This window comes from Microcaecilia unicolor, chromosome 9 (assembly GCF_901765095.1).
Source record: "Microcaecilia unicolor chromosome 9, aMicUni1.1, whole genome shotgun sequence".
Lineage (NCBI taxonomy): Eukaryota > Metazoa > Chordata > Amphibia > Gymnophiona > Siphonopidae > Microcaecilia > Microcaecilia unicolor.
This window is the reverse complement of record NC_044039.1, coordinates 41,697,623-42,796,284: the sequence shown is the minus strand read 5'-3', so window position 1 is coordinate 42,796,284 and position 1,098,662 is coordinate 41,697,623. Positions and strand designations below refer to the sequence as shown.

General features: G+C 43.8%; 4 protein-coding genes and 1 long non-coding RNA gene across 10 annotated transcripts; 2 read left to right on the top strand and 3 right to left on the bottom strand.

The window, feature by feature from the left end:
* The first annotated feature begins 68,202 nt into the window (after positions 1-68,202).
* ADIPOR2 (adiponectin receptor 2) lies at positions 68,203-233,862 on the top strand. 3 transcript variants are annotated; one of them, XM_030214080.1, is made up of 8 exons: positions 68,203-68,459; positions 131,219-131,447; positions 187,975-188,085; positions 198,379-198,550; positions 206,974-207,160; positions 209,689-209,876; positions 219,454-219,647; positions 229,707-233,862. In XM_030214080.1, exons 2-8 carry the CDS (start codon positions 131,268-131,270, stop codon positions 229,833-229,835), a joined length of 1,161 nt encoding a protein of 386 aa, XP_030069940.1. In that variant the 5' UTR covers positions 68,203-68,459; positions 131,219-131,267; the 3' UTR covers positions 229,836-233,862. The 3 variants fall into 3 exon arrangements, with proteins under 3 accessions (XP_030069940.1, XP_030069942.1, XP_030069941.1); XM_030214082.1 differs by lacking the exon at positions 68,203-68,459 and adding an exon at positions 121,080-121,100; XM_030214081.1 differs by lacking the exon at positions 68,203-68,459 and adding an exon at positions 121,531-121,551.
* A 24,100-nt stretch (positions 233,863-257,962) lies between these two features.
* Positions 257,963-789,073, bottom strand: CACNA2D4 (calcium voltage-gated channel auxiliary subunit alpha2delta 4). The gene is given in 38 exon segments (XM_030214826.1): positions 257,963-258,817; positions 261,321-261,403; positions 269,066-269,178; positions 321,771-321,888; positions 334,016-334,071; positions 337,262-337,314; positions 350,088-350,163; positions 355,460-355,530; positions 365,370-365,432; positions 368,000-368,044; positions 371,234-371,295; positions 572,820-572,846; positions 572,849-572,899; positions 579,918-580,045; positions 589,808-589,903; positions 598,910-599,003; positions 602,316-602,413; positions 608,981-609,026; positions 611,349-611,416; positions 612,883-612,944; positions 614,566-614,637; positions 628,548-628,634; positions 634,623-634,697; positions 641,178-641,258; positions 646,928-647,005; positions 657,161-657,294; positions 663,574-663,652; positions 672,788-672,901; positions 677,422-677,511; positions 685,583-685,657; positions 689,537-689,687; positions 692,436-692,496; positions 705,737-705,868; positions 714,370-714,532; positions 718,646-718,705; positions 737,482-737,598; positions 778,564-778,645; positions 788,715-789,073. Coding segments are annotated over 38 exon segments (3,369 nt in total). The 5' UTR covers positions 788,927-789,073; the 3' UTR covers positions 257,963-258,721.
* Positions 374,394-397,406, bottom strand: LOC115477757. Its single transcript, XR_003943372.1, has 3 exons — positions 397,354-397,406; positions 392,409-392,411; positions 374,394-374,438 (listed from the first exon to the last, which is right to left on the bottom strand). It is a non-coding gene; the product is annotated as an uncharacterized LOC115477757 (long non-coding RNA).
* On the top strand, positions 398,838-471,321 carry LRTM2 (leucine rich repeats and transmembrane domains 2). The gene is made up of 6 exons (XM_030213957.1): positions 398,838-398,867; positions 399,136-399,227; positions 399,645-399,751; positions 454,873-455,463; positions 468,270-468,731; positions 471,279-471,321. Exons 1-5 carry the CDS (start codon positions 398,838-398,840, stop codon positions 468,719-468,721), a joined length of 1,272 nt encoding a protein of 423 aa, XP_030069817.1. The 3' UTR covers positions 468,722-468,731; positions 471,279-471,321.
* A 140,842-nt stretch (positions 789,074-929,915) lies between the features above and the next one.
* Positions 929,916-1,021,441, bottom strand: DCP1B (decapping mRNA 1B). Of its 4 annotated transcripts, none has more exons than XM_030214167.1 (9): positions 1,021,274-1,021,441; positions 1,020,758-1,020,798; positions 1,009,271-1,009,398; positions 967,246-967,312; positions 949,482-949,617; positions 939,904-940,032; positions 937,312-938,148; positions 936,166-936,435; positions 929,916-930,544 (listed from the first exon to the last, which is right to left on the bottom strand). In XM_030214167.1, the coding sequence occupies exons 1-9, from the start codon at positions 1,021,418-1,021,420 to the stop codon at positions 930,464-930,466; spliced, it is 1,836 nt and encodes a 611-aa protein (XP_030070027.1). In that variant the 5' UTR covers positions 1,021,421-1,021,441; the 3' UTR covers positions 929,916-930,463. The 4 variants fall into 4 exon arrangements, with proteins under 4 accessions (XP_030070027.1, XP_030070028.1, XP_030070029.1 ...); XM_030214168.1 differs by having other exon boundaries at positions 936,166-936,432; XM_030214169.1 differs by lacking the exon at positions 1,021,274-1,021,441 and adding an exon at positions 1,020,903-1,020,926.
* Between the last annotated feature and the right edge of the window lie 77,221 nt (positions 1,021,442-1,098,662).

Genomic DNA, 1,098,662 nt, shown 5'->3' with positions numbered 1-1,098,662 from the left:
GAAATACAGCATGATTCAAAAACACATTAGAAATTTAAACTGATCCAACAATAAAAATAAAGTTACATCACTTTAATCCAACAAATAAAATTATTGCTTCCTTAGACCCCGTTAAATAGGGAGGCGGTAGGAATTAGAGAAGTTAAACTTAAATAATACAAATAATAAATAACATAGGGCGTATTATTCCCACAGATATCTTATATCATTTCAGCTGCTTCAACTCAAGAAATGATTTTAAATGTTCTGGTAAATAAAAAGTATATTTAACCTGGCCCAATTTAACAATACATTTACATGGAAATGCTAGAAAGAAAGTCCCTCCTATATCCAGTGTTTGTGATTTCAATGCCAGGAAGGCTTTCCTTCTATGTTGGGTTGATTTCGTTACATCAGGGAAAATCTGAACCTTGACTCCACCAAAACAAGTTTTTAAATTTTTAAAGTACAATCTCATTATATTATTTAAATCTTGTTCGAAAATAAATGATACAACCAAAGTGGATCTTTCAGAGTTTTCATCTAACGTTTGTTCCAAGATTGCTGAAATATTTTTTAAATCCAAATTGGCATCTCGAGAGCCTTGTCTTTCCCCCACCTCACCTTTGGGATTAGGAATATAAAATAACTTATTTATAGGCGGAATTGCATCAAGTGGTATCTTCAATACTTCATTGTTTTCCCCTTTAAAAGGCTACTGGCATACATTTTTGCACTAAATGCACTTGGGAAAGCAGTTTGGCATAGCCACAATTTGAAGTAACACAATGGAAATAATGCTTGAATAGCATTTTGTTTCCTTAAGCAAATGAAACTACTGCAGACCACAGTACTACCAACACCTGTTTCCATGCTCAGGGAGAATAGATGCATTTTAGCATTTGCATTCCAATTTTACTGGATTTTTGTAAACTGTTGAGAGAAAAAAATTCTTAGCTTGGTGATCTAGAAGTGTGCCATCAATAAATAAATGATGGTTATCGTGTTGTTCCACCAGAATTGAAAGTTAAAACAGAACCAATGAGCTGGGTAAAAATGATGCCCTTTTTCTAAGCTAACAGATACTTAAAGAATGCAAGTTTAAACATTTATTATCTTTATAAAAACATATTTGTACCCAAGCACTTTATTTAATATAATTAATGTTATTATAGGTGGAATGTCAGAACTTCAGGTGCTCAAAGCACATAGACTTACAAAGTTACGTGGAGGTGTGTTTTCAAAGTACTTAGACTTACAAAGATGCATGGAGGGGCATAATCGAACAGGGCACCCAAGTTTTCATGAGGGCGTCCTCGCAGGACGGCCCCCGTGAAGGGGCGGGGGAACCCGTATTATTGAAACAAGATGGGCGTCCATCTTTCGTTTTGATAATAAGGTCGGGGACGCCCAAATCTCAACATTTAGGTTGACCTTAGAGATGGTCGACCTAAATGTTGAGATGGACGATCTTAGAGATGGTCGTCCTCGGTTTTCAGCCATAATGGAAACCGAGGACGCCCATCTCAAAAATGACCAAATCCAAGTCCTTTGGTTGTGGGAGGAGCCATAATTCGTAGTGCACTGGCCCCCCCTAGGGGGCACTGCAGTGGACTTCAAAAATTTTCTCTGAGGTGCATACCTCCCTTACCTTGGGTGCTGAGCCCCCAAAACTCACTCCCCACAACTGTACACCACTACCATAGCAGCCCTTACGGGTGAAGGGGGGCACCTGCATGTGGGTACAGTGGGTTTCGGGTGAGTTTTGGAGGGCTTGCTGTTTCCTCCACAAATGTAACAGGTAGGGAGGGGGGTGGGCCTGGGTCCGCCTGCCTGAAGTGCACTGCACCCACTAAAACTGCTCCAGGGACCTGCATACTGCTGTCATGGAGCTGGGTATGATATCTGAGGCTGGCAAAAAAAAAAATTTAAGTTTTTTTTTTAGGGTGGGAGGGGGTTGGTGACCACTGGGGGAGTAAGGGTATCCACGATAGAAAAAAGAAAAAAAGAAAAAAGGGAAAAAAGACTAAACGTCAGCCGGCGTGGCTAAACAGTAAGATAAAGGAAATCATTAGAGCCAAAAAACAATCCTTCAGAAAGTGGAGAAGAGAACCAACTGAAAGTAACAGGATAGATCATAAGGAATGCCAAGCCAAATGCAAAGTGGAGATAAGGAGGGCAAAAAAGGACTTTGAGAAGAAATTAGCGTTGGAAGCAAAAATACATAGTAAAAATTTTTTTAGATACATTAAAAGCAGGAAACCGGCCAAAGAGTCGGTTGGGCCGCTGGACGAAAATGGTGTTAAAGGGGCGATCAAGGAGGACAAAGCCGTAGCGGAGAAATTAAATGAATTCTTTGCTTCTGTCTTCACCGAGGAGGATTTGGGGGGGACACCGGTGCCGGAAAGAATATTTGAAGCGGGGGAGTCGGAGAAACTAAACAAATTCTCTGTAACCTTGGAGGATGTAATGGGTCAGTTCAGCAAGCTGAAGAGTAGTAAATCACCGGGACCTGATGGTATTCATCCCAGAGTATTAATAGAACTAAAAAATGAACTTGCGGAGCTACTGTTAGAAATATGCAATCTGTCCCTAAAATCGAGTGCAATACCGGAAGACTGGAGGGTAGCCAATGTTACTCCGATTTTTAAGAAGGGTTCCAGAGGAGATCCGGGAAATTATAGACCGGTGAGTCTGACGTCGGTGCCGGGCAAGATGGTGGAGGCTATTATTAAGAATAAAATTGCAGAGCATATACAAAAACATGGACTGATGAGACAAAGTCAGCACGGATTTAGTGAAGGGAAGTCTTGCCTCACCAATCTAATGCATTTTTTTGAGGGGGTAAGCAAACATGTGGACAATGGGGAGCCGGTTGATATTGTATATCTGGATTTTCAGAAGGCGTTTGACAAAGTGCCGCACGAAAGACTCCTGAAGAAATTGCAGAGTCATGGAATCGGAGGTAGGGTACTATTATGGATTAAGAACTGGTTGAAAGATAGGAAGCAGAGAGTAGGATTGCGTGGCCAGTATTCTCAGTGGAGGAGGGTAGTTAGTGGGGTCCCGCAGGGGTCTGTGCTGGGTCCATTGCTTTTTAATGTATTTATAAATGACCTAGAGATGGGAATAACTAGTGAGGTAATTAAATTCGCCGATGACACAAAATTATTCAGGGTCGTCAAGTCGCAGGAGGAATGTGAACGATTACAGGAGGACCTTGCGAGACTGGGAGAATGGGCGTGCAAGTGGCAGATGAAGTTCAATGTTGACAAGTGCAAAGTGATGCATGTGGGTAAGAGGAACCCGAATTATAGCTACGTCTTGCAAGGTTCCACGTTAGGAGTTACGGATCAAGAAAGGGATCTGGGTGTCGTCGTCGATGATACGCTGAAACCTTCTGCTCAGTGTGCTGCTGCGGCTAGGAAAGCGAATAGAATGTTGGGTGTTATTAGGAAGGGTATGGAGTCCAGGTGTGCGGATGTTATAATGCCGTTGTATCGCTCCATGGTGCGACCACACCTGGAGTATTGTGTTCAGTACTGGTCTCCGTATCTCAAAAAAGATATAGTAGAATTGGAAAGGTACAGCGAAGGGCGACGAAAATGATAGTGGGGATGGGACGACTTTCCTATGAAGAGAGGCTGAGAAGGCTTGGGCTTTTCAGCTTGGAGAAGAGACGGCTGAGGGGAGATATGATAGAAGTGTATAAAATAATGAGTGGAATGGATCGGGTGGATGTGAAGCGACTGTTCACGCTATCCAAAAATACTAGGACTAGAGGGCATGAGTTGAAGCTACAGTGTGGTAAATTTAAAACGAATCGGAGAAATTTTTCTTCACCCAACGTGTAATTAGACTCTGGAATTCGTTGCCGGAGAACGTGGTACGGGCGGTTAGCTTGACGGAGTTTAAAAAGGGGTTAGATAGATTCCTAAAGGACAAGTCCATAGACCGCTATTAAATGGACTTAGAAAAATTCCGCATTTTTAGGTATAACTTGTCTGGAATGTTTTTACGTTTAGGGAGCGTGCCAGGTGCCCTTGACCTGGATTGGCCACTGTCGGTGACAGGATGCTGGGCTAGATGGACCTTTGGTCTTTCCCAGTATGGCACTACTTATGTACTTATGTACTTATGTACGATACCCTCCGGCGGTCATCTGGTCATTTCGGGCATCTTTTCTCGGCTTGGTCGCAAGAAAAAATGGACCAAGTAAAGTCAGCCAAGTGCTCGTCAAAGACGCCCTTCTTTTTTCCATTTATCAGCCGAGGACGCCCATCTCTTAATCACGCCCCAGTCCCACCTTCGCTACAGTGCCGACACCCCCCCGTGAACTTTGGTCATCCCCGTGACGGGAAGCAGTTGAGGATGCCCAAAATCAGCTTTCGATTATGCTGATTTGGGCGACCCTGAGAGAAGGACGCCCATCTCCCGATTTGTGTCGGAAGATGGGCGCCCTTCTCTTTTGAAAATAAGCCTGATAGCAACCTATGGAACTTCGTAAGTCTAAGAGGTCCTTTTACTAAGCTGTAGTAACAGCGTGTGTTTTTGATACATCCTGAGGCCTCCTTTTACCGCAGCGAGTAAAAGGCTGTTCATTTTGGGGAAAAAGAAATGTCCGTGCGGTAAGTGAACCACGCTAACCTGCTGGTAACCAGGCAATGCATGATGCTGCCCAATTACCACTGGTTAAGTTGTGGTGTAATAAAAATAGGACATATTTTTGTTGTGACGTAAATGGCACAAGCTAGGGGTAGGAACCACCTCCAGGCTTCTACTGCAGCCTGGCTGTAGTTCCGGATTGGTGAGCGGTAAGCCCATGGTAGCTTACCTCTTCTTAGTAAAAGGGCCCCTAAGTGTTTTGAAAATGATCCCCATAGTAACATATGTAACTTTGTAAGTCTAAGTGATTTGAAAATGAGCCTCTCAGTGCGTCATACTTGGGAAGTTTTGTAGGGTAAGAAATTCCATCTTACTTCTATTACTCACATATATTTTGATTCTGTGGTTTCCTGAGAGGGGATGGTCCTGTTGGTGATTTAAAATGTTGTGATAGTGAGAGGCTGTGGTAAACACTGTCATAAATAACTTCTCTTGTATCTAGAAGTAATATTATGGATTGGATAGTCTATCTTCTTCTCTTGGTGAGTCCTGCCCCTCACCCCAGCATCTGACCTCTGCCTTTTGATGGGGTTGATGGGGAAGAAGATCAGATAAGGGAGGTCTGTAGTGAATATGGGGAGAAGGAGAGGCAGTAGATGAACATTAGGGGGCCTGGCAGGGTGGAAGTGGGATGGAAATTAACTTTGGAAGTTTATAGGACAGAGAGGATAGACAAAATTCTATAGGAAAAAGTCTTGTCACTTTCTCTCTCCCTACCCCCAACAACAGTGCTTACACCCCACCTCAGTTCATGGCACATTCCCCCCATCCTATATCTGCTGTTCATTCTCAAGTCAAACCTCATCAACCTCTAACCATCATTCCACATGTCAACTTGTGTAGGCCCACAACCACCCCCCCCCCCCCCTTTGACCACGCTCATGGGACTTTTCCCATGAGTTCAAGGAAGACCTGCCATCTCTGCCCATTTACCTGCACAGCCCTTTCTTTTTTAGGCCTACCAACCAACACCATCCATTTCATGCGAAAGCACTGCTTCCAGACTCTGCCCATGAGCTGCAGAGTGTGGTCAGCTGCTGCTGCCTTTTCTGATAGACTATGCATACCAGCGCCTTGAGTGTGTGAAGCAGTTGTAGGTTGGAGCATTAGGAGATCAGCAGTGAATCTGCTATTTTCACACACAGTCAAGGCTCTAGTATGTATAGTGTTACAGTGGGCATCACAGCTGAATGCAATGGCACTTATCTGGGTACCAGCAATATTCAGACCAGTACCTAGATAGCTAATTGGATAACGGTAGGACTGAATGTCACCACTAACCGGGTAAGTGAAGCCTCTGTCCAGGCTCCACCCCGGGCCGCTCTGATACTACCCAGATAGTATCGAGATGGTCTGCATTATCTGGATAAAGCTGCTGAAAATCTGAGTTTGGACCCGGTAAAAGGGACTTATTCAGATGTCCAGCTGAATATTGACTCCATAGCTTTGGCTGTCTTGGCTCTTATTTTGAAGAATTCTGACATTTAAATAGCCATTTTAGAAAAGGGGCAATTTATATATGGCGATGATATCCATGTATACTTTGCTGGGAGGGAATGGGTTAGGTGGGCCTAACATATCAGAGAAAAAAAGAAGGCGGCAACCCCCAAAGCACAACAAAACACAAAAAGAAACAAATGGGGGCGAGCAATGAAATTCCAACTGGGGAAAACAAATTTATTAGCAACAGTAGAAAACAAATGTTTGTTTATTTATTGATTGATTTATTAGGATTTATTTACCGCCTTGTTGAAGGAATTCACTCAAAGCGGTGTACATACAAGAGGCTCTATATTTGGCTGAGGCTCTTGTAAAATACTATGGGAATTCTCTATGTTCTGACCTGGAAGTCTGAATCCCTCTCTCTGTGTCCTTTCTAAAATAGGGCTCCATTGTGATTTAAATGGCCAAAACGTATCAGTATACCTGGTCCAAATTTTCTAAAAGAAAGAACTTTAACAGTCAACCTCATCAGTATCCGCAAAAGTGCTTTTGAATATTGGCCAGTTACTTCTGATAGTTTCTGAACCACAAAGTCCACACTGTAACCATGCACCGACCTATCTGTGTATACCATTAACAATGCAGATACACTGTCGGCATTACTTGTAAATGAAAGGACAATGTCAAATTATATTCCAGAGGTAAAAACAGAGACCATGTCAGCAGAAAAAGACTACTTGGCCCACCCAGTCTGCACATCTGTGCCTACTCACCAAGCTGTCATAAGTCCTTCTGGATCTGTGGTCTTTTCTTCCTCACTCTCCCAATCATGCTTGAATTCTGCCACTGTTTCAGCTCTGCTGGAAGTCCATGTTTTCTCACATTTCTCTTGAGCTTAGCTCTGTGGGTGCCAGTACATGTTTTACAACTCCAATATTGAGCAAGATCCTTCCGTGTGTCCAGGGAGGGGTAATTTATATTGTGTTTGGCACCCACAATAATTTCGAAATGTTAGCATCAATGCCCCTTGCCCTTGTATGTTTGTGGAGGTAGAAGATCATAAAGAATGATATCACCAAAGAATATACACATTCATTTCTGATCTTTGGTCATCAGTAATCTCCTATGCAGTTAGGACGTTTTGTGGCAGTTGCCATGAAATGGAATCAGTTGCCACCTGAACTCCTTATGCTTGATCACTAGGAGAAATTTTGTAAAGCCTTAAAAAGCTAGCTGTTCCCTGGAGAGGGTGGTGGTGTTTGAGGAAGAGTTTGATTATGATATTGGGGTGGGGGAAGGGAATGAAGAATGTAAGAATTTTTTTCAATGATTTTTATGAATTTTAATTTTTAGGGTATAATATAGGATATGGGAATGAGGGAGATTGATGTAGGCAGGGGTAGGGTTTTTAGGTTTTTTGTTTGTATATTGCTTCAATTGCTTTTATTGACTTGTAAGTGGTATATAACACTTTATAAGATTAGATCAGAATATCCATCTTACCCACTGCTGTACTGGTTTTATTAACTGGTACACACATTGGAGTAAAGCACCATCGGTGGGAAAACTAGATGTACTCCAGACTTCAGATCCCAAAATAAAGCCAGTTACTAGCTTTTAGGGAGTTGTTATAAACATGTACAAAAACAGAGGTTTATTAAAATCATTGGATGATACTGGATGTAAGCAAAATTCATCTCTTCAGATAGAATCAGCATTTCCAAGTGTTTGTAGCATTTGTGAGCCCAGGAAAGAGTGGATACTTTGGAGCATCAATGCAGGGCTGTAGGAAGCTAAAAATACACCGTTTGGCTCACCCCCTCCACCCGACCCCTCATCCCAGAACATTCCCCTGAAGTAAGAATCCCCCATTGCTCCCTCTTCCTGAGCCTACCTGACCGATTCCCTATTGGTCTAGGGTAGGGCAGTCAGCAGCAATCCCCACTCACTGCTGCCCTTGCTGGGTCTGGGTTCAAACTGGCGGCCGTGATTACCAGGACATCAGTCAGGTAGACCCAGAAAGGCCTATAGGAATGTGGGTGGATGTGCTGTGTATCATAGTGGCCGAGAGGGGGGCCAGGGGGGACAAACTTCCACGGTCCTGGGCCTCCAAGGGGGGCCCGGCGCCGCAGTCCCACCTGCCCTCCGTTGTCGACCGTCTGCCACCAGGCCGGGCCCCCTGCATTGAAATCACAGTGCCTCTCACCTCCATGTGAAACCGCTGCAGGCAGCAGGGCAGCAGATCGCCTCCCTTGGGGTCTCCTTCCCTCTCTGTGTCCCACCCTCATCTGACATAACTTCCGCGAGGGCGGGACACAAGGGAAGGAGGGCCGAAGGGAGGCGATCTGCTGCCCTGCTGCCTGCAGCGCTTTCACACAGAGGTGAGAGGTGCTTTGATTTCAATGCAAGGAGCCCGACCCGGTGGCGGACGGAGGGGGGTGGTTGGAGGGGGAGTGGCGGCGGCGTCCTCGGGGGTGGCAGGGGTGGGGCCCCGGGAGCGTGCTTGCCCCAGGCCCTGCCCAGTCTCTCGGCGGACCTGCTGTGTATCAAAGTAAATTTCCACACAAAGACAATATGAGCTAAAGATGGATGGAAATTCCAACTTTTTATGCCAGATGTGAGTTTGGCAGAAACCTCAGAAATGTACACTGAAAGGAGATTTTCTTTAAAAGAAATGCTGTGCGTTTTATTTTCTTCCTACAAAGAAGATGTCCCATGCCGATATTACCAATCTTTCTTCCTGCTCTTGGTTGCCTTTTTCAATTTTTGACCACAGGGTGGCACACAAGCCTATCTATTGCATTGAAGCCTAGTCACAGCCTGCTCCTGAGGCATCTAGCAGAGAGCCAGAGTGCAGGAGAAAGAGAGAAAAAGATTTATTTGGATTTTGCTCACACCTTTTTCAGTAGTAGCTCAAGGTGACTTACATTCAGGTACACTAAAATACCCTTTAAGAAAAACACCAGATCCACCACCTCTTGAGTCAAAAGTACTCCTCCCTGCAATGCACCACACCACCTGAATCTAAACTCTTCTCTCCCCTCCCCCCCCCCCCCCCCCCCCCCATTTCCAGGGTGTAAATTTATCGTAAAGAATCCTAGCTTTTCATGGGCAGAAAGTAAGTTGAAGTCCCTTTGCTCATCATAGGAGCCAGCTCTGTGGGTGCTTGAGCACCCCAATATTGAACAAATTCCCTTGACTGTGTCTAGCGAGAGAATTTCTGTTGGGTTTCATACCCCCAATAATATCGAAAAGTTGGCTCCCATTCTCACAGTGCTTCTTTTTGATGAATGGTGCCCCTGGCGATATCAACACTGTGGGCATGAGTGCTGTGCCTTCTCTTCTGCCCGCCAAGAGATACCACTCTTAGAAGGGTGTTTATGTTTTATTTAAAAACTTGAATACGGTTTACCTTTTCCAGACCAAAACAGTTTACAATATAAAATTCACTATAACACATAAAGAACTCTATAAAAGGACAAACAACACACACATCCCAGAGCAACATTCACCCTTCCATTGCACTGTACTAACAGGTCTATGAGAAAAATAGATCCCTGGAGGACATCACAATGTCCCTCACAGTGGCATAGCCACAGGTGGGCCTGGGTGGGCCGGGGCCCACCCACTTAGGACTCAGGCCCACCTAACAGCAGCACTCATTTAGTGGTAGCTGGTGGGGATCCCAAGCTCTGCCACTTGAAGACCTCCCCCTGATGGTGCTGAAAACATTGCTCTCCACTTCAGCAGTCTGAGTTTCCTAAGCTGGCACCTGCGCATGCTCAGTTTTCGGCGCATGCCTGCTGCAGGCTGCCAAGGTGGAGAGCAGTGTTTTTCCTCCAGCTGAGATATATTTTTAAGTTGCTGGGGGAGGGGGTAGAACACTTGGTGCCCACCTACTTCTTGTCTAGGCCCACCCAAAATCTGCTGTCTAGCTACGCCCCTGGTCCCTCATATTGTAAGCTGTACATCAAAAGCTTGTTTAAAGAAGAGGGTTTTTAATAAAACCTTAAAATCTCTTATAATTGGCCTCTGCTCCAATTTCTTTGGGTAAATCATTCCATAAGATGAGTGCAAGCCAAAAGAGAGCCCTTTCCCTTGCCCACTGCACCCTTGAGAAATGCAGTAGTGGTATTCTATGATCCTGTAAGGCTCTAAGACATCTAAGACAATGTTGTCCACCTACTCAAGTATAAAAGTTGTTGTTCCCACAGAAATCTATGTATTAATAATATATAGGTATGATGACTAAATAAGTACGTAAAATTTTCTAATTGAAATTCAAAGCGGTTGCTGAGAAAATGGCAGACCCCCCCCCCCCCCCCCCCCCCCCCCAGTTTACTTTCTTTTTTTCCCCTCACCCTGTATATTTCCACAGGCATACATACATGGACATCCACTAATATCTTCCTTACACTTCACAGAGCTGCACACAGATGTCCATGGACTGCCCCAACACCTACAGTTTTTGTCCATTCTAGTATTTAACTGGGCCTCATCTTTTTCTTAATGGCAATGGTGTGTTCATCTTTTGGAGGTATGCTGAGGTGGAGGAAGGAATACAAGGGGATTGGAGGATTTGAGGGAGGGAGATTTTTAACTCAAGGAGTGCCTTGTTGAGAGAGGGACTTTTGACTTACAGTTTAATAAAACTTGGTATACTGCGCCATCAGAAAGAAACGTCATGATTCAAAGAGCAGAAACCACACTCCAAGAAATACTCACACAGAGGTCCCCTCAGGAGTCGGCTAGAAAATAACAGAGCAAAGGAATTACAGTCAAAAAACTTTCCTATAAAAATACATTTTTAGTTTGACTTTAAAATTCCTATAAGACACCCGTATCTCAGGGACAGGAGGCTTTTTGATTTGGGAAGAGGGTCTGGATTGGGTTGGATGAAAGAGGGATTTTGATTCTGCAGGTGGGATGTCCTGCTGTGAGAAGGAGAGTGGAGGGATGAGGATGCCCTTGAAAGGGCTTGTTATTGCTGTGTGCGGGAGGGAAAAAGATGTTCTGGGAGGTACTGAATATTGTTGGCAGGTGCTGAATGTTGCTGAGGGAGCCACTGCTAAGCAGACTGTTCACTTTGGCTCAGTAGGGGGCATTTTTAATAGTACAGTGTTCAATAGCTTGATAACACCGGGTCCTAGCACATATTAACTAGTGGCACCGAGTACTTGTTAAGAACATGGAAAGTATGTATACTATGTTATTTACTGAGCAGTTTATAACCCCCTCATTATCATCTGACATTCCCTCATTTACCTGCATGGACCTGCATGCCGATGTCTTCTAGGATTACTTTACTGTGCCTAGTAAAGTCTTCCTGTGTTGCACAATTAACGTTTATTTTATAGGCCCATAATGTACTCTACAATGACATTAGTAACAAAATGGCTCCCTTCATGTCAAGTGAATTTGGCACTTGAAAGATAAAATAAAATTTGGCTACACAAGGAAAATTGTTACCATTGGATTTACTTTCAGTATATGTAACTCATTTGAATTATTTTTTTTTTAGCAAACGTTCAGAATAACAGTCTTGCTTGATTCTTATAATGGGGAACCAAAAAGCAAGCACTGAAATAAAGTTTCCCTCTGGCTCTAATAATGCCTGAAATGTAAGAATGAATTTGACAGGCTGAAACCAGCTCAGAGAGAGTACATGATGCTGGCCCCAAATGCTGACATCTCACAAAGATCAGGATAATAATACTAATAATAGGTCCAAATTATAGCTCTATTGGTCTATTTATATCATCAGGGAAGTGCTTTTATTTCAATTTCCCTCCTCAGTCTTCTACTTATGGTAAAACGAAGTTTTGCTGAACAGGAGACATTACTGCTTGGAAGAGGCACTTTACCTTCATTGACTCATGGCTGACTCTCAGATACTTAGGGGGATGCTTACTAAATATACTTAACATGGGTGTTAGCATTTAGTAACTATTAATGTGGACTCACATTAACAGCTACAACATGCTAAAACAAGTCATTGTGTGCTAACTACTTAGCTCAGGCAGAATCTGGGTGGACCATGGGTGGAGATGGGATGTGGCCTGCAGTGTCAGCTAACACATAGGACTGACTGTCAATAGCACAGGTGCATTTAATTCCACCGTGTGGCCAGGGAATCTTCCCCCTAATCTCACCTCACTGACTCTGAACTCCCAGTAGAATGAGGACATGCTAGCTACCCCATTATTAAAGCAGCTTCATTGGTTGCCTGTGGTGTATCGGATTCAGTATATGTTTTTGGTGCTGATTTATCAAAGTCTGTATGAAGCTGCCCCTCAGTATTTGAAACAAATAATGCAATTGGGTAGACTGTCACGGAAATTAAGAGCTGAAAATGATAAACGTTTGGCAGTACCAAATTTCAGCAAGTTCCATTATGCGGAAACAAGAGCATGTGCTTTGTCTGTAGCAGGTCCCTGGAGTAGCCTAGTGGTCAGTGCAGTGGACTATAGAGAAGGGTGGTGGTGGAATGTGTGAGCCCTTCAAAACCCACCAAACACCTACTGTACCCACATTTAGGGGACACATACAGACATAAGGGCTATTGTAGTGGTGCACAGTTGGGTACAGTAGGTTTTTGTTGGGTCTTATAGGGCTCTCCATACAATATAAGGGGGGGTAATGGCGAGATTTGTACCTGGGACCTTTTATGTGAAGTCCACTGTGGTGCCCCTCAGTCTACTAAGAATGCTGATCCCCTGTACATCCCAATGGCTTGTTTTTGTGTGTTTTTCCCTTGGACATTCTTTTTGGACCACTTTTGAAAAAAAATAGATGCACTGAGCACAAAAACATCTAGCAAATGGCCATTTTTGAAATAAAAAGTTGGAATTTTTCTGGTTTGAAAATGGCCATGTTTGCTACTGGATTTTGGGATGTTTTTCCCAAGATGTTCAAAATTGGATTTACAAAACGATATAAAGGTTATGGGATCCAACTTTCTACTCATATTTCTTTCAAACAATAGCTTCAACGTCACACATTCCCTCTTCTTCATATCAACATTCATTTCTTAGGGTACCTCAGTAGCGTCTACTGCCAACACTAAAATTCATATGGCAGTATCAACGACGCAAACTTCGTCATCGGTACACCCGACTAATATATTATAAATGAACTTTTCTTATCGTTCTTATATTTAATAATGAAACTTATCTCAACAATCAGATCCAGGGGCTCTGCTGCCCGACATGCATGTTTCGCTCCAATAGGGCAGCAGAGCCCCTGGATCTGATTGTTGAGATAAGTTTCATTATTAAATATAAGAACGATAAGAAAAGTTCATTTATAATATGACGTTGAAGCTATTATTTGAAAGAAATATATGAGTAGAAAGTTGGATCCCATAACCTTTATATCGTTTTGTATGACAGTGGGACTGTTGAAGATTTGATTTTTGATATAGCCATTGAACAGGTGTGCTGCAAAATTGGATTTAGGCATCATATAAAAAATGCCCCTCCATCATTCCTGGCTGCAGTAATGCAAAGAGCAAATCTTATATTGAGACCCCCGTCTTTCAAAAGGACTATCCATCTATATATCATTCTGACCTCTCCCACAAAATGCCCCCCCCCCACTCGAACAGATGCCCTCATCAAGGAGCGCCCCACTTAATGATCACTACCTGATCAGCCCCCCCCCCCCTAATCATTGTCCCCGCTTATCAGCATTCCCTTCAATCATCACCCCTGATCAGCTCCTCCCTTTTCACATTTTTTTGAATTGCCCTTTGGCCACATTCTTTAGAGCCTCCTGTTCTTCAATAAAATCCCCTTCCCAGCCTTCCTTTACCTTTATTTTAATTTTTTAAATCTCTGGTGTGAATGTCACTATCCTATCTTAATTTGGCATTCCCTTCCATGTTTTAAATTATTTTATTCTGTAATTTGTAAATCACTTTGTCCTATTATCCCCTATTTTCTTACTCCTATTACTCTATCTTATCTATCTATATGTTCCATCTTTGTTTATTATTATTATAATCTATGAAAATGTTTTATTACGTATTGTGTTGACATTGTAACGTAGCATACTATTGGGCTCATTTTCGAAAGAGAAGGACGCCCATCTTTCTACATAAATCGGAAGATGGGCGTCCTTCTCACAGGGTCATCCAAATCGGTATAATCGAAAGCCGATTTTGGACATCCCCAACTGCTTTCTGTTGCAGGGACGGCCAAAGTTCAAGGGGGCGTGTTGGAGGCATAGCGAAGGCGGGACTTGGGCATGCCTAACACTAGGACGTCCTTCACCCATAATCGAAAGAAACAAGGACGTCCCTGATGAACACTTGGACGACTTTACCTGGTTGTGTTTTTCTTATGACCAAAAAGGTGCCCGAAATGACTAGATGACCACCAATGAGAATCAAGGATGACCTCCCTTTACTCTCCCAGTGGTCACTAACCCCCTCCCACCCTCAAAAAACATCTTTCAAAATATTGATTGCCAGCCTCAGATGTCATACTCAGGTCCACCACAGCAGTATGCAGGTCCCTGGAGCAGTTTTAGTGGGTGCAATGCATTTCAGGCAGGTGGACCCCGGCCCATCCCCCTCCCTACCTGTTAAGTTGGTGGAGGAAACAGCAAGCCCTCCAAAACCCACCACAAACCCACTGTACCCACATCTAGGTGCCCCCCTTCCCCCGTAAGGGCTATGGTAGTGGTGTACAGTTGTGGGTAGTGGGTTTTGGGGGGGCTCAGCACACACGGTAAGGGAGCTATGTTCCTGGGAGCAATTTCTGAAGTCCACTGCAGTGCCCCCTAGGGTGCCCGGTTGGTGTCCTGGCATGTCAGGGGTACCAGTGCACTACAAATGCTGGCTCCTCCCACAACCAAATGGCTTGCATTTGGTAGTTTCTGAGATGGACGTCCTTGGTTTCGACTATCGCCGAAAATCAGTAATGACCGAGTCTAGGGACAACCAAATTTCAGGATTTGGGCGTCCCTGACCGTATTATCGAAACGAAAGATGGATGTCCACCTTGTTTCAAAAATACGGGTTTCCCCGCCCCTGGATGGGGACGTTCTGCGAGGATGTTCTCATCAAAACTTGGACGTCCCTTTTGAAAATGCCCCTCCACACCACATTTTGTATTGCTGTTTGAATATTTTTACAGCTGTAATTCTCTATAGCTTATGTTTGGGTTGTTCTTGCTGTACACCGCCTTTAGTGAATTCCTTCAAAAAGACAGTAAATAAATCCAAATTAATAAACAACATAAATAAATATCAAATATCTCCAATAAACATGAACACTGTCCCCACCTATCAGCCAACTCCTCCCTTGATCATTGCTGCCCTGATCAGCACGCCAAATCAGCATCTTCAGTCAAGATCCCCTTCACGTGCATTCAAATCTGATCTTCAATGCACTAAACAAAGACCTCATCTCTTTCACAAGCACCTACTGAGGATCTCCTTAGCGCTTCCTCATTTGGCAACTTGACCCCTAATAGTAGTACAGCAAGACCACTGCTAGGGGTGAACTGGTGCCATTTTGAAACTGGGAGCCTATGGGTCAGAAGCAACTGGGGATCACTCCTGCCCTCACCAGGGAAGATCCCCTGTAGGTGCAAGGGAGAGGGGAGGGAAATGGGCCAGATTTAGGGAGGGCTGGATCTTGAGGGTGCTGATTAGATGGGATCTGGATTGATGGGGGGTGCTGACCAGTTGGGGATCTTGTTAGGGGTGATCAGACAGTGGATGGGATTATAGATGATGGTCTGTTTATGATGGCCCCTGGAGCATTGGCCAATGTGTTAGGGCACGATGTTCCCAAGGAGGAAAAGAAATTCCAGCTCAAAACTGGTGTTATTTTTCCAGGAATAATGCAGCTTGCAAAATTAAGCACAAGCTGCATTATTTAATTTGCAATAAAAACTGAGGTGCTTTGTATCTCATTATTATATAGCTTGCATTGTGAATAATCCTGCATTATTCCCTTAATGCATACTAGTACCAACCCTGCTTAACTGGATAAACAGGCTGAAAATCTGCTTAAAGTTAACCCGATACATGATCCCTATTGTGCCCTGCTGGATATTAGCCTGGGGCAGCCAGTTTTTCATTATCACCGATATTCTAACATTATTCATTCGGAATACAGTTAAAGCTTTTGTTGATTATGCCAACATTAAATGTATTTTCTGTGCAACTATTCAGAGCAATGAATTTTGCATTTTGATATTAATCTGTTATGTTTTATAAATTATGGGCCTAATATTCAAAGGATTTATGCTTATAACTTTGAGAATTATGCTCCTAAGTTAGCCTCTTTGAAAATTTACTGGGGATGAGTGCCTAAATTTATACTCAAAAATTTTACTAAGGGCCTGATTTTCAACCAACGACGCTAACCATTTTGCTGACTGCTCCCGGCATTGTGCCCAGAAATTCAATACCAAGCCATGTCCAGTCTTCAGCATTGAATTTCTGAGTTTGTGGAGCTCTCTACAGCATTGCTGGTTAAGTGCAGTATTCAGCATTTAATCCCTGATGCTCAATTTCCCATGCTGTTCCGAACAGCAATGTAAAATTTATCACCGGAACAGCCCGGGGCAACAACAACAAAAAAAAAAGAACTCCCTAATGATCAATGCTAATTACATGCAAAGTCATTGTTGATCATTAGGGACTTCTGTGGGAGGATTGTGCCTGGGCATGTGCTCAAGAGGCCAGGCACAATCCTCACACAGAAGAGGTTTGACAGGTCCAGGCTTTCTTCCCGCCGGAGAAAAGCCTAGACCTGTCAAACCTAAAGCCCTGGTGGTCCACTGAACCCCAGACCCTCTACCCCCCCCCCCCCCAAACATGTAAGGGCCTGGAAGTCCATTGGAACCCCAGACTCCCCAGCTCCCAAAGACATCAGCCCTCCCTAAAATTAAACCTGGTGATCCAATGGGATCCTTGCCCAGGACCCCAACCTGACCCTCTCCACTCCAGACTAGCACTCCCTCCTCCCTCCTTCCTCCTGCAGGTACCTCCTCAAAATGGCTGCGCCTTGCCCTGCCTGGTGCATCCCTTATATGGTAGTTAAGCTCCACCTAGTGCACCATTATATGGTAGTTAAGCCCCGCCTAGTGCATCCCAGGAGGCGCCTGCAGAAGGAGGGAGGGAGTGCTAGTCCCTCTTCCTTCTAGAAGGTAGGAGGGGGTTGGAGGAGCCTGCAATGTGTGTGGGGGGGGGGGGGGGGGGGGAGAGGTCAGGGTCCCAGGCAAGGGTCCCACTGGACCACCTGGATTATATTTAATTTTTTGGAGGGGTTATATCTTTGGGGAGTCTGGGGGTCCATTAGACTTCCTGGTCCTTATGTGTCTGGGGGGGTCTGGGGTCCACTGGACCACCAGGGCTGTAACAGCAGGCTCCCCTATTTCTCCCTTGTGGTAAAAGGGAGCCTTGGTACGTGGCAAATCCACATGCCAATGCCACTGCAGGGCCCTTTTTACCGCTGTTTGGTAAAGGACCCCTTAACCAGCAATGAGGCACTGCATAAAGATAGGACTGACTTTTATGCGATGACCTTGGCTATTTTAGTGCTGGATATTGGCACTTAACTGGCCAAATGCTGATTCTGCCCCTGGAATGCCAGGCCTAAATTTATAACTTTTAAGCTCTTAAATTAAGATGAATTTTCAGCTGAAAACTTAGGCTTCTAAGTTCAGCTGAAAACTTAGGGGGTCTTTTACAAAGGCACACTAGTGTTTTTAGCACATGCTAAACACTAGAGACACCCATATATTCCTGTGGGTGTCTCTAGCGTTTAGTTTAGCCCGTGATAATTTTTAGCATATGCTAAAAACACTAGCGTGCCTTAGTAAGAGGCCCCTTTAGGCTCCTAAGTTCAGCTAAAAATTGGGCACAAGATTAGGAGCATAACTTTATGAGCTCAACTTTTTTTCTTTTTTTTTTTTTAATGTCAGGCCTTATATTTATTCCTTTGTTGTGAAAATCCTTCTGTGAAAACTCTGGGAGAACTCTTCACTGTGGAACAGTTTAAAACGGAAAATTAGGGCATAGGTAGAAAACAGAGATTGACAACAGTTAAAATCACAAGTCTACCATTTTCTTTTCCTCTTGCAATACTGCAAAATTTACTTGATCTCTGGCTTTTTGTTAATTACCACAACTAAGAATCCTTTGTGCTTTTCTCATGGTTTTCTTTTTAATTCTGTTGCTAATTTTGCTCTTCCACTTCAAAGTCATATGAATTAGCAATATAATCACCGAGGATAGCAAGTCTGATTTTAAAGATGCAACAGAGTATTCTTTACATGTAAAACCTCTATCTGGGAAGAGTGAGGGAAAGAAAATCACTTTATTTTTTAATTCATAGTTTAATTCATGATAATTAAATGTGTTGCTTTATTGGCGATAGAGAAATACAATGAAAAATCATAGATAATTTAATGGTGGTTGCTTTGGGCGAGATGCTGATTAAAAAAACAAAACAAAACCTTTTGCTATAAATCTTCTCCAAAAAAACTAATGTCCATTTTTTGTCATCTCACCTAGGCAGTGTACAAATTGGCAGACGTGGCTTGCAAGTGTCACGGTGTCTCGGGATCCTGCAGCTTGAAGACTTGCTGGCTACAACTGGCTGACTTTCGTAAGGTAGGGGAGCACTTGAAAGAAAAATATGACAGCGCTGCTGCCATGAGGCTCAACCGCAAGAACAAGCTGGAGCTGGTCAACAGTCGTTTTAACACCCCCACCGAAGAAGATCTGGTCTACATCGACCAGAGCCCTGACTACTGTCTGCGCAATGAGACCACTGGCTCACTGGGTACCACAGGAAGGTTATGCAATAAGACCTCCGAGGGCATGGATGGCTGTGAGCTCATGTGTTGTGGGAGGGGTTATGACCAGTTCAAGACCGTCCAGGTAGAGCGATGCCACTGCAAATTCCACTGGTGCTGCTTTGTCAAGTGTAAAAAATGCACAGAGATTGTGGATCAATATGTCTGTAAATAAAAGAACCATAAAGACAACAAAGTTCAAAATATATATTATAAATATATAAATATATATTTTATATGTGTATAAATAAATAGATAGATAATAAAAGCTTATTTAAGAGAACTGTCTTATAAAAATAATAACTTGTCTGAGCTGCCCAAGGATGGTTAACAAGTTTGGATGTCTCTGAATGTTAATGTTGAGACAGGATGAAAACAGATAGGTCAATGGACAGAGAAGCACTGGTAAAAGAAGGAAAATCAGCTAAATCTGATTAGGAAAGTGAGAGACAGTTGAAGGAAAGCATCAACTTTTCTTCAACAATGAAAGATAAAACATGCATAAACTTGAGCCACTTGCAGCTGTTCCAAATTCCAGGGACAGTATCGTCTGAAAATCTGTACTAAAACACATCACACCTCTAAACGGCAGAACACCATGTCCTAGGACAACATGCATTGCTTTGTGGAATTAGCAGCGGCAGTGGCTTGGTTGCAAAGACTGTAATGCGTATTCCTTTGAGGACAAGTCTTCTGCCGTCATTGCTCACAATCTGGAAATGAGATTCAGCATAACAAGGGGATACATTTTAAGACTGACTGGACAGGACACTTCAGACAGAGAAGTGAAAGGATGGATCGCTAGTCCTAATAGTAACCATCGTCTCTTGGCAGACACCCCTGGGTGAAGAGGGTGGCAGAAACTGGCCGTCCCTATACACCTTTAGTTCCTGCTCCTCTATCTATACAGAAGAAAGCACAGCACATGAGTATTCTGCGTTCTCTGCTTCTGTATTCGTGGAAATGGCAAAATATTGCACGTTCTGAACAAAGAGATCTCGGTTCAGGTACACTCCCCAAAACGCTACATCACTTTCTTTTCAAAGGCAACCCTGTGTCCATGAAAAGCAATCTTCTCTGCTTCAAATAGGGAAGGAAGGAAGGGAGGCTGGTAGCCAGTCACATATCGTATGCATTTGTGGCGCAGATGAAAGTGGAAATGTTTAATGAAAACGCTAGTCAATAAAACAGATACCCCTGCTGGGGATTGGCATTTCCTTGTATTTTAGGTGGGATGTAGTACGGACATCCTTAACCAGAACTGCACCTCCAACATCTCTGCTGCTCACTCTTTTTACTCTTTCCTGGATGTACAAGTGTTTTTTTTTAATGTTAAATCTTGATGTATCCTTTTTTTCTGATTGCTGACTATTTATTTGTGCAAGATTGCGCATTCATAGAGCAGGTGACTTGAGGTGAAGTCCATCACTGGCTGTCCCTATCCCATAAAAATAATGTACCAGAGACATAAGTCGGAAAAACATAAAAGAGCATCTGAGTGAGTTTGTAAATATACTGTGTATTCTTACATTTGTAACGGAATCTGTCAAGTAAATGCAAAGTTGAACATTTTAACAAACCACTGAGAGCTGGTGCAAGCTGCTCATTTAACAGAGCAGATACTGTTTCATCCAGGCTTTATAATTGGATTTTGTAGATGAGCAAGAATAATTTGTTTTCTGTTTTTGTTATTTTTATAAAAATATGAAAGTTGAAACCCTTTGAAAGGAAGTAGATGTTTCTCCTATCTCTGCAGATGTACATTCCTTTGCTGCTGCTGGAAAATGTTTGGTGTGGAGTGGAAAAGTAATGCCGGGATAATTCTGCCTGGGGGGGGGGGGGGGGGGCTCAGGTGGCATGCACTGTATACCACGCTGCAGATCATTCCTGGTCGCAACCCATAGCAAACCCTTTTGCTCCGTGCTGTATGGACCCCAGCTGAGGACTGTCACTTCAATGAATATCATAATAAAAACCATAATATTATGCCACTTTACACAAAATGTAGATAGGGATACGGAAGAGCTCCTGGCTGATTTACATCCATGGGTAAATTTAATCCAAAAATGTATGGGTGCCTTTATAGAGGTGCATGGTAGGAGCCTATTCTAACCCAGGTTCTGTTATAGAATACTATCGTAACCTGGTATTGGAGTGCCTAACATTTACATGCCCGCAGCCATAGACCTGGCATAATTGTGGGCACAAATGTGACAAGGATGTGCGTAGCTTAAAGTATTCTGTAAGTTACGAGTGTAACTGGAAGCTCTGGCTATGTATCCCCCCCCCCCCCCCAGTTGCATTTATGTGCTATGGTGGCAATTCTATAAATTGGTGTCAAGATTTTGATGCTACAATGCCATACACACAGAACCAATTCTATAATGGCTCCTTGGTGCCAAAGTGCCATTATAGAATAATACAGTAAGTCGACATTGTTACGCTTAAAGTTAGGAGCCAACAGTTATGCTAAGTTAATGGCAGATGTAACTGCTGGTGCTTAATTGAGCCCTGAAAATGCACATAACCTACAGCATTCTGTAAGTTGTGTGCATATTCCAGATGCCCATGATCTGTCAATATTCTGTCCATGATTATGCCTTCATCATTAAGCAATGTTGGTATGTATATTACAAAATGGTGACTAGAACTTACATATATAATTGACAATAGTGCTGCCAATCAGATACACAATTAGGACCATATCCTATAAATGGTGCCTAAAAAATCAGTGTACCTGAATGTAACTCACCTTGAGTTACTACTGAAAAAGGTGTGAGCAAAATAAAAATAAAAATATACATATTCTGTACATCTCGCCTTACACAATACATGTAGTGCTGTCCCTGCAACTAAAATTTAGGCGTGACATTTATACTAACTAGAACCTGGTATAAATACTTGGGCCTAATTTAGGCATGGATTAGGCTTATTCTAAAACAGTGCGTGTGATTGCTAGGACTGTCTATGACCCGTCCATGCCCCTCCCATGACCACACCCCCTTTTGTGATCCACTCATTAGAATTTATACACACCACTTTACAGAATACCCTTTGAAAGTTGTGTGTGTAAATTCTAATTAGTGCCAATAATTGCTTGTTAGTGGCCAATTATTGGGGCTGATTGACTTATTAAAAGCAATTAAGTTGCGCGTGCAAATCAGCTACACACGCTGATTTCACAACTTTAGTTGCCGTTTATAGAATCCGGAGGTTGATGCCTATTTTTAGGCAACAATTTCTAGACTTGCCCTATATGTAAGCGACGCTCTTAGGCACCCTGCTAGCACTTTTTGCAGGTAAGTGTACACTAACACACATAAGTCTAGAAATTTACATGCACAAGAGGCACATATATGTGGGAGCTTAGATTATATATTTTATTAGATATTTGATATACCACCTTTCTGTTTTACAACCAAAGTGGTTTACATATTCTATGCAGGTGCTTTCTCTGGGGCCATGAAGGGTTAAGTGACTCGGTCAGAGTCACAAAGAGCTGCAGTGGGGATTGAACCATTTGGCTGCTCTTCCATTGCTCTTCATGTGTGTTGCCATGGCTGGGGACTTTGGGTATTTCCAGCCATGCAAATGTGAGTAATATTTTTCAGAACTGTGCCCCATCATTTGGTGATAGCCATAATTTAAAGAAGCCAGATAAGCCTTGTCATAGACATCATCTCCAGGAGGCCTCAATTCCAAGATGAGCCCCTTTCTGGATCCACAGCCCTAAATTGACCCAAAACACTTACAAAGCTAATGTCCCGGGAACAAGATCCACCCTCTTTAAGCCATAGTTCTACCCCTAATGTACCAATAATGGTTAGCTGGAGCCATGTCCCAAGATGGTGCTGGCAGGGCAGGAGCTTTTGCTCCCTACAGGGGTCACTACATGGATGTAAGCTACCATGGGAGGGGCCATGATGGGATTTGGGACTCCTTTTTCACTAACAAGCAAGGCTTATTCCCACATAAGTTGGTTTGTCAGCTTTATAATTTGACATGGGCCTGAGGGAGGGGTTTGAAAGCAGTGGAGTAGCCATTTACCTTGGGCTTGGGCATGCACGGGAGAGCCAGCATTAGCATCTGAAATATGTCTGCTGAATTAAGTGCTGCTCATTCAGCACAGGCACGACTCAGGCAGGAGAGGTCTTCGGCTGGCAGGGTTTGTCATCTCTGCCAGCAAAGCTAATATTTTATTGCGAGTACAGCTGCGATGGTGTGTGTGTGGGAGGGGGGAAGAATATCAAGCCCCCTCAGTTCACTTTTGGGAACGTCCAAAAATTGATTTCTGGCTACACCCCTGGTAAAAAGTGATCCACTGACACATCAGGGAAATGAGGTCCTGGGGGTGGTGGAGGGAGCATCTCTCACAGAGGCTGTGTAACTCCTTTAAATAATAGCTGCTGCAGTGTGAAGCAAGTCTCAGGGGGACTCCAAGAAAAAAATAATTAAACATGACTGCTAAGCCTTTATCTTGCCCATGTTTCACAAAATGCCACAGTAATGAACATTTTGCATTATTGTGCATAGCAGCATCTCATTAACAATACTTTGCATCAATGTTTACTACTGTGAAGCCTTCATTTGCAAGATGCATTTATGTAGAAAAGAGTGCAAGCTGAAATTTGTGCATTTTGAAGGCACTTCTAAAACTGAGTGCCTTCAATTCGGTGCCCTCTGGGCTTGTGGTAGGAGCCTATTTGATAGAAGAACCTGCTTATTCTATAAAAGAATCTAGATGCCTAAGTTCCATTATAGAACACTAGCACAACCAACTATAAGTGTGTCTAAAACTTAGGTTTGCATTTGTCCACTAGCCATAGAGTTGATGTAAGTATGCATGCCTAAGTGCAGCGGGAGCATGGGTAACTTACAGTATTCTTAAGTTAGGCACATGCTCCACCCCTTTCTATACCCCTTGCACATATGTCAAGTCGGTATTTGCAGAATAGCACTTACATTTATATGTAAGTCACACACATGTAACTGCTAGTACTTTTTTAAAATTTTATTTCTCATTTCTATTTTAAACAAGGCATTACATCACTTGTACAGAAAAGATGGTTACTTTAAGAATATACATTTAAGTAAAAAAAAAAAAGAAAAGAATAAAGATTTTTCTATTGTTAACCATTCTCAAGTTCACAATTTGAGTCCAAGAGTCCAACAATGGAGATCAAGGAAATTTTTAAATATATTTATAATCAAACATGAGTGGATTCCTTTTTTCATTACAAGAGCTACTAATGGTTGAGTAAATCAATTTCCAGAGTTTCTTTTAGATGTTATAAAAGCAGCAAGTTGAGATGGTTCATAATAAACATATTTAACTGATTGGTGTTTGATCACACATTTACAAGGGTATCTTAGGAAAAAAAGTAGCTCCTATCTGAAGCACTTCCGTTTTCATTTGGAGAAATTGTTGCCGTCTTTTCTGGGTATCTCTCGATACATCCGGAAATATTTGTATTTTTAGATCTTTTTTCTCTATTTTTAAAAAACATCTTCAATATCCAATTTTTATCCGGAGCCAACACCACTGTAGCCAACAAAGTGGCTGCTGTGACTTGTTCTGTGTCAGAAGATTCAAGAAGCGCAGATACATCTAATGACTGGGTTTTTTCTAACACTTGTTGGTTACTTTCCTTTTTAACAGGCAGATAATATGCTTGCGAGAAGGGAGGAATACTCTCTTCTGCAACCTCCAGTATTTCTCTAATGTAGTTCTTTAACATTTCTCGAGGGAAAACAGCAAACTGTTGTGGAAAATTCAAAAAACGCAAACGATTAATTCTTGAGTAATTTTCAAGGAATTCCGTTTTCCTCCTCAAGTTAGTTAAGTCTTTAACCATATTACTTTGAAGCGATTGCATATGCTGAATAATTTTTTCTTGTGATTGAACATTCAAAGTCAAAGATTTTAAGCCTTCATCTGTTTCTTTTATTTTTGCTTCTAAAACAGTCGTCTTGACTAATTTTCTGTACCTGAGGACATAATGTTTTACCCAAGTTGACTATTAAACACCATAAACTGTCTAAAGTGACTTCTGAGAGCTTGGTAAGTGAAGCAGTAAAATGTTCATTACTCAAATCGCTGAGTGGAATTTTCTCTCAAGGTTCTTATACTTGTAGCTTCTATTTCTCCCACTGCTGTAACCACCGTATCGGCGCTTTTTTGAGGAGTTTGTATTTCTAAACTCCCCTCAGCTCCTCCCGGATCACATTCTGCCTCTCATCACATTGGCCCCAACATTTCCTCTGCATGTAGGGCCAAGGACATCGCCGTCGGGGAGCTGCTTCTGCACGGCTGTGAGGGAGGGGCTCTTTCATCGGGGCTGAGAGAAACCTTTAGCCCAAAGTTCCGCCTGGGGCCTCCATCTGCCCCTGGCTGAGTTAGCGGACTGCTCACTATCTCCAGAATCGGGGCTTGCTGCAGGTAAGGTTCGATAGAGCCGAATTGAGCCACAGGGCTCCATCGCTGAGAGGATGCGGTAGCGAGCCAACCTCTGCTCTTAGGCATAATGAGAATCGAAGAAATTCACGAGAATCCAAACTCACGTCTGTTTCAGTTAGCGGCCATCTTGGACCTAATTGCTAGTATTCTAAACATTACTCATGCAACGTGTGTAAATGTGAGCACCTAGGTTACAGAATTGCTTCTTTTGTGTTTTTATCAGCCTTTAGATGAACTGGGGAAGGGGGATATAAATAGGTCATGGGATAGGAGGAGGAAAAGTACTATTGTGGATTAAAAACTGGTTGAAGGATAGGATAGGACCTGTCATTTCTTTCTTTACAACATCCGTAAAATCCGCCCCTTTCTTTCCGAGCACTCTACCAAAACCCTCATCCACACCCTTGTCACCTCTCGTTTAGACTACTGCAATCTGCTTCTTGCTGGCCTCCCACTTAGTCACCTCTCCCCTCTCCAGTCGGTTCAAAACTCTGCTGCCCGTCTCGTCTTCCGCCAGGGTCGCTTTACTCATACTACCCCTCTCCTCAAGACCCTTCACTGGCTCCCTATCCGTTTTCGCATCCTGTTCAAACTTCTTCTACTAACCTATAAATGTATTCACTCTGCTGCTCCCCAGTATCTCTCCACACTCGTCCTTCCCTACACCCCTTCCCGTGCACTCCGCTCCATGGATAAATCCTTCTTATCTGTTCCCTTCTCCACTACTGCCAACTCCAGACTTCGCGCCTTCTGTCTCGCTGCACCCTACGCCTGGAATAAACTTCCTGAGCCCCTACGTCTTGCCCCATCCTTGGCCACCTTTAAATCTAGACTGAAAGCCCACCTCTTTAACATTGCTTTTGACTCGTAACCACTCGCCTCCACCTACCCTCCTCTCTTCCTTCCCGGTCACATTAATTGATTTGATTTGCTTACTTTATTTATTTTTTGTCTATTAGATTGTAAGCTCTTTGAGCAGGGACTGTCTTTCTTCTATGTTTGTGCAGCGCTGCGTATGCCTTGTAGCGCTATAGAAATGCTAGATAGTAGTAGTAGTAGTAGTAGAGTGGGGTTAAATGGGCAGTATTCACAATGGAGAAGGGTAGTTAGTGGGGTTCCTCAGGGGTCTGTGCCAGGACCGCTGCTTTTTAATATATTTGTAAATGATTTAGAGATGGGAGTAACTAGCAAGGTAATTAAATTTGCTGATGACACAAAGTTATTCAAAGTCGTTAACTCACGACAGGATTGTGAAAAATTACAGAAGGACCTTATGAGACTGGGAGACTGGGCGGCTAAATGGCAGATGACGTTTAATGTGAGCAAGTGCAAAGTGATGCATGTGGGAAAAAAGAACCCAAATTATAGCTACATCATGCAAGGTTTCACGTTAGGAGTTACAGACCAAGAAAGGTATCTGGGTGTCGTTGTCGATAATACACTGAAACCTTCTGCTCAGTGTGCTGCTGTGGCTCGGAAAGCGAATAGAATGTTGGGTATTATTAGGAAAGGTATGGAAATCAGGTGTGAGGATGTTATAATGCCATATCACTCCATGGTGCAACCGCACCTTGAGTATTGTGTTCAATTCTGGTCGCCGCATCTCAAGAAAGATATAATGGAATTGGAAAAGGTGCAGCGAAGGGCGACTAAAATGATAGCGGGGATGGGATGACTTCCCTATGAAGAAAGACTAAGGAGGCTAGGGCTTTTCAGCTTTGAGAAGAGATGGCTGAGGGGAGACATGATAGAGGTATATAAAATAATGAGTGGAGTGGAACAGGTGGTTGTGAAGCATCTGTTCACGCTTTCCAAAAATACTAGGACTAGGGGCATGGGATGAAACTACAGTGTAGTAAATTTAAAACAAATCGGAGAAAACTTTTCTTCACCCAACGCGTAATTAAACTCTGGAATTCGTTGCCGGAGAACGTGGTGAAGGTGGTTAGCTTGGCACAGTTTAAAAGGGGGTTAGACGGTTTCCAAAGGACAAGTCCATAAACCGCTACTAAATGGACTTGGGAAAAATCCACAATTCCGGGAATAACATGTATAGAATGTTTGTACGTTTGGGAAGCTTGCCAGGTGCCCTTGGCCTGGATTGGCCGCTGTCGTGGACAGGATGCTGGGCTCGATGAACCCTTGGTCTTTTCCCCGTGTGGCATTACTTTGGAGAAAAATTCCTGGATAGTTGTGGATGGGGGCTCATGGCACCAGATCCCAGGTCTGCTTCTGTCTTTAATGAAATTTTTCAAGCAGAAGGAAACTGCTGAGTCAGAAAAGGCTGTATTTGTGTCTTCTTTTGTAAACTGTACTACAAGGATCCAACTTTTGTCCAAGTGAAAGGAGAATACTTGAGGTAAGTTCTGATCAACCCTAAGAACTGAAGCAATAATCTGCAGCTCAGATGCATGACCTGAGCTCAGCACAATTGAGCCTGGTTCATATATATGTTTTAGGCAATAACAAAAATCTGGACCACTAAAGGAAACATTAAAAAAAACATTTACTTTTAACAGCCTTATACCAACTACTGATTATTGGCTCTCTGTTTAATGCAGAGTAAATATTTGTATTTTATTAATATTTTAGGATCAGATGTGTAAAATAAGGATGAGCAGGGTGTCCTAGGGAAACTTTCAGCCTTATGCCCCCTCAGTTGACTTTCAAGCCCGTAATATCCCCCCCCCCCCCCCACACACACACACACACAAACACACAAGACATCATGCTTTAAATAAATAGGTAAATGGACTATTTAAAAAATGCCCACCCTTTCTGCAGGAAAAAGTATGTATTGATGATTCTTTCCATTTGCGTAATTGTCAGGATCTTTTGTTTTCCCTTGGACTGCAGTTGCTTTTGGCAACCCCAACCCCCCCCCCCCCCCCCCCCCCAGAAGCTGATACCCAAGGCAACTGCCTAGTCTTGCCTAATAGTTGGGCTAGCCCTAGGGCTCAGATTAGATTATCGAGGTTGCAGTCTCTTTCCTGGTACCCCTCTTTACCCCCTGCAAGCTCAAAAGCTTTCAATATAGTACTGAAAGGAATGAAAATAGGAAAATAACCGTAGGCCAGCATGTCCCAACTTCTTCAAGCCAAGTACTCCTCAGCTCCAATCAGCAGAGATTTAAAAATTGATATTTTATTGTTAAACGGTTAACTAGGCAACATACATAATATGCATGGAGGGTGCCAGTATCGGTGGCCTGGGAGGCTTGCAGAGGACATCTTGCTGGCCGGGACTCCAAGCCCTGCCAGCTGAAGGTACTAATTTTGAATGTTCGGGGGAGGGGGGGGTTGGGAATGGGGCAGGGCCAGAGAGGAAATGCATGGACTCACCCAGTCCACCCCTGGGCCTACCCAGAAATACACTTCTAGTTACGCTACTGACACACACACACAGTGTGGCACTGTAATTCTGCCTTCAGCATTCCACCAGGCTGTATGCATATTGTTATAGTTTAAAGACAAATATCTGTAAATTTTGAATTCATTCTTCATCACATACATCATTCTGTTCCCACATATTATGGTGTCCTTGAGTAATTTTCCTAATACTTCTGGCTCACAAATTAACTCTTGCATTACTTATGGACACTGGGGCCTAAATTCACATTAATTCCACCAACACATCCTAAAGAGCTAGTCTAAAGGAAATGCCAGTGAGAACAAAATAAGTTTGTTAGACCTTGCTTAAATTTCTAGTGAGTAAGAATGAAGGAAGGAAGGACATTCTAAAGAGCTGGAGCCAAATAAAAAGGTGCTTGCTATGTATAATTCAATCTAGTGGAGGCCAGAGGAGGAAGTGCCAGCTGGTTTTGATCTTGAGAGCACAATCTTCTAGTGGGAATGTAGAGAATTGAAAACTCATACCATATGGAAAACCTCTTCTTCTTTTTACTTTTTATTTATGCAGAATTTTTAAAAACAATACGTTCTAGAAAATTACTTGATACAGAAAACAGGGGAGATCACCTAACATTCCGGAAACTCCTAAAGACTAACCTGTTCGAAAAGGCATACCCCAACGATCCAACCTAAATGCCTTAACCCCGCAACACAACAATATAAAAGTTCGTACTGGACATAACCCAACTCTCCCTCCTTCTTACCCCCAATGTGTCTGTCACACTGATCATTACTCTGCCATAAGTTCACTTTGTATTTGTTCATACCGGTATTGGCGATAGCCTCTACTGTACTATGTAAGCCACATTGAGCCTGCAAATAGGTGGGAAAATGTGGGATACAAATGTAACAAATAAATAAAATAAACAGGGGAGATTAGTGTAACAGATAAATTGCATAGTGAATATAGGTATGTTACAAGTTAAAGGCAAATACTAATTTATCTCACTTCTTAGCCCCCCAAAGGGAGAAGGACCCTAGAAAACTGAGGAAAAACACAAAGAAAAGGGCACCGAGCAAGTCAAAAACTAAAGTCCATAAGTAACTACTGATTAGTAGGTACCTGGCTAGCTGTTAAAACCTTATTATCAAGAAAAGATTGCAATTGTTTAGGGTCATAAAAATTATCAAACTTCACCAAACATTTAACAGGAAACCTCAAAAATAAAACTTCATTATTCTGAAGAATTCTTGCTCACAACGACGTTCCTGAGTGTCTTTGCAGACATCCAAGAAATACCATATATTTTGCCCTCAGAACAATTCAGATCTATGTTAAAAAAATAAATTCAGAACATGAATTTTATCAATCTCAAACACAAATGATAAAAGCAGAGTCATATGATCTTCATGTCAATGGAGGTCTCCAATATATCTGTAATGTTCAAGATGTCAGGCGAGACAGCTAAAATTCCATTGCCTGCAGGTTGTCCCATAGCTTTTGATCTTTTATTAGGCAAATAAAATGCCTTGTTCAGTCGGGGTAATACTTCTGGGGGGATTTTCAAAATATCTTCCACGCAATTTTGGAACGCACTACCAAATGCAGCGAAAACAACGTATGACCTACCAAACTTCTGGAAATCACTAATGACTATCTTGTTCAAAAAGGCATACCCTAACGATCCAACTTAAATGCCTGAATCCTGCAACACAACGATACTAATACTCGAACTGGACATAACTTAACGCATCCTCCTTTCTATTCCATTATGTGTCTGTCACACATGCACTTTATTATACCATAATATCACTCTGTATTTGTCAAAGTGGAAAGGCGATCGCCTCACGGTACTTTGTAAGCCACATTGAGCCTGCAAATAGGTGGGAAAATGTAGGATACAAATGCAACAAATAAATAAATAAATTATTTCTTAAAGAGGTTCCTTGGTGTCACATGGAAAATTCAAGAATCTTAAATTAAGCTCTCAGATTATTTTCCAGAAGTTCATATTTACGATGTAAACCCCAAAACTCCTGAGTCATTTTACTTGTACACCCTGTACTTCAGTCACTTTCTCCCAAGTTCTTAAAAAATGGTTGAAACACCCACTGAACCTGCTTCGCACAGTTAATTTTGTTGTTATACCCTCTAAGTCTCTCTCCACTTGGTAACGTTTCTTGCTTACAGTCAAATTCATATAGCTTCTAGAGTCACTGGTGCAGGTGGAATAGCACTGCCACTTCATGGGGTTGCTAACCCACCCAAGGATTTTTCAGGAACCTCCTCTGGTTTCAAAGCAACCCTAATAAAGTTTCCTCAGGCTCCTCCTCAGGGCAAGTCCAAAGCACTGAAACCGTGCCAGGCAATAGTCTCTCCTGCAATGAAACTTGACCCACTAACTCAACCATACTCACAACAGTGTCAGGTAACAACTTCCCCTCTGTCAAGGAAGAGCTTGTAGCAGCAGGTTGTGGTGGAGCACGGACTGCAGAACTAAGTGTAATACCTTCCTCAAGGCTGAGGAGACCTCCCTCCCCCACAGCAACAGCGAAAAAGCCTCCTACCACACCCAGAGACACCACCGCTGTGATCTGCCAGTCAGGTATTGTGGTATATCAAGCTAATAAACCATTGAAACAGATAATAAAGCTTAGAAGCCTGGGGTATGACTGATGTGTCAAGGTTTGCTTATTCTTTCCCTTCTGCTTACCCATGGTGCATGGATGCAGTTTAACAAATTTTCTATATCACACGAATCCCAATCAGGCTTCAAACCTCAACACAGCACCAAAACAGTGCTGATTACACTACTGGCTAACTTGAAAAAGGAAATCCCAAATGGAAAAAGCATTCTTTTATTGCAGTTTGACATGTCAAGTGCATTTGACATGGTCAACCATCAAATCCTACAAAGAATACTCAATAAAATTGGCATAGGAGGGAAAGTACTCAAATGGTTCCTAGGATTCATGACTACCAGGACCTATCAAGTAAAGACATATTCCTCAATCTCTTCTCCATGGAAAGCAGACTGCAAGGTCTCCCAGGGCTGGCTGCTTTCACCAATAATATTCAACTTAATGATGGCCCTTCTTACCCGATCACTATTCAAACAAAATTTCAACCCCTTTAAATATGCTGATGTGTCAATCTATATCCCTTTCAAAAAGAATCTGCACGAAATCATGACCAGGATCATGGAAGACATAAACACCATGGAATCCTGGGCATCATCATTCAAGCTCAAACTGAACAAGGACAAAAGCATACTGCCTGATACATCACCACACAACACCAAACACATCACAAATATCAACGCCATGGGTACACCCCTCCCAATTATCTAACAATCTAAAAATCCTAGGAGTCACCATAGACCACAATCTATCCTTTGAAAACCAAATCTCAAATACTATGAAGAAAATGTTCCAAACCATGTGGAAATTTAAACTCATTAAGAAACTACTTCCCAAGAGGCATATTCCGCACACGTGTCCAATACACGGTCCTCGCCCATGCAGATTATTGCAATGGAATTTATGCCAGATGCAAGGTACAATCACTAAAGAGACTACAAACAGCAAAAAACACAGCAGCAAGACTTATATTCAGAAAAAAATTGATTCGAAAGCACAAGACCGTTACTACAAAACTTGCACTGGCTACCTATTAAAGCACATATATCCTTCAAGATATACTGTCTGGCCTAGCACCTGAATGTAACTCACCTTGAGCTACTACTGAAAAAGGTGTGAGCAAAATGTAAATAAATAAATAAATAAATAAAACCTACTAGAACTACCAATATGCAACGCAATCAAGGGTGCAAGAACCTATCTCACCCTTCACTTCCCCAGATGTCAAGGACTAAAATTCAAATCTACCTATGGAACCAACTTCACACATGTTTGTCCCAATACTTGGAATACACTACCGAAATACCTAAAATGCACAAACAACTACCTAACATTTTGAAAACACCTGAAATCCCACTTCTTCAGAAAATTCTTTTTCGATGAACCCACACAGTCAAGCTGTCCACCAACCAATACTCCACTATCTTGATCACCAAGAACTGAACAAGGCCTGGGTCAACACTAATGACTATATAACATATCTAATTTAAGTAAATTGTAAGCCACATTGAACCTACAACTTAGTCTGGAAAATTTGGGATACAAATGCAGATATAAATACATAAATAAACATAGATCATCCTACTAGCAACTTGCTCTGGCAGCCATTTTGAGGTCCTTGGCAGAACCTCTTCTATTTAAAGGTGCATGATTTCCTTGTGGAAGCTTTTTGGGTAAGATTACTAATTACTCTATTTGAGGTGGCAGGTTAGGGAGGGAATGGCTTTATTGCCCTTGAATCCAAGAAGGTCAGATCAAAATAGATCTATTTACCAGATCTGCAATTGTGGTGTTGGCAGCTAGAAAGAGCAAACAGGATCTATTCCTTATTATATTTAGTATTTAGTGGTGCATGTGATGTAGATCCAGTTATCACAGAATGAGCATAAATCATCCTTCTATGGGCAGGGCATGCTGGAGTTCTCTGGGAGACTTGGTTGTGACAGGACACCGAAGTAAAAAAGCCCCCAATTATTTAGGCTGATTTATTTTCTAAGGTTTTTGTTGCCTGTTTTCTCTCTGCCTTGCTCTGTTGTTACTGCTATTCTATGATTGCTTTCTGCAATGAGGATATTGTTTGTATTGTCTCTTCTGGTAGAAGTACTCTCTCCTGTACTGTGAGAATTATGATCTCCTTGAAATAGATGGTTTTTCAGATGTAGTTTCTGTTAATGTTTGTAAACTAGCACAGTGATCATTTATGGTATCTACGTTTTCTTTCTCTTTCTTTCCAAAAGACTCTCTTCAGTATAGGAAGTATCTGCTGATTTTTTTTTAATGTAAGTTCTCTGTGGTCAGATGAATGCCACTCTACAAACTCTTACGGCAATAACAGATGCCCTCAATGAAATTTCAGATATTGTATGCTGAGTGAATCAGATGCTTCCTTCATTCCTTTGTCTCTGTTAAGTGAGCTTAGAGTTTTCCCCTAATTCCCATGTACTGGTTGCACAGATATTATAGATCTTTTGTAAGCCAGCATGCATGCATACCACTGTATTCAACTGATGTGCTTTTGGGCTGAGCATGGAATTTGGAAAGACTTTTCTTCTCATCTGGTCCAGCATCTTCTGGTGGCATACTGGAGTAGTCTTTTAATCTTCATCATTCATTTCACAATTACCTACTGGGGGACTGGCTGTACCTTATTGAAGCATAGTGCTTCTTGGATGCTGTACTTGTTCCAATTTCTTGGAGATTGGTAAGACTGAAATCAGAGTCTGTTTTGCTGGTCTTCTACTAGCCAATATATAGGTATGGCTAACACTTCTTTTGGTGCTTCTATGTATTTCAATAAGCCAGAGGTGTCTGATGTTGGCCAACCTGTTGTTAAATCATGAAGGGAACCTCTTTTGAAAAACTTTTATGGAATGTAATGTCTTCACACAACAATGTGTTTCTGGATGGAGGAGAAGAATCCAGTGGGAGCCCCATGGAAATTTCTCCTTGTGACCATTATAGTTCTGAATGATGAGCCTGGTTCCAAGAGTCATTCGGTGTGGACTTCTCTGAATGGTATGGATCATCCGGGGTTCAGTCAGACAACATTCCTGGAGATGTTTTGGTCTGAATCCAAATGGCTAAGTGACAGCAAAGATATGACTAAGTCCTGAGGAAGATCCTGAATTCTTTATGCCAGAGGTATCTGAGGGAAATTGCACTGCTACTTTTGTGATACAGGCTCAGGTAAGGATTCTTACCAGACTGTAATATCCTTAAAATACGTTTTCATGAAGTCCTGAAAGATCCACGCAATAACTAGTGGTTCCTGACTTGGATGGAGAGGAATTATCCACCTCTGCAGTAATATTGTTGATAAAGAGAGGACTGAGCCAGCAAACCTCTTGGAGAGAGACATAAGCTTTTCGGGTTTCTTTATTCTTGGTATACTGCTAAAGGGCTAATGCCATCAAAGCGGTTCACAAAACTAAATATACATAACATTATAAAAGAAAATGGAAAAGAACTACAACGGTCAAAGGAAAGAACATAAGAATTGCCTTCAGGGTCAGAACAAAAGTCCATTAAACCTCGTTGGTGTTGGTATCCTATTTCCATCAGTGGTCAATCCAAGTCACAGATACCTAGCAGAAATTCAAAGAGTAGGGATAAACAATGGATTTCTCCCAAGTCCACATTAATAGCATTTTATGGCCTTTTCCTCCAGGAACTTGTTCAAACTGTTTTTTTTTAACCCAGCTACACTAATTGCTTTTAAGGTAAGTGCCTAATTATCTTTTGGTAAAAAAAAATATTTTCTCCTATTTGTTTTAAATGTAACTTCATGGAATGTCCTCTAGTCTTTTTACTTTTTGAAAGAGTAATCAATTGAATCCTGTTTACCTGTTCAGCTCAACTCAGGATTTTGTAGACCTCCATCATATCTCACCTCAGCTGTCTATTCTGCAAGCTGAAGAGCCCTAACTTCATTAGCCTTTCCTTATATGAACATTATTCCATTCCCTTTATCATGTTGGTTGCCCTTCTCCGTACCTTTTCTAAATCCACTATATCTTTTTTTTCTTGAGATGCAGCAACCAGAACTGCACACAATACTCATGGTGCGGTTGCATTTCTATAGCGCTACAAGGCGTACGCAGCGCTGCACAAACATAGAAGAAAGACAGTCCCTGCTCAAAGAGCTTACAATCTAATAGACAAAAAATAAAGTAAGCAAATCAAATCAATTAATGTGTACAGGAAGGAGGAGAGGAGGGTAGGTGGAGGCGAGTGGTTACAAGTGGTTACGAGTCAAAAGCAATGTTAAAGAGGTGGGCTTTCAGTCTAGATTTAAAGGTGGCCAAGGATGGGGCAAGACGTAGGGGCTCAGGAAGTTTATTCCAGGCGTAGGGTGCAGCGAGACATAAGGCGCGAAGTCTGGAGTTGGCAGTAGTGGAGAAGGGAACAGATAAGAAGGATTTATCCATGGAGCGGAGTGCACGGGAAGAGGTGTAGGGAAGGACGAGTGTGGAGAGATACTGGGGATACCATACCTGTATCAAGTATAATAACTTCAACAGAGTAACTGAATGAATGTGAATGGGACAAAACCGTAGCCATCATTCAAATAACTGAAAAATAATTGTAGCTTTCAAATAATTTAAAGTAGAGAGGTGTGGTAGCTGTGTTAGTCCACTTTTAAAGGTAATCAATAGAAATAAAACAAAATACCTTGGATCAATATAAAAGCATTGTGATATTAATTTTCTGTTCCTTTCCTAATAATTCCTAACATTCTATTTGCTTGTTTAGGCCACTTCACACTGAGCAGATTTCAAAGTATTGTCTACAATAACTCCTGGATCATTTTCCCTTGGTGGTGGCCCCTAATGTGGAACTTAGCATCATGGAGCTATGATTAGGGTTATTCTTCCCTAAATGCTTCACTTAGCACTTGAACACATTAAATTTCTTTGCCCCAGCTGCTTGCATTTTAATCTTTCTTTGTCCCAATGCTCTGCTCTGGTGAGTTCTTAGCACCAGTGATCCACTGCTATATCTTGGTGTTCTGGTTCTACATTGCCTTTGCACTGATGACCACTACCTATGTACTGGTCTGATGCTCTATCCTGCTTATAATCGAACGAGAAAAACGCCCAAGTTCCGACCTAAATCGGGAGATGGACGTTTATCTCACAAAAACGAATAACGCGGTATAATCGAAAGCCGAACTTGGACGTTTTCAACTGCGCTCCATCGCGGAAGCATACAAAGTTGACGGGGGCGTGTCGGAGGCGTGGTGAAGGCGAGACTGGGGCATGGTTATCACCCGAACAGAGATGGGCGCCTTTCGCCGATAATGGAAAAAAAGTATGCGTTTGTAGCTAGAATTTAGGGCACTTTTCCTACACCCTGTTTTTTCACGAATAAGGCCCCAAAAAGTGCCCTAAATGACCAGAGGGAATCGAGGATGACCTCCCCTGACTCCCCCAGTGGTCACTAACCCCCTCCCACCACAAAAAATGATGTTTCACAACTTTTTATTTTCACCCTCAAATGTCATACCCACCTCCCTGGCAGCAGTATGCAGGTCCCTGGAGCAGTTGTTAGGGGGTGCAGTGGACTTCAGGCAGGTGGACCCAGGCCCATCCCCCCCCCTACCTGTTACAATTGTGCTGCTTAATGCTTAGTCATCCAACCCCCCCAAACCCACTGTACCCACATGTAGGTGCCCCCCTTCACCCCTTAGGGCTATAGTAATGGTGTAGACTTGTGGGCAGTGGGTTTTGAGGGCGATTTAGGGGGCTCAACACACAAGGGAAGGGTGCTATGCACCTGGGAGCTCTTTTACCTTTTTTTTTGTTTTTGTAAAAGTGCCCCCTAGGGTGCCCGGTTGGTGTCCTGGCATGTGAGGGGGACCAGTGCACTACGAATCCTGGCCCCTCCCACGAACAAATGCCTTGGATTATTCGTTTTTGAGCTGGGCGCTTTCATTTCCATTATTGCTGAAAAACAAAAACGCCCAGCTCACAAATTGTCGAATAAAACATGGACATCTATTTTTTTGGAAAATATGGTTCGGTCCGCCCCTTCACGGACCCATTCTCGGAGATAAACGCCCATGGAGATAGACGTTTTCATTCGATTATGCCCCTCCACGCCTACTTCCTGGTGCTGTCTTTCTGTGCCTGTGCTGTGGTGCTGTTGCTCCACATCTTTTGTGGCAAGGCATTTATACATTTTTGCCTTGATAGTTTGGGTTACAAGACCTCTTTGTGAGGCTTGCTTTCCATTTTAGTGGAACAGCATTTTCCTATTTCATGACTGCCTCCTGGAGGCCAATATGTTTAGGGGGCCAAGAGGGGCGATATATTTTGGTGGTGGCGCAACAGCTGGCCAGAATCGTATTATCGAAAAAATGGCCGGCCATCTTTTTTTTCGATAATACGGTTTAGCTCGGCCAAATGCCAGAGTTCACCGGGTTTGAGATGGCCGGTTTTGTTTTTCAGCGATAATGGAAAAAAATACCAGCAATTTCAAACCCGGCGAAATCCAAGGATTTGGTTGTGGGAGGAGCCAGCATTTGTAGTGCACTGGTCCCCCTGGCATGCCAGGACAGCAACCGGGCACCCTAGGGGGCACGTCTAAAAATTTTAAAAATATATACAAATACCTCCCAGGTGCTTAGCTCCATTACCTTGAGTGCTGAGCCCCCCAAATCCCCCCAAAACCCACTCCCCACAACTCTACACCACTACCATAGCCCTTATGGGTGAAGGGGGGCACCTACAAGTGGGTACAGTGGGTTTTGGGGGGGTTTGGAGGGCTCAACACTTACCACCACAAGTATAACAGGTAGGGGGGGTGGACCTGGGTCTGCCTGCCCAAAGTGCACTGCACCCATTAAAAACTGCTCCAGGGACTTGCATACTGCTGTCAGGGAGCTGGGTATGACATTTGAGGCTGGCACACAGGCTGGTAAAAAAAGGTTTTTATTTTTATTTTTTTAGTGTGTGAGGGGGTTGGTGACCACTGGGGGACTATGGGGAGGTCATCCCCCATTCCCTCCGGTGGTCATCTGGTGAGTTGGGGCACCTTTTTGAGGCTTGGTCGTGAAAATAAAAGGACCAAGTAAACCCGGCAAAATACTGCTTAACGCCGCTTTTTTTTTCCATTTTCCGCAAAAGCCAGCCATCTGGTAGCCACGCCCATGCCCGCCCATATCACACCTTCGCTATGCCGCCAACATGCCCCCTTGAGGGTTTTATGCAGTGTTTTCCATATTATCCAACTTTTCAATTATCCGACAATAGGTTGGTCCTGTTTACATCGGATAATCAAGGCTGTATTGTAATTATTTTGCATATGGATCTGGGATATGTGCCCAGTTTAGGGCACCTAAATTTGGGCAACCTTTATAGAATCTGGGGGTTAATATAAGCAAGTGCTAGGATCCACATTAGAAGACAACACTCAGGAAAAGGATGTAGATGCCATCGTAGATGATGCATTGAAATTCTTTTAGTGTGTGGCAGTGGTAGTCATATAAACCAACAGAATGTCAGGCATGATTAAGAAAGGCATGGAGAAGAAAACAGAGAATATTTTAATACTTCTGTATCATTCCATGGTGCGACCACCCCTTGAGTACATGTGATGAAACTACAGTGTAGTAAATTTAAAACAAATCTGAGAAACCTTTTCTTCACCCAACGCGTAATTAAACTCTGGAATTCATTGCCGGAGAACGTGGTGAAGGCGGTTAGCTTGGCAGAGTTTAAAACGGGTTAGACGGTTTCCTAAAGAACAAGTCCATAAACCGCTACTAAATAGACTTGGGAAAAATCCACAATTCCGGGAATAACATGTATAGAATGTTTGTACATTTGGGAAGCTTGCCAGGTGCCCTTGGCCTGGATTGGCCGCTGTCGTGGACAGGATGCTGGGCTCGATGGACCCTTGGTCTTTTTCCAGTGTGGCATTACTTATGTACTTTACTGTGTGCAATTCATATTTCAAAAAATATCTCATGGAATCAGGAAAGGTTCAGAGTAGGGTGATCTAGATGATAAAGGAGGTGGAACAACCCCCTTATGAAGGGAAGGTTAAAGAAGTTAGGGCTCGTTAGTGCGGAGAAGAAATGGCTGAGAGGGGATATGATAGAGCTCTCTAAAATCATGGGTAGAATAGAATGGGTAAATGTGGACTGGTTATTCATTCTTTCAAAAAGTCCAAATAATAGGGCACATACCATGAAGTTACTACGTAATAAATATAAAACAAATTGGACAAAACTTTTTTTTACTGAAAGCATAATTAACCTGTGGAATTTGTTTTCAGACAATGTGGTAAAATCTGTTAGCACAGCTGGTTTTAAGTTTGGACAAGTTCTTGGAGGCCCCCCCTTTCCAAGGTAGACATAGAAAATGCCACAGCTTCTCGCTGGGGGTAAGCAGCATGGAAGCTAGCTATATTTTGGAATCTTGCCAGATATTTGTGGCCTGGATTGGCCATTGTTGAAAATAGGTTACTGGGCTTGATATGGGCTTCACCCAATATGGCGGCAGAGGTGATGAAGATGAGAACTTATCTGAATTCAAGAAAGCTTGGAATGAATATATAGGCTCTCTAAGGGACAGAAAGGGATTGTAGATGACATGGATGGGCAGAATGGATAAGCCATATGGACTTTATCTGCCTTCATTGTTTTTATATTATATTCTTAAATTCACTTCTAAGGAGAGATGTTGATGATGGAAGTGAATAGGAACATGCATAGCAATATAAATAGACCCAGGGAGTCACTGCATACCTAACAAAAACAAAACAAAACCCCTTTATGCCTTAAATACATTGAGGCAGAGATATATAGCTAAGGAAAGCAATTGGCATTTATTCTGAACAACCCACAAGTGTCAACTGACATTCTTTCTGGGAAGCCATAATTACTACAGAGGAATGCAGGAAAGAAACATGAAAGAGATGTAAAGCCAGAGACCCTTCATATGCTTTGATCCAGAAAAGAAGAGATTCTAATTCAAGCAACCAAATACAAGTTGTCATTTTTTCTGGGTGTGTCCCCTTGAAAGGCAAGCAATAGATTTGGTGATAAGAACTTTCACATGTGGTAGTTATAGGAATACTGCTGTGATCATGAAAATAGAGGCTCATTGAAGGAGACTGCAATCTTGGCTCAAAGCCTAACAAAATAGCAGCACCCAACTCACTAGCAGAGACTTGCTATATTTGCACCTGACTCCTGCTTCTCAAATTAGCCAGGAGGGAGACTCTTGGGAAAAGGGCCATTAATTTGATATACCATTTTTCTGTGGTATAGTCAAAGTGGTTTACATTTCTTATATGCAGGTACTTTCTCTGTCCCTAGTAGGTTCACAATTTAAGCTTTTCTACTCGGGGCAATGGAGGGTTAAGTGACTTGCCCAGGGTTCACAAGGAACAAAAGTGGGAATTGAAACCAGTTCTCCAGGTTCATAGACCACTGTGCTAACCATTAGGCAAAGTGATGAATGTGGGAAAAATAGAATCCAAACTATAGTTACATGATGCAAGGTTCCACATTAGGCGTCATCACCCAGGAAAAGGATCTAGGTATCATTGTTGATGATACATTGAAACCCTCTGCTGAGTGTGCAGCGGTGGCTAAGAAAGCAAATAGAACATTAGCAAGTATTAGGAAAGGAATGGAAAACAAAAATGAGAATGCTATAATGCCTTTTATTGATCCATAGTGTGACTACACCTTGAATACTGTGTGCAATTCTGGTTACCGCATCTCAAAAAAGATATAGTGGAATTAGAAAAGGTACAGAGAAGGGCAGTGAAAATGGTAAAGGTGATGGGATGACTTCCCTGTAAGGAAAGGATAAAGCGGCTAAGGAACTTCAGCTTAGAGAAGAAACGTCTGAGGGGAGATATGATAGAGGTCTATAAAACACTGAGTGGAGTGGAGTGGAATGGGTAGAGGTGACTCGCTTATTTACTCTTTCCAAAAATACTAGGACTAGGGGGCATACAATGAAGCTACTAAGTAGTAAATTATAAACAAACCAGAGAAAATATTTCTTCACTCAACATGGAATTTCTTGCTAGAGAATGTGGTAAAAGCAGTTAGCTTAGCAGGGTTTTAAAAAGGGTTGCATAATTTCCTAAAAGAAAAGTCCATAAACAATTATTAAGATGGGAAAATCCACTGTTTATTTGTAGGATAAGCAGCATAAAATCTGTTTTACTGTTCTGGGATCTTGTCAGGTACTTGTGATCTGGATCGACTGCTGCCAGAAACAGGATACCGGGCTTGATGGACCTTCGTTCTGTCCCAGTATGGCAACGCTTATGTTCTTATATTCCTTGCTGGCTGACTCCATCCTTTTGTTGGTTGTTATGATGCTTGAATGTAGGGGGCAATTCTATAACTAGGCACCATGAGGGTGAATGATAAGATCCTGTTCTATACAGGAACCTAGACATCTAGGCTCTGTTACAGAATGCTAGCAAAATTCAACATTTAGGCATGTACATTTATGCCATCCATAGAGCTGGTGTAAGTGCAAGTGTCTAAACGTGGCACGCTATCTACATAAATTACTATATTCTGTAAATGACATGGGTAAGTGGGAGCCCTGCTTAAGTCCCACCCATGATCCATTCCTGTGTATCTCCACTTGCAAATACATGCTATGTAAGGTATTTGCAGAATAGTGCTTAGGTGACATGAAAGCATATACATGCATATGTGCAGAAATGGTATTTAGAAGGACCCTGCTGACCCTAGGACATGCCCACTCATTGGTGGGCCATAAAGAGGGGCATAATCGAAAGGGACGCCCAAGTTTTGCTGAGGACGTCCTCACAAAACGTCCTGGTGGAGGGGCAGGGAAACCGGTATTATAGAAACAAGATGGATGTCCATCTTTCGTTTCGATAATACGGTTGGGGACACCCAAATCCTGAAATTTAGGTCGTCCTTAGAGATGGTCATCCCTAGACTTGGTAGTTTCTGATTTTCGGCAATAATGGAAACCAAGGACGCTCATCTCAGAAACGATCAAATGCAAGCCCTTTGGACGTGGGAGGAGCCAGCATTCATAGTGCATGCCAGGACAGCAACCGGGCACCCTAGGGGGCACTGCAGTGAACTTCAGAAATTGCTCCCAGGTACATAGCTCCCTTACCTTGTGTGCTGAGCCCCCCAAATCCCACTACCTACAACTGTACACCACTACCATAGCCCTTACGGGTGAAGGGGGGGCACCTAGATGTGGGTACAGTGGGTTTGTGGTGGGTTTTGGAGGGCTTGCTGTTTCCTCCACAAACGTAACAGGTAGGGAGGGGGATGGGCCTGGGTCCGCCTGCCTGAAGTGCACTGCACCCACTAAAACTGCTCCAGGGACCTGCATACTGCTGTGATGGACCTGAGTATAACATTTGAGGCTGGCAAAAAATATTTTAAAGATGTTTTTAGGGTGGGAGTGGGTTAGTGACCACTGGGGGAGTAAGGGGAGGTCATCCCCGATTCTCTCCGGTGGTCATCTGGTCAGTTTCAGTGGCATAGCCAGACAGCCAGTTTTGGGTGGTATAGTCAAAGTGGGTGGGCACAAAATTTTCTGTGCCCCGCCCTACCCCCACCTCAAAATATAAATACTTTAGCTAATGAGGATCCCCAAGCTCTGTCAGCTGAAGACTTTCTCTGAAGGTGGCCAGAACTCTCTTTTACCAAGCTTAGCAGGCAGCAGCAATAACTCTAAGCCATTGATGCCGGCACCCCACACATGCTTAGCTGTCGATGGCTCAAGGATGCTGTTACCAACTGCACAGCTTAATAGAAGGGCGTTCTGGCCACATTTGGAGGAGGTCCTTAGCTGGGGATGCTTGGGGATCCTCACCAGCTATACAGCAAGGGTTAGGACTGGTGTTAGACCTGCTTGGGCCCAGGTCAGAAAATAAAGGAGGGCTCCCCTCCCCGATTCTCTCTCCTCTCTGCCTCCCCTCCCATTTCCCACCTGCCATTACTATCACACCAACAGACCCTCACCAAATACAGAACAAGTGATCACAAATCAGAGATAAAAATATTTAGACAAAAATTGAAAGGGAACCCCAAGAAGTTAAACATAACATTACTGCAACACTGGAGACATAAAACAGAGATGCATTTCCTTTTCTACAGAACACAATACAAAGACATTTGCTATGCACATTTCCAAAAGCTAGCATATTCCATTTAAAACATTCAAAATAAAATGCTTTGTTTCTACCTTTGTTGTCTGGACATTTTATTTTTCCATCTTGCTGGTTCCAGTTTCTCTTTTCTGCTTTCCTGTCTGTCGTCTGCTAATTCTTCTTCAAGCGGCTGCAATCCATTTGTCTTTTCTCCTCTCTCCTGTCTGTTCCCTCACTATTCCTGCCTCTGACATATTGATCATTCCTTTTTAGCTCTTTTCTGCCTCTCTCTCTCACTCTTCTTCTCCTCCTTTTAACTTTTCAACTACCTATCAAATTTCCATCTTCTTCTTTCACCCACTAGCTCGCCCATTCCCCATCTTACTCCTCTCTTTCATCTTTAATCTAATCCCCATTACCATATTTCTACCCTCTGTAATCACTATCTCTCAATCATTTCTTTGCCACCCCCTCCTCCTTCTCTTGGCCTCTCTCACAGGGTTCAAACATTTCCATTGTCTTCCTCCCTCCACCCTTCTAACCAGCATCTAATCCCTCTTCTTCTCCTCCCCACCCCATCCTGGTAGCCTGACATTTTCCTGTCCCTTCTCTCTTCCTTCTTGCCCTCTCCCCTATGGTCCAGCATTTTCCCTCTTTCTCTCCTCACCACCTACTGTGTACCTCTCCCTCCCTCTCATCTACCCCCATGTCCATTTCCCCTTCATCTCCACTGTCCACCATCTCTCTCTCCCTCTCCCTTGTGTTCTGGGTCCAACATCTCTCTCCCCTTCCCATGCAGCATCTCTCCCTTCCTCCCCTCTACCATCATGTCCAAAATTTCTCCCTCCCCTCCACCTTATGTCTAACATTTCTCCCTTGCCTCCACCCCTATGCCAAACATTTCTCCTTTCCCTCCACCCCATACCCAACATTTCTCCCTCCTCTCCACCCCTATGTTCAACATTTCTCCCCCTCTCGCCACCTGTCCCCTCTCTATGCAGCATGTCTCCCTCCCCTCCACCTCATATGCAGCCAACACTTCTCCCTTCTTCACCCCTCCACCCCTTTGCTGCATCTCTCCCTTCTTCCCTGTGCAGCATCTTCTCCCCCCCACCATGCAGCATCTTTCCATCATCCCTCCCCCATACAGCATCTTTCCCCCATCTTTCCTCCCCCCGTGCAGCATCTTTCCTTCCATCTTCCCTCACCCCCGTACAGCATCTGTCCCCAGCTTCCCTCCCCCATGCAACATCTTTCCCCCATCATTCCTCCCTCCGTGCAGCATCTTTCCCCCCATCTTCCCTCACCCACCGTGTAGGATCTTTCATCCCCTTCCCTTCTCCTGGTTGCCAGCAGCGCCAGCGATTTCCACACACTGCCTGAAGCTCAACGACCTCCTTGCAGCTGCTAAGCCGGAAGCCTCTCCTCTGCTGCATCTTGACTGGGCAAAAACCAGAAGTTGTGGCAGAGGAGAGGCTTCTGGTTTAGCGCTTAGCGGTTGCAAGGAGATTGTTGAGTGGCAGGCAGCATGTGGGAATCGCTGCGAGCCTGCGACCATCACCAGTGGAAGAAAGCTACTTACGGGAACACTGCTGCTACACCCCTGGTCAGTTCGGGCACCTTTTTGTGCCCTGGTCGTAAAAAAAAAAAAAAAACAGGACCAGGGAAAGTCATCCAACTGCTTGTTAGGGACGCCTTTTTTTTTCCATTATGGGTCGAGGAAGGCCATGTGTTAGGCACGCCCAGGTCCCGCCTTCGCTATGTCTCCGACACACCCTCATGAACTTCGGTTGTCCCCGCGATGAAAAGCAGTTGGGGATGCCCAAAATTGGCTTTTGATTATACCAATTTGGGCGACCCTGTGAGGACGCCCATCTTCCAATTTGTGTCGAAAGATGGACGTCCTTCTCTTTCGAAAATGAGCCTGTTAGGGGAACATGGTACTTTGGCCCACATTATCCAACAATTCTTCTGGAAAAAGGTTTATGAGGAGGTAAGGGAGTACAGCGGGTCCTGTACTGAATGTCAGAAGGTACCCCAGCGGCTCCCAGAGAAAAGTCCTCTCATCCCTTTTCCTTTAGTGGAATGACCTATGGATAGGGTGGGTGCTGATATCATAGGGCACCTGGAACATAGTGCTGCTGGCCATCAGTTCATCCTGGTAGTGGTGGACTAAGCAAATAAGTTTCCCTGAGCTGTTCCTTTGCGGGTAACCTCTGCCTGAGTAATTGCTCGTGAACTGATGGCAATATTCTGCCAATTTGGGTTTCCCAGGGAATTACTGATAAACCAGGGAAATAATTTCATGTCCAATACACTGGGGGAATTTCTAGGGATGTTTGGAGTGAAGCATGTGAAAAACGCAGCGTACCATCCGCAAACGGATGGATTAGTAGAGAGATTCAACCAGAGCCACATTAGGATGGTGAAGAAATGCAATGAGGATAAAATAAAAGAGTGGGACACGGTAATCCTGTATGTACTGTTTGCCTACAGGGAAGTTTCTCAGGCATCCTTAGGGTTTTCACCTTTCGAACTAATGTTTGGTTGCCAACCCAGGAACCTGTTGGAGGTAGTGCAGGAAGCCTGAACTGGAAGGGGTGGACAGGTTGGCTCAGTAATTGAGCATGTCCTAGAACTGAGAGAAGAATAGCAAATATAATGAATGAGTCAAGAGAAAACTTGGCGAAGGCCCAGGCCCAGCAAAAAGCTTATTATGACAAGAATGCTAGGCAGTGAGAATTTAAGCCCTGAGATAGGGTGCTGGTACTGCTATCCACCTCTGCTAACAAATTACTGGCTATGGGGAAACGACCCTATGTGATAAAGAGAAGGGTGCACCTGGTAGATTATGAGGTCAGCCAAAAATGTAAACAAAGTCAGATATTTCACATTAATTTGTTGAAGCCCTGGATAACTTGGGAAGGGTTGAAGGTAGAGACCCTTGAAGAAGAGGAAGGCTTAGGACCGGACGCGGATGAGTTGAAGGAAGATCAAAGGGTGAACACAGGGGAATCCCTGACTCCAGAACAGAAAGAGCAGGTTGAACATTTGGTTTTTAAGTTTCAGGATGTGTTTTCTCTTTTGCCAGGACACACCCAATTAGAAGTCCAAAGAACAGTTAGCCAAGCCGGGAAACTGATATGGTAAAAGTCTTATCATCTCCCGGAGGCCAAACAAGAAGCAGTAAAACAAGTGGTGGCCGGTATGCTGAAGTTAGGAGTCATTGAGGAATCCGTAAGTGAATGAGCCAGTATCATAGTCCTGATACCCAAGCCAGACGGTCGACTATATTTTGCATTGACTTTAGGCAAGTCAATACTATATCTCATTTTGACGCTTACCCTATGCCTAGAATTGATCGACTTGGTAGAGCAGTTGGGAGGGGCCAAGTATATTTCTACCCTAGATTTTACAAAAGGTTACTGGCAAATTCCCCTTGACCCAGCTTCTAGGAAGAAAATGGCCTTTATTATACCCCAGGGGTTGTACCAGTTTATGGTTCTCCCATTTGGACTTCATGGAGCCTCCACATCCTTTCAGAGGGTCATGAATAGAGTGTTAAGACCACATCAAGATTATGCTAATGCTTATCTGGATGATGTAGTAATCTAATTGCAGAAACAAAAAGGGGTTCGAAGTTTCCACAAAAGTTCAACAAAAAAGAAAAAAGTGGAAAAACACAACTTCAAGAGATCAATCCGAGACAAGGGGTGAGATGCTCCAGGAAAGCTTTATTAGGGACGAGGCAATACTTTTTATTTCATTTTATTCAGAGACGACATTTTATGAGCTCCATTGTCTGTCAGTATATATTCTGTGCAACCACTGATCGACCCCTGATGAAGGCTTTTTTAAAAGCCGAAACACGGACCGTGTAGGGTCCCTAATAAAGCTTTCCTGGAGCATCTCACCCCTTGTCTCGGATTGATCTCTTGAAGTTGTGTTTTTCCACTTTTTTCTTTTTTGTAGTAATCTACTTGTCCACCTGGGAAGATCGCCTGAGGCGCATTGAAGCAGTTTGTGAATCATTGAGGTATGCAGGGCTGACTGCTAACCCTAAGAAGTGTTCATTGGGCCAATGAGAGGTTCAGTATTTGGGCAACTGAGTGGGTAATGGGTGGGAAAAGCCTGTACCCGCTAAACTTGAAGCTATTCAGGCTGTAGCCATTCCATGAACAAAAAAGCAGCTGAGGGCATTCCTAGGTATAATATGGTATTACTGAAGTTTATTCCTCAGTTTTCTGAGAAAGCCACTGCCCTTACGACCATTTTGAAGAACTCCCAGTCGAACCAGCTGATTTGGGATGGGGCTGCAGCGCAGGCTTTTCAAACCTTAAAGAAAGCCCTTTGTAAGAAGCAGTGTTAAAGAACATTGACTTTGGTCAAACATTCACATTACAAATGGACGCCTCAGGTATGGGACTGGGAGCAGTCCTGAGTCAAGGGAAAGGGGAGGAAGAACACCCAGTTTTGTACAATAGCAGAAAATTCTCAGATACAGAAAAGAAATACTCCACCACTGAAAAGGAGTGCCTAGCTGTGAAATGGGCGGTGGAAACACTCAGATACTACCTTCTAGGTAGACACTTCTGAAATGGTTAGGCCTGATGAAGAACCACAATGCTAAACTAACATGTTGGTATCTAGTTCTCCTCGTCTATGACTTTTCAGTGGCGCATTGGGCAGGTAGAGACCACACTAATACTAAGTACCTGTCCCAGGAGAGTGGTGGTGTGCATCTTAGAGAGGAGGCAGCAGCAATAGGACCTAGGGTCTTTTAAAGAAGGGGATAGGTAAATGATGGGGTATACATCACATCCCAGAGAGATGAGGATCCCCAACCTGGAAAAAGTACCCAGAATAAATGGTATAAGACAACTACCTGGATCTGAGGTTAGGCCCAGAGCCCACCCTTACAGTGAAGGTGAAGACCTGGGACCCATGTGCGGAAGTAGCAAGTCAGGGTAGCTACATGGGAGGTGATGGGGGAGAGGACTAATCCCCTTCTGGGTTTAATTTGTATAATTAACTGAACACTAAATGTAAATAGCGAATACCCAGTTGCTGTCATTGGAACGGTATTTTCATATTATCTGCATAGGCAGATGGACTGGGGAACTGTGGAGGAATTAGACAGCCACCCTAACCTCAAGGGGGTGGGACCAAGATGGGACCTTGTGGTCAGTAGAGTTACAGATTTGGAGTAGAGAGTTGCCTGGGGACAGAAATCTAATCCATCCCTGCCACAAGTAATCTGCGCCATCCCAGCTCCCAGCCCCCCAAGCCCTTGCTGTGCTGCATTCACCTTGACCCCCCAACCCCAACCCCAAGAATGCCAGATTCTATAAGTAGTAAAAATAGTAGTAAAAGTAACATAAATCATTTTCTTCTGTACTCTAAGACAGCAGATGTACAGATCAGCACAGGACCCAAAGTAGTCCAAATTCCAAAACAAGAAACAACACAGTTTATACCTAATTGTTCAACCACCCTTAGGATTCACCTTTGGGATTAAAAAGCAAAACCATGTACATGTAAGAAATAGATAAGGACTGGATAAATGAATTAAAACAAAGTTTAAAGCAAATGCCCTTAACATATAATACTTGATGCAGTATTCACACAGCAAGCGACATGAGGCAACAGATTTATTTTCCACTGAACATAATTAACTTTGTATGAAGTTTGTGGCTAATAGTGTTCTGAACTGGATAATGTTGGCACATCTAGACTGATGCTGGACAAAACTTCTGCATGAAGGAAGTCTTTCTCTAATTATTCAATACCTTTCTGTGAAAAAGTAGTAATAAAAAAGACCAGTGCATTTTTATAATATATCACTGCAATTCACAAAACAAAAGGAACAAGTTCCAACATGCCATCTTTTTCTTTTGATGCAGGCACAGGGGAAAAAAAAAAGATTTTTAAATGCTCCTATGTTTCAACTTCATTCATGTTTAATGTGGGATATAAATGTCACAAATAAGTAAATTGATAGAAACTCTGAATGTTGAGCACCCGATTCTCATAACATGTTGTTTGTTTTAGTGGCCCTTTACTAGCAGAAAAAAAAAATCTCTGCACAAATATAACACATGCTAGGGTGTCCCTTTAATCAGCCCCTCCAAATAACACACTGATTACGATTTATAACAAATTATTACTCTACCTATGAAGGGAAATGGAAATGGGACTTGATATACCATCTTTCTGAGGTTTTTGCAACTACATTCAAAGCGGTTTACATATATTCAGTTATTCCGTCATTATATTTCCTCTGTGTACATCCATAGGCTGCACAAGCCAGCATGTTTAAAAAATATAAGGGAGATTAAATAAAAATGCTTTGTTTTCATTGTACGGTGATGATGGAAGCGCAAGAAAGGAGAAACAGACTCACCCTTTTACCTTCCCGACTCCATCCATCCACCTCCCCTCCAACCCTGGGTGCCCTCCCAGCACATAGCTCAAGGCAGCCTGGTGGTCTAATGGCTTCTTTGGGGCAGGAAAAACCCCTACTCTTTCCTGCCCGGTACCATGATGCTGATCCTCTCCTCTCTGTTTTTTTTTACATGGCTGCTGAGACTTACAGTGGCGACCTCATAAGACTTCCATGGGAGTCTTGCAAGGCCGCTGCTGGAAGTCTCGGCAGCCATGTTTAAAGAGCAGAGAGGAGAGGATCTGCACCGTGGTACCAGGCAGGAAAGAGTAGGAATTTTTCCTGCCCCGAAGAAGCCAATAGACCACCAGGGTACCGCGAGGTATGTGCCCATAGAGCACCCTGCACTCTGGGGAGGGAAAGCACTTCTGTGGGGATCCTCATGGGATTCCCACAGACCTGAATCCATCCTCGTGGGATCCCCACAGTCCTGGAGGGGATCCCTACGGGAATCCTGCTATCCCCATTCCCGTGCAGCTCTCTAATTTGGAATGCATTCTCTCTTTTCCCTGGAGAGAATACTGAACTACTTGTTGGCAGACTATTGGCCGATGGATTCCATAGAGAGTCAGGGACCATTGGGGGATTCTTACCTTGTTTGAGATCTACCGTCTTGTTTGGGGTCCAGGATTTGTAGACCTACTTTTTACACTGGATTATTATAATGGTAGAGAATTGGATAATAACACTTGGCCCATGCCTTCACGCTTGACAATTATCTACTGATACCTCTGGGGTGTTGATATAAGAGTCACTACTGACACCTCAGAAAAAGTTGGTCAGAAGGCTGGGGGGAGGGGAGATAGAGAAAGGAGATGAGTGGAATAAAGAGTGAGGGGTAAATGAAAATAAGAAGAGTTGTAGAACAGATGATTTTGTTCTTGCATGACAAATACATAGTTGGATTGGTTGTACATCTATGTGCTTTGTGATAATAAACAGAATTTTAAATTTAAAAAATTCCAACCAGCACTGATATTCGGTGCTGGTATCCAGATACCAGCTGGCACTGAATATCCGGTTTCAGCACTGACTGGCAATGTCATCTGGTTAGTAATGAACTTTTGCTGTCCTAACTTTACTTGTTTAGGGGGGAAATTATAAACATGGGCTACCATCAAGATGGATTATTTTATCACTAACTCTTGCCATTCTATTTTATGCAATGAGATCTAGTTACTAATAACCCAGGTTCACTAAAACAACCCACCTTAATGGTAGCCCACGTTGATAACTTCCCCCTTTAGTTATCTGGTTAACAGTCTTAGGGGGTCTTTTACTAAAGCTTAGCTTGAGTTATCTGCAGCAGGGCCCATAGGAATAAAATGGGCCTTGCTGCAGATAACTCGAGCTAAGCTTTAGTAAAAGACCCCCCCCCCCTGATTATGGCCACTAAGCAGATAACTTCTGTCTCTGCCCATGGACTGCCCCAGCACTTCTGGATAGTGCCAAAATGGTGAGAGGACATATTCAGCAACATTATCCAGTTAATGCCACTGAATATCCCTCTCACCGGCGCTTAGCAGCACCTGCTAAAAGTGCCTTTGAATACTGACCTCAAAGCAGTGCAGTTCTGGCAAATTATCCTCTACAGGGGCACAGAATCCAAATTAGTTAAAGCAGTAGTATTAGAAAAAAGATCAATTGGGAGCTTAAACTAAAGAGTTAGTCTCATTTCATTGTTTTTGCTGTTAGATTTGGGTTCGGGCACACCATCTGCAACTACTATGGAATTTATCCACTTTTTATATCAGCTCTCGTATCACCTAGTACTTCATCTCAGTGACAGTCCTCAGCTGGCAGCCACACACTACAGCTCCTTCTGGAACTTTGAAATCATGAACCCTGATCCAACCACTAGCCCCCCGTTTGCAAAACCGTGCGGCAATGCCAACACAGCCCATTCAAAGTGAATGGGCTGTGTCGGTATTACTGCTAGCACAGCTTTGTAAACAGAGGGGTAAGTGTTGCCAATACCTGATAGGGCTCCCTCTCTAGGGGCTGTGACGTGAGTGCTGCCTCCTTCTAACCTGAGGAATGGAGGCTCTGAAATGCAGTGACCAGAATTGCAGATAATACTCAAGAGGTCACAGCATGCAAAGATATGAAAGCATTATTATAGTCTTTGTTTTATTCTCTATTTCTTTCCTAATAATTCCTAACATTATGGTTGCATTTTTGGTCTTCACACACTGAAAATACTTCAACATATGGTCCACGATGATGTCTAGATCATTTTCCTGGGTGGTGACTCCTAATATGGAACCTTGTGCTGTTTAGCTATGATTAAGGTTATTCTTCCCTACATGCAACATCAAACCCAGGTCATTATACTAAGCAGTTGGCCGTGACTTTTCTTTTTTTAATTTCTGATAACATTTTTTCAGAGGGCAATTTAAAAAAAACTCTTTGCCTGGGTAAACTGGCTGTTGGAAAACTGCCTATACTTTACCAGGTGAAAGTAAGCCCTGGGATCAACAATGTATGAACTTTTACATGGTCAAACAGGAGAAGCCTTGAATGTATGGCTAGGTTGGGCGGGCGGGAGGGGGAAACAACCAGTGTAGATTAGATTTGTAAATCTACTCGCATTGTTTTGAAGGGAAAAGGCATCCCAAGATTTGCTCGTTTTCTTATAGAAAGCTAGACCAAAATAAAAGCCTTCAGGTCAATATTCAAAGGCACTAATCCGAACAGTAGCCATTATCCAAACAAGTCGCCTCACTGTCCTATCCGTGGATTTTCAGTGGTACTATATGGATAAAGCCCTTGAAAATCATTACAGATCGCCCCAGTACTACCTGAATAGTGACAGGGCAAAGCAGGGCTGTGTGGAAAACAACACCAAGAGTGGTGATATTCAACCTGCTATCCATAAAGCCATACGGATAACTTTAGAACAGCTTTTTTGCTGGATTTGCTGTCTTAAAGTTATTATATTTATTTTATACAATTTGATATAGCACAGTTTTTACAATGTGAACCAGAGTACAAATCATATCCAAAAAATAAAAGGCAACAAAGTAAAAAAAACAAAACAAAAAAGCAGCGCCAATGTCCCCAGTACTGAATGGGCATCTGGAAAAGCTAGATTGAAATAATATGCCTTGATACTTAAATCTAGCAAGATTAGTTTCATTTCTCAGATATAATGGAAGGGAGTTCCAGAGTGTGGGGGCCACGACAAAACAATGCAGAATACCTAGTAGAATCCAGCTTTGCCCTGGATAATGGCAGTATAATAAAACAGTTATGATCTTGTGATCTTGAGACTCAACCAGGCACATAGGGGGTCAAATACTATGTCAAATAATAAGGCAGACCAATACAGAAGGCTTTGTGTGTCCCGACCAAGACTGAATATCGTTGCTATCTGAGTAGCCGTGCTAAATATACAGGCATAATTTAAGGGCTGCAGCTGGTGTTTACACAGTGCGGTCATCGTTTTTGTGTATATATCGGGCTGCTTGTTTTCAGCTGGAAAGACAGGGAGAGAATGTGACTTCCCTCAGGATCACAGAGACAGTTGCAGAAAGTCCTGAGCTTATGGTCTCAGGACTTCTATGGGATCACAGTGCAAAACACTCAAACTACCAAATCATTTCAGCTCTTAGGGAGATGTGAAATGCTGAGATTGATGTTGATGTCTTTATTTCCCCAAATGTTATTTTGCTTTCAAATAAATGTCATCCAGTTTATTTATTTTAACATACCATAGTAAAATAGTAGAGGTCAGCAAGGAAAGACCATTTGGCCCACCTGGTCTGCAGGATTTTGCCCCTGCCTATTCTGCTCTAACTAAGCGTATCTTGAATCTTCCAGCTGTCAGGCGCACAAGCTTGAATGTCTGTTGAGGATCACACCTTATTATTTTTGCCCATAACTGAGCAGCATAACCAAGTCAGTCGACTGCTCAGTGACGATTTTCTGCTGAGTCAAGCCAGGCCACAGAACCTGCAGATTTTTGTAGGGTAACATTTAATACATGCCAGAATTTTTAATCTAGCATGCTGGCTCTTCCTGGCTGCCAGATCATGCGATTGGCAGCCAGAAACAGCCAGCTTGCCAGTTTTTAAAATGCAGAAGGGATGAGGCAGCAGCTGGTGGAGCTGGAGTGCATCTCCCCAACAGGCAAAAGAACAAAGAGGTGGCCTATGATGGCGATGGCTTGTCATCTGCCAAACAAAATGAGCAGGAAGCCCATGGTAGCAACTGGTAGTGCTCAACCCTCAGCCACCAAACATGCGGCTCATAGTGGTGGCAGCTGGATGTGTTCATTTCCAGTCGCCAAAGGGAACAGATATGCCCATCGCTACACAGGAGGAAAGGTATGAGGATAAGGGAGACATACAAAATCTGGAAGGGAAGTCCAGAAAAAAGGTCAGAGCAGCTTCCTTCTGCCACTTGCACCTTCCTCCCTCACATGCTACATCTGCCACTACTGTTACCTGCTGACACACTACCTATGAAAAATTGCAGGGAGACCATAGGAAATTGGAAGACTGAGCAACTAGATGAAATTTAATGTGGACAAATCCAAAGTGATGCACATTGGGAAAAATAATCAGAATCACAGTCATCTGATGTTAAGTTCCACATTAGGAGTCAGCGCCCCCCCTAAAAAAAGATCTAGGTATCATCATGGACAATATACTGAAATTTTCTGATCAGTATGTGGCAGCAGCCAAAAAAGCAAACAGAATGTTAGGAAGAATTATAAAAGGGATAGAAAATAAGACAAAGAATGTTATAATGCCTCTGTATCACTCCATGGTGTGACCTCACTTTGAGTATTGTATGCAATTCTGGTTGCTGTATTAAAAAAAAAAAGATAAAGCAGAATTAGAAAAGGATCAAAGACTGGCAATCAAAATGATTAAGGGGCTGGAACTCTTCTCATATGAGGAAAGGCTAAAGAGGTTAGGGCTCTTCATCTTGGAAAAGAGACAGCTGAGGGGGGATATGACAGAGGTCCACAAAATCCTGAGTGGTGTAGAATGAGTAAATGTGAATGCATTGTTTATTCTTTCAAACAATACTAAGACTAGGGGATACTCAATGAAGTTACATGGAAATACTTTTAAAACAGATAGGATGACATATTTTTCCACTCAATGCATAGTTAAGCTCTGGAACTCGTTACCACAGGATGTGGTAACAGTGGTTAGCATATCTGGGTTTAAAAAAAGGTATAGACAAGTTCCTGGAGGAAAAGTCCATCATATGCTATTGAGATAGACATTGGGAAGCCGCTGCTTGCCCTGGGATTGGTATCATGGAATCTTGCTACTATTTGTGATTCTGCCAGGTACTGAAAGCAGGCTACTGGGCTAGATGGACAATGGGTCTGCCCTTCTTATGTTCTTAAAATCATCCCTGCTACTACTCTATGCTTGTGATTTACCATTTCCCCTGAGTAAAAGCAGAAGCACAGTATTTCTCCCTTTCTTCTTCTTCCCATTCCCCTCCTCCCCATTCTCCTTACCTATGTGTGAATGTCACTTTCCTAATTTTATTGGCGTTCCTTTCTGGTTTCATATTTTTATTGTACAGCACTTTGACCTCTCTGTGAGCAAAGGCAGTATATATCTATAATAAACATAGAGGGGCATAATCGAAAGGGACTCCCAAGTTTTGCTGAGGACGTCCTCGTAAAACATCCTGGTGGAGGGGCGGGGAAACCCGTATTATCGAAACAAGATGGACGGCCATCTTTCATTTCGATAATACGGTCGGGGACGCCCAAATCTTGAAATTTAGGTCATCCTTAGAGATGGTCTTCCCTAGACTTGGTCGTTTGTGATTTTCGGCGATAATGGAAACCAAGGACGCCCATCTCAGAAACGACCAAATGCAAGCCCTTTGGTCGTGGAAGGAGCCAGCATTCGTAGTGCACTGGTTCCCCTGACATGCCAGGACACCAACCGGGCACCCTAGGGGGCACTGCAGTGGACTTAATAAATTGCTCCCAGGAACACAGCTCCCTTACTTTGTGTGCTGAGTCCCCCAAAACCCACTACCCACCACTGTACACCACTACCATAGCCCTTACGGGTGAAGGGGGCACCTAGATGTGGGTACAGTGGGTTTGTGGTGGGTTTTGGAGGGCTTGCTGTTTCCTCCACAAACGTAACAGGTAGGGAGGGGGATGGGTCTGGGTCCGCCTGCCTGAAGTGCACTGCACTCACTAAAACTGCTCCAGGGACCTGCATACTGCTGTGATGGACCTGAATATGACATTTGAGGCTGGCAAAGAGGCTGGCACAAAAGATGTATTTATTTTTTATTTTTATTTATTATGCGTTTATTAATAATTTCAAGTATACAAACTTGTTCAGAAAAGAAAATAACAGCCTCTAATTATAACATCATTAATATAATCAGGAAAATTATTGCTGTATTTGCTCGAGTCCTCATTATAGATTCAAGAGGTTTACAAAATGGAATTAAATTTGAATTTGAAAACATCAATAAAGAAATAGCATTGCATGATTCCTAAGATTATCGGTTCCACATTATTACAACAAGAGAGATTGTTTTATCCTTAATCCTACTTATTTTTAGATGTTAAAAAGGCTGTTAGTTGGGCAGGCTCAAAGAAAACATACTTTGTAGATTGAAATTTAACCACACATTTACAAGGAAACTTTAAAAAAAAAGTAGCCCCCAATAGAAGCACACCAGGTTTCATCATCAAAAATTGTTGACATCTTTTTTGTGTTTCTTTCGCAAGGTCCGGGAAAATCTGTATTTTTTGTCCAAGAAAAAGTTTTCCTTGGTTTTTAAAGAATAATGTCATAATCCAATTTTTATCTGGAGCCAGGGCAACTGTGGCAATTAAAGTTGATGATGTTATCGGATCAGAGTCCGATGATTCCAGTATTGCTGAGATATTAAGATCTTGATTACCTTGATCTACTTGATTTACTTGAGTCTTTAATGGTAAATAATAGATCTGTGAGAAAGGGGGTATGGCTTCTTCAGCCATCCCCAAAACTTCTTTTAAATATTTCCTCAGCATTTCTCTTGGTGTTACGGTAAATTGTTTTGGAAAATTCAAAAAGCGTAAATTATTACTTCTAATTGAATTTTCTAGAAATTCTGTTTTTCTCCGTAATGAAGTTAAATCTCTCATTGAGATTTCCTGGAAATTTTGTAATTTTTTCATATCCTCTCCTTGGTCTTTAACTTGCTGCTTTACCATATCCAATTTTGACTCCATTTCTTTTGAATTTTGTTCTAATAACACAAAGTCCTGAGACAATTTTTGTATTTGAGGGCTTAAAGCCTTGCCAAGATCCACAATTAATGACCACAAGGAATGTAGTGTAACTTCTTTAGGTTTAGACATAGAAATAGGAAATAGTGTGGACAGTACCTCCGCCATTTTTGGCTGCTCTATCTGCTCCAAGCCTTCAGCTTCTTTCTCCTTCGGTTCTTCAGCGGTCACAGAGGATTCCGCCTGAGTCATCTGTTCCTCCACTGCCCGGAGAAATCCAGTTGTTTGTACCGCTTCCCGCCTCGCTTCATCCAACCCCAATGGGGAAAATGGTGCAGGGGGCGCCAACAGAGGAGAGCTACAGCTCGAAGGGCGAGGGGGAAGTGCTCTTTCCTCGGGGCTGAGCGTCAGCTCTAATCCTGGAGACGCACCGGCGTAACCCCTTCGGAGATTGGAACCGGTAATCGCTGGAGGTGCGGTATTATCCCTCCAGTAGCAGGAGTATGTCGTGGCGGGGCTGCGGAAGCTGGACGGCCCCTTCTCTTCGGCATATTCGCAATAAGGTAAGCCTTCACGGAGCTAGATCAGGATCATGCGATCGCTGCAACGGCCATCTTGAATCTTGGCTTTATGGTCTCAGCACAAAAGATTTTTAAAGATGTTTTTTGAGGGTGGGAGGGGGTTAGTGACCACTGGGGGAGTAAGGGGAAGTGATCCCCGATTCTCTCCAGTGGTCATCTGGTCAGTTCAGGCACCTTTTTGTGCTTGGGTCGTAAGAAAAACAGAACCAGGTAAAGTTATCCAAGTGCTCGTCAGGGATGCCCTTTTTTTTCCCATTATGGGTCGAGGACGCCCATGTGATAGGCACGCCCAAGTTTTTTTTTTTCCTTACATTTGTACCCCGCGCTTTCCCTCTCATAGCAGGCTCAATGCGGCTTACATATTATATACAGGTACTTATTTGTACCTGGGGCAATGGAGGGTTAAGTGACTTGTCCAGAGTCACAAGGAGCTGCCTGTGCCTGCAATGGGAATTGAACCCAGTACCCCGAAACCAAAGTCCACCACTCTAACCACTAGGCCACTCCTCCACAGATGACGTTTACTGTGAGCAAGTGCAAAGTGATGCATGTGGGAAAGAAGAACCCAAACTATAGCTATGTAATGCAAGGTTCCACGTTAGGAGTCACGACCAAGAAAGGGATTTCAAAGGGACTGTCTTTCTTCTATGTTTGTGCAGCGCTGCGTATGCCTTGTAGCGCTATAGAAATGCTAAATAGTAGTAGTAGTAGTAATGTCGCTGATGATACGTTGAAACCCTCTGCTCAGTGTGTGGCGGCAGCTAAGAAAGCAAATAGAATGTTAGGTATTAGTTCTGCTCATAAGGGCTGTTGTTCCTCTTCTCGTCCTCTAATTTTTCTTTCTAGGGTGCAGAGTGATGAATGCTCTAAGCAGTAGTTACAAGTCACATTAGTGGGATGGGTAGAGACCCTTGCCAGACTGCCACTACCAAAGGGCAAATCTTAATAGCGCTAGTGGTCAATGGCCTGGTATAGTGTACATAAACCAAAGAAGTCTGCAGTTCACAATTCTCTAAAAAGCAGACACTAGCATTAAATAATCTTTAATTCACAATCTAATTTAAAAGCTTTTATTCAAGGTTAGGCAATGTAAACAAAGTGTCTGAAATTCAAATTTGGTTTAAATCTATTTATGACTAAAGTCGGTGCACGCCACAGTTATACAATAACATGCACTGATTGACTTAATTTATAAAATCATTTTATACAATCATCCCAAGGTCACTTTCCCTCACTGTAGATATTAGTACTCCCCCCCCCCACATACACTATCAGTCCTCTGTTTTTGTTATTATTTTTTCTATTTCCCATGATAGCAAGTAAATAAAAAAAATAAAAAATATATATAATAACCCCATGATAGTGAGCCTGTGGTGGTCAATGTTGTTTTTTTACTGCATAACACTGAGGTGGCCTGCCCAGATTTTTACCCAGATTATTCAGATAATGACACTGGAAATCCAGGAATGGACACAGTGAGTGGGACTTATCTGGCTACCAGCCACTCCTACCCAGTTATGTCTTACTGAATATTGGCCCTGAATATTTTAAATAACTCACAAACAGAATAACAGTCATGTATTAAGAACTCATTAAAAAATCTTAAACATTAATAAAATAACAGACATATCAAATAATATCTAATAATGTAAACAAATGAAAGATCCCAGCTCTCTCTCCTACCTCCCTCTCTACCCAGCATCCTTCTCCACTCTCACCCAAGCAGCAGCCGTGTTCATCATCTCACCCAGTACAAACCTCTTCCCCACCATCTACAATAACCTTTTCTTCTCTTTTTTCTCCTTCCAGCCCCCAACTAGATTCCCCCCTCTCTCCCTCTCTCTCTTTTTTCCTCCCAGTCACCAGGAACATTACCCTTCCCCCTTCCTCCCAGTCCCAAGACCATTTCCTTCTCTTTTTCCCAGTCCCCAGGATCATTCCCCTCTCTCCCTTCCTGCCAGCCAGAAGAATATTAATTAATTAATTAATTTATGTCAGGTTATTTGATATATCACCTTTCAGACAGAATATCAAAACAGTTTACAGACAAGTTTAAGCAACGGATACATAAGTAATTTTGCTACTTAAAATCTAATAACAGAACATGATAGACACAACAGGGAAGGATATATAAATAGGACAACAATTTTTCTTCCATTATACATTAGCCAGAAAGAAAAATGGTACATATTAGAGAAAGACAGTGGTGTGCTGGAGCCGGCTCACACCGGCTCGCAAGAGCCGCTTGTTAAATTTTGACAGCTCTTGCGAGCCGGTTGTTGTTGGGGGCGAGCCGGCTCCATTGCGGGAGGTAAGCATGGCAGGAGGGCGCCATCACAGGCCATGCTTACCTCCCCTGCCGCTCCGAAGCATATCCAACCATGTCCTTCGCTCCCACCCTCCCCTCCCGCTCCCCTCCGTCTTTTTTTAATTACCTCCGTCGAAGCGCGTGCCATTTAAAGCCCTGCTGCGTGCTGGCCGTCTCTCCAGGCTTCCCCTGCTTGATTCGGATGATGTTCATGCCTTAGTCCCGCCTTCATTCTGACGTCATTTCCTTTTTTCGCGAAGGCGGGACTAAGGCACGAACATCATCCGAATCAAGCAGGGGAAACCTGGAGAGACGGCCAGCACGCAGCAGGGCTTTAAATGGTGCGCGCTTCGACGGAGGTAATTTAAAAAAGACGGAGGGGAGCGGGAGGGGAGGATGGGCGCGAAGGACATCTTTGGACATGCTTTGGAGCAGCAGGGGAGGGAGGAGAATCACTGGATGGGTAGAGGGGGCAGGGGAGAGACTTGCTGGGCATGGGTGGGTAGAGGGGGGCAGGGGAGAGACTTGCTGGGCATGGGTGCGTAGGGGGGCAGGGGAGAGACCTGCTGGGCATGGGTGGGTAGAGGGGGGCAGGGGAGAGAAGAGAATTGCTGGGTATGGATGGATAGAGAGGGGCAGGGGAGAGAGGAGAGTTTCAGGACATGGATGGAGGGGAGGGAAGGGAGAGAGAAGAAATGCTGGACATGGAGGGAAGATAGAGGAAGGAGATTAGATGAGGGAAAAGGAAGTGAGGAGAGAAACTGCACATGGATGGAGAAATAGGCAGAAGTTGGATCCACTGTACAGTCAAGTCTGCAGAGGACCAGAAATGAAGAAGAAAGGAGGAAAGAAAAGAAATAAATGGAAAGGAAGCCCTGGAAACGGAGTCAAGGGAACAGATAGAGAGCAGCAGGATCAGATGCTGGACCAGCATGATCAGAGAAACAAAGTCACCAGACAACAAAGGTAGAAAAAAAATAATTTTATTTTCATTATAGTGTTTGGAATATGTCCACTTTGAGAATCAGGTGCTGAACGTTAAAAGTTTATATTTATTTACTTATTTATGGCATTTTATCCCATATTAAACATTAATTAGGTTGGAACCTGGGATAATTTAATTTTTTTTTCCTGGAGAGAGTAATGTGTTGGCCGCCCCCCCTCCCCCGGGTATAGCCAGCTCTGCAATTTTTTTTTGGGGGGGGCGCAGTGGTAGATGGGGGGAGGCGCAGAGGTGGATGGGGGGCGCCGAGGTGAATGGGGGGGGGGGGCGCCGTGGTGGACCATGGAGAGAGCCTGTTGTTAAAAATTTACCAGCACACCACTGCATGGACGTCCCTGGGACAGTATTTAAGCGTCCTTCTCAGTATTTTCACATTTTTGCATCCCATTGTCAGAATGGCACCAAAACAGGCACCCACCCGCAAGGGTAATTTCAGTGACCCTGAAATTGAACTGCTGGTGCAAGAAATACAGAAAAGGCACACACATCTCTTTGCTCCCAGGGGCCAAAGGCTGGCTGCTTCAACAAAGGGGAGAGAATGGGAGGCAGTGAGGGACCAGGTCAACGCAGTCTTCCTCTGTGGCAGGGATGTAGAAGATTGCAAGCGCAAGTGGCACTGGCTGAAGCATGATGTGAGGAAGAAGGCTGGTGCCAACCCCCCCAGCAGATGACACTGCTACCTTGACACCCCTAGAGCGCATCGTTCATGGGCTCTTGCCCCAGGAGGGGATCCATGGCATTGGGTCCCTGGACACATCAGCACAGCCTGAGGGCTCAGGTAGGATTACCATTAGGAAGCTGGGGTATCTGTTGTGCTGCACTACACTCTGTTTTGCACACGTGGGGGACAGTGTGGTGCTCCTAAGTAGGGGAAGGGGTGAGAACACCACATGCAATACAAATCACTATTCATTACAGACCATGACACAGGGAGTAGGCAGGTGGAGGGTGAAGGGGGGGGGGGAGGGTTTCCAGCTATATGTGTGTAGATTACCACTGTTTCACAGCTTTGGGGGCCTTCCCCACTCCCGCCTCTTTTCCCATCACCAAATTGTGCATATCTCCTTCCCACACCTCTGTGCTGTAGCCACTGTGTTCTCTGCACACCTTCCACAGTTCTCTGTCTACGCACCTGCCTGTGTGGCTCTCTTGCACATCAGTCTCTGAAGTACACTGCGCTCTTCATCTCCAGCTCTGTACCATGTGCAATGACATCTGTGGGTTGCCTGCCAATCCCATTCCTCACCATCTGTTTGCTGGGTCTTCACGTGTAGGGCTATGTATATGAATGCTGGAAAACAAAAGTGGGTTATTTTGACCAAAAAACTCCCTCCCCTTTTGCTATGCAGGTGATGACAGCCAGTCAGAGGCAGAAGCTGTCCCTAGTGGCCACCAGCATCAGCACACTGAACAGCAGACAGAGCAGCAAACCAGTGGGCCTGGAGGTGTGACTGCACAAGAAAGCATGCAGGACCAGTCACATGGGGTGGATCCACAGGACACAGCAGCAGCAGCAGCGGCAGCGGCGGCTCTCCCTCCCCCACCCACAGCCTTTATTAACTAACTTTACTTTTTAAATAATTTTTATCATTTTTTTAAAACTTTTTCAAAATTAAAAAAATGGAAAGCTTTACTTAGCTTGAACAGATAGACCCACAACCAACTTGTCATTTTTCACCGATAGGCTGCATCAGGGTAAAACTCTGTCTCTGGAAAACTTCCTCTTGAAAAGTAAAATGGCGTCTGTTGAAAAAGTAAAAAAATTATAAAAATGATAAAAAAGTAAAGTTAGTTCATAAACATATACATATATAAGCCCAATTAAGAGCTGGGTAAGTCATAGGACTGAATTCCTATCTAAAATGAGTTACCACTGAGGTCTTAGAAGATTAGTGAGATATATTGCTGCATTTTCCTGTTTGTTAACATATTGCAATTCAAACGTAGGACATATTTGAATTGTTTGTAGTGGCTCCCACTTAAAAATTTGGGACTAGCAATTTGATTTATAATGTTAAAAAGTCTACACTGAGGTTTCTTGTGCCTATTAGCTGTGCTTTATACTGATACTATAGTAACTGTAAAATAGACCCCTTAAATGCTAACCCATGGAATTGTAACAGAGACTTTGAGGCTCATTTTCGAAAGAGAAAAAAGTCTAAAATGTCATAAAGCAAATTTGGACGAACTTCTTCTCAAAACATCCAAAACGGTATTTTCAAAACCTGTTTTGCAAACGTCTATCTATGCAATTCGTTTACAGTGCATCCAAATCACAAGGCGGCATTTTGAAGGCAGGATTAGGGCGAGCTTAGGGCGTGCCTAACATTTGGACATTTTACAGTCATACTGGAACAAAACAAAAATGTCCAGGGCAAAAATCTAAACAGTTTGGTCTAGATCTTATAACAAATAGGACACAAAAAGGTGCCCTAAATGACCACTGGAGGGAATCAGGGATGACCCTCCCTTACTCCTCCAGTGGTCACTGATCCTTTCCCACCCCCCCAAAATGTGAATAAAAATAGTACCTACCAGCCTCTATGACAGCCTTGTATGTAATAGCCAGGTCCAGCATGCAGGTCCCTGGATTAGTGTAGTGGTAGGCGCAGTGCAGGTGGAGCCAGGCTCATACCTCCCCCTATCTGTTATTACTTGTGGTGGAAAACGCGAGCCCTCCCAAACTCACTCCTGGTTGGTGACACCTAATGTGGAAACATGCACTATGTAGCTATAGTTTGGGTTCCTCTTTCCCCACATGCATCACTTTGCATAAATGTCATCTGCCATTTGGATGCCCAGTTTCCCAGTCTCGTAAGGTCCTCTCGTAATTTTTCACAATCCTCTTGTGATTTAACAACTTTGAATAACTTTGTGTTGTCAGCAAATGTAATTACCTCAATAGTTACTCCCATCTCTAGATCATTTATAAATATGTTAAAAAGCAGCAGTCCCAACACAGACCCCTGGTGAACCCCACTATCTACCCTTGTCCATTGAGAATACTGACCATTTAACTCTACTCTCTGTTTTCTATCTTTTAACCAGTTTTAATCCACAATAGAACATTATCTCCTATCCCATAACTTTCCAATTTCCTCTGGAGTCTTTCATGAGGTATTTTGTCAAATGCCTTTTGAAAATCCAGATACACAGTATCGACTGGCTCACCTTTATCCACATGTTTGTTCATCCCTTCAAAGAAATGTAATAGATTGGTGAGGCAAGATTTCCCTTGACTAAATCCATGTCGGCTTTGTCTCATTAATCCATGCTTTTGAATAAGCTCTGTAATTTTGTTCTTTATAATAGTCTCTACCATTTTACTACTGTTTTACTGTTCTGGGATCTTGCCAGGCAGTTGTGACCTGGATTGGCCACTGTTGGCAACAGGATACTGGGCTTGATGGACCTTCGATCTGTCCCAGTATGACAACTCTTATGTTCTTATGATATCTACGGGAGTGATAGGGAGAGTAGATGGCATGGATGGGTAGACTGGATAGACCATATGGTCTTTATCTGCCTACATGTTTCTATGTTTTATGTTCTCCCTATATGTGATATTGTGGTTTTAGTTGTATGTGGTTTTATGTATTTATGAACTATCATTTGGGTACAATATAATTTATGTGAGTATGGTTTTTATGTTTATTCTTATGATTTACATTTTATGATTTAGCATGTTATCTATGATTTATACTTTATGGTTACTATTTATTATGCTAATATATATTTGAGTATGGTATTTATGTTTATTCATTTTACCCCATTTACAAACCTGCACTATTGGCTGCCACGTGGCAATGCCGACACAGCCCATTCAGAGTGAATGGGTTGTGTTGGCATTAGTGCGGCTTTGTAAACAGGGGGGTTTATGATTTAGTATGTCATTTATGGTTTAGATTTTATGATTATTACTATACTAACTTTTATTTGTTTTACCAGTACGTGTATTGCCCCTGAGCATCCCCTGGTGGGTGAAACACGGCTGTGTCAGACACTCTTTTATTTAAGATTCTGTAACAAATATTTTTAATATCTTCCATTGTGTCTGTTTCAATGTCTACTATCTTTTTAGAACTAGCGGACCACTTGCCTATCTATTTTCTGGGAGATCCCCAGTCAGTCAGGTTTTCAGGATATCCACAATGAATATGCATAAGATCGATTTGCATACACTGCCTCCTTGATATACAAATCTATCTCGTGCATATTCATTGTAGATATCTTAAAAACCTGACTGGCTGGGGTTCCACCAGGACAGGTTTGGAAATCACTGAGATTATATCACAATTGAACAATAATTTTGTACAGCAATTTGTATGGGGAACGGTCCTAGTTCCATTGCTGGGGACTGTGGAGTATGCTACAAAACTGGGGGTTTAGGGTTTATACTGAGATTCTCAGAGCTGCCAAATTACCCATTTCCAAATGGAAGATTTTGGCCTATCATGATGCATTATGGGACCTGCAGCATGGATTTCACTGGGTAGAATCAGGGACTATAAAACCCACACTGCTTTGACTAAAAAGCCTCATCCCCTCCTGGAACGGGGTAACTTGGCATATCTGGATTCTGTCCAGTCTTGTGTGGAATCCAGATCTTACTCCTATATAAAAGACTGTGTGAAATAATGCTGTTTGCTATAATGGTAATTTTCCTGGGTGGATAAAACTAGTTAGGAGGATTATGTTTAGGAAATCCCTGGGTTGTGGTAGGGAGGGGGATGCTTATGATATATGGAAATTTCATCTTGGCTTGCCTTCCCCATACCTAGCTTGGCACCCCAAATATTTCTGTCTAGAGACTCCACTGATGGAGGGGGAAGTATAAGTACATAAGTAATGCCATAGTGGGAAAAGACCAAGGGTCCATCGAGCCCAGCATCCTGTCCACGACAGCGGCCAATCCAGGCCAAGGGCACCTGGCAAGCTTCCCAAACGTACAAACATTCTATACATGTTATTCCTGGAATTGTGGATGTTTCCCAAGTCCATTTAGTAGCGGTTTATGGACTTCTCCTTTAGGAAACCGTCCAACCCCTTTTTAAACTCTGCTAACCTAACTGCCTTCACCACTTTCTCCGGCAACGAATTCCAGAGTTTAATTATACGTTGGGTGAAGAAACATTTTCTCCGATTTGTTTTAAATTTACTACACTGTAGTTTCATCGCATGCCCCCTAGTCCTAGTATTTTTGGAAAGCGTGAACAGACGCTTCACATCCACCTGTTCCACTCCACTCATTATTTTATATACCTCTATCATGTCTCCCCTCAGCCGTCTCTTCTCCAAGCTGAATAGCCCTAGCCTCCTTAATCTTTCTTCATAGGGAAGTCGTCCCATTCCCGCTATCATTTTAGTCGCCCTTCGCTGCACCTATGTCCAGCGATTCTCCTTTACCTCTATCCTCCCCTCCCAACTATGTCCAGCAATTCTCCTCTCTCCCCTGCCCTCCCTTCCATGTCCAGCGATTGCCCTCCCCTAACCATCCATGTCCAGCGATTTCTCCTCTCTCCCCTGCCCTCCCCTCCCATTCATGTCCTGTGATTCTCCTCTGCCCTCCCCTCCATGTCCAGCGATTTTTCTTTGCCCCCTATCCTCCCCTCCCATCCATGTAGTAACTCGCCCCAGCTTCCACCTGCCCCCCTTTTCAGCCCCTGTCAAGTTCCAGTTCCAGCCCCAGCCCCACCTGCCCGCCCTTAGCTCCCTGACAACTCTGCTTTCTGTTCCTGCTGCCCGCGTTTAAATCTTTTTTTTTTCCACCTGAATGCCGGCGGCGTTAGTGAAAGCAGCGCAGGTTCGCTTCATCCACCCTTCCCTTCCCTCTTAGCATCCCACCTTCCTCTGATGTAGTTTCATGTTTCCGCGAGGGCGGGACACTGAGAGGGAAGGAAAGGATGGAGGAGGCGAGCCTGTGCTGCTTTCACTAACGCCGCTGGAGCTGCGACTTCAGGTGAAAAATTAAAAGATTTAAACGTGAGCGGCAGAAACAGAAAGCAGGGCTGTCAGGAGCTAAGGGCGGGCAGGTGAGCTGGCTCTGGGAAAAAAAGGTGCCGGTACACTGTACTGGCTCAAAAAAAGCACTGCTTGGAACACTCATTGGTTGAATAGTGAATACCATCCAAAAAAAAAAAACCACAGGAGGCTGTTGAGCTGGGAGGAAACCGAGGGCTGCAAGCAAGTAAATAATAGCATCATAATTGTGGGGATGGAATGGATCTTTAGAAAGTGGCTGGCGCTGCAATTAGCACTTTGCCTAACACTCCAGCCACTTTGTAGCACAGATGAAAAATGGCCGTGGTCAGGGTTAATTTTTAAATGGCAATGCACTAATTTCCCCATTAGCATGTGGCCATTACCACCAGGAGGTCTTACTGCCACCAATTTAGAAGGTGGTATGGGCTCCAGTGCTTATCAGTTAGTGCGCGGTAAGGTGCCACACTACCTGATCAGTGCAGGCATGCCTACTCTTTGCCCCCCAGACACAGCTCCCCTGACAAAAAAATCAAAATGTATTTTACAATGTGGGCGCACTGCTTACCAAGCTACCGCAGGATGCCTCCGCGCATCCAGGGGTGCCAGCGTTAGGCCTACCCCGCCTTAGTAAAAGGGCCCCTTAATGAAAACCAAGAATAAACTAGGAGGCCCTTTTACTATGCAGTGGTAAGCTTACCGCTCCGCACCACAATCCGGAACTACTGCCGGCCCAACATGGGCTTTTCGCCGCGTTTACACAGAAGCTATGGCGAAGTGTCTTGCTGACTCGAAAACTATGAGACAGTGAATGAAAACTGGAACCTCCACTCCACTGAACTCGCAAGACACTGCGGTTTCACATGCACCGAACCACTCTGGGAAAGTTCTAAGTAAGGAGAGCAAAGAAACCGGCAGCAAGTGGACATAAGCTTTAAAGGCAATAGTTTATGCTATAAACTTTCCCATGCTCTAGTAGCTTTAATTTCTGATTTTCGGCGACAGGCAAGATCCCCAAACCACGCAGCCTCTTTAACGCCACCCTATTGATGCTGCTAACTCGAGTCGCGAGTAGCCCCTGTTCGATTTCCTAACCGCACTACAGCGCCCAGGCTCCTTTGCTTCAACGGTCCACTTCCTCTTTACCTCCAGGAGTACCTCCCATTGGCTGATAGAGCCTCGTGCGATGGGCGTCATGGTAATGCTACCCGGGCGTGTATGGGCAACGAGGCGCTATGAGTATGAGACTGAATAGTACCGGTTAGCGAGGGGGGAATATGAGGACGGTGTAGTATGTCTCGTGCTTAAGGCTTTGGTGACATCGGGAAACTTCACAGTGCTTTGGCACGAGCTTCCGGGGGGAGCGAGGGGTGAACGCGCGGGCGCGGGCCCTACTCTCGGCGGCGGTGGTGTGCTTGACAGGGGCTTTAAGAGCCGGAGCCAGTGCCGCCACAGGTAAGACTTTCTCACTCTGTGCTTCTAGCTAGCAGTCCCGAGTAAAGGGTGGTGCAACTGGGCCAGGCACCCAGGGTTCTTTCTTCTCGTCCTCGTGGTGCTTGTTCTAGACACCGGAAGACGAGGGGTGCCAAGACGGTCTTCCACCCCCTGCCTCAGCGCTGTTGCCCTGGCTGGCTTTCTTCTGATGAGCGGCGCGCCCTGCAGTTTCCCGATTTGCAGCCTAACCGAGCATTGCTATTTGTCCCAGTGTCGATGAATCTCAGTCTCTAGAATACGTGTAATACTATCAAAAACGTCTGTGGTGGCACCAGTATAATCCGCATTTTACTTAAGTGGTTGGGTTTTCAGCGAATCTAGCATCATTCTGTAAAGTTGCTGGAGGCTTCAGCATAGCACAGAGTGTTTCGGTAACTTCAGTTCAACCCTTTGACATAGTATTGATTTTATCAGTGGAAAACTCCTATCGTGTTAGAGGGGAAGCCTGTTAAAAAGACAATAATAATAATAAAAAGTTGTTTAACTTGTGTCAGATGCACCTGTCAGTTTCGCATCGCGGGGTCAGCTGCTCAGCTGATTGGCAATAACGTAGCACGCTTTGTGCTTGGAGAATTGAGAGGAGAAATATCCCATATGCTTGAACTTAAATTCTGAGAACTGCACAAATCCTGTAAGGCTGTGATTATTGTGTCCTGGTTTATGGGACATATGTTAATGTGAAACAAGCTTAACTTGTTGCCTTTTAACAGTCAGGTATATTTGCTTGTTGTAATGGGTGCCTTTTTACTTGAATTCCATGAATTTGGCTTTTCTTTTTTCCCTTAAAACTGTATTCTCTTGAGGTGTCAAGTTGCTGTTTTCCTTTGCCATTCTCTCCTGTTATTTTAACGAGAATAAATATTCCACAGTCCCAGACAATTATTTTATGCTCATCTGAACTTTGAGTGACTAAAATGGTTTGGCCTTCCATAAGTGACATACACTGAGAACTTGTTTTTCCTGCAAAACTTGTTTTTCAAAGTAATTAGAATCTGGAGATGTATTATTATTTCCAAGTGCTTGATATACTGCACGAGGTCCATGTGTGGTTTATAATAAAATCAAATTCTGGGATAAAGAAACAGAAGAGGGGGAGAGGGACAAAACATTACATTTTATTGCAGGTCAGCCAAAGACCTCAGTAAAGAGAAGGGTCTTAAGTAAGTTATTAAATCTGGGGTAAGAGGTTTCTAGATGTAAAGGGGCAGGAATGGAGTTCCAAAGAGAGGGACTCAGGAAACTGAAGGAAGATTACATTAATAAATAGTCCTGTAAGCAGCCCTGAACATTCTTTGGAAATATGGACTAAAAAGCCATATTGTTATTGTGGTGGTATCAGCCATTTATTCCTTAATGGCTGGGTCAGAGTATAATAGTATCAAGGATGATATGGCATATACGAGTGGAATAAATGAAATGTCTTGCATATTTGATAACTGTAGCGTATTCATACTGTAAGCCCTGTTTATGACTGTATCTGTAATTGAATTGGGCTTGTTATTGGTTTTTGAGCTGCTTTATTCATTGAAAGGGTTTTGCATTTGAGCTCGTTTACTGAGAGCGCTTTAAATGCTAGGGCACCTGGTGACCTTGATGTCATGCTATAAGTTGTAAATAAAAATAAATATTACATGTAGGATAAATCTCTTTTGAGCAGGGACTGTCTCTGTGTCAGATGTTCAGCGCTGCATGCGTCTGGTAGCGCTATACAAATGCTAATAATAATAAATCTAAATACAAGTACTTGATATACCGCCTTTCACAGTGTAGCAGTAGAGCAGTTTACAGATAAAGGCTCAAGAGTGAACTAGTAGAAAAATGAAGGAGAATAAGAGAGGAAAAGAAAATCTCCCCCCCCCCCCCCAATTATTAAATATATTTCTGCACAACTTTGGCCTTAGTTATACACCTGATTCTAATGTATAGAAAATGTCTGAAAAAGACCTATCAATCTATCCAGTTTTTCCCTTATTCTTGTCCGCAGTGCAAAGTACTTGAAAGGTTGTTTTCATTATCCAGGGTTGCTTTTGGTATCTTCTGTATTTGTATTCTCACATATTGGGTAAATTTTATCAAAGTTTAGAATACACCTAACAAGTTTCTCTTGTCTAAATCCAGAGGGGCCCTTTTACTAAACCACACTAAAATTTGCAGTTATAACTGCTTGATGTGGGGCTTTAGTACATGTTAATCGCAAATATAATGTAACAACTGTTGGGAGCATTTCCAGTATTTGTCCCTTGTTAAAAGTTCCATTAGTATGCAGTACTCTGAAGTTAGTAAGGAAGCACTTAGGGATGTTAGGTGCTGGGATGATGCGCAGTAAATGCAAGTTCTATAACTACAGTTATGCTAGTATTCTCTAAGTCCAGTGACGTGCAAGTCCACAGTTGCATGCCAAACTTTAGGCAGAAGCACCTATGCTAGCTCAATGGCTGGTGTAAATCTGCTTAACAGTAGGCAATAAGGCACTTAACTCACGGGCGTAGCCACGAGTTGGTTCAGGCCCACCCAGCAGTGGAGGCAGCGGAGCGGAGGGAGCAGGCTGAGCTCCGATCCCGCATCTGCCTCCCCAGCCCGCCACTGCCCCGCCGCTGCCGGCGGTTGCCAGGTGGAAAATTTTTTTCCCACCCAATCCCGCATAAGAAACAGCCCAAAACCCGCCCAAACACAAACCCCGCCCCTGACACCCCCACCCCCGCGTCATCACCCCCGCCGTCACCGGCCCCGCCTCCCCCGTCACCGGCCCCGCCTCCCCCGTCACCGGCCCCGCCTCTCACGTCATCGGCCCCGCCTCCCACGTCATCGGCCCCGCCCAAAACGTCACTAACCCCGCCCCCCGCGGCCGAAAAAAACCCCGCCCTGAAGCCCAAAAACCAGCCCAAAAAACCGCAACCCGCCGCGGGCAAAAATTTCCCGCGGCAGGTCGCGGAAAACCGCCCAATTGGGCGGTAAAACCGCCCACCTGGCAACACTGCCCGCCGCCCGCCGTACCTTTAAATATTACAGTTTTGCTGGAGTCGCGGGCAGCCGGCAATGAAGACATCGGCAGGCTTACGCCGGTTCCAGCAGCCTTCCCTTCCCTCGTTGCAAGTCGGATGATGGCTCCGCCCTCTTCTGACGTATTTCCTGTTTCTACGAGGGCGGAGCCATCATCCGACTTGCAACGAGGGAAGGGAAGGCTGCTGGAACCGGCGTAAGCCTGCCGATGTCTTCAATGCCGGCTGCCCGCGACTCCAGCAAAACTATAATATTTAAAGGTACGGCGGGGGTGGGGGGGACCGGAAGGAAACAGGGCAGACAGGAGAGGAGGGTTGCTGCACATGGTGGAAGAAGGGGAGAGGAGGGTTGCTGGATGGAGGGAAGGGGAGAGGAGGGTTGCTGGACATGGTGGAAGAAGGGGAGAGGAGAGGGCAGGGGAGAGGAGGGTTGCTGGATGAAGGGAAGGGGAGAGGAGGGTTGCTGGACATGGTGGAAGAAGGGGAGAGGAGGGTTGCTGGATGGAGGGAAGGGGAGAGGAGGTTTGCTGGACATGGTGGAAGAAGGGGAGAGGAGAGGGCAGGGGAGAGGAGGGTTGCTGGATGAAGGGAAGGGGAGAGGAGGGTTGCTGGACATGGTGGAAGAAGGGGAGAGGAGGGTTGCTGGATGGAGGGAAGGGGAGAGGAGGGTTGCTGGACATGGTGGAAGAAGGGGAGAGGAGGGTTGCTGGATGGAGGGAAGGGGAGAGGAGGGTTGCTGGACATGGTGGAAGAAGGGGCGAGGAGAGGGCAGGGGAGAGGAGGGTTGCTGGATGAAGGGAAGGGGAGAGGAGGGTTGCTGGACATGGTGGAAGAAGGGGAGAGGAGGGTTGCTGGATGGAGGGAAGGGGAGAGGAGGGTTGCTGGACATGGTGGAAGAAGGGGAGAGGAGAGGGCAGGGGAGAGGAGGGTTGCTGGATGAAGGGAAGGGGAGAGGAGGGTTGCTGGACATGGTGGAAGAAGGGGAGAGGAGGGTTGCTGGATGGAGGGAAGGGGAGAGGAGGGTTGCTGGACATGGATGGAAGAGAGGGAAGGGAGAGAGAAGAAATGCTGGACATGGATGGAGGGGATGGAAGAATGAGGAAGGAGATGAGATGAGGGAAAAGGAAGAGAGGAGAAAAACTGCACAAGGATGAAGAAAATAGGCAGAAGCTGGATCCACTAGACAGTCAAGTCTGCAGAGGACCCAGCTTTTACTTATGGATATAGAGCAAGAAATGAAGAAGAAAGGAGGAAAGTAAAGAAATAAATGGAAAGGAAGCCCTGGAAACGGAGTTAAGAGGACAGATAGCAGCAGAATCGGATACTGGGCCAGCATGATCAGAAAAACAGTCACCAGACAACAAAGGTAGAAAAAAAATCATTTTATTTTCATTATAGTGTTTGGAATATGTCCACTTTGAGAATCAGGTGCTCAACATTAAAAGTTTATATTTATTTACTTATTTATGGCATTTTATCCCACATTAAACATGAATTAAATTGGAACCTGGGATCATTTAATTTTTTTTTCCTGGAGACAGTAATGCATTGCCCCCCCCCCAGGCTCTCTCCCCGGCTATAGCCAGCTCTGCAATTTTGAGGGGAGGTGGACGGGGGGGGGGGGGGGGGGGGGGGGGTGCAGAGGTGGACCGGGGAGAGAGCCTGTTGTTAAACATTTACCAGCACACCACTGTCTAGTGCCCACCCATCCAACCTGTTGGCCCACCCAAAAATTGACTTCTGGCTACGCCACTGACTTAACTGCTAGTTTTCTATAACCCACATGTACAAGTACGTGCTAGGCACACCCTGACCCACCCATGCCTCTCCCAGGTCCATGCCCCCTTGCAGTTGTGCACTATAGATTTTCCTTGCGTAGTTTACAGAATCCCGACTAAGAGCAGTTGTGTGTGTAACTGCTAATTAGTGTCAATTGGTAGCTAATGTCAATTAGTAGATAATTATTACATTAAGTAAACATTCAACTTTCCACACAAAGCATACCATTGTGCATGCAAGCTGATAGAGTTAGGAGGTTAGTGCCTCCTATTTAGGAGTTGGTAAGTGGTCCTGTGTTAATTGCCCATTAGTGATATTTGCACCACGCTAACCACAAAAACACCTTCCGTTCCTGTTCTCTGTCCATGACGTGCCCCCTCACACAAAATGCGTTTAATGCGCAGTTTACTATGCATGAACTTCAAAAATGGTATAAAGTCCCTTAACGTAGTTCTGCGCTAGCAGTTAGTGTGCGTTAAGTGCTTAAGTTGAAATCCCACTACTGTTCTTTGTGATCTTGGGCAAGTCACTTAGTCCGCCATTGGCTCAGGTACAAAAGGTGTGAGGAAAAAAATAAGATGTATTTGTGTGTGTGTGTATATATATATATATATATATATATATATATATATATATACTTGTTTGATTTTTGTCCAAAGGAACATTTGTTGTAGTTTCCCTGCACAATCTGATTTTTGTTGGGTGAGCAGACTGATTGCCTTACTTTTGCTTTCAAGTTTCTTTACAGTGTTCCCCCCCCCCAACCAGTTGTGTGCACATATTTGGAAAAAAATAAATATGCTGATGCTCTCCCGGATTCTATATATCACACTTTGAATTGCGTGTCAACTTAATTGAATAATGAAGCAATCGGTGCTGATAATTGGGCAATAGCAATTAATTAGAATTTACACATGTATCTTTTTAGGTGTATTAGAGAGCTGTGCATGGATCTGAAAAGGGGTGTGGTCATGGGAGGGGCATGGGCGGATCAGGGCGATCTTGCAATTTGTGCATTATAGAATTAGGGGGATCTGTGCCCAATTTACATATGGGGATTTATATAGATTTTCATTGGTGTAAATGGTTGTGGTTCCCTGCGCTAAGCAGTATTCTATGAGTCGTGCCTAATTTTAAGCGTGGTTTATAGTGCAGCAAACGAGTGCGCCAGGCCTTAGCGCCGATAGCATGCAAATGTAGTCAAACTCATTTAAATGAGGTAATTTTGTATTCCTCCCAATCATCAATAAAGAGCACCCGATAGAAAAGTGCTTTACTACTGTAAAAAAAAAGAAGAATGCTAGGTCCGAGCAGGCGTTAGGGTGTTGGAAGAGAGGATTTCTCATGATTCTCTTATGATTCTTTCAGCAAAATCTACTGGTTTTGAATGCTTTTGGAAGGAGAAGGAAGCCCGTGTAAACCCTTGAGCACTAGCTGTGAGAAACAAGCACACTTGAACGTGAAGCACACGTTGGCGTCTGTTACTTGCATCTAAATATAAGCATCCAGAAATTTAAAAAAAAACAAACTTATATTTCCTTAGCGTCCCTCCGGACCGGACCAGGATTGGACTGTTGGGTTGTGCCCGCCTACCAGCAGGTGGAGACTGAGAAAAACTCTGACTCTAGAGAGCCAATAGGAGCCCTGGCCATGTGACCTTAGCCTCTGTATTTTCTCAGTCTCTCAGCAGGTAGGAAGTGAGCCCATTAGTCTCTCTCTCTCTCTCTCTTTTTCTCTATAAGATATTACAGATATATTTATAACTAGTAAAAAAGGCCCGTTTCTGACACAAATGAAACGGGCGCTAGCAAGGTTTTCCTCGGAGTGTGTATGTTTGGGAGAGTGTATGTGAGAGTGACTGTTTGAGAGTCAGAGTGAAAGTGTGAGTCCAATCCATGCTCCTCTGTCACCTGGCCCCTCCATTCATCCCTATCCAGCAATTCCCCTCTCTGCCTGAGGCCTGCCCTGCAATCCATATCCATCCATGCCCATCTGTCCCCTCCATTCATCCCTATCCAGCAATTCCCCTCTCCCTGAGTCCTGCCCTTCCAATCCATGCCCATCCATGCTCATCTGTCACCTGGCCCCTCCATTTTTCCCTATCCAGCATTTCCCCTCTCTGCCTGAGGCCTGCCCTGCAATCCATATCCATCCATGCCCATCTGTCCCCTCCATTCATCCCTATCCAGCAATTCCCCTCTCCCTGAGTCCTGCCCTTCCAATCCATGCCCATCCATGCTCATCTGTCACCTGGCCCCTCCATTTTTCCCTATCCAGCATTTCCCCTCTCTGCCTGAGGCCTGCCCTGCAATCCATATCCATCCATGCCCATCTGTCCCCTCCATTCATCCCTATCCAGCAATTCCCCTCTCCCTGAGTCCTGCCCTTCCAATCCATGCCCATCCATGCTCATCTGTCACCTGGCCCCTCCATTTTCCCTATCCAGCAATTGCCCTCTCTCCCTGAGGCCTGCCCTCCCAATCCATGGCCATCCATGCTCCTCTGTCCCCTGCCACCTCCATTCATCCTTTTCCAGCAAGTCCCCTCTCTCCCTTCCATGACCCCCCCCCTCGCATCCATGCTCCTCTCTCTCCCATGTGCCACCTCTTTCCCCCCCCCCCCCCGCTCGCATCCATGCTGTGGTTGGCCACCCTCTTCTCTCCCCCCAACATGCGTTTTTTTTTTTCTTCCACCCCCTCCCGCGAACCTGTCGATTTCCCCCCCCCCCCCCGCCGGAACGCCGAAAACTGCCGCCGCCGTTGTTGTACTACCTTCCCTTCCCTTCCCGTAGGTTGTTGAATCATCTTAGAAAGTTTAACTCCGTGCGTCTGACGTCAGACGCACGGAGTTAAACTTTCTAAGATGATTCAACAACCTACGGGAAGGGAAGGTAGTACAACAACGGCGGCGGCAGTTTTCGGCGTTCCGGCGGGGGGGGATCGACAGGTTCGCGGGAGGGGGTGGGTTTCGAGGGGGCCATAGCGCGGGGGGGGGGTGACAGCTGATTCCGAGGCAGTAGGAGGAGTAGGGAAACACGCTGCGCGTGTTTCCCTACTCCTCCCCTTGCCTTGCAATCAGCTGTTTTGACGTCAGTGACGTCAGTGCGTGTCTGCCTCACAGACCACCTCCAGCCAAGGAGCCACGGTCCCAAGCACAGAACGTTGGAGGTGAGAATTATTATATAGGATACTTCTTCTGTGCCTGGAATCGTAATTAGAGGCTTGACAGGGTTTCTTTTCTTTCTTTGACAGCCTCTGGGGTGTTAAACTTGGGTGTCTCGAGCCACCCCCCTTCCTCCCCATCTCCCTGGCTTAGCAGGGAAGGGCCGTCCCTTTCTCTGGAAAGGTGTACCGTCTTTGGGAGAGGCAGCCACTTTTAATAGTCAGCTGTTTTTAAAGAATTAAATCAAGTAAAAGAAAATTAAAAGAATTAATTCAATTGAAAGGAATTTAAAGGAAGTAGTTTTTGCTTTCCCCAGGCTTATAACGAGCAGGTAGCTCTTCTATCTTATTCTGTTTGAAGAGTCTTATTTTCTTTTCTGGCGGAGCTTTTAAAAAAAAAAAAAAAAAAAAAGTGATAAGTCAGCGTCTGTGACTTTAATCGGCGGTTTTTTGTTATCTTAATTATTTTTCCTCTGCTATCCGGCGTTGTTAGCGGCGGTAGTTGTAAAAAAAAAAAAAAAAGAGGCGCGAACTGTTCAGCGCGTGCTCGCTCTTGGACGGGTCTGTATAGCTTGGGAGCTGTATTGACGGTTCCTGTTCAGGCCAGACGCTAAACCATGTTTTGTGCGGCATCGGAGGCTATCTGTTTTTCGGCGGCACGGATTTCCTGCTTCTTTGTCGGTCTGGTCAGTGGTTTTCTCCGCCAAACTTTATTCTTCTCATTTTGGCGCGCTTGGCCGCCATTGTTTTGCTTGCAGCTGCAATTTCCCTTGACGCGGCAGCGTTTTTCTGCTTTTACTGTGTTTGGCTGTTTGTGCAATGGAAAGGAGATATTGTTTCTCCGGTAGTTGGGGCAATTGGTAGTATATTTGCCCCGAGATTAATTTTTACATGTATTTTTCAAGCTATTAAAAAAAAAAAAAAAAGAAATGCTACGATGCGAATGGCGCTCATTTTGTTTTTCCCTCTGTTTTTTCTCCGTCGGGGACTTTTTGGTTGCTAGCAATGTTGTGAATTAAAGTGCAGCTCAGTTGGCGATTTCTTTGTTCTTGGCAAGACTCCGATTCTCAAAGTGCAGCTCAGTCGGGAATTCTCTGTTTTTGACAATGGGGCGAATTAAATTGTATCTCAGCTCCAAAATAACCATTTTCCTATTCCTTTCCCTTGTGTGTGATGTTTGGAGGAAAGGTCTTCGCTATTGTCTAGCGCAGTTTTTATGGGGGTCCAGTGTACGTCACTCTGTGTCTTTTTCATTTCCTGGTGAATAGGACTACATTTTCTAATAGTCAATTGATTAGTACTTTACAAATCTGGCCATAATATCTTAGTTCCTTTCAAGCATTTCCCTTCATGGCTATGATGTTATACAGTGTTTTTAAGAACTTAACAAACATTTTCTATGGCATAGGCTATCTGGTTCAGGTGCCATGTGGATAGAACTACATTGCCGGATAGTCTATTGTTTGGTACTTTACAATGCTGGATATAAGATCTTAATTCCTTTCAGGAAATTTTCCTCCGTGGCTATGTTCTTATACAGTGTTTTAAGATCTTAACAAACGTTCTCTAGAGCGTAGGCTGTATGGTTCAGATGTCATGTGCAATGAAATACATTGTCTGATACTCAGTTGTTGCGTACTTTGCAATTCTGGACATAAGGTCTTACTTCCTTTCAGCAATTTTCTTTCATGGCTATGCTTTCTCTTTGGCATAGCAGATGACAGCTGCATAGGCTACATGGTTCAGATGGTTCTCATATTCTAGGACTCAGTCCTGTCTACCGAGCACCCAGTTTTCTCAGCTGCTTTAGAAGGCATGTTTTATTCACGACTTCTCTACTTTCCAACTGTCTTGGAGTTTCTCTTGTGTTATCTTAGTTTTCTTCTAGGACTTACAAGATATATGTCCACTTAGGGAGTAAAGTTATCCGGTCAATTTGCATTTTCTCCCACTTAAGGATATTGGGAGGTCCTCACGCCATCTACTTGTATTTTTGTTTCCTCTATCTATTCAGCCTGGGCACATGGTAAACATTCTGGTTTTGTCCAGTATGACCATCCATAATATCTGCTATCCCTTTCTCTTCCTTACAGATTTTAGGGTCTTGTTTCAAGCTTTCTTGACGTCAGGTACAGTCTTGTCTCCTGTGGCACAAATTCACCACCTTTTCCGTAATAGGTATTTTCCAAGTCTATTCCTTTTCATTTTTATTTTATTCTTCCTCTCTCCAGAGTTTTTTTCTCTTGGAAGGAGATTCACTCATTTTCTGTGCATTTTTTGCCATAAGGGCATAAGTGTTGCCATAATGGGAAAGGCCAAGAGTCCCCATCCTGTTTTCAGATGGGGTCAATCCAGATTGCAAATACCACATTCATATCTCGTGAGTGTGCGTCTGTTCATCTCTGTACATCTCAGTGAGGAAGGAGGCATGATATGATACAAGGTTTGGGGAGATCCGGTAAAATTAAAGGCCAGTGTGTCTCAGTCCATGCTCAACATATGGTGATCCTTTCATTTTCATTCTATACGTCCTCACTCCAGACCTTCCTTTCAATTGGAAGGGGATTCTTTCACTTCCTGTGCATTTTTGCTATTAGTATATGAGTATTGTCATACGGGGAAAGTCTAAGAGTCCATTAAGCCCAGCATCCTGTCCTCAGTTGTGGTCAATCCAGGTTGCAAGTACCACATTCATTTCTTATGGGTGTGGGTCGGTACATCTTAGTACATCTCAGTATAGGAGCAGTAATGTCCACGATACGAGGATGATGAGAAGGTCCTCATTACCAGTTTTCTTGCCCTGCTCTTCGGTCTCACGTCGGCTCCACGCACTTTTTTCTTAAGTTATGGTCGTAGTAGCAGCGGCGCTCATGAAACAACGTCTCCTCGTTTCATCCTTTCCTAGATGTCTGGTTCATTACAGACAGTCTTATTGGCAGAGTTGTCAGGTCAAGCAACGGGTGGTGCATTTCGGGCACACTCTAGGTTACGGGGTGCATGTAGCCAGGTCTCTCATTTGATCTCTCTTTTGAGCTCTTGTGTGATCTCATTAGATTTCGTAGCATGTCTCTATTTTTTCTCTCTTTGTTTAGTCAAGTTGGCGCAGACTGTTTTTGTCTTCTCTACAAGCGTCCCACTTTCTGTTTTCTCTGGATGTTCTTGGGCCTTCGGCCATTACTTTGCTCTATTTTGCAGAGTAAAATTTTACTTTCTAGTTCCCAAGAAGGAATTTTTTCTTCATTCTCTTTGGAGTCTCGGTAGTCTTTTTTGGCAGCTTTTCACTCCGTCAATTTCGTGACCATTGAAAAAAAAAAAAAAAACTTCTGGGAGTTCTCAATGGATAGTACCTTAAGGGGAGGTCCCAGTTCTAGAACTACTTCTTTTCGCTCTGACCTTCCATGTGCCTCGCTTAATCTCTTGCTAAAAAGACTTGTCAGCGGCAGAGATAGATGCCCTCTCGTATCCAGATATTTATCTCGGATGGAATTCCCTCCGCTCAGTTGGCCTCTGTATTCTCACTAGTGCAGCACTTGGGTCTGGTGGTTGAGATTGAGCATTCTTCCTGCAAGTATGCCGGGAGCATATACACAGTGAGCAGTTTTTTGATGGCTGCATCTGTGAAAATATATATGTATATTTATAGTTCTACTACATAAGTACATATTTAATTCCACACTGGGAAAAGCTCAAAGGTCCTATCGAGCCCACCTTTCGGTCCACAGCCAATCCAGACCATGAGCACCTGGCTAGATTCCTAAACGTACAAACATTCTATACATGTTATTCCTGGAACTGTGTAGTGTTTTATGGACTTCTATATGTATCTAACAGATGAAAGGTACTAACAAGTGTCTACTGTTGATTTATTCCCGTTTTCACTAATTGGGGTCTACAACAAGAGTCTCAGGTGATCTGCTTACAGAGGCAACAGCTACAGATGATTCTTTCTCATTTGAATTGCGCTCTGAGATATGTTTTCTTCATGTTGGGTAACTGCAGCGGCTGTCAGTTTATTTGGACCTTCAGTCTAGTTTGCAGCAGGGATTTAGGTACCTTCTTCTTCTGCATAGTATTTAACTGCATTCTTGGTTTTACCTATTTAGCTTCTAGTGATCAGGTACTTTCTCACTGACAGTACTTTACATACTTCCAATCTGTTGCTAGGTCAGCAATAGTCTACGATATCTGGAGTATTGTACTTCAGGATCTCGGTTTCCACTTTCTCAGCTGAGGTAGATTCATTGCAGTTTTTTGTTTCAAGGCGGCTCTGCTTCTACCTTTGCCATCTTTCTTTCAGTCGTTTTTTTTTCTCGAGTCTCTCTGTCCTTTGTGCTGCACTGATAGTGCAGTAGGGGACATTATATAGCGGCCACTTGGTAGGGGACAATGTTCAGCGTCGCTTGAACTTTTCAGCTTTTTTGCTTTGTAGTCATTCTATTTAGTTTATTGGCGGTTCTTGGATCGTCAAGCTTTTGGCTTCGTATTCATCCTAGTTTGGGTGTTTTCAGGCACTCTACCGCATTCTCAATGTCTGTCCCTCCCGTAAGATTACTGCTTTGGTACTTCCCAGCAGTCCAATCCTGGTCCGGTCCGGAGGGACGCTAAGGAAGGAGAAATTAGATCTTACCTGCTAATTTGCTTTCCTTTAGTCCCTCCGGACCGGACCAGGCCCCTCCCATGTTCTATCAACTCTTTAGATTCTTTTATTAAGTTTGGAAGAGGAATGTTTAAAAAAAAAAAAAACAACAGATGATACTGTATATATATATATATATATATTTTTTTTAAATGACTTTGCGTGGTCCATACCACTTCTCTGGTGGTTGCTGGTGAGCTCGGTTGCTGGAATATATACAAAACCTTAATGGGTCATACCACTTCTCTGGTGGTTGCTGGTGACTACTACTACTACTACTATTTAGCATTTCTATAGCGCTACAAGGCATACGCAGCGCTGTACAAACATAGAAGAAAGACAGTCCCTGCTCAAAGAGCTTACAATCTAATAGACAAAAAATAAATAAAGTAAGCAAATCAAATCAATTAATGTGAACGGGAAGGAAGAGAGGAGGGTAGGTGGAGGCGAGTGGTTACAAGTGGTTACGAGTCAAAAGCAATGTTAAAGAGGTGGGTTTTCAGTCTAGATTTAAAGGTGGCCAAGGATGGGGCAAGACGTAGGGGCTCAGGAAGTTTATTCCAGGCGTAGGGTGCAGCGAGATAGAAGGCGCGAAGTCTGGAGTTGGCAGTAGTGGAGAAGGGAACAGATAAGAAGGATTTATCCATGGAGCGGAGTGCACGGGAAGGGGTGTAGGGAAGGACGAGTGTGGAGAGATACTGGGGAGCAGCATAGTGAATACATTTATAGGTTAGTAGAAGAAGTTTGAACAGGATGCGAAAACGGATAGGGAGCCAGTGAAGGGTCTTGAGGAGAGGGGTAGTATGAGTAAAGCGACCCTGGCGGAAGATGAGACGGGCAGCAGAGTTTTGAACCGACTGGAGAGGGGAGAGGTGACTAAGTGGGAGGCCAGCAAGAAGCAGATTGCAGTAGTCTAAACGAGAGGTGACAAGGGTGTGGATGAGGGTTTTGGTAGAGTGCTCGGTTGCTGGAATATATACAAAACCTTAATGGGTCATACCACTTCTCTGGTGAGAGTTGCTGGAATATATATATAATACCTTAATGGGTCATACCACTTCTCTGGTGAGAGTTGCTGGTGAGCTCAGTTGCTGGAATATGTATATATATAAAACCTTAATACCACTTCTTTGGTGAGAGTTGCTGGTGAGCTCAGTTGCTGGAATATATATAAAGCCTTGAATATGTTATACCACTTCTCTGGTGAGAGTTGCTGGTGAGCTCAGTTGATGGAATATATATGAAACCTTAAGTGAGTCATACTACTTCTCTGGTGAGAGTTGCTGGTGAGCTCTAATATGAATGGGCCATGCCACTTCTCTGGTGAGAGTTGCTGGTGAGCTCTAATACGAATGGGCCATGCCACTTCTCTGGTGAGAGTTGCTGGCGAGCTCTAATACAAATGGGCCATACCACTTCTCTGGTGAGAGTTGCTGGTGAGCTCTAGTACTCGGTTTTGCCGAGGAATTTGTGGCTGCTAGGATTCCATACGGCACAGAAGTTCTTTCTTTCTTTCTTTCTTTCCTGCTTTGTTATTCAAATACTGAGGCTAAGGTCACATGGCCAGGGCTCCTATTGGCTCTCTAGAGTCAGAGTTTTTCTCAGTCTCCACCTGCTGGTAGGCGGGCACAACCCAACAGTCCAATCCTGGTCCGGTCCGGAGGGACTAAAGGAAAGCAAATTAGCAGGTAAGATCTAATTTCTCCTTGGGCTGCAGAAAACAGATGTCAATGTGTGCTTCATGTTGGTTTTTCCAGACGCATGTGTACAGGAGCTAAACACTTCTGCGCATGCGCCAATTGCAATTCTCCCACTGAACTCCCTAATACTCAAAGCTGTGAGCGTGCCTGTATTTGCATCTCAATTGCTTTGAGCATTAGGTCGTTGTTCTGGCGGTATTTTTATGGCACTATTCAGAATAGCACTGGAGTTTTGATCATCGGCCCCTAACTGGCTACCTTTGACCATATGATCAAACAGCACAGAGATGTGCCAAATATAGGCAACCAAATTAATTTTCAGCTGGTAATTTGCTTAATTGTTGTTGCCATGCAGAAGTTTTAATAAAATTGACTCCTTAGTAGTTTCCTTTCATGGTAATTGGATGTACTAAAGATGACGGTGTGTTCTTCTCCTACTCACCCCTTCCATTCGTCAAGGTTTGCTGTTAGTAGTTACCTGTTTATAGCATATAGATAGAAGTACTTGTCTGAGGGGCTCTTGCTTAGCTCGAGTTATCTGCAACAGGGCCCATAGGAATAAGATGGGCCCTGCCGTGGATACCTTGAGCTAAGCTTTAGTAAAAGGTCCCCTGAGAGATCAAGCCTTCTCTGTAGCTGCCCCTGTGTTGTGGAATAAATTGCCCCTAAGCTCCACAAATTAGATCCACCATAGGGATTTTAGGAAAGCTTAAAAGCTAATACATAGTATTGTACTAACCAAATACTTTGACTAGTTTTGGAAGGTAATACCTTCTACAGATCAGAATAAGTGGACTAAAATGGCTACCACACCATTTTATCCTGGAAAATAAAAAAAAAAAAAAAAAAAAAACAGGTTATTTCCATGTAGTGTATTAGAGGGACCATTGGATTTCTGCTCCCCACATGGAGGCAGCTGGGGGGTGGTTTATTTATTTTTTTTTTTGTAATCGAGAAGGTCAATATTATGGTCAGATAGGGGAAATGATTTATTTAGTGCAGCAATTTTTAATCTTTTTCATCTCACAGCACACTGACAAGGTGCTAAAGTTGTCAAGGCACACCATCAGTCCAGTATTTTATTCCCCCTCCCCACCCCACACCAGTGGTCCAGCATGTCTCCTCCTTCTCCACCATCAGTGGTCCGGCATTTCTCCCTTCTGTTTCCACCCTGGCGATCTTTCAAACACCCCCCCCCCCCAATACCTTTTTAAATGTTTTTTTCCTTGTCATCAAGCAGATGAAGCCATTACGTATGGGTTGTGTCCATCAACCAGCAGGGGGAGATAGCACTCAATTTTTTACAGTGCCTCATGGCCAGCTAGCTCCACTGCCTCTTCAGTATTCTCTATCTCCCCAAGCAGGGTGGCTGCAGCTTCTTCGAGCTCCATCAAAAATCTGCCTGGGGGTGGCTCCTGGCTTGCCAGTTCTTAGCCGGGGTGTTAGAGGCTATAGCAGCTTCACTTTGAAGGCACATAGGTCAGCCCTTTCCCTGCCTTACCCATGCCCCCGTGGATGTGGGCATATTAGCTTGCTTTTCCCTGTCCTTTCCCACTCAGTGGATGCAGGCACATTGGTTCGCCTTTCCCTGCCTTTCCCACTTATCTGAGCCTCTGGAGTGTTTTTATTTACCTCTTTTGCCTCTGCTTTCCTCACAGCGTTAATAAATAAATAAATAATTAAAGTCGCGTCGCGCTTTAGCGCAGCGATCTTGGAAAAGAGGTTTTTTTTTCTTGAGATTCTTCTGCAGGACCGGAGCTGTGATACTCGGTCTAGTGAGGTAAGAGTGTTTTCTGACTCCTCTGGGGTGGGCCCGAGATCGGGACGTTTTTGGCTCGAACTGCCATTTTTGAATTTTACCGCCGTTTTCGGCGATGGCTGTGGAGACTGTAAAGTGCTGTTCTAAATGTGGCAAGCGCAAATCAGCAGCGGGGCTCTGTAATTCGTGCTGTACAGACGGTAGAGCCGGCCCGAGCATGGCGAGCGGCGATCTTTTGCGCTCTGAGCTGGCAGCGGACGCCATTTTGGGGGGTCTGGCAGAACTTCTTGGGCTGAGGAGCCAGAGTCGGGTGCAGAATTGCCACAGGAGCTTGATGATCCGTCTGCGGTGAGGATTTTCCACCGCGAGGAGCTGCCAGCGCTTGTTTCAGATGCCTTACAAGCCCTCTCGATTGAAGATCCTGGGAGTGGCACAGCCTCCTCTGTTAATCCAAGGATGGCTAGTACCAGAAAGCCTGCTCGAGCCTTTCCTTTGCATGACTCCATCCAAGAGCTTATTTCGGCTCAATGGGCTGACCTCGAGGGACCTTTGAAGGTTGCCAGGGCTATGGGGCAATTATATCTTCTGAGTGAGGAACATTTGGCTCGCTTTGCAATGCCTAAAGTGGATGCCCTGGTCACGGCTGTGACAAAGAGAACTACCCTCCCTGTTGAAGGAGGTGTTTCCCTGAAGGATATTCAAGACCGCAGGCTTGATGCAGGTCTCACTGTTCGGGCGTCTGCATGCAGTTGTTATGCTGCTAGAGCCTGCCTGGCTTGGTTACAGCAGGCAGTGGAACAGCCCGGTGATGGAGCGGAGACCTTATCTGAAGTGGATCCGCAGATGGAGTCGGCCTTGTCCTTTTTGGCTGACGCCCTTTATGATGTGGTCAGAGCTTCAGCTAAACAAATGGCTGTAGCAGTGGCGGCTCGCCGCACTCTTTGGCTATGACATTGGGCGGCGGACATGGCCTCTAAGCAAAGGTTGGTGAAGTTGCCCTTTCATGGCCTTCTCCTGTTTGGTGAGGAGCTGGAAAACATTGTTAAAGGCCTGGGGGATTCCAAACCTCAGTGCTTGTCCGATGATAGGCTGAAGCCTTCCTCTAAGGGTCAGGAGGTCCGCTCCTCTTACAGACCTCGCTTCCGTGAAGCTAGAAGGTACTGCCCGGGGCATGCTGCTGGGTTCACTTCGCGTGCCCGCTTTCAGCAGAGAAACTCCTTTCACTCGGACAAACGTTCCGCAGCTGCCGGTTCAAGGCCTGGAGTTCAGGGGCGACCCTCTCGATGGTGCGCCGGCCCCCTCCTCGTTTCCTGTCATCGGAGGAAGACTTTCCCTCTTTTTCGAGGAGTGGGCCAAAATCTCCGCAGATCAGTGGGTCTTGGACCTGATCAGAGACGGATGCCGAATAGAATTCGATGCCCCGGTGAGAGACGTGTTTGTGGAGTCCCGATGCGGTTCTGTCGCCAAACGGGCGGCGGTAGAGGAGACTTTGCACAGTCTGTGCCGGATAGGGGCTGTGACCCTGGTGCCTCCCGCCGAACAAGGGCTAGGCCGCTACTCCATTTACTTTGTGGTGCCACAAAAAGGCGGGTTTTTTCGCCCGATCCTGGACTTAAAAGAGCTAAACAAGTCCTTAAGAGTGCAGCATTTTCACATGGAAACCCTGTGCTCTGTCATTGCGGCGGTACAGCCAGGAGAGTTTCTCACTTCTCTGGACCTGAAAGAAGCTTACTTGTACATACCAATTTGGCCCCCGCACCAGAAGTTTCTGCGGTTTGCGGTGTTGGGAAGACATTTCCAGTTTCGGGCCTTGCCTTTTGGCCTCGCCACAACTCCCTGAACCTTCTCCAATGTAATGGTGGTAGTAGCTGCCTTTCTCAGGCGAGAGGGTATCCGGGTTCACCCATACCTAGACGACTGGCTCATCAGAGCAGACTCAGAAAAAGAGAGTCATCTAGCTACAGCCAGAGTGGTTTCAGTCCTTCAATCTCTGGGCTGGGTCGTCAATATGGCCAAAAGTTACCTGACCCCCTCGCAATCTCTAGAATATTTGGGGGCCAGGTTCGACACAGCCTCGGGCTATGTGTTTCTTCCCGAGCAAAGGCGGTGCAATCTTCAGAATCAGGTCCGTCTGCTTCTGAGGATGCCCCGCCCGCGAGCTTGGGACATTGTCCAGCTGTTGGGATCGATGACGGCCACCTTGGAAGTGGTGCCATGGGTGAGAGCGCACCTGAGACCTCTACAGTATTCTGTACTTCAACAATGGTCTCCAGTATCTCAGGATTATCAGTGCAGACTTTCTTGGCTCCCTGCAGCCCACCTCAGTATGGAGTGGTGGCTCTCGGACAGCATGTTGCGGCGGGGAATGCCGCTGGCGCTCCCCGATTGGTGCCTAGTGGTGACAGATGCCAGCCTGAAGGGCTGGGGCGCACATTGCCAGGGGAAGCATGCCCAGGGTCTGTGGACGCCCGATGAGTCGGAGTGGTCTATCAACCGCCTGGAGTTGAAAGCGGTGTTTCTGGCTCTTCTGGCCTTTCAAGTGACCCTGGAAGGATTGGCTGTCCGAGTGATGTCGGACAACACGACAGCAGTGGCCTACATAAATCGACAAGGCGGCACTCAGTGCAGAGCTCTAGCCGCGCAGGCCAAACAAATTTGCCGTTGGGTCGAGCTGCATCTACAGTCCCTGTCAGCAGCTCACATTGCAGGTCAGAGCAACGTGCAAGCCGACTATCTAAGCAGACATCGGATCAATCCAGCGGAGTGGGAACTAGCAGATGATGTATTCCTGCAGATATGAGCCAAATGGGGCAAGCCAGTGATGGATCTTATGGCGACCAGTTCCAATGCCAAAGTCCCGTGCTTCTTCAGCAGACGGAGAGATCCTCGCTCTGCCGGGTTGGATGCCTTGGCTCAACCCTGGCCCCTGGGCTTGCTGTATGTCTTCCCTCCGTGGCCGTTGATAGGGCGAGTGCTCCTGCGGATTCGGCTGCATCCAGGAGAAGTGGTGCTCATCGCCCCGGATTGGCCCAGGAGGCCTTGGTATGCGGACTTCCGACGGATGCTGTTGGAGGCTCCCTTTCCGTTACCTCTGGTTCCGCACCTGTTGTCACAGGGTCCGGTGGCCATGGAGGACGCCTGCCGTTTTGGTCTTATGGCATGGCGATTGAGAGGGCGCAATTGAGAGAGAAAGGCTACTCAAGGTAATTTCCACTCTTCTGCAGGCCCATAAGCGCTCCACTTTCATGGCTTAGGCTAGGATTTGGCGCCAGTTTGAAGTCTGGTGTGTTTCAAGAGTGCTTTCTCCGTTGCGGGCTGTCTCGCCGATTCTGGACTTTTTGAAGGATGGTGTACACAAAGGCTTGGCCTATAATTCCCTGCGGGTGCAAGTGGCAGCATTGGCCTCCCTGCGTGGCAAGGTTGAAGGCGTGTCCTTAGCTGCTCATCCAGATGTGGCACGGTTTCTTAGGGGGGTGCTTCGGCTCCGTCCTCCCGTGCGGGCACCTTGTCCAGCTTGGAACCTGGGGTTAGTATTGAAGGCACTTCAGGGTGCTCCCTTTGAACCGCTTCGGCATGCTTCAGAGAAAGATTTGACACTGAAGGCCGTCTTTTTAGTGGCCATTACCTCGGCGAGACGGGTGTCAGAGCTCCAGGCGCTGTCCTGTAGAGACCCTTTTCTGCAATTCTCAGAGTCAGGGGTCACGGTTCGGACCGTGCCTTCCTTCATGCCTAAGGTGGTTTCAGCGTTTCACCTAAACCAGCCTGTTTTTCTTCCCTCCTTTGTTGAGGAGGAGTTTCCAGATTCATTTGGGCAGTTGCACCTTTTGGATGTGCGCAGGACTCTGTTGCAGTATCTGCGAATTACAAATTCTTTTAGGACCTCTGATCATCTTTTTGTGCTGTTTGCAGGTCCTCGCAGAGGGTCTTCAACGTCTAAAGCCACTATTGCCCGTTGGCTCAAAGAAGCTATCTTTTCAGCATATCTGCTGTCTGGCCGGGCTCCGCCTGAAGCCTTTAAGGCACATTCCACAAGAGCGATTTCCTCTTCCTGGGCAGAAACTGGAGCACTATCTCTTCATGAGATTTGCAGTGCTGCAACATGGGCTTCTAAGCTCTCTTTCGCCCGACATTACAGGCTGGATGTGGCTTCCAGGAGGGATGCGCGTTTTGGAGCACAGGTGCTAGCGCGTGGTGTGGCTTGTTCCCACCCTATTTAGGGATTGCTTTGTTACATGCCATACGTAATGGCTTCATCTGCTTGATGACAAGGAAGGGAAAATTAGGTTCTTACCATGATAATTTCCTTTCCTTTAGTCATAGCAGATGAAGCCATGAGCCCTCCCTGTATGATTGTCTGAATTGCAGTGATTCTGATTTTAGGTGCTGTTCTTGTTTCCTGAAGTTATATTCCTTCCTTGGGGAGTCGGAAAACAGTCTTCAGGATTCTTGTTACAGTTATAGGAGGATGAGTTTATTCCCTCCAGGAGGATGCAAGTATTCCCTTCGTTTATACAAAGTGGAGGACAAGTTTATTCCCTCCAGGAGGATGAGTTCATTCCCTCCTTTTTTGGAGTTTATGCTCTTGTTAAGGGGCCATCGTTCGCTGTGAGGAAAGTTCATGTTATTCCCATTGCGGTTTGCCATACTGCTTTGGAAGCTTCAAATACTGAAGAGGCAGTGGAGCTAGCTGGCCAGGAGGCACTGTGAAAAATTGAGTGCTCTCTATCTCCCCCTGCTGGTTGATGGACACAACCCATACGTAATGGCTTCATCTGCTATGACTAAAGGAAAGAAAATTATCATGGTAAGAACCTAATTTTCCCTTTTTCTTCTTCCAAAGGTCTGTCAGTGAGCAGCGATTCACACATACGTTCTGACTGACGCCAATTTTCATTTCCACATACACGGGAAGCATCAAATAGAAGGCTGTGAGCTCTGGGCGAGCAGCACATGTAACTCGCTGCTCATTGCTGGAGACTTCTGGAAGAAAAAAATACTTTTAAAAGGTACTGGGGGAAGGTAAGAGGAGATGTGGGATTGCTGGCTGGGGGAGAGGCAGGAGGGAGAGATGCCAGACCGGGGACGGTTGGGGTGGGGAAACACTGGGATAGTAATGTCATTCCTGGTGCCAGAAAGATTCCAGCGCACATTTAAGCACTGGACATGCTGGGCTGCGAGGCCCTATGTGGCCGTCCCTGCCTAAGACTGGCCCTGTATTTTGCCCTCCTTCAAACTCCCTCAAAGGCCCTAATAATAAATGACCCTCCCCCAAACTCCCATGGCACACTTGCAGACGTTTCATGGCACAACATTTGAAAATCTCTGATTTAGTGTTAGGCTATATTCTAGTACTTTGGGTTCTTTGCTGCTTTGTATAGGTAGGAAGGATGAGTTGGGAGATGAGTGGTCTTAATTGGAGGAGTAGCCTAGTGGTTAGTGCAGCAGACTTTGATCCTGGGGAACTGGGTTCAATTCCCACTTCAGCTCCTTGTGACTCTGGGCAAGTTACTTAACCCTCCATGCCCCAAGTACAAATAAGTACCTGTATACACTATGTAAACCGCTTTGAATGTAGTTGCAAAAACCACAGAAAGGCGGTATATCAAGTCCCATCTCCTTTTCCTTTATTTTTGAGAAGGGTTTGGGGGTGGATGGGGAGGGGTAGGGTGATCATAATTGTATATGGCTTTTTGTTAACTTGTAAGTAAAAATTTTTTTAAATGTAGCTGCCAGTTACATTGTTAAAAATAAGCCATTTTTTCACTGCATTTTAAAATGTGTGTCATGGTTTACTATAGAACTAAGATATATGGGGGGAAAAAGGGGAGTGTGGACTGTAAATGACATTTGCAACTACTTATTCTAAGGCTGTATGAGAGAAAGTGCTCTTTGCTGAAGAGATTTTGTAGTCATGTAACAAACTTTGTGATTTATTTGGCACAGTGACATGTTTAAGGAAGCCTTCATCAAGGGAACATGGAATGTTTGAAGTAGATGTGTAATCAGTTTGCCCAGTCTTTTTGATAGAAGCTAGTTGTGCATAAGAAAGAACTGGTGGTATGCCATTATCCATCTATGATGAGGTAAAATCTGGAGTAGTGGTCAGCATAAATAGGTATCTTCAGAGTTTGAATCCTGAACAATTCAAGAAAGTTTGAACAGTGTTCACACATCAGCTTTGGCACTGGAAATAAATCTTAATGATGTTGTGGGCTAAAGGCTTAGAAGTGAATATTTATCATCTAATTTACTGGGGCATGCTATAGCTGTCTTACTGGTGAGGTTAGTGGGGATACACAGTATGTTTTTGTTGTTTTTATTTAAGACCTGAACAACCACAAGAATTATTTATAAAAGGTTTTTAAGCTCTTAAATATTCGATACAGAATTGAGTCTACACAGGAAAAAGAAGTCTTACAGAAGAAAAACTTGCTGTATTAAACAGCTTGGTGCAGACAGTACTGGAGTAGGCTTCCTACCACCCGTGTTTCAAGAAGCAGATGTGAAGCATGCAACAAGCATGGCTGGACAGGAAACTGTTGGGGAAGTAGAAGCTGGGCCCATTGCCATTGCTGTCTTTGTTGTGTTGTGCATCGGCAAGTTCAGCTGGGAATGTCAGAAGCTACTTGGGTTCCTGATATCGTCTTCAGAGAGAATCCTACAAGAGCTCTCCTTGCAGGAGGACCTGGAGAGGGGGAGGTATTCTCCTTTTTTTCTTTTGAGGCCTTCTTAGTACTGCAGAAGCCTTGGGGGAGGGGGGAGAGGAAAAGGGATCCCCTACCAGAACTGTTGGGTCGATCAGAAGCATAGAGAACTCACTAGGCCAGAGGTCTTCAACCCAGTCCTTGGGGCACACCCAGCCAGTCGAGTGTGCCTTGAGGACTGGATTGAAAACCTCTGCACTAAGCTAAAGTGATTCTCCAAGATCTTTACTTGGACCCAGACCTCCTGAAACAGTGACAGGTGAAGCAGGACATGAGCTTGCCCACCTGGACTCTGCAGTGTACGTACCTCTGTTAGTGTACCTCCCCCAGATCCAGGGGTTAGTGGTATGGGTCCTCAGTGGCAAAGTTTCTGGTGGTATACTTCGACAGGGATGAACCAAGAACTCGCAGGAAGCAAGAAAGACAAGCTGGCTATTCAGAAAATATCCAAGCTGACTTCCTTAGCCAGAATGAGCTAGACCCAGGAGAATGGGAGCTTAAAAGCTGCTGTGAGGCTCGAGTGCAGTAAGTCACTATGGTAACTTTCAGCCCGGGGTCTGCTGCATCATAGTCCATTGTATCTGGAGGGCCCAGGGCCATTCTTGTTTATGACTTGGCCCTTGAGAGATACTGACTGAAGAATTTCTCTCTGGGTATTGTGGCAGCGATGCTGAAGTTCTACAAGAGGGTTACATTCTTGGCTTAGGTTTGTGTCTTCCATATGCTTGAGACTTGTAGGGAACTGGAGGTGTTTTATCTTGGAGATCTTAGCCACCTTCAGGTTGGTGTGGAAAAGAGGCTTGCTTTGAACACTTTGAAGGTCCAGATGAAGACCATTGACTGCTACAGGGGTACAGTATAGGGTAGAGCTGTTAGTGTACATCCAGATGTGGTGCAGTCCCTAAGGGAAATGAATGGGTGCCTATGGAGGATCCCTGCCGATTTGGTGTGACGGCCTGGCTCTTGAGAGGGCGCAATTGAGAGACAAGGGCTATTCTAACAAGGTCATTTCCACTCTCTTGCAGGCCCGCAAGCGGTCCACATTCGCAGCTTATGCTCGGATCTGGCGCAAGTTTGAGGCGTGGTGTGTTTCAAAGGCACACCACGTGGGCTTCTGTCTTGCCGGTGCTGGACTTTTTGCAGGATGGCTTACAAAAAGGCCTGGCTTACAATTCCTTGCGGGTTCAAGTGGCAGCATTGGCATACTATCGAGGGAAGGTCTCTGGCTTGTCCCTTGCTGCTCATCCGGACATTGCCCGATTCATCAGAGGGGTGCTTAGGCTCCGTCCTCCTGTCCGGTTGCCCTGTCCGGCCTGGAACCTGGGGCTGGTGTTGAAGGCTCTTCAGTGTTCGCCCTTCGAGCCGCTTAAGCGAGATTCGGAGAAGGATGTGACTCTCAAGACAGTCTTTTTGGTGGCCATGGCATCGGCTAGACGCATGTCTGAGCTGCAGGCGCTGTCCTGTCGGGACCCTTTTCTACAGTTCTCGGAGTCCGGAGTAACGGTACGTATGGTGCCTTCCTTTCTGCCTAAAGTGGTTTCAGCGTTTCACCTGAAGCAGTCCATTTTTCTTCCTTTTCTAGGGAAGATTTCCAGGACTTCTTTGGGCAATTACATCTTTTGAATGTCCGCAGGGCTCTGTTGCAGTATCTACAGATTTCAAATGACTTCAGGACTTCTGATCACCTTTTTGTATTGTTGACAGGTCCTTGAAGTGGGTGCCAGGCGTCTCAGGCCACTATAGCTCGTTGGCTCAAGGAAGTAAACTTTTCTGCGTATCTGCTTTCAGGCCGGTGTCCGCCTGAAGCGTTTAAGGCGCATTCCACGAGAGTGATTTCCTCCTCGTGGGCTGAAACGGGTGCACTCTCGCTTCAAGAGATCTGTAGTGCGGCTACTTGGGCTTCTCAGCTCGCATTTGTCCGGCATTACAGGCTGAATGTTGCAGCGAAGAAGGATGTGATTTTTGGAGCACAAGTGCTTGCTCGCGGTGTGGCCTATTCCCACCCTACTTAGGGAGTGCTTTTGTACATCCCATCAGTTAATGGATTCATCTGCTGCTGATGACAAGGAAGGGAAAATTAGGTTCGTACCTTGGTAATTTTCTTTCCTTTAGTCACAGCAGATGAATCCATGATCCCTCCCTGTCTGACTTTGTTTTTTGTTCAGATCTTTCATGCAGATATATATCTCACTAGTAAAAAAAGGCCCGTTTCTGGAATGAATGAAACGGGCGCTAGCAAGGTTTTCCTGGGAGTGTGTATGTTTGAGAGAGAAAGCCAGAGTGAATATGCGAGTGTGTGACAGAGTGAGACTGTCTGTGTGACAGTGTGTGTGTGAGAATGAGAGTGTGTGACAGGGCCCCCTCCCCTGTTCCTAATGCCCCTCACCCCGTTCCCTCCCCTCCTTTTCCTCCTCCTTCCCACACTTTGGGTTCCTTAAGGCTTTCAAAAGTCTATGTACCCCCGTGGCCCTAACGCCCAGTATCCGGATACCCCACCGCTTTCCTCCTCACCCCTCCCCCAAGATGTAATACTTTCACGTCCTTCATATTTTAAAAAAAGTGTCCTATCTACCCTGTGTACAAATGCCCGGCATTCAGATTGTGTTCCTCTCGTAAATTTTCATTTCTTTTATTCATTCAGAACTTGCCCCCCCCCCCCCCCCCTTGAACACTTTTGGTTCCTTCAGTCTTTTAAAACTCTCCTATGTACCCTGTGTGCTAATGGCCAGCATTGAGATTGTTTTCCTGTCCCAAATTTGCATGTCTTTCAGTCGTTCAGAACTCCCCACCCCCCTCCAGTTTAACACTTTCGTTTCCTTCAGTCTTTTAAAACTCTCCTATCTACCCTGTGTCCTAATGGCCAGCATTCAGATTGTTTTCCTTTCCCAATTGTTCATGTCTTTCAGTCGTTCACAACTCCCCCCCCCCCTCTCCAGTTTAACACTTTCGTTTCCTTCAGTCTTTTAAAACTCTCCTATCTACCCTGTGTCCTAATGGCCAGCATTCAGATTGTTTTCCTTTCCCAAATGTTCATGTCTTTCAGTCGTTCAGAACTCCCCCCTCCCCCCATTTAACACTTTCGGTTCCTTCAGTCTTTTAAAACTCTCCTATCAACCCTGTGTCCTAATGGCCAGCACTCAGATTGTTTTGCTTTGCCAAATTGTCTGTCACTGAGGTCAGTGCGTGCCTGCCTAGCAGACCACTTCCGGCAGGCACGGTCCCAGGCACATCCTGTTGGAGGTGAGAATTATTATATAGGATTGGGAGAAGTTGGAAACCAGTTCTCAGAATTTCTACATGATGTTCTACTACAGGAGGTTGAAATCTTCCCTCCTTTGTATGGTTATTGCTCCTGTTCTGGGGCGTTTGTTCGCTGTGAGGAAAGTTTATGTTATTCTACCTTTATGGTTCACTCTGCTTTGGAAATCTCAAATACTGAAGGCAGTTGGGGCTAGCCGTCCAAGGGTCACTGTGGTTTTTCAGTGTTCTCTATGTCCACCTGCTGGTAGGCGGATACAACCCATCAGTTAATGGATTCATCTGCTGTGACTAAAGGAAAGAAAATTACCAAGGTAAGAACCTAATTTTCCCTTTAAATTATTTAAAACTTTTGTTTTTGTTCCAATCATTCCCTCACCTCATATCCATATCCACATTGGGGAGCAGAGAATTTATTTTCTCTGTCTACTCCAGCCATACTCCTATTGCAATGATGTCTATTAGATGTTGAATGGGAGGGAAAGGAATTTAGCATGAATTGGAGGCTGATCTCTGGTGCACTTTCAATCGTCATAATAGTGCTGACAGACAAGTAGAGATAAGGCAAAAGCTTCATGAGCCTATGCCAGGCCACACCTTGGCGTTCTCCACTGAGGGCTTTCCCAAGGCACACTGATAAGCAGCATATTTTTGCCCCAACACACTTTTTTTCCCCCTCCCCAGCACACACACACTAGTTTTTTTTTTAATATATACTGTTCATGTGCACTGTCAGAGACAGGGTGTTTTGCTCAAGGGACCTTTGATCTAACCAAGTCTGGCAGTTTTGAATAACCCTATAAACTTATCTTATCGGTTGCAGCGTGGCACGGGGTAGCACTGCTGCTCTGTATCATTAATCTGTTAAGATGCCATAATTTGTTGCTTCCTGAATTTTTTTTTCAATGTGGCACCATTTTAGCAGTTACATTTTATGTGACCCTAAATGATGACCAAGGTGAATTATTGCTCAAAACAAAACAAACAATGAATTTGTTGCTTTTTAAAAAAAAATTGTGTTCACCATACCTGAGATACCTTTAGTCCCCACTTCCAACTCGCAAGCTTGGGTATAAGGCTACGATGTCTACAGGTGTGATGTTGTTGTTGTTGTTTGTTTGTATGAGTGAATGGATTTAGGTGAATGAGTAGATGTGATCTCAAGGTTGTATTTTTTCAGTGATGAGGTTATCTGCAAGAGTATAGTTAAGGTCTGTTAATGAGTGAGTGCTGTTTAATCTGTTGTGGGGCCTTTTAATAGGACAGGAAAATGAATAGATTTGGGGTTCTGTGAGTGAGTGCATGGATAGCGACTGGATGCAGGGAAGAGGAAGATAATCTGAGTGATAGCATGCAGTGTATTGTACCTTTTCCCTTTCCTCTCTGCTTTTCTTCCTTTTAAACTGGTACTGGGATCCAGCTGCTTCTACTGCTGCCTTTACGCTTTGGATAACTATGTAAGAATATAAGAATTGTTATACAAGGTCCATCAAGCCCAGCACCTTGTTTTTCAACAGTGATGTCTAGGTTGCAAGTACCTGGAAGCATCCCAAAAAGTAGGTAGGTAGCACCATTATTAAAGGTGGAGTTAGAAAACCCATTGCTAATCCCTAGATGTCTGTTGGGGGTGTTCCAGGGGAAGAGTCAGCACTTGGCCACTTAAGTGCTGATATTTAGTCCTTAAGCAGCCAGGATTATTACATGAATGGGACCACATAAGTCTGTCCTATTTTCATGCAGTAAACCATCGTTGCTTAATTCATGAATGTCGACTTAAGTGGGCTATGTGTTAACCAGCTTAAAAATAACCAAATATTCAAGGCGAAAGCCTGCACAGGTCCTGTCTTTGAATATCCAGGAATAACACTGTCAGCGGAGAGCAAAACACTCACCTCTGATGGCTGAATACGGACCTCAATTTTTTTGTGCATAGATTTGGAACTTTCTTAGCATCAGCTTCCACTGTTCTGCACCGATGGGTTGTTATCCCCTCCTACCAGCAGATGGAGGTAGAGAAAGTAGAATTCAGTCGGTGACATCACTGTATAAGCTGTGTTGCTCACTAAACAATCCAGTATTATTCTTTATACTTCCAGTAGATGGTAGGTCAGCTTTCCTGGAACAGGTGCCTGGCATTGAGCTCCCTTAAGGTCCAGATGGCTGCATTGCCCAGTTATTGGGGGAAGGTGATGGTCATCTCTCTGGCTTTGCATAGAGAGAAGATGTGCTTTCTGAAGGGGGTGGTGCATCTGTGCACCCCTTCCCTTCTTGGGACCTCAGTCAGGTCCACCTGCGCTTGGCTTCCATCAGGGATCTTGCTGTCAAGATGGTGTTTGTGGTGGCTATTTGTTCTACTAGGAGGGTTTCAGAATTTCAGGCCCTGTTGTGTTGGGATCCCTATCTCCTCAGAGGATTCTGTGTCCTTTTGCATGGTGCCACCCTTTCTTCCAAAGGTGGGTATCCCCATTCCATGTGAACCAGGAGGTTTGCCCTCCTTTATGGTGGTGCAGGTTTGTCACTGGAGAATTGGAGGCTTCAGAAGCTGTACATCTAGAGCATGCTGCTCAGGTACCTCAAGGAGCCGGATGAGTTTCGTTTCTCAGACCACCTCTTTGCGCTCTTCCATGGCCCTTGGAAGGGCCAGGTGGCCTCGAAGGCCTCCATTGCGAGATAAAGTCTGCTTACGTTGGCAAGAATCATCCAGTGCCTCGGGGGCTCAAAGCCCACTCTACTAGGGCTTAGGTTGGGTGGTATCCTCTGAAGAGAGCTGCAGGTTGGCTATTTGGCCATTGTTCCATTCCTTTGCTAAGCACTACAGGTTGGACATGCAGGCCAGAGCCTGCTCCGACTTTGGCTGAGCTGCCTTTCGAGGGGCCTTGGCTTCTCCTGCCCGATAGATCTGCTTCAGTACATCTTATCGATTCAGAACAGTGGAAGCTGATGCTAAGAAAGGAGCAATTATGTCTTACCAAATACATTTTCTTTAGTCAGCAGCATTGTTCTGAAATCCCACCCTCAGAAGACCGGCCCAGTGTTCTGGGTATGCTCTGTGTTCCTTTGTTCATTTCAAGAAAAACAAAAAGGCCAGTTCTAATTGTTATTGGTAGTCATACAGGGTCCCTGTGAGATGGCTATCCCCTGGTATATGCAGGGTAGTGAGTGCCACTGTGGTGTGTTTGCTCGCTTGCTTGTCATTGCAGTTGCTGTGCTTGATGGGACTGGGTGCATTACACAAAGGGACTTTCTGTTGCTTGGGCAGATTCATACTGGATTGTGGCAGGGAGTACCACAGCTTATACAGGGATGGTAGAAAGGGATAACAACCCATTGGTTCAGAACAGTGTCGCTGACTAAAGAAAAGAAAATTGTGTTGCTGACTAAAGAAAAGAAAATTATCAGGTAAGACATAATTTCTCCTTACTGTAGGATACCTGAGTGCATCCCATGGTAAAGCCATTTTAACCTGCGGTAAGCAGTTCACTTTAGCCTCATTTGCTCACAGTTTCTTTCACAAAATATTTAACAGGTCAATTATTCAAAGTGATTTAACCAGCCAGAAACTGCTGCTGACAGGTTAAATTGCCTGTTTGGGGCTAACCATCAATTTCAGCAGCATTTAACCAGTCTGTGCTGCTGGAAATTAGCGGTTAGCGCCAAATTGAAATACCAGTTATTTTAGTGCAGAGTTGGCACTTGGCTGGTAAAGTGCTGATTTTTTTTCCACTTAAACAGCCACAGTCACTACATAAATAGGACTGACATTTATGAGGTCTTATCTTTATGCGGTGGTCCATAGCTGGTTAAGTGCTTTATATCGCACTTAACCAACTGTGTTTTCCAGCTCCGCAAATCTGGAAATTCAATGGCAAAGTCGAGACATCTGGCATTGAATTTCTGGGTTTAACGCCAGTGGCGGTCAGCAAAATGCAGATTGCTGCTGGCTAAATATTGGGGCCCAAATATTGGATTTGCACAGTGCTAACAATTTGAGGTTTCAGTAAGTGTAAGTTAGTAAGAACTTCACAGGGAAGGGTGGTGGCTATGTGTAAGAAATCTTTCAGTGGAGGTGGTGCAGACCTAAACAGTATTTAAGAAAACATGATAGATTGATGGTAAAGCCTGAGGTTAGGCTCTGTTGAATCAGAAAAAGACATATTATATAAGTCTTGTGGTCCTTTGCTGCCTTTCTTTGTAAATGTGAAAAAAAAAAAAACCCAAAGGTGATTTTGCTGGCTCTTAGACATTTTTAGATTTCCATTTTAAAAACCTGATCATGTCTCTTTAATTTAAATTCCATCTCCAAGTGAATAGGCACATGGCTGCTTAGAAGTAGAGAAATTTACAGCTGGAGATGATGATAGTTTTCTTGATTAGATAAAATAAAAATCAGTATGCCTATTGGCTTTCCAAAGTGGGTGGGGACATAGCATAACTTGTACTTTACATTTAAATGGCTGGCACACCCAGAAAAAGGGAGACACTTGGTGAAAGCTTTTGTATAAAGACTCTTGGGCTTTTTTGGCTGCATTTGAAAGGTAAGTAATTTTAGAGAAGTATTGTAATTCCTAGGTATTCCTAGTTTGTTTTGTTAACCGCAATGATCTGTTGTTGGTATATGTGGTATGTAAGAAATGTATGATACTCATTGTCAATGTGTCTAGAAATTTCAATAGATATTGGTTTATTTGCACAGCATAGGATTGTATTTAATAAATTTATTATTGGCTAATCTTTATGGTGATTTGTTGCATGCTCTGTTAAGTTGCTGTCTGAATCGGTACAAAGCAACTAGTCAGGAGACTTCCTATCTTCAAGGGTTAAAAGTCTGTACGAAGCAAGGAGACTAAATACGATCTTGGAAATCAAAAGAACAGCTAGTGTCTTCCATAATGGCTAAATGGTGCTGTGAAAGCCAAAAAGTAATCCTTTCAAGTGAGAAGAATAAGAAAGTGGCAAATTTAGTTGTAATATATTAGTAAAGCAGGTCAGAAAAGCCTCTCTGGCAAGTTTCTTAAACTGTGAAGCTACTAACTTTTTTTCAGATACATTAAATCAAAGCCTGTGAAGGGAGTAAATTGGGCCATTAGATTACCAGAGATGGTAAAAGGGGGCATTCAGAAGATAATTTAGGTTTTTCTACTATTGGCTTAATTCTTTGCTTCGGTCTTTACTGTGGAGGGTTGATGCATCATTTACAAAGAGTGGTTCCGAAATGGGTTTCAGTGAAACATCTTTCGGCTACCTTCCAGTTCAAAGGCAGAGAGGTAGATCTGACTGGATTGCGGACTGGTAAATATATAATCTGTTTTAGGTTTTGAGTTTCTGTAGAACTATACTGTCAGATCTGAATGATTTGTTTCAATTAGTTTTGTCAAATTTAGAATATATTCTCTTATTTTGTGGGACGTTTGAGCACAGCTGTGAGGTGAAATAGCATCTGCCACAAACCAGCAGTGTTTCTTAATGACTGTGTGTGTCTGTCTCTGTCGTTGTGTTATGTGGATTGCAGTGTAGGTAATGAGAAGAAATGACTCTTCATCTGTAATCTTTGCAAATATGATGGGACACCTTTATTTGTAAAATATCATTGGTTGCCAGTTTGATACCGTGTTTGATTAAAAATCTTAACTCTGACAGAAGTCTTATTATGAACGTTTGCCATCTTATTTGTCCTCTTTAGCCATTCCGTATACTCCAGCAAAGACATTTAAGATCTTTGGATGATTATAGGATGGTGATTCCATATATTTCTATAGCCTGTTGGGAGTCTACTTATGCAGGTGCTGCTTTTTTTTTTTTTGGGGGGGGGGGGGGGGGCTTGCTCCTGTGTAGTGGAATAATCTTCCTAAATTCATCAGGAATTAATTTTAAGAAATTCAAGACTTTATTGAAAACTCTTTTTTACAGTAGTGTTTGATATTTCTCCTGGAGATGAGAAAAAAAAATATACTGATGAATCTGTGCGACATGATATGAATATACTACAAGTAATTCGTTTTTTTTCTTCTTCTTTTAAAGAGAATGAATGATTCTTCAGTGTGGTAGTTATCTTTTTTTTGTGATTTATATGGAGTTCTTTTCTAGTTATATTTTATTGTAAACTACCGTGATCTAATAAGGCTGGGTGGTATATCTAATTTTAATAAACCAAACTAGTACTATAATGCGAAAGGTGGTAATGTCCTTAATGGGAGCAAAGGATGGTGAGGCTTCATCCAACCCTCATAAGGTACTGATGGCTGTTGTAGTTTTTGTGTTTATACATGACTTTTACCCTGAGACTGTTTCAGTTGAACTGTATATAGAGAGCTGTGAACTCTGCTTTCTGGTTTGTTTTTTTTGTAGAAAGTAGGTTAATAACTTTAAACTTTCAGAACTGATATATCTCTCCCCTTTTACCTTTTCTCTAATTTGGAAATATGTGAAATTGTACTTGAAGCTAAGTGTTGCATCTGCCTTGTTAAAACATAAAGGCTAAAGGTAAGGAATTTTGTTGGACAAAGGCACACTTGCATAAACTATCCAAGTGTTACAAAAGTTAGTGAGCATTAAAGACTTGCTCTGATGACTAGAAGCAACAGTATCTCACAACTGATATCATAGCTTAGTATTCTTCATTGTAAAGCTGGTGGTGGCTGTTTGACAGATCCCCAAACACTACCCTTGCCGCTCACTCGCTGAGCCTCCTAGAATTGGAACAAAGCAGCTGTTCTAGAGGCACCATCACTAGTAAGAACCCGGAGAAGGTGAGGGGAGATTTAACTAACTTTAGATGAGAGCTAGAGGCCCGAGGAATGGAGGTGAAGTGGGTAGGAAAGCCAAGGGTGTGGCTTGGCATAAGCCCATGAGGCTTTTACCTCATCTCAACTTGTATGCCATCTCTTCTATGGATTTCTGTTACGGTGATTGACAGTGCATCAGAGAACAGCCCTTTCCCTCCCATTCAGCATCTAGGGGATATGATGGGAAGCAGTGGGGACAGGGATGGCTGAAGCAGATAGAGAAAATAACTTCTCTGCAGGAAGGGAGGGTGTGACTGGAGCATATTAAAGAAAAAAACAAATTTTATTTTCTTATTCCACCTGCAAACCTGAAAACTATTGAAGCAGTATGTACATTCAGGTACAGTAGGTATTTTCTGTCCCTGAAGGACTCTCAATCTAAGTTTGTTCCTGAGGCAGTGGATTGTTAAGTGACTTGCCCAAGATCATAAGGAGCTGCACTGAGATTTGAACTGGGCTCTCTGGTTCTCCTCTGATTCTTATCCAAGTGCTCTAGCCATTCGGCTATGCCTCCACTCCAGGTACTCCAGAGTAAAGGAGAGCCCCCCTCTCTCTTTTTTTTTTTGTTTTTGTTTACCCCTCTCTTTTTTTTTTGTTTACTCCTGGAGGGGGCAGAAGAGCAGAGGGAGTGCTTTTCATCCTTTTGTCAGTTTCAGCCCTTTGTCTCCTTCCTGCTGGCAAATAGACATCTCCTATGGGTGGAAGGGAACAGGAGGAGGGGAGAACTTGAGATGCATGTCCTAAAAGTTGTCACATTCAGTTTTCTGCATTCAGGAGTCCCTCTACTCTCCCACTCAGTTTGAGTGCCTGCTTTCCCCAAACATCTCCATGTCTCTACTCTCTCATATTCCCACTCCTGTCTCCATCCCTATCTGGGAGCCTGCATTCTCTGCTCCCTTTTCCCATCTGAATTTTCATTCTCCCTCTACCTGGTCTCTAACTTCTTCCTCACCCCCAAATCTGGGCAGTCTGAGCGGTGTCCAAATCTGAGAATCCCATTCTCTCCGCCTCCTTTACCACCGTCCTGTTAACTTCCCATCCCCCAGGTTGCCATACTTTTTCTCTAATCTGGCCATACCCTCTTTTCTCCACACCCATCCATACATTTATCCGTCTATCAAATCTGAGATTCCCCCTTCTGTCTTTCAAATATGGAAGTTCCCTGCTCCCCCCCAGCTCATGTTCTTTGAGATCCTGCTTTCTGTGTAACTTTAAGGTTCTGAAAGTGGATCTTCCTACCTTTGTGCCCTCTCCTGTCTTTTCTACGTGTCTAATATGTAGGTACTCATTTCTCTTTCTGCAGTACCAGCGCCTTGACACTTTCACCTGTGCACAGTTCAGTTGCAACCTGTTTGAACCATGTGACACTGTCTGTGGAGTCACAAGTTGTGGTTGGAATGTGCACAGGTGAAAAGGAAGCATTGAAAGAAGGCACTGGCTTGTTGTAACAAGCATGAGAAAGGGCAGGCAGGGAGGAAGGGAGTGAGGAAGATTAAAATAGGAATGGGCAACTACTTTCAAAACCTTAAAACCTCTGGGGAAGTAGGGATTCAGGGCACAAGCCCCATGTACCCATACCTATCAGCGCTTCCGTTTAGGCATAAGATTGAAACCAAAAGAAATTAGTCCTTAAGCATTGCCATACTTGGACAGACCTAAGGTCCACCAAGCTCAGAATCCCGTTTTCAGCAGGATCCCAGAACAGTAAAATAGGTCTCATGCTGTTTTACCACAAGAATAAACAGTGGATTTTCCCAAGTTCACCTTAATAATGGTTTATGGACTTTTCTTTTAGGAACTTGTCCCAAACCTTTTTTTTTGTTAACCCTGCTTTACTAAGCACTTTTACCACAGTCTCTGGCAACAAATTCCAGAGTTTAACTACAGGTTGAGTGAAGAAATATTTTCTCCAATTTGTTTTAAATTTACTACTTATTAGCTTCATTGCTTGCCTCCTAGGCCTTGTATTTTTGGAAAAACTAAACCAGTGATTCATGTCTACTGCTTCCAGTCCACTCATGATTTTATATACCTCTATAATATCTACCCCTCAGCATTCTCTTCTCCAAGCTGGAGAGCCATGAGGCATATTTTCAAAGCGCTTAGGCTTATAAAGTTTCATGCTTAGACTTTAAAGTTTCATAATAACCTATGGAACTTTGTAAGTCTAAGTGCTTTGAAAATGAGCCCCTTTAGTATCTTTAGCCTTTCCTTATAGGGAAGTCATCCTATCACCTTTATAATGTTGATTTCCTTTCTCTGTACCTTTTTCTAATTCTACTACAGGTAAATATTAAATGCTTTACTTTTTGTCTATTTAGATTGTAAGCTCTTTGAGCAGGGACTGTCTTTCTTCTGTGTTTGTACAGCGCTGCGTACACTTTGTAGCGCTCTAGAAATGTTAAATAGTAGTAGTAGTAAATTGTTCTGCTTTACTTCTGCTGGTGAGAGGGGAGTGTAGGTTGATCATGCAAAATTTGGTTTGCTGTACCACAAGGATTAAAACAAAAAATTGAAACTCATTCTATTAGATGAACTTGGAGAAATAAGTATATGTGGAAATAGATGAGCAGGGTGGAGACATGCTGAGGGGAAGAGACAGTGCTGGTGAAGACTTTTTTTTTTTTTTTTTTTTTTAATTTAGGAGTCATTCTGAGTGTGCCTGATCAGCAAGGTCATATCACTGCAGGGAAACACCCCTAGGCTGGCTTTTCCATTGGAAATGGTTCCCCCCCCCCCTCCCCAACTCAGGTGATGATCCTGGCTCTAATGTTGGAGAAACAATTCAGAGTGGCCCCTGTTGGAAAAGTAGTAAAGGTCACTGCATAACATGTGTATAATTTTTGTTACATTTTTACCCCGCGCGCAGGCTCAATGCGGCTTACATGGGGCAATGGAGGGTTAAGTGACTTGCCCAGAGTCACAAGGAGCTGCCTGTGCCTGAAGTGAGAATGGAACTCAGTTCCCCAGGACCAAAGTCCACCACCCTAACCACTAGGCCACTCCTCCACTCCATAAGTTCTCTTTTCCAGTGTAAAGACTGATCCTGTGGCTTAATACAATTATGTTGTAACACATTCGGTTTTATTCCTGAAACAGAAAAACAGGAAGCCAACTTTGTTGCTAATTTATTTTATTTCTGTCCAAAATGGCCAACACCCTCCTATTTGTTCTAACATTCTGTACTATGAGCAGCACTTAACAGAGCTAATGGAATAGCAGTTTGTGGTAAAACATTTCTCTTTTTGTGGTGTTTTATTCAAATATGCATATCATTTATAGCCCCCTGCCTTCGTACTCAGTGGTGGACACCTTGGTTGCTGCAGTTACTACTACTTAACATTTATAAAGCGCTATCCCTCTAAGGGCCAGATGCACTAAACTTTAACGACCCTTTAACGAAGAAACTTTCAACCGTAGCATGCATTAAAGGCCATTTTCCGATGACACTAGCAGCTAACGAAAACGGAATGCAAACAAGTAACTACCATTCTAATGTGGACAATTCGAAATGCACTAACCATACCGACGATTGCACCGAATCAGTTACTGTGATAAATTTAACGTCAGTTCAGAGCTGTCGTTAAAGCCTGAGCTGTCAGACACGCATCAAAACAAAAATGAAAAAAGGATCGGGAGGGAGCAAAGGCGCTAGTCAGGAGTGTCCTTTATGAGCGTCCTTGCCCCCCCCCCTGCCGGAGGTCGCCGCTGCTCCCCGCTCCCTGCTCCCCCATGCTTAAAATCGTGCCTTTTGTAGGCAGCCCCGACTCCCCCTCTCCCTCCCTTCCTGCTTTTTTACAAAAAACAGCTCCTGCCATCCTCCACCCTGAGGTCCCCTTGCGCCCCCCCCCCTGCCCGAGGTCGCCGCTGCTCCCCGCTTCCCCCCACTTCCCAAAGATCAAAACTTAAAGTTGCCGTGGCCGGCCCCCTCCCTTCCTCTCTTCTCTTTCTCCCCAGCTCCGCCTCCCGCCATCCTCCGCCCCGTGCCCCGCCGCCCCCCTAGAGTTCGTCACCGCCGCCATTCCCCCCCTCCACCGGTGCCCCCCTCCGTCTTACCAGGCCGTGCAGCGCCTCTCACCTCTGTGTGAGGGCGCTGTACGGGGAAGAACAGCTGATCGCCTCCTCTGCAGTCTCCGACGTCCCTCCTCCCTCCTGGGCCCGCCCTCGTCTGACGTAACCAGACGAGGGCGGGCCCAGGAGGAAGGAGGGACGTCGGAGACTGCAGAGGACGGAGGCAATCAGCTGTTCTTCACCGTGCAGTGCCCTCACACAGGTGAGAGGCGCTGCACGGCCCAGTAAGACGGAGGGGGGCACCGGTTGAGGGGGGGAACGGCGGCGACGACGACCTCTGGGGGGGGCGGGGGCAGGGTACGGGGCGGAGGATGGCGAGAGGCGGAGCTGGGGAGAAAGAGAAGAGAGTAAGGGAGGGGGGCGGCCGGGGCAGCTTAAAGTTTTGATTTTTGGGACATGGGGGGAAGCGGGGAGCAGCGGTGACCTCGGGTGGGGGGGGGGCCCAAGGGGACCTCGGGGCAGAGGAAGGCAGGAGCTGTTTTTTTTGTAAAAAAGCAGGGAGAGGGGGAGTCGAGGCTGCCTATAAAAGGCATGATTTTAAGCATCGGGCCCCCCTCCCTCTTACCGGGCCCGTGCAGCGCCTCTCTCCTCTGTCCGAAGGCGCTGCACGGGCAAGAAGACAGCTGATGCCTGCCTTCGCCCAGCTTCGATGGCGCGTCTTTCTCCTGCTGGGCCCGCCCCTGTCTGACGTCAGTAACCTACGTAGGTTACTGACGTCAGACAGGGGCGGGCCCAGCAGGAGAAAGACGCGCCATCGAAGCTGGGCGAAGGCAGGCATCAGCTGTCTTCTTGCCCGTGCAGCGCCTTCGGACAGAGGAGAGAGGCGCTGCACGGGCCCGGTAAGAGGGAGGGGGGCCCGATGGAAGAGGGGAATGGCGGCGACGACCCCAAAAGGGGGCGGGGCAGAGGACGGAGGATGTCGGGAGGCGGAGCTGAGGTGAGAGAGTAGTGAGGAAGGGAGGGGGACCGGGGCAGCTAGCATTTTGCTTTTTCGGGGTGGGGGGGGCGGCGGAAAGTGGCGAGCAGCGGGGGGGGGGGGCAAGGCCGTCCGTACAGGACGCTCCTGATGAGCGCCCTTGCCCCCTCCCGACCCTTTTTTTTTATTTTTGTTTTGATTTGATTTGGGAGCCATGTGCTTGTGATTTGACTGTGTTTTGACTGTTTGTGGCATGCGCAGAGCAGCTAACATAAAGCTTGGCTGCTCTGCGCATGATTTGGGGGCCGATTAACGATGTGTATTGTGATTCTTTGGTACATTGTACGTTTCAATACCGATCTCAGCATGTGTGACTTTTTTTTTTGGTGCATTTTTCGTTATTTTAAAATCGTTAGGGACTTTAACGATTTAGATTTTTTTTACGTTTGGTTGCTGCATCTGCCTCTAAGTCTGTTGATGGGGAGGGGGAGGGTTGATAGATTAAGTGCACACTTTTTTTTTCTTTATCAGCCCTTGGAAATTACAAGGAGAGGAGGGGCTGGATTTAGGGAGCAGAGTAGCTCTATATTCCCTCTGCTTTAGTTCCTCTCCCTTACTGTCCTGATCTATGTAGGCTGCCTCCTGGAAGGGAAGGAACAAGCAGCAGATGCTGTGTTCTACAGGGTACTGCCTAGTATTTTTGAAGTGCTAGCCTATGCCACGACACCACAGAAAAGCACCAGAGCCTACCCATTAAGCATTCTCTACCTTGTAATTTAAAGCAAAACAACAACAACAAAAAAATCCTTTTATATTGAAATTTTAAGAATCCAAATATTTCATCAAAATATTCCAGAAAGCAGAAGGATATACAATATTAAAGGGAAACTATACAGTAATTTTTTTAAACTTGTAAAACCACTAACAAAAGCAAAATGGGAACTGAGCAGCTATGTAAAGGGGGAGGGGGGAAAGGGCAGACTAAACTGCAACACAATGGTCTATTTCACAAATATATGCCTTTCTATTCCTACAACCAACGGTTTGATCAAAACTTTAATTCTTAAGCTATAACCTCATGTTGAATCCAGACATCCAAAATGCCTAGGCTCAAAATACAAAGTACCCTGAAATCTAACATATCTCCTAGGACACTTCAGCAAGAAAGTAATTCCTATTGCCCACACCTGAGGGCACAACTGTAGGAATTTTCTCCTCGCCTCCCGTGTCTTAGGATTTACTTTTCCAGATATTTCTTCTGTGAGTGAAAATTTAACAAGCTGCTCTTTGAAAAATAGCTTAAAGATCAAGTCCCATTTATTTAACTTTTCATGATCCTCTAAAAACACCGACATGCACAAATAGGCCAGCTTACCCAGTAATTTTGCCAAAACCGATTTGAATTGTGGAAATATAGATCAATGGCCAATCAGTCTTCCACAGAAACCTCACCACAGTCTGGTTCCAACTTGCAGAACTTTACTCATTTGAAGAGACAAATAAAAAAAATGATTTCAAAAAGTCACAAGGCATTTTCTTTCCTAACACTTTCACCGCAAAGGGAAACTTTCTAAATTTTGGGGGCCTGGCTTAATTTTCCTCAGATGGTGTTAAATCTCTTTTTTTCAAGACACTGGGGTAGATTCCGGCATTATTACCAATTCCTGTCTTTCCAAGCACTCCTGCCAGATCATTCATCCATTTTTCTCATATATGTCATAAAGGTAGCAGAGGAGGTACCAGCAGGTAGGAGATCTTTCATGTTTCTTTTTGATGGAAAGGAAGAAGATCACTGTAATTGAGCTCTGCAGCCAGTCGCAGAAGGTGGGTATTACCATGGTGGGATGCAGTGCACTGAGCAACTATCCTGATTCCCCAGGAAATCCCCTCTTAAAGGGTGCAAGCATCTTTTGTAAAGTGAGAGGGCCTTTGGAGTGTGACTCAGGGAATTCTTTCCAACCCCAAGTGAGAGAAAACTAGTGGTTATAAATAAATGAAAGATCATTAAACCATAAGTTCTAATAAAATGCCCTAATAGCTGTTCCCCACTCAGCAAGACATGCCAAATCAAAGTAAAGCAAAAACTCAGATAAACCTGACAATTGCACTTTAATTACAAATGCTGAATATAAGAACATAAGAGTAGTGGAGTGAAGGAGTGGCCTAGTGGTTAGAGCGGTGGACTTTGGTCCTGGGGAACTGGGTTCGATTCCCACTGCTGGCACAGGCAGCTCCTTGTGACTCTGGGCAAGTCACTTAACCCTCCATTGCCCCAGGTACAAATAAGTACCTAAGCCGCATTGAGCCTGACATGAGTGGAAAAGCGTGGGGTACAAAAAAAAAAAAAGAGTAGCCTTACTGGGTCAGACCAGTGCTCCATGTAGCCCAGTATCCTGTTTTCAAAACAGTGGCCAAAGCAGGTCACAAGTACATGGCAGAAACCCAATTAGCAGCAACATTCCATGCTACCAATCCTGGGGCAAGCAGTTGCTTCCCCATGTCTGTCTCAGTAGCAGACACTGGACTTTTCCTCCACGAATTTATCCAAACCTTTTTTTAAACCCAGATACGCTAACCGCTGTTACTGCATCCTCTGACAGAGAGTTCCAGAGCTTAACTATTTGTTGAGTGAAAAAATATTTCCTCCTATTTGTTTTAAAATTATTTCCATATAACTTCCTCGAGTGTCCCCTAATCTTTGTACTTTTGGAATGAGTAAAAAATCGATTTACTTCTACTCGTTCTACACCACACAGGATTTTGTAGACCTCAATCATATCACCCCTCATCTGTCTCTTTTCCAAGCTGAAGAGCCCTAACCTCTTTAGCCTTTCCTCATATGAGAGGCGTTCCAACCCCTTTATCGCTTTGGTGGCTCTTTGAACCTTTTCTAATTCCGCTGTATCTTTGAGTTACGGCGACCAGAACTGAATGCAATACTCAAGGTTTGGTTGCACCATAGAGCGATACAAAGGCATTATAATATTTTCTGTCTTATTCACCATCCCTTTTCTAATAATTCCTAGCATCCTGTTTGCTTTTTTGGCTGCCGCTGCACACTGAACAGAAGATTTCAGTGTATTATCTACTACGACGCCTAGATCTTTTTCTTGAGTGCTGACCCCCAAGATGGACCCTAGCATCAGGTAACTATGATTTGGATTATTCTTTCTAATGTGCATCACCTTGCATTTATCCACAATAAATTTCATCTGCCATTTGAATGGCCAGCCTTCCAATTTCCTAAGGTCTTCCGGCAATATTTTACAGTTCGCAAGTGTTTTAACAACCTTAAAATAGTTTTGTATCATCTACAAATTTAATCACCTCACTCATTGTTTCAATTTCCATATCATTTACAAATGTTAAATAGCACCAGTCCCAATACAGATCCATGTGGCATGCCACTGTTCACCCTCCTCGAGAGAAATGACCATTTAACCCTACCTTCTTTTTTCTGTCCAATAACCAATTCCTAATCCACATCAGAACCTTGCTTCCTATCCCATGACTTTTAATTTTCTCAGGAGTCTGTTATGAGGAACTTTATCAAAAGCTTTCTGAAAATCTAGATACACTATATCAACTGGCTCACCTTTATCCACATGTTTATTCATGCCTTCAAAGAAATGAAGCAAATTGGTGAGGCAGGACTTCCCTTGGCTGAACCCATGCTGACTCTGTCCCATTAAACCATGTTTGTCTAAATGTTCTGTAATTGTATTCTTTAAAGTAGTTTCCACTATTTTGCCCGGCACTGACTTCAGACTTACCGATCTGTAATTTCTCAATCACCTCTAGAACCCTTTTTAAAAATTGGTGTCACATTGGCCACCCTCCAATCTTCAGATACTATGGATGATTTTAACGATAGGTTACATATTACTAACAGCAGATCAGCAAGTTAATGCTCGAGTACCCTTGGATTTATGCCATCCGGTCCAGGTGATTTACTACTCTTTAATTTGTCAATTAGGCTCAGTACATCTTCCAGGCTCACCAGGATTTCTTTCAGTTCCTCAACATCATCATCCTTGAAAACCATTTCCATTACAGGCAGATCTCCTCTTATATCTTCTTCTGTAAAGTCAGAAGCAAAGAATTCATTCAGTTTCTCTGCTATGATCTTGTCCTCCCTGAGCACTCCTTTTGCTCCTTCATGATCTAACGGTCCCACAGATTCCCTCGCAGTCTTTATGCTTCTGATGTACCTGAAAAAGTTGTTAACGTCCACGCCTGATTTAGTGTCCTAACCTTAGCAGCCGATCCTTTTAGTTTCTTTTTAACCATTTTCCTCATTTTATTATAGTTGTCCTTTTGAAAATTAAATGCAGCTACAATAGATTTCCTTTGTGGGTTCATCCCAGGTAGTAGTCAAAGTTGATCGTGTTATGATCACTGTTTCCCAGGGGACCCAACATCGCCATCTCTCGCATTATGCCCTGCACGCCACCAATGACCAGATCCAACATGGCTCCCCCTTTTGTCTGATCCAAAAAGCAGTCATTTATTACATCTAGAAATTTTTTATCTCCCTGGCACTCCCTGATTTAACATTTATCCAGTCAATATCTGGGTAATTGAAATCGCCCATTTATTATACCTTTTTTGCCAAATTTGCCAGCTTTCCTAATCTGTGTAAACATTTCTTCATCCATCTGTTTGTTCTGTCCCGGCGGACAGTAGCACAGCCCTACAAGAATACTCCTTCCCTTCACACGTGGAATTTATATCCATAATGATTCCATGCTGCTATCTGTTTCATGTGGATTGTTTATTTTATTTGACTTGATTTCCTCTTTAACATATAGCGCAACCCCTCTCTATCATTGCGATACAATTTGTACCCTGTTAACAGAGTGTTCCATTGATTGTCCTCTTTCCACCAAGTCTCTGAGATGTCTATTCTACCTCATCATGTAGTTCTATATACTCTAACTCTCCCATCTTATTTTTTAGACTTCTAGCATTTGTATACAGGCACTTCAAATTGTGTTTTCCCCCCCATTGATCTACAAGCTGCTTAGATGTTGAAGGGGATAATGTGCATCCTTTATCCTGCTCTATCATTAAGCATACCTGGCTTACTTTCAGCATTGTTGAAACCTCTCTACTGGGATTCCCTAAGTGTCCTGTTTCAGTAGTATCCTTCAAGGATACTCCACACTGAACCATGCGCTCCTGGGCTACTGTCGGCTCCCCCCCCCCCCCCCCCCATTCTAGCTTAAAAGCTGCTCTTTCCTTTTTAAAAATGAGTGCCAGTGGCCTGGTTTCATCCCAGTTAAGGTGGAGCCCATGCCTTCAGAACAGTCTCCCCCTTTCCCAGAATGTCGCCCAGTTCCTAACAAATCTAAATCCCTCAACCCTGCACCATCATCTGAACCACAGGCTTTGGAGCTCTGCCTGCCTTTTGAGTCTTGGTGTGGAACGGGGAGTATCTCTGAAAATGCTACCCTGGAGGATCTAGACTTCAGCTTTCTACCTAAGAGCCTAAATTTGGCTTCCAGAACCTCCCTCCCACATGTTCCTATGTCATTGGTACCCACATGTACCAGGACAGCTGGATCCTCCCCAGAACTATCTAAGATCCTGCCTAGGTGTTGCATGAGGTCCGCCACCATCGCACCAGGCAGGCAAGTGACCAGACGATTCTCACATCCACCAGCAACCCAGCTATCTACATGCCTAATGATTGAATCACCAACTACAGGAGCTATCCTAACCCTTCCCACCTGGGCAGAAGTTCTGGGAGACACTCAATGCAAAAGACTGGATAGCACCTCTCTCGCTTCTGGACTGCTGTCTCCATCTTTAAATTTAAAACTTGGTAAGGTATTAAGGGTATTAGTCTAATATTTTTAAAAAAGGCTTTAGTTTATATGGTATAATGTGTTGATTTATTTAGTGTTTTCTACTTAGAAAGTATTGAAATGTATTTAAAACTCTGTAAGAGCACTCCTGCCTTGTTATCCTAATTAGAATAACTGACTGGTAGTTCAAAGTTCAAGTTTTAAAACTAGGAGGGAAAGAGTATGGGAGACTAGTTGATAAAGTTTGCTTTTTTTTTAAATATCTTTATTCTGCCTAGCCCATAACCTACAATTCCTCCTTTAAACCCCAGTACAGAGCAAAATAATGCTCTCTTACCAGAGAAATGTCCTCTTCTCTCAGAACTTCTCAGGAAGAAAGTTAAGTGGGACCTTAACTCTGTATATAGTTTTGAATCTAAAGGGACTGCTTCAAACTGCTTCAAACAGACCCTTTCAAGCTAACTCAGTTATCAGGTTTAAGGGCAACCTTTGCAAATCTTCTACTTCCTCACACCTTAATTAATACTTATTTCAGGTCAGTAACAGTCCTACCTCTCCAGCAGCCAAAGAACAGAAAATAACTGCCTTTTAGCTCCTTTGAGCAGGGACTGTCCTTCTTTGTTAATTTGTACCCTAGTAGCGCTCTAGAAATGTTTAGTAGTAGTTTTAGAACAAAATGTGAGCCTTGCTACAATCCTTTTTAATGTTTTTTTGGCTGTTAATTGTACCCATTGAACATTAGTGTGAAAATATTACTGTAGTTTTTATATATTTCCGACTATCAGGCTTATTTTCGAAAGAGAAGGACGCCCATCCTTCGACACAAATTGGAAGATGGACGTCCTCACAGGGTCGTCCAAATTGAACGTCCCCAACTGCTTTCCATTGCAGGGATGGCCAAAGTTCATGGGGGCGTGTTGGAGGCGTAGTGAAGGTGGGACTTGGCCGTGCCTAACACATGGACGTCCTCGACCCATAATGGAAAAAAAAGGGCGTCCCTGACGAGCACTTGGACAACTTTACCAGGTCGTGTTTTTCTTACGACCAAGCCACAAAAAGGTGCCCGAATTGACCAGATGACCACTGGAGAGAATCGGGGATCACCTCCTCTTACTCCTCCAGTGGTCACTAATACCCTCCCACCCTCAAAAAAAATCTTTCAAAATCTTTTGTGCCAGTTTCTATGCCAGCCTCAAATGTCATACTCAGGTCCATCACAGCAGTATGCAGGTCCCTGGAGCAGTTTTAGTGGGTGCAGTGCACTTCAGGCAGGCGGACCCAGGCCCATCCCTCCCTACCTGTTACACTTGTGGTGGTAAATGTGAGCCTTCCAAAACCCACCCAAAACCCACTGTACCCACATCTAGGTGCCCCCCTTCACCCGTAAGGACTATGGTAGTGGTGTACAGTGGTGGGTAGTGGGTTTTGGTGGGGCTTTGGGGGGCTCAGCACACAAAGGTAAGGGAGCTATGTTCCTGGGAGCAATTTCTGAAGTCCACTGCAGTGCCCCCTAGGGTGCGTGGTAGGTGTCTTGGCACGTCAGGGGGACCAGTGCACTATGAATGCTGGCTCCTCCCATGACCAAAGGGCTTGCATTTGGTCGTTTCTGAGATGGGTGTGCTTGGTTTCCATTATCGCCGAAAATCAGAAACGACCAAGTCTAGGGATGACCTAAATTTCAAGATTTGGGCGTCCCCAACTGTATTATCGAAACGAAAGATGGACGTCCATCTTGTTGTTTAATAATACGGGTTTCCCCGCCCCTCCATCGGGACGTTTTGCGAGGGCGTCCTCAGCAAAACTTGGGCGTCCCTTTTGATTATGCCCCTCCACGTGGTTTACATAAAATAAAATCAGTTGAGGGTGAGGGGAGAGACACAAGGAGGAAAAGCAAACTAGCAAGAGGAGCCAAAGGACTCTGTAAACAGAAGAGTTTTGAGCAGTGTCTTAAACTTTTGGGGAATGAGGGTTCTAAATGGATAATGATGATAGGCTTCATGATGCTTACATGATCGGTAGTTCAGTAAACCTAGCAGGTTTCAGTGTTACAAATTGTAGTCTTACTATTTGTACGGCAATATTGGTTACTTTCCACATATTCAACATCTTCACACAATTGCCTTAGGTCAGTTATTTTCAGGGGCGGGCCCATCAGGGACACAGAATAAATCTTGGACTATGTGGTTGTGAGAGCTGAAAGTATTACAAATAGTTTGCTGTTCCTTTAGCTCTGTGCTAGAGAACTTGGTGTGTTGTTAGAAGATTGTGTCTAATGTCAGGAGACCTTTGTTGGAAAGCCCTGTGGGTGCTGTAGCAGTCTTTTGTCTATTACCAGAAAATTAAGAATACCAATGTGTTGAGTTAAAATAATTATTTTGCAGCTTTTGACAGGTGAAACTATAAAATCAACTGATGAATCTGGAGGAAATAATAACAGCTAATGTAATTCATGCTATCTGGTTTTCCCAAACATGGTATAAAATTTTCCACAGGAAAAGAATAAGTTGATTTCTGCTTGAGTCACAACTTTTGGCATTCTGTGGAATGTAGTTGCCTGCTTTGACTCTGTGCTGTCTGTTTTCATTTGGTTCATCATATCTTACTACCTTATGACATTTGACCCGCTTTTCCAGAAGTCAATTTGCAGTACTGTGAGCCTTTTTTTTTTTTTTAAGTTTCACACTTTGATATAATATTCTACATGTTGCCAGATTTAAGAATAATTATCTTGTGGGGTCCATGGATACAGAAATCTGCCATGCATCCTGGTGAAATGTAGTTCTCATTTGCATCAGAAATTAATATTATTCATCAAAATATTGACCTGTTTTCTCCTGGGGCCTTTTCTTCTTCACCTGCATTTTCAGTACTTTCCTATCAATGTAACTTTCATCTCCTCTTTCTATATGCCCAGAGTGCATTAGCTGGGTTTTCCCCCTTTTTTTTTTTTCTGCAGTCTCTGCCATCTTCAGTATACTGTATGTATTCAAATATAAACCGAGATTTTTGGGCCAAAATAAAAAATGCACAGAAATGAGGGGGGTGGGCGGGTTTGGGGTGTCTCAGTTTATATTTGAGTTTCTCTCCCTTCCTCCTCCCTGTGGTGACCAGCATGTCTCTCTTCATCTCCCCCTTCCTTCCTTCCCCATCTCATTAACTGGAATTTCTTCCTCTTCCCCGGATGACCGTCATTTCTTAGCGTGAGCTCCACTGTTCTGAACCAATGTGTGTTATCCCTTACTACCGGTAGAGGTAGAGAACTGAATTCTGCCAGTGACATCACCAGCATAAGCAGAGGTGCTCCCTGGAACAATCTTTTCTCTACCTTCAGCAGTTGGTAGGTTGTGCTGATGGTGCTCATGTCTGTGGCCTAGCTCCTTGTTCTGCTGGCCACAGCTGCACAATGTGGTCAAGCCTAACAGCCATTCCCAGGTCAGTCTCGGGACGGTATGTGGTTGTGGTTGAGCTTGGAGCTTGGCTGAGCAATCCCCAGTCGCACTTTACTACCACTTTGTGAGGCTTTGTCTCTGTTCTATAGGGCCTTCCGTGAGGGGTGTGGGTCCCTATCTCCCTACCCCTCTTGCCTGTTTACCCTGTTTGGGTGTACTCGCCGCAGGCAAGCTTTCCAAAAGTGCTTGCTTCAGCAGTACATACACCAAAAAAAAAAATTATATATATTTTCAGTTGGCCTGGCTAGCTTTATAATGGTATTGTAAAGTAGCAAGTAAGGAATTTTCCTCTAGGCACACCCAGAGAGCTGGGGACAGCTTAGATGCAGGCGCCCTGGGTCAAGGCAGGCCAGCGCTCATCTGCCATGGGATAAGGGCATGCTGGCGGCACATGCTGTGCAGCCTTCAGAGCCAGCCAAAATTGGGTGGCGGAGCAGGTGGGGGAAGAGAGGTTGGTGGTTGGGAGGCGAGGATAGTGGAGGGCAGACTTATACGGTCTGTGCCAGAGCCAGTGGTGGGAGGCGGGACTGGTGGTTGGGAGGCGGGAAATACTGCTGGGCAGACTTGTACGGTCTGTGCCCTGAAAAAGGCAGGTACAAATCAAGGTAAGGTATACACATATGAGTTTATCTTGTTGGGCAGACTGGATGGACCATGCAGGTCTTTTTCTGCTGTCATCTACTATGTTACTATGTTAAGCGGGGTAATGGATTATTTTTATAGTGTATAAATGTGGTTCATTCAGCCTATCTTTTTCTAAGCGAGCATTTTACATGTGCTGTCCCTTGCCCCCTTCAGCTCAGATGGATGCATTGCTTTCACACACTGTTCTGCCAGGGCAGTTTGGCAGTTAGAATCCTCTCTTTTCTCTCAATTCACAGAGAGAGAGAGAGAGAAAATTCCCAGGGTCATATGACAGGCATTTTCATTCTTGTCTGTTGGGGGTCCCAGTATTTTATTTTATTTTTTGGCTCTAGAACTTGACCTAGTTGGTTAAGCAGGCCCTATTGGGACATAATTCTAGCCTTAACCCTCATCCTCCTGGGGGGGTCTTAGAGCACTGTGGAATGTATTTGGTCGTTCTGAAGGGTCTGGATTCTTTGGAGGGAGTGGGAGGATGGCTTGGAGGTCCTTTTGGACTCCCAGTCCCCTGTGGACTCCAGTTTTGAAAACTCTCCTTGTTGGGAGGCTGTAGAGGAGCAGCCCTATGGGTTCTGGTTCCTTTGTCTTGAGGAGCTGTCTCGCCTCTTACATGAGGTCACAGGGGTCGTGGCTATGTTTAAGTCTTCCATATTGGGCCTCGAAGCATTTTCTGCTCCATAAGGCCCTCATCTGCTTGATGAGGACGGAGTGCGAGTTCCCGAATGGTCCCCTTGGGATCCTTGGAGCTCTTGCTCTTTATGCCTTCGCTCAGGAGGACGTAATGGGGCAGCTCAGCAAACTGAAGAGTAGCAAATCTCCTGGACCGGATGGTATTCATCCTAGAGTACTGATAGAACTGAAAAACGAGCTTGCGGAGCTACTGCTAGTGATATGTAACTTATCCTTAAAATCGAGCGTGGTACCGGAAGATTGGAGGGTGGCCAATGTAACGCCCATTTTTAAAAAAGGCTCCAGGGGAGATCCGGGAATTTATAGACCGGTGAGTCTGACGTCGGTGCCAGGGAAGATGGTAGAGGCTATTATTAAAAAGAAAATTACAGAGCACATCCAAGGACATGAATTACCGAGACCAAGTCAGCATGGCTTTTGTGTGGGGAAATCTTGCCTGACCAATTTACTTCAATTCTTTGAAGGAGTAAACAAACATGTGGACAAAGGGGAGCCGGTTGATATTGTGTATCTGGATTTTCAAAAGGCGTTTGACATGGTACCTCATGAAAGGCTACAGAGGAAATTGGAGGGTCATGGAATAGGAGGAAATGTCTATTGTGGATTAAAACTGGTTGAAGGCTAGGAAACAAAGAGTGGGGTTAAATGGGCAGTATTCACAATGGAGAAGGGTAATTAGTGGGGTTCCTCAGGGGTCTGTGCTAGGACTGCTGCTTTTTCATATATTTATAAATGATTTAGAGATGGGAGTAACTAGCGAGGTAATTAAATTTGCTGATAACACAAAGTTATTCAAAGTCATTAACTCGCGGCAGGATTGTGAAAAATTACAAGAGGACCTTACGAGACTGGGAGACTGGGCAGCTAAATGGCAGATGACATTTAATTTGAGCAAGTGCAGGGTGATGCATGTGGGAAAAAAGAACCTGAATTATAGCTACGTCATGCAAGGTTCCACGTTAGGAGTTACGGACCAAGAAAGGGATCTGGGTGTCGTCGTCGATAATACACTGAAACCTTCTGCTCAGTGTGCTGCTGCGGCTAGGAAAGCGAATAGAATGTTGGGTATTATTAGGAAAGGTATGGGAAACAAGTGTGAAGATGTTATAATGCCATTGTATCACTCCATGGTGCAACTGCATCTTGAGTATTGTGTTCAATTCTGGTCGCTGCATCTCAAGAAAGATATAGTAGAATTGGAAAAGGTGCAGCGAAGGGCAGCTAAAATGATAGCAGGGATGGGACGACTTTCCTATGAAGAAAGAGTAAGGAGGCTAGGGCTTTTCAGCTTGGAGAAGAGATGGCTGAGGGGGAGACATGATAGAGGTATATAAAATAATGAGTGGAATGGAACAGGTGGATGTGAAGCGTCTGTTCACGCTTTCCAAAAATACTAGGACTAGGGGCATACGATGAAACTACAGTGTAGTAAATTTAAAACAAATCGGAGAAAATATTTCTTCACCCAACGCATAATTAAACTCTGGAATTCGTTGCCGGAGAACATGGTGAAGGCGGTTAGCTTGGCAGAGTTTAAATAGGGGTTAGACGGTTTCCTAAAGGACAAGTCGTAAACCACTACTAAATGGACTTGGGAAAAATCCACAATTCCAGGAATAACATGTATAGAATGTTTGTACGTTTGGGAAGCTTGCCAGGTGCCCTTGGCCTGGATTGGCCGCTGTCATGGACAGGATGCTGGGCTCAATGGACTCTTGGTCTTTCCCAGTGTGGCATTACTTACGTACTTATGTAAGTGCTGGTTCTTCCTGAGGGTGGATGCCCTTGTTACGGCAGTTAAGCAGGTGACTGCTGTATTTTCGAAGAGCTCCCTGAAGGCTGAGTCCCTTTGGACATATGTGGCCTTTTCAGTGGGTGATCCAGCATTCAGGCTTCTATTTGTGGCAGTTACATAGCTCCATGCTGCGTTGGTTTCAGTGGTTGCCAGTCCCCAGATATTTTTTTTGCCTGGAGTCCAGGATGGTCTTTTTGGACATCTGTTCTATATGATATGGTCATTGCCCTTGGAGGGTGCTTGCAATTTGGTGATAAGTTGAAGGATATGGGGGAGGCATGCTCTCCATCACCCTGAGCTGCACAAAGGTGAACAGCAATCCTCAGCCTCCAGGGGGACGGGGCTGCTTCAGGTCCATTCGAGTATATACAGTATTTTTCTTTTTTATCCCTTTGTTAGACCGATCATTCAGTGTCATCCATATCTGTCCCACCCATTACTGTTGTTTTGCATTCTCCGATGTTCTATTCCGGATGCCAATACTCTTGCTATATCTCTTACATATGTTCTTTTTGACTAGGCTACAATTTCCCTCATCACAGGTAACAGCATTTGCTTCTGTCCACTTTTAATCTATTGGTCATAGACCTTGCTTTGATGCTAGGGTTCTTCGACTCTCTCTAGCTCTCTCACATTCATCTCTCTAGCACTCACACATTCAATCTCATTACATTCATCGCTAAATTTTCCTATTATTCTGTGATCAGGTTACTAATCTTTAAACCTCCCACAAATTGTTTTTCAGTGATAAGTTACCATACTGCTTAACATATAAAAGATTCTCTCCCACAGCTTCATTATGTAGTTCATTGCATGCTCCCTGTACAGTTAATACAGTGCTGTACATCTTCTTCCCTCTTGAAAACTGGGGTTAGTATGATGTCCTGCATTCACTTACAGCTAGCGTTACCAGTGAGTGCTATGATAGCAGTGTGCTAAACCTGTTATCTTGCATTATTGTACTACAGATTCCATTTTTATGCAGTGGGATCTAGTTACTAATGCGCGTTAATGCACATTAGCTTTAGCTGTGTTTGCACTATATAATCTTAACTTTGTCTTATTTACTTAAACTTCCTAAAATGCCTCAATTAGTGCATAGTCTGACTTTCCAAATTTAACAGTGCTCTATTTTATAAAGCCTCATCTAACAAAAAAGATCTAGTGATGGAGCTATCTTAGTTAAAACCCTGCTGCAAAGGCCTTGGGTATTTTTTCAATGTTACCGACAGACACCCTGTGAAATTCACGGGAAGATGTCTTTGTTCCCTTTATAACGACAGGCCATACCTTCCATCCTGTGCAGGTCCAGGCTACTTGCACAACTGCTTTCACACTCTTGCAAGTACATGTAACAGCCTTCACCCCCACCCATACAGCCTTGGCTGTCTCTTGGCTGGACTGCCGGTTCTTCTAATGGCTACTTTCTATTAGCTATGACATTGACCAATTGGAGTCATCCTGGCACATAGGCTTGAGGTCCCTGCTGGATCCATCTCCCAGGATATGCCTCATCTCAGAGTGGACATGCCAACACATGCACATTCCATTGGTTACTAATAGATGTGTAACGATCTGGTAGCTCAGCATATTGATCCTTTTAATTATCCAATTTGTTTGGCTTTCTTGGTGTAAAACATGGATAACAGGATAGCTGAACTGCTTCTGCAGGAGAAAAAAAACACTGGAAGATCTGACATGGCAAAATGGGGTACTGGAGACTTGCAGGCCAAAAAGGTGGTGTGCATGCTTGGGATGGTCAGTGCAGGATTTTACTGAGACCAATTCGCAAGTGCTGACATAGCCATGACGTCAGTTCAGCAGTGAACTGAGGTACCAGGAGAGTAAGTAATTTAAGGTCAATAAATTCTGTTACAGAACTGGATTCATAATTCTTGCCAACTGGTAATCATTTACCCAGGTTTCCTATTTATGGAGTGAGGTGATATTTTATCTTTGGACTTTTGATGAGAACATTTTATTTGCTTCTTTATAGAAATGTCATAACTGATTTTATTTGTTCTGTGCTTACAGGTTAATGTTTTATTTCTCCCCCTCCCCCCAACACACACAAATCTTAAGAATATAGTTTATTTGGGGCTAGAAAAAGGTAGTATAATGTCTAAAATGGAGAAAATTGCTTTAGTTAAAGATAAGGTAAACTCCCCTTTAAGCATCCTTACTGTAGCAAAGAAACACATCTAAAAGTGTGGAGACCTTGTCCTGTGTCTGTGCTCATCAGACCCTTTAGCAAAGCAGCCACAAACATTGTAGGGAGTGAAGACCCAGAAGTAGTGTGGGCTGCAGGAGAGAGATCAATACCGCTGTTGCTACCCATCTCTAACCCTGCAACAGTTTTCACTGGGGAGATTGGAGTAGCAACCACTTATGTCCCTGTCACTAGTGCTGTTACTGCGTTCTCCAAGGCTTTTGCATCTCCATGGACTTTCTGTGAGTGAGGGATGGGAAAATGTGTTTTTAGTAGGCATGTTAGAGATTTTGAAAAAAAAAATGTAACTAGTGCTCAAAATAGGACTAGGTAGTCAAACAGGCAAACTGATATTTTGAAGCTTTCTCTTTTGGCCTTATTTGTAGGGCCTCTCTAGTTCTTTTTAACACCCATTCAATATAAGATGTGCATGTTTTATTCTAGACAATTCTTGTTAAATCTTTCTTTGGAGCTTGCTGTACAGCTGGTGACCTTGGATAAGTCAATTTGTCTTATGTTGCCTAAGGTATTTAAATTAGTTGAAGCTCTAACAGACTGAAGGAAGCAGAAAGACCTTGCCAGACAGATTTCTTCACATTAAATTGCATCTGCCATTTAGACACACTGCTCTGGGAAAGCAATCCTAACTATAACTATGCAATGCTGGGTTCCATATTAGGAATCACCATCCAGGTAAAAGATCTTAGAATCACTGTGGATAATATGTTGTATTCCTCAGCTCATTGTGAGGCAGCAGTCAAATATGGATTATTTGGGAAAGGACAGAGAATAAAATGAAGACTATTATGCTTCTGTGTAGATCTGTGATAGTCATATTGCTTGAGGATTGTGTGCAGTTCTAGTTCTCATTTTTTGGAAAAAAAATTAGCTGAACTAGAAAATGTTCAGAGAAAGTGAGGAGGGGGTAAGGCAGATGGAATGGTTTCCATATGAAAAAAGACAATTTGGGGACTCATCAGCTTGGAGAAGAAAAAGCATGGATAATGATACACGAGTGGGATAGAACATGGTCATTAGGAATAGTTATTTACTTCTTCAAATACTTAAAGCGATCCAGAGGAAGGCGACAAAAATAACATGGGGATTGCAACAAAAGATATATCAGAACTAAGAGACTGGAATTCCTGAATATGTATACATACCCTAGAGGAGAGGAGGGAAAGGGGAGGTATGATACAAATGTTTAAGTATTTGAAAGGTATTAATATAAAAACATTCTCCATGGAAGGGAAAACGGTAAAACTAGAGGACATGAATTGAGGTTGTGGGGTGGTAGACTTTACAGAAGTAGGTAGAGAGGGTGGTTGATGCCTGGAATGCCCTCCTGAGGGAGATGGTGGGGGAAAAAATGGCATGGGATGATCTCTAATTAGAAAATGAATGGTATAAAAAAACCCCAAACAAAGCTTAAAGGGTTGCATGTGTGTTTACATGTCAAGTGATGCTGGGCTGGCTTGTATGGTCTGAGTCTTGCTTATAGCAATTCCGTTTAGGATGGGCTGTAGAAAGCTTTGATGGAAACTCCAGTAATTTGGATCGTGAGGACAGTACTGATCAGACTTTTACGGTCTATGTCCGGCAAATGACAAGATGGATTTGAATAGGCTTTGACGGCAGGTCCAGTAGTTGGAACATAAAGACAGAGCTGGTGGACTTCTATGGTCTATGTCCAGAAAGACCAAGATCAAGTAAATATCATCACGTTCATTGTTGATTTAATGTGGAATTGAAGATGAATGTGACTGTTGGGCGGACTGAATGGACCATTCAAGTCTTTATCTACCATCACTTACTGTGTTACTTCTAGGAGTAGGAGACATTGAAAATGGCCGCCGAGAGTTGAAGCGAGGCTTCTGCAGATGTCTTGCAAGGTCACTTTCGGCGGCCATTTTGAATCGGTGCCAGGACCGGAGTCAGCAAGAAAGAGTATGCAGGGCAGTACAGTAAGGGGAGGGTAGGACACCCTTAGGGGGGTTGGCGGTGGGGCGGGGCACGTGTCCTCTTTTTTGGGGGGGAAGTAAATATGGTAACCCTAACCATAGCCACTTTACAGTTGAGGAAAAACAACATCCACATGGCACATTCAGGCAAGGAAAATGGTATTGGTTCTTCCCACAGCAAGGTTGTTAGGCATGGTGATAGATCTGCTGCACTAAGAACGAAGTACTTTGGATACTTGTACCTATTTACATTTGAATATCATTATGACCCCTGAAGTAGGCGTTATCATGCTGAAACACGGACAGTGTTGGGTCCTACTTTACCATTTTTAAATAAAGTATCTCGCAAGAACCAGTTCCTGCGGTGGAGTGTCTATTACCCATACTCTACTCCTGTTTGGTCGGTTTCTCTATGTGGAGGCTGTTTCCTGTTTGTTTTGGCTTTCTTTTAGCTTTGCATATACCATAACAGTGAACCTCACTCTTAAGATGGGGTATGATGAATGTGATCTCGCTGTCAGATCTCCTGCCTGAGCTGTTTGTGGTGCTTGTATTGTGCCAAAGATATCCTTTTTATTTTATTTTTTGGAGATAGGGGGCAATGGTACATTTAGAAGTTATTTTTAATTAGGTTGGTGGTACTCCTCTAGAGTTGTGGCTAAAGGTACATATAGTCCTATCTTCTTGGTACCTAGAGATCTTCTCTTCTTTCCCCCTCCCCCCAAATAGGCTATGCAGCATAGTTGCTTGATACTGACATTGTGTTTGCAGTACTGTTGTGTTCTCATTTAACCTCCATTGGATTTTCTTTCGTGAAGCTTTTTATCCAATGAAATGGGAATGTTCCAGGTGATTACAACTTGTGTATTCTTTGCAGTTGTGACCTCGGTGCATGTTGGTGAGTTATACAGCTTCCAGTGCTATTATGAAAATGCAGCCTTAAGCACATTGAAGCCATTCTGCATGCAGTATGAATGTAGGCAAGTTTCCAAATTGTTGGGACCTCTGATCTCCATATTTGCTTAGTTCTTAGTGGAAATGTAGTGACTGATTCAGGGAAAATAGTCTCTCACTGAGTGAAAGACATCCTTGAGATGAATAACCAAGAAAGGGAAATTTGCAGTCCTGGAGCAAGGTGGGGGAGATAAAAGTGCAGAGGACTATACTTTAGAGAATTTGGGGTTGGGGGTGGGGAGGGGAGGTGTAGAGGCAGATAATAGATTATGGAACTGCTGTGCTTAATTTGAATTTTTTACACCAGCAAGTGAATAGATTAAATTATTTATATCTATATATGCTTTAAAATTGCTTAAAGTATAACAATGGTAAAAGGGAAAAATGTGGAACAAGCACTCTGAGCTGCTGAGCAAAACAAAAGGAGTGTCATCAGACAAGCTTTCTGAAAGGAGAAATGAAAAGCACAGCAGGATCTAGCATCCGGTTAGAGGGGTATAAATGGTCCCCGGAGCAAGTGCATCCAGAAAACAAAAGTCAGCAAATCAAACATGAGATTAGAGAGACCACTTACTGTTTTTACACCTCTGAGTTTAAAGACATTGTCACTTGACAAAGTCAAGTGACATACTAGATTTTTAACTAGCATCCAGCAGGGGCATGCATGCTTCAATTAAAATAAATCTGTCTGTGTGCTACCTGGTTTTTCAAAAGAATGTTTCTTAGTTTACACTGTTCTGAATCAGCCGCTGTTATCTCTTCCCACCAGCAGATGGAGGTAGAAGAAACTGAATTCCACCAGTGATATCACCGGTTATAATCTGTGGTTCTCTGTCTGGAACAATACATTATTTTTCTCTACCTTCCAAAAGGTGGTAGGTTGTGCTGTGGTGCTTTGTTCCTGGCCTAGCTCCCTGCTCTGCTGGCCCTGGCTGTGGTTGCACAGCATGGTTGAGCCCAACGTCCCTTCCAGGTCATAGTCTCGGGACCATACCTGCTTGAGCTTGGAGCTTGGTTCTGCAACCCCCAGTCGCACTCCATAGTGCCACTAGGTGAGGCTTTGGCTTGGTCCCGAGGGATCTGGCCTGAGGGTGAGGGTCCCTATCCTCTTGCCCGTTCACCTTATTTGGATGTGTCTTCCATTGGCTCCTAGGTGCCTAAATTCACCCTCCCCCTAAATTGCCCTGGGCAGCCCCGAACAGGGTAATCCCCACCTCACGGTTGAGGGATTTCCCTTAATTTGCACCCCCAGAGGGCACAAGAGCAGGATTCCTGGGCTGAGGCAGGTTTGGGCATCATATCAGGCCTGTGCCTGCCTGACGTGGGTGGGGATACTCTCCGAGAAGCATTGCTCTTGTGTGTAGGAGGTCCAGTTCAGTACGACTGCCGGTTCTGTGTGTACAGTTTGATAGACCATTTCCAACTTTGGAAATGGCCTAAAGGGTGGGGGTCTCTGCAGTTGATATGTCCTCTCCCCACTGAGGGAACATCAGTCACTTTGTCTTTGGGATTTTGTCTCCTCAGCAGCAGGAATCTGTGCCTTCCACATCGGGGGGAGGGGGCTACCTTCCCTATACCCTTTGGGTTCATTTGGGAGGGGGTCCCTATGAGGCCCCTGAAGCTTTTTGACTCCAGAGCATGCCACAGTCCAATAGCAGTTGCTGGAGCCCCTGGGGGATCCTGGTTTGGGTTCTAAGCAGCGTAGGACTGAGGGGAGGGTTCCAGAGGTGAAGATTCCCTCATAGGAGGCAGGGGAGGTCTTCTCTCACTCTCTGTCCATGGGGGACTTGGAGTCTGAGGCTCCCCATCTCGAGAAGCCGAGGAAGAGCGGTCCCATGTGATCCATGTCTTTCAGCGAGAGGAACTGTCTAGTCTTATTGATGAGGTTGCTAAGGCCCTTTCTATGCTTCGGACCCTGTCTACAGTTGAGGGGGATCCACTACTGGAGGGGCTCGATGGGCCCACTAAGAATTTTCCTCTTTATAAGGCTCTTGTCTGCATGATGATGGTGGAGTGGTAAAAATCCTGATGATCCCCTTAGAGGTGCCAGGGCTCTGGATCATCTTTATACCTTCACTCTGAAGGATGTTGAAATGTATTGGTCCTTTCCTAAGGCGGATGCTCTGGTCATGGCAGTTACTAAGGTGACTGCTGTGCTAGTCCAGGGGGGCTCCGCTCTGAAGGAGCTCCATGACAAGAAGGTGGTGCAGCAGTTCCGCCTTGCCTTTTCTGTGAGGACGTCTAGTATTCAGGTCACCATTTGTGGTGGTTATGTGGTAAGGGCCGTGCTGTGGTGGTTGCAGCAGCTTTCAGAGTCCCCGGAGGTGACACGCTTGGAGTCGGGGACAGCCTTTTTTGCAAACATTCTATATGATATACAGCTTCTCGTTCAATGGCCACTTTAGTGGTTGGAAGCCAGTGGTTGTGGCTTCGCCACTGAGTGGTGGATACAGCTTCCAAAAAGCTATTCAGTCAGCTGCCCTTTAAGGGGTGGTTGCTCTTTGGAAAGGACCTGTAGAAGCTGGTGAAGGATATGGGGGAGGCACAAACTTTGTTGCTCCCTGAGTCTGCGGCAGAAAGGCTGTCAATGTTCCTCTCCTAAGAGGCGCACTAGAGGGTCAGGGCAGTTTTGGCCCACCCACCTGCTGCTCTTCATAACCGGGGGGGGGGGGGGGGGGGTGAGCAGCCAAAGCATGTCCTTCAATCAGAATTTCTTTCGAGGTCCCAAAAGAGCTGGAGCACGGGCCCCCATTTTGCCCAATCAGGGGTGCTGGGCCCTTATCAGTGCCAGTGGGAAGCAGGCTATCCCTGTCTTAGGGGATTAGTGGGCTCATATCACCTCAGATCAGTGGGTCCTGGAGGTGGTTGGCAGGGGGTGTTCTCAAGTTAGCCCATTTGGTGTGAGACATATTCACGGTCTTGCCCTGTGGTTCATCTCTGAAGCAACAGGCTGACGCTTGTGTGCTGTCGGGGCAGTGGAGCCTGTGCCTTTGGCAGAGCGCGGCCTGGGACGGTACTCCATATATTTCATGGTCCCAAAGAAAGGTGGCTCCTTCCATTCCATCTTGAACCACAAAAGGGTCAACACTTATCTCAGGGTCCAGCAGTTTTGGATGGACACTTTGTGCTCAGTGATAGCCTTGGTGCAGCCGAGAGAGTTTTAACTTTCCTCAATCTCCATATCTTTATTGTGGATCATCACAGGAAATATCTTTATTTGTGTGCTGTGCAAGCATTTTCAGTTTTGGACTCAGGCCTTGCCCTTTGGATGGCTACGGTGCCATTCATGTTTTCCAAGGTGCTGGTGGTGGCAGTGCATATCTTCGGCGCCAGGGGGGTTGGGTTCACCCATACCTGGACAACTGCCTGACTTGGGCAGACTCAGCAGCAGGGACTAGTCAGGCCACCAATCAGGTCGTCTCCCTCCTGGAGTCCATGGGTTGGGTCGTAATGTATCAAGAGCCATTTGTTTTTGTCCCATGTATTTTATTTTTATTTTTTTAGGATTTATTTATCGCCTTTTTGAAAGAGTTCACTCAAGGCGGTGTATAGTAAGAATAACTCAAACATGAGCAATATTCAATTACAGCAGTAAAAATATTCCAATAACAAAAAGTATGGCATAGTATACTTCTTACAATGTCAACACATTTTAATTAACAGTGTAGGTAGGGTATAAGCAAAGATGGAACATCTAGATAGGTAAGAGAGAGAGTAAGAGGAGTTAGAAAGTTAGGTGACTAAAGAAAGTTGCACATGAGGTCAGAGAGATGGAAGATTAAATATTTTTTCACTCAAACAATAGTTAAGCTCTGGAACTTGTTACCGGAGGATGTGACAACAGCGGCCAGCGCATCTGGGTTAAAAAAAGGTCTGGACAAGTTCCTGGAGGAAAAGCCTACAGTCTGCCATCGATATTGTCATGTAGCCTCATTCAGCTTCCTACTCACCCACTTGGGTCCTCTTTGGAAATGATAACCCCTGTTCACTCATTTGCTCTGTTCTCCCATCTAGTGGCTCATATCAGCCTGCACTGATTTATAACCCCCTCCTCCACTAACTAGGTGCCTATCGTCACTTATAACCTCCCCATGTACTCTTACTCATCCAGCCACCTTGTTAAATGTACCCCATTATCCACTCGCTCATATAAACTATTACAGTGAACTGTGCCTTTGTGCAATGCTTAGAGCATCATGCACTTTTAAACTCTATATTTTTTTGTCATGTATTTTTGAAATGCTGCTCAGTAATGCAGAGGATTTAACATATAGGACAACACCTCAGATAATCATTGATAGATATTAGGAGAAAGTATAGTTATCCAAAAGTAGAGTTAGGTACAAGAATTATCTCTGTTAAATGAACAAAGATAGAGAGGGGTCGCACACAGGTCAGGGCACTGGGACTTCAAGGATATCAGATTTGTTACAATAGGTACAGTACATCCTAAGGAGCCACCCACAGAGTGGGAGGAGCTGAGTGAAGCAGAAGAAAAGAGCTAACCTAAAACCATTGTAAGGACATTAGGTCTAATCTGAGGGTGATTTTACATTGCATGCATGCATTGCTGTAAAGTTCACAGGTACTTTTTTACCTGTGGATTTTGCACCAGTTTTCAAAGTACAGATATTTACATACTTACGTATACATACTAAATGACGGCAGATAAAGACCTGAACAGTCCATCCAGTCTGCCCAACAAGATAAACTCATTTTACATGGTATGTGATACTTTATACCCGAGTTTGATTTGCCCTTGCTATTCTCAGGGCACAGACTATAGAAGTTTGCCCAGCACTGTTCTTGTACTAAAACTTCTAAAGCTAATGTCGAAGCCCCTTAAAATTTACACTCCAGCCCATCCATATCTATTCGGTTACGAACAGGTCATAGACTGTAGAAGTCTGCCCAGCACCGGTTTTGCTTCCCAATTACCGGCGTTACCACCCAATCTCTGTTAAGATTGCGGAGATCCATTCTTTCTAAACAGAATTCCTTTGTGTTTACATAAGTACATAAGTATTGCCATACTGGGACAGACTAAAGGTCCATCAAGCCCAGCATCCTGTTTCCAACAGTGGCCGATCCAGGTCACAAATACCTGGCAAGAGCCCCCAAAAGTACAAAACATTTTATACTGCTCACACCAGAAATAGTGGATTTTTCCCAAGCCCAATGGATTTTTCGTTTAGGAAACCATCCAAACATTTTTTTTAAACTCTGGTAAGCTAACTGCCTTTACCACATTCTCTGGCAACCAATTCCAGAGTTTAATTACACATTGAGTGATAAAAATTTTCTCCGATTTGGTTTAAATTTACTACTTTGTAGCTTCATCGCATGCCCCCTAGTCCTAATATTTTTGGAAAGCGTAAATGGACGCTTCACGTCTACCCGCAACTCCATGTATGTTTGAATTCCATTACCATTTTCATCTCCACTCTCCTGTGGGAGGGCATTCCACGTGTCTACCACCCTTTCTGTGAAAAAATACTTCCTGACATTACTCCTGAGTCTGCCCCCCTTCAACCTCAATTCATGTCCTCTAGTTCTACCACCTTCCCGTCTCCGGAAAAGGTTTATTTGCAGATTAATACCTTTCAAATATTTGAATGTCTGTATTGTCGTCCCTGTTTCTCCTTTCCTCTAAGGTATACATGTTGAGGTCGGCAAGTCTCTCGTACGGTTTGCAACGCAAATCCAATACTATTTTTGTAGCTTTTATTTGCACTGCTTCCAGTCTTTTTCATCTTTTGCAAGATACGGCCTCCAAAACTAAACACAATACTTCAAATGGGGCTTTACCAACAGCTTGTAGAGGGGCATCAACACCTCCTTTCTTCTGCTGGTTATACCCCTCTCTATGCAGCCTAGCATCCTTCTGGCCACAGCTGTCGCCTTGTCACATTATTTCTTCACCTTCATATCCTTGGACACCAACACCCCAAGGTCTCTCTCCTTGCTTTTTCTGTGGGTACCTTTTCTGACTAAAATACTGTGTACGTGGTTGAAATTCCCTCCCCCAAGAGCATGCTTTAAAGAACAGTATGCCTATGTTTACTCGGGGAAGGCCAGCAGTTTTCAAATGGTGCCCCCTCCGGGATAAGTGTTTTCCTGTAGAAATAGCTTTATAAATTGTCCTTCCCATTGTGAAGAGTAAGAGGAAAGAGATCAGTATGGTTTTCAAAAGAGCTGGCTGAAAAGGTTAGCATCCAAAAGGTTCTGCTCACTGATCTCTTTTTGAGAGACGAGGTTAAGAACTTAAGGTTCTGGACTATTAGAGATGGACATACATTGTCTGTTTTCAGGAGGAAGCCATTAACAATTGGCTGTTCACTGTGATCTTGATTGTGGGTAAACCAATGGAGAGCCACTAACTAAATGAAGGGAGAGTGGAGTATCTTGAATCTACTACTACTACTATTTAGCATTTCTATAGCGCTACAAGGCGTACGCAGCGTCTAATAGACAAAAAATAAAGTAATCAAATCAATTAATGTGTACAGGAAGGAGGAGAGGAGGGTAGGTGGAGGCGAGTGGTTACAAGTGATTACGAGTCAAAAGCAATGTTAAAGAAGTGGGCTTTCAGTCTAGATTTAATGGTAGGTTACAACTGGTTCTTACTTTGTCATAGGAACCACCCTTGCCAGGCTGCTATTTCAGATATCTACAATGAATATGAATTACTCCATCACTTATAGCCCTTCATTGGATACCAGTAGAATATTGAATTCAATATGAAGTATTAATGCTGGTATTTAAAGTATTGAGTGGTAAAATTTCTCCTGTTATTGTTTCTTTATTACATCTTCAGCTTCCTTTAGGATCATTACGATTATCAATGTCTAATATAGTTGATGTACCTCCATTTTGTTTAGTAGTTTTGGATGAATACAGGAACTCATTTATATAAAAGGTCCACAATTGTGGAATGCTGTCCCTGAGAAAATTTGATAAGACCTGAAGGAGTTTAAATCTATATCAAAGACTTTGTTATTTCAGGAGGCATATAATATCAATGTATGATATCTTCAATGCACGACTGTAACAATGGACCAGTGCTCTTTAGTATTAACCAATTTGATCTGAATTGGCGCTAAAAGAGCTTTTAGAATTGGTATCACCATTGCTATAGGGTAAACCTGATTACATGCTATTAAGTTACTTGCTGAAAGTTGCCAGGAGTAAATAGGAAGCCTTACTAAAGTTGTAAAGTTAAGTTTTGTTTCTGTAGTAGTTTGAGATGGTATGTGTTTCAGAATTCTCTCTAGATGAGGCATTTTAATAACATAGGTAATAACCACCTTTTTAAAATGAGTGTAAATGGAATTGCATCAACCTGAGCTCTGCATTCATTAGTGTAAAGGGAAATGTGGAGGATTCCTAGAGTACTTTTCTGGCAGTGGATGCATGTGTTTAAACTTTTTCATTTCCTTCTCTAGGCCTGCCTGTTGAAGAGACACTCCTAAAGGAGAGAGAGAAGTGTTCTTCATGCTCATGAGTAAACCAGCAAACCTGGCATCAAGAGATAACAGTGATCTGGAGTCGGACTTGCGGCTTCGTAAAGGACACATGCCTAGTGTCTTGACACGAGAGAGAGACAATGACGACCAGTTCAGTGATTTGGGATCCCTGCTAACTGATTTTCTTCCAGCCTCAGACCAGGAAAATGTAAGTTACACCCCCCCCTCCTCCTCACAGGTGAACTGAAGATAAAGACAAAGGACTGCATGGAACAATGTAATAATCTTGTAACAATTGATTTATGAATTCTTTTAGGCTTAGGTTCTTTAGAGACTGCAGTAGTTTTATGTAAGCTGCCCTTATGTACATTTATTTCATATCTGTCATATCTTGCATATTTTGCGTAGGGTTTTTGCTGCTGTATTGATCTTTTGGGATAAGAATTCTGTTGTAACTATTGTGAGGCTGGATGAAAAACAACGATAGATGTGCTCACATCTACCTAAACACTGGGTACCATTAAAAATAAATAAACATCTTCAGACCAGAGAAAACACAAATATCCTGGCCATGTTTTCAGGCAGAACTGAATATTAGTCTCAGTCTTTAATGCAGCTTAAAGTTTACTTTTATTCTTTGAACAATATTTGAGTGCACTAAATAGCCATTACTTATCATTCACCAGACCAGTCCAGATGAATGGATTATGTTCTTCTACAGTAGATGAAAACATAAAACAGATACGTGAGCCCTTCCCTTTGCAGGGCACTGTGCAGGCAGTAGTGTCCGTTTTTCTCTATATCCAGCAGATGGCAGACAGGCATCCTATGTGGTGTTGAACTGATTTTGGGATATACTCCTGGGCCCAGTTGGAGAACTGAGCTCCCAGATGAGCTCTGGAAGGGGGGGAAGGGGGTCTTTATGCCATGTTGGTCTCTGCCTCTAAGCTCCTCCCCCTCTCTTCTTTCTTGACAGGACTTGCCTCATAAGCTGCCCGCCCCCTCCCCTCAAGCTACTGCAGTTAAGAACTGCTTAAAAAAAGATAAGCAAAGGCAGCAGTGCAGGAGAGGTAAGCATAGAGGGCAGTGTTCTAGAATGCCCTCAGGATTTGAGTCAGACCAAGGGAGCCAGGAGTTGTGAATGTTGTAGGGGAGTGGTGGCATAGTGAGCAGGAGGAAGCTCTTAGAGCCTTCTTTGAGAGCTAGTGAAGGAGCTGTAGAGAGCATCAGGAGCAGCATTTAAGGCTTCTGCATAGTAAATGGGCAATTAGAGCCCTGAATCACTCCCAGAGGCCAGCCTTAGTTTGGCAGGGCAGTGAACAATCTGTGTTCACTGGCTCAAGTGAAAAGAGAAGTGTGCTCGGGAGAATGTTTTGTGGTTTCAGTAGAGCCCAAGCAGACTACCATCCTAGTGGACAGGGTCACAGTGCATAGAGGGCCCCTTTGGTTCTGGTGTGGATTAGGAATTGGTTATTGGGCAGAAAACAGAGGGTAGGGTTAAATGGTCATTTCTATCAATGGAGGAGAGTGCTGCAGGGATCTGTACTGGGACCAGTGCTATTTAACATATTTATAAATGATATGGAAATCAGAACAACAAGTGAGGTGAATAAATTTGCAGATGATGCAAAACTATTCAAGGTTGTTAAAACACTTGCGAACTATGAAATATTGCAGGAAGACCTTAGGGAAATTGGAAGACTGGGCGTCCAAATGGCAGATGAAATTTAATGTGGACAAATCAAGGTGAATCCACTAAAAATAAGTTAACACTCGGGTGTGGATATGCTAGGCTATATGTCAAACTCACAGAATAATCCGCTGCCAATAAATGACAGTAATTTAAACTGTATACAAAACAGTATTACACTTAGCAGGAAAAAAGGCCTCAAAGAGCTCAAAGATCATAATAAATCTATCAGACCTAGAACGGATCACAGGGATCCTGCCTTCATCATCTGCCAAAACCTTATGATGTACAATTTTTCTTGCAGGTGTTGTGGGTCTCAAGTTAGGTCTTTCAAGATATATAATAGCTATTATATATCTTGAAAGAGTACATACAATATAATAGTTAACTTGAGACCTACAATACCTGCAGGGAGGCAGGGATGATCACGGTGATGTCATCTGTGTAGGTAAACTGTTTTATCTTAGCTAGTTAAAGGGTAAGACCCAGGGATTGCATTAATAGGTTGAAGAGGAAGGGGGAGAGAGGGGAACCTTGAGGGACCCCACTGGCAGGGCTCTATTTGTTGGAGAATGACCCATCTTTCCTGACCATGTAGTGTCAGTTTGTTAGGAAACCGTGGAACCATGATAGGACCCGATTGTGAATTCCAAAGTGGGTCAGAATTTACATAATCAGTTCAAAGTCTACTAAATCGAAAGCACAGCTTAAGTCAAATTGAATAATGATGGTGCTTTGGCTGGTACAGAGTAGCTCTTTGGCGTAGGTCATCAGGGCAGAGACCGTGGTTTCAGTGCAATAATTTTTTTTGGAACTGGATTGATAAGGGTGCAAGATATCAAATTTATGGAGGTAGTGATTTAGTTGTTTGATCACATAGCCTTCCATGATTTTGATAAATAGTGGAGTGGATGCAATTGGGTGATAGTTGCTTAATTCAAAAGAACTTGCATTTGGGTTGCTACCAGAGAGAGGGAATTTTCCAGAATGTAAGTGGAAGTTTAACCACTGAGTAAGAGCGGCAAGCAGTGTTGGGGAGGTGTGCCTGATTAGATGTGATCTTAGTTTAGAAGTAAGTGGCCAGTTCCGCCACAGATGGGGAAGTGTTATCTTAGCTGCTTAATAGGTGGTTAATATTGGTTAGTTGATCCAGGAGGGAGAATAGATTTTTGGCATCTAGATTTTCAGTTCCAATTATCTTGGTCAGCAGAGACTTTTATTCGTGGATCTTGGTTCACTATGTGCTTTCGTTCTCAGGGGTGGGGTGGTGGCTCTATAGTTGTTTCAGTGTTTTGCAGGAGCGTTTGTTGAGTATAAGTTTCTGGTCGAACCATTTGTCTGAAAGTGCGAAACCTTTAAGAGAGAAACTTCACTGGCTCCCACTCAAGGAACGCATTGAGTTCAAGATCTGCATGACTGTACACAAAATTATCCACGCAGATGCTCCACTATACATGCTAAACCTAGTGGACCTACCTCTCAGAAACGCCAAAAGATCAGCCCATAAATTCCTCAACTTGCACTTCCCCAGCTGTAAATGACATAAATACAAGCAGGCATACGCCACGTCCTTTTCGTATAGGAGCACACAGATATGGAACGCACTACCCACAGCCCTGAAAACCATTGATGATCTAAGTAACTTTCGCATATCCTTGAAGACACATCTCTTCAACAAAGCCTACAAAGAGAACCCTTAACGACACAAAATCACCACACCAACCCTCCCTAATACCAAAATACACCTCCAACACTACCCTATCTACCACCTTCTTCTCTAATTCCTCTTTTAAACTCTGCTTATCACTGATTGTATCCAAGATCCTGCCATGACTATATCATAGCAACACGGTGTAAGCCACATTGAGTCTGCAAATAGGTGGGATAATTTGGGGTAGAAATGCAATAAATAATAATAAATAATAATTTCCTTGGTATTTTAGATTTGCATTTGATCAGGGCTAGGGTATTGATTTTAGCTCCACATATCGAGTTCCAGCTTTCAAAGAAGTTTTCGTCGGTGTGGGAGGTCGAGAGAAGTTGACTGCTTTAGACCAGAATATGGAAAGGTCGACCTTGGCTCTGTAGTGAGAGAGGTGCTGGGGGGGTAGGTCTTTTTTAAAAATCTTTTCTTGCCAAGAAAGAGTGAAATCCAGCAAGGAGTGGTACGACCATGCTATAATTTATTTATTTATTTATTATTACATTTGTACCCCGCGCTTTCCCACTCGACGCAGGTTCAATGCGGCTTACATAGTAATAGGGATTACAGAGTATTGATAGAGAAAATATAAGTTAAGTATAGCCAAATAACAAAAAAAAAGATAGGTAGAGAAGGGCAAGGGTGAAGGGAGTAGGAGAGGTATAAGCAAGGGTGGAGGAGGGGTAGAGGAGGTGGGAGGGGGATGGGATATGGGATAAGCATAGGGAATTTTGGTGGGAGAAGTTGTCTGGTCATTGTCATAGTTTTCTAGATATATGTTGGGTTATAGAGTTCATAGGATTAGTTTGGGTCATTATGATAGGCTTGCTTGAACAGATAGGTTTTTAGTGACTTCCGGAAGGGTAGATAGTCACTGATTGATCGGATAGGTCTGGGGAGGGCATTCCAGAGTTGGCTGCCTAAGAAGGAGAAATTGTATCCATAATAGGTTTTGTATCTGAGTCCTTTGCAATTGGGGTAATGTACATTGAGGTAAGTTCGTGAAGATTCAGATATGTTTCTGGTGGGAAGGTCAACCAGATTAAGCATATAGCCTGGAGATTCTCCGTGGATAATCTTATGGATTAATGTGTGGACCTTGAAGTTCATCGTTCTCTGATAGGAAGCCAATAAAGTTGTTGACCCCTGTTGTGGGTGGGGGTATTAAGCACTCATTGTAGACAGACTTCTTCCAGGGAGTCTAACAACTTCGCTGTGTGGGGTTCTGAGACTGTTTCTAAGTGGAGGTTGAAGTCCCCTAGTATGAAGGTAAAGTCATAATGTACAGGGTACCTAGCTAGGATTTCTTGAAAGTGGTCACCTGCCTTGGGCCACTTTCCAGAGGGGATATAGCAAAAAATACAGCAAAGTGGGTCATCAAGAATTGTCGGTGATTTTGCAGACCAATAGTTTGAATGATGAAGAGTTAATGGTCTCTAATAGATTTATATTGAAGAAGGATTTGTATATTATGATGACACCCTCGCCTTTATGTTCTGTTCTGGGTAGGTGTATGGTTTTATAGCCTGGTGGACATTAGCCGCTGTAGTTGAGGGTCGTCATGGAGGGGAACCAGGTCTTGGTTAGGAATAGGAAACCAAGTTGGTTGTCTTCCAGTAGATCTTTGAGAGTTTCGGTCTTGTTTACGGCAGAGTGGCATTTTATATAGCTACAGGGAATGGGGGTGAAATAGACTGGTCGAGTCTTATGTGCAAGGGATATTGATCAGTTTAGGGTGGTTTGGGGGTTGATCTTGACTTCCAGTGGGGTTTTTTTCCTGTGTCGGGGCTTGGAGGTAATGATTGGTATTTGTAACTGTGGGTGGTCTGCACAGTGAAACAGCTGGTTATTTCTTATAGTGGAGGAGGAAGCGGTTTGAGTGTGGGGATTTGGGGAGGGGTGGAGAGTAGATGGTCTCCGAATGAGCAGTCATGAGTAGTGAGATGATTAGGAGGCACTGAAACTACCGCCTAGGTGTTCAGCTCAGCTTCCTAGGGCAGAGGGGTTGCAGAGCAGCCATTACAGTGGCTGGTACCAATAGGTTGAAAGTTCTATTACTCATCTGGGTGGGTTCCTGCAAGGTTGCCCACTAAGTTGCCTACAAAGGTGCACACTGAGGTGCATGTCACACCCCTTATGCATGCCTTGTCAGCGGCGTGCTCCAGGTCCGGTGCGCTGTTTGAAGCTGCTGCGAGGGAGTTGCTGGGATATGTCAACGTCATGGGTGGGTGGGGCTTCGCACCTCTTTGCTGGAATCCTGAATGGCCCAACAAGAAAGAAAGAAACCTCCGTGGAGGGGTTTCTGGAGCTGGCGCCTCTCTGTGGAAGGAGGAGGCATTTGATGTGGTGGTGTCGCAAGTCCGGCGTACAGTTTGAGACCACTCTGAGGGGGATGCTGTCCTTGAGCTGAACCGTAATTGGGTTATGCAGCAAATTAGTAATCTAAAATACAAAGTAAGTCTAATTTTGTTTCTCCTCAACCATTCAGAATTGGCCTAGTCAAAGTCCTGACTTGAACCCAATATAGATGTTGTGACAAGATCTGAAACAAGCAGTTCATGCATGAAAACCTAGCAGTGTGTCTGAATTAAAGCTCTTTGTAGAGTGGGCTAAGATTCTTCAACAGTGATTTGAAAGACTGATATCAAATTATGGAAAATGTTTGGTTGCGATTGCTCCTAAAGGTGGTACAACCAGTTATTGAGTTTGGGGACACTTTTTTACATAGGTGATATAGGTGTTGCAAAACTTTGTTCTTTAAAACAATAATTTAAAAACTGTTTGTGTTAGACAAAAGGAACCTGAGTAAACACAGTATTATTATTATTATTTATTATTATTTATTACATTTGTATCCCACATTATCCCACCTTTTTGCAGGCTCAATGTGGCTTACAATTCATCGTGGATGCTGAACATAGAAAAGAATAGACATTTGGTTTTAAAACAGGTATTGGTGCATGGTGGAGAGATACATGGTAATGGAAGTAGAAAAGAATAGACATTTGTGTTAGCAGATGATTTGTTTGTATGATGGGGAAATACTTGATAGTGTTAAAGTTATGGGCATTAGGTACATGATAGTGAGAGCAAAAGGCATTAGAGAACGTTCCTGGATCGCTTAAAGAATGTAGAGTTACGCGTGTTGTCCATTGTGATATATTTTGTCGAAGAGATAAGTTTTCAGGAGTTTGCGGAAATTGGTCATTTCGTAGACCGTTTTTAGATTTCGTGGCAGTGTGTTCCAGAGCTGTGTGCTTGTATAAGAGAAGGTTGATGCATGCATTGATTTGTATTTCACGCCTTTACAATGTGCAGGAGGACTTTTTTGCATTTCTGGGTGGTAGTTCTATTAGGTCTGACATGTAGGCTGGGGCGTCGCCATGGATGATTTTATGGACCAAGGTACAGAGTTTGAACGTGATACGTTCTTTGAGTGGGAGCCAGTGTAGTTGGGGTGTTGCGCTATCATATTTTGGTTTGCCGAATATAAGTCTGGCTGCCGTGTTCTGGCATGTCTGGAGTTTTTTGAGTATTTGCTCTTTGCAGCCGGCATAGAGTGAGTTGCAATAGTCCAGATGACTAAGTACCAATGATTGTACCAGGTAGCGGAAGACACTCCTTGGGAAAAATGGTCTGACTCTTTTTAGTTTCCACATTGAATGGAACATCTTTTTAGTGATGTTTTTTTGCGTGGTTCTCAAGTGTTAGATGTCGATCAATGGTAACTCCAAGGATTTTCAGGGTGTCTGAGACTCTGGACTTAAGTTGGGTGTGTTGATGGTGGTGAAATCCTTTTTGTTGTATTGCGAGTTGAGAACTAAGCATTGGGTTTTTTCAGCATTTAGTTTCAGTCGGAATGCATCTGCCCAGGAGTTCATTACATGTAGGCTTTGGTTGATTTCATCGGAAATTTCTCTTAGATCGCGTTTGAAAGGGATAAAGATTGTCACATCATCAGCATATATATATGGATTTAGATTCTGATTCGATGATAGCTTAGCCAAGGGTGTCATCATTAAGTTGAATATGGTCGGTGAGAGGGGGGATCCCTGTGGAACTCCGCATTCAGGTGTCCATGTGGCTGATGTAGTCGAATTTGATGTCACTTGATATGAGCGGGTGGTTAGGAAACCCTTGAACAATTTGAGAACGTTGCCTCCAATTCCGAAGTATTCGAGGATGTGTAGTAAGATTCCATGGTCAACCATATCGAAAGCGCTTGACATTTCAAATTGTAGCAGTAGAATATTGTTGCCATTTGCTATCAGTTGTTTGAGTTTGGTCAAAAGCGTGACTAGTACGGTTTCCGTGCTGTGATTAGAGCGGAATCCTGACTGGGAATCGTGTAGTATCGAGAACTTGTTTAGGTACTCTGTGAGTTGTTTGGTCACCATGCCTTCTGTTAATTTGGTGAATAGAGGGATGGATGCTACTGGTCTGTAGTTCGTTAGTTCATTAATATTTTTCTTTGTATCTTTGGGTATGGGAGTGAGTAGGATATTTCCCTTCTCCTTTGGGAAGTGTCCATTTTGTAGCATGAAATTCACATGGTTTGTTAGGTCCCTTATAAATTGTTGGGGGGCCGACTTCATGAGGTTGTTTGGGCATATATCTAATTTACAGCACGATTTGGCGAATCTTTTAAGTGTCTGTGAGATGAGATCTTCTGGTAGTATAGTGGATTTGGTCCAGATCCTGTCTGCTGGGTAGATTCCTGGTTCTGGGTCTAGGCATTCTAGGAGTGTAGTATATTCGATTGGGCTGGCTGGTATCTTGAGTTGTAGTTTTATGATTTTCTCGTTGAAGTATTTCGCCAGGTCGTCGGCTCCTGGGGTATCTTTGTTGTTGGTGGTGACTGGGGTTGTGTCTAATAGTTTGTTCACGATTTGGAAGAGTTTGTGTGTGTCTTCGTAATTTGGTCCGATTTCAGTTTTGAAGTATTGTCTTTTGGTTTGTCTTATGACATATTTGTATTTCCTTCGGAGTAGTTTCCAAGCGTTGAGGGTGGGATCATCTTTTTTTTTTTTTTTTGTTCCACGTGCGTTCTAGTTTCCTAACTTGTGTTTTGAGTTTTTTCAGTTCTTCGTTGAACCATGGTGTTGTGTTTTTCCTGTGCGAGATTCTGGTTTGGATTGGGGCGATGTTGTCTAGTATCAGTTTACATCTGTTGTCCCAATTAGAGAGGAATTGGATTGTGTCTGCTTTTGTTGTCCATTCGTCATTGTAAATCTGTTCCCAAAATTTAGCTGGGTCTATTTTCCCTCTTGTGGTGTATGTTTTTCGTATTTGTTTGTTTGGTAGGTTTTTCCTTCTCCATTTGAGGGTGATGTTTGCTGTGTAATGGTCTGACCATAGTACGGGTGTCCAATTGGTATTAGTTAATATAAAGTTAAGGTTGTGGTCGAATTTGTGTTATGATGTCTAATGTGTGTCCTTTTTCGTGTGTCGGTTGGGTCTTTAGTACTTGTAGGTCCCAGAGCTGTAAGAATTCTTTGCAGTCTTGGGAACTTGTTATGGTATGATCTTCCAGGTGTAGGTTGATATCTCCAATTATGATGAGGTTTGAGGAGGAGATGCAGGTGTTCGAGATAAAGTCCATGAGGTGTGTTTGACTGTCTCGCCAGTTTCCTGGGGGTCTATTACATTTTGTTTATAGATTAAAAAACCATTCTGTATGACATATATGTGCAACAATAAGGTAAATCGGGCAAAGAGGTGGATTTTTTCACATCACCGTATAGTCGAGGTTTTGGAAATAGATTATCAACTTGGTTATGCTTCTATCTTAAAAACCATCGACACCAATAAGCATGACTTTTGCAGAGAGTACCAAATCAGAAGTCTCTAACATAGCTATTAAATTAATTTCTAGTTCACCTCATGGGGAAGATGTTCCTCTTACTGATACGTTGATAGTTTCCTCATCAAGATTCCCTGCAGGCAGATCATATGCCTTGACAATGCAAGGTAACATTGCTGGTAGAAATTTTTGTTTTAATTTCTTTCTCATATTTTAACATGTCTTGTGGCATAAACCCTGAGTCCTTAGGGGAAATGAAGATTCAGTCATCTGGATGGATTTTCTAAATGTTCCCATCCGTATTGTATTAGACTTTATCCTTAACCAAAAATTCAGTTTTTAGATACCCTCCACATACTTTTCCAAAAGTCCCAATTTACCAACAATTCCTGGGTATTGACCTCAACGCTTTGCTTCTTCCCCTTAACCTATAGTGAAAGAGCCTTAAGATCAGTTGCACAAGCTATAATAGTTGTTTTATGGCACAAACTACAAGGATTCAAAAGTCACACCTGGTCATTTCACTAGGGGAGTAGTGGGTAAACTATGTCCCTCTGTTGCAAGAACACCTTCATTCAATCTTGGGACTCCTTTACAACCCACAGCCGTTTCTTTTCCACTCTCCACTCTTTTTCCAGTCGGTGAGACACAAGGCTTTGCAGTGCTTGGATTAATTTGGATGACATCATCTGGCTGTTCTTCAGGTGCAGGAAGAGCTGACCTCATCTCTGGGGAACGGTGTGGGTAAGGTCTGAGAAGAAACCTTGGCTCCTAATGAACTCAGCTTTCCCTTGGTGGAGACCAAAACAGGAGCAGGATCCTCACCAGATACTGTCTACCACACTGCAAACTCATCCATTCTGCATTGAGGCAGTAGCCAAAGGAACCACCCATGGAGGTAGATGCCATTGAAATGAAAGAGGAAGACACACATTTCAGGAGAAAGTTGAAAGGGAAATGAAGAGTTGGTGCAAATATTCAAAGAGAGCAGGGGGTCATGCTGCTATCTTGGTTCTGCATTCCTTTGTATTTTTTTTTTTTTAACTCTTATTTCTTTTCTTCAAAACAGAATATGTCTTCCCAAATATGTCATGAGGACCCCACAGCCAGTTGAGTTTTCAGGATATCCACTAGGAATATTCATGAGGTATATGTGGCATATTTTGGGTCTCCCAATGTATATAGATTTCATTTTCTCTGTTCGTTCATTTGATTTATAGCAGTCCATTTCTCAGACTCTCTTAGCAGCTTACAAAAATAACACAAAAACATCTGTAAGTAACAAACCAACACAGTCAAAATAAACTTTGCTTTTTAGCACAGTGTTTGCCTAAGCTATGTCTTGCACCGCTTTCAAAAAGTTTAAGTAAGTGTCAAATATATTTGCTGTGCATGTCCAAAAACCTGACTGGCTGTGGTATCCCCAGGATAGGTTTGGGGGAAACTGACATAGAATATGGGATAACTCAATACGGTTTACATCACTATCCACATGATTTTAAGAAAATCCATGTTGTCAGACCGAGGTCCATCAAGTGCATCATCCTATCTGACAATGGCCAGACCAGGTCATGAGTAACTGGTAGATCCCATAAAAGTAGGTCAAATTTCTTGTAGCTCATTTGTTGGGATAAATGATAGCGTTCCCAAGTTTGTGGACCCTTTTTCAGGAACTTTTGCCAAACTTTTTTTTTTCTCTCTTGAAGCCTGCTTATTTTAGTTACCTTGACCACATTCTCTATCAAGAAAAGACAAGGGGGGGGGCAATCCTCAATGAGGAATGCCATCTAATGTTCCACGTAAATAATCATAAATGAAAAGGGAACAAAAGGTATCAGCGCTGCGGGAGAGCTGCTGCTTGTTTCCTGGACTGACTCCTGGAGGCTCCCTTGCACGTCCGTACGTGATGTGACTGATTGCAGCTGTGATTGGCGGTCACAGAAACTGGGTGGGCCTTAGCTGAGTTTGGGTGGGCTCAGGCCCACCCGTAGCTACGCCCCTGTGTGATAGCTGTGTGCTATGGGAGACCTAATAGCCTGGCCACTGATAAAAATCTGATGCCGCTGTTCCCCCTTTTCCCCTCTTTTTACTTCAATTACGTTTTATTTTTTTCCAATTTCATGATACCTTTTGGCCACATGCTCTGGCAACAGATTCTACAGCTTCATGATATCAGTGATCAGACATGTATAATTGATAGTCCTAGGGTCTTCTCTTATTTTAGTGTTTGAAAGGTTAAACAACTGTTCATTCTGCTTCACTCATCTACTATAATAAAACGCAGCCTCAACGTTCTGAGGACACTGACGTCACTGAAGTCACTCACACACCGGTTCGTGGTTTCATGGTGGTGAAGCCACCACAACATCTTCATGCCCCGCCCTCGCGTCACACGTGATGACGTCGAGGGCGGAACACGAAAACAAATTTACGCACGTGTTTCCCTACTCCTCCCCTTCCAACAAATCCCAGCCGCCGCTGACGTGCACATGAACCCCGCCCCTTTCGCTACATAGCCCCGCCCACGGTACCACACGCTTAACCTCACCAACCTCCCTCCCTCCCTGTCACCTCCCCTCCCCTTACGCGTGTCTTCCTGGTGGTCTAGAGGTACCTGTTCCGTCGGCCCAGGAAAGAAAGAGCCCCCTCTTTCCTCCCGTAGCGGTGGCTTCCTTGCTGCATGGTGTGGGAGTCCAGCTCTCGGCGTTTCAAAATGGCCGCCGAGAATTCAAGCTGCCTCGCGAGACTTCCAAAATGCATTGGGTTTATGGAGCATAGGAGCACAGGGAACTATTCTATTTTTGGGCCAGTCCGTTATTGCTACTTAATGTGTTCTTCTGTATTTTAGAAAATAAGCTCCAGTAGTAATTTTTCTTCAAAAGTAACTCCCTTCTTTGGTCTGAGTCCTGGTTCTACTGCTGCTTTTCAGACCCACTGGAAATGATGGAGAGGTAACATTCACAGTGATGTGAGGATGAAGTCCTGGCAATTTTATTGTAGTACCTACTATGTGGTTCAAAGTATAGTTGGGTTGTGGGGAATCTCCCTTGCAAAGACTGGGCTAATAAATACAGACCCGAGGGGAGGGGGCCTGGGGAACCTTTAGATATCCGCAAATGAAAGTCCATGACACTACAAGCATCTTTCACCCCTCAGAAATCAGAAATGGCAGTGCACAGTTCATGGCTGAGTGGGAAGTTCGAGGAATAGAGGACCTTCCTTTTTTTTTTTCCTTTTTTATATTGCTGCTTGACAACCTATCTTACCTGTTCACAGGCTGATTTATGATGGTTATCCAGTCCCTTCTTGTTTGTACCTTGTTCCTTATTCACAGCAGTCTTAACTGCTGTTGCCAAAGGGTACATGGCTACACGAATACATGTTGCATTTAACTTTACAGTGTTGTGTGATTTGAAATTTGTATTGGAAAAATTAATGGCTCTTAGTTACAAAGGAGATGATGAGGGAACCAAGGGTATGAATTATCCTTCAAAAGCTAATGATGAAGGCTGCTAAAGCTATACTCTGCTTACTAAAAGCATTTGGAAAAATGTCTTTGACTACAAAATGCAAAAAAATGGACAAAATCCACTGAACATATCCACGGTGTGACCAATAAAATAGAAATCAGCGGAAACCACAAACCTTATACTAAACAATTTTAGTTTATGGGAGAAAAGACCTCATCTGGCCAGCGCAGTAGCTGTAATGTCAATGAGCTTATAAATCTCTGCACAAACAGGCCCCTTTATAATCATAGGTCAAAAACTGCCATTTTTTTTCTTTTCCATTATCAATTTTAAGCACTTTCCCAACTATATAACTTCTTTTCTGTTCATTAATAATATGCAGTACTGCTCAAAGTCCCATTGAACCACATGTTGATATGTTGGCTGCACAGTGAGTTCTGAATGTTCACACACAGTGTTGAATGGTATACATATCCCCTGAAGAAGCCATTGGTGAAATGGAAATCCCCTTTGGGATTGAATATTTAAGGTAAGTGCTGCTGCTGCTGTTTTTATGATATAAGTATTGTGTAGCAAGCTGTGTTTGCATTCAAAGATAAGTGCTGCAAACTCTGTGATTCAATGGGACTTTGATTAGTACTGCATATTACTAATGAACAAAAAAAGTTATATAGTTGGAAAAGTGTTTAAAATTGATAAAGGAAAAGGAAAAAAAAATCCTTTTGTACAAATGACATTAATTTATAATGGGAATTTTTGATCTATGATTATAAAGGGGCCTGTTTGTTCAGAGATTTATAATCTCATTGGCATTACAATGTCTGCATTGGCCAGATGAGATCTTTTCTCCCATAAATTGCTGAATAGTACAAGGCTTGTGGTTTCCACTGATTTTCTATTTTTGTTCACTACAAAGAAACCTTACTTTCCAGGACTTTGTAGCCGCTGTGCCTTTTCACCCAGTCTTGTGCTTGGAATAAACTGTAACTGTATTGCATCTCTCTAGCATTCACCCCTTGTTCTGCATCCTCAGCAAAAATGTAAGCCTTGGGCGAACATCCTATCCTTTTGTACAAATGTGCTTGTTTGACAATTTTTCTTGCAAAAAAAAAAAACAGTCATAAGCTTCAGCCAAATCTGGGTTATTTCAAAACTATAAAAGAAAACCACAAAGTCCATTTACTAAGACTTATTTAATATGAAGATAGATTTGATGTAGACTTAAAGGGATACTTGAACAAAATAAAGCGCCACTGTCCAGAAATCAAAACAGCCTATATAGTTGTTAATAGGTAAAAATAGGAAGGAAAAAGCCTCAAAGAGCTCCAAGTCATCCAGCTTTATAGAGCTAAACTGATCAAATCATGATCTACTCTTCATCATTGGCAAAAAACCTTCCTTATGATTTAAGCATGTGTTCATTATCAGTAGCAAGCCAATCCAAAACATTTCTCAAAAAGGCACACTTAACTTGGAAAGCGTCCCAGCCAATTTCTCAGTTCCCTAGGAATTAAAGAGATATCTAGGACTGCAAAATACTGGGTGCTTACAGTTCAGAAAAATAAATAAGTAAATAAACAGTACTTGGCCGTTTGATGTATGGAGCTGACTTTTTACCATATGGAAGGTCCCCACACTTTCAGGCAACATTTAATAGCTGCTTGGGGGGGGGGGGGGGGGGGGGGGGTTCAGGGCTGTGACAGGTTGATCAGAATCAAGGCATGTTAGGTTCTGAAGGCACCCATGCTACATTGCTGCTGGCCCAGGATGGCCACTGCCATTCCTCAACTCATTGTCTAAGGATGAGGAAAAGTATGAGAATAAAATGCCTGGGCAGTATGACTGAAGGTTCATGGCAGCAGATTTCAGCCTGGCTCACTTTATATTTAACAATTTTTATTGAGAATGAAATTACAAAAGAAAAATATTTCAGAGATACATTCAACATTGATGACATATTTTCACTACTTCAGCTTGTGCAACACATATCATCCAAAACCCATCCTCATTTTAAACCCCTTTATCCCCAATATCCCCCCCACTCCCTGACCCTCCCTTTACCTCTATGTATGTAACTTGAGCATTACAACAGTTGGTAACCGCGTTCATAGTTTATTAAGAATTAAACTCCTTCCCTGCTGTGTTAATTTAGCTAGATAGGGACCCCAGAGCTTGAGAAAACGGGCCTTACGTTTATATGAACCTCTGGCCTCTTGCGCTTCCCATGTTATTACTTGATATATTTGATTGCGCCAATGCCAGAGCTCTGGTGTGTCCTTTGAATCCCATTTTTGCAGTATACAATGTCTAGCAATCAGACATAGCTTGCGGCACACAACGCTTCTTCGGCTTTATGCCCCCTGAATGAGTCAGGGCAATCAAGCATCACCTGCATAGGTGTCCCTTGTACTGGACACGACATCAAAAGGGAGAGGTATGCCACCACCCATCTCCAAAAACATCGTATAACTGGACATCCCCAAAACCCATGATACAAAGAATTGTCAGCTGATTTGCACTTCAAACAAGTGGGTGTGTCGATTCTCCCTGCTCGGAATAACTGCACCTGTGAAAAGTATGCTCTATTGACAACTCTATATGCACATTCTCGGTATCCTGCCCCACTAATTAGTTGAGGGATGTTCTTAAGGTGAGCTGCTATGTCCCAAAAAGTAAGATCACTCCCTATATCTAATTCCCACCGTCGCCGAAGCTGGGCCAGCTCCTTTCCAGGTACAAAAGACCAAATTTTCTTCTGTAAATTGGAAATGGAAGGAGCCTCTTCTGAGGTCTCTGCAAATAAATTCTGAATTTTCTCTCCTAGATTGAATTTGAGTGCCTCTTTGTCTAGAGAGTGAACATAGTGCTTCAGCTGGCAGTAGGCAAAATTATCACCCCAGCTCCGCAAATAAATTCTGAATTTTCTCTCCTAGATTGAATTTGAGTGCCTCTTTGTCTAGAGAGTGAACATAGTGCTTCAGCTGGCAGTAGGCAAAATTATCACCCCAGCAAATGGATTCACGAGGGATCAATTGATCTAAAGGTCTATGTTCACCTTCCTGATCTATCACTGCCCCTAAATTACTGAGGCCCAGATCCTCCCATCGTTCAAACACTTTGTTCTCCTGTCCTGGACCAAACATTGGGTTCCCCTTAATCGTTAAAAGTTCCGACACCTGTGCGTCACCTCCCATGTGTTTACCCAAGAATCTCCACGCATCTCGTACTGGACCCAGAAGGATTGATCTACCCATCCACCGTGGCAAGTATGAATTATTTCCGTGCAATAATGAAATCAATTGATAAGGTTTAAACAGCACCTTTTCTATCTCCAAAGGAGTATGATAATCAGAGGAACAGATCCAATCGCGCACTTGTCTCAAATTACAGGCAATATTGTAATATTTAATGTTGGGTAAACCCATTCCCCCTTGCCTCCATCCCCCCAATAGCAATGACATATGAATTTTTGCTTTCTTATTTGCCCAACAAAACCTCATCACTAAAAGATACAACATTCTTATGTCTTTCTGTAGTAACCGTAGAGGTGAGGTTTGCATGACATATAGCCATCTGGGGAGAATTAGCATGCGGATTAAGCACAGTCGGCCTGACAGTGGCAATGTTAAAGCTCTCCAAGCATCCAATTGCTGTTTTGTTTTATCTAACAACCATTGGACATTTGTTTTATATATTGCTTTTGTCCGTAGTACTAAAAAAATGCCCAAATAACGGAATTGTCCCTGCCAGGATCTTCGGGTTTCTGCTGTGATAGCCATCGCTTCCGACTTGTCATAATTTAATTTGAACCCAGAGTATGCCCCAAATTCTGAAAAAACTTCTAAAAGATCACCTAGAGACTCCCGGGGATTTGTAAGCATCACCAACAAGTCATCGGCGAAGGCCGCCACTTTAAATTCCTGTTCCATATCATCATGCTGATCAATCCATAGACTGGTGGGTTGTGTCCATCTACCAGCAGGTGGAGATAGAGAGCAATCCTTTTGCCTCCCTATATGTGGTCATGTGCTGCCGGAAACTCCCCAGTATGTTCTCTATCTCAGCAGGTGGTGGTCACACACAGCAGCAGCTCTGGCTAGGTCTCCAAGCCAAATTTTTAGGTTTTGTTGAGTACCTGGGGTTGAGGGCTCTTCTTGAGCAAGTGCAAACCTGGTGGTGCCAGGTCCCTCCTTTTCTCCCCCCTCCCGCTGGCTCCGTTGGGAAAAAAAAATTTTTTGGACGTCCTTAAGGGCGTTTATTTCAACGTTTATTGCAGCTACTCACTGGGACACCAGTTCGTTACAGCTCGGAGCGAGAAGCAGGTAATTTTTACCTTTTTGTAGTGGGCAGGGGGTTCCCCGATCGGTCTCCACGTGGCCTATGGCGTCGCTCCCCGGACCGCATGTGAGCTTCTAGCGGGGATGCGGGGGTCTTTAATCACTGCGGTGACTAAGAAAACGGCGTTGCCGGTGGAAGGTGGCACGGCCCTAAAGGACGCCCAAGACAGAAGATTGGAGGCGGCCTTAAGGTCATCCTTCGAGGCGGCTGCTTTAAGTTTGCAGGCCTCAGTTTGCGGCTCCTATGTGGCCAGGGCGTGCCTGACGATTGTGCAGCGGGCTTCCCCCTCGGATCCTTCCGTGAGGGCTGATTGGCCGGCCCTGGAATCGGGCTTGGCTTATTTGGCAGACTTGCTGTATGATGTCTTGAGAGCCTCGGCTAAGGGTATGGCTCAGACAGTCTCTGCGCGGCGGTGGCTTTGGCTGAAGCATTGGTCTGCTGACCACGCCTCTAAGTCCCGCCTGGCTAAGTTGCCTTTTAAAGGCAAGCTGCTCTTTGGGGTCGAGCTGGACAAAATTGTGACCGATCTCAGCACGTCTAAGGGCAAGAGGTTACCAGAGGTCAGGGCTCGGGCCAGTGCTCACCCCAGTAACTCCAGAGGACGGTTTCAGGAAGCCCGTCGGTACCACCCGGGCAAGTCGGGCTCCTCTGCCCCCTCTTCCTTCAAGAGGAACTTCTCCCCCAAGCAGCATTCCTTTCGCAGAGACCGCCGTCCCGGAGGTGCTTCCTCCGGTCCTCCCCCAGGGTCTCGTACCCAATGACGGGGCCCTGGTCCATGGCCCAGTGCAGATTGGAGGACGCCTGTCCTCGTTTCTGGGCGAGTGGACCAGGGTAACTTCAGACGCTTGGGTGCTGGAAGTCATCAGAGACGGCTACAAGTTAGAGTTCTGCCGACCCTTAAGAGACGGGTTTGTACTCTCTCCCTGCAAGTCTCCGGTCAAAGCTGTGGCAGTGCAGCAGACTTTGGACAATCAGATCCGCCTGGGTGCGGTCGTTCCGGTGCCAGAAAATCAGCTTGGCAAGGGACGTTACTCCATTTACTTTGTGGTACCAAAGAAAGGAGGTTCTGTACGGCCTATCCTCGACCTCAAAGGGGTCAATCGGGCCTTGAAAGTTCAGCACTTTCGCATGGAGACTCTCCGCTCTGTTATAGCGGCAGTGAAGGCAGGGGAGTTCCTGGCATCCTTGGACATCAAGGAAGCGTACTTGCATATTCCCATCTGGCCTCCTCATCAACGCTTTCTGCGTTTTGCAGTCCTGGGCCGACACTTCCAGTTCAGAGCCCTCCCGTTCGGGTTGGCTACTGCTCCACGGACCTTCTCCAAAGTAATGGTGGTCATCGCGGCCTTCCTGCGAAAGGAAGGAGTACAAGTCCATCCTTATCTGGACGACTGGTTGATCCGAGCCCCCTCTTATGCAGAGTGCGGCAAAGCTGTGGACCGGGTGATTGCTCTTTTGAGCTCCCTGGGGTGGATCATCAACTGGGAGAAAAGCCAGCTGCGCCCGACTCAGTCCCTGGAGTATCTGGGAGTTCGTTTCGACACCCAAGTGGGCAGAGTGTTCCTGCCAGACAATCGGATTGTCAAGCTTCAGGCTCAGGTGGACCAGTTCCTAGTAGCCTCTCCTCTTCGGGCTTGGGACTATGTGCAGCTGTTGGGCTCTATGACGGCCACGATGGAAGTAGTGCCCTGGGCCAGGGCTCATATGAGACTACTACAACACTCTCTGCTGCAGCGCTGGACTCCAGTGTCGGAGGATTATGCTGTGCGCCTTCCCTTGGACCCAGCAGTGCGCAAGGCGCTGAGCTGGTGGCTGAAGACAGACAAGTTGTCTGCAGGGATGCCTCTTGTGACCCTGGAATGGATTGTCGTCACGACGGACGCCTCTTTGACGGGCTGGGGAGCCCACTGCTTGGGAAGGACAGCGCAGGGGCTCTGGTCTCCTGCAGAGGCAAAGTGGTCTATCAACCTCCTGGAACTCAGAGCCATTCGGTTGGCGCTTTTGGAGTTCCTCCCGGTACTGGCATTGAAGCCAGTATGGGTCCTGTCGGACAGTGCCACGGCTGTGGCCTATGTCAACCGCCAGGGAGGTACCAAGAGCGCCCCTCTAGCCAAGGAGGCCATGAATCTATGCCAGTGGGCGGAAGCGAACCTGGAACAGCTGTCAGTGGCCCACATTGCTGGAGTCATGAATGTCAAGGCGGACTTTCTCAGTCGCCATACCTTGGATCCCGGAGAGTGGCAGATATCGGCTCAGGCGTTCTTGGACATCACGAAGCGCTGGGGCCAGCCGAGCCTAGATCTGATGGCGTCATCGGCCAATTACCAAGTGCCGCGCTTTTTCAGCAGAGGACGGGACCCTCGATCTCTGGGAGTAGATGCTCTTCTCCAACAGTGGCCGACACAGGAGCTTCTCTATGTGTTCCCGCCCTGGCCCATGTTGGGCAGGGTACTAGACCGAGTGGCAAAGCATCCGGGCCGGATAATCCTGGTGGGTCCGGACTGGCCCAGACGTCCCTGGTATGCGGACTTGATCAGGCTGTCAGTGGACGACCCTCTGTGGCTGCCAGTGGAGCAGGGCCTGTTGCATCAGGGTCCCGTGGTGATGGAGGATCCCTCCCCCTTTGGTCTTACGGCCTGGCTATTGAGCGGCAGCGTCTGAGGAAGAAGGGCTTCTCAGACAAGGTCATCGCCACTATGCTGAGAGCGAGGAAGCGCTCTACTTCTACTGCTTACGCCAGGGTTTGGCGTACCTTTGCAGCGTGGTGTGAAGCAGGCTCACTTTCTCCCTTCACTGCTCCAATTTCTTCAGTGTTGGCGTTCCTGCAAGAAGGTCTGGAGAAAGGCCTGTCGCTCAGTTCCCTTAAAGTCCAGGTAGCGGCTCTGGCTTGCTTCAGGGGCCGCCTGAAGGGTGCTTCTCTGGCTTCGCAGCCAGATGTGGTGCGTTTTCTCAAGGGAGTTAATCACCTGCGCCCTCCTCTGCACTCAGTGGTGCCTGCGTGGAATCTCAACCTGGTGCTTAGAGCCTTGCAGAAGCCGCCTTTTGAACCCTTGTCGAAGGCATCTCTGAAAGACCTGACGTTGAAAGCAGTCTTTTTGGTGGCTATCACTTCAGCCAGAAGAGTTTCCGAGCTCCAGGCACTATCATGTCGAGAGCCTTTTCTGCAGTTCACTGAGGCAGGAGTGTCTATTCGCACAGTGCCTTCCTTCCTGCCCAAGATTGTTTCTCGCTTCCATGTGAATCAGCAGCTCTGTCTCCCATCCTTTCGTAGGGAGGACTACCCAGAGGAGTACTCTGCTCTCAAATATCTGGATGTGAGACGAGTCATCATCGGATACTTGGAAGTGACCAATGATTTCCGGAAGTCGGATCATCTGTTTGTCCTGTTTGCAGGCCCTCTTAAGGGTCTGCAGGCTGCTAAGCCTACAGTGGCAAGATGGGTCAAGGAAGCCATCGCAGCAGCTTATGTGGCCGCGGGGAAGGTGCCACCTATCCGGCTGAAGGCTCACTCCACTAGAGCTCAGGCGGCCTCGATGGCAGAGACCGGGTCCATCTCCTTGGAAGAGATTTGCAAGGCGGCAACTTGGGCATCGGCCCATACCTTCTCCAAGCATTACCGCTTGACGGTGGCTGCTCGGGCGGAGGCCCGGTTTGGAGCTTCAGTGTTGCGGTCAGGGATTTCAATGTCCCGCCCTGGGTGAGTACTGCTTCGGTACATCCCACCAGTCTATGGATTGATCAGCATGATGATATGGAAGGTAAAATTATGTATCATACCTGATAATTTTCTTTCCATTAATCATAGCTGATCAATCCATAGCCCCTCCCAGATATCTGTACTGTTTATATTCTGGTTGCATTTCAGGTTCAAGTTTAGTCTTCAGTTCCTGTTCAGGAGGACTTCGTGTTCAAGTTTTTTCAATTGGATTCTTCAAGAGTTGAGACGAGTTTGTGTTACAGTGAGCTGCTACATTCCTCTCCTCTCCATTTTACGGGGCTGGATTGAGACCTAAATTCTGCCGGCGCTCCCTCCCGCTTCGTGTGGCTGTAGGGCAGCTTTGTACCCCTCCCGCTTTGGCGGTGTTAGGGTCAGTCAGCTCCTCCCGCGGTTGCGGTTGCAGGATAAGCCAGATCCCCCCGCATCGGCGGGGTGGTGTCCCTCCCCCGCTCCGCGGGGATGAGCTGGACGGATTCCCCTCCCCCACTTGTGTGGGGATGAGCTGGGTTAATTCCCCTCCCCCATTTCGGCGGTGGTGAGCTGGGCAGAGTGTCCCTTTGTGGGTGTAATTCTCTAAGTGCTGAGTCCTGCGGATGGAGCTTTGATATCGACATACTGAGGAGTTTCCGGCAGCACATGACCACATATAGGGAGGCAAAAGGATTGCTCTCTATCTCCACCTGCTGGTAGATGGACACAACCCACCAGTCTATGAATTGATCAGCTATGATTAATGGAAAGAAAATTATCAGGTATGATACATAATTTTACCTTCTCCAAACCTCACCCCTCTAATTGTAGAGCACATGTTTATATCTCGGATCAAAGGGTCCGTATATAATGCAAAAAGGAGGGGCGAGAGCGGGCAACCCTGCCGAGTCCCCCGTTTAATATCAAATGATGGTGAATACATTCCATTCACCCACAGCCTGGCTCGAGGTGACTCATACAGGGCCGTCACCGCCCTCACAAACCACCCCTGGAACCCATATTTATTCAAAGCAGAGAACAAAAAAGGCCATTCCACCCGGTCAAACGCCTTCTCGGCGTCGAAACTAATCATGATAGACGGTTCGCGAGTAGCCTCCAGACGTTCCAAGGATGTTAAGATGCACCTAATGTTCCGAGCTACTGACCTCCCCTGAACAAACCGTACCTGCGCTGTGTGAATAATACCTGGGAGAACTCGTCTCAACCTATTCGCAAGTATTTTTGCAAATAATTTTACTTCTTGGTTGAGAAGCGAGATGGGCCTATAAGACGATACCAATGTGTGATCTCTTTTTGGTTTGGGCAATACTATTATCTGGGCCAAATTAAGATGTTCTGGCAATTGTCCATGTTCCACCCAAGCATTAAAAGCCTTAGCTACTGTTGGCACTATGTGATCCCCCAGTAATTTATAAAACTCTGCTCTAAGGCCGTCTGGACCCGGGGCTTTACCCAGTTTACTACTTCCTATTGCCCAGCACACTTCATCATCGCTTATAGGAGCATTCAAGAACTTACGTTCTCTTGGTTGGATGTTAGGGATTGAGATATTTCCCAAGTAGAGTTCACCACTAAGGCCACTCTCTTCTCCCGAGCCATATAGTTGCTGAAAGAATCTCTGGAAAACATCTCCTATCTCCTTATCTGTGTGAAGTAATTTTCCCCCTTCATCTCTAACCGTTAAGATATGTCTAGAAGTGCTCTTGGCAGCAATTAACCTTGCCAACATCCTGCCTCCTTTATTTCCATGTTTGTATAGATGAAATTTATAATAAGCTTGTGATTTAACTGCCCTATCATGTAACAAGGATTCAAAGATGTCTGAACGGCAATCATGTCTTGTCTGACCTTGTGGGAAGGCCTTCTCCCCAATTGCTTCCGGAGACCCAGCAACTGTTTCTCTAAGTGTAAAATTTCCCTGTCCCTGGCTTTTTTATTGTGGCTAACATAGCTTATAATGTCCCCGCGGAGTACAGCCTTTGCAGCTTCCCAGAATAATGTTGCGTTGTCAGTCGTCCCTTTATTATTAAGTGAGTATTCCCCCCACTTTTTTGCAAGAAATTCCCTAAAATTCCCATCTTTGTATAAATAGCTAGGGAAGGACCAGCCTCTCTCCGCCCCCTCCCTTCTCCCCAGATTCCACGTCATCCAGACTGCTGCATGGTCTGAGATCACGCAGGAGCCAATTTCTGCCCCTCCAATGTCCGAAAACATCTCACGCGAGATCAACAAATAATCGATCCTGGAGTGGGTGCCGTGCGCTCTGGATTGGTGTGTATATTCCTTGTCTAAGGGGTGCAAGACCCTCCACACGTCTATAAGATCAAGTAGTGAGCAAAAGTCCGGCAAGCCCCTCCCCTTCTTTGGCCCATGTCCCTGCGGTGGAAGCCTGGCTCACTTTAAACCAGAGAGGAAAAGAACAAGAAGATGCTACTGGATCAAAAAACAAAATGAAACCAAACAAAAAAGAGCAAGTAAACAAAAGATGCCAAGTAAAATAGCACCAACAAGTGTGGGAAAATGTGGCTTCTTAAAAATTGGTCTGTGCCTACATTTTCTTAATCCATTTCTCCTGTTTCTTGCACTTTTGCTAGTGATTCAAGAGTGTCTCAGATGTGAGCAGCTGGAGATTCAGAGGCAGCAGTCTGCAAGCTCTTTCCAAGGAAGGCAAGGAGGGAAAGCAAACCAGAATACTTCTAACGCCCTAGGGGTGAGGTCAGTTGGGAGCAGGAGTTTTACAGGGAGCGGAAGAAAACACTTGCTCTATTCGTCTTTGGTGAAGGAAGGATCTTGTCTGTCAAAATGAGTGGTTTTAATTACCCTGATGTTGACTGGGTAAATGTAACATCAGGTCATGCTAGGGAGGTAAAATTCCTTGATAAGGCTTCTTTATGGAGCAGCTGGTTCAGGAACCAACAAGAGGGGAAACAGTTCTAGTGGAGCACATGATCTGGTGCAAGAGGTAATGTTGCTGGGGCTCCATAACATAAGATTTGATATAATCTCTGGAGTATGTACACACAGGAAATCAAATACATTAGCATTTAACTTTCTGAAAGGAGACTGTGATAAAATGAGGAGAATGGTAACAACAACAATAAAAAACTTACATCAGGCAAGGATGCCATTCAAAAAATAATCTTGGAAGCCCAGGCCAGATGTATTCCATGTATTAAAAAAGGAGGCCAAATGACAGCTGGCATGGTTAAAAAGTGAGGTGAAGAAAACAAGAGCTAAAAGACCATTTCTGCAGAAAATGGAAGAAGGATCCGACTGAAAATAAATAGGAAACAGCATAAGGAATAAGAACATAAGTATTGCTATAGTGGGACAGATGGAAGGTACGTCAAGCCCAGCATCCTGTTTCCAAAGGTGGCCAATCCAGCAAGTACACGCTTGTGAAGAGCTGGTATGATTGAATACAGGACACAAGCATAGAGGCCTGAAACAGCTTCCGTCTAAGAGTCCAAGATTCTAGCTTCCCTGCCTTGGGGCGCTAAAGCATAGTCTCTAGAACTCTTGATCCTTTTGAGTGTGGATTCAACCACTAGGGAATGAGGCAGTTGAGGCTTATCAGACCCAGGTACTCTGAATCCGGTACATGGTGTCAAGATCTCATGCAGCGGGACAGTCACAGCCTCTCTAGGAGGAGACTGGGAGTCCACTGAGCATCTTGACCCTGGGCTCGTCCTCCACCTCCAAAGGAAACAGAATGGCAGCCACCATTTCCTTGACAAATGAGAGAAAGGAAAGGCTCTCTGGAGGAGACTTTCTCCTTTCCTGTGGAGGGGAGTGGTCAGAAGGGATACCATAAAGACTCCTCCTCTGAGAAGTACCATGGATCCTCCTCAGACTCCCATGAGCGCTCCTCATCAGTCAAAAACTCCGCATGGGAGAGCTGAGACCATGCCTGCCTTGACTTGGAGGAGCCATGTCCTTAAGAGGGGGGTGTCTGTCGTCTCCCTCCTCGATTCCAGTGAAGCTTCCTCCACAGACGTCAAGGGAGTGCTGACTGGGGTGGCGGTCGACACCTGAGCCAGAGGCCGCACCACAGGCTGAGGGCCAAGAGGGGCTGCAACAAGAGGCATGGCAGGAGAAAGCACCCCCGATGCCGATACAGTCTGTTGTATGATGCCAGCCAGCAGCTCAGGGAGCAAGGCCTGGATGTGTTCATCGAGGGCCAACACCATGAAAGGCTGGGGTATCTGCTCATAGAGCTGCTTGGGTCGCGATGAGAGGCTGGCTGCAGGGAGACTGGCACATCAGCACCTCCTGTATGAAGGAGGAGCAGTCCTCCCAGCCTGACTCTTCTTGGGTGCCGAATCCCTTGACGTCCTGTAGCTCCCGGCACCATAAGTTGAGAGGAATCTATGCCGATGCTTCTTGGCCTTTGCCTGAAGCTGGTCTTCGAGGCTTCTTGGTGCAGATGAGGACAACATCAGGTCTTCATAAGTACATAAGTACATAAGTAGTGCCATACTGGGAAAGACCAAAGGTCCATCTAGCCCAGCATCCTGTCACCGACAGTGGCCAATCCAGGTCAATGGCACCTGGCACACTCCCCAAACGTAAAAACATTCCAGACAAGTTATACCTAAAAATGCGGAATTTTTCCAAGTCCATTTAATAGCGGTCTATGGACTTGTCCTTTAGGAATCTATCTAACCCCTTTTTAAACTCCGTCAAGCTAACCGCCCGTACCATGTTCTCCGGCAACGAATTCCAGAGTCTAATTACACGTTGGGTGAAGAAAAATTTTCTCCGATTCGTTTTAAATTTACCACACTGTAGCTTCAACTCATGCCCTCTAGTCCTAGTATTTTTGGATAGCGTGAACAGTCGCTTCACATCCACCCGATCCATTCCACTCATTATTTTATACACTTCTATCATATCTCCCCTCAGCCGTCTCTTCTCCAAGCTGAAAAGCCCTAGCCTTCTCAGCCTCTCTTCATAGGAAAGTCGTCCCATCCCCACTATCATTTTCGTCGCCCTTCGCTGTACCTTTTCCAATTCTACTATATCTTTTTTGAGATACGGAGACCAGTACTGAACACAATACTCCAGGTGCGGTCGCACCATGGAGCGATACAACGGCATTATAACATCCGCACACCTGGACTCCATACCCTTCCTAATAACACCCAACATTCTATTCGCTTTCCTAGCCGCAGCAGCACACTGAGCAGAAGGTTTCAGCGTATCATCGACGACGACACCCAGATCCCTTTCTTGATCCGTAACTCCTAACGCGGAACCTTGCAAGACGTAGCTATAATTCGGGTTCCTCTTACCCACATGCATCACTTTGCACTTGTCAACATTGAACTTCATCTGCCACTTGCACGCCCATTCTCCCAGTCTCGCAAGGTCCTCCTGTAATCGTTCACATTCCTCCTGCGACTTGACGACCCTGAATAATTTTGTGTCATCGGCGAATTTAATTACCTCATTAGTTATTCCCATCTCTAGGTCATTTATAAATACATTAAAAAGCAACGGACCCAGCACAGACCCCTGCGGGACCCCACTAACTACCCTCCTCCACTGAGAATACTGGCCACGCAATCCTACTCTCTGCTTCCTATCCTTCAACCAGTTCTTAATCCATAATAATACCCTACCTCCGATTCCATGACTCTGCAATTTCTTCAGGAGTCTTTCGTGCGGCACTTTGTCAAACGCCTTCTGAAAATCCAGATATACAATATCAACCGGCTCCCCATTGTCCACATGTTTGCTTACCCCCTCAAAAAAATGCATTAGATTGGTGAGGCAAGACTTCCCTTCACTAAATCCGTGCTGACTTTGTCTCATCAGTCCATGTTTTTGTATATGCTCTGCAATTTTATTCTTAATAGCCTCCACCATCTTGCCCGGCACCGACGTCAGACTCTCACCGGTCTATAATTTCCCGGATCTCCTCTGGAACCCTTCTTAAAAATCGGAGTAACATTGGCTACCCTCCAGTCTTCCGGTATTACACTCGATTTTAGGGACAGATTGCATATTTCTAACAGTAGCTCCGCAAGTTCATTTTTTAGTTCTATTAATACTCTGGGATGAATACCATCAGGTCCCGGTGATTTACTACTCTTCAGCTTGCTGAACTGACCCATTACATCCTCCAAGGTTACAGAGAATTTGTTTAGTTTCTCCGACTCCCCCGCTTCAAATATTCTTTCCGGCACCGGTGTCCCCCCCCAAATCCTCCTCGGTGAAGACCGAAGCAAAGAATTCATTTAATTTCTCCACTATGGCTTTGTCCTCCTTGATCGCCCCTTTAACACCATTTTCGTCCAGCGGCCCAACCGACTCTTTGGCCGGTTTCCTGCTTTTAATGTATCTAAAAAAATTTTTACTATGTATTTTTGCTTCCAACGCTAATTTCTTCTCAAAGTCCTTTTTTGCCCTCCTTATCTCCGCTTTGCATTTGGCTTGGCATTCCTTATGATCTATCCTGTTACTTTCAGTTGGTTCTCTTCTCCACTTTCTGAAGGATTGTTTTTTGGCTCTAATGATTTCCTTTATCTTACTGTTTAGCCACGCCGGCTGACGTTTAGTCTTTTTTCCCTTTTTTCTAATACGTGGAATATATTTGTCCTGAACCTCCAGGATGGTGTTTTTAAACAGCATCCACGCCTGATGCAAGTTTTTTACTCTGCGAGCTGCTCCTTTCAGTCTTTTTTTCACCATTTTTCTCATTTTGTCGTAATCACCTTTTCTAAAGTTAAACGCTAGCGTACTTGATTTCCTAGTTTCACTTCCTTCAATGCCAATATCAAAACCGATCATATTATGATCACTGTTATCAAGCGGCCCTCGTATCGTTACCCCCTGCACTAGATCATGAGCACCACTAAGGACTAAGTCTAGTATTTTTCCTTCTCTTGTCGGCTCCTGAACTAGCTGTTCCATGAAGCTGTCCTTGATTTCATCAAGAAATCTTATGTCCCTTGCGTGTACAGATGTTACATTAACCCAGTCTATATGCGGGTAATTGAAATCCCCCATTATTATTGTGTTGCCCAGTTTGTTTGCGTCCCTGATTTCCTTTAACATTTCCGCATCCGTCTGTTCGTCCTGTGTCGGGTCCAATGCAGGCGAGTCCCTAGGGCTCTGCACAGCAGTCGGCGCCGATGCAGGTGGAGACCTACTGGATGCACAACTGCTCCCAGTGTCGACAGGTCTATGTACCGATGATCCCTATACCAATGCAACACCTGATGCTGCCAAAGCGGATGCTGAGGATTTGGAACAGACTTCAAAGATCTTTTCATGCTGAGCCTCTTGGGTCAACTGGGTCCTTTTCTTTATACGAAGACACAGGACACAGTTAAAAGGGATACATTCTAAGGGGCCCTTTTCTAAAGCTTAGCATGAACTGACATTAGCTCGCGTTAAGTGCCAAGTGACTCATAGGTTTAAAATAGGATGTCCAGCATTTAGCGTGCGCTAATATCTGTTTAGCACATGTTAAGCTTTAGTAAAAAAGGGCCCCCTTTTTGGTTTCCGAGGCCATGGACAGTATATTGATGAAGTATAGATTATTTGCCATGTAAATGCACTGTGTGTCAAACTAGCTCTACTGAAGATTGTTTTCTTGGGGGTGGTTGTGTTAAATTAAAAAAAAAAAGACTATTGATATTACTCGGTGTGAGGTACACCTCACCTTCCTAGTAGTGACACTAGACAATAGTTACTTTAGTGCTGCATTCTTCTAAGTCCTATGTCCCATTTCCTTGGATTTAGACAGTGTTTCACTTTATACAGCAGAGCGTCTCAAACTGTGGATTGGGACCTCAAACAGAGTCACAAAACACATGTTGATTGTGACCTGGGTGAGCTCTCCCTAGTATATTATTATTCTGCACCTCCAGGAGGTTGGGGGTGTCACAATTTTATTTAGCCACAATCATGGGGTCAAGGCCAGAAAAGTTTGAAAGCCACCATTATACAGTATGTTTGTTTCCCCGATTTATCCTTTCCTGCTGTTTTCTCTTTGTCATGTCCCCTACCTCAACGCACGCGGCGTCCTCAGGCTGCGCAGGGTCCCATTGACACGCACACTTGACTGGCACAGCCCTGAGCCATGTGTGTGTAGTTCTTCTCTGGCTGCAGGCTCCTTGATTGCTTTGCTTCCATGCACCTGGTTCTGCTTTCTCTCTGCCTGACTTCCAAGCTCCTTGATTGCTTTGCTTCCACCCACCTGGGTCTGCTCTTCCTCTGCCTGGCTCCCCTTGCTTCTCTCCTATTGGTCTTCGGGTTCCTCCTTCCCCTGCTCTTGTCCTATGGCTGTGCCCCTTCTCCCTGTTCTTGCTTCGGCTTCTACTTTGGTAGGTGTTATTTGCTCAGTAGTGTGCTTCTCCTCTGTTTTGTTCTTTCTTGCTGACTCTGCCTGTACCTGGATTACTCTCGTGTCTGCTGCCTGCCTACTGACTCTGCCTGTACCTGGATTACTCTTGTGTCTGCTGCCTGGCTACTGACCTTGCCTGTACCTGGATTACACTTGTGTCTGCTGCCTGCCTACTGACTTTGCCTGTAACTGGATCACTCTCTTGCCTGCTGCCTGCCTGGCTGTCACGTTCATCACCCTGCTTCCTGCTCCATCTTGTAAGCCCTGCAGGCTGCCCGCACCTAGGGGCTCAACCTCTGGGAAACAGTGGTCAGCGCAGGTGAAACCCAGGATTGTCCAGCTGCCAAGCAGTACCTGGTCTGAGTACCAGGCTCGGCAGCGCTCTGTTTGGTACAAGAACTCACAGGTCTGACACTCTTGCAGTCTCTTCTTATTTTCTCTCTTTGTGATATAAATGTGTGTTATTAGTAACCCCCTACTGATGAAACTCTTGTATGTAATACAGTACAGAGATAAAATCTTGGTGCACAGAATCCGCTCCCCTCCCCCCCCCCCCCCCCCCCCCAAAAAAAAAGAAATCTGTTGAGTTTTCAGTGATGCTAAGAAAGGGGACAAAATTGAAATTGTGGCTGCAAATTATGAAACAGCATCTCACTAGAAATGATTGTAGCACAAACAGCAGTGACATTCAGAATAAGCATGTAGAATTCTTTTAATGGAGAAGGGATGGACACTTCAAAAGGAAGCGAGTAGGACAAACAGGATGGGTCTTACAGTCCTAGACTTGTCATTATAGTCTTTGTTTCTATGTTTCCAATGCTTGTGGTGGTCATATTGCCTAGTGAGGTTGATACAAGCAGTTCTTTTATGCCAGACTTTAGAGGAAGGTCACTGCAAACTGACCCCCAGGCTAAGGATTGCTACAAAATGTCTAAGGTGCTGATGCAAACAAATCTCTAATCTAACCCTCTCTTCTACTGTCAAGGAGACTGGAACAAGTTCCAACTAGGCTTAAATGTTAGGGTGCGTAAGTGGACCCAAAACATTGTTTTGTTTTGGGTTTTTTTTTAATTTTAATTTGTATCTAAACACACCCCACACACAAACACAAAAAATCAGCCTTTTCATATCAAGGACTGCATGTGGCAGGATAAACAGAATAAGCAAAACTATCGGTCAAAGAAAGGCACTAATAATGTGTTGCCCTAACTGGCAGATTGTGACATTTTTAATTACTAAATTGTATCTTCCTCAAGCCAATCCAACTGGAACTTTCTTTTAAGCATTGCCATACAGGGACCAGACTAAACAGTCCATCAAGCCCAGGATCCTGTTTCCAGCCATGATCAGTCCAGTCGGATAAGCAGGCCAAAGTATTCTTTCTCTATAACATCAGCAAAATTCGCCCTTTCCTCTCTGAGCACACCACCCGAACTCTCATCGACTCTCTCATTACCTCTTGCCTTGACTACTGCAACCTACTCCTCACTGGCCTCCCACTTAACCATCTATCCCCCCTTCAATCCGTTCAGAACTCTGCTGCGCGTCTTATCTTCCGCCTAGACCGATATACTCATATCACCCCTCTCCTCAAGTCACTTCACTGGCTTCCGATCAAGTACCGCATACAATTCAAGCTTCTCCTACTAACCTACAAATGCACTCAATCTGCAGCCCCTCACTACCTCTCTACCCTCATCTCCCCATACGCTCCTACCCGTAACCTCCGCTCACAGGACAAATCCCTCCTCTTAGTACCCTTCTCCACCACCGCCAACTCCAGGCTCTGCCCTTTCTGCCTCGCCTCACCCTATACTTGGAAAAAACTCCCTGAGCCCACACGCCAAACCCCCTCCCTACCCATCTTCAAATCCTTGCTCAAAGCCCACCTCTTCAATGTCGCTTTCGGCACCTAACCATTGTACCTCTATCCAGGAAATCTAGACTGCCTCAATCTTGATTGACTGCACTTTTTGTCCTTTAGATTGTAAGTTCCTTTGAGCAGGGACTGTCCTTCTTTGTTAATTGTACAGCGCTGCGCAACCCTGGTAGCGCTTTAGAAATGTTAAATAGTAGTAGTAGGTCACAAGTACCTGGCAAGATCCCAAAACAGTAAAAGATTTTATGCCGCTTATCCTAGAAGCGGGCAGTGGATTTTCCAAAGTCCATCCTAGTAATGGCTTATTGACTTCGCATTTAGGAAATTATACAAATTTTTTTGAAACCCTACTAAACTAATTGCTTTTACCACATTCTCTGGCAACAAATTCCAGAGTTTAATTACACATTGAGTGAAGAAACATTTTCTCTGGTTTGCTTTAAATTTACTACTTAGTAGCTTCATTGCATTCCCCCTAGTCCTTGTATTTTTGGGAAGAGTAAACAACAATTTACATCTACCCATTCCTATCATATCTCCCTTCACCTATCTCTTCTCCAAGATCTAAAGAACCCTAGTTGCTTTACCTTTCCTTATCACTTCCACTTTTTCATTTTTGTCACCCTTCCCTGTACCTTTTCTAATTCTGTTGTATCAGAGATTCGGTGACCAGAATTGCACACTATTTGAGTGAGGTGTGGTTGTGCCACGGAGTGATACACAAAGGCATTAAAACATTCTTATTTGTGTTTTTCATTCCTTTCCTAATAATTCCTAGGATTCTATTTGTTTTCTTAGCCACTGCTGCACGCGGAGCAGAGAGTTTCAACATATTATCAATGATGACACCTAGAGCTTTTTCCTGGCGGAGACTCCTAATGTGGAACCTTGCATCACATAGCTATAGTTTGGGTTCCTCTTTCCCACATGCATCACTTTGCACTTGCGCACATTAAATGTCATCTGCCATTTGAATGCCCAGTCACCGAGTCTCGTAAGGTCCTCTTGCAATTTTTCACAATCCTCATGCGATTTAACAGCTTTGAATAACTTTGTGCCATCAGCAAATTTAATTACCTCACTAGTTTACTCCCATCTCTAGATAATTTATAAATATGTTAAAAAGCAACAGTCCCTGGATAGACCCCTGGGGATCCCCACTGTCTACCCTTCTCCGTTGAGAATACTGACCATTTAACCCTACTCTCTCTTTTCTATCTTTTAACCAGTTTTTAATTCATAATAAGATATTGCTTCCTTTCCCATGACTTTCTAATTCCCACAGGAGTTTTTCATGAGCTACTTTGTCAAATGTCTTTTGAAAATCCAGATACACAATATTGACCAGCTCACCTTTATCCACATGTTTACTCACCCCTTCAAAGAAATGTATAGATTGGTGACACAAGATTTCCCTTGACTAAATCCATGTTGGCTTTGTCTCATTAATCCAGGATATGTTTATACTCTGTAATTTTGTTCTTTATAATAGTGCCAGGCAAAATGGTAGAGACTATCAGGCTCACCGGTTTATAATTTCCCAGATCACCTCTGGAACCCTTTTTCAAAATTGGCGTTACATTACAGAAAGATAGCCACCTTCAATGATACCGGTACTACTAGGACAGTTTTAAGAGGGATGAAAACCCAGTTTTCTCATCCTCTTCTTTCACCCCCCTTTTAAACTGCCCTTTGATCCTTTTCTAGCTCCTCCAGATCCTTTACACCATTTCTACACTCTTCCCTTCTTAAAGACTCAAAGGTGCTCATTTTCAAAGCACATAGACTTACAAAGTTCCATAGTAACATATGGAACTTTGTAAGTCTATGTGCTTTGAAAATGAGCCTCAAAGTCTTTTGCAATATGTGGGTATATCAAGAAATCAATCATGTCTGTGGTTAAAATTAAAATTTGTATAACATTAACACTGAAATATAGAAGGTAAATCAAATCAGTAGTACAGAGTTAGAAAGAAGCCATTCTGTCCATTCCTTCTATTCTTCCCCCGTTCTTATGCCCCTTTTTACCACTCTGACCCCCATCTTACCACCACCCTCTGATGTACTTCATGTTCTTTGCTCCCTCCCATCCCCGGGACCTGAATCGGCCCCATCCCCAGAATCAGACGTCTCCAAGCCCTAGCCCTTCTCTCACTTGCCCAGTGCCCAGCATCAGACCTGTCTCCCACCTCAAGCTATGTTGGCCTCCAGACCCCTTCCTCTACCCCCAGTTCTAGCATCAGACTTTTCTCCCTGTCCTGTTCCAGCACTGCCCTCCTCCTCTAATCCTCAACTCCTGTGTCTGCTCCCAGGCCTAGCACTGGACCCTTTTTCCTGCAGTGTGGCCAGCATCAGACCACCTTCTACCTGTCCAACATATCTAAATTTCCTGCATGGCGGTGGGACCTTGAGTTTTAGTTCCTACCAGTTAGCCTCTCCTGTGCCAGCTGTGGCCACTGGCATCCACACAGCTGTATAATTCAGAGAGTAAGTATTTCTGTATGATACAGGAAATACTCTGATTTCAACTCCTGTGTGGTCTTGATGGAAAATGCTATTGAGAGGTACAGCGTTTCAGTTTGGAAGTAGCAGTGTAGTTCAGTTCTTTCATTGAACAGATAACATATACAGTGCACTCCATTGAAGTGCACGTCGGATAAGCGCATGCTCTGTTTAACTGCATGCCGTACTTCGGTCCCGTTTTTGGCGCCATCAATTTCTGTGGGGACAAACTTGGGTTTAGCGCACCACTGATAAGTGCAAGATTCGCTTATATACATGGTTTAAGACCGCTCCTCTGCAGGAAAGACTCCACATAAGCGCATTCTTGGAATATGGAAGCTGATTGGCCCGTGACAAAGGGGCGGTAAATTTGAAATCTCGTTGGTTAACTGCCACAGGCAGAAGAAGTGAAAGAATGTTGTTAGAGTGTACACTGGAGTCGTCGTCGTCGTCACGCAACTGTAAGACTTTAACACTGGCTGAACGAATAGAAGTTCTTTAAAAAAATTAGAAAACAAAGTCAAGCATCTATTGCTAAAGAATATGGTGTCAATCCCAGTCAAATTTCATGTATCTTGAAGCAGAAAGATCACAGGAAATGAAAACGGGCGGGAAAAGCTGAGGATGTAGAAGATGCTGTTCTTCGGTGGTTTTCTCGAGTCAGGAGCAGACAGTTTCCTGTCAGTGGTCCACTGCTTATGGAGAAAGCTAATCAGCTAGCTCAAAGTCTTGGACTAACTAAATTCAAAGCCACTGTTGGATGGTTGGAAAGATGGAAGCAGAAGAACAACATAAAATTCAAGAAACAGCATGGTGAGAAACAAGACGCTGATGACTATGGTGCTGAAAATTGTGTTGTTTCAGTTCTTCCTACCATCTTGAACGAGTTTGCACCTCGTGACATTTTCAATACTGACAAAAACGGTCTCCACTGGCAAGCGATTCCTGATGGGAACACTTGCATTCAAACAAGCTGAAACTACAGGAGGTAAAACGTCAAAGGACCGACTGACGATCCTCCTTTGCTGCAATATGGATGGGAATGAGAAGTTGGAACCACTCGTCATTGGAAAGAGCAAACAGCCCCGTTGCTTCAAGAATGTTAAGCGACTTCCTGTGTCATATGAGGCTGATGCAAATTCATGGATGACTGGGGAAATTTGGAAGCAGTGGCTAAAGAAGTTTGACACTAGAACGCGGGCACAAAAGCGTCAGATTTTGTTGCTTTGTGATAATTGTGCTGCACACAGTGATGATGTCAGGCTGTCTAATGTCAAGGTGGTCTTCCTGCCACCAAACACTACCTCTCTGATCCAACGATCAGGGCATGATAGCCAATTTCAAACAACATTATCGGGCTCTTGTGCTACGTTGTCTGAGCGTTATGGATGACCAGACTGGCAAGGATAAACGTGCTGTTGAAGTGGCTCGTAATCTATCACTGTTGGATTCCCTACAGATGCAGAAAGAAGCCTGTAATCATGCTACACAGGCAACCATTGTGAACTGCTACAAGCGGGTAAGCTTTGTTAGGGATGTGGAGAGGGACGAAACAGATGCAGCTGTTGCAGACGCGTCAGATGAACAGGCTATTGACATCCCAGCCGGTGTTACTGAGGAGGAGTTTCATCACTACGTAGCTGTTGATTACGATCTACAAACAGCTGATGACAGCACTGATGTCCAGATATGTGCCTACACGCAGGCAATGGCTGATGATGAAACAGATGATGAAATGAGCAGCGAGGCACATGCTGATATAATTCAACAACCTCCTCCTATCACTTTTGCAAGAGCGCTGGAGAGTCTGAACACCGTGCGGGCCTATCTGGAGGCCACTGGATGTCAGTGCTATGACAGTTTTTACCGCCTGGCAGATGTAGTCTATGGAACTCACAGACACAAGAGTGTACAGAGGACTATGACTGATTACTTCAAGTAAGCCTAACGTCAATTAACGGAGACTGTATACTGTACATATAATAAACAGTACTGTACATATGTTTATCAGATGTCAAGCTTCTTTGGGTCACAACGGTTAAGTGCAAGCTCCGGTTAGCTGCATGTATTTGTTTGGTCCCAGACCCTTGCACTTAAGCGGATTGCAGTGTGTGTGTATATATATATATATATATATATATATGTGTGTGTGTGTATGTGTGTGTGTATATATATATATATATATATATATATACACACGCACACTGCAATCCGCTTAAGTGCAAGGGTTTGGGACCAAATAAATACATGCAGCTAACTGGAGCTTGCACTTAACCGTTGTGACCCAAAGAAGCTTGACATCTGATAAACAAATGTACAGTACTGTTTATTATACGTACAGTATACAGTTTCCATTTATATAAATACTAGCCGTTGAGCCCGTGAAAACGGGCTACTTTTGGAATGGGGAGGGTTTCTGAGCCCCCCCCCCCCCCCCCGGAGTCGCTGCCGCCGCCCCTCCACCCTGCCTGAGCAGCACTGTAAACTTACAACAGCACGCAGCAGCAGGCACATCAGCAAAGCTGCCGTCGGGGCGGGCTTCCTTCTCTGCCTGTGTCCCGCCCTCGTGTGACGTAACGTCGGCGAGGGCGGGATAAAGGCAGAGAAGGAAGCCCGACGGCAGCTTTGCTGATGTGCCTGCTGCTGCGTGCTGATGTAAGTTCACAGTGCTCGGGCCAGATGGAGGGGCGGCGGCGACTCGGGGGAGGGGGAGCGGTTCCGACGTCTGCAGCATGCCAGTAGAGACTTCCCTCTCTGTCCCGCCCCCATCATCACGTATTGAAGCGGGGGCGGGGCAGAGAGGGAAGTCTCTACTGCGCATTTGCGAGTGAGTACGGTCACTCGCCGTTTATATGTTTGACACACACACACACACACCCTTTAGCAGCTGCATAGGTTTGAATAAACTGAGATATCTTGTCCTCTTTCAAGGCTGGAATTTTACAGTTAACCCCCTAAACACCAAGCAGCTATATCTTCATGACTGCTCTTTTCTTCCTTATGATAGTTAATGTCATGGTTGAATTTTAGTTCGATTATTTCCATTGTGTCAGTGAAGATTAAACAATGGAAAAAGCATACAGAACATGGCTCTCACAATTCTTTGCAGCCCCTCCTTGAGTCTGTATGTGCATCTGTGTATTTGTACTGTCCGTGTATGTTTCTGACCTGGATGTATGAGGGTGAGAGAGTTCTGAGCAGAGTGGCATTCAAAGTGCATTGATTTGAAAAGAATAAAATGAAGTGTTATTAATATATCTAAGCAATAGATGACTATCAACTAATTTCAAAGGATGGATTTACAGTTTATGCTCAAGGTATTGGTATCCCAAGGCAATAAGTCTTGCTGTGGTTCACCACCACTATGTGGTAGTACACAGCAAGCAGTAACATGTTTAGTCACTAGGTGTCACCTTACATTTGCAACTGTTAGTTATATTGTTCAGTCACTATACTTCATAGTATAATTTGCAAAATATAAACTAAACTACCCATTGGAACCATTGAGCATCAGCATGGTAGTGATAGGTGTGTGGCAGTTGGTGTGGGGTGAGAAGTGCATGCAGAAAATGTCTCATGGAATTATTTGCAATCCATGTGTGTGCATTGGGAGGGGTGTGGTGGTGTATAGAATTTACAAGAGAAAATTTATATACACATCTAAATCTGCATCAGCCCAGCTGAGGTAGGGGTATAGCATTTAGGGGGAAGAAGATGCAGCATATGCTACAAAGGATTATGTCTAACCTCTTTGCATGTGTGTGTGGTGTTTGTGAGTGTCTCTGTTTTGGGCCAGATGAGGAAGTAAGCCTAGGCAGATTTGATTGAAGACTCTTGGCACTTGGGCTCAGTTGAGACCCAAAGGATCTGAGAATGGCTTTAGGAAGGACACTGCAGTATTATGCTGATGGTGACAAGAGTATTAGATATAGTACTTGAGGTACCTCTGTGCTTTAAATGCTGTTTTCCTAGCTCATTCCAGATCCGTGCTATAGAGTTAAAATAAGCCATATTCTCTCAAACATGTGACATGAGCTTTATTAGGGAATTGTTTTTCTTTCTTTGGTCCCATAATCATATTCTATCATCTTCTTTGTGTAGTTTTGCTCAAGGACGTTGAAGTATAAACATTACATCTAGAAGATTAGAGTAGATAAACTGACTGAATCCAGAGTTAAAAAAAAAAAAACCTCTCATTGCAGCATTCTGTAGCCCATTCAGCTTTCTTGAAATTGTGCTACTGATCTTTGAACATAGTGAGGTAAATATTATATAGCACCAAGACTGGTTCAGCCTTGCAGTACTCATGCTAAAAATCAGGGTTCTCCAACCTTGGTCCTCGAGGGCCACAATCCAGTCGGTTTTTCAGGATTTCCCCAATGAATATGTATGAATCTATTTGCATGCACTTCCTCCATTGTATGCAGATAGATCTCATGCATATTCATTGAGAAAATCCTGAAAACCTGTCTTGGTGAGGGCCAAGGGTTGACAACTCTGTTATAAATTGTGCAGTGTTATAAGGTTTTATTTTTTGAATTAGGGTACTGCCTTTTAAGAAACTCACCCAAAGCAGTGTACAGCAAGAATAAGTTAAACATAGGCAATGGATAACTACAGAGGTAAGAATATTTACAGTACATAGTACGGCATAGTATACAACTTACAATGTCAACATAATATGTGAAAAAACAATAGACAGGTGAAGGTGAAACACATGGATAAAGAGTAATGAGAGTGGAAAAATAAAGGAACAAAGAAAGTTGGACCTTTCTGTCTTCATGAATATAATCTTAGCTAGGGTAGGAGTGGATAAGCAAGTCCTGCCACAGTATATACAAACCATTGGGTGTGTTACCTAGCAAGTTAGTTGCTGCTTCCTTTAAATGCTTAGGAGAAGAGCCAAGCTTTCACTTTCTTCCTGAAGTAGTATCTTAGGTTGAGCTAAGCCTTTCATGGAGTGCATTCAAGAGTGTGGGGACTACTTTAGAGAAGGCTCACTGGCAGGTGTCACATTGTGTGATGGCCTTCAGAGAGGATGTGGTTAGGGATACTCCTTAGGAGGACTTTAGCGACCTTGGAGTTGTGTAGGGGGAGATCTATTCTTCAAGTATTCTGGCCATTTCCTTTAAGGGCTTTGAAGATCAGACATAGTTTTAAATTTAGCCCTGCATTATTGTTATAGCCAGTGAAGTTTTTGCAGAAATGTTATGACTTGGTCATATCACATTCAACCTTCTATAAGGGAGAGTTCATATCTCCCAAAGACTTTTGACATCTAGTACGTTGCCTGCTTGTGTTAGTGACCCACTGGATCTCAGTGCTAATTGGGTTTAGGCAAAGTTTATTTTTAGCCCATTCTTGAATTGCTGTTAAACAGGTAGTCGGTTGGTTCAGTGGGTATGAGTAGCTGCATGTCATCTGCAAAGATGTAGATCTGAATGTCCATGGACCAAATCAGCTCGGCTAGTGGTTTGAGGTAGATATTGAACAGAATAGTTGATAGTATTGATGCTTGTGGTACCCTACAGGTGCCCCATGGGAGTGATGAGGTGCTGCAGAAACATGTTTTGTGGCTTGGTTCAGATCCAGATAGACAAGCACTGTGCTATTGATATTTCTGCCAGTTCTACTAGCATGATGTTGTAGTCCACAGTGTGAAAAACTGCTGAGAAATCCAACAGTACTAACACAGAGGCAAATCCACTGTCTGTTTCTGTGAATATCTAATAGTAGTACAAGGACCATGTCCATTCCATAACATGGTCTGAATCCATATTGACACTGGTCTAGCCAGTTTCTTCTGGTCAGTTGTTGAGTTGAGCACAGACTGTTGCATACGTTTACCTAAAAATGGGGTGTTAAGATACTGGCCGTTGACTTTCAAGCGTGTCCTGGTCAAGGTGGTTCTTTAGCAGAGGATGCACTACTGCCCTTTTTAATGCTGTTGGTGGTTGTCCATTTGAAAGAGAAGTGTCCACAATTTTTGTGGCCTCTTCTATGAAGCTTTGTTTTCCTGCTGCACTGTCTTTGATGGGCAGGGATTGAGGGAATAGGGAGTTGGTCAAAGGCCTCTTAAGGTTTTGTCAAGACCCTACTTTGTTATTGGGTTAAGAGTTCCATGTGTCTGTGTGAGGAGGGGGCAGGTTTGTGTGCTCCTGGCTAATTGGCAGGAGACTGAGTGTGATGGCCTTTACATTCTGGTGGAGACTTTTAATTTTGTTGGGAAAATATGCAGCAAAATCATTGCATTAATCATTAATGGGTAGAAGTTAAAAACCACGCAGAATATATATGTTTTAATTCCATAACTGGTTGGCATCTTCACTAGAGATCACTGTAGCTGCCTTTTCACCAGTACAGTGTGTTTATCACTGTGTGGGATTTGCATTTTATATATTGATTCAGTGCACATTCAATCATGTGTTCTATAGCTTGTGAAGTGTTTTACCTTCAAGGACTATTGCATTTACTTTTCCAGATATTAGGGTATACTACCACAAAGTGAGAATCTTCTAAACCTAACATAAATGATTTCTCCAGAGCTCCTGGGAGAATCTAGTCAAGTTAGGTGTAAATGAAGCTAGCTAGACTAGTAAAGAAAACTTTTTTATTTTCAGAGTGTTTATACTTGTGTATATTTTCAGGTATAGTGCAATAGCTCATGTTAGTGTCTCTAGCTGTACATTGTCCATTCCTGCCTTTGCCATCTAAGAGTATGTTTAATTTTGATATAATTTGGGGGGGGGGGGGGGGGGGGGGATGGTCTAGCAGGTTTTTTCCTGCTCCTTTTTTGTGCTTTTTGTTCAGCTCAAACCAGTCTCTGTTGGGCTGTGATACTATGAGCTTTCATTTGCAGTTCCCTGTCATGTATTCTCTTATTTTTATATGCACCTTCTCAAATTAGTGTGGTCTTCACAGCAACAGTTCTAGGCCAAGGGACACAATCATGGTTCCCTCAGGAACCCAGAATATAGACCTAAGTCTGGCCACCAGATGTTGCCATTGAACAATGCCATTATTCAGTGGCCACTAGATTTTTGCCATTGAGTAATGGCAAGGGGATTGAATCCACATTATCTGCTTGAGATGCAATTTCTAAGTGTCATTGACTCAAGACTGGGTTGGACGTCTATTGTATTTTTAAAAGGACATTAAGCCAGTCAGTAACGGCAATAATTTTTGTTCAATTTTGTTGTATTTTATTTATTTATTTGTTGCATTTGTATCCCACATTTTCCCACCACTTTGCAGGCTCAATGTGGCTTACATTTGCCATAGTGGCGATTGCCATTTCCAGTTAACGTAATTACAAATTATGTTGCATTCAAGTGCGTATATACGTGGTAAAAGAATATAAGTTCCTGAGTAATAGGTTGGATTGTAACATTTATAAAGAAATCATTATCGACATTAGGGTAGAAGAGGTAGTGTTTGTTCATTAATAGTAATGAGGTTAATCAGTCATGTGGTGAGAGATTGGTTCTGTCTCGTTCGTGATCAGTCTTATTATTTAATAGTTAGGATCCCTTCTGGAATACTAATACCTCTGCCCCTTGGCTTTGTGGGTGAAGGACTCCCATGCCACGAGCCATAAAGTTATGCACAGTCCATTGTTAAAGAGCAAGACTAAATCATCCTGAGTCAAGAGTTAGGTTTGCAGCTATCCAGAAGATCATTCTAAAGCCCAACAGATCCAGGAAATGCCTGCAGAAGGTTGACTGTGAATGTGCTAACCAGACAACCCTCCTATCCCCAGAGGTGGAACATCACCACCGTCTCTTGTGTCAGCACTAGCAGGTAGATTGTGTCAACCAGAGCTCTTGCACACCTTCACATTGTACAGGTGCTGCTTGGTGGTGATGCAGTTACTGTCTCTTTGTGGAGAAACTTCCAAATCTTAATTTGTCTTGTTTACTAGAACAATTGGCAAAACCAATTTTCAGTAAATGCTTATTTTTGATCAAAACGGACTGAGTTTGCAAATTTCTAGATTACTTATTGTTTTCATTTCCTTGTATCTCCACAATAAAATGATTGGATTACGGTTTAATATTGCCAGTTCTTATGCATGTATTTAAACACAATGCATCCAAAAATTGAGAACTAAAATTTTTATTTCATGATAGTCTGAGTCTATTTTTATTTTATCCTTCTAAGTAAATGTATATGCTGACTTTCCTAATTAGGATCTGAAGCAGCTCACAGCAAAATCAAAAATTTAAAAACTAAATCATAAAATGCAAACTAATATCAATTTTAGGAAAGACCATGTGAATAACCAGGCCTCACCATGTATTTATTTAAAATACTTGCTATACTGCCACTCCTTTTTATATATATATATATATATATATATATATATATATATATATATATATATAAAATCAAAATGGTCCAAATTAAAATTAGCAAAAACATAATAAACACAAAACTGATTGCAACAAATATTTATTTAAACTATTTTTGACCCTTTTTAAGCATTAAAACTTCATTCTAAAAATCCTGAGTAATTTGTTATCCAGCCAGGAACCCCCACTGGTTTAGCCATGACACAGATCCAGATGAATGGCAGTTGAGTGCTTTTCACTCTTACTGGGAGCAGACATGGTCAGAGACTCAACTGGAAGGACTTTTTACATTGCTGCTCTGCTATTACTACTAGCATGATGTGAATGATCCCAGCAGCGCACAAACTTCTCCATGTGTGTTGAATGCATTTATGCTCTTCTAGGAAGCTCTGGAAGAGAGGTCTGATGCCAGGTTATTTGACTGGTGATGTGTGTTCTTCAGAGAACACCTGTTACAGGTGAATGCTTTTTCAGTAACTTTCATGGGGAGATTAAGGTACTTGATTTTCCTTTTGCCAAAATTTAGTCTTTTATAGTTCTCAAATTATGGGGACACATTTTGATTTTTTAATTCAGTTTTAAAAATCTTTTTAAAAAGTTCAGCTCCAGTGTGTATATCTGCTTGTGCAGGGATGCTTCCTTTGATAATAAGTTGTCATAACTCATTAACGTTTTGTAAGTATTGAAACCTCAAGGTATTGGATGATGATGCTCATTTAACAGATTTTGAATGTTTTATGGCTTGCAACATAATTACTATGGGTGGTGAACAGTTTGTTTATGAAGAAGAACAGGGCCAAGCTGTTTCTTTCCTGCTCCTAGTGCATGTTGGACAAACCAGAGAAACTGCAGGGGAGAGTTAATCACTACCAGATCTTTGTCTTGATGGAAATTTCACCTGACTCAATTTTACACCAGTTGTCACACCACCGCTCACTGGTCAAATAATCCAGTCCATTTCAGTGTTGCTTAATGCCAAACCAGGTTTTTCTGAATCTCTTATAGAAGTGCACAAAACAAAAACAACAAACAGGATTGTATGCAGGAACAAACTCTGCTCCTCTGTTGTTCTGTCCTGTCTCTAAGCTTCAGTAGACATAGCTCTCCAGTTGGTGACTCTGGATGGTCACTGGATTCTGCTTGCTTTGTTTTGTTCTGCTCCTTGCGCTCTTCTCCTTTTCCTCTGCTTTCTGCAGACTGAGTCATTTCTTTGTAGCTTGGGGACAGGCCTCTGGGCTCCTTCTCCATAGGAAATTCCTCTACCTTGTGTGGGTTTAGCTCACACGTTTTCAGTTGTAGCTCAATGTGAGTTATATTCAGGTGTACTAGGTGTTTCCCTGTCCCCAGAAGACTCAGAATATACATTCATGTGGCTATCCTCTGGACTTTAGGCTCTATTATCTGGTTGCCTTCTTCTGTTCCTTGGTACTCCTTACATCCCACAGCATACCCCCTGTGTGGAAAGGCAAACAGGACAAACCACATTGAAAACTCCTTGTATGCCTGTCCTCTTCCTCTGCAGACCAGGTATCATTGCATGATCTGTAGATCATTCTAGCACTTGCCCTTTAGGGCATGTCTTGATATCTTAGTACTCTTCCACTTTGCCACACTACACATTGGAGCTAAGGAACAGGTTGTCATGCTGAAAAATAATACCTAGGGATTTTTGGGCTTTGTGAATACAGTAGTTCTGTCTGGTAGTTAGTAGGGATGGGCTGTCGTAAACAGAAAATGTTTTATTTTTTGTAGATAATAGGGCGCACCTTCTTAATGACATTGCTCCCAAAACAAAAATGAAGCCTAACCAAAACAAAAGGAACAATGCTGCACACAACACGGGAAATGAAAAAACAATTTGGGGGCTGTCCTTGCTTTTGTGAGATAGGAGCAGTTGTACTTTGTTTTCAGCCCACACAGAGCTCTGGTACACTGATTTTCTTTTGAAAATCTTTTTGGCAGTGTTCAGTGTGGGGTTTTGCTTGGAATGCAGCTGAAGGTCAGTAAAAAATATCCTTGGTTGGTAGCTGAATAACTGATCTGTTTTTGTGCTGATTTGTTGTAAGGAACTTGTTGGCTCTCCTTTTCTCTGTAAAAGGTGTCTTGGGACTTAGATTACCACATCCCATACATTGATTGGGAAGGTTGGGGAGGATCCTACCTTCAGGTGTTGCCTTGTCTTTTTTTGTTGTAGTGAGACCACTGTGCATTGAATATCTGGGGGCATTAGTGTGGTAAGGTTTTAGTTACCCCAAGTCCTTTGCACCTTAATTCTGGCTACCTGAGGTCTAGGTAACTAGATTAAAATGGAGGAATGCTGGCTTCGGCCTAACCCCTGGTAAGCCTTTCCTCAGCTGAGAGGTACCCACCTCTACCACCGGCTGCCTTTCAGGTGCTGTGGAGGACTTGCAGCTCATCTGCATATCCTTACAGCCTTCTCCGGGGTGACACCCAGGTCCACCCCGATCCACTCAGGGCCTCCGCTCTAGGTGCCCAGCGCTCCCACCAGGTGCTGTGGAGGACTTGCAGCCCTTCTGCATTTCCTCATAGCTGTATCCGGGGTGACTCCAGTTCCACCCCGATCTTCCCAGGGCCTTCTCTCCAAGTGCCCAGAGTTCCCCAGGTGCTTTTTGGCTAGGATCAGGCGACCCTCAGGGGGAGGAATGCTGGCTTCGGCCTAACCCCTGGTAAGCCTTTCCTCAGCTGAGAGGTACCCACCTCTACCACCGGCTGCCTTTCAGGTGCTGTGGAGGACTTGCAGCTCATCTGCATATCCTTACAGCCTTCTCCGGGGTGACACCCAGGTCCACCCCGATCCACTCAGGGCCTCCGCTCTAGGTGCCCAGCGCTCCCACCAGGTGCTGTGGAGGACTTGCAGCCCTTCTGCATTTCCTCATAGCTGTATCCGGGGTGACTCCAGTTCCACCCCGATCTTCCCAGGGCCTTCTCTCCAGGGGGCATTTTTCTCTTTGTATCTAATCTTTTTCCAGTTGCTAAAGTACCTTAATCATTTATGGCCCCTATTCACATTCTCTTCCTAGCTCTGTCCCTTCCTAATCTTTTCCCTCACCCCCTACCTCTCTCCGCTACAGGAACTCACTTCCCATCCATTGACTTCATCACCTCACCTTCTCTCCTACCCTCTTCCTCCCTCTTGGCTTTTAATCTCCGTCTCTTTCTTCCCTCCATTTTGCCTTCCCCATTCCACCTAAATACCTCTCGCCTTCGACGCCTTCGTGGCCACACCTCTCCTACTCTCCTCCGCTCTCTTTTACTCCTTCTCTTACTCTCAGCTGGTGACATCAATCCCAATCCTGGCCCTCCTCACCAACTATTATCCAAACTCTACAGATCTCACCGTGACCTCTCTAACCTCATCTCTATTCCTCTACTCCCCTCCTCTTCTCTGCCCTTCTCTTGCGCCCTATGGAATGCCCGCTCTATCTGTAACAAACTCCCCTATATCCAGGACCTCTTTATCTCGCGTCACCTCCATCTGCTCGCCATAACAGAAACCTGGCTCTGCCCTGATGACTCTGCTTCAGTCGCAGCCCTGTGCCATGGCGGTTATCTATTTTCACATACTCCTCGCTCTGCTGGCCGTGGGGGCGGTGTTGGACTACTTCTCTCTCCCTCCTCCAGATTTCAACCCCTTCTTCCACCTCAATCTCACTGTTTTTCCTCCTTTGAAGTCCACTCTATCCGCCTTTTCTCTCCTCTGCCTCTTCGAATAGCGGTCATTTATCGTCCCCCTGATAAGTCCCTTTCATCCTTTCTCAGTGACTTTGATGCCTGGCTTGCCTTCTTCCATGATCCTTCCTCCCCCTCTCTCATCCTTGGTGACTTTAATATTCCTGCTAATGATCCTTCCAACTCTTATATTTCCAAGTTACTCGCTTTAACGTCGTCCTTTAATCTCCAACTATGCTCCACCTCCCCCACTCATCAAAATGGTCACTGTCTTGATCTCATCTTCTCTTCCAACTGTTCACCCTCTAGTTTCCTTGCCTCCGATCTTCCCCTCTCTGATCACCATCTTATAACTTTCACACTTAAATCTCCTCCCTCCCAGTCCCGTCCTATCCTATCTAATTTATCTAGGAATCTTCACGACATTGACCCTTCATCTCTATCCTCCCATGTTTCAAACCTCCTCTCTACTGTGGCACCATCCACGTCTGTCAACGAGGCTGTTTCTTCTTACAACAATACTCTATCCTCTGCCTTAGACACTCTTGCACCTTTGATGACCCGCCCTGTAAGGCGTACAAAACCCCAACCTTGGCTGACTTCTAATATCCGCTATCTACGTTCCTGTACCCGCTCCGCCGAACGCCTCTGGCGGAAATCTCGGGCCCTTGCTGATTTCTTACACTTTAAGTTCATGCTGACCTCCTTCCAATCTGCTCTTTTACGTGCCAAACAGGATTATTATATCCAACTGACCAACTCTCTTGGCTCTAATCCTCGACTTCTCTTCACCACATTGAACTCTCTCCTCAAGGTGCCCCCTCCCCCAACTCCCCCTTCATTATCTCCTCAGACCCTTGCTGAATTCTTTCACAACAAGGTTCAAAAGATAAACCTTGCTTTCTCTACCTCACCAGCTCTCCCTCCACTAGTCCGTTCCCCTCTCTCTCCTTCCCCTCATTCCCTTTCCTCCTTTCCTGAAGTTACTATTGAGGAAACTACACTTCTCCTTTCTTCCTCAAAATGTACCACCTGTTCCTCTGATCCCATTCCCACCCACCTTCTTAATGCCATCTCTCCTACTCTTATTCCTTTTATCTGTCACATTCTCAACCTCTCACTTTCCACTGCGACTGTCCCTGCTTCCTTTAAACATGCTGTGGTCACACCTCTCCTTAAGAAGCCTTCACTTGACCCTACTTGTCCCTCTAATTACCGACCCATCTCCCTCCTTCCTTTTCTCTCCAAATTACTTGAGCGTGCTGTTCACCGCCGCTGCCTTGATTTTCTCTCCTCACATGCTATTCTTGACCCATTACAATCTGGTTTTCGCCCTCTCCACTCAACTGAAACTGCGCTTACTAAAGTCTCCAATGACCTATTACTGGCTAAATCCAGAGGTCAATATTCCATCCTCATTCTTCTTGATCTTTCCGCTGCTTTTGACACTGTCGATCACAGCATACTTCTCGATACCCTGTCCTCACTTGGATTCCAGGGCTCTGTCCTTTCCTGGTTCTCTTCCTACCTCTCCCTCCGCACCTTTAGTGTTCACTCTGGTGGATCCTCTTCTACTTCTATCCCTCTGCCTGTCGGTGTACCTCAGGGTTCTGTTCTTGGTCCCCTCCTCTTTTCTATCTACACTTCTTCCCTTGGTTCATTAATCTCATCCCATGGCTTTTCCTACCACCTCTATGCTGATGACTCCCAAATCTACCTTTCTACCCCTGATATCTCACCTTGCATCCAAACCAAAGTTTCAGCGTGCTTGTCTGACATTGCTGCCTGGATGTCTCAACGCCACCTGAAATTAAATATGACCAAAACCGAGCTTCTCATTTTCCCCCCCAAACCCACCTCCCCGCTCCCCCCGTTTTCTATTTCTGTTGATGGCTCTCTCATTCTCCCTGTCTCCTCAGCTCGAAACCTTGGGGTCATCTTTGACTCTTCTCTCTCCTTCTCTGCTCATATCCAGCAGACCGCCAAGACCTGTCGTTTCTTTCTTTACAACATCCGTAAAATCCGCCCCTTTCTTTCCGAGCACTCTACCAAAACCCTCATCCACACCCTTGTCACCTCTCGTTTAGACTACTGCAATCTGCTTCTTGCTGGCCTCCCACTTAGTCACCTCTCCCCTCTCCAGTCGGTTCAAAACTCTGCTGCCCGTCTCATCTTCCGCCAGGGTCGCTTTACTCATACTACCCCTCTCCTCAAGACCCTTCACTGGCTCCCTATCCGTTCTCCCCATCCTGTTCAAACTTCTTCTACTAACCTATAAATGTATTCACTCTGCTGCTCCCCAGTATCTCTCCACACTCGTCCTTCCCTACACCCCTTCCCGTGCACTCCGCTCCATGGATAAATCCTTCTTATCTGTTCCCTTCTCCACTACTGCCAACTCCAGACTTCGCGCCTTCTATCTCGCTGCACCCTACGCCTGGAATAAACTTCCTGAGCCCCTACGTCTTGCCCCATCCTTGGCCACCTTTAAATCTAGACTGAAAACCCACCTCTTTAACATTGCTTTTGACTCGTAACCACTTGTAACCACTCGCCTCCACCTACCCTCCTCTCTTCCTTCCCGTTCACATTAATTTGATTTGATTTGCTTACTTTATTTATTTTTTGTCTATTAGATTGTAAGCTCTTTGAGCAGGGACTGTCTTTCTTCTATGTTTGTACAGCGCTGCGTATGCCTTGTAGCGCTATAGAAATGCTAAATAGTAGTAGTAGTAGTAGTAGGATTTTCATCTGAAAATCTAGCCCACTAAATTAAGCTGAAAGTCGGTTTACCTTGGTTGGTCAAAGTTTGGCTGACTAAGCTAAGCACTCACTTTTTGAAAGTTGGCCTATATGTTGCTGTCAAATATTCTTTTTATGCTTTGTGGCACATTGAATATTCAGTGTTTGGATGAACAGGCACAATGTCCACTGAATCATGTCTTTGATTTATCAGAATTAGACTATTATAATTCGGCTCTCTGATCTTCAGCAGTTGTAAAATGCACAGAATACAGCTGTTGTGTAACATGCAACTCCTCAAAATTTGACCATGTTTTCGCCCCTACTTTATCAGAATTGCTGGCTGTGGTAATATCCGATCCATTTTCAGATTCTTTTGTTTGCCCGCAAAAGGGACAATTCTATAACTAACCATTTCCAGTTAGGTGCGCCAATGCCAAATGTGAATTCTATAACAGCATCTGTGTGCCAAGATGCTGTTATAGAATACTAGCATAAATCCAAATTCACACACACAAATGTAGGCACAAGCATTTATGCCAGGTCAGTGGCCTAAGTGTGCCATGCAACGTGTATAACATAGTATTCTATAAGTTACCTGCATAGGAGTCATACCTATGTCCCTCCCATGCTCTACCCTTGTGTATGCCCCCTTGTAGTAACACACTAAAACACTTACGCGCTTCATTATAGCACATAGTATGGTTTTGCACATAAGCACCAATTTTCTAGGCATTTACAGATTGCTCGTAAAGCTTTTTTTATTCAAGGCTCCCTTCTCTGGTTGCACCATATGTGCTTTGGAAAATTATTTGTCCTCAAGGAGAGTTTCTTGTGCTCATCTAGGTTTAGCCCGTTCTGTTTTTTCTGTCTAGATCTTTCTTTGTGGAGCTTGCTTCCATCTACCATCCGTGATGGATCATCATATAAAAATTTAAGACAGCCTTGATTATTTCTTTGAGACTGTATTTCCCAGAGGCAGGAACCAAGAGTCTCGGTCCTGGTAGCAGAGGCCTGATAGTTATCTTGCCTATTCATCTCTTTTAGTTCTGCCTTTGCTATCCCTGGCCTGTTGATTCTTGGTGTTTTTCCACCTTTCTTTAGTTTGCCATATAAACTGCTCTGCAGGTTGTGTCTACCTAGCATTATAGAAAATTTGGTTATAGTACTTGTCTTAGAAGATCTACCATTGAGCAATGACTCTAAATCAATGAAATATCCAGGGGGGGGGAGGGGGGAGAGGACTTAATTTTCTATCTCATGTTAACTGCTATGTACTCTGGATTATCATAACATACTATGGGACTAATTTTTGAAACAGAAAAATGTCCAAAAAGTGTCTTAAAGCAGCATTTGAATGAATTTCTTCTGAAAATATTGTAAGGTCTCCACCACCGGGAGGCTCTTGGAAAAGTCTCCTGCACCGGGAGACTCTTGAGTCCCTCGGCCCTTTAGGTGAGCTTGTGTGCTGTAATCCACTGCTAAAGAGGACACGGCAATCCACAAGGTCAGATCATTATACTTTATTGTAATCCCTTTGGTGGGAACTGCTCCTCCAAAGGTAGTTCCCACCACAGCATTTCTCAAGAAGCATAGCAGTTCAACAGCATAGTATTAAAAAAAAAAAACCCAAAGGTTCTAAAATCTCAACAGTTCATATAAAGCAGTTATGCAAAGCAATTCTTCAAACAAAGTAGCTCAAAAAGGGCTCAAACTCCCAGCAGTTCATGTTCATGTATAGCAGGTATGCAAAGTAATTCTCCAAACACTGTAGAAGTTCATGTATAGCAGTTATGCCCAAAACCACCATTCCTCCTCTCTCCCTTTCAAAAGAAATCAACCTAGGGAGAGTGGCAAGGGTCCCTCCCCAACCAGGCCAGCATTATACCCTGACCACCACCCGCATGACCCTTCCGTGGTAAACCTGTTTTCTCAGCTCCCCTCGTGGGATAGCCACCTTTTCCCTTCTTCTACCAGGCTGTCCTCCTGAGCTGCCCTCTCCTGTTTCACCTCCTTTCCTTCCAGTTTAGTCAGAGTAGCAATCTCCATTGGCTCCTTTTGCTCTAGTTCCTCCCCCTTTTCTTCCTCTTGCCAGTCCATAGGTTCCTCCCCACACCCATTGCTCAGCTTCTCTCCATTTGCTTGAATGGGAAGGTTCAGAACTCCTTCCCTCATCCTGGCTCTCTAGGACAGGTTTTTCCAACTCCCTTCTCTTTGCCCTTCTCCTGACCTCCTCTGGGGGCTGTTAAAACATAAGTATCGCCACACTGGGATAGACCAAAGGTCCATCTAGCCCAGCACCCTGTCTCTGACAGTGGCCCATCCAGGTCACAATCACCCGACAAGATCCACGGAGCAAAGCATTTTGTACTGCTTGTCCCAGGAATAGTGGATTTTTCACTATGTTCATTTATAACATTCAATGGCCTTTTCCTTCAGGAAGCCATCCAAACCTTTCTTAAACTCTTCTAAGCTAACCTCTTTAACCACATTCTCCGGCAACGAATTCCAGAGTCGAATTATGCGCTAAGTAAAGAAATATTTCCTCCTATTTGATTTAAACTTACTGCACTCCAGCTTCATCGCATGCCCCCTTGTCCTAGTATTTTTGGAAAGCGTAAACAGACGCTCCACATCTATCTGTTCCACTCCACACATTATTTTATATACCTCTATCATATCACCCCTCAGCCACCTTTTCTCCAAGCTGAAGAGCCCCAGCCGCTTTAGCCTTTCCTCATAGGAAAGTTGTCCCATCCCCTTAATCATCTTTGTCGCCCTTCTCTGCACCTTTTCTAATTCCACTATATCTTTTTTGAAGTGCGGCAACCAGAATTGAACACAATACTCTAGGTGCTGTCGCACCATGGACCGATACAGTGGCATTATAATATCCTCATTTTTGTTTTCCTTCCCTCTCCTAATAATACCTAACATTCTATTTGCTTTCTTAGCCGCAGCAGCACACTGATCAAAAGATTTCAATGTATCATCAATGATGACTCCCAGGTCCCTTTCTCGTTCCGTAACTCCTAACGCTGAACCTTGCATGATGTACCTATAGTTTGGGTTCCTCTTTCCCACATGCATCACTTTGCACTTGCTCACAATAAACGTCTTCTGCCATTTAGATGCCCAGTCTCCTAGTATCGCAAGATCTTCCTGCAACTTTTCACAATCTTCCTGCTATTTGATGACCTTGAACAACTTTGTGTCATCAGCAAATTTGATAACCTTGCTAGTTACCCCACCTCCAGGTGCCTCATGAAAAGCTACAGAGGAAATTGGAGGGTCATGGGATAGGAGGTAATGTCCTATTGTGGATTAAAAACTGGTTGAAGGATAGGAAACAGAGAGTGGGGTTAAATGGGCAGTATGGAGAAGGATAGTTAGTGGAGTTCCTCAGGGGTCAGTGCTAGGACCGCTGCTCTTTAGTATATTTATAAATGATTTAGAGATGGGAGTAACTAGCAAGGTAATTAAATTTGCTGATGACACAAAGTTATTCAAAGTCATTAATTCGCGAGAGGATTGTGAAAAATTACCGAAGGACCTTACGAGACTGGGAGACTGGGCGGCTAAATGGCAGATGACGTTTAATGTGAGCAAGTGTAAGGTGATGCATGTGGGAAAAAACCCCGAATTATAGCTACGTCATGCAAGGTTCCACATTAGGAGTTACGGACCAAGAAAGGGATCTGGGTGTCGTCGTTGATAATACACTGAAACCTTCTGCTCATTGTGCTGCTGCGGCTAGGAAAGCGAATAGAATGTTGGGTATTATTAAGAAAGGTATAGAAAACAGGTGTGAGGATGTTATAATGCCGTTGTATTGTTCCATGGTGCGACCGCACCTTGAGTATTGTGTCCAATTCTGGTCGCCGCATCTCAAGAAAGATATAGTGGAATTGGAAAAGGTGCAGCAAAGGGCAACGAAAATGATAGCGGGGATGGGACAACTTCCCTATGAAGAAAGACTAAGGAGGCTAGGGCTTTTCAGCTTGGAGAAGAGACGGCTGAGGAGAGACATGATAGAGGTATATAAAATAATGAGTGGGGTGGAACTGGTGGATGTGAAGCGTCTGTTCACGTTTTCCAAAAATAGTAGGGCTAGGGGACATGCGATGAAACTACAGTGTAGTACATTTAAAACAAATCGGAGAAAATTTTCTTCACCTAATGCTACTACTACTACTATTACTATTTAACATTTCTAAAGCGCTACCAGGGTTACGCAGCGCTGTACAATTCAAACATAGAAGGACAGTCCCTGCTCAAGGAGCTTACAATCTAAAAGACAGGTGTACAATCTATAGACAAGTGTCCAGTCAAAGACAAGTGTAGAGTCCGAATAATAGGGCATACTATAATTCACGGATGGTTAGGTGCCGAAAGCAGCATTGAAGAGGTGAGCTTTAAGCAGAGATTTGAAGATGGGTAGGGAGGGGGCTTGGCGTAGGGGTTGAGGAAGATTGTTCCAGGCATAGGGTGAGGCAAGGCAGAATGAGCGGAGCCTGGAGTTGGCAGTGGTGGAGAAGGGAACTGAAAGGAGGGATTTGTCGTGGGAGCGGAGGTTACGGGCGGGAACATAGGGGGAGATGAGGGTAGAGAGGTAGTGAGGAGCAGTAGACCGGGTGCATTTGTAGGTAAGGAGGAGAATCTTGAATTGAATGCGGTATCTGATCGGAAGCCAGTGAAGTGACTTGAGGAGAGGGGTGATGTGAGTGTATCGGTTCTGGCAGAATATGAGACGTGCGGCAGCGTTCTGGACGGATTGAAGGGGGGATAGATGGCTAAGTGGGAGGCCGGTGAGGAGCAAGTTGCAGTAGTCAAGGCGAGAGGTAATGAGAGCTTGGACGAGAGTTCGTGTGGTGTGCTCAGATAGGAAAGGGCGAATTTTGCTGATGTTGAAGAGGAAGAAGCGACAGGTCTTGGCAGTCTGTTGGATATGGGCAGAGAAGGAGAGGGAGGAGTCGAAGATGACTCCGAGGTTGCGGGCAGATGGGACGGGGAGGATGAGGGTGTTATCAACTGAGATAGAGAGTGGAGGAAGAGGAGTGGTGGGTTTGGGTGGAAAGACAAGGAGCTCGGTTTTGGCCATGTTTAGCTTCAGGTGGCGGTTGGACATCCAGGCAGCAATGTCAGATAAGCAGGCCGATACCTTGGCCTGGGTCTCCGTGGTGATGTCTGGTGTGGAGAGATATAGCTGGGTGTCATCAGCATAAAAATGATACTGAAAGCCATGAGATGAGATCAGTGAGCCTAGGGAGGAGGTGTAGATTGAGAAGAGAAGGGGTCCAAGGACAGATCCCTGGGGAACTCCAACAGATAGTGGGATGGGAGTGGAGGAGGATCCATGAGAGTGTACTCTGAAGGTGCGGTGGGAGAGATAAGAGGAGAACCAGGAGAGGACAGAGCCTTGGAACCCAAAAGAGGACAATGTGGCAAGAAGTAAGTCATGATTGACAGTGTCAAACGCAGCGGATAGATCGAGGAGGATGAGGATGGAATAGTGGCCTCTGGATTTGGCGATGAGCAGGTCATTGCAGACTTTAGAGAGAGCTGTTTCTGTCGAGTGTAGGGGACGAAAGCCTGATTGAAGTGGATCTAGGATGGCATGAGAGGAGAGAAAATCAATGCAGCGACTGTGGATGGCGCGTTCAAGTATTTTGGAGAGGAAGGGGAGGAGAGAGATGGGGCGGTAGTTGGAGGGGCAGGTAGGGTCAAGTGATGGTTTTTTTAGGAGAGGTGTGACTACGGCGTGCTTGAAGGTGTCAGGGACAGTTGCAGTGGAGAGAGAAAGGTTGAGGATGCGACAGATTGAGGGGGTGACAGTATGGGAGATGGTGTTAAGTAGGTTGGTGGGGATGGGATCGGAGGAGCAAGTGGTGCATTTCGAGGAGGAAAGAAGGCGGGAGGTTTCATCCTCGGTGATCTCAGGAAAGGAGGAGAAGGAGGCCTGGGTTGGTTGGTTGAGGGAGAGGGTTAATGGGTGGAGAGGGGGGGTGGGGGGTGATGGCTTGGTAGTGAACTCAAGGTTGATTTTTTGCACTTTATCGTGGAAGTAATCAGCCAGTGATTGAGAAGAGAGTGAGGGGGGAGTGGGAGCGGGGGGGACCTTGAGGAGGGAGTTAAGGGTGGCGATGACGAGGGTTGGAGCTGAGAGAACTGGTCAATTGGGTGTAATAGTCCTGTTTTGCAAGGAATAAGGAGGAGTGGAAGGAGGAAAGCATGAATTTAAAGTGAAGGAAGTCTGAATGAGTACGAGATTTCCTCCAGAGGCGTTCAGCAGATCGTGTGCAGGAGCGTTTTCCAAAAATAGTAGGGCTAGGGGACATGCGATGAAACTACAGTGTAGTACATTTAAAACAAATAGGAGAAAATTTTTCTTCACCTAATGCGTAATTAAACTCTGGAATTCGTTGCCGGAGAATGTGGTGAAGGCGGTTAGCTTGGCAGTTTAAAAAGGGTTTGGACAGTTTCCTAAAGGACATGTCCATAGACCGCTACTAAATGGACTTGGAAAAATCCACAATTTCGGGAATAACATGTATAGAATGTTTGTACGTTTGGGAAGCTGCCAGGTGCCCTTGACCTGGATTGGCCGCTGTCGCGGACAGGATGCTGGGCTTGATAGGCCTTTGGTCTTTTCCCAGTATGGCATTACTTATGTAAAGCAATGGTCCCAGCACAGATCCCTGAGGGACCCCACTAACTACCCTTCTCCATTGCGAATAGTGACCATTTAACCCTACTCTCAGTTTCCTATCTTTCAACCAGTTTTTAATCCATAACAATACACTACCTCCAATCTCATGACTCTCCAATTTCCTCTGGAGCATTTCATGAGGGACTTTGTCAAACGCTTTTTGAAAATCCAGATACACAATATCCACCGGCTCACCTTTGTCGACATGTTTGTTTACCCCTTCAAAGAAATGCAGTAGATTGGTGAGGCAAGACTTCCCTTCACTAAATCCATGCTGACTTTGTCTCATCAGTCCATGCTTTAGAATGTGCTCTGTTATATTTTTCTTAATGATAGTCTCTACCATTTTGCCCGGCACCCACGTCAGTCTCCCTGTTTCTACCATGGGATGTACTCAGGGGCTGCTGGGAATTGTAGTCTTTTCCTTTTCTCCAGTCCCCCAGGGAAAAGACTCCTTCCTTTCTGTACCCAGTCTCCCTCCCTCTCGAGCCTCCTCGTTCCTCCATGTGCCTTCATTCTCCCTCTCACTCTGATATTCCTCATAATATGCAAATACGTATTTTCTAAACCTATTTTGCAAACGTTTATCTGTGCATTTTGTCTGCAGTGCATCCAAATCACAAGGGGGCATGTTGGGTGCGTTTCAGGGGTGGGATTAGAGTGGGCTTAGGGTGTTCCTAACACTTAGATGTTTTATAACCATAATGGAACAAAACAAAAACTAGGGTTAAAACTTAAATGGTTTGATATAGACCTGTTTTTAGAACGAATAAGGCACAAAAAGGTTCCCTAAATGTCCAGATGACCACTGGAGGAAATCAGGGATGACCCCCCCCCCCCCCCCACCACCACCAAAGATGTAAGTAAAATAGTACTTACCAGCTTCTGACAGCTTCATGTTCTAACCAGCTCTAATTAGAGCAGCAAGCAGGTCCCTGGAGTAGTATAGTCGTTGGTGCAGTGCACTGCAGAGAGGAGGACCCAGGTCCATATCCCACTCTACCTGTTAACACTTGTGGAAAGTGTGAGCCCTCCAAAGTTCTCCAGAAACCTACTGTACCCACATATAGGTGACCACCTCACCCATAAGGGTAGTAGTGGTGTACAGTTGGGAGTGGTGGGTTTTGGAGGGCTCAGCATATAATATAAGGAGATAATGGTATGATGTGTTCCTGGGAGCTTTTATATGAAGTCCACAGCAGTTCTCCTGGGATGTCTGTGTGGCCAAATGCTGGCTCCTCCTACGTCCCAATGGCTTGGTTTGTGTATTTTGCACTTGGATGTTTTTGGGTTTTTTTTTTACACAGACCAAAAAAATAAATGCAAAGAACACAAAAACATCTAGCTTGTGGCCATTATTGAAAAAAAAAAAAAAAGGACAAGTTTTGCTGTTTTGAAAATGGCTATATTTCCTATTCAGATTTGGGACATTTAGCACAAAACATCCAAAGTCGAAAATGCCCCTCTGTATGTTCCCAGTAAAATTTTAAATTAATGTATGAACTTTAGTTCTGTGAGTTTGCCCCTTTTGTAATGGGAAGCCATGTTTGGTATTATTTCGTGTTTTCTTGTGCTTCAGTGTAGTCATTCTACATTTTATTGCTCTGCCCCTTATTTAGAAATTCATTGATTCCATTTCCATAAAGAAAAAAGATACCATTTACGTGTTTTTTGATAGATTCCTAATTTCAAGCTATAATTCAGAACTTCTAATGTCTTATCTTCTATTGGTCATATTAACTCTCTCACTTTACATGAAGATATGCTATATAGAACTTTTTGTTTTCCTTCCAGAGTTCAGAGGAAAGCGAGTGCATTGAAGAACCAGCTCGGGAAGATGAGGGGTTTATGGGCCTCCTGCAGGCCCACCATGCCATGGAGAAAGTGGAAGAGTTTGTATATAAGGTAAGAATGGAGCTTTTGTAGTTTCCAAGGGCTTTCTTCATCCTCTTAAAATGAGGACATGTAGAGACTGGTCAGTGAGCAAGAGCAAAGTATCTTCATAGTGACAGTAATTTTCAAAAGTGCTTCCCTAGTTCTAGGTTCTCTTTTCTTTTTGTCTGTTACCTTATTTTCTAAATCTTTGTGGTGGTTGTCCCTTAATGAAGCCCTCTTTTATGTTTAGTGGACTTTTAAGGGATATATTTAGTGGTCTAATAAGGGAGCATATTGTTTAATTTGTAATCTGTTTCTTTCACCATTGCTTTATTCCTCTTGCATGGTTATGTGCTTGTTCATTTATAAGTGTAGATAAATCTATTTAAAAAAAAAGTTCTTCCCTGGAGAACATTTGCTTTCCCTGTGGTTTTTTAAATAAAATTACTCACCAACTCCTACAAGTAAACTTGCACAAATATGGCATGCTTGCTTGTAAATTTACTCAGACTGCCACACTAAGTAGAAGCATTTCCAGAGAAGGATTTGAGCAAGAGTTTGCATTTATGCATACTCTTAAGGAAAATTTGACTGTGTATAAATTAAACCTGAAAATTTGTGACTAGCCTTGACACCTGGCTGGCTCTGGGATCCCTAGCACAGGCTTAGGAAGCTGTACTTCCATATTTACTGATTGATTACAGCTGATGCAACTCTGCAAAACAGAATTAGTAACCTGATCCGTACTCCTCACTCCACTTCTTCCTCTTAGTTGCCTCTGACCAGTCCTCAGCCAATATTGTGAGCTAATTCGCTGGGTAGCAAGTGCTTCTACCTGGATAAATAGTGCTGACTGGGGGGGGGGGTCATCTCCAGATTTTCAGCAGCATTATCCAGATAAAGCAATTGTAAAATCATCAGAGACTGCCCCAGCACTATCCAGATAGTCCATGATGGTCCATGGGTGTAGAGAGGGCATTCCTGTCAGTTATCCAGTTAGCGGTGAAATTCAGTCCACTAACCAGATAATTGTCTGAATAAAGGTTGGGACAGCAAAAATGCTGATCCGGTTATCTGGCTGGATATTGCCACAACATCTTGATAGTGCTGGCAGTTGGTTCTTAATCCAGATATTCAGTGCAGGTTACTATCTGGATACCAGTGTTGAATATCCAGATTGAATTCAGCCACACAGCCAGCATGCCAGCATTTAAAAACACGGACTGCTCTGGCTGAATATTTATTATTTATTTGGATTTTGCTCACACCTTTTTCAGTAGAAGCTCAAGGTGAGTTACATTCAGGTACACTGGATATTTCTCTGTCCCAGGAGGGCTCACAATCTAAGTTTGTACCTGAAGCAATGGAGGGTTAAGTGACTTGCCCAAGATCACAAGGAGAAGCAGCGGGATTTGAACCATCCACCTTTGGATTGCAAGACCAGTGCTCAAACCACTAGGCCACTCCTCCATTGAGTATTGAGTAGAATACTGTATTCTACTCAAATAATTGAGCACTCTCTCTTATCGGAGAAAAGTTGATACCCAGTGATCCTCTCCAGAGGATGGTTTCACTTCTTAATCTACTGCTGTTCAACCTCCAGCACCCATATCTTGCTTTTTTTTTTTTATATCTACAACAGCATACTGCCTCCCCAGCCCTGTACCACCATTGACCTTATGGTGAAACTATACCCCTCAGGGCACTGGGGCTGATAAAACCATCACAAGTGCTTGTTTTGTCTGCCATCCTGTTCTCTTGTGAGGATTGGCAGCTTCTAGGGTCTTGTGGTGTGCCATTTTCCAAGCCCAGTTTCAAAGACAACATTTTGGAGAAGTAGTACTACTACTTAACATTTCTAAAGCGCTACCAGGGTTACGCAGCGCTGTACAATTTTAAACGAGGAAGGACAGTCCCTGCTCAAAAGAGCTTACAATCTAAAGTAGCATTTTTTTTTCTTATTCATCAGCCCAGTGGTTCCCAATCCTGGTCCTGGAGGCACCCGAGCCAGTCAGGTTTTCAGGATATCCGCAATGAATATTCAAGAGAGAAATTTGCATGCAGTGGAGTTGGTGCACACAAATCACTCATGCAGATATCTTGAAAACCTGACTGGCTCGGGTGCCTCCAGGACCAGGTTTGGGAACCACTACAGCAGCCAGTAGTGTCTTTTGTTTTCTGTGTTTCCATTAGGCATCGAATAGGATAGGTTAGCAGATCTTAGCCCCGTAGGTACCTGGATTATGACAAGCCTTCCCAGTGCTTATGATTATATCGTTGTCAATGGCTGATGCAATGGAACAACTTTGTAGCAGGGGCGTATCTGGACTCTGGCGGTAGGGGGGCCAGAGCCAGAGAGAGGGGGCACATTTTAGCCCCCCCCCCCCAACGACCCCCCCCCCCCCGCCACTGCCGCCATTGCCAGAACCTCCTCACCAACGACTCTCCACCCTCCCCCCCCCCGCCGTCAACCCTCCCCCGCTGCCGTTGTTTACCTTTGCTGGCGGGGGACCCCAACCCCCGCCAGCCGAGGTCCGCTTGCCGCCTTTTAAAGATATTTCTTCAGCTGGCAGGGGACCCCAACCCCCGCCAGCCAACCCGACGTCTTTAAAGTTCTCCTTCGGCCTCCGTGGCCGTGCTGTAGTTGACTGTTCAATCCAGTTCGGAGTCTGACGTCCCAGCACGTTGTCCCCCGCCAGCTGAAGAAATATCTTTAAAAGGCGGCAAGCGGACCTCGGCTGGCGGGGGGTTGGGGTCCCCCGCCAGCAAAGGTAAACAATGGCAACGGGGAGGGTTGACGGCGGTAGGGGGGTCCAGGGCAAAATCTGCGGGGGCCCAGGCCCCTGTGGCCCCACGCAGATATGCCCCTGCTTTGTAGCATCTCACTTTGAAATGAGATTTCCGGAGGAGGGGTATAATATGCATTTCCTTAGCCTCCCTCCGGACCGGCCCAGAATGTGACTGATGGGTTGTGCACGCCTTCCAGCAGGTGGAGACTGAGAAAAAAGTGTGACTCCAGAGAGCCAATAAGAGCCCTTGCCATACAGGGAAAGATCCAGTAATCTCAGTCTCCAGTAGGTGGAAGGTGGTGAGTCCTTCAGTCTCATTCCTTTTTCTGGTCTATTTATTCTTAGTGAGTCTTAGTATTTTCTAGTTTCTGCTGAAAGGTTCAGATTATTACTGTGCATTTGAATTACAAAAAAAAAAAAAAAAAAAACCTGCTTGTTAGGGGCTGAGGTCCGTGGGGGCCTCTGCTTTCCCTGGGGGTGTCACACTCGAGTATCTGAGTCCCTCCCCCCCTAGTCCTCCCTTGGTGCCTATTTCTGCTGTTGTTATATAGCAGACTGTTGACAGGAGCAGTCTGACTGAAGTGAATTCCCTCCAGCTCTTAATGTTAAGAACTGTGGAGGCAGGGAGAGGCAGCCGCTTGTAAAAGAGCAATAAAAAAAAAACAAAAAAAAAAAAACGGAGCTTCAGCAACCCAGGCTTTGATCCTGTGATTTCTGACAGCCTGCTGTTTTTCTCCTTGAGCTTCGGCAAGCAGAGCAGCTCCGGTGTTTGTTTTAGCGAAGTAGCGGTTTTTACTTTCGTTTTCGTGCCGGAGTTTTGTTTACCTGATCAGCTGTTCGCGATGTCGGAAAAGTTGCGGCGGTGTGCAGTTTGTCAGCGCCGGGGCCTCGCATCCAGTGGTGTCTGTAAATTTTGCACGGCGGTAGACATTTTGCAGGATCAGGGTGCAGGACCGTCTGTTTCGTCGGCGCCAGTAGTTCCGCCGTCGGGGGGGTCCGATTCGAGTAGCGGTAAGGCAGTTGCATCTCCCGCTCCCTCGTTGCCGGTTTTGGCGGGAACGCCCGCCATTTTGGATGTAGCCCGCTCTGATCTGTCTCGGGATCCCCTGGTCTCGCTGCCAGCTGCTCCAGCTACAGTACCGTCTCAGGGGACAGCTGGTTTCCCTCCTGCCTTTGTTGTTCAAATGTATCAGGCTTTTTTACTGCAGCAGTCTGCTCCTGCTGCACCTACAGTAAGGAGTTCTGTTGAGGCTCCTTCTGTACCTGTAAAACGCTTCAAGCCTTCTGGGCAGGCAGAGCAGGATGATTTCTTTGAGCCTGAGCAGGAGTTCCCTGCCATGGCAGAGGATTCTTGGTTGCCTGAGGAGGATTGGTCTGAAGAGTTTCCTAATACAGGTGATATGGAGGAATCCCTTCCTGTGGGGGAGGATCCCTCGGTGGTTAGAATCTTCCATAGGGATGACCTTCAGGAGCTTATTTCCCAGGTTTCTTCTACTCTCCGTTTTGAGGATGATGATGGTGCGGTGGCTGAGCCTAGGAAGGTGGACTTGTTGATCAAAGGAGTCCGCAGGTCTGGTAGATCGTTTCCCATGCATCAAGACATTAGGGATGTTGTCCAGGCTCAGTGGGAGCGTCCGGACTCTGGTTTTCGGCTTGCAAGGGCCATGAGCAGGCTTTACCCGGTTCCGGATTCCGATAAAGAGCTTTTGAGTTCCCCTGTAGTGGATGCAGTTGTCTCCGCGGTGACTAAGCGGAACACGGTGCCAGTAGATGGTGGCACAGCTCTGCGGGACCCTCAGGAGCGCCGGATTGAGACCCTCCTGAAGAATGTTTTTGATGTTTCAGCTCTAGCGGTTCAGGCCGCTATTTGTGGTTCTCTGGTCGCAAGGGCAAGTTTTCGGTGGTCCGAGAGGATTTTAGACCGTTCTTCGGATGATCTTGCTGCTATTGATCATGACGTGGCTAAGCTGGAGATGGCTTCAGCTTTCTTGGCGGATGCTATGTATGATTTGCTGAGGGCCTCTTCAAAGTCTATGGCTTTCTCAGTGACTGCTCGCCGTGTTCTGTGGCTTCGTGGTTGGTCAGCGGATGCGGCCTCAAAGTCTAACTTAGTAAGTTTCCCTTTAAGGGTTCCTTTTTGTTTGGTCCGGAGTTGGATAAGTTGGTAAGTAGTCTAGGAGAGGCTAAAGTTCCGCGGTTGCCGGAGGATCGCCCCAGAGGTTCGGGGCGCGGGCAGTTCTCAGCTCGTAGTAGAGGTCGTGATTTTCGTCGTTTTCGCTCTGTCAGAGGTTTTCAAGCTCCTCGGTCTAGATTCTTACAAAGAACTCAGTCCTTTCGGGGAGGTCGTCGAGGAGGTCGGGAGGCCGGGGGTTCTTTCTCCTCCACCTCCAAGCCTCAGCAATGAAGGTGTGCGGGCCCAGCCTCTCCTTCGGATCGGCGCTCGGTTAGCGCAATTTCAAGAGAGGTGGGCCCAAATTACTTCGGACCAGTGGGTCTTAGAGGTGATTCGCGACGGGTACGCATTAGAATTTGCTCGTCCCTTGTCAGATGCTTTCCTGCAATCCCCTTGTCGGTCTCGCGTCAAGGCCGCCGCGGTCCGGCTTACTCTTCGCAGGCTGCTGGATCTTCGAGCGATTTCTGTGGTACCGGCGGCGGAGAGGGGCCAGGGCCGGTATTCCATTTATTTTCTGGTGCCCAAAAAGGACGACTCCTTTCGTCCGATTTTAGATCTCAAGGCGGTCAATCGAGCTCTCCGAGTGCCCTCGTTTCGGATGGAGACTCTTCGGTCCGTCATTGTTGCGGTGCGGGCCGGAGAGTTTCTGACTTCCCTAGATCTTGCAGAAGCCTATTTTCATATTCCCATTCGCCCGGCTCATCAGCGGTTCCTAAGGTTTGCTATTCTGGGGCGTCATTTTCAATTTCGGGCTCTTCCCTTCGGGCTTGCAACCGCTCCCCGCACATTTACCAAGGTCATGGTTGTTGTGGCGGCAGCTCTCAGAGCAGAAGGTATCTTGGTCCATCCTTATTTAGACGACTGGTTGATTCGGGCAAAATCGGCCCAAGAGAGCGTTCAGGCGACGGCTCGGGTAGTCGAATTGTTACAGCATCTAGGTTGGGTAGTCAATATGCAAAAGAGTCGTCTTCAGCCTTCTCAGTCCTTAGAGTATCTGGGAGTCCTCTTCGATACGCAGCGGGGCCGTGTGTTTCTTCCGTCGGTCCGCGTTCTGAAATTGCAGTCTCGGATTCGGCTTTTCTTGCAGAGGTCCAGCCCAGTGGCAAGGGATTACCTTCAGGTGCTGGGTCTGATGGCGGCGACGATAGAGACGGTGCCCTGGGCCAGGGCTCACATGAGGCTCCTGCAGAGGTCCCTCCTATCCAGGTGGTCATCCCAGACCGGGTCGCTTCTTCACAGGTTGCCACTGTCGTTGTCGGTGAGAGCCAGTTTACGTTGGTGGCTTCGGGAGGCCAACTTGTCCAAAGGCATGCCTCTGGATCAGCTCGATTGGGTAGTGGTAACGACGGATGCCAGCCTTCACGGCTGGGGGGCTCATTGTCAGGGACAAGTGGCTCAAGGTCTTTGGTCACTTCCGGAGTCCAGGTGTTCGATCAACTTGTTGGAGACCCGGGCTATCCGTCTGGCGCTTCGAAGTTTTCTTCCGCTACTTACCGGACGGGCGGTGAGAGTCATGTCGGACAATGCCACAGCGGTGTCATACATCAATCGCCAAGGAGGGACGCGGAGTCTCCCGTTGGAGCGGGAGGCGTCACTGCTCTTTCATTGGGCAGAGGTCAATCTGGTGGCTCTCTCCGCGGCTCATGTAGCAGGAGTGCTAAACGTTCAGGCGGATTTTCTCAGTCGTCACTTGCTCGATCCCAGAGAGTGGGCGCTCAGCGACGTGGCGTTTCAGCTGTTGGTAGATCGCTGGGGAGTCCCCAAAATGGATCTGTTGGCGTCCGCGACCAACGCAAAGTTGCCGCTGTTCTACAGTCGTCGCAGAGATCCCAAAGCGCGTGCAGTGGACGCTCTTCTTCAAGCCTGGCCGGACGGCCTGATGTATGCGTTTCCGCCTTGGCCTTTGATTGGGCGTCTGCTTCAGAAGGTAGAGGGTCACAAGGGTCGCCTAATTCTGGTGGCGCCGGATTGGCCCCGCAGGCCGTGGTATGCCGACCTCCAGCGTCTTCTGGTCGATCGTCCCTTCAAGCTTCCGGTCACGCAAGATCTCTTGTCGCAGGGTCCGGTCGTTCATCCGGATCCGGGTCGATTCTGTCTTACGGCATGGCTCTTGAGAGGGCTAGGTTGACTAAAAGAGGTCTCTCTGCTCCGGTCATTGCTACAATGCTGCGGTCTCGGCGGCGTTCCACTTCTCTGAGTTATGTGCGTACTTGGAGGATTTTTGAGAGCTGGTGTACGGAGCATAGTCTGTCGCCTTTTCGGGCTTCGGTGCCGCAGATGTTGGATTTTTTGCAGCAAGGATTTGACAAGGGGTTGGCCTTGTCTTCTCTTAAGGTACAGATTGCGGCTTTAACGTGTTTTCGTGGTCGTATCAAAGGGAAGTCGTTGGCCAGTCATCCGGATGTCGTGCGTTTTCTCAAGGGAGTTAATCTTCTTCGTCCTCCCACTCGGTGTTCGTTTCCTCCGTGGGATCTGAATGTGGTGCTTTCGGTTCTTACCAAGCCCCCTTTTGAGCCTTTGGCGTCCTGTACCTTAAAAGATTTGACTCTGAAGACCGTATTTTTGGTGGCCATTGCTTCAGCTAGGCGAGTTTCTGAGCTGCAGGCATTGTCATGTAGGTCTCCATTTTTGGAGTTCTGTCCCGATCGCGTAGTTTTGAGACCGGTTCCATCTTTTCTTCCCAAGGTGGTATCTCGGTTTCATGTTTCTCAGCCGGTTGTCTTGCCTGTCTTGGGTTCCTTCTCCGGTGCGGAGGAGCAGCGGAGATTGAAGTGTTTGGATGTCAAGCGAGTCTTGAAGCACTATATTAAGTCTACAGAGGAATTTCGCAGATCGGATCGTTTGTTTCTTCTGGTTGGAGGTGCGCGTAAGGGGCTGATGGCATCTAAGCCTACTATTTCTCGCTGGCTCAAGGAAATGATTGCTTCAGCCTATCTGCTTTCTGGGAAATCCGTTCCAGAGCACGTCAAGGCTCATTCGACGAGAAGTCAGGCAGCTTCGTGGGCGGAGCGTTGTCTGGTGCCTCCGGAGGACATTTGTAGAGCGGCGACCTGGTCGTCCTTGCATTCCTTTTCTAAGCACTACCGTTTGGACGTTCTCAGTCGTCGACGGGTGGCTTTTGGAGAGCGTGTGTTGTCGGCGGGGCTGCTGGGGTCCCTCCCATAAGTGTACTGCTTTGTTACTTCCCATCAGTCACATTCTGGGCCGGTCCGGAGGGAGGCTAAGGAAGGATAAATTAGACCTTACCTGCTAATTTGCTTTCCTTTACTCCCTCCGGACCGGCCCAGATCCCTCCCGTCAGATACCGGATTTGTTTGGTTCAAGGGTTCCATTCGTTCGATGTTTGGTTGTTTGGAGCTGTGTTGCTAGTTGTAGCTCTCTAATATAAATGAATGAAAGCTAAATAAGAAGGCACATAAAGTTGTGGAAACAATACTGTCCAAACTTTGGCTGTTTGTTTCAGGCACTCACCCTTGGTTGGCAAGGTGCCGGCGGCTGCTCAGGTTTTTTGGATGCACAGATTTTAGATTTTAGGTTTTTCTTTCTTCTGCTTTGGTACTCTATTACTGGATCTTTCCCTGTATGGCAAGGGCTCTTATTGGCTCTCTGGAGTCACACTTTTTTCTCAGTCTCCACCTGCTGGAAGGCGTGCACAACCCATCAGTCACATTCTGGGCCGGTCCGGAGGGAGTAAAGGAAAGCAAATTAGCAGGTAAGGTCTAATTTATCCTTGTTTACCTAATTTGGCCAACACCCTAATTTGGGGGTGTGGGAGATGAGACTGTTGGTGGTTTGTTGATACTTTATAAATGCTCTAGTGGAATAATTTGCCTGCAGGGTCAACGGGTGTACAGTGTCTTAACACAGTATACTTTATACTTTCACGGTTTAGAATTTCTTGAGATGTATCATCTTGCATATGCTTAATTAAAAAAAATTTGAATGTTTAGAAAAAAAACAGGAATGAGATTTCCTTTGTGTAGTTGTTGGTTCAATATTTGGCTTAATTTGGAGCTTCTCAACTCCAGTCTTTGGCACCCAGATGGGTTTGTGTGTGTTAACCAAAATATGCAAAGTAACGTCATGCTCAAATGTGTGCAGCTTGTACATTATGAACTATATCAAGACTATCCTGAAGATCCAGATCTGATTGGGGCTTTAAAGACTGGAGTTGAAAAATAGTTGGTTAGACACGCCTGGTCTTTTTACCTGACTTGTAGAGTGTGTGGTTTTGTAAGCACATGTTGAAAGCTGGAATGGTTTAATATGTGCTGTGTAGCAGAACCTACAGTGTACTGCTCGAACTGTGCAGGGGAATCAAAAATCAAGTTAGTGTCCTGCATGTTGAAATAAATTGATGCTCTAGCTTTAAAAAGCAAGGAACAAAAGTATTTCATTTTTAAAAGCTGCTCTGCACCAGATAAGTAGAAGTGATATCACAGTTTTCTTATGTTTCCCTCCCCTCCACATGGTGGTAAATGTTAATTTCAGAGATGCATCTTAAGCAAAGATCCATTGCAGTAAATAGTTTCTATAGAAACGCTTCACACACACATTAGTTGCATGCCTCCTATATAAATGACAACAATGTCATTTAGTGTTAAAATAGAAGCTTTATGAATTTGTTTTTTCCTTTTGCAAGTAAAAACACATAGATTGCAACTAATATCATCTCCTTACCGACTCCAGCAGTCTCTTGTGTCAGTGCAAAAGGTTGTGAGCTCTCTGCTGCATCACAGACCATCTGTGATGATATCTCTTAGGAAAGTGTCCCATTTAACCATGGATTCTTCACCTTAGCCCCAAACAGCTGGGTCCTTGTAATTAACCTCATGCCCATCCCCTGGCACCAGACCCTCCAGTGGTTATTCTAGGGTGATACTTGTGTTACATCCATTATAAGATCCAAGATTGGAGTACAGGCTCTGATCCCTCATTTTCCTTCTTGGATTGTGTTAATATGATTTCTGTCTGACTTATATAATCTTTTTTTTTTTTTACTTTTTCAAAGAGTACCTGTCAGAGAATTTCATCTACTTTTTCTTCTCCTAAGTTTAGACATGGTTTTCCTGCTGTTAGGGCTGATCGCTCAGTGTGTTACATTACATATATTTACTGCCTCCTGTCTTTCCCCTCCAGCACCTCTCTGGTAAGGGGATGAAGCTCACTTGTCCCTCACAGTGCAACCTTAAACTCCGTAATCTCTCTTCCTCTTTCACTATACCATGGCAGCAGTGTGCCCCCAGGTTATGCTCCTTGCAAGGGGTTTGCCTGATATAACTTTACCCTCCTTCACCTTTAATTGTCCGTGCTTGAAACAACTGAGATTCAGTCAGACTGAGTTTTGTTTTGTGTGTCTAGGTATGGGAAGGTCGATGGCGTGTCATTCCTCATGATGTGCTTCCTGACTGGCTGAAGGATAATGACTATCTAGTGCATGGCCACAGACCTCCAATGCCTTCCTTTCGAGCGTGTTTCAAAAGCATCTTCAGAATACACACAGAGACTGGCAACATCTGGTCACACCTCTTAGGTACCAATATTCCATTGCTGTAACCAGCAGAAATAAAGGTTTATTGTAAGAGATACAAAAGGGATAATACTTAAAGATCTGTACTGTGAACAAAGCTATCACAATGCATAGAAAGTTCGGGAAATGTGACTCTAGGTTTCACAGTTTGTAAGACTTCATCATTTATGCTCAGATTTTGCAGAATAAGAAAGACTATGATGATTAGATTTACCCAAGGGGGTATTAATCAAGGCTACCAGAAGGCAAAAAATGAATGTGGAAATGTTCTCTTTCAGGGCAGTGAAAAGGAAGGAGGACCCTGATGATATGTGTACACTTAGATTTTCTCACTTGGCTAACGATACAAAAGATTGTTAGAAACAATTGCTATATACTAGAAGGACAGGAATGAATTAAAAATATGAAATTAACTATTACTTATTCACGAGATGAGAATTAAAGATTCAACAATAAAACTTATAACCAGAGTGTGTCTCCAGTGATGACATTATCCTCCTGGTCATCTCCACTTTTTGCTGTGTATAACTTCAACCCTCAAGCAGTCTAGTTTTTAAGATGTCCACAATGAACATGCATGAGAAACTTGCATTCACTGCCTCCATTGACTGTGAGTCTCTCTCATGCATATTCATTGTGGGTATCCTAAAAACCTGATTGGCTTGGTATGTCCTGCACTGGAACGATATAGTTGGAGTAGAGGGTGTTCCTGAAGCTTACTGTATTGAGGACAGAGATTGCCCACTCCTGCTCTACAAGGCTGAAACTCAGTTGGGTTTTCAGGATTTTCTCAATGAATACACTTGAGACCTGTCTGCATACAATGGAGGCATTGCATGCAAAACGATCTTGTGCATGTTCATTGGGGAAATCTGAAAACCTGACTGGGTTGAGGACCGAGGTTGCCCACCTCTCTTGTAGAGTCTATAGTACAAACCCCGTGAAGGGAGGCTTAACTATTGTGGAAGACATTTTTAAGCCATTTCTGTGTATAAAGCATTGTGTTACGCACAGAAATGGACATCAATTAGCAGTACCTGATACGCACATATAGGTAAGAGCCTATTTTATAAAGGAACCTGGGTGCCTAGGTTCTGTTGTAGAATACTAGTATAACCAGCTATCAAAGCACCTAATATTTAGGTGCCTGCAGTTACACCAGCCATACAACTTAGTGTAAGAATGTGAAAACTAAATGTGGTAGAGATGTATGTAACTTATTCTGTTAGGTTACGCATGTAAATGGGGCCCAACGTATGTTCCACTCCATCCCTTTATGTGTCTCCTTGTAAATACCAGCTCTGTAAGTTAAGCAGGAATTTGCAGAATAATGCTTAGGCACCTTACTAACACTTATCTGGGTATATAAGCACTAGTACTGTAAACATTTACATTTGTAACCTGCATAAATTTGGGTGCTTATAGAGTAGCCCTTTTATTTCCAGATTCTATATATGTCACTAAAAATTGCACAAGCAAATTTGGGTGCATGCGCAATTTAATTGAGTAATGAGCCAATTAGCACCAATAAATGGCTGCAACAACCAATTAGTGTTAATTGGCAATTTGGATTTGCATGCTCATCTTGCTACACACTATTCTGTAAAGATGCACGCACAAATCTTTTAGCGTGTAACTGAAAAGGGGGTGTGGCCATGGGCGGGTCGGGGGAATTCACTTAAGATGCACGTGGTGTTATCGAATTTGGGGAATGTCGCAAGAATTTACACCAGGTTTCAGCTGGTGTAAATCCTTGCACCTATAAGTTTGGTGTAGATCCTGGCCTTACGCACTGTTCTATAAATGGTGCCCAACTTGGAGCACTGTTTATTGAATAGCGCTCAGCACACATCTTTTTTTTTTTTTTTTTTTTTTTTTTTTGATGCCCCGATTAGGGTGCCATTTACAGAATCTGGTCCTTTATGTGTAACACTCTGAACTGAGCAGAGGGGTTCTTGGTTCATGTTGCAATGGGGTGTATATTTTAGACAACATATAATACAATCATTTGCACATGATCAGCAGAAGGTGTAAATATAAGCATATGAATTTCCTGAGGTGGTTTTCAAAAGAAAATCTACCAGTACCCACACACTTTACTGCCTAAATGTGTATTTCTTTATCATCCCACTAGACCAGTTCAGACTTCTTGGTTGTGCTCCCTTACTAGTAGATGATAGCAGAGACTTTTTTTTTTGTTACATTTGTACCCTGCACTTTCCCACTCATGGCAGGCTCAATGCGGCTTACATGGGGCAATGGAGGGTTAAGTGACTTGCCCAGAGTCACAAGGAGCTGCCTGTGCCTACAGTGGGAATCGAACTCAGCTCCTCAGTTCCCCAGGACCAAAGTCCACCACCCTAACCACTAGGCCACTAGTGTCAGTATAACAGTGTTGCAACCAGGAATATTCCAGTATTTGTCTGCCTCCAGTAGATGGTGCAGGTGGACGGATTCAACAGTTTCTCTGTTTGTTGTTTCTTAACTTTTGGGCCAGACTCCCTGAACCTTGGTCTGTGGCCCTTAGGGGCTTTTCTCCCAGCATCTGTGTCAGACCAGGCCGCTGATTCAGGTAGAGGGTGTCTGTTTTTTTTGTTCCTTCTTGATGGCTTGGAGCCTTGACCTAAGGGCCTACATGTTCCAAGCTGTGTTGGAGCCAATGAGCCCAAGCAGCCACGAATAAGTTCTTCTACTCCCCTCCTCCCAGGCTCAGAAGAAAGAAAGCATCGAGGGCTGGTGCTTTTCCCTGATGAGAAATACAGTTTAAACAAACAAACAAAACCCCCCACCAGGAACAGGTGACAGGTTGAGTCACTGCACTCTTGCCCAGCCTTGCTCAAGCATGAGGCAAGCCTGTTGTAGTTTGACCCAGAACAGTCAATTCTGTCTTTTTTTAGGGGGAAGGGCTGGGGTGGACCACATATCTGCAACTGTGGTCTTCCCCCAGCCCTCCCAGAATGACAGGTTGTCCTCCCCCATCCTCCCCAGAATGACAGGTTAAGTCGTAGCAGTCTTGCCCAGCCTTGCTTTGGCATGAGGCAAACCTGTTGTAGTTTGGGCCAGGACATTAAATTCTGTCTTTTTGGGGGGGGGGGGGGGAAGCTGGGGGAGGTCCATAAGTCTTCAGCTGTGCAGGTGTGGTGCTATCTGGAACTTGTGTTGTGCTGGTTCCTTTGCACTGTGTGTGAAGGAGATGGCATTACGTTAACAAGGAAGTTTCATGAGGCACTGAGGACTCTCCCCGGGTCAGGAGAACAAACTTGGAAGCATCCTGCAGCTCAAGAACAGGTATTATGTTCCTAGACCACATTTTGTACACATGGACCAAGGTAAGAAGGTTTCCCCTGACAGGGAGTTCTGCTGGTGGGGTCAGCCAGTCTGCTGGACTTGGAGTCACATTAGGTGCTCTAGTTTTCAGCCCTTCTAGTGTCTTAGGCAGCCACTCCAAGGGCATTGCCAGTGGGGAGCTGTCTAGAGGTTGAGTTCTGGAGGCCCCATTGTCTCCAGACCAAGTGGCCTGGTCTCCAGAGATGGTGGAAACTGCTAGACCATCCAGAATTCCCCTGGCCTCCTTTATGGAGGATGTTTAAGGGAGGGGGGATAGAAGAGGTTTCCTAGGAGGTGTCTCCTGTCCAGAAGCATCTTTCCTGATGAGAACTTTGTGTCCCCAGTGGTGCAGTTGTTTCGTCGAGAGCAAGGTGCTGGTGGCCCTTGTGGTTTCCCCTGGCAGTGGCTGAGTCCATCTAAGAAAGGGGGCTTGCAATATTTTGGGGGTCTCTGAAAGCCTTCACAAGGCTTAACTGAGATTGGTGCTGGTGGATTGGAAGGCTCCTCTGTACCTGATTCCTAAGGTGATGAGATTAAACAAGCTTTATCCCTTTCCTTGGGATGACCTGGACAGGTTGTTCAAGGTTCCTAAGGTTGACACTCTGATGGTGGTCACCAAGAAGATCACGATTACAGTGGAGGGTAGTACAGCCCTTAAGGAAGCCAGTCATCATTGAGTTGCTCCATAAGCAGCTCGTTGCCTCCTTGGTTTTGAGAGTATAGGCAGTGATGTCTGGTGGTTATATGGCTCAGGAGGTTATATATTGGGTTCAGTGGCTTCCCCCTTCATCAGATGTGGCCCTTCTGGAGTCAGACATAGCTGTTGTGGGAGGCATATTGAATGATCTCGTTTACATCTATCTTTGCTCACAGGCTGTGAGCATAGTAGCTTTTAGATGGCTATGGCTTGGATCAGCTGATGCCATCTTCAAGGCCCATCTTAGCAAACTCCCTTTGCTTGAGCATATAGCATATGCTCTTTAGTGAGGATCTGGAATATATTCTTTAAGGACCTAAGGGGAAGCCTGTCCTCAGTGACTCTTGGAGGGCAGAGCACCTACAGGGAGGATTTAGCATAGAGATTGGGAGCTGTCCCTGCGCAAATAAGGAGAGTCCTTTTCTTTCCTTTTGGGTATGTAGAAAGGTCAGCCCTTTCAGGAGGCAAGAAGGCCAAGTAGCTCAGGCTCTTTTCTCTTTGTCAGTCCTGCCAGAAGGCCAAGGGCTCCAGTGACATTCCTTGGGTCCCTTCTGGGGTGGAACTGGTGAGAGGCAGACCTTGTCTGTTTCACCGGCAGTGGACCCTCATTGCCTCCAATCAGTGGGAAGTAGTTTGGCTGGGCTATGTGCTTGAATTCATAGAGCTCATTTCAGACACCTTTCTGATGTACCCCTGTGGGGCTTGGCCCAAGCATCTCGTAGTAAGGAAGACTTTGTCACCTGCTCACTCTGGGAGTGTGGACAGGGCTGTTCAGTTTTTAGGTAAGTTCTGTATCTCAAATGGGGGTCTGCTTCCTTGAGGGTCAGACATTTCTGGATGGAGATTCTGTAATCAGTGCAGTACATTTTGGAGAGTTTCTGATGTCTCTTGATCTTTCAGAAGCATATTTTCACATTGTGGGACATCCTGAATGGCAACTGCTGCTTGTGGTTTTGTTTCCTGAAGGACCACTTCCAATTCAGAGCCCTAGCCCCTAAGACCGTTACCAAAGTAATGGTCATTGCTGCAGCATTCCTTTGCAAGAAAGGGATTGATGTGCACCCCTACCTGATGTTTAGCTGATTCAGAGTGGAAGGCCTGGAGGGCTATGGCTCAGACGGTCTCCTTCCTGCAGAGCCTCAGCTGGGTGATCAACTTTACCAAGGGTCACTTGGAACTAGTTTTTAGGTCCTGGAGTACCAATGTGAGGGTTGGTCTTCCTTCCAGAAGCCCGAGTGAGCAGTGTTTTCTCCACTCTGTACTGTTTATCATCTCAAAGCTTGAGATTGCCTGCAGTCACTCAGTTCTATGGCAGCAACCCTGAGGTTGTTCTGTGGACAAGGGCCCATATGTGGTCTCTGCAGCATGCTCTATTGTCCTGTGATCCCTGCAGTTGCACTGGTTCAAGGTTCAACTCCCTCTGCTGGCTTCTATCTAGAGTCAGCTACAATTGTGGGCAGTCCCATACCACCTCTTGAGGAAGTTCCTTTGGACCCGCTGGATTTAATTGTGACTACAGATGCAAGTCTCAGAGCCTGAGGAGCCCACTGTTTTTGGACAGGGTGGCTCAGGTCTACTGATCAGTCTAGGAGGTCAAGTGTTCCATAAATCACCTGGAAGTGAGATCTAGTCTTTGGCCTTGCCTTGCTTCCCTTCCTACCTCTGGTTCAGGTTTGAGCAGTGTACATGATGTCTGATGGCACTATGGCAGTGTTATATGTCAACAAACAGAACTACCATGAGTGCAACAGTCTCTCAAGTTGGATGAGCTGTGTGCATGGTAGGAGTTGCACCTGTTGGCACTCTGTGACCCATTTAGCAAGGATGGACTTTCTCAACCAACAGACTGGACCCAGGAGAATAGGAGCTCAGTCCAGTGGCCTTATTTGGTAGCGGAGTGCTGAGGAGTTCGTGTTCAACCTGATGACTTGCCAGAATTCCAAATGCCTTCGGTTCTTCAGCTGGGGAAGAGATTGTGGGATTAATTTTCTAGGACTTCTTTTGCCCACAGACTTTCTCAATCCCTTTTGTTTAATTCTTTCCCACATCAGTTGGATTGGAAATAATAACAATAAGTAAATATCAAACAAAAAGTAAAGTGAAGAAAATACTTAGCCAATTTCTACACACTCAAGGCAAGGTACAGTATTAAAAACATAAAACAAGAAGCAAACAATGTTCTAATGTAGTAAAGAAATTAGGGTGATTTAGTATGGTAAACCAATACATATGATTAAAAAAGATAATCAAGTTCACTAAACATCTAATATAATAAAGCTCAAGCTCACCTCCAGTTCTGAAGCTCACTGAAGCTCACAGTGTGGCAGGGAAACAGTGAAGCCCTGTAGTGTTGTAGCCTGTCAGCACCACTCGCTCTCACTCTCACTCATACACCCGCCCTCAGCCACGCCCCGTCCGGACATAATTCGCGAGCCCAACGTTCTAATGAAGCCACTCCAGCTCCATCGACTTCCGTGAAGGGTTTGTGGCGTTTTTGTGGTGGTGAAGCCTCTCGACTGAACATCTGTCCATCTCTGTCAGTCACGCCCTCGCGTCGAACGTGATGACATCCACAGAGCAATGATTACGTCAACGGTGGAGCAACGATCAAACAAAGAAACGGTACGGGAAGGGAGCAGTAAGGTAACACGCCACCTCCTCTCTCTCTCCCCCCCCCCCCCAAGGACGCACCTTCCCCTCTCCACCCGCCACCGACTGCTCTCTCCCTCCCCTCTCCCGAGTCACTGCTCGACCCCCTCCCCCTCACCCACCATCCACCACGAAATGCCCAATGGAACCCCGCTCTCCTACTTGACTCCCCGCTGCTCTGCAGCTGCCTGCCTGCACTCCCCGTCCACCCTCTTATGGTATAAGAAGCACTCGCCTTCAAAAGCATGGAACAGAGGCACCCAGAGCAGAAACGCACAACAGACTCCAGCGGTCATGGCTGAAGCTAAGCCACGGTGACAAAATCCAATCCCGCCCCCCTTATCTCCGATCTCTCAAAACTCTTTTCATCTTCTCGATGTTTGGATTGAAATGCTGGGATTCTTTCACTGTCACAGCTGTACCAGGTTTTAGGATCTAAGATTGCTGCAAGGTTTCCACAGACTCTTCAACTGTGCACAGAAGTTTGCAAACCCTAAACATTTAACAAACATACTAACTCTTCAATCTCCGCCTTCCGCCTGCTCTTAATAACCGAAGTCACTCACCGAAAGCAGAACTGGTGCAAAAAGTAAAGCTCGATCAACATCCAGACTTGGCGGCGGCGGAGTGCTGTCCGAACAGCTGATCCGCCGCCATCCCCACGCTGCCGCCCTCCAAAACATAACTAGCCACCTGCGCCCTCCCGACGCTGCCGTCCTCCGCCCTCCGCAAAACAGCTGATGACCGACGCTGCCATCCTGTGCCCTCCTAACCCTACCGTACATACACCTGCCAACACTGCCACGATCCCCAAGCTGCCACCCTCCACAAAACAAACCAACGGAACGCCGGATGACCAGGAGGTAAAACTGCTCCGTGCTAGCAGGCCGATGGAGGAGTCGCGAATAACGGCGATCAAGTGCCACGGAAGAGTGCAGGACCACTACGAGGTGGGGAGACAGGCAGAGGGGGGCAAGCCCCTTGGCAGCCAGGCAAGCACTACGAGGTGGGCAGAGAGGCAGAGGAGGGGAGGCCCCTTGGCAGCCACGCAGGCAGGCATGCAGGGAAACATCAGTGCTAGCAGGCAGGGAATGGTGCAGGAGGAGTAGGAGGTGGGGAGACAGGCAGAGAGATGGAAGCCCCTTGGCAGGCAGGCTGCCAGGCACACAGGCACTGGCACGCACTCTCATTCCCCCCCACACACACCCTCTCTCTCTCTCTCTCACAAACACCCTGTCTCTCACAAACACACTCGCACACACTAACTCTCTCTGTCTGTCACAAACACACACTTGCATCTGGCAGGCAGAGAAGAGGGAGGGGAGGGGGCACCCTAGCACACACTCTCATTCCCACATTCTCTCTCTCTCTCTCTCTCTCTCTCAAACACACACACTTGCTACCACCTGTTTCATCAAACACACTCTCTCTCACACTAACATTGACACACTCTTTCTCTCTCTCTCATTCTCTCTGTGACACACTCCATCTCTCGCACACACTCTTTCTCAAACATACACTCTGAGGAAAACCTTGCTAGCGCCTGTTTCATTTCTCACAGAAACGGGCCTTTTTTACTAGTAATAAATAAAGGGCACATTAAAAATAAATACAATGAAAATCAGCATTTTGCTCAAGCTCCTAAATATCATTGTTAATGCCTCAATTTTTTGGTACTTTTCTTTTGTTTGGAATAGCCTTTTGATGGAACTGATGAAATGACCAAGGATTTGCTCTTGTTTCTTCAATCCAGGTTGTGTATTTTTTTTGTGCTTGGGGATTTTCTACATGTTTCGACCAAACATCTCCTTTGTGGCACCAGTGCAAGAGAAGGTAGTTATTGGACTCTTCTTCTTGGGGGCCATCCTTTGCCTATCCTTCTCATGGCTTTTCCACACAGTCTACTGCCACTCTGAAGGAGTTTCTCGAGTCTTTTCCAAGTAAGTATACACTTTAATTTGCTGACTAGCACATGTGACTGCAACCCAGCATCATATAATGATGAACGCTTAATATCTCTGGTAACCACCTGAATTCCATTTACATCATTCATATTTAATAGGGACATACAGTGTTGTCACACAAGTAATATCAAGTTCTGTCCATCACAGCTGGCAAATAGATTCTACATTTAGCCTCATCTACCGATAAACAGCATTCTCTTTTGTGTTGTACTACCTTTTTTTTTTTTCTTGTGCACACAACTGATTAAAAAAAAAAACAAATGAAAAAAAACCCACAGCTTTGTATATTCAAACTTGGATCTCCAACCAGCTGCTTCTAATCTTTTCATTCTACTTCTTTATACTTCCAATTCATTCAGAACTAGGAGTAACATTTTCATACCACGGGCCTTTCTTCACAATAACCCAGGATTTTTCTCTTTACTTTTTATCCCTGCCTTATCTTTCCCCAGTGTACCTTAACCTTGGTCATTGCACATTGCAGGAGCAGTGCTAACCAGGGCCATATGTATTAGGGTACATTCTAAAACACTGCAGTTGTGAGGTTTGAATGAGGCCAATGTGTGTCGCACTTCAATGATTATCCTTCCCCCTCCCCTTCTCTAGGGGTTATGAATGCTGCTTCTGTAGCATCTGATATTTCAGCCAATCTGGGAAGTGGTAGACCTGACTTATGAAGCATTCTATAATTGAGCCACGGGTCCAGGTTGAGTCAGGCTAGCCCAACCCCAACTTTTCCTAAAATGTTAATGAGATTTCTTGGTATGAATGTGTAGACTTGTCACATAATATACTTTACATTACCTTGGTATAGGATTTAGGTATACAAATTCTCAAGTAGGGCATTCAGAGCAACAGATTCCTTAATTTTTATCAACAAGCATACTTGAGGTAAAATTGAGAGTACTTAGTATTGATAGATCTGTCTGATAGTGTCATTATTGTTGCTGTTTTGAACCTTGCTTTTCTTATTTAAAAAATATTTTTACTTTTATTGAGCAGTTACTGTATGCTGTGTGTATCTACATTCAACACAAAGTCTGTGCTAATTCTGTTCTAATACATCTGTGGTACTTCAACAATAATTAAAAAAAAAATTTTAAGAGGAAAAGACGTCAGAAGCCCCTGGTGCTCAGTGCCAAAGCACAGACAATCTAGCACTCGATGGGCAACCTGCTTAATCAGGAGCGCTGGAAATTAAGCACCTGACACTAAGTGCCTGAAGTTAAGTTTTTTTTTGAACATTTTAAATGCAAAATTGAAAATGATAAAAAAAAATGTGAAGGACATGAGTAATGTGGAGGTTTTTCTGACCTATGATTAAGGAGCTTGTCCATTGAGTGCTAGTCTGTGCTTCGGCACTGAGCACCAGGGACTTCTGAGGTCTTTTCCGCCTAACATATTTTTAAATTAGTTAAAAGTATAGCAGAAATATTAGAACAGAATTAGTACAGATTTTGTGTTGGAAATATTCATGTATTGCTGTGCAGCAGTTTATGTATGAAGTGTGTCTACATTCAGACAATTGCTAAGCAATTTGAATGTAGTTTTGAGTAGTATGCATACTTTGCTGTGATATGACAACTTATTTTTGTTTAGGCATCGTATAGTTGAATTAAATATAACCTCCTTTCTGGAAAGAAAATTTGCTTGCAAAAGGACAAAAGAGGTCCATTAAGAATAGACTGTATGCTTTTTGATCTATTGCTGCACTTTATGTGCACACTCTGTTCTGTTGATTAGACATTTCTGCATTGCCAAATGTCACTGTGAAAATGAAATACTTCAGTTCATCTCAAACTCTGTTTAGATTTGTTCAGTTTTCTGTATAGGATGATCTCAGTTCCTGCTATGTGATAAGTTTGGCTTGGGCTGGCATGGACTATATTATTCTTGTTCATCATCACACCAGTAGGCTATGATGGTGCATTGGCTGTTATGAGGTGAGCTTACATACATAGTAACATAGTAGATGACGGCAGAAAAAGACCTGCACAGTCCATCTAGTCTACCCAACAAGATAAATTCATATGTGCTACTTTTAGTGTATACCTTACCTTGATTTGTATCTGTCATTTTCAGGGCACAGACAGTATAAGTCTGCCCTGTTGGAACTAAACACACATAGTTAAGGAAAAAGTTTTTGTGATCTGAAAACAGATAATGAACTGGAAATCATTGAGCAGACATACTTTGAATCTAAGGCTCAGTATTTGTATAACTTGACCTTGGTGCATTTCAGAAACTGTTTTTAAAAACTTAGATCAGCTACATTGATGGACTGCTGACAGCTGTTACATTAGTTTTTACAAAGAAGTTGTGGTAATTTTCTTTCAACTACTACACTGTGAGATATTTGTTCACCCATGACCTAGAATTAAGAGTAGTGCATACAGTGTGCACAATAATCTTTTTTGCATATGTAACAGAGAAGGTAACCAGGAATGGAGAAAAGGAAATAGTTGTCTTGAGTTGTTAAACCTTTTTTCATTATTTTTTTTTAGGTTGGATTACTCTGGCATTGCTCTTCTGATTATGGGCAGTTTTGTCCCTTGGCTGTATTACTCCTTTTACTGCAACCCACAGCCTTGCTTTATCTATCTGATTGTGATCTGTGTGCTGGGTATAGCAGCCATCGTAGTCTCCCAGTGGGATCTTTTTGCCACGCCTCAATACAGGGGTGTGAGAGCTGGTAAGGCCAGACTTTGTATTTACTCTTCCTGCTCAGTAAACTTTTTATTATGCTTGATATGTGTACTTTAGAATAAAGACTGAAAGCCTATAAACCAATCCTAAGCAGGATACTGCTCTGTAGTTAGTAGTTTGATCCTCAGATTAAGGTGCCACTCTGTAGTTTTACAGCACTGTTCAAGTCAGTACCCTTTTTAGCAGAAGATTATAATGAAAAAGGGGGGGGGGGGGCGAAGAGAGTTGATGTACCACCTGTCTATGGTACAATCAAAATGGTTAGGGTCACAAGAAGCTGCAGTGGGAACTGAACCTGTTTCCCCTAGTTCTCAGGGCACTCAGGCTATTCCTCCACTCCTTTAACAACATCCAGTGGGAACCTTTCCTGCTGTAGCCTTGCATTCTCTGCTTTCCTCCACCCCTAGAAAGGGGGCACATTTAACTCTTCAATAGTATCCTGTCAAGTCATGTTTATAATATAAACAGATCACTGGACACCTACTACTTCAATAGTGTATCTTATAGTTATGGTTCATGGAAATATTGAGTCTGCTTGTTTTTCATTAGCATCCTTGTGAAATGTCCAATGGGCAAACAAGCCTTTCCCATCAATTCCAGCTAAGCAGTTTCATCTTTATTCCCACTAGTGGAGACAGACAGAAGAAGGTTCTTATAATGGAGACCTAGAAAATGGAATTCTTTTTCAATCTCCGTTGTTAATGTGTAAGCAAAGCGACTTTTGATGTGTGCTCTCTGGTGCCTGGCCTCTTGTATTAGTAACCTCCTGAAACATCAAACATTATGCTACCGTAGCTAAACATTTTCAGCAAGAATTTTGTTCCATATCTACTAAAATCATGGTTCGATGATATGTCTAGAAATAGTGTTTCAGTGGTTAATAATTGAATAATTCCATTAGTCAAACAGACAAAATTAATTTTTCAGTCAAAATTTTTTATTGGTGAATAACAAAGGCAGAACAAATGATACAGTTGAGGAGAGCCATAGCCCTCCCAACATTCTTCAGAAAACAAGTTTGTAAAAACAACAAATCACCTTTGTCAAGTTATTTATCCAGAGAAAAATGAATTGACACAGGAGGAATCATTCAATTATAAAGTCAAATGAATCATCAAGTCTGCCATTAAGAGCTGAAAAACGTCAATGGCTCTGGGTGTTAAAGTGGGAGAGTTGGTTTGGAAGCTTCAGGGCAGAGGTATAGAAACCACTAACTTTGGGTGGCTGCATGTTTGGAGAATGAAAACGGGAAATCCTTGAGAGGTTTGTGAAGAACAGATGAATGGCCAGCATTGGATAGGGTATAAAGTTTTAGTGTGTGATAAAGGTGCAATGAGCGACCAAAGAAGCTTCATAATAACATAGTGTATGATGGCAGATAAAAACCCACATGGTCCTTCTAGTCCACCCAATATGGCGGCCAGAGCCACACCTTCTATTCTGTGCAGGTTACTTTCCATGATCAAATAATGGCACCGCAAGTAGGCATTCACATAATCATGGAAGAGTGACTTCATAATTTTGGTTGCAGCATAGTCTTATTCATTGTCCATATGATTAATAACAGCTAACAAGAATCCCAAGGGAGGGGCAAAAATATTATATCATGAAAAAGTCAGTTCCAGAAATGTGAATATATTGGGTGTTTACAGAGAAATCTACAATAAAAAATGTAATATTTAATAGTTTTATAAGAGTTCAAAGGAGAGTTCAGTATAGGCTGTACCTATAGTCAAGCAGTACTTCAGTGAGTCAGGCCACCAGAAGCGGCTCACTTGAAAGCTCTATACATCATGAAATATTCTCCAAACAGAACTCTTAATTTTTGATTAAGTGCATAAACCCAAAGTGAAATATTAAATCAAAACCAAATAGTAGTAATAATAGAGTTCTCTATAAACATCCTGTGCCACCAGAATCCACCTAATGGAGGAAAATAGTGGAATCCTTTTTATTTTGAGTGAAGTTGCATACTGACATTTTGTTCTCCCATCAATGTTAAGGTTTCTCCCTTTCCCCTCAGATACACTTATAGCATGTGATATGAATGCAACACAGAAAACATACACTTGTTCTTAATTTGTCCCTATTTATTTTATTTATTTATTTAATTGCATTTGTATCCCACATTTTCCCACCTATTTGTGGGCTCAGTGTGGCTTACAATACATTGTAAATGATGGAAATACAGTTTGTTACATTACGATTATGGGTTACATTGTGAATAGTTAAGGAAGACAGAGTCAGGTCAATCATCTTTGGGGCGTAGAAACTATAGGATATGATGTTGGGGGATTACTAGGGTGATCGAATAATAGCAAGAGAGCGATGGGGTATAACAGTTTTTATCTGTGGGTTCTGTTCTCTGGTAACAGATCATAAAAACCTGGCCGGCAGTATTCCTATTTCCCAATTGCTGGAGTTGCTGTCAAAGCTCTCTCCTGCCCGTCCAAATTTGTCTATCTGTAATTGGGACAGACACCTCAAGTCTACCCAGTTTTGCCATATTTGGGACACAGACTGTAGAAGTCGAACCTGTATTGGCCTTACTTCCTTACTAGTGAACCTTCCATCTAAGCACCAACATGGTTTGTTTTAATTCCATCCTTTTTGCATTCAGAGTGGCTTGACAAGGTCCTAGAAATTTGGAGGATACAAAATACTGATTTTGAGGCAGTAATAAAGGCAACTACTACTTATGCTCATTTCTATGACACTACTAGACATATGCCACACTGTACACAAACGCATAAGACAAAATCCCTGCTCAGCAAATGAATGAAACAGTGAACAGCAGAGGCTAGCTCTTAATGTTAATAGCACAAATTTCATAGCTTACGTTAAGGGTTTTAGAGCCACAAACTGCTCAAATTTTCAGAGCAACCATACTGTGCCACTTAATCAGGATTGTAGAGCAGATGTACACAGATACATCGGACTATCTAGATTTATTTATGGCTTTTGAAGACCAGGGATGGGAACCACAGATCCTTTATTTGCTGTGTTTTGTAAATGTGTATAATTTTTTTTTTTTTAAGATTTAGGGAGTTTTCCTTTTTAAAGTGCCCATCACAAATCCCCACCAAAGCATAGAATGGTAAAAACCCTACTGACATTTGGATTCCTAGATACAATGGGCCAGAGTCACCTTGATTAGCACAGCAATTCACTAGTCACAGTTGAATCAAACTTTGTTTTGAGTAACTCATAATAGTTTGAAACACCATATTAAGGCTAATTCCTATGACATAAATCGTTTCCCTACCAAAAATGAGTTTTGGAATGTGGAATCGTGAACTGTATAGCAGGGGCGTATCTGCGTGGGGCCTCAGGGGCCTGGGCCCCCGCAGATTTCGCCCTGGACCCCCCCTACCGCTGCCAACCCTCCCCCTCCGTTGCTCTCCTACCTTCGCTGGCGGGGGACCCCAACCCCCGCCAGCCGAGGTCCGCGTCCTCCTGCCGCTGCCGGCTGCCTTTGGTGCTTTCATTTGTCCATTGAAGCTGGCGCCGATGAAAGTTTGTTTTGAGTCTGACGTCGCTGCACGTTGTACGTGCAGGACGTCAGACTCAGAAAATGTTTCTGAGTCTGACGTCCTGCACGTACAACGTGCAGCGACGTCAGAGTCAAAAGAAACTTTAGTTGGCGCCAGCTTCAATGGACAAATGAAAGCACCAAAGGCAGCCGGCAGCGGCAGGAGGACGCGGACCTCGGCTGGCGGGGGTTGGGGTCCCCCGCCAGCGAAGGTAAGCGAGCAACGGAGGGGGAGGGTTGGCAATGGTAGCGGCTGGGGGGAGGGGGATCGGCAATGGCGGCGGCGGCGGCGGCGGCGGGGGGGGGGCTATAATGTGCCCCCTCACTCTGGCCCTGGCCCCCCCTACCGCCGCAGTTCAGATACGCCCCTGCTGTATAGGTGGGTTCAGTCTTGGACCTGTGTGCCCTTCTGCAAGACTTTCAACACTGTTTATCTTGTCGCTCAAGTATTAGGCTCAATAAATACCACCATCATAAAGAGCCTTACTGATGAGTGCAACAGGACTGCCTTGTAAATGAGCAATATAGTAATGAGTCAAGGAAATAAAATGGCCATGTTTGTAAAGATTATCCACTGTTATCCAAGGAGGCAAGACAATTTTGTGTTTCAACACTTTTTGAGTGATTGTATGATTTAGAAAATGTTTCAACCTTTAGAACATACTCTGCTCTGTGGCATTATTCCATACACATTGCATCTGATATCTGTTAAGCACCTTTTTCCATTTGTGTAATCGTGATATGTGAATGTCACATCTTGAACATACAGTGACTTCTGTAACTTAGTACTGGAATACTTATTATTCTCTCTCAATTAATACATCTCTTTCCATATTTGGATATGGTATGTGTGCACAGTAGATGCTACAGGGTTCTCTACACTTCTTCTAGAATAGTATATTTGTGCATTTTGGTATGGTTGAGAAGTTGTAGGAATTTTGCAGTTAAGATATCCAGTTGTTGGAACTTCTTGTGTACAGTAGCATAGTTACTTGGGTATACACCATAACCTGCTACAATTGCAAAACCCTACGCTGACAACAAAAGCAAGAGAATTAACAAAAGAAAATTTGAAAAAAAAAAGTTGAAAGGTGATGGCCTGACATTTACCGATACAGAATATGCCTGTCCCAAGAGCTGCTAGATATAATCGTGGAAAGAGCACGAAAATTGGTTTACAGATCAATATAAAGAAGGCGTAAAAGGGGGAGAGGGATTTTATACTGCCTTTTTGTGGTATAATCAAAGTGGGTTACATTTATTATATGCAGGTACAGAAAACCAAGTGCATGACATTAAATTCAAAAGTGGACCTGCTAGTCTGTGGCCATCCAGTAGGCCGTGTGAAGGAATTTAAATATCTAGGATCTGTGATCTCAGCTTGAAAGTTGCTGCAACTGCCGATATTGCAGCTAGAATTGATAGCATCCAAGTGTCCTTTAATAGTGAGACGTACCATGTTACGCTGAAGACTAAGTTGAGAGTTTTTATTACTGTAGTCGTGCCAATCCTTCCCTGTACATCAGAAACATGGACATTGCTAGCTGAGGACTTGCACAAGCTGGAAGTGTTCCAGATGAAATGTTTGCACATGATTCTTGGCACCTCACTAATCACAGGTACAATGAAACAGTTTGAGAAATTTTGCAACAATCAATTTACAGTGGAAGAAAGGACAATTGTGCATCTGCTGGTTTGACCATGTCTACAGAATGGAGGCATTGCTGCTACCAAGACTGTTACTCCAGCAGCATCAACCACTGGGCAGAAAAGTTGTAAAAACTGCTTCAAGAAAGACCTGGCAGAGGCAAATTTGAGACTGAAGCAAATGGCTCCAGCTCTGCATGGAGTGCCCTACTAATGCTAGAGCATTGATTCGACATGCTTGACTACATATATGGCAAAGAAACAGAAGAATAGCAACCCTTGCAGTCACACAAACAAGTCAAACACAGCGAGGGTGACAAACGATGGAACAGCAGATGATGTCCAATATATTGTAGCTTTATTGCAACATCCGAGACTTGACACGAGTTGTATTTCGGCCAAAAAAGGCCTTCCTCAGGAGTCTTCTGTTGGATGTGCGGAATTCTTAGTTATGATGTCTTATACCTTGCTGCTAATACCTCATAGAAAAATCGTAAATGCTTGGACTCTGGAGTGTGCAAGAGTAAAATGAGGAACAATGCAGAGTGCCTTCATGGGAGTTACAGAGAAAGATGTCTCTTGTTGTAGAGGATACCGCATTTCACTGCATTTGTTTTTTCATAATCTTACCAAAAATGTTAAAATTCCCAATATCTCATCGTCACATCATACAATGATCACTCTATGGCTATCACACATACCCATACAAGTTCACCTATCAATCAAAAAATGTTGAAGGTAGCACTATATATGTCACACTATGTTGAAACATATGAAGCTGTATCATTGCTGATTTCTCAAATAGTTTTTCCAACTGATTCTAAAATGTAGAACGTCATCTCTCCTGTTTTGGTGTGCCCATTCCAGGATTGCTTGGCAAATGAAGTGTTGGTCATAAACGGGTCCTTCCTTCTGTCCTATGCTTGTTCTTCTTACTGGCCTTACCAGTACTGTTTCCTTCTTATTGAGACTCGTAATTCTGCTGTTATACAAACTTAGCAGCATTTAGTTTCCGTCCTAGGACTTCCAATTTGTTTATTTAAAATATTTCTATTCCGCACAATTCAACAACTCTTGGTGGATCACACCATAGCATACATGATATAATTTTAAAAGAAAACATACACACATGCAATAAACGATTCTTGACTAAAACAAATCTGTCACTAAAACAATTATTTTGTCTTTGAATGAAAGTTTCACAATTGTTTACAACCCCATTCGGTGTCCTCCAAATCATACTACCATCACTAAGACTTCAGATATTCTCCATTGGAATACATCTCAGCCTATCATGTCCCCACAGATGGATTTCCAGCTTGACACGGTCCAGTTGTTTCTTGATGCGTGAAGGGGCTCATGCTGATAATTCAGATGCTTCCTGTACAGTAGACCTCAGTGTTATCCTTCTCTCAGGAGCCAGTAGTCTGCTTCATTCATGCATATTAACTGGAATGCACTTTCTTTGATAGTTTACTGTTATAGCCAAAGTAACTGCTAGCTTCAAGCCTTAGTCCCATGAAATCCTGTACTCGGTTTCATCACAGCAGACTAGTTCTACATACTTATCCTAAGTTCTTACCAGCATGGTTGCACTTTTCCATGTCAGTGAGGAAATGGTTTCTATAATGTTTTTGTCCTAAATCTCATAAAAATCCTTATGAGGACGACACACTGTAAAAGGGCTTTGCTTCAACTTAGAAAATCTACAGTACATACGGTATGTCTCCTTTGACCACAACAGAACTGGCATTCCTGTAGCCAAACAAATTTTAGCAAATTGGCTAGCATTCTATATAAAATTCCAATATAAAAAATTTGAAATTCCTCTTGCTAGTAAGGTCCAACCTCTCCAAGTCAGTCACAGCAGTTACAGTTGCTCTTGAAATCTGCTTTGTTGGACAGCATATGCACACTAGCAAGTTGGTTCTTCTCAGCATTGCCTTGTGCTATTCAAGGCTCTAACCTGAAAGTTAGTCTAACTGAGGCTTCAGGGCCTATTCAGAGTGTCAGCCAAAGGCCTCTGGGAGAGAATGCAAGCTGCTCTGACAGTCCTCTCCCCCTCCCTTCCTGGGGAAATCAGCGTAAGTAGACAAGATGTCTCCTGCCTCTGGTTGTTTTTACACTTGTGCTTCTGAGCAATAAAAGAGACTAGAATTGATGCTCAGGAGGACAATAGAAATAAACCACTGTCTCCATAAGCTGTGCCTTCACAGGAATTCACATGTCCTTGGTAATCAGGAGACATGGGATCAAATAAACCAAATTATATCATAGGCTGATGCTGGTAAAAAGAATTCAGATAATTAAACCCAGAGTGGGACAAAGAGACAAACACACAAGCATACATTCAGACCCACACCCCTACACACACACACATTCCCCTCATCTCCGACAAAGACACACTCATTCAAGGACAGCCATACACAGAATCAAGAGTGACAGGCAGACCCTGAGACAGAAGCAGTTCTATACCTTCCTGCCCTGCTGCAAGCCTGTTTCTATATAAAATACCTTTTTCCAAGCCACACATGTGTATTGTATTATTGTGCTACAAAACCCACTGCCCCTAAGAAGTGGAACCAGGTTCAAAGAAAGGAACCCAGAACTAGACAAAAGCCAAAGCTGACTTCTGGGGACCTTAACTGACAGATACATCCAGTCTTGTGATCTCCAAGCACCAGTAAGGGAAGATATGAAGTAAAAACTGAGTATACCTTTCTCAACCCATTAAGTCTTGTGCATGCGGTGGGGGTAAGTATTCGGCTACTGGTGGACATACTGCTGTTACCTAATTTTGCTATTAGTACTCCATCTCTGGGAGTTCAGATGGGCTCCACTTCGGTGGTGGTTTTAGTGGGCTCGGCGGCAACGGCTCCGTGATGCTTCGGTGTCCATTTTGTCAACAGGTTCCTCGCCCGCTGCTGTGTCTGGGATGTTGGTTTTGTGAGGGTAGAAGCCTCTGCCCTGCTGTTTTCGCCTGACTTTGTTCTTATATCAGGTATTTTTATTGGTCAGCTCAAACTGCCTCTACTTCTCCCTCTCGGATTACTTCTGAGGAGCAGCTTCCTAAGAAATAAACTGTTGTTGGAATAGTCCATGATCAGAGGTCATACATTCAGTTGAGCTGTACTGGCCAAACCTGTCTTGTAACAACAGCAGTTCTGGTAGCTTGGGAGTCCGCCCTCTTTTGTGCCTGACATATTCTTGCTTGTTGACAGAAAAAAGCATTGTTTCTCACACTGTGCTTTCCATAGACTACAAGATTGATCAGGTACATACTCTGACTCACATTCCTTCTTGAGCAGTGGAGCTAACTGAGGGGACTTAAACAAGTGTGTGGAAAAGGTCGCACATGCTTAGAATGTTACTTAGCTCAGAGCTCTAGGAGTTTTTCCATCCAGGTGCCATTGCATGACGTCACCCACTTGCACATGTCTTGCTGTTGATGGAAAACCAATGTTTTTACTTCAGTGTTACGACAAATCATTTGGTGTAGGTAATACACCTACCATCCCTTGTCTCAAATATAGCAAGGCAATCTAATTGGGTTCAACACGGATGGACAGTGAACCCCCTCCCCCAAAAACCCTGAAATATACCTGTGGCCAGTGCTGTTATTCCTTTCTGTGGAGAGATATAGTTTAGTGAATCTCTTCCATACAGAGAGAGATCAGAGAGTTTGGGATCACAGAGCTTAAGGTAATGCTAAGAATGCCTTGCGGGGAGAAGAGGGGTTGGTGGTTGAGAGGCTAGGATGGGGGAGGGCAGACTTATACGGGGTCTGTGCCGGAGCCGGTGATGGGAGGCGGGAAATACTGCTGCACAGACTTATACGGTCTGTGCCCTGAAAAAGACAGGTACAAATCAAGGTAAGGTATACACATGAGTTTATCGTGGGCAGACTAGATGGACCGTGCAGGTCTTTTTCTGCCGTCATCTACTATGTTACTATGAGTCTTATTAATTATGTAGAAGATCCCTCGTCCAAGAGCAGTGTACAATTGTAAAGCAAGTCTCTAGCATGTTTTTCTTCTAAACAAATGTATAAATTGGGGGAGGATTTTTTTTCTTTAATTATTGAGCAGCCATTCACACCTGTCTCCGTTATGTCATCATTCTGTTAACTGAGTAATGGTGTAATGTATTCTGTAGTTGGACATAAAATCTGATAATGTTGTTCAATCTGTTTTATGTCTCCTCTAATTATGTTTCTGGTAAACAGTTTACCAGTTTGATATTTGTTTTATAGTCTTCATTTCATCATACTGATTTGGGTAGAGGGAAACTTTTCAGCGGTCTCTGTTGTGGTTATACTGGAAGCTTGATTACCTATTAGACTTGTTCTTTACTCATTGTGAATTGTCTTATTTATCTTTTTTAGGAGTTTTTGTGGGCCTGGGCTTGAGTGGCATCATTCCCACTCTGCACTTTGTTATTGCTGAAGGATTCCTGAGGGCTGCCACCATGGGTCAGGTTGGCTGGCTAGCACTCATGGCCAGCCTCTATATTACAGGTGCTGCCCTGTATGCTGCTCGTATCCCTGAGAGGTTTTTCCCTGGGAAATGTGACATCTGGGTAAGTCTCTCTGGTACCTGAAGTCCACTTAATCTACTTCCTTTAAAAAAATAAAAAAAAAGTTTGTGCGTGTTGTTTTAAACACCATGTTATCTCTTGTCAGTAAAGTTCGTTTTATTATATCTAAGAAACATGAAGATCTCCTTCCCCTGCAACAAGTATTTTTTTTTAACTCCTATTAAAAATGCATGCAGTTCTACGTCCTTGCTGCAGATGGTTGCCTGATTGGCAATACAGGGTTTCAAAGGACTTCTTAAGCAAAACGCTCACTTACTTAAAATCATATCAAAATATACCCTGGGATTCAATATATCTCACCATAATTTCCATGCAGAAATCAGAGTATTCTATAACAATGCGCATAACCTAATTGATTAGCCAATTGGTGCTGTCAATTGAATGTAATCAAACAATTCGCATTAATCAAGATTTATATGCACAATTTGCTAAGCGTATTCTGTAACATGGTGCACTAAAATTCTAAATTGCATAGTTGAAAGGGGGCGTGGCCATGGGCATTTTTAAAATCTATGCATGTTGTTATAGAATACACCCACTCTGTGCTCAATTTAGGCATTTGGATTTACACCAATTAAAACATGGCATAAATGGCGGTGACTAAATTTGGTCACGTGGAGAGGCGCTTGACGTTTCTATATACCGCATGGAACTTTAAACCTATTCTATAAACTATAGGCGTACTTTAGATAATATGTCTAGGTGTATTTTTTTCTGCCCTTGAGTTTTCAGGCGTTATATATAGAATCTAGACCATAATGTGTAATGTGCTTAGACCACCATCCTTCCAAAGCAAAGAAGAGGTTAGAACCCATCATCATTGCACATTGTTGTCTAATCAATGTTGTTGTATAGTTTTTATTGTATAGTTCTTAGTTTGCAAATAAAAAATTTTATTCTTATCTGCTTCCAATGTTGATTCAGTCTCCAGATTCGTATCATGTGGATTAGATGGTAGGAAAATGCAAAAAGAGACCACGTTAAAATTCAAAGTCCAACCAAAAATATGTCGAACCCATAGAAATTTTTTTTTCAAAAGTAGTCTATTCAATAGAACCCTCATTATTGCCAGGAAGGAAGAACCATGTGATATAAAACTTGTGCAAAAAATATAACACTCAAATAAATTGTCAATTCCAAACAAGTTATGCGTTACTCATTTGTAATCCAAAGAAATCTTCTCCCGACTTTCTTAGAATACTAAAAGTCAGGAGACCTTTGCTGGAGTCTCGCCTGGTCCTGCTATCAGTTACAGCTCCTGAAGATGCCAATGGCAAAACTGCACTATATCAAGCTGTTTGGAGTGACTTTATTTGAACCTGCAAGCATAGGCGGTCGGTGGCCCAACTGTTTGAGGAGGCTAAAGGGGGCGGGGTTAGGGGTGGGGCCAGGGGTGGAGCTTAAATCCATAATTGTCTGATAACACACAGAAAAAAAATAAAAGTCACAATACCTTTTATTTTTTTTTTAAATAAATCTTATTTATTGCAAACCAAACAATATCTGTGTACATTATGCTCATAATAAACCAAAACAAGTACAGTGCTTGGATTGCATAACTTTTTTGAAACATTGGTGCTATTAAACCCCCTTCCCCCCTCCCCCCCCCCCCCCCCCCCCCAAACAACAAACTACCCTCCCAGCCCTACTTTAACAGTTCAATATTTGCTTCTTGCCACTGGAGTGAGAGTGTCCCAAAATGGAGACCAAGTGTCACAAAACTGCTCGCCTCGCTTGGAGGCCAGGTCCTTTATTCCTTTCTTCTCTATCGCACAGGTACAATACCTTTTATTAAATTTAGATATTAGATATGTATCATATGTCAAGGAATAAAGTGGTTGCTCAAAGCATGTACTAACCACAATCGCTCAACTCCAAAACACTATGCACAACTTTGTGCAAAAACACACTCGGAACATTACTTGTACCATAAATATTACACTGGGCAGAACCTAATACACCAATATACCACCCATACGGAAAATGCAGACCGTCAGCAATATGAAACAAGGGATCATAATATCACAATTCTCAGGTAGAGCCACAAAACATCCTAATTCATGTTTAATGTGGGATAAAATGCCATACATAGGTAAATAAATATAAACATTTAATGTTGAGTACCTGATTCTCAAAGTGGACATATTCCAAACACTATAATGAAAATAAAATGATCTTTTCTACCTTTGTTGTCTGGTGACTTTGTTTTTCTGATCATGCTGGCCCAGTATCCGATTCTGCTGCTATCTGTCCTCTTAACTCCGTTTCCAGGGCTTCCTTTCCATTTATTTGTTTACTTTCCGCCTTTCTTTTTCAATTCTTGTCCTACATCCGTAAGTAAAAGCTGGGTCCTCCGCAGACTTGACTGTCCAGTGGATCCAGCTTCTGCCTATTTTCTTCATCCATGTGCAGTTTTTCTACTCTCTTCCTTTTCCCTCATCTCATCTCCTTCCTCACCCTCCATCCATGTCCAGCATTTCTTCTCTCTCCCTTCCCTCTCCTCCATCCATGTAATGCAACCCTCCTCTCCATCCGCTTACCCATGTCCAGCAACCCTTCTCTCCTCTGCCCTCCCCTCCCCTCCATCCACCTATCCACCCACCCACCCATGTCCAGCAACCCCTGCCCTCCCCTCCATCCACCCATGTCCAGCAACCCTCCTCTCCCCTCCCCTCCATCCACCCACCCATGTCCAGCAACCCTCCTCTCCCCCTGCCCTCCCCTCCATCCACCCACCCATGTCCAGCAACCCTCCTCTCCCCGTGCCCTCCCCTCCATCCACCCATGTCCAGCAACCCTGCTCTCCCCTCCATCCTCCCATGTCCAGCAGCCCTCTCTCCCCTGCCCCCCCAGCCATCTGTAGCTTTCGCTCCCCCCCCCCCCCAGGGTCCTGTCTTTTCAGTCCCATCTCACCCATCCACGTTCTCCCTCGCTCCGACACCGGCGATTCACATAGAAGCCAGCCTTAATCTGCCTGCGTCAGAGCCTCTCCCTCAGACGCGTCCCACCTCTGCGTAAGACAGGAAGTTGTATTACAGGAGGCGGGACGCGTCTGAGGGAGAGGCTCCGACGCAGGCAGATTAAGGCTGGCTTCTATGTGAATCGCGGCGTCGGAGCGAGGGAGAACGCGGATGGGTGAGAGCGGCGGGGGCAAGGGGAGGCAGAGACCGGTCATCCCCTTGCGCCCCACCTTGGCCAGCAGCCAAGGAAGTCCACGATTTGGCTGGGGAGGCTTAGCCTCCCCAAGCCTCTTATACGGGACGCCTATGCCTGCAAGGATTTTCCATTGAATATTCAGTTGAGAAAGTTTGAAGATTTCACAGGATTACAAACGAGTAATGCATAATTTTGTTTTGAATGGACACACTATCCCCAGCTTGTGTATATTGCGCCTAGTATTCCACGCTGAAATCCAAGTGTATTCTATAACACGTGCAACTTATTGGCTTAAGCTAATCATACTCAAGCAGGTCTTAACAAGCAATAATGAGCACTATTTGGCAATAATTAGAATTTACGCACACAGCTTGCTAAGCATATTCTGTACTGCACTGCGCCTAAATTCTAATGTGCGCAGCTAAAAAGAGGCGTGGTTATGGGTGGGGAAATGGGTGTTTTGTGGGTGTTCGAAAATTTACGTGCATTGTAACAGAATATGACCCTGTGTGCCCAAATCTATGTGCTGACATTTATTCCATGTTTCCCTTGGTGTAAATGGATGCATGTAGTTTTAAGCGCTTTGATATCAACTAAGCGCGTTCTATATACCACGCATAAATATAGGCGCCGCTTACAGAATACGCTTAGGTGGAAATTATTTCGCGTGGATTTTTGAGGTGCCATATATAGAATCTGGCCCAATATTTTTTCTGTGATTTTAAATAAGTGAGTGATTTGCTTAAGATGGAATAAAGTTGGCAATGGGTACAAACTTAGATTGTGAGCCCTCCTGGGACAGAGAAATATCCAGTGCACCTGAATGTAACTCAGCTTGAGCTACTACTGAAAAAGGTGTGAGCAAAATCCAAATAAATAAATATTATATATATATTTTTTCCATATTTTTCTTTGAGTCACTAGGTTTTGCACACAGACAATTAGGGGGTCAAAGGGAGTGCAGCATAAAATTCAGCAGTAGCAGCTGGTGGATTGCTTTACATCTCTGAGGGAGAGAGAATAATTTTTCTCCTCAGGTGTTGCTGAGTACCTTCATGTGGTGACCATGTTGTATAACAAGTAGCAGAAAATTACTACAAACCACCAGAAGTGTGTTAGCAAGGTCTAGACTCCCCCCCCCCCCCCCCCCCCCACCAATCTACTACAGAATGGTAGGAAGGGTTAGAAAAGGCTTGGGGAAATAGTTGGTTTGGAAAGAGTGACCTATGAGCTGCATAACCAGACACAAATTTTAGAGACTGGGCTTTCTTCCTTTTGACAGTTTTGATGTCACATTTAAATACCTTTTTTTGAGTTTGGTATACTAAAATATCAGATTGGTTTACTTTTGTTACTTCTAGAGTGGGGGTGCAGGAAGAGGTCAAATGGGGTGCAGAGAAGGGTCTTGAAACCCAAGGCAGTTTATTGAAACTTTCTAGACAGTGAAGGCATTTATTAGGACAGTTATCGGTATTATAACTGCGTACTGCTGTAAATTTTGCTGTAACTTTAGGAACATCCACTCCTACCTAGCTAAGATAATTTTCAAGCACAGTTCTGACCTCATGTGCAACTTTCTTTAAATTAATCCCTTATTTTCTAACTCCTGTTACTTTACATTATGTTACATTGAAGTCTTATAATCCACCACTATCAACAAGCTCAGTTTGGCTGACAGTCAAGAAATGAAGCATTCTTCAGAAATTTACAATATAACAAAAAAATCACAGTCTCAGCTAAACCGAATAAAATCAATTAAACATTTAAAAGATACTTCCGATATAGATAGGTCTATAACAGCTTTCTAAACGGGTGATAATGTGTCAGAAAGGAAGGCAGAAAATCTCAACTAGAAGCTGCTTGATATGTCAAAGAAGGTTGTAATGTTTTTATTTTGCGGACAGTGGGAAAGTCAAGCATATAACTGTAGTTTAGTCTCTACTGGCTACCAGTGTAATTGTAGTAAGAAAGGAAAGACTGGCTTGTATTTATTCACCACAAAAATCACTCTTCACAGCATTCTGCACTGTTTGTAATTTTGTCTTCAGAGATTTTGAACAAACATTCTAAATGGAGTTGTACTAATCTAATTGAGAGAAAATTAAGGATTGAACTAGCAGATGAAATATTGCTAAAGCAAAAAAAAAAACTCGCTAAGGGAGAGTTGACTATCTACTTCCACACCTAAGATTCTAGACACCGAATCTAATTTTACATTCGGTGTATCAATCTTGAAAGTAGGATTAAATTTTTAAAAAGCTAAAGAGCCCAACCAGAGAAACTTGGTTTTCTCTTTATTTAAATTTAGTTTAAATTTGTGTGCCGAAGCTGCTTCTGCTGACAAACAACTAGACAAATTGAACTCAATGACTCATATTACCTGGGGTAAAAGGTAGCAAATCTGCAATATTGTCTGCATATATGTAAAATTGCAACTTAAGTGACCCTAAATAATTGACCAGTAGTTGCATCAAAATATTAAACAGTGAGGGCAAAAGAAGGGAACTCTGTGGCACCCCACAAACAGCATTCCATGGCTCAGACAAATTACCAAACATTTTTCCCCTATAAGAGCTCTCAGAAAAAAAACTCCAGAACCAGGACAAAACAGAATCTTGGATCCCCAGTGAATCCAAAAGGGAAAGCAAGATACCGTGGTCAACCAGGTCAGAATCGCTGGGCAGGTCAAATTGTACAACTATAGAACTCTGACCCTGATACAACAACTCTCTGTACTAAAACCCCTATGGAATCCTGATTGGGACCTGTGTAACAACTGAAAATCATCAACAATGAAATGGATGCCATCGGTCTATAGTTAGTCAGTTCTTGGGTATCACCTTTTGGATTCTTTAAAATTGAGGTTAAAGCAGTATTGCTGTTTGTTGGGGAGAATTTGCCTAGTTGAAACTGTGAATTAAGCCAGTACATACGTATTGCCATACTGGGACAGACTGAAGGTCCATCAAACCCAGCTTCCTGTTTCCAACGGTGGCCAATCCAGGTTTACAAGTACCTGGCAAGATCCCAAAACAGTACAATACATTTTATGCTGCTTATCCAAGAAATAAGCAGCGTATTTCCCCCAAGTCATTTTAATAATGGCTTATGGACTTTTCTTTTATGAAGCTATCCTTTTTTTTAAACCCCGCTAAGCTAACTGCTTTTACTACATTCTCTGGCAGTGAATTCCAGAATTTAATTACATGTTGAGTGGAGAAATATTTTCTATGATTTGTTTTAAATTTACTACTTTGTAGCTTCATTGTGTGCCCTCTAGTCCTTGTATTTTTGGAAAGAGTAAACAAGTGATTCACGTCTACCCGTTCCATTCCACTCATTTTATAGACCTCTATCATACCTCCCCTCAGCCGTCTCTTCTCCAAGCTGAAGAGCCCTAGCTGCTTTAGCCTTTTTTCATAGAGAAGTCATCCTATCCCCTTTATCATTTTCGTTGGCTTCTCTGTACCTTATCAGACCAGGGAACTCAATCACACACATTTTCAGAAATAAATCCTGTGAGAAAAAGCTACAATAGATGCCCCTTTTCATGTGAACAACTAAACTTAGTTCAAATAAAACCATAGAATCCAACAAATCAGTGAAATCTAGGACCACCGGGTTAGTTTCATCTTCTAGGTGTAAGTTAATATCACCTGCTAGCAATCTGTTGTTGTAACCTATAGAATTCTTCACCAAAGAGTCATAGAAGAATTCTTGCTGAGATCCACTTTCTAGGATAGTAGAAAACAGTAAAACAAAAACCTGTAAAAATATCAGTAATTTCACATGATAAAATTTCTAATAGTGGTGAACTTCAAGAGTCTAAAATCTTAATTTTAAAAAAGCTTTTGTACAGTATAACAACCTACCTCCTTGATTATCTACTGTAGGGAGATGGAGAAATTTATAGCCAACTGGACAGAGTTCATTTAATCTGGGGTCATCTAGCAGCAGTATCCATGACTCTGTGATGATGAGAAAACCTGGTTTTTTCTCTTTAAAAAAATCCCTAATTAGCTGGGTTTTAGTTATAACAGACCTTGCATTAATATAATAAATAGGAATAGGAGTAAAAGTGGGAGGCTTATAACTACTACACCTCAACCCAATTACATGGAACAACATTTCAGACTGAACCAGAATGACTTTCACTACTTCGAGTGTGTGTAAATACTCTGAATACTTCTCTGCATCCAGGTAACAGTCAACCAAAGTAGACCTTAAACCCAGGTTCCTAAAACTTAAACGTTGAAATATGGACAGGAATAGCCCGTTCAAGAACATATTCAGGAAAAATTGTTCCAAGTAATCTAACAATCAATATATACAACAGGAATAGCTCCTTATAAGAAAACATCATTGGCTACTAAACTTTGGTAAAAATACCCCAAGATACAAACAATCAATAAACTAAAAGTAACAATCTGCAGACTTATACGGTCTGTGCCAGAGCCGGTGGTGGGAAGCGGGACTGGTGGTTGGGAGGCGGGGATAGTGCTGGGCAGACTTATACAGTCTGTGCCAGAGCCGGTGGTTGGGAGGCGGGGATAGTGCTGGGCAGACTTATATGGTCTGTGCCCTGAAGAGCACAGGTACAAATCAAAGTAGGGTATACACAAAAGGTAGCAGATATGAGTTATCTTGTTGGGCAGACTGGATGGACCGTGCAGGTCTTTTTCTGCCGTCATCTACTATGTTACAATCTGCAGTTAATTCTTGGTGTGCGGAAATATTGTGCAAAACAGCACATAAGAGCACAACATACAAAGCAGAATTAAAATCCCCAGAGGGAAACATTCCATGAAAACTTACAACTCCCAACAAAAAAAAATTCCTCAAGGTGCACCAGTTCTGCGCCACTCACTGTGGAAAAGCAAATACCTACAGTGACTGCTAAGTGGGAGAAGCTTGCTCCCACACCCAGTCACTGATGGCTGAAACAGCAGGAGATAGCCGCTTCAAAATAGCACACTGGAACATTGCAGATAACACAGTGAATACGGTATCTATATGTTCCATCTTTGCTTTTAAGGCTATCTATTAAAATGTTTTGTTGCGTATTGTTGACATTGTAGCATACTATTCCATACTTTGTATTGTAATTTGAATATTTTTTACTGCTGTAATTGTCTATTGCTTGTTTGACTTATTCTTGGTGTACCCGACTTGACTGAATTCCTGCAAAAAAGTGGAAATACATTCTTTTTTTTTTTTTTTTTTTTTTTGAGTAATCTTTTTTTTTATTGAGAACAAGCAGAGCTTTCCAATACAAACATATAACATGTTAGCACTGATACCCTCTGGTTCTACAAAAGTCGCCAAAAATTGTGTATGCAAAGTTAGACATGTGCCTGATTTGCATGTGCGATTTAATATAATAAAGCCAATTAGTGCCAATAATTGGCTTAAGCAATTGGCACTAATTAGATTTAATTGGGACTTATGCATGTAAATTTAGGCACGGGATCCACGCCTGAAATTTACGCTTGACTCAAAAAAAAAAAAAAAAGGGGGGCATGGAAATGGGAGGGTCATGGGCGTGGTTTTGTTACGCATGTAATTACAGAATATTGGTGCTCTGCGTATAAATTTAGGCATGGGCATTTGCATCACATTTCTGTTGGTTCAAATGGCAGTGCCTAAATTGATGTGCAACCTCTCTTCTTAAGCGTTATTCTATAAACCATGCCGAAAGTTAGGCGTGGCTTATAGAATACCTCTTAAGCATCTTTTTATTATGCAGCATTTATAGAATTCACCTCTTAGGGGGGGAATTCTATATATGGCGCCTAAAACAATCGGCGCCGAATAAGCGTATTCTATAATCGGTGCCTAGATTGCCAATTATAGAGTACACTTACTTAATATTTTAGTGCCTAAATCTACACGCAACCATTTCACCAATGAAAACATGGTGTAAATCCCAGCACATAGATTTAGGTGCACTGGGCCATATTCTATAACTAGGTACGTATATTTTGGAACACCCACGAAATGCCCATAATCACGCCCCTTTTTGCCTATGCGCATTAGAAGTTCTTCAGACATTGTTACAGAATACGCTTAGTGACTTGTGTGCCAATTAGTACTTTTGATTGCTTGCTAAGTGCTGTTATCGGTACTCATTAGCTTGTTAAGCTTATTAAGTTATGTGCATTGTTATAGAATCCGCGCCAAAATCAGCGCAGATCTCTAGGCATGGTATGTAGAATCCAGGGATTAGCAACTAACATATGACATGTAGCTGTAAGTAGTCACCAGGGCCACCACCAAGGGGGCTAAGATTCTGAAGGCAGGCAGAAGGTTCTGCTCTCTCTCTCTCCTGCTCCTGTTTGTTGGGACCTAGGTGATTGCTTGCATTTAATGTGATAACCCGGGTCCCGACAGACAGAGGAAGGAGTAGACACAGGAAGGTGGAGGGGGCTGTGGGGGGAGGATCTGAGGCAGCTGCCTGAGTGGAGGGGAGCAGCGGCTGTGGCGGCCCTGTCCCTCTCCAGTCCTGGCTGTTTACTCTCAGCAGCCCTGGTAGTCACTAGTGAATGTGTAGTTTAGAAAGGGGGGTGTTAAGATATAACTACAGCCTCTCTCTGTGTGCCTTAGGGTTGATGAACACTGGCTTTTCTTTGTATTGTATATTGTGTGCAAATCCACAATTGTTTTTGCTTATTACAAGATTGCAATTTTTTTTTTTTTGGATAAAGACAAAAGGAACCTTTTACTAAAATTTAGTGCATGCTAGCAAAATTAGCATGTGCTAAATACTAGGAAGCCCATAGGTATAAAAGGGCCTCAAACAGTATTTAGATTAAAAAAAAAAAAAAAAAGAATATAGCTAAATTTCTTTATGGCATATTAACACTGTTTGTTTTCTTTTGTCCACAGTTCCACTCCCATCAGCTTTTCCACATTTTGGTGGTGGCTGGAGCCTTTGTCCATTTTCATGGTGTGTCAAATCTTCAGGAGTTCCGCTTCACAGTTGGAGGAGGATGCAGTGCTCAGAATGTACTATAATACTTGACTTCAGTAACTGGGAGTGAAATGAAGTGGTCAGGATTGGCAGTTGAATCTATTGTATCGACTAGTAATGTGGTAACGGGAAGAAACCTACACATCTAACTGGAAACCGAAGATTTTGTGTGGACTTCAACAAAAAACAAAAAAAAAAAAGAGAGAAACAAAAATATTACCTCAGATGATGGAATAAAAAAGTGTACAATGTAATTTATTCCGAAGAAAGCAAGGAGCAAAGGATCCTTAAATGGGTGTTCTGTTAAACGCCATATTTATTTATCGAAGACTCTTTGTGGGGATCATGGAGAGAGAAATGCCTTGAGCTATTTTTTAATTTTTTTAAGTAGGTTAAAATTTATATCCTGTAGGAATGTGATTAAGGTAATGATTTGGGGAGAAAAAAAGTTAATGTAAATAAGATTTCTACATTTCTGTTATAAAAAAGAAAATTGTGTTTAAAAAAAGGTAGTAAGGGGAAAATTTTGTACTTAATGGATCCGTATGAGTACCATACACTGTTCTTTCAAATTTGCACAAAGCATGTCATTGCAGGGAGGGTTGGAAATCCCAGTGGCATGAAATGGGCATTATGCAGGTGTATCTGCTTGTATGCCATTTGGTACTGGGGTGTATCTGCTCCTGCTTGAGCTAGACTGGCTATTAAGTTAAATCCTCTAAAAAAAAAAAAAAGCCCCCCCCCCCCCCCGGGAACAAGAAAGGATGATGCTGTTATAGCCATCATTAGTCACTTGTTTTATCCTTTGAGCACTAAGTCTTGCCGGCTTATTTTTGTGAAGCTCTTTTTGAGTTTTCCAGATTGCCAGTGAGAACTGTGGTACATGCTTGATTTGCACAGTAGAGAAAGAGAAAAATGCATGTGATGTGATTTTAAAATACCCGCATGTGGGTCTGTGCATGTGAATGCTGTCTGTTCCTTACATCCCATTCTGTTTTCATTCTATGCATTTGATTGTTCAGTCAGATATAGCACTTGATTATCTGAACTAGCAGATAAAATCAGCCTTTGACTAGGAACATGAAGAAAACAAATTGGGATCAGAGGGCAGTATGAATTATAGTGTGAAGGAAGCTGCTGGCTGAGGAGAGGTGGCAGTGAAGACTCTCTAGATCAGCAAATCTGGGTTTTATTGTACTGACACTGGGATCAGTCAGGGTACGCAAGCTTGCCTTAAAAACTTCAGGGTTTACTCAAGTGGCATTGTTCCACCACCTTTTAATCTGATTATCTGGTTCTCTTCTCCACTTTGGGCTTCCTGAACTTCTGCTCTTTTTACTGAGGGAGAAAGCAGGGGGCAGGGATGACATCCAAACTGATTTTTCCTATTGGTTTTACTGTGTAGAAGTTGCTCAGTGAGTTTCCTTTAAACAAAATGAAGCTAGTTAGGAGCTCCTGAAATCTGATTCAGTTCACACTCTGGTCCATATGTAGATTTAATATACCCAGCTCAGCAGGGAGAATCTTTTTTTTTTAAAGGGTGCTGCTGTAGTCCACTTCACTGTGTTTCATGGGCAGGCCTGTCTTTAAATTGAAGCTGCTCATTGTCCAAGAATGGCAAACTCCATGGCACTACAGGTCTTTATACCTATGTATTAATGCCACCTAGGCACACCTTGGAAAGGGTGTTCACTAAACATAAGTTAAAAATTCCATATTTTGCCTCTATGTAGAAAGAATGGGTTTTAAGCCTACAGGTATGTGTCATAGTCATTGATATGATATAGTCAAATATATGCTATTTCTCTTTTGTTAACAGCAGTGAAGCATGGAAGCAGCACAAATGACCTGCAGAAAATTCCAGTTCTGTGCAAATATTGTAATAGTGGTAAAAGAATTAATATATTCAGGTAGTATTTTTGACTTCCAGATTTGGAGGACAGATTTATGGTGTTAGTTTCTTCATTCTAATAAGCTTTCTTGGGAGCCAGGGAATATTTATTAACAAGTGGGTGTTTTTATACGATAGAAATGGGAGACATTTTGCTCACTCTGTTCAGTTTCTTCAGAACTGTGAATGCAAATTTTCAACACCCCTCTTGCCATGAAGAGGTAGTCATCCTTCATATCTCTCTGCAGATGCAGAAAGTACTGTATAAGCAGACATTCAAAGACAAGATGAGTAGTGGAAGCCACGCCGCTTTTGTCTTGGATTTTTGAAAAGTATTGATTTGAGTTTATAAGCACTATATTGGGGGTGCATAAGTTCAATCCTGGAGAGCCATCAACAGGTGTGTTTTTCAGTAGTTATCTAATAGATATGCATAAGATGGATCTGCAGGCATACTTTTGTATGCAAATCCATCTCATGTATATTTATTAGAGATTTCCTGAAAACCTGACCAGTTTGCTGCTCTCTGGGACTGAACTTTTATGCACCCTTGCAGGGTCAGGGGTGTGGGCAACTGATCCTCGAAGGCCACAACCTAGTTAGGTTTTCAAGATTTCCCCAATGAATATGCATCTACAGTATTCTCACAACTATGTATAATTTTCAAGCATTTATTATGTATTACAAAATATATTCAAATTTCATAACCACAAAAATATCATTATAGTGCTGTCTATGCTTATTCCATACCCTTATTTCCTTCTTCAAATACACATTAAGCATAAAGCTTCATTAAAAACATATAACCCCCACACCCTACTATTTGGAATTGTGACTCGCTCCTAACAAAGCCGGTCAAGTCCAAAAGCCACATCACAATGTCAGAGTGGCTTATCAAATCTTCAAATTATGTTCCATAAATCACATGACCATGCATTGTCCTGCCATCGCTGCGGCACTGTATAAATAGTCTGTCAGATGAGCAAATCAGTATAGTTCTACACTTCTAAGATTCCAGGTGCGGTCTATAGCAAACTATGAAGATTGAAGTTGCAATGCACAATCACAGAACTACTAGAGCCTGTTTCATACAGACACCAAACCCGAATGAATTTGCATGAGATTTATTGGCACACAACGGAAGCAGTATATGTAAATCAATATCTTGCATATTTGTTGTGGAAATCTTGAAAACTCAGTTGTGGCCCTTGGAATGTGGTTGGCCACTCCTGCACTATGATTCCATGTCCAGTCTTCCCCTTTCCCTATGAAACCTGTCCAGGTTAACTCTCCACAAAGAAAATTAAAAATTTAGTGTTCTGGAAATCTATTCTGCCTAATTCACAGATGTGCAACAAAGTGTGCACAGGAGGTAAATTATCACAATATAGAGTTGAATATCCTTGGAGTGAGCTCAAACAGACCTTTGTTTTCCTCATAATATATTTTTGTGACTTGGGAATTTTGCAGAATAGTGCATAAAGATCAGTATTAATCTCAATGGTACTATATTGCATTGGGTTTCAATAGCACTCGGTGTCTGTAATGTACATTCTAAAGACAAACATGGCTGAAGGAAGCAATGGTACATATATAATCTGACTTATGTAAAGCACTTTTGGGATAAGTTATCTGGAAGCAGAAACCATTAATGTATCATGAATTGTGTGTCGTCTCCTATTTTATAATGCACTCACTTCCTGCAAAGTGTCATACCCTGGTGCACTACAGCACACAACTGTTCAATAAGCAAACAAAAAAAAAATCAACTCAGAGAATTTAATAATCCTGTTGGGAAATGATTATATGTATTTAGAGCGTGTATGTGAGTGTTAACAAGAAGCAGCCTAGCTGTGCACTTTGTTCTGTAGCTTATGCTGAGAATCCTTCCCAGGCTTTTGCCTGAATGCCTTACTCTCAGCAGTCCAAGGCTTGCTTGCTCTTGTATGTCCGTGTCCCCATAGAACAGTTTACAATCCATCGCTTCTTTTCCTGGTAAATTGTGGCCTTGTTCAGTATTTTTAATTGCTTACTGTTGGAAGCAGCAAAAGCACATTTTGGGATCTTGGATGGGTGATAAGGGATGAGTGAAAAGGATGGTATGAATGTTCAGTGTGGGGATATCTTTACTTGCTGTATTATTCTTAACTTCTGCTAATAAAAGAACCACATGAAATACTGCTTTGTGGGTGTTTGTTTTTTGGGTTTTTTGCTGCTGTATTCTTGGAGGAGGAGGAGTTGCAGGCAATGTCTCCAAACTGATTAGTTTTTGTGCATTTACTTGCAAATTGCACTAAGGTAAAGTGAAGATACCTACCAAAAAAAAATAAACCCACTACAAAAAACTGTATTAATTGCCAAACCAATCTATTCAATATCAACCAGGATGACAAATTTCCAGCTATATTTAAACCACCTTCAGCAGCTATTGTAATTTTCTTTCATAGGTCCAAAAAACTCCCTTGATATTGAATAGATTGGGTTGGCATTAATAATGTAGTAGAAAGGTTTGTGGAGATTTAGTATTTTGTTTACCATGACTGATAAACTTCACTCCTAACCAAGGTATATGGATATGATCTTAGTCTCAAGTCTACTGCTAATGCTTGCATCATGCTAAAGAGGGGTCTGTGTTAAACATTCTGAGACCAAGGGCAGAAATTTCTGAGGGGGCTCCAAAACCAGCTGCACTTTCTTCCACTTGGAAAAGTTTGGAACTCCCTATGGCAATTGCCCTGTTTGTACTCCTATAATGCCAGCCCTATCAAAGAGTTTCCTTCTCGCGTTCATGTAGCCTAACAAGCTGTACTTTAGTCAAGCCTGTTGCACCCAATTAACTAAAGCCTATAAAGGGCGATTCTATAAACTGGTGCCTAAGTTATAGAATAATAGCAATTACACATGTGATTGGCACCTCTAATTTATTTCTTTTATGTTTTTCTTCGAGGACAAGCAGGCTGCTTGTTCTCACATGTGGGTCGTCGTCTGCGGCGGCCCAGGAATTGGCAAACACATTTTGCAAGCAAAATAAACAAAAAACAAAGTATTTTGGGAAAGTTCTGTAGTGCGGGTAGCGCGTAAGACTTCCTGCCCGCCGTGCAAGCATGCCTCTTTAGTTCTTTTTTCTCCACGGTTAGGTGCGGCAGTGTTTTCGCTGCGCTTCATCAGGCCCAGGAAGACTTCTCTTCGTGACTGATTTTCGCTTTCATTTTCTTTTATCTTAAAAGACTTAAAAAAAAAAAAAAGGTACTTTTCCCGTAGTTTTTTAAAATCTTTTTGTCCACTTTTAAAGTTTCCTTTCTTTTTCGACGCAGCCGGCCTTTGGGCCGCGCAGTCTGGTTTTTCCCTTTTTTATGCTTTTTTGGCACAATCATGGTGTTTGATTTCGCCGAAGCTGTTTTTTCTTCCATGTCATCGAAGACACCCAGCGGCTTCAAACGTTGTACTCGGTGCAACCGGACCATCTCAGGTACAGATACCCACACTTGGTGTATCCAGTGCCTTGGGCCCGACCATAGCCCAGCCGCTTGTAGTCTGTGTCTTCGTATGAAGAAACGGACCCAAGCGTCTCAAGGGGCCCAATGAGAGCTTTTTAGGGCTCAGTCCGGTCCTTTGACATTGACATTGGTACCAAGGTTGGCGTTGTCGACATTGACAGGAGCATCGACGTCAAGGAGAGAGGTAATGGCTGCTGAGAGACCAACGCGCTGGGACCAGTGAGGCGTCGAGTGGGTCTCCACCTGTCTCGAGGCCCCGAGGAGATGTGAGGATTCCACGTCCTCATCGGTACCAAGAAGTCTCAATGACGGGTGTCGAATGAAGGCTAAGAATCACCGTCATCATTCTCCGATACACGGTACCGGGAGCTCCGGGGCGTCGAGAGAGTTGGCACCCGAGAAGTGTCGGCGCTGAGAGGACCACTCCCCCTCGATACAGGAGGTGCCAATGCGTCGGTCTCTTGGTGGCCCGGTACCTGTTCCCAAGCCTCCATGGATTCTGACACCGCTTGTTCCACTGGCCCTGCTCCTCCGACAGCGGCTCTCAACGAGCGTATCTGGGCCTTGTTTCCAGAACTTCTGGAAAGCTTACTGTGACAATCAGCTTTGGTGTTGGGAGTGCTTGCGCCTTCTGTGCCATCTGCTGTAGCGGTGTCTGGCCCTTCTCCTGTGGTGAGGTCTCCAACTGCGGTGCCGTCTGTGGCATCGGCGTTGGCTGCCACCCAGGTTGACTCCCCTTCGACATCGGTGGAGAGAGCTTTGCCGCATCGGATCGGGCATCAACCTCTCGACATCGCCACAGAGGACATCATTCCTCGGCGTCGAGGCAGGTCCAGTGTCAGAGTACCTTGACACAGGTTGTGTCTGACACTGAGCAGGAGCGCTCGTGGGAATCAAAGGAAGATACCGGGTACTTCTCTTCTGATGAGTCCTTTGGGATTCCCTCTGACCCTTCTTCTCCGTTGGAAAGAAGACTATCTCCACCCGAGAGTCTTGTCTTTTTCCTCCTTTGTCCGGGAAATGGCTACGGCTATTCCCCTCCCTTTGGAGGTTGAGGATGAGCCCAGGACTGACGTGCTCGAGGTCCTGGATTATTCTTCTCCACCTAAAGAGGCTGTGACAGCCCCTCTGCATAAGGTACTGAAGGAAGTCCTTATGCGAAACTGGTCCGCCCCTCTGACCCTGTAGTTCCCAAGAAAGCTGAGTCCCAATACCGGATCCACGGTGAACCTGAATTGATGAGGTCCCAATTACCCCACAATTCCATGGTGGTGGATTCCACTCTCAAGAGAGCTAGGAGTACTAGAGATTATGCTTCGGCGCCCCCAGGCAGAGAAGCTAGGACTCTTGACTCTTGCGAGAAAGACGTATCAGGCCGCTGTGCTCGCTGCCAAGATCCAGTCATACCAGCTGTTCACGAGCGTACACTTGCAGGACTCGATAAGTCAACTGTTCAGCTTGGTTGAGACACTCCCTACGGAGCTGGCCGAGCCTTTTCGCCAGGTGCTCAAGCAGCAGAAGGCGTGTTGCAAGTTCCTGGCCAGGTGTACTTTTGACACTTTTGATGTGACATCCAGGATTGCTGCTCAAGATATAGTGATGCGCAGACTCTCATGGCTGCGTGTCTCTGACCTGGATCATTCTGTCCAGCAGCGGATGGCGGATATTCCTTGCCGGGGGGACAATCTTTTTGGAGATAAAGTAGAGGATCTCGTTAATCAGATTAAGAAGCATAATGATGCTATGGATTTTGTCTCCCACCGGGCGCCTTCTGCTACAGCCTCCTCATCTAGGAGATTTTTTGGAGGGAAGAGAAGTGCTCCCTATTCCTAATCTAAGCGTAGGTACACTCCTGCTTCTCGGCAGCTTGCCCAGGCTCAGCCCCAGCGCGCGTGTTCTCGTCAACAGCGTGCGTCTAAGGCCCATTCTGCTCCCCAGCAAAAGCAAGGGATGGGCTTTTGACTGGCTCCAGATCAGTATAGCTGCTGTAAAAGTCTCTGTGCCGGACGACTTGCCGGTAGGGGCAAGGTTGATGTTTTGCACCAAAGGTGGCCTCATAACCTCCAACTGGTGGGTTCTTCAAATAGTCTGGTTATGATGCACCCTCAATCTGGAATCCAAACCTCCAAATTGCCCACCAGGAGCTCAGTCTTACAGCTCCCAGCACAGGCAGGTACTTGCAGAGGAACTCTCCGCCCTTCTAAAGGCCGGTGCGGTCAAACCCGTTCCATCAGGGGAAGAAGGGCTGGGATTCTATTCCAGGTACTTGTGCAAAAGAAAACGAGGGATGTGTCCCATCCTAGACCTAAGAGGCCTGAACAAATATCTGGTTTGAGAAAAGTTCAAGATGGTTTCCCTGGGCACCCATGATTCAAGAGAACGATTGGCTATGCTCTCTGGACTTAAAGGATGCTTACACACACATCTCGATACTTCCAGCTCACAGGAGGTATCTTCGATTTCGGCTAGGAACACAGCACTTTCAGTACTGTGTACTGCCCTTTGGTCTGGCATCTGCGTCCAGAGTGTTTACAAAGTGCCTGGCTGTAGTCGCAGCGTCGCTACGCAGACTGGGAGTGCATGTGTTCCCTTATCTCGATGATTGGCTGGTGAAGAGCACCTCGGAGGCGGGCGCTCTACAGTCCATGCGAATGACTATTCAGGTGCTAGAACTACTGCGGTTCATGAACAATTATTCCAAGTCCCATCTCACCCCAGTTAAAAATTAGAATTCATTGGAGCACTGTTAAACACAAAGACAGCTCGAGCTTATCCTCCCGAGGCAAGGGCAGACAACCTCCTGTCCCTAGTGTCTTTGGTTCGAGTGTCTCAACAGGTCACGGCTCAGCAGATGTTGACACTTCTGGGGCACATGGCCTCCACAGTTCACGTGACTCCCATGGCACGCCTACACAGGAGATCAGCTCAGTGGACCCTAGCCCTTCAGACAGTCCGCCCAATTGTTTGTTTTGATCCCAACAGGAGGGAAGTCGCCATCGGAAAATGCACAATCTCCAGATGGCTAGCAGATTGCATTTCCTTCACTTATGCCCAAGCTGAGCTGACTCTAGAGGGCCATGTCAAGGCTTATAATGTTAGAGCCATGGCTGCCTTAGTGGCCCACTTAAAGTCGGCCTCCATTGAAGAGATTTGCAAGGCTGCAACGTGGTCATCAGTCCACACATTCACATCTCACTACTGCCTTCAGCAGGATACCCGACGCGACAGTCGGTTTGGGCAGTCAGTGCTGCAAAATCTGTTCAGCGTTTAGAATCCAACTGCACAACCCTAGACCCATTTTTGTTCTAGGCTGCACTCTGTTAGTTGATTTTGGTTTCAGGTCAATCTTTGTTCTGTCCTTGCCGTTGCAAGGCCCAATTGACCAATGTTCATTGTTTTGAGTGAGCCTGGTTGCTAGGGATACCCCATATGTGAGAACAAGCAGCCTGCTTGTCCTCGGAGAAAGCGAAGATACTTACCTGTAGCAAGTATTCTGAGGACAGCAGGCTGATTGTTCTCACAAACCCGCCCTTCTCCCAATTCCTGGGTGCAGATGACGATCCACATGTGAGAACAATCAGCCTGCTGTCCTCGTAGAATACCTGCTACTGGTAAGTATCTTTGCTATATTGTAAGCCATATTGAACTTGAGTTTCACTTGGGCTAATGTGTGCTAGAAATGCCATATATAAATAAATAAATGGTATTAATACATGTAAGTGCTAGGTGCTATTCTGTAACATGTCAAAACTGCTTAAGGCATAAGTGTGAGGGCGTAAACAGGCAGAGTATAGGTGGATCATGGGTATGTCTGAGATATGTTCACAAACTATAGAATACTATAAGTTCCACATACTTCAAGGCACAATTAGGCACCAACAGGTACAACTGCCATTGACTTGGTGCTTATCTTTAAGTGTGCCTATGCTGATGCTAGTATTCTTTAATGGAATATTGGTGTCAAGATACTGTTATAGAATTGGTGTTAAGCGCATGGCATTGGGGCACCTAAATTGTGGTGGCAGTGACCATAGTCTGTACTAGTGCCCCCATTAATGTGTCTTCCCTGTATCCAAAATAGTGTAATGGTCAACTTATTCATGCAATGTTCAGCTTATCCAATCAGGAGTGTAGCTGTGAAAGTTACAACATCAGAGCAAATAGTTTTAAGACTTAAGTCTTTCTAATTTTGGGGTTTCTTCCAGTTGTTTCTGTCTGAATAGGCAATCTTCCTTCCCATGGTTCTCATCTATGCTACTCATACAGATGGAAAAGGAAGACCATAAATTCTGTTGAATTTTCTAAAGGTTGTTTTTGAAGGGTATATGATTTGTAGTTGATCTCTTGCTTTCTCTTTACTTTTCTACAAAGGGTCTTATGTACCTATCCTGTGCATTCTTGATTTGTGATTGCTTATGTCCATCACCACCTCTTGAAGTCTGTTCCATGCATCTCCAATTCCTAAAGTTTTTCCTACACAAGCACACAACTGTGGAACGCATTACCAAAAGCCTTGAAAATGACGTACGACCACCTAAACTTGTGGAAATTATTAAAAACCAATCTGTTCAAAAAGGCATACCCTACCGATCCAGCTTAAATGCCTAATCTCTGCAACACAACCAAACTAAAGCACGTAATGGACATAACACAGCTCTTCCATTCTCTGATTCCCTAATGTGGCTGTGCCACGTGAACTTGATTTTACCACATTACCCTGTATTTGTTCACACCGGAGCCTGCAACGGCCTCTCTGGTACTATGTAAGCCACATTGAGCCTACAAATAAGTGGGAAAATGTAGGATACAAATGTAACAAATAAAGGATGCTGTGTATTTGGGTGGATAAATTTCCAGAGGATCCGTTTTTCACCCTAAAGCAGTTGAGAAAGTCTGTGGCCACAGAGCAGCTATGCTAACAGTGGAGAGTACTGTCTTGTGAAAGGAATCAATTAGAAAAAAGTCTAATAGTTTATTATTATTTAATCCATAAATATCAAGTATACATATATCACAAACTTGAAGATTGGAAAAACAATCAAGTATCCAACTTATCAAAAGGAAAAATTGCACCCATATTTAGTCCACAATATTTGAAGGGGTCAAAGGTGAAATATAATAGAGAAAATACAATATATCAAAGAGAGCAGAGTAAACTAAACAGAAATCTGATCGTAGTACTCTAATGGCTGAATGTTAAAACTCACTAATATACCAATACCGTCCCTGGCTTAAAGAAAATCAATCGTTTAGGTTAAAAAAATTTTTAACTGATATGTAATGCAGCATTTAACAAGAAATTTTAACATAAAAGTGGCATCTAAAGCCAGAACTCTAGGCTTAAGGGCAAGAATTATTTCCTATGCTTCTGCATCACTTGCAACAAATCAGGACATATACATATTTTAGAACCTAAACATTGAGCATTAAGATGGAAATATAACCTAAAAATTGAGCATTAAGATGATGGAAATTCAAAACAAAATGTCTAGCATGTTCCAAAGCAAAAGTCACTAAGAGAGTTGTCCTAGCTGTTATAATCTCCAAGGAATTTTCCAAGTCACTTGGCTCATCTCTCTTCCCTTAGACTAGAGTTGAACTTCTAGGCTTCACTCCTAATGTCAAGTATACAGTTCTTACGAGAGGTGGTAAGCTCTCAGCAGGTATCTGCAGAACCTCATGAAAGTATTTATGCACCATCTTCATAGGGGGAACACTCAGAAATCTGGGGAAGTTCAAAAATCTCAAATTATTGTTCTTTAATTGATTTTCCATATGTTCCAACTTCCGATCAACCAAAGTCTCTCCTTCAATAAAAATGAGAGGAAATCCGCTGGCAAGCGGAGAACTTAAATGCCCCATGGTAAAGACAACAAAGCACAAAAAAGTGGGAGAGCGACCAAGGATACCAAAAACTGGAAGATGTTCTTTAATTAAAAGTTTATTGGAGGTTTGAAGACTCGACACAATGTTGTGTTTCGGCCGTCAGGCCTGCATCAGGAGTCTGCTGTGCAGGATATTGCAGAAGAGTGATGATGAAAAATTCTTTGAAGATGTCACAACAGTCTCTTGCACAGAATGTAACTGGATGATAATAAAAATGGTTCTTCAAACGATGGCGTGGTAGTCTTGAAAAAGATTGTTCTGAAAATGATCGTGTGGTCTCATCAAACCGCTGCATGCACTGCTCGGTCCGGAGGGAGCGCATCAACTAAGCTAGACAGTTGCCTTATCGAGTCCCGCAAGTGTACGCTCGTGAAGAGCTGGTATGATTGGATCTTGGCAGGGAGCATAGCGGCCTGATACGTCTTCCTCCCAAAAGAATCAAGAGTCCTAGCTTCTCTGCCTGGGGGCGCCGAAGCATAGTCTCTAGTACTCTTGGCTCTCTTGTGGGCAGAATCCACCACCATAGAATTGTGGGGTAACTGAGACCTCATCAATCCAGGTTCACCATGGATCCAATACTGGGATTCAGCTTCTTCGGGACCACAGGGCCAGACAGAGGGGCCGACCAGTCAGGGCCGCCAAGAGACTAGGCCGGGCCTGTGGCAAGGCTGCCCCGCCTCTGCCGCCCCCGTCGCTTCCCCTGCTGGCCCCTGCTGCTTCCCCTGCCTCTGCCGTCCCCTGTCGCTCCCCCCACAGCTGCAGTCCGTGGTCTCACCTGCCTGCCTCCATGGCTCCAGGCCCCCTGCATTCAAGGCGGCAGTCGCAGATCGCCTCTCTTCTAGCCTTCCCTCCCTGTGTCCCACCCTCGTCTGATGTAACTTCCCGTTTCCGTGAGGGCGGGACACAGGGAGGGAAGGCCCAGAAGGGAGGCGATCTGTGACTGCTGCTTCAATTGCAGGGGGCCCGGAGCCGAGGAGGCAGGCAGGTGAGACCAGAAACTGCAGCGCCGGCGGCATGACCCCGGCGCCCGGCCCCCTTGGAGGCCCGGGCCCGGGGAATGTTGTCACCCTGCCCCCCCCCTCTCTCAGCAGCCCTGCGACCAGTTTCACATAAGGACTTCCTTCAGTACCTTATGGAGAGGGACTGTCACAGCCTCTTTAGGTGGAGAAGAATAATCCAGGGCTTCGAGCATCTCAGTCCTGGGCTCATCCTCAATCTCCAGAGGGAAGGGAATAGCCGTAGTCATTTCCCGGACAAAAGCGGAAAAGGAAAGACTCTCCGGTGGAGATAGTCTCCTCTCTGGTGGAGGGGAAGGTTCAGAGGGAATCCCATAGGACTCAGAAGTACCTGGGATCTTCCTCTGACTCCCACGAACGCTCCTGCTCAGTATCGGATAAGACCTCTGTCAAGGTACTCCAACACTGAACCTGCCTCGATGCCAAGGAACGATGGCCTCAATGGCAATAGGCCAACGCCCGATCAGACTGCTACAAAGCTCCCTCTACCAACGTCGAAGGGGAGTTGACCTGGGTGGCAGCTGACGCCGATGCAGCAGGTGGCACCACGGTCGGGGACCTCATCGCAGGAGAAGGGCCAGACACTGCTGCAGCAGACGGTACAGAAGGTGCAAGCACCCCCGACACCGAAGCTGACTGGCGTAGCAGTCCCTCCAGAAGTTCTGGAAACAAGGCCCGGACGCGCTCGTCGAGAGCCACCATCGGAGAAGGCTACGGGGTCGGAAGGCTACCTGCTCCCGAGCCTCCACGGATTCTGACACCGCCTGTTCCAAGCTGCTAGGATACCGATGCATTGGCACCTCCTGTATCGAGGGGGAGCGATCCTCTTGCTGCCGACGCTTCTCGGGTACCTATTCTCTCGACGCCCCAGAGCTCCCGGCACCATGTGTTGAAGGAGAACGATGACAGAGCTTCTTCGCCTTCGCTCGACGCCAGTCATCAAGACTCCTTGGTACCGACGAGGAAGACATGGAATCCTTACATCTCCTTGGGGCCGGGTCCAATGGTCGGTCTTGGGGGGCCTCTATAACAGGAGGCCTCGAGACAGGTGGAGACCCACTCCTCACTGCTCCCAGCGCGAATTGGTCTCTCAGCTGCCATTTCCTCTCTTCCCGACGTCGATGTTCCTTTCGATGCCAACGCCGCCGACCTCGGTACCGATGTCGATGTCAATGTCGAAGGACCGGATCGAGCCCCAAAAAGCTTCTCTTGTTGGGCTTCTCGAGGCGCTTGGGTCTGTTTCTTTGTATGAAGACACAGACTACAAGCAGCTGGGCTATGGTCGGGCCCAAGGCACTGGATACACCAAGCGAGGGTATCAGCACCTGAGATGGTCCGGTTGCACCGAGTACAACGTTTGAAACCGAGGGGTGCCTTCAATGACATGGAAGGGAAAACGGCTTTGGCGAAATCAAAAGACGTGATTGTGCCTGATAAAAGAAAAAAGGGCACAAAAATAAGGAAATAACCCGACCGCGCGGCCTAAAAACCCACCGCAATGAAAAATAAAGGAAACTTGAAAGGGGAGAAGTAATTGGTCAATTGAGAAGTAGGTTTTCAAGCAATTGGTGGATTTTGTTGAAGGTGTGAGGTTCTTAGATAACCATCAGTATGATTTCTGGGCTGGACATGGGATTGAAACCTTGCTTGCTATCCTCTTCGAATGTTATCTGACAGGGGATGGATGCAGGACAGACTTTGGTTTCCTTGTATGTCTCTTTGGCATTTGGATGTTGAATTGTTATTATTATTGGAGAAATTCAGTGGCGTAGCTAGGGTAGTTGACACCCGGGGCCGGTCATTTTTTAACACTCCCCCCCCCCCCCAAATCCAATACTAGGCATACCGAGAATACAAAACACTCAGGACCTATAGAGCAATTCTACCATACCATAAGCAGTAATTTGTACAAGTCACACAAGGAAAAGGAAAGCATCTTAAACACTACAGTGAGCACTAGAACATTAATTCACCTATTGTAAAACGAAAACAGACGGATTAGTACAGATCGTAGATCCTGCACAGTCAATGCCAACCGAAAGCCACGTCTTTTTCACAAACACAGATACACCCTAATCCACTATAGAATAAGTAATCATAAACTTTCTATTTAGACAAAAATTAAACTGAACCCTCGATGCCAGACTCTGCATACAATACAACACCACAGAAACAGAAAATGTCCCCTAGTACTGTGCAAAATATAAAGACAGCAGATGTAAATTTGAAAAAACTAACAAATACCAATCACCACTTTACAAATTAACAAATAGAAATAAAACAAATACAGAAAATAAAATAATACCATTTTATTGGACTAATACATTTAGCTTCCAGAGGCCAAAATCTCCTTCCTCAGGTCAATACAGTATAGTGCTGTTACAGTATCCTATCCTGACCTGAGGAAGGGGGTTTTGTTCTCTGAAAGTTAAGTCAAAATGTATTAAAATTAGTCCAATAAAAGATTACCTTATTTACATGTTCTATTTATAAACATTTATTAACACAGCTACAATACTATATCCTAAAGCAAAAAAATAAAAATATATATTTTATTTACAGTTTGTTGTCTCTGGTTTCTGCTTTCCTCATCTTCTTTTCACTGTCTTCCTACCATCCAGCATCTGTCTTCGCTCTCTCTCTGCCATCCAGTGTCTGCCCTCTCTAATGTCCCTTCCATCCACTCTCTGTCCCTTCCATCCACCATCTGCCCCAGTCTGCCATCTCTCTCTCCTCCTTCCATCCACATCTGCCCTCCCATCCACCATTTTCCCTCTATCTCTGCCCCTTCCATCCACCATTTGCCCCAGTCTGCCCTCTTTCTCTCTCCCCCTTCCACCCACCATCTGCCCTTTCTCTCTGCCCCTTCAATCCGTCTGCCCTCCCTCTCCCATCCATCCAGGGTCTGCCCTCCCTCATGCTCCCCCCTTCCATCCAGGGTCTGCCCCCTCCTTTCAGCCCCCAGTTCCAGCCCCCTTATTCCACCTGCCCCTAGTTCCAGCCCACTTCTCCCACCTGCCCCCCTTTTCACCCCCACTATCCCACCAGTCCCCAGCCCTTTTCTCCCATCAGTCCCGAGCTTCAGCCCCAAGCCACTTCTCCCTGTCCCCTTTTCAGCCCCAGTCCTTTTCTCTTACCAGTCCCGAGCTTCAGCCCCAGCCAGTTCTCCCTGTCCCCTTTAAAGCCCCCAGTCCCCACAGTTTCAGCCCCTACCCCTTTTCAGCCCCCAGTTCCATTACTAGCCCCCTTATCCCAACTACCCTCCTATCAGCCCCCAGTTCCAGCCCCCTTCATCTCGTCTCCTGCCACCATCCTGCCTGTTTTTTTTTTTAAATCTATGCAGCGACGCAGGCAGCACCTCGCGTCTGCCCTGCGTGTGCTGTGAAAGCAGAAGATCGCCTCGCTGGCGTCGGGCCTTCCCTCGCTATGTCCCACCCTTGAGGAAATAGGAAGTTACCTCAGAAGAGGATGGGACATAGTGAGGGAAGGCCCGATGCCAGCAAGGCGATCTTCTACTTTCACAGCACACGCAGGGCAGACGCGAGGCGCTGCCTGTGTCGCTGCATGGATTTTTAAAAAAACAGGCAGGATGGTGGCAGGAGACGAGAGCTGTCGGCTCTCGACGGAGCACCCCCACCCGCTGACACCTGGGGCAGACCGCTCCCACCGCCCCGCCCTTGCTACGCCACTGGAGAAATTGAAGGAGTATGGTATGAAAGGAGTGGTGTGGAGCTGGTTTAAGTCGCTGTTGAAAGATCATTATTCCCTAGATTCCATATAGTGTGACTTGAGTTGTGCATGCAATTCAGGTATTTTATAAACCACACCTAACTTTAGAAGTAGTTTATAGAATACACCTAGGCATATTTTTTTTCAGCACTGATTTGTAAGGTGCCATATATGAAATCTAGCCCTATATGCAGGTTTACAGTGGGGAGAAGGTTTCTCCAGTTGTCCCAGTATCTAGAGGGTCCAACAGGGCTCAGCGTTATCTGCTTTACTGTTTAATATTTATATGGTCTCGGCTGAGAGGGGCGATCCAAGATGGCGGCATAGTAAGTCGCACGGAAAGCAGCTCTGAGCCCGATTTGGCAGAAAAAATACTTCTAAGCAGAATGCCACATACAAAACGAAAAGGGGTAACGCGGGTAGCTCCCCCACCTACCTCGACTCCTACGGTGCCTCAGTCGGGTATCGGGCGCTTTTTTGTGCCAGTCTCCCACACAACAGGAGATACGGAGCCTTTAGCAGGGTTCTCTGGGGAAGCGGAGGCCCTGCAAGGCGAAGAAATATCTCTTTCTCCACCTGCAATTGAGAAACCTCCATGCCCGGCGTCAACGACGGAGCCCGATGAGCAGAGACGCCCTACCGGAAGTGTTGCGGGCGAAACTGTTTGTGAGGGGCGGGAAACGTCGGGGAAGTTGCCGAAAGCAGAAGAAAGATCAATAGGAACATCGAAGGAGGTAAATCTGGCAATGATATGGACAATGCTGAATAAAATGGATGCGACACTACAACGAACATCAGGAGAAGTGAGTGCTTTTGAAAAAAAAATTCCAAGAATTGAATTATAAAGTTGACCAGTTAAAAACAGATTTTGCTGAAAAAGTAACTGATCTTCAGAATAAAGCAGATTCCTTTCAAGAATTTAAATTTGGTCTGGTTAAAGACAATGCAGATATTCGAAGAAAATTGGAACAAATTGAGAACTTTAACAGAAGATTAAACTTGCGTCTGTTGTATTTTCCCAAACTCCCGGGGATTAATCCTTATGACTTGTTTAAAAGATACTTAAATGAAGTCTTAAAAATGCCCCTGGAAGCGATGCCGCCTGTAAATAAGATTTACTATATTCCTAATCCCAGAGGAGAGAAAGGGAAAAAACAAGACGAATTACAAGCTAATTTAGACCTTGAAAATATCTCAGCAATACTAGAATCTACAGTGGATGAAAAAGCAGAGCGGTCAACTTTGATAGTTTCTTTCATTTTTGAACAGGACTTGAATAATATTATGAGACTCTATTTTAAAAGTTTACAAACTTCTTTTGGTGGGGTAAAAGTACAAATCTTCCCTGATGTTACAAAATCGACCCAGCAAAGGAAAGCCTTTTTAGCATTGAAAGTAAGAACTTTAGAGATAGGTGGGTTGTTCTTTCTTGCCTACCCGTGTAAATGTTTAGTTAGGCTGGGTCAGGTTAAATATACCTTTTATTCACCAGAAAGTCTTAAATCATTTCTAGATTCTAAGCAATTGTAAACAGTTTAAGTAAATGGGAGTATTATGCCACCAAGTTTCTTTTGTATATAGAAATGAAAAATTCTTCCCTAACTCTGATTGCCTCATGATTTTAAATGAGGTCTAAGGAAGCATGATTATTTTGTTTGATAAGATTTTGAAAAGTATGTTAATACTTTCTCTTGCTTTATTGTTTATATGAAGAATTATTACACTTTGATTAACCAATTATTGCTGTATTTCAAAACAAGTGTATTCTTGTTAAAAGTGAAAATTAATAAATAAATTGAAATATAATATTTATATGGTCTCATTAGGGAAGGTGTTTGAAAGTTTGAAGATATAGCATAAGATTTATGCTGATGATGTACAATTTTTGGTTCACAATGAATGAGTGAGAAATTGAAGATTTGTATGGATGCAGTAGCAGACTGGATGGGAACGAATTGGTTTGCTTTGAATTTAGGAAACACAGAGTTGATATTTATTGGGAAGAATGAAGATCTAGCTCAAGTGAAGGTGGGTGATGTGAAATTGCCTGTTAGAGACAAGATGCTTTTTTCTGGGGGTGGTCAATGCAGGACCAAATTTTTTATCTATTTATTTATTACATTTGTATCCCACATTTTCCCACCTATTTGCAGGCTCAATGTGGCTTACATAGTACCGTAAAGGCGTTCGCCAAGTCCGGTAGAGAAACAAATACATGGTGATGTTGAGTGTGTTTAATTCTTTTTTTTTTCAGCTGCACTTACTATTTAAATTGAAACCAGTGTTATCTGGATGTGATTTTAGATCAGCATTGCAGAGTTTAGGTCTTTCCAGGATTGATTTTTGTAATGCGTTATATTTGGGAAGTGCTAAATCAAGGATGCAAGCATTCCAAACAATTCAGAATGCTGTAGCCAGGTTGATAGTTGGGACGCCGAGATTTAAGCATGTCTCTCACCTTTGCTGAAGCAAATACGTTGGCTGCCAATTGTTTAACATGTGCAATATAAGATTGTGAATTTTATTTGTCAGATTTTGTATTCTGTGCCATGTTATTTTACGCTAGTGATTTCTGTTTATCGGCAAGTAAGGTCTTTACGATCAGAAACAGCAATGCAGGTTTCAAATGAGAGAATAAAAGTACGCAGAGACACGTGCAACAGCTTTTTCCATTGCAGGACCTGTGCTTTGGAATGGTCTCCCGGAATATTTGAGATTATGTAAGAATGTGGAGCAGTTTAAGAAAAGCTTGAAAATGCATTTTTTTTGTTAAAATGCTGCTGTTTTTCAGAGATGTTGGATTGATGATGAAGTTTGTCTTTTTTTTTAAATTATGCACGTTTTTATTGTACTCCACTTAGTAAGCAGATTAGAAATTTTTAAATAAAATAGTACTCCATAGGTACTTCTTTATTCCTCTGTTTCTTATTTTCCCATTTTGTGTTGGCTTGTCTATATTTGTTTTATGTAATATGAACGCCACCTAGTGGTCTTTGCTTGTTTATGCAATTTATTATAGATGAATGATGGTTGTAAGTAGCTTGTCCATTGCTGATATAGGAAAAGGATGGGATTTGGGAATTTAGCTTATGCCTTTTAAAGTAGCAGCTTAAGGCAAGTTGCACTCAATTTCAGTATGTATTTTCCTGTTCCCAGAGGACTTAGTGTAAGTACAGTGGGGGAAATAAGTATTTGATCCCTTGCTGATTTTGTAAGTTTGCCCACTGACAAAGACATGAGCAGCCCATAATTGAAGGGTAGGTTATTGGTAACAGTGAGAGATAGCACATCACAAATTAAATCCGGAAAATCACATTGTGGAAAGTATATGAATTTATTTGCATTCTGCAGAGGGAAATAAGTATTTGATCCCCCACCAACCAGTAAGAGATCTGGCCCCTACAGACCAGGTAGATGCTCCAAATCAACTCGTTACCTGCATGACAGACAGCTGTCGGCAATGGTCACCTGTATGAAAGACACCTGTCCACAGACTCAGTGAATCAGTCAGACTCTAACCTCTACAAAATGGCCAAGAGCAAGGAGCTGTCTAAGGATGTCAGGGACAAGATCATACACCTGCACAAGGCTGGAATGGGCTACAAAACCATCAGTAAGACGCTGGGCGAGAAGGAGACAACTGTTGGTGCCATAGTAAGAAAATGGAAGAAGTACAAAATGACTGTCAATCGACAAAGATCTGGGGCTCCACGCAAAATCTCACCTCGTGGGGTATCCTTGATCATGAGGAAGGTTAGAAATCAGCCTACAACTACAAGGGGGGAACTTGTCAATGATCTCAAGGCAGCTGGGACCACTGTCACCACGAAAACCATTGGTAACACATTACGACATAACGGATTGCAATCCTGCAGTGCCCGCAAGGTCCCCCTGCTCCGGAAGGCACATGTGACGGCCCGTCTGAAGTTTGCCAGTGAACACCTGGATGATGCCGAGAGTGATTGGGAGAAGGTGCTGTGGTCAGATGAGACAAAAATTGAGCTCTTTGGCATGAACTCAACTCGCCGTGTTTGGAGGAAGAGAAATGCTGCCTATGACCCAAAGAACACCGTCCCCACTGTCAAGCATGGAGGTGGAAATGTTATGTTTTGGGGGTGTTTCTCTGCTAAGGGCACAGGACTACTTCACCGCATCAATGGGAGAATGGATGGGGCCATGTACCGTACAATTCTGAGTGACAACCTCCTTCCCTCCGCCAGGGCCTTAAAAATGGGTCGTGGCTGGGTCTTCCAGCACGACAATGACCCAAAACATACAGCCAAGGCAACAAAGGAGTTGCTCAGGAAGAAGCACATTAGGGTCATGGAGTGGCCTAGCCAGTCACCAGACCTTAATCCCATTGAAAACTTATGGAGGGAGCTGAAGCTGCGAGTTGCCAAGCGACAGCCCAGAACTCTTAATGATTTAGAGATGATCTGCAAAGAGGAGTGGACCAAAATTCCTCCTGACATGTGTGCAAACCTCATCATCAACTACAGAAGACGTCTGACCGCTGTGCTTGCCAACAAGGGTTTTGCCACCAAGTATTAGGTCTTGTTTGCCAGAGGGATTAAATACTTATTTCCCTCTGCAGAATGCAAATAAATTCATATACTTTCCACAATGTGATTTTCCGGATTTAATTTGTGATGTGCTATCTCTCACTGTTACCAATAACCTACCCTTCAATTATGGGCTGCTCATGTCTTTGTCAGTGGGCAAACTTACAAAATCAGCAAGGGATCAAATACTTATTTCCCCCACTGTATGTATATGAGGCAATGGAGGCTTAAGTGATTTGCCCAAGATTACAAATAGCTGCAGAGAGGATTTGAATATGGTTTCCTCAGTTGTCAGCCCACTGCCCTATCCATTAAGCTATTTCTCCACTCTGGTGTTCATAGCTCCACCACAATAACTGCAATTATTCTTCCCAGCATGCTGCAATGGTTGGCCGTCTTCTGTAGTCTGCATCAACCCTATTCAGGTGCTAGCCCTGACCCTGTTTAACTGCCCAGAGGTTGATATGAATAAGGAAAATTAAAATTGCAAAGTGTGAAATTAAAATGTGTTGTCTTTGGAAGGAATCTTATCTAGAAATACATTTTTTTTGTAACCAGAGATTAGTGAATTTGTATGTTCCCCAATAGCAAAGGCAGTTGAGCAATTTGTAAATCATATGCGAAAGAGGGTGTTACAGTTACGCTGACCTGTATTACCAGTCAGGCAAGGAGTTAGATTTAAGAGCATAATTAAATGCCAGGAAAACACCCATTCTGCATTATCTTGGGAAACTATCTTTTTAGGGTTTTGTAGTATAGATCAAGTTATGAGCCTTGGATAGAAGATTGAATATGCAAAATGTGTTTGAAGAAAATGGAGGTTGAGCATGCTTTAGACCTTTATAAAAAGAGTGTGAATTAAAAATAAAGGTAAATAGTAATCTTATTAACCATTTCAGCCATTAGCTCAGTATGGTTTACAGTAAATTAAGAGTTAGAACCAACTCAAAACAAAACAAAACCCACCTAATCTAATGGAAGTACTAATAATCACAGAGAACCATCAGCAATTAGCTAAAAAAGTTTACAAATAGCCAGGTCTTCAATAATTGTCGCTCATAAGGCTTTCCATGGGTTAACATTCGGTTATGTAGTTGGTCTGTTGGAGTATTTTCCCCTCTTCCTCCACCTGAGGTTCTAAGTTTTATCAGCTGTTGTCCTTTCCTTGCCTGCTGGTCTTAGGTACAGTAAGTATAGGAAGGCTTCCTTTTCTTATTTCTCAGTTTCCAACTGGAATGTTTTGCCTTCTGACTTAAGGTTGGATCCTTGCTATTTATCCTTTTGGAAAAAATTGAAAACTGAGCTTTTTAGGATGTTTCTGTACGAGTATTGTTGCACTGATATGTGTATTTTTGTAATTTTTTTTAAATATTGTTTTTTTTAATTGTATGTTTTAAGGACTTTTCTTATATTGTAGACCACTTAGGACTGAATGGATCTAGTGGTAAAGAAAATCTGTATTAGAATTAGAATTAAAATTAAGCTTGAGTTGACATTTTTAATATTCATGTCAAGTATTCATAAAACATCTCCTGAGCAGAAATTCTATCCATCTTAGGAAAGTTAATCAAGCACAGATTTTTCTTTCAGGCTATATTTTCCAACTGCTCAATTGTTCTATGGAGGATCATATTATCTTTAACTAAAATAGCTTCTTCCTTTACATTGAGCAATAGCTGTAGTCTGAGAAGTCACTGATGTAGAAAGATTGGACATTTGTAAAGATAAGATATTTAACTGCCCTGAAAGGGCCTTACCCAGGCGTTCTATCATGAGGCCTCAAAAGAAATAACTGCTGGTTTCTGTAACTGAAACTCAGTCTTTGCAAGCAGGAGAGGTTGGAAATCTGATCTTCTCACAATCTCTGACTGCCAGACAAGCATTCACTGTACTGCAACCTCACCACTACCACTGGAGGTCTCAGAAGGTACATAAGTACAAAAGCATCGCCATGCTGGGACAGACCAAGGGTCCATCGAGCCCAGCAACCTGTCACCAACAGCAGCCAAAAGAACAAGCAATTGGTCCCGCCCATCCTACAAATACTGTATTCCCTCGTCCATTCAATAACATTCTATGGCTTTTTCCTCTAGGAAGCCATCCAACCCTTTTTTTGAAGTCCGCTAAGTTAACCACCTTAAGCACCTTTTCCGGCAGCGAATTCCAGAGTTTAACTACACGTTGAGTGAAGAAAACCTTCCTCCGATTCGTTTTAAATTTACTGCACTGCAGCTTCATCACATGCCCCTCCTTGTCCTAGTATTTTTGGAAAGCGTAAACAGATGCTCCACATCGACCCGTTCCATTCCACTCATTATCTTATAGGCCTCTATCATATCTCCCCTCAGCCGCCTTTTCTCCAAGCTGAAGAGCCATCCCATCCCCTGTATCATCTTTGTTGCCCTTCTCTGCACCTTTTCCAATTCCACTATGAGGCATATTTTCAAAGCACTTAGCCTTCCAAAGTTCCATATGTCTTTTTTGAGGTGCGGTGACCAGAATTGAACACAATACTCGAGGTACTGACAGTTCTGTTGTTTGTAACACTGTTATCTCCACCATGGGGATACTTGTGCCATCTGGCATCTTGTCCATGGCACGCAGGGGTCGGATTATTGGGATGCTCCCTTGCTTCAAGACTCATAATTATGTTTCTAATGTTGGTGGTGGCATTGGTTGTTCTTCCACCTGAATGCACCCCAACAGCTCTTCCGAAGCCCTAAATGTCTCTTCTCTATGAGCTGATTATCTGACTGCAAAAACTATTGGTATGAATGTGGATTTGAACTGAGGCAAATGATTATGTTGTAAAATACATTTATTTATGTATTTATTTATGACATTTATACTCCACATTATCCTGAATATACTTGAGTTCAATGTGGCTAGCAGTAAATAAACAACAAACAAGGTTACAAAGCCATAAACAAAATATCAAATATAGACCCTTGATGGCCAGTTGCAATCTAAGATACTCCATCAATGAATAGAAACCTCTCAAAGAGGAGAGTTTTCAGTCTTTTAGGAAATACCAAGTAATCAGGCTGACCTTTGATTGCCATTGGCTGTGAACTCCACCACTTAGTACCCTGGTATCTAAAGTCAGCAGAGTGCAATGACTTATAATACACTCTGTTGCAATCTGGAAGATGAAGTCTAACATAGTCCCTAGTACCAGAGGTTGTATAGCGTAGGAGAACAGTTATTAAGAGCTGCATATACTCCAGTATCATGTCATATAATATTTGAAAGACAAAAACACATAATAATCCTGGTTTTAATGGGCAACCAGTGCAGCTTGCATAATAATGGAGTGGCTCTATCAAAACACGATACCTTGAGGACAAGCCTAGCTACAGTATTTTGGGCTGTCTGTAGCCTTTTTAGGACACCCTCCTTACATCCAGCATAGCAGTTCGTAGTCATTAGTGGACATATAGATTAAGAAGGGGTTTGAGGATTTTATTGATCAGTTAAAATGGTGCTCCCTGCTGCTTGTTTTGAGCCAGAAACTAGCAGCACTCCATTTTATTTGGCTGGTGGGGCTCGGCATCCCTGCCAGCAAAGTTATGCCTAGCATGCTCACATTGGGGGGAAAGGAATGCATTTCCCCCCGTCCCTCCCATATTGCAAAGCTGGCTTCGCCCAGAGAGGGAGGCCATTGTTAAAAATGTACAAGCATACCACTGGGCACATCAAATGGGGGTGCCTAGATGACACACTTGTCCTTTGAGTGCTCTGTACCCCAGGAATCTATTGAGCTAATATTCAGCTGAGGCAGACAGCATTTAAAAAAAATACTAGCTGCGGCATCTGAAAGAAATCTTGATATTTGGCACTGGTATCTGGACAGTGGCTGGTGCTGAACTTCTAGAATCAGAGGTGACTGCCAATGCTATCGAGAGAGCACCAATACTCAGCTCACTATTCAGATAGCTAACTGAATACAGATAGCATCTGCTGTCCTAGCATCATCCAGATAGTTATCTGGTTAGCAGCTTGACTATTAGTGCTAATCAGATAACCCTGATGACCACCCTCGCTCGGCCCATGGGCCCCGTCTGCACTATCCAGATAGCACTGGGTCAGTCTGCAATAATTTTTAGATTATGTGGATAATGCCACTGAAAACCAAGGGTGGGCATCCTAGTCAGGGGCCCTTAGCAGATGCTGCTACCTGGATAAGTGTCTCTGAATAAGGGTGATAAGTGAATATGTTATGTAGTGCATGTGGAGGAGCATAATCGAACGGGGACGACCATCTCTAAGGGTGCCATGATGCCGCAAAGGGGCAGGGAAACCCATATTATCGAAACAAGGTGGTCATCCATCTTTCATTTTGATAATACAGTCGGGGATGCCCAAATCTCAACATTTAGGTTGACTTTAGAGATGGTTGACCTAAATGTCGAGATGGGCGAACTTAGAGATAGTTGTCCCTGGTTTAAACCCATAATGGAAACCAAGGACGCCCATCTCAAAAAACGACCAAATCCAAGTCATTTGGTCGTGGGAGGAGTCAGCATTTGTACTGCACTGGTCCCCTTCATGCCAGGACACCAACCGGGCACCCTAGGGGGCACTGCAGTGAACTTCACAAATTGCTCCCAGGTGCATAGCTCCATTACCTTCGGTGCTGAGCCCTCCAACCCCCCCCCCCCAAAACCCACTCCCCACAACTGTACACCACTACCATAGCCCTAAGGGGTGAAGGGGGGCACCTACATGTGGTACAGTGGGTTTCAGGTGGGTTTTGAAGGGCTCGCATTTACCAGCACAAGTGTAACAGGTAGGGGGGATGGGCCTGGGTCCGCCTGCCTGAAGTGCACTGCACCCACTAAAACTGCTCCAGGCACCTGCATACTGCTGCGATGGACCTGAGTATGACATTTGAGACTTGCATAGAGGCTGGCAAAAAAAGTTTTTAAAGTTGTTTTTTTTTTAGGGTGGTAGGGGGTTAGTGACCACTGGGGGAGTCAGGGGAGGTCATCCCTGATTCCCTCTGGTGGTCATCTGGTCAGTTTGGGCACTTTTTTGAGGCTTGGTTGTGAAAACAAAATGGACCAAGTCAGCCAAGTGCTCGTCAGGGACGCCCTTCTTTTTTCCATTATCGGCCGAGGATGCCCATCTCTTAATCACGCCCAAGTCCTGCCTTCGCTACGGTGCCGACACACCCATGTGAATTTTGGTCGTCCCCATGATGAAAAGCAGTTGGGGACGCCCAAAATCGGCTTTTGATTAAAACGATTTGGGCGACCCTGAGAGGACGCCCATCTCCCAATTTGTGTTGAAAAATGGGCGCCCTTCTCTTTCAATTATGCCCCTGATAGTACCTTGTAAAAACATAGGGGGTCCTTTTACTAAGCTGTGGGAAAAAGGGCCCTGTGGTAGTGGTGGGGACCTTTATCCCGCACACCAGGGCCCTTTTTACTGCAGCAGGTAAAATGCCCTAAAAAATGGCAACATGGTAAAATAACCCATTGAGGTGGTGGTAAGGGCTCTCATGGTAACTAGGCAGTGCGAGGCAAAGACCAATTACCACTGGGTTAGTGCCACACTACAGAAAAAAAAATCTGGAGCACCGGAACTACTGCTGACGGCCGCCTTGGGCTGGTGGTAGTTCCAGATTAGCGAGCGGTAAGCCCGCGTTGAGCTTACCGCTGCTTTGTAAAAGACCCCCCTCCCCACAGATTCTTTAAGGATTGTAATTTACTGATGCATCATCTGCATTAGTTTCCCAGAGTCCTTTCTGAAAAGAAAGCTGGATTTTGCAAAGCTTCTCTAAGTGGTCCTAAAACTGCCAGTGCATCTTTGTAAAAGAACCCTTTAGGGCTCAGCTACAAGGCATTTTGAACATATTAGATACACTTGTTGAAAAGATGTAATAACCATTTTATTTCTTTTCAGTTGTACCAAAAGAGAGTCTCACTTTTTATTTTCCAATCTTTGTTCTGTTACATTTTGGTTGGTAAAACAATTTTGCATTGCATCACTTCCCTTTGCCATCCCACTTCAAACTAATTACGCTGTGCATGCTGAAAACAATTTCAAATTGAAGTCTGTATGATCTGAACTCCAATGGTGGGGCACCCCAGGGAGAGTTCCCTAGAATTTTGAATCCTCTTTCACTGTTAGTAGGGATGTCCCTAAACATGCACATATCTAAAACATACAGGATGGGAAAAGATGCCTCTGGCTTGAAGTAAAATTGGAAACAAACTGTAGTACTTGTGCTGGAGTCTTCTGTAGAGGGGATACTCCTTACTCAGAGGCCCACTGATGCAGAATGGGAAAAAGAAACATCTGGCATGAAATAAAGTTGAAAACAAACTGTTGTACTCATGTTGGAGTCTACTATCACCAGGATACTCCTTACTCATAGCCCCTCTGATGCAGAGCAGAACTGCATAAGCTCACACCTCAAGGTTCTTGGTACTCTGCTTTTGGGAAAATATGATATAAGATACACTACTTTTCATCTCCTTGGATGTGGTTATCCTTGTAGTATTTTGGTCAAAATGACTTTAAGGAGCCAAGAGAAAGTGGGACTTTACAAAATTGCTGATTAGATTTTTTCTTTCTAAACCAGAGGTTGTTATGGCCAGTAGGAAACTCCTCGCATCAAAGCATGGTATCCATTTTTATCCATTTCTCATAGAGAAGCTTAATTTGTGGTGGTTATGTTGTATTCCTTAAAGCTCTTACTGCTTGAGAAGAAACAGTGTGTTTTAAACCTGTTAAATGTATTGGATATTTTCCTATCTTAAATATGTCTGAAGTGTACTTCTCCTGTTTGGTCAGCAGGTGGTGATGTAAACACAGAAGAACACTAGTCTTCACACACTCAAAATCACAAGGAACACAGTGAAGATGACACAAGAATATGGTCTTTAGACGATGTTTACGTTTTGGAGGTGACTCTTTACTGCCGATTCTGCACAACTTTGTTTTCTAAGCATCGGGTAGCATACCAACAGATACTTAAGACTGCAAAGACTCCTGAGGCAGGCCGGTTGGCCAAAACATGGCTGTGTTGAGTCTTTATGATCTGAACTTTTTGTGTCTTTTGAGCTACACAAAAAATTTGGACTTTTTTAAACATCGTCTAAAGATCATATTCTTGTGTCATCTTTGCTGTGCTCCTTTTGGCTAGCAGATGGTGCATGTTTATACTTAAAGTTGTTACAGAAGACTGATGTCTCTTTCTTTTAGTTGGCACACAGATAATAGGAAGTGCCTGTAGTGATGTAACCAGTTTTTACTTGAAACTTGAGTGTTCTGGGCTCTGATTGGCCTGGAGTTTGAAATTACACAGCAGATGCTGGCTGTTGTTTCAGTTTCAGCCCGGGAGGAGAGATCTCTTTGTTGAAGCTCTGTGAACAGATATATGCCCTGATCTCCCCAGGTACTTTCTAGGAAGTATGCAAGTGTTTAGTTAGTGTTATAATAGATCCGTATTTCAGTTACCTGCTATTGTTTGCCAACTGCATTGTTTGGCTCCAGTAACCTAGAAATCACTGGGGATAATTTGAAAGTGGGAGACTTGCCCAGAGGTGGTTGTGACTCAGTCGGTAGGAGGAAGGTGCTAGTGTAGAGCAGCTGCAGACAGACCTGAGCTGTGCTGAGGATAGACCCTTTAAGTGGCCTTGGGGTAACCCTATGCACGTGGCTAGCCATTTTGTGACACTGCTATATTGTTATTTCCCCAAGAAATTGTGCCTTGCAGAATGCGCAATGGTGAGCTATTTGCCGAGCAATTCTTTCCCCTATCGGTGTGAAGGCTGCTTAATCCAAATGACTGGTCTACTTGGAAATAAACTGGAGATACAACTTGCCCCATGTAGCGCACACAGATCTGCCCAGTCTGAGCCAGTGATGGATGCTGTGCTTCTCACTGCTCCACTTCTGGGAAATATCCAAGCTTTGAGCACACCAATGCCCAGGTTTATAGCTTAGTTAACCATGCTACGTCATCCACCTCTGGGTTCCAAGAATCATCTTCATGATGAAATATGTGCCAAAGCAGGTTTTTTTAAAAAATCAGTCTTTAACTTGAAATGATTTAGGGATGTGACTAGGATGAGAAATACATGGAAAAGAGAGACACAATAAAAAACATTAGAAAAATATTTAAAGAGGGAGGAAGTCAGAAGAGAGCAGAAAAACAAAACTGTGAACAAATAGGCCTTCATTTTTTGGCTAGTAATCTGAGGGCTAATCAAAGAGCAAACATGCTGAGGTGAAAGTGCTTCTTCGCAAACAAATCACTTTCCTGTTGAATCTGCTGGAAACATGGATTCAAGTACTGTTGAACTTTTTAATGCTTTCCAGTAAAGACCTCAGGCTCGGTCATCGCAAGAAAACAGCTGATGCTCCTACTGCCAGAATTAACAATGGTAAGGATGCAACTATTCCAGTCACTCCGCCACAGTCCTGTGCATTTTCCTAGGACAAAATATGAAAGGGAGGGAGAGGAGATAAAAGAACAACCAGTTATTAGTTTCTGAGCCTAACATAAAACTTTAACAATGGCTTAATTTTGATAAGAGGGAAGATTTGTCTAGAACAAGAAAGGCAACTGTCCGACTGTCCTATGGAGAACAAAGCCTGCTTGAGCCTTTGGTAGAACTGCTTACATCATTATATCTGTAGGAAGCATATGGGAATGATCACTTGGAAATGGCACTCTGTCACCATCTTGGGGCACTGGGGAATTTGATAAATGTCCCTGATGCACGACTGCTGTGGCTTACAAGGAAAGACTGTGGGCAGTAGAAACATTTTTCCCCAGCCCCCACAGCTGTATTCTTTCACTGGGATACAAGGTCAAACTCTTACTGCAGGAAGCCAAACTCTCCTGGGGGACCAATACTCCGACGTTAGAGTCAATAAGTGCTGGACTAGCACCGGTGTTAATCTACACAGAATGCGCAGAGGGCTTTGCTATTAAAGCGGGATATAAATCCAAGAAATAAAATAATAATAATAATAAACAATGTGTGTGCCAGAGATGACTGCAAATTGTATTTAAATGTAGGCAAATGTATGTTAATGACACCATTTGATATGCCTTCCCAATGCTCAGAGAACAGCACACAAACAAACCCTGCCCTTACCGTTGGCACCTAAAGCCCACTCAGAGCTGGCCTTGGGGGGTTTGAAGAAAGGATTTCTTACGATTTTCTGTTTAAAATCTTCCAGTTTTGATTTGCTTTGGAAGTGGAAGGAAGCCCATGATGCAAGCCTCTAAACACCGATACTAAAAAACGTGTGGGAGTCCGAGCAAACCCAAAAGTGAAAGCACACACTGGCGCCTGTTTTCTGCACTTAAATATAAGCTTTTCCAGTGGAAATTTTTTTTTTTAAATCTCACAGCACAGAATGGCACTGACATGTGCTTCATAAGAGCAGCGCTTAGCAGGAAACTCTTATGTGCATGCACCAGGCACCTTCCTTCCCACTTACTTTTGGTCTCACAGTGCACATATAATTTGAATACTATTAGCTTGAGCACTGGAGGGCTATTTTTCTGCACTGTTCCTGCAGTATGGGGACGGCACTATTCCTTATAGCGTCAGAGCTCTGAGCATTAGCTTCCTGGTGCACTATTACAAGGGTTCATATTTCCTGAAAGAGGGGCTGTACTCAAAGCAACAGCAGGTGCAAAGTAGAACAAAATCCTTTAGATTCCCATTTTTCATTTGGATTCCTGCTATCTTTCCAAGGACACATTAAAACCAATGTGTTCAGGAGTTCCTCCTCCATAATCATTCCTCCATCACTGAACTTTGCAAAAAAAAAAAAAAAACCTCTCTGTAGGTGTTACAGTGCTACATATAAAGCATGAATACAACATAGGCAAATGAAGAGTGAACATAGGGAAGGAGGGTTTTTAAAAAGTGGCCGTGGCCATAGTAAAATGTTACTGGTAAAACTACTTTGCTCCAGTCGCCCTATGCAAAAGGCAAGAAGGGTCTAGAGAGGTGTGTATTGAGCATCTGTCAGTGAGTGTCAGTGTAATTCCAGTGAGTCAGAGTATGGGCAATTCTATGTGTCAACATTTACATACCCATTGCACATGTAAATGTTTAGAATACTAGTATATACGTGTGTAGGTGTGTACTTATGCACTTATATGGCAGTATAGCATCAACCCCTGGTTTAGAACTATGTGAGGAAAACAGACAGCTGAAGGGGGACATGACTGATGTATACAAAATTCTGAGTGGTGTAGAACGGGTAAAAGTGAATCAATTTTTCATTTTTTCAAAAAGTACAAAGACCAGGGGACACTCAATGAAATTACATGAAAATACTTTTAAAACACATAGGAGGAAATATTTTTTCACTCAAAGAATAGTTAAGCTCTGGAACGCGGTAAAAAAGGTTTGGACAAGTTCCTGGAGGAAAAGTCCATAGTCTGTTTTCCCTGGGATTAGTGGCATGGAATGTTGCTACTATTTTGGGTTTCTGGCAAGTACTTGTGACCTGGATTGGCCACTGTTAGAAACAGGATACTGGGCTAGATGGACCATTGGTCTGACCCAGTATGGTTACTCTTTTGTTCTTATGTTATGCTCCTCTTGGATGAGACTGACTGTTCTTGGATGAGACTCTTCAGTATGGGGTTTAATGCCCTCCTACCTAATCTCATTGGTTATATATATATATTTTTTGTTACATTTGTACCCCGCACTTTCCCACTCATGGCAAGCTCAATGCGGCTTACATGGGGCAATGGAGGGTTAAGTGACTTGCCCAGAGTCACAAGGAGCTGCCTGTGCCTGAAGTGGGAATCGAACTCAGTTCCTCAGTTCCCCAGGACCAAAGTCCATCACCCTAAGCACTAGGCCACTCCTCCACTCTATGGTGATATAATGACCAGTGGTTAAAAATACAGATTAAATTTCCTATAAAAGATAATTTTCTCTGTCAGAGAGCTGCTCACCTCAGGGTGGAAGGCATGACAGGATTCTGGACGCCGGCGCAGTTTCTGGGAACGCATCCTTTCACACTTCACCGAGGCATTATCTGTACCACTGTCAAGGTCAGCAGCATCATTTACTGGAGGATCAGATCAAACATGGACAGAAAAAGTTGGACTAAGGAAGAACTTAAAGAGCTACCAGCAGGCAGAAGAAAGAGTCTGTTCAGAAACTGAACACATACACTTTGATCACTCACTAACTGGATACAGTAGATGTCACCCCAAAAATGAAGTTACTTACCTGCAATCGGAGTTTTATGTGGACAGCAGCCACATATAGGTGATGTCATCCAACGGCTCCTACTGGACCAAAATGTGCTCCAATAGCCCAGAAAGAACTTTTTTTTTCAAGCTTGCTCTGAGCATGTGAAGGGTTACTATATTTGTGGAGACAAAAAAAGAGGACACAAAATTCCCTTCCCCTCCTCACCTTGAGTGCACTGAAGAATCACAGTCTCTCCAACTTGGACTGGCTGTGCTGGAACTCCATGGTTACGGTGGTGTCGCTGGGGGGGGGGGGGGTGAGGGTGGTGCAGCAGTACAGATCAAGTGTATCAGAATCACTCTAACAGATGACAGCTCAGGCCTTTACGACTGCTTTGACCATACGTTTAATATGTCTCGGTAAATGATTCGGTGTAATCGTCGGTATTGTTAGTGCATCCCGAATCGCCCACATTACAATGGTAGTTACTCTTTTGTATTCCGTTTTCGTTAGCTGCTTGTAGAGGTGGTGTGTAATTTTTGAACGCAGTTCCAAAGAAGGCTGCCACACATGAAAAACGCGCTCAAACCTAACACCCCCTGGGGTTTGAAGACTGTTGACTTGCAGTTGAGCCACAGTTCTACTTGTTTCTCGGGGCAAAGGCTCACAGACCACTCTGATGAACATAAGAGGGGTTCTGGTTTTGTGCAGGAAGCTGTGACAATACAACTCCGCAGTGAAACTGAATTAGGGTGTTGCAGAGAGTTGGTGTGCAAAGGACACAGGTGTTGCTAGACTGGGTCAGACCATTTCAGTGGACCAGTGATTGATTTCAGTCATTAGGTAGAGTAAGCCCCTGGCATCACAGTTAAAGGAAACAAGTCTTATTTTATTTTTATTACATTTGTACCCCACACTTTCCCACTCATGGCAGGCTCAATGCGGTAGGCAATGGAGGGTTAAGTGACTTGCCCAGAGTCACAAGGAGCTGCCTGTGCCGGGAATCGAACTTAGTTCCTCAGTTCCCCAGGACCAAAGTCTACCACCCTAACCACTAGGCCACTCCTCCACTTATGTACAGCAGAGTGTGAGACACATTTTAAATCATCCCAAAGGCAAGAGATTTGGGCGAAGACCCATACAGAGAGGTGTGGTGGCTTTATCAAAACCTTCATCCTCCCTACTAACTGGAAACATATCATCCAGTATGTGTATACAGGAGGCCACCTGGTCCCCAAAGCTTTGGCATTAGCGACAGGAGCCTTGGTATTAGTGACTCCCATAACCCCTTTAGGGATAATGTAGTCTACACTCAACCTGCAGAGGGTGGAGCTTGGTGAGGGGTGAATGAGGGTGACCAACCAGTTTCCAATCCAGTTCTCTACTTTGGGTCCTAACTTCATTCCATTCAGCTTATTCATGAGCCTCCCGTGAGGAACTGCATCAAAGGCTTTGCTGAAATCCAAGTTGACTACATCTTGTGCGTGCCCATTATCCATCTCTCTGGTCACACAGTCAAAGAAATCAAGCAGATTTGTTTGGCAGGATTTTCCTTTGGTAAAACCATGCTGCCTCAGATCTTGAAAACCACTGGATTACAGAAAGTTCACCATCATTTCCTTCAGAAGCATCTCCATTAGTTTTCCATTCACCAAAGTGAGGCTTACCGGCCTGCAGTTTCCCACTTTTTCCCTGTCTCCACTTTTGTGAAGCAAGACCACATCTACTCATCTCCAATTCCATAAAATATCTCCCATCTCCAAGGATCTATTAAATAAATCCTTAAGAGGTCCTGCCAGGATTTCTCAAAGTTCCCTCAATATTCTGGGATGCATCCCATCTGGCCCAATAGCTTTGTCTACCTTCAGTTTTTCAAGTTGTTCATAAACACTTTCTTCCATAAACGGTGCAATATTCACTCCATTCCCATATATACCTTTAGCAGCCAACTGAAGTCCTTCTCTGGGATTTTCCACTGTGAACACAGAACAGAAGTATTTGTTTAGCACTTCTGCTTTCTCTTCATTGTTCTCCACCTAGTGACAGTTGGCAGCTTTCAGTCTTACAATGCCATTTCTAGCCTTCCTCCTTTTTCTAACATATCTGAAAAAGTCTCGTCACCTTTGTTAACATCTTTAGTCATTTTTTTCTTCCACCTGTGCTTTTGCTAACTGTATTTCCTTCTTTGCTTCTTTGAGGTTTACCCAGTAATCTTGTCTTTGTTTCTCTTGTTGTGTTCCTCTGTATTTCTTGAACACCGCCTCTTTTGCCTTTATTTTTTTTTCAGCCACTTGTTTGGAGAACCATATAGGTTTCCTTTCTCTTGCTTTTGTTTATTTTGCTTACATAAAGAGCTACTGCCATATTAAATAGCTCCTATCAGCTTGTCCCACTGCCCTTCTTTTTCTCTTATGTCTACCCATCCCAGTCAGCTCTTTCTTCTTTCTAACTATGTCCATTTTACTAAAGTCAGCATGTTTGAAATCAAGTACTTTGAATTTTGTGTATCTGCACTCTACTTTAGCTTTTATATCAAACCATACTGTGTGATAATCACTATTGCCTAGATGGGCACCCACCAGATATTAGAAATACTTTCTCCATTTGTGAGCACTAGAGCAACACTCCTTCCCTTGTGGGATCCATTACCATTTGTCTGAGCAGAACACTTCAGTAGACATCCATAATCTCTCTGCTTCTTTCTGATTGAACGGATGAGATATTCCAATCCACATCAGGCAAACTGAAATCTCCAAGCAACAGCACCTCCTCTTTCATATATCTTCAATCAGATTTTTGACCAACTTCTCTATTTGTGCTGGAGGTCTATAGACGACCCCCATATAGATACAGGTTCCATTTTCTCTTTCTGGGACAATCCACATCACTTCCATTTTCTCTTTCCGGGACCGTCCATATGGCTTCCTTTTTTCTTCAGGTTCTCTATATTTCAGCTGCTTTAATATTGTTTTCTCATAAAGTGCTACTCCTCCATCCCTTTGGTCTTTCCTATCCTTTCTAAAAAGATTATAGCTCAGTATTGTTTCGCCTCATTCATGGGAATCATTGAACCATGCCTCTGTGATAGCAACAATATTGAAGTCTGCCTCAAAACATCAGGGCTTGCAAACCTTGATCATTTTTACTTAGACTGTGAGCATCTGTGCTCATTGCTTTCCATTTGTCAATATTGGACAAGTTGTTTAGATGGTTTGTTAAATTAACTTTATAATCCGCCCCCCCCCCCCCCCACTGTCACACTTTTGCTGGGGGTGACTTCTTGAATGCCTCTGCTTCCTACTTTCACTCCCACTTAAGTGCCCAGAAACATACTTTTTGTGTTTCTCCCCAAGGATCCTTTTTCCTGCCACAGAAAGATGTAACCCATCGTTACAATATAGCCTATTGCTTTTACATATATTGTCCCATCCTCCTATGTTTCTAAAACCTTATTGTTGACATCAGGCCTTGAGCCACTTGTTGAATTTCTCTGTATTTTGTAGTCTTTCCTCTCCCTTTCCATAGGTAGGTAGTACTTTGTAAAAAGTTACAGTCTTAACAAAATACTTTAGCCTCTCTCCCAACCTCTGGAAAGCTCTCTGTGCTTCAAGCATGCTATTGTTAGCCAGATGATTTGTCCCCAGGCAGATTACAATATCAGTGTCAGAATCCTTACTCTCTTCTTTGATGATATTCAGTATTTGGCTGTAGTTCCTGCTAGCTCAGAAGCTTGGAAGGCATTTCACTTGGTTGGGACCCATGGACTGTGTTCCCGAGTTAATGCCTCTAATGTCTAGCAGCAAGAGTATTCTGTTTTGAGCTGATTTATCAGTGATTTTGGGGTGCTTTTTGGACTGAATTATCTCTTTGGTCACTGACTGTACCATAGCTATTAATTTCAGAGCACCATGATGCACCAATGCAGCAAAAGAATTAGAGACAATGAAAGGGACGGAGAATGCCTTTGTGCACTTACTAGTCTTTGCAAAATGTTAGCATTAAGTGGCAGGTTCAGATGTTTATACCAACCCTACAGCTGTTGTAAATGTTTGTGCCAATATTTGTCAAGTATATGCAGAAATTAGATTATTTTATAGTCTATCCCCCAAATTCTATAAATGGTGCCTTAAATTGACATGCTAATTTGTCTGCACTGTCAAATTGCATGTATAACTTAATTAACAAGCCAATCAGCGCTGATAATTGGTACTTAACCAATTGGTACTTAGCTCAGCCACCACAAGGCCCTACGGAAGACTGTGTAATCTACCTTCAGAGAATCAATTCTTGGACCTATTCCTGGACTGACTCGCTGAGGCTTCAGCTCGAGTCAGAGGAACTGCATAACTTAATTAACAAGCCAATCAGCGCTGATAATTGGTACTTAACCAATTAGCAGTGCAAATTGGCTTTAAATAGAATTTATGCACACAACTTATTCTATAACATGATTTGTGAAAATTCTAATGCGCACAGCTGAAAAGGGGGCGTGGCTATGGGCATGGAATGGGCGGATTGTGGTCATTTCATAATGCTATGCACACTATTATGGAATACAACCGATCTGCATCTAAGTGAAGTGCGGGTATTTAGGCCTGGTTCAGGGTGGCCTAAATAGCTACACCTAAATTTAAGTCGAACGGCGCATCTGCATATTCTATAAACTATGTCTAACTTTAGGCGTAGTTTGTAGAATCTCGCTAAGCACGTGGTTTTTCAGTGCTGATTTTTAAGGCGCCATTTATAGAATTTGGCTCTATATGCTTACTTGCCGGGTCTGCCAAACTCCATTTCTATTCATGCCCAATGGGAAAGTACATGTCATCACTTCAAAGCATCTACTTTTGCACCAGTTGGTATTTTATAAGTAATCAGTATGTGGCCATATCTGTGTGTAAATGACTAAAATACTACCAGTAGCGTAGCCAGACATAGTATTCTGGGTGGGCCTGAGCCCAAATTGGGTGGACATACAATTCCCCCCACATGCGCTTTCTGACCCTGCCCCTCATATAATCCTCCCCCTCCCTAAGCATGTGTGCTTTTTGCCCCTGCTCCGCACCTTCAACCCCAAAGAATAAAATAAATACCTGAGCTGGCGTGGGATCCCCAAGTCCTGCCAGCTGAAGATGTCCTCTGGCGGGCAGAACAAGTGATTTTCCTACCTGCTACAGCTGGTGGCACTTTCCACCCATTACCACCATGCTGGCCTCTCCCCTCCTGCACATGCTCGGTTTTCAGGCATATGCAAAAACAAGCATGTACATGAGGTGGGGTGGGTTGGCACTGTGGCAATGGGTGGAAAGCGCCATGCTGCCGCCAGCCAAAGCAGGTAGGAAAACCACTTGCTCTGGATGCTGAAGGAATTCTTCAGCTGGCAGGGCTTGAGGATCCCCGCCAGCCATAAGGGTGTTAAAATTTTCAGGTGGGCCTGAGCCAAGACTGGGTGGGCCCCTGAATACTACCAAAGTGGGTGTGTACTTTGCCACCTAAAGTACATGCCCCCATTATAGTGCTGTTTAATTTAGGCCTCCTAAACCGAGCTGGTGCTATCCGTTTAGTTTAGGCCTCCTATTGCTGTTACCTGGATAATTTTTTTGCCCTCCCTTGCTCTACCCCTTTTTTATATGAATAGCATTAGGCTGTTTAGCAATTTAAACAGCCTAATATTATCTGCTTTGAATATTGGCCCATATATTATTTTCCTTGTCTAGTAAGAATGAAGTGACTCTATTTCCTCAGGACATACTGGTTTTTCACCAGTCCTTGCATGCACCTAAAATTCTCATTTTTCTAGGAAAAGCAGAACTACAATTCCATCTAGGTGCAGGGGGACTAGGAATGGATCTGCTTATCCTGAACAACTGACAACTGCTACTCACTCTATCGATACTGAACCAGAGCTCCATCCCTTTTTCCCCCCATTGTAGAAGGAGATAATTTATTTATCACACAAGTTGTATTTTTGAAACGTCGTCAGTTATGTCGAATTTGTCATTTTTTTCATGCTCATCATTTTCCTACCTTGATATAGACTATCATATTATCTCATTTTGACTATTGTAATATTTTATATTTGTCTATTACTGTTAAACTTTGTTCAAAATTACAGATCTTGCAAAATACTGCAGCTAAACTGATATACCAAACTCTGGAACACACTACTGAAAGACCTCAAATTCTTAAACAATTACTTAACCTTCCAGAAACACCTGAAAGCTCACTTATTTAGAACATTTCCCACATAGCCAGACAACGTACTGGGTTACACTCTACAATCTCGGAAACGAACATAACCGAACTAGGTTAACCAAACTGAACAGACCTATAACATGATACTGCCTGTAACCCACTTGATTATTGTAATCCTCCTCAAACCAATATAACCTAGAACCCACTCACTTCTAGATAACTGTAAGCCACATTGAACCTACCAATAGGTGGGAAAATGTGGGGTACAAATGTAATAAATAATGAAGCATATTTTCAAAGCACTTAGACTTACAAAGTTCCATAGTAACCTACCTATGGAACTTTGTAAGTCTAAGGGCCCCTTTTACCAAGCTGCGGCAAAATGGGGCTGGCATCGGTGTGTGTTTTACACATCCGCCGAGGCCCCCTTTTACTGCAGCTGGTAAAAGGGAAGTCTCGCCTTCCTGCAGGAAATGGCCGTGCGGCAAGTAAAGCACTTGCCGCGCGGCCATTTCGGGGGGAGGGCCCTTACCGCCACCCATTGAGTAAGGGCTCCCGCATTAACCTGGCGGTAATTACCGCTGGGTACACTCTGGCGCAACAAAAATAAATACATTTTTGCAGCGCCGGAAATGACGGTGTGCTAGTGGTGGGAAGTACTGCTGGGCTGCTGCGGTAGCCTGGCAGTACTTCCTGTATAGCGAGCGGTACAGCTGCTTAGTAAAAGGAGCCCTAAGTACTTTGAAAATGAGCCCCAACTGAGACTGAAAAGTTTGGATAGTGCTTGTTCAGCTCCTACTTCCCATTGGCTCCCGTTCCAAACTCGTGTTTTGTTTAAATTGTCCTGTATGATATTTAAAATGTTTGATGGTTTTATTCCTGCTTATATTCTTGATTTTTTTTCTCATTTCTTACAGTTAACAGCTTTGTTAGAACTAGGGATCCATTTCGCTTGTTTCTACCTTCCTTCTTAGGCGTCAGATACAAGCGTCATCTTGAGGCTTCTTTTATTTATGAAGCTCCTCATTTTTGGTCATCTCTTCCATTAGAACTGTGCTGTTTGGGTTCTTATTACTCTTTTCACAAAAAGCTAAAAACTTTCTTGTTTAAGAAATGTATGGGTTAATTTTGTTATATCATTCTTTAATTGTTACTCACTTTGAACCACTTTTTGTGGGAGTTAGTGGGATACAAGAGCTGAATTACATTACATTATTGTAAGGGGGCCAGTAAAGTCATCTATGCAGTTTACAACCAGTGGTACCCAAGAAATCCCTTGAAACACTCAACTGATATCACCAAAGGATACATTTGACTTCTTTAGCTTCGAGCAGGGTAGGTGGGAAGAGGCTGCAGTCGCAGCTGGAGTCTGTTACCAGGAGAAGGAGGTTACTGTTGGTGATGTGCTGCACCACAAACATCCTGTGGAGAGAGGAGACAGCTACTGTAACTGGCTCATAATGGTAGCCATTATATATATATTCAATGATTAAGGCCTAAGAAAGATCCAGGACCTTGCCTGGGAGGTTTCAAAATTCTCAGGTGAAGACGATTCTCCAAATCAGGCAGAATGAAATTTTATTTGTATGCAATATCTTACAAAACAAATCTATGCAAACGACTTTTCAAGAATGTTAAACTGCTAACAAAATTCATCAAGGGACAGAAACCTGTTTTATTCTTTGTCGTCGTTATGTGATTTTTGTTGGATTATTTGTAGTAAATAATTAGCAGATTTTAGTACACACAGCTTCAGCTTTAGAAATGTTAATTTCTTTCTTCATCTCTCTCTCATTCACCCCTGAATAATTCACTGCTGAGTCACTTTAAAGTTGAAGTAACAAAACATCTGTTTACTCACAGTTTGTAGTTAGATTATAATCAGACAGGCTTATATATACATATTACTATACATTTGTATTATCAGCTCCTTCCATGTGCTTAGATGGTAATGGATGCTCACACCACCATAGATCCTCTCAGGTTAGGAGAGATCATGAGCTCCATGTGCTCCATGTGCTGCATGTGCTGCATCTAAACCCCCACAGGAAGTTGCATAGCTGTGTGACCTCTCTAAGTAATTCACATCAGAGGTCACAGAGTAATCACAGAGAAATAATAGGTGACAGGCAATGCATGTAAAATACAATACATTCCAACAAACCCCTTCTCATGCATAACTGTCATGCAATTATTTATTCATACAAAGTCCAAGCTTTATACGCAGATTCACAAAATGTTCTCTGGGTAACGGTTTGGTCATGATGTCAGCTGTCATCTCACTGGTGTGACAATAGTGTAGACTTATGACCCCTTCTTTCGCCAACTCTCGCACGTTGTGGTATTTCGTTGCGATGTGCTTGGTGCGTGACTGAACCTTGTCATTCTGTGACAGTCGGATGCAGCTCTGATTATCTTCCATTATCTGGATTGGTCTCTTTTCAGCTATTCCGAAATCCAGCAAAAGTTTTTCAATCCACATCAGTTCTCTGCACGCTTCCGATACGGCCACGTATTCAGCTTCTGTAGAAGACAAACTCACAATACTTTGTTTATGACTGGCCCATGAAATTTGTACATTTCCATACATAAACACATATCCACTTGTGGATTTATAATCAGAATGATCCCCTGCCCAATCTGAATCACAGTAACATATTAGTTTTGGATTACTATTGGCTGAAATCTTTAATTTACAATCAATGGTACCCTTTAAATACCTTACCATCCTTTTAACTGCAGTCCAATCTGATTTGGTAGGTGAGCTGACCCTTCTGCTCAAAATTCCTACTGCATTTGCTATATCAGCCCTGTATGTGGTAGTTAGATATAAAAGCTTACCTATGGCTGATCTATATTGGATGTTATCTGGTAAAGGTTCTCTTACTGTTTCATCCTTCAGAAAATCAGTGATCATGGGAGTGCTTACAACTTGGGCATCTTGCATACCTAAACTTTCAATAAGCTCATTTATTTTCTGCTTCTGGCTTAGAAGATAAGAACCATCATTTTGTTTCTCAATTTCTATACCAAGATAGTATGACACATTACCAAGTTCTTTTATCTCAACATTCTGGTTTAAACATTTTACAATGTCCTTGTACTCTTGCTCACTTTTGCTTGCAATGAGCAGATCATCAACAAAAGCTAAAATGTATGCATATTGTCCATTTGTGCACCTAGTGTACAAGCATTTATCTGCTTCACCTTGCTTAAATCCTAAATTTGTCAATATTTCATGCAATTTATCATTCCAACATTTTGCACTTTGCTTTAATCCATAAAGACCTTTGTTTAATTTACACACTAGCTGTCTTTGTTTTGTATTTATGAAACCTGTTGGCTGTTCCATGTACAAGTCTTCAGTTATATCTCCGTGAAGAAACGCTGTTTTCACATCAATGTGTTTGACTTGCATGCCTTTTGAGACTGCAATGCTCAGAAGTGTTCTGATTGTCGTGTGTTTCACTACAGGTGCAAACACTTCATCAAAATCTTCTCCACATTTTTGAAGATATCCCTTTGCGACTAATCTGGCTTTATACCTTTCCACTTTTCCTTGTGCATTCCTTTTTAACTTGAATACCCATTTGCATCCTATAGCTTTCTTGCCAGGAGGTAATTTTGTAAGAATCCAAGTATTATTTTTATCCAATGCATCAATTTCTTCTTGTGCAGCTTTATGCCATTCAGCAGCTTCTTCTGCTGGCATTTTCTCAATCTCATCCCATGTTAAGGGCTCTTGAGCTTCTGCTGACTTTGTTAGGTAAGACAGTCTTGGGGGTGGAACACCTTTGTTTTCCCTGGATGAGCGTCTGACAACAGGTTGGTCCGACCTTTCTGCATCCTCTATATCTGAGAGTCCTTCTCCAATTGATTCCCCTTCTCCAACTGTACTGTCTTCTTCAATGATCCTTTCTGTGTCTGCTTCCTCTGCCTGTTCCTCGTTAGATACAGGTGAGTTGCTTTCAGACATCTGCCTTGGTATGGCATTTATATACACTGGCATGTCTATTATGGTTCTAGTTTCATATTCTGGATGATAAGGCTCATCTGGGATAATCCAGCCTTTATCAACCCTTTTGTTTTCATCAAAATATGTAACATGTCTTATGCCAACAATACCAGTTTTCAGATTCAAAATTCTATATCCTTTGTGTCCTGGAGCATAGCCAACTAAAATGCCCCTTTCTGTTGTGGAATCCAGCTTATACCTTCTTTGCTTTGGTTCATGAGCATATGCTGTACTCCCAAATGTTCTTATGTGTGACAGGTTTGGCTTCCTACCATGCCATGTCTCATGTGGTGTGCGCTCAGCGCCTTTAGTTGGCATTCTGTTTTGTAGGTACACTGCTGTGAGAATGGCTTCCCCCCATAGTCTTTTAGGGAGATTGCTATCTGACAGCATACATCTGGTCATTTCCACAAGTGACCTAAATTTTCTCTCTGCAACAGAATTTTGCTCTGGTGTATAAGCTACTGTTGTGATATGCTGAATGCCTTCTTGTTCTAGAAATGTGCGCATGCTTTGTGAAGTGAACTCACCACCATTGTCGGTCTGAAGAACCTTTGGTTTTCTTTCAAATTTATTGCTCACCATGGCTACGTATTTCTTCAGCATGTCTGTGACTTGACTTTTTTCTTTCAGCAAATAGGCCACACAGTATCTAGAGAAATCATCCAAGAATATTAGCACAAATCTGTTATTTCCCAATGATGGGATATTAAACGGTCCACATAAGTCACTGTGTATTAAGTCCAGCACTTTATTACTCCTATTTCCTGTGTATGCAGGAAATGAGGGTCTCACACCTTTTTGAGTAACACAGTCTATGCATTTCTCCATTTTACCAGTATCTGCACTTATTTGAATGCCTGTGGCAAGTTGCTTACTGTGAAGATCCTGGATCACCTTAGAATCACGATGTCCCAGGCGGCGATGCCAGATTTCCAGACTACATTTACCATCATTCTTCCTTACTTGCACCATATGTGAGGCTTCACCTGAAATGCTCAGTTTATAAACATCATTATGCATAAAAGCTTCAGCATACACTTCATCATTTTTAGAGATTGTGCACTTACTGTTTTCAAAATGAATCACAAATCCCTTCTTATCTAATGTAGATACACTAAGCATATTGCAAACTGCTTGGGGAATATACAAGACATCACTTACAGGAATTTCTTTAACTTCATTAGACACTTTGCATTTTAAGAATCCAATACCTTTTGCTTGGATCTTAGCAGTCCCTGCGTTTGCAGTTTTAAGAATACCTTCCTCTGGACACATTTCCTGAAAGAAATTCTTACAATTGGTTAAATGGCATGTGCTCCCTGAATCCAAAATCCAAGTACTTTCATTTGAATTATTATTTACCATAGTCAAAGATTTTCTGCCATTAGAAAGCCCTTGTGTTTATCTTTGTCCTTCATACATTTCCTGGTTTGAAAATTCTTTAGTTCCATTGGCTTAGGTGAGCTAGAGGGAGTGTTTTGTGTTTCCTTACACCATTTAGATACATGTCCCTCCTTTCCACATGAGTAGCAAATCAGCTTGCCCTTGGGTGGAGTTTTCCCATAGCTCCGCCTTCCTCTGTTCTTTGCCAAGAAATTTGTTTCATTTCTCTCTGACTTGCTTTGAGAACACATCTCCTCAGAATCATTTATTATGCATTCCTGCCTTAGTTTTGATGTTGCCTGTTCAAAAGATTGCCCTTCAATGGCCTCATTTACAGACCTAAAAACATCAAACTTCTTTGATAGTGAGGTAAAAAGAAATGCTCTTTTCAATGCATCACACATGGGAATTCCAGAAAGTTCTAGCTTTTGAAATGAAGACATAAGATGCATAATGTGATCATTACATTTACTTTTATCCCTTAATTTGGTTTCATTCAACTCTGCCAACCAAATTGGTTGCTGCTTTGCATATGTAGTTGCATACATAGTTCTCAGTTTATATAAAATGTCCTTTGGTGTATCTTTTCCCTCCACTAATATGGCTTGTTTCTCTGAGAGAGCTTCCAAAAGCATGCACTTCACATAATAGTTTGCATTGTCCCATTCAGCCATATTTTCATCTGTTCTGTCTTGGTCTAAGCATATATCTAATCTTTTTGCTCGAAGGAAACATATGAATCTTAATTCCCATTGCTGATAATTAAACTCAGTTAATTTAGGCACCTTGAGAGAATAGAACAATGGTGAATTTCTTCCCTCAGCCATTTTCTTAGCCTTCTGTCTGCTGTGTGGGGGAAGAGAGAGACAGACTGAATCTTTCCTTTAAAACTTAAGAGAAAAATGTGGCCCTTTTTTTTTTCTGCCTGGTAATATTTCTCTTCTTTTTCAATTCCTGAGCCTGGGCCCATAACCCTTTTGTTGGATTATTTGTAGTAAATAATTAGCAGATTTTAGTACACACAGCTTCAGCTTTAGAAATGTTAATTTCTTTCTTCATCTCTCTCTCATTCACCCCTGAATAATTCACTGCTGAGTCACTTTAAAGTTGAAGTAACAAAACATCTGTTTACTCACAGTTTGTAGTTAGATTATAATCAGACAGGCTTATATATACATATTACTATACATTTGTATTATCAGCTCCTTCCATGTGCTTAGATGGTAATGGATGCTCACACCACCATAGATCCTCTCAGGTTAGGAGAGATCATGAGCTCCATGTGCTCCATGTGCTGCATGTGCTGCATCTAAACCCCCACAGGAAGTTGCATAGCTGTGTGACCTCTCTAAGTAATTCACATCAGAGGTCACAGAGTAATCACAGAGAAATAATAGGTGACAGGCAATGCATGTAAAATACAATACATTCCAACAATTTTCAAATTAGAAACAAAATATCCTGAAAAGCTACAAGTTATTGTGTTATCCTAATGGGAAACTATTAATGACCAGCCCCTTGACCCCACTGGGGGATACAACCATGACCAACGCAATCATCTCCTTGCTCTCTTTCTATCTATCTAACTAGGATAACATGCCATATTCTGTGAACCTAAATTGGCTGATGGAAAGCAGAAAAAAAATTCATAAACATCTGAAGACCATAAAAAGAGGGAGAATGACACACAGCAACAAACAACAACAACAACAACAACAACAGAAAAGAAAATTATTAACAAGAATTGGGCAGAAATTGTGAAACTAATGAGAGACGGGGGGGGGGGGGGGGGGGGGGGGACTAAATGCAGCAGAAAGAAGAAACTTGAGTGTGGCAGGAGGAAAGGGTCAGAGAGCAGAGAGGATTTCCAACATGCTATCAAAACTCACAATGAGGTATGTGAGGTGCACTTCTGAAATCCTAAAATTCAAACAGTAGCTCTGTGCTAGTGAATGTACTTCCATCTTGAAGTGTGAATACCTTTCTTAGAAAAGATATGATCAGTTGGAAGACTGTGGACTGTGTATTGATCAAGCTGAAGCAGAGGTGTGAGTAGCAGAAGTTGGAGAGGGTGATGAAAACCAGCTGCCGTGTCAGATTTTTGATGGCAGTCACCACACTTCTTCTGCACCAGCTTATCTTATCAGCTTTGCTGCCTCCTTCCTGCCAACTCTGGTTGGGGATCCAGCTGTAATTAAATTACTTTGAAGGCTTTGGATCTGCCGCTGAGCTTGGATACCTTCATGTGACAGGGACATCAGCTCAAAGACATTTCTCTGCCCTTCTGCCTCTTGTTATCTTTTACAGAGTGTTTGGTCAACAGGAATAGCGTGTTTGGTCAACAGGAATAGCGTGAGACACAATCCCTCCTTGGCCAGCATACAATTTATACTATGACTATTCCATGCACACTAATAGTTATCTTGCCAATCACTGTAAAACACAGTACCATACAACCTTGTAAATGTAATTGAATCAATGTAATCTCTAACAATTTTAAATGTAAGCCACATTGAATCAAAACTCGTTTTTGGATAATTGTGGGATACAAGTATGAATAAATAAAAATAAATAAAATACAACTAGTGATTCAGTATCCACAGCAAAGAGAAATCTGAAGATGTTCCCTTCTCCCAACACCTGCTCCCAGTGGGATCTGTGTGTTCAGTGTATGTAGTAAAAAGGGGATCCAGCAGGTCATGTACATGCCAGTCCAGGTATGACCCTCCCTCTCAGTTCAAACCATTCTAAATGTATTGCATTAGTCAAACTTGATCCTTTTTTTTTCCAAAACTTCTAAATGAGATGTGCATAGATGCATATAAAACTTCCTTAGTTGCATAATTGTGGAATAAAATGAAATAAAATACAATAGAGGCATTTCTATGTAACTCTTTGATCCGTTAGCCAGAGTTCTCTTATTTATGCCTTTTTCTGTCTCCATTTTTCAATCTAGTTTCCCAAGGGGAGATGGCCTCTCCTGAAACGGTTCTGCCTGAGTCTCAAGTGGTAGTCTCACAGCAGCTAGATGTCAGACTGTCAAATAAGGGAAAGTATCTGGCCAATGGTATTGTATCTGCCTTTCCACAAGATTAAATTGGAAAAGAAAATAGTCTTTTATACAACAGCTTTAAAACACAAAACAAACAATGGATGGATAAAGCACTTGAATAAATCTAGCATGCGATCCAAGCGCAAATTGCAATTCAAATGTAGCAGCTAACAAATCTGACAGCAGTCTCAGCGTATCAACTTTTTATTCTCATGGACGCATATTTGGCAGGAGGGCATAAACATAGGTGGAATGTGAGCCGGGGGCAAGCTTTCATGCTTAACTTACACAATACGTGTGTACCTCTGGCATGAACATTTACACTTGCTCTATGGCTGTCATAAGTGCTCAAGCCTAAGGACATAGATGTGTATTGTATACAGCCAGTTAAGTTAGTATTCTATACAGGAAAGCAGCTACCTAACTATAGATGCACTGCTACAGAACTGCCCACATAGTCAGCACCACTGACTGAACATACAGTATTGTACTGACAGTGACGGCCCTACCATTAGGCCACCTGAAACGGCACTCTTTAGGGAGCAGCATATCCCACCACACCAGCTGCAGTCTGGACCCCATCCTTCTTCAATCCCACTCCCCGAGCCTACCTTTGTTTATTTAAAGGCGGCGGCGGCAGCAGTGATTCCCACTGGCTGCCTTGCTGCTGGCACCAGCCTCTTCTGTCTACTGTGGCCCACCTCTGACATAACTTCCTGTTCCCTCAGAGGTGGGCCACAGTAGAGACAAGAGGCTGGTGCTGGCAGCAGGGCAACCTATGGCAATTGCTGCTGTTTTTTTTTTACAAAACAAAGGTAGGCATGGGGAGGGGGTTGAAGAAGGAAAGGGGGAGATACTAGACCATAGCCAGGGGGGGGGCACCATCTCAGCTCTGGCCTCAGGTGGCAGATTGCCTTGAGCTGCCCCTGGACACTGAATATATGCATTAGTTTAAACACTGGTGCTGTCATTTAAATTAATGCAGTCACCACTTCTGCTGAGAATTAGGCTGGATTTTTAAACCAATGCTCAGGATCAAAGACTTTGCCAGTGTTGGTAGAGCTGAAAAATTGGAACAGAAAATTAGATTATAATAAAACTGTTTCCAGGCCGCGGCGTTGAGGTGCTAGCAGGCTACACTCGTTAGCTCTCGGAAGGAATCCTCTAACCGAGATGCCAAAGCGACGTGGCCGTTCTGCCTCCAATGCCCCGCAACGGCAGACTTTTACTTCTCAAGATATCTGACCGTTCCTTCAGACCGCGTCTACTTCATCTATATTGGTATTAACTATGTCAGATGGAAGCACGCTGACTCGTGCCGGAGAGAATGGAGGCCCGGAAGCGTCTCTTGGGCTAGAGCTGTCACTTAGCCCCGACACAAGGAAACCACCCCCACAACCAACGAGTTGCAGCACACCAACGGAGACATCTCTAAACCTGCTTTCCAAGAATGGTGCAGGTGAACAGAGACGGGAGGGGTCAGATCAGACCGTTGGTGAGCTGAAGGCCCAGATGGGAACATCGATAACACCTGCTACATCTAAGATGGAGGAAGCTGCAAGACTGAATTTGGAGACAAAATCGGAGAAAGAGGTACTACCCGCACAATTTTCCTTTGATATTAGTAAGCCACCTGAAGTGACTCTAGACTCTCTCTGGACATTAATAGTGAGTTTAGGGAAATCACTTTCCCCACAGATACAAAAATTGAATCAGGACATGTTGATTCTTGAACAGAACACAAAAGGTTTGGACCTTAAAGAAGAAAACTTAGAACAATCAGATATAAAAATGGCACTGGAGGTTAAAAAACTGCAAACTCAACAGGAGTCTATGATAAAGGATCTGGTTTAGATTGTAAGCTCTTTGAGCAGGGACTGTCTTTCTTCTATGTTTGTGCAGCGCTGCGTATGCCTTGTAGCGCTATAGAAATGCTAAATAGTAGTAGTAGTAGTAGTAGTGGTTTCCTTGAGAAGAAAAACGGAAGCTCTTGAGAACTCTGTTAGGAGTAATAACCTTCGTTTTTTAAATTTTCCTAAACAACTTACCAAATCTCCCAGAGAGATGCTAAAGAAATACCTAATAGAGATATTTGAAGTGAAGGAAGAGGTTATTCCTCCCTTCTCTCAGGTATATTACCTGCCACCGTTTGATCAAGATAACCAGAAAAAATAAAAAGAAGATTTGAACATTTCTGAACTACTTGAGTCATCAGATAATGATCCTGTTATTCCAACAACATTAATAGCGACGGTTGCATTGGCTCCAGATAAGTCTTGGTTAATGACAATCCAGCTTATAATCGAAAAAGAAAAACGCCTATATTTTGACCCAAATTGGGAGATGGGCGTTTTTCTCGCAAAGGCGTCCAAATCGGTATAATCGAAAGCTGATTTTGGGCGTTTCCAACTGCACTCCGTCGTGGAAACGAATAAAGTTGACGGGGGTGTGTCGGAGGCGGAACTGGGGCGTGGTTATCAGCCAAGGAGAGATGGGCGTCTTTAGCTGATAATCGAAAAAAAGGCGTTTTTACCGCGATTTTGGGTCACTTTTTTTGGACCCTTTTTTTTCACGAACAAGTCCCAAAAAAGTGCTCCAACTGCCCAGATGACCACTGGAGGGAATCGGGGACGACCTCCCTGGACTCCCCCAGTGGTCACTAACCCCCTCCCACCAAAAAACCCCCCACTTTACAAACTTTTTTCCAGCCTCTATGCCAGCCTCAAATGCCGTACCCACCTCCATGACAGCAGAATGTGTTCGATCCTGTCACAGCCTTTCCCTGGGTCAGATGTGGCTCTCGGGTGCAGTACAGGGTCACATCAGCATTGCATTGTGGTGGGTGTAGGGTGTTGGGCTCCGTGATTTCATTAGCTTGTGTTACAGTCTCACGATGTTGGTAGTTGGTAGGCTCTTCTCCCATGGTGCTTTTCCCCCTGCCTACTGGGTCAGAGTGTGCCCTGTTGTGTTTCCTGTTGTAGTCCATGCAGTAGTGGCCATTTTTGTAAGCCAGTTTTAGTTCCCTTTCCTGTGTTAGCCACGTTAGAGAACTTAGTTCTTCCCTTGAATGTGGCTGAAAGAGGGCATTGTACAGCATTCTGCCAGCTCTGACCTACTGCTAATCTCAGTACCAGGGAGACTCATTGCCAGTGGGGCACAACCTCTGATCTGCAGTTAACTGTGAGTAAAGGCAGTTATTCCAATAAAGGACGTTTTCGGAGAGATTAGTCTTCAGGTGTCAACTGGTGTGCCAATGCTATATAACAGCAACCAGTCCTAGAGGCCTGCGTGTATGCAGGTCCCTGGAGCACTTTTAGTGGGTACTGCAGTGCACTTCAGCCAGGTGACCCCAGGCCCATCCCCCCCCCACCTGTAACACTTGTGCTGGTAAATGGGAGGCCTCCAAACCCCACTGTACCCACATGTAGGTGCCCCCTTCACCCCTAAGAGCTATGGTACTGTTGTACATTTGTGGGTAGTGGGTTTTGGGGGAGGGGGTTGGGAGCTCAGCACCCGTGGTAAGGGAGCTATGCATGTGGGAGCTTTTTCTGAAGTCCACCGCACTGACCTAGGGTGCCCAGTTGGTGTCCTGGCATATCAGGGGGGGCCAGTGTACTAGGAATCCTGGCCCTTCCCACGACCAAATGGCTTGGATTAGGACGTTTTTGAGCTGGGCGTTTTTAGTTTCCATTATCGCTAAAAAAAACAAACGCCCAGCTCAAAAACGTCCATTTTTTTGAAAATTCGGTTCGGCCCGCCCCTTCACGGACCCGTTCTCGGAGATAAATGCCCATGGAGATAGGCGTTTCCGTTCGATTATGCCCCTCAATGTATTTTAAAAATAAGGACAAATTGTTTCTTGGTCAAAAAATACAAATATTTCCTGACGTCTCTAGGGATACGCAAAAGAGACGTAAACAATTTCTTTTGATGAAGCCTGGGGTCCTTCAGCTGAGAGCAATTTTCTTTCTTAGATTTCCATGTAAATGTGTGGTGAAATACCAATCATTTAAATATTTTTTTTTTTGACCCAGCTCAGTTAACTGTATTCTTAGCATCTAGGCAAAGTAATGAGGGTTAAAAGTGTCATCTTTCCTGTTATATAGATTAATATAATACCGAACAGTGTATCCTGCAAACCCCTCAAACCAATACCTTTAAATTTGTTGTTTGAACAGAATTCCATTTTTCTTAACATCTTGAAACATATATTGTGGACTTGAGCGAGGATTTATATTTTGTTTCTTTATTCCTTTAATTTCCTTAAAAGTATAATGGAAAATGTATCGCTTTTCAAACAAGTTATGCTTGATTATAATTGTATAATTGCTATAAATAAATAATTTAAAAAAATAATAATAAAACTGTTTCCTCCTGAAAATATCCCGGCTGAAATTTTTTGGATTTTGATCCTGTGCTCATACAATTGGCCCATCTCTAAAACAAAGAGGAACAGCACAGGGGAAAGAATAAGATATTATGTGGTGTGTGTATCAACTAATGATGAGTCAGGATTCCTAGCTTCAGTGGAACTTTTTTTTAAATACAATTTTAATACTATTTACATATTAGTTTAAACGTTAGCTAATTTTAAGATGCCCTAGTGTTGTTGTAATAGATGAAGTGATTCACTCTCCACAAGACCCCTGAGAACATTAGAAGTCTGCCATGAAATTCAGTACCAAAATCTTTAATGCCAGCTGGGGTTCTCTGTGCCACTCTTAATATGCATTTGATGATCTGCAGACATCCTACAGTTTTCATTCCCTGGCTAGGCAGATTTTTTTGCCAGACTTTGGATGCTCTTCAGCAAACTGTCTGTGAACACTCAAGTTTCTTTTTCATTCTTCTACTGATTTCCTGTATGTTTGATGTTGAAATTAAATTAAATGTGAATTAACATGAATAGCTCTATTCTACTCTACTTCACAGTTCAAGATGAATCACAAATCATAACTGTATAAACAATACAGTACAAGTCTTGATTATCCAACCTTCGCTAATCCCACCATCCGGCATATCCGACAGACCCTCCAGTGATGTCATTGCATTTATTTCTATTAAAAATCTTTGTTTTAGAACAAATTTTGAAAATAGGGAACTCTATGCTTTTGTTTGTGCATTGTTTGAGGTGTTAATGCAATGTTTTCTGTATTATCTGACTTTTCAACTATCTGACAATGGGTTGGATTCCGTTTACGTCAGATCATTGAGACTGTACTGTACAAGGTAAATTTTACAGAAGTTCTGAGATCTCTACATATAAGTATCATACTTCTCATAATACCATTTTACAATCCTTACAAAAACAAGTCCAAAATATAATATGTGATTCAAAAATACAAGCCTCCAGCATAGGCTCATATCAATAAAATCAATGGGGTAAATATTCAGCCAGCAAAGGTTAGTGCCTTTTTGCCGCTGCAGGCACTGGCATTGAATATCTGAGTATGAGAGGCCAGTGAGCACTTATCCTGGCAAGGGTCAATATTCAGCTCTTAACCAGATAAGTTAAACTGGACAAAGACAGCACTGCTTTTTATGTGGTCTGATTTGTCCAGTTAACTTATCTAGTTAAGAGGTTGAACATCTGTACTTAATTGGATAAAGGCTGACTCCACTCCTGAACTGGCCACAAAATACTCACTTTCTATTTTCACTGTTACAGAGGATATTCAGTGGTACTAGCTGGGCAAGGAAAAAACAAAAGGGCCTACACACCTTCCACAAGGAAAGAGCAAAAAACACACAGCAAAGGTGAGAGTGGGACTGTACCAAATAACCAAGGCAAACCATGGGTAAAAAGCATCCAAAAGTTTATTTGCCAGTAGTAAATCTGACCCAAAGAAAAGACCCAACAAGTGCCGTGTTTCAGCTGAAAAGCCTTTCTCAGGGGTCAAATCCTTTCAAATCAATAAACTTCACAGAATCGTGTAAACATGTAGAACAAACGTACTCCTGTAACATGACAAACTGTCAGTGATGTCAAATAAACTTTTGGACATTTTTTTTTACCTGTGGTTTACCTTACCTTTGCTGTGTGTTTTTTACTAGCTGGGCAAGTACAGATGAATATTTCCCGATTATGCATTTCAAATATCCTATGAATGACATCGCAGATGATTTCAGTTTTATCCTTGAATCTACGTTCCCACAACAGTGAAACAATCTCCTCAGCAGTAAACAAGCCAAGAAATTCATCGGGTAAAAATAATACAAAATAGCCACGTTTGAAGAGCCCGCCTACAACCTTTATCAGATGATAACTGACAGATACCCGGGGCAAAGAATTCCAAATGGCTGATGCCCTGGTCTGGAATTGTCTTATTTCTAGTATTTTTTTTTTTTTGTTACATTTGTACCCCGTGCTTTCCCACTCATGGCAGGCTCAATGCAGCTTACATGGGGCAATGGAGGGTTAAGTGACTTGCCCAGAGTCACAAGGAGCTGCCCGTGCCTGAAGTGGGAATTGAATTCAGTTCCTCAGGACCAGAGTCCACTACCCTAACCACTAGGCCACTCCTCCAGATTTACAACTGGCAAATCTAAATGAGTTTCATCTGATGATCACATCTGCTATTGGAGAAAATCAAATTTTACAAAATAGCTCACATAAGCTGGTGCCAAACCACATAAAATTTTAAATATAAACATTAATCTCCTTGTTTAATAAGCCAAGCTGGCAGCTGACATGGCATTGCCGCATGGCTTAGTAAACAGGGGGTACGTTTGAAAACAATCTGCATCATATTGGTAGCCAATGTAATTTAATCAGACAAGAGGTGGCCCTATCTATCTTCACCCCTCATAAATCAGTTTGGCCGCCACATTTTGTAAGACCTGCAATCTAGGTCTAGGAAAGAGATGTTACAATAGTCCAAATGAGTCAAAGCAGGACAATCAACTTCAAATGCCCCACTTCCAAATATGGTTTGATATTCCCACATTATAAAAGATGAAATATTGAAGGGAAAATGGTATTAGCATAATTTTATGACAGGATGTCTGTTTGTTTTATGTGTATGATAAATGCTGTATTTTATTGTGTATGTTTTATTGTTCTCTGAAAAAAATTCCAAGATTGTATGGAATATAAATAAATAAAATAAACTTTTTACACCAATGACCTAACCTTGTCATTGAGCGGGCCTTTACAATGCGCACACTCAAAATAAGCATAGGCTAAACGCCTACGGGCATCTCTATTGTTTAGTGTGCGCTAAAAATGCCCTTTGTAAAAGACCTCCTGATAGCCTGAATCAGAACAGCACTGTACACATGCTTGTTTTCGATACCATGCCTTGTACAGACTTAGAAAAATGGTATTCTCAAACTGCTATCCCCCTCCTCTAAGTCCAAGAACTTGCTCCTCTAACTTTTCACTTCTTACTAGGAACAAGGGACCCCCATTAAATATTCTTCAGCAAACATTAAAAGGACAATTTTACAACTGGGCGTCAGGATTTATGCACCACTTTCCCGCGTAAATGTGCAGAATACCAGCACTTTTGCGTGTAAGCATTAAGTTGCAGCAAAGCAACTAAGCACCGTTCTGTAAGGCCAAGTATATGTCACATACCCCTTATTCTGTAACATAGTAACATAGTAGATGATGGCAGAAAAAGACCTGCACGGTCCATCCAGTCTGCCCAAGAAGATAAATTCATTTGTGCTACTTTTTTATTTGTACTGTCCTCTTCAGGGCACAGACCGTATAAGTCTGGCCAGCCCTATCCCCGCCTCCCACCACCAGCTCTGGCACAGACTGTATAACCTTACTGCTCCCCCCCCCCCCCCCCATATTCAGCGCTATTTAATCGGCCAGAATGGCTCCTGGCCAGTTAAATAGCACTTAGCCAGCTAAGCCCTAATATTCAGTGCGAGATAGCCAGTTACCTCCACTGAATATTAGTGCTTAGTGCATAGCGGCTCTATCATGCAATATAACCGGCTAGCTGCAAATATTCAGCTCTTTGCCGGCTAAATTTAACGGCCAAATTGGACCTCATAAATAGAAGTCCTATTTTGGCTGCTATAAACTTAAAACTGGCCAGTACTGAACATTAACGGGGGGGGGGGGGGGGGGGGGGGGGGTGTCTTTTACTAAAGTTTAGCTCGAGTAAGCTGCAGCAGGACCCATTTTATTCCTATGGGTCCTGCTTCAGATGAATATCTAGGCTCAGTGACAATCAAGGCAGTTAGCCGGCCTGCCCGTGACAAAGACCCCTTTGATTGGTTAAGTTTAAACTGGCTAAAAAGAAATGGATATTCAATGTCAGTCACCGGAAAGGGCCCGTTATTGAATATCTAGGTTCAGCACCAATCAAGGCAGTTAGCTAGCCTGCCCGTGACAAAGACCAAAGACCCCCTTGGTCGGTTAAGTTTAAACTGGCTAAAAAAAAACCCCGGATATTCAATGCCAGTCACCGTAAATGGCCCGGCATTGAATATCTAGGCTCAGTGCCAATCACGGCAGTTAGCCGGCCTGCCTGTCGGGGGCTGAATATTGTCTAAAAAAGGAAGCCACACAAAGTGTGGAGGTGCACTTAATCCCCACGAAACAGTACAGGAAGAAAAAAGAGAAGAGTGGGGGAAGATAGGCTCTTTCCAATCAATAAGGGAGATGTATATTTGAAAAAAGTATAATGTTTATTATAACAGGTTGACTCGACACAGCCGTGTTTCGGCGACGTAGTGCCTTCTTCAGGAGTCTACAAAGCCAAATATAAAACATAAATATGACTGTAAACAACAATGATCATAAAAGAATATTATAGATATATTAACGTAGAAGACATCTATGAAAGCATGAATTATATTTAAAAAAAGACATCAAATAAATTTATAAGTACAAAAATGCATGAAATGTTTCCACGAAAAGTAATTACAAATTAAACAAAATTAAAAACATAATTAAAACAAACAAAACCAAATGAGATGTGGTGTTGCAAATAAAAACTTAAATTCCTAAAATGCGCAGGGAGGTAGGGCTGAATATTGGCCAGTTAGTGCCTAAACATAAGAGTTAAGATTGTATTATACATGCATGAATACACTGTTTACACATGTAAATGCTATCCCCCGGATTATATTGTGGTCACCCAAATTTGGTTGTGATCCTGAGTTTTGAGTGCATTAGTTAATGAGTCATTAACACTCAATATTTGGCTGCTAATGATCAAATATTGGTGTTAATTGGTGTGAATTTGGAGTTGCGAACGCAACTGCCTATGGGTGATTCTATAAAGAATCACACTTAAAATCTCTCACGTGTAACCCAAAAGGGGGCCACGGCTGGGAGGAACATGGGCGGGTCAAGGGCATGCCTATAAGTTATGCGCAGTGTTACAGAATTGGGGGATTTGTGCCCAATTGGTATTCAAGGATTTACACCTGTTTCAGCAGGTGTAAGTCTCAGTGCCTTATTTTAGTTGTGGGAATCAACGCTCCACGCTATTCTTTAAAGGGTGCTCATCGCAGAATGCCCTTTATAGAATAGCACTGAGTGCTGATTTTTTTCTTGTACCTGGTTATCAATAGAAATCAAACAAAATAAAACATGGAAAAGAAAATAAGATGATACCTTTTTTATTGGACATAACTTAATACATTTCTTGATTAGCTTTCGAAGGTTGCCCTTCTTCGTCAGATCGGAAATAAGCAAATGTGGTAGCAGATAGTATATATAAGTGAAACATCCAAGCATTACTTTGACAGTCTGACAGGGTGGGAGGATGGGGGTGGGTAGGAGGTATGCGTGGGGTCATCAAAGCATTTCATTGATATTCTAACAGGATGGGTGTGGGTAGGTGAGAGGAGGGTGATAAACAGAGAAATACAATTTTATAGTTTATAATGGGCTAGAAAACCCAGATCTTTGTTAAGTCCTGTCCTTTGGGTGTCAAAATATTCAATCATTCTGTCTTCAAAGGTCTTATGTTCCTGTATTGTTTTAAAGTTACCTTTCAGGATTCTTACTATGAAATCACTGGTACAGTGTTCCGGTCTTGTAAAGTGTTGGCCCCAAATTTGGGATCCATTTACTGAATCTAGCACTATGTGCACATTTAGCAGTATTCTATAATACTGATCTATCACAGGCAAATTATATATTTAACATGTTTAACATCCATCACAGGCTGAAAAACCTTCCAATTTTATTATATTTTCAAATGTTTCAATTTTCTTTCCATATAGATAAAAAAAGCTCTTCAAACAGTACTTAGCTTTTAAGCAGATTGGATGTCCCCTGTCCCCGACATCAGCCAGCGTTTCGCAGTACTCCACTGCTGCCTCAGGGGGATATAGACCTTTCTGCTATGTGCTCTCTCTGTCTCTGAGCACAATGCAGTGAACCAGAGAGCATATAGCAGGAAGGTCAATATCCCCCTGAGGCAGCAGTGGAGTACTGCGAAACGCTGGCCAATGTCGGGGACATCTGATCTACATGAAAGCTAAGTACTGTTTGAAGGGATTTTTTTTTACCTATAATTAAAATCGCGTCATGCTTTACTGCAGCGATCTTGGAAAAGAGGTTTTTTTCTTGAGATTCTTCTGCAGGACCGGAGCTGTGATACTCGGTCTAGTGAGGTAAGAGTGTTTTCTGACTCCTCCGGGGGGGGGGGGGGGGGGGGGGGGGAGGCCTGCGATCGGGACGTTTTTTGGCACAAACTGCCATTTTTGAATTTTACCGCTGTTTTCGGCGATGGCTGCGGAGACTGTAAAGCGCTGTTCTAAATGTGGCAAGCGCAAATCAGCAGCGGGGCTGTGTAATTCATGCTGTACAGACGGTAGAGCCAGCCCAAGCATGGCGAGCGGTGATCTGTTGCGCTCTGAGCTGGCAGCGGATGCCATTTTGGATTTCCCACATGACGCGGCCTCCGTTGCGATGGAGAGCCCTGAATCCGGGGGGGGGGGGGGTCCTCTGAGTAAAGTTAATAATAGAGCTGATAGCCCTGGGCAGGATCCAGACGGTCAGGGAGCGGTTTTCTCCCCTGATTTTGTTTTAATGCTGCATAGGGCATACATGCTTAAAAGAGCTCTTCCACAGGGATCTTCGGAACCTCTGCCTGCCCCCGGTGGATCCTGGCCTTTTGGAGTTGGCTTTGCCTGTTTCTTATCCTCCTGATAAACGCAGAAGGGCTAATTCCCCTTCTGAGTGTGGCGCCCCCCCTTTTCCCCCCCGTGGTCGGGCTATGAGGATTCTGAGGGATCTGGCAGAACTTCTTGGGCTGAGGAGCCAGAGTCGGGTGCAGAATTGCCACAGGAGCTTGATGATCCGTCTGCGGTGAGGATTTTCCACCGCGAGAAGCTGCCAGTGCTTATTTCAGATGCCTTACAAACCTTCGCGATTGAAGATCCTGGGAGTGGCACAGCCTCCTCTGTTAATCCAAGGATGGCTAGTACCAGAAAGCCTGCTCGAGCCTTTCCTTTGCATGACTCCATCCAAGAGCTTATTTCGGCTCAATGGGCTGACCCCGAGGGACCTTTGAAGGTTGCCAGGGCTATGGGGCAATTATACCCTCTGAGTGAGGAACATTTGGCTCACTTTGCAATGCCTAAAGTGGATGCCCTGGTCACGGCTGTGACAAAGAGAACTACCCTCCCTGTTGAAGGAGGTGTTGCCCTGAAGGATATTCAAGACCGCAGGCTTGATTCAGCTCTGAAGCGGTCCTTTGATTTGGCAGGTCTCACTGTTCGGGCGTCTGCATACAGTTGTTATGCTGCTAGAGCCTGCCTGGCTTGGTTATAGCAGGCAGTGGAACAGCCCGGTGTTGGAGCGGAGACCTTATCTGAAGTGACTCCGCGGATGGAGTCGGCCTTGTCGGACATGGCCTCTAAGCAAAGGTTGGTGAAGTTGCACTTTCAAGGCCTTCTCCTGTTTGGTGAGGAGCTTCTCATTTTCCCCCCCCCCCCCCAAACCCACCTCCCCACTCCCCCCATTTTCTATTTCTGTTGATGGCTCCTATCTCCTCAGCTCGAAACCTTGGGGTTATCTTTGACTCTTCTCTCTTCTTCTCTGCTCATATCCAGCAGATTGCCAAGACCTGTCGTTTCTTTCTTTACAACATCCGTAAAATCCGCCCCTTTCTTTCTGAGCACTCTACCAAAACCCTCATCCACACCCTTGTCACCTCTCGTTTGGACTACTGCAATCTGCTTCTTGCTGGCCTCCCAATTAGTCACCTCTCCCCTCTCCAGTCGGTTCAAAACTCTGCTGCCTGTCTCGTCTTCCGCCAGGGTCGCTTTACTCATACTACCCCTCTCCTCAAGTCGCTTCACTGGCTCCCTATCCGTTTTCGCATCCTGTTCAAACTTCTTCTACTAACCTATAAATGTACTCACTCTGCTGCTCCCCAGTATCTCTCCACACGTCCTTCTCTACACCCATTCCCGTGCACTCCGTTCCCTGGATAAATCCTCCTTATCTGTTCCCTTCTCCGCTACTGCCAACTCCAGACTTCGCTCCTTCTGTCTTGCTGCGCCCTATGCCTGGAATAAACTTCCTGAGCCCCTACGTCTTGCCCCATCCTTGACCATCTTTAAATCTAGATTGAAAGCCCACCTCTTTAACATTGCTTTTGACTCGTAACCACTTGTATCCACTCGCCTCCACCTACCCTCCTCTCCTCTTTCCTCTCGCCGCCACCTACCCTCCTCTCCTCTTTCCTCTACACATTAATTGATTTGTTTGCTTTATTTTTTGTCTACTAGATTGTAAGCTCTTTGAGCAGGGATTGTCTTTCTTCTATGTTTGTGCAGCGCTGCGTACGCTTTGTAGCGCTATAGAAATGCTAAATAGTAGTAGTAGTACTGCGAAACGCTGGCCAATGGCGGGGACATCTGATCTACATGAAAGCTAAGTACTGTTTGATGGGATTTTTTTTTACCTATATGGAAAGAAAATTGAAACACTCGAAAATATAATAAAATTGGAAGGTGGAAGGCTTTTACTTGGCCGGTTAAGTTGAAACCGGCCAAAAATAAACCGGATATTCAATGGTAGTCACCAGAAACAGCCCGGCATTGAATATCCAGGCTCAGCGCTGACTGCAGGAGTCAGACCAGCTCTCCTGAGGTCTGAATATCGGGCCCATAGTGCATAAATGCTAGAGGTGTGTTCATGTGGGTGGAGCATGGGAGGGGCATGAGTAGAGCTGCTACTTATGTGTGCAATTTACAGAATACTGAAAGTTAAATGTGCCCTTGCTGCATTTACACAATTTCTTAAACAACAATGAGCAGGCAGGTCTCCGATATTCAGTGACACATAACTGAGCAATGCCACTGAATATACTGCTGGGGTGATCCAGAGGTGGTGTCAGGGAGGAGCCAGTATATATGCATGTAGAGGCCATATTTAGCACCACTGCCTACACAAAAGGCAGGATTATCTTTGCCCGCTTAACTGTGCCAGAACTGAATATCAGCCGGAACCCGCATAACTTCTGGGTTGGAGCAGGAGAATAGCCAGATTTCAACGTTTGGGGTGTCCGGAGCCCAAAGTGGGGGGGCACAGTTTGACCCTCCTCCCTGCCGCAACTCCCGCCCTTAAACAACTCCACATACCTTGGCTGGTGTGGGTCCCCAACCCCCACCAGCTGAAGCCTTTCTACAATGCTGTTTTCTGCACATTGCCTTCCTTGCTTCCCCTCACGTTGCATGCATGCTCGGTTTTAGTGAAACTGCGCATGTGCAGTGTCGCACATGCTCGCTTCACTAAAACCGAGCATTAATGCGACGCGAAAGGAAGCAGGGCAGGAAATGCACAGAGAACAGCACTAGAGAAAGGCTTCAGCTGGCGGGGTTGGGGACCCCCACCTGCCAAATCAGGGGCTCTGGATCCAAGCTGGGGGGGGGTCCAGGCCCCTCATAGCTATGCCACTGGGTTGGAGGCTGTCCCAGATATTCAGTGTTGGTACCAGGTCTTGAGCCTGGCATTGACTATAAGACATTTTTGTATAGGCAATTCTAGGTTGAAAAAAGGGATACCAAAGTCTGAAGGTTCACAGTTTGCACAGTATTTTACAAAAAGTTCATTGAGAACAGAGCCTTTTATTAGAAAAAAAAAAAAACAAAACAACCCAAAAACCCCACAACACTTCTAAGGCAAAACATATGGTTTGCAGCTCATCCAGATGGAACAGCCATTTGGCAAAAATATATCAGCCTCGCTTGAAGCTTTGAAAGTGTCAGGCTCAGTACTTGCATGTGTAAGTGGTCAGTTTTCAACCTACACTTGTACGCCAGGTCTAAATCACCAGTTAGCTGACAGGAGTGCTGATGTCCAAATTTTATGAAATAGACATATACAGTGAAACCTCGGTTTTCGTCGATTTCGGATTTCGTTGATTTTTTCAACTAGAAATTTGTCTCGGTTTTCTTCGGTTGCCTCGGATTTCGTTGAAAAAGGACGTCCATCTCCCAATTTGTATCGGAAGATGGACGTCCTTCTCATGATTTTGGGCGTCCTTGTTAATTGCCTTGGTTTTCGTCGGTTTCAGATTTCGCCGATTGTTTTCGGATGGATTATCGACGAAAACCGAGGTTTCACTGTATTTCCATTGCAAAATAGGAAATACATAAATACTTTTCAGGCTCCCCAAATCCTGTCCGGAACATGCTCCTTTAAAAACTATACATGCTTTGGACATAAACATGTAAGTAGCAGCTTTTCCAAAAATCCCTGCTCAGATGTTTTGGGCCATTTACAAGTAGAAACACCATGCAAGCCTCCTAAAATGACCTGCTATATATCATGGTTTAGAACACATGTAAGCATGAGCATATACCTATATTAGTGAGAGGAAATATGAAGAAGTTTACATGAATTGTAGCATATCAAAATAAACTTAACACTTAATACTTGATGAGTTGTATATGCCTCTATAAGGGTGAGTTAATATAAAGAAGTTTACATGAGTTGCATGTTTACCTTTGCATATAGGAAAGCATGTGTAATATGTACAAGAACAGCTTGATACGTTAAGCATGAGAATGTCCATTTAAAAATCTAGCTGCAGAATAAAAGCTGTATAAAAGCTAACATGAAGGCTTAAGTGTATGCATTTGCAAATGTAAATAGGGCTGTAAAACAGTATTAGGGCAATTCTATAAGCACCTACAACTACATATGCACCACTTATGCAAGTCTAAGGTGGCATTAATTAACCTATGTGCACTAGGCACTATTCTATAAGGTAGCAACTAAGTCCCATAGCACCTAACTGCAAAGGGGGTGTACATATGGGACCACAGGCATGTCTCCCAGTTATGCATGTACTTTATAGACTACTACAATGACACCATATCACTTGGCGTGCCTAGGGGGGGTCCTTTTACTAGGGTGCACTGAAAAATGGCCTGCGGTAGTGTAGGGGTGTGCTTTGGGCATGCGCAGATCTATTTTTGACACACGCCTGTAAAAAATGCCTTTTTACCAAAAATGGACGTGCGGCAAAATAAAAATTGGCGCGCATCCATTTTGGGTCTGAGACCTTACCACCAGCCATTAACTTAGTGGTAAGGTCTCTCGCATTAACCGTACAATAATTGCCTACAGGCCACCACCCAATTTTCTCTGAACGCCAGAAGATAAAATATATTTTTTTGGCACACGTAGCGGACATGTGTAAAAAATTAAATTACTGCACGGGCCATGCGGTAGCCAGGTGGTAACTCCAAATTGGCATGTGTTGGGCGCATGTAGGCGCCTACGCGGCTTAGTAAAAAGGCCCTCTAGACATGTATATTTACACCTGCCACTGACGTGGTGTATAAGGGCATGCCAATGCCGGCTTACGTTAGTATTCTATAATGGAATCTTTGTGCCTTGATGCCATTATAGAATTGGGTTGGGACCCTAAATGAAATAAAAAAAAACTGCTTTTGGGGTCATGACCTAGGTGCATCATTATTCTGAACCTCCAAGAGGGTTACACAATTTTATTTAGCTGCAATTATGGAGTCACAGACACAAAACGATAGGGAAGCACTGGCCTAGGCAGAGGCTCTTGTAAGTGAAAGTGAGAGAAAGTACAAGATTTAGAGAATACAAGTGTAAGGGCATCATGAAATGACCGTTTGCTTTTGAGGTCACTGAATTAAACAGACTCTGCTGTGAAAGTTCTGCTGCCAATTAGTTTTGATGTTTCATTTCCCAATAGAACAGAGTGGGAAGGACTCAGTAAACCATGGGAATGTTAGCTATTTCTTCTGGTTTAGGACAGGATGCCACCACTGCTTCCCTCCCTTCCCTCACCCCATGCTGCCAAGAATCCTACGGATTAGAAGTCTCAGGGGTTCCAAGTCAGGTTGTTCTACATTTACAAGTCTCTGGACTGCATCACAGGCCCCAGTTTAGCAATCTGGCAGAAGAATGTCATGGATACATTCCTTTCCAGTATTGAGGAGGAAGGGGGTACTTTTTGACCCTGCTCTTTCTGGTCTCCAACTCATCTGGAACCTTTCCTAAGAAGGGCCATGAGCCTCCATTCATAGCTACCCAGAGACAATTCCCCTCTCTTTTCTATTCCCTCAGCTGTCTTCCTCTATAAGCCAGCTATCAAAGTGACAGAACCCAGTACATATGAACACCCTGATGCAAGCTCTTAGGTTGTTCTATAGAGCAATGTGGGGTTAAGAACACCCTCTCCCAGCAACCCCTGCAAACTTGAGCCCTTCTTACCTTTGCATCTGCCTCCTCAACTGTTCAGCAAAAACAAAACAGAGACCACAGGGTCTCATGCATTCAGACTCCAGACTGAAGGTAGATGCAAGTAAGCGGCACTGCAGATGGGGCGAGAGGCTCAAAGTGATGGCCTTCTCAAAGCACAAGGTATGGGGTGGTCACCCTAATTCTTCCCCCTCATCGCCAAGAAAAAGCCATGGTTCCCAGAGTGGGTATAGCAGTATACAAGCAGGCAGTAGGTAAACTATTAAACAACGTAAAAGTCAAAGTAACACAAATGCCTCAAGATATTAAAAACAAGATGGAGCAGCTTTAAACTAGTAACTGGGGGAAGGCCCACAGTCATTCAAAAGCACATGGTTCGGAACAAGGTATCTTTCAAAGATATCACCAAAACAGGGAAGATAGGGTATCCCAATAGTGAGGTTGTAAAAGAGACCGTAGTAGATCAGGTGCCTTTAAATAAAAAATCAGACAAAAGATTGCAATTCAATACAGTCAAGTACTGAGCATGATGTAAATAGGAACAACAAACATAGTTTGAAATGTCTATATGCAAATGCCAGAAGCTTAAGAAATAAGATGGGAGAGTTAGAATATATTGCACTAAATGATATAATAGGCATCTCTGAGACCTGGCGGAAGGAGGATAACCAGTGGGACACTATCATACCAGGGTACAAATTATATTGTAGTGATAGGGTGGATCAAATTGGTGGAGGGGTAGCACTGTATGTTAAGGAGAGCCTTGAATCAAATAGATTGAAAATTCTACAGGAAACAAAACACATCTTGGAATCCCTGTGGATTGAAAATCCATGTGTAAAGGGGAAAAGGATAATGATAGAAGTGTACTATCGTTTGCCTGGCCAGGATGAACAGACGGATGTAGAAATGTTATCAGAAATTAGGAAGGCTAATAAACTGGGCAACACCATAATAATGGGTGATTTAAATTACCCAGATATTGACTGGGTAAATCTAACATTGGGGCATACTAGAGCAAAATTCCTTGACAAAATCAAGGATTGCTTTATGGAGCAGCTGGAACAGGAGCCGATAACAGAAGGAAAAATTCTAGACCTAGTCCTTAATGGATTGCATGACCTGGTGCGGGAGATAATGGTGATGGGGTTGCTTGATAACAGTGATCATAATATGATCAGATTTGATATTAGCTTTGGAGTAAGTAAACACAGGATATCCCATACGTTAGCATTTAACTTTCAAAAAGAAGACTATGATAAAAAGAAGAATGGTGAAAAAAAAAAACCTTAGAGGAGCAGCTGCAAGAGTCAAAAATTTACATCAGGCATGGATGCTATTCAAAAATACCATCCTGGAAGCCCAGGCCAAATATATTCCGTGTATTAAAAAAAGGAGGGAGGAAGACCAAATGACAGCTGGCATTGTTAAAAAGTGAAGTGAAGGAAGCTATTAAGAGCTAAAATAAAATCCTTCAGAAAATGGAAGAAGGAACCGACAGAAAATAATAAGAAACAGCATAAGGAATGTCAAGTCAAATGCAAAGCATTGATAAGGAAGGCAAAGAGGGACTTTGAAAAAAAGATTGCGTTGCAGGCAAAAACACATAGTAAGAATTTTTTTAGGTATATTAAAAGCAAGAAGCCGGCAAAAGAATCGGTTGGACCACTAGATGACCGAGGGATAAAAGGGGCGATCAGGGAAGACAAAGCCACAGCAGAGAGATTAAATGAATTCTTTGCTTCGGTCTTCACTGAGGAAGATTTGGGAGTGATACCGGTGCCAGAAATGGTATTTGAAGCTGACGAGTCTAAGAAACGGAATGAAATCTCTATAAACCTACAGGATGTAATGGGGCAATTTGACAAATTAGAGAGTAGCAAATCTCCTGGACCGGATGGTATTCATCCCAGAGTACTGATAGAATTGAAAAATGAACTAGCGGAACTATTGTTAGTAATATGTAAATTATCTTTAAAATCGAGCGTGATACCGGAAGATTCAGGGTAGCCCATTTATGGCGATATTTAAAAAAGGTTACAGAGGGAATCCGGAAAATTATAGACCGGTGAGCCTGACGTTGGTGCTGGGCAAAATAGTAGAGACTATTATAAAGAACAAAATTACACAGAATATTCAAAAGCATAGATTAATGAGACAAAGCCAACATAGATTTAGTGAAGGGAAATCTTGCCTCACCAATCTATTACATTTCTTTGAAGGGGTGAACAAACATGTGGATAAAGGTAAGCCGGTTGATACTGTGTATCAGGATTTTCAAAAGGCGTTTGACAAAGTACCTCATGAAAGACTCCAGAAGAAATTGGAGAGTCATGGGATAGGAGGTAGTGTCCTATTGTGGAATAAAAACTGGTTAAAGGATAGAAAACAGAGAGTAGGGTTAAATGGTCAGTATTCTCAATGGAGAAGGGTAGATAGTGGGATTCCCCAGGAGTCTGTGCTGGGACTGCTGCTCTTTAACACATTTATAAATGATCTAGAGATGGGAGTAACTAGTGAGGTAATTAAATTTGTTGATGACACAAAGTTATTCAAAGTTGTTAAATTGCAAGAGGATTGTGAAAAATTACATGAGGTCCTTACGAGACTGGGCATCCAAATGGCAGATGACGTTTAATGTGAGCAAGTGCAAAGTGATGCATATGGGAAAGAAAATCCCGAACTATAGTTACGTGATGCAAGGTTCCACATTAGGAGTTACCGACCAGGAAAGGGATTTCGGTGTCATCGTTGATTACTACTACTACTACTACTACTACTACTATTTAGCATTTCTATAGCGCTACAAGGCATACGCAGCGCTGCACAAACATAGAAGAAAGACAGTCCCTGCTCAAAGAGCTTACAATCTAATAGACAAAAAATAAATAAAGTAAGCAAATCAAATCAATTAATGTGGACGGGAAGGAAGGGAGGAGGGTAGGTGGAGGCGAGTGGTTACAAGTGGTTACGAGTCAAAAGCAATGTTAAAGAGGTGGGCTTTCAGTCTAGATTTAAAGGTGGCCAAGGATGGGGCAAGACGTAGGGGCTCAGGAAGTTTATTCCAGGCGTAGGGTGCAGCGAGACAGAAGGCGCGAAGTCTGGAGTTGGCAGTAGTGGAGAAGGGAACAGATAAGAAGGATTTATCCATGGAGCGGAGTGCACGGGAAGGGGTGTAGGGAAGGACAAGTGTGGAGATATACTGGAGAGCAGCAGAGTGAATACATTTATAGGTTAGTAGAAGAAGTTTGAACAGGATGCGAAAACGGATAGGGAGCCAGTGAAGGGTCTTGAGGAGAGGGGTAGTATGAGTAAAGTGACCCTGGCGGAAGATGAGACGGGCAGCAGAGTTTTGAACCGACTGGAGAGAGGAGAGGTGACTAAGTGGGAGGCCAGCAAGAAGCAGATTGCAGTAGTCTAAACGAGATTATACGTTGAAACCCTCTGCTCAGTGTGCGGCAGCGGCTAAGAAAGCAAATAGAATGTTAGGTATTATTAGGAAGGAATAGAAAACAAAAATGACGTTATAATACCTTGGTATCGTTCCATTGTGCGACTGCACCTCAAATACTGTGTGCAATTCTGGTCACCGGATCTCAAAAAAGATATAGTGGAATTAGAAAAGGTACAGAGAAGGGCGACAAAAAGATAAAAGGGATGGGATGATTTCCCTATGAGGAAAGGCAAAAGTGGCCAGGGCTCTTCAGCTTGGACAAGAGACAGCTGAGGGGAGATATGATAAAGGTCTATAAAATATTGAGTGGAGTGGAATGGATAGGGGTGAATCGCTTGTTTATTCTTTCCAAAAATACTTAGACTAGGGGGCATGCAATGAAGCTACTAAGTAGTAAATTTAAAACAAACCATTGAAAATATTTCTTCACTCAACATGCATTTAAATTCTGGAACTCTGTCGACAAGATTAAGAGACTTTTACTTTCTTTTATGTCTTTTGTTGTTTGTGCTGTCTGTCTCTCAGTTCAGCTCCTGCGAGACCGCAAGACAGAAGTCACCTGAACCAGAGAGAACTTGAGACAAGAAAGGAGTTGTCAACCTTCAAGATTCACCAGTATTAATGAACTTTGCATGTTCATAACGGTTTATATTTTTCAGGAATTAAATAGTGGTATCTATCAATACCAGCAGGGAGTGTACTGTCCCCATTTGCACAGAGGCAGGCTGTTTGTTGTTTATGAATATATGTAAAGCATTGTCTGTAACAGATTCATTACCTGTATCTTTAATTTAAGATTGTGCCCTTGAACTACAAATCCTTATAATCTTGTGGTTCTCTGTAATAGGCTCTTCCTGAGCACATGTCCCAGATCCTTATATCTTATGGGCTCTTCCTATTGGCTTGCCTTGTTCTTCTGTGCATGCTAGTCTAGTCCCCACCCCCTTCTCTATCTGGTCTGTAAGAGTTAGTCTGCAGCATTGTCCTCTGTGAACTGAATCTGCCTATGCTGTACTTTGCTATATGACCCTCTTCAAGCTACTGTGACACTAGCAGAGGAGCCAACATTTCAAAATTATTGGGGGTGCTACGCCCAGTGGAAATAACCCCTCCCTGGACTCATTCAATGTGAGTATGTTATAATGCCGTTGTATCGCTCCATGGTGCGACCGCACCTTGAGTATTGTGTTCAATTCTGGTCGCCGCATCTTAAGAAAGATATAGTAGAATTGGGAAAGGTGCAGCGAAGGGCGACTAAAATGATAGCGGGGATGGGACGACTTCCCTATGAAGAAAGACTAAGGAGGCTAGGGCTATACAGCTTGGAGAAGAGACGGCTGAGGGGAGACATGATAGAGGTATATAAAATAATGAGTGGAGTGGAACAGGTGGATGTGAAGCTTCTGTTCATGCTTTCCAAAAATACTAGGACTAGGGGGCATGCGATGAAACTACAGTGTAGTAAATTTAAAACAAATCGGAGAAAATGTTTCTTCACCCAACGTGTAATTAAACTCTGGAATTCGTTGCCGGAGAAAGTGGTGAAGGCGGTTAGCTTAGCAGAGTTTAAAAAGGGGTTGGACGGTTTCCTAAAGGACAAGTCCATAAACCGCTACTAGACGGACTTGGAAAACTCCAAAATTCCAGGAATAACATGTATAGAATGTTTGTACGTTTGGGAAGCTTGCCAGGTGCCCTTGGCCTGGATTGGCCGCTGTCATGGACAGGATGCTGGGCTCGATGGACCCTTGGTCTTTTCCCAGTATGGCATTACTTATGTACTTATATTGGGGGTGCTCAAGCACCCACAGAGTCGGCTCCTATGGACACTAGTAAGAGTTGACCAGCATAAAAGTATAAACAGTGTTACTATTCAGCGCATGGCTGAAAATCTCCCAGCCTCGTTTGCGTGCAGAGAAAGAGAGAGCTCGAGAACAGACTCCCAGTTTGAAAGGCAAAAACTCTTGTTCAGCTATTTTTCTTTGTTTGGTTCAAGAGTTCTGAGTCTTCTCATAATGATGTTCTACACTCTGGTTTAAATTGATGCCAGGCCATTGAAAGGGCAGAACAGGAGTCTAATTTAATTACAATGCTATTTGCTGATTCTTATCAGAACTCCAGGCAGACTGATACTTAGGGGCAGATGCACTAAAGCTAAATGAGCCTTTAATGACTCTCCAACGAGGAAAATTTGATCCGTTGCATGCATCAAAGGGCTTTTACCGAGGAAGCCAGCAGCTAACAAAAACGGAATGGAGATGAGCAATTAGTGTGAAAACCCCATTGAAACGACATGCACTAACCTTTTCCGATTGCCTTTACGCAGGAAAAAGGCAGGAAAACTAACGAGAGGTCTGGACCACTCGTTAGGTCAGCTCTGTGCCAGGAAAAATCATTAAGAGAAAAAATAAACAAACTTTGAGCCAATCCCAGCGCATTAGCAGAGCTAAAAGCGCTGTGATTGGTCCAAAGGACGTCAGAAAAACAAAAATAAATAAAAATAAAAAAAGGATCGGGAGGGGGCAAGGGCGCTCATCAGGAGCGTCCTGTACGGACGGCCTTGCCCCCCCCCCCGCTGCTCGCCACTTTCCGCGCTCCCCCACCCCGAAAAAGCAAAATTCGAGCAGCCCCTGCCCCCCTCCCTTCCTCACTACTCTCTCACCTCAGCTCCGCCTCCCGACATCCTCCGTCCTGTGCCCCGCCCCCTTTTGGGGTCGTCGCCGCCATTCCCCTCTTCCATCGGGCCCCCCTCCCTCTTACCGGGCCCGTGCACGCCTCTCTCCTCTGTCCGAAGGCGCTGCACGGGCAAGAAGACAGCTGATGCCTGCCTTCGCCCAGCTTCGATGGCACGTCTTTCTCCTGCTGGGCCCGCCCCTGTCTGACGTCAGTAACCTACGTAGGTTACCGACGTCAGACAGGGGCGGGCCCAGCAGGAGAAAGCAGGAGAAAGACGCGCCATCGAAGCTGGGGAAGGCAGGCATCAGCTGTCTTCTTGCCCGTGCAGCGCCTTCGGACAGAGGAGAGAGGCGCTGCACGGGCCCGGTAAGAGGGAGGGGGGCCCGATGGAGGAGGGGAATGGCGGCGATGACCCCAAAAGGGGGCGGGGCACAGGACGGAGGATGTCGGGAGGCGGAGCTGAGGTGAGAGAGTAGTGAGGAAGGGAGGGGGGCAGGGGCTGCTTGAATTTTGCTTTTTCGGGGTGGGGGGAGCGGCGGAAAGTGGGGAGCAGCGGGGGGGGGGGGGGGGGGGGGCAAGGCCGTCCGTACAGGATGCTCCTGATGAGCGCCCTTGCCCCCTCCCGACCCTTTTTTTTTATTTTTGTTTTGATTTGGGAGCCATGTGCTTTTGATTTGACTGTGTTTTGACTGTTTGTGGCATGCGCAGAGCAGCTAACATAACGCTTGGCTGCTCTGCGCATGATTTGGGGGCCGATTAACGATGTGTATTGTGATTCTTTGATACATTGTACGTTTCTATACCGATCTGAGCATGTGTGACTTTTTTTTTTGGTGCATTCTTCGTTTTTTAAAAATCGTTAGGGCCTTTAACGATTTTGATTTTTTTACGTTTGCTTGATGCATCTACCCCTTAATGCACAGCTCCAGTAAGGAGAACTTTAAAAACATTAAGGCACAGGTTCAAAAAAATGTGCACAGCTCTTATTCACCACAAAGAAGTTAAAGCTGAGGAGTAGCCAGTCTAGTGGTTAGTACAGCAGGCTGAGAACTAGGAAATCCAGGGTTCAAATTCCACTGCCATTGCTTTACCTGCCATTGCTTCAGGCTCCAAATTTATACCCCAGATGTACCGCTAAAAAAACTTTACACATTGGTCTTCAATCTTACTCTGCACCCTTAGCATCTCTGGCTTATTTTGAACAAGGTTTGGCGAGGCAAGCAATCCAGTCCAAAAAATAAGGTCCAGAAATGAGGCCTAGCTGAAAACAAAGTTTGGCATTTCTACCAGCAAAGCAATGCAGTGCCTTAAACACTTGTGATGCTGGCAGTAGATTGCTGAACAGCACTGTTCCCCCAGTCAAGTTATAAATGTCATTTTCTTCTCTGTGGATGACAGACCTCCTTAGAAGCACTTTCTTCTTGGCTCTCTCTTCCAGTTTTTTTTCTGTGAACGGTGCTGGGGGAGAAGGCCTGTTCCAACCCTTGGATGACTCCTCTTGGAAACATTTCTGAGATTCCTTTTGCAATGTTTCTTTGTAGATGCTCCGATTAGAATTTATTTTCTCAATGTCTCCTACTCCTGTCTGGGACTGTGCCACCAGCGCTAAATATTTAAGCTCAAAGCTTGTCTCTTTAATTTTGTGTTGTTTTTCCCCCCTCCTTAATTGTATTATCTGCAGGTTCACGCATAAATACTGAGCTTCAAAGGGTTTGATGCTCCAGCTGTTTTCTGTCATTTTAAGAGTTTCTTCCAAAATTCTTAGAAACAAAGATCTTCAAACAAGTTGCTACCTCTCAGATTCTTAGTATCATGTTTAAGAAGTAATCAGGTATCCATTTTAAGTAACCTATTGGCTCAGAGAGGCCAGAGTTCTGGGAAATGCCTGAGCCACAGCTATGTACCTAAACGTATTTCACATAGAACATTTTCTCTCATATACTGCTAACAAAATCTATCCAGGATTGCACAAGGGATGTTTGATTCTATCCTATAGCTCATTTTTAGCACAGCTCAAAATTTCAAAGGAAGTTGGAGGAAATTCTTGCTTTTGAAGTGCTGGCCCATACAAGAGGCTTTTGTTTGGAGTTTACTGGCTGATGGGATATGTATATACCACAAAGGCAACGTGCTGGAGCCCTAGTGGGGAAAGAGGATGACTACCTGCCATGAAGAAGGATGCTGAAGGACTTCCTAGGAGGAGTGTTCCCTGGAGCCCAAGCCCAAATTTAGGCCTAGGTAATGTGGCTAGCAGCCTCCAGTGGCAAAATGTTATAGGTGGGGCTGACATTGCCTGTTCGCTTGAACTGGTGTCTGTAGCAGTTCCTAAGCCCAGAAGAAAAGTCAACAGGAGTCCTATGAGCTTGAGTACTCTTGCAAGCTTAGTGGCAGCCCTGCCATAAGCATGAATTACCATGGCAACAGGAAGTATGTACAGGAGGAGGGGAATGTGGTGTGAGGAGGAATATGATATGGGAAGAGGCCGAGATGGATTTTACATTATGATTATGTTGTAGGTTTTGTGAAATGTCTATTATTATTATGAATGTGTATTGTTCCCTGCTCAGGGTTGTAGATGTACAGGTTATACATTTTTAAATAAATAAAAATAAATGTAGGCAGGGATGATCTGGGGAAGGGAGTTGATTCCTTTCCCCAGCACCCTTTGATGATTCCTGTAGGGGGGTATCTAATCCTACCTCCACCCAGCACCCAAAGTTCAAATCTGGAACTCCTGTAGCCCTAATATGAATTATCCACGGATGTTCACTGGCATGGGGAAATCTATAAAGGTACAGAAGAACAAGAAACCATGCAGAAAAGATACCACAAAGCAGACAGCGAAAGTGACTCAATAAAACGATGATACTGTGTGTGGTCTAGAAGATTTATTGCTCAACAACAATGACTCCATGGTCAACACAACTACTCAACATGACCATGTTTCGGCATATCGGTCTGCCTCAGGAGTCTTCCTGTTGTATGGAAGAATATATTGATCTCGCTTACTGTGAATATATCAAGCTAAATCACTCTGAATAATCTCCAAACTCATAGCAACTGGTACGATTGATATATTCACAGTAAGCACTCTTGGAATATCTGACCTTGTGAGTGCCTGCAAGAAAAGATGCAACTTTTTTCAATTTATCAAAACTTAAAAGGATGTTCCTATTGGGGAGCGAGAATTTGTTGTGGTCTCTTGAGCAGTCTTCATGGCTTTTTGCATAAGGTTTGAGTGTAAAAGTTTGTAGGATAGGCTGACAACATTGTCTGTGGTCTTTTGGCTGAGGTTAAGAACCCCTACAATATGAGACCTGACCCTATATTGAGGACCTGGTGATCTAAAAACAAGGATTAAACCCACTTAAAAGAATAGGAATTTCTATCGCTGTGGGCTGTCTCCTGTCTCCACCTGAAGGGAATTTAGAAGAGCACCATGGCTATTCCAGAGATGCACATGAAATCTGTATATATGAGGAAGGAAAATGAACCACATGGCTAAAGCAGGCATGGTTCTCCTGCTAGCTCAGCTGGGGAAGTTATGTCTTTAGCACAGCCATATAATCTTTGGCTTTGTGCCTGAATTTTGGAAGTTTAATCTCCAGGGTCTCTGCTCGGAGACAGGCCAGTGTGCCGCAGAGGCCGAACAACAGGCGACAGGGGAAGCTCTTTCCAGGAAATGCAACGCAAGCTGGGGTAATTTTCATCCCAGGAAAACAAAGCTGGAACTTGTATATTCTGTTTGTTTCATTCTGTGGGTTTTCCTTGTTTCTACTGGCTTCCCCTCATGGATAGCAGCTGCTCTGTGGCTTCTTCTAGACAAAGTCTTCTTTAATTAATGAACCTGTTTCCATCACTTTCTCAGAAAACCAATTCCAGCTGCAATCATGTACTCAAAAAAGGACTCTAATTATATATAACTAGCTACCGAGATTTACAACTTTAAAAACCTCATTTTTTTTCTATTTCAAACCAACAGTAAACAATATGTTCTCGCTGAAACAGGCTCATAATGTCTCCTGTGCATATAGGGGATGCAGAGGGGTCTGTATCATATCACTAGACTCTGTGAGGGACAGAGGAGACAGCCCTGGCTTTTGCCATATTGCCTCTTAGGAGTTGTAGTCCCTGTCTTTCCTGAATAAGGCTCTTCAGTTTTCTGCTTTTCTTCAGACACTGGAAGTAGAAGTCCACAGATTGAACTGGGAGCTAGATCAGGCCTGGCTTGGCCTACACCATATAAGATGGAAACCCTGTTCACCTTTCATATTACATAGATCAAGAATTAGGGAAAGGGAAAGTGATGAGATTTGATATACCGCCTTTCCGTGGTTACAATCAAAGCAGTTTATATATTATATAAAGGTACTTATTTTCTACCCCAGAGTTACAAGGAGCTGCAGTGGGAACTGAACCTGCTTCTCCTGGTTTCCAGGCCTTTGCATTAACCATTAGGCTGCTCCTCCACTTTATATTACATGCGGTCTTTATGTTGTTTTTTTTATTGGAAATTACAAGTGCTTACATATTTCAAAAGGTTTTAACAAGAAATTAAGGCACATAGCTTTTCACATTTTAAAGAGCCTAGGTTCTGTATCTCTCTCATAGTGTCCCATTTATCTCTACAGCTTACATAGGGCCCCTTTTACTAAGCGGTGGTAAGCCCAACGCGGGCTTACCGCTCGCTAAACAGGAAGTACCGCCAGGCTACTGCAGCAGCCTGACGGTACTTCCCACCCCGTCATATCCCATGCTACAAAAATATATCTATTTTTGTAGCGCCGGTGTGTGCTCATTGGTAATTGGGCAGTGCTGTGCGCTGCCTGGTTACCGCTGGGTTAGTGCAGGAGTCCTTACCACCACCTCAATGGGTGGCGGTAAAGGCTCCCCCTGACATGGCTGCACAGCAAGTGCCTTACTTGCCAAATGACCATTTCCTGCAGGAAAGAAAGACTTCCCTTTTACCTGCTATGGTAAAAGGGGGCCTCTGCTTGCATGAAAAACACGCACTGATGCCAGCGCAGGCCCCTTTTGGCCACAGATTGGTAAAAGAGGCCCATAGCTTTTTCCTCCACACCAACCCCCAGTGATCATCAAAGTAGAAAAATCACCTCCTTGACTAGGCCCCCAACAGTTATAGGTCTGTGCCTCAAGCTCCTTCTGAGTTATAAGGGAGGAAGAAAAGAAAGCACCCACACTCACCCACTCAATTCACAACACAAACAGCTATCGGTGGAATCTCATTAGCTGGTCTTTGGACAGCACCGATGTGATATACAAAGAAATGAAATTATAGTGGCCTTGGGGCCACTCTTTCTACTGGGAAAGACGGGGAACCTGCGTATACTGGATGAGAAGACAGCTATGAAGCAACGAACAACAGCAACAAAAAATGTTTAACTTAATTTAAAAGGCATTTATATCCTGCTTTTCTCTGAGTGAATTCAAGGCAGAGTACGATAAGATGCAATTAAACAGAAACACAATAGGTGCAAAAACAAACCTTAAATAATTTTATTGCCTAACTAGCAAAGTCTTATTACCACTGAAGACCTACCCCACAGTCACAGCAGCAGTGTTTAACACATAACATAAAAATAAGACTAACATTAAGCTTCAATTTGCCTCACCTCACATTTAAGCTAGTTTCAGTGATGCACAAAACCAAACTGCCCCTCTGAAACCTGCCACTCTAGGACTGTAAACAGCTCCATTCAGCTGAGTACAAATGCCAATATCTCTCAGCTCCTAGGAGAAAAAAGATCTGATAAGAGGAAGTGGGAAATGGTTACACTTGAAGGGGAGAAAGACGACAAGCGAAGGATTCAATTTTTTGGGTGGGGTGGGGGCTGGTAAGGCACATTATCATGGTGGAGGATAGGCCTAGTGGTTAGGGTGGTGGACTTTGGTCCTGAGGAACTGAGTTCAATTCCCACTTCAGCTCCTTGTGACTCTGGGTAAGTCACTTAACCCTCCATTGCCCCATGTAAGCCGCATTGAGCCTGCCATGAGTGGGGAAGCGCGGGGTACAAATGTAACGGGGGAAAAAAAAAGGGTGACCCTTCAGCTTGTAGGAACTGGGTCATTAGCTCTGTTCTTTCCCTTCTCCATTTCCATGTTTTTCTAGCGCTTCCTTCTGACCTAGTCCAGATGGTTAACTCTACCCATTGGGAAATATATTCAGCTATTTCTAAAAAAAAGGTGTGAGCTAAATCAAATCCCTTCCCTATCAACTTGTCTACTTGTTAATTCTATTAAGCGTAAAGGGTCATGGACAGGGGCGTAGCCAGACAACAGATTTTGGGTGGGCCTAGGCAAGAAGTGGGTGGGCACCAAGTGTTCTCCCCCCCCCCCCAACCACCACCCAAAAAATATCTCAGCTGGTGGGAAAATGCTTCTTTCCACCTTGGCAGTCTGAAGCAGCATGCGCAGGTGCCGATATTGTAGAGAGTAGCGTTTTCATTACCATCAGGAGAAAGTCTTCAACTGGCCGAGCTTGGAATCCCACCAGCTACCACTAAACGTGTGCTACTGTTGGGTGGGCCTGAGACCTGAATGGGTGGGCCCTGGCCCACCCAGGCCCACATGTGGCTATGCCACTGGTCATGGATTTGATATATCACCTTTCTGTAGTACAACCAAAGTAGTTTACAAATGTATATTATATACAAGTACTTTGTCTGCCCTAGTGGGCTCCCAATCTAATTTTTTGTACCTGGGGCAATAGAGGGAGCTGCAGTGGGAACTGAACCCTGTTCCCAGGTTGTCAGCCCACTGTACTAACCACTAGGTTACTTCTCCACTTGAGTCACCTTTTGGTATTAATTCTGAGTATTCACTATTGATTTTCTGTGTTTTTTTTTTTACCTGCTTTATTAGTTCTTTACTCCTGCTCATTCGGACTTCTAGATCAGACAGAACCAAGGCTGGGATTCTGGTCCCATGAGCCTTCATTTATAATTATTCAGGGATTTTCCCACTATTCTTCAGCCATTCAATGTACTTGGTATGTTCATTGCAATCCCTGAGATCATACGCGACAAAACACTAAAGTTCGTAACGATCATCAAACAACTATACCGAAGTACGATTCCTTTATGTGGTCCTTCCACATGAACCTTTCTAACCACAATATAACCTTGTATTCGTTTACTCCGGAGGCTACATACACCTCTCCGGCACAATGTAAGCCACATTGAGCCTGCAAATAGGTGGGAAAATGTGGGGTACAAATGTAACAAATAAATAAAATACTCGACAGCACCATTCAGAACCAAGCCTTGAATATCGCCCCTAGGTGTCACTCTATGACAACTTCACCCCTCACCCCTAGGAGCTGTGGGCACTGCCTTTACAGCATCCTCCGCTTCCTAGGACCCAGGGGGTGAAAGATCTGACCCAGGGATCAAGCTGGGAGCCTTCCACTGAGTCCCAGGCTGCTTCCCTCCTTTCTTTTTATCCTAATTTACGTTTTAAAATTTTCATTCTTTTTCCATATAAAAGGTATGCATTTTGTGTGGCAAGGGAGAGTGTACACAGAAGAGGTCTGCAAGAGTATCTTCCCTCTGTTGCTTCTTCACCACGCATGAAACACTCTGAATGCTCGATTGCTCACTCTCTCTTCTACTAACTCGTGTTTTGGGCTAACTTCAATTTGAAGGGGCTTTTTAAAATTACCACATTATGGTATAAAAATATTTTGTCTTATAACCCACAATTTCATATTTTTGTTGTCTGAGATTATTTCATAATTTAAGCAAATTGATAGCTTTCTGGAATTTAGCATAAAAGCAGAATCAATGGTCCTTTCCTGCCCTCTGCTGGCACTTTGCAGATATAGCATGCTTGTATGTTGTTTTTGCAGAAAAACTCTCCTGAGAATCCAAACAGGACTCCTTTGGCCAAACTGTCACCATTTGTTTCCAAAATTCAGTTCAATAAAATTCAGTGTGAAGTTAAATAATAGCTTTGCTCTCTCTCTTTTCAAACACACCCAGGGACAGCAGAATGCCTTTTTTTTTTTTGGGGGGGGGGGGGGGAGGCAAACAAATCAACCTCAGCCCCACCTTCCTTCCTGCTCCCACTGCTGATTTCTTTCTTTATGCTTACGCACAGATAGTAATTTTCAAAGCCATATCTGCTGGTCGGACAATGTTTACCTGAAGAAATGGGCTCTTGAAAATAGCCCATCCGTGTGTGGGTAAAATTATCCTCACTGAGTTGGAGACCTTCTTATTGTCCGATGCTGCTGGTTGCTTCTTGCAGGAATATCACTTTGGGGTTAGGTACACACTAGAGTACCATATTGTTAGACAAAGGAATGGAAGACGTATTCTTGAACTGGTTTTACTAAAGTAGCCTAGTGGTTAGTGTAGACTTTGATCATGGGGAACTGGGTTCAATTCCCACTGCAGCTCCTTGTGACTCTGGGCAATCACTTCAAACAAGCCTACCTAAATGAACCATCCTAACTCTTGAACCCAACTCCACAACACTAGTATTACCCAAACACCAATCCTTTCCCCACATCTCTTACTATTGACCTACTCTATGTAACAATGTCATCTCTGATACCTTGTCTCTTGCATTGTATTAATTCTGTGATATTTTGTACCACACCCTATGTAACTATCCAGCTTATAATCGAAAGACAAAAACGCCTATATTGCGACCTAAATCAGGAGATAGGCGTTTATCTCCCAAAAACGAATAACGCGGTATAATCAAAAGCCGAACTTGGACGTTTTCAACTGCACTCCATCGCGGAAGCGTACAAAGTTGATGGGGGCGTGTCGAAGGCGGAACTGGGGCGTGGTTATCGGCCGATCAGAGATGGGCGCCTTTCGCCGATAATGGAAAAAAAGGTAAAATTATGTATCATACCTAATAATTTTCTTTCCATTAATCATAGCTGATCAATCCATAGACTGGTGGGTTGTGTCCATCTACCAGCAGGTGGAGATAGAGAGCAATCCTTTTGCCTCCCTATATGTGGTCATGTGCTGCCGGAAACTCCTCAGTATGTCGATATCCAAGCTCCATCCGCAGGACTCAGCACTTAGAGAATTACACCCACAAAGGGACACTCTGCCCAGCTCACCACCGCCGAAACGGGGGAGGGGAATTAACCCAGCTCATCCCCACACAAGTGGGGGAGGGGAATCCGTCCAGCTCATCCCCGCGGAGCGGGGGAGGGACACCACCCCGCCGATGCGGGGGGATCTGGCTTATCCTGCAACCGCAACCGCGGGAGGAGCTGACTGACCCTAACACCGCCGAAGCGGGAGGGGTACAAAGCTGCCCTACAGCCGCACGAAGCGGGAGGGAGCGCCGGCAGAATTTATGTCTCAATCCAGCCCCGTAAAACGGAGGGGAGAGGAATGCAGCAGCTCACTGTAACACAAACTCGTCTCAACTCTTGAAGAATCCAATTGAAAAAAAAATTGAACACGAAGTCCTCCTGAACAGGAACTGAAGACTAAACTTGAATCTGAAATGCAACCAGAATATAAACAGTACAGATATCTGGGAGGGGCTATGGATTGATCAGCTATGATTAATGGAAAGAAAATTATCAGGTATGATACATAATTTTACCTTCCATATCATCATGCTGATCAATCCATAGACTGGTGGGATGTACCGAAGCAGTACTCACCCAGGGCGGGACATTGAAATCCCTGACCGCAACACTGAAGCTCCAAACCGGGCCTCCGCCCGAGCAGCCACAGTCAAGCGGTAATGCCTGGAGAAGGTATGGGCCGATGCCCAAGTTGCCGCCTTGCAAATCTCTTCCAAGGAGACGGACCCGGCCTCTGCCATCGAGGCCGCCTGAGCTCTAGTGGAGTGAGCCTTCAGCTGGATAGGCGGCACCTTCCCCGCGGCCACATAAGCCGCTGCAATGGCTTCCTTGACCCATCTTGCCACTGTAGGCTTAGCAGCCTGCAGACCCTTACGAGGACCTGCAAACAGGACAAACAGATGATCCGATTTCCGGAAATCATTGGTCACTTCCAAGTATCTGATGACGACTCGTCTCACATCCAGATATTTGAGAGCAGAGTATTCCTCTGGGTAGTCCTCCCTACGAAAGGAAGGGAGACAGAGCTGCTGATTCACATGGAAGCGAGAAACAATCTTGGGCAGGAAGGAAGGCACTGTGCGAATAGTCACTCCTGCCTCAGTGAACTGCAGAAAAGGCTCTCAACATGAGAGTGCCTGGAGCTCGGAAACTCTTCTGGCTGAAGTGATAGCCACCAAAAAGACTGCTTTCAACGTCAGGTCTTTCAGAGATGCCCTCGACAAGGGTTCAAAAGGCGGCTTCTGCAAGGCTCTTAGCACCAGGTTGAGATTCCACGCAGGCACCACTGAGTGCAGAGGAGGGCGTAGGTGATTAACTCCCTTGAGAAAACGTACCACATCTGGCTGCGAAGCCAGGGAAGCACCCTTCAGGCGGCCCCTGAAGCAAGCCAGAGCCGCTACCTGGACTTTAAGGGAACTGAGCGACAGGCCTTTCTCCAGACCTTCTTGCAGGAACGCCAGCACTGAAGAAATTGGAGCAGTGAAGGGAGAAAGTGAGCCTGCTTCACACCACGCTGCAAAGGTACGCCAAACCCTGGCTTAAGCAGTAGAAGTAGAGTGCTTCCTCGCTCTCAGCATAGTGGCGATGACCTTGTCTGAGAAGCCCTTCTTCCTCAGACGCTGCCGCTCAATAGCCAGGCTGTAAGACCAAAGGGGGAGGGATCCTCCATCACCACGGGACCCTGATGCAACAGGCCCTGCTCCACTGGCAGCCGCAGAGGGTCGTCCACTGAGAGCCTGATCAAGTCCGCATACCAGGGACGTCTGGGCCAGTCCGGACCCACCAGGATTATCCGGCCCGGATGCTTTGCCACCCGGTCTAGTACCCTGCCCAACATGGGCCAGGGCGGGAACACATAGAGAAGCTCTTGTGTCAGCCACTGTTGGAGAAGAGCATCTACTCCCAGAGATCGAGGGTCCCGTCCTCTGCTGAAAAAGCGCGGCACTTGGCAATTGGCCGATGACGCCATCAGATCTAGGCTCGGCTGGCCCCAGTGCTTCGTGATGTCCAAGAACGCCTGAGCCGATAACTGCCACTCTCTGGGATCCAAGGTATGGCGACTGAGAAAGTCCGCCTTGACATTCATGACTCCGGCAATGTGGGCCGCTGACAGCTGTTTCAGGTTCGCTTCCGCCCACTGGCATAGATTCATGGCTTCCTTGGCTAGAGGGGCGCTCTTGGTACCTCCCTGGCGGTTGACATAGGCCACAGCCGTGGTATTGTCCGACAGGACCCGTACTGGCTTCAACGCCAGTACCGGGAGGAACTCCAAAAGCGCCAACCGAATGGCTCTGAGTTCCAGGAGGTTGATAGACCACTTTGCCTCTGCAGGAGACCAGAGCCCCTGCGCTGTCCTTCCCAAGCAGTGGGCTCCCCAGCCCGTCAAAGAGGCGTCCGTCGTAACGACAATCCACTCCGGGGTCACAAGAGGCATCCCTGCAGACAACTTGTCTGTCTTCAGCCACCAGCTCAGCGCCTTGCGCACTGCTGGGTCCAACGGAAGGCGCACAGCATAATCCTCCGACACCGGAGTCCAGCGCTGCAGCAGAGAGTGTTGTAGTGGTCTCATATGAGCCCTGGCCCAGGGCACTACTTCCATCGTGGCCGTCATAGAGCCCAACAGCTGCACATAGTCCCAAGCCCGAAGCGGAGAGGCTACTAGGAACTGGTCCACCTGAGCCTGAAGTTTGACAATCCGATTGTCCGGCAGGAACACTCTGCCCACTTGGGTGTCGAATCGAACTCCCAGATACTCCAGGGACTGAGTCGGGCGCAGCTGGCTTTTCTCCCAGTTGATGATCCACCCCAGGGAGCTCAAAAGAGCAATCACCCGGTCCACAGCTTTGCCGCACTCTGCATAAGAGGGGGCTCGGATCAACCAGTCGTCCAGATAAGGATGGACTTGTACTCCTTCCTTTCGCAGGAAGGCCGCGATGACCACCATTACTTTGGAGAAGGTCCGCGGAGCAGTAGCCAACCCGAACGGGAGGGCTCTGAACTGGAAGTGTCGGCCCAGGACTGCAAAACGCAGAAAGCGTTGATGAGGAGACCAGATGGGAATATGCAAGTACGCTTCCTTGATGTCCAAGGATGCCAGGAACTCCCCTGCCTTCACTGCCGCTATAACAGAGCGGAGAGTCTCCATGCGAAAGTGCCGAACTTTCAAGGCCCGATTGACCCCTTTGAGGTCGAGGATAGGCCGTACAGAACCTCCTTTCTTTGGTACCACAAAGTAAATGGAGTAACGTCCCTTGCCAAGCTGATTTTCTGGCACCGGAACGACCGCACCCAGGCGGATCAGATTGTCCAAGGTCCGCTGCACTGCCACAGCTTTGACCGGAGACTTGCAGGGAGAGAGTACAAACCCGTCTCTTAAGGGTCGGCAGAACTCTAGTTTGTAGCCGTCTCTGATGACTTCCAGCACCCAAGCGTCTGAAGTTACCCTGGTCCACTCGCCCAGAAACGAGGACAGGCGTCCTCCAATCTGCACTGGGCCATGGACCAGGACCCCGTCATTGGGTACGAGACCCTGGGGGAGGACCGGAGGGCGCACCTCCGGGACGGCGGTCTCTGCGAAAGGAATGCTGCTTGGGGGAGAAATTCCTCTTGAAGGAAGAGGGGGCAGAGGAGCCCGACTTGCCCGGGTGGTACCGACGGGCTTCCTGAAACCGTCCTCTGGAGATACCGGGGCGAGCACTGGCCCGAGCCCTGACCTCTGGTAACCTCTTGCCCTTAGACGTGCCGAGATCGGTCACAATTTTGTCCAGCTTGACCCCAAAGAGCAGCTTGCCTTTAAAAGGCAAATTAGCCAGGCGGGACTTAGAGGCGTGGTCCGCAGACCAATGTTTCAGCCAAAGCCACCGCCGCGCAGAGACTGTCTGAGCCATACCTTTAGCCGAGGCTCTCAAGACATCATACAGCAAGTCTGCCAAATAAGCCAAGCCCGATTCCAGGGCCGGCCAATCAGCCCTCAAGGAAGGATCCGAGGGGGAAGCCCGCTGCACAATCGTCAGGCACGCCCTGGCCACATAGGAGCCGCAAACTGAGGCCTGCAAACTTAAGGCAGCCGCCTCGAAGGACGACCTTAAGGCTGCCTCCAATCTTCTGTCTTGGGCGTCCTTTAGGGCCGTGCCACCTTCCACCGGCAACGCCGTTTTCTTAGTCTCCGCAGTGATTAAAGAATCCATGGTAGGCCAAAGAAAGGCCTCCCGTTCACTTTCAGGCAAAGGATAGAGGCGGGACATAGCCCTAGCCACTTTGAGGCTCGCTTCCGGGACATCCCATTGAGCCGAAATTAAGGTATGCATGGCATCATGCACGTGGAAGGTTCTAGGTGGGCGCTTCATCCCCAGCATAATGGCAGAGCCAACAGGGGCTGAGGGAGAGACGTCCTCTGGAGAGGAAATCTTCAAAATGCTTATGGCCTGCACTAACAGGTTGGGCAAATCCTCTGAGCGAAAGATCCGCGCTGCAGAGGGGTCATCCGCTCCATCCGAGCGGGAATCCGTCTCCTCCAAGGAATCCCCAAAGGACCGTTGGGAGAACTCAGATACGCTGCCCTCATCTACATCAGAGGAAACAGAGTCCTCTAAGGCCTGGGAATCCACCCGAGGGCGTTTACTTCCGGGGGCCTCAACCCCTTTATCGGACAAGGGAGAAGGGGCAGCGTTTTGCATAAGGAAGGCCTGATGCAGCAGCAAAATAAACTCGGGGGAGAAACCCCCCAGACTGTGCACTTCAGCAGCCTGGGCCACAGCCCTAGACGCACCCTCAACCGGCGCTCGCAAGAGCGGGGAAGAAACATGCTGCGCATCCAAGATGGCGTCCGGCGCGACACTCCGTGAAGGAGCCGCACGGGAAGAACGGCGCTTAACTTTAGCCGCTTTTTTGCCATCGCCCAAATCAAGGGCGGCCATGGCATTAACGTCTCCCAGCTCAACTGCGGCCCAAGAAGAAGCCGTCCGAGCAGAGTGGCCGGCCAAGATGGCGGAGGCGAGCAGCGGGGGATGGGCGTTTATGGCGGGAAAAACCGCCGCGCCGGAGGAAGACCCGGGACACTGACCGGCCTCCGAACTGACACCCACCAAGGGCGAATCAGACTTTAAGACCCCCGCATCCCCGCTAGAAGCGCACACGCGGTCCGGGGAGCGATTCTTCGCGCCCTCGCCCTCCGACGCCATAGGCCACGTGGAGATCGATCGGGGAACCCCCTGCCCGCTATAAAAAGGTAAAAATTACCTGCTTCTCGCTCCGAGCTGTAACGACCTGGTGTCCCAGTGAGTAGCTGCAATAAACATTTAAATAAACGTCGAAATAAACGCCTTTAAGGACGTCCAAAAATTTTTTTTTTTTTTTTTTTTTAACGGAGCCAGCGGGAGGGGGGAGAAAAGGAGGGACCTGGCGCCACCAGGTTTGCACTTGCTCAAGAAGAGCCCTCAACCCCAGGTACTCAACAAAACCTAAAAATTAGGCTTGGAGACCTAGCCAGAGCTGCTGCTGTGTGTGACCACCACCTGCTGAGATAGAGAACATACTGAGGAGTTTCCGGCAGCACATGACCACATATAGGGAGGCAAAAGGATTGCTCTCTATCTCCACCTGCTGGTAGATGGACACAACCCACCAGTCTATGGATTGATCAGCATGATGATATGGAAATATGCGTTTTTAGCGAGAATTTAGGGCACTTTTCCTGGACCCTGTTTTTCCACGAATAAGGCCCCAAAAAGTGCCCTAAATGACCAGATAACCACTGGAGGGAATCGGGGATGACCTCCCCTGACTCCCCCAGTGGTCATTAACCCCCTCCCACCACAAAATATGCCGTTTCACAACTGTTTATTTTCACCCTCAAATGTCATACCCACCTCCCTGGCAGCAGTATGCAGGTCACTGGAGCAGTTATTAGGGGGTGCAGTGGACTTCAGGCAGGTGGACCCAGGCCCATCCCTCCCCTACCTGTTACAATTGTGCTGCTTAATGCTTATTAGTCGTCCAACCCCCCAAACCCACTGTACCCACATGTAGGTGCCCCCCTTCACCCCTTAGGGCTATAGTAATGGTGTAGACTTGTGGGCAGTGGGTTTTGAGGGGGATTTGGGGGGCTCAACACACAAGGGAAGGGTGCTATGCACCTGGGAGCTCTTTTACCTTTTTTTTTGTTTTTGTAAAAGTGCCCCCTAGGGTGCCCGGTTGATGTCCTGGCATGTGAGGGGGGACATTGCACTACGAATCCTGGCCCCTCCCACGAACAAATGCCTTGGATTTATTCGTTTTTGAGCTGGGCGCTTTCATTTTCCATTATCGCTGAAAAACAAAAACGCCCAGCTGACAAATTGTCGAATAAAACATGGACGTCTATTTTTTTCGAAAATACGGTTCGGTCCGCCCCTTCACGGACCCGTTCTCGGAGATAAACGCCCATGGAGATAGACGTTTTCGTTCAATTATGCCCCTCCACGTCACCTCTGATACTTTGTTCCATACTTTGTATTAACTCTGTACTACTTTGTATAAATAAAATAAATAAAACCCTTCATTGCCCCAGGTACAAAATAAGTACCTGTATATAGTAAGTAAACTGCTTTGATAGTAACCACAGAAAGGATATATATCCAGTCCCTTTCCCTTTTGTTGCAAGTACTTTTTAAATCTGTAGCAATTACAGCTTTATATTTCTACATAGAGTTGCCAACTGGATCCATATTTGCTCAACAGGGCTGATCCAATCCTGGGCTTACCCCATTGCATGCAGGGACTTGTGGTTCTGATTTCCCCACTGGATTCCCTAAGAAAAGCAAGGCTACGAGTCCCTGCATGCATTGGGGAAAGCCCAGGATTGGATCAACCCTGTTGGGTGAATCTGGATCCAGTTGGCAACCCTATAGTTTTATATCACATGTTCCAGTTCAAAAAAAGTACAAACATGAACAATATTGTTATGAATTTTAGATTCCTTATTGTAGGTTATGTGGATTATAAATTTAAAAAAACATCTAACTAAATAAATAAAATGCATGTGTGTGGTCATGTTTACTAATGCATAGTAACTGCTAATGGACTAATGCACTGAGGGCCTCTTTTACAAAGCCATGCTACCAATTTTCAATGCGGCAAATGTAGTGGTGTACCAAGGGGGGGGGGGGGGGGGCGGTCCGCCCCGGGTGCACGCCGCTGGGGGGGTGCCGCGCGCCGGTCAGCTTCCTTCGTTTCCATGCTCCCTTTGCCCCGGAACAGGAAGTAACCTGTTCCGGGGCAGAGGGAGCATGGAAACGAAGGAAGCTGACTGGCGCGCAGCACCTCCCCAGTGGCGTGCACCCGGGGGGGGGGTTCTTTCACCAGCGTGGGGGGTGTCCTTTCGCCGGGGGGGGGGGGGTCGCGCTGCACCGGGGGGTGGAGGGGTCGCTGCACCCAGGTGGCGGGGCGCATCGGCAATCCCGGGTGTCAGCCCCCCTAGGAACACCACTGGGCAAATGAGCAGAAGTCCATTCAATTCTTATGGGCTTCCTCTTATTTGCTTTGTGGGAATTGCTAGTGCGGCTTTGCTAAAGAAGCCCTAGGGGGGTCACGTGATGTCGTACTGAGAGAGCAGACACAAGTGGGAAGAACTCCCTACTCGGATCGCCAAAATTCACCCTTCTAAAGCATTCTGTTGGAACCAAAAGCTGGGCTTGCAAGGCGCAACCCCTTCTGAAACATACACAGAAGCAGCGAAGCTGTTTGCCCGCATTTATAACTACAAAAACGGCTCGCAGGGAGGTGCGACTCCAAGATGGCGGCGGGAGGCCCCTCCTCGGTCAGCTCCGCATGTGTGTCCAAAATTGTCACAGAGGTAAAACAAGCTATCGATGACTCACTAGATAAAAAAATGCAAGTAGTTTCGAACAAATTGGACAATGCCGATGGGAACCTGGAGGCCTTGAAAGGGGGGTTCTTGGCTTACTGCCAGCGGGTTTTGGACCTGGAGGATCAGGTGCAACAGTTAACAACCCTGACGGCCAAGATGAACCATAAGCAAAATTATTCACTTTATCAGCTCGACTACCAGGAAAAGGAACTTCATTATCCTAAAGAAGAGAAAAAAGAAAAAAAAACCCTGCAGTCGCACAAATGAAAACATTGTTACGTCTGTAGCGTCAATATGCTGACTCTTAGAACTTACAAACCGTTAATCTTTGTATATTAACCAGCACATATAAATGATCAGTTCCATGACCTCGCCCTACCATCACACCCCAAACCCTCTTCTCCCTCATCAATCATACCAAAACCCCACATTCGAACAATCCTCCCCCCTCTCACATACACACAGCTAGCCACCATATTATCTCAGCTTACATAGCAAAACCCCATACTCACCCTCCCCACCCCCCTTCTAACTTACAACCCTCCAGTCGCACACTCACACTCATCCGAAAAAGGAAAGAACCCCCCCCCCCCACACACACCACTCTTGTTCCCATTCCCTTATCTTACAAAATTAGTAACGAACGAAAGGCTATCTAACCCTCCTTCAGAGCAAAGGGCTTATAAAGACCCCATAAATCCCCACCTAACCCCTTTTGATTGACGTCAAGGCTGAAGTTATACAAAAAAGAAATAAACTATGATAACTCAGCCATAAGGACTCCATATAGAGGCCCCACCTGACTCCGCTTCTAAGTCATCCAATCGCAGGCCCATTTCAGTAAAATGTGCCCCCACCGAGGCCCAGCACCATTCCTCAGCCAAGCGACCCCATAATCCACATGCTCTCTCCACAGTTTAGTATTAGGGGCTGGTTAAGATTGCAGACCCTAGGGAAATAACTCAACCTAAACAAGTGTAGTACAAAAAGTGTGGTTTGCCCTCCATGAGGGCCCGGGAACGCTCTAAACAGCCAAGGCACTTTAACTATGGCCTCGGCATGGGCCCACATATCCGGGACATACGCCCTCCTCAAGGTCAATATTCTCAGTTCTTAAACAATCCATGGCAAAACTGCTCCTGCGAAAAGTTCACACCGTGATGGCCCTCAACATTCTTCAGCAATATAGATTACACAGTCCACATACTCTTACCACACTGTAGCATTAGGGGTTGGTTGAAGTTGGCAACCCCTGGAGAATGCTTTAGTTGATTCAGGAGATTCAAAAAAGTGAGTTTTACCCTCCGTAAAGACCTTGAGGCGCGCTGGATAAAGCAGCGCAAATTGGATATGGCTCCGATGAAGGTCCGTACAGACTGGTGCATACGCCTTTCTTAAGCTTGAGACCCAGGCTGAGAAATCTTGAAAACACAAAATTGTTTTATTCTCATACGTTAAGGGGCCTTTCGCCCTGATCGCTCTCAAAATATCCATCTTGTGTGCATAGTTCAAAATCTTGCAGATTACAACACATGGATGTTCCTCTGCGGATCTTTTAGGCCCCAACCTATGCGCCCATTCTATGTGCAGGGGGCCCGCTGCCGACTGCATCCGCAAGACGGATATCAGCCATGTCTCCAAAATCTTCCTCAGCTCCGCCTCTGGTATAGACTCAGGAAGACCAACTAGCCGCAGATTCCCTCGCCTGGAGCGATTCTCCATTTCGTCCATCTTATCCTCAAGAGATTTCAGTTTATCATGAATTGATGACCAATCTACAAGTAAACCTCCAAAGGTGAAATTACAAAAACCAAACAAAACCAAAACAAAACCACACACATAAATAAAACAGTCGCAGAGGCAGTACTCCTGGAAGTATATCTTTTGAATAAAGTCTAGATACTCTAGGATCCTACAGAGGTTATTAGAAGAAATAAGGAAAAAAAAAAACCTTAGAGAAGTGGAACAGCCTCCCAACGGAAGTGGTGAAGACAAGGATGGGATCTGATTCAAGTAAGCATGGGACAAGCACAGAGGAAGAGAAAGGAATTGTACAGGCCAGTAGCTGGTGTACATAGGCAGACTGGATAGATCTCTGGTCTTTATCTGCCAGCATTTTCAGTATTTCTATTTAAGTACAATTAAACACAGGTAGTGGCTGCTAGTTACCAGAAAAACCTGTGCAAGGGACAGGGTCTGTAAGTAGGGCTGCCATGCCTTTGGCAATTACAGGGCCTTGTGTGCACCAGCTTGGTGCCCCTCCCTCACCCAGGATTTTAGTCACTATATCTGGAATCTGATTTACTAATGGGTAAATATTTAAATGCATCAGTCGAAATCTTTTTAAAATACCATCTGTGACATTTAAGTATATTCCATACATTCAGCACCACTTCTTGGATAGTGAGTGGCATTAAGTATGTGGAGAATGGTGACCACTTCAAGTTCTATGGATAGCGATAATATTTCGGCATTATCCATATAGATACACAGTTTAAGTTAGGACAGCCTTTTTCTCAGCCTAAACTAAACCACACAACTCTATGGAGAGCAGCTAAATATTGCCTGCTCTATAAGGTTATCTTTGTATCGGTTGCAAACAAGAAGCAGGGGTCTACTTATTAAGTGTTCTAAATCCCAACGCTATGTAGCTATTCAACTATGCATCTACCAAATTAATAATTTTATTGCATGCACAGTTCACCTCAGCTGGTGATTCGTTTCACAGGAGGAACTTCAACCCCGTGACTCATCACAATTGTCACTGGTTTCATGACTAAACTTTCATTTAAATTAAATTTGTGTATCTTAATTCTCTATTTGTGCATTTTTTCCAGTAATTTTACTTATAAAAATATAGCTAATGCATCACTTAGCTTACTGCTGCTCTGTAAAAGGGCCCCTAATAAATGCGTTAGCTATATTTTTATAAGTAAAATTACTGGAGTCTCCACCAGTGATTGAAGGAGCAATTGTGTTACCTCTGTGGTGTCTAATAGCACCTCAAAAAAAAAAGCAATTAAAAAGTTTTATTTCACTTGGATCTTGTAAATTTAGCTTTCTAAAATCCTAATACATACATGTGTATACATCAGCAGGTTGCAAGACTGGAACTACACACGTAGCAGCGGACACCTATATCTGGAAAGCCCCAAGTACATAAGTACATAAGTAGTGCCATACTGGGAAAGACCAAAGGTCCATCTAGCCCAGCATCCTGTCACCGACAGTGGCCAATCCAGGTCAAGGGCACCTGGCACGCTCCCCAAACGTAAAAACATTCCAGACAAGTTATACCTAAAAATGCGGAATTTTTCCAAGTCCATTTAATAGCGGTCTATGGACTTGTCCTTTAGGAATCTATCTAACCCCTTTTTAAACTCCGTCAAGCTAACCGCCCGTACCACGTTCTCCGGCAACGAATTCCAGAGTCTAATTACACGTTGGGTGAAGAAAAATTTTCTCCGATTCGTTTTAAATTTACCACACTGTAGCTTCAACTCATGCCCTCTAGTCCTAGTATTTTTTGATAGCGTGAACAGTCGCTTCACATCCACCCGATCCATTCCACTCATTATTTTATACACTTCTATCATATCTCCCCTCAGCCGTCTCTTCTCCAAGCTGAAAAGCCCTAGCCTTCTCAGCCTCTCTTCATAGGAAAGTGGTCCCATCCCCACTATCATTTTCGTCGCCCTTCGCTGTACCTTTTCCAATTCTACTATATCTTTTTTGAGATACGGAGACCAGTACTGAACACAATACTCTAGGTGCGGTCGCACCATGGAGCGATACAACGGCATTATAACATCCGCACACCTGGACTCCATACCCTTCCTAATAACACCCAACATTCTATTCGCTTTCCTAGCCGCAGCAGCACACTGAGCAGAAGGTTTCAGCGTATCATCGACGACGACACCCAGATCCCTTTCTTGATCCGTAACTCCTAACGCGGAACCTTGCAAGACGTAGCTATAATTCGGGTTCCTCTTACCCACATGCATCACTTTGCACTTGTCAACATTGAACTTCATCTGCCACTTGCACGCCCATTCTCCCAGTCTCGCAAGGTCCTCCTGTAATCGTTCACATTCCTCCTGCGACTTGACGACCCTGAATAATTTTGTGTCATCGGCGAATTTAATTACCTCACTAGTTATTCCCATCTCTAGGTCATTTATAAATACATTAAAAAGCAACGGACCCAGCACAGACCCCTGCGGGACCCCACTAACTACCCTCCTCCACTGAGAATACTGGCCACGCAATCCTACTCTCTGCTTCCTATCTTTCAACCAGTTCTTAATCCATAATAATACCCTACCTCCGATTCCATGACTCTGCAATTTCTTCAGGAGTCTTTCGTGCGGCACTTTGTCAAACGCCTTCTGAAAATCCAGATATACAATATCAACCGGCTCCCCATTGTCCACATGTTTGCTTACCCCCTCAAAAAATGCATTAGATTGGTGAGGCAAGACTTCCCTTCACTAAATCCGTGCTGACTTTGTCTCATCAGTCCATGTTTTTGTATATGCTCTGCAATTTTATTCTTAATAATAGCCTCCACCATCTTGCCCGGCACCGACGTCAGACTCACCGGTCTATAATTTCCCGGATCTCCTCTGGAACCCTTCTTAAAAATCGGAGTAACATTGGCTACCCTCCAGTCTTCCGGTACTACACTCGATTTTAGGGACAGATTGCATATTTCTAACAGTAGCTCCGCAAGTTCATTTTTTAGTTCTATTAATACTCTGGGATGAATACCATCAGGTCCCGGTGATTTACTACTCTTCAGCTTGCTGAACTGACCCATTACATCCTCCAAGGTTACAGAGAATTTGTTTAGTTTCTCCGACTCCCCCGCTTCAAATATTCTTTCCGGCACCGGTGTCCCCCCCAAATCCTCCTCGGTGAAGACCGAAGCAAAGAATTCATTTAATTTCTCCGCTACGGCTTTGTCCTCCTTGATCGCCCCTTTAACACCATTCTCGTCCAGCGGCCCAACCGACTCTTTGGCCGGTTTCCTGCTTTTAATGTATCTAAAAAAATTTTTACTATGTATTTTTGCTTCCAACGCTAATTTCTTCTCAAAGTCCTTTTTTGCCCTCCTTATCTCTGCTTTGCATTTGGCTTGGCATTCCTTATGATCTATCCTGTTACTTTCAGTTGGTTCTCTTCTCCACTTTCTGAAGGATTGTTTTTTGGCTCTAATGATTTCCTTTATCTTACTGTTTAGCCACGCCGGCTGACGTTTAGTCTTTTTTCCCTTTTTTCTAAAGTGTTGCTGTTGTTTTTCTGCCAAGTAGAATTCTAAAACTGATGCTCCTGTTTTACATGCTGGCAAATACACATATCTGTCAGCGTCTATATATGTATTTTATAAAACTCCACATTCGGTAGAGCCTGTTGTAATTTAATGGGGGGAATGTGAACATCTCGACCTGGATATCCCATTTCCCATGTTGATCCCCTACACAAAATGGGACTTCATGTGTAAAAGTGAATTAAGAAATCAGCAGCAGGAGGAGGACAGAGCTTGGTTGGTTTGTTTGACCTGCCTCTCAACCCAAAAATGTGTTTTGCTGTCCCTGTTTTGCAATCAGGAAGAACAGGAAAGGAAGTTGTGACAGAAACTAAGTGGCTGATTACTGCTGACTGCCAAGGAAGAGGACAGGCAGAAGGAGGGTGAGACCTTTAAATGTGGTAACGTTTGGTATGGCTTCTACCCAGTGGATATCCATGGTCATTCTATAGTGATTAGCTATTACATGCTGAAGTATATCATTCACAGTAAAAGAACAAGGAGCTTCACTTACTTTTGGCAGTCTCCACACTCAATAAGTCCATTGGCCTCTTGCACCATGGGTTCATGGATGAATGCAGGGTACTCAGTATCACAGGGCTGCAGCATGTCTTGTTTTTTGTGCTTGTGAGCTGTGAGAGAACAAGGCAAACAAGGGTAACACCCAAAGGATTGGAAAGGAGAGAATGCGAGGAACTGAGTTTGAAACACAGTGAGCTAACCAGGGGGGAAAGGAAAGATGCAGGCATTAGCAATGGACTGCTCCAACTTAACATTTCGTCCTTTAGATTGTAAGCTCCTTGGAGCAGGGACTGTCCTTCTTTGTTAAACTGTACAGCGCTGCATAACCCTAGTAGTGCTCTAGAAATGTTAAGTAGAAGCAGTAGCAATAAAACACAATTTTGAAAGCCATTTCTGCACATAAAGCAGTGTTTTATGCACCAAAAAAGCAACGTTGCTTACCTGTAACAGGAGTTTTCCATAGACAGCAGGATTGATAAGGTATAAGGACAGAAGTGCTCTCCCAGAGCCCACTACTTACTGCAGACTCCGTTCCTTTTATCTTGCTGCACCATATGCCTGGAATACACTTCCTGAGCCAGTACGTCAAGCTCTATTTCTGGCCGTCTTCAAATCTAGGCTAAAAGCCCACCTTTTTCATGCTGCTTTTAACTCCTATTCACTTGTGCAGTACCCATGTATGTTTTATCATTCCCACCCTAGTAATTCCCTTATTTGTCTTGTTTTGTCTGTCCTGATTAGATTGTAAGCTCTATCGAGAAGGGACTGTTTCTTCATGTTCAAGTGTACAGCGCTGCGTACCTCTAGTAGCGCTATAGAAATGATAAGTTGTAGTAGTAGAACTCACTTTATTATGAGCGTACACAGCAGTCTCCTCAGTTCCTTGGTTCAGGGTTCGGCAGTGAGATAGAAGGTGGGAGGGACTGTGTGCCTTTTCAATCTTGCTGTCTGCAAAAAATACCTGCTGCAGGTGAGATCATTTTTCCCAGGATTGAGAATCCTGCACAGTAAAATGTGAGGGTTGCTAGATCATAAGGACAGACTGACAAACACCACTTGACCATAGGCACTATACTGTGTTGAAGCCTGGTCCAAACAGCAGTGCAAAGTGACTGCATGAAGAAATGACCAAATAGATGCCTTGCAGATAGTACTCAAGAGGCTTCAAAAGGGAGCTGAGAGGAAAGTCTGCTTGTTTGTAGCAGAATAAGAGGCTATCCAGTTTGCTGGAATTCTTTTTGCAACTGGCATGATAGTCCTATGTGTAGTTCTTTGTAAGTAACACGCCAGAACTCATTTACAATCCAGAGTATGAAGGGCCCTTTGTTGAGAATTTAAATGATGCTTCAGAAAGAAGGTAAGAAACACTATTTCCTCATTAATGTGGAAAGGTGTGATAACCCCTGGCAAAATCTTGGAATGTGTTTGAAGGATAACCTTGTGATCATGGAACTAGGTATGCAGCTTGTACATTACTAATGCCTGAAGTTCACTAGCTCTAACTGAAGTAATAGCTACAAAGAATAGCACTTTCCAAGTTAGGAAATTGAAAGACTTTTTTTTTTGAAGCTCTAAAGGAGACTTCAGGAGTGAGGTGAGGACTAAATTTAAGTCACAAGGCACAGAGGGCCAGGGATCCAAGACTGCTGCTGCTGGGATGGACATGTTTGGCTGAATGGGGCCTCCTCTTAAAAGTTTTTCCTATATTGAACTTTAAAGCTCCATTTTACTTTTGAGATGGCCTCAAAGCAAAGAGGGAAGGTAAGGAGCTATCCTCCTAGACCTTCCAATGCAAAACAGCCATTGAATATCACCTTCACTTCTACTTCTCTGTAGATGGTCTCCAGTAAAAGGGCTGCTAGCAGAGGAGGCTTTGGCTCATCATTAGAGAATGACACAGGGACAAAGTTTGTCTCCGTCCCCGCCCCCATGGGTTCTGTCTCCGTCCCCACCCCATCCCTGCAGGTTCTGTCTCCATCCCTGAAGGCCCTGTCTCCATCCCCGCCCCGCCCCGCCCCGTGCCCGCAGGTTCTGTCCCCATCCACGTGGGCTCTGTCCTCATCTGCAGAATCCTCAAACACTTATGATTTTATATATAAATTTTTTTATTAAAATATAAAAAGGAACAATATGCTGTGCAACTGTTGTGTATAAATTACAAATAGAGAACAATAATAACAATGGGCAGCTATAATAACCCTCCTTCCCACCACCACCCTCTACCATTCCAACCCCAACAATAGGTGATTTCTACTACACCAAGGAATCCTAATTCACACTGTTAAAATGTCCAGGGGTATAAAATACAACCCGTTCTATATGCCCTAGAGGGGAAAAGTATGCCCTATAAAGCACTGTTATGTTTTTTTAATCTGTGGATAAATAAGAAGTCATCAACAATCTCAGGATTCAATCTAGCTCTCCTGTCTTCCACAGTCCTTCCTGGAATAGAAGTTGTCTTCTTAGAAGATGTGCTGGTAGCAGGATGTACAGGATCTCCCATGCAAATTTTGCTAGTTGTCGCCAGTATGTTTGCTTGTTTTTCCAAAAAATCAAAATATCTTTGTAGGCATCACTTAAACATAAATAACAGTCCAGTTCATTAACAGGCTTCAAAGTAGAAAATGACACGGGGACAAAGTTTGTCCCCTGTCCCTGTGGGCTCTGTCCCCATCCCCACCCCGTCCCCGCGAGCTCTGTCCCCATCCCCATCCTTGCGGTTTCTGCGGTTCCCCGTCCCCGTGTCATTCTCTACTCATCAGCTGGAAAGCTCATTGATCCCTGATGCTCGAAGCCCGTCCCCCTCCCGCCGTGCTCCAGCTGAGAGGTTTTGCAGGATGTAGTCTTGAGTGCTGAAGTGCAGACCCTAGACTTATCATTTGGATTTGAGTTCAGTGCAATATTCAAACCGCTGGATTTAGTGGCTTCTATGGATGATTCAAACCGCACAGCAAGTGGGTGAAGCAGGTGTTGTCTGTGGAGATTGAGCAGAGGTTAAAAAATTTATTATCAGCCTTAGAGATGGGGTTTTCAGCCCAGAGCCCTGGATCTTCTCTTTTGAAGAAGAAACCGACTGTTTCTTTGATACAAGCTCCAATGGCAATGGTTACATTGGATTACATCTGGGTTGTCCTGGTGTGGTTGGATGCTTCAGTGGCTAAGACCTCCGAAGAACTTGTTGGAATACCTCATAAGTTGGAATTGCATCATGAGGAGAAATTGTGAGGATTGCAAAAGTGGAGCAAACGCTGGAATGACAAGATACAGCATGACGCCAATTATCCGGACTATCCTCTGTAGGGGGTGGTCCGGATAATCATAAATCTGGATAACTGGACATACCTAATTTTTATCAAGAAAACACAATCAGAGTATTGTATGTTGAACATTAGTTTTATTTTCAACAATAAGTTGGCAAAAAAAGCTGCTTTTCGAAAAACCTCTCCTTTTCAGGTAATAGTGGCCCAAGGATCTCTTTTGCAGGAACCAAAGATACAGAGCTTTTATCTATCTTTTCAATAGGTGACCTTTTCATAGTTTTTCTGGAACAACTCTTTCCTCTTTTTCAAAAACTGAGACATAGTTTACAATAGCATCACTTTGTCTTTTTATGTCACACATTGTTGATGTTCCTACACCATATTCTTCTGCCAAATTTTTCCCCCGACACTCACTTTCTCCAAAATATCAATTTTGTCTTTTAATGATAAAACAAGCCTTTTTCTCTTTGTTGCCATTTTTAAGTGCAAGGCTTTTTTTCTCTGCAACGTCCCTGCAAGCTTAAAGAGTAAGGGTTTTCTCTGCAGTGTCCCTGCAATCTGAAAGTGCAAGGCTTTTTCCTCTGCCACGTCCCTGCAAGCTTAAAGACCAAGGTTTTTCTCTGCTGCGTCCAAGCAAGATGAAAGGGCAAGGCTTTTTCTCTGCAATGTCTCCGCAAGGTTAAAGAGCAAGGTTTTTGTCTACAGTAGCCCCACAAGCTGAAAGTGCAAGGCTTTTTCCTCTGACACGTCCCTGCAAGCTTAACGAGCAGGGTTTTTCCTCTGCTGCACCCCTGTAAGCTTTTTCCTGCTGTGTATGAGTCAGGAGGAAAAGGAAAGGGCCAAAAAAGGAAAGGGCAGGGTTTTTCTCTACTGCGTCCTCGCTCCTGTTCACATCATTTGCTGCAGCAGACAGCACAGACAGCAAGGACTGGCTGGGAAGGTACTGTACCGTTGGACGGATAATGGGTCCAGATAATTGGACATCCGGATGATCAGCATTCGGATAATCGGCATCATACTGTGTGATTAATACTCTTTCACAGGACAAACTATCCTCACATTGGAGGTTGAAAGGAATGTGTGAACTTCCCCAAGGTGCGTTTTGAATTTCCTAGAGACACCTTGAAGAAATATTTCACAGAAATCTTGAAGATTCCATCTGAATTACATCACCCATTGCCAAATGTTATTTTCTAACAATAAAATCTGGACAAGGGAATAACGTTAGCTGATTCCCCCGGTATTTAAAACCATTTAACTGGCCAGGTTACATGGCACTTAACCGGCTATCTGGCGATATTCACTGTTATTCAATGGTTGAGAATCTCTCTACCTCACCTCTGAATCATGAATCTCCTGTGGGACTACCTGAATAATGCCCCCACACCCATTCCCTTCCATGGCACACCCCCTCTGAAAAGATATTTTTGAGAAATAAATAATGCATGTTTAGTATGTGGAAAATGGCAAATTACTGCAAAACGCGTTAAAGTGTTTTGTGGTAAGCATTTTCCCATGCGCTAAATGTGCATTAGGGTGTAATCTGTTCGTGCCCATTGAGCCCAGGCCGAGGCCTAGGAAGGATCTTGGCTAAGGTCTAGGGTAGACCGAACAGGTGCTACGCACCCCAGCCACCAAGCCCCGCACACACAGGACAAGCAACTAGCACCACCAGAAAAAGGGAGATATATCACTCAGGCGGGCCTCACGGCTGAACGGGAACCCACTTGTACAGAGTCCAAGCGTGCGGGCCTCACGGCCGAAGAGGAACCAATTCATACACTGGGAAGGGAGAAAGAACAATGAGGGGTTCCCCAAGGGCCTGGAGCACAAGCAACGCACACAGCGCAAACTAGAGACACCAGGGAAAGGGCGACAGACAGAAGCTACTATAGGAATACACAAGGCTGTGCACATGGCAGTCAAGGCTAAAGGAAGCTACTCAAAGGAATACTCTAGGCTGTATCATACAGCATTCAAAGGTAAGGGGAAGCCACTTATAGGAGTACACAAAGCTGTACCACACAGCGCACAAGGGTAAAGGGAAGCTGCTTATAGGAATACACAAGGCTGTGCCACACAGCGCACAAGGGTAAAGGGAGTCCACACACAAGAATGCACAAGGCTGGTCACAGAGCACAAAAGGGTAAAGGGAAGATGCTTATAGGAATACACAAGGCTGTGCCACACAGCGCACAAGGGTAAAGGGAAGCAAACAGAGAAAGTTGCCTTAACATACACAGATCAGACAAGGAGCAAAGCTCACCAAAATCAGGAGACAGATTCAGCAAACAAAGGGGAAAAAACAGGCTAAAAGGAAGAATGCTTCTGGGACACCAAACAGCAGGAAGCAGGGCAAACACGACAGACAAAGGTAAGGCAAACAAAGGAAAACTTAAACAAACGAACAAGGACAGGGAGGCTGCAAACAAAGGCAGGACTACAGAAGGCAAATACTAAGTTCAGCACATAAAGGGTTACACTGAGGAAAAGGAAACTAAATAAACGAACTGGAATGATACAAGGGACAAGCTTACCACAGACAATACTACACCAGCAAGCAGGGAACAGACTCAGGTGCAGGGGAGTGAAACAATCAAGCTCATGCTGGGAACACCCAGCAAACACAGAAGCAACAAGCTACGAGGAGAGTAGACAAAGTCCAACACACAGTGTGCAATAGAACAGACTGAGAGAAAGGGGAACAGGCTTCAGCTCACAGGAATCAAAGCTAAAGCATGGCCTGTAGGGAGAGATAAGCTTAAATAGATCAGGCTTCTGACATCTGCTGCTTCAGATGCCAGCTCAACCCCTGCGGCCAATCAAAAGCGAGTCCCAAACATTCCCCTGCCTGACTAGCAGAATCATAACATAGGGCTTAATGTCCTTTAGTAAAAGGGCCCTTAAGTACAAGTTCTGCAGGATTCTGCAGGCAGGTGGATTGCTAGAAATTGCCTATTAATTTTTTCAGAGGATGGGTGGTAAATCTGTATTCAACAGATAAAAATAGATTGACAGACCCCCTCCTTCTGTCAAAGTCTGCACATTTCTCTCTTCACACTGTACCTTTTAGAATATTATTTATTGCTACATCTACTTACAATGATGAATGAAGGATTTGGCTTGAAGTCAAATGATGGAGATGGAATGTTGTATGACCATTGAACGACACGATGCAAAATGAAAGAATGAGGTTGCATGATGAAGAAAAAAAAAGTGAGGGGAAGGGAACCATTAGGGCCCAGAGAGAAGGAAGAGAATGAAATAGGGGGTTAAGCAGACTGTCAGGAAAAATACAATTATTCTGACCATGTCCAACACATGATCCTAACATCTGTGCTATAAAAAGTATCTGTACGATACTGGAAATTAAAAAATATATCACCAAACTAGATTCAATAAATGGTACCCAAAGTTAGGTGCTGGAATGATCTGTACTAAGCTAGTATTCTATAAAGGGCATTCTGCACAGAGCATTTTCTGCCGGATTCCATATAGCATGCCTAGAGATCTGTGCCAAAATCCAGGCCTATTCTATAACAATGCACGTAACTTAATTGGCTTAACAAGGTAATCAGTATTGATAACAGCACTTAACAAGCAATAATCAGCAATAATTGGCAATAATTAGAATTTACGTGCACAACTCGCTATGCATATTCTGTAATGAACTGCGCCTAAATACTAATGTGCACAGTTCAAAGGGGCGTGGCTATGGGTGGAGAAATGGGTATTCCATGGGCGTTCCCAAATTTACATGCGTAGTTATAGAATATGGCCCAGTGTGCGTAAATCTATGCACAGTGATTTATGTTACATTTTTACTGCAGTAAATAGAGGCGCATAGTTTTAGGCGCTGAGATATCAACTAAGCATATTCAATATACCACGCCTAAATCTAGGCGCTCCTTATAGAATACGCTTAGTCAGAACTGTTTACTGCATGGATTTTTTAGGCACCTTATATAGAATCTGGCCCTTTGTGCCTAACTTTGGGTGCAAGTACTTATACCTGCCAAAGTTACATGCCATGAAATTTAGGCACAGGTGTTATAGAATAGGGCGTAGGGTAGATCCACATGTAACTCCTAATTACTGCAAGTTAAGTGCTTGTTAATTCCAATAATTGATTGTTAACGCCTTTTATGCGCGGATCTGAGATCTGAGCTCAAATTTGGATGACCCATGCAGAACCTGGGGGTATACCTATAAATTATTCAATATTTATTATTTTCCTTAATCTTGAATGGCAAAAGTGAATAACAGATAAACACCCATTGACATGTAGTGTAGTTCAGTGTTAGGACATGCTAATGATAGTATTGTATTATCAGTGGGACCTGCATTAACACGTATTAACAGCAGTACTATGTGCTGACACCACAGTACACTTTAGTAAATAAGGCCCATAGTTATATAAAGAACAAACGGAAAAACCTTTATCAGGGGTGTCGAGGGCGGGGGGCAAAATTCCCCTGGCCCGGCACCGGCAACCTTCTTGAAGCCTGGATTGGCCGCTGTCAGAGACAGGATGCTGGGCTTGATGGACCCTTGGTCTTTTCCCAGTATGGCGGTGCTTATGTACTTATCAAATCAATGGAGTTCCTTTTCTTTTATGTTTGCGTTTAATTTTATTGCACACCATTGCGATCTATTTAGCCAAGCAGTATATCACATTTTAACAAACATAGGGGTTGACATTCAGCCAACTCACTCAGTGTTTTACTGACCGCCACTGGTGTTATACCCAGAAATTCAATGCCAGACCAAGCCTGGGCTTTGGTACTGAATTTCTGGGTTTGCAGAGACAGCTACACCATAGCCGGTTAAGTGTGATATTCAGCATTTAACTGGCTACAGGTTATTGCACAAAGATAGGGCTGACTTTTGTGTGCTCCTACTTATGCAGTTAACCTGCCAGTTAAGTGCTGAATATCATCACTTAATTGGCGAAGTGCCGACTCTGCCTCCAAAATGCTCCCCTCCCAATACTCGGTTTTGCTTTAAGTGCTAACCAGACATTTTCAACAGCACTAGCCGGTTAAGTGCCACTGAAAATAACTAGCCCTGAACAGATGATTTAACTGGCCAGGAGCTGTTTCTGGCCGGTTAAATCGCTTTGAATATTGATCCCCCCCCCCCCCTCCCATAGTTTGCAAAAAAACCTCATTCTTCCCCAGTACCATACGAAAAGTGCTGGGGTACTGAATTTTCAGTGGCACAAATAAAGCAATTCTATACAGTCTGAGCTAACAATTATGAAGATTATCAGGCTTATTTTCGAAAGTGATTGCCGGCCATTTCCCGACATAAATCGGGAGATGGCCGGCGATCTCTCAAAAGCGGCAAAATCGGTATAATGGAAAGCGGCTTTTTTGACAGCATCGCCGCTTTCCCGTCGCCTCGCCGGCGAAAGTTCAAGGGGGCGTGTTGGCGGCATAGCGAAGGCGGGACATGGGCGGGCATGGGTGTGGCTACCAGATGGCCGACTTTCGCGGATAATGGAAAATAAAACGGCGTTAAGCAGTATTTCGCCGGGTTTACTTGGTCCTTTAATTTTCACGACCAGGCCTCAAAAAGGTACCCCAATTAACCAGATGACCACCGGAGGGAATGGGGGATGACCTCCCCGTAGTCCCCCAGTGGTCACCAACCCCCTCCCACACTAAAAAAATAAAAATAAAACATTTTTTGCCAGCCTGTATACCAGCCTGAAATGTCATACCCAGCTCCATGACAGCAGTATGCAGGTCCCTGGAGCAGTTTTTAATGGGTGCAGTGCACTCCAGGCAGGCAGACCCAGGTCCATCCCCCCCCCCTTACACTTGTGGTGCTGTTGAGCCCTCCAAACCCTCCCAAAACCCACTGTACCCACATGTAGGTGCCCCCCTTCAGCCATAAGGGCTATGGTAATGGTGTAGAGCTGTGGGGAGTGGGTTTGGGGGGGGGGATTTGGGGGGCTCAGCACCCAAGGGAAGGGAGCTATGCACCTGGGAGCTATTTGTATTTTGTTTTTAAATTTTTAGAAGTGCCCCCTAGGGTGCCCGGTTGGTGTCCTGGCATGTCAAGGTGACCAGTGCACTACAAATGCTGGCTCCTTCCACGACCAAATGCTTTGGATTTCGCCGGGTTTGAGATGGCCGGCATTTTTTTCCATTATTGCTGAAAAACAAAACCGTCGATCTCAAACCCGGCGAACTCTGGCATTTGGACGGGCTAAACCGTATTATCAAAAAAAAAAGATGGCCGGCCATTTTTTTCGATAATATGGTTTTGGCCAGCTGTTGCGCTGCCGCCAAAATAGATTGCCGGCGATCTATTTCACCAGCGACGTTCGATTATGCCCCTCCACGTGTGTATGCCATAAGAATAATGACATATACATGCATATGTGCACACATCTGTGTGTATATGCCAATCTGCTTAAGTGCTATTCTTATGATAAAATATAATAATCCCACAGAACCTTACTGAAAAATTTTTTTGAGTGTTGAATGTGCTCATAAGTATTGTCAGACCATCACAGACAAAACAGCTGAAATTGCTTGTCCATACTTATAATATAATCATTGCACATTCTATGTAGTGACACACCCCGGTGCCTTCTTCTAAAATTGTGACACTATAATATCTAAGACCAAAGAACTTATATTACTTTGTAAAGCTGAGACACAGCACATTGGAATGGGATTTCCTTAGCGGGTCCCGACATGGACCGTGTTTCTAACTGCTTTCTCAAGGAACACAGAAAACAATAAGCTTGATTTGTTTGATGTGCAATTTTTCTCACAAGTAGCATTTCTTTCGCTATCAAATGTTCATAATTACGTGCATACAGAGATGTTTCAGCGGACAGAGCCCCAGCATGGATGCTGCCCAGAATTCTAAATCTTCTAGAAGCCTTTGACAGTGCTGATTGCGCATGTGCGTGAATCTTCCCACCTGCCTCAACTGTGCAGGACCAGGCAATAGAATACAAATGTTTACAGAATACAACTCCTATGTGGTAATATGTGTCCTGCTGTCCTCAGAGAACTCCTGCCACAGGTGTGCAACTTTGCTTTCTCCAAGGACAAGCAGGACAGCATATTACCACTGTTGGGAATCCCCAGCTACCAGGCTCACTGAAAACCAAACCAAAAAGAGTAATAGGGGACCTGCAACAGGTAAGATCACCAAGAAAACAATTAATGGAACATCTAAATTTTTTTTTGTGCAGCTGGAACACAGTAAAAAGGGCCCGGAGGGGGGGGAGGGGAGGGGTACAGTTAGATTCTAGACCCCAAATAAATTCGGCAGGACTGTCTGAACAAACCAGCTGTGGCATCAAGAATCCTGCTCTAGGCAGTACTGAAATGTGAATGTGTGGAATAATGAGCATGTCACATCTTTGCCAAACTCCTCAGTGGAGGCTGACTATAAGCAGGCTACCATCGCAGCCAAGGCTCTGACATTGTGAGCCCTTTCATGACTCATCCAGAGTCAGCACAGCCTAAGCATAAATGAAGGACATGCAATCTGCTAACCAACTGGAGAAAATGTGTTACTGATGGCTGCCCCCATCCTGTTTGGATCAAAAGAAACAAAAAGATTGCAGTCCAAAGTGTGCAGTGCGCTTTCACCAGAATGGGCATGAGGATTTGGGAAGAATGCTGGCAGAACAATTGACTGGTTAAGATAGAATTCCAACAATACCTTAGGAAGGAATTTAGGATGTGTGCAAAGAACTACTCTGTTGTGATGAAACTTTGTGTAGGTGGATCAGCTACTAGGGCCTGAAGCTTGCAGATCCTGCATGCTGAAGTTACTGCCACCAAAAACAAGACCTTCCAGATCAGGTACTTCAGGTGGCAAGAGTCATGTGGCTCAAAAGAAGCTTTCAGAAGCTGGGTGAGAATGATGTTGAGGTCCCATGACACTGTCAGAGGTATGACCAGGGGTTTTGTTAAAAGTAAACCTCTCATAAAGTGTTGAAGGTAAGCTCTATACGCTTTATTTTTAGTCTTTTTATTGTCAGTCTGCATAAGTAAAAATACGGCATAAGCTTTGAGGACAAGATTTCACTGTCAAGAGCAATTTTTGCTAATTCTTTAGGGTCCCTTTTACTAAGGCGTGCCAAAAAGTGGCATGTGCTGGTGTAGGCGCGTGTTTTGGACGTGCGCAGGACAATTTTTCAGGACGCCTGCAAAAAAGGCTTTTTTTTTGTGGCTGAAAATGGCCATGCGGCAAAATTAAACCCAGCACACGTCCATTTTCAGCCTGAGACCTTACCGCCACTCCACTGATTTACCGGTAAGGACTCACGTGCTAACCTGGCGGTAAGTGGCTAGTGAGCATAAACTGCCAATTACTGCCGGGTAAGCAACACCGTGTGTTTTGGGTGTGGGTCAAAAATGGAATTACTGCCTGGGGCACGTGGTAGCCGGGCGGTAGTTCCAATTTGGTGCGCGTTGGACGCGCGAAGGCGCCTACATGCCTTAGTAAAAGGGCCCCTTAGTTAGTTCTGCAGCTGTAAAGGTCAGCTTCCCCTAACTCAGTTCACAGACTTTTGAGTGGCTCTCTATTCAAGGAAATAGCTTGGAACGCCAGTGACGAAGATCGGTAAGTTTGAGCTGCAGCATTCATCACCAGGTTTCCTGCGTACATAGAGGCATTGGCTCTCTATTTATCTATTCAACAAGGCCTACAAAGAGAATCCATAGCCTTACAAACTACCTCACCAACTCACCCAACCATTACAGTCCACCTATATCTTGCCTAACACATTCCTTCTCTCTTCCCTCACCTAAGTCTTGGTACTTTACTAATTGTATCTGATATCATGGAATGATTATGTCATAACCAAACTCTGTAAGCCACATAGAGCCTGCAAATAGGTGGGAAAATGTGGGATACAAATGCAATAAATAAATAAAATAAATACATTTATGACCAGCAAAACTAATTTATAGAAACCAAACTGCTTTTAGCTACTTACCATCTGCAACATTATCAGAGTGCCAGAAGCCACACATGTTAAACTCCATCAGGAATCTGTAGAAACAGCAACAGAAGGACCTAGACATTTTACAGAAAGGCAGGTTGGAGCAGCTCCTCCTAAGCAGGTGAAGGCTTAGGAGGCAATTCTATAAATGAGCACCTCCATTTAAGCACCCTGAGGGCAGGCAGTGGGAGCCTGTTCTATAATGGAACCTAAGATCCATTATAGAATACTAGTGTAACCCACAATCGGCCTAACATTTAGACAACTGCAGTTACATTAGCCGTAGCGCTGGTGTTAAGTGCGGGTGCCTGAATGCAGTAGCGTTCCTGGCCTGGATGGCACCTGGGGCGGAGCGCCGATGCGCCCCCCCCCCCCCCGCTAAATGACACCTTCCCTCCCTCCGGCGAAATGACCCCCCCCCCGGGTGCACGCCACTGGGGGGGGGGGGGGGGTGCCGCGGCGCGCGCCTGCTCCAAGTTTGCTAAATTTCGCTTCGCTGCAGCTCCCTCTGCCCCGGAACAGGAAGTAACCTGTTCCGGGGCAGAGAGGGAGCTGCAGCGAACTAGCGACAAAGTTTAGCAAACTCGGAGCAGGCGCGCGCCGTGGCACCCCCCCCCCACGGCGTGCACCTGGGGCGGACCGCCCCCACTGCCCCCCCTTGGTACGCCACTGCCTGAATGTGGCAGGGACACATGTAACTTACACTATACTGATAACTGGGGTTAACAGTAAAATAACACATCTTGTTTCCACAGTAGCCCACATTAATAATTTCCTCCTTTAGCATGATGAGTGAAAACTCTGTGTACAGGGGCCATGACTCAACGTAATAATTGAGATCCCTGTATGCAGGGACTATGACTTTGCATGAGGAGTGAGATTCCTGTGAGCAAGAGCCATGTGTCAGCATGATGAATGAGATCCCTTTGTGTAAGGGCCATGACTCAGCATGATGGCATGATGAGTGAGATCCCTGTCTATAGGGGTCCTGACTAGGGTTACCATATTTACGGAGACAAAAAAAGAGGGCACAACAAATAAAATGCCGCCTGCCCCCACTGCACAGTCACCTTGAACCCCCAAGTAAGTCAGATTCCATAAGCAGTGAAAATATGGGTAAAACTAACAGAAATGCATTTTCTTCGGTAGTTTAAATACAAAATTAGAAAAGATGTACATTTCTAAAAAAAAATGCAAACATCCATGAGCAACATGTTCCCCTTTCCCTTCCATCTATGAGCAGCATGTCCCCTCTCCTCTCCGTCCCCTTCAATCCATGTGCTGCATTTTCCCCTTTTCCCTTCCTTCTCCTGCATGTACAGCGTGTTCCCCTCTCCTCTCCTCTCCCTTCCATCCCATCCACGAGCAGCTTGCCCCCTTCTCTCCCTCCCATCCACGTGCAGCTTGCCCCCTTCACTAGTGGCCTCTTCAGAGCAGCAATGAACCCCACCCTTTCCTGCCCGCTGCGGCTGACCTCCCTGCTGCTGCTGCTTCTTGAAAATGACTGCTGAAACTCAAGCGGTGGTCTCACAAGATTTTCACAAAGTCTTGCAAGGCCTCCGCTTGAAGACTCGGCAGCCATTTTCAACAAGCGGCGGTAGCAGGGTGGTCAGTGGCAGCAGGCAGGAAAGAGTAGAGTTCTTTCCTGCCCTGAAGAGGCCATGAGACCACCAGGGTGTGCTAAGGTAGGCTTGGGGGGTATAAAGAAGGCCAGCCCATCCATCCATCTGTCAACCTACTAGCCAGCCTGTTAACTCAGAAACCCAGACAAATGGGCTAGCTGGAAAACACTGTCCAGACCCCCAACAGTCGTCTGAAAAGGAAGACATGTCTAGGGAAATCCAGACGTATGGGAACCCTAGTCCTGACATACCATAGCAAATATATATAGGGGGAGACAGTTGAGGATTATTAGTGGGGCTTAATTTCAGAGGGAATGGCCTAGAACACAGTTCTGTCACTTCTTTTCAGACTCTAGAGCAACAGGGTGTTCTTGTCCAGCTCCTCTCTTCCAGACAGTCTGCAGGGAAGTGGGGGAGGGGGTGATCCTGGAGTAAAGCCAAGTATAGTTTCTCTACTCCTAATTCAGCCCTTCTTCTTCTGTTGCCCCTGAGCCGGGCTTGCCTGTTCTCTCCCCAGACTCCACAGTTGCACTTCCTCTTTGTCTACAACTTCAGCCGTGATTATTACAAAACAGGAAGGCCTAGCTCCTGTACTCAGATTTTGACCCAATAAAATCCAGATAAACAGAGGGGAATTTGCTAAATTTGTACCTCTTCCAAAACCTCAAATTCAAGTCTGAAATGTAAGATACCATGAGGCTCATTTTCGAAACAGAAAAACATCCAAAAGATCGTATAAAGTGACAGGAATAGGGCAGACTTATGATTTGGACATTTTTCTACGATAATGGAACATGGACAAAATGATCAGGGCAAAAAATAAGACATTTTTTTCTAGACCTGCTTCAATAACAACTAAGTACCAGAAAGGTGTCCAAACTGGCTAGATGACCACTGGAGGGATGAAGGCATGACCCCCCCTTAATCCCCAAGTGGTCACTCACCCCTTCCCCAACCACCTAAGAGGTGAAATTGACAGTACATACCAGGCTCTATGACAGCAGCAGATATAATGGGCCTCTTAGAAAAGCAAGTAGGTCCATGGAGTAGCCTAGTGGTCATTGCAGTGCATTGTAGAGAAAGGTACTCAGGCCTATATCCCACTCTAACTGGTACACTTGTGGTGGAAAGTGTGAGCCCTCCAAAAACCACAAAATACTTACTGTAACTACATATAAATGACCCCTGCAGGCTTAAGAGCTATTGTTGTGGTGTACAGTTGAGTACAGTGCATTTTTCGCTATTCTTGGAGTGCTCACCATATAATACAAGGCGTTATGGTGAGATGTGTACCTAGGACCTTTTATGTGATGGCCACTGCAGTGCCCCCTAGGCTGCTGCACTGCTGTGCTGGGATGTCTGTGTGGCCAGTCTACCGAGAATCCTGACCCCGGCTTATTTTTGTGCATTTTTCCATAGGACATTTCTTTTTTTCCGAAAATGGCACCACAAGATAGATGCATAGAGCACAAATGTCTAGAAAATGGCGATTTCTGAAACACAAAGCAAGACATTCTTCTGGTTCAAAAATTGCCACTCAATTTTTGGGTGTTTTTAGCAAAACTTCCAAAATTGGACTTAAGACATCATATTAAAAATGCCCCTCCATGATACTTACAGAAATAAATTGCTCAACACCCACTTTCCAGCAGCCAGCACTGCGTAGAGAGGCTTCCAAAAGAAAAATACCAGAGAAAAAAGCAAAGTTAATACTCAGCATCTGAGGCAGGTGCCTGGAGTGAAACACACAATTCAATGTGGGATCCCCTTTCCCCTCTCGTGTTTTCTCCATGTCAAATTTCTGGTATGAATCAGTCAAATTTACATTCTGAATAATATTTCTAACTCTTTATTTTTTGTTGGTTGGGAATCTAGTGGCGTTCCTGTACAGCCCAGGCATTCCTCCCGCTCTGAATATATAATTGGCAGTTTCTTCAGACTCTGCTTGCAGATAACTGCTATCAAGACTTTTGAACCTCTGAGACTGGAACATTATTGGTTTTGTACAGATAAAATCAGTTGAGTTAAATTTTCCCTCTTACTTTCATACTGTTCTGGGAGAAGGCCCAGCAGATAAGACACTAACCCCAGTCCGAAGCACTGATACTAACAGAATATGCACAAAATCCTGGCTATAATGAAGCACATATTTTTCTGTATGTTCTTGAAAATAGTGCTTTAACAAGAAATGCACACAGGCATCTTAAAGACAGAAGAACCAAGTTTGCTAAACAATCGACATTAGCTTCAGATGTTGAGTTAGTAGTTGAGGATATGTGACTGTATCTGGGAAAACTTCTGTCACGTTTTCCCTGAGACAGTCAAATATGAGAGTATATTTTATTAGAAATTCTTGTATCCTGCACTATCTCCAGTTCTAAGCTCTTCACAACAGAAACATACATACTAATAAACACAAATAATAACCTAATAGTCCTTACGGTGGTTTATATTGGTCTTGTGGTCCATGGGTTTAAAAAAAAAGGAAAGCCCATGGACCACAAGACCAATACAATAGTGCGATGCCATGTCAATCCACTTAGATATTCAGACATGAAGCTGAAACATGTTGTAGGTGATACCTTTCTGTTGGTAATGCAGTGTGGTTGTCACATTAATCCACTAGAACGTATAGCCTAATGGTTAGTGCAGTGGGCTTTGATCCTGGTGAGCTGGGTTCAATTCCTATTGCAATACCTTGTGACCTTGGCAGGGGCAGAATGACAGTGCTTTGGGCCCACGGGAAGTAAGGGTTATTGGGCCTCCCTCGGGCACTGCTTTCGTCCCCTATCCCCCATTGGCTCACTGCTGCCCCCCCCCCAACACACCCTAGTATGCCCTCCCTGGTCCTACCTTGAAAGACCCTGGTGGTCTAGTGGCCTCTTCGAGGCAGAAAAGATCCCCACTCTTTCCTGTCTGCTGCTGCTGTGCTCAACGCCACCGTGTTTTCAAAATGGCTGCCGAGACTTCCTGCGGTAGTCTTGCAGGTCTTGACAGTTTCATGAGACTGCCGCAGTGAAGTCTCAGCAGCCATTTTGAAAATGCAGCAGCAATGGGCAGGAAAGAGTGGGGCCACTAGACCACCAGGGCCCTTTATTGTGGGAACTGGGGGGGGGGGAGGGGGGAGCCTCTGGGCCCTCGGGCACTGCCCGGTTCCCTGTATGATCAGTCCCCTGTAGGGACAGAGAAAGTACCTGTATATAATGTGTATAGCACTGTGAAGTCTAGTAGTACTATAGAAATGATTAGTAGTTTTCTACAAAAATAAGGGTTAATAAAAACAAATGTACACAAGGAGGCTATAAACCAATACCTTTCTATTGGACTAACTTAAGAAATAGGTTTTTGTTTTTATATTTTTAACCTTATTGTTAGTCATTTAAGTAAAATAACATGGCAGCCCCAGTGCTTTATCCAACATGGAACACAGTACGTAAATGAGCAAAGTCAAAAATGTATTGAGTTAGTCCAATGAAAAGGTCCAGTAATTTAGATGTTCATGAAATAAATAGATGAAGAGCTTATTCATATAAAGGGAAATTCTATAACTGGGTGCCCGCATTTATGTGACCCTTGTATGCAATATTAGAACTTATTTTTATTTTATTTGTTACATTTATATCCTACATTTTCTCGCCTATTTGTAGGCTCAATGTGGCTTACATAGTACTGGAGAGGTGTTACAGACTCCGGTGTAAACAAATACAAAGTGATGTTGTGGTAAGATAAAGTTCATGTGGCAAAGCCACACTAGAGAATCGTACAATGGAAGAGTTGTGTTATGTCCATTACGTTCTTTAGTTTTGTTGTGTTGCAAAGATCAGGCATTTATGTTGAATTGGTAGGGTAGTTTTTAGTGTTTTCCGGAAGTTTAGGTGGTCATTCGTAGTTTTCAAGGCTTTTGGTAATGCGTTCCACACTTGTGTGCTTATGTAAGAAAAACTGGATGCGTAAGTTGATTTGTATTTGAGTCCTTTGCAGCTTGGGTAGTGCAGATTTAGGTAAGTTCGTGTTGATTTGGATGTGTTTCTAGTTGGTAGGTTGATCAAGTCTGTCATGTATCCCAGAGCATCACCATAGATAATTTTGTGAACCAGAGTGCAGATTTTGAAAGCAATGCATTCTTTGATTGGGAACCAGTGTAGTTTTTCGCAAAGGGGTTTTGCACTTTCAAATTGCGTTTTTCCGAAGATAAGCCTAGCTGTCGTGTTTTGAGCGGTCTGAAGTTTCTTTAAGGTTTGTTCTTTGCATCCCGCATAAATTCCACTGCAGTAGTCTACATGGCTTAGTACCATTGATTGTATCAGGTTGTGAAATGTTCCCTTCGGCAAGAATTGTTTCACGTGTTTGAGTTTCCACATTGAGTGGAACATTTTCTTTGTTGTGGATGTCACTTGGCTCTCTAGTGTTAAGTTGTGGTCCATTGTAACGCCGAGGATTTTCAGGCTGTCTGAGATAGGGAGGGTGTAATCTGGGGTGTTGATAATAGTGGGGTTAACTGCGCTGTGTAGGGATGAGAGGATGAGACTGTGTGTTTTTTCTTTGTTTAGTTTTAGTTGAAATGGGCAGTTGAAATGCATTTGCCCAAGAGTCCATGATGTTCAAGCTGATCTTGATTTTGTTGGCGATTTCTGTCAGTTTAGATTTGTAAGGAATGAATATTGTGACATCGTCTGCATAGATGAAAGGGTTAAGGCCTTGGTTTGATAAGGACTTGGCTAGTGGGGTCATCATTAGGTTGAAGAGAATCGGTGATAGCAGTGATCCCTGTGGTACTCCAAAGTCTGCTTTCCACGGTGATGATATGTTTGAGTTTGATTTTACTTGATATGTTCTTGTGGTTAGGAAACCCTTGATCCAGCTAAGTATGTTTCCACCAAACACTAACTTATCTAGTAATCTTATTAATATATTATGGTTTACCATGTCGAATGCACTAGACATGCCGAATTGGAGGAGGAGGATGTTTTTGCCTGTTGCTATTTCCTGCTTGAATTTGGCTAGGAGAGTGATTAGTACTGTTTCTGTGCTGTGGAGGGGGCGAAAATCTGACTGTGATTCGTGTAGTATTGAGAATTTGTTTATATAATCTGTAAGTTGTTTGGCTACCATGCTTTCCATCAGTTTGACTGACAACAGAATGGATGCTACTGGACGGTAGTTAGTGATTTCATTTGCTTTTTTTTTTTCTTGGTGTCTTTTGGTATCGGTATCTTATGCTGTGATAGTGGCAGGGCCACCGAGAGGGGGAGCAGGGGGAACAAAATTCCCCAGGCCCGGGCCTCCAAGGGGGGCCCGGCGCTGCAGTCCCCGATCTCACCCGACCTCGGCTCTGTCGACCGTCCGCCACCAGGCCGGGCCTCCCACATGGTAAAATTATGTATCATACCTGATAATTTTCTTTCCATTAATCATAGCTGATCAAACAATAGACTGGTGGGTTGTGTCCATCTACCAGCAGGTGGAGATAGAGAGCAAACTTTTGCCTCCCTATATGTGGTCATGTGCTGCCGGAAACTCCTCAGTATGTCGATATCAAAGCTCCATCCGCAGGACTCAGCACAGAGAATTACACCCACAAAGGGACACTCTGCCCAGCTCACCACCGCAGAAACGGGGGAGGGGAATTAACCCAGCTCATCCCCACACGAGTGGGGGAGGGGAATCCGTCCAGCTCATCCCCGCGGAGCGGGGGAGGGACACCACCCCGCCGATGCAGGGGGATCTGGCTTATCCTGCAACCGCAACCGCGGGAGGAGCTGACTGACCCTAACACCGCCGAAGCGGGAGGGGTACAAAGCTGCCCTACAGCCGCACGAAGCGGGAGGGAGTGCCGGCAGAATTTAAGTCTCAATCCAGCCCCGTAAAACGGAGGGGAGAGGAATGCAGCAGCTCACTGTAACACAAACTCGTCTCAACTCTTGAAGAATCCAAGTGAAAAAACTTGAACACGAAGTCCTCCTGAAGTAACTGAAGACTAAACTTGAACCTAAAATTCAACCAGAATAAAACAGTACAGATATCTGGGAGGGGCTATGGATTGATCAGCTATGATTAATGGAAAGAAAATTATCAGGTATGATACATAATTTTACCTTCCATATCATCATGCTGATCAATCCATAGACTGGTGGGATGTACCGAAGCAGTACTCACCCAGGGCGGGACATAGAAATCCCTGACCGCAACACTGAAGCTCCAAACCGGGCCTCCGCCCGAGCAGCCACAGTCAAGCGGTAATGCTTGGAGAATGTATGGGCCGATGCCCAAGTTGCCGCCTTGCATATCTCTGCCAAGGAGACGGACCCGGCCTCTGCCATCGAGGCCGCCTGAGCTCTAGTGGAATGAGCCTTCAGCTGGATAGGCGGCACCTTCCCCGCGGCCACATAAGCCGCTGCAATGGCTTCCTTGACCCATCTTGCCACTGTAGGCTTAGCAGCCTGCAGACCCTTACGAGGACCTGCAAACAGGACAAACAGATGATCCGATTTCCGGAAATCATTGGTCACTTCCAAGTATCTGATGATGACACATCTCACATCCAGATATTTAAGAGCAGAGTATTCCTCTGGGTAGTCCTCCCTACGAAAGGAAGGGAGACAGAGCTGCTGATTCACATGGAAGCGAGAAACAATCTTGGGCAGGAAGGAAGGCACTGTGCGAATAGTCACTCCTGCCTCAGTGAACTGCAGAAAAGGCTCTCGACATGAGAGTGCCTGGAGCTCGGAAACTCTTCTGGCTGAAGTGATAGCCACCAAAAAGACTGCTTTCAACGTCAGGTCTTTCAGAGATGCCCTCGACAAGGGTTCAAAAGGCGGCTTCTGTAACGCTCTAAGCACCAGGTTGAGATTCCACGCAGGCACCACTGAGTGCAGAGGAGGGCGCAGGTGATTAACTCCCTTGAGAAAACGCACCACATCTGGCTGCGAAGCCAGGGAAGCACCCCTCAGGCGGCCCCTGAAGCAAGCCAGAGCCGCTACCTGGACTTTAAGGGAACTGAGCGACAGGCCTTTCTCCAGACCTTCTTGCAGGAATGCCAACACTGAAGAAATTGGAGCAGTGAAGGGAGAAAGTGAGCCTGTTTCACACCACGCTGCAAAGGTACGCCACACCCTGGCGTAAGCCGTAGAGCGCTTCCTTGCTCTCAGCATAGTGGCGATGACCTTGTCTGAGAAGCCCTTCTTTCTCAGCCGCTGCCGCTCAATAGCCAGGCCGTAAGACCAAAGGGGGAGGGATCCTCCATCACCACGGGACCCTGATGCAACAGGCCCTGCTCCACTGGCAGCCGCAGAGGATCGTCGACTGAGAGCCTGATCAAGTCCGCATACCAGGGACGTCTGGGCCAATCCGGACCCACCAGGATTATCCGGCCCGGATGCTTTGCCACCCGGTCTAGCACCCTGCCCAACATGGGCCAGGGCGGGAACACATAGAGAAGCTCTTGTGTCGGCCACTGTTGGAGAAGAGCATCTACTCCCAGGGATCGAGGGTCCCGTCCTCTGCTGAAAAAGCGCGGCACTTGGCAATTGGCCGATGACGCCATCAGATCTAGGCTCGGCTGGCCCCAGCGCTTCGTGATGTCCAAGAACGCCTGAGCAGATAGCTGCCACTCTCCGGGCTCCAAAGTATGGCGACTGAGAAAGTCCGCCTTGACATTCATAACTCCGGCAATGTGGGCCGCTGACAGCTGTTCCAGGTTCGCTTCCGCCCACTGGCATAGATTCATGGCCTCCTTGGCTAGAGGGGCGCTCTTGGTACCTCCCTGGCGGTTGACATAGGCCACAGCCGTGGCATTGTCCGACAGGACCCGTACAGGCTTCATCGCCAGTACCGGGATGAACTCCCAAAGCGCCAACCGAATGGCTATGAGTTCCAGGAGGTTGATAGACCACTTTGCCTCTGCAGGAGACCAGAGCCCCTGCGTTGTCCTTCCTAAGCAGTGGGCTCCCCAGCCCGACAAAGAGGCGTCCGTCGTGACGACAATCCACTCCGGGGTCACCAGAGGCATACCTGCAGACAACTTGTCTGTCTGCGTCCACCAGCTCAGCGCCTTGCGCACTGCTGGATCCAAGGGAAGGCGCACAGCATAATCCTCCGACATCGGAGTCCAGCGCTGCAGCAGAGAGTGTTGTAGTGGTCTCATATGAGCCCTGGCCCAGGGCACTACTTCCATCGTGGCCGTCATAGAGCCCAACAGCTGCACATAGTCCCAAGCCCGAAGAGGAGAGGCTACTAGGAACTGGTCCACCTGAGCCTGAAGCTTGACAATCCGATTGTCTGGCAGGAAAACTCTGCCCACTTGGGTGTCGAATCGAACTCCCAGATACTCCAGGGACTGAGTTGGGCGCAGCTGGCTTTTCTCCCAGTTGATGATCCACCCCAGGGAGCTCAAAAGAGCAATCACCCGGTCCACAGCTTTGCCGCACTCTGCATAAGAGGGGGCTCGGATCAACCAGTCGTCCAGATAAGGATGGACTTGTACTCCTTCCTTTCGCAGGAAGGCCGCGATGACCACCATTACTTTGGAGAAGGTCCGCTGAGCAGTAGCCAACCCGAACGGGAGGGCTCTGAACTGGAAGTGTCGGCCCAGGACTGCAAAACGCAGAAAGCGTTGATGAGGAGGCCAGATGGGAATATGCAAGTACGCTTCCTTGATGTCCAAGGATGCCAGGTACTCCCCTGCCTTCACTGCCGCTATAACAGAGCGGAGAGTCTCCATGCGAAAGTGCCGAACTTTCAAGGCCCGATTGACCCCTTTGAGGTCGAGGATAGGCCGTACAGAACCTCCTTTCTTTGGTACCACAAAGTAAATGGAGTAACGCCCCTTGCCAAGCTGATTTTCTGGCACCGGAACGACCGCACCCAGGCGGATCAGGTTGTCCAAGGTCTGCTGCACTGCCACAGCTTTGACCGGAGACTTGCAGGGAGAGAGTACAAACCCGTCTCTTAAGGGTCGGCAGAACTCTAGCTTGTAGCCGTCTCTGATGACTTCCAGCACCCAAGCGTCTGAAGTTATTGTGGTCCACTCGCCCAGAAACGAGGACAGCCGTCCTCCAATCTGCACTGGGGCGTGGACCAAGGCCCCGTCATTGGGTCCGAGACCCTGGGGGAGGACCGGAGGGAGCACCTCCGGGACAGCGGTCTCTGCGAAAGGAATGCTGCTTGGGGGAGAAGTTCCTCTTGAAGGAAGAGGGGGCAGAAGAGCCCGACCTGTCCGGGCGGTACCGACGGGCTTCCTGAAACCGTCCTCTGGAGGTACCGGGGCGAGTACTAGCCCGAGCCCTGACCTCTGGTAACTTCTTGCCCTTAGACGTGCCGAGATCGGTCACGATTTTGTCCAGCTCGACCCCAAAGAGCAGCTTGCCTTTAAAAGGCAATCTAGCCAGGCGGGATTTAGAGGCGTGGTCAGCAGACCAATGTTTCAGCCAAAGCCACCGCCGCGCAGAGATTGTCTGAGCCATGCCCTTAGCTGAGGCCCTCAAGACATCATACAGCAAGTCTGCCAAATAGGCTAAGCCCGATTCCAGGGCCGGCCAATCAGCCCTCAAGGAATGATCCGAGGGGGAAGCCCGCTGCACCATAGTCAGGCACGCCCTGGCCACATAGGAGCCGCAAACTGAGGCCTGCAAACTTAAAGCAGCCGCCTCAAAGGACGACCTTAAGGCCGCCTCCAATCTTCTTTCTTGGGCGTCCTTTAGGGCCGTGCCACCTTCCACCGGCAATGCCGTTTTCTTAGTCACCGCAGTGATTAAAGAATCCACTGTAGGCCACAGATAGGCCTCACGTTCACTTTCAGGCAAAGGATAGAGGCGGGACATAGCCCTAGCCACTTTAAGGCTCGCTTCCGGGACATCCCATTGAGCCGAAATTAAGGTGTGCATGGCGTCATGCACGTGGAAGGTTCTAGGCAGGCGCTTCGTCCCCAGCATAATGGCAGAGCCAACAGGGGCTGAGGGAGAGACGTCCTCCGGAGAGGAAATCTTCAAAACGCCCATGGCCTGCACCAACAGGTTGGGCAAATCCTCCGAGCTAAAGAGCCGCGCTGCAGAGGGGTCATCCGCTCCATCCGAGCGGGGATCAGTCTCCTCCAAGGAATCCGCAAAGGACCGTTGGGAGATACGCTGCCCTCATCTACATCGGAGGAGACAAAGTCCTCCAAGGCCTGGGAATCAACCCGAGGGCGTTTACCTCCGGGGGCCTCAACCTCTTTACCAGACGAGGGAGCAGGGGCAGCGTTTTGCATAAGGAAGGCCTGATGCAGCAGCAAAACAAACTCGGGGGAGAAACCCCCCAGACTGTGCACTTCCGCAGCCTGGGCTACAGCCCTAGACGCACCCTCAACCGGCGCTCGCAAGAGCGAGGGAGATACATGCTGCGCATCCAAGATGGCGTCCGGCGCGACACTCCGCGAAGGAGCCGCGCGGGAAGAACGGCGCTTAACTTTAGCCGCTTTTGTGCCGTCGCCCAAATTAAGGGCGTTCATGGCATTAATGTCTCCTACCTCAAGGGCGGCCCAAGAAGAAGCCGTCCGAGCCGCGTGGCCGGCCAAGATGGCGGAGGCGAGCAGCGGGGAATGGGCGTTTATGGCGGGAAAAACCGCCGCACCTGAGGAAGGACCGGGACACTCATCGGTCACGAAACTGTCACCCAACAAGGGCGAATCAGACTTCAAGACCCCCGCATCCCCTCTAGAAGCGCCCAAGCGATCCGGGGAGCGACTCTTTGCGCCCTCGCCCTCCGACGCCATAGGCCACGTGGAGATCAATCGGGGCACCCCCTGCCCGCTATAAAAAGGTAAAAATTACCTGCTTTCCGCTCCGAGCTGTAACGACCTGGTGTCCCAGTGAGTAGCTGCAATAAACGTTTAAATAAACGTCGAAATAAACGCCTTTAAGGACGTTCAAAATTTTTTTTTTTTTTTTTTTTAAACGGAGCCAGCGGGAGGGGGGAGAAAAGGAGGGACCTGGCGCCACCAGGTTTGCACTTGCTCAAGAAGAGCCCTCAACCCCAGGCACTCAACAAAACCTAAAAATTAGGCTTGGAGGCCTAGCCAGAGCTGCTGCTGTGTGTGACCACCACCTGCTGAGATAGAGAACATACTGGGGAGTTTCCGGCAGCACATGACCACATATAGGGAGGCAAAAGTTTGCTCTCTATCTCCACCTGCTGGTAGATGGACACAACCCACCAGTCTATGGATTGATCAGCTTGATGATATGGAATGAAATCATCACAGTGCCTCACCTGTCACCTCCGTGACTGAAAGCGCAGCAGATCGGATTCACCTCCCTTCGGGCCTTCTCTCCCTGTGTTCAGCCCTCGTCTGATGTAACTTCCATGAGGGTGGGACACAGGGAGGGAAGGCCCGAAGGGAGGCGAATCCGATCTGCCGCTGCTGCGCTTTCAGTCATGGAGGTGACAGGTGAGGCGCTGTGATGATTTCAATACAGGGGGCCCGACCCGGTGGCGGACGGACGGGGGTGGGTGGGGACTGCTGCGCGGCGGCCAGGGGGGGCCGCGGTGCCGACGATCTCAGGGGCGGGGGCCCAGGACCTGGCCCAGTCTTTCAGAGGCCCTGGATAGTGGGGTTTCCCAGGGGTCTGGGACCGCTGCTTTTTAACATATTTATAAATGATCTACAGATGGGAATAACTAGTGAGGTAATTAAGGGCCTCTTTTACTAAAGCACACTAGCGATTTCCAGTGCAGCAATGCCGACAAAGCCCATTCACTTTGTGTGGGCGTTAGCTTAGCCGCACAGGAATTACTAGTGCGGTTTGGTAAAAGAGGCCCTAAATTTTGCTGATGACACATTCAAAGTTGTTAAATCGCAAGAGGATTGTGAAAAATTGCAAGATGACCTTACGAGACTGGGAATCCAAATGGCAGATCACATTTAATGTGAGCAAGTACTCAATGATGCATGTGGGCAAGATGAACCCAAATTATAGCTACATGATGCAAGATTCCACATTAGGAATCACTGTCAAGGAAAAGGATCTAGATGTTTAAACCCTCTGCTCAGTGTGCAGCAGTGGCTAAGAAAGCAAATAGAATATTAGGAATTATTAGGAAAGGAATGGAAAACAAAAATGAGAGTGTTATAATACCATTATATTGCTCCATGGTGCGACTGCACCTCAAATACTCTGTGGAATTCTGGTGACGAAAATGATAAAGGGAATGGGATGACTTCCCTATGAGGAAAGTTTAAAGGGCTCCTCAGCTTGGAGAAGAGACAGCTGAGGGGAGATATGATAGAGGTTTATAAAATACTGAGTGGAGTGGAACAGGTAGATGTTAATTGCTTGTTTACTCTTTCCAAAAATTCTAGGACTTAGGGGGCACACAATGAAGCTACTATGTAGTAAATTTAAAACAAACCAAAGAAAATATTTCTTCACTCAATGTGTATTTAAACTCTGGAAATCATTGCCAGAGAATGTGGTAAAAGCATTTAGCTTAGCAGGTTTTAAAGGTTTGAATAATTTCCTAAAAGAAAAGCCAATAAGCCAGTATTAAAGTACATAAGCCATTATTAAGATGGACTTGGGAAAATCCACTGTTTTTTTTTAGGATAGGCAGCATAAAATTTGTTTTACTGTTCTGGGATCTTGCCGGGTACTTGTGACTTGGATTGGCCACTGTTGGAAACAGGGTACTGGGCTTGATGGACCTTAGTTCTGTTCCAGTATGACAATGCTTATATTCTTTAGGGGTGTCACAGGAGTCTCCAGAATCCCCAGGTATCCAGCCCAGGATCAAGATGAAGTCTCAAGAAGGAAACCGATGGGTTAAGATTCTAGGAGCTGTGTGAGGGTTCTGTTGCCAACTATAATATGGCTGGGACCGTTCCTTCTTTAGTTCTCCAGCCCTGGAAGTTAGAGGCCACCGAAAGGGGGCAGAAGCAGTGTTGGGTTGCAAAGAAGTTTGTTCTGTAGAAGCCTGAAAGTCATGAGCCTCATTGAATGACGCAGTAATGTATTGCTACTGGAAGTAATGCTGGCTGTGATATTTTAAGGGAAGTGACTGAACTGGAAGATATTTGAGGACTGGAGTTGGAGTATGGCAGGGGGAATAGGTCTACCTGAGTTAAGGCTGTTTGAAGTTTGAAATGATGAGACCAGAAGCCCCAAGAACTCCTGAGAAAGGTGGTGGTCTTAAATGGTACTGCATACAATAGCTATTGTATGCATATTCTAATTTATTATTAAAATCATTTTTATCCATCAACGATCTGCTGTGTATATGTTCCATCTTGGAGCTTGCAGATCGTCTGCCCCTTTGTTTCCTTAAATGGTACTGTACATGAAATCCCTGGAGGGAGATTCCTGTTTCCCATAACAAAGAACTTTGTTATTTGGAAGAGAATCTCATGTCAATGAACTGCTTTTTTGTGCTAGTGGGAAAACCCAGAGGAAGGAAGAAATCCTTTCAGAGAAGCTGTGCCTGTGACAATGCTTGCAAGTGTACACTTGCCTGTGAAACTGCTAGCAGAGCACCTAAGCACAGTTCTGTAATGCTGCCTGTAAGTAGAATAGTGTGGAAATGCATTTAGGTGCCCGAGGTTACGCCATATCTTGAGCTGGTGTACTTGCTGCCACTTAACTGTAAGGCACACCCAAACTTGGTGCCAGTATGCCCCACATGCATGCCACAATTGCTAGATACACATATTTTCAAGGGAGAAAAGCTGTGTTTGTCTTCCCTTGAGATCTATGTGTATTGTGGACTCCTGAAGCAGGAACTACTGCCGAAACACGGCCCATGTCAAGTCCTTCTTAAAGGTCATGCATTTTATTGCACGATTGTATGTGAACTTGCTTATTAAAGGTTTTTAGGAAATAATCTTGGCTACACCCTAGTCCTTGGTCATCTCCACTGTTTGATTTATGCTTTTCTACTCATGGAGACTTGTCTCTCTTCGTTGCTTATATATGGAATAGGGTCTCACCATGCTTCCTTGGGGTGCATAAACAGAAGCACCCAGTTATAGAATTGTTCCCATAATGGCTGAATATCTATACTGTATAGATAAACTGAGGTTGACAATCTTGCTTCACCCTTCCACCACAAGGACAGTATCAGTGTGGTCAGACATATTTTCAGCCTGTTATTACCATACAGCACCTGAAAGTACACAGATATGAAAGTTATACATTTGCTGGCCTCTGGTAAATGTAGAACTTCCATTGAAAACTGACCCAGTCTACTGGGGCTTTTTTCCCCAGCCTGTGTCTATGGGAAAAGCATTTCATGAATCAGGTCTTTCTGTTTTCTTTAAGAAAGTTCATGTAGTTTAATGCATTCCAATGAAAAGGCTGACATTTCTCTTAATTTTCATCCAGGTCATTATCTTAAGAATTCTAAGAGCTGGCATAGAGGAGATGACCTATTATCAAATGACTGAATGCTATTGTACTAGTGCCAAGTAAGATACATACACTGAGCAGGGACCGGGCGCCACTGTGGTGGTGGAACGGCATTTTGCACATGGCTTGGTAATCATACAGCATCACTCTAGCAAAAAGAAAGAGGAGAGGGTCATCATTATTGCATCTCTCAGTGTAAGGCAAACTTAAGCATCTCTCTCCTGATTTTTTTTTGTTACATTTGTACCCTGCACTTTCCCATTCATGGCAAGCTCAATGTGGCTTACATATTGTATACAGGTACTTATTTGTACCTGGGGCAATGGAGGGTTAAGTGACTTGCCCAGAGTCACAAGGAGCTGCCTGTGCCTGAAGTTGGAATCAAACTCAGTTCTTCAGGACCAAAGTCCACCACCCTAACCACTAGGCCACTCCTCCACTCCACTTTTGATATCTAGCCTCCAAGTTATGCTTCAGTTTTATCAGAAATGTTGGAGGTACATGTTAGAGCCAACAAGTTCAGAACAGCACTGGCACCTGCACAGACTTAAACACAGGGAAAAATATGGGATGCTCAAGTCTCTACAACACTGGTTCCTAACCTGTCCTGGAAGACCAACGCCCTTCACAGTCAGGTTTTCAGGATATCTACAATGAATATGCATGAGAGAAATCTGCATGCAATGGAGGCAGTAAATACTGATCTATCTCATTAATATTCATTGTGGGTATGCTGAAAACATAACTGCCTGGAGATCCTCCAATAATATACAATATGAGGTATATATAACTCACTATAACCATTAAATGACTATATCCAATTATATAACTTATAAAGCAATTGATCTCAAACATCTCACCCATACTATCACTCACATACCCCTATAAATTAAACTTATTTATCTTTAGAATTATTTGAGATTTTTTAATACAGATTTTTTGGGGGATTTTTTAAAGGGGTGCTCAGTTCACACATTAGTAAAAAGAGTATATGACAGGCTGAGTTAAGAACCATCAATGTACCACTTACATTCTTTAAATAGTGGATCTACCAATCCTATTCACACTTGCCAGTGTTGTCACTCGTATTGCCCAGAAAGAATCCGAAATTACCACAATTTGATCAATTCATATCATAACATATAACAATATCAATGTGTTGCTATATCATTGTGTTGCTATGCGCGTTCTACAGTTCCCATTATTAACCTGAACACATCAAATAGGAATCTTTGTCCAAAATCACGCTAAAGCTAAGCAAATCACAGTACTTATCTTAACGCAGATAAAGAGAACCCCAAGAGTTCCAAAATTCCAGAGGATATCGCTGGTTCAACAAACTTCTTCTCAGTCCAGATCCATCACCATGTACCCATAATACTTGTACATAACTGATGATTATTCTAAAATATTACATATTATGCTTCCTTCAAGCCTGGTTTAGGAACCCCTGTTCTACCACTTGCAGGATCAGGGCAGAATTAAGGCACAGAAAAACTAGGCACATGCCTAAGGCCTAACCCCCAGATTCTATAAAGTTGCACGTTCAAAATTTGGGCATACAGGTTATAGAATAGTGACAATTGCACGCCTAACTTAATTGTTCAATTAGGCATCAATTGATTTAAGTACCAATAAGAGCCCTTATGTTAATTGGTGCTAACTGGCACTAATTTATAGTTATGAGTGTAACTGCACTTAGGTGCTATTTTACAAAAGTGCCTAAATGCTATAGTGCACAACTACAATGGGGGTGTGCAAATGGGCAGGTTCATTGGGTTTGTCTTGCAGTTGTGCATGTAAAGTTATAGAATACTATGATTTAGGTGTGCTCATGCTGACTTACCCTCTAGTCTATATCAGCAATTTTGTGTGTAATTGCTATTACAGAATTGGTGCTTAGGGGGAGATTCTATATATGGCACTTAAAAAATCGGTGCAGAAATCAATGTTGACTAAGCATATTCTATACGCGGCATCTAGATTTAGGATATGCTTAGTTGATATCCCAGTGCCTAAAATTACACATCTCCATTTACACCAACGAAAACGTGGCGTAAATCCCATCGTGTAGATTTATATGCACTGGGCCATATTCTGTAACTATGTGCAGAAATGTCGGAATGCCCACAAAATGGCCATTTCCCCACCCACAACAACGCCTCTTTTTGCCTGCATGTGTTAGAAGTTAGATGTACTGTGTTATGGAATACGCTTAGCAAGTTGTGTGAAAAATTCTAATTATTGCCAGTTAGTGCTCATTATTCTTGTTAATTGCTGTTATCAATGCTAATTAGCTTGTTAAGCTGACGTGTGTTGTTTCAGAATCTGCTTGGATTTCGGTGCACATCTCTAGGCATGCTATATAGAATCCGGGGTTAGCGCCCATATTTTTTGGCATTTAATTATTTTTGGCGCACTTTCTAGAATCTACCCCTAAATATTTAGGAAGGGCCCTCTCAGATTTTTGCCCAGGTAAGCCAGCTGCTTCCAGAAAGAACAATGGGTAGGGGGAAGCCAAAGCCACCACTGCCTGCAGGTCTTTCTATCCTTTCTTACCACCCCTGTGCTTGTTTGCCTACAGCCTACTAAAGGGTTAATTCTGCCCTGCACAGGATGACTTCCAAAATGTAATTTATGTTTAAATCTCTTTATTGAAATCTTTTTTTTTTGTTAAGTGTATTTCTGTCTGGTGTGCTTCATGATGCCAGACATTTTATTTTGTAATAACAGAAATAATTCCCTTCTGAATAGGAGAAAGGATGGTGTAACAGTTAGGACATTGAACTGTGATTGAGGAACTCTACCATATGAGTTCAAGTCTCCTCTAGGAATTTATCTCCCTATGTCCTTCTGCTGTATACAGGTATTAGTCTCAATCTGATTTTCCTGATCAATATGTAGAAAATAAATGAAGGCTGGATGGCTTGGGGAATGAAGGCATGGATCCAGAGAAAGTCCTTCATTCCATGACTGCTCGTTTAAATTAAAACTTGGCTAGTGGTAACAATAAAGGTAATTACCCCCATGAAAATTTAGCGTTTGATCTCGGTCAAGTCCCTAGCTGTTCACATTGCTAAAAACACCATTGCTTTTGGCTTTGCTCCACTCGTCTCAGGGCAGCCGCAGCAGAAAGGATCTGAAGTAAATGAGCACCAAAACCAAGGAAAGTGGCACAACACTTGCTTAGAAGGGCCAAACAAACCGAGGGGGTCTTTTACTACAGATTAGCTCGAGTTATCTGCAGCAGGGCCCATAGGAATAAAATGGGCCCTGCTGCAGATGACTCAAGCTAATCTTTAGTAAAAGACCCCCCAAGTTCTGTCCTTCCTACTACTCCCACCTCCCTGCTTACTGATGCTGTTTGGAGAACAATATTGGTAGGGCCATGGCCATAGGAGCCAGCTCTGTGGGTGCTGAGCATCCCCAATATTGACCCAACTCCTTCATTTATGTGTAATCTGTGTTATGTTTGGCACCCTCAATCATTTTGAAATGTGGGTGCCTGTGGCTATGGCCCCAGTAGCCCACACCATTTCATTTGAGATTCAAAACCGAATTGATTTATTACCACCAGGGCTCCTCACCTCCCGCCCCCATAGCATGCGAAGAACTGCAGTGAGCTTGTTTGCTCTCTTATAGATGTAACATGCATCTGTATCTCCAGATTTCACAGTTGGGTGCTGCAGTTGGCTATGCCATGCTCACAGTCCCAATACACTAGGATTCTTTTATTCTGTTGCAGAAAAAAAGTCAATGATACTTTGCAATAAGGCAAAAACGGAACAGTGTCTGATTGGTACAGGGACAGATGCATCATATCAGCTACTGAAGACTTTCATAAACACAATCTCCATCCTATTTAACCAGGGATCCACAAGCATTTCAAGAGAAGGACTACATAATAAATGTCAAATCACTGAAAGAAACAGTAGATGGGATATCACTGGAGTTTGCTGAGCAGTGGGGGGTGGAGGTGGGGATTCCTCTTAGTTGTATGTATTTATTTACTTATATATTAAAAATTATAGTCCACCTAAGCAACAAATGATCAAGATATATTCCATGATGCCATACTCCCATCTGAGGCTCACAGCAAGCAATGGGTCATGCAAGCTGACCCATGACCCATTGATAATGTGGACCATTACCTATGGCCCAATCACAATATACTGAATATAATCAATGACAATTAATTCGGCAACTGTACTCCTTAGTGTCTTAGAGGCTGATACTCAGATCGTGGGAGTTAGCTGGTGCTAAAACCAGGTATTCAATGCCGGGTCGTTTCTGGTGACCGGCACTGGATATCTAGAACAAGAACATAAGAGTAGCCATACTGGGACAGACCAATGGTCCATCTAGCTCAGTATCCTGTCTTCAAACAGTGGCCAAGCCAGGTCACAAGTACCTGGCAGAAACCCAAATCGTGCCAACACTCCATAATACAAATCCCAGGGCAGCAGTTGCTTCCCATGTGTCTCAATAGCAGTCTATTAACTTTTCCTCCAGGCATTTGTCAAAACCTTTTTTAAACCCAGATATGCTAACCGCTGTAACCACCTCCTCCGGCAAAGAGTTCCAGAGCTTAACTATTCGTTGAGTGAAAAAATATTTCCTTCTATTTCTTTTAAAGGTATTTCCATATAACTTCCTCACGTGTCTGGTTTACTTTTGCCGGTTTGACTTTGACTGATATTCAGCGTTGGCCGGTCAAAGTCAATCTGTCCAAAGAAAGGACTGCTTTACACATGGCCAAATATGGCTACTATAGTTAAGTGGTGACGTGTCAAATATCAGTAGATAGCCGGTTATATCGCCTGATATAATCAGCAATCTGCTAGCCGCTAACCGGCAATATTCAGCAGGAGATGGTCGGCCATATCCCACTGAATATCAGTGGATAGCCGGCTAAGTGGTGTCGATCTTGGCTGGTTAAATGCCTTTCAATATCAGGGGTTTAGACTGCTAACAAGGAGAATACCGTGACCAAGCATTCTGCTACCTTGCTAATCATGGGAATATCATTTCCATATGTTCCCCCTCAAAATGGCCACGATAATAGATAACTGTAAAGTAAACACATTTATGTATTAAAACTGACCTTGAACAGGTAGGCTACTACTTTTGAATATACAGATGCATGGTTCATCTGACCCACCCAATCTTTTGTAGCCATTCAACCAACTGACCCATCACCCATTGACCCATTGCTTGCTCTTCTCCAGCTGGTACAGCCAGGTACACCTGCATTTTCTGCTGCCCCACTTGATAAAAACAAAGCTAAATTTCCCTGTGGATTGGATTCAGCCAAGTATGGCAGGCCAGGAAAATGAGCTTTGCAGGCCATAGTATTTAACTGTGCCTCATACATCACCACGTACCGCATTCCACTTCTAACATGTGTGCGAAAATAAGAAATTAAATAAATATACATTTCTTACTGTTTGAAGATTCCCATGTTAAGGAGCTGGGTCATTACTGAACCATCCTCTTCACCCAAGAAGTTTCCAGTCTATGAGCAGAGAGAGGGGAAAAAATGAAGGTGATGCATTGCAACATGCCCTAGAATGCCAGTATACCTCCTTATCAGAAAACAGAAAAAGCTGGACTGTTACAGATCCCTACATAGAAACTACAGGGAAGCTGAATCCCTCAACTCAGTTGCACACGCAAAACACAGAAAGAGCCTCGCCTACTACAGATTAAGTGACTACAGGCTAGAAGTAGAAACATGCAGGCAAAAACTGAACTGGAAACTGCATGAAGCCAGACTCTGCCTGCAGTCCAGTTCTAGAGAAACAGAACAAATGCATTTCCTCTTGTACTGTGCAAAATACAAAGAGAGGTGCATTTGCGAGAAAAAGTAAGACTTCTCACAAAAGACTGAGTCAGAATAACTACATTATAGTGGGGAAAACAAAAGAAACAGAAGGTATGGCACAAAATACAGTGACTATTGAAAATCTACACCCCCTTCCAAAATGATCATCTTTTCCTGCCTTAAAACTTGTAAGTAAAATCCATTAAAACTGTGTTTGTTCCATGTATCCGCACATCCTACCCCACAACAACCAACTGAAATATATATTACAGAAATCCTTAGAAAATAAAGTAGAAAAATCCCAGATGGAATCTCCTGGTTTGATCAGTGTCCATCCCACTTCTTTGGCAGTCCTACATAAGTATTGCCATACTGGAACAGACCAAAGGTCCATCAAGCCCAGCATCCTGTTTCCAACCGTGGCCAATCCAGGCCACAAATACCTGGCAAGATCCCAAAAAAGTACAAAACATGTTATACTGCTTATTCCAGAAATAGTGGATTTTCCCCAAGTCTAATTTAATAATGGTCTATGGACTTTTCCTTTAGGGTGCCGTCCAAACCTAAATAATACAGGGTCCCTTTTACCAAACAGCAGTAAAAAAAAAGGGCCTTAATACAGCTTTATGCAGGTCATTCCCATGTACTAAGGCCATTTGTACCCTGGAGTAAAATGGCTGATTTTTCTATTTTCCTTATTAATGGCCATGTGCTAATCTTGTCATTAGCATGTGACTATTAGCGTGCAAGTCCCTACCGCCACCGATTATGTAGGCAGTAAGGGCTCAAGCGCTAAGCACATGCTAATCGGTTAGCATGCGGCAATGTAGCTGTGCTAACCAATTAGCGCAGAACATGCCCACTCTCCATCCCCAGACCCACCCCAACACTAAAAATTCTTATTAAAGCATTCTACTAGACCACTTGTCTGTGGATGATATACCAATGTCAGCAAGGTCCTTACTTTTTGCAGGGCACACATTTGTTTCATGACTTTGTCAGTCAGTTTCTCAGGAGGGATCCCCATGAGGGGGGAAGATTTCCCATAGAGCGTTGGCCACAGTGGTAATCTTTATATCACAGAGCGCAATGGCCTCTGGGTAGTGTGTGACATAATCCAAAATGGCATTCTCTATGTGGTCTCTCTTTCCACATCTGAAACAGGTGAGCAAGTGTGGTTCTCGCACCGGGTCAGTGGAGCATGCTGGGTTCATGGGGACAAAGGTCTCCATCGCTCTGACCCCTTTCTCAGGCATGCCAAGCTAGAAGGCAGTTTGGGTTCTTAGATCCTGCCTTCTCTCTTTTCTGGGACTCCCAGCTCGTTTGCTCTCCTTGTAGGGTTCAGCTTCTGGTTGTGCTTGGTAAAAGGCTTTAGCCGCTATCACAGTGCTTTCCAGCATCAGTCTAGGGTGCTGCCTCATCCACTGTTTCATGGACTGGGAAAGCCCATCAAGGAACTGTTTGAGGAGAACAAATCTTGCTATCTCTTGGCCAGTCTTTCCCTCCATTTGGGCCCATCTCCAGGCCACTTCTTTGAGACTAAAAGAAACTTTGGGGTTTCTCTTTTATTTGTAGAGACTCCTTTCAAAATTGTTGTCGATAGGCTTCTGGTGTGCAGCCTGCCCTCTCCAGAATGGCAGCGTTCACTTTCGCATAGGTGGCCATCCCAGTAGAATAGACATCCTGAAAAGTAGTCTCCCCAAATAGGCTGTCTGTGATGCTTCTGGCCAGCCCACTAAATGAGTTGTCCTCTCAAAGTGTGTTAGAAATAGCCTGGGTCATCTTCCAGCACCATTTCTTTGAGCACTGGAACTGGAGTGACTTGTGGCTGGGGTGCCAGGAGTGCTGGGCCCACCTGGCCCAGAGAGCCCTGTTGCAGCTGTATCAACCTCTGTAACATTTGTTGCTGCTGCAACTGCTGCTGTTGCTGTTCAATGTGAGCTTGCACAACTTGCTGCTGTTATTGTTGTTGCTGCTCTCACTGGGCTTGCATGAACTGCTGCTGCTGTTGTTGCTGTTCCCCTTCCAGGAGAGCCTGCATCAGTTTCTCCGTGTTTTCTGGACAATTTCAGCATTCACTGTGTGAGAATCAAACCAAAAAATAAAACCTGCCTGTCTGGCACTACCTACACTTTTCAAGGATTTCCTCTTTCTCAGGACAGAGCGAACCTCTTTACCCTGTTGGTTGTATGTGGTAGTCCTATATAGGCTGTATAGAGAGAGGAGTGACCAGCAGAAGAAAGGAGGTTTTAATGCCCCTGTATAAGACATTGGTGAGGCCCCACCTGGAGTATTGTGTTCAGTTTTGGAGGCCGTATCTTGCGAAGGATGTTAAAAAAATGGAAGCGGTGCAAAGAAAAGCTACGAGGATGGTATGGGATTTGCGTTCCAAGACGTATGAAGAGAGACTTGCTGACCTGAACATGTATACCCTGGAGGAAAGGAGGAACAGGAGTGATATGATACAGACGTTCAAATATTTGAAAGGTATTAATCCGCAAACAAATCTTTTCCGGAGATGGGAAGGCGGTAGAACGAGAGGACATGAAATGAGATTGAAGGGGGGCAGACTCAGGAAAGATGTCAGGAAGTATTTTTTCACGGAGAGGGTGGTGAACGCTTGGAATGCCCTCCCGCGGGAGGTGGTGGAGATGAAAACGGTAACGGAGTTCAAACATGCGTGGGATATGCATAAAGGAATCCTGTGCATAAGGAATGGATCCTCAGAAGCTTAGCTGAAATTGGGTGGTGGAGCAGGTGGGGGGAAGAGGGGTTGGTGATTGGGAGGCTAGGATAGGGGAGGGCAGACTTATACAGTCTGTACCAGAGCCGATGATGGGAGGCGGGACTGGTGGTTGGGAGGTGGGAAATACTGCTGGGCAGACTTATACGGTCTGTGCCCTGAAAAGGCACACTGGGCAGACTGGATGGACCATGCAGGTCTTTTTCTGCCGTCATCTACTATGTTACTATGTTATATGTCAAGAGCCTTGGAGGCTAAGGATTCCAGGCAAGGTACGCTCTGATCCCAACACTGCCACAATTTGTGGTACTGTGACCGAGGGTGGGCCACGGGGCCAGGTAAGAAAAGGCAAACAAACAGAAGAACAGAAACCCTTACAGTCGCAGAAAGCAAGTTAATCACAGTGAGGGTGACAAAAGAAGGAGCAGAAGACGACGTCCAAGAAAACAGTTAGCTGTATTATGACATCCAAGACTCGACATGAGCCATGTTTCGGCCTGAAAAGGCCTTCTTCAGTCTTTTGTTGGATGTGAGGTGGTGCTTAGCTGACGTTTATGAAATGCACATGGTGTCTAATGCCTTACTGTTTTCTATTAGTTTGTACTCTGTAGAGTCCAAGTGTCTTAATATTTTATCACTAATATTTATTTTATTTATTAGGATTTATTTACTGCCTTTTTGAAGGAATTCACTCAAGGCAGTGTACAGTAAGACTAGATCAAACATGAGCAGGAGGCAATTAGAGCAGTAAAAATATTCGAACAACGATACAAAGTGTGGCATGGTATACTACTTGCAATGACAACACAATACGTAATAGAACATTATAATTGGTAGTGAAGGGTAAGGCAAAGTTGTAACATATAGATGAGTAAGAAAGTAGGAAGAATTAGAAAGTAAGGTGATTGATTTGAAGAAAGTTGCAGGTGAGGTCAGAGAGAAGGTTAAATATTATCTCAGCTAGGGTAGGAGTGGATAAACATGTCCCGCTGCAGTATGTGCAGCCCGAGTCAATCTTTGTGTGTGTGAGTGAGACTAACAGTTACTTCTTCCATTAAAGGCTTGGTTGAAGAGCCAAGCTTTCACCTGCTTCCTGAAGTAGAGGTAGTCTTGTGTTAAGCGGAGCCTTTCAGGCAATGCATTTCAGAGTGTGTGGGCTACTCCAGAGAAGGCTCGCTTGCGGGTATCACATCATGTAATGTCTTTTGGAGAGGGTGTAGTTAGTGAAAGTCCTTGGGAGGACCTTAGTGTCCTTGGCGGTGTGTGGAGGATCATCCTATTCTTCAGATACTCGGGGGCCGTTGCCTTTCAGGGCCTTGAAGATCAGACATAGAGTTTTAAATTTAGCCCTGTGTGCTGTTTTTCTTCAACAGAAGGTGAACCACTGCCCTTTTTAAAGCTGTTGGTAGTTGCCCATTAGAAAGAGAGGTGTTCACAATTTTTGTGGCGACTTCTTTAAGGCCCATACTTGCCTGCTGCACTACCTTTGATGGACAGGGATCGAGGGAGCAGGTAGTTGGTCGAAGGTCTCTTAGGATTTTGTCAAGGCTCTCCTCTGTCATTAGGTTAAAAGTGTTCCATCTGTCTCTGTTAGGAGGGGGCGAGTTTGTTCACCCCTGGTTGACTGGTTGGGGACTGGGGGGATTGCCTGTAAATCCTGGTGGAAACTTTTAATTTTGTTAGCAAAGTATGCAGCAAAAACACTGCAGTTCAGTTTAGACTGGCCAGGCTGGTTTTGTTGTGGGGGTTGCAGTAGGCTGTTTACTATTCTGAACAGCTGCTTGGTTGAATTGGAAGCCTGTGCAATGCATTGAGAGAAATACTGTTTTTTGGTTGCTGTTAAGGCGTGGTGGTACTTTGACCTGTGCTTCCTGCAGTTTAGCCTGTCTTCATAGGAAACAGTAAGGCATTAGACACCACGTGCATTCATAAAGGTCAGCTAAGCACCACCTCACATACTCAGAAAGTTGCAGTGAAAACAAATAATATTTATTAAAGATATCTGGACTGGGCTCCTGTTCATAGAGAGGGAGGAATCAACACACAAACTAGTTCTGTAAATATAATAGCATCCTCGGGTGGCCTGCTCCTGCAGGGCCACAGCATACATGAATGTCTTTCACTCAGCAGCAATTTGTACTAGTCTTTGGCTTGGTCCCTGGATCAGAGTTACCAGCATAGTTTCTTACAGGTACACAAAGCTGGCCTGCAGCCAGCCAGGTCAAAACACAGCTCTTCAAGGTCCCAAGCTGAACTTGGCCTAACTGAACGCAGTGGTTGGAGTTTCCCAATTTCAGGGTGGAGGGATCTACAGTGGGCGTTGCTACTTCCCTCTGGGCCTCCTTAACCTAGCTTTGCCCTGGCCTTTTATATTTCCTGTGTCACGCCCTCCTGACTCCATCTCTCCCATGTTACTTCCGCTTGGGCAGGACCAGGGATTTTAAGGTGTTTGATCTATTCTTACTGTACATCGCCTTGAGTGAATTCCTTCAAAAAGGCGGAAAATAAATCCTAATAAATAAATAAATAAATAAATAAAGGCAGTGCATTTTTTTCTAGCGAAAAAGGTGCCGGTACTCAAATGTCAGGCCACCTTTCAGGAGTGGGGTGATCAGGGCCGGTCCTAGGGTTTCTGGCGCCCCCTGTAGACTATGGGTTGGTGACCGCGCGCCCCCCCTCTGGCACCCGTGCGCCCCCGCCCCCCCCCCAGCATCTCCTTTCTCTCTTCTCCCACCCTGCCCCTGTCCAGCAATTCTCCTTCGTTCCCATCCCCCACCGCCCTTGGTGCTTTAAATCTTTAATTTACCTCCGTTCCAGCAGCCGTGTCATTTGAAAGCCTTGCCCCGCTTCTAGCCTTCCCTCCCTTCATGAGTTCGTTCTGCAGTCCCGCCCTCGAGGAAATGACGTCACTTCTTAACTCCACTGAGAGGCAGTGGGGCTCAACCAATAGTGGTGTGGCCATTTTTTGTAATTTATAATTTTTTTAAATCACCAGCAGGGTCCACCCTTTAATAACTGTATCCTGGACCAACTGCTGCAGAGGAGAATGAATGTGAGAGTAGCTCTGTGAGCTGCCTTCCAAATGGATCATTCTGTGGCTACTTGCAGTGAGAGTTGGCAAGCTCGTTGTTTCACGTACTTGCCAGTTCTGATCATGGGGCAGGAGCAAACACAGGTGCTAGCATGTCGCTAATAGCCTGTAGTGCCTGCGTTTCCTTTTGATCATCAGGGCTTAAGTGCTCCTGTGTTAATTTTCTGCAGGTACCCTGCGCTAATGAGAATATTAGTGCATGACCTGCAAATTAAAAAAAAAGAAGAAAATGTTCTAAAAATGTACGACATTAAATCTAGGCTTAGTGCGTGGTAAAGTTCCATGTTTTAATGTAATCCCAGATTTTACCTCACTTCAGTGGCATAGCTGTGGGTGGGCCTGGGTGGGCTCAGGCCAGGGCCGCCGAGAGACTGGGCTGGGCCTGGGACAAGGCCACCCCCCGGGCCCCCCAGTCGCAAAGAAGCCCTGCAGACTACAGCGAAGACCAGCTGAGAGGAGCGTGTCTGTGTGGGCCGCGCACGCCGGAGTCAGAACAGAAGACAGCACTTCTGCTGGCGGGGGTTCGGGTGGAAGGGGCCCGGTGGCGGTGGCAGGTGGGACTGCGGCGCTGGGCCCCCTTGGAGGCCCGGGCCCTGGGAATTTTGTCCCCCCCCCCCTCTCCGCGGCCCTGGTTCAGGCCCACCCAGTGACAGAACCACACATCAACATCTCTCCTCCTCCATGGCACCCTGGCATGTGCACACCCGTTGCTGAACCACGTCCTTCCCCGGTGTAACTTACAGGCGTCCATGGCACCTGCAGTGATCCATTATTGCTGCCTGCACCGGCCCCGCAGGCTTCCATCGGCCGGGTCCCGCCCTTGCTGATGTCTCCTGCTTCCTGCCTGGTGGGACCCAGTCGAGGGAAGCCTGCGGGGCAGGCACAGGCAGTAATAATGGATCACTGCAGGTGCTCGGAACGCCTGTAAGGTACACTGGGGGTTCAGCGATGGGTGGGCAGATGCCGAGAAGCTTCGGAGGAGGAGAGATGTCGATGAGGTAGATCAAAGGGGCGGGGGGGGGGGGGGCATGGTGTGGAAGGGGCCTTCTAAGTTAACTCTGGGCCCATCCAAAATGCCTCACTTTAGTAAAAGGGCTCCTAAAATTTTTAAGGTGCACTCATGAACTGAATGCCAGCTAATACTTAACATTATTGTTCTTGCTCTTTATTATTACAAAGATTTCTTATCTACCAATTGAACCAAAGTACGTAATAGCAGTTTACAGTTAAAAACAAAATCTAACCAACAGCCACACACTAATCTAATAAACTGGAACATTAAATAAAAGGAAGGGGAACATCAGGGACCCCCATACCACTCAAACTCAGAGAGTACAGGCTGAAAGGCTAACTGATAAAATCAAGTTTTTAGATGAGACTTAAATCTAGAAAAGAAAGCTTCCTGCCTATTATTATTATTAACATTTGTATAGCGCTACCAGACGCACGCAGCGCTGAACACCTGACATAGAGAGACAGTCCCTGCTCAATAGAGCTTACAATCTAAAAATAATACAGACAGACAAGACAATTAAGGGTGAGGGAAGTACAGGGTGAGAAGGAACAAGGGGAGGTAATTGAGTAGTAGCTAGGAGCCAAAAGCAGTGGTGAAAAGGTGGGTTTTCAGCATAGATTTGAAAACAGGTAGAGATGGAGCTAGACGTACAGGCTCAGGAAGTCTATTCCAGGCATAAGGTGCCGCGAGGGAAAAGGGATGAAGCCTGGAGTTAGCGGTGGAGGAGAAGGGGGACGACAAGAGAGATTTGTCCAATGAGCGGAGTTCACGGGGAGGAATGTAGGGAGAGATGAGAGTGGAGAGGTAATGGGGGGCTGCAGAATGGATGCATTTTAAAGGTCAGTAAGAGAAGTCTGAATTGTATGTGGAAGTGGACAGGGAGCCAGTGAAGTGACTTGAGGAGTGGACTAGTGTGGGTATAACGATTTTGGCGGAAAATAAGTTGCGCTGCAGAATTTTGGACAGACTGGAGAGGAGAGAGATATAATATCCATAATATTGAGGCAATATCCCTGTTGCTCAGAATATTAGAGCAAAGGGGTGAGGCAGAAGCAGTCTGCATAGCTCTGCATCTCTTCCACACAGTCCTCAGAAGGAGAAGGAGAGGTTTATGGGCTCATTTTCAAAACAGAAAAACGTCTAAAAAGTGGCATAAAGCAGCATTTGTACGTTTTTCTCTCAAAACCTATTTTTAGATGTTTTTCTTTGAAGTCCGTCAGAAGTGCGTCCAAATCTCAAGTGGGCATATCAGGGGCGTGTTCGGAGCAGGACTTGGGCATTCCTGAGACTTTTCAGCCATAATGGAAGAAAACAAAAACGTCCCTTGACTAAAACTAAGATGTTTTGAGCTAGAACCTGTTTTTATAACGAATAAGGCACAAAAAGGTGCCCTAAATAACCAGATGACCACTGGAGGGAATCAGGGATGACCTCCCCTTATTCCCCCAGTGGTCACTAACCTCCTCCCACCCCCCCAAAATGTGATGAAAAACATTACTTGCCAGCGTTTGTGCCAGCCTCAGATGTTATACTCAGGTCCATTACAGCAGAAAGCAGGTCCCTGGAGTAGTCTAGTGGTGGGTGAAGTGCACTGCAGAGAGGTGGACCCAGGCTTCTACCTCCCCCTACCTGTTACACTTGTGGAGGAAACTGTGAGCCCTCCAAAACTCACCAGAAACCCACTGTACCCACAAATAGGTGCCCCCTTCACCCATAAGGGCTGTGGTAGTGGTGTACAGTTGGGGGCAGTGGGTTTTGGGGGGCTCGGCACACAAGGTAAGGGAGCAATGGTCAGATGTGTACCTGGGAGCATTTTATGAAGTCCACTGCAGTGCCCCCTAGGGTGCCCTATTGCTTTCCTGGGCTTTCAGGGGGACCAGTGTACTAAAAATGCTGGCTCCTCCTACATCCTAATGGCTTGATTTTGTGCATTTTGCACTTGGATGTTTTTTTTTTTTTTTCCGAAAATGGACCAAGAAATAAAACATCCAAATCACAAAACCTTCTATTTTCGAAAACAGAAGATAGACATTTTTATTTTTTTAAAATGACCTTCTTTGCTATTCAGATTTTGAAGGTTTTTTGCAAAACGTCCAAAGTCAGACTTAGTATCGAAAATGCCCCGCCACGTGAACAGAGGACTTGGTTGTAAGTTCAAGACTTGCCTCTACCACTCTCTGTATGACCCCAGAAAAATCACTCAAGTACAATTTTCAAAGCCACTTACCTGAATAAAATGGGCTGGCTGAAAAGCAATGTGTTTGGGTCAGGGGTATAAAGGACACATTCAAAGTAACATTTTCAAATGTATGCAAACTTCTTTATCCATAAATAAAAAGGAGGCACAAAGTTTATGGGGACTTTTGTGCTTGGAGGATGCACAGGAGTGAATTCTCACAGAAAACATATACCCACAGTTTCTCTTTGAAATCTGCTAACCAGGCACATGAGTACACAAGTAGACAAGTTGATAATCTTAACCTGCTATTCCATCAAAACTCTTCCTCAACTATTCAGTCACTAGCTCACCCATGATTCATTTCTTCACCCAAACACTTCGCTCTCCACTCACCCATCTGCTCCTCTCCTTGTTCATGTTTCAACCCATCTTTGTTCCCACTCACCTCCCACTCACACTCCCTCACCTTCTCCTATCTTCCTGATTTTAGTGTCCATCTCACCTGTTCACTTTTCCTTGAAATGAGGATGAATCCGTTGTTGTCAATGAGGTAGCAATTTAGATTCTGGAGCCACAAATACAAAGAGAGGTTGAACTACAGTAATCATAACATTTTTTTTCTAATTTGTAAGGAAGGCATCTTATAACCACTGCAATGTCATAAAGAACTCAAGAATTTCAACAGGACTATCATTTCCTTTACCACAAATAGATTGGACTTTACAAGTTAAGGGTTAGGGACATATTGCCTTGTTTCTGATTGTGCGCTTATTAATTATCTCTGTTCTCTCTCACTGTCGAAATGGTTTTCCAGGGGAGTCTGGTTCCGTTATTCACCAAGGACTGGAAAGGAATCTTCCTTCAATGCTGCTCGTACACCAGCAGGTTTAGTGACTGCTATCCATTCACCCTCCTCTCTCAAAATCTGAATGTATCACTGCTACAAATCATGGAATTACACTTTGGAAATCACCTTTGCATTTATGGAATAAGTTTTATAAAGCCTAGGCCTGTAAGCATATTTTTTAAAGGGAACACCACACAAGGCTTCTGGATGGCAGGGAGGGAAATGGTTCCAAAATGAAAGACTAGCACTGATATTCAATCCTCTAATCTCTGTCTACCACAATGAGAACAAAAGAACTTGTGTTGTAAACAGCACGTACAGTTTTATCTGCAATAGGGGCGAAAAGCTGTTTATCCTTTGGAAAAAGCTTTGATATGGGGTACCGATATGACAAGTGTGGCAACTTATGGGCTCATTTTCGAAAGAGAAGGATGCCCATCTTTCGACATAAATTGGAAGATGGCCATCCTTCTCCCAGGGTCGTCCAAATCGGTATAATCGAAAGCTGATTTTGGACGTCCCTAACTGCTTTCCGTCGCAGGGATGGCCAAAGTTCAAGGGGGCATGTCGGAGGCGTAGCGAAGGAGGACTTGGGCGTGCCTAACACTAGGACATCCTCAACGCATAAGTGAAAGAAACAAGGACGTCCCTGACGAACACTGGACGACTTTACCTGGTCGTGTTTTTCTTACGACCAAGGCACAAAAAAGTGACCAAAATGACCAGATGACCACCGGAGAGAATTGGGGATGACCTCCCCTTACTCCCCCAGTGGTCACTAACCCCCTCCCACCCTCAAAAAAATCTTTAAAAATTTGTCGTGCCAGCCTCTATGCCAGTCTCAGATGTCATACTCAGGTCCATGACAGCAGTATGCAGGTCCCTGGAGCAGTTTTAGTGGGTGAGTGTACTTCAGGCAGGCGGACCCATCCCCATCCCCCCCTACTTGTTACATTTGTGGAGGAAACAGCAAGCCCTCCAAAACCCATCCGAAACCCACTGTACCCACATCTAGGCGCCCCCCTTCACCCGTAAGGGCTATGGTAGTGGTATACAGTTGTGGGTAGTGGGTTGGGGGGGGGGGGGGGGGAGCTCAGCACACAAGGTAAGGGAGCTATGTACCTGGGAGCAATTTATGAAGTCCACTGCAGTGCCCCATAGGGTGCTCGGTTGGTGTCCTGGCATGTCAGGGGAACCAGTGCACTATAAATGCTGGCTCCTCCCATGACCAAAAGGCTTGCATTTGGTCGTTTCTGAGATACACGTCCTTGGTTTCCATTATCGCCGAAAATCATAAACGACCAAGTCTAGGGATGACCAAATCTATGGACAGTGGCGTAGCAAGGGCGGGGCGGTGGGGGCGGTCCGCCCTGGGGGCACGCCGCTGGAGGGGTGCAGAGAGCAGCCACAGGCCTGTTTGCTCTACTGGTTCCCTGCTCCCTCTGCCCCGGAACAGGTTACTTCTTGTTCTGGGGCAGAGGGAGCAGGGAGCCAGTTGAGCCAACAGGCGCGCGGCTGCTCTCTACACCCCTCCAGCAGCCAAGAATGCACCTGGGGGGGGGCTTGATGTGCCAGGGAGGGAGGTGTCATTGCGCCGGGGGGGAGTTGTTGTGCTGCACCCTGGGGGGACAGACGCCTCTGCACCTGGGGGGGGGGGTGCACAACGGCGATCCGCCTCGGGTGGCAGCCGACCTAGGATCGCCACTGTCTATGGACGACCAAATTTAAGGATTTGGACGTCCCTGACCGTATTATCGAAAACAAAAGATGAACGTCCATCTTGCTTCAAAAATACGTGTTTCCCCGTCCCTGGATCGGGACGTTCTGCGAGGACGTCCAAATCGAAACGAGGAGGTCCCTTTCGGTTATGCCCCTCTTAGGGTCTCTTCTGTCAACTCACACAGGACTGAATGAAAGCTCACCTGCTTCACCCTAGAGTTGCCAACAGGGTTGATGCAGTCCTGAATTTACCCCATTGCATGCAGGGACTTGTGGTTCTGATTTCCCTATTGTAGCCGGCTTTTCTTAGGGAATCTAATTTCTTGCTTCCATTGGGATAAGCCTAGAACTGGATCAACTTTGTTGGGTGAATCTGGACCTAGTTGGCAATCCTACTTCACCCTGTAACACTAACTTACATTGTCTGCCATAGAAAGAATTGGACTTTGGAAAAGAAAGAAAAGTCTACTGAAATTCCACCCTCTCTGTTCCTTCCTCCGTCCTGATTTAAAATTAAGACAAGCTAGGAATATCAATTGGATTATAAGGACTTTCAGAGAACTCACCCCCTCCTCACAGCTCAAGGGGCAGACTCCATCAGTACTGCTGCACTGGAAGAGATAACAAGAAGATGTGCTGAGGGCTATTGATGAGACGTAGGGAAAAAGGATTGGTTAAACCTCAGGGTGATAAGATGCACTTGTTTCAGCATATTGGGAAGCATTTTATAAAGAGGCACCTATTTTTATTTATTTCATTTATACCCCACATTATCCCAATAGATCAGATTCAATGTGACTAACAACTTATTGTGATTAACAGTACAAAATGTGATGCGGGATAGTATACATTAAGTAGTAATAACAAAGTAAATGAGGATTGAGTAATTGCAATATGTAATATGAAAACGAATGCTAGATGCAAAAAGGTAACAATTTATAGTCATCCATGTATAATAACAATTAGAATGTAACTGAGGAATTGAATAATTGTACAATTAGGGGTTTAAATGAATTATAATCATCCATGAGAAACTGCTTAAACAGAGAGGCTTTAAGGTATTTCTGGACTATCAAATAATTAGGTTCCCATCTGATGAATTTCGGGAGGGAATTCCACCATTTGGTACAGAGGTAAGAGAATCCGGACATGTAGATTGACTTGTAGATCACATTTTTTTACAACTGGGATGGTGGAAGGTTAGATAATCTCTCGAACCAGGGAGAGCTTTGTGAAGGGGGAGATCAATTACAGGTTGCATATAATCAGGAGTTAAGCCATATAGAGTTCTGAAAACAAATGCACATAGTTTGAATGTTATTCTAGCATTGATTGGCAGCCAGTGTAACTCTATAAGCAAAAGGGCTGCACTTTCAAAACTCATAGCCTTGTAGACTGATCTGGCTGCTGTATTTTGAGCTGTCTGCAGTTTTTTAAAGTAAGAATCCTTACAACCAGCATAAATGGCATTGCAGTAATCGAAGTGAAATAATACTAATGTGAGATGCATGTTTCTTTTTAGTTTCCAAATTGCTTTAAAGGTTGCTGTGATGACTGCTTGGACTTGGATGTCGAACAACATGTAGGAATCAATTATTATACCAAGTATCTTTAGTTGGGACTCCAATGGATAAGCTATATTATCATTCGTGAAGTTGTGACAGTTTATGACACAGTGGGGGGTAGATAATAAAAGAAATTTTGTTTTCTTGCTATTCAATTTTAGTTTAAAAGTGGAGGCCCAATTCTCGATCAGGTCTAGACCAGATTTGATGATAGATAGCACTTCTTCAATAGAATCTTTGAAAGGGATGTAGATGATTACATCATCCGCATAAATAAAAATTATTATAACCATGGGCCCTGAGCATCTTTCTTATGGGGGACATCATAATATTGAATAAGATGGGTTAAGGGGGGGGATCCCAAGAGCTGTGTAAATAACCAGAATACTGGCATAGATGACTAACGTCACCAGAAACAAAAAAAAAAATGAGGTTTTAATGCATTCTGTTAGAGCAAACAATGAAGAAAAATAAAAAAGTTACAGAAGTTCAAACATTTAACTTTTTCAGACTGCTTATGGACCCATGACATGAAAAACTGGCCATTCTTAACATTTTGGAATTGCTGCTTGAGTTATCTTTACCCAGAGATGGTCATATATATACACGTGTATATGCACAAACATACCACCAAAATGCCAATATTATTCTATCAACTGATGCCTAAATGTGATGGTGTGTAGTTGAAGGTGGACGTACACATGGGTAGAGTCTGCATGGAACAGTTATGCCTGTAAATTTTATAATACTGTAATCTATGTGTGTTTCTTGCCAGTCTAGGCACGAACATTTACTCCAGTGCAATGGCTGGCATAAGTGGCTGTGCCAAAAATATTTAATTTAATTAGTATTCATAATCTGCTTCACCATCAAGTTCTCGGCAGAGAACAATCAGTCTAAAAGAAATGCAATCATATAAAATGGTCTTAAGACCTTTACATAATCCAAGTACAATCAATTCAACATATAAAAATATAGGATCCAGACAAAATCCAATTCCCAAGGTCAGAAATCAATATTCAAAGGGGCCAATATTCAGACCACTGGAGGCAGCATGGCTAAATTCCAGCAGTCGGTGGTGAGGCTGGATATTCAATGCCAGGCATTTCTGGTGACTGCATTGAATATCTAGTTTATTTTTGGCCGGTTTAAACATAACCAGCCAAGCCAATATTCAGAGCTGGTCGGTTAAGTTTATAGATAGGCTTGCTATTTGGGCGGCCTGATTTGGCCACAAAACTTAGCTGGCGATGCGCTGAATATTCATGATATAGCTGGTTAGCCATTATGCGCTGGCTGTGAATATTCAGCGGGAGATAGTTGTATTAAATGTCTTTTTGAAATGACATGTCGAGCAGTCAAGATTACCACTCTAAAATTGTTTGAAGATCTAAGAGTCTTCTTTGGTTGATATAATTGTAAGTATTCTATAAAGCAAACCAGGCACATACTTTTATTTATAGAATAGGCTCCAAATAGGCACCTTCCTGGGACTAAAAATAGGTGTACTATTACTGCTCCTTGGTTTACGCCAGGAGTCATCAACCTGCAGTATAACAGTCCCCCTTCCACATCATTGCCCGTTTCCTCTCTGGTGGAACATGGGAGATGGAAGCCTGCAGGGCAGGCACAGGCAGAGAGAATGAATCGCTGCAGGCATCGAGGGACGGGGTTCAGAGACAGGAGCACAGATGCAAGGATGCTGCGGAGGAGAGGGGGGAAGAGAGCAGTGTGGCGCTGCTGCTGTGTGGGCCTGAGCCAAGAATGGGTGGGATTGTGCCCACCCGTACCTACATTACTGTGTTATTGTACTACTTGAGGACCAGAGGTGTCTATCCCTGCTTTAAACAATAACTATATAAAACTAATAGACCAGGGGGAATATTTCAATAAAATAACTATGTGAAAAATAATTACCCTCACCATCATATCTTAAAAACTAATGCTCGGAAACTACACACAAAATGTCACCAAATATTTGTAAGTGTGTTCATAAATAGTCGTGAAATGTCTGTACAAATAATGTCTCAAGTGACAATATCAGAGCAGTTTATAATCATCATATGGAAAAACCGTCCATAAATCTCCCAAACGTGTTCCAAAGGAAAATAAAACATATATACCACTTGTATATATAAGCAACTGGACACCATCCTTTAAAGTTTAGATCACAAGCAACAGAAAGAATCCTTCCTCCTTCGTAGGTGACCTGTGTAGAGTTAGAATGGCTCTTACCTGCCGCAGTGCTGTCCAGAATTTGCGCTGGAGTAGTTTCAGTTTAATTTGCACACCTACAGCTGAGAGAAAACAAAAGGGTGCAAATCAGAAACAGAAAAACTTATTTACACTGAACAGCTGAAGAGATTTGCCTCATACTGGGAAGACAAAATATGAAACTAAGCAGTGAGTCTATATACGAATAAGAAAAACAAGATTATGTTGTCTTAATTAGGTGTGGTGATCGGGTGAGTGTGCCCCGAGGACTAGATTGAGACCCACTGCCATAGATGGATTCGGCAAGCTGATATTCAAAAGGTCAACTCTTAACTTAAGAAGATATACACCTGTATCTTCCTAAATGGACAGAGATCCCAGGTCAAATGCATATACATACAGATACACTGTCCTTTCACATAGTCTGGAAGTTTCCATAGGATTGATCGCCAAAAATGCAGAAAAGGGTGGGAGCACCAGAATGCAGGAGGGAGGCCGAAGTGATGGTGATAAGGCCAAGGGGTACCTTAGGCCCAGCTCACTAAGAAATGAAAAGCAGGCCTGGAAGTGCAACAGGAACCTGGTACAGAAAATGAACCTGAGAGGAGTAGTGGCTGTGAAGGGAAGGGAGTGACTGTGTGCAGCGGGGGAGGGGGGGGAGGTTTGCTGATGGTGGCGGTTGGCAATTGACATGTAACATGCACAATTTATAGTTTGTTGTGTGTGCACTTAGATGTGGTAACTTACACCAGCCAGTGGCCTGGCATAAGTGGTCGCACCTAGGTTTCAGAATGCCAAAGCAGTTTTGCACCTGTACTCTATAAAGGGTTAGGTGTTAGAATTGGTGCTATGAACATCACATTGTGGCACCTGTTATAAACTGGCCCCCTAAGTGAATAGAAGAAAATCAAAACAATATCTCAATACATTTTCATTCCTGAGAGACTCCTGCTCCAGCTACTGGACCACAATAACAGTCTGTCAGAATTACCAGGCAGGTTTGGCTTCCAAGCCATTACTTTCTCTGCTGCAATAGGTTTTGTGATTAGGTTCTTAGGAGACTGGGCATCCAAATGGCAGATGAGTTTTAATGCGAGCAAATGCAAAGTGATGACTTTGTATCGTTCCATGGTGTGAACGTACCTCAAATACTGCGTGCAGTTCTGGCCACTGCATCTCAAAAAAGATGTGAGTGGAATAAAAGGTACAGAGAAGGGTGACGAAAATGATAAAAGGGGTGAGACTTCCCTATATGGAAAGGCTAAAACAGCTAGGGCTCTTCAGCTTGGAGAAGAGACAGCTGAGGGGAGATATGATAGATGTCTATAAATCCTGAGTAAAATGGAACTGTTAGATGTGATTTGCTTGTTTATTCTTTCAAAAACACTAGGACTAGGGGGCACACAAAAGAAGCTACTAAGTAGTAAATTTAAAACAAATTGGAGAAAATATTTCTTCACTCAATGAGTGATTAAACTCTGGAATTCACTGCCAGAGAATATGGCTAATATTGTGAGGGTTCCCCCAGAAGAAGCACAGCGAAACAGGCACTGTCGGGGCCTCTACACACTGAGTCTGAATTAGGGAGTTTTAATCGCTCCAGAAGCTAAGTGTCTTTAGTATATTTGATACATTTGATATATATTCACATAAGTTTGTAATTGTGGGTACGTTAAGTTTAAGATTTCACAATATCAGGGTGGAGGTGGTTTAAGTCGATGATTAAAACCTATGCACGGTAAAAGAGTCACCAAGGGAGTGATGTGAATATTCGTGCAAAAGAGATGAGACTCCACCTGGTTGCTGATTGCGAATACTCTGATTGATTTTCTCCTACCAGTATATTTTAGTAGAGAATATGGTTAGCAGGGTTTAAAAAAGGTTTAGATAATGTCCTAAAAGAAAAGTCCATGAGCTAATATTAGTAAGAACTTTGGAAAATTCACTGCTTATTTCTAGGATAAGTGTCATAAAATCTTTTACTTTTTTGGGATCTTGCCAGGTACTTGTCACCTGGATTGGCAACTGTTGGAAACAGGATACTGGGCTTGATGGACCTTAGGTCTGTCCCAGTAAGGCAATGCTTATCTTCTTATGTTTTTTCAATTGAAAAGAAGCTCTGGAATGAGGGGGTATAAGATGAAGGTGAAAAAGGACTCAGGAGTAACCTTAAGGAAATGCTACTTCATGGAAGAATGGTGAATACGTGGAACGGCCTCCCAGTGGAGGTGGTGGAAACAAAGACTGTATCTGAATTCAAGAAAGTTTGGGATGAATAGATAGGATCTTTAAGGAAGAGGAAAGGATAGTAGATTGCATGGATGGGCAGACTGGAGAGGCCATATGTGGGCTCATTTTCGAAAGAGAGGGACGCCCATCTTTCAACATAAATCGGAAGATGGACATCTTCTCTCAGAAATGTCCAAATCGGTATAATCGAAAGCCTATTTTGGACGTCCCCAACTGCACTCCATTGCAGGGACGGCCAAAGTTCAAAGGGGCGTGTCAGAGGCGTGGCAAAGGCGGGACTTGAGCGTGCCTAACACTTGGACATCCTTGACCCATAATGGAAAAAAAGAAGGACGTCCTTGACAAACACTTGGACGTTTTCACCCAGACCTGTTGTTATTACGACTAAGGAGAAAAAAGGGGTGGCCAGTCCTTCCACAATAACACAAGCAAAACAAACACAGGGTTGAAGAAAGCCAAGTCCAAGTGACCAGCCCAAACACAGAAGTAAGAGCTCCAAAGTTTATTGGGACCCTACACGGTCCGTGTTTTGGCAATAGATAGGGGTCGATAGATAAGTCCTCTGATAAACGCCAGAGTGACTTTGAGTGCTTGCAAAGCACGAGTTTGAGGACGCTAAAGATTAAAGCAATAATAAGAACGCTGAGTCCACGAGCAGGGATGCAGCCAAACCGTCCTCAAACTCGTGCTTTGCAAGCACTAAAAGTCATTTTGGCGTTTAGCAGAGGACTCATCTATCGACCCCTGAAGAAGGCTTTCCACCAAAACATGGACCGTGTAGGGTCCCAATAAACTTTGTTTGGAGCTCTTACTTCTATGTTTGGGCTGGTCACTTGGACTTGGCTTTCTTCCACACTGTGTTTGTTTTTATTATGACTAAGGCACAAAAAGGTGCCCGAACTGACCAGATGACCACCGGAGAGAATCGGAGATGACCTCCCGTTACTCCCCCAGTGGTCACTAACCCCCTCCCACCCTCAAAAAACATCTTTAAAAATATGTCGTGCCAGCCTCTATGCCAGCCTCAGATGTCACACTGAGCTCCATGACAGCAGTATGAAGGTCCCTGGAGCAGTTTTAGTGGGTGAGTGCACTTCAGACAGGCGGACCCAGCCCCATCCCCCCCCCCCCCCCCCCACTACCTGTTTTGTTTGTGGAGGAAACAGCAAACCCTCCAAAACCCACCACATACCCACTATACCCACATTTAGGTGCCCCCCCCCTTCACCCGTAAGGGCTATGGTAGTAGTGTACAGTTGTGGGTAGTGGGTTTTGGGGGGCTCAGCACACAAGGTAAGGGAACAATGTACCTGGGAGCAATTTATGAAGTCCACTGCAGTGCCCCCTAGGGTGCCTGGTTGGTGTCCTTGCATGTCAGGGGGACCAGTGCACTACAAATGCTGGCTCCTCCCATGACCAAATGGCTTGCATTTGGTCGTTTCTGATATGGACGTCTTTGGTTTCGAAAACATTTCCTACACAAGCGCAACCTCACCTGAAGAAACTCATACCAAATCAACCTTCCGTGGGCACATTCTACATGCTACCCAAGATCCACAAACCGGGAAACCCTGGCAGACCAATCATATCAGGTATTGGCACACTCACGGAAGAAATATCTGGATTCGTAGAGGGAATTCTGAAACCTCTCGTACACAAAACTAACAGCTTCATACAAGACACCACAGACTTTCTGAATAAATTGAAAAATATCAAGCAACTACCACCTAACACCCTTCTGGTCACGATGGATGTAGAATCACTATACAGCAACATTCCACATGCGGATGGCATAGCTGCATGTGGAAGACTCCTAAAAAAATCCACACTGAACCATCAATACTCACCAGAAACTATTACAAAATTAATCAAATTCATTTTAACTCACAACTACTTCCACTTTAACAATGATATCTATCTGCAAATAATGGGCACTGCGATGGGCACCAGGACAGCACCCCAATATGCCAACCTTTTTATGGCTGAGCTGGAAGAGACATTTCTGAATACATACCAGATCAAACCTCTAAAATACTACCGGTACATCGATGACATTTTTATGATTTGGACGGAGGGTGAAGAAACTCTGAAACAATTTTATTCTGCCTTCAATACATACCATCCTACAATCAGATTCAAAATTGACTACTCCCCAGAAAAAGTCAATTTTTTGGACACCACGGTCTCAATCAGTGATGGCTGTATACAAACATCTATATACAAGAAACCCACAGACAGATGCAGCTACCTCCACAACTCCAGCTTCCATCCTTCACATACAAAAAGATCCATCATTTACAGCCAAGCCACAAGATACCACCGTATCTGCTCTGACCCAGGGGACAGAGACAGACACCTTAAAAACCTGACTGAATCCTTCAAACAGAAAGGCTACAACCCCAAAATAATCTCCAAGAATATTGCCTCCTGCCTCAAAACACCCAGGGAGAATCTGCTACAGTACAAAAAGAAAAAATCCACAGACAGAATCCCGCTTATAGTGACATACAATCCAGAGCTGGAAAAACTAAGGAAAATCATAAGAGATCTACAACCTATACTCCAGGAGGATGAATTACTGAAAGAGATATTCCCATCCCCACCAGTACTGGCCTTCCGACAGCCACCCAATTTAAAACAAGAGCTAATCAGAAGTAAACTTCCATCACAGACTGAAAAGGAACAGAAGGGCACACTTCCCTGTAATTTATCCAGTTGCAAACTATGCCAAAATATTTCACAGGACCCCAAAGTCATCCACAAAGGAAAGATATTCAACATAAAGGGATCTTTCACTTGCTCATCTTCCAATGTGGTATATATCATTCAGTGTAAAAAATGTAACGAAGGATGCTATATTGGAGAAACAGGCCAGATGCTTAAGACAAGATTCAATTTACATAGACATCATATGAACAATACTGGTGCCAGCAGGGTTCCCACGCCTGTTGGTCAACATTTTACAGGACCAGGACACTGTACCAGTGACTTCACAGTGAGAATCCTGAAAGGTAACTTTAAAACCATACAAGAACGTAAGACCTTTGAAGTCAGAATGATTGAATATTTTAACACCCAACAGAAAGGACTTAACAAGGATCTGGGGTTCCTAGCCCATTATAAACCATAAAGCTGTATGTCTCTGTTGATCACCCTCCCCTCACCTATCCACACCCATCCTGTTAGAATATCAATGATATGCTTTGATGTCCCCATGCATACTTCCTACCCACCCCCCTCCTCCCACCCTGTCAGACTGTCATAGTAATGCTTGAATGTTTTCACTTATATACACTGTCAGCTAGCACATTTGCTTATTTCCGATCTGAGGAAGAAGGGCAACCTTCGAAAGCTAATCAAGAAATGTATTAAGTTATGTCCAATAAAAAAGGTATCATCTTATTTTCTTTTCCATGTTTTATTTTGTTTGATTTCTATTGCAAACCGCTGAAAATCAGAAACGTCCATGTCTAGGGACGTCCATCTCTAAGGACGACCAAATTTAAGGATTTGGACGTCCCTGACAGTATTTATGAAACAAAAGATGGACGTCCATTTTGTTTCAAAAATATGGGTTTCCCCGCCCCTGGATCGGGACGTTTGGCAAGGACGTCCAAATTGAAACGTGGACGTCCCTTTCGAAAATGCCCCTCATGATCTTTATCTGCATTTTTCTCTGTCTATTTGTTTGTAATAATAATAACAATAACAAGGAACTTTAAGGAATTTCTCTCTTTATATCACTAATCCGTATCCAGTAATGGTGTACAAGTCTGACTAGAAAAATTACCTGACTAGAAAATTTTTTCATCTTCAACAATGAAATTGACTCTGAACTGGCTACCTTTGCTGAGGAAGAAGGCCTCAAAGTCAATTCTATAAGCTGACACCTAAATTTATGTGCCAATAGCACATGTATGTTACAGGCTACTAGAACGTGCATGTGTGATTGGCACCAATAATTTAAAGTTATGTACATAAGTGCTAAACATTATTCTGTAACAAGTATGCCTTAGGGGCTAAACAGAAAAATATGAAAATCACTATTTTTGAAACACATTTTAAAGACTGTTTTCTATGCAGTTTGTCTAAATCTCAAGGGGGCGTGCTGGGGGCGGGATATGGGCGTTTCCAAAACTTGGACATTTTTCTGCCATAATAGAACGAAGCAAAAATGTCCAGGGCTAAATGTTAGACAGTTTGGTCTAGATCTGTTTGTCATAACTAAGTCACAAAAAGGTGCCCCAAATGACCAGATGATCACTGCAGGGATTAAGGCATGTCTCTTTCTCCCCCAGTGGTCACTGACTCCCTCCCACCCCCAAAGATTGAAAGAAACAGTACATATCAGCCTCTATGACAGCTTCAGATGTTATGGCAGCAAGTGGGTCCCTGGAGTAGCCTAGTGGTTGGTACAGTGCACTGTAGAGAAGGGGACCCAGGCCCATATCCCACTCTGTTACACTTGTGTTGGAAAGTGTGAGCCCTCAAAAATCCACCAAAAACCTACAGGTGACACCTGCAGACAGAAGGTCTATTGCAGTGGTGCACAGTTGGGTACAGCAGGTTTTTGGTAGGTTTTGGAGGGCTCACCATGCAATCTAAGGGGGTAACAGTGTATCTGGGACCTTTTATGTGAGGTCCTCTGCAGTGCCCCCTAGGGTGCCCCATTGCTGCTCTACTGGGATGTCTGTGTGGCAAGTCTACTAAGAATGCTGGCTCCTCCTACATCCCAATGGCTTGATTCCTTTTGTTTTTCCCTTGGACTGTTTATTTTTTTTATCTGAAAATAGTCCTAAAAGATAGATTCACTAAGCACAAAAATATCTAGCAAATGGCCATTTTTGAAACAAAAAGATAGATGCTTGTCTGGTTTGAACATCGCAATGTTCACCACTCGAGTTTTGGACATTTTCAGCAAAACATCCTAAATCGGACTTAGATGTCATGTCGAAAATGCCCCTCATTGTCACTTAGGGTCAGATTCTATAAATGTTGCTGAAAATACGGCACTGCTAAAATTCAGTGCTCAATGCTGTTCTATAAATGGCACTTTGGGATGAGCTCTCTTTATAGAATAGCACTGAGCATCGAATTTGGCTCTCAACTTTGGGCTTCAGGTCTTATGCCAGCTGAGCCTTGGTATAAATCCTGGCTGACAAATTGGGCGTGCATCCCCACTATTCTGTAACACTCTGCGCATCTCTTGTGAATAACCCAGGTTTGCCCATGCCCTTACCATGCCCCCTTCTGAGTTGCATGTGATCCAATTTAGATACCCATTGTTACAGAATAGCGTGTAGCCAAATCAGTGCCCAAATCATAATTAGTGCCAGTTAAGTGTTTGTTAGACCAATCATTAAATCATTGGAGCCCATTAACTAATCACTTTGGGCACTGATCTGGGATCTGCACCCAAATGTGGGCAACTTTAATAGAATCTGGGGGTTATTGCACAACTGCAAGGGGGCGTACAGATAGGTGGAACATGGGTATGTCCTCGGTGTGTCACTAATTGATGTGAACAACTTATAGATTACTATGAGTTATACATATTGCATGGCGCACCTAGGCACATGAATATACGCCAGCCACTGACATGTCATAAGTCAGCATTGCCTAACGGAACGAAATATCAATAAAACTAAACAAAACCAAACTCCCTACACTGGACTACCTCACAATTCAGACACGTGTAGCGTACTATGCAACACCAGCTGTTGTCCATACCATAAATGAACTTTCTATATTTGACTATCTAACCACCCTTTACTTTATTCTATCATTTATGAACTCTAATGCAATACCACCTTGTAATTTATGCTATCATCAATGAATAATAATGCTACACTGTATAATGTATATGCTATACCAATCTGTATTTCTCAGATCCGGAAGTGGCGACTGTTACTCCAGCATTATGTAAGCCACACTGAGCCTGCAAATAGATGGGAAAATGTGGGATACAAATGCAACAAATAAGTAAATAACTTTCAGTGCATCAAAGTGGCTTTGTGCTAGTATTCTGTAAAGACATATGAATAGACATACCGGGTCAGACCAATGATCCATCGAGCCCAGTCTGTATCTAACAGTGGCAAAGCCAGGTCACAAGTACCTGGCAGAAACCCAAATAGTAGCAACATTCCATGCTACCAATCCCAGGGCAAGCAGTGGCTTCCCTATATGTCTCAATAGCAGACTATGAACTTCCTCCAGGAACTTGTCCAAACCTTTTTTAAACCCAGATACACTAACTGCTGTTACTACACCCTCTGGCAAAAAGTTCCAGAGCTTAACTATTTGTTGAGTGAAAAAATATTTCCTCCTATTTGTTTTAAAAGTATTTCCATGTAACCTCCTTGAGTGTCCCCTAGTGTTTGTACTTTTGGAAAGAGTAAAAAAATCTCTACACCACTCAGGATTTTGTAGACCTCAATCATATCTCCCCTCAGCAGTCTCTTTCCCAGGCTGGAGACACAATCTCGTTAGTCTTTCTTCATATGAGAGAAGTTCCATTCCCTTTATCATTTTGGTTGCTCTTCTTTGAACCGTTTCTAATTTCGCTATATCTTTTTTGAGATACGGTGACCAGAACTGAACGCAATACACAAGATGAGGTAGCACCATGGAGCGATAAAGAGGCATTATAGTATTCTTGGTCTTATTTACCATCCCTTTCCTAATAATTCCTAACATCTTGTTTGCTTTTTTTGGTCGCTGCCGCACACTGGGCAGAAGATTTCAGTGTATTATCTATACACCCAGATCTTTTTCTTGGGTGCTGACCCCCCAAAATTAGGTGTACCTAGAAGCCATTAGTGCTAAGCATGTCCCATTGTGGTACCTACATCTTGGCACCAATTTATATAATTTATTTTTATTTATTTATGACATTTGTATCTCACATTATCCCGAACAAGTTCAGGTTCAATGTGGCTTACATTCAAGAAAAACATCAAAAATATGATACAGTCAGATAATTAATTATAATATTTTAACATATTAGGAATAATTGTGTGTTTGTCATGAAGATAGGCAAGAGTATTGGTTATGTTGAAACATATAACAGAGACAGTAACATTAGTTTATTATATTTTGATAAGATATGTACTTAATAGAAAAGCCTTAAAAATAGAATTGCCTCCTCTGATATAAAGCAATATCTTGGAAAGACACCTATACTGAATGAGAGGGGGAATGACACAAATTCAGTTTTCATGTCCATGCAATTTTAGACATCACAAAACTGAATTTATGCCTCATCTTCTAGCAAGAATGAAAATGTGAAATTATTTGTCAATAAACACTAACATCTTTATCTAGCCCCGTCCCCTTACATGTATACATACTGAATAGAATATTACAGAGACCTGAAACTACACTTTAATGAGTTCTACTGCTAATCATTTCTATAGTGCTACTAGACATACACAGTGCTGTACACATCATATGAAGGTACTTTCTCTGTCCCTAGAGGGCTCACAATCTAGGTGTTTGTACCTGGAACAATGGAGGGTTAGGTGACTTGCCCAAGGTCATAAGGAGCTGTAGTGGGAATCAAACCCTGGTTGCCATGATCAAAGCCTGCTGTACTAACCATTAGGCCACTCCTGCACTGCTAAGCTGCAGTTTGTTTAGGAACTTTGAACCTTCTTCCTTCACTGTGAATGACATCACCTATCTGAAAGGGAAGTGCTTAGCAGACAAAGGTTCTTACAAAAAGAATAATTCAGATCCCCTGGGAAACTGACCATTGTACAGACTAGACATCTATGTCATGTACCTTTGTCAAATAATGCAACATTATTGTTTCATAGAGTGATTTGAGCACTGTTTTATTTTATTTTTTTAAATAAGTTGCACCTTGACACAGGTATTTGGCGAAATTGTGGCCATTAACGGTGTATGTTTGAAATAGAAGTGGAGTCGCACACATTTTAAAGCTAAGTATGCTTGTTTAAACAGTCATGATTGGGGATCCATGTAATTCTGAGAAATGCTGAAACCACTGGAGGTTTAACAAATATTTTTCAGGGATTTTTTATGCCGATGAAGTGATCTTACTTACCCTCATTGATTCTGCCACATAAAATTTCTGTTGAACAGATGTGGAGAGATGAATCTGGGGCTTTCTTTCCCTTGAATGTTTTGTACCCCAGTGAGATTTTTAATAGATGGATAAGACTGCAAGCTGGGTATTTTGAAAGAGTGAAGTAATTTGCAATATTTGAGTCTCTTTCATCCTCTATTACATTGAATATTTTAATTAATATAACATTTACAGCCCATGATGAACAAGGATAGTGACTCATCTGTTTAGGATAACATAAGAACAAAGAAACATACACAAGAACCAACATAATGAAAATGCTAAATAGCAATACTTAAAACATTTATATACCTATGGATACAATGAGAGGAATTATATAAAGTGATGCCTAAAATTAAGAGGTTATTCTATAAAGGAAAGCAGGTACCTATTTTTCCTTATAGAATACTAGTATAACCAAGTACATATGTACATAATGTGGTTAGGCACAATCACTTATACTACCAATAAAGGGTCATGATTAGATGCTGGAGATACATGCATAATGTGCATATGAGTCCTGTCTAGACTCTGGACATGTGTATGTTCACCTGACAAGTACACGCTAGGTAAGAGGCGTGTATATTTACAGAACAGCACATACACGGATTGTGAAGAAACAGTGCGTTTTAAGCCTGTAAAATGTATAGGATATTTTCCTGCCTTAATTAGGACCTGAAGTGTATTTCTCCTATTTGACCAGCAGGTGGTGTTTCTTTGCTGTAAAGCTGTTAAAGAGAAATGAATGTTCTTTCATTAGTTTTAGTAAACAGATAGGAAGTAAGAAGCAGTGTACTTTTGAATTTTGTTGTTCTGGGCTCTGATTAGCCCAGGAGCTTATTTCCTTTAGAGTGTACTGGTTTTGCCTCCAGTCTTAGCCAGGGAGAAAAGAGACAGATCTCTTTACTGAGGATCGGTGAACAGTTATATGTCCTGATCTTCCCAGGTACTTTTTAGAAAGTAAACAAATGTTTAGTTAGTTGTGTAATTGATCCATATTTCAGTTACCTGTTATTGTTTGCTGATTGCACATTTTTTTGTCCACTATTGAAATTCTGACAACAAACATTTTCAGTTTGTTGACTCTGCTTGTCTGGACTGATAAAGGATCCTAGTGGTTAGTGTGTTGGGTCTGTGAGTGCTTTCTGGGAACTGTGGGGCCACTGGGAATGTGGCCTCCAGTAACCTAGAAATCATTAGGGATAATTTGAGAGCAGAAGACTCAACCAGAAGTGGTTCAGACCCAGTCAGTGGGAGGAAGGTGCTAGTATACAGCACAAGCAGCAGGTGCAAGCAGACCTGAGAGTTCTGGGGATAGACCCTCTAAATGGCCGCGGGGTAACCCCAACCCGAGGTGGGTGGCTAGGCATTTTGTGACATGGATTTATATATGCACATATGTGTTTATTTGAAACATTTATGCATGTACTCACTATGTAAATGTTAGCATCTTATTTATATAATTACTCCAAGGGGGCAATTCTAGAAAGTGAATGGCAACATTCAGGTGACAGATATGCAGGTAAATGATCAGAATATCAGCATATATGTGCACAACTGCTAATACAACTATGCACTAGTCTATAAAAAGATACCTAAATGTGATGATACATACTTTGATGGTAAACCTACACGGGGGCGGCAGGGGTGTATTCAGACACCCAATTTTGAGTGGGCCTGAGCCCAATGTGGGTCAATCCTTTTAGTAATAGAAATATGTCCATTGTTTTCACAGGTCTGGATGGCTGGGGAGGGGAGTGGGTTCAGTGGTAGTTACTATAGTACCTGATTCACATGGCCTGTACATTGCCACCTTGGCATAGCAGGGTTGTGGTGAATACTGAAGTTAACAAGGGTGCAATGGTAAACTCTTACATGGCCTATGTGGAGTGGACATTTGTATCATGACACCTTCTCATTTCCTATTATTGTAAGATATAGCTGCTGCCTTGACAAATTGCAGCCACATCCTGCACTCTCGGGAAATCTAGAGTATTTTAGCTGTAGAGATTATGCAACACATGAGTAATGAGTCTCTGCAGTGGCATCCCAAGGGTGGGGCAGTGGGGGCAGTCCGTCCCGAGTGTCAGCAGGTGGGGGGGGGGTGCTCTGCTCCTGCTGCTGCCTCCCACCCAAAGGCCGCTGGTGCCGCAGTCCCCACCTGCCTACCAGCTCTGTGGACAGATAGCCCTCTTCTCTTGCCACCAGCACCCTGCCTTTAAAAAAAATCTGTGAAGCGGTGGCGCAGCACAACGCAGCGCCTCGTGTCTGCTCTTCATGTAAAAGAAGCAAATCCGCTCGTCGGTCATCGGGCCTCCCCTCACTGTGTCCCGCCCACCTCTGATGTAACTTCCTATTTCCGCGAGGGCGGGACACAGTGAGGGAAGGCCCAACTACCGATGAAGTGATTTGCTTCTTTTACACACAGAGCAGATGCGAGGCGCTGCGCTGCCGCTTCACAGATTTTTTTTAAAGGCAGGGTGCTGGGTGGCAGGAGAAGAGGGCTGTCGTCTGTCCACGGAGCTGAGGGTAGGCAGGTGGGGACTGGGTCGGGGAGGGGGGCTCAGATGGGAGAAGGAGCCTGGAGCTGGAACTGGGGTCTGAGAAGGGGGCAGGAGGGAGAATGGGGCCATGCCTGGGGCAGGTGGGAGAATGGGTCTGGGGCTGAAAAGGGGGGCCCTAATACAAGGCATGTGGATGAAGGGGATGGGGATTGGAACTGGTGGGAGAAAAGGGCTGGGGCTGAAACTAGGGGCTGGTGGGATAGTGGGGCTGAAACTGGGGGCTGAAAAGGGGGGCAGGTGGGAGTTGTGGGCTGGGGCTGGAACTAGGGGCAGGTGGGATAATGGGGCTGGAACTGGGGGCAGAGAGAGAGGGGACAGATCCTGGATGGAAGGGGGAGCAAGAGGGAGGCCAGACCCTGGATGGATGGGAGAGGGAGGGCAAATGGTGGATTGAAAGGGAAGAGAAAGGGCAGACAGTGGATGGAAGGGATAGAAAGGGCAGACAGTGGATGGAAGCGGAAGAGAGAGAGGGCAGACAGGGGCAGATGATGGATGGAAGGGGCAGAGATAGAGGGCAGATGTGCATGGAAGGGAGAGAGGGGGCAGACAGTGGATGGAAGGGGCAGGGAGAGAAGGCAGACATTGGATGGAGGGGATAGCAGAGAGGGCAGACACTGGATGGCAGAGAGAGAGAGAGAGAGCGAAGACAGATGCTGGATGGAAGGAAGACAGTGAAAAGAAGATGAGGAAAGCAGAAACTAGAGACAACAAACTGTAAATAAAATATATATATATATTTTTTTTTTGCTTTAGGATAAAGTAGTATTGTAGCTGTGTTAATAAATGCTTATAAACAGAACATGTAAATAAGGTAATCTTTTTATTGGACTAATTTTAATACATTTTGACTAACTTTCAGAGAACAAAACCCCCTTCCTCAGGTCAGGATAGGATGCTGTAATAGCACTATACTGTATTGATCTGAGGAAGGAGGTTTTGGCCTCTGAAAGCTAAATGTATTAGTCAAATAAAATGGTATTATTTTATTTTCTATATTTTTTTTATTTCTATTTGTTAATTTGTAAAGTGGTGATTGGTATTTGTTAGTTTTTTTCAAATTTACATCTGCTGTCTTTATATTTTGCACAGTACTAGGGGACATTTTCTGTTTCTGTGGTGTTGCACTGTATGCAGAGTCTGGCATCTTGGGGGTTCATTTTAATTTTTGTCTAAATAGAAAGTTTATGGTTTCTTATTCTATAGTGGATTAGGGTGTATCTGTGTTTGTGAAAAATACATGGCTTTCAGTTGGCATTGACTGTGCAGGATTGACGATCTGTACTATTCTGTCTGGTTTCATTTTACAAAAGGTGAATTAATGTTCTAGTGCACACTGTAGTGTTTAAGATGCTTTCCTTTTCCTTGTGTGACTCATAGAAATGACTGTTTATGGTATGGTAGAATTGCTCTATAGTACATAAGTATTGCCATACTGGGAAAGACCAAAGGTCCATCAAGCCCAGCATCCTGTTTGCAACAGCTGCCAATCCAGGTTACAAATACCTGGCAAGATCCCAAAAAAGTACAAAACATTCTATACTGCTTATCCCAGAAATAATGGATTTTCCCAAGTCCGTTTAATAATGGTCAATGGACTTTTCCTTTAGGAAGCCATCCAAATCTTTTTTAAACTCCACTAAGCTAACCGCCTTTACCATATTCTCTGGCAACCAATTCCAGAGTTTAATTACACGTTGAGTGAAGAAACTTTTTCTCCGATTTGTTTTAAATTTACTACATTGTAGCTTCATTGCATGCCTCCTAGTCCTAGTATTTTTGGAAAGCTTAAACAGATGCTTCACATCTACTCGTTCCACTCCACTCGTTATTTTATAGACCTCTATCATATCTCCCCTCAGCCGCCTTTTCTCCAAACTGAAGAGCCCTAGCCGCTTTAGCCTTTCCTCATAGGGAAGTCATCCCATCCCCATTTATCATGTTTGTTGCCCTTCTCTGCACCTTTTCTAATTCCACTATATCTTTTTTGAGATGTGGCGACCAGAATTGAACACAATATTCGAGGTGCAGTCGCACCATGGTGCAATACAAAGGCAGCCTGAGTGTTTTGTATTCTCGGTATGCCTAGTACTGGATTTTGGAGGGGGGTGTTAAAAAATGGCCAGCCCCGGGTGTCAACCACCCTAGGTACGCCATCGAGTCTCTGTACCTGGGTGATGGGTATTAGCTGTGAAATACTACCATCATACAGTTTTTAGAAACTGAGGAGCCAAAACTTAAAGGTTCGCTGTAGAGTACTCACTCTAATATAATATTTGAACACAAAAATTACCACGGAAGGATCAAAGTTATGAGCATGCAAATTAATCCACGTTAAAATGGTGGCAGTTATTTGTGGCTCAATGCTAAATGCCAACTTTCCTGTCAGTGCCTGAGTAGTGATTGGCTCAGGCATTGACAGGAAGTTGACATTAAAAAAAGCAAAACAAAACAGATGCCACCGCATGCTTACTCCCAGCCTGCCACCCCCAAAAATATCCCTGTTGTCTAGTGGCACCCATCCTGGCCTGGCACCCCCTTGCCCCCCAATTTAAATAAAAAAAAAAGATTTCCAGGTGGTCTGATGGCCTTCTTCTTTCTCTTCCACCCATCCACACATAAACAAAAAAAAAAAACAACCCTGGTAGCCTAGGGTCTTCTCCCTCCCCCCAGTGCAATAAAAATACTCCCTGGTAGTCTAGTGGCCTCCCTCTATACCTCATGACCCCAACCCAAGGCCCTCCAACTCTGTACCTGGCAGGAGGCAAGAGTGATGCCCAATTGCTCCTGCCTCCGGGTGTTTTCATTTGCAAAATAGTAGTGCCCTACCTCATGCAGTGCATCCTAGGTTGGGGCCTGTCTACCATATAAGGGAGAAGGGGGTAGAGGGAACTGTGAGGAGTGGTTGAAAGAGAGAGGGTGGAGGGAGATGTGAGGGATGGTTGGGAGGGAGTGAATGGAGGGGTTGGAGCAGCCTCTGCCTCCTGCTTTTTATCTTCTTCCTTCTCCTCTGCCCCTCCTCTATCATTTGTGGGGCCGGGGGACAGGCTAGTGACCTCTTCTCCAGAGTGTTCAGAAGCTTGATGTTCAGCTGTGGAAATGAACCAGAATAGCAGCTGTTAGATGGCTGAACCTTGTGGGAAATGCAATCAGAATGGCATCATTGTCTTACCATTTCAGGATAACTGTGCTTGTGGCACCAGCCTGGCCACTTCAGAGAAAGAAACATGAAAGTCTGCTGTGTTTTGAAAATTCACGGGACAGGCATCCCCTGGACACTCAGGATGGCTTCACAAAGATGTTTTTGGAGACACCTTAGGGTTTGGGGTTTTGGGATAGGGGTGGGTGTGGTGCAGCTGTACAATGTTAACAGTGGCTGTGGACAGCGTGGGCAGATGGGAAAACTTTTCCCCACCCCAAATCGGCCCTAAACCAGCCCAAAACCCACCCAAAGTCAAACCCCGCCTCCAACATCACCGCCCCCGCCCCCAACATCACCGACCCTGCCCCTGACGGCACCTCTGACGTCGTTAGCCCCGCCCCTGACGTCACCTCTGATGTCATTAACCCCGCCCCTGATGTCAACCCTACCCCGGAAAAGCTTCTATTGGACCAAATTGGACCAATAGAAGCCCTGGAAAAGCTTCTATTGGACCAAATTGGACCAATAGAAGCCCCCGAAAAAAGCGTAAACCCCGCACAGCTGCAACGAAAAAGAAGCCCAATTTCCCGCAGCCTTCAAAAATTTCCAGCATCCTGGCTGAAAAACCAGCCCAATTGGGTGGGAAACCCACCCATCTGGTTTCCATCTGGCAACACTGGCTGTGGAGCCTACCTTACACAAATGGTGAGCTGCTTGGATAAGAAGATGGTCTTTCCACAATATTTGCTGGGTGGTAGCACTAGTAATTTGAAAAAAGGGCTTGTCATGGAATGGGGTTGGGCAAAGTGACCGTGGCTTTCTCAGGATATTACCAAACACACCTTCAGAGACAGCAGTGCATTAAGGTGAGGTAGGGCATTGGATATGTGGTCCCATCAAATAATCAATAATACAAACCCCAAAACTGGAGTGGTAAATCTTAATCTATATCTTTAAAAACCAATCCAAGGCCCTAGGTAAGAAAAAGAACACATGCAACAGTGCATGCTGATCACTAGATGCTCTACTGCATATAAGCATTTACTTGTGTTACAGTATATGCACCTAGTCTGTAAAGGTTGCACCTGCCTGTGTTCCCTTTATAGCAGTGTTCTTCAATGAAAGGCCCAGGTGAATCTCAGAGATCTGTGGGGTGGCCCCCCACTGTCTTTCTGTTTTTATTTTCCTGCTACTCTGTCTCTCTACTCAGGTTCAGGACAGAAAGGGGAAAATGGATGGGGGTGGGGGAGAGCCATATGCTTGAAGCACAAGGCATTTCTCAATACACAAAAGATAATGCATTTAGAAATGCTCACAACCTTGAGGATACCCCCCCAATGAAGTTTGAAGGTGGGCTGGTGGGGATGGATGTCATTGACACACCCTGGTCAGCAGTGTCATGACCCCGCATGGGAATATATTTGGCTGCTCTCCTTCAGCTCTTTAGAAACCAAAGTGGTCCCAGCTTAAAAATGAAGACCACTGCTTTATAGAATACATTCAAACATTTTAATACTGTCATTTTGGCAGGCCCCCATTAAAGTGAATGCCCTTTATAGATTTGCCATTTTAGGTTTTCAGGTTGTCTATTCCAGCACCCTAGTGAGAGTGGGAGAAGTGCCAGGCAATATATGGTTCTGTATCTTTTACACTGCATTTCCATATATTAGGCATATTGTAATATACGTTGGATTATGACGTGTCTCAGAAAAATTTGCGAGACTAGGAAACTGACATTAAGTTATATTATATGCTTCTAGGAAGACTTCCAAACTTATCCTGGGGATCCCACAGCCAGCTGGGTTTCAGGATATCCACAGTGAATTTGTATGACACAGATCTGCATGTATTGGCTTCACTATATACAAAATTATCTCATGCATATCCTGGCTGTGGCATCCCCAGGAAAGATTTGGGAAGCCTTATCTTATAGTGATTTTCTAGTGACATATGCTACATAAGAAAATCCTTGAGGAAGCATTACTGATATTCCTTGTGTATTTTCAGTAACACCCTTGGCCCTCAAATCCCACGGCTCCTTTGGCAATTCCAGCCTTGAAACATAACCCAAAGGGATTTAAACTTCTTTTTTTTTTTTTTCCGCTCCCTACATTCTCCCCTAGGCTGATGGTTACACTGAGATTAGGAAAGGTTAGAAAGTGGCAGTTTTGTTTTCAGGGCTCTCCCTCATAACCTGCTCAAATGAAAGGCTTCTATTTGAAAGGACCCAGGCGGTTTCCTTTATGGCATTCTTCTTCACCCCCCTCCCTCTTTCTTTTTCCTGTATGTACTCCAAGTATTGCCTTGATCAACAGCAAAAACAGTTCTTTTCTATTCCTTCGAGGCACGCTGACACTAATTAAAATCCTTCAGGTTCCTTCCTTTGGAAATTTGGGCGTTTCAGAGTGGATTCTGCCCGCCTGCCTGATTTCTCTTTGGAGCGTGTGCTGCTGTCATCACAGATGCATCCCCAGCTGTCACTTGCTAGCGCGATTTCTCTTCCCCCGTTTTCTGCCTCTTTCTCCTGGTTTATTATTTGCAGTCACTGCTCCCCAATCTCCCATCGTCTGGTCGCTTCACCCTACATTACCAGTTGCTTCCAGGAATCCTGAAGGGGAGCTCATGCCCATTAGACATCAAGGACAAAGGGAGGGAGGGGAGACCTGTCCTGCTGCCAGCAATTTAAACTGGATTGTTCTGCAGATCGGAGGAGGGATTGATAGAAGAGGACCCTGCACACTCTACAGTGGGTCCCTCCCCCCTGGGAGAACAGTAAGTAGAGAATGTGAGTGACTCTCTTTCTGGCTGGGTATGGCTGATACTGGGTTTTGATCAGTTTCAGTACCTTTCTAATGGCAGAGTACCTATTCGTACAAGGGGGACAAGGTAGTACTGGCATACATTAATGCCAAGCTACAGAATACCAGTCCCACTAGCAAATAGGGAGTGGGTTTGAGGGGGGGGGGGGGGTAAGAGGCAAAAATCCATTTTTTTCCAGTGGGCACTCAAGCTACTAGAGATGGAGTGATGCTGTAAGAAACATCCACACCTGCAGAGAAATATTATCAAGGGCATTGACGGGGGCAGTGCTACAGGGTCAGTTTGCCAGCACAGGATTCTAGAGCTATTTCCATCCTGAATCCTCCTCCCCCCCCCCCCCCATTCCACCTCCTACCCATCATGCTGCAAATACAGGTAGGAATCTTAAAGGAAAGCTTGGAGCTGAACTGTATTTAGAGAAATGTGGGCATGACCGAATAAGGCTAGGGCTGTCCTTAGGGGGATGAATTGGTGCAAATGCACAGTGGGGGCTACACACCCCCATGATACATGTTCCGCCCCCTGCTGAGCAGCCCAAACTTATTTCACTGTCCTTTTCACCGGTGGGCTTGGCGTTAAGAGTGGCACAGAGAGGCCCCCCCTCCCTCTCGATCTCAAAGAGTAGAGATCCTTCATTAGCAGATTCATCCTCGGTCTCAAACTCCTCTGAGTCCAGGTGTGCGGATGTTATAATGCCGTTGTATCGCTCCATGGTGCGACCGCACCTGGAGTATTGTGTTCAGTACTGGTCTCTGTATCTCAAAAAAGATATAGTAGAATTGGAAAAGGTACAGCGAAGGGCGACGAAAATGATAGTGGGGATGGGACGACTTTCCTATGAAGAGAGGCTGAGAAGGCTAGGGCTTTTCAGCTTGGAGAAGAGACGGCTGAGGGGAGATATGATAGAAGTGTATAAAATAATGAGTGGAATGGATCGGGTGGATGTGAAGCGACTGTTCACGCTATCCAAAAATACTAGGACTAGAGGGCATGAGTTGAAGCTACAGTGTGGTAAATTTAAAACGAATCGGAGAAAATTTTTCTTCACCCAACGTGTAATTAGACTCTGGAATTCGTTGCCGGAGAACGTGGTACGGGCGGTTAGCTTGACGGAGTTTAAAAAGGGGTCAGATAGATTCCTAAAGGACAAGTCCATAGACCGCTATTAAATGGACTTGGAAAAATTCCGCATTTTTAGGTATAACTTGTCTGGAATGTTTTTACGTTTGGGGAGCGTGCCAGGTGCCCTTGACCTGGATTGGCCACTGTCGGTGACAGGATGCTGGGCTAGATGGACCTTTGGTCTTTCCCAGTATGGCACTACTTATGTACTTATGTACTTATGTACTTATGAGGTTAGTCCTGGATATGGCATAGTCCTTGTTAAATATAGATTTAGAAACCACTTTTTAAGAATCTCTTTATGTAAGAAAAAAATCAAAAGACAGCAAGTCATGAGTAGCCTCGCAACACTACTAAAGCTTTAGAACTTTGTAAGACTATAGTTGTATATGTGAAAGCTTGAATTTATCCTAAGTCCACAAAAATCTTTTCACTAAATAACTGTGAAGATTCTTGCTGCTTGAAGCAATAGACCCAGGGATGCACAAGCAAAGGCAAGCATCAGTAAGCATGGTTAAAATTTATGTCTGTGCATCACTGCTGCCATGTACAATATTATAATAGAGGGATCACGTGATTAGCTGCTGGGTTTCCCACTGTGTTTGTTTCTCATGTCAGGAAACTGGGCTAACACGGATGAATATTAGGGTCTCATTTTTAAAACATCTGCAATCCAAGTCTGGGTGAGGCACACGTACACACATAGACAAGACCCATATTCATGCTATGAGTAAATACATTGCCCTCTAAACAAGATATGCTAGAGGTTTGGAGTGGACTGACTATGGAAGGTATTTTCAGCATTCAGCCCTCCCACCTTGATGTACCAGTGAAAGAATGAAAAAGGCACTAAACTGTATACAATCAATGCGTTACAAATAAAAAAAAACAATATGGGGTCAGCTTCATGGCTGTGCTGCAAGCTGCCATGTACAGGTTCCTGATTTGATTTCATAGTACCATATTAAATGCTGGCAGATAAAGATTAGCACGGCCCATCTAGTTTGCCCGGTAAGGGTAACTGTCGCTTCATGCAGGGTACACCCCTGCTGCTCCACATGCAGGTTACCCCCTCCTTTGTTTTTAGGGTTGTACATGCCGTTCTGTGCAAGTTACCCTCTCCTTTGTTTTTATGGTTGTGCCTGTCGCTCCGTGTAGGTTACCCCTCCATTGCTTTTAGGGTTGTACCTGTCGCTCCTTGCAGGTTACCCTCTTCTATGTTTTTAGGGTTGTACCTGTCGCTCTGTACCCCCTCCTTTGTTTTTAGGGTTGTAGCTGCTGCTCCTTGCAGGTTACCCCCCTCCTTTGTTTTTAAAGCTGTACCCGTCTCTCCGTGCAGGTTACCCTCAGCTTTGGTTTTATGGTTGCACCTGCCACTCCATGTAGGTTACCCTCCCCCATGCTTTCTGAAGTGTGAAAGTCATTTAAGTTTTGCTTTTACTGAAAATCCTCTATTACAGTGATCTTCATATTTTTCTAGTACAGAGGCCATGTTGGTAAAAAAAAAAAAAAAAAAACCCCAAACAAACCAGCTTGAGAGCCAGCATGGTTGCTGGACAAAGCAGATGGCACACTAGGTGGGGGTGGGGGGGGGGGGGGGGGAAGATTCCTCCTTCAATGATATAGCAGTCATGAGGGTTTCCTCTTCTGATAAAGTTGGTTGGCTGCTCAGCTGCATTAGAAGCAATTTGTGTAGCTAAAATGAAGTCTCCCCTCCATATATTTTCTCTTTTCCCACCAGCTAAGGAATCTTGAATTTTAATTTTGGAAGTGGGATGGGGGTTGGGTGGAAGGAAGGGAAACCAATGGGAACCTGAGAATATTCCCCCCCCCCCCCCAAAAAAAAAAAAATAATAATAATTTTTGGCTACAGCACTGGTAAGGAAACATTTCTCTTGTCATTTGCAATTCCTGTTAAAATATCAGCTGAAATAAGCTAATGTGGTTCTTCCACAGAGTGAAGATATATTCCAATTAACTTTTGACCACTAACAGATACAAAATAAATGAGATTTTTCATTTGCTTGGAAAACAGATGCATATTAATACAGCCTACTTATAACAAAGAAGTTGAAAATTCCATTTTACCGTGTGCTCAAGTCTGCAATGCTTAAAGTTCTTCACTAAACATAGAGGGGCATAATTGAACGCGAAAGCCCATCTCCATGGGTGACTATCTCCGAGGACGAGTACGCGAAGGGGTGGGACAGACCGTATTTTCGAAAAAGATGGGCATCCATCTTTTGTTTCGATAATACTACTACTACTACTTAGCATTTCTATAGCGCTGCCAGGGTTATGCAGCGCTGTACAAGTTTAACATGGGAAAGGACTGACCCTGCTCAAAAGAGCTTACAATCTAAAGGTTACAAACTATGTAGTCAGTGTAGGTATCATGAGTGGGGAAGGTGGTTATGCGCCAAAAGCAAGGGAGAAGAGATGGGCTTTGAGTAAGGACTTGAAGAATACGGCTGGTGCCGGGCAAATGCATCGGATTTGGGCGAATTTGAGATGGGCGGTATCGGTTTTCAGCGATAATGGAAACCGAAGCCGCCCAGCTCAAAACCGAACACATCCAAAGCATTTGGTCGTGGGAGGGGCCAGGATTCATAGTGCACTGGTCCCCCTCACATGCCAGGACACCAACCGGGCACCCTAGGGGGCAATTGTAAACAGTGAAAAAAACAGTAAAATACCTCCCAAGTCCATAGCTCCCTTCCCTTGGGTGCTGAGCCCCCCAGATCCCCCCCAAAACCCACTCCCCACAACTCTACACCAGTACCATAGCACTTATGGGTGAAGGGGGGCACCTACATGTGGGTACGGTGGGTTTTGGGGGCGGTTTGGAGGGCTCACATTTACCACCACAAGCGTAACAGGTGGGGGGGGGGGGGGCTGGCTCCACCTGCCTGAAGTGCAGTGCACCCACTAACAACTGCTCCAGGGACCTGCATACTGCTGTGATGGAGCTGGGTATGACATTTGAGGCTGGCATACAGGCTGGAAAAAAAAAGTTTTTAAAGTTCCTTTTTTTTGGTGGAAGGAGGTTAGTGACCACTGGGGGAGTCAGGGGAGGTCATCCCCGATTCCCTCTGGTGGTCATCTGGGTAGTTGGGGCACTTTTTGGGGACTTGTTCGTGAAAAAAAAGGGTCCAAAAAAGCGGCACAAATTCTCGCTTCTGCTGCCCTTCTTTTTTCCATTATTGCCCGAGCGCGCCCATCTCTCCTCGGCCGATAAACACGCCCCAGTCCCGCCTTCACCACACCTCCGACACGATCCATCAACTTTGTTTGTTCCCGTGACAGACTGCAGTTGGAGGCGCCCAAAATCGGCTTTCGATTATACCGATTTTGGTCCCCCTGACATGCCAGGACACCAACCGGGCACCCTAGGGGGAACTGCAGTGGACTTCAAAAATTGCTTCCAGGTGCATAGCTCCCTTACCTTGGGTGCTGAGACCCCCAAATCCCCCCAAATCCCCCCTCAAAACCCACAACTCTACACCACTACCATAGCCCTAAGGTGTGAAGGGGGGCACCTACATATGGGTACAGTGGGTTTGGAGGGGGGTTTGGAGGGCTCCCATTTACCACCACAAGTGTAACAGGTAGGGGGGCGGATGGGCCTGGGTCCACTTGCCTGAAGTGCACTGCACCCACAAAAAACTGCTCCAGGGACCTGCATACTGCTGTCAGGGAGCTGGGTATGACATTTCAGGCTGGCATAGAGACTGGCAAAAACATTTTTTTTTTTGGGTGGGAGGGGGTTGGTGACCACTGGGGGAGTAAGGGAAGGTGATCCCCGATTCCCTCCGGTGGTCATCTGGTTAATTGGACACTTTTTTGAGGCTTGGTCCTAAAAATAAATGGACCAAGTGAAGCCGGCCAAATGCTTGTCCGAGCCGGCCTTCTTTTTTCCATTATCGTCCAAAGCTGGCCATGTCTTAACCATGCCCCATCCCGCCTTCCATACCCTGCCAACACACCCCCTTGAACTTTGGCCGGCTCTGCGACGGGAAGCAGTTGGAGCTGGCCAAAATCGGCTTTCGATTATACCGATTTGGTCAGGTTTAGGAGATGGCCGGCCATCTCCCGATTTGTGTCGGAAGATGGCCAGCGATCTCCTTCGAAAATAAGCAGGATAGTAACATAGTAGATGACGACAGAGAAAGACCTGCATGGTCCATCCAGTCTGCCCAACAAGATAAACTCATATGTGCTACTTTTTGTGTATACCTGACCTTGATTTGTATCTGCCAGTTTCACAGCACAGACCATAAAAATCTGCCCAGCATTAGCCCTGCCTCCCAACCACTAGCCCCGCCTCCCACCACCAGCTCTGCCACCCAATCTGCGCTAAGCTTGATACCACTGGGAAGCTAGGGTCCATTGAGCTGATCTCATGTGCAGGCGTGCCATGAGAGTCACATGAACTGTGGAGGCCATGTGCCCCAGAAGTCTCAACATCTGCCGAGCCGTGATCTGTTGAAACGTTCGAATTATGGACACCAGGTACAGGAGGTTGTCCTCCCTTGCCTCAGGAAGATAAGCTCTAGCTGTCTTTTTGTTCAACAGAGCTCCAATGAATTCCAACTTTTGAACTGGGGTGAGATGGGACTTGGGAGTAATTGATCATGAACCCTAGTAGTTCTAGCACCTGAATAGTCATTCGCATGGACTGTAGAGCGCCTGCCTTTGAGGTGCTCTTCACCAGCCAATCATCGAGATAAGGGAACACATGCACTCCCAGTCTGCGTAGCGACGCTGTGACTACCGCTAAGCACTTTGTGAACACTCTGGGCGCAGACGCCAGACCAAAGGGCAGTACACAGTACTGAAAGTGCTGAGTTCCCAGCCGAAGGGAGTATCGAAATGTGTGTATAAGCATCCTTTGTCCAGACAGCATAGCCAATCGTTTTCTTGAATCAGGGGAAGAAGGGTGCCCAAGGAAACCATCCTGAAATTTTCTCAGGGAAGAAATTTGTTCAGGGCCCTCAGGTCTAGGATGGGACGCATCCCCCATCTTTTTCTGCACAAGGAAGTACCTAGAATAGAATCCCAGCCCTTCTTCCCCTGGTGGAACGGGTTCGACCGCTTGGGCCTTCAGAAGGGTGGAGAGTTCCTCTGCAAGTACCTGTTTGTGCTGGGAACTGTAAGAATGAGCTTCCGGTGGGCAATTTGGAGGTTTGGATTCCAGATTGAGGGTGTATCCTGACTGGACTATTTGAAGGACCCACCGGTCAGAGGTTATGAGAGGCCACCTTTGGTGAAAAAATATCAACCTCCCTCCAACCAGCAAGTTGTCTGGTACGGACACTTTTACAGAGGCTATGATTAACTGGAGCCAGTCAAAAGCCCGTTCCCTGCTTTTGCTGGGGAGCCTTAGATGCACGCTGTTGACGAGAACGACCCACATGTGAGAACAAGCAGCCTGCTTGTCTTCGGAGAAGACACTATTTACACATCTGTGTTGTCACATACGTACAAAAAGGATTTTATAAAATTAATTATCCCAGAGGATTCAAGATAATAAGATATTTGCAATACCCATTCCCTTGGATTTGAGACAATCTGGAAGAGATCAAGTTATTGAACTGAACAAATAATTTTGATTTGCCCTACAAAATGGGTCCATATTGATGGACGATGGGGGCGTGTTTTGGATGGGACATAGGTGGCACCGAAAGATAGACTTTTCTACAATAATGGAACAAAGCGAAAATGTCTAGGGTAAAAATTAATATGTTTTTGGGTAGACTTGTTTCAATCACAACTAAGGGCCGCAGCTCCTTGTGACTCCTTGCGAGTCACTTAACCCTCCATTGCCCCAGGTATAAATAAGTACCTGTATTGTAAACTGCTTTAAATGTAGCTGCAAAAAAAAAACACAGAAAGGTGGTAAAATCAAGTCCCATTCCATTTCCACCTTTCCCTTTTATCAAGCTGCGCTAGTGGTTCCTGGGCGGTAATGCCAATGGTGCCCATTCAAAGTGAATGGGCTTTGTTGGTATTATTGCACAAGGAACTGCTAGCGTGGCTTGATAAAAGTGGTCCCAAGTGACCAAAAAATGCCCTACATGATCACTGGAGAGATTAAGGGATAAAGCCCCTTACTCCCCCCCCCCACTCCCCGTGGTCACTGACCCCCTCCCACCCCCCCAAAGCAGTGAAAGACACAGTACATATCAGTCTCTAAGACAGCTTCAGATGTTATGGACAGTCCTATTAGGGCAGCAAGCATATCCTGGTGTAGCCTGTGGTCCATGCAATGGACTATAGAGGTCCATATCCCACTCTAACTGGTACACTTGTGGTGGAAAGTGTGAGGCCTCCAAAACCCACCAAAGACTTACTGTACCTACATATAGTTGATACTTGCAGGCAAAAAGGGCTATTGTAGAGGTATATGGTTAGGTACAGTAGGTTTTTGGTGGGTTTTGGAGGGCTCACCATATAATATAAGGTGGTAATGGTGAGATGTGTACCTGGGACCTTTTATGTGAAGTCTACTGCTCTGCTGGGATGTCTGTGTGACCAGTCTACTAAGAATGCCAGCCCCTCCCATACATCCCAGTGGTTTGTTCTTGTGTGTTTTTCCCTTGGACTTTTTTTTTTTTCTGAAAATGGTCTTAAAAGATAGATGTACTGAGCACAAAAACATCTAGCAAATGGCCATTTTTGAAACAAAAAGTTTAACATTTTTCTGGTTTGAAAATGGCCATGTTCACTACTGGATTTTTGCATGTTTTTCACTAAATGTCCAAACTCTGGTTTAGACATATCGAAAATGCCCCTCATAATGTTCCATGTGAGTGGCTTGTATCCCCTACATGTGCAAAGACCACTGAGTTTGTCTCATCTTGGGACATGCCAAAATTGCACTGTTGAAGCCAGTTGGCCCAATATCTTCAACATGTTCCATGCTGTTATCTGCTGATTCTTTTGGATTTCCACTGTTGGCACTAGATTGGTGATTCTTTGTTGCAGTAAGAAGGTTTTCATTCAAATTGTGTCTAGCAGAGCTCCAATAAACCCAATTGTATTGATAGATTTTGCTGAAACTTGAAGCACCCGGATGATTACACATAGTAATTCTTCTGCCTCTTCCCATGATGTGCTCTTGATCAGCCAATCATCCAAATGGGGAAACTAGTGCATCCCCAGTCTGCGTAGAGATATGCTGCTATGATCACAAGACATTTTGTGAATACCTGAGATGCTGACATCTCAGGTATTGGGCAGAAAGGTTGTGCGGAATGGATGGACAGCTGGGCAGACTGGATGGACCGTACAGGTCTTTCTCTTCCGTCATCTACTATGTTACTATGACATGAGGTCAAAAGGCAGTATGTGGTAGTGGTGTTTCTCTATGATGAATCTGAGATACTTCCTGTGACTGTGATGTATCTCTATATGAGTGTAAGCATCCTTTAAGGCCATAGAATATAACCAGTCTCCCTTTCGGAGTAAGGGAATTAGGGGCCTTGGGAAGTCATCCTAAACTGCTATCTTACTAGAAACTTATTTAGGGCCCTTAGGCCTAGAATGGGATGGAATCCCCCAGCTTTCTTTTTGATCAGGAAACACTTGTAGTGAAATCCCTGTTTTCTTTTCCCTGGTGGAACAGGTTCCACTACAATGGCATCTATGAAGAATGTGAGCTCCTTGGTAAGTATTTCCTGATGCTGAGAGCTTGACCACAATGTTCTTGGGGGCAATTTGGTGGTATCGTAGTTAACGATTTTTACAATCCACTGATCAGAAGTTATAAGGGGCCAGTGGTTTGCAAAAAAACTACCATCTCTGGTTTAACTGTGGAGCTGGTTGGGACTTCTGGGCTCTCTGCAGTATAGGGCAAGAGGGAGGATCTTGTCATATGGGAAGAGGACACCTAGGCTTTTGAGGGTAATATACCTCTTCTGCCCTCTACTCATAGATAAGGATGCTGGATCAGGTGGGCCTGGAGATGGTTTTAAGGTTTCACCTGCTCTTGAACCTAATCTCTGAAGAGAATATCTCTATTGAATGGTATGTCAGCAAGATTTTCTTGCATGTTCAGGGCAATATTATAAAGGAGCACCTATTAGAAGCCTATTCTATAATGGAAAGCAGGTGCATACCTCCATTTATTGAATACTGCATAACCAGGTATATATATGTATAAGCAAATAGCAGGGGCATAGCCAGAAGTACATTTTGGGGGGGGGGGGGGGGGGGGGGGGGGGGGGGTCCAGGGGTGGACTGGGGGGCCACACATTTCCCCTCTGCTCTCCCATCTCCCCTGCCGCATTAAAAGCAAAATCTTTGCTGGTGGGGATGCCTAAGCGCTTCCAACCAAAGAGATCTGCTGCTGCTCTCCACTCTGTGTGGCTCCAGCACCTCTCTGCTGCTGTTTCCCCTCCCCCACTGTTTGTGGATGTCCGGCTTCTGTCCCCTCCCCCACAGTCCTCCAGAGTTCCTGCGGGTGCCCGGCAGAGGCAGTGAAACAGACATCCTGCGGCCTGCTGGAATCTTTCCTCTGTCATATCCTGCCTCCTATGATGTAACTTCCTGTGGGTGGACATAACAGAGGAAAGGCCCTGATAGGACTGCTGCAGGAAATCTGTTTCACTCCCTCTGCTGGTCACCCATTTGAACTCTGGAAGACTGCAGTCAGGGAGGGGGACCAAGAGAGATCCCGGATCCGCATGGGGGGGAGTGAAGGAGGAAGAAAGGGAGAGTGTAATACTTGATAATGGGAGGTGGTGTTAAAAATGGAGAATGGATAGCATAAGGAAGTAGGCAGCAATTTTGGACGGGGCATGAGCCCAAAGTGGTGAGCCCAGCCCCCCCACCATGGCTACACCACTGGCACATATGCACAAGCACTTACACCAGCCACAGAACTGGCATAAATATTCAAGCCTAGATTCCAGAAATATATATGCAACTTATAGTATTTTGTAAGTTACATGTATAAAGGCAGCACACCTAAGCTCTACCCAGGCTCCACCCATGTGAACGCTCAACTGCAAACTACATACTATCAAAGATATACACATGAGTAAAGAATGGGGTAGCCAGATTTGTGGCCTTTACACGCATATATGCGCAGTATTCTAGTTATTTAAGTGTGTATTTGGCACACGCTACAACAGGCGGTGAGTAGCAAGAAGGAGTCCCCGGTGACTGTATGAGACCCTCCCTCTTAGAAATATAAATACACACGATTATGTCCACTGATTAAGTAGTGTATTTCTAGGATAAGCAGCATAAAATGTATTGTACTGTTTTGGAATCTTGCCAGGTACTTGTAACCTGGATTGGCCACTGCTGGAAACAGGATGATGGCTTGATGGACCTTCAGTCTGTCGCAGTATGGCAATACTTACATATATACTTCTGTAAGAAAGATGGATGTAGATTCAGAAAGACAAGAGTGCTCCTAGAAACACCAAAATTACAAATAACTATTTTCTGCTGCAGTCATTACAATAGAGACTGCCATTCACATATGGGTTTTTATAGCCACAGAAAATGCTGCCTACCTGATGACTGAGAGGACCAAAAGACTGAAAGAGCCTAAGAAGATTTATGTATTGAATTACAAACTAATTAAAAGTCTGAACTACATAATGGGATAAATGAATCAATAAATTAACCATGATGAGAATGGTTCTTCAAGAAAAACAATGTACCAGTACATATTAATTTGCATATATATTAAACTGTTTGTGGTAATTTATCCTCTCTCCAAAATCTTTTTTACTAGAGAAAGCATGGCAGAAAACATTCAGAATATGTCAATGCACTAACTTACATTTTACTGACAGATAGCGGCGTAGCCAGACCTCGCCGGGAGGGGGGGGGGCAGAGCCCGAGGTGAAGGGGCACTGTTTAGCCGCCCCCCCACCGCCGCCACATTGGACCCCCCCTGCCGGCCTGCCGACGATCCCCTTGAACCCCCCTCCCGCCACCAACTCTCCCCCGCCGTCGCATCAAATACCTTTTTTCTGGCGGGGATCCCTGAACCCCGCCAGCCAAAGAGAGTCTTCTTCAGCACCGGAGTAGCGCCTTCGCTCAACGAAGTTCCTGCAATCAGCTGTTTCGACGCCTTATGTCCTGCATGGGGCTACATGCACGGTGCAGGACGTAAGGCGTCGAAACAGCTGATCGCAGGAACTTCGTTGAACGAAGGCGCTACTCCGGCGCTGAAGAAGACTCTCTTCGGCTGGCGGGGTTCAGGGACCCCCGCCAGCAAAAAAGGTATCTGATGCGGCGGTGGGGTGGGCGGCGACGGCAGGGGAGAGTTGGTGGCGGGAGGGGGGGGGGGTTCAAGGGGATCGTTGGCAGGGGGGCCAGGGCCAAATCTACGAGGGCCCAGGCCCCCTCAGGCCCCACGTAGCTACGCCACAGCTGACAGAGCACTTCTTATTTCAAAATACTCATATAAACTAAGGTTGCCAACTGAATCCAGATTTGCCCAACCGGGTTGATGCAGTCCTGGGTTTACCCCACTGCATGCTAGGACTGGCAGTTCTGATTTCCCCATTGTATTCCCTAAGAAAAACAAGACTAAACGTCCCTGCATGCAGTGGATAAACCAGTGGCGTAGGTACGTGGGGCCTTGGGGCCCTGGCCCACCCCCCAAATTTCCTCTGGGCCCCTGGTTTTGCTGACAGGGGTCCTCAACCCCCGCCAGCCGAAGTGTTGTCCAGTGCTGCCGTGTTGCCTGCTCAATTTCACTAAAAGGAGTGTGCAGGATGTGAGGGAAAGACAGAGCAGGGCAGGCAACAAGGCAACTGGCGGGGGTTGAGGACCCCTGCCAACCAAGGTATTTGCTGCGGCGGTTGGTGGGAGTGGCAGGGCGTCGAGGTGGCAGCGGGGCGGCAGACCAAAATGTGCCCCCACCTCCACGCGGTCTGGCTATGCTCCTTGGATTAACTCAGGATTGGATCAACACTGTTGGCCAAATCTAGATCCAATTGGCAGCCCTAATATAAACCCGTCTCTGTAACGTGATCAGTAATCTGTAACTTCTGTTGCTTTATCCCAGCCCAGCTTGGAGAATATTATACTCTTCATCTGTTTATACAAATATGTACACTTATTTATTTATTTTGACTGAATAACATACCTTCACTAATACAGCAGAGGTGAGTTACAAACAATAAAATAAACAACAAACAATTGAAATAAACTAAAATCCGTATCACACTTCCAGCTATAAAACCCCAAACTGAACCTTTAAAAAATAACATAAAACAGTCAGAGGCCTAGATTAATAGTACTCATTTATCGATCTTTAAAAGCCTCAGGAAACAATCAAACCCTTTACTCCGCAGGTAGCCAATGAGACTTGCCTACCCGAGGGGCCTTTTTACTAAGCTGTGGTAAAAGGGGGCCTATGCTAGCATCAGCGTGTGTTTTTGACGTGTGCTGAGGTCCCCTTTTACCGCAGCGGGTAAAAGGCTGTCTCTCTCTTTTTTTTTGTTTAAAGAAATGGCCGTGTGGTAAGTGAACCACTTACCGTTAGGCCATTTCAGGAGGAAGCATTTAACGCCACCCACTGAGGTGGTGGTAAGGTCTCCTGCACTAACCTGGCGGTAACTGGGCAGAATGCCTGATTACCGTCGGGTAAACACAGGTGCTACAAAAATAGAAAATATTTTTGTAGCACTGGAAATGGCATGTTTTGGGGGTGGGAACTACCACCGGGCTGCTGCGGTAGTTCCTGTTTGGTGAGTGGTAAGCCCAATGAATAGTAGCACACATACAAGTAATAGGCACCAAAACTTGGCTTTTACTTACATGTGGTTGGCATTATTCTGTAACAAATGCAGGCATTGCCATTTCTAAGTATGTGTGAAGGGGGCCTACGCTAGCATCAGCGTGCGTTTTTGACGTATGCTGAGGTCCCCTTTTACCGCAGCGGGTAAAAGGAGTGGAGGAGTGGCCTAGTGGTTAGGGTGGTGGACTTTGGTCCTGGGGAACTGAGGAACTGAGTTTGATTCCCGGCACAGGCAGCTCCTTGTGACTCTGGGCAAGTCACTTAACCCTCCACTGCCTACCGCATTGAGCCTGCCATGAGTGGGAAAGCACGGGGTACAAATGTAACAAAAAAAAAAAAAGGCGTAGCATTGGCGGGATCCCCAGACTCACAAGTAACTTACACTGTAACGTAAGTTTCGCATGAAATTTCTGTAAGATAGTCACGAACACATATGCCTGATACTGACATGGCCTAAGGCAGTGGTTCCCAAATCTGGTCCTGGAGGCATCCCAGTCAGTCAGGTTTTCAGGATATCCACAATGAATATGCATGAGAAAGATTTGCATGCAGTGGAGGTAGTGCGTGCAAATATCTCTCATGAATATTCATGGTAGACATTCTGAAAACCTGACTGGCTGAGGTGCCTTCAGGACCAGGTTTGGGAACCACTGGCATAAGGGATCACCCCTATAAACTGGCGCGTAACTCCCTCCCTAGTCCCATATTCTATTACAGCGTGTACCAGTGTACTTTCCGTTATAGAATGCCGCTTGCTGCCATTGTTCCTGGCGCTCTGCAGAATTACATCCTTAAGCACGATGCCACCCTGATTTTTTTTGTTCTAAATGTTAGGATTAAGAGATTGCCATCTGTCATCTATAAATGCTGATTACTTTTGAACCCCCCACCCCACTCCTCACGACTATCCTAAATCAAAATGCTACAGCACTATGATACTAAGGGATTAACAATTCTTCACAGAAAGTCAAAGTTGTGTTTTGACACTTATGACACAGAGACAAGGTTCAGCTGATGCTTTGTGAATCTTTCTACCAACGTCACCATCTCAGCTGATTCTAATCAAAACTAATAATAGAAGAGCTTTCCATTTCAGTAGCAGAAACTTACCAACCCCAGGCTATACAGATGGACTTTGCATAATATCATTACACTGGAAAACAACTGATCATTTGCAGTCTTGATTAGATATGTGCTCCATTAACTGTACTGATGCTAGGGTTCAGGAGGCTGCATCCGAAGTCTCATAAACAGTCGAGCACAAGCTGGCACAGGAAGAGGAAGTGACCCGATGCATAGCAGCCAGTGCTGTGGGTACTTGAGCACCCCCAATACGGAACAAACTCATAGACTGTGTCCAGAGGTCATTTGCATTGGTTTTAGCACCCCCAAGAATTTGTAAAAGTTGGCTCCTATGACCCAATGTACATCAGTTCACTTCCTCCTGTTCTTGCCGGGTGAGCTCAGCGGGGGAAGGGAAGAGTGAGCAGAACTGTTGCTCGCCCATGCCTGCTCCAAATGCTGCATGGCAAGTGCAGAATTCTGTGCATCCTGCGGGGGTGGGGAATTCTGTGGTACCCAGTTGTGCAGAATTCCCTCTAGTCCACAGTGAGATCTTTTCATTGGGTGAGCTTGCTTTTCACAGGGGCATGTTATCAAGTTAATTCCTCCTATGGAATTTAAGGGTCCTTTTACTAAGGTGTGCTGAAAAATGGCTTGCGGTAGTGTAGGCGCGGGTTTTGGGCGCGCGCCAATCCATTTTCAGAGCCCCATTAAAACAGGCCTTTTTGAAATTTTTGCTGAAAATGGACGTATGGCAAAATCAAAATTGCTGTGCGTCCATTTTGGGTCTGTGACCTTACCACCAGCCATTGCCCTAGCTGTAAAGTCTCACGCGGTAACCGGGGGGGGGGGGGGGGGGGGGGTAATGACCTACGCGTCTGATATACACAGCTGAAAATAAAAATTATAAGTACATAAGAATTGCCATACTGGGACAGACCAAAGGTTCATCAAGCCCAGCATCCTGTTTCTAACAGTGGCCAATCCAGGTCCCAAGTACCTGGAAGATCCCAAAAAAGCACAAAACATTTTATGCTGCTTATCCCAGAAATAAGCAGTGGATTTTCCCCAAGTCCATTTTAATAATGGTCTATGGACTTTTCCTTTAGGAAGCCGTCCAAACCTTTTTTAAACCCCACTAAGCTAACCGCCTTCACCACATTCTCTGGCAACCAATTCCAGAGTTTAATTACACGTTGAGTGAAGAAAGCTTTTCTCCAATTCATTTTAAATTGACTACTTTGTAGCTTCATCGCATGCCCCCTAGTCCTAGTATTTTTGGAAAGCGTAAACAGATGCTTCATGTCTACCCGTTCCACTCCACTCATTATTTTATAGACCTCTATCATATCTCCCCTCAGCCGTCTTTTCTCCAAGCTGAAGAGCCCTAGCTGCTTTAGCCTTTCCTCATGGGGAAGTCATCCCATCCCCTTTATCACTTTCATCGTCCTTCTCTGCACCTTTTCTAATTCCAGTATGTCTTTTTTGAGATGCAGTGACCAGAATTGAACACAATATTCAAGGTGCGGTCGCACCATGGAGTGATACAAATTTATTATAATGTCTTCATTTTTGTTTTGCATTCCTTTCCTAATAATACTTAACATTCTATTTGCTTTCTTAGCTGCCACAGAACAATGAGGAGAAGGTTTCAATGTATCATCAATGACGACACCTAGATCCCTTTCTTGGTCAGTGACTCCTAACATGGAACCTTAAATTACGTAGCTATAATTCGGGTTCCTCTTTTCCACATGCATCACTTTGAACTTGGTCACATTAAACGTCATCTGCCATTTAGATGCCCAGTCTCATAAGGTCCTCTTGTAATTTTTCACAATCCTCTTGCAATTTAATAATTTTGAATAACTCTGTTGTCAGCAAATTTAATCAACTTACTAGTTACTCCCATCTGTAGGTCATTTATAAATAGGTTAAAAAAACAGTGGTCCCACAACAGACCCCTGGGGAACCCCACTAACTACCCTTCTCCACTGAGAATACTGACCATATAACCCTACTCTCTGTTTTCTATCTTTTAACCAGTTTTTAATCCACAATACTAGGACACTACCTCCTATCCCATGACTCTCCAATTTCCTCTGGAGTCTTTCGTGAGATACTTTGTCAAACGCCTTTTGAAAATCCAGATACACAGTATCAACTGGTTGACCTTTATCCACATATTTGTTCACCCCTTCAAAGAAACACAATAGATTGGTGAGGCAAGGTTTCCCTTCACTAAATCCATGTTGGCTTTGTGTTATCGGATGCGCACCAAAAATGAAATTAGTGCAAGAGCCATGCAGTCACTCCATTTTGACTTGCATAGATGCTTACGCGGCTTAGTAAAGTCCCCTTACTTTCTTTGAATGCTTTGCTCTTTATCTCAGTATTCAGGATTCAGATGTGCCCTTGAGTCAAACTGGCACCTGGTGACCACACAATGGGGCCCCACCCTCACGGTTTTATCTCATTATTATTCTTTCCTTATTAGGATTTATTTACCGTCTTTTTAAAAAAATTCACCAAAGGTGGTGTATATCATGAATAAGTTGAACGTAGGCAACAGACCATTACAGCAATTAATATTCAAATAACAGTACATTGTATGCTACGTAAATTGTCAACATAATACACAATAAAACATCTTAATAAACATCATAGGTGTAAGTAAAGGTGGAACACATAGATCAGATAGAGTGACAAGGGTTATAAATAAGGGGGCTCATTTAAAGAAAGTTGCAATGTAATATTTTTTTAATTATCTATTTTACTTATTTTGATTGCGCTTATCCCATTAATTGTTGGTTCAAACATTTTCTTGTGTTAAACTGGACCATCAGCTCAGTTAGAATTGGTCTCTATGAGGCTGCAGTACCAGCCTCTGTTGGGTTGTACCAGTGGTGTAGCCACAGGGGGCCTCGGGGGACTGGGCCCCCCCAATTTGAGTTTGGCCCCAAAAGTTTGCTGGTTTGGATGGCAGGGCTACCCAAGCCCCACCAGCAGAAACTTTCCTTCAGTGATATTCACTGGCGTGCTGCCTGCCCTGCTTCCCCCTCCCTCACATGCATGCTCGGCTTTAATGAAATTAAGCATGCGTGAGATTCATGCATGCTCAATTTCACTAATACCGAGCATGCGCGCCAGGGTGAGAAAGTAGGGCAGGCAGTGCAGCACCAAGTATTGCCACAGGAAGGCTTCTGCTGGCGGGGCTTGGGGTTGCGGCGGGGGTGGAGCGTGGTGGAGCAGCAAGGCAAAATGTGCCCCCTCACTTTGGGCTCAACCACCCCCCCCCCCCCCCCCCCAAATCAAGGTCTGGCTACACTTCTGGGTTGTATCACCATGAACCTTCATGTCTAACTAGTCAGATTTTAAACACTCTCCCATTTACTTTTAGTGTTGCTGAGGATGCCATGCACCATGACTCCATCTGGGACACCCGAGATTCAGCCTACAGCATTCAGCTTTTTAAAAGCCACTAACTGCTGCAGGATAAATTGAACCCAGATATTCAATGCATTCAGGCACTGAATATCTGGGTCTGTTGCTGACCTGGAAGTTATGTGGGTGCAGGTCTATAGTTGGGTGCTGATATCTGCATAGCATCAGGGGTGTAGCCAGACCTTGCCGGGAGGGGGTGCCAGAGCCCGAGGTGGGGGGCACTGTTTAGCCGCCGACCCCCCCCCCTCACGGGGGGGGGGGGGGGGGAGGGGTCAAATGTAGAGGGGGCCTGGGCGTAATCTGTGGGGACCCATGCCCCCGTGGCCCTACGTAGCTACGCCCCTGGCATAGCTAACCGAGCAAAGACAGGACTATCTGCCCAGTTAGTTAAACAGGCACCAGCACCATAAATGGCTGATGCTGCATAACTGCTGGCTCTGCCCTGATTTTGCCCATGGATTGCCCTGGCACTAACCACACAGTGCTGCGGCGGTTATAGGGGATATTCAGTAGCACTGTATGGTTAAGTGCCATGAAATATCTGGGGACAGCCCACTGAGCCTCTCCTGCCCACTTAAATCATTTTTACCCCTTAATTCCCCATGGCTTGCTGGGTAAAGAGACACCTAAATGTAGGCGTGACAAAGAAGCGCACCGATTCTATAATGGCATTAAGGTGTGCCTAATCCGTTACAGAACAGAAGTGCAAAACTACTTTGGCGTACCAAAATTTAGGTCCAACCGCTTAAGCCAGGACAATGGCAGGCATAAACTGGCACCTCTGATACTATTCTATTAGGTGTGTACATTGCTAAGTGAAATGCCCATGCCATGCCCACTGGCATAGCTCATTTGCAATTATGTGTCAGGCAACTAGTGAACTCATTTTACAGATTAGCACCTAACACACATGGGTATAAATGCTAACTTGTAACATCACTCATGCATAAGTGCACCCATTTTGTAAATTAGCACATGCAACTAGCACTTACATCCAGGCGCTTAAATCTGAATCATAGTTATCTAATGCTAGGGTCCACCTTGGGGGTCAGCACTCAAGAAAAAGATCTAGGTGTTCGTTGTAGATAATACGCTGAAATCTTCTGCTCAGTGTGTGGCCAAAGAAGTAAACAGGATGCTAGGAATCATTAGGAAAGGGATGTGAATAAGACTGAAAATACTATAAAACCTCTGATTCACTCACTCCATGGTGCGACCACACCTTGAGCATTACGTTCAGTTCTGGACGCCGTATCTCAAAAAAGATATAGCAGAATTAGAAAAGGTTCAAAAAAGAGTGACCAAAATGATAAGTGGGATGAGGAAAGGCTAAAGAGGTTAGGACTCTTCAGCTTGGAAAAGAGATAGCTGAGGGGGTATATGATAGAGGTGTACAAAATCCTAAGTGGTGTAGAATGAGTAGAAGTAAATCAATTTTGTATTCATTCTAAAAATGCAAAGACTAGGGGACACTAAAGGAAGTTACATGGAAATACTTTTAAAACAAATAGGAGGAAATATTTTTTCACTGAACAAATAGTTAAGCTCTGAACTCTTTGCTGGAGGATGTGGTAACAGAGGTTAGCATATCTTTACAAAAGGTTTGGACAAGTTCCTGGAGGAAAAGTCCATAGTCTGCTGCTGAGACAGATATTGGGAAGCAACTGTTGCCATGATTTGGGTTTCTGCCTAAATTCAGGTGCCCTTTAGAGAAAAACCCTTTATGTAATAAATAAATTAGTGCATGCAATTGCTGCCTAAATTCAGGCACCTTTTACACAATTGCCCTGTAAGTAATAATAAATAATAAATTAGTACATGCAACTGGAACCTAAATTCAGGTGCCCTTTATAGAAAAACCCTTCATCTTTCTATATAAAAGGCAAAACCAACGTTCTATGAAGCCTCCTGCCGGAAGTGTGAAGGGGGCGAGATATCCGGTTTCCCTATGAGTGTCTGCCCCACCCTCTCTGTAACACAGTCAGTGAAGGAAAACAGCAGAGCACGAAATCAAATCGCTGGCTCTGTAACAGTGAAGGACTCAGAGGGGGGAGGGGAGAGAGGCCAGAGGGCAGGGACACACACACTCCCACATGCACACAGAAGAAAACATTGCTAGCCCCCGTTTCATTTGCATCAGAAACGGGGCTTTTTTACTAGTGTAATAATAAATACTATATTAGTGAATGCAACTGGCACCTAAATTCAGGCACTCAGAGAAAAACCCTTCATGTAATAACAGTAACATAGTAACATGGTAAATGACGGCAGATAAAGACCTGAACGGTCCATCCAGTCTGCCCAACAAGATAAACTCATTTTACATGGTATGTGTTACTTTATATGTATACCTAGTTTGATTTGTCCTTGCATTTCTCAGGGCACAGACCGTAAAAGTCTGCCCAGCACTGTTCTTGTACTAAAAGTTCTGAAGCTAACATCGAAGCCCCTTAAAATTTGCACTCCAGCCCACCATATCTATTCAGTTACGATCAGGGCGTAGATCGTAGTCTGCCCAGCACTGGTTTTGCTTCCCAATTACTGGCGTCGCCACCCAATCTCCGCTAATCATAATTTATAAATAATAAATTAGTGCATGCAATTGGTGCCAAAATTCAGGAGCTCTTTACAGAATTGCCCTTCATGTAATAATAAATAATAAATTAGTGCATGCAACTGGCACCTAAATTCAGGCACCCTTTATTGAAAAACCCTTCATGTAATAACAAATAATAAATTAGTGCTTGCAACTGGCACCAGAATTCAGGCTCCCTTTATAGAAAAACCCTTTATGTAATAATAAATAATGAACTAATGCATGCAACTGGCACCTAAATTCAGGCACCCTTTAGAGAACTGCCTTTCATGTAATAATAAATAATAAACTATTGCATGCAACTGGTGCTTAAATTCAGGCATTCTTTAAAGAACTGCCTTTCATGTAATAATAAATAAATAAATTAGTGCATGCCACGGATGCCTAAATTCAGGCACCCTTTAGAGAATTGCCCTTCGTGTAATAATAAATTACTGCATACCACTGGTGCCAAAATTCAGGTGCTGTTTAGAGAATTGCCCTTCATGTAATATTAAATTAGTGCATGGAAGTGGCGTCTAAATTAATTTGCCCCTCATATAATAATCCATAGAACTGGATTAGGGGTGAACACTGAGAGGGTAATTCTACAAAAAGGCATCCACATTTAGGCAATGGGAGGGCACTTTATTCTATAATGTAAAGTAGGCACCAGCCATGGAGCTGCTGTAAATGCTTGCACTTAAATGCTGGAGATACATATGTACCCTGTAATTCTACAAAAGTTGTTAAAAATTGCACATGCAAATTTGAACACATGCCCAATTTGCACATGCAATTTAATTGAACAATGAGCTAATTAGCACTGATAACTTGCTTTTTAATAAGCAATTACTGGCACTAATTAGATTTAACTGAAATGCACGCACGTAAATTTAGGCACGTGATTTGCACCTAAATTTTAACTGCGGGTCAAAAATGGGGATGTGGAAATGGGATGGCCATGGGCAGGTCATAGACAGATTGGGGGCATTCTTTTTTGTTATGAGTGTAGTTACAGAATAAGGGCAACTGTGCCTAAATTAATGCATGAGTATTTGCACCATGTTTTAGTTGGTGGAAATGGCCATACCTAAAGTTAGGTGCGATTCCTGGGCATAAGCACTATTTTACAAACTGCGCCTATTTTAAGCGCCTCTTGTAGAATAGCATTTTTTTTTGGGTGCCAATCTTTTTATGCCATATATAGAATTTACCTTATAATTTATTGTATTCTAAAATTTACACGCATGCAAGTCCCGTGTATTCCTCACCCAGGCTCCATTCATGTGTACATCCACCTGTACAACACATGCTATGCAATATAGGAACTTATTTACAGAATAGTACTAAGGTGGAATTTTGGGATGTAAATGTGTACATGCACGTGAAGAAGAGACAAACAATCCCACAAAAAGCCAATGAGAACAAAATGAAAGAATGGGAATGACCAAAGCAATGAGGCAGGATGTTCAATCAAGACTTTATTGTGCGCATCCATAGGAGATAGCACATAAGTAATGCCACACTGGGAACAGACCAAGGGTCCATCGAGCCCAGCATCCTGTCCACGACAGCGGCCAATCCAGGCCAAGGGCACCTGGCAAGCTTCCCAAATGTACAAACATTCTATACATGTTATTCCTGGAATTGTGGATTTTTCCCAAGTCCATTTAGTAGCGGTTTATGGACTTGTCCTTTAGGAAACCGTCTAACCCCTTTTTAAACTCTGCCAAGCTAACTGCCTTCACCTTGTTCTCCGGCAACGAATTCCAGAGTTTAATTACGCATTGGGTGAAGAAATATTTTCTCCGATTTGTTTTAAATTTACTACACTGTAGTTTCATCGCATGCCCCCTAGTCCTAGTATTTTTGGAAAGCGTGAACAGACGCTTCACATCCACCTGTTCCACTCCACTCATTATTTTATATACCTCTATCATGTCTCCCCTCAGCCGTCTCTTCTCCAAGCTGAAAAGCCCTAGCCTCCTTAGTCTTTCTTCATAGGGAAGTCGTCCCATCTCCGCTATCATTTTAGTCGCCCTTCGCTGCACCTTTTCCAATTCCACTATATCTTTCTTGAGATGCGGCGACTAGAATTGAACACAATACTCAAAGTGCAGTCGCACCATGGAGCGATATAACAGCATTATAACATCCTCACACCTGTTTTCCATACCTTTCCTAATAATACCCAACATTCTATTCACTTTCCGAGCCGCAGCAGCACACTGAGCAGAAGGTTTCAGTGTATTATCGTTGACAGCCCAGATCCCTTTCTTGGTCCGTAACTCCTAACGTGGAACCTTGCACAGATTCAAGGCTATAGGTATTCAAACACTGAATCACGGACTCTACACGGTCCGTGTTTCAGCTGGTGCCTTCAATTACCCCCTCAATGTTCTATACTTGGATTTCAGTAAGGTTTTTGATGAAGTTCTGCACAGACAACTTATAAATAAACTAAGGGGCACTTTTATTAAGCCACGTAGGCGCCTACAAGCGCCCAACATGCGCCAATTCAGAGTGAGTTCCCGTCCAGGTACCGCGTGGCCTGGGCGATAATTTCATTTTTTACGCGCACCGGAAAATAATTTTTATTTTCTGTCATGTGGAGGAAACCGGGCAGTAATCGGCATTATACGCGCATAGATGATTACCGTGAGGTTAACTCGTGAGACCTTACCACTAAGTGAATGGATGGTGGTAAAGTCTCAGACCCAAAATGGACGTGCGCCAATTTTGATTTTGCCGTATGTCCATTTTTGGCAAAAACATGTGTCTACACTAGAACAGGCCATTTTTCAGCACACCTTAGTAAAAGGACCCTTCAATGATTTGTCTATACTTTGACTACGTATTCTCTACATCAGTTGACCAAATAGTTTACAACTACATTTGTGGTCACTCTTTACAATCCAGACCTAATCTGGATTCGAAGTCTATCACAGTTATCTGCAAAAATTTAAAAAACGGTCTTTTTTACAGGCACGCTGAAAAATGGATCTCTGTACGCCCAAAACACGCGCCTACACTAGCGCAACCCATTTTTCAGCACACCTTAGTAAAAGGACACCTGAAGTTTTGGTGTGAGCCCTAAAGTGACTGACTGGGTAAGAAACTGGTTGAGTGGAAGGCAACAAAGGGTAGAGTTAAATGGAGTTCACTCTGAGGAAAGGGTGGTGTGATGTAGGGATCAATCCTGATTCTTTTCAACAACTCAACATTTCTGTCCTTGCTCCTGAAAACTAGTCAAGAAATTTTTTAATTAGTCCAATATAAAAGGTATCACTTTATTTCTTTAGTGTGTTTTTATCCATTAGCCTTTAGGTCTGTGCTTTTGAAATTTTGTAAGCAATATTGTGGCAAATTTGCAACAAAGTAAACACCCTGAAAGGTGTGAAAAGTATGAATAGGGATCTAGTGAACCTTGATGAATGGTCTAGAATTTGACAACTAAGAATGAAAGCTAAAGAATTCAAGGTCATGCATTTGAACTGCAAAATCTCAAAGGAGCAATACAATACAGTGGGTGAAGTTATTCTGAACTAGATTCTATAAATGGAACCAAAACATTTAAGCACTGAGGTCCCAATTCTATATATGGTGCTTAAAATTAACACGCGTTAGGCAATTATACCTAAATACCGTGCGTAAATCTACATGCGGTAATTAGAATACGTTTAGGTGTAGTTCATGTGACTAAATCTGTGTGTCCATTTACACCAAAGAAAAGCTGGCGTAAATCCCTGCAAGTAGATTTATGCGCACTGACCCATATTTTAAAGCGCGTAGATTTTGGAACTCCCCGAAACACCCATTTGTATGTCCCTAAGCCCTTTTTGCCTGTGCACGTTAAATTTTAAACACAGTACATTACAGAATATGCTCAGCAATGTACACGCGTAAATTCTAATTTTTACCAAATAGTGCTCATTATTGCTTGTTAAGAGCTGTTAACGCTTAACAGCTTGTTAAAACAATCTACGCGCGTAGTTATAGAATATGCCTAAATTGATGTGCAGAATCACGCATAACTCTAGGCATGCTATATAGAATCTTGGGGAGGGGGGGTAAGTGTTATTCTATAAAGGATCTGCACCCCTTATAGAATAGCAGCAAAGTGCATATATGGTGCCTAACTTAAAAAGCCAATTGGATCTATTTTATAACAATGTGTGCAAATTCTAGGAATGCCCCCCAGAACCCCTCGACCATGCCCCCTTGAATTTCCACACTATAGGATTTCCACGCACATCATTACAGAATACAATGTGCGCGTAGGTCCCAGTTAAGGCCAATTAACGCCAATAACTGATTGTTAGCAGCAAATTATTGGCGCTGGTTGGCTCATTAATCAATTAATTTGCACATGCAAATTGTCAATGTGCACTGATTTGAGCCTGTACTAATATTAAAACTAGTGCGTGCCTACTTACAGCCTGAGCCCTTACTGTCACTCATTGACCTAGCGGTAAGGGCTCATGCGCCACCCTCGTAGCAACCATGCAGTGCGCCACCAGGAATGCCCCCTGCGGTAGAAAACTATTTTCTACCATGTGATTTGACGCACACCAAACTCAGAATTATCGCTACCCACATATTAGCCCTCCCGTGCCTTTGTAAAAGAGTCCCTAAGTAAAAAAACAAAATGTGCCTGTCTATTATGCTGTCACTTCAGGGAAATAAATAAATGGTGAAATGATGATTAACCAGAAATGCATTTCAGAATTTATTAAATTAAGCAATATCTGCAAGTCTTGTAGATACCTGCTAAATTGTTAACAGGGAGAACACTTTTGGACAATGACAGTAATAAGCCTATTCAGTTCCAAAGCTAGGAATACAAAGAAAGCCTTAGTATGAAAAGCTTGAAGGTTTTTCAATAATGGGATAGCAAATCTAGTTTGTTTCCACAAAGAAGAGCTGCACCAGTGAAAGTGTAATAATATCTTTTACAAAAAAAGCTCAGTGGGATTATTTGAAGCACTATGGGACCCCCAGCAAACATGGTAAACTGGGCCCCATATATTTCAGATGGGCCTAAAAGAGTCTATATATGTATTAGTTCAGGGATACAGGAATTCAGGCCAATTTTTGAGGATCTCTCTAATGAATATGCATGAGATAGATTTGCATACAATGGAAGTAATATCCATGCAGATCTCTCTCATGCAAATTCATTAGAGATATCCTGAAAACCTGGCCTGGTTGCAACACTTGAGGCCTGAACTCCTGCATGCCTATGTTACTATTCCCCGGATTCTATATAGCGCGCCCAATGATTGGTGCCGAAATCAGTGTGGATTCTATAACAATGCGTGTAATTTAACAAGCTTAACAAGCTAATGAGCACTGAAAACAGCACTTAACAAGCAATAATGAGCACTAACTGGCACTGATTAGAATTTGCGCGCATAACTCACTGAGCATATTCTGTAATGAAGTGTGCTGAACTTCTAACGCAAGCAGGCAAAAAGAGGTGTGGTTATGGGTAAGGAAATAGGCGGTTCATGGGCATTCTGAAATTTATGCGTCCTTTAGAATATGCCCTAGTGCTCCTAAATCAACATAGAGGGATTTACATTTTCATTGGTGTAAATGGATGTGTGTAGATTTAGGCGCTGAAATACGAACTAAGCATATTCTATAATCGGTGCCTAAATCTAGGCAGTGATTATAGAATATGCTTAGGGATCCTTTTACAAAGGAGAGCTGAAAAATGGCTTGCGGTAGTGAAGGCACGGCTTTTGGGCGCACGCAAATCCATTTTTTAGCGTGCCTGTAAAAAAGGTCTTTTTTTTTTGCTGAAAATGGACGTGCGGCAAAATCAAAATTGCCACAAGACTATTTTGGGTCTGGGACCTTACTGCCAGCCATTGACCTAGCGGTAAAGAATCTGGGCAGTAATGACCTACGTGTATCAAATGCCACTTGGCGCACATCCATTATGTGTGCCCGAAAATAAAAAATATTTTTCAGATGAGCGTATTGGACGTGCGCCAAAAATGAAATTACCACAAGAGGCACGTGGTAGTTGGGCGGAAATTCCATTTTGGCATGCGTTGGGCACCCATAGACGCTTATGCGGCTTAGTAAAAGGGCCCCTTAGTTGGCACTGATGTCAGCGCCCATTTTTTAGGCGCCATATATAGAATCTCCTCCTGTATGTGTGAATATGAATGAGAAAGAAGCATCACAAGTTCACTATTTATGACTAGAGTTTTTCCAGTTAAGGCTAGATTCAGTAAATGGCGCCGAACCCCCCCCCCCTCCCGTGTAAGCAGTATTCTATAAGCTGTGCCTAAAGTTCAGCACGGTTTATAGAATAATGCTTAAGTGTTATGGTCACGCGTAAATTTAGGTGCCATCACTTGCACCAACGAAAATGTGGTGCAAATGCCCACGCCTAAATTTACATGTGAAACACCTTTATTCTGTAAGTACTTGTGTAACTCAAAACCATGCCCCATTTATTTATTGTGAACATTTATATTCCACATAATCCCACCAAGGCAGGCTCTATGTGGCTTACAGCGTTTGAGGAAAAGTTCAGCATAACAATACTAGTGCAAATCAGGGTAGGAAAAGTAGATGAGGGGAAGAGTGGGACACAGCAGGGGAGAGAGATGCGGGGATGCAGAGGATCAAGCAGTAGAGCATTCCACCCCCAAATGCCCATGACCGTCTCCTTTCTGCACCCACTATTTCATGCCACGTGTAAATTTGAGCATGTCTGAGGGAGACTGTGGAGTGAAGTGGTCCTCAGCAGGAAGCATTTGCTGATTCCTTATAAGTACATAAGTACATAAGTAGTGCCATACTGGGAAAGACCAAAGGTCCATCTAGCCCAGCATCCTGTCACCGACAGTGGCCAATCCAGGTCAAGGGCACCTGGCACGCTCCCCAAACGTAAAAACATTCCTGACAAGTTATACCTAAAAATGAGGAATTTTTCCAGTCCATTTAATAGCGGTCTATGGACTTGTCCTTTAGGAATCTATCTAACCCCTTTTTAAACTCCGTCAAGCTAACCGCCCGTACCACGTTCTCCGGCAATGAATTCCAGAGTCTAATTACACGTTGGGTGAAGAAAAATTTTCTCCGATTCGTTTTAAATTTACCACACTGTAGCTTCAACTCATGCCCTCTAGTCCTAGTATTTTTGGATAGCGTGAACAGTCGCTTCACATCCACCCGATCCATTCCACTCATTATTTTATACACTTCTATCATATCTCCCCTCAGCCGTCTCTTCTCCAAGCTGAAAAGCCCTAGCCTTCTCAGCCTCTCTTCATAGGAAAGTCGTCCCATCCCCACTATCATTTTCGTCGCCCTTCGCTGTACCTTTTCCAATTCTACTATATCTTTTTTGAGATACGGAGACCAGTACTGAACACAATACTCCAGGTGCGGTCGCACCATGGAGCGATACAACGGCATTATAACATCCGCACACCTGGACTCCATACCCTTCTTAATAACACCCAACATTCTATTCGCTTTCCTAGCCGCAGCAGCACACTGAGCAGAAGGTTTCAGCGTATCATCGACGACGACACCCAGATCCCTTTCTTGATCCGTAACTCCTAACGCGGAACCTTGCAAGACGTAGCTATAATTCGGGTTCCTCTTACCCACATGCATCACTTTGCACTTGTCAACATTGAACTTCATCTGCCACTTGCACGCCCATTCTCCCAGTCTCGCAAGGTCCTCCTGTAATCGTTCACATTCCTCCTGCGACTTGACGACCCTGAATAATTTTGTGTCATCGGCGAATTTAATTACCTCACTAGTTATTCCCATCTCTAGGTCATTTATAAATACATTAAAAAGCAACGGACCCAGCACAGACCCCTGCGGGACCCCACTAACTACCCTCCTCCACTGAGAATACTGGCCACGCAATCCTACTCTCTGCTTCCTATCTTTCAACCAGTTCTTAATCCATAATAATACCCTACCTCCGATTCCATGACTCTGCAATTTCTTCAGGAGTCTTTCGTGCGGCACTTTGTCAAACGCCTTCTGAAAATCCAGATATACAATATCAACCGGCTCCCCATTGTCCACATGTTTGCTTACCCCCTCAAAAAAATGCATTAGATTGGTGAGGCAAGACTTCCCTTCACTAAATCCGTGCTGACTTTGTCTCATCAGTCCATGTTTTTGTATATGCTCTGCAATTTTATTCTTAATAATAGCCTCCACCATCTTGCCCGGCACCGACGTCAGACTCACCGGTCTATAATTTCCCGGATCTCCTCTGGAACCTTTCTTAAAAATCGGAGTAACATTGGCTACCCTCCAGTCTTCCGGTATTACACTCGATTTTAGGGACAGATTGCATATTTCTAACAGTAGCTCCGCAAGTTCATTTTTTAGTTCTATTAATACTCTGGGATGAATACCATCAGGTCCCGGTGATTTACTACTCTTCAGCTTGCTGAACTGACCCATTACATCCTCCAAGGTTACAGAGAATTTGTTTAGTTTCTCCGACTCCCCCGCTTCAAATATTCTTTCCGGCACCGGTGTCCCCCCCAAATCCTCCTCGGTGAAGACCGAAGCAAAGAATTCATTTAATTTCTCCGCTACGGCTTTGTCCTCCTTGATCGCCCCTTTAACACCATTTTCGTCCAGCGGCCCAACCGACTCTTTGGCCGGTTTCCTGCTTTTAATGTATCTAAAAAAGTTTTTACTATGTATTTTTGCTTCCAACGCTAATTTCTTCTCAAAGTCCTTTTTTGCCCTCCTTATCTCCGCTTTGCATTTGGCTTGGCATTCCTTATGATCTATCCTGTTACTTTCAGTTGGTTCTCTTCTCCACTTTCTGAAGGATTGTTTTTTGGCTCTAATGATTTCCTTTATCTTACTGTTTAGCCACGCCGGCTGACGTTTAGTCTTTTTTCCCTTTTTTCTAATACGTGGAATATATTTGTCCTGAACCTCCAGGATGGTGTTTTTAAACAGCATCCACGCCTGATGCAAGTTTTTTACTCTGCGAGCTGCTCCTTTCAGTCTTTTTTTCACCATTTTTCTCATTTTGTCGTAATCACCTTTTCTATAGTTAAACGCTAGCGTACTTGATTTCCTAGTTTCACTTCCTTCAATGCCAATATCAAAACCGATCATATTATGATCACTGTTATCAAGCGGCCCTCGTATCGTTACCCCCTGCACTAGATCATGAGCACCACTAAGGACTAAGTCTAGTATTTTTCCTTCTCTTGTCGGCTCCTGAACTAGCTGTTCCATGAAGCTGTCCTTGATTTCATCAAGAAATCTTATGTCCCTTGCGTGTACAGATGTTACATTACCCCAGTCTATATGCGGGTAATTGAAATCCCCCATTATTATTGTGTTGCCCAGTTTGTTTGCGTCCCTGATTTCCTTTAACATTTCCGCATCCGTCTGTTCGTCCTGGCCAGGCGGACGGTAGTACACTCCTATCACTATCCTTTTCCCCTTTGCACATGGAATTTCAATCCACAGTGATTCCAAGGAGTGTTTTGCTTCCTGCAGAATTTTCAATCTATGATTGAAGTGATTGGCTCATGGTGCTGCCAGGTGTGAAAGTTATGAGGGGCCCTTTTACTAAGGTGCGTAGGCGCCTATGCACATACAACATGCATCAAATTGGAACTACTGCCCGGTTACCGCGTGCCCTGGGCAGTAATTCCATTTTTGAGGTGCATCCAATACACGCAGTAGAAATTTTCTACCACATGGTGCTTGCCCGGAGGTAATTGACAGTGTATGCGCACTGAAGATTACCGCCCATTTAACGCGCGAGACCTTACTGCTAAGTCAATGGGTGGCAGTAAGGTCTCAGGCCGAAAATGGATGCACGCTGGTTTTAATTTTGCCACACATCCATTTTCGCCCCCCCCCCCAAAAGGCCGTTTTTAAAGGCACGCTGAAAATGGACCTGTGTGCGTCCAAAACATGCGCCTACACCAGCGCAGGCCATTTTTCAGCGCAACTTAGTAAAAGGGCCCCTGAGAGTGTTGTTATTGTATGGGGAAGTGAATATCTCATGAGGAAGTGAAACAACATTGTTATCCTTACATTGCTGTATGAATGTATGTGGTAAAGTGCATACTGTGTAGAAAATTGTTGTTTAAATATTCTTGTATACTGCCACGAGGAGTGATGGCTAAGATCAAGGGCTTGGAGACCCAGTGAATGAGAAAGCTTATCCACCCTCTTTTACAGCCATATTCTGGCAAGCTGAATGGGTGATTCTATTTTCTGAGTGTCTTCTCTATTCCTTATATTTTTTCTACACACTGTGTACTTACGTATAAGATTTTGGTTTGACTTTATTTCATCGGTTTGTTTTGTGTATTATTATTGTTACTGGTGGATTTGGGGATTCTTGATTAGGTTTTTGGTTTACATGTAAATTTTAGCCATGGATCCTATGCCTAGCTCTACGCGCGTAACATCCAATTAAATCTATTTAGTACCAATAATTGCTTGTTAAAAAGACAATCATTGGCACTAATTGGCTCGTTGTTCGATTAAATTGCAAATGCAAATCAGAACCACACCTAAATTTGCGCATGCAATTTTTGCCGACCTTTATAGAATCAAGGGGTTAATGTTTTATTTTCAGAAGCCAAAGAATTTTTATGTAGCCAAATCAGAAGCACCCTGAAGTTTCTAGATGTAAAAAAAAACAACAGTAAAACTACGTCTACTTTTAGAGCAGGAAACACATTTGTTGGCACTGAGATACACTTCTCCTCCCCCCTTTATATACTAATAACTTACTCTATAATTTACTCTATCATTTATGAACTTTAATGTAATACCACTTTGTATTTCTCATTCCGGAATTGTGATCACCATTATGGCATTATGTAAGCCACACTGAGCCTGCAAAAAGGTGGGAAAACATGGGATACAAATGCAACAAATAAAAAATAAATAAATTGCTTTTTTGGAATGTATAAAAGCTAATTAAAAAGAAACAGTGATGTCATCAGTTCTTAAATTCTCAAGGAAACTAAAGACATGCACATAGGGCCAAATTATATAAATGGCGCCTTCAAAACTGGCGCCGAAAAACCACATGCTTAGTGCAATTCTATAAACTATGTCTAAAGTTAGGTGTAGTTTATAGAATATACTCATGCGTTGTTCTTGCTATTAAAATTTAGGAGCACCCATTTAGGTCACCTAAAAGCAGTCCTAAATACCTCCGCCTAACCTAGGCACAGAACAAGGGTATTCCATAATAATGCGCATAGGTTTTTGAAATGTCCATGACCCGCCCATGGCTATGCTCTCTTTTCGGATATGCACATTAGAATTTATGTGCACCGTGTTATAGAATATGCCTAGAAAGTTGTGAATGTAAATTCTAATTCAAGTCAATTAGTGCTGCTAATTGGTTGTTAAGTACCAGTTATCAGTGCTGATTGATTTGTTAATCAATTAAGTTGTGCGGCTAAATTAGCGCGCACAACTTAAGACACCCTTTGTAGAATTTGGGGGTTAGCACATTGCAGCTGTACAAAATGGTAGATGCTATTGATAAGAACAAAAGTACTAGTCATACAGATAAACCTGGCTTATATTGCCCTGCTAATTTATTAGAATGCTTTGAAGGTATATCTAAGAATATAGATAAGGGTGAGATGGTCAATACTGTGTATTTGGATTTTCAGATGCATTTGATAAGGTTGCTCATGAGAGGCTCCTCAGGAAATTAAAAAGTCATGAGATAGGAAGCAATGTCCTGGTGTGTCTTAGCAACTGATTAAAGGATATAAAACCGTGAGTTAGGACTAAATGATCAATCTTCCCATTGAAGAGATGTAAATAGGGCACTAGAACCAATGTTATTGAACTAGAAAAGGCAGCAAGTGAAGTGATCAAATTTGCAAATGGCACAAAACTATTCAATGTAGTTAAACACAAGAAGTTGTAAGAGAACACAGTGACGCCAAATGGTAAATGAATTTTAATGTGGATGAGTGCAAAGTGATTCACAAAGGGAGCAATAATCCTACCTGTAAGGGCAATTTTCCATACCAGGCAATATTCAGCACACAAGAGTCAGTGGTGCTTTATATGATGGCTGCTGCACAGGGCCAGCCGACTACTAGTTGACTAGGTGTCCACCAATGGTGGAAGAACTTGGAGGGGCTGCACCAATGGGACAGCCAAGGCAACTACAAAAGAATCATTGGAGCTGTTATGAGGCCTTGAACAATTGCACATGCTCAAGGCCTGCCATGTCTCGCTCCCTCCAAATGTCCTGTTTTGGAAGGGGTGGAACCTAGCAGGTCTTGAGCATGCACTGATGTTCAAGGCTCTGCACTGATCAGGATGAGTCTTTTGTAGACTCACTGACTGTCACATTGGTGCTGTCCCCCAGATTGTGCCACCCTTGGGGGACACCTATTCCACCTAGTGGTTGGGCTGGCCATGCATAGCAGCAAGCATTTTAAAAACCACTGACTGCTGCAGGAGCAGTAGATGCTCCCATGGAGGGTGGAAGAAGGCAGGGAAGGACAGCAATGATAAACTCTTCAGGGAGGTAGGAAAGAGGAGATGCTGGTCTCCTTTGGGGGCAGTAATGAAGAGGAGATGCTGGAAACTTTGGGGAAGGGAAGTAGGAAAGGAGAGAGATGCCAGCCACTGTGGGGGGAGGGAGCAAGGAAAGGGACACCCTGGACACCTTGGGGAGGGGAGGGGAGGGAAGATAAGGGAAGGAGGGGAAGATGCTAGACTATGGAGAAGTATTTAAAGGAAAAGGAGATGGTGTCACACAGCTGAAGTTTCGCCTTCAGATACTGCTCATATTCAGAGCACACAGATAGTGGTACTCCAGTCATTTATGTGCACAAGTGGCCACTAAAATACTGACTCAGTGATTAGTACATGCCATGATTTGATGGCACATACTTTGCTGGGAGTGTGGCATGGGAAGTTTGGGTAGAGAACGAGTGGAACACACAGGTATGCACATAAGTTATTGCATTCTATCATTTACATGCATATGTGCTAACATCTAGGAGTGGTCATTTACATTAGCAATAGGGCTCGTATAAGTGATTGCGACTTAACTTAAGCATGTTTTCAGTCTCTTGCTTGCCCCCTACTTTCCTCTACAGACTAGATTTAAAATAAGAATTATAACCAGTGCCTACAGTGAGCGCCTTCTTACAGAATTATCCTCTACATGTACAAAATGTTGTGTTTCATATTAGAGTTACCATTCAGGAAAAGGATATTTGTTCTATGGATTTTTTAAAAAAACCCAAACGTTTTGTTATGTTTGTTATTGTAAACCGCTTATCCACTTATCTGATTTGGATTTGCTCACAACTTTTCAGTAGTATCTCAAGGTGAGTTACATTCAGGTACACTTGGATATTTAATACTAACTATATTTGGCAATAGCCTGTTCTACTCTAACCAGTTGTGCTGATAGAAATATATATTTTTTATAATGGAGACGAGGCCTCAGAAACCAAAGTGATATACCTTGGTCTAAACACTGTGACACCAAAATTCTGGTTAATGACATTTTTCCATACTACCCATGGTTTTGGGGGCCACATGAAATTCAAATGTGGGCCTCATGTTGGCCACTCCTGTGCTGGAGGATGCTGTCTAGGCTAATAGTCTAGCTGTAAGGATGTAAGCTATTTTCTCCGAGGACAAGTAGGCTGCTTGTTCTCACATGTGAGTCTTCTGGCGCACATACAGCGTACACCGCGCATGCGCGGAAGACTTCCCGCCTATCGTGTGAGTGTGCCTCCTCAGTTCTTTTTTGTCCATGACGAGGTGGCAGGATTTTTTTCTGCTCTCCTCATTCATGGCCCAGGAACAGAGTCTGACGACTATTTCTTTCCCAACGAGAAAAGCTTTTTGGGGCTTGGTCCGGTCCTTCGACGAAAGGAGCATCGATGTTGGGAAGAGAGGTAATGGCTGCTGAGAAACCAACTCGCGCTGGGAGCACTGAGGCGTCGAGTGGGTCAACACCTGCCTCAAGGCCTCCTGTTATGTAGGCCCCCCGGGACCAACCTTCATCAGACCCGGCCCCGAGGAGACATGAGGATTCCACGTCCTCCTCATCGGTACTGAGGAGTCTCGATGACGGGCGTCGAGCGAAGGCGAAGAGCACTGTCATCGTTCTCCTTCGACACAGTACCGGGAGCTCCGGGGCGTTGAGAGCTTATATGATGGAAATAATTTTGGGTTTCCTAGTGGGTGACTAAGGTGATGAGAATGGAATGTAAAAATGCTTGGGATAGACACAGGGCAAGGCTGGGGTGGGGGAGTAATAGGTCGAAGATATGAAAGAAAGGAATACACTCTGTACAACTGTGGTGCATGACTGAGGGGTCAAATGTGAGACACAGGGAAGAGTGCTGCTATGTGTTTACCCACTGGGAATTTATGTGCTCATCTGCCCAGGTGGTAGAAAACCAGAAAGAAAAAGAGCAGACTGGATATGCTGATTGGTGTTCATCTGGCATCATCTGCTTTGTTATACAAAATGTACAACTGTGTCTAAAAAGCAATTCCTGAAATTCAGGGATGCTCAAAACTGTGATCAAATCTCTTTATTGCTCAATGTGTATTAAATCTCTTCTTAAGTGAAACCCAAAGGCTTGATTAATGACTGAGCTTTTTCTATCAGATTAACCCCTGCAGGAAATTAAACTTATGATATGGCTACTCTTCAGCCTTCAGTAGACAGACTGGCAGAGCGGGATTCAGATACAGTTGATGCATGAAATGGCATCATTTGAGTTATGCATGTAAATTTAGATCTAAGCCAGAATGGCTGCTATATATGTAGACTTGACACAGTTTTAGCCCAACCACTCCTAAGGGTTAGCCCACAAACTGTATGAATGTTGAAGGCGTGAGTGTTGAGTGGTGCGAAATGAAAGATGCAGTGTGTAAGTGGATTGATCGGTGAGGAGGGTATGGTGGTTTATTGAATGTTACACAAGGTACTGGGGTAAAAGGGTTTTAAAAGGCATGGAAAAAGTTGATTACCTGAGGCTGAGTCACAATTCATCTGGAACGAGGAACATTCTCAGTGTATTTGCAAATGATGATGAGTTGTGAGCTGAAACCGAGCATTGTTATATGTAAATTGAGAACAAGGTCAGCCCAAGAGTATCTGACACCCTAGGCGAACCTTCAGCAGTGCACCCCCCCTCATCCCCGCTGGACAGCTCCCAGTTCAAGGTCCTCCCCCCACAAACTGTGTCTTGCATTTCTCTCTTTCCCTACTTCGCTTCCCCATGATCTGCAGCATCTTTTTCTTCCACTCTTAACCCACCACATGGTCTCCACTACCTCTCTCTTCCACTCCCCTGGGGTCTCCAGCATCTCTCTTTCATCCCTCACCCCCATGGTCTCCACCATCTCATTCCTTCGTTCCCTGCCTCCACCTCTCCCCCTTCCTCGCAAGGTGTCCAGGCCTTAGCTCCGTTCCTCTGGGGCGGCAACAGAAAAGTCTGCAGCTATAGAAAATGTATCATGGCCAGTGCATCTTTCATGCTCAAGCCCTGCTAGCTCCTGTACCCTCCAAGCTTCCTATTTCAGAGGGGATTGAAGCCAGTGGGCCTTGAGCATGCACAGTTGCTCAAGGCCCTGCAGCAGCCATCATGTATTTTCTATAGCCTCTGACTGCCCAATGTCTGAAAATCAGTTAAACAATCTGAAAGGATCCAAAACCAAACTGAAAAATGTCTCCTCACCTATCCCTACTCCTTTCTGCTTTGGTCTTCTATACTTCCACATAAGTTTTTTTTTTTTGCCTTGTTGTCTTTTTCCCTTTGTCTTGTTCCTTTCATCTACTTCCACATCCCTTTTTTCATATTTCTCTTCCTTACATTTTCTCTTATTTATCAAATCAAATCAAAATAATTCTTGTCAACCGTTATCTTCCCTTGTCAGGTTCAATGCTTTGTACAGTAATTTACTCATACAATGCTATAGAAAACTCAAATCAATAATAAAAAACCAATATTCATAAATCAAATCAATATAAAAATCAAACAAAAAATCAATACTATAAATCAAACAATATAAGGAATAGAACTCATATCAACCTAGTTACTGATAATATCAGGAAACAGTATCATTTTAACCTTTTTCCTAAAGAGTAAATGATTTCTCTCTAATCTATTTAGAGAAAGAATTCCAAAGTTGAATTGCCATAGATGCAAAGGTAGAATTAGCAATTCTTAAAAATTGGACATTTTTAAAACAAGGTGGCCGTAAAGTTAGTTGATCTCGTAACTGGGATAAAAAGCCAACATGGAAGCTGATAGAGTACTAATAAGTAATTTGGAACTAAATCATCCATATAGAATTACCATAGACACCTATTTGTCTTTATAAAACACTAGCAGAAATCATGCCTAGATAGAACGGGCAGATATTACTGCTGCTTGAAAGCAGGTATAAATGTTTGCATGTATTGTATAAAATATGCACATAGATCACCCCTCTGTCCCTATGCATGCCTATTATGCCAGCTTGCACCTAATTTATAAGAGCCCATTTATACATGTGAAACTGCATTTCAAGTGTGAGTATGGTTTATAAAATGACCTGTAGAATGTACAGGTCTTGAACACATTTTGAATTGAAAACTGTTGAAAAGAAAAGAGAAATGCTGAGGTTAATATTCAGCCAAGTGGATTACTGTGAGTTCTGCCCATGCAAATACAGTACAGTCTCAATTATCCGACATAAATGGGACTGACCCATTGTCAGATAAGTGAAAAGTCGAATAATACAGAAAACACTGCACAAAGCCCTCAAACAATGCATAAACAAAGGCATAAAGTTCCCGATTTTAAAAAATTGTTGTAAAACAAAGCCAGGTGCTCTACAGTTAGGACCACTGTTTTTCCGGAAGTAAAGTTGAAGTCAGTGAAGATGTGTTTTTTTGAATCCTCACAGCTTTTGGTCTTTATTAACCAGTGGTGTAGCCATGGGGAGCCTGCCCCCCCCCCCAATTTGGGTTTGGGCCCCCAAAGTCTGCTGGTTGGACTGGCAGGAGTCTCCAAGCCCTGCCAGCAGAAGCTTTCCTGCAGCGATATTCGATGCCGTGCTGCCTGCCCAGATTCCTCCTTCCTCACGCACATGCTCAATTTCACTAAAACCAAGCATGCGCGCTAGGGAGGAAAAACAGGGCAAGCAGCCCAGCATTGAGTATTGCCACAGGAAGGCTTCCACTGGCAGGGCTTAGGGATCCCCAGCCAGCCCCTCCCCCACTTTGGATTTAGCTCCCCCCATCAAGGACTGGCTCCGCCAGGGGTGGTCTGACCATTTGGACAACCGCGCAGTGCCCAAGGGCCCAGAGGCTCTGCCCGGATGCCCGTCGCACACTACTGCCCTCCCTGGTCCTACCTTGAAAGGCACGCCGTTGGTGATCTAGTGGCCTCTGCAGGGGGGAACATGTACTTTCCTGCCGATTGTGACGTCGCTATTTCCCCTGCCTAGCACCGCCATATTTTAAAAATGGCAGCCAAGACTACCTGTGAAAGTCTTGTGAGACTGTTGAGACCCGCAAGACTACCGGAAGTTTTGGCCGCCATTTTGAAAACATGACGGCGCTGGCAGGCGGGGGAATAGCAGCAATGCTGCAGGCAGGAAATAACATGTTCCCCCTGCAGAGACCACTGGACGACCAGGGCCCTTCAGGTATGGCTGAGGCAGCTGGGACGTCATGGGTGTCACGGTACCAATATTCTAAACATTTCCATACAGACGTGAGCATCTAGATTATAGAAGAGTCCTTTCTATGAGTGGCAATGTTTGTAAATGTATTGTATTTGTTTAATATAGGTCTTGTTTGGCCCTGTTATGTTGGTGTCTGTTTATAAGTCTGTGAGTTTGTATTCTAATTTATTTTATTGTAAACCACCCTAGTTATTCATTTATTTTATTGCAAGCTGACTTGTTTTATATATATATATATATATATATTTTTTTTTTTTTTTTAAGAGAAAGTGATATATCAAGAACTCAACTAAATTAAACATCCATTTAGGCAGCATTACTGAATATACAAATATAATTGGAACATCCAAGATAAATGTATTAAGCTATAGCTGCTATTTGTGTGGGCTATATAGTTGTAGAAGAGGTCACTTTAGCAGGCTTGTGTGGTAAAATGCCCTGCATGTCTAAATAGTGATTTTAGAAAAGTCACTACTTACAAATGTATGTTTCTGTTTATTTGTGAACTTGATTCAGTGGTGGCCGTACTATTAGGCCAACTGAGGCGGGGGCCTCAGGCGGCACTATCTAGGAGCGCCACTCTCCCCTTCCCTCCTCAACCCTCTTCCTCACGTTTACCTTATTTTTTTCTTTTCCAAAAGGCGGCAGCGGCAGCAATTCCCATAGACCGTCCTGCCACCACCACCGGCCTCTTCTCCCTACTGTGGCCCACCCTCTTAACGTAACTTCCTGTTTCCTCAGAAGGAATCGCAGTGATAGGAGGAGTGTGGGTGTGCCAGGCCTATAAATCACATCTATGCGCACGGTTATAGAATTTGGGCCAGTGCGCGTAGATGTAGGCGCATGCATTTATACCAGCTTTTCACTGGTGAAAATGGACGCTCCTAAATGTAGACACGTCCACCCAGCCCAAGGCATATTCTATATTCCGCGCCTACATTTAGGCGTGTCTAATAGAGTACGCTTAGGCGTCTCTATCGGATGTTCCTAGATTCTAGGCACCATAAATAGAATCTAGCCCATAATGTGTACAGTGTTGCGTATGTCTAGTAGAGCTATAGAAACGATTTGTAGTAGTAGTAAATTTTGGCATATTAACATGGCTTTGAATTAGTAATGCCTAAATATCATTGTAGAACTGGTGCTAAGTGTGCTCCACTGTGGCATCTACCCACTGGCACCAACTAGGGTTAGTACATAAGTAATGCCACACTGGGAAAATACCAAGGGTCCATCGAGCCCAGCATCCTGTCCACGACAGCGGCCAATCCAGGCCAAGGGCACCTGGCAAGCTTCCCAAATGTACAAACATTCTATACATGTTATTCCTGGAATTGTGGATTTTTCCCAAGTCCATTTAGTAGCGGTTTATGGACTTGTCCATTAGGAAACCGTCTAACCCCTTTTTAAACTCTGCTAAGCTAACCTTCACCACGTTCTCCGGCAACGAATTCCAGAGTTTAATTACGCGTTGGGTGAAGAAGAATTTTCTCTGATTTGTTTTAAATTTACTACACTGTAGTTTCATCGCATGCCCCCTAGCCCTAGTATTTTTGGAAAGCGTGAACAGACGCTTCACATCCACCTGTTCCACTCCACTCATTATTTTATACACCTCTATCATGTCTCCCCTCAGCCGTCTCTTCTCCAAACTGAAAAGCCCTAGCCTCCTTAGTCTTTCTTCATAGGGAAGTCGTCCCATCCCCGCTATCATTTTAGTCGCCCTTCGCTGCACCTTTTCCAATTCCACTATATCTTTCTTGAGATGCGGCGACCAGAATTGAACACAATACTCAAGGTGCGGTCGCACCATGGAGCGATACAACGGCATTATAACATCCTCACACCTGTTTTCCATACCTTTCCTAATAATACCCAACATTCTATTCGCTTTCCGAGCTGCAGCAGCACACTGAGCAGAAGGTTTCGGTGTATTATCGACAACGACACCCAGATCCCTTTCTTGGTCCGTAACTCCTAACGTGGAACCTTGCATGACGTAGCTATAATTCGGGTTCTTTTTTCCCACATGCATCACCTTGCACTTGCTCACATTAAACGTCATCTGCCATCTAGCCGCCCAGTCTCCCAGTCTCGCAAGGTCCTTCTGTAATTCTTCACAATCCTCTTGCGAGTTAACGACTTTGAATAACTTTGTGTCGTCGGCAAATTTAATTACCTCACTAGTTACTCCCATCTCTAAATCATTTATAAATATATTAAAAAGCAGCGGTTCCAGCACAGACCCCTGAGGAACTCCACTAACCACCCTTCTCCATTGTGAATTGGTCTTAGGCAGGTGCGACAGGGGTGGTCGCACAGGGCCTGGCACTCCTAGGGGCTCCGCATTTCTGGCACGTCTGTCCTCCTGTCTTGGAACACCTCCCTGCTCCGTACCGTAATGTGCATCCACATTTTAGTAGAGAGTATCAGGCAGCGGCAGTGATTTTCATATCCTGTCAGCTGCCGAGCCCAGAGCCTCCTTGCTGCTGCATCCTACCCCCTTTTGATGTCACTTCCTGCTTTTGCAAGGGCAGGACGCAGCAGCGAGGAGGCTCTGGGCTCGGCAGCTGACGGGATATGAAAATTGCTGCCGCTGTCTGCCACTCTCTACTGAAAGGTGGTGGATGCGTATCAAGGTATGGGCTGAGGTGGGGTTCCAAGAGCTCTAAACCTCCTTTTAAACTGATAAATTATGGCTTATGGTGGTGGGCGTGGGCAGGGGGCCCCACTAAACTGCTGGCACCAATTTAAAGAATTGCCTTCCCTTTTTTGCAAAACCTGACATTTTATACATATCAGTGCCAGCAGTTAAACACATACAGGGTAATTCTATAAACTGCCACCTCAGTTCAGGCGCCCTGATACCATACTCTTGGCGCCAATTCTAAAACAGCATTATAGAATACTGGTGTATGTCAGCATTGGTATATCTATGTTTAGATGCACCTTCTTATGCCATGTCAATGGCAGGCATAAGCTGGCATACCTAAGGGGCCCTTTTACTAAGCAACGGTAGGGTCAATGCACAGGTAGCACATGCCAAATTGACACTACAGCCGGGGTAGCATGGGCACCCGGTGGTAATTTCGAAGTTGGTGCGCGCTGTTTCCCATGGTAGAAAGTATTTTTCTATTTTCTGTCATGAGGGCGTTCCTGGTGGTAATCGGCAGCACAGCCACATTGGCGCACGCTTCCCGATTACTGCACGAGTAGCACGTGGGTGGTGGTAAGGGCTCAGGCAGTAGATACCCATGCGCTTTTACTTTTAGCACGCGACTTTTACTTCCCCATTAAAGAAAGCCCTTTTTCCCAGCTACTGTAAAAAATGGCCCAGCGTCTGCCAATTTCATGTGTCCAAACTACAGCAGGCCACTTTTTACCTCCGCTTAGTAAAAGGGCCCCTCAGTGCATTGTGAAGGTAATAGTTTAGAGATTTGCTCTCTCTAAGCTGAGCGAGAGTCCTCCAACTGCATTGCTGCCAGTAGGGGGTGGTGCTTCAATATTGTGTTTTCAAATGCTAGGGAAAGGCATGTTCCCTGGAGTCCTGCAGAGCTTGCCTGCCCCTTAACACTGAAAATATGATCGTGAGAACAGTACCCCCACTAGGGCCGGTCTTAGGGCGAGGCGACCGAGGCAACCGCATAGGGCCTCGCGCTCAAGGGGGCCCTGAGCGGTGCGCCTCTGCCCCGCCCGAGTTCCAGTCCCCCTCCCTCTGAATTTTAAAAGTTACCTCGTTGGGTTATAGGCAGCGGCAGGAGTGAAAAGTGTGCGAGCTGCTTGGCGCTTCAGGAGCTTTCCCTTCCCTCTCTCAGCTGCTCTGGTCCCGCCCTCATAGAAACAGGAAATGAGGGCGGGACCAGAGCTGAGAGAGGGAAAGGAAGGCTCCTGAAGTGCCGAGCAGCTTGCACGCTTTTCACTCCTGCCGCAGCCTGTAACCTGACGAGGTAACTTTTAAAATTCAGAGGGAGGGGGACTGGAGCTGGGAGGGAGGCCTCAGAAGGTGGGGAGCCTTGGAGCTGGGAGGGGGGCCTTGGAGCTGGCAGGGAGGGAGGGAAACAGGAAATGAGGGTGGGACCAGAGCTGAGAGCTGAGAGAGGGAAAGGAAGGCTCCTGAAGCGCCGAGCAGCTTGCACGCTTTTCACTCCTGCCGCAGCCTGTAACCTGACGAGGTAACTTTTAAAATTCAGAGGGAGGGGGACTGGAGCTGGGCGGGAGGCCTCAGAAGGTGGGGAGCCTTGGAGCTGGGAAGGAGGGGGGACTTGGAGCTGGGAAGGAGGGAGGAGCCCTGGAGCTCAGAGGGGGGCCGGGCCCTGGAGTTCGGAGGGAGGGGGGCCCTGGAGCTCGGAGGGAGGGGGGCCCTGGAGCTCAGAGGGAGGGGGGATGATTCTGGAGCTCAAAGGGAATGGCCGGTCCTGGAGGTAGGGTGGGGGTGGAGCTAGGGTGGGGGTGGAGCTGGGGTGGGGCCCCATCAAATTGGTCTGCACAGGGCCCTGCACTTGCTAAGACCAGCCCTGACCCCCACTGGCAGTAATGCAGTTGGAGGACTTCCGCTCAGCTTAGAGGGAACAGTGGTTTATAGTATTCTATAAACTACATGTATAACTGGGAGGTTATTGCCCATGGTCCACCCATGCTCTCCCCACGTGTACCCCCCCCTTGCAGTTAGGTGCTATGCCGCTTAGGCGCCACCTTACAAAATAGTGCTTAGAGCATACAGGCACCTGTGAATCAATGATGCGTACCTCTAGGCGCCAGCTTATAGAATTACCTTGACTGCCTATAAAATTAGCACTTGTATGTACAAAACCCAAAGTGTCGCTGGTCTATTTTTTTTTTTATGAGTTCCTCCTTTGTACAATGGCTGTTCCTGCTGTACATATGAAAACTACACATGTATTTCCCTGCATCCTTACATGCATTTTACAAAAGGTTCCAAGTTTAGTATGCCTCTTGTACAATACTTGTGAAATTGTGCATATCCCAACTTGGACATTTCTTTTCCCACCCATACAAAATTGGCTTTACAATTTCTTAGGCTGATAATCAAAGCAAGTTATAAGATCACTGGCAGCTGGTGAATGTATAATTTGCCTATCTGTAGATTTTCAGCTGCTGTACAAAACGTATTGTGCTGAAAATCTGTCTAAATGGAACAACACAATCTGTATGACCAAGGAGCAGAGAGAGGATGGAGCAAGGGTGAGTCACAAAATTATTTGGATAGTGGCAATATTCAGCCACTATGCAGATCAGTTGTATCTGGATATGATAGAGGTCTATAAAATAATATGTGGAGTGGATTTGATTAATGGAAATCAGTAGAAAGTATAAACCATTTTCTATTATTTCATACATATTTGAAATTATGACTATAGAAGGTAGATTTTAGATTGGGCTGATTTGCTCAAAAGTGGTAATTCACCATATGCAAGTCCTTTGACTTGGTGCTCGTTAAAGAAAGTTTGGATATGTGCGAAATAATACATTTTGGGGGAAGATTTTTTTTCTAAGTGATATTATGGTGGTGATGGTATGAAATTCTGTTCTACTTTATATGATCTAATACAAAGGTTGTTTCAACAGACATGAGCATGTTGTTCCCTCATTCCAGAATTACGCAAGGGTTATAAATTCCGGAAGCTTAATTCTCTGGAAACATTGTAGCAGACATAGTGAGTCTAGAGAGAACTGGAGACTTAGCAGACTGTGATACCTTTTCCAGAGCCAATAAACATAGTAACATAGTAACATAGTAGATGACGGCAGAAAAAGACCTGCACGGTCCATCCAGTCTGCCCAACAAGACAAATTCATATGTGTATACCTTACCTTGATTTGTACCTGCCTTATTCAGGGCACAGACCATACAAGTCTGCCCACCAGTACTTCCCGCCTCCCAACCACCAGTCCCGCCTCCCATCACCGGCTCTGGCACAGACCGTATAAGTCTGCCCTCCACTATCCTCGCCTCCCAACCACCAACCCCTCTTCCCCCCACCTGCTCTGCCACCCAATTTTGGCTAAGCTTCTGAGGATCCATTCCTTCTGCACAGGATTCCTTTATGCATATCTCACGCATGTTTGAATTCCGTTACCGTTTTCATCTCCACCACCTCCTCCGGGAGGGCATTCCAAGCATCCACCACCCTCTCTGTGAAAAAATACTTCCTGACATCTTTCCTGAGTCTGCCCCCCTTCAATCTCATTTCATGTACAGATGATGAAGCAGATTCTGATACCATACAGGTTCTTTCTCACATATCAGGGTGAGACGTGTGATCTTGAAAGCTCCACAGTTTTTTTTTCCTTTGGTGGTTCCATTAATGTATCACAACCTATAAAGTTGTTAGCTGTCTTGAATAAATGATGCAAACTATGCTGGACAGTGAACACCTATGAAGTGTTGTAGAGGGTGGATGGACATTATATTATGAAGTAATTTAATGTGGAGTTTTTTTGACTCATGATTAAAGAGGCACGCTCTCTTATTATAAGGTGATTCCTTTGGAAGGAAGTGTTGCCGGTTCTACTGAGGTCTTTTTTTCTCCACAATGTTTCATATATTTAAGTCCATGATTTCCCCTCAACACTTGACTATATTGTAGAAAATTGTGAAGTAGTGGTGATTTATATTCTACATATTCTATATTGTTGGTTAGTAATACTTGAAAATAACTCCCATATCTAATCAGATAAAGCAGGGTCTAATTAAATTGTATAGTCTGTTATGCCATTAATGTAACTTTGTGACATAGTAAATGTCCAGTCCATCCAGTCTGCCCAACAAGGATTCCAGAGTGGAATCTGGCACAGGTTCCACTTCTTTATGATTAAACATTGGTAATATTTAATCTCTAGTTCTCCCTGCCAATTTTGGGGCACAGACCACAGACGTCTGCCAGCACTGCTGCTACTTCCCATCTACTGCAGTTGCTATCGAAGCCCACTCCAGTCTTGATCGTGATCTGGTTTTTGCCATTACGGGTGCTATGTGCATTATATGCATCCAGCTTCTCCTACATCTGCACGCGACGTTGGGATGCACTACCGACTACCTTAAAATCAACATATGATCTCACAGCCTTCCGGAAGTCACTGAAAACCTACTTATTCAATGAAACATATAAAAAGAATCCTTCATAAAGACTTACCATCAAATTTGTATTAGAATCAATCAACACTGAACTACCTAATTTGATTACTCCAATTTTCTGTTATGATTTAATGCTAAACTTTATCCTCACCTTAAATATCTGACATGTATTAATTATCTCTTTATTTCTAATTTTCTTGATATCCTATATACCTTAATGTAATAACACTTTGTTCTTCTGATTCCGTTAATGGTGATCACCATTGCGGCATAATGTAAGCCACACTGAGCCTGCAAAGAGGTCGGAAAATGTGGGATACAAATGCAGCAAATAAATAAAATGTGTCTGTTACCTATGGATTTTCAGGTGGATAGTGCATGTAAAAATCCTCCCAAGCATATCAGTGATATCCATGTAGCGCCAGGATGGAGTTATGGTAGAACAACTAAATATGGGCCTCTTTTATCAAGCCACACTAGCAGGTCCCACGTGGCAATGCCGACAAAGCCCATTTAAGGTGAATGGGTTTTGTCAGCATTACCGCGCCGGAAGCCACTAGCGTGGCTTGATAAAAAAGACCCTATGTGTATAGTGGTGATTTTCAGCCACCATCCATATATCTGAGCAGTTTAATTAAAGCCTGCAAGAAATCAGCCCTGAATTAAACTACTCAGTTATATTCATATATGGGGATAGGCAGCCAGAAAATATTTGTTTTGTGTCATTTTTCTAGCTCTTTTATGGGGATTTTCATTTTATCCATTTTCATTTGGCCATTTTCAAATTTTGCTAGTTTCCGATAACAGCGCACTTTGGAAAATGTGCACACTATGGAGGTAATTCTCTATAGATCATCTAAAAGCAGGTGCTAGGATGATACATGCTAAGCATGAATTCTATATTGGTAGTTGTGCGCATAACTGCTTTTAGAGAATAGTAGCTTAAATTTTGCATTTACACATAGAAACATAGAACATGACGACAGATAAAGGCCATATGACCCATTCAGTCTGCCCATCCTCTGTAACCCCTAATTCTTCCTGTTCCTAATCGATCCCACATGCTTATCCCATGCCTTTTTAAATTCTGGAACAGTCCTCGACTGCACCACCTCCACTGGGAGGCCATTCCACGCCTCCACCACCCTTTCTGTGAAATAATACTTCCTTAGGTTATTCCTAAGCCTAATCCCTCTTAACTTTGTCGTACGCTGTACGCCCCCTCATTCCAGAGCTCTCCTTCATTTGAAAAAGGCTCTCTTCCTGTACATAAATGCCCTTGAGATATTTAAATGTTTCTATCATGTCTCCTCTCTTCCAGCGTATACATGTTGAGGTTCATAAGCCTGTCCCTATCATTTTTGCATTCAAGACCGCTTACTAATTTCGTAGCTGCCCTCTGGACCGACTCCATCCTGTTTATATCTTTCCATAGGTGCGGTCTCCAGAACTGCACGCAGTACTCTAAATGAGGCCTCACCAGAGACTTATACAATGGCACTTGCCTATCACCTCCTTTTTCCTGCTGGTCATGCCTCTCTTTATGCACCCAAGCATCCTTCTGGCTTTGGCAGTCACTTTTTCTACCTGTTTGAAAGCTTTAAGGTCATCAGACACAATCACCCCCAAGTCCCGCTCTTCCTTCACACACTGAAGCACTACACCCCCTGGCCTATACTGTACTGTTCCCTCGGATTTTTGTGACCCAAGTGCATGACCCTGCATTTTTTGGGATTAAACCTTAGTCGCCAAATATCGGTCCATTCCTCTAGCTTCGCTAGGTCTTTCCTCATGTCATTCACACCCTCCAGGGTGTCCACCCTGTTGCAGAGTTTAGTATCATCCGCAAAGAGACAAACCTTACCAGACAGCCCTTCCGCAATATCGCTCACAAAGACGTTAAAAAGAGCCGGCCCTAGGACTGATCCCTGCGGTACTCCACTGACGACCTCCTTTTCTTCACAGCAAGCTACATTTACCACCACCCTCTGTCTCCTACCATTCAACCAATTTTTTACCCAATCCGTTACTCTAGGTCCCACACCGAGGGCACTCAATTTATTTATCAGTTGCCTGTGCGGAACCGTGTCAAAGGCTTTGCTGAAATCCAAGTATACCACATCAAGCGCCCCTCCCACATCCAACTGTTTGGTCACCCAGTCGAAGCAGACAGTCAGATTCGTCTGATACGACCTGCCACTAGTGAAGCCATGCTGCCTCGGGTCTCACATCCATGTAGCTCAAGAAATGTCACAATCCTCCTTTTTAGAAGTTCTTCCAATAGCTTACTCACCACCGAGGTCAGACTGACAGGTCTGTAATTCCCAACCTCTTCCTTACTTCCACTCTTGTGCAAAGGAACCACATCCACCCTTCTCCAGTCCACCAGGACCACTCCAGTTTCTAAGGAAGCATTGAAGAGGTCTGTCAGCGGAGCTGACAGAACTTCTCTGAGTTCCTTAAGCACCCTTGGGTGTATCCCAGCAGGCCCCATCGCTCTGTCTACTTTTAGTTTGGCAAGCTCCTCACGAACACAGTCCTCCGTAAACGGGTCGTGGTCTACCATACATCCATCCCCTTTAGCCTTTGTTTTCTGCAGCCCTACCCCCGGTCTTTCAGTCGTGAACATAGAGCTAAAATAATCATTAAGCAGTTCAGCTTTATCCTTATTATCTTCCACATATTTCTCTCCCTCAGCTTTGAGCCGCACAATGCTATTATGGCACTTCCTCTTGTCGCTTACATATCTGAAAAAGGTCTTGTCCTCCAATTTTACCGTATTAGCTATCTTTTCCTCCATTTGCTGCTTCGCTTTCCTGATAGCTTTTCCAGCACCTAAATATACGTGCTCCCATTTACACCAATGAAAACCTGGTGTAAATCTGCATGCGTAGATTTAAGTACACTGACCTGTACTCTGTAATTTTGTGCAAAATTTTGGAATGCCCACAAAATGCCCATAAACACACCCCTTTTAAACTACATGCGTTTATTTTGAACCGTGCTCTTTACAATTTAGGCACAGTTCTTTATAGAATACGCTTATCAATTTCCACGCATAAATTGTGATAATTGACAATTAGTATTCATTATCGCTTGTTACATGCTGTTAAAATTGTTGATTGGCATGTTACGCCAATTAAGTTACGTGCGTATTCTGTGCAGAAATCTATGCGCCATATATAGAATCTGCTCCTTTATGTTATAAAGTAGGCTTAAAATTGTGCCTTTTTCAACTTCTCATATATATGTCCAGTCTATGGCTATTGAAATACGGGCACCTAAATGGAATCTGGGCATCCAAATACCATTATGGAATAGGCTCTCATCATGGTGATAGCAGACCCAAAGTAAATGTATAGGCTATCCATATAGCAGCTGAATACAGGGAAAAAGGCAGCAGTAAGCAGCAAACATACGTGGAGGGGCATTTTCAATATGACGACTAAGTCCGACTTTGGATGATTTGCTCAAAATTCTAGAATCTGAATAGCAAATATAGCCATTTTCAAAACAACAAAAACGTCTATCTTTTCTTTTTGAAAATGGCCACGTGCTAGATGTTTTTGTGCTCTATGCATTTATCTTTTTTGTCCATTTTCGGAAAAAAAATTTATCCAAATTAAAAACACACAAAATCAAGCCATTGAGATGTAGGAGCCAGCATTTAGTAGAGTGGTCACACAGACATACCAGAAGAGCAGTGGAACACCCTACAAGGCACTGCAGCGAACTTCACCTAAAAGCTCCCAGGTACACCTCTCACCTTTGCTCCCTTATATTGTATATTGAGCCCTCCAAAAACCTACTATACTCAACTGTACACAACTGCAATATCCCTTGTTGCTGCAGGTGTCACCTATATGTGGGTACAGTAGGTTTTTGGTGGGTTTTGGAGGGCTCACTCTTTCCACCACAAGTAACAGCTAGAGTGGATTATGGGCCTGGCTCCCCTTCTCCATAGTGAACTGCATCCACCACTAGACTACTCCAGGGACCTGCTTGTTGCTTTACTAGGACTGGCTATAAAATCAGAGACTGTCACAGAGGCTGGTATGTACTGTTTCTTTCACATCCCTGGCGGGTGGGAAGGGGTCAGTGACCTCTGGAGGAGTAAGAGGGGGTCGTTCCTTTATTCCTCCAGTGGTCATCTGGTCATTTAGGGCACTTTTTTGTGGCTTAGTCATTATTGAAACAGGTCTAGCTCAAAACGTCTTAGTTTTATATCTGGAAGTTTTTGCTTTGTTCCATTATGGCTGAAAAACGTCCAGGTCTTATGAACACCCAAATCCCACTTTTAACATGCCCCCGACATGCTCCCTTGAGATTTAGATGCACTGCAGATGAATTGCACAGAAAAACGTCTGGAAAATGGGTTTAGAAAATACCAATTTGGACGTCTTGGTGAAAAAAAACGTCCAAATGCTGCTTTATGCCACTTTTTAGACATTTTTCTCTTTTGAAAATGAGCCCCATAGTTACACAGTAACCTAAGGAAATACTTCTTCATGGAAAGGGTGGTGAATTCGTGGAACAGCCTCCCAGTGGAAGTGGTGGAGATGAAAACAGTATCTCAATTCAAGAGAGCTTGGGACAAGTACATAGGATCTCTAAGGGAGTGATAGGGAGAATAGATGGCATGGATGAGCAGACTGTACCTAAGTATTGCCATACTGGCACAGACCAAAGGTCCATCAAGCCCAGCATACTGTTTCCAACAGTGGCCAATCCAGGTCTCAAGTATCTGGCAACATTCCAAAAAAGTACAAAACATATTATGCTGCTAATCCTAGAAATAAGCAGTGGATTTTCCTCAAGTCCATTTTAATAATGGTCTATAGACTTTTCCTTTAGGAAGCCGTCCAAACCTTTTTTAAACTCTGCTAAGCTAACCGCCTTTACCACATTCTCTAGCAGTGAAGTCCAGAGTTTAATTACATGTTGATTGAAGAAAAATTTTCTCTGATTCATTTTAAATTTACTACTTTGTAGTTACATTGCATGCCCCCTAGTCCTAGTATTTTTGGAAAGAGTAAACAGACGCTTCACATCTACCTGTTCCACTCTACTCATTATTTTATAGACCTCTATCATATCTCCCCTCAGCTGTCTTTTCTCCAAGCTGAAGAGCCATAGCCGCTTTAGCCTTTCTTCATAGGGAAGTCGCCCCATCCCCATTATCATTTTCGTCGCCCTTCTCTGCACCTTTTCTAATTCCACTGTATGTTTTTTGAGATGCGGTGACCAGAATTGAACACAATATTCGAGGTGCAGTCGCACCATGGAGCGATACATAGGCATTATAATGTCCTCATTTTTGTTTTCCATTCCTTTCCTAATAATACCTAACATTCTATTTGCTTTCTTAGCCGCCACAGCACACTGAGCAGAAGGTTTCAACGTATCATCAATGACGACACCTAAATCCCTTTCTTGGTCGGTGACTCCTAACGTGGAACCTTGCATTACGTAGCTAAAATTTGGGTTCCTCTTTCCCACATGCATCACTTTGCAGTTGCTCACATTAAACGACTGGATAGGCCTTACGGTCTTTGTCTGCCTACATTTTCCTATATTTATGTTTCTATGTAAATACTGGCAGATAAAGACCTGTAGGATCCATTCAGTCTGCCTAACAAGATAGCCCGGGTTGTATTTGGCACTTTTTCTCGATTAAACACCGGCATACTTAATCTCTGTTTCTCCCTACCAATTCTGGGGTACAGACTGTAGAAGTCTGCCCACATCGATCCTACATATTCTGCACTGTTGATTATCTCTACAGAGGCACTGAATAAACGTATTTTTTAAAAATGCCACAGCTAGCATTAAAATAAAAAGAAACACACTTTTGAAAACAGACCTGCGATTTGCTCCACAGTTGAACTGACTGCTTTAGAGAGGGCAATGTGTCTGCTGCATGTCTTCTATTCTCATGACAGCAGGCTGACCAGAATGCGTGTGATGTATCAGCACTTCACACCTACACTATCCTGCTCTCAAGGCAGGGACAGACAGAGCGCTCTGTCAGCTAGTACAGACAGGTGTTAATGAGAGAACAGCAGGCTGAGCCAAGCCATGGACAAAAACACACAGGAAGGGAAAGGTATAGAGATGAATAGCACCTACAGGATGCAAAAACGGACAGGGCTGGATTCAAGATGCCGGTGTCCACAGGCAGGGCTGGAGAGTAATATGGAGGAGAGGTTCCTCCAAACTGAATCAGGCTCCTGTATAGCCCTGGAATTTGGTACCTTCTACATTTGGCAGCTGCCTATGTCTTTTATATTTATTTATTTGTTGCATTTGTATCCCACCTCTTTGCAGGCTCAAAGTGGCTTACAATACATCACGAGTAGTGGAAGAATGTTAGTAATAAACAGTTAGTATTGCATGTTATTGAGAGAGTAGTGGATGCTTGGAATGCCCTCCCTCGGGAGGTGGTGGAAATGAAAACGGTAACGGAATTCAAACATGCGTGGGATGAGCATAAAGGAATCCTGTGCCGAAGGAATGGATCCTCAGGAGCTTAGTCAAGATCGGGAGGCGGGGCTGGTGGTTGGGAGGCGGGGATAGGGCTGGGCAGACTTATACGGTCTGTGCCAGAGCCGGTGGTGGGAAGCGGGACTGGTGGTTGGGAGGTGGGGATAGTGCTGGACAGACTTGTACGGTCTGTGCCAGAGCCGGGGTTGGGAGGCAGGGCTGGGGTGGTGAGGATAGTGCAGGGCAGACTTATACGGTCTGTGCCCTGAAGAGCATAGGTACAAATCAAAATAGGGTATACACAAAAAGCAGCAAATATGAGTTATATTGTTGGGCAGACTGGATGGACCGTGCAGGTCTTTTTCTGCCGTCATCTACTATGTTACTATATTGGTCAGCATGATAAGAAAAGCGAAGTAGTAGTATACAAGCAGATATTAGGAGTCAGTTCTAAAATTAAATAGGCGAGTTGTGCATATTCACTTGGGTTGATCTTTTTGGTATGCTCTTTCAAAGAGATGGGTCTTCAGTAGTGCGCGGAAGTTCGCTATTTCGTATATCGATTTCAAGTTGCTCAGCAGTGCGTTCCATAACTGTGTGCTCAAGTAGGAGCAGTTTGACGCATGCATTAATTTGTATTTCATTCCCTTGCAACTGGGGAAGTGCAGATCAAGGAATTTGCGGGATGATCTTTTGGACATAGACATGAACAAAGTGAGAGGGTAGACACAAGAAGAGAGCACATTGTGAATGTGTGTGTGGGGGGGGGGGGGGGATCTGAAAGGACAGCACAATCATACATCCTCTAATGATGGCAGGAAGAACCAGATTACTTAACAACAGGATCTAATATGGATCCACAGCTGAAAGCACCTCCTCAGCTCACTCAAGGGACTCACCGGCAGGGCTCCCACTTAAAAATATATATGTTTATCCACTCCTACCCTAGCTGATATAAAATTTAACCATCTTTCTAACCTCATATGCACGTCTCCTTAGTCACCTTATTTTCTAACTCTTCTTATTCTCTTATTTGTTCCATCTTTGCTTATACCCTCCACTGTCAATTAAATGTGCTATTACATATTGTATTGGCATTGTAAGTAGTATACTATGCCATACTTTCTATTGTTATTTCAATACTTTTACTGCTGTAATTGCCTATTGCTCATGTTTGATTTATTCTTACTGTACACTGCCTTGAGTGAATTCCTTCAAAAAGGTGGTAAATAAATCCTAATAAATACATAGAATTATTGAGATCCTCTAATCTTATGTCACTAACACCAAAGTTCAATTTAAACCCAGAGCTTAAAAATGAATACATCATTTTCTTATTCCCATCACTCTACCTCATAACCTTCTTTGTTCTCCAGCTAGGTACCTGCCTGATGTCTGAAATCTGATCAGCCTCAAGGGTGAAACACAACCTGACAAGTAAAATGTTACATGCTCTGTGGGAGGATTACTTTTACTTTACATACTCTTTGGTGTCAGTCGTGAGAAAACTCAGAACCTGTCCTGTTTCCTGCACGTTCTGTTTTATAGGACTGACAGCCACAGGGGCTACCCTCTGTGCCACGGCACGGACCGGCTACTGGATGTGAATACCCACAGGACCACTGGAGAGCAAGGCGCATGAACAGCATGCCTGTGAAGAGGAGAGCTGGGTGGTGGAAGAGTCGTTATTCCCTCCAGTGGAGAGAGGGCTCCTGTAAGTACCAAAATGGCAAGTGGATAGGCTCTATCTCAGGCACCATCAGAGTCTCCAAAGATCAGAAAAGGTGTACAGAGGGAGCAGACAATTTTGGACCGGAGATAAATGGACAGAATTAAGGAAGCCTAACAGGGGATGTTGGTGTTGAGGATGTGAGTGTGCAGGATATCTATCTACAGACAGAACAGAGACAAACAAGAGAGGTTTAGCTAGAATGCTGGAAAACAAAATTTGTTCAGAACAGTAAAGAGGAACAATCTCATTATCCCTTTAAGATCTGTTATCTGCTGTCCTTTCCTGCCAAACAACTGATTTTGTCCTCCTGATAAACAGGCAGTGTCGAGGTACTGCGACATTCTACAGCAGAAAAGCACAGAATACAGCACAGAGAATTAGTATTCCAAAGCAAGCTGCCGAACTGTTGTGTAATAATAGGAGAAGGCTACCCTGTTGCAGGAGAGGTCCTGTTTCAGCGAGAAGTAGCATAGTGCAGAGTTCTGGCGGCACTCGCCTTTTCCCAGGGTCAAGACAGATTCTTTTCACAGGCCTCCCAGACAGACTGGCTGGACAGCACTTGCACAAGAAGTCAATCTATAGTGTTTGAATGGGAGGGGATCCAATAGGGTACTGGGTAGACAACAGTGGGGGGGGGGGGGGGTCTCATAATGATTATGAAAACTGTTTTCATAGCCCATGTAAATGAACAGTTCATGGGGAAGTGTTGAATATGCCGACCTTGCAGGCAATTTTCAAAGAACACAATGTTATTCTATAACAGGGCAGTTATGTTATGCAGGGCCACATTATGGAGTTCTTTTACTAAGCCACAGTAAGAAGTGGCCTGCGGTAAGGTGGGTGCGTGTTTTTGGCACTCGCTGGGCCATATTTTACCACAGCTGGGATAAAAGGCTTTTTAACATGGGGCAGTAAATGGCCGTGCACTAAAATTAAAAGTAGCGAGGGGCTATTTACTGCCTGAGCCCTTACTGCCATCCATTAACCTAGCGGTAAGGGCTCACGGGCTACATGTGCGGTACTCATGCAGCGTGTACCAATGTAGCTGTGCTACTGATTACCAACAGGAATGCCCCCCACGGTAGAAAATAGAAAATATTTTCCACCACGGGAAACAGCACGCACCAACTTTGAAATTACAGCTGGGTGGGTGCGCTAACCGGGTGGTAGTGCCCTACCACCACTTTGTAAAAGGGCCCCTATGACTTTTCTGGCCCATTGGCACTTTTGTGGTTTCTCCCTCAGTGGCAATTCATATATCACTGAGCTTTTGATTTAAATTGTATGTATATTATATTTGTATTTGACATGTATTTGTATTCTATTTATTTTTATTCTTTCGGATTTAAAAAAAAAAATGAAAACATTTACTTGGGACCTCGGCACTAATGGATAAGTCTGTCCTGATGTTATGGAACACTAGCACATATGTGCATCTACTGTACATATATGCACAGAAGTGCAAGAGCAGCATTCTCTAATGTAGGTGTCTACAGTAAGGCACAATTCTACATGTATGCACATACAATTTAGGAACGCCCATAAACATGCCCCCAAATAGTTATGTGCATTAGGATTTTCCCAATTAGAGCCAATTGGTGCTGATAATTGGTTATCATTCAATTATCAACACTGATTGTCTTGTTATTCAATTAAGTTACGCATGTTCAATTGGGCGCGTGACCAATTTAACGTGCAGAACTCTAGGCACCATAAATAGAATTTGGCATCAGTGTAATCGTATTTCCTCCTGACCAAGCTAAAATCTTTTATGAAGAATCTTTTTGGTGCAGTTGAATTTACCTGTGCTGAGAACGTACATATTTAGGGGGGGGGGGGGCTGAGCCATTCTACCCATTTAACCACTGTTTTTCATGTACATAAATTCTGATCAAGCCTTTGAAAATTTAACCTTTTAAAAATCTATGTGCTGACCAGATATTGGCTTTATGTCTGTTTAGGCAGAATAAACATGTATCGCTTGACCAAAGATCTGTTTTCTAACTCTACTAATGTTTTATATACCGCCATTTTCCCAATTAGGATTCATTAACAATCTAGATAACCTGCTTCACTGGTCATATCACTGTAGAAAGAGAACACTGGAGATAGATATAAAGTGACCTCCTGGTCTTGTTGAACAGCTCCTGTGCCCAGCTTGGTTTGATCATCTTTTTCACCAGAGCAAAAAAAGAGGGATATTAAACTCGCAAAACATTTTGCGTCTTCTGCAGGGCCAGTGTTAGGGGGGTGCAAACAGAGCAATTGCCCTGAGCCCCCATGCTACAGGGGCTCCACACACCTGAGAGATTTGCAAACAAAGGAGGCAGTGAATGCAAATGTATCTCATGCATATTCATTGTGAATATCCAAAAAACCTGAATGACTGGGTGTGTCCCGGGGACTGGGTTGAGAACCACTACCCTACTACATTTCTACCTTGGCTGTCGGCATAATTAACATACTGGCCCTGATCTTCTGTCTGCTCCTATGATTTGACTTCAACTCGTTTAAGGAAAGAGGGCTCACATTGTGCTTCCCATTTCCAGTCATCACAGAGGCTGCTCATACTGGTTGCATGCAGTACAGTTTTCTGCTGTTCCCTTAAGGCAGTTGTGGTGGGAACATAAGAGAATCCATATTAGCCACACACACAGGTTCTCATTTTGATTAGACCTCTTAGTAAAGAAGTTCCCAACCACAACTGTGGCCAAAAGTCCCAAAAATGGCTGGAGAACTCAATGAGGCGCATTTGTAAGATGGGAGTCTCTCATTTGCTCCCTCACTAGAACTAATCTGAGCTCCCTAGATTGCTCTATTAATTATTCACTATGAATACAATTGAACCCAAGACTTGACCTAATGTCTTATGCACAGATCAGCTTTCCAATAGAGTATCAATGTTGGTTACTGCAATTACAATCATGTGATGACCCTTCAGGTTCATGCTGCCAGGGAGACAGATTAAAACACAGAGAAAGAGTGATGCCTTTCCTTTATAAGGGTCAAACCAGGGACAAAGCCACTGGCACGCCTAGGAGGACATGAGTCCATCCATTTTTGCCTCAGGCCCACCCAGCAGCAGTGCACTATTTGTGTAGCTGGTAGGGATCCTCAAGTCGCGCCACCTGAAGATTCAGCAGCCTGATGACCCCCTTCAGAAAACCACAGCAGTCAGTAGCAGTGCTATGATGCCAATGCTGGCACCAACACCACAGGCATGCTTGGGTCTTGCACATGCTCAGTTCATGCATGAGAACTGAGCATGTGCTGGGTGCCATTGTTAGTGGCTCAGAGCACTGCTGCTATTGTTATGGTTTCTTAAGGGGGTCACCAGCTAAGGCATTTAATCTTTATGTTGGGGGGAGAGCGGGGGCAGCAATGGAGCAGATGAGGAGGAGAGGAAAGGAAATTAATGCAAACCCAACCTACCCATTGGCCCACTCAAAAATTGCCTTCTGGCTATGCCACTTAGACAAACCATGCTTTATTGTCACAATTTCTAAAACATATCTTGATATTAAAGATGCAGGTTCAGGTCTTCTATCCATTGGGACAAATGGTGTCAGGAGAGATGGCTGTCACTAAAATGGTGACTCTTCACTCCTGCTGGCCAATAGAGCAATGCTGAGTATTACATGTGAAGGAAACTTTTCTCTACTACTCCAGACTGGTGAGGAATACTGTGTCACCCAGGCACGCAGTCTGGGATGGAAGCAGGGGATGGGGGGCTGTACAAATTGGGAAAAATAGGTGTAGCAGAACTACTACTACTACTACTACTATTTAGCATTTCTATAGCGCTACAAGGCATACGCAGCGCTGTACAAACATAGAAGAAAGACAGTCCCTGCTCAAAGAGCTTACAATCTAATAGAAGCCTCAGAAGTGTGTACTCTATGTTCACAAAGAGGAAATTCCAGGAGTCCTTCTGCCTAAGATAAATCCAGCTATTAAATGACAATTGAAGCTGGTCTTTTCTGTCATAGGGCAGGCATTTACCCCTTTCCAAACTGGAGTGAGCTATAAATGGGGCTCTGCTGGCAAGAGCCCATGTCTTCTTTCCACAAGGAATCTGAAGAAGTGAGAGAGAGGTTGACTGAGCCCACAGCTGAAGCTAAGGGTGCTGCTACAGGGAAGGGCCTGTCACCCAGGTGCATCCCCACTCTGTACCAAAGAGGACTTTGTGCTACAGTGGGAAGGGACCTGTCACCCAAGTGCATCCCTTGCCTCGCAGTTCAAGAGTTCCTGAAATATCTTTGAAAACTGTTTTTACACTTGCATCCTTTGGGAGAAGAGAAAGTAAATCCCCTTAAGCATATCTTCAGCTAGGTGATATACTCCTCACCTCTAAAGGGCTGAAGGAACTGAGGTGTTTTGTGTCCAGAGTACAATAATTCACTAAAGACCATTAACCTATCTGAAGGGGAAGCTACTGTCTCTCCACAGAAAATGAAGGTGGCCACCTAGGGACCAGCCAAGAGGAGAATAAAGAAGATAGCGTTAAGGGACACTTCAAATCTAAACACTCAATCACATGTTATCCTTTAAACATCCATTTATATATTCAATTTTTATTGTGTATACTTATCTTGGTGATCACCTTAATAGAGGTATTTTTATGTAAAAAAAACATTTTCATGCCTTTTTGCTTTTTGATTTACTTTAGTTTAGGCCTTGAGCTCTGTCTCCCCTTATCTATAAGGATCCTTTATCTTCACTTCTGTGTCCTGCTCAGACATTTTTTCTATATCTTCTCCCTACTTAAAGCAATATACATCCCTATACTGTACATTTCTTTTCTGCAGTGTCTCTGGTACTACCCTTACCTCTAGTGAGGTTATTTAAAAATGTCTGGCACAGTGCTTACAAAACCTTTTTGCACTGCAACCCCATGGTTGCAGTTGCAACTATCTCCTGATCTAGACAAGCTGTGTCAGAATGGCACATCTATGTACTTCCAGGGTCACTGGGTCACACTCACAACTCCAAACACAGTGTGTGGAACCCCATTTGGGGGTGTCGATCCACAGTTTGGGAAGTCCTGGTCCAGAAGCTTCTCCATATGGATCTTTGGAAGCTGTGCTAATTGTTTTTAATGTTGCGACAATAAAGTGAGTATAAAAGAGAGGGTTCCAAGTACACCAGGAAACAGGAAACAGAAAGCACAAGTGGTCCTCCACTTGTTTCCTGTGACAATAAAGTAAGACATTTTTTTTCCAAGACAAGTGCAGCCCCCTTTTTGGTTGCTCTGTTTCCATTCTTTGGCCTTGTATACATATACGTTCTGCAGAGAGACAGCATAGTATACCATCTGCTCTGTTCCCTTCTCTGCTGGCTATAGCCAGGAGGGTAGGCAGTGATTAGCAAGCTAGACCAATGCCAAGATCTTCATCTAGCACGAAGATGCAATGTCAGTGCCAGAGGCAATGTTTAGGAGACCAAGTGCAAATTCTGCCTGTCAGTGGCAGACTAAGGGCACTGGCCAGAGACACAAGGTGATAAGCATTGTGGGAACAACCTGCTAGTTGTTTAAAAAAGGGAAGAGAAGAGAGTCAGGAGAATTTCAGAAGACATCATGAAGAAAGCTATAGGGTAGATATTCAGCCAGTGGTGCTCAGCGTTTGGCTGACTGTCACCAGTATTATCCCCAGAAGTCCAACAGCAGGTCAAATCTGGGCTCCAGCACGGAATGTCCAGGTATACGCAGGCGATGAAAACATAGCCAGTTAAGTGAGATATTCAGCACTTAATTGGCTATGCTGAACTGCACAAAGATAGGCAGGGCCACCAAGAGGGGGAGCAAAATTCCCCGGGCCCGGCCTCCAAGAGGGGGCCCAGTGCCAGCAAGCTTCTTTCTTCCTGCCTGCTTCTGGGTCTGTCTCTCTCCTGCTTCTGCATGCCAGGACCTGGATGATTGCGATATTGTGTTAATGCAATAATCCGGGTCCCCACATGCAGGAGCAGGAGACAACAGAAGCAGCTTAGTCCATAACCATTTTTAGATGTCACAGAAGACTTATTCAACTGTGATAGGGACCAGAGCTCAAATTGTGCCAGGTGTTGTACTCTACCCAGTACCTGCAGGTATGATGGAGATTCCTCACTATTCCATTTCTGTAACATAAGTTTGTGCATCAGAAAAACTTTGCTCATAAAAAGTATTTTTTCACCTTTAGAGATCTACCTAACAGCTTAAACACAATAATTTCCAAGACCACTGGATCTTCCCTCTTAATACATTGTTCTATCAGAGTAAAAACTGTTTCCAAATCATCAAAAGGTGGGGACATTCCAAAAAGGAGTCCTTTGCCCACGTTAGACAACAGTGATCTGTCCACAGTTTCATTTGCAGCCATGTGTTCTAGTAAGGTATACAAGGTAAATAAGACTTCTTATAATTTTGCAGTAACCACTTCTGGTCCTGCATTGCCTTCTTAAGAAAAGTTGGACTATAAGTCTAAATAACAAGGTAAAATCTGGACTGGATTAGCTTGTTTTTTATGACATGGAGCTAGGTGGCAATCCTATACTATTTGTGAGGCCTCTGGTCTCTGAACCATGAAGAAAGTCACTTCAGACAATAATAGAAAGAACAAACATCCAAAACCAAAAAATATATTGAGGTCACTTTTCACCATCTCACAGACGAGATATCCATTCAAAACCATTTAACTGGCCAGGAACAGCACCTGGCTGTTACTTATCTGGCTATCCGGTGATATTCAGTGGGCAGGACCAGCCCAAGGCAAGATGCCGCCTGAGGGGGAGCTAGGATGCCACTGCCCCCAAAGACTGAGATGCCACTCCCTACCCCATACCGAGATGTCTCCCCCTCCTGGGCCGAGATGCTGCCCCCTTCCTACCTCCAGCCTGTTTATGGTGTTGTTTTGTCACGTTCCAAACCCGGCACCCACCTTGTCCCTTTACTGCGGCTGCCTAAGCCTTTGACGAAACAGGAAGTTACAGCAGAGAAGGAAGAGATGGGTGCTGGTGGCAGGGCAGTGTATGGGAATCACTGTCACTGCGGGGTTTGGAACGTGACAAAACAGGTAAATGCCGCAAAGGGGGAGATGCCGCTTCTGAAGAGTGCTGCTTGAGGCCCCCGCCTCAGGTGGCCTAATGGTCAGGCCGCCCGTCAGCGGGAGATAGCCAGCTGTCTCTTGCTGAATATTGCTGGTTAGCACCTAGCAGATAGGCTGGTTATATCATGCAATATAACCAGTTATCCACTGATTTTCAGGTCATCACCAGCCACGTTTGGTGGCCAAATTTGGATGCATCAATGGCTGGAACATCTTCGGCCAGTTCCAACTTAACCGACCAGCTCTGAATATCAGCTTGGCTGGTTAAGTTGGAACCAGTCAAAAATAAACCGGATATTCAATGCTGGTCACCAGAAAGGAACTCAGCTCTGACTGCGGGAAGCAGCCCGGCTATCTCCTGTGGGCTGAATATCGAGTCCATAGTTTGGCTTGCTGAAAATCCATGTAGAAACTGTAAATGGTAATGTTTCCACGTGGAGGGTAACTTTAAAAGGGGCACCTAATTTAAGCATGTTTTCAGACACCTATTTTAGGACAACTTTAGAAACCACTAGAGTACCAGGCAGAAATTGTGCCTATATTGCAGGCATGGACATACATACAGTGGTGGAAATAAGTATTTGATCCCTTGCTGATTTTGTAAGTTTGCCCACTGACAAAGACATGAGCAGCCCATAATTGAAGGGTAGGTTATTGGTAACAGTGAGAGATAGCACATCACAAATTAAATCCGGAAAATCACATTGTGGAAAGTATACGAATTTATTTGCATTCTGCAGAGGGAAATAAGTATTTGATCCCCCACCAACCAGTAAGAGATCTGGCCCCTACAGACCAGGTAGATGCTCCAAATCAACTCGTTACCTGCATGACAGACAGCTGTCGGCAATGGTCACCTGTATGAAAGACACCTGTCCACAGACTCAGTGAATCAGTCAGACTCTAACCTCTACAAAATGGCCAAGAGCAAGGAGCTATCTAAGGATGTCAGGGACAAGATCATACACCTGCACAAGGCTGGAATGGGCTACAAAACCATCAGTAAGACGCTGGGCGAGAAGGAGACAACTGTTGGTGCCATAGTAAGAAATGGAAGAAGTACAAAATGACTGTCAATCGACAAAGATCTGGGGCTCCACGCAAAATCTCACCTCGTGGGGTATCCTTGATCATGAGGAAGGTTAGAAATCAGCCTACAACTACAAGGGGGGAACTTGTCAATGATCTCAAGGCAGCTGGGACCACTGTCACCACGAAAACCATTGGTAACACATTACGACATAACGGATTGCAATCCTGCAGTGCCCGCAAGGTCCCCCTGCTCCGGAAGGCACATGTGACGGCCCGTCTGAAGTTTGCCAGTGAACACCTGGATGATGCCGAGAGTGATTGGGAGAAGGTGCTGTGGTCAGATGAGACAAAAATTGAGCTCTTTGGCATGAACTCAACTCGCCGTGTTTGGAGGAAGAGAAATGCTGCCTATGACCCAAAGAACACCGTCCCCACTGTCAAGCATGGAGGTGGAAATGTTATGTTTTGGGGGTGTTTCTCTGCTAAGGGCACAGGACTACTTCACCGCATCAATGGGAGAATGGATGGGGCCATGTACCGTACAATTCTGAGTGACACCTCCTTCCCTCCGCCAGGGCCTTAAAAATGGGTCGTGGCTGGGTCTTCCAGCACGACAATGACCCAAAACATACAGCCAAGGCAACAAAGGAGTGGCTCAGGAAGAAGCACATTAGGGTCATGGAGTGGTCTAGCCAGTCACCAGACCTTAATCCCATTGAAAACTTATGGAGGGAGCTGAAGCTGCGAGTTGCCAAGCGACAGCCCAGAACTCTTAATGATTTAGAGATGATCTGCAAAGAGGAGTGGACCAAAATTCCTCCTGACATGTGTGCAAACCTCATCATCAACTACAGAAGACGTCTGACCGCTGTGCTTGCCAACAAGGGTTTTGCCACCAAGTATTAGGTCTTGTTTGCCAGAGGGATTAAATACTTATTTCCCTCTGCAGAATGCAAATAAATTCATATACTTTCCACAATATGATTTTCCGGATTTAATTTGTGATGTGCTATCTCTCACTGTTACCAATAACCTACCCTTCAATTATGGGCTGCTCATGTCTTTGTCAGTGGGCAAACTTACAAAATCAGCAAGGGATCAAATACTTATTTCCACCACTGTACATATATATATGATCTATCCACGCACCACCCAAACTATGCCCTTGTATATGCCTACCTCAGCAAACCAGGGGTGTAGCCGGACTTCAGCGGGAGGGGGGTCCAGAGCCTGAGGTGAGGGGAAAAAGGAAAGGGAAATGGGACTTGATATACCGCTTTTCTGAGGTTTTTGCAACTATATTCAGGTACTTATTTTGTACCAGGGGCAATGGAGGATTAAGTGACTTGCCCAGAGTCACAAGGAGCTGCAGTGGGAATCGAACTCAGTTCCCCAGGATCAAAGTCCACTGCACTAACCACTAGGCTACTCTTCCTCCACTCCACTCCTGTGGTGGAGGGGCACATTTTAGCCCCCCCCCCCCCCGCCGCCACTACTATCTTTGACCCCTCCCCCCCCGGTACCAACCCTTTCGACTCCTCCTTCCTGCCGCCGCCAACCCACCCCCAACGGCAACAGCGAGGGAGGGTTGGTGGCAGGAGGGGGGTCGAAGGGGTTGGCGATGGGGGGGCCAGGGTCAAATCTACAGGGGCCCATGCCCCCGTGGCCCCAAGTAGATACGCCCCTGCAGCAAACTAGATGCCATCATGTCAAAACTCATACTTTTACGCCGGTTGATATTTTATAAGAGACCACATACATTGATAAAGACTTCAAAAAATTATCTCTTTACAGTCATGCCTGCCGTATATGCCTTTGGGGACAGGACGTAAAATCCTTAATATGTTCTTAGTGCACACCAACAGGCTAACACAAAATGTGTTAAAGCACTCTGTATTATTTTGCCTGCATGTTATCTATTTTTAAAATATTTTTAGGAGGGGGTGTGTCATGGTTGGGGAGTGGGTATTCATTCATTATCCGGCTGGCGTGTTATGATTAGCACATGCTAACTGGATAATGAAGGGTTAACACAGCAGCACTTAGTGCGTCCCAAATAAGAGGCATTAAGAGCTCCCGTGTTAATTGTTGCAGATACCACATGCTAAAAGGAACATTAGCGCATGACCTGTAAAAAAAAAAAAAAAGTCCTACAAAGTGCCATGTTAAATCTGGGCTTAGCAGATGGCAAAATCCTGCGTTAGAATACTCTAAGCCCACATTTTACTGCACTTTAGTAAAAGGACCCCTTGGTGATAAATGCATAAGTTATTCATTCAGTAGCTGATTTTTCCTGCTGATCCCTGGCCCACCCCAAACCACATTCCATTTGAAAATAAATAACTTTAACTGTTTAACAATTTAAGTAGTCAGAGTTTTCCATTTACATGCTACCGATGAAAGAAAAACACAAGGGGCTGGCAACTGGCAACCACTTAAGTGTTTTTAAATATCACCTAACTGACTGCACCAAACCTTTGACTCCGACTCCTCTATTTTTCTATTGTCTGTCTCCAACTCTGACTCCAGCTTGGACTCCCACTCCTATTGATATTATGCTTTATTTTTTTTATTTTTTTTTGTTCTAGTTCTAAAGTACTGGTAAATATAACGTTAGATCCAGCACAAAAATATAAAATGATACATTTGCCATATGTTATAATGTAGTAATTATTTTTATTTTGAAGTTGGAGTCGGTAATGAAAGAGATATTTGTATGCCTACTGCCTCCATTATATGCAAATCTCTATTCATTAGGGGTATCCTGACAACCTGACCTGTTGGTGGCCTTCAAGGACTGGAAGTGAAAGCCAAGGACCTAGACCAGTGATTTCCAAACCTGGTCCTGTAGGTACCCTAGCCAGTTAGGTTTTTAGGATACCCACAATGAATATTCATTCATTTGCATGCACTACCTCCACTGTATGCAAATCTCTCTCATGAATATTCATGGTGCATATCCTGAAAACCTGACTGGCTGGGGTGCCTCCAGGACAAGGTTTGGGAACCACTGCCCTAGACTGAGGTCACTGATGTTAACAAGCCTGTATGGTAGAATGTGCAAGGGATGCATAAATGGTGACTCTACCCATGCTCCACCCTTAAACATGCCTACCCAACAAATACATGCGTACACACACTACATATACTTTTACATGTGACTTAATTTATGCTCTACCCATAAACATGCCTACCCAACAAGTACATGCATACATACACACTACACATCACTTAGTTTATGCTCCACCTCTAAACACAACTACCCAACATGTACATGCATACACACACTACACATACTTTTACATGTCACTTAATTTTATAAGAGCCCATTCACGTGCATAAATTGGCTTCCTAAGCATGAAAAAGCTTTATAAAATTGCCTGTTTAATGTGCATAATTTTGAAACGACCCAGGATTTCCCTAAGGCTTAAGTTTGATGGTAGGCAAAAGAATTGTGCTCGCTAAAAGATTCACAAACAGCCAGGGGGGACTTGCTCAGTCCTTGTATATGACCCTGAGTGGCAAAGAGAAAAAGAAGGCCACCAACTCTAAGGATGAGGAGCTGAAATGAGACTTTGCTGGTCCAAACACTACAGAAATTCTGACAGGCACTGTAGCATTGTAACACACGCACTCTCTCTCTCTTTCTCCACAGTTCTTACATGCTGGTTGTCTATATGTGCTGCAGACACATTACTTACTTGCCCTTCTTCCTGCAAGTGCAACAGCAGCAGCTTAGAAGTGGACTGCAGTGGCCTGGGCCTTACCACAATTCCTTCAGACATTCCCCTGGACACTCAGACCCTCCTTTTATTGAACAATAAACTGACTACACTGTCAGGACCTGTATTTGCTAATCTTTCTGCTCTGCACTATTTGGATCTTTCCCACAACTTTCTGGATCTGTTGCCCCAAGATGTCTTCAGAGACCTGGTGAACTTGACGGATCTCCATCTGCGAAATAACAGTATAAGGACCCTGGACAAGCCACTTCTACAGAGGACAGTTCTTCTACGTAGGCTTGACCTGTCTCTCAATGGCCTCTCTCAGCTGCCCACAGGTCTTTTTGATGACCTCACTGCCCTCCATGTGCTGTCCCTCAGATCCAACCGGCTACAGAATTTGGACAGGGAGACTTTTGAGCCCTTGGTCAGACTACAAAAGCTGCAGCTGGGAGATAATCCCTGGGAATGTGACTGTAACCTCAGAGATTTCAAGCACTGGATGGAATGGTTCTCTTATCGAGGTAAGCATCAAAGATAAACTTGTTCCAGAGTAGACCAGAAGCTCAATTCTCAGGTGAGGCCTTCCATTCCCTGGGCTGGCTGGGACTGTGGAATTGGCATTCACAGCCCCCTAGGGGAATGCTTGCCTGCCATTGTGCAATGCTGTCTCCTACTGGTCAGACCTAGGACCCATAATTGCAGAGTTTCCAAAAAAGCCTTGGTACATAGCCCCTAGGAAATGTTTTTTAGCCAAGTCATTGCAGTGACAGAGTTAGGAGGGGATGTACCCAGGGCTTAATTTCTAGGGAAGTGGCCTGCAACACAGTCCCACCACTTCTTTTTGGACTCCAGAGTGACAGGGTGTTTTGCTCCAGCTCCTTACTTCCAGGCAGCCTGCAGGGAAGAGGAGGGGATGGGGTGAGCCTCAAGCAGAACACAGAACTTTCACTCTACTCCCTAATCCAGCCCCTCTTCTCCTGTTGTTCCTAACCCTGGCCTACCCCATCTCTACCCAAGCCCCAAAGTTCCACTTCTTTTTTGTCTAGAACTTAAGCCCTGGGTATAACATAGGGGACCTCTCAACCTTGAGTAGATGCCAGTGAAGACTTAGTGCTGAAGCCCAAGAGAGTTTACTTCTGATTGAGCTGGAAGCCTAAAGGTACAAGACAAAACTGCTGAGTAAAAACAAAATAAAGTCTTGTTCCAGCACTACCATCATGTTAAGATGAATGTAACTAATAACACAATACAGAGTGTCACACCGCAAACATGCCTTGTGTTCCTGTCACATCCCCCCCCCCCCCCCCCCCCATTTACTTCCATGACATCATCAAGAGAGGCCAATGCACAGGGCTAGCTACAACCCTGTTGCAATGACTAAAAAAAGAGATACAAAAAGTACTAAATATCTGGATATAGGAGGGGAACACAGAATGAAAAGAGAATATGGAAGGAATGAAACTGTAATTGAGAGTCTTGCATTTACATAGTAACATAGTAGATGATGGCAGAAAAAGACCTGCATGGTCCATCCAGTCTGCCCAAGAAATGTGCCACTTTTTTGTGTATACCTTACCTTGATTTGTACCTGTCTTTTTCAGGGCACAGACCGTACAAGTCTGCCCAGCACTATCCCCGCCTTCCACCATCGGCTCTGGCACAGACCGTATAAGTCTGCCCAGCACTATCCCCGCCTCCCAACCACCAGCCCTGCCTCCCACTGTGCCACTTTTTTGAGTATACCTTACCTTGATTTGTACCTGTCTTTTTCAGGGCACAGACCGTACAAGTCTGCCCAACACTATCCCTGCCTCCCAACCACCAGCCCCGCCTCTCACTACCAGTTCTGTTATCCAATCTCGGCTAAGCTCCTGAGGATCCATTTCTTCTGAACAGGATTCCTTTATGTTTATCCCACGCATGTTTGAATTTGAAGGTGATCAATCTAAATGTAACAGAATCACTAAGGAAACAGTTCTATAACAGGGTGCCAACATTTAGGCACCATCCCCAAATTTTATAAAAGTTGCTAAAAATTGCATGCACAAATTTGGGCGTGTGCCCAAATTGCATATGCAATTTTACTGACTAATGAGCTAGTGTTGCTAATTGGCTTGTTAACAAGCAATTATTGGCACTAATTAGATTTAATTGGAATATGCACATGTTCATTTAGGCGCAGGATCCGCACCAGGGGCGTAGCTACGGGTGGGCCTGGATGGGCCCAGGCCCACCCAGTTTTGTCTCAGGCCCATCCTCACCTTCTCCCACCCCTGCCGTAGCGCTGACTCCTCTCCTGCACTTCACGGTCTCTGTCTCTCACCCTCGCGGCAGCACTTTCAATTTGCTATCAGCGCTGCCTGCCTGACAGCTGGCAGACGCGGTGCGACGTCCTCCTGCTCCGGGGCCTTCCCTCTGCCGCATTGATTCAACTTCTTGCTTACGCAGGGCGGATTGCATGCGGCAGAGGGAAGGTCCCGGAGCAGGACGTCATCGCGCCGCGTCTGTCAGCTGTCAGGCAGGCAGCGCCGATAGAGCGCTGCCGCGGGGGTGGGAGACAGAGACCATGAAGTGAAGGAGAGGAGGCAGCGCCACGGTGGGAGAAGGTGAGTGGAGGCAGCGCTGATAACTTTAAATGTGCTGGACCGTGTGTGTGGGGGGGGGGGGGGGGTTTGTAGTGCCCACCCATCCAACCTGCTGGCCCACCCAAAAATTGTCTTCTGGCTACGCCACTGATCCGCACCTAAATTTTACACGCGAGTTCAAAAAAGGCATAGAAATGGGAGGGTCATGGGTGGAACGGGATCATTCCTAAAATTGATGCGTGTAGTTATAGAATAAGGGGGTAAAGCGCCTAATTTAGGCATGAAGATTTGCACCACATTTCAGTTAGTGCAAATGACCATGTTTAAGGTTAGGCGTTTTTCCCGGACCTATATGCTATTCTATAAATTGTGCCTACATTTAAGCGTGGCTTATAGAATAATGCTTTTTTTCAGCGCCATATATAGAATTCACCCCCATATTTGCATGGGCTGTGAGTCTATTTCATAAGGCGCATGTCGAAATGTGGCAGTTACACACATAACTTACACTATTCTGTACATAGCCCACTTAAATGTTGGCCCCAACTATGACACATCAGTCCCCTTCCCCTGTGTTCCACTAACAATTACACGCTAATTCTATAAATTTAGCAAAACAAAGTTGGGTGCCCACTTTACAGAATAAGTTGCATGCACAACTTAATTTAATAAATGGTTAATTGGAGTTAACATAATACCCAAACAGAAATAGCGAACAACCAGATACTAAGTGAAACACTTTTAGAAAAAGGGAGAGGAAAAAACCTCGGTATTCTGTGATACGCAATACTTCATACAGCACCCTAGAGACAATATTTCTATCACTGGCCAAAAAACCTCTCCTCCATTCTTTGACCACATAATTATCAGTTTTAGGGCCCTGTTTACTAAGCCACGCTAAGGGCAAGCTAGCGTTTTTAGCATGCTAATGATTAACATGCGCTAAGCGCTAAGTCGTCCATAGGAACATATGGGCAACTCTAGCGTTTAGTGTGCACTAAAAATGCTAGCACACCTTAGTAAACAGGGCCCTTAATTTACTTCTATATTTTCCATATTTTTATAAAAGGCACATTTATCTTCTTTTAAATCTCCCAATGGGAACCCGTATCACTCATTGGCCTCTTCAGGGGTAATATGTGCTTGATAAATTTGTCACCTCTTCTTTCATATTTGTTGGCAAATATGAAAGAAGAGGAGCACATATTACCCCTGAAGAAGCTGTTGAGTGAAACGGGTTCCCGCTGAGAGATTTAAAAGAAGATAAGTGTGCCTTTTATAAAAATATGGAAAATATAGAAGTAAATTAAAAGTGAGAATTAAAAAAGGATTTTGTGTTCAAAGGATGAAGGATTTTTTGGCTGATGATAGAAATATTGTTTCTAGGGTGCTGTATAAAGTATTGCCTACCACAGAATTCTGAGGCCTTTTCTTCTCCCTTTTTCTAAAAGTGTTTCACTGAGTATCTGGTTGTTCGCTATTTGTGTTTGGATATTATAGTATCAGTTTTTGGTGAACGAGCTTATTTTTGTCTTTAACAGTTCTTCATAATTGGAGTTAACAGGCAATTATTGGCTTAAATTGGTGGCCATTGGTGTTAATTGGCACCAATTGGCAGTTGTGTGTGCAACTGACCTTACCCACTATTCTAGAAGCTGTGTGCCCATTTTCTGTCATGCACAACTTCTAGGGTCATGGCCATGGGTGGGTCAGACATATACACAGGACTTATGCACGCATGTTGTAGAATAGTAGGGGTTATGCACTTAACAGTGAACAGCCTTTGACATGGCATAAGTGCTTGCACCTAAGGTTAGATGCGGAACTGCTAACTTACACTAGTATTCTATAACAGCAATTCCATGCAGAGCTGCCATTTTAGTGTGCAATTATAGAGTTGCGGTTAGGCACATTACTTCTATTTAGTTATGTACATGTATGTTTACCCACGTGAATGGCAGTATTCTATAAATGTAAGTGCGCAAATAACTCTTAAATTTAGGTGACCAGTTATACAATGAGGGGGTAAATGTCATCAATTTCAGATGACTTTCTAGCATCCTATGTGCAATGGGTTTATTGTCTCAGTTTATTTCCATAAGACTTATGTTGGCTCATTGCCAGAGGATATGGTAAAAGCAGATGCTATAGGTGGGTTTGAAAAAGTTGTGGACAAATTCTTAGAAGAGAAGTCCATAAACCGTTATCCAGGTAGACCCGGGGAAAGTCACTGCTTATCACTCTGAGTAAGTAGCATGGAATCCATGCTACATCTTTGGATTCTGCCAGGTACTTGTGGTCTGGGTAGGCCACTGTTGGAAGCAGGATACTGGGCTAGGTGGAGCTTTGGTCTGACCCAGTATGGAAATTCTTTTGTTCTTATATTTAGCACCTCCATGGGCAATGTTAGCAGAGGCTAAGCACTGAACAAACACTGACATACTGAACTTCAATAACAGGGCTGAGGCCTAGTTACTATGCAGCACGGCGATCTTGCACCAATATTGCTTATGCTCTACAGTGAGTGAGTGAAGAATTTGTCTTGTGCTGTAGCCTCTCTCAAATGCTCAAAAAACTCATTAGAATAAAGAAAAATAGATTTTAAATCAGGAAATATTATTGATATTCTTTGTATCTAATAAGAAACTTACCTGACTGGTGTGGACATTCTGTTAGTGGTAATTCCTACACATGTACACACACACAAACACGCACACTCACTGAGGTGTCTTTGAGGGCAATTTCTCCAAATGGGTTAATTTTGCACATACTATGACTGGGCACGTAGAGTATGATCTCAGTCTCTCAAATTTACTGCTTACGCTCACCATAAAACTTGCATTGTGCAAAAGAGAGCTTCCCTCTGGAGTCTGTAGATGTAATACATATAGGCAACTTGTCTAGGCGTGTTTGGAAAGTCTTTTCGATCAAGCCTGTGGCACCCAAAAACAAGAAACAAACACAAGACAAAGAAGTGGGAAGCAGAAGACGACTTAGCAAACAATGGGACTTACGGTGAAACAATGCTTTATTCGTACACAAAATGGTCCATAAGAAGTACCAGACGTTCTCTCTTAAAAGACTTGACATGGCACCGTGTTTCGGTCAGTGCCTGCCTCAGGAGTCTTTCTGTAATTAGTTCAGGTAATGATAAAACCTCTACCAAAAGGGTATCTAAAGGTCTTTAAAAAGACCGTGATGGAACCCACAATATATCACTTGGTTCTCGTATCTGCAACAACAAAACACTCCCTTAGGAGGGGTCGTCTAAGGAATGAAATGACAAACCACTCCTCAGTGGTCTATACAAAGGGAAATATTTCTGTATCTTTCCATGAGCAAAAGCTATTCCTTTATTCAAAAATTCTGGGGTTGATAGTCAAAGCAATTTAACCAGCCAGAAATGGCTCCTGGCCAGTTAAATCGCCTGTTCAGGGCTAACCATTAATTTTCAGTGGTACTTAACTGGTTAGTGCCAAACTGAAAACCGGCTATTTTGGGGGCATTGCGAGGGCAGAGTCAACATTTGGCCGGTTAGGTACTGATATTTAGAACTTAACTAACCAACAGGCTTATTTTCGAAAGGGATCGCCGGCGATCTTCCGACACAAATCAGGAGATGGCCGGTGATCTCTCAAAAGCGGCCAAATTGGTATAATCGAACCCCCCTTTTTTGACACCCTCGCCGCTTTCCCATCACCGAGCCGGCGAAAGTTCAAGGGGGCGTGTCGGCAGGGTAGCGAAGGCGGGACATGGACGGGCATGGGCATGGCTAACAGATGGCCGGCTTCAGCGTATAATAGAAAAAAAAAAGCAGCATTAATGAGTATTTCGCCAGTTTTACTTGGTCCTTTTATTTTCACAACCAAGCCTCAAAAAGGTGCCCCAACTCACCAGATGACCACCGGAGGGAATGGGGGATGATCTCCCAGTACTCCCCCAGTGGTCACCAACCCCCTCCCACACTAAAAAAATAAAAATAAAAACCTTTTTTTGCCAGCCTGTATGCCAGCCTCAAATGTCATACTCAGCCCCCTGACAGCAGTATGCAGGTCCCTGGAATAGTTTTTGTTGGTTGCAGTGGACTTCAGGCAGGCGGACCCAGGCCCACCTCCCCACCTGTTACACTTGTGGTGGTCAGTGTTGAGCCCTCCAACCCCCCCAAAACCCACTCTACCCACATGTAGGTGCCCTCCTTCACCCATAAGGGCTATGGTAATGGTGTAGAGTTGTGGGAAGTGGGTTTTGGGGGGATTTGGGGGGCTCAGCACCCAAGGTAAGGGAGCTATGCACCTGGGAGCTATTTGTATATATTTTTTTAATTTTTAGAAGTGCCCCCTAGGGTTCCCGGTTGGTGTCCTGGCATGTCAGGGGGACCAGTGCACTACAAATGCTGGCTCCTCCCATGACCAAATGCCTTGGATTTAGCCGGAGTGGAGATGGCCGCTTTTAGTTTCCATTATCGCTGAAAAACAAAAGCGGCCATCTCAAACCTGGCGAACTGTGGCATTTGGCCGGTCCAAACCGTATTATCGAAAGAAAATATGGCCGGCCATCTTTTTCGATAATACAGTTCCGGCCAGCTGTTTGCGGCGCTGCCAAAATAGATTGCCGGCAATCTATTTCGCTGGTGCCGTTCGATTATTCCCCTCCAAGTTAACTGCATAAATAGGACCACAAAAAAGTCAATCTTATCTTTATGCAGTAACCCACAGCCGGTTAAATGCTGAATATCTCACTTAACTGGCTATATGCTAACTGGCAGATGGAAACCTGGAAATTCAATGCCTGGACATGGCCCGGCACTGAATTTCCAGGTTTAACTCAGGCAGCGATCAGCAAAACGGCGGCTGAATATTGGGACCCCTGTTGTTTAAGGAGCAAAGCAACATATATGCTTACAAAGAGCCAGATAAAAGCAGCCGCAATTATACTGGCCACTGTTAAAATGGCCACCACTTAGGGGTGAATTCTACATACGACGTCAAAAACAGCACTATTCTATAAGTCAGTTTTAAAGCTAGGCGTGGTTTACAGAATAGCGCTTAAGCCCGGGAACCGTGCCTAACTTTAGGTGAAGCCATTTGTACAACTGAAATTGGTACACATGCATGTGCCTAAATTAGACACATATCCCCCCCTTATTCTATAGCAACGTGCATAAATGCCCAAAACCCTCCAATTTCCGTGCTCCCTTTTTTCACTCGCGTGTAAAATTTAGGTGCCGATCCTGTGTACAAATTCCAATTAAATCTAATTTGTGCCAATAATTGCTTGTTAATCACCTCCTGCACCCAGGTCCTAGAAGCAGAGAGGAGCAGTAAGAACAGGGCCATGGAGTCCGTCCCTGGGCCTCAGGAGAACACAGGAATTGGCACAGGTCTGCAGTGGTGTTCCTAGGTTGGCTGCCACCCAGGGTGGATCGCCACTGCGTGCCCCCCCGGCACATCACCCCCCCCTCAAGTGCATCGCTCTTTCCTCCTAGGGGTGCAGGGAACAGGCTCGCAGCTGTTGGTTCCGCCGGTTTCCTGCCCTTGAACAGGAAGTAATGTCAGAGGGAGCAGGGAACTGGCGGAGGTGATAGCCATGCGCAGCTGCTCCCTGCACCCCCTTGCAGTGTGCACCCAGGGCGGATTGCCCCCACCGCCCCGCCCTTGGTATGCCTCTGCAGATCTGGATATTTCCTTCCTGAGGCCCAAGAAGGGACAGAAGACTGTGCAGAGATCCCCTCTTTGATTTTTGTGGGTTGCCACTTGTAATTTAGAAATATGTATATTTGCAGAAGACGGCATGATGACACACATGTAGTGCTCAGAATGTCTGAAAGTTTCTAATCAGGATGGGAGCAATGGAACAATATTAATAATGTTAAAGAGGGCAATTTGCAAAATTTGGGCTCAGCTGGCACAGCAGCTACTTTAGCTCTGGTGGACTTTGCAACTCATGCAAAAGACAAATCAAGCAGGGAGATTTCAAAGTGAAATACCCATGAGTCGACTATCCCAGCCCCCATAACCACTCCTTCACCGTATATGGAGCTACTACTTAAAAAGACCTTGAGCTGAAAGATATGGTAAAAATCCCTGCAAAAGGGGAAGACAGCTTTCATCCCCTGATTTTACTCAGGTAACTCGGTTACTCGGAAAAAATATGTGAAAAAAAGTTCTCTTATTATTTTATTTTTGCAGCTTTTAGTAACATTTGGGTAAGTTGTGGCACAGGAAGATAAAGGGAACCCCCAGATAACATTAAAGAAGTTCATTAGATATATGATAAGGATGATTTTGTATCTGTTTACTAAGCCACGTAATACGATTGTTAGCATCTTTAATGTGCGTTAACCATATATGCACCTACAATATCCCTATAGGCGCCAACATGATTAGCGCATGCGCTAATTGTAGGCACGTTAAAAACTCTAAAGTGCCTTAGTAAACAGGGCCCAAAGAGCGCTAAGCCTTATATAAAAAATGTATGGCACCACCAAAGATACATGTTGAAATGGCACCTTACAGAAACAAAAAAACAAAAAAAGGCCATTTCAAAAAAGAAAATGTGGTAGAAAGATACAGAAATGTTTCCCATTGTACTAGGTGCCACAGGCTTGATAAACAGAATTTCCAAGCACACCTGGATAGGTTGCCCATACAGGTTATATCTTATCAACTCAAGAAGGAAGCTCTCTTTTGCACAATGGAAGTACTACCGTGAGTGTTAGCAATACATTTGAGACAGAGATCATATTCCACATATCGTGGCTTTGGAGTGAGGTTCATTACTATCACAGTGGGCTAGAATCTGTATATGGCACCTAGAATCTAGATGCATCTGATAGAGACACCTAGGCGTATTCTATAAGACATGCCTTCATTCAGCCATGGTATATAGAATACACCTGGGCCGGGTAGATACATCTAAATTTAGGTGCATCCATTTATGCCAGTGAAAAGCTGGTGTCAATGTCCGCCCCTACATCTACACACATGTAGATGCAATTGATAGGCCCTGCACACCCACAGGCCACCCATGACCACGCCCCCTTTTTGACTGTGCATGTTGGAATTTACACATACCGCTTTACAAAATACGCTAGCAAAGCGTGCATGTAAAATCCAATTAGGTCCTATTAGTGTTGACAATTGGTCGTTATTGGCCAATTTACAACACTATCAGGCTCATTTTCGAAAGAGATGGACGTCCATCTCGGTATAATCGAAACCCGATTTTGGACGTCTCCAACTGCAGTCCGTCAGAAGGATGTCCAAATCTCAAGGGGGTGTGGCCAAGGGTGTGTTCAAGGCGGGACTTGGGCGTTCCTAAGACATGGACGTCTTTCAGCGATAATGGAACAAAACAAAGATGTCCAAGACTAAAACTTTGATGTTTTGAGCTAGACCTGTTTTTATAATGAACAGCTGCAGTGGGAATTTAAACCTACTTCCCCAGGATCAAGGTCTGCTGCACTGACTGCTACTCCTCTATTCCACATAAGCGGTGCCCCAAATGACCAGATGAGCACTGGAGGGACGCGGGGATCACCTCCTTTTACTCCCCCAAATCACAAAACATTTTTCCAAACAGCACTTTGAAAAGGAAAAGATAGACTTTTTTTTTGTAGAAAATTACCTTTCCTGTTCTGATTTTGGACATTTTACAAAAAATGTTGAAATTCAGACTTAGATGTCATATCCAAAAATGCCCTTTCTGTATTTGACTTGCCCAAAGTCTCAAGGAGCAGCAGTGGGAACTGAGCCCATGTTGCCAGGATCAAGGCCCGCTGCACTAACCATTAAGCCACTCCTGCTCTGTTTTGGACATCTTTGTGATTTGGACATTTTTTTGTTTTCAAAAATGGACCAAAAACAAGGACATCCAAATCACAAAGACATCCAAATCACAGGACATACTTGGTATTTTCGAAACAAAAGATGGATGTCCATCTTTTTTAAAAAATATGCTTTTCCCGCCCCAGGATTTGGACATTTTACAAAGCTGTCCAAATTCAAACATAGACGTTTCTTTCGAAAATGCCCCTCCACGTGGTGCATTAACCAGTTAAGATGTGCATGTAGATTACATGCATGCACCTACATGCACCATATATAGAATCCAGCAGAGTATGTGCAAAACAAACCCATTTGGAGACATTACTTCCAGACTACATTAATATAAGTGGTGGCATATAGACATATATGCAGCAAAAAAAAAAATTATATATATATAAATATATATATATATACACATACACATATATATGCCACCATCTACTACTACTACTATTTATCATTTACATGTGTTTTATAAATATGCATGAACAGTTCCACTATAAGTTATTACTAATTAATGTTAGCTAGAACTTGTCGGTAAAAAGGTTATAAATGCCAAATGAAATTAAATTAAAAAGCCAGTAACACGGTACCTCCCTCAGAGAGCAGCCATTCCCAACCTAGTCCTCAGGGCACCCCTAATCCAATCAGGTTTTCAGGATATCCACAATGAATACTCATGAGTTAGATTTGCATGTAATTGAGGCAGTGCAAGCAAATCTATCTCATGCATATTCATCCTGGATGTTTTGACAATCTGATGGGACTAAGTGTGCCCCGAGGACTGGGTTGGGAATAGCTGTCCAAGAGTCTTGATCCTAGAGATGGTGGTGAACAAATCACCGTTCTTCAAGGCCCAAGTCTGAAAAACATACTTCATTGGTGTTATTCGTGACCTGAAGCAGGTGTAAATGCCAGTGGGGAAATCTAAAACACCATACATGGAGTGGAGGAGTGGCCTAGTGGTTAGAGCACCAGGCTTGACATCCAGAGGTGACCAGTTGAAATCCCACTGCTGCTCCCTATGATCTTGGGCAAGTCACTTAACCCTCCATTGCCTCAAGTACCAACTTAGATTGTGAGCTCAACAGGGAAACATCCAGTGCACCTGAATGTAACTCACCTTAAGCTACTAATCTAAATTAAAAAAAAAAATGTATACTTGGAAGGACCTCTTATATGACACCTCTTTTCCCTGTTTACATCCATGCATTCTATTCGTATGTATAAATAATGCCTTTTCTAAAAATGCTGGGGTAGAGTGTTGAGCATTTTTTAGCTGCCTCCAGTGTTATCCCCAGATATTCAAAGCCGGTCCACGCCTGGCCACTGGCATTGAAAATCCAGGTTTATGCTGCTGGTTCTCTCTTACGCGGTTAAGTATATTATTCAGAATTTAACTGCCTAAGTGACACCGCCTAAAAGATAGGACTATGTTTTCTGAGGTTCAATTTTACCTATTAACTTAGGGCCCCTTTTACAACGGTATGCTAACATTTTTAGCGCATGCTAAAAATAAGCACGCACTAAACGCTAGAGATGCTCATATATTCCTATGGGAGTCTGTAGAATTTGGAGTGTGCTAATCATTAGAACACTAGCATGCCTTTGTAAAAGACCCCTTTAGATGGTTAAGTGCTAAGTACCGACTCCAATCCCCGGAATGTCCCCAAAATAGACGGCATTCAGTTTAGCGGTATGTGCTGATAGCCCGCACAGACAATTTAAGAAGCCAGGAGCTACTATTTACTAGGGATGTGCACTTGTTTGAGATGACACACGACATGTCAAAACAGCATAACCCATGTTGTTTCATGTCATTGAGAAATGAAAACAAGACGAAAAGAACATGAAATGTTGTTTTCATTTGTCCTTAATAGTGTCCACTCTTTCAGAAGAGTGCACGCTTTTCACAAAGATGGCACACAAACTCTTAATATTGCTCGCTTAACAAAAAAATGCTTGAAAACGCCCAAACAAAATGAACTTTCACATAAACAACATGGGAAATGACATGAAACACCCCTATTTACTGTACAAAAGGCACCTAAAATTTACTTCTAAATGCTTATATTTGTGCAGGAGCGAGTAAAAAAGGAATTTGCACAAGAGGAAAGAAAACAGAGAGACAGCATGAGAAAAATAATGTTGACATCATTACCTGCGCTCTGCCTAAAATTTGAGATAAGAACATAAGAATAGCCATACTGGGTCAGACCAATGGTCCATCTAGCCGAGTATCCTGCTTCCAACAGTGGCCATTCCAGGTCACAAGTACCTAAATAGCATTCCAAACAGTAGCAAGATTCATGCTACTGATCCCAGGCACAAGCAGTGGCTTTCCTCATGTCTATCTCAATAGCACTTTTCCTCCAGGAACTTGTCCAAACCTTTTTTTAAAACCCATATATACTAACTGCTGATAGATACCACATCCTCTGGCAACAAGTTCCAGAGCTTAACTATTCGTTAAGTGAAAAAAATATTTCCTCCTGTTCGTTTTAAAAGTAGTAGCATATAACTTCCTTGAGTGTCCCTAGTCTTTGTACTTTTTGAAAGAGTACAAAATTGATTTATGTTTATCCATTCTACACTACTAAGTATTTTGTAGACCTCTATCATATCCCTCCTTAGCTGTCTCTTCCAACCTGAAGAGTCCTAATCTCTTAAGCCTTTCCTAATATGAGAGGAGTTCCATCCCCTTAATCATTTTGGTTGCCCTTCTTTGAACCTTTTCTAATTCTGCTATATCTTTTTCAAGATCCAGCCACTAGAACTGCACACAATACTCAAGGTGTGGCCACACCATGGAGCGATACAGAAGCGTTATAATATTCTTATTCAGAGGCATTATAATATGTAGGCACTGCATGTCATTCATATTTTCCCCCCTTTGTTTAAAATCTGTTTGCACAGGAGGAAAGATTGATGGGTTGGAATGTACACTTCCCAAAGAGCTGCGAGGAAAGGATATGCGGATGGTCCCTATGGAAATGTTTAACTACTGCTCGCAAGTAGAAGATGAAAACATCTCATCTTCGGCAGATCAAGCAGGCACACCGTGCACTAAAGGTAGAATGCCACCACTTTCTGAACCCAAAGCAGAACCTGAACCAGAATCAAGCACAGAATGTTCCCAGAAACAGAGATACCGTCCTGTGAGCGTCCGACGAGCCATTGGCACGGTGATTATAGCTGGGGTGGTGTGTGGCATAGTGTGCATTATGATGGTAGTGGCGGCTGCTTACGGATGCATCTATGCCTCTCTGATGGCAAAGTATCACCGGGAGCTGAAGAGGAGACAGCCATTAATGGGCGATACAGAAGGGGAACATGAGGAACAGAAGCAAATTTCATCAGTGGCATGAAACTCTTTTGGTAATACAGAAAAAAACACATTTCTATATAAAACAAAATAGGTCATTATAAAATGTGAAACTTCATGGAACTTTCTTCAGTCTTTTTCCATCTAGATGCACCTCATTTCTCAACTCTTTTCATTTTTACTAACAATTATTAGAGAACTTGACCTTTTGTTCCCCTCTTGCACTTCAGCTTCACAACAGAGTCTAAAGTCACTTTATGCTCCACTAGTTCTCCGAGGGGTCCTTTTACTAAGGTATGCCGAAAAATGGGCTGCGCTGTTCTAGACGTGTGTATTGGATGCGCGCAAGTCCATTTTTCAGCGCACCTGCAAAAAAGGCCTTTTTTGGGGCTGAAAATGGACATGCAGCAAAATGAAAACTGGCGCACGTCCATTTTGGGCCCGAGACCTTACCATCACCCCATTCACTTAGGGGTAAGGTCTCACGCATTAACCGGGCGGTAATCGTCAGCACGCGCACAATGCCGATTACTGCCCGCCATGCGGTAGTTCCGAATTGGCATGCATTGTGTACGCGTAGGCACCTACGTGGCTTAGTAAAAGGGCCTCCTAATAAGAAAAAAATGCTCCAGCAGTAAGTTAAGCATTATTCCCTGGATTCTATATATCAAGCCTAGTGTTCCATGCCAAAATCCAGGCATATTCTATAACAACGTGAATAACTTAATTGACTTAACAATCAGGATTGATAACAGGTCTTAACGAGCAATAATAAGCACTATTTGGCAATAATTAGAATTTACGCGCACAACTCGATAAGTGTTTTCTGTAACACACTGCACCTAAATTCTAATGTGCATAGCCAAAAAGGGGCATGGGTATGGGTGGGGAAATGGGCGTTTCGTGGGAATCCAAAATTTCCACGCACTGTTATAGAATATGCCCCTGTGCGCCTAAATCTGCGTGCTGGCATTTATGCCACTTTTCCCTTGGTGCAAATGAATGCGTGCAGTTTTAAGCACTGTGATATCAACTAAGCATATTCTATATACAGTGCCTAAATATAAGCGCTGCTTGCAGAATATGCTTTAGTGGAAATTTATTCCGCATGGAGTTTTCAGGTGCCATATATAGAATCTGGCCCTATGGGGGCAATTCTACGACTGGCACCCCAGTAACACAGAGTAAGAGCCTATTCTATATGGAAACTTGGGCACCCAATTTTAGTATGCATTTTGGTGTCCCCATTTACGCAACTTGCCTTACTTATGGCCCACCTATATGAGCACCCTCCTTATAAATATACGCTATGCCATTTGAGTGCCTATTTGTAGAATACCACTTAGGCACCCAAATGACATTTTCACAGGTGAGTGTACCTTTAGGCACATAGCTGGTGAGTAAATGTAAGTGACTTGTTATAGAATTGTCCTATGCCCACAACAAATCACAATCAGTCAGTCAGTGTCCCTTAGATATCTTCTGCTATTACAAATGCCACCCTTAAGAATCTGGGTCATGGTACCACCAGACCAAGAAATAAGCCCATGTGTATTCAGCTGCAGTTGCTACTGACGTGCCCATCACCCTCTCATACCTTCTCCACCTACTCACCACCTCTACAAACTGCACTGCTAATTTTACCCATCTTAATGAAGCAAAGCAGCAGCTAAGGTTGCTGCAGAAGCAAATCATGACACAGACAAGATATCAGAATCATTCTTGTACTCATAGTCCTCAGTGCTAAATTTCCACAGAGAAAGCTAGATGGACATTAGCTTTGTAATCCTATACTAGTTAAGTGACTGGTGCAGTGGCACCATTTATTCAGATTATCCTTGTCCATGGTTCCATACAGAGATCATCTGATTTATTTGGTCACTTCTTTCCTATCTCATAAGGCAGCAGAGCTACACGATCTCTTAGACTGGGGTGAAGAATTGTCATGAGGCGCTACTGATGTAAGGAAATAGTTCAGTACAATTTGAGAATCTGAGATCAAAAGGTATAGTATGTCACATGGAGCAAGAAGACCCAGAGAGGTTTTGAATCTGAAACCCTGAGTTGACCAACTGCCTTATATCTACTGTTCCCCCCCCCCCCCCCCCCCCACCAATTACCATAATCCATTTCATTGGCCTCATTTAGGACCTCATTTACTAAGATTTTTCTTGTAGTCTATTCCTTTGGGGGTGGGGGGGGGGGGGGGTTAACCAGGTCTTATGCTAGTAATAGAGTTGACTCTAAAACATTAAGGCACTACTTAATCTTGGCCTACAGAAGGACAACAAATGCATTACAATTAATGCTTTAAGTGAACAAAATTAAAACATATTAAATCCAGATCTCCAAAGTTTGTTCATTCAGCAACTACTGAACTAGTCTTTGCATATATTATACAAATCAGATGTTTTGTCGATAGGGGGCTTTGAAGGCCGATGATCAGTGAAGAAGCTAACCTCAGTGTCAGTCCTACTCTCAACCCTTCAGCTACTACATTATTTTTCTTTCAAGTGAAATTTTGAGCAACATTTTAAGCTAGTCTAATAAAGAGTACAACTTGAACTTATCTGCTGATGTTAACTCTGTTTCTTCACCAGGCCTAATTACCACTGCTGCATTCCGACTGTCTGGGCATTTTGGAACACTTGAACTCTAAGGAGTTTTTTTTTTTTTTGCACCGAGAGCTATGGACATTGTACTCACAAGTTGTCCTATTGGGCAAAACAGAACCATTATGGGTTGTTCATTAAAATCCTATAATTGAACTTTACCTACTATCCTGTACTGATCAGGATGGATGCCCACTCTGTTAAAAGAACTGCCTACGGTACCACACCAGACTGTGAAACCATACTTGAACTGAACTCTACATAGCACTTTTGAGACAGACTATATTTATAGATCTATATTTATTTAGATGGTAAAGATCAATGTAAACCATGAGAACATGGCGCAAACTGAAAAGGTGTGTATGTGTGTGTGTGCGCATTTAAGGGAGTGTAGGTAGGTTCATCTCCTCTACAAATTTCATTGCAAGGCCTGTGCTTTGTTTCATTGAATTTTTTTCTCACTTTATTTCAAAGTTTTCATGGGGAATTAGATGGATATCAGGACCTAAAAGATACAAAAGACTTCATTGCTGTGCAAAATCAAAATATATTACAGAATGGCCAGCGCAAAGGTCGAGTGATGGCGGGTGACATGCATGAGATCTACAAATCATTCTTGGGCCAGTCTGCTTGGGATTAAAAGGGAGAGACAGAGGTGTCACCTTCTGAGAACACATTTTGATCAGGAGATGTTCACTTGAAAATTTAGGGGTTCTCTGTGATCTCAAACTTGTGTGCGCTTGAACCAGAACTCCGGTGGAACCCCTGGTTTGTTCACACTGAGCAGGGGTTGTGGATGGTGAGGTCTGTGCCCATTTTCTGAAAAAAAGTACAATACTGCAATGCTTGCACCAGAGGCACCAAGGCTATGGTTTAAACCCTCTTTTGGGTTTCTTTAGTCAGGCTGTAACATAGGGAAAGTCATAATTTGTAAAGATGCAAATAGAGGCTGTCAAAAGAAAACACTGTGAAAATTATATGGAAAATTACTATCACATATATTTGATATGCTTAGAATCATCAGGCTGCTATTCAAAGCAAATTATCTATCTGTTGGTTGCCGGCAAATGCATAATTTGCTTATAGGTACATTTAAAAAAAACTTATTAGGGACAGTATCAGGTTGTTTAAATTGTTAAAATACCCCTATAAATGTGGATGGGGCAGGATTTATGGACAGAGGCAGCCCTAAAAATTATTTCGCATCAATTTTCAGCCTTTAATGGGAAGTTTATCTAAATAGCACACCTAAACTAGATAGACAGCACCAGCTCAGTCACTGGCCAATAGATATATTTGGTGCTGAAACCGTACAGATAGTGGTGCTGAACATATGGATGGTTAAGTGATGGCACAGTGCTTAAAACCTATTATTTCTCTCTGGCATTTCTTACTGGCTCTGCTAATATCTGATCTCTTTTTCAGCTCACCCATTGCTCACTAGTCTTGGAATCAGTCAATCATGCTACCTTCCTGTGTTTTCCTTCCCAGTTACTTACTTTTGTTTGCACTGTAACTCTTTCCTGGCCCATTAGCTTTTTGTTTCATATGCATGTCTTCCTTAGAAGTTGAACGGGTAGATGCGAAGCGTCTGTTCACGCTTTCCAAAAATACTAGGACTAGGGGGCATGTGATGAAGCTACAATGTAGTAAATTTAAAACGAATCGGAGAACATTTTTCTTCACTCAATGTGTAATTAAACTCTGGACTTCGTTGCCAGAGAATGTGGTAAAGGCGGTTAGCTTAGTGGAGTTTAAAAAAGGTTTGGACGGCTTCCTAAAGGAAAAGTCCATAGACCGTTATTAAATGGACTTGGGGAAAATCCACTATTTCTGGGATAAGCAGTATAAAATGTTTTGTACATTTTTGGGATCTTGCCGGGTATCTGTGACCTGGATTGGCCACTGTTGGAAACAGGCTGCTGGGCTAGATGGACCTTTGGTCTTTCCCAGTATGGCAATACTTATGTACCCCCCATCCAGTTTTATCTTGTAAACCGCTTAGATTTCTTTTTGAAAATTTTGTGGCATATCAGATAAACTGAACCTGAACCTAAGTCAGTGATCACACTGGCTAGAAATTGACCCTGACATTTTTAAATAGAAAAGAAGATGAACAAAATCATCTTAAGCTATTTAGGTTTGTTTGTCAATACTTTTGCGCAGCTGAATTTCTCGTAGTGGGGGATAGCTCCATAAAACCTTTATAAACTGCACAATCATTTAGGCAAACTATGTAGGTATTCTGGGGGTGAAGTTACAATGTATGTGTGAAGTGTATGAAGACACAAGAAGAACAAACATGGAGTACACACATTGGGACACATTCAATACATGGCGACTAGAAAATCTGTGCAGAAAAGTTTCTGCTAAGCATATTCTATAAGCAGTGCCTAGATTTAGGCGCAGTATATAGAATACACTTAGCTGATATCGTAGTGCCTAAAACTACGTGCCTCCATTTACACCAATGAAAACACGGCGTAAATCCCAGAGTGTAGATTTAGGTGCAGAGGGCCATATTCTATAACAATGCTCATAAATTTTGAAATGCCTAAGAAAAGCCAATTTCCCCACCCACGTCCCTTTTTGCCTGTACACATTAAAATATAGGCACAGTACGTTACACAATATGCTTAAGGAGTTGTGCGTATGAATTCCAATCATTGCCAATTAGTACTCATTATTGCTTGTTAAGGGCTCTTAACAACGCTGATTGACTTGATAAGCCAATTAAGTTATTTATGTTGTTACAGAATATGCTTGGATTTCAGCACAGATCTCTAAGCACGCTATATAGAATCCAGGAGATTTTTGTGTTGGAATTTGCATGCTACTGGGGAGAACTGTGAGCGGCTATTTTATAATGGCAGTCTATGCTGCTTTTAAAAACAGAAATAAAATAGGTACAGTGGGGGAAATAAGTATTTGATCCCTTGCTGATTTTGTAAGTTTGCCCACTGACAAAGACATGAGCAGCCCATAATTGAAGGGTAGGTTATTGGTAACAGTGAGAGATAGCACATCACAAATTAAATCCGGAAAATCACATTGTGGAAAGTATATGAATTTATTTGCATTCTGCAGAGGGAAATAAGTATTTAATCCCTCTGGCAAACAAGACCTAATACTTGGTGGCAAAACCCTTGTTGGCAAGCACAGCGGTCAGACGTCTTCTGTAGTTGATGATGAGGTTTGCACACATGTCAGGAGGAATTTTGGTCCACTCCTCTTTGCAGATCATCTCTAAATCATTAAGAGTTCTGGGCTGTCGCTTGGCAACTCGCAGCTTCAGCTCCCTCCATAAGTTTTCAATGGGATTAAGGTCTGGTGACTGGCTAGGCCACTCCATGACCCTAATGTGCTTCTTCCTGAGCCACTCCTTTGTTGCCTTGGCTGTATGTTTTGGGTCATTGTCGTGCTGGAAGACCCAGCCACGACCCATTTTTAAGGCCCTGGCGGAGGGAAGGAGGTTGTCACTCAGAATTGTACGGTACATGGCCCCATCCATTCTCCCATTGATGCGGTGAAGTAGTCCTGTGCCCTTAGCAGAGAAACACCCCCAAAACATAACATTTCCACCTCCATGCTTGACAGTGGGGACGGTGTTCTTTGGGTCATAGGCAGCATTTCTCTTCCTCCAAACACGGCGAGTTGAGTTCATGCCAAAGAGCTCAATTTTTGTCTCATCTGACCACAGCACCTTCTCCCAATCACTCTCGGCATCATCCAGGTGTTCACTGGCAAACTTCAGACGGGCCGTCACATGTGCCTTCCGGAGCAGGGGGACCTTGCGGGCACTGCAGGATTGCAATCCGTTATGTCGTAATGTGTTACCAATGGTTTTCGTGGTGACAGTGGTCCCAGCTGCCTTGAGATCATTGACAAGTTCCCCCCTTGTAGTTGTAGGCTGATTTCTAACCTTCCTCATGATCAAGGATACCCCACGAGGTGAGATTTTGCGTGGAGCCCCAGATCTTTGTCGATTGACAGTCATTTTGTACTTCTTCCATTTTCTTACTATGGCACCAACAGTTGTCTCCTTCTCGCCCAGCGTCTTACTGATGGTTTTGTAGCCCATTCCAGCCTTGTGCAGGTGTATGATCTTGTCCCTGACATCCTTAGACAGCTCCTTGCTCTTGGCCATTTTGTAGAGGTTAGAGTCTGACTGATTCACTGAGTCTGTGGACAGGTGTCTTTCATACAGGTGACCATTGCCGACAGCTGTCTGTCATGCAGGTAACGAGTTGATTTGGAGCATCTACCTGGTCTGTAGGGGCCAGATCTCTTACTGGTTGGTGGGGGATCAAATACTTATTTCCCTCTGCAGAATGCAAATAAATTCATATACTTTCCACAATGTGATTTTCCGGATTTAATTTGTGATGTGCTATCTCTCACTGTTACCAATAACCTACCCTTCAATTATGGGCTGCTCATGTCTTTGTCAGTGGGCAAACTTACAAAATCAGCAAGGGATCAAATACTTATTTCCCCCACTGTACCTTTGGAATTTTCCATATAGTGATGGCACCTATGCTGCAGTGGCATATTTATTAAAGGTGCATGTGCTGCGTATGCAACCACTTTTCATATCTGGCACCCCCCCCGCCCGTGCCTTCAAATCATCTCTATTCCAGTCTTCACCCGGGCAGCAGCACTGGCACTCACAGGTTGCCTGCACTGGGACTTTCTCTCTGAACTGTCCCGCCCCTTCTGATGCAACTTCCTGTTTTATAAAGGACGGGTCAGAGAGAAAGTGCCGGCTGCCTATTGAGTGCCAGTGCCTCTACATAAGTATTGCCCGGATGAAGACTGGTAGGTGATGTTAAGGTACTGGGGTGGGGGACAGGTGTGGGAGACAGGGGGTGTGGAAAATGCACCCCCCCCCCTTTTAGAAATTCATGGCTAAGCCACTGCTGTGCTGCTAGAACTCTTAGGCACATAAGCTGCATCTGTTTTATAAAAGCAACCTATGTGCCTTTGTAAAATAGCCTATTTAAAAGCTCCCATATACTTCGTTTATTCATTTACTATACCATTTCAAATTGTATTCACAAAACAGAACGGTTTGCATATACAAGTACACCTGCTCTGAGGTATATGTGCAGTATTTTATATTATATACGCATATGCGCTAATGCAGCTCTTACCTCACTTGTTCTCCAGCCCCAGGGATGTCCATGCATATATCAAATAAAAGCAGATGATGTCCCCTTAATTCTATAATCTTGCATGCAAACTTGTGCACGCGGGTTATAGACTAGTGCCACTTACATGTGTAAGTTAAAAGATAAATTAGGTGCTACATGGTATTACCTATCAAAACTCAGCTATAATTGGAGTTAATTGGTGCTAATTGGCACTTAGTTATAATTCTATAATATTAGTGCAGAAATCCTTTACCCCCGGATTCTATATAGCGTGACTAGTTACGTGCAGTTCTGCACGTAAATCTAGGTGTATTCTATAACTACGTGCATAGATTAATTATTTTAACTATTGTTAAGAGCTCATAACGAGCACTAATTGGCAAAAATTAGAATTTACGCATATAGATTGCTAAGCGTATTCTATAATGTACTGCGCCTAAATTCTAACATGTGCAGGCAAAAAGGGGCGTGGTTAGGGGCTTGGGCGTTTTGTGGGTGTTCCAAAACCTACATGTGTTGTTATAAAATATGGGCCAGTGCGCGTAAATCTGCGCACAGGTATTTACGCCAGCTTTTCAGTGGCATAAATGGACACACGTAGATTTAGTCACATGAACTACGCCTAAGGGTATTCTAAATACTGCAAATACACTTCAGGAGGCAGTAATTGCGGCCATGCTATCGGCGGTTGAGACAGCTAGTGCATGGTGATCACTCATGCGTAATTTGTCAGGAAAGACCACTCTTGCTCTGCCCTGCCCACCTGAATCCCACCCATTGCCGTGTTAGGCAGTTAGTGCGGCATTTTTATTGCGCAGTCTGTCTTAACGCACACTAAATATTAGCATGAGTCTGTGCTAATGTTTATGCACAGTAAAACCCACAATAGCTGCTTAATGTGGCTTAGTAAAAGGGCTTCATATACGCTTACATGGCTTTATAATATATCTGCAAAACTCATGGCTAAAATAAACCTGCACACATTTATACCCAGGGCAGTAGAGTCGGTACACCAAACCTTTGACTCCAACTCCTCTATTTTCTACTGATAGTAAAGGGTGAAGGATTACGGATTTGATATACCACCTTTCTGAAGTACAACCAAAGCGGTTTACACATTCTATCCAGATACCTTCATATACACATGCCTTTAAGGCCTTACGCCAGCAATAAAGCTCACACCTAATCACTGAATATATGTACACTAGACTTTGAGCCCGTAAAAACGGGCTATTATAGGAAGGGGGGGTTGAAAGGCCCGCCCCCACCGCCGAGTTCGCCGCTGCCCCTCCCCCTCCGAGTTCGCGCCCCCCCCCCCACCGAACCGTCACCACCCACCTTCCACCCGGCCGGGCCCTCGCTCCGCTATTGAAACAGCGAGGGTCCGGGAACGCAGCACTGAGCTCTGCTGAGCTGCCGACGTCGGCCTTCGTTCTTCTTCTCTGCCTGCAGCTGCCTGTCCCGCCCTCGTGTGACGTAACGTCGTCGAGGGCGGGACAGAGGCAGAGAAGAAGAAGGAAGGGCGATGTCGGCAGCTCAGCAGAGCTCAGTGCTGCGTTCCCGGACCCTCGCTGTTTCAATAGTGGAGCGAGGGCCCAACCAGGTAGAAGGTGGGTGGCGGCGGCGACTCGGGTGGGGGGAGCGTTAGACGGCGGTGTCCCTCCATCAGCAATGCGCAATACACACCCTCTGTGTTCCGCCCCCCGTCATCACGTATTGACGTGGGGGCGGGGCAGAGAAGGTCTCTACTGCGCATTTGCGAGTGAGTACGGTCACTCGCCGTTTATATGTTTGATAGAGGGGATTTTGTATATGGCGCCAAAAATATCTGCGCAGAAAACATTTCTGCCTAAGCACATTCTATAAGCAGCGCATAGATTTAGGCATGGTGTATAGAATACGAGTACTCAGTTGACATCCTAGCACCTAAATCTATGCGTCTCCATTTATACCAATGAAAACATGGCATAAACCCTGGCACATAGATTTAGTTGCAGAGGGCCATATTCTATAACAGTGCACGTATACTTTGGAATGCCCACAAACCACCTATAACCACATCCCCTTTTGCCTGCACGCTTTAAAATTTAGGCACAGTGCGTTATAGAATACGCTTAGGGAGTTGTGCGCATAAATTCTAATTATTGTCAATTAGTGCTCATTATTGCTAGTTAAGTGCTGTTAACAACATTGATTGGCTTGTTAAGCCAAGTAAGTTACACGTATTGTTATAGAATATGCTTGGATTTTGGTGTGGAATCCTAGGCGTGCAATATAGAATCCAGGGGATAACTTATATAGTAGTCTATAAGTTACACATATGTGAGACCTGCCCACACTCCAACAAGACTCCACCTATGTATACGTCTATCTGTAAAATACATGTTATGTAAGTTACGCATGTATTTAGAGAAAAGCGTGTAGGCTTAACTAGGCATTTCCATGCGAATGTACACACTTCAGTGGGTACATGCCATTATTCTAATCCTGTACGCATGTATTTGGCATGTAAATGTTAGCATCTACTTTACAGAATTACCTCCATGCGTGTTCTTTTACCGTATAAGGTTAGACAGTTTTATAACAAGCCATTTGAACACAAAAAATACTGTTTTATGCCGTGAAATGGCTGTGAAAATGATCTTCAGGGTGACTGAAGGCACTCTGAAGATAAACACCTACTGATGAAATGCTATCAGATCATAGGCTACCTTGGTGGTGGGCTTTTGCTGCTCTGTGTGGGAGACAGAAAAATCTGTAGTCTTGTACAATGAATAGAAAACATACAGAGGGAACAGACTGCTGTTGAGAAAAGTAGATAATCCACTGTGTGTCTCTAGTGAAGCACTTCTTCTTGCAAAGTCTCGCCCAATAGGCTTACGGCATGTTTACTTTTTGCTGTGTTTGTGTGTTAGTTGAAGAAAAGCTGCACAAATTTTATACAAGAAAACTTGGATCTAGAAGGGTTGTCTCTGTCTAAAGCAGCAGATTTTTTTCACAGTAAATTATATTTCTGGCTTGCTGTTTTAGAAGAATAATAAAGACTGTATTTCTGTACAGGTTTCTTATTTAACAGTATGTTGTGGTCACTCAAAGAAGGTACCTAGGAGGACAATGTGAACTGCAAGGAGATGTGGGTTCCCATGTAAAGTTTATGATACAGCTATGTAAATGTATATGAAGACATCATAGCAAGATTCAACCTGAACAGTACCAAGCGAAGCTAGTTTCAAAACATTCCTCTTTTAGGAATATATTGAACACTCTCAAAATATGAGAAATTAGAACACTCTAGGGTCAATATTCAAAGCGATTTAAGGAGGCAGAAATGGCTTCGGATTAGTTAAATCACTTGCTCGTGGCTAACTGGTCATAATCAGTGGCCCTTAACTGGATAGTGCCGCTGAAAATGTCCACTTATAACCCAACACAAAATCGGCTCTTTTTGAGGCGTTCTTGGGGGGGGGGGGGGGGGGGGGGAGTCAGCACTTGGTTGCTTAAGTGCTGATATTCAGCACTTACCTGGCTATGGTAACTATATAAATAGGACCGCATAAAAGTCAGTCCTATCTTTATGCGGTTCATCATAGCTGGTTAAGTGCTGAATATCACAATTAACTGGCTATATTTACACCATATCCAAATAACCAGAAATTCAATGCCACAACCTGGACATGGCCCAGCACTGAATTTCTGGGGATAATGCCGGGTCAATTTTCAGAGGGTTTAGGCTCCTACTTTTGAAAGTTGGGCACCTAAATTAGCCTCTTTGAAAATTTATTAGGGCTGAGTGTTTAAATTTATGCTCAGCATTTCACTGGATGGCAAAAGAGATAGGGGAAAGATTAGGGGCTAAGGGCTCCTTTTACTAAGCGGCGGTAGGCCCAACACAGGCTTAGCACTCGCTATGTAGGAAGTACCGCCAGGCTACCACAGAAGCCCTGTGGTTCTTCCCACCCCTAGCGCACCATCATTCCTGGAGCTACAAAAATGTATTTATTTTTGTAGCACCGGAGTGTACCCGGTGTCGCCCGCTGCCCGGTTACTTTGGGTTAATGCAGGAGCCCTTACCGCTACCTCGAAATGGCCAGGCGGCAAGTGCTTTACTTGCCACCTGGCCATTTCCTGTAGGAAAGCGAGACTTTCCTTTTTACCAGCTGTGGTAAAAGGGGGCCTTGGCGCGCTTGTAAAACACGTGCCGATGCCAACATCGGCCCCCTTTTGCTACAGCTTGGTAAAAGAAACCCTTAGTGCTGATTTTCAGCACTAGCCACCTAAATCTAGCTCTTAAATCTAGGCAAATGAATGGCAGGCCTTGGAACACATTACAGTATCTAGATTAGGGGCCTTTTTACTAAGTTGCACTAGTTAACAAGCGTAGTGCACCCTAATGTGGACTTTCCCGTGCACAAAGTCTTTCTAGCATGTCTGTAAAATTGTCAGTTTTCTATTTGTTGAATTTCTGGCTATGTGCTAATGTTAGCATTAGTGCATGGCCAGTTAAAAAGAATTATCATGCCTCTACTATATAGGAGATGCTATGGACACACTAAGCAGTTAGCATGCCAATATGTCAGTGCACTAGCTGAATAGGGCTTCCATGCCCCGTCTCCACCCCTGACATACCCTCTCCCAGACAAACCCTAAATAAATAAATACAGCGCAATTAGTGCATACAAATGGCAAAAATAATGCAGAACACCATTTTTCCTGCATTAAGCACATGTTAGTGATTAATGCAGCTTAGTAAAAGAGTCTCTTCGGAGTCTAACTTTAGAAGAACAGGGTTTTTTTTTTTTTTTTAATATCAGCCTCTTAATCTGTTTGGACCAACAGTTTCCACTGCAAACTTGGACTTACTATCATCAGATTGTAGACATTTTGGCCTGTTTTTCAGTGTTACTGGTGAGAAAACTCATAGGTGGAGGAATATGTTTTTCCAATGAAGCTCTATAGAACAGCAAGCAGTTGAAAATGTAATGGAATTATTTCAGTGCTACATATGGGACCCCGGTGGAAGATTGCTCATGATGGTGCTGTTACAAATCTTCTGCAGGAAGAAACTATGATGACCACCAATGAACTGTATACACCTGATGACCAATGGTAGGCCTAATTTTAGCAGGTGCCACCAATGCCATGGCACCAGTGGGAAGAGCAGCTTGTTCCACTAATGTAGACCTCCATTACTGCAGATATTTTGGAGATAGCAATATAGGCCAAGTTCACTCTAAACCAGGAGTTCTCAACCTAGTCCTCAGGACACACCTAGCCAGTCAGGTTTTCAGGATACCCGCAATGAATATGCATGAGGTAGATTTGCATGCCCTACCTCCATGGTATGCAAATTCATCTCATACATATTCATGAAAACCTGACTGGCTAGGTACGTCCTGAGGACTGGGTTGAGAACCCCTGCTCTAAACCCACTATAATGTGGTGATGGCTATTATAGTACCTGTTATTCTACTGTGGTCATGACAGAATGAATACAAAAATCTACTTCTGCTGTTTTCATTCCTCCTTTGATTTTTCTTGGAAGCACACCTCCCCATTACTATCAAGTGAGAATCTGCCAAATGTCCTTCCCTTATGTAGTATTTTGGAATTTGTCATCTTCCTTCGTCAATACAAAATGCAAGATCACAGATCCCTAAAAACTTGGATTTGGAAACTGTAAAGGCTCAAAAGACTGTCACATTAAACTTAGTAGCTCGCAGATCAACTCCATTCTCTAAATCCATTTTAATCTAATGCAATGCTACTCCTAAATAAGTCACAAACTGTCCAGTTAGGAAAGACTGCTATTTTTATGGCAGGGGTACAAAGTTTTCACGCTTTAAGGATTTCAGGAGTGACTTATACTTTTAAAGAGATCGGATGTCTTAGAACAAATACCTCCACCACAATATAATGGTTAGAGTTTTTTTTTATTATTTTATGTTTTGTGTTTTTGCTTGAAAAGAGAGTTCAGTATAGGCTGTGCATACAGCCGAGCATATCTTTCAGTGAGTCTAGCCGCTAGTAAACAGACCCAATTGAAGGTGGCACTGGTGTCCCTGAGGAAGGACCTGAAACAGAAATTTCTGTCGGACGTAGAGGAATGGACAGTGAAAATTGCAACTAAACTGGAAAGCTCAGTCTTGCTTCTGTCCTTTTTCATATTTTCCGGTGCTTATTATATCCTATTAAGTTTGTGTTCTTTGAAGGAAGACCAAATTTGAATTTCCAGGAGAGAGACGGCCCCGGATTTTTTGCTTCTTCTTTGAGGGTCAATTTTTGTTTGAATGTCTTGGAATAAAAAAACATTATATATTTTTAAAAAAATGTATTTACAGATAGGTGTGGGATATTACACAATTTAATTAATTTTTTCTCACTAAAATATTGGGAGCTTGAATTAAGAGAGTACTACATGATGTATAGAGCTTATTGAACTTAAAAGCGGCTAGACTCACTGAAAGACATGCTCGGCTGTATGCACAGCCTATACTGAACTCTCTTTTCAAGCAAAAACACAAAACATAAAATAATAAAAAAACTCTAACCATTATATTGTGGTGGAGGTATTTGTTCTTTTTTTTTTGTAAATATTTTTATTGTAAGTGTGAAAGGCATATAACAGAACATTGAAATTTTCATACTTTGCAGCAAACATAACAGAACAGCAACTTCTGTCCATTAACTCTAGAACAAGGACATCTCCTTTATCCAGTATGATAAATAACTTTAAGCCACAGACAAATGCACATCCTATGTATACATGACAAAGATCACAACAGCTATTATCACACCTAACCTTCCACCTCATTTTTTGTTTTAATGTTTCCCCTCCCTCCCCGCCCCCCCTTGCCCCCTGCCCTCCCCCCCTGCTCCTGGAGAAACCTGAGACCCAAAGTACAACATCTCAAAGCGTTGCCATAAATGCCCAAATCCCCGTCCACGCGGACCCAAAGACTTAGAGCGCTCCTGTTCCCAGCAAGCCATCTGCTTCATTCTGGCTAACCAGAGATTGACAACTGGGGGCTCTACTAGTGTCCATTGGGCCAATATTGTTTTCCGTGCCACCATAAGAGCGACACCCACAAACCGAACCTGAGAATATTGCAGGCCTTGATCACTTAATTCAGACTCATCTCCCAGCAGCAGTATCTTGTAAGACCACTCTATGGGGACTCCCAATGTGCACTCCAGCGATTCCACCACTGTGCTCCAGAACTGGGCTAACTTTGTGCACTCCAAAAAAGTGTGTATCAATGTTCCTTCTCTATGTTTGCACTTCAGACATGTACTATCCTCCCATAAGCCCATATGCTTACCCTTCTCCCGTGTTATGAACGCCCCATGTAACAACTTAAATTGCATTTCTTGCAAATTCGCACTAGGAGTTGATTTAAATGCCCATGTAAAATAATTGGAAAGCATATCCACTGTGATCTCTTCTCCCAACTGCTCCCCCCACCAACTCGCCAAGCCAGCAAAAAAAGTAGCATCTTTGTGTTCCTTTCCCAGTGCATACCACACCGCCAACCTATTCGCTGACTTCGGAACTTGACAAAACATCTTATCTAATCGGGTAAAGGTAGGCCCTTGCGATGCTGAAGTAGTCAAGGTGGCACAGTAGTGCCTCCACTGTAGGAAAGGAAAGAAGTCCACCCTTCCTAAGTTCCACTTAGCCTGTGCCTGTTCAAACGATGGGAGTAAACCCTCCTCAGATGTAATAAATTCCCCCACATACCGACAACCATTTCTTGCCCATACCTGGAACCGCGACACCCCCTGTCCCGCTGGAAAAGCAGGGTTATCCACTGCAGCCAGGAATGGAGATGCACCCGTCGCCTTACCCAAATATCCTCTCCACCACTCCCAAGCCCTCTGCAGCGGTTGAAGCAGAAACTGCGATTCTCCCTTCCTACCCATCCTCAGTTGTATCATGTTAAATGCAGAATATGATAAAGATTCGTCCTGCCAGATGGATTGCGGTGCATACCTAGCCGATCCCTCATGCAATTCATGAATCCACCTAAGTATAGCTGCCACGTTGTACAAGCGAAGGTCTGGAAAGTTTAATCCACCTTTAGTTCTGGGCAATGTTAACTTGGCAAAACTGATTCTAGCCCTGCGCCCGGCCCAAATAAAAGTGCCTATAAAACCTTTGTAATACATCTCATCCTTTTTTGTGATCCAAAGTGGCAACATTTGCAGAGAATACAGTATTTTTGGTAACATGACCATTTTAACGAGGGCTACTCTGCCTAGCAGAGAAAGCGGTAAGTCCTTCCATCGCTGACACAACGCCTTAAGGCTATCCAGCTTATCCTGGACATTCCTCCTGTAGATCACTCGCATATCTTTATGTAGATATACTCCCAGGTATTTCAACGTGCCCGTTGACCACGCCAAAGGGAAAGTAGGCAACTGCCTGCATGCACACGGGACAGACACCGGCAAAGCCTCAGACTTGTCAAAGTTTATCCGCAAGCCTGAAAACGATCCAAATTGTACGAGCAAAGCTACTAAGTGGGGGACACTTGCCGAGGCGTTGTCTAGGTAGATAAGCATGTCATCAGCAAATAAATTAATTTTAATTTCCTGGGACCCCAATCTAATCCCTTCTACATTTTTAGTCTGGCGAATTTTAATAGCAAAGGGCTCTAATGACAGTACAAATAGCATAGGTGATAGTGGGCATCCCTGCCGGGTGCCCCTTTCCAATGAGAAAGCTTGAGACATTGCCCCATTTATTAATATCTGGGCTGTAGGGTTACTATATAAAGCTCTAATTCCGCCCAAAAATTCTCCCATTATGCCGAATTGGGGCAGGACCCAGAACAGATAATCCCATAAGATCTTGTCAAAAGCCTTCTCAGCGTCCAAACTTGTGATTATTGCATCCCCCGGAGCCTTTCCCTTTCTTTGCAAAACTGTCAACGCTCTCATAATATTGGAAGAGGCGTACCTCCCTGGCACAAACCCTGCCTGATCCGTATGTACTAACTCAGGCAAGACCCTCCCCAGTCTACTCGCCATTATATTTGCAAAAAGCTTAATATCTTGATTCAAAAGCGAAATTGGCCTATAAGAGCCCAACTTCTCCTCATCCCTTCTGGGTTTAGGAAGTACTACTATATGGGCGTGTGTGAGACCTCCTCCCGCCCTTCCGGTTGTACATAAATGATGGCAGAGTTCCTGAAAAGGGGGGCAAATCTTGGCTCCCAAAATTTTGTAAAATTCAGGCCCTAGCCCATCCGGGCCCGGTGCTTTGGCTAACTTTAATCTCTTGATTGCCTGTCTAACCTCCTCACCCACTACTGGCTCATTCAGTTTATCTCTCTGCTCATTAGATAGCTGTGGTAGAGAAATATCCTTGAAAAATACCTCTCTCTGCACCCCGTCCACCTCTCCTTTATTGTACAGTGCTTTGTAAAATCTCACAAACTCCTCCTGTATACCTACATTCGTTGACACTATCTCCCCGCTAGGCGACTTTATCTTTGTTATGATCTTCCTGGCCCCTCTACTTTTCACCAGTGACGACATCAATTTCCCTGCTTTATTCCCCCAACGAAACAAATTGTATTTATATATACTGATGTCTTGGGCCGCTCTTTCATTCAAAATATCACTGATGCATCTTCTTGTCGCCCAGTACTCTTTCTTCGCTTCCTCATCTCTCTGACGGGCACATCTCCCCCTTAGCTGCTGCAGTTGATTGGACAGGGTCACCAATCTCTCATTCCTCTCCCTGTTCTTTTTTGCTGTGTACGCCAAAATGTGTCCCCTTAGTACAGCCTTCCCCGCTTCCCAGTACACAACAGGGTCTACTGTTTCCGGATCATTTTCCGTCATGTAATTACCCCACATTTGCAATAAGAAGGTATGAAATTCCAAGTCCAAATACAAGGTAGGGTTCATTCGCCACATCCTTGTCTCGCTGTCCTGCCTCCATTGTATATCCACCCATACTAAACAGTGGTCGGACACCGCCCCATCTACTATCTCCGCTGCACGCACCTTCGAAAGTAGGGAGGAATCCACCAATAAATAGTCTAACCTTGCATACACCCCATGCACCTGTGAGAAAAAAGTATAGTCGTAATCCTCTGGGTGCAGCACGCGCCATATGTCCAATAATCCTAGCTCCTTCATTAGAAAGTTTACCCCTTTATCCTGCCACCTTGAGGAACGTGGTTTTGCTGGCTTGCAGTCTATCAGGGGATCTGCAGTAATATTAAGATCTCCCCCGACTATCAATTTGTATCCGCTTATCGACACCAATTGCGCCAGTACCCCCGAAAAGAAAGAGTGAGAGTATATATTGGGTGCATATATAGAGCAAAGGGCTACTCTGTGACCCGCTACCTCTCCCAGCCAAAGAACATACCGTCCTTCCGGATCCTGAACTGTCTTATGTGTAGTAATGTGGTGCTTTTTATGAAACAGAATAACTACACCCCTTTGCCTATTGTTGAAGGATGAGGATACTATTTCTCCCACCCATCCTCGTTGTAATTTTCTGTGCTCCTGCTGCGAGAGATGAGTCTCCTGCATGAAAAGCACATCAAGTTTCATCCTGACACAATAGGACAGAATCTTAGAACGTTTAACTGGGGAATGGATTCCATCCACATTTAGAGACCCGAATCTCAAACTACCCATGTGGCTGTATGGGCCTAGTAAGCCTGCTATCTTTCCGAAATCCAGAGGTGGTGTCCCAGCTCACCACCTCCCACACACAAATGGGCTTTGCCCTCTGCCTCCTCCGCCCTGCACATCTAGCCATGGTCCCTCGTCTTCCAGGAATAACTTTCCCTCCCCCCCCTATTCTACTGCCCAACTCCTCACCCCCCTCCCCCCTCCCCTTCTCCCCTTCCCCTCCCCCACAGCCACCTTTCTTATGCCATTCACACACCCCATCCATATCCCATGCTCCCCCTCCACTCATATTCCCTTGCGCTTCCTCCCCCCTCCCCATCCCTACCCTTCTTCCCAGAACACCCAGTGTTACAATCCCTTCTCAAAGAAGCTGCTCCCCTCTCATTTCCCTCCCCCCAACCCTCCCTCTACCATGAACGCTAAACTTACAAGAGCACTGCTCAACAGCTGCTCCTCCACTCTCTAAACAAGTGTAAGATTACATCATCTAACAGTAAAAAGTAAAAAAAAAAAAAAAAAAACCATATCAGGTTAGATGCAACATTAGACTACATATAACAAGAAAACGAAGAATAAGAAGAAGGGAGAAAAGGCAAATTCATTCCACAGATGTTTCTTTCTCTTTCCTTTTCCCCTCCTCCCCCTTTTATATATAAGGTCCCCGAGTATCCAAGCAATACTGTCCTAAATTGCTCACACATCTCTACACCTCTGCTTCTCCTGGCAAACTTCTTGCACCCTACTTAAAGCAGTCTTCCGCTCCAATTGTAGCCTCTCCTGCTCCTCAGGGCAACTTATCCACGAAGGCTCCAAGTTCTTTTGGATCCGTAAAGAATAAGGTTTTGTTGTCATGAGTGAGCCTCACCTTGGCAGGGTAAAGGAGGGCAAATCGCAGTCCCTTGTCATACAAACGCTTGCAATGGAGGCCCATTTTCTTCCTTTGGTCGGATACTGACGCAGAGTAGTCCTGAAACAACAAAATCTGATGACCTCCACACGCCACTTTCTTCTTTCCCCGGAACGCCTGCATGATCTTATCTTTATCCGCATAGTTGAGGATTCGCGCCAGAACGGCTCGCGGTCGCTGGTCTCCCTCGCGGAGCGCTCCCACACGGTGTATTCTTTCAGCACGTAGTGTTTTCTCTTGGAGTTGTATATTCAGCTGCTCTGGGATCCCCTTTTCTACAAACTCCCATAGCTCTGTGTCCTTTACTGTTTCAGGTAATCCGATAATGCGAATGTTATTGCGCCTGCTGCGGTTCTCGTGGTCATCGACCTGCTGAGCCAGCTGCTTGCACTGGCCCTCCAACGCAGCTATCCGCGCCTCCGTTGTCTCCGCTCTGTCTTCTTGTCTAGAAATGCGTTCTTCAGCCAATTGCAGCCTCACATTCTGTCCCTCCAATGCCTCCGTGATATGATCCATCCCTGCCTGTAGTTTGGTCAATTTCTCATCCAACGCTGCAGTAATCTGATGGGTCAGGTCCCGGATCGTCTCTGCTGGCATCACGAGCTGCTGAGGAGTGCTATTTGCCGCCACCACCGCCATTTTAGGTCTCTCCTTCAATGCACTGTGTTTCCTCGCCCGCGGGGCCCTAGATGGCATACCCCCTCGCAAGCACTCCACCAGATTCCGTTTCCACCTCAAAAGAAGCGCTGCTTATTGCTGAAATCGCCAATGGTAGAGGGAAGATCACTCCGGTGAGTTTACAACATTAAATTAGCAGGTTTTTAACCGATGGGAGCGGAGCCAGCCTTCGGGACGTCCGTTCAGCTCCTCCACATCACGTGACCCCCGGAGGTATTTGTTCTAAGACATCCGATCTCTTTGTTATTGACAGGATTGCCTAACTTTGAATTTAGAAATTATATTGTCGCTCCTTTTGGGATTTTCTATTATATTATACTTTTAAAGGGCAATTCTGTAACAGGCACCCACATCTATGCCCCTTTTGAGTGAGTAAGCGTACAGAACACTGCCAGTTTCGCGGGTAAGTGAGCAGCAGCAAAGTCATCTAAGTCCTATTCTGTAAGGGTGCATGTAGGTGGCACAGTAAGTGCAAGGGGGGGGGGGCGTTCATATGTGCACAGCATGGGAAAGGCATGGGCAGGGCTGCCACTTATGCATACAACCTACAGAAAACAGTAAGTTGCGTCTGTCCTCGCCATATCTGGGCAGCCACAGTTACACCAGGTCTATGGTAGGTGTAACTGTGGGTGCCTAAAATAAGGTGCACAGATACTGGGTTACACTAGCATTCTATAATGGAACCTGAGCCCCCTGGTGCCATTACAGAATAGAATCCCACTGCTTGGCAGAGGGGCACCAACAAGAGGCTCCCCTCACTTAGAGGATAATTTTATAACAGGCACCAATTTTTTCTTACAAATGGAGGGGCATTTTCAAAACGTTCTCTAAGTCAGATTTCAGATGTCCTGCTCATGACGTCCCAAAAAAAGTCTATCTCATATAGCCAATTTCAACAGGATAAATGTCCAGATTTCCTATTTGAAAATGGCTGTGAGGTGGACGTTTTTGGGCTGAGAACGTTCAAAATGATTAGCCATTTTCCAAAATGAATCGTCCAACCTATGAACGGCAAAAAACCAGGGATAGGGATGTCTGTCTGGCATCATTTTGAGAAAAATGGCCGCACAGACATTCAGGCAGATTAGAGGGGTAGCCTAGAGGTTAGTGCAGTGGACTTTACTACTACTACTTAACATTTCTAGAGCACTACTACGGTTACGCAGCGCTGTACAAGTTAACAAAGAAGGACGGTCCCTGCTCAAAGGAGCTTACAATCTAAAGAACGAAATGTCAAGTTGGGGCCATCTAGATTTCCTGAGTAGAGGTGTAGTGGTTAGGTGCTGAAGGTGACATTGAAGAGGTGGGCTTTGAGCAATGATTTGAAGATGGGCAGGGAGGGGGCCTGGCGTATGGGCTCAGGGAGTCCGTTCCACGCATGGGGTGAGGCGAGGCAGAAAGGGCGGAGCCTGGAGTTGGCGGTGGTGGAGAAGGGTACTGAAAGGTGGGATTTGTCCTGAGAGCAGAGGTTACGGGTGGGAGCGTAAGGGGAGATGAGGGTTGAGAGGTAAAGAGGGGCTGCAGATCGAGTGCATTTGTAGGTTAGTAGGAGAAGCTTGAACTGAATGCGGTACCTGATCGGAAGCCAATGAAGTGACTTGAGGAGAGGGGTGATATGAGTGTATCGGTCCAGGCAGAAGATAAGGCGTGCAGCAGAGTTCTGAACGGACTGAAGGGGGATAGATGGCTAAGTGGGAGACCAGTGAGGAGTAGGTTGCAGTAGTCAAGGCGAGAGGTAATGAGAGAGTGGATGAGAGTTCGGGTGGTGTGCTCCGAGAGGAAAAGGTGAATTTTGCTAATGTTATAGAGGAAGAAGCGACAGGTCTTGGCTATCTGCTATCTATGTTTGTGCAGCGCTGTGTATGCCTTGTAGCGCTATAGAAATGCTAAATAGTAGTAGTAGTAGAAGTAATATGCGCAGAGAAGGAGAGGGAGGAGTCGAAGATGACACCGAGGTTGCAGGCAGATGAGACGGGGACGATGAGGGTGTTATCAACCGAGATAGAGAGTGGAGGGAGAGGAGAAGTGGGTTTGGGTGGGAAAACAAGAAGTTCGGTCTTGGCCATGTTCAGTTTCAGGTGGCGGTTGGACATCCAGGCAACAATGTCGGATAAGCAGGCCGATACTTTGGCCTGGGTTTCCATAGTGATGTCTGGTGTGGAGAGATAAAGCTGGGTGTCGTCAGCATAAAGATGATAGTGGAAGCCATGAGATGAGATCAGGGAGCCCAGGGAAGAGGTGTAGATTGAGAAAAGAAGGGGTCCAAGGACAGATCCCTGAGGGACGCCAACAGAGAGCGGGATAGGGGTGGAGGAAGAACCATGAAAGTGTACTCTGAAGATACGATGGGAGAGATAAGAGGAGAACCAGGAGAGGACAGAGCCCTGGAATCCAAAAGAGGACAGTGTGTCGAGAAGTAAGTTGTGATTGACAGTGTCAAAAGCGGCGGATAGGTCGAGGAGGATGAGGATGGAGTAATGACCTTTGGATTTGGCGAGGAACAGGTCATTGCAGACTTTAGATAGTGCCGTTTCTGTCGAGTGTAGTGGGCGAAAGCCAGATTGAAGCAGATCGAGGATTGCATGAGAGGAGAGAAAGTCAAGGCAACGGCTGTGAATGGCGCGTTCAAGTATTTTGGAGAGGAAGGGTAGGAGGGAAATGGGGCGGTAGTTGGAAGGACAGGTAGGGTCAAGTGATGGTTTTTTGAGGAGTGGTGTGACTACAGCATGCTTGAAGGTGTCAGGGACAGTTGCAGTGGAGAGAGAGAGGTTGAGGATATGACAGATGGGGGGGTGATAGTAGGAGAGATGGTGTTAAGTAAGTTGGTGGGGATGGGGTCAGAGGAACAGGTGGTGCATTTCAAGGAGGAGAGAAGATGGGCGGTTTCCTCTTTGGTAATATCAGGAAAAGAGGAGAAGGCGGCCTGGGTTGGTTGGTTGAGGGAGTGGGTTATGGGATGAAGAGGAGGAGAAGGTTTAGTGGTGAATTCGAGGTTGATCTTCTGGACCTTGTCGCGGAAGTAGTCAGCCAGTGATTGAGGAAAGAGTGAGGGGGGGGGGGGGGGGAGCGGAGGGCACTTTGAGGAGGGAGTTGAGGGTGGCGAAGAGACGACGAGGGTTAGAGCTGAGGGAATTAGTCAAATGGGTGTAATAGTCCTGTTTGGCGAGGAATAGGAAGGACTGGAAGGAGGATAGCATGAATTTATAGTGAATGAAATCAGTAAGGGTGTGAGATTTCCTCCATAGGCGTTCAGCCGATCGGGTGCAGGAGTGAAGGTATCGGGTGCAAGGGTTAAGCCAGGGCTGGGGATTAGTGCGCCTTGTGGGACGGGAAACGGACGGTGCGAGGGTGTCTAGGGCAGAGGAGAGAGTGGCATTGTAAGTGGAGACAGCTTTGTCGACAGACTCGGAGGACATGATGGACGGGAGATCAGAGATACTAGAGGATAAGGTGGGGGGGGGGGGGGTCAACAGCCTGGAGATTCCTGGAGGTAGTGGTTAGTGTTGGGCGGGACTGAGGGGAGGGTGATGAAGTGTGAATGTGATCAGGTGATGGTCAGAGAGAGGACGAGCTGAGGCGCTTCACTTTAAACCAAGGGACTCCAGTTCAAACCTCACTTTCTTTATTTTGTAATTGTGAGCCCGCCAGGAACAGAAACATACCTACTGTGCCTGAATGTACACCACTTCAACAGCCTTCAGGCTTGCAGGTGGCTTCTATATTTAGGTACAGTAGGTATATTTCTGTTTCTGGAGGGCTCACAATTAAAAAACAAAAAAAAGAGTTAAATTGGGATTTGAACTAGGGTCCCTTCATTTATAGTCCACTGTACTAACCACTAGGCTACTCCTCACACTTGTTTCTCGCTGTGGTCAGAATGTCTATAAAACCTGAGGGTGTAATATAGCCTAGTTTTCCTTTCCAGTTATACTTCCAGGGGAGAGGGAGGGAGACCATAACCACTGGAGAATTATGGAGGGGTCATGCCTTAATCACCCTGGACGTGATTGAAACAGGCCTAATGTAGGATGTCCTAAATATAAGACTTGGATGTTTCCTCCTATTCAATTATTGCTGTTGGATGTCCTGGGCCAGATGCTCAGCCAGTGGTGGGCAGTGTGTTTGCTGTCCACTGCTGGTGTTAAACTCGGATATTCAGTGCCGGGCCATTTCCAGTGACCACCATTGAATATCTGGATTTATTTTGGTGGCTAAAAAGTTAACAGGCTATGCCGATAATCAGTGCTAACCGGTTAACTTTTTAGTGGTCAAAGATAGGTCTGCTATTTAAGCGGCCTGTTTTGACCACCAAACATAGCAAGTTTGGTGCTGAATAAACAGCAAGTTTGGTGCTGAATAAACAGCAAGTTTGGTGCTGAATATCCGCGCCTATCCAGTTATATCCCACTGAATAGCCATGATTAGGCACTTAAATGCTACTTAACCTGCCTGGCTGGTTAAATAGTTTTGAATATTGGGGAGCCTATTTTTGAATCCTCTCTAGTACCGCCCAAAACACACTTCCTACCCGCCCTCAACACACCCCTTTGCTCTTTGGACAAATTGCAGTGTTGGACTTCTGCCTTTCCAAAATTGCTATTTGGACATTTTTGGCAGATGGGCATTTTCAGACTTATATGTGCTTTGAAAATGAGCACCATGTGACTTTATAAAACACTAGCACAAACTCCGCAGAAATTGCACCTGCTCAGGAGTATGTACATATTTTATAAAATGACTTCATCCATGCTCTGCCCAGACTCCTCCCCTGAGCATGCCTATTCTACATGTACATGCCAGCTTTTACCATACATACGTTTAGGCATGACCTACTTTTACATGACGGTTTTTATATGTGAACATTTTTTTTATGTTTCAACAATTTTATTGATGATCCTTCAAAATGAACATACAACATGCTCCATAAGCAACAATTTGCAAACAGTCTTTCAAACAGCCAATACAATAAAACTTGGAACACCAAAAGTTTTAGCGTTAATCAACCCCCTCCCTCCCACCCACTCTCCTCCCTTCCCTCCAGAGAATATTGACAACCCTTCCAACAACGCCCAGCTCCAAAAAAAAATAATAATAACCCCCCCCCCCCCACCAACTCCATGTTAATCCTTCTACATCTCTTATGTGGCAAGAAACTCTTAACCTTCCACCCTCAACCAGAGCCTGATAGCTCGCCAAGTTGGTTAAGAATAGAGCTACGGGCCTGAGGCGCAAGAGCTTGAGCATACCTCTCCCACGTTAAATAGAACTGTCTTTGTGATTTGATTTTAAGTTGCGAGTCTCGAAGTTCCAATAAGAGTAATGCATGGAATCTGTTGCGCCATTGCCAATAAGAGAGAGCCTCCAGCTTTATCCAGTTTACTAAGATGCATTTGTTCCCTATTAGGAATGCTTTGAGGGGCATAATCGAACGCGAACGCCTATCTCCATGGGTGTCTATGTCCGAAAACGGGTACGTGAAGAGGCGGGACAGACCGTATTTTCGAAAAAAATTGGCGTTTTTCAGCTGGGCGTTTGTTTTTTTTAGCGATAATGGAAACTAAAAACGCCCAGCTCAAAAACGTCCTAATCCGAGCCATTTGGTCATGGGAGGGCCACGATTCGTAGTACACTCACCCCCCCTGACATGCCAGGACACCAACTGGGCACCCTAGAGGTCAGTGCGGTGGACTTCAGACAACGCTCCCATATGCATAGCTCCCTTACCACGGGTGCTGAGCACCCAACCCCCCTCCCCCAAAACCCACTACCCACAAATGTACAACACTACCATAGCTCTTAGGGGTGAAAGGGGCACTTACATGTGGGTACAGTGGGTTTTGGAGACCTCCCATTTACCAGCACAAGTGTTATAGGTAGGGGGGGATGGGCCTGGGTCCACCTGGCTGAAGTGCACTGCGGTACCCACTAAAAGTGCTCCAGGGACCTGCAAACACGCAGGCCTCTAGGACTTGTTGCTGCTAAATAACATTGGCACACCAGTTGACACCTGAAGGCTACTCTCTCCGAAAACGTCCTTTATTGGAATAAGCACGCTTACTCACAGTTAACTGCAGATCAGAGGTTGTGCCCCAACGAGTCTCCCTGGTACTGAGATTAGCAGTAGGTCAGAGCTGGCAGAATGGTGTACAATGCCCTCTTTCAGCCACATTCAAGGTAAGAACTAAGTTCTGTAACGTGGCTAACACGTGAAAGGGATCTAAAACTGGCTTACAAAAATGGCCACTACCTCATGGACTACCGGAAACAAAACAGGGCACACTCTGATCCAGTAAGCAGGGGGAAAAGCACCATGGGAGTAGAGCCTACCAACTACCAACATCGTGAGCATTTGCCACAAGCTAGTGGAATCATGGAGCCCAATACCCTACACCCACCACAATGCATTGCTGATGTGACTCTGCAGTGCGCATAACAGAAAAGTTGTCACACTCACCCGAGAGCCACATCAGAACCAGGGAAAGGCTGTCACAGGATAGAACACATTCTGCTGTCATAGAGGTGGGTACGGCATTTGAGGCTAGCATAGAGGCTGGAAAAAAAGTTATTAAAGTGTTTTTTTTTGGTGGGAGAGGGTTAGTTACCACTGGGGGAGTCCGGGGAGGTCATTCCCGATTCCCTCTGGTGGTCATCTGGGCAGCTGGGGCACTTTTTTGGGACTTGTTTGTGAAAAAAAAAAGGGTCCAAAAAAAGTGACCCAAAATCGCGGTAAAAACGCCTTTTTTTTCGATTATCAGCTAAAGACGCCCATCTCTCCTTGACCAATAACCATGCCCCAGTTCCGCCTTCACCACGCCTCCGACACGCCCCTGTCAACTTTACCCGTTTCCGTGACGGATTGCAGTTGGAAACGCCCAAAATCGGCTATCGATTATACCGATTTGGACGCCCATGGGAGAAAGACGCCCATTTCCCGATTTGGGTCGCAATATAGGCGTTTTTCTCTTTCGATTATAAGCAGGTTTGTGAACTAACAAGTTTTGATGGACAGTACCCACCCCCAAAGGGCAACAACTCCCAACAGAACGCTTTCCGGCAGAACCAATATCCTCTGCCCGATTATTCTTTCCATAAAACAAATCACTTTTAACCAAAAAGATTTAATCGCTGGGCAGGCCCATATAGCATGGTAAAAGTACTTATGTGTGTACATTTTTAACATGGTTTATGTTTATTAAATTTAATATGCCGCCCTTCCTGAGAACATAGCAGGGCAGTTTACAGATAAACTATCAGACAGAAAAGAACACCAAATGAATTAAAAGAACAGAGAAATAAAAGTAATCAGATAGGCAATGTGAACCATAGCTGTTTGCCAAGATCTTATTATGGGATGGGATTTGATATACCGCCTTTCTATGGTTATAATCAAAGCAGTTTACATATTATATACAGGTACTTATTTTGCACCTGGAGCAATAGACCTTATCAAAAGTCTGCTGAAATAAACAGGTCTTTAGGGCAGCTTTAAGGTTTGGAAATGAGGGTTCAATATGTAGAGATAAGGGCACAGTGTTCCAAAGCAATGGTGCAACACAGAAAAAGACACGTTGATGGGTGGAATCTAAGTGAGCTGGTTGAATTGTGTACATAAGCAATCACTGTGTAACAAACAGAGTAACTTTTGTAGAAAAAGGGCTAGAATCACAGAAGAAAGATAAGAGGGAAAGTGAGTGAAAAATCTTATGGATCAGGGTAAGAATCTTAAAATGAATTTGATACTGCAAATGATGTTGCCTCATAAGGAGAAATTCGGTCTTACCTGATAATTTTCTTTACATTAGTCCTTCCCACTATTCCAGAACCTGTGGGATAGCTGTATCCATCAGCCAGGAGGTGGAGATAGAGAACTGAAAACTGAGCTGAGACATATCGATCTTGGCATCCAGTTCAGCTCCTCAGTTTTTATTTAGGCAAGCAGTAAGGAGAAACTCAGAATAAACACAACAGCCTTAAACAACTCAGGCCAAGATGCACTAAAGTCATCGTTAGAGCCTTTCCCTACCGAATTCCATAGCGAATCAGTAGGGAACGGCTATGTATGAAGGAAAGGGAATGCAAATGAGCTGCTCGTTACAGCTCACTTGCATTCTCTAATCCCTCGTAAAACCGTCAGATAATCGGCCGGTAGAGCATGCGCAGAGCAGCCAAGCGTTATGCTGGCTGCTCTGCGCATGCCAAGGACATAAAAAAACCCCCCAACAAACACATCCTTTATGGACGTCCTTGCCCCCCCCCCCCCCGAGGTCGCCGCCGCTTCCCGCTCCCCCCTGCATTGAAATCAGAACTTTATGCAGCCCCAGCCCCACTCCCTCCTTCCTTCCTTGAAATGACAGCTTCCCTGCCATCCTCCGCCCCCCCGTGGCCCCGCCCCCGCTGCCCCCCCTGAGGTCGTCGCCGCTGCCACTCCCCCCTCCCCCCTTCTTCTGCCACCAGGCCCTCACAGCACCTCTCACCTCCGTGTGAAGGCGCTGCACCGACAACAACAGCTGATCGCCTCTCCGGACTTCCTTCCTTTCCTCCCTGGCTCGCCCTCGTCTGACGTAAGTAACTTACGTCAGACGAGGGCGGGCCAGGGTGGAAAGGAGGGAAGTCCGGAGAGGCGATCAGCTGTTGTTGCCAGTTCACACGGAGGTGAGAGGCGCTGTGAGGGCCTGGTGGCAGATGGAGAGGGGACAGGTGGAGGAGGGGAGTGGCGGCGACAACCTCAGGGGGGGCGGTGGGGGCGTGGCCACGGGGAGGAGGAGGATGACGGGGAAGCTGTCATTTCAAGGGAGGGAGGGGGGCTGGGGCTGCGGAAAGTTCTGATTTCAATGCAGGGGGGAGGGGGGAGCGGCGTACCATGGTAGGTGCAACGGATGCCTGCAGCATCGGAGCCTGTGATTTTTTAAAATAATACACTACAGTGAAGAACGTCCATAAAGGACGCTCCTGATGAGCACTTGGTCGTTTTTGCCCCCTTCCGTTTTTTTTTTTTTTTAACATTTTATAAGTTTTCCAATCCCGCGCAGCCCCAACGAGAGGTACAGACCTCTCGTTAGATTTCCCAGCGTTTTCCAGCATTAGGGCAAGCGGAAAAGCTTAGTGCATCTTTTTTCAATAGGGTTTCTTCACAATTTGCCCATCTGCATTCCGTTTGCGTTAGCTGCTACCGTCGTTGGAAAAAAGTATTTAGTGCATGCCAGGGTTTACTACTTGCTCGTTAATGGCTCGTAAAGTTTAGTGCATCTGGCCCTCACTAACATAACACTAACAGACGAGCAAGCATGTGGACCTCTCTCATCTCTGGACAACTTGTAGAGAACAAGAGATATGCAGGAAGCACCATGAAAGGTGACAGTCGTTATCTGACCCATTACTTTGCACCAAGTAAACATATCAGAAACCGTGGGTGGGCCTCTGGGATGAACTAATGGAAAGAAAATGATCAGGTAAGACCTAATTTCTCCTTCCATTCAGGGGTGTAGCCACGGGCCCACCCACCTTTGCCTGAATTCCACCCAGAGGTGGTACACCCCAGCCACCCAGAATCCGGTCCGGATTTCTTCTCTTGTCACTGCTGCATGGCATTCCAGGGCCTTCCCTCTGCCGCGTCTGGCCCTCCCTAAACAGGAAGTTGCATCAGAGAGGGCCAGATGAAGACCTCGGAGTGTCTTTATGAATCGCTGCTGGGTGTCCCAAAAATGTAAACTGCAAGCACTGCAGCAGCGGCGGGGGAAGAAGAAGGAAGTGGCAGTGATTCTGGATCTGCAGGAGGGAAGGGTGTGCTGGAATTGTTGTGGGAAGGGTATTATTATGGATTAAGAACTGGTTGAAAGATAGGAAGCAGAGAGTAGGATTGCGTGGCCAGTATTCTCAGTGGAGGAGGGTAGTTAGTGGGGTCCCGCAGGGGTCTGTGCTGGGTCCGTTGCTTTTTAATGTATTTATAAATGACCTAGAGATGGGAATAACTAGTGAGGTAATTAAATTCGCCGATGACACAAAATTATTCAGGGTCGTCAAGTCGCAGGAGGAATGTGAACGATTACAGGAGGACCTTGCGAGACTGGGAGAATGGGCGTGCAAGTGGCAGATGAAGTTCAATGTTGACAAGTGCAAAGTGATGCATGTGGGTAAGAGGAACCCGAATTATAGCTACGTCTTGCAAGGTTCCGCGTTAGGAGTTACGGATCAAGAAAGGGATCTGGGTGTCGTCGTCGATGATACGCTGAAACCTTCTGCTCAGTGTGCTGCTGCGGCTAGGAAAGCGAATAGAATGTTGGGTGTTATTAGGAAGGGTATGGAGTCCAGGTGTGCGGATGTTATAATGCCGTTGTATCGCTCCATGGTGCGACCGCACCTGGAGTATTGTGTTCAGTACTGGTCTCCGTATCTCAAAAAAGATATAGTAGAATTGGAAAAGGTACAGCGAAGGGCGACGAAAATGATAGTGGGGATGGGACGACTTTCCTATGAAGAGAGGCTGAGAAGGCTAGGGCTTTTCAGCTTGGAGAAGAGACGGCTGAGGGGAGATATGATAGAAGTGTATAAAATAATGAGTGGAATGGATCGGGTGGATGTGAAGCGACTGTTCACGCTATCCAAAAATACTAGGACTAGAGGGCATGAGTTGAAGCTACAGTGTGGTAAATTTAAAACGAATCGGAGAAAATTTTTCTTCACCCAACGTGTAATTAGACTCTGGAATTCATTGCCGGAGAACGTGGTACGGGCGGTTAGCTTGACGGAGTTTAAAAAGGGGTTAGATAGATTCCTAAAGGACAAGTCCATAGACCGCTATTAAATGGACTGGAAAAATTCCTCATTTTTAGGTATAACTTGTCTGGAATGTTTTTACGTTTGGGGAGCGTGCCAGGTGCCCTTGACCTGGATTGGCCACTGTCGGTGACAGGATGCTGGGCTAGATGGACCTTTGGTCTTTCCCAGTATGGCACTACTTATGTACTTATGTACTAAGGGGGCTGCAGATACAGGAGAGGTGCACTGGACTTGTTCTGAGACAAGGGGGGCTGCAGGGGAGAGACAGGTGTGCTGGACTGGTTGTGGGAGGCAGGGGCTGAAGGGATGGGAGAGGTGTGCTGGACTTGTGGGAGGCAGGGGCTGAAGGGATGGGAGAGGTGTGCTGGACTTGTGGGAGAGGGAGCTGCAGGGAAGGGAGAGATGTGCTAGAGTTGTGGAAGAAGTGGGCTGCAGGGATGGGAGAGGTATGCTGGAATTGTTGTGGGAGGAGGGGGCTGTAGGGAAGGGAGAGGTGTGCTGGACTTGTTCTGGGAGGCAGGGCCACTGAAAGACATAGTCGGGCTCGGGGCAGAACCGAACCGCCGCAGATGCCCCCTCCCCACTCATGCTTCCCCACCCACTCGCATCACAGCTCCCACCCACCCACCAAATTATCTTTGTCTTTGCTTTCAAGGGAGGGGGCGGGCCCAGCAAGCTACTTCCTGCGTGCCTGCTCCCATGATCTGTCCTCTTCTGCTCCTGTCCGTGCAGGATTCAGGACCCAGATGATTGCATTAACGCGATATTGGGCTAATGCAGTCATCAGGGTCCTGGGTGGCAACAGAAGCAGGGCAGAACAGACCCGGATGCAGGCAGCATGAAGAAGCTTGTCAGGCCCAGGGAATTTTGCCCCCCTGCCTCCCCTCGGCAGCCCTGGTGGGAGGAGGGGGCTGCAGGGAAGGGAGAGGTGTGCTAGACTTGTGGGAGGAAGGGCTGAAGGAAAGGGAAAGGATTGCTGGACTTGAGGAGGGAGAGAGGTGCTGGGCCTGCAGGAGAGGGGAAGGAAGAAAGAGATGCTAGACCAAGGGGATGAAAGAAGCAGGGCTCAAATACTGAACCCACAGTAGGGGGGGTAGGCAGGCAAGCAAGCCAGATGCTGGGGGTGGGGGGGGGGGGGGGTGCAAGGAATGAGAGGAAGAGAAGCTGGATGAGGTTGGGTCTGAGAGGAGAGAGACACATTGGCATGGGAGAGAAAGAGAGGGGAGAAGCTGGACAGGGAAATTGTCACAGAGAAATGGGGATGCTGAACATAGAGGAAGATAGACACAGAGATGGAAGAAGATGGATAGTGGACATGGAGAGAGAAGAATTAACAGGAGACTTGGTGAGCGAGTTAAAAAACAGAGAAAAGCAGAAACCAGAGCCTGGGACTAACATCTGAAAAATAAAGGGGGTCTTTTACTAAGCCGTGGTAATATTTTTAGCTTGCGATAGAAATCAGATGGCAGTAAATGCCAAAAAGCCCATTATATTCCTATGGGCATCTTGGCTTTTACTACGAGCTAAAAATGCTACCATGGCTTACTAAAAGAACCCCAAAATGACCAGACAACAAAAGGTAGAAAAAATAATTGTATTTTTCTATTTTCTGATTAGAATATGTCAGATGTGGAGATCGGGGACAAGATGGCGGCGATAACGGTTGTGTGATCCCGGAGCTCCTCAGAATCTTCTTTGTACGATCCTGAGAATTTCTTTCCCTGACGGTTTAGATGGGGAAAAGAAAGGGGAAAACGTTGGTACCTACCTCCGTGGTACCATCGTCGACACCAATCTCTAGGCAATCAACATTGGAGAACTTTGGTATCGGGATCCTTGGCGAGCTGACCTCTACTTCGACGGTCTCAAACCCTTCGGGAGATGAGTGCAGCGCTGAGGGAGCAACGTTGAGTCCTCCCGCTTTCACCGCGCCTCCACAACCCGGAAGTAAATTACTAGCGGTGGGGTCACTGCAGCTGGAAGCGTGTGCTCCGTTGTCCGTGGTAGGAGGACCCACCGCCGGATTAACCTCGAGTTTAGGAACAGCAAAGCAGGGGCAGATGCAGGACGTTACCCCTGCCACCCGAGGTTCGACTTCCGAGAAAAGTGGAGGAATCTGTGACTATGGACAGTTTATGGGATGCAATACAGGAGGTAAACGGAATGTTACTGCAGATGAATACTTCTATTAAGGGCGAGATAGGTGAATTGAAACAGACTACTCAAGATCTATCTTCAAATGTTCAAGAACATAAGGAAAAGATTTCTCAGATGGAAAATGAGGTTAAACAACTAAAGAATTTAACTGTAAATTTGGTTAAGGAAAAAGAAATTCAGGAAAGAAAGTTAGAATACCTGGAAAATAATACTCGGAAGAATAACCTGAGGCTGTTGAATTTCCCCAAATCTCCTTTAATACCAGTAGGAGATATGCTTAAAAAATATCTTGGTGAGGTTTTGGGGATTCCGAAGGAGGGATTTCCACCTATTACACGGCTCCAGTATATTACTGGAACTGTGAAATTATCGAAGGAGCAACCCCAGGTTACTGCAAATTTGAACTTGACTGAATTCCTTGAGAACTCTCTGGAATGTATTACAGAGAGAACAACATTGCTTGTGACTTTTGCTCTTGAATTTGATAGACATAATATTCTCAGATTATATTTTCGCCATTTAAATGATGTATTTTTGGGGCAAAAAATACAGATTTTCCCCGACTTAGCTAGGAACACACAAAAGAGAAGAAAGGAATTTTTAACTTTATAAATCTAGAGCTTTAAAATTAGGTGCTACCTTTCTCTTGAAGTTCCCATGCAAATGTCATATAACGTTTGGTTTAAATAATTATATATTCTTTACCCCTCAAAAATTATTACAATTTATTTCATCTAAGGAAAATGTTCAAGTACCTAATGTGTTGCCTCCCTAATTAAAGTGCTGATACGTCGGCTGTAGATATCAGCTATGCCCTTACCGTTATAATAATTGGCTTATTTTTATAGGCTTGTTTTTCCTTTCATTTTCCTAGTATCTTGTCTCAACTTATTGTGGACTAATAATAATCTGATAATTTTAACTTAGAACCTAATTTGGTAATAAGTAATTTTGTTTTGCTTGTCAAGTTGTATATTCTGATATTTCCTTTTATGTCATGAGATGTAAATGTGAAAAATTATAAATAAAGAATTTAAAAAAAAAGAATATGTCAGATGTGAAATGGGCATCATGCCAGAGCTGGTGTTAGACATGGCTGGGGCCTAGGGCAGAAATTTGGGAGGGGACCCCAAAGTGTACTACCAGACTACATCTTCTTCAGCTTCTGGCAGGCTTGGAGCTCTCTCTGGCCAGAAGTCCCTAGTTTTATCCCCTAATACCAACCCTGGCATGTGCTATCTTTATACTTTGCACAATGTAGGAAGAACTGACTCCCTTTCTATTTCTCTGGTGTTATACTACATGCAAGGTCTGGCTTCTCGGGGTTTTGATTTAATTTATGTTTATGGTCACTTATTCTGTATTTGGCATTTGTGTTATGTGTGTGTGACCAAAGAATTCTGTTAGAAAGAATTTTCTAAGTAGTATTCTGTAGTAATTCGGCGTATTCAGTTTTTTCACTAGAGGATGTTAGTGCTGGCATGATAGATTTGCTCTAGGTTCTGAGTGACTTTTTGTTTGATAGATTTTTGCATTACTTTACAATATGCCTGTTATTGAGATAACACTAGAAACAAAAATTTTTGTATGGTAAGTTTTATGGGGAAATGTCCTAGCTCTGCTCTGCATTCACTGGTTGGGGAAGAGTCAGGGTTTCTTTTTTTTGGTACATTTGTACCCCGCGCTTTCCCACTCATGGCAGGCTCAATGCGGCTTACATGGGGCAATGGAGGGTTAAGTGACTTGCCCAGAGTCACAAGGAGCTGCCTGTGCCTGAAGTGGGAATTGAACTCAGTTCCCCAGGACCAAAGTCCACCACCCTAACCACTAGGCCTCTCCTCCACTCCACTCTATGGATGTAGAATATTTGGGGGAAACATATGAGTGTTGGGGGATGGCTCAATGGGGGATGAAGAGTGCAGCCTCTTGTACTTCCCCTAACCCTCAACATGGCCTGCAGCCACTGAAGCCTGCAATGACCCATCCAATCTTCTGGTTCACCCAAAAACTTATATGTGGGATGTTCAAAAGCAATCCATAGAGTGCAAGGGATCCTGGTACTGCTGCCCTGAGGACTGAAGCCCCAAAACTGGCTTTTGAGAGCAACACAATGTTCACCTTGTAATGCCTGGCATAGGTATGCAGCGTCAACCACATCACTACCTTGCAACTATCCACCAGAGACAGTAAGGTAATCTCTGCCCAGGATGTTGCTGTATGACTCATAGAATGAGCCCGCAAGGCCTGAGTAACCTGCTTCCTCACAAGCAAATAAGCTGACAAGATAGTCACCGTCAGTCATCTAGCAATTGTGGGCTTGGAATCCATGAGGCCAAGCCTCTGTTTACCAAAAAGCACAAACAGGCTGTCTGATTTGCAAAACTCATTCGTGACTTTCAGATATCTAATGAGGACTCTATGCACATCAAGAAGCTTCAGGTAAGAATACTGAGCCTCTTCGTCCTCTCTGTGAAAAGATGGAAGCTCCACAGATTGGTTCAGATGAAATGCTGGATAGCACTTTTGGAAGAAAGGAAGGAACCCGTGTGCGGGGAGACCTCCACCTCCGAAAAGCAAAGAAATGGATCCCGATAAGAGAGAGCCTGAAACTCTGAAACCCTATGTGCCAACACAACAGCCACCATGAAAGCTGACTTTAGCGTAAGATCTTTCAAGGAGGCCTTTGGAGTGGCTCAAAAGGAGGCATATGAAGAGCCCGAAGGACTAAATTAAGGTTCCACTCTGAAGGCCACAAGTGGGCTGCTCCTCACAAGAATTGAATGATATATGGGTAAGTCTCAAAAGATGTGTTCTGTAGTCAGCCCCTGAAACAGGCCAAAGCTGCAAGCTAAACTTTTAGAGAATCCAACGCCAAACCATACAATAATTTCCTGAATTCATACAACAGCTATCTTGTTTTGTCTAACAGACATAATTAACAGAAGGGCACTAGGAGCTCCTTGTGACTCTGGGCAAGTCACTTAACCCTCCATTGCCCCTGGTACAAAAAATAAGTACCTGAATATATGTAAACCGCTTTGAATGTAGTTGCAAAAACTTCAGAAAGGCGGTATATCAAGTCCCATTTCCCTTCCCCTCTTCCCATCTATCAAGAGCTAGGACCTTTGCTAAGAAATTCATATAAGACAGTGCTGCGGATCTACCATTGACTCTAAGTACTCTACTTTGGTTTATTAGAAATCCTATTATACTGCTTCTCAACCTTAAAATAAGGCCAGAGAGAAGCAGTTCAAATAAAAGATCAACAAAGATTATTAGAAATGAACTACAATTCAACAAAAGAAAAGAGAGGAAAGGAGAGAACTGACATTCCCAGGAATCCCAGGCCGAAACAATCACCCATCTCTAAATGCTAGGGTGAAGAGGTAGGTTTTTAAGGCAGTTTTACAGCAGGTCTTATTTAACTTAGTGGTGAACTGGATTGGAAACTGGTTGACTGACAGGTGACAGAGGGTGGTTGTAAATGGAATCCGATTGGAGGAAAGTGAGTAGTGGAGTGCCTCGGGGTCAGTGCTGAGGCTGATTCTGTTTAATATATTTGTGAGAGACATTGCTGAAGGGTTAGAAGGAAAAGTTTGCCTTTTTGTGGATGACACGAAGATAGCCAATAGAATGGATACCCTGGAGGGAGTAGAAACCATGAGAAGGGATCTCCAAACATTGGAAGAATGGTCAAGGGTCTGGCAGTTAAAATCTAATGCAAAGAAGTGCAGAGTGATGCACTTGAGGTGCAGATATCCAAAAGAGATGCATCAGATAGGAGGGGAGAGATTGGAAAGCTCAGCTTAAGAGAGGGACCTGGGGGTGATGGTGTCTGAGAATCTCAAGATGATGAAACAATCCGACAAGGCAGTGACCAAAGCCATAAGAATGCTAGGCTGTATAGAGAGGGGTATAACCAGCAGAAGAAAGGATGTGTTCATGCCTCTGTACAAGTTATTGGTGAGGCCCCACTTGGAGTACTGTGTTCAGTTTTGGAGGCTGTATCTTGCTAAGGATGTAAAAGACTTAAAGTGGTTCAGAGAAAAGCAACAAAAATGGTATGCACAGCAAGATATACGAGGAGAGACTTGCTGACCTGGAGGAATGGAGAAACAGGGTTGGTTATATGATACAGACACTCAAATATTTGAAAGGTATTAATCTACAAACAAACCTTTCCAGAGATGGGAAGGTAGTAGATCTAGAGGACATGAATTGAGGTTGAAGGGGGAGCCGACTCAGGAATAATGTCAGGAAGTATTTTCTCACTGAGAGGGTGGTAGGTACCTGGAATGCCCATCCACGGGAGGTGGTGGAGATGCGAATGGTAAAGGAATTCAAAAATGATTGGGATAAACACAAAGAAATCCTGTTTGGAAGGAATGTATCCAAAGAAGCTTAGCAGAGATTAGGTAACACCACTACTAATTGGGAAGCAAAGAAAGTGCTGGGCAAGACTTCTATGGTCTGTGCCCCTGATTGTGGCTGAATAGACAAATCAAGATCAGATGTACATATAAAGTATCACATCATACCATATGTTTATTTTATTTATTTATACATTCTTGAATCCCACTGTTATCCAAAAACAAGTTTTGGTTCAAAGTGGCTTACAAATTATGTTCTAGTTGACAGTTACAAACTTTGTGTTACATTTCACATTTTGTATTGATACTTACGGTGTTGGTTTACAATTTTCTGTTTACATTGGTTGTGGGTTAAAGTGATGATTTACAATTTCTGTTTGCACTTTGGTTTATGCTTGTAAAGTTGATTTATTATTTGTATTTGGGATGGATGATGTTGGCAAAGTTATTTTTAGTAGAATTTTTTAAAAGAGGTTTCAGTTCTTGTCTAAAATTGCAATAGTTCGTGATGTTTCTTGTGATCTTTGGTATTGAGTTCCACCATTTGGAAGCCAGGTAGTTGAAGCTGGCTGTGCAAATAGATTCGTAAGTTGTATTTCTACAGTTGGGTAGGTGAAGAAGTAGGTAGCTTATGGTTTCCGGGCTTGCGTTTCTTGGGGATAGTTCAATCATGTCTATCATAAATAATATTTTATGGGTGATGGTGCTCACTTTGAATATCAGTCTTGCTTTGATTGGTAGCCAGTGTAGTGTTTCGAGTAGGGGGGTAGCTCTTTCGTATTTCATCTTCTTGAAAATTAGTCTTGCTGCTGCTGTCGTGTTTTGGACTGATTGAAGTGATTTCAGTATGCTTTCCTTACAACCTATGAAGTCTGTACTGCAGTAATCTAGTTGCAATAGTATCGTCAATTGTACTATTATCCGGAATGATTGTCTTGGAAAGTAGTCTCTGATCCTTCACAGTTTCCATAATGTTCTAAAGCATTTAGTTGTTACTGCTGATATTTGACTATCTAGTGTTAGGTGTTTGTCAAGAGTAATTCCCAGTATTTTTTTTTTTTAATTTATTTATTTATTAGTATATTTCATTATTTCACTACAAATTGTGAATATGCAATCGGCATTACAATCAGGAAATCCATATAAAGATAAAATTTCCCAGTATTTTTAACTGTGTTTCAATTTGGTATGTTTGGTGGTTGATTGTGAAGTTTTGGTGGTCTGTGGGGTTGTACGGACTTGACAGGATTAGGAATTTGGTTTTGTCCCTATTTGAGTTTGAACGTTTCTGCCCAATTTTCCATAAGATCTAGACCTTTTTTTAATTTTGTCCATTATTTCCATGATGTTGTTCTTGAAAGGTATGGTGACCTTGTCTGCGTAGATGAACGGGTTAAAAACCATTAACTCCAATTTTTTCCTGAGGAGCCACCATTACATTGAACAGTGTTGGTGGTATAGGAGAGCCATGTGGTATCCCATACTCAGGGATCTAGGAGGTAGGTAGATGGTTGGACATTTTTACAATGTAGGATCTGGTCTTTAGGAAGCCATTGGACCATTTGGCCACTGTGCCGCTGATTCCATGTAATCAAACAGGGTCGTCAATACTTCGTGGTCTACTAGGTCAAACACACGACATGTTGAATTGCATTAATAGTATTTTCTGCCCTTGGCTCATTAAACTTCTAAACTTTGTTATTAAGAGTGGTTAGGACAGTTTCAGTGCTGTGTTGTGGTCTGAACCCTGATTGGGATTTATGTAGTATTGTGAATTTTGTTAAGTAGTCCATTAGTTGTTGTGTTACCAATCCCGCCATTATTTTGGTCAGCACTAGTATTGAGGCCACTGTCTGTAGTTTGTGAGATCACTGATCTTATTGGTTATGTTCTTGGGAATTGGTGTGAGTACGATTTCGCTTTTATCTTTTGGGAATTATCCTTCAGTTAGCATGTATAAAATATGTTTGGTGATGCATTCAATGAACCATTCTGGTGGGGTTTTCATCATGTAGTTGGGGCATTTGTCTAACAGACATTTCACATGTGCGTATTTTGTCATTAGTGCCTTTACTGCGCTCATGTTGGGTGGTTCAAATGTAGACCAGGCTTTGTCTGCCGTGATATGGGAGTTTTTTGTTTCACAGTCTTGTAGGAAGTCAGTGATGGTCATTAGTCGTATTGCAAGGGTAGTTCTTGTCTTTGTTTGAAATATTGCCCTAGCCTGTCTGCAGTAGGTGGTGTTTTGGTTGATGCCAGTACTTCCTGGGTTTTCAGCAGATTGTTCATGAGTTCAAATATTTTTTTTGTGTTAATCTGTTTTGGATTCGTGTATGTGTTGTAGTGCTCCACTTTGGCTTTTTTTATATTATTTATATTTTCTTAAAGCTTTTCTCCATGTGTCTTTGTTTAGTTCTGTTTCATTTTAACTCATGTTCTTTCTAGTCTCCTGCATAATTTTTTCACGTGTAGTAGCTCGTCATTAAACCAGGGTCTGGGTTGTTTTTTATTTCTTGTTTTTGTTTTAAGTGGTGCTATTTTGTTCACTGTGTTTTCACGTGCTTTGTCCCAGTTTCTCATGAAACGGATGTCATTTGGTTCTAGGTTATTATGTTCGTTTATCAATGTTATCCACAAGGTGCGGTTGTCTACCTTCCCTCCGGTCGTGAATGTGTGTGGTGAGGTTAGTTAGTTTTCTGTTCTTTCCATTATTCTTCCATTTCAGTATAAAGGTGAGCTTGCTATGATCTGACCGTGGTATCTCTTCCCATTTGTGGTTCTCTATTGTGTGACTGTTGTTTGCTGGTAGCCTGTGTGCTAGTATATCCAGTAGGTGGCCTTTTGTGTGGGATGAGGTGCCTTGTGCTATTGTGAAGTTCCATTGGTTCAGGAAGTTTGTTATAGAAGTTGTATTATTGTCATTTTGTCTATCTAGGTGCAGATTTATAGAAAAAAGGGGGGTGGAGAGGGCCCAATGTCAAGAGATCAGTCACCACACTCAAGGGTAAGATGCTCCAGAAAAACCTTTATTAGGACCCAACACGGTCCATGTTTCGGCTGTATCAGCCTTCTTCAGGGGTCAATCAATAGATGTTCTATAATATATCGATTGATGGAGCATTTACTGATCAATTAATAAGTCACATGAAACCTTGACAGGCGCCTCGTATATCGCACTGCTAAAAAGTATAAAAAAATGAAACGCTGATACAGCCGAAACACGGACCGTGTTGGGTCCTAATAAAGGTTTTTCTGGAGCATCTTACCCTTGAGTGTGGTGACTGATCTCTTGACATTGGGCCCTCTCCACCCCCTTTTTCTGTTGTGTTCGATTGCTGTGGAGAGTGTGAACCCCACTTTGTTTTTCTGTAGGTGCAGATTTATATCACCAATTAGTAAAACGTTTTGTTGGTTTGTGCAGGTAACTTAGTAACATAGTAAATGATGGCAGATAAAGACCTGTACAGTCCATCCAGTTTGGCCAACAAGATAAACTCATTTTACATGGTATGTGATACTTTATACCAGAGTTTGATTTGTCCTTGCCATTCTCAGGGCATAGACCATAGACGTCTGCCCAGCACTGTTCTTGTACTAAGTTCTGAAGCTAATGTCAAAACCCCTTAAAATTTACACTCCAGCCCATCCCTATCTAGTCACGATCAGGGCGTACACCGTAGAAATCTGCCCAGCAACAGTTTCACTTCTCAATTACCGGCGTTGCCACCTAATCTCAGCTACGATTCCGTAGATCCATGTGTTTATCCCACGCACGTTTGAATTCCATTACCGTTTTCATCTCCCATACAAAGTCAATGAAATCGTCTTGGGCGCTTGTCCAGTTCCCTGGGGCTCGATAGAACAGTATGCTACATAGTTGCCCTTTACCTGATGTGTCAGTGATTTTACATGCCAGAATTTCAAACATTGTGGATGAATGTTTAGCAACAGGTTCTGTGGTGAAAGTAGTTTTGTATATTATTGCAACTCTCCCTCCTTTCTTTTTGTTTCTGTTGATGTATATTTTGTATCCTGGTGGGCATAGGTCCAGCAGTGCTGGGTTGTCTTCCAGGTAAAACATGCTTCTGTTATGAGCAGTAGTCCTAGTTGTTCCACTTAAATCCACTCTCTCAGTAGTTCTGTCTTGTTTACTGCTGATTTTGCGTTTATATATCCAATGGCGTGGAGGAGTGGCCTAGTGGTTAGGGTGGTGGACTTTGGTCCTGAGGAACTGAGTTCGATTCCCACTTCAGGCACAGGCAGCTCCTTGTGACTCTGGGTAAGTCACTTAACCCTCCATTGCCCCATGTAAGCCGCATTGAGCCTGCCATGAGTGGGAAAGTGCGGGGTACAAATGTAACAAAAAATAAAAATAATAATAATGGGTATTTAGGTGTATGTGTCATGGCTGGTTTTGGTTTGTTTGATTATTTGTAGCTGTCTGTGCAGTCTTGTCTATTTTAATATTGTGATCTTGTTGTGTGTTGTTCTGGCTTGCCTTTTTGTTGATAGTTGTTGATTTAGTGTCTGTTTTGTTTGTGAGGGTAGTATTTTGGTTCTTCCAGGTGATGGTGGGATCTTATTTTTTCAGTGATGCGTATGGGGATTTTGTTCCATTCGTTAGGTGATGTCGCTAGTATCCCAGTTATCCACATTATTGTCATGTAGTAGGTAGCCCATGTTCTTAGGTTGGCCATTCTGAAATGCACTTAGGCGCCAGACTATTGGAAGTCCTAACGTGGGTCCTGTTGGCCTTGTTTCGTGTCTGAGTATTCTCTGGTTATTTTCCTCTAGGGTGAGTTTTTTTTTTTTGTGGGTGAGTGTGTGTGTGTGTGGGGGGGGGGGGGGGGGGAAGGAGTCCCTCTTTGGTCTCAGTCTGTGAGCTCAGTGTCTTGCTGCTCCCCTGGTTCTCTCCAAAAGCACAAGTGTCTCAACTGTGTGGGTCTCTGATGCACTAGTCTTTTCAACTGCACACACATCTCTGCCGTGTGGGCCTCCCTGAGTTCACCACTCACCTTCCGCACCTCAGACAGAAAGCCGGATTTCCTCCTGCTGCGTGTTGCCTCACTGCTCTCCAGCTCAGCGGAGTCCTGTGCAGCAGCTGTGGGGGGGGGGGGGGGGGGGGGGGGGGGGGGGGGAATTCCATTCTGAGGGGCCAATGCATAAGAAAGCAGTGTGTCTAAAAATAATATGTTCATATTTAATTAAATTTTATATTGTTTATTATCTTCCACCTGATTATGTATGTTATTTTGTGAGCCACCTAGAATCACTAAGGTAGAGCGGAATATAAACGGTTAAAATAAAATAAAATAAGATGAGATGAGAAGAAAGGGTTAAAACTAGTTGCTTTGCATACCAAGAACAGGTAGGAAAATTGGAGTGGTATGGGATAAGTAGGTCAGAAAGTTAAGAGGAATCTCCCAGTATGCTGTGCCTTGAAGACTTAGACAAGAATGTTAAGCAGAGGTGCACGAAGAACAGTTGAGAATTTAACTTTGCTTTTGCGCTAGTGCCCAGAACTACAGTATTACTGAATCATCAGACTGGTCTGACTTCAGCTGTTTATATCTTTTTTACATATGTTCATTAACCATGCCAACAGCAAACTAGACTAAATTATTTGATCAACGTGTAACATATTTTAAAAGAAATAGAACATTTCAAAACGAGCTTAAAAGAACTAATATTCATTAGCAGAACTTGGGAGCATTGGGTCATCTCGAATGACCATGCCTCCTCCTCCTTTCACATCATCATTAGGGCATGAGGCAAGCGCACGCCACCGAGCACTTTCAGGGGTATGTGGTGCAAAGTGCTGCTATAGCAACATGGCCACCCATATGTGCCTGCCTGCTGCTCCCCCGCAATACCTCATTAACAAGTTAGCCTTGCAAGAAACAAGGGCAGGACACTTCTCAATTCTAACACAAAGACATACACAACCGGCCTGGTATTCAGGATATTAACAGGGCAGGGAAACTGAAAATCCAATGCGTTGGGCACGATTCTAAAGAACCTATGTGGTCAGTAGTGATATTGAATGTATAAATGCTTTTTTATTAAAAATTCCTGACTGCTGAACAGTTAGGGGAAGAGCAGGCAGAGAACAACTAGTTATACAGATGGCAGCTGTTATAAGGGGAATTCTCTAACAGGAAGCCTACAAATAGGTGTCTGGAGGGCACCTGGTAGGAGCCTATTCTGTAAAGGAATGTAGGTACCTATTTTCCTTTATAGGATCTAGCTTAATCGGGTATATAGATGCCTAGAAGCTAGGCATGAGCACTTACAACAGCCACAGAGCAGGTGTAAATGCTCACACATTTATCCAGAGATACGCACGTAACTTGTAGTGTTCTATAAGGTACGTGTACAAGTGTGAGCTCTGCCAAGTGTATGCCCACCATGCAAATACGCACTATGAGAGACACGTTTTATTTACAGAATAACACTTAAGTGAAATATTGGTATATATGTGTACGTGTGTATATGTACAGTACCTATCTACTAATTCTATAAATTTGTGCACACAACTTTATACTTAGCCCACAAAGTTGCATGCGCAAATTATAGAATACTGTCAATTTTGCAGGTAACTTAAGTAATATAAGTACATAAGTAATGCCACACTGCGAAAAGACCAAGGGTCCATCGAGCCCAGCATCCTGTCCACGACAGCGGCCAATCCAGGCCAAGGGCACCTGGCAAGCTTCCCAAACGTACAAACATTCTATACATGTTATTCCCAGAATTGTGATTAACAAGCTGCTAATTGGCATTGGTGTTAATTAACACCAATTAGCAGTTACATACACTAATGCTCTAAATTGGTATTCTATAAACTGTGGGGCTGATATTCAAAGCTATTTAAGCAGGCAAGAGACTTTCCTGCCTGCTTAAATCGCTTCTAACCGTCTAAGTGGGGATATTCAGCAGCACTTAACTGGAGAGTGCCGCTGAATATCCCCACAGACTACCTAAGTAAAAGTGGGCAGGTCAGGGGTGGACTGGGGAGAAAATATTTCTTCACTCAATGTGTAATTAAACTCTGGAATTTGTTGACAGAGAATGTAGTAAAAGCAGTTAGCTTAGTGTGGTTTTAAAAAAGGTTTGGATAGCTTCCTAAAAAAGAAGTCCATAAGCCATTAAGATGGACTTGGGAAAAATCTGCTTATTTCTAGGATAAGCAGCATAAAATGTATTGTACTGTTTGCCAGGTACTTGTAACCTGGATTGGCCACTGTTGGAAACAGGATGCTGGGCTTGATGGACCTTCAGTCTGTCCCAGTATGGCAAAGCTTATGTTCTTAAGCACGTGCCAGCAGTATTCAGTGCCAGCACCCACATAGCTAAGCAGCCTAATTTAGAACAGCTCAAAACCAGTCCTAAATTAGGCCGCTTACCTATGTGGGTGCTGGCACTGAATATCAAGCTGGCACCCACATAACTAATTTGTCTTTATAACACCCTCCCAATCCCCCACCTGACCTCTCTAACACCTCCCCACCTGGGGGATGGTGGTGGTGTTCTCCTCCTGAATGTCCTCCTCCTCCTGAATGAACCCCTGACCCCATCCCCTACCCCTGATGTCTAGGTAGGCCCCTGAGTCTACCTGGCTCCCTAGTGTTCCAGCCCCCTCATGGCTGACAATCAAAATGACTGCCACTATCTCTCATGGCAGCTTGTGGTATTTCCTGTAGTACCACGAGCTGCTGAGAGTTTGCAGGAGACATTATGGGGGGCAGGAGTGAAGGGGCTGCACTCCTGCCCCCAAAGACCCATGCTGGACCACCAGGGAGCCAGGTAGGCCCATCCCAGTGCTGATGATGTAGCATTGCAATGCTGGAGATTAAAGGCCAAATGAGTGAGATTATTCTCACGGGCCCAAACCATGTCTAAAACTAGTTCTAGCAGATCATGCACATTCCATAAACTGACATATTCCAATCAATAAATAGAAAAATAAAATTCTTTTCTCTACCTTTGTTGTCTGGTCATTTAATTTTCCTCATTGTGCTGGTCCCAGTCTCTGGTTTCTGCTTTCCTCTGTCTTCTCTTAACGCTCTTGCCAGGGCGGCTTGGTCCATTTGAAATTTCATTCTTTCTCCATGTCCACTATCCATCTTCCCTTTGTGTCACTATCAGTCTGTTTAGTATTTTCTGTGTCCCTGCTCCTATCCTCTTACCATGTTAAGTATTCCTCTTCTCTGTGTCTGAATTCTTGCCCTATCCAGAATCACCCTTCTGTGTCCTCATCCCTGTTCATGTGTCATCATCCCTTTGTGCCCTATCTCCCCACCCACCCCAGGCTGGCATCATCCCTCTGTGTCTCTACACCTCCCCTATCCAGTATCACCCTTCTGTGTCCCCATCCTCCCTCATGTGTCATCATCCCTTTGTGTCCCTATCCCCCACCACCTGTCCAGCATCCTCCAAGCACCTAACTTTAGGCAATCTATAGAAAGTTGTCCCCATACCGGCCGATATTCAGCGCTATTTAACCAGCCAGGAACGGCTCTCCTTGCCGGTTAAACAGCACTTAACTGGCTACGTGCTAATATTCAGTGCAAGATAGCCGGTTAGCTCCGCTGAATATTAGTGCTTAGTGGCTAACCGGCTAGCTACGAATATTCAGCACTTCGCTGGCTAATTTTATTTGCCAAATCAGACCACCTAAATATCTTTGGCTGCTATATACTTAACCGTAAAGCGCTGAATATTAACTTGGTTGGTTAAGTTTAAGCTGGCCAAAATAAAACCAGATATTCAATGCCGGTCACCGGAAATGGCCCGACATTGAATATCTGGACTCACCGTCGATCACGGCACTTAGCTGACTCGCTTCCTGTGGGCTGAATATCAGCTGGATAGAGTATATGGTAGTATTCTAAACACTGGCTCAAACTCCCTGTGTGAATATATCGTGGAACTCCCACCCAGTCAGCAGCTTAATGATTAGGAATTTCATTTATTGATAGAGCTTGAGTGTATTAGTATTCTAAACACTGCCAAAAAATAAAGAGGATGAAAGAGCTTGTATAAATATTCCCTTGAAATACTCTCTCAACAAACAATCTTAAAGTACTATATTATCAATAAAGCACTCAAGGAGTAGAATAAATTTGAAAGGGGAAAAAGCCTCAGTGCCCTCATCTCTACCCTTTTAACCTTGTAAGGCAGGAGGATTTAACCAAGGGTCTGTTTTCATCACAGGCATAAAAAACACTTTAAAAAAAAATAGTGAAAATGAACACGAATGCAGTTTTAACAAATTGTCTTTTGAAGGGATTTTTTTCATGCCTGTGACAAAAATAGACCCTTGTTTAAATCCTCCTGCCTTACAAGTTTAAAAGGGTGGAGGTGAGGGCGCAGAGGATTTTTCCCTTTCAAATTTATTGTACACCATAAGTGCTTTATTAATAACATAGTAATTTAAGCTTGTTTGTTGAGAGAGTATTCTAAACATTTACATACATAATGCATGCAGAAATGTTAGTGGCTATTTTACAGAACTGCTTCTTATACATATAGCTGAGAAATTTACTTCAGTCCTATGCTAAAACCACATATCTATACATATAACCAGCCGAATATGATTGCAACTGGCAGTCAGTGGCAAATCCATACATTCACTGCTGCTGACTATATGGATTTTTTTAAACACCGCAGTCGGCTTACTGCGGAAACTGAATATTGACCTGTATGTCAGCTGCAGACATTTCAATCTATACATGGATATTCAGCAGCCCTATCTAAACAGGCAGCATCACTGAATACATGTGTGATGTGAAAATGTCTAAGCTAGATGTTTCAAATTATACAGAGACTGAATATTGACCGCTACACATTTTCTGTCACGTGGAAAGTACAAAAATCCTATATATACATGGCCCTGGAATATCTATCATAAATGGCTGAAGTGAAAAACAAAACCAAAACCACCCAGAGGCATTCAATGAGATGGTCTCCATTTAAAGCTATATGGATATTTATTTTTATTTATTTATTAGGATTTATTTACCACCTTTTTGAAGGAATTCACTCAAGGCGGTATACAGTAAGAACAGATCAAACATGAGCAATAGGCAATTACAGCAGTAAAAATATTCAAATAACAATACAAAATATGGCATAGTATACTACTTATGTGCGCCAGTGCATTAATAGTGAGGCCTCCGTTGTCCCCTTCCTGCTGCAAGTGCATCCCTAATTGTTGACATAGGCCACCGCCATGGCACTGTTGGAAAAAACTCTGGGGACAACATCAGGAAGGGAGCGAATGTCTCCAGGGTATAGCAAATCACTCACAGTTCTAGAAGATTGATAGGCTAAGATGCCTCCGACTGAGACCATGGGCATGTGCCCTGAGGCAGATGACTGAGGTAGTGCGTTCCTTATTTGGACAGTTCCTCTCTGACAACCAGCACTGCATGCTTCGGCGGGCCACCAGTGTCACCCAGCCCAATGACTAAAGAAGACAGACTCACTGTCAGCAAAGGATGAGGCCCAAATGAGCCAATCATCGAGGTATGGATGAACTTGTATCCCCTGACATCACAAGTACCCTCTTTTTCGGGAACTACAAAGTAAATTGAGTACCTTCCCTGTCTCCACTCTTCATGAGGGGCCAGAACCACTGCACTCTTGGACACAAAGAACTCCATGGTTGCTTGGACCACCAATGCTTTGTCACCCTTTCAAAAAGAGAGTCCAAGGAAGAGCGGTGCAACCAGGTGGGAGAATTCTAGTTTGTAGCCTTCCCTGAGAATATCCAAGACCCACTGGTCTGATGTAATGGAGGCCCATTCCTTCACAAAGCCTTGAAGATGACTTCCCACCAGCAGTGGGGAGATGTGAGCCTGTTTCACCTCATTGGGTAGTATGGGAGGCCCCCACAGACCTCTCGTGACTGGGAAGCAGACTTCATGTCCAAACAAAAGGAAGACTGTCAACCTTGAAACTGTGACCACTGCCAAAACTACTGGCAGCCTGGTCTCTAGTGCCTGCTTTCCCAAATTCTATGACCATCCCGCCTGCTAGACATAGAAAATACTGAAGGGCTCAGCTAGCAGGCTAGGGTTATATGCTTCAGTTCACTTTTGTTCTCTATCTCCATCTGCTGGTCGATGGACATGAATAACCCACAAGTTCTGGAATAGTGTAAGGATGACATGGAAAGGATTTTTTGAAATTTTCTTGCTCACTTTATGGTAAAAAGCTAAGTATACCTCAGGATACTTTATTGTATAAAGTAGGCACCAACATTTACATTCTAGATATGCATATAAATGTTTACAATACTAGCACATATGCCAATAATCCACCTAAGCACTATTCTGTAAGTACACAAATATCTTACATAGTCTGTAGTTTGCAGATGGGCATAAATGAAGCAGTGTCTGGCTGGGATGTAGTTATGCACAGTTCAGTGGAATTTAGGTGGGAAAGGGAAATGGGACTTGATATACTGCCTTTCTGAGGTTTTTGCAACTACATTCCAAGCGGTTTACATATATTCAGGTACTTATTTTTGTACCAGGGGCAATGGAGGGTTAAGTGACTTGCCCAGAGTCACAAGGAGCTGCAGTGGGAATTGAACTCAGTTCCCCAGGATCAAAGTCTACTGCACTAACCACTAGGCTACTCCTCCACTCCACAAGTTCTGGAATAATGTAAGGATGACATGGCAGTGGCGTAGCCAGACCTGACATTTTGGGTGGGCCCAGAGCTAATGTGGGTGGGCACTATGTATATAAGTATGAGTAGTGTTTCTTGGGATACTACAAAATAATGCCTTCCCTTCTCTACCTTACCCCATCCCCCCACATCTATCCCTGTAGCCCGGTATCAACCCTTCCTTTCCCCACCATCATTCCATAGCTAGATTTCGGCCCTGTCCTACCCCCTACACATCCCCATTAAATATAAGACTTTTTTTTATGTCCTGGGCACTGCAGAGCCCACCTCCTCCCAGAAAACTGCCTACACTTTTTTTTTTTTTTTTTTTTTAATTATTTTAACCTGGGCACTGCAGAGACCATCCCCACCCAAAAATCCACCAACATGAGAAATAGACATCCTTTTTTTTAAATTTTAACCTAACTAATATTGAAATTTATTGTTGGTGGGTTTCTGGGTGGGGGCTCTTCACTGCCTAGGGCAAAAAAAGTCATATTTAATGATTACATATACTTTTTTTGCCCTAGGCAGTGACGAGTTCACGCCCACCCAGAAGCCCACCACCAGCCAGCATTTTGATTACACCCTGTACACATTAAAAAATAAAATTTATAAATATATTTATTTTACCTGGACAGCTGGATGGAGAGGAGCGGACACGGAGCCAGCCACCCGGAGGAGAGGAGACGTCACTCACGCAGGCGCAGTGGAAGGCGCACGAGCAGGTCAGAGGCCAGGAGGAGGAAGGTGTTGAGGGAGGGGAGTTACAGTCAGGAGTCTCGCGAGGAGCCACGGCGCTCGGAGGAGATGCAGTGAACGAGGACCAATGGAGCAGAACTCCCCCCCCCCCCATTGATTGCACCCAGGGCGGTCCGCCACTGCATTTGACAGGCAGGTAGGAGCCTGGGAGCAGAAGGACTGGAACAGCTGCCGGCTGCCTAAAAGCAGGTGGGAGGTGGCTGAGGCTGAGCCATGGCGCCTAACTGGGTGGGTGGGTGGGCGGGCCTGGGCCCACCCAGGCCCACCCGTAGCTACGCCCCTGTGACACGGAAAGGATTTTTTGAAATTTTCTTGCTCACTTTATGGTAAAAAGCTAAGTATACCTCAGGATACTTTATTGTATAAAGTAGGCGTCAACATTTACATGCTAGATATGCACATAAATGTTTACAGTACTAGCACATATGCCAATAATCTACCTAAGCACTATTCTGTAAGTACACAAATATCTTACATAGTCTGTAGTTTGCAGATGGGCATAAACGAAGCAGTGTCTGGCTGGGATGTGGTTATGCACACACTTACATCACCTCTATAGCTGGCATTAAGTGTTTACACTTAAATGATACATATTTTTGCTGTTACACTAGTATTCTATAAGGGAAAGTAGATGCCTATATTCCTTTCTAGAATAGGCTCCTACCAGGCACCCTCTAGACAACTAATTAAAGGCACACTTTTATAGAATGGCCTCCCTAGTGTCAAGCATGAATACATAATAGGACATTCAAAATGTGTTATAAACTTGGCTTGTGTGTTCATGTTATTTCTAGAGTTCCCAACAGTAGTAATGCTAACAAATTATGGGGCCCTTTTACTAAGTTGTGCTAAAAGATGGCTTGCACTACGATTAGCGCATGGGTTTCCTTGCACGCTGGGGCCACTTTTACAGCAGCTATAAAATGGCTGCATTTCCATTTTTTCTATTAATGATCAGAAACTAATTTCCAAATTAGTGAGTGGTCTGTGGTCATTAGTGTGTGATTTCTTTCCGACACCCATTTAGTAGGTGGAAAGGGCTCACGTGCTAATCATGCGCTAATCAGTTGGCATATGACAATGTAGCTGCGCTACTGATTAGCGCTGGCCAGGCTTACTCTCCACCCCCATATATGCCCACCGCAGCACTAAAATGTACAAAGCGGGTGCAGATGCCTGAACTACCACAGGGCACCTGAGCATATCCCGCGTTACTGCATTTTGGCACACGGGAAGCACACATTACGCCGCTTACTAAAAGGACCCCTATGCATGGTAAAAATATTTGCACATGAGAATTAATACATAGATCACTAGTCACTGTAGAATGTCCTTTTCTACCTGGATTCTAGGGCAGATTGCAAGTGGCAGTTCCTTTAATAAAGAACAAACCTCTAACAAAAACTGCTCTAATGACTATCAGGCTACTCAGTTCAAAGAGTACTTAATACCATAAGAAAAAAAAAAGGAAAGAAATCTAAGGCTGGGTAACCTATGTTGCATACACTAGCATTTAGTGTTTCCATGGCAATCCAGAATTTAGGTACTCAGGCTACCCTAATGCTCCCCTCACCCTAATGATAGTAATAGTGAAAGACAATCTCGACATTCTTAGGCTCTCTCTTCACAACTCTCTCAGCCTTTCAAAGTTGTACATGTCAAGGTGAGGATTAGAAATTACCCCAAAAGAGATGCACAAACTTGATAGAACAACACATGATTATTTTTCCAGCATCACATCTGTGAACCCCGGAGCACAAGAGAAATTGTCTGCAATGAGTCAGAGCATGAGCATAAGGCAACTGTCGCCATGGCAACCCGAGTGCTGATCTAATTCAGCTCCAGTTAAAATGATTTCATATAATTTGAGAGTGAAAAGGGAACTCTGCTGACTCCCTTCAGCGCCTGCATTGAAAGTCAAGCCAGGCTGTTCCAAGTCTTTGCCCTTCAAAAGCACCCTCCACGTCCCACCTACAGAGCAAGCAAAGCTACCAAGTTCCAGAAGTAAGATTTTTGGCCAGTCCTGGTTTTCTAACAATCCCATCCTGATGCATTTTGAGACCTGCAGCAGTGTGATTTCAGTGTGTGCAATTAGGGACTACAAATACCCTGCCGTCCTCAGATGTCAGAATGAAATCAGGCCTGGTCAAAGAGTCTCCCCTCCTGGAATTGGGTAATTTGGTAGCTCTGGACAAGGAAAGAAACTTCTGGACAACAGAGCAGAAATTTTTGGATCTCAAGTTACAGCAGTAGAAACAGAATGAAATCAGGCCTGGTCAAGGAGTCTCCCTCCTGGAATTGGGTAATTTGGTAGCTCTGGACAAGGAAAGAAACTTCTGGACAACAGGGCAGAAATTTTTGGATCTCAAGTTACAGCAGTAGAAAGAGAATGAAATCAGGCCTGGTCAAAGAGTCTCTCCCTCCTGGAATTGGGTAATTTGGTAGCTCTGGACAAGGAAAAAAACTTCTGGACAACAGGGCAGAAATTTTTGGATCTCAAGTTGCAGTAGTAGAAAGAGAATGAAATCAGGCCTGGTCAAAGAGTCTCTCCCTCCTGGAATTGGGTAATTTGGTAGCTCTGGACAAGAAAAGAAACTTCTGAACAGGGCAGAAATTTTTTGGCTCCCACAACAGCTTTGCCAAGTTAGCCAGTTTCTGGAGGGAGATTTAAGTCAGTCCTGCATTTCTGACAGCCCCACCCTGGTGGGAGCAAAGATGGCGACCTGATCGGACGTCGAGTCAGGAGCTCCCCTGAAGATCGCTGGGATCTGTCCAAGATCGCGATCTGTGTGGCCCTGCTGCACACGAGGAGGTGGAATACAGTGGTGGAAATAAGTATTTGATCCCTTGCTGATTTTGTAAGTTTGCCCACTGACAAAGACATGAGCAGCCCATAATTGAAGGGTAGGTTATTGGTAACAGTGAGAGATAGCACATCACAAATTAAATCCGGAAAATCACATTGTGGAAAGTATATGAATTTATTTGCATTCTGCAGAGGGAAATAAGTATTTAATCCCTCTGGCAAACAAGACCTAATACTTGGTGGCAAAACCCTTGTTGGCAAGCACAGCGGTCAGACGTCTTCTGTAGTTGATGATGAGGTTTACACACATGTCAGGAGGAATTTTGGTCCACTCCTCTTTGCAGATCATCTCTAAATCATTAACAGTTCTGGGCTGTCGCTTGGCAACTCGCAGCTTCAGCTCCCTCCATAAGTTTTCAATGGGATTAAGGTCTGGTGACTGGCTAAGCCACTCCATGACCCTAATGTGCTTCTTCCTGAGCCACTCCTTTGTTGCCTTGGCTGTATGTTTTGGGTCATTGTCGTGCTGGAAGACCCAGCCACGACCCATTTTTAAGGCCCTGGCGGAGGGAAGGAGGTTGTCACTCAGAATTGTACGGTACATGGCCCCATCCATTCTCCCATTGATGCGGTGAAGTAGTCCTGTGCCCTTAGCAGAGAAACACCCCCAAAACATAACATTTCCACCTCCATGCTTGACAGTGGGGACGGTGTTCTTTGGGTCATAGGCAGCATTTCTCTTCCTCCAAACACGGCGAGTTGAGTTCATGCCAAAGAGCTCAATTTTTGTCTCATCTGACCACAGCACCTTCTCCCAATCACTCTCGGCATCATCCAGGTGTTCACTGGCAAACTTCAGACGGGCCGTCACATGTGCCTTCCGGAGCAGGGGGACCTTGCGGGCACTGCAGGATTGCAATCCGTTATGTCGTAATGTGTTACCAATGGTTTTCGTGGTGACAGTGGTCCCAGCTGCCTTGAGATCATTGACAAGTTCCCCCCTTGTAGTTGTAGGCTGATTTCTAACCTTCCTCATGATCAAGGATACCCCACGAGGTGAGATTTTGCGTGGAGCCCCAGATCTTTGTCGATTGACAGTCATTTTGTACTTCTTCCATTTTCTTACTATGGCACCAACAGTTGTCTCCTTCTCGCCCAGCGTCTTACTGATGGTTTTGTAGCCCATTCCAGCCTTGTGCAGGTGTATGATCTTGTCCCTGACATCCTTAGACAGCTCCTTGCTCTTGGCCATTTTGTAGAGGTTAGAGTCTGACTGATTCACTGAGTCTGTGGACAGGTGTCTTTCATACAGGTGACCATTGCCGACAGCTGTCTGTCATGCAGGTAACGAGTTGATTTGGAGCATCTACCTGGTCTGTAGGGGCCAGATCTCTTACTGGTTGGTGGGGGATCAAATACTTATTTCCCTCTGCAGAATGCAAATAAATTCATATACTTTCCACAATGTGATTTTCCAGATTTAATTTGTGATGTGCTATCTCTCACTGTTACCAATAACCTACCCTTCAATTATGGGCTGCTCATGTCTTTGTCAGTGGGCAAACTTACAAAATCAGCAAGGGATCAAATACTTATTTCCACCACTGTACCTCCTCTCGTAGGGTCTGCATTCCCGGGAAGGTGGCGGGGCTCGCCGGGGGAGCCTAAACCGCGAACAAGGCCTCCCCCACGAGGTAACCATCCGGCCATTGAGCACCCGAGAAAGTCCCCAGAGAAGGTGCCACTTACCCGCTGAAGGACAGGCGGCGGGCCGGAGCGGAAGGGAGACAGTCTTCCTTCCTTCCGCTGCAACGGCGAGGTGCGGAGCCGGCGAGGACGGGCTGATCTGAGCCAATCGCGGCTATCTGCTGCCTCGTGAAGGCCCCGGAACGGGGCGAGCGCCTGCCGTCCTGATCAAGGTGTAGAGGAGGGAAGCGCCGCACACTCGGTTGCGCGCTGAGACGCGCGGCTCCTCTGCTCGGGGCTAGTCTTGGCTGTCTGTCCGCCTGCCTGCCTGCTACAGCCTGTCCCCTTCTCTCTCGGCCGGCTACCCAGGGCCCAGTTTTTCCCTGCCAGCTCTGCTCCATCTGCACTCGCTGCCTGCTACAGCCCACCAGCTCTGCTCCATCTGCACTCGCTGCCTGCTACAGCCCACCAGCATGCCCCAATCCATCTGCCTGTTCCAGTGCCTCTGCTCCTGCTTCTTCCAATCCGCCTGATCCAGCTTCCAATCCGCCTGATCCAGCTTCTCCCGGCCTTCTCCAGTCCATCTGTTGCAGCCTGATCCAGCTTCTTCCTGCCTGTCCCAGTCCGCAGTTCCAGCCTCTCCCTGCCTGTTCCTGCCTCCTGCCCTGGTCCGCCTGATCCAGCTCCTTCCTGCTTGTTCCAGTCCGCCTGTTCCAGCCTGTCCCAGTCCGACTGATCCAGCTTCTTCCTGCTTGTTCCAGCCCGCCTGATCCAGCTGCTTCTCCCTGCTCGTTCCAGTCCATCTGCTCCAGTCGCTCCAGCCCGCCTGATCCAGCTTCTCCCTGCTTGTCCCAGTCCAGCTTGCTCCAGTCCGCCTGATCCAGCATCTCCAGTCTGTTCCAGTCCGCCCGATCCAGCTTCTCCCTGCTAGCATGTTCCTGCCCTAGTGTGTTCCAGTCCGCCTGCTCCAAGCCTACTCCTGTCTGCATGATCCCATCTCGTGATCCCAGCTTGTTCCAGTACGCCGATCCCAGCTTGCTCCAGTACGCCGACCCAGCTTCTCCTGCTTGCTCCAGTCAGGCTTCTCCCTGCTTGTTCCAGCCCATCTGCTCCAGTACACCTACTTGCTCCAGTACACCTGCTCCAGCCTGCCTACTCCAGTACATCTGCTCCAGCGTGTGCCAGTCCGCCTGAACCAGCTTCTCCCGGCTTGTTCCAGTACACCGGCTCCACTCTGCCTTAACCAGCTTCTCCCTGCTTATTCCAATACACCTGCGCCAGCCTGCCCGCTCCAGTACATCTGCTCCAGCGTGCTCCGATCCACCTGAACCAGCTTCTCCCTGCCTGTTCCAGTCCATCTGCTCCAGCCTGCTTGCTGCCTGTTTGCTGCCTGTTCCAGTACATCTGCTCCAGCGTGCTCCGATCCACCTGAACCAGCTTCTCCCTGCCTGTTCCAGTCCATCTGCTCCAGCCTGCTTGCTGCCTGTTCCAGTCCATCTGCTCCAGCCTGCTTGCTCCAGCTTCTCCCTGCTCATCTGCACCAGCTTGTTCCAGCCTGCCTGCTAGCTTGTCAGCCATTGACTTACTCGCCTGCCTGCTAACTTGTCAGCCCTTGTCTTATCTGCTCTCCAGAATTTCCCTGCTCGTTCTTGTCCACCGGCTCCAGCATGCCCCAACCCGCCGACTAGCTTGTCAACCACTGATTTACTTGCCCACCTACTAACTTGTCAGCCATTGACCTACCTACCCCCCCAGCCTCTCCCTGCTCATCCCTGTCCATCCGCACCAGCTTGCTTCAGCCCGCCTGCTAGTTTGGCAGCCACTGCCTCACTTGCCTGCCTGCTAACTTGTCAGCCATTGACTTACCTGCTCTCCAGTCCATCCATCCCTCCAATTCCAAGCCTCCGACTCTCCGCTCTATCTATCTACTTCTCACCTCAGTCTCTACAGTTACACCGCAATCACTACTTATGGCCCCTGTCCACATCCTCTTCCTTGCCCTGTCCCTTCCTAATCTTTTTCCCCTCCCCTTACCGCTGTCCACTGCCGGAAATCAGTGCCCACCTGTGTTCCCTCCCAACCTGCCCACTACGGCAATACCCTATCCACCCCCATCCTTCACCACCTCACCATCTCTCTTGTCCCCCTCCTCCTTCCTAGCCCTTAATCTTCAACACCTCCTTCCTACCATTAACCCTTCACCATTCCTCCTAAGTGCACCACGTCTTCGTCGCCCGACCTCCCCCACCCTCCTCCGCACTCTCCTGCTCCTCCTCCTGCTATCCGCGGGAGACATTAATCCTAATCCAGGCCCCCCTGACCTGTCCTCCTCCTATCCACACAAACGATTCCGTGACGCCTCCAATCTCGTCTCTATTCCCCTCCTCCCCCCCTCTTCCCTCCCCTTCTCATGTGCCTTGTGGAATGCCCACTCGGTCTGCAACAAACTGCCCTTCATCCACGATCTCTTCATCTCTCGCTCCCTTCAACTACTCGCCCTAACCGAAACCTGGCTCTCCCCTGACAACTCTGCCTCAGTCGCTGCCCTTTGTCATGGAGGCTATCTCTTCTCCCACACTCCCCGCCCAGATGGCCGCGTCGGAGGCGTCGGGCTACTTCTCTCGCCCTCCTGTAGTTTCCAACCCCTCCTCCTGCCGCAGTCTCACTGCTTCTCGTCCTTTGAAGCTCACTCCATCCGACTATACCACCCATTACCACTCAGAGTTGCCGTCATCTACCGCCCCCCTGATAAGCCCCTCTCTTCATTCCTTACTGACTTCGATGCCTGGCTCACCGTCTTTCTTGATCCCGCATCTCCATCCCTCATTCTTGGTGATTTTAACATTCATGTTGACAACCCATCCAACTCCTACGCTTCTAAATTCCTCACTCTGATATCCTCCTTTAACCTCCGACTATCCTCTACCGCCCCTACTCACCGTGATGGCCATTGTCTCGACCTCGTTCTCTTCTCTTCCTGCTCACCTTCTAATTTCTGCACCTCAGTCCTTCCTATCTCAGATCATCACCTAATCACCCTCACACTTCATCACCCTCCCCCTCAACCTCGCCCAACTATAACCACTACCTTCAGGAATCTCCAAGCTGTCGACCCCCCCACCCTATCCTCTCACATCTCCAATCTCTTCCCGTCCATCTCGTCTTCTGAATCTGTCGACACGGCTGTCTCTACCTACAATGAAATTCTCTCCACTGCTCTGGATACCCTAGCACCATCTGTCTCTCGCCCCACTAAGCGCATTAATCCTCAGCCCTGGTTAACCCCATGCATCCGTTACCTTTGCTCCTGCACCCGATCTGCTGAACGACTCTGGAGGAAATCTCGCACCCTGTCAGAATTCACCCATTACAAATTCATGCTATCCTCCTTCCAGTCCTCCCTATTCCTTGCCAAAAAGGAATATTATTCTCAATTAACCAATTCTCTTGGCTCCAACCCTCGTCGCCTCTTCGCAACCCTCAACTCTCTACTTAAAGTGCCCTCCGCTCCCACCCCCCCTCACTCTCTCCTCAAACATTAGCTGACTACTTCCGCGATAAAGTGCAGAAGGTAAACCTTGAATTCACCTCCAAGCCTTCTCCTCCCTGTGACTTCTTAACCCACTCCCTCAACCAACTTAACCTGAGATCACCGAAGAGGAAACTGCTAGCCTTCTTTCTTCCTCTAAGTGCACCACCTGTTCCTCTGACCCCATTCCCACCAATCTGCTTACCAACATCTCTCCTACAGTTAACCCCTCAATCTGTCACATCCTCAACCTCTCTCTCTCCACTGCTACTGTCCCTGACACCTTCAAGCACGCTGTAGTCACTCCACTTCTTAAAAAACCATCACTTGACCCCACCTGTCCCTCCAATTACCGCCCCATCTCCCTTCTACCCTTCCTCTCCAAATTACTTGAACGAGCTGTCCACAGCCGCTGCCTTGATTTCCTCTCCTCTCAGGCCATCCTTGATCCGCTTCAATCTGGCTTTCGCCCACTACACTCAACAGAAACAGCTCTCTCCAAAGTCTGCAATGACCTGTTCCTTGCCAAATCCAAAGGTCACTACTCCATCCTTATCCTCCTCGACTTATCTGCCGCCTTCGACACCGTCAATCATAATTTACTTCTTGACACACTGTCCTCATTTGGATTCCAGGGCCCCGTCCTCTCCTGGTTCTCCTCGTATCTTTCCCAATGCACCTTCAGAGTATTTTCTAATGGCTCTTCTTCCACCCCCGTCCCGCTCTCTGTTGGAGTTCCCCAAGGATCTGTCCTTGGACCGCTTCTTTTCTCAATATACACCTCTTCCCTGGGCTCACTGATCTCATCACATGGTTTCCAGTACCATCTCTATGCCGATGACACCCAGCTCTACCTCTCCACTCCCGACATCACAGTCGAAACCCAGGCCAAAGTCTCGGCCTGCCTCTCAGATATCGCCGCCTGGATGTCCAACCGTCACCTGAAACTGAACATGGCAAAGACTGAGCTCCTTGTCTTCCCACCCAAACCCTCCTCTCCTCTTCCCCCACTCTCTGTCTCTGTTGACAACGCCCTCATCCTCCCCGTCTCGTCAGCCCGCAATCTCGGAGTCATTTTCGACTCCTCCCTCTCCTTCTCTGCCCATATCCAGCAGACAGCTAAGACCTGTCGCTTCTTCCTCTATAATATTAGCAAAATCCGCCCATTCCTCTCTGAACAGACCACCCGAACCCTCGTCCACTCACTCGTTACCTCTCGTCTTGACTATTGCAACCTTCTCCTTGCTGGTCTCCCGCTTAGCCACCTATCCCCCCTTCAATCTGTCCAAAATTCCGCTGCACGTCTTATCTACCGCGTGAACCGATACTCTCATATCACCCCTCTCCTCAAGTCGCTTCACTGGCTCCCGATTCACTACCGTATTCAGTTCAAGCTTCTCCTAATGACCTTCAAATGCACTCAATCTTCAGCCCCCCATTACATCTCTACCCTCCTCTCCCCCTATGTCCCTACCCGTAACCTCCGCTCTCAGGACAAATCACTCCTATCTGTACCCTTCTCCACCACCGCTAACTCCAGACTCCGTCCCTTCTGCCTTGCATCACCTTATGCCTGGAACAGACTCCCCGAGCCCATACGCCATGCGCCCTCCCTACCCATCTTTAAGTCCTTACTCAAAACCCATCTCTTCTCCCTTGCTTTTGGCGCCTAACCACCTTCCCCATTCACGATACACTGACTACACTGACTACATAGTTTGTTACCTTTAGATTGTAAGCTCTCTTGAGCAGGGACTGTCCTTCCCCATGTTTTAACTTGTACAGCGCTGCGTAACCCTAGTAGTGCTATAGAAATGCTAAGTAGTAGTAGTAGTAGTAGTGGTGCATTCTGGGACCTGCAGCACTGATTTCAATGGGTAGAATCAAAGTCTACAAATCCCATGCTGCTTTGGGATGTAAATTCAAAACTAGAACTGGTCAAAAAAAGTCTCCATCCTGGAACTGGGTAATTTGGCAGCTCAGATCCTAAGAACCAGCTGGGATAACCACCTGTAGAAATACCAAGTTACCCAATATCAAACTGAAGATTTTGGGACAGTCCTTGTTTTAAATTTACATCCCAAAGCAGTGTGGTATTTGTAGTGCCTGATCCTGTCCATTGGAATCAGTGTTGCAAGTCCAGAACGGGGGAAGTCAGAAATCTAGGACTAGCCCAAAATCTTCAGCCTGGAACTGAGTAACTTGAAAATCTCTGCATCTGGAAGGTAGGAAAAGGACTGTAGACATCCTTCCCTAGGAGTCACTCAAAACAAACAGATGCCAGAATCATCCTATCTTGAAATGGATTAAGACTTTCAGAGTCCTAGGGAGATGTTTATTTATTTTGACATTTATACCCCATATTATCCCAAACATACTAGAGTTCAATGTGACTTACAATAAATAAAACAGGCAAGGTTTACAAAACCATAAACAAACTATCAAGTAAGAGCAGAGTAGCACAAATAAGATACAAATAAGAACTAAATAATAAAGCATTGATAGCCAGTTACAATCCAACACACTCCATCAATGAGTGCAAACCTCTCAAAAAGGAAAGTTTTCAGTCTTTTGTGGTTATCAATAGAAATCAAACAAAATAAAAAATGGAAAAGAAAATAAGATGATACCTTTTTTATTGGACATAACTTAATACATTTCTTGATTAGCTTTCGAAGGTTGCCCTTCTTCATCAGATCGGAAATAAGCAAATGTGCTAGCTGACAGTGTATATAAGTGAAAACATTCAAGCATTACTATGACAGTCTGACAGGGTGGGAGGATGGGGGTGAGTCGGAGGTATGCATGGGGACATCAAAGCATATCATTGATATTCTAACAGGATGGGTGTGGATAGGTGAGGGGTGGGGTGATCAACAGAGACATACAGCTTTATGGTTTATAATGGTGAAATGCCAAGTAATCAGGCTGACCCTTGACTGCCACTGGCAGTGAATTCCACCACTTAGCACCTTGGTATCTAAAGTCAGCAGAGTGAACCCACTCCTAGTGCACTGTCTTGTGATCTGGAAGATGAAGTCTAAGGTAGTCCCTAGAATTGGGGGGGGGGGGGGGGGGTTAAATGCATAGGGAAATACTTATTAAGGGCTGCATGTAATCCGGTGTGATGCCACATAATATTTATTTGAAAGACAAAAGCAGCCCAGTCAAACCAAACAACTGTATGCAATCAAAAGCTTTGATTAGCATTTTCTGGCAGCTAACAACTCATGACAGAATCATCCAGCCTATAGGAAACTGTGTTTAATTTGGGGTTATAAACTATAGCATTACCTTTTAAAACCTGCATTCCAATTAAAAATCTATGCTGAGATATTTATGTACTGGCTGGCTTGCTTTCCTGTTCTGTTGATATCAGTGGAATATGGGAAAACAAAATTATAAGGGCACAGAACAGGCTCTTCTCTGTCCTGACTCTGGCCCTAAACGATTTTCAAAAGGTGTAACTGGCTAACTTTAGGGCTGATGCAGAAGACAGCAACCACAGGCAGATTCACATAGTTAATGAGTGATCTACAAAAATGAAGAAAAGGGTTCAGTGCCAAAGTTAGCTCGCACTGTAGATATAATAACAACTAGAAAGCAAGGCAGGGTCACATTTGTGTTTTTCTGTTTGAAATTATTTGCTAGAGGAAGTAACCCTACATTTAGCAAGGGTCTTCCTAATAGGAAGGAAGAAAGAAACTGATATATTGTTCAGCTACTTTTCAATTAAACAATAGTGACTGATTAAAGAGAAAAGCTGAAAGGGCAGAGTAAGCGGTCCTTTTATTAAGGCGTGGTAACAGATTTAGCATGTGCTAATGATTAGCACACGCTAACTATTAAGATATTCATTATATATGGACATCTTATCATTTAGTGCGAGCTAATTGTTAGCGCATGATAAATCTGTTAGCGCGCCTTAGTAAAAGGACCCCTAAGTGCAGTGTGAATCATCAAGGAGGTATTATTTATTCATTTATTGGGATTTATTAACCGTCTTTATAAAGAGATTCACTCAAGGTGGTGTACAACAGGTACAGTTTAACATGAAGCTGACATCGCTTTAGAAGCACAGCTACATAAACTAAACCAGAACTCAGCTGCTCCTAGTCCTGAAGATGAGAGGCCCTGTTGAGGGGAAGAAAAGGTCACTGGTGTATCTTACTTGCTGGAAATTGCATTCAAACCTGGAAAAAGATAAACTTACTACTACTACTACTACTTAACATTTCTAGAGCGCTACTAGGGTTACGCAGCGCTGTACAATTTAACAAAGAGAGACAGTCCCTGCTCAAAGAGCTTACAATCTAATAGACAAGTGAACGGTCGGTCCGATCGGGGCAGTCAAATTGGGGCAGTCTGGATTACTGAACGGTAAGGGTTAGGTGCCGAACGCAGCATTGAAGAGGTTGGGGTTGAATAGGTAATTTCGTTGTCTTTTTGTTAATTACTCTACTTATTTAGCAAAGTCACTTTAGATAATAGTGTAGCCTTTTAAATCTTTGTTAGGTTTTTTTTTATAGTGTTTTAGAATCTAGTTTAGTATTTTAGGCTGCATTTTAGAGCTTGGCATAACATCAGTTTAGAGTACAGATACCAGTTGAGGAAGGACTCAGTGAAGCTAGAGAAATGGTCTGGAATTTGGTAGCTTAGATGTAATGCTAAAAAATGCAGTGTCATGCATTTGGTCTGCCAAAACCGAGGGAACTGTACAGTTTATGGATTGAAAGAGTTTTGTACATGAAAGAGGAGCAGGACTTGGGTGTGATTTTATGTGATGATGCTAAGGTGCTCAAAGAGGCAGAAAAGGCAATGGCAAAAGATAGAAGGATGCTTAGGTGCATAGAGAGAGGAATGGCCAGTAAGGAGGTCATGATGCTGCTGTGTAAGATTCTGATGAGACCTCATTTAGAATATTGTGTACAATTCTGGAGACCGCACCTTCAAAAAGATATAAACAGGATGGAGTCGGTTCAGAGGACAGATACTAAAATGGTCAGTGATCTTCATCATAAAGAGTATGGGGCATACTCAATATGTATATTTTGGAAAAAAGGCCAGAGAAGAAAGAGATGATATTACATTACATTAAGACCTTACAGTAACATGGAGGGGCATAATCGAATGGGGGTGCCCATCTCCGGGGACAGCCCTGGGAAGGGGCGGAGCCAACCGTATTATTGAACAAGATGGGCGGCCATCTTTCGTTTCGATAATACGGTTGGGGCCGGCCAAATCTCAACATTTAGGTAACCTTAGAGATAGTCGACCTAAATGTTGAGATCGCCGGACTTAGAGATGGCCGGCCTCGGTTTTTACCGATAATGGAAACCGAGGCCGGTTATCTGAAAACCGGCCAAATTTAAGCCATTTGGTCGTGGGAGGAGCCAGCATTTGTAGTGCACTGGTCCCCCTGACATGCCAGGACACTAACCGGGCACCCTAGGGGGCACTGCAGTGGACTTCATTAATTGCTCCCAGGTACATAGCTCCCTTCCCTTGGGTGCTGAGCCCCCCAAAACCCACTACCCACAACTGTACACCACTACCATAGCCCTTATGGGTGAAGGGGAGCACCTACATGTGGGTACAGTGGGTTTCTGGTGGGTTTTGGAGGGCTCACATTTATCACCACAAGTGTAACAGGTACGGGGGGGGATGGGCCTGGGTCCGCCTACCTGAAGTGCACTGCACCCACTAAAACTGCTCCAGGGACCTGCATACTGCTGTCATGGAGCTGGGTATGACATTTGAGGCTGGCAAAAAAATGTTTTTAATTTTTTTTTTAGTGTGGGAGAGGGGTTGCTGACCACTGGGGGAGTACAGGGAGGTCATCCCCGATTCCCTCCGGTGGTCATCTGGTCAGTTAACACCTTTTTGAGGCTTGGTCCTGAAAATAAATGGACCAAGTAAAGTCAGCCAAATGCTCGTCAGGGCCGCCCTTCTTTTTTCCATTATCGGCCGAGGACGCCCATGTGTTAACCACGCCCCATCCCGCCTTCGCTACGCTTCCGACACGCCCCCTTAAACCTTCACCGCTCCTGCGACGGACTGCAGTTGAGGGCGGCCAAAATCGGCTCTTGATTATGCCGATTTGGCCTCACCTGAGAGAAGGGCGCCCATCTCCCGATTTGTGTCAGAAGATGGGCGCCCTTCTCTTTCGAAATTGAGCAGGATAGTAAGTGACGGCAGATAAAGACCTGAACGGTCCATCCAGTCTGCCCAACAATCACACTCATTAGCAATTCATCATTAAATCAACAATGAATGTGATATTATATGCTTTATCACAAGTCTTTCTTTGGCATTTTTGGGACATAGACTGTAGAAGTCTGCCTGGCTCTATCCTTATGTTCCATCTACTGGAGTTGCCATTAAAGCCCACTCCAGCCTATCCAAATCCATCTTGTCATTTGCGGGACCCAGACCATAAAAGTCTGCCCAGCACTATCCTCGGTTCCAGCTACTGAAGTTGCCATTGAAGCCCTTTCCAGTTTATCCTAAATTGGATTGCCATATACAAACATAGCCCTACAAAGTCTGCCTGGCACCGGCCTTAGTTCTTTACAGCCAGAGTAGCCGTCCATGTGTCACTTACACACCCATCCTCTGCAGCCATTTAAGTTTTTTTTTAATTTATTTTTGTTTTCTACAATCTATTTATGAACACCTCTATGTTCATTCCACGCCTTTTTGAATTCCGCCACTGTTTTTGTCTCTACCACCTCCCTCGGGAGGGCATTCCAGGCATCGACCATACAATTTCCTGACATTACTCATAAGTCTACCATCCCACAATCTCAGTTCATGTCCTCTAGTTTTATCATTTTCCCTTCTCTGGAAGAGAGTTGTTTCTATATTAATACTTTTCAAGTATTTAAACATCTGTATCATATCTCCCCTGTCCCTTCTTTCCTCTAGGCCAGGGGTAGGCAACTCCGGTCCTCGAGAGCCGCAGGCAGGTAAGGTTTTCAGGATATCCACAATGAATATGCAGGAGATAGATTTGCAAGCACTGCCTCCATGGTATGCAAATCTATCTCCTGCATATTCATTGTGGATATCCTGAAAACCTGACCTGCCTGCAGCTCTCGAGGACCGGAGTTGCCTACCCCTACTCTAGGCTATACATATTTAGGTCTTCCAGTCTCCTCTCATACGTCTTACAGCACAAGACTCGTATCATTTTTGTCGCCTTCCTCTGGACCACTTCTAGTCTTTCTACATCCTTAGCAAGATACGGCCTCCAAAACTGAACACAATACTCCAGGTGGGGCCTCACCAGCAACTTGTACCGGGGCATCAAAGCCTCCTTTCTTCTGCTGATTACTCCTCTCTCGATGCAGCCTAGCATCCTTCTGGCTACGGCCACTGCTTTGTCACACTGTTTTTTCACTTTAAGGTCCTCAGACACCAGTGATGGAATTCAAAAAGGCATGGGATAAACACAGAGGAACTCTATTTAGAAAATAGATGGCAGAAAACAAACATAAATAAAAAAAACCTAAATGGCTTCCAGCCCCGTGAGACCCCCTGGAAGCCAAGTTACATCAGTTTTGAGTAAACGTGCTACTATTACACTGGATTCAATTTGAACAGCTCTGGTAGTGTAAAATAAAATTGTGAATATTAGAGTTGCCAATATGGAAGAGTATTTGAGTCAGTTGGAGGATCACTGTAAGACATGGAATTCGTTGTTAGAGAATGTAGGAAAAGCAGTTAGCTTAGCAGGTTTAAAAAAGGTTTGGACGGCTTCCTAAACCATTTCCCAAAGGAAATGTCCATAGAACATTATTAAAATGGACTTGGGGAAAACCCACTGCTTATTTCTCGAATAAGCAGCATAAAATGTATTGTACTTTTTGGGGATCTTGCCAGGTACTTGTGACCTGGATTGGTAACTGTTTGAAGGTCCAGCAAGCCCAGCATCCTGTTTCTGTCTGTCCCAGTATGGCAATATTTATGTTCTTATGTACATAATAGTTGATGGAGGAGTGGAGGAGTGGCCTAGTGGTTAGGGTGGTGGACTTTGGTCCTGGGGAACTGAGGAACTGAGTTCAATTCCCACTTCAGGCACAGGCAGCTCCTTGTGACTCTGAGCAAGTCACTTAACCCTCCATTGCCCCAGGTACAAATAAGTACCTGTATACAATATGTAAGCCGCATTGAGCCTGTCATGAGTGGGAAAGCACGGGGTACAAATGTAACAAAAATAAAAAAAATAAATGGAATCACATATAAACTAGAACCACAACTTAAAAGTCTAGGGATAATTCTTGACAATTTCCTCACTTTTGAATCTCAAGCATAGGCGGTTACAATAAAAGCTTTCAGCATAATAAGAAAGCTTAGGAATATTAAAGCTTGCTTGGATTCCAAATAATTCAGACTGATTGTACAAACTATGATATTATCTCATATCAATTATTGCAACATCATTTATGTGGGATGCAAAGAATCTGTTCTGTAAAAGTTGCAAACATTACAAAATATAGCAGTGTACTTAGGGATCCTTTTACTAAGGCACAGTAGAAAGTGGATGGTGCTGTGACTAGCATGTGGGTTTGCCACTCGCTCTGGCCACTTTATAGCATGGCTGGAAAATGGCTGCGGTCGGGATTTTGTTTTTTAAATGGCCATGCGCTAGTTTCCCCATTAGCATGTAGCCATTACCATCAGGAGCCCTTACTGCCATCTATTTAATAGGCGGTAGGGGCTCTTGCACTACTTTTGCACTAATATTTTTTACTGTGGGAGTAGTGCACACTGCTGCCCAGATTAGGCGTCCTGTGTTAGTGCCCTTTTACTAAGTGGTAGGCCTGCAGAAGGCCTACCATGCCTTAAGGAAAGAGCTCCTTAATATTTAGGGTTTCCAAATTCGAAAAAATTACAACATTATTCTTAAGGTTTCACTGGCTCACTTTGGAAGTCCAGACCATGTTTCAATTGTGTTTTTCGGTGTTCCTTATTCTTCAAGGCCTAGCAACCTAGCTATAATCTTACTGAAATAACAATCAGAAATTCTGATACTTCATCAAGATCTTAATTTAGTTTTCCACTATCCTAATCCTAGAAGAATAGTATAGAAAACTATTTTCACACGTTTGTTCTCTTATCAGTCTGTGAAATGGTTGAATTCTTTACCAGTATTTCTGACAACAAATTATAAATTAAATAGAAGCAGGTCGATATTCAACACAATGTAACCGGGCCACAGATTGGTTAAATCACTTGTTCATGGCTATCTGGTCATTTTCAGTGGCATTTAACTAGTTATCTTCACTGAAAATGACTGGTTAGTGCCTAAGTGAAAACTGGCTATGTTGGGGGCATTCTGGGGGCGGAGTCAGCACTTGATAGCTTAAATTCCAATATTTAGAACTTAACCAGTCAGGTTTAGCGCATTAATGGGACAGCAGAACTCACGGTCCTAACTTTATGCAGTAGACTGTGGCTGGTTAAGTTCGGAATATTGACTTAATCGGTTATGTGCAAGCCAACTAAAAAAAATATATATATATATTCAATGCCGAAGCCTGGACAGGGCCCAGCAATGAAAACTGGGAATAATGCCAGTGTTGGTCAGTAAAATGCTCACCGCCACCTGCTGAATATTGACTCCAAGGTTGTTTAAAACTTTCTTATTTCAAAAATTTGCCATGGATCGATGAATTGAATATATTTTGGTGATATATTGTGATCATCCTGGGAATGCCTAGTTTTTCTTTTGTTAATTGCACTGAACTCATGAGGCTTGTGCAGGATGTAAGTTAGCACATAACTGCAAGGGACGTACATGTGGGTAGAGCATGGAAGGGGCACGAGCATTTCTCCAACAAATGCATGCGACACAGAATAATATAATTTTATGCATATTGCATGGCATATTTAGGTGTACCCATTTATACCTGCCAATGCAGGTTAATGTTAGTATTCTATGAAGCATCGTGATGCCATTGTAGAATAAGTGCACCCAATAGAGCGCTGGTGGGCTTAAATATCCTTTTTAGTGCAGTAGGTAGCATATCAGTCTCATAATTTGAAGGTCCTGAGTTCAATCCTCATAGAAGGCATTTGTTGCTCCTGAGGCTAGACGTTTATTCAGTGTACAGTGCTGCGTATGTCTAGTAGCGCTACAGAAACAATAAGCAGTAGTAGTAGTAGTAGTAAGCACAAAGTTATAGAATTGCCCCATTCTGCCTGATATTCAGCATTATTTAACTGGCCAGGAATGGCTCCTGACTGGTTAAATAGCCTTAAGCCTTAGTGCTAATATTTACTGGCTGACTGGCTAAGTTTAGCAGGTCCATCTTTGGCAGCTACAACTTGGGAAGTCAGATTATGAATATCAAACTAACTGGCTATGTGCATAGTGGACAACCCCCTCCTCCCCTCCCCCAGAAATTCAATCCCGGTCACCAGATATGGCCCGGCACTGAATTTCCGGGTTCATCAGTGACCACAGGAGACAACCTGGCTAAATCTTGCAGTCTGAATATCGGCACCATTGTCTATGTCATAAGTTGCAAATGCTGGAAAACAGATCTAGACATTTAAACTTAAAATATGCACTTCCCTCATTCTCCTTCCAATTCTCCAAAGGAGGATACTCCAGAGGGAGCTAGTCCACATTTCAGAAGGTGTTCTTTCTCCCTTATAGGAGACGGAGTGAACCAGGTAGGTGAGCCTGAGGTATCATCTCCAGATAGTTTGGACTTAACATATCTGGAAACATCCAAGGACAACACGGGCCAGCAAATGTGGATATTTCCTGATGTCTGTAAACAGGTTAAAAGCTTTTCTTTAGATGAGACAGGAAGTGCAGTCTCTCAGGCCTGTTCTTCCAGTGATTTCCTGTTAAATATTTTATAAAGTTTGCTTCTAATAGATATGTTTTGTGGGACCCTAAACAATTGAGGATATTTCTGGATAATAAAAGAAATGAATCTACACAAGCAAAGAGTTGAACTTGTTTGCTCTGTGGTGCTGGATTACGCAGTTATAGGAAGTATGTTCCCTGTGGACAGTGCCTGTTTGCATTCAGTGTTTAAAAAAAATGTGTTAGTTTGTAATCTACTCCCACTTCTGGAATGTCCCTCCTTTGATGTGACATTAGTATATATGTAAGTACTAATTTCTTTATTTCCTTTTTTAAAATTTGTTACTTTGTGTCACTTGGTTTCTGTGCGAGGGTTTCCTTGTACGGTTAATTAAATACCAAGAAAACAAGAAAAGAAAAAGAAGCCCAAAACTGATTGTCATTGATTGGGGGGGGGGGGGGGGGATGGCTAAAAGTTGAGGTTTAGAGGGAGGGGGAGTAGCCCTGTTTCTGTGATTCCATCCACTAATGATGTGACCCCATCTGGGATCCTGATCCACAGTTTGGGAACCACTGGCCTAATGGTTAAGTCAGCCCTGTCCAGGGTGCTGGAGACAAGCACAGAAGCCTCCAGAGAGAGGAAGAGACTATGAAGCTGACCATTTGATGCAGACTGAATAGGCTATATGGTCTTTATCTGCAGTTATATTTATTTATTTTAGCACATTTATATCCCACTTTTTCCCACAGTTTTGCAGGCACAAAGTGGCTTACAATGTACTGATGAGGCTGACGCCAGACCAGTTGTTATACAAATACAATCAAATTAAATAGGATAGAAGGAACAGGGTAAAAAAGAAAAAGGGAAAGGTTAAAGAGACTAAAATGGTCCACGGATAAGTCATTAGGAAGGACTTTAGGTTATATGTTGAAACCATTGAGAAGACTGTCTGAGATAGGCTGGACCTAGGTAGTTTCCCATTGCTGAGACAGCTCTGGTTAGCTGAACAGCTCTCAGCAAGGCGGTCCATAAGTGGGTGGAGGTGAATTTCTGGCAAACTACAGCAGCTCGGTGGGAGACACACACTGCAGCTGATGTGGGATGAGCCTGCAGCAAACTGCATAATCAGTTTAACAAACATTTATAATGTTCTAGTACATATCGTGTTGTCATTGCAAGTAGTCTACCATGCCAGACTTTGTATTGTTGTTCGAATATTTTTACTACTCTAATTGCCTACTGCTCATGTTTGATCTATTCTTACTGTACACCGCCTTGAGTGAATTCCTTCAAAAAGGCAGTAAATAAATTATAATAAATAAAATAAATAAATATGATTTGGGGCAACTAACCTGATATCCTATTACATTACCAATCATGTGGCGAAGCACAAGGCATTAGTGGGGCTAGCTTTAGAGAGTGTGTTTGAGGGGGGGCAGTGTGAATCAACTAGAGTGGACCTCTTTCTGCCTCTGAGATAAGGGCTGGTGTACACGGTAAGTGAGGTAAGCATGGAGGGTGACACCGACATTTGGAAGGCACTTCCTTAGCCTTTGCTCTTCCTTTGCTTGTATACTCCAGGCACAAACTCTTCCTTGCTTACACCCTCCTGGCAGATCTGCCTGCATTTATAGGCATCAAAGCCATCACCTGCCTTGTAAAGGAGAGAGGAGGAATGCACTGTGCAGGGAGGGGGAATCTCTGAGGGTACAATGGAGCAGGACAAAGCAGAGCCCAACTGAACAACCTGCTGTGGCCTGGCAGGTGGACAGACTGTGCAAATACATAAAAGGATAGCTTTCTTTTTGTCTATTTTTTTTCTTCCTCTGTTCCCTTGGTTGCAGCAACAAGTGGCCTTTTCAAAATGCTCTGACTTTCAGTGTGCAGCTTTTGTCTTGCGGCCGCAGCACACCAGAAGTGAAGTGGTTAGTAAGTTCTGCATGTTGCTATGATCAAGGGAATGGGTGGAGGGGGGAGGATGAACTGAAAATGCATAGAAGCAAGCCAAGAATTGCACCTTCCTGACAGTAATGCTCCTATCCATCTACATGTCTCCTTCGGTATTTGAGAAGAGCCAACTCTCCCTACTCCCTCCTTTTTGCTTTGACCGTTTGTACGTAGGGAACTAGCACACCTCCACCTTTGTGTGGCCTTCCTTTGTTCCAGCTAGGGTTACCATACAGTATCATGTATGTAGGAAGAGGCAGGAAGAGAATGTGAAGTGGGGGTTGGAGATGAAGGCACTTTGAGGAGAGAGTTCAGTGTGGCAAAGAGATGTTGGGGATTTGAGCCAAGAAAGTTTGTCAAGTGCATGTAGAAGTCCTGTTTGGCAAGTGAAAAAGAAGACTGGAAGGAGGTCAGCAAGAAGTTGAAATGTATGAAGTCAGCATGGGCACAAGATTTCAGCAAAAGGCATTCTGCATCGGGCACAGGAATGTAGATAGCAGATTCTAGAGGTCAGCCAAGGATGGGTTTGGTACACCTTACAGAACAGGGAATAGGAGGAGCGAGAGCATCCAGAGCAGAGGAGAGAATAGTACTATAGGAAAAGACAGCCTCATTGACAGACTTGGAGTGATTGAGAAGAGGAATGAAACACTGGTGGAGCGAGCGCAAGAGTCAACAGCCTGAAGATTCCTAAATGTATTGGTGGAGATTGAACAGGACTTTGGAGGGGGGGGGGGAGGGTGTTTAGTGTGAAACAAGTGTGCAAGGAAGAGTCAGTGCCAGGAGTGTACAAGCAAAGAAATATAATAAGTAAAGACTCTCTTGAAACATTGACGTACGCGTATATTACATCACGCTTAGATTATTGTAATGTTATCTATGCAGGGATCACTAAAGCAAATCTAAAAAGAATACAAAGAATACAAAACACAGTGGCCCGCATGATTTGTAGGGCTCAGAGGGATGATAGAATAACACCTTTATTATACCAACTTCATTGGCTTCTGATTGAAGCAAGAGCCAAATTTAAAGTACTCACTTTGACACATAAGGCTTTTCATTTACTTACTCCTAGTTACCTATCTAATCTGACTATTCCCTATTCTCCTATGCGAACTATTAGATATTCCACCGCTGGCTAAGGCTCGATGGGAATCTACTCGTGCATCGGCATTCTTTTTTCTGTCTCCCTCTCTTTGGAATAGACTTCCAAAAGAGATTAGATTAGAGGATTCCTACATTCACTTTCGAAAACTTCTGAAAACATTTCTTTTTACAAACTGTATTGAACAGAATTTATGATAGCAGGGAAGGTGTAGAAGTTTTGGTTAAATTATATTTATTATAGGTAATTGTGGGGGTTTTTTTGAGTAATAGATTCTACTAGAAATGTATTTCTTTGGTTTTTTTTGGGTTGCTGTGCTTTTCTATCAATAATTGGAGTTCTTATTTGTTTGTTTGTATGAGAAGTATTTCTTTTTAATGTAAACTGTTCTGTTTTGCAATAGCAATAAGAAACAGTATATAAAATGAAAAATGAAAAAATGAATGAAAGTTATCAAATGATGGTCAGAGAAGGGAAGAACTGAGGTGCACAAACTGTAGAGTGACCAGTTCGCCATTCTGGTGAATAGGGGTAGGGGAGCACAGCAGAAGATTGAAAGAGCTGTTAAAGCGAGAAACTGAGAGGTATAAGACTCAGAGGGATCATTAGCATGAATGTTAAAATCCTCAAGAATGAGAGAAGGAGATGACGGTTCAAGAAAGAAGGAAAGCCAAGAGTCTAAGTCAGTGAGAAAGGAAGAAAGGGACTTATTAGGGGGTCGATAAATGACTGCTACTCTGAGAGGAGTGAATAGATGGATGGAGTGGATTTCAAAGGAAAAAAAAGCAGTGAGATTGAGGTGCAAGAAGAGGTTAAAATCTACAAGAGAGTGAGAGTAGTAACCCAATACCACTTCCGTGGCCAACTGGGCAAGGTGTTTGGGAGAAAAAGTAACCTTCATGACAAAGGGCACAGCTGAAGCAGAGTCTTCAGAGCAAAGCCAAGTCTCAGTTAGTGCAAGATCGAGAGTGCAAGAGATAAATAGGTCGTAGATGTAGGAATGCTTGTTGGAGACAGCGGGCATTCCACAGGGCACATGAGAATGGCAGAGAAGAAGGGGATTGTTTTAGAAGCATACCTGAGTTTTGCCTTCTACTCTTGTGTCTTGCAGGATTGCATAGGGCTTTGTCCTGTTTTTCTCTGGCAAGCTGCCACAAAGTGGCAGCAACCCCCAAGCTGAACCCGCCCCATGGAAGTGACACGTTAGTTATTGCCTTTTTTTTTTACTGAACCCACTAGCAGCGCATGCTGAAGGTGTGCACTCAAGGAGCACAATGTGCTCTTTTGTACATTACAATATGATGCTGTTATCTACTCTCCCAGTCCCGGGTTTTATCGCTATTCTTCTAATTCTCTTAACTCAGTAGTTTTCTGGCGCTATGTGTTTACATTATCATATAGAGATGCATTGGAGACACGGACTATGCACGCACAACACTTTCATTGCTATCAAACAGGTAAGACAGATTGTATTGTTATCAGGTTCTACTAATACTCTTTCAACATTTGCAATAAATTGTTCCATGAATATTGTTCTCCTCAAAGTGCCTTCTCCTCCAACTCCCCCTTCACTTTCTCCCCAGACTTTGGCTGATTACTTTCACGATAAGGTTCACAAGATTAAACTTGAATTCGCAACCAGCTCTCCTCCACCCCCTCTTCCCTTAGTCCACTCTCTCAACCCTCTTACCCTTGCCTCCTTTTCTTCCTTTTCCAAAATCTGCCTCCTTTTCTTCCTTTTCCGAAATCTGCCTCCTTTTCTTCCTTTTCCGAAATCACTGAAGAAGAAACTTTACTTCTTCTTTCATCCTCAAAACTAACCACCTGCCCCACTGACCCTATCTTCACTCATCTACTCAACACTATCTCTCCTGCTGTCACCCCTTTCATCTGTCATATCCTCAATCTGTCAATTTCCACTGCGACTGTCCCTGATGCCTTCAAACATGCCGTAGTCACCCCATTCTTCAAAAAACCTTCTCTGGATCCTACCTCTCCTTCCAACTAGCACCCCATCTCCCTCCTCCCTTTCTTATCCAAGATATTAGAATGTGCTGTCCATCGTCGCTGCCTCGACTTTCTTTCTTCTCAAGTTGTTCTTGATCCACTCCAATCTGGCTTTCGCCCCCTTCATTCAACTGAAACAGCACTTGCTAAAGTCTCCAATGATCTATTCCTGGCTAAATCCAAAGGGCTCTACTCTATACTCATCCTTCTCGATCTTTCTGCTGCTTTTGACACTGTTGATCAAAGCCTATTCCTTGGCATGCTGTCCTCACTTGGATTTCAGAACTCTGCTCTTTCCTGGTTTTCTTCTTATCTCTGTCAGCGTACTTTTAGTGTATACTCTGGTGGATCCTCCTCTTCCTCTATCCTGCTCTCAGTGGGTGCACCTCAAGGATCTGTCCTAGGACCTCTCCTTTTCTCCATCTATACTTCCTCCCTTGGTGCTCTGATCTCAGCCCACGGTTTTCAATATCACCTTTACGTTGAAGACTCCCAGATCTACCTCTCCAAATCAGAAATCTCGGCAGAAATCCAGGCCAAGATATCTGCCTGCCTGTCTGACACTGCTGCCTGGATATCTCACCGTCACCTGAAGCTCAATATGTCCAAAACTGAGCTCCTTATCTTCCCACCTAAAGCAACCTCTCCCCTTCCCCCACTCTCTATTTCTGTCGACAACACGCTCATTCTTCCTGTCTCATCTGCTTGTAACCTTGGGGTCATCTTCGACTCCTCCCTCTCCTTCTCTGCACATATTCAACAGATTGCTAAAACCTGTCGTTTCTTCCTGTATAATGTTGCCAAAATTCACCCTCTCCTTTCTGAGCACTCTACCAGAACCCTCATCCACACTCATCACCTCTCGCTTGGACAACTGCAACTTGCTTCTCACAGGTCTTCCTCTCAGCCATCTCTCTCCTCTTCAATCTGTTCAAAATTCTGCTGCACGTTTAATATTTCGCCAAAGTCGCTATCGCCATATCAGCCTTCTTCTGAAGTCACTTCACTGGCTCCCTATTCGTTTCCGTATACATTTCAAGCTCCTCTTATTAACCTATAAGTGCATTCACTCTACTGCCCTTCACTACCTCTCCACCCTCATCTCTCCCTACACTCCTTCCCAAGAACTCCGTTCACTAGGCAACTCTCTCCTAATTGCACCCTTCTCCTCCATCGCTAACTCCAGACTCCGTTCCTTTTATCTTGCCGCACCTTATGCCTGGAATAGACTTCCTGAGCCATTATGTCAAGCTCCATTCCTGACCGCCTTCAAATCCGGGCTAAAGGCCTACCTGTTTGATGCTGCTTTTAATTCCTAACTTGTCACCTGCTCGTACCTTATCTTGTCTTCCTCTCTTCAATAGTCCCTTTTCCCTTTGTATCCTATCTGTCTGTCCTACCCTTATACCTTATTTGTTCTGTCTGTCTGTCCTGATTTAGATTGTAAGCTCTTTTGAGCAGGGACTGTCTTTTCTTCATGATCAACTGTGAAGCGCTGCGTATGACTGGTAGCGCTATAGAAATGATTTGTAGTAGTAGTAGTAGTAGTTCTTAACTGTCGCTCACTTAGAGAAAAGCACTTTCTAATACACGATCTTATTACTTTTCATAGACTCGATCTGTTATATTTAACAGAGACCTGGCTTAAAGATTATGATGCCTGTTATCTCAACTAGGTGACTCCACCTGGATATCAGTATTCTTAGCAAAACCTAGCCAGTTCTCAAGGTGGGGGAGTTGCTCTTATATATTTAGACAGGCTACAACTTTCAGATTTCCCAGGTTCAACTACAACTGCCATTGAACACATTTTCTTTCATGTGAAACCCCCCCCCCCCCCCCCCCCCCAATTACATTTTGGCTGCTTCATTCCAACAATTGAGCCTACTATTAAGTGATCACTGTTTAGCTTCACAACATCCAGTCATTTTAGAAGACTTTAACATATGTGTTGATGACCTGACAGCATCTTAAGTTCAAGACTTTCTCACTCTGGTATCTGATCTAAATCTTATATAGCATGTATCTGCTCCCACTCATAATAAAGGCCATATTCTAGACCTACTTTCAGTTCCAACTGCACATTATACTTTTCAGTACATGACATTACACACATTGCCGTGGACAGACCATTCTTTACTTTGTTTCCAGTGTGCTTTCCTAATTTTACAAACCAGTTCAGAATCCAAAATTATTATAATTTGTAACCTGAACATGATATCAGCTTCAGCTCTTCTTCAACACTGAAATCTGGATCTCGCTAACTCTTCTCAATTGCCTCTATCAGATCAGGCCTCTCGATGGACTACATCTTTACAAACAGCGTATAATTCAATAGCACTGCCTATCACTAAAGTTATTAAATCTTCTAAACACCGCTCTGATCCCTGTTATACTGCAGATCTTAGAGCACAGAAATGTCAGTTGAGACAGAGCATAAATGGCATTCCAGCTTATAATCGAAAGTAATCGCCGGCTATTTCCCAACACAAATCGGGATATGGCCAGCGATTTCGCAAAAGCGGCGAAAAGCGTATAATGGAAAGCTACATTTGTGATAGTTTCGCCGCTTTCCCTTCGCCTCGCCGGCGAAAGTTCAAAGGGGTGTGTTGGCGGCGAAGCGAAGGCGGGACATGAGCAGGCTTAGGCGTGGCTACCAGATGGCCGGCTTTCGCGGATAATGGAAAAATAAAACCCAGCGATAAGCAGTATTTCGCCGGGTTTACTTGGTCCTTTTATTTTCACGACCAAGCCTCAAAAAGGTGCCCCAACTGACCAGATGACCACCGGAGGGAATGGGGGATGACCTCCCCTTACTCCCCCAGTGGTCGCCAACCCCCTCCCACACTAAAATTATTAAAATACAAACCTTTTTTGCCAGCCTGTATGCCAGCCTCAAATGTCATACCCAGCACCCTGACAGCACCCTCCCTGGAACAGTTGTTGTTGGTTGCAGTGGACTGCAGAAAGGCAGAGCCAGGCCCATCCCCCCCCTACCTGTTCCACTTGTGGTGGGTAATGTTGAGCCCTCCCAAACCCCCCAAAACCCACTTTACCCACATGTAGGTGCCCCCCTTCAGCCCTTAGGACTAGGGTAATGGTGCACTCTTGTGGGCAGTGGGTTTTGGGGGGGATTTGGGGGACTCAGCACACAAGGGAAGGGTGCTATGCACCTGGAAGCTAATTTGGTTGTTTATAATAGATGTTTGAAGTGCCCCCTAGGGTGCCCGGTTGGTGTCCTGGCACGTGAGGGGGACCATTGCACTACAAATGCTGGCTCCTCCCACGGCCAAATGCCTTGGATTTCGCCGGGTTTGAGATCACCGGCAGTTTTTTCCATTATCGCAGAAAAACAAAACTGGCGATCTCAAACCCGGCGAAATCCAAGGCATTTTGCCGGGCCACACCGTATTATCGAAAAAAAAGATGGCCGGCCATCTTTTTTGAAAATACGGTTCCGGCCAGTTGTTGCGCCACCGCCAAAATAGATCGCGGGCGACCTATTTCGCTGGCGACGTTCGATTATTCCCCTCATTGTCATCCTATACCAACTTCATTACAAGTTTAAAACAAACAGCTTCTTGCTAGAAAAAGGCTGTTAACTCTAGCAATGCCAAACTGAGTTTGTGAGTATATGTTGATATTATTTGTATTTAAAATATAGTGATTTTTCTAGGATTATATATTTGCATATATTACTCCTTTGTTATTTGGATTTTTGGGAGTTAGTATAGGTCTCACTCCTGAAGACGCAACAGCAAAACATGGACCTGTGTTGAATGAGAGCTTGAATATCATTATTGTGTTTTGGAGTTGTTATACATTGAATTTCTTCAAACCACTGTGATTGCCTGGAAAGTTTGTTGGCAAGTCAAGGCTGGAGCAAACTCAGAGTCTTGTGGATATTGCTAATAGCCATCTTATGCTGATTTGATGAGGAAAGATGTTTATTACTGACTACAGCTGCTCTGATTATTATTTTTTTGATTACCAGCCAAAGTGTCCCATTTCAGGTTATGTGGACTTTTTCAGCCTAATAATTGCAGATATAAATATATGTACACATTTTTCTACTAATGTAAGAGTCAGTAGTCTTGTTGCATCTGAGTCCTGAGTTTTGGACTGTGACTTCTAATTGTACTAGTTAGAGAGGGCTGTTGTGCTTAGAATATTTCAGGTTAGGAGGCATTGTATAGTTTTATTTATATTGTTTTGTGAATAAAGGAACAGTTTTAAAAGTTTAATTATAGAGCAGTGGTTCCCAAACCTAATCCTGGAGGCACCTCAGATAGTCAGGTTTTCAGGATAGCCACAAAAATATTTATGAGAGAGATTTGCATGCATTGCCTCATGCATGCAAACCTTTCTCATGAATATTCATTGTGGATATCCTGAAAACTGACGGGCTGGGATGTCTCCAGGACCAGGTTTGGGAACCACTGTTATAGAGTTTAGCCTTTACTCATTTTGTAAATAAAGTAGATATATGCCTTCAAAAAACAGGCAACCTGAAACAGCCCATTAGTGTACAAATGCCGATGAACACCTGCTCTGAAGATGGTGGAAATGTGCACTTCTGCTCTACGCATGTTTCTGCGTAATTGACAAAATATGTGCATTCCCTGTCAGTCTGTATGCGCTGTATACAAATTATGCCCCTAGGAATGCCTAATCCTCCATTGCCCCAGCTACATATAAAAAAAACACACTAGGGCAGAGAAAGTACCTGCATATAATAAATATAAATCACTTTAGTTGTCCAGCATCCCTCCTTCTCTCCCTCCCCCAACCAATGGTCCAGCATATCTTCCATCTCCCCTGTCATCTGGAATCTCTTCCTACTATCCCCTGCAGTCCTTCCCACCCTACTACTACTTGTCATTTCTATAGCGCTACAAGACGTATGCAGCGTATACATTGGACATGAAGAGACAGTCCACACTCGACAGAGCTTACAGTCTAATTAGGACAGCCATATAGGACACGATCCAACATCTATCCCTCTCTGTTTCCTGCTGTTCTCCCCTCCTCTAGTGGTTCAACATCTCTCTCCTTCTCTTTCATTATCCAACATGTCTCCCTCCCTGCCCTCTGGTCCACATCCAGCATTTCTCCCGCCCTCCTACCTAGGGTTACCATATGTCCGGATTTACCTGAACATGTCCTCTTTTTGAGGACATGTCTGGGCATCCGAGCGGGTTTTGCCACTCCGCCCGTTTGTCTGGATTTCTGGACAAATGGGTGGGTGGGCGGCAGACCTATCCTAGCCTCCCCTCCCCTTACTTACTATCTACTGCCCTGGTGGTCTAGTGACCTCTTAATCAGGACAGGAAGGAGCCCCCTCTTTCCTGTTGCTGTGTGACGGTCTCAGGATTCAAAATGGCCACCGAGAGTTGAAGCGGCCTCGTGAGACTTCAACTCTCGGCGGCCACTTTGAATCCCGAGACCATCACAGCAACAGGATGCAGGGCAAGGGCAGCGCTCCGGGCAGGAAAGAGGGGGCTCTTTCCTGCCCCGAAGAGGTCACTAGACCACCAGGGCAGTAGATAGTAAGTAAGGGGAAGGGAGGGGAGGTGACGGGGAGGGGAATATGTGACAGGGGGTGGGGTGAGAGCGAGAAAGGGCGGGGTGAGGATGCGAAAGGGGCATGGTGTGAGCGGGGCAGGGGGCGTGACATGTGTCCTCCTTTTCAGAGGACAAAATATGGTAACCCTACTCCTACCCCTCCTGCTTGTGAACCAGCTTCCCTTCCTCTCTCTGCCACACTCACTCCTCTTGCCCGTAAACTGGAATCTGTTCCCATACTTCAACTCCCTCCTGTCTCCCATCCCCTGTCCCTTCCCTGGTGTACCTTTAAAACTTTTCTCAACCACTGGAAGGTACCAGTAGCAAACAGCAATTCAAACATGCTGTTCATGCCAACCCCAGAGCCTTCCTTCTAATGCAACTTCCTGTTTCTGCATAGGTGGAACTCTGGCAGAGAGAAGGCTCTGGGGCTGGCCTGAGAAGCGTGTTTAAATTGCTGATCACTACTGGCAACCTCCAAGAGTAGGGAAAGGTTTTAAAGGTACAGCAAGGAGGGGACATGGGATGGAGGGCCTTGAGAGACAGTTTGCAGGTGGGAGGGGTGGCAGTTGGGGAGGGAGCCAGCCATCCAGTTGGGGGACAATCTTGTAAATTCAGCTCTGCGGGGTGCCGCTGGCCCGGGGGAAATGAGGTAAGACAATGTACACTCACGGGGAAGGGAAGGAAAAGTTTGGGGGTGCTCCATTCTGATGCCTACAGTGCATGCATGCTCTCGTTGCATGTAATTGTTATGTACATAGGTGGTCACACAATTTTCTGTGTGTAAAACAGACTTTGCACATGGAAAATTCTTTCTAAAATTACTGCCAGATAGGGCACACAATATAGTGAGTAAGCGATGGAGTGGGAAGTGGCTGGGAAGCAGTGAGAAAAGAGACTGTGCAGGGGTGGAATACTGATTCCCTGAGAGTCCTATGTCTCATGAGTACGCTGCCCCTTTAAGAGCAAGCAATCTACAAAATGCATGGAAACAATTCACATAAATAATTAAAGTGAAACAAGATCACACCTCTGCTAAAGCAAGCTGGCAGAGGCTCTGATGCCACTCTATGTATCCCTTGAAGGGACAGAACCAATGAATGGCTTTGCTGGGTGTAGATAATATAGAAGCAGAATTCAGCTTAATAATGAGTAGAATTCCTTTTTTTGCTCAAATACTATTTCATCTCTTTTTACTGTGTTTCAGACATTTACATGCTTGCTTTCTAGTCACTGAATGCGTAATTGCAGTAATTCCAGCATAATGACTATAATTTCTCATGACAGCAAAGCTTGAGCAAACTCTTCCTCAGTGTAGCTTAAGCAAGCTCTGCATGGGCACACCTTAAACAAAGCGAGGTCAGTATTCAGCAAGGTGGTGATAACTTCATTAGGAAATTTAGCAGAACTTATCCAGAAAAGCCTTCTGCTGACTATATCTTATCAGTCTAATGTTATCCAAATAAACCTTCTGCTGACTATATTTTACCTGCCTAATGTTATCCAGAAAAGCTTTCTGTTGACTATATCTTATCTGCCTAATATTATCCAGAAAAGCTTTCTGCTGACTATATCTTATCTGCCTAATATCATCCGGCCATACTTTCTGCTGAATGTATCTTATCCGCCTAATGTTATCTGGATAAGTGGAACTTATCCAGATACAGGGCCACCAAGAGACAAAGCCGGGCCCGGGGCAAACACCCCTCTGGGCCCGCCCCGCTTACTTGTCCTGCTCCTGTCACTGTGTGTGGCAAAATTCCCCAGGGCCCGGTGCTAGCATGGCTCTCCTGTTCCTGTGCACGGCAGCGCCACAGACCAGAGTCCTTCCTTCCTTCTGCGTCCAAAGAGGTTGTTTGTGTTGGAATGTAATTGTATTTTACATGCATTGCCTGTCACCTATTATTTCTCTGTGATTACTCTGTGACCTCTGATGTGAATTACTTAGAGAGGTCACACAGCTATGCAACTTCCTGTGGGGGTTAGATGCAGCACATGCAGCACATGGAGCACATGGAGCTCATGTTCTCTCCTAACCTGAGAGGATCTATGGTGGTGTGAGCATCCATTACCATCTAAGCACATGGAAGGAGCTGATAATACAAATGTATAGTATTATGTAAATATAAGCCTGTCTGATTATAATCAAACTGCAAACTGTGAGTAAACAGATGTTTTGTTACTTCAACTTTAAAGTGACTCAGCAGTGAATTATTCAGGGGTGAATGAGAGAGAGATGAAGAAAGAAATTAACATTTCTAAAGCTGAAGCTGTGTGTACTAAAATCTGCTAATTATTTACTACAAATAATCCAACAAAAGGGTTATGGGCCCAGGGTCCAGGAATTGAAAAAGAAGAGAAATATTACCAGGCAGAAAAAAAGGCCACATTTTTCTCTTAAGTTTTAAAGGAAAGATTCAGTCTGTCTCTCTCTCCCCCCACACAGCAGACAGAAGGCTAAGAAAATGGCTGAGGGAAGAAATTCACCATTGTTCTATTCTCTCAAGGTGCCTAGATTAACTGAGTTTAATTATCAGCAGTGGGAACTAAGATTTATATGTCTCCTTCGAGCAAAAAGATTAGATATATGCTTAGACCAAGACAGAACAGCTGAAAATATGGCTGAATGGGACAATGCAAACTATTATGTGAAGTGCATGCTTTTGGAAGCTCTTTCAGAGAGACAAGCCATATTAGTGGAGGGAAAAGATACACCAAAGGACATTTTATATAAACTGAGAACTATGTATGCAACTACATATGCAAAGCAGCAACCAATTTGGCTGGCAGAGTTGAATGAAACCAAATTAAGGGATAAAAGTAAATGTAATGATCACATTATGTATCTTATGTCTTCATTTCAAAAGCTAGAACTTTCTGGAATTCCCATGTGTGATGCATTGAAAAGAGCATTTCTTTTTACCTCACTATCAAAGAAGTTTGATGTTTTTAGGTCTGTAAATGAGGCCATTGAAGGGCAATCTTTTGAACAGGCAACATCAAAACTAAGGCAGGAATGCATAATAAATGATTCTGAGGAGATGTGTTCTCAAAGCAAGTCAGAGAGAAATGAAACAAATTTCTTGGCAAAGAACAGAGGAAGGCGGAGCTATGGGAAAACTCCACCCAAGGGCAAGCTGATTTGCTACTCATGTGGAAAGGAGGGACATGTATCTAAATGGTGTAAGGAAACACAAAACACTCCCTCTAGCTCACCTAAGCCAATGGAACTAAAGAATTTTCAAACCAGGAAATGTATGAAGGACAAAGATAAACACAAGGGCTTTCTAATGGCAGAAAAATCTTTGACTATGGTAAATAATAATTCAAATGAAAGTACTTGGATTTTGGATTCAGGGAGCACATGCCATTTAACCAATTGTAAGAATTTCTTTCAGGAAATGTGTCCAGAGGAAGGTATTCTTAAAACTGCAAACGCAGGGACTGCTAAGATCCAAGCCAAAGGTATTGGATTCTTAAAATGCAAAGTGTCTAATGAAGTTAAAGAAATTCCTGTAAGTGATGTCTTGTATATTCCCCAAGCAGTTTGCAATATGCTTAGTGTATCTACATTAGATAAGAAGGGATTTGTGATTCATTTTGAAAACAGTAAGTGCACAATCTCTAAAAATGATGAAGTGTATGCTGAAGCTTTTATGCATAATGATGTTTATAAACTGAGCATTTCAGGTGAAGCCTCACATATGGCGCAAGTAAGGAAGAATGATGGTAAATGTAGTCTGGAAATCTGGCACCGCCGCCTGGGACATCGTGATTCTAAGGTGATCCAGGATCTTTACAGTAAGCAACTGGCCACCGGCATTCAGATAAGTGCAGATGCTGGTAAAATGGAGAAATGCATAGACTGTGTTACTCAAAAAGGTGTAAGACCCTCATTTCCTGCATACACAGGAAATAGGAGTAATAAAGTGCTGGACTTAATACACAGTGACTTATGTGGACCGTTTAATATCCCATCATTGGGAAATAACAGATTTGTGCTAATATTCTTGGATGATTTCTCTAGATATTGTGTGGCCTATTTGCTGAAAGAAAAAAGTCAAGTCACAGACATGCTGAAGAAATACGTAGCCATGGTGAGCAATAAATTTGAAAGAAAACCAAAGGTTCTTCAGACCGACAATGGTGGTGAGTTCACTTCACAAAGCATGCGCACATTTCTAGAACAAGAAGGCATTCAACATATCACAACAGTAGCTTATACACCAGAGCAAAATTCTGTTGCAGAGAGAAAATTTAGGTCACTTGTGGAAATGACCAGATGTATGCTGTCAGATAGCAATCTCCCTAAAAGACTATGGGGGGAAGCCATTCTCACAGCAGTGTACCTACAAAACAGAATGCCAACTAAAGGCGCTGAGCGCACACCACATGAGACATGGCATGGTAGGAAGCCAAACCTGTCACACATAAGAACATTTGGAAGTACAGCATATGCTCATGTACCAAAGCAAAGAAGGCATAAGCTGGATTCCACAACAGAAAGGGGCATTTTAGTTGGCTATGCTCCAGGACACAAAGGATATAGAATTTTGAATCTGAAAACTGGCATTGTTGGCATAAGACATGTTACATATTTTGATGAAAACAAAAGGGTTGATAAAGGCTGGATTATCCCAGATGAGCCTTATCATCCAGAATATGAAACTAGAACCATAATAGACATGCCAGTGTATATAAATGCCATACCAAGGCAGATGTCTGAAAGCAACTCACCTGTATCTAACGAGGAACAGGCAGAGGAAACAGACACAGAAAGGATCATTGAAGAAGACAGTACAGTTGGAGAAGGGGAATCAATTGGAGAAGAACTCTCAGATTTAGAGGATGCGGAAAGGTCAGACCAACCTGTTGTCAGACGCTCATCCAGGGAAAACAAAGGTGTTCCACCCCCAAGACTGTCTTACCTAACAAAGTCAGCAGAAGCTCAAGAGCCCTTAACATGGGATGAGATTGAGAAAATGTCAGCAGAAGAAGCTGCTGAATGGCATAAAGCTGCACAAGAAGAAATTGATGCATTGGATAAAAATAATACTTGGATTCTTACAAAATTACCTCCTGGCAAGAAAGCTATAGGATGCAAATGGGTATTCAAGTTAAAAAGGAATGCACAAGGAAAAGTGGAAAGGTATAAAGCCAGATTAGTCGCAAAGGGATATCTTCAAAAATATGGAGAAGATTTTGATGAAGTGTTTGCACCTGTAGTGAAACACACGACAATAAGAACACTTCTGAGCATTGCAGTCTCAAAAGGCATGCAAGTCAAACACATTGATGTGAAAACAGCATTTCTTCACGGAGATATAACTGAAGACTTGTACATGGAACAACCAACAGGTTTCATAAATACAAAACAAAGACAGCTAGTGTGTAAATTAAACAAAGGTCTTTATGGATTAAAGCAAAGTGCAAATGTTGGAATGATAAATTGCATGAAATATTGACAAATTTAGGATTTAAGCAAGGTGAAGCAGATAAATGTTTGTACACTAGGTGCACAAATGGACAATATGCATACATTTTAGCTTTTGTTGATGATCTGCTCATTGCAAGCAAAAGTGAGCAAGAGTACAAGGACATTGTAAAATGTTTAAACCACAATGTTGAGATAAAAGAACTTGGTAATGTGTCATACTATCTTGGTATAGAAATTGAGAAACAAAATGATGGTTCTTATCTTCTAAGCCAGAAGCAGAAAATAAATGAGCTTATTGAAAGTTTAGGTATGCAAGATGCCCAAGTTGTAAGCACTCCCATGATCACTGATTTTCTGAAGGATGAAACAGTAAGAGAACCTTTACCAGATAACATCCAATATAGATCAGCCATAGGTAAGCTTTTATATCTAGCTACCACATACAGGGCTGATATAGCAAATGCAGTAGGAATTTTGAGCAGAAGGGTCAGCTCACCTACCAAATCAGATTGGACTGCAGTAAAAAGGATGGTAAGGTATTTAAAGGGTACCATTGATTGTAAATTAAAGATTTCAGCCAATAGTAATCCAAAACTAATATGTTACTGTGATTCAGATTGGGCAGGGGATCATTCTGATTATAAATCCACAAGTGGATATGTGTTTATGTATGGAAATGTACAAATTTCATGGGCCAGTCATAAACAGAGTATTGTGAGTTTGTCTTCTACAGAAGCTGAATATGTGGCTGTATCGGAAGCGTGCAGAGAACTGATGTGGATTGAAAAACTTTTGCTGGATTTCGGAATAGATGAACAGAGACCAATCCAGATAATGGAAGATAATCAGAGCTGCATCCGACTGTCACAGAATGACAAGGTTCAGTCACGCACCAAGCACATCGCAACGAAATACCACAACGTGCGAGAGTTGGCGAAAGAAGGGGTCATCAGTCTACACTATTGTCACACCAGTGAGATGACAGCTGACATCATGACCAAACCGTTACCCAGAGAACATTTTGTGAATCTGCGTATAAAGCTTGGACTTTTGTATGAATAAATAATTGCATGACAGTTATGCATGAGAAGGGGTTTGTTGGAATGTAATTGTATTTTACATGCATTGCCTGTCACCTATTATTTCTCTGTGATTACTCTGTGACCTCTGATGTGAATTACTTAGAGAGGTCACACAGCTATGCAACTTCCTGTGGGGGTTAGATGCAGCACATGCAGCACATGGAGCACATGGAGCTCATGTTCTCTCCTAACCTGAGAGGATCTATGGTGGTGTGAGCATCCATTACCATCTAAGCACATGGAAGGAGCTGATAATACAAATGTATAGTATTATGTAAATATAAGCCTGTCTGATTATAATCAAACTGCAAACTGTGAGTAAACAGATGTTTTGTTACTTCAACTTTAAAGTGACTCAGCAGTGAATTATTCAGGGGTGAATGAGAGAGAGATGAAGAAAGAAATTAACATTTCTAAAGCTGAAGCTGTGTGTACTAAAATCTGCTAATTATTTACTACAAATAATCCAACAGTTTGGATGCAGCAGGAAAAATGACTCTGCTCTGCAGCGCTGCTGCATGCAGGAACAGGTGAGAAATGCTAGCACTGAGTGGGCCACCTTTGGATGCTGGGTCCTGGGGAATTTCCCCACCCCCACCAGCCTTGTTCAGATAAGTTTTCTGCTGAATATATCTTATATGCCTAATGTTATCTGGATAAGATTTCTGGTGACTATATCTTATTCACTTAATATTATCGTGATAAGCTTTCTGCTGAATATAAACTTATCCACCCAATGTTACCTTGATAAGCAGAACTTATCCGGATAAGCTTTCTGCTGAATATAACTTATCTGCTTAATGTTATCTGGATAACTGTAGGCCTATTACTTTTGCAGCCTGACGCTCCTGGGTGATTTTTCCAGTCCTCACTACCCAGACAAAATAAAGCTGCACTCCTGAATGCTCCCAGGGTCGCCTCTTTTTACCCAGCAAAATTTTGGACACACAAAATTTAGCTGAGTACCAGGTGGGAGTGTTCAAATCCTGGGTTTTGTCCAGTAAACTCGTAAGAACATAAGAATAGTCATATACTGGGTCAGCCCAACGGTCATCTAGCCCAGTGTCCTGCTTCCAACAGTGGTCAATCAAGGTCAGAAGTATCTGGCAGAAGTCCAATTAGTAGCAACCTTCTATGCTACCATTCCCGGGGGCAAGCAGTGGCTTTCCCCATGTCCATCTCAGTAATAGACTATGGACCTTTCCTCCAAGAACTTATCCAAACCTTTTTTAAACCCATATACACTAGCCACTGTTATTACATCCTCTGGCAATGAGTTTCAGAGCTTAACTATTCTTTGAGTGAAAAAATATTTCCTCTTATTTGTTTTAAAAATATTTTCATGCAATTTCATTGAGTGTCCCCTGGTCTCTGTACTTTCTGAAAGAGTGAAAAACTGATTCACTTTTACTTGTTCTACACCACTCAGGATTTTGTAGACCTCAATCATATCCTCCCTCAGTTGTCTCTGTTCCATCCCCTTTATCATTTTGGTCGCTCTTCTCTGAACCTTTTCTAATTCTGCCATATATTTTTGAGATATGGTGACTAGAAATGAACGCAGTACTCAAGGTGAGGTTGCAACATGCACTATAATATTCTTGGTCTTACTTTGCATCCCTTTCCTAATAATTCCTAGCACCCTGTTTGCTTTTTTGGTCGCCGCTGCACACCTGGCAGAAGATTTCAGCGTATTGTCTACAATGGCACCTTAAGGTGGACCCTAGCATCAAGCGACTATGATTCAGATTATTCTTCCCAATGTGCATCACTTTGCATTTGTCCACATTAAATTTCATCTGCCATTTGGATGCCATTTTCCTAAGGTCTTTCTGCAATTTTTCACAATGTGTTGTGACAGCCTTGAATAGTTTCATGTCATCTGCAAATTTAATAAACCTCATTCATTGTTCCAGTTTCCGAATAATTTACAAATACATTAAATAGCACTGGTCCCAGTACAGATCCCTGCTGCACTCCACTATTCACCCTCCTTCATTGAGAAAAATGGCCATTTAACCCTACCCTCTGTTTTCTGTCCAATAACCAATTCCTAATCCACAGGACACTGCTTCTCTATGACTTTTTAATTTTCTCAGGAGTCTTTCAATACTGGTCACTTTCTGAAACCCTCTTTGTCACACTATGAATCCATCAAACACCTTTCTTCTCAGTCACAGATCATTCAAAAAGGAGCTGAAGAAAGCATATCATCTGGTAAAGATGTCTCAAATGAGCTGCCATACAAATGTTTTAAAATTCTGTGATTCATAGAACCACATTGCAGAGATATTTAATGTTCCAACCAGTGGCGTAGCCAGACCTGACATTTTGGGTGGGCCCAGAGCTAATATGGGTGGGCACTATGTATATAGGTATGAGTAGTGTTTCTTGGGATACTACAAAATAATGCCTTAGATTGCAATAGATTATGTATTTCTAATTAGTCTGCCCAACAGCTGCCCTGCATCAGCATAAACCATATATATACTTAATGGAAAAACTAATATTTTTAAAGAGGGTTACGTTATCCCATATTTTAAACTTGACCAGACATAAGTCTACTATAATGGCAAACATCTCAACACATATGACAGGATCCTGCAATATAATTACAGCAATGGCATATCCTTCAAATTTTACTTTATAACAAATGTAAATGCCTGATTAAACTGTATTCAAAAAATGGGTAAATACCTTTGAAGTTCTTTTTCCCTTCCATCTATCCCTGTAGCCTGGTATCAGCCCTTCCTTTCTCTTTCCTACCCCCATCTATCCTCGTAGCTTGGCATCAGCCCTCCTTTTAATTTCCTTTCCCTTCCCTACGCATCCTCATCCATCTCTGTAGCCTGACATCAGCCCTTCCCTTCCCTATCATCTATTCCGTAGCTAGGCATCAGCCCTACCCTACCCCTCCCTGTAGCCTAGCTTCAGCCCTGTCCTACCCCATAGTCTGGCATCTCCCCTGCTCGTCCCAATCTCCCCCACCCACCCTGAAGCACTAAATATAAAGCCTTTTGCTTTTTAATGTCCTGAGCACTTCAGAGCCCACCCCATCCAAAAACCCACCTACATTAAATATAAAACTTTTTTTAAATTTTAACCTGGCTACTACAGAGACCATCCCCAGCCAAAACCCCATAAATATGAAATATACAACCACTGAGCCCATTCCGACCCAGAAACCCACCAACCTTAAATATAGTAATAGCCTTTTTTTTCCCTAGGCAGTGAATAGCCCACCTACACCTAGATGTCCACCAGCATTACACATGTTTAAAACTTTTATTTTACCCGGGCTTCAGTATGCAGAGAATGTGCTGGTTCCTGTGCCTGTTTTGTGGCTGCAGTGGAGTGCTGAGGCCTGTGGCTGTACTGAAGGCTGATCACTGCGGGCCCAACTGTTCTTCAGCTCACACACAGGTGCAGTGGAGACCATCCAGCCGATGTTTCGCTGTTGTGCACGGCGCGTTGTGGGGGAGGGGGGGGTCTGAATCACACTCAAGATGGATGGACGGACGGAGCGCAGTGAAGACGAGGCTGAGCGCGCCGCCGCACACAGCATACCGATGCAACATCTCAGCGCGCTGCAGAAGAGCCTAGGACGTCATGCACGGGGCCAAGAGCTGCGACCTGCATTTCAGTGCCATCTGCGACTGCGTGCATCCCAAGTCTTCCTCAAGCCCAAAAGGTAGGTGGGCTGGATCAGCACTATGGATATGATGAAGGCTGCTGCAGACGCTTGAGTGGGCGGGCCTAAGCCGACATTGGATGGGCCTGGGCCCACCCAGGCCCACACGTAGCTACGCCCATGGTTCCAACAACTGTCCCTCCTTATACTTCTGCTTGGTATCCCCCCTGCCCCCCCCCAATAAAATCTCACATATTATCCGACAACTCTCCTACTTGTCTCATGAAGTCACAAAGGGACAAACTATGGAAAAGTCTAGAACTGCTCACATCAAGAACTCCAGTGGTTAGGTCACTCTGAACTTTCTCAGTAAACAGGATGATTTAGTCTGGAGTTCCACACTCATTAAAGAAAAGGGTCGCATAGGACATTTCAAATCATGGAGAGGGTTAAGGGTGTGGATGTCTCCCTCAGAGTTCACTGAGCTGGGGGGGGGGGGGGGGGGGCAATGTCTGGCCCTTTTAATGATATGAAATGCTGGGAAAAGGTGATAGGGAACAGGAGGGCGGGGCAGATAGTCTGAGTGTTTGAAATAAATACACTTTTACATCCTTAGGAAGTTGGCAACACTACTACTACTTGACATTTCTAAAGCGCTACTAGGGTTACGCAGCGCTGTACAATTTAACATAGAAGGACAGTCCCTGCTCAAAGGAGCTTACAATCTAAAGGACAAATGTACAGTCACACTGTCACACTGCTAGGAAAACTGCTCCCTGTCTTTCCCTTCATCTGTCCTCTGAGGAGTAATAGTGTGTTTTTTTTTTTTGGGGGGGGGGGGGGGGGGGGGAGGAGGACAACCTTCTCCACCCCTATCTCACCTCCTAATCTCATACCTTTCCCTGTCATCATTTCTCATTCTCCTCCTCTCTGTTCTTTTATTTCCGTCTCAGTTATCCCTCTCCTCCTACATTTTCCCCTCTCAGCCTCCCCCCCCCCCCTCCCGTGTCTTCCTCATCTTCCACTGCTGGGCCTGGTATCACCACCAGCAGTTATCCATTTGCACGGGTCTGGATGTCTCTTCCTCCATTGGGAGAGGTCCTGGGAAATTCTGCCAGTCCCTCCACCACCACCAATGCACATGAAAAAAAAAAATTCTATACTACTCTAAAGTTTCTATATGCCATATTCTCCCATGAGGTAACCCCAAAGTGGTTTAAATCATCTATATAAATAAAACCCACCTCAAACATTCTGAAGCTCACTCCGTGGCAGTAAAGCACTAAAGCACTGAACTCCTGCACTCTTGGTAGGACTCTTGGTAGGCTAGAGTATCAGGAACACTCACCCTCACTCATAGGTCCGCCCTCAGCCACGCCCCATCTCTCTATATAAAACGCACCACCAACGTTCTGAAGCCTCACTTTTCCAACGTTCTAAATGTGAGGCGCCAGAGATCAATTTTTCATCCATGACTGTCTGCCCCGCCCACACGTCAAACGTGATGACCTCGTGGGCGGAGCAATGACACTCACAGACCGTGTAGCACGTCTGATTGGCTGAGTTGGGTGAAGCCAAGGATGACGTTGCCAGCACAACTGCTCCACAAAAAAACAAGGAAAGGGGGAGGAGTAGGGAAACACGCGTAGCGTGTTTCCCTACTCCTCCCCCTGCCTAGGAATTCATGCAACTCAGCACCCCCCCTTCCGATACAAACACTAAAGAAAACTCCCCCCCAATGCATCGGCACCTTTTTTTTGCCCGCCCCGCGCCCCCCCCCCCCGCGACACTCCGGCCGAGTCCTGCACTTAGTTTTTTTTTTTAACACTCACAACGCGTGAACGATGCAGCCGGCAGCGATTGAAACAGGCTGTCTGGGCTGGCGTCTGCGTCGGAGCTTCCCTCACCCTCTGCGAGTCCTGGGAAACAGGAAGTTGTAACAACGAAGGCGGGACTCGCAGAGGGTGAGGGAAGCTCCGACGCAGACGCCAGCCCAGACAGCCTCTTTCAATCGCTGCCGGCTGCATCGTTCGCACGTTCTGAGTCTTAAAAAAAAAAACTAAGTGCAGGACTCGCCCGGAGTGTCGCGGGGGGGGGGGGGGGGGGGGGAGAGAAGGATTGGGGGAGAGAAAGAAGGAAACCAACAGAGGGAAGGATTGGGGAGAGAGGGAAAGAGGGGAAACCAACAGAGGGAGGGATTGGGGAGAGAGAGAAAGAGGGAAAGAGGTAAACCAACAGAGGGAAGGATTGGGGAGAGAGGGAAAGAGGAAAACAAACAGAGGGAAGGATTGGGGAGAGAGGGAAAGAGGAAAACAAACAGAGGGAAGGATTGGGGAAAGAGGGAACCCAACAGAGGGAAGGATTGGGGAAAGAGGGAACCCAACAGAGGGAAGGATTGGGGAGAGAGGGAACCCAACAGAGGGAAGGATTGGGGAGAAAGAGGGAAACCAACAGAGGGAAGGATTGGGGAGAGAGGGAAACCAACAGAGGGAAGGATTGAGGAGAGAGAGGGAAACCAACAGAGGGAAGGATGGGGAGAGAGAGGGAAAAACAGATGGAAGGATTGGGGAGAGAGGGGAAAAAACAGATGGAAGGATTGGGGAGAGAGGGGAAAAACAGATGGAAGGATGGGGAGAGAGAGGGAAAACAGATGGAAGGATGGGAGAGGAGGGGAAAAACAGATGGAAGGATGGGGAGAGAGAGGGAAAACACAGATGGAAGGATTGGGGAGAGAGGGAAAAACATGGAAGGATGGGGAGAGAGAGGGAAAACAGATGGAAGGATGGGGAGAGAGAGGGGGAAAAACAGATGGAAGGATGGGGAGAGAGAGGGGGAAAAACGGAAGGATGGGGAGAGAGAGAGAGGGAAAACGGAAGGATGGGGAGAGAAAGAGGGAAGACACTGGATGGAAGAATGCAGAAAGAAATAGGGGAGACACTGGAAGGATGGAGAGAGAAAGCAGAGCTGCTTGAAGGAAAAGGGGAATAGAGAAAGACTGGAGAATAAGAGGAAGGGGCATGGGGAGAACAAGGGTGAGGAAAAGATGAAAAGCCACAGGTAGATGAAGGAAATTAAAGAATGAATTAAATCTGGGCAGAGAGAGAGCCTGAAAAATATTGAAGAATTGAACGCGAAAGGAGCAGGCAGCAACCATGAGATCGGAGTCTCCTCGTCTCATAGGAATGCACCAATCACGCAACAATCACACACTTACACGCATCACGCAAATCAAAAACGACAGAGTAGAAGAAAAAGAAGGAGAAGAGAGAGCTGAGACGGGGACAGAAAAGAAGAAGGAGGAAAAGAATAGGGTAAAAGGAAAGGCAGGAGTAACATCCCAAGTTGACCTTGGACGCATAGAATAGAATGTCCCCTCTTGCGGACAAGGTGGAACAGAAAAGAAAGGAGAAGGAAAGCCGGTAACAGGGAATACTGGGAATACATCAGCGGAAGGGACTCACCACTGTTTTAATGCCCCCCTTTTAGACCCCTTCTTGACTCCTCTGGGAGGCATCAGAAGGCAGAGTTCACACCTTATTCCCATGACCACAGCTTTCTGTCTAATAGGGTCTAGGGAGATCTTTGGCCATTTATGTTCCCACATATAAAGATCTATCTTAGTTAGTTCAGGGAGTGAGGATCTCTTGTGTATGGTTTTCTTTGTAGAATAAATGACAGATAAAGAATAAGTAGAAATAAAGACACAGTTGGTTTTCAGAAAGAAGGTTCAATTTATTCTTACCAAGATTAAATCTTCAACTTGGTACATTCATCATCAGACAGATTCTGGGTTCAATTGCACAGAGCTGTGCCTTCCGAGAAGAGTTGGAGAAATGTTCCAACTATCTGGCAAAATCTTCTCTCTTTTATAGGCAAGAGCTTTTTTTTCTTAATATTTCACAACCTCTGAATCATTTGTTTTTTCCTTTTCCGGCAGATGTCCATCTGTACCTTCTTCTTTCGGTTTTAGCTATTACAAGATTTCCGCTATTGTCAATAACATGTTTTTTTCTTATTACAAAAATATCTTGCACCTGTTTGTGACATTTCCGCTTTTGTAAACATCTTATTTTTCTCTTCTTGATACAAAATTATCCTATTATTGACATCTCAGTTTCATATCTACTTTCATATGCTCTTATGATCTGAGTACCACAAACTTCATTTTAAAAACCTGATTTTATCCATTTTAGTCCATTATTCAATCATCATATGTGCTACATTCAATTTGTAAGTTGTACCAGGTTTCATTAAGACTCCTCCTGCAATCCTGCTTTTGCAGGTTCTCAACTATAAGGCCATCAGTGGGATATCAGGCCTAGTCAGGGCTGCTCAGCTGGCCAAAGCCCAGTAACTTGGCCCGCCACCATTCCAGTGGATAGGCCTCAAGCTACAACACATATTAACAAAGCAAAGAAAAACGAGACAAAAATGACAAATGGCACAGAAGAGCTAAGCGAAAACAAAGGAAAGCAGAATCACAGACTGGGACCAATATGAAAAGAAAAACAGTCACCAGACAACAAAGGTAGAAAAAAATCATTTTATTTTCATTTTAGTGTTTGTAATATGTCCAATTTGAGAATTTACATTGGCTGTCTTATTTTGCACTGGGTATACTGGAGCTGTAAGAGCTTACAGAGATTATTTATCATGAAAAAAAAACACGTTATTTTTTTCTCCTATAGTACTATAATATTTTCAATAATGTCTGTTTATATGCGCCATGGCTGGTATAGGAGGTGTGGTTAATGTGGGTGTGGCTATCATAGGGGTGGAGACATATGTGGTGACCCCGCCCATAATGAGTACCGGCACCTTTTTTTCTACAAAAAAAGCACTGACTACAGGCAACGCGCAAACACGAAGATCAGCCTCCGTTCCTTTCCAGGGTCACAGTTCAAATTCCTCACCTCCACCCATGGATCTCATTTCTCATCTACAGGCAACACACGAGCACGAAGATCCGCCTCCTTTCCATCCCAGTGTCAGAGTTCAAATTCCTACAGCTCACCCACAACCCCCCCCTTCCGATACCACAACTACTACTTATCATTTCTATAGCGCTACTACACATACGCAGCGCTGTACACTTGAAACCCCTCCCCCCCATGCATCTCACTTTACATCTACAGGCAACGCACGAGAACGAACATCCGCCTCCTTTAAGTTATGACAGCAAGGAATCACCCTGACAGCAACAAATCACCCACTCCTTTTCCTAGCAACCAGGAAGAGATTTTGCAACCAATCAACGATGGTCTTATTGTTGGTGCTCCTGCGCTTGGGGCTGACTACTACTCTGTGCTCTGAAGAATTGTTTTCGCGAGGCAGGGTTACAAATGACACAGCTTCCCCTAGCAGATTGGGAAACACTTAACATGATCCTAAAAGAAGCAACTCCTCCACCCCTCTTCCAACAGCAAGCAAACCAGCTGAGCAAGCTCGCTCCTGAAGTGTTAACGTTGATGTGGCAATAAAAGGGTTAAGGGCTGCAGTCGCTGACACGGTACCATTGTGCTTCTGAGGGGGAGACAGAACAGAAAACACAGATTTCTTTTACATTCAATGTGTATTTCCCATGTTAACATGAAAATACTGAGGGTTTGGTTGGCTTTTTAGTTTTCCACTTTGCAATTCACTTTGCTGCGGTTCTGCTTCCTTGGGAAGTACTGTGCATGATAAAGCACTTTCAGCACTGCTTTTGCACTAAACCTGCAGTTCACAAAACAACATTTTTGAAAGCTTTCTTGCCTTTTACCTTATGCTTACAAACATTTAATTACTTGAAAGGAATATTGACAATTCTTTTACCAGCATTTCATTCCTGAAATACCTCAGTCAGTAATCTCTTTTCTTCACACACACTCACTATCGGTCTCACACAGTCTGTCTGTCTCTCTGTCTTACACACACAAACACTCTGTCAAAAAGGACCGCACCTGTGGTCCTACACAGGGCCTCCTCCTTCCTCATTATACACCCTTCACTATTACTCCATCTCATTACAATACTTTAATATTAAATATTTGGTTAGCAAAAAACAACTAATCAATATAACCTTGCTAGCGCCCGTTTCATTTGTGTCAGAAACGGGCCTTTTTTACTAGTCCTATATAATAAAACGCACCTCCAACATTCTGAAGCTGACTGCATGGCTGAGGCATTCCTGCTCTCTGTATCCATCTCCTGAATTGACATCACGTACTTCCGGGTTCGTCACAAGCAGAAGTGACCAACCACACGAGGTTTCTCGGCTTCGGAATGTTGGAGGTGCATTCTATTAAATAGGATTGGTCAGTTGCTTGAAGCACAGCCAGAGCTCAGCGTCTTGCACAGTAACCCTCAGACACCAGAGAGAGAGAGGGGGGGCCTGACACCAGAGAGAGGGAGGGAGGGGGAGGTATCTCTGTCACACACACACTCTCTCTCACACACACAGTCAATGTCTTTCTGTCTCTCACACACTCTATGTCTCACACTGTATCACATTCACTCTCTATGTGTCACACAGTCACTCACACAGTCTCTTGGTCTCACACACACTCTACTACTACTACTATTTACTACTATTTAGCATTTCTATAGCGCTACAAAGCATACGCAGCGCTGCACAAACATAGAAGAAAGACAGTCCCTGCTCAAAGAGCTTACAATCTAATAGACAAAAAATAAATAAAGTAAGCAAATCAAATCAATTAATGTGGACGGGAAGGAAGAGAGGAGGGTAGGTGGAGGCGAGTGGTTACAAGTCAAAAGCAATGTTAAAGAGGTGGGCTTTCAGTCTAGATTTAAAGGTGGCTAAGGATGGGGCAAGACGTAGGGGCTCAAGAAGTTTATTCCAGGCGTAGGGTGCAGCGAGACAAAAGGCACGAAGTCTGGAGTTGGCAGTAGTGGAGAAGGGAACAGATAAGAAGGATTAATCCATGGAGCGGAGTGCACGGGAAGGGGGGTAGGGATGGACGAGTGTGGAGAGATACTGGGGAGCAGCAGAGTGAGTACATTTATAGGTTAGTAGAAGAAGTTTGAACAGGATGTGAAAACGGATAGGGAGCCAGTGAAGGGTCTTGAGGAGAGGGGTAGTATGAGTAAAGCGACCCTGGCGGAAGATGAGACGGGCAGCAGAGTTTTGAACCGACTGGAGAGGGGAGAGGTGACTAAGTGGGAGGCCAGCAAGAAGCAGATTGCAGTAGTCTAAACGAGTGGTGACAAGAGTGTGGATGAGGGTTTTGGTAGAGTGCTCGGAAAGAAAGGGGCGCATTTTACGGATGTTGTAAAGAAAGAAACAACAGGTCTTGGCAATCTGCTGGATATGAGCAGAGAAGGAGAGAGAAGAGTCAAAGATGACCCCAAGGTTTCGAGCTGAGGAGACAGGGAGAATGAGAGAGCCATCAACAGAAATAGAAAACGGGGGGAGCGGGGAGGTGAGTTTGGGGGGGAAAATGAGAAGCTCGGTTTTGGTCATATTTAATTTCAGGTGGCGTTGAGACATCCAGACAGCAATGTCAGACAAGCACGCTGAAACTTTGGTTTGGATGCAAGGTGAGATATCAGGGGTAGAAAGGTAGATTTGGGAGTCATCAGCATAGAGATGGTAGGAAAAGCCATGAGATGAGATTAATGAACCAAGGGAAGAAGTGTAGATAGAAAAGAGGAGGGGACCAAGAACAGAACCCTGAGGTACGCTGACAGGCAGAGGGATAGAAGTAGAAGAGGATCCACCAGAGTGAACACTAAAGGTGCGGAGGGAGAGGTAGGAAGGGAACCAGGAAAGGACAGAGCCCTGGAATCCAAGTGAGGACAGGGTATCGAGAAGTATGCTGTGATCGACAGTGTCAAAAGCAGCGGAAAGATCAAGAAGAATGAGGATGGAATATTGACCTCTGGATTTAGCCAGTAATAGATCATTGGAGACTTTAGTAAGCGCAGTTTCGGTTGAGTGGAGAAGGCGAAAACCAGATTGTAGTGGGTCAAGAATAGCATGTAAGGAGAGAAAATCAAGGCAGCGGCGGTGAACAGCACGCTCAAGTAATTTGGAGAGAAAAGGAAGGAGGGAGATGGGTCGGTAATTAGAGGGACAAGTAGGGTCGAGTGAAGGCTTCTTAAGGAGAGGTATGACCACAGCATGTTTAAAGGCAGTAGGGACAGTCGAGAGGTTGAGACAAGTGAGAGGTTGAGAATGTGACAGATAAAAGGAATAAGAGCAGGAGAGATGGCATTAAGAAGGTGGGTGGGAATGGGATCAGAGGAACAGGTGGTACATTTTGAGGAAGAAAGGAGAAGTGTAGTTTCCTCAATAGTAACTTCAGGAAAGGAGGAAAGGGAATGAGGGGAAGGAGAGAGAGGGGAACGGACTAGTGAAGGGAGAGGTGGTGAGGTAGAGAAAGCAAGGTTTATCTTTTGAACCTTGTTGTGAAAGAATTCAGCAAGGGTCTGAGGAGATAATGAAGGGGGAGTTGGGGGAGGGGGCACCTTGAGGAGAGAGTTCAATGTGGTGAAGAGAAGTCGAGGATTAGAGCCAAAAGAGTTGGTCAGTTGGATATAATAATCCTGTTTGGCACGTAAAAGAGCAGATTGGAAGGAGGTCAGCATGAACTTAAAGTGTAAGAAATCAGCAAGGGCCCGAGATTTCCGCCAGAGGCGTTCGACGGAGCGGGTGCAGGAACGTAGGTAGCGGATATTAGAAGTCAGCCAAGGTTGGGGTTTTGTATGCCTTACAGGGCGGGTCATCAAAGGTGCAAGAGTGTCTAAGACAGAGGATAGAGTATTGTTGTAAGAAGAAACAGCCTCATTGACAGACGTGGATGGTGCCACAGTAGAGAGGAGGTTTGAAACATGGGAGGATAGAGATGAAGGGTCAATATCGTGAAGATTCCTAGATAAATTAGATAAGATAGGACGGGACTGGGAGGGAGGAGATTTAAGTGTGAAAGTTATAAGATGGTGATCAGAGGAGGGAAGATCAGAGGCAAGGAAACTAGAAGGTGAACAGTTGGAGGAGATCAAGACAGTGACCATTTTGACAGTGACACTCTCTCTCTCTTGCACACACTGTATCTGTGTGAAACACACTCTCTCTCTCTCACACTGTGTCTCACATACGCACTTGCACACACTCTCACACACACACTCTCTCTCTCACAGACACACTCGCACTCAGACTCACTCTCTCTCTCTCACACACACACACACACACACTCGCACATTCACTCTCTCTCTCTCACACACAGTCACTCTCACATACACTCTCTCAAACATACACATTCCGAGGAAAACCTTGCTAGCGCCTGTTTCATTTGTGTCAGAAACGGGCTTTTTTTTACTAGTATAAAATAAAATACATCAATACAGCAAGGTATGTAACATATACAAATAAAAAGCATCAATTGCACTAGCACCCAAACTTATCCTAATGAATTGGAAAGACAGCTTTTAAGCAATAATTAATTGCTGGTGGAACTTCGTTTGTTTAACAGTTAAGTATGAATGGACTGCAGCGGACAGCTTCAATTCTGATAGCATACAATACGGTATGGAAACTGTTACGGGTATTATAATACCTTTATCTCTCCTCTGTAGTAATAGCAGATATTCTGGTAAATGCCTCAAGGGGGGTATGAATGTAATGCTTGTTTTCAAGTTTCAAGTTTATTTAGTACTTAATATACCGATTAGCGGAAAAAAAACATCAAAGCGATTTACAATTCTAAAAAAAAAAGGAGAAATAAATTGAACTACAATAAGAAAGAAAAGGAAGATAGTGTTTTGCATTACGTTTTCTTATTATTTTCCTTCTTTTTCCAAAATCTAATATATAAAGTCAACAAGAAAATTTTCCTCTATGGGCTGGATCCTTCTGTGGGAAGGAAGGAGAGAAAGCGTGGAGCCACATAAAGCCTTTATATTATTCAATTTTCTGAATCTCAGGAACTATGTTTATACAATTTAGATATCCCAGTAGGTTATCAAATCGATGTTATATTACTATGCAAAGTACAATTTCTTAATTAAATTTGCTAAATCAACATGACAAACCAGATCCTAAAGATTAAAAAACCCTACCTCCTGTGATCTTGTATCTCTGCTCTAAATCACTAGACCTCCTCCCCCATCATCTGATACTTTAATATATCGCATTCATCATTTTTAATGAAATAGTCTCTGGCGCTCATTTTCAAAGCACATGGATATCACAAAATGCTCCTCCAAAACACCGATCTCCCCAAAATGTCCATCTGCGATTTTGGAATGCAGTGCATCTAAATAGCAAGGAGGGGGGGGGGGGATGTTGTGGGTGTGTATTGGGAAGGCCCAAAATTTGGATGTCCAAGTGCGATAATTGAATGGGAAGAAACGTCCAAGTCTAAAAAGAAGGATGTTTTTATTTAGACCTGTTTAATCATGTCCAGGGTTCACAAATCGTGCTCTGATTCAGCATCTGACCACTGGAGGGATTAAGTCATGACCTCCTCATCAGTCTTCCGGTGGTCACTGTCCCCCTCCCTCATCCCTGACAGTGAATCTGGAAAGGGAAACTAGACTTCAAAACAACATCAGGTATTATGGGCATTCTGAACACAGCAGCAAGCAGGTCTGAAGGGCAGCCTAATGGTCAGTGCAGTGAACTGCAAACCAGGGGACCCAGGTTCAAATCTCACTTCAACTCTCTTTGTTTACCTTTAAATTGTGAGCCTTCCAGAACCAGAGATATACCTATTGTACGTAAATATTAAAGACACCTGCAAGTCTGAGGGTTATGGAAGTAGTGCACATGCGGGCACAGTAGATACCAAGAGGAAAAAAAATCAATGGAAGTGCCACAATACCCATAACATGAAATACCACAGGATTTGACTGGGGGTGGGGGTAAGAATGCAGCAGACTAGGGGAGGGAAGGTTTTAGTACTGGACTCTGGTATGTCTTTGAATAAAGATATTTAATTAAGCGATAATAGAACACGCATTTAAAATATATGGAAAAGGTTCAAATCTGACTTTGGGAATGATATCTTGCCATTCACATAATTTCAGATCCTCATGTTATTTAATTTCTTCATTAAGGTCAGTATGAAATTTAAGGGCACTTCTATAAATTGGCATCTCAGTCTAGACACCCCAATTCCATGCAATTAGTGCCAATTCTATAATGGCATCTTGGTACCAAAATTCCATTATAAAATACTAGTATAAGGTCGACATTAGTGTCCCCATGTGTAGGAATGCCCTCTTATGCCATATTAATAGCAGGCATAACTTGGCTCACCTAAGTATGGCAAGTGACCCTTGCAGTTTATAATATTCTATACATTATGCAAATAACTGAGAGACCCGCCCACGCTCTGACCATGTGTACACCCCCTTGCAGTTAGGTGCTACCAGGCATCTGTGAATTTCATGGTGCTTTTTACACACAAAAGTGGTGCCTACCTCTAGTCCTGGATTCGGAGAATTACCCCCCGAGAAAGATTTGCTTACGCATTAGATACGCCACGGCTAGACGACAACTCGTCATGTTAGGCTGCTGATAAACTGGCTTCAGAAATTGCAGTTATTCTCAGGGCTGTGGAGTCAGAGTCAGCAGTTTTGGGTGGTCGGAGTTGGTAAAAATGTACCGACTCTGACTCCTGCTTCAAAATACAAAACACATTATAATATATGGTAAATGTATCATTTTATATTTATATATGCATATCTTTGTCCTAGATGTAAGGTTATATTTTTCCAGTATTTTACATCCAGAACAAAAATTTAAAGCCCAATATCAATTGGAGTGGACAGTAGAAAAACAGTGGAATCGGAGTCGAAGGTTTGGTGTACCGACTCCACAACCCTGGTTATTCCACAAGTTTCTGGGACCAAACTATGAGATCCTATTTAGCCAGTGCTGGCTTCTCTGCACTGACTTCAAATTTACCAAATGACTGAATTTAAGATTCTATTGATGACTTATAAATCAGGTAATAAGTTTGCACCTTTATAGATGTGAACTCATATTTTACACTAAAAACTAATTCAAGCTTTATAATCTTCACAGCAAAAGCTAATTCAAATTCCATGTCAGGCTTATTTTGACTCCTCAATGATCCTTTCCCTGTGTGGGCTCAAGACTACGGAAAGCTTTGTCTCTGGAACTCAAAATTATTGGGGAGCACTCTTCCTTTCTGCACATTTTGTAAAACCTGGCAGTTAGAACAAGCTTTTAATAGTGGGTAATGTGTGTATGTTGTAACTATAAATTATGTTGTAATTGTATGTTTCATGTTACTATTTGTAAAGGCCAATTTTGTGGGAAAGGCAGTTGTAAGCCTGTAAATAAATAAAGAATGGTCCAGCATGGCACAATGGTAAAAGAGTGAACTCAATCAGCTGCCCATACCATCAGTACTAAACAGAACACCCAGTTGACCGCACAGGTTAACTGCACTAATGTACTTGCATGGCTGATTTCAGATAAGGTGGTGGCAAGTCATGTAGTGTGGTATATAGAAACATTGTGAATTTAAATTACACCCCAAACTCGACTGGTAAGAAGTGCAGGGAGTACACAAACGAGGCTTATCGTAATTGCAACACTAGCAGACAGTCAGGAGTCGAACTGCCATGTTCAGCACAAGTTGCAGAGCCCTCAAGAGGAGGATGGCAATCCATGATACAATGATGAGTCCTACCCTGGCGGTACCACTGCCTGTATTATAGTGCAAAAATCTAATGGGTCCAGCGAAGATGTGAATCTATGCAGAAAAAATAATGTATAAAATAGTATCCTAACCACAAATGATATATGGCTTCAAACTCAACTTGATCTCTCATATGAACCCAGGATGGTGCATTTCCAGAAGACATAGAGATAGACAAATCATCTAGCCCAAACTGAGGGAGACCAGGGATTACATCTTTACTGATAACTAATGCCTCAGATTTCTCCAAATTAAGAGCCAGTTTATTTGATTTCAATCAAGAGGTGACAGCTCTAACACTAACAGTTTCACCATCGACAGCCCAATTCTGGGTTGAAACAGGATAAAGATCATTATATCATTGGACTATAGATAGCAATAGATGGCTCATTTCCTCACAATGTCTGCAGCAAATCCAGAATATTGCACATGAGCCAGAACACAGGCTGAAAAAAGAGCTACTTCCATGAAATAACTGTTATACCATTTCAGACTCATCCTTCCTTCATTCTGGAAGATTGTTCATATGACAACTTAAAATCCCCAACAGTGATGAAGACAAACAAACTTGAATATGCCAAAAACACATCATCACATTTAACAGTCACAGATAACTTAATAACAACATGGTTAGCATTTTCTGTCTGTCTTATCCCAGCATCTTCACGATAGTGTGCAGGTGTATCCAGTACTTTATGTATCATTCATTCTTTTAAGATGCACTCTTGGAAAGATTCTCCAGCTCCACTAGACCTATGGCCTCCGGCTACTGTACCATGAGCTGTCGTACACAATTACCTAGGGTTTCTGCATCACTTTTTATCCTTCCCCCCCCCCCCCCCCCCACCCACTCCATTTACTTTGATACATTCATCACATCAGCAGTTCTATTGGACGCAATTCTGTAAAAAGTGATGCCTATTTTGGGCTTAACATAATGGCTTCAGGTCATAAATCCACTTCGGCGCACTTAATGGAGAGCCCGGTCACTTACGCTATGTCAATGACAAATGTAAGTGAGCATGCCTAAGTACACCTTGCAATGTGTGCAACTGATAGTGTTCTAAAATTGTGCATGTCACTAGGCAAAACACCCATGACATACCCACGCTCCTCCCACATTAATGCCTCCTTGAAATGGCACACAATGGGGTACATTCTATATATGGTGCAGAAAAAAAATCTGTGCAGAAAATAGCGCTATTCTATAAAACGCACTTGGCACGGTTTATAGAATAGTGCTTACGCCTAGGAATTACGCCTAACTTTAGGAATGGCCATTTGCACCAATCAAAATATAATGAAAATACCCACGTGTAAATTTAGGCATGGAGGCCCTTATTCTCTAACTACGTGCATAACTTAAAGGAACACCCATGACCCTTCCATTTCTATACTCCCTTTTTTGCCTCATGCTTAAATTTACGCACATACTTTTCAATTAAATCCAAGTAGTGCCAATAATTGCTTGTTAAAAAAGCCAATTATTGGTGCTAATTAGCTCTTTATTGGGCGCACACCCAGGTTTGTGCATGAAATGTTTAGTGACTTTTATAGAATTCGGGGGACTGTGACTTAGGTGTACTTTTTATAGAATAGCGCTTAGCACTTATGCACGGAAATTCCAATTTTTGATGTCTTTCACACGTGTAATTGCACCTATTCTATGAAACAGTGTATACTGGGTGCCTAAATTTAGGTGTCCTTTACAGAATTGCTCTTTATAGCTCCCTGTAGAATGTGTGATTGTGAGTTCCAACTATGATCTGTAGGTGTCACTGAAGAGTAATAATGGCGATCTCTCTCTCACCAAGGGCTGCAAACTCCACTTCCTGGAGCCCCAGCTGGGCTAGGGGAGCAGGGTCCCGGCCCAGGAATAAACCCAAGTCTTCTGCATGGCAATTCTGTGAGTCAGTGGCTGACCCAACAGTGCTTGCCATTAATCATCATATACCATAGTCTGGGCCAAACAAAAAAAAAAATTTGCAACTGTTACTATCGGTGCAAAGCAAACAGCATACTACATGTCTAGAACCAGAAACAAAGCCCACGAGCACATAAATGTACACATTGAAACACCATGCACTTCTTACCTGCAGCAATGGCAGTCTTGCCGTCCACGTCACCGACACTGCTGTGCTCACAGTTACCACCTTGGTCTTATTGTTCCCCTCTGTTAAAATTAAAAATATGGATCCTATTATCTTTCCCTATATTTAAGCAGAATAACTGTGGGATGTGGAGATGAGGAGGAAGAAGAAGAGATAATATTTAAAAAAAACGCACAAACTTTCCTTGCTTCTTTCCAGCAGCGAACAAACTAAATCACAGAAAAAAAAAAGTGTGGTATGAAACATCACCTCTAGCTTTGTTAACATGATTTTGGGCAAGAAAGTAGAAGAGTCCAATAAGCCCAGGACACACTGAGCAGGGACTGATAGATTCACCACAGTAGCCCTTCCACAGAAAATGGTTGAGTCTTAGCAGTAAGTTTTGACAATATTACATATTATAAATTAATTTATTTTTGCTACCTTCACGGATAGACATTGCACATATAGCAAAGTTACTTGCCTATAACAGGTTCTCTGAGGACAGCAGGATGAGTATTCTCACAGATGGGTGACATCATCCAATGAAGCCCCAGCGCGGATGCTACCCAGAGTTCCAACAAAAACCTCTAGACATGAATCTTCCTGCCTTCCTGAGTCATGTGGAACCTGCACTTGGATAAAAAAAGCTTAAGGAATGGAACTCCAAGGGGAAGAGGAAGGGTATGCAAGAATACTTGTCCTGCTTTCTCAGAGAACGCCCGCTACAGGTGAGTGGCGTTGCATTCTCCGAGGACAAGCAGGACAGAGTATTTTCACAGATGGAAATCACTAGCTACCAGGCTCATCAAAAACAACAAAGAACGGTCAATAGGGACTTGCATCAGAAGGCCAAGAAGAACCAAAAACATTAACAACAAAACAGGCCTGTTGTGAAGGTGCAGCCTGGAACAGAAAAGAGTAGGCTTAGGAGGGTGGATTTACATTCTAGATGCCAAACAAATTCTGCAGAACTGTCTGACCAAACCACCTATTGAGACAAGTATACTGCTCAAGGCAGTTGTGAGATTTGAATGTGTGAACTGAGAGACCACATTGCAGCTTTGCAAATCTCTTCCATGGAGACTGATCTCAAGTGGGCTACAGACACAGCCATGGCTCTGACACTGTGAGCCATGACATGACCCTCCAAAATCAGCCCAGGCTGGGCATATGTAAAAGTGATGCAGTCTGACAACTAACTGGATAAGTGTGTTTATCAATGGCTGCCCCCATTCTGTTTGGGTCAAAAGAAACAAAAAAGCTGTGGTATCAAAAGCGATATATATATTTCTTCTAAACCTTTTGTATCTGAGAAAGTGGACATGAATCTAACATATATTTTGGAGAAGTCAGAAATAGCAGATAGGGCTACTCTTATAGTGACTTTCGCTCTCGATATAGATAGGAATAACGTTTTAATGTTGTACTTTCGTCATATGGCTGAGAGTTTCTTTGGCTCCAAGATTAAAATATTTCCTGACATCTCAAGGGAATCGCAGGCCAGGCAGCGAGAACTCTTGGCTTTTAAAACCGAGGGTGATGGCCCTTGGTGGGACCATTATGGTCCGATTCCCTTGTAAATGTTTTATCTCTTTAGATTCAAATAATTACCTTTTCTTTGAGCCTAAGAAACTAAGAGAATTTGTGGAGTTAAAGGAACAAATGAAGAATCCCCTCCAACAGCTTCCTGTAGTTATCACGGTACCGGCTGCAACCACCGTTTGACCCTCCTCCTTCAGTAAGAATGATTTAATTTTTTCTTTAAATTTTTTGTAATTATTTCCTTTCTTGGATCTCCCGGTTTGAGGTCAATTATTCAAGAATATATGTGAGGGGGAATATTGTAATATTTGCTTTTTCTGTATACATTTATGATGTTAATTATTGTGAATGTAATAAATGAAAACATTAAAAAAAAAAAGAAACAAAAAGCTCGGTGGACTATCTATGAGCCTTAGTCCACTCCAGATAAAAGGCTAATGCTTGCTTGCAGTCCACGGTATGCAGTGTGCTTTTGCCTGGATGGACATGAGGTTTTGGGAAAAATGCTGGCAGGACAATTGACTGGTTAAGATGGAACTCTGATACTAACTTAGGAAGTAAATTAGGATGGTGTAAAGGATTATTCTGTCACATTGAAACTTAGTGCATGGTGGATCAGCTACTAGGGCCTGCAGCTCACTGACCCTGTAAGCTGAAGTGACCACCATCAAAACAAGAACTTCCAGGTCAGTTACTTCAGATGACAGGAGTCAAGAGATTCAAAAGGAGCTTTCATCAGCTGGATGAGAATGACTCTGTGGTTCTGGGGGTTTGTCAACAATAAACCTCTCATAAACAAGTAGAGGCTATACAGAGATGGACTTACCTTCTACATAGTAAACACTGATCGCAATAAGGTGAACCCTTACAGAATTGTTTTTTTTATACCAGACTCACAGAGTTTCGTGTAGGGCAAGAGAGAGGATCTAGGGCCTTGCCCTCACACACCAGATGGCAAACTTCCTCCAATTAAAGGAATAATACCTCTTAGTGGAATCTTTCCTGAAAGCCAGCAGAATCGTGGAGACACCCTCAGAAAATTAAAAGGAAGTAAGTTCTACGATCAACATCGAAGCCATGAAGGCCAGGGACGTCCATCTTGTTTAGATAATACAGGTTTCCCCGCCCCTCCATGGGGATGTTTTGCGAGGACGTTCTCAGCAAAACTTGGGTGTCCCTTTCGATTATACCCCTCTTGGTGATTTTAATATTCATTATCATGACCCTACTTCTGTTTTTTGCATCGGACTTAATACGGCTTTTCTCTGATTTAAGTCTGATCCAGCATATGAGTCAACCGACTCAACATGATGGGCACCTCTTGGATCTGGTTCTTTCCTCACTTGTTTGCTCCCCATTGGCGAGTAATGTTTCTCTATTCTCTCTACCCTGGATGGATCACTCCCTAATCTTGTTTAAGTGCTCCCTTCCTCAGCACCCAATCTGTCCCCCTTGGAAAGCTGCCTTTCATAGAGATACTAGTAAACTGACCTCTGACTTTCTATTAGGTGCCTGTGAATTCACTTCCTCGTCTTTTGTTGATCTCTCACTTGATGATCAGGTATCTACTTGGAACTCAGAGATTCAGAATGCTTTTAACACTCTTGCCCTGCTTACTTCACATGTTCTCTCACTCAACCGTGTGCATATCATACTGTGGTACACGGCTGAGCTCCGGCAAATGAAGCAAGAGCTCCGCCAGGCAGAGTATAGGTGGCGTCAAGCTCCCTCATCTTAACACTTATAATGTACTTGCACTTTCCTCTCTGAGAAAAAAAGACTATTCATTTCAAATTTCCAGAGCTCCCACATCTTATAAGCTTTATCTGATTCTTCGTATGCTTGCTACATTCTGTACACCTCAAAAATCTGTTCACACAATTCCTGATACTCAGTCCGTAGCTAACCTTTTTGAAGACAGGATAATGAAGCTCCGTGCCCCATTCACTTCACCCAGCCACTGTTATCACTACCATCTTTGCCATCCGCTACTACAATATGAGCTTCTGACATCAGTTCTCTCTCGATTGGGAAAATTATGGCAACTTTTACTCTTCCTTCACATCCAGAGCTTAGTCGATTCATCCAGTCAATGAAATCTATTTCAGGTCCCCATGACCCTCTTTCCTTCTCATCTTGTTAAGTATTTTTTGTCTGCATTCCTACCATACATCTACTCTATGATTTAAGTCTGTCCACGGGGGTAGTTCCTACTAGTTGGAAGACAGCATATGTATGCCCTAAGACCAAAGATTCCTTGCCACCTATTAATGATCCTGCAAACTACCGTACAATAGCAAATCTTCCTTTCTTGGCCAAAATTGCTGAGCCTATAGTTCATCAACAAACTTGTGATCTGGTCTCTAAAAATCAAATCTTACATCCACATCAAACTGGTTTTTGCCTGAATCAAAGGACAGAATCTTTATCATTTATCATCATCTTGATATGTTCTGGCCTGTTTTACTGCTCTTGCTTGACCTTACTGCTGCTTTCGATTTAGTCGATCATTCCACTCTGCTTTCTTGCCTCCATTTGATGGAGCTTTGAGATACAGCTTACAGTTGGTTCATTTTGTACCTAGACCAACGTACCTATATAGTATGGACCACTGACTCTTCTCCTTTTTCTCTTGCCTCAGGTGTGCCGCAGGGTTTGATTTTTGCCTCTCTCTTGTTTAACGACTTCTTAGCACAATTTCATACTTTGATAAACTCCCTAGGGTTCACTGCATATGTCTATGCAGACAATATACAGTTACTCTGTACCCTTGATCCAAACAACTTACAGGAAATTTCTGTTCTCATAGCTAAGCTTAAGCAGCTTACTGATTGGTTCTGGTCCAATAAATTAGCTTTGAACCCTAAGAAATGCAACCTTCTTCTTTTCACAGGTGAAAAAGAGGTTCCCTTTGGCTCTCCGTTGCTGCTGTGTCACAACCCTGTTCCTCTAGTAGCTATTACACGAATTGTTGGAGTTATCATGGATAATAAACTTTCCTACCACATGCATCTCTCAACTGTCATCTCTCGCTCATTTTATAAATTACGGCTCATTCGCTGTATTTGACCATCTTACACTCATCTACTCTCAATCTCTTGGTACATTCTCTTATCCTTAGCCAACTTGATTACTGTAACTCCCTCTATAAATCACTTACCCTGTAGGATCACTGTAGGCACACAGCTATGGAATGCACTACTAACTGCTATGAAAAAAATGCACGATCTAATCAACTTCGGAATCCTTGAAGACCCAACTCTTTAACAAAACATACCATAATGAGCCATCATCTGAACTTTAGTACAGTACCGTTTTCATCTGTTATTCCATTAATGTTCTCTCTATACATGTTACTTTTATACACTATATTTCCCATGTTTCTTATATAAATACTAATTGTATATGTTTATTCAGTCATGGTGATACCATGACGGCGTAATTTAAGCCACATAGAGCCTGCAAATATGTGGGAATATGTGGGATACAAATGCAATAAATAAATAAATAAATTCACTGATTGCAGCTGGTTCAGAACACTGCAATTAAACTTATCAAAGGTGTTCGAATGACCATATTACACCACTACTAGACGCTTCTCACTGGCTTCCTCTCTTACCGCATTATTTATAAAATCTTATCGATAGTCTTTAAGATACGCTCCACTGGAGATCCCTCATTCCTCACCTGTCTCTTATCTCAATATGTACCAGTTCGATCTCTCCACTCCTCCACTGAGTATCACTTGATTGTCCTTTCCTATCGAGAAATTGATCATTGTAAAATTAGAAATTCTGTCTTTTCTGGCCCAGAACTCTGGAACCAGTTTCCAGAACATCTTATCATATACCTCCTTGGAACGGTTTAAATCTAAATTTAAAACCTATCTTTTTTCAGAGTGTTCCACTGACCTCTGATGCCTCATACATGGGTAAGACATCACTTGGATCTGAGAACATTCCCCCTCCTATTGTGCTCCCCTACCCCTCTGTCCTTTCATGAATATTGTAGTTCTCCCCTTCTTCCCATTCTCTCTGTGTTGTCTCTGTTGTTTCTCTAATTTTCTCCTCTTTTCTTTATTAGTCTGTAAGCCACTTAAGTTGGTATTCCCAATAGGTAGGATAGCAAGTTATTAATAAACTAGAAAACTTGAAGATCGTCTGGGCAACACTCATGAGAGACCACTTGTGCAACTATATTACCCTGCTCAACCTGCTTGCCAGACTGTTGTCATTCTCATGGCTTGAAGCACCATGCCATGGCTGGTGGCCCACTGCCATATCCCGAACGCCTCCTTACACAAGGAGTAGGAACCTGTACCACCCTGCTTGTTGACATAGTACATAGCATCCTGATTGTCAGTCTGAATTACAATTTTGTTTGATAGCTGATCTCTGAAAGCCTTTAGAGGATTCCAGATTGCCCGGCGCTTTTGGAGGTTGATTTGAAGCTGTCTCCTGAGTGGACCAAAGTTGCTAGGTGTGAAGCCCATCTACATGGGCACCCCATTCAAGACTGGATGCATCCGTAGTTAGAAGGGGTGCAGGAGTTTGGAATGGTATTCCCAGGATCAAATGGGTTGAATCACCCACCAGAGAAGTGTTCGCAAGGTTTCCTGTGGCTTGACACCACTGGGAAGCAAGTGTCCACTGCATGCCCTACATATAGATGTGAGCCATGGGAGTGAAGGCCATGTGACCCATCAACCTCAACATCTGCGCTAAACCTGTGGCAGCAATGCTCGAGCTTCTACTGTGTCTAGCAGAGTTCCAATGTACTTCAATTTTTGCACTGAGAATTCTGGGAGGATGAGGAGTGGGACTGAGATGTATAAATGCTGTCAACTGAAGGAACACCACTCCTAAAGGTGTCACTTGGACCTCCACCAGTGAGCAGAGAGATAAGCATACATCTTCCAGGGATTTGTGGCCTGTATTTTGATGTGCCAGTGGGTATGCAAGTGAAGCAGATCACAGGTTTTGAAGTTAGGTATGATTGGCTAAATTGGTGGTTCTTAACCAGACCTTGGAACACACCCAGTCAATCGGGTTTTCAGGATATGTACAATGAATATGTATAAGGTAGATCTGCATACACAACTGCTTTGGTATGCAAATCTACTGCATGCATATTAATTGAGGATACGCTAAAACCTCGAGTAGCTGGGTGTAGAATGACCAAAATTGGAGAAACTAAAGATATAGCCACTTAGTGAAAATTCACCTTGTAGTAACATAGAAGATGTCAGAAAAAAATCCTGTCCACACTACAAAGACTTCCAGTCACAAAGCAAAGATATCATACCTTATCCAATACAGTACTTGTTGTCTTCTTCACCTTCCTGGCTAGATAAGCATGTGAGATGCCTAATTTATTTCACACCCAGCAGTTCTGGACTACATCTTCCAGTCTTTATGCCCCAGATCCCAGGACAGCACTTAAAGAAACTCTCTGTGCTAACCCAAAAGCCCTAATAACTGATGTGCTGAATAAGAAAAAGGTAAAACATTCCCCACCCTCCTCACTCTTCCACTGTCTCCTGTGAGGGAACAGTACCTGGATTTTCTTCCAAAGGGATGGAGTACACAAAGCTCCCAGCCTGATGTTCAGCCGCTCGACGGTACCATAGTGGAAAGTGATCCATTGTGAAAATAGTTTCTCTTTCCTCAGGCTGAAGGAACTTTCTGCAGAAAGAGATGAAAAAAACATTTGAACTCTTTCCTGGAACAGTAAGTTGCAAACCTAACCAATGCTGGAGCTGATCTGCTGCTTATTTGGTCTAGATAAAAAGATAAATTACATTACAAGATGACACGATATAGAGTACCTCTTCAGGAAAGACTAATGGGACCTGAACAAGAAATAAACACATTGGGCCAATTTTCAAAGGGGTTTAACCGGGCAGGAAAGGTTCTTGCCCATTTAAACCCCGCTTAGCTGGCTGCCTGCCTATATTCTGCACATTTAACCGGATAGTGCTGCTGAATATATTCCAGCCATTCCCTAACAGTTAGGTTAAGGGTGATCTGGGGGATGGTTTGGGTAGAGCTACAACTTAGCTGGTTAGTGGTAATATTCAACAAAAAGGCTGTCCTAACTTTATGCACCAACAAACATAGTTTGAAATGTCTATATGTGAATGCCAGAAGCCTAAGAAAGAAGATGGGAGAGTTAGAATATATTGCACTAAATGAAAAATTAGATATAATAGGCATCTCTGAGACATGGTAGAAGGAGGATAACCAGTGGGACACTGTCATAACGGGGTACAAATTATATCGTAGTGATAGGGTGGATCGAATTGGTGGAGGGGTAGCATTATAAGTTAAGGAGAGCCTTGAATCAAATAGATTGAAAATTCTGCAGGAAACAAAACACATCTTGGAATCCCTATGGATTGAAATTCCATATGTAAAGGGGAAAAGGATAGTGATAGGAGTGTACTACCATCTGCCTGGCAAGGATGAACAGACAGATAAAGAAATGTTAAAGGAAATTAGGGAAGCAAACAAACTGGGCAACACAATAATAAAGGGTGATTTCAATTACCTCGATATTGACTGGGTAAATGTAACATCAGGGCATGCTAGGGATATAAAATTCCTTGACAAATTCAAGGACTGCTTTATGGAGCAGCTGGTACAGGAGCCGATGAGAGAATGAAACATTCTAGACCCAGTCCTTAGTGGAGCGCATGATCTGGTGCAGGAGGTAATGGTGCTGGGCCACTTGATAACAGTGATCATAATATGATCAAATCTGATATTAGCTTTGATGTAAGTATACACAGGAAATCCAATACATTAGCGTTTAACTTTAAAAAAGGAGACTATGATAAAATGAGAAGAACGGTAAAAAAAAAAAAAAAAAACTTAGAGGAGCGGCTTTGAGGGTCACAAATTTACATCAGGCATGGATGCTGTTCAAAAACACCATCCTGGAAGCCCAGGTCAAATATATTTTGTATATTAAAAAAGGAGGATGGAAGACCAAATGACAGCCGGCATGGTTAAAAAGTGAGGTGAAGGAAGCTATTAAAAGCTAAAATAAAATCCTTCAGAAAATGGAAGAAGGAACCGACTGAAAATAATAAGAAACAGCATAAGGAATGTCAAGTCTAAAGCACAGCACTGATAAGGAAGGCAAAGAGGGACTTTGAAAAAAAAGATTGCGTTTGAGGCAAAAACAGATAGTAAAAAGTTTTTTAGGTATATTAAAAGCAGGAAGCTGGCAAAAGAATCGGTTGGACCACTAGATGACCGAGGGGTAAAAGGGGCGATCAGGGAAGATAAAGCCGTAGCAGAGAGATTAAATGAATTCTTTGCTTCCGTCTTCATTGAGGAAGATTTGGGAGAGATACCGGTGCCAGAAATTGTATTCAAAACTGACGAGTCGAAGAAACTGAATGAAATCTCTATAGACCTAGAGGATGTAATGGGGCAATTTGACAAATTGAAGAGTCGCAAATCTCCTGGGCCGGATGGTATTCATCCCAGAGTACTGATAGAATTGAAAAATGAACTTGCAGAACTATTTTTAGTAATATGTAATTTATCCTTAAAATCTAGCGTAGTACCGGAAAATTGGAGGGTGGCCAATGTAACGCCGATTTTTAAAAAAGGTTCAAAATTACAGAGCATATTCAAAAGCATGGATTAATGAGACAAACCAACATGGATTTAGTGAAGGGAAATCTTGCCTCACCAATCTACTACATTTCTTTGAAGGGGTGAATAACATGTGGGTAAAGGTGAGCCAGTTGATATTGTGGACTTGGATTTTCAGAAGGCGTTTGACAAAGTACCTCATGAAAGACTCCAAGGAAATTGGAGAGTCATGGGATAGGAGGTAGTGTTCTATTGTGGATTAAAAACTGGTTAAAATACCATATACTCTGGTGCATCTTATTCGTATTGAAAATGTGAACATTTCCTGGTCTTGGAGGGCAGATGTTATCGGATGGAGTGGGAAACCTCAGAGTGGGCATGCGAAACGTCTTTCCCTGTTCACAGCATCAAGTGACCTCCGGTGGGGGGGGCAATTCTATAAGTAGGTGCAGGTCCAACATGTTGTGTGCTGATTCTATAGGCAACTGGGTACCCAGATTCCATTATAGAATACTAGCATATGTTGGTATGTATGTGCCTACACTTATGTGCATCCTCTCATGCCATGTCAAATAACAGGAATAAGTGGGCATGTATAAATGTGGCACTTCAACGTGTATCTCACACTATTCTATAAGTTACATGTGTAAATGTTGGACATTCCAATGCCCTGCTCATGCACCTCCCCCTGTGCACCCCCTCTTGCATTTACATGCTAAGTGAGTTGCATGCTAAAGTTTTATAGGATACGGCTCAGTACCCAACTAGCACTTATGCACATAAGTGTAACAGTCACACAAGTGCCAGTATTGCATAACATGTGTGCACTCGGCATGTAAATCTAGGCACCAAGTTATAAAGGGATCTTTTTACAAAGGCGCGCTACCATTTTTAGTGCGTGCTAAACGATATAGACACCAACAGAAATATATGGGTGTCTCTAAAGTTTAGCATGTGCTTATTTTTTGCATGCGCTACTGGGGGACAAAGGGGCCAATATTCAGCCGGCGGGAGGCAGCCTGCTTAAGTGTCGTGGTCAGCCTTGACCCCCGATATTCAATGCTGGGCCATTTCTGGTGACCAGCACTGAATATCCGGTTTCAGTTTTGGCCACTGGTACTGAGTATTGGCTTAACCGGTTAAGTTCCTAGTGGTTAAACAGGACCACATAAATAGCAGTTCTATTTAACTGCTTAACCCAGCGCTGATATTGGCGCAAACCGGCCTTATCACGCAATATAGCCAGTTAGTCACTATCTCCCAAATTTTATATAGCACACCTAGCGTTCCATGTTGAAATCTAAATGTATTCCATAACAACATGTGTAACTTAATTGGCTTAACAAGTTAATACAGCACCTAAGAAGCAATAATGAGCACTAATTGGCAATAATTAGAATTTACGTGCACAACTTGCTAAGTGTATTCTGTAATGAAATGTGTACAGTTCAAAAGGGGTGTGGTTATGCGTGTGGAAATGAGCATTTTGTGGGCATTCCAAAATTTACACATGTAGTTACAGAATATGGCCTAGTGAACATAAATTTACACACAGATATGTCGCCACATTTTCATTGGTGTAAATGGAAATGCATAGTTTTAGGTGACGGGATATCAATTAAGTGCATTCTATATACTGCGCCTGATATCTAGGTGCACTTATAGAATACGCTCAGCCAGAAATGTTTACCGCATGTATTTTTTAGACGCTTTATATAGAATTTGACCCTATGCGTTAACCACAAATATTCAGTGGAGATAACCAGCTATCTCACACAATACTAGTGGTTAGGCAGCTAAATTTTATTTAACTGGCCAGCAGCTGTTCCTGGCCAGTAAAAAACAGGAAAGAATGGAAGCCAAGAAAATTGAGGAGTGAGCTGGCATATAAGAACTATATTTGTGAAGGGAAGAAACTTCTGCACTATTGGAGAAAAGAATACAGATGGAGAAAAGAAGAGGTCCTGGGACTTCTTCTTTTCTCCATCTATACTTCTTCCCTTGGTACTCTGATCTCATCCCATGGTTTTCAGTATCATCTTTAAACTGATGACTCCCAGACCCAGGGCCGCCGAGAGGGGGGGCAGGGGGCCCGGCGCCGCAGTCCCCTCCACCCACCCCCCTCCGTCCACCACCGGGCTGGGCCCACCTGAGTTCAAATCATAGCGCCTCACCTCGACCTCGCTCCATGTGAAAGAAGCGCAGCAGTGGCAGTCTGCAGATTGCCTCCCTTCGGGCCTTCCCTCCCTGTGTCCCACCCTCGCGCAAGTTACGTCAGACAAGGGCGGGACACAGGGAGGGAAGGCCCGAAGAGTGGGGATCTGCAGACTGCCACTGCTGCACTTCTTTCACATGGAGCGAGGTCGAGGTGAGGCGCTATGATTTGAATTCCAGGGGGGCCCAGACCGGTGGTGGAAGGAAGGGGGTGGGTGGAGGGGCAGCAGCAACGACGATGACCTTGGGGGAGGGGTGGCGGTGGTGGCCCTGCACAGATCTACCTCTCCACACCAAAAATCTCAGCCGAAATCCAGGCCAAAGTATCAGCCTGCCTGTCTGACATCAGCGCCATCTGAAACTAAACATGACCAAGATTGAGCTTCTTTTCTTTCCCCCTAAACCAACCTCTCCTTCTCCCCCATTCTCTATTTCTGTGGATAACACTCTCATCCTTCCTGTTTCATCAGCTCGTAACCTTGGGGTCATCTTCGACTCCTCCCTCTTCTTCTCTGCACATATTCAGCAGACTGCTAAAACCTGTCATTTCTTTCTCTATAATATTACCAAAACTCGCACTTTCCTTTCTGAGCACACTACCAGAACCCTCATCCACACTCTTATCACCTCTCGCTCAGACTATTGCAACTTGCTTCTCACAGGTCTCCCACTTAGCCATCTCTCTCCTCTTCAATCTGTTCAAAATTCTGCTGCACGACTAATATTCCGCCAGTGTCGTTATGCTCATGTTAGCCCTCTCCTCAAGTCACTTCACTGGCTTCCTATCCGTTTCCGCATACAGTTCAAACTCCTCTTATTGACCTATAAATGCATTCACTCTGCAGCTCCTCAGTACCTCTCCACTCTCATCTCTCCCTACATTCCTCCCCGGGAACTCAGTTCACTGGGTAAATCTCCCTGAACCCATTCGCCAGGCCCCCTCCCTGCCCATCTTCAAATCATTGCTCAAAGCCCACCTCTTCAATGCCGCCTTCGGCATCTAACCACCATACCTCTATTCAGGAAATCTAGACTGCCCAAACGTGACATTTCATCCTTTAGATTGTAAGCTCCTTTGAGCAGAGACTGTCCTTCTTTGTTAAACTGTGCAGCGCTGCGTAACCCTAGTAGCGCTCTAGAAATGTCAAGTAGTAGTCTTATCTGCACCCTTCTCCTCCACCGCTAACTCCAGACTCCGTTCCTTTTATCTTGCTGCACCGTATGCCTGGAATAGACTTCCTGAGCCGGTACGTCAAGCTCCACCTCTGGCAGTCTTCAAATCTAAGCTAAAAGCCCACCTTTTTGATGCTGCTTTTAACTCCTAACCCTTATTCACTTGTTCAGAACCCTTATTTTATCATCCTCACTTTAATATTCCCTTATCTCGTTTGTCCTGTTTGTCTGTCCTAATTAGACTGTAACCTCTGTCGAACAGGGACTGTCTCTTCATGTTCAAGTGTACAGCGCTGCGTACATCTAGTAGCGCTATAGAAATGATAAGTAGTAGTAGTAGTACTATTTATAGGAATGTTTCACTATGAATGTTATGCACCTATCAGCTTCCCTGCATCTGAGATCACACATGTACTCATGATGCCGTGCAGGCAGTCTGCAATTTCTCATATGGTTTCTATTTTCTTTGAGGTATCTGTTATAATATCTTCATGCTAATTTCTCCAGCATTACACTTAAGCAGCCATGGAACTGTTAGTGAGTGAGCCACCAGGTGGCAACATTGTCTACTGATTGCCTCATGTGAAATCCTGGCTCATAACATCCACCATAAAATTTTGGAAAAGTGCTACAGATACAGCCCTTGCTTTCTTATATCATGTTGCCCCCGAGGCTCTTATTTCTAGGTACTGTGCCATCTAGTAAGGTTTTTTCTTTTCTACTTTGGCGGTTTTGTCTGGGTTGATCTTACCAGAGATAAGAATGCCTTTGTTTATTGTTTTATTTTAAGTTAAAATGGATGACATCACTCAAGGCCCAGTATAATCAAATCTTAGAAAATACATTAACAATCTGAGGTAAAATCTGAATGCACTGGACTATTCCTGCCTTTACCAACCAAGATAAGCAAAAATAATTTATTTCTTTATAAAACAAATATAAATGCAACAAAATCCCAATTCCATTGTTGCACCTGCAGAAATGGATTATAAAATTATCCTCTAAATAACAAGTTTTCATTTTCCCATTTTAACTTCAGATCTTAAATTAAGCTCCATTTTCCACCAAATGTTTAACTTTTCCTCTTGGGATCATCAGCATTTCCTTATCCCAGCAAGAGATATATTGCAGAAGTTTATTTTTCATGGGAATATAACTTTTTGTCTATATGTTGTTTCAGGAATGCTTTCCAATAACTTACTGTGGATCTATACATATAAAGTTGCAAATCACATGACCATATTGTCAAAAATATGGAGGGAAAGAACTCAAAAAGCCTGTGGTGCTCATACAAATTCAAAGGAAATAGCATCCACTAGATCTTTGAATAAAGAAAGTTATTTTGGCCAATGATGAGTTAAACACTATTCAAATATTTTTGCTAATTTCTTTTGCATATTTATAAAATTAAAAACTACTCAATGGCAATTTAAATGGAAAATAGCACACTTATTGTTCTGTGGAAGTTCTTTGCATTTTAAAGTATATGTTGTTTCAGAACCGGCACAGGAGCTAACCCGTATGCATCTTGATCATTAAGGGTAGGTGGAGGGGAAGAGATTCTTCAGGAAATAACAGGTTTCCAAAGCTAATTTCCAGGACCCCAGCCCTCCTGATTCTGCCATTCTATTTTAAGCAGAAATGCACATTTGCTGGCTTCCTGTGGATAAACACATCCCTGACATGTCTGCCTTAATGAGGCCTGAGTCACCAAGGAATATTTCCTCCTCCTCTCTCCCCCATCTCTAGTGGTCCATCCACATTCTTTGGGGATGGGGGAAGGGTAGTGACATCACTCTCCTATGGGAAATAGTCTCATGTTGAGAGCATTTCAGACTTCCTGTCTCCACAGAGACACTTGTTTGGGTTACTGCCTGGGCACTGTAAATCCCAAATTCTCCCTCTTGTTGCTAAAACTTATAACAATGATTGATTTGTGGCCGGTATGCCATGAGTGTCTGCCAGTTGTTTCAGTGGCTAGTCAAGATGGATTTACCCAACCATAAAGGACAGTGCTGCCATATCTTTTAAAAAAAGAAACCCAAAACAAAACAGTAATTTCTCGTAAGAACAAACAATATTGATTCATTACATAGGTAGTTGATCGTCCTAATGGGAAATGTTCAGGATTACGCTGGACAATACTTTTGTGGCTACCTGAAGATGTTTCTTATAAAGAAGTAGCACATGATTAAATTGGATCTCTGAAAATTCCCACTCTTGACACAGGGCGCACACAGGATTTCACAACACATGCCGCATTTAGGAAAGGCATTCTCGAGGGCAAGTTTTGGGCATGATCGAAAAATAATATACCTAATATAGTTCATGCATATTATTTTCAAAGAATAAAAATAACCTGCTTGCACCAAAAACAGGTGCAGAAGTCTGCAGGTATTTTCCCACTGATATATAATAGGATTGCTTTATTGCCTTTTTGAAGAAAGTTTTCCAAAGGATGGACAGCTACTTGGTGCAGAGCCTGTAGGTAGGATCCAGCCAATGGGAAGGCTGTGGAAGTGGCCCATTGTGCAGCGAAGGGCGACTAAAATGATAGCTGGGATGGGACGACTTCCCTATGAAGAAAGACTAAGGAGGCTAGGGCTTTTTAGCTTGGAGAAGAGACGGCTGAGGGGAGACATGATAGAGGTATATAAAATAATAAGTGGAGTGGAACAGGTGGATGTGAAGCGTCTGTTCACGCTTTCCAAAAATACTAGGACTAGGGGGCATGCGATGAAACTACAGTGCAGTAAATTTAAAACAAATCGGAGAAAAGTTTTCTTCACCCAACGCATAATTAAACTCTGGAATTCGTTGCCGGAGAATGTGGTGAAGGTGGTTAGCTTGGCAGAGTTTAAAAAGGGATTAGACGGTTTCCTAAGGGACAAGTCCATAAACCACTACTAAATGGACTTGGGAAAAATCCACAATTCCAGGAATAACATGTATAGAATGTTTGTACGTTTGGGAAGCTCGCCAGATGCCCTTGGCCTGGATTGGCCGCTGTCGTGGACAGGATGCTGGGCTCGATGGACCCTTGGTCTTTTCCCAGTGTGGCATTAGTTATGTACTTATTGAAAAGCTGCTCTAGTCACAGGAACGGGGAGGTGAGCTGGGAGAAGTTCTTGAGCTGTACAAATTGAATTCTCACATGTAGTTGGGGTGGGGGGGAAGAGAAATGAACCTCCCCCCTTGCCTCAATGCCTTTCTATGGGAGAAAGAGTTTCAAAAGCTGCAGCATACAAAACACTGATTCACTGTAAAATACTAAGGAACTGCGCATTTCATGCAGCCACCCCTCTCATCTCCTCTCCTGATCACAAACACAGGAGACCAGCACAGACAGAAATACAGAAACACACAAATAAAATAAACCCATGCGCGCAGACACGCATAAAAGCATTCATGCATACACATACAAACACACATACATACAAACATACAGACTTACCTGCTCAGACACATACACGTGCACAAACACAAACAAAATAGCAATTTAAACAAACATATACAAGAAATATACACACAAGCAACAGAAATTCAAATACATTTGAGTGGGTGTGTACAAATTCACACACAGAAGACTTGCATGAACTGTGCTCTGCATGCTTTCCTCACTTGTTTTCTGTGCTATACACATAAGTTTCTTGTTCATGTGCACAAATGTACCTGTGATGTAGCCATGGTTGGGCCCAGGCCCACCCACTTTGGACTCAGGCCCACCTAGCAGTGGCACAGCAGTGATGTGGCTAGCGGGGATCCCCAAGATTACTGGCATCTCTCCCTCTAGGAGATCATGGGGGTCACTTAACTCCACTCCCTTGACCCCCCCCCCCTCCCCTTTTACCTTTAAATCCTTTAGTTCTTCACTGGCAGCGAGAAGCAACACATTCTCCCTGCTTACACTGGCCTGAGCCTTCCCTCTGATGCAACTTCCTGTTTGTGGTACCAGGAAGTTGTATCAGAGGGAAGGCTCATAGTTGGTGCAAACAAGAGGAATGAGTTGCTGCTCGCTGCTGGCGAAGACCAAAAGGATGTAATGTACTGGGGGGGGGGGGGGATAGAGTTAAGTGACCCCCCCAGATTGCCTGGGGGGAAGGAGAAATGTTTGGTGGGGGGGAGCAGGGTTGATAAATCCACCCATTTTGGCCTCAGGTCCACCCAAAATTGGGTGTCTGGCTACGCCCCTGAAATGTACAGACGGATGGACTGACCCTCCACAATAGACACTCAAGCTTTTGTGTGAAACAAGCCTAAAAAAGGAAAAATACACTTAATATACTTGCACCAGAAATGGAAAAGACTTCCATGGGGATTAGAAATCTATTGCATTGCCCTTAAATGAACCTTGGATCATAATCCTTTACCATGGAAACATGACTACTTGCTGAAGGCCAAAAGAATACCCTCCCTTCAACCACTCCATAATTAAGATATCTAGGCACTTACTTATTGGAGAGTTCCTCTGACCCAATAAACAGACTGCTTCTCATCAGGCCGGCCCGAGTTCCCAGGAACGCCATCTCGATCCCATCCTCGCTACTGCTATGGAATAGACAAAGTTGGATCATGCCTGGAGAGGAGGCTCTTTTACTACCAAAGCTTTATGTGCTAATGAAATCATGAAATTAATAACTTTCCTTAATGATCTCCTGTCATATTCCTCAGGAGAATATTGTTTCTTTAAAATCCCCAGCTCTTCAAACTCTTTTCAGAGCTCTGACATCAACTAAAATACATTTCTAGTTTCCAACGTTTTTCTCATCCCCTGTAAACAGAAGTTTTCTTTCCCCTTTCTCACTGAAACAGTACCGTTACTAGCTTATTTTCGAAAGGGAAGGACGCCTATTTTCCGACACAAATCGGGAGATAGGCATCCTTCTCCCAAGGTCGCCCAAATCAGCATAATGGAAAGCCGATTTTTTACATCCTCAATTGCTTTCCGTCGCGGGGACGACCAAAGTTCACGGGGGGCGTGTCAGCAGTGTATTGAAGGCGGGACGGGGCGTGGTTAAGAGATGGGCGTCCTTGGCCGATAATGGAAAAAAGAAGGGCGTCCCTCAGCAGCATTTGGTCGACTTTACTTGGTCCCTTTTTTTTCACGACCAAGCCTCGAAAAGGTGCCCGAACTGACCAGATGACCACTGGAGGGAATCAGGGGTGACCTCCCCTTACTCCCCCAATGGTCACTAACCCCCTCCCACCCTAAAAATTAAAATTCAAAAACATTTTTTTCCAGCCTCTATGCCAGCCTCAAATGTTGTTGTTACATTTGTACCCCGCACTTTCCCACTCATGGCAGGCTCAATGCGGCTTACATGGGGCAATGGAGGGTTAAGTGACTTGCCCAGAGTCACAAGGAGCTGCCTGTGCCTGAAGTGGGAATCAAACTCAGTTCCTCAGTTCCCCAGGACCAAAGTCCACCACCCTAACCACTAGGCCACTATACCCAGCTCCATCACAGCAGTATGCAGGTCCATGGAGCAGTTTTTAGTGGGTGCAGTGCACTTCAGGCAGGCGGACCCAGGCCAACCCCCCCCCCCCCCCCCACCTGTTACACTTGTGGTGGTAAATGTGAGCCCTCCAAAACCCACCACAAACCCACTGTACCCACATGTAGGTGCCCCCCTTCATCCCTAAGGGCTATGGTAGTGGTGTACAATTGTGGGGAGTGGGTTTTAGGGGGGGTTGGGGGCTCAGCACCCAAGGTAAGGGAGCTATGCACTTGGGAGCAATTTGAGAAGTCCACTACAGTGCCCCCTAGGGTGCCTGGTTGGTGTCCTGGCATGTGACGAGGACCAGTGCACTACGAATGCTGGCTCCTCCCATGACCAAAGGGCTTGGGTTTGGTCATTTTTGAGATGGTTGTCCTCGGTTTCCATTATGGCCGAAAACCGGGGACGACCATCTCTAAGGTCGACTTAAATGTTGAGATTTGGGCATCCCCAACTGTATTATCGAAACAAAAGGTGGACACCCATCTTGTTTCGATAATATGGGTTTCCCCGCCCCTTTGCTGGAACGTCCTTAGAGATGGACGCCCTTAGAGATGGTCGTCCCCGTTCGATTATGCCCCTCTTAGTCTCCCAGACTACTAAAAATCCTGAAACTAGAGACCTATTTTATCTCTAAATTCTGCCTAAAACTCAGACTGGAGCAACACTTGCCTCTGACACTCTTCAGGTTTTCCAACTGACTCCTACAACTGAATTTTTCCTGGTGACATCACTCATTCTACCAGGCTCATGCACGTGAAAGTTCAATACCCTGAACATGCCACATCTTCAAACATTGCAAAAATAATCTTGCTCTCTTTTAAAAGACACAGACTTCTAGTCCTTTATTTAAAACCAAGAATATAATAATAATCAACCTCTCACACCACAACCATTCTTCAGAGCTCTGATCCATGCACACAACTAATACATCCATACTTACACAGGCGACCCTCAGGGGGAGGAATGCTGGCTTCGGCCTAACCCCTGGTAAGCCTTTCCTCAGCTGAGAGGTGCCCACCTCTACCACCGGCTGCTTTTCAGGTGCTGTGGAGGACTTGCAGCTCATCTGCATATCCTTACAGCCTTCTCCGGGGTGACACCCAGGTCCACCCCGATCCACTCAGGGCCTCCGCAATTTTCTCTTTGTATCTAATCTTTTTCCAGTTGCTAAAGTACCTTAATCGTTTATGGCCCCTATTCACATTCTCTTCCTAGCTCTGTCCCTTCCTAATCTTTTCCCTCACCCCCTACCTCTCTCCGCTACAGGAACTGACTTCCCATCCATTGACTTCATCACCTCACCTTCTCTCCTACCCTCTTCCTCCCTCTTGGCTTTTAATCTCCGTCTCTTTCTTCCCTCCATTTTGCCTTCCCCATTCCACCTAAATACCTCTCGCCTTCGACGCCTTCGTGGCCACACCTCTCCTACTCTCCTCCGCTCTCTTTTACTCCTTCTCTTACTCTCAGCTGGTGACATCAATCCCAATCCTGGCCCTCCTCACCAACTATTATCCAAACTCTACAGATCTCACCGTGACCTCTCTAACCTCATCTCTATTCCTCTACTCCCCTCCTCTTCTCTGCCCTTCTCTTGCGCCCTATGGAATGCCCGCTCTATCTGTAACAAACTCCCCTATATCCAGGACCTCTTTATCTCGCGTCACTTCCATCTGCTCACCATAACAGAAACCTGGCTCTGCCCTGATGACTCTGCTTCAGTCGCAGCCCTGTGCCATAGTGGTTATCTATTTTCACATACTCCTCGCCCTGCTGGCCGTGGGGGCGGTGTTGGACTACTTCTCTCTCCCTCCTCCAGATTTCAACCACTTCTTCCACCTCAATCTCACTGTTTTTCCTCCTTTGAAGTCCACTCTATCCGCCTTTTCTCTCCTCTGCCTTTTCGAATAGCGGTCATTTATCGTCCCCCTGATAAGTCCCTTTCATCCTTTCTCAGTGACTTTGACGCCTGGCTTGCCTTCTTCCATGATCCTTCCTCCCCCTCTCTCATCCTTGGTGACTTTAATATTCCTGCTAATGATCCTTCCAACTCTTATATTTCCAAGTTACTCGCTTTAAAGTCGTCCTTTAATCTCCAACTATGCTCCACCTCCCCCACTCATCAAAATGGTCACTGTCTTGATCTCATCTTCTCCTCCAACTGTTCACCTTCTAGTTTCCTTGCCTCTGATCATCCCTCCTCTGATCACCATCTTATAACTTTCACACTTAAATCTCCTCCCTCCCAGTCCCGTCCTATCTTATCTAATTTATCTAGGAATCTTCACGATATTGACCCTTCATCTCTATCCTCCCATGTTTCAAACCTCCTCTGTACTGTGGCACCATCCACGTCTGTCAACGAGGCTGTTTCTTCTTACAACAATACTCTATCCTCTGTCTTAGACACTCTTGCACCTTTGATGACCCGCCCTGTAAGGCGTACAAAACCCCAACCTTGGCTGACTTCTAATATCTGCTACCTACGTTCCTGTACCCGCTCCGCCGAACGCCTCTGGCGGAAATCTCGGGCCCTTGCTGATTTCTTACACTTTAAGTTCATGCTGACCTCCTTCCAATCTGCTCTTTTACGTGCCAAACAGGATTATTATATCCAACTGACCAACTCTCTTGGCTCTAATCCTCGACTTCTCTTCACCACATTGAACTCTCTCCTCAAGGTGCCCCCTCCCCCAACTCCCCCTTCATTATCTCCTCAGACCCTTGCTGAATTCTTTCACAACAAGGTTCAAAAGATAAACCTTGCTTTCTCTACCTCACCAGCTCTCCCTCCACTAGTCCGTTCCCCTCTCTCTCCTTCCCCTCATTCCCTTTCCTCCTTTCCTGAAGTTACTATTGAGGAAACTACACTTCTCCTTTCTTCCTCAAAATGTACCACCTGTTCCTCTGATCCCATTCCCACCCACCTTCTTAATGCCATCTCTCCTACTCTTATTCCTTTTATCTGTCACATTCTCAACCTCTCACTTTCCACTGCGACTGTCCCTGCTGCCTTTAAACATGCTGTGGTCACACCTCTCCTTAAGAAGCCTTCACTTGACCCTACTTGTCCCTCTAATTACCGACCCATCTCCCTCCTTCCTTTTCTCTCCAAATTACTTGAGCGTGCTGTTCACCGCCGCTGCCTTGATTTTCTCTCCTCACATGCTATTCTTGACCCATTACAATCTGGTTTTTGCCCTCTCCACTCAACCGAAACTGCGCTTACTAAAGTCTCCAATGACCTATTACTGGCTAAATCCAGAGGTCAATATTCCATTCTCATTCTTCTTGATCTTTCCGCTGCTTTTGACACTGTCGATCACAGCATACTTCTCGATACCCTGTCCTTTCCTGGTTCTCTTCCTACCTCTCCCTCCGCACCTTTAGTGTTCACTCTGGTGGATCCTCTTCTACTTCTATCCCTCTGCCTGTCGGCGTACCTCAAGGTTCTGTTCTTGGTCCCCTCCTCTTTTCTATCTACACTTCTTCCCTTGGTTCATTAATCTCATCCCATGGCTTTTCCTACCATCTCTATGCTGATGACTCCCAAATCTACCTTTCTACCCCTGATATCTCACCTTGCATCCAAACCAAAGTTTCAGCGTGCTTGTCTGACATTGCTGCCTGGATGTCTCAATGCCACCTGAAATTAAATATGACCAAAACTGAGCTTCTCATTTTCCCCCCCAAACCCACCTCCCCGCTCCCCCCGTTTTCTATTTCTGTTGATGGCTCTCTCATTCTCCCTGTCTCCTCAGCTCGAAACCTTGGGGTCATCTTTGACTCTTCTCTCTCCTTCTCTGCTCATATCCAGCAGACCGCCAAGACCTGTTGTTTCTTTCTTTACAACATCCGTAAAATGCGCCCCTTTCTTTCCGAGCACTCTACCAAAACCCTTATCCACACCCTTGTCACCTCTCGTTTAGACTACTGCAATCTGCTTCTTGCTGGCCTCCCACTTAGTCACCTCTCCCCTCTCCAGTCGGTTCAAAACTCTGCTGCCCGTCTCATCTTCCGCCAGGGTCGCTTTACTCATACTACCCCTCTCCTCAAGACCCTTCACTGGCTCCCTATCCGTTTTCGCATCCTGTTCAAACTTCTTCTACTAACCTATAAATGTATTCACTCTGCTGCTCCCCAGTATCTCTCCACACTCGTCCTTCCCTACACCCCTTCCCGTGCACTCCGCTCCATGGATAAATCCTTCTTATCTGTTCCCTTCTCCACTACTGCCAACTCCAGACTTCGCGCCTTCTGTCTCGCTGCACCCTACGCCTGGAATAAACTTCCTGAGCCCCTACGTCTTGCCCCATCCTTGGCCACCTTTAAATCTAGACTGAAAGCCCACCTCTTTAACATTGCTTTTGACTCGTAACCACTTGTAACCACTCGCCTCCACCTACCCTCCTCTCTTCCTTCCCGTTCACATTAATTGATTTGATTTGCTTACTTTATTTATTTTTTGTCTATTAGATTGTAAGCTCTTTGAGCAGGGACTGTCTTTCTTCTATGTTTGTGCAGCGCTGCGTATGCCTTGTAGCGCTATAGAAATGCTAAATAGTAGTAGTAGTAGTAGTAGTAGTACACACAAAACCTTTCCTGCAGCTAAACCTGTATAGTTTTCCAGTTCAGTCACACCAGTTCTCAGTACACAGTTCACTGAAGGATAAATCTCCTGATCCTCAGCATTAACAGTGCCATTGCTCACCTCTCACCACAGCAGTCACTCTGCCTGGCAGCATCTCAGACAGCTACAGACTGCTCCGACTTCCTCTGAGCCTGAAAAAGCCCCAGAGGACTAAAAATTCAGCCACACCTGAGCCTGACTGCGTTAAACAACCTTTCCCCTGCGATTTCCTGACATTCTCTCCAGCCCCCCCCCCCCCCCCTTGTTGCTGGGTGCCTGCAGTTCCTCCAGGCGTTTTTCGCGCCTTTGACATCCGGGGACTTTCTCTTTCCCTGACTCTGCTGCTGGGCATGTGTGAACCAATCAGAGCAGCACTCCTCCGGCACTCTTTGTGCCATTAACTTATGGAGACTTGAGCTCGCTCCACTGCTCCTCACACCCTCCCCTCGCGGGGACCTCACTTCTCTCCCTCTGCACATGCACGCTGATCGCGCATGCACCGTAAATATGCCTCCCGCGGCCCTGGCACCAAGCCGGCCTGCATCATAAAAATGCAGCTTTCCCCCCGAGCTCCCCCTGCCTCCCTTTTTACGGAGCCCAGGTCCCGCAAGCCCAGAGTGCCTCTCTTCACCGGCACGGGAGCACTTCCGGTTCGTGGGTACCCACGACTCTGCCCCCATACCAGCTCGGGACTCTTCACAAGCCCCGGGTAAGTAGCTCTTTTAAATTATTTTTTTTTAAAACATGGACCCCTTTACACTAAATTAATCAGGCTTGTTACATTGATTCCTTGAATGTAGTCTTATTGCATCAGAAGGTTGATGTAAGCAAGTTGCACATTCCTTTAGCATGTGGTTTGTTCCTGATTTTCCCATGCTAATCTTACTCCTGAAGCACTGAGAATTTTTAGTGCTGCGAAATCAGCAGATTATAACCCTTCAGGTTTGGGAAAATAGCCACTGTACCTGAATATAACTCATCTGGAGCAATTACTGAAAAGATGTGAGTTAAATTCAAACTCCCTCTCCTAAAACCACCACACTAAAGCATAACACAGTAGGCATAAAAAATGTAAAAGTCAATTGCTCTGATGTAAAAAAAAAAAACATGCTAAATTTTTGTGTGTTTTTAAAAACTTTTCTCGAAGCGCTAAAGATTTCAGCGCAGGAGCAATCGGGTCATCTGGGATGAAGAGTAGCATTTCATCTCAAATGACCCTTTCTGACACACCTTCCTGGTGGTCCAGTGGGCTCTTGGACCCCCTGACCCTATAAACATGTCTCTGATTGGGTTGCACCTTGTTAGAAAAACAATACATATGATCATAAATGTGGCAAACTATAATAATCTGTCATCATATACAACAAAAAAATCATACTAACAAATAAGGAAGTGCACAATAAAAACATTTTTGGTTCATTTTCTGATTTTTCAAACTTTTTCCCAACTTTTGGACTTCTTGATTTATTTCACTAATTCATTTAAATAATTTTTAATGCACACTAATCATGCATCTGTTAATTTAATGGGTTAATGTGTGTTAATTCAGTTATACATGTTAAGATATATTTTGCATGAACAAAATATAAGGCTTACTAATGAACCATATGTGCGCTAATGAATGCATACCCCTACCAGCATACTAACAATAAAACCCCCTAACATATCTTATTCTGTTGCCTACTCTTACTAGGAAAAACAAAAAAGGGTATATAACATAATTTCCTAAGAATCCCAAACAATAACTCTCTAAACCTGCACAATCATATGAGCCAACTTTTGAAAATATTTGGGGTGCTGAACTCACAATAAATTTCCCCTCACCCAGTAGAATAAAAAAGGGAAAACCAAAATACATCTGGTTCTGTGTGACCAGCCTTTATCAGACCTGTCAAGTCTCCTGCATTCATGGAAGACTTTCACTTTCGCGTGTCATTTTCCGCACTCACACCAGGCAGGAAAGAACGCCTGCTATGCACCCTCCCAGCTGTCCAGTGACAGTTTTGCTGTCCTGTACCCGGTACCCAGTGAGCATCCCTCTCTATCTCTTTCTCTCTCTGCACCATGCACTCCTGAGTCACCCCCACCTCCATGTCCTCCCATCTGGCCTCTATTACCTGCAGCAGCCACGATTCAGGCAAACTGCCTCTGCTGACATTGGAGCGGTCCCTGTACAGTGTCCCACCCCTTCTGATTTAACTTCATTTGTATGCAGCTCACTGCTCCCTCTACAACCCATTGATTAAAGATATTCCTTAGCCATCCAATAAGGCTGCAGGGAGAGAAGGGCGCAGTAGCTTAGGAGACACCAACCTTCCTTGCTGTTTACCCCTGTAGCTTTGTATCCTGAAGCTTTCAGGTTTGGTGCTAGGGCACAGCTGGAAAGAATATCAGGAGTGCCCTGGCATCAATGGAGCTGGTGCCCATGCCCACAATCCCTATATTTTCTAAATTCAGAGGTCCAAACTCCTATCCAAGGTGAAATATACCCAATACTCCCAAAGGTACAACCAACAATTTATACTATTCCAGAATCTTATTTAATGAATATCCTAAGACCCCTAATTCCTGCCCCAAATTTATCTCATCTTATCCTTCCCCCCAGAGGTGGACTGACAGTGGTCAGGGCCCCAGGCAGTAAAGGTCATTGGGGCCCCCTGGCCACTGCCTGCAGCCCCACTGTTGCGCCGCCGTCCCCTCTCCTGTCCTACCTTGCTGGTCCTGGAGGTCTAGTGGCTTCTTCGGGGGCAGGAAAGAATCCCACTCTTTCTTGCTCGCTGCCACTACTATGCATGGCGGAGGCAGCACCATGTTTTTCAAAATGGCTACCGAGATTTACCACAGTAGTCTCGTGGGTCTCAGCAGTCTTGCGAGACTTCCATCTCAGCAGCCATTTTTAAAACACATCGGCACCACCATGCAGAGTAGCGGCAGCAGGAAAGAGTGGGATTCTTTCCTGCCCCACAGAAGCCCTTCAAGGTAGGACCGGGGAGGTCTGCAATGTGCTGCCGCAGTGCCAGGCAACCAGGAAGAGCATCTGGGCCCTCGGGCACTGCTTGGTTGCCCGAATGGTCAGTCCGCCCCTGCTTCCCCCTGGTTTGTCACGTTGAGCGAACACTGCACATTTTCTAAGTAAATCCTGGTAGGGGGTTTTCAGTGATAGGTGATTTCCAGCTGACAGCAATAGGAGACTTATTTTCTACTGACATGAACTAGTTCAGATTTCCAGATGATTCATGAGCAAAGTTCAACTGGGAAGCAGGAATCACCAGTTTAGGACCAGCAGTGATTGCTCTGCATGATTCGGTAATTTTTACACAAGGGAGATGGAGTTACATAAGAGAACTAAATGATATACTAACTGATGCACCCTCATCTGTTGGGAAACATCATGCTGCTAATGTACTTTTAGCACAGTGTACTTACTTGGACATGTTGAGGGCTAATGTTGTCCAGTAGGCCTCCATGGGAGCAGTGACTACAGCATCAAAGAGGACCTCTTGCACTAACTCCTTATCACCTGGATTTGAGGAGATACCAGAAATAATGAGAGATGCTCACAGATATTCTTTTTCACAAAGGGGCAGGAAAATCTTATCTGACCTTCTGCCACCCCAAATCACACGGAATGAGGCTAATATTCCAAAAAAACTGAGAGGCCAATAGCCATAAGCATATGCCACTGGCGGTTCTGCTAACTGTATAAATGTTGTTGTTGTTTTTAATCTGGGGCACTTCTAGATATACTTTTCTGGTTTAATTCAGAAAACAGCCAATGTTATCTAAAAAGGGCCTGCAGTTTTAGACAAAAGTTCTAGTGGCAAAATTTAGACACAGAACATATAAGTTATTCGAGTTGAAGCAGGTAAACAACAGGTACAACCTTAAAAAAGAAATGTGCGTTAATTTATATCTAAGTTGATGGCACTTACACACGTGAAGGGCAATTTTATAATTACACGCTCATGTTTACGCTCCCCTTTGCGTGCATAAATATAGGGTAAAATAGTACTTATGCATGTAAGCACCCCAAGCACTATTCTATAAGGTTACGCGTAAGTGCTACAGGGAGTAAATGTAAGGGGGGCATACATGTGGGTGGAGCATGGATGGGGTATGGGCAGAGCTCCCAGTTACACACATAAGAAGAAATTAAGTCTTACCTGATAATTTTCTTTCCGTTAGTCCTTCCTACTATTCCAGAACCTGTGGGATAGTTGTGTCCATTAACTAGCAAGTGGAGACAGAGAACTGAAAACCGAACTGAGACATTATCTCTCTTGGCATCCAGTCCAGCTCCTCAGTAGAGAACAAGAGATATGCAGGAAGCATCATGCAAGGCGACGGTCGTCATCTGACCCATTACTTCACACCGACTAATCATCTCAGAAACCTCAGGCAGTCCTCTGGAATAGTGGGAAGGACTAATGGAAAGAAAATGATCAGGTAACACCTAATTTCTCCTTCCATTACGTAGTTTCTCACTATTTCAGAACCTGTAGGATGTCTGAAACCAATCCCAAGAGAGAGTGGGATTCTGGCACCGCTGCCCTGAGGGCCAAAGCCCCAAAGCTGGCTTCTGAGCTCTGATGGTCAAATTCCTGGGTGACAACCACCATTGGTCATACTTCTGTGACACCGGAGACCAGCAGCTGAGAAGAGACTCCTGTAATGGCAGCATACGAGTCCTTGCCCATGGCATCACTTCCATCACCGCTGTCATTGACCCCAGAACCTGGATGTAGTCCCAGACCCTGGACCTCCCTTAAGAAGACGACAAATCGGTTGAACCAGTTTTGACCTCCTGCGTTCCACAAGGAAGATCCTCTCCTTTCTATGTCAAATAGAATGTCTAGATACTCCAGCATCTGTGATACAGTTAGTTTGCTCTTCTCAAAATTGTTCAACCCAATGACTACAGATAATGGACAACTTTGACCATCGCTGCCATGCTGTCCAAATAGGATGATGCACGAATGAGCCAGTCGTCGAGATTCGGTGAACTCTGATTCCCTGGCACTGAAGGAAGGCCGCCGCCGCCACCACCACCACCACCACCATAACCTTGGCAAACATTCTTGGTGCCATGGTGAGACTGAAGGGCAAAGCCATGAACTGGAAGTCATGGCCCAGCACTGCAAAATGTAGAAACCTCTGATGCTGCAGCCATATAGGTATATGCAAGTACACCTCCTTGAGATTGAGGACAGTGAGAAATTCTCCTGCTTGAACTGAGGCTATGACTTCTCTTAGTGTTTCCATGCGAAAGTGGAACACTTGGAGGCAGCGGTTTAGACTTTTGAGATCTAAGACCAGATGAAAGGTTCCTTCCTTCTTTGAGACAATGAAACAGATGGAGTATCTGCCTTGTCCCGGTTCAGCCTGAGGAATTGGAACAATGGACTGGAGCACCAGCAAGAAGAGAGGAGTGACCAGGAAGGAGAGCTCCAACTTGTAACCTTCTGTAAGAATATCCAGAACCCTACACAAGCGCCAACGCAATGCAGTCCCAAGCGATGAGTCAGGATCCCTTCCCTGCACCAAGTAAAACTTGCAACCCTCCAAGCGGCTCTGAGTCAAACTTTAGTCAGACTTACCACTGCTGGCTGCTTCTCCGAAGCTCACAGTCTCCATAAGTCTTACCCTAGATGAAAAAGAATCAGGACTGATGCTCTGTCCCACACTCTGCAGAAAACATCTTTCCTTCTCCTTTTTTTTTTTTTTAAAGGTTGTTGTGCTGGAAAAGGACAGCTCCACAGGAAACAGGGGAGAGGTAAAGGGAAGGAAGAAATAAATTCATGGGGCACTAGAGTCAGTGATCTGAAGGCCTCCAGATATGACTCTGCAGACTCAAGCCACCTGCAAAGCTCAACAGGAGACCAGGAGCAAAGCACTCAGAACTAAAGGCTGCTGGAGATAGAAAATACTGAGGAGCTAAACTGGATGGCTAGAGAGATACATCTCAGATCAGTTTTCAGTTCTCTATTTCCACCTGCTGGTTGATGGACACAACTATCCCCCAGGTTCTGGAATAGTGGGAAACCATGTAATGGAATACAGAATACTGTAAGTTACACGCACCCTTGCTGCACTTAGACACACACAGTTACATTAGGTCTATGGCTGGTGTAACTGCTAGCACATAAAGGTAAGGTGCGCTGATGCCAGGTAATGCCAGTATTCAATATTGCCACTGTCCAGATATTCAGCTCCAGCCACTATCTGCTCAAAATCCACATTTTTTTGGCAGCTGCAGCTACGTTAAAAGAAAGTCAACTGAGGCAGCTTAATATCGACCCAATGGAATGAACATTATAAATAGGAAACTAACTTGTAGAAATGATCTGCAATTTTTTCACTATGTCCATTGCTGCATACACTGCCCTGCCACTCTGAAATTTGTGTTTTGGAGGGAGCAAGTCAGAGAAGGCCTTGATATATGCAGGCAATCAAGGCCTTACGTCAGCCATGCTGAATCTTGTTTAGAGACTGACTGCTGTGCTGTTGCCACTCTCCAAATTACGTTAGTTCACCTAGTGGTTGGATTGGGCCTGGTTCCTATAGTTTCCTTTTGTTCCCTTTTCTCCTAGGTTTTATATCCTTCCATCATTTTTAGCCATTAATCTCTCACCGTTTTCTGATTTGCGTCAATATTGTAAAAAATTTGTCCCCTGACACAAGCAACCACCACACAGTATTGGGCTATAGTTGAGCAATATTTGACTTTAGATTAACTTGTTTATGCAAGTTGATATTTCCAGCCATTTGTTTGTGTAATAAAGAGTATACTGTCCTAGCCTTTTTGGAGTCCTATAAAAGGATTGGGACTCACATTTCAGATCTGGCTCCTCCCCTGTGAGGAAGCGGGTCATGGCCTGCAGCTGTGTAAGCTTCCGATGGCCTGGATCAATATCGGTAATGCAATAAATCCTGTGCAAAGGCAAACAGAAACAACCCATCAGATTTACCTCAGTTTAACAATGTGATATTCTAAGTAACCATAGCCCAAATCACAACATAAATAAAAGACAGTGTTCTCCCACATGGAAGAGATGCAAAAGCATCTGATGACTATAGTAGAATAAACCAAGCAAACAGACAATGGTAGGAAAAGAAAACACTATATCATTCCTGCAGAGATCCAAACTCCTTCCCCACCACTGGGGGAGATAAGGGGGCACTGCAAAGTAAAACATAAAAATCCACCTTATGAAGAGACTTGGTACAAGAAAACATGAAGATTCCGTTGGCCCAACTGAACTGACACACCAGCATTCAGCTCAGCAGTAGTTTAAGGCTGGCTCTCTGTTCTCAAGATAGAGATAAAACAAAGTAACAGCAAAGATGACAACAAAGGAGTCCAAATGATGGTCATGTACAGGTGTAATACTTTATTATGTTGAGGAAGAGACTCAACACAAATTCGTGTTTCGGCAAAAAAAAAACCTTCATCAGGAGTCTTATCTCAAAACCTCATCCCATAATCAACTGATGTCACCGAGAACATACTTATTCACCTTCACTGAAGATACAATCAATTCTGCAGGCAGAAATGCTATGCTTAAAGCACACTGTGCTTCTCACAAAAAAACATGATCCTGTGTTTGCTGGTATCAAATATAAATACTAGTGAATGCTATGTAGTGTTTTCTTTTCCCACCATTGTCCATTTGCTTGGTTTATTCTACTACAGTCCTTGGATGCTTTTGCATCTCTTCCATGTGGGAGAACACTGTCTCGTTTTATGTGGTGATTTTGGGCTAGTATTGATGTTTTGATACCAGTATTCACAGGATCACGTTTTTTTGTAAGAAGCGCCGTGTGCTTTAAAAATAGCATTTCTGTCTGCAGAATTGATTGTATTTTCGATGAAGATGTATAAGTATGTTCTTGGTGACTTCGATTGATTATGAGATGAGGTTTTGAGATCAGATGAAGGCTTTTTAGCCGAAGAACACGAATTTGTGTTGAGTCGCTCCCTCAACATAATAAAGTATTACACCTGTAGGCGACCATCATTTGGACTCCTTTTTTGTCACCTTTGCTGTTACTTTGTTCTGTTTGGACTTTGCAAAGTTTTTTAGTTCTTTGTGTTTGATTACTGTCCCAGAGATGCCATTTTTCCTAGAATGCTCTCAGGATTAGGTGTGGTGAGAACTGTCAGATCACTGTAGTATGGATATGCTGTATGGCACCCTGAGGAATAGCAGCATCAAACCATCATGCAGTGTATGGGCAGGTACACCCAGAAAATAGCTTTATTTTGGACATATCTCTGCTGTATTACATTCTTCAACAATTTTGTATTTCCCCGTAAAACAAAAGTTTTCAACCTCATCTTTAGGACACACCTAGACAGTCAGTTTTCCAGGATATCCCCAGTGGATATGCATGAGACAGATTTGCATAAAAGGATGTGGTGCATGCAATTTTATCTCATGCATATTCATTGTGGGTATCCTGAAAACCTAACTGGCTAGGTGTGTCCCAAAGACTGGGCTGAGAACCACTGCTGGGAGATCAAGTTGAGATCTTAGGATGTTTCATTTCTAGATACCACCATAGCTCCACACCACACACTGGGCTGTGACCGTAATACTGGCCCTACATAGAAATCCCAGTTTTATACAAGCTTCTTCCTGTCTTTGGTTTGGATTTTTTTCAGAAATGTGCACTTCTTTCTTTATTTGCCGCTCAAACACTCAATGCATGAGAAACACAGTTTTATTTTGCTCCAGAATTTGTGCTCTGAAAACAGAATTGACAGATTTGGAAACTGTTTCTCTAACAACTTATCACAAGAATTTTCCCCCATATATGGTAGCAAGGAGACAAATAGTTTGTGCCATCTGTCATTCATGCCTGAGCCACACCAGCCTCACAATTTGAGAATCCCATTCTGCCTCATCATAGTCTGAAAAAATATAACAAGCTTTCTTGTGCTTCTGCTTGTAACACGTTTCTTAAATTGACTGAGGATACAGAGCAGGGCTTTGCAAACCTGTCTGGTGACCCTACAAACAGAGCAGCAAGTGCCGACATAGTCCTGACTACAATGACATTGAGACCACTGTGCAGATAACTACCTGGATAAATCTAGGATTGCTTTTTTGCTGTACTGTCTATCTGGAGCGCGGTCTGAATATCGCTGCTATCCAGATGAGTTGCTGCTCTACCTTGTTTTGCTGCGTAGTTGCTACCTTGAGTTGCTGCGTAGTACCGGAAGATTGGAGGGTGGCCAATGTAACGCCCATTTTTTAAAAAGGCTCCAGGGGAGATCCGGGAAATTATAGACCGGTGAGTCTGACGTCGGTGCCTGGGAAAATGGTAGAGGCTATTATTAAAAACAAAATTACAGAGCACATCCAAGGACATGGATTACTGAGACCAAGTCAGCATGGCTTTTGTGTGGGGAAATCTTGCCTGACCAATTTACTTCAATTCTTTCAAGGAGTGAACAAACATGTGGACAAAGGGGAGTCGGTTGATATTGTGTATCTGGATTTTCAAAAGGCGTTTGACAAGGTACCTCATGAAAGGCTACAGAGGAAATTGGAGGGTCATGGGATAGGAGGAAATGTCCTATTGTGGATTAAAAACTGGTTGAAGGATAGGAAATAGAGGTTAAATGGGCAGTATTCACAATGGAGAAGGGTAGTTAGTGGGGTTCCTCAGGGGTCCGTGCTAGGACCGCTGCTTTTTAATATATTTATAAATGATTTAGAGATGGGAGTAACTAGCGAGGTAATTAAATTTGCTGATGACACAAAGTTATTCAAAGTCGTTAAATCACGACAGGATTGTGAAAAATTACAAGAGGACCTTACGAGACTGGGAGACTGGGCGGCTAAATGGCAGATGATGTTTAATGTGAGCAAGTGCAAGGTGATGCATGTGGGAAAAAAGAACCCGAATTATAGCTACGTCATGCAAGGTTCCACGTTAGGAGTTACGGACCAAGAAAGGGATCTGGGTGTCGTCGTCGATAACACACTAAAACCTTCTGCTCAGTGTGCTGCTGCGGCTAAGAAAGCGAATAGAATGTTGGGTATTATTAGGAAAGGTATGGAAAACAGGTGTGAGGATGTTATAATGCCGTTGTATCGCTCCATGGTGCGACCGCACCTTGAGTATTGTGTTCAATTCTGGTCGCCGCATCTCAAGAAAGATATAGTAGAATTGGAAAAGGTGCAGCGAAGGGCGACTAAAATGATAGCGGGGATGGGACGACTTCCCTATGAAGAAAGGCTAAGGAGGCTAGGGCTATACAGCTTGGAGAAGAGACGGCTGAGGGGAGACATGATAGAGGTATATAAAATAATGAGTGGAGTGGAACAGGTGGATGTGAAGCTTCTGTTCACGCTTTCCAAAAATACTAGGACTAGGGGGCATGCGATGAAACTACAGTGTAGTAAATTTAAAACAAATCGGAGAAAATTTTTCTTCACCCAACGTGTAATTAAACTCTGGAATTCGTTGCCGGAGAAAGTGGTGAAGGCGGTTAGCTTAGCAGAGTTTAAAAAGGGGTTGGACGGTTTCCTAAAGGACAAGTCCATAGACCGCTACTAAACGGACTTGGAAAAATCCAAAATTCCAGGAATAACATGTATAGAATGTTTGTACGTTTGGGAAGCTTGCCAGGTGCCCTTGGCCTGGATTGGCCGCTGTCGTGGACAGGATGCTGGGCTCGATGGACCCTTGGTCTTTTCCCAGTATGGCATTACTTATGTACTTATGTACTTCACTCTGGATAGTCCCAAGACAGTATGGGGTCCTTTTACTAAGCCGTGTAAGCGTCTACGTGCATCCAATGGGCGCCAAAATGGAGTTGCCACCCGAGTACTGCGTGGCTCTTGAGGTAATTTCATTTTTTGCACGTGTCCGATACGCGTGTCTGAAAAATATTTTTTATTTTCGGACATGCGTAACAGACGTGCGTCAAGTGGCATTTGTCTTTACTGCTAGGTCAATGGCTGGAAGTAAGGTCTCAGACCCAAAATGGATGTGCGGCAATTTTCATTTTGCTGCACATCCATTTTCGGCAAAAATAAAAAAGGCCTTTTTTACAGGTGCGCTAAAAAAATGGGTCGTCACGCACCCAAAACCCACGCCTACATTACTGCAAGCCATTTTTCAGCGCGTCTTTGTAAAAGGACTCCTATATAAAAAGTTTCATGGGGAAGCTATCATCCTGGATTACCATTAAGATGGGTTAGTTTCCACTAACTCAAGCTATTTTATGCAATGAGACCTATGCAGATACTATGCCTATGTTGGCACAGAGTATCTGTCCTGTACCACAAGTAATGTTAGTGGTGCCAGAATGCTTGTCACATAATGTGAACACTATCATCAAGCTGGCTCCACATTACAGCTACATGGAGAACCATGAGAAGGTTCCCATCATAGGTGTCTCATGACAAAAAGATGTTACCTTATGGACAGCACTGCATACGTCTAGTAGCGCTATAGAAATGCTAAGTAGTAGTAATAATACTACAGTTAGACAATATTTGAATGGTGCCCTTAGAAGTGGATCACCATGTCAACACCAATTTAAAAAGGCTTTAAAAGCTTACTTGTTTCAGTGTGTATTTCAGTAGGGCTAACTGAAAGGTTGATGAATTGTAATAGGGTTACTTGAAAAGGGATTGAAGAAGTGTATTATATGTTTAAGAGTATGTACGTGAGTGTTTTGGAATATATGTGCAATATATATGTACTAAATACCCAGTGTACCTGAATGTAACTCACCTTGAGCTACTACTGAAAAAGATGTGAGCAAAATCTAACATAGTAACATAGTAAATGACGGCAGAAAAAGACCTGCACGGTCCATCTAAATAAATAAAATACTGTAAACTATTTAGAATTATAGATTTGCGGTCTATACATTTTAATAAATAAATTACTAATAGCCCAGGTTAAGAGCAAAATAACCCATCTTAAATGTAGCCCATGTTGATAATTCCCCCCCTTAGTGACACTATCTGTGTGGAGGGTAGGTCTATGATATGATTGAGGTCTATAAAATATTGAGTGGAGTGGAACAGGTAGACATGAAACTCTTGTTTACTCTTTCCAAAAATACTAAGACACATGTATCAAAAAAGGAGGAGCAGAAATGGGAGGGTCATGGGCAGTTTCGAGTGGATTGTGGGTGTGGTTTTGGGTCATGCACCCATTTATAGAATAAGGGGGTTGTGTGTGTAAATTTAGGTGGGGGCATTTGCATTATATTTTCGTTGGACGTGCCTAAATTTATGCACAACCCCTGGGACTTAAGCACTATTTTATAAACTATGTCTAACTTTAAGCACGACTTGTAGAATAGCGCTTAAGTGGTTTTTTTCAGCGCCGATTTTTTAGGCACAATTTATACAATTCACCGCATGGTGCCTGCTTCTATGCACTTTGAATATCACGACCAAAAACTTTTACCTCTACTTCTGCAATCCAGGAAGTACATTAGGACACTGTAAGTCAAACAGTTTCATTAAACTATTAAACTAGAACTCTATAAACAATATTACTTTGCCATCAGAGATTTTAGGACCGTATGAGCAGTGACAACCCTACTTCTAACCCTAATTACATCTAGCATTATTAAATGATGGACAGAAATGAATTTTACTACTAATAAAATTTGTATAACTCAAGCTTTATCCTGTCCAACAACCACCTCCCTCAACTACCAGCTCCTCTCACCCCCTCCAAGCAAATTCAGGAGTAGTACAATTTTCACCTCTAAATTTCCTCTTTATTTGTAATAAATAGAAATAAAACAACAATAACATACACACAAAAAAGATATAGGATGCCATTTTACTGGACTAACTAAATACAGTTTTTGAACAGTTTTCAAAGGCAGAACCTTTTTCATCAAGTCAATGGGACCCTGAAGATGTAACATATAAATCATGGGCATGTGGTCCATTAACTGTGTCCTTCCATTATTAGCTGATCTCAAGGCAGAAAAAGCCATTTTCCCTCACCATCACATCTCACAGCTTGGTTGAATAGAAAGCACACAAAACAGTCTGCCCATTCATACCTACAACCCTTAGGAGATTCTCTGTGCTTGTCCCAAACTTTCTTAGATTCAGATACGGTTCTCATCTCTTCAACCTTCACTGGGAGGCCGTTCCATGCATCCACCAATCTTTTGTATTTCCTAAGATTACTCTTGAGTCTTTCTCCTTTCACTTTCATCCTACACCCCCTCATTCCAGAGCTTCCTATCAACTGAAAGACACCCGCCTCCTGTGCATTTATGCCATGGAGGTATTTTTGAATGTTTCTTCTTGGTGCTTGTTGAAATGGTCCTTTAGAAAATGGATTCAGAATAAGTTCAGCATCAAAATCACCCAAGGCTGGATTTACTACGATGTTTCCTCACAGACAGAGAACAGCAGAAGAACCTTAGCAAATCAGGCTCTAAGTCTTTAAGTACTTGTCCATCTGTATCTGTCTCAGCTCTTCCTGGAAACCACTTACCATTCATTGGCTAATGTCAGCTCTGGCTGCAGCAAGTCATGCAGGCCTACAAGTAAAAGAATAAGGAACTGTCTTACTCCACAGTCAGAGGAATGGAGGGAATACAGGGGACAAGAGAGACAGAGAAAGAGGTTAAAGAAAGAATGAGAGAAGAAACAAAGGCAAGAAAGAGTAAAGAATACATATCAGAGTGTGATGAAGAAGAGGTGGTCAAAAGAAGATGAATGTATCCGAGTGTCTGCAAGACATCAACAGAGGAATTCTATATATGGTAACGAATATTAGGGCACTACTTCTGTGCTGAATTTGTGGCACAGAAAAGCGTTCTAACGGATGCAAGGCGTCAAATTAGTTAACAAAGTGGGAAGTTGGAGAAGAGTTGAGAAAGACCAGGGACACAGAACAATCATCAGTAGTAAAAACACTTTATTGTTGTTGCATACAAGGCCCGACATAGCACCGTGTTTTGGCACTGCCTGCCTCAGGGGTCTACAGGACATTAAACATAGATAGAATTAAAACATAAAGATATAAAATAATGTAAAATGATGTAAAATAAATATCATTGAATAAAATAAACAAAACAATATATTGATCACGTACCCAAACATACATATTGGTAAGAATGATAAAAGTTAATAAAAATGATAATCCAAGGAGGGCATGACTGAACATATATTTCTACATAAATAACTTCCCACTTTCGTTAGCTGATTACGCTCCAAGTGGGATTTCCTTCAGTTTTCTTTTTTACTTCCTGAGGTGCCAAAACAGGATAGAAATGGTAGATCTGCACAAAAACACACTTTATAGTGTTTATATGCACATCTGCATATAGGTGGATCAGGGCTTTCCCTTAAAATGCATGCAGTGTTATAGAAAAGTGTGGATCTACCCCAAAATTGCGTGCTGAGATTTACACCTGGTTTCAGTTGGAGTAACTCCTCACGTCCAAAGTTGTGGGCGGACCTAGCGCTATGTGCTATTCTATAGAGGGCACTGATCCCAGGATGCCCATTATAGAACATCGTTCAGGACCGATTTTTATCGACAATGAATTCTGAGCACCATTTACTAAATCCAGATTCAAGGAGATAATTCTCAAAAGGCTGTCTAAAGTTAGGTGGGATGATGTGCCTTGGGCCTAACTTTGGGCATTTAGGCTAGCTCAATGACTACTGTAAATGCTTGCCCCTAACTGTAGGCAATTAAATGCGTAACTGCTAATATTCTATCATCTACACGTGTAAGTGCCAGGCATGTCCCTGACCCACCCATGCTCTTCTCAGGTCTATGCCCTCCCCCATCCTGCAGTTGTGCATTATGGATTTTGGGCCTTATTCTACAAAGTTTATGCTCCTAAATTTACACTTCTAAACTTATGAACATAATACATTGTTATGCACGTAACTGCCATTATTCTGTAACTTGTGCATGCAACTTTGCACGCTAAGGGGTGAATTCTATATATAGTATAAAAAAAAAAGCACTATCTATAAGCTGTGCTTAAAGTTAGGCATGGTTTACAGAATAGTGCTTATGCTTGGGACTTGCGCCTAACTTTAGGTGTGGCCACTTGTGCCAACTGAAACATGGTGCAAATGAACATGTCTAAATTAAGAGCATATCTCTAGGTGCATATCCCTATTATTCTAAAAAAAAAATGCATGTAAATGCTAGGAATGCCCTTGTTCCTCCCACGACCCTCCCATTTCCATGTCCCTTTTTTTACCCATATGTAAAATTTAGGCATAGGTACGTTCCAATTACATCTAATTAGTGCCAATATTGCTTGTTTCAAAGCCAATAATTGGCACTAATTACCTTGTTATTCAATTAAATTGCACACCCAAATTTGTGCATGCAATTTTTGTTGACTTTTATAGAATTGGGGGAAAAAATTGTGTGTGCAACTTTATAGAATCAGGGGAAAATAGGAATTCGAGAAGTGCACATCTACTATCCTTTATTAGAATAAGAGCATAATAGATAAAATATGTTCGTATAATTTAGGCACAAGCACTTAAGTCAGCCACGGAGCTGAAACACATATGTAAATGACAGTATTCTATATTTTAAGCGCATGACAATGCACAAAACCCACGCTCTGCCTAGACTCCAACCATGTATACGCTCACCTTCCAACAATGCTCTATTGCGTTTAGGTGCTTTTGGTAGAATTGCACATAGCTGGAATTTTGGCATTTATGCATGCGTTTGTGAACACATATGCGCTGCTAGTATTTCAGCCATTTATGTGTGTACTTTATAGCCCTAAGAGAGAAGCAACATAGAAGCTGTCGACAGGAAGGCAGCTAAGTGCTTCCTGCCATCATGGTTATGAACAGCAAACCTTTACTTCACCCACCTTCCTCCACTGATGTATTGCCAATAAGAATGTATTCCCCATGCCCCCTGGACAGTACGACCCCGAGGCTGTAGATTGAAAAAAAACACACAAAAACAAACAAAAGTGAGAATGAAATAATAGTATGCAATTTCAAACCAGCTCCAGACCTGGCACTGGCCTCCCCTTTGCAAGCAGGTCATATGTTCTCACATGTGGGTGACGTCACCCACGGAGCCTTGCTATGGACACTGTCCAGTGTTCTTATATTTTATAGAAGCTGTCCTGCTTGTCCTCGGAGAAATAAAACTTTCTGGTTTACTTTTATACTTCATAATATTTTTATGTTTATTGGAACTCTCCAGGTAACATGTCTGTCCTAATCATGCAAAGTAGTCTAGGGTATGTATACTTCATGAATTTGTTCTATTTAAGCAGCACCCCCAGTACTATTGCTGGGAAGAAGCAAAAGTGGTGAAGAAATAACTGGTGCTAATTCTGAAGAACAAAAGGAGGTTGACGAGAGCTACGGCACAGAATCCAGGACCTCTGGCACTGCTGAAAGAACTGGTGTGAAGTGCAGTAGCAGATGTCCCATAGAATAGGCTTCAAATAGGCACATCCTTGGTGCCAAAAAATAGTGACCCTTTATAGAATTACCCTCTTACCCCCTAATTCTATAAAAGTCACCAAAAATTGCATGTGCAATTTAATTTTTATTTATTTATTTGTAGCATTTGTATCCCACATTTTCCCAACAATTTGCAGGCTCAATGTGGCTTACATTTGTCGTAATGGCGGTTGCCATTTCTGGGTAACAGAATTACAAATGGTAATGTGTTAAGTTGCATACATACATGGTAACATGTAACATAACATACGTGAACAGATCATGGTATAGATATATATCATGTGCATATATATGCTAAATAATGAGCTAATTAACGTCAATAATTGGCTTTTTAACAAGCAATTATTGGAACTAATTAGATTTAATTGGAATATACATGCATGAATTTAGGTGCGGGATTCACGCCTAAATTTTTGAGCGAGTAATGCATTTAGGTGCATTAAAGAATAATTTAGGCGTGTACATTTGCACGACATTTCACTTGGTGCACATGGCCGCGCCTAAAATTAGGCGCAATTCCTGGGCGTAAGCACTATTCTAGAAACTGAACCTAAATTTAAGCACAGCTTAAAGAATAGTATTTTTCTTGGCACTGTATATAAAATCCGCCCTTTAAAATGCATCCTTGATCAGCTTGAACTGCATGTTTCTGTACCACTTATTATTATGCCCCCTGGACAGCACGACCCCGAGGATGTAGATTATTTTTTCAGGGGCTGCCACTGATCACCAAGTTTCTCACCTCAAGTTTATGCCACTTACCTAAGAGCTTCTCACCAATGCCAGTAAACCCATAGAAGGATATGTCAGAGCTTGGTAAGATGTTTGACTGAAGGGCATGCTAGATTAGTAACTGACTAAAATGACAGGTCATGACACAGACTGGTGAGCAAATGGAGGTACCAAAGACTGGTAAATTCATACCTGAAAGGTGTGCCACTGATGTTTGTGAAGAAATAATCATTGGTCAGGAACAAGACTCGTTTCTGAAATAAGAGAAGAAACTAGAAATGAATACACTGGGCCCAATACTCAAAAAAAAAAAAAAAAAAGAAACCGAATCCCTAAATTGGTGCCATATAGTCAGCCAACAGGGCCGGTCTTAGGCATGGGCAAAAGGGGCAGCTGCACAGGACCTTGTGGACGTCCCCGAACCTACCTTAACACAGTGCACCCTGGTGTTCTAGTGGCCTCTTCAGAGCAGAAAAGAACCCCATTCTTTCCTGCCCACTGCCACTGCCACTGCCGCATTCTTCAAAATGGCTGCCCAGACCGCACTGGTGGCCTCACGAAACTTCTGCGGAAGTCTTGCAAGACCACCTCTTGAAGTTTTGGCAGCCATTTTGAAGAAGTAGCGGCAGTGAGCAGAAAAGAGTGGAGTTCAACATTTATAGAATTTGGGGAAAGAAACAATTACACACAGAAAAAAAGAGACCAATATATAGTTCAGTCACTAAGCAAGAGATTTTAGGACTGGACATAAACCAAAAAACTGCCATAAGTCTGTAAGTCTGTTTGCTTACAATTTTTGAAACAGTGTACTTTGGCCACACCTTTCAAACAGTTACAGAAGCCAGAACTTGTGAAAAAGAAAAAAAAAAATGAAGAACTGGGCTATTATCCCCAGTGCTTAATGGCTCAAGTTTTACTCAGTACAATTATTTCTGGCCCTACAGTAAATGATCCACTCTTGCCCTAAATTAAGAATTCACTCCCCTTCCACACATGGCTGCTCGCCCAGCAAAAGGGTAACATTTTTAGGCAGATCACAAATAATAATCCAATTGTGCACACAACTTAACAGTTGCTACAAATCTTATAGAACAATACATCTCCTGCATTAATCATCATCATAATAACTCAAATTACAGATAGAGGGGTCCTTTTACTAAGGTGTACTGAAAATTGGCCTGTGCTAGTGTAGGCACGTGTTTTGGGCATGCGCAGATCCATTTTTTAGCCTGCCTGTAAAAAATGCCTTTTTTGGGGGGCCGAAAATGGACATGCGGCAAAATTTAAATTGCAGAGCGTCCATTTTGGGTCTGAGACCTTACCACCACCTATTCGCTTAGTGGTAAGGTCTCGCGTGTTAACCGAACAGTAATCATCTACGCGCATACAATGCCGATTACCTCCCGGATAATAAAATATATTTTCCGCGCAAATAGCGGACGTGCGTAAAAAATGAAATTACCTCCCAGGCCATTCGGTAGCTGGGTGGTAGTTCCAAACTGATGCACGCTGTGCACGTATAGGCACCACGCGCCTTAGTAAAAGGGCCCCAGAACCTATAATCACTCAGCTTCCTCCTATCACTATAAATGCACTGAGAAGGCTTATACTGGCATGAGAAAAGGCTGAGGGTGGGCAAAAATCTCCAGTATTCAGCCATTTATGTGACTTAGTGGTTTCACAGCATAGAAGGGAATGACAAAACTCAGGCCCTTTTTAAATCATTCTGTAAGTCTGAAAAGATAATTGGCAAATCTAAATTCATATTTAGGACCTGACAGGAGTGAATGGGAGCATAGGTTTTCCACAAGGTCCCATTCCATCACTCGTTGTCCCATCTTAGTTGGGTACGGCCAGGAGATAATACGCTCTTACCCCTTTATCCACTGGAATCTTCACATCCATAGACAGGTAGCCAGTCTCCCCGTTGATCATTGCTGTTCTTAGCTGCACATGAGAAAAAGCGTTAGCACTGTCATGCCACATGGCTATCTGATAACCTGTACTCTTGGTCCACAACGAAAAGTGGCATACCCAGATGTTGTTTGCATTTTGTTGTTGTGGTTACAATTTTTATTGATGTGTTTTTAAGATGTTTTTTATTATGCTTCATTTTTAAAATTCAATTTGTCTTAATGTTATGTCTGAGAAGTGCAGAATATACATGTGTTATTAAATTAGATTAACTAAATTATCTAGTCCTACACTTTGCTGAGCAACTCTGTGCCACTGATAACATTTATCAAGTTAAGGGGTCCTTTTAAAAAGCGGTGGTAGGCCCAACGCGGGCTTATCGCTCGCTAAAATGGAAGAACCGCTGGGATACAATAGCAGTCTGGCAGATAGTTTCCACCCCTAGCACGCATCATATCCGGCGCTATAAAAATATTTTAATTTTTCTAGCACCAGTGTGTACCCGGTGGTAATCGGGCAGAACCACATGCTGCCCAGTTACAGCTGGGTTATTGCGGGAGCCCTTACTGCCAACCTCAATGGGTGATGGTAAGTGCTCCCCCCCCCCCCCCCCCTGAAATGGCCACGTAGCAAGTGCTTCACTTGCTGCACGGCCATTTCCTGAAAAAAAAAATATGACATGCCTTTTACTTGCTGTGGTAAAAGGGGGCCTCGGCGCACATCAGCAACATGCTCCGACACCAGCACAGGCCCTCTTTTGCCACAGCTTCGTAAAAGGGGACCTAAGTTACCACAACTAGAGGCCCTTTTACTAAGCTGCGGTAAGCACTTTGCATCTAGATAGAATGAGCTGCTCTTCAGAGAGCGTACTTGTCAGCCCATGCCAGGAGCTTATAGGATCTTCATACCTGTGGGCCTTCTAGCTGATTTTTAAAAAGAAACTCCCTGGCTTGGCTATTGCTGTGGGAATCTCCTACCCTGTATACTTTGCACTTTCAAAGTTCAGGGGTCAAACCAGCAAAAAGCCAAAATGAGGACTTTACAAAAAATGCTGACCTGCTCCCATCATTCCCTGTTGTGTTTCAAGGTACGCAACCTTTCCTCAGACTCTGAAATCTGGTGGGGTTTTTGAAATGTGAAGCTCTGAATATCAACTTTGCAAAGACTGAAAATAAGAATTTAAAGCAACATGTTTTAAGAGACCCTGCATTGCTTCAGAGCCTGGAAGTCACTAGTGAATATGAATGCAACAACTAGAATATAATGTAACTAAAAAAGGCTCAGAAAAGGCCAAGAAAAATAATAAAGGGGATGGAAAACTTCCCTTATGAAGAAAGGCTGAACAGGCTTAAGACTCTCTCTAGCACCCCCACCCCCCATGCGGTTCTCCCAATGCACAGCAGGTCGCTGGAAGAGGCAGCGATGAAAACAGGCGGTCTCTGGCCAGCCCTGCCAGGGACTTCCTCTGATGCAATGTCCTGTGGGCAGAACACTGCACAGTAAAGGCTCTAGTGGGGCCAGCCAGAGGCAGTCTATTTTCATTGCTGCCTCTGCTAGTGACCTGTCACACATTGTGAGGTCCGGCTGGGGGGAGGGTTTAAAAAAAAAAAAAACATTTACTGCCACATGCTGGATATTGAACCTACATTTTTTTATTTGGTTTCAAATAATGTGTACTAAATGCAAACTAAAAATAAAACAAAACATTTTTGAATGAACGGAAAGCCACCAAATTATCTCATCCTCTACACTTTCCAAATAAAATGAAAAATGGTCAGTGTGCACATCCCGAATGCTGAGAAGACTTTTCTTTAAATTCTTACAATGAATCTTAACTTTATGGTAAATCTTTATGGTATATACTTTGGCAACACCAATATGAAAAGTGTATTTCACGTGGAGGTGTATTTCACGTGAAAGCATTATGATCATGCTTACTTTTCACAAATATGTCCCCGTCTCCACCTCTACCCCCTTCTTCATACGTAAGGCAATCCATTTAAATATAAAAGGAATGCAGCTACCAAAATAGAAGCCATCTCCATCCTCCCCAACCCTATGTGTCACATTTCTCGAAGAATTGTTGGAAAAACAATTTAAACTCCCATAAATCCAATGCCTCAAGGCATGAAGAGGATGGACTCTCATACCCCCTTGTACCGGTATCTACATCAATAAAGACACAACCCATAACCCCATTCCAACCTACCTATGACTGACTAATCCCACTCAGTAAACCCTCCTCATTAACCCCAACATGTTCCTTAAAAAAAAAGAAGGCCATTTATAGAAGGGAAATGGAACTTGATATACTGCCTTTCTGAGGTTTTTGCAACTACATTCAAAGCGGTTTACATATATTTAGGTACTTATTTTGTACCAGGGGCAAAGGAGGATTAAGTGACTTGCCCAGAGCCACAAGGAGCTGCAGTGGGAATTGAACTCAGTTCCCCAGGATCAAAGTCCACTGCACTAACCACTAGGCTACTCCTTGTAATCTGTTGGATTGGTCGTGAGCCCTTGAGCCCAGGCCGAGGCCCGCTGATAGCAGAGGCCAAGGCCTAGGGGAGAGCAACCCGTCACTACACACCCCAGCTATCCAACACCCCTAGCCTACCCACACGCAGCACCTCAGGAAGAAAGGGAAATAGGCATTCAAGCGAGCCTCACGGCCGAACTGGAACCGATGCAATCAGACCCACTCGTACAGGCCTCATGACCGAACTGGAACCGATACACACCCAGGGAAGGAAGAAAGAAACACAGGAGTCCCCATGGGACCCAAGGTGCCAGCCGCGCACTGAACACCAGCCACAGGGCACAGGAAAAAACAACCATGGAGGCTCCACAGACCCAGGACAGAACCCCCCCCCCCCCAGACTACAAGGAAGGACACCAAAGGAACCAGAACGGGGTGCCACACCTCCCTAGGGGACTAGCACAGGAAAGGAAAACTAATACAGGAAGCACCCTGTAACCACAGGAGGATACGGAGAAAACAGCTAGAAGACTGGGCTGCCACAAGAACACCACAGCCAGGAATCCCCCAGGACAGAAGGGAAAATGAACTAACTAAAAGCCACAAAAGCCAGAGACAGGTACAGGAAACAAAAGGTAAACTAGCCCTTAAACCAGAGGCAAAGATACAAAAGGGATGAAGAAAATCCCCTGTCTAAAACACACAGAAGTCAGAGGCAGAGACACAGTACACAAGGGTTAAACTTACTGAACCAGAAGTCAGAGGCAGGAACACGGAGGAAGATAACTGAATAAACAAACAACCTAAGGGAAGGCCTGCAGACCAGCAGCCTGCCGAGTCGGCAGAATGGGGCACATCCCCCACTGAACAAACAAAGTAGCTGGCCTCCTACAGAGAACTGCAAGCAGCGAGGGAGAGCCCCAGCGGGAGGCAAGTGAACTAATTACTCACACACACGCTGACAGAAACGAACCCAGACAAAGGAAACTAAACAGCAAGCTGAATACACACACAGACACACACACACGCTGCCACTTGATATCCCAAACAAAGGGAAAGTAACAGAAAGCCCTGAACAGGGAACACAGATTCAAAACCAGAGCAAAGAACAACATTCTGACAGAGAACTGCAAAGGCTTTAGCCACAAAGAAACATAACGCCAAAGCAGGGGAAGCAGGAACATGTAGGCTTAAGTACTACCCACTGACGTCAGCTCAAACCCTGACAGCCAATCAGGAATGAAGTCCACACCCCTCCCCTGCCAGACCAGCAGAATCATAACACTCCTCCACTCCCATTGCCAACCTAAACCAAAGTGAGTTAATTACCAAGCTTTATGCCCAAGGTGATAAAGAGCATAAATATGCATCCCATGTAAGTAGAAAGGCTTTCTTCCATTTTATAGAGGATTTAGCTCTGTTTTGCTCCAGCAACATCAGATTACACCAACTGTAAAACTGAGCAGGTCCTTGCAAAACCAAACACTAAGAATACTTTTCATTCAATCCCAGCTCTCCAAATAATGAGAAGACTTCCTCTGGTCTTCACTCCAGAAGCTTCAGACTTATCCAAAATGAGACCAGCTGGTGATAATAGTATTGAGTGACCTGTAAACTATTCCATAAAACTGTCCACTACTACTACTACTTAACATTTCTAGAGCGCTACTAGGGTTACGCAGCGCTGTACAATTTAACAAAGAGAGACAGTCTCTGCTCAAAGAGCTTACAATCTAATAGACAAGTGAACGGTCGGTCCGATAGGGGCAGTCAAATTGGGGCAGTCTGGATTCACTGAACGGTAAGGGTTAGGTGCCGAACGCAGCATTGAAGAGGTGGGCTTTAAGCAAAGACTTGAAGACGGGCAGGGAGGGGGCTTGGCGTAAGGGTTCAGGAAGGTTGTTCCAAGCATAGGGTGAGGCGAGGCAGAATGAGCGGAGCCTTGAGTTGGCGGTGGTGGAGAAGGGTACTGAGAGGAGGGATTTATCCTGTGAACGGAGGTTACGGGCGGGAACGTAAGGGGAAATGAGGGTAGAGAGGTAGTGAGGGGCAGCAGACTGAGTGCATTTGCAGGTAAGAAGGAGAAGCTTGAATTGAATGCGGTATCCGATCGGAAGCCAGTGAAGTGACCTGAGGAGAGGGATGATATGAGTATATCGGTTCTGGCGGAATATGAGACGTGCAGCAGAGTTCTGAACAGACTGAAGGGGGGATAGATGGCTAAGTGGGAGGCCGGTGAGGAGTAAGTTGCAGTAGTCCAGGCGAGAGGTAATGAGAGCGTGGACGAGAGTTCGGGTGGTGTGTTCAGAGAGGAAAGGGCGAATTTTGCTGATGTTAAAGAGGAAGAAGCGACAGGTCTTGGCTATCTGCTGGATATGCGCAGTAGGGAAGAAAAGAGAATAGAATACAAGGATAGGATGGGATGGAGAGAGTGAGGAAGGGAGGGGAAGGGAAAGTACGGTGTAAATGGCAGGAAGAAAGTGAAGAACAAATGTATAGACAGAAAGGAACAGATAGGATAGGTAGGAGAAGGGGAGAAGTAAAAGTGTGAAATATATAAAACAGAGGAAACAGAATATTGCAGAGAAATCCAAATGGGACATAAAGAAAAACACTGAACCCCTAAATTAGGAAAAACCAAAAGAACCATGAGAAAGCAAAAGCAGCAAGACAAAATATTTATTTAGTAACATAAGGATAGCAATCTTTCCTTTAGCAATATGTGAATACCCAAAGTTCATGATGAAAAATAGGTCTATTGAAACTTGCTTTCAAAGTTGATTCCTGGCTAGAAAATGTGATTATATGTTAACATGATGCGAGAAATATGCTATATAGGAACATGCTTACAAACCTCAAACATCCATATAAGTTTGTACACTTGATTGTCTCCATAATATAGATTTTTGGGATTACAGGTGGATAACAATTCTGTCAAACAGGAGAAACATGTGACAGCAAAGTCTTAACATCATAAATAAGAAAATGGAGAACTTTGTCAAGCTTTTAAAATCCCAGAGACAGCCATCATACAGGAATTGCCATTTCAATCTCTCCACAAGAAAAATTTAATCTTTGGGCATATCTAGAACACATATTGGAATGTCCACCCATCCTGATTTGTGAGCTTGTACTTGCGTAAAGTGTGGTAGGCTTGATCTAAAACCCAGAATCGGCACTCCTGTAATTCTGCACTAACAGATATTTTGGGGACTGGTTAAAAGATAGAAAACAGAGAGTAGGGTTAAATGGTCAGTATTATCAATGGAGAAGGGTAGATAGTAGGGTTCCCCAGGGGTCTGTGCTGGGACCGCTGCTTTTTAACATATTTATAAATGATCTAGAGATGGGAGTAATTAGTGAGGTAATTACATTTGCTGACAACACAAAGTTATTCAGTTGTTAAACAACAAGAGGATTATGAAAAATTACAAGAGGACCTTATGAGACTGGGAGACTGGGAATCTAAATGGCAGATGACATTTAATGTTAGCAAGTACAAAGTTATGTATGTGGGAAAGAGGAACCTGAATTATAGTTATGTAATGCAAGGTTCCACAATAGGAGTCACCAAACAGGATAGGGATCTAGTAATCATCGTTGATGATATGTTGAAACCCTCTGCTATGTGCGATGGCCGTTAAGAAAGCAAATAGAATGTTAGGTATTATTAGGAAAGGAATGGAAAACAAAAATGAGGGTGTTATAATGGTGTGACCACACCTCAAATATTGTGTAAAATTCTGGTCACCGCATCTCAAAAAAGATATAGTGGAATTAGAAAAGGTAGAGAAAGGCGATGAAAATGATAAAGGGGATGGGACGACTTCCCTATGAGGAAAGGCTAAAGTGGCTAGGGCTCTTCAGCTTGAAGAAAAGACTGCTGAGGGGAGATATGATAGAAGTCTATAAAATAATGAGTGAAGTGGAACAGGTAGACGTGAATCGCTTGTTTTCTCTTTCCAAAAATACTAAGACTAGGGGGCATGCAATAAAGATAGAAAGTAGTAAACTTAAAACGAATCAGAGAAAATATTTCTTCACTCAATGTGTAATTAAACTCTGGAATTCGTTGGCAGAGAATGTAGTAAAAGCAGTTAGCTTATTAGGGTTTATAAAAGGTTTAGATGGCTTCCTAAAAGAAAAGTCCATAGACCATTATTAAAATGGACTTGGGGAAAATCCACTGCTTATTTCTAGAATAAGCAGCATAAAATATATTGTACTGTTTTGGGATCTTCCCAGGTATTTGTGACCTATATTGGCCACTGTTGGAAACAGGAAGCTGGGCTTGATGGACCTTCGGTCTATTCCAGTATGGCAATACTTATGTACTTATGACTCATTTGGCCAACTGAAAGACATCAAACACTGCCGGGACTATACCTAAATCCATACTCCAATGAGCTCTTAATGCTCCAAAATCTTTAAGTGGAATAATACTTTGTAAACCTTGACAAATTCTAGAAACTGAGATGCACTCTGCTGGGATTTTGTAAAAAAAAAAAAAACTCACGTAATTTGTTGTCAAAATGAGATCATAAGCCATCTGGGTCCAAGGACCCTAGATAATGTTGCAACTGTCAATATACAAATACATAAGGGTGTATAGATAAATAGTGCAGTAATCCATCATCTTGTAGAATGTGTTCCAACACAATTATCCCAAAGATCCCGTTATCCATGCTTCAGGGAAACGATGTATTTTCCCATACTGGCAGTTGATTTGAGACTCGTGGATTCACATGGCCATATCTAGCCAAACTTCCTGTAAAGGTCACAGAAGAATACGCTTCCTTAAGTGTGCCAGAAAAGTTTTAAGTGGCACTTGAAGAAAAAATAATTGATATGCCAGGGTGCAAAATATTCTCTCATAAATTGCAGTGGCGTGAAATCTTGTCAACCTAAGAGACTCAGTCCCCAAGATGGTGAAGCAAACCAGCTTGATCATATTTCCTCAGGTCAGGAAGGGCCATTCCACCCCGTTGCCATTGCCCCATATAACATTCTCAACTGTACCTTAGGTTTCCTCCCACCCCAACAAAATTTAGATAATTTGTGTAAATATAGATCTTTTTTAGCAAAATATAGAGTAATCTCAGAAACACGATAATACAGAATAGACTGATTTTGCCATACAGAGTGTGAGGCAAACTAGTCCAGCCGACAAAGTATCTAGTAGTACATTTGAGAAGCTTCATCACATTCAACTTATATCAAGTATGCCATGTTAGTAGTCAATTATATGCCTAACTACCGAAAAGAGGTATTGGCCCATTGTAATGTAAAGTGTCTGACTCACCCTCTCTTTACTCAATCTGTATAGGCCAGCACAATTGATTATATCAATTTCAACTTAAAGCCTGAAAAGTCTCCAAATACTAAGAAACTTTCCCTCAGCGGCATAAACGATGCTTGGGGTCCCACTATATGAACTAATAAGTCATCTATAAATGATGAGATTTTAAATTCCTGTTGTCTAAGGTGCACCCCCCTGATAGCAGGGTTTTTCAAAAATTTTCTTATGAATGGATCCAGAGTTAAGACAAATAATAGCCGGTGGAGAGGACAACCCTGACAGATGCCCCTTTGAATATCAAACATCTGAGATTGGATGTCATTCACCCAAATAACCATTTGGGAACCTGAATACAAAGCACCAATGGCATTCCCTGAAAGGCCCCTCTAGGCCGTATTTTACCAATACTGTGCTGTTCTAGGCAAAGTATAATATGGCTTCAACAGCCAGCAAAACCAACCCCAAGAAGAAACTTTACCAGTTGATTCTCAATTCTTGATCCAAATCTTCTTTATTGTAGTAACCACAACAAAGAAAATCAACTTAAAGTTCAGTTGCTTGGAAAAGAATAGCTGCCTTCTGCACATACAGTCTGTACCTAACATAGTAGGTGATGGCAGAAAAAGACCTGTACAGTCTATCCAGTCTGCCCAACAAGATAAACTCATATGTGCTACTTTATATGTATACATATACCTAGCCACCTAAGAAACAAGGAGATGGTCAAAACCTCAGACCAGATGAGAGGTAAAGCTGTAATATTCAAAGGAGAATAAGGGGAAGTAACTCAGGGTAAATGAATCGGGAATGACTTGGGGAGATGGTGAAAAATCTTGATGGAACCACAGTAATTTAAAAAGGGATCAGCCCCTAGAACAGTTACTAATCACAAAGGCATGCTAGGAAGACTGAGACTCTCTCACATAGCCCCAGAAGCAGAGAGGGAGGGCTGGCCCTGGCCCACACCTAAAAGCCAATAGGGAAAGCTCACAAGGAGTCAATCACAGAATAGTTCAAACTATAGGGGTGGGGGAAGCCCCAGTACACAGTGCTATTATTATACAAACAATGCAATTAAACACAAATAATACTCATAATAAATATGCATAACAATGCACCCTGCCTCCATGAATATGGCAGCAGAATACCCTGATCATAAAATCCCAGACTATTCAGTCGAAAGCATTCTCTGCAACACAACTGACTAACAAAGAAGGCTCTCCTTGTCACTCTGCTGCCTTGTGATGTTAAAATCATTCTCACATTGTATCACCATACTTAGGGCCCCAACGAGCGCCAATTTGGAGTTACCGCTCGTCTGAAAAATAATTTTTATTTCCTGACGCGTGTCAGCTACGCGCGTCAAGAGGAAATTCTACTCGCATAGGCCATTACCGTCCAGTTAACTCGTGAGACCTTACCACTAAGTCAATGGCTGGCGGTGAAGTCACAGACCCAAAACGGATGCGTGGCAATTTTTATTTTGATGCACGTCCATTTTTGGCAAAAAGTTTTAAAAAGGCATTTTTGCAGGTGCGCTGAAAATGGATCTGTGCATGCCCAAAACCCGTGCCTACACTACCGTAGGCCATTTTTCAGTGCACCTTAGTAAAAGGACCCCTTAGTAAACAATTGCCAAGAGACAGTGTTCACCTAGAATAGCAATTATCTGGGCTCTGTCTAGGGGTGATAGGCACTACAGAACCAAACAGGATTCATTATTCCAACTGGTAATATCCAATGAAGCAATGCCAATGTGGAATATAATATATTTAGCAAAGCAGCAAGCATAAACACAAAATAAATATTAGGATTACACCAAAGATATATCACTAAGACTTCCACAAAAAATAGAAATCTGTATATATATCTCTGTCAGTGCTGAGAATTATACCTGAGAATACCCAAACGCCATATAAATCTCAGCTAATGAACCATGCTCATGATCTAAATCAGCCTATGGCAATCAGAAATGAAAACTAACTGATCCCCAAACTATAGAAATGAATCTTGGATTCTCACCATAAGACATTTGCTTGTCAGCTGATCCCTGGCAGATCGGATTCCTTCTCCCCAGCTGTTTTCACAGTGAGCTGATCAGTTTTGAGTTGACCGTTACCTCACAGCCAGCCCAGGCAGTTAGTCCTCAGCACCAGGTTAGGAGCCATACTTATTAGCTTACTTTGCTGCAAATGAATGAAGCAGGGAGGCTCAGTACTTCGGCTATTTTGGCCCAATCAGAACACACATTCTTGCTGTCCGGTAGATGGAATCCAGGCCTCGTACACGATGATGTCCAGTGTTGTTTCAGACACTGTCTTTGGTCACCAGACAGATTTATACTGACAGCCCTGGTGAGATAACACTGGTGGGCTCCTTTGGAGGCACCAACTTTCTCAGTTTCACCCCCTCAGATGAAGTGCAGATGTTCTTTAGGAATGTCAATGTCCTTGGTCAGCAAGTAGTGTAGAAAGACAGCAAGCATACAGGCATCCATGACAGTCTGTTCACAAACGTTGGTAGGTTCATGCCTGTTCAGGTATATAGGCCTCACAAAAAGGTGACATACCAGGGACACCTCTACAACATTCTTGACTGCTTGCTAATAAAGCCCACCTGAAGATATGCCACTATTGATGGAAGAACTTGCACCAACCTATTAGCCAAAATCTTTGCAAACAAGTTGACCCTGAAATTCAATATGGCTAAACAAGGCTACCAATGATGGATTGATTGCATTCTGGAGAATTTGTTAAATTCAGCCCTGTATCATCAAGTCCAGGAGCTTTATACAAAGTACTTTGCTGGCCAGATTAAACTTATCAAGTGATATAGGTGCATTTAGAAGCCTTTTAACCTCCTCTGGTATGCTTGGAAGCTCCATACTCTCCAGATAAATATTAATGTCTAGTGCATCTCCCTGTGGTTTGGCAAAGAGGACTTTATAGAAGGCCTGAAAAATGCCACTGATCTCCACATCCAACTGCACCACCTGGTCTTGCCTATTTAAGCTGCATAATTTTATGGTGCTCTTTTCAGTGTTTAACCAAATTTATTTTATTTTTAAAAAATTTATAACCCGCACTTACCACAGCTCAAGGCATTTTGCCACTTTTGTTATTGTGCAAATAGAACTGAAATTTATAGTAAGCGAGGGACTTCATAGCTCTCCGATGAATTAGTTCATCATGTGCTGTTTAAGACACTAAGAGGTCTGCCTTATTTTGTTCTGTAGGGTGTGCTCCAAACAAGAGTACACCTGCTTTCCTGCTGCAGGTGCTTCTGTCAAGGCACTCCCCCCCCCCCAGTTTTGTAAATTTAGCATGCTCGTTAGAAGATAAATGTGTCTTCCGTAAAACTGATACCAGCTTTTTGGCGGTTAAGGGCTTGTAATATTTTTTTGTCTCTTGATGGCGGAGGACATACCCCTGATATTCTATGTTCTATTAAATTTCCCTAACCTGCATTTAGACCAGTCAAAAGATTACATTAGAAATTTGAAGTTACTCTCTCTTTGAACTTGGAGAGGGGTTGTCCCAGTCATTAACCCCCCCCCCCCCCCCCATCTACATGACATTTTATGCAGGAATAAGTCCTCTAAATTGCATTTCTCAGTTACCTATTAAAAATTAGTTCCAAATAGTTATGTATACTGTCTGGATATATTGCAAACTCCTTCAAGTCAGACTTTGGACGCTTTGCGCTAAACGACCTAAATCCAAATAGGAAATACAGTCATTTTTGAAACAGCAAAATGGGTATTTTTTTTTTAATTCGAAAATGACCACATGCTAGATGTTTTTGTGATCTTTGCATTTATCTTTTTGACCCATTTTGAAAAAAAAAAAAAGTCCAAGTGCAAAATGCACAAAATCAAGCCACTGGGATGTAGGAGGATCCATCATTCTTAGTAGACTGACTACACAGACATCCCAGGAGAGCAATCACCCTAGGGGACACTGCTGTGGACATCATATAAAAGCTCCCACGTATGCCATCTCACCGTTATCCCCTTATATTGTATGCTGAGCCCTCCAAAACCCATTACCACAGTAGCCCTACAATAGGGATCACCTATATGTAGGTACAGTAGTGTAGGTCAAGTGAGTGCTGGAGGGCTGACACATTTCAACACAAATGCAACAGTGGGATATGGGCCTTGGTCCCCCTTCTCCACAGTGCACTGCACCAGCCACTAGGCTACTCCAGGGACCTTCTTGCTGCACTAATAAGACTGGCTATAACATCTGAGGCTGTCACAGAGGCTGGTATGTACTGTTTCTTTTATATCTTTGGGGGGTGAGAGGGGGATCAGTGACAACTGGGGAAGTAAGAAGTCATTCCTTTATTCCTCCACTTTTTTGTGGCTTAGTCGTTATTAAAATAGGTATAGCTCAAAACAATTTAGTTTTAGTCCTGGACGTTTTCATTTTGTTCCATTATTGCTGAAAAATGTTTAGGTCTTAGAAACACCCAAAACCCTCCCTTAACACCCTCCCAACACGTCCAACTTGAGATTTGGACGCACTGCAGACAAACAGCATAAAATCCATCAGGAAAATGGGTTTCGAAAATACCAAATTGGACATTTTGGAGAGAAAAACGTTCAAATGCTGCTTTATGCCATGTTTTAAATGTTTTTCTCTTTTGAAAATTAGCCCCATAGCATCTTAGATAGTCCTGTTGGAATACTGCATACCAGGAGTGCTTGCAGGACAAGATCAATAATACCCTTACATCCAGTCAAAATACTCAACTATATAGAACTCAGTTATAACTGTTAACTACACACTGCAACAGCCCTCCTTCAGTTATTTAGGAGTTATCATCGATTCTCAGCTTTCTTTCAAACAACAAATTAATGAAGTCCATAAGCAGGGATTTTCTTCACTGTGAAAACTTCGTACAGTTCGTCCCTACCTCAATTTCACTCAAATGCACACTATGATTCACGCTTTTCTCATCTCCCAATTAGATTATTCTAATTCTATTTATACAAGTATCACAGCCATTCGACTTAAACGTCTTCAAACACTTCATAACTCAGATTTCTTTGTCATGCCAAACACATTGATCCAGGGGCGTAGCCAGACCTCAGCAGGAGTGGGGGCTAGAGCCCAAAGTGGGGGGGGGGGGTACATTTTAGCCCGCCTCCCCCAGCTGCCCCTCCCCCGCTGCTTCCGACCCCACCCCGCCAAGTACCTTTGCTAGTGGGGGGGGGGGGGCACCGACCCCCGCCAGCTGAAGCGTTTATCTGTCCCATCATTTTTAGCCTTTCACACTATTCCCTACACACCAGCAAGGGCTCTGCAGATCACTTATATATTTAGGTACGAGAGGTATTTCTATGCTCCAGGAGGGCTCACACATTTGTACTGAAATGAAAGAGTTATAGTGGGAATTGAACTGGGTCCCACTGTTCACTTTCCACTGCACTGACCACTAGGATACTCCAGCCACTTGCTTGCTGCTTTCTTAGGAATGGTCATAATGTTGGGAGCTGCCGTACAGCCTGGTATCTACTGTCACATCTTAGGGGTTGGGGTGGGGGTCAGTGACCCCTGGGTATTAAGGGGGGACATCCCTTTCCCTTTCATCCCTCCAGTGGCCAGCTGGTCAATTAGGGCACCTTTTTTGACTCTGTCGTGACTGAAACAGGTCTAGATACGCTCTTATCCTATGTGGACGAACTTGGTGAAAAAATCTTAATTCTACCTTTTTGAAAATTGTGATTTACATGTTTTGGTGAAAAAAATATCCATCTGGTGCTTTGTGCTGTTTTTAAGATGTTTTTCACTTTTGAAAATGAGCACCATGCCCAATATACTGGATAGAAGACTATTCAAAATCTTGGCTATTTGATAAGAAAGAGATTCTCTTATAAACACACTCCCCTTGGGTTTTGAAAATATAATTTAAGTTGATTTTGAAAGCATCCTCTATTGCGTGTTGATAATAAACTCAACATATGAACCATATACACTGGAACTACCCATAGAGAATTTTAAAGATCAAAGTACACAACTTAAAAGTACAGTAAGCTTTTATTGGCAACCAGTGTAATTTACATAACAGTGGGATAAGGAGCAGTATGCCCTGGCTATGATTGGCCTAGGCAGAATGTTTGGAAAGAGGGCATCACCCAAAAGCACTAGATACACTTACTTTATCATCCTGATCCTCCCACTCCACTTCAGAGAGGTCCACACTGTTGTAGTTTGGTTTGGGTCTCAGCTTCTTTCCATCTTTATACTTGGATTTAGAAAGAGATTTAAAAAAAACAAAAACAGGGATTGGAATTTTATTTATCCAATATGGCCACCACTCGGCAACATTTTTAAGCCTTGCAAATGGACAACTACCTGGAGAGTTTTGGCCTAAAGGTATTTTTTCTCTCTCATGCCACAATTGTGGCTGGTGTTACATATGTAGGGGCCCAGGGCAGATGCTGGGAAGAGGGCCCCAAAGCCCACCATCAGGCTATGCAGATTGAGGCAGGATCAAAGCTCCATATACAAGGGAAATAGGGCCACTGCCCTGGTTGCCATCCATCCCCTAATGCCAGCCCTGACCACAGTAGAAGCTGTTCAGACTGGCTTGTGGGATATCAGGTGCTATCCTTGGGTCATTTAGTCCTTGTGTATGATTGCCTTTTGTGTATCTTTGAGTTTTGTAGAACAGATGCCTATAAGTACTTTGTACTCCACCCAGAATAGTAGATGGTGTGGATTAGAAATCTTTTAAATAAATAAATGTTATCCCTCCATTATTCTAACCATGGAACTGGAGTTGGCAGCTGTCGGGTGCTTGGTCTTCCTTGCTGAAGGACATCAGAATATTGTTGCCACACTCCTGTGTTCTCAGAATTCCACATTAATTTTCCCTTACAGACGTTGGTTCATACAAGTCTTAAGTAATTCTAGTTTTACATCAAATTTGGCTGAAGTTGTGGCACACATAAAATGATCATCGGCCTGATATTCAGCCCATGGCGGTAAGTGGTGTCTGAGCCACCCACAGCATTCAACTGAAACTCATTAATATGTTTCTATAAACTTGCCTTGCAGCGTCACTCTGATTGATCTATAACTACTATACTTTTTTATACAAAAAAAGTGGAGAAAAAAGACCTCAGAGTCAGAACCTCAGCTCCACAACCATCCGCAACCATCATAAGTCAGAAAAAAAACTCCACTTAAGCAAAATCATCAAAAAGCATGAAAGCTGCATCAGCGACAAACAGGAAAAAAGATATATATCTCCAAATTTCCAAAGTCCACTTGAGCATAGCTTGTCCATCAATACCCAACAGAGAATCCTTATTTCACTTCAGCTGCGTCAGGGGAAATAATCCTGTTACATGACAACAGCAAAATCCCAAAATGGTGAACAAGACTGCAGCACATCAACCTGCATTAAAAAAATTCTTTTAAGGCCCTCCTCTCACCTTAGCTAATCAGCACAGAGACGTAGAACAGTTCACACACCTCAAAAGAAAGCAGACCATTCAATCCAAACATTCAAAACTTGTGGAATGACAGAGCAAAAAAAAAAAAAAAAATTTAAATTTCTGTTCAGATTGTTGTAAACATTTCCCAAAGTCACTGCTGCTCACAGAACTGCTCCAACACAGTGCACCTTAAGGTGTTAAATTCATGCAAGTATTGTTTATAATTGCCACAAGTTCCGTTACCGTTTTCATCTCCACCACCCCCCTGCAGGGGAGCATTCCAGGTAGCTAACACCCCCTCCATGAAAAAGTACTTCCTGACATTAATCTTGAGTTAGCCTCCTTGCAACCTTAATTCATGTCCTCTAGTTCTACCACCCGTCTCTGGAAAAGGTTTGTTTGTAGATTAATACCTTTCAAATTTTGAATGTCTGTATTATATCACCCCTGTCTCTCCTTTCCCCCAGGGTGCTCATTTTCAGGTCTTCAAGTCTCTCCTCATATGTTTTGTGATGCAAACCAGGGGCGTAGCCAGACACCCAATTTTGGATGGGCCTGGGCCCAAGATGGGTGGGCAGAAGAACCCCACCCCATCCCACAGGTGATTTGGTCTCTCCTTCTCTTGCCTACATGCCATATGGTCTCTCAAATATCCCCCCTCTCCTGCACACCTTTTCAATAGCAGATTTTCACCGGCAGTAAGCAGCAACTAATACACAGTACTCATGTTGGCCCCACATCCTTCCCACTGATGCAGCTTCCTGTTTCTGCATAGGCGGGAATACGTCAGAGGGGAAGGCTTTGGGGGCCAGTGTGAGCAGTATGTATCAGTCGCTGCTTCCTGCAGGTGAAGATCTGCTATTTATAAGGTATGCAGGAGGGACAGTTGTTGGGAGTTTTCAGCTTGGAAATCTCTGCCAGCCACATCATGGGTGTGCTGCTACTGGTGGGCCTGAGTTCAAAGTGGGTGGGCCTGGGCCCACCCTTGGCTACGCCACTGATGCAAACCCCATACCATTTTTGTCGTTTTTCTTTGAACCACTTCAAGTCTTTTTACATCCGTAGCAAGATACATCCTCCAAACCTGAATACAATAGTCCAAGTGGAGCCTCAACAACCTTCTTTCTTCTGCTAGTTATACCCCTCTCTATACAGCCTAGCATCCTTCTGTCCATTGCAACTGCTTTGTCACATTGTTTCATCACCTTTAGATCCTCAGACACCATCTCCACAAGGCCCCTCTCCTGAGCTGTGCTTAACTATCTCTCTCTTCCTATCTGGTACATCTCCTTTAGATTTCTGCACCCCAAGTGCATCACTCTGCACTTCTAGATCCACTGTTCCAGCTCTATAGCTGCAATTCTACAATTTGTAAATAAATGCGCCCAATGCGACTCAGACTTCCCAGTGCAACCCAGCCTCACCAAGGTGGAGAAAAAAGACTTCAGTAGTACCACCCAGTCAGCCTGTATCATGTATAAGGCATGGGCCCGGTACACCGTCATCATGCCAAAAAAACTCCACAGTTCCTTAATGCTTGAGTATACGCAAAAAAGTCCAAGTGACAAACTTGTGCATATATTACAGACACAGAATGCATCAACACAGTCTAGTCACACATTAGACGCTACTCAAAAATCGATATTTAAGGTGAAACAGCTCCCAGAACTTATCTGGAGATCAACACTTATCTGGAGATCCAAACACTGTCTCCAACGTCACCACTCTTTCCAGCGCCGCGCTGTTCAAAATCACCACCAGATCAACTCCACATCATCACCCAACAGGGATTCCCCGTTTCGCCGAAGCTGCTTCAGGGGTTCTGCTCTTGTGCCCAGACCGCTGAGTCAAAAATGGCTGGTAACTGACCCCAAAGCCATCTTCTTTTAAACTAACTCAAGCTCCTCCCACATTCAATTGGGTTCACCAATCACTCCATATGGCTTTGCAAAGACGTCCATCATCACCCATTAGGTAGCTGACTTCAAAAAAACGCCAACCACTCCACCCGGACGTTCAACTCATCTGGTTCCACTGAATTGAAGAAAAAAAATCCATTTTTGCTCCATTTGTCGGAGAACGTGACCCACGTTGCCTCTCTGTAATGATGGCCTTAATTGATCAATGACTATACACTGGAGCATATCAAACTGATGTTGTTTAGCTTCACAATGCACCACTAGGGGCACTTCCCGCTTTAAGCTTTTCAAACACGATCGGTGCTCCATCAGCCTAGTTTTCAAACTCCTCGACGTTTGACAACATAAATTAAATCACATGGGCATCTATCACATAGACCATCCCCGTAGATTCACAAGTTGTATGTATTTTAAGTTGACACCGCTTCCCCAAATTCTGATGGATAAACACACTTTCTTCTTTCACAACATGACACACCGAGCAGTGGCCACATTGTTTATGGCTCCCCACCAGAGTGCTTGAATGCCTAGCCGTCCACACATCATTTTGACTAACCAGATCTCCCAGGTTACAACCCCTCTAGTAGGAGAACAAGATAGTCGCTTCCCTAAGTACTGTATGTGTCCTCAATAGTTCAAAATGCCTCCTTATCATTTTGTTCATCCCCTGCCTTTCTTCTCCACCTTGATGAGGCTGGGTTGCACTGGGAAGTCTGAGTCGCATCGGGTGCATTTATCTACAATTGTAGAGTTGCAGCTATAGAGCTGGATCAATGGATCTTCATATACAAATTGAAAGCTATAGAGGCATATTTTCAAAGCATTTAGACTTACAAAGTTTAATAGTAACCTATGGAACTTTGTAAGTCTAAGTGCTTTGAAAATGAGCCTAACTGTATACTTGATTACATTTTAAATGCCAGACCTTTAACCATTCTTCTAGTTTTTGGAGATCTCTTCTCATGATTTTCACTCCCTCTGAGGAATCCACTCTATTGGCTATCTTCGTGTCATCTGCAAAAAGGCAAACTTTTTGTTCTAATCCTTCAGTAATATCTCTCACAAATACAGTAAACTGAATCGGCAACAGTACCAATCCCTGAGACACTCCAGTACTCACCTTCCTTTCTGCTGAGTGGATTCCATTTACCACCACCCTCTGTCGCCTATCGGTCAACCTGCTTCCAATCCAGTTCACCACTTTGGGTCCTAATTTCAGCCCTGAAGCAGCTAAAGTGAAACAGGGATTCCCTGTCGGGTATTGATGGGCAAGCTATTCTCAAGTGAACTTTGGAGATAAGTACAAAGTTGGCAAAGTATGAATGTTGCATAGCTCTTGGTTTTGTTTTTTTCCTGTTTGCCACTGATGCAGTTTTCATTCTTTTTGATGATTTTGCTTAAGAGTTTTTTTTCCTGACCTGTGATGGTTGTGAATTTGCTTTAGCTCTATGCAGTTGATATGAGCTGAGGTTCTGACTTTGAGGTCTTTTTTTTTCTCCACTCTTTTGTATAAAAAATATAGTAGTTATATATCAAACAGAGTGATGCTGCGAGGCAGGTTTATAGAAACGCATTAATGAGTTTCAATTGTATGAATTTCTTGCTCGTGTGATATTTTTATCTCCAGAATATTTAACACCAGGGTATGCATAAGTCCCAGCATTGAATATCTGTGTCACTGCAGGTTAACTTCACTGAATAAAATTAGGCCAGCCTTTTTGCTATCTTCAATTTATGCGGTCACTTAGCTGAGTATTGGGCTGAAAATCACCACTAACTGGCTAAGCTCACACTCTGCCATGCCCCGCCCCTAACCTAACTGTTTGGGGGATGGCCAGTTAGCAGGGATATTCAGTGGTACTACCCAGTTAAGTACCACTGGATAGCCCTCAGCAAGCCAGCCTTTCCTGGCTGTTTAAATTTGTTTTGAATATTGGGCCTCATCTTTCTTGTTGAATGAAACATTCCATATCACCTTTTGAAACTAAAACTGAGCACTCAGATATTCTGCACTTTGTATGGGGATAAAATTGAGCATGTACCTTTTTAGAAAATTCCACATATATAAACAATTTTACTCCTCCGACCTAAATGCACCCCTAGGAATGCTTTCTAACCTCATGGTTCAAAACATGAGGCAACAAATGGACAGATTGGTAATATTTAATTTGTGTTATGAATAATATCTTTAGATTTAATTGTAATAGTGGATTTTTCTTTACAAGTTATACTTTTTTACTATGTATAAAAACGATAAATAAAATATAAAAAAAAAGATGGATGCAGAACTCCTGATGACTCACTAAATAACATGCATCACGGGGAATTTTTTATTCCCCACAGATAGTGGCGGATACTTGGAACACCCTTCATTGTACTTACCTCAGCTTCCCACCTAGGCCCATGCCTACCCCAGAGATAAATGTATGTGGACTCAACCTCACGGGGGGGGGGGGGGGGGGGGGGGGGACAGCAACTTTTTAAATGTGCATTTCCTTGGGTAAACACCTGTTTGCAGAAATCCCTTTGAAAACTGTTCCTTTTATTACAAAAGGAGACCAAAATCTCTCCATTTCACTACCAAAATGCTTCAAACACTATAACCTACAGTCTTCAGTGCAACTGCAAGCATTCTGATAGGCTGGAATAGAGGCCATGTTTCCATTGAAATCTCATTTCACTGACTCAGCTATTCAGTATGTTTATGACTTCTATTCCCTTTTCAAGAATATCATGACAAGCTCTCTCTGGTTGCTTCTTGACTATTGGTTAATGTCTTTGTCAGGTACAGAATATTGCTTCAGTGATAGGTACACATTTGCCCAACAGAATGTGGGTAATTAAAGCTTCAAGGACACTCAGGTTACCTACCAAAGGCCTGAGATCAGGATGGGAGAGAACATAGCCATTATTAGTGTTCAGAAAAGCATAGCCATGGACACCAAGCTGTTGGAAAGAAGAAATGAGAATATTATGCCTCCATCTGTGTTTAAACTGAACCCCAAGATTACTAGATCATTCAACTGTCGGTTCACAATGCACATTAATCAGTATACATTACACCAACACTAAAACTTGAGAGATACAAGGGATGTGGGCCTTGAAGAAAAGTAGGATGGTTTCTCACTTGCTTCTGAAATCTACACTACGTAAATCTGATTTATTCTCTAACTATTGGTGATGGAATTTAGAATTTCTTGAGATCTTTACATTTAATAGTCTTGGCTACTTAAAAGGACTTATCCAGGTAGTAGCATCTGTCACCTGGCTAAGTCCTGTCAAGATAGATATTCAGCAAAACTATCCTGATAGTGCCACTGAATATCTTACAAACTGCACTGACAGTATCCAGATAGTGCTGGTGTGGTCTGGGGGGGGGGGGGGGGGGGGGGGCAAATGACTTCAAACCCTGAAACATTCTGCTGTACATTTCCTCTGCTGTGCTAGAAGATCAGACCATATCACTCCATTACTCATTCACCTCCACCGGCTTCCCTTTCCTTTTTGGACTGATTTCAAAATTCTGTGTTTAGTCCATAAAGCATATTATATTGGCCTTCCTTCTTTTTTACCCTCTCTCACCGTCCCCTACAGCCCATCAATGTCTCTTAGATCTCTTGATTCCCATTGGTTGGTTTTGCTGTCAACCAAGCAGGCACATCTCAAATCGACAAGACACTCCACTTTTTATTTTCTCAGTCCCAAGCTTTGGAATGACCTCCCCCAAAGATTTCTTTGATGTGGGTAGGGGGGGGGATGTCATACAAAGTGTTTAATCACTTTTAAAGACTCAAGGGACGAAGCTCAACAGTCCTTGCTAAAAACTGTGTCCATTTAGATTCATGGTAGAAGTTACTGATTTTGAAATAGCAAGCGACGCTCAAAGGAAATTGCATGCAAATGAGATTCACATAAATTTAGCAAGCAGCTAGGAAAAGTGCCTAGCACATGAGCAGAACAGTCTCTTGGTAAGTTTCTCATGTTCTGCGCATGCCCAGGAATCCAGTGTTAAGGATTGGAGGGTGAGCCCTTGGGCCACCAGAGAGTTCCCGACCCAAGGACCAGGAGGCTCAGGCCAACAGAAACAGAAAAAAACAAGGAAAGTCTGCCAAATCCAGCATGGAAGATATAAAACAAGGAGGCAGTTCATATAAAAAGGAGTCGTTAATAAAGTAAAATGCTCTCAGATGGGCACAGATGATTGTTAACCACCTGGGACCATTTTACTTTATTAAAGACTGCCTTTTTATATGATCTGCCTCCTTGTTTTATATCTTTCAGGTCAACGGAAGACAAGGTGTGGGAGAGGCTGCTGACAACCAGAAGAATAGGCGGAACTGGGACAGAAACAGCAGACCCCAGTACTGACCCAAAATGAATTTGTTTGGAACTGGAACTGCAGCTGGAACCAAGGCCTCCAAAAGGGTGCACGCAAGCACCTAGTGTCCAGGCTACCACGATGCAAGCAGAGTGCTTCTCACAGAAGTCACCCTAACACATTGATAGCTCCAGATCTCATGGAAAATTCTGCACATTAAAAGTATGTGCTTCTTTCTGTGCATCACTCGGAAATGGCTGTGTATCACTTGGAATGCTCATTTTAATACTAATTAGCTCGTTTTAATATATTTACTTAGGATTATCGTTGCCTGCTACCGTGATTGGTAAGATGGCTGCAGAACTCCTTTGCTCATGACTCACTAAATAACATGCATGCTAAACTGAATAGAACCAGTCATAATTGGACGTTTCTAGCATGGTAAGCTTTGTGCATTGGCCCCTTATTTCCCTCCGGCATTGGAATATCAACACCAGAGAATGTTCCTATCATTATTTTGGTCTGTCTTCATTGTGCATTGTTTGTAATCTAGTGTTGTAATACCCTCCCCACCTTACCTTTTGGTTTGTTTGTTTCTCTGTTGCGAATGTGTCTGTTCTTTAATAACTTTGGAGTTCCTTTCCAATTTTACTTTTGTGACCCGCCCTGACCTGTTGGCTCAGATAGGGCGGTATAGCACATTTTAACAAACATAAACATCAACATAAGTGATGTATCTCAGTAACTTAGGATAGCAAAAAAAGCTACCCTAAGTCTATCCAGATAAGCAGCTGAATACGACCGCTCTGCATACAGTGCCAGCACCTCACCGCTCTATCTGGATATTTAGCTGCTGCTGCTGAATAGCCAGTTTTTTTTTTTTTTTTGCCTGCAGGCTCAATATCAGAGGGCCAGTAACCATGTTAGGTATATGATAAAGAGACAGGCACTGAAAATTTGCAGGTCAGTATTCAGCTGCAGCAGTCAGCTTTATTTTTAAATACCAGGTGCAGTGGCTAAATAAAACACAGAGATTCAACACCGGTCTTTGAATTGCAGCAAGCAATGAATATCTCTGCAAAATGTGAAGTATTACAGCTATATGGGATAACAGCAATATTCAAATTATTATCCCAATGTTAACCAGGTAAAGTTGAGAAAGCAAGGGGTTGATATTCAGCTGGTGGTATTCAGCGTTTTGCTGTCTACCAGCTGCTTTATTTCCGGAAATTCTATGCTAGGCCATATTTGGGATCCAGAACTGAATTTCTGGGTTTACTGAGCTGGCAAAAACCATAGCCAGTTAAGTGCAATATTCAGTATTTAATTGGCTATGGTGAACTGCATAAAGATAGGACTTGCTGGATATTGGCACTTAACAGTCCAAGTGCTGACTCTGCCCCGGGAATGCCCCCAAAATAGCCGGTTTTGAGTTTATTTTATTTATTTGTTACATTTGTATCCCACATTTTCCCACCTATTTGTAGGCTCAATGTGGCTTACATAGTACCGGAGAGGCCTTTGCAGGCTCCGGTGTGAACAAATACAGGGTGATGTTGTGGTAAGATCAAGTTCATGTGGCACAGCCACATTAGGGAATCGGAGAATGGAAGAGTTGTGTTATGTCCATTACGTGCTTTAGTTTGGTTGTGTTGCAGAGATTAGGCATTTAAGCTGGATCGGTAGGGTATGCCTTTTTAAATAGGTTGGTTTTTAGTGATTTCCGGAAGTTTAGGTGGTCGTACGTCATTTTCAAGGCTTTTGGTAATGTGTTCCACAGTTGTGTGCTTATGTAGGAAAAACTAGATGCGTAAGTTGTTTTGTATTTAAGTCCTTTGCAGCTTGGGTAGTGCAGATTTACATAAGATCGTGTTGATTCGGATGTATTCCTAATTGGTAAGTCGATCAAGTCTGTCAAGTAACTCGGGGCTTCTCCGTAGATGATTTTGTAAACCAGGGTGCAGATTTTGACGGCGACGCGTTCCTTGATTGGGAGCCAGTGTAGTTTTTCGCGGAGGGGTTTTGCGCTTTCAAATTGCGTTTTACCAAATATAAGCCTAGCTGCCATGTTTTGAGTGGTCTCAGGGGTGTAGCCAGGCATCCAACTTTGGGTGGGCCTGGACTCAAGATGGGTGGGCAGAACCCCTCCCTGTCCCACAGGTGATTTGGTCTCTTCTTGTCTCACCTGCATGCCATCTGCTACTTACAAGGTATGCAGGAGGGACAGCTGTTGGAAGTTTTCAGCTGGTGGGGCTAGGGAATCAGCATAGGTGTGCTGCTACTGGGTGGGCCTCCTCAGGCTTTTCGCTCTATAAATGATCAGCATCTTCAGATTCTCTCTATTCATCAAGTTCACTATGAGTCTACAAGGAACAGAACTTTCCTCTTTATGGCACCTACAGTTTAGCATTTTCTTCTCCAAAAGCTTATGCTTAAACTCTACTACCATCATCAATTGCCTTACCTGTTGATCGAGTTCTATGTTCTATCTGTTGAAACTGAGTTGAGTGTTGGGAGTGATTCTCAAGTCATCACTATTTTATAGCCCTCAGGTTGATCATTTATGGTGTAAAGCTCTTTTTAGATTAAGGCAATTGTGACTTATAAGATCGTTCTTTGATCATGACACATTGGAAGCTACAACTTATTCAAAATACAGGGGCTCGACTGATTTTTGGACTCAGTAAGTTTACTGGTGTATCTGGTTATATCACTGAATTGCATTGGTTGCCAGTAAATAAATAAATTTTATTTAAAGTTGCTTGTTTTATCACATTTTATATGCCGTAACTTCTGAACTTTTAATAAATATAGTTTCTTTTTCTTTATCTGGATTTTCCTCTCACATGTACAATAACCTTATCCTGTATCCTCCTTCTCTTAGCAATATGCATTTTCTTAGTGTGGCTACATTTATATTTTCAGCTTCAATTGAATTTTATTGTACACCGCCTTGTTATTATTGAAAGGGAAGGTGGTATATCAAATATAGTAAACCATAGTAACAGTAGATGACAGCAGATAAAGATCTGCACAATCCATCCAGTTTGCTTGAGAAGATAAACTCATTACATAAGGTATGAGAGCATTTTCCATCTCACAGATAGGCTGCAGAGAATACCTTCTCCTGCTTTAGACTTAGCCTGGCCTCAGAATGACATCCTATAGTATATCTCCTATCAAACTGAGCTCTCTTTTTCATCAAGCACTGCCATTTCCTCCCCTCACCCTCCCCACTGACAGTTTGAACTTCGTGGGTGTGGCTTGGATCTCTTTCAGGGAGAGAAAACTAACAACTTATAGCAGCAGCTTCAGAGAGCATTTTCCATCTCACAGATAGGCTGCAGAGAATACCTTCTCCTGCTTTAGACTTAGCCTGGCCTCAGAATGACATCCTATAGTATATCTCCTATCAAACTGAGCTCTTTTTCATCAAGCACTGCCATTTCCTCCCCTCACCCTCCCCACTGACAGTTTGAACTTCGTGGGTGTGGCTTGGATCTCTTTCAGGGAGAGAAAACTAACAACTTATAGCCAGTGTTGCCAGGTGGGCGGTTTTACCGCCCAATTGGGCGGTTTTCTGCGACCCGCCGCGGGAAATTTTTGCCCGCGGCGGGTTGCGGTTTTTTGGGCTGGTTTTTGGGCTTCAGGGCGGGTTTTTTTTCGGCCGCGGGGGGCGGGGTTAGTGACGTTTTGGGCGGGGCGGATGACGTGGGAGGCGGGGCCGATGACGTGGGAGGCGGGGCCGGTGACGGCGGGGGCGGGGTTGATGACGCGGGGGTGGGGGTGTCAGGGGCGGGGTTTGTGTTTGGGCGGGTTTTGGGCTGTTTCTTGTGCGGGATTGGGTGGGAAAAAAATTTTCCACCTGGCAACCCTGCTTATAGCAGCAGCTTCAGAGAGCATTTTCCATCTCACAGATAGGCTGCAGAGAATACCTTCTCCTGCTTTAGACTTAATCCCACCCACCCTACCCCTCTACCCACCCACCCCTAGAGTGACATGTCTTATATAACCTCCCTATCAACCCACTCATTACTTTACCTCACCCATTTCTATTCTTCTATCACCTTCTCCCACTACTCCAACCAGAGTTACACCTAATCACACTGACCACCCTTCAACATCTTCTGTCCTTCTGTGACTGTTCTCTTGTGCTTGACTGCTTAAATATTTTAAATTTAAATGCTTTACTTTTTGTCTATTAGATTGTAAGCTCTTTGAGCAGGGACTGTCTTTCTTCTGTGTTTGTACAGCGCTGCGTACACTTTGTAGCGCTCTAGAAATGTTAAATAGTAGTAGTAGTAGTAGTATGATGTGATATGTATACCTGATCTTGATTTGTTCATGCTATTTTCAGGACATAATAGAAGTCTGCCCAGCACTGTCCTTGTTCTAACACTTCTAAAGTTGTCCTCAAAGGCCTTGAAAAGCTCCATTCCATCCATTCCAAATCTATCCAATCACAATCAGGGCACAGACCGTAGTCCAGTACTGACTTTGCATCCCAATTATCACTGTTGCCACCTAGTCTCCACTAAGCTTCTTTGGATCGATTCCGTCTAAACAGGATTCCTGTGTATTTATCCCACACATTTTTTAAATTCCGTTATGGGTAGTTCAGAAGCGGAGCAAAGTTGAGCCATGTTGACGGTGCGGAGGAAGAGAGAGTGGACTTCGCACATTTTCAGTGCAACACAATGAAAAAAATAGGCACCGGTGCAACTCCGTTTGAGAGAGCGGTCGCTCCCCCGGCGCCCCACCTAGCCATGCCACTGGGGTAGTTCTGCTTTAAGATAAAGACAGCAGGACTGCAAACCATGAAGGACTTAGAATGAACATGTAAAAGGTATGGGCAGTGTATGGGCACCTATGTTTGTAACAACAGATTGTTGCTTGTACCAGTATATGTAACCACCACGATAACCTGGTTATGTCTGGGTGTGCAGTGATAAATCTATGGTCTCATTATGTCAGTGTTCATAATGAATGAGAGTCATTTGAAGTTGCTGCAGAATACTTTTGTCTGTTATGACTGATTCCATGGTTGGCTATTTGTATTTTTATATGCAGTAGCCAGATGTGACTGTTAGAATAAGCCTCCATCTTACCTTGTACCTTGGGGCGAGTTTCAGCAGCTCTCTCAGAGGGACATCAGAACCCACCACACCCAATAGGATGCCCTCAGATCTCTTAAAAAATCATAAAAAGAGAATTTTTTTCAGACCATGAATGAATGGATCATAAAACATTAAAAACTTATCTGTTCAATTAACTATTAACTAGCCATTGTATGTAATTTGTTATGCTATTGTTAATTGTAGAATCAACAGCAGGAAAGAATCCACCAATAAAGCTAGCACATAGGATCTCAGCAGTGCCACTTAAAGGAATATCAGTTTTAAACCTTCAAGATTTATGCACCCACCTCCTCATTGATTCAATGAGAAATCACTTCAGATGTCAAAATTATCATAACTTCAAATATTCAAACATTAAGAGTTTTGCACATTTCATAATTTATATTATTATAACTTTTATCAAAAAGAACATTCGTCTTCAAGACGTTTTAAAATTCAAGTTGGTCAGAGACCAAATCTGACATGACATGATTCATCACAAAGGCTTTTTCAAGGAATGTCTCCTAGATAGCAAACCACAAAATTAGCAGTTTATCTAGCAGCAAAACTTATATTCTCTTAAAACATACAACTCAACACATACACTCTTATCTTCATCCAACTGAACTCACCTCTACAACAGACATATCTTAGTGTCAAAGATGGCCACCGTTTCAAAACCTCTCCTTTTAAACAAACCCAAAAACAATCATATGACAGGAACAACCAATAACAGCACAGAATACCGGACCTCATTCAAACCAACGACATCTTATTCCCCCCCCCAGATGATCCATGTCTAAAAAAGGCAATTTCTCTTTATGATAAGTCATAGTAAACTGAAGATTGGTATCTACTGTATTAATCAACTTACAAATTCATACAATTGTGCCAATTCCCCAGTCCATACAAAGAAACTTTTATAAGAACATAAGAGTAGCTATATTGGGTCAGACCAATGGTCCATTTAGCCCAGTGTCCTGTTTTGAACAGTGGCCAAGCCAGGTCAAAAGTACCTGGCAGAAACCCAAATTGTGGCAACACTCCATGCTACCAATTCCAAGGCAAGCAGTTGCTTCCCCTTGGAACTTGTCCATATAAACACAGACTGAAAAAAGTATATTTATATGCATGATTTTCCTCAAACCTATCTATCATGTGATTGATGGTTGAGTGTGTTTAAAAGGAGAGGTTTTGAAACGGTGGCCATCTTTGACACTAAGGTACGTCTTTTGAAGATAGTTGGAATGTTGTATATATAATTATGTGTCTATGCCCTTGTGTGCATGTGGTCATAATAGCCGTCCAGTATAGTTAAGGCTTAATGAACATAAGTCGAGAATATCTACTGGTAGTGTACAAGTCCAACACTGGCTTGATAAGGGTCATTCAGTACAAGATATCAAGTGGAGAGTTATAGATAAGATCTCAGTTGGGTGGGAGAGTGGTGATTATAACCATATTTTGACTTATAAAGAACAGAGCTAGATTTATAGACTTAATTCTGCGCAACCTTGGGGTGTAAATACAGAGCTGGAATGGATGTTGTTGGTTTGAATGAGGTCCGGTTTTCTGTTCTATGATTGGTTATTCCTGTCATGTGATTGATTTTGGGTGCTGGTGCTGACATCAGCAGTTGGAAGTGTGTTGCTGACTTCCCCACTGCTCAGATGCCATTAGGGGTCAAACAGAGGTCATCTTCAGCTGCAGGGGCTTGGCCATCTCTACCAGCAACACCAACCATGTGCGTCACTGCTGGGTGGGTCTGGATCAAAATTGGGTGGGCCCCTGCCCACCCGGGCTCACCTTTGACTACATCACTGCAGAAACCATTATCCAGATAAATCTCTTACCAGATGCTGGTTCTGGATATTCAGTGGCCTGTCCAGATAGTGATAGTGAATATCCTTGCAGACTGCCTCAGAACTGTCTGGATAATGTTGGGGTGGTGTGGGGACACAGTGAGGACAGAGCCACGGGGTTTTTTTTGTTACATTTGTACCCCGCGCTTTCCCACTCATGGCAGGCTCAATGCGGCTCACATGGGGCAATGGAGGGTTAAGTGACTTGTCCAGAGTCACAAGGAGCTGCCTGTGCTTGAAGTGGGAATCGAACTCAGTTCCTCAGTTCCCCAGGACCAAAGTCCACCACCCTAACCACTAGGCCACTCCTATTCAGACTGCTATCCAGATAATTACCCAGATAAAATTAGGTTAGAAATTTGGGGGTTGATATTTCTGTTGAAGAGGCGAGTTCAGTTGGATGAAAGGTAAGAGTGTATGTGCTGAGTATGTTTTAAGAGAATGTAAGTTCTGCTGCTAGATAAACTGCTAATTTTGTGGTTTGCTATCTAGGGGACCTTCCTTGAAAAAGCCTGTGTGGCAAAACATGTCATGTCGAATTTGGTCCCTGACCGAATTAAATTTAAAATGTCTTGAAGATGAGTTTTATTTTTGATTAAAAAAGTTATAATAATATAAATTATGAAAAGTTCAAAATTTTTAATGTTTGAATATTTGAAGTTTTGATAATTTTGACATCTGAAGTGATATGCTCAATGGATCAATGAGGAGATGGGTGTATAAATCTTGACGGTTTAAAACTGATATTTCTTTAAGTAGCACCGCTGAGATCCTATGCGCTAACTTTATTGGTGGATTCTTTCTTGCTGTTGACTTTTTAATATAAGAGAACCACCTAGGGTTCTTGATGCTGACCTTGTTCTTTTGATTGTTAATTGTAAGCAACATTGAACTGAAACTAGATTTTGGATAATGTGGGATAAAAGAACAAATAAATAAATAAGACAATTCCATCGAAACCAAAGACAAGCACTGTGCAGATGTGCTGTAATACAAACTTAGTATGTGCAAACCTTTCTAGTACAATAAACGGGAGCAGATGGCTGAAGTATCATTGGAAACTAATAAAATAAGCATTCTGCTGCTATTAAATTATTCAATTAAGGAAGGAAGGAAACCAATGCACATATGGTAACTTATTGTTGATTTTATTAGCAATTTGTGATTTAATTTTAAAGATAAACACCTGGGCTGTCATAAAATAGTTAACGATAGGACAGCTGAAGACACATTGGTTTGTTATTCTGTACTGGACCAGATATTGTGTGATTCAAATGTTGGGGAAGTCACTTAACCCTCCACTGTCTCAGATACAATTTTAGATTGTGAACCCTGCAGCAACAGGGAAATATCTACTGTGACTGAATGTAAATCACCTTGAGCTACTACTGGAAAGGTGTGAGCTAAATATACAAATAATTGTTGTTTCTGAAATTATGAAGAAAGCGCACTGAAAGGCTGTGGACCTCTAAGGAAACCTGTAGGCAAAATGAGGTGAAGATATGGACTACAATAGGCAGTCTATGGATGGTTTTATTGTTAAGTATTGGAGCCAGGGATGGATACCCAAGGGTACCTGCAACCTTTCTGGAAGTCTGCAGCACTGTAGAAGAGATTAGATAACTTGGAATGTAGTTTGAGGGGAAAAAAAACCAAAACTACAAGTTCTCCCCCTCAGTGGTATCTTAGATTAGATCTGTGCAATGGTTCACATTGATTGATTCCATGGTCTACACTGGTGGACTTCCAAATCAGCTGTTTCTATAAATAGGCTTCAGAAATAGGCCACCACCATCTGGACAACAGTAGAGGAAATAGTCAGCATGAATGATTTGGTGAAAAAACTGGACCATAAGAACCCCCGGTGCTAACCTTTTAAATTAAGTAATTGATTTTCTACACATCTATAAGTCTGTATATTTTTGAAAAAGCATATGAAGATTTGAAGTGTTTTGGAGTAATTTTAAGATAACATGTAAGTGGAAAAACAGGACCAGTGACGATACAGTAGATATTTATTTTGGTGGTAAAAGCAATTATTTCCATCAGAACTCTCCACTGAGGTACCAGCTTTTTTTTTCTAATACAGTTCTGTATGTAAGACACTTTTCTATATGCAGCTTTGTAAAATCGATGTTCATTCAGAATGTGCTTGAATCCTTCTATGTATTTTGCAAAAGGCTTCATGTTTACAAAGTCTTTGTAAAATACCAGAAAAAGTCAATTTTTTGGACACCACAGTCTCAATCAGTGATGGCTGTATACAAACATCTATATACAAGAAACCCACAGACAGATGCAGCTACCTCCACAACTCCAGCTTCCACCCTTCACATACAAAAAGATCCATTATTTACAGCCAAGCCACAAGATACCACAGTATCTGCTCGGACCCAGAGGATAGAGACAGACACCTTGAAACCCTGACTGCATCCTTCAAACAGAAAGGCTACAACCCCAAAATAATCTCAGAGAATATTGCCTCCTCCCTCAAAACACCCAGGGAAAATCTGCTACAGTACAAAGAAAAAAAAGCCACAGACAGAATTCCCCTTGTAGTGACATACAACCCAGAGCCGGAAAAACTGAGGAAAATCATAAGAGAACTACAGCCACTACTCCAGGAAGATGAATTACTGAAAGAGATATTCCCATCCCCACCAGTGCTGGCCTTCCAACAGCCACCACATTTAAAACACAAGCTGATCAGAAGTAAACTTCCAACACAGACGGAAAAAGAAAAGGGCACGTTTCCGTGTAACACAGCCAGCTGCAAACTATGCCAAAACATTTCACAAGACCCCACAGTCATTCACAAAGGAAAAATATTCAAAATAAAGGACTATTTTACATGCTCATCTTCCAATGTGGTATATATCATTCAGTGTAAAAAATGTAACGAAGGATGCTATATTGGAGAAACAGACCAGATGCTTAAGACAAGATTCAATCTGCACAGACATCACATGAAAATAGCCGGTGCCAGTCAAGACCCCACCCCTGTGGGCCAACACTTCACAAGACCAGAACACTGCACCAGTGATTTCACAGTAAGAATACTGAAAGGTAATTTTAAAACAATACAGGAACGTAAGATCTTTGAAATAAGAATGATTGAATATTTTGACACACAACTAACAGGACTTAATAAGGATCTGGGTTTTCTAACCCATTATAAACCATAAGCTGTATTTCTCTGTTTATTACTCTCCTCTCACCTACCAACACCCATTCTGTTAGAATATCAATGAAATGCTTTGATGTCCCATGCATACCCCCACCCTCCCACTCTGTCAGACTGTCAAAGTAATGCTTTGATGTTTCTCTTACATATACTACCTGCTTCCACAATTGTTTATTTCTGATCTGACGAAGAAGGGCAACCTTCGAAAGCTAATCAAGAAATGTATTAAGTTATGTCCAATAAAAAAGGTATTATCTTTTCTTTTCCATGTTTTATTTTGTTTGATTTCTATTGATAACCTCTCTACTTAAAATACCAATGGAACCGAACACTCAACGATCTATACAAAATGGAGTGCCATGCCTTATTATTACATCAAAATCACAATGAGGAATCTTTACTCATCTCAGAACAGCTGGTTATTTTCTGGGTGGATTTATTTTATTTTATTGTCAAAAATACCTTTACCATCTATTCTCTATCATCTAATATCCTGGGATAACATCCGTACCAAATCCATTGCTTACAGTCAATTGACAAGCACCAACAGAGAGATCTCAGAGGGTTTGTATTTTCATTTGAGATCTGTGCTTCACATTTTAGTTTTTCTAGAAACCTTACAATCTCTAGCACTGGCCAGCAATTTGTTCTCCAAAAACCAAAAGCAACACAAGGTGGACCATCAGAGGACCTACCGTTTCATTCTTCTTGCTGAAGACAGGCATAGCCACCGTGGTCACGAGCAGCAGACTTTGGGCTTGGGAGGCATAAAGCTGTTATAGCAAGGTGAGAAGATTAAAAATGAATGTTAGAGGTGATGACTGAAAGGGCTGCAGTGCTCTGAGCCAACTATTGTACTGGCACTGACCCCCTCTCCCATCTGTATAGGTGCCTACCCTCCAGCATCAGCTCCACACTTTTCTGAAGCGAGAGTATGTTGCTTTGCTCTCACCGCTGTTCTTTCCTGCACGTTTAAACTTGTGGTTGCCGTGCAGAGGAGAGACAGCACAATGGTGACAGCAGTAAAGGCTGATACGAAGAGGCAGGCTTTTGGTACCCTTGAGCGTTGGCACCTTGAACCAGTCCTAAATGTTAGTCCTACATTTCTGCAGGAAGACAGTCAAGTGTGCCGGGCTATGAATGTTTCATGAGGATGTCACTGATCAGTGACAAGCATAGAAGCTTTTCCCACAAATGCCTGACAAGATGTTTTCTATCATCCTAACAGAAGGAATGGGAAGTAGAGGAGATCCTTGGCGTTTGCCATATAACAATATCTCAATGGTCTAAAACAGCACATTATGAAAAGGGTTAATTTTTAACTCCATGGAGGGCAATTCAAAATATTCCCAGATATTCAGCACCAGCTATTATCCAAATAACAGTGCTGAATATCCATATATGCTGGTGACTGTTGGAGATATCCGGATAATGGCAATTTTTAGCATCACTATCCAGGTACCTATTCATAAAACTTAAGACAGCAATCTTTCTGTCCTAACTTGTCCAGAGAGTTATCCAGATTGCAGCGCTGAATGTCGCCGCTATACGGATACATTTTCGCTCCTTCTTCACTCCGCTTCCATACTGCCCTGGTGTGATCTGAATAATACCTGTGAAAATCAATGATTAGTCCCAATCAGCAGCCCATACCTGGGTAGCACATGCTATGACCCAGATAAGTGCTTTTGAATATAAGGCCGCAAATCTTTTAAATAATGAAAATTAAGAAAGGGGTCTATGAACTGTTCCATCTAAGTTGAGCAGGAGTCCATCAAATGACCTCCCAGTGGGGGGTGCTGTTTCACTAACACATTTTCAATAATGAGGGACAGGCAAGCTCTGCAGGACTCCAAGGAACCTGCCTAACACTAGCAACTGAAAATACCACCACCACCCACTAGCAGCAATGTAGCTGGAGGACACCTGCTCAGCTTAGGGGGAACAGTGGCGCCTATAATGCTTTCTGAGTTAACACAAATGTACATTAGGATAGCTGCAATTACAAGGAAATTAAACAAATTACTGTGCAGTAACTGGATTTGGCTAAAACCTTGCATGCATCACCACAAAGTGAGGATTTATAAACTAGAAAAGCCTAACTGAACAGCCTGATTTGCTCGTCCAGTTATTTACCCTAGGAAAGCCCTGGTGAATACTGCATGTGCTTCTATAGCAGGGGTGGACAACCACGGTCCTCAACCCAGCCTGGTTATCGAGATTTCCACGATAAAAATGCATGAGCTCTATCTGCATACAATGGCAGCAGTACATGCAAATCAATCTCATGCCTATTCATTGTGGAAATCTTGAAAACCCGATCGGGTTGTGGTTGCTACTCCTGTTCTATAGAATGGGTTTAGATTGTAAGCTCTCTCTTTAGATTGTAAGCTCTCCTGAGCAGGGACTGTCCTTCCCCATGTTTAAACTTGTACAGCGCTGCGTAACCCTGGCAGCGCTATAGAAATGCTAAGTAGTAGTAGTAGTAGTGCCTTTAGTTGCATTCAAAAAGGGGTGGAGCTCAGGGCAGGATCAACCTTTTGGTAGGCACTGGACAAACAAGTACATAAGGGACTACCATCATAATATAAATACATTTTAAAAACCTACAAATGGAGCCCCACATGATTCTAACTACAGAAGTAAACTAGCTGAAGAGGAAACAGCAGGTAAGAAGTGTTGCTTACTGAGGCTTCCTGCTGAGTAGAGGACGGAGCACAGGGTTGGAAACAAAGTTGCCAATTCTGCGGTTTGGCCGCAGAATTGGGCGGGTTTCACGCGACCACCGTGGTTTTCATTGAAAGTCGCAGGTTGCGGGATATTAGGCATTTTTTTTGCCGCCGCGGCTGCGGGTTGACTGTTTTTTTCCTGCGGACTAATAGAAGCCCTGCGGAGGCAGGCTGCAGGCTTCTTTTAAATGCCTGAGTGTGCCTGCGCAGTGGTGGGAAGCCTTTCAGAGTTTCACACAGAGAGGGGCATAATTGAACGAAAACGTCTATCTCTATGGGCGTTTATCTCCGAGAACGGATCCATGAAGGGGCGGACCGAACCGTATTTTCGAAAAAAATAGACGTCCATGTTTTATTCGACAATTTGTGAGCTGGGCATTTTTGATTTTCAGTGATAATGGAAAATGAAAGCGCCCAGCTCAAAAACGAATAAATCCAAGGCATTTGTTCGTGGGAGGGGCCAGGATTCGTAGTGCACTGGTCCCCCTCACATGCCAGGACACCAACCAGGCACCCTAGGGGGCCTTTTACAAAAACAAAAAAAAAAGGTAAAAGAGCTCCCAGGTGCATAGCACCCTTCCCTTGTGTGTTGAGCCCCCCCCAAATCCCCCTCAACACCCACTGCCCACAAGTCTACACCATTACTATAGCCCTAAGGGGTGAAGGGGGGCACCTACATGTGGGTACAGTGGGTTTGGGGGGGTTGGACGACTAAGCATTAAGCAGCACAATTGTAACAGGAAGGGGGGGATTGGGCCTGGGTCCACCTGCCTGAAGTCCACTGCACTCCCTAACAACTGCTCCAGGGACCTGCATACTGCTGCCAGGGAGGTGGGTATGACATTTGAGGGTGAAAATAAAAAGTTGTGAAACATCATTTTTTGTGGTGGGAGGGGGTTAGTGACCACTGGGAGAGTCAGGGGAGGTCATCCCCGATTCCCTCTGGGGGTAATCTGGTCATTTAGGGCACTTTTTGGGGCCTTATTCGTGAAAAAACAGGGTCCAGGAAAAGTGCCCTAAATTCTAGCTACAAACGCATACTTTTTTTCCATTATTGGCGAAAGGCGTCCATCTTTCCTCGGCCGATAACCTCGCCCCAGTTCCACCTTCGCCACACCTCCGACACGCCCCCGTCAACTTTGTACGCTTCCGCGATGGAGTGCAGTTGAAAACGTCCAAGTTCGGCTTTCGATTATACCGCGTTATTCGTTTTTGGGAGATAAACGCCTATCTCCTGATTTAGGTCGCAATATAGGCGTTTTTGTCTTTCGATTATAAGCTGGAGAGTCACTCTCTACCTCTTCAGTCTGCCATGTGCGGTAAGTTCAGTAAGTTCTTTTCTTCATGGGGTGGGGAGTCCGTTTATGATTGTGGTTACTTTATTAATATTTATTTATAATATGGTTTATTTACAATATAATATTTAATATAATATCAATATTTATATTGACCTCATTAATATTCATATTGCCCTTATTAATATTCATATTAATATTGGGCTGGTTTGGGGCTGGAAAAATGTTTGCCATTTGGCAACACTGGTTGGAAAGAACAGACAGACCTCTGCAGGCAGTGGTGGATCTGGTACCTCTATCCCCATTTTTCTGTCTGCCAGTAGCTGACTTAACAAGGCAATAAATCTGCCTTGTGAGTCATTGAATTACACATCTGAGAGGTTCCCCTGCAAAATATCTGGGCTCTAGGCCCCTACCTAATTTGCTTATGCATTAATCTACCCTGGTGGAGCTAGGGTGGACAGGGAAGGCCCTGTGCAGACTTTTGCAGGTACATTTGCAGCTGTATATAGAGCCTGAGCTCTTTCATTACAACTTGGGGACCATGGGTCAATTTTAGCAGACAATGGAAAAGGTGCTGGTACTCAATACCCCCAAGTACCCCCTCAAAAAAAGCCCTGGATCTATCTCATGCATATCCATTAGGGATATCCTGAAAATAGAGCTGTCCTGAGGGCTGTGCAGCACAAGGGAGATGGGGGTGCAAAAAATGACTCCCCATCCACTGTCTCCCCTACGGTGGCTAAAGTGCAGTGGGAGGGGTGGAGGTGATAAGGAGCTTGTCGCACAGGTTGCGATTCCGGCTCAAAACACTCCTGACTGAAATACTGGCCTATTTGCAGCACTTGAGGCCTCAACTCCTGCATTCCAATTTGTCCTTTGGCCACACTAACGTGTGTGCATAACAAAACAAACAAAGGTCTCAATTTTGCCAAATTCCAGAGGCATATAAATGGCTCAAGATCAGTCCATAGCAAATTTTCTTCATAGCGTACAAAAGGATATTGGGATCTTCTCGTGTGATATTTGTCTTTTGCACAACTTGGGGGGAGGGGGGAGATTTATTAAAGTGAACTAACATGTGGCAATGGAAAAGGTGCATTAGGTGCAATTCCTCTGTGGTTACAGTTTAGGGCCTTCCCCGGCCTTTTGGGATGGCAGCTGTGTTCAGTGGCGTAGCGAGGGCAGTTGACACCCGGGGCGGTTCGCCGCTGCACCCCCCCCCCCCCCCGGTGCAGCAAGACACCCCCCCCTCATCGTGAGCACGCATTCCCACCCCCGGAGCGGATTCTTACCAAAGGGGGCAGGCGGGAGCCGCTCTGCCCCGATTGCACGACGCTGGGAGCTGCGTCAGCTCCGCTGGTTCCCTGCTCTCTCTGCCCCGGAACAGGAAGTAACCTGTTCCAGGGCAGAGAGAGCAGTGACCCAGCGGAGCTGACACCCCCCCCAGCGGCGTGCACCCCTTCCTACACCAGTGGCTGTGTTGCTTAAAGTTGCTTAAATGGGGAAAAATGTGTTAAAATTAGCTGAACCTCAAAAGGCGTTACCAGTTTTTGCCATTTAGCAGTTAACACGTGGTAATGACACCTGTGTTAACTGCAAGGCGGAGTCCCCACCCATTACACCCTCATAAAATGATGATTCCCATGTTAGCTGTTTAATGTGGCAATTGGTGTGCATTAACAGTTAAGGCACCACTTACCAGTCAACACAGCACCATATTGTCTGTGTGCATTAACACCCTTGTTAAACAGCTAATTGAGCCTTGAAAACAGGATCCTGGATTTCACAGAATAAGTCTCTGGTACCCATCAGAGATCACCAACAGGGACTTATGAAGGGACCAAAGCAGACTGATTAAATTTTTTTCCTTAGGTGGGTTACAAAAATAATACAAACATTTCTATTAAAACAAGAGACAAATCAAAAACAAGAAAATAAACCAAACAGACTGTAAAACATAAAATACACAATACATAAAGATATATTAAATTGGCAACACTCTTATCAGGAGAGGTATACCCACATCCTAACAGGATACCATAGTTTCATAACAAAGTTCAATAGTGCTTTCTACTTCTCCATCACTGGATGTACGGCTGAAGAGTCATCATACAAACTAACACAGAACACAAGGGATACGGCTAGTTGACAGCACAGAAACATGCATTTACCTCTTCAGAGTGTGGCAGCTAGCAATGACACGAATGAACAAACAAATGGATGAATAAGTATATAAATGGAAGAAAGAAAGCACAAAAGGCAGCAGAAACTGACAACCAAAGTCAGAAATAAAGGGACACATTTATCCTACCAACAAGGAAGAACACTACAAAGACTGATAAATTCCAGTTACCAAATGCAAAGGAAGAGAACAAGAGGTGGAAACTAATCCATAATTCTATAAGGTGTGCACTAAAAGGTACTGATTTTACACATAGGGGCTGATGATCAAAAGCAAACACGGGCACTAGAGGATATTAGTGCCATACTAGTGTCCACATTTGCTCCTGCTCCATGATCAGAGCCCTTGAGCACGGAAAACAACACACTCGCAGGCTCTGAAAGCAAGTAGCATGTTAAACAGGGCATTTACTATTCCTCCCCAATGCTCAGTGGGCAGCACTCCAAACATTGGCATTGCTCCTGTGGCAAATCCTATGCCAGCTCGGAGATGATGTTAGGTTTAGCGGAGCATTGAGGAGGAATGGGAAGCCAAGCATTAGAATGGAATAGATGAATGTAAATGCCAAAATTCTGCCTAACCACTATACTGTAAATATGTACATGTCTTAGTAGCATACATTGCCCTACAAAAATAAGGGATCTATTTAAGGATTCCAATTTTGTATCCTACACAACCTATAAAGAGAACCCTATAATTAAATGAGTACACAAAACCGTTACTCTCTTATGTATCAAACATTAAATAGAAATGGAAATATTAACAGTTTTGCGTACTTAGTAGCATATATTGTACAGGTAGGCTACATATGGGTGGAGCCTGAGCAGACCATGGGAAGGACTCACATTTACACGCATAGGGCTAGATTCTATAAATGGCGTCCAAAATTTGGGCATGTTGGAATAAGGCGCGTAGTGCTATTCTATAAAACTGTGTCTACAGTAAGATGTGGTTTATAGAATAGCGCATAGGCTAGGAGAACATGCGTACATCCAGGTGCAGCCATTTACACCACTGAAAACCTGGTGTAAATGTCTGTACCTCAATGTACACACATTACTCAAAATTCTATAACAACACGTGTAAAAATAAGTACATAAGTAATGCCACACTGGGAAAAGACCAAGGGTCCATCGAGCTCAGCATCCTGTCCACGACAGCGGCCAATCCAGGCCAAGGGCACCTGGCAAGCTTCCCAAACGTACAAACATTCTATACATGTTATTCCTGGAATTGTGGATTTTTCCCAAGTCCATTTAGTAGCGGTTTATGGACTTGTCCTTTAAGAAACCGTCTAACCGCTTTTTAAACTCTGCCAAGCTAACCGCCTTCACCACATTCTCTGGCAACGAATTCCAGAGTTTAATTATGCGTTGGATGAAGAAACATTTTCTCCAATTTGTTTTAAATTTACTACACTGTAGTTTCATCGCATGCCCCCTAGTCCTAGTATTTTTGGAAAGCGTGAACAGACGCTTCACATCCACCTGTTCCACTCCACTCATTATTTTATATACCTCTATCATGTTTCCCCCCTCAGCCATCTCTTCTCCAAGCTGATTGACATACCCAAAGGTATGGAAAACAGGTGTGAGGATGTTACAATGCCGTTGTATCGCTCCATGGTGCGACCGCACCTTGAGTATTGTGTTCAATTCTGGTCGCCGCATCTCAAGAAAGATATAGTAGAATTGGAAAAGATGCAGCAAAGGGCGACTAAAATGATAGCGGGGATGGGACAACTTCCCTATGAAGAAAGACTAAGGAGGCTAGGGCTTTTCAGCTTGAAGAAGAGACGGCTGAGGGGAGACATGATAGAGGTATATAAAATAATGAGTGGAGTGGAACAGGTGGATGTGAAGCGTCTGTTCACGCTTTCCAAAAATACTAGGACTAGGGGGCATGCGATGAAACTACAGTGTAGTAAATTTAAAACAAATCGGAGAAAATGTTTCTTCACCCAACGCATAATTAAACTCTGGACTTCGTTGCCAGAGAACGTGGTGAAGGCAGTTAGCTTGGCAGAGTTTAAAAAGGGGTTAGGCGGTTTCCTAAAGGACAAGTCCATAAACCACTACTAAATGGACTTGGGAAAAATCCACAATTCCAGGAATAACATGTATAGAATATTTGTACGTTTGGGAAGCTTGCCAGGTGCCCTTGGCCTGGATTGGCCGCTGTCGTGGACAGGATGCTGGGCTTGATGGACCCTTGGTCTTTTCCCAGTGTGGCATTACTTATGTACTTATGTAATATACCCACACTCTTCCCATGGCCATGCTCCCTTTTTTGCTATCCGCATTGGAATTTACATGTGCCTCTTGTTAGAATACGCCTAAAAAGAAGTGTGCATAAATTCCAATTATTGCCAAATAGTGATCACAATTGGTTCTTATCAGTCAATTATTATCACTGGCTCGTTACCCAATGAGTGCTACTTGCTGCGCTTTATATAGAATCCAGGGGATAACGTACAGAATACTGTAAGTTACATGTGCACCACCAGATTTTAGGCACACACACCAGTCTTATGGGTACTGTAAGTGCTTACCTCCATCTTACAGGCACGCATTCTCACTGTTACACTATAAAGAAAAGGGATCTATTTAAGATTTCCAATGCATATGTTCCTTTATCGAATAGACTCTGTAGTACCAGGTACCCAGTTATACAATTACCCCCCATGTGGCCACATATGCTCCCAATGGGTCATCAGAACCTACAATTATTACTATAGCTGATGTTTTTATTACCATGGAACATATCCAAGACATTTCATCTTTGATGTATTTCCAGCAATGTAATTTTGATACTAAATTATCCAAATGCAGATTGCTGCAAGAGAATACTGGACAGAGCAGCTCATTTCTGCTTGGTGGACCACTATTCCTAAATGATACTTTAGCATGCTCAAGATCTCCACCTTCAAGGTACCTCTAGAACACCTATTCTGATATGTTCTGGAGCACTTACTGTAAACAGTTAACTTTGCATATACCATGAGAGAAATGAACCTCATTCCTAAGCCTGGGTATGTTGGGTAGTATCTAACTCTCTCAAAAATTTACTGCTATTGCTCACCTTAGTACTTGCCTTCTGACACTGAACCTCTTTCTGGAGTTCATAAAATGTAATATGTACAAGCAACATATCAAGGTGTGCTTGGAAGACCCTTTCAACTGGGCAAGTAGTGCCCAATATAGTTTGAACTATTTCTGTATCTTTTTGCTATATTTTCTTGGTCTCTGATTGCATTGCTTGATACTTAAGAATATTCTCTTTATCCATATACTGTACAGAATAGCTGCTTGGTATCAACACTTCAGTTAGCAATGTAAGAGTGTCCCTATGCTACAACTTTCCTCTATACCCCGGAAGACTTACAAAATATATGGCAGAGAATGTTTCATACATTTCTCTTCTGTGAATCATGGCCAAATATCTAAATTTTCCCCGCATAGTCCTGATTTTCCCCATAATATCATGCATCTGGGACTATATTGCCAGGCCTAATATGGCCACCATTTCCTGTTTTCAATTCATTCTGTGGAACATCATCGTTTCAGTATTTTCTTCTAGCTAAAGGCATATAGGGCACACATAGAACATGATAACTTCTCCTTTCTCAACCTAGTGCCACATCTCCATCAGGTCATACAAGCAGAGAGGTTGTCTCAGTCCAGGACTCTTATATAAGATGAAAATGAATGTGTTTGCCTATGTCCATAATCCATTTCTCCTTCAGACATTTTATTCTGAAAGTATCAAAAATTACCGAAGAGGTCTTTTGCATATTTGTTGTGGTACACTGTAGAACTTGTATAACATGGATCTCAGGGTCTAAGACATTTGACCATGTTATAAGTGAATCTGCATTCTATAAATGACGTTTTAAATTGCGTGTGCAAATTTGGGTGTGCACCCAATTTATGCAAACAATTTAATTAAATAACAAACCAGTTAGTGCTGCTAATTGGGAGCTATCAATTATCAGTACTGATTTGCATTAATTAAAAATTACACAAATTTACGCATTGCTCCAAAAAGGGCGTGTGGCTATGGGAGAGACATCAGCGGATTAGAAGTGTTCCCACAATTTATGCTCGCTGTTATAGAATAAGGGGATCTGCACCTAATTTAGGTACAGGAATTTACACCAAGATTTTGTTGGTGTAAATGGTCACACCTAAACGTACTCATGGTTCCCGGCACAGTGCTATTCTATAAACTGCGCCTAACTTCTATAAACAGCACCTAAACACTATTTTTTTCAGCACCGATCTTTAGGTGCGATTTACTGAATTTACCTCTATATGCAGTCTACAGTGTAATATTTAATAGCAAAAAAAGGGTCTAACTCTTGACCATATTATAAGTGAGCCCACGTTATATTGAGTCATGCTATATGGGGGACTGTAGTATATAAGTAAATAAAAAACAAAAAAGAGATAACTCAAATAGTCAATCTTTCCATCTAGACCTTGATAAATAAATATTTAACTCAAATGTCCATTTACAGAGAAGAAATACTGAATACCACGAGAACTAGCAATTATTTCCAGACAAGACCTATGTTCAGATGACCAAAAGTTCATCTACACTTTTTTTGTTCCATGGAATTGTGGGGTTGTTTCCAGAGACCTCTTCCTTTTCCTTCCAGCTACTTTCCACCCAAACTCCTAAAGTGGAAGAATGAAAACTTTCACTCCAGGTACTTACAGCACTGTCCATGTAAGCCTCTGTCCATATGACGTCATGATTGTGGCTGATAACCATTGGACGACTGAGAACATGGAGGTATTCCATCACATTCTCCTGAACATCCGCCAGAGTGGAAATCTGAGTATAGTATCCTCAATGGAGAAACAGAAACTATTGTCAGTTTTTCTTTTTTTATTAGAGTCTTGTTTTCAACTGCCCTTACACATATAACATTTTCTTGAAGGACTATTTACAAAAATGCAATTAAATATAAGCTCTCTGAGAAACTATTAATTGCTGAAAAATATAGAAAAGACACAGAATCATAGAGGAATTCTAAGTATGCAGAAGACTACTGTGATCTTGTCTCAGATCTTTGTAGGACTGTCAAAAGATTGCTTGAGAAATATTCCACAACCTCCTTTCCGGACCAAGAGTGAATGTAGGGAATACATCAGCCTTTGATGGCCATAAACTGGTTTGGTTTTCAGAATATTCCTAATGTCTATGCCAAAGAAATTTGCATACAATTGAGGAATGTGCAAACAAGTACCTTGTGTATATTCATTATACAATCTTGACTGGTTCACAGCACTCAGGAAGTGTTGGGCACTCCTGGTGTAGTGTCAGTAGGTGGAAGTTTCCTTTTTAGTAGGTATAATGGTCATGGAGAAAACTAGTGCATAGATGAAGAGGCTATGTGGTAGAAAAAAGTGCAAGGAACATAAGAAGAGTGCTAGTATGCACCGATAACAGACTTTATTAAAAGGATAACATGCTGTGGTATACAATGCCAAAGTCATGTTGGGATATTTTGTCCACTGTGAGAACACTCTTGAGGACCTATATATAGTGGTAATTTGGTCTGCTGTATATAAGGAATTGGATAATGCAAACCGCCCACTATGATCCTTAGCTCCAATTCTGTTTTTCTTTCACCCTGAGGAAGACATGTACCAAAACATGGCCATGTAGGGTTTTATGATTACTTTTAATAAAGTCTCTTACTGGTGCATGCTACTTTTCTTCTTGTGTTCCATGGAGAAAACTAGAACAAAAGAACCTAAGTACCACCATACAGTGCCAAATCAATGGTCCACCAAGCCCAGAATCCTGTCTCTGACAATGGTCAATCCAGTTCATTTAGAACTATCTGGTTGAGTGTAACAGAAAGATCCCTTTTCTGTTGCTCATTCATAAGAAAACATGATCCCTATGTCAACCCGGCTAACAATTGTTAATGAATCTAATCTCCAGAAACTTATCCAAACCTTTAAAACCTATCATATTAATAATGATCTCAACCTCCAGCAACTTACTCAATAGCTTATGTGTTAGCTAAAAAAAGTAGTTCTTAAATTTCTACTGAATCTGCTATCCTACCAGCTTATTTGAGAGGTATCCTCTAAACTCTGTACTATTCATAAGGATACATAACTATTTTCAATCAATCTAATCCACCCCACTCATAATTTATAAACTTATCACATCTTCTCTCAGTTGTCTCTTGTACATGCTGAAGAGTCCAAACCTGTTTAGACTTTCTTTATTACTGAGTTCTTTCATCCATTTATTATTTTTACTACCCTAGTTCTCCTACATCTACGGGTGAGGCTGAACCATAGTTCTGTATAAAGCCATTATGATATTCTCATTTTTTAAATTTTCAGTTCCTTTCCAAATAATTTCTAACATTCGATCTGCTTTTAGGACCATTGCTGCACACTGAACTGAAGATTTCAACATACCTATTCAGAATAATCACTTAAAAAATACTACACAACCCAACCATAGGGCTCTTCAGCACTTAGAGTTGTTGAATAGCATAACTTATAGCTGTATAGGCAGGTTCCTACTAGTTTTAGCCACCAGTCCCACAATCTATTTTTAGGAAAAGATTTTTACATATGCACATAAAAAACCAAAATGTTCTGGAACTGTTTTTTTCCATGCTGTAGAAGGTGCTGCATGGTTATCACGTTGGTTTCCGGGACAGAATACTTTGAAACTCAGTGCTGAGTCAGGCTGGAATGCAAGCGATTTGTAAGAACACATGTGGGAAGAGTGGCATCTGATAAATGTTTTGTTTTCATGACCTTTTATGATTATGTGCAAGCAGAAAACTACTTTAAACAATAACAAGAACTCAGATTGAAGAACAGCTTCAGAGCATTTTGGTTTTATGTGCATACTAGTAAAAAAGCCCCGTTTCTGATGCAAATGAAACGGGGGCTAGCAAGGTTTTCTTCTGTGTGCATGTGGGAGTGTGTGTGTCCCTGCCCTCTGCCCTCTCTCCCCTCCCCCCTCTGAGTCTTTCACTGCTTTGCTGTGCTTTCCTTCACTGACTGTTTGTGTTACAGAGAGGGCGGGGCAGACACTCATGGGGAAACCGGATATCTCTCCCCCTTCACACTTCCGGCTGGAGGCTTCATAGAACCCTACATGGCCATGTTTTGGTACATGTCTTCCTCAGGGTGAAAGAAAAACAGAATTGGAGCTAAGGATCATAGTGTTGCCTTTTATATAGAGATATATATATAAACAATTTTCCTTAAAAGTAGACTGTGAACACCACCTATGCTCTGTCTAGACTCTGCTCATGCGACCACCCACATATAAAAATACACTCCACTGAAGATACATCTTGAGAAAATTGAGAAGGATCCAGTATCTTTTGGATCAACCAGTTTTTGGTTTAGTGGTACGAAGTCTACTTTTGCTGTTACTGGGTTATAGTAATAGTATTTACATAGGATATCAAAAAAGATTGATCAAGACATTACAAATAATCCAGAATATGGCTGTACGCTTAATATATCAGGCTCATACATATGATAGAGTTACCTCTCTTCTGATTGATTTACATTGGGCTGCCAGTTGAGGCCTATGTTTGTTTTAAGGTTTGTACAATAATTTTCAAAGTATTTAATGGCCAGACTGCGCTATAGATGTCAAAGTTATTAGATCTTCTGTCTAGGAATAACAGCTTGCGAGATACTATGATACAGTGGATTCCGGTTAACTGGGACACCGCTTAATCAAGGTGGCCACATATTTGGCTCAAAATTCGGAGAATGGAAACAAGCAGTTTTAAAGGTGCAATGGTTTTGCTTATTTGGAACAACGTGCTGTTTATTTGGGACAGTAACGTATGTAAAACATCACTGATACGTCACCAACACCTGAAGTTTATATGGGTTGCCGTGTTGGCGTACATGTGCTGCTGTTGGGTGTGTTGTGTTCCATCTGTGGCGTGCGCTGAAAAAATATGAAGATCTTATACCTGTCAAACTAGTAACTTATATCCTTGAAGCTACAGAAGAAGTGACAAACCAGGATGCAGCAGATTTATTTCTGGATTAAAACTATTTTTCATGCAGGAAGGTGGTCCAGTTACTGCTCTTTTTTTTAACAGTAACATGTCAACTTCGTTTTTGGGGGTAGCTGCTTATTTGGAGAAATGTACTATAGTCCCAATCAGGCTTAATTTCAAAAGAGAAGGGCGCCCATCTTTCGATACAAATTGGGAGATGGGCGTCCTTCTCTCAGGGTCGCCCAAATTGGCATAACCAAAAGCCGATTTTGGGCGTCCCCAACTGCTTCCTGTCACGGGGATGACCAAAGTTCCCGGGGGCGTGTCGGAGGTGTAGTGAAGGTGGGACCGTGGCGTGCCTAACAGATGGGCATCCTCAAGCGATAATGGAAAAAAGAAGGGCGTCCCTGACGAACACTTGGCAGACTTTACTTGGTCCTGATGTGACAGCATTATATACCAATCTTCCACAGCAGAATGTTATGGATGTTGCCTGTGACTATCTTGGGGTAGCTGGAGTGTCAGATGGTAGGTTACGTGTGTTGCGTCAACTTCTGACTTGGGTTGTTTGTCAGAATTATTTTCAATTTCAAAATAGGTTTTATGTACAAAAATGTGGGGTAGCGATGGGAGCTACTGTTGCCCCATCGCTGGCCTGTTTGTACATGACCTGTTTTGAAGAACGGTCGGCATGTTTATGCGTCCCCTTGGTACACTAACATTCTGCTGTGGAAGAGGTATATTGATGTTTTGGAAGGGGCCCAGAGCTCATTTGGAGAAATTTTTGACCTGGCTTAATAGTGTTGACCCACATATTAAGTTCACGGCCCGCATTGCTGATCAAGAAATAGAATTTCTAGACATTAAAATTCTGAAAACAGAACAAAATGAGTTCTGTACTATTAGCTATAGGAAAAGCACTGATCGCAATACTCTATTGCACTACTCTAGCTTTCATCATCGGGCGCTTAGGAGGGGGTTCCCTGTTGGACAGTTTTTAAGATTACGAAGGGTATGCTCTACCGTTTCAGAATTTAAAATCCAGGCCAAACGTATGTCACAAAGGTTTGCCTCTAGAGGGTACCTGATCAATATAATAAGAAAGGCATATAAACGAGCGTTATATGCCCATAGGTCGTGGTTACTGTTATCTAAACCTAAAATAATACAAAACAACATAGCATGTGTTCTCTCGTTTTCCAGGAGGGCTCCGCATGTTGGTGCTCTCATACATACATTTTGGCATGTACTAGCTGTGCATCCGGAATTTAGTCAGCACCCCAAAATCGCTTATTCCCGTACAGCTAACTTGGGTGAATTATTGAAGCGATCGAGGCCTGAGATAACAGCGGGTCATCATGGCCCATGCGGGAAATGTGTATATTGTAGCTATTCTCCGCACACCACGTGGGTTGGGATCCCTGGGACCACCAAAAAGTTTTATTTATGAAATATCACCTCCTGTGTAAGTGAACGGGTGATTTATTGTATATGGCATACTAAGCGCCAGCTCAAATACAGACCTGCTGATCATGCCAGCAATATACGACGGGGGAAAATGGATGCCCCATTAGTCTCCCATTGGATTGAGTATAACCACACCGTTGAAGATCTACAGTGTGTGGTATTAATCCAATTATCTATGGAGCGGGGCAGTGACGTGAGCGCGGCGCTTTTGTCAACTGAGCAGAGGTCTCAACCTCGAGGTGGAATGGGCTTGAGTAGATGTGATTGTTGGGAGCTGTGAGTGCAGCTGCGATAACATTTAACTTCCGGGGGTGGGAGTAGCGGTATTCAGGTTCAGCGGTGCGATCTGAAAGGTGGCCGCCTTGGACGGTGCATCCCTGTGAGTGAATAGCCAGACAGAGGGTGAAATGATTTATGATAAATGGTTTGATGATTGTGATAGGGTTGACCATAGGGTTTAGTGTGTGTGTGTATACACACACACACACACGTGTTATTTATTGTAGGATTGGGATTGTAAATGGTTCCTCCTGATGACGAACACTTCGAAATGCGATTTCGCATAGAGGAGCTAGAGGAGCTTGGGTGGATTTAAGTGAAACCGGAAGGGGTTCACAGTGGTTGCCTATGGAAGCTCTCGCCAAGCCATGAATTGTCCTTGATGAAGCCGGGTGTCCTGTCATGTAAAATTGGCTCCGTTGACTACCTGGACAGCACAAGTCTTTACCGTTTTTAGTGGCGGAAGAAACTGCTTCAGGTGTTTTTGAAACATTCACAAGATTGTAATGAGCTTGGGACAAAAGTCTCTACGGAAGACTGTGCTGGTTCTAATTGGAGCATAATGGACATAGTGCTTTAAACTCAATTTAACTATATTGATATACTTATATGTATAAAAAGTGGATACAACAGTGTTATGTAACAAGGATAAAAGGTGTACGATGCACGGTTTGTGTGAGTGAGTGCGTAGGCTGCACAGAGTTTTATGGGTTTAAGGGGGTATTTAAATAAAGTATATTATTATTTAGTAGAAAGTAACAGGGTACTGTGTTTATTGTTCTTTAAATGTAAACCACATAGAACTTGTAAGGTGTTTGCGGAATACAAGAATATTTGTTATGTAATGTAATGCCTCAGGTACAAACTTAGATTGTGAGCCCTCCTGGGACAGAGAAATATCCAGTGTACCTGAATGTAACTCACCTTGAGCTACTACTGAAAAAGGTGTGAGCAAAATCTAAATAAATAAATTTAAAAAAATGTAAAGTGTGTATTTACAGAATAGTAGCCAGATTATTGTCATTTACACATGTATGTCTTCACATATGCATGTAAATGACTAGCATACATGCATTTACACACATACATGCCATTTAAGTTTCAAAGTTTCAAGTACCATAACATTTTTTGTTTTAGTTCTTTAAAAAGATACCGCAGCCTATTAAAACTCTTGGGTATATGGTTAGTGTAGCGTCATTTTTCAGTCAAAGTTCACATTGATAGAAGTAGTTTAAGTGTACTGGATTCCTAGCTCTACTTTGTCCTGAAACTCCCAATAGTGTAAGACTACTGAAAAAAACATATTAAAGGAATGAAAACAGTAGAAGTAAACATTAGATCTGTCTGTGGTTGTCACTGATATTTCATTTACCTTTATTATTGCAGGCTATCCATTTCACATTTTCTGCAAACGTGACCTCTCTTCCAATAAGATAAGTGAACAAGCGGACCTGAGCAGTGAGAATATAAAAACAAACATCACATCCAGTCTCTGCCTTGCCTTGAAATGAGATTTCTTCCCTCCATTAGAAACCAATGCCAGATGACAGTAGAAGTGTTACCAAGAAGAAGAATGGGCTTTCGTTTGTAATCCAGGTGCCTGCAAACTATGGAAGTAAGAGTGCTGAGGAAGGGTCACCAAATCAAACCTTGCTACATGTTCAAAGCAGAGCACTGGAACACGCTTTGGAGTGAATTTTCTCCTACTGTCCTGACTAGGGGCAGCCCAAGGCAATCTGCTGTCCGAGGCAGGGATGAGATGCCGCCTGCCCCCGCCCCCGGTCTACCATCTCCCCCTTCCCCACGTTTACCTTATTTTTTTTCCAAAAGGCGGCAGGGATTCCCATAGGCCGCCCTGCTGCTGACACTGGCCTCTTCACTACTGCATCCCGCCTCTGAGGAAACAGAAAATTACATCAAGAGGTGAGCCACAGTGGGAGAAAAGGCCGGTGCCAGCGGCAGGGTAGTCTGTGGGAATGGCTGCCATTGCCGCATTTTGGAAAAGAAACAAATAAGATAAAGGGTTGAGGAGGGAGGAGAGAGTGCCACTCCTGGAGAGTGCCACCTGAGGCCCCCATCTCAGGTGACCTAATGGTAGGGCCGCCACTGTCCCTGGAATGTGCTAGAACATAAAGGAGGGAATTCTATAAATTGGTGCTTCCATTTAGGCATGCCGATTTCGAGCACAAGGCGCCAATTCTATAACGACACCTGTCCACCAAGATGCCATTATAGATTACTAATGTAAGCCAGCATGGGTGAACCTACAGGTATGTTTAGGTGAGAACAGGTATAAATGGGCACACTTACATGTGACAAGTGACTTAGTCACTGACAGTATTCTATAAGTTACACATGTCACTTGAAGACACACTACCTTACCAAATACCACCTACTGCACATTTGCTCATAACTACCTACTATTAACGCCTATAAGGCACATAACTGGCAAGTACGTCTAAGCACCATTTCCCATGTCATTTAGGGGAATGTTTGTTTTGTTCGGGGGGTCTGCCTTTGTGTCATCATGGGAGATGACACAAAAGAACATTTTCTGGCTCCACTCACCATGATCCAAGTGCCCCTCTCATGATCCAAGCATCCCCCACATGCCCCCTCCCATGATCAAAGCTCCCTCCTGCATCGCCTCCCACCACCTAAGAACCCACCGAGCCTACCTCCTTGATGGTCTATCAGGGTCTCTTGGGGCAGGAGTGATGCTGATCTGCTCCTGCCCATGGCTGTGGCCACATCCAATATGGTGGCCATAACTTTTCTCCATAGTACTAGTGGTACTGAGAAACTACAGAGAAAGGTTGCGAACGTTATACTGGATGTGGCCACAGCCATGGATAGGAGTGGTTCAGCATCAGTCCTGCCCCAATAGACTCTAATAGACCAACAGAGAGGTAGGCCTGAGGTGGGGGGGGGCATGCTTGGATCATGGAGGCAAACTTGTCACTGGCAAACAAAACCCTGCCTGTTGTTGTTTGCCAACTACTGGAAACAATAGAAGAAAATGTTGACATTTCTTCTGTCATTGCAAACGACTGCCCATCCCTACCGTGTCCTGATACACATTAACACATATTATTTACTTCACGTCCCATTTTCAACAGTGCCTATTTACTAATAACATGTTAATTATCAGCACTAGCTTACACTAACATGATAAGACATATTAGTAAATCTAGTTCTTAATATTATAATTTTACATAAGAACACAAGAATAGCCATACTGGGTAAGGCCAATGGTCCATCTAACCCAGTATCCTGTTTTCCAAACAGTGGCCAAGCCAGGTCACAAGTACCTGGCAGAAACCCAAATCATGGCAACACTCCATACTACAAATCCCAGGGCAAGCAGTTGCTTCCCATGTCTGCCTCAACAGCAGACAATGGACTTTTCCTCCAGGAATTTGTCCAAACCTTTTTTAAACCCATCTTAATTTTACTTTCAATTTGTTTATTAAGTTTTAAACATTTAACAAGAATATACTTGTTATTGAAATACAGCCATAGTACAATTTATACAGAAATAATAACATTCCTTAAAGAAAACATCTTACAGAAGTAAAACCTACTTCAAAAAAAATAATCTGAATTCTTAATTAATATAGTAATTTTTGCTTCCTTAGACCTCATTATTGGAGGAGACGAAAAGAGTTATGGGGAACATATAACAGTAATTCACAAAAATAATAAGGTGGCGTAATATTCCCTTAATATTACAATTGTTTAGAATCCAGAAAAGATTTAAGGGCATCAGGTGAAAAAAATGAATATTTAACCTGACCCAGTCTTACAAGGCACTTGCATGGATAGGCCAGGAAAAACATCCCTCCTATCTCAATAGTTCTTGATTTCAATGCCAAAAAGGCTTTCCTTCTCTGCTGAGTCGATTTTGTAACATCAGGAAAAATCTGTACTTTAATACCCCCAAAACAGGTTTTTAAATTCTTAAAGTACTGTTTCATTATGTTGTTTAAGTCCTGTTCAAATATTAAGGACACTATCAATGTAGACCTTTCTGTTGTCTCGTCAAGGGTTTGTTCAAGTATAGCTGAAATATTTCCAGGGTCTATATTCGTAGGTTGAGCTTCTTGACTTTTCCCAATCTCTCCTTTAGGAATAGGAATATAATATACCTTATTAACAGGCGGCATAGCTTCCAGAGGCATTTTCAACACATTCAAATAACTCTTGAATAGATCTAGGGGAGTAATCCCTAGGAGTTTGGGAAAGTTCAATAAACGTAGATTTAACCTTCTATTAAAGTTTTCAACTTGTTCCATTCGTCTCCGAAGTTCAACATTATCTTTCACCACATTTATTTTAAATTCTTGTAAAGAATCTACATTCTTTTGAATAACAGTCATTTTTTCAGCTATTTCTTCTTTTATCAGGTCTACCTTTGCATTTAACTCACCAAATCTCTTATTAAAGTTACTGACTTCTCCCGATGTTTGTTGTAATGTCATATCCATCCTGTTCAGCTTTACCCAAATCATTTCAAGATTTACCTCCTGCGTTCTCTTTGAGGTTCCTACGACCTCTGCTCCCAGCGTCTTCTGTGGGACTTCCCGACCCTCACCGTGGATCTCACCCGATACACTTCCGGTAGGGCGTTGATCCACATCGGTACTCGCCATCGACGCTGGGCAAGGAGGTTTACTAGTAGATGGTGGAGAGAGAGATACATCCTCTCCCAGCGGGACCTCCACTTCCCCAAGGAGCCCCGCTATGGGATCCACATCTCTGCTTGTTTGGGAAACCGGCCCGAAAAAACGCTCTAGTCCCGTCCGAGTCAATGAAGGAGTCGAGGTAGGTGGGGGAACTATCCTCGTCAACCCCTTCCTTTTAGTATGGGGCATATTGTCAACAACAATTTTTCTCTCAGGCTGGTTCTCGGAGCGATCTTCCGCGCTGCCTGTTACGCCGCCATCTTGAATCGTCTCCTCCTTAATTTTATGTTTGGGTTGCATAATTGGCTATAAAATGTACTAGGCACATAATACTAAAAACATATACAATATACACACATAAAAACAAACTGGAAGTCTCTGAAAATCACTTTTCAATGAGGCATTCAATGTTCAACCAGATCAAGTTTTCCTTTCTCTCAGAACATTTGCAAGTACTGGCTCAAATTGCAGTTTCTACATTAACTTCAGCTTAAAAAAATGTTTCTTACACAGAAACAGTATCACTCTTCTTAATCTTACAGTTTCTACCAAATCTTAATCAAATATGACAATTTTTAAATATTTTAAATTCTTATAGTCTCACACACACAAACATCTAACCTGCCTCTTATCAGCCCAACCTTCTTCTCTTGGTGATCCTCAGAATCTTCCCCATAAAAAACTGATCCCTATGTGACCTTGCCCAGCCAATCAGACTCCTGCTCTTATAACACTGAAATTACTTCTGCATAACTAAAACATTCATAAAACCACAGCTATCATATATAAATAAATTTCATTTTTCACTTTTAATCCCTAATATAATGTTGTTAGGATGTTCTTAGGTGAATCACACAAAAATCACAACTTTTAAAGCTCAATCAAATTCCATTTATATGAGTGACGGCTAATATTTTTCAACACAGACACATCACTAAAAAGATCACGGTCTACATCTGCCACCTCTTCTGAACACAACACGTATTTTTGCAGGCCAGGGCCATTTTCTTTTAAACATACTTTTATTTACATCAGGTGTCCCTGCCAGTGTCTTTGGACACCAATGCGCAGGCGCGAATTTTCACACCATTTTCTAGCCCCTGCAGTCCTGCAACTCCTGCTGGCCTGGGATACCTGCGATCATGCTGACAGCACGACCACCATAGACATCAGTTATGATGATAATATTCACCCCTTGCAGTCCAGCATCTCACTCTCCACCTCCCTCTCCCTTTGTTGTCATTTTATATGCTTTTCCTCTGCTCCCTCCATCCCCTATCCAGCATCTCTCCCTCTCTCTCTCCTCCTTGCCCCATCTGATCTCTCCTTCTCTTTCCGCCAACCCCTGCCGAGGGAGTACAGCATTTCTCCCCTTTCCTCCCTCTTCACAGGTCTGGCATCTCTTACTCTTACCCCCCCCCCCCCCCCCCCAACAAGGTTGGCATCTTTCTCACATGCCCCTCCCATGAGGCTGACATCTCTCAGTGTCCCTCTAATCCCAGCCTGGCCACTTTAAAGTGGATTCCTGGCATTCAGCAGCAGTGATGCAAAATACACACTGCTTCTGACTGGCCGGCCTCCTTGCTCTTCCTTCTTTTGCATCTCATCCACAGGAAGTTGTATCAGAGAAGGCAGGATGCAGAAGAAGGAAGACCAAGAGGGGGCCTGCCAGCCAGCAGAAGAATGTATTTGGCATCACTGCTGCAGAATGCCTGCGATTCACTGTCTTGTGTGGGGGCAGAAAGAGATAAAGATCCAGGAGGAGAGGGAAGGGAGAGAGTGTGCCACAGGAGCTGCAAGCAGTGAGCCGGCAGCAAATGTAAAGAAGACAGGCACAGCAGGTGACCCTTACCATTTAGTGGCCCTGGGCTTTTTGCCGGGCTTGCTCAATGGTAGCTATGACCTTGCTTTAACTCATCAACAACTGAGAGTAGGAAGAAGAATGTAAGCCTTCAGGACCCTCTTGGACAGTCCTGCTTCCTTTTGAGGCGTCCCAGGTTTGACACCCTCCGTATCCTCAGCACTTTACTCCTGGCTTTGTCCTTTGAGGGACCTTTCTACCTGTTGGGCCTCCCTTTTTAATTTTCTCCAGCACTATTTCATTACATGCCCAGGTCAGAGGTTTCAGGGGTCCACCTTTGGGTTCCAACTTGTGGCACTCTTGACTCAGCACCACCTCCTGGTTAGCAATCTGTACTTCTTCTTCCAGTTGCCTTTCTTCCCTCCTTCTCCTGGCATCTCTCAGTTTCAAAGGTCTGTGAGTATGTCAGCAACAGAACCTTGGCTCGAAATTCCTCCTGGAGCTGGACCACTACATTCTCCATTTCCTCTAAAGCTTCTCTCCTGGAAACCTCCAGCTGTCTCCAAGGACCCTGGCTCCGTGCCCACTAGTCTTGCAATGATTGCATTGTCTGTCCAACACCATCATGTCCTTTTGGTACTCTGGTAACCTGATATATGTAGTGTTGAGCTGACACCGAGTCCTTGCAAGTTCCAATTCATTCCTTCCAGTTGCTCAACACACTCCTGTTGTGCACTCAGTTCTTCTTTAGACAACTCCCCCTCCCAGAGGCACATCTCCTGGGCTTTAGCAGTCCTGCCTTCTAACACTCGGACCTTTGTTGCTCCTCCTGACAGAGATGAGACAGCTGTCCCTGCAGTTTGAGGTACTGCTCCACTGGCACTGCTCTGGACAGTTCTTGCTGCAGTCGCACAACTTCTGCTTGGGTAGCTTTTGCTTGGGAAAAGCCCAGTTCTGGTCTGTCAGATGGCAGATCTGGGATTAGAACTCCTTAGCCTTGTCTTGCTGCTGTGCCAGCTCCTCCTCTACTGCCGATAGGCACTTAGCTTTCTCCTTTACTTCCAGGATCCAAATGCTTCTCATCTGCTCAACGTGCTCCGCTGGTACACTCCCATTAGTTTCTGAAGCATGTTAATAGAAAAGCTGTCTGGGGAAAAGTGTGTTTGGCAGCTGTTATGCAACTAGGTGTGGCTTGCATACAGCCCCTAAACACACATTTCCTTAGACAGCTTTTCTATTAACATGGTTGCCTTCCTTTACTCCTCATGGAGCTTGGTTGCCTGTTCCTGAAGGCCTTTATTTGAAGCCTTTAGGGCAGTTACTTGTTCAGAAATGTAAACCATCTCTTCTTCCTGGCACTTTAATCTCTGAATCAATTCTCTTATTTCTCTGTCACAATTTGTTTTCTTCTCAGTGAGGACCTGATAGCTCCTTTTGAGCTGTCTATGAGGAGATTTTGCTGCTTGAGCTGGACACGTGACTAAGCTCAGCTGAGTTGCTCTACTGTTGCACCTCTGCAATCCGAGCATGCTCTCTTGCCTCTTGGTCATTGGTCTGTCTCTGCTGACTCTCCATGGAAGATTCCATCAGGGTCATCTGCTCCCTCACATGGGTGATCTCTGTTGTCCTGCTCTCCAGGCTCTTTTCCAATGCTTCAGAGGCATTTTTTGTACTCTCTTCCATATACAATATCTTCTGTACTCACAAACATAGCTCAGCAACTGAGGGAGTCTAAGCCTACCTGGCAGTCATCTCTCTTACAAGCACTCTGTCACAACTGTCAGGAATGGTGAGCCCTTGGACCAAAGCTGGATCTTTGGCAGACAGATCACCGTGGCTGGCACAGGCAGGAATCAGAACAGACTGGACTAGGATAAACTAACAGACTCAACAAGGCAGGACAGAGGTAACTAAACACAATTGACAACACAAGAACCGGATCCAGACGAGGCAAGGAAAAGAAGGCAAAGGGCCAGAACTGGAACCCAGACAGGACAAGGCAAGACTCGGAACTGGATTAAAACTGGGACTGGGACACAGAAATGCAAGACAAGGCAAAACACGGAAGTAGATTAAAACTGGGTACAGAAAAGGGCAAGGCAAGGACTGGATCCAGACAGGATGACTGAAAGAGACAAGACAAAGCACAACTAGATAGGCAAGACAGGGTAGGAGCTAGGCAACAAGAATAACAGAAGACAATAAACAAGGCAGGAACAGGATTCTGGATTCTCAAACATGCTTGGCTGGAACAGGATTCTGGATTCTCAAACAAGCTTGGCTGGAACAGAATTCAGGATTCTCAAACAGGGTTCAGGATTCTCGAACAGGCTTGGCTGGAACAGGGTTCAGGATTCTCAAACAGGCTTGGCTGGAACCGGATTCTGGAACGGGCTTGGCTGGAACAGGATTCTGGAACAGACTTGGCTTGGTGTGGCTGGAACAGGATACTGAAAGGGACTTGGTGTGGCTGGAACAGGATACTGAAAGGGACTTGGCTTGGCTGGAACAGGATACTGAAAGGGACTTGACTTGGCAGGGAACTGGGACAGAACTAGCTCAAACATAGAGCAGGTGCAGAACCTGGCTCAAACACACAACAGGAACAGAACTTGGCAGAAACAGAGCTCAAGAGCCAGGAAGCAAACATAGCAGGCCAAGGATTAAGCAGACTATGGGAAGACAAACAAACAAAAAAGCAATGTGCTTACCAGCACCCACAGCTGGAAAGGGAAAGGCCAGGCAGACTGAGAGGCAGCAGACACCAAGGGCAGGGTGTGGCTCAACAGCCAGGCTTTCAGGATCAAGGTACAAAAGCAAACACATTGAAACACAGGACTCAAAGAAACACAGAACAGACCTTCAGGAGCAAGATACTCAGGAAGAAAGCCAAGCAGGGAAATGCTCTAAACAGGTAACACAAGATTAAGAGACCTCTTTCAAAGGCAACGTAGGAAAGCTCCCTGGGTCCTTATAAAGGAGTAGGCTGATGATGTCACAAGTAGGAAATGAAACAGAAGCAGGGAGACCAAAGCGAGGCTTGGCTTCAGGGACACCAAAGTGAGGCTTGGCTAACAAGAAGAACAACAACAGGAGAAAGGCAGACTGGAGAGGTCACAGAGCTAGATACAGAGAAACAGTAAGGTCTGAACATAAGGGAACCGCCACAACCATGACACACTCAATCCTGGAATTCCTTCAAGCATAAGCTTCAGACTTCTTCTCACTCCGCATACAAGGTCTGGGCTTGGGCCACCCTTCTTCCTTGGAACTCCACCAGATACTATAGCCTAAGCCAGATCACCTTCTGAGGATCCATGACCTTAGGACCTCTGTAGGAGACCTCTTGCTGAGGGCCCCTCTCTCACTCTATGCTAACTCAGGGCATTTAACTCCATCCTGGCCTGAGCCCCACCCCTCTGATTTGCCTCTGAGATGGCTGTTTAGCACCACCTGCTGTAAGGAGGCTTAACTGCACCACCAGTGAGGGAGAGGTCTTAAGGACACCTGTCGCTGTATCACTCGCTTCCTCACAGACCCCTTAAAGAGCAGACTAACTCATACTGCTATATAGTAAAACTTCATATTCAGAAACATTTTTTGGACCAGTCAGAGGTGGTGCCTAGAAGTCAGTGGTATTCATTCCCAGGCCTCACGGGTCTCCAGTGGCTCAAGTTTTAAGGATCTCTCTCTCATGCATATTCATGAGGGGTATGCTGCAAACCTGAGCCATTGGCAGCTCTCAAAGTCTAGGAGCGAATACCAAGGCAGAAAGGGAATTCAAGAAAGCACTTGGTTAAGCACAGGGGATCTTTAGCAGTGATCATGTGAGGCCTATGACAATACAACAGGAATCAAATTGGCCAGAATAAGCATCAAGGGCCATAGCAGCTGCCGTAGTCTACACTTAAATCCATAGTGTGGGACTGTTTTCCCCGCAGTTCTGACTTTTCAGTGCCGAGGACTGAGATTCTTTTTGTTATAATGGCTTTGTATTTCATTTGAAAGAGAATGCTAAACATGGAGCCATTTCCTATCTTCCCCTTCCACTGCTACCTATCACGACGATATGCATTTAAAACAGCAAGTAAGAAACAAACCTTACGCTCAGGCCAGTTATATTTTTCAAACACAGCTTCATAGTCCTCCACAGCTCCATCTGTAATAAGCATGATGGCTTGGTTACAAAGACCTCCTTGTCCAGCCTCTCTGAACTGCAAACAAAAATAAAATTTAAGATGATCAGTATCAACTTCATTATTTCAACCTGGGTTTTTAAATTATTTCTTTGGTTTTTCTTTTACTCTTCTATCCTTCCTCCCAGGTGACATAGGTAGAGAGCAGTAGACAGGCTTTCATCAGAGCTATTAACTAGTCAGCATGTGCCACTATAAAAGAGACGCCTCATTACCCTTCTGTTCTGGACTGTAGGCAATGCTCCTGGTGTCAGTGAATCAAAAATGCAAGCGTGTTATTTAGGAAGTAAGCCAGATTTCCTGTAGGAGAGCCTGACGCACTGGATGAAGGAGCACCCCCTCATAATATTAACCAATCCACACAAATGCTATTGTTGTGTGAACATCCATGAATTACAGCACCATCATCACTATGTCAACAAGAAGTTCACCAGTACCGTTATGAAAGGACACCTAGAAATGCCTCTATTTTGACTATTCATGCTCATTTAAACTATAGCACAGGACAGTAACAAGAAATGCAGTATTTTGCAAGATGGAAAGTGCGTCCCTAGGATTAAGTTTATAAAGCACTTTCCACGTGTAAATGATTTTTGACAAGTGGATTTATAATCTTTTGCAGAAGAATGCACACATAAAAACTAGGCAAACAGCAACCTAGCACCTACTTTAATGTGATATGCATGTAGAGTAGTTTAGGCAGACAAAGGACAGAGTTGCGATGCACGTACTATGATATGCCTTCCTGGTCTCCTTGTCTTTTTCATACCTGACTGCCACTATAAATACTATTTGAGGGGAGAAGAATTTACCTTGACACCTGATATATGCATCCCTTGAATAGTAGCAGCAGGAGAAGGGTGATCATAATTACCAAAAAGGACAGTTTCTGAAACCCTTCCCGGTCATACAGAACCCCTGGAAGGGCGAAAACCTGGCACAGCCTCAGGAAGGGACGTGCTGCACACCTGTAGTGCTTTCCTGGAGGGAAAGAAGTCAGTCCTTGGAAACGAGCCAGGATTTAGATCAAGCCTAATTTCCCTGGCTCACTAAGCAGTATATCCTGGAACCCAAAGTGAGGCTGGGAAAAAGCTGAATAAGGAGAGGGAGGCAAGGGGAGAGACCTGCCTGAGCAGAGGAGAAACATTTGTCAACAAGAACTGGCTGCAGGAGTAAACCGGCTACCCAACCCAGGGAGAGAAGGACCCCAAAGTTAATGCAGTGCCAGGAAGTGGGGGAAGGGGAAGGAACTAGAACCTGGTCTTCACTGGGAAAATGCTGTCATGAGACAGGGACTGACCTGCCTGGAGATAGAGATAGAGAGAGAGAGAGAGAGAGAGAGGCAGTCAGGGGGCAACTGCCTGAATGAATGGAATTTGTTCTGGAAGGGGGAACAGTCGCCAGTGAAGGAGAATATAGGAATTTCTCCTGAATAGCCCATATCTTCTGTTTCCGCCATGAGGATGGTGCAGAGACTGCTCCTAGCAGTCCTAGCCTGTGGCTGTGATCAAGTTAGTGAAAATACCTGGTCAGTGAGAGGTTCACTAAGGACCCTAGAAATGCTGGTTCAAATCTATGTGCAATGTATGAACTCAAATGGAAAGTTTGGTGCTAGAAGAAAAGTGAACCCTTCCTGTGCTGTTGTGCATGAATCCTGTTGGTGGCAAAGCCTAGTGAAAGCAGCAAGTGATGTGCTTAATGTCACAGATATCAGGATTTAGTAAGTGAGCCCTTGTGTTGATCCAGAGACCAGCGGTCAGAAACCCAATGGTTCACCTGCAGCAACCACCGTTCCCCGGCAGCTAAGCCCCTGGGTTCGGGTGGCCAACAGGAATTAAGGAGTTGGGCGGCGGGACGGACTGAGGCTCAGACAAGAGGAGGAAGCGAGCTCAGAGCTGGCAGAAGTCAGCACCAGGCAGTGGTCAGGGCAGGCAGCGATCCAGCAGAGGTCAGGTCCAGGCAGTGGTCAGGGCAGGGTGCGATCCAGCAGAGGTCAGGTCCAGGCAGTAGTCAGCAAGGAAAAACAGCAATGGAAAAACGCACCAGACACCAGGAAGGTAGCAGCTGAGGCAATGAAGTAGTGAGAAGTTCATGGTTTTAAAGTGAAGGCATCTGATGTCAGAGTAGGCACGCTAAAGTGTAGGCACGCCCAAACTGGAGATACTCAGAAGAGAGGTATTAAGCACGTCGCAGGTGTGTACATCTAGCTCCACGTTTGATATTCCAGGTTCGTGACACTCAATAATGAACTTGCTATGTGAACTTTTTGGGCTTGCTTTTCCTTTTGAATTGTGAGCCCACATGTTACAGGGACTTGTGCTGTGTTTTGAGACTCCCTGGTGAGTGCTGATTAACTACACCTGATGCTTGAAGAGGCAAGAACTTACAGGTTCCCCTAAGAACTTTGCACACTCAACTCTGGTTACTGAAATTGATTCTTTTTGCTGAATAAAAGTCTTCTGGTTTGGGAACTTGGTTGCTTTGTGAATGCCTGAGCTGTAGAGTTACAAATCCCAGACTGGAGTTGGATCTGGATTTGTGGATTTTTCCTGGTTTCTTCAAAGGAAAGTGTAAGAATGGGCAGGTGTAAATTTGTGCAAAGCATTTGTGCACTATTCAGGTTTATTGTAGAAGCCTATTTTATAAAAGAAACATAGGTGCAAAAGAAGTACCTTCCAGTGGTAATGAAATAAAGATCTTCCATGAATTCAGACACCAAAGGGTAACAGATGTCTCAAAAGATACTATTTCCCATTTAATCTTCACTAGTCCTTTTTTTTTCTCTTTCAAAAAGTTTTTCATCAATCAGTAGTACAAAATTCTACAGTCAAAATTCTTATGAAATTCTTATTCTTATAGATGTGAGCGGTGCATTTACTGTAAATATGCTCTACAGATTAAGGAAGTGGTTATTCCTCATACACAGGGGCATAAATTCCATTTGCATAGTCGGACCGATTGTAATTCGGCCAAATGTGTTTATGGGATTATATGTACCTATGGTTTATGGTATATTGGTCAGACTACACATAAGTGCTCCGCAATGTGAGACTTGATCCTAAGCAATATACTGTTACAGCGCGTGGAAGCTCCCCTCGTTTCCCATTGGCAGCAAATGGGTCATGAGATACAAAATTTTAAGTTTGTTGTTTTACATATGGTGTCAGCTCCTAGGGTTGGGAATATTCCATTGATATTGGTAAGAAAGGAACAACAGCTGATTTTTCAATGGAACACTGTGGCCCCCTATGGGCTAAACAGGGAAATAGAGTGGTTAGTCATGTAATGTATGGGGTATTTAATGAGAATTTTCCTGCCACGCTTTTATGTGTATGTGCGGGCGTTCCTAAGTACTCTGCCCGCAGCCCAGTATGGGACCCTGATTTCGTTTCCCGGTCATTCGTTGAGGTTGGTAAAACTTTTCAAATATTTATGAGTTTAGATATTTAAGAGATATAAGTGTTAGTATGAATGTGGTGGTGTGTGAGTGATTTAATAATTGTGTTTTAACTGCACAGACCCCTGGAGACGCTCGGAGGAGCAAAACACGGACCATGTAGGGTCACAGCTGAGAGGTGTGGTGAATTGGGATGCCAGAAGTATTGCAACAGTCTGAAGAACTTTCTGGTTTCATGATTGGTAACAGTCATATTTTTTGGAGACACGTTGCTGGCAGTGATAGAACATTATAAAGTGACGTGATGACTTGAGGCTGTCCCATGCAGATGGGTACAGTGTTCGGAGTTTGTGATATTAACAGCAGGACTGTTTTGAGCTGGACGAGCCGGAGGGAGCAGACTAGAGCTGGGCAGTTTTGTGGCCTAGTCAGCACCACTCCCCACACCCACCATGTCCCAGTGAAAAAACGTAGCATTAAAAGCACAGAGTCCTTATCTAGGGCACATCACTGAGGGCTCTGCTGGTCCACCCCTCAGAATCAGGAAGTTAGGGGCAGAACTAAAGAACCCTCAGTCTAGAGAGGGGGTGCAGACTAGAAAGGGGTCCTGCTCCTTTAATGCTGAGTTTTGTTTTTCTAAGGGACACAGTAGAGTTGGTAGGTGGATCAGAAACCTGCACCGTGGACTGGACCAATGTCACTGGATCGGGAGGGGGGGAGACATCATCCACAAAAGCCTGCCAGAGCTCATAGGCAGTTAAAACAGCCCTGATCACTGATGATGCTATTCAATAGATTGCCTTAATCATACACCTGGAAAATATCTTGAACCTATGTTAGGAAATATCAAGATTTTTCCCTCAGAACATTCACTGACCTTTTAGTCCTATGTATATTTGTAAAGTCAATTATTACAACTGGTAATAAACAAAAAAAAACCCCCAAATGGCATCACTTAAGCCCTTGCCTATCAAAAATGCAAAATGCTGTACAGCTAATGCAGCAAATAACTATCAGCTATGCAAGAGTATATTGTGAGATGATTATGGCTAAGCTTTAACAAAGATTCTATGCACGTTGGCTGTCATCTAGCCCACTGTCTGCTGCTTAATGACCATGAGCATAGCAGGAACCCACTTACCTCTTGAAGGATTTTGAAAGCTTCAATAAGAGCTTTGTTCACCGTACCCATTCCTTTAGCGTGGAGGTCTTCTACCAACTGCTTAAGGTGCTATGAAGAAATAGAAACAGACATATTGTATTGTACAATGACAGTATGAGACCCAGACAGCACAGACAGGAACTCATAAGTCAAGAAATTTTTTTTCAAAATAATATTTATATAGAAACAGAGAAAATAATGGCAGATAAAGACCATCCCCCCAATATTCAGCCAGGGCTATCAGCATTTTTTTTAAACGCTGATCATCGCTGGCTAAATTATCCCCCAATATTCAGTGCTGGGCCATGTCCGGACACCGGCAATGAATACTGGGGGATAATTTTGGGCAGGCTGGATGCTGGAACTTATGAGGTCCTGGCCGATATTCAGCTGGGGCCCACATAAGAGTTATATGGCCCGGCTGAATATCTGGCTGAGACCTGCATTATTTATTTTTTAAAAAGTGCTCCCGAGCTCCCTCCTATCCCCTGAAAATGCCCTCCATTCTCTCCCCCTCCCCCCACTGTCAAGGTATCCCTATCTGTATCCCTGGTGGTTCAGCAGTAGTCAATCGGTGCAGAAGTACAGCCCACTCAATTCTGCCCCTTGTGGCTCCTACCCCCAATGACCACCGCTGGACCACCAAGGGTACAGGCAGGCCCAGGGGGGTGGCATTCCAGAAAGATTGCTGAGGGCTGGAGGGAGAAATAGGGAAGGAGGAGCAATTGTCAGAGGGGGGGGGGGGGGCAGCAGGGTGCTCTGTTTTTTTTTTTAAGTTATGCATGTGCCAGCAATATTCAGTGTCAGCACTTGCATAGCTAAGCGGGCTCCTCTCCAGTGCCATCCCTGACCTGCCCACTTTTTGTTTGAGCAGTCTGTAGGGATATTCTGCGGCACTCTCTGGTTAAGTGCCACTGAATATCCCCACTTAGGTGGCAGGAAGTGATTTAAGCGGGCAGGAGAGGCTCCTGCCAGTCTGCTTATCCGTATCAACTATTAAATGCCTCAATCCTTTCTTCTTCCTTAGAAATTCTCTATGCTTGTCCCATACATTCTTGAATTCAGATACAGTCCCCACTGGGAGGCCATTCCACACAGCCACCCTTTCTATAAAGAAATATTTCCTCAGATTACTCGCAATCTAACCCCTTTCACCTTCATCATATGATCTCTCATTCCACAGCTTCCTTAGAGGCCAGTCTCCTATACATACATGCCACAGAAGTATTTAAATGTTATCTAGTGCTAATGGAGAAGCATTCCTGTTCCAAGAAATAATGGTCCTTAAACGAGATGCCTACATTATGAGATTCACAGTGCATTCTCTACTCTAACATCTGGAAGGGGAACTCAGTAACAGAAAAATGTAACTGAATATCTGGATTCAATGACACCACCTGACAGGTTGGTATCTGGCAATAAACACAAGAAAAGCTGGGGAATTGTTCTATGAAATAGTTTATTTCTCTTAGATAGCAAGCCACTGTCATAAAAGCAAGAACTAATTATTTTAGGAGCGTTACAATCTGCCAAAGGCTGATGTCAGGCTTGGAAAGGGCAGAGACCTGAAAGGAAACACAGATGAAAAGCACATAATTTTAAAAAAGCTAGAAAGCTATACTTACAGTACTACTGGTCCTGTTAGAAAGGGTAATTGAAGAGCTTAGTTGCAAAACCTGTTAGGTACGAAAAGCTGTTCTCTGGATAAATGCAAGTTTTTATTTTTGGGAATTCTAGCCAATATAACAAAGGTTCTGCATTTAACAGGTTTTGGAACTACCTAAGAGTACTGGGGCTCTAGAAAGACATATTTACCAAGTTTTAACATTATTCTTAGGGCCCTGTTTACTAAGGTGTGCTAGCATTTTTAGATGCGCTAAACGCTAGAGTCGCTCATATGTTTCTTTGGGCGACTTTAGTATTTAGCGCGTGCTAAAAATGCTAGCATGCCCTTAACGCGGCTTAGTAAATAGGGCCTTTAGTTTTACCCTATGGCTACCTATAAAAGTAGTTTATTGCTGGTATGAACTTATATTTGAAAAGAATGTACTCAGTGGGTTTTGGAACTCATCTCTTCAATAATGAAAAGCCATTTCTGTGAGTAAAAGAGCAGTTTACTCATGGAAATTGGGGCCTTATTGCCCATCCTTCAATGGAGATTAGCATATCTGGGTTTTAAAAAGGTTTAGATAAGTTCCTGGAGGAAAAGTCCATAGTTTGCTATTGAGATAGACATGGGGAAACCACTACTTGCCCTGGGATTAATAGTATGGAATGTTGCTATTATTTGGGTTTCTGCCATATACTTGTGACTTGGATTGGCCACTGTTGGAAGCGAGATACTGGGCTAGATGAACCATTGATCTGACCCAGTATGGTTATGTTCTTATGGAAGGGAAAATACTTGGGCACTTCTACAACATGTGTAATTCTCCCCACACAGTGAAGGAATGTTACTGGGGGAGAAGAATCTAAGAAAACCACGGAGTGTTACTCAGATATTACCTATAGAAACTAGCGCCTACTTTCTCTGCCAGTAGTTTCTAAAGGGGCAATAATCTAAGCAAAAGTGTGCACAAAATTTTACCCCCATACTATATATGAACAAAGAAAATCAACAGCCAGCTAAAGAGTATTTTTCATAGATTCTGAAGCAACCAAAGCCCTGCTGAACTCAGAATAAAAATAACTGTATCGAGTACAATAATCAACCTGAATCAGATGACAAATCTGTTCAACATAAGAATCACCACACTGGATCAGACCAAAGGCCCATCTAGCCCAGTTTCCTGCTTCTAACAGTAACCAAGCCAGGTCACAAGTATCTGGCAGAATCCCCATAAGTAGCACGATTCCATGCTAGCAACCCCCATGGATAAGCAGTAGCTTCCTCAGGTCTACTGTAATAACAGTTTATAGACTTTTTCTCCACGAATTTGTCCAAATCTTTTTTTTTAAGCCAGCATGCTAAGAGCATTTACTGAATCTTCTGATGAGTTCCAGTGCTTAATTATGTGGTGAGTGAAAAAAAAATATTTCCTCCTCTTTGCTTTAAATGTGTTACTATGGGGCTCATTTTCAAAGCACTTAGATTTACAAAGTTCCATAGATTACTATGGGGTCCTTTTACTAAGCTGCGGAAAAAAGGGCCCCGGGGTAGTGGCAGGGGCCATTTTTCCCCGCACGCCAGGGCCCTTTTTACTGCAGTGGATAAAATGCCTCCCAAAAAATGGCCACATGATAAGATAACCCTTACAGCAGGGAGCACTAACCACCACCCACTGAAGTGGTGATAAGGGCTCCCGTGGTAATCGGGTAGCGTGCGACAATGCCCAATTACCACCAGGTTAGCGCCATGCAACAGAAAAAATTGCCGGAGCGCATGGCGCGTGTTCCAGCAGCTACATTTTGCCAGCAGTAGATCCAGATTAGTGAGCAGTAAGCCCACGTTGGGTTTACCACCATTTTGTAAAAGATATAAGTACATAAGTATTGACATACTGGGAAAGACCAAAGGTCCATCAAGCCCAGCATTTTGATTCCAACAGTGCCCAATCCAGGTCACAAATACCTGGCAAGATCCCAAAAAAGTACAAAACATTTTATGCTGCATATCCCAGAAATAGGCAGTGGATTTTTCCCACGTCCATTTTAATAATGGTTTATGGACTTTTCCTTTAGGAAGCTGTCCAAACCTTTTTTAAGCTCCGCTAAGCTAACCGCCTTTACCACATTCTCTGGCAACGAATTCCAGAGTTTAATTACACATTGAGTGAAGACAACTTTTCTCCGATTTGTTTTAAATTTACTACTTTGTAGCTTCATTGCATGCCCCCTAATCCCAGTATTTTTGGAAAAAGTGAACAGTACACCCGTTCCACTCCACTCATTATTTTATAGACCTGTTTCATATCTCTCCTCAGCCGTCTTTTCTCCAAGCTGAAGAGCCCTAGCCGCTTTAGCCTTTCCTCATAGGGATGTCATCCCATCCACTTTATCATTTTTGCTGCCCTTCTCTGCACCTTTTCAAATTCCACTATATCTTTTCTCAGATGCGGTGATCGGAATTTCACACAATATTCGAGGTGCAGTCGCACCATGGTGCGATACAAAGGCATTATAACGTCCTCATTTTTGTTTTCCATTCCTTTCCTAATAATACCTAACATTCTATTTGCTTTCTTAGCCGCAGCAGCACACTGAGCAGAGGGTTTCAACGTATCATCAATGACGACACCAAGATCCCTTTCTTGGTCAGTGATTCCTAATGTGGAACCTTGCATTACTTAGCTATAATTCGGGTTCCTCTTTCCCACATGCATCACTTTGAACTTGCTCACATTAAACGTCATCTGCCATTTAGATGCCCAGTTTCGAAAGGTCCTCTTGTCATTTTTCACAATCTTCTATGTAACTTTGTAAGTCTACGTGCTTTGAAAATAAGCCTCTATGTATCTTCACCGAGTGTTCCCTTAGTCTGTACTTTTTGAAAGAGCAAATAATCGATTCACATTTACCATTCTTCTTCACTCAAGATTTTGAAGATCCCTCTATCATATCCCCCCTTAGCTGTCTTTCTCCAAGCTGAAGAGCCCTAACCTCTTAAGCCTTTCCTCATAGGGAGAGTCCTTCCATCCCCTTTATCATTTTGACTGTTCTTCTTTGTATCTTTTCTAATTCTGCTATATCTTTTTTGAGATATGGCAACCAAAATTGCACAAAATACTCAAGGTGCAGTCACAGTATGGAGTAATACAGAGGCATTAAGGTATCAATAAGAGTGCTCCAAGTAAGGATAACCTTAGAATAACTGAGCAGATACTGCTTTATAAGTACACATATTAACCAATTGTCCTACCAAAGCATTGTTCAATTTCCAAGAACTATTTATTCATGAACATAGAGACAAATAGGTGCCCCAGCCAGAATGACTAACAAGAATACACTACATTTGCTAGGAACATTATTTTGCAGTCAATTTGTTTTTGTTTGCCTTATCCATAAGAAGTCTCCTTTAGATCACCTCTCTGAATTTGGAGATTTGGTCTGATTTCTAGCAAAAGAATTAACAGTGAATGGAAATCAGGAGGATAGGGAAACCAAAACTACCAAAATGTTAAAAGGCTAATAGTAGTTTGGGAGATGAGAAATTATCTGCCAGTCTGTGTGCCTATCTGATGCTTGATGAAAGAAGATTATGCAGTTGGGGTTAAGAACTGACTTGTAAAAGAGGGTGCAGTTGGGATCTAGGAATGGATACTGTAAAACAATGGGGTAGGGATCATGCATTTAATATAATGCCTTTAATCAGAGATGTTTACATATTATTTACAGGTAATTTCTCTCAAAATCATGCAAAATCTAAGCTTTTGCATGAGATCTGTGTGTAATGAAATTCTTTAATAGGAAAGTTTTTTTTATTGTATACGTTGACGTGGATGGAATTTGTATGAGTTTATGTTGCTTTTACATTTTACAGAGTGGAAGAGTAGCCTAATGTTTTAAATCCTGCTGATGCTCCTTGTAATTTTAGGCAAATCACTTAACCTTGCATTACCTCAGGTACAATCAGACTGTAATCCTCTAGGGACAGCGAAAAACCTGAATGTAACATGCCTTGAACTACTATTGATAAGTAATGAACTAAATCTATAAATCCTTTCCTTCCTGTGATATAACATATAAAATGGAAGGAAATCAATGAATTAACCAATGATTTAAAAAATATATATATATTAAAAGAGTCTGTACACCACCAAAGTTAAGAGACAGGATTTATGTTTAACTTTAGGCTTATATTCAGTGGCACCAGCTGATTACCCCCTAATTCTATAAAAGCTGCCAAAAATTGTGCACACAAATTTGTGTGCATGCCCAATTTGTGTGCATAATTTAATTGAATGAGCTAATTAGTGCCAATAATTGGCCTTTTAACAAGCAATTATTGGCACTAGTTAGTTTTAATTGGAACTTACATGTGAAAATTTAGGCTCAGGATCTGCCCCTAAATTTTACACATGAGTAAAAAGAAAAGGGGCATAGCAATGTGAGAATCATGGGTGGAATGGGGTGTTCCTAGCACTAACGTGCATTGTAATAGAATATGGAGATATGTGCCCAATTTAGGCGTGTACATTTCAACACGTGTCAGTTGGTGCAAATGGGCGAGCCTAAAGGAATGTGTAATTCGTGGGCATAAGCACAATTCTATAAACTGAATCTAAACTTAAGCAGGGCTTATAAAATAGCACTTTTTTTGGCACAGACTTTTTCTGCGCCATATGAAGAATTCACTCCTTAAGGGGCATTGCTAAGTAAACATAAAAGGGGTGACCATGTTATTGCTCATAAGCATAAGCTGTGCCTACTTTGAACCTCTATATACAACTTTAGTGTCTATCCCAAACCCCACCTACTAGTCTACCCATACGTTTTAAGTATAGAATCTGTGATGGCATAGCTTGTACATAGAATTATGCATATAACCAAGGAAAACATTTTTAAAAGCCTTATGCAGTTGACAATGGTATCAACTGCACAATTCTTTTTAAATCAACATTGGATCAAGATCTTTTGGTTCCATTTTAGGAATAACTGAAAAATAGATATTTCAGGTACAACATTATTCTGTTTCAATTTTTTTAAATGTGCATGTTTTATAACTGTCCACTCTGAGCTCCTAATTAAAATACTGTGCCACGTCTACTGGCTCAATTGGTCCTTATCCACTTCATCTACTATGTTTGAATTTAATTAAGCATTTTTTCATACCTATGCAAAAGGCAATTTACAATTTAGGTACAGTACTTAGCTTTGTAAAAGGTCTCCTAAGTTTGTTCCTGAGGCAATAGAGAGTGAAGTGACTTGTCCAAGGTTACAAGGAGTGTTAGTGGGAGTGCAGGGATTTAAGTCCTGGCTTCCCTTGTTATCAGCCCATTGCTCTAACCACAGACCACTCCTCCACTTTAAGTTCTATGTATTTATCCCCAAATTCTATATATGGTGCCTTAACTTGTGCGCGCTAATTTGGCTGCATGGCCAAATTGCACGTACAATTTAACTGATTAACAAGTCAATCAGAGCCGCTAATTGGTACTTAACCAATTAGCAGCACTAATTGGCTTTAATTAGAATGTACGCACACAACTTTCTAGGCATATTCTATGATGCAGTTCACTTAAATTCTAATGCACGCAGTTGAAAAGGAGGCATGGCCATTGGCTTTTAAAAAAACTATGAGCGCTATTATGGAAATCACCGGCGCAGATATTTAGGCCTGATTTTAAGTGGCCTAAATGGGTGCGCCTACATTTTAGTCACAAGAAAGGCTTGTGCACACATTCTATAAACTACACCTAACTTAGGCATAGTTCATAGAATTACGCAAACAGCTTGGTTTTTTTATGCCGATTTTTGAGGCGCCATTTACAGAATTTGGCCCTTAATGTTAACTTCCATTTTCTATGCTTAAGAATAGACATAGAGAGGGTAATCCTGAGAAGCATTTAGGTGATTGACATAAGATGACCCTCTTGTGGATTAGTCATCAAAGACCAAACAAGAAAAAGATTACGGAGATCTGTACAGTAAACTATTATACAAAAAGCAAATCCCCATAAACATCATGACTTAATGCCAGTCTTGGAGAAAAGAACCATTTAAGAGCTGGACGTATGGCAGGCACATTGGACTCTGAACTCCAAGGCAAGCATAATAAAAGTTGATACAATATATAAAAAAAGACTGGTCAAGCTGATTTTCAGCTCAGGTAGAATTGATCATATCAAAGTAATCTGTGGATATTAGTGTCAGCCCCTTTATTTCAGGGCTCAGAACTGACTGTAGGATCTCAAGTTCTCAACTCCACTTTGCTTGGAGAATTAAGTGGAAGAACTTTCAGACCCCCATTACTGTACACCGCCTTGAGTAAATTCTTTCAAAAAGGCGGTAAATAAATCTTAATAAATAAATGGTGTACTTTAAATTACAAAAGTACTAATGATAAAGCAAAAATTGGTATCCTAAAATGAAGAAAAGACAAGAACTCTAACTCAGATACCTGCAAGCATAAGGGAAGGGATTTCAGCTATTGCAAACTATTTTGTCTCAATCCAATCAGAGAAATTCAAGAGGTACTTACCTCTCGATTATCTCTGTCTGCTTGAACCAGGGTTCCCTTAAAACAAGGTTCAATGTAATGAACAAAATCATTGTACTGTGGAGAGAAATATACCTGTCAATGATGAATCCAAATCCCCCACCTGAGAAAAGGGTATGACTATAACATCTTAGCTTGACTACTGATTTACATAACTTAGGGGCCCTTTTACAAAATGACGGTAAGTCCAACGCTGGCTTACAGCATGCTAATCTGGAGCTACCGCCGGCCCAGCACAGGTGCCGTTGGTAGTTCCAGCCCTAGCAAGCGCTATTTCCTGCACTATGGGAAATCAGACCATATTTTTAGTGTAGGAGCCCTTACCATCACCTCAATGGGTGGCAGTAAGTGCTTCCCCAACACCTGCATGGCCACGCGGTAAGAGCAATCTTACCACATGGCCATGGCTATTTTCAGCCTTTTTTAACCGCTGCGGTAAAAATGTCTCTCACCACTAGCACAGGGCCCTTTTTACCGCAGCTTATTAAAAGGACCCCTTAATTACTCGCCCTTCCTGAAAGCATCAAGGCAAGGTACAATAGAAAACAAACATCACAGATTTATCAATAAGCCCTTACCCCCAAACCACGAGCCAAACCCTTTTGTTAGAGAAACAAATGACTTTACTATGTTTAACAGAAGACCAAGTCACAGCTCGCACTGATCCTTATTATGTGGTTTATGACACTGCACTGTATCGTTCAACAGATGTGGATGAACAATGCTGAAAAATCTCTGTTTAGGTTCTGTTGTTCTTGAAATCTAATTGACCATATATATTAAGGAATGGTCTCTCTCTGCTTCATTTTGGTTTTGTTTTGATTTTCTTCTGGGTTTGTGATCTCATTTTCTTTTGGTTTCTCCCCTGAGGTCTTACTGACAGGTGGTGTACATTTTTTGGCACTTTATATATTTTTATTACTTTAGTTAGGATTTTCTCCTGTTTATTTACATGTAGTGTTTCTAAGTAAAAGTGTACTTGTAATTATTTCAAATTTCACATAAAGTTGGGGGGGGGGGGGAGTAATATTTAACCAATGGCAATCCATGTTCTTATACATACTAGCTGCTGCGGGGATTTCTTGTACCTGAATATTTAGCACTGGGCTGTAGCCAGGCAGTGGCGTAGGAAGGGCGGGGCGGTGGGGGAGGTCCGCCCCGGGTGTCAGCGGGTGGGGGGGTGCTCCGGACAGCCCTCGTCTTCTGCCCCCTTCGTTTTTTTTTTTTAATCCATTGCAGCGACGCAGGCAGCGCTTCGCATCTGCCCTGCGTGTGCTGTGAAGATAGAAAATCACCTCGTTAGCGTCGGCCCTTCCCCCGTTGTGTCCCGCCCTCTTCTGAGGTAACTTCCTATTTCCTCGAGGGCGGGACACAACGGGGGAAGGGCCGACGCTAACGAGGTGATTTTCTATCTTCACAGCACACGCAGGGCAGACGTGAAGCGCTGCCTGCGTCGCTGCAATGGATTTAAAAAAAAAAAAATGAAGGGTGATGGCAGGAGACAGGGCTCTGTCAGCTCTCCACGAGGGGGGACGGGGACGGGACCGGGTCGGGGGGGGAGCTCAGATGGGAGAAGGGGTGGGGGTGTTCAGAGGGGACAAGGGGATTGGGAAGGGGTGGGGGAGCCCAGAGGGGAGAAGGGGAAGGTGGGGGAGCCCAGAGGGGTTCTCAGATGGGTGCTCGGAGGGGAGAAGGGGATTGGGGAGGGTGGGGGAGCCCAGATGGGACTGTCTTTCTTCTATGTTTGTGCAGCGCTGCGTACGCCTTGTATCACTATAGAAATGCTAAATAGTAGTAGTAGTAGAAGGGGATTGGGGAGGGGAGGGGTGGGGGTGCTCAGAGGGGAGTGCTCAGATGGGAGAAGGGGTCTGAAGCTGGAACTGGGGTCTGACAAGGGGCAGGAGGGAAAATGGGTCCATGCCTGGGACAAGTGGGAGAATGGGTCTAGGGCTGAAAAGGGGGGATGCAAGGCATGTGGTGGATGAAGGGGGCTGGAACTGGGGGCTGAAAAGGGGACAGGGAGAAGTGGCTGGGGGCTGAAGCTTGGGACTAATGGAAGAAAAGGGCTGGGGACTGGTGGGATAGTAGGGCTGAAAAGGGGGGCAGGTGGGAGATGTGGGCTGGGGCTGGAACCAGGGGCAGGTGGAATAAGGGGGCTGGAACTGGGGGCAGAGAGAGAGGGGACATACCCTGGATGGAAGGGGGGAGTGTGAGGGAGGGCAGACCCTGGATGGATGGATGGGAGAGGGAGGGCAGACGGATTGAAGGGGCAGAGAGAAAGGACAGATGGTGGGTGGAAGGGGGAGAGAGAAAGAGGGCAGACTGGGGCAAATGGTGGATGGAAGGGAGAGAGAGAGAGAGATGGCAGACTGGTGCAAATGGTGGATGGAAGGGGCAGAGGTAGAGGGCAGATGTGGATGGAAGGGAGAGAGAGATGGCAGACTGGGGCAAATGGTGGATGGAAGGGGCAGAGATAGAGGGCAGATGTGGATGGAAGGGAGAGAGAGAGATGGCAGACTGGGGCAGATGGTGGATGGAAGGGGCAGAGATAGAGGGCAGATGTGGATGGAAGGGAGAGAGAGATGGCAGACTGGGGCAGATGGTGGATGGAAGGGGCAGAGATAGAGGGCAGATGTGGATGGAAGGGAGAGAGAGATGGCAGACTGGGGCAGATGGTGGATGGAAGGGGCAGAAATAGAGGGCAGATGTGGATGTAAGGGAGAGAGAGATGGCAGACTGGGGCAGATGGTGGATGGAAGGGGCAGAAATAGAGGGCAGATGTGGATGGAAGGGGCAGAGAGAGAGGGCAGACTGGATGGCAGAGAGAGAGAGAGAGAGAGAGAGAGAGAGAGAGAGAGAGCGAAGACAGATGCTGGATGGAAGGAAGACTGAAAAGAAAATGAGGAAAGCAGAAACCAGAGACAACAAACTGTAAATAAAATACATATTTTTATTTTTTTGCTTTAACATGTAAATAAGGTAATCTTTTTATTGGACTAATTTTAATACATTTTGACTTAACTTTCAGAGAACAAAACCCCCTTCTTCAGGTCAGGATAGGATACTGTAACAGCACTATACTGTATTGACCTGAGGAAGGAGATTTTGGCCCCTGGAAGCTAAATGTATTAGTCCAATAAAATGGTATTTTATTTTCTGTATTTGTTTTATTTCTATTTGTTAATTTGTAAAGTGGTGATTGGTATTTGTTAGTTTTTTCAAATTTACATCTGCTGTCTTTATATTTTGCACAGTACTAGGGGACATTTTCTGTTTCTGTGGTGTTGCATTGTATACAGAGTCTGGCATCGGGGGTTCAGTTTAATTTTTGACTAAATAGAAAGTTTATTATTACTTATTCTATAGTGGATTAGGGTGTATCTGTGTTTGTGAAAAAGGCATGGCTTTCGGTTGGCATTGACTGTGCAGGATTGACGATCTGTACTATTCTGTCTGTTGTCGTTTTACAATAGTTGAATTGATGTTCTAGTGTTCACTGTAGTGTTTAAGATGCTTTCCTTTTCCCTTGTGTGACTCGTACAAATTACTGCTTATGGTATGGTATAATTGCTCTATATATAGGTCCTGGGTGTTTTGTATTCTCGGTATGCCTTGTACTGGATTTGGGGGGGGGGGGGGGGTGTTAAAAAATGACCGGCCCCTTGTGTCAACTACCCTAGCTACGCCACTGTAGCCAGGTATTCAGCAGCCAGCAGGAGCTATCTGAATACTGCCGATATTGAATGCTGGTTCCCAGACAGCTATCCAGACATTAGGACAGCTATTTTGGGGGTCAATATTCAAAAGGATTTAACCAGGCAGGAGAGGCTTAGTGCCCACCACTGTGGCACCTAGATCGAGGCATGAAGTTACAGATTTGCCTCTTAGGCACTTCTCATTCTTTCTTCTTTCCCTCCTGAGGGATGTCCAACTTACCGCAATGATGTTGACAAAGTCATTTTCACCCAGTGTGTCCAGGATAGTAGCGATTGTGTGTTTGGCAATCGTCATCCTTAGACCCTTCATGCTACCACTGACATCCACCAGGATTACAATGTCCTTTGGGGAGGTAGCTGCTTGGATGTACCTTTATAACAAAGGGAAATAGGCTAATAAAATAAGAATGTGTGTTAGATAAAAATTATGGCAACTTTGTTATACGTAAGATCCTCATTTATATGTCCACCAGAGGTTCTATACAATGCTAGATGACAAGATAATCCAGTGTTAATTTCAGTGATGTTCTTAATGGAGGTGAACTTGGGTGACTGCTGGAGACCCTGGACCCAACCGCAAAATTACCACCCTATAGACACAGAGCTCAGTCACGGCATCCCATGAGCATTCCCCCTCCCACTGGCAAGAGACCTAAGAGAGCCAAGCTCTTACTTGCAGCCATCTCCTTTTTGCTGGCCGCAACTAAAGTCTAAACTAGGGGTAGGCAAACAGTTATCAAGAGCCACAACGCAGTCAGGTTTTCAAGATTTCCACAATGAATATGCATCAAATCTATTTGTTTAGTTATTTATAAAAATATGTATATATACCACTATTATGGAAACAATTGCACTCAGAATAGTTTACAATTTAAAAAGAACAATAACAGTAGGAACAAGAATAAAATAGAAAAGATATAAAATACAAATTTGCTAAATTTCAATACTGATATATTTCAATGCTGGACCCTATAGGCCTGAATAAAACAACAAGGTCTTCAACCTCTTCCTAAAGCATAACAATAAAGGTTGATCTTTCAAATTTAAAAAAAGATGATTCTAGCATTCTGGGCCAATAATTTTAAAGGACTATTTTCTCCAATGAACGAGCCTCATAACATCCCAACCAGGGACCTCAAATAAGCGTCTGGTCGCAGATCATAAAGTTCATCTTGGGTGATATGGCACCAACAGATCCTTAAGATACAATGGTCTGGACAGATCAATAAGCTTATACATAATTAATCACCAACAATTTGAACAAGCAACACTGCCATACTGGAAGCCAATGTAATCGCAACATATAATGCCAAATACCGTCCCAACTTGTCAGTCCAAATATCAATCAAACAGCCAAATTCTGCAATAGTTACAACTTATCAAGATATTGCATACAATGGAAGCAGTATATGCAAATTAATCTCATGCATATTGTGGAAATCTTGAAAACCCAACTGGGTTGTGGCCCTTGAGGACCATGGTTGCCCACCCCTGGTCTAACCATACAGGTCCTGCATGTTCAGACCATGATGTCAGATGGAAGCTGGCAGAAGAGGCAGCAGCAGGTAAGAAGTGCATGCTACTTGCCTGATGCCTGCAGCTAGGAAGGTGGAAAGGATCACTTGGGTAGAGGGCAGAGAAAGGCACAGAAATGGATTGGAGAGGAAGGAAAAGAAAAATACATGGTGTTCATGGAGAGGAGAAAGAAAGGCACTAATCTGTGTGCATGTTGGGGGAAGAGAGGAAAGTATGGGGGGATGAAAAGAGGCAAGTACAAGGTACCAGGGTACATGTGCCTGGGAGCTTGGTAAGGGAGAGAGAAAGACACAGTTATCAGTGGGGGAGGAAAAGAGGGAAAGCACCTGTAGGGGCAATCGTAGCATGAGAGGATAACAACAGTGTGTCTGTGTGCTTGAGACCTTGAGACAGGAGGAGAGAGAGAGAGATAGGGAGGGAGGGAGGGAGGAAATGAGAAACGGGGGAAGGTATGATGAGAGGTAGCAGTGATGAGGGAGAGGAGAGAGCAGGAAGACAGAAGTGTTATATGTTAAGGGGTTCCACACCGGCTGTACCCTCCTAGGGCCAGTCCTGGTTGTACATACAGAGAACTCAGCAGCTCAAATAGGAGTACCAGATACCACCAGCATTTTATTCAGATTATTGGGCCGGGGGGGGGGGGGGGAGTAATTCTCTAGTAGCACAGTAACAGGCTGCTGCTGTTCTACTAAAAGAAAAAGCAAGTGTTAATATGGCAGGATCTAGAATCATGCACAGAGGTCTGTATCTCATTAAGGCCTACAGGAACAGCTCATTTCATGACCATATACATCAGGCTGCTTGCTGTAGAAAGAGGAGTAAATGTGATCACCTCTAAGAAAAGATGACTAAAGTATTGAAACCAAAATGTTGAGAATGGCCGATTTTCCTTGTCACGGGTCCATAAGCAGTCTGAAAAAGATACACATTTTTCAGACTTGTAGCTTTTTTATTATGTCACATAAAAGGATGGTGGACTGTAGTATTACAAATTGGTTGATCTAGAATTCATTAAAATCTAATTTTTTGTTTCTGGTGACGTTAGTCACCTTTTCCCAGAGATAATGACAAATATGTTTTGGGGTTTTTTTGGTTGGGAGTGGGAAGGACTCAATACTGTGGATCACCAAAAACCTGATACAGTGGCAACACCCAGACCTTTCCAGATTGTTCAGACCTTGTCACAGGAAGCCATCTTTAAACCCAGTCTTATGTCATAGTCAATCTTAGGAATGTATTAAAAGCAGCAATATGACATGACAATAGAAGACCCAACTATCCTTCAGTCAACATGACTGGTCCTGTAAAATCTATCACATGGAAAGACAAGTTGTATATGAGGCAGCATCCTAGGCCAACATACAATCAGGCTAACTGTAAAATCTTGGGCTTCTATCTTACCATGTTTTAGTTGAGTAGGGCCACAAAGGCTCAATCCATAAAGATGACATTTCCCATGCAATGGTTTGGAAGAAAGGAATATGCAGCTAGGTAGACGCAAATGCCTTTTCCTAACCATTACCAAATAAAAGAGTGAAAGACAGGAAGAAGGCACAATAGGTCAGAAACTACAAGATGCTCACCAGCCTCGATTCCTGCAATCAAAAGAGATAACTCCATTTTCATCCGGCATCCATTTGATACCTGAAGAAAGAGAGAAAACTGTGAAGATGAAATTCAAGAATCTCTCTTCCTTTAGATTTGGCTGTCGTTTTACCTCCTTCTCTCTCACCCTCCAACTGTAAATTAACACCCCAGTGCATATTATTTTCAGAATATACTTGGTTTTTTGTGCCTCATGCTTCAACTAGGAGGGCAAATAAACAAGCTTGTTAGAGATGCCTATCAAAAATGCTCCGCAAATTCTGGACTATGCTCTTACACTGGATCACCATGCCTACCACACATGCTGTTGTAGCAGACCTCTTGTTGGCTGGGGCTGAAGGTCACCCCTGAGGTAGGTACATAATCAATTTGTAGCATCTATGGCCAAATTTACTCCTTTCTCCTCTAAACTTTGACTTACAATTATAGCTGGCTCACTATTATGGACAGCAAAAGAGTTAGGCACAGAAGAACAGTAACTAGCAAAAAGGATCACCAGAGACCAAGATGGCTTCCAGATAAAAAGTCCCTTTCATGAGCAATTCAGTATTTAGCAAAATGTACAGTATAATGAAAAGTAAAAGGCAAATTGCCCATAGAATTACAATAAACTGGTTGCAACACTGATCATAACACTTCATTAAAGAAACATGGAAAGCTCTGCTTGGTGTCAACTTCCATCTCTTTCATATGTTTAGCAACAGGAAAGTTAATAAAATACCACTCTTTGCTCTTTATGATGGTACATCAAATTCTCTATGAGAGATTCTGTATCCATTTCTTCTCAGCATAGATGAAATGGTTACATTAGATGGATTACCGAGTCTCTTAGTTGGCTGGCATGAGGGTTTCTGTGCTCCTATCCCAATGGCGTTTGTAGTAAATTATTCTTTAGATTGTATAGGTATTCCCTGAGTACTATGAATTTGTCTTGTGAACAGGTTAAGAATAAGCCCCTGTGTTGGTGAATTATTCACTGATACTTTTAGGAGTCTGGTACTCACCAATTCCACTGCTTTCAGCCTTCAATCCCTTCCCCAACTGGGATTTACAGTTGTCAGCAGCTTCAACCCTTGCTCTTCTCTAATGTTTAGGCTCCAGTCTCTTCACCATGCCAGCCCTTCTGCCTTAGAGCTCTCTGTCCCTCTGAGGGACACCTGTGGTTCAGACTGACCTCTCTGAATAGTTAAATACAGGTGAGAAACCCTTGACTCTGCTGCTCTTTAATGTGCACGGGACAGTTGAATAACACAAGAGCAGTCCTTATGTTATTACTGCTCTTATACCTCCCTTAGTGACTTGAGCAGGGAGCTAAGGCTCTGATAGGCCCCAGAGTGGGGTCCCCCCACCCTTAGTGCTCCTCTACATCCTTCTTAGTTGGACTCTCCTGTAGGACTGGAAAGATCTGCTATCTGGACCCCCTCTAGGTGAGGAAAAACATGGCTCCTCCTCTGTTCTTAGGTTTTATACCTCCCTCCAAATGTTCACAGTTGAATCTTATCGGGTCAGAATCTCTGAATGTACATCATATTGTTACACTGTGATTGTGATTGACATCTTTTTTTTTTTGAGCAGAATGTTCTGCCTGTAACTGTAATGACAAAAGCATTTTTGGCCACCTGCTGCATTGTAAAAGATTTTACCACTATGGAAGAACCCACTGCCCAGTCTGAACTTCAATGCTAGCACATCCTTGCTACATACAATTAGATACGTGCACTAAGAAATTATATGCTCAGAGTGGGAGTGATTGTTTCGCTATAAGAAAACAAGTGAGTCTATCTTAGAATGAAAAGTCTAGCAGATAATCATTACTAGAGAAAAAATTCTGGGGGCAGAAAAGTTGTGGATTTTTAAATAGCAGAAATGTTAGTCTGGAGAAAAATATTGCACAAAGACCTCCTGCTACGTATTTTACATTTAACAGGAGTCTAATAATAACAGAATACTATAAAAAGATAATGACTATAATAGAGCTCCTCCAGCTTGCCAGTAATATAGATAAGCTAAGTCCCGCCTTTTATGCCAGCAAGTAATTCTTCATTTCCCCTGATCTGCATGCCAAACATCTTTAGTAATGAAATATCATCCTTTTGCTCTGCAAAACTGGCAGCACAGCCAAAATAAAAATTAGTGAATCACTGAACGTTCTGCCACAGACTGGAATGCAGTAGAGGTAGCTCAGGAGGGGGAAGAGAAGTAGATGCAGTGGAGGCAGCTCAGAATGGGGGGGGGAAGAGGAGTAAATGAAGTGAAGACAGTGAAGGCAGCTCAGGAGGGGGAAGAGGAGTAGATGTAGTGGAGGCAGCTCAGGAGGGGGGATGAGAAGTAAATGCAGTGGGGGCAGCTCAGGAGGGGGAAGAGAAGTAGATGTAGTGAAGGAAGCTCAGGAGGGGGAAGAGAAGTAAATGCAGTGGAGGTAGCTCAGGAGGGGGGAAGAGAAGTAGATGCAGTGGAGGTAGCTCAGGAGGGGGGAAGAGAAGTAGATGCAGTGGAGGCAGCTCAGGAGGGGGAAAAGAAGTGGATGCAGTGAAGGCAGCTCAGGAGAGGGAAGAGGAGTAGATGCAGTGGGCGCAGCTCAGGAGGGGGGAAGAGAATTAAATGCAGTGCAGGCAGCTCAGGAGGGGGAAGAGGAGTAGATGCAGTGGAGGCAGCTCAGGAGGGGGAAGAGGAGTAGATGCAGTGGAGGCAGCTCAGGAGGGGGAAGAGGAGTAGATGCAGTGTGTGTGCTGCAGAAAGCAGGGCCTAGCTATCTGTCCTCTATAAGCTCTCTACTAAATCTCATGCTACAGGGTAACTAATGCCTTTGTCTTACCCATTTTGTCTCTCGATATATGTCCCAACTTCACTTATCCTCTCTGCTGACTATTAAGATGTCAGCATTATATTTATGCAAGCCTATTAAAAGTGTTTCATTTTTAGTGACTTCTGCGCAGTCTGTATTGAGGCACCAGTCCTCAATTTTACTTTGAACTTCTTTCTTTTGTTTTGGCTGGAGAAAAGAACTTTTATCTTCCCTTCATATTGCAAATAACTCTCCTCATGCTCTTTGACTTGGCTGTACTGGATCTATATTTACATCTAACTCTCCTCCTGGACAACAAAGAAAAAGCCTACAGCAACCTGCTTCAATTGGACCATCCAAGGATATCAGAACCAGAAACTATAATGTTCATACCTACAATCCGTGAGTTAAAGTTTTATTTTAACCACATAACTATTTCTAAAACTCTGAATCTGTTAGATTTCTTAAAACTAAAGTCAACCATCAGCCCCTGTATTGTTTCCACAGAAATTCACATATAAGTGCTAAATACAGCCATTTGTTTTCTATTGTTGGAAGCCATTTATCTTTGACTCTCTTTGCTTGTGAAATAAGCTGGATTTACAACTGAAAAACCTCCACAGATACACATCAATTGGAACAAAAGACATCAGGATCAGAAACTGCTAACTAAACCTCCACTACAACTTTTGAGATAATGTTCCTGTCTATAACTTATACAACCTCTAAAGCTCTGTTATCTTGCTGAAGCTTCCTCAGCATTAAAACTTCCAAATAATTTCACAGGAGTGAAACACATCCATCTACTGCATGTCTTTGATGAACAGAAGTGCCTGTTAAATATTAGATACTGGACTTTAAAAACCAAATTACCAAGCATTTCCCCTGGCTACATTCCAAGGTATGGTTATGGTCAATGACGCTTCTTTGTCTTACAAATTCCTGAACCTCTCAGATAATCTCCTTTCCCCTCTCTACTGCCTGCAGTAATTCCAAGCCTGCACTTACCATCTAATTAATTGCATAAAGTTAAGCAAAACAGCTATCCTAACTTGTGCTTAGTTAATCGGGCACCAGTCTGAATTGCCCCCCATGGGGGACTGCACGAGGCAGCAGACGGCGCTCGGGGAGCCTGTGCGGGTCCAGCGAATGGCACAGCTGTTGCCCTCGGAGCAGGGAGAGGTATCCGAACCTCTCCCCACGGGGGACCGCACGAGGCTGGCGGGACAGCAACCGCGCGCCCGACTCTGCCTCTTCACCCACCCAGAGCAGGGAGAGACGATCGAGCCTCTCCCACAGGGGACCACACGGGCTGTGTGAAAGCGGTCATGCGCCTGGCTCTGCCTCCTCGTCCGCCCTCCCGCTGGTTCCTCAGACGGAAGCAGGAAAGGGGAGCATGGGAGTTATGGAGGCATGAGGGAACCGCCGAGGCCGCCGAGGGCTCAGTCGACAGCACCGAGACCAGAGCACAGCAGCAACGACAAGAGGAGAAGGGGCAATGTGGCGGAGGCCCCGGAGACAGGCTCCGAGGGGCTCAGAGCAAAGCAGTGGCGGCAGCCAGAGGCTGCTGCCCCCCTATGGTGTCTAATGCCAACATAGACACAGCTCCCAGGGTTGCAGAGTCTCTGTGCCCTGGGAAACGCGTCCGATCACCAGACCGTGATTAAAGTGCCTATTATATTTCAAGATACTGAGACTTTACAACTGACAAGGCTTGAAAGGCCTGACATTAAAAACCAAAGTAAAAACTGAATAATTGCTAGTGAATTGTAGACACCTTCAGCAGGATGGGCGTGCCTGAGAAGGAGCCTTTTGCACTGCATTTGATCAACCAGAGAAGGCAGGCTTGTGAGGAGAGCAGATTGGGGCAACACGGTCTTAATAGAAACCACAGGAAATATATACCATAATAAATACCCTCAAACTACTCCTAATAATCTACTCCCTAACACTGATCCACTTAACACTAACCACGCCACTTGCAGAAAACATCATACCCATACTACACAATCATTATAGATTGATCAAATACACCACACCTCACCAAACTGTTAACAACCTAAACAAAGGAAGAACACTTGCATGTGAACAACCACAACAGAAGGGAAAGAAGGGCCCAAACAAACTCACCTCAACAAAGAAACGACAACTAACAAAAGTCCACTTAACACCAAATACAGAAGACCCATTCCAAACAATCCCAAGTGGGCTACGTCAACGCCAGATCCACTGTAAATAAAACAGCAATACTAACAGACTGGATCATGTCAGAATACCTCGACCTACTCTTCCTCACTGACACTTGGATCCATAACCAAAAGCACCCTATAATCCTAGACTTGTGCCCTTCAGGATACAAAATCAGACACTGGACCAGAAAAGAAAAGAGAGGTGGAGGCATAGCACTAATCTATCAGTCCCACTTTACCATCGAAACCACTGCCGAGTCCATAACACCTCAACTTGAAATTGCCTCAATCAGAATCCACAACAAAACCCTATGCAATCATGTGAATTGTGTCTTGTTTTACAGACCTCCAGGTAATTGGAACGAAGGCCAGACCAACTTGTGTAACCAACTCCAATATACTAGTAATAGGAGACATTAACCTCCACCTAGAAGACCCAAACTCTACCAACACACGAAAATGCAAGGAATTCCTCCACTCATGGGATCTTAAATGGCCACACATGCAAGCAACCCATGTCAAAGGGCACACACTCGACCTCATATCACACAATCTGTCCACAGACCAGAACCTAATAATAACAGAAATTAAATGGACAGAAACACCATGGACCGACCACTACAAACTAAACCTATCCCCAAAATGGCGCAAAAAGGGTTCACACCGTATACAAGAACACACAACCTACAGCACAAGAGGCCAAATAGACGCGAAAACATTCTGGCAACAGATATACAATAACGAATGGACAGCACAAACAGACTCTATATACTACCTCTCAGAATGGGATAAAAGATGCAGAAACATACTGGACAAAATAGCACCCTTACAAACAAGAACCTCACGAAGGCATAACTCGATACCATGGTTCAATGAAGAACTGAAAAAAATAAAAGCATAATCCAGGAAACTCGAACGAGCTTGAAAAAAAATAAAAGACGAACACGCACTAAACGCATGGAAACAAATACAAAGAAAATACAAATACGCAATAAAACACACCAAAAGGTCATACTATAAAACTAAAATAGGGCCAGATTACAAAGACACGAGAAGAAATTATACCAACTCGTGAACAAACTACTAGACATCACCTTGGTCACCACAACCAATACAGACATGCCATCTGCAGACAATCTTGCTTAATACTTCAATGAAAAAATTGCAAACCTACGTAACACACTACCTCAGGACAACACCGATATTGAAAATTTCACCACTGGCTTGGACCCAACCCCTGGTGAATACCCAGCGGACCGACCCTGGTCAAACTTCGCTCTCCTCACCGCAAAAACAGTCACCCAGGCAATTAATAGGCTCTCCAACTCTCACTGTAAATTGGATACCTTCCCAGCTACCTAATAAAATCCGCCCCCCACTGCTTCATAGCAGACCTTACATCCCACTTAAACTACATGCTTCAACAAGGTCTCTTCCCTAAGGAAAATGGCAACATCCTACTCACCCCAATACCAAAAGATCCCAAGAAAAATCAAACGAAATCACTAACAACTGCCCAGTAGCATCAATCCAACTGGTAGTCAAACTGATGGAAAGCATGGTAACCAAACAACTTACTGATTATATAAACAAATTCACAATATTACACGAATCACAATCAGGATTTCGCTCCCTCCATAGCACTGAAACAGTACTAATTACCCTCCTAGCCAACTTCAAGCAGGAAATAGCAACAGGCAAAAGCATACTTCTCCTCCAATTCGACATGTCCAGTGCGTTCGACATGGTAAACCATAAAATTCTACTAAGACTCCTAGATTACTTCGGGATTGGCAGACACATACTTAGTTGGATCAAGGGTTTCCTAACCACTAGAACATATCAAGTGAAATCAAGCTCAAACATATCACCACCGTGGAAAGCAGAATGCGGAGTACCTCAAGGATCACCACTATCACTGATCCTTTTCAATCTAATGATGACCCCACTAGTCAAATCCTTATCCAACTAAGGCCTTAACCCTTTCATCTATGCAGACGATGTCACAATACACATTCCTTACAAACGTGATCTGACAGAAATCACCAACGAAATCAAGTTCAGCTTGAATATCATGGACTCATGGGCAAAACGCATTTCAACTAAAACTCAACACAGAAAAAACACACTGTCTCATCCTCTCATCCCAATACAATACGAACAAACCCACAAACATAAACACCCCAGATTATACCCTCCCTATCTCAGATAGCCTGAAAATTCTCGGAGTTACAATCGACCGTAACTTCACACTAGAGAACCAAGTGAAATCTACAATAAAGAAAATGTTTGACTCAATGTGGAAACTCAAACGCGTGAAACCATTCTTCCTGAGGGAAACATTTCGCAACTTGATACAATCAATGGTACTAAGCCATGTAGACTACTGCAACGGAATTTATGTGGGATGCAAAGAACAAATTATAAAGAAACTTCAGATCGCTCAAAACACGGCAGCCAGGCTTATATTTGGAAAAACACGATTCAAAAGCGCCAAACCCCTCCGAGAAAAACTGCACTGGCTCCCAATCAAAGAACGTATTGCTTTCAAAATCTGCACCCTGGTTCATAAAATTATCTACAGCGAAGCCCTGGGATATATGACAGACCTCATAGACCTACCAACCAGAAACACAACAGGATCAACACGAACATACCTAAATCTTCACTACCAAAGCTGCAAAGGACTCAAATACAAATCAACCTATGCATCCAGCTTTTCCTACATAAGCACACAACTATGGGATGCATTACCAAAAGCCGTGAAAACAACTTATGATCACCTAAACTTCCAGAAATCATTAAAAACTAGCCTGTTCAAAAAGGTATACCCTAACGGCCCAACTTAAATGCCTGTACCCTGCAACACAACAAAACCAAAGCTCATAATGGACACATAATAACTCTTCCTCTCTATGATTCTCTTCCTCTCTACGATTCCCTAACGTGTCTGTACACAAGAACCTTATTCTACCACAACATTACTGTATTTGTTCATACAGGAATTGGTGAACGCCTTTACGGTACTATGTAAGCCACATTCAGCCTGCAAATAGGTGGGAAAATGTGGGATACAAATGTAACAAATAAATAAAATAAATAAATCATATGATATCTATGTTATATGAATGTTCTGCCTATTATGGTATATCATTTGTATTCTGCTAACATTTATCATTTCTGTTATATGAATGTGCTACTGTGCTATTTTAATATGTACATTTCTGACAGTGTCCCATATTATTGCTGTTATTAAGATTTAATTTGCCTGTTCCCAAGTTTATCTCATTTTTTTAAACTGAGTATTATGCTTACATTTGGTCATTTTACTATTGCTATGCTGTTAATATCATGCTGTACCTATTGTATAACAACTTGGATGAATCACCTCATGAAGGAAGTTAATAAATCTTTATAAACAAATTAATGTTGTGTCTAGAAAGAAGAGTTGTATGTGTGACTACATATATGCTCAATTGCTGATAGCAGAATCCATGTGCTGGTCTGGACTTGAGCATCAGGCAGAGGTGGCATTTTTCTGTGGCATACCTCATCAGGTCTGAAAGTATAGGTGCCCCATGTTAAGAGAGGCTTGGGGAGATTAAGCCTCCTCAGCCCAAACCATGACCTTCCCCTCTTTCCTGCTCATCCTCTTTCTGCTGAGCCAGCTACCTTCCTGGGTCACTGTTGGCAGAAGCAGTAAAATGTACAGGAGAGACGTGCCATGGGCGTAGTGTGACTGATTCATTTGGGGGGGGGGGGGGACATAGAATGGGACCTGGCATATTAGCTTATTCATTTATATATATGCATCTCATACATATTCATTATGGTTATTTAAAAACACAGACACACGTACACACACTCCAGACTAAAACACTGAATATGAAGCCAGTATTATCAAAACAGTGAAGATATATATAATTTTTTAACTGAAATGAGCCAGCAGCATGGGAAATTTCTCTCATTATGCCCCCTCTCACATTTACACAAATTAGCAAGGGAAGAGTACACTTCCCTATCCCCTTCTCTAGGCCCGATACCAGCATCCTCCCCTTTTCTTTTTCTCCAAATCCCAGCTCCTTCTCCCTCCCTCTCTTCCTCCTTACCAGCAACTCCCCATACATGCCACATGGATAGAAAAAAGTACCCCCCCCCCCACTCCAAACAGGCAGCATTTTTTTCCTGGGGACAACCACAGGCAGCACTCCCCCCTCCACCCTACAGGCAGCACTTTTTTTCTACCCTCCGCCCCCAGAGGCAACAATTAACCCTCGGGTATAGATTTTTTCCTTTTGGCTCCCTCCATTGACAGCACTCCGAACTGGATTCAACGAAGCAGCACTGCAGCGTTACTTCCTTGCAGCATGGCCACGGAGGAAGACGAAATATGAAGACTGCGGGTCGGACCTCGGCTGGCGGGGGTTGGGGCCCCTCGCCAGCAAAAGTAAGCAGCGGGGGAGGGTTGACGGCGGGGAGGGGGGTGGAGAGAGGCGGCGGCGGCGGGGGGGGGGAAGGGAGGCAAAAATGTGCCCCCCCTCTCTGGCTCTGGCCCCCCCTACCGCCAGATTCCAGATACGCCCCTGCTCCAAGGTGCAGTTCATGGCAATCTGCTGCCTGAGGCGAGGAATGAGGTGGCATCCCCCCAGGCACCTAAAAGAGAGGGCCCTCTGAAACCTCTCATCAGGAAGGAGGGTGAGGAGGTCCCCTCATTCTAAACACTACTCAGGCAGTTGTCCCAAGAAAAAAAAAAAAGAATGCAAAGATATTATGTTGCCTGGAACTCTAATATATATAAAAAAAATACTGACCCCTGACTCTGCATTGTCACAGTGTTAAAAGCAAGCATATGTTCTGCATCCACAGGAATGCAGAGCTGAACTAGAGTATTTCCCCACAGAATTCACCATACAAAATAAAATCTGATTCTGGTTTCATCTCAGTATCAGCAACATAATCTCTCTCAAGTAGCAGACATATTAGGCCCAATATTCAGCTGGCAGCAGTCAGTATTTTGCTGACTATCGTCAACTTTATTCCCAGATATTCAATGCCAGGCTATTTCCAGGCACCAGAACTGAATATCCAGGCATACGCAGCTGGATAAACCATAGCTGGTTAAGTGTAATATTCAGCATTTAACTGGCTAGGATGAACCGTATGAAGATAGGACTTTGTTCTCTGCAGTTACCCTAGCTGGTTAAGTGTTTTATCCCTTTTACAACTTAACATACAAATATATTCAAATTGTGATCATCGTCTCAGGAACAGCATATGTTCCTTCTACTGCCAGACACTTGTTTAAAGCAGACATCATGAATCTACATACAAAATGTGAAGACCACCATCTTTATTTTGGGTGAGAACTAGGGCCACCAAAACTTAAAGCCCGCTTTCAAATAGGGCCAGACACTTTATGAAATAACACAAAACCCTGCAAAAAGATACTCAAAACCTATACAGAAATCTTAACACACCATAACAGCCCTAAAATTTATGAAAGACAGTGTTATATACCTGCTATTGGAAAACTGAAACAAGCTAAACTGTTACACATTCCCAGGGGCGTAGCCAGACAACAGATTTTGGGTGGGCCTAGGCAAGAATTGGGTGGGCACCAAGTGTTCTACCCCCCCCCCCCCCCCCCAAAAAAAAAAAAAAAATTATCTCAGCTGGTGGGAAAACGCTTCTTTCCACCTTGGCAGCAGGCATGCACTGAAAACTGAGCATGCGCAGGTGCCGATGTTGTGGAGAGTAGCATTTTCGTTACCATCGGGGGAAATATTCAGCTGGCGGAGCTTGGGATTCCCACCAGTTACCACTAATCATGTGCTACTGTTGGGTGGGCCTGAGCCATAAATGGGTGGGCCCTGGCCCACCCAAGCCCACCTGTGGCTACGCCACTGCACATTCCTACACAGACACTACATGCTAGCAGAATCTTTCACCTCAGTCGCACATGCAGAACATGGACAAGCCCTCACCTGATACAAAATAGGGGACCATAAAAATCATGCAGACAGAAACTGAAATGGAGGCCCCCTCAAGAAAGCCAGACTATAAGTAGTGCAAATACTGGCAAAAGAGAAACAGAAATGTATTTTCTCCTGTACTCTACAAAATACAAAAATAGAAAAAAATGTACATTCCACAAAGCAGGCACATCTCAGTCCTTAAAAAGTATTAAATAAAAATAATATTTTTCATTTTCTACCTTTGTTGTCTGAGCATTTTATTTTTTCTAATTGGGCTGGTCCCAATCTCTTCCACTTTCCATGTGTCAGTTTTCTCCTACATTCTTTTCCAGATTGGCTTTTCCATTTCACTCTCCCTTCCTTTGCTACATCTGCTTGGCACAGATTTCATTTTATTTATTTATTTTTGTTACATTTGTACCCTGCGCTTTTCCACTCATGGCAGGCTCAATGCGGCTTACATGGGGCAATGGAGGGTTAAGTGACTTGCCCAGAGTCACAAGGAGCTGCCTGTGCCTGAAGTGGGAATTGAACTCAGTTCCTCAGTTCCCCAGGACCAAAGTCCACCACCCTCACTACTAGGCCACTCCTCTACTCCATTTTGTTTTTTTTCCCCACTTTTCTCTTTTTTACATTTATGTCCCTTTTTCTCACTCTCTAGTCCTTAGTCTCCATTTCATTTCTCATCTACCTACTGGCTTTTACTATCTCCCTCGCATTCCCTCTCCACCACTGTACTTTCAAAAACTTTAAAAAATAATAATAATGCATAGATATTAACTACTTGAGTATTATGGTTGATTCTTCTTTGTCATTTCAATCACATGTGAAAATGTTATGAAAAAAAATTTAAATTAAAAATGTTGTGTAGGTTGAAAGATTTGTTATCATTCAGATTTAGAACTGTTTTACATTCACTGGTGTTTCCGTTATTTGATTATTGTAACTTGCTCTTTTTATGTTTACCATCTGGCACAAAATGTGGCAGCTCGGCTTATTTCAAGGATTTTGAGGTATGAGCACGTTTCACCAGTATTATGAGGACTTCACTAGTTACCTTTGAAATGGAGGGTTCAATTTAATGTTTTGTGCTTGATTCATAGGGTAATGCATGGGAATAGTTTGATTCCTTTAGCTATAGTTTTGCAGGTTTACTGTCCACCTTGTCCTTGAAGTTCCACAGATAAAATGTTGTTAAATGTTCCCTCTTACAAGCAGATTGCATTAGAAGACATTAGATGGAGGGTGCACGCCTTTGGAATAACCTCCCAGTAGAATTTCGCAAAATCGAGAGTTATCTTCAGTTTAGGAAACTACTCAAAGTTTTCCGGGCTTATGATTCAAATTTTTAAGATCTGAAAGTTTGTATTGTTTTTATTGAACTTATTTTAGGGTTGTTTTTAAATTGTGGATGTATTTTTGTACACCGCTTAGAACTGTCGATAATGTGGTTTATAAATCTTGTTATAAATAAATAAAATCTATATATTATATTTTCAATAGAACTTTTACCCAAATGAAAGCTTAAAGCATGCATATTTTGATGGAGGTGCTGTTCAGGTTGTGTTCTTTGTGTGCATCTGGTTTGCTGCGTTTCTTTTCTGGTTTTGGTATAGTGTGTTTTGCATGGTCTTCTGATTTGACTAGTGGGCCGCTTTTGTTTCACTGCATTCGGTATCCGCATTGGAGTGTAAACGCACTCCAAATGAGTATACAGTATTAGTTATTTGCCCTCCCCTTGTTCCTTCCTTCTCACCCAGTACTTCCCTCACCCGTAACTGTCTTGTCTGTCTGTATTATTTAGATTGTAAGCTCTTTTGAGCAGGGACTGTCTCTCTTTCTGTCAGGTGTTCAGCGCTGCGTAGGTCTGGTAGCGCTATACAAATGCTAATAATAATAATAATAATAATAATAATATAGTGCACACAGTTTAATATCAGACCTCTCAAATGGTCCTTGAATGCCTCTTTTTAGTGTGGTTAAATGTCAGTACATTCTAAGAGTAGTCACATGGTTCAAGGTGGCTAAAAACCACATGCAGATTCGCCCATTCTACTTCTGTAGTTTCTTTACCTTCATGCAAGGCATGATAGGAACCTAGTCTATAATGGAAAGTAGGCACCCACTTTCCTTTACAGGATACTAGTATAACAGGAGCAGTATGCACATGTACAATTTAGGTGCGAGCACTTTCACCAAACATAGAGCTCGTGTATACATGTACACCTATGTTCTGGAGATATGTTGTGTGTGTAAAGTAATAGGCATCTGGCATCTCTACTGTACAACGGTTGAGATGCCAGACTTCACTGACAATGGTGTTCTCTTACCTGGGTAGAGCCTGAAAAAACCAGTAGAACTGCCAAAATACTGCCAGGTCAGTGTTGGATCCCTTTTGAAGTTGTCCACAAAAATAGGATTTAAGGCTTCAGACACGTAAACTCCATTTAAAATATGAGGGTCTATCAAAGAAGAAGAGGACATATTAGGAAGCAAGGATAAGGGAGCAAGATGAGACCAGTTTTTGATATACTGGGAATACTGTACTCATGCAGTAAAAGGTGCATTTTCAACGGGATCTAACTGCCTAAATTGAGTAGGCTGCTGGATAGGTCCCTTTGAAAATTTAGCAGGAACAAATCTGGGTGGTCTTGGAAGTGAGGGTCATCAGACAACAAAGTTACCCAGCTAGCACTAACTTTCAGCATAAACAACCAAACTTTATTAGTTAAATCTAGGTGAAGGGATAGCTGGCTTAAGCTTCTGCACCAGGACCTAAGATCCACTCTTCCCCAACCCTGAAGCCCCATGTCCAATACAATACCTTCCCCCACTAACACATGAACTTGTACTGACCTTTCTTCTCCCCTCCCACCTTCCTGAACCAGCATTGATCCTTCCTCCCTCCACAGCAGTGCCTGTGTCCAATACAAGCATAAATATGGCAGACTCATACCATCTAAGACCTTGGGTACAAGAATAATGATATTAAACATGATCCTTACTTCAATTGGCAACCAACAAAATTGCTTCATTACTGAAATTATATGATCCCTAGCCTTCAGCACAACTTGTATCATCGCAGTCATGTTTCAAATAATTTGAAGCTTTTTAATCATGCTGTGCAGCAGACTAGTAAGAACCACATTGCAATAATCTAATTTCAGGATAAGTAGAGCCTAAATTCTTTTGGTTGATAAGTAACCATCAACATTCCAAAATCTGATCTTATTACTTTCACAACATGGATAGGCAGGTCCATTCTGAAATCTAACAGATCTGCAGTTCTCACACTGTACACTTATGGGGTAATTTTATAATGACTTTTCTGTGTGTAAAAGACCTTTTATAAATCTGCTCGACCATTTACATGCATGTACATGCTCCTATAAGACTGTGCACACTTATATGAACACCTCATACAACAACTTCTGGGTGATGAAGTTTGGGAAGAGTGAAGGCAGAGCTGCAATGTAAAATTAAAGAAAGCAGATCAAAAGAAAAAACAACATGTAGATAAAACAAGAAGTAGATAAAAGAGAAATAACTGTTTTAATAAACCACTTCTTTTATCTACTTGTTGTTTTTTCTTTTGATCTGCTTTATTTTATTTTGCTTATCTAAGCAAGCAGATCATCACCTCTCTTTCTTGTTGTACTTGCAATGTATGCCTACTTGTGTACAGCACTCACACACACTCATCTACATTAAGCTTAGGAGAATGTGTAAACTTCTGCATTTCACTTTACACACTGTTGGAATTAATTCTAACAGCTTGTTTTATAAAGCTTTGGTTAGGCCCATTCTAAAGAAATCTACATTGGATCCCCTTCTACCTAGTAACTATCGCCTAGTTTCCAGTCTTCTGTTTTTGGCAAAAGTACTGGAAACAATTGGGGTTTTTTTTTATATCAGCTCCAAGCTTACTCTGAATCCATTAATGATCTTCACCCATGCCAATCAGGTTTCCGGTCAGGATACAGCATGTAGATGGTAATTATAGCTCTTTTGAGTGAACTTCATTCTCATTTGGAACAGGGTCAGATTGCATTTATCGTCGATTTGATAGATCACAGTCTTTTACTCCAGCGACTACGCTCTCTTGATAACTGGTACGGTCTATAAATGGTTTTCTTCTTTATTAAGAAAACAGTCATTTAGGGCTTCTCAATCTGTTACTACTTCTTTTCACTCTCTCTTTTGAGTGTTTCACAGGGTTCAGTATTGTCCCCCTTTATTATTTAATTTGTATGTTAGTCCCCTAGCACTCCTTATTCAATCTTTTGGAATTCACTCTTATTCCTAGGCAGATGATTTTCTACTCATTCATTACACAATTCTGCATCAAATTGACTTAAAACCAATTCGTCTCCATGAGGTTGCCAGGTGCCTCAATGATCATCGCCTTGTTCTTAATCTAAACAAAAGAACTGCTATCTAGATTACAGGTTTTTTGCCAACACCCTCCTTAAATCCAACTTTATTCGATAGGCAGATTGTTCCAGTAGCCTCTTTCAAATATTTGCGGATTATAATTGACTCTGCCCTTTCTTTTGGCCCTCATGTTTCTTTAGTCCTGTAGATTTTTCTTTCTTCGACAACTTCCATCTATTAGCAACCTGGTTGATTTGGAATCTTTGTGCACCTTATCATACACATGCATTAGTACTTGATATGATTACTGTAACATCGTCTATGCAGGTATTACAAAGGCATATTTGAAAAGATTACAAACTCTTCAGAACACAGCAGCTCGCATTATCTGTTGAGCTTTCAAATATGACAGGGCTACTCCCCTTTTACAATGTTTGCACTGGCTTCCTATAGAATACAGAATTAAATTTAAAATTATCTTGACACGCAAAACCTTTTACATGCTACTCCTTCCACCTTGACCACACCATGCACACCAACTCGAACTCTGCAATCTCTTACTGATAATAGATTGGTTCTTCCACCTCGTTCTAAGGCTAGATGGGAGTCTATCCGTGCTTTAGCCTTTTTTTCTTTCATTCCCCAGCACTATGGAATTCATTACCTGAATCTGTTAGGTTGGAGAAATCCTACCCGCTTTTTCTCACTGCTCTGAAAACGCACTTTTTTCAACTGACTTTTGGCTCTCAGTGATTTTTCACTCATCTATCTGGGCAGCATTTCCTGCAATGAGGAAATATCAGGGATGAACAATGATAAATTTTGGTTTTGTGAAATTATTTTTGTATGAACGGATTTAGGTTTCTTGTTTGTATGGAGTTTGTATATTTTCCTACAATTTTATGGAGTTCTTTTAGTTCTTTTAATGTTTTATATTGGGTAATGTAAACCGTTTTCGCTTGCTCTGCAATTGTAATGGTATAGGACAAATAATGCATGATATTTGATTGGATAAGATATCTGGATAAGTCAGTGGCACTAAATATATCTGGATAAAGATCTCCAGATTTCTATGGCCAATTTATGCAGACAGCAACTGAGTATCAAAATGTTCAAAAAAGTGCTGTACATTAAAAAGACAGTTTTATAACAAGGTGCATGCCTTGCACGCTTAAGTGCCCAGAAAAGTGGTATTACACATATAATTGCACTACGTGCTACTCTATAAGATAATGCATAACTGCAAGGGGGTGTATATATGGGCAGAGCATGGGAAGGCCATAGGCGGGGCTCACACATACACAGCTTACAAAATAGTGTAAGTTGCATGCAATGCTTGGGCACTTAGGCATGCCCATTTATACCTGCTACGGACTTGGGGTTGTCATGCCAACATTTAGGCATAAGAATAGCCATACTGGGTCAGACCAATGGTCCATCTAGTCCAGTATCCTCTCTCCAACACTGGCCAATCCAGGTCACAAGTACCTGGCAGAAACCCAAATAGTTTCAACATTTCATGCTACCATCCCAGTGCAAACAGTGGCTTCCCCATGTCTGTCTCAATAGCAGACTATGGACTTTTCCTGTAGGAACTTGTCCAAACCTTTTTTAAACCCTTCCTATTTGTTTTAAAAGTGTTTCCATGTAACTTCATTGAGTGTCCTATAGTCTTCGTAATTTGTAAAAGAGTAAAAAAAAATTGATTCACTTTTACCCATTCTATACCACTCAGGATTTTGCAGACCTCAATCATATCTCCCCTCAGCCATCTCTTTTTCAAGCTGCAGATCCCTAACCTCTTTAGCCTTTCCTCATATGAGAGGAGTTCCATCCCTTTTATCATTTTGGTTGCTTTTCTTTGAACCTTCTGAGATAATGTGACCAGAACTGAATGCAATACTCAAAGAAGGTCCCACCATAGAGCAATACAGGGGTATTATAGTATTCTCGGTTTATTTATTGTCCCTTTCCTAATAATTCCTAGCATCCTGTTTATGGGCCGCTGCTGCACAATGGGCAGAAGATTTCAGGATACTGTCCACAACACCACCTAGATCTTTTTCTTGGGTGCTGACCCCCAAGGTGGACCCTAGCATCCAATGTGGGTTTATGCTAGCATTCTATAAAGGAATCAGAGCCCCCAGATACTGTTTATAGAATAGTCGCTCCTCACAGGGCATTGGGGGTGCCTGTTATAAAATTGTCACCTAGGTAGCCTGTGCACTAAAAATCATGAGAAGGACGCTTGAGTGCATACGAAGATGGATGAGTAATAGCAAAAAAGGAAATGATAGCACTTTTCTTTAACTCTCCGCGTGGAACTCTAGAGATCGTGGAGTGGAGGAGTAGCCTAATGATTAATGCAATGGCCTGAGAACCAGAGGAACCAGGTTTGATTCCCTCTGTAGCACCCTGTGACTCTGGACAAGTCACTTAACCCAACATTGCCCCAGGTACAAAATAAGTACCTGTATATAATATGTAAACCACTTTTTTTGCAGCCTCAAAAAGGTGGTAAATCAAATCCCATCCCCTTTCCCTTTATATAAACCAGATGGAGAGCTTCCAGAGGACAGGCACTAAAACGGAATGGTCTTCATCATAAAGTGTATGGAGGACAGACAAAGATCTAAATAAGTTTGCACTGGAAGAAAGGAAGGAGAGGGCAATATGATAGATACCATTTAAGTATCTTCATTGTATAAACACACAGCAGGCCGGCCTCTTTCAATAGAAAGGAAGGAATGGAATAGATTATAGGATGAGGATGAAGACAGCATATTCTTTAGTACTTTAAGATAATATTCTTATACGGAAAGGGTGATGATGATTGGATCAGCCTATGAGTGGACGTAGTGAAGATAAGTACAGTATTTGAATCAAAAAAGCATGGGACAAGCACGGAGGATTTCTAAGGAAGAGGAAGGGATTGCAGAGCTCAGCAGTTGGCGAGGATGGGCAGACTAGATAGGCCATATGGCCTTTATCTGCTGTCATTTTCTATGTTTAGACAATCTGTAGAAGGTGTCATGGAATTTTTCAAAATCAGTTCTCATTTTTCAGATTTACATCAGATTCGCTTCAGCTTTTCCTCAGATGTGCAGAGTAAAATCTGATGAATTTTCCCAGTAAGTCAAGAGGGAATCTGATTTTCCAGACAGACTCCAGCCAGATGGAAATTATACCTGTTTTCAGTTCAACTTTGAATTGCTCACACATCTCTTCTCACCTTCTGTCATGAATTAATTCCCTGAGTGTGTTACACAACACACAAGCATCAATTTTCAAAAAACGCTCAGTGTTTCACCTATGTTCTTAAGTTTCAGGAAACTAACGAGTTCTTTTACTAAAGTGGGCTAATGGATTTAGCGCATGCTAACGACTAGTGTGCACTAAATGACCGTACAGCTCACTGTATACCTACGGGATGCATGGCACTTAACGCACATTAGTTTGTTAGTACACATTAAATCTGTTAGCATGATGGTCACGTAACGCTGTGAGCAGGGCAGGCTGCAATCGGCTTGAGCTGCTCAGTGTCTCTCCCCTTACTCATCCTTTGCACTGCTAGATGACATCTCAACTTCGTTAACATTCACATTAACAGCACTGGAATACTTTATGGACAGATATTTGGCTGAGGGAGGCAATTTGATGACGGCAAGATTGAAGAAAAAAGATTAGCATTGCGGGAAGCAGGCGGACGACAAGATGTGGAGCCTATCCCTGAAGCGCCACAGCACCCTGAAGAATCCTTGGCAGCTTCGGTGGTGCAGGCCTTGGACTCTCATTTTATGCAACTGTCTACCCAGACTGCAGGCATGCAACGATTGCTCATGGATATTTCTATTCGCACAGCTGATTTGGAGGAACGGGTCTCCGATCTGGAGGATGGCTCTAATGCTAGAACATGGAACTTAAAGCACTGCAGCAGCTGGTCAAGACGCCGGCTGAAAAACTGGATGATTTAGAAAATCTCTCCTGGAGGAAAAATTTACATTTTGTGGGCTTCCCAGAAATGATTCCAGGCCACAATCTGCAGGAGACTTTGCCGAGCTGGATTGAAACCATGTTCCCTCAGATAACAGCTGCGGTACCGGTTCATTTGGACAGAGCACATAGGCCGAGTCGTCGTCGAGATGGTGAAGTGTGGCCTAGGCCTATTATAGCGAAACTTCACAGCTACCTGCATAAGGTGGAACTATTGCGTCACTATAAGTGGGCTCAAGACACTGTAAAATATAATGATCTCCAAGTGCGGTGCTTTGGGGATTACTCAGCGGCTTTAATGGAGCACCAAAAAGATTTCCACCCACTGTGTGCTAAGCTGAGTGAGAAGCGATGGAGCTTCATGTTCATTTGCCCCACGATTTAAAAATTTCTTCACGAGGGCCGCTGGCAGTCTTTTGACTCCGTGGTGAAGGCCGCGGACTGGATTAATCGCCACATTCCAGATCCCTAAGTGAATTAATCACCACGTTCCAGATCCCTGTTTGAGCTTGCTAAATGTAAAGTTTTTATCTGTGAGGTTGCAACTCTGGTAGTTTCAGACTTATCTTGAGTAATCTTTGTGGGCTCTAGGGCCTCTTGTTGGCTGTTTGATACTGATGGTATATATATTTCTGACCACATTACTATAAACACTGAGATGTTTTGGTGTAGACATTATTAGAATCTTTGATGTTGGGGTGTGTATGTGTATTGGGGGGGAGGGGGGACACTAGTTTGCATGGAGACACGTGACCAGTGCCTTTTCTTGGGCTTGTCTCAGGGACTGCCGTCAGAAGTTGCTGGTTTGGGGCTGGAAGGAGGGGGAGGGGTGCTGGGATTGGGGGGGGGGGGTTCTTCCATGGCTGGGGTTGGTGGGTCTTTGCTTTTCCATGTTTGGGCTGCTAGTGAACTAGCTCCCATGTGAGGGCTGGGCACATGGGGTGTATGATGATTATGTATCTGCTGATATGGCTTCCCTGTCATCTAACTGAGTAGTCATAATGTAAGGATTCTTTCCTGGAATGTTTTGGGCATTATCTCCCCAATTAAATGGAGCAAAATTCTAACTGTTAAAAGCAGCATAAAGCAGATATTGCCTGCCTCCAAGAGACAAAGCTAACGGATGCTGAGCACATAAAGCTATGTAAGACTTGGGTGAATGATGTTTTTTATTCCTCTACCTCGACCAGGAAAAGGGGGGGGGGGGGGGCTGGTATTGATGTGCAAGCATCTCCCGGGCACCATACAGCTTATTACAAAGGACTCTTATGTGTGATATTTGTTGTTGTGGGTGACCTTACAGGATCAGGCATTTTATCTTTTGGTGGTGTATGACCCGAATGTGTAGGAACAAGTTTTCTTTAAGAAATTAATCCACTTGGGCTTTCAGGATACTTCAAGTGATGGACCTTGTGGTGGGTCGATCGGCCCCGAGAGACACAGCAGAGTTGGGGGCAGCAAAGGGGTTACCTTTTCTTTGTTTTTCTCTTAATCTAGTGGATTCTTGGCGATTATTGCATCCCACTGAATGGGATTATACCATGGAACATTCTCGCATATAGACTATGTTTTTCTTTCTCCCTCGCTATTTGCTTAGGTAATGAGTGGAGATTTGGCCATTGGCTGCCTATAACCATAAGATGATTTGGGTGGATTTGGAGGGTGATCCTGCATGGTTAGGTAGAGCTTTGTGGTGCTTCCCTGCTTATCTTTATGAGGATAAGCATTTTCAGGATTATTGTACTCAGAAGTGCCAGGAGTATAAAGAGTTTAATGATCAGCATAAGGATACTCCACTTTTGTTTTGGGACGCTTTTAAGGCTGTGGTATGCAGAGACATTATTGCCTATGTTGCAGCTCGAGCTAAGCGGATAATGCAAGGTAGGCTTGAGGCCAGCTAGAAGGTAGCTAAACATAAATATATTGCACAGTCTACGTTAGCTCACTGACCCAAGTGTTTTTGAATTCTTTAATCCACGAGTGAACAAAAGAGGGGTTGTTATTTCAGAAATACAAATTTCACAGATTTGAAACAAACCAGGGAAATTATTGTCGCAAGTTCTGAAAACGTGGCAGGGTTCTTGCTATGTTTCAACCTTGCAAAATGCTTGAGGAGATATCACTAATAATGCTGTGGAAACTGCCCAGGTTTTTTGCAACCACTTTCGTGGGTGGTGGTAAGTGCCCCCCCCCCAAATGGCCGCACGGCAAGTAGTTCACTTACCACACTGCCATTTCATTTTTGAGAAAAAAAAGACAGCCTTTTATCCGCTGTGGTAAAAAGGGGCCTCAGCGCGCGTCAAAAACACGCGCTGATCCTAGCGCAGGACCCTTTTACTGCAGCTTAGTAAAAGGACCCCCCCCCCCCATGTCTCTTCTTTGGTGACTACCATTAAAGACCTTAAGCTCAGCTAAGGAAATTAGAACACTGGTTTAGAGATGGGTGATTCATAGAGAACGGAACAATAAGTAACACTGGAAAAGACACAACTGCCAACAGTAAGAATGCAGAAAAATCAATTAGTTAATTAACAGCAGAGAAGTAAAAGAACGGAGTCTTATAATCTTTTCCCCAAAATCAAGCAAGAGCTGCTACCTTTATTGTAGACATTTGTTGGAAGCTGCACATTGCTGAGGGTCGTATTCACCAGCAGGTTATTGAAATGCTCGTTGGGTTCCAGGATGAATTCATTCCCAAGCTCTATATAATTCTCATTTTCATCCTTGTCATTAATTCGAACCGAGTTATAATATTCAAACTGTTGTATGAAAAGGAATACAGTAACAGATGAATACAGGAATTCAGCCATGCCAGGACTATTTCTTTTTTCAGAAATGCATATACTTTTGTGATGCAGCAGTTTCATACTGCTCCTTTTGGGCTGTAGCTCAGTTAGAAACAAGGCTGGGAATGAAGGCCATGAGACTTGCAATAAAATGATGTTTTTTTTTTCTGTATTTTCTTATCCACTTGCATCTTACATTTAGCGGTCCTTTTACTAAGGTGCGCTGAAAAATGGCCTGCGGTAGTGTAAACGCATGTTTTAGGCGCGTACAGAATTATTTTTCAGTGCAACTGCAAAATATGGCTTTTTAAAATTTTTGCCGAAAATGGACGTGCAGCAAAATGAAAATTGCCGCGTGTCCATTTTGGGTCTGAGACCTTACCGCCAGCCACTGACCTAGCAGTAAAGTCTCACGTGGTAACCAGGCGGTAATGACCTACGTGCGTTAAATGCCACTTGGCGTGCGTAGCTGATGCGTGCCAGAAAATAAAAAATATTTTTGGGACGCATGTAGCGGATGCGCACCAAAAATGAAATTACTGCAAGGGCTGCACGGTAGCCAGGCGGTAACTCAGAATTGGTGCGTGTTGGGGCATGCATAGGTGCTTACGCGGCTTAGTAAAAGGGCCCCTTAGTCTAGTCACTGCAGGAATGGTCCTCACCTAGAGGATGTGCACCAGGCTTTCTTCCAGAAAACTCAAATCCAGCCATTAGGTGTCACCACTGCATAATGACTATGACGCCCTAACCACTAAGGCTGTAAGGGGGCCCTTTAACAAAGGCGTGGTAAGACCTAAGCGCATGCAGCATGTTCCAGGCTAGCATGCCCCCCTGGCAGGCTAGCATGCCCCCCTGGCAGTAATTTTGGATTTGGCGCATGCCCATACCCCTGGGACAAATTATTTTTTTATTTCCTACCATGCACAGCGTTTCTGGTGTTAATCGGCAGTTGGCACGCACCGACCAGTCACCATGCGTGTAGTGCATGAGCCCTTACCACTAGATCAATGGGTGGCGTTAAGGGCCAAGGCTGTAAATAGGCACACACTGGTTACAATTTTACCACAGGCCCTTATCCTGGCCCAATAATGGCCTGGTGCGTGCCAAAAAACACACGCCCACACTACTGGAGGCCACTTTCTGCCATGGCTTAGTAAAAGGACCCCATAATGTTGCCTCTTCAGCTGCCAGAGCTCCAGCCAATCCAAGGAGTGGAATATCAGTGCTGGGAATTTGCAACTCATTTAGACAACAGCCTCTTTTCAATCTTCCACTTCAGATGTTTCAGTTTTAGTAACCTATTTTATTTAAAATACTGCTTAATCTGAGAGGATCCACTTATTAAAATGTGATTTCCCTTTACACCTTCTTCCCATGTAAATTTCTATGTGGATAACATCATTTTTTAACAATAGAAGCTTGGTGGCAGAAATGATAAGAAAAGACAGGTAAAAATATGATAATCTGCAACTAGCATCTAAGACTTTACGCAGTGTGGGATTTACCTGTTAGGCCAGCAGGTCTCTGATGTGCCCTGGGCTACCAACAGGGAGACCGGTTTTCAAGATATCCACAATGAAGATCCATGAGAGAAATTTGCATGAAATGAAAGCACTGCATGCAAATTTCTCTAATCAATATTTATTGCAAATATGCTGAAAAACTCACTGGCTAGGGGCACCCCAGGACATGTTTGGGAACCATTATGTTAAGCAGAGTTTTCTTGATGGCAATCAAGGGGCACAAATGAAAGCGTTGTTGCCATTGGTTTGGTTCTTTTCTACTATATTATGTAATGCATTTTATATATGGGACAATTTTACAGGCTAAAGGCACAACTGATGCTACCTACAACACAGACTTCTAAAAAGTGTTGATGGTAAAGAAAAAATAAAGGCTGTAACAAGTTATAAGTTTATTCAAAGACCTTCTATCCTGCCCATCAAATAAATGCCTGAGCGGCTTACAATCTGATTAAAAAGAAGAGAGATGAGAAATGAATATTGACAACAAAGTTTAGGGAAGGGGGAAGAGCTACAGTTTCAAAGATGGGGAAAGAAGCACATTTGGCCTCACTCTCCTGTTATTCTCTGCGAAAACAGTTTGAAACACATCTCTCTGCAAAGCCACAAACCAATGACACTGTTAAGAGTTTCTACCATACAGGGATTTTCCTACCAAACAGAGACATCTCAGGTTTGACAGTACTTCAAATAATTTTAGTAAGGCATTGTTTGCATGTGCCTAAACTGATATAAGCCGTGGTCTGGAGGAACGTGGCAGTTCTCTCTCTGCATAAATGAAAAGCCAAACTGGGATATATGTCTATAAGACGGAGAAGCTCACTGCTGTTCAAAGGAAATCTATGGTAAAGTGGGAGAAAATAAGGGGGTGTCTCTGTAAAGCATATCTTGTTTAAATTTCTCTCTATAGCATCTTGGGGTGTAGTAGACTTGAGATGGGGAGAACTCGCTACAATGTTTGCTTTCCAATAAAGACCCCTTTTAAATTTAAAAAAAAAATTACAATATTACCTGAGATTGACAGACACTGCTGAAAAGGTGATTATAAAATGAGGCAAAACAATGGATCTTTAGAACTATCATCAGGAAACATAATTGGGCACAAACTAATTATCTGACCTCTTAACTCCTGACAATGCCTAAAGCAGTTTGGCCAACTGCCAATAAGAATTACTTGCAAGGATAATTAGAAGAAAAGAGGAATTTGTAAACAGAGTATGACTCTGAGACCTGTACAAATATAGGCCATAATCTGCCTCGCTTTGCAAAATGTAGTCATTATAATAAAATATAGGTTTACTTGGATGACTTTCTACTCTTCAAGAATAATTTGCTTTTATTTGTAAGCTTTAATGAGTTTTTTGGCGTCGTTACCATTCACATTGTTAATTCCCTTCACAAAAAAAAGTAATGAAATGATCTTGAAAAAAATCTAAGGTTATTAACAAATTTCTCAACTGCATTAGTAGTTTTGTTTAATGCTCTCTGTGGCCATTTCGATTAATATTTTAATCATGAGTAAGGGCATGTTTATTTTTGTTCCCTCTGCAGCTGCTTGTCACTCTGGTCAAATCACTGTACAGCCAATTTACAAAACGTGGGCTGCAGTACTGTGGGCGTGTGTATTGGACATGCGCTGGACCATTTCTCCAGATCATCTGGAAAAAAGGGGGGTTGTGCGGCAAAATGAAAGCCAGCATGCGTCTATTTATGGCCTGAGTCCTTAAAACCACCCACTGACTTAGTAGTAAGGGCTCACGCATTACCTACACAGTAACCATCCAGCGCACGCCAACTAACGATTACCGCTGGGAACGCCCCTGCGGTAGAAAATTATTTTCTACCGTGTGCTTTCACCACATGCCAAACTTGGAATTACCGCCAAGTGCACGCGCTAGCCAGGCAGTAATGCCGATTTGATGCACGCTATAGGCCCTTATACGCCTTTGTAAAAGAGCCCCTTAACCCTCCATTGCCCAGAGTCACAAGGAGTTGCAGTGGGGAAAATAAATAAATAACATTGCGCGATTAATCGCAATTACAAATTTGAAATCAATATGCTCCCCCAAAAAATTAAAGAATAGAAAGTAAGGAAAAGATAAGAAATACAAAATGCAAACTGAAAAAAAAAATTGAAGAATCTAAAGCAGAATGCAGAATAGCCACGAACAGCCTTACAGTCTTTACACCCTACTTCAGAAAAGCAAATCTATTTGAAAATTACTGATTGTGACCAAGAGATTCTGCATTCAGGGCAGAGTATTAGATCATATGGTTAACCAAACTCATCAATATCAATCAGTCAAAGTTAGCTTTGCTTTATCCTAGGCAATCAGAATCCTGAGAAAACAGTTAAAGTCATCATCACACAGACTTCTATAGGTCACTTCAGGTGAGAGATCACTGAGTAAGTCAGTGATGCTTTGGAAACAAGCCAGAGAAATAGAAACCCAGGGGCAACAATTAGTAGTAGGCTGGACAAAATTACTAACTTGGCTTTTACTTTACTCTTTTTCTCACCAATCAACAGAAATCTGTTAAAAAAATGTTTTTTTAAACCTACCGCCAAGGAGGAGTTGAACTCGTGATTCAGATCTGCTTCCTCTGCCGCTTCTACTAGCCTCTGGTCATAAAAATTCAAAAAAAGAACAAGAGAACAGTGCTTTTAAACTGAAATGTCATGCTACTGACCAGGTGCACATCCATTAATGACTGATTCAGAACCACTAAACCTAATTTCAAAAACCACTGTTCTGTGTAGTCTGGATGCCCCATAAATACCCAATGATACAACATTGAGAATCCGGACCCCCAGTCATGTTTTCAGTTATCCACAATGGCTGTTCATGAGACAGCTTTGCAAGCACTGCCTCCGCTGTATGCAGTTTTCTCTTATGCATATTCATTGTAGATCCTCTTATTACTAAATGTACATTTTCTTTATAATTCTTATATATTTCTTAAATATCTCTTAAGATGTTTGCTTGTTAAAATATTTCCATGTTCTATCATTATCATGCTACCAAAAATTCTATGCTGTTACTAAAGGTATACTTTCTCATGTACTCTCACTATTCATGATGTATTGTAAGCCACATTGAATCTGCAAATAGGTGGGAAAATGTGGGATACAAATGCAACAAATAAAAAAATAAAAAAAATATCCTGATAACCCAGCTGGTTGGGATCCCCCAGGACAATAATAATTCTTATTTCTATAGTGCTACTGGGCATACACAGCATTGTACAGTGGTGATACTTATTCAGCTTCAAAATGTCCCTATCTCAGGGGCCCTTATACTAAGCTGCGGTAAAAGAAGCCCTGTACGAGTGATGGCGAATGTTCTTGATGTGCGCTGAGGGCCTTTTTAAAAAGGCTGAAAAAAAGAAATGGCCACGTAGTAAGATTGCACTTACCACATGGCCATGGGGGTGGGGGAGGGGGAGAGAGCGGTTACTGCCACCCATTGAGGTGGCGGTAAGGGCTCTCGCGCTAACCCGGTGATACCTGGCCAGTGCATGGCTCTGCTCGATCACCACTGGGTAACTCCCTGTGGAAATATTTTTTAAATATTTCCACTAGCACCAGAAATGCCGTGCACTGGGAGTGGAACTACCACCGGTGTCCGTGTTGGGCTGGCAGTAGCTCTGGATTGCTGCGCGTTTAAGCCCACGGTGGGCTTACCGACACTTAGTAAAAGGGCCCCTCAATGAACTCACACAGGTTCAATTCCACTGTACTACTTGAGAATCTGGGCAAGTCATGGCCCTAGATACAAACTAAGGGGTTCCTTTACTAAGATGCACTGAAATAGTGTAGATGCATGTTTTGGGCGTGCGCAGAATCATTTTTCAGCGCACCTGCAAAAAAATGCCTTTTAAAAATTTTTTGCTGAAAATGGACGTGCTGCAAAATGAAAATTGCCGCGCATCCATTTTGGATCTGAGACCTTACCGCCAGCCACTGACCTAGCAGTAAAGTCTCATGCGGTAACCAGGCAGTAATGACCTACACATGCCAAAAGCCACTTGGCGCACGTAGCTGACGCATACCAAAAAAATATATTTTTTGGGTGAGCGTGGCAGACATACTCCAAAAATGAAATTACCACTAGGGCCACATGGTAGCCGGGTGGTAACTCCATCTTGGCGCACGTTGGATGTGCGTAGAGGGTTATGCAGCTTAGTAAAAGGGCCCCTTGGCACCTACATACAACAGGCTAATTTCTATATATGGTCCCTAAAAAATCAGCACCAAACAATGCTCGCTTAAATGGTATTCTATAAACCACGCCTAAAGTTTGCCATGGTTTATATAATACACGTTTAAGTGAAGAGTCGCTATGCATGGCCATTTGCACCAACATAAATGTGGTGCGCATGCCCAAACCTAAATTTAGACGGAGCACCGCGAAAGCGGAGGACCGTTTGTCACTACATAGAGGGAAACCAGCAAAAAGTAGTAGTGAAGATAGCACGGCTCTTCCACCAAATACCAGAGGACGAGAGTTATAATGACCAAAAGATTAAAGATTTTGATCATTATAACTCTCGTCCTCTGGTTTTTTGTGGAAGAGCCCTGCTACCTTCACCGCACCTAAATTTACTCATGGAGCACCATTATTCTACAATTACACATGTTACTTGAAACTACGCCCCTGCTCTGCCCCAAAACGCCCATGACCCTCCCATTTCTGTACCCTTTTTTGGACCATGTGTAAATTTTAGGCATGGATCCATGCATTGGTTCCAATTAAATCTAGACAGAGTCACTGAATGGGTTAAGTGTTATAATGCTTTCCAGATTGTATGACTATGTAGTTTGATTTCAGTTCTGTGATATTATTTCCTGTTTAATTCTTCTCTACCTCCAAAGATGTGGACTAGATTGTTTTCAGTTTAAAAAAATCTAATTCGTGATACTAAATGCATGTTAGAAAAGCTAATTTTGGCACTAATTGGCTCATTATTCTATTAAATTGCACTTGCAAATTACGAATGAGCCCAATTTTGGTGACCTTTATAGAACTGGGGGAATATGTAAACTGCTTTTCAGTAACCACAGAACGCCACTATATTAAATCCCGTTCCCTTTCCCCGATTAGGATTTCACATGTACATATAAATTTACAGAATACTAGCAATTTCATTGGGAAGTGTATATGTATGTACATAAGTGGTAGCAGAGAACGTAAGCACTGTTCTGTAAGGGCTCATGCAAGTGGCACAGAGGTGAAATCTGAATACGACGCAGAAAAAAGTGCTATTCTATAAGCCACGCTTAAAGTTAGGTGTGGTTTAAATAATAGCGCTTACTGCCAGGGATCACGCCTAACTTTAGGTGTGGTCATTTGCACCAACTGAAAAATAGTGCAAATGTAAGCACTTAAATTGGGCACATACCCCGGAATTCTATATATGGCGCCTTAATACCTGCACAGAAATCGAAGCATAATCTATAACAATGTGTGTAACTTAATTGGTTAACTAGCTAATCAGTGCTAATTGGATGTTAACAAGCAATTATCAGCACTAATTGGCATTAAGTTTTACGCACACAACTCACTAAGCGTATTCTATAATGTGGTGCACCTAAATTCTAAGTCACATAGTTGAAAAGGGGGCATGGCCATGGGTGGGGCATAGGTATTTCTACTCTATGTGCATTGTTATAGAATATGCCCACTCTACACCTAATTAAGGCATCAGGATTTACGCCAAGTAAAATATGGCGTAAATAGTCATGACTACATTTGGTTGCTTGGAGAGGTGCCCAGTGTTGTTCTATATACCATGCAGAAATTTAAGCCTATTCTATAAAATTCAGGCATACTTTACAGAAAATGCTTCTTCTTTTTTTTTTCCCGCGTAGAATTTTATATAGAATCTAGTCCATAGCTCCCGAATTCTATAACAATGCCTGTAAATGCTAGGAATGCCCCCATTCCACCCATTACCCTCCCATTTCCATGCCCCTTTTTTTACGTGTAAAATTTAGGCGCTGAGAAATTCCAATCTAATTAGTGCCAAATATTGGTGCTAATTAGCTTGTTATTCAATTAACTTGTGCACACAAATTGGGCAAGCACCCAAATTTATGTGTGCAATTTTTTTGCGCCTTTTATAAAACGCACTTAGGCCAGGTCTATAGCTGCTGTAACTGCAGGCATGTAAAGATAAGGCATGATGATACCAGGTTACACTAGTGTTCTATAATGGAATCTGGGTGATTGATGAGAAAGTACTTGAAAAATAAAGAGAAGACTTTTTTGGGTGCTAGAATTCAGAACGTCCCTGATGTCTCCAGAGATACTCAGAGGAGGCATCAGCAATTTTTATTGCTGAAACCAGGGGTACTTCAAATAGGGGTTACTTTCTTGTAAATGTGTAGTCAAACCAATCGGTTAAATAAGTCTTTTTTGAGCCTTCTCACCTTACAGCATTTTTAGCAATTAAATTTATCACAGGGGTATAATTTTTACCTCATGTACTGGCTCTCTTTATTTTGATTATCTGGGAACACTGTTAAATATTGTTTTCTGTTATCTATTTATTTTATTTTTGATTCTCCATTGTCTGTAATCATGGATCACATAATGTGGACTTGAGTTTGATTCCCATTGTATAATGTTACTTTTCTGTACAACTGGTTTGTTTGGTTATAAATCAGAAATATTGATACGTAAAAAGTATATAATGGAATCTGGGCACCCAGATACTATTATAGGATAGTCTCTCACCACAAGGCATTAGGGTGCCTAAATGGAGATGCCCACTTATAGAAATTGCCTCCTAATTGGGTACCTGAGGCAAAGGGAGATAAGCAACTTATATCTCTATGAAGTATGAAAGAGTGGAGTCTGTTCTACTGACACATATACAATGGTATTCCCTACCAGAGTAAGGGTGTTATATCTCAAATATGTCCCAATAAACAGATACTTCTGCATCAACAGGTTTTGAAATGTGGAGGAAAAAGCCTTGGATCCTTAGTCACTCTTATGCTCATAAAGCATATTGCAGTGACTCATATGACGACCCCACTGGCAAAAACTCCACTTGAAATCTTCAAAATTTTTCAAAATATACATTTGTGCAAAACCATTAAACAAAGCACAATAAGAGATCTAGGTATTGTCGTTGATGATACGTTGAAACCTTCTGCTCAGTGTGCTGCTGCGGCTAAGAAAGCAAATAGGATGTTAGGTATTATTAGGAAAGGAATGGAAAACAAAAATGAGGATGTTATAATGCCTTTGTATCGCTCCATGGTGCAACCGCACCTCGAGTATTGTGTTTAATTCTGGTCACCACATCTCAAAAAAGATATAGTGGAATTAGAAAAGGTACAGAGAAGGACGATGAAAATGATAAAGGGGATGGGACGACTTCCCTATGAGGAACGGCTAAAGCGGCTGGGGCTCTTCAGCTTGGAGAAAAGACGGCTGAGGGGAGCTATGATAAAGGTCTTTAAAATAATGAGTGGAGTTGAATGGGTAGATGTGAAGCGTCTGTTTACGCTTTCCAAAAATATTAGGACTAGGGGGCATGCGACGAAGCTACAAAGTAGTAAATTTAAAACGAATCAGAGAAAATATTTCTTCACTCAACGTGTAATTAAACTCTGGAATTCGTTGCCAATGTGGTAAAGGCGGTTAGGTTAGCGGAGTTTAAAAAAGGTTTGGACGGCTTCCTAAAGAAAAGTCCATAGATCATTATTAAATTGGTCTTGGGGAAAATCCAGTATTTCTGGGATAAGCAGTATAAAATGTTTTGTACTTTTTGGGGATCTTGCCAGGTATTTGTTACCTGGATTGGCCACTGTTGGAAACAGGATGCTGGGCTTGATGGACCTTTGGTCTGTCCCAGTACGGCAATACTTAAGTACTTATGGATGGAGCATGGGCGGAGCCTCATTGTAAGTAATGCATGCCTTTTCTGCATTTATACAACTGAAGTTATTCCAGATCTATAACTGGTGTAACTGCGGGACATGTAAATGCCAGGTTACACTAGTATTGTCACGGCTCTGATGTCACTCTGGTGTTGGTGAGCTCTCGAGTTCTCCCGAGCTCCACTAGGCCCAGGAAGAAGCCGAGCACCCCAATCTTCACCCGCGGCGACCGCCGTTCACCGAGGGTTGAGCCCTCAGCTGCGGGCGGCCAGCAGGACTGCTGGAACCCCGGGGTGACGGCTGGCCTGGCTGGATATGGGTACGGAGTCCTTGGTGAGCGTAGCTTAGCCGGGCGGCTAACTGAGCACTGGGCACGGACCCAGTCTGAGGAAGTGGCTAGCAGGACGGCTAGGCTGGTACGAGTAACAACCACCGCCCTCACTGGAAATAGCTAGCAGGACGGCTAGCTGCCGACAGGAACAAACACAGTCTTGGAAATAGCTAGCAGGACGGCTAGCTGTCTTGAGGAACAAACACAGTCTTGGAAATAGCTAGCAGGACGGCTAGCTGTCTTGAGAACCAAACACAGTCTTGGAAATAGCTAGCAGGACGGCTAGCTGTCTTGAGGAACAAACACAGTCTTGGAAATAGCTAGCAGGACGGCTAGCTGTCTTGAGGAACAAACACAGTCTTGGAAATAGCTAGCAGGGCGGCTAGCCGTTTTGAGAAACCAACACAGTCTTGGAAATAGCTAGCAGGACGGCTAGCTGTCGACAGGAACAAACACAGTCTTGGAAATAGCTAGCAGGGCGGCTAGCTGTCCTGAGAAACAAACACAGTCTTGGAAATAGCTAGCAGGACGGCTAGCTGTCTTGAGAAACAAACACAGTCTTGGAAATAGCTAGCAGGACGGCTAGCTGTCTTGAGAAACAAACACAGTCTTGGAAATAGCTAGCAGGACGGCTTCAAACAACAAAACGGAAGCACTGGATCCCCCCCGTGTCTCCGTTTAAATCCCCCGCTCGTCCTGGCTGGAGAACAGCTGGAACCAATCCTCTCCGCCCAGGCCGGCAGCGGAGGCCCGGATTGGTCCTCCCGTCCGATGGGCGGAGTTCCTGCGCGGATGCGCCAATCCGGTGCGAGTGGGCGGAGCCTCCTCGCTGGTCTCGCTGCAGCGAGGAGGACGCCGACGCCGCCATCTTGGCCGGCGGATCTCCTTCTCCGAGGCCGGCGTTAGTTCTTCTGGATCGCCGGCCTCGGGGCAACTTGCGGCCGCGGCGATCCCCGTGGCATCCTTCCCCCGTCGCCCCGCATCCCACGGGCGACCCAGCCTTCCGCTCCGGCCCGCGGACCGCCAGGTAAGGGCCCGGAACGGGACAGTATCCTCCCCGGAAGACCCCTTCCTCCGGGGCCCGGGTTTGGACGGATATCGGGCGTGGAAGGCTTTGACCAAGTCTGGAGCATGAACATTAGCCACGGGTTCCCAGGAATTATCTTCGGGGCCAAAAGATTTCCATGATAACAAATAATACAGTCTTCCCCGCCGCCACTTTGAGTCGAGAATTTCTCCTACCTCGTACTCCGGGTCCGGGGCCACCTGGAGATCTTCTTCTTGGGCTGGATGCGGGTGCCACCCGGACTCCCGGAACCTCTTCAATAGCGAGATATGGAAAGCGTTATGTACTCGTAGGGTGCCGGGTAACCGCAATCGATACGTTACTGGCCCAATTCGTTCTTGGATTGCATATGGTCCCGCATATCGAGGTCCCAGTCTTCGAGAAGACCCTCGAAGTCTCAGATGTTTCGTGCTTAACCATACCTTCTGTCCTGGTTGGAGCACGGGGGCGGGCCGTCGATGGCGGTCAGCAAAGAGCTTGTCCTTGATCGCGGTCTTCTGTAATTGTTCCCTAGCCATCTTCCAGACCTCTTGTAGGTCGGCTACGACTTGGTCCCCCGCCGGGTTCATGGCAGTCGCCGGGAACGGCCCTGGAAGCCGAGGATGTCGCCCATATACCAGGAAGAACGGGGACTGCCCTGAGGATGAGTGGTCACTTTGGTTATAGGCGACCTCGGCCCAGGGAAGTAGAGAAGCCCAGTTATCTTGTCGTTGGTTGACAAAGGCTCGTAAGAATCCTTTCAAGGTTTGGTTAATCCTCTCCACCATGCCGTTGGTTTGAGGATGGTACGCGGATGAAAAGTGGTTCTCTACCCCCAAGGCCGTGCACAAAGTTCTCCAGAAGCGGGAGGTAAATTGGGGTCCTCGGTCACTGATGATCCGAGTGGGTAATCCATGTAGTCGAAAAATGTGGTGAATGAACGCTTGGGCTAGAGAGGCGGCCGACGGAAGGTTCGTGAACGGAACAAAGTGAGCCATTTTAGAGAACCGATCTATCACAACCCAGATCACGGTATGCCCCTGAGAACGAGGTAAATCAGTGATAAAGTCCATGGATATCTCCGACCAGGGACTGGTCGGTACGGGCAGTGGTTGTAGGTCTCCCACGGGGGGTCCTCCTACTGACTTGGTTCGGGCACATACCGGGCACGAGGTAACAAACTGGAGGATATCTCGCCTCATCTGTGGCCATCGATAATGTCTCGTGATGAATCGGAGTGTCTTTTGGTACCCGAAGTGCCCGGCCCATCTAGACGAGTGCCCCCATTGCAGAACCCTTCTCCGATCGGCGGCCGCCACGAATTTCTGGATTTGTGCAACCTCTCCTGTGGCTGCACTGACACAAGCGGGGTCTAACATCGGATGAGTCTCCTTAGTCTCTTCTGGTACCTCAAAAGCCCGGGAGAGCGCGTCTGCCGGGGTATTCTGGGAGGCCGCCCGGAACACTAATTGAAAATGAAACCTGGCAAAGAATAATGACCACCGGGCCTGTCGGGGATTCAGCCGCTGGGCCTCTTGGAGGTATAGGAGGTTCTTATGATCAGTGATGACCGTGAACCGGTGTTCCGCTCCTTCCAACAAGTGTCTCCACTCTTGCAGTGCTAGTTTCAGAGCCAAGAGTTCTCTATCCCCTACCGTATAGTTCCGCTCGGCTGGAGAGAATTTACGTGAAAAGAAGGAGCACGGTTGACGCCGGCCTTCGGGGTTGATTTGAGAAATGACCGCCCCGGCCCCTAGGGCGGACGCGTCCACCTCTACAATGAAAGGTTTCTCAGGGTCGGGGGTCAACAGAATAGACGCGGACTCAAAAGCCTCTTTTACCTGACGAAAAGCCGCTTGCGCCTCTGGCGGCCAATCCCTGACCCTCGCGTTCTTGTGGGTGAGCGCCGTCAACGGGGTGGTCAACCTGGAGTACTGGGGAATAAATTGGCGATAGTAATTGGCGAAGCCCAGGAATCGTTGCAAAGCCTTCAGGCCCTTCGGTTGAGGCCACTCTCGAATGGCTTGGAGCTTGTCTGGCTCCATCTGTAATCCCCCTGGAAGCAGGATATGCCCCAAAAAGGGTAAGGATCGCTGATGGAAAGCACACTTACTCAGCTTAGCAAATAGATGGGCTTGACGTAGGGGGTGCAGCACTGCACGCACATGACCCGGATGCTCCCTGGGGTCCTTAGAGTAAACTAGGATGTCATCCAGATATACAATCACCGTGGAATTTAGCAATTCTTCTAGTACACAATTGATAAGACGTTGAAACACCGCAGGGGCATTGCAGAGACCGAACGGCATCACCCGATATTCAAAATGTCCCTCGTGGGTGTTGAAAGCCGTTTTCCATTCGTCCCCTGACCGGATTCGTACTAGATTGTAGGCCCCCCGCAGATCTAACTTCGTGAAGATCTGAGCTCCTTGCAGTCTGTCCAAGAGCTCGGGAATGAGCGGCAGCGGGAACCGATCCTTCACGGTGATGGCATTTAATCCCCGATAGTCAATACACGGTCTCAGGGACCCATCCTTCTTGGCAACAAAGAAAAACCCTGCCCCGGCTGGGGATGTAGACGGCTGAATGAACCCTTTCCGTAGGTTCTCATGGATATAATCTCGCATTGCCTTGAACTCTGCTCGGGACAGTTTGTACAGTCGGCCCCGTGGGGGTACCGTATCCGTCTTCAGATCAATAGCACAGTCAAAAGACCTATGCGGCGGTAGTACCTCCGCCTCCTTGGGACTAAACACATCAGCAAAGTCTCTATACTCCATAGGCAGGGAGCCCAGTTCACCCGGTCCTTCCCCTGGCGACGTATTTAAAGCTGGACAGGTGCCAGCCCGACCCTTACAACAGGTCTCTTGACAGGAATTACCCCACGCTTGAATCTTTCCCCCGGTCCAGTCGATAACCGGGTTGTGGCATCGTAGCCACGGCAATCCCAGAACCACAGGGTGGATGGTCCGGGATAACACTAAGAATTCGGCTTCCTCCCGATGGTCCTCTCCCACTTGCAGTCCCAACATAGGAGTAATCTCAGTGACCGGCTGGGGAAGGGTAGTTCCTTGGATGGAGGTTATCCGCAGCATTGGACTCCGGGGGAGCGTGGTCCAGCCCATTTGCTGCAGCAGTTCGAGCCCAATAAAATTGCCCCCTGACCCCGAGTCCACCAGGGCGTGGGTCTGAACCGTGGCCTCCTGCCACCGTAAGGTCACCGGTAGGATGATCAAAGTGTCCTGTAGGGGAGCGGAGTGCCCCAAGAACCCTCCCCTCAGGGTGCCTTGGGGAGCGCATTTCCCGGCCGGATGGAACAAGTCCGGAGGAAATGCCCAGCCTTCCCACAATAGAAGCACAGTCCATTAGACTGTCGTTGCTGTCTTTCGGCAGGAGTCAACCGTTGCCAGCCCATCACCATCGGCTCCTCCCCGGGCTCCGTAGTGTCCCGGTTCACCTGGCGAGAGGACGGCCCTTTGTTTGTCCGGGGGGCCCCTCGTGCCCACTTCTGCCGCTCCGCCCGGGCTCTGGCTCGCTCCTGGAATCGGGTGTCCACCCGTATACAGAGTGAGATGAGGGCGTCCAATTGTCCGGGAATATCCCGTCCCGCCAATTCATCCTTGATTCGTTCTTGTAACCCCTCCATAAAAATGGCCATCAAGGACTCCGGATTCCAACGCAGCTCCGTGGCTAAGGTACGAAACCGGATGGCATAGTCGGCCACCGTACCTTTTCCCTGATGAATCCGGAGCAGTTCCGATGCCACGGAGGAGGGTCTTCCCGGAAGGTCAAACACCATCCGGAACCGGCGCTGAAATTCGTTATAATCCTCCAAAATGGGATCATTTTGTTCGTTCAGGGGAGCCACCCAGTCCTGGGCCTTTCCTCCACAAAGGCCCATAATGTAGCCCACCTTACTTTGGTCCGAAGCAAAGGCCTCCGGTTGCATCCGGAAGGCCAGATTGCACTGGTTGAGGAACCCCCTACAACCACCCGGGTTCCCATCGTAGCGTGCTGGTTCAGGGAACCGAGGTCCCACGCGGAACCCTCCCATACGGGGAGCCGCTGCGGCCCCTTGGACCGCAGCGGCCTGGTTCTGTACCTGAAGCGTGGAAAGTTGAGAACATACATTCTGGAGCGCCCCAGACAGGGCATTAAGCTGTTCCTGTTGCTGCTGGAGAACCTTGGCCAGGTCCCGTAGATCAGGTTGCGTCGGCGAGCTCATGGCTTCCGTTTTCTGTCGCGGCTCTGATGTCACTCTGGTGTTGGTGAGCTCTCGAGTTCTCCCGAGCTCCACTAGGCCCAGGAAGAAGCCGAGCACCCCAATCTTCACCCGCGGCGACCGCCGTTCACCGAGGGTTGAGCCCTCAGCTGCGGGCGGCCAGCAGGACTGCTGGAACCCCGGGGTGACGGCTGGCCTGGCTGGATATGGGTACGGAGTCCTTGGTGAGCGTAGCTTAGCCGGGCGGCTAACTGAGCACTGGGCACGGACCCAGTCTGAGGAAGTGGCTAGCAGGACGGCTAGGCTGGTACGAGTAACAACCACCGCCCTCACTGGAAATAGCTAGCAGGACGGCTAGCTGCCGACAGGAACAAACACAGTCTTGGAAATAGCTAGCAGGACGGCTAGCTGTCTTGAGGAACAAACACAGTCTTGGAAATAGCTAGCAGGACGGCTAGCTGTCTTGAGAAACAAACACAGTCTTGGAAATAGCTAGCAGGACGGCTAGCTGTCTTGAGAACCAAACACAGTCTTGGAAATAGCTAGCAGGACGGCTAGCTGTCTTGAGGAACAAACACAGTCTTGGAAATAGCTAGCAGGACGGCTAGCTGTCTTGAGGAACAAACACAGTCTTGGAAATAGCTAGCAGGGCGGCTAGCCGTTTTGAGAAACCAACACAGTCTTGGAAATAGCTAGCAGGACGGCTAGCTGTCGACAGGAACAAACACAGTCTTGGAAATAGCTAGCAGGACGGCTAGCTGTCTTGAGAAACAAACACAGTCTTGGAAATAGCTAGCAGGACGGCTAGCTGTCTTGAGAAACAAACACAGTCTTGGAAATAGCTAGCAGGACGGCTTCAAACAACAAAACGGAAGCACTGGATCCCCCCCGTGTCTCCGTTTAAATCCCCCGCTCGTCCTGGCTGGAGAACAGCTGGAACCAATCCTCTCCGCCCAGGCCGGCAGCGGAGGCCCGGATTGGTCCTCCCGTCCGATGGGCGGAGTTCCTGCGCGGATGCGCCAATCCGGTGCGAGTGGGCGGAGCCTCCTCGCTGGTCTCGCTGCAGCGAGGAGGACGCCGACGCCGGCGCCGCCATCTTGGCCGGCGGATCTCCTTCTCCGAGGCCGGCGTTAGTTCTTCTGGATCGCCGGCCTCGGGGCAACTTGCGGCCGTGGCGATCCCCGTGGCATCCTTCCCCCGTCGCCCCGCATCCCACGGGCGACCCAGCCTTCCGCTCCGGCCCGCGGACCGCCAGGTAAGGGCCCGGAACGGGACAAGTATTCTATAAAGAGATCTGGACGCCCAAGTGCTATATTGAATAGGCTCTCAGCACATTACATCAGGGTGCCTAAAAGAGGGCTCCTAATTACAGAATTGCCCCCATTTAACCAAGAGCTCATTAAGGGGTAATGTTAAAATTGCATGCATGGGTAAAAAGTCTGTACATACTTTTTCCTGTGTGAACTCTGCTGGATTTTGTACATGGAAGTAAATGTGTATTTCCACTTTGAAAATTATCTCAGGAAAACATGTGCTTACATTTACACCTGCTATTTGGGGTGCACCAATTTTCTGAATTAAATCACGTGCATATCTCAAATTTTCAAACTTATGTGGATTAATGCAAATTCCTTCCAAACCCTGCTCTCAGGAGCACCTCCTCAAACAACAAGTAAATTTACCTGTATACAAGCTGTACAGGTATAAGTTTGCCCGTTTATCAGGTGGGCAGACTAGCAACAGGTCGTTTCTGCTGATTTACCTGTGGAAATACCTTTGAAAATTACCCCCCCAAATAATTGAGAAATAAGCATGAAATTTTGTCCTTCTTAATTCAGACTTTGTGAAAGCAGTGTGTGAGCTGATTTTTAGGTTTTGATATCTTGAAGAAAAACTTGTTTTGTTTTGAAGAAATATTGATATCAACCTGTGTAATTGCAAAATTTTGACATTTGCATTCTTTGGTTGCTTTTATTCCTCATAATTTTTTTTTTTAGCTAACATCCTATATAATAAAACTCACCCTCAACGTTCTGAGGACACTGACGTCAGTGTCACTTCCTGCGGGCACTTCCTTCGGGTTCGAAGGGTTCGTGGTGGTGAAGCCACCGAAATCACTGTGTCTGGACCCCGCCCTCGCGTCAAACGTGATGACGTCGAGGGCAGAGCAATGGCGTCAGTGGATGAAGGTGGCGTGCCTTGACGAGGTGCGGAGCAATGGCGGTCAGTGGCTTCACAACGCCGAAGGGGTGGGTAGGGAGGGGGGGTTCGGGAGGAAAACCTTGCTAGCGCCCGTTTCATTTCCTGCAGAAATGGGCATGTTTTACTAGTAAAACATAAAGGATGCAAGCATTCACACCTCTGAAAATGCCAAGTGCTATTTTTCTCCCTTAACTTACATTCCCAAAGAAATCCTCTCCCCCTTCTTAATGTTCCGAAAAGTACGTGAGTTAGGAACCCTGTGAACCCTCTGAGGAGAGCAGTTTTCAGACACACTTACTGGGGTAAATAACTCCTGAAAATGTGCCTCTTTAATGAGTCCTGTATTCTGAGTAGTCTATTCTAGGAGCAGGATAAGACTCCCTCTCCTCATGTACAGTAGTACCACCATTATCCCAGTTTTCTCTCCACAGTGCAGATAATCCTCAGCCTCAGCTGAGGAAATGTACCTGATAATTTCCCTTTTCTAACTGGTTTGTAGGGTGGTTCTTTTGGGAGTCGCAATTATGTTCATCTAACATTACAGTTTCCATCTGTAAAGGGTTTGAATTATAAACAAATACATCAAGGGCCTTATTGCTATTCTGCAGTTGAGATCTGGAACTTATTGCCTTCTTTCATTCGTCATAGTTGATTTTATGATATTTTTAGAAAGATTGTTAAAACATGGTTATTTGCTAGCGTTTTGAAAACAGGATGATATGTATAGAGTGAATACGGCTGTAATGTTTTTTCTGTCTTGTATTTTTTTTTATATGTAACCTGCACTGAACCTGAAAAGGGATTTTGCAGGATATAAAATCCCAGTAGCGTAGCACAGTATATATATCAATTTCCAAATAGTCACTACAAAAAGTAACTGTAGTTGAATGTTTCAGAAGCTGCTGTTAAATATCATCACCTGAAATAATCATTCAAAATTCTAGTATATTTTGGATTCAGGTTCTGGGTTTAATCATCCACCTCTTCCAAATCTGAGCAGCTTGCAAAGTTGATAGATGTTTATCCTAAACAACTGATGTCTGTTTGTTATTGCTATGTAATGGACTTCTACCAAGTATTGAATCATGGGGCATGAATTATGCAATCAAGACTTTTGGGGTTCCTCTTCGTAATACTTTCTGGATATTTGCTCTTTCACATTGAACATTTAGTGCATAGTATACAGACATCATTTCCCTTTCTGTTATTTAATGGAGGTGAAGTGACGTGCCCAAGGTCGAAAGATGTGTTGGTGGGAGAAGCAGGATTTGAACCTTCGCTTCTCTGGTTCTCGGCCTACTACTTTAACCTCTAGGCTACTTTTCAACATCTCTTTAATGACTCACTGTGGGGAAAAAAAGGTAAGTTTTAACTCGTGTAGGGGCCCTTTTACCAAGCAGTGCTAAAAAGTGGCCCCTAGTAGCCCAAACAGTGCTGAGGCCATTTTTAGCACTGACAGTAATAGATTTTTATATTTCTCCAACAATGGCCATGTGCTAATTTCCCCATTACCATGTAAGCCCTTACTGCCACCTATTTGTAGGCGGTAAGGGCTCATGTGCTAATCTTATGCTAATCAGTTAGTGAATGGCAATGCCCACGCGCTAACCGATTAGCATATTCACACCCATTCTTCACTCCCAAACTCACCTCCAGAGTCATCTGAAAAATACTCTAACAGGAAGTGATGTCATTGAGAGGTATATATGAAAGCGTTTTCAGATCCACATCACCATTATTGCTGAGCATTACAAGGCTGCAGGGACGTTGTCCAGCGCTTGAAAGTAAGTTTGTATTATAACCTGTGTGATATGTTGCTCAAATGTAAGAAAGACTTTTTTATCAAATGGTGGTGGTAGGACCAGGGCTTTTTTGGAGGGGGTACTTGGCACCTTTTCCATGGTCTGCTAAAATTGACCCACAGTCCCCAAGTTTTAATGAAAGAGCTCAGGCTCTACACACCAATTTTGCCTTGTCATAGATTCTGTGACTGGTTGCAAGGGGCCTGGTTATTCTAGGGTGGGTCCCACAGTGATCACCCCACTCCTGCAGAGTGGCCTGGCATTTGAGTACCGGCACCTTTTTTGCTAGAAAAAACACACTGGGTAGGACTGAATGGGAGTTCTCACTAAATTCATCAGTAGTACTGAAAACTGAAAGAAGGGGTGCTTGCCCTTCAACACTACTGAAGCATTTAGTGTGAACTTGCCAAGTTTTTAGATTGTGCATTGCCTAAAAAAGCACAGTCTTTTTAAAGACCAACTCATTGTTTCCAGTTTGATTAGCATCATCTCATTTTCATTTTTGTACCACCAGACTCCTAAGGCAAGCATCTTGTATGCCGAAACATAGTGCTATGACGAGCAGGGGCGTAGCTAGACTTCAGTGGGAGGGGGGTCCAGAGCCCGAGGTGAGGGGGCACATTTTAGCCCCTCCCCCGGCGCCGCTGACACCACCAACTTTGACCCCCCCCCCCCCCCGCCGACCCCCTCTCCCGTCGCCAACCCTTCCCCGCTGTCGCCGTCGCCTACCTTTGCTGGCAGGGGACCCCAACCCCGCCAGCCAAGGTCCTCTTCTGCCTTTGTTCTGTTTCTGAGTCTGACGTCCTGCACGTTTACAACAGACTGCACAGAGACGCTTTCAGTATCTGATATATCACAAAGGTCTTTCTTAAGACCATTTGATCTCCAGACTGATCTCCAATACCAGAATCATTTAAGACTCCTGAAGCAGGCCTGTGGCCGAAACACAGTACTGTGTCGAGTCTGTGAATAAAGTGGTACTTTATACATTAGTATCCCGTTTCCCTGGAGTCAATGGTCCAGTTTCCACTTCCCTTCAACTGAAAAATAGAAGTGAACAGACTCAGACTGCTGTGGATAAAAAGAGGAACTGACTGTGTTGCAGGGTAGCGAGACATGCCCTGAGACTGCAAAAACACAAGTGGAGAAAAAGCTGGTATTTGAAGTCCAAAAGAGCGCAAAAAACAGCGCATGCTTAAAAGAAATGAAAGGAATGAACACTGAAAAGCCCATACAGCAGTAATCCCTGGTGGATTAACATGTAAATTACAGCCTCTACACATAGCTGTTAACCATGCATCTAAATGTCTCTTAATTTAAGAGTGGGATAAATGGATGCATGAGGGCACATATCTGCTGCTGGATTCAGTGGCATTCCTATGTCAGCTGCCCCCCCCGCCCCCCCCCCCCCCCCCCGGGGTGGATCGCCACTACGCACTACCCCGGCGCATCACCTCCTGGGGTGCAGGGAGCAGTTGCGAGGCTGTCGGCTCCGTCGGTTCCCTGCCCCGAAACAGGAAGTAACGTCAGAGGGAGCAGGGAACCGGTGGAGCCGACAGCCATGCAGCTGCTCCCTGCACCTCCTTGCAGCATGCACCCGGAGTGAACTGCCCCCACCACCCCGCCCCTTGGTACACCACTGGCTGGATTGACACTGCATGGCAGGCAGTTTTACATTTGGTTATCAACAGATTCCAAAAAGCAGGCTTACTTGGAGAAGAGAAGTTGTGGAGCTCATTTTCAAAACAACAAAAAGAAATGTCATAAGATTGCAGAAGGGCATTTTTCTGTCAAAAATATCCAAGTTGCAATTTTCAAAATCTCAATTTTAGACGTTTTGCTCCATAGTTCGTCCACGTCTCAAGGTAGCATATTTTGGGCGGGACATGGGCAGCACAAAAAAAGAGAGGTTCTGCAATAATGGAACAAAATGAAAACCTCTAGGGCCAAAATTAAGACTTTTTGGCTAAACCTGTTTCAATCACGACTAAGTTACCACCAAAAGGTGCCCTAAATGACCAAATGACCGCTGGAGGGATTAAGACATAGCCTTCCTTACTCCCCCAGTGGTCACTGACCCCCTTCCACCCCCAAAGATGTGAAGGAAACAGTACATACCAGGCTCTGTGACAGCTTCAGATGCTATGGCCAGGTCCCTGAAGTAGCCTAGTGGTCAGTGCAATGGATTGTAGAGAAGGGGACCCAGGCCTATATATCACTTTAACTAGTACATTTGTAGTAGAAAGTGTGAGCCCTCCAAAACCCACCAAAAACCTAGGGGTCTTTTACTAAGGTGCACTAGTGTTTTTAATGAGCACTAAAAACAGGCATGCACTAAATGCTAGAGACACCCATAGGAATGCATTGGCGTCTCTAGCATTTAGCGCTGACCTTAGTACAAGACTCCCCCTAGTGTACCTACATATAGGTGACACCTCCAGGCACGAGGGCTATTGTAGTAGTGTACTGTTGGGTACAGCAGGTGGGTAACGGTGAGAAGTGTTCCTGGGACCTTTTATGTGAAGTCCACTGCAGTGCCCCCTAGTGTGCCCCACTGCTAGTCCACTAAGAATGCTGGTCCCCTATATATCCCAATGGCTTATTTTTGTTCCTTTTTTCCTTGGACTTTTTTTTTCTGAAAATGGTCCTACAAGATAGACACACTGAGCACAAAAATGTCCAGCAAATGGCCATTTTCAAAACAAAAAGTTTGGACATTTTTTTTGGTTTGAAAATGCCCATGTTCACTACTGGATTTTTGGACGTTTTTCGCAAAACTTCCAAAATCAAATTTAGGAGTCATATCAAAAATGCCCCTCTGATGAGGAGGAATATGAATTCAATAATGACGAAGTGGAAGCATTTGCTACTGAACATTTCAACTACGCAGATGATGACACGGACTTTGAAAGTTTAGCTTCTAGAGACGAAGAAGATAAAATTTGAGACACTATGAAGAATTGATGCCATAAACCTTTATCTTGTAATAAGAAATATTTTATGCAAACCATGTGGGAAGTTTTTTAAATATTTTTTTAGAACTGTAGAATGCCTTCTCCACCTTGGCCATGAAATGTGAAGACAAGTATAACCTGCACCCTTGTTTAATCCACACCAGGCATCTCACGGCTGTAAAACTGTGTACACCCTGCGGGTTATATTCACAAAAATACATTATATAAAATAGTTCTGAGCACACACCTAGCACATACATACACAAGGGTACACTTACATAAGTGCTAGTATTCTATAAGGGGCCCTTTTACTAAGGCGCGTATAACACGTGTCAAAGTAGAACTACCACCCAGCTATCGCGTGCCCCGGGCAATAAATTCTAATTTTGATGCACGTCCAAAATGCGCGGCAGAAAATAATTGCTATTTTCTACCTTGTGGGGCTAACCAGGCGGTAATCAGCAGTGTAATGACAATTACTGTCTATTTAAGGCATTGAGACCATACCGCTAAATCAATGGGTGGTGGTAAGGTCTCAAGCCCAAAATGGCCATGCGCCAATTTTTATTTTGCTGCACATCCATTTTCACCCACCCCCCAGACCAAAAAAAGAGGCCTTTTTTTGCGGGTGCGCTGAAAAATAGACCTGCGTGCATCGAATACACGCGCCTACACCAGCGCAGGCCATTTTTTGGTGCACCTTAGTAAAAGGACCCCTCAATGTGCATTTAGGCACCAGGTTATAGAATGAGGGGGTATGTGACTTACACACACCCTTAAAGATTAGTGCTTAGTCACTTTGCCACCACTCAAAGGTACATTTATCCATGAAAATAACAGTATTCTGTACATTTACAAGCATTAGTGGCATATTAATGTGGATGCTCTTTTTATACCAAATTCAAAAAATGTTATGCCAGTTTTCCCTTTAATATGCTATTGATCCTACCTGTACAGCTTCTACTTTACTACGCAACATGCTCGCCATCTCTTCTGAGAATTTTGTCGCCAACTCCAAGCCATCAACCTCCTTGATTTTCAATGATGGCTCAACATCTTTGTACTTCTGCCAAGAAAATAAATGGGATAATAATCACAAACTTAGGACCCAATAATACTGAGAATATTAACAGGATATCAAGGATTTAATCATCAGGAAAAACAAAGTGGGCCGGTAAGATTCACTGATTTGGTATTTTATGGCAAATATAACCCACTATGTAGTCCTGTGAAAATTATGGACTGAGACTTATGGTGGATAAAAGCTTACTTGAAAATGAATGAAAATGTAATTGCAAATAAGTACATAAGCATTGCCACATTGGGACAGACCAAAGGTCCATCAAGCCCAGCATCCTGTTTCCAACAGTGGCCAATCCAGGTCACAAATACCTGGCAAGATCCCAAAAAGGCTCAATACATTTTATGCTGCTTATCTCAGAAATAAGCACTGGATTTTCCCTAAGTCAACTTAATAATGGTCTATGGACTTTTCAGTTAGAAAGCCACCCAGACCCTTTTTAAACCCCGCTAAGCTAACCGTCTTTACCACATTCTCTGGCAATGAATTCCAGAGTTTAATTACATGTTGAGTGAAGAAACTTTTTCTCCGATTTGTATTAAATTTACTACTTTTTAGCTTCATCGTATGACCCCTAGTCCTAGTATTTTTGGAAAGAGTAAACAAACGACTCACATCTACCCATTCCACTCCACTCATTATTTTATAGACCTCTATCATATCTCCCCTCAGCCGTCTCTTCTTCAAGCTGAAGAGCCCTAGATGCTTCAGCTTTTCCTCATAGGGAAGTCATCCCATCCCCTTTATCATTTTCGTCGCCCTTCTCTGTACCTTTTCTAATTCCAGTATATTTTTTGAGATATGCATGAATGCAAAAATAAATGTTATATTTATATACACATACACTACATATTCCATGCACAGGAACAATCAAAGGTATTTACACAGATAAACACATATTTAGTCAATAGTCATGTAAAAAAAAAGGGTGGTTTGAATATCGTCTCAGTGTGAGTAAAAAATGAGCAGATTTAGATTGTGGGAGAGAAAATACATACAAAAAAATATTTCAAAATCCTCACTTGTACTGTGCACCTTTAAAAGTGCATGCATTCCTTTACCAACAGGGTTATAGCTACCATTGAGCAAGCCCAGCAAAATGTCCAGGGCAGCCTGAAGCTGAACCCTCCCTCCCTCACCATCTCCCCCATGCCTGGGTGCAGCATCTGTCTTGCCTCTCCCCTTCCACTGGTCCTCCAAATTACAGGCAGAGGCCACAGCCTTTCTCTGGCCGGCAGAGCCTTCCCTTGACACATCCCGTCCATAGGAAATTGCACCATTGAGGCAACACACAGAGAGGAAAGGCTGCTCTCACCACAGCCTCTTCCAGAACCATGCTGCAGTGTTTTAAGGACAGGCAGATGGGGCAGGGGTGAGTCAGATGCCGCAGACCTGGAACAAAGCAGAAGGGAAAGAGAGAGGGAGAGTTACAAAGATCTTGGAAGGGAGGGTCAAAGGGAAGAGAGAGGCACTTGGACCAAAGGAGAGGGGGGAGAGAGAAGGGAGATGCTGGACTGGAGAGAGGGTCAGAGACAAGAGAAAGAGAGTGAAATGCTGGACCAACAGAGGGTGAGAGAGAGAGAGAGAGAGAGAGATGCCAAACTAGAAAGAAAAGATGGGTTGGGGTGAGGGTGCACGAAGAGGGGAAGAGAGAGGTGAGAATCTGGATATGTGGAGGGAAAGGGACACAGAAGAGATGCTGGCATTGGATGGAGCATAGGGATATGGACAAAGAGGGGTATGCTCAAGAGAGTAAGAAAGGGATACAAATGAGAGATGCTGAATATGGCAGGAGAATAGGGACAGGGACAAAGAGGAGATATGCCGGACAGGATGGATAGGGACACACAGGATGGATATGTGGTAGAAATAGAGAACAATTGTCAAAAGGACAGGAGACATTGGAGAGAGTGAAGAAAAAGAGAAGAGAGACACTAGGATGAAAGCAATGTTCAGACAATAAAGTTAGGAATAAAACATTTTTTTCTAATTGTAAGATGTCAGCTTTTGGAAATGTGCCCCCCTCCTTGGTCCCCATTACCGTGGGAACGATGGTGTTAAAGCCCAGGAACCAACTTTTCAAAATTATTTTGTGTGCTGAACACAAAGTAAGGTATTCTCCCACTTTTTTTTTTTCAATTGTCAGTATCCCAGCTAGTTTTATATATATATATATATATATATTAGTAAAAAAAGGCCCGTTTCTGACACAAATGAAACGGGCGCTAGCAAGGTTTTCCTCGGAGTGTGTATGTTTGGGAGAGTGTATGTGAGAGTGACTGTGTGAGAGACAGAGTGAAAGTGTGAGTGTGTGTGTGTGATAGAGAGAGTGAGTCTGGGTGTGAGTGTGTTTGTGAGAGAGTGTGTGTGTGAGAATGAGAGTGTGTGCAGTGTGTATGTGAGACACAGTGTGAGAGAGAGTGTGTGTGTGTGTGCGAGAGAGAGAGTGTGTGTGAGACACAGATTCTCTGTGAGAGTGAGTGTATGAGACCAAGCGAGTGTGTGAGTGACTGTGTGGCACATAGAGAGTGAATGTGATACAGTGTGAGACAGAGTGTGTGAGAGTGAGAGTCAGAAAGACATTGTGTATGAGAGAGAGTGTGAGCCCTGCCCTCCCAATCCATGCCCATCTGTCCCCTGCCCCCTCCATTCATCCTTTTCCAGCAATTCCCCTCTCTCCCTGAGCCCTGTCCTCCCAATCCATGCCCATCCATGCTCCGCTGTCACCTGCCCCCTCCATTCATCCCTATCCAGCAATTTCCCTCTCTCCCTGAGCCCTGCCCTGCAATCCATATCCATCCATGCCCATCTGTCCCCTCCATTCATCCCTATCCAGCAATTCCCCTCTCTCCCTGAGCCCTGCCCTGCAATCCATATCCATCCACCATCCATGCCCATCTGTCCCCTCCATTCATCCCTATCCAGCAATTCCCCTCTCTCCCTGAGCCCTGCCCTCCCAATCCATGCTCCTCTGTCACCTGCCCCCTCCATTCATCCCTATCCAGCAATTCCCCTCTCTCCCTGAGCCCTGCCCTGCAATCCATATCCATCCATGCCCATCTGTCCCCTCCATTCATCCCTATCCAGCAATTCCCCTCTCTCCCTGAGCCCTGCCCTCCCAATCCATGCCCATCCATGCTCCTCTGTCCCCTGCCCCCTCCATTCATCCCTTTCCAGCAATTTCCCTCTCTCCCTGAGCCCTGCCCTCCCAATCCATGCCCATCCATGCTCCTCTGTCCCCTGCCCCCTCCATTCATCCCTTTCCAGCAATTTCCCTCTCTCCCTGAGCCCTGCCCTCCCAATCCATGCCCATCCATGCTCCTCTGTCCCCTGCCCCCTCCATTCATCCTTTTCCAGCAATTCCCCTCTCTCCCTTCCATGACCCCCCCTCGCATCCATGCTCCTCTCTCTCCCATGTCCCAGCCTGGCCCGCCCTCTTCTCCCCCCCTCTTCGCATCCATGCCCCCCCCCTCGCATCCATGCTGTCGTTTCTCCCCTGCCCTCCCGCTCCCATTGTTCAACTTTACTGCCCACCCTCTTCTCTCCCCCCAACATCCCTTTTCTTTTTTTTTTCTTTTTAAATTTACCCCCGTGGCGGTTCCGGCAGCGCAGCGTCAGGGAACGAGGCGGCGCTCCCGACGTCTAGCCTTCCCTTCGCTGTGTTCCGCCTTCTTCCGACGTCATCCTTGAAATCAGAAGAAGGCGGAACACAGCGAAGGGAAGGCTAGAGACGTCGGGAGCGCCGCCTCCTTCCCTGACGCTGCGCTGCCGGAACCGCCACCACGGAGGTAAATCTAATATAATAAAACGCACCGTGCGTGGGTGCGATCCGTTTGTTTGGTTTTTTTTCCACCCTCGACGTCATGACGTTTGACGCGAGGGCGGGGCAGAGACGGCTGGCTGGCTTCACACCATGAATCCACGAACCCTACAGGGAGTGTTTGAGTGACTTCAGAACGTTGTCTTCAGAACGTTCACGGTGCGTTTTATTATATTAGATAGATATATATATATTTTTTTTTTTTTCTTATTTCATCACTCAACAGTGTTATTAGAAGGACAATTTGGGATATTTATTTTCCACTAAAAAAAGAATACTGGTTTGGTATGACATACAGATTTCAACATATAAAATTTTGGTTTTGGATCACTTTGAGGGGCATAATCGAACAGGGCGCCCAAGTTTTCCTGAGGACGTCCTCAAGACGTCCCGGCGAAGGGGCAAGGAAACTCATATTATCGAAACAAGATGGGTGTTCATCTTTCATTTCGATAATACGGTCAGGGACGCCCAAATCTCAACATTTAGGTCGACCTTAGAGATGGTCAATCCCGGTTTTCGGCGATAATGGAAACCGAGGACCCCCATCTCAGAAATGACCAAATCCAAGCCATTTGGTCACGGAAGAAGCCAGCATTCGTAGTGCACTGGTCCCCCTGACATGCCAGGACACCAACCGGGCAACCTAGGGGACACTGCAGTGGACTTCATAAATTGCTCCCAGGTGCATAGCTCCCTTACCTTGGGTGCTGAGCCCCCCAACCCCCCCCCCCAAAAAAACTCACTCTCCACAACTGTACAACACTACCATAGCCCTAAGGGGTAAGGGGGGCACCTACATGTGGGTACAGTGGGTTTTGAAAGGCTCACATTTACCACCACAAGTGTAACAGGTAAGGGGGGGGGATGGGCCTGGGTATGCCTGCCTGAAGTGCACTGCACCCACTAAAACTGCTCCAGGGACCAGCATACTGCTGTCAGGGAGCTGGGTATGACATTTGAGGCTGGCAAAAAATATTTTAAAGGTTTTTTTTAGGGTGGGAGGGGGTTAGTGACCACTGGGGGAGTAAGGGGAGGTCATCCCCGATTCCCTCCGGTGGTCATCTGGTTAGTTCGGGCACCTTTTTGAGCCTTGGTCGCAAGAAAAAATGGACCAAGTAAAGTTGGCCAAGTGCTCGTCAGGGACGCCCTTCTTTTTTCCATTATCAGCCGAGGATGCCTATGTACCCAGTACCCCAGTACCACCTTCGCTATGCTTCTGACACCCCCCCGTGAACTTTGGTCATCCCTGCGACGGAAAGCAATTGAGGACGCCCAAAATCGGCTTTCAATTATGCCAATTTGGGCGACCCTGTGAGAAGGATGCCCATCTTGCGATTTGTGTCGAAAGATAGGTGTCCTTCTCTTTCGAAAATAAGCCTGCAAGTTAACACATGTGCATGCTACACAATCAAACATATGATTCATTTATTAACCATCCTTTCACATTAAATGTATGTATGCATTTCTATTGCCTTCTCTGATGTTAGACATGTTTATTTACGTTTCTTTATTGTTACATATGCCACTTTTATCTGCTAATTCCAATAACAAACATTATATATATTTTTCATATGCATGAACACCAGTACTCTTATTCATGTAATATTATACAGAGCTTGGCCAGCTGCCAGAATTTATCCAGGCATCAACTATATTCAGATGGTACCCAGATACCCACCCAAATAAAGTTTGGACAGTCTTTTTGCTGCCCTAAGTTTATCTAGGTAGTTACTTGATTAGCAGACTGAAAACTGACGCTAACCACGTTAACTCTCAGCTTTGCACAGACTTCGCCCACAGTCAACCCCAGATAGTGCCAAGGCAATTTGAACAGATATTTAGCAGTAGTAGTCAGTTCAATGCTGAATATGTGGTCAGGTGATGCAGTCAGAATGAGCGAACCCAGGTAGGACCTGCTCCTACCCAGCTAGGTCATACTAAATATGAACCCCGTAGAGTTCATTTTGCACATTTCAAGGAATTTATTGTCCAGGAGTATGAGATGTTTTGCTGCTGTGTAGAAAATTCACTTCTCTCTTTCTCTTTTTAAGATTACTCGTCTTTTCCAAATCTGAGCTCAAGGCGAGTTATGTACCTGTACCATTGTAGAATGTTTTCCACCTTACCACTGTTGTGTGATGTTTGGTATTACAGGCAGTGGTATGCTGGAGCAGGCACTTACAGGATTGCAAGAGCCGTTTGTTATCTTTTTAAGACATTTTGAGGCATGTTCCTAAAGTAGCACCCCCCCCCCCCCCCATGGCTACTTTAACAACTCTCAAAACATGGGCTTGGGCCCCCTCCTGAATTCTCTTTTACTTTGTTGATGGGGATGCTGAGCCCCACCAGCCAAGTAAATAGACTGCTGCTCCTCACTCTTAGCAGCAGGATGGGACTTCTCATACATTCACGAGAAATCCCAGCTTGCTGCTCAGAGTCAGAAACAAGCAGAGAGGAGTGTTGGCAGTCCATTTATTGACTGGTGGGGGCTCAGCATCCCTGCCAGCAAAGGTATGCCTAGCATGTGTGCATGAGGGAGGGAGAGAGGCATGCACTGCCGCCCCAATCCACCCCTGCCCCCCCCCCCAAATCGCAGGGCTGGCTACGCCCAGAGAGACAGCCCGTTGCTAAAACTTTACCAGCACACCCCTGATTACAGGCATGACCATTTTGATTAAATCAAAGGTCTCATATAAGGAGGAAGAGTCCCATAGGAAGGGATGAGTATGAGGGAGACGCTTGGTTAAATGTACAGAGACTGCTCTCTGTAAGGGATGTTTGATGCTTGGTGGTTATCACTGAAAAGAAAAGATTAATTAACCACTAACTTAATTTCCCAAATTAAACCATAGCTTGAAATCTGTAAACTCTGCTAAATATACCATGTTTTTTAAATGCTTCAAAAGGTTAATCTGCAGTCAAGCAGCATGCCAAACTCCCTCCCCCTCTCAATCCACATACACTTGTAATGACTTGTGATGCCTCTCTTCTGACACAGATGAGATCTTGGGATCCATCCAATCATCAGCATCTCATTTCTTGTGTATTTTAGTAATAGTGATGCTAACTAATTGATTCCAGATTTGTGGCAAAGTCACACCTGTTTCCACGGAAACCATTGGTGGCTTACATTATTGTGACTTGACATTGACCCTTGTACACCGTAACTCAACAACAGGCCCGGAAATATGAGTCTGCATTGACCCTTTGTACTGTCACTCAGAATGAATTATGCAGCATGAGTCAACAACTGTTGATGGCTGGGTCTTTTCAAATAAAATAATCTGTTTTCAGCAGGGGGAACTGTGTGTAGCTCCTTAAAAAAACCCAAAAGAATGTGACTGGTAATGTAAAACTGCCTAGGGAGAGTCTCAAGTTCAATTGCTCTGCATTCCTGGAAATGCTGAAAAAGTGCTGATCCCAGCCCCTAGGGGGAGCACATCATGGTCCTTAGAGCAACAACTAGTGGATAGATCTAGAGTCCATAACACAGATTCTGGGAGGAGTCCTGATGCAATTCTCCCTGCCTCAGGACCTTCACTGCAATGACCAGGCTAGGAACAGTGAGGGGGAGGGTGTGTTAAAAATTAGGAGAAAAAATCCTTAGGTAGATGCAAAAGCTTATGGCAAAATGAGAAAGAAGAATTTCCACCTTAAACAAAAAGTTTCTTGGATCAGCTGGTGAAAGGGATGTTTCCCCCAGAAGAGGCTACAATGGGAGGACCCCACATAAGCAAAAGCTAAATGGATTGTCAGGTATTGCAGGTAAACTCTCTCTGAGTGGGACATTATCTCTCCTTCTACAGCATTGAAACACAGCTTTAACATCTGTCAGGGGCAGAAGGAAGAGAAATTTGGTCAGGATTGACAATAACTGGCAAATATTTGGATGACATGTACATCCCACTCAATGAGAAGGAGAAAATAAAAAGCACAGGTAGGGAGAGGAATACTAAAATGTGACATTATATTGAGATTTTTAAGTATGCATGTGAATGATATAATGCAGTGGTTCCCTACCCCCCCCACCCACAATGGCATTGAGTTCTATCTTTGCTGGTGGGGATGTCCAAGCCCTGCCTAATGAAAAGATCTGCTGCCCAAGGCCAGAGATCCACGATGCTTGCAAATAGGTGGCCTGCTTCAGCCACCAACGCCAGCACTCCCGTACATGCCCTCCTTCTCTTCCCCCTTCCATCCAGCTTGCTCTCTTTCTCTCCCCCTTTCCATTCAGCATCTGTCCTCTTTTTCTTCTCCCTTCTATCCAGCCATTGCCCTCCTTCTCTCCCCCTTCCATCCAGCAACTGCCCTTTTTCTCTCCCCCTTCCATCCAGCGACTTACCTTCTTCTCTCCCCCTTCCATCCAGCAACTGCCATTTTCTCTCCCCCTTCCATCCAGCATCTGCCCTTTTTCTCTCCCCCTTCCATCCAGCATCTGCCCTTTTTCTCTCCCCCTTCCATCCAGCATCTGCCCTTTTTCTCTCCCCCTTCCATCCAGCATCTGCCCTTTTTCTCTCCCCCTTCCATCCAGCATCTGCCCTTTTTCTCTTCCCCTTCCATCCAGCATCTGCCCTCCTTCTTGCCACCCATCCAGGGTCTGTCCTCTTTCTCTTCCCCCTTCCATCCAGCCACTGCCCTCTACTCTTTCCATCCAGCCTAAGCCCCCTCTCTGTTTTCTCCCTCCCCAAATCCAGCCTCTGCCTCTTCTCTGTCTCCTCCCCCACACTCCCACCCCTGCCGCTACTGCTTCTCTAGACCAGTAGCACCAGCAAAGCAAGTAACAGCCACTGCGAGGCAGAACTCTTCACTCGCACGGCTGTAGGCTGTACCCCAGAACAGGAAGTAATGTCTAAGGGGGAAAGGACTGTCAGCCACGTGTATGGAGAGTTTAGCCCCGTGGTGGCGGCTGTAGCTTGCTTTGCCACTGCTGCTCATTTAGAAAAGCAGCAGCAGTTTGGGTGGCAGCAGGCGGGAGACAGGGAGAATATGCTGTTGCACACCTGTGAGTTTGCTGCAGCATCCATGGGTGCCGCGGCACATAGTTTGGACACTGCTGATATAATGAATGTCAACCACCTAGACTTGCATGGCAAATAAGGAAGTATAAAAAATTTGAATAAATGACCCAAAGATATTTATGGAATTTATGGAGCGATCTATTTTAAGGTATTTTGACAAACAGATATTTGGCAACCCTGACCCATTCATGTGAACTAAGATATAATCATCTAGGGAGTAATTCTAAAGGTTTTTTTGCACACAGATACATAAAAGGACTTTTATAAAACTACTTCAATAATAAAAGTAAGAGCAGTGTCAAGAAGGCATATACTTTTACACCACCCAAGGGCAGGCTTGTTCAGGGGAGAAGTTTGGGTGCAACATGGGTGGAGTTATGAAGTAGGAGGGTAATTTTAAAACAGGGCACCTACTTGAGGCCTATTTTATAAAGCAAAATAGATGCAAAAACAGTTCCACATTCCTACCTTACTAAAATGAAAGTGGTGTCGGGGATCTTGGTACTTGTTAACCAGGAGCTGCTTCAGAGATTAAACTAGTCTCTGTGGCATAGATTACTGACAGATTGCACAGACCCCTTCAGTTTCTAATAGCAATGGACAGTAATAGATGTGTTGGGGGGGGGGGGGGCTGAATCTGACTTCTGAACCCTTCTGCACTCCTTGCAGAACAGCTGGAACTCAAAGTCAGAGTGGCAACTGAAGAAGTGGGTCCTAGGACCAAGGTCTTTCCCAATTTAGTGAGAATCTAAGGAATTAAAAGAATAGAGGAATCCAGTGAGTAGGGGCAAGGTCTGGATTTGGATTTTAGATTTTATTAATCACCTTTTCCAGATCTCAGGCCAAGGCAAATTACATTCAGGTACACAAGTTAATTCCTGCCCAAGAAGACTTACTATCTAAGATGTACCTGAGGAAATGGAGGACGAAATGATGTGCCAAGGCCATAAAGCGGGGACTTGAGTCTTGGCTTTCCTGAATCTCCCTAAGAATTAAGAGAGAGTCCACTGGATCCAGAGAAAAGAGGAGTGATTTAAGAACTTATCCAGAGAAGAGTTAGTCTACCTAGGAAGAGAAACCTGGATGGTCTAAATGAGTGGCTAAGGTTTCAAGGAGTCCAAAATTACTTTTGGGATCCTCTATTTTACTTTTCTACCTATTTTGAAAGTCTTCTTTCTAAACATTCTCTATTTTCTGGATCACCATTTGGAGTTAATGCCTCTGTGAGAGTGACTATCTTGAATGTAAGCAGAGTGCCAAGGGGACCACCACATCCACAGAAGGTAGAGTCGAGAAGAAATTTCTCCCCTTTGCCCCAGTGACCTCAGGAGTGAAAGGCCTAGACTCTGGTTCTTCCTGAAAAAGGTACTTCGCAAGTACTGTTCACATGTGGTCAGCATACCCATTCTTCTAGACTCCGCAAGAAGCAAAATGAGTGACTAACATGTCTAATGCCTTAACTATGAGAATCATGGTTAGATTTCCCTGAATCTGGGATCTTAAACCTTCGAAGAATTCACTGGTGTATGAAGTGATGTTCACAAATACCTGCTTACCACTAGGCCAATCACATTGACAAGAAACATAATCAAGTTCTATTTCACAAGAAAGAGAAATGTTTCAAGTGTGCCTTTTTAATAAAGGTTGGACGGTGTTGCACCAAAAAGAACCATTCATTATAAAAAGCTAAGAATAAAGAGAGGTGAAATAAAAGATCTGTGACTGCAGAAAGAAAAGGAGTTAATGTTAGAAAGATTAAAGGAACAGAGTCTTGAGTTAGCAGTGGAGGAGAAGGGTACAGATAAGAGAGATTTACTTAATGAATGGAGTTTCCAGGGAGAAGTGTAGGGAGAGATAAAAGTGGAAAGGTACAGAGGAGCTGCAGAGTGAATGCACTTGTAAGTCAATAAGAGGAGTTTAGATTGAAGTGGATCAAGAATAGCCTGAGATGAAAGAAAGTCAAGACAATGGCGGTGAACAGTGCGTTCAAGTATCTTGGATAGGAAAGGAGGAGGGAGATGGGGCAATAGTGGAAAGGAAAGGTAGGGTCCAATGAAGTTTTTTTGAGGAGTGGTGTAACTACAGCATGTTTGAAGGCATCAGAAACAGTCGCAGTGGAAAGTGAAAGAATGAGGATAGGACAGATAAAAGGGATGACAGTAGGAAAGATAGTGCTAAGTAGATGGGTGGGAATAGGATCGGAAGAACAGGTAGTTAATTTCAAGGAGGAAAGAAGATGTGCACTTTCCTTTTCAGTGATTTCAGAAAAGGAAGAAAAGAAGGCAGGGGTTGAAGGAGGGTTGAGAGAATGGACTGAGGGAATGAGAGGTGGAGGTTACTTGATTGAGAGTTCAAGGTTAATCTTGTGAATCTTATCATGAAAGTACTCAGTCAGAGTCTGGGGAGAAAGTGAAGGGGAGTTGGAGGTGCACTTCTTCTGAACTCTCTTCCCCATACTTTCACCACACTTAAAACTCTACCCACAGATAATACTGTTACACCCTAACATTCTCTGCCTATTGTTCTATCGTTCTATCATCCCCCATTGTTACATTCCATTGTTATATCCCCCAAATGATATTCTGAATTGACTTTGTCTTCCCTTAACTCTTCACAATGTAACCCATAATCGTATTGTAACAAATTGTATTTCTATCAATCACAATGTATTGTAAGCCACACTGAGCCCGCAAATAGGTGGGAAAATGTGGGATACAAATGCAATAAATAAATAAATAATAGCTTGAAGATTCCTAAATGTATTGGTGGAGATTGGACAGAACTGGGAGGGAGGGTATTTAAGTGTGAAAGTTATCAGATGATGGTCAGAGAGGGGAAGAGTTGAGGCGCAGAAACTGGAGTGAATAGTAGGAGAAGAAGATAAGATCAAGATAGTGGCCATTTTGGTGAGTAGGGGTAGTGGAGAAAAGATGGCTGAGGGGAGATATGATAGAGGTCTATAAAATAATGAGTGGAGTGAAACGGGTAAACGTGAAGCGTCTGTTTACGCTTTCCAAAAATACTAGGACTAGGAGGGGGCATGCGATGAAGCTACAAAGTAGTAAATTTAAAACGAATCGGAGAAAACGTTTCTTCACTCAACGTGTAATTCTACTCTGGAATTCGTTGCCAGAAAATGTGGTAAAGGCGGTTAGCTTAACAAAGTTTTTAAAAGGTTTGGACGGCTTCCTAAAGGAAAAGTCCATAGACAACTATTAAATTGGGGAAAATCCACTATTTCTGGGACAAGCAGAATAAAATGTTTTGTACTTTTTGGGGGGATCTTGCCTGGGGATCTTGCCAGGTATTTGTGACCTAGATTGGCCACTGTTGGAAACAGGATGCTGAGCTTGATTGACCTTTGGTCTGTCCCAGTATGGCAATACGTATGTACTTATGGTGTTAAAGTAAGAAACTGAGAAACATAAGAGTCAGAGAGATCACTAGCATGAATGTGAAAATCCCCAAGAATGCGGGAAGGAGATGAAGGTTCAAGAAAGAAGGAAAGCCAGGAGTAAAAGACAGTGAGAAAGGAAGAAAGGGGCTTATCAGGAGGTCGATAAATGACTGCTACTCAAAGAGGTAGAGTAGTTAATAGACGGATGAAGTGGACTTCGAAGGAAGATGCTGTGAAACTGAGGTGGATGAAGAGGTTGAAATCTACAAAAGGGCAAGAGTAGTAGCCCGACACCACTTCTGTGGCCAACTGGGAGAGGCGTATTGGAGAAAAGGTAACCTCCATGACACAGGGCTGCAGCTGAAGCAGTCTTCAGGGCAAATCCAAGTCTCAGAGCAAGCAGATGGAGAGTACGAGAGATAAAGAGGTCATAGATGTAGGAAACTTTGTTGCAGACAGCGCGGGTATTCTACAGAGCACATGAGAAAGGCAGAGAAGAAGAGGAGAGGAACAAAAAATAGATTGGAGACATCATGGTGTGACCTGCATGAATAGGATGAGAGCTGATGTGGAGGACCAGGATTGGAATTGATATCCCCAGCGGAGAGCAGGAGAAAGAGCAAGAGAGTACAGAGAAGAGTAGGACAGGCATGATGACAAAGACAAAGGCAAGATATACTCAGACAAAATGGAGATGGTTGAATGAAAGGAAGGAAATGCTGAAGGTTGAGAGCTGAAAAGAAGGGAGAAGACAAAAGGGATGGTGAGATGATGAAAGCAGAAGGTGAGCAATATGTTCCTGCGGTATATGAAGGCCCTAAGTGGATCGGGGTGAACCTGGGAGTTACCCCAGAGAAGGGTATGAGGATATGCAGATAGGCTGCAAGTCCTCCACAGCATCTGGAAGGCAGCTGGTGGAAGCGCTAGGCACCTGGAGCGAAGGCCCTAAGTGGATCATCAGGGTGGACCTAGAGGTAACCCAGAGAAGGCTGTGAGGATAAGCAAATGGGCTACAAGTCCTCCACAGCACCAGTAGGCACCTACTTTCCTCTACAGAATTGGCTCCAAATAGGTATCTGCTTGGTTTCTAAAAATAGGCATTTAGGCATTCTTTTCCCCTCCCCCCATTCACTCTCTCCTACTCCACTGTACTCACTTCCTCAACCTCCCACCCCCTTTCACGCTCCTTCATTCCCCCCATGCTTTCTATTACCTTATTCCTCCACTGCGCTGGCTCACACACAATTTATTTATTTATTTAATTGCAATAAATTTCTATACCGCTCTAGCTGATGGGCAGAACAGAGCGGTGTAAAGGATTAAAAAAAATAGGAAACAAGAAAAGAACTCCATTAACATATAGGAAAGTAGGATGTTAAGAGACATGTTGCAAAACGAGGGTAAAGCAAACAAAAGAAGGACAGGGTCGAAGAGTAACACTGGTAATTTCAGCAAACTTTCACTAAAAGCTAAGCAGAAAAGCCAGGTTTCCAGTTCAGTTTTAAAATCCTTAAAAGAGGAATTGCTATGGAGAGAAAGGGGGAGATTGTTCCAGGTATGAGGAGCCAGGAAGAAGAATGAGCTGTGATGAGATGATTCCAAGTGGGCATGTTTAGGAGAGGGCAGAGTTAAGCAGTGATGATTTAATGAATGGAGGGCAATAAGGGTAATAAGGAATAGTTAAACAAGAGAGATAGTCAGGGATACCAAGTCTAAAGGCCTTGAGAGTGAGGGTGGCAATTTTATAAGTGATCCTTTGCTCAATGGGGAGCCAATGATATTGTTTTTGCTAAGGTGAAATATGATCATAGCGATGGGCACAGCAGAGTAATCCGATGGCTGTGTTCTATGGCGACTGAAGTTTCTTTAGTGTGTGATGAGGTAGACCAGCATAAACAACATTACAGTAATCAAGACTAGGGCTGTTCACTGATTAAAATGTTTAATCTCATGATTAATCACGATTTAAATTTCTAATTGCATGATAAATCGCATAAAGTGTCCCCCTCACATTTTCACCAGTATAGTGCAAAATATAGACTGCAGATGCACATTCTCAAAGCTGACATATTGTACTTGAGTTACTAAACTGAAAATAAAATAATTTCTCTTGTCTTTGTTGTCTGGTGATTTTATTTTTCTAATCATCTTATTCTCTGTCTCTGGTTCTGTTCCTCTCTCTGTGCTCTGAACTCTATTTTCAGGGCCTCCTCTCTCCTCACTATTTCTTTTCTCTCCTCCTCTCTTCTTCACTTCTTCTCCTATAACATCTTTCACATTCAACTTTCTGCCATTTTTCTTCCCCCTTATATCGGTCTTGTTTCTATCCCTTCCATTTCCCTTCATCCACGGGCACCATCTCCTCTCTCCTTCTGTCTGTCTGCCCTCCCCTCTATGGGCACCACCTCCTCCGGTCTCCCACCCCGTGGGCACTATCTCCTCTCTTCTCTCTTCCCCTTCCCCTCTATGGGCACCATCTCTCTTCTCTTCAATTCTGGAATGTCCATCATCAGAGGGCATCACTGAAAGACTCCATCTAGATGCATCATCTATGTAGCCAGGGCCATTTTTTTAGACAAGGTGGAGCCCAGGGTAGAAATTAAGGAGGGGGCCCCTGATCCCCCCTTCCCCCGATCTCCCCACCTGCATTGCTACTACACAGTCTGGTTATCTCTTCCTCTTCTCCCCACCACAGTCCATCTCTCTCCCTTCCCCTCATCTTGCGGTCTTCTGTAACATTTTTATTTATCTTCTTAGATGGGCCCTAGTGCGGCAGCCATCCTCAAAAGCTGTCTCCTGCAGTCCCAAAGCTTTCCTTCTCTGCTGCAATCTGCCCAGGTGAAAACAGGAAATTGCATCAGAGGGGGCAAACAGCAGAGAGGGAAAGCTTTTGGGCAGCCACAGGCAGCTTGTGAGAATGGCTGCTGCACTGGGCCCCCTGTGAGAAGGGAAATGGGGTCCCTGGAACTGTGGGGTTCAGAGCAGCTGCCCTTTTTGCCCCCCCCCCCCCCCTCCAATGCCCCCTAACACTGGTCCTGCATGTAGTTTTGCAACAGTCCTGGAGGGTGTATATGCGGTTGCACCAGTAGTGCTATATGAGGATTGATCCTAACCAACAGAAAAGTCTGGTCCATTGACATACTCATTTATCACAACATGTGACAAATTGTTCCCTGGATGTACAATGTGAACCTCTAACGGCATATCTACCTACTGCAGTGCTCAATAGTGAGAATCAATAGAAGCTACAGAGCATTTGCTTACAGTTCTTTTTTTTTTTTTCATACTCGGTAGCTCTGAGTAAGCAAAAATTCTCTAGAGGCTCAGAGTAAAAATGAATGAGTTGTTTATGCAAAAGGGAGTACATTAAACATCCTCACTGAGTTCTAATTACAGAGATGGGTCAGACAGCTTTCCCAGTGAGGGCAACACAAGTTATTGATCGACTGTCGGCAAGTTGAAATTCATAGAGTAGTTCACCTCATTCAAGAAGCACCAGCAATTATAAACCTGGGCTTCCAATAAAAAAATTCACAGAATTCATAATGCCTACTATTAAAGAATGCCATGGAAACACCGAGGACCATACTACATCAACAACTTGCAGCCCTGGTGAAGGAAGCCTGCATCAGAGGGTATGCTCAGAGAAAGCCATCAACATTAGTTGTATTTTATTTTCTAAATTTCACAAGTCATAGGCATATTTCAATATGCTTTGCTGATCTGATTTACAATGGGGGAGGGGACAATATTTAGCAGGCTGCTCTCTGAATTAAGTTTACTGGTTGCTCTTGAGTAATATCTCCACATAAGTTAGTTCTGTGCATATGAAGGGCAATGCTATAAAATAGAGGTTAACATGTGCATTACAAGCATAAATGTTTAGAATATTAGTATATATGCACATATATAACATAATAAATGACAGATAAAAGACCTGCATGGTCCATCTAATCTGCCCAACAAGGCAGCTACAGCCAGACCTGCCACTCTATGCTGGTTATAGTCCTTCATGATTAAACAGAGCAGTTGGCAATTTGCCACCATGCCAACCACATATAGGCAGTTATATATGATAGAGACTTGGAACACAATACTACAACAGCATGCCAAGAGTCCTAACATCTAAATGTAATGTTGCATATTTTTACCTCTGGAATGACCACCTAACTACTGCTCATATTTTCTCATATTGGTAGAGCATATGGAATCTTCTAAATGTCTGCCTAAATTTTAACACAATCAAGCAACAACTTCTGAGTTGCCAGACAAGAGTGGATTGATATTTTCCAATACTTTCTGATAACTGCCAAAGAGAGAAACATTCAAAAAGAACCTTTACTCAAAAACACATCTCAATCATTAAATAAAGTTCTTTTAAATGCTTGTTTGATGATGCTTTTAGGACAAATTTAGGCCAGCAACATAGTTTGCAACGCTTGATGCTAAGCTTTAAAATCATATTCAGAAGAATAAATTCTTCTAAAATTAAGAAATTGTGAGAATGGTAGACCATTCCTTAACTGCATGAATGGACACTATTGTAAATTTAATAATGTATTTCTTTCCTTCAAAAAGGCAGTAAATAAATCCTAATAAATAAATAAATAAATAAAAACATTGCAAGAGAAAGAGCAAATGTAGCCTCCACTGCAGTTCCAGAGATGTGCAAGAAAAATTGATTTCTAAAAATTAAAAAAATTCTTTAGTTCAAGAAGGGCTGAACAGACTAAAAAATTCAGTCAGAAACAAATGTGGTCTGTATCACTTGTTCCATATCTCTTCAATAACTTTCAATATTTTATCTTATATGCAGAGACTGCACAACATTAATCACTTACAGGCTTATTTTCGAAAGAGAAGGGCGCCCATCTTTGAACACAAATCGGGAGATGAGTGTCCTTCTCACAGGGTCGCCCAAATCGGCATAATCGAAAGCCAATTTTGTGCGTCCTCAACTGCTTTCCGTCGTGGGGATGACCAAAGTTCACAGGGGCATGTTGGAAGCATAGCAAAGGCGGGACTGGGGCGTGCTTAACACATGGTCATCCTCTGCCGATAATGGAAAAAAAGAAGGGTGTCCCTGACGAACACTTGGCCGACTTTACTTGGTCCTTTTTTTTATGACCAAGTCTCAAAAATGTGCTCTAAATGACCAGATGACCACCAGAGGGAATCGGGGATGACCTCCCATTACTCCCCCAGTGGTCACTAACCCCCTCCCAACCTAAAAAAAATTGCATAGTATTTTTTCCAGCTTCTATGCCAGCCTGAAATATCATACCCAGCTCCACCACAGCAGCATGCAGGTCCCTGGAGCAGTTTTAGTGGGTACTGCAGTGCACTTCAGGCAGGTGGACCCAGGCCCATCTCCCCCACATGTTATAATTGTGGTGGTAAATGTGAACCCACCACAAACCCACTGTACCCACATCTAGGTGCCCCCTTCACACCTAAGGCTATGGTAGTGGTGTACAGTTGTGGGGAGTGGGTTTTGGGGAGGGGTTTTGGGGGGGCTCAGCACACAAGGTAAGGGAGCTATGCACCTGGGAGCTTTTTCTGAAGTCCACTGCAGTGCCCCCTAGGGTGCACGGTTGGTGTCCTGGAATGTGAGGGGGACCAGTGCACTACGAATGCTGGCTCCTCCAACGACCAAATGGCTTGGATTTGGTCATTTGTGAGATGGGTGTCCTCGATTTCCATTATCGCCGAAAATCGGGGACGACCATCTCTAGGGACGACCATTTCAAAGGTCGACCTAAATGTTGAGATTTGGGCGTCCCCGACCGTATTATCGAAATGAAAGATGGGCGCCTTCACGGGTATGTCCTGCGAGGACGTCCCCAGGAAAATTGGGCGCCACGTTCGATTATGCCCCTCTTAGGGGCCCTTTTACTAAGCCGTGCAGGTGCCTACATGCGCCCAACACATGTCAATTTGGAGTTACCGCCCGCCTATCGCAAGGCCCGGGCAGTAATTTCAACTTTTATGCACATCCGCTACATGTGCTGGAAAATAATTTTTATTTTCCTGGGCATGGTGGAAACCAGTCGGCAATCGTCATTCTACGCACATAAACAATTATCGCACAGTTACCGCATGAGACCTTACCGCTAAGACAATGGCTGGCGGTAAGGTCTCATACCCAAAATGGAAGCGCACCAATTTTTATTTTGCTGCACGTCCATTTTCAGCAAAAATTTTTAAAAAGCCCTTTTTTACAGGTGTACTGAAAAATGGATCTGTGCATGCCCAAAACACACGCCTACACTAGCGCAGTCCAATTTTCGGCGCACCTTAGTAAAAAGACCCCTTAAGCTGTATGTTAGAAATATCTGAAGTATATTTCAAGATTATGTGGATTTTAAAATGTTATCCAAATGTAGTCCGATGCACTCTAATAAAGAATTGTCACTAGACACAATTGTTTGTCCTGGTGGACTATCTAAAGTCTTATGGATTTTTGAAAGCAGATTTAATACAGGTGTTTTTGAAAATTTAGGATTCAAATACTCGTACTCTTTCCATGTCAAAAATCTGCATTGGATGGCTTCTGAAGTCACATCAGCAATTTTATTCTGAATCTCTTCTGTAGGATCTTTATTTTATCTCAGATAACTAATATCTTGCCTCTGGTAGCTGATTTGTTCTCGGGATCCAATCAGCATTGAGGGGTCATGTGCCCAAACGGTCTTTTCAAAGGCATAGAAAGGAAAGAGGGAGAGCCGAGCAGAAGAAAAAGGGAACAGATTCTTTCTCCAAAACTCTATTAACAATTTGACAAAGAGGGCAATTTTAATAGTAGGCTGCCTTGTTTTGCAGAGCAAGCTTGCACTTATTTTTCATTATTTTATAGACACAGAGGGAAATAACCGTAGGTCGCCGGCGATCTATTTTGGCGGCAGCGCAACAGCTGGCCGGAACCATATTTTCAAAAAAGTTTGCCGGCCATCTTTTTTTTCGATTATACGGTGTGGGCCGGCGAAATGCCTTGGATTTCGCCGGGTTTGAGATCGCCAGTTTTGTTTTTCCGCGATAATGGAAAAAACTGCCGGCAATCTCAAACCTGGCGAAATCCAAGGCATTTGGCCGTGGGAGGAGCCAGCATTTGTAGTGCAATGGTCCCCCTCACATGCCAGGACACCAACCGGGCACCCTAGGGGGCACTTCAAACATCTTTTATAAACAACCAAATTAGCTTCCAGGTGCATAGCACCCTTCCCTTGTGTGCTGAGTCCCCCAAATCCCCCCCAAAACCCACTGCCCACAAGTGTGCACCATTACCCTAGCCCTAAGGGCTGAAGGGGGGCACCTACATGTGGGTACAGTGGGTTTTGGGGGGTTTGGGAGGGCTCAACATTACCCACCACAAGTGGAACAGGTAGGGGGGGGTGGGCCTGGCTCTGCCTTTCTGCAGTCCACTGCAACCAACAACAACTGTTCCAGGGACCTGCATACTGCTGTCAGGGTGCTGGGTATGACATTTGAGGCTGGCATACAGGCTGGCAAAAAAGGTTTGTATTTTAATAATTTTAGTGTGGGAGGGGGTTGGCGACCACTGGGGGAGTAAAGAGAGGTCATCCCCCATTCCCTCCGGTGGTCATCTGGTCAGTTGGGGCACCTTTTTGAGGCTTGGTCGTGAAAATAAAAGGACCAAGTAAACCCGGCGAAATACTGCTTATTGCCGGGTTTTATTTTTCCATTATCCGTGAAAGCCGGCCATCTGGTAGCCACGCCTAAGCCTGCCCATGTCCCACCTTCACTTCGCCACCAACACGCCCCTTTGAACTTTCGCCGGCGAGGCAAAGGGAAAGCGGCGAAGCTATCACAAATGTAGCTTTTGATTATATGCTTTTCGCCGCTTTTGCGAAATCGCCGGCCATATCCCGATTTGTGTCGGGAAATAGCCGGCGATTACTTTCGATTATAAGCTGGACAGGCACCTATGTGTCTTTATGAAATACTAGAGCCAAGCTGGCAAAAATCATAGTTACATTTACACCTTCTCAAGAATGAACATTAAAATACACACACACTACATTTTATAAAGAATATGCATAACTTGATCATTCCACCATGCTCCTCCCAAACTCTGTCCCAGAATAAGCCCACACACCAGGCTGCATAAAGGTGCTGGTGGGATAAACACAAAGGAATCCTGTATAGAAGATATGAAACTAAACAAGTTTAGCAGTGATTAGGTGGTAACACCAGTAATTGAGAAGTAAAGCCAGTGCAGGGCAGACTTCTACAGTCTGTGCTCTGATCATGGCTGGACACATTCAGTTTCAGCAGCTGGAGAACGAGATCACTGCCAGGCAGACTTCTACGGTTTGTGACCTAATCCGTGGCTGGAAAGATAGGCCAGTGTTGGGCAGATGTCTATGGTCTGTGCACCGATCGTGGCTGGAGAGATTTGGATGGGCTGGAGTGGGCTTCGATGATAGCTTCAGTAGATGGAGAACAAGGCTAGTGCCAGGCACACTTCTACAGTCTGTACTATGAACATGGCAAGGTCAAATCAAGATCAAGCATGCATATGTAGTATCACATCATCTTATGCTATGAGTTTATATTGTTGGGCAGACTGGATGGACCGTACAGATCTTTATCTGACGTCATCTACTGCAGTGGCGTTCCTAGGGGGGCGGACACCTGGGGCGGGGCCCCCCCCCCCGGTGCAGCACCCCCCCCCCTCGATGCAGCGCGGAACCCCCCCCCCAGGTGCACATAATGAAGCTACTAAGTAGTAAATTTAAAACCAATCTGAGAAAATATTTCTTTACTCTCTCCTGGATTCTCTATATATTGTGCTGAAAGATGTGTGTCCAAGATGCACACTCAACTGAATTGATTAAGGGGAAAGGGAATGGGATTTGATATACTGCCTTTCTGTGATTTCTGCAACTACATTCAAAGTGGGTTACATATTATGTACAGGTATTCATTTTACAACTAGGGTAATGGAGGGTAAGTGCCCAGAGTCACAAGGAGCTACAGTGGGAATTGAACCCAGTTCCACAGGATCAAAGTCCACTGCACTAACCATTAGGCTACTCCTCTACTAGGCAACAAATAAATAAATAAATAAATAAAGAGTTCTTAGTCAAAGCTGTTAAATTGCAAGAGGATTGTAAAAAATTGCAAGCGGTCCTTACGAGACTGGGCATCCAAATGGCAGATGATTTTTAAGTGCAAAGTGATGTATGTATGGGAAAGAGGAACCCGAACTACAGCTACGAGATGCAAAGTTCCCCATTAGGAGTCACCGATCAGGAAAAAGATCTAGGTGTCATCATTGATGATAAGTTGAAACCCTGGTGAAGTAGGAAGTACTGCTGTAGCCAGGACCTGCCCACCAGGGGATGTACTATCCTCTCGCACCAAGGATATGTCTCCAAGTGCTGACCGGGAGGGAAAGGTTAGGACAGCTGCTGTAGTTGGTGATTTGATCATTAGGCATATAGATAGCTGCGTGGCTGGTGGACGCAAGGATCACCTGGTGACTTGCCTGCCTGGTGCAAAGGTGGTGGACCTCACGCGTCACCTAGATAGGATTTTAGATAGTGCTGGGGAGGAGCCGGCTATCTTGGTACATGTGGGTACCAATGACATAGGAAAATGTGGGAGAGGTTCTGGAAGCCAAATTTAGGCTCTTAGGTAGAAAGCTCAAATCCAGATCCTCTAGGGTAGCATTTTCTGAAATGCTACCCGTTCCAAGCGCTGGGCCCAAGAGACAGGCAGAGCTCCAGAGTCTCAATGCGTGGATGAGACGATGGTGCAGAGAGGAGGGTTTTAGATTTGTTAGGAACTGGGCAACATTCTGGGGAAGGGGGAGCCTATTCCGAAAGGATGGGCTCCACCTTAACCAGGGTGGGACCAGGCTGCTGAAATCGGCATTTGAAAAGGAGATAGAGCAGCTTTTAAACTAGAAACCGTGGGGGGGGGGGGGGGGGGGGGGGGAGGAAAGGCCGACAGTCACTCAAAAGCGTATAGTTCGGGATAAGGTATCTTTCAAAGATATCACCAAAACATGGAAGATAGGGTATCCTGATAGTGAGGTTGCAAAAGAGACCATAGTAGATCAGGTGTCCTTAAATAAAAATAAAAATCAGACAAAAGATTGCAAATTAATACTGTCAAGTACTAAGCATCATGTAAATAGGAACAACAAACATATTTTGAAATGTCTATATGCGAATGCCAGGAGCCTAAGAAATAAGATGGGAGAGTTAGAATTGAATGAAAAATTAGATATAATAGGCATCTCTGAGACCTGGTAGAAGGAGGATAACCAGTGGGACACTGTCATACCGGGGTACAAATTATATCGTAGTGATAGGGTGGATCGAATTGGTGGAGGGGTAGCACTGTATATTAACGAGAGTCTTGAATCAAATAGATTGAAAATTCTGCAGGAAACAAAACACTTCTTGGAATCACTGTGGATTGAAATTCCATGTGTAAAGGGGAAAAGGATAGTGATAGGAGTGTACTACCATCCGCCTGGCCAGGATGAACAGACAGATGCAGAAATGTTAAAGGAAATTAGGGATGCAAACAAACTGGGCAACACAATAATAATGGCTGATTTCAATTACCCCGATGTTGACTGGGTAAATGTAACATCAGGACACGCTAGGGAGGTAAATTTTCTTGATGAAATCAAGGACAGCTTTATGGAGCAGCTGGTACAGGAGCCGACGAGAAAAGGAAAAATTCTAGGCCTAATACTTAGTGGCGCGCATGATCTGGTGCGGGAGGTAATGGTGATGGGGCCGCTTGATAACAGTGATCATAATATGATCAGATTTGATATTAGCTTTGAAGTATACATAGGTAATCAAATACATTAGCGTTTAACTTTAAAAATGGAGACTAGGATAAAATTAGTAGAACGGTGAAAAAAAACCTTAGAGGAGCGACTGCGAGGGTCAAAAATTTACACCAGGCATGGATGCTGTTCAAAAACACCATCCTGTAAGCCCAGGCGAAATATATTCCACGTATTAAAAAAGGAGGACGGAAGATCAAACGACAGCCGGCGTGGTTAAAAAGTGAGGTGAAGGAAGCTATTAGAGCTAAAAGAAAATCCTTCAGAAAATGGAAGAAGGAACCAACTAAAAATAATAAGAAACAGCATAAGAAATGTCAAGTCAAATGCAAAGCGCTGATAAGGAAGGCTAAGAGGGACTTCGAAAAAAAAACACACAGTAAAACTTTTTTAGGAATATTAAAAGCAGGAAGCCGACAAAAGAATCGATTAGACCGCTAGATGACTGAGGAGTAAAAGGGGTGATCAGGGAATACAAAGCTGTAGCGGAGAGATTAAATTAATTCTTTGCTTCGGTCTTCACCGAGGAAGATTTGGGTGGGATACCGGTGCCAGAAATGGTATTCAAAGCTGACGAGTCGGAGAAACTTAATGAATTCTCTGTAAACCTGGAGGATGTAATGGGGCAGTTCTACAAACTGAAAAGTAGCTAATCTCCTGGACTGGATGGTATTCATCCCAGAGTACTGATAGAACTGAAAAATGAGCTTGCAGAGCTATGGTTAGTAATATGTAATTTATCCTTAAAATTGAGCGTGGTACCGGAAGATTGGAGGGTGGCCAATGTAACGCCTATTTTTTAAAAAGATTCCAGAGGAGATCTGGGAAATTATAGACCGGTGAGTCTGACGTTGGTGCCGGGCAAAATGGTAGAGACTATTATTAAGAACAAAATTACAGAGCATATTCAAAAGCATGGATTAATGAGACAAAGTCAACATGAATTTAGAGAAGGGAAATCTTGCCTCACCAATCTCCACATTTCTTTGAAGGGGTGAACAAACGTGGATAAAGGTGAGCCGGCTGATATTGTGTATCTGGATTTTTAGAAGACATTTGACAAAGTACCTCATGAAAGACTCCAGAGGAAATTGGAGAGTCATGGGATAGGAGGTAGTGTTCTATTGTGGATTAAAAACTGGTTAAAAGATAGAAAACAGATAGTAGGTTTAAATGGTCAGTATTCTCAATGGAGAAGGGTAGTTAGTGGGGTTCCCCAGAGGTCTGTGCTGGGACCGCTGCTTTTTAACATATTTATAAATGACCGAGAGATGGGAGTAACTAGTGAGGTAATTAAATTTGCTGATGACACATATAGTTATTCAAATTTGTTAAATCGCGGGAGGATTGTGAAAAATTACAAGAGGACCTTATGAGACTGGGAGACTGGGCGTCTAAATGGCAGATGACGTTTAATGTGAGCAAGTGCAAAGTGATGCATGTGGGAAAGAGAACCTGAATTATAGCTACGTCATGCAAGTTTCCACATTAGGAATCACGGACCAAGAAAGGGATCTAGGTGTCGTCGTTGATGATACGTTGAAACCTTCTGCTTAGTGTGCTGCTGCGGCTAAGAAAGCAAATAGAATGTTAGGTATTAATAGGAAAGGAATTGAAAACAAAAATGAGGATGTTATAATGCCTTTGTATCGCTCCATGGTGCGACCGCACCTCAAATAATGTGTTCAATTCTGGTCGCCGCATCTCAAAAAAGATATAGTGGAATTAGAAAAGGTGCAGAGAAGGGTGACGAAAATGATAAAGGGGATAGGATGACTTCCCTATGAGGAAAGGCTAAAGCGGCTATGGCTCTTCAGCTTGGAGAAAAGGCGGCTGAGGGGAGATATGATAGAGGTCTATTAAATAATGAGTGGAGTTCAACGGGTAGATGTGAAGCATCTGTTTACGCTTTCAAAAATACTAGGACTAGGGGGCATGCGATGAAGCTACAATGTAGTAAATTTAAAACAAATCGGAGAAAATATTTCTTCACTCAATGTGTAATTAAACTCTGGAATTCGTTGCCAGAGAATGTGGTAAAGGCGGTTAGCTTAGCAGAGTTTAAAAAAGGTTTGGACAGCTTCCTAAAGGAAAAGTCCATAGACCATTATTAAATGGACTTGGGGAAAAACCACTATTTCTGGGATAAGCAGTATAAAATGTATTCTACTGTTTTGGGATCTTGCTAGGTATTTGTGACTTGGGTTGGCCACTGTTGGAAGCAGGATACTGGCATTGATGTATCTTCGGTCTGTCCCAATATGGCAAACACTTGTCTTATGTTCTTAACTAGCAATGATTAGGCACTAACAATCAATTATTGCAGTTAATTGGCTCTGATTGGCAGTGGCACACATATCTTGCTGTATGCTATTCTAGGGAAAGGGAAATGGAACTTGATATACCACCTTTCTGTGGTATTTTGCAACTACATTCAAAGCAGTTTACATATATACAGGTACTTATTTTGTACCTGGGGCAATGGAGGGTTAAGTGACTTGCCCAGAGTCACAAGGAGCTGCAGTGGGAATTGAACCCAGTTCCCCAGGATCAAAGTCCGCTGCACTAACCACTAGGCTACTCCATTCACGCCCAACTTTTATAGCCCATATCTGAAAAGAGGGCATGTTGGAGATGTTCCCAAAAATTGCGCATGGAATTATAGAATTAGGTCGATCAGTGCCTAAGTTAGGAACCAGCATTTTCACCTGCTTTTAGCAGTCCTAAGTCTTGACCCAACAGTAGGTACGGATAAGTGCGATTCTGTTATGTGAACGTGCCCTTTATAGAATCGTGCTTAGTGCCAATTTTCTTGAGCGTGGAATTTTGAGCACTTCCCCAACGTGTAACTAAACTATGGAATTTGTTGCTAGAGAATGTGGTAAAAAAGAAGTTAGCTTAGCAGGGTTTTGCATATTGCGTTCAGTTCTGGTCACCATATCTGAAAAAAAGATATAGCAGAATTAAAAAAGGCTCAAAGAAGAGCAACTAAAATGATAAAGGGGATGAAACTCCTCTCGTATGAGAAAAGGCTAATGAGGTTAGGCAGGGGTGTGCTGGTAAATTTTTAACAACGGGCTCTCTCTCCGGGCATAGCCGGCCCTGAAATTTGGGGGGGGGGGGGATACATGCCTCTCTCTCCCCTCCCTTGTGCGGGCACGCTAGGCATACCTTTGCCGAGCCCCACCAGCCAATAAATGGACTGCCACCATTCTCTGCTGCTTGTTTCTGGCTCTGAGCAGCATGATGGAACCTTGTGTTTGCATGAAAAGTCCCAGCCTGATGCTCAGAGTCAGAAACAAAGAGCAGGGAGCAGCAGCAGTCTATTTACTTGGCTGTTAAAGTAGCCATGGGGAGGCCTACTTTAACAACCGGCTCCCAAAATTCTTAAAAACTTAACAAACGGCTCTTGCGAGCCCGTGAGAGCCCGCTCCAGCACACCACTGAGGTTAGGGCTCTTCAGCTTGCAAAAAGAGACAGATGAGGGGAGACATGATTGAGGTCTACAAAATCCTGAGTGGTGTAGAATGAGTAGAAGTAAATTGATTTTTTTCTCGTTCCAAAACTAGAGGAGCTAGATGGAAATACTTTTAAAACAAATAGGAGGAAATATTTTTTCACTCAACAAATAGTTAAGCTCTGGAACTCTTTGCCAGAGGAGGTGGTAACAGCTGTTAGCTTAACTGTGTTTAAAAAAGGTTTGGACAAATTTCTGGAGGAAAAGTCCATAGTCTGCTATTGAGACAGACATAGGAAGCAACTGCTTGCCCTGGGATTTGTAGTATGGAGTGTTGCCACGATTTGGGTTTCTGCCAGGTACTTGTGACCTGGCTTGGCTACTGTTTGGAAAACAGGATACTGGGTTAGATGGACCATTGGTCTGACCAGTATGGCTACTCTTATGTTCTATGTTCTTTTTTTTTTGTAATTTATATATTTTATTGAAAACACAATATCACAACTGCGTTATATCATAACGTAACACTCCATTTCTCATAATAATATAACAATGCTTCTCTATATTTTATACATTTTCTCCCTCCCCTCCCTCCTCCCTCTCCCTCCCTCTCCTCCCCCTCCCCCCCCCCCCTTCTTTTAATCCTCAGGATATTATATCACCTTCTTCTTATTCCGTATCTTTCAAGAGTACTTGTAATTGTGTCCATTCTTTTGCTTCAGAATTGTATCTCCCTATTCTTTTGTCTGTTAATTTATCCAACTCTATGAGCTCCCTTAATTTAACTTTCCAATCGGTCTTTGTGGGCCCCAATTTACTTTTCCAATGGCGTGCTATACCCGTTTTCGCTGCCGCTAGCCCTATCCGTTTTACTCTTTGTTGCCATTTTTGCCCTCTGTGGTTTCCCCACCCTAGTAAGCACCATTTAGGTTCATGAGGAAAGGGAATCTCCAAGACCATTGATAATTCGTTCACAATGTCTTTCCAATACTCTTGTATCTGGCTACATTCCCACCATATATGGTAGAATGTACCTTTCTCTTTCCCACACCTCCAGCATTCCGCAGAGGCTCCTGGGTATATTTTATTAATTTTTTCTGGTGTATAGTACCATCTACTTAGTATCTTGTATGCATTTTCTTTGATCAGCACACAAACTGATGTTTTCTTAACTTCGGTACACACCCTCCTCCATTCGGTCTCACTTAATGTCTGTCCCATGTCTTTTTCCCATGCTTCCATAAAAGCATGTTTTCTAAAAATTTGGCCCCGAAGGTGCCCATATACCTTGGAGATTCCCCTGCCTGACACATCAATTTCTCCCCATATATTTTCGAATTTCTCATGATCTACTGGTGGGTGTTTTGTCCATTTTTCTGTTATAATAAAGTGTTGGACTTGCAAGTATGCGTATTTATCTGTCTCTTGTAATTCATATTTCTCTTGGAGTTCTTCAAATGCCCTTATGCGACCTCCGTCCATTAAGTCACGAAATCTGATCAGACCCTTCTGAAACCATGTGGAGAAGACCCTTGATTCTTTCCCCGCTGGGAATCCCTCCTCCTGTGTGATCCATGCATATGAGGATCTCTGTTGTGTCCCCCTTAATTTCTTTTTTTAAGGTACCCCAAAGTGTTAGTAGATGTGTTATAAACGGGTTTAGAGTCAGTTTCCCATAACTTTGTTCAGGAAGGGAGGCCCACAGAAGACCCTCCAAATATCCCTCTCTGACAAACACTTGTTCTAATGTGGTTATATGTGACAAGTCTACCTTACACCATTCTGCTATTTGTGTGATTTGTCCTGCCCAGTAATACCATTGCATGTTTGGCATTTCTCTTCCTCCTTCCTGTACTCTTCCCCACATTATCCTCTTGGGTAACCTTGCCGGCTTTCTCCCCCAGGTAAATTTCCCTAATTCTGATTGCAATCTTGTCAACTCTCTGGTCGGTACTGGGATGGGTAATGTCTGAAACAAAAATAGAAGTCTTGGCAGGATATTCATTTTTATTACTGCTATTCGTCCCCACCACGACAGCCATCCTGACCCCCATCTATTCAAATCCCTCCTCACTGAACTAAGCAGGGGTTCATAATTCCAAGCATATAGATTCTGTAAATCTTTGGGAATTTTTATTCCTAGATACCGGAAACCCAGTTCCGTTATTTTAAAATTGCACCTTTCCTTCAGGTAATTACTCTCTGCCTCTGTTATTGTAATTCCCATTATTTCAGATTTGTCGTAATTTACTTTAAATCCTGCTTGTCTCCCATATACTTCAAGTTCCTTAACTAGGACAGGTAGAGTGTGCATCGGTTGGCCCACGTAAAATAGGATGTCATCAGCGAATAACGCTATTTTATGTTCCTTTCCACCTAGTTTTATTCCCCTCACCTCCTTCATGGTTCGAATTCTCTGTGCCAGGGGTTCAATAGACAACGCGAACAATAGGGGCGATAGCGGGCATCCCTGACGTGTACCCCTCTGGATATGGAAAATTTCAGAGTATCCCCCATTAATCTTTAATCTTGCAGTCGGTGATGTATATAGCCCTTTTATCCATTCTATAAATGGTATTCCCATTCCCATTACCCTCATTACCTCCCATAGATATTCCCACTCCACTCTGTCGAACGCTTTCTCAGCGTCTATTGCTAACAGCGTCAGCGAGTCTCCTCTTCTTTGCGCCCCCCAAATAATATTCAATGTCCGTCTGATGTTATCAGCAACCTTTCTATTTAATATAAAACCAGATTGATCTGGGTGTATAAGTTTTGGCATTATACGGGCTAGGCGGTCGGCCATGACCTTTGCAAGTATCTTAACATCTATATTTAATAATGATATAGGTCTATATGATCCACAACATGTTGGGTCCCTTCCTGGTTTAGGTAATACTGTTATACCCGCTATTTTCATGCTATTAGGTAGCCCATTTCCTCCAAAGTTTGCATTTCCAACTCTCACCAATATTGGGGCTAATTCCCTTCCAAATACTTTATAAAATTTCCCCGTGTATCCATCCAAACCCGGTGCCTTGCCTCCTTTTAGCCCCTTGATTACCTCTAGTACTTCCTGCAACGTTATGGACTTCTCTAGCTCTAATTTCTGAGCCTCCGTTACCTTATGGAGTCCTAGATCTCTTAATTGACTTTGTATGTCTTCTTTGGGGATTTTTTCCCCTGGCGCGTATAATTTAGAGTAATATTGCACAAAGGCTTTCCTAATATCTTTATCTTGATATACCAATCTATCCCCTTGTGTTTTTAGTTTAGCGATTAAGCTCCTTGTCTGTTTTTGTCTTAAAGTGCGTGCCAGCATGGTCCCCGCTTTGTTACTAAATTCAAAAAATTTTTGTTTCATCAGGGTTCTATGGAATTCCATCGTACTCATCTGTATTTTCCGGAGTTCCCCTCTGCATTGTATTAGGTCTCTGAGCGTTTTTGCATCTCCCTGTAGTTGGTGTTGTGATTCTAATTGTGTTAATTTTTGCCTAATTGTCAATTCTGTTGCTTCTCTTTTTTTTTTTTGTAGGTGCCTTTTGCTATCAGATGCCCTCTAATTACAGCTTTTAGAGCATCCCATAAGGTACCTTCCGATACATCTCCCCTGTCATTGTTTTGGAGGTATTCTATTATCCTCATTCGTATGTCTTGACAATCTTTCTCCGCAGCTATCAGGGATTCATTTAGTCTCCACATCGTTTCCTTTCTCTCTATCTCTATTTTCCCCACCAGTACCCATACTGGTGCGTGGTCTGATGTCTGTATATTTTCTATGTCTGAGTCTTTCATGTCCCCCCATATTGATCTGCTCCCCCAAATCGCATCTATCCTTGAGTATGATTTTTGGGCATGTGAATAAAAAGAATATGTTTTTTGACCTGGGTGTTGCATCCTCCATATATCTACCAGATCTAAATCCTTCATTAATTTAAGAAATTTCCCCCTATGTGTTCTCGGTCCTCCTCCTTTCCCCTGTGAATGGTCCAGTCTAGAGGCAGTCATGTTGTAGTCCCCTCCCATAATTATCTGTCCCCTTACAAATTTACTTAGGCCTAAGCCTAGTTTTGTGAAAAAAGTTCCCTGTCCCTCATTTGGTGCATATACATTGATAAATGTGATCAAGTGATTTCCTACCCTTCCTTTAATTGCTAAGCTTCTCCCATCTTCCCCTTTGTATATATCTTCTTGTACAAATCTTAACTGTTCATTAATGTAAATTGCCAATCCTCCCGTCTTCCCTCCCTTGGGATCCGCCAGCTTAGTTCCCTGCCCCAGTGTTTTATAGCTAATCAAGTGCTCATCTCGTCTTTGTATATGTGTTTCCTGAAGCATTATCACATCCCATTTTAATCTTTTCAGTTCTTTAAGAACTATGCTTCTTTTCCCGGGATTATTCAAACCGTTAACGTTCCAAGATCCTACTTTTATTCCCCTCCCTCCCCTTTCCCTTCCCTCCCCCCCTCTTTTCCCTGCCCCCCCAGTGGGCTCCTGTTTTTGGCCCTGGACACTTCTGGCCAGTACTACCCTGGAGGAAGTGCATCTGTGCCAGACGGCTGCCCCCACATATTTACATCATCAGTTCCCTCCCCCTCCCCCATTTACATTTCCCTATTCCCCCACACCAAGCATATTGCAACAATTAACCAGCACCATAGTTCTCACAGAGTATATTACCACAGTTCCATTTAGTTGACCTCTGGTTAATTTCTCAGTCTTTTCCTCTTATTTCTCCCTCAAATCTGGCTTTGTCCGGGGATCTGTTTTTCTTCTCTCTTCCAATTTTCTGCCATCTTTGATTTTCCGGGGTCTGTTGTCTTTGTTGTCGTCTTTGTTCTCCTTCTTTATCTTGTGGAATGTCCGTGCAGCCCATGTCTCTCAGGCTTTTCCATGCGCCTTCCACCGTCTGGATTCGCCTCGACTTGGTGCCCACTGTTACCAGAATTCCTCTTGGGTACAGCCACCGGTATCTCAGTCCTGCTTTTTGCAAATACATTGTGATATCCTTAAGTTCTCTCCGTGCTTGCAGGGTTTTTTTCGCCAAATCCTGGAAGATTTGTATTTTATTATTTTCCCATGTAATCTCTTTCATGGCCCGAGCCTTGCGCCACACTGCCTCTTTGGTGTTATAGTCATGGAAGCATGCTATTATATCTCTAGGCCCCTCAGCCCTCTGTGGCCCTAATGTCCGGTGAGCTCTGTCAATTCTATATTTGTCCTGATTGGTTGAGTCCTCGCTTTCACTCTCCAGATCCATAATAGCTGCACAGATTGCTCTTATTATTTTGGATGCGTCTTTGTATGACTCTACCTCTGGTACCCCTTTGAATCTCAGATTGCATCGTCTAGACCTGTTTTCCAGGTCTTCTAGTTGCATTTCCAGGGCTTCTCTGCATTGACTTTCTTTTTTTATTGCTTGCTGCAGTTCTTTTATCTCCTCCTCTGCACCGTCCACTCTCTCCTCAGTCTCCGCCACTCGTTTCCCCATATCTCTCAATTCCTCCCGCAGCTCTCCTATTGCTGCCTGTATCCCTTTTCTTGTATTCACCATTTCCGCTTTAAGCTCTTGGAACCAGCGTGAAACATCCATTTTATCTGTTTCGGAGTTTTCGTCTACCATTTCCTCGTGCTCCGGGTCAGATTCGGAAACTCCGTCCGCCATTTTGAAATTTCGCGACGCTACTTTCGCGCCCGCGCTTTTCCCTATTCCAGGGTTTTCGGCGGCGTACTTGAATTTAGCTAGTTTCTTCCGAGCTGCCATTACTTCTGGTGTTTAGATTCCTGCTTGGTGGGGATTTTCGCCGCGTTTTCGGGGAATTGGAGGCTCCTTTTACTTCTGGCTCTTCAGAGCTCTCTTGTTAGGCAGCCATTCGACAGCGCTGACGTCACTTCCTCCTATGTTCTATGTTCTTATGTTTGAAAAATGTTTGGACAATTTCCTAAAAGAAAATTCCACAAGCCATTATAAGATGGACTTGGGAAAATCCACTGCTGATTTTTAAGATTAGCAGTTAAAAATCTGTTTTACTCTTTTGAAATTTTGCCAGGTGCTTGAACTAGGATTGGCCACTACTAGAAACAGGATACTGGGCTTGATGGTAATGCTCATGTTCATATGTTTTAAAAGCTTATAAAATTATTCCCAAAATATGGAGCACACAGAGTCTATCTTCCCCTCCATGCAGACAGGACTCAGTTCTGTGTGGTCCATTTCGTCCTTTAGATTGTAAGCTCCTTCGAGCAGGGACTGTCCTTCTTTGTTCAACTGTACAGCGCTGCGTAACCCTAGTAGCGCTCTAGAAATGTTAAGTAGTAGTAGTAGTAGTATTTGGCCTCTTAACTAAGGTGGTTAAATGCTGAATATCATCACTTAACCACATAAATGCCGACTCTGCCTCTGGACCACCCACAAAATAGCCGCTTTCAGTTTAGTGGTTTGTGGCGACATTCAGTAGCATTAACCGGTTAAGTGCCACTAAACATCAGCGGATAGCCCCACAAAAGTGATTTCACTAGCCAGGAGCTGTTTCTGGACAAAACACTTTACATAAGTACATAAGTAATGCCATACTGGGAAAAGACCAAGGGTCCATCGAGCCCAGCATCCTGTCCACGACAGCGGCCAATCCAGGCCAAGGGCACCTGGCAAGCTTCCCAAACGTACAAACATTCTATACATGTTATTCCTGGAATTTTGGATTTTTCCAAGTCCGTTTAGTAGCGGTTTATGGACTTGTCCTTTAGGAAACCGTCCAACCCCTTTTTAAACTCTGCTAAGCTAACCGCCTTCACCACTTTCTCCGGCAACGAATTCCAGAGTTTAATTACACGCTGGGTGAAAAAAAATTTTCTCCGATTTGTTTTAAATTTACTACACTGTAGTTTCATCGCACGCCCCCTAGTCCTAGTATTTTTGGAAAGCGTGAACAGACGCTTCACATCCACCTGTTCCACTCCACTCATTATTTTATATACCTCTATCATGTCTCCCCTCAGCCGTCTCTTCTCCAAGCTGAATAGCCCTAGCCTCCTTAGTCTTTCTTCATAGGGAAGTCGTCCCATCCCCGCTATCATTTTAGTTGCCCTTCGCTGCACCTTTTCCAATTCTACTATATCTTTCTTGAGATGCGGCGACCAGAACTGAACACAATACCCAAGGTGCGGTCGCACCATGGAGCGATACAACGGCATTATAACATCCTCACACCTGTTTTCCATACCTTTCCTAATAATACCCAACATTCTATTCGCTTTCTTAGTCGCAGCAGCACACTGAGCAGAAGGTTTCAGTGTGTTATCGACGACGACACCCAGATCCCTTTCTTGGTCCGTAACTCCTAACGTGGAACCTTGCATGACGTAGCTATAATTCGGGTTCTTTTTTCCCACATGCATCACCTTGCACTTGCTCACATTAAACATCATCTGCCATTTAGCCACCCAGTCTCCCAGTCTCGTAAGGTCCTCTTGTAATTTTTCACAATCCTGTCGCGATTTAACGACTTTGAATAACTTTGTGTCATCAGCAAATTTAATTACCTCGCTAGTTACTCCCATCTCTAAATCATTTATAAATATATTAAAAAGCAGCGGTCCTAGCACGGATCCCTGAGGAACCCCACTAACTACCCTTCTCCATTGTGAATACTGCCCATTTAACCCCACTCTCTGTTTCCTATCCTTCAACCAGTTTTTAATCCACAATAGGACATTTCCTCCTATCCCATGACCCTCCAATTTCCTCTGTAGCCTTTCATGAGGTACCTTGTCAAACGCCTTTTGAAAATCCAGATACACAATATCAACCGGCTCCCCTTTGTCCACATGTTTGTTCACTCCTTCAAAGAATTGAAGTAAATTGGTCAGGCAAGATTTCCCCACACAAAAGCCGTGCTGACTTGGTCTCAGTAATCCATGTGCTCGGATGTGCTCTGTAATTTTGTTTTTAATAATAGCCTCTACCATTTTCCCCGGCACCGACGTCAGACTCACCGGTCTATAATTTCCCGGATCTCCCCTGGAGCCTTTTTAAAAAAATGGGCGTTACATTGGCCACCCCCCAATCTTCCGGTACCACGCTCGATTTTAAGGATAAGTTGCATATCACTAGCAGTAGCTCCACAAGCTCGTTTTTCAGTTCTATCAGTACTCTAGGATGAATACCATCCGGTCCAGGAGATTTACTACTCTTCAGTTTGCCGAACTGCCCCATTACGTCCTCCAGGTTTACCGTGAAGTCAGTATGTTTCTCCGACTCGTCCGCTTGAAATACCATTTCCGACACCGGTATCCCACCCAAATCTTCCCGAGAATTGTCACCTTAAGCTTTAGAAGTTTGAGTTAAGGCTTTAAACCAAACTTTTCTCTGTATCTTCACCTCAAACAGGCTGCTGTATTTTGGACTAACTGTATTCTCTTCAGCAATTTCTTTAAGTGTCCAAGATAAAACATGCAGTGTGTTTCTGAAGCCTCGATTGAAACAAGTCTTCCAAAGTGGGGGTGGAGAAGGAACAGTTTTATTATTATTATTATCCAGTGAGTCACAGAAGGATAAACTGATCTGCTAAATTTCTCACAGGCACACAGTTAGGGATTTGAACTGTTATTACCAGAACACTCCTAACTTGCATAAAACACAGTGCAAGCCTGAATACTGACTTCTCACAGCATGTTCTGAAGGAACTGACCAGTGTGGGGGCAGGCTGGGAAAAATCAAGGCGCTACTGGTTCTCATGGATTTAACACAATATCACATTAGATCAAGAAAACTCCTGACTAAGCTACCCTGTTTCTACATATATTTTTTACAAAGAAATACAGCGTGGGGGGGGGGGGGGTGATTTTAGCAGCTGCGGCCACTGCATTAATGTAAATGCTGACCGCACACAGACTCCCCCTAATTCTAGAAAGTCCTGTGTGTCCACATTCGCAACTGGCATGCAAACATGCACAGAGAAGTTACAGAATAAGGTTAGTTACACGAGTAACTTAATTTACCAATAAGGGGAAAGGGAATGGGACTTTATATAGTGCCTTTCTATGTTTTCGGGGGTGGGGGGTGGGTTTGGCAACTACATACAAAGCGGTTTACATAATATATACAGGTACTTATTTGTACCTGGGGCAATGGAAGGTTAATGGAAGCTTGTTCTGCACCCATTTGCACAGAAGCAAAGAACTGGGTTACGTCCTTGAACTACAAATTCTCCGCGAAAAAATACACCGGCTCCCAATCAAAGAACACATCGCCTTCAAAATCTGCACCCTGGTTCACAAAATCATCTACGGAGAAGCCCCGAGTTACATGACAGACTTGATCGACTTACCAATTAGACATACATCCGAATCAACACGATCTTATTTAAATCTGCACTACCCAAGCTGCAAAGGACTTAAATACAAAACAACTTATGCATCTAGTTTTTCCTACACAACTGTGGAACGCATTTCCAAAAGCCTTGAAAACGACATACGACCACCTAAACTTCCGGAAATCACTAAAAACCAACCTGTTTAAAAAGGCATACCCTACCGATCCAACTTAAATGCCTAATCTCTGCAACAAAACCAAACTAAAAAACGTAATGGACATAACACAACTCTTCTGTTCTCCAGTTCCCTAATGTGGCAGTGCCACATGAACTTGATTTTACCACATCACCACCCTGTATTTGTTCACACCGGAGCCTGCAAAGGCCTCTACAGTACTATGTAAGCCACATTGAGCCTACAAATAGTTGGAAAAATGTGGGATACAAATGTAACAAATAAAACTTTTTTTTTTTTTTTAAATCACGTTGTTCCCTGTAATAGACATTTTCTGAGCACAAGTACAGTTCTCTGTATGTTATGGGGCTCTTTCTATTAGCTTGCCTTGTTCTCTAGGCTTTCTGGCCAAATAGCGAGTGGCTGAAATCTCCCAGCCTCTTTTGCATGGAGAGAGAGCTGGTTGAGAAAAAACTCTAAGGGACCCTTTTATCAAGCTGTGGCAAAAGGGGGCTTGCACTAGCATCGGTGCATGCTTTTGACGAGCGCCAAGGCCCCATTTTAACGCAGCTGATAAAAGGGTAGTCTTTCTTTTCTGCAGGAAATGGCTGTGTGGCAAGTAAAGCTCTTGCCGTGCGGCCATTTCGGGGGGGGGGGGGGGGAGCCCTTATTGCCACCCACTGAAGTGGCAGTAAGGGCTCCTGCACTAACCCGGTAGTCACTAGGCAGCGAGCGGCACTGCTCGATTACTGCTGAGTACACCCCAGTTCTACAAAAATAAATATTTTTTGTAGCGTCAGATACAGCAGGGGAACGCATAACTTAACAGTATTCTATGCCCACATACATAAGTGCTAGTATTCGAAACATTTACACATGTAATGCATGAATAAATGTGGGTGCCAAGGTTACAGAATTGCCCTTTAAGGACTAGATTCTATATATCATGCCTAAAAAAATTGGCGCTGAAAAAAAATACGGCTAGGTCTATTTTATAAAGTATGCCTAAATTTCTGAGCAGTTTATAGAATACGTGGAGGGGCATAATCGAACGGGGCGCTCAGATTTTCCTGAGGGCGTCCTCGCAGGACGTCCTTGGAAGGGACGGGGAAACCCGTATTATTGAAACAAGATGGGCGGCCATCTTTCGTTTCGATAATACGGTCGGGGACGCCCAAATCTTAACATCTAGGTCGACCTTAGAGATGGTCGTCCTTAGAGATGGTCGTCCCCGGTTTTCAGCGATAATGGAAACCGAGGACGCCCATCTCAGAAACGACCAAATCCAAGCCATTTGGTCGTGAGAGGAGCCAGCATTCGTAGTGCACTGGTCCCCCTCACATGCCAGGACACCAACTGGGCACCCTAGGGGGCACTGCAGTGGACTTCACAAATTGCTCCCAGGTGCATAGCTCCCTTACCTTGGGTGCTGAGTCCCCCAAACCCCCCCTAAAACCCACTCCCCACAACTGTACACCACTACCATCTTCAAATCTAGACTAAAAGCCCAACTTTGTAAGGCTGCTTTTAACTCGTAACTTCTATCCGCTTGTCCAGTATCCATATCTGTTTTATCATTCACACCTTAGTAATTCCCTTATTTGGCCTGTTTGTCTGTCATAATTAGATTGTAAGCAGGGACTGTCTATTACTCGTTTAATGTACAGCGCTGCATACGTGTAGTCAGGGCCGGCTCAAGGGACCATGGCGCCCTGAGCCAACTTTTGGTTTAGTGTCCTCCCACTGGCGTGACCCTCCAGCCTGCCTTTAAATACCGATAGCGTTTCACCTAATTCTAACCGATCAGCCCCTGCGTTTTCCCTCTGCCGCACCCCTGTGGAAACGGGAAGTTATGTCAAAGGAGGGTTCAGAAAACAGAAGAAAGAAGGCGATAGGGCTGATGTGGGTAGCATTGGGTGAAATGCTGTGTGTTTGGGAGAGGAAAACTGCCTTTAAAGGTAGACGGGGGAAGGTGGCCTGAGACAGAAAGAGGAAGGGTTTTGCCAGTTCTTCTTTTTCCCAGCACACACAACGCCACCAGGTATGCTCTGGGCCAGCTTAACCTATAGGACCAGTGACATCTGAGGCTCAGGCTTTTGGCACTCTTTATCTCTGGCGCTCTGGGCCAGAGCCTCACCTGGTTCACAGGTTAAGCCGGCCCTGTGTCCAGTAATGCTGTAGAAACGATAAGTAATAGTAATGTGCATGTACAGCATAACGCCACCTCCACTCTGCGCAAACTATGCCACTAGGAATGCTTATGTACAGACTGCATAAAAACAGGTATTCTCTTTCTCTCATACACTTTCTTTTACTTGGCATTATTTGCAGAAAAAGTTTTATAAAACAACACCTCACATCTAGAAATTAAACCTGCTATTTATGCTTCACAACATAACTTATAACTTTCTCCCACCCTCACTTCACCCCCAATCAAACCCCAGTAGATCCCTTTTCTTGATGGACAGAACAGCCAAATTGATCCGGAGACGAACCACAGTTTGGGGGGGGGGGGGGGGGGGGGGGGGGGGGGTTAAGCTTTTATGCTGTCCACGCTGCCACCAGTTACAGAAATGTTTTTGAATATCAAGTCTCCTGTTTGCATCTGTCGCTGCAGGCTGTGCCCTCTAAACTTCCTACCATCTTGTTAATTGAAGCAAGCTGGGCTAGTCATAATCCTTTAAAACTGACTAGTCTGCATGGAGCCATATGACCCAACTAATGCTTTAACAGATGTTCACTGCAATATCAATAGAGGATATTCACTCTCTGGAAAAATTACAATTCCCGATTAACTTATTAAAGACATGCACCTCTCCAATATGAACAATGGACCAGATTCAGTAAATGGTGCCCAGCGCTATTCTATAAAGGGAAAGGGGACAGGACTTGATATACTGCCTTTCTATGGTTACAATCAAAGCGGTTTACATGTTATGTTTATTAAAATTTGCTATACCGCCCTATCTGAACAAGCAGGTCAGGGTGCTTAACAAAAAGGCTAAAAATACAAATAACAAAAAGAAAAGAAAAGAAATGGAACTCCATTGAGATAGGAAACATATCATACAGACAAAACAATCAATCAAAACTTAAATTAATAACAACCAAATTGGAAACCCTAGTGAAGAAATAAAACATCACTGGTAATTAGTGCCAAAAGCAACACAGAAAAAGTATATTTTGAGTAAAGTCTTAAATTTCTTAAAAGAAGATTCAGAGCAAACAGAGGAGGGTAGATCATTCCAGAGTTTAGGACCGAGAAAGTAGAAGGCAGAATGTCATGTGGATTCCAAATGAGCTGATCTTGGTGCAGGAAGGACTAAATGGTGAGAGTCAAGTGAACCGCAAAGATCTTGAAGGGGTGTAAGGAATAATCAGGGACGAAAGAAAAAAAGGGAAACCAGTGTGGTAAGTTTTATGAAACCAACAGAGAATCTTAAAGAAAGACTGGTAAGGAAAAGGCAACCAGTGAAGCTTGAGAAACAGGGAAGTGACATGATCGGTGGTCTTGGCTCTACAAAGAAAATGGGCAGCAGAGTTATGAAGTGTTCCGAGTCTTTTGAATTGAGAATATGGAAGACCAGCAAGGGTAGAGTTACAGTAATTAAGTTTGGAGGTAATAAAGACACCTACCAGAGTGTGTAGGGAAGCAAAGTCAAAATAAGAACAGACAGAATGAAGCCTACGAAGGGAACAGAAACCTGACTACGAAGGGAGCAGAAAAAAACATGTTGTGAAAAAGATAGCTGTCAATCCAGTATGACACCCAAATAGCAAAATGAATTAACTGGTTGTACAGATTGATTAAAAAGAGTGAAGGGACATGTAGAAATCGGAACGGAACTACTAATCCAGCATGCAATAGTCTTATCTGGGTTAAGAACAAGTCTGTGATCGAAGAGCATGGACTGAACAGATCTTAGCCAGGATTGAACATCGGAAAGATCAATTTGGTTTTGAGAAAAAGGAAAACCAAAAGAATATTTGTGTAGATATAAAACTTAACATTAAGATCTTGAAGAAGAGAGGCTAGTGGACTAAGAAAGATACTGAACAAAAGAGGAGAAAGAACAGAACCCTGAGGCCCGCTCATACCCCACTCACATGCATGCCTTCTTTGCAGGTGTATGCTAAGGCACCTACGCACTACCTTATAGAACAGCATGTAGTGGATTAGTATGCATAACTGTCCATATAGGTGCCACCTTGCATGCCACTTCTAAAATTGCTTTTCACTTTTAATAATGATTTCTATGAATTCCAAATGTTCCCCTAATTTCTCTCTAGCACAAAGCATGCTCACTAACACTGACATTTACTACTACTACTAATTATTTCTATAGTGCTACTAGACATACGCAGCGCTGTACATGTTATATGCAAGTACTTTTTCTGTCCCTAGAAGGCTCACAGTCTAAGTTTTTGGGGTTTTTTTGTACCTAGGGCAATGGAGGATTAAGTGACTTGCCCAAGGTCACAGGAAGCTGCAGTGGGAACTGAACCCAGGTCGCCAGCATCAAAGCCCGCTGCACTTACATTTACTTTACTTGCCCAGATCTAATGCATAGGTATCCCAAAAATATCTTCCTGACCTATCTGCCCAATTGCAGGAGGTACAGCCTCCTCATCCTGGTCCCAACAGACAGACTGGCTGAGAAACAGCAGGCTCTAATCTCCTCATGCTCCTGTCAAATCTGTAACCCTTTTGTAACAGAGACACAGAAATTGGAGGAGTGGCCTAGTGGTTAGGGTGGTGGACTCTGGTCCTGAGGAACTGAGTTCGATTCCCACTTCAGGCACAGGCAGCTCCTTGTGACTTTGGGCAAGTCACTTAACCCTCCATTGCCGCATTGAGCTTGCCCTGAGTGAGAAAGCGCAGGGTACAAATGTAACAAAAAAAAAAACCATGATCGGAATGGTGACACCTACCTTTTGTAACAAGAGAGATCCAGCATACTTTGTTACAATGGCGTACATCTCGCCTCCAAAGGCATCTGCCCAAAGTTTTACTCTAGAACGGGATACAAAAGCAGTAAGGGTTACAGCTAAAATAGGAGCATAAGTTAAAACCAAAAGAACTATTTGATTTTACTCCACTGTAAACCACTTTGCAGGTTCCCTGAAAAGCGGTACAGTAAGAACTTCGATAAACATAAAACATTAAATTCATTGTCATATAGAGGTCAAAGCATGGTTCTCTTCTCAGACTTTTAAAGAAGGCTAAAATGTCTACATGCTGAGGATAGCACGAGAAAGGCTTTGGATCTGGTTATGCGGATGATAAATCTATGGAGAATGCATATGTATTTGTTTTAAAACATTTACATTCTGCCAATTCTAATTATTCTAAGTAAATACTATGAGCAGCAGAGTTATGAAGTGTTCCAAGTCTTTTGAATTGAGAATATGGGAGACCAGCAACTAAGGGTAGAGTTACAGGAGTCAAAAGATTTATGCTCCTAACCTACCTCTATAGCTAACTAAGGGCCAGATTCTATATAAGGTGCCTAAAAAATCTGCATGTAAACATTTCCACCTAAACATATTCTATAAGTGGCACCTAGATTTAGGTGCGGTATACAGACTAAGCTTAGTTGATATCCCAGCGCCTAAAACTATGTACCTCCATTTACACAAATGAAAATGTGGTGTAAATCCCTGTGTTTAGATTTACATTCACTAGGCCATATTCTATAACTACGCACGTAAAGTTTGGAATGCCCATTTCCCCGCCCATAGCCAAGCCACTTTTGAACTGCGTGCATTAGAATTTAGGCATGGTTCATTACAAAATATGCTTAGTGAGTTGTATGCATAAATTCTAATTATTACTCATTAGTGCTTATTATTGCTTAGGTGCTGTCAACGCTGATTAGCTCGTTAATCCAATTAAGTTACGTACGTTCTTATAAAATACCACTGGATTTTGGCATGGAGTTCTAGGCACGCAATATAGAATCCGGGGCTAAACTCCTAAATTTAGGAGCATAAAAAGTGGGTGATGACAGGGAAAGATTGAGGGGGGGGAAAAAAGGTAGGCGCTTAGCACCGATTTTCATCACTAGCCCCCAGAATCTATAAAATTGGGCACGAAAATTTTCGACTAGCACACAAATTTGGGCGAGTAATTTAGGGTCAGTTGTGCAACTAAAGTAATTGTTAAATTAGGTGACAATTGGCATTAATTATTTAGATTTTGCTCACACCTTTTTCAGTAGTAGCTCAAGCATTACTATGACAGTCTGACAGGGTGGGAGGATGGGGGTGGGTAGGAGGTATGCATGGGGACATCAAAGCATATCATTGATATTCTAACAGGATGGGTGTGGATAGGTGAGGGGTGGGGTGATCAACAGAGAAATACAGCTTTATGGTTTATAATGGGCTAGGAACCCCAGATCCTTGTTAAGTCCTTTCTGTTGGGTGTTAAAATATTCAATCATTCTGACTTCAAAGGTCTTACGTTCTTGTATGGTTTTAAAGTTACCTTTCAGGATTCTCACTGTGAAGTCACTGGTACAGTGTCCAGGTCCTGTAAATGCTGACCAACAGGGGTGGGAGCCCTATTGGCACCAGTATTGTTCATGTGATGTCTATGTAAATTGAATCTTGTCTTAAGCATCTGGCCTGTTTCTCCAATATAGCATCTGTTACATTTTTTACACTGAATGATATATACCACATATATACCACACCCTGTCAGACTGTCATAGTAATGCTTGAATGTTTTCACTTATATACACTGTCAGCTAGCACATTTGCTTATTTCCGATCTGACGAAGAAGGGCAACCTTCGAAAGCTAATCAAGAAATGTATTAAGTTATGTCCAATAAAAAAAGGTATCATCTTATTTTCTTTTCCATGTTTTATTTTGTTTGATTTCTATTGATAACAATAACTTTTGGAAAGCCATATAATTGGATTGCCTTCTAATATCAACTGGTAATTTGTTCCACTGACCAGCTGCCAAATATGTAAATGTGCTAACAAAGACCTTCTGTACACTGCCTTTTTTGGGTCTGGGTATTATAAAATTAAAAAGCACCCAGATCCAGTAGTAATGTTCCTCAATGATAATCTAATTAAACTAGAAGTATATGCAGGTGCTTCAGCATGCACCATCAGAAATACAGAATAACAAAGCTTAAAAGCAAGTTGCACATGCATTGGCAACTAATGCAGCTATACAAATAATGGGGTGACTTTCAAATTTAGATACCCCAAATATCAATCGTGCTGTGGTATTTAACAAGGTTTGAAGTTTTTTTGACCACCACTTTCTTACAGCCAATATATATTACAATAATTGATGTGTCACAGCACCATTGCTTGCGCAATTAATCTAAACACTTCTGGCTTCAAATTTGATCTTATACGGCATAATTTCCACAGTGAACAACTTGTTAGCTATTATCTGCACTTGCTCTTCAAAGAAAAGATATTTATCAAAGTTCACTCCCAAGATTTTAAGGAAAGACAGATGGGAAGCTGACATTATCAATGCATAGGCTTTTCTCGTTCCCCAAATAGAATTTATTACCAAACACTATAAACTTCATTTTATCCTTATTCATCTTAAACCTGAAGGTAGTTGCCCATCCTTTTATTAAATCACCCTGGATGCAATGGGAACCACATTCCATGAATGTCCTTTAAAAGGAATGAAAACTGTTATATCATCTGCATACATCAGAATTTTAAAACCCAACCCAGCCAGCTTTTTACCCAGAGGTGTCATGATTAAATATGAATGGGAGACAGGGGTGAGCCCTAAGGGACTCCACAGCTTGGGCTCCACTCTGTGGAAACAAACCCTTTCATCCTCAGATTGTAACTTCTACTGCTCAAAATCCCCCTTAACCATTGAAGAACAGAGCCTCCCACCCCACAGAAGTCCAGAATAGATAACAGTACAGAATGATCCACCAAATCAAATGTGCTTGAAAGATCATATTGCATCAGAAGAACCTTCCTGCCGATACTGATAAATTGCCTAAGCTCAGATATTTAATGTAGCTGTCTCTGTAAGCATCGCAGCACTAACTCCCTAACCAATGCATTCACCTGCAGGCACCTTGCAGACTGCTTGTTCACCACTTCCACTACCCCTTTGTTTTCTCAGCAGAAGATAACTCGCTTGTCTTTCAGCCCATCGGGCTAATTCTCAGAAGCCACAAATGGAAAAAGCTCCAGAAAGGTGATATTTTTTGTAAATCCAGCCTGAATCCAATCATCTGGCCAACCTGCCATGCACCATGAACCCAAGACCTTCTGCAGCATCAGTACATGGTTCTAGGACCACATTCCTCACCCTGAATTGGCAACATTCAATTAAATGTCCCTCAGAAGCCCAGCCACATCCTAAGATACGATCGCATTCCAGCTGACAATCTCAAAAAGTGATGGGCCTCCAGGTTCCAGCTGTCATCACCAACAAACTGACTGGAAAACACTCTGCCCATTAGGATCACCCTACCGACAAAGTTTAAGCTACCAATTAAGGATTGAATGGTGCATACTGTAGACTTCTTAACACTAAGAACCTGCTTTATTTATTTATTTATTTAGATTTTGCTCACACCTTTTTCAGTAGTAAAGCACGTAATGGACATAACACAACTCTTCTGCTGACTGTTCTACATGAACTTCTTATTACCACAACATCACTTTGTAATTGTTCACACCGGAGTCTGCAAACGCCCCTCTGGTACTATGTAAGCCACATTGAGCCTGCAAATAGGTGGGAAAATGTGGGATACAAATGTGACAAATAAATAAATAGTAGCTCAAGGTGAGTTACATTCAGGTACTCTGGATATTTCTCTGTCCCAGGAGGGCTCACAATCTAAGTTTGTACCTGAGGCAATGGAGGGTTAAGTGACTTGCCCAAGATCACAAGGAGCAGCAGCAGGATTTAATCTGGCCACCTCTGGATTACAAGACCGGTGCTCTACCCATTAGGCCACTCCTCCACTCAAATCAATAAGCTGTGCTACTTTAACTTCTGGACGTCTAGTCACCATGGCTATGGAATCAATTTCGATACCAAGAAATGTAAGGACTGAAGATGGACCATCTGCTTTCCCTTCTGCTAAAGGGACACCAAATAGATGTGTGACATACGTGGAAGTGGCCATCAGGTCTCCACAGACACAACGATTGGGTGGGCCAACAAAAAGAAAATTGTCCAGATAGTGCACCAGTGTGTTGTTATTCAGTGCAGGAAGGTGTTAAACAGCTCAAAATAGGCACAGGAGACTGAGCAGCTCATAGGCAAACTCTTATCAAAATAAAACCCACCATCAAAATAAAAGCTGAGTAGAAAGGAGGAGGATGAATGTACTGGCATGAGGCAGAAAGCAGATTCTATATCCGCTTTGGTCATAACAACAACGCTGATGAACCTAAGTACCAAGCGCAGAGCACAATCAAGGATACTGAATCATAGAAAGTTCTTTCAGAATGCAGCTACTGACAGATCTTCTGGGTGATAAGATAGGTTGCGAGGTTGTGAATCAAGTTGTACTTGCTTGGGTCCTTCTTAGGAATCACCGCCAAAGGGGACAGCATTAAGACTACAAAGGGCCAATGAGGAAAAGGATCTGCCATCCGCCCCAGATTGATTTCCTCTTCCAACTTCCTAAGGACAACCTCCTTAAGCCATCTAGTGGAAGATGACTTGTTGATTAAGTATTCCGCCCCTCACACTGCTAGAGTATGACAAAACCCTCACTAAAACCCCGCTCAAGCTGTTCCATAGCTGCTCCATCCCTGTACACCTACAACCATGGGCACATGGCCTCTATCCTCATAAGGGTAGGGGCCCTTAAAAAATCTGCACTATTTTCTGAAAGATATAGGACCATCAGTTCCTTTCTTGGTACATTTGGTGGCCAAGTGCCCCTGTCTACATTGAGAACAGGTATGCTGAAATTTGCAGTACAGAAATGGACAGGAGGATTTATTGAACCTTCAGCAAATGTCCATCCTGCCACCTGCCCCGGAAGTTCCAGAGCCCACCGTAGAGGTACACAAGAGTTAAATAGAATCTTCGCCAACCATTCCAACCTTCCCAGCCCCAGCTGTCATGGCCAATGCTGGCCTAAGCACCATATAGGTACATAAGAACATAAGTGTTGCCACACTGGCCAATCCAGGTTTAAGTACCTGGCAAGATCCTAAATCAGTACATTTTATGCTGCTTATCCTAGAAATACGCAGTGGATTTTCTCAAGTCCATCTTAATAATGGCTTATAGACTTTTCTTTTAGGAAGCTATCCAGACCATAAGTTTATGTCCTGCATACCCCAGGACATCTGGAGAGTTTCCTCCATTTTGTCATGAAACACAAAAACCATGAGCAGCCTCTGATACACTGGTAAGTTTCAAGTACTGTGGCAACATAGTCAACAAAAGACCATACTGCCATGGCTCATCATGTCCCCAAGCACTTGCAAGTGGTAGAAGGGAGTGTACCCAATATATGATGTTCCAAGAATCTTTCTTGAAATTATCAGGGGTGCCCTCAATCTTAGACTTCTTCTTATCATGAGTTTAAACACAACAATACAAATGAGCTTCCTAATTTTCCTTTGCAGCGTGCACTTGACCTTCTCCTATAACTCAGAAAGAGCAACTAATGCCCCTCTCTCTGCCCTCCTCAGCCCTGTGTACCTTTCTTGGGAGCAAAAGACCCATCACCAGAAGCATAAGAAGAAGGGGAAGAATCCCTACGTCTCCTGCTCTTTCCTCTTTTCTTCGATGCTCCAGTAGTCCTGGAGCCCCCGGTAGCATCTTTATCGGTAGAAGAAGTTCCAGCTGCCACCAAACTGGGTCCTGCACAACAAGCGATGCCATTGCTAGCTGCTGCTGCTGCCTCCAGTCCTGAAGTGCATGGAGCCATCGTCTCTTCCATTCCATGGTCCCCCCCCCCCCCACCCCCCAGCTTCTGGGCTGCTAGTACGGAACAATGAGGGCTACTGAGAAGCTGCAGGGGCGGAAGTCCTCAGAGCCCTGCTAGTAGATGGTCTCTACTCAGGCACAGCACACGGCATTCCCTCTTCCAGCTGAACCTGAGGAGAAAAAGGGGAAACCAGCAGCAACCGGACCAAAGCACTCCGGCTCCAGCTCAAGACATATGCATTCCTCGCCAGAGTATGAACTACCCTGCCTGCCCATGCAGTAAGGGGATGACCAGGCCAACTCTGTCCATAGGCCCCAGGGGCACTCTGAAGGGGTGCAAAGCTCATTCTCTGTGACAACACAAAAGGCCCCCACCCAGCTCCCCAAGGAGCTACTTGCACTGAGTCCCATGGCCCCTGTGGCACTGCGTCCCAAGCCAGAAAAACACACCAAACAAAACCCCATGAAGAACCACTAATGTGACTAGTAGGCTGCGGCCCTAATGCAGGTCAACCTGATGGGGCCCAGTTAGCAAGTCCCACCTTGGCAGGCCCAGCTGGCCGCTAGGAGACACAACAGCACCTGCAGCACTAGATGACCTAGGCCACAATGGCACTGCCACCTGCGCAGCCGAAAGCCTCCTGCCCTCGGAGATGTCTTTGGCACCCAATGGCGAGGCTGGGAGCTGACCCCAATTGAGCTGACAGAAAGTGTAGCATGAAGCACTGTATCCCCCCTTCCCTTTCCTGCCACAGATGGCACCAGCCTTTTTGCCCCGCCTACCCACCGAACCTCTGGTCCCTCAAGCACAATTGCCAACAAGGCTGCTGTTTTTGATTTGCGCAGCAGGAGGGCAGAAGCATGGGAGGCAGAGAAGAAGGAGGAGGGCCAATACCAAACTGCTCTGGACGAAGATCTTCTTTCAGGGAATCCCTGCTAGTAGAGACATCTCTTCCCTATAATCATCAGCATATGCACTAGAAGTTGAGTCACCAGACGCCATATTGAGCTACCCTTAAGCTGCCTCTGAAGAGCAGGACAAAAAAAGCCCTGGGATTCAGAGGCGGCCTGCTTAAGCATCTTCATTCTCCAGGGCCCCTTCTCACCCTGCAGGGCCCTCCCATCAGGGCTAGCCGACCAATCCTGCCAGTGTTCCCCAGCAGGAACGATTTTAAAAATTGGCTATGCCAATCAGCTGTTCCCACTCAGGGGTCCCACCTCCTCCATACATCTTCACTTTGTCCCCATCCCCCCAATATAGCTGTCACTTACTTCCAGAATCTTCCCCTATTACCCCATCTTTCTAGTTAAACCTTTGGTAGGCAGTCCATTGCAAAGTTAAACTCATTCATTGAGATGAGCTCTTAGACTTAAACAGACTTGCAGAACTAAAAGATTCTACTTACATAGACATTTCTTTTCTGCATTTCACACCACAGTACTGTATTTATGAAAGCTATGTTATTTTATTTTATATTTACCTTACTTGCTGCAGTCGCATTCACTTTTCTTTTTGTGTCTTTTTCTGTCCCATTTATGGGAATTTTTATTTGGGCTTTTCTGGCTATTTTATCAGTTTCCAATAGTAGTGTACACTAGAGAATGACATGGGACCTGCGGTAATCGCAGGGACGGGTACAGAGCCCATGGAGATGGGGCAGGGGCGGGGACAGGGTAGGGACAAACTTTGTCCCAATGTCATTTTCTACTTTGAAGCCTGTTAATGAAGTGGACTGTTATTTATGTTTGAGTGATGCAGACGATATTTTGATTTTTTTGGAAAAACAAGTAAACATGCTGGCCACAACTAGCTAAATTTGTATGAGGGATCCTGTACATTTCTGCTACCAGCACATCTTCTGAGAAGACATCTTCTATTGCAGGAAGGACTGTGGAAGACAGGAGAGCTAGACTGAATCCTGAGATTGTTGATGACTTATTCATCCACAGATTAAAAAATTGTAACAGTGCTTCATAGGGCATATTTCTCCCCTGCTAGGGTATATAGAACAGGTTGTACTTTGTACCCCTGGACATTTTAACAGGGTGGATTAGGATTCCTTGGGGTGGTAGAAGTCAGCTATTGCTGGGGCTGCAAGGGTAGAGGGTGGTGGTTATTATAATTGTTCATTGTTACTATTGTTTTCTATTTCTGATTTATGTTGCACAGCATATTGTTCCTTTTTATACTTAATAAAAAGATTTAAATATAAAATCATAAGTGTTCGAGGCTTTTGCAGATGAGGACAGAGCCCATGGGGATGGGGTCGGGACAGGGACAGAACCTGCGGGGGTAGGGACGGAGTCAGGGCCCACGGGGATGAGACAGGAGCAGAGATAGAACCTGTGGGGATGGAGACAGAGCCCACGGGGACGGGGACAAACTTTGTCCCCATAACATTCTCTAGTTTGCACTCTTTGGAAAGACAGTACACTATTTCAAAAAGAGGGCACAATATTTTCCTAAGTTTGTGCATGAGTTTGTACATGACCAAAAAAGATATAGTGGAATTATGGGGCAAATTAAAATGATTTAAGGGGATGGAACTCCTCTCAAATGAGGAAAAGCTTAAGAGATTAGGGAGCTTTAGTTTGGAGGCTGAGGTCTACAAAATCCTCAATGGAGTAGAATGGGTAAATATGAATTGATTGTTTACACTTTCAAAATGTACAAAGACAATTTGATGCTCCATGAAGTTATATGGTAATACTTTTAAAATGAATAGGAGAAAACATTTTTTCATCCAATGAATAGTTAAGCTCTGGAACTCGTTGCCCAAAGATGTGGTAATCGTATTTAGTGTATCTGGGTTTAAAACAAGTTTGGACAAGTTCCTGGAGGAAAAGTCCATAGTCTATTGTAAGGGTTCTCAACCTAGCCAGTTGCATACAATGGAGGTAAGGCATGCAAATCTATCTCATGCATATTCATTCTGGGTATCCTGAAATCCTGACTGGCTAGGTGTGTCCCAAGGACTGGGTTGAGAACCCCTGGTCTATAGACCTGGGGGGAAGCCACTACTTGCCCTGGGATCGGTAACATGGAATCTTGCTACTAGTAACTTGTGCCCTGCATTGGCCACTCTTGGAAACAGGATACTGTGCTAGACAGACCACTGGTCTGACCCAGTATGCCTGTTCGTGCATGGTTCCACTATCAGGAAAGAGTGCACCTTATTTCCAAACAGTGCACTCTATTATTGGCAAACAACCAAACATAAAATGTCACGCATTTTCTGCTTTTTATTTGGTAAGGCCATGCAACAACCCAGGATAGCGTTTGCAAGTGCATGTACAGCAAAAAGTTGTTTCAGTTGTACTTTTTCTTTAATTAAGATCCTTAAGGAACAACTTTGGATGGGATATCAAAAAGAGACCAAAGGGAAACAATAGTCGCTCATGCCCCCCAAAACACAACAAAAATAAATATTTTGTGCATGATATGCACAGTGACAATACACAAACCTGGGAATTTCTAAGTGGCTTTGTTTTGCCAGAAAAGAAAGGGTTTTCTACATTTATGCGAGTACTTTTTTTTTTCTTGGCTGATTTTCAAAGAAAAAATATGCTCACGCTTCACCGGTGGATTTGTGCACTAGTAATCAAAGAGAAAAACATCCACACGTCTTTCATCTGCCTGCAGTTTTGAAAAGAGCCCGGAGAAAACTCGCTTTGTGTCTTGCAACTACAACTCTACCTTCCTGCAGCAGGACTTGGAAACAGCAGCCGTGAACACAGCCCCACATGTGCGATTATTAACTCACACCAACATCTGAATGCACAGCATGAAAATCCCTGGACTTGAAATCATACCGTCGTAGGAGTTTTCAAGCAGCGGCTCTCATCTGAGGACCTGCCAAGATTTGTTTCCCTGTATTGTAAGGGATCGGGTTTAAAAAGAAATAAATAAAAAAAACCTCTTTGAGCTGCAGTTCAAATAGCAAACAGCACTGGAACCCACTGAGAGTGAGAAAACTCTCTGCATGTTACCCACAGATACAAGTGATTAATAATGACTTTGCCCTTGCCGATTGGCAGACATTTGATCAATATAAAGCAGGAATGAAAAAAAGTCCACTAGCTAAACGAAAGCAACACATTGGAAGTTTCTGGGAAAATGTGCTTTCTTCAAACCAGGAGGATAGTCACGGTAGAGGAATAAAGGGGGAAGCTTACGTTTCAACTGGGATTTTCCTCTGGGACTCCACCGAGGGCAGGAGACAGCTGGGAAAGATAATCCACAGCATGGCCCACGGTCTCGCAGCTCGCCACATTTGGCAGTTTAAGGGCCCCCTGCTCGATCTCCTATCCAACTTAATCCGGAACGTGCTCAGAAACGAAAAGTACAGCAAAAAGCCCAAGTGCCGAGCAAGTCCCGAGCAAGCCATGCCACGGACCTCTGGACAGGCTCGGGATGCGGTCCAGATTTAAGACTTCTCCTCACTTGCAGTCCGGCCTCTTTTGGCGTCGCTGGACATTTGCAACTCACTCAGAAAAAGATCAGAGCAACGCAAGCAACCCCCACCCCTCGCAAGGAAACTCGTGTGGCACAACTCGGACTCGGCTCCCTCTCAAAAAAAAAAAAAATGAAACAGAGTGGAACAATCCAAAAGAGATCAAAAAGAAAACTTTGCCGAGACAGGAACCCCCCACGTGGTCTTGATCATCCTGTTTGCGAGAGAGAGAGAGGGGGGAGTTTGGGACACTGTCTGCTGGGGGAATCAGAAGCAGAGGGTTTTCTCTCTGCAGCCATACGAGCTGATAGTTTTTAATCTCCTGGAGAGCAGCAGAGGCATTACCAGCAGCTTTGTGGAGGTGGGAGGTGGGCTAAACTCAACGCAGCAGGATTATTCTGCTTGAAGGAGACAGGGAAACATACCCAATCAGAGGACGGATTCCATTTAGCGCTTGGTTAAAGAGACAGCAAAACTGCTCAGTAGTACCCCCCCCCCCCCCCAAAGCAGAGGCAACCTGAGGAGGTAGACCCTTCAGATTTGCTATGATGCTCTGTGTCCCGTGCTTACAATAAGTTAGTAGTGATTTTATTTCTGTTACCGATTGTTGATTTCTTTTTACTATGATTCAAATCATCTCGAATTCTAGGAGTGGAGGAGTAGCCTAATGGTTATAGTACTGAGGTGTGAGGCACAGAAGCCCAGTTCAAAGCTCCCTGTCTATCCTTGCAATAGGCCTTGGCAGGGCCGGTCTTAGCAATTGCAGGGCCCTAGTAACTATTGAGGTAATTAAATTTGCTGATGACACAAAGTTAGTCAAAGTCGTTAAAATGGGGGTTGGATTGTGAAAAATTACAAGAGGACCTTACGAGACTGGGCGTCTAAATGGCAGATGACGTTTAATGTGAGCAAGTGCAAAGTGATGCATGTGGGAAAGAGGAACCCGAATTATAGCTACATCATGCAAAGTTCCACGTTAGGAGTCACAGACCAAGAAAGGGATCTAGGTGTTGTCATTGATGATACAGTTGAGGAGTGGCCTAGTGGTTAGGGTGGTGAACTTTGGTCCTGAGGAACTGAGTTCGATTCCCACTTCAGGCACAGGCAGCTCCTTGTGACTCTGGGCAAGTCATTTAACCCTCCATTGCCCCATGTAAGCTGCATTGAGCCTGTCATGAGTGGGAAAGTGCGGGGTACAAATGTAACTAAAAATTTAAAAAAAAAACCTTCTGCTCAGTGTGCTGCTGTGGCTAAGAAAGCAAATAGAATGTTAGGTATTATTAGGAAAGGAATGGAAAACAAAATGAGGATTATGCCTTTTGCAACCGCACCTCGAATATTGTGTTCAATTCTGGTCGCCGCATCTCAAAAAAGATAGTTAGAAAAAGTGCAGAGAAGGGCAACGAAAATGACAAAGGAGATGGGGATGACTTCCCTATGAGGAAAGGCTAAAGCAGCTAGGGCTCTTCAGCTTGGAGAAAAGGCGGCTGAGGGGAGATATGATAGAGGTCTATAAAATAATGAGTGGAGTTGAATGGGTAGATGTAAAGCGTCTGTTTACGCTTTCCAAAAATACTAGGACTAGGGGGCATGCGATGAAGCTAAAATGTAGTAAATTTAAAACAAATTGGAGAAAATGTTTCTTCACTCAATGTGTAATTAAACTCTGGAATTCGTTGCCAGATAATGTGGTAAAGGCGGTTAGCTTAGCAGAGTTTTAAAAAGGTTTGGACATCTTCCTAAAGGAAAAGTCCGTAGACCATTATTAAATGGACTTGTGGAAAATCCACTATTTCTGGGATAAGCAGTATAAAATGTTTTGTACTTTTGGGGGATCTTGCCAGGTATTTGTGACCTGGTGTCACGTTTTCCAAAGCTGGAAACGGGGTTTGTGAGCCCTTGGGCCACTGCTGAGGAGTGGCAGTGGCAGGCAAAACCACCCCAAACCGGAGACTAGGCAGAACAGGACTGGAACTCCGGACTGGAGTTGCAGCTGAGGCAAACCGGCAGGACTAAAGCAGAGCAGGTACCCTTAAACTTCACCTGTACTTGGCCACTTTTCACCAGGAGTTGAGCTCCTGGCTGCAGGTGGCCGGCAGGACTTACTGGGCAAGGCAGGACTGGATACCCACTAGGCTGAACCAGGACTGAGGGTCAGAGGGGAAAGGAACATACAGGGGTAGCAGGGCAGGACAGAAAGCTGCAAGCAGCCACTAAAACAGGGAACAAAACACTGATAACAAGACACAGAACTGAAAGCCACTAAAGACACAAACAGACAAGGACTAGACACACAACAGAAGAGTAAACCAAAGGACAAGCCGGGTCTGGGCAGACAGAAGAGAAAACCAGGAGACTAGCTGGGTCAGGGCAGGAAGCAGGCAGTAGAAAAAACAAGGAAACAAGCCGGGTCTGGGCAGACAGCAGAATCAGGCAAGAAACTAAAGCAAGAACCTAGACTAGGCAGAAGTGCACAGAGCACCAACATACCAGGGACCTTAGACGATGCAAAGGCAGAGAGTTTCCAAATGGCTAATAAGCCCAGCAGCATCTGAGGCTCAGCTGCAGCAATCACCAGGCAACTACGGAAGCTGTGCAGGTTCAAACAAGACAGAGAAATCCGGCAGCCTGGAAGATCCGGACTGGACTGGGCCAGTGGCGTTCCGAGGAGCGCTGACACCCAGGGTGGATCGCCGATGCGCCCTGCCTCCCGGGTGCAGCGCCCCACCCCATGCAGCACGACCCCTCCCCCGGCGAAGGGACACCCCCCCACCCCGGCGAAAGACCCCGCCCCAGGTGCACGCCACTGGGGGGGTGCCGCGCGCCGGTCAGTGTCGTTCATTTCCATGCTCCCTCTGCCCCGGAACAGGTTACTTCCTGTTCCAGGGCAGAGGGAGCATGGAAACCAACGACGCTGACCGGCGCGTGGCACCCCCCCAGCGGCGTGCACCCGGGGCGGACCGCCCCCACCGCCCCCGCCCCCCCTTGGTATGCCACTGGACTGGGCTAAAGTCTGGAATGGGTGATAGTCCATATCAGCCACCGGTTCTGACCACCAGAGGGCGAGGTGAGCACCGACGTAACACCTGGATTGGCCACTGTTGGAAACAGGATGCTTGGCTTGATAGACCTTTGGTCTGTTCCAGTATGGCAATACTTATGTACTTATGACCAGTTCATCCACCACCATAAGCCATAATTTATGAGTTTCAAAGGAGGTTTAGCGATCTCAGAACTCCACTTCACCCCATCCCTTGACATGCATCCACCATGTTTCAGTAGAGAGTGGAAGACAGCAGCAGCAGCAATTTTCATATCCCATCAGCTGCTGAACCCAGAGCCTCCTCACTGCTGCGTCCCGCCCTTACGGAAGCAGGAAGTGACATCAAAAGGGGGCGGGACGCAGCAGCGAGGAGGCTATGGGCTCAGCAGCTGACAGGATATGAAAATCGCTGCCTCATGCGCTCTACTGAAATAAGGTACGGAGCAGGGAGGTGTTCCAAGATAGCAGGACAGACATGCCAGAGATGCAGGACCCCTAGAAGCACAAGGCCCTGTGTGACTGCCCCTGTCATTCCTGCCTAAGACCGGCCTTGGGCAAGTCACCTTACCCCTTTCTTCCACCCATTGCCTCAAATACATCGTTAAATTACAAACCAGACAGGGAAATAAGGTCATGGGCAGCCATGACCTTCCCCTAGTCCTGCTGTTTTGCTTCCTGCCTACCTTGTTTGCCTCAACAGGCGACGGATAGCTTCGCTAGGATAACTGATCCACCACGCAGTTTTTAATGGTAAACATTAGGCCGCAGCTTTATTGATACATCAACATACATTTAAAACAAACAGTGCCCGAGCCATCTGGTACTTTTATTAACCCACATGTAGGCCCGCCATGTGATCAAGCAAGGCCTCATTGGGGGGCAGGAGGTGGTGCCTGCTGTGAAACAAAGTGGCCCCCCACCCCATACCTTCTCAATCGTGAGCAGTCCCGTGTCCTAGGGGTACACCAGCCCTACGTGCAGCCTGGCCTGTTGCCTCCCCATAGCTACCAGCCCTGAGCCACCCAGGGAAGAAGTGTGAAAGACACAGAAAATGTAAGAGCAATAGATTTTGTGGAAAAGAAACATTCGCATTAAAAATGTGTGGGATAAACACAGAGGATCCCTACAGAAAGAGGATTGAAACAAAACTTAAATGACCTCATAGCTGCTGATGAGTCAGCAGGAGTGGTGTTTAGACAGCTATTCCAAAAGATGGGAAGTAAAGCCAATGCCGGGCAGACTTTTAGGGTCTATGTCCCAAAATTGGCACAGGCAGATCAGGATGAGCTAGAGTGGGCTTCCATAGCTCGCCAACTGTCTTGTTTGTGATGCCAGCATTCAATCATGAAAGAACGTAACCTGCACAGAGTAGCAGGGGCAGCTCCGGAAGACTGATGGACCATGCAGGTCTTTATCTGCAGTCATTTACTATGTTACTATGTTTATTTTATTATTTACTACACCTACCCCAACTGGAGCTAATGTACAACAGGAGTTGCCCACACAGCGAAAGGAAGAAGAAGATTGCTGCCTGCCACAAGTTTCTCATCCCAGTTAAAAGACCTGACTTGCATCCAGCACCTTGTAGCAGGTGTAGAGATTCAGATCCCAGAAACAAAGATTTCAGGCTGGAAATACAAGGCACATCATTCCACTTTAGAGAATGAACTACTGCACACAGTGCCAAAGCATTTACAGATCTCTCTCTCTCTCTCTCAAGCTATACATAGTTTATTTTATTGCTCAGTTTGTGGGCTTTCAATACCAACAATTTATTTAAACAACTGTTAAATAAGCTTTCAGGGTGTACTATATACAATTTCTCATTTACTCAAGCATTTAGAAGTTAACTTTGCTACTCCACTGGAATTCCAAAAAAAAAAAAAAAAGGAACTGAGGTTCCTAAAACTAACGTCACACCACAGACTGGTGATATTCTGTCTTTGTGTCACCAACCTAGAACCATTCCAGTCATGCTTCCTTTTCACTGTTACAGCTGCCTTTCTTTCCTTTTTAATTACCACTGCAAAGCTATGACATGTACTAGCCATCTTTGGAATTAATATTAATTTCGGAATCCCTCCTATTCCCCTCCATCCCTCCCCTCTTTTGCCCCTTTTTCTTTAGAAAAAAGAGTCAGTACAACTGTGTGGGTTAATTGTTTATTGTCACTTTACAGCAACTTGGCATAACCAATAACTTAAACCCCGAGCTACAAAAACAGTAATAAACAGGCAACAATTTTGCACTCCCACAACCGCTCCCCCCTCCCCCAACAAAGTGGTGATTGCTTAGCACAGACCTACCTCAGCTGTGCAAGGACCCCTGTTGTCGGCATGGCCCTCCATGCCTACCTTTTGCTGGACCACCTGACCCTTTAATTACAAACCGACTCAGACCTCTGAACCTGAGACCCTGTAGCTTTTACCAAACTACAATTGTATTATTGTGCTACAAACCCACTGCCCCTAAGAAGTGGACCTGGGACCACAGAAAGTAACTAAGAACCAAAGCCAAAGGCTGACATCTGATGTCCAGGCCTGTAACTAACATCTTGGGGGCTTCCTCTCAGTTTCTTAGGGGATCTCCAGCTGAGTAAGTACACTCTAATTGTTTGTTGTTGTTTTGTACACTAGGCATACTGTTTGCTGCTTAGACAGAGTGAGATTATATAATCAAGAGTCCCTGTGCAGCTTTGTAGTTGTGGATTACACACAGGGTGAGACAGGACAATCAAAAGGTTTGGTGAACCTCTTAAAGGCTGGATTACATGTAACTTGGTGAAAAGGCTCTGTAGCCAGGCAGAGAGTGACATTAGGTAGTGGAAAGTTCCAGTGAGGGTTTAGACAAGGTGAGATTTTCATAGTCAAAAGGCTCTATCCTTATTGATCCTGTCTGTTTGTCCTGATTTAGACTGTAAGCTCTTTTGAGCAGGGACTGTCTTTCTTCACTCGAATATGGATGCATTTGATATTAAAGAATTGATAGAAATTGTGTAGGCATACTGTAAGAACAAGGGAGGCACTTATGAGGGTGAATTTCCTGAAGGTTCATGGTATGACATCCAAAAACAAATGGTAAACCATTATCAAGAATTCAAAATAAATCCAATAAAAGAAAATGTCTTTATCCAAGGCATGTGTAAGGGGCTACTTAGTATGAAACAGGAAAATACTGAACTGGCACATAACTGACCAGGGACTTTGAAGAGGCACAAAGTTGTATATCTATACAATGTATGCAAATTGTGCAGTCAACCACCTCCTTTTTATATGTTAATGAAGAATTGGAAGAGGCTAAGACAGAATTAAAATATTTAAAAAGAAAACTGGCCTCACAGGAACAGAATAACTCTCCAGCTTATAATCGAAAGTGATCGCTGGCCATCTTCCGACACAAATCGGGAGATGGCCGGCGATTTCTTAAAAGCGGCGAAATCAGTATAATCGAAAGCAGCATTTTTGACAGCTTCGCCGCTTTCCCGTTGCTTCGCCGGCAAAAGTTCGGTAGATTAGTGAAGGCGGGACATGGGCGGGCATGGGCGTGGCTACCAGATGGCCGGCTTTCGCCGAAAATGGGAAAAAAAGCAGCGTTAAGCAGTATTTCGCCGGCTTTACTTGGTCCTTTTATTTTCACGACCAAGCCTCAAAAAGGTGCCCCAACTGACCAGATGACCACTGGAGGGAATGGGGGAGGACCTCCCCATACTCCCCCAGTGGTCACCAATCCCCTTCCAAACTAAAAAAATAAAACTAAAAACCTTTTTTAAAGCCTGTATGCTAGCCTCAAATGCCCTACCCACCTCCATGACAGCAGAATGTGTTGTATCCTCCGACAGCCTTTCCCTGGTTGCGATGTGGCTCTCGGGTGAGTGTGACACCTTTTCTGTTAGGTGCCCTGCAAAGTCACATTAGCAATGCATTGTGGTGGGTGTAGGGTGTTGGGCTCTACTCCCATGGTGATTTTCCCCCGTGCTAACTGGGTCAGAGTGTGCCCTGTTTTGTTTCCTGTTGTAGTCCATGCGGTAGTGGTCATTTTTGTAAGCCAGTTTTAGTTCCCTTTCCTGTGTTACCCACGTTAGAGAACATAGTTCTTACCTTGAATGGTGCTGAAAGAGGGCATTGTACACCATTGTGCCAGCTCTGACCTACTGTTAATCTTAGTACCAGGGGACTCTTTGCCAGTGGGGCACAACCTCTGATCTGCAGTTAACTGTGAGTAAACGTGCTTATTTCAAGAAAGGACTTTTTCAGAGAGATTAGTCTTTAGGTGTGAACTGGTGTGCCAAAGTTATACAGCAGCAATAAGTCCTAGAGGCAGGTCCCTGGAGCAATTTTAGTGGGTGCAGTACATTTGTGGGTAGTGGGTTTGGGGGGGGGGGGGTTGGGGGGGCTCAGCTCCCAAAGTAAGGGAGCTATGCATGTGGGAGCTTTTCTGAAGTCCACCGCAGTGACCCCTAGGGTGGCTGGTTGGTGTCCTGGCATGTCAGTGGGGCCAGTGCACTAAAAATGCTGGCTCCTCCCACGGCCAAATGCCTTGAATTTGGCCGGGGTTTGAGATGGCCGACATAACTTTCCATTATCGCTGAAAAACAAACCCAGCCATCTCAAACCCGGCGAACTCCACGGCATTTGGCCGGGCTAAACCGTATTATCGAAAAAAAAAGATGGCCGGCCATCTTTTTCAATAATATGGTTCCGTCCAGCTGTAGCGCCGCCGCCAACATAGATCGCCGGCGATCTATTTGGCCAGCGACATTCGATTATGCCCCTCTCTGTGCCCTGGTCAGCCCATAATATTTCCACTTCAGCCTCCCCCATCTATGATACAACTCATAAACCATGCATCCAATTTATAGAGCATCAAATGAACACAGAAGTGTGTGTGTGGCTGGAGTAAGGAACGTAAAAATACCAAAGACCTGCAGAGTGTAATCAGATAGGCACAGAGGAGGAAAGTCTTTGTAATATTTCTCCCCTACCAGGCCTGAGTTATAACCAGAGCCCAAGGGATGAAGCTGAAGACCCAGAGCCCGAACCACAGCACAGAGCTCAAGGCTCCAGTAAAAGTGGTGCTACAGGACTCATTAAAGGATAGTGACATTGAAAGGATAGTAGAGCAAGTAGGCCCTATGCCTTTTAATGTAAATGAATCGTGAAGCAGCCCTGTTGGGCGAAACACGGCCTGTGTCGGGTTGTTTATGTGTATATATATATATATATATATATTTTTTTTTTTTTAATTGGTTCTTAACAATAAATTACATTTGTCTTTTAACTATCTGCTCTGTTCATTTTCTATATACTGTACTTGTACTGTACTATGCTATGTATTACTTAAATATCTACTATAATAAAACTCACCCTCAACGTTCTGAAGACAACGTTCTGAAGTCACTCAGTCACTCCCTGAAGGGTTCATGGATTCATGGTGGTGAAGCCACAACACTGACCATGTCTCTCTGCCCCGCCCTCGCATGACGGACCAATCAGAAAAAACACCCTCAACATTCTGAAACACAAAGGACCATCACAACACCGTTCCCAGGCAACACTAGGCAACGTAAGACGGACCAATCAGAGGAAACTACGTGACAATAAGGGAGGAGCATTCCCCAGCAGAATGGCTCATTATCTGTGCAGCACGGAGAGCACAGAACCACCGCTGGAACGAGAGAAGAATATTCCTGCTGTGGGTATGTGCAAAATAGACCGGGGGGGGGGAGAAATTTTTAAATGCCTAATGCCAGTACTGAAGAGTGCCAGAGGGCCCATAGCAAAGACTATATTTGGGATCGCTTGACATGGAGTCAGAGGAGCCGGAAAACAACATGCCCGTCACCATCTGGGACGTGGGCGAACAGGACAAGCTGCGGCCCAGCTGGAAGGATTACCCGCGACCCAGCCAGCAGCAAACAGCGACCAAGGAAGGGGGAGGAGTACTCCTTCCCTGCCTAGGAATCGCTGGAGACTGGCTGCCAAACTAAAGAAACAACCGCACACCGATGCACCACCTCCATCATTCAAAAGGCATCCACTCTTTCTTCAACAGAAATGCAAACTAATAATACAAAACAAAGAATACCCGTTTTCTCACGCAGCTACAGGTAACTCCCCACCCCCTTCCTCTTCCCCTTTTGCCAAAGCGGCCGTGCCCAACCATCCCCAGCCTCAGGCAAGCCGTCTCCCACCTTGGGGATTCCCGAGCACCCGGAAAAAGCGGCGCAGCTTCCCGCAGCGCATGTTCCAGCATTCCCCTGCAGCCGGCCTGAAATGGACCGAACATACCGGATCACCACCCGATGGCCCGAGACCGTGCTCCTCTCCCTTCCGCCAACTTAAAACAACCATCCCCGTCCTCAGGCAAGCCGTCTCCCACCTCCAGGATGCCCAGAACCCCAGCCCAACGGAAAAAGACGGCACTGCTTCCCACAGCACATTTCTCTTCCAGTGATTCCCTACAGCAGCCCTGAAACGGCCAAAAAATACCGACAGACCAAGAACGTGCTCCTCTACCTTCCGCCCATCTAAAACAACACTGCTGCCTCAGCACAACACACAAAAAAAAAAACGGAAAAAAACAATCCACCACTCAGCAAAGGCTGACCACCCCTACAACCACATTTACATTTCACCAACAGAAAGACTTCCCTCCACAAACCTCCTTGACAGACAAAACCACACACACACAATACAACAGACACACACCCTCAAAGCCACACACCAATCCATCCCACTTTGCCAGCATAGCACAGCACATCCCCCAACCCCCCAAGCAAAAAAAAAAAAAAAAAAAGACACACATCAACAACCTGCACACACACCCCACCCTCACACACTCACACACTCACACACACACACACAAAATAACTCTGTAACACATACACACACAAAAAAAAACCACATGCTAGCGCCCGTTTCATTGGTTTCGGAAACGGGCCTTTTTTACTAGTGTAAAATAATTCAAAAGTTATGCAAGTCTTTTTTCTGCGTCTTCCTGTCCTCCATCTCAGGATCCCACAAAAACACCCATCCACTCATCTACTTTCTCCCAGGTTCAACCTTCCAACCTATTTCATACAACAACCTCTGTCCCTCTTTTTCCTACCCCTAGCTGCTGTTTAATGTTCCTCATTCTCCAGTGCCCTTAGTCTCGCAGTGCTCCCTCAGAGCCTGCTTCCTATGCTCATTGGGTGATAAAATGATGAGATGAAGAACAGTAGCACATCAAACACCTGTCTGTCTGTTTCTTTCTCCTTATAAGTCTGCCCAGGGCCTGACTGTTGCTGTGAGCTGCACAGTTCAAAAAGTAAATCAGCCCCAGGTGACACAGGAGGACACAACCCGACATGCTGCCACTTTCCTCTCCCCTAGTAAGCACAGAAGATGGGGAATAAGCTGGGGGAGAGGGAAGGAAGTATCAAAGAGACACTTGGAAGGTCCCAGTCAGGTTCAGACCCCTGGTCTCTTGCAATGATTCTTCAGAAACGGGACAATTCCATGGGCGGGGTCATAGGAGAGCCAACTTTTCAAAATGATTGGGGGGTGCTAAACCGAAAGAAAATTAACCCTCCCTGGACACAGTCAAGGAGTTTTTCTAATGTTGGGGGATGCTCAAGGGGTCAGATTTTTCAGCTTTTTCTGCAGCTGTGTAATTAGAAGATACCAGGGATGCTGGCCACAACTCAATGGATTGAGCAGAAATTGATGTGATAATGTCAGGCTTCAAATCAGCCTGGGGTAAAGCACAGCTAAATTGGGGAAGAGTATAATTAGCATACTCAAAACTGTTCAGATACTTCAATTTATAGATTTGTTTTGCCCAAATAGATTGCCTGAGGAAAATGTCCCGTGTTGACTTTTGCTGTGCAGAACTTCAGGAAACGCAGCCTTTGAAGAATCCAGCTAGGAATACTATGAACTCCCATGAAAATATTATTTTTCTATACAAACACATCCTGGCCCATGTCTCACCCACTCACCACCCACATTCACTACACAGCAGAACTCTTATACTTAATGTAAGAAAAGAACGGATTATTTTTGCATTTTTCCATTGATTTAAGAAACTGTAATGATATAAAAAAATGGAACTATCTGAGAGTTTAAAGTAATACTGCAATTAACATTCATTAGCCATAGTTCATCTGCCTGGAACCTGTTTATTTACTGAACAATTCTGGTAATGGGTGTAATACAGACAAGAAGATCAGCATAGGCAATGTACTCCTGGATGATGGCCTGAGAACCAGGGGAACTACAGCTCCTTATGACTCTGGGAAAGTCACTTAACCGCCCCCTCTCCCCATTGCCCCAGGCATAAAATATGTACCTGTATGTAAACCACTTTGATTGTAACCACAGAAAGGCGGTATATCAAATCCCATCCACTTTCCCTTCATGGTAGTCACCAGGCTGCTAATCTGTGGCCTGATGCTTCTGGGCTTCATCTTAAAAGGGCCAACCAATGTAAGGTAAATCACCCGCCCCCCCCCCCCCCCAAAGCACCCCTCATCATAACCCCCATCCTGATGCTCCACCTCATCATAACTCTTGCTTGCTCAAAATGCCTCTCATCAGAACCTCCCTCCTAATGCCCCCTCATCATAACACCCGTGTCCCATGGTCCTCTCATCATAATCCCACCCCCTGAAAAGTCTCCATTTTTAACGATTCCACCCCGCCCTCTCAAAAGCACTCCTGAGCCTACCTTCCCTGAAGTCTAGGCCCTATGGTGGGATTTGTTTGAAAGGAGGGGGCCTCTTTTAGAGGGATTATGATGCGACGAGAATCAGGGGGACTTAACAAGGGTTTTTCTGGTGTTCAGTGGCTTGGGCAAGAGTGATCCCTAGTCAGGCTTTGGTTTCAAAATGCACCAGTTGACCTCTAAGACTGCCACTTGGAGTCAATCTGTGCCATTTTGAACCTAGAGCCTGACAAATGAAGTCCATATAAGGACATCAAAGCCCTGACTAAACTGAAATTGAAAATTGTGTCTTATAGACATCCTCCTTTTTTTTAGTTGTTTTCTTTATAGTTTCTACTAATTTCAAATATGTTTAGTACCTTTTACCACAATTTTGTCTGAATACATAGGACTCCTTGTTTATCTTAGGCCAAAACCTGCAACATAATAATATAGTAACATAGTAAGTGATGGCAGATAAATACCTGTATGGTCCATCAAGTCTGCCCAACAAGATAAACTCATTTTACTTGATATGCGATACTTTATATGTATACCCAAGTTTGATTTATCCTTGCCATTCTCAGGGCACAGACTTTATAAGTCTGCTCAGCACTCTTCTTTTACTAAAAGTTCTGAAGCTAATGAAGCCCCTTAAAATTTATACTCAAGCCCATCCCTTTGTATTCAGTCACGATCAGGGCATAGACTATAGAAGTCTGCCCAGCACTGGTTTTGTTTCCCAATTACTAGCATTGCCATCCATTCTCCACTAAGATTCCATGGATCCATTCCTTCTAAACAGGATTCCTTTGTGTTTATCCCACACGTTTGAATTCCATTACTGTTTTCATCTCCACAGCCTCCTGTGGGAGGGCATTCCACATATCCACTGCCTCTCCGTGAAAAAATTCTTCCTGACATTACTCCTGAGTCTGTCCCCCATTCAACCTCAATTCATGTCCTCTAGTTCTATCACCTTCCCATCTCCAGAAAAGGTTTGTTTGCAGATTAATACCTTTCAAATATTTGAACGTCTGTATCATATCACCCCTGTTTCTCCTTTCCTCCAAAGTATACATGTTCAGGTCAGCAAGTCTCTCCTTGCACGGTTTGCAATGTAAATCCCATACCATTTTCATATCTTTTCTTTGCACTGCTTCCAGTCTTTTTACATCCTTAGCTAGATTCAGCCTACAAAACTGAACACAGTACTCCAAGTGAGGCCTCACCAATGACTTGTAGAGAGGCATCAACACCTCCTTTCTTCTGTTGGTAATTGTAATGCCTTTGATATAGTTCCTGATAGGAGGTTCATGAATACTCTGAGCAGCTTAGGTGTTGGGTACGAAGGTGGTAAACTGGATTAAAAATTACTTGATTGACAGATGATAGAAGGTGGTGATAACTGGAATTCACTGGGAAGAAAGAAAAGTAACTAATGGTGTGCCTCAAGGAACAGTCTGGGGCCAATTTTGTTCAATATCTTCATGACCAATACACATATACTCTCCCTTTTTCTATTTCCTAAATAGGAAGTGAACTCCAATGCAACATTTCACAACAATATAGGAAAAATGTTTACTCACTAATATGTCACAAAAGAGAGGGAATACAGTATACAAGAACAACCAAACAACCAAACAAAGCAAACACTGGGCCTTCAGGATTGAGAAAAATGTAGTTCTTTATTTATAATGGAGACCCGACACGGTCCGTGTTTCGGCGTACAAACGCCTGCATCAGGGGTCTGAGCTCAACCACTAACCACCCCACAGCTTTCTTTCTCCGGTGCCCCGTGTCGTCTTCTATATATTGTATTTATTATATAGAAGACGACACGGGGCACCGGAGAAAGAAAGCTATGGGGTGGTTAGTGGTTGAGCTCAGACCCCTGATGCAGGCGTTTGTACGCCGAAACACAGACCGTGTCGGGTCTCCATTATAAATAAAGAACTACATTTTTCTCAATCCTGAAGGCCCAGTGTTTGCTTTGTTTGGTTGTTTGGTTACTCACTAATATGTGACAGGTAAGAAAAGCATGCTGCACTGGTTCATACAATATTTGTATTCATTCATCAAAACAACAAAAGAAACAAGATATTCTTTTGAACAAGACAGGCTGTTTCCAGACCCCAGAGCCCCACTTTGCAGCCAGAATCTTTTCTCCAGCAAACTGCATTAGTCCCACTGCTCAAATATAGCAAAAATATGAAGTGTTCAATTAAACTAAAAGGGCTGCTTTTAAACTTCCCAATACAACTCTGCAGGCTGTGCCTTTTATGACAGCAATCTCTTCAGAGGCAACAGAATGGGGTGGGACACTGGGCCCAAGACTCCTCTAATATTTTGCTCAACACGATATCAATAACTAGAGATCTTGGGTGTGGGTCTGGGGATAGGCTTGTTTGGCCCCTCCAGCCATAAAGGTGTTCCACTGGCCCTCATAATGTCTTTTAATCTTTGTGGTCTCTCTTTTACCCAGCAGCGTTTCCACTCTGAGAGCAAATAGAGAGAATGCTAGGGGGGAACCCACCCACCATTGCATGACTGTACCACTTTGATACAAACCTCTTAAGCATATAGGGGTCCTTTTTCACAGGCGTGCTGAAAAATGGCCTGCGGTAGTGTAGACGCGGATTTTGGGAGCGCGCAGAATCATTTTTCAGCGCACCTTCAAAAAGTGCCTTTTTAAAAATTTTGCCGAAAATGGATGTCCTGCAAAATGAAAATTTCCACGCATCCATTTTGAGTCTCAGACCTTACCTCCATCCATTGATCTAGCGGTAAAGTCTCACGCGGTAACTGGGCGGTAATGACTTACGCATGCCAAATGCCACTTGGCGTGCATCCGATACGTGTGGCCAAAAATAAAAATTATTTTCCAGATGCGCGTATCAGACGCACACCAAAAATGAAATTATCGCAAGAGCCACATGGTAGCTGGGCGGTAACTCTATTTTGGCATGCGCTGGGTGCACGTAGACAGTGGCGTTCCTAGGGGGGCGGTGGGTGCGGTCTGCCCCGGGTGCACGACGCTGGGGGGGTGCCGCGCGCGCCTGTCCTCCGTTCATTCCATGCTTCTTCTCTGCCCCAGAACAGGTTACTTCCTGTTCCGGGGCAGAGAAGAAGCATGGAACGAACAGAGGACAGGCGCGCGCGGCACCCCCCCAGCGGCGTGCACCCGGGGGGGTTCTTTCGCAGGGGGTGTCGCGCTGCATCTGGGGTGGGGGCGCTGCACCCGGGAGGTGGGGTGCATTGGCGATCCACCCCGGGTGTCAGCCCCCCTAGGAACGCCACTGCACATAGACGCTTACGCTGCTTAGTAAAAGGGCCCGATATTTTTTTTATGATAAAGCAATACTTCTTCCAGGAACTCCATCTCTTCCATGTCAGTTGGGAGAGTGGGTCTCTCATCAACAGGTTTCAACTCCATATCCTCTTCATGTTCCTCAGGTAATACTTTTTAGTGCAAGCCAAGCCCTTAGAGCCCTGATGGCGAACCTATGACACGCGTGTCAGCACTGACACGCGTAGCCATTTTTGATGACACGTGGCGCCACCGCAGTGTGGTCCGCCCTCCCTCCTCGCTCCCGGAAACTAACCTTCAAGCCTCCTTTCACGTCACAGCAAGCAGCAGCAGGGCAGGCCACTCCTTCCTTCCGTGTCCCGCCCTCGCCTGACGTAACGTCCGCGAGGGCAGAGCACAGAAGGAAGGAGGAGAGGTCTGCCCTGCTGCTGCTTGCTGCGACGTGAAAGGAGGCTTTAAGGTTAGTTCTGGGCCCGGTAGCAGATGGAGGGAGGGGGCCCAGCGACCTCGGGTGGGCAGCGATCTCGGGTAGGGGGGGCCCGGGGGCGGTCCTAGTAGATTTTTCTCGAAGTGACACACCACCCGAGTTATGCTCGGTTTTTTCATGAATTTTGACACACCAAGCTCAAAAGGTTGCCCATCACTGCCTTAGAGAGTCTACTCTCCCTTGTTGGCTCTGGTGAGTAAGATATATGCTCTAATGGGAACTGCAGTCTAGTGTCGTAGTGAGGGCGGCTGACACCTGGGGCGGTTCGCCGCTGCGCACCCTCCCCCCCCGGGTGCAGCATGGCGCACCCCCCTCGGCGCGCACACTCCCCCCTCCAGAGCACATTCTTACCAAAGGGAGCGGGCCGCTCCGCCCCGAGTGCACGTCGCTGGGAGCTGCGTCAGCTCTGCTGGTTCCCTGCTCTCTCTGCCCCGGAACAGGAAGTAGCCTGTTCCGGGGCAGAGAAAGCAGGGAACCAGCGGAGCCGACACCCCCCCCAGTGGCGTGCACCCAGGGCGGACCGCCCCACCGCCCCCCTTCTTACGCCACTGCTGCAGTCTCCTCCCTCCCCCACCTCTTTTGGGTAAACTGACTCATTCATTAGCCTTTACTGAGTGGTTTCTCTATCCTAAAGCCAGTGGCATAGCTAGGTGATGTGCCAGGGGAGCGGCCACTCCCCCAAAAGGAGTTCTGCTGGTGCCTATTTTTTCTCATCGTGTTGCACTGAAAATGTGCGCCGGCAGAAGTCCGCTCTCGCTCTCCCCGCGCCATCAACCTGGCTCAACCTGACTCCGCTTCTGCCTAAAACACCAGTTCCTTTTCATTCCCTTAAAGTCAAGCTGATCCCAGACTTAAGGGATCCTCTCTAAAATCCATCTGTCCTTGTAAAAGGGCTCATATTCAAACTGAGGAGAACATCTTACTCAGGGCTTATCTGCCTGCTGCTTACCATACTTTTGTCACATTACCAGGTTGAGTGTTACCCCTTTCCTTGTGAATTCATTTATAATTTTAAAAAGTACAAAGCCTAGGGGACAATCCATGAAGTTACATAATAACACATTTAAAACAAAGAGGAGGAAATATTTTTTCACTCAATGTATAGTTAAGCTCCGGAACTCATTGCCAGAGCAAGAGGTAAAAGCAATCAATGTAGTTGAGTTTAAAAAAGGTTTGGACAAATTCCTGGAGGAAAAGTCCATAAACTGTTATTAACATAAACCTGAGAAAAGCCACTGCTTATCCTTGAGGTTAAGTTGTTGCAGGAACGGAGGCATGAATTTATGATACTTCAGGAGTCAGACAGCACACACCAGAATGAGAGAGTAATCTTCTTTATTTGCCAGCAAACAAAGCAGGACATCAGTTCTAGCTCTCTTCTCTCTCTCTCAGCTCTCTGGATGTTATGGCTTTTGTCTGTCCTCTTCAGCTCTCTTCTCTCTCTCTGTTGTCTTCCAGCTTTCTTCTGACGTAAACTGCTTCTGCTCTCACTTAAATACTGTTCTATCCCCCTCCTAGCCTAGCCCCCCCCCCCCTTACTCTCCAATTGGTTAAGGAATAGATTGGCTACCTTGCCTCAACCAATCAGCTCTATACAAATATCAGTTACATAGGTTCCAGACATCCTAAACTGACCTGTGACCTGGGGCCCCTTACACCAGACATTTGGTCTCCAGAACTCTTGCATGTTCATTATGATTGATTTCTCATCTATAGCTTAAACTGGGTTCCCTTAGAGACTAAGAGGCCCAACCTGACATTGGTTATTCTCATATTCCTAGTCAGCTTCATACTACCTGCTAGCTGAACTCTGGCATTCATTAAAGGGGTCAAGGGCCAGTCTTACTTAATGGCATACGGCTATGGTCTGTTATTACTTTCAGGAGGCCAGTCCTACACTTAGCTATAATTAATCAAGGAGAAGAGAGCTGACTAGTTCTGACCTTTTTCACCTATCAGCTTCCTTCACAGAACTTGCTAAGACCACAGAAAACTCAAAACACATGTTGGCCTCTTCACTGCAGTCTTTGCTTAGAAAGTCAGACAAAGAATGATACAGAATTTAAAAAGGTTTCCTACATATTAACTACACAGAATACATATTCTAAAATAAGCATCCTTATAAGACATATTCTAGATATCAAGAACTTCTAAATTCTAATCTATTGCCTCTCTCTAAACAGTATTTCTATCTAATCTTAAACTACAATATATCTAGCTCATTCCTTTGTTCATTCATAATAATATCCCCTCAAGATTTAATAGTATACAGATGTGCCAGCTAGCATTGGCAATTCACAAAGGACAGAGTCTCATTTCTCACTGACCTTTCCTAACCTTTGGCTCAACAGAGTTCTAGTAATTAATTCCAGCCTGCATTCCTTCACTTTAGTTGCAAGGTAAAAAGCTAGAATTCAAACTTCAAGCTTTTAATATCATTTCTTATGTATATAATTTCTCAGAGTTAACACTTTCCTTGCCCATGGCTGCCTCATTCCCCCCTTTGAGACTAAAATCAGCTTATGCAGAGATAAGTCTCACAACTCAAACTCTGGAGATTATAGTGATCCTAACTAGGAATAGACTTTTGAACCACCATTACTCTACTTGTTAAGGTTCGACGGCATACTGCCGAAGCACATGAGGCCAGGAAACAAAACAAAAACCCTGCTAAAACTAAAACTATTAGGGAAATGCACAAGGGACGTATCCAGGAGGTCAATGACCACCACCAGGAGGTAAGGTCTAATCCTCCTCGGTAATCCTCCACATTAAGGCTAGCCAACTGTAGGACTTTATCCATGGCATGCCTAACTACATGCGTCCTATTTATGACAATAGTACAGCACTCTGAAGAATTTAGCACTGTGCAGAGACCACCTTGGGCTGCAAAGAGATAATCAAGACCCATACGGTTATATCGAGAAACTATACTTAATTCATTAATTTGATCCTGCAATGCATTGACTACCACGTTCAGCTCATGAACTAAAACATGGAGTAGGGACTGAAGTCTCCGGGTAGCCATACCTAGTTCAGTAATACCCGCTACCGGGCCCCCAATTGGAATCCAGGCCGTGGCAGAAAGGGCTACAAGTCTCTTTTTAGTCAGAGGATAAGTAGAGTTAATATACTGAAGGGCTAATTCAATCGCCTCATCCTCTGTGGCAACGGAGGAAGGTAAGGACAAGGCCTCTCGCTTAGAGCGGTGCGGGGATGGTGGTTTGAGAAGAGGAATAACTTTAGGAAAATAATTCAAGGTTACCAATACACAAAAATCATATGTGGGAGGAAGAATCATATGAAGGACATTATCACAGAGCCAGTAATGACCAAGGAGAGGGCGACGAAAGTTCCCAATAAATGTAGGCACAGGATGGAGATTAGGATGCCCATAATGCGAGCCCCTATCCCAGGGGGAACGAAGAAGAAATGGAGACTTTGTACACCATAGGTGCCAATCCCCAATTGTAACAGACCGCTCATATGATGCAACCCCTTCATACCCTGGGGACTTATGAAAGTAGAAAATAGGATGGGACACTATAGTCTTCTCAGTAGTAAGGTTAGGAGCCAGGTAATCACCTTGGTCATAATCTACAGGTATGGTAGTAGGGCACATAGGAGTACCTGGAGAAACTACCCACACAGGTTCCTCCTTCTCTGGAAGAACATTAGTATAGTTACAGGGAATGGGAAGAACAGTTGAGATGTCTCTTGTTAAACAAAACACTCCAGAAGCTGGATAGGGAGATGTAAAAACTGGCCTTAGAGAAGAATCAGAGGGGGAAGTAGCATTATAAAAGGACCACCAAGTATAATCCTGGCTCCAAGGGCCTGAACTCGAAAAGTAGGGAGGTATAAGAGCTGGGAGCTGCACAGGGACAGGAACAGCTGGGACATCTGTGGTATAAGGAGAAAATCGGGAACACACAATACAAGGGGAAGTAATCTTTGCCTGGCTAATTAGTTCCTGGACTGAGTGTAACCAAAGGTTAGAGCGAGTTGGGGTATTAGGAACAAGGAGGCAAGGAGTAGAAAACAACAAAAGCATCCAAATTACTAACATTTTCTTTCTTCCTAATCTAAAACAAATACAGCAAACTAATTAAGCAATAATATTTCAACAGTCTGTGCTAATCACAGATTACTCTAATATAGTGTTCTCAGTCTTTGAGTTCTTATACCAGTTGGGATAGACCCTCAACTGACAAAGATCAAGCTCTCAAATTCCAAGAAAGCCAGAATCAGGGCAAGAAAGAGTCTCAGTGTGAAGCCGAAGTTCAGCAGCTCCTGCAGTATGCAGTTGACCCTTCTTTTCAGCTAGTAGATTCTTTGGTTCGGGTCAGGCGCAACTTCAATGGCTCCGCTGGATCACTTTCTGCTCTCCACTGTCTAGGCTCCGTCTGATCCGTTCTGGGCTCAGTCTGATCAGCAGACTTAATTCGAGACCAATGGACCCACGGAGTTATCCCTGCGACCTTCACAGCTGCAGGGGTAGAAAGCAAAACAGTAAAAGGTCCTTTCCATCGGGGCCCCAAAGGCTGGAGCCTCCAGTCTTTCACCCAAACTCTATCCCCTGGCAGGAAGGAATGTACCTGAGCCTGGAAGGGGACAGGGTTTATTTCTCTCACATAAGACTGAAGCTCAGAAATTATCTTGCCCAAGAGGGCTACCTGCTCCTGTACCTGGGCAGACCCTAAAATCCCTATGTCTCCCTTAATTCCCTGCAAAATGGCTGGGGGCTTCCCATACACAATTTCAAAGGGAGAGAGGGCTGTTCCTTTAGTTGGGGTGCATCGGAGGCGGAAGAGGGCTAGTGGCAGTGCCTGTGGCCATTTCAATTGGGTTTCCTGACAAATCTTTGCTAGGCTATTTTTCAAGGTTCTGTTTGCTCGCTCAACCTGCCCTGAACTCTGGGGACGGTAGGCACAATGCAATTTCCAGGTAATGCGCAATGCGCGGGACAGGGCCTGAAGTGTGGCTTCAACAAAGGCGGGACCATTATCTGAACCTATGGCAAGGGGCAATCCATACCTGGGGATGACATCCCTAAGGAGAGCTCGAGCCACTTCTGTGGCTTTCTCAGTAACTGTAGGATATGCTTCCACCCACCCAGAAAAGGTACAGACCATAACCAAGAGGTATCGGAGCCTACCGCTCCTGGGCATTTCTGTGAAGTCTATAACTAGGGTCTCAAAGGGTGTTAGTCCTCTAGACTGAACTCCTGGTGGAATACGGGGTCCCTGACGGGCATTATTCTGGGCACAGAGAGTACATCGGGCAGAGGCAGTGGCAACCAGACTATCCAATCCTTCCAGCACCACTACTCGACTGAGTAGGCGGGCTAGTGCTGTTTTCCCTAAGTGTGATAGGTCATGAGCTTGAGACACTACAGGCCAAGCTAGATGGCGTGGCACCAGAACTCTGGTATCAGGGAGATGTAACCAGCCATCAGATCTCCTTACTGCACCTTCCTCTTGAGCCCATTTCTCTTCCATTTGGGTATACATAGGCGTCCATTCTTGCAGTCGAATTTGGAACAGGGGAGTCACAGTACTTGCTGGGGGTCCTCGAGCAGCTTCCTTGGCCACCCGATCAGCATGGCGGTTCCCTCGGGCCACTGGAGTATCTATTCTTTGGTGTCCCCTACAGTGAATGACAGCTACCTTCTTAGGGGCCCAAACAGCCTCTAGCAGCTGAAGTATTTCAGGTCCATACTTAACAGGTTGGCCTGCAGCATTTATGAGTCCCTTTTCCTTATACAAAGCTCCATGAGCATGTAGGGTTGTGAAGGCATACTTAGAATCAGTATAAATGTTGGTCACCAGTCCTGCTGCTAGCTCCAGAGCTCGTATGAGGGCCACAAGTTCTGCTTTCTGGGCTGAAGTTCCTTGGGGCAAGGCTCTTGCTTCTATCACCTTGTCTTCTGTCACCACAGCATAGCCTGCCAATCGCTTGGAGTTCTCCACATAACTGCTTCCATCTGTGAAATAAATTACATCTGGGTCCCTCCACGGAACATCTTTGAGATCTGGTTGACTGGAGTACACTTCATCCATGGTTTGGATACAGTCATGATCCGGAGGTCCCTCAGATGCTGGCAAAAGAGTGGCGGGATTGAATGTAGCCACTGTTTCCAGGTGTATCCGTGGATTCTCACACAAGCTAGCTTGGTACTTAACCATGCGGTTATTTGTAAACCAATGGTTGCCCTTATACTCCATGAGGGTGAGAACTGCATGGGGGACTTTAACAACCAGTTCTTGCCCCAAGGTCAACTTATCAGCTTCCTGGACCAGTAAGGCTGTTGCTGCAATGGCCCTCATGCAGGCTGGCCATCCTTTAGCCACTCCATCCAGCTGTTTAGACAGGTATGCAACAGGCCTCTGCCAGGATCCCATCATCTGGGTCAGCACACCCAGAGCAACCCCCTGTCGCTCATGGACATACAGTGAGAAAGGTTTCTCCACATCAGGAAGGCCTAACGCAGGGGCTTGGAGTAGGGCTTTCTTTATGGCAATGAAGGATTGTTGAGCTGTAGGTCCCCATTCAAATGGTTCCTTTTCACCCCCCTTTGTGGCTTGGTAAAGGGGTTTCGCCATCAATGCAAAATTTGGAATCCAAATTCTGCAGAATCCGGCTGCTCCCAGAAATTCCCTAACTTCTCTTCTGGACTTGGGTTGGGGAATTGCAGCAACTGCTTGCTTCCTACTAGCATCCAGTCTCCGACTTCCCTGGGAAATACAGAAGCCCAGATACTTCACTTCTGACTGACAAAGTTGGGCCTTTGAGCGTGAGACCTTATAGCCTGCATCCAAGAGTAGCTCCAGCAATTCTCTGGTAGCCTCAAAACACTCTTCCTGAGTCACTGCTGCAATCAGGAGGTCATCTACATACTGGAGTAAAACTCGCCTGGAAGGCTCAGATTTAAAAGTCTTAAGGTCTTGCCCTAGGGCTGTCCCAAAAATGGTGGGGGAGTTCTTGAACCCCTGTGGCAGGCGGGTCCATGTATACTGAAGCTTCCTTCCTGTTACTGGGTTTTCCCATTGAAAGGTGAAAAGCAGTTGACTGGCGGGGGCCACCCGAATACAAAAGAAGGCATCTTTTAGATCTAGTGTCGTGAAATGGGTAGCTCCAGAAGGTATCAATCCTAGCAGGACATATGGATTAGGCACTACAGGGTGTAATGAGATAGTGGATTTGTTGACCACTCGTAAGTCTTGGACTGGCCGGTAGTCCTCAGTCCCTGGCTTCTGAACTGGCAATAGTGGCGTATTCCATGGAGACTGGCAAGGTCGAATAATTCCATGGGATAACAAACGATTCAGGTGTGCTTGGATCCCTTCCAGAGCCTTTCGGGGAATTGGGTATTGGCGAAGATGGATTGGCCGGGCACTTGGAAGTAAGTCTACATGGACAGGAGGAATATTTCGGGCCAACCCTGGGGGATTATCTTCTGCCCATACCCCACTGACCTGAAAGCTGTCTGCCAGGGGTAGGTCAACTTGGCCATGCGACTGATGCAGCCGCCATTCTTCTTCAAGAGGGCAACAGAAACTCAATATACCCTTAGGGCTGGATGTCAGGGGCCGAAAGGAGACTGAAGTCTGGCCATCAGAGTCAAAAGAAATTTGGGCCCTAAGCTTGGACAGCAGGTCTCGGCCTAACAAAGGGATTGGACAGTCTGGCATATACAGGAATTCATGAGTGACTATGTGTGAGCCTAATTGGCATCTACGGGTTGTCAGGAAGGGCCTCCGGTTCTGCACCCCCGTGGCTCCCACCACTCGGACAGTTTTTCCAGACACAGGCGCTAATCGCTCCGTCACAACAGAATGTTCAGCTCCTGTATCAATCATGAATGGAATTGAGCGGCTCCCTATAGTTAACTTGACCATAGGTTCCTGGGAGCCCAGTTTGTAGGAACCCGGTCTGTCCTATTCGTCCCATTCTGCCATCTCGGCTATCCCGATGATGTCAGATTCAGGAGGCTCATATCTTCCCTCTCGAACTCGGCCTCGGCTTCCTCGATCTCCTGGTCCCCTTCTCAATCCCTGGCGCCTCTGGGGGCATTCATCTTTCCAGTGCCCTCTTTCCTTACAGTAGGCACACTGATTCCTCTCCAATCTTGGTCTGGGATTCTCCCCCCTTGGCCGGGATTGATTGAAGGAATCTCGGGGCCTGGCTGGTGGTCCAGGGTCCCACTTTGGCTTCCCATTAGCTAGAGGTCGACCTCGGTTAAGGGTGGAATTAGTAATGGCTGCCGCTAAAAGGTCGGCCTTCTTCTGCATCTTCCGGTCAGCCTCTCGGCGCACCTCCTGATCCCTATTAATGAAAACCTTGGTTGCGATCTCAATTAGCTGGGTGGAATTCATCCCTGCGAATCCCTCTTGACGCTGCAACTTCTTCCGGATATCTGGCATACTCTGGGCCACCAATGCACTATTCACCATTCTCTGGTTTTCTAGGGCTTCAGGGTCAAAGGGGGTGTATGTTCTGTAGGCTTCAATTAGTCGCTCTAAAAAGGCCCCAGGGGATTCAGTTGCCCCTTGGAGAATTTCTGAGACCTTTGCCAGATTAATGGGCCTCTTTATGCCTTTCCTCATACCTTCCAGCAAGTCCCGGCAATAGCCAGACAACAGTTCATAGTGCTGCCCATCATTTGGATCCCAAACTGGAGCTGCGCGAGGAAACCGAGCTCTAACCCATCCCTCTGGGTCCTGTGTCCCCCCGGGGACACGCTCTCGCGTGATGGCCTCAGCATTTTGCAAAATCTTCCGCCTCTCCTCAGTTGTGAAGAGGGTCAGGAGAAGTTGTTGACAATCAGTCCAGGTTGGGTTATGGGTGGCCATAATGCTAGCCACTAGGTCCACCACTGCCTGAGGCTTTTCAGTATAAGAGGGGTAATGCGTCTTCCAATTCAGGAGATCGGTGGTTGTGAAGGGTACATACTGATAGGCCTGTGCCTGTATAACCTGACCCTCATTATTAGGATCCGGTCGAGTGGTAGTTACCTGTCGGAGTGGCAGAACTCTCGAGGAGGTGGGAATGGAATCTGAGGTAGAGCTAGGAGCTATCCTCCTATCATGCTCAAAAGTGATTGCAGCAGGTCTAACCCATTCAGTGAAGGTATGTTGAACCCCTGAGGGATGGGGAGGGGTACTCATAGACTGAGAGGTGGTCACAGGTGATTCAGTCCATTGAAAGGAATGCCGGGCCCCTAATGAGTGGGTAGGGGTACTAGAGGGAAAGGCTGGGCTGTCGGGAGTTGAGGAGTCAGGGGGTGCAGCCCAAAGCGGGTCTTGGGAGGTTAGCAGGGGAGAATGTGGCAAAGGAGGGTAGAGATTGGCTGAAAGGTCCACCCTAGGATGTGACGGGGTTTGCACAGAAGAGGAGCTATCCGGAGAAGCCTGTGCTGGAGAAGCTTGGGCTGGACGGCGTGGATCTCTAGGGGCGGCACGGAACCCCAACAATGGGCCATAAGGTGGTGGCTCAAGATCTGAGGGATCATCAAAGAGTATGGGTTTCTCAGACAAGGTAGGGGCGGAAGCCACCGATTGGGTGATAGGCTTCCTGGGGCTCTTTCCCTCTTCTAATTTAGATTTTCTAATCTTTCTTTGAGCACGACCTAACATGAATTTTACTGGGGAACCCATATAAATTTTCAACCAAGAGGGAGGGTCAGTCACAAGGCTGTCCCAGGAATCTATATAGGGGAGTTGTTCAGAATATTCTGGTTCTCCTACAACTATGCTGTAAACCTTCCGGATTACTTCAATATCTAAGCTGCCACTAGGGGGCCACCCCACTCCCATAGATGGCCACTCAACTTCACACAAGGTTCTTAGAGTACTTGAGCTTAAAGTCTGTCCATAATCATTAATTAAAAATCCTTTCTTGAAGTTCTTAAGCATACAGTCTAGGGGAGTATCAATTTGTCTAGACGATTTCCCTCCCATAATGCTTACAGTTACAACACACAAAAGGGAGGGAGTTTTTGAAAGTGCAGTAAGGGGTCCGCACTCTCGAGACACTAGGTAGACAGACAGCAATCGCTTCCTTCCGTCACTGGCCAATTGAACTCGCGTTAATTGGAAACGCAGTTATAAGAAGTCCACACTCATTTAGCATTCACGCATCACACATTCATTCAATACAAAAAATCCCACCCAACAATTTCAAATTTCTCAGATACAGATAAGCTCAAGCGTTTTCGCTTCTAGTCCCCACGACTAGAAGGTACTAGGGCCTTCGCTGAGAGTTGATCAGGCTCTCCTTCCCTCAATGTTTGAGGGGCTGGTTTACAATTTCCTAGCTAGGACTACAATACAGAATACAGAATACATACCCGGCGAATGTTCTCCAGTCAGTTGGGTGCTGGGATTAATGCAGGATTCATCCCACCGCTGCCACCAAGAATTGTTGCAGGAACGGAGGCATGAATTTATGATACTTCAGGAGTCAGACAGCACACACCAGAATGAGAGAGTAATCTTCTTTATTTGCCAGCAAACAAAGCAGGACATCAGTTCTAGCTCTCTTCTCTCTCTCTCAGCTCTCTGGATGTTATGGCTTTTGTCTGTCCTCTTCAGCTCTCTTCTCTCTCTCTGTTGTCTTCCAGCTTTCTTCTGACGTAAACTGCTTCTGCTCTCACTTAAATACTGTTCTATCCCCCTCCTAGCCTAGCCCCCCCCTTACTCTCCAATTGGTTAAGGAATAGATTGGCTACCTTGCCTCAACCAATCAGCTCTATACAAATATCAGTTACATAGGTTCCAGACATCCTAAACTGACCTGTGACCTGGGGCCCCTTACACCAGACATTTGGTCTCCAGAACTCTTGCATGTTCATTATGATTGATTTCTCATCTATAGCTTAAACTGGGTTCCCTTAGAGACTAAGAGGCCCAACCTGACATTGGTTATTCTCATATTCCTAGTCAGCTTCATACTACCTGCTAGCTGAACTCTGGCATTCATTAAAGGGGTCAAGGGCCAGTCTTACTTAATGGCATACGGCTATGGTCTGTTATTACTTTCAGGAGGCCAGTCCTACACTTAGCTATAATTAATCAAGGAGAAGAGAGCTGACTAGTTCTGACCTTTTTCACCTATCAGCTTCCTTCACAGAACTTGCTAAGACCACAGAAAACTCAAAACACATGTTGGCCTCTTCACTGCAGTCTTTGCTTAGAAAGTCAGACAAAGAATGATACAGAATTTAAAAAGGTTTCCTACATATTAACTACACAGAATACATATTCTAAAATAAGCATCCTTATAAGACATATTCTAGATATCAAGAACTTCTAAATTCTAATCTATTGCCTCTCTCTAAACAGTATTTCTATCTAATCTTAAACTACAATATATCTAGCTCATTCCTTTGTTCATTCATAATAATATCCCCTCAAGATTTAATAGTATACAGATGTGCCAGCTAGCATTGGCAATTCACAAAGGACAGAGTCTCATTTCTCACTGACCTTTCCTAACCTTTGGCTCAACAGAGTTCTAGTAATTAATTCCAGCCTGCATTCCTTCACTTTAGTTGCAAGGTAAAAAGCTAGAATTCAAACTTCAAGCTTTTAATATCATTTCTTATGTATATAATTTCTCAGAGTTAACACTTTCCTTGCCCATGGCTGCCTCAAAGTAACATGAACATGGAATCTTGCTACATTTAAGGACTCTGCCAGGTACTTGTAACCTGGATTGGAAACAGGATACTGGGTTAGGTGAACCCTTGGTGTGGCCCAGTAGGGCAACTATTATGTTATTATGTTCACCATTTGTCTGAACACAGCTCTTAAAGGGTGTACCATCTCTTCATTTCTCACTAGTTCTGCAGATGAGATGCTCCAATCTGTATCCAGCAAGATAGTCTCTACCAACAACACTTCCTACTTCATTCCCAAATTTTGGATGTTTTTGGTCAAAAGTCTAGCCAGCTTATCCATCTGGAACAAAGAACTGTAGACTACATCAATAGCAACAAAAGTGCCATTCCCTTTTTTCAAGATGGCCTATATTCAAGTTTTATTTATATTTGTTATCCAACTCAATGGATGTGCCTTCTAGGCAGCTTACAGGCTAATTAGTAAACAAAGAGGGATATAAGTTATGTACAATACAACACAATATAGCACAGTTAGGGAAAGAGGGTAGAAGTACAATATGAATGGGGGGGGGGGGGGGGGGGGGGGGTCAGACAGAAGGTTGCACCGGTGCTATCCAGTGATTGCTCAGGATGAGGGATCAGTTTTGGAAATGGGTTTTGGAAATATGCCTTCTTGGTCTCCAAATCCCCTTGTACTTCTGTAACTTTGATTTTGATATTATTACTTTTACCTGAAGAATGAATCCTACCCTTTTCCCACTGTTGTTATCCTTCCTAAACAGATGATATCCTGGTATTCACAGGTCTCCTTGAATCACACATCCGTGATAATAGTATCCAAGCCTGCTTTACTATTAGGACTTGCAGACCTGGATATTTATTGGTAAAACTATGAGCATTTGTCCTCAGAGCTTTCCAACTGTTTTCGTCTTTGTTGCTTACCCCCTAATGAAGGCATTATATTGAAACATGGTCAAGTTAGGTACTATTTGATTTCTCTTGTTCATGATCATATAAGCAAGAGAATTCTATAAATGGCACATAAAATTGCATGCACTAATTTGGGCATGCACCTAATTTTTGTGTTCAATTTGAATAACGAGCCTATTAGCACCAATAATTGGATGCTAACAATCAATTATTACAATAATAATACGAACCAGGGTATAATATGATGGAGACAATACAAGTGAGAGGATTGACCCAAAAGTCTGCTGAAATATGGTGCTATATATAGATATAAATATATTAAGGAAGTTCTCAGAGTATAAACTCACCCAAGTGAGACTACACAAAGTGTTTTACGTCTCTAAGGGTGGACAAGCTTCTCAATCTTAGAACTTCACCTTGTCTTTTTTAATTTTTATACTTGCAAATGCACACCCGTGCTATAATTTAAATTAATTTCAAATGAAATAAATATGCACCATCCTCAAAACTTAAACAACTAGTGGGTCAACGCTAACACTTGCACCAACAACCTCATGCACACGATAATAAAATGTTTGTGAGTGTGCTGTAATGAAGCTCTCTTGATAGCTTATAGACTTTCTTATTCACTGTGTATCTATAATATACATATAATAATAAATCAAAGCACTTAGCGTTGTATGGTCAGGAACGCCTCTCATCAGCTGAATGGAGTCCAGGTCCGTGAACGATTGTAGACTCTATTTTTCAATTAAATCAGTTGCTCTTCACTCGTCAGCTCGATTCAATCCATATCTGCATGTAATAGCGATACTATCACATGATTAAATCAGCTAGTCTCTTAAAGTTTGTTAACTTGCTGTCGAACGTTTCCTATAGAAACTTAAAGTGATAGTTCAGCTATTTACTGAATTTAGTCCTTTATGATTATCTAATTATTGCCTTATTGTTTATATAAAATGTATGTGTTTTACTATTTTTTTGTTTTGTTTTTTTATTTTTGAATTTTGGGTACTAGTAATCTTTTGTTTCCCAAGATGCAGCACCCTTTTTTTTATTTTTTAATTGAAGGACCATCACTATAGGGCAGGGGGTTCCCAAACCTGGCCTGGGGGAACCCCAGCCAGTCAGGTTTTCAGGATATCCACAATAAATATTCATGAGATAAATTTGCATACACTGCCATCTTGGTATGCAAATCTATCTCATGCATATTCATTGTGGACATCCTGAAAACCTGACTGGCTGGGGTTCCCCCAGGACAGGTTTGGGAATCACTGGTATAGGGACTGATTGTCAAAAGCATTTATCTGTGTAGCAGCAACTACTACATGGATAAATACCACTGAGAAAGATATATTCAGCAGTACTATCTGGAGAGTATATATTTATTTGAATTTTGCTCACACATTTTTCAGTGGTAACTCAAGGTGAATTACATTCAGGTACAAGTATCTCCCTGTCTGTGGAAGGCTCACAATCTAATTTTGTACCTGAGGCAATGTAAAGTTAAATGATTGTCCAGGTTGGCAAGGAACTGTAGTGGGACTTGAACTGGATGTCAAGCCCAGTGCTCTAACCACTAGGCCCTGTTTTCTCTCAGCTGAATAATTTTACAAACCACTTCAGGAGTGAAGTCGGAGCAGAGACCAATGTTATCCAAGTAGCAGCAATTTTCAGTGCTGCTACCTAGGTAACTATCCAGATAACTTTAGACATGAAAAAAGCTATCCTAAGAATATCTGGATAAGCAAAGCAGATAACAGCTGAATATCACTGCTATAATACACTATCCAGATATTCAATGGTGACCACTACCCAAGTACTGTCACTGATTATAAGGAGTTTTATGCCTACAGTAGCCAGCATTTTGAGAAAACACCGATTGCTGTGGACTGAATATCGGGGTACAATGGCTGGGTTAGGCAGTCTATTACTCTTGGACTATTGCAACTCCCTTTTCTATGGCTTACCTCAAACACAACTTTTCAGATTATTCAAATAAGATAGGATGTCACTATTGCAATCAAAAGAACATTGGCTCCCAGGTAGTTACTGCATTCCATTCAAGATCCTCATACTGGTGTTCCTTCATTTTTCTATAACATTCTTATTTTATACACTCCTTCTCAATCTCTTCACTCCTCTCAGCAGCATTTGCTGGTGATTCTTACACATATGCAGATTTGCCTAGATTCTGTTTGCTGCTCCTGTTTAAAATTGTAGCACCTGTGCTGTGTAATGGACTATTTATTTATTTATTAGGATTTCTTTACTGCCGTTCTGAAGGAATTCACTCAAGGCGGTGTACAGTAAGAATAAATCAAACATGAGCAATAGGCAATTACAGCAGTAAAAATATTCAAATAACAATAGAAAGTATGGCATAGTATACTACTTACAAAGTCAACATAATACGTAATAGAACATTTTAATTGACAGTGAAGGGTATTAGCAAAGATGGAACATATAGATAGGTAAAAGAGTAAGAAGAGTTAGAAACTAAGGTGACTAGTTTAACAAAAGGTGCATATGAGGTCAGAGAGATGGTTAAATATTATCTCAGCTAGGGTAGGAGTGGATAAACATGTCCTGCTACAGTATGTGCTGCCCGTGTCACTTCTTGTGTGTGTGAGTGAGACTAACAAGTTAGTTACTTCTTCCATTAAAGGCTTGGTTGAAGAGCCAAGCTTTCACCTGCTTCCTGAAGTAGAGGTAGTCTTGTGTTAAGTGGAGCCTTTCAGGCAATGCATTCCAGAGTGTGGGGGCTACTCCAGAGAAGGCTCCCTTGTGGGTATCACATTGTGTAATGTCTTTTGGAGAGGTGTGGTTAGTGATAGTCCTTGAGAGAACCTTAGTGTCCTTGGCAGTGTGTAGAGGATCATTTTATTCTTTGGGTACTCCGGGCCATTTCCTTTAAGGGCCTTGAAGATCAGATATAGAGTTTAAAATTTAGTCCTGTATTGTATTGGGCTAACCTTTTATACCCATTCAGAGGTGTCGTTGTCAAATTTAAGACTGAATAAAAACATGTAATTGTACTCAAGCTTTTTCCTCTGAGTGCACCTCTGGGGGATATGGCCTCATTTGTGGCGTAGCCCTGTGACAGCTTCTTTACCTCTGTTCTTATTCACTTGTTTTGTGATTTGTACTCCTTCCTAGTGTTTCCACCCTTTTCCTTTAATATGGTGCTCAGGGCCGTGCCTAGGGTCTCCGGCGCCCCCCTGCAGTTGGCCCCGCCGGCGCGCCCCCCCCCCCGAAAACGATCGCTACACTACCCGCCCTCTTCTCCCCAGATCCTTTTCCTTTTTGTTTAAATTTACCTCTCCGGCATGCGGCAGCGTAGCGTTAGTGAGAAGGAGGCGGCGCTCCCCCGCCCCGACATGTGTTATTCCTTTCGCTCAGTGTCCCGCCTTCTTCTGACGTAAGAAGGCAGAACCGAGCGAAGGGAAGAGACTGACACGTCGGGGTGGGGGAGCGCCGCCTCCTCACTAACGCTACGCTGCCACGCGCCGGAGAGGTAAATTTAAACAAAAAAAAAAAGGACAAGGATCTGGGGAGAAGAGGGCGAGGTAAGCATGGTGTGGCGGGGCGCCCCCCAGAGGATGGTGCCCTCCTGCCATGCTTACCTCGCTTACCGTGTCGGCACGGCCCTGATGGTGCTGTTTCTGCAGTGTGTTTCAATTAATTGTAACTTTACCCTCTTGTGGTCTCTTAAGGTATGTCCCTTAGTGGAGGAGTAGCCTAGTGGTTAGTGCAGCAGACTCTGATCTTGGGGAACTGGGTTCAATTCCCACTGCAGCTCCTTGCAACTCTGGGCAAGTCACTTAACCCTCCATTGTCCCAGGTACAAATAAGTACCTGTATATAATAGGTAAACCACTTTGAATGCAGTTGAAAAAACCACAGAAAGGTGGTATATAAAATCCCATTCCCTTTCCCCTTAGTCTTAACTCCCTTCCTTTTTTTTAATGTGACCATCTCTGAGAAAAGGTGACTAAAGTAACAGATCCAAAATGTTGAGAACAGATGGTTTTTCATGTCATGGATCCATAAGCAGTCTGAAAAAGTTAAATGTTTTGACTTTGCGGTATATCAAGTAAAGATGATGATAAAAATTAAAATAACAGCTCAGGGTGATGAAGACTGAAGCAGGTTCTAACTGAACTGAGAACCTAAAGAAGCAGAAGGAAATTGCTGGATTCTCCCTCCACTTCCCTCCCGCCAAATAAAGACTCCTCCACTGCTTTGTCAATATACAATTTGCTGGGAAGCAAAGCACTTTCCAGTGAAGTTTACCAAGGCATGTAAATGTTATACAGAGAAGTTATACAGAGAAGTGTAGCAGGTGGAGGTTGCTTTGGCCATCTGTATGGTTGAAAGGCATTTTATGATGTCTATATGCCAAGTGGTGGTGCAGTTAAAAGAAAAAAAAAAACCACAGTTACAATCCTACAATTTCCAATCCTATCCGACACCAGATGGAACCTGGAATACAGCTCATCCAGCAATCAGGCAGAATAAGCATAGCAACGCTGACAAGAGACATGAGAAATCAGTGGCAGGAAACAGTACAAAATGAGAAAAATGACAGTTCTTTCAGTTCAACTGAATAATAATCTTCCTTGCGTTTGCAGCACTTGACTGGGATAACATTATAGCTTAAAGTAGATCTCTGAATAAATGTTCTTGCTTACTTCTACACAGTTTATTTGGATTTAGCTCAAACCTTTTTCACTTGTAACTCAAGTCAAGGTATATTCAAGTATAGTAGGTATTTCCCTGTCCCTAGAGGGCTTATGATTTAAATGTGTACCTGAGGTAATGGAGGGTTAAGGGGTTCTTTTGCTAAGCTGTGGTAGAAAGTGGACTTTCTGTGCTCTTACATGGGGTTTTCCCCGCAGCTAAGGCCATTATTTTTTACCACAGCCAGAAAATGGCACATTTTCCATTTTCCCTATTAATGGCCATGTGTTAATTTTGCCATTAGCGTGCGGCCATTAAAAAAAAGCGGTAAGGGCTATGCGCTAATCCCACACTAATCAATTAACATGCAGCAGTGTGGGCACACTATCTGATTATGCTAGAATGCCCACTCTTTGCCCCCAGACAAGCCCCCTCCACGCAAAAATTAAAAATATTTTTTAGCATGTGGGTAACGCGTGCCGATTGGGAACTTATCACAGGATGCCTGAGTGGTAAGTGCACGGTAGTGCTTACCACAGCTTAGTAAAAGGATCCCTAAGTGACTTGCCCAAGATCACAAGTGCAGCAGTAGGATTTGAATCAGGCTCCCCTGGTGGTGTAAAACTGTATAGCTAAAACTCAGCTCAAAATAAAGATAAACAGTTGTGCTGAGGAGGATGTCATAATTACTTTTTTTTTTTTTCATTTCTTAAAAACAAAATTATGCTGTCTTTTGCTTTGTAAAGTTTGCTACTCACTCCAAAACTGGGAGTTTGGGTCTAATGGGGTAGGAATTTTCTTCTTGTTTTTTTTTGGCCAAGCAGTTTGCTCTGGCTTCTTTGGGCTTCTAACTCAGCTGCAACCAGGGCTGGGATCTGGAACCATGAATCTTGATTTGCAACCGCTGGGGATTTTTTCCCACTTCTCATTTACTTTGATCCAGCCATTGCAGTGATAGTGCTCAGCCAGGGATTATGAACCATGGTACCTTCTTAGAACCCTGCAATCACAGGCCCTAAATGTGACCATTGCATGATGCCAATGACTCCTTCCTCCTTCCAAAGAGCTGTGAACAATGCCATTAAGGCACCTCCAGCCCCAGCTAATCTGGACAGTGAACATCTTGAACTGCAAGTCAAATCCCTATCTCTCCTCATGAGAACATACAGTACCGCCATTGAACCACCAAGCCAGCCCTTGATTTGACAGTTTTATTAAACCTTTCAAAACTGTAATATGATTTTATGATTCAAAGCAGAAAACCAAAATGTATTTACAAAATAGAAAAGTACCTGATGTTCATAGTCTGCAGTCATGGCTTGTTGCTATTACTGCTACTTATAAGAACTACTTGTACAGGGCCTGATATTCAAAAGGGTTTAACCAGACAGGAGAGGCTCCTGCCTAGTTAAACCATACTGAGTAGATTGGGAGGGAATATTCAGCAACAATTGACCAGGCAGTGTGAGTAAATATCTCATCTGATCATCATAGCACTGCCCACTATAGCACTCAATCCCTTGGCACAGTTCTAGCTGCTGAGGTGATATGAGGGCTGAGTTGGAGTGGTCTTGGAAGTTTTAATTCATGAAGCATCATCTTGCTAGATTGGATTTTCAGAGTCTGGTCATAGGGATAGTAACTTCAGGTGCAATATTAGATTGTGAGCCCTCCAGGGACAGAGAAATATCCAGTGCACCTGAATGTAACTCACCTTGAGCTACTACTGAAAAAGGTGTGAGCAAAATCTAAATAATGACAGTCCATGCTCTAATTTAGTAAGGTTGCAGAAAGGGATTATTGATCATCTGTAGAAAGTGCTAGATATGATTAAGGGGCCTTTTTACTAATATGTGGTAACTGTCACCATGTTGGTATAATAGCATGCTCTAATTCATTGGCTAACTGCATATCTTGGAATGGGACAAGAGATAGGCTGTGGACAAAAGTGCGATACACGATCCAAGATGGCCGCCTGAACCGGTCGTAGGTCCCCACGCTCCGATTTTTTTCTTGCAATGCCGAAGCGTAGAGGCAAGTCAACAGCCACTGTTCCCCCAGGTCGACTTACCTCTTCACAGATCGGCCCACTTGATGCATATGTGCGGAGACCGGAGGTTTTTGGAAGGTTGGAGGGCAGCACGCTGGCTGGCAGCATCCGGGACAAATGGAGGAACTGAGATGCCATCTGTGCATGATGTCAGCCTTAGCCCCGACCAACGAGCACCCCCTCCGCAACCCCAGGCTGTTCTCTCTCCGGTCTTGGCATCGTCTCCGAAGTACCCAGGAATTGGGTTAACGGCAGAGCTTCAGGGGGGAAAAGACCTATTGACGGAGAGTCAAGGGGCGGAAGGACTTGAGAGCCCTCGTTTAAGCCTGGAAGATAGTGTTCAGCTTGCAGGAGGAAGTTTGGCTGTTATTGGGAACACAGAAGCAGAGAAGACGTTGGCCGAGGAGACACAAAGACAAGGTACTTTGATTTTTCTTCAAGATAAACCAGCGGAGATTACCCTGGAAAGTTTATGGGGCTTGATTGCTAATTTAGGGAAAGTACTGTGCCCACAAATCTTGGACTTGGACACATGAGTTAAAAACTTAGAAAAAAATGTTGAATCAGTAGAAAGAGAGAATAAAGAGTTAATGGGAAAATCTAAGACCTCGGTACAACAAGTGGAAAAAACGCAGGAGGTACAGATTAATATGATAAGATACTTTACTAATATGAGAAAAAAAATCGAAAACCTGGAAAACTCTCAAAGAGCAAACAATTTAAGACTTTTGAATTTTCCGAGAGCTGTAACTATTGCTCCAAGACAGATGTTAGCCAGATATATGAAGGAAATCTTAGGATTCACAGATAAAAATTTTCCACCTATGAGTCAAGTTTATTATTTACCACAACGGAAATCTGGGACCTCTACACAACAACAAGAGGACCCACTTGATGTATCAGTGATTTTGGAGACACCAACAGAGGACTTAGTAGCCCCGGGTACACTGTTAGTAACTCTAGCTATTCCTATTGATAAAATTATGGTTATGAAAAAATACTTTAAAAATAGAGAAAAAGAATTTATGGGCTTTAAGATATGTATATTTCCTGACGTCTCTAAGGAGACTCAAAAAAGACGCAGGCAGTTTTTGTTACTGAAACCAGGAGTTCTCCAGCTAGGTGCAACATTTTTCTTACGTTTCCCTTGTAAGTGCATTGTCTGCTATAAATCGGTCAAATATGTTTTTTTTTAATCTGTACAACTTAGTGAATTTATAACAGCTAAAAGATCTTTGAAGTGAAAAGAACTTGCTTGAATAGAAAAAGAAAACCCCTGACCGGTTTTGTTTTCTTTAAAAGTGTTACTTTAATTCTCTGGTTATTGTTAAATCTTGGATCTAATATTGAGGACTAGTGTGTACTTAGTCAGGATTTATTATTTCTTTGAATATTGCTTTTTAAAGTTATGGACAAATGTACCTTTTCTTTACCAGTGTAATACTTGGTGTATAATTTGAAATTAATAAATAATAATAATAATAATAAAAAGAGATAGGCTGTGGATTGTGTAGCCAGTGTAGTTTTTTTCTTAGGGGTTTGACGCTTTTGTATTTCGCTTTTCCAAATATGAGTCTGGCTGCAGTGTTTTGGGCAGTTTGGAGTTTCTTAATTTGTTCTTTGCATCCGGCGAAGATGACATTACAGTAATCTAGGTGGCTTAGCACCATTGATTGTACCAGGCTGCGAAATATTTCCCTCGGGAAGAAAGGTTTTACTCTTTTGAGTTTCCACATTGCATGGAACATTTCCTTTGTTGTATTTTTCGCGTTGGCTTTCTAGTGTGAGATTTCAGTCAATTGTAACTCCCAGGAGTTTCAGGCTGTCCAAGACAGGAAGGATGTAATCTGGGGTGTTTATAGTGGTGGGTTTGTTCGTGTTATATTGTGATGAGAGGATAAGACATTGTGTTTTTTCTGCGTTGAGCTTTAGTTGGAATGCATCCGCCCATGAGTTCATTATTTGGAGGCTGTGTTTGATTTCATTTGTGATTTCTGTTAGATCATGTTTGAACGGGATGTAGATCATGACATCGTCTGTGTAGATGTAAGGATTGAGGCCTTGGTTGGATAGCGATTTGGCCAGTGGTGTCATCATTAGGTTGAAAAGGGTAGGTGAAAAGGGTATTGCAACATATTATATGTAGGCTGTGCAACATCAATTATGTTGCAGCTAGACTGATCTTTTCTAAATCAAAATAGGAGAGAGGAACTCCTTTGTACATCATTTTACACTGGCTACCGTTTAAAACAAGAGCGATTTTTAAACTCTGCGCTATGATAAACTCATTCCTACATAGCAAAATGCCAGAATATCTAAACTGTTGGATAATACTACCCAAAAAAAGACTGAGAAGAATAAAAGGAAATCTTCTGGACCTGGTATTTCCATCAACAAAAGGTGTCAGATTTAAGACAGTACACTCAACAACCTTATCCTATCTATTGGCAGTAACTCTTCTCCTCAAGCCCTTAGGTCCCCTCAGACCACTTATGCCACCACCTCCTTTTCCTCTTCAGGCCACACATGCTGCTTAATACACTTTTGACAAGCTTTTGAAGACAGAACCTTCTTCCTCAGGTCATGATGAGCGAAAGATGACAACATCAAAATATATAAGTAAAACATGAAAGCATTCTAATGACAGTATTGGGAGGAAGGTTGGGGGGTGGGGAGAAAAGAAACAGGATGGGTGATCAGAAGACAACAAGGTAGTTTAATTTTATGTTTAATGATATGATAGGAAAAACAAACTCCTAACAGAAGCTTAAAAAAGAAGAGAATAGCACAACTCCATGCATTTTACTGAACTGCAAATTGTGTCAAAGGACCCCGTAGTTACCCTCAAGGGAAAAACATTCAACATAAAGGAATCATGCATTTCTTCAAATGTTGTATGTATTATTCAATGTAGAAAATATGAAGAAGGATGCTATACTGAGAAGACAGGACAAATACTAAAGACATGAATCACACACAGCCTTATTTTAGAAAGTGATGGGCGCCCAGATTTCGACCCAAATCGGGAGATAGGCGCCCACTTCGCAAAGGCGCCCAAATTGGTATAATCGAAAGCCGATTTTGGGCGTCTTCAACTGCAATCTGTCGCAGAAATGGGCAAAGTTGACAGGGGGGTGTCGGAGGCGTGTTTATCGGCCTTGGTTGGATAGCGATTTGGCCAGTGGTGTCATCATTAGGTTGAAAAGGGTAGGTGAAAAGGGTATTGCAACCAAGGCGGGACTGGGGCGTGTTTATCGGCCGAGGAGAGATGGGCGCCTTCGGCCAATAATCGAAAAAACAAAGGCGTTTTTAGCGCGAATTTGGGTAATTTTTTGGACTGTTTTTTTCACGAACAAGTCCCAAAAAAGTGCCCTAAATGACCACATGACCACCGGAGGGAATCAGGGATGATCACCCCTGACTTCCCCAGTGGTCACTAACCCCCTCCCATCATAAAAATAAACAACTTTAAAAACTTTTTTTTCCAGCCTGTATGCCAGCCTCAAATGCCATACCCAGCTCCATCACAGCAGTATGCAGGTTCCTGGAGCAGTTGTTAGTGGGTGAAGTGGACTTCACCCAGGTGGATCCAAGCCCATCCCCTCCCTACGTGTTACATTTGTGGTGGTAAATGGGAGCCCTCCAAACCACCCACAAAACCCACTGTACCCACATGTAGGTGCCCCCCTTCAGCCATAAGGGCTATGGTAATGGTGTAGAGTTGTGGGCAGTGGGTTTTGGGGGGGATTTGAGGAGCTCAGCACCCAAGGGATGGGAGCTATGGACTTTGGAGGTATTTAATTTTTTTTTAATTGTTACAAGTGCCCCCTAGGGTGCCCGGTTGGTGTCCTGGCCTGTGAGGGGGACCACTGCACTACGAATCCTGGCCCCTCCCATGACCCAATGCCTTGGATTTGTTCGTTTTTGAGCTGGGCGCCTTCGGTTTCCATTATCGCTGAAAAATGAAACCGTCAAGCTCAAATCCGCACAAATCCGATGCATTTGCCGGGCACAAACCGTATTATCGAAAAAAAAGATGGGCGCCCATTTTTTTCCAAAGTACGGTCTGTCCTGCCCCTTCACGTACCCGTTCTCGGACATAGACGCCCATGGAGATGGCGTTCACATTCGATTATGCCTCACAGTCTCCTCATCAAACACCATAAAGCAGATAAAGGTAACTAACACCTCTTTGTGTATGCATTTTATAGAACCAGACCAATGAATACTAAAAAGCAACCTGGAAACAAACCAGGAACATTAAGACTTTTGAAGTTAAGATGATGAAAAATTTAGACACTCACCGGATAGGAAATGCAGATCCTTGTTGAATACTATCATATTGTGAAGCATAGGGTCAATATTCAGCTAGCAGTGTTCAGCATTTTGCTGACTTCTGCTGGTGATATGCCTGGAAATTCAATGCTGGGCCATATCTGGGCTCCGGAATTGAATTTCTGGGTTTACAGAGCCAGCAAAACTATAGCCTATAACCCTCCTTTATCCCAGTTGCAAAAATGTGATCTACAAGTCAATCTACCCCTGGCAGCCAAACCATGGGCCCAGAGCAAATTGGGGGGGGGGGGCATGCCCCCATGGCCCCATGTAGCTACGCCAGTGATTTAAGTGTGAAAGATTGACAAGAAATCCTCTCTACATCATCCTGAACCCTCGTGGAAAAATTCTCATGTCGTGCACTTGCAAAAAATGGGTTGCTTACTCTCTGTATTGCACAGAATACTTTGATTAACTCGTTAGAATGCAATTATAATACAACCTGCACTGTTTGAAGGAGAGGGAACAGGGAAGGGGTCTTGGGGGGCAGAGGAGGGTGGGCAGTTGGGACATGGGAGCGGGAGGGCGAGGTAAGCATGGCGTGATGGCACTCTCCAGAGGTCAGCGCCCCCCCTGCCATGCTTACCGTGTTGTTGGGCCGGCCCTGGGTGCAAGACTCATGCGAGAGGACGGCTGGCTGGCTGGGGAGGCTTAGCCTCCCCAAGCCTCTTATACGGGGCGCCTATGGTGGGATAAACATAAAGGAATCCTGTTCAGAAGGAATGGATCCCCAGGAGCTTAGCTGAGAATGGGTGGCAGAGCCGGTGGTGGGAGGTGGGGCTGGTGGTTGGGAGGCGGGGATAGTGCTGGGCAGACTCACAGAAACAGAACGAAACCTTGCTAGATGGCTTCATTCTGTTTCTGTGAGCCTGACGTCCTGCACATACAACATGCAGGACCCCAATCCCCGCCAGCCAAGGTCCTCTTCTTCCCACGAAGGCGAGGACCTTGGCTGGCGGGGATTGGGGTCCCCCGCCAGCAAAGGTAGCCCACAGTGACGACGGCAGCAGTGGGGGAGGGTTGGTGGCGGAAGAGGGGTCGAGAGGGTCGTCGACAGGGGGGTCCAGGGCCAAATCTACGGGGGCCCTGGCCCCCGTGGCCCCACATAGCTATGCCACTGGATTGTGATGAATATTGACACTTAACCAGCCAAGTGCTGACTTTGCCCCTGGGCTACCCCTAAAATAGCCAGTTTTGAGTTCAGTGGTAGCAACTGGTTAAGTGCCCCTGAAAATGAGTGGTTAGCCCCAAAAAGCAATTTAACCATCCAGGAGCTGTTTCTGTGTGGTTACTCCACTTTGAATATTGACCCCCTATAAAATTATACTGCTCTGTCACCTTCTGATCACCCATCCATCTCTTTCCGATTCTTACTCCACCCATCAGCACCACCACCTTTTTCCCATAAGACTTTCAGTATAAGTATAAATCTCTCTGCCAGTTAATTCATTTTTAGAAAATACCTTTATTATTTATTTGCTTACAAAACCTAATATCTTAACATATCATTCCTTCATACACACTCATGCACACTCACTTACAAATGTACTCTCATACACATTTCACAATAAAACCTTAATGGAGCAAACCCACTAATACATGTTATGTCCTAACTGTTCAAAACGCCCAGTAACCTCAGCAGGATATTTGTTCAAAAAGTTCCTCTGATGCTAGTGCTGCACTACCCCCATGGGGTGTGCCTGTTACTTTAATCTTCCATACTGGTCACAGCACTGCAAGTTCAAAATGTTCATCTAATTTTAGTGCAGCACTACCCCCTAGGGTGTGCTTGTTGCTTTAAACTCCCATCATAGCCACAGCACTACACAAAATCCAATCCTTTTCATATGTCTTGCAACCATAAGGGATTTACAAGTTTACACAGACCCGACTCCTGATGACGCGGATGTAGCGAAACACAGGCTGTGTAGAGTCTGGGGTATATCGGATGACTGTAAGAGTTTCAAGCACATCGCATGAGTGGAAGTGGATTGACCACAGGAGTGGAGAACTCTAAGCAAATGTTTGCATTTTCGTTTGGAATTCCTGGGACCCAGCACATATGAAAAGGATTGGATTTTGTGTAGTGCTGTGGCTATGATGGGAGTTTAAAGCAACAAGCACACCCTAGGGGGTAGTGCTGCACTAAAATTAGATGAACATTTTGAACTTGTAGTGCAGTGCTGTGACCAGTATGGAAGATTAAAGCAACAGGCACACCCCGTGGGGGTAGTGCAGCACTAGCATCAGGGGAACTTTTTGAACAAATATCCTGCTGAGGTTACTGGGCATTTTGAACAGTTAGGACATAACATGTATTAGTGGGTTTGCTCCATTAAGGTTTTATTGTGAAATGTGTATGAGAGTACATTTGTAAGTGAGTGTGCATGAGTGTGTATGAAGGAATGATATGTTAAGGTATTAGGTTTTGTAAGCAAATAAATAATAAAGGTATTTTCTAAAAATGAATTAACTGGCAGAGAGATTTATACTGTTAGTATTGTTGGTTCAGTTAGCAAGTAGGGAATAGCCCAGTATTATAAGGTTGATAACACTTTCACTGGGACACTATTATGTTTCACTCGTTTTCATATTGCCATCTTTTGCTCATCCTGACTGGAGGAAGATGGTTCTTCCTTCAAAAGTTTGTCAAAAGTGCATTGTTAGTTCAATAAAAAATGTATCACCATATTTCCTTTTTTTTTGTTTATTTTATTTCTATTTATTATCTTTAAAGTGGACTAACACTGCAACCACTCTAATTTATCCACACCACTTCCTCCTCCCTTTGCCCCTGTGGATCATTGATCCACCTCCTTTCCTTCTGCCTGCATGGGCTGCTAATGTCATAAGGTTGGTGACCTGACCTGGTACAAATCACCACAGGGCAACAGAACTGCTGTTGGCCATCGCCTAATGCCCTTGTGAATAAGGCATGTGGAGGAAGGTTGATTCTATAGATAAAGACTTCCTACGTGCATATGTTCCCTTGCAGAGCAAATAGCTTAGAAATGTTCTCTCAGTTTTTAACAATATTTTTCAATCTAACAGAATATTGGAATTCAATTATGTACAAGAGATCAAAATGTCTGTATGTCTGCCTGTGAGCAAAATAAGTCTCTGAAAATGTAATTAAAATGGCATCAAACTGTACCTATATGTAGGCTGCTTCAATAGCAGTATATACTTGCAGGCAGTATATAAGAAATTAAGGGAACCTTTCACTAAAGGGTGTTAAGCTCTTAAGGCATGGTTCATACTGGGACAGACCAAAGGTCCATCAAGCCCAGCATCCTGTATCCAACAGTGGCCAATCCAGGTCACAAATACCTGGCAAGATCACAAAAAGTACAAAACATTTTATGCTGTTTATCCCAGAAATAAGCAGTGGAGTTTCCCCAAGTCCATTTTAATAATGGTCTATGGACTTTTCCTTTAGGAAGCCGTCCAAACCTTTTTTCAAACCCCCTTAAGCTAACCGCTTTTACTACATTCTCTGGAAATGAATTCCAGAGATTTATTACACGTTGAGTGAAGAAACATTTTCTCTGATTCATTTTAAATTTACTACTTTGTAGCTTCATCGAATGCCCCCTAGTCCTAGTATTTTTGGAAAGAGTAGACGCTTCACGTCTACCCTTTCCACTCCACTCATTATTTTATAGACCTCTATCATATCTCCCCTCAGCCATCTTTTCTCCAAGCTGAAGAGCCCTAGCTGCTTTAGCCTTTCCTCATAGGGAAGTCGTCCCATCCCCTTTATCATTTTTGTCGCCCTTCTCTGCACCTTTTCTAATTCCACTGTATCTTTTTTGAGATAGCTACTGCATGACTGCATTAAGGGGTTGTGTGGTAGTTTGCCTATTTTAAGTACATAAGTACATAAGTAGTGCCATACTGGGAAAAGACCAAGGGTCCATCGAGCCCAGCATCTTGTCCACGACAGTGGCCAATCCAGGCCAAGGGCACCTGGCAAGCTTCCCAAACATACAAACATTCTATACATGTTATTCCTGGGATTTTGGATTTTCCAAGTCTGTTTAGTAGCGGTTTATGGACTTGTCCTTTAGGAAACCGTCCAACCCCTTTTTAAACTCTGCTAAGCTAACCGCCTTCACCACATTTTCCGGCAATGAATTCCAGAGTTTAATTACACGTTGGGTGAAGAAAATGTTTCTCCGATTTGTTTTAAATTTACGTAGAGGAGTGTGGTAGCCGTGTTAGTCCACTCTTAAGGTTATCAATAGAAATCAAACAAAATAAAACATGGAAAAGAAAATAAGATGATACCTTTTTTATTGGACATAACAATACATTTCTTGATTAGCTTTCGAAGGTTGCCCTTCTTCGTCCGATCTGACGAAGAAGGGCAACCTTCGAAAGCTAATCAAGAAATGTATTAAGTTATGTCCAATAAAAAAGGTATCATCTTATTTTCTTTTCCATGTTTTATTTTGTTTGATTTCTATTGATAATTTTAAATTTACTACACTGTAGTTTAATCGCATGCCCCCTAGTCCTAGTATTTTTGGAAAGCGTGAACAGACGCTTCACATCCACCTGTTCCACTCCACTCCACTCATTATTTTATATACCTCTATCATGTCTCCCCTCAGCCGTCTCTTCTCCAAGCTGAATAGCCCTAGCCTCCTTAGTCTTTCTTCATAGGGAAGTCGTCCCATCCCCGCTATCATTTTAGTCGCCCTTTGCTGCACCTTTTCCAATTCTACTATATCTTTCTTGAGATGCGGCGACCAGAATTGAACACAATACTCAAGGTGCGGTCACACCATGGAGCGATATAACGGCATTATAACATCCTCACACACCTGTTTTCCATACCTTTCCTATTGATACCCAACATTCTATTCGCTTTCCGAGCCGCAGCAGCACACTGAGCAGAAGGTTTCAGTGTATTATCAACGACGACACCCAGATCCCTTTCTTGGTCCGTAACTCCTTTGCACATTAAACTGTGCATTACTACATTTTTCAGATTTTTTCCTCAGGGGGCATGGCATAGGCAGAGAGTAGACGTGGAAGAATTAACTAGCTAGTGTGTTACACTTACCACATGCTAACTGGCCAAGTCAGCAATGTAGCATTTACACTGTGTTGATCACAAAGGTTGTCCTGCTCTTTCAGATTTTCTGTCTCTCACTTTGAAAGAACAGGCAACTTGCTGATGACTAGTCTTAATGACATTGCACTGCCTTGCAGTTCTAAGTTTTCTTCAGTTCGTAAGAAGCCTTTGTATAATAAGGACCTCCATTTAATGAAACAGCATGTCCTAGGTTGCATTTAATGAAACAGCATGTCTTAGGTTGCATGTCCTAAGAGTGAGAGTGGCTCGTTTTTGTTGTCTGTGGGTAGGAACTGTTTGAACAGGTAGGCCTTGAAGTGTTTCTGAAAGTTAGGGTGAGGTGTTAAGGACCTTAGTAATTTGGGAAGGGCATTCCACAGTTTGGTACTTTGGTAGGGGAAGTTCGCCGAATGAACTGACTTGTAGATGAGCTTGTGACATCTGGGATAGTGAACAGTCAGGTAGTTCCTCACCTCCTTCAATGTGTTCTTGAGACGTAGGATGATCATGTCTGAGAGGTATGCAGGAACTTCGCTGTGGACTATGAGCTAGACCATGATGCGGAGTTTAAAAGTTATGTGGGCTTTGATTAGGAGCCAGTGGAGTGCTTTTAATAGAGGGGTGGCATATTGAGTCTTCCTGAAAATTAGTTTAGCTGCAGTATTTTGAGCTGTTTAAAGTCTCTTTATGGCTTGTTCTTTGCAACCTGAGTAGATTGTGTTGCAGTAGTCTAAGTGTGTGAGAACTGTGGATTGTACAAGGAGTCTGAATACTTTTGTGGGGAAGTTGTTTCTAATTCTCCTTAATTTCCACAATATGTAGAATGTGTTCATAACTACCTTTGTGACTTGGGGTTTGAAAGTCAGATTTTGATCGATGATCACTCCCAGTAGTTTTAGGTTGTTTGAGAGGGGGGTAGCTGGTCCTGTCTATGGTTATATTGGGTATGGTGGTTTGCTTATGAGGAGATGTTACTACCAGGAATTGGGTTTTGTCTCTGTTGAGTTTGAGCTTGAATGCAGTGGCCCAGTTTTCTAGAATGTTTCGGCTTCTTTTGATTTTCTATGAGATGTCTTTGATGTCATTTTTGAATGGGATAGAGATGGTCACATCGTTTGCATAGATGAATGGGTTGAGATTCTGGTTGGCAAGTGTTTGGCTAGTGGGGGTCATCATGATATTGAATAGGATTGGAAAAATGGAGGATCTCTGTGGCAGGGCCGCCAAGAGACTAGGCTGGGCCCGGGGCAAGGCCACCCCACCGCTGCCACCCCCCCCCCTGTCGCTCCCCCCGCCGCTGCAGTCCGTGGTCTCACTTGCCTGCCTCCACAGCTCCGGGCCCCCTGCATTCAAGGCAGCGTCGCAGATCGCCTCTCTTCTGGCCTTCCTTCCCTGTGTCCCGCCCTCATCTGATGTAACTTCCGGTTTCCGCGAGGGCGGGACACAGGGAGGGAAGGCTCGAAGGGAGGCGATCTGTGATTGCTGCTTCGAATGCAGGGGGCCCGGAGCCGAGGAGGCAGGCAGGTGAGACTGGGAACTGCAGCACCAGCAGCCTGACCCCAGTGCCGGACCCTCCTTGGAGACCCGGTCCCGGGGAAGTTTGTCCCCCCTGTCCCCCTCTCTGTGGGCCTGCCCTGTGGGACTCCTGATTATGCTTTCCATATGGAGGATAATTTTTCATTTTGACTTGGTACGATCTTGTTGTCAGGAATTTCTTGAACCATTTGCGTACAGCCACACTTATGCCGATCTTGTCAAGTATTTGAATTAAGGTGGAGAGGTCAACCATATCGAAGGCCGAGGACATGTTGAATTGTAGTAGTAGTATGTTCCTGCCTTGACTGATTACTTTTCTGAAATTTGTGATGAGTGCGGTTAGTGTCATTTCTGTACTGTGCCGTTATCTGAAGCCCGATTGAGAGTTGTGGAATATTAAGAAGTTGCTTAAGTATTCAGTGACTTGAATGTTGATGATACTTTCCAATAACTTGGCAATGAGGGGTATAGAGGCCACTGGTCTGTAGTTTTTGACATCGCTTATGCTTGATTTAGGATTTTTGGGGATGGGTTTAGAATGATGTTGCCTTTTTCCTTGAAGAAGATGCTTGCAGTTAGCACGTTGGTTAAGTAGGCTATGATGCATTTCAAACACGGGTGGACTTCTTCAAGTTCAGTCGCAAGCTTCGGTTTATTCAAGCCTTCTCCAAAACTGCACCTACACTACAACAGATATCTCCGTGGTCAAAAAACCTTCCACCTGGATGCCTCCTGGACCACCAGACCCTCTCATGCACACATTCAATACATGTGTGGAAAGTGATATCAAAAAATTCGAAGCACACATCAAACCACGTTTCTATAACCTTTCTAAAATGGAATGCAATGCAGTTCAATCATTAGCCAATACTCGGAATGTAGTCAGAAAGCCAGCTGACAAAGGCGGAGGCATTGTGATCATGGATAGAGCTGATTACATTAATGAGGTACTCATAGTAACATAGTAACATAGTAGATGATGGCAGAAAAAGACCTGCACGGTCCATCCAGTCTGCCCAACAAGATAAACTCATATGTACTACTTTTTGTGTATACCCTACCTTGATTTGTACCTGTCCTCTTCAGGGCACAGACCGTATAAGTCTTCCCAGCACTATCCCCGCCTCCCAACCACCAGTCCCGCCTCCCACCACTGGCTCTGGCACAGACCGTATAAGTCTGCCCAGCACTATCCCCGCCTCCCAACCACCAATCCCGCCTCCCACCACCGGCTCTGGCACAGAGCGTATAAGTCTGCCCAGCACTATCCCCGCCTCCCAACCACCAGCCCCGCCTCCCACCACCGGCTCTGCCACCCAATCTCAGCTAAGCTCCTGAGGATCCATTCCTTCTGAACAGGATTCCTTTATGTTTATCCCACACATGTTTGAATTCCGTTATCGTTTTCATTTCCACCACCTCCCGCGGGAGGGCATTCCAAGCATCCACTACTCTCTCCGTGAAAAAATACTTCCTGACATTTTTCTTGAGTCTGCCCCCCTTCAATCTCATTTCATGTCCTCTCGTTCTACTGCCTTCGCATCTCCAGAAAAGGTTCGTTTGCGGATTAATACCTTTCAAATATTTGAACGTCTGCATCATATCACCCCTGTTTCTCCTTTCCTCCAGAGTATACATGTTTAGGTATACTCAGGCAACTCGACGATCCGCAATATTATGCTAAACTCACAGAAGATCCAACTGAAGCACTTCAAAAGGATATCATGGAGCTTGTCAACTTTTCTGCAAAAATGGGCTATATCACCAACAAAGAGAGTGAGTTTCTGCAAGTCAAAAATCCAGTGATTCCCACCATATACACCCACCAAAAATCCACAAGTCCACTACCAAACCACCTGGGTGACCCAGAGAAGGGCATAATCGAAAGGGGAGCCCAAGTTTTCCTGAGGACGTCCTCGCAGGACATACCGGTGAAGGGGCGGGGAAACCTGTATTATCGAATCAAGATGGACGTCCATCTTTCGTTTCGATAATACGGTCAGGGATGCCCAAATCTTGATATTTAGGTCGTCCCTAGAGATGATCATCCTTAGACTTGGTTGTTTCTGATTTTCGGCGATAATGGAAACCAAGGATGCCCATCTCAGAAATGACCAAATGCAAGCCTTTTGGTCATGGGAGGAGCCAGCATTCGTAGTGCATTGGTCCCCCTCACATGCCAGGACACCAAGCGGGCACCCTAGGGGGCACTGCAGTGGACTTCAGAAAAAGCTCCCAGGTACATAGCTCCCTTACCTTGTGTGCTGAGCCCCCCAAAACCCACTACCCATAACTGTACACCACTACCATAGCCCTTGCAGGTGAAGGGGGGCACCTAGATGTGAGTATAGTGGGTTTGTGATGGGATTTGGAGGGCTTACATTTACCACCACAAGTGTAACAGGTAGGGGGGGGGATGGGGCTGGGTCCGCCTGCCTGAAGTGCACTGCACCCACTAAAACTGCTCCAGGGACCTGCATACTACTGTGATGGACCTGAGTATGACATTTGAGGCTGGCATAGAGGTTGGCACAAAATATTTTTACATTTCTTTTTTGAGGGTGGGAGGGGTTAGTGATCACTGGGGGAGTAAGGGGAGGTCACCCCCAATTCCCTCCAGTGGTCATCTGGTCAGTTCGGGCACCTTTTTGTGCCTTGGTCATAAGAAAAACTGGACCAGGTAAAGTCGTCCAAATGCTCGTCAGGTATGCCCTTTTTTTCCATTATGGGTAGAGGACGCCCATATGTTAGGCACGCCCAAGTCTCGCCGTCGCTACTCCTCTTACACGCCCCTGGGAACTTTGGTCATCCCCATGATGGAAAGCAGTTGGAGTCGCCCAAAATCGGCTTTCCATTATGCAGATTTGGGCGACCCTGTGAGAAGGACGCCATCTTCTGATTTGTGTCAAAGGATGGGTGTCCTTCTCTTTCGAAAATAAGCCTGATAGTGTCAGCAAACGGGTCAGTCCTTGAACCTCTTTCTATTTTCACTGACTTCTTTCTATGACCCTTCATTCCTCTTATTCCCTCCTATATCAAGACACTTCACAAACGCTCCAGATTTTACAGGACTATCAGGAAGATCTTACTAATAAATAATGGTTACGTTAGACATTGACTCTTTGTACACTAACATTCCACAACTTGAAGCTCTTAATATCATTGAACAAACCCTTTGCAATAGAACAGACCACAGAAGGATTCCTAATTAACTCATCCTCACATGTGCCACCATGGCACTTACTAAAAATTACTTCAAATTTTAAGATACTTTCTATCAGCAAATCAAAGGAACGGCTATGGGGGCAAGTATGGTCCCGACCTAGCCAACTTATATGTCGCCAATTTTGAGAAAATTCATTTGGACAAACATCCTTTCAAGACCATCATAAAATTGTATAAGAGATAGATAGAAGATATATTCATCGTGTGGCAAGGGGATGTGGACACACTACACACTTTTTACAATTGGCTAAATACACAAGACACCAACATTAAGTTCAAGATGCAATATAATTCCAGTGAAATCAGTTTCCTCGATCTAAAGATCACGATAGAAAATGGTCAATTCACGACCTCCATCTACAGAAAACCTACAGACCACAACGCGTTCCTGCATTACACAAGCTATCAAAACAATAGCCTCAAGAGATACTTACCACTGTGCCAGTTTCTCCAACTTAGAAGAATCTGTTCTAATTACGATGATTTCATGACCCAAGTCCAACATACGTCTGAGAGATTCAAATCTAAGGGATATCCAGCCACACATATTCCTTCGGGCCTGGCAAGGGCACAGATTAACGACAGACAGGACATTTTAGAGAATGGAAATACAAGAGACAAGCCAGACATTGTATGCACACTACGATATTCTTTCCTTGCACAAAGGATACAAAAGATTATACACAGACATTGGCATCTTCTGGAAAATTATGACTGCTTTTTGGTATACAAGGTTCTTGTCCCTAATAACAGAAGTGGGAATTGAACTCAGTTTCTCAGTTTCCCAGGAGCAAAGTCCACCACCCTAACCACTAGGCCACTCCTCCTCGCCCCATATTCATTATTGGTTTAATTCATGGTCTTCTTATGATCTTACATCTAAATGTTTTATGGTCTTTTATATTTATTTACCTTTTACATTCAATTGTACTTTATATATATCAAATGATTAATTACTTATTATCTATTATTACTTTGACTCAAGATTTATTTGTTTCATTTTATGTATTTCCAATCCATTATAGTACTTTCATATCATTTGAATACAGTTTAAGAATCCTCATGTCAATAGGTCAGTTGGTTTTTTGATATTCATGTGCACTAACGTTTTGTATGCATACTCATTGCATACTATTATTTTTTACAATGGTGATTATGATGTTTATGCACTGTTACATTACACAATTTCATGCAATTGGTCCATATACGTTTGTCATCAACTACCCATACCCAGGTATTCTGTTCATCATTTTTTTTGCAGTGTTACCACTTGTTTCTTTTACATACATTCCCTTTTTTCCCCTTCCCCCCCTTTTTTTCAGTAACAGTGCACCCCATAGAGGCTGAATCCAATAAGCTCTGACATCCATTCTCATTTCTCCACCACGGACCATATGCACAATTCTCAGTGCCATTTCACCGCCATCTCTTTTTCACTGTCTCCAGTGCCATTTAACTACCCACAGCGCATGTGCGTCATTTTGGCACCTTTTTGTACCTTTATAATCCCTTCACACACAGCAATCTGCTTTTTACAGTGCATAAGCGACATCTACTTTTATACTCCTCACGACTATCCCAAAGGTCTTTTTCAAGGTAGGTATGCCCCGATGTTTTTGTCTTCCATGTCTCCTGAGTGGAGGAGTAGCCTAGTGGTTAGTGCAGTGGACTTTGATCCTGGAAAACTGAGTTCCATTCCCACTGCAGCTCCTTGTGACTCTGGGCAAGTCACTTAACCCTCCATTGCCCCTGGTACAAAATAAGTACCTGAATATATGTAAACCGCTTTGAATGTGGTTGCAAAAACCTCAGAAAGACAGTATATAAAGTCCCATTTCCCAACCTCAGAATCACACTATATGCTCTTTCACTTACACAGCTTTTGTTTTATTTCATTTCTGCTCTCTACCCAGTGTACACTACCCTTCCTATCAGTCTGAACATCACAGATTTTTTTACCGGCTTCGATTTGTACTTTATTTTGTCTTGCATTTGTCCTTTTCAGCACTGCCTATAGTACATAGAGGGGCATAATTGAACAAAAACGCCTATCTCCATGGGCGTTTATCTCCAAGAACGGGTCCGTGAAGGGGTGGACCGAACCGTATTTTGGGAAAAAATAGACACCCATGTTTTATTCAACAATGTGTGAGCTGGGCGTTTTTGTTTTTCAGCGATAATGGAAAATGAAAGCGCCCAGCTCAAAAACGAATAAATCCAAGGCATTTGTTCGTGGGAGGGGCCAGGATTCGTAGTGCACTGGTCCCCCTCACATGCCAGGACATCAACCGGGCACCCTAGGGGGCACTTTTACAAAAACAAAAAAAAAGGTAAAAGAGCTCCCAGGTGCATAGCACCCTTCCCTTGTGTGTTGAGCCCCCCAAATCCCCCTCAAAACCCACTGCCCACAAGTCTACACCATTACTATAGCCCTAAGGGGTGAAGGGGGGCACCTACATGTGGGTACAGTGGGTTTGGGGGGGTTGGACGACTAATAAGCATTAAGCAGCACAATTGTAACAGGTAGGGGGGATGGGCCTGGGTCCACCTGCCTGAAGTCCACTGCACCCCCTAACAACTCCTCCAGTGACCTGCATACTGCTGCCAGGGAGCTGGGTATGACATTTGAGGGTGAAAATAAAAAGTTGTGAAACTTCATTTTTTGTGGTGGGAGGGGGTTAGTGACCACTGGGGGAGTCAGGGGAGGTCATCCCCGATTCCCTCCAGTGGTCATCTGGTCATTTAGGGCACTTTTTGGGGCCTTATTCGTGAAAAAACAGGGTCCAGGAAAAGTGTCCTAAATTCTAGCTAAAAACGCATACTTTTTTCCCATTATCGGTGAAATGCGCCCATCTTTGTTCGGCAGATAACCACGCCCCAGTTCCGCCTTCGCCACACCTCTGACATGCCCCATCAACTTTGTCCGCATCCGCGACGGAGTGCAGTTGAAAACGTCCAAAAATCGGCTTTCGATTATACCGCTTTATTCGTTTTTATGAGATAAACGTCCATCTCCCGATTTAGGTCGGAACTTGGGCGTTTTTCTCGTTCGATTATAAGCAGGATAGTCATTCCCCTCCACTGTCACTCAGATATCCCGTCATATCTGTTTCCCCTCTTGTCCTGACACACTTTCACTCCTCTCATTCTATCCTTGCTCAGTGATGCAGCCCCAATTTCCTCCGTTTCACTCTCTACTGCAATCGCATTCATCTCATTTTTTAGACCAGAGCGTCTACTCCCAGTCACTCTATCCGGCATGCTTTGTCAGACATCTTTTTGAAACACAGCAATCAGATCAGTTCTTGATATTTTTCATTCTGTTTCGTAAAGTGCACTATCGACTACCAATTACATTTTGAAGCCTTGGTCTTATGTTAAGTGCTTCCAGTACAGTTATTCCATCACATTTCTCAACAAATCAAATAATGTACTTTATAGCAACACAACTGCTTTATTTATCATGTTTGACCATGTTTTTAATGTCCGAGGTATAAAAAGTATATAAAAAATAAATAAATACATTAGCCACTTTATGTCATTTAATTATAAGTTATTGCTCTTACAACCACTCATATATGTTTTTTTACTTTGATGTACCAGTTATATTTAGAATGTCATAAGTACACATTAGCCTTTTCATTCCATATTTTATTTGTGATGACTACACTAGCCCTTCGTCATTTTTGAACCATTTATCTATTTACATTTTATCATTTAATTATGCTTTTTATGTAATTGCTTTTTAATTGATTTTTGTTTAATTACTTTTCATGTAATTGTTTAATACCTACTTATATATGTTTTTATCCAGTGTCTTCATATGTTTTTAACGTCTTTCATTTTTTGCATAGACTCCTGAAGAAGGCACCTGAAGTGCCGAAACAGGGTACCTTGTAGAGTCTTCAATAAATTGTATTTTGAACTTTGACCATCTCCGGTCTGTTTTTTTGAAGAGACTGGTTCTGTTCCCACTACTCTTTTGCTTCTGAAATTATTCGTGGGACACCATTGTTCTTTGTCCACTCCTGTGGTCTTGTTGCTTCTCCTAGAATCTTCCCTTCCATCGCTTCTCCTGCTCCATCCACAGCTTGTCGAACAACAATGTCTGTCTTTACACAGGGAGACAAACCTGTGAGGTTTCTCCTCTTGACCTCTTCAGACTCAAGTCAAGTATTTTGTTGATGAGGCTAGTAATACTAGTATAGAGACTATCTATACCTTAATTCAATCCAATGGAGTTGGTTTGTATTGCAAAGTTGTTTTTGTTGTTGCTGTTGTGTATTTTTGTTTTACATTTTTTTTTTTAGTTTGATCAATCACACTGTGCTGTTTTTTTAAATTCTTTGTAGTCATGGATAAAACAATGGTACAAATTCTCATTGGTAAAAAAAAGTAAGCAACTATCTTTTATTGAGAATGATGGAGCTAGTCCAGTGTGGAAGTCTAGACTGAAAGCCCACCTCTTTAACATTGCTTTTGACTCGTAACCACTCGCCTCCACCTACCCTCCTCTCTTCCTTCCCGTCCACATTAATTGATTTGATTTGCTTACTTTATTTATTTTTTGTCTATTAGATTGTAAGCTCTTTGAGCAGGGACTGTCTTTCTTCTATGTTTGTGCAGCGCTGCGTATGCCTTGTAGCGCTATAGAAATGCTAAATAGTAGTAGTAGTAGTAGTAAGTCCTTCATTGTTATCCATGCGGATGGTCAAAACAGTGGTTTCACCAGTGGTCTGAAAGCATTAAGGACTTCTTACTTACAAAAAGTAAGTCCTCAGGATGAACTCAAAATGACTGTGCCTGCAACAGTGAAAGCAGAAGTTACTGATGCAGTCCGATCAATGTGTTCCATGGACATCAGGCGTTTGTCTATGGTTGAAGGAATTGGCTTCATTCATCTCACTGAGAAGCTGATTTCACTTGGTGCAAAATATGGCCAGTTTTCTGCAGATCAGATACTCACCTCTGCCAGAAGAGTGTCTAGGCATATTTCTGCTATTGCTAAAAAAAGAAAAAGCAGCACTGTCTGATCTGTCACAAAAGCAAATTAAATTTGGTATAACAACTGATCTGTGGACTGAAGATGGTACTGGGATGTCGTACATAACAGTTACTACACAGTATATAGATAACAATTTTTATCCTAACTCAAGAATCCTTGCTAGTAGAGCTCTGCTAGAAAAACACACTGCAGCAAATATCAGATCTACTATAAAGGACATTTTAGAATATACATGCAGAGGTAGACTAACAGTGACCTGGGCCTCTGGACAGTGAGGGTGATCTGGGACCCCCCACTGCTGCTGTGCTACCGTCCCTCCTCCACCGCCATGCTGCCGCCCCCCCCCCACACCGCTGCAGCTGCTACTCCTCAGTGGGCCCTTAGGTCTAGTGGTTTCTTCAGGGGCACTACCGCTATTCTGCCTGTTGCCTCTGTGTTTTCAAAATGGCAGCCAAGACTTCCCACGGTAGTCTTGTGGGTCTTGACAGTCTCGCGGCAGCCATTTTAAAAACACAGTGCCGGGAAGAATAGTGTCAGTGGGCAGGAAAGACTGTTCTTCTTTCCTCCCCCCCCCCCCCACAGAGGCCACTAGACCACCAGAGCACTAGAGACCAGGCAGAGCCTCCGGGCCCCCTAGAGCCTCTGGGTCCTCGGTCACTACCCGGTTGTCTGAATGGTCAGTCCGACCCTGTATACATGTGATTGACAATGGAGCTAACGTGAAGACTGCATTCAAGGATCAGCAGTGCTTTGAAATTGAGCCCCGTGGAGGGGCATAATCGAACGCAAACGCCTATCTCCATGGGCGTTTATCTCCGAGAACAGGTCCGTGAAGGGGCGGGCCGAACCGTATTTTCAAAAAAATGGACATTTTTGAGCTGGGCATTTGTTTTTTTTTAGCGATAATGAAAACTAAAAACGCCCAGCTCAAAAACGTCCTAATCCGAGCCATTTGGTCGTGGGAGGGGCCAGGATTGGTAGTACACTGGCCCCCTGATATGCCAGGACACCAACTGGGCACCCTAGGTCAGTGCAGTGGACTTCAGAAAAAGCTCCCACATGCATAGCTCCCTTACCACGGGTGCTGAGCTCCCACCCCTCCCCCAAAACCCACTACCCACAAATGTACAACACTACCATAGCTCTTAGGGGTGAAGGGGGCACCTACATGTGGGTACAGTGGGTTTTGGAGGCCTCCCATTTACCACCACAAGTGTTGCAGGTGGGGGGGGGGGATGGGCCTGGGTCCACCTGCCTGAAGTGCACTGCGGTACCTACTAAAAGTGCTCCAGGGACCTGCATACACGCAGGCCTCTAGGACTTGATGCTGCTGTATAACATTGACACATGAAGACTAATCTCTTCGAAAATGTCCTTTATTGGAATAAGCATTTATTGGAATAAGCATGTTTACTCACAGTTAACTGCAGAGGTTGTGCCCCACTGGCAACGAGTCTCCCTGGTACTGAGATTAGCAGTAGGTCAGAGCTGGCAGAATGCTGTACAATGCCCTCTTTCAGCCACATTCAAGGTAAGAATTAAGTTGTCTAATGTGGCTAACACAGGAAAGGGAACTAAAACTGGCTTACAAAAATGGCCACTACCGCATGGACTACAACAGGAAACACAACAGGGCACACTCTGACCCAGTAGGCAGGGGGAAAAGCACCATGGTAGAAGAGCCTACCAACTACCAACATCATGAGACTGTAACACAAGCTAATGAAATCACGGAGCCCAATACCCTACACCCACCACAATGCAATGCTGATGTGACCCTGTAGTGCACCCGAGAGCCACATCTGACCCAGGGAAAGGCTGTGAGAGGATCGAACACATTCTGCTGTCATGGAGGTGGGTATGGCATTTGAGGCTGGCATACAGGTTGGGAAAAAAGTTTTTAAAGTGGGGTTTGTTTTGGTGGGAGGGGGTTGGTGACCACTGGGGGGGTCCGGGGACGTCATCCTCTATTCCCTCCAGTGGTCATCTGGGCAGTTGGGGCACTTTTTTGGGACTTGTTCGTGAAAAAAAAGGGTCCAAAAAAAGTGACCCAAAATCGCGGTAAAAACGCCTTTTTTTTCCATTATCAGCTACAGATGCCCATCTCTCCTCGGCTGATAACCACGCTCCAGTCCCACCTCCGACACGCCCCGGTCAACTTTATTCATTTCCGCGATGGAGTGCAGTTGGAAACGCCCAAAATCGGCTTTCGATTATACCAATTTGGGCACCTTTGCGAGAAAAACGCCCATCTCCCGATTTGGGTCGAAATATAGGCATTTTTCTCTTTCAAAAATAAGCAGGATAGTCACACAAGTCATTCAAGAAAGCATCAGAAGATTGGGTCTAGCTTTAAACAGGCTGTTGCAACTAGATGGAACAGCGTGTATAAAATGAAGTATCAATATGTAAAAACACATCTTAGACAACTGGCAACTGAATTCAATGATAAACTACGGAAGCTGCTTTTGGATTTAAATGAAACATTGTTAAGTGACATCATTTGTGTCTTGTCTGCCTTTGATGTGGCAATAGGAGTGTTGTCTGCTGATCAAACTCCTACCATGTGCAATGCCCTTCCAACAAGTGCCCGTTTGTTGAAGCATCTGAATTTTACTGCAACCAATTCATCCGTTGTTGTTGGCATCAGCCAGCATTTCCAACACCTGATTGACATTATTTTCCTATTCATCTACTACAAAGCCTTGCTTCCCATCTACACGCACATCTGAAAGATAATCCAATTATCTTCCCAGAGGATGTTAAAACACAGGCAACAGAATCTTTGAGGTTATACCAACAACTTGAAATGGAAAACTCGAGTACATCAGCATCTCAGGATCCTCCACAATCCACATTTTCAGAAACTATCACATCTGTGAAAGAACCCCTGAGACCCTCCAAAAGAATGAAAATGGATGTCAGAATTAGAAGTATTTTGAGTGACTTTTATGTAACAAGGTCTCCTTGGAAGGCTGCAGTTCATGAATTGGACAGTTATTTATGTTCAACTGATGCTGACAATGATGTTTTATCATTTTGGAAAAACAAGGAAAAATGCTGGCCAAAACTAGCAAACGTTGCTTGGGAGATCCTGCGCATTCTTGCTACCAGCACATCTTCTGAGAGGACATTTTGTATTGCACGAAGGACTGTAGAAGAAAGGAGAGCTAGACTGAGTACTGAGATTGTGGATGACTTATTATTCATCCATGGATTAAAAAACCACAACACTAGCTTGAGAGTATAGGGAGTGCTGCTATCAGCGAGGTGCTTCATAGGGCATATTTCTTCCTCGCTGGGGCATACAGAGCTGGTTGTATTTTGTCCCCCAGGATATTTTAACAGGGTGGATGAGATCTAATATTTGCTGTAGTGTGTTTCTCAGATCTCAGAGATATTGTTGAGATTGGAAGAGTAGAGGGTGGCAGGAGGTTGGAAATTTTGTTCCTGTGGCTGTGCTGGGAAGGGCTATAACAGCTGAGGCCCTTTCTGGCACCTTTGTATGTGGGGGAGGAAGTGAGTATAGGGTAGGGGATGTTTCTAAAGGGGGAGGAGGGAGAGGAGACTGGGGGGGGGGGGGGGTAGCGGATTTGTTGGTCCTTGATCTATCTTTTCTATTTTTGCTTTGTAAATGACAGCTCAGAATATTGCTCCTGTTTTATACTGTAATAAAACGATTTAAATGTAAAATCATAACTGTTTGAGGTTTCTGGGGATGGGGACAGAGTTCACGGGGATGGGGATGAGGTGGGATGGGGCCAAACTTTGTCCCCATGTCATTCTCTAGGTCTAACTGAATATGAGAAGGTAAAGAATTCCATACAGCTGCTGCTAAATAATAAAATAGCAGATATTTGGCCCATTGTTTTACTTCTAAAATTGAATTACTATGTAAACCTTTTTCAGATGTGTTTACAGCTGTTCTACTCCTGCTACAGTAGCCACTTCATCTTGGTCCACCTGTACTATGCCAAGCCTTACTTCTTTATCTCAAACTTTATCTACAATAAAGGCATTGTGCAGTGCCTTTGGTCCTGTTCCAGCTCCTTGGATCATGATCGCTAGGCGCTGCCTTCTTCCATTGGTGCTGTCATCAGTGACTAAGGGGTCAATATTCAAAGCAATTTAGCCAGCCAGCAATGGCTCCTGGCAGATTAAATTGACTGTTTGGAGCTAGCTGCTAATTTTCAGTAGCACTTAACGGGTTAATGCCGCTGAAAATGACTGGTCATTGCTGAACTGAAAACTGGCTACTTTGGGGGCATTCTGGGGACAGAGTCAGCACTTGGCCAATTGGGTACCGATATTCAGCACTTAACCGGCCAAGTCAACTGCATAAATAGGATGTATATACGTCACTTCTATCTTTATGCAGCTGAATATCGCACTTAACCAGCTATGTGTTAGCTGGCTTTAGAACCCTGGGAAATTCAGGGCTGGTGCCTGGACATGGCCTGGCATTGAATTTCTGGGTTTAACGCCGGTGGTGGTCAGCAAAACCCTGATCGCTGCCAGCTGAATATCAGGCCCTAACTGTTTAACCCTGGTACTAGTTGAAAGGCGGCCTCTATTCGACCCATTCTCAAGAAGCAGTCCACTGATCCTATGCTCTCATCTAACTACTGTCCAATTTCAAACCTATGCTTTTTGGCTAAGCTACTGAAAAAATTGTTTTTACTCAATTGTCATCATATGTCGAGGAAGTTCATGCCCTACACCCTCGGCCATGTGGATTTAGACTAAATCACAGTACTGAAATGGTTGTTACCTCTCTTTTGAGTGATATTCATTCTATTATTGATGGAAGACAGGTGGTGTTTTGCTTGCCTTAGATCTCACAGCAGCGTTTAATCTGGTTTCTTGGCGAGACTTTCTGAACTGGGAATACAAGGCACTGTTTACGACTATCATTTCTTTCTGGTTGCTCCTTCTCTGTGACTACTTCTTTTACTACTTCTATTTCTCATGGTCTCTCCTGTGGTATTCCTCAATGTTCAATTCTTTCCCCCTGTTATTTAATATTTATCTCAGTCCCCATGTAGCTCTGGTGCAAAGTTTTGCTATAGCTTTTATATTTAAATCTGTTTATTATGGAACAAGACATAACTTAACACATCAGAAAAAAACATCCACCAATTCAAGTGTACATTGTTGCGATAGTTACAGAACTTTCAGCTGTCTATACAATAATCATCCTGTTCCATACGTTTTCCTATTCCCCCCCTCCCTCTATCACCCCTTTCCCCCCCACTTCTTCACTAACCCTCCCACCCACCCTCCCATGCCCACCGAGACTACTGTTACACAATATTTCTCTGTCCTCCTCCCTTGACATTATTATAAATTTAACAGGTGTCCCCGTGCTGCTGGCGTTAGCGTTTGCCAGAATGGTGCCCATCTCCGTTCAAACTGCTGTCCTCTTTTATTGTCCAACTGCACTACAGTATATCAAATCTCTCCATTCTCATTAAAGTTATCATCTGGGTCCTCCACTGTTGTAGAGTTGGAGCTTTTGATGCCATCCATTCCAGCAGAATCACCTTCTTGGCTGCAATGACCGCCCTGTTTGTGAATTCTTTAAGGCCTTTAGGTCTTGGGGCCACAATTTTTACGTGGCCGAACAATAGTTTGTAATCCAGAATCCAGCGAATATCCCACATCTGTGATATGTTTGTTAAAAGTTGTCTCCAAAATTTTGCAATATGTGGGCATGTCCAAAACATATGTCCCAACGTGGCCCCAACATGATTGCATTTGGGGCATTCCCCTACCGGGGACAAGCCCATATGGAATGCCCATCTGGGCGCTATATGCATTCGGACTGCAAACTTATATTGTAATTCCCAGCACCAAGCAAAGCCTGTAGACTTCTTCAAGTTCAAGACATGGATTTTGAAGATATCTGTTGTTAGGGTCGCCCCTAACTCCTCTGACCAGGCCTGAGCTAGCCTTTCATAAGGCAGTTCTGCTGCAGTATCCCGGATATGTCTATGGTAGAGCGATAAGGAAACTTTTTGTTGAGCAGATAAGGAATATGCTGCGGCCAGTTCTTCCTGTACATCTTCAGTCAAGTTTTGCCATTTCAGGCTATCAATGTAATGCTTCAACTGACTATAATGAAAGAGATCTGTATTTGGAAGAGAATATTTATCTTGCAGTCCCTTGAAGGGCAACAAGCGTCCCTGTTCATTTAAAATCTGATACACATATTGAATTCCTCGCTGTTGCCATTTCTTGAAGATAGGATACATATCTCCAGCTGGGAAAGCTGGGTTTCTGCTTATGGATAGAAATGGAGTTGCTCCCGCATTGAATCTATGGAGTTTGCAGACCCACCGCCAAACTTTCTTCGCTGTGGGCATTATCATTGATCGTCCAAGTTCATAAGGCAGGGCTCTCCCTGTTTCATGTAATATGCAACTAAAATGTACATTATCAGTCAGAGCCAACTCCAGCGGGGTGGCCGAGAAATCCTGCGTGTTCCTATACCAATCTGCTATGTGTCTCATCCCGCTTGCAATTGTCATTTGCCTAATGCTTAAAAGGCCTAAGCCTCCATACTCAACAGGCACCTGCAATGTCTCCAGGGGGAGTCTAGCCCTTTTTCCATTCCACAAAAACTTTTGCAACTGCCTGTTGAGTTGCCTCTCATCCCTACATTTCAAATACAACGGCAGAACCTGGAAAACATATAACCAGCGAGGTACTATTGCCATGTTATATAAGGCAATTCTGCCCAACAATGACAATGGATATCCCTGCCATGTAGTCAGTCTATCTTTTGTGTCCCGTAACAGCTTCTGAACATTACTGTCATAAAGATAAGTTAAGTTCTGTGGGATATATACTCCTAAATACTTCAAAGACGCCCCCTCTGATAACACTGGTATCTCCCCTCCTCCCCTTCCAGGTGGTATCCCATATACTGGAAGTGCCTGTGACTTCTGTTTGTTCAGCACAAACCCAGAGAGCCTCCCGTAGGATTCTATCTCCTGTAGTAGTGCCGGTATGGAGGATCTAGAGTTTTTAAGAAGGACTAGTAGATCATCTGCGAATGCAAGTGTTTTAATTATAGTACCGCCCACGTCCACTCCCGTAATGTCTGTCCTGAGGCATAGCCTCCTTAACAACGGTTCTAAGGACAATATAAATAAGAGTGGTGAGAGTGGACAGCCTTGGCGTGTCCCCCTACCTACGTGGAATGATGGTGTTTTAATCCCATTAACTAACACTGCGGCTGTTGGATCTGTGTATAATACTTGAAGTGCCCGAACAAACCAGCCCTGGAATCCCATAGTCTGTAGAGTAGCAAACAAATAGTCCCAGTGCAGCTTGTCAAAAGCTTTTTCTGCATCCAGGCTGATTGCCAAGGATTGTTGTTCATATCTTTGGCATGAGGCCATTCCTATCAGAAGTCTCCGGACATTTCCTACGGTTTGCCGCCCTTTAACAAAGCCTACCTGTTCTGTACTTATTACCTGGGGTAGTATCCTAGAAAGACGGTTTGCCATTATCTTTGACAATATTTTTAAATCTACATTTATCAAAGATATCGGCCTGTATGAGTCCGGGAGTTCCTCTGCTCTGCCTGGTTTCTTTATAAGAACTATTAGGGCTTCGTTGGCATGATCCGCCACCTGTCCCCGCTGTACTGCCTGTTCGTAATTTAATATCAATGGCTTAACTAACTTGGCACTTAACAATTTGTAGAACTCTCCCGATAGTCCATCTGGGCCAGGCGCTGAATTTAGTTTTAAGAACTTTATGCATTCCTGTATTTCCCTGCCCGTGTTTGGACCGTTCAAAGACTCCAGCTCTTGTTGAGTTAGTTCTGGCAGATGGGCCTGGCTCAAGTATTGATTTATTGCTCCTATATCAGTCTTACTTGGGGTTGAATATATCCCTGAAAAATGATGTCTAAGAATTTCTGCAATCTTTTCACTCGTATGATGTAATTTCCCTTGGTCATCCTTCAATGCTGTTATTACCTGGTGTTTCCCCCATGCCTTAACCATCCCCGCTAACATTGGGCCCGTCCTATTCCCAAATCTCTGGAATCTGTATTTGTTATATAAGAGTCCCCTTGTAGTTCTCTCGTGTAGGAGGGAATTAAGTGTTACTTGCACCGACTGCATATTGTCTCTATTTACCCCTGTTGGCGATCTTATTACTTTTCTTTTAGCTATTCGTAATTTCATTTCTAGATCTATAATAGCTTTAGAGATTTTCTTATTTCTACCATTTACATATGCGATCACCTCACCTCTCATCACTGCTTTTGCCGTAGCCCAAAACAAGGCGGGGTTATCTTTATGTTGTCCATTAAATTGCTCATATTCATCCCACTTTGCCTGTATGTATTTTACAAATTCCTGATTCTTATAGAGATAGGCCGGGAACCTCCATCCCCTTCCACGCTGTTGGTAGTGTTTTGGCGCTTCTAAGTCCAACCAAACCATGGCATGATCTGATATGTCTGCAGCCCCTATTTCCACTGAGGTCACATTCGGAAACAATGAGCGAGCCACTAGGACATAGTCTAACCTGGAATATGTTCCTTGAGCTCTCGACAAATGAGTGAAATCTTTCTGCCCCGGATGCAGAGTTCTCCAAGAGTCAACTAGGCTCAAGGCTTGCATGAATGATGATAATGTCCTAGCCCTTGGGCCTCCCCTATGAGCACTGTTTGGATCTGAACAGTCTTCCATAGGTCGCGCTACCAAATTAAAATCTCCCATGACCATAAGCTCCAGAGATCTGTACGGCCTACATAATTGTATCAAGTGATAATAAAAGTTTTTGTCATATGTATTAGGCCCATAAAGGGCTAGCAGTAGTAGTTCTCTGCCCTGCAGCCATATATGTAATAATACATATCTGCCCTTCGAGTCTACCGTTATTAGTTCTGATTTTGATACTAGTCCTTTTCGTATGAGAACAGTTACACCCCCTTTTCGACCTTCTGCTGGAGAGGCATATACTTCGCCCACCCAGTTCCTTTTTAATTTCTGGTTTTCTACTTGGGACAGGCGGGTTTCTTGGATGCATGCTATATCGGTTTGCTTCCTACGTAGCGCTGTCAGCACTTTAGCGCGTTTGACAGGGGAGGTGATTCCTCCTACATTCCAGGTATTAAATCTAACTGTTTTAGCCATTAACATCTTTTATTAGGTTTCTGTATGAGAAAGTTCTATAATGGAGGATCGGGCGCCCAGCCTCGCCCTGATCCTTTCTATTTTGTTTTGCCTGTACTGAGGACATCGACTTGTTTTGTGTACCTAAGGTGTTATCTGAAGGACAGAACCTTCCTTGCTCACTTGAGTTCTTTGCTATAGCTTTTAAATTTTATGTGGACGATATTCTTTTAGTGTTCCCTGTTAAACTTAAATTCCCCCGACTTTCAGCATCTTCAGCTTTGTGTGCAAGAGATGACATCCTGGTTCTCTGCCAAGAAACTGGTTCTCAGTCATGAGAAAATGGTTTTATACTGGGTCACTGATTGTGCTGATTGTCCCTCCATAGCTTCTGCTCTTTTTGGTTCACCAATTTGCCCAATTAAATCTTTTTGCTACCTGGGTGTTCTCTTGGACTCTGGTCTTTAAAGATGTGGTCATGTTTTTTTGCTTTGCAGCACTTGCACCCTTTAAAGGGTCTTTTGGACCACTCTGCTCTGCACACCCTTCTTCATGTTTTTTGTTTACACGCCTTGACTACTGTAATTCCATATATGCTGGACTTACTAAATACCAGTTTCATCACTTACAAATTGTTCAGAATACTACAGCCAGGTTTCTTTGTAATGCTCAAAGGTGGGATCATGTTTCTCCCCTTCTTCGTAATTTGTATTGGCTTCCAGTTATTTATCATGTTCAGTCTAAAATCCTTTGTTTAATTCATAAAGCATTGTACATTGGTGATCCACTTTATTTGGCTAATTTAGTTGTTTTTTGTATCCCGTCACAAGCTTTGAGGTCTTCAGAAATCCCATCATTTAGTGATACCGGCTCTGGCACATGCCCATTATGAATCCACACGACAATCTGCTTTTGTTTTGTTTTTTTTGTAGTTCCTTTGTTATGGAATCAATTGCCATTACATATTCACTCTGAATTATCTTTATGTTTAAATCTTTTTTATTAAACTTATATAACAAGCAACATATTACAAGACCTTGAAGAAAACACCAAATTATGTGCGATAATTGAATACGGTAATAACAATCATGTTTGTTTTCTCCCATTACCCCCCCCCCCCCCCCTTTTTTACTTCCCATATCTCCAATATCTGAATTATCTTTAAAAAAAAACCCTCAAAATAGCTTTGAAGACCTATTTTTTGAAGCAACTTTTGGGTGTCTATCTTCCAGCCCTGAATATTGAGGTGCTATCTGAGTGAGTTTTAGGTAAGCCCTCTCTTTATTGGACCTCTTGTCCTTTTTCCCTTGTTTGTGGTATGAGTATCTGTCTAATCTTTTTTATATTTTAATTGGAGTTCTTTTCTTTTTGAATTAGTCTATATACCACTTTAACCTATATGTTTAGTAAAGATGATATAGTAAGTTCTTAATAAACATGAACAAAGTGGGACCAAGGACACTAAGATCCTCCAAAATGAGTATCCCTAACCACACCCTCTCCAAAAGACATTACACAATGTAACATCCACAAGCGAGCCTTCTCCGGAGTAGCCCTCACACTCTGTAATGCACTTCCTGAAAGGCCTCGCTTAACACAAGACTATCTGTACTTCAGGAAGCTGGTGAAAGCTTGACTCTTCAACCAGGCCTTTAATGGAAGAAGTAACTAACTTGTTAGTCACACACATACACACACACAAACAAACACACACACATAAACACACACAAGGAGTGACACAGGCTGCACATACTGCAGCAGGACATGTTTATCCACTCCTACTCTAGCTAAGATAATATTTAATCACCCCTCTGACCTCATGCACAACTTTCTTTAAATTAGTCCCCTTATTTTCTAGCTCCTCTTACCTATCTAAGGGGCCCTTTTACTAAGCCACATAGGAACCTACGTGTGTCCAATGTGTGTCGATTTTGAACTACAGCCCGGCTACCGCATGGCCTGGGCAGTAATTTCATTTTTTATGTGCGTCCAGTAGGTGCGCTGGAAAATATATTTTATTTTCCGGCGCACGGGCAGTAATCGGCATTGTACATGCGTTGACAATTACCGCCCGGTTAACATGTGAGACCTTACTGCTAAGTGAATGGGTGGCTGTAAGGTCTCAGACCCAAAATGGACGTGCGCCAATTTTCATTTCGCTGCACGTCCATTTTCAGCCCCCCCCCCAAGGCATTTTTTAGAGGTGTACTGAAAAATGGATCTGTGTGCGTCCAAAACACGTGCCTACACTAGCACAGGCCACTTTTCAGTGCACCTTAGTAAAAGGACCCTTATATGTTCCATCTTTGTTTATACCCTATGCTGTCTATTAAAATGTTTTATTACATATTGTGTTGACATTGTAAGTAGTATACTATGCCATACTTTGTGTTATTTGAATATTTTTACTGCTGCAATAGTCTATTTATGTTTGATTTATTCTTACTGTACACTGCCTTGAGTGAATTCCTTCAAAAAGGTGGTAAATAAATCCTAATACATAAATACAAATACAATAAATAAATAAGTTCCTAATAAACAACATAAAGTGGAGCCACTTACTGCCTTCTAAATAGAAGGAGGTAAATGGTGCTGCGTTACCTCTCAGCAGGTTCCCTGCACTCAAGAGAACATTAACACACAACCTGCAATAAAAACAAAAAGTGGGAATGCCCCAAAAGGTGCCATACAAAATTTGCAGCAGCCAAGTGGTAAAATCCCTTACTAAGTCATAGTAACTGCAAATTTTGTATGTATGGTATTTTTATTTTGGATGTAAACCATGTAACCTCAAAATCAGACGTGATTAGACCAGGGATTACAGAGAAATAAAGTCCCCAGAAATTGACGTAATGCATTTCTATGGGAGACGCAGTTCCAGATGCTGCAGCTTGATAGCACTGATATTTGCGTTTATTACAGTATGTACTTGATAGACCACCTTTCTAAAACAAATCCAAAGTGTTTTACAATTTAAAACTCCATATGGAAACAGAAAAGAACTACAGAACAAACAGGACAGAAGAAAACAGAGAAAGGAATCAAAGCATGGAGTGGAGGAGTGGCCTAATGGTTAGTGTAGCAGGTTGTGGCCCTGGGGAACTGGGTTTGATTCCCGCTGCTGCCTGACAAACAGCAGTGGGTTGAGATCCTGGGGAACCAGGTTCAATTCCCTCTGTAGCTCCATGTGACTCTGGGAAAGTCACTTAGCATTCCATTGCCCCAGGTACAATATATAACTTGGACTGTGAGCCCAAAAGGGACAGTGCAAAGTACCTGTAATAGAAATTGTAAATCACGTGGAGGGGCATAATCGAAAGATCGTCCAAGTACGAATTAGGACGTTCTTACGAAAACGTCCAAAAATAGACATGTATAATGGGAAAATAGTGTGGGCGTTTTTCGATAATCGATTATCCCTGTAAGAAAACAATCAAATGACGAGCGCATAAGCGTGACTAAATTGGGCGCCCTAACACGGTCGATTATTGCAGGTGCAAACGACCAAATCACGTGGTGTGTAAAATAATGTACATAGGTGTATCGCAAGTACAGTACATGTTGTTCAGGCCATCCAGGTACGGGAAAATATGAGGAACGCGTATATGTGTCAACTACAGACATATCATGCTGCTCCACCCATACTTTCATCATATGTACCCATCTGCATGTCCGGGTCTGCATGCACTGTACACCTACTGAACATGCAGCTATATGGATATTGTGTATATGTGAAAAGGGTCGGGTGGGGTGCGTCATACTCATCTATATAAGGCACGTTCTACACACGTGCAGGCATGTGCACGTCAAAGACGTCTATGCTTACGAGGGCGTCCACGTGCTGATAGGGGCCATATATGGAATGGTCATCCATATATGGAGCTGTGCATGAAACGACGTCCCTCACGCAAGGTCGTCTATATAAGGCACTTCTTTTCCAACACGTGGAAAAATGGCACAACGAAGAGAACCCAACTTCGGACAGGAGGAGAGCCTGCTGCTGGTGCGGCTGTGCCTAAGGCACCGGCACAGGCTGTTTGTGCAGCACCATCACCTGCCCCCCAGGCTCCAGGCCATGCGAGCCTGGTCCCGCATCCAGGACAGGCTGGAAAGGTAAGGTTATGGGCCAACCCCCCTCCCCTCCTGTACCTACACATATAACAGCTCCGTCATCAATGTTACCAGCAGTAACTGGAGTGTCCATGCAAGGATCATGAGTAATATAGGAACATGCACAATCACTAATAAATTGTATGTTATTGAAACGACGACCATTCCCATATCCCTACAAGAATGTATTTCGTTAGTTATGTGACTATTATATTAGTGTTATGTGACAATTTCGTTAGTTATGTGAAGGCCAGATTTTCCAACTCCTCTTTGCAGCCTCTATGTGGCTTACAACGCATCCGAATAGTGGAAACATGAGACCAATGAAACCTATACCATACTTTATAACATGGTCATGATAACACATATAAAGTAGTTTAACAAGCATACATTATAATGTATACAAACGGTACTGTCTGGCCTCATGCCCACCTCTCTGGCATCATCTGCATAGGAACCAACTCGGTGGCTGCTGTGGGTGCTTGACCACCCCCAATATAAAATAAATGCCTTGTATGTATGGAGGGAGGGGTCATCTCCACTGGGGGTTCCACCCCCCAAAATGTTAAAAAGGTGGCTCCTATGATTCAGTACCAATGGAGGTGGTCCCCCCCCCAACACTGTTGACCCTCTCTCTCTGGTATTTGAATAGCAAATGAATGTGTGCAGAGGACAAAAAGGACCATCCCCCCCTGACCCCTGCTCTACAAACTTATATCTTACAGACGCTTTGGAGTCCACCAGGACCTGGAGTCCCTCAGGAGGCGGTTCCGCCGTGTGAGGCGGGAGAGGCCCGACCTCATCCGGGCGGTGCGAAGGCACCTCAGGGCTCGCCGTAAGTATTCAAAAACAGGACACCTGTACAGATTAGTGCATACATTTCTTGAATAATGCAAATGTGTTGTACAATATCAATTCCCATGTGCCTAATAGCCAACTAGTAAGTAATAACATATCTGTCCCAGATCAAGGATGCAGGTTGCAGGGGTTCTCCCATGAGCGTGCCTGCAACTTCCGACCATCCCCCCGAGATGAATGAGATGATATGCCTCACTTTACTATTCCCCTTTCTGTGGTGGCTGATTAGTGTGTCCTGGTAGACCTGCCTGAGGCCCTACTTTTACTGCATGTCATGGCCTAACTCACATAAAAGATTTGTGCTCAACACCCTTCCCACTGCCCCCCCCCCCCCAATAAATCCTACAACAACTGCCCATCAACCCCTCGTTGCATCTCACAATGCAAACATGCTGGTCAGCAATGAATTTGGTATGGCAACATGTCCTGTGTGGTGTGTGTCAGAGGAGGTTCCAGGGTTCTGTGTCATGTCATCTGATGCAGCTCATTCCCCATGGGCATAGGCTACGCCTTACCACACCCTGCCCCATCCCCTGCCTCACGCCACCCAGCTACTGCACTATGCAAGCCATGTTGTATGCGCTGATCTCAATCACACTCCTTTTACATACACAGGGCTCCACCAGCAGAAAGCCGAGCGGCAAGATGAGGAGGGCCACCACCTCCAGGAGGAGGAGGAGGAACAGGAGCAGGAGGAGGCGGAAAGGCATGAGGAGGAGGAGGAGGAGCAGGAGGAGGAGGAGCAGGAGGAAGAGGAACGCCAAGAGGAGGAGGAGGATGAGGAGGCGCAGGAGGAGGAGTCATCGGGCTCGGAGGAGGGGGTGCTCATCATAGATGAGGACTATATGGAGGCCCCCTCCCCACCTGTACCAGCAGCAGAGCCCTCTCCCTCCCCTCAGCCATCCACATCCCCTGCTGCAGCAGCAGCAGCACCATCACCTGCCCCACTGCGTTCCCCTGGGTCTGCTCCGTCCCCTGGGTCTGCTCCGTCCCCTGGGCCTGCTCCAGCCCGTGCCCCACCTCCACCAGCCCTAGGTGCAGGGGCCATGATGCGCCTCCTGCAGCAGCTGGTAGATGGCCAGCAGCAGCTTGTAGTTGGCCAGCACCAGCTGCTGCAGGAGGTGAGAGCCCTACGGCAGGGCAATGAGCAGCTCCAGGGCCCACTAAGGGTACTGCTGGGCCTGCTCATTGCCCTGCTACAGAGGGCCTTGGTCAGAGGGCGTGGCCGCCCTTAATTTAAATTGGGGGGGGGGCCTGTTGGGGGTGTGGGGAGTGGGTGGGGGAGGGAAATGTTGGGGTTGTGTGTGTGGGGGGAGGGAATTTGTTGGGGGTTCTGTGGGAGGGGGGAGGGAATTGTTGGGATTCTGTGGGGGGGGAGGGAATTGTTGGGGTTCTGTGGGGAGTTGTGGGGGGGGAGGAGGGCATTGTTCGGGGTTATTTTGTAGGGGTGGGGTGGGGGGAAATAAATCTCTTACACTATAACTATCAGGGTGTGTGTGTGTGTTTGTCTCCCTTGTGCATTACATATCAGCAAATGGTGCTGTTGAGTTGAGAGGAAGGAGGCAGCAATATGCATAGCATTAAATGTGCTGTGTGAATGAGAAGGTGATGTATGTGTGCGAATGTTGGCCATACAGAAGGCCACCTGTTCATTCCAACCTGCATGGCCATATGTGCAGGGGGGTTGGGCCGGGGAGCCTGGATGGATATTTGTGTTCATGAATACAAATGGCCAGCCAGCATCTCTCCCTCCCCTCCACCATACTGACCCACAACACAGAGTGCCATCAATAAGAGATTAATAGTGTACCACGTGTGATCTGCCAAGTAGACACTTCCACATAACCCCAGGTACCACATACACAGTGTTTGCTGTGTGATGGACACATATCCTTACCCACAAGCCACATTGGTGGGGGGGGGGGGGGGGCAAAGAAGGACCTACAAACAGTTGCCTCATATTTTCACATTCAATACATCAGCTATGGTATATAATGCTGAGGAGAAAAGGGGAAACAATGGGAAACCCAATAGATGGATGGTTACTTCATCACAGTTGCAATGTAATACTTGTGTTAGAGAAGGACACAAATAAAAATGGTGCTCATTATTTGCAGCTGTGATCACACTTTCTCCAGTAGTAGATCAAGGTGTGTTACATTCAGGTATTCTGGGTTTGTGTCAAAGTTTGTCCCTGAAGTGACTTGCCTTAGGTGGGATTTGAACCAGCAACCTTATGATTATAAGGCTGGTGCTCTAACCAGTAGGCCACAGCAGCCACCAGGCTTTAGCCACCTGCAGGTACTTTGGGTTGGGACCTGTACACACACCCCTCTCCCTCACCACCACGTCTTAGGCCTCAGTGGCAGTACCTGTAGCCACCTTGAGCATTTTGTCCAGGCTACCGATTAAAAACAATGTTCATGTTCCCTACTACCTATGGAGGAATTTAGGAAGGTGTTCCATAATGTGCTAAACACATCCATTGCATAAATCATTCTCCCCTCCCCCGCCTATGGACCTTGAGAATGGGTGGCCACTTCATAAATGGGGACTGGGGTACACCACATAAACAAGGAAGATGGAACCTACCGGGAACCAATACAGCACTTCCAACAGCTGGCCCACACCACTGAGGACCTGCCAACCCCACAGTACAGTGCACAGGAACCTGGTGAAAAGAGAGCTACCTAAGATCTGACTCCAGACTACATACATACAGTGAATGCACACTCCTTGACTATGAGCACAAAGAGAAGAGGTGGCAGACAAATGAGAGCTTACCATGAACGTCTGTTTCAAGACTGTGTAGTGCGCCTTTTATCTTCTGGAACATTAGCTGCACATCTCCCTGATTGAAATGACCCTTACCGAGGGGTGCTTGATTTGGGGCGAGTGTAGTAAATTCGTGGCCCCCACACACTGCCTGCTACAACCAGGCAGAGAGAATGGGAGAAAGGAAGGGAGCATCAGGGGATGTGGAAGAGAGGAAACGGAAGGCGTGGTGGCTGAGGGCCAACAATAATTCCCCCCCCCCCCCCTAAATACACAGGTGTACCCAAGCATACATTGCTAAACACATACCTTCATATAAGTGAGGGTAAAACCCTGTAAATGATTATTACGAACAACCGGCAAGGTCTCAGTGCAGGAAATGGCAGGTTAAATGGCAATGAAGAAAGGGAAGGCAGGTGGAGACGCCCATACTTATCTACTCATAATCAAAATCATGTGTTCCTAATCGCTATCTGAGCTGGGCATGCTTAGGAATTATGTGTATAATTGAAAAGAAACGCCCATATCAGAAATGCCTATTCCCCTGTCTCAATGGGCGTTCTTGGCGACTATATAAACGCCCACTCCGTATTTTCGATAACCCCATTGGTACAATGCCACCACGTATGCCCCCGACCCGGAAGGGTAATTTTTCTGAAGGTGAGGTGGAGCTCCTGGTGCAGGAAATACAACAGCGGCACCTGAGTCTGTTTGCTCCCACAGGGCAGAGGCTGGCTGCAACGACAAAGCAGCGCGAAAGGGAGGCAGTACGGGACAGCCTGAATGCTGTGTTCCATGCTGGCAGAGACGTGAAGGATTGCAAGAGGAATTGGCGGAAGCTGAGGAGGGATGTTCGGAGGAAGGCGGGGGCCAATCCCCCAGGCAATGACACAGCCAACCTCACGCCCATGGAGCTGATGGTGCACTCCCTCCTACCCCAGGAGGGCATCCACGGGATTGGCTCCCTGGACACCTTGGGCCAGGCTGAGGACTCAGGTAGGTGTTTCATTATGCAGTTGGGGTATCTGTGGTGCTGCAGTACACTTGTGTTATAGAAGTTGGGGCCAGGGGGATGGAGGTGAGGAGTGGGGGGCAGGAGGAGGGAGGTGGGGGGGGGGGAGTGTCACTGGCTGTCTTTATGTACATTAACAGGCCACCTTTATGATGCTGTTGTGACCTGGTAACCCCTACTCACTAGCTCTGTACCCTTACTCCCTATCCCTACCGTTGTCATTGGGTTTCCTCTTACTTGTCCTGTGTGCCCATCTTAATTGAATTGTAAGCTCTATTTGAGTAGTGGTAGTGGTCATGTGTGTTATAGGAGCAAGCAGACAGGGTGGGTGCTGTGGGTGTGTGAGCACCCCCAATATTGAGGAAAGATCATGTAGCTGTGCAGGGAGGAGTGTTGGGCACTGGGCTTAGCACCCCCAATACTACTTTCCAGTTGGCTCCTATGGGTGTGTGTAGGTTACTACTGTGGCAGAACTTTGGGGGCCTTCCTTCCCTACTACTCCCTCCTATTTTCCCATTAACAAACTGTGCCTAGTTCCTTCTGTGACCTCTGTGCTCTACTGAGTGTGGGCCACATGCATTCAACTGTAATGGGGGTCATAAAGCAGTTCTATGCAGTCTAGCAAGTCAGTAGTAACACAACACATGCTGCAATGTTGTTCAATTTAACAATTATACAACTAACAGCTTGTCCACAACGTTGTGAGTGGTGTCCTTCTCTTGGCTGCTCATCCACCACCTCTACCCAGCTGCCTGTGGGCCTCTCTCTTTCACACCCGTGTCAATTCCATTCCTCCTCACCATCTCTTTGCTGGGTCATCAGGTTGGGGGACATGCCAATGTATATGAATGCTGAAAGACAAAAGTGGGTTATTTGCACCAACACTATTCCTCACTCTTGTGCTATACAGGTGATGACTCAGAGGAGGCTGGCCCTAGTGGCCTGCAAGGCCAACGCCCTACACCAGCAGTCCAGCCTCAACCTCCACAGCCTGCAGCACCAGCAGTCCAGCCTCTGCCTCCACCCCCTGCAGCACCAGCAGTCCAGCCTCCACCACCTGCACCAGCTGTCCAGCCTCTGCCTCCACCACCACCTGCACCAGCTGTCCAGCCTCTGCGTCCACCACCACCTGCACCAGCTGTCCAGCCTCTGCCACCACCACCATCTGCACCAGTCCAGCCTCTGCCTCCACCACCTGCAGCACAGGCACATGCACCACCAGCAGAGGCCGCACCTCCAGCACCGGAGGACTTTGGTGAGGAGGAGGAGGAGGGCCCAGCTCCTCGCCAGAGGCCATCCGGCCAAAGGAGGCAACTCCTGCGGCTGGCCACAGAATTACTCCGCCACAACGTGCGCTTGGAGGAGTACCGGCACCAGAAACTCGAGCTGCAGCGCCAAGCACTGGAGGCACAGCAGCGAGCCCACCAGGAACTCCTCCAGGCGCAACGTGAAGGCCACCAGGAGGTGCTCCAGCAACTGAAATGGCTGGAGCAGAGCATCCAACACCTGCACCCTCAGGGCACAGCACCTACTCCAGCCCCCGTGCTGCTGGAGCAGCCCCTGCCATCAACGTCCTCCTCCACTGACCACCACCAACCACCAGCTAAGAGGTGGGCGTTGCGATCATCGGCCTCCGCACCCACTCCTGCAGCACCCACCAAATCTGCTTCCATTCTGGGTCCTGTGGCCAGACCACTAGAACCAACAAGGTGGCCCGATTTCCACGGTGCAGCCGAAGCCGCAGGCTGCCGTGGGGATAGGGAGGAGGACACTGGGAGCAGCAGCTCAGAAGAGGGTGAAGAGACTTCCCGTGCAGCACCAGCTGCAAAGGAAGGGCGTGGGAGGGGTAGGAGGGGACGGGGGAAGGGAAGGGGAAAGTGATGGGACATGCTGTAGGGTGAGGGTTGGTGGGAGGGGGGTGGGTGTGGGAGGGGGGGTGGTGGTGGTGGTGGGGTTGAACACAGTAACACATGCACTTAATGTAAATAAATAAATGTTCACTTACTTTCACCTAAAACTTGTTTCAATGAGTCTTTGTCTTGCTCTTACGCCAAGCTGGTAGGCATTGAGCTCTGCTCTGTGGGCTGGGGGTGGAGGGGGCTCCTCTTCCAGCTCATCTGGGGCCTCTTCTGGTGGTGGCTGTGGCTCCTCTGGGAGAGGCTGTCCTCTGCGCTGGGCCAAATTGTGTAACATGCAGCACGCCACAAAGATCTTGGCCACCTTTTCTGGACTGTAGAGCAGCTCTCCTCCAGTCCGGTCCAGACAGCGGAAGCGGTTTTTCAATAAACCAAAGGTGCGCTCAATGATCCCCCGGGTGCTGCGATGTCTCCTGTTGTAGGTTTCTTCTGCCCCTGGTTGTGGGTGGATCAGGGGGGTCATGAGCCATGTCCTCTGCGGGTAGCCTCGGTCACCTTTGCAGAAAAGCAGAATGAGATAGATGAGTGTGTATTGCTTGGAGCAGGTACAGGGGGGGCGGGGGGATTTGGATAGTGGGTTGTGGAGGAAGCCAGGGCGGAGGGTTGCCCAGTGGAGGAGGTATAGTATGGGTGGTACATGCATATTGCACTTACCTAGTAGCCATCCACCAATGAACTCCCCTCGCTCGAACCTGCGGAAGATGCCCGAGTGCTGTAGGATGTAGGCATCGTGGGTGGAGCCGGGGTACCTGGCACACACGTCTAATATCTCCCCCTGGGCATCACATACAACTTGCATGTTCATAGAATGAAATGCCTTCCTATTTCTGTAGGTGGCTTCGTGTGCCCGTGGGGGTCTGAGGGCTACGTGTGTGCAGTCTATCACACCGATGACCGAGGGGAATCTAGCAAGAGCATAGAAGGCGGCCATGTTGTTGTGCAGGGCCTGGGGGGTGGTGGGGAAAGTGATGTAGTGTGAGGTGTGAGTTATGAAGGCATCCAGGAACTGGGTGAGACAGTGTGAAATAGAAGCCTGGGTGAGGCCTGTGTTAGCAGCTAATACAGATTGAAAACTGCCAGTGGCCAGGACAGAGAGAGAGGAAGTGATTTTGAGGTGGGCAGGGATGGGGTTATTCCTACGTGTCTGGGGCTGAAGGAGGGGTTTCAGCTGCTCACACAGCTGACGAATGGTGGCCCTATCAAACCTGAACCTTGTTAGACACTGCTGGTCAGTGAGTTGTAGGAAGATGGTGCGGGGCCTAAACACTCAGGACCGTGAATACCTCCTGTGGTGGGTGGCCTCTTCGTGTAGCATGCATGCCACAAGTGCATTAAGTGCATCCATATCCCCACCACCAGTGCAAGTATTAGGACTAGTAGTCAAACAGCAACACACACAGATCTGTCACTTCCAGCCACCACACCCTCTGGCCACTCACTCGCCAAACAGTACAGGAACACAGAGACAAACAGAGGTCAGGGAATAGAGTATACACATGGGAGGAGTGAATGGGGAGGGATAGGGGGAGGGGAAGGGGGCGATGGAGCAAAGGAGTAGGAGTAAGGAACGGTCAAAGGGTATGACACAAAAAGAGGCAGGGCACACAGACGACCGTCACAGGTACTCAACACGCTCGGCTTTCTCTCTGCAACCACCACTTCAGCTCTTCCACCAACAATGTTGCCACTCTCCAACTACGCACAATCGCTAATGGGTCTAAAAACGCTTTCCCCCTTGCTCTGGTCGCTTTTATTTCGGGTCCATCATATTACGCCCATCTTCCCGCTCAACCAGAGCCATTTCACTATTCGTTATACGTTGTACACGTCTACGTCGTATCACCGCCCCTAACACGCCCCCGACACGCCTCTTATTTGGACGTTTTTACGTGAACGTACGAGCGACACGGACGCACTGAAACATTGGTTTCCATTATATTGATTTACTCGTTTTTGTGAGATTAACGTCTATCTCCCGATTTAGGTCGTAATATAGGCGTTTTTGTCTTTCGATTATAAGCAGGATAGTCACCTCAGGGATCAATTGTGGTATATTGAGTGCTATTTAAAAAAAAAAGTAAGATACAGAAGAGAACAAAGGAAGAGTCCACCAGGAACCCCGACCAGCTACAATCATCCCACTATCCCTGTGAAAAAATGGGTTTTCAATGAACTTCTGAATTGAAGATATGAGAGTTCTACCTGGAGAGACAAAGAGAGATCGTTCCATAACTTTGGCACAATGCAATAAAAAGTGCTATGTCAATTTGAGTTTTGACTTGTAAACAAAGGGAATTACAAGGCAATGTTCCTGAAGAGAATGAAGAGCTCATGAAGAAGTCTAAGGTGTAATTTTACAGCAGAGATAAAGGAGGGTGGGGTGGAGTGTACATGTATATAAGACTTTATGAGATACTGTCAAGATTTTAGGTGTAATGTGATATGGAACTGGAAACCAGTGATGATGGAACAAAAGGGATGTGATGCGGTCAGAACACAGAGTGTGGGACAGAAGATGAACTGCACTATTCTGGACTGTTTAAAGACGTTTCATTAAGGAAGAAGTGACACATGCATAAACAATGTTACAATAGTTGATGTTATAGATAACAAACGCAAATAATAGAGTAGCATAATCCTAAAGGACAAGTCCATAGACCGCTACTAAATGGACTTGGGAAAAATCCACAATTTCGGGAATAACATGTATAAAATGTTTGTACGTTTGGGTAGCTTGCCAGGTGCCCTTGACCTGGATTGGCCGCTGTCGGGGACAGGATGCTGGGCTCGATGGACCTTTGGTCTTTTCCCAGTATGGCATTACTTATGTACTTATGTCATCTATATAAGCTCTAACAGAGCGAATGTAACGAAGGGCATATTTTATCATCGATGATATCTGGTCATCAAATGTCAACCTGAAATCAAACTGGACTCATAAATACCTAAATGAGTCTGCTAACATGAAACAGGTTCGACAAATGGAAGAGAACTGAGCCAAATGCAAAGGGCATCCAATAATCCAACATGTTAAGGATTATGCTGGATTGAGAATAGGTTGGTTTGCCTATAACAAGGTTGAGGCAGAGTCTAAACCCAGCTGAAGCAAGGAGAATATGGGTCAACAAATGATGCTAGAAGAATATCATCAGCAAAAAAGTATGCTGAGATGGAATGATCTTGGAAAATGGTTGTGGGAGAACTAATCACTGCTGCTTTCCAGTGGTGAGACTGTTGAAGAACATATTAAGAGAAAGAGCAAGGAGGCCATGTGTATTGATTTGTAATCATTGGAAGGGAATAGAGTCTGAAAAACATGTAGTCTGCCTACGAGAGGACACAAGAGGGAAGACTAAAGTCAATCCAAGAGGAAGAAAGAGCTGTATTAGTGATCCGAGGCAGCAGTCAAAAAAGCAAACAGGATGCTAGGAATTATTAGGAAAGGAATGGTAAGACTGAGAATACTATAATGCCTCTGTATTGCTCCATGGTGCAACCTTACCTTGAGTATTGCGTTCAGTTCTGGTCACCGTATTTAAAAGAAAAAAAGATATAGTGGAATTAGAGAAGGTTTAAAAATCAAAATGATAAAGGGGATGGAACTCCTCTCATATGAGGAAAGTCTAAAGAGGTTAGGACTCTTCAGCTTGGAAAAGAGAGCTGAGGGGAGATATGATTGAGGTCTACAAAATTCTGAGTGGTGTAGAAAGAGCAGAAGTGATTTTTTTTACTCTTTCAAAAACTACAAAGACTAGGGGAAACTTAATGAAGTTACATGGAAATACTTTTAAAATAAATAGGAGGAAATATTTTTTCACTCAATGAATAGTTAAGCTCTTTGCTGGAAGATATAGTAACAGCAGTTAGCGTATCTAGGTTTGGACAAGTTCCTGGAGGAAAAGTACGTAGTCTGCTATTGAGATAGACATGGGGAAGCTACTGCTTGCCCTGGGATAGGTAGCATGGATTGTTGCTACTATTTGCGTTTCTGCCAGGTCCTTGTAACTGGATTGGCCACTATTGGAAACAAGATACTGGGCTAAATGAACCATAGGTTTGACCCAATATAGCTATTGGGCAGACCTATGTTCTTACGTGTAGTGTCTGAAACATAGAACTCAGAGAATTATTCCTTTCAAACTGCTTCTTTCCTTTCTTCTTCCAGACACATACATGCATACTCACACTGATTCACACACAAAGATATGTATACACATAAAATACAGACATTCACGCATACAACCAAAACACAGACACATACACACGAATGCACAGATACAGGATGTGGAAATAATTCAATTAAGTCTACACCACATACTTTCCCCACCACCCACAGGTACTCTCCTGGGTACCTTTTCTGGTGAAATCAGATATGTACATTTGTGTCCACTTAAAAGTCATTTAATTGTTTTGTAATTTGATATTTTGGCATTGTTCATTGGTTAAAACCTAAAGTCATGCAAATAGATCAAGGAAGTATTATTTACATGGGGCTTCTTTTATGAAGCCTTAGGAATATAACCCTGTGCAGGCCATATAACTAACAGAAATGACTTTCCAGACAGCTCACATGAAAAAGGAAATGAAACCTATGAAATATCCAAAAAGCAGGAGCACTGTTGGCCCTGTGACCAGTGTTCTTTGGTGAAGAGAGCATGAAAAAAAATTAGACTTCATAAAATATCCCTCCAGGTCCCATTTGGTTACTAATTTCTTTTCACTCTTTAACCAGCGCAATGAATTTTAAGCACAGTTATGAGACATTTATTCAGAATACAAATACATTTTGCATATTCTGATGCACATAGGCCTGTGTCTAAAGTCCCCTGGGTCACCACTCGGTGCATTAATTCACATCACAAGTCTCCTGGTTTTCACTGAAGCTATTTTTAGCTGGCATTCATTTTCATGAAGGGAACAAATAGATGCAGTTGTCTCACACTTATCAACCTATTTAGTGCTGAAATCAGATTTTTCACATGATTCACTGTTATGCATATCGCTAGGAAAATCATGAAGGCAATGTCAGAGGGTTAGAGAAAGCCCAGAAGACAGCCAATGTCTCAGCATGTTCGTCAGACAACAAGCTTGTTAGACTCCTTTTCTCTGGGGCCTTTTCACAAAGTTGCAGCATAAAGTGGCCTTAGCATGCCCTTGCATGGGTTTTTTCCGCACAATAAGGCCATTTCTACCGCAGCTGGAAAATGGCCAATTTTCCATTTTCTGATGTATTGGCCATTTACAAAAATTAGTGTGTGAGCCCTTACCACCACTTATTTTGTAGGCAGTAAGGCACACATGCTAATCCTGAGCATAATCAGTTAGCGCTGATTAGAACAAATGCCCACTCTTTGATCCCAGACAAGCCCCCTCCTCTGAAAAAATTAAAAATATTTTTAGTGCATGGGTAGGGTGTGTACATTTGCAGCTTACCATGGGATGCCTCATCATGCCCTGCAGTACACCATTTTAAGCTAGAAGCATGCGTTAGTGTTTCCTGCAGCTTAATAAAAGGACCCCTTTGTATCTTATTGTTGAGAAACCATGAATTATCACTAGGGCTACTGATTTTTAGTTTTTAACCAATAAACACTGATAGAACACCCATATACAAAAATATTAAGGGGGTAGATATTCAATGGGATTTAACCAGGCAAGAAGGTTCCTATCCAGTTGAATCTGAACGACTGGTTCTGTCACTGATCTTCAGTGGTATTTAACAGGTTAGTGCTGCTGAGTATCAACACAGATTCCCAAGGCACTATCAGGTCAGTGCAGGGACTAGAGAATGACATGGGGACAGGGACACATAGACCGTGGAGATGGAAAAATACTCTTCTAGTCCTGCTCCTGTGGGCTTTGAAGGGACTCCAAAGGGGTGTGACCTGTCCCTATGGTCACGCCCCTTTTGGCACGCAATCGCAGGCCACATACCGCAGCAGAGTCCCAGTGTTAAGGGACTTCAAGTCCCAATGTCAACGTTAGAAAGGAGGGTCTCTCAAAATGTCTGCTCAGGTGTTCACAGGTCCTTGCTTAGTGGATCCCTAGAGCTCCAGCATACTGCAGCAGAGTCCCGATGTTAAGGGATTTCAAGACCCAATGTTGACATCAGAAAGGAGGATCTCTCAATATGCCTGCTCAGATGTTCACAAGTGCTCGCTCAGCAGAACCCTGTAGCTCCCTTTAAGAGTCTGAAGGAGCAGAAGCAGGGTTAGGAGAGTATCCAGTTCCTAGTATGGGTAAGAGGAGGAAAGTCGATAAGAGGAGGAAAGTCCAAAGCTCTTCAAGTGTTGGATTCTCTGTGGTTCGAGGCCAGATGGATGAACATTTCATTTCTGCTGTATCGTTGCTTGATCCACTCACATCTCACACCTGGAAGCCATAGAGAATAGATTATGAATTACAAATCTTAGGATACAAAATGTTCCAGTGACTCACTATCTGGCTCCGTTGGAGCTGCTAAAATGTATTTGAAGAATATTCTACAATACCCTCATATAGAGGACTTTAACTATTGAGAATATATATTAAATTCAGAGAAACTCTGTCCAGATTAGAGAGGAGGGTGAAATGGATCAGGTTGTATCTATCTACGTTGGTAGATATTTTAGATCTTTCTCAGTTTCTGGAATCTTCACAGAATTTGATAGCAAAGAAGGCTACTCTTTTAGTTAAAGTTTCCTCTGAAATTGAAAAAACCTCTAAACTTCAGCTTTATTTTTCTAAAAAAACAAATTAGTACCTTTCTGTGGTCAACATGTTCCCAGGCAGATCCAGAAAACAGTTCCTCTTGCTGAAGCCAAATACTTTAGCTGTGGGAGCAACTTTTTTCCTCAAATTCTCTTGTAAGTGCTTGATTCACTATCGGGCTCATTTTCGAAAAAGAAGGACGTCCATCTTTCGACACAAATCAGAAGATGGACGTCCTTCTCACAGAAATGTCCACATCGCTATAATCAAAAGCTGATTTTGGACGTCCCCAACTGCACTCCGTCGCAGTGAAGGCCAAAGTTTATGGGGGCATGTTGGGCGTGTAGCAAAGGTGGGACTTGGGCGTGCCTAAGACTTGGACGTCCTTGACTCATAGTGGAAAAAAAGGAGGACGTCCCTGTCGAGCACTTGGATGTTTTCACCCAGACCTGTTTTTCTTACGACTAAGGCACAAAAAGGTGCCCGAAATGACCAGATGACCACTGGAGAGAATCGGGGATGACCTCCCGTTACTCCACCAGTGGTCACTAACCCCCTCCCACCCTCAAAAAACATCTTTCAAAATATTTTGTGCCAGCCTCAGATATCATACTCAGCTTCATCACAGCAGTACGCAGATCCCTGGAGCAGTTTTAGTGGGTGCAGTGTACTTCAGACAGGCAGACCCATCCCCATCCCCCCTACCTGTTACGTTTGTGGAGGAAACAGCGAGCCCTCCAAAACCCACCAGAAACCCACTGTACCCACATCTAGGTGCCCCCCTTCACCCGTAAGGGCTATGGTAGTGGTGTGCAGTTGTGGGTAGTGGGTTTTGGGGGGCTCAGCACACAAGGTAAGGGAACTATGTACCTGGGAGCAATTTTTGAAGTCCACTGCAGTGCCCCCTAGGGTGCCCGGTTGGTGTCCTGGCATGTCAGGGAGACCAGTGCAGTACAAATGCTGGCTCCTCCCACGACCAAATGGCTTGCATTTGGTCGTTCTGAGATGGACGTCATTGGTTTCGATTATCGCCGAAAATCAGAAATGTCCATGTCTAGGGACAACCAAATTTAAGGATTTGGACGTCCCTGACGGTATTTTCGAATTGAAAGATGGACGTCCATCTTGTTTCGAAAGTACGGGTTTCCCCGCCCCTGGCTCGGGACGTTTTGCGAGGACGTCCAAATCAAAACTTGGACGTCCCTTTTGAAAATGCCCCTCCACGGGAACTGTGGGGACAGGGCAGGGACAAACTTTGTCCCTGTGTTATTCTCTAAAAGCTTAAGACTGGCCTTAAACAGGCTGTTCCAACTAGATGGAACACCATCTATAAAATTCTAGTATCATCAATATGTAAAAACTTAACACATCTTAGACAACTGACAACTGAATTCAATGATAAAAAACTGCAAAAGCTACTTTTGGATTTAAACTTTTGCATGTTTTTCCAAAACATCAAACATTGTCATCTGACTTACTCGAACAAAAATAACTGTTCAATTGTTCTATAAAAGTTGCATATAAATTGCTAACGTCCATTTTCATTCTTTTGGAAAGGGATTTTCCACAGATGTGCTTTTTGGGAGTGTGGAATATGGAGGGTCCTGAGTTGTTGATGATGATGTTGATGGACTCGAGCCTATGTTTTTAGATCATTTGGGAAGATAATTGGATTGTCTTTCAGATGTGGGTGTAGAAAAGAACCAACACTGTGCAGTGTATGAACAGGAAAATTAAGTGTCAATTATGTGTTGAGGAGTGTGGTAGCCGTGATACCACTGTAATCTGCTCTGACCCAGGGGACAGAGACAGATACCTTAAAAGCCTGACTGCATCCTTCAAACAGAAAGGCTACAACCCCAAAATAATCTCCAAGAATATTGCCTCCTCCCTCAAAACACCCAGGAGAATCTGCTACAGTACAATGAGAAAAAAATCCACAGACAGAATCCCCCTTGTAGTGACATACAATCCAGAGCTGGAAAAACTGAGGAAAATCATAAGAGATCTACAACCTATACTCCAGGAGGATGAATTACTGAAAGAGATATTCCCATCCCCACCAATACTGGCCTTCCGACAGCCACCCAACTTAAAACACAAGCTAATCAGAAGTAAACTTCAATCACAGACTGAAAAGGAACAGAAGGGCACACTTCCCTGTAATTTATCCAGTTGCAAACTATGCCAAAATATTCACAGGACCCCACAGTCATTCACAAAGGAAAGATATTCAACATAAAGGGATCTTTCACTTGCTCATCTTCCAATGTGGTATATATCATTCAGTGTAAAAAATGTAACGAAGGATGCTATATTGGAGAAACAGGCCAGATGCTTAAGACAAGATTCAATTTACATAGACATCACATGAACAATACTGGTGCCAGTAGGGTTCCCACACCTGTTGGTCAGCATTTTACAGGACCAGGACACTGTACCAGTGACTTCACAGTGAGAATCCTGAAAGGTAACTTTAAAACCATACAAGAACGTAAGACCTTTGAAGTCAGAATGATTGAATATTTTAACACCCAACAGAAAGGACTTAACAAGGATCTGGGGTTCCTAGCCCATTATAAACCATAAAGCTGTATGTCTCTGTTGATCACCCCACTCCTCACCTATCCACACCCATCCTGTTAGAATATCAATGATATGCTTTGATGTCCCCATGCATACCTCCTACCCACCCCCATCCTCCCACCCTGTCAGACTGTCATAGTAATGCTTGAATGTTTTCACTTATATACACTGTCAGCTAGCACATTTGCTTATTTCCGATCTGACGAAGAAGGGCAACCTTCGAAAGCTAATCAAGAAATGTATTAAGTTATGTCCAATAAAAAAGGTATCATCTTATTTTCTTTTCCATGTTTTAATTATGTGTTGGAAATGCTCCTTGATGCCAGCAACAATGAATGAATCTGTTGCAGTAACAGTAAGATACTTGAACAGCTGGGCATGGGATGGAAGGATGTTGCAGATGGTAGGAGTTTGATCATCAGATAAGACTCTTGTTGCCACAATGTTTTGAAAAAACAAGCAAAAGTGCTGGCTAAACCTGGCAAAACTTGTACAGGGGATCCTGTGCATTCCTGCTACCAGGAAGTCTTCTGAGAGGACATTTTCTACTGTGGGAAAGACTGTCGAAGTCAGGAGAGCTAGACTGAATCCTGAGTTTGTTGATGACTTATTATTTATCCACAGATTAAAAAATCATAACATTGCTTCATAAGGCATATTTCTCCCCCACTAGGGCATAAAGAGCAGGTTGTATTTTATACCCCTTGACATTTTAACAGGTTGGACTAGAGTTCTTTGGATTAGTAGAAGTCAGCTATTATTGGGGTTGGAAGGGTAGATGGTGGCGGGGGGGGGGGGGGGGGAGCGTTATTATAGTTGCTCATTATTATTATTATTTTGTATTTGTGATTTATAAACAACAGTTGCACAGAATATTGTTCCTTTTTATACTTTAATAAAAAGATTTAAATATATAAAATCATAAGTGTTTGAAGCTTGTGCAGAAGGGGACAGAAACCCACTGGGACGGGGTGGGGACAGAGCCAGAGTCCGCAGGGACGAGGACAAACTTTGTCCCCATGTCATTCTCCAGCCGGGATGGTCCAGGGAGGAAGTCAGGACAGAGGACTTAGGGCCTCTTTTATCAAGCTGTGCTAGTGGTTCCCAAATGGCACGCTGACAGAGCCCATTCCAAGTGAATGGCTTTGTCGGCATTACTGCACCGGGAGCCGCTAGTGCGGCTTGATAAAAAAGGCCCTTATTTAGTAGTATTTACTGTCCACTAGCCAGAAAAGTGCCTGGATAAAGTTAGGGTACAAATAGACTATCCAAACTTCATCTATGCAGTTATCCAGGCACTGGTCTGAATATTGGATAACCTATGATCTGGATATCCAATGCCAGTGCCCAGATTAGGTTTGGTATTGAATATCTGGGCCAGATTGAGCCCACAGCAGTCAGTGCCTTTAAATATGCTGACTGCTGCAGACTTGACTATTAGTGGGTTAATGACTACTCAGTGATACATATGGGAAATATGAAAAAGTGTTGCCTCCAGGAATCATTTGTTGATCAAAATCAGACATGTGAATAGTTAAGGAGAGGTGAACAATTGCTCGTTGGAGCCTAGGACAGTGGATTAAGATGAGGTGGTTCACAGCAAGCCAGAGGGAAAAAAAAACTAGGCAACAGGACAGCTGTAGATTATGTAAGAAAGAGCTAGAAAACAGTTATTCATCTTGTTGCTGACTGTGAAGTTCTGGTGGCGGGAAATTTCTATACAGAAAGGTACAATAAGGTTGTACATCCCATCCATTGGAGACCTTGTAAACATTAGATCACTACTGTATTGGAGTAGCACTGGGATCGTGACCCTAGGAGAATTTGCTGAGAATTAAGAGGTTATGGTCATCAGGAACCACCCCCGTCCTGATTGATAAAAGCTACAGTAGATGCAAGAAAACTAGACGAGGTAGTGAGAGAAAAACACAAGCAATGCATTGATAACAGAGGTGTCCGTGCCAAGTACTTATCCTGTAATTGTGTGGAGAGACAGAAGATCATCAAGTACCAAGAAATGCAGTCAGAGGACAAGAAAATGTGGCACAAAGATACAGAATATTTTCCCATTGTTTTGGGTGCCACAAGGCTGATTAAAAAGAATTTCCAGCACATCTGGATAGGTTGCCTATGAATTTCAGAAAGGAAGCTCTCTTTGCAAGAGTGTTGGTAGTAAATTGAGAGACTGAGAAAATATCCCACATACCATGGCTTAGGAGTGAAATTCATTAATGTCATGGTATGAGTAAAATGAATTCATTTTGAGACCCTGCCTCCAAAAAGATGGTAGATAAGTAATAGGATAACCCTGCATCGAACAGTGGTTCCGTCACAGCCGCAGAAGAAGAACATTATACTCGCTTTGAAAAAAGGCACAGGATGAAATCTAACAGAGCAGAAGTTACAACCAAAATACCTGCTTGACAAAATGTTGTTGTTGTTGTTGTTATTATTTATTATATATTCATATTCTCTCTAATAATTGCCCAGCGTATTATTAAAAACTGGGTTTTCTGAAGTCTAGGGTGGGCTATCAATGGAGGCATCATTTCTCTCCTCCATCTGTCCTCCCTGTGATGACCATTTCTTGCCTCCACCCTGCCCCCCCCCCAGCGATAACCACAATTTCTGTTCTCCATCCTGCCTCCTGCAGTAAGTGGCATTGGTCTCCTCCACCCCCCCCAACCCCCGATGACCAGATTTCTTTTCTTACCTCATCTCAAGCTTATGGTGCTGAGCTGGTGCAGGTCCTTTAGGATATGTACATGTGTGCAGAGGGTGGAAGACAGCAATGCCAAGGGGGGGGGGGGGGGGAGGAAATGGACAATATTAGGAGAATCTTGATTTGGTTTTAAAACCAAATTTTCCAGGGTTTTTGGGTCCTAAAGCAGAGGGGTAGGTGATCATTGGAGGTGGGCAATATTAGAGAGAAATACGGTAAGTTAGCATTTAACTTATTCCATACAATACATAATTTAGTAAACCTCTAGCAGTTATTTTTTCACCAAAGAGGAGCGCTAACCTGTTAAACCTTTCTTCATAAGGGAGCCACTCTATCCCTGTTACTGTTTCATTGTGGGCCCATCTGGACACAGCTTCAGTGCACAGCTTTGAGCATTTGCCTCTGAAGGAGCAAATGAGAGAGATTAGTTGAAGGGTAAACAAATTATCCAGAAGGGAATAAAAAATTGAGAATATCATAATACCTTTGATTAGATCTGCCTTAAGTATTCTGGAGGTAATTCTATAAATTGGCATCTCCATTTAGGCAATGCTTGGTTAAATCCCTTTATTAAAACAGGAAGTTGAGAGGGGAACATGCTTGACCCATGCACACAAAGGTTTTGCAGTAAGAGCAGTTCTTGGGACGCATGCCCAGACAAAATGGGAGTGCCAACATATATCGATGCTTTTTTTCAGCGCCTAAATATGAATCTCACAAATATTATTAGCACATGGAATTTTTTTCAAGGCTCTTATTTAGACACGGATGTGTGCTTTTACTTTCGGTTTTACTCTGACACCCGTGCATGTTTGTTCCTTCCTGTTGCCTTTAAAACTTGCAGGATCCATCCTTCTTCCTCTTCTAAAGAAGATAGAACCCACAGTTCAATGTGAAAAATTGACAAGAAATCTCCTCATAACCATCTATGCTATCCCTGACCTGGTGATAAATTTCGGCATTGTGGGCCATCATTTCTTCTGTGCATTACAGTGCTTCCGTCTGTGCAATGTGAAGGAATACTTACTAGCCTCATTACCATCCATTTTAATAAATTTCAATGCAATTTGTGGACATCTTTACCACACACGTTAACACCTGTGTTCAAGCCCTCTGAACATTTGGTGCACAGAACACCAGCGTTAATATGCATACAAACCTGGCGTTAAGCACATTTTAATGCTGGTGGCAGTTTTGAGCATCAGGCCTCAGTATCACCATCATCCTATCTAGTGGGAGGAACAGAGCAGCACTGGTGCAAGTGCATTAAGTACTCTAGGAAAACTATCAGCCTTACACCCCTCCTCAATGAACTTGCAGGCCCCTAAATGTCTGCCATCATCCCTCTTCCTCGCCAGAGATTTTGATACTTTAAACTCAGCAATCACGACTACTGCCACAAATCCTTCCCACAGCAATCCTGTATAAATACATAACTGAAAATGCATGGCTCCTCATCTGAGCTACCTGGAGGAAGGAACAGAGCAGCAGACAGCAATAAGCTGGCCCAGAAGAGGACAGCAAAACAGTGGCAGAACGGCAGTCACTGAGCAGAGACACAGGGGTCGAAGCAGAAAATACACCACAGGCTTAGCCGCAGGGTTCCCAAGGGCTGAACATGGGTTCTATGCACAAGCGATGCACAGAAGAATTGTACAAGTCAGGAAGTATTTTTTCACAGAGAGGGTGGTGGATATGTGGAATGCCCTCCCGCGGGCGGTGGTGGAGATGGAAAACAGTAATGGAATTCAAACATGCGTGGGATAAATACAAGGAATCCTGTTGAGAAGGAATGGATCCACGGAACCTTAGCGGAGATTGGGTGGTGACGCTGGTAATTGGGAAGCAAACTGGTGCTGGGCAGACTTCTATGGTCTACGCCCCGATCGTGATTGAATAGATATGGATGGGCTAGAGTGTAAATATTAAGGGATTTTGATGTTAGCTTCAGAACTTTTAGTACAAGAAGAATGCTGGGCAGACTTATACGGTTTGTGCCCTGAGAAATGGCAAGGACAAATCAAAATCAGGTATACATATAAAGTATTGCCTATCAAGTAAAATGAGTATCTTGTTGGGCAGACTGGATGGACCCGTACAGGTCTTTATCTGTCGTCACTTACTATGTTACTATGCATTAGCTCATGTGGGAAAGACACAGCTCAGGTTGTATTAAAATGTACACAAATTAGCTAATTAAGGTATTCTGTGCATGCAGACAGTATGCTATTCACTTTTGATGCATGCACAATGCAATAATTTTTTCTGGAAGGATCTAGGGTAGAGTATAAGGTTTTATGAAGAGGATTTCTTGTCAATTTTTACATTAAAGTGCTGGTTTTGTCTTGTCTGCAAGCAGAATCCTGTGCAAGTTTTAAAGGCAGATGGTTAGTAACAACACTGGGCGCATGTCTGAATAAAACTGAAGTGAAAGCACATGACAGCGCCTGTTCTCATTCACCTAAATATGAGCCTCTCAAAATTTCAAGTGCAAACAATTTGTATAAGGCTCATATTTAGGTGCAGAAAAGTGCTAATGTATACTGACACTTTCATTTTAGGTTTGGACATCGCACAAAAACCTCGCTTACCACAAAACCTTGTGCGCATGTGTCTGGCATACTCTCCCCACATTTGCCAGTTTCCCAATATAAAATTTGCATACTCAATATTACACTTACGGTAGAAGCCATATGCCCAGATATCTGCGTGTGGTTCTATCTCAGGCCTTTCTGCATCTGCCCCACAGAACCCTGGGATAGCAGGAAGCGCATGTGCTCACCTGAGAACATGAAGACACGTCTGCCCTGACTCTGGGGTCCTTTTACCAAGCTGCAGGAAAAAGGGACCTGAACTAGTGGCTGGGGCCATTTTTCCCCACGTGCCAGAGCCCTTTTTACCGCAGCAGGTAAAAAGCCTCCAGATCAATCATGGCCATACGGTAAGTAGAACTCTTACTACATGGCCATGCGGCGGGGAGCCCTTACGATAAGGGCTCCCAGCGGTAACCAGGCTGCGCATGGCAATGCCCAATTACACTGGGTTACTGCCGCGCAAGCCATTTCCAGGGGTTTTCTTTTTCCCCTGGAAATGGCACGCACTCGGGGCAGAACTACCGCCGGCGACTGCATTGGACCATCAGTAGTCCCAATTTAGAGCTCAGTAAGCCCGTGTTGGGCTTACCGACGCTTTCTAAAGACTCCCTTAATGGGCTAAGATAAATTTCATAGTGGCTGACAAGCAGATTGGCCCCAAAGTCAAGCATCATTATTTAAAATTGCTTTGTAAATTGTCACTATTTAGAGAGGGATTATGGATAAATATTATATGGCATTCATGCCAGGTCTACACTCATGAAACCCTCTTGTTGCACTGAATAAAATGAAAAATGATTTGCTTAGGTAAACAGGAAAACATGAATATGTTATTGTGGCTTGAAGATTTTGTTATTATTATTGTTTGTTGACTCTAGAAATAATGCTCAGTACTGAAAAAAGCACAAGCTTCTTTTCTGACTGATAATTGAACAACTGGTGCCTAAAATCTCACGATCAACATATGTCTACTGATATTAGGAGTTTACACAACACAACGCAGGCTTGTAAGTGGTATAACAATATAAGTACATAAGTACATAATGTAATGCCACACTGGGAAAAGGACCAAGGGTCCACTCGAGCCCAGCATCCTGTCCACGACAGCGGCCAATCCAGGCCAAGGGCACCTGGCGTGCTTCCCAAACGTACAAACATTCTATACATGTTATTCCTGGAATTGTGGATTTTTCCCAAGTCCATTTAGTAGGTGTTTATGGACTTGTTCTTTAGGAACCGTTCTAACCCCTTTTTACAATTTGCTAAGCTAACGCCTTACCACGTTCTCCCGGCAACGAATTCCAGAGTTTAATTACGTGTTGGGTGAAGAAAGTTTTCTCCGATTTGTTTTAAAGTTACTACACTGTAGTTTCATTGCATGCCCCCTAGACCTAGTATTTTTGGAAAGCGTGAACAGCCGCTTCACATCCACCTCTTATTTCTGGGAAGTCTAATTAATTGTTACCTGTAGCACTTTTCTGTGACCATCTCTGGGAAAAGGTGACTAAAGTCACCAGAAACAAAATGAGGTTTTATTGAATTTGTTAGAGCCAAACAATTTGTAATACAACAAGCCAAACTTCATTCTTTATGTGAAAAAGTTAAAAGTTACAGAAGTTTAAACATGCAACTTTTGCAGACTCCTTATGGCCCCATGACATTAAAAAAATAAAATAAAATCAGCCAGACTCAACATTTTGGATCTTCTGCTTTAAATCATTTTTTCCCAGCGACTGTCACAAATAGTTCTTTCTGTTCAGCTTTAGTGAAAACTAGGACTTCCTTCTTCTCTTCAGAACTGTGAATGTGTTAAAAAAAATTAAGCGCCACTATCTTTCTGGATATGTCATGGTTACGGGCTCCAATCAATGTAAAATGCTGATGGCAGAAACTGTGCATTTTGTGCCAAAGCTCAGGATAATACAGGGTAAAGGGCAATTATCTTCTGCTGGAGCTCCGAAGCTGTCGAAAACAGTAATAGAAGATGAAGTCATATCCTTTTTAAAGCTTGGGTAGCCCTTGGGGTACACGTATGCAGAACCCTGGGCGATAGAGAGGGCAGGAGCTGTCATGTTACACCTCTGGTCCCTTGGCACTGTGTTGGCTGGGGGAAAACACAAGCTTTTACGGCTCTACTGTTTGGAGGTTCTCTCACTTACTACTACTACTACTAACTAACATTTCTAAAGCGCTACTAGGGTTACGCAGCCGCTGTACAATTTAAACATAGAAGGACAGTCCCTGCTCAAAGAGCTTACAATCTAAAAGACAAGAGAAATCTAAAGACAAGTGTACAATCTAGAGGACGAGTTAATCTGGATAGGGTGGATAGATTGGGGGATTTATATTTCTCAAGCGGTTAGGTGCCGAATGCAGCATTAAAGAGGTGAGTTTTAAGCAGAGATTTGAAGATGGTAGGGAGGGGGGCAAGGCGTATGGGTAAGGAAGATTGTTCCAGGCATAGGGTGAGGCAAGGCAGGAATGAGCGGAGCCTGGAGTTGGCAGTGGTGGAGAAGGGTACTGAGAGAAGGGCTTTGTCCTGTGAGCGGAGGTTACAGGCGGGAACATAGGGGGAGATGAGGGAGTGAGGAGCCACAGACTGAGTGCATTGTAGGTAAGGAGGAGGAGCTTGAATTGTATGCGATATCTGATCGGAAGCCAATGAAGTGACTTGAGGAGAGGGGTGATATGAGTATATCGGTTTCTGGCGGAATATAAGACGTGCAGCAGCGTTCTGAACGGATTGAAGGGGGGATAGATGGCTGAGTGGGAGGCCGGTGAGGAGCAAGTTGCAGTAGTCAAGGCGAGAGGTAATGAGAGCATGGACGAGAGTTCTGGTGGGTGCTCAGAGAGGAAAGGTGCGAATTTTGCTGATGTTGAAGAGGAAGAAGCGACAGGTCTTGGCAGTCTGTTGGATATGCGCAGCGAAGGAGAGGGAGGAGTCGACGATGACTCGAGGTTGCGGGCAGATGGGAAGGGGAGGAGGATGAGGGTGTTATCAACTGAGATAGAGAGTGGAGGAAGAGAGAAGTGGGTTTAGGAGGAAAAGACGAGGAGCTCGGTCTCTGGAAATGTTCAGCTTCAGGTGGCGGTTGGACATCCATGCCGCAATGTCGGATAAACCAGGCCGATACTTCTGATTGGAACCAAAAATATTGGGGATTAAGTGGACACTAACTGGGATTCATTATAGCATGCCTAGCGCTCCGCGCTGAAATCTAAGCATAATCCATAACAACGCACACACAACTTAATTGGCTTAAGAAACTAATCAATTAAAACTCAAACACAGATAAAACACACTGTCTCATCCTCTCATCCTGACACACACTACGTACAACCTACAAGTATAAACACCCCACCACTATACCCTCCCTATCTACGACAGCCTGAAAATACTCTGAGTCACTATTGACCGTAACCTTACATTTGATAGCCAAGTAACTTCACAGGTAAGAAAATGTTTCCACTCAATGTGGAAACTCAAACGCGTGAAAACCATCCTTCCTGAGGGAAACATTTCGCAGCCTGATACAATCAATGGTACTGAGCCATGCAGACTACTGCAATGGTATTTACGTAGGATGCAAAGAACAACTCATAAAGAAACTTCAGGACCGCTCAAAACACAGCAGGCCAGGCTTATATTGGAAAAACGCGATTTGAAAGCACCAAACCCCTCCGAGAAAACTACACTGGCTACCAATCAAAGAATGTATTGCTTTCAAACTCTGCACCCTGGTCCATAAAATTACTACGGCGAAGCCCGGGCTACATGACAGACCTCATAGGCCTACCAACAAGAAACACAAATCGGAAACAACACGAACATACCTAAATCTCCACTACCCAAGCTGCAAAGGACTCAAATACAAATCAACTTATGCATCCAGCTTCTCCTACATAAGCACAGAATTGTGGAACGCACTACCAAAAGCCGTGAAAACAACATACCACCACCTAAACTTCCGGAAATCACTAAAAACCAACCTGTTCAAAAAGGCATACCCTATCGACCCAACCTAAGTACCTAAACCCTGCAACACAATGAAACCTAAGCTTGCTACAGACTCTGCATAACTCTTCCTCTCTATGATTCCTAATGTGTCTACAACACCATGAACCTTAATCGACCACAACAACTCTTTGTATCTGTCTCTCTACTGGAGATGGCGAACCCCTCTACAGTACTGTGTAAGCCACATTTAGCCTGCAAATAGGTGGGAAAATGTGGGATACAAATGTAACAAATAAATAAACAAGCAATAATGATCACTAATTGGCAATAATTAGCAATTATGCGCATAACTTGCTAAGTGTGTTCAGTAATGTACTGTGCCTAAATTCTAATGCACGAAGTTCAAAAGAGGTGTGGTTATAGGCGGGGAAATGGGTGTATCATGGGCATTCCAAAATTTACATGCACTGTTATAGAATATGGCCCTTTGCGCCTAAATCTACACGCCATGTTATTCACTGGTATAAATTAAGGCATATAGATTTAGGCGCTAGGATATCAACTAAGCGTATTCTGTATATGTAGGTGCTGCTTATAGAATATGTTTAGCTGGAATTGTTTTCCCTGTGGATATTTTAGGTGCCATATGTAGAATCTGGCCCTAAATGCCTGAGATTGAGATTAAGATCAATCAGCAGATAGTACAATCAAGTCCAAAATTGTGTGAATGTTTGTTCAGACTAAAAGGGTTTTTCACAGAACAGTTTCTTCAAATCAGTTACAAAAGCAAATACATCTGCACAGAAATCTAGCAACACACAACTTATGGGCCGATGATCAGAAGCAAACGCAGGTGCTAAAGGCTGTTAGCACCATACTAGCGCTTGCGTTTGCTACTGCCCCATGATCAGAGCCTCCTAGCGCGTGAAACAATGTACTTGTGGGCTCTGAACGCAACTAGCATGCAAATACATGCAAAACAGGCCTCAGCGCAATTAGCATGCAATGTATGCTAAATCTGTTCCTCCCCAATGATCAGCGACCAGCGCGCCAAAGATTGGCTTGCTGGCCATGGCAAACCCTACGCCAGTTCGGAGCTGGCGTTAGGGTTTGCAGACCATTGGGGAGGAATGGTGAGCCCTGTCCAGCATGCATTTGTATGCTAGCAGGCCCCCATTTCCCGCAATGCAGCAGCCCCCCCCCTCCGCAGGAACCCTGACTTGACCCCCCTAGGGACAGGGGGATGGAGGTCCAGCAGACCTCTGGTCCCTCAACTCCCCCGATACAGGTTCAGGTGGGGCTGGATTTCCAGTGGGTCTCCAGCCACCCTCACCCCCCCCCCCCCAGCATCCCCTCAGATGTCCCTGGTGGCCCAGTGGGCCGCAGGTCAATCCCCCCCCCCCCCCACTTGGTGGTCTAGTGGCCCTTCCCCCTACCTTCATTGTAGGAGGGAGGTGGCCTCCCTCCTCTTCCATCGGCGCCCATCCCTGCCCAGTGCATCCTGGGATGCACTGGGTGGGGCTTCATACCAGAGCTGTCAAACAAGTGCGGGAGGATTGTGCCTGAGCGCATGCTTAGGCACAATCTTCCCGCACTTCTACCCTATGATCAGAGAGAATAGCGTGCTTAAATTTGCATGTTATTATCTCTGATCATAGGGGTGGTAAAGCCCCGTGCTGTTCCAGCACTATTTTTAGAGCGCTGTTTGGAACAGCGTGGGGCTTTCGATCATCTGCCCATTAGATACATAAGAATGCATTTAGTAAATGGCACTGAACAGTATTCTATAATAGGCATTGTGGGAATGGCGCCCTTTATATAATAGTGGGTAGCACCGGGATCTGTGCTTAACTTTGGGCAAAATCTTGGTGCACAAGTTGGGCATGGATCCTCCAATTCTATAACACTGTGCATATGGAGGAGTGGCCTAGTGGTTAGAGCACCGGTCTTGCAATCCAGAGGTGGCCAGTTCAAATCCCACTGCTACTCCTTGTGATCTTGGGCAAGTCACTTAACCCTCCATTGCCTCGGGTACAAACTTAGATTGTGAGCCCTCCTGGGACAGAGAAATATTCAGAGTACCTGAATGTAACTCACCTTGAGCTACTACTGAAAAAGGTGTGAGCAAAATCTAAATAAATAAATATTTGAAAGGAATTCCACTGACCCACTCATGCTGCTCCCATGGCTATACCCCCTTTGCAGATCTGCATGGAAACACTTAGGTGCTATTATATAAATGGGCACATAAGTGTGTTTTCACATGGATTTGCCGTTTCTGTGCCTTGACTTCATAAGAACACTTTTCTGTGCTGAAAATTTGGAATGGAAATAGCGCCTGAAGTTTGGCACCATATATAGAATTCCCCTGATACAGCCCGATATTCAAAGACACTCATCTGGGTAGCAGCACTGTGTTCCACTGACCAAGGCACCATCCCTTGCTTTGTAGTGACATTATCTAGATAATGCTGCTGAAAACCATTGCAGATGCCCCGGGTAATACGGACAGCACCAGGGCTTCTATGGGTAGAGTAAGGTGCTGCCCAGAGTTATCCAGTTAGTGGCAAAATTTGTTCAGCTAACCAGATAACTATCCAGATAAAGTTAGGAAAAGGCTATGTTCTATTGGGATACTGATACTGAATTTCCAGATTTATTTTGGTCACAGCAGCTGGTGTTTAACCCCCCCCCCCAAAAAAAAAACAAACAAACAAACAAACTACTGGCCACCCTGGCTGAATGTCGAGTGATAGGAAAACAAAGGACCAATCCTTCAGACTCCACATTGCGGTCTTCTCATCTTTCAACATACTTACTGCTTCATTCAGACCTGTGGCTAGACTTCCTTACCCAATGTTGCCTCTAAGCAGTGGCGTTCCTAGGGGAGCTGGGTGGGTGCGGTCCGCCCCGGGTGCATGCCGCTGGGGGGGGGGGGGTGCCGCGCGCCTGTCTGCTCCGCTCGTTCCGTGCTTCCTCTGCCCCGGAACAGGTTACTTCCTGTTCCGGGGCAGAGGGAGGATGGAACGAGCAAAGCAGACAGGTGCGCGGCACTCCCCAGCAGGTAAAAATGCACCTGGGGGGGGGGTGTCCTCTCGCCGGGGGGGGGGAGGTGTCCTTTCGCGGGGAGGAGGTGGCCTTTCACCGGGGGTGGGGGGTCACGCTGCACCAGGGGGGAGGCCTTTTGCCGGGGGTGGGGGGCGCTGCACCCGGGAGGGGGGGGTGCATCGGCGATCCGCCCCGGGTGTCAGCCACCCTAGGAACGCCACTGCCTCTAAGCTCAGTGGAAGTCCTCCAATCGCATTGCTGCCAGTGGGAGGTGGTGCTTCAATATTGTGTTTTCAATTGCTAGGGACAGGCATGCACAGAGGAGGAGATTTAGCTCTTTCTCCTTTCCTGTCAGTGCATGAGCCAATCCCTAATCAGAGGGAGAGAAAAAAAATTCTCTCCCCTGCCCCCCCCCCCCCCACCCCCAGGGCTATCTGATGCAGGGCAGTCCTGGGATGGTCTGCAGGAAAGGGTCTAACCTGAAGTAAAGATGCAGCACTAACACGAACGTAGAAAAAGCATCAGAATTTAGTGTTGTCTTTTAACATCTGGGGAAATCTAGAATTTGGCCTTTTACATGCATTCTGGGGGGAATTTCTATAAATGGCACCCAAAGTTAGGTGCTGGGATGACCCACGCTAAACTAGTATTCTGCAAGGGGCATAATGTGTGGCGTGCCTTTTACAGAATACTACCTTAGAGCTCCTTTTACCAAGCTGTGGCAAAAGGGGCCGGCGCTGGCCTTGGTGTGTGTTTTACACACGCGCAGAGGCCCCCTTTTACTTCAGCTGGTAAAAAGGAAGTTTTGCCTTCCTGCAGGAAATGGCCATTTGCAGGTAAAGCACTTGCTGCATGGCCATTTTGGAGGGGAGCCCTTACCGCCACCTATTGAATTGGCAGTAAGGGCTCTCACATTAACCCAGCGGTAACTCTGCCCGATTATCGCCGGGTGCACTTCGGTGCTACAAAAAATAAAGAAATTTTTGTAGCACCGGAAATGACAGCAAGCTAAGGGTGGGAAATACTGCCGGGCTACTGCTGTAGCCCAGCAATACTTCCTGTATAGCGAGCGGTAAGCCTGCTTTGGGCTTACCGCTGCTTAGTAAAAGGAGCCCATAGTGAAGATCTCGCATCTAACTTTGGGTATGGCACTTACACCTGCTGAAGTCTGGTGTAAATGCTGGCATGCAACTAATGGTAGTTGGGTACATAAATGACCCTATTCTATAACATTGCACCTAATTTCTGGGAATGCCCCTCCCTTGGCCACACCCCCTTTTAAGTTGCATGCTATAAAATTTAGATGTGTATGTTATAGAAAAGGGCACAGGGCAAACCTGTGTGTAAACCCAAATGACTGCCAATTAACACCAATTATTGCTTAAGGGCTCATTAATTTGTTTGCACATGGATCTGTGATCCATGCCCAAATTTCTGTGTCCAACTTTGGGCGACCTATAAAGAATCTGGGGATTTATGTGCTCACCACACTGATTTTTCCATGCTGAAAACTTTTACTATATTGCAGTAAGATTAGCACGAGAGAGTACGGTTTTTTATGTGTATAGGACATTGTTGATTTGAATCCTCGACTTTTTCTGTAGTAGGCGGATGATCAGACGGTGTGGATGTTCCAGGTGTCACCTCTGCCTTATTAACAGATACAGGCTTCCTGGTGCTGCCATACTCCTTGGCTGGCTTCTCCTTCAGGAACTGGCTGGTCTTACTTGCTTCAGGTTTCTCAATCATGAAGCTGGGATCACTGCTCCTCTTTGCTAAGTCTCATATGAACTTTGTGAAGACTGTGAAGGGAGGATACTCCTCATAATTTTCTTCTTTATATTTTGTACCAACTGCTGGCCACTGCTTTCTTATGCTATACTTTAGGGATCTCCGTTAATTCGAACTGGTGTGGTAAACTGATAATGTAAAACAATTTCACCAGTGTTTGTTTCTATATCATATATTCAATGTATAAATTTTTTAAATATTTTTCTATATGCAGTGCTCAGAAATTGCTCGTGTGCCTTATGCCATATGTTGTGCAAACGACCCGCAGCATCCGACCATCATTGCACTGTTCCTACCATGTTCCTAGTTTGAAATCACCATAGTCTGTTACAGATTTAACTGCTATCAAATTATAAATAAGACCACTAATCTGTGGGTGGTCTCTTGGTGATAGGGGTAGGATGAGTGTTCGTTGCTGCAGGACCTTCACCGTTGTGCTAAAGTGAAATTAAAATTCTCAATCCATCGTTATTCCCCCCCCCCCCCCCCCCCCCCCGACGTAGGCCACGTTTCACCATCATGGCGTTCTCAAGGGAATATATTGTCAAGAACTGTGTATAAAGCGGGAGCAATCTCGGGTCAGACTCCTCCCTATAGGACGGCCCGCCCACCAGCCTGCCCGTCTGTCCAGAAATCCGGACAAATGGGCAGATTGGCAAAACCCGCCTGGTTGTCTGGACATGTCCTCAAAAAGAGGACATGTCCGGGTAAATCCGGACATATGGTAACCCTAGAGTTAAGTGACTTGCCCAGAGTCACAAGGAGCTCCAGTGGGAATTGAACTCAGTTCCCCAGGATCAAAGTCCACTGCACTAATCACTAGGCTAACCACTAGGCTACTCCTGCCTACTCATGCCTAAAGTTAGATGTGTAAATGTGGACTTACACTAGTATTCTATAACGGCACGGCAATTGTAGAATCTGCCCTTAGCGCACATCATTTCAATGCTTAGCTTTAGGTGATCAATAGAAAATTACCCCCTAAGGGCCTTATTCTATAAAGGTTATGCTCCTAAATTTATACTTCTAATTTAGGAGCATAATTTACGCTCCTAAATTTATGCTCTTAAATTATGAGCATAATCTATTTTGGAGCATAGAGTATGCTCCTAATTTAGGATCATAAATTAGAAGTATAACCTTTAAGAATAAGACCCTAAATGCTTTCCTAAGACTCTCAAAAATCTTATCTGGATGATATGCAAGAGGTCTGCCACCTGCTAGCAAATTACCAGGCAATTTTCATGTCCAGCAGTCAGCCAGCTATTTACATGCCTAATGATGGAATCACCAAATACAATAGTCCTAAACCTTCCCTCCTGGGCATATGCTCCTGGAGACACAAGCTTGCTGCAAAAGGATACTGAATCACTGAAACACAGCTTCTTAGGTACAGGATCACTTACTAACACACTGAGTTGATGTTCTCCTTTCAGGTTAGCCTTTTGCTTCACAAGCTATCTGATTCAAACTGCAACTTCTTGGACTGCTGTACAGCTAATTTATTATGGAATCCTCCCCATGAGTTTTTATTATGGAATTGTTTAGTTTGTTAATTGTGTTTTACATTCTGGACATTTTCAGCCTTTAATGGGACTGATTGTTTTGACACCTGTTCCTAATCCATCCATCTAGACTTGTTGAAGACAAGTAATTTTAGACTTCTTTTAAATATTCCTTTTTTTTGGTTTGCTAAACTTTTGAATCTCCTATTTCTTTGCAATTATCTAGATTTTTAGATGATTTTAATATTTTAAATTTTACTCAGCCTTGAGACATTCACATAATACTGAAACATTGCTAGTTACCTTAGTATCTGAAGCAAAGTACTAAGTTATGGTAATTCTTTTTACTGATATCTCAGATACCTTTGGTACAGTTGATCATGCTCTGTTGTGGCCAAGCTAAGTGATTTTGGGTTTAACAGGGGTTGGTTCTGGAAGTTCTCATTAGCAGATCTTTCAGTATAAGAAAAATGGCAAAGTTGTTTGATTGGCCATGACCCTGTGGAGTTCCTCAAGTTTTCCTCTGTCTCATCAGCTCGTTTACATATTTTTATGACTTCCTTAGGTTCAGCTAGATTAGAATGTGATGAACTTCTTTATTCATATGCAGATGACATCTCTGTATTAGTCCAAGTTCTTTCTCGATTTAAATACGACTTACACAAATATGCTAAGTTTTAATATAAATAAAACAAAAATATTATGGTTTTGTAACTCTGAGAATGCAATTCCTTCCATTGTCTCTTTATTCTCGGCCACATGTCAAACAGTGAACCAATCCTCTAAGGTACTTGGTGTACTCCTAGGTTCTTCCCTATCCTTTAAACCTCAGGCGAATCATTTATTCAAAAAGACTTTATTCAAGCTTAGACTCATCCAGTATTGGTTCTTTAAAGATCATTTTGCTTTGTTAGTACAGAGTTTAATATTGTAATTAGATTACTGTAACTTCAATAAGTTATAATGCCTTTGTATTGCTCCATGGTGCGATTGCACCTCAAATATTGTGTTCAATTCTGGTCGCCGCATCTCAAAAAAGATATTGTGGAATTAGAAAAGGTGCAGAGAAGGGCACGAAGATGAAAGGGGATGGGACGACTTCCCTATGAGGAAAGGCTAAAGCGGCTAGGGCTCTTCAGCTGGAGAAAAGGCGGCTGAGGGAGATATGATAGAGGTCTATAAAATAATGAGTGGAGTTGAACGGGGTAGATGTGAAGCGTCTGCTCATGCTTTCCAAAATACTAGGACTAGGGGGCATGCGATGAGAGCTACAATGTAGTAAATTAAAATGAATTTGAGAAAATTTTTCTTCACTCAACATGTAATTAAACTCTGGAATTCATTGCTGGAGAATGTGGTAAAGGCGGTTAACTTAGCAGAGTTTAAAAAAGGTTTGGGTGGTGTTGTAGGATTGTTGTAGGAGGTGGAAGGCCTCCAAATATTTAATATAGTGGTGGAAGGCCTCCAAATATTTAATATACAGAATTAACTTTCTCATATTGGACGGAGAGGAATGAAGGCTTCCCTCCTTCCAAATCATGAGAAACAGAGCTTGCTGGAATAGCAATTACACTTTACCTCCCCCCTCTTGCCAAGCCAGGTGAATTGTAAATCTGAATTGCCCCCAATCTCACCCATTAAGTGTGACCGGTCTCAGGGAAATTCAGGTGACAGAATTCTTTTCCCATGCCCCTTTTAGAATATGGGGAAATACTAAGATAAAAGATCATAGGTTCTGAGAAATATCCTTGTGTGAGAAAAGCTGTAAAGATGGACAAACAGACCAAATGTTTTCCTCAAAACAGATGCTATGTATTTCTTTATTGACGGGAGATCCTGACTGACTGTGGGATACTAATTGAGGAGGTGAGGGAAGCCCTCCCCTCTCTCTTGCTCTTTTGTACTGTAAGGGAAAGAAAGTTCTATATATTATGTCTTTGCCAGATAAGAAGTTGGTCAGTGTCTAGTGCACTCTGCCCCATGCCAGGGGATGGAGAGCCTGACCTGATCATTTCCATTGTCCTTTCATGTTTTTTCTCCTCTTTTCTATACTAGACTATACTTGAATGTTTTCTTATTTTTTTATCCTAATCTCTGGATAATTAAATAAACCTGTGTTAACCCCAGGAAGCGCTTCCTTGGTCTCTTTTTGTCTTTGTTGCAGTCTAAATAGTGCTACCAGTTGTCTGGTTCTTTTAAGGTATCGGTCGAGGGGATTGCATTTGTGTGAGTAGTGCCCAGCCATGATTAGAGACTCTGGAGGCGGCACGAAAAGCACAAACAGTGGCTTCCTAAAGGAAAAAGTCCATAGACCATTATTAAATGGACTTGGGGAAAATCCACTATTTCTGGGATAAGCAGTATAAAATATTTTGTACTTTTTTGGGGATCTTGCCAGGTATTTGTTACCTGGATTGGCCACTGTTGGAAACAGGATGCTGGGCTTGATGGACCTTTGGTCTTTCCCAGTATGGCAATACTTATGTATCTATGTACTTAAGAAGATTCAACTAAATTGGTCTTTAGGTCTATAATGTTTGAAAGAGTCGCTCCATTGCTGATAAGAATCCATTGGCTCCCAACTGATGCAAGAACAACATTTAAATTGGCATGTCTTGCATTCAAAACAATTTTTGGCCAGGTACCTATCCAACTATTACAATCAAGCTTACCTATTTCAGAAGAAATTCTCACATAGTTGATCAGTTTTCACTGGGCTTCCTGCTTTTAGGGGAATGTGCTTTTAAAAGCTTTAGAATGTTTTTTACTTTCTCAGGCTGCTTCAATCTGGAATACTAATCTGCTATTTGTTAAACAACAATCTTACCTACTGTTTTATAAACATTTGAAAACATATTTATTTCTGAAATAAAACAAATTTTAATGTGATAACTATTGCTGTATTGAATCTATAAATTTATTGTTCAATCCATTAGACCAGTTGGGAATAGAATATAATAGAATAGATGACCTTTTTCCTCTAAGGCAGCACACGGGCTCCCAGTCTGGAGGTAGACCTGCTCTACTATACCCTTGAAATTGTCTCACATATACCTCTGTCTGCTTCAAGTCCTCCAGGTCTTCTAGTCTAGCCTCCAGAAATCAGACTTATTCTCTGAAGGCCAAGAGCTCTTTACACTGGACACACACATCAACCTCTTATCAGCTGATAGATGATCATACATGAGGCACTCAGGACCCCTCTTATGAAGCTGTGGCAAAAGGGGGCCTGCGCTGGCATCAGCAGGTGTTTTTGATGAACGCTGAGGCCCCCTTTTACTGCATGGGATAAAAGACAGGTCTTTGTTATTTTTTAGGAAATGGCCATGTGGCAAATGAAGCACTAGCAACGTGGCCACTTTGTGTGTGTGTGGGGGGGGGGGGGGGGAGCACTCACTGCCTTCCATTGAGGTGGCGGCAAGGGTTCCCACGCTAACCTGGCTGTAACCAGGCAGTGTGCGGCACTGCTCGATTACTGCCGGGTACACACCAGCACTATAAAAATATCTTTGTAGCATCGGATATGACGCATGTTGGGGGTGGGATCTACTTCTGGGCTGCTGCAGTAGCCCAGTGGTACTTCCCTTTTAGCGAGCAATAAGCCCACAATGGGCTTACCACCACTTTGTAAAGGACCCCTTAGTTCAGAAGACTGGATTGCCCCTATCTCACTGCTGGACTGCCTTTTTCAATGTTAGTTATTTAAATTTGATTATCCATTTTACGGTACCTTAAATTTATTTGGTGTATTTTATACTAGTCTGTCAGCAGCCTATGATAAGCTTATTGCTAAAGTCAGGGTAATTTACTTGTGGATGTAAAACCCCTCATTGACTCTCGTGACAAATGTTCCTCTTAACTGGAGTAAACGTCTGTACAATTGAAGAATGTGCCAGGGCAAGAAAAACATGGGGAAAGAGGGTGGGAATCCAATACTGTTGAATTCTAAAAGACCAGATTTTTTCATATTGGATTTCTCACTAGAGCAAGAAAATGCCTTTTTGCAAATAATTTCATCCAGCATATACCTTATCACTCTATTCATCTAGAATTGAATTCAAAATATTTCTGCTTCTTTTCAGACTTTCAAGGAGACACAAAGCAGACACAAATCAAACAAATTAGTAGTGAAAAAAAATATGCCCTTGCTAGCATTTGTCATCACAGCAAAGTGGATGAAAGTTCAGGTGACGTAAAAGCCTCTAATTTATTGACTCCCAATATAATTTTTACAAGTTGCAAAGCAGAGTCTCCAGGACCAATATGACCACTGCATTATTACTAAATCAGAACAGAATAAAATCTATGAAAAATATTGCCTAGTTGAAGAGAAGGCTACATGGGATGACACATTTGTGGGCTGGCAGCTTAACAGAGTGGTTATGGCATGAGTTCTGACGTCGCTAGGCCTGGGCTCAAATTCCACCTCTATCAGTGATTTTGGCCCAGTCTATGGCTTTCCCTGTGATCCAGAATTAGACTGGAAGCTCCTTAAACAGGGACCATTTAACCATACTTCTCTAATATAAAGCACACAGATAGAGCATGAAATAATTTATTATCCTGTCTGCAGCTTGAGAGAATAGAAGGTACTGCCAAATCTGAGCATGCACATAAAAGCAAAACAGCTTTCTATATTTTTTCTAACACTGTGCAGAGCATTCTGGATTGTTTCCCCAGGAAAGAACAGAGAGTGACAGTGTATAAGCTAATCAGTGAAGTAGTATAAAATTAGTTTTGTGCCAAAATTTAATATTTGCATATGAAAAAGGATTCATGTTATTGTTTTTTGCATTTGTTTCTGAATAGCAGTGACCATTATTTCTCAAACAGTTTCCAAACTGATATACAGAGTTCGTCTGATCTAACAGAAAGCCTGGATTACTAAGTTTTTCTCCTGTAGACACAGACTGGGGAAAAAAAGTTTTACTCCGACCCAAAATGTGAAGTTTCTAGAATCTGATTTAGGGGCCCTTTTACTAAGTCGTGTAAGCGTCTACGCACGCCAAAATGGAGTTACCGCTCGACTACCACATGGCTCTTGCGGCAATTTCATTTTTGATGCGCATCCGATATGCGCATCTGAAAAAGACTATTTTCGGACACGCGCAATGGACGCGCGCCAAGTGGCATTTGGCATGCATAGGTCATTACCGCCCGGTTACTGCATGAGTCTTTACCACTAGGTCAATTGCTGGCGCTAAGGTCTCAGACCCAAAATGGATGAGCGGCAATTTTCATTTTGCCACACATCCATTTTCGGCAAAAATTTTAAAATGGTCTTTTTTACAGGCACACTAAAAAATGGATCGGCGCACACCCAAAACCCGCGCCTACATTACTGCAAGCCATTTTTCAACGCGCCTTTGTAAAAGGACCCCTTAAAGTCTTAATGTTACTCTATAAGGGTCTCTCTACAACTGATGGCCTAATTGAAGGCCTCTGCTCCAGGCTGGGGAAACATTGATAAAGCAGAAGAAATCAATTAAATTGAGGAATATAGCTGTGAGCTACACTATCCAATGTCAATGGAATATATAATGTAGGGGTGGGAGTAGCTAAATTTGCCTCATGCTAAATATTCAGGGGTTCAATATTCAAAGTGAGTTAACCAGTTCTTATAAAGTTATCTCACTCTGAAGGAATATTCAGTGGCATTTACCTGGGTACTGCCACTGAATATCCCCTCTCATCATGAAAGCTGAAACTGGCTATTGTGTGTGCAGTCCAGGGGCAGAGTCAGGACCCTTGTCTGGTTAAGTGCAGATATTTAGCTCTTAACTAGTTAACCAGCCAAATAGGAACACATAAATAGTTCTATCGTCATCCAGTTCTATCATCATCCAGTTTAACTTACTCAGTTAAGAGCTGAATATCAGCACTTATCCAGTTAAGTGCTGGCCAGCCACTCATACTCAGATACTTAATGCCAGTACCTGAACATGGCACTGCCTTTACTTTAAATAGATCAAAGTGGTTCACAAACCCAGTTAAAATTTAAAGGAAAAAAGAAAGAGAACTCCAGGCACAGATAGGATAGAAAGCAATCATACAAGTGGAAAAGAAAAAAGGAACCTGTATCCACACAGGTGTTACCTACAGACCTCTGGCACAAATGGAGAAGCTGGACAAGGATCTGATAGAAGATATTCAAAAGTTTGGTATGGAAGGAAAGGTGCTACTGTTGGGAGATTTCAACTTGCCTGATGTGGATTGGAACATCCCGTCAAGGCCGGTGCTAGGGTCTCTGGCGCCCCCCTGCAAACTATCAGTTGCCCCCCCCCCCGCCCCTGTCCAGCCCAGCCCAGCATCTCCTTTCTCTCTTCTCTTTCTTCCCTTCTCCCATCCGCCCCCTTTTTCAGCCCCAGCTCCATTCTCTCACCTGTCTCCTGATCAGCACCCATCACCAGCTCTGCCTCTAGTCAAACGGGTCTGGTGAACTGGCAGTGCATGCTCCTCTGAGCCACAGATTAACTACTTCTGGTTTCACAAAACCAGAAGTAGTTAATTTTGTGACACTGAGGAGTTCATAGTGCCGGCATACCAGACCATTTGACTAGAGGTAGAGCGGTGTCAGTGAAAAAGAGGAGGGCAGTTGGGGAGGGCTAAAGTCCCGAGTTCCAGGCCCCCCTCCCTCTCCTCTGAGTTCCAGAGCTCCCCTCTCCTCCGCGTTCCAGGCCTGCCTCCCTCTCTCCATCCCTCTTTCTCCTCCGAGTTCCAGGCCCCCCTCTGTCTCCTTTGAGTTCCAGGCCCCCCTCCCTCTCCTCCGAGTTCCAGGCCCCCGCGCTCCCTCCCTCCCTCTCCTCCGAGTTCCAGGCCCCCCTCCCTCTCCTCCGAGTTCCAGGCTAAATCAATACATTTTTGATTAACTTTTGGAGATCAAAACTTCCCTTCCTCAGGTCAGTATACTGTCCTAACCTGAGGAAGGTGGTGGTGCTGTCTTTTGCTAGGTAGGCCTTTATTTTGTGACTTGTGGAAATTACTAATATTATGGTATGGTAGAATTGCTCAGTAAGTCTCATTTGGGTGCAATTGTCCTGAGTGACAGTTGTAGTATTTTGTATTACTTCACAGTATGCCTGGTACTAGATTTTGGATTTAGATCACACCTTTCTCAGAAGTAGCTAAAGGCAAGTTACATTTAGGTACAGTAGGTATTTTCCTGTCTCTGGAGGGCTTACTAGTTATCTCTTTTTTTTTTTTTCTTTACCTTAAGCAGCAAAGGGTTAAGTGACTTGTCCAAGATCTCAAGAGCGGAACTGTGATTTGAACCCTGGCTTCCTTGGTTCTCAGCCTATTGATCTATTTGCTACAGCTAACACAGATAATATATATTATCTTTATTACAGTAGCTGTACCTAACGTTTGTTAACTGAATACTAAAATAAAGCTAGCAGATCTGAAACCTGGTGGCCATTTGGCAACCTGCCAAAAACATTAATAGATAATTAATTAGATGGTTGCCAATAACCTCATGATTTCTGTTAATGCTGCTGAGCATCACTATTCACATGACCAATAGGAAGAAGCTGGACTGGGGAGCTAGTGCTGACTGTGAGACAACTGTTAAAGTACCTGCATATATTTCTAGAATACTGCAAATAATATTCTGTTTGATAGGTTGTATTATTATTATTTTGGCGTGCATTATTTTTCTTTTTTTTTGGTACATAATTCTCTGGAAAGTATAAAGTATGCATAATACCCTCAGTAACAGATGTACCGGGGGAGGCAGCTGGTAGACAGTGAAAGACTCCTTCCCAAGCTGTGTTCAAAAGGGCCATGACGGTCCATTTTTTTTCTCTAGAGTGGTGCTCATACAGAGGGAGCAATATTCCCTCTAAGATGAACTAACCATCAAGTAGCTGAGTAAAATTTAGAGTAACTATAAATGTATAGTTAAACTATAAGTGAACATGTAGGGAAAGCATGAAGAGCACAGCTCATGAAATTCTTTCCAACCTCCCTTTGAGTATTTATGTATTTGTGTGTGCACACATATGCATGCCTGGCCTCCCATGTGTAGATGTCTGTGTTTATATCTTTAAGAAGTGCTCACAGGGTAAATGTGGTGAAAATATTTGCTCACATCAACTCAGAGGGTACTTTGATAGGGGTCTGGCTGCTGGCTTGGATGTGCTTGTGGGAAGCAAAGTTGAGAGTTGGCAGGATCTAGGATGGCCTGCTAGTAAAGGCAACGGAAACCATCACAGTGGCAGATTGTGAGTATATTTGGGAAAGAAGTACAAGGCAGTGGGTTTGAGAGGTTAGGTAAAGACATGGAAAAAGGGAAATTGGTATATTGTTATATATGGGCATTTGCACATGCATCTACCCAAAGTGCACACATATCAACTGGACAAAATGTAGGAGTCATTTTAGTCTTTACCTGATATCATTATGAAAGAAGTGTGTTTTGTACAACTTAAGGACTTTTTATGTCAAAGTATTGTGTTGTGTCATTGCAAATCCCATTGCCTGCTGAGTCTTCTTCTGTCTCCCATTTCCTTGTTTTCTGCTGTTTTCTCCATGGGACTTTTGTACATAAGAACATAAGTAATGCCACACTGGGAAAAGACCAAGGGTCCATCGAGCCCAGCATCCTGTCCACGACAGTGGCCAATCCAGGTCAACGGCACCTGGCAAGCTTCCCAAACATACAAACATTCTATACATGTTATTCCTGGAATTGTGGATTTTTCCCAAGTCCATTTAATAGTGGTTTATGGACTTGTCCTTTAGGAAACCGTCTAACCCCTTTTTAAACTCTGCCAAGCTAACCGCCTTCACCACGTTCTCCGGCAACAAATTCCAGAGTTTAATTATGCGTTGGGTGAAGAAAATTTTTCTCCGGATTTGTTTTAAATTTACTACACTGTAGTTTCATCGCATGCCCCCTAGTCCTAGTATTTTTGGAAAGCGTGAACAGCTTCTACTTGGCTCATTTTTACTATGATACCATGTCTGCTCTACTCATTATTTATTTATTTATTTTATTTGTTACATTTGTATCCCACATTTTCCCACCTTTTTGCAGGCTCAATGTAGCTTACATATTACCATTAACAGCATTAGCCGGTTTCGGTCTGAATGAGTACAAGGTGATATTATGGTAGATAAGGTATATGTATGGTAGGTAATCGGGGGAGTTTAGAGAGGGAGAGGGGAGGAAGAGTCTTTGGTTATATTGTGTCGCAGGTGTCCAGGTATTTTTTATGTTGGGTTGGGGGTATGCTCTTCTGAACAGGACTGTCTTTAGTGCTTTCCAGAAATTTAGGTGGTCTAGCGTAGTTTTTACTGCTTTTGGCAGTGTGTTCCATAGTTGTGCGCTTAAGTAAGAAAAGCTGGATGCATAGGGGGATTTGTATTTGAGTCCTTTGTTGGATGGGTAGTGGAGGTTTAGGTAAGATCATGCAGATTTTGTGGTATTTCTGGTTGGCAGGTCGATAAGGTCTGTCATGTATCCAGGCGCCTCGCCGTAAATAATTTTATGAACAGTCGTGCAGATTTTGAAAGTGATACGTTCTTTGATTGGTAGCCAGTGCAGTTTTTCTCGGAGTGGTTTGGCGCTGTCAAAACGCGTTTTTCCAAATATAAGCCTGGCTGCTGTGTTTTGAGTGGTCTGGAGTTTTTTTATGATTTGATCCTTGCATCCCGCATAGATTCCATTACAGTAGTCTGTGTGGCTTAGTACCATTGATTGTATCAGATTACAAAATATTTCCCTCGGGAAGAATGGTTTCACGTGTTTGAGTTTCCACATTAAGAAAAACATTTTCTTTATGGTGGATTTCGCTTGGGTCTCTAGTGAGAGGTTACGGTCGACTGTTACTCTGAGAATTTTCAGGCTGTCTGAGATAGGGAGGGTGTACCCTGGGGTGTTAATGTTTGTGGGTTTGTTTGTATTGTATTGGGATGAGATGATGAGGCAGTGTGTTTTTTCTGTAATGAGTTTTAATTGGAATGCATTTGCCCATGATGCTGAGCTCGATTTGGTTGCTGATTTCTGCCAAATCATGTTTGTAGGGGATATATAATGTAACATCATCAGCGTAGATAAATGGGTTAAGGCCTTGGGTGGATAAGGTCTTGGCTAGTGGAGTCATCATAAGGTTGAAAAGGATCGGTGATAGTGGTGATCCTTGTGGTACTCCGCAATCAGGTTTCCACGGTGACGATATGTTTGTTTTTGAATTCACTTGATATGTTCTTGTGGTTAGAAAACCCTTGATCCACTTGAGAGTGCCACCACCGATTCCGAAATAATCTAGGAGTCTTAGCAGTATGTTATGGTTAACCATGTCGAACGCACTTGACATGTCAAATTGGAGGAGGAGAATGCTCTTGCCTATTGCTATTTCCTGCTTGAATTTGGTTAGTAGAGTAAGTAGTACTGTTTCGGTGCTGTGTAGGGGTCATTATCTAATAAGAGCCAGCTTAACCATTAGGCAAAAATCAGTAACTTCTGGGAACAGGGGCACAACATCTGGAGAGTAGTATATACTAATGCCTATAGTATGGGAAATAAGGTTTTGGATCTAGAGGCTGTGATGGAAGACAATGAAGTGGATTTAGTGGCATTCACAAGAGAACCATGACCAGGATATTATTATACCAGGTTATAATCTGTTCGGGAAAAACAAGGTAGGAAGAAAGAGAGGGGGAGTGGCATTATACCACCCATAGGGAGAGGCAGTTTTCCAACGAGAGGCAGGGGGAGAGGACGTGGATACTTCCCCAAGAACAATTGGAAGTAGAAGTTCCTGTGTTTAATCTTTCAGTGCACCAACTTAGTGATGCAGAGATTGCAGTTCTGAAAAAGGTCTTACCTTTGTACTCACTTATAGATACAGTACGTTTCAAACTAGGATTGATATGTTTAAATTTATGAGAAAATTGCAGATTAATCATTTTTTTCAAGACAAAAGTATTAATGCTGGCCCTTCTATTTTGAAAAAAGATTCAAAATGGGTTCCTGCTGGAGAAATAGACTCTGATTCTTGCATTTAACAGTTGTGTTCTCCAAGATGTTGAACAGGTGGAGATGAATAAAAACCAAAGGTTCTTCAATCTACTAGAGAAGAAAACAATGCCATACAAACCCTTGCCAGAAATCAACAAATAGTAATCAAGCCAACAGATAAAGGGGGAGGGATTGTTGTTTTGAACAGAGATGCTTATGTTAGAGAAACAGAACAACAGATTAATGATTGTGAGTACTACTGTATTTACCACTCAATAAGGACCCTACTGAGGAGTTACAGACTGAGATTTAAAAGTTAGTAGAATATGCTTGCCAAGCTGGATATCTCACTACAAAAGAGAATCCTTTTCTAACTGTAGATTCTCCTGTTACTCCAACAATATAAATTCTCTCTAAAATGTATTAATCTTTTGTTGAACCTCCAGGAAGACCCATTATAACTGCTAACAGTTCACTTTTAGAACTCCTCTCTGATTTTGTAGACTTCTTCCTCAAACCATTTGTTCCAGAAATTGAGTCCTATGTCAGAGATTCTGCACACATCATAAATCTACTTGAGGACTTTGATGGTGACCTATCTGATATCTATCTGGTCAGTATGGATATAGAATCCCTTTAGACTAATATACTCCAAATTGAAGCCCTTGCTATCATTGAAAAATATTTAAGTAAATGGACCACACATTGTAGGATTCCCAACTGCCTTATTATTACCTTTGCCACCATTGCTCTTATAAAAAATTATTTCAGTTTTGAAGATAAATTCTTCCAGCAGATTAAAGGGATAGCCATGGGTGCCCCAATGGCACCCGATCTGGTGAATCTCTATGTTGCTAATTTTGAAGAATCACTCTTTCTTGACAAATATCAGATTTTACCGTAGATACATAAATGATACTTTTATGGAAAGGTGGAACAAGTGCTCTACAAAGATTTTTAGAATGAACACTAGAGATCCACATCTCAAATTCAGAATGGATTTTGATTTCTAACAGATTTTAGACTTTCTTATCAAGAAAGGTACATATTTTTTAGAGACTCATGTTTTTTTTGTAAGCCAATGGATAGAATTAAGTATTTACATTTTGAAGCTCACACCCTAGTATGCTCAAAGGCAACCTTCCTTTTTGTCAGTTTTTAAGACTATGGACACCATGTTCTAATTTTGATGATTTTGACTCTAAAGCATCTGAGATGTCTTTAAGATTTAAAAATAGGGGCTTTTCTGACAACTGTGTTAAAAGAGATCTGGACAAAGTCAGAGTTGCCAATCATGAAAGCTTGCTAAAAGAAATAAAAAAGATCAAGAAGAAACCAAACATGGTTTGTACTCTGAGGCATTCATACCCTTGCAATGACATTAAAAAGAGTATATTAAAACATTGGGATATACTTGAAAGATAGGATTGTTTTAAACATAAATTTTTGCTTTCTCTAGAAGCAGAAATTGAAAAGAAAAGCTAAGCTTGTACCTTTTATGTTGCCCTCAGTAACACCTTTAGATAGACGTCCTCATGGACACTAGTTGTGGTCATTGCACTGTGTCAATATTCATTGCAAATTACTACTTTCATCAATCCCCAAAGCAAGAAAAGTTTCAAACTGCAACACACTTCCAGTTGCAACACTATTCAAGTTATTCATGTGATCCTGTATCCTTGTAATTTGATATACATAGGTAAAACCAAGTGTATGATTAAAACTTGGATTATTTAACACAAAACTAACATCAACAGACAACATCAGAATGCCCCATTAATGCAACACAAGAAGATCATTCAGTTTCTGATTTGAGATTGTGTTGAAAGTTTTTTATTCTAGACCTAGAGGGGGGCGATATAGATCAGTTGCTATTACAAAATGAACAGCTTTCATTTTTGATTTGAATACTGTTCAACCCCATGGGCTGAACAAAGATATTGAATATAGGCATTTTTTGTAATATTTTTCGTTCCAGTTTTATGCAGTTTTAGTGATGATTTTATATTTTCATATTGCTTTGTCAATGCCTGTTCAGAAAACATATCCCATTATTATGTTTATTTTTGCTTCTCCTATACATTTATTTAATTTTCATTTAAACATTAAACATAGCATTTTCAGTGTGGTCTGTTCTGCCTATCAGCCTATAATAATTTTTACATTGTTACTCCTATTTTATTTTTTCATTGTCACTTATTTTCAAGTACATTTTTAATATTTACATTTTATCATCCAACTCTAGGATAGATGTACAATGCCTCCTTTGCTTTTCAAGTATGGATGCAGCATTTTAACCTTGTTCCCATGACGTCAATAGCTCTGACCTACATCCCATGCATTTTTTCATTAAGTCACACACACAAGTAGAATCATTAATATTCATTTCTTTTATACATGCCACTTTTTGCTCCTTTTTTTTTTTACTTCATAAGCATTCCATTTTAGAGTCAGCTGGTTGATTTTCTGAGTGGAACGCTCTGTGCTTGATGACTCTGATGTAAGTAATTCGTTTTTACCATCACCTTACAAGTATTATTTTATTTCTTCCATGCACATTTCGCTAGTATTGAATGTTACATTTCAGAGAGATATTATATTTGTAGTTTAATTATTGAATTTATTTCTCTCACAGTTGGTAATTATCGCTGCATTTCCAACAGTTAGAAAGCTATAGTATATCATATATGCTGTTTACCGGCAACATTTAGCATTTAGTCAACCATAGTTATGATGACTTCTTGCATATTTGTTTCATTTTTAATTTAATAGCTCTTCTATTTATATTCACTTTTATGCCTATGTTTACTAAGCGGCCCTATGGGCGGGTTAGCATTTTTAACATGCATAAATGGTTTATGCACGTTAAATGCTAACACGCCCATAGAAATGTATAGGCGCGTTAGCATTTAACTCACCTTAAATTTACAGGCGCGTTAAAAATGCTAATGCACTTTAGTAAACATACCCCCAAGTGATTAAGCTAGCAATCATTCACTGTGCTGTTATTAAATATAAACATTTGCCAGTAAGATTGTTGACACCTGATTTTTGGTCTCACTAAAATCACATCGGGTAGTAGTTCCTTGGCCACCAATGCACAAATTAGAATCTTTTCCGAGTGCCTTTTAACTTTTGGCATTTCACTTTCAGTGTGCGCATCAAGAATATAGAACCAGTTGTTGATTCTACTTTTTAACGTCTGGCATTTCTACACAAGGTATGCCACTTATGCAAAACATAGCACATTGTTATGTGAAATATCTATGTTTTATATATTTTTCTGTGTTTAGAAAACTGCTGAATTAGTCTCTATAGAGCATTGTCTATTTTCATAGATGTAAAAGTCTGTGTATGTTATACTTTAAGCATACTGTACCATTGTTTTAGTGTTGTACCACCAAAATGAATATCATAGATATTATGCTCTTTTTTCATGAATAGACCCTCTGGTGTTCTAATTTGTCTATGTTTTATGATTTTATTTTATTATAAATATTGAATTTTTGTCAGGTTTTTCCTTATTTCCAGTCGCTGAGCATATTAAATAATGGGGTTTCCCTTGTTTCTAGTCGCTGAGCATATTAAAGAATCATCTGGTTCCTATTTTCACTGATTGACTTCACTTCTTTCATTGACCTTTGATTATATGTTAAAGATAATATTAAAGCCATAGAATTGTAGGGCCTACGGGGTGAGGCAGAGGCAGTGTGGGCAAATCTGGAAAGAAGCAATGGAAAATGTATTTACATTGGTGTGATATATAGGCCTCCTTCACATACAGAAGATATGGACAGAGATTTAATTGAAGGCATTCAAAATATCGCTTTGAAAAGGGAAGTACTATTAATAGGTGATTTTAATATGTCAGATGTTGATTGAGGTATCCATATAGCAGAAGTAGTATAGATTTTCTATAGGGAGAACTATTCTAGCAGTTAGTATTGGAACCCTTATGGGATGGGGCCATACTGGATATAATGTGTATGAATAGGGAGAGTGTTTCTGTTATAGTGAGTGATCATCTGGCATCCAGTGGTTTAGTATTAAGATAGGTGTGGAAAAGTTCTAGACTTAAAAAAATACTTCAAGGAATTGTTATCTGGAAGAGGTTGGAAAGTAGTGGGCAAAACTGAAAGGAACAATTGTAAGGACAACAAACCTTTTTGTAAGGAAAGTAAATAAAAGTAAGAGGAAAAGAAAGTCACTTTGGGGCTCATTTTCGAAAGAGAACGTCCTTCTTTCGACATAAATCGGAAGATGGATGTCCTTCTCCCAGGGGCGTCCAAATTGGTATAATTGAAACCTGATTTAGGATGTCTCCAACTGCACTCCGTTGCAAGGACGGCCAAAGTTCAAGGGGGCGTGTCGGAGGCGTAGCAAAGGCAGGGCTTGTGCGTGCCTAACACTTGGACGTCCTTGACCCATAATCGAAAAAAACAAGGATGTCCCTGCTGAACACTTGGACATTTTCACCCGGACCTGTTTTTCTTACAACTAAGGCACAAAAAGGTGCCAGAAATGACCAGATGACCACCGGAGAGAATCGGGGATTACCTCCCGTTACTCCCCCAGTGGTCACTAACCCCCTCCCATCCTCAAAAAACATCTTTAAAAATATGTTGTGCCAGCCTCTATGCCTACCTCAGATGTCATACTCAGGTCCCAGGAGCAGTTTTAGTGTGTACTGCAGTGAACTTCAGACAGGCGGACCCAGGCCCATACCCCCCCTACCTGTTACATTTGTGGAGAAAACAGCGAGCCCTCCAAAACCCACCAGAAACCCACTGTACCCACAACTAGGTGCCCCCTTCATCCATAAGGGCTATGGTAGTGGTGTACGGTTGTGGGTAGTGGGTTTGGGGGGCTCAGCACACAAGGTAAGGGAGCTATGTACCTGGGAGCATTTTATAAAGTCCACTGCAGTGCCCCCTAGGGTGCCTGGTTGGTGTCCTGGCATGTCAGGGGGACCAGTGCACTACAAATGCTGGCTCCTCCCATGCCCAAATGGCTTGCATTAGGACGTTTTTGACACGGACGTCTTTGGTTTCGAAAATCGCCAAAAGTCAGAAATGTCCATGTCTAGGGACATCCAAATTTAAGGATTTGGACATCCCTGATGGTATTTTAAATGAAAGATGGATGTCCATCTTGTTTCGAAAATACGGGTTTCTCCATCCCTGGATTTCGCCATTTTGCAAGGACATCCCTTTTGAAAATGCTCCTCTTTGGATCTCAAAAGTAGTTGCTGAAAAGGTAAGGAAAAAGAAGTTAGCCTTCATAATCTGCAAGACATCACAAAAAGAGGGTGACAGGTGACAATATCTGGAAAAGCTAAGAGAAGCTGGTAGTCAGGAAAGCAAAGATACAAATGGAAGAAAAAAATAGCCAATATTGTAAAAAAGGGAGACAACATTTTTTAGATATATTAGTGATAGGAGGAAGTGCAAAAGTGGCATTGTGAGACTCAAGGGCGAAGGGAAGGGAAGGGAAGGAATATGTAGAAGCTGATGAAGATAATGTCGAATTGCTTAATAAATATTTCTGTTCTGTGTTCACAGCTGAAGGGCTGGGAACAGGACCACAGATAATAAACAAATAAGAATGGAGGTATGGTAGCATCTGAACAATTTTCAGAGGTCTATGTTCACGAGGAGCTAGCTAAATGAAAGGTGGTCAGATGTCATACATCCAAGGGTACTGAAGGAACTTAGGGAAATTTTGGTGGCTTTGTATGCTGAACTTTTCAATGATTTTCTAGAGTCGGGAGTGGTCCTGGAGGATTGAAGAAGGGCAGATGTGGTCCCTCTTCACAAAAGCAGAAGTTAGGAAGAGATTGGGAACTACAAGTTAGTAAATCCAACTTCTGTGGTAAGTAAATTAATGGAATCGCTTTTAAAACAGAGAATAGTAAAGTTTTTGGAATGGATTACAGGACCCAAGGCAACAAGGTTTCATTATAGGCAGGTCTTGTCAGACAAATCTGATTAATTTCTTTGACTGGGTGTCCAAAGAGTTGGGTCAAGGGAAAGCGCTAGATATGGTGTATTCAGATTTTAGTAAAGCTTTCGACACAGCTCCACACAGATGATTAAGAAATTGAGTGCCCTCAATATGGGCCCTAAAGTGACTGACTGGGTTAGGGGACATAAGATAGAGACATTTAAATACCTAAGTGGCATAAATATACAAGTGGTGAGTTTCTTTCAATTGAAAGGGTGGAGAAATTGTGGAATGGCCTCCCAGTGGAGGTGAAAGCTGTCTGAATTTAAGAAAGCTTGGGACAAGCAAATAGGATCTCTAAGGAAGTGAAGGGGAGAGTAGATGGCATGGATGGGCAGACTGGATAGGTCATATGGTCTTTATTTGCCTTCATTTTTCTATGTTTCTATTACTATAATATCATGTCACCCCTCTAGCATCCATTCCATGAAGATCCATAGGAGCTTCTTCTTCGTATGCTCACCACCAAGGAAGAAAAGCCAATACAAGTCACTTAGGCTAAGCCATTCTGTCATCTTCACGTTGGAAAAAGCAGAAGATTGAATCATGATTTTGGATTTAGTTCACACCTTTTCAGTTGTAGCTCAAGGTAAGTTACATTTACGCATAGTTGATATTTCCCTTTCTCTGGAGGACTGACAATCTAAGTTTGTATCTAAGTAATGGAAGATTGAATGAGTTGCCCATGATCACAAAAGATCTGAACCAGTGATGTAGCCAGAAGCCCATTTCTGGGTGGGCCCACACATTTCCTCTCTGCCCCACTCCCCAACCCTTCCCCTTTCCCCCAATTAATACCTTGACTGGTGTGGATTCCAGTGCCCCACCAGCGGGTCTCCTTTCCTGGAATCCCTGGGCTATCTGAACACTATGACAGTTAGCAGCGATGCTCCTAGAAGTTAATGCCAGTACCTTGCCCATGCTCACTTCTCACACATCAACTGAGCATGTGCACATGGGTGCCAGTGTCAGTGGCTGGGATGTGCATTGCTGTTGGGTGGGCCCCTTCCCACCCAGGGCCACCTGTGGCTATGCCATTGATTTAAACCCCAATATCCTTGATTCTCTAGGTTGATCCTGCACTCCACTTTCTGCTGCATTACTTTTGCAGCCCTGTGGCACTGTGCAGTCAAAGAGATCCAGAGTCACAGGGAAGGACAGAAAGAACCAAATTGTTTCTTTGAGAGAGAATAGTGTAACACATTGCAGAGAATAAGAATTGATTAAATTTCTTTTTAAAAGGCAGTAAATAAATCCTAACAAACGAATTAATAAATATAGGAAAAGGATGGGTGTTGATGAGTAAGTTATAAAAGACTTATGTAGGAGTTCACAAATTTTTCCAGGGAAGGAGCCTCAGCCATCCTCTGGTGACACCTGGACCCCAGATTCATGATGCATTCACTCCCAGATTCCAGAGGGAGTCATATCTGTGACCTATACTTGGGCAGTTGTTTCAATGACTGAACCACCGAACTAAAAGCGATGCCAGGTTTACAACTGGAGAGAACCAAAGGCTGTTATTTTTAAGCTTCTTATTAGTCATTTTATCAACTGTATAATAGTAGTTACCAGAGCATGCACAGCACAAATTTTGTATACCCTATACCACTGCTTTAAATGTACTATAAATACAGCACAGCTTGTCCATCAGCAGGAACATGTCACATGTAAATAAATAGTTACTTGTAGCCAGAAGCCACTATTAGGATTCAGCCCTCTCTGCCTTTCTAGGAAAATCAGCACAGATGGCAACCCTCCCCCCACCTCTCAAAAGTGTATATATGTTGTTCCACATGCAGCAAAATGAGTCATTCTTGCTTTAAAAAAAAAAAAAAAAAGAGTGGTCTTTCATCTTCTGGATTTCTGAGTCAGAGCTACCAGGTACTTCTTAGCCAAGATCAGGTGACCCTCAGGGGGAGGAATGCTGGCTTCGGCCTAACCCCTGGTAAGCCTTTTCTTGGTTGAGAGGTGCCCAGCTTTCCTTCTAATAAGTTCTGGGAGAAGAGGATATTTCTCTGGTAAGTGAACAAATTTTGCTTGTGCTTTCGGAACTTGAAGATTGGGGTTTAAAGGAGGAACTGTAAGTTAGTGATAGGCTGATATCCTTAATACTTTAGCAAGTTTTAAATTACGGAAAAACTCAAAAAACACTAAGATGGAGTCAGCAGTCCAGCAGCGAGAGGGGTGCTATCCAGTCTTTTGCATTGAGTGTCACATGTATGATTATCTCCCAATTGGTGAGGTGTCATATGTGTGTGCCCGATGCAAAGAGCTCCTAGCTCTCAGAGAACGTGTCCGTTCTCTTGAGGCTAGAGTAGCAGACTTGATGGAGCTGAGGGAGACAGAGAGGTACATAGAGGAGACCTACAGGGATGTTGTAGAGAAGTCCCACCTCCAGTCAGGTAGCCCCTGTGCTACCTTGGAGGAAGGAGGTCTCCTAGAAGGAGAGCATCACCCTGGTGAAGTAGGAAGTACTCCTGTAGCCAGGACCTGCCCACCAGGGGATGTACTATCCTTTCGCACCGAGGATATATCTCCAAATATTGCCCGGGAGGGAAAGATTAGGACAGCTGTTGTACTTGGTGATTCGATCATTAGGCATATAGATAGCTGGGTGGCTGGTGGACGTGAGGATCGCCTGGTGACTTGCCTGCCTGGTGCGAAGGTGGCGGACCTCACGCGTCACCTAGATAGGATTTTATATAGTGCTGGGGAGGAGACGGCTGTCTTGGTACATGTGGGTACTAATGACATAGGAAAATGTGGGAGAGAGGTTCTGGAAGCAAAATTTAGGCTCTTAGGTAGAAAGCTGAAATCCAGATCCTCCAGGGTAGCATTTTCTGAAATGCTACCTGTGCCACGCGCAGGGCCCAAGAGACAGGCAGAGCTCCAGAGTCTCAATGCGTGGATGAGACGATGGTGCAGGGAGGAGGGCTTTAGATTTGTTAGGAACTGGGCAACATTCTGGGGAAGGGGGAGCCTATTCCGAAAGGATGGGCTCCATCTTAACCAGAGTGGGACCAGGCTGCTGGCATCGGCGTTTAAGAAGGAGATAGAGCAGCTTTTAAACTAGAAATGGGGGGAAGGCCGACAGTCGCTCAAAAGAGCATGGTTCGGGATAAGGTATCTTTCAAAGATATCACCATAACAGGGAAGATAGAGTATCCTGATAGTGAGGTTGCAAAAGAGATTGTAGTAGATCGGGTATCCTTAAATAACAATAAAAATCAGACAAAAGATTGCCAATTAATACTGTCAAGTACTAAGCATGATGTACTTAGGAACAACAAACATAGTTTGAAATGTCTATATGCGAATGCCAGGAGCCTAAGAAATAAGATGGGGGAGTTAGAATATATTGCACTAAATGAAAAATTAGATATAATAGGTGTTGGATTATTTGTAGTAAATAATTAGCAGATTTTAGTACACACAGCTTCAGCTTTAGAAATGTTAATTTCTTTCTTCATCTCTCTCTCATTCACCCCTGAATAATTCACTGCTGAGTCACTTTAAAGTTGAAGTAACAAAACATCTGTTTACTCACAGTTTGCAGTTAGATTATAATCAGACAGGCTTATATATACATATTACTATACATTTGTCTTATCAGCTCCTTCCATGTGCTTAGATGGTAATGGATGCTCACACCACCATAGATCCTCTCAGGTTAGGAGAGATCATGAGCTCCATGTGCTCCATGTGCTGCATCTGCTGTGTCTAACCCCCACAGGAAGTTACATAGCTGTGTGACCTCTCTAAGTAATTCACATCAGAGGTCACAGAGTAATCACAGAGAAATAATAGGTGACAGGCAATGCATGTAAAATACAATTACATTCCAACAAACCCCTTCTCATGCATAACTGTCATGCAATTATTTATTCATACAAAGTCCAAGCTTTATACGCAGATTCACAAAATGTTCTCTGGGTAACGGTTTGGTCATGATGTCAGCTGTCATCTCACTGGTGTGACAATAGTGTAGACTGATGACCCCTTCTTTTGCCAACTCTCGCACGTTGTGGTATTTCGTTGCGATGTGCTTGGTACGTGACTGAACCTTGTCATTCTGTGACAGTCGGATGCAGCTCTGATTATCTTCCATTATCTGGATTGGTCTTTTTTCAGCTATACCAAAATCCAGCAAAAGTTTTTCAATCCACATCAGTTCTCTGCACGCTTCCGATACGGCCACATATTCAGCTTCTGTAGAAGACAAACTCACAATACTTTGTTTATGACTGGCCCATGAAATTTGTACATTTCCATACATAAACACATATCCACTTGTGGATTTATAATCAGAATGATCCCCTGCCCAATCTGAATCACAGTAACATATTAGTTTTGGGTTACTATTGGCTGAAATCTTTAATTTACAATCAATGGTACCCTTTAAATACCTTACCATCCTTTTAACTGCAGTCCAATCTGATTTGGTAGGTGAGCTGACCCTTCTGCTCAAAATTCCTACTGCATTTGCTATATCAGCCCTGTATGTGGTAGCTAGATATAAAAGCTTACCTATGGCTGATCTATATTGGATGTTATCTGGTAAAGGTTCTCTTACTGTTTCATCCTTCAGAAAATCAGTGATCATGGGAGTGCTTACAACTTGGGCATCTTGCATACCTAAACTTTCAATAAGCTCATTTATTTTCTGCTTCTGGCTTAGAAGATAAGAACCATCATTTTGTTTCTCAATTTCTATACCAAGATAGTATGACACATTACCAAGTTCTTTTATCTCAACATTGTGGTTTAAACACTTTACAATGTCCTTGTACTCTTGCTCACTTTTGCTTGCAATGAGCAGATCATCAACAAAAGCTAAAATGTATGCATATTGTCCATTTGTGCACCTAGTGTACAAGCATTTATCTGCTTCACCTTGCTTAAATCCTAAATTTGTCAATATTTCATGCAATTTGTCATTCCAACATTCTGCACTTTGCTTTAATCCACAAAGACCTTTGTTTAATTTACACACTAGCTGTCTTTGTTTTGTATTTATGAAACCTGTTGGCTGTTCCATGTACAAGTCTTCAGTTATATCTCCGTGAAGAAATGCTGTTTTCACATCAATGTGGTTGACTTGCATGCCTTTTGAGACTGCAATGCTCAGAAGTGTTCTTATTGTCGTGTGTTTCACTACAGGTGCAAACACTTCATCAAAATCTTCTCCATATTTTTGAAGATATCCCTTTGCCACTAATCTGGCTTTATACCTTTCCACTTTTCCTTGTGCATTCCTTTTTAACTTGAATACCCATTTGCATCCTATAGCTTTCTTGCCAGGAGGTAATTTTGTAAGAATCCAAGTATTATTTTTATCCAATGCATCAATTTCTTCTTGTGCAGCTTTATGCCATTCAGCAGCTTCTTCTGCTGACATTTTCTCAATCTCATCCCATGTTAAGGGCTCTTGAGCTTCTGCTGACTTTGTTAAGTAAGACAGTCTTGGGGGTGGAACACCTTTGTTTTCCCTGGATGAGCGTCTGACAACAGGTTGGTCTGACCTTTCCGCATCCTCTAAATCTGAGAGTTCTTCTCCAATTGATTCCCCTTCTCCAACTGTACTGTCTTCTTCAATGATCCTTTCTGTGTCTGCTTCCTCTGCCTGTTCCTCGTTAGATACAGATGAGTTGCTTTCAGACATCTGCCTTGGTATGGCATTTATATACACTGGCATGTCTATTATGGTTCTAGTTTCATATTCTGGATGATAAGGCTCATCTGGGATAATCCAGCCTTTATCAACCCTTTTGTTTTCATCAAAATATGTAACATGTCTTATGCCAACAATGCCAGTTTTCAGATTCAAAATTCTATATCCTTTGTGTCCTGGAGTATAGCCAACTAAAATGCCCCTTTCTGTTGTGGAATCCAGCTTATGCCTTCTTTGCTTTGGTATATGAGCATATGCTGTACTTCCAAATGTTCTTATGTGTGACAGGTTTGGCTTCCTACCATGCCATGTCTCATGTGGTGTGCGCTCAGCGCCTTTAGTTGGCATTCTATTTTGTAGGTACACTGCTGTGAGAATGGCTTCCCCCCATAGTCTTTTAGGGAGATTGCTATCTGACAGCATACACCTGGTCATTTCCACAAGTGACCTGAATTTTCTCTCTGCAACAGAATTTTGCTCTGGTGTGTAAGCTACTGTTGTGATATGCTGAATGCCTTCTTGTTCTAGAAATGTGCGCATGCTTTGTGAAGTGAACTCACCACCATTGTCGGTCTGAAGAACCTTTGGTTTTCTTTCAAATTTATTGCTCACCATGGCTACGTATTTCTTCAGCATGTCTGTGACTTGACTTTTTTCTTTCAGCAAATAGGCCACACAATATCTAGAGAAATCATCCAAGAATATTAGCACAAATCTGTTATTTCCCAATGATGGGATATTAAACGGTCCACATAAGTCACTGTGTATTAAGTCCAGCACTTTATTACTCCTATTTCCTGTGTATGCAGGAAATGAGGGTCTCACACCTTTTTGAGTAACACAGTCTATGCATTTCTCCATTTTACCAGCATCTGCACTTATCTGAATGCCAGTGGCCAGTTGCTTACTGTAAAGATCCTGGATCACCTTAGAATCACGATGTCCCAGGCGGCGGTGCCAGATTTCCAGACTACATTTACCATCATTCTTCCTTACTTGCGCCATATGTGAGGCTTCACCTGAAATGTTCAGCTTATAAACATCATTATGCATAAAAGCTTCAGCATACACTTCATCATTTTTAGAGATTGTGCACTTACTGTTTTCAAAATGAATCGCAAATCCCTTCTTATCTAATGTAGATACACTAAGCATATTGCAAACTGCTTGGGGAATATACAAGACATCACTTACAGGAATTTCTTTAACTTCATTAGACACTTTGCATTTTAAGAATCCAATACCTTTTGCTTGGATCTTAGCAGTCCCTGCGTTTGCAGTTTTAAGAATACCTTCCTCTGGACACATTTCCTGAAAGAAATCTTTACAATTGGTTAAATGGCATGTGCTCCCTGAATCCAAAATCCAAGTACTTTCATTTGAATTATTATTTACCATAGTCAAAGATTTTTCTGCCATTAGAAAGCCCTTGTGTTTATTATTGTCCTTCATACATTTCCTGGTTTGAAAATTCTTTAGTTCCATTGGCTTAGGTGAGCTAGAGGGAGTGTTTTGTGTTTCCTTACACCATTTAGATACATGTCCCTCCTTTCCACATGAGTAGCAAATCAGCTTGCCCTTGGGTGGAGTTTTCCCATAGCTCCGCCTTCCTCTGTTCTTTGCCAAGAAATTTGTTTCATTTCTCTCTGACTTGCTTTGAGAACACATCTCCTCAGAATCATTTATTATGCATTCCTGCCTTAGTTTTGATGTTGCCTGTTCAAAAGATTGCCCTTCAATGGCCTCATTTACAGACCTAAAAACATCAAACTTCTTTGATAGTGAGGTAAAAAGAAATGCTCTTTTCAATGCATCACACATGGGAATTCCAGAAAGTTCTAACTTTTGAAATGAAGACATAAGATGCATAATGTGATCATTACATTTACTTTTATCCCTTAATTTGGTTTCATTCAACTCTGCCAACCAAATTGGTTGCTGCTTTGCATATGTAGTTGCATACATAGTTCTCAGTTTATGTAAAATGTCCTTTGGTGTATCTTTTCCCTCCACTAATATGGCTTGTTTCTCTGAGAGAGCTTCCAAAAGCATGCACTTCACATAATAGTTTGCATTGTCCCATTCAGCCATATTTTCAGCTGTTCTGTCTTGGTCTAAGCATATATTTAATCCTTTTGCTCGAAGGAGACATATGAATCTTAGTTCCCACTGCTGATAATTAAACTCAGTTAATCTAGGCACCTTGAGAGAATAGAAAAATGGTGAATTTCTTCCCTCAGCCATTTTCTTAGCCTTCTGTCTGCTGTGTGGGGGGAGAGAGAGACAGACTGAATCTTTCCTTTAAAACTTAAGAGAAAAATGTGGCCTTTTTTTCTGCCTGGTAATATTTCTCTTCTTTTTCAATTCCTGGCCCTGGGCCCATAACCCTTTTGTTGGATTATTTGTAGTAAATAATTAGCAGATTTTAGTACACACAGCTTCAGCTTTAGAAATGTTAATTTCTTTCTTCATCTCTCTCTCATTCACCCCTGAATAATTCACTGCTGAGTCACTTTAAAGTTGAAGTAACAAAACATCTGTTTACTCACAGTTTGCAGTTAGATTATAATCAGACAGGCTTATATATACATATTACTATACATTTGTCTTATCAGCTCCTTCCATGTGCTTAGATGGTAATGGATGCTCACACCACCATAGATCCTCTCAGGTTAGGAGAGATCATGAGCTCCATGTGCTCCATGTGCTGCATCTGCTGTGTCTAACCCCCACAGGAAGTTACATAGCTGTGTGACCTCTCTAAGTAATTCACATCAGAGGTCACAGAGTAATCACAGAGAAATAATAGGTGACAGGCAATGCATGTAAAATACAATTACATTCCAACAATAGGCATCTCTGAGACCTGGTGGAAGGAGGATAACCAGTGGGACACTGTCATACCGGGGTACAAATTATATCGTAGTGATAGGGTGAATCGGATTGGTGGAGGGGTAGCATTGTATATTAACGAGAGCCTTGAATCAAATAGATTGAAAATTCTGCAGGAAACAAAACACTCCTTGGAATCACTGTGGATTGAAATTCCATGTGCAAAGGGGAAAAGGATAGTGATAGGAGTGTACTACCGTCCGCCTGGCCAGGACGAACAGACGGATGCGGAAATGTTAAAGGAAATCAGGGACGCAAACAAACTGGGCAACACAATAATAATGGGGGATTTCAATTACCCGCATATAGACTGGGTTAATGTAACATCTGTACACGCAAGGGACATAAGATTTCTTGATGAAATCAAGGACAGCTTCATGGAACAGCTAGTTCAGGAGCCGACAAGAGAAGGAAAAATACTAGACTTAGTCCTTAGTGGTGCTCATGATCTAGTGCAGGGGGTAACGGTACGAGGGCCGCTTGATAATAGTGATCATAATATGATCGGTTTTGATATTGGCATTGAAGGAAGTGAAACTAGGAAATCAAGTACGCTAGCGTTTAACTATAGAAAAGGTGATTACGACAAAATGAGAAAAATGGTGAAAAAAAGACTGAAAGGAGCAGCTCGCAGAGTAAAAAACTTGCGTCAGGCGTGGATGCTGTTTAAAAACACCATCCTGGAGGTTCAGGACAAATATATTCCACGTATTAGAAAAAAGGGAAAAAAGACTAAACGTCAGCCGGCGTGGCTAAACAGTAAGATAAAGGAAGTCATTAGAGCCAAAAAACAATCCTTCAGAAAGTGGAGAAGAGAACCAACTGAAAGTAACAGGATAGATCATAAGGAATGCCAAGCCAAATGCAAAGCGGAGATAAGGAGGGCAAAAAAGGACTTTGAGAAGAAATTAGCGTTGGAAGCAAAAATACATAGTAAAATTTTTTTTAGATACATTAAAAGCAGGAAACCGGCCAAAGAGTCGGTTGGGCCGCTGGACGAAAATGGTGTTAAAGGGGCGATCAGGGAGGACAAATCCATAGCGGAGAAATTAAATGAATTTTTTGCTTCGGTCTTCACCGAGGAGGATTTGGGGGGGACACCGGTGCCGGAAAGAATATTTGAAGCGGGGGAGTTGGAGAAACTAAACGAATTCTCTGTAACCTTGGAGGATGTAATGGGTCAGTTCAGCAAGCTGAAGAGTAGTAAATCACCGGGACCTGATGGTATTCATCCCAGAGTATTAATAGAACTAAAAAATGAACTTGCGGAGCTACTGTTAGAAATATGCAATCTGTCCCTAAAATTGAGTGTAGTACCGGAAGACTGGAGGGTAGCCAATGTTACTCCGATTTTTAAGAAGGGTTCCAGAGGAGATCCGGGAAATTATAGACCGGTGAGTCTGACGTCGGTGCCGGGCAAGATGGTGGAGGCTATTATTAAGAATAAAATTGCAGAGCATATACAAAAACATGGACTGATGAGACAAAGTCAGCACGGATTTAGTGAAGGGAAGTCTTGCCTCACCAATCTAATGCATTTTTTTGAGGGGGTAAGCAACATGTGGACAATGGGGAGCCGGTTGATATTGTATATCTGGATTTCAGAAGGCGTTTGACAAAGTGCCGCACGAAAGACTCCTGAAGAAATTGCAGAGTCATGGAATCGGAGGTAGGGTATTATTATGGATTAAGAACTGGTTGAAAGATAGGAAGCAGAGAGTAGGATTGCGTGGCCAGTATTCTCAGTGGAGGAGGGTAGTTAGTGGGGTCCCGCAGGGGTCTGTGCTGGGTCCGTTGCTTTTTAATGTATTTATAAATGACCTAGAGATGGGAATAACTAGTGAGGTAATTAAATTCGCCGATGACACAAAATTATTCAGGGTCGTCAAGTCGCAGGAGGAATGTGAACGATTACAGGAGGACCTTGCGAGACTGGGAGATTGGGCGTGCAAGTGGCAGATGAAGTTCAATGTTGACAAGTGCAAAGTGATGCATGTGGGTAAGAGGAACCCGAATTATAGCTACGTCTTGCAAGGTTCCGCGTTAGGAGTTACGGATCAAGAAAGGGATCTGGGTGTCGTCGTCGATGATACGCTGAAACCTTCTGCTCAGTGTGCTGCTGCGGCTAGGAAAGCGAATAGAATGTTGGGTGTTATTAGGAAGGGTATGGAGTCCAGGTGTGCGGATGTTATAATGCCGTTGTATCGCTCCATGGTGCGACCGCACCTGGAGTATTGTGTTCAGTACTGGTCTCCGTATCTCAAAAAAGATATAGTAGAATTGGAAAAGGTACAGCGAAGGGCGACGAAAATGATAGTGGGGATGGGACGACTTTCCTATGAAGAGAGGCTGAGAAGGCTAGGGCTTTTTAGCTTGGAGAAGAGACGGCTGAGGGGAGATATGATAGAAGTGTATAAAATAATGAGTGGAATGGATCAGGTGGATGTGAAGCGACTGTTCACGCTATCCAAAAATACTAGGACTAGAGGGCATGAGTTGAAGCTACAGTGTGGTAAATTTAAAACGAATCGGAGAAAATTTTTCTTCACCCAACGTGTAATTAGACTCTGGAATTCGTTGCCGGAGAACGTGGTACGGGCGGTTAGCTTGACGGAGTTTTAAAAAGGGGTTAGATAGATTCCTAAAGGACAAGTCCATAGACCGCTATTAAATGGACTTGGAAAATTCCGCATTTTTAGGTATAACTTGTCTGGAATGTTTTTATGTTTGGGGAGCGTGCCAGGTGCCCTTGACCTGGATTGGCCACTGTCGGTGACAGGATGCTGGGCTAGATGGACCTTTGGTCTTTCCCAGTATGGCACTACTTATGTACTTATGAGATACTTACCCTACTGATAATTATTTATTTAGATTTTGTTCACACCTCAAGGTGAGTTACATTCAGGTACACTGGGTATTTCTGTGTCCTGGAGAACTCAGAATCTAATTTTGTACCTGAGGCAATGAAGGGTTAAGTAACTTGCCCAAGACCACAGGGAGCAATAGTGGGATTTGAACTGACCACCTCTGGATGTCAAGACTGGTGCTCTGACCACTAGGCCATGCCTCCTCTCCTCAGTATGTGCTTTCACAGCCAACCCAAGATCTAGTTACAGTGTAGCAAAATAATTTATCACTGGCTTATAGTGCTATACATTAAGTGGTTTAGGAAATTTCACAGTCCTTCCTGGATGGAGTGCTCTTAAATGACCCTTGGGCCGTACTGCAGTGTTCAGGTCCTCTAAACCAGACTAGGGTGTGGACTTACACTTCTGGTTTACCATACCATAGAAACATATGTTTACTTGTAACCCACTTAGGTGATAGATGGGCTAGCAATGTAGTAATTAAATAAAAATGAAAAACAAGTAACTTTTAAATGAAGTTATTTTGGAGAAGAAAGAACCAATTTGAAATAAATACAGTAAAATTCAATAAGAACAAATGCAAGGCATGATACTTGATTGAATGCCTAAATATAAAATGAGGAATGGCTGACCAGGCAGTAATACTGCAGAAAAAAGATATATGGTTATGGTAGCTTGAAAACTGAATGAGTCAGCAGATTAGTACTGTTTTCTTTGTCTATTTCTTTATGTTTACTGTATATTTTATGTATTTATACAAGTATTTGTTTCCATATAGGCTATAACCCCAATTGCAGGCATATTTGGGGGACACACACCAGGGCTACCTAAAATAATGGACGCCGAATCCAATCACTAGGTGTCACTCCTAAATGACTACAACTCCCAGGGGCTGCTGACAGATGAAAATGGGTCAGACTTGAAACTCAGCAGACTAAGAATATGAACCTGGAATTTGACCATAGTTATAATGTAAATCTGTTACAAAAAAATTTATCTATCTATCTATATCTAGGCAGAGTCCAGGCCAATGGTAGGGTCACACACTTCTATGTGGGAGGCCTGGGTTTGATCTTAGGTCAATTCTTTGGGTGTACTAGGACTGGTGATGGTGTACTAGGACTGGTGATAGTGTTCACAGCCCCTAGGAGGGGAGAGGGAGTTTCAGCTAGCACTCAATAGTAACACTTACTGGCTGATCTCAAGGTGCATGTGTACCAGATCATGGAGAAATGCGCATATAGCTGGTCACTACCATGACTGAGGTAGAGAGAGTATCATAAAACAGGGCATAAAATCACATGTAGTTGCACATAAAGGTTCATGGTCTGTTTCCCAATAGAGGCTAAATCACACTGTTCTGGAAGACCAGAAGAGATTTGATTTGATAGACCACTTATTATAACTAGGTTTTTTAGAGAGGTTTACAAAATTTTAAAAAACATATATCTGAATCAGAAAATATTCCATACAATAAAATATTACAGCAAAAGCGACATTCCTTAAAAAAAGGTCAATGATCAAGCAAGTTAAGAACTACCAAAAGTGCTCTCAAAAAGCCAGGCTTTATGAATACCAAAATAATAGGAGATACTGCTAATTTCAACTGATAAAGAATTCCATAAAAAGGGCCCAAACTAGCAGAAAGCTCTATTTCTAATAGAAGTCAATTTTACTGAAGCAAATTGAAGCAGATAGAAGGAAGTTGAGAGGAACACAACAAGTGCTGAGATACTTGCCTTCATAGCTTTTCATTAAGATATCCAGCTATGCCCATGCAAAGAGCCTTATAAACATGGCACAGAAGTTTAAAGGTGTTCCCTACAAGAGCAAGATGAAGCTGCTGGGCTAAAAATACAACATACAGTAAAATCTTAAGGAAGGAGTGTCTAGGTTGGGGGCAGTACTGCTCCCTCTAAGCTGAGCGGGAGTCCTCCACCTACAGTCCTGCTTAGTGGGTGGTGCTGTTTCACTGTGGCATTTCCAATACTGAGGGACAGGCAAGCTCTGCAGGACTCCAGGGCAGTGGCATAGGAAGGGGGGGCGGTGGGGCAGTCCGCCCCGGGTGCACGCCGCTGGGGGGTTGTCGGCTCCGCTTGTTCACTGCTCTCTCTGCCCCGGAACAGGTTACTTCCTGTTCTGGGGCAGAGAGAGCAGGGAACCAACGGAGCCGACGCAACTTCCGACTGCACTCGGGGCGGAGCGATCCTCCCGCCCGCCCCCCTTGGTAAGACTGCGCTCTGGGGGGGGGCGCAGCGGCGAACCGCCCCGGGTGTCAGCTGCCCTCGCTACGCTTCTGCTCCAGGGAACCTGATTGAAAACACAATACTGAAGATTCATCCCCCCCTATTGGTAGCAACACCACTCAGCATAGATGGAACACAGTTTGGGGCAGTCCTATCAGGTATCTTTAAATGTGCCATGGGCTTGTCCTATTGCTCAGGCTTCTACTGAAGCGTAGGACTCCTGGATTCAGGTCTCATGGGGTCAGTCATGCCTCATTGCTACAATGGGGAACACAGGTACAGGGAGAAAAGGTATATAGCAGACAGTATACTGGCAGAGAGGGTGAAAGAGTTTCTTGCATTGCCCAGGCAGCAGAGAAGGGGGGGGGGGGGGGCAGGAGTTGTCTTTCCCCTCCTCCATCAACCTGCTAAAAGTGCTCATATCTGAATAGGTGTCAAATTTTATCCAATCCTGGAGTTGCTGCATAGCTTATTTTATTTTCAACACAAAACACTTATACATCATTAGCTACTGTAAGAACTATTTGTCTATACAGGGGCATAATAAATTATAATGTATGTTACATTAGAAACAAAAGATTAAGCAGGCAGCCAAAGAAAAATGAGACAATTTGCTGAAGGTAATAAATAGGCAACCTTCTTCAAGCTTAAGGATGCAGAGAACTCTGTATCTACACTATAAGAATATTAAAAGGATGAGAATGAGGCTACACAGCATATCAAACATATAAATGGCAAGTGACCGTACTCACTCGCAAATGCGCAGTAGAGACTTCCCTCTCTGCCCCGCCCCCGCTTCAATACGTGATGATGGGGGCGGGACAGAGAGGGAAGTCTCTACTGGCATGCTCCCCCTCCCCCGGAGTCGCCGCCGCCCCTCCATCTGGCCCGAGCACTGTGAACTTACATCAGGAAAGCTGCCGTCGGGCTTCCTTCTCTGCCTTTGTCCCGCCCTCGCCGACGTTACGTCACACGAGGGCGGGACACAGGCAGAGAAGGAAGCCCGCCCCGACAGCAGCTTTGCTGATGTGCCTGCTGCTGCATGGTGATGTAAGTTTACAGTGCTGGTCGGGTGGAGGGGCGGCGGCGCGACTCCGGGGGGGGGGGGGCTCGGAAACCCCTCCCATTCCAAAAGTAGCCCGTTTTCACGGGCTCAACGGCTAGTCTTATATATTCCCTTAGTAAAAATATAAAGATCAAATGTACAGTAGCATTTGGCTAATCTATTGACAGTTACCATAAACATTTCCAGATTTCAAGGTACTAGGTGTATTTATATTTGTTTCCCTGTTCATAAGCTTTAACCCCTGACACAAGCATATTTGAACCTCTTTTACTAGATTGTTTGCTCATCTTAGTGGAGAGTATAAGGTATTGTGTCAGTGTAATGAGTAGACTGCACCATTTGCTATGATACTCCCCTCTAGGAGACCATAATGGTATAGTCCAGGGTGCTGGTCAGTTCAGGCCAAGAAGACACCAGTTAAAGTATTTTGAAGTGAGGAGGTAGTGGTCTCTGCACCTAAAAAGAAACTAGAGAGGGTGGAAACCTGTCTCTGATGTCCAAAAGTGGATACAGGGCCACAGGTAGTGCTTCTGGTACGAAACTATAAGTAGCTGTTCCTGCGGAACCTAGTATTAGAGGGGAAAGTAACCCCCATTCTGAGGAAGCAAATCTTTGGCTCTGTCATTCACGAGGAGAGAACCCTAATCTAGGTTCCAGGTGCAAACAAAGATCATCACAGGTGGCCAGCCAGTGTTTTGTCTAGGAATCCAAATAAGTCCTGGAAGTAAACCCTTCTCTCCAGCAGATAATCCATGTAGAGTTTCAAAGAGGTCCATGTGATTTACAGTGATTCATGAAGTCTTCACACCCTTGTACATTTTTCATATTCTGCTGTCTGAAAAGTACTTTTCAAAATGCATTAACATAGGAGCTTGTTTCATTCTATATATCATTCTACAACATTAAAAGAAAAATTCTAGACATTTAAATTATGGTTAAAAATAAGAAATAAAAGACAAAAATCTTGATTACACAATCTTCGCTTCCTTTGCCAAAGCAGACAAAATTAGTTCCATCTCAAGGCCAGTAACAAGTCAAACAAAGCCCAGTGTGGCCCAGTAAAATGATTCAAATATTCTTGGATGAATAATCAAGTTGCCTTTGTTGTATGAAATGAATGTGAAGCAAATGTCTAAACAGAGCTGCCAAAAGAATGCTGAAGTAATGTTTTTTTTAAAGGTAGAAAAACTAATATGTTTGAAATTCCCTTGGGACATTGCCAGTTTCATCATTGTAAAGTGATACTACCGTAGTTTTGCACCATCAAGACACTGCCTCAATCATGTCATCCCTCTGAACTCAGTAACTCTGGGTCAAAAAATGAGGCATACGATTACTTAAAAAAAATTAGAGGTCACTGTCTGAGACAGAGGAAAATATTGACTGTTAACAATTTCAAGATTACTCCACAAATATGGCATGCATGGGAGGGTAGCAAAAAGGAAGTCATTGCTGAAGAAAAGCCATGTGATATGCCCATGTTTGCAAAGCAAGTTAGGGGGCAATGCATATATGTGGGACAAGATTTTGTGGTCTACTGAAACGTGTGGCATACAAGAAACAGCACATCACTCTGCTACCATCATCCTTACAGTAAAGCTTTATATATTGTGAGGATGCTTTTCATCAAGTTATCATTCTCCATGCATATCTCCTCACTGCTTAAATCTGTCTTCTTTGTATTACAACTATGCAGTGTATAGAAATACTTATATTACAATGCTTTTTACGCTTTAGATCTCTCTCTTCTAATATCTAAACTAGACTATTGCAATATTGTCTTCACCGGATTATCTCAGACTGCCTTAAAAAAAGCTTCAGACCCTTCAGAATATGGCCATTCGGACAATCTGTCATGCTAAAAATTTTGACTGTTTCTCCACTTCTAAAAAATCACCATTGCCTTCCAGTGCATTTTCAGATACAATACAAAGTACTTTTATTGACATTTAAGTTGTTCCATCTAGGATCCCCTTCTTATTTATCTTTTTTAACAATACCGTATTCTCCACAGCGACTTCTCTGCTCTATCAATGACCATAGACTAGTACTTCCGGGTCTTAAATTGGCTTAGTACTTGCCTCTTGCCTTTTAATTCCTAGCATCTGCAATGGTAGAATAACCTCCCACTAGGTAATCGTGAAGAATTATCACTCCCCAAATTTAAAGTAGTAATAAAAACTTGGTTGTTTGGACAGGCTTTTGAACAATGATGGTGTTGGTGTCTATGTGACCTGTTGATTTCTCCCTCCTCTGGTCACCTTTTCCCTCTCTTGACCTTTTTGTTTTTTTTTCTCTGGTTAGTCTAGTATGTCTGTTAGGTTTACATTCCCCCACTATCCTATCTGAGATTGTAGTTTTTCTTCCTAAAATTTGTGTGTAATTTGTAATCTTAGTCTGTACACCACTTAGCTCTGAGGTCTATAAAATCCTGAGTGGTGTAGAACAAATAGAAGTGAATCGATTTTTTATTCTTTCAAAAAGTACAAAGAATGGGGGACACTCACTCAAGTTACATGGAAATACTTCTAAAACAAATAGGAGGAAAGATTTTTTTCACTCAACAAATAGTTAAGTTCTGGAACTCTCTCCCAGAGGACGTAGTAACAGCAGTTAGCTTATCTGGGTTTTAAAAAAGGTTTGGACAAGTTCCTGGAGGAAAAGTCCATAGTCTGTTATGCTTGCCCTGGGATTGGTAGCATGGAATGTTGCTACTATTTGGGTTTCTGCCAGGTACTTGTGACCTGGATTGGCCACTGTTGGAACAGGATACTGGGCTAGATGGACCATTGCTCTGACCCAGTATGGCTATTCTTATGTCAGTCAAAGCAGTATAGCAAATGTGCATAAAGAATAAAAGGAGACTTGTGAAGATCAAGGGAAGGATGGATGTAAAGTGTAGGCAGATGCTGGAGGAAACCCTGTTCCAACCTACCATAAACCCGGGACTAGGAAAAGATTATAAGCACAAAGCAAAAGAGGCAATGCAGTAGCTCAGCAAGAAGAATGTGAATGTTATCGAGGTGCCCATCAAAGCCCTGATCTGAATATAACAGAAAATCTGTGGAAGTCTTGAAAACGTCCATCCATAGGTAAGCCCCAGCAACTAAAAAGAGCTTGAGCTATTTGGTCAAGAAAAATGGGCAAAAACTGTACACACTTCTCATAAAGGACTCATGGCTGTTATTATTGTAAAAGTAGTTCCACCCAAGTACAGAGTCAAGGGTGTGAAGACTTACACAATCAAAACCATTTGGTTTCTAATTTAATTACTTTTTGAATATTTCTACCACTGTTCTTTCATGGAGTAAGTGTAGGTATGTTAGTTACCCAAAAACAAAATAAAAAAACCCCAAACCCTTATTTAAATGCATTGTGATGGGATTTATAGGACAACACCCCTCACCCACTTTAATAAGCTGGGGCCACCTTAAGAATGCATATCCTGCCCCGAGAGGAGGTAAGCCAGGAGGGAGGGAGTCACTACTGGGAAGGTCAAAAGACAGGGCCAGGCAGAAGTTAAGCCCAGGAAGGAAGGAACAGAAGCCCAAGCCCTTACTGAATACGTATAGCTGCTGTGACTTGGGCTTCTAAGTTTGGATGAAAATAAGACACAAAGAGGCTCCTTTTACTAAGATATGTTAGGTGGTAATGTGCACCTGATGCAGCTTAAAATGGCGCACTCAGGCAGTACCTGCCAAAATGTAACCGTATACTAAAAACTATTTTTAGGTTTTTTGGGGGGTGAGGGAGTACTAGTGGGTGGAGAGTGGGCATTCCTGCTTTAATCAGTGCAGCTACATTACCAACCACTAATATTGCACTAAATATTGCATGTTTGCTTTGAGGTTTGGCTGAAGCCAGATCTGTACCTCTGAGTGAAGAACTAAAAGGCTGTGTTTGGGGCCCCGGCAATCACAAATTGCATTAGGCCTGCTTGACAACTGTGTTTCCTGAACTGCAGAGCAGGAGCGTAGCCAGACACCCAATTTTGGGTGGGCCTAGGCCCAAGATGGGTGGGTAGAAGAACTCTGCCTTGTCCCACAAGTGATTTGGTCTCTCCCTCTCTCGCCTTCATACCATATGGTCTCTCAAACATCCCCCCCTCCCCATATACCTTTTAAATAGATTTTCACCAGCAGCGAGCAGCAACTAATACACACGGCTCATGTTGGCCCTACAGCATATATCAGTCGCTACTTGTTGCTGGTGAATATCTATTTACAAGGTATGCAGGAGGGACAGTTGTTGGGAGTTTTCGGCTGGTGGGGCTTGGGAAGAATGCCTGCCAGCCACATCCTAGGTGTGCTGCTACTGGGTGGGCCTGGGCCCACCCTTGGCTACACCACTGCTGCAGAGGTTTACATACACACTGTCTAGGCCCTGTGAAGGAACAGCCCTGGAGAGTTCTGTAAATAAATACTTATTTTGTGCTCATGCTGTTTGTCCGGCTGCATTATTTCATGGGCTCACTCCCAACCCACGCTTGGTGTCTCACATTCATCTTGACCTTTATTTGTTAGAGAGCAGAACATGAAAAGAATACAAGACTGTGAAGACACTTGCAAAGCACTGTAATCCTGGTATTGAATGCGCCCCTTGACTTAGCAGGTATCCGGGAGGGGGGGTCTGGATAGCAGAATGTTGTGTGAAGGAAGACAAGTGCTCAGGCCTTCCAGCTTAACAGAACCAGTAGCCAGGCTGCAGAAGAGCTATGGTGTGTTGGGGTATAATACATCAGTGATGATTAGCCATTTAATTCCCAGCACACTATCTGAAAAACGCTTGGATAAGTGTTTTTTTTTTTTTTAAAGGCAAAACCTTCTGCAGGAGCATATTAGGCTATATTTTGTGCAGCTATCGCAGGATGAGATGTGATCGTTACTCTTATGTGTTTTGAATTGGGTAATGGCCACAGATGAACCTCCAATTGCATCCAAAAATTCTTGTCAGCCACAGGATTATTAGCAACTAGTATGAGAGGCCCGTTTCTGGGAGAGATGAAACGGGCGCTAGCATGGTTGTGGGGCAGGGGGAGATGGGGTTTGCAGCCTGTAGAGGCATGTTCAGCGACCCAGCTGTCCCCAAAGCACCCTGCAGGCACGGGGAGATAGCGTTTGGAGCCTTGCGAGCGGCCGTCAGCGAGCCAGCTGTCCCCGAACCCCCCTCGAGGCACCTGCGAACTCCGTGATGGTGTTTCTGTCGGGATCGCACGTTACTTTCGTGCAGTGTGGTCCACCGCAGATATTTCCTCCAGTGTGGTCCGCCCTCGTCATCATGACGTTGTGAGGCGAGGGCGGGGCATACAGAGCTTCAGAGTTCAGACTTCCGAATTTGCAGGCATGGGCAAAGAGGGTATCTCTGGCGCTTCACTGTTCCGGTTTAGAGGGGCTTTTGAGGCATCATTTGGAACGTTGGGGTGGCAAATTATGTCCGGAAGGGGCGTGGCTGAGGGCGGGTCCTGAGTGACAGTGAGTGGTGCATGAGTGAGAGTGAGTGTTCCTGGCAGCCTAGCCTTCAGTGTTTCCCTCCCACAGAGTGAGCTTCAGAATGTTCCAGGTGAGAATTATTATATAGGATGATAAATGTGTCTTAATGCAGTATCACCTTTTTCTTTGTTCTGCATCACAAGGAAAGCCAGGACCCAGTACAAAAGAGATACAACAGTGTAGTTTTCAAGCATAAAAAGCCAGAGAAGGAAGAAGACATAATAACCCCTCCCTTTCGAGTCCTAGTTTTCTTGCTCTTATCCCATTACACTACACTACTAATTTTTTTTATTTGTTTGTATGGTATCACACAGCATTTAAAAAAAAATGTACTATCCATTCATCTGCAGTGTCTGCATTTTCTGATTTGGAGAGATGGCACAGGGAACAAGAGGCAACAGAAGTTTTTTCAGCCCCCCCCCCCCCCCCCCCCCCCCCCAGCTGTGGTGAAAAAAAAAAGCACTGATGCCTGAGAAGGTTAAAAGGGGAGATGAGAAGAGAAAGAAAAGGGGCTGTAGGGAAGAGAGAGGGTGGCAAGGGTGAGAGGGAAGAGGATGCAGTGGAGAGTGGAGAAGCAGGTAGTGTATGTGTGCATACTATCAAGGAAAGAAGTTACTCTATTTCATTCCCCTCAGAAAATATTTGAGGGGAGTGGGGGACGGCAGAAGGCTAGAGCATACATGTTGCATGCATTAAGGGCTTAAATTTATGCTCCTAAGTTAGGCTCATAAATCTGGGGCACTTTTATTAAGCTGCGGTAAAAACTGGCCTTAGCATGTTCATATGAGGGTTTTTCCCCATGCACTAAGATCATTGTTACCGTGGCCATAAGAATGGCCTTTTTGTATTAATGGCCATGATCTTATGTTGCCATTAGCATGCGGCCATTATAAAAAAATTTACTGCATGACTGCCACCCATTTTGTAGGTGAAAACGGCTCATGTGCGATCCATGCACTAACCAATTTGATTACGGTAATGTAGCACTGATTAGAGCAGGAATGCCCACTCTCCACACACTAACACACTCCCTCACAAAAAAAACCCTAAAAATATTTTTTTAGCATAAGGTTACATTTGGCAGGTACTGCCTGAGTGTGCCATTTTAAGCTGCATTAGGCGCAAGCTAGCACTTAACACATCTTAGTAAAAGGAGCCTCTTTGTGTCTAATTTTCATCCAAAATTATGAGCCCAAGTTTGGTTAAAAATTCATTGTAATTTCGGTGCTTAAAGGTTGTGCTTACAAATATATGCCTGCCATTCATTTGCCTAGATTTATGAGCATAATTTATGAGCCCAGTACCGAAAACCAGTGCTAAGCTCCTAACATTTCTTCCCTACCCTACATCCACCCCTGCTGCCACAGATCCTTTAAGCTCCTAAATTTAAGTTTAGTGAAATTTTGAGTATACATTTAGGGTCCCATTTACGAAGCCACGCTAGAGGCGCGTTAGTGCTTTTAGTGCGCACTGTGTAGGCACCCACAATATTCCTATGTGTACGCGCTAAAAGCACTAGCGCGCCTTAGTAAACTGGGCCCTTAGGCATTCAGCTCTAGCAAATTTTCAAACGGGACAATTTAAGAGCATAACGTTTACTAAGCTGCATTAGGAATTAACAGGTACCTAAAGCAGTTAAAAACAGAGTATCATGAGACATGCTCAGGAATCCTACGGTAACTCTGAAATTTGCGTATGCTAAAAAATATATTTTTTTGTTTGAGGCGGAGAGTGGGCATTCCTGCGCTAACAAATACACGGTAATGTAGATGCACTAGCTGGTTAGCACACGAATACCACATGAGCTCAAATGGGTGGCAGTACTGTGTACAAATGGCCGTGCCCTGATGGCAAAAAAATGAAGAGGGATACAGTCCTCACACAAATGAAAAGAAAGATGAGAAAGTGAAGAAACACACCTCAGAGAAGTCCAATACAATAGCTAACTAAAATCTTTAATTAATACTGTGTGTTCATCAACAAAGGTTCGTGGCACAAGAAATAAGACGACTCGGCACGGCCGAATTTTGGAATCACATCAGGAGCCTGCACCAGGAGTCACAAGATCTTTCTAAATCTGTGTGCAGGTACAGTAAGAGGTCCTTGGCCCTGAGAGGGCTTACATTTTTAGTTAGTAACAATCTCTGGCTTCTCCTACTGATTCACTAAGCAAAGAAATGTTATGGGCAGGACAATTTCTACAGGTGTTCTCAAAGCAATCCACAAAATGCAAAATAGGAGCAAACTCCCTAAAATAGAGGGGCAAGGACATTAATGGTAAAAATAGAAAATTGGCCATTTTACAGCGGTGGTAAAAATGGCAGCGGGTGGGTTAAGACCCATCTAAGGATGTACTAAGGACACTTTGGCGCAGCTTAGTAAAAGGATCCCAAAGTTAAGAGCATTTTTATGCCTATAATATAGGGTCCTTTGTCTCTAGTACATCCTGGAGGAATTTTAGAATCCTTGTACACCTGTATCAGAATTTGATAATGAAGTTAAGATAATAAGGCTACCTATCACTCATTTTTTCATTCACAGAACTTTTCTAACTGCACTGACCATCAGCCTTATTAAAGCTCTTTTCATGAACCTCTATCACTCTGGTACAATCATTTTGCTACCTTGGAGTAAACCCTGGACTCTCAAATTACTTTTGCTCCGCATGTCTCCTCTTTGCTTTGGTCACAGTTCTTTGTATTGCAACAACTGTGCTGTGGGGTCCATTTACTACTAAGCTACAGTCGTCGTTTCCGTGTGCCAGGGCCCTTTTTAATGCAGTGGGTAAAAAGCCCCCAGATACACATGGCCATGCGGGTAAGAGAACTCTTACTCCATGGTCATGTAACAGGGAGCCCTTACTGCCACCCACTGAGGTGGCAATAAGGGCTCCCGTGCTAACCTGGCAGTAACTGGGCAGCAAGCGGCGATCCCTAATTACCGCTATGCAAGCCATTTCCAAGGTTTTTCTTTTTCTTCCAGAAATGGTGCATGTTCGGGGCGGGACTACCGCTGGCGGCCATGTTGGGCTGGCAGTAGTCCGGAAGAGTGAGCGGTAAGCCTGTATTGGGCTTACTGCCGGCTCTGTAAAAGAGCTCCTGTATTAAGAAATTTTTGGATCATGATTCACTTCATTCTCTAGCGCTCTTTTTACTGGTTACAAAAATAGAATACTGTAATATTGTTTTTGCAGATTTACTAAAGTTTACTTTGAAAAAAACCCAAACTCTACAGAACACACTACCGCTCATCTTATTTGTTATGCTGGTAAATATGACTCAGGTAACAATGTAGTTTCTGAAAAAGAGGAGAAACTATTTCTTACCAAATTCAACATAAAATACTTCTCATAGCTTTTAAAGCTTTCAGAATTGGTTCTCCACCTTACCTCTCTTCTCTTACCATCCCTTATTCCCCTATGCATTTGTTATACTCAATAAATGACCATCATATGGTACTCCTAGGCCCCAAAGCTGCCAAGTATGAGTGAACAAGTCACAGTGCTTTCTATTTTTTGGCCCTTGCTTCTTAGAACAATCTTCCATTAGACATTTGTAGTGAGCTTTCAGTTCCCAAATTATCAATAGAAATCAAAGAAAATAAAACATGGAAAAGAAAATAAGATGATACCTTTTTGATTGGACATAACTTAATACATTTCAAGAAAAAGGTATCATCTTATTTTCTTTTCCATGTTTTATTTTCTTTGATTTCTATTGATAACCTTTAAGAGTGGACTAATACGGCTACCACACATTTCCCAAATTAAAAACTGCACTTAAGACTTGGTTGTTTAAGCAGGCTGCTTCTTATATGTAAAAACTTCTTTTAAAATTGTAAACCACTTAGTTCTGTGAATCAGTTTAGGCAGTATAGTAAATGGAATAAAGAATTTAAAAGCAAATTCATGTATAAATCAGAACATTTCAATAACCAGTTTTTAAAATTATTTTATTTAAGTCATTCCAATTGGTTCTTATTTGCATTCAGTGTTTTTACATATGTTGAATCTTTTGTACACCTTTACACAGTTCTCAAAATGTCCAGTATAAATATTAAAAATCCTCCTGTAGAACTATTAAAGAATATCTTCATGTTCCTCTTCTCAGGTCCTCTTAAATATCAAGTATTGTCATGAAAACAGTTGTGTGGTAATAAGAATAATAAAATGATACACCCTCCCACAGTATTATAAAGATGTACAGTTAGGTATTTTCCATCCAAAACAAGAAAACAAAAATTCATTCTCTCAAAAAAGGTTTTTGTGCAGAACATGGCAGGTTCAGAAGAGTGACAAGCTGAATGAGTCTCTTATTCTCACTGAAAAAACAGAATTTTTTTTTTTTTTTACATCTGCAACTTGTAAATAGTGAAATGTTGCCACCTAGTGGCCAGAAACATAACTAATAATTGCAGATCTAAATGATATCAATAGAAATCAAACAAAACAAAACATGGAAAAGAAAATAAGATGATACCTTTTTTATTGGATATAACTTAATACATTTCTTGATTAGCTTTCGAAGGTTGCCCTTCTTCGTCAGATGATTTTCCGATCTGACGAAGGGCAATCTTCGAAAGCTAATCAAGAAATGTATTAAGTTATGTCCAATAAAAAAAGGTATCATCTTATTTTATTTTCCATGTTTTATTTTGTTTGATTTCTATTGATAACCTTAAGAGTGGACTAACACGGCTACCACACTCCTCTACTTAAGATCTAAATGAAAAACCTTTAATAGTTATAAAAATACAGGTGGAAACAATTACTCTGTCGCATAATGTGTGCTAAGTACATCTAAAAAGGGCTTGCCACTTAATAGTCACAGCTATAAATAAATAAAAACAACACTGTGTAGTATAACATCTACCAATTAAACTATAAATTGTCTTGCAAGGAAGGAGAAAAAATCCTTTGAAGCTATATTTCTGAACAGAAGAAATAATTTTGAGCAATTTGTTCTGGGTATTGCACTGCTGGTAGCAATATATAAACTGTACGTTGAGGGGGTGGGGGCATGAAGTAGCTTGTAAAAAAATATTTAGAAATTAAGTTTTTTTTTCTTTTGTTTTCAGTTGAGTCCAATGAGAAAGCAAGTCAAGGACAAAACTCATGGACTGGCCCTATAGAGAACCATAGAACTGCAAACCACCACAGGCCTGGCTTGTAGTAGACAAAATATTTATAAAATATATATTTTTTTCTGTCTAGCTTCTCAACATTCTTTTCTTTGGCCAAATTATGTATAATGTTACCTAGCAGAGCAGTTCAACGTAACTAACATTTTTCCAGCTGTCAAATTGCTGCTTTAAGACTTTATACATATATTTTTCCTAAAAAGGACACATACCACCAACATTCCTTTCAGTACAATTCCTGTTTTCCAGTTCTCCTAACATTTTTAGACCATTATCTAGAAAGGCCAGTACAGCTTTTATTCTCAAGAAAAAGGAAGAACATTTTCCAATACCATATGATATTCTCAGTAGATGAGGTTCAAGAATTCAATTCAAACCAGTATTTTTGAAAAATATTTAATTAGAAATAATAATAAAGATAATAACTGAGTTTTACATTTTCTTTTTCATTGCTCCTTTTGTAACACTGGAGAGATAAGCGTCATAGATGATATTTAGGAAATTGTCATCATTCTGAAAAATAAAAGGACATGCTGTATGACAGATACACAATATATAAACTTGAGCAAAGTGTATAAGACTTGCAGGATATTAAATTCTAGCATGTGTTGGGAGTGTTTTTTTTTTTTTATTTTGTTGCCACAGTAGCTCAGGCTCACACAGGATAAAAAACAAATTGAATTTCCAGGTCCACATATCAAATGTGGGAAAAACTTGAAGTTCGATATTCACCCAACAGCACTCAGCATTTTATTAACAGCCACCAGTGTTATTCCTGAATATTCAATGCTGGGCCGTCAATGTTATTCCTGGATATTCAATTTGTGGAGCTGGCTAACGCACAGCCGATATTCAGCACTTAATCAGCTATGGATTATCACATAAAGATAACACTTTTATGTGGTCTCATTTATGTGGTTAACCTAGGGCCCTGTTTACTAAGGCGCGCTAGCATTTTTAACGCGCCTACAATTAGCGCGCATGTTAACTGTGTAGGTACCTATAGATATATTTTAGGCACATAGTTAACATGCGCACATGGTTAATGCATGTTAAAACTGTTAACATGCCTATAACGCAGCTTAGTAAACAGGGCCCCTAGCTGAACTGAGAGACATGAGGAAGCAACTACTCACCCTGGGATTGGTAGCATGAAATGTTGCTACTAATTGGGTTTCTGCTAGGTACTTGTGACCTGGCTTGGCCACTGTTTGGAAAACAGGATACCGGGCTAGATGGACCATTGGTCAGACCCAGTATGGCTACTCTTATGTTCTTATGTAAGTGCTGAATATCAGCACTTAACTGATCAAGTGGTGACTCCGCCCATGGAACACTCCCAAAATAGCCAGTTTGCAGTCTGGCGCTAACCAGTTTAAGTGCTGCTGAAAATAACCAGTTAACCGGTGAGGAAACTTTTCTGGTTGGTTAAATTGTGTTTGAATATCGTCCCTTGCTTTCTTGCATTAAGACTGATATGATCCACAGAACAACTAATAAGATATATGAGAAGTTCTAACAGAAGCGAACATTTCTCTGGGTAAGTAAACTTTAATTTGCTCTGTGATTTGGTGATTTAAAGAGTGTGGATAAAAGAGAAATTGTAAGTCTATTGATAAAGACAGTTTGAATTAAAAAAGAAACTTTATTAACTAGTTTCCATACAGGCTTATTTTCGAAAGAGAAAGACGCCCATATTTCGACCCAAATCGAGATGGGCACCTTTCTCTCATGGGCACCCAAATCGGTATAATCGAAAGCCAATTTTGGGCGCCTCCAACTGCAGTCTGTCGTGGGAATGAACAAAGCTGACGGGAGCGTGTCGGAGACGTGGTGAAGGCAGGACTGGGGCGTGTTTATCAGCCAAGGAGAGCTGGGCACCCTCGGCCAATAATGGAAAAAAGAAAGGCGGCAGTAACAAGAATTTGGGCCTCTTTTTTTGGACTTTTTTTTCCACGAACAAGTCCCCAAAAAGTGCCCCAACTGCCCAGATGACCACCTGAGGGAATCGGGGATGACCTCCCCTGACTCCCCCAGTGGTCACCAATCCCCTCCCACCAAAAAAAAAGAACTTTAAAAACTTTTTTTTTTGCCAGCCTCAAATGTCATACCCAGCTCCCTGACAGCAGTATGCAGTTCCCTGGAGCAGTTGTTAATGGGTGCAGTGGACTTCAGGCAGGTGGACACAGGCCCACCCCCCCCCCTACCTGTTACACTTGTGCTGGTAAATGGGAGCCCTCCAAACCGCCCCCAAAACCCACTGTACCCACATCTAGGTGCCCCCCTTCATCCCTTAAGGCTATGGTAATGGTGTAGAGTTGTGGGCAGTGGGTTTTGGGGGGGGGGATTTGGGGGGCTCAGCACCCAAGGTAAAGGAGCTATGGACTTGCAAAGTATTTTAATTTTTTTTTTTTTTTAACTTTTTTTCAAGTGCCCACTAGGGTCCCTGGTTGGTGTCCTGGCATGTGAGGGGGACCAGTGCACTATGAATCCTGGCCCCTCCCACGAGCAAATGCCTTGGAGTTGTTCGTTCTTGAGCTGGGCGGCTTCGGTTTCCATTATCGCTGAAAACCGATTCCGCCCAGCTCAAATCTGCCCAAATCTGATGCATTTGCCCGACAGCAACCGTATTATCGAAACAAAAGATGGACGCCCATCTTTTTCAAAAATACGGTCTGTCCCGCCCCTTCGCAGACCCGTCCTCGGAGATAGTCGTCCATGGAGATGGGCGTCCACGTTCGATTATGCCCCTCATAGTGTACAACCCTTTTCCTCACAGTTTTAAACAAACTTTTTGCCAGAGATAGAAACTTGACTGTCACAGCCTACAGCATTAATAGAAGGCACAGCAGGGTCTAGTTCAGTGTTCTCTCTCGACCACCCTCCCCAACTACCCATCCCTAGCACATCTCTTCATTTCTAATCTTAATTTCTAGTCAATTATTCTAATTAGGATAAAAGAAGGGAGTTTCATTACCTTTTATTATTTGCTGAGAAGCAAACACTAAATAAATAATACAATGTACCATATAACCTTAAGGCTCTTTATATTAGTCTAATACCCCTAGTACTTACCAAGTTTTAATTAATTAAACAACTCAATAATACTAGGATACAAACAACAGTCCAGCAGTGAGAGGGGTGCTATCCAGTGTTTTGCATTGGGTGCCACATGTATGATTATCTCCCAGATGATGAGAGGTTATGTGTGTGTGTGCTTGATGCAGAGCTCCTAGCTCTCAGAGAACAAGTCCATTCTCTTGTGGCTAGAGTAGCAGACTTGAAGGAGCTGAGGAAGACAAACAGGAGATCTACCAGGATGTTGGAGAGAAGTCTCATCTCCAGTCTGGCAGCCCTTGTGCAGCCTTGGAGGGAGGTCTCCTAAAAGGAGAGCATCACCCTGGTGAAGTAAGAAGTAATCCTGTAGCCAGGACCTACCCCCAGGGGAAGAAATATCCTCTTGCACTGAGGATGTTTCTCCAGGGGCTTCTGCCCAGGACAGATGTGTTAGGACAGCTGTTGTAGGTGGTGATTGGATCATTAGGCATGTAGATAGCTACGTGGCTGGTGGACATGAGGATTGCCTGGTCACTTGCCTGCCTGTACCAAGAAAATAGGAAAACGTGAGGGAAGCCCTGGAAGACTAGGCTCTTAGGTAGAAAGCTGAAATCCAGATCCTCTAGGGGAAAATGCTCCCTGTTCCATGTGCAGGACCTAAGAGGCAGGCAGAGCTCTGAAGTCTCAATGCATGGTTCAGAAGATGGTGCCAGGATGAGGGATTTAAATCTGTTAGGAACTGGACTACATTCTGGGAAAGGAGGAGCCTATTCTGAAAGGATGGACTTCACCTTAACCAAGATGGAACCAAGCTGATAGCACTAACATTTAAAAAGGAGATAGAGCAGCTTTTAAACTAAAATGGGGGGGGGAAAGCCGACAGTCACCCAGGAGCACAAGGTTCAGTGTGGAGTATCCTTGAAGGATACTATTGAAACAGGACATTTAGGGAATCCCAATAGAGAGGTTTCAACAATGGTGAAAGAAAGCCAGGAGTGATTATGGGGAGAGCAGAGTAAAGGATGCAATTTATCCCTGTCAACTTCTAAGCAGCTTGTATATGCAAGGAAAAAACACAATTTCAAGTTCTGTATACAAATCCTAGAAGCCTAAAAAACATGATGAAATTTGAGCTGACACCTGGAGTGAAGTCACTAAGGAAATCTTCTGTAGCAGAATTTAATTTTCAAAAAGGTGACTATGATAAAACAAGGAAAGTGGTTAAAAAGCTAAAAGGATTGCCCGCAAAGGTTAGGACTTTAAATCAGGTATGGACGCTATTTAAAAATATCATCTTGGAAGCCCAGACCAGATGTATTCCACATATTAACAAAGATGGACAGAAGAGCAAACAGCATGGTTAAAAAGTGACGTGAAAGAATCTATTAAAGCCAAAAGAACAACTTTCAAAAAATGGAAAAAGGATCCGAATGAAGAAAATAAGAAGCAACATAAGCACTGGTAAGTTAGATGCAAAGCATTGATAAAGAAGGCTTAAAAAGAATAGGAAGAGAAACTTGCCAAAATCTCAGTAACAACATTTTCAGGTACATCCGACGTTAGCCTGATTTGAGCCTGGAACAGAACTGGGGAACTTTGCTGTTGAGATCTGTGGCAAAAAGATCCACTGATGTTGAGAGACTATTCAAGCAGTTGCAAAACCCTGCTCAGTCTGTCCACCAAACAGTTGTCCTTTCCTGCTAGGTATGTGGCTTTGAGGACCATTCCATGAAGCAGGGCCTACTGCCACATCCGCACTGCTTCCTGACATGGAAGTGACATGTGCTGTTGAGACCATGTGCCCATCAATCTCAACATTTGCAAGTTGTGACCTGCTTGCTGCTTTGGCCCCGCGAGGCAAGTGTTGTCAAGGTCTCTGCTCTTGCTTGTGGAAGAAATGCTCAAACCTGCATTGTGCTCCTATGTACTACAATCGCTGACAGAGGAGAAGGTGGGGCAGGGTAGTTTATGACGGACCCTAGTAACTCCAACATTGAGATAGTTAGGCGCACTGACTCTGTCACTCCCTCCTGTGATGTGCTCTTGACCAGCCAATCACCCATTCTGGGAGTATACGCGTTTCCCTGTCTGCACAAATAAGCTGCAACTACTGCTAGACACTTGGTGAATACCCTGGGAGCTAACGCAAGGCCAAATGGCAGAATGTGATACTAGTACTGCAATTTCCCTATTTGGAATCTGAGATACTTCCTGTGACTGGGAAGTATTGAAACGTGGGTATGGGCATCCTTTAAGTCCAGAGAGCAGAGGTTTTTTTCCTGAATCATGGGGAGAAGGGTGCCCAGGGAAGTCATCCTGAACTTTTCTTTGGCTAGGAATTTGTTCAGTGCCCTTAGATCTAGGATGGGATGAAAGCCTATCATTTTCTTGGGCACAAGTACTACCTAGAATAAAATCCCTTCCCTTCTTCCCCTGGTGGCACACACTCAACTACACTGGCCTGAAGAAGGGCAGAGATTTCCTCTACAAGTACCTGCCTATGCTGAGAGCTTATGAACAAGGCTCTCAGTGGACAATCTGGTGTACAACTGGCTGGGACACTACAATTACACCCAAACTAGGATACGTTTCTCTATTTAAATCATTGGTGCATAAAATTACACTCCCGCTATGTAGGTACATTTTGTCTAGGCAAACTGCTGCCCTCCCCCAAATCTATCTGCACAAAAAGATGCAACGCAAGAGGCATTCCCAGGGTGCAGCCAAATTTCATTTGACCAGTATGGATAAAGTCAGGTAGATAAAGCTGGTGAGGGAAAAGTTATGCAGATATATTCAGTGGCAGACTTACCGGATTTAGTCCCATTGAATATCTGGATAATTTACCTGCTTATCAGCTCTTTGGATACAGGGCCCAACATTAATTAAATATGTTCTTGGAAAGATGAGCTGTGTACCATGACTTTGCAGTGATATGCAACATGCATTTGTAAGACACAAGACTAGCACTGATAACACTGCTGATCAAGAGAGTCTCCCAACAGAATAGGTTTTTCAACAAAATTCAAAAAGAAAATGAGGAAGCTGCAGAATCTGAAATAGCCAAAACTCATTACCCGAATAAGGTGTAGCAGTGTTTCTTGCAGTTGTGCCTTTGTTAGTGTGCTGCAGTTGCTGCTGGTACTACTATTCAAAACAGATGATTCTGACACCCTTGGAGGCAAAAGCAGGGAGGCTGAGCCTGGAGTGGATTCTTTGCTTGCCAGTGGTAATCTCCCACTTTCCACACCCTTTGGTTGAACCAGTGTGGACTGAGTGAACACCATGGGGGTCATCAACAGTGATGGAGTCACAGTAGCTGGGATGCGCTGTGGTGAGATGACCTGCTTAAACACCGATGTGACAGAAAACAGAGTTACCAACAGGTACTGTATTTTTACACACACAATGCACGATATGTGCATGAGTGCACTACACCCGTGTATTTTTACCAAGACATGCTAGTTGCAAAATTAGTGTGTTTTCTTTTTTTGTATTTAGGTATTTTGCAGGTTTCATGTGCTAATAATGTCTACAATTAATATACTTTAGAAAATTAAACTGGTACGGCATGCATTATCCCCCAGATTCTATATAGCACAACCAAAATTGCACACACAAATCTGGTCGTATTCTGGATTTGCATGCGCAATTTAATAAGCCAACCAGCTTCAATAATTGCCATTTAACAAGCAATTGACACTAACTGGCTTTAATTAGAATTTACATGCACAACTCGCTAAGCATATTCTTAAAAGTGGTGCATGTAAATTCTAATGTGCGCTGCCAAAAGGAGAATCTAGTCCTATAAGCATGAGCGCATTATGTGAGTTTATTTTTACACAGACATGCAATTTGTACGTGTTATATGCGTAAAAATACAGTAATTACAATAAGGATTACACAATTGACAACATAAGGGTACATTGTGAGTCATCTACAATGTTAGTGGATATGGATGGAAATTAATTCTACATGGCAATTACTAATGATCCTACTACTTTTCTCTAGCTTCTCATTTCTTCCCCCCTATCCATCTTAATGTAGGAATAGCAAACAGAAAAAGTATTGATTAGGACTGGGAGTAGAAAACTGTCTTGGAGAGTGGAAAAAGTGTTATGGAGGCAATAGCAGGACAGAAAAGAAAACAATGACCTGGTCAATAGCATAAATTTTCTTTTAAGATTGCTGACTACAGTCCCGTGAGATTAATATATTGTTACCTGAAAAAGGGGATTCTGCTTTTCAGACCTTGATTGCTTTTCCATCCAGGAATCCAAGGGTTTTGGAGTACCAGTAGTCTGAGCAACTACAGGAAACTTTGCTGCTAGGGCAGGTCTGCTGGAGCCATGGAAATGCTGCTCCTGTTGCACTATTTGCAGTTTGTTCAACAGTTCTTGTGGTGAAATAAGCCCAGAACTAGTCATCTGGTTGGTGGGGAGAGGAAGTGGAGGTCTAGGGATCTTAGGGTGCTCTGTACCAAGGGGCTGAGGTCTAAGAGTTTGAGTTTGAAGGGAGTCATTGAAATACATAAGTTGTGGCTGGGCTATTGTCTTTATCTCTGTTGCTGGTGCTGTAACAGTTACAGGAGTCCTGTTAAAGACTGAAGCTGTGCTCTGATTCAGTTTGGACATAGACTCCTGTGGTCCTTGCAGCTTTTGCAACAAACTCTGAGTTCCTGTTGTGTCTTGCAGCTGAAGAGAAGCCATAATACCCTGTGCTGGGGCAGGTTGAAAAAATCCATCAAAGTCCGTTGTACCATTCATACCATCATTTTCAGACAGCCTGTTCTCTAGAAGCTCAGAAACTGGCTGAAGGTCTGTTCCATGCACCACAAGTTTCTGAATGGCTGGGCAAAGCTGTTTTTCCATAGTAAGCATATTTTCATTGGCTCCTAGTCTAGCAGGCTCCTCGTACGACAGTGAGTGAACTACACCCTGTCGTATATGAGGCCTCTCTGAGACCTGTTTCAACGGTTGATCTATGATATTTTTGAAGGTTTTGTCTTGCTTTCCAAAAAGTGCCATTAAAGATAAGTGTTGTGGTTCCAAGTCTGTGAACTGAAGGACATAACATAACAGCAACTGAAAATTCAGATCCTTCAACTCTGACTTCTCTGGGGCTCAATGTAGGTGACAATTGGGCTCATTTTCAAAAGAGAAGGATGTCCATCTTTTGACAAATTGGAAGATGGGCGTCCTTCTCCCAGGGACGTCCAAATCGGTATAATCGAAACCCGATTTAGGACGTCTCCAACTGCACTCCGTCACAAGGACGGCCAAAGTTCAAGGGGGCATGTCGGAGGCGTAGCGAAGGCGGGACTTGGGCATGCCCAACACTTGGACATCCTTGACCCATAATTGAAAAAAAACAAGGACATCCCTGACTAACAGTTGGACGTTTTCACCCGGACCTGTTTTTATTACGACTAAGGCACAAAAAGGTGCCCGAAATGACCATTTGACCACCGGAGAGAATCGTGGATGACCTCCCGTTACTCCCCCAGTGGTCACTAAGCCCCTCCCACCTTCACAAAACATCTTTCAAAATATGTTGTGCCAGCCCCTATCCCAGCCTCAGATGTCATACTCAGGTCCATGACAGCGAATGAAGGTCCCAAGAGCAATTTTAGTGGGTACTGCAGTGCACTTCAGACAGGTGGACCCAGGCCCATACCCCACCTACCTCCTGTTACATTTGTGGAGGAAACAGCAAGCTCTCCAAAACCCACCACAAACCCACTGTACCCATATATAGGTGCCTCCCTTCACCCGTAAGGGCTATGGTAGTGGTGCAGTTGTGGGTAATGGGTTTGGGAGGCTCAGCACACAAGGTAAGGGAGCTATGTACCTGGGAGCAATTTATGAAGTCCACTGCAGTGCCCCCTAGGGTGCCCCGGTTGGTGTCCTGGCATGTCAGAGGGACCAGTGCACTTCAAATGCTGACTCCTCCCACGACCAAATGATTTGCATATGGTCATTTCTGACATGGACGTCTTTGGTTTCGAAAATCGCCGAAAATCAGAAACGACCATGCCTAGGGATGTCCAAATCTAGGGATGGTGAAATTTAAGGATTTGGACGTCCCGGATGGTATTTTCGAAATGAAATATGGACGTCCATCTTGTTTCGAAAATACGGGTTTCCCCATCCCTAGATTTCACCATTTCGCAAGGACGTCCAAAATCGCAACTTGGACGTCCCTTTCGAAAATGCCCCTCTATGTGTTGCAGTAGGTTAAAGCACTAGACACAAAAGTTGATATCACTGGCAGTTTTAATCAGGACATTTCTATTATAGCAAGAATGTTAAAGTTTATGGCCAGCTAGAATTATATTAAAATCTACATTACACAAATCAAGGTAGTTTCACACAGTTCCAGCTACACTATTTTCTAAGTTAGGAGTGCTTAACTGCAATCCTGGAGGGCCACAAACCAGATACTACTAATGAATATGCATGAGATATCTGCATACAATGGAGGCAGTGTTTACAAAACATGAATATTTATTGTGATATCTCAAAAATTTGAACTCCTTCCAGGATTGTAGTTCAACATCTCCGTATTCTAAAATTTTTAGGAATACAACTTTAATCTGATTTATTTTTAAATTATTATGAGCATCTGCTTCAATTCAACTTTTTTGAAGAGGTCACCACACTTGTCAACTTGCGACTTAAAAAAAATAATTATTATAAAATTAATACAAAGTTTCACCAGCCATCACCTCAAAGCCCATATCTTTTCCTCCTCAAATCACAAACTCAGAAACAATGTGTACATGAATCATACTCAGCATACAGGAAATAACATACCTTGCCTTGATGAGGTACTGGATGGTGCAGGTTTTCACTGGGTTTCACTGGGATTGGTTTAATCAGATTGGGATTGTTGTAGATGGCAGTGGAACTTGTCATCTGCTTTGGTTCTGAACAGGTTTTGTACTTTAAAACAGAAGAAAATAATATACAAGTGACCAAAGAAATAAAGTATTGTAAACCTCATATCATAGAAAAAGAAATTAAAGCAAGATCTAGACTAACAAAACAATTAGGATATACATCAAGATTTAAAGAGGCAGAGGAAAAAAATATACACACATATATATATAGATACATATATATATATATATAGATAGATATAGATATAAACACAAGATTCAAGTCTTTTGTATATCTATACACACACATATAAGGTGCAAGTCTTTTGTGTGTGTGTGTGTGTGTGTGTGTATATATATATATATATATATATATATATATATATATAACAGCGTATATGCAAAAAAATACAAAGAAGCATATAGTGGCAATTCTATAAATAAGGCACTAACATTTGTGTGTCGAATACACGAGTAAATGATTAGAATTCTGGTATATGCATGTGTATGTGTGCATGTACATGCATAAATGTCTAAAATCCAAACACTATTCTGTCAATAGGTGACTACTTTCCTTTATAGACTATATGCTTAAATATAGAACCACTAAATAAAAGCACACTGCTATAAACAAAATAATTGGATACAATTAGCAAAAAGGCTTACAAAATACACATTTAGACATATAGGGCCCTGTTTACTAAGGTGCACTAACACTAGACACACCCATATATTCTTATGGGTGTCTCTAGCATTATTAATACCTGCTAAAAACGCTAGTGCGCCTATAGTGCGGCTTAGTAAACAGGGCCCATAAAGTTGCCAAATAAAAAAATCTGTTAATTTCAGAGGTGCATATTCAATACAATGTGTCCAAAAAATCAAAACCTGACATGTTTTTGTTCTTTTGATCTTGGACTTGTATCAAAGAGAAAATGCCCAGCAGAAGGAATGCAATGAAATTTTTGAAGGGAGGATATGCACATATTTCAGGAAATATTTCCCATACCTCTTACTCTGTTTATGACTATACCTTTTGCAACATAGTGTAAGCTACATTGAGCCTGCAAATAGGTGGGAAAATGTGGGGTACAAATGCAGCAAATAAATAAATAAAATATTGCATTTGCTAATTTTCAAACAGAAATAAAGTATGTGCGATAAAGTGTACGCATCCCTTGTACTTATTTTATCAGCAGCCAGTGAAAGGGTAGAGGACAAAATACAACACACACATTTAAACAATCCAATTGTACACATGGTTTTCCTCCAGTGGCGTACCAAGGGGGGGGGGGGGGCAGTGGGGGCGGTCTGCCCCGGGTGCATGCCGCTGGGGGGTGCCGCTGCGCGCGCCTGCTGCGAGAGTTCGCTAACTTCTCTCATTCGCTGTTACTTCCTGTTCCGGGGCACAGGGAGCTGCAGCGAACGAGCAAAGTTAGTAAACTCGCAGCAGGCGCGCGCTGCGGCACCCCCCCCACCAGCAGCATGCACCGGGGGGGGGGGGGGGGGGCTCCGCGCTGCATCAGGAGGGGGCGGGGCACCGCCCCGGGTGTCCGCCCCCCTAGGAACGCCACTGTTTTCCTCCTCAACCTAAATGAACGAATGCCTTTTTTAAAAATGTGTCTACGAGTACTCTGAAACTTGCAAATACTGTGAAACACATTTGAGGCGGTGCGGGGGCAATTTTCAGTCAGGCCATTTTACCTTCATAAATACCTTTGACAGTTGTCCTGTACATGCATTAAAAGTCAGATGAACCAGACCTATGATGAGAAAGTGTGCCCTGCATGTTACAGTCTACTACTGATTCATCATACTAACTCTATCAATGTCAAGTTTTTCCAGTCAGTACCAGAACTTAATTTATCATGAACAGCTGAAGACTAGAATCAAGGAAAAAGAAGTGCTAAATATGGGGGGATATAGCTATCATAGAACGATAACAGTAGGAGGACAATATGGCATTGCAGTGAGATGCCAGTGTTTTCTTGTTCTTGCTGTTTTGTTATTTCTTGGCAATTTCATTGCTGATTTTACCTTTCTTGATGCCTAAGGGGAAGATAGCTGCAGCTGCCCGGCAGCCTCAGAACCCCGGAACGAGGCAGGCAGAGTCCCTTCTCAGCGTGTTCCTGCTGGCCAAACATGAGAGAGAGTTTGGGCCTCCAGAATAAGGTGTCACACAGCCCAGTGTGTCCAGCTCCTCCTCAGCCACCATGGAATGCAGTAACAGTGGGGTCGCTTTCATTGATGGAACTTCACATGAAGGACTCGTGGGTATGCTCCAGCTGCCGAATTGCTCGTGGCTAAAGTCAGGCTGGTCGACCTGGCTCAAAGATCTGGAGTTGAAGAGTCTTTGTAAGGGAGTGGGTTTGGAGGGAATAATCCCTGTGTTCCATCTATTCCTCCCCTTGGTGAAGCCTGTGGAAGTGACTTTGGAGGCCATATAGACAGTGGAGCATCCTAGGGGGCAATGCAGTGAACTTCACATAAAAGTCCTAGGTACACATCTGACCATTACCCCCTTATATTGCATAGTGAGTCCTTCAAACCCCACGAAAAACCTACTGTACCCAACTATACACCACTACAATAGCCCTTATGGCTGCAGGTGTCACCTATATGTGGGTACAATAGGTTTGGGGGTTTTGGGGGGGATCTGACACTTTCCACCACAAGTGCAATAGTTTGGATTATGGGCCTGGGTCATCTTCTCTGCAGTGCACTGCACCAACCACTAAGCTATTCCAGGAACCTGCTTGCTACTCTAATGGGACTGGCCAAAATATATGAAGATGTCAGAGATGCTGGTATGTACTGTTTCACTTACATTTTTGCAGGGTAGAAAGGGGTCAGTGACCACTGAAGGAGCAAGGGGGTGTCATTCCTCTATTCCTGCAGTGGTCATCTGGTCATTTAAGCCACTTTTTTGTGGCTTATTCGTTAAAAAAACTGGTCTAAACCAAACCATCAAACTTATAGCCCTGGATGTTTTTGCTTTGTTCCACCATGGCAGAAAAACATCCAAGTGTTTGGACCGCCCAGATCCCACCCTTAACAAGCCCCGGACATGCCCCCTTGTGATTTGAACGCACCTCGGCTGGTCTTCATAGAAAAACGTCTAAAAATTGGTTTTGAAAATACCAATTTGGATGTTTTTATGAGAAAAATGTCCAAATGCAGATTTATGCCACTTTTTGGAAGTTTTTTTTTCTCTTTTGAAAATAAGCCCCATAGTATATGAGTTTGTTGTTCCTTTTCACATAGTCTTTCTTATTTCATTTTCTGTCACATTTTTAAAGTCCTTTTCCTTCATGACTTTAATCTTAGAATTTCTTTCATTTGTGGACTTGGCAGATAGCTGACTTATTTTTTTTAAATACTCCTAGTGACAATATCAGTATATTCTAGATGCTATTTCTGGTCAACATATTTTCTTGATATGTAATTACTGTAATTCCAATAAATGTGTGTCTTTGGAGGAAAAGAACAGCTACAGAGGTGGTAACAGTGGCTGATGGAAGAGCTAGGTGAAACAGCAAGCAATCATGCTGCTCTTAGAAGATAAACTTATTATATACTGAACTGCACAGCAGGATCTGGCAGTCAGTGGAGCATTTTGTACTGTTTATTATATGAATAATTGAATGATTACAATTTTATTCCCAAAGATAAAACACTTAGGGGCCCTTTTAAAAAAAACCACGGTAGAGCTACCATGGCAATGGCATGCGGTAGATTGGCCCTACTGCTGGGCTACCGAAGGAGCCCGGCAGTAGTTCTGGTGTGTGCTACATGCCATTTCCAGTGCTTAAAATGTTTGTTTTTTAGCACCCTGGGCTTACCCGGTGCTGCCTGGTTACCACCAGGTTAGCGCAGGAGCCCTTACGGCCTCCTAAACAGGAAGGCGGTGAGGGCTCCCCTAGGAAATGGCCGCATAGCATGTGCTTAACTTACCGCACAGCCATTTCCTTTTTTAAAAAAGTTTTTTTAAACACCTAATTGTTCCTTTAATTTCTTCTTGTGATACGATAGCTAATAACTTCAGAACGTTTAAGAAATCACACAGGCTAAAAACAATGTTTGAGAACATTTTTTTGAACTGCATATATAAAAACTTGTAAGAAAAGCTATTGCCAGTTATATTATAAAGCAAAGTCCATGAAAAATATCAGACTTGCAAACAAGTTCAGCATCCCTCTGTAGAAAGTGATTTCTGAATAACAGTAACCGTTACTTGCCAAAGAGTCTAACAATGACCTAAATAAATGTGGAATCATAGTTATAACTCAAATTTACTGCTAAGCCAAAATAAGATTAGGAGTTATGCTCATTAAGAGCCACAAAATCTAGGCTCTACATCACAGAAATGCAGGTTTAAAAACACAACAAGCTGCAGAAGGAAAGTTATTTTCCTGTCTCAGGGTCTAAATAAGCACAGGTCAGTTGTTTTGAACCTCCAGGAAGTCAACCTATACTAAGTTTAAAAGTTTTACATGTTTGCTTATTCCATACTTGATATACCACCTTTCTGTAGATACAGTCAAATCGGTTTACATATACTACTTTTTGCAGGTACTTTTCTGTCCCTAATGGCCTCACAATCTAAGGTTATTTGTACCTGGAGCAATGGAGGGTTCAGTGACTTGCCCAGGGTCACAAGAAGTTGCAAGGCTGCTTTATTCAGCCTTGCAGTGCTGCGTACTGCTTACAGAAATTGGCTCCAAATTCTTTTCAACTCTACCTCCCGTGACAGCTGTGACCTGTATAAAATCACTTAAGACTCCTTTCCTAAAACTTAAATTGCAAATTCAGACCGTGAAGGGACCTTGGAACCGTACAATTAATCTTGCATAATGTCAAGTATACTGACAGCTCACTGTAAATAAGTATCTATTTAAAGCTACAGCACCAAAACATTTTTAGCAAAGTACAAAATGAACATGCCTATTAGATTGTGTTACAATGATCATGATCAGAAATTTGTCCAAAGTTTCAAGAATGCAACAGGAGTTCAGCATTTTGAAGAGGTAAAGGTAACTAACGTTCTCAGCCTGACACTATCACTAGAACACATTTCTACATTATAAACACAAAAGAGCTCTTTTTAAAAAAAAAAAAAAAAAAAAAAAGACACATGAAATTTACTTGTGATATATGATGTGCATTGATTAGCATGAAACATCAAATTAAAGCATATTAACCTAGGAATTAGCATACATATAACGAATTTGCACATATTTACACATGGAGGGGATTAATCGAACGTCGCTGGCCAAATAGATCGCCGGCGATCTATGTTGGCAGCGGCGCTACAGCTGGCTGGAACCGTATTATCGAAAAAGATGGCTGGCCATCTTTTTTTTCCCGATAATACGGTTTAGCCCGGCCAAATACCTTGGAGTTCGCCAAGTTTGAGATGGCCGGGTTTGTTTTTCAGCGATAATGGAAAGTTATGTCGGCCATCTCAAACCCCGGCCAAATTCAAGGCATTTGGCCATGGGAGGAGCCAGCATTTTCAGTGTACTGGCCCCCCTGACATGCCAGGACACCAACCAGCCACCCTAGGGGTCACTGCGGTGGACTTCAGAAAAGCTCCCACGTGCATAGCTCCCTTACTTTGGGAGCTGAAACCCACTACCCACAAATGTACTGCACCCACTAAAATTGCTCCAGGGACCTGCATACAGCCTCTAGGACTTATTGCTGCTGTATAACTTTGGCACACCAGTTCACACCTGAAGACTAATCTCTCTGAAAAAGTCCTTTCTTGAAATAAGCACGTTTACTCACAGTTAACTGCAGATCAGAGGTTGTGCCCCACTGGCAAAGAGTCCCCTGGTACTAAGATTAGCTGTAGGTCAGAGCTGGCACAATGGTGTACAATGCCCTCTTTCAGCACCATTCAAGGTAAGAACTAAGTTCTCTAATGTGGGTAACACAGGAAAGGGAACTAAAACTGGCTTACAAAAATGGCCACTACCGCATGGACTACAACAGGAAACAAAAAAGGGCACACTCTGACTCAGTTAGCAGGGGGGAAAAGCACCATGGGAGTAGAGCCCAGTACCCTACACCCACCACAATGCATTGCTAATGTGACTCTGCAGGGCACCTAACAGAAAAGGTGTCACACTCACCCGAGAGCCACATCGCAACCAGGAAAAGGCTGTCGGAGGATACAACACATTCTGCTGTCATGGAGGTGGGTACGGCATTTGAGGCTGGCATACAGGCTGGCAAAAAAGGTTTTTAGTTTTATTTTTTTAGTATGGAAGGGGATTGGTGACCACTGGGGGAGTATGGGGAGGTCATCCCCCATTCCCTCCAGTGGTCATCTGGTCAGTTGGGGCACCTTTTTGAGGCTTGGTCGTGAAAATAAAAGGACCAAGTAAACCCGGCGAAATACTGCTTAACGCCGCTTTTTTTTTTTTTTTCCATTATCGGCAAAAGCCGGCCATCTGGTAGCCACGCCCATGCCCGCCCATGTCCCACCTTCTCTAATCTACCGACACGCCCCCTTGAACTTTTGCAGGCAAAGCGACGGGAAAGCAGCGATGCTGTCTAAAATGGCGCTTTCGATTATACCGATTTCGCCTGCCATCTCCCGATTTGTGTTGGAAGATAGCCGGCGAGCACTTTCGATTATAAGCTGGATAGTAACATATAGTAAATGACGGCAGATAAAGACCTGTATGGTCCATCCAATATGTCCAACAAGATAAACTCATTTTACATGGTATGCAATACTTTCTGTGTATACCCGAGTTTGATTTATCCTTGCCATTCTCAGGGCCCAGCACTCTTGTACGAAAAGTTCTGAAGTTAACATTGAAGCCCCTTAAAATTTACAGTCTAGCCCATCCATATCTATTCAGTTATGATCAGGGCACAAACTGTAGAAGTCTGCCCAGCACTGGTTTTGCTTCCCAATTACCGGTGTTGCCACCCAATTTCCGCTAAGATTCTGTGGATCCATTCCTTCGTGTTTATCCCACACATGTTTGAATTCCATTACTGTTTTCATCTCCACCATCTCCCACGGGAGGGCATTCCAATTATCCACCACCCTTTCCATGAAAAAATACTTCCTGGCATTACTCCTAAATATGCCCCTCTTCAACCTCAATTCATGTCCTCTGGTTCTACCACCTTCCCGTCTCCAGAAAAGGTTTGTTTGTGGATTAATACCTTTCAAACATTTGAATGTCTGTATCACTTCACCTGTTTCTCCTTTCCTCCAAGGTATACACGTTCAGGTCGGCAACTCTCTCATCATACGGTTTGCAACGCAAATCCCATACCATTTTTGTAGCTTTTCTTTGCACCACTTCCAGTCTTTTTACATCTTTAGCATGATACGGTCTCCAAAACTGAAGTGGGGCTTCACCAACGACTTGTAGAGGAGCATCAACACCTCTGTTCTTCTGCTGGTTATACCCCTCTCTATGAAGCCTAGAATCCTTCTGGCCACGGTCGTCACCTTGTCACATTGTTTCTTCACCTTCAGATCCTCGGACACCAATATCCCAAGGTCTCTCTCCTGAGACGAGCTTACTAATCTCTCCCCTCCTATTCAGTATCTCTTTTGGGTTTCTGCACCCAACTAACAATCACTCTGCACTTCTTGGCATTAAATTTTAATTAAACCACAAAGCTGGGGATAATAGAAAAAAACTGGAGTAAATTATATCACAAGTATGTTTAAATATAGATACTCCAGACTCTTACTGAAACAGTACATAAGTACATAAGTACATAAGTAGTGCCATACTGGGAAAGACCAAAGGTCCATCTAGCCCAGCATCCTGTCACCGACAGTGGCCAATCCAGGTCAAGGGCACCTGGCACGCTCCCCAAACGTAAAAACATTCCAGACAAGTTATACCTAAAAATGCGGAATTTTTCCAAGTCCATTTAATAGCGGTCTATGGACTTGTCCTTTAGGAATCTATCTAACCCCTTTTTAAACTCCGTCAAGCTAACCGCCCGTACCACGTTCTCCGGCAACGAATTCCAGAGTCTAATTACACGTTGGGTGAAGAAAAATTTTCTCTGATTCGTTTTAAATTTACCACACTGTAGCTTCAACTCATGCCCTCTAGTCCTAGTATTTTTGGATAGCGTGAACAGTCGCTTCACATCCACCCGATCCATTCCACTCATTATTTTATACACTTCTATCATATCTCCCCTCAGCCGTCTCTTCTCCAAGCTGAAAAGCCCTAGCCTTCTCAGCCTCTCTTCATAGGAAAGTCGTCCCATCCCCACTATCATTTTCGTCGCCCTTCGCTGTACCTTTTCCAATTCTACTATATCTTTTTTGAGATACGGAGACCAGTACTGAACACAATACTCCAGGTGCGGTCGCACCATGGAGCGATACAACGGCATTATAACATCCGCACACCTGGACTCCATACCCTTCCTAATAACACCCAACATTCTATTTGCTTTCCTAGCCGCAGCAGCACACTGAGCAGAAGGTTTCAGCGTATCATCGACGACGACACCCAGATCCCTTTCTTGATCCGTAACTCCTAACGCGGAACCTTGCAAGACGTAGCTATAATTCGGGTTCCTCTTACCCACATGCATCACTTTGCACTTGTCAACATTGAACTTCATCTGCCACTTGCACGCCCATTCTCCCAGTATCCAAAATATTTATTACTATACACATCACTCCTACTACATTCATAATACACATACATACAATCCACTGTTAGATCTAATCACTAAACCCAATGCTGAAAATGTATAAACTATTGTCCAAAATGAGGCTCCCGTATGAAAAAAGATTTTTGTTGTCAAAGCTAAGCTGACCACCAAATCCCACCAGTGTAGGCAAACAACAGTAGGGTCCAGGAAGCAATATCCACAAGCAGTCAATGAATAATAGTTCTCACAAAAATGTCGATGGAAGCTGTCGCCTTTCAAACATATTAGTCAATAATACATTTTCTTGGTAACATCAAGTTCTAAGCCATCTGGATAGAGACGTGGAGCAGAAACAACCAAACAAACATTAGGCAGCCATTAGGTCAGCAGTTGGACTTAAGTCAGTAGCTCCTCTGCTCCCGAATGCAAGACCACATTTCGTACATTCTTCCTCAGGAGAAGCAAGAAGAATCACAGAGGACCAATATCCAAATCATGCCGACATGCTTGCTTCTCCTGAAGAAGAATGTACGAAATGCGGTCTCCTACCACCGACGTGAGACTTACCGGTATGTAGTTTCCCATTTCTTCCCTGTTTCCACAACACCCCAATAGCCGTAGTGTTAGATTTGCACTTAATACATGTTAATTTCTTGCATTAAAATGTGTTAACTGAAAAATCTAATGTATTTTAGTAAAAAGGTACCCTACACATTTCAACCAGCACAAAAACTGTTTCTTAGCAAACCACTACTCTGCAATCAAGAACTGGGTAGCATAAAGGGAGATGCAACATCTGTAAAGATGGACAGGAGGAACTTAATATAGCAATGTTCCAGACAGATTAAAGCTCACCTTAGTGTATTCATCTTTGGCCTTGGTTAACATCTGCAGGATATCTACTTGTTTGGAATCACCAGGATTCAGGCTCAATGGAGAAGCCCCTGTTCCAGTCCCATGTTGTGCTCTGAGCTGCTCTTCATGAGTTAAACTAAGAAGGATAGAGAAACAAAATACACAAGGGGAAAAAACCTTTTTTTTTTTTTTTTAAATAAGAGAACAGCTGCTGGGTAAGAAGACAGAGAGGGTATAACAGGCTGAGGAAGAAAAGATGGTGTGTGGAGGGGGGGAGGGGGGATTTTGGATCTGGAATTGACTTTGGACCATGATCTTAGATTAACATCTTCTATACCTAAAACTTGTTGTAGACTTTTTGGAACATTACAGATCCAGAAGCACATTTCAAAAACTAAATAAAAGAAAATGGCTTATTTCCTGAAGGCTGATAATAAAATAGCCAAATAGAGGCTAAGGACACTTCCATCTCATTTTCCATAAATGCCATTCTGGGCACGTCTGATGTGCAACAACTCAAAAAGCCAAAAATACCTCAACCCATATCATGATCTTTCAATCAAAAAAAAAAAAACCCCAAACAAAAAAACCAAATAAATTGCAGAGGCGAGTTCTAAAATCAAAGTACATTTTCTTTGAAAAATGTGTTCATATCAAAAACAGACTGCCTTTAAAGGCCTCCTTTTACAAAGCTGCGCTAGCAATCAGCAGCGAACCAAATGCAACAAAGTCCATTCAACTCCTATGGGCTTCATCACATTTGGCATGCGGTAATCACTACTACAGCTTTATAAAAGGAGCCCACAGATAGCCATAGGATATTTGAAATTTGCACTAAAAGCCATTTATTCATAAGGTATATAATATTCAGTAAAATAAATAAAATAAAATAAAATCTTATGTTGATAGAATTCTTGAAAATAAAAATGAATTTATCCAGAAAACAGCTTTTTGTACTTAACAGGTTTTGGAACTTATTTCTTCAATTGTTCTTGCTAATTAAAGACAACCTTAAAATATTTGCATCTCTTTCATCAGCAAGATTTACACTTAAAGACTGATCAAACGTGATCTCAGACAGGACTTATGTAACTTTTGACCTATATAATCACTCCTATGCATTTCTTTTAAAGATAAAATTCCTTGATAATGAAACAAAGGATTGCACATAATTTAAGAATAATTTATATTTTCAATTACAATATAAATTTCAAGTCATCAATATGCACAGATGGTGGCAAATATATATCCCAGTTTAACATAATGCCTTTTTTGGCTGTTAATAGAAATTTTATTTTAGCATTATTGAAGGCATTTAGGAAAAGAAGTGCAATATGAAGTCTAGTTAATATTTTACCCATTATTTCTCTCTGGAACACTGTATTCCAACAATAGTCTACTAATCTGCAGTCCCACATCACAGAGAACGGATAGCCTAGTGGTTAGAATAATGAACTGGGAATCAGAAGACATGGGATCAAATCTTACTACTGCCACTCACACTTCTAACCCTGGGCAAATTACTTTCTCTCGCACTGCCTCAATGTACCTGTCTGTAATTTGTTATAAAGTTCCCGGGTGTAGGGCACAATATAACCACTATAAGAAGACTAAAAGTTTCCTTGTATTTAATGGTATCTTTAAATGACAGAGGATAGTGGCACCTTACAGGCTTACTGAAGCATAAGCTTTCTGACAAAGTGGACTCTCTGTCCTTGAAAGCATATGCCTCGATAAATCTGTCAGTCCATAAGGTGCCATCAGCCTTTGTGTTCCTGCTGTTACAGAATAATACAGGTACCCCTGTAAACTGTTTCTTTAACAGAGCCCTGTAGCATGGCACTGCATTTCATATCACTTCTCTGGTGAATGCATAATTTGCATTTTGTAGCAATTTAAATAGTTGTAGTTTTACATTTGAATGTAATTATAAACTGAGGGCTTAAAACCTTATCTATTATGCATTTTATTCTATCTGGGCTGAATGATTTAAATGAAGGGAGTGAAGCACAGTGCTACTGTCACTGTTTGGATATGGTCCTCCTGCTCTCAGTGTTCTATGAATGAGCACGTCACAACTCTCACAGGTTACTTCACTGGTGTTCACAATTGCCTGGAAGTTTGTTTACTGGGATAACCAAGACTAGACTAGAAATAATTTTTCACTAGTATTTGTAAAAATGGTAAAATTTGTTCTTACTTTATAATTTCCTTTCCCTTGAATCCTGCTAGACCAGTTCAGACTGGTGGGTTATGTTCCTCTATCAGCAGATGAGCAGAGAACCTGGAACTTTCCAATGACATCATCAAGAGCATGGTGCAGCCCTGGAACTTGCCAGCAAACTACTGACAAAACTGATATAATACAATTAACAGACAAAGGAAGTCACAAACGGTCAAAACACACCAATGATTCTTGTGGAGCATCTCCCTGCATGGATAAATTTGTAAACCAGAATCCTATCAGTAAACTGACATACAAAAAAGCAGGAAGGCCTTCATAATTGCAGTCTTTTTTTGGCTGGGAAAAGAACTGGTCTAGCAGCAGTCAAGGAACTGAAGTTATCAGGAGGAACAAATTTCACCATTCTTTCATCCTGCTAGACTTGCCCAGACTAGTGGGACGTATCAAAGCTTTAGGACCTTGGGCTGGTGGAGGATGACCCCCTCCAGAACCACTCTTCCAAAGATCGTATCTTCCTTGGCCAGCAATCACTTGGTAGTGCTTAAGAAAGGAATACCAAAAAAAGACCACATCACTATTTTACCAATATCCTCTGGCATGACTGCTTGGAATTCTACCCAAGATGCCACCTGGGCTTTCACAAAGAAAGGTCGAAGACTTACTAGAACCTCCTCCTTATTCAGCAGATGAACAGATCTCACTACCTCCTTGAACCATGTAGCCAAGGACCATTTTGATACTGTCTCACCTTTGCTCACGAGGAAAGGTGGTTAGGCAGATTAACATGGCTAACGTGAAGGGGTGGGGGGGGGGGGGGGGGGGGGGAAGAGTGCCTTGCATAAAAGCAAGAATTGCATGCAATGAAATTAAATCTACTGTAAAATATAAATATGGATCCATAAACACTACCTGCAACTCAGAAATATGCCTGGCTGAACAAATAACTTCTCCAAAGATGCTTTAATAGATTCAATGATAGACCTGTCAGGGAATTCAGGACTAAACTAAGACCTCAATGTGAAACCAAGACAGGGTGGGAGCACCTTAAGAGAGAGCCCTTGCAAGAATCATCCAGGTAGGCTACCAAAGGAATACCCCAAATCTGTCCCCTATAGCATACTCGGATATATGCCAAAGCAAATCCCACAATCCTTGGTAAAGAAAATAGTATGCTCACTAGAAACCAAAGATATACACTGCTGTATGAAAACAAGGCTAACAGCAATATAGATCAAAGAGACTTTTGTATACTCATACTCATGCTATTTCTTTGTATGTCTCATTATTCTTATTCTTAAAGAGTGCCCTCAGAAATTACCACTCATTTTTTTGCCCAGTGGCATAGCACATCTTTCATAGGGTCACTCTTGTATATAAGTGTAAGTGCTATTGCCTTAATCAAAACGTGCTATAATGTAATATAGTGCACAAAAAAAAATCAGAAACAACGTGAACTTATCTTTAAACATTTTTTTGAGCTTTTCAAATACTCAGCTTGCTTGCCATACCATACGGCTTCCCCTGGACACGCCCAACTCCGCGGGTTTCAAAAAAATTTCCACAGGGACTTGGGTTGTGTTGGATGGCTTTAACCCAAGTCCCTGAGGACATTTTTTGAAACTCGCGGAGTCGGGCGTGTCCAGGGGAAGCCGTATGGTACAACAAGTGAGCCAGGCAAGCAAGCTGAGTATTTGAAAAGTTCAAAAAAATGTTTAAAGATAAGTTCACGTTTTTTCTGATTTTTTTGTGCACTATATTACATTATAGCACGTTTTGATTAAGGCAATAGCACTTACACTTATACATAAGAGTGACCCTATGGAAGATGTGCTATGCTACCTGGCAAAAAAAATGATGTTGCCTTTAAATGAGTGGTAATTTCTGAGGGCACTCTTTAAGAATAAGAATAATGAGACATACGAAGAAATAGCATGAGTATGATAATATGAGTATACAAAAAAGTCTCTTTGATCTATATTGCTGTTAGCCTTGTTTTCATACAGCAGTGTATACCCTATAGCATACTAACACTGCTACCTGAACCTTGCAAGAGTTCAAGGCTAAAACTTGGAGAAAACATTCTAGAAGGTAGATTAAAATGCTGGAACATCCACTCAACACACAGAATATCCTAAAACCGCTGCAAAAAGATGCCAAATTTTAACAGGTTAAAAAAAAAAAAAAAAAAAAGACATGCTACTGGCCTTCAGCAACACAGATCATCGCCAATGAATAACCCTGGCTCTTTAGATGCTTTTCAAGGACTCTTTACGTAAATATGATAGGATTTCTAAATTCTATGTGGACCTTCATTGGTTCCCTATGGAGGCCAAGATTTTGTTTAAATTTTCTTGTGCACTATTCCGTGTTTTGACGGTGATTGTCCTGAGTATTTGTCTTATTTTGAATTTTCAAGTTCCCCTAGGAGTAGAAGAACTATGAACTGTTCTCCTTTTGCCTTTCCTTCAGTTAAGGGCATTAAGAAGCTTAAGGTCTGTGACATGCTTCTTCCCTATCAAGCCCCCAAAACTTGGCGGTCATTTGCAACTTGTTTTTGATTAATGTAGGGTATGCACATTTTAGAAAGGTGCTTAAAACTGTTCTTTTTAAAGACTTTCTTTTATTTCTGATTAGGCTTTTGTTTCTTTTAAACTTTTTTTTTTTTTAAGAGGATGTTGTGACCTTAATCTTCTTGTAAACTGCTTTGAACTGAATTGGTGTTAGCAGTATATAAATTGTTAACTTGTAACCTGGGTCTTAAGCACAAGACCCTGAGTAAAAGGAAACAACAAGGGGTTCCCCACTAGTAGCTGCATCAGAATGGCACAACAGACATTGAGGCCATTCAGGAGCAATCATGAGTGACCAAACAGAGATGATTCATTAATCTGCGTAACATGTAGCAGGTCAGAACCCATGGTAGAAATATGTACAGCAGGCTTTCCCAAGGCCAGCGCTGAATCAATGAGTCTATGCTTGTGAAGCTGGACTCTCTTCAGCTGAAAAACTGAACCAATTTGGTGTTCATTTATGTCACCATGAGGTCAAAGACTGGTAAACACAGTGACACATTGAAAGTGCTCAGTCCCAGTTTCTTTTTTTTTTTAACCTTTATTTTTTGAATTTTAGCAAGATACAACAAAACAATCAGCTGGAAAACATCTCCAGTGCTAATCATACACAACAAGATGACATTACAATCATTTCTCTCCGTCCCACTCCCCTCTTCCCTCCCTCCCCTCCCCCTCCCATATGCCTGCCATTGTCTTTAGGGATCGCGGTTACTGAGCCAACAAAGAAGGACCAGATCCTGCAGACCACTGGATATATGGTTCCCAGATGCGATGGTAGGGCCCCAACTGCCCTGTGCGCAAGGCTGTCAACTTGGACATTAGATTAATATAGTCCACCTTTCGCAAAACTTCTCAAAAACTCGGAAGGGTTGGCTGCCTCCAAGCCCCTGCTAGCAACAATTTACTAGCTACAAACACATATGCAATTAGCTGGTGAGTATAGGATTTCACCCCGTAAGGTCTAACATGTAAGAGGCAATGTTCCATTTTCAACGGATATTGTATTCCTGTGAGAGCAAGCACTAAATCCAGGATAGTAGTCCAGAATTCCTGCGCCCGCGGGCAGGTCCACCAAATGTGCACCATATCAGCCTAATCCACAATGGTGCCAACATAAGGCTAAGCTGGTAGGGAACATCTTAGAAAGCCTTTTTGGCGTGTCTCAGTCCCAGTTTCTATTCCCCCAGGGTCAGGACACTCCAGCTGAGAAGGTCCACCCAACATTCTGCACTCCAGCCCATGAGCTGCTGAGACTGCCCCAAGGTTGACTCTCACCCATGCACACAGACTGATCTCTCAAACCTCAGCTACATGCACAGTTTCCCCTTGTTTGTTTATAAATCCCACTACTGTGGTATTTACTGAGAGAACCCAGACTGCTGGCTCGCTTACACCCTACTGGAAAAACTGCAGCGCCAGCCATCACTAACCTGTTGATGCTTCACAATATCTCCAACTGTGACCAGAGATCTTGGGCTACACAATCCTGGCAGTGAGCTCCCAGCCTGACAGACTGGCATCTGGGGTCACTACAAGCCTTCTGGGGGCTCTAAGACCATTCCCTGAAGCAGACTGCACGGAGATTTCCACCAAATTGCCTGCCTTACAATGCTGCTGGTAAAATACAAAGTACTGCACGCATCAACCTTCTCTTATATGAGCACGCAATTCTGGAATACACTACCACGCAACCTGAAAACGATCTACGAATTAACCGACTTCCGCAAACTATTGAAGACTCATCTCTTTGATAAAACTTATCGCAAGGATCAAAACACATGAAGCCCATACACACTAATAGAAATGCATCAATACACTCTCTTCGGCATTCTCTTCCCCCATATTTTCACCACACTTAAAACTCTACCCACAGAGATAATTATTATACCTGAATGTTCTCTCGCTTTTGTTCTATCACCCTATCATTTTCCCATTATTACATTCCATTGCTCTATTCCCCTATGATATTTTGACTTTGTCTCCCATAACTCTTAACAATGCAACCCATAATCGAATTGTAACAAATTGTATTTCCATCATTCACAATGTATTGTAAGCCACACTGAGCCCGCAAATAGGTGGGAAAATGTGGGATACAAATGCAATAAATAAAAGACTCTCTTCAAGTCCTGAAACCTTGGAGGAAAATGAAAAACAACCATCAATTGAACAGATCTCATGTTAGCCCTCTGACAAGGAACCACTCCACGGTCACTGTCAAGGATCCCAAGACCTGAAGGAAAATCCCAGGTCCGAGGCATCATCTGAGAACAGAACTCATTGAGCAAGTTGTGGGCTCAGCTCCACTCACCTGCATTAGGAAGACCTTCCTCAAAGTGGTGTTGTTAGACTCTAGATACTTGAGGGATTGAGACAGAACTAGGTGGTTCCTGGCACAGTTCACCACCAATCCCAGATTATCCAGAAACTGTGCTACCCTGGACTCCACCTCCACATTGGCTTGAAACAGCCAATCACCTGGGTAAGAATGAACCCACATTTATTTCCCCATGGAGAAGGCAGCTACTACCACCACTACCATTTCAGAAAAATCATGGGGCAGTGGCCAAACTGAAAGGGTGTGCCTTGAAACTGAAGGTGTTTGCCGAGTACATAGAAATCAGAGAACCCCATACAGAGTGGCCCAGTGATTAGGGTGGTGGACTTAGTTCCTCAGTTCCCCAGGACCAGAGTTCGATTCCCACTTCAGGCACAGGCAGCTCCTTGTGACTCTGGGCAAGTCACTTAACCCTCCATTGCCCCATGTAAGCCGCATTGAGCCTGCCATGAGTGGGAGAGCATGGAGTACAAATGTAACAAAAAAAAAAAAAAAAATACACCTTACACTAGGTCCAGGGATATGAGAAACTCTGCTGGTCTGTCACTAAAAGAACTTCCCAATCTCAATATAGAAATGAGGAACTCACAAGGAGCCACTGACCTCCTTGAGATCCCATATATGCTGAGCCCACATTTTTGGGGACAAGGTATATGGCCTCTACTCTAGTTGCCCAAGAGAATTGGCTCAATGCCTCCCAGCTGTTACAAACTCTGTACAGCATCAGCTACTGTTGCCCTTTTCTTTGTTGATCCACTTGGGGATGCAACAAAGCAGAAAAAGGTTTTTCCAGTATCCATGGCATAATTGTGCTGAATCATGTTGAGGATCCACTGGTCTGAAGAGATACAGACTTACTCTAGGGTGAAAAGGTAGAGATGGCCCTTGGCTCCCACAGAGGAAGCAGCATCTCATCCCTGGGTTCTCCACATTCAATGAAAGGCCCACTGAAAAGAAAGAAGCCAGAGTCGTCTTCATACCCAACCAAACCCTGCCCTAATCTTTTAGACTGGCCCTACTTGAGGAAGGTTTCTTAGATGAGTAGGACTGATCCTCAGCCAATCTTGAGGCCTGGCCTCTCCCAAGTCTTTGACAGCTTGTCTAGGTCCTCTTCCAAAACCATCCTGCCTCTAATAGACAGCTTACTCAGTCCCACATCAGAGATAGCGTCCACAGACCAACTGTAAGGTTATAGCTACCCGCATGCCACATACACATATATGTTGTTAATATGAAGGCTAAAGTTTCAAAAAATACAGGGAAAGGAAGATGATTCAAAGAAAATGCAAAGCATGAATCAAAATCCAGAAGGAAAGAAGAGGGCCTCAAAAGAAGGGAATGAGTGGGACTGAGGTGGAAGAACGGGTTGAAACTTGCAGGAAGTGGAAAGTAGCAGTCCAAACTACCACCACAACTAAATGAAAGTTGGTGAGGGAGAAATGAAAACATTCAAGGCTCAGAGCAACAACAGAAATAAATCCTCAGTGAAAAGCAAGATCTCAGTCAAAGAAGATGATGCTGGAAATGAGAAAAAGAGGTTATAAAAAGGCAAGCTTATTAGAAAATGGAAGGGGCATTACTCAGGGAAAAAGAGAAGGGGACAGAAGGAAGAAATGAACAGAGAAGGTTGAAACAATGACAGGTTGTCATTCACAGAAGAAATGACACCAGTCGTGAAGTCTCCAGCTGAATGGAGAACAGTAGGAGAAGTAGGGATATGATGATGACAATGACCATGTGATGCCTCAGGGAGAGATGTGAAGGACAGATAAGAGTTTGCGATTGAGACCATAAATACCACTGGTGTAAAATTTAGATGAATAATTATATGCATTTATGCACGTTTCAGATCGAGAGCGCAAAGTCAGTTTTCCTTTGTATAACAGGCAATATATCATGGGCAAAATGGGAATCTAATTGATTTAGAGCTCCAAGGTTCAAATTGGGATGAAGGCAACACAGAACAAGATGGATGACACCACCCATATGTGGGACTGATTTAGCTGCTCGTCTATGGAGAATTATTCTTTTATGTTATGAAGGTGCTCCGTCCAAAAGCTATAGCTTTTAGTTTGCATGGGGACATACTTGACAGTTATAGCTTTGGGTAGGGCAATTATTTCCTTTTTTAATACATCTCAATTTTATATTCAAGGAAATTTTCTTGGAAGGCAGTATGGAATGATCAATAACCATATTCTCCTTTGTTATTTGTGATCATCAGTCTACAAAGATGGTTAAGTCTCCCCCAATCGGAATCAGTTCTTGCACTAAGACTTTGCCAATAGTCTCTACTAGAAGTCAAATACAGGCTACTCAAATTTGGTTTCTTTGGTTGTGTCCTGCTCTTTGAGATTCAGAAGGATGACATCACTGCTGTGGGCCATACCTCTTATGATAACAAGTTCCTCCTAGAGGGCAAATAGATGGTCCACAGTTACACTGGACAATGTTTGCAGTGTGTAGTCCTTCATAAGATTCACTGTCATTTTAACTTTATTGCCAAAGAGGATTTTACTTGTACTACTACTACTTAACATTTCTAGAGCACACTAGGGTTACACAGCGCTGTACAGTTTAACAAAGAAGGACAGTCCCTGCTCGAAGGAGCTTACAATCTAAAGGTCAAAATGTCAAGTTGGGACAGTCAAGATTTCCTGAATAGAGGTGTAGTGGTTAGGTGCCGAAGGCGACATTGAAGAGGTGGGCTTTGAGCAAGAATTTGAAGATGGACAGGGAGGGGGCCTGGCATATGGGCTCAGGGAGTTTATTCCAAGCATGGGGTGAGGCGAGGCAGAAAGGGCGGAGCCTGGAGTTGGCGGTGGTGGAGAAGGGTACTGAGAGGAGGGATTTGTCTTGAGAGCGGAGGTTACAGGTAGGAACGTAAGGGGAGATGAGGGTAGAGAGGTAAGGAGGGGCTGCAGATCGAGTGCATTTGTAGGTTAGTAGGAGAAGCTTGAACTGTATGCGGTACCTGATCGGAAGCCAGTGAAGTGACTTGAGGAGAGGGGTGATATGAGTTTATCGGTCCAGGCGGAAGATACAGGTTTTATATTTTATGTATGAGGAACAGAAATGGATAAATAGCAATAATAATAATGTACTGATGTATGAGGAACAGAAATGGATAAATAGCAATAATAATAATGTACTGTACTATAAACGGTTAATATGTGAATGCCCTTCTGGAGACAGTTCACAATACATCACCTTATTTGGCTTTCCAAAAAGTACTCAAAGCACATCATTTTGTACAGGCTTTCCCAAGACAAGATTTGCAGTGGGGCCAATATTCAGACTGCGGAAGGGAGCCCAGCTAACTCCCACGGTCGGCGTTCAGCCCAGATATTCATTTCTGGTAACCAGCACTGAATATTTGGTTTACTTTTAGCTGGTTTAAAGTTAACCGACTAAGTCGATATTCAAAGATAGCTGGCTAACTTTAAACCGGCTAAAGATATACCAACTATTAAGCGGCCTGATGTGGCCGCTTATAAAGCGAAAGCTACATACCTGTAGAAGGTATTCTCCAAGGACAGCAGGCTGATTGTTCTCACGAATGGGTGACGTCCACGGCAGCCCCTCTGATCGGAGATCTTCACTAGCAACAGCGTTTGCTAGCCCTCGCGTGCACATGCACCGTGCGCATGCGTGACCGTCTTCCCACCCGAACGCGCTCGTGTTCGTCAGTCCAGTACATAGCAAAGACATAGACAAGGGAAGACAACTCCAAAGGGGAGGCGGGCGGGTTGGTGAGATCAGCCTGCTGTCCTCGGAGAATACCTTCTACAGGTATGTAGCTTTCGCTTTCTCCGAGGACATGCAGGCTGCTTGTTCTCACGAATGGGGTATCCCTAGCCCCCAGGCTCACTCAAAACAACAAACATTGGTCAATTGGGCCTCGCAACGGCGAGGACATAACTGAGATTGACCTAACTTATTCAACTAACTGAGAGTGCAGCCTGGAACAGAATAAAAATGGGCCTAGGGGGGTGGAGTTGGATTCTAAACCCCGAACAGATTCTGCAGCACCGACTGCCCGAACCGACTGTCGTGTCGGGTATCCTGCTGTAGGCAGTAATGCGATGTGAATGTGTGGACAGATGACCACGTCGCAGCCTTGCAAATCTCTTCTATAGTGGCTGACTTCAAGTGGGCCACTGACGATGCCATGGCTCTAACACTATGAGCCGTGACATGACACTCAAGAGTCAGCCCAGACTAGGCATAAGCGAAGGAGATGCAATCAGTTAGCCAATTAGAGATGGTGCGTTTCCCGACAGCCACTCCCTTTCTGTTGGGATCAAAAGAAACAAATATTTGGGCGGACTGTCTGTGGGGCTGTGTCCGCTCCAGATAGAAGGCCAATGCTCATTTGCAGTCCAATGTGTGCAGCTGGCGGTCAGCAGGGCGGGTATGAGGACGGGGAAAGAATGTTGGCAAGACAATTGACTGGTTCAGATGGAACTCTGACACCACCTTCAGCAAGAACCTAGGGTGAGTACGGAGGACTACTTTGTTATGATGAAATTTGGTATAAGGAGCATGAGCTAACAAGGTTTGAAGCTCACTGACTCTGTGAGCTGAAGTAACTGCCACCAAGAAAATGACCTTCCAGGTCAAGTACTTCAGATGGCATGAATTCAGTGGCTCGAAAGGAGGTTTCATCAGCTGGGTGAGAACGACATTGAGATCCCATGACATTGTAGGAGGTTTGATGGGGGGCTTTGTCAAAAGCAAACCTCTCATGAAGCGAACAACTAAAGGCTGTCCCGAGATTGGCTTACCTTCCACGCGGTAATGGTATGCACTAATCGCACTAAGATGAACTCTTACAGAGTTGTCTTAAGACCCGACTCAGACAAGTGGAGAAGGTATTCAAGCAGGATCTGTGTAGGACAAGAGCGAGGATCTAGGGCCTTGCTGTCACACCAGACGGCAAACCTCCGCCATAGAAAGAAGTAACTCTTTTTAGTGGAATCTTTCCTGGAAGCAAGCAAGACCCAGGAGACATCCTCGGAGAGACCTAAGGAGGCAAAATCTACGCTCTCAACATCCAGGCCGTGAGAGCCAGAGACCGGAGGTTGGGATGCAGAAGCACCCCCTTGTTCTGAGTAATGAGGGTCGGAAAACACTCCAATCTCCACGGTTCTTCGGAGGACAACTCTAGAAGAAGAGGGAACCAGATCTGACGCGGCCAGAAAGGAGCGATCAGAATCATCGTGCCTCGGTCTTGCCTGAGTTTCAGCGAAATCTTCCCCACCAAAGGTATGGGAGGATAAGCATACAGGAGGCCTTCCCCCCAATCCAGGAGAAAGGCATCCGACGCTAGTCTGCCGTGGGCCTGAAGTCTGGAACAGAACTGAGGGACCTTGTGGTTGGCTCGGGTAGCAAAGAGATCCACCAAGGGGATTGATCCACTTTGGAATTGAGCAACCACTCGTGAGGTTGCATGACCTGTCAGCCAGACTGTTTACGCCTGCCAGATATGTGGCCTGAAGACACATGCCGTAACGGCGAGCCCAAAGCCACATTCTGCCAGCCTCCTGACACAGAGGGCGAGATCCGGTGCCCCCTGCTTGTTGATGTAATACATGACAACCTGGTTGTCTGTCTGAATTTGAATAATTTGGTGGGACAGCCGATCCCTGAAAGCCCTTAGAGCATTCCAGACCGCTCGTAACTCCAGGAGATTGATCTGTAGACCTTGTTCCTGGAGGGACAAACTTCCTTGGTTGTGAAGTCCATCGACATGAGCTCCTCATCCCAGGAGGGACGCATCCGTCGTCAGCACTTTTTGTGGCACAGGAATTTGGAAGGGACGTCCCAGAGTCAAATTGGATCGAATTGTCCACCACTGCAGGGATTGAAGAAAACTGGTGGGCAGCTGGACTACATCCTCTAGATCCCCAGCTGCTTGGTACCACTGGGAAGCTAGGGTCCATTGAGCTGATCTCATGTGAAGACGGGCCATGGGAGTCATATGAACTGTGGAGGCCATGTGGCCGAGCAATCTCAACACCTGCCGAGCTGTGATCTGCTGAGACGCCCGCACCCAGGAAACGAGGGACAGAAGATTGTCGGCCCTCAGTTCCGGAAGGTATGCACGAGCTGTCTGAGAATCCAGCAGAGCTCTTATGAATTAGAGTTTTTGAACTGGAAGAAGGTGGGACTTTATCACAAACCCCAGTAGCTCCAGGAGTCGAATAGTCATCTGCATGGACTGTAGAGCTCCTGCCTCGGAGGTGTTCTTCACCAGCCAATCGTCGAGGTAAGGGAACACATGCACTCCCAGTCTGCGTAGAGACGCCACCACTACCGCCAGGCACTTTGTGAACACACTGGGCGCGGAGGTGAGACCAAAGGGTAGCACACAATACTGAAAGTGCCGTGTTCCCAGACGGAATCGAAAATACTGTCTGTGAGCTGGCAGTATCGGGATACGAGTGTAAGCATCCTTTAAGTCCAGAGAGCATAGCCAATCGTTTTCCTGAATCATGGGAAGAAAGGTGCCCAGGGAAAGCATGCTGAACTTTTCTTGGACCAGATATTTGTTCAGGGCCCTTAGGTCTAGGATGGGACGCATCCCCCCCCTCCCCCGTTTTCTTTTCCACAAGGAAGTACCTGGAATAGAATCCCAGCCCTTCTTGCCCCGGTGGCACGGGCTCGACCGCATTGACGCTGAGAAGGGCGGAGAGTTCCTCTGCAAGTACCTGCTTGTGCTGGAAGCTGAAGGACTGAGCTCCCGGTGGGCAATTTGGAGGCTTTGTGACCAAATTGAAGGAGTATCCTAGCCGGACTATTTGAAGAACCCACTGGTCGGAGGTTATGAGAGACCACCTTTGGTGAAAAAATTTTAACCTCCCCCCGACCGGTAGCTCGTCCGGCACAGACACTGATTGCGGCTATGCTCTGCTGGAGCCAGTCAAAAGTCCATCCCTTGCTTTTGCTGGGGAGCTGCAGGGGCCTGTGGAGGCGCACGCTGTTGACGAGAACGAGCGCGCTGGGGTTTGGCCTGGGCAGCAGGCTGGTGAGGAGGTGGTTTGTACCTACGCTTATTAGAAGAATAGGTAACAGTCTGCCTTCCCCCATAAAACGTCTACCAGTTGAGGTAGATGCTGAAGGCGTCCGGCGGGAGAATTTGTCGAAAGCGGTGTCCTGCTGGCGGAGCTGTTCTACCACCTGTTCGACCTTTTCTCCAAAAATATTATCTCCCCGGCAAGGAGAGTCCGCTATCCGCTGTTGGAGCCTATTCTCCAGGTCTGAGGCGCGCAGCCATGAGAGTCTGCGCATCACCACACCTTGAGCAGCGGCCCTGGATGCGACATCAAAAGTATCATAAACACCCCTGGTCAGGAATTTACGCACGTCTTCAGCTGCCTGACCACCTGCTGAAAAGGCTTGGCTTGCTCAGAGGGGAGCTTGTCCACCAAGTCCGCCAACTGCCGCACATTATTCCGTATATGAATGCGCGTGTAGAGCCGGTAGGACTGAATTTTGGAAATGAGCATAGCAGAATGGTAGGCCTTCCTCCCAAAAGAATCCAAGGTTCTAGAGTCTTTGCCTGGGGGCGCCGAAGCATACTCTCTAGAACTCTTGACCTTCTTAAGGGCAAGATCCACCACACCAGAGTCGTGAGGCGACTGAGTCCGCATCAACTCCGGGTCCCCATGGATCCAATACTGGGATTCGATCTTCTTAGGAATGTGGGGATTAGTTAGCGGCTTCGCCCAGTTCGCCAGCAATGTCTTCTTGAGGACATGATGCATGGGTACTGTGGACGATTCCTTAGGTGTCGAAGGATAGTCCAAAAGCTCAAACATTTCAGCCCTTGGCTCATCCTCCGTAACCACAGGGAAGGGAATGGCCGTAGACACTTCCCGGACAAAGGCCGCGACAGATAGACTCTTGGGAGGAGAAAGCTGTCTTTCAGGAAAGGGAGTGGGATCAGAAAGAAGACCGTCAGATTCCTCATCTGAGAAATATCTGATGTCTTCCTCTGCTTCCCACGAGGCCTCACCATCGGTGTCGGACACCAGTTCATGAACTTCTGTCCGAAGCCGTGCCCGCCTCGACTCCGTAGGCACATGCCCACGGTGGGAGCGTTGAGAGGAAGACTCCCGCGCCGGCAGCGATGGAGCTCCCTCCATCGATGTCGTTGGGGAGTCCGCCTGGGAGGCAGCCAATGCCGGTACCGGAAGCGGTACTAGTATGGAGACCTCGCCACGGACGAGGGCCCAGCCGTCGCCTCAGTCGTCGGTACCGGCAGCGCAAGCACCCCCAGTACCGGAGGAGAAGGATTCAACAGCTCTTCCAGGATCCCTGGAAGGATGGCCCTGAGGCTCTCGTTCAAAGCGGCTGTCGAGAGAGGCAAGGAGTCCGGTACCGGCGACGAGCTGCGAATCTGTCCAGGACGTGGAGGCGGTACCCAGCTGTCCACAAGGGAGCGCACCGACACCTTCTGAATGGAGGGTGAGCAGTCCTCCCGATGTCGACGCTTGGGTGCCGGTGGAAGGTGACCGATGACGATGCTTCTTTTGCCTTCGTATGAAGCACATCACAGAAGAGGAGGATGTCGAATCCAAACATCTCCTGTGGGCCGGGTCCAAAAGAGGTTGATCCCGGGGGCCCTGTACCACAGGAGCCCTCGAGGCAGGCGGAAACCTACTCGAGGGCTCACCAGCAGAATGGACAACCCTCACCTGCACTCCCGGAAGACAAAGCACCCTCCGACAACATCGATACCACCGATAACCTTGGTATCGAAGACGCTGGATCACCGGCAGAAGAGCTGGGTACCGCAGACGTCGACGCACCAGACGATGAAATCAGTACCAAAGACGTCGAAGCACCGGACGAGGCCCTGAACAACAGATTCCACTGGGCCAATCTTGCTGCCTGAGTCTGCTTCTTCAAGAAAAGGCAGAGAGTACAGGGCCTGGGGGCGATGCCCGGCCCCCAGACACTGAAGGCACAAATCGTGCCTATCAGTGAGGGAGATAGTCCGGCTGCACTGGGTGCACTTTTTGAAGCCGCTGGCAGGCTTCGAGAACATGGGCAGAAAAATCACGCTGGCGAAGTCAAAATTCGCGATGATGGCTAATGGCACCAAAAAATTTAGAAAAAACCCCTACGGGCGGCGAAAAAGGCCGCGCCCAACAACGAAATGAAACTTACGGGAAAAAACTTGACGTAAGGGAAGTTTTTTGTTTGTTTTTTTAACTCTTTATTTATAGCTTTTAACAAACATAATTCATTTTTATGAGTGTCAATACACAAAAAGAAAAAGTAATTCACATGTAACCTTACATCTAATGTCAAACTTTTCTTCTTACTATCGTCCACAATATTACAGTAAATAGTGATCCAAGATAAGGAAATAAAATTATCCTGCTTATTTAAACAGATACATCACAAATTAACTAAGGAAGGTCCTTCCAAGTGGTTAACTCTAGCCTGCTATACAGTGGTACATATGGGATTAGACTTGTACACTAACCTCTTCTTTGCTAATTAGAAATTCTTCTAACTGCTTTGGGTCAAAGAATTGATATTGCTTTGATTGAAATGTTACTCTACAAACACAGGGAAACCGCAGAAGGAAGTCCGCTCCCACTGCTACTGTTCTAGCCCGCAGCAGTAGGAAACTCTTACGCCTCCTCTGCGTTTCCCTGGAAAGATCTGGAAAGACCCTTATCTTTGAACCCATAAACTCAGAATCTAAATGCCTTAGAGATAGTTTGAGAACTGCATCTCTAACGCAAACGTTGCAAGCAGTGTAGTTCTCTGTGTAATTACTTCAAGAGATGTTTAGTTTTTGTTTTTTTTTAAACTAAGAGACACGACGGAAAAAGAGAAAATCGGACACTTCCAAACGGAAGAACACGGCGAAAAGATGCGAGGGGTCACCTTGGGGCACAGACCGACCGAAAAACAGCTGTCCTGAGCCGCGGAAAAAAGAAGACTGACGAACACGAGCACGTTCGGGCGGGAAGACGGTCGCACATGCGCGAGGTTCATGCGCACGCGAGGGCTAGCAAACGCTGTTGCTAGTGAGGATCTCTGATCGGAGGGGCTGCCGTGGACGTCACCCATTCGTGAGAACAAGCAGCCTGCTTGTCCTCGGAGAATAGCCGGATATGAACTGAATATTCGGGGATAGCCGGCAATATTGCATGATATAGCCGGTTATCTCCTAGGTGCTAACCGGGGATATTGAGCGGGGGATAACCGGCTATCCCCCACTGAATATCACCGGATAGCCGGTTAAGTGCCATTTAACCGGACAGGTGCTGTTCTTGGCTGGTTAAATGGTTTTGAACATCGAGGGAGTGGAGTATATTTAGACAGCACTTTCAGAAGTTAAACATGATCAGATTTTTTTTATTTTAGATACTTTTTTTTAAATTAGTGTTATATTGTTTTATTGCATATATATTGTTGTTTTATTGTGTATATGATGATTGTTATCCACTCAGATTTGGAGATGGTGAAGGATATAAATACTTTTAAATAAAAATTAGAAAAATAAAAATGGTTTTTTTAAACTAAAATTTAGAGCAGACTCCATCTAGAGCTAAGTGATGTGAGATATTTTATACGCATGCAATGAATTTACAGCATTATGCTGCACTTATAAATGCATTAAGAATATGCATTATCACTTACTTCTTCATGAGTTCTGCAATTCTTTGGCATTCTTCCTTATCATAGAACCAAATCCCATATATGGAAACTGCAAAATTCAACCAAATAAAATCTATAAGCATCATTTTACATACAAAATCCTGTGTGATAGTTTTTGGTAGCTAAACAGCACCAATCCAAAAGACTTGACAGCATAGGTACCAGCTCTATGGGTGCCTGGGCACTCACAATATTCTATGCTATACTTTATTAAATTTGGAGCAGAAATCTCATGCTGTACAGCAGCAAGAGAAGACAGGAAGAGCGAGCTTCTCAGGGTTGCCAGATGGGAAAAATTTTCCCAGCCCAAAATCAGCCCTAAACCCGCCCAAAAAACGCCCAAACTCAAACCCCGCCTCCCACGTCACCAACCCCGCCCCTGACGTCACCAACCCCGCCCCTGACGTCATTAACCCCGCCCCTGAAACGCTTCTATTGGGCCACTTCGGACCAATAGAAGCCCCGGAAAAGCTTCTATTGGACCAAATTGGACCAATAGAAGCCCCGGAAAAAAGCGCCCAAACCCACACAGCGGCCACGGGAAAACTGCCCAAAAATCCGCACCCCGCAGCCACCGAAATTTTCCTGCAGCCGCTCGCGGAAACCCACCCAATTGGGCGGGAAATCCCCAACCCTGGCAACAATGTTCTGTATCCCAGCTGCTGCTCCCACCTCCTCCTGTATCCTATTGGCTGTGTCTGAACCATGGGCTCCAGGAGGAACAGGAAGTTACTGCAACCTATTGGCAGCTGTGTGTGACTGACAGGCTGCAGGGGGAGGGAGGAACTTCTGTAGCCTAGGACAGAGGCAGGCACTTCCTTTATACAGTTGCCAAAGGGGAGGGGAAGAGCAGATAGACATTGAGAAAAGGAAAGAAGATAGACAATTTTATTGGCATGAAAATTTTACTTGTGTGTTGCCAAAGTAATATATTTTGCAGTTAAGTAAAAAAAAAAAAAAAAAAAAAGACAGAAGTACTAGAAGAGGGGTAGATGGCCTAGGAAGGGGTTATTGGCTGGGAGAAAGAATGCTGCTATGAAGGAGACTGAAAGGGGTTATTGGCTAGGAGAGAGAAAGCTGCTATGAAAAGGCAGTTGTAAGGGGAAGAGAAGCTGGGTGATGGGGACAGGTGTTGAGAATGGACCTGTATGGAGAGGAATAGAGGGGACCAGGAAGGGGTGAAAGGGATTCAAAGGGGTTGATGGCAGAGGAAGAGAATTCTGATGTGAAGAGCTAGAAGAGGCAGAAAGGAGATGTAAGAGGAAAAGATGCTGACTAATAGGACAGAGGCCCAGAGTGAAACTGTGAGAGGGAACTAGAAATTTCTGGGAAGGGGTGAAGAGAAATTGAATGGGGTTATTGGCTGGGAGAGAGAATGTTGCTGTAAAGGGCTAGAAGCAGCAGGAAGCAGCTGTAAAGGGAAGAAAGGCTAGGTGATGGGGACAGAGATTAGGAGTGGAACTGTTTGAGAGGAGTAGAAGCAGGCTGTGGGGGGTTAGAGGAATTCAGGGACCGAGCAAGGGATGTGATGGGAGAAAAGAGTTGGGAGACAGAGACATGATCTGGGAGAGAGAAGCATGGAAAGGGAACACTTAGCTGCAGAGGAAAGAACAGCTAGAAAAGAAGATTAGCTGTGTGGGAATGGGAAAAGAGGGTCTGAGTAAAAGGTGAAAGGACAGATCACGATGGAGAGAAGAGACATCGAGGTGAGAAAAGGCTGAGAAGTGGCATGAGGGGATGAGACAAAGAGATGAGAAACAGTGAAGTGACAAGGCTATGGAGACACAAACACATGGAGAAAACAGAAATGAAAGAAATGAGAAAGACTAGAAAAGAATTCATTTCCCTCCAGTAAAATAATTTATTTATCCAAGTGACTGTAGGGCTAGAGAAGAGCAAAAAGCGAAGCTACTTACAAGTAGTAGGTGTTGTCCTAGGACAGGTGTCCTTACATCTGGGTGACGCTGTCAGCATGACATGGAGCTGTTCAGGTAGCAACCTGAAAGTTAGCCTAATTAAGGATTCTGGGTCTACCTAGAGAGAGTTAGCTAAAGGCCTCTGGGAGATACAGAAGCAGCTCTGACCCCCCCCCCCCCCCCCCCCCCCAAATCTGACAGCTGACATACGTACTTCCAATGAAGCCCGGTGCGGGTTGCTACCCAGTACTCTGTAAAATTAAGAGGCCTTTTGTAGTGGCCCCACCTTACAGGCGTAGATCCTCAGCAACATATAATAGCTGGAAAAGGATTCAACTCCTAGGGGCGGTGGGAGGGTTGTAAGGATACCTGTCTTGCTTTTCTCAGAGAACACCTGCTACAGGTAAGTAACTTCACTTTCTCTGAAGGACAAGCAGGACAGTGGTCCTTACATCTGGGAATCCCTAGCTACCAAGCTCACTGAAAACAGCAACTGTAGGAGAACAGAGTCTCACACTGGCGAGACTATGCTGAAACAACCAGTTTTCTGTTTGTTTTGAGGTTAATTGTCTAGGTGCAGCCTGGAACTGAATAAAATGGGCCTTAGGAGAGTGGAGTTGGATTCTAGACACCAAACAAATTCTGCAGGACTGTCTGATCAAACCGACTGTCGCGTCGGGTATCTTGCTCAAGGCAGTTATGAGATGTGAATATGTGAACTGAAGACCACGTTGCAGCCGTGCAAGTCTCCTCAATGGAGGCTGACCTCAAGTGGGCTACCACCACAGCCATAGCTCTGATATTATGAGCCGTGACATGACTGGTCAAACGTCAGCCCAGCCTGGGCATCAGTGAAGGAGATGCAATCCTGTTGGGATCAAAAGAAACAAAAAAGCTGGGTGGACTGTCTATAGTCCGCTCCAGGTAGAAGGCTAAAGCTCATTCACAGTTTAAGATATGCAGTGCAAGTACCTGTTCATGCTGAGTGGTGAGAAGAGACCACGTTGTGGGCAATTTGGAGGTGTTTTTTTTTTTTTTGCCAATTCAGAGCATATCCCGCTCGGACTATTTGGAGTACCCACCATTAGAGGTTATAAGGGATCACCTTTCTTGGTAAAAATTCAGCCTCCCCTCTAACTGTAGGTTATCTGGAATGGATACTTGACTGCGGCTATGCTCTCTTGGAGCCAGTCAAAAGCTCGCCCCTGCTTTTGCCTGGGGTAAAAGATGGGCTCAGGTGGAGACTTTCTTCTCTCATCAGGTAAAGAAGGATCTGAGGGTATGCTATAAGACCTCTCCCATTCCTCAGACTCCCATGACTGGTTCGTGTTAGACTCAGCAACAAAAATTTACCCATCTCGGCTGGCTAGAGGTAAACCTGGCCTCAGGGTCAGGTGCCATGGTACCTACTCACATTTCAACTTCAGAGGGAGGAAGCTCCCCTGATGTAGAGTGGTGCTGTGCATGGGGAGCCCCCGACACCTATGCCTCTAAAGGCATAGGGGTCAGGGACCACTCCACAGGGGTGTCATGGGCCTCAAGGGTGGAGTGGCCGAGTGATGCAGCTGGTGCAAGTGCCCTCGATGCTTAGCACTTAGGAGCTGTAGTAATCCTGCCAACTCCCTCTCTCAACAAAGACAGGGATCAGTAAGACTGAGGCCGGTGCCAGTGTGGAGACAACCTGTTGAGTTGTTGGTGCCATATTGGAAGTGGTGTCTCAGCTGAACGGGGCATGCAGCGATGGCACCAGAATTACAGAGGGGGAGCCAGTGATGCTGATGCCCTAGAGCTCCTGGCACCATGCATCGAAGGGGACCGATGCGGATACTTCTTGGCCTTTGTCTGACACCAGGCATTGGTGTCCCTCAGTGCCAACGAGGGTGACGTCAAATCCACTGATATCCTTGGTGTCAGGGCTTGCTACCTGTGCCCGACGTTGAGGGATGTGGAGACCTTTTTGATGCCAGTGCACCCCCAGTGTCAGACAAAGCCCTGGCAGCCATTGGGGTTGATGCTTCTGATACAAGACATCGATGGACTGGACTTTGAAAAATCTAAAAAGTTCCCTCTGTTGGGCCCAACATGCCTTCTGTGTTCTTTTCTGCATTTGTAAGCAAAGAACACAGATGGGTCGTGGTCAGGACCCAACACCCTATACACCAATTGTGTGGATCAGTGCAAGATATCACCCTATTACACTGGGTGCATCTCTTGAAGCCACCGGGGGGGGGGGGGGGGGGGGGGGGGTCTTCTGGGGCATATCAAAAAGCACCACAGCCAAATCAAAAGGCTCAATGGTGAGGACAAAAAGGGGCTTACCTCAAATTGAGTTTGGTGCTCCAGCATAAGAGGGCCTCTGGAGCCGTGAAAAACAAACTAAAAAATGCCAAACACACTAAGAAAACAAAAGGGAGAGAAGAAATTAAACTTTTATGAAGAAAAACAGCAAAACTTGCACAAAAATGCAAAAAAGCAGCGCTAAGTAGATGCAAAACGCAACCTCTTAGCTCCATGGGAAAAAAAATGAGTACAGGTCCCGCACTCACACATCGGGCGGGAAGGCACTTGAGCATGTGTAGTATGGCTTCTGCCAAAGATCTCTTAAAGTTACAGAGCGCTGGGTAGAATCTTGCACCAGGCTTTGTTGGGATGATGTCACCCAGATGTAAGGATAGTACTGTCCTGCATGTCCTCGGAGGATACCAGCTATATGCCACCCCTTGAACCAGCCCAGCTAGCACAGAAATCTTTACTAAAAACAATTTTTCAATCCTTGTGTCTACAGTTTGCTATCCTCTCTCTGCTTATTCTTGATCTCTCTCTTTTTTCCCCCCTTATTTTATTTATTTATTTAATTTATAATTTCAAATAATATATTATTACAAGAATTTCTTGCTACAGAAAGACAAACAGGAATTATCTTACAGATAACAACATCAATAAGTAATATGCAAATCATAGATTTTTAAATGTCTTCTTTAGATCACAAATAAGAATTAAAGCATAAGGGGGCTTAGGAATATTTGGAAAAATTATTACTAAAGAGGAAAAAAAAGAATGACAAAGTACAGACTTCGCACGCAATTCTTAACCCTCTATATTTTCATTTATCCATTGGCTGTAAAATGTATTAGGCTAATGTTTCCTAGAATCTATTAATACTCTTAACTGTTCCGGCTGAAAAAAAAAATATACTTTAAACCTTTATACTTTAGAACACATTTGCATGGATAGTTCAGGAAAAATGAGGCACCTAACTCCTGGGCCTCTTTTCTCATACTCAAAAATAGTTTTCTAGTGTCCTGTGTTTGTTTTGTAACATCTTGAAAAATACGCACAGTTTTTCCATAAAACAAATCATTAATTTTACGAAAATATAATCGTTTTATAGCATCCACATCTTGTTGAAAAACAAATTGCACTAAAAGAGTCATTCTTTCAGATTGTTCTGACATGGTTGCTTCCAAAAGTTCAGATACGTTTAAACTCTTATCAGTTACTTTGTTTACAGATGGTTGACTCTCCGAGGGAATTTTATTTTGTATGTAGTAAATTTTGTTGATAGGAGGCAAAGATTCTGGGGAATATTTCAAAATCTCGGTAAGATATTTTTTGAAGGCTTCAGTAGGAGAGATTCCCAGTTCTCTTAGAAAGTTCAAAATACGCAAATTAAGTCTCCAATTATAATTCTCTATTTGATCAATCCTTCTTTTAATCATTGTTTTATCCTTTATCATTTCAGAAGACAGTTCTTGTAACTTTTTAACATCTTGATTAATCTTTGTCGTTTGTGTTGTAAATTCTGTTTTTATTGTGGATAAAGATTCAGAAAAAGCATTCATAGTACTCACTAGGGTAGAAATTTCTTTTGTGGAGTTCTCGACGTTTGCAGCCAACTGTTGGAGAGCAGTCCATATGTTCTCCAACGACACCGTCCCAGAAGCAGCTCTCATTTGCTTCAAATCAATGCTCAGGCTCGAAGGCCCTCGCCTCCCTTCAGGATCTGCCTTCCCAGCACCTTCAACCAAGGTCCCTTTGTTACACTCTTCGGTTTCGGAAGGGCCTCTCTGGGTCGAGCGTCCTTCTGGAGGGGACGGTGGATAAAGTGTCGGGGGTGAAAGAGTGACGTTTAGACCCAAGTCCTCCAGCGTTTCCCCTTGCTGGAGGACAGCAGGACTCCTCCCGACGTTTTGGGTATTACTTCTCGAGGTGTACCTCACAATCGACTGCTGACGGGGGGATGAAGTCCGGGGTGTTGAAGCTTCTACCCGGACTAATCCCTTTCTCTTTGTATGCGGCATATATAAAAAGAAATTTTTTTTCTACAGCATGGCGATTTCAGGAGGCTCAACACCGATCAGTTGCGTGCCGCCATCTTGATTCTTGATCTTCTCTTATGTTTCCTCTCTGCCTTCATGTTCCTTCTCTTTTATGAATTTTTTTTCAGTCTTTATCTCATTTCTCTTTCCTCCATATATTTGTCTCCTGAGCCCTAGATTCCCTACTCGCTCCTAATACTGCTCTGCTGATCAACTCCTTATTCAGCCCAGGGCTAGCTTTTGGATTGTGTAATCTTTGTGGCTGTGCAGGGCATCTTGAATAAAGTGGTGCCCTACTCCCATATTCTTCTAAATCATGAGGGTTATTCTATAACAGGGTGCCTAATATAAGAGGGTAAGCAAGCGCCTCTTTCAAGCCTACTTCATAAATACTACAGAATACTAGCGCAAGTATCAGAAAATATACCTACACTTAAGGTGCGAGCACTAACACCAGCCAACAGTAGCAAAGGTGGTTTAAGGAAAGAGAAACAACCAATGATATGCAAAAACACCTTTACTGAAGAAGGACCCGGACTTGGCCAAGTTTCAGCAATTGCCTGCATCAGGGGTCATCAAATTCTTCAATTAAAAAAGTATATATAGTAACAAGGTTGAAAAGATCTTCCTTTTGGGGTGTTCCTTTAACGGTCCATAACCCTGGGAGATCAAGCCTGTGCCCCCCTCCAATCTCCACCCATGCACATGTCTACTGGGAAAGTACATACCATCAAAAAAATGGATCGTAGTTTTCTGCTAGCTGATATTCTACAAGAGGTGATTTACATGCGTTCCTGCTGCCTAAAACTAGATGGTTCCTTACAGACGGAGTGCTGAGTTCAGCATCCCCAATCATTCTGAAAAGTTGGCACCTATGCCTGACGGTCACAAAATCTTAGAACTAAATATTCTCCAGACCAGGCCAAAATGTTGCAGGACTCCAATCTGTAAATATCTATAGTATAAATTCAATCATGCAAACAAAAAATTTCTTGCAGTTTCTAGAAGTCTGATAAGGCCACAGTTTTTGAAACAATTCTAACATTACTGAATTTAAGATTCTAAGTGAATACAGCACCAGGGTTCATGCACAGGGTTCCTGTATTTTGGTGTTGTAAAACCTAGATCCCTTGCATGCCAGTGTGATAAGCTGATACTGGTCCATGAGGACAGCTTCAATGAGTATATATTCTGGTATTTCATCCCCCAGAATTGCTGAATACTGAAGGGCTGTGTGAGGATTAAAAAGGGGGGGGGGGGTGGAAGTGTTGAACTGTACAAGTAAATGTTTAATCCTGTATTGCTTTATCGTCCTTCCTTCAGTGATGCTGAAGAGGACAGTCTTTAAAAATCACAGCCTATTCAAGGTAGTCTTACACTACTGTAGGATTCAGAGAGAAAAGACATGAAAATCCTTACTAACGACAGAAAAGAAAATTCATCAAGAAAGCATGCTAGGTATAATGGAACTGTAAAACTATATTAGCATTAATATCTTTGTAAATCAAAAGAGCTCAAGTATCTACTAAACAAAATCTGAAAAACATGTGAAAACTTAGCAAGTTTAAAGATACTAATACCCTACACACAAAATTTAGGTGCTGGATGATCCGCACTAAGCTAGTATTCTGTAAAGGGCACTCTTGCGCAGCGCATCCTACATAAATTACTAGCTTAGCATTCATTTTACGTCTAACTTTGGCCGCAAGCATTTTATGCTTGCCAAAGGCCAGTGTAAATGCTGGTGCCCAACTCATGACAGTTAGGCGCACAAATGCATGTATTACATAACATCACACATAAATCCTGAGAATGCCCTGACCCACCAATGGCCATGCCCCCTTTAGAATTGTGCGCTATGAAATTTAAGCGTACATGTTATAGAATAAGGCAGATCAGTGTGTAACTAATTACTGCTAAGTAAGTGCTTGTTAACTTCAATAATTCACTGTTGGCACCTAAATAACTAATTAGTTTACATGCATATCTGGGACCTGTACCCAACCTATAGAGAATCTGGAGGAATGTCCGAAGTAAACTATGTGCATAGATTGGTAGAAGTCAATACAAGCCCCTGTTGTCTAGTGAAAATAAAATGACTTAACAGGAACACTATCTTTGTTCTATGCTGGCTCTTATCTTCCATATTTTCAGTTTTACTTGCTTGTTAATAAAGCATGGAAACATATTAGAACCTGCATCACCAATAGAATATGTTAAAGTTTATTTATATCTCTAAATATCCAAGCCGACACCTGCTCTCTTTTAAACACTTTTAAAAATTGTTAATGAATTCCATAGAGACAGAAATCCAGATACAAATACAAGTGCACATTCCACAAAAGGCTTTCGGGCTGCATGAGACCCTGAGTCAATGCACTGCTGAGCACATATCTCGCTTTCTCTCTTCAGTATAAGAGGCTGTATCTTAGCTGCCAGGTGGCGATATACAAAAACCAGAGATCATCATGACTTTGTGAAGTGTGAGGATGCCAGGCAGACAGTATCCATCTCCGCTCACTTCAGAATGCGAGTTTTCCCTGTAAAACTATTGGAGGGTTTGGCTTTAGGCAGCTTCAAGTTCTATGGAGTGAAAAGAAGAAACTGAGGACAAGAACGCACTAATAAAGAGAAACTGGAAAAGATAGGTAGGATATTCAATTTTAAACAAGTGAAGAACACTCTTTGTAAGACAGACCTGAGGGCTTACAGAAAATCTGACAGTTACATTTGCCAACCAGATTAGCTTATATTAAATGCGGTGTATTCAAAATTTATGAGCCATGGAATTCTTTCGTACTAGCAAGACTCACTATTTTACCTTTATTCATTTATATTACTTTTGCTGCTGCTTCTTCTTTTTGTTTTAATTTTATTAGGTTGGCTATAGTTACGGTTGGGGCACACAATGTTTCGTGCTTTAGTTCGACATGCTACTGCAGTATATCGCCCCATACCCAAGACCACATCAACTGATTCCAGTCTCAAATATAAAGGCAATCTGGTGAATGAAACTCAGCTCAACTGTGTTTATGTCCCACCTGGAGGTAAGATTTAACCTAGTGCATTAGAGAATTACAGAATTTATCTTACAATCGCCTGTTATATTTTGCTAGCCTCTTAAGTAGAGGAATATTCTTAAACTGCTGTGAAAACTAAAATTGTGCCGAAGCTGACTATATATAGAAAAAGAACAGGAATTCACTAAAATCTCTCATTTGTAATTGTCCCCAATTAATTTATTCTTTACAGCAGGTGGTAACTAACTGCTTTCTTAATGCTTTCAAAATAAGATAATACAAAGACATGTAAGTGCCACAGAAATTAAGAATACATTACTCACTGATCATTCCTATACCATGGTTTGCAGAATACAAATGGAGTTGCACTTTGAACATGTGCATTTCTTTGTATTATGTTCAGTGATAACTGATCAACTGTTTTTAGAATGCTTTCTTTGAGTCTGATTTCTCAGGTTTTCCATTTCATTTTGTGGCTGCATCTTCGTGCGTTTTCTATGTGTAACCAAGGTGAAAGATTCTGTTAACATGCATATTTTGTGTAGGAATCTGTAGTAGTCCAACTTCTGCTCTTTTCCCAACTGGAGGTATACTGGTGTTCCAGAATATTTGCAACGCTAACGTTTTATAAGTAGGGTTAATACAGTTTGAGTTCTTGGAATTGGTGCTGCTATGGTACGGCTTCTGAGTGAGTGTCTGTAAGGTTTTGTCTTACTTCGCACTGTCTGTGACTGGGAAAGTGAGTTTGTGTTGCTGTTACTAATTGACTCCAGAGCTAGAATAGAATCTTTTGGGGTTTTTTGTATGTTGAGTTGTCAAGTGAATGTTCTACTTCTGCTCTGCACCCTTTGTTGGGGAAGTTTATAAAAGGACTGCAACCAGATGCACCAGACTATTTCAAATCTTCTAATCCCACATATCACAACCCATAATTTACGTTCCTCTCATCATCACCTTCTACAACTCCCATCCTCCCCACTATACGACTGGACATCACACATGAAACTGCTTTTTCATATGCTGCTCCCAACCTATGGAATAATCTACCTGCCGCCATTAAATTACAGTCTTTCCTTCCCTCTTTTAAAAAATCCCTCAGTACTTGGTTATTCAGACAAACCTTCTTATTCCCCCCCCCCCCCCATCTTTTATCTTGTAAATCGCTTTGATGCAACCTTGTGAACAGTGTAATATCAAGCAACTATAAATAAATAAAATTGATTGGTCTGGGAATGCCCCATGTGAATGAATAATTATACTTTGTATGATTCATATTAAAAAAAGTACAATACAATGACATTAAGTTAAATTATAATGGTAGTTTTAGCAGGTTGCTGAAACTTGCAGGGGTTGGAATATAATCAGAAGTGGCCAATAAAAAGAGAATGCAGTGGTCAATTGGAACTGGGTTTGCACTTGGATTTCTACTTCATAAGTTAACTAATGCCCTGTGCTGTTGCTCTCTTCCTACTGGCTGCAACTGGAGCTCGTTGGGCACTGTTACTGGTCTTGCTGGAATACCAACAGGTGATGGGGGGGAGGGGGAGGTGCAGAGTCTACATCTGCAGAGACAAATAGGGAGGCAGAAAATCACAGTAGGACCAGAAGTGCTAATTTATGGAGTGGAAGGAACTTTGGGATTTAATGTGTGAATAAGTCCAAAAACTGGGGCCCCAATGCTCAAAGCAAACTGGGCTTGCAACATTTTAATTAGATTGGTTTTAGCCAGTCTAAATGAACGTTATTGCGCAGCCAATGCACAAAGGCATTCGGCCACTTCTTTACCATGCATGGAAGCAGTAACTGAAAGTCCCATGCTAAAGAGCTCGCTAGTATTAAAACGAGTTCAATTCCATGGAATGCTCAGAAAACAGGAGGACAGAAAACCTCTGCCCTAACGGTTAAAAACTACCGACAGCTCGGAGCTGTCGTTGGGGTCCCCTGCTAACTTTTCTGTCACTAGAGCGCTGATTGGCTCAGGCACTGACAGGAAAGTCAACATGGCAGCATGCCACAGCCCCTTACCCCCAAACCCAACCTTTAAAGATCTGTTTGGTCCAGTGAACCCCCCCCTCTTGCCACCTCCACACCTAAAAACATCCCCGGGTCAGGTGAACCTACCAACACTCCACTCCTCCCAAAAATCACATGGTGGTCCAGCGGGCCCCATCAACCCAACCCAGCGGACCCCCAGTCAGGCCAGGCCGGGCCTGACCTGCTAGTCACCACTTAAGCCCTGGTAGTCTAGTAGAATTCTCCCCCCCCCCTCCCGCCTCAGACCCTCCACATACCTTTCTGTGGGAGGCAGGAGGAATACCTACTCCCTTCCTGCCTGAGCCCGCCTGCTTCGAAATGGAAGCATTCTGCCCCTGCCCAGCATATCCTGGGATGCATTGGGAGGGGGCCTAAGTACCATATAAGGAAAAAAACTACTTATATGGTACTTAGACCCCTCCTAGTGCATCCCAGGATGCATCAGACAGGGGTGGGCACTACTATTTTGAAGCGAGCTGGCCCAGAGGCAGGAGGGAGTAGGCATTCCTCCTGCCTCCTACGGAAAGGTATTGGGGGCGGATTCCACTAAACCACCAGGGCTTTTAGTGGACCACCAGGTAAGTTTTTTGGGAGGGTGTCGGGGGGAGGGGGGTTCCACCAGACCACTGGGATGTTTTAGGTGGGTGTGTGTGTGTGTGTGGGGGGGGGGGGGGGGGGATCCAGTGGACTCCTAGGGATTTTATTTGGTTGCAGGGGTCAGGAGAGGTCCAGTCACTGGACATATGCACAAGAGCTGTGCCTACCACACAGCTTTTGTGGGCATGCTCCAGGAACACTTGGACCCCTTTACCAACCAATGCTCAACACTAGCAGCGTGCATATAATTTGCATGGTTTTAGTGTTGAGCACTGGTTGGTAATTCCAATTTGCTGCTCGGCTGGAGTTCTGTGCATTGGGCCCAGCCTGGGTAAGTAACTGCATTTGACCTACATCAGTTTCTTTCTCGTGTGGGGCCATTCTCACAGTATGAGCCCTGACATTTGAGCAATTCATATCACAAAACTAGCCCCAAGATTAGGGTGCAAAAGCAAAGGCTGCCTCAGGGTACCACAACCCCTTGAGCCAGCTTTGAGTTTTTTCTGAAATACTCAGTTAACATCAGCTGACTCCCTCTTCTTGATGGCTACAAATAATCCACTGGTAGCAAAGAAACTGTTTTTCTTTTTATCTATTTTCTCCGCTTACTCTTACCCTGGGCAGCATAAATCCTAATGCCAACTAAGGTTAGCAACAGAGATTAAGAGTGGGCAGTTTTCAAACTCAAGGTTGATCCTAGAAGGGAGCCCGTAAAGCAGAGCCCTGGAAGATCAATATCCTTGGCTCAGCTTGAACAAAAATAGGAAATGATATTGTGGGTGAAGCTACCATGACCCCTGCCCTGTTCCCACAAGGTGGTCTTGCTCACATTGTTCATGGATCCTCAGGAGCTTAGTCAAGATCGGGAGGCGGGGCTGGTGGTTGGGAGGCGGGGATAGTGCTGGGCAGACTTATACGGTCTGAGCCAGAGCCGGTGGTGGGCAGCGGGACTGGTGGTTGGGAGGCACGGATAGTGCTGGACAGACTTGTACGGTCTGTGCCAGAGCTGGTGGTTGGGAGGAGGGGCTGGTGGTTGGGAGGTGGGGATAGTGCTGGGCAGACTTATACGGTCTGTGCCCTGAAGAGCACAGGTACAAATCAAAGTAGGGTATACACAAAAAGCAGCAAATATGACTTATCTTGTTGGGCAGACTAGATGGACCGTGCAGGTCTTTTTCTGCCGTCATCTACTATGTTACTATAATGGGACATAGGCCACAAAAGTACTTTTAAACTATGAATTTTGAAACCAATTTGTAAAGTAAAGGTTCATCTGTATTTTTGCTTTATTTTTTAAAGTACCTACAGAAAATTCACCTCTTTCTGCACTTTCATTGAAAATATCCATGTGTAGATTTGAGAACACATTCTATGTACATTATTTTTCTCTCCTGAATTAAATAACCCATCTCAGCCTGGGAATGCATACTCTTAATATGGCTAAAAAGCTGCACATCGTGCTATAATGTGCAAACCTTCAGCTGCAAGGGGGAAAGGGGCAAGTTTCACAAGGTAATTCTCCAGGTCAAATAGCTTAAGTAAAAACTACCCTTTTCAAATGATGCTAAAGTATGTGCAGGATTCATAATGAACATAATTTTAGCTGTTCAAAAAGAAACATTCTTATGGTTTTGTTTTATATGAGGGGAAGGAAAGAGCATGCATACATTCAATTTTCAAATGTACAGGGCTATCTGCAGCTCTTCCTACTAAGGCACAAATAGCAGATGCAAAGTATATAGACACTTATAAAATTAACAAGTGTATAGTAGATTGCTATTTAAATTTGATTATTAAACATATAGGCAAATACAATATCAAAGAACTACCACTTTCACAAATACAGAAATGCATACAGAACCCAGTAACAACACTGTGAGCAATATGTGATATAAAAAGAAAGAACAAACCAACACTATCAGAAGTAAACTTTAACCATTCCAACCCCCTTTCCCTAACCATGAGACAATGATATTGCATAATATGAAGTTCAACAAAGTGAACAAGTAGATCACTCAAGCATTAAGTAATCTACTTCATGCCAGTGGGGAGAGTGAATTTCAAAATGCTTCCCATGTATACCTAAATTTGAGACCCACTGCTGTGTTCAAGTCTGTGATATCTCTTTGCACTAAAGATGCCTGCATCACCATTAAGGATCCCCAATGAAACAATGAAGGCGACTTGCTAATTTTAATAAAGAAGCATGATTTGCTTCCCCTTTAAAACTCTGTGCAATTATGCATTAAAAAGTGCCCACGTAGGCAAGGTTGGGAAATAGATTAGGAGTTACTCTTGAGTTGGGGGAATTGGAAAAAATGGAGGGGGTGTTAACTAAGGTGTCAATTAACTCTAATATATAGAAAAATAATTATAATTTCATATATCGTTGGTATTTAATCTCAGCCCAGCTTAGTCACTGGTTTCCAAGTATTACAACACATTGCTGGAGACATTGTGGGAGTGTAAAAAGACTAAAAATAACAGGAGGGAGAGATACTATGGCACATTTTTTTTAGTTGCATACACTTTTACATCTGTATTATATTAGTAACAATACAAGAAAATACTATAAGAGCAATTCACTGCACAATAATCCAAAATAGTAAGAGTATAAAGCCCACATCAAAAGGAGGTTTTATAAAGAAAGTACCATAAATAGGAGCCTAACATCCCTAAGCAGTTGTATTCACCTAGAAGTGCGGCATAAATTAGAAGCAGCCTAAGTGCCTTTTTTTTTTAGCACCAGGAAATTTGTTTTAGCAAGATCATTTTAGAGTGCTGATCCTTCACAGTTTAAATTTCAATGCTACCAGTAGTACTAACATAACAAAAGGAAGTAGAAAACAAGATGACTTTTACATTTCAACTTCTTCAAGCAGATATGACAAGCTAAGAAAGGGAACAGAAATCAAACACTTGACAGTTTGGATTTATAGTAAGAGACTATATAGAAGGCTACTGAATGTGGCATATTATTAGTGCTTTTTCACAAGAGATAGAGAGGTGTGGTAGCCGTGTTAGTCCACTTTTAAAGGTAATCAACAGAAATAAAACAAAATAAAACATGGAAAAGAAAATAATACCTTTTTTATAGGACATAACTTAATACATTTCTTGATTAGCTTTCGAAATCAACCTTCGAAAGCTAATCAAGAAATATATTAAGTTATGTCCAATAAAAAAGGTATTTTCTTTTCCATCTTTTATTTTGTTTTATTTCTATTGATTACCTAACAAGAGATAAAACACACAAGAACAGCGATTCAATCTGCCTGTCTGATGGAGTAATACCTGCAAAAATTAACTAATCCGGTCCAAACCTGAGGAGGAAGAGAATGGGTCTGGCACCTAATCTCTTGAAAATGGCCTTGATTCTGGTATGGGTGAATAAAAGGAGCTCTGTGGATGCAGTGGGTATTGAGCACCCCAATATTGACCAAGCTCCTTCGTGTCCCGGAAGGGATAATTTATGTTGTGTTTGGCACCCCCCCCCCCCCCAAAAACATTTTGATAAGTTGGCACCTACAAGTAAGGTCATTTTCAAAGCTGTAACATTAAACAGGGGCAGGCAATTCCAGTGCTTAAAGAGTCACAAGCTAGCAATATTAAATATGTACAAGATGCATTTGCATGCACAGCCTCAAAGTCCAACCAATTTACAGTATTCAAGGTGTGGGATTATCTACCCTTGTGCTAGAAAATCCACACATGCACGGTTTTCACTTCTTGCCTTATTTTCCATATGTGGGAAAAGCCATAAAAAGCCCTTCTACTTTTAACCGATTTGCTTTACTGCTTACTAATACTAAGGCTATCTTATCTTGAAAAGACATCCGGAATTCCCAGTGTTGGCAGGACTCTCAAAGCAGTAAACTTACTGCCCAGTTTACATTTTGTCTATATCCTGATATCCATAAATGGAAAAGAAAGGCTGTGTTACAGCAGACAGACTGAATTTGTATTCCTTGTTCCACAGTCAGAGTATATTTGGTTTCCTGGAGTGAACACAATGTGCTCTATAACAGACCTCAAATATTTGGTTGCTGGATATGTCATTGTTCTCTCTAACCCCTGGACACTTTTGTTTCACATTATGTAGCCAGGGTTAGAGCACTGGACTGACAAACAGGGAAACTGAGTTCAAATCGCAGTGCTGCTTCTTGTGATCTTGGGCAAGTCATTTAACTCTCCACTGCCTTAGGTACAAACTTAGATTGTAAGCTTTCTAGGACAGGGAAATACCTAGTGTACCTGAATGTAACTGGCCTTGAGCAACTGCTGATAAAGGTGTGAGCTAAAGCCAAATAAATCAATAATCTGCATGTTTTATCTCGTTTGTAAATCAGCTGTCAGGAACTTTAGTAGCTTAAATAGTATGGTTTTATGATTTTGCTATGTAGATTAAAATCTGGGTTGTAAATATTAGGCACCAGTAATAAGTGCTGACTGGAGGTAGCAGAAAAAAAAACCTTAAAAGAGTTTGAAATCTTTCATCAGTTATTCAAAGTCCAATTTCCTGTCCCGTTTTCCTCCTCTTTTCTGTGCCGGTTTTACACCAATTTTGGTAGATAAACACAGATTTCCTTAAACACCAGTAGCTCCCATAACTTATGTGACCTCTCTGCCTTCTTTATTTGTCCTAAAATCAATGATCGATCTCTCTGCACAAGAGCAGAAGTAAGGAGGAGAGTGGGAATTACAAGCCTGTTAGTCCAATCTGAGTGGTAAGTAAATTAACAAAAACAATTCTAAAGCAGAATATTGTGAAGTTCCTAGAATCGAATGGAGTAGAAGATCCAAGGCAGCATGGTTTTACTAGAGGCAGGTCTTGTCAGACAAATCAGACTGATTTCTTTGACTGGATGACCAACAGTTGAATATACGAGGGGCACTAGATGTGGTATACTTAATTTTAGCATAGCCTTTGGCACAGTTCCGCATAGGCGGTAGATAGATAAACTGAGTGCCCTCAGTAGGGGCCCTAAAGTGACTGATCGAGTTAAAAACTGGTTACTTGGAAAGAGATAGAGGATAATGGTAAATGGAGTTCACTCTGAGGAAAAATTTGTTATTAGTGGTGTGCAGCAGCGATCTGTCCTTGGGCCAGATATTTGCGAGTGATACTGCGGAACGACTGTCTGGTAAGGTTTGTCTCTCTTTGGATGATACCAAACACTGTGATAGGGTAGATATCCCCAGAGGGAGTGGATAGCATGAGAAGGGACCTAGCAAAGCTTGATGAATGGTCCAGAAATTGGCAACTAAGATTTAATGCTAAAAAATGCCGGGTCATGCACTTGCGTGGCAAAAATCCAAAGGAATGGTATAGTATAGGAGGTGAAGTACTTCTGTGTAAAAAGAAGAACTTCACTTGCTATATTATATAGTGGTGATTGTATAGTTTATTTAGGACTTTCTATCCCGCCCAACAGAGTAAGCCATCTGGGTGGTGTACAATCGGAAAGGAGAAAAAAAGAAAAGAAAAATCAACATACATTACTAACATGGAAACATAGTCAGGGTACAACTACAATATAAATAGAAAAAAAAGGGGAAGGGGAAAAACAGTAAGGAGGGCAGTGAGGTGATTTGTCTGAAACGGGATGCAGGTAGTTCCACAACTTAGGTTCTTGAAATGTAAATACAAACATCTTAAGGTGGCCAAACAGGTAGAAAAGGTGACAAAGCCAGAAGGATGCTCAGGTGCATAGAGAGAGAAATGGCCAGCAGGAAAAAAAACAGGTGTTAGTGCCCTTGTATAAGTCTCTGGTGAGGCCCCATTTAACACTGTGTGCAATTCCGGAGACCGCACCATCAAAAAGACATAAATAGGATGGAGTCGGTCCAGAAGGCAGCTACAAAATTGACAAAAATCGATCCACACTATCTGAAACAGCCAAATAAGTGTTACTGCTGTGTGCTCACAGCTGCTCTAGTTTTCACAAAATACACTTGCAGTTATTTCTGCGTTAAGTTTGAGTGATACGCTATTCAGCAATAAGATTTTTAGCCTGCACATTATACATTTTTGAAACAAATTGCTTAAAAATAATTTAACTAAATGGAACATTGATTCAAACAGTTGAACAGGAAAGAGGTTTTTGACCTGTGATTGAATTCTTGCTGAAAGATCATTATCCTAACCCTTACCAAAAGGGTAGGTAAAAACTCTGACATCTGAGGTCTTTTCCTCCTGTCAAAAGACTGTGTGGATCGATTTTGTCCACTTGTGGTTGGAGTTTGCATTTGAATATGGAATATATAGCTATTATTGTGGATTAAGCGGCTTCAAAATTGGTGATCTCTGTCATAAAGTGTATGGGGACAGACTTATAGACCTCAATACATATACTGTGGAAGAAAGGTGGGAGAGAGGGGATAAGATAGAGACGTTTAAATATCTCCGTGGCATTAATGTTCAAGAAGTGAGCCTTTTTAAAATAAAGGAAATCTCCACAATGAGAGGCCATAAAATGAAGTTAAGAAGTTATAGGCTCAGGAGTAATCTAAGGAAATACTTTTTTATGGAAAGGGTGGTGGATGCATGGAATAGCTTCCCAGTGGAGGTTGGAGACAAGGACTGTATCTGAATTCAAGAAAGCGTGAGACAGGCATGTGGGATCGCTTAGGGAGAGGAGGAGATTGTAGATGTTCCAGATGGGCAGACTGGATGGGCCATTTGGCCTTTATCTGCCGTCATGTTTCTATCATGTTTGGGATTATCACAGTAGCTCCATGGGGGTCACTCCAGCCTTCTCGGCAGTTTTTCCAGTCTTCTTAGATATCTAATAAAGCCATAGCAATGATGACAAAATTATAACCATGGCTACCTTTTGCCATTCATTTAAGAATTATTTATTCAATTACAGCTGCACAGGGATTTATCTCTGTTTTTTTTTTTTTTTTTTAAATACTTCATTGACAGTACACTGGTTGAGAAAATTGGACTACAAAATCCCTCTTAAAACCAGCTTAAGCACCTGTGTAAATCAGAATGTAAACAGATGGCTGGGATCATCTCATTCCTATATTTTATGAATGCTTCCTCTGCAACATCCTCATCCTCTGCTAGCCTGTGTGGCTCCAGTATTCAAAAACATGCCTCTCACATAGCAATACACAGTTTTACTGCTGCATACGCAGTTGAGGATTCTACTGTTTGGGGAATCTAAAATGGATAATATACTTAAGGTGGGGTGGGGTTGAGGTGGGGGCAAGTTAAAATCTTTAAGGTAGGGAGGGCAACACCTACATCAGCAATAAAGGGACAGTAGGGACTTCACTGTGTCTCTGGTACAGATGCACCAGTTGCCTCCTCCTAGTAGCTCTATTACTGATGGTATTATGCACACTGAATACACTCCAGGGAGCTATGTGCGAAAAAATCAAAATGCTGCACACCAAACTACAGCATATTAAACAGAAAAATATTTGCAGTATTCTGGAAATATCTGCAGGTACTTTGTCACTGGCTCCCGGTCAGCTCTAGCCTCCTAATCCATCCTTTTCCTGTTGGTCCTGTGAGTAGTGACCCAGCAGCACTAACAGAAATCCTATGGTTACTGGCAACCACAAAATGATTTGTCTATCAGATTTTTTGGTAAGTTGCCAAATTGTCATCAGGCTTCAATCTGCAGGCCTTTAGTTCACATGTTTGAACTAGAGCAGCAGGCTCAGAGCAAGGGAAGCAAGAGTTCATATCCCACTGTTGCTCTTTGAGATCTTGGACAAGTCACTTAACCCTCTATTGCCTCTGGTACAAACTTAGTGCACGCCAATATCTGTTAGTGCATGCTTAGCTTTAATAAAAGAACTTCGTGCACGCCAATATCTGTTAGTGCGTGCTTAGCTTTAATAAAAGAACTTCTAAGTGCCACGTGGCCCATAGGTATAAAATAGGATTTTAGCGCACGCTAATATCTGTTATTAAAAGGGCCCTTTAGATTGTAAGTCCTCCAAGGACAGGAAAATACCTTCTGTACCAGAATGTAACTCGCACTGAGCTGCTACTAAGTAATGTGCGAGCTAAATCCAAATCCAAAATCCAGTACAATGTATATTATAAAGCAATACAACCCTACAAATGTCAGTCAGGACCTATAGAGCAATTCTACCATACTATAATAGCAGTAACTTCCAGGAATCACACAGCAAGGGCCAACCTACACCTACTGGAAAACTAAACAAACTGGAACAGTGCAGATCAATTCTACACAGACAGGCATTTAGTGCTAACAGAAAACCTGGTCTCTTTCACACACAGAGAACACAGACAGACCCTCACCAAGAAACCACAAACTAAAAACAGAATATGAAAGTTATACTGAACACCCAAGAAGCCAAACTCTGTATACAGTGCAATACCAGAGAAGAAGAAACAGTGATGCATGTCCCCTAGTATTGTGCAAAATATAAAGATAGCAGATGCAAATTTCAAAAACAGACATATTCCAATCACTACATTACAAATTAACAAACCAAACCAAAAACAGGAAATAAGGTGAAACCTGTTAGACTAACAATACATTTTTGTCTACCATTTGAAGGCCAAAATCTCATTCCTCAGGTCAGGGTCAGTATACCATAAGAGCAGTATACTGTCCTGACCAAAGGAAGGAGATTTTCGCCTCCAAAAGCTGGACAAAAAAAAAAAAGCATTGTTTGTCCTAACAGAAAGGTTTCACCTTATTCTCCATTTTAAATTTTATTTTTATTAACTTTTAGTAGAACAACATGGCTACCACACTACTTTATCCTAAATTAAAAATAAAATTATTTTTTGTACCTTTGCTGTCTGGCCATTTAATTATTCTAATTAAGTTGGTCCCAGTCTCTAGTTTCTGCTTTCCTTGGTCTTCTCTTTTCTTGACAGGGTTTCCTGTCCATTTGTCAGTTTTCTGTCTTTTCTTCATTTCTTCCACTAAATCTATCTTCAACACGTTTTCCTTTCAAATTTCTTCAATTTATTTTTCTGCTTCTTTCTAGATTTCATTCATTCTTACTATCTAGTCTTCAATTTTCCTCTTTGTACTGCATTTACCTACAGCTTTCCATCTCTTTTCCTTACTCTGACCTTGTCATTCTCCTTCCTTCTAATCACCTAATCTTTCACTATCACGTTGTCCTTCCATCCAGCACCCCCCTCTCTCTCTTCCCCTTCCATCCAGCATCCCCCTCTTTCTCCCTCTTCCATCCAGTATCTCCAGTCTTTCTCTTTCTTCTTTTCCATTCAGCATATCTTCTCTCTCTGCCCTTTTCCATCAAGCATTTCCCCTTTTATCCACCATCTCCTGTCTCTCTCTCCTTCCTTCAATCAGTATCTCTTGTCTTTCTCCTTCTTCCATCCAGCATCACTTGTTTCTCATTCTCCCGTTCCATTCACTCCATTCTCTCACTCTCCCCTGTGACATCCAGTATCTCATCTCTACTACCTTCCACTCAGATTGTCTTTCACTCTCTCCTCTTTTACCTAGTATCTCATCTCTTTCTGCCCCCTCTTTTAACCAGCAAATCCAACTCTCTTCCTCCTCACCCTGCATCCTGTGTCTGTTCTCTCTCTCCCATGCAATATCTCTTCTCTATACCCCCCCCCCCCCCCCCAATGTATCTCTGCCACTTCTGGCTCCTGGGGCCAGCAACAGCAATACAAGAGGAAACAGCTGCAGAGCCACAACATCAAGGTGTATGGCTGCCAGTTTTTCCAGTCCTGCCCTCTCCAAAACATGAAGCTGCCGTCATAGGGTGAGACCGGAGGAGCCAGCAGCCACGAACATAGAGGCTGTTGCTCCGTGGTTTTTTTCTGAAGAAGATGGTAAAAACGAGATCTACTAGATCTAGAAGCAGCAGCCATGGAGTGAGTGGTAGCAGGAGGGAGGTGGGGAAGGTTAAGTTCGAGCTGGGACGGCTAAGCCTCCCAATCCTCTTATTCCAAGTCCCTAGGTACTTCTGGGTTATTCTCAGAGAAAAGCTACTTTAAAATCAAGCTACACTTATTTTTCCATTTTCTAAGTTTTATACTGTATTACACTTTACCAATAAGCCCTTTTAATAGAGAAGTCACTGTTAATATACACTATATTTCACTACATGTCAGCTCACTGAAATGGAAGCATTTTACTTTTCATTTATGCTTATATTACTTTCACTAAACTGTAAATATGCAACAGACATGCAGTACAAAACAAGGTACGGTCTAGCATGCTACTTCAATGGTTATATAAAGAAACAGAATCGTTTATAATTTAAAGTGTTTCTCTACTATCAACTGGATTATATACTAAATTGAACAAAATCTCTTGTTTAAAAACTGAAACATTTATATTTTATTGCAATTATCATGCTAATGCTTTTACTAAAAATGATTACCCAGCATAGAGAAAGCAGGTCTATTTTAAAATGTATACTGTCTTTTGTCAGAGTACAGTAACTCATGGCATTTGCAAGTCAAGTTCTAGGACCTCTATTAACCCTACAATAATTATTCCAAGAACCCTAATTCTCTGTAGAGACATCTCATCAACTTTGCAAGTGGGCTTCTGTAGACCTATTTACTAATACCTTCTAAATTAGATTTCCTGTACACACGACTTATATATCACATCGCAGATGGTGTAAGAAAATCCACCCAGATTTGGAATAGGGAATTATAAAGCATACACTATGCCTATTAGCTTCTCAAAAACTCACAATACAGGATCAATAAATGGATGTCTTTGTTTTAGGGGTCTAGTAGTAGTCTCTTGTTCTTTTGGGTTTCCAGCTAAACTGGAACCAAATCTCAGGCCAGCACAAAGGCAAAGTGGCTCTGATCTGCACCGATCCCCAGCTCAGATTTTCTGCTTCATGGGTCACCTTTGCGGTGGTGGTGGTTTGGTTACCCATTCTGCAATGGTGACATCTAGTAACTGGATTGATGACCCATAATTGCAAGGTTCTACTACAGTGGTTCTCAACCAGCGAGTTGGGACACACTGAAGTGCTGGGAGGCATGTCACCAAAACTTTGGCTAGACAACAAGCCCATGCATTCCTATCCATGTGTGGGTGCAGGCTTGGGAAAGCAGACAGCCAGGGAATCAAGTACTTGATATCCCCATGACCAATCACTATTTTGCTTCCTCAATACACCCAATGGCCACTGCTGCGGTTAGCATGAACTGGAAATGTTACAGGTCTGATTTCCCCCTCTCCAACAGTAACTACCACTGTAATCACTATTGCCACCAGACTGGGCTAGAAATTCTGCATTCTGTACTCTTCCTTAAAGCTTTCATCACCATTGTTGGTCCAGTAATGCGGGGGTCTAGTTTGTCCCTCCGTGCACATGATCTCTACCATTTCTATTTGCTATATAGTTTGAGTAGCTTAAGGTTTTGTGTTATTTCAAAATATCTTGTAGAGGAGGGATTTTGTGTTGCTGGCACTGAGGTGACCCCAAAATTTGAAAATATATATTTTTTTGTGTGGCAAGCTGTAAAGGGAAACATTCTAGCTTTCTTGCTGTTATAGCAAATTCGATATGAAATGTATCTGCTGTCCAACTCCACACTGAAAAACTGCATAGCATCAATTCGATTTTTCACTGATGAAGTACGTGGATATACAACTTCCATAATAAAATAAACATAACTAATTTTAATAACAGTTCATTAAAAAATAAAGCAAATTATGTTAAGAATATTTTACATTTCTCTTGAATAATTTTTAACCATGAGTTCATTTGCTCATTTCTAACCTAAAGAAGGTATTGCCTACAAAAGCTAATAAAAAAATATATTGGTAGACCAATAAAAAAGAATCTTAGTTTATTTTATTTGTTTTTCTATTACCTAACAATAAAATTATATTTAGGCTTCTTTTTGTTCAGTCACAAATTGTAGTACTCAGTGCATCTCACAGATGAACACTGGTCAGGTGTGTTGCAACAGAAGAAAGGTTGAGAACCACTGTTCTAGAAGAATTTCTATGGCCGACTCCTGGCATAGAACTGCTGCTACAATAACTAGATTAAAAGTAAATTGGTGGAAGCTATAGGGAAAAAAAAATCCCCAGGTAATGGATAATGAAAGTAATGAAAGAAGTTTTCGGGGGATGGGTTAGAGGGGGAGGATATTTTAGTTATATTTAATTGAATCCAGGTAGGGGAGTGAGGGAGGGGGGTGCCACTAGACACCAGGGATTTGGTTCAGGGCTCGGGACAGGGAGGTGGGGAGGAGGAGAGTGGTGGACAGTCATAGCAGGGGGAGGGGGTGCCACTAAAACCATTTTCTACGGGGGTTGGGACAGGAAGGGCTTGCCTCCAGGCAGCTTTCTTTTTTTTTTTTGTCATCACCCTTCCTCTCAGTCCCTGAGCTAATCATTGCTCAGGCACTGACAGAAAAGGTGATATTTATCAATGAGTTGCACATTACTGCTGCGATTTTAACACGGCAGTAAATTTGCGTACTCATTGATTATAGCATGCTGTCTTTTTTTTTTTTTTCTATATTCTGTGGTAAAACGAACTGCAACTCTACCGTGAGGCTTGCTTCATCTGTCCCCCAGGTTGCAAATGTTACAGAAGCCAACTTTTCAAAATGACTTGAGGTGCTAAATTCAGATCAGGGAAGGAGACTACTCCATACTGGGGGTGCTCAAGTGCAGAACTGGAACCTATAGATGCTGTAATCTAGTGACCACCTCCCTCTGTTTCTGCTCTGTGATCTTATCTGTTTTGTTTCAGTCGGACTTCAGTACAGTCCTCATTCTGAAGCCCTATGAGTTTATTCAAAAAGGACTTTCTTCCATTCTGTGCCTCTGGAGGAAAAAATTATTCAATAAGGCCCTTCGTGTTAGGCTGTGTGTGTCTCATAACGACTGTCAATGGAACAGCTGCAGCATGTGCTTATAAAGTGACCCTGGAGTACATTCTGCAGTAGGAGAGTTGCAGGAAGCTTACAAGAGAACATTTATAGAAAAGCAGGTTTTTCATACAAGTCATTTGGTTTTTATCAACACAATTATAATCCCCCTCCAAAAAAAAATACTGAACATTGTGTTATGATCCCAAAATACTGAACGTTGTGTCTGGAGTAGATATTTGCTTAATCTCTGCACCATAATAAGCAAATATTGGAATAAAAGTATCAGTCACACCCACTGAAGTATCTCTTTGCTTCAAAAGTCATTAGCTAAACAAATACTTTGTCTACAGAAATAAATTCAGTATTAAGTATACAAATCAAACATTTCTTGGAAAAAAAATCCAAATTTCTTTTAATTTGCAATTCCTAACCCATGTTTAATTCTAGTGGCACCTCGAGAAAAAGCAATCTTTCACATAATTGTGTTTCATTAATACCATGCTTGTGTTGGATATAAATGTGTGTTCATTATGCCAAATCATAAAAACTAGAAAAAAGAAGTTTGGCTATGGAACAACTTCAGAATTGTATATAGATTGTTATAAGTAATAAAAGTCATACTTTATTTTGCTTTGTTCTAATATTTATAAAGTTGTCCAGCATTGTAAAAGTTTTCTTAACCAGCTTAAACAACTTCTCCAAACCAACTGATGACACTAATTGGACGTTGTTTCAGTGATCTTCACCATCCTTGACAGAATGCTGTACTTCTACCTCCACCGAGATATCCACAGGGAGTACAGACTTCCAAAGGCAATCAACCTTTGGCAAGACATTCTACAGAGGGAACTAAATAGTCCCCTACAGATTCATCACCATATAATGTAGATACCACTGAGATCAACCACAACTCTGGACAAATATTATGTAGAATAAGAGCTGCATCTGCATCAGTTGAAGCCCTCTCCAGCCCATCCTCAACCGTATAGCCATATACAGGACACAGAAAAAGTCTGCCAAGCACCGGCCTCAGTTCTTTACAGCTGGAGTCACCTCTAAGCACCACTCAACACAACACACACACAGTCATTTAAGTGTTGTTTTTTATACTATTCATTTTCTCTGTGTTTGTCCCATGCCTTTTTGAATTCCATGACTGTTTTTGTCTGCACCACCTCAATAGGGAGGGCATTCCAGGCATTAACCACCCTCTCCATAAAAAAGAATTTCCTGACATTACTCCTAAGTCCACCATCCCGCAACATTAATTCGTATCCTCTAGTTTACCGTTTTCCTTTCTCTGAAAAAGATTTGTTTCTATATTAACACCTTTCAAGTATTTAAATGTGTGTTATCATACCTCTCCTGTCCCTTCGGTTATTTTGGTTATAAGTGGTATGGATGCTACTGGTCTGTAATTGGTTATTTCGCTTGCGCTTTTATTTGTATCTTTGGGTATTGGGGTGAGTAAAAATTTTCCTTTTTCTTTAGGGAAAAGTCCGTTTTGTAGCATGAAGTTTACGTGGTTCGTTAGGTCTATTATGAATTGTTGAGGGGCTGATTTTATGAGGTTGTTTGGGCATGTGTCTAGTTTGCAGTGGGATTTGGCAAATCTTTTAAATGTTTCAGAGATGACGTCAATAAAGGGACCTGGACCTGCTGTATGTGGGAAAGAGCGGGGTACAAATGTAATAAATAAAGGGGCGGTGCACTTATGGCTATTTAAATCGTACTTAGTAAAGCACGTTATAACATTCTGATGTAACATCCAGTAACCCAGTCTTGGAAAGCAGTTTTGATGGTAAGCAGCAATGATATTTAAAAGTGATTAATATTGTATAAAAGCAAGTTTATAAACTATGAAGTGCTTAGGTTAGAGATTGGTATATGTTTATTCACAGAGTGTGTGATTTGGTTCTCCTGATGAAGGATATGCCGAAATGCGGTCTCGCATTGAGGACCATGAGGAGTTAAGAAAAAGTTGTTGAACGAACTTTAATGGTTCCTCCAGTAGCCTTTACCTCGCCCGACGCTGCGGTTTGGTTAACGAGCAGCCATTCAACTGGAGAAAGGAATGTAAAGTACTTCTACTCAATATTTCATTACACCGTTTGCCACATTTGAAGTATTATGGACATCGCTATACAGAGGACATGGATAACTGTTTTGAGACATAGCTTATAGAGTCTTGCTTTGCTCTAAATTGATCCAAGTGACTATATCTGATTGGATTCTGACTCTGGATATATTGACAATTTGTAGCACTGTTGGATTATTATAAATGGTATGATTGAATGGGTGTATACTGAAATAGTGAGTGATTGTGAGCATCTGTTGGGCTAGTATGAAAGGAGTTCTGGGGTAACTTTTGTGGTGGTAAGAATAAGTGGGCACATGTATACATAAATAAAATTTTAAAAGAATTATACATTTGTGAGGAGTACTTTAATGATTTGTACTTTGGTAATGTTTGTACTCCGGTTATAGTTTTTTGCCCCTGTGGTAGTATAATTGAATTTTAATTGCCAAACAGACCATTTTCTAACTTTTGCAGATCCTTTTTCCATGTTTTCCACTCTCTCCAGGGTGTCAACTGTGTTACAAATCTTTGTATCATCTGAAAAAGGCAAATCGTACCTTCTAATCCTTTGGCAATGTTTCTTACAAATATATTGAACAGAATCAGCTCCAGCACCAATCCTTAAAGCACTCCACTACTCACATTTCCTTCCTCCAAGTGAATTTCATTAACCACCACCCTCTGGTGTCTGTCAACCAGTTTCTAATCCAGTTCACCGCTCTGGGTCCTAACTTCAGCCTGTCAAGTTTATTCAAGAGCATCCTATGAGGAACCGTGTCAAAGGCTTTGCTGAAATCTAAGTAGATTACATCTAGCACATGTCCTCGACCCAGTTCTCTGGTCGCCCAGTTAAAGAATTTAATCAGATTTGTTTAGCACGATTTACCTTTGGTAAAAGCATGTTGCCTCAGATCTTGTAATCCACTGGATTCCAGAAAACTCACTATCCTTTCCTTCAGCACTGTTTGCAAATAACCAAAGTTAGGCCTACTGGCCTATAGTTTCCAGATTCTTCTCTGTCACCACTTTTGTGAAGAGAGTCCGCATCTATTAGTCTCCAATCCCACAGAACCTCTCCCGTCTCTCCAAGGATTTAGTAAACAAATCTTTAAGAGGATCCACCACTCAATATCCTGGGATGAATCCCGTCTGGTCCCATGGCTTTGTCCACCTTCAGTTTTTCAAGTTGTTCATAGACAACTTCTTCAGGGAAGAGTGAGATATCCACTCCATTCTCATATCTGCCTTTGCCAGCTGATCGTGGTCCTTCTCCAGGATTTTCTTCTGTGAACATGGAATATTTATTTAGCACGTTCACTTTTTCATCATTCTCCACAATATGATTCACAGCATCTTTCAGTTTCAATTCCATTTTTAGCCTTCCTCTTTTTACTATATACCTGAAAAAAAATTCTTGTTTTCCCTCCTTATATTTCTAGCCATTTGTTCTTCTGCTTGTGATTTCGCCAGACATATATCTCCCTTGGCTTCTTTCAGTTTCATATGGTATTCCTTTCTGTGTTCCTCTTCTTGAGTTTTTCTGTATTTCATGAATGCCAACTCTCTTGCCTTTATTTGTTCAGCTGTTTGGAGAACCATATTGGTTTTCTTTTTCTCTTGCTTTTATTTACTCTCCTCATGTAAAGTCAGAAGCCATTTTTATAGCTCCTTTCAGCCTGGCCCACTGTCTTTCCACTTTTTGTGAATGAAAAGTACCTGAAAAAAATATATGTAAACCACTTTGACAGTACCTACAGAAAGGCAATATATCAATGTGGAACAAATATAAACGTATGTCCTCCTATCCCGTCAGCTCTGTCTTCAGGTATTCCCCCATTTTACTACTTAGTACTACTACTAAGCATTTCTATAGCGCTGCCAGGGTTACGCAGCGCTGTACAAGTTTAAACACGGGGAGGGACAGTCCCTGCTCAAGAGAGCTTACAATCTAACAGTCAGTGTTTTTGAAATCTAGGACTTTGAGTTTTGAGTGCCTGCCCACCACTTTAACTGTTATATCAAACCATACTGTTTGATGATCACTACTGCACTACTTTTCCCATTTGTGAGCACCAGATCTAGCATTGCTCCTTCCTGCATGGGTTCTGTCACCATTTGTCTGAGCAGAGCACTTTGAAAGGCATCCATCTCTCTACTTCTTCCAGATTTCGCATATGAACTTTCTAATTGGCATCAGGCAGGCTAAAATCTCCCAGCAACAGTACCTCTTTTCTTTTTCAACTTTTGGGTATCTGCATCCAGATCTTTATCAAGTTGCTCTGATTGTGGTGGAGATCCGTAGACAACACCCATATGGACAGAGGTTTCAACTTCTCTTTTCAAGGCGATCCATATCATTTCTTCCTTTCCCCATGCCACCTGCATTTCAGTCACTTTGATATTGTTTCCCATATACAGAGTTGCTACTCTACCTTTTCTACCATCTCTAATCTTCCTAAATAGATTATAGCTCGGTATATTTGCATCCCATTCATGGGAATCACTGAACTGTAAACAAAGGTAAACATACTTTGAATATACTGAAACAAATAACTGCCTCTTTGAACTATGTCTGGGCATTACAGTAATAAAAGACTAACTGTATGAATTACAAACGCAGATCATGAATTAATTTTAATTGCCAGAAACTTTCATAAGATTAACAATCTGGGCTACCATTAAACAACTCACAATCAAGAAACAGTCACAGTACCTTCACTTCTGACCTTACTGTAACCCATCCAATGTCAGAATTGCTTGGCTGAAAATTCAAGCTACATTTTGTAAATAGCTTGGATTTACTCCAATTTAGATATAACTTATTGTCTGTCACTTCTGAACAAATATTAGACAGTCCATCAGAGAACAAAATCTCTGTTCGACATACATCCAGTTCACAAAAGATCTGTAGATAATCTACACAAAAAAACCCCAAATCAAACTAATTGGATTTGACAGTGGTTTAATATATACATTTAACAAAGAGGACAAATCAGATCCCTATGGACCTTCACTGAAGAACTCCCAGGGATGTTAATATGAGGCCTCCATATCAGCTTGGTGTAATTTTTTTCTAACTTCTATTTATTAGGTATAACCAGAACATATAGTATATGAACATAATGAAAAACAAACTGTATAAAGAGGTTTGCAGTTCTCTTGTCTGAGCACCATCTGTTCAAGGCAAACATGAGAACAGTAAAAAGAAATCCACTGACAGGTATACCCATTTAGTCAGAAGAAAACCCCACCTCCCTCCCTTTCCCCATCCTCCCAAGATGAAAATAATAATATAAAAAATGTATGGAAAAAAACCTGTAGCAGTCTGATTAAAGTTATAAATTATTATAGCTTTGAGATGACTCTCACTATCAAGAGACCCTCTCATATCACAGAAAGGTGGTAGAAAGGGTGTTAAACAAGAAATTTAAGTTTCAGAGTAAACTAAAGTCCCGGGGCTTCTCTCTTTAGAAAATGATGAAAAAGATGGCAGTATCTATAAACAGTGCATCCAGGGAAGCAGTAACCTTCTAGCAGTTACATAATAAGCTTTGTTCCCTATGAGGTACAGTTCCCCAGCAGGATTCCCAAATTGACTTAAAAACATTCCATCTATTAGTGTCTCTCAGCAGTGTAATCACAGGTGGGCCTAGGTGGGTACAGGTTCACCCAACAGCAGCACACTGCTGTGGTAGCTGGTGGGGATCCCAAGATATCCCTGAAGGCACCAGAAAAACCTGTGCTCAGTTTGGCAGCTGCTTCCCGAGTGGTCAATGCTGGTACAGAGTATGAACAAGGGTGCCAGCATCGGCAGCTTAGAAAGCAGCCGCTGACAGTTGAGCTCAGCACAGATTTTTCTGGCGCCTTCGGGAAGATCTTCAGCTGGCAGGTCTTGAGGATCCCTGACAGCTCAGGTACTTACTATTTCTTTTAAATTTTGAGTCAGGGGTAGGGGTGATTTAGTGTCCACCAAAAATCTGCTCTCTGTCTCCATTCCCTGCTGCTTTTCTTTCTATCAAGGCAAGGTCAGACATAAGTGCTGGGCTTTCCAGTGCAGAATCTGTAGTGTCAACTGGACCCTTAAGCAGGTCAAAGTCACCTTCCTGGCCAATAGCAATGCTTTTACAAATAGATTTTTATGACTGTCTGACATTGAAAGTAAGCAATCTCCCCTTGAGATAAGAAATATGTAGGTTGAAGAGGTAACAGTTAAAACATTCCTGCAATTGGGTGTTAATTTTAATCCAAAAGCTCTGAATTTTAACACAAAGCATATGACTCAATGTAGCCTTCTTCTCTCCACATTTTGGGCACTTCCCATCAGGAGACACTGCTGCTTTATATGCTCTCCACAGTGCTATACAAGTCCTAAGAATAAATTTATATTCTTGTTCTCAGTGTAACAAATTTAAGATACTCCGGAAATATTACCAATAATACCATGATCAAATCAGACTGAATCTTGTACCTAAGGTCTAGACTCCAATTCCATGCAACACCTTCCAGGTCCACTCCAGGAACAAATCAGAAATATAAGCAAAATAATGACCCAATTTGGGAGATTTATTTCTCATCAATTACATACATGCCTCTAAGTATTTTGGCTCTGGCTGCAAACCAGATGCAAGCCCCTAAGACTATAAATATAGTGTTGCAATTGTAAGAAACCAAAGTGTCTATTATACATGTTAAAATCATACAGAGATTGTACTTCCTTTGAAGTCAACACCTCTCCCTCTGGATTCATTACATCTCCCACCCATACCTTTTCTGTACCAAGCATTAAAAAAAAAATAAAAATAAAAAAAAAATAAAAAATCGCACTATCCATCCCAGGCTGAAAATCTCTATCGCTGACTATAGGCAATAATGGAGAAGTAAAATGACTTCTTCCTATGTCTCTGCATAAATTTTGGCATACAGTTTGCATATACGTCCATAACACATGGATATAGATTGTGGAATTCAGGTTGAAAAGTTTAGCATGTAGCAAGTATGGATCAGATATAGGGGAGAAAGCTCCATTTCCATTGTTAAGGGTGTGAAAAGGTAGTCCCTTTAAATCAATCCCTCGCAGGTCACATGATGTTGCGCTGGTGAGCGGACATAAGTGAGAGGAGCTCCCGGACCTCAATCCCCGAGCTCCCCACAAACCAAATCATCTGAGCGATCCGATTCCACGATTGGCTGGAGGAGTAAACAGGAAGATTGGACTGTCAGAGGCTGAGCGTTGGAAGGCTATATGGCATCTAAATCTCAAAGAAAGCAGCAAGAGAAACCACGACCGGAGGTGAGCAAGATGGCGAATACTGATTGTCGCGTCAGTGAGCTCGGCCTGGGTGGCAGAAATAGTTTCGGAGGTGACACAGGCTATAGACAGAAAGTTTCAAAATGTCACAGATAAAACTGGACATTCTGGATGGGCGGATGGAATCATTACGAGGGGAGTTCTCTGCCTATTGCCAGCGAGTATCTGACCTAGAAGACCGCGTGCAGCAGATGCACACAGCAAATGCTTCATTGCAATCAAAGATGGCGGAGTTGGAGAATAAGCTAGACGATATTGAAAATAGATCCCGAAGAGGTAATCTCAGACTAGATGGCTTACCGGAGTGAGAAAGAGCTGCAAGGATTTCTGGAAACATAGCTTGTTAACTCACTGCAGCTTCGTTCCGAAGCAGGCCCTCTGCGGATAGAAAGAGCGCACAGGCTGGCCTCCAGATGGCAATCAGAGACCAGACCCAGGGTAGTAATATTTAAATTGCTAGATTATGTGCACAAGACTGAAGTGTTGCGGGCTATAAGATCCCGAGGCCCTCTTACATATGAAAATAAGACTATTATGTTTTTAGGATTTTTCTTCCAGGGTCTCTTTATGAGAAAGGCTTATGCACCCATATGATCGGACTTACATCAATGCCACATCCAGTTTGCCCTCTTGTACCTAGCACATCTATAAGTCTTTATAGATGGCAAACCCACCAAAGGTCACAAATGACTTTTTGAAACAACTGGCATCTCTCACATGGGACCCCTCTGGGTGATGGGGGACAGGAGTGTGCGAACATCATATTTTCAATAGACTCTGCCTTAATTTAAGTCAAATAGTAGTGTTAACGGTTTGGAGTACCGGACCTCCTACCCTGGAATAACAGATAGGGCATTGCTCATAGTTTCCCCTCTTCCCTTCTTTTTTTTTTTCCTACATCTCAGAGGATGGTATTGATTTAGAGAAAAGGGATCAACCGGAGAATCTATAATGCCCTGCAGCCTCTCCTTCCCGTATTCCAGGAGAGTTTTCTTGGCTTTCTCAGGATATACATTGCAACGCACTCGAACTCAGTAGGTGTTGCTGGATGTAGACTTGGACCTCCTTGATTTGCCTTCCTATGACTGGCGGAGGATGGAGTTGGCAGGATAGGGGATCTACAATACACTGCATTCCTGGTGTCTGGATATCTTGTAACACAATGCAGACCGAGCTTGAGACTGCTACTCTGGGAGATACTACCATGGATTTGATTTTCCTGCCTTCCAACTTTCATACTTCTTTACTGAGAAGACACGAGGAGACTGCAGAGCAGTGTGTTTTTGTTTGGTTTTTTTTTTGGTGGGGAGGGGACAGTGAGGATTTTGGCCCAACAGACTAGCTTTAGGAACTCTAATGAGCTATAATCTCTTCTTATTGCACCCTTAATATTATTTCCTGGCACTCAGGATATACAATACACTGCACTTGAACCTGGACTTAGTGGTGTTGTTATCTACAGCCTCAGATTTCTCTGATTAGCGCTTCTTTGACAGATGAAGAGTTATATTTACAGGATGATCATTTAACATAAGGGTCTATATAATGCCTCGCAATCCTGGTGTCTGGGCATCTTTGACAACATAGCAGATCAAACCAGAATATGACATCTTTGGGGATATCACCCAAGGATTTTATTATCTAACTTTTAGAATTTTATGATTGCCTGATGGGATTAAAGGGTGTTTTATTTTTCTCTTTATTGGGGGGTGGGGGGAGAAAATGGGCATAGGTGTTCATTTTGGTGGAGGGGTCCCCTTTAGAGGATGGGTTGGAGGGGAGTAATCTCATGGTGGCCTCTACTTTGTAGTCCATGCCAAGTACTGTAGGTATGGTTGAGAACAGCCTCTTAGGGGGGCTAGCAGGATATTTGGTAGGGTGAAAAAGAGGAAGGGAAGGTTTAAGGGATTCTGATGCAACTTGCTTTTTTATTACTTTCGGAAATGTTTTTGGGTATGAGGTGTAGGGGATTTTTCCGACTCTGAGTCCTAAATTTTGTAGGTCTGATGGGGATGCTACAAGGAGTGCGATGCCAAGGTTCTCGGGCCCCCTTTTTTCTTCTTTGTCAAGGATTGGGGGAGGGTTGTAGGCTGGGGCAATCCTCCCATTTAAAGGTCAAACCTCTCTTAATGACCTTTTTTTTTTTTTTCTTCAACTTTTTATTAAAGCTTCAACATACAGCAGATTTTTATACAACAGTCATCGAGAAAATCACTGAACAGCCAACAATTGTTATGCAGCGTTATAATATTCATCCGTCCACATAACCATGAACCCCCCCCCCCTTTTCCTACTGCACAGAACCCCCCCCCCCCCCCCCAGTATGCCCTTACAGAATGAGCAAGAGTCCGGATGAGACCATTTCACATAGGGGTCCCAAATGCGAGAATAGGCCAATATGTGTCCATTACGCAGAGCTGTTAATTTAGACATTAAATCTAGCTTACGTAGAACTGTCCTTAGTGCTGGTAAAGTGGGTTTCTTCCAAGCCGCAGCCAGTGTCAGCTTGCTTGCCGCTAACACACGTGAGATCAGTTGATGTGTGTTCCTCTTCACACCATGCGGCTTGAAATGCAAAAGACAGTGTTCCGGTTTTAGGAGGTATGAAGTCTTTATGAGGTAGAAGATAGTCCAGAATTCTTGTGCCTGAGGGCACGATCACCAAATGTGGCACGTCTCCCACCATGCCACACTGACACCAGCACAATGGGGAACCTGATTGAAATATAGTAGCCAAACGCTTAGGAGTATACCATCAGCTATATAAAATTTTGTACCCATTTTCCATCAGAGCACTTGATATAGACACCATAAGAAGTGATTTGAATACTCGTTCCCACTGTGAGAATTCATATGAGACCCCCAGAATTTATTTATTGCACTTGTATCCCACATTTTCCCACCTATTTGCAAGCTCAATGTGGCTTACAGAGACCTGTTATAGCAACACCATATCAGGTTAGAGAAAACAATTGGTGTTACAAAGAGGTAAAGAAATACAGGAGAATTTGGACAAGTCGTTAATGAAAAATACTTTCTGCGCCATTTTGGTTAGGTGTTGTGTTGTAGTTAGTTAAGGGTTCTTGTGGTAGGCTTTATTAAAGAGGTAGGTCTTCAGGGATTTGCGGAACTCACATGGATTCCCATTTAAGAAGATAATACATAAGTTTTGTATAGGAAAGGAGGGCTCTATATAAAAATCGGGAAATCCCGCCTCTACCACCACCTCCCACCATCGCCAACTCCAATTGGGATTCCACCATCCCCAACTCCCTTTGTGCTCTTCTGATGATTACATGAGCATGCAGTTGTGGAATGCACTACTACAGCCCTGAAAACTATCAGCGAAATAACTAACTTTCGCAAATCTCTGAAGACATATCTCTTCAACAAGGCCTACAAAGATAACCCATAACCTTACAAAACCTTGACTAACACCTTCCTTCTTTCTTCCCTTACTTAATCTTTGCACATTACCAATTGTATCTGATTTCCTGGATTGATTATACCATAACAAAACTCTGTAAGCCACATTGAGCCTGCAAATAGGTGGGAAAATGTGGGATAAATGCAATAAATAATAATAAATATTAATGATTAAATCCCGCACTTGATGATACAAAAATGTTGGATGCTGGAAGCCCGTATTCCTCCCATAGATCTAGAAAAGAATCAGCTCCCCCTCCTCCCAGATATGCCCCAACGCGATCAATCCTAGTCGTTTTCATACCCAGTAACAGGGATCTAGAACTCCCAGAGCAAACTGTGGAGCGTACCGAATGTTCGTATGTAGGAAATAAAGCCTATTGGGAAAGAATTTCCCCCTAACTGCCCTCCAGATTGCGAAAGGCCCCTGGAGTAACTGCAGGACCTACTACTACTACTTATTTCTAAAGCGCTACTAGACATATGCAGCGCTGTACACTTTAACATGAATAGACAGTCCCTGCTCGACAGAGCTTACAATCTAATTAGGACAGACAAACAGGACAAACAAGAGATAAGGGAATATTAAAGTGAGGATGATAAAATAAGGGTTCTCCTTAATAACACCGCGCAGTATATGGTCAGGAGCCATGGGACAGCTCTCAATGGATATGATGGAAGCCAACTCTGTTCCCAAGCTTTTCAAATTTTGTCGCCCCCCCCTGCATCCACTCTGCTAAAATGCGAAGATGTGCCACACGATAATACTCTGAAAGAGAGGGGACACCCATTCCCCCCTGGGCTCTCGTTTGATACATCACTGATCTCCGCACACGAGGCGGTCTTTTTTCAGATGAAAGAAAAGATTCTATTCTGTAGACCCCCCAAAAATTTATCTGGCATAGTGATAGGGAGCGCCATGAATAGATACAATAATTTAGGTAGCAAGATCATCTTGACCACTGTGATATGTCCTAACCAAGATATCGTTAGTCCCTCCCAGCGGTCCAGCTCTAGAAAGCAGTAGGGCAGACACTACTGGAAAGGAAACAAGAGGATTTGTAAGGGAGAGTAATATGTTATCCTCAAACAAAAGAATCTTAGACTCAATTGTCCCCCTTCTTGATGACCTTTAATAAAATATCACTATAACTGTCTTACATAAACAGTGCAAACAAAACAAAATAAAAGTACACTTGCCTGAGGAAAACAGAGGGATTCCTTATTCAACTTGCATTGCACTTTAAACCAAAACTAGAAGACACTAAAGAATATTCCTTTTATTTCAGGCTCTATGGAGTTTGATTTGCAACTTTCATATATAACAGCATGGACAAAAAAATCTTACCGTGGAGCTTGTAATTTTTAGGATGTTTCTAGCAGGTATTCAATACCAACAACTCTCTCATATTGCAGATGAAATGTCAACTTTAGGCATGTCTAAAATCTGACTCCCATAGAAGACTGATCCTTGGTTGGAGCCAGCTTTTCTGTTAATGGAGAATTTTATTTCTCTTTTCTTCACTCCTTTCTCTCACTTGGTCTTCCCCTCCACTTTTCCCCATCTATTTTTTGTCCCATTAATCTTGCATGCTAGTTCAGTTCACCTCTCTCATATGAGAATCACAGCGCCTCTCATCGAAGCCTAGAAGGCTGTCATTGTGGCTTTTCAGTCATAGCTCACAGCTGCCTCCCCTCACTTCTGGCCTCCTTTAGTAACAGCCTTTTACTCCTCACCCATTCTGTATTTTGCCTTAATCCCCAGTCTGAGATTCTCTCATAGAGCTAGCTACCACTGAAGCAAAGTCAAAGCAGTGCCAAAACACAAACAGGCTTATCAACAGCAACATAGCTGGGAAAACAGGCAGTAGATACTTAGAGCAAAGTAAAATTCCCAACAAGGGCAGAAATGCATGCCCAGCTGTTTCCATGGCAACTGTAAATTTGTGCTCTCTCTCATGGAGACAAGAATCTTGCAATCCTGCAGCCTCAAAAAACCCTTAAGACCATGTTTCCTCTCTGGACTTAGCAAGCAAAAGCAAGATCTACAAGGCATCATGAAATGTATTGCTATTACTGCCATAAACTTGGTGCGGCCTTTAGAAGCAATTTTCATTTAAAAGAGATGTCCATCTTATACTCAAAAACTATGCATCTCATCATAAATATCAAGAGCTTCATGTAAAGGGAAAAAAGATGTACAGAAATTCTAGTCGAAATTTGTGGTCACTAACTTAATTGCAACAGTATTTCTATAAATACATTATTTCTGATTAGTTCACCAATTACAAGTTGAGTGAAGAAAAATTCTGTCTGATTCATTTTAAAATTTACTACATTGTAGATTCATCGCATGCCCCCTAGTCCTAGTATTTTTGGAAAGCGTAAACAGACGCCTCACATCTACCCGTTCAACTCCACTCATTTTATAGACCTCTATCATATCTCCCCCCTCAGTCGCCTTTTCTCCAAGGTAAACAGTCCTAGCCGCTTTAGCCTTTCCTCATAGGGAAGTCGTCCCATCCCCTTTATCATGTTCGTCGCCCTTCTCTGCACCTTTTCTAATTCCACTATATCTTTTTTGAGATGTCGGCGACCAGAATTGAACACAATATTCGAGGTGCAGTCGCACCATGGAGCGATACAAAGGCATTATAACAAGGGAACAAGAAAGGAGGCGGAGGGGAAGAGAAGGAAAGAGATGGAAACTAGACAGACTTGAGGAGGAGGAAGAAAAATAGAAGACAGATGAATGTGAAAGATAGATATAGGGCAAGAAATAAAGGAGAAAAAATGAAGATACATACCTGTAGCAGGTATTCTCCGAGGACAGCAGGCTGATTGTTCTCACGACTGGCTGATGTCCACAGCAGCCCCCCCCCCCCCCCCCCGAACGGAAATCTTCCTAGCAACAAAGCTTGCTAGAGCCTTCAAGCGCGCGCAGGCGTGAGCACCGCGCATGCACAGCCATCTTCCCGCCCGTCGCGCAAGAGTCCCGACAGTTCGATATCAAAGCAAACAAGGACAAAGACAACTCCAAAGGGGAGGCGGGCAGGTATGTGAGATCAACCTGCTGTCCTTGGAGAATACCTACTACAGGTATGTACCTTCATTTTCTCTGAGGACAAGCAGGCTGCTTGTTCTCGTGACTGGGGTATCCCTAGCCCCCAGGCTCACTCAAAACAACAAAGAAAGGTCAATTGGGCCTCGCAACAGCGAGGACATAAGGACTGACCTACGAAGAAACATCTAACAGAGGGCAGCCTGGAACAGAACAAAAATGGGCCTAGGGGGGTGGAGTTGGATTCTAAACCCCAAACAGATTCTGCAGCACCAACTGCCCAAACCGACTGTCGTGTCGGGTATCCTGCTGAAGGCAGAAATGAGATGTGAATGTGTGGATTGAAGACCACATCGCAGCCTTGCAAATCTCTTCTATAGTGGCTGACTTCAAGTGGGCCACTGACGCCGCCATGGCTCGAACACTATGAGCTGTGACCTGGGTGGCAGCCGATACCGACACCACAAGCGGTACCAGCGTCGAAGACCGCACCACAGGCCCAGAGCCAGCCGCCACTTCCATCAACGGTACTGAGGGCACAAGCACCCCCGGAACTGGAACAGACTGACGCAGCAGGCTTTCCAGGAGACCTGGGAGAATGGCTCGGAGGCGCTTGTCCAGAGTCTCTGCCGGAAAAGGCTGTGGGGCCGGTGCAGGAGCCGAAGGCAGAATCTGCAAGGGATGAGGAGGCGGTACCGGGCTGTCCGAAGACCGACGCACCGACACCTCTTGAATGGAGGGCGAGTGGTCCTCCCGGTGTCGACGCTTCCCGGGTGCCAAATCCTTCAACGCCCCGGAGCTCCCGGTACCGTGTCTAGAAGGAGACCGATGGCGATGCTTCTTAGCCTTCGTTCGAGGCACGTCATCGGTACTCCTTGGTACCGAAAAGGAGGACGTGGAATCCACACGCCTCCTCGGGGTCGGGTCCGAAAGAGGTCGGTCCCGGTGGGCCTGCACAGCAGGAGTCTTCAAGGCAGGTTGAGACCCACTCAATGGCTCACTGCTCCCAGCGTGTGGCAGTCTCCGGACAGCCATTACCTGCGCTCCCGATGTCGATGCCACCTCCAGTGCAGACATCGACGACGACGACCTTGATACCGCTGTCGACGTTGACGCCAAAGAACGGGGCAAAGCTCCAAACAGATGGTCCCGCTGAGCTAATCTTGACGCCTGTGTCCGCTTTTTAAGGCGGAGACACAACTTACACGCGTCTGGGCGATGGTCGGGCCCAAGGCACTGGATACACCATGAGTGGGGATCAGTACCTGAGATTGCCCGGTTGCATCGACCGCAATTCTTGAATCCGCTGGGAATCCTCAATGTCATGGATGGAAAAATAGCGGCAGCGAAGTCAAAGTTCTCGATAGTGCCAAAAGAAGGGCACAAAAAAGGAGAAACGCGTATGTGCGGCCTAAGAGGGCCGTGACGGGAACGAAAGGAAACTTAGAAGGGAAAACACTAAGAAAATAAGGAAATAAGGATATTCTTTTTTTTTTTTTTTTTTTTTTTTTTAAAGAAACAGCTCCACAGAGCAAAACACAAAGAAAAAAAAGCAGAAAAAGACCGTGTAACGAAGGCTCTTTTCAGGGGCACATGGAGGAAGACCAACGGCAGTCTCTCTCTTACCGTGGAAAGAAAAGAACTGTTGGGACTCTCGCGCGACGGGCAGGAATATGGCCACGCCTGCGCGCTTGAAGTCTCTGGCAAGCTTGGTTGTTAGGAAGATTTACGTTCAGGGGGGCTGCCATGGACATCATCCAGTCGTGAGAACAAGCAGCCTGCTTGTCCTCGGAGAAAAAAAAAGAAATAGTGAATAGACAGGAGGCCCTGGAAACAGAGTTAAAGCACAGGGAAAAAGACCCAGAGACAGGGAACGAGACAATTAGAAAGATAAAATCACCAGACAACAAAGGTAAGATAAATTATTTTATTTTTAGTTTAGTAATTGAAATATGGCCTGCAGGTGACATGGAGGGGCATAATCGAAAGGGACGCCCAAGTTTTGTTGAGGATGTACTCGCAAAACATCCTGATAAAGGGGCGGGGAAACCCGTATTATCGAAACAAGATGGACGTCCATCTTTCGTTTTGATAATACGGTTGGGGATGCCCAAATCTTGAAATTTAGGTCGTCCTTAGAGATGGTCGTCCCTAGACTTGGTCGTTTCTGATTTTCGGCGATAATGGAAACCAAGGTCGCCCATATCAGAAATGACCAAATGCAAGCCCTTTGGTAGTGGGAGGAGCCAGCATTTCTAGTGCACTGGTCCCCCTGACATGCCAGGACACCAACCGGGCACCCTAGGGGGCACTGCAGACTTCATAAAATGCTCCCAGGAACATAGCTTCCTTACTTTGTGTGCTGAGCCCACCCAAACCCACAACTGTACACCACTACCATAGACTTATGGGTGAAGGGGGCACCTAGATGTGGGTATAGTGGGTTTGTGGTGGGTTTGGAGGGCTCGCTGATTCCTTCACAAACAAGTAGGGAGAGGGATGGGCCTGGGTCCGCCAGCCTGAAGTGCACTGCATCCACTAAAACTGCTCCAGGGACCTGCATACTGCTGTGATGGACCTGAGTATGACATCTGAGGCTGGCAAAATATATTTTTAAAGATGTGTTTTGAGGGTGGGAGGGGGTTATTGGAGTAAGGGGAGGTCATCCCCAATTCCCTCCGGTGGTCATCTGGTCATTTCGGCCACCTTTTTGTGCCTTGGTCATAAGAAAAACAGGACCAGGTAAAGTTGTCCAAGTTATCGTCAGGGACGCCCTTTTTTTTCCATTATGGGTCGAGGACGTCCATGTGTTAGGCAAGCCCAAGTCCCGCCTTTGCTACGCCTCCGATACGCCCCCTTGAACTTTGGCCGTCCCTGCGACGGAAAGCAGTTGGACGTCCAAAACTGCCTTTCGATTATACCGATTTGGATGACCCTGTGAGAAGGACGCCCATCTTCCGATTTGTGTCGAAAGATGGGCATCCTTCTCTTTCAAAAATGAGCCTGATGGTGTCAAACTCCAAGTCACTTGAGGGGAATTGGTGATCTGATCTAGGATCCTGGCATCTGTTGCACTTACTGAGATACTGAACAGGACGGGAAGTCTTTGCTATGGAGTACTTTGGGAAAGCAAATTACATCCTTGCTCCTGGCTTTGTACTGAGACAGGGACCTCAGCTATTTCTATTAGTCAAAAATGGACTACTTGGAGATTAGGCTCTAGATAAGATCTTTCCACCCATCCTCCATGATGCTGGTAAAGTGCTATGATAAAGCCACTGGCTGTTGGGAATAATTTATAATTCCCTCTGTGAGGCTGGCTGGGATTATCTTCGGAGATTCCCACAAAGAATTTACCTGGAGACTGGACAAAGATCACAAAAATAACAGTTCTATACTCACATCTTGCATTTCTGTAAAGCAAAAATGGATCCTGCAGTTGAAAATCTAAGTCTTTACTGATGGGCTCCGTCCGATTTTCCATACTCAGTCTGTTCATAATGGTGAAGCCATGCTTGGGAGACGCAGATCTGAAAACACAGTTATTCATGGAAAACGTAATTCGGTATATTTAGTACCACTTATTTCTAAGTTTGACAACTCTATGCTACACAAATTGTTACCTAGGCCACAGGTTGAAGCAATAAAAAATTTTAATTAAGAAGGGTACTAAAAATGTTCGATGTACCACTCTGCAGCCAAACAAAAGGAGAAATAACATGGGCATTTTCTGTATTCAAAGCAAATAAAAAATGTTCACAGAAAAGTACTGCATAGTACCAGTTCAAGACTAAGAAAACTAAAAGGAGTGGTCATTAAGGTGCCATAAAATGTGGCCTTTTACCACAGGAGTTGCTAACCTCAGTAGTGCAGTTTACTGACTCCTGTGGTACATGAAAGCAACTAGCGATAAACCTCACAAGCTTCATTCCTCCTACGACCACAGAGCTGCAAAGCCTCCCATAGTTCCCTTGAGCATGACCTCCCTGAAAAGCGACCCCCTCAAATAGACCACCCCTCCCTAAGATTTCCCCCCCTCCAGCCTCCTTTAAGGGCTCCCTGGTGTCTAGTGGGTTTGGGGCAGGAACGATACACAGTTGGTGTTGCCTCTTGCCAATGCCAGGTTCAAAATGATGGCTGCAACCCCTAGCAGTAGCCTCAAGGTATTACCACTAGGGGTCAAGCTACTGTATAAGGGCAAAAGGCACCTTAATTACTACCCCTTAATTGGATTTGTCATATGCAGGTAAAAATTAAAAAATAGTTTGTACCTATGATTAAACTTGAGCATGATGCCTTTAATGACAGCAAGGTAAGATCCTTACAGTGGTCCTTTACACAAATTTTTCTTGTTAGAACAGCCTGGCTATTCTTCTAATTTCATCAAGTAGACATTAAGCGCAATGAGTGGAGTAGACTCTACATGGGTTAACAATTAACTTAAAAGGTGACTGTTGCTCTGATGGTACATTCTGATTGATTTGATCCAGTTTTGGTGCCTAACTCTATTTATATGGAGGTTCAATAACTAGGGATGGTGATTCTCAGTTGACTTTTCATTTACATATATTCAAGGTGCTTTGTGGGGTCTATTTTAAACTGTTTAGTGCACTGCCTCCGCCCAATTTTAGATGAAGATTTCTGTGGAGTGGTTCAAATGCTTATGCCATACTTTACCTATATACTGTATCTTGGTCTACCTGATGTTTTTAAGCCTTTACAACTTGCTTAGAATGCAGGTTCTTGCCAGGTATTTGCATCTTGGACTGGCCACTGTTGGAAACAGGATGCTGGGCTTGATGGACCTTTTGGTCTATCCCAGTATGGCAATACTTATGCACTTATGTTTTTGTAATGATGTAAAACAAAAACCCAGAATCTGATAACAGATAAGGACCATAAGATACGCCCATTAAGCCTACCAAATATTTCCAGTGCAGTGCTATAAACCCCCCAGTTGAGAAGCACTATGCTTATTTTATACTTCCTTGAATTCCATTGCTGCTTTGATCTCTACCACTTCAACTGGGAGGACACTGCATGGATCTGCCACCCCTTCCATAAAAAGATTTTCTGATTTTACTCCCAAATCCTACCTTCTTGGGCCCTCATGCTATTTTCTAGAGCATCCTTCCCCTGAAAAGAAACTTGCTTCCTGTGCATTATTTATACCTTTGAGGATTTGAAGGTCTCTGTCATAATATCCCCTGTCTTTCTTCTCTACAGAATTTAGACTCTCCATAATGAATATGTGTGAGATTGCATATAATGGGATCATTCATACTCATTATGGATATTCTAAAATACCAACTGGTTAGGAGGTACTGCTGAAAACTCTTGCTCTATGATATAAACATTTTATTTTCTCATATACCACCTGCAAGCCTATATATATATATATATATATATATACATACAGTGGCGTGCTGGTAAAATTTTAACAACAGGCTCTCTCCCCGGTCCACCTCGGCGCCCCCCGTCCACCACTGCACCCCCCCCCCCCAATCCACCTCTGCGCCCCCCCCCCCCCAAATTGCAGATCTGGCTATAGCCGGGGGAGGGGGGGGGCAATGCATTACTCTCTCCAGGAAAAAAAAAATTAAATGATCCCAGGTTCCAATCTAATTCATGTTTAATATGGGATAAAATGCCTTAAATAAGTAAATAAATATAAACTTTTAATGTTCAGCACCTGATTCCAAACACTATAATGAAAATAAAATTATTTTTTTCTACCTTTGTTGTCTGGTGACTTTGTTTCTCTGATCATGCTGGCCCAGTATCTGATTCTGCTGCTCTCTATCTGTTCCCTTGACTCCGTTTCCAGGGCTTCCTTTCCATTTATTTCTTTTCTTTCCTCCTTTCTTCTTCATTTCTGGTCCTCTGCACACTTGACTGTACAGTGGATCCAGCTTCTGCCTATTTTCTCCATCCATGTGCAGTTTCTCTCCTCACTTCCTTTTCCCTCATCTAATCTCCTTCCTCTATCTTCCCTCCATGTCCAGCATTTCTTCTCTCTCCCTTCCCTCCCCTCCATCCATGTCCTGAAACTCTCCTCTCTCCCCTGTCCTCCTCTATCCATCCATACCCAGCAATTCTCTTCTCTCCCCTGCCCCCCTACCCATCCATGCCCAGCAATTGTCTTCTCTCCTCTGCCTCCCTCTATCCATCCATACCCAGCAATTGTTTTCTCTCCCCTGCCCCCCTCTATCCATCCATGCCCAGCGATTCTCCTCCCTCCCCTGCCCTTCCCTCCCGCTCCCATCCATGTCCAGCGATTCTCCTACCTCCCCTGCCCTTCCCTCCTGCTCCCATCCATGTCCAGCGATTCTCCTCCCTCCCCTGCCCTTCCCTCCCGCTCCCATCCATGTCCAGCGATTCTCCTCCCTTCCCTCCTGCTCCCAGCCATGTCCAGCGATTCTCCTCCCTCCCCTGCCCTCCTGCTCCCATCCATGTCCAGCGATTCTCCTCCCTCCCCTGCCCTTCCCTCCTGCTCCCAGCCATGTCCAGCGATTCTCCTCCCTCCCCTTCCCTCCTGCTCCCATCCATGTCCAGCAGTTCTCCTCCCTCCTCTGCCCTTCCCTCCCGCTCCCATCTCAAGTCCAGCGATTTTCCTCCCTCCCCTGCCCTCCCCTATCCATGTCCAATGCTTTTCCTCCCTCCCCTCCCGCTCCCATCTCATGTCCAGCGATTCTCCTCCCTCCCCCAAACATGCCCAGCGATTGCCCTTCGCCCCCATCGTCCCCTCCCGCTCCCATCCATCTTTTTTAAATACCTCCTCGCCGTTGAAGCGCCGCGTTAAAGTCCTGCTGCCCGTCTCTAGCTTTCCCTCCCTGTTTGCTGCAGTTCGCGAGAAGTTCGTGCCCTTAGTCCCGCCTTCTGACGTATGACGTCATACGTCAGAAGGCGGGACTAAGGGCACGAAGTTCACACGAAGAACTACAGCAAACGGAGGAAAAGCTTGGGCAGCAGCAGCAGGGCTTTAATGCGGCGCTTCAACGGCGAGGAGGTATTTTAAAAAGATGGATGGGAGCGGGAGGGGACGATGGGGGCGAAGGGCAATCGCGGGGCATGTTTGGGAGGGGAGGTAAGCATGGCGCCCTCCTGCAATGGAGCCGGCTCGCCCCGAACAACAACTGGCTCGCAAGAGCTGTCAAAATTTAACAAGCGGCTCAGCACACCACTGTATATATATATATATATATATATATTTTTTTTTTTTTTTACTTCTGAAAAGAGGTATCTATAAAAGCATCCCTTTCTATTCATCTAACCATAAAACCAGCTTTTCTGGTTTTCCTTAACAGTACTCTCTTTCTGATTCATTTAATAATCCTGCATATCACTTAAGTGGCCAAGGGGCTCATTTTCAAAGCACTTAGACTTACAAAGTTCCATAGATTACTATCAGGCTCATTTTTAAAAGAGAAAAACGTCCAAAAGTGACATAAGTCTGCATTTGGATGTTTATCTCACAAAAACGTCCAAATCAGTATTTTAAAAACGTCTTTCTAGACATTTTTCTCTGAAGTCCATCAGAAGGACGTCTAAATCTCAAGGGGGCATGCTAGGGGCATGTTCAAGGCGGGACTTGGGGCGTTCCTAAGACTTAGACGTCTTTCAGCCATAATGGAACAAAACAAAAACGTCCAAGACTAAAACTTAGATGTTTTGAGCTAGACCTGTTTTTATAACAAATAGCTACAGTGGGAATTGAACCCAATTTCCCAGGATCAAAGTCTGCTGCACTAACCACTAGGCTACTCTTCTACTCCACACAAGAGGTGCCCCAAATGACCAGATGACCACCGGAGGGAATCAGGGATCACCTCCCTTTACTCCCCCCCCCCCCCAGTGGTCACTGCCACCCCAAAAAATTGTGATTAAAAATATTACTTGCCAGCCTCAGATGTTATAATCAGGTCAATTAGAATAACATGCAGGTCCCTGGAATAGTCTAATAGTGGTGCAGTGCACTGCAGACAGGTGGACCCAGGCTTCTACCTCCCCCTATATGTTACACTTGTGGAGGAAACTGTGAGCCCTCCAAAACCCACCAGAACCCCACTGTACCCACATATTGGTGCTCCCTTCACCTGTAAAGGCTATGGTAGTGGCGTACAGTTGGGGGTAGTGGGTTTTGGGTCGGGTTTGGGGGGCTCAGCAGACAAGGTAAGGGAGCAACAGTGAGATGTGTACCTGGCAGCATTTTATAAAGTCCACTGCAGTGCCCCCAAGGAGGCCCATTGCTTTCCTAGGATGCCGCTTTTCCACTATTCTACCTGATGCCAAGCTTTCTATAACACCTGAGCCTTGTGTCTATTGTCTATCATTAGATTTGGGCTTTGAATGCAGATCTATAGACGAAAAGGAGGTCTCATTACATATATCTAAATACCAGAGTGCTATTTTTCCATACTTCACAGCAAGAATGTACATTCCCTAATTATCTGTCCCAAAGCAACTGAAGCTTTTACCTCCTCAGTACATGTAAATGGTTTCATCCCTGTGTGGATTCTCTGATGCCATGTGAGGCTTTCTTTCCAACCAAAACTTTTACCACAACCAGGACATGTAAATGGTTTCAACTCCTGTGTGGATTCTCTGGTGCATTGTGAGGTTTACCTTCTGACCAAAGCTTTTACCAGACTCTATACATGCAAATGGTTTCTCTCCCATGTGGAAAAAGAGGATGTCATGTTTGTCTAATTTTGAATGTTAAAAGGGCCAGTTTATACAGGATTTTTGAACAGAAGAGAAACCAATGCTCAGCTGTCATAAAGGGTGGGGGAGGGGGTCACAATCATATGTTTTAGATCCAGTATTCTGAATTATTTGTAAACATCCAACATGAAGAGCAAGGACACTGTAGGATGCCATTACAGTAGCCCACTTTGCTATAAATGGTGCTCAAAACAAGCGGCAAAAAAACAAACAAACCGTCGCTATTCTATAAAGGGTGTGTGCCCTTTATAGAATAGCACTTAGCGACGATTCCTGCACTTGAATTCAGGCCCCAGTTTATGCCTGCTGAAACCTGATGTAAATGATGGTGCCCATGTTAGGTGTGCCGAGGCACTGTTCTATAACTATGTACACAAAGTTTCAAAAGGCCCTTGATATGCCCATGGCCATACCCCCTTTTGAATTATGTGCAAGTAAAGTTAGGCATCATGCCTAATAGAATAGCATGCAGCCAGATGTGCATGCAAATTTTAATGAGTGCCAATTTAACAGCAATAATTGGTTGTTAGCACCCGATTATTGGTAAAGGGCTCCTTGAGCGTACAAATCTGGGCTCCTCCTCTGGAGTAGCCCCCACACTCTGGAATGCACTGCCTGAAAGGCTCCGCCTAACACAAGACTATCTCTACTTCAGGAAGCAGGTGAAAACTTGGCTCTTCAACCAAGCCTTTAACGGAAGAAGTAACTAACTTGTTAGTCTCACTCACACAATATCAACTGGCTCCCCTTTGTCCACGTTTGTTTACTCCTTCAAAGAATTGAAGTAAATTGGTCAGGCAAGATTTCCCCACACAAAAGCTGTGCTGACTTGGTCTCAGTAATCCACGTCCTTGGATGTGCTCTGTAATTTTGTTTTTGATAATAGCCTCTACCATTTTCCCCGGCACCGATGTCAGATTCACCGGTCTATAATTTCCCGGATCTTCCCTGGAACCTTTTTTAAAAATCAGCGTTACATTGGCCACCCTCCAATCTTCCGGTACCACGCTCGATTTTAAGGATAAATTGCATATCACTAACAGTAGCTCTGCAAGCTCATTTTTCAGTTCTACCAGTACTATAGGATGAATACCATCCGGTCCAGGAGATTTGCTACTCTTCAGTTTGCTGAACTGCCCCATTACGTCCTCCAGGTTTACTGTGAAGTCAGTGAGTTTCTCCGACTCGTCCACTTGAAATGCCATTTCCGACACCGGTATCCCACCCAAATCTTCCTCGATGAAGACCGAAGCAAAGAATTCATTCAATCTCTCCGTAATGTCTTTATCTTCCTTGATTGCCCCTTTTACCCCTCGGTCATCCAGCGGCCCGATTCTTTTGCTAGCTTCCTGCTTTTAATATACCAAAAAATTTTTTGCTATGTTTTGTTGCCTCTAATGCTATCTTTTTCTCGTAATCCCTCTTGGCCTTCATCATCTGCGCCTTGCATTTGCTTTGACACTCCTTATGCTGCTTGTTATCTTCAGACGGTTCCTTCTTCCATTTTCTGAAGTCGTTTCTTTAAGCCCTAATAGCGTCCTTCACCTCACTTTTCAACCATGCCGGCTGTCTTTTGGACTTCCGTCTTTCCTTTCTAATTCGCGGAATATGTTTGGCCTGGGCCTCCAGGATGGTATTTTTTTTAACAGCGTCCATGCCTGTTGTAGTTTTTACCCTCTCAGTTGCCCCCCTAAGTTTTTTTTAAACCGTTCTTCTCATTTTATCATAGTCACCTTTTTTAAAGTTAAACGCTAACATATTTGACTTCCTGTGTATAGTTACTTCAAGGTTGATATCAAAACTGATCATATTATGATCACTGTTATCAAGCGGCCCCAGTACCATAACGTCCCCCACCAGATCATGCTCTCCACTAAGGACCAAGTCTAGAATTTTTCCTTCTCTCGTCGGCTCCTGCACCAGCTGCTCCATAAAGCTGTCCTTGATTTCATCAAGGAATTGTACCTCTCTAGCGTGTCCCGATGTTACATTTACCCAACCTATATTTGGATAATTGAAGTCACCCATTATTATCACATTGTCCATTTTGTTTGCTTCTCTGATTTCTTTTATCATTTCTGCGTCTACCTACTCATCCTGGCGAGGTGGATGGTAGTACACTCCTATCACGGTCCTTTTCCATTTTATACATGGAATTTCAACCCACAATGATTCAAAGGTGTGATTTGTGTCCTGCTGAATTTGTAATCTGAGTCAAGGCTCTCGTTAATATACAATGCTACCCCTCCACCAGTCCGGTCCACCCTATCACTACGATATACTTTGTACCCCGGTATGACAGTGTCCCACTGGTTATCCTCCTTCCACTAGGTCTCAATAATGCCTACTATATCCAATTTTTCATTTAGTGCAATATATTCCAGCTCTCCCATCTTATGTCTTAGACTCCTAGCATTTGCATATAGACATTTCAGAGTATGTTTGTTGTTCCTATTTGCATGATGCTCAGTACTTCACACTATTGATTTGCCATCTTTTGTCTGATCTTTAGTTGTATTTAAGGGCACCTGGCCTAACACGGTCTGTTGTGCAACCTTACTATCCAGAAACCCCTGTTTGTGAGGTATCCTTAAAGATACCTTATCCCGAACCATGCGCTTTTGAGCGACTGTCGGCCTTCCCCCCATTTCTAATTTAAAAGCTGCTCTCTCTCCTTTTTAAATGCCGATGCCAGCAACCTGGTCCCACCCTGGTTAAGGTGGAGCCCATCCTTTCGGAACAGGCCCCCCCTTCCCCAGAATGTTGCCCAGTTCCTAACAAATCTAAAACCCTCCTCCCTGCACCATAATCTCATCCACGCCTTGAGACTCCAGAGCTCTGCCTGTCTCTTTGGCCCTGCGCGTGGAATGGAACAGGTAGCATTTCAGAAAATGCTACCCTAGAGGATCTGGATTTGAGCTTTGTACCTAAGAGCCGAGAGGTGTGGTAGCCGTGTTAGTCCACTCTTAAAGGTTATCAATAGAAATCAAACAAAATAAAACATGGAAAAGAAAATAAGATGATGATATTTTTTATTGGACATAACTTAATACATTTCTTGATTAGCTTTCAAAGGTTCCCTTCTTCGTCAGATCGGAAATAAGCAAATGTGGTAGCAGATAGTATATATAAGAGAAACATCAAAGCATTTCATTGATATTCTAACAGGATGGGTGTTGGTAGGTGAGAGGAGGGTGATAAACTGGATATTAAGTCCTGACTGTTGGGTGTTGATTGAATATTTTGACACCCAACAGACAGGACTTAAGGATCTGGGTTTTCTAGCCCATTATTATAAACCATAAAGTTGTATTTCTCTGTTTATCACCCTCCTCTCACTTACCAACACCCATCCTGTTAGAATATCAATGAAATGCTTTGATGTCCCCATGCATACCCCCACCCTCCCACCGTCAGACTGTCAAAGTAATGCTTTGATGTTTCTCTTACATATACTATCTGCTACCACATTTGCTTATTTCCGATCTGACGAAGGGCAACCTTCGAAAGCTAATCAAGAAATGTATTAAGTTATGTCCAATAAAAAAGGTATCATCTTATTTTCTTTTCCATGTTTTATTTTGTTTGATTTCTATTGATATACCTAAGAGCCTAAATTTGGCTTCCAGAACCTCTCTCCCATATTTTCCTATGTCATTGGTACCCACATGTACCAAGACAGCCGACTCCTCCCCAGCACTATCTAAAATCCTATCTAGGTGACGCGTGAGGTCCGCCACCTTCGCACCAGACAGGCAAGTCACCAGGCGATCCTCACATCCACCAGCCACCCAGCTATCTATATGCCTAATGATCGAATCACCAACTACAACGGCTGTCCTAACCTTTCCCTCCCGGGCAACACTTAGAGACATATCCTCTGTGCGGCTCAAAGTGGCTTACAATGTACTGATAAAAATAAAATAGGAGCCAAAATTGAGCCCTGAGGTATCCCACAATTGAGCTGAAAAGGCTCAGACAAGAATCTTGCCACTGAACAACAAAAGAATGGTCAAACAAAAGTGGAACCATTCATTAGCCCTATATCTTCTAGTCTTGCTAAGAGAGGTGAATAGTCCACCAGATCAAACGTGACCAATATGTCCAATGAAATGAGCACACTACTCTATCTTGACCAAACAGTCGAATAAAAATCAAGATACCTATCAAAGCCGTTTCTGTGCTGGGATATCTCCTACACTCACTTGATTCGGGATTAAGACATCCACATTCTCTATAAATTCTTTTAGTTTTTAGAAAGCAATCTTTGCTACAATTTTGGATATAAACGGAAGATTCAAAATTGGATGATAACTTGTAGATGAAGTTATGAGTGGTGATTTTGAGTGGTGTCTTTCAAACAAGAACAAATATAAGCCTACTTCCAAGGTCTAGGAACAGAGCTAGATTCAAAACGTAATTAAATCATTGCATTTGTATATGGGTTCAACAGATAATATATTTATTTTTTATCAGGGCACTAGGGACAGGGTCATGTGGTGAGTGGTTGGTCTTATAGTATGCAAGAGATTTTCTAAAGATGTTATAGCATCAATTTCAAAAGCAGCAAGAGTAACTTTGCAGCAAAGAAAGAATACAGTCAATGTCTATAAAAATAGCCAAACCACTGGTAGTCAAATTACAATACTCCAGTTTCTAAATATTTGCCTTACATCAACAGGTTGAGAAATTGTAAAATAAATTAAAAAAAAAAGATTTTAGTACATAGGACTTAACTTAGGAGGGCCCAGGGCAAATTGGTTAGAATAGGCCAGCCAGGCTGCCACTCAAAACTGAAGAGCAGTAGGCAGGCAGGTGGGCAGAGGGAGGGTACACCTTAAGTTTTAAGAGCATCTATCATTCTCTTTCTCCATTCACTATAGGTTCTGGGCAAGGCACATTCCTAAGCACACAGCTCAACTGCCTGTCAGCTGCCACTGACCTATGGTGGCCCTGGTAGTACTTGAACTTGCAAGATCACCATGGTCAATGCAGATTGAAAAAGGGACTAGCACAGTTTTGAAATCTTGTGTACTATAATATCTTTGATTTTCTTGCTTTGATGCTATAAAAAGATATCATAACCTACTAAAACTAGTTTTCTTCAGGGTCAATATAGCTAATAGTTATGTACTAATTAAATCACAATATGTATAGGCTGTCTTTTCTTATTTCTTCCAGTTAATCAACTGCATGACCCAATGAACACAGTCTGGCAATAGAAAGCTGTTGAAAGTAACTATAATTAAAGAACAACTGGTTCCCTTTTATATTTCAAATTTCTTTTTAGAACCATTTATTAGTACATTTTTCATTCCCTGAGGGTACTCTTCTATCTTGCATTTAATACTATAGAATGCATCAGTACATGATGTCTTTATAATGCATTAACAGATTTTTCCCATTTTGTGTCTATAGGAAAAATGTCTAGTACACAGGCCTTAAAGCTTATTCAAAAAAGGACTTTACCCTAGGCTGTGCCTATGGAAAAAAGTTACTAAATAAACAATCTGATAAAATCAAAATAAATTGACTTAATTTTGTTCTGACTGATGACTTAGGAGTCCTTTTACTAAGTTGCGGTAAAAAGTGGCCGTAGCACGTTCTTACAAGTATTTTTCCTGCCCGTTAAAGCTATTTTACTGCAGCAGTAAAATGGTCAATTTGTTTTTCATTTTTCTTTTAATAGGCATAAGCTAATGTTGCTATTAGCATGCGGCCATTAAAAAAATGAGTGCATATGCACTTACAAACACCTATTTTGAAAGGCTCACACGCTAATCCTGCACTAACAAAACCAGTTAGTGTGTGGTAATGAAGCTGCACTGAGTAGCACAGGAATGCCAACTCTCAGTCCCTAAATACACCCCTCCAACAAAAATTTTAAACAATTTTTAGCATACACCAGTTTGGAACTTACTACTGAACATGTCCCACAGACTGCAGTATGCCATTTTAAGCTGCGATAAGTGCACACTTGCGTTACCGCAGCTTAAAAGGGCACCTTAATTCTTTTAAAAAAAAGTTTATATTCAAAGAATATTTTTAGTAATAATAAATAAGAGAATATGAAAGTAATATTAAGCAAGTATATCATTTTCCAGACAAAACCTTTGTTTAATAAACTCGGATCTAAAGCGACACACCAAACAGCGGAACTCTCACCTTGTATAAACAAACAGCGTTCCTTCCACATCAGTCTTCTCCTGCAATAACACAACGTGTTTAGTTACGACTCAGGAACAAATAACTATTCAATAATCACAACAAAGCAGAAACAAAAAATGAAGAGTTGTGCACTAAAATTTACCAAATGGACCAGTCAATGTTTGCATGCGAAAGAAATGTGTCTTGTAAACACCGGTAAATTAATGTGCAGATTACTCCACTTCCAAAAAAATGTGCTTTTTATATTATCATCGCTGCACTCGACTTCAATGTATGTGGTTTCAAAAGAAATGAAAAACCGGTGGCCAAACTCCGGCTATTAAACGCTTTTCAGTCACGTGAAGCACCGGGCCTTAGTAACTCTCAGATCATGTCTGATTTATAACGAATTGAATACTTTACGATTTTAAAGAATCCACTGTGTTTACTGCAGAACCAAAGAAGAAACAGCGCGCACAAACTTTCCAACAGTGCACACGCTGACACAAGCCGACCTCCCCTCTCCAAACGTACCCATTCGCTCGCTTTGTGGCTGAAGGTATAAAGGGCCACCTGACTCGCTACATCCACAATGCTATTAATATATGGGTCGTGCCTCTGCAAAGCCGCCAAGCTAATATCTAAACCTTTCCCTATCAGGCCGTTTCCCATAGCGGCCATGTTTTCCTCTTCCCCGTTTAAGTACTCAGTGGGCAGGCACAAATAATCTAGCGCCGCAAGAATGGATCAGCAGAAGCCTTGCACAGTCTATGGCTGAGAGAAGGACGTGTTTCTTGGTTAGGGAAAGGCACTATTATCGATTCCCGATCCTCTACTATAGTTGATTGTTGCCAGTGGCAACAAGTGACCATTTTTAAAGCAGCATCTCATCCCTTAAAGCAACTCAAACAAATGGATAAGTGGTTAAAGTAGAGGACTAAAAACCCCAGAAGCTTGGTGCTGCTTTTCTTGGACTTGGGCAAGTCACTGAACCTTCAGATGCAAACTTAACATTGTAAACCAGGAAGAATGCAAACATGTTAGGTGCTACATTCTGGTGAAACACAATATGTATTTGACATCTAAATTTGAATTAAAATCTGTTGAAAAAAAAACAAATAACGTACAGGCCATTCTTCAGACATGGAAACCTTTAGATACAGGTTTAAAAGAGCCATAGGATGAAGGATTACCTTTTAAAGCTAATCATAAAATGTATTGTTAGTCCGATAAAAAAAGGTATCATCTTATTTTCTTTCTATGTTTTGTTTTATTTCTATGTATTACATTTAAAAGTGGAGTAGCATGCCTACCACATCACTTTACTCATATTTAAAACAAGAATTGCCATCACATTGATATTCTATATGGCTATATAAAGGCTCAAAGCAGCCAGTGTCTTATATCTACTCATACCTTTTGATATTCACAGAAAACAATCATTTTATTAAGTCTCTATATATTCTCTAAATATTCAGTGCCTTGTGCACTGGCACACCTTCACAAATTTGGTATTTCTGTATCTGGATGGCTGGCTTCTGGTGGCTCAATCAGAGTCACAGGCCTTACTTCTTTCCAAGAAAACAATCAGTACTGGCTTTAAGTACGGCTACCAGAGGCAGTTGCATAGGGCCCCATGCTCCTATAGGCCCTGCATCTGAATCAGCTTTGCAATTGGCAGCTGACCAAAAGTTAAAGCTTCTTTTCCCTTTCCATCTCCATCTCCCTCTGTCTTTCTCTCTCCCTCCCCTCCCTCTTGGTAATCGTGCTTCCCAGCACCAGGGCTTTTTTTGAGGGGCTACTCAGTACCTTCACCTTTTCCATTGTCTCCTAAAATTTACCCATGGACCCCAAATTTTAATGAAAGAGCTCAGGTTCTACACACCTTGTCATAGATTCTGTGACTGGTTGCAGGGGGCCTGGCTATTGTGGGGTGGGTCCCTCAGTGATCACCTCACCCCTGAAGGGTGGCCTTGCATTTAAGTACTGGCACCATTTTTGCTAGAAAAAATGCACTGCTCAGCACTGATGTGCTATACTCCTCCCATCGCACCACAAGCCAGCCCTTACATCTCCTCCCTCTGACTCCTCCTCACCCTTTGGTTTCAAACTTCTTTGTCTTCACCACCTCTCAGGGCTGGCCTTAAATAAATAAATTCTTGACATCTCATTTGAAATCTCTTGTCCTGGTCTGCATAGGGCCCTGCAATTGCTAAGGCTGACCCTGAAAACAGTTATCCTTCTCCAGTCTCTTAGGCTCCTTATCAATTTTCAAGAGTCTATTCTTTCTCCAATCAATGTTATTTCATTCATAGGAGTAGTCTTTGAGAGGACAGAATTCAGTTGCTCATGGCCCATATTTATAACATACAATCAACACCCAGTGCCAGAGCACACTTACAAATGCTAGGACATGTGGCTGTTCATGTCCCTCTAGCTCTTCTAAAAATGTGACATCCTCAGTGGGATCTCAAGTTCCAGTGAGATCTTACCTCTTTCCACAGTACTGTTCCCTCCTCTTGGCTCTATATCATGCTAAAGTGGTTAATTCCACAAACCCTGTGTGTGTGTGTGTGTGTGTGTGTGTGCTCTTTTTGCACTGTACAACAGCAGGTAGTCCTCGCTACAGATGCCTTGACCCAAGGCTGGTGCAAGATTATTAGGCACTCTAAGTGAAACTTCAGCCTTGTGCCCCCTTTCAATTAATTTCCTAGCAGCCTAGCAACCCCTCCAAGATTTTGATAAACTGAAGAATCGAGATAATCTCAACACTATTGCTCCAAGAACAATCCTATAAAAACCTATATTTGGACATTATAGTTTTGAATATTTAACTTTGTATTATAAGCATGTACATAAAGGGCCGGATTCTATAAATGGTGCTCAAAAATAGGCACCATAAAAATCATCATTAAGCACGATTCTGTAAAGGGTGTGCGCCCTTGGTGTTGCCCTTTATTGAATTACACTTAGTGCTGATTCTCATGCCCTAACTTTGGGCGCCAGACTTATGCCTGCTGAAACCTGGCATAAGTCTGTAAATGCTGGCACCGAAGTTGGGCACTGACTCATTATTCAGTAACAATGTGCATAACCTTTTGGAACACTCCTGACACACTCATGCCCCTTCCATGGTTGCGCCCTTTTTTTGAGATACATGCTATGGGATGTAGGCACCCAGCATTATTGAATAGTATGCAGCCAGATGAGCATGCCAATCCTAATCAGTGCCAATCAACATCAATAATAGGTGTTAGCACCCAATTATTGATAGTTAAAAGCTCATTATCCAAGTAAGTTGTGCATATATTTCGGAAGCACACTCAAATTTGGGCACCATATATAGAATCCATAGAAATGAGTGCTACTCCCTCTAAGCTGAGCAGGGGTCCTCCAACTGCACTGCTGCCAGTGGGGGGGGGGGGGGGGGTGCTTCAATATTGTGTTCTCAATCACTAGGGACAGACAGGTTCCCTGGAGTCCTGCAGAGCTTCAGAGCTTGCCTGTCCCTCACCATTGATAATGTGGCAGTGAAACAGCACCTCCTACTGGCAGGACTGTAGGTAAAGGACTCCCGCTCAGCTTAGAGTGAACTGTGGGAGTAAGGGCAATTTCCAAAAGCCTTTTACAGGGGAAATAGGCTATTTGAAATTTGCCCATTCTTCCTGCAGGTAAAAGTATGCACTGATGATTCTTTGAGTTTGTGTGACTATAGAAACCTATTGTTTTGCTTTGATAGTGGCTGCTCTTTGCTGTACCCCAGAAGCTGCTGCCCTAGGTAACCACCTTCTTTGTTTAATGGTTGGGTTGACCCTGCTTTGACCCGGGGATGGGGAGCTAAGCTGGAAGGCCATCATTTGTAGGAAGTCTTGTCCAGGTACAAGAAAACTCTTCACTTTAACTATGTGGAACTCAGGGCAATCTTTTAAGCCCATGAGTATTCCTTCTCTTTCTCCACAGTACTTCTGTTCTGATTCAGACAGACATTCAAGCAGTAATGTTTTATGTGAACAAGCAGGATGGCTCAGGCTCTCTACGCCTTTGCTGAAAAGCTGTCAGTATCTGTGATTTTGATATAGCAAACCACATCCAGATAGAAGCCACTTACATATCCAGATCACAGAATCAATTAGCTAACAAGCTCAGCAGAGTGCTTTGCCCTCATGAACGGTCCCTGAATGAAATTCTCCTGAGTTCTCTCTTTCAGGAGCAGAGAACACCTCAGATCAAGTCACTTAATTCTCCATTGTCCCAGATACAAAAAAAATACATGTGCATGTTTATAAACCATTTTGATTGTGCCACAGAGAGGCAGTATATCAAATCCATACCCTATTTTACTCTTTATCTTTATCCTTTTTTCAAGCAAAAACAACACAAATCTTCTTTCTACTACTCCATTCTATCTTCTCCACTATATCTAGCTCAACATGCCCTATCAATTCTATGAACTTGGTCTTTCCTGTATACCTATCCTCCAATTCTCATTACACCATGATTCTTGTAGTGCTTTATTGATCTCAACAAAACTGATTCCCTCTTCTTCAAAGGTTAGCAGTTCTACCTCTTCACCAGCTCCTGCAGGTCTCAATGTTACTGACTTAATGGGAATGTCCATAGGAGTCAGCTCTGTAGGTGCTGTGCGTGCTTGAGCACCCCCAATACTGAACAAACTCTTTGTGTCCAGGGAGGAGTAATTTCCATTGAGTTTAACACTCTCAATCATTTTTGAAAAGTTGGCTCCAATGAGAAGGTCATCTCTTTAATCCAAATCTCATAGCCTGGAAATTGAGCAGTCTCTGGTGCCTGCTTTCAGTGTTCCACAGCCCATCCAGAACATCCTTCCATCAGGCAATCCAATGCTTTAAAGTTAAAGAGATTCTCAATGTGTGGCTGTACTAAAGGTCATGACCTTATCATGTGTCTTCCTTTGATGATACTTCAGTATCTTTACCACTTGAATTACCTTGGACTTCAAACTTCTTCAATTCAAGTACACCTCAGTGTACCGTCTGCTTACCATGCTCCACTAGATGACCTTCGAATATGACAGTCATACATAGTGGCTCATTTCATGAAAGGTCTGCTTCATGTCAAGCCTCCATTATGGAAACTTCTATACCATGGGACCTAAATTTAATCCACTTTGCTCATGAAGTCTTCTTTTGAACCTCTAGACACAGCATTTCTGAAGTTCCTAATCTATAAAGTACTCTTTCTAGTGGCAATCACTTCAGCTAGGAGAATAAGTGAATTCCACACATTGGTAACTGTGAGGGGGTGAGTGACATAGGGCCAGGCATCACTGGAAACACTTCCTTACTGAGATTGTAGTTCAGCTGCTTCATGGCAGGTAGCGCTAAACCTGTGAGGTCAGAGACTGAACAACAGAGTCAAGTAAGCATAAGGATGTTGGGCTGCCTAGCCAGGAGGGTGGGGCTTGACAGTGAGCAAGAGGTAAAAGCCCTCCTGCAGGTCAGAACAGGGAGGCCCTGATATAGAGGTCCCAGAAGGAGAAAAGCCACCTTGTAATGTAAGGGCTCCCTAGCTATTGTGTAAAACTTTCACAACCTGGCTGAGGCAAGCCACTTTTGCTGCTTGACTAAGGCTTGTAAGCCTTGTTTGAGGTCTGGCTGGAGCCAGATCTAGGAGTAAGAGAAGAACTTATGTAACTGAGAACTTACTGCTGTTTTTGGGGCATGGCAGCCCACCAGCTACAGACTGGCCTGCCGCCAGAGTCCTGCTTAAGACTGTGTTTACGGAATCATGGAAGTTTTTCCTTATGTTCCCAGCCTGTGAAGTAACAGCTGTCAGGGCTCAGTTAATAAACTAGTTATTTTCTCATTTATATATCTTGTCTGAATTGGTTAATTCGCATGCCACCCACAACCCTCAGTCAGGATATCACAGTAATATTTATTTATTGATTTGTTACATTTGTATCCACATTTTCCCACCTATTTGCAGGCTCAATGTGGCATTCGCCAAATCCGGTAGAGGAACAAATGCAATTAGATGTTAGAGTGGAATAGGGTAGGTAAGATTCAGGCACATTATGAACTATACCCATTTCTCTCATCACAAAATTGTTCTTTGGCCACATTCCAAGCTTTTGCCTAGAGTTGTCATATCTTTTTACCAAAATGAGGGTAATAAATAGAAATAAAACAAAACCTAGAAAAGAAAATAAGATGATACCTTTTCTATTGGACTAACAATAATTTTTTTTGATTAACTTTCGAAGCTAATCAAAAAAGGTATTGTTAGTCCAATAAAAAAAGGTATAATCTTATTTTCTTTTCTAGGTTTTGTTTTATTTCTATTTATTAACTTTAAAAGTGGACTAACATGGCTACCATATCACGTTACCTAAATAAAGAAACAGTGCTTCTTACCTTCTGTTCGAAGCCCTACAAAACTCTTTGAGAGAGAGAAAGAGCCCTTCATACCCTAGACTGCAAACTGGCTCTCACCTGCTGTTTAGAAAGAACTGAATAATTTAGAAAATAGACTCAAATTTTCATCTCATTTAGTCCAAATAAGTTTAGCATGCCAACTGTCAAAAGAACTGTAGCAAACTGGCTGGCTTCTTGCATACAATTCTTTTTTTTTTTTATATAAACAGTTTTTATTGATGATAATCACCATTGTGAACATACTCAAACATCTCGTAAACATATGAACAGGTCACAGTTGCATGTATACATTGTAACTGCATCATCAATATTTTATACACCCTTTTTCTCCCCTCCCCCCCGATTAGCATCTTCACCTTCATCTATTTGCTTGCTTCATAGTGTCTAGTCTTTCCTGCTCCCATTACAACAATTATGTAACACAGAAGAACAAGACCCCCTTTACAGTGGTCAACTTGTAACTATACAAATAAACTTTTATATTAATATCATACAGTGAACATTTGCGTTTCCTTTATATTCCCCTCCCCCCCCTATCCTCCCTCCCTCCACCCTCCCCTACTGGACCTATTAACAGTTTAGAATCCTGCTTCTTCCAACTGATGTGAGGGTGTCCCAAAACGGGGACCATGTTTTACAAAATTGGTCTCCCCTTTTTGAAGCCAAGTCTCCCACTCTTTTCTTTTCCAGCATGCAACATTGCATCATAGCTCCTCTCCATTGCGGGACTCCTGGGGGCTCTGGCTGTAACCATAATTGTGTAATTGTCCGCTTGCCCATCAAGGTCGCCCTTTTCAAAAAGGCTTTCAGTCCCTCGGGTGACTTTCCTCGGATATTATAAACTTCAAAGAGTTGGCCTGGTGATGGGTGCCATTGTATTTTCCACATCTGAGACACATGATGTCCCAGCGTTTTCCAGAATTGAAACACCATTGTGCAGAACCAAAACATATGTCCCAAGGAGGCTCCCACCTGTCCACACTTTGGGCAATCATCTGTAGTTCTAATGGTCGCTTTAAAGGCTCTATGTGGTGAGATATAAAGCCGTAAAATAAATTTGTATTGCATTTCCTGCCATGCCGCGTTCTCTGTCGTCTGGTATACACCTGTCAGGCACAGTTTTATTTGCTCGGAATTGGGTTTCCATCTCAGTTCTTGGTGCCACTGCTGTGAGACACTTGTGTAATCTGAAGTCCCCTGCGAGTCTCGAAGGTGGCGATGGAAGTAACGGAGGGGTACTTTTAATTGGGCCTCTAGGCCTAGTATATCATTCATAGAGTCCCATATTTGCTGTGTAAGGTCTGTTGCAGGTATTGACCTAACATAGTGTTTAAGTTGTAAGTACTGAAAGTGGTCTTTCTGTCCCAGTCCAAATTCTTCACACAGGGCTCTAAAGGATTTAATATTCCCATCTTCCGATACCACTTGAAACAAATATTTGATGCCACAGTTCTCCCATTTTTTAAACAAGGCGGAGCCTCCCCCCTCCGGGAATGCTAAATTGCCTTTAAGAGGAATCAGTGGAGTTGCTGCTTTATTCCATTTGTACATCTTACCCAGCCATTTCCATGTTTTACGCAGGGGATTTAAGATGTACCCATACTGACCCAACGGTAGGAGTTCCTTTGCTGGGGCGTGGAGCCAGTAAGCAAAATCCATGGGGGCTATCAATGTGGTTTCTACACTTGTGCACGAGAAAAACTCTTTTGCTCGAAACCAATCTGATAGATGCCTCAGGCCACATGCTATCGTTATGAGTTTTAAATCAAGCAGTCCCAGTCCCCCTCCCGAGCAGGGCTTCATAAGATTTTTCAAACCTGTGCGTGCCCGTTTACCCTGCCACAGGAATATAGTGAGGGTTTTATTGAGCCATCTCTCCTCTCTGTATCCCAGCGAGACTGGGATCATCTGGAAGATGTACGTCCACCTCGGAAAGATGAACATATTATACATTGCGATTCTCCCTTTCAGGGATAAGGGTAGACCTTGCCAACCATGTAGTGTTTCCTTTGTTCTATTTTTCAATGGGCCTATGTTTTCCTTATATAAGTTCGCTAAATCTTTTGGAATGATGACCCCCAAATACTTAAGGTTGTCTTCAGCCCACTGGAAGGGGAATGGGTCAACCCACCCCTCCTTCACCTCCTCCTGAATCGGGAGGGCTAATGATTTATGTAGGTTTAATTGTAATCCTGAATAGAACCCAAATTCCTCTATAACTTCAAGCAACCGTGGGACTGAGGTTCTTGGTTGTGTGAGTGTAAGAAACATGTCGTCTGCAAAGGCTAGCACTTTTATCAGTTGCCCATGCAGTGTTACTCCCCGTATATCCTGGTCTAGTAAAATCGTGCGTAGAAGTGGTTCCAGGTATAGAAGGAACAGTATGGGGGATAATGGACATCCCTGCCTTGTGCCCCGTTCTATTCGGAAGGGCATAGATCTAGTGCCATTAATCAATATTTGTGCTGTGGTGTTATTATAGAGTGTCTGGATTGCTTTCAGAAACCAACCACTCAGCCCAATATACTCGAGTACTTGAAACAGGTATTCTCCATTAACTTTATCAAAAGCTTTAGCCGCGTCTAGGCTAACTAACAAGAGGGGGTCACCCGTAACCTGTCCATAAGCCACTGTAAGTAGTGCTTTCCGAACTTGCCTTACCGCTTGTCGGCCTTTAACAAATCCCACTTGGTGCTCTCCTATTAGATATGGAATATGAGCTGTCAGTCGGTTTGTGAGCACTCTAGATAAGATCTTAACATCTACATTGATGAGGGAAATGGGTCTATAGGAGTCTACTAGATCTTTTGGTTTACCCGGTTTGGGGATTAATGTTATTAAGGCTTCGTTCTCCCTTGATGAAAAGGATCCCCTAGTCACCACTCCCTCAAAATAATCTACCAAGGCTCCACACAATTGAGGGGCTAGCATCCTATAGTACTCATTAGAGAAGCCATCGAGACCTGGGGCGGAGCCCAGATTTAGGGATTTCAATACTTTAAAAACCTCTTGTGCTTCAAGAAGGGCTAGCAGTGCTTGGCGGGCTATTTCTGTTAGTTGGGGCATTTTTGCATCTTCTAGGTAGTCTCGGGTCAGGGGACCCCGCACCCTATCTTTGGCACTATATGTTTCCTTAAAGTGTTCCTGGAATGTATTAACTATATCTTGTAATTTAGTTAGCTTATCCCCCTTGGAGTTCGTTATCATTGAGATAAACCTTTGGGAGGTTTGTGTTTTAGCCACTCTAGCTAATAGTTTTCCTGACTTATTCCCAAAGCGTTGGAAGCTCAGCCGTCGAAACATTAATTGCTTCGTGGCTTGTTCGTGGATAATTGAGTTGAGTGCTACCAGGGTTGCTGACATGGAATCCCTGTTGTCTGGAGTGGGGTGAGTTATGTATTTCCTCTTTGCTTTCCTATAGTCTGCTTCTAATCGCAAAATGCCCGCAGCTAATCGTTTTTTCCTAGCACTCTGAAACGCTATTACTTCCCCTCTCATAACCGCTTTGGACGCTTCCCAGAATAATATATGCGAGTCGCATGTAGGGTGATTCGTGTCCTCATACAGTTTCCATTTCCCCATTAGGTGATCTAGAAATTGTTTGTCACTGTAAAGGTAAGCGGGGAATCTCCAGTGGTTGATTGTTTTCCCCCTCTCCCTTAGGTCGAGTTCTACCCATATCATACTATGGTCTGAAATTTCCATAGGGCCAATAACTGCCTGTTGAACTTTAAAGAACCAAGATTGTGATATGAGAATATAGTCGATTCTAGACCAGGATTGGTGGGCTTTTGACTGATGGGTATAGTCTTTTGTAGTAGGGTGAAGGGAGCGCCACGGGTCAGTTAAATGCAAATGTTTGCAGAGTGCTGATATCCCCTTCCCCTTGCCCACCCCTGGTACAGCCGCGGGTGATGACCTATCCAGGGACGGGTCCTGCACCTGATTGAAATCCCCCGCCCACACCCAGGGAGCATCAGTGTATTGCAGCCCTAGTGCTATTAAGGACTGGAAGAATCTTGGGTCATAGGAATTTGGAGCATATATCGCACACAAATAAAAGCTCTGACCTTGATAATTAACTCGAAGTAGCACTATACGTCCCTCTGTGTCTTTGTATATTAGGGTATTGGTGCAAGGTAACCCTTTACGTACTAGTATTGCAACCCCACTCTTCCTGTTGCCCGAGGAGGAGAAATGGCTCTCACCCACCCACTGTTGACAAAGTTTTCCATGTTCATTATCTGATAATTTTGTTTCTTGCAGACATGCAAAGTCTATATTATGTCGCTTTATCTGAGATAGGATCTTATATCTCTTCACTGGCGATGTGATGCCTGAAACATTCCATGACAAGATCTTTACTCCAGATTGATTAATGATTTTCTAGCTTTGGGGATACTATCAGTAGTATTTCCTGACTTACCCCCGGGGGCCCAGCCTCTCCCCAGGAGCATACCTGCTGTATTTGGAGACCAAGATTCAAATTAGCTCTCATGTAATCATAGGTACCAGTAATATCCTTTCCCTTTACCCCACTAATTATCTTTCCATTTGTTCCCTTTATTATATCGTCCCCCACCCCTATCCCTCCCCTTATCCTCATATCTACCCATTCTTCCCATTCCCCTTCTCCCAAGAGGTGCCCTGAAAGGACTTTTCCCATCAAGGCCTAGTCACAATGTGCTGAGTGCCCCGCTCCCCCCCAGACATATCATTTTACCTTTAACCTTAGGCAATTTGAGTTCTCAGATAGTGTCCTCAAATCTGGCATAGTGATCTTATCAAGTACAGAATCTGCTCACCACAGTTTTGGAGCAAGTTCATGTTGGTGTTGTAGGTGTTTGCAGCTCCTGGTTAATAAATTGTGTCGCTGATTGTTCTGAGGTGAAGGATATCCATTTTCCATCTTTCATGATTTTCAACGTCGCTGGGTACAGGAGCATAAACCGAGTATTTTTATTAATGAGTGAGGAGCAAATTGGGTGGAATTTTCGTCTCCTCTCCTGTACACTAGCTGAGTAGTCCTGGAATATTCTTATTTGGCTGTCCGCATATCTTAAATTGTCTCTTTTCTGCCGGTATCCCTGTAGAATCTCTTCTTTATGGAGATAATTGAGAACTTTTATTATGACCACTCTGGGTCTAGACCCCGGTTGACCCGGTCTCCCCAGTCTGTGGGCCCGTTCAATGCAAAGATGGCCTCTGCTGTCTGATATGGCAAATTCTTTAGAGAGCCATGTTTCCAGCACTGTGCTTAAATTTTTGTCTGGTATGGTTTCAGGTAGGCCCACCAGTCTGAGGTTGCGTCGCCTAGTTCTGTTCTCTAGATCGTCTAGCTTCTCTGCTTGGATTGTTAGTTGTTGCTTTAAGTTAGCTATATCCGGCTCATGTTGCTGCCATGTGTCCTCTAGGTCTGATACTCGTTTTTCAACCTCCGCCGTTTTGCTTGTTATTTCCGCCAAAGCGCCATCTATTTTCCCCAATCGGCTCTCTAATGCTGTAAAACGGGGTTCCAGTGCGGTTCCTACCGCTGTTACCAACTGTGCCAGCTGTCGGGCGGTAAATTCAGCCTCGCCTCGCGGGGATGCGGTCGCCATCTTGGAATCGCTGTTTGCGGCGAGCAGCTTTTCTTTTTCGCTTTTTGAGCTTTTCCTTGTGCTTCCGGGCGGCATAGGAACGAGATATTGTTCCATGCACCTTCCTCCGTTCGTTTACAAAGTCCGATCGGTTTTTTGGGGGTTTTCTTTCGGCGGTTTCGGTCGGGGGCGAGCGGGACACTCGGAGCAGCACAAAAATGCTGTTACTGCTTCCACCGCATCACGTGACTCTCCTCTTGCATACAATTCTATGAAGAAAAAGCAAATATTCTTCTCAGGTCCAAGGTCAAGTATCATCATATCAGAGCCACTGTAGCCACAATGGCCCTTCTAAAGTCTTCCTCACTCAATACCATCAGAAAGACATCTACATGGTCCTCCCATCATACTTTCATTGTGTGGGGAAAGCCTGCACATGCTCAGAACTTTATATTAAGTTCTGAGAGGTCACATGATGGCTGCTGTCTGATCGGATCTCTCAGGCTCGACTCCACTCCCTGGTTCCTGCAAGACCCCATTATTGCTGCATTAATAGTGCCTATTCAATAGACTTCTTAGTTTGGGGTATTGTGGAATTACTTACAGGTTGGTGGAGCCTGAGTAGCTGTTGGTATGTCAGTAAATCCATCTAAATTGGGCAAGGAGAAGGCTGCGGATCTCCTCAGCTAAATGGCAGTGAGTCCTTCATCTCCTCCTGTGGTAATGTTGCAGGATGATGCCATTCAAGTGTTAATGCACCAAATATCCCTAATGTTAGATGATAAATTGGCGAAGTTGCATGCTTCTATTGAGGACATGAAAGATACTCTTGAGGGTCAAGCTATGCATTTTGCAGCAGGCAGAGGAGTGCATCAGACATCAGGAGAATCACGCAGGAGTAGCTGAGTTGAGGATTCAGACACAATGCATAATGCTTATGGATCAGGTGGAGGACTTAGAAAATAGAAGCTGGCGCAATAATATTCAGCTTATTGGTGTGTCTGAATCAGTGAAGGGAAAAAGAACTTTGGTAGCTGATTGAGTGATGGCCTCCTCAGATGTAGGATTTACAAATAACGGGGATTCCCTTCAGGTGGAAAGAGTGTACCAGGTTGGCATTGTACGAGAGGATGATCGCAGACCTAGACCGGTCATTGCCAGACTTTTGAACTATGCCGAGAAGAGTAGACTAATGGAGGCTTACAGAAGAAAGAGGCCCTTGGGTTATAAAGGCACAAATATACTGCTTTTTCAAGACTTCTCCACAGGGGTCATGGCCCAACATAGAACTTTGGCACCTTACTGCATGCAACTGCATGATCATGGTGTTTCACCTGCAGTATCCAGCTAGGGTTTGAGTGACTCATGACAACCGATCCTTCTCTCTTGCCACTGCGGAGGAGCTCCAGGCCTTTATCAAGAGGTTACCCCAGGTGTGAGATTGTGCTTTGTATGGCTGCTTGTGAGTTCTTCACTGTCAGCATGCAGTGTGTATACCTGGCATGGTTGGAATGGCTTTTGTGGGCTGGGTGTAGCTGCTGTTTCTGTCAGGGACCAGCAGTTTTACTAAGTCTTGCTGTTGTTTTTTGAATCTTATTATTACGGCCATTCCTTCCAGAAATTACAAATATTATACTTTGGCTGTGCATGGATTTGTCCTTCTGACAGACTTGGGCCTGCTGTAAGCTAACTGTACACTTTATTGTTTGGATGTTAAGCTCCCTTCAGTGGTACTTGATTACTATTACCTAGATGAAGTATTTTGTGTTTTTGCTGCAATGACTACTTGAGGCCCAGTGGACTTGTTTGATAAAGATTATTTTTTTCTTTCTCTCTCTCTCTCTCTCTCTCCCATTTTCAAGTCCCACTGGATTGGTTGAAGTTGATTTTTTTGTGGTTAGAGAAGCCCTGGTGGATCTATGAAACTCCTACTGCTAGTATATCCTCAGGCATTGTTTCTTGTTACTAGTTTAGATTGTATGTTAGGTGGGAAGGAAGGGGGCAGGCTGAGGTTTAGCCGGTTAGGGTTTGATTAGGGATGTGGGGCTGCTGGAGTTGGAGGCTGTTTGGGGGGGCTTAGGGGGGTCAAGTGTTAAATGGTAGGATGAGCAGTTGGTTTTGGGGAGGGATGGGGATAGGATAGGGTCTAAGGTGGGGGGGGGGGCTTTAAGAGTGCACAGTCTGGTCTGGTTGGGTTTGCTCGGGCAGTTCTTTTTTAGTCTCGGTGGTTTGTGGGTAGTGAAGAGGGGGGTTGCTGACTGGGACAATTCGCTGTTGAACCTCTCAATCTCATATCACTGTACATACGTATCATCAGGGGATTACATAGGTGAGGGTTAAGATCATTCCTTGGAATGTGGGTAGGATATTGTCCCCTATTAAATGATATAAAATACTGCAGGCACTAAACAGGCATAATGCCACTATTGCTATGCTGCAAGAGACTCACCTTGATAATGTGGAGCACACTAAACTAAGCAAATATTGGGTGGGGGAGTACATAGATGTTCCAGCCATAGACAAGCATACAGGGGTCATATTGTTATTTTGTAAGGGTCTCCATGTAGTAAGGAAAAAGTGTATCATCGATCCAGAGGAATGTTATGTTATTGCTGCTGGTGCCTTACAATTCGTATGCTCCTAATGTGTATAGCCCTCAATCTTATCAATTTTACTATCACATCTGCAGCAATTTGATGGGTTACCCAAATGTGACTTAATGGATGTGGTTGATGCTTGGAGTGTGCTTCACACTCTGGAGCGGAATTTTACTCATCTCTCCTTAATGGATGTGGTTAAGGCTTGGAGGGTGCTTCATCCTCTGGAATTGGATTCTACTCACCTCTCAAGGGCACATGCCACCCATGCCCATATTCATTACCTTTTAATTGCCCATGATCTTTCTTTCCAGACAGTGGAGGCCACTATTGGTCTCACATAAATATCAGATCATGTCCTCATATGGGTAGATTTGCATCTGGGTTGGAGCCCAGTGAGGGAAGGCAGTGGAACTTTCCTATGGATCTATATATTGATAGAAAATTCCCTGAATATATTCTGCAGAAATATTCTTTAATCAGGCTCATGAAGCAGATGAGACTCTCTATTGGGAAACAGCAAAAATGTTCTATGCAGTGAGGTATTTAGCTTACTCAAGCCACAAAAAACATGCCAGGAATCAAGCTATATTTCAGTTAGAGCAACAACTGCAGAATTAGTGGTGGGCTTCAAAGTTCAGTCCTACAGCATCTAATAGGGCCCAACTGATGGCTACTCAGACACTGCTTAATAAGCATTTTCACCAGCAAGCAAAACAAAACAAAAAAACCCCAAAACAGCCAACTACTATCAAATACCAACTTTATTGTTATGGGAGTAAAAATGGGAGACTGCTGGCTCCATTGGCTCAAACTTGGAATGGCTCTTAGAAAATTCTATCTGTGAGAGCTGTTAACTATCAACTAGTAAAATCAGATGAGGAGATCTTTTCGGTCTTTAAGCAATACTATGAAGATCTGTATATGAAAGACACATCTAACGAGCTGGATGGTGTGGTATATCTTGCTAATTTAGATATTCTAAGCTTGGAGGAATCTCATTGTCAACTACTTAATGCTCCAATTAGGGTTATGAGATTGTGTGGGCTATCCAGGAAAGTCCTCTAGGTAGAGTGCCTGGGCCAGATGGTTACAGACCAGAATTTTCTAAAGCCCCTCTCCTGGCTATCAGTTCTCACGCTCAAAGGTATACATTGGAATCCATTCTAAGCACTATTCTATAAAGATCACAAGCACTAAGCACCCTTTATAAGAATTGGCACTCAGCATAGATCATAATTGGGCTCATTTTCGAAAGAGAAGGACGTCCATCTTTCGACATAAATCAGAAGATGGATGTCCTTCTCACAGGGACGTCCAAATCGGTATAATAGAAACCCAATTTAGGACATCTCCAACTGCACTCCGTCGCAAGGATGGACAAAGTTCAAGGGGACGTGTCGGAGGCGGGACTTGGGCGTGCCTAACACTTGGACATCCTTGACCCATAATCAAAAAAAACAAGGACAACCCTGACAAACACTTGGACGTTTTCACCCAGACCTGTTTTTCTTACAACTAAGGCACAAAAAGGTGCCCGAAATGACCAGATGACCACCAGAAAGAATTGGGAATGACCTCCCGTTACTCCCCCAGTGGTCACTAACCCCCTCCCACCTTCAAAAAACATCTTTCAAAATATGTCGTGCTAGCCTCTATGCCAGCCTCAGATGTCATACTCAGGTCCATGACAGGGCATGCAGGTCCCTGGAGCAGTTTTAGTGGGTACTGCAGTGCACTTCATACAGGCGGGCCCAGGCCCATACCCCCTACCTGTTACATTTGTGGAGAGAACAGTGAGCTCTCCAAAGCCCACCACAAACCCACTGTACCCATATATAGCTGCCCCCTTCACCCGTAAGGGCTATGGTAGTAGTGTACAGTTAGGGGTAGTGGGTTTTGGGAGGCTCAGCACACAAGGTAAGGGAGCTATGTTCCTGGGAGCAATTTATGAAGTCCACTGCAGTGCCCCCTAGGGTGCCTGGCTGGTGTCCTGGCATGTCAGGGGAACCAGTGCACTTCAAGTGCTGGCTCCTCCCATGACCAAATGGCTTGCATTAGGACATTTTTGACATGGACGTCTTTGGTTTAGAAAATCGCCAAAAGTCAGAAACGTCCATGTTTAAGGATGACCAAATCTAGGGACGTTCAAATTTAAGGATTTGGATGTCTCTGATGGTATTTTCGAAATGAGAGATGGTCCGTCTTGTTTTGAAAATACGGGTTTCCCCGCCCCTTGATTTCGCTGTTTTGCAAGGACGTCCAAATCGCAACTTGGACGTCCCTTCCGAAAATGCCTCTCAATGGCACCTAACTTTGTTTCTTATTTGCTTATAGTAAATGTGACCCCTGAGGCAGGTGGTTTCCTGCCGAAACATGGTCGCATGTCAGGTCTCTTTTATGCGAGGTGCTTTACTAATAAAGATTTTACATCCATTTACTGGCAGCCGAGGTTTGCTTGGTCCAGCCCTACTACATTGTGTTTGTTAGATGATATGTAGAGGTTTATTTTCCTGATTTTTCACTGGTTTATTTATTTATTTATAATTTTTACATTATTCATCAAGCTTTACATCTTGAACAGAAAAAGTACTTCATCAAAGAAAACAAAAAAAAAAAACCCAAATACATCCTTAATTCACAATTGAAAATTACCAGATTTAAGTACGCTCAAGTCCTCAGTTTTACGGTCCAAGATTTACACATGTGGAAAGTAAGGAAATATAGTATTAAGATTTGTTAAACCTGGCTAATCAAAGAGTTCCTATTTCAATCATAGCTCTATATTTCATAAAGTTCTCAAACTCTTCTAGCAACAAGAAATTCTGTAAGTTGTGAGGATTCATAAAAAACATACTTCACTGACTGGAAACAGATTACGCTCTTACAAGGGTAACGTAGGTAAAAGGTAGCTCCCAACTGGAGGACACCTGGTTTTAGAAGCAAAAATTGTCTACGTCTTCTTTGTGTTTCCTTAGAAACATCAGGAAATATACGTATTTTTAAACCCATAATTTCTTTATCTTTATTTTTAAAGAATTGTCTCATAATCCGCGCTTTATCTGGAGGAAAGGCAACTGTTACCAATAGTGTTGCTGGAGACACTGATTCAGCTGTTGGGGCCTCTAATGCTGCGGAAACATCTAATAATTGATCTGAAGCATTTCCAGGCATTTTAGTTGATAAATAATATACTTGAATTAAAGGGGGAAGAGAGTCCTCCGGCATCCCCAAAGAGTCCTTAAAATATTTTTTCAACAGTTCTCTGGGAGCAATCGTAATTGTCCTAGGGAAATTTAAGAATCTCAAGTTGTTAGCCCTTTGGGAGTTCTCCAGAGATTCAATCTTCCTTCTCATATTAGTACTGTCTTTAATTAAAGTTGTTTGTGTCTCTTGTATCTTTCCTGTAAGTTCCAATTGATTTTTTCCATTTTTTAATATATCTTTCCTTTCGATTTCCACGGCTACAAGGTTTTGCCTAACTTTGGGTGCCAATTACTGAATCTGACTCAATATATACATATGGAGAGGCATAATCGAAAGGGACGCCCAAGTTTTGCTGAGGACGTCCTCGCAAAGCGACCCAGCGAAGGGGCGGGAAAACCTGTATTATCAAAACAAGATGGATGGCCATCTTTCATTTCGATAATACGGTTGGGGACGCCCAAATCCTGAAATTTAGGTCATCCTTAGAGATGGTCGTCCCTAGACTTGGTCGTTTCTGATTTTCGGCGATAATGGAAACCGAGGACGCCCATCTCAGAAACGACCAAATGCAAGCCTTTTGGTTGTGGGAGGAGCCAGCATTCGCAGTGCACTGGTCCCCCTGACATGCCAGGACACCAACCGCGCACCCTAGGGAGCACTGCAGTGGACTTCATAAATTGCTCCCAGGTACATAGCTCCTTTACCTTGTGTGCTGAGCACCCCCCAAAAAAACCAAAACCCACTACCCACAACTGTACATCACTACCATAGCCCTTACAGGTGAAGGGTGGCACCTAGATGTGGGTACAGTAGGTTTGTGGTGGTTTTGGAGGGCTCACATTTACCACCACAAGTGTAACAGGTAGTGGGGGGATGGGCCTGGGTCCGCCTGCCTGAAATGCACTGCACCCACTAAAACTGCTCCAGGGACCTGCATACTGCTGTGATGGACCTGAGTATGACATTTGAGGCTGGCATAAAGGCTGGCACAAAAGATTTTTAAAGATGGTTTTTGAGGGTGGGGGGGTTAGTGACTACAGGGGGAGTAAGGGGAGGTCATCCCCGATTCCCTCCGGTGGTCATCTGGTCAGTTTGGGCACCTTTTTGTGGCTTGGTCGTAAGAAAAAGCAGGACTAGGTAAAGTCATCCAAGTGCTCGTTTGGAACGCCCTTTTTTCCATTAAGGGTCGAGGACGCCCATGTGTTAGGCACGCCCAAGTCCTGCCTTCGCTACGCCTCCGACATGCCCCCGTGAGTTTTGGTCATCCCCGCGACGGAAAGCAGTTGGGGATGCCCAAAATCGGCTTTCGATTATGCTGATTTGGGCGACCCTGTGAGAAGGACGCCCATCTTCCGATTTGTGTCAAAAGATGGGCGTCCTTCTCTTTCGAAAATAAGCCTGATGGACTACAATAAAGAAATTCCATTTTCTGGTGGCTTTCTCATAGCTGGTTGTGAATAGCATAGCATGCAGCCAACTATTCCTGCTGCTTCTTCAACAGATTACAAATTGTCTAAAAGGCATTTTGGTTCATTGCCTTAAAAATATTTGTGCATGCACATTTTTTTAGTGTGCAATTAATTGTCATATATAATTTCCCCTATAATTTAATGCCACTTATGTTTCTACCAATTTACTTTATTTGTTTTAAATAAACTCTGGATAATATATGAAAATGTCTTGCAGTTCATCCAAGGTACATGATTCTGGTTCAGCCACCCTAAAGTATGGCAACATAAGAATGCATTGATCCCTCTGCACTGAATGTTTTCTTTGTTACATTTGTACCCCGCGCTTTCCCACTCATGGTAGGCTCAATGCGGCTTACATGGGGCAATAAATCACTGACATGTATATGAATTGCAGTGTATCAAGACTGTGAATAAACAGTAAGCAATATGGATACTTAGAAATAAAGGTTTAAAAAAACAGCAAAAAAAAAATGAAAAGGTAGGATTTTAGGTGAGATTTGAATATGGGAAGAGAGGAAGCTGACACATCAACTTAAAAAGGTTCTTTCAGGAATATAGTACAATAAGGTGGAAATTACAGAGTTGAGAGTTGAAACTTAGGACAACGTCAGTGAGTAAATATACCCAGGAATTTTGTCCCAGAATGCACAGTTTGAAAATTGCCTTCAGGTAAAGTAATCTTGCACTGGCTTCATAAGAGGAATATTACATCCTGAAAACTTGCCAAAAAATACATTCTTAGTCCAATAAAAACATATTACTTTACTTTTTGTGTGTATTGGCCTTTAATTCTATGAGTTCAAGCAGATCAAGATGGCAATCATGCAATTTTATCCAGAAAGAGTAGTAAAGTTTGTAAGTTCAAACAGTACAAATAGAATAAAGCTGGCTTACAACATTGTATGAGAACTTTAGATAATCCTTATTCATGCTCTGAGGTTATTTTTCATTAAATAATAGCAGACCACAAATAAAGATTTAAATTAATCAATATGTGCTATTTTGTTTCTCCTCCACTTTCAACAAGGTTTATTATTTTCAAAAATGTGTAACTCTTGTTCCTCTCTATGAACTGAGAGTTGACAGTCTTTCACTTAATAGGTTTGTGAGTTACATTATTTTATATTTGTCCATTATTGTATAAATTTTCCTGCTCCTGTGATTAATTGTTTCTTGTAGATCTAAGAATAATTTTTTTAAAAGTTAACAAAGAAAGAATCAATAAACAGGGCAGAATGATCAAAGAAGTGCAGGAGCCAAGCTTTCACTTGGGACTTGCTAATACTGGTTTAACAAAGCCCTCAAATTATAAACACTCAATTTTGCTCTGTGGCACTTCTCCTTCACAGTGATACTTTAAAATGACAGTGGAACTCAGAATAATAAAAAAAAAAAAACAGGTTACTTTGATTCCCATTTCCAATCTTCGTAAGAGTCCATTATTTAACATCTACATCTCAAGACAAGTAACACCATATTTTTGGTTTTAGGCATTTGCCCTTCCTCATATGTGTAGGTTACTGATTCATAGCCCAGGCCTCAGGACACCCTCAAACAATTGGATTTTTAGGATAACATTTATTGTTCATTAAAATTTGCTAATCCACCTTTATCACTAAGGCATAATCAAAAGCCGATTTTGGGCGACCTCAACTGCTTTCCATTGCAGGGATGACCAAAGTTCCCGGGAGCGTGACGGAGGCATAGCAAAGGCGGGATTGGGGCGTGCTTAACTGATGGGCGTCCTCTGCCGATAATAGAAAAAAGAAGGGCGTCCCTGATGTGCACTTGGCCGACTTTACTTGGTCCATTTTTTTTCACAACTAAGCCTCAAAAAGGTGCCCGTACTGACCAGATGACCACCAAAGGAAATCGGGGATTTTTGCCAGCCTCAAATGTCATACCCAGCTCCCTGACAGCAGTATGCAGGTCCCTGGAGCAGTTTTAGTGGGTGCAGTGCACTTCATGCAGGGGTACATTTGTGGGTAGTGGGTTTGGGGGGGGGATGGGGGCTCAGCTCCCAAAGTAAGGGAGCTATGCATGTGGGAGCTTTTCTGAAGTCCACCGCAGTGACCCCTAGGGTGGCTGGTTGGTGTCCTGGCATGTCAGGGGGGCCAGTGCACTAAAAATGCTGGCTCCTCCCATGGCCAAATGCCTTGAATTTGGCCGGGGTCTGAGATGGCCGACATAACTTTCCATTATCACTGAAAAACAAACCCGTCCATCTCAAACCCGGCGAACTCCATGGCATTTGGCCGGGCTAAACCGTATTATCGAAAAAAAAAGATGGCCGGCCATCTTTTTCGATAATACGGTTCCAACCAGCTGTAGCGCCGCTGCCAACATAGATCGCCGGCGATGTTCGATTATGCCCCTCTATGTTACTATGTTAATTTATTTAAAATGAAACAAGTGAAAAAAAAAGAAAAATCAAATGCTCCCCAAAATATCAACCACATTTTTTTAAAAAGCTCCCTAGGCTTCCCCATCCCCATGTTCCCCTCCAACACCATGTCATATCATGCCCAAGTTGCTCATGATTCTTCTATAGGTAGAAGTGATTCCCTGCTGCTTCTATCCCTCTGCCGTCAGTTTTCAAAATGGCATCAGCTGAGCCAAGGTGCCATACAAGAAAATGTTGCTTGCCTCAGGTCAGCTGGCAGCATTTTGAAAACTACCAGTGGTGGGGCCTATAGAAGGCCTGTGAGCAACTTGGACAAGGTATATAGTGATATGGGGCATAGAGATGTGCACTCATTAGCTGCATTCAATTTGTTAGCATGCCTTAAACAATTTAGATGCCTGTTTATTAAAATGTGGTAAGCTTTTACACTTATGTGGCCATAAATCTATAAGCTTGTGCACACAATTTAATAGTTAGGGGTGAATTATATATATATATATATATATATATATATTGCAACAACAACAAAAACTTGCTTAGTGCCATTGTATAAACCTCACCTAAAGTTAGGCATGGTTTATAGAATACATGTAGCACCTGTTCCCGCAACTTAAAGTTAAGTGTGACCATTTATGCCAACTAAAACCTGGTATAAATGCCCGTGTCTAGCTTAGGTGCAGATCGGGCATATTCTGTAACAGTGAACATAACTTTTAGGAATGCCCATGACCTGCCCATGCCCCTCCCATGGCCAAGCCCCCTTTTCAGATCCATACGTTGAATTTACGTGCACCACTTTACAGAATATGACTAGAATGTTGCACGTATAAATTCTAATTAGTGTCATTTGGTGCTCAAAATTGCTTGTTAGTGGCCAATTATCAGCACCAATTGGCTTGTTAACCAATTAAGTTCCATGTGCAATTTGGCTGCACTGCCAACACAGCTTTAGAAGCCATATATAGAATCTGGAGGTTAGCGTGCAAAGTTGTGCATGCAAGTTATAGAATCTGTCAGATGCACATATAACTTAATTGTTAAATTAGCTGCTAATTGGTGTTAATAATTGGCTAAAATTGATGCTAATTGGCACTAATTTGCAGTTATGCAGATAACTGAGTTCAGGAAACAACCAGAAGCAGACCAGCAATCATAGGAAAGTGCAATTTATTTAAAACAAAATACCCGACATGGCCACATTTTGCTTTTAAATAGTTTGTCATACACTTTCCTGCTTATAATCGAAATAGAAAAATGCCTATATTGTGACCCAAATCGGGAGATAGACGTTTATCTCACAAAAACGAATAAAGCGGTATAATCGAAAGCCGAATTTGGACGTTTTCAACTGCACTCCGTCGCGGATGCAGACAAAGTTGATGGGGGCGTGTCGAAGGCGTGGTGAAGGCAGAACTGGGGCGTGGTTATCGGGCGATCAGAGATGGGCGCCTTTTGCCGATAATGGAAAAAAAAATATGCGTTTTTAGCAAGAATTTAGGGCACTTTTCCTGGACCCTGTTTTTCCACGAATAAGGCCCCAAAAAGTGCCCTAAATGACCAGGTGACCACTGGAGGGAATCGGGGATGACCTTCCCTGACTCCCCCAGTGGTCACAAACCCCCTCCCACCACAAAATATGCCGTTTCACAAATTTTTCTTTTCACCCTCAAATGTCATACCCACCTCCCTGGCAGCAGTATGCAAGTCACTAGAGCAGTTATTAGGGGGTGCAGTGGACTTCAGGCAGGTGGACCCAGGCCCATCCCCCCCCCCACCTGTTACACTTGTGCTGGTAAATGGGAGCCTTCCAAACCGCCCCCCAAACCCACTGTACCCACATGTAGGTGCCCCCCTTCACCCCTTAGGGCTATAGTAATGGTATAGACTTGTGGGCAGTGGGTTTTGAGGGTGATTTGGGGGGCTCAACACCCAAGGGAAGGGTGCTATGCACCTGGGAGCTGTTTTACCTTGTTTTTTGTTTTTTTTTGTAAAAGTGCCCCCTAGGGTGCCCGGTTGGTGTCCTGGCATGTGAGGGGGACCAGTGCACTACGAATCCTGGCCCCTCCTACGAATAAATGTCTTGGAGTTATTCGTTTTTGAGCTGGGCGCTTTCGGTTTCCATTATCGCTGAAAAACAAAAACGCCCAGCTCAAAAAAAGCTAAACGTCCATGTTTTTCGAAAATACGCTTCGGTCCGCCCCTTCACGGACCCGTTCTCGGAGATAAACGCCCATGGAGATAGACGTTTTTGTTTGATTATGCCCCTCTTTGTGTATTTTTAAATGATATTATTATTGCTTGGTTTTGTAATTATATATGCTTATATTGACAGTCCCCACCCCTGACGCAGCCTGTTGAGGCAAAATGTGGCCACGTCGGATGTTTTGTTTTAAATAAACTGCACTTCTCTACAATTGCTGATCTGCTTCAGGTTGTTTTCTGCTATGATTCCTTGCAGATCGCTGCCTATCTACTGTGCTGTCATAACTGCTTTTAGTCAGTATTCTATAAATTGAGTGTGCAAAATCCATAGCATGCAACTGCAATGGGGGCATGGACCTGGGAGGGGCAGGTTGTAGAAAACTATCAGTTATGCAAATAACTCATAGCAGTTAGGTGCATGCATTTGCACCAGCCATAGAGCTAGCATAGGTTCTCGTGCCTAAAGTTAGGCACATAGGGCCAGATTCTATATAAGGCGCCTAAAATCTGAGTATTCTATAAGCGGTGCCTAGATTTAGGTGCGGTATATAACATTCACTTCATTGATATTCCAGCACCTAAAACTATGCGCCTCCATTTACACAAATGAAAATGTGGTGTAAATCCCTGTGCATAGAATTACGCACACTGGGCCATATTCTATAACTACACGCTTAAATTTTGGAATGCACATTTTCCCACTCATAGTCACACAGCTTTTGAACTGCGCACATTAGAATTTAGGTGCAGTTCATTACACTTAGCAAGTTGTGCCTGTAAATTCTAATTACCAATTAGTGCTTATTATTGCCTGTTAAGTGCTATTATCAATGCTGATTAGCTCGTTAAGCCAATTAAGTTACACACATTGTTATAGAATATGCCTAGATTTCGGCACTGATCTCTAGGCGCACTATATAGAATCTGGGGGATAACTGCTAGTATTCTAACACAGCAATTAACTTGTGCTTAGTACATATCATCCCAGCATCTAACTTTAGGCAACCTGATGCATTATATAATTCCTAACATTCTGTTTGCTTTTTACACCACAGCCATATACTGAGCTGAGGATTTCAACATGTTGCCCTTGTTAGTCCAACATCCTTTTCCAGGTGCTGACTCTTTTTATTGAACTCAGTATCATGTACCTGCAGTTAGGATCATTTTTCCCTATATACATCATATTCTACTTGTCCAAGTTAAATCTTTCCTGCCATTTATATGCCCAGTGCCCCTTACAAATTCCTCCTGCAACTCCTCAAACTCTACTCATGTTTTAACAACTGTGAATAATTTTACTATCTGCAGAGTTGATCACCTCATTCATTACTTCCTTTTCCAGGTTATTGATAAATATGTTAAACATCACTAATGTCTATATATCCCTGGGGCACAATACAATTGACCTTTCTCCAGTGGAAAAACTGACCATTTGGTTCTACTTTCTGTTTTCTATCTTTTAATCAGTTACCAATCCACAACAGGATATTGCTTTCTATCGCATAAGTTTTTAATTTCCTGAAGAGTCTCTCATGAGGGACTTTTCAAATGTTTTCTGAAAATTCAAATACACCATTTCAACTAGCTCATCCTTAGTCACATTATTATTAATATATTAAAATTAAGCTAATACACTGGTAGGCAAGATTTCCCTCTGATAACTCCTTGTTGGTTCTTCCTCATTAAACCACATCTACCCCTAGGGTAAATGATTTTGCTTTTAAGAATAGATTCTGTTGTTTTGCTAAGCACTGACACCAGGCTCAGGGTTCCGTAGTATCCGAGATCATGCCTAGAGCCCCTTTTTAAAAACTGGTATTATATTAGCCACCTGCCAGCCCTCAAGTACTCTGGCAGATAGGTTACAGATTGCAATTAGCAAGCTTGCAATTTCATATCTGAGTTCTTTCAGAATTTGTGTGAATAACATTCAGTCCTGGTGATTTGTTACTCTTTAGTTTGTCAGTTTGCTGTGTTTCATCTTCCAGTTTCACAATGATTTGTTTTAGTTCCGTTGAGTCGTCATCATATCTCCTCGACATCCTCTGAAACAAAAAAATGCAATTCAATTTTTCTCCTATGACTTTGCATTCCCTGAGAACATGTTTTACCCCTTGGTTATCTAGTGACTCAACAAGATCCTTCACAGGCTTCTTGATTCAAAATTTACTCTGCAATATATTTTATAAAGTTTTGCCTCTTTGGCAAGCTTCTTTTTATATGCTTTTTTGGCCTGCTATATTAATGCTTTACATTTAACTTGACATTGCATATGATCTTCTTCATTTGAACCTACTTTCCATTTTTTTAAAGATGTTCTTTTGGCTTTAATTGCCTCTTTCACATTAACATTTTAACATGATGGCAGTTGTTTAGTCTTTCTTTAACCTTTTATAATACATTTTATATAAGCTTCTAAGATCATGTTTTTTAAACAATGCCCATGTCTTGTGCAAACTTTTAACCTTAGCAGCTGCTGCTTTTAGTACTTTTATAGCTAATCTCATCAATTTATTGTAGTCCCTTTTTAAAGTTAAATATTACTGTAGTGGTTTTATTTAGAGGCGAGGGGAAGGGGTGTCATCTATTAACTGTTAACATCCACTATCTGTCACAGGGACTACTTTATTTCTATGGGTCCTGCAGCAGTTAGCATGCTAATGCCATTTGTGCATATTAAACATTAGTATATGATCCCCATAATATCTTCCTTCCAGCGATTATGTTAAATTTAATTACACTTATAATCATTGTTGCCAAGTGGCCCCACTGCCGTTACTTCCTATATCAGGGCCTTTTGTTCCACTGGCCATGAGAAACAGTCATTTAGGCATGTAAAAACATTATGAGACAGTTGATAATACATTTATCCAATCAATACTGGAGTAAATAAACTTTCCATTATTGTGTTGCAAAAGAGACCAGAAAATCCTACTATTCAAATTTAGTAGGAGTTACAAATAAACCATCAACAACAAAAAAACACCTTCTCAGATCTACAAGTCAAATTAATAAATGTAACATACATTAAAATTTTAAAAAAGACAATTACTATTATTGTTTAAATTATTGAAAAAAGGGAGATGGGATCTTCATAACAGAGGCTTCCAGATCCTTATATAAATGCAATTTCCATTAGGGATCACCATCTGTATCTATAATCATCAGATCTGTATCTAATAATCTCTGTGCAAATCAACTTCTGTATATACTCATAATCTCAAATTTCAAATATGTGCTATATATTCAAAAACATTTATCTGGTGGGTGAGCAATTAAAGCGCTAATGCGATCCCATTTCAAGCACTGGCTCTACTTCAGTGTGTCCAGTAATTGTAATATTAAGCAGACTTTTACCCAGTGACTCATAAAATAGGTGCTTCTTAAATTTGTTTAGGTGCCCAGTTATAAAATTATACTCAAAATGTGTGCTCAGAATGTTTGAATAGAATCTTTAGGTAAAATTTGGATCTTTATTTGCTGTAAATATTGCCTATATAACAAGGGGGCATATATGCTCTAAAAGTAGGAATCAATCATTAAGTAGTTGATTTGGCCAATGTATGAATCTGCTTTATATGGATGGTAGAAAGTCCTGAAATGACCCACAATGCTTAATTGCAAAAAATGCTTTGGTTTGAGACTTAGAGATGTTAATGTTTTTAGCTTATGTTCATTTTTTGAAAGGGATTTTCATTTCCTTGAGATCCACAACCCAGTCTGGTTTTCAAGGGTGATGATGCGGAAGAACTGAAAGAAATCTCAGTGAACATGGAAGATGTACTGAGCCAAATCGACAAATTAAAGAGTAGTAAATCATCTGGACCAGATGGCTTGCACTCTATGGTACTGAAAGAACTCAAACATGAAATTGCTGAACTCCTGTTAGGGGTTCTTTTACTAAGCAGCAGTAAAAAGTGGCCTGTGGTAGTGTAGGTGCATGTTTTGGGTGTGTGCCGGACCAATTTTTACCGCATCTGCAAAAAAAGGGCTTTTTTTTATAATGGGAAGGGAATAGGGCATGTGGTAAAACTGAAAGTAGCATGCGCCTAAAACCGGTGTGAACCCTTAATGGCACCCATTGATCTAGCGGCAAGGGCTCATGTGCTACATGTACAGTGACCGGTCAGTGCACACCAAGTGCTGATTACTGCCGGAAACGCCACGCGTGGGAGGAAATAAATAAATAAATCATCGAGGCATTATGGGAGCATGGCAAATCTGAAATTAATGCCAGGGCATTGGAGCCGACTCTGTGTGTGCTGTGAGTGCTTGAGCACCCCAATATTAAGAAAATTCCTTGGATGTGTCCAGGGAAGGGTTATTTCCATTGGACTTAGCACCCCCAATAATTTTGAAAAGTTGGCTCCTATGTACCAGGGAGCACGGTAGCCTGGCAGTAGTCTCAATTTGGCACACGCTGCACGCTTGTAGATCCTAACGAGAAAGGACTCCTTAGTGATCTGTAACCTGTTGTTAAAATTGTTCGTAGTACCTGAAGATTGGAGGGTGGCAGTGAAACACCAATTTTTAAAAAGGGTTCCAGGGATGATCTGGGAAATTACAGACCAATAAGCCTGGGCAAAATAATGGAAACTGTTATAAAGATTAAAAATATGGAATACATAGATAAAATGGTTTAATGGGACAGAGTCAGTATAGATTCAACCAAAGGAAATCTTATCTCACCAGTTCGCTTCATTTATTTATATTTCATTTCTTTTTTCTTCTTCTGTACCTTTCCTTTCATATTTTGTAGTTCCTTTCTTTAATTTTAAAATTTTGTGATTGTAAACCGCTCTGATGTGTTGTGAAGAGCAGTATATCAAATGTTATTAAACTAAACTAAATTAAACTAAACTAATGGTGAGCTGGTTGATGTAGTGTATCTAGATTTTCAGAAAGCTTTTGACAAAGTTCCTCATGAGAGACTCCTGAGAAAATTAAAGGTCAAGGAATAAGAGGCAATGTTCTGATATGGATGAGGAATTGGTTATTGAACAACAGAAAGCAGGGTTAAATGGCCATTTTTCTCAATGGAGGAGGGTGAATAAATGATCTGGAAATTGGAATGACAAGTGAGGTGATTAAATTTGCAGATGAGAGAAAACTATTCAAAGTTGTTAAAACACATGCGGACTGTGTAAAATTACAGGAAGGCCTTAGGGAATTGGAAGACTGGCATCCAAATAGCAGATGAAATTTAAAGTGGATAAATGCAAAGCGATGCACATTGGGAAGAATAATCTGAATCATAGTTACCTGATGCTAGGGTCCACCTTTGGAGTCAGCACCCAAGAAAAAAATCTAGGTTTCATTGTAGACAATGCATTAAAATCGTCTGCCCAGTGTGTGACAGTGGCAGTGGCCAAAAAACAAACAGGACGCTAGGAATTATTAGGAAAGGGATGGTAAATACCAAGAATACTATAATGCCTCTGCATCGCTCCATGGCATGACCTCACCTAGAGTATTGCATTCTCCATGGCATGACCTCACCTAGAGTATTGCATTCAATTTTGGTTGTCATATCTCAAAAAAGATATAGTGGAATTAGAAAAGGTTCAAAGAAGAGCAAACAAAATGATAAAGGGGATGGAACTCCTCTCATATGAGTAAAAGCTAAAGAGGTTAGGGCTCTTAAGCTTGGAAAAGAGATGGCTGAGGGGACATATGACTGAGGCCTACAAAGTCTATGAGTAGAAGTGAATCAATATTTTATTCTTTCAAAAAGTACAAAGACTAGAGGACACTCAGTGAAGTTACGTGGAAATACTTTTAAAACAAATTGGAGGAAATATTTTTCACTCAATGAATAGTTAAGCTCTGGAACTCATTGCTGGAGGATGTGGTAACAGCGGTTAGTGTATCTTGGTTTTAAAAAGGTTTGGACAAATTCTTGAAGGAAAAGCCCATAGTCTGCTATTGAGAAAGACATGGGGAAACACTGCTTACCATAGAATTGGTAGCATGAAATGTTACTACTATTTGGGTTTCTGCCAAGTACTTGTGACCTGGATTGGCCACTGTTGTAAACAGGATAGCAGGCTAGATGGAACATTGGTCTGACCCAGTACAGCTAATTTTATGTTCTTATTTCCAAAATTAATATTTATGAGATCTATTTGCATGTATTCACTGTTTCAGTTGCATGCAAATAGATCTCATACATATTCATTATGGAAATCCTGAAACTCAGGCTGGTTTGTGGACCTCGAGGAGTAGATTTGAAGACCCTTGCATTAAGGCATTATCAAAGAGGTTTAAAGCTTGCCATCATTCACGAAAGAAAGTATTTTTGAACAACTGGAAAAACTGAAAGTGGACAAAGCCATGGGGCCGGATGATATACACCCAAGGATACTGAAGAAGCTCAAAGATGGACTGGTGGGCCCTCTTAAAGGTTTATGTGGAGGGGCATAATCGAAAGGGACGCCCAAGTTTTGTTGAGGACGTCCTCGCAAAACGTCCCGATGGAGAGGCGGGGAACCCGTATTATCGAAACAAGATGGACGTCCATCTTTCATTTCAATGATACGGTCGGGGACACCCAAATCTTGAAATTTTGGTCGTCCTTAGAGATGGTCGTCCCTAGACTTGGTTGTTTCTGATTTTACAGCCATAATGGAACAAAACGAAAATGTCTAGGGCAAAAACTTCAACATTTTGGTCTAGATCTGTTTTCAGAATGAATAAGGCACAAAAAGGTGCCCTAAATGACCAGATGACTACTAGAGGGAATTAGGAATGATCCCCGTTACTTCCCCAGTGGTCACTGACCCCCTCCCACCCCTCCTAAATATAAATAAAAATAGTACTCACCAGCCTCTATGACAGCCTCAGATGTTATAGCCATGTCCATTAGAGCAGCATGCATTTCCCCGGAGTAGTGTAATGGTTGGTGCAGTGCACAGTAGACAAGTGGACCCAGTCTCATATCTCCCTCTACCCTTGTGGTGGAAACTGTGAGCCATTCAAACCCCACCAGAAACCCACTGTACCCACATATAGGTGCCCCCTTCACCCATAAGAGCTATTATAGTGGTGTACAGTTGGGGTAGTGTGTTTTGAAGGGGGGGGGGGGGTTGGAAGGCTCAGCAGACAACATAAGGGAGCAATGGTGAGGTGTGTATCTGAGAGCATTTATATGAAGTTCAGAGCAGTGCCCCCTAGGGTGCCCCATTGCTCTCCTGGGATGTCTGGGAGACCAGTCTGCTAAAAATGTTGGCTCCTCCTACATCCCAATGGCTTGATTTTCTCTGTTTTGCACTTGTACATTTCTTTTTTGAAAATGGCCTGAATAGATAAATGCACAGAGCACAAAACCTTGTTACACATGGTATTTTCGAAAACAGAAGATAGACATTTTGGTTTTTCGAAAATGGTTACAGTTGCTATTTGGATTTCGGCAATTTAGCACAAAACGTCCAAAGTTCAACTTAGACATCATATTAAAAATGCCCCTCATTGATATTAAGTATGCTTATAGCATATGCTATGATTGGAGTTGCTGCATATCTCTATAGGGGAGAGGATAGAATCACAAAGTTGATATTAGCGAATAAAATTATGCTAGTTGGCAGTGGGGGAGGGGAAGACATTATTAGGGTTGAAAGCAACAGTATAATGGTATTATGTTCCAAGATTGCAACATATAAATGCCTATATGAGGTTGGCAAGGTGGCATGTTGCTGACTGTTTATGATGCCAGTGTTTAATCATGAAGAAGTGGAACCTGAGCAGAGTGACAGAAACAATTATGCCCACTTTGTTGGGCAGACTGGGTGGACTGTAGAAGTCTTTATCTGCTGACATTTACTATGTTTCTATAGGGCTCATTATCTAAAGAGAAAATCGTCTAAAAAGTGGCATAACATAGCATTTAGACGTTTTTCTCACAAAAAATGACCAAATCAGTATTTTCAAAACCTATTTTTCAGATATTTTCTATGCTGTTCATCTGCAGTGCATCCACATTTCAAGGGGGTGTTTTGGGGGCATGTGAAGGATGGGATTTGGGTGTTTCTAAGACATTTTTCAGCCATAATGGAACAAAATAAAACCATCTAGGACTAAACTAAGATGTTTTCAGCTTGACCTTTTTTTTTCTTTTTAACAAATAAGGCACAAAATGGTGCCCTAAATGACCAGATGACCACTGTAGGGAATCAAGGATGATCTCCCCTTACTCCCCCAGTGGTCACTGATCACCTCCCACCCCCAAAAATGTGATTAAAAACATTACTTACCAGCATCTATATAAAAAACAACAAAGCAGAGGAATCAAATGCATTTATTGGAACAATACCCGACGTGGCCACGTTTCGCCCTCAGGCTACGTCAGGGGTACAAACTATCTAGTTCCACTTATCTGCTACTTCTAACTGAACTGATATGCATTAAAGTTAATGCATATCAGTTCAGTTGGAAGTAGCAGATAAGTGGAACTAGATTTTTGGAATAACGGTTCTCATCCCACTATTAGTGTATATGATATATTTATATACGCTTTTGATAGTTTGTACCCCTGACGCAGCCTGAGGGCGAAACGTGGCCACGTCGGGTATTGTTCCAATAAATGCATTTGATTCCACTGCTTTGTTGTTTTTTATATACTGTTTTCTAAGCAGTTGTGTGCCTTTTTTTTTTGTTTTTTTACCAGCATCTATGCCAGCCTCAGATGTAATACTCAGGTCCATTAGAGCAGCATGCATGTCCCTGGAGTAGTCTAGTGGTGGGAGCAGTGCACTGTAGACAGGTGGACCCAGGCTAATACCTCCTCCTATCAGTTACACTTGTGGTGGAAAACTCACCAGAAACCAATTCACCCAAAAGGGCTATTATAGTGGTGTACAGTTGGGGGGTACTGAGTTTTGGTCTTTTTTTTGGGGGGGGGGGGCTCAGCAACAAGATAAGGGAGCAACGGTGACATGTGTACCTGACAGCATTTATTTGAAGTCCACTGCAGTGTCCCTAGGGAGCCCCATTGCTCTCCTGGGATGTCTGTGTGGCCAGTCTACAAACAATGCTGGCTCCTCCTACATCCCAATGGGTTGATATTGTGCATTTTTCACTTGGACTTATTTTTTAAATGGACCAAAAAGATAAATGCACGGAGCACAAAAACATCTAGCAAATAGCCATTTTTGAAAACAAAATTAGACATTCTTCTGTTTTGAAAATGGCTATATTCCCCACTTGAATTTTGGACATTTTGAGCAAAGCGCCCAAAGTTGGACTTAGACATCATGTATTTATTTGTTACATTTGTATCCCACATTTTCCCACCTATTTGCAGGTTCAATGTGGCTTACATAGTACCGTAGAGGCATACGCAGGCTTCGGTAGGACAGATACAATGTGATATTGTGGTAGAATAAGGATCATTGGAACAAACACATTGGTAATCGTCGAGCAGAGGAGTTTTGTAAAGCCATTATGTTTTTTGGTTTCATTGTGTTGCCGGGTTCAGGCATTTAAATTGGTTCAGTAGGGTATGTCTTTTTGAACGGGTTAGTTTTTAGCGCTTTCCAGAAGCTTAAGTGATCGTACGTTGTTTTCACGGTTTTTGGTAATACGTTCCACAGTTGTGTGCTCAGGTAGGAAAAGCTGGATGCATAGGTTGATTTGTATTTAAGTCCTTTGCAGCTTGGTGCCCCTCCATGTCACTGATGCAATGTACATGAAATCTAAATCTGTCTAATTTTCAATGCTTGCTACTCATTCAACTACTGTGACAGCTTTCTAATTGATTCTCCTGACTCTGCCCTCTATCTCCCCTGGTTTTCAGAATTCTGCATTTGCACCACTGTTCCCTCTAAGCTGAGCGGGAGTCCTCCACCTATAGTCCTGTCAATAGGGGGTGCTGTTTCTTCATCACATTTTCAATAATGAGGGTCAGGCAAGCCCTGTAGGACTCCAAGGAACCTACCTCCCCCTAGTGACTGAAAATATAATATTGAAGCACCACCTCCCACTGGCAGCAATGCAGTTGGAGGACTCCCACTCAGCTTAGAGAGAACAGTGATTTGCATAAGTATGGAGAGACACAAAAATAGTTTCCAGTCCACATCTCTTCCCATTGCTGATGGTGAAGTGGGCAGAGTGGGGTGGACACCAACGGGTGAATCACACAGCTATAGCCTGATAGTCCTACTGCTGCCACACCTTTCCTGGTTAATTTGCATTGGCTTCAGGTTAAATTAGACAATTTAAATCTTTGTTTTTGCTTCCAAAATTATCCAGAGTTCTGTCTCTTCCTACATATCTTTTCTTATCTTTCTCCACACCCCTATTCGATACCTCCTGCCATAAATATCTTTTCTGTGTGTAGTGTGCTCACAATCAGGCAGTCTTCTTCTCAGGTTGTGGATCTTCTCTGTCTTAGCATTTTATCTGTGGAGCAAGCTGTCTTCTGACTTCCTGGAGACTGGCCCATTGACTCTATTTAAATCTAGGCTAAAGACCACTTTCAGCCTCATTTTTAGCTAATCCTTTACTTTGAGGTTCAGAGAGTTGTTCTATTAATATATACCAAATGATACATGTGTAGATTGCCTATATCTTGTAAGGTTGCCCAGTTAAGGGCACCAGATAAACACAGAAACTAAATATATTTGCCATCAGATAAAATAACAAGTGTGACAAATTCAAAACCAATAGCTCCTGAGATGGACACTTCTCAGGTAGGTGACTCAGAAAAGAATGTGGGGAGCAGTAGTTCTTCAGTATTTTGGCTGAATTAAGTTGGAAGGTTCAGTCCAAGACAACACATGTATTGTGAACCTTCTATTTGGTCCTTATTAATGCAATTATAAACAGAATGGGTTTTGATTTCAATTTTGATTTAATTCTAATTTGTATAAACTTAATTTATTTAGAGTTTTTAATACCCCCCTAAATTCTGTTTGGGCTTTAGCATATTGGATCATAATGTGTTAGTACTCTTGTAATTCCATGTTTAGAAAATTGTCTCTTGAGGCTGGTGGGTGGCAGCGGTATGTATAGCTTCTGATTTTGCTTTCTTACAGACAGATCAAACCTCTGTTATTAATTGAAGCTTTGAGTAGAAGATAATCCTACTGATGTCACCTTCTATGAATATATATATATATATTTTTTTTTATTTTATTTTTATTTTTTTTTGGATAGTTGGTGGGGGGGGGGGGGCACTTTTGGTTGGTCTTGCAATTTCAAAATTCTAGATGCAAAACTCATTCCCTGAACCCAACTCTCATTCTTGACCGCTCATGCAAGATATCAGCCAAAGAAGCTGGCTTAAAATCAATGTGTGGGTGGGTTTTACTAGCATGGATTTTCTCCAAAACATTGCTCACTGCTGATGTTCTATTTTTATATAAAAAATAAGCTCTAGTTCATCACATATATCACTGTGATTTATAAATCTAAGCTAATCTGCAAACTGACCCTCATGGTTTTCTTCCACTTCCCAGACATATATCTATATCTATATTTATATATATGAAAATGATCTCATAACACATGTCTAAAGGCTGCTGTAGAATTCATGAAGATAAATGTTCCCTGCTTTCCTTGTTAAAGTACTAGTCCAGTCATTTTTTCAGTGGTGCTCCAGGTAATGATGCTTCATGGTCGCCACACTGTTTGATCTTACAGACTGGAAATGGAAGCAACTGTAGGTGCAACGATGCTTTTGCCAAGCATATTAATGTCTGTTGTAAGGACAGTAGACATTGACCACTTATCAGTGCACATAATACACAGAAGAGGTACAATGGTGACCATCATCGATTCTTTACTCTATTAATCCCAATTAGGTGAGTCTTTCATTCAGACAGACCAGAGGAGGGCATTATGTGATAAACAAGAATGGTACATTATTTCAGAAGCAGAGCCCAGCAGAAATCTTCAGAGAATATATATTACAAAATCTATTCATAGATGTATTCTTTTTTTTTAATCTAACATACTCTTATATTTTCTTCCTGCTCTCTTGAGCTTCCAGCACAATTTTAATCAACTTCTATTGGGCTGTGGTGCTATGAGTCTTTATTTATAACTACCTGGACTCACAGTTGCCAAGTTAGCCCATTTCAGGAGGAAGATTTCTTGGTCAGTCCTGCTTTTTAATTTCATCCCAAAGCAATGTGGTATTTGTCATCCTTGATTCTACTCATTGAAATCAGAGCTGCAGGTCCCATAATGCTTCAGGATTACCTTATTGGAAATCCAGGAATGGCCTACATTTCCCTCTTGGGACTGGGTAATTGGCAGTTCTACAAGACTTTTAGATATTCTTTATACTTATAGTATATGTGTACTGTGAAATGCCTTAAGCATGTGAGCATTTCTCCAGCAGTATTGTTATCCAGTTGCACATATGTAGAACTTGCCCTGCGGTTATTTGGAGGGGAGCACTTACCGTCACCCATTGTGGTGGCGGTAAGGACTCCCACACTAACCCGGCAGTAACTGGGCAGCACGCAGCACTGCCTGATTATACTGCTGGGTATACCCTGGTGCTACAAAAATAAATATATTTTTGTAGCACCGGATATGACGGCACGCTAGGGGTGGAAAGTACCACCGGGCTTCTGCGGTAGCCCGATGGTACTTTGTGTTTAGCAAGCAGTTAGTAAAAGGGGCCCTTAGAGCGCTAGCTGGATAATGCTTACATACCAATTCTACACCCATGATACAACCCCTGAAAAAATATTTAAAAAAATAATCAATGCATAGTTTAGTGTGCTAACAGGCAAAATACCACAAAACATTTTAATATGCTTTCTGGTAAGCTTTTTTTCCACAGACTAAATCCACATTAGGGCTTAATACCCCTTAATAAAAGGGATCCCAAATTTTGTTCATTTTTCATTTGGTTTTCAAAATGAAATTTAACAAAACAAGAAATTTTATTGAAATTTTCATGTTTTGTTTCAAACAAAATTCACCCTGTAAAAGATGTGGCATTTTGATGTAACGGACTCCTTGCTGCAGGACTCTATGACTCATTACATACAAGAGCGGTTTTATCTCCCGACCTAAGAGCAAGACATTTTCAGAGTTGCGCTCTGTTTTAACTTTGATGATGCTACATTTTCATACACATCGATATTCAACAGTATTGTGACCCCTGACGCAAGTGCTTGGTCGACGAAACATAGACCATGTCGGGTCCACCCAATAGTTTCCTTTGTCCTATTCCTGAAGGCCCACTTGTGCTTTTTGTTTTGCCTTGGTCTTTGACTGTACTCTAAACCCTCTCTTTTCTGCCTTTAGTCCCTGGAGGACATTTTTCTAGGATACAAATTCTTTTTCTAGCAAAATAAGCAATGCAATGGAAAAGCTTGTTTTGTTTGTAAATAAAATAAGACGCTCCCTCCAAAATGTTATTTTCAGGAATAATAATAATAAAAAGACACTGCACATTAAAAACTGAGCCCCTGGGCCACTTCCCACTACAAAAATACTCAGCTTCCTTCACTGAACCTTTTCTGGCTTCCCTCTGCTGCTGCTGCAAAAAAAAAAAATGTCCCCTCACACCCAGAACCTGTGCCTGGAAATCAAACCCAGGTCTGCTGCACAGTAGCATACACCACTGCTGCTGAGCCACAGGTTTGGTCCATACAGAAGTAACACACCAGAGTGGTCTCCTAGTGCAATTTTAAATTTAAAGCCATCAGCTTAATCTAAGAAAAATATTTGTCCAGTACTGTTTTTACTTAATGACTCAGAAAACTATGAAAATATGATAGTTATAAATGTAACTCCGTACCCACCCTTTGGTCAGATGCAGGGACTCTTTTTGAAGCTTAAGGGCCATCAAACAATCTATGGCCCTCAGTCTTTTCCTGGCAGAGAGGAAAGATAGTCTTTCAAAGTCTTAGATTGCTTAGTGAAAAACAAGGAACGTGTATCTTGTTCCCTTTTTCCCAAACTTAGCCTCTGGTCCTCTCTGTCAAGAGATCCCTCTGGACGTGAAGAAATTCCCACTCGTGAGAGGCTGAGAATTTTTCCCTTGATCCTCAGCTCATTTCTGGGACAGGACAGAAGAGATGAAGACCCACAGTGGGTTCATGAGTCCTACAGCAGGGTTTCCCAACTTTTTCAACCAAATACCCCTTAAGTCTAACAACCGAGTATCCCTGCCCTCTCCCCCTCCCCTTCCCGTTCCCCCTCCCGCTCCTCCCATACCTTTTTAAAAATGTCTTAGAGAGGTTGATTGCAGCTGGCAGCAATTCACAATGCGCTGCCTGTGCCAACATTAGAGCCTTCTGTCTTACCTTCCCGCCCGCCTATGCGGAAACAGGAAGTTGCATTATACAAAAGGCTCAGATGTCTTTTCCTGGCACAGAGGAAAGATAGTCTTTCAGGATCTTAGATTGCTTAGTGAAAAACAAGGAGTATGTATGGATGCTATCGTGCTTGAGTTTTTTTTTTGGTCGGGAGCCACACACCGCGTACCCCCTGGGGAGGTCTCGTGTACCACTTGGGGTATGCGTACTGTGTGTTGTGAAACTATGTTCTACAGAATCATTCTCCTTTAAAAACAAATTGCAAAGGCAAGTGTCTGAGATACAGCACACTTCTCTCTAATCTTATCACTGCCAGCGGGGACACTCAAGCCAGGACTGTAGCACGATATGTGTGACCAGTGCAGCTGCACAGGACACAAAGGATGCGGGGGCACCAAAATTGCACTCTGTTCATGGGCACTGGCCCTACCCTCCCAAACACTGTAGCACAGAGTGCCTCCCTATCTCCTTCCTGCCCTGTCCCCCCATGATGTGGCATCTCCGCCTCTCTCTTTCCTCCTTACTTTCTTCACTTCTGGAATCCCCTTCTCTTTAAACCTTTCCTGTCCCAGCTAGACGAACTCCTGCTCCAGCATGTTATGAGGCACTGCTAGGTGCCACCCCTTTGATGCACTCTTCTTGTTGCTGTGTGGGTGGAACACGGCAGTACCTCTCAATGTGCTGGAGCTGGAGCCTCCATGGAGCATTGCTGTGCTTTTTGGACATGATTGTCTAGCTAGGACTGGAAGGTTTGAAGAGAGAGGGATTCCGGAAGTGGGTAGAGTGGCGAGGAAAGAGAGGTAGAGATGCTGCATCATGGAAGGATTCCAGGAGAGGGAAAGGAAAGGGAGAGGTGGAAATGCTGCATTGTGTATGTGTATATGTGTGTGTGGTTTTTTTTTTTTTGGGGGGGGGGAACAGGAGGGAAACAGGGAGGCACTCTGTACTGCAGAGGGAGGGAAGAGCTTTCAGAAAGGAGATAGATGTGCTTGGGAGCTTGATACAACCCTGATCCAAGCAAACAGTAAGGGACACCTTTGTAACATGTTATATAGAAATTAATAATTCTGAGAAAATGTTGACTAATGGATGTATCTTGTATTGCATTTCCATTTTGGGTTTTTGAAAATTATATTTAAATTTTAAAACTAGGGGGAAAGGACAGTTAACCTTTTATCTTTGTTCACTGCTTGGTTGATGCTACTACTGTAATAGAAGCCATCTTCCTTCCTTCCTGAAGCCTGAAAGTAATCACTGCACAGTGCATCAGGCCCAATAAGTCTTTGGACCTCCTGCATTGGAGCACACGGTATTATAACAAGAGCCATAGGGACAATACAAGCTTTTAAAAGATTAGGACAGTTATTGGTTAGAAACTATGGACAGCTCCTATATTTAGATATCATGGAACGCTATGTCAGTACAGATATACAATGGAAAGGAAAAATGGAGAACTTTAAAAGTAAAAAAAAAAATATTTACATTTAATTTTCAGAAGCCTTTTTCAATCTAATGCAAATCTATCCCCCCCCCCCCCCCCCCCATTTACAAAACCGTGCTAGCGGCAGCCAGTGCCCTAATGATGACACAGCCCATTCACTTTGAATAGGCTGTGTTGGCACTGCTGCATGGCTTTGTATACAGGGGGTATAGTCAGTTTCATATATCTGTTTATTTGGATTTAGATCATACCTTTGTAAGTAGGTACTCAAGGTGAGTTACATTCAGGTATACTAGGTATTTCCCCGTCCTTGAAGCACTTGCTGTCTTTTTTTTTTTTATATATCTGAGGCAACAGAGGGTTTAAGGGATCTTTTGCTAAAGGTTACATTACCTGCCATGGGATCCATTTTATTCCTATGGACCCTACTGCAGATAACTTGTGCTAATCTTTAGTAAAAGACCCCCTAAGTGACTTGCTCAAGATCATAAAGAGCAGCAGCAGGATTTGAACTTGGCTTCCTTGGTTGTTAGCCTGCTGCTCTAACCACTAGGCTACTCCTCCACTTAATAGCCATTTTGATTTAGTGGTCAAATATATAATGTACCATCAAATTCATATTAAACAACTTCATGAAGGAGGACTCTGTGTCCTGAACAACTAATAAATCAGAATGTCCACAGTATGTACTGTACAGTATCCTGGTTAGTTTAGCAAAAGATATCACACTGTCCAACAAACCCACACGTCCTTAGAATCAACCTTGCTACTAATATTCTTTCTCATAACCACTTTGTAAAATAAGCCACTAACTGTGATATAAAAGTTCTTTCCTTGAGAAATCTAATACCAGTATATCAGATTTATAAAACAGTGCTTTTTATTCATGTCACAAAGACTGAAAAAAGCAGGAAACCCAAGCACGAATTGTAAGACGAAGATAAATGCATAAGGCATATTTTTTTTGCAGCAGCTATCAACTCCCTGTCCCCTTCTTTATATACATACTCCTTTTATGGCAAAAGAAATCTAAGCAACCATCAGGAAAATCAGATCTGTAGAAGTCAACATTTCTGTTAATCAGTTGCATCTAAAAAAGATGTCAGCCTAGCATGATTGTGCTCATCATTACCACCAAAGAGATGGCAAGGAACAGTCGGCAGATGAAGGGAGTCCAGATATGTTAAAAATGTCAGTTTGACTATCACCAATATTTCCCAACTTCCACTGCTTTCAAAATTATATGTTGTGTAGTTATCCAGCATCTCTAATGTCTAATGTGCATGGGAGTCAATGATGCTGTCATGACCCCTACCTCAATGCAAGCGGCGTCCTCGGGCTGCACAGGGTCCCGTCGACACGCACACTTGACTGGCACAACCCTGAGCCATGTGTGTGTAGTTCTTCTCTGGCTGCAGGCTCCTTGATTGCTTTGCTTCCACCCACCTGGGTCTGCTCTTCCTCTGCCTGGCTTCCCTTGCTTCTCTCCTATTGGTCTTCTGGTTCCTCCTTCCCCTGCTCTTGTCCTATAGCTGTGCCCCTTCTCCCTGCTGATGTCAGATGCCAGCACTTTATCAGCTGAGATTTCCCTAGACTCCTTGCTTCGGCTTCTACTTTGGTAGGTGTTACTTGCTCAGTAGTGTGCTTCTCCTCTACTTTGTTCTTTGTTGCTGACTTAGCCTGAACCTGGATTAATCTCGTGTCTGCTACCTGCCTACTGACTCTGCCTGTACCTGGATTACTCTTGTGTCTGCTGCCTGCCTACTGACTCTGCCTGTACCTGGATTACTCTTGTGTTTGCTGCCTGCCTCTTGACCTTGCCTGTACCTGGATTACTCTCTTGACCTGCTGCCTGTCTGGCCGTCACGTTCATCACCCCGCTTCCTGCTCCATCTTGTAAGCCCTGCAGGCCGCCCGCACCTAGGGGCTCAACCTCTGGGGAATGGCAGTCAGTGCAGGTGAAACCCGGGGTTGTCCGGCCGCCAAGCAGAACCTGGTCCGAGTACCGGGCTCGGCAGCGCTCTACTTGGTACAAGAACTCACAGGTCTGACAGATACTGTACCAGAAAATCACTGGGATCACAGCCCACAGAGAATTATGGAGAATGAAGAGGTTGTAATCATCTAGGATATATTCCCATTCTGACCAATAAAAAACTTGATGCAAGAGAACCAGACACAGGCTATTGCATTACCGCACACTATAGCCATTAATGCACCTTATTTACCTTGTCCATTTGACACAATGAGACCTATTTACAAATAATGTGTGTTAATGGTGCTGGTGCACATTAACATGGTATCATATTTTAGTAAATCTAGCCCATAGTGGTAAAGGATAAAAACATGAGAATGGCATTGATAATACAGGTGAAAGAGCCAAGTGGCTATTCTGCAAATTGGGTAAAGAAAAAGAAGATCCTCAAGAACCAAGAAATGCAGTCAGAGACCAAGAAAAAGTGGCAGATAGATTTTCTATCATATTAGGTGCCACAGGCCTGATTAAAAGCAATTTCCAAGCACACCTTGTTAGGTTGCCTATACATATTATAATCCTTTGAAATCCAGAAAGAAGCTGTCTTTGGCATGATGCAAGCACTATAGTAAATATTAACAAAAAATTTGAGGAATTGAAATCATATTCTACATACCCTGGCTTACAAGTGAGGTTCATTACCATCATGGTATGCACAATGCTAACCCATTTAGAGACACTGTACCCAAGGAAAAAAGGGAAGGGATTTGAATTTATGTCCTTATGTATGCACATGCTTTCATCATAAGAATAGAACATAAGAGCACAGGCGCTAGCATACTGTGTCAGACTGAAGGTCTATCAAGCCCAGTATCCTGTTTCCAATAGTGGCCAATCCAGGTCACAAGTACCAATCAAGATTCCAGAACAGTAAAACAGATTTTAATCTGCTTATCCTAGAAATAAGCAGTGGAATTTCCCAAGTCCATCCTGATAATGGCTTCTGGACTTTTCTTGTAGGAAATGATCTAAACTTTTAATAAACCCTGCTAAGCTGACTGCTTTTACCACCACAGCCTCTGGCAACAAATTCCAGAGTTTAATTCACTGACAAAGAATGTGACTAAAGCAGCCAGTATAGCAATAAGTATGCAAATCACTGCCATGTAATCCACAGCTCATTGCAAAATGTCCCGATTCCTATCAATCCATGAGCAGTGGTTGGCTCAGGCACTGACAGAAAAGGGGATATTTAAAAAGATGCATAATCTGCACATAAATGTAATTGCCCTGTTATAGAATTGCCCTTTATCCCCCCAATTTTATAAACTTGAGCCCTCAAATTTCAAACTAGCACGCAAATTTGCATGCACAATTAATAGAATAAGGTCAGTTGTACACGTGACTTGTTTCAACAATTGGCTATTAATTAATTGGAGTTAACAGCTAATTATTGTCATGCCCCTCATCTGACTGTGGAAGCCAGTAGAGTCCTGTAGTATGCTGTGCTTAAGAGTCTTGTGAATGTTTACTTCCTGGTTGCTACACTTCCCTTTTATAGCCCTAGATGGGGCTCTGACAGATGACCTCACTTCCTAGCTAGGGATATATAAAGGAGTGCTTTGCACTCCTCTGGTGCTTCAGCAACAGGCTTCCTGAGTTGCCTGGCCAGTCCTGTTTGTTGCTGCTTACAGTCCTGTTTGTTCCTGCTAATTCTAGTCTTGTTTGTTCCTGCTTGTTCCTGCTTCCAATCCTGTTTGTTCCTCCTCGCTCCAATCCTGCTTGTTCCCACTTCCAGCCCTGTTGGTTCCTGCTTCCAACCCTGTTTGTTCCCACTTTCAGCCCTGTTTGTTCCCACCCTGTTTGTTCCTGCTTCCAGCCCTGTTTGTTCCAGTCTTTCAGCCCTGCTTGTTCCTGTTTCCAGCCTTGCTGTTCCAGCTACTCCCTGGCCTTGACTCTGTTGGGCCAGCCCCTAAGAACTCTTTTAGAGCACCTCCAAGAGCTCTTTTCAGAGCAATCCTGTGGACTACTCCAGTCTTGTTCCAGTCAGTCTGCTAGGCTCTGCCCAGTCTTATGCTCTAGCCAGTCTGAGTCAGGTCCTGCCTTCTCCAGCTTCTGGGCCTCCGCAGCATTTATGCCACAAGGTACAGTCAATCTCATCACAGCCCAAGGGCTCATCTTCCCCAACCGTGACAGTTTGCTGAAGCCATGAGATCAATTGACAAGTCGCCTCTGCAATTCCTCCAGGACCTAGCCCAGGTGGTCCATCAACAGCAGGCTTAGTTACAACTGATGGGAGCCCTTCAGGGGGTTTGTGCACAGCTGACGGTCATGCATACCACAGCCACAGTGGTGCCGAGTTCTTCAGGGCCTGCCCCAGGGGTCCCACCTCCGATTCTCCTGGTGCCCCAGCCTTGAGTCATGACACTACTATGCTTTGATGGAGACCCTGAGGCCTGCCGGGGTTTCATTAATCAATGCTTGATGGACTTCAAACTCCAGCCTGCTAGCTTTCCGACTGACCTTCACTGTTTCTCTCCTGTCTGGGCAAACCTTGGCATGTGCATCCCCCTCACTTCCTTACCTGTTTCCAGCCAGTGTTCGATGATCCGGGGTGCTCCTTTTCGGTAGCATCTGAGCTACTGTGCCTTGAACAAGGGACATTGATTGTGGGCCAGTATGTTGTGCTGTTCCAGACCCTGGTTTTGGAACTTCAGTGGAACCAAGAAGCTCAGGTGTCTCTGTGTTGGCAGGGTCTTGTTGGGCGCATTAAGGATGAGCTTGTGGGATGTGACCTGCCGCCTCATCTGGATGACCACATATCCATCTGCATCAAAATTGATGTCCATTTCCAGGAAAGGACCAAGGAATGGGGTGATTGGGGCCAGCCCATACATTTGGCACCCTGGCTTCAGAAGCTGATACTATCACAGGCTCCCCACACCATGGCTAAGCGACTGAAGGAGGTTTCAATGCACATGGGGCATTCTTGACTCTCTGAGGAGGAGAAGCGTTGCCACAGAGCGCATGGCCTCTGCTTACATTGTGCAGACTCAGGACATTATGCTACCAGTTGTCCCAAGAAACCAGAAACCTCCAAGGCCTATGGTTGGTTGGGGAGGCACAGGCCTTCCTTGACTCAGGGGCTGCTGGGAATTTTGTGGACGAATGACTGATATATCAGCATGGAATCCCTATAAATCCTTTCCAGAGACCACTTTTTATTTCATCAATCTACAGAGATCCACTACCTGGACAACTGGCAACGATAACGAGCCCTATCTTTCTCCAAGTGGATCTTTTGCACTAGGAAGTCATAGAGTTCTAAGTAATCCCAATGTCAGTCAACCAGATCATTCTGGGACTTCCCTGGTTACAAAAACATAAACCTCATGTCGACTGGCACTCTGGAGACATTTTGACTTGGGATCCGACCTGCTTTCATTCATCCCTCACTCTGGTGCATCCTCAGCTACCTCTCGCTAAAGCTGAGCTATGCCCACTCCCGGGTCGTCCCTCAATATATGATGCCTTCACGAATGTGTTTGTAATAAGCAAGCTGAAACCCTACTGTCTCATTGAGAATACAACTGCTCTTTTGACCTCTTACTGGATAAGATGCCACCTGGGGGCAAGGTCTATGCGCTCTCTATTCTGGAAACCAAAGCTATGAGGGTGAGGATAATTTGTGTTTAAGGTTTATCCATCTCTCCACCTCTCCGGCAGGAGCAGGATTCTTTTTTGTAGGGAAGAAGGATGGATCCTTGTGGTCATGTATTGATTACCGTGGTTTGAATGTGATCACCAACAAGAATAAATACCCTTTGCCGCTCATAGCAGAGCTGTTTAACCGCTTACAAGGGGCCACCATTTTCACCAAACTGGACCTCCGAGGGGCCTATAATTTTATCGGGATCCGATAGACATTACGAATACCTGGTGATGCTGTTTGGATTATGTAACGCCTCCGCTGTTTCCAACACTTCATAAATGAGGTGTTCCGAGACCTCCTTTACTGCTGTGTATTGGTCTATCTAGATGACATCCTAGTTTTCTCTATCTCCCGGTCCTAGCATCAAATTCATGTCAAGATGGTGCTATAGTGCCTATGGGAGAATGGCCTAAATGCTAAGCTGGAGAAATGTTCCTTTTGAGCAGATGGCTCTCCCCTTTTTGGGGTATATAGTTTCTTCTTCCAGCCTTCAGATGGGTCCAGACAAATCTGCAGCAATCCAGGACTAGCTGCAACCTACGGGCTTTAAGGCTCTTTAGAGATTCCTGGGCTTCACCAACTATTACTGGCAATTTATCCACAATTACTCCAGCCTTATGGCACCTCTCACTGCCCTCACTTGCAAAGGGATGGACACTTGCAATTGGTTAACTGAAGCTTAGCTGGCCTTCTCCAAGCTTAAGGAGGCCTTCCTGTAGGCTCCCGTACCTCAACAACCTAACATATTATGCCCCTTTCTTTTAAAGTGGATGCTCCCTTCATATGGGCTGGGGCTGTTCTCTCTCAGGTCTACCCCAGTGGGAAACTTTTGCCTTGTTCCTTCTTCTCTAGGAAGTTCACCCCGGAAAAGCAGAACTATATCATTGGGGATTGCGAACTTCTAGCCATCAAGCAAGCCCTTGGAAGGGATTGTGCATCCATTCACCATCATCACGGAACATAAGAACTTGATATATTTACAAGATGCCAAAAGACTGAATCCCCGTCAGGCAAGGTGGTCACTTTTCTTCTCCCACTTTGATTTTTGCTTAACCTATCATCCAGCAGAGAAGAATGCCCAGGCTGATGCCCTTTCCCCGTCCTTCTACTCCATTGGCACCATCTCTGATCCTCAACCCATCATCAATCCAAGGAAGATTCTGGCTATCTCCCAGATTACAGTGACCCCTGAGAAAACACTGGTTCCCAAGTGGCTAAGAAGGAAGATCTTGCAATGGGTGCATGATTCTTAATTGTCAGGACACCCGGAATATAGAGGACACTTCAGCTGGTGGAACACCATTATTGGTGGCCTCAAGTGGCTTGGAAAGTGCAAGACATGTGTCAATTGTGCCAGGAATAAGCCAGTGCATATGCGCCAGTGGAGCTCTTCTGGTTCCTGAGCGACCCTGGTCAAATATGGATTTTGTCACCAATCTTCCATCTTCTCAAAGAAAGAAACAGAGAAAATGATTGAAGAATAGGGAAAACATGCAGTAAGTAGACAAAGCAAGCAGAAACATGGATACATTTATAGACAAAGTCCAGTGTTTCTTGTTGGTGATTCTGCACAGTTTCTGGAAAATCTGCAACAATTAAGCAACATATTTGCATATATTTGAATATTTTGCTTATAAAATTTTTAAAATTAATTTTGAACAATAAAACGTACTAAGGTATGCTAACAGATTTAGCGAGTATTAACAATTAGCACACACTAAACGCCATGCAGCCCATAGGAATATAATGGACTGTATGGCATTTAGCACATGCTAGTGCACCTTAGTAAAAGGACCTCTAATTTTCTAACATTGCTTGACATTTTTCAGTTTTATCATGTGAGAAATTTCAGGTATCAATGTGGAGGAGAAGCAGAAAGGATGGTGAACAGGAGGAAAGAGTGGAGATGGAGTGACACAGAAAAGGGAAGAAAGGATTGGACATGAGGTAGAAGAGGAAGGCAGAGCATGATAGGGGAAGGGAAGGAGGAATAATGAAAAGGTTTGGATCATAGAAGAGAGGAGGGAGGGTCTGAGATCTTGAGGAGATACAGAGGAGGGAAAAGGAAGTTCTGGGATCATAGGAGATATAGGAGAGGGAATAAGGAGGTTCTGGAAGCCTGGAAAAGGGATCCAGAGATAATAGAAAAACTGTCCAGTTTTGTTCCCCTTCATATTCATCCCTCTATCTCCCATTCTGACTCCTCTCTCTCTCCTTTCCTCTTTCCCTGTCCCCGGTGCATATAGAAGACCCATTCACATCCACTCTGCCATGCAAACTCCATTCCTTCAACTAACTCCAGCCCCTTCATCAAACATATCTCTAATCATATCCCCCCATCTCTAAACCCCTCTATCTCACTATCCTCTCTCCATCAATTTCCTTCCTGGCCTCCAGCACCTCTTCTAAACTCAATCCAGGTATCTCTGTCCCAACTATCTCCTCACAATCCCCTTGCTAATTCCTCAGTTCAGTCTATATTTCTCAATTCTCTCCTTCAACCTCCTTTCTGCCCCCCCCCCCCCCTGCACTGATCACAAGACAAGAAAAGAAAGTACCTGCATGTTGGGGTTGTCCTCATTCTTCACCTCTCATAATCCGACTGTGATTTGAACAGCATGACTACAGTGTCTTGCATGGTTCAAATCAGTAATCAGAGCCCAGACAGCCAGCAGATGAGGAAGATATGGCCTGACATGCAGCCTCTGTCCTCCTCCTTTTGTGTGATTAGTGCAACATGGGAGGAGGAGGCAGGACAAAAGCCTTTCCGGTACTATGTAAGCCACATTGAGCCTACAAATAGGTGGGAAAATGTGGGATACAAATGTAACAAATAAATAAATATCCTTCTGTGACTTCATTTTGGCAGAAGAAACACTGTACAGATTTGGCTTGATGAAAGAATGAGGGTTTGAGTGTGAGTGTGAATGTGGCTTACAAATATGAGAAAGAATTTTCAACAAACAGTAAAGGAAGCAAAGATGCGATGGGACTAATTTTCAAATCTATTTATGCAGTCAACAGCAGGTACCAACCATATAAGTGGCTTTGGTTAAATTTTACTGGCTGCCAAATGGATAAATTGAGTCCATATAAGTATAATGTATGGTCATCATTTATTTGTATAGTGATAGGTGAGGCCAGGGCATTTTGATGATGAAATTTTATACCAAGAGCAGTTAATCTGGTCTCTATCCATACAACTTATGCATCTGCCCACAGTAATAGCAGGTACATTGTTATTACAGACTAGTAAACAGGCCCTTAATGCAATGAAACGGGCGCTAGCAATGTAATGAGTTCCTGCCATTAATGTTTCCACGGTTGTATTCTGAATATAATTGTTGTATACATGTGTAAGATTTCTTTATATACAATATTTTTTGTGTAAACTCTGTTACAATGTGGTAAAAGTTTTCCTTGTTCAGGCCCTTCAATCAGTTTAACAATCACATCAGAAGAGCTCCTTACTCGTGAGAATGCAACATACAGTTGCCCATGTGAGAGACTGAGAGTGACAGTGTGTTTTACAGACAGTGTAAGAGAGAGATACACAGAGTAATTGAGTGTATGTGTGTGTGTGTGTGTGTGTGTGTGTGTGTGTGTGTGTGTGGTGTGTGAGTGACAAACTGATTAAATGTTTGTCTTCCCTTCCGTTCTGTGCACTTGCCTCCACTGATGTTCGTACCTCCCTGTATATGATTGTTTGTTAGAGATTCAATCCACTCCACTTCCCTCCTCCAAGTTCCATTCTGTCTGATTGGTTCTTCGTTCCTGTGACGTCGCGTTTGTTTGCTTGGCAACTATTCAGCGTTCCGTTTCCTCCAGGTGAGGGCGGGGACAGTGAGAGCCAATGAAACGCTGAACTACAGACTAACGAACCCTACACTGCCACAGTGCCACAGAGTCAGCTTCAGAATGTTGGAGGTGCTTTTTATTATATAGGATAAGTTATCTGTACAAAGTTATATGTGTTTATTTACCTTAAACACACTAGCACAGATATATTGCAATAGAAGGCAGATATAGCTCAAAGGAGGCTCAGCTGAAAGGTTTCTGGAGAGGTTTCAAATAAGGAAAATGTAACTATGCCCAACAGGTTTCAACATCCAACATCAACCAAGACCAGAAAGACAGGGTGGAGGGGTAGCAGTCTTAATTCAGTACACAATCAAACTGCGCAGAATATCCATCCCCCAGCTACATGGATCAGAATCTCTTTTAATCCAACTTGAAGAGGAGAAGCCAACCTGGCTGCTCATGGTATACAGAACACCTCATAACAGCACATTATCTGTGCAAGAACTCCTAGACCTGATTACTCAAGTGACCCTGAATTACCCTAGGTTGGTGATCATGGGGACTTCAATCTACACATCAAAACCCCAGATACCACCACAGCTGCCTTTCTGGATACAATGACAGCACTAGGATTTACACAGGTGATCAATTCTCCAACCCACAAAAACGGTCACATACTAGACCTGGTATTCTACAAAGGGGTGGATATCCCAGAATTCTGGGATAACAGTATTGAAATAACACCCCTATCATGGTCAGACCATTTTCTAATTAAATTCTCCCTGAAACAAATGGCACCTCCCAGAGTTTGGAAGGAGATCAGAGACAAAAAAAAAGCTGACCACTGAGAATTTCCTAGAGGCCTTGGACTATCCACATGTAGATGAAAAGACAACAGTATCAGAACAAGTTGACATCTGGAATACACACTTAGCCAAGACCTTAGAGAAAACAGCACCACTAAAAAGGTCTTATGTCCCACTCACAAACGCTCACCTTGGTTTTCTCCAGAACTTCGGTTCCTTAAACGCGAAGGACGAAAACTGGAAAGGAGATGGTGCAAACCTCACCTGGATGAAGACAGGCTAAACTGCAAGAAACACATTGCAAAGTACCGCCAAGCCTTAACAGCAACAAAAAAACCCCAGTATTTCTCTCAATGCATTGCACAGGCTGCCAATTCAACCAAGCAGCTGTTCAGTATAGTAAACAGCCTACTGCAACCCCCACAACAAAACCAGCCTCCCCAGTCTAAACTGAACTGCAATGATTTTGCTGCATACTTTGCCAACAAAATTAAAAGTGTCCACCAGGTTTTACAGGCAATCCCAACCAGTCAACCAGGGGTGCACAAACTCGCCCCCTCCTAACAGAGACAGATGGAACACTAATGACAGAGGAGAGCCTTGAAAAACTCCTAAGAGACCTTCGACCAACTACCTGCTCCCTCAATCCCTGCCCATCAAAGATAGTGCAGCAGGCAAGTATGTGCCTTATAGAAGGCGCCACAAAAATTGTGAACACCTCTCTTTCTAATGGGCAACTACCAACAGCATTAAAAAGGGCAGTGGTTCGCGCTCTGCTGAAGAAAAACAACCTTGACCAGGACAAACTTGAAAGTTACAGGCCAGTATCCAACATCCCGTTTCTAGGGAAACTCATAGAACAAGTAGTCTGTGTTCAACTTAATGAGTGGCTAGAAAAGAATAACTTTGCTAGATTCATGTCAATCTAGATTCAGACCTGGTTATGGAACAGAAACGGTCCTCGTATCCCTGCTAGATGATCTTCACAGAAACCGAGACAAGGGATTCGCCTCAATGTTAGTACTGCTAGATTTTTCAGCAACTTATGACACTGTAGATCATGATATCTTGCTAGCATGACTGACAGAAACAGGTATCAATGGTACAGTACTTGCTTGGTTCAGATCCTATCTATCAGACAGGCAACAATCTGTAATGTTTGGCAGCAACTCATCACCACCATGGGCACTGACCTGTGGGTTACTACAAGGATCGATACTGTCACCTATTCTGTTCAATATCTACCTCAAGCCACTAGCTGAGCTGATTCGGTGAATGGACATTCAGTTCTACATCTATGCAGATGATGTACAGCTACTCATACCCATTGAACCTGACTTACCTACAGCCTTGAATAAACTGATTATTTGTCTAACATCAATTCAAGAATGGGATAAACACAACAAAGTTTGCCTGAACCCAAGTAAAACCGAGCTTCTCTGGGTCCCTAATACAAGTGGATACATACCTGACATCAAAATCACTTTTGGGACGTATATGAACTCCCCCTCAAATCACAAGTCAGGAACCTTGGAATACAGTTAGATTGAACTTACTCTGATTCCTCAAATCCAAGCAACCTTCAAGAGCTGCTTCTACTATTTGCGACAGCTACGCTACCTCTCTCCTTACATTGAGAAGGTAAATCTTATCACAGTTGTGCATGCCATGGTAACATCAAGACTGGATTACTGCAATGCACTATACAATGGTCTGACTACAAAGGGCCTGCACCAGCTCCGGTTGATTCAGAATGCAGCAGCAAGACTCATAGAAGGTTGCAAGCGACGTGACCATATCACACCATTTTTGCAAAAACTTCATTGGCTACCAGTACAATACAGGGCTAAATTTAAAGCTCTATGTCTGATCTTCAAGGCCCTGAAAGGAAATGGCCCCGAGTATCTGAAGAATAGGATAATCCTCCACACACCACCAAGGACACTAAGGTCCTCCCAAGGACTTTCACTAACTACACCCTCTCCAAAAGACATTACCCGATGTGACCCCCGCAAGCGAGCCTTCTCCTGAGTAGTTCCCACACTCTGGAATGCATTGCCTGAAAGGCTCCGCTTAACACAAGACTATCTGTACTTCAGGAAGCAGGTGAAAGCTTGGATCTTCAACCAAGCCTTTAATGGAAGAAGTAACTAACTTGTTAGTCTCACTCACACACATACACAAGGATTGACTTGGGCTGAACATACTGCAGCGGGACATGTTTATCCACTTCTAGCCTAACTGAGATAATATTTAACCATCTCTCTGACCTCATGTGCAACTTTCTTCAAATCAGTCACCTTATTTTCAAATTCTTCCTACTTTCTTACTCATCTATACGTTACAACTTTGCCTTACCCTTCACTACCAATTATAATGTTCTATTACGTATTGTGTTGTCATTGCAAGTAGTATACCATAATCCAAATACTCTAGGAAGTTTGAAAAAATTAGATTGTGTGTGTCTCCCCCTTGTACTGGAAAGATTTCAATCAAGATTTACACAACCGGAACCTCAAAGCTCCATATAGGGAAAATACATACAGTACTACGAAACCACTATCAAATTTAGGAGTAAGTTATTATCATTGGTTCCATAAAGGAGAAAAAGAGAAAAAAGAATCATCCACAAAAATTCATACTTACACGAGAAAATTGGATGATTAAAAAACCTTTTTTACTCCTAAAACCCAAACAAGTGAGAGACACCATACTACAAACCGACTTTCATGGGAAAAATCCGATCAAGACTATAAACTCTCAATTCTATAAGCAGGAACACCTCCCCTACATACACACATACAAGCCTAACAAACTCAAAAAACCCGGACATTTACGGGGAACATTAAGGCCCCTCTCATTGAACGTAAGTAACACCACTGGTCTAGATCCCATGGTCAATAAGAGCTATTCTCGAGATTAGAAAGCTTTTAAGAGCACTATTTTATTTTGACGTATGAGATGCTGCAGCTCTAATTCAGGATCATTATTTGAAAAACGAATACAAGTGGATTTTTTGAAAACAAAAGACTCCTGATGCAGGCCTTGTAGGGCGAAACACAGCTGTGTCGAGTCTTGTTCATTGATCAATAAATAGTGATTCTTTATCTGGAGCGTCATCCATTTTTCAAGTCATCTTCGCTATTTTGTTTCACGCTCTATATCCTTGCGGAGATTTGTTTCTTCTGTTTTTACATCAATAAGAGCTCTTACCATGCAATCCCTTCTCCATAACCACCCAGAGGTACCATAGCCATTCATCAGCATACCCTGGATACCATCACCAATCCCTCCCACTTCCCCCACCCCTCCTTCCCTCCACCCACAGCTGCATCTGGCCACATACACTTTGGGCCACAGTAGAAAGCAACCCCCATCCCCTCAACCCCTGACATAGCATGAAATAAATGTGGATCAACCAGAACAGATGCTAAAAGTCCCCCACATATGAACCACCAACTTGAAATATAAAACATTCAACAAACTGATAAATTCTGGGAGCTGTTAGTACTCCCATCAACAACTGCAGCAGTGCTACTCAATGCCTACAGCAACAATGGTGCTGCCATGCAATTATCCTGAAAAGATACACAGTTAGAACATCCAAATAAAGTGGAAAAGGGGGAGAGATCTCAGCCAGGCTGATCCAGCTCAGTCTAGGTCTGGTCTATCTGTCTCTGCAGCAAATGCCCCCAAGTGGGAGTCCCTCATGGGGTGCAATGATACCGGACTCCTTTACTAACTTAGTATCTTGAAACAGCTGCTGGGCTTCCCAGGGTGAAGAGCAAAAGAGAGCCCAAAGGGATAGTGCCACCAATATTGTGGGACTGCAAGCATCACATAACATCCTGAAAGTCTCTATGTTGGCACAGGGCGATCGCTGATATGTCGATAAACAGTTACACCTTTGTCCCATTCCACATAATATGGCCCCTCTTCCTCGCTGCCTGCAAAATCCTTTCTTTGATGGGTAATGCAAAAAACAAGTAACAATGTCTGTCGGGCGATCTGGGGGCTTAGCCCCGAGCATGCGATGAACTCTCTCAAAATCAATCTGAGGCAACTCTGGAGTTTGCTCCACTGCAAGGAGGAACTGGTGGCATATAGCTTGCATAAGTCCAGCAGTCATTTTCTCCCCTTATGCCTCCGGGACCCCTCATAATTGGAAATTATTACATCATGCATTGTTCTCTCCATCTTCCACTTTGGCGAGGAGATCCTCCTATTTGGCCTTCAAAGTATTGAAGCGCTTTTGCAGGGCTTCCAGTTCAGTGTCATGATCTATGACCCATTCCTCAAACTCATTTAATTTGTGGCCCATGTCCTCCACCGTTTTCCTTATATTCTCCATATCGTTGTATAAGTCCTGCTGCAGGTTCTTAATAGCAATTTTGAGTTCATCCATCCATGACTGGAGTTCTGCTCTGCTCACGGGACACTTGTCATGTTCTTCCATGTGCCGCTTGCTATCAGTGTTCCCCTCTGGCATGGTCTCCATCTGTGTCTGTATCATCTTGCCCAGGAGCCTTGAGATTCAGCTTATATTTTTGGCTTGCCATAATCTTTGCACCTTCCGCCTCCAGTCTTTAACCAAAGCACGCTGAGGCCCCCTTTTACCACAGTGGGTAAAAGGCTGTCCATTTTTGATGAAAAGAAATGACCATGCGGTAAGTGCCACACGACCATTTTGGTGGTGAGCCCTTACTGCGACTCATTGAGATGGTGGTAGGGGCTCCTGTGCTAACCCGGTAGTAACTGGGCAGCATGCGGCATTGCCTGATTAGTGCCGGTTAAGGTCTGGCACTACAAAAATTGAAAAAATTCCTGTAGCGCCGGAAATGGGGCACACTAGGGGTAGGAACAACCACCGGGTTCCTGCAGTAGCCCAGCAGTAGTTCTGGTTGGCACATGTCAAACCCATTGCTGCACACCAACCCTAGGAGTAGCCTACTGGTTAGTGCAGTGGACCTCGATCCCAGGGAACTGGGTTCAATTCCTACTGCAGCTCCTTGTGACTCTGGGCAAGTTACCTAATCCTTCATTGTCCCAGGTTCAAATAAGTACCTGTATATACTATGTGATCCGTTTTAAATGTAGTTCTAAAAACCACAGATAGGCAGTATATCAAGTCCCTTTTCCTTTAGTAAAAGGGCCCTTTTATGTAGCAACCCATGGCTGGTCAAGTTCTGAAGATCACCTTAACTGAAGCCCAGCACTGAATATCCAGGAATAACGCCAGCAGCAGTCAGCAAAACACTTACCATCATCAGCTGTGTGGACCCACATATTTTATAAAAGGTATGCACATTGTAACTCTGCCCACCCAAACTACTCCCCTGAGAGCACCTATACACAGTCCACATAAAGGTATGAGGCTGTGCGATTTAAAAAAAATGCACTCATATGTGCTTCTTTTTACTGGCCCAAACATGCACAGAATTACAAACATGCCTTAGAGCAGGTGTCAATATGTTTTCTTACATTGCCTGGGGTAATTTTATAAAGGCACATACATGCAAACTAACCTGCAGGTATCTTGCACTTTTTTTTACCTTAATTTGACCCCAATCTTCAATCTGGCCTTGATCATTAAGAGATGGAGTCACTAACATTAATATTACATTCTGCATATTCTTTATCTTAATGACTTGCTATGTTTCCCAGATACAACATTTTCCCATCTGTGTAGAACTAATATTCTGTTTCAGATCCAAAACTGTGAGGTAATCAGTCAAAAATAAGATAGAATATTCATGCAGTCATTATCTTCTGTACAACAATGAGATAGAAAAAGACAGTGAGACAATTAACTGGAACCCTGGAACAGCAATAATCTATGTGGAGGGCATTCTATGATCTAGGCTTCCATATTTATGAGCTCTTGGGCACATAAATGTTTAGAATGCTAGCATTTATTCACGTATGTGTACACATACCTGCAAAAGTGCCAGCAGGGTTTCTAAGTGCTATTCTACAAATACACACTTAACTTACCTTATGCATATTTGCAAGGGGCGGGTCCATGTGGGTAGAGCATGGGTGGGATATAGGCGGGGCTCCAACTTACTTGTGTAACTTACAGAATACTATACGTTATGACCATCCCTGCTGCATAAAGGTGCCTGCACTTATGCCAGCTCTATGGCTGGTGTAACTGTAGGCACCTAAATGTTGGGAATGTGTCACAATTGTGGTCATGACCCCTCTCAGGCTCACCTTATTTCCGGTGGTCAGCTTCTGAGCTGGCTTCTGTCTGTTCTTCCTGAGTTAGTTCTGTCTCTGTCTCTGTGTGCTGGCTGCTTCCAGCATGGCTCTGATTACTCTACTATACTGCATCTGCGTGTGTTAAGCCTCTCTGTGCTTCAGTATGCTTTCTGCCTGTGTTTTGGTTTGTGTTCCTCTTGCCCTGGCTGGCTGCATTGGATTGTCTGTATGCTGTTTCCCGTTCCAGACTTCAGCCCAGTCCAGTCTGTATCTTCCGGCCTGCCAGACTTGCTTGTCTTGTTTGAGCCTGCACAGCACCCGTAGCTGCCTGGTGATTGCTGCAGCTGAATCTCAGCTTCTGCTGGGCTTATTAGCCATTTGGAAACTCTCTGCTTTGCCTTTGCATCGCCTAAGGCCCTGGTTTGTTGGTGCTTGCTGCACTTCTGCCTAGTCCAGTTTAAAGTCTGTATTCTTGCCTGATTCTAGTTTAGTCTTTGTGTAGCTTCTTGTACTGTATTGCTTGTTTCCCAGTCTTGTTTCTTGTTTGTATGTCTTTGTCTAGCTCTAGGTTGTCTATGTTTCTTGTTCAGTGGCTGCCTGGCGTTCAGTTCTGTCTCTTACAGGGGCGTATCTGGACTCTGGCGGTAGGGGGGGCCAGAGCCAGAGGGAGGGGGCACATTTTACCCCCCCCCCCCCGGCACCACCGATCCCCCCCCCGCCATTTCCAGACCCCCCCCTGCCACTGCCAGACCCCCCCTCGCCACCAATGACACTCTCCACCCCCTCCCGCCGCCAGCCGAGGTCCTCTCTTCCATGCAGGCTGCAAGTTGCAATGCTTCCTGTTCTTCTGAGTCTGATGTCCTGCACGTACAACGTGCAGGACGTCAGACTGAGTTCCAAATTCTGAGTCTGACGTTCAAAAAGGTGTAGTGTGGGATCAGCAGGGTGACCCTGAGGTTATTAACTCTGCTTGTTTAGATTTAACAGCTTTCTTGAAAAGTTCTACTAAGGAGATTCCTCTAAAGGCCACCCTGCTTGTTACCTTTACTTGTGAGAAAGACAAAAATACTGTGTTAAAATCATACTTTCAATGTAAAGAGAGATCCAAGATGGCGACACGTACCTGACATACGCTGTGCCTCTTGTTGTTCTTTGTGGCCGCAATGCTGAAGCGCAGGGGAAAGTCAGTGGTTGGAGCCTCACTGTGACTGCCCCTGCAAGTCTTTGGCTCTATGGAGTCTTTTGTGGTGAGGCCGGGAACCCCAATTCGGTCAGGAGGGAGCCTGTTTGAAACGCCTGAAGAGGGTGGAGATCTGGCGGTGTCTTCTGGGCTGGAAGTCACCTTGAGCCCCGACTGTAGAGCTCCCCCCCTCACAGCCGCTAATCAACAGTTCGCAACTGTTGGTGATACGGACACTACAAGGAAGCGTGGAGGAGACCTGATGCCAAGAGGCCCCTAACCAGCCAGCGTCGGACAAGGGATCAATGGTTTTTCCGGATTCATAGTTTGAAGTAGTGGGAATTTCATGTAACATGAGTGATCCGATTGCTGCAGATAGCAAGAAATAAGATACAAGGTTTGGTGCCTTTCTCACAATTTCCTTCTTTTCTGAGTAGTAAACCAGCTGAAATGACCTTGGACACTCTTTGGGTTCTAATTGCAATCTTGGGCAAGGAGTTGTATCCACAGATTAAAAAATTAGATCAACGAATTGTTTCTTAAGAGAAAAAGTTGGAAATTGTTGACTCTGAATTTAAGTGTTTAAAGGAATGGGTTGAAAAACAGGAGAAAGAAATGGAAAATATACAGAAGACACAGGAAGTTATAATTAAAGATATAACTGATCGCCGCAGGAAGATAGAAACTCTGTGGAATATAACAAGAGCTAATAATTTATGTTTTTTGAATTTCCCAAAGGTTTTTTTTCTACATCTCCTAGAGAGATGTTAAAACATTATATTAAAGACATCTTAGGGTTTTGGAAGATAATATACTTCCCGTTTTCTCAAATGTACTATTTACCAAAAAAAAAAAAAAAAAACTTTGGAGGGTCAGCAAAAAGATTTAGTTCAGGACAATCTACCCCTGAATGTTTCGGATATTTTGAAGTCCTCGGACACTGAAATTGTATAGCTTTAACAGCTTGTAACTGTTACTCTTCCATCAGATAAAGGCTGGCTGATGAAAAATTTTTTCTGGGTTTTAAAGTCCAGATCTTCCCAGATGTATCAAGGGAAACTCAAAAGAAACGTCGACAATTTCTTTTACTTAAACCAGGTGTCCTTCAGATAGGAGCTACATTTTACTTGAGATATCCTTGTAAATGTGTAGTTAGGCATCAAGCTGTAAAATATGTCTTTTTTGAACCTTCTCAACTCACTGTTTTCATTGCAGGTAAATGGATTGTGGGGGTAAATAGCTCTAATTAAGAAGGGGGTTTTCTTAGTATCTCAGGAACTAGGTCTTCAATTTAAAATTTCCTTTATTACTCTACCATATGTAATCTTGGATCCAAAGTTGTGGACTTGAGTTAAGCTACCTTAATGGACATCTTCAATGATAAGAAAAAATTAACTAATTATGTTGGATAGTAAGTAATACTTTACTGTACAAGAGATTTCTTGGATGGAAAATTTGAAATGTTGAATAAATAAAAAATGTTAAAAAATACTTTCAATGTAAAGAATTGTTTTGTAGTCAGAGGATCTATATACTTCCAGATGTTTCTTGGGCTTAGGCATGGCATAAAATGTTTCTGACCCTGAGGGAGAGGATATTAGCAATAGGAGGAACATTTTTTCTTCATGTTTTATTTATTTATTTTTTGCAGTTCCCTCACTGATACCTGATCTCTTTCAGTAAAAGAGGATTAAATATATAAATGTTTTGACCCAGTTCAGCTAGAAAACTTTTTGGTTGGTAAAGAAGTTCCTGTTTCTAGTTGAGTTTAAGGGTAGGGGTACGAATCTGTTAGCATAGGCAGCTGTGAGATTGGGATGTAAATCTTATTTGTTAGAAAATAATTTTCTTCTTTTAGTTCTTCTTTCTCTCTCTGTAATGTGGATTTGAAGAATGTTCTCATTTTGATGGATATCTACTTTATTTCTTTGTATTTATTCTAATTTATTTTCCCTTTTTGGGCGTATAATAATAATAATAAAATGGGGTGGGATTTAATATATTGCCTTTCTGTGGTTACAATCAAAGTGGTTTACTTATTATATACAGGCACTTATTTTGTACCTGGGGCAATGGAGGGTTAAGTGACTTGCCCAGAGTCACAAGGAGCTGCAGTGGGAACTGAACTCAGTTCCCCAGGATCAAAGTCCACTGCACTAACCACTAGGCTGCTACTACTACTACTACTACTACTAATAATAATCATAATCATAAATGAATACCTCTATTTATAGCTGTAGATTGATTCAGACTATTTCTCATAGCTCTGATGATTGCTTGATGACCAAGTTTCAAGATGGATGGGCAGCTGTGAACTCTGCATCTGATGCCATGTTGGCATGTTTCAGCTGAGCTAACTGCACAGTACACTAGTATTGTTGATGATCATGCAGGTTGACAGCTTACCCTGAAAAGAAACCTATATGAAAGGGGGGGGGGGGTGACTATCCTAAATAAAATAAGCAATGTATTGATAAGGAACAAGCAGTAGTTCAAAAGAAAAGGTCCATTAATACACACAAGAAAATAAGGGTTTTTTTTTTTACTAAGCTGCAGTAAAAAAGTGGCCTTAGCACATCCTTACGTGGGTCATTCCCACACACTAAGGCCATTTGTACCACATGGGTATCATGGCTGATTTTTCTATTTCCAGCATTAATGGCCATGTGCTAATTTTCTCATTAGCATGTGGTCATTAGAATGTGAGCCCCTACCGCCACCTATTTTGTAGCTGGTAAGGGCTCACGCGATAACCACTCATTAATAGGTTAATACACCAACCGATTAGTGTTGAACATGCTCACTCTCTGCCTCCAAACTCATCCCAGTGCTAAAAAAATACATTTGGGTAACACGTTCCAATCCCAAAACTACTGTGGGATGCCTGAGTGTGTCCTGTGGTAAGGCATTTTTAGCTACAGTAAGCATGCACTTGTTTGAATGGTGATGATGGCCACCAATATGGACTCAGTTAAGACAGTTTAGTGGAGTTATCCATAAATGAGGCAATTCTATAAGTAGCCAACTAAAATTGGATAGTAAGTACCGTATTTTTCGGACTATAAGACGCACTTTTTTCCCCCAAAATTTGGGAGGAAAATGGGGGGTGTGTCTTATAGTCCGAAGGTAGCGAGTTTTGGATCGCCGTCCCCTACTTACGCGATGCCATGTTCCCTGGTGGTCTCGTGATGTCGGGGCAGGAAAGAGCCCCCTCTTTCCTGCCCATCGCGCTGCTCTCCATGCTCCTGACTGCTTCCTGACGGTCTCGGCGATATTCAAAATGGCCACCGAGATTCTCGTCAGGAAGCAGTCAGGAGCACGGAGAGCAGCGCGATGGGCAGGAAAGAGGGGGCTCTTTCCTGCCCCGACGTCACGAGACCACCAGGGAACATGGCATCGCGTAAGTAGGGGATGGCGATCCAAAACTCGGACAAGACGCACCGGAGCACCTAGGTTTTAGAGGAGGGAAAAAGGAAAAAAAAATTTTCCTATTTCCCTCCTCTAAAACCTAGGTGCGTCTTATGGTCCGGTGCGTCTTATAGTCCGAAAAATACGGTATATGCTTAAAGTTTAGTATTCTAATAATTTATGCACATATGTGAGCATGTATGCATGTAAATGACAATAATCTGGCTAAGTGCTATTCTATAAGTTTGCGCATATCAATAGCACATACTGTGGAAGTGGAAGTTCACATGAACAAAGTCTGAGTGATGTGTGGGTGAGGCACACATTTAGATGTATAACTTGTAGAACACTATGTGGCTCATTTTCAAAGCACTTAGAGGCATATTTTCAAAGCACTTTGGGAGGCTAAGTGCCATAGATTTCTATGGAACTTTGGGAGGCTAAGTGCTTTGAAAATAAGCCTCTTAGCCTCCCAAAGTTCCATAGAAACCTATGGAACTTAGCCTCCCAAAGTGCTTTGAAAATATGCCTCTATGGTGCTCATTTTCAAAGCACATAGACTTACAAAGTTACATGGGTTACTATGGGGCTCATTTTTGAAAGAGAAAAACATTTAAAAAGTGGCATAAAGCAGCATTTGGATGTTTTGTTTGCCAAAACATTCAAATCGTTGTTTTTGAAACCTATTTTGCGTACATTTATCTATGCAGTTTGTCTGTAGTGCATCCAAATCACGAGGGTGGGGGGTGTCAGAGGTGTGCTGGGTGTAGGATTAGGGTGTTCCTAACACTTGAATGATTTTCTGCCATAATGAAACAAAACCAATATGTCCAGGGCTACAAATTCAACATTTTGATCTAGACCTGTTTTTATCACAGCTAATTCAGAAAAGGCTGCCCTAAATGACCAGATGACCACTGGAGGGATTATGACATGACCCCCCACCCCCTCCTTACTCACCCAGTGGTCACTGACCCCTTCCCACCCCCAAACGTGTGAACGAAACAGTACATGCCAGCATCTATGACAGCTTCTGAATTGGGGACTCAGGCCCATATCCCACTCTATTACACTTGTGGTGGAGAGTGTGAGCCCTCCAAAACTCACCAAAAATCTACTGTACCCACATATAGGTGACACCTGCAGCTATAAGGACTATTGTAGTGGTGTACAGTTGGATACGGTAGGTTTTTGGTGGGTTTTGGAGGGCTCACCATACAATATAAGGGGTTAATGGTGAGATGTGTACCTGAGAGCTTTTATGTGAAGTCCACTGCAGTGCCCCCTAGGGTGCCCCACTGCTCAGCTGGGATATCTTTTTGGCCAGTCTACTAAGCTCCTCCTACATCCTAATGGCTTGATTTTATGCATTTTTCACTTGGACTTTTTTTTCATAAATGGACTTCATAAATGGACTCAAAAGATAAACATACAGAGCACAAAAACATCTAGCAAGTGCCCAATTAATGTTTTTTAAAAAGATAGATGTTTTGCTATTTTGAAAATCGCTATATTTGCCACTTGGATTCTGGACGTTTTGAGAAAAACATCTAAAGTCAAACTTTGAAATCATATCAAAAATGCCCCTCTATGTAACTTTGTAAGTCTATGTGCTTTGAAAATGAATCTCTATATTATGCATGTATCTCCCGAATCTAGATGCAAGCATTTACACCAGCTGTATATTATGTGCTTGTGCATAAACACATATGTTTCAATATACCCAGTTATGCTACGTAGGTGCCCCTTTATAGAATTGTCCTCATAATGCTCTGCAATTTACTAAAAAAGTATGTCTAGTTATTTAATCTTGATTATAATATAGCACTTTTAAACTGGTTTAAACTCAGCTGATTTTGAAGTTGAAATATAGTTGGGGCCCTGGAATCTAAAAGAAACTTCTTCTGAGTGTATCTTTTCAAATTCTTCCTGAAAGAGCTCTACCAAGGTACTAAGTGGCACAGTGAGCATCTGTATTGCCTCTACCCCTTTGAGGCCTAAATTTAAATATGAATTTTGCTTAAAATGAAATGAGCATAATGTTTCAGTTGTGTCCCCTAGAGCCGTGTTTCTTATCTCAGTTCTTGAGACACACCAAGCTAGTCAGGTTTCCAGGACAGTCACAATGAATATGCATGAGATAGATTTGCATGCACTGTCTCCTTCATATGCAAATCTATCTCATGCATATTCATTGTGGGTAGCCTCAAAATCTGACTGGCTGGGTGTATCCCAAGGACTGGGTCGAGAAGTGCTGCCCTAGAGAATGTTTTATTGTTTCAAAAAACCTTCATGTGACTCCTTACGGTTCTCTCTATGTTCTCCTATGAGTGTATCACGATCACTGTCTCATCTATACACATTACTTTCTTAATGTTTCCTGCAAAGATTTTGCACAGGTCATTTAGCTGGCACAACAGGGGGTGCTGATTACAAAGTGCTCAGAATTGCTATACTTACAATGGTATTAGCCCTGTAGAATGTTGTGCTCCTAAAGCTATCATTTTAAACAATTTGAGACAGTATTGAACAGTGCACTGTGATTCATCATAGCTTGCTGTTAAGGCTAAGAGGCTTTGGCGGATCTCAGATTGCAAGGATGATAGACTGGAGCTCTTCCTTTCAGCCACTGTGTGGCTTTGCTAAACTTATGCTCAATGATCAGGGGTTTGTTGCTGGAAACCCCAAGTCTGGGTCTTGTGGGCCCACATAGGTTCTGGGAATTTCTAAAGAGCTGTTGAGATACGAAGCATGTGTTCCCAGGAATTTGGGGGCTAGTAGGTTGAGCTGTAGCACCTTGAGGGTGAGAGGTTCTCAGGGTTTCTAAAGGGTTTGAGATGCCAGAACGCAACATAAACACGATATAGGCCTGTTCACCCCCCCCCCCCCCCATTAAAATAAATCATTTGCATTAGTTCGCACTCATATGTCACCAAGTTTCCAACAAACAAGTTCCTGTTCTAACAATCACATACCAATCTATATGCTGTACGTTACATCCGTTGGATAGATTTTAAGATACTGTTCTATGTACTCTTCTTTTGTTACATTGTTGAGATGCTGTTAAATTGTAAGCTGCTGTTATATGTATCGATCCTAGTTACAATGTAAGCCACATTGACCTGAATGTTTGCTTGGATAATGTGGGGTATAAGAACTAATAAATGGAAATGGAAAGGTGTTCCCAGGGATTTGAAGGCTAGTAGGCTGAACTGTAGTATCATGGGGGTGAGAGGTTCTCGGGGTTTCTAAAGGGATGTTGAGATGCCAGGAAGGTGTTCCCAGGAATCTGAGGGCTAATAAGCTGAGCTGTAGTACTTTCAGGGTAGTGGAGAGTTATCTGAAAGCAAGAGATGTACCTTTCTGTGAATGAAAAGCTGGTAAAGCCTGTTTGTCACTAACCCTTGCTTGTCTTTCGAAGCATTTGGAGTAGCCTCTTGTTAAGCCTGTAATGTATGCCAGATCAGTACTATGATCTTGTTAACTTGATGTTCAAATAAACCAGACTTGGAATTGTATGGAGCCTGTGGCCTGCACTGACAAAGGCCCCAATAACCTAATAGTTGCATAACATAGATCTGCTTCCTGTACACTTGAACATTAGAAGTGACATAAGAAAACAGACCTTAAAATTACAATTTGGAAGAAAGGCAAGAAAAGATACAAGTCATTTGCATTATCAACTGGTAACTCAAGACCTGAACAGGCAGAAGCACAAGAAAGTTGAAAGCTGCAAATCATTTGAAGATGAAGCCCCAAGCTCCTAGAAGAGATTGGAGATGCTGAACCAAACCTATAGGCTGTAAAAGAGAGAAAGAGAGGCCACTAGGAAAGATCAGACCTACTCCTACTTTATTTCATCATACTAACACCAAACGTTTTCCCTGTTAGATTACACTGAACAGACTGAGATCTGAATATGGGTGCTTCAGTGCAACACTTCATAAGACGAATATAGAATGTTGCATCCATCAAACAGCATATTACTATTTGAAAACTGCAGCCTGCCAATGTCCAGAAAGAGCATAAGAAGTACTACTACTACTACTATAGCGCTACAAGACGTGCGCACCGCTGTACACTTGAACATGAAGAGACAGTCTCTGCTCGACAGAGCTTACAATCTAATTAATCTGCACATACAACCATGGCACTGGGCAGTAGCTTGTGGATCTGAAGGATGATATCTGTGTAGGTGAAGGAAGAATATTCGTTTTTGGAAAAGACAATACTTCAAGTCTTTACTGCTTATGAAAATGGCTGGGATCTGTCTACTCCATGACATGTCTCTGAAATGGTAACCAGTGGCGTAGCATTTGCACCCTGGCCCACCCAAAATTGTGGCTCTCTTGATGTGTGGCTGGTGGGAATCCTCAAACCCCACCAGCTAAAGATTTCCTCCTTGTTAGGCAGCTAGTGCTCTGCCACACACCAGCCCCTCTGCACGTGCTCAGTTTGCACCAGGCGGAAGCACTGAGCATGTCCGGAGTACTGGCAGCGGCGTCTTGCTTCTGCTGTTTGGAAGAGCACTGGCTGCCTGAGTGGCAGCGGCGTCTTGCTTCTGCTGTTTGGAAGAGCACTGGCTGCCTGAGGAGGAGGAGGAAATCTTCAGCTCGGGTATTTAATATTTTGTGTTTGAGGGTAAGGGGAGAGCAGAGTTGAGGGCGGCCAGGAGGGGCTGAATTCTGTGCCTATCCATTTTTGGCTCAGGCCCACCCAAAATTGGCTGTCTGGCTACGCCCCTGATATGAACCAAAAAGGGGGAAATTGTATGCAAAGCTATCCCAAGGTGGTAAAGTGTAAGAAGCTGACAGTAAGAAGGAGTGATATCCTATAGGTCAGTGTTCTTCAAAACAAGACCTTGAGGCCAATGACAACCCCTGGAAACCTCTGGGGCAGCCCCCATTGTCTTTCTGGGGTTTTTTCTGTTACTGACTGCCTCTCTACCCAAGCTTACAACAGAAAGGGGGAAGTGGGGGGGGGGGGGGGGAGGGGAGAGCCATAATCTTGAAGGACAAGGCATTTCACAATAGGCTAAGATAATGCGTTTGGAAATGCTTACCTCTTTGAGGACACCCTCAATGGAAAATTCAAGGTGGTCTGGTGGGGATGGGTGTCATTAACATATAGTGGTCTGCAGTGTCGTGGTCCCACTAAGAAAAATATTTGGTGGCTTTCTTTCAGCTCATTTAGATCCAAAGTGACCCCAACTTAAAAATTAGCAAAGACTATTTTTATTTATTTATTTGTAGCATTTGTATCCCACATTTTCCCACCAATTTGCAGGCTCAATGTGGCTTACATTTGCCGTAGTGGCGATTGCCATTTCCGGTAACAGAATTGCATTCGATATTGCATTAAGGTGCATACATACATGATAAGGAAGAATACATTATGGTGATAGATTGTAATGTAGCATATGTTAGATCATCAATTATAGAGAAATCGTTTTCGATATAAGGATTAAAGTGGTATTGCATTAAGGTGTATACATACATGATAAAGAAGAATACATTATGGTATTTCACATAGGTTCCAGAGTAATAGTTTAGCTTATAACCTTTGTTAGGTCATAAATTATATAAATATCATTTTTGGCGTAAGTATTAAAGTGGTATTGCTTGTTCGTTGATAGTAATGAGGTTGGTCAGTCAAGTGATAAGAGTTCGGTTCTGTCTGGTTCACGATCATTCTTATTATTTTAATAGTTAGGATGGTTATTTATGGTATGCCTTCTTGAACAGGTCAGTTTTCAGTAGTCTTCGGAAGATAGTTAGGTCTTGCATTGTTTTTATGGCCTTCGGTAGTGCGTTCCATAGTTGCGTTCAAATGTAGGAGAAGCTGGTTGCACATGTGGATTTGTATTTTAGTCCATTACAGTTGGGGTAGTGTAGATTGAGGAATGTGCATGCTGATCTTTTTGCTTTCCTAGTAGGTAGGTCTATAAGGTCTGACATGTAGGTCGGGGCTTCCCCGTGTATGATTTTGTGGACCATGGTGCAAACTTTGAACGTGATTCGTTCTTTTAATGGGAGCCAGTGTATTGCTATAAGTGGTCCTTCTCTATGGCTCAGAATTGGAAAATATCCTTGGCAGTGTGACAAGAATGACTGGATGGACCAGTTGGTCTTTTTTCTGTCATTCTGTCATTCTTTCCAATGTTTATATCAAACTATGTTTGTTCTGTGGTGTAAGATGTATTTTTGAATTTCTTTCTATAAAGATTTATTTCCTTTATCTGTGATAGCAAACATGGATGGAGAAGTAGCTTAATGATTAGAACAGTCCAGGCTTAATTTGCCTTGTTTACATTTTTAACACTCTCTGCGAGTTCTTTATTTAAAAGAAAAGACATGCCAAGCCACGTGGTTCCCATCATAAACAGCTGTGAGTATTTATTCACTGTCACAGGGTTCTCTTTCTTTGTATATTGATAACATTTGTCTTTGACTCCATGCTTCTGTAGACTGTTTGTATTAAATCTGATAGTGCATCACCTACAGCAATATAAATGAGTCACTTAACTGAAAAAAAAAGCTTAGGGGCCCTTTCACTAAAGCCTAGCAGGTATTAAGCTTTAGTAAAGGGGTCCCTTAGGGATCTACATATCCAAAAGGAGAGACAAGACCTGGGAAAAACCTGAAATATTTTAATACTGCACTAGAAGTGAAGGAAAAAAGGTATTCTGTCCAGATTTTTACTGGCATAATTCAGATAATAGCTGTGAAAATTCAAAAATTGACCCAGTAAGTGGGACTTAACCAGACAGGAGTTTCTCCTAGCAAGGAAAAGTCCCATTGAATATCTGCCCCTTTCACTTTATAGTTTATTTCACTTTCTATACTGCCAGGCCAAAAAAAAAAATATCACAGCAGCTCACAATCTTAAAACATTAAAAACAAAAAGAAAAGAAAAGAAAAGGAACTCCAATTTAAAATAGTAAAGACACACCTATACAAGACCACACACACACTAACAGCAATCACAAGCACAATCAACAAGCACAAAATAAAATGCTTTTGCAATCAAAATTCACATGTGGCCTCAATATCCCACTAACTCTCTGGAAGAGCAACAGCAAAAGCCATTACAGAAAAGTGAGCTTTCAGGAGGTGTTTAAAACATGGAAGAGACAGTACTCCCCTTAGAGATTCCGGAAGACAATTCCACAAGGAAGGTGCCAAATAAAAAAATGCTCAAAGTCGCCAAAGTTAAAGTACCTGAGGATCTCAACGTTTTAGATGGAGCATATGGATGTAGCAAAGATGCCAATGACAAGGGCACTTTTCATAAACAGCTCTGTGAATAAGGACCAGAAATTTGAATCTGATCCTATAAAACACTGGCAGCCAATGATTACACATACAAGGTTGTAATATTTATTTAGCTTTACTCACACCTTTTTTAGTAGTAGCTCAAGGTGAGTTACATTCAGGTACACTGAGCATTTCTTTGTCCCTGGAAGGCTCACAATTGAATTTGGTACCTGAGGGAATGGAGGGTTAAGTGACTTGCCCAAGATCACAAGGAACAGCAGTGGGATTTGAACTAGCCAACTCTGGATGTCAAGGCTGGTGCTCTAACCACTAGGATACTCCTCCACTCCACATATGATCAAATCTGGAGGCCTTGCCCAGGAGATGAAGAATGATATGCTGAAGGGTTTGAAGTTTCTTCAGGTTGTCATCTGAGATACTGCCAAGACTGCATTAGCAGCATAATCAAATCAAAACATAAAAAGTATATACATTAATACCATTAAAGCCTTGTCATCCAATATACCCTTGCACTCTGCACAGTTTACGAAGCGTAATATATCCTTGGTGAACTATAAAGTCCATATGAGCAGTGAAGGTCAAGTGGGGATCAATAATAGCCCCCAAATACCAAAAAAAGTCTACTATGGGTCGCTCAATGCCATTTAATCTAACTGATACCCCCAGCCGACTCCACCTCCCAGTCACCTAACATGCTTTTGTCGTCTCCACATTCACCACCAACAGATGAGCGGCCAACAAATCCATTACTGAGGATAAACAAGCCTGCACATTTACTAGATCAAGAGAACCTGTTGCAACTCTCACCACAAGCAACAGATCATCAGCATAAACATATGGGCTAATCCAAACGCTTTGTATCACTCCAAAGCAGTGGACTCAAGAAAATATTAAACAAAACTGGTGAAAACACCAATCCCAATCCCTGTGGCACACCACAAAGTAACTGCCTCATTGCTGAAGTTTCAAATCCATCCACTACTAAGGGATGCATATTCACCTCCAGTCATACATTAAAAAGTTTAGGAATCTTTCAGCGGCATAATCGAAAGAGAAGGACGCCCATCTTCTGACACAAATCGGGAGATGGGCGTCCTTCTCTCAGGGTCACCCAAATCGGCATAATCGAAAGCCATTTTTGGGCGTCCTCAACTGCTTTCCGTCGCGGGGAAGACCAAAGTTCATGGGGGCGTGTCGGCAGTGTACTGAATGCGGGACGGGGGCGTCGTTAAGAGATGGGCGTCCTCAGCCGATAATGGAAAAAAGAAGGGCATCCCTGATGAGCATTTGGCTGACTTTACTTGGTCTAGTTTTTTTCACGACCAAGCCTCGAAAAGGTGCCTGAACTGACCAGATGACCTCCCCTTACTCCCCTAGTGGTCACCAACCCTCTCCCACCCTAAAAAAATTAAAAAAACATTTTTTTCCAGCCTCTATGCCAGCCTCAAATGTCATACCCAGCTCCATCACAGCAGTATGCAGGTCCCTGGAGCAGTTTTTAGTGGGTGCAGTGCACTTTAGGCAGGCGGACCCAGGCCCATCCCCTCCTATCTATTACACTTGTGGTGGTAAATGTGAGCCCTGCAAAACCCACCCAAAACCCACTGTACCCCACATGTAGATGCCCCCCTTCACCCCTTAGGGCTATGGTAGTGGTGTACAGTTGCGGGGAGTGGGTTTGGGGGGCTCAGCACCAAAGGTAAGGGAGCTATGCACCTGGGAGCAATTTGTGAAGTCCACTTCAGTGCCCCCTATGGTGCCCGGTTGGTGTCCTGGCATGTGAGGGGGACCAGTACACTACAAATGCTGGCTCCTCCCATGACTAAAGGGCTTGCATTTGGTCATTTTTGAGATGGACGTCCTCGGTTTCCATTATCGGCGAAAACCGAGGTAGTCCATATCTAAGGTCGATCATCTCAACATTTAGGTCGACCATCTCTTAGGTCGACCTAAATGTTGAGATTTGGGCGTCCCCAACCGTATTATTGAAACGAAAGATAGACTCCCATCTTGTTTCGATAATATGGGATGCCCTGCCCCTTTGCGGGGACGTCTTCAGAGATGGGCATCCCCGTTCGAAAATGCCCCTCCACATGGACTCTATCAATGAATGCTCAGGTCTTCAATCTTTAAGTTCTTTCTACCTTTCATTCCATGCTCGATGAGTTCAACCTAAAACAAGTAGAGTGGAGGAATAGCCTAATGTTTAGTGTAGTAGACTAAGAATTAGGAAAACTGAGTTTGATTTCCATTGCAGCTCTTTGTGACTCTGGGTAAGTCACTTAATTCTCCATCACTCTAGATACAAAATAAGTACCTGTATGTAAATATAAACCACTTTGAATATAACAACACAAAGGTAGTATATCAAATCCCATCGCTTTTCCCTTGTTTATGTGGTTGTTCTTTCCCATGATAATTACTGCAATCTTTTGTACTTGGGCCTACTCAAGAAAGTTCTTGCCTACTTGCAGTTACTTCAGAACATTGCAGCTAAGGCAAACTGTGAGGGCAAAAGGTGAGAAACACCTACACCTTTTCTGATATCCTTGCATTAGTTACTTACTGATCTTGTCATGACCCCATGATGGTGAGCCCTTGGGCTGCATAGTAACATAGTAGATCAGGAGCAAAGTTATATCATTGGTCCATATGTTATTCTATATAGGGTAAAAAACAAACCAATGGAAAAAAAACTCCCATTACTGAAAAAAAATCATTGGTTCCTAAAAAAAAACCCCTATGAGTAAATAATGAATATCTGTGAGAAAAAGTGTCTGAATTTCTCAAACTACAGAACTACAAAAATATGTAATCCAATTCTAACTATCTAAACCTGACCACTCTATTTAAGCATGCAGAGAATATTTAACACAACCATCCCACAAGTGGTGCACCACTTTACTTAGCTGCAAAAGAACAGATCCCTCGTGTTCTTTTCTGTTTCTGTTTGTGGCTTTTTTTTTTCATTGATATAACTTTGCTCCTCATACAGTGGGGACATAATCAACAAGGGAGGAATCATTCAGGAATGAACAGTCTCACGAGGAAGCTTTAAGGTCCTTGTATTTGTAAAAAAAAAGTTCTTTATGTATCTGTGAGTGAAATGGTCCAAATACAAACTGGTTTTTGAGAAAGTCTAGTGGTAATAGTATACTACTTACAATGTCAACACAATACGTAACAGAACATTTTAATTGATAGTGAAGGATAAAGCAAAGATGTAACATATAGATAGGAAAGAGAGTAAGAAGAGTTAGAGAGTAAGGTGACAGATTTAAAGAAGTTTGCACATGAGGTCAGAGAGATGGTAAACATTATCTCAGGTAGGGTAGGAGTGGATAAACAAGTCCTGCTGCAGTATGTGCAGCCCTAGAAACTTCTTGTGTGTGTGAGTGAGACTAATGAGTTAGTTACTTCTTCCATTAAAGGTCTGATTGAAGAGCCAAGCTTTCACCTGCTTCCTGAAGTAGAGATAGTCTTGTGTTAAACAGAGCCTTTCAGGCAGTGCATTCCAGAGTGTGGGGGCTACTCCAGAGAAGGCTCCCTTGCAGATGTCACATAGTGTAGTGTAGTGTCTTTTGGAGAGGGTGTGGTTAGTGAGAGTCCTTGAGTGCCTCAGTGTTCTTGGCAGTGTGTGGGGGATCATCCTATTCTTCAGGTACTTAGGACCGTTTCCTTTCAGGGCCTTGAAAATCAGACATAGAGTTTTAAATTTAGCCCTGTATTGTACTGGTAACCAGTGAAGTTTTTGCAAAAATGGTGTGATGTGGTCACATCACTTGTAAGCTTCTATGAGTCTTGCTGCTGCTTTCTGAATCAACTGGAGCTGGTGTAGGCCCTTTGTAATCAGACCATTGTATAGTACATTGCAGTAATCCAGTCATGATGTTATCATGGCATGCACAACAGGGATAAGATTTACCTTCTCGAAGTAAGGAGAGAGGCAGCATAGCTATCGCAAATAGTAGAAGCAGTTCTTGAAGGTTGCTTAGATTTGGGGAATCAGAGTAATTGTTGAATCTAACTGTATTCCAATTGTGAATTGAGGGGGAGTGTGTACTTCCCAAAAGGGATTTTAATGTTAGGTATGTATCCACTTGTGTTAGGGACCCAAAGAAGCTCAGTTTTACTTGGGTTCAGGCAAAGTTTGTTGTGTTTAGCCCATTCTTGAATTGATGTTAGACAAGTAATCAGTTTATTCAAGGCTGTAGGCAAGTCAGGTTCAATGGGTATGGGTAGCTGCACATCATCCGCATAGATGTAGAACTGAGTGCCCATTGACCGAATCAGCTCAGCTAGTGGCATGAGGTAGATATTGAACAGAATAGGTGACAGTATCAATCCTTGTGGTACCCCGCAGGTCAGTGCCCATGGTGCTGATGAGTTGCTACCAAACATTATGGATTGTTGCCTGTCTGATAGGATCTGAACCAGGCAAGTACTGCTCCATTGATACCTGTGTCAGTCGTGCTAGCATGATATCATGATCCACAGTGTCAAAAGCTGCTGAGAAATCTAGCAGTACTGACACCGAGACAAATCCCTTGTCTCAGTTTCTGTGAAGATCATCTAGAAGGGATACTAGGACCGTTTCTGTTCCATAACCAGGTCTGAATCCAGACTGACATGGATCTAGACAGTTTCTCTCTTCTAGCCAATCATTAAGTTGAACACAGACTGTTTGTTCTAAGAGTTTCCCTGGAAACGGGATGTTGGATACTGGCCTGTAACTTTCAAGTTTGTCCTGGCCAAGGTTGTTTTTTTTTTTTTTTAATGCTGTTGGTAGTTGCCCATTAGAAAGAGAGGAGTTCACAATTTTTGTGGTACCTTCCATAAGGCCCATACTTGCCTGCTGCACTATCTTTGATGGGCAGGGTTCAAGGGAGCAGGTAGTTGGTTGAAGGTCTCTTAGGATTTTGTTAAAAGTATCCCATCTATCTCTGTCAGGAGGGGTCGAGTTTGTGCACCCCTGGTTGACTGATTGGGTACTGGGTGGGATTGCCAGTAAATCCTGGTGGAGACTTTTAATTTTGTTGGCAGAGTATACAGCAATATCACTGCAGTTCAATTTAAACTGGGCAGGCTGGTTCTGTTGTAGGGGTTGCTGTAGGCTATTTACTATACTGAACAACTGCTTGGTTGAATTGGTAGCCTGTGCAATGCATTGAGAGAAATACTGTTTTTTGGTTGCTGTTAAGGCTTGGCGGTACTTTTCCACGTATTTCCTACAGTTTAGCCTGTCTTCATCCAGGCGAGATTTATGCCATCTCCGTTCCAGTTTCTGTCCTTTGTGTTTAAGGATCTGAAGTTTTAGAGAAAACCAAGGTGAGCGTTTGTGAGTGGAGCATAAGACCTTTTTTTAGTGGTGCTGTTTTCTCTAAGGTCTTGGCTAAGTGTGTATTCCAGATGTCAACTTGTTCTGGCACTGCAGTTGTCTTTTCATCCACACGTGGATAGTCCAAGGCCTCTAGGAAATTCTCTGCGGTCAGCTTTTTTTTGTCTCTGATCTCCTTCCAAACTCTGGGAGGTGCCATTTGTTTCAGGTGGTCACTTAGGGAAAATTGAATTAGAAAATGGTCTGACCATGATAGGGGTGTTATTTCAATACTGTTATCCCAGAATTCTGGGATATTCACCCCTTTGTAGAATACCAGGTCTACTCATGTGACCCTTTTCGTAGGTTGGAGAATTGATCACCTGTATAAATCCTAGTGCTATCATCGTGTCCAGAAAGGCAGCTGTTGTGGCATCTGGGGTTTTGATGTGTAGATTGAAGTCTCCCATGATCACCAGCCTAGGGTAATTCAGGATCACTTGAGTAAGCTTTCAGCTTGGACCACTGATTTTCCACTTCACCTACGCCTACCCATGTCATCAGTTCCTTCTTCAGGTATTTCTGCATTTTACCAAAATCAGTACGTCTGAAATCCAGTACATTGAATCTTGTGTGTCCGCACTCCGCCTTTGCCCTTATATCAAACCATATCATGTGATGATCACTATTACATAGGAGGGCACCCACCCGGATATTGGAAACACTTTCTCCATTTATGAGCACTAGATCCAGTGTTGACTCTTTTTTTTAGTGGATTCTGTCACCATTTGTCTAATTGAGGTACTTTGTCAGGCATCCACGATCTCCCTACTTCTTTCCAATTCTGCTGACAGGAGGTTCCAATTCACATCAGGCAAGTTTAAATCTCCCAAAAGTAGCACCTTCCCTTGCATACCAAGCCTTTGAATATCTTTTATCAGATCCTTGTCCAGCTTCTCCATTTGTACCAGAGGTCTGAAGAGAACACCTGTGTGGATACAGGTTCCATCTTCTCTTTCCAGGATGATCTATAAAGCTTTTTCTTTTCCCCTGGATCCCTACATTTCAGCCGCTCTGATATTTCTCACATACAGTGCCACTCCATCTCTATGGCCCTCCCTATCCTTTCTAAAAAGATTATAGCCTGGTATGTTCACATCCTATTTATGGGATTCTTTGAACCATGTCTGTGTAATAGCAACAATATTCAAGTTTTCCTCAAACATCAGGGCTTGCAGATCTTGAACCTTCAGACTACGAGGATTTGTGCTTATTGTTTTCCATGTGCTAAGGGAATTTGGGTGGTTTTCTATGTTTAGATGACCTTTTCCTCTGCCATCTTGTTTATTCTAGGGGTCACTTTCTGAATTCCCTTGTATCCTTTTGTCACCCCCACCCTCTAGTTTAAATGTATAGAAACGTACCTTCTGCATTTGTCTCCAAGGATCCTTTTTCCTGTCACAGAAAGATGTATCCCATCATTACAGTGCAGTCTGTTATTTGGACAGGCACAGGGCAGGAGTCTGAGCAAGAACCAAGGCAAGGCTAGGCAAGGCAGGGCAAAGCAAGGCAAGACTTGACAGGACAGGACTAGGCTGAGCAAGGCAGAACTAGACATGGCTGGGCAAGGAAAGGCTAGACAGGACAAGGCTAGGCACAGGGGACAAGGCATGATAGACAAGACATGGATTGGATCCAAACAAGGCAAGGAAGACAAGGTAGTGGGGCTAGAACTGGAACCAAGACAGGACAATGAAGACACAGAACTAGGTTAAAACTGCGTCTAGACAGGCAAGACAAGGGCAAGTCAAGAACTGGATCCAGACAGGACTGGCCAAGGCAACAATCAAGACAGACAAGGCAGGGACTAGACACTAAAGACAAAGCAAGGCAGGGCTAGCAGCTTGGCAGGAGCTCAGAGACAAGGCAGGGCTTGGAACTTGGCAGGAACTCAGAAACAAGGCAGAGCTTGGAGACAAGGCAGGGTTTAGAGCTTGGCAGGAACTCAAAGACAAGGCAAGGCTTGGAGCTTGCCAGAAACTTAGAGGCAGTGGCGTAGCAAGGGCGGGCGGTGGGGGCGGTCCACCCCGGGTGTCAACGGGTGGGGGCGTGCTCCATCCACCCCCCACCCCCCAGGGGCGCAGCGCCTCTCACTTGCTTATTTCCGATCTGACGAAGAAGGGCAACCTTCGAAAGCTAATCAAGAAATGTATTAAGTTATGTCCAATAAAAAAGGTATCATCTTATTTTCTTTTCCATGTTTTATTTTGTTTGATTTCTATTGATAGCTTGTGGTAGAAATCAGCTGGTGAGCTAGAAATGCTACCACGGCTTAGTAAAAGACCCCCTAATTGGTTAGCATGTGGTGATGTAGCTGCACTAACTGATTATCACTGGGCACACTTCATGGTAGTGGATTTAAACCTGCGGTAAACATGCATTAGTGCTTACCACTGCCTAGTAAAAGGACCCCTAGTACAATGCAGCACATACTCTGTACTCACAGGTTGATTTCCACCTAGGTGCTAGATATGATGGGGCCCGGGGCAGACAATAGGGAGGGGGCCCCCAAAGTTTGCTTTCAGGCCATCCCTCTTTCAACTTGAGGCAGGTTTGGGGCCCCCTGTAACATGGTGGCACAGGGCAATTGCCCTGTTTGCCCACACCTAACTCCGGCCCTGAGTTATCAACTCAGTAAAGAACCGAGGTAGACTTCAACTAGGACACAGACAATCAGTGGTGCAGCCTTTGTAGATGGAATAGATCTCTATCAAAGATTAAGAATGAGGCCAGTTACTTTGGGCCCAATATTAAAAAAAAAGACTGAGCTCCTAAATTAATGGCCTATTTTCAGATAAACTTAGGCACCAAAGTGGTCTTTTCCTAAAGACTAGTGCATGCTTTCTGCATCAGGGCCCATAGGAATAAAATTAATCTTGTGGCAAATAACATGTGGTAATCTTTAGTAAAAGACCCCCCCCCCCTAAGTTTTCTGCTGAAAATACATCTTAATTTTAGCAGCTTAAAACTTACTGATCATACATTTAAGGTTTGTCATTCATTTGCTTAAATTTATGAGCCTAATTTATGAGGCTACTGCTGAAAATCAGTGCTAAGCTCCTATATTTTGTTCTCACCCTAAATTCACCCTCCTGTCTCCCATTTTCATGCACCTAAATTTAGGAGTTTAGTAATAATTTGAGTATAAATTTAGGCACTCAGCCCTAGTAAATTTTCAAAGATACAGCTTAGGAGCATAGGAGCCAACTTTTCAAAATTAATGAGGATGCTAAATCCAACAGAAATTACCTCTCCCTGGCCACAGTCAAACAGGGCCAGCTCAAGGGACTGTGGCACCCTGAACCAACTTTTGTTTTAGTGCCTCCTCTCTTTCTCAGGCCATCCTCCCCCCCCCCCACCCCCACCCCAGCCTACCTACATTGATCCAGCATCTTCCCTCTGCCAAGCCCCTGCGGAAACAGGAAGATATGTTAAAAAGGGACAGGGCACAGCAGATGGAAGATGCCAGGGCTGATGCAGGTAGTGTTATGTGAAATACTGCTGGTGCTCAGGAGGGGAAAACCACCATTAAAGATAGATGAGGGGAAGGTAGCCTGAGAGACAGAGAGAGCGAGAGAGACAAGGGGGCTTGTCAGTTCTTCTTTTTTCTCTCCACTCACGACTCCGCCAAGTAAGCTTTGGGCCAGAATAACCTATAGGGCCAGTGATGTCACAGGCTTGGGTGTTTGGTGCCTTTTATTGCTGATGCCCTGGGCCAAAGTTTCCAAAGCCGGCCCTGCAGTCAAAGACTTTTTTTTAATACTGGGGGTCCTCAACCACCCACAGCACTCACAGAGCTGGGTCCTATGCTTAGGAGCATAACTCTTAAAGGGGTCCTTTTACTAAGCTGCAGTAAAAACAGGCCTTAGCGCCTTCTCACATGCTAAGGCTATTTTTACTGTATCTGTAAAAATAGTATTTTCTGTTTTTGTTTTTGCATTAATTGTCATGTGCTAATGTTACCATTAGCATGCATCTTTTTTTTTTAAATGACCATTCATTTTGTAGGGCTCATGCGATTGTGCACTAACCAGTTAGCATGTGTCAATGTAGATGCACTAACTGGTTAGCACAAGAATACCCACTCTCCTCACATGACGTATACCCTCAAAAATTAGAAAAAGGTTAGCGTGTGGTTAGCACGTAAATTTTACCTTTCTTTGTACTGTTAAGCGAATGTTAGTGCCTAATGCAGCTTATTAAAAGACTCACCTAAGTTAAGATCATAAATCCTTATTGGGTCCTTCATTTTTGAACAGAACTGCAGGGAGCATGGGGAGTCATCCTGGGGACAGTCTCACTGTGTCCCTTTGCCAACAACCTGCCATCTCTAGTGTGCCCCAACCAGGGCTGTGATCTGGAATGTTGGATAGTCAGACCAGAGTTGTTCTCAGAGCTGGTACAAAGGTTGTTGTTGCCATAGGTGAACCTTCAGCCTTACACTATCTCGTCAGGCCCTAGCCTGTAGATTGTTGTCCTCCCCCCCCCCCCCCCCCCACTAATTAAACTGAACACTCATAATCATCATACAACAATTATATACAACCACAGATTATTCTTTGAGTTTTTGTGGCTGTCAGGACCTG

Bases quoted from the DNA above. Each gene is read 5' to 3' on its own strand.
- LRTM2 (XM_030213957.1), top strand. From the start codon at position 398,838: ATGGCATCTATGAAGAATGTGAGCTCCTTG. The intron at 399,228-399,644 runs GTATGTCAGCAA...CCTCCCCCACAG, and splicing joins GAGAATATCTCTATTGAATG to TCCTCCAGAGTTCCTGCGGG. The intron at 455,464-468,269 runs GTAAGCATCAAA...CTGTTTGCACAG, and splicing joins GGAATGGTTCTCTTATCGAG to GAGGAAAGATTGATGGGTTG.
- DCP1B (XM_030214167.1), bottom strand. From the start codon at position 1,021,420: ATGGCCGCTATGGGAAACGGCCTGATAGGGAAAGGTTTAGATATTAGC. The intron at 1,020,799-1,021,273 runs GTACGTTTGGAG...GTGTTATTGCAG, and splicing joins GCCACAAAGCGAGCGAATGG to GAGAAGACTGATGTGGAAGG. The intron at 936,436-937,311 runs GTAACAATATAT...TCGGTGTTTAAG, and splicing joins AGCAGAATCCCCTTTTTCAG to CAGGTCATCTCACCACAGCG.
- ADIPOR2 (XM_030214080.1), top strand. From the start codon at position 131,268: ATGCTCATGAGTAAACCAGCAAACCTGGCATCAAGAGATAACAGTGAT. The intron at 188,086-198,378 runs GTAAGAATGGAG...TTGTGTGTCTAG, and splicing joins TGGAAGAGTTTGTATATAAG to GTATGGGAAGGTCGATGGCG. The intron at 198,551-206,973 runs GTACCAATATTC...TCTTCAATCCAG, and splicing joins CATCTGGTCACACCTCTTAG to GTTGTGTATTTTTTTTGTGC.